This window comes from Phocoena sinus, chromosome 18 (assembly GCF_008692025.1).
Source record: "Phocoena sinus isolate mPhoSin1 chromosome 18, mPhoSin1.pri, whole genome shotgun sequence".
NCBI lineage: Eukaryota > Metazoa > Chordata > Mammalia > Artiodactyla > Phocoenidae > Phocoena > Phocoena sinus.
Genome location: NC_045780.1, coordinates 42,088,451 through 43,241,883, shown reverse-complemented (window position 1 = coordinate 43,241,883; position 1,153,433 = coordinate 42,088,451). Strand labels below are relative to the sequence as shown.

The window sequence follows — 1,153,433 nt, the reverse complement described above, 5'->3', positions numbered from 1 at the left end:
AGAACTAAGATAAAGAAGGGAGGGAACAATTACCAAAACCTGGGCAAAAAGTACAGATAGCTTGTGAAAAATCAGTGCTCTACAATCATGGAACCCAACCAAACTAGGTTAACATTGGTAGGGAAAGATAAATGCCCTCACTTCATGCTCCAACTTCTGGTTGACATCCTGTCTAGGATCTCATTCACTGAAATAAACCAGTAGCCAGGAAACAGACAAAAAATTTTCTAACGATGGAGTACATATATGCCAGGGCAGACATTTAGGTGAAGAAGTATAATGAGTAGGTCTAGAGGGGCAAATGGAAGTTATCCAACACAGTTTGAGATTAGATGAAAGGGAAAATTAAGTTGTCCATTAAAAATAGGAAAAGAATAGAATAATGAAATATTGACCATTTACTTTATTTTATAAACATTTTTCATCACAATTCTTCTAGTTGATACCATTTACTGACTATTGTTGACTGACGGATATGGCAAAATTTTCTTTATAATGATCTTATCAAAGTTGACATAAAACTACAGTGTATTTGGGTAACTATTGCTGGAACCACATTTCTAACAGAATATTAATACTTTATGAAGTTTATTTGATATATAGCTCTAATACAATATGATTTTTGATTGATTAAACAAAGTATACTTTAGAGGAAAAGATTAAATGTTATTATTAAAATTACTGAATTTGCTAAAATAAACAAGTGTCATATTCAATTAAAAAATCTGAACTTCTAAAATTTTGTAAACATTCCATGCAATATAGTTGGCTTCAGTACATATAAATGAACAGATATGTGATTGTTCTGCATATGATTTTTTTTCCATATAATATTATCAAATTAAATCTGATTTTGGCCCCAGCCTTATGATTTCTTTTAACCTTAATTATCTCAAGACCTTGTCTCCAAACACAGTCACATTGGGCATTAGGGTTGCAGCATATGAATTTGGGGAGAACACAATTTATAATTCAATCCATAACAAATGGTATTTTATTAGTTCAAAATCATGACTACTTTTGTCCATAAAGCCAATTAAAATAATAATTAGTATTTTTATAAACACAAATTTTGTAATATCTAATTATTCACTTTCTATAGTTTGCATGTTGATAAAATACATTTTTTTATGAAAAGTAGGTATAAATTTAAAAGTTTTGTTTTTAAAGGATAAATTACATAGCTGAAATTCCAAAACAGAGTCTTGGAATAATTTTTACTCCTCTTTTATTAGAGTAACAGTCTAAGTACTCTCTAGATTCCATAATTGGCAAATGATTACTTTTGCAGCAATCAATGAGAATATTTTAAAAATTCTTATTATTTAATAGATCTTATAATATTATAAGTTGTGCATTCTTTTTAACATTTCAGCTATTAATGTACCCAACTCTGCTGAATATTCATACAAAATGTCAAGCATTAAAGAGCTAATTTCTTTGCTTTTGTATTGTAAGTTCAAACAATTAAGTTGTCATTTATCACTAATGGTTTTTCTTAAAGCCATGGTAATTCAATGAATCTACATTAGCTGACAGGAGTAATTTCAACTGTTAAAATTATCACCAAGATTTTAGAGGTGTTCAGTAATGGAAAAGTTTTTTTTTTCCTGCTATTATATATCCACATCAGTACATTTTACTTCTTATATATGGCACCAAAAAATAAGTGACAAAAGAAAAAGTACATAAACATTAAAAATTGTTATGCTTCAAAGGACACCATCAAGTCAGAAGACAACTCACAGAATGAGATAAAATGTTTGCAAATCTATATTTGACAAGGGACTTACATCCAGAATGTATATTAAAAAAAGAAACAAAACAAAACTCTTACAATTACACAATTAAAGGAGAAGTCACCCGATTAAAAAATAGAGATTTCTTAAACAGTATATACAAAGTACAATGAAAAGATGTTCAAAATAATTACCCACATGGGAAATGCAAATCAATATGACTTCACTTCCTCTAGGGTGGCTATGACCTAAAGGACAGATAAAAACATGAATGTGGAGAATGTGGAGAAATTGCAACCCTCATATATTGCTTATGACAATTGTGAAATGATGCAGCTCCTTGAAAATCATCTTGGCTGTTCATCAAAATGTTAAATATAAGGTTTTCACATGACTAATCAATTCCACTTCTATGTACATAGATAATAGATATAATGATAAACATCTAAGCAAAAACTTGTAAATGAAGATTTATAACAGCATTATTCATACTAGACAAAAATATAAAGAGCTCAAGTATCCATCAACTGATAATGCATAAAAAATATGGTATATTTATGCAAAGGAATATTTTTCAGTAATAAAAAGAATGAAGTACTGATACATGATACAACATGGATGGACCTTGAAAACACTATGTGGAGTGAAAGAAGCCAGTCCTAAAAAACTACGTATTATATGATTCCATTTACATGAAATGTCCAGGATAGGCAAATCAAAGGAAAGGAAAGGAAAGTAGTGGTTGCTAGGGGTCAGGGATAGGTGGGATGGAAAGAGATGTGTATGGTATGGGGATTCCTCTAGGGAGATACATATTTTCAAAAATTATTTGCAATGGTTGTACAACTATGGTGAATGTATTAAAAATAACTGGATACTAGTGATGTTGAACAATTTGTCATGCACCTATTAGTCATCTGTAAGTCTACTCTGGACAAATGTCTATTCAGGTCATCTGACCACTTTTTGATTGGGTTGTTTGTTTTTGATAATGAAGAGTATGAGTTGTTAATATATTTTGAGCATTAACCTCCTGTCAGTCATATCATTTGCAACTATTTTCTCCATACCCTAGGTTGTCTTTTCATTTTGTTAAATTTTTTTCTGTGTAAAAGGTTTTAAGTTTATTAGATCTTGTTTCCTTATTTTTGCTTTTTTCTTTTGCCTTAGAGATAGATCCAAAAAACTATTGCTCCAATTTGTGTCAAAGTGTGTTCCACTTATATTCTCTCTAGGAGTTTTATGGTTTCCAGTCTTATATTTAGATCTTAATCCATTTTGTTTACTTTTGTATATGGTGGTTGAACTAATGTTCTATTCTTACTGCTTTACATGTAACTCTCCAGTTTGCCCCAACACCACTTATTGAAAGACTGTCTTTTCACCACTGTATATTTCTGTTCCTTTTGTTGTAGATTAATTAACCATAGGTACATGGGTTTATTTCTGGGCTCTCTATCCTGTTTCATTGATCTATGTGTTTGCTTTTGTGCCAGTAGCATGCCATTTGTCGATTAGCTTTGCAGTATAGTCTGAAGTCTGGGAGGAAATACAAATCAAAAAAAGCAATAATATATTACCACATACTTGTCAGAATGGCTATCATCAAAGTCTACAAAAAAAAAAAAAGTCTACAAATAACAAATGTTGGCAAGGATGTCAAGAAAATAGAACCTTTGTACACTGTTGGTGGGGGATGTGAATTGGTGCAGACACCATGGAAAGCAGTATGAAAGTTCCTCAAAAAAAAAAAAAAAGAACTACCACATAATCCAGTAATTCTACTCCTGGGTATATATCTGGAAAAAAATGAAAACACTAATTTGAAAAGATACCATGCACCCCAATCTTTATAGCAGCACTATTTACAATAACCAGGTATAGAAGCAATACAAGTGTCCATCAACAGATGAATGGAGAAAGATGTGGTATATAATATTGGGATACTACTCAGCTATTAAAAAAATAAAGTAGTGAAATTCTGCCATTTGCAGCAAGGTGGATGAACTTAGAGAATATTATGTTTAAGGAAATAAGAAAGAGAACAACAAACACTCTATGATATCAATTATATGTGGGATCTAAAAATAATACAAATTAATGTATGTGTAAAACAGAAACAGACAATATAGAAAACAAACTAGTTCTTACCAAAGGGGAGAGGGAAAGGGTGAAGGGTAAGATAGGGGTATGGGATTAAGAGATACAACTACTATGTATAAAATAGACAAGCAAGCAAGGACATATCATATAGCACAGGGAATTACAACCATTATCTTGTAATAATTTTTAATGGAACATTAAATCCTCAAGTAAAAAACTTAACCTACCTCTTAAATAACTAGAAAAAGAACAAAAAAACTAAAATCAGCAGAAGGAAAGAAATAACAAAGATCCAGGGAGTAAATAAAATATGTACAAAAAACAAATGGAAGTGCTTCCCTGGTGGGCGCAGTGGTTGAGAGTCCAACTGCCGATGCAGGGACACAGGTTTGTGCCCCAGTCCAGGAAGATCTCACATTGCTGCAGAGCCTGTGCTCTGCAATGGGAGAGGCCACAACAGTGAAAGGCCTGCATAGCGCCAAAAAAAAAAAAATGCAATGGAAAAAATTTAATAAAACCAACAGTTGGATCTTTGAAATGGTAAACAAAATTGACAAAACTTCTGGCCAGGCTCACCAAGAAAAGAGAGCTCAAAAATTATATAAAATAAATAAAAATGACACAGAGGAAATTACAACTGATACCACAGAAATACCAAAAAACAAATAAACAGACAAACAAAAAACTATAAGAGAATGCTATGAACAATTATATGTCAACAAATTGGGCAACCTAGAAGAAATTGATGAGTTTCTGGAAACATACAGTCCACCAAAACTGAATCAAAAAGAAATAGATAATTTGAACAGATCGACCACTAGAAATGAAATAGAATCTGTAATAAAAAACAGAACAAAAACCTCCCTGAAAACAAAAGTCCAGAACTAGATGGCTTCACTGGGGAATTCTACTAAACATACAAAGAAGAAATTTTACCAATCCTTCTCAAACTCTTCCAAAAGATTGAAGAGAAGGAAGCACTCCCAAAGTTATTCTATGAAGCCACCATTACCCTGATACTGAAACCAGACAAAGACACTACCAAAAAATAAAATTACAGTCCTATATCTTTGATGAATGAAGATGCAAAAATTCTCAATAAAATATTAGCAAACTGAATCTAACAACACATAAAAACTGTCATACACCATGAGCAAGTCGGATTCAACCCAGGGCCACAAGCATTGTTCAACGTATGCAAAAGAATCAATGTGATACACTAACCACATCAACAAAAGAAAACACAAAAACCACATGATCATCTCAATAGATGCAGAAAAAGCATTTGATAAAATTCAGTGTCCATGAATGATAAAAACTCTTACCTAAGTGGGCATGGAAGGAACATATCTCAACATAATAAAAGCTATTTATGACAAACACACAGGCAACATAATTTTCAATGGTGAAAAGCTGGAAGCCTTCCTCCTAAAATCTGGAAAAAGTCAAGGATATCCACTTTCACCACTTCTATTCAACATAGTACTGGAAATCCAAGCCACCATAATCAGACAAGAAAAAGAAATAAAAGGTATCCAAATTGGAGAGGAAGAGGTAAATTTTCATTATGTGCAGATGACATGATACTATATATAGAAAACCCTAAATTCTCTGCACAAAATCTACTAGAACTGATTGACAAATTCAGCAAGGTAGCAGGATACGTGATCAACATACAGAAATCTGTTGCATTTCTTTACACTAACAATGAAATATCAGAAGGGGAAAGTTAAAAAAAAATCCCTTTTAAAATCACATCAAAAAAAAAAAAAACTTATGAATAAACCTGCCAAGGAGGTGAAAGATTTACATTCTAAGAACTATAAAACCTGGATAAAGGAAATTGAAGATGATTTAAAGAAATGGAAAGATATCCCATGCCCTTGGATTGGAAAAATTAATGTTTTTTAAATGGCCATACTACCAAAAGCAATCTACAGATTAAATGCAATCCCTATCAAATTACCCATACTTTTTTCACAGTTCTAGAATAAATAATCCAAACATGTATATGAAACCATAAAAGACCCAGAATGGCCAAAGCAATTTTGAGGAAAAAGAACAAAGCAGGAGGCATAACCCTCCCAGACTCCAGGCAAAACTACAAAGCTACAGTAAACAAAAAAGCATGGTATTGGCACAAAAACAGACATATGGATCAATGGAACAGAACAGAGAACTCAGAAATAAACCCACACATGTACATATGATCAATTAATCTTTGAAAAAAGAGGCAAGAATATACAATGGGGGAAAGACAATCTCTTCAGCAAGTGGTGTTGGGAAAGTTGCACTGCTGTCTGTAAATCAATGCAGTTAGAACACACCCTCACACCATACACAAAAATAAACTCAAAATTGTTTAAAGACTTCACTATAAGATATTACACTATAAAACTCCTAGAAGAGAATATAGGCAAAACATTCTCTGACATAAATTGTAACAATGTTTTCTCAGGTCAGTCTTCCCAGGCAATAGAAATAAAAGCAAAAATAAACAAATGAGACCTAATCAAACTTATAAGCTTTTGCACAGCAAGAGCAACCATAAACAACATGAAAAGACAACCTATGGACTAGGAGAAAATATTGCAAATGGTGTGACCAACAAGGGCTTAATTCCCAAAATACACAAACACTTCATACAACTCAATAACAAAAAAACCAAACAAAACAAAACAAAAAAATTGAAAAATAGGCAGAAGACATAGACATTTCTCCAAAGAAGACATACAAATGGCCAACAGGCACATGAAAAGATGATCAATATCACTAATTATTAGAGCAAATCAAAACTACAATGACATACCACTTCACATCAGTCAGAATGGCCATCATTAAAAAGTCTACAAATAACAAATGCTGGAGAGGGTGTGGAGAAAAGGAAACCCTCCTACTCTGTTAGTGGGAATGTAAATTTGTGCAGCCATATGGAGAACAGTATGGAGTTTCCTCAAAAAAACAAAAATACAGTTACCACATGATCCAGGAATCCCACTCCTGGGCATATATCTGGACAAAACTGTTATTCAAAAAATTACATGCACCCTTATGTTCATAGCAATATTTACAATAGCCAAGATATGTAAACAACTCAAATGTCCATTGACAGATGAATGGAGAAAGAATATGTTGTATACATATAATGGAATATTACTCATACATTAAAAAAAAACCAGTAAAATAATGCCAGTTGCAGCTACATGGATGGACATAGAGGTTATCATACTAAATGAAGTAAGTCAGAAGGAGAAAGACAAATACCATATGACATCACTTACATATGGAATCTAAAATATGACACAAAAATCTACAAAATGAAAATGTACAAAAATCTACAAAACATAAACAGACTCACAGCCATAGAAAACAGACTTGTGGTTGCCAAGGCAGAGGGGGATGGGGGAGGATTGGAGTGAGGGTTTGAGACTAGAAGATGCAAACTATTATATATAGAATGTATAAACAAAAAGGTTCTATTGTATAGAACAGGGAACTGTATTTAATATACTGTAATAAACCATAATGGAAGAGAATATGAGAAAGAATGTATATATATATATATATATATATATATATATATATATATATGTATACTTATTTAGTATATATATGTATATATATTCAGTATATATATATAACTGAATCACTTTGCTGTACACCAGAAACTAACACATTGTAAATCAACCACACTTCAATTAAAAAAAAGGAAAATATTCCTAATGTATATTTTAATGTTGTATCAGAAGCAATCTTCACATGCAACGATCATTCAAAAATTACCCATTAATCAATGAGTGGTGCTTTTGAAACTATTGAAAATTAAACAAATTTTAATTGCTCAATTTCAAAAATTGGAAATTTTAATGAATTATAAACACATTTTCTTAAGATTATATTTTTAAGAAAAAAAAGCATAAATACAATTCAGTGCCAATGCTCCCTTATAATTAAAGCCTTCACTGAACACTAAAATGCCATATTTTCACCTCCCATTAACTACTGTCTACCCTCTCTTCCCCATTACATTTTTTAAATATAATTTTTTATACCTACTATTCTACATATTTTGCTTATATTCTTATTATATTTCTCCCCCAACAAAATATGAACTCCTTGAGGGGAGGGATTTCATTCATTGCTAAATCCTTTTTGCTTGCAACAATGGCCATAGATTGCACACACTTAGTACAGTGTTTTGGAAGGAAGGAGTAATTTCACTCTCTATACACATAAACATACTTAGACATAAGTTTGAAGTTGACGTATCTTTTTTTACTCAGGCATAATATACATTTTGTATGTTTGTTAATTCCCATTTCTCTTTTATTTCTCTAATTAGCAGTAAGAATTTTAAAAACATCTTTTTAATCTACATATAAAAGTATATTTTATGATATGTATGCATTAATCTGTACATTTAAAAATTATACTTCTGACATCCTCATAAGACTTATATTTTCACTACACCTTTTGTATTAGACATCTGTCCATTCTTCATACACATAGATCTATTTCATTTATTTTATTTCTCAATTTGAATACCATTACATGAATATATAATATTGATCTTTTTTATTCTCCCTATTTAGGTTAGTTCCAAGTTAGGCTACTGGAAAAAAATAATGATGCAATGTACTTCTTTGAACACTTTTCCCTAGTTTGCATAAACAAGAATTTCTCATATATACATACATATGCACTAATTCAAGATTGTGCATTTTCCAACATTTCGAGTAAAAATTTGCCTCTCAAAAGTTTATACAAAGTTATATTTCCAAAAGCAACTTCAGAGTTCCCATTTCACTACATCATCACTAACACTGAGCATTAGCATGAATTAACATTCTTTTCCAGTCTAATAATTGTGGCATATTTTAATTTAGTTTCTTGATGACTAGTGCAGCTGGATATTATTTCATATGCCTTGCCCATTTGTATCTATTTCTAGATGAATTTCCTGTTTTTTAACTTTGTCCAATTTTATTGGACCATTTTTCTTTCCTTTTTTTTTCTTACTTCAAAAATGTCTCTTACACAGTGAAAATACACATTACTTGTCTGTTTCTGGTCTTGTAATATTATGCCTTTTAATCTAGTTTGCTTATTAAATGTAATAATACTCATCAGTCCTTTATTTTATGATTTGTGCTGTTTATGCTTTTTAAAGCAGACCTTTGCTATGCCAATTCTCAAAGATATATATGAAGTATGTTCAAATTTTAAGCATTTTTATTTGTAAGTTGCTTTGGGAAATACTCTGAAATAGTGTTGTAATTTCATTATTTCCCCCTATGGATAGGATATTGTCCCAAGTCACATATTGAGTTTCTTTTTCTATACTGGTTTGTAAAGCTAATCTCTATAGCAAGTATGAATACATTTGTGGATTTAATTCTGTGATTTCTGTTTTGTTTCATTGAAATAGGTTTTAAATCATGTGACCATAACAATACTATTTTACTTATTTTTTAATTTAAGCTATATTGTTTTAAATTTTTCAGCTTTATTGGGATATAATTGACATGTAACTTTGTGTAAGTTTAAGGTGTGCAATATGATAATTTGATACATATATATATATTGCAAAATGATGACTACAAGAGGGTTACTTAGCATTTCCATCATCTCACATAATTACCATGTTTTTCTTCATGGTATGAAGTAGCTCTTCATTTAAGAGCTACTCTCTCAGCAAATTTAAGTACATGATACAGATTTGCTAACTGTAGTTACCATGTTCTATAGTAGATCCCCAGAATTTATTCATCTAATAACTAGAAGTTTATGCTCTTTGACCAACATCTCCCCATTATCTCCATCTTCCCAGCCCCTAGAAACCACCATTCTAATCTGTTTCTATGAGTTTGACTTTTTAAGATTCCACATATAAATGAGATCATACATCTTTTAATGTACCTGTTTGGCATTTGGATGTCTTCCTTGGAAAGATGTCTATTCAGTTCCTCTGCCCATTTTTTAATCAGACTGTGCTTTGTTGTTGTTGTTATTGGGCTGTATGAGTTTCTTTTATATTTTGGATATTAACGCTTTATCAGACATTTAGTTTGCAACTATTTTCTCCCATTTTGTAAGTTGTCTTTTCATTTTGTTGATTATTTTGTTGGGCTGAAGCTTTTTAGTTATTTATTTTTTGTTGCTTATGCTTTTAGTACCATATCAAAAAAAAATCATTGCCAAGCTCAATGTCAAAGGGCTTTTAACCTGTTTTACACTTAGATTTTTATGAATAAAGGTGTTACATTTAAGTCTTTGATACATTTTGAGTTAATTTTTCTGTGATGTAAGATACAGGTTTAATTTCATTTTTCTGTATGAGATTATTCAGTTTTTCCAAACCATTTTTTGACAAGACTATTCTTGCTCCATTAAGATTTCTTGACCACTTTGTCAAATATTGTTTGACCTTTTATATGTGAGAGTTTATAAATTTAGTAGCGAGGCAGGTAAGAACAAATCATATACAACACTGAAGAATTACTGAGAATTTTTATATTATAGGAAAGGTACTTGATTCATTTTATTTACTACATGTTTCTCTTATAAAATACTACTTTCCTATTTCCTGTCTATTTACCAAAAAAAAAAATCACAAACAATGTAAAACTTTGTTATCAATTAGATTTTTTTTTTTTCATTTTGAAGGGTCCTTTATTGCATCTTTCAGTAGGGAGAAAGGCTGTTTTTAAGTCCTAAGTTATAAGCACAGGCTCTATTTTGTGAAGCATAAAGATTATATTTTTAAAAATATGAACTGCAATTTAATTAACTACATATTCAATAATCACACAGGCAATAGGATGTTAATATATACTCACAAAGATTTTGTGAATGACTCCTGACTACTTTATTCATTTTATTTATTTTATTTTTATTATTTTATTTATTTATTTACTTATTTTTACATCTTTATTGGAGTGTAATTGCTTTACACTTGTGTGTTAGTTTCTGCTTTATAACAAAGTGAATCAGTTACACATATACGTATGTTCCCATATCTCTTCCCAATAGAGTCTACCTCCCTCCCAGCCTCCCTATCCCACCCCTCTAAGTGGTCACAAAACAACGAGCTGATCTCCCTGTGCTAGGCGGCTGCTACCCACTAGCTATCTATTTACGTTTGGTAGTGTATATATGTCCATGCCACTCTCTCACTTTGTCACAGCTTAACCTTCCCCCTCTCCATACCCTCAAGAACCATTGTCTAGTAGGTCTGTGTCTCTATTCCTGTCTTACCCTTAGGTTTCTTCATGATATTTTTTTCTTAACTTCCATATATATGTGTTAGCATACGTATTTGTCTCTCTCTTTCTGACTTACTTCACTCTGTATGACAGACTCTAGGTCCACCCACCTCATTAAAAATAGCTCAATTTTGTTTATTTTCATGGCTGAGTAATATCCCATAGTATTATAGAGCCACATCTTCTTTATCCATTCATCCAATGATGGACACTTAGGTTGCTTCCATCTCCTGGCTATCGTAAATAGAGCTGCAATGAACATTTTAGTACGTGATGCTTTTTGAATTATGGTTTTCTCAGGGTATATCCCCATTAGTGGATTGCTGGGTCATATGATATTTCTCTTTGTAGTTTTTTAAGGAACCACCATATCATTCTCCATAGCGACTGTACCAATTCACTTTCCCACAGGCAGTGCAAGAGTGTTCCCTTTTCTCCACATCCTCTCCAGCATTATTGTTTCTAGATTTTTTGATGATGGCCATTCTGACGGGTGTGAGACTGTAGTTTTGATTTGGCATTTCCCTAATGATTAATAATGTTGAGCATCTTTCATGTGTTTGTTGGCAGTCTGTATATCTTCTTTGGAGAAATGTCTATTTAGGTCTTCTGCCCATTTTTGGATTGGGTTCTTTGTTTCTCTGTTTTTTCTTTTTTTTTTATTGAGCTGCATGAGCTTCTTGTAAATTTTGGAGATTAATCCTTTGTCAGTTGCTTCATTTGCAAATATTTTCTGCCATTCTGAGGGTGGTCTTTTGGTCTTGTTTATGGTTTCCTTTGCTGTGCAAAAGCTTTGAAGTTTCATTAGGTCCCATTTGTTTATTTTTATTTCCATTTCTCTAGGAGGTGGGTCAAAAAGGATCTTGCTGTGATTTATGTAATAGAGTGTTCTGCCTATGTTTTCCTCTAAGAGTTTGATAGTTTCTGCCCTTACATTTAGGTCTTCAATCCATTTTGAGCTTATATTTCTGTATGGTTTCAAGGAGTGATCTAATCTTATACTTTTACATGTTCCTGTCCAGTTTTCCAGCACCACTTATTGAAGAGGCTGTCCCTTTTTCCACTGTACACTCCTGCCTCCTTTACCAAATATACAGTGACCATAGGTGCATGGGTTTTATCTCTGGGTTTTCTATCCTGTTCCACTGGTCTATCTTTCTGTTTTTGTGCCAGTACCATACTGTCTTGATTACTGTAGCTTTGTAGTATAGTCTGAAGTCAGGGAGCCTAATTCTTCCAGCTCTGTTATTCGTTCTCAAGATTGCTTTGGCTATTCAGGGTCTTTTTGTTTCCATACAAATTGTGAAATTTTATGTTCTAGTTCTGTGAAAAATGCCAGTGGTAGTTTGATAGGGATTGCATTGAATCTGTAGGTTGCTTTAGGTAGTAGAGTCATTTTCACAATGTTGATTCTTCCCATCCAAGAACATGGTATATCTCTCCATCTATTTGTATCATCTTTAATTTCTTTCATCAGTGTCTTATAATTGGCTGCATAGAGATCTTTTGTCTCCTTAGGTAGGTTTATTCCTATATATTTTATTCTTTTTGTTGCAATGGTAAATGGGAGTGTTTTCTTAATTTCACTTTCAGGTTTTTCATCATTAGTGGTAGGAATGCCAGAGTTTTTTGTGCATTAATTTTGTATCCTGCTACTTTACCAAATTCATTGATTAGCTCTAGTAGTTTTCTGGTAGCATCTTTAGGATTCTCTATGTATAGTATCATGTCATCTGCAAACAGTGACAGCTTTACTTCTTCTTTTCCCATTTGGATTCCTTTTACTTCCTTTTTTTTCTCTGATTGCTGTGGCCAAAACTTCCAAAACTATGTTGAATAAGAATTGTGAGAATCGGCAACCTTGTCTTGTTCTTAGTGATAATGCTTTTAGTATTTCACCATTGAGAATGATGTTGGCTGTAGGTTTGGCATATATGGCCTTTATTATGTTGAGGAAAGTTTCCTCTATGCCTCCTTTCTTCAGGGTTTTTATCATAAATGGGTGTTGAATTTTGTCAAAAGCATTCTCTGCATCTATTGAGATGATCATATGTTTTTTCCTCTTCAATTTTTTAATATGGTGTATCACGTTGATTGATTTGCATATATTGAAGAATCCTTGCATTCCTGGAATAAACCCCACTTGATCATGGTGTATGATCCTTTTAATGTGCTGTTGGATTGTGTGCTAGTATTTTGTGGAGGATTTTTTTTAAAATCTTTATTGGAGTATAATTGCCCCACAATGGTGTGTTACTTTCTGCCCTACTACAAAACGAATCAGCCGCACATATACATGTGCTCCCATATCTCCTCCCTACCGTGTCTCCCTCCCTCCCACCCTCCATATCCCACCCCTCCAGGTGACCACAAAGCACCGAGCAGATCTCCCTGCACCACGTGGCTGCTTCCCACCAGCTAACTACCCCACGCTTGACAGTGTATATATATCCACGCTTCTCTCTCACCCTGTCACAGCTTACCCTTCCCCCTCCTTACATCTGTTGAGGATTTTTGCATCTATGTTCATCAGTGATATTGGCCTGTAGTTTTCTTTCTTTGTAACATCTATCTCTGGTTTTGGCATCAAGGTGACGGAGGCCTCGTAGATGAGTTTGGGAGTGCTCCTCTCTCTGCTAAATTTTGGAAGAGCTTGAGAACGATAGTTGTTAGCTCTTCTCTAAATGTTTGATAGAATTCGCCTGTGAAGCCATCTGGTCCTGGGCTTTGGTTTGTTGGAAGATTTTTAATCACAGTTTCAATTACAGTGCTTGTGATTGGTCTGTTCATATTTTCTATTTCTTCCTGATTCAGTCTTGGCAGGTTGTGCATTTCTAAGAATTTGTCCATTTCTTACAGGTTGTCCATTTTATTGGCATAGAGTTTCTTGAAGTAATCTCTCATGATCTTTTGTATTTCTGCAGTGTCAGTTGTTACTTCTCCTTTTTCATTTCTAATTCTATTGATTTGAGTCTTCTCCCTTTTCTCCTTGATGAGACTGGCTAATGGTTTATCAATTTTATTTATCTTCTCAGAGACGCACCTTTTAGTTTTATGGATCTTTGCTCTCATTTTCTTTTTCCTTTATTTCTGATCTGATTTTTATGATTTCTTTCCTTCTGCTAACTTTGGGGGGTTTTTGTTCTTCTTTCTCTAATTGCTTGAGGTGCAAGGTTAGGTTGTTTATTTGAGATGTTTCCTGTTTCTTATGGTAGGACTGTATTACTATAAAATTCCCTCTTTGAGCTGCTTTTGCTGAATCCCATAGGTTTTGGTTCATCATGTCTCCATTTTCATTTGTTTCTAGGTATTTTTGTATTTCCTCTTTGATATCTTCAGTGATCACTTCGTTATTCTGTTGTGTATTGTTTAGCCTCCATGTGTTTGTATTTTTTACAGATCTTTTCCTGTAATTGATATCTAGTCTCATAGCATTGTGCTCAGAAAAGAAACGATACAATTTCAATTTTCTTCAATTTACCAAGGCTTGTTTCTTGACCCAAGATATGATCTATCTTGGAGAATGTTCCATGAGCACTTGAGAAAAATGTGTATTCTGTTGTTTTTTGATGGAATGTCCTATAAATATCAATTAAGTCCATCTTGTTTAATGTATCATTTAAAGCTTGCGTTTCCTTATTTATTTTCACTTTTGATGACCTGTCCATTGGTGAAAGTGGGGTGTTAAAGTCCCCTACTATGAATGTGTTACTGTTGATTACCCCTTTTATGTCTCTTAGTATTTGCCTTATGTACTGAGGTGCTCCTATGTTGGGTGCATAAATATTTACAATTGTTATATCTTCTTCTTGGATTGATCCATTGATAATTATGTAGTGCCCTTGTTTGTCTCTTTTAGTAGTCTTTATTGTAAAATCTATTTTTTCTGATATGAGAATTGCTACTCCAGCTTTCTTTTGGTTTCCATTTGCATTGAATATCTTTTTCATTCCCCTCACTTTCAGTCTGTATGTGTCTCTAGGTCTGAAGTGCGTCTTTTGTAGACAGCATATATATGGGTCTTGTTTTTGTATCCATTGAGCCAGTCTGTGTCTTTTGGTGGGAACATTTATTCCATTTACATTTAAGGTAATTATCAATATGTATGTGCCTATTCCCATTTTCTTAATTGTTTTGGGTTTATAATTGTAGGTCTTTTCCTTTTCTTGTGTTTCTTGCCTAGAAAAGTTCCTTTACCATTTGATGTAAAGCTGGTTTGGTGGTGCTGAACTCTCTCAGCTTTTGCTTGTTTGTAAAGGTTTTAATTTCTCTGTCAAATCTGAATGAGATCCTTGCTGGGTAAAGTAATCTTGGTTATAGGTTTTTCTCCTTCATCACTTGAAATATGTCCTGCCAGTCTCTTCTGGCTTGCAGAGTTTCTGCTGAACAATCGGCTGCTAACCTTATGGGGATTCCCTTGTGTGTTATTTTTTGTTTTTCCCTTGCTGCTTTTAATATGTTTCCTTTGTATTTAATTTTTGACAGTGCGATTTATGTGTCTTGGCATATTTCTCCTTGGACTTACTCTGTACGGTTCTCTCTGTACTTCCTGGACTTGATTAACTATTTCCTTTTCTATATTTTGGAAGTTTTCAACTATAATCTCTTCAAATGTTTTCTCAGTCCCTTTTTTTTTCTCTTCTTTTTCTGGAACCCCTATAATTCAAATGTTGGTGCATTTAATGTTGTCCCAGAGGTCTCTGAGACTGTCCTCATTTCTTTTCATTCTTTCTTCTTTATTTTGCTCTCCAGTAGTTATTTCCACTATTTTATCTTCCATGTCACTTATATGCTCTGCTGCCTCAGTTATTCTGCTATTGATCCCATCTGGAATATTTTTAATCTCATTTATTGTGTTGTTCATTGTTGCTTGTTTCATCTTTAGTTCTTCTAGGTCCTTGTTAAATGTTTCTTGCATTTTCTCTATTCTATTTCCAAGATTTTGGATCAACTTTACTATCATTATTCTGAATTCTTTTTCAGGTAGACTGCTTATTTCCTCTTCATTTGTTAGGTTTTGTTAGGTTTTTATCTTGCTCCTTCATCTGCTGTGTGTTTTTCTGTGTTCTCATTTTGCTTATCTTACTGTGTTTGGGGTCTCCTTTTTGCAGGCTTCAGGTTCATAGTTCCCATTGATTTTTGTGTCTGTCCCCAGTGGGTAAAATTTGTTCAGTTGGTTGTGTAGCCTTCCTGGTGGAGGGGACTCATGCCTGTTTTCTGGTGGATGAGGCTGGATCTTGTCCTTCTGGTGAGCAGGTCCATGTCTGGTGGTGTGTTTTGGGTTGTCTGTGGACTTATTATGATTTTAAGCAGCCTCTCTGCTAATGGGTGGTGTTGTGTTCCTGTCTTGCTGGTTGTTTGGCATAGGGTGTCCAGCACCCTTGCTGGTCGTTGAGTGAAACTGGGTGTTGGCGTTGATATGGAGATATCTGGGAGGTTTTTGGCATTTGATATTATGTGGAACTGGGAGGTCTCTTGTTGACCAGTGTCCTGAAGTTGGCTCTCCCACCTCAGAAGTGCAGCACTGACTGCTGGCTGCATCACCAAGAGCCTTTCATCGACACAGCTCAGAATAAAAGGGAGAAAAAGTCAAAAGAAAGAAAGAAAGAAGAAAATTAGAAAGAACAAATGAAAGCAAGTAAGCAAGCAAGAAAGAAAGAAAGAAGGAAGGAAGGAAGGAAATAAGGAAAGAGGGAAGGAAAGAAAGAATGAAAGAAGATAAAATAAAATAAAGTTATGAAAATAATAAAAATAATTATTAAGAAAAAAAATTTTTTTTAAAAAAGAGAAAATAAATAAATGGATGGATAGAACCATAGGACAAATGGTGGAAGCATAGCTCACAGACAAAATCTCACACAGAAGCATACACACTCATAAAAACAGGAAAAGTTGCAAAAATAATTAATATTGCTCTCAAAGTCCACCTCCTCAATTTGGGATGATTCGTAGTCTATTCATGAATTCCACAGATGCAGGGTACATCTCGTTGATTGTGGAGCTATAATCTGCTGCCTCTGAGGTTGCTGGGAGAGTTTTCCCTTTCTTTTCTTTGTTCGCACAGCTCTTGGGGTTCAGCCTTGGATTTGGGGCCGCCTCTGCATATAGATCACCGGATAGCATCTGTTCTTTGCTCAGAGAGGATGGGGTTAAAGAAACCGCTGATTCGGGGGCTCTGGCTCACTTAGGCTGGGGGGAGGGTGGGGTACGGAGTGCGGGGTGAGCCTGTGGTGGCAGAGGCAGGCATGACATTACACCAGCCTGAGGCATGCCATGTGTTTTCTTGGGGAAGTTGTCCCTGGATCCCAAAACCCTGGCAGTGGCGGGCTGCACAGCCTCCCCAGAAGAGAGTTGTGGAGAGTGACCTGTGCTCGCACACAGGTTTCCTGGTGGTGTCCGCAGCAAACTTAGCGTCTCATGCCCATCTCTGTGGTCCGCACTGTTAGCCGAGGCTTGCGCTGGTCCCTGGAGCTCCTTTAAGCAGTGCTCTTAATCCCCTCTCCTCACACACCAGGAAAAAAAGAGGAAAGAAAAAGTCTCTTGCCTCTTCAGCAGGTCCAGACTTTTCCCTGGAATCCCTCCCGACTAGCCGTGGTGCACTAACCCCCTGTAGGCTGTGTTCACACCGTCAACCCCAGTCCTCTCCCTGCCCTCCGCTCTGACAGAAGCCCGAGCCTCAGCTCCCACCCCCTCCCACCCCAGTGGGTGAGCAGACAAGCCTTTCGGCCTGCTGAGTGCTGGTCGGCACTGATCCTCTGTGGGGGAATCTCTCCACTTTGCCCTCTGCAGTCTTCCTAGTGTGTGGAAACCTTTCCTCCTTCACAGCTCCCTCCCACTGGTGCAGGTCCCTTCCCTATCCTTTTGTCTCTGTTTATTGTTTTTTCTTTTGCCCTACCCAGGTACGTGGGGGTGTTTCCTTGCCTTTTGGGATGTCTGAGGTCTTCTGCTAGTGTTCAGTAGGTGCTCTGTAGGAGTTGTTCCACGTGTAAATTTATTTCTGATGTATCTGTGGGGAGGAAGGTGATCTCCATGTCTTACTCTTCTGCCATCTTCCCGATGGCCCCCTGACTACTTTATTCTCTACCTTCAACAGCAGGAGATTCTTGCTTTTACTCTAATATACATAATTTTACCCTCCTTTGTCATATATCCTCCTGTAATAGAAATAGATATTCCTCTGCTATTAATAGCTTTTTTCCCCCAAAACTCTAGATATTTATCTTATTTGAATAGATAAAATTGTGCTAACTTTGTATTTATATTGGCCAAAAAAATAAGATTGATGTAGACTGAAAACAAATCTATGCTTAGAAAATAAGAAATGCATTCATAGTTTGTGTAGGTAACATTAGAATGAAAAAAATATAAACTTTATCTTCCCCTTCCTTCCTCTCTCATTTCTTTCTTTCATTCTTTCTTCCACTATTTCACTTAATGCATAGACTGAATGAGTTAGATACCTTTTAAAGTAATATAAAAATTATATTATAAAATTTTCTCTCTTCTTATAACATGCAAAATTATACATAGTAGGTAAATCAAGACTTGTTTATTTTTAAACCAGGATGGCATTTTGCTTTTAATATTATACTAACTTAATAATGAATTGATTTCCTCAAACTGATAAGGAAATTGTTGATTATATGAGGTTTCCATATTTAGTAGAGATAAATATTAATATGTAAAATGATGAATTGCTAATATGGGTCATTGAACTTGCAATCAACTATAAAATATCAACAGTATAAAAGAAAAGAATTTATAGCAGTAATTTTAGAACTCAATTCCATTTCTAATGCCATGTATAACAAAGAAGTAGGTAATTCAACACCTTTGTATAGGAAGAAATGATTTTTTTTCTTTAAAAATGCTTATTTTATTATATTTGGCAAAAAATTTAGCTGTGCAATCATTATCAGAATTTTATTTTAAAATGTGTTCCAGAAAGAAAGGAAAATAAGAAAAAAATGCCTGCATGGTGGTATAAAATAAATGCTTATTGAAAATGTTATTTAATTAAAATTATAGAAGTCATTCTTCATTCATAACCACAAGTAATCAAGAAACGTTATGTTAAATTTAGCTCCATTTCAGTCAAGATGTATTGCTGTATTGTCTTGTTTTTCTTGAAATGTAATAGAACACCACTCTTTGTATCTAATTTTGTTTAAATATATTAGAATTGTAATCTTAACAGACAAAAATATAAACTTAACTATTAATTCCTTTTACTGACATTAAGGAAAAGTTCTAAGATTATGCTAAGTAACCAAGTATGATATATTGATATATATGTATAGCTAGGTATGATATAAATTCAACCCAATAAAACATCTTTTAAAGCAGAGGTATCAGACGATATGCATTTAACTATTTATATGTTCCAGATTTTAAAAGAAACCTCAGAAAATGTTATAACATATATGACAAAAGATTAACGTCCCTGTTATTTGTATGAAGAACCTCTTGTGTACCACTTCAGATCCTCCTGTGTCTCCCTGGTCTTGGATAGGTGTTCCAAACCAGATATTACTATAGCAACTGTCACTTTGCACCTTGCCCCTGATTTCAGGTGCATGGGTCCTTACTAAGACCAAGCTCATGTAAGCTTGGTTTGGCCAAGCTCAGGCCAAGCTTTTCCCTCCAAACCTGGGTCTTCCCTGAAACCTGGGTCTTCCCTGTCGACCTTGAGGCTTAAAATGTCTCAGCTCATATGCATGAAAAACTGAACTTTGCAGGTCAGTTAAATGTAAAATGTAGGAGTGCAAATCTTTGACTAACATCATTTAGGATGTAACTTCTTACCTATCCCTCTTTCATATAGTCTCTGCTAAGATGCATCCATTTTACTGTTACTCAAAAGAATGTAATAAGATCAAGCAGTCAGTAGTGTTAATATTAAGTGATAACCATCTTGCACTGACTTCCTCTTTCCTTTCTTGTCCCCTTGTTCTTCACTCTCACTCTTCTGATTTTACATTTCCTCAAAAAATAAGTATGACATAAACACTTGTCTCCAGCTATGCTCTCTGAGAATCCCACCATACAAACCTTTGTTAGAGATAAAAACGACCAGAGGTAAATTCTATAATATAAAAACAAGCAAATAACATGAATCATAATTCACAAACCAAGAAATGTTACAAAAATATTGAAAAAAATTTTCTACTTATGAGACACAATGTAAAATGTGATCTCCCCAAATTTAACTGTGTTTTTATACTAATAAGAACATCAAACATTGCTCATTTTGAGGGAGAAATCGTACATTGTTGAATAAAATGAAAATTGTTCATTCTTTCTTCAAAAAAATATGTTTACTAATTGATTACTATAGGACAGTTATTTTTCTTAGTGCTTTGCATAAATAATGCAATTCTTAAACTAACTCTACTATAGGTAACATTGCTTTTATTTTTCAGATAAAAAGTGGAGAATCAGAGGTGAAGTTGTTAAGAGTTCAAACTCAGCACTCTCACTCCAGAAGACCTGTTCTTTATTGCCTGCTCACTCTCCTGCCTATTATGGATTGCAGACACTATGGTAAGTTGTAGACATATGTACTTCCAACTTCAGGGTATCCTCCTGGTGCTGACTTCAGTGCCTAAACTTCAGATTACTGAGAAAGCCTTCCCAAACTCAAGGTCATCAAATATCTGACTTACAAAAAGGGTTGATTTGTTAGACCCAAACGGTCTACAAGGGATTCCAACTCGCCCAAGAACCGCCAAGAGTCGAGAGCCGCTGCAACACGCAAGAGGTTTATTAGGAGCCGATGCACCGGGGTTCCCTGAACCTCACGCAGGAGGCCGATGGGGAACCCCTAAAAGCGGAATCACATACTTTTTATAGGTTTATTTACTCATAGGGCGGGTATATTCTCACAATGATTGGGTAAATGTGGTGACTTTTGAATTCATTGGCTTAGGAACTTTTGTCCCACCTTCTGGCCGTTATAGTTGTCTGTTCATTGTGGCGGTTAGGGCGTATACCTGTTACGGGCAACTGGAAAATTACCCGCTGTCTGGCAAGTCCCCGTCAACTGAAAAACTCCAAGAATTGGTTTCGATAGGGAGAAGGAGTGGTGCACGATAGGGAGAAGAATTGGTTTCGATAGGGAGAAGGAGTGGCGCACGATAGGGAGAAGAATTGGTTTACGGGAACAAGTGAGGGGGTGGAAAGTCCCTAAAGGCCCCACATTCCCCCCTTTTTTTTTTGTAACTAATTTCAATCATGGAATTTCAGTTTCTTTTTGCGAGTTTTGGTATTGTTGCCTTAGCATTAAAACTTGTACCGTACTAATGCGTTCTCTAATAAAGGCTATCAGGCGATTCAGAATGCATGGTCCAAAAGTTAAGAGCAACAATAAAATAATGAGGGGCCCTAACAAGGTGGAAACTAAAGTAGTAAGCCAGGGAGATTTATCAAACCACGATTGAAACCATCCTTTTTGATTTTTCCTTTCCTGTTGTCTTTTGTCCAGGCGCTCCCTAAGTTTGTCCATAGTTTTGGTAATAGCCCCAGAATGATCAATATAAAAACAGCATTCTTCTTTTAGTGCAGCACATAGTTCGCCCTCCTTAAGGAACAGCAGATCTAATCCCCTCCTGTTTTGCATTACCACCTCTGAAAGCGAGGTGAGGGATTCTTTTAACTGAGTTATGGAACTTTCTAATGCCCGGAGGTCAACATCTACAGCTTGCCTTAAGGCATCATAATAGTGGGGTTGTTGGATGAGGGCTGTTGTACCCGTTCCTACCCCGGCTGCCATTCCTAGTCCTAGGAGTACAGCCAGGGTGAGTGTTATGGGTTCCCTCTTAAACCTTCCTCTGCCCTCATATTCATCTAGAAAGGATGAATCTGAATGATAAATGAGTCTGGGGACCAGCTGAACTAACACACAAAAATCGGTTGAAGCTTTAAGGACCTCTAAAGAAATGCAGGGGGTCAATCCTGTGTTACATGCCCACCATCTATCCGGAGGAGGGAGGAGATACCCTGAGCCCTGTGGGAGGCTTAAATTGGCACAAAGATGTCGGTGGGACGAGGGGGGCGTTCCTACACGTGTACCGTTTCCTAATACTGAGGCCAGGGTCAATTTACTATTTCCTTCTTGTTTCCATCGACATTGATCTGGAGTGTTAACATTATTATAATTAGAATTATATCCTATAGCATCATAATAAGGGGGAGGAGCAGCATAGCAAAGCCAACATGATTTGGTAGCCTCCGGGTTTGTGGCATTTAAAACCTCAAAAGCCGCCTGGACCAATGAGAGCATTCGGTCCCGGGGGGGTCTTGGGCTTGATTGTTATTCCTTTTGGCTCAGAAGTTTGGTTTCTTATCTCTGGTAACGCTGTGGGAGGGGCCAAAGGTAGCGAAGAGTGCCCTATCTCAGGGTTGGGGCTTATAGGAACTGGAGTAGGGGTTTCAATTTTTAGTTTGATGGTCATTAGTAATCCATCATTATATCCTTCTTTATAAAACCTGATTCCCCATGAATGGCCATTTATCCAGTTTTTATCCTTTTTTCCTGGTTCACTAAAAGAGATCTTAAGGGGATGGCACCATTTAGTACATTCAGGCCTATAAGTTAAGGGGTTGGTTGGGTGTGTATAATTGGCTGTCACCTTAATAAAGTCCCAGCCAGAGGTGGGCTTCCAATAGGTGTCTCCTGTGGTTTCACACCCCCAGCTTTTACAATAAAAATGTTCCTTTCCCCCACATTGATAATTTAGGGACCTATGGCGATGAAATCCCGGGCATACATAAAAGGTAGGGTTGCTAAGTTTCTGTCGCGTACCCGAGTTTTGGCAGCCGTATTGGCCGGCCCGACCGGGTATGGATGGGGCATTTTGACGATCATGGGAGTGTGCTGTGTCCCAATTGGGAGCTCCTATGGCTAATTTACAAACATCGGGGAAAAGGTCTGGCCACCAGGTCCAAGGAGCAGCAGTATGGCTAACAGACCATATTACATCTCCAGTTTGGGAAATTACCTGCCAGGTTAAATGCTGGGGCCGGTGAGGACTAAAATTACTCACAGTCAGTAGGGGTAACAGAGTTAAAGTTATAAATCTGATGATCGCAGAAGCTTGAGCTTGAGCGGGTTGCTGGTCTTTTGGGCTCGCCATTCCGATGTTGCAGATGCTGGTGCGGCCTTCACGTGTGAAGCGTGGATCCACGCAGCGATGCCATCTACCTTTATAGCCGTGGGGTGGTGAGCAGGACGATGTATGGTCCTTTCCACCGAGGCTCTAGAGTCTGGGTTCGGTGCCGACGGACGTACACGGAATCTCCGACTTGGAAGGGATGAGCCTCTGCTGGTGTTCCTGGTCGGTAAGCCTCTGCCAGCTGGGACCACACCTCCTTTTGGACCAACTGGAGTCCCAACAGCCTAGCATATAAGTCAGTGTTATTATGGCAGTCAGGACTTAATTTCTCCCTTAGCGTAAAAAGAGGAGGTGGGGCCCCGTATAGTATTTCAAATGGAGTAAGATAATAGCGGGAGGGGGTATTTCTAGCCCGGAACAGGGCTAAGGGAAGGAGCACCGTCCAATCTGTACCGCCAGTCTCTATGGACAATTTAGTTAGGGTCTCTTTTAGAGTTCTATTCATTCTCTCTACCTATCCTGAACTCTGGGGTCTATAGGCACAATGTAATTTCCAATCAGTCCCCAGGTATTTGGCCACACCCTGACTTACCTGGGCGACGAAGGCGGGACCATTATCTGATCCTATTACCTTTGGTGCCCCGAACCGGGGGAAAATTTCTTCTAAGATCTTTTTGGCCACCACAGTAGCTGTCTCCTTCTTCGTCGGGAAAGCTTCTACCCATCCTGAGAAGGTATCTATAAAAACTAGAAGATACCTGTTACCGTACCTTCCAGGGCGTATTTCAGTGAAGTCGACCTCCCAATAGGCTCCTGGGCGGTCTCCTCTGAGCCTTTTTCCGACCTCAAGTTTTCCTTTATGGGAGTTTACCTGTTGGCATGGAATGCACTCTCGTGCAATCTGCTCAGCTAATTTAGTTAGTCCAGGGGTATCATAACCTGTCTTGTGTAGTAGGGACACCATCTTTTTGGTTCCCAAGTGTGTCCATCTGTGAATCTGTTGTAGCATGGATTTTGCTTGTTGAGGAGATAATGTTCCTTTAGTTATGGCTGGGGTAATTGTTCCCCTATCATTTGGTTTCCCAGGACTCTCATCTGATAGTTCTAGTATGATTTCCCGTAGAGCCACTTCTCGTGCCACCCTATCTGCCAATTTGTTGCCTCTTGTCACCGGGGTATTGTCCTTCTGGTGTCCGGGGCAATGAATGATGCTGACTTTAGTGGGGAGCATGAGGGCAGCTAGCAGTGCCACTATTTCTTCTTTGTTTTTAATTTCTTTGCCCGCCGAGGTGAGCAACCCTCTTTGTTGGTAAATGGCCCCATGGACATGGGCGGTAGCAAATGCGTATCTACTGTCCGTATAGATGTTTACCTTTTTGTTTTCTGCTAGTTCCAATGCTCTAGTCATGGCGATTAGTTCAGCCCGTTGGGCCGATGTCCCTTGCGGTAATGCGGCTGCCCAGATGACCCCTTTCCCGTCTACCACGGCTGCTCCCGCCCGACGCTTACCTTCCTCTAGGAAACTGCTTCCGCCAGTAAACCAGGTAACGTCGGCGTTGGGGAGGGGCTGATCCATCAAGTCTGGTCTGCTACCGTGTGCTGCAGCCAGTACTTCCTGACAATCATGGATGACGGTAGTGCTTTCCAGGTCAGGGTCGGGTAGCAAGGTGGCCGGGTTGAGTCCTGTGGCTGAGGTAAACTTAATACGATCTGAGTTTAACAGCAGGGCTTGGTAATGAGTCATCCTGGCATTTGTTAGCCATCTGTCGGGTGGCTGGCGAATTACACTTTCTAATGCATGGGGGGCTGTTATCGTTAGGTTCTGCCCCAAAGTCAGTTTGTCAGCATCTTTGACCAAAGCGGCCACCGCGGCGATTATTTTTAAACAGGCGGGCCATCCTGCTGCCACAGGATCCAATTTCTTTGATAGGTACGCAACCGGGCGATTCCAGGGGCCCAGTTTCTGAGTTAGTACTCCCTTTGCAATACCTTTATTCTCGGCCACGTACAGATGAAAAGGCTTAGTGATCCTTCCCCCGTTCCTTTTTTTAGGGCATTCTCTTGCCCAATGACCTTTTTCTTTACAGTAGGCACATTGGTCCTTGTCTAATGGCCGCCTTCTATCCGTTGTTCGCCCTTCCTGTCTATTTCTGTCTCTACTGTTTCCTCCTCTGACTACAGTGGCCAGTATCTTACTCAAATGTCTTTCTTGCCTCTTATCTCATCTTACCTCACGAGCCTCTTGTTCCTTTTGCTTTCTTTCTTCTCTTTCTTCTTCTGTCTCCCTCTTATTATATACCTTATCTGCCTCTTTTACTAAGTCCTGAAGGGAGAAACCTTGTAGGCCATCCAGCCTTCGTAACTTCTTTCTAATATCAGGGGCCGCCTGGTCAATAAAGGCCATTGCTATGGTGGCCTTATGTTCCTCAGAGGTTGGATCATAAGGAGTGAATCGTCTAAAAGCCTCCATTAAGCGTTCTAGGAACACGGTTGGCGATTCCTGGGGCCCCTGAGTTACCTCTCTTACCTTAGCCAAATTCGTGGGGCGCCTGGCCGCTCCATGGAGACCCGCCACCAGAGCCTGGCGATACATTTTCAGGTGCTCCTTACCTTCCGGGTATTAAAGTCCCAATTCGGCCTGACGAGTGGAAACCCGGCATCAATCTCGTTAGGCAACTGGGTAGGTTGTCCATTGGCGGCTAACACATTCTTTTTAGCCTCCAGGAGAACCCGTTGCCTCTCCTCAGTTGTGAGGAGAGTCTGGAGGAGCTGTTGACAATCATCCCAGGTTGGTGGGAGAGAAGACAAGAGACTCTATTAAAGCAGTAAGAGCCTGTGGGTTTTTAGAGAAAGTAGGGTTATGCATCTTCCAATTATAAAGATCTGCAGAGGAAAAGGGCCAGTATTGAAGGGTCTATTCCCGTGGTTATCGGGGGGGCCATATTCTCTAAGGGGTAAAGCAGGAGAATCTGGGGAAACAGCCCTCTGGCTTCTGGTGCCCGCCGAGGACCCCCCCTTTCCGCCAAAAAAAAAAAAAAAAAAAAAAAAAAAAAAAAAAAAAAAAAAAAAAAAAAAAAAAAAAAAACAGGTGGCCCTACTGGTGCGGAGGGTTGTGAAGCTGGGGGTCCTAGGGGCGACATGGGATTTAGGGCCGGAGGATAAGGAGGTGGGGAATCTAGAAGAAGCAAATCAGACTGCAGGTCAGGATATATCGCCTTTGGCGGGTCCGGGGCAGCAGATGACTTTTCCGTGTCTGGGGTTTTCTTCAGGGCCAATATCTCCGATTGTGCTGGAGCGCATGCAGACGTGCCTGTTGAGGAAACAAAGGGCCGGACCCACGGAGGCGGGGAGAGAACTAGATCTTCCCAGACCAAGATATATGGTATCTGGTCTGGGTGTCCGTGGGGTCCTGTGTTAAAGACCCTAGACTTGACTAGCCCAACCTTATCTAACAAAAAAGATCCTTCGGGTGGCCACCCTGTCTGAAATGTAGGCCACTCAGAGGCACACAGCGTTTGCCATTTTCCTTTCCTTACTTCTACCGAAAGGTTGTGGGCCCTAGCCCTAACTTCGGTCCAGTGGCTTAGGGTAAGAGAAAGAGGAGTCGTCATAGTTTGTCCCATTGTCGTCCGTCAAAAGAAAGATAATAGTACAGAAAAACAATAAAATTTCAAAAGACACACATTGATATTGCCGCCGCGAACTTAAACCCGAAACCAACTCAAATTCAGATGGCAGCTTATATAACCTACCAGAACCAGCCGCCGCGAACTTAAACCTGAAACCAACTCAAATTCAGATGGCAGCTTATATAACCTGCCAGAACCAGATGAAGGGGAGACAAAATTTGTTTCTCCTTCCAGATGGACCACCAGGGCGTCCCCTGGGGCCCATGGACACCAGCTTTCGGCACGTCTGCCTAGCCAGGAGTCCAATACAGATTCCACAGCAAGCCGGTTCGCACGGCTTTTTCCTAATGGCGGCTAGCAACAAACAAACGACAAACAAACAGACAATTGGGCTCGAGCCTACCTGATACCTCCGACTCCCGATGTTCTTGTGACCCGGGGGCGAGTGGGGATCCCGGACGAGCCCCCAAATGTTAGACCCAAACGGTCTACAAGGGATTCCAACTCGCCCAAGAACCGCCAAGAGTCGAGAGCCGCTGCAACACGCAAGAGGTTTATTAGGAGCCGATGCACCGGGGTTCCCTGAACCTCACGCAGGAGGCCGATGGGGAACCCCTAAAAGCGGAATCACATACTTTTTATAGGTTTATTTACTCATAGGGCGGGTATATTCTCACAATGATTGGGTAAATGTGGTGACTTTTGAATTCATTGGCTTAGGAACTTTTGTCCCACCTTCTGGCCGTTATAGTTGTCTGTTCATTGTGGCGGTTAGGGCGTATACCTGTTACGGGCAACTGGAAAATTACCCGCTGTCTGGCAAGTCCCCGTCAACTGAAAAACTCCAAGAATTGGTTTCGATAGGGAGAAGGAGTGGTGCACGATAGGGAGAAGAATTGGTTTCGATAGGGAGAAGGAGTGGCGCACGATAGGGAGAAGAATTGGTTTACGGGAACAAGTGAGGGGGTGGAAAGTCCCTAAAGGCCCCACAGATTAATCATTTTTGTGCCATGGAACCCTTTGGCAGTCTGGTAAAACCAATGGATCCCTTCTGAGAATAATAAACGTTTAGTTTAATAAAATAAATTAGAATTAAGGAAAATAATTTTATTTAAATATAGTTTACAAATATTGAATAAGTAAATTTGTGATAAAGAAATGTATATGCTTCTTTAACAAGACCTTGTCATGGTTCCAATAACTAATTTCAAAGTAAGGATGGCTCAGAATGACTCTGAATGATATTTCAAGATATCACTGCAAGAATTCATGAGCCCTGAATTAGAACTTCTGCCAAAGGTTTCAAAAAACCCAGTTTTTAGGACAATGGTTAGCTCGAGTGGATTTCAGTTGGGTATTTCCTTTCTCCAGGTTAGTTAAGCTCAGATAATATCCCAGGAATTTAGGCTCTGGTTAACTAGTTATCCCTGAGGGCAGGCCTTTTTAAGAATAACAGAGTTGTCCTGGGATATTTCAAAATGGTTCATTTCCACTCCCCCCTGTCAGAAACATGAAAGGATTTTTCTTTTATATTTACTGTGAGAACTTATTCAATCTCCTGGAGATAAAACTCAAAAAAGTATGGAAGCCTGACTATAACTATGTCCCCTTGAAATTTTTAACTCTTAGAATTGTTCACACTGAGCCTCCAGCAATTTAATCACCATTCAGTTTTTTCTATCTCAGCACTGGTTCCCACAGCAGTTTCTGCTCATCGGTCTCTTCTCCAGTGAGCCATGACTCCCTATATTCACCTCTCTCTGTCTCACCACCATTGGAGGCAGTCATTGTCCCTGTGTCCTTATTTAAGGATTTGAAAGGAATTGGTGAATTTTCAGTCTGCTCAGCTTTTTGCTTATTGTTAGGACAGAGTGGAGGCATCCAGGCTTCCTACATGTTGAACTAGAAGCAGGAAGTCCTATTATTTATTTGGGAAGAAAATAAATTTTAAAAAATTTAGTGTATGCTTGTTAAATTTATGCAGGATAACTTGATTGTTAAATTTCAAAGTCAGTGCCATATGTGGTTAGAGTATAAATAGATAACTAGGCTGTTTTTATAATTGTAAAAGATGTAAAAAACATCTTTTCCTATCACCTTGTCAAAGATTTTATATTTAAATGGTAGAAAGTGGATAGAGTCAATATTCCAATTATATATTTCATTTACATTTCAAATGTCAAAAAAGTAATTTCATTAAATTAATGCTGTTCTTTACTAGAGTGAAATGTGTTTTATTTCACTTTAGTCATCCATTTAATGTAGCCACATTTAATATAAGCAATATTTTCACAAGCATTGTTTAGCAACGTAGACCAAATTAAAACAAATCTTCAGCTCCAGCAATAAAATTTAAATTTGACCCCATTTCTCCATGCTTAAATCTTTCAGTAGCTCCCCATTATATATAAGGCATTCATGACTTTTTCTGTAGAGATAATAAACATTTTAGGCTCTGTGGACCATACAGTCTCTGTCACAACTATATAATTCTGTTTTAACATGAACGTAATCACAGCCACTACGTGACCATATTCCAATAAAACTATTTACAAAAAAGATGGCAGGGTTGATTTGACAACCTCTAATATGTAAGAAAAAACCCACAATTTTAAGACTGTTTTACAGAGCACTTCAATACCTGCCCAACCTACATACGCATTTACATTGACTACTAGCCACTGCCCTCACTTTATAGCCTAGCCATTCTAAACAGCTTACCTTTCCTTAAAGGTATTGTTATGGAGGATCTTGAAGATTACCCTCGGGTAAGTGATTCATTAGAAGGAATCACAGAACTCAGCAAAGCTACCATACTGTCAGTTGTAGTTGATTACAGTGAAAGGAAACAGGTTAACATTAGCAAAAGAAAAAAGTGCATAGGGTAGAGTCTGGAAGAGACCAGGTGCAAGCTTCCAATTTTTCTCTCCAAGTGTAGTCACTGAGACCATGCTTATATGCCTAGCAACAATGTGTAGCCACATACATAAAGTATTGACAACCATGGAAGCTCATCTAATAATTGGTGTCCAGGGTTTTTACTGGGGATTGGACATGTTGGCACAGCTTGACTGCCCACATACATGACCTTAGTTACTCAGTCTGAAGCCCCTCTCAAGGTCAAACTGACATAAGGTGGTCAAAGCCTTCACCATTGATCACATTGTTAGCATAAACTATCCGGCATGGCCAAAGCCTCAGATAAACAGAGATGTCAAAGGCATTCTTTTTTTTTTTTTTAACTTAAATATTGGAAGTGCATTTTAAATGTTTAAGTCAATACAACAGGAAACATGGGGACCAAAATAACTTGGAAAGAACAAGAATCTATAAGCTCGACAGGCCATTCTTAACAGGAAGGATAGTGTAAGTGTTTAGCGATTAACTTCCATAAGTGAGGCAAACACCAAAACTTTCTTTGAAATGCACAAAATTTGTGCAACCCAGACCTGCGGAGTTAATCCTTTACTGTGCAGGTACCCAACTGTTTTGTACCTTTGTAGCTTTGCTCATACAAATGCTTTTCTACCTGTCCCATCCTCCAAAGAGAAATAAAGCTGCCACTTAGTGTGAATTTCTTTTAGTATGGGCATTCTCTTAATTAGCTTTGTGTTCCTAGTGCATATATAGTGCCAAAAATATTGTAGTGGATAAGTGTTAAAAAAATGTGAACAGGATATCACAATTCCACTCCTGGGTATTTATCCAAAGAAAATAAAAACACTAATTAGATAGGATATATGCAACCTTATGTTCATTGCAGCGCTATTTACAATAGCCAAGATATGGAAGGAACCTTAGTGCCCATAAATACATGAATGGATAAAGAACATGTAGAATATTACTCAGCCATAGAAAAGAATAAAATCTGGCCATTCGTAACAACATGGATGGACCTAAAGGTATTATGCTAAGTGAAATAAGTCAGACAAAAAATAATAAATACTTTATGATATTATTTATATATGTGGAATCAAAAAAAAAACAAATGAACAAACATATCAAAACTGAAACAGAGTTATAGATACAGAGGACAAACAGGTTGTTGCCAGAGGGGAAGAGGTTGGGGGAAGGGAGAAGTAGGTGAAAAGAGATTAAAAGGTACAAACTTTCAGTTGCAAAATAAATGAATCATGGGTATGAAATTTACAGTGTGGGAAATATAATCAATAATAGTGTAATATCCTTGTATTATGGCATACTATAACTAGACTTATGGTTATTATTTTGAAATGTACAGAAATATCCAATCTCCATGTTGTATAACAGGAAATAACACAGTTTTATAGATAAATTATATTTCAAAAAAACAAGGAAACTCATAGAAAAAGAGATCAGATTTGTAGTCACCAGAGACAGAGGGTGGGGTGAAGTGAAGTTGGATGAAGGCACTCAAAAGATATAAATGCCCAGTTATAGAATAAATAAGGACTAAGGATGTAATGCACAACATGATAAATATAATTAACACTGTTGTTACATTATATATTAAAATTGTTAAGAGAATAAATCCTATGAATTCTCATCACAAGGAAATTTAATTAAATTAATTAATTAATTTTGTATCTATATGAGATAAGGGATGTTCACTAAACTTGTGCTTATCAGGTCATGATGTACGTAATTCAAATCATTATGCTGTACACCTTAAACTTATACAGTGCTGTATGTCAGTTACATCTCAATAAAAATGGAAGAAAAAAATTTATTCTGAACAAAAATAAATCAAAATTTATTCTTTTCTTAAATTTATTTTTATTTATTTATTTTTTTTTTGCGGTATGCGGGCCTCTCACTGTTGTGGTCTCTCCCATTGCGGAGCACAGGCTCTGTACGTGGAGGCTCAGTGGCCATGGCTCACAGGCCCACCTGCTCCGTGGCCTGTGGGATCCTCCCAGACCGGGGTATGAACCCACGTCCCCTGCATTGTGCCACTGTGCCACCAGGGAAGCCCTTTTTAAAATTTTTTTTTAAAAATTATGTTGTTCAGGAAGTATACATTGGAATGCGTCAATAACATAAAAATGCCCTCTAGTTATTGTCAACAATTTTTCATCCTACTGAATTAAAACATCTGCATATAGCTTTCATATTAGAAACAGATTAAATGTGGGAAAAGAAATCTAATAATTAAGGATAAAAATTAAAGCAGGGGGCTTCCCTGGTGGTGCAGTGGTTGAGAGTCCACTTGCCGATGCAGGGGACACGGGTTCGTGTCCCGGTCCGGGAAGATCCCACATGTTGCGGAGTGGCTGGGCCCGTGAGCCATGGCCGCTAAGCCTGTGTGTCCAGAGCCTGTGCTCCACAGTGGGAGAGGCCACAATTGTGAGAGCCCCGTGTACAGCAAAAAAAAAAAAAAAAAAAAAATTAAAGCACGAAGTATACAATATCATTAAGGAGAAATAAAATTAAATTTTATATTATGTAATTTTCAAGCATTATTCCTATAAGTTTCATATAGTTCTAATATGTCAACAAACTATAACCTGCCATCTAAATCAGGTCTGGTGCTCCTTTTTTTGTAAATAAAGTTTTATTGGAGCTCAGCCATTCCCATTCATTTATGTATTGTGTATGGCTGCTTTTACATTAAAGTGGTAAACTTGAATACAGTAGTTTACCCTTTGCCATGGTTTCACTTTCTGCATTTCAGTTACCTGTGCTCAACCATAGTCCAAAAATATTGAACGGAAAATTCCAAAAATAGTTCAGAAGTTTTAAATCGTGTACTGTTCTGAGTAGCATGATGAAATCTCATGCTATTCCCTCCATCCTGCCCTGGACGTAAATCATCCCTTTTTTCTGAATATTCCACTTAGTAGCCCTTAGTTATTATATTGATTGTGTTCAAGTCATCCCTATTTTACTTAATAATGGTTTTAAAATGCAAGAGCATTAGTGCTGGCAGTTTGGACATGCCAAAGGTAAGGTGTAAAGTGCATCTTTAGGTGAAAAGGTGTAAGTTCTCAACTTAATAAGGAAAGAAAAGAAAAAAAAATATCTTGAGGTTGTTGAGATCTATGGTAAGAACAAATCTTCCATCCATGAAATTGCGAAGAAGGAAAAAGAAATTTGCACTAGTTTTGCTGTCACAACTCAAACTGAAAAAGTTATGGCTGCAGTGCAAAATTAGTACTTAGTTAAGATGGAATAGGCATTAAATTTATACTATGAGATATTTTGAGAGAGAGAGACCATATTCCCATAACTTTTTCCACAGTATTTTATGATTAATTATGGTTAATCTCTTACTGTACCTAATTATATTTTTAATTTTTAAAAAATTTTAAAATTAATTTTTATTAAGGTATAGTCGACTTAAAATGTTGTGTTAGTTCCTGCTGTACAAAAGAGTGAATCAGTTATACATATACACATATCCACTCTTTTTTTTAGATTCTATTCACATATAGGTTATTACAGAGTATTGAGTAGACTTCTCTTTGCTATACAGTAGGTTCTTATTAATTATCTATTTTATATAAAGTAGTGTGTATATGTCAATACCAATCTCTCAATTTATCCCTCCCCCTCCTTTCCCCCTTGGTAACCATAAGTTTGTTTTCCATATCTGTGACTCTATTTCTGTCTTGAAAATAGGTTCATTTGTTCCATTTTTTTAGATTTCATATATAAGCAATATCGTATGATATTTGTCTTTATTTGTCTGACTTACTTCACTCAGTATGAACATCTCTAGGTTTCAAATGGCATTATTTCATTCTTTTTATGACTAATATTCCATTGTATATATGGACAACATCTTCTTTCTCCATTCCTCCATCAATGGACATTTAGGTTGCTTCCCTGTCCTGGATATTGGAACTAGTGCTTCAGTGAATATTAAGGTACATGTATATTTTTGGATTATGATTTTCTCTAGATATATGCCCAGCAGTGGGATTGCTGGATCATATGGTACCTCTATTTTTAGTTTTTTAAGGAACCTCCATACTGTTATCCATAGTGGCTGTACCAAATTACATTCCCACCAACAGTATAAGAGGGTTCCCTTTTCTACACATACTCTTCAGCATTTATGGATTGTAGATTTATTTATTTATTTTTTTGTGGTAGGTAGGCCTCTCAATGTTGTGGCCTCTCCCATTGTGGAGCACAGGCTCAGCAGCCATGGCTCACGGGCGCAGCCTCTCTACGGCATGTGGGGTCTTCCTGGATTGGGGCACAAACCCGTGTCCCCTGCATCAGCAAGTGGAGTCTCAACCACTGTGCCACCAGGGAAGCCCAGGTTGTAGATTTTTTGATAATGGTCATTCTGACTGGTGTGAGATGATACCTCATTGTAGATTTGATTTGCATTTCTCTACAATTAGTGATGTTGAGCATGTTTTCATGTGCTTCTTGGCCATCTGTTTGTGTTCTTTGGAGAGACAAGGAAGGACACTACATAATGATCAAGGGATCAATCCAAGAGGAAGATATAACAAATTTAAATAAATATGCACACAACATAGGAGCACCTAAATATATAAGGCAAATGCTAATAGCCATAAAAGGGGAAATCAACAATAACAAAATAATAGTGGGGGATTTTAACATCCCACTTACACCAGTGACAGATCATCCAGACAGAAAATTAATAAGGAAACACAAGCCTTGAATGACACATTAGACCAGATAGACTTAATTGATATCTATAGGCCATTCTATAGATATGAAAGCAGCAAAATACATTTTCTTGTCAAGTGCACATGGAACCTTCTCCAGGATAGATCACACTTTGTGTCACAAATCAAGCCTTGGTAAATTTAAGAAAATTGAAGTAATATCAGCATAATTGCTGACCACAACACTATGAGATAGGAAATCAATTACAGTAAAAACTGTACAAATCACAAACAAATGGAGGCAATACAATATGTTATTAAATAACCAATGGATTACTGAAGAAATCAAGGAAGAAATCAAAAAATACCTAGAGTCAAATGACAACAAAAACACAATAATCCAAAGCCTATGGGACACAGCAAAAGAAGTTGTAAGAGGGAAGTTTATAGCAATACAATCTTACATCAGGAAACAAGAAAAAATTCAAATAAACAACCTATCCTTACACCTAAAGTAGCTAGAGAAAGAAAAACAAACAAAACCCAAAGTTAGTAAAAGGAAAGAAATCATAAAGATCAGGGGAGAAATAAATGAAATAGAGATGAAGACAGTAGTAGCAAAGATCAATGAAACTGAAAGCTAATTCTTTGAGAAGATAAAAAAAATTGATAAACCTTTAGCCAGACTGATCAAGAAAAAAAGCGAGAGGACTCAAATCAGTAAAATTAGAAATGAAAAAGCATAAGTTACAATAGAAACCACAGAAATGCAAAGGATTATAAGACATTACTACAAGCAACTATGTGCCAATAAAATGGACAATCTGGAAGAAATGGCCAAATTCTTAGAAAGGTACACCTTCCAAGACTAAACCAGGAAGAAATAGAAAATATGAACAGACTAATCACAAGTACTGAAATTGAAACTAATTTTAAATTAAACTTTATTTTAGATATGTCTGTAGAGGAAACAACAGTGTATATTGGGTATGGTACTATCAGTGGTTTCAGGCATCCACTGGAGATCTTAGAATGTAGTCCCTGAAGATAAGGGGGGACTATTGCAGTTGCAAGGAAACCAGAGATCATATGGCCCAGAAAGCCTAGGATATTTTCTATCTGACTCTTTTCAAAGGTTAGTGAGTTCTGCCTTAGGTGAACAAACACAACTATAAATTCAAAATATATAGTTTTAGTCACTTGATTGGTATTACTTCTAAATCTTACTTCCACTTAATCTATTAAAATTTTCCAGGAAAATAATTGGTAATATTAAAAGTATCTCATATATATATTTATATCAGAGTTTTCTCTTTTATACTGTCTCCCTGTCCTTTCTTTGAAAGTGGTTACTTCCTAAATATATTGTTTTATAAATTGGTCTTCAGGTATAAAAAATACTGACTTTTATCTATAAGATCTAAATTTATGATAGCTAATGTTTTAACAGTATTAATTCTGTTTCAATAATATTACTATTAATTTGCTTTTAATGTGTATCTAGTGATGAAATAATGGTTCCCATTTTTCCCCATTAAATAAGGCTTTTTAAAAAATCCATATCCTTGGGTCAGGAGTGCTGAATGCTTTGAAATTGTTTTAGATCTGGTATTGAAGAGGTTATTCCCCATGACATTTTTTTTCTTAACTAGGGTTTGGCTGGTTAGGTCAAGGAGATCATATTGAGCTCTGTGTGAAAGGTCCATATTAAATCAATTTCAAATAGCAGGCAGGAGGATGAAGTTCTTGCTGCTTAGCTCTTACTTTCAAAGAGATGTAGCAAGAAGGATGGGAAGAGATCCCAACAGACACTCAAATCACACCATCAGAAACAATATGGCCACAAGTATAAGAGGTGGTCACAGTTATAGGACACAGATGTTTGCCAAATTTTAAAAAATCAAGTTGTATTTTATGACAAAATTCAATGATAATGTGAGGGAAACTGGGTCACTGGGCTTTCAACCAGGCAGATATTTGGAAACACAGAAGAAATTGGGAACCTAGATATGGGAAGAAAGTGAGAGGCAAGGAACCAGTTCCCAGTAATATGGAACAAATTCATAGTTGAAGCAACTGAAAAGATATTTAATGAATAACTAATAATCTCGTTCTTTGTTTTAATTGTTTTTTTTTTTTTTTTTTTAGATTGGGCAATGAATCTGAGGAAAGGTGAAAATGTTAGGTGGCGTTAAATGCTCCAAAATTCAAAATTAACATGAAGCAGAGTCATGGAGCTAAGAAAAACATTACAAATCATTATTTATACTCATTTTAAATGTTTTATTTAATGAAATGTACGTAAAAATAGACCAATTTCTCTCTTGATTACATTCTTGATTACAGTTTACTTTTTCTCTCTAGAATCTAGAAGAAATCTAGAAATAATTTCCTTTCTGGATTTGATTTGTCTTTTTACCGAATATTTATATTTACAGAATAAAAGAAGTATAATGCCATGACTTTATCAGAAAATAAAATTGAAACTATGTCAGCCAAAATTAATGAAGTGAAAAACACTGTGACAACTCAAAGGCGTTTAGAAGAACACTGCTAGAGTAAACACTGTTTTTGTTATTTATTTTATTACTTCAACTTGTTGTTATTCAATGAAACATGCAGAAATAAGCACCAATCAAGTTTATTAGAAAAATATAGACTATAGCATAGACGGATTATTATCCATCATAATGTTATTAGTCATGAGAGTTACTGAATAACTTTTATAGAGTGTTTTTGTTATAAATGGACATATAAGAAGGCCATAAGGAGAATAGATTTTGAATTCAGACAGCCTGTTTTTGATCTTGGCTCTGCCACTTAAAAAACTCAATCCCTTTGTTCTTTGGAGTCATTTTATCTGAAAAGCAATGGAAGAAGAGCATCACTTTATTGTGCTGTGAGGATTAAATAGGTTAGTTCAAGTTGTGTTCACACCTGCACCTTACTGAAACAAGTCTCAATAAACATTAGCCATTACCTTATACCACAAGAACTGGAAAAATATAGATATATATAAAATCCAAAATATATTTTAATGTGAAATTTATATTGGAAGGTTATTGGTCTGTATACTTCTGTAACTAAGTTGCTAACTTAGAACTGAGATGTTAAAAGCTTTGCAACTTGAGAGCCATCATGGCTCAGAATTAAAGTGCTATCGGCTGCAAGTAACAAAAAATCCAAGTAAAACATAAAATGTAAACAAGGAATAAAATAGAATATTATTCAACATAGCATTAGGTAGTAAAACAACCAGTTTCTTTATCTCTGGTCTTTTAATCAATGCTTGTGTTTCCTCTAAGATTATTCCCTCATTGACATAAAATGTCAGTCAGAGAAACTGGAGCAATATTCTAGGTTCTAGTTCACAGCCAAAGAGAGAAAGTGATAACCGTTTCTTCTCAAGCATGGAGTAGGAGTCTTTCCCTTTAAACTGATTGTTTCTTGTTCACCTTGTCCATGCAACCAGTTGGCTTACTTAACTGCATCTATTCCTACAGGATAGGGGCATGGGTTTGAGGAAGTTTCTCCAGATTTATGCAGTTCCGTGGCATTCAGCAGAGAATAGAATAATATTGTTTATTTGGTAGAAAACAATTAGGAGTAAGTAAATTCTAAATAGACAAAAACAATGTCAATAATAGACCACAGTAGTAGACACTTTAATTATATCTTACTGATTTTGTTCTATTTAGAATGTTATTTTAGCAGGTAAATTATGCACCAATAGAGTAAGTTGTTGCTAATGTAAAGAATTTCTTCCCCACCTGTGTATTACTGCATGGATTTTTATTTTTCTAAACAGTGACATGTTGTTATAGGTAATAGTGACAAAATGCACATTTATGTAGAAAGAACTGATAAAAATACAATTTACTCTAAATATATTTTGACTAGGAAAACAGGCAAAGAAAAAGAAAATACAGGGCTTCAAACATTTCTTATAGGTGGTGTGTTACAAAAAGAGAGAAGGATGAACATGTGAAATAGGAATTTCCCTCATTGCTAATTCTTGTCAGGATTGACATTCATAAGAAATATGTTTATTTTTTAACTTTATTTTTGCTTTGGCAAGCTCTATTTATTTATTTATTTAACATCTTTATTGGAGTATAATTGCTTTACAATGGTGTGTTACAATGGTGCTCTACAATGGTATACATTTTCTGCTTTATAACACAGTGAATCAGCTACACATATACATATATCCCCATATCTCCTTCCTCTTGCGTCTCCCTGCCACCCTCCCTATCCCACCACTCTAGGTGGTCACAAAACACTGAGCTGATCTCCCTGTTCTATGCAGCTGCTTCCCACTAGCTATCTATTTTACATTTGGTAGTATATATAAGTGCATGCCACTCTCTCACTTTGTCCCAGATTACGCTGCCCCTTCTATGTGTCCTCAAGCCCATTCTCTAGGTCTGCATCTTTAGTGCTGTCCTGCTGCTAGGTTCTTCATAAACTTTTTTTTTTATATTCCATATACATGTGTTAGAATACTATATTTGTTTCTCTCTTTCTGACTTATTTCATTCTGTATGACAGACTCTAGGTCCATCCACCTCACTACAAATAACTCAATTTCCTTTCCTTTCATGGCTGAGTAATATTCTATTGTTTGTATGTGCCACATCTTCTTTACCCATTCATCTGCCAATGGACACCTAAGTTGCTTCCATGTCCTGGCTATTGTAAATAAAGCTGCAATAAACATTGTGGTACATGACTCTTTCAATTATGGTTTTCTCAGGGTATATGCCCAGTAGTGGGATTGCTGGGTCATATGGTAGTTCTATTTGTAGATTTTTAAGGAAACTCCATACTGTTCTCCAGAGTGGCTGTATCAATTTACATTCCCACCAACAGTGCAAGAGGGTTCCCTTTTCTCCACACCCTCTCCAGTCTTTATTATTTGTTGATTTCTTGATGATGACCATTCTGATTGGTGTGAGGGGATACATCATAGTAGTTTTGATTTGCATTTCTCTAATGATAAGTGATGTTGAGCATTCTTTCCTGTGTTTGTTGGAAATCTGTATATCTCCTCTGGAGAAATGTCTATTTAGGTCTTCTGCTCATTTTTGGATTGAGTTGTTTGTTTTTTTTGATATTGAGCTGCATGAACTGCTTGTATATTTTGGAGATTAATCCTTTGTCAGTTGCTTCACTTGCAAATATTTTCTCCCATTCTGAGAGTCGTCTTTTCATCTTATTTATGGTTTCCTTTGTTGTGCAAAAGCTTTTAAGTTTCATGAGGTTCCATTTGTTTATTTTTGTTTTTATATCCATTTCTCTAGGAGGTCAGTCAAAAAGTATCTTGCTGTGACTTATGTCATAGAGTGTTCTGCCTATGTTTTCCTCTAAGAATTTTATAGTGTCTGGCCTACAATTAGGTCTTTAATCTATTTTTGATTTTATTTTTGTGTATGGTGTTAACGAGTGTTCTAATTTCATTCTTTTTACATGTAGCCTGTCCAATTTTCCCTGTACCACTTATTTGAATAGGATGTCTTTTCTCCATTGTATATTCTTGCCTCCTTTATCAAAATAAGGTGACCATATGCGTAGGGTTTTTCTCCGGCCTTTTTATCCAGTTCCATTGGTCTATATTTTCTGTTTTTGTGCCAGTACCATACTGTCTGACTAGTGTATGTTTTTAGCATAGTCTAAAGTCGGGGAGTCTGATTCTTCCAGCTCCATTTTTTCTTTCTCAAGATTAATTTGGCTATTCGAGGTCTTTTGTGTTCCATACAAATTGTGAATTTTTTTGTTCTAGTTCTGTGAAAAATGCCATTGGTACTTGATAAAGATTGCATTGGAATCTGTAGATCTGCTTTGGGTAGTATAGTCATTTTCACAATGTTGATTCTTCCAATCCAAGAACATGATACAACATTTGTTTGTATCATCTTCAATTCTTTCATCAGTGTCTTATAGTTTTCTGCATACAGGTTTTTTTGTCTCCTTAGGTAGGTTTATTCCTAGGCATTTTATTCATTTTGTTGCAATGGCAAATGGGAGTGCTTCCTTAATTTCTCTTTCAGATTTTTCATCATTAGTGTATAGGAATGCAAGACATTTCTGTGCATTAATTTTGTATCCTGCTACTTTAGCAAATTAATTGATTAGCACTACTAGTTTTCTCACAGAGTCTTTAGGATTCTCTCTATATAGTATCATGTCATCTGCAAACAGTGACAGCTTCACTTCTTTTCTGATTTGGACTCCTTCTGTTTCTTTTTCTTCTTTGATTGCTGTGGCTAAAACTTCCAAAACTATGTTGAATAATGGGGGTGAGAGTGGACAACTTTGTCTTGTTCCTGATCTTAGAGGAAATGGTTTCAGTTTTTCACCACTCAGAATGATTTTGGCTGTGGGTTTGTCATATATGGTCTTTATTATGTTGAGGTAAGTCCCCTCTGTGCTTACTTTCTGGAGAGTTTTTATCATAAATTGGTATTGAATTTTCTTAAAAGCTTTTCTGCATCTATTGAGATGATCATTTAGTTTTTCTCCTTCAATTTGTTAATATGGTTTATTACATTGATTGATTTGCATATATTGAAAAATCCTTACATTCCTGGGATAAACATCACTTGATTATGGTGTATGATCCTTTAAATGTGCTCCTGGATTCTGTTTGCTAGTATTTTGTTGAGGATTTTTGTATCTATGTTCATCAATGATATTGGCCTGTAGTTTTCTTTCTTTGCAACATCTTTGTCTGGTTTTGGTATCAGGGTGATGGTGGCCTTGTATAATGAGTTCAGGTATTGTTCCTCCGTCTGCCTATATTTTGGAAGAATTTGAGAAGGATAGGTGTTAGCTCTTCTCTAAATGTTTGACAGAATTCGCCTGTGAAGCCATCTGGTTCTGAGTTGTTGTTTGTTGGAAGATTTTTAATCACAGTCTCCATTTCAGCACTTGTGATTGATCTTTTAATATTTTCTAGTTCTTCCTTGTTCAGAGTTGGCAGGTTGTGCTTTACTAAGTAGTTGTCCATTTCTTCCAGGTTGTCCATTTTATTGACATAGAGTTTCTTGTAGTAATCTCTCATGATCTTTTTTATTTCTGCAGTGTCAGTTGTTACTTCTTTTTCATTTCTAATTCTGTTGATTTGAGTCTTCTCCCTTTTTATCTTGGTGTTTCTGGCTAATGGTTTATCAATTTTGTTTATCTTCTCAAAGAACCAGCTTTCCATTTTATTGCCCTTTCTACTGTTTCCTTCATTTCTTTTTCATTTGTTTCTGATCTGCTCTTTATGATTTCTTTTGTTCTGCTAACTTTGGGATTTTTTTGTTCTTCTCTTGCTAATTGCTTTAGATGTAAGTTTATGTTGTTTATTTTAGATGTTTATTGTTTCTTGAGGAAAGGTTTTGTTGCTATAAATTTCCCTCTTAGAACTGCTTTTGCTGCATTCCATAGGTTTGGGGTCATCGTGTTTTCATTGTCATTTGTTTCTAGGTATTTTTTGATTTCCTCTTTGATTTCTTCAGTGATATCTTGGTTATTAATTAATATATTGTTTAGCCTCCATGTGTTTGTATTTTTTACAGATTTTTTCTTATAATTGATATCTAGTCTCATAACGTTGTGGTCAGAAAAGATACTTGATATGATTTCAAATTTCTTAAATTTACCAAAGCTTGATTTGTGACCCAAGATATGATCTATCCTGGAGACTGTTCCATGAGCACTTGAGAAGAAAGTGTATTCTGTTGTTTTTGGATGGAATGTCCTATAAATATTAATTAATTCCATCTTATTTAATGTATCATTTAAAGCTTGTGTGTCCTTATTTATTTTCATTTTGCATGATCTGGACATTGCTGAAATTGGGGGGCTAAAGCCCCCTACTATGATTGTGTTATGGTTGATTTCCCATTTTATGGCTGTTAGCATTTGCTTTATGTATTGAGGTGCTCCCACGTTGGGTGCATAAAGATTTACAATTGTTATATCTTCTTCTTGAATTGATCCCTTGATCATTCTGTAGTGTCCTTCTTTGTCTCTTGTAAGAGTCTTTATTTTAAAGTCTATTTTTTCTGATTTGAGAATTGCTATTTCATCTTTCTTTTGATTTTAATTTGGATGAATACATTTTTCCATCCTCTCACTTTCAGTCATGTCTCTAGGTCTGAAGTGGGTCTCTTGTAGACAGCCTATATATGTGTCTTGTTTTTGTATCCATTCAGCCAGTGTGTATCTTTTGGTTGGAGTATTCAATCCATTTACATTTAAGGTAGTTATCAATATGTATGTTCCTATTACCATTTTCCTAATTGTTTTGTGTTTGTTATTGTAGGTCTTTTCCTTCTGTTGTGTTTCCTGCCTAGAGAAGATTCTTTAGCATTTGTTGTAAAGCTGGTTTAGTGGTGCTGAATTCTCTTAGCTTTTGCTTGTCTGTAAAGGTTTTATTTTCTCCATCGAATCTGAATGAGATCCTTGCTGGATAGAGTAATCTTGGTTGTAGGTATTTCCCTTTCATCACTTTAAATATGCCCTGCCACTCCCTCTGGCTTTCAGAGTTTCTGCTGAAAGATCAGCTGTTAACCTTATGGGGATTCCCTTGTATGTTGTTTATTGCTTTTCCCTTGCTGCTTTTAATATTTTTTCTTTGTATCTAATTTTTGATAGTTTCATTTATATGTGTCTTGGTATGTTTCTCCTTGGATTTTTCCTGTATGGGATTCTGCCTCTTGGACTTGATTAACTATTTCTTTTCTTATATTAGGGAAGTTTTCAACTATAATCTCTTTAAATATTTTCTCAGTCCCTTTCTTTTTCTCTTCTTCTGGGACCCTATAATTCAAATTTTCTTGTGTTTAATGTTGTTCCAGAAGTCTCTTAGATGTCCTCGATTCTTTTCATTTTTTTTCTTTATTCTGCTCTTCAATCATTATTTCCACTATTTTATCTTCTAGATCACTTATGCTTTCTTCTGCCTTAGTTATTCTGCTATTGATTCCTTCTAGAAAATTTTTAATTTCATTTACTGTGTTGTTAATTATTGTTTGTTTGCTCTTTAGTTCTTCTAGTTCCTTGTTAAACATTTCTCATATTTTCTCCTTTCTTTTTCCAAGATTTTGGATCAAGCTTACTACCATTACTCTGAATTCTTTTTCAGGTAGACTGCCTATTTCCTCTTCATTTGTTTGGGCTGGTAGGGTTTTACCTTGTTCCTTCATCTCCTGTGTGTTTTTCTGTGTTATCATTTTGCTTAACTTACTATGTTTTTTCTTTTTTTTTTAACATCTTCACTGGGGTACAATTGTTTTACAATGGTGTGTCAGTTTCTGCTTTATAACAAAGTGAATCAGTTATACATATACATATGTTCCCATATGTCTTCCTTCTTGCGTCTCCCTCCCTCCCACTCTCCCTATCCCACCCCTCCAGGCTGTCACAAAGCACCGAGCTAATATCCCTGTGCCATGCGGCTGCTTCCCACTAGCTATCTACCTTACTACGTTTGTTAGTGTGTATATGTCCATGACTCTCTCTCGCCCTGTCAAAGCTCACCCTTCCCCCTCCCCATATCCTCAAGTCCGTTCTCCAGTAGGTCTGCGTCTTTATTCCTGTCTTACCACTAGGTTCTTCATGATATTTTTTTTCTTAAATTCCATATATATGTGTTAGCATACGGTATTTGTCTTTTTCTTTCTGACTTACTTCACTCTGTATGACAGACTCTAGGTCTATCCACTTACTATGTTTTGTGTCTCCTTCTCACAGGCTGCACATTCGTAGTTCCTGTTGTTTTTGGTGCCTGCCCCCAGTGCCTAAGGTTGGTTCAGTGGGTTGTGTATTCTTCCTGGTCAATGGAACTAGTGCCTGTGTTCTGGTGGATGAGGCTAGATCTTGTCTTTCTGGTGGGCAACACTGCATCTGGTGGTGTGTTTTGGGGTATCTGTGACCTTATTATGATTTTAGGCAGCCTCTCTGCTAATGGGTGGGGTTGTGTTCCTGTCTTGCTAGTTTTTTGGCATAGGGTGTCCAGCACTGTAGCTTGGTGGTCATTGAGTGGAGCTCGATCCTAGCATTGAGATGGAGATTTCTGGGAGAGCTTTTGCTGTTTGATATTATATGGAGCTGGGAGGTCTCTGTTGGACCAATGTCCTGAACTCGGCTCTCCCACCTCAAAGGCACAGGCCTGACACCCGGCCGGAGCACAAAGACCCTGTCAGCCACATGGCTCAGAAGAAAAGTGAGAAAATAGAAAGAGAGTAATAAAAAAGAATATATAAAGTTATTAAAATAAAAAATAATTATTAAAAATAGAAATTTATAAAGTAATTAAAAAAGAAAAGAAAGAAGAAATCCACCAAACCAAAAAACATATCCACAAATGATAGCAACCAGTTAAAATTATACTAAAACAAACAAACAGCAACAAAAACGGAAAGACAGAAACCTAAGATAAATGGCAAAAGCAAAGCTATACAGATAAAAATCACACAAAGCAGCACACACTCACAAAAAGAGAAAAGGGGGGGGAAATATATATATATAGTTGCTCCCAAAATCCACCACTTCAATTTTGGGGTGATTCCTTGTCTATTCAGGTATTCCAGAGATGTAGGGGTACATCACGTTGATTGTGGAGATTTAATCTGCTGCTCCTGAGGCTGCTGGGAGATATTTCCCTTTTTCTACTTTGTTCACATAGCTCCTGGGGTTCAGCTTTGGATTTGGTCCTACCTCTGCGTGTAGGTCCCCTGTGGGTATCTGTTCTTCACTCAGACAGGACAGGATTAAAATAGCAGCTGATTAGGAGGCTCTGGCTCACTCAGGCCGGGGGGAGGGAAGGGTACAGAATGCAGGACGAGCCTGCAGTCGCAGAGGCCAGCATGACGTTGCAACAGCCTGAGACACGCTGTGTGTTCTCTGGATCACAGGACCCTGGCAATAGCGAGTTGCAGTCCCAGTCTCTTGGGAGGGGATGTTTGGATAGTGACCAGTGCTTGCACACAGGCTTCTTGGTGGCTGCGGCAGCAGCGTTAGTGTTGCATGCCTGTCTCTGGTGTCGGCACTGATAGCCGCAGCCCATGCCTGTCTCTGGAGCTCGTTTAAGTGGTGCTCTGAATTCCCTCTCCTCGTGCACCCCAAAAAAATGGTCTCTTGCCTCTTAGGCAGGTCCAGACGTTTTCCCAGACCCCCTCCTGGCTAGCTGTGGTGCACTAGACCACATACCACTAGCCTTCAGGCTGTCTTTACACAGCCATCTCCAGTCCTTCCCTGGGATCTGTCCTCCAAAGAAGCCAGAACCTCAGGTCCCATCCCCACCCCATCCTGGCCCACGGGTGAGCAGACAAACCTCTCAGGTTGGTGAGTGTTGATTGGCACTGATCCTCTGTGCAGGAAAGTATCTGCTTTGTCCTCTGACCCCCTATTGCTGCACTCTCCTCAATAGCTCTGAAGCTTCCCCCCCGCACTACTCCCCGTCTCTGCCAGTGAAGGGGCTTCCTAGTGTGTGGACAATTTTCCTCCTTCACAGCTCCTTCCCAGTAGTGCAGGTCACATCCCTATTCTTTTGTTTCTGTTTTTTTCTTTTGCCCTACCCAGGTATGTGGGGAGTTTCTTGCCTTTTGGGAAATCTGAGGTTTTCTTCCAGCGTTCAGTAGGTGTTCTGTAGGAGTTGTTCCACGTGTAGATATATTTCTGATGTATTTGTGGGGAGGAAGGTGATCTCCACATCTTACTCTTCCTCCATCTTGAAGGACTCTCGAAAAATTATGTTTATTTATAGAATTAAGTATTCTGTAATTATTCTGTGAAACATCTTTTCAGATTGTTTTCTGAAGGAATAAACCTATGGGGGAAAGAGATAGTTAAATCATCAAATAATACAGAAACTTACATAAAATAAAGGAGGTAGATTTAGATAGAATTGGATTTCATGACTTTATTATTTTCCCTATTTAGCATTTACATCTGCATATAAATGTGATTGCAACTCAAATATATTTTACTGGGCAAAGTTATATTTGATTGTATTTGGTTATCTTGAGAATAAATTTAATATATATCTAGGATTTAATTAGAACACCTAATACTCATTAGAAATTGTCTCCTACATTTTTTGGATTTATGCTTAAAATCATTTTTGTTCTTTGTTAAGTTAAAAAAATCTATATAAATTAAAAAGGGCTGGGCTTCCCTGGTGGCGCAGCGGTTGAGAGTCCGCCTGCCAATGCAGGGGACATGGGTATGTGCCCCAGTCCGGGAAGATCCCACATGCCGCGGAGTGGCTAGGCCCGTGAGCCATGGCTGCTGAGCCTGTGTGTCCGGAGCCTGTGTTCCACAATGGGAGAGGCCACAAGAGTGAGAGGCCTGCACACCGCAAAAAAAAAATAAATAAATAAAAATAAAAAAAAATAAAAAGGACTGAGAATCACAGTGGTGCTATATAGAATGGATATTTGTCATTTATTATGTTAAAGCTTAATTGAGCACACCAAGTAGGAATTTCAAAGAGCTAAATTACTTGAAGTATTTCTTCAGAATTTATACATATTTTAACATATAAAGATAACAAAGAATTTAAATAGAATCTGGCACTCATACACAATTCTTATGTATGATTATGCATTCAATTTCACTTTTCCAATAATGTACCTATTAGATTGAGAGTATGAATTTATGTCCAGCTTCACAATTTATTCCTTCTCCAAACATTAGAGAAATAGATTACATTTTGTGTAGAAATGCTATATAAATTGTTGTGTGCTTACTAATCATAGGACTTGTGTATCCTCTATTTTATCCTTCTTTGAGTTTATTGATTACTCCATTGACTTTTCTATTTTCAACCTGTCTGTTCTTTCAGGCTAGTTTGCACCATTAGCAAAATATACAGTTTATGTTTTATTCCTCCTTTCAATACCTATTTTTGAAATTAGGCTTTGAAATATAGTAGATGCTTGTCATTAAAATAAACATTTTAAATTTGCAATGAGACAAATTCCAGTGTTTTCTAAATTGAATAAAATATGAGCTGCTTTCAAAGTAAATAATGATACCCTAGTAGAAAATAACATTGTTTATAGGATATAAATATATAATAGTATTTAGATAGAAAAATATACATGTATAAAACTGAGAGATGTACCTCAAGAGTCTTTAGATGAGAATATTTTTACCGTTAGGATTTAATCTTTATTGATACTTGCTATAGTTCAAAAACATTTTTTAAATCACACATTTCACAATATACCATTTGCATTTCTATATGATACAAAGTAAGGAATTGACCTTGGGTTGCTTCCACCTGCAGTGGCTTGAAGCAGGATTTCGGTTTCCCAGCCAGAGATTGAAATCAGGCCACAGCAGTGAGAGTGCTGAATCCTAGCCAGTGGATCAGTGGCCAGTGAAAAGACCCTGGACAGTAGGCTTTGTAGAAATGAATTCCCATGAAGAGATGGAAAGAAGTGAAACAAGTAAAGTTGTTTATTAGGAGGAAAAAGGGTACATGTGGATAGACACATGGGCCAACTCAGAGAGAGAGTCGTGACCTTGTGGTAGATTGAATCACTTATATGGGGCATTTCTTCTGGCTTTCCTTTGACCAATCATCTTGCTTTACCTGGTTCTGAGTCCCTATTTGGTTTATCTCAGGATCCTCCCATATGTGCTCCATCTCTTAGCCAAGATGTATTCTAGAGAAGAGGCATATGGGTAGGTTGACATCACTTACCATGAGGTGATGTCCCATCCGTTTTGACCTCTGAGGAACCTTTCATGCATGTGTAGTCTGGAAGGTCTCCTTGACCTAGAGAATGAGAAATACGTGGCCTCCTATTTGGGCAGGTCTCAGCTCCTCTCTCGTTCCTGCTATTATCTTCATCTTGGAGTATCTATCCACAGGGGAAAAACTCCAGCTGCTCCGCCTGAGGCCAATCTATCTCTTGCCTCAGAATCATATAATTTAGATTCTTCATCATTTTTTCTTAGATATGTACACTTTCACAGCAATGAAGGTGAAATAATTCAATGAGTAGTTTTTTCTCTTATGACAATATTTTGCTCATGATTGAAAATCCCAAAAGTTCTAAATTATCAGAGCTTCCTCCATAATATTATAGATTTTCATATCCTAGGCTACATATTCGAATGAAAAAAAAATGCACAATCTAAAAGTTGAGGGTTATGTTTTATTCAGGGCACATTCTTTGGACTTTGAGTCTGGGAGGCAGCATCTCAATTAAGCCTGAGAAAACTGCTCAGAGGAGGTGAGGAGAGAGCTAGAATATACAGGAGTTTTGCAAGAAGGGCAGGTAGTCGGAACAAAACATTACCATTAATAAAAGAAAACAAGATACCTCAAGTTAAGAAATTTAGCACTTTTCTATGTATGGGAAGATGCAAGAGTCCAAGCTCACTGAAATTATTCCTTTGATATGCACCTCAGCTATCTGGGGCCAGTATCTTGTGTTTTCACATTCTTAGTTTCCTTAAGCTGCACCCTTGGGGGAGGATGCAGTCTGATGACTGCTAGATGACATGTATTCTTTGTTTCCTTCCTGAGTTCCCTTAGGCTAACCATCGGTCAGCTACAATCACTGATGACTGTGACATCCTTTGTTTACTGATATGGCAGGCAATTTTTAATTTCTCAATGTTGTCTTTATTATAAATTAAAAAACTGTGAAAATTACACACATGGGTTATATTGTGGCATATGTATATAATTTTGTCAGAGCTAAAACTAACCAAAGCCTGGTGTTCTATTTTAGATACATACTTCTACACAGGGAAAACTTATAAAGCGATGACTTTGAAACAAATATGCTTTCTTTGAGTATGCTCAACAACATATTTCAAAGTGGCAACAAAACTAACAGTAATGACTGCTCAATGCCACAAAGGACCAACACTCCTTAATTCAGGTTTTGTTAAATTGTAAGTTACATATGAGTGAGGATTTTTATTTTACTTTTTATTCAGTGTTATATTTCTGTCACCAAGTTGACGTGCGTTGTAACAAAACAGCTTCAACCGCGGATGTCAATGGAAGACCTGGACCAGCAATCTTGGTCCCGCGACAGTAAGCAAAGAATTAAAGTACCATTTTAAGCTCAAGCACAAAACAAAGTTTATTCAAGCATAGGTACACTCTCAGAGAGGGAGATAGAGAAAGAGAGAGAGAAAGATCAACAGTGGGCTGTTTATGAGAGCGGGCTGTTTCAGCAAAGTGAAGCAAGCCCAAAGCAAAATTTATCAGAGCATAGGTACACTCTCAGAGAGAGAGAGCGGGCTGTTTCTGCGAATTGAGAGCAGTATTCCTGTACAGGCTTAAGGGCACTTTTAAGGAGCATTTTTCAGGGAGGCGGGGGTGAGTGACAGGGGATCATTATTTGACTGATGGTCCTGAGCTATGTAACAAGTTTACTACTGTGCATACTCTCACCTTTAATGATGGTATAATGAGTTTGTGTTTACTATAAGTTATATTCCTGTCTGGTCTAGACATGTGCAGCCCAGGGAAGTTCCCTCATGTTACTGTGCTCCTCTTCATCAAGATAAGCTGCCCACCATACGACCACAGGTTCACCCATTCTGGGTGGAGTCAGGGGAGAGAATCCTGATGGTTGGGTGCGACATGATTGCTCCTTCTTGTCTTTCTCACCACTGTCACCTCCTTGCTGCTAATGTCTAACTACCTAACATTCCTCCTCAAGAGTATGGGACCCAATTATTTGGGACATGGACAACAACCTCTCTGGTTGCTTCCTGCTGGTAAGGGGTAGAGTTTTGATTGGGTCCCTCTTCTTTCTCTCTTTCAGAAAGGGGGTGGTCTGGAGTGATGACCATCAAAGGACCTCATGTAGATCACAGTCTCAGGGCTAGGCTGAACAGACAAGTAGCCACCTCGCAGAACCATTTGGAATCAGATAGCTTTAGGCATTCTGAAACGAGTCGAACAAGTAAGTTAATGATACAAGGGCCTAACAACAAAACAAAGACTAACAGGACTAATGGTCCCAACGAGGCCATGTCCATATCTTGGTATCCATAGAGGAGAGGAGGGAAGAAAGCCAGCTAGGGCTTTGTCCTGCTCTCTCTTTCAGATTCTCTATTAGTTTGATGTTTTTCTTTAAAACCCAAAGGTTTTCTTCAACCTGCCTGGAGGTATTAATATAGAAGCAGCATGTTTCATTTAGCAGGGCACAGCCACCTTTAGCCTTAGCTGTCATAACATTGAGGGCTCTCCTATTTTGTAAAACCACCTCGGCCAGAGAATCTAAGGCTGATTGTTGCTCCTCAATGGCTGCTGCTGTAGCCTTCCAAGATTCCTGAATCATGATGGTAAGATTGAGAATGCTCCTCTCTAAGAGGGGTATACCACAAACCAAAAAAACTCCCCTAAAGACACTGTGGATCACTTCGGGCCTATCAAGAACTGGGCTATCATGAGCATGACCCCACCCCCCACAGACAATAGTTCATTTTTGTCTCTTTTGGACAGGTTTTAAGGCTTCTTGGAGGAATGACCCAAGGTTGGGACATCTCCTGAGGAAACTAAATCCTTTGTAGTCATAATAGATGCCTCTGGGAGAGCAGCAGTGATTGTGCAGGTGCCCCTCCAAAGTGTGGGAAGATCTAGATATACCCCGGTATAACATGGGAATGAAAATCTGGTGGCCCTCAAGAATATCCTGGTTGTGGGTCTCCAGAGCCAGTCCTTCACCTGTTGGGAGTTTTCCTCTGGAAAATGGCTGGGGTCCCATGGCCTAGGATTATATTTGGAAGGCCAAACACCGAGGAAGTAATCATCTATACACAGGGGAGAATCCAGGTTCTGACTGATTATGAGTGTGATGGGGGGATTGACATAAAAAATTTCTGAATATTAACTGGATTACATTATATTTTGGAGGACGATTTTTTAGGAAAGTTATGTTAAGTAAGTGTCTAGTGCTCATGCCAATCCCTACATACTCAGTTCCCAGGGCTTATCTGTTTATGGGGATATGGTCCTCAGTAATATATTTCTTAGTTGAATTTTTCCTTGAGTTTCCCCAATACAAAGTGAAATTACCTTCGTGTACATCATATTCATCTTCTTCTGACCATGGATCCCATCCCAGACTAGTCCAATTAAAGTTGAGGGTATAGTTACAGAAGGAGTCATTTAACCAGTCCAAGATGGGTCCCCATCCCTCCAGGTTCTGGAAACAAAGCTGTGCCTTTCCTAGAAGTTTGGAGGCTGTACCTACACAGACAGCTAGGCCTAAGGCAAAAGAGTCAGGGTCTACTTGGCTTTGGCCCTCATATAAAATATAATCCATCCCATAATATTGACCTGCTAAGTTATACAGCTGTTTGATGGAGGTAGGCAGGGCCAATAAGTAGAGGTCTTCTAGGTTTGGGGTTCCCTTGGGGCATATCCAAAAGTCAGTTTTATTGGTTAATTTTGCAACTTGATTTACAGTGGTTGTCAGTAGATGGTAAGAATATGAAGAAATAAAGGGAAAGGAGCAAAGTCCAATAGCTGCAAGGAGAGGTGTCATATTAGGGAAAGAAGAGGCAGCATGCAAATTCATTTTGTGACGATATGCAGAATAGAATGAAAGTGAGCACAGTGAGACAAGTCAGGAGATACAGTAGGCCTATTACTTCTGCCAGCTGTGGGAATGGTGGGTTCATGGATTTAGAATGTACTTATCTTGCAGTTTTCATTTGAACAGGATCTGGAGGTTCTCCAAATGTTCACAGGTATACTTCACTGGGGAGATGTCCTCAGACTCGGTGGCTGTCCAGGGCTTTATCTGGGAATGGTGAATCCAACTGGTAATCTCTGGTACTTTAACAACTGTAAGAGGAGAGCAAGACTGGATAGGGTCCCTTTCAGGTCAGCTGAAGTTGAGAACCAGGGGAGCCATCCTTCCAAGTTTAGATGAGTACTTGTGTTCCTGGAGAGTAAAGGCAAGGAGCCGACTCTGAAGAAGGAAGACATTTTACCCCATAATCCTGGAGGGCTTGTTGGAATTGTCCAAGGGGGGTGATATAAGATGTAATGGCAGAGGTGTCAGCGTCCATCAGTAAGTCCCCTTATAAGAAAGGCTTACCATACAGCGTTTCATAAGGGCTAAGGTAAAGTAAGGCCTTTGGGGCTGTTCTGATCTTTAAAAGAGCAATAGGGAGGGCTTCCTTACAAATGAGGGAGGTCTCTTGCATTATTTTTCTTAAGGTATTTTTAAAACGTTGGTTGGCTCTTTCTACCTTTCCTGAGGATTGGGGTCTCCAGGAAGAATGAAGGTGGTACTCAATATCTAGAGCCTTGGTTATCTGCTGAGTAATTTGGGAAACAAAGACAGGTCAGTTATCACTCTGAAGAGACAACAGAAAGCCAAACCTAGGGATAATTTCAATTAAAAGCTTCTGGACTACCTCCAAAGCTTTTTCTGTCCTGGTACAGAAAGCTTCTACCCAACCAGTAAACGTGTCCATGAACACCAAAATGTACTTATATCATCAGTAAGGATGAACCTTTGTAAAGTCCATTTGCCAGTCTTCCCCTGGATATGTTCCATGTCTCTGAGCCAGAAGGACCAATGATGGTGGCTTACTTCCCTGAGGATTGTTAGTCAGACAAGTAGGGCACGATGATGTTACCTTATTAACTACATTGTAAAGTCCCTTCCCAGAGAAGATAGAAGAAACAATCTCGTATAAGGCATCTCTCTCTAGGAGAAAAGCCTCATGTAAAGGTTTAATAATTTTCCATTGCAGCAATTGGGGCAGGTGAGTTAAGCCTTCTCTCTGGTACCATCTGTCTGGGTCTAGGTGTTACCCATGATTTATGGCTCATTTAATCTCCTCAGGCAGGTGAGACAGGGAAGGGAGAGAACTAAAGGAAGGAACTAAGGCACACGCTATCACAAAGGACTGAAGGGCTGCCTATCAGGCAGCTTGATTGGCTAGCTGATTTACTTTTGTTATTTCATCATCACCCTTCTGGCGACATCTGCAATAAATCACTGCTACCTGGGAAAGCTTGAGGACTGCGTCCAAGAGGGAGAAAATTTGAGGCTCATACTTAATCAGGCTGTTTCAGGCCATCAGGTAGCCACGTTCCTTCCAGATAGCAGCATGACCATGTAGAACCAAAAAAGCATATTTAGAGTTAGGGCCTTATTTTCAGCTAGAGTTAAAGCTCAAGATAAAGCAATTATTTCTGCTAATAGGGCTGAGGTTCCTGGGAGAAGAGTCCAGGCCTCAGTAACCTGTGTCAAGGAGACCACCACATATCCTGCCCTTCTACATCCTTTGGAAACAAAACCGCTTCCATTGGTGAATCAAACCTCCTCAGGGTTTTGTAGTGGAATATTGCTTAGATTGTTTCAAGGCAACAAGGAATGAGATATTATATCTTCACATGGGTGAACTGGTAGATCTTCCTCAGGGAGGGGGAACAGGGTAGCTGGATTTAAAAAAGAGCAGATCATGACACGCAAGTCTGGATTCACCAAGAGTAATGCCTGATACTTGAGGATCCTGCTATCTGTGAGCCAGAAATGACCTTTCCCTTCCAAGAGAGAGGTAACCTGATGGGAGGTATATACTGTCAGGGGTTGCCCCAACATACACTTGGAGGCTTCTTTAACCAATAAGGCCAAGGCAGCAGCTGCCCTAATACAGCTAGGCCATCCAGTGGCCACCAGGTCCAGTCTCTTTGACAGATAACCTACAGGCCTCCGGACAGGGCCATGTTCCTGATTTAAGACTCCTAAAGCCATCGCTTGTTTTTCTGCCATAAATAATTGAAAAGGTCTATCAGTTCTTGGGATTCCCAAAGCTGCACCCTGGTATAGGAATGTCTTTAGCTGCTGGAAAGCTTGGGTTTGGTTAGGGTCCCAGAACAGAGGTTCAGAGTCAGATTTTCCTTTCAGGACCTCATAAAGAGGTTGTGCTTTTAGTCCTTAATTAGGAATCCATAATCTGCAATACCCCGTGTGGCTTAAAAAGGCTCAGAGTTGTTTTAGGGTAGTTGGCTCTAGCAGATCTAAAATCCCTTGTATTCTATCAGGGGAGAGGCTTTGTTCCCCTGGAGAGAGGATTACTCCCAGATATTTGACTTCTTATTGTGCCAATTGGACCTTGGACTTGGAGACTTCATAGCTTCATTTGACCAAAACATTGAGGATCTGTGTAGCATGAGTTAAGCCTCTCTTATAGTCCAGAGAGCAAACAAGAAGGTCATACACATACTAGAAGATAGTCCCTTCCTCCAGGTGTAGATCTTGGAGGTACTTGGCCAGGGCCTGGCCAAAATGGTGAGGACTGTCTCGGAACCCTTGGGGTAGGACTGTCCAGGTGAGTTGTTGTCTTCTATTTGCTTCCTCATGCCACTCAAAAGCAAAGAGGTGGTAGGACCAGGGTTCCAGAAGTATGGCAAAGAAGGCATTATTTAGGTCTAACAAAGTAAACCAGGAGGCTGTGTCAACAAGTTGTACGGGTTGGGGACTACTGGATGGAGTGGGACAACTGTCTCATTGATAACTCTTAAGTCTTGGACCAGTCTGTATTCTCTATTTGGCTTCTTTATAAGTAAGATAGGGGTGTTGCAGGGAAAACTGTGAGGAATAAGTAGCTCACATTGTAAAAATTTAGTTATGAGTGACTGCAGTCCCCTTTAGGCTTCTGGGCAAATAGGATATTGTTTCTGATTGGGGAAAGAGGTTGGGTCTTCCTCTACTGGGGCGGCAGTTATAGTTATCCCTGGTATTCTATTGGACCAGACCTGGGTGTCTACTGAGAAATCAGCTAAGGCTGGTGTGCCAGTCCTCAGAGGAGGCTGTGTCTCTAAGACTAAGAACTAGAGGGTGTTACTGGGGTGATTCCCTCGAGTACCAGTTTGGCTCCCTGCTTGCTCATGATGTCCCGACCTAATAGTGGGAGGGAATATTTAGGTATGAGCAGAAAGGAATGACAGAAGGTATATCCTTCCCAGTAACAATATAAAGGGACAGTAAAAGGCCTAGTAGTAAGTTTACCTGAGACTCCTGTAACCTGACAGGAGTTGGAGAAGGGTTCAGAGAAGGAAACTAGGACAGAATAGGCAGCCCCCGTATCTAGTAAGAAAGATATGGTCCTACCTGCCACATCCACGTTTGCCCTTGGCTCCAGTCCAGTAATACTGACATTAAACAGGGGGGCCATCTGGAGCAGAGGGTCCCGTCAATGTAGGGCCATCTGAGGGGCTGAACCTGGGCCCTTTGGCCCAGGAGAAAGTTGTTTCCCCAATGGCCACTTTTTTGGCATTTTGGACAGGACGTTGTAGGAGGCTTGTCCTCGTTGGGGAATTCCCTCTCCCAGTCGCCAGGCTTTTTGCAGACCTGGCATCAGTCTTGCTTTCTATTGGGGAGGTCAGGGCTTCTCTGCATGGGTGTTGCCCCTGTAAGGCTGTCAATAATTGGACCTGCCTATTCTCTTTCTTCTTTTCCCTCTCCCAAGCCTTGACCTGCTCCTCCTGGTCCTGGTTATAAAAGGTAGTGGTGGCTCTAGCTAAAATTTCATCTAGATTAACATTGGGCTTCTGCATAAGCTTTTGGAGTTTCCTCCTGATGTCCGTTGTGGACTGCGTAAATCTATCTTTTAAAGTGGGTTGTCCTTTCCTATACCAGGTCTAGGTTGGTATATTTAATTATTGCCTCCTTGAGCCTTTCCAGGAAGGCTGTAGGGTTTTCATTGGGTTCCTGGCTGATGGAAGAAATCTTTGAGTAGTTAATGGGTTTCCTTCTGCTTGCTTTGAGTCCAGCTTTTATACAGGTTATAAAATGTTATACATTTTCATTCACTTATACTTTGGTTCCCAGCTCTGAGGCTGTTCCACAAGTACCATTCATTATACACTAGTGCTCCTACCACGACAAGAGTGCCCACAAGTCAGACCTGGTGCCATGAGGGATTCCCACAGCCATAGACATCCCTGTGTGAGAAAAAGTGATTAAAACATCCCCAGCAGCCTTTTCTGCAGAAGACCACAGTAACCCTTGCTACTGCTACAGATACCCTTAGCTTTAGCCACTGAGGATCCCTGTGATCTTCACAAGATGCTGACCTCAACTAATGAAGGGGCATAGAGACTATAGCACTGGGCCTTCCCTGGAGCTAGAACCACTAAACCTCACCCAGCTGACATCATCACACTCACCCAAGGTGAAGACCTTTCCCACAAAAAAAAAAAAAAAAAAAAAAGTCTATAAAGTCTGGAAGAGGAAACTGCTCCATAAAATGTGCAGACATCAATACAAGACTTTCCCAGAAAACAAAAGGTGAGGGAGTTCATCACCATTAGATCTTCCTTATAAGAATTGTTAAAGGAGTTTCTTCAAGTTAAAATAAAAAGACAATCATTTTTATCAAGAAAATAAACACAATTTTATCTAACAACAAAACCTATGTTGTTCAAAATAATAATATATTTCCTTTGGAATCTAGCACAGCTTATAGTATACCTTTTGTCATCTTACAGTAAACACAGGACTGTTAGGAAAGGCAAAATCATATTAAGTAAAAACAAAGTTACAAGATATATTTGTTTTATCAGATTAATTACTTCCATTTAAAAAGATTTGAGTGGCCTGACATTGATGTCTTGATTACCAATTAATTTTTATAATTTATATATTTATATAATACCTACTGAATTGAATAGGTGTTTAGCTTTACATTATAGCTATTACTTTGTCTTCAATGATTTTGTTCAAAGTACATGCATAATAAGGGGTACTATCTGTGTAGTACAAAGTATATTGCTATATTATTTTCTAAATGTCAGCTGTGTTATAATGTTATAATTATTTTCTATAATGTCACCTGCCTCTATGGTGGCTTTAACCATGACTTTCCTTATTTATACTTGTCATACACATATAGCATTAAAGTAACGGTTGAATGAGACAAAATCACTCAAACTGCATATCATTACAGCAGTTATCAGGTGAGAGTTACCTTCAAAGGCTTTAAAATCATTTTCACAAAATTATGTCAATCATTGTCAAAAGGAAAACTTCCTATAAGTATATTCAAGAAGTAAATTTCAATAGTGTTTTTCTTTGGTTCAAAATATTATATTCCATACTTTATCTTAAATTATATGAAAAAAATTTTCAAACATATTTATATTGTCTAACCTGTATTTATAAAACTAAACTAGGAGGAAACACAAAACAAAATTATTTATTTAATTACCAAATAAACTCACTATTTCATAATCAAAGTCAGGTACTCCAGGGCATGAATTGCATCGTGTTAATTCACCCTTAGGTGTATTGATGGCTCAGAGCCTTCAGCCTTATGCTTAACAATACACTAGGTGTGAAACATTACAACATAATTCACAACCTGTCATGTATTATGACTTAAATTAGGAATGTTTATGATCTTGTTATTCATACTCTATTAGTAACAGATAACTTAAAAAAGGGACAAGGGACAATAAGCACAATAGCATCATCATCACATAACCTAAGAGCTCAATTGTGGCTTAATTCAGTCTGGAATGGTAACTGAAGAAATAATGAAAATAAGCATCATAGGAGAATAGCACAGCACAAATATTTTGCCCAGAAGAAGAACTATGAAAAAACATATACAAATATTCTTTGACCACATTATTTGGTACACTAATATTTGAGGATATTTACTTAGTAACCTAAGAGACATTCAGGTAAGAAATCACTATATCTATCTATCTATCTATTTATCTATTTATCTATTTATCTATCATCTATCTATCTATCATCTATATATCTAGATATAGATAAGTGAAAAGAGGAAATAGAATTAGGCCATCAACATACTAGAAGATTTTTGACTCTTTAGTACCTAAACTTAAAGATGATTTTGTTTTATTCTCTAATGATATAACAAATGTTTTCAATATTGCTTATAAATAAATGACTACATAGAGACTCCAAAACAGTTAGATACTGTTTTTATTTTCATATCTATGCAGTAGTAAATATTTAATCATTTATACTAGTTAAGAATTATGTTGTATTAGAGGAAAGTTCATCTTAAGACTGTTAGTGTAAAGAGCACTTACAGAATAACCTGAGAATTATAATACATGCAGAAAAGATTTAGGAAAGAAGTTTAGTAAAATAGGATTAAAAAATATATATATAAAGGAATCAGACCCAGTCAAACAGAAGTGTTTTATTTTTACCTGTGAGACCTACTGTAGATTTACCTAATTTTTTTTATGTAGTCAGGAAAAATAGATTTCCATGTCTGTACTGGTCAGAACATGAATATCTACTAGAGCTTGTTAGTGGATAGTAGTTAAAACACCACTAAAAAAATATTTTTTTATGTTTCTCCACTTTATCCCTCAGCTCAAGGGTTCAATTGTTTTTTCTGACCCACAAGGACTAAATATTATTTATCGTGACATCAAGTATGTCTTAAAACCAGATTGCTCTTAAGTGTTTTGTGAAAGTAAGAAAGGCACCATTTTCTTGGTACTTTCAACTAAAACTGCACTGAACATTTTTTTTCTTTTTTAAAAATGTTTATTTTGTATTGGAGTATAGTTGGTTTACAATGTTGTGCTAGTTTCAGGTGTACAGCAAACTAATTCAGTCATACACACACATGTATCTATTCTTTTTCAGATTCCTTTCCCATATAGATTATTACAGAATATTGAGTAGAGTTCCCTGTGCTATACAGTAGGTCTCCTGTTGATTATCTATTGTATATATGTTAATCCCAATATCCTAATTTATCCCTCCCCCCACAACCTTCCCCTTTGGTAGCCATAAGTTTGTTCTCTAAGTCTGTGAATCTGTATCTGTTTTGTAAATAAGTTGAGTTGTATCATTTAAAAAATACTTACTTATATATTTGGCTGCACCAGGTCTTAGTTGCAGCATGTGGGATCTTCATTATGGTATGTGGGATCTTTATTGCGGCATGTGAACACTTAGTTGGGGCATGTGGGATCCGGTTCCCTGACCAGGGATGGAACCCAGAACCCCTGCATTGGGAGAGTGAAGTCTTAGCCATTGGACCACACTAGAAGTCTCCTGTATCATTTTATTTTTAAGATTCCACATATAAATGATATCATATGATATTTGTCTTTGTCGGACTTACTTCACTTAGTGTAATAATCTCTTGGTCCATCCATGTTGCTGCAAATGGTATTATTTATTTTTTTATGATTGAGTAATATTCCATTGTATATATGTATCTTTTTTATCCATTCATCTGTTGATGGATATCTAGATTGCTGTCATGTCTTGGATAGTATAAATAGTGCTGCAATGAACACTGGGGTGCATGTATATTTTAAATTATTATTTTGTCCAGATATATGCCCAAAAGTGGGATTGCTGCATCTTATGGTAGCTCTATTTTTAGTTTTTTAAGGAACCTCCATACCATTCTCCACAGTGGCTGTACCAATTTACATTCCCACCAACAGTGTAGGAGGGTTCCATTTTTTCCACATGCTCTCCAGCATTTATTGTTTGTAATTTTTTATTTGGCCATTCTGACCAGTGTGATACATCCAATTTGGAGAACTTTATTTCTTTTTCTTGTCTTATTACTGTGGCTAGAACTTCCAAAACTATGTTGAATAAAAGTAGAAAGAGTGGGCATCCTTGTCTTGTTCCTGATCTTAGAGGTAAAGCTTTCATCTTTTTACCATTGAGTATGATGTTAGCTGTGAGTGTGTCACATATGGTCCTTATTAAGTTGAGGTATGTTCCCTCTTTGTCCACTTTTTGGAGAGTTTTTTTTTTTTTTTTTTTTCTGCAGTACACGGGCCTCTCACTCTTGTGGCCTCTCCCGTTGCAGAACACAGGCTCTGGACATGCAGGCTCAGTGACCATGGCCCATGGCCCAGCCACTCCGTGGCATGTGGGATCTTCCTGGACCGGGACACGAACCCATGTCCCCTGCATCAGCAGGTGGACTCTCAACCACTGCGCCACCAGGCAAGCCCGAGAGTTTTTTTTTTTTTTTATATAATAAATAGGCATTGAATTTTGTCAGAAGTTTTTCTGCATCTATTGAGATGATTATAAGGTTTTTATTCTTCAGTTTGTTAAGGTGGTGTATCATACTGATTGATTTGTGGATATTGAAAAGTCCTTGCATCAGTGGGATAATTCACACTAGATCATGGTGCATGAAATTTTTGGGGTATTGCTGGATTTGTGTTACTAATATTTTGTTAAATATTTTGTTGAGAATTTTTGTATCTATGTTCATCAGTAATATTGGCCTGTAATATTTTTTTGTTGTTTTCTTGGTATCCTTGTCTGGTTTTCATACCATGGTAATGGAAGCCTCAGAGAATGAGTTTGGGAGTGTTCCTTCTGCAATTTTTTGAAATAGTTTCAGAAGAATAGATGTTATCTCTGCTCTAAATGTTTGATAGAATTCCCCTGTGAAGCTATCTGGTCCTGGACTTCTGTATGCTGGGAAACTTTTCATCACAGTTTCAATTTCAGTACTTATGACTGGTCAATTCATATTTTCTATTTCTTCCTGGTTCAGTCTGGGAGATTGTACCTCTCTAAGCATTGTCCATTTCTTTTAGGCTGTCCATTTTATTGGTATACAGTTGCTAATATTAGTCTTTTATGATCCTTTGCATTTCTTTGATGTCAGTTGGAATTTTTCCATTTTCGTTTCTAATTTTATTGATTAGCACCCTCTCCCTTTTTTTCTTGATGAGCCTGGCTAAAGGTTTATTAACTTTTTCATCTTTTCAAAGAACCACCTTTTAGTTTCATTGATCTTTTCTATTGTTTCTTCATATCTTTCATTTATTCCTGCACTTATCTTTATGATTTCTCTCCTGCTACTAACTTTGGGCTTTTTTTGATCTTCTTTCTCTAGTTGCTGTAGGCATAAGGTTAGGTTGTTTATTTGAGATTTTTCTATTTTCCTGAGTTAAGCTTGTCTTGCTATAAACTTCCCTCTTAGAACTGCTTTTGCTGCATTCCATAGGTTTTGGATCATTGTGGTTTTGTTTTCATTTGTCTCTAGGTATTTTTTATTTCCTCTGATTTCTTCAGTGATCCATTGGTTGTTTAGTAGAATATTGTTTAGTCTCCATGTGTTTGTGTTTTTTACAGTTTTTTTCTTGTAGTTGGTTTTTAATCTCATAGTGGTGAGGTAGGAAAAGATGCTTGAGATGCTTTCAATTTTTTAAAATTTACCAAGGCTTGCTTTATTGCAAAGTATGTGATCTATCCTGGAGAATGTTCCATGTGCACTTGAAAAGAAAGTGTATTCTGTTGCTTTTGGATCAAATGATCTATAAATATCTATTAAGTCCATCTGGTGAAATGTGTCATTTAAATCCTGTGTTTCCATATTGATTTTCTGTCTGGATGAACTGTCCGTTGATGTAAATGTGGTGTTAAAGTCCCCCATTATTATTGTGCTACTGTTGACGTCTCCTCTTATGGCTCTTAGCATTTGCCTTATATACTGGGGTGCTCCTATGTTGGGTGCATATATATTTACAATTGTTATACCTTCTCTGTGGATTGATCCTTTGATCATTATGTAGTGTCCTTCTTTGTCTCTTGTAAAAGTCTTTATTTTAAAGTCTTTGTCTGATACAAGTATTGTTACTACAGCTTTCTTTTGATTTCCATTTACACAGAATACATTTTTCCATCCCCTCACTTTCAGTCTGTATGTATCCCTAGATCTGAATTAGGTCTCTTGTAGATAGCATATATATGGGTCTTGTTTTTGTATCCATTCAGTCTATGTCTTTTGGTTGGATATTTAATCCATTTACATTAAAGGTAATTACCAATATGTGTGTTCTTATTGTCATTTTGTTAATTGTTTTGGATTTGTTTTTGTAGATCTTTGTTCTTACCTTCCTGTTTTGGTCTCTTTGCTTGTGATTTGATGACTATCTTCAGTGATGAGTTTGGGTTCTTTTTTCTTTTTTGTGTGCATATGTATTGTAGATTTTTGGTTTTTGGTTACCATAAGTTTAGCCATCTATATATATACAAGATTGTTTTAAATTTCTGGCCTGTTAATTTCAAATGCATTTCAAATATCCTGTATTCGTACACTCCTCTTCTCATGATTGCTGCCTTTGATATTATACCTGTGTGTGGATGGTTTCCTACATTTTCTGTATTTTTGCTTTTACTGGTGATCTTTCCCATTCATAATTTTCTGGTTTACTGTTGTGGCCTTTTCTTTTCTACCTAGAGAAGTTCCTTTAGCATTCATAGTTAAGCCAGTTCGGTGGTGCTAAATTCTTTTAGCTTTTGCTTGTCTGTAAAGCTTTTGATTTCTCTGTCAAATATGAATGACAGCCTTGCTGAATATTCTTGGTTGTAATCTTTCCCTTTCATCACTTTAAGTGTATTGTGCAATTCCCTTCTGAACTGCAGAGTTTCTGCTGAAAAATCAGCTGATAACCTTATGGGGATTCCCTAGTATATTATTTGTTGCTTTCCCTTGTTGTTTTTAATAAGTTCTATTTGTCTTTAATTTTTGTCAATTTGATTTATGTGTGTTTTGGCATGTTCCTCCTTGGGTTTATCCTGTATGGGTTTATCCTGTATGGAACTCTCTCTACTTCCTGGACTTGGGTGACTCTTTCCTTTCCCATGTTAAGGAAATTTTCAGCTATTATCTGTTCAAATATTTTCTCAGGCCCTTTCTCTCTCTCTTCTCCTTCTGGGACCCCTATAATGCAAATTTTGGTGTGTTTAATAATGTCCCAGAGGTTTCTTAATCTGTTCTCATTTCTTTTCATTTTTTTTTCTTTATTCTGTTCCTTGTCAGTGATTTCCACAATTCTATCTTCCAGCTCACTTACCCATTCTTCTGCCTCATTTATTCTGCTATTGATTCCTTCTAGAGTATTTTTCATTTCAATTTTTGTATTGTTCAACTCTGTTTGTTTGTTCTTTATATATTCTAGCTGTTTTTTAAACATTTCTTGTATCTTCTACGTCTGTGACCCCATTCTTTGTCTGAGATCCTGGATCATCTCTACTATCTTTACTCTGAATTCCTTTATGGGGATATTGCCTATCTCCATCTCACTTAGTTGTTCTTTTGGGGTTTTATCTTGTTCCTTCTTCTGGAACATATTCCTCTGCCATCTCATTTTGTCTAACTTTATGTATTTCTGTTTTCTTTTCCACAGGATGCAGGACTGTAGTTCCTCTTGATTCTGGTGTCATATCCTGATGGGTGAGGCTGGTCTAGAGGCTTGTGTAGGCTTCCTTGTGGGAGGGACTAATGCCTGCCCACTGGTGGGTAGAGCTGGGTCTTGTTTCTGTGGTTGGTAGGACAGTGTCAAGGGGTGCGTTTAGAGGTGGCTGTGGGCTCAGGAAGACTTAAGGCAGCCTGTCTGCTGAAGGGTGGGGCTGTGTTCCTGCTCAGTTGGTTGTTTGGCCTGAGGTGTCCCTGTACTGGCACCAATAGGGTATTGGGTGGGGCCAGGTTTTGATGTCAAAATGGCAACCTGCAGGAGAACTCATAGCAACAAGTACTCCCTGGTACATCTGACACCAATGTCCTTGTCCACACAGTGAGCTACAGGTGCCCCTTGAGTCTTCAGGAAACTTTCTAAGACCAGCAGATAGGTCTGGCTCAGGTTCCTATTAAGTCAGTACATTTTCCCTTCATCATGGTGCAAACAAGACGTGTGTGCACCCTCCAAGAGTAGAGTTTCTGTTTCCCCCAGTCCCATGGAATTCCTGCACACAAACACTGCTGGCTTTACCAAGACCTGGGCACAAACCTGTGTCCCCTGCATCAGCAAGCAGACTCTCAACCACTGCCCCACCAGGGAAGCCTGCATGGTGACTTTTTGATAGTCAAACTTCCTATAAGGTGGCTTAGCACTCCAGAAAGTTTTCCAGTGAACAAAGTGAAAGTCCCATGGCCTCTTGTGACCAAACCTCTAAAGTTAAATATTGCAATTTCTATAGCATTCTAATGGTCAAAGAAGTCACAAGTTTACCCAAACTCAAGAGGAAGAGATATAGAATTCACCTGTCAATGAGATGAGTCAAAGACTATGTGCCTTTGTTTTTTTTTTTTTTTTTTTTTTTTTGCAGTACACAGGCCTCTCACTGTTGTGGCCTCTCCTGTTGTGGAGCAGAGGCTCTAGACGCGCAAGCTCAGTGACCATGGCTCACGGGTCCAGTCACTCTGCGACATGTGGGATCTTCCCAGACCAGGGCACAAACCCATGTCCCCTGCATCGGCAGGCAGACTCTCAATCACTGCACCACCAGGGAAGCCCCTGGTTTTTTTTTTTTTTTAATGATCACATAAATAAATGAAAAATGTTGTATCAGGGATATCGAAAAACACAATAATTTTCAAAATTTACAATTAGACTGGAACAACTGGGCTTTTAAATATAGAGTGAAGTCTATACATAAATCTTTAGAAAGGAGTAAAATTTAACAGTGGCAATGATTTCAATACACTTTGTCATATATGCTTTAAAAATAGGTGGAAAAGTTTTTTTAAAAAAGTAGTGAGTTTAAATTGAGATTTATGTGATATTTAGAAATATTGACATATTTAACTTATTTGGACATGAAATGATCTAACTTATCATTGCTGTAATAAGATAGCCAACACTGGTGTGGTGATTAAGCTTGTTTACTAAAATCAGACAGCAAATTTTTCCTTGAAACTTTAGCCTTCAAAAAAGAAAGTGGAAGATTGTTACAAGATAAGAAAGATGTATTTATGTAAAATAAAACAGCTTAGTAGAAATCAGAAAAAAAGAAAATCCCAAACTGAGTCAGCCCACTTCTTTGGGAGGAGAAAATAAGATAAACATCATTGTTACCTTTGGGGGAATCTCAAGAAGAACTTTGTAGAAAGGCATATATAATTCTTCATTTGCTGTCTCAGTCTGAGGAAAATTATAAAATCTAAATATTTATTTAATTTTAATTGGTTTCCCTCAAAGTTCAAATCCATATTTTTGGGACATGGTGAACTACAAGATTTATAGAAATTAGAAAGCCCTTATATATAAAACAGATATGTTTCCTACTGGTTTATGATCACAAGTATGTGCTGTCAATTTGAATGTTTGGGGATCATAAATATTATAGTCAATTTCCAAAGCTCATATCAATAAATCTGGAAAATATTTTATTAACAGTATTCTAAATATGTCGATATTCCTTGAACTATATTATATTAGGCAAATGCAGGTGCTTCTTTCTGAAGAGAAAAAGTCATCATTTAATTTCTCCCATTTAAAATCCTCCCTCTTTGAGAAAGTGTTAACATGCCTTACAAAGACTTTTATACTTTCACCCTATCCAGCGTTACGTTGCAGTTTAAGGGAAATTTTATGATTTTGCTTCTTTCTTATTCTTAAACTCTTTTCATCTGGTGCTTTCTTTTGTGTTCTTTCCCTGAATAACTCCTCTTTGTTGCTGAGGTCATAAACTACATTCTATATCATCCTTAAACTTTTTTTTTTATCCTTCTTTAAACCTTTAAGTTAGGGAGAAATGTCACTTTAAATTCTTTCCATGACAAATTTTACAGGTGAACATGGTAACATCATGATTTTCTAAATCATACTCACTATGTTAAAATAGAAAAAAATCCGAATTAATATCAAAGTTCTGACACAATGCAGCTAGTACAATGCAGCTAGTCCTTTTCAATGTTTGGTTTTTACTATTTTCATAAAGTCATATGTTAGAAAAGCTCTTCTGGTTATGTCATAGTCATTATTATAATTCCTTGAACTATGCTCATCCAAGTAAGTAATACCTATGAGTCTTTTCCCTTTATATATAATTTTCATGCATAATTCCATATCCTCCAAGCCTAATATTTCCTTTATAACATATATTACACTTCATATTACTATATACATAAATTTATTTCACCTCCTCTGGAGGAGTAAATCATATCTTCTCACTTATCATTGTAAATTTTACTCACCAGAGTACTTCAAAAGACTAGTATAATGCCTTGCACTTGGCAATCACTGAATACTAGTTGAACTGAATCAAATCAAATTGAATATGGGTCAATAATCAATATTCATATCACTTTTTCATCCAGAGCAAATTAAGTTATAGAATCACAAATTCATCCAGCTTGTCCTCAAAATGGAATGAAGAGATGAAGATATATATATATGATATTTTTATGGGAATTCAAATTTTTTCTGTCTTGGGCAAGTTGTTTTATAGTATATATAAAAGTATATATAAGCTCCATAGTATGTGTAGAGCTTTTAATCTCAATCTATATTTTAAAACAATTTTTTGGAGTGTAATTGCTTTACAAAGAAATGTTGTTTTAGTTTCTGCTGTACAATGAAGTGAATCAGTTATATGTATACATATATCCCCTCCCTCTTGGAACTCCCTCCCATCTAAATCCCACCCATCTAGGTCATCACAGAGCACCTAGCTGAGCTCATTGTGCTATACAACATGGTCCTACTAGCTCTCAATTTTACGCATGGTAGTGTGTATATGTCAATTTTAATCTCTCAATTTGTCCTGCCACCCCCTTCCAACCTGTGTCCACAAATCTGTTTTCCATAACTGTGTCTCTGTTCCTGCCCTGCAAATAGGCTTATCTGTACTGCCTTTCTAGATTCCAAATATATGTGTTAATATACGATATTTGTTTTTCTCTTTCTTACTTATTTCATTCTGTATGACAGACTCTAGGTCCAACCATATCTCTACAAATGACCCAATCTCATTCCTTTTTATGGCTGAGTAATATTTCCCTGTATATATGTACCACATCTTCTTTATCCATCATCTGTCTGTGTACCTTTACGTTGTTTCTATATCCTGGTTATTGTAAATAGTGCTGCAATGAACATTGGGATGCATGTGTCTTTTTGAATTTGGTTTTCTCAAGGTAGTGTCCAGTAGTGGGATTGCTGGAGCATTTGATAGTTCTATTCTTAGTTTTTTAAGGAATCTCCATACTATTCTCCACAGTGGCTGTATCAATTTACATTCCCACCAACAGTGCAAGAGGGTTCCCTTTCCTCCACACCCTTTCCAGCATTTGTTGTTTGTAGATTTTTGATGATGGTCATTTTGACCAGTGTGAGATGATAACTCATTGTAGTTTTGATTTGCATTTCTTTAATCATTAGTGATGCTGAGCATCTTTTCATGTACCTCTTGGCCATCTGTATGTCTTCTTTAGAGAAATGTCTATTTATGTTTTCTGCCCAGTTTTTGATAGTTTTTTTTTTTTTTTTTTTATTGAGCTGTATGAGTTATTTCTTTATTTTGGAGATTAATCCTTTTTCAGTTGCTTTGTTCCCAAATATTTTCTCCCATTCAGAGTGTTGTCTATTCATCTTTTTTATGGTTTCCTTTGCTGTGCAAAACTTTTAAGTTTAAATAGGTCTCATTTGTTTATTTTGTTTTTATATCCATTACTCTAGAGGGTGGGTCAGAAAAGATCTTGCTGTGATTTATGTCAAAGAGTGTTTTACTTATATTTTCCTCTAAGAGTTTTATAGTATCAGGTCTTACATTTAGGTCTTTAATCCATTTTGAGCTTATATTTGTGTATGGTGTTAGGGAGTGTTCTAATTTCATTCCTTTACACAGAGCTGTCCAATTTTCCCAGCACCACTTATTGAAGAGACTGTCTTTTCTCCATTGTATGTTCCTGCCTCCTTTGTCATAGATTAGGTGACCATAGGTGCATGGGTTTATATTTGGGCTTTCTATCTTGTACCATTGATCTATATTTCTGCTTTTGTGCCAGTACCATACTGTCTTGATGAATGTAGCTTTATAGTGTAGTCTGACAGCAGGGAACCTGATTCCTCCAGCTCCATTTTTTTTTCCTCAAGATTGTTTTGGCTATTTGTGGTCTTTTGTATTTCTATACAAATTGTAAAATTTTTGTTCTAATTCTGTGAAGAGTAACATTGGTAATTTGATAGGGATTGCATTGGAACTGTAGATTGGGGTAGTATAGTGATTTTCACAACATTGATCCTTCCAATCCATTTTAATGGTATATACTCTCCATCTGTTGGTGTCATCTTTGATTTCTTTTATCAGTGTTTTATAGTTTTCTGAGTACAGATATTTTACCTCCTCAGCTAGGTTTAGTCCTAGGTGTTTTATTCTTTTTGCTGCATAGGTAAATGGGATTGTTCCCTTAATTTATCTTTCTGTTCTTTTGTTGTTAGTATATAAGAATGCAAGAGATTTCTGTGCATTAAATTTGTATCCTGCAACTTTACCAAATTCATTGATTACCTCTTAGTTTTCTGGTGGCATCTTTAGGTTTTTCTATGCAGAGTATCATGTCATCTGCAAACAGTGACAGTTTTATTTCTTCTTTTCCATTTTGGATTACATTCTTTTTCTTCTTTGATTATCCTGGCTAGGACTTACAAAACTATGTTGAACAAGAGTGGACATCCTTGTCTTGTTCCTGAACTTAGAGGAAATGCTTTCAGTTTTTCACCATTGAGAATGATGTTTGCTGTGGGATTGTCATATATGGTCTTTATTATGTCAAGATAGGTTCCCTCTATGCCTACTTTCTGGAGGGTGTTTATCATAAATGGGTGTTGAATTTGGTCAAAAGTTTTTTCTTAATCTATTTTTTATTAGCTTCAAAATTCTGCTGCTTGACAGCTTTCACATTACATAGTCCTTTGTCATAAAATAAAGTCTCCATTATTAATTATCACAAAGCTCAGCACAGCAGAATGATATAACTACAGAAGGATCAACTACATGGGAAGGCTTTCAACAAGAAGTTCTGAAACAGAGTCCTCTGCCTGAAAGAATTAACTTCCAAGAAAGGCAATGGTTTAGAACAGCTTGTATACACTATTCTATAGATAAGGTTCATTCTTCAGAATATAAATGTTACTCGCTAGTAGAAATATTTATTTTCTGTGATTTAAAATTCTATCTTTAAAAATGCCAGTGTTATCACAAATTAGTATTTCATAATCATTTCCTACTTTGAAAATTTCAGCAAACAAAATAAACAGTATAGTAACATAATTTTATTTTGTTCACTAAACTCTTGGTCTATCCACTCTTTATTCTAATATTGTTAGGCGCTTTCTTCAACATTTTTTGGTAAATGAATTATATTATTCATTTCTTTTTTATCCTGTATTTGTATACTAATATAGAAAAACAATAATTTGAATTGGATGTATTTCTTCTTTTGCAAACAAGTGTTTCCATACTGAAGTCTAGTTTGGTATTTTAACCAAATATACTATTTATTCTTTGTGATGTCATTGTGCTTTATTAATATTATTTGTATATTATATGATTCAATAGCAAATATTTAAATTGTCATATGGTACACAAATAGCTCATTAGAATGCCTCTAATTTTAAAATATCTTCATTTTGACATGAATTCACGAAAGCTTTTTCAACTGCTTTACCACATACACTCTAAATCCTTTAAAAAAGTTTTTAGCAATTATGAATTCTGCTAATTAATTAGTTGTATGTAGCTGTGCATGGCATTTAGCTATATTTCTGTGATAGTTGGTATAAAATATATAAATTTAATGAATGTTAAGAGACCTTAAAATTAATTTTGATCATCTATTTTTGATATTTTATTATTCTATTTCTTTAAATTTATGGTTAAACTTATTAATAATAAAAATATTAGGAATGGATTGAAACATGAGGCTATTTATACTAGACTAGAATACTGTGGAATTGAATAGATAGAATGAACTATGAAATTGCAGCACTGAACTTTAAATTTGACTCTTAAAAAGATATCAGAAATTGATAAAGTGGTAGGAGTTGTGGAACGTGGTACTAATATGATGAGTAGAATGCCCAAACTGATCCACTTGAATAGTTGTTCCTCAAAATTAATACTTACCAGTGAATTATTTGCAGTAATATTTGGACAACCAGAAGAAACTTAACAGATTAACTTAGGTGACCTGGAATGAATCTATTTATCAGTTGCCAATAGCAGGATAATTTCCAGTATTGTAGGGATTTAATGAAAATGAAGTATGTATTTTCAGTGTAGGAAAGAGTCTATGTAGAAGCTTGTGAATTTGGATTACAAGAGTAGAGATTCACTAAATGTTTATAGCAGATATTGTATAATAATTTCTCTTAAAAGATTGGATTATCTATCTTTGCATGTTAGTCTGAGAGTGATGGTAGATAAAAAAAACAAATTATTTGGAAAGTGATATGGGCCTTCCAAATCTAAGATATGGATCATGATATAATATAGCTTTATATATTGTGTTCACAAAAATATTCCTTAAGGAGCTGAGCAGTAGGGTTTAAATTTACATGAAGCAGAGTAGGGGGTAAAATGAAGACATGGTATATGCACAGAAAAGAGTTATATAATCTCAATGGAAACATAAAAGTCATTTGACAAAGTTCAATACCGTTTCATAATAAAAACTCACAACAAAGTCAACAAAGTAGGTATAGAAGAAATATATGTCAAAATAATGAAGACCATATGTGAAAAGTCCACAGTAAACTTCATACTCAATGGTGATAAGCTGAAAGCTTTCCTCCAAGATCAGCAACAAGGCAAGATTGTTAATTCTCACCACTTCTATCTAACATATTACTGGAAGCCCTAGCCAAAACAATTAGGCAGGGAAAAGAGAGAAAAAAGCATCCAAATTGGAAAGAAAGAAGTAAAATTATCTCTTTTTGCAGATGACATACTCTTACATGTAGAAAACCTAAATATCCACCCCACACACACTTACAGTTGTTAGAATCAATAAATAAATTCAGTAAACTTGTGGGGTACAAAGTCAACAAACAAAAAACAGTTATGTTTCTATACACTAACCATGACCCTTTGTAAACGAAAAGAGGAAAATAATCCCATTTCCAATAGTACCAAAAATAATAAAATACTTGAGAATTAACTTAACTAAGGAGGTGAAAGATGTACACTGAAAACTACAAAACACTGATGAAATAAATTAAAGAACACAAATAAATGGAAAGACATTCTGTCTTTGTGGATTGGAAGATTTAATATTGTTAAAATGTCCATAGTACCCAAAGGGACCTACAGATTCAGTGCATTCCCTATAAAAATCCCAATGGCATTTTTTACAGAAATAGAAAAATATAAATTCTAAAATTGATGTTGAACAACAAAACATCCCAAATAGCCAAAGCAATCTTGACAAAGAACACATACTAATTACAAAATATATTACAAAGTTATAATTAATAAAACAGTATTGTACTGGCACAAAAACCGACATAAGGACCAATGGAACAGACTAGAGAGCCCAGAAATAAACCCACACAAACATAATCAAGAAAGGTGCCGATATATAATGGGGAAAGGATAGTCTCTTCTATGTCTGGATATACACCTACAAAATAATGAAATTGGACACATTTTACACCATACACAAAAATAAACACAAAATAGATTAAAGAGCTAAACACAAAACTAAATCTCCTAGGGGAAAATGTTCATTGTTACTCTTAGCAATGATTTCTTGCATGTGACACCAAAAGCACAAGCAACAAAATCAAAAATAGATAAGTGAAAAGGAGAAAAAAACAACAGAGTTAGAAGTTTGCCTACTGAATGGGAAAAATATTTATAAACCATATATCTGATATTTGCCAAAACACATAAGGAACTCCAACAAGGCAATAGCAACAAAAACAAAAATGTGGCCAAAGGAATTGCATAGACATTTCTCTAAATAAGACATATGGAATGACCAACAGGTACATGAATCTGTGCTCAACATCATAATCATGAAGGAAATAAATATCAAAACCACAAGGAGATATCACCTCATACCAGTTAGAACAGATATTAACAACAATAAAATAACAAGTGTTGGCAACAATGTGGAGAAATTGGAACCCTTGTACAATGTTGGTGTAAATGTAATTTGCTGCAGCCACCATGGACAAAGTATGGATATTCCTCAATAAACTAAATGTAGAACTATAATATGATCCAACAATCCTGCTCCTAGGTATATATCCACAAGAATTGGAATCAGGATCTTGAAGAGCTAACGGCAGTCCCATGTTCACTGCAGCATCCAAAATAGGGAAACAATCTAAATGACCATAGACAGGTAAATGGATAAAGGAAATTTGGTATACACATAAAATGGAATATTATGAGCCTTAAAAAGGAAAAAAATACTACATGTGCAACAACAAGAATGAACATGGGGAACATTATGCTGTGAGACAATCAAAGCACAGAAGAAAACACTGTATGACTCCACATATATGAATTATTTAAAATAGTCAAAATCATAGAAGCAGAGAGTAAAATGGTTGTTGCCAGGTGTTGAGGAGAGGGGAAATGGGGTGGCTTATGTTCAACAGATGTAGATTTCAGTTAGGTAAGATAAATGATTCTAGAGACCTGCTGTACAACATTGTATCTTGTGCTTTTAAAATTTGTATAAGAGGGTAGATCTCAAGTAAATGTCCTTACAACAATAAAAATAAATAAATAAATGCAAAGAAAAAGTAAAATAAAATTGAAGAGAAAAAATTTTAAAGTAAAAAAGATGAATATGAAAAAATAAAATGTTTATTAAATTACAGAGATAATATCTGGTTAAGCAAAACTGCCTTTTAGTGGAAAAATCTGTGAGTAAATCCAGTTGTGGTTATTTGAGTCACATATCTATTAAGTCGTCCCTTGGCTTCTGTCCTTGTGCAATGTGAACATTTTTTCAATGTAATTTTTTTTTTTTAAGAAATGGGGATAGTTTTATTTATTTATTTATTTTTAACATCTTTATTGGAGTATAATTGCTTTATAATGGTGTCTTAGTTTCTGCTGTAAAAACAAAGTGAATCAGCTATACATATACATACATCACCATATCTCCTCCCTCTTGCATTTCCCTCCCATTCTCCCTATCCCACCCCTCTAGGTGGACACAGAGCACTGAGCTGACCTCCCTGTGCTATGTGGCTGCTTCTCACTAGCTATTTCACAATTGGTAGTGTGTATATATCCATGACACCCTCACTTTGTGCCAGTTTACCATTCCCCCTCCCCATGTCCGCAAGTGCATTCTCTACATCTGCATTTTTATTCCTGTCCTGTCCCTAGGTTCTTCAGAAACATTTTTTTTTTAGATTCTCTATATATGTGATAGCATATGGTATTTGTTTCTCTCTTTCTGAATTACTTCACTCCGTATGACAGTCTGTAGGTCCATCCACATCACTACAAATAAATCAATTTCATTTCCTTTAATGGCTGAGTAATATTCCATTGTATATATGTGCCACATATTCTTTATCCATTCATCTGTTGATGGACACTTAGGTAGCTTCCATTTCCTGGCTATTGAAAATAGAGCTGCAATGAACATTGTGGTACAAGACTCATTTTGAATTATGGTGATTTCAGGGTATATACACTGTAGTGGGATTGCTAAGTTGTATGGTAGTTCTATTTTTAATTTTTTAAGGACCCACCATACTCTTCTGCATAGTGATGTATCAGTTTACATTCTCACCAACAATGCAAGAGAGTTCCCTTTTCTCCACACCCACTCCAGCATTTACTGTTTGTAGAATTTTTTTTTTTTTTTTTTTGCTGTACACAGGCTTCTTACTGTTGTGGCCTCTCCCATTACAGAGGACAGGCTCTGGATGTGCAGGCTCAGCAGCCATGGCTCACGGGTCCAGATGCTCCAAGGCATGTGGGATCTTCCTGGACCAGGGCACGAACGCATGACCCCTGCATTGGCAGGCGGATTCTCAACCACTGCACCACCAGGGAAGCCCTGTTCGTAGATTTTTTGTTGATGGCATTCTGACTGGTGTGAGGTGATAACTCATTGTAGTTTTGATTTGTATTTCTCTAATGATTAGTGATGTTGAGAATCCTTTCACGTGTTTGTTGGCAATCTGTATATCTTCTTTGGAGAAATGTCTACTTAGGTCTTCTACCCATTTTTGGATGGGGTTATTTTTTTCTTTAATATTGAGTTGCATGAGCTACTTGTATATTTTGGAGATTAATCCTTTGTCAGTTGCTTCATTTGCAAATATTTGCTCCCATTCTGAGGGTTTGCTTTTCATCTTTTTTACAGTTTCCTTTGCTGTACAAAAGCTTTTAAGTTTCATTAGGTCCCATTTGTTTATTATTGTTTTTATTGCCTTTACTCTAGGAAGTGGGTCAAAAAGGATCTTGCTGTGATTTATGTCATAGAATGCTCTGCCTATGTTTTCCTGTAAGAGTTTTATAGTGTCTGGCCTTAAATTTAGGTCTTTAATCCATTTTTAGTTTATTTTTGTGTACAGTGTTAGGGAGTTGTCTAATTTTACATGTAGCTGTCCAGTTTTCCAGCACCACTTATAGAAGAGGATGTCTTTTCTCCATTGTATATTCTTTCCTCCTTTATCAAAGATAAGGTGGCCATATGTGTGTGGGTTTACCTCTAGGCTTTCTAACCTGCTCCATTGATCTATATTTCTGTTTTTCTGCCAGTACCATACTCTCTTGATTACTGTAGCTTTGTATTATTGTCTGAAGTCAGGGAGCCTGATTCCTCCAGCTCCGTTTCTCTTTCTCAAGATTGCTCTCACTATTTGGGGCCTTTTGTGTTTCCATACAAATTGTGAAATTTTTTGTTCTAGTTCTGTGAAAAATGCCATTGGTAGTTTGATAGGGATTTCATTGAATCTGTCTATTGCTTTGGGTAGAATAGTCATTTTCCCAATGTTGATTCTTCCAGTCCAAGAACATGGTCTATTTCTCCATCTGCTTGTATCATCTTTAATTACTTTCATCAGTGTCTTATAGTTTTCTGCATACAGGTCTTTTTTCTCCGTAGGTAGGTTTATTCCTAGGTATTTTATTCTTTTTGTTGCTATGGTAAATGGAAGTGTTTCCTTAATTTCTCTTTCAGATTTTTCATCAGTAGTGTATAGGAATGCAAGAGATTTCTGTGTATTAATTTTGTATCCTGCTACTTTATTAAATTCATTGATTAGCTCTAGTAGTTTTCTGTTAGCATCTTTTCCATTCTCTGTTGTATCATGTCATCTGCGAACAGTTAGAGTTTTACTTCTTTTCTGATTTGGATTCCTTTTATTTCTTTTTCTTCTCTGATTGCTATGGCTAAAACTTCCAAAACTGTGTTGAATAATAGTGGTGAGTGTGGGCAACCTTGTCTTCTTCCTGATCTTAGTGGAAATGCTTTCAGTTTTTCACCATTGGGAACAATTTGGCTGTGGGTTTTTTATATATGGCCTTTATTATGTTGAGGTAAGTTCCCTCTATGCTTACTTTCTAGAGGGTTTTTATCATAAATGGTTGTTGTATTTTGTCGAAAGCTTTTTCTGCATGTATTGAGATGATCATATGGTTTTTTTCCTTCAAATTGTAAATATGGTGTATCACACTGATCGATTTGCATATATTAAGGAATCCTTACATTCCTGGTATAGACACCCTTAATCATGGTGTATGATACTTTTAATGTGCTGTTGGATTTTGTTTGCTAGTATTTTGTCTAGGATATTTGCATCTATGTTCTTCAGTGATATTGGCCTGTAGTTTTCTTTTTTGTGACATCTTTCTCTGTTTTTGGTATCAGGGTGATGGTAGCCTTATAGAATGAGTTTGGGAGTGTTCCTTCCTCTGCTATATTTTGGAAGCATTTGAGAAATATAGGTGTTAGCTCTTCTCTCAATGTTTGATAGAATTTGCTTGTGAAGCCATCTGGTCCTGGGCTTTTGTTTGTTGGAAGATTTTTTATCACAGTTTCAATTTCAGGGCTTGTGATTTATCTGTTTATATTTTGTATTTCTTCCTGGTTCAGTCTCAGAAGGCTGTGCTTTTCTAAGAATTTATCCAATTTTTCAAAGTTGTCCATTTTACGGCATATAGTTGCTTGTAGTAACCTCTCATGATCCTTTATATTTCTGCAGTGACAGTTGATACTTCTCTATTTTCATTTCTAATTATATTGGTTTGAGACTTCTCCCTTTTTCTTGATGAGTTTGGCTACTGATTTATCAATTTTGGTTATTTTCCCAAAAAAACAGCTTTTAGTTTTATTGATCTTTACTATCATTTCCTTCATTTCTTTTAATTTTTTTTTTCTAATCTGATTTTTATGATTTCTTTCCTTCTGTTAACTTTGTGGGGGTTTTTTTGTTTGTTGTTGTTGTTCTTTCTCTAATTGCTTTAGGTGTAAGGTTAGGTTGTTTATTTGAGATTTTTTTTTCTTGAGGTAGGATTATATTGCTATAAACTTCCCTGTTTGAACTGCTTTTGCTGCATCCCATTATTTTGGGTCATCGTGTTTCCATTGTCCTTTGTTTCTAAGTATTTTTTGATTACATCTTTGATTTATTCCATGAGCTCTTGGTTATTTAGTAGTGTATTGTTTAGCTTCCATGTGTTTGTAGATTTTACATATTTTTTCCTATAATTGATAACTATTCTCATAGTGTTGTAGTTGGAAAAGATACTTGATATGATTTCAATTTTCTTAAATTTACCAAGGCTTGATTTGTGACCCAAGATATGATTTATCCTGGAGAATGTTCCATGAGCACTTGAGAAGAAAGTGTATTTTGTTGTTTTTGGATGGAATGACCTATAAATATCAATTAAGTCCATCTTGTTTAATGTTTCAGTTAAAGCTTGTGTTTCCTTATTTATTTTCATTTTGAATCATCTGTCCATTGGTGAAAGTGGTGTGTTAAAGTCCTGTTCTATTGTGTTACCATCGATTTCCCTTTTTATGGCTGTTAACATTTGCCTTATGTATTGAGGTGCTCCTATATTGGGTGCATAAATATTTGCAATTGTTATATCTTCTTCTTTGATTGATCCCTTGATCATTATGTAGTGTACTTCTTTGTCTCTTGTAATAGTCTTTATTTTAAAGTCTATTTTGTTTGATCTGAGAATTACTACTCCAGCTTTCTTTTGATTTACATTTGCATGGAATATCTTTTTCCATCCCCTCACTTTCATGCTGTATGTGCCCCCTAAGTCTGACATGAGTCCCCTGTGGGAAGTATAGATATGGATCTTGTTTTTGTATCCACTCACCCAGTCTATGTCTTTTGGTTGGAGCATTTAAGCCATTTACATTTACAGTAGTTATTGATATGTAATTCCTATTATAATTTTCTTAATTGTTTCAGTTTAGTTTTTGTAGGTCTTTTCCTTCTATTGTATTTCCTGCCTAGAGAAGTTCCTTTAGCATTTGTTGTAAAGCTGGTTTGGTGGTGTTGAATTCTCTTAGCTTTTGCTTGTCTGTAAAAATTTTAATTTCTCCGTTGAATCTGAATGAGATCCTTGCTGGGTAGAGTAATCTTGGTTGTAGGTTTTTCCCTTTCATCACTTTAAATGTATCCTGCCACACCCTTCTGGCTTGCAGAGTTTCTGCTGAAAGATCTGCTGTTAACCTTACAGGGATTCCCTTGTATATTATTTGTTGCTTTTCCCTTGCTGCTTTTAATATATTTTCTTTGTATTTAATTTTTGATAGTTTGATTAATATATGTCTTGGTATGTTTCTCTTGGATTTATCCTGTATGGGACTCTCTGCACTTCCTGGACATGACTGACCATTTCCTTTTCCATATTAAGGATGTTTTCAACTATAAACTCTTCAAATATTTTCTCAGTCCCTTTTTTTTTTTCTTTTTGTTTTTTTTTTTTTGTGGTATGCAGGCCTCTCACTGTTGTGACTTCTCCCATTGCAGAGCATAGGCTCTGGACACGCAGGCTCAGCAGCCATGGTCCACGGGCTCAGCTGCACTGTGGCATGTGGGATCTTCCCGGACCTGGACATGAATCTGTGTCCCCCACATTGGCAAGTGACCTCTCAATCACTGTGCCACCAGGGAAGCCCTCTCGTCCCTTTTTTTTCTCTTCTTCTGGGATATCTAAAATTCTAATGTTGGTGAGCTTAATGTTGTCCCAGAAGTCTCTGAGACTGTCCTCAATTTTTTAATTTTTTAAATTTTTCTTCTGCTCTGTGGCAGTTATTTCCAATATTTTATCTTTCAGGCCACTTATCTGTTCTTCTGCCTCAGTTATTTTGATATTGCTTCTAGAGAATTTTTTTTTTTTTTTGCGATACGTGGACCTCTCTCTATTGTGGCCTCTCCCATTTTGGAGCACACGCTCTGGAAGCGCAGGCTCAGTGGCCATGGCTCATGGGTTCAGCCACTCCAAGACATGTGGGATCTTCCTGGACCAAGGCACAAACTCATGTCCCCTGCATCAGCAGGTGGATTCTCAACAACTGCACCACCAGGGAAGCCCTCCTTTAGAGAATTTTTAACTTCATTTATTTTGTTGTGCATCATTGTTTTTTGCTCTCTAGTTCTTCAAAGTCCTTTTTCAACGTTTCTTTTATTTTCTCCATTCAATTTCCAAGATTTTGTATCATCTTTACTATCATTACTCTTAATTCTTTTTCAGGTAGACTCACTATTACCTCTTCATATTTTTGGTCTGTTGGGTTTTTACCCTCTTCCTTCATCTACTGCATGTTTCTCTGTCTTCTCATTTTGCTTAACTTACTGTGTTTGACATCTCTTTTTCACAGGTTGCTGGTTCATAGTTTCTGTTGTTTTTGGTGTCTGCCCCCAGTGATTAAGGTTGTTTCAGTGGATTGTGTAGGCTTCCTGGTAGAGGGAACTTGTGCCCGTGTACTGGTGGATGAGGTTGGATCTTTAGGCAGCCTCTGAAAATCTCTGCTAATGGATGGGGTTGTGTTCCTCTCTTGCTAATTGTTTGGCAAAGGGTATAGCACTGAGGCTTGCTGGTCGTTGAGTGGAGCTTGGTCTTAGCATTGAAATGGAGATCACTGAGAGAGCTTTTGCCCTTTGGTATTACATGGAGCAGGAAGTCTCTGATGGAACAATGTCCTGAAGTTAGCTCTCCTACCTCGGAGACTCTGGACTGACACCTGGCTGGAGTACCAAGACCCTGTCAGCCACACTGTTATGTACCTTGTAATTTCTTGGCCTTTGGGAAGTCTGAGATCTTCTGCCCAAATTCAGTAGGTATTCTCTAGGAGTTGTTCCACATGTTGATGTATTTTTCATGTGTTTGTGGGGAGGATGGTGATCTCCACTTCTTACCCCTCCACCATCTTGAAGTCAAATGTGCAGGGATAGTTTCAGACAAAACAGACACCAACCTTTCCTGTGCACCTAATGTTATAGCTCCACATGCAAAGGCTCTGCTCTAATTTCTGAGCACCGTGCCTCCTTTCTACTCACTCAAATAGATCTCAATGTAAACTTTTAAGGTTGAAACGAATCTGATTTCCAATGAAAGATAACAATTTCACCATATATACTCTTTTACTTCTTGATATCTCACTGAAGTGAAAATAAAGTTGAAAACATAAGTACAGAAGAAAAATAGGAATATAAAACTGAGTAAAATAAGTAATTACAAAAGTTTTGGATGATAGAAAATAGATAGATTCAGTAATGTAAATGACTTATTATAGAAAGCTATCCAGTTGACTAAAGTGAAAAATTTAGCCTCCTATAACCCATAAGATGACTCAAAAAGTCCTGCTGATGTTTCCAATGACACATAAAATTCAATATGATGAACAAAACACTAAGACTAATCAGTCACTATCCTTTCCTTTTGGTAAATGACAGCAGCCAAGAGATTGGCCTTCAGACAGAAAACAGCTGGAATTACAAAGGAAAGAACTCAAGTGTGTTTGGTGAAATTTGTTTGTTGCTTGACAGAGAGCCTCCCTCATTCTCATCATCTTGAAATTACCTAGGTTTTTCTTATGAAAATAAACTTTCAATCAAACTTTTACTTCTGAATTTTAAATATGAAGTAAATTAAATGATAGGAAGTACCAACAATATTTCAGAAAATTATCCAACAAGAATGAATCAAGAAAACAAGTACCACAACAAAACAAATGTGAAAGGAACAGAGACAATGAGAGTGTCACGGCTGAGAGTAAGAAAACAACACTAATCATTAGAGAAATGCAAATCAAAACTAAAATGACATATCACCTCACAAGCCATCATCAGAAAATCTACAAACAATAAATGCTGGAGACGGTGTGGAAAAAAGGGAACCCTCCAATATTCTTGGTGGGAATATAAATTGGTACATTTGCTATGGAGAACAATATGGAGGTTCCTTCAAAAAAATAAAAATAGAGCTATCTTATGATCCAGAAATCCTACTCTTGGACATATATCTGGGAAAACGATGGTTCAAAACAATAAATACAACCCAATGTTCATTGCAGTGCTGTTTACAGTAGCCAAGACATGGAAGCAACGTAGACGTCCATCAGCAGATGAATGGATAAGGAAGATGTGGTACATATATACCACGTTGGAATATTAGCCATTAAAAAGAATGTAATAATATCATTTGCAGCAGCATGGATGGACTTGGAGGTTATCATACTAAGTCAAGTAAGTAAGACAGAGAAAGACAAATGTCATATATCTCTTATATGTGTAATCTTAAAAAATAATACAATTGAACTTATTTACAAAACAGACTCACAGACTTTGAGAAAGAATTAATGGCCACAAGGAGAGAAGGGTGGTGAGAGGATAGATTGAGAGTTTGGGATTGACATGTGCACAGTGCTATATTTAAAATAGTTAACCATCAAGTACTTACTGTATAGCAGCAGAGAACTCTGCCTGGTATTCTGTAATAACCTAAACAGGAAAATAATTTGAAAAATAATAGATACATGTGTATGTATAACTGAATCACTTTGCTGTACACCTGAAACTAATACAACACTGTAAATAAACTATACTCCAATATAAAATAGAAATTAAAAGAAAAACAAGTATAACATTTTGCTCAGTATTGTACAGTATTTATATAGTAATAATAATGTAAATGCATACTAATAATTCAATTAAAATTGGAATGCACAGAATCCATAGACATGTAAATGAATTGAAACAGTGAAAAATCTTTATTTACCTGATAGCAATAAACATGGTCAAAAATTTCAAAGATATATTATTTAGAAACATGGAGGTAGGGCCAACCAGAAAACAGTAAAAATTAGAAAGTTTTCATTCTGAGATTAAGACTAAGAGGAGGACACCTGTTAGTATTGTAATGTTAATTAATAAATTTTTAGTACTATTTATACATTAAGTTATGTTTATTCATGCTATTGATGAAAATATAGGTGTATTTTTTCTAATACAAAGTTAAATAAGTTGTTACCTAAGATAATGACTAGCATTATAGTTATAAAAATAGTTATTGATGCTTACCAATAAAAACGTCATTACCAAAGTCACAAAAGCTGTAACTATTCTCATATATTTCTTGTTTCTGACAGAACACATTGATAACATTCTAGATTTTTCCTTTTGTTGGTGCTATGGGAAGTACAGGGAAGAAGGGTTAATTTAATGGATATACACCCTTTGTCAAAATAAAGTAGCTCATCCCTTTATAGAAAGGATCACTAATACTATTAACATAGTTATTAGGGACCTTTCCAGGAGTATCCCTTACAATTGATGAGCTGCCATGGTGCTGTAATAAAAATTTAAAAGTCACAAAATGCAAAACAAAACACTTTGCTTCTTGAATAAAATGTCATAGATCAGAGAGTCTTTTAACCCTGTTATGTGTCCCTGGCTTAGTTCAGGTTTTATCTTTAATATTTCCTTGGTCATCTCTATCTCAGCATTATTTTGGGTAGAAAAATTGAAAAAAGTTCTTAAAGAAAATAATTGTGTTTATTTCTTTAGATCATAATAATAGGCATACTAGTTAGGCATACTATTCTGCTGAGCAAATATAACTTATTAATTGCCTGGAATGTCTGATACTTACCTGATATCACTCTCTCATTTGTCAACCAGAAACAAAATAACAGCCTTTCAGTGGTAAAGATAACCTTAGTTTTCATCAAGTTTAGTTTAAGAGCAGACTGTCTTTTTTTTTTTTTTTTTTTTTTTTTTTTTTAATGTTTTGCCCTGAAAATGCATCCAATCTCTGTGTGGACTCTCTCAGTATGGAGCTTACTAATTTAGGCAACCTTCTATTCATTTGTAAAGTAGGTTTAATAGTTAAAATTAAAATATATATATACTAAGGAGATAAGCCTCTTTATTGATTATGTCCTCTCTTCTTACTTTTACCTCTGATTAAGTGGATTTCATCATTCACATGACAGTTTCCCCAAAATATGAAGAAAGTAATTTGGTTCCTCTTAAATATTCAATGTTAACTCTACCTAGTTCTTTCAATCATTTTTCTGTTAAATTATTTTTAAGGTCATTTAATATACTGTCTGCATTCCACCACAAGTACCTAGTTGATCAATATTCACTTCAAAAGTAGTGTCCAGGGGCTTCCCTGGTGGTGCAATGTTTGAGAGTCTGCCTGCCAAAGCAGTGGACACGGGTTCATGACCCAGTCTGGGAAGATCCCACATACTGCAGAGCGGCTGGGCCCGTGGGCCATGGCCGCTGAGCCTGCGCGTCCAGAGCCTGCGCTCCACAACGGGAGAGGCCACAACAGTGAGAGGCCTGTGTACAGCAAAAAAAAAGGAATGTCCAAAACTGAATAATGTTATTTCAACTAACTTCAGAATCACTATAGAGTGTGCTATGGATGTTCAAATTTTATCCCTTAGTGACTCACCTACATTTCAACTATTAGATGCTGATTGTGCTGGGTATTTAGCAAAATTGTTAAAAAATAATTTAATTGCAATTTTAAACTTTTATTTTCCATATTATAATATTTTATTAGATTATTTTAGTTTGTTTTACATAATTTCATCCAAAAGTCTTAAAACTTTTTGAAAAGGATAGACATTTATCTCTTCTAAATACTTTCAGTCCCTGTCCCTGAATGCCTGTGAGAATATGAACACTATTCAATAATGGTAGGGTTGATTTGTTTTGCTGTGGTGGTGATGGATATTGTTTTTGATGTTCTGTCTTATAGTAGATGTTGAGCTCCCAATTAATGGTGCTATATTCATCTATGTATCCCCAGATATTTATCCTCTAAGAAAAAAACATAAGCTTTTATTTAATTTATTTTCTATTGACTTAAATTTATTTTCTTATTATGCACGTGACCTGAATATGATGTTTATTAAGTACCTTGACTAACATTTTATTTGTCCAATGGAACATTCATTTAAGTATAAATACATTCTTAATAATATTGACTCAGACAATAAGGAAGATAAAGACAATAAGAAAGATAAAGATATAGAAATGGAAGCAGATCTAATAGTGTCGTATGTCTCATACTTTTTTTTCCTATTTTTTTCTCATTGGAAAATATATCATTACTGAAAAGTTTGAATTTAACATTCAGAATCATTTGTCCCTCATGAACTGTACTAAATTCCTAGACAATAGTGAAGTCAGAACAGCATATATGAATTTTTCAGGAGAAAATTTCATATTCTTTACGTTATTAGTAGAAATGAAATTTTCTGTTAATGCAGTTATTTCTTTGTTAAAGTGAGAAAACCAAATTTTCTTCTATGATTTATGGTCTCTAGCTATATTTTGAACCTAATACAATTTCAAATGAAAAAAGAGTAAGCCTTAATTGAGAATTTATTTAAGCTGTATTCAATTGTATATTTAAATAATCTTTTAAACATAATATACTATATTTTCTTATAGTTTAACTTACTTTTAATAATGTTATTTTGAACAAATTAAGTCTTTTATAGCTCTGTCAAGAAAAACAATTAGTATTGGTCTGATAAAAGTTGTACTACAGCAAAAGAAATATGGTATAAATAGACCAATTCTAGTTATGTATTTATTCACGAATTTTTTAAATTGTCTCAATAATTATTTTTTGCATATAATAAATCAAAGGCATTCATGAATTTAATAGTACAGCTTTAGTCATTCATGTATAAACCTAAAATTATATTTCACATTGAATTTTTAATTTTACTGAGACTCAAATTTCATTTGCACATGTGTTGAAAATCAGTTGAATTGAGTCTTGCATATTGTATTTGTTTTCTATTTTTGCCACAGTACATTTCTGCACAGTTAGTGACTTAAAACAAGACAAGTTTATTACCATATGGTTCTTTAGGTGGAATTCCACACAAGTTTCACTGGGCTGAAATCAAGGCATTGTACAGCTGCATTTCCTTTAGATGGCTCTATGGGAATTTCCTTGCCTTTTCTAGCTTCTAAAATCTTTCCTCATTCCTTGGCTGTGATATCTTTCATCTGGCAAGGTATCATCCTTCTGTCCCTGCTTTGGTCCTCACATCTCTTTTGCTGACCACAGATGGAAGGGTTCTCCCCTTTCAGTGATTTATATGATTAATTGATTCCACCTGTATAATCCAGACTCCTCATTTCAAGGTCTTTAAACACATATGCAAAGACTTTTTGCCATGTAAGGAAACACATTCTCAGGTTCTTTGGATTAGGGCATGAATATCTTTGGGGAGATCATAATTCTTCCTAATACACATAACATCCAGCATAGTTTTTTTTTTTTTTTTTTTTGCATTTATTTTTCCATTCTTTTTTAAAAGAAATTTACTTTATATTGGAGATAGTTGATTTACAATGTTTTTTTAGTTTCAGGTGTACCGCAAAATGACTCAGTTACACATATACATATATCTATTCCTTTTCAGATTCTTTTCCATATAAGTTATTACAGTGTATTGAGTAGAGTTCCACATGCTGTGCAGAGGGTCTTTGTTGATTACCTATTATGTAGATAGTAGTGGGTATATGTTAATCCCAAACTCCTAATTTGCCCTCTCCCCACCTTTCCCCTTTGGTAATCAAAACTTTGTTTTCTAAGTCTATTAGTCTGGTTCTGTTCTGTAACTAAGTTCATTTGTATCATTTTTAGACTCCCCATAAAAGTGATATCATATGATATTTGTCTTTCTCTGACTTACTTCACTTAGTATGACACTCTCTAGGTCCATCCATGTTGCTGCAAATGGCATTATTTCATTCTTTTTAATGGCTGGGTAACATTCTTTTGTATATATGTACTACATCTTCTTTATTCATTCCTCTGTCAATGAACATTTTTGTTACTTCCATGTCTTGGCTATTGTAAGTAGTGCTGCAAAGAACATTAGGGGTCATGTATCTTTTTGAATTATGTTTTTATCCAAATACATGCCCAAGCAGGGGTCTTGCTGGAGAATATGGTAGTTCCATTTTTAGTTCAACCTTCATACTGTTTTCCATAGTGGCTATATCATTTTACATTCCCACCAACAGTAGAGGAGTGTTCTTTTTGCTCCACACCCTCTCCAGCATTTATTGTTTGTAGGCTTTTTAGTGATAGCTGCTCTGACTGCTGTGAGGTGATATCCGATTGTTTTGATTTGCATTTCTCTAATAATTAGCCATGTTGAGGATCTCTTAATGAGTTTCTTAACCATCTGTATGTCTTCCTTGGAGAAATGTCTGTTTAGATATTCTTCCCATGTTTTTGATTGGGTTGTTTGTTCTATTGCTATTGAACTACATATGTTTTTTGATTATTTTGGGAATTAAACCCTTGTCAGTAGCGTCAGTAGCATCATTTGCAAATATTTTCTCCCATTCTGTGAGATGTCTTTTGGTTGCGTTTATGGTTTCCTTTGTTGTGCAAAAGCTTTTATGTTTAATTAGGTACCATTTATATATTTTTATTTTCTTTACTGTAGGAGATGGATCCAAAAAGATACTGCTGTGATCTATGTCAAAGAGTGTTCTGACCAGATTTTCTGCTAAGAGTTTTATAGCATCCAGTCTTTCATTTAGATCTTCAATCCATTTTGACTTTATTTTTGTATATTTTGGTTCTAATTCTGTTAAAAAAGCTAATGGTAATTTGATAGGAATTGCATAGAATCTGCAGATTGCCTTGAGTCGTATAGTCATATTGATAATATTGATTCTTCCAATCCAAGAACATAGTATATCTTTCTAAATATTTGTCTCATCTTTGATTTACTTCATCTGCATCTTATAGTTTTTGGAGTACAGGTCTTTTGTCTTCTTATGTAGGGTTTATTCCTTGGTACTTTATTCATTTGGATGCTATGGTAAATAGGATTGTTGCCTTAATTTCCCTTTCTGATCTTTTGTCATTAGTGTATAGAAATGCAACAGATTTCTGTATATTAATTTTGAGTCCTGCAAATTTACTGAATTCATTGATGAGCTCTAGTAGTTTTCTGGTAGCATCTTTAGGATTTTCTATGTATATCATCATGTCATCTGCAGTGACAGTTTTGCTTCTACTTTTCCAATTTGTGTTCCTTTTATTTCTTTTTCTTCTCTGATTACTGTGGCTAGGACTTCAAAAACTATGTCAAATAAAAATGGCCTGGGTGGACATTCTTGTCTTGTTCCTGAACTTAGAGAAAATGCTTTCAGCTTTTCATCATTGAGTACAATATTACCTGTGGGTTTGTCACAAATAGTCTTTATTATGTTGAGGTAGGTTCCCTCTATGACCACTTTCTGGAGAGTTTTTATCATACTTGCTGTTGAATTTTGTCAAAAGCTTTTCTGGTCTATTGAAATGAATATATGATCTTATTCTTCAATGTGTCATTGTGGTGTATCACACTGAGTGATATTGGAAAATCCTCGCATCCATAGGGTAATTCTCACTTTATCGTAGTTTATGATCCTTTTACGGTATTGTTGGATTTGGTTTGCTAGTATTTTGTTGAGGAATTTTGCATGTTCATCAGTGATATTGCCCTATATATTTCTTTTTTTGTGGTATCTTTGTCTGGTTTTGGTAACAGGGTTATGACAGCCTCATAGAAAGAGTTGGGAAGTTGTTCCTTCCTTTGCTGTTTTTTGAAATATTTTCAGAAAGATAGGTGTTATCTCTGCTCTAAATGTTTGTTAGAATTCACCTGTGAAACCATCTGGTCCTGGACTTTGGTTTGTTGGGATTTTTTCAATCACAGTTTGAATTTCAGTGCTTGTTATTAGTCTGCTCATATTCTCTATTTCTTCCTGGTTCAGTCTTGGGAGATTGTACTGTTCTAAGCATTTGTCCATTTTTTTCTAGGTTGTCCATTTTCTTGGCATATAGTTGCTTGTAATAGTCTCTTATGATTCTTTGTATTTCTGTGGTGTCAGCTGTAACTTCTTCCTTTTTCATTTCTGACTTTATTAACTTGAGCCCTCTTTCTTTTTTCTTCATGTGTTTGGCTAAAGTTTTATCAATTTCGTTCATCTTGTCAAAGAACAGGGTTTTAGTTTCATTGATCTTTTTTGTTGTTTTCTTTGTCTCTATTTCATTTATTTCTGCTCTGATCTCTAGGAGTTCTTTCTTTCTACTAACTTTGGGTTTTGGTTGTTCTCTCTCTAGTTGCTTTAGGTGTAAGTTTAGGTTGTCCATTTGAGATTTTTCTTGTTTCTTGAGGTAAGATTTTTATTGCTATAAACTTCCCTCTAAGAACAGCTTTTGCTATGTCCCATAGATTTTGGATTATCATGTTTTTATTTTCATTTGTCTCTAGGTATTTTTTGATTTCCTCTTTGATTTCTTCAGTGATACATAGTTGTTTAGTAGCATATTTTTTATTCTCCAAGTGTTTATGCTTTTTAGAGTTTTTTCTCTTGTAGTTGATTCATAATCTCATAGTGTGTTGGTTGAAAAAGATGCTTGATATGATTTCAATTTTCTTAAATTTACCAAGGCTTGCTTTATGGTCCAGCATGTGATCTATCCTGGAGAACGTTCTATGTACACTTGAGAGGAATGTATATTCTGCTGCTTTTGGATGGAATGCTCTGTAAATATAAATAAGTCCATCTAATTAATGTGTCATTTAGGGCTTCTGTTTTCTTATTGATTTTCTGTCTGGATGATCTGTTTATTTATGTCAGTGGGATGTTCAAGTCCTCCACTATTATTGTGGTACTGGCAATTTCTCCTTTTCTTGCTGTTAGCATTTGCTTTATAAATTGAAGTTCGCGTATGTTGCATTCATGTATATTTACAATTGTTATACTGCCTTCTTGGATAGGTCCCTTGACCATTTTGTAGTGCTTTTTTGTCTCTTGTAACAGTCTTTCTTTTAAAGTATGTTTTGTCTGATATGCATATTGTTACTCCAACTTTCTTTTGATTCCCCTTTGTGTGGAATACCTTTTTCCATTTCCTCACTTTCAGTCTGTATGTGTCTGTAGATCTGAAGTGGGTCTCTTGTAGATAGCTTATATGTGGGTCTTATTTGTTTATCTATTCAGCCAGTCTGTGTTTTTGGTTGGAGTATTTAATCCATTCACATTTTAGGTAATTACCAATATGTGTGTTCTTATTGTCATTTCGTTAATTGCTTTGGGTTTGTTTTTGTAGGTTATTTTTTCTTCTCTTCCTTTTTTGTTCTCTTCTCTTGTAATTTGATAGCTTTCTTTAGTTTTGTTTGGATTCCATTTTTGCATGTGTGTTAATATCTATTGTGGATTTTTGACATTTTTTTTTTTTTTGGCCACACCACACAACTTGTGGAATTTTAGTTCCCCAACCAGGGATCGAACCCAGGTCCTCAGCAGTGAGAGTGTGGAGTCTTTGCCAATGGACTGCCAAAGAATTCCCTCTATTTTAGATTTTTGTTTTGTGATTACCATGAGGTTTTGATTAGGAGTCTGTATATGATATTATATTTTTGTGTGGATGATTTCTTAACTTTACTGTATGCTTGTCTATACCAGAGAGCTTTCTCATTAATTTTCTTCTTTCTAGTTGTGGCCGTTTCTTTTCTGCCTAGACAAGTGTCTTTAGCATTTGCTGTAAAGCAGGTTTGATTACACTGAATTCTTTCAGCTGTTTCTTGCCTGTAAAACCTTTGATTTCCCTGTTGAATCTGAATGACAGCCTTGCTGCATAGAATATTTTTGGATGTAGGTTTTTCCCTTTCATCACTTGAAATATACCATGTCACTCTATTTTGGCATGCAGAGTTTCTGCTGAAAATGTTATTTGCTGCTTCTCCCCTGTTGATTTTAATATTTTCTCTTTTATTGTTGTTAATTTGATTAATATGTGTATTGATGTGTTCCTCCTTGGGTTCATCCTGTATGGTACTCTCTTTGCTTCCTGGTCTTGGTTGACTGTTTCCTTTCCCATGTTAGGGAAGTTTTCAGTTATTATCTCTTCAAATATTTTCTCAGGCCCTTTCTCTCTCCTCCTTCTGAGACCACTATAATGTGAATGTTGGTGCATTTGACGTTGTCCCAGAGGTGTCTTAAACTGTTCTCATTTCTTTTCATTCTTTTTTCTTTATTCTGTTCTGTGGAAATGATTTCCATCATTCTGTCTTCCAGCTCACTTCTCTGTTCTTTTGCCTCATTTATTCTGCTATTGATTCCTTCTAGTGTACTTTTCATTTCAGTTATTGTATTGTTCATCTCTTCTTTATATCTTCTAACTCTTTGTTAAACATTTCTTGTATCTTCTTGGTCTGTGCCTCCATTCCTTTTCTGAGATCTTGGATCATCTTTACTATCATTACTCTGAATTCTTTTTCAGGTAAATTGCTTATCTCCACTGAACTTAGTTGTTCTTCTAGGGTTTTATCTTTTTCCTTTTTCTAGAACATATTTCTCTGCCATCTCATTTTTCCTAACTTTCTGTGTTTCTTGTCTCTGTTCTGCTGGCTGCAGGATTGTAGTTGTTCTTGTTTCTGGTGTCTCCCCCCAGTGAGTGAGGCTGGTCTAGAGGCTTGTGCAGGCTCCCTCATGGGTGGGACTGTTGTCTACCCACTGGTGGGTGAAGCTAGGTCTATATCCCGGTGGACATGACCATGTCAAAAGTTGTGTTTAGAGATAGATGTGGCTTCAGGAAGACTTTAGGCAGCCTGTCTGCTGATGGGTATGTCTGTGTTCCTGCCCTGTTGGTTGTTTGGCCTGAAGGATCCCAGTTTACAGACTGTTGGGTGGAGCCAGGTCTTGGTGTCAAAATTGCTGCCTCCAAGATAGCTCATGCCAATGAGTACTGCCCAGTGCTTTGCCACCAGTGTCCTTGTCCCCACAGTGAGCCATGGTTCCCCCACTCCACCTTCCCAGGAGACACTCCAAGACCAACAGGTAAGTCTGGACCAAGCTCCTATGAAGTCAGTGCTTTTTCCCTGGGTCCCAGTGTGCATGAGACCTTGTGTGCACCCTTCAAGAGGGGAGTTTCTGGTTTTGTCAGTGTTGTAGAATTTCTGCAAGCAAGCCCCACTTGCCTTCAAAGTGAAATGCTTTGGGAGCTCCTCTTTCTCATGCCAGATCCCCAGACTGGGGAGCCTGATGTGGGGCTCAGAACTGTCATTCCTGTGGGAGAACCTCTGTGATATAATTATTTTCCAGTTTGTGGGTCACTCACCTGGTGGTATGGGAATTAATTATATCTCAAATATGGCTTATTTTTTGTCTTTGGGTGAAGAATATCTTTTTTCTTAAGTTCCTGCTTTTTTTGGGGGGGGATGATTGTTCAACAGTTAGTTGTGATGTTGTTTTCATGAAAGGAGTGTGAGTTCAAATCCTTCTACTCTTGTCTTCTGCCTCTATTTTTCCATTCTTTAGAGAACAATACCCATGGCAAAAAATTGCATATTTTCTTAAAATTGCTATTAAGTATATAACACATTTTTAAAATTTAGCAGATGGTATATGAGTAGAGGCCCAGGAAATAGTATAGAGAAATAGTTTTTATTTCAAGAGAGACAATTTTGCATATTTGGGGATTTTCAATGACTTCAGGTTAAATCACTTCAGACTATAAGGAAGGAGCAATAACTGGAAAAGAGAAAGTAACAAAAGAGATAAAAATTAACATTTTTGAGAATGTGCTAAACATAAACATTGCATTATATATTCAGAGGATATAAGTATTTATTTATTTCTTCATAAAAGGAACATTTTTTCTTTGATTATTCGATGATGATGCCATGTGTCCATCATTACATGTCTCCAGAACTGCACATATAAGAAGACAAGATTTTACCTTGAGAATACCCTTAATAATGGAATACACAGAAAAGTTACTACAAGTTTAACAAATAATATAGTAATTATTATAAACCTAAATATATATACTTAGCTATTGGAAAAATGAGCACAAGTAGTTATTATTCTTGGATGACAGAGAGGAAGGAATTAGAAATATTTCTCAAAGACATGTGCTCTTGTTACATGGTTGTGAGCTTCTTACTGCAAAGGAATGGTTCTTGTTAAGATTTGTGTCCTCATGTTCTATTATGGTGCTGAGTGTTCAACATAAGTTTGTTGTTAATAAAGATCATGTTTCAGACTGTACAGAAGAAACAAACATTATTTTCCAAGTGCTGACACTAAATACACATTGCTAAACCCAATGACCATATATTGAAAAGCACACCCATTATTTTGATGAAGATTTGGAAGTTCAAAAATTAAATGACTTGCAACTCAAAAGAAACCTTAACAATTAAAGTATAGATTCAGGATTTTAGTGATTTTGTGGCAAATCAACATACATCTCATTCAAAAATTAGTTTATTTCTGCGGTATTGGATTGTAATGTAATAATTTTAAAATCTCATATTTCTTTATGGTAACTTAAAATGTTTAACTTCCTCAGAAGAATCTCATATATTTCTTCTCCTCTTTATTGGGGGAACATATCCCCCAATTTGGAAATCAATTCCAAATGTTAAAATTGATACTTCATATTCAGCATATTATTAACTAAGAATATTTTGTCAAACACTATTTCATTCAGCTTGTAGGAGTCAAATATTTTCATTTAAAAACATGAAATTAAATATCTATCCCAGGGTACAGAATCCATGAAGATTTTGATTTGCATTTTCTAGGAGTAAACTTTCTTACAATTAATTAATAAATATTAATGAATACCTATATACTTACCCTAATTCATCTCTGAAATTAATTTTTGTAGCATTTAGCATGAAATAAAATATGGAGACTTATCTAGAATGAAGAATAATAATAAGAAAAAAGTAAAAAATTCTAAGAGTATGAGAAATAGCACATTTTGAGAATTGGTTATTAATAAACTTCAAGGTGAACAAAAGAGATTGGGGAATGATGGCAATTGATAACTATTTATTGGCTCCAACCAAATGCCAGGCAATTATCTGACTACTGGAAATATGATCAGATAATGGAGAGACTATACATAACAAGTACATATATGGAAATTTATAAATATATAAGTGTATTTAAAAATGTCAATTGGCATTCTAGTAAATTGAAATCCATTTTGGAATAACTTAGAAATGTATTTTGACATAATGCTTTTGAAACAAAATAGTAGTTTAGCAAAATAAATGAAGTGATTCAGAGAAGTCACCGTAGGACCTATGAGCTTAGAACTTGGCTTGTCTGATTTCATGTTGATAAACTGGACAAGGAACTGGAAGAGTGTTATAATTAAGACTAGTGGTGTTACATAAGTTGTAAAAGTAAGGTAAATTTTATATAATGGGGGCAATGAGACAACTGGCCTTGTTAGTCATCTTATAAGGTATGACATGAATTTGAAAATGTATATGTGTGACAAAAAAGCATTCCTTTCTATTCACTAATTTTCTATGTAATTAAAAAATAGTATTTTTAGTTTAAAAAACACTAAATAATTCTAGTAATGAAGTTATGCCATGGTAAATATGAGACAATATCCAGTAATTATGTTTTTATCTCTTCACAAAAACCTTCATGTTACATAATATTAACTTGAAAAGCAGGGTCTATAAAGCCAGAGTAACAACTTGGTGAAATAAATATTTGAAAATATAAATTCACAGATTACACTATCCAAACATACATACTTGAAAGTGTAATGTATTTCAACATAGATGTTGTAAGGATAGAATATTATTATACTAAAAAGACCAAAAATAAATATGCAATATCATAAATAAGAACATTATACTTTCTCTTATAATTTTCTTTATATGTGCTTCTCTATTTCAATTATCATTCTGATTTTAATGGATAAGGTAAAAACTTAGGCACTTTCTACTTTAGATCTTATTACTTTACTCATGCCTTAATTTGATGTTACCAAAATTAACATTCAGAAATTCTTAGTTTTCTGAAAACATTCTTTTTTTTCTTTTAGTTGAAGTATAGTTGATTTAAAATGTTATGTTAGTTTCTGGTATACAGCAAAGTGATTCAGTCATATATACACCTTATTCTTTTTCATATTTTTCCATTATACTTTATTATAAGATATTGAATATAGTTCCCTGTGCTATACAGTAAGACCTCATTGTTTATCTATTTTATATATAGTAGTTTGTATATACTCATCCCATACTCCTAACTTATCCCTCCCCCAGCCCTTTGCCTCTTTGGTAACCATATTTGAACTGTTTCTGTTTTGTATCATATTTTAGATTCCACATGTAAGTGATATCGTATATCTGTTTTTCTCTGACTTATTTCACTTAGTACAATAATCTCTTGATCCATCCATGTTGCTGCAAATGGCATTATTTCATTCTTTGTTATGGCTGAGTAGTATTCAATTTTATGTATGAAAAAAAAATATATATATATCTTACGTATGTATGTATGTGTGTATAGATAGATAGATAGGTATATCTTCTTTATCCATTCATCTGTTGATGGACACTTACATTGTTTACATGTCTTGGCTATTGTAAATAGAGCTGCAGTGAATACTGGGCTGCATGTATCTTTTTGAATTAGAGTTTTCTCTGGGTATATGCTCAGGAATGGGATTACTTGATCATATGAAGTTAGAACAGTCCCTCACACCATACACAAAAATAAACTCAAAATGGCTTAAAGACTTAATTTTAAGACAGGAAACCATAAAGCCCCTAGAAGAGAACATAGGCAAAACATTATCTGACATAAATTTTAGCAATATTTCCTTAGGTCAGTCTTCCAAGGAGATAGAAATAAAAGCAGAAATAAACCAATTGGGACCTAATCAAACATAAGCTTTTGCACAACAAGAGAAACTATAAACAAAATGAAAAGACAACCTATGGACTGGGAGAAAATATTTGCAAGTGATGTGACCAGCAAAGGTTTAATTTCCAATATATACAAACAGGAAATACAACTCAATAGCAAAAACAAAACAAAACAACCTAATCAAAAAATGTGCAGAAGATCTAAATAGACATTTCTCCAAAGAAGACATACAGATGGCCAATAGGCACATGAAAAGATGATCAACATCACCAATTATTAGAGAAATGAAAATCAAACTACAATGAAGTATCACCTCACACAGGTCAGAATGGCCATTAGTAAAATGTCTACAAATAATAAATACTGGAGAGCATGTGGAGAAAAACAAAGTCTCCTGCACTGTTGGTGGGGATGTAAATTGGTGCAGCCACTATTGAAAACACTGTGGAATAGATTTAAATACTACCAAATGTAAAATAGATAGCTAGTGGGCAGCAGCCACATAGCACAGGGAGATCAGCTCAGTGCTTTGTGACCACCTAGAGGGGTGGGATAAGGAGGGTGGGAGGGAGACGCAAGAGGGAGGAGATATGGGGATATATGTATATATATAGCTGATTCACTTTGTTATATGCCAGAAACTAACACACCATTGTAAAGCAATTATACTCCAATAAAGATGTTAAAAAAAAAAGTCCCTTAAAAAACTAAAAATAGAGTTACCATATGAAAGAATTTTTTGATATAATTTCTGTTTTTCTGTGATTCAAAATTATTTTTGTTATATAAATTCATAATCTAACTTTCTACAGTTTTATGATTAATACTTTTCTTTGAAGGAAAAGAACTGATTTCTATACAAAATTTTACTTTAACAGGTTATGTATTATCCAGCTACATTATAATAACTCTGGGCTTATTCAATTTTAAAAAATGACTTTTAACTTCTAAATTATTTCCAAAATCAAAAGTATATTTTTAATTTTTAAGGAAAATAATGTTCAGTGCATTTCTGTGTTAAAGGGTAGAATGAAGTCTTTGTTTTTGTTGTTAAAATTATTTCCAGTTTTACTTAATAAGCTTAAATGTTATTCTTCAGTGATGCTAACATTGAGTAAGTTCTGTAGTAAAAAGTGTACAGATTCTCTTTCAGGGTTCTGATTGAATATGTTATTATTTTTAATTCTTGGTGGAAAACAGAATTTATACCATAAGAATTTTTTTTTTTTTTGCAGAACATGGGCCTGTCACTGTTGTGGCCTCTCCCGTTGTGGAGTACAGGCTCCGGATGTGCAGGCTCAGCGGCCATGGCTCATAAGCCTAGCTGCTCTGTGACATGTGGGATCTTCCGGAACCGGGGCATGAACCCATGTCCCCTGCATCGGCAGGTGGACTCTCAACCACTGCGCCACCAGGGAAGCCCTATACCATAAGAACTTTGAAAGATTTCTCTATTTTTTTTTATTCACCTCAATTCTTTTGTTGAATGAATAACCATGCACCAAGCCTATACCATATAGAGTTCCAGAGCTTTAACTGATTCTCTCAACTTAGTTAAGGAAACTTAAAAATCACTGTTCACAGTCCTCTGTGTTACAATTAGGAGAGAGACTACATTATTATATATTCTTTTATGGAAGCATAATGAGCCCTCAGGCTAAATAACATAATAGGAAATATTACACTTAGGTTTCAATATCGTCATGCAACAGACTATCTATATGAATTTGTGTGTCGTTACATAAATAAAATGATAAATGAGATGTACATGGAACTTAATAAGTCATACATGAATATTTTCATCTCATAAAAATATAAATGAGTGCCTATTTTCTTATTTTCTTTTCATCCTTATAGGATGAGGATAAAATTCTACAAATTTTATGTAAGACCTACAATATACCAGGCAATGTGCTGAGAGTTTCATATTTGATAAAAATTTAAAAACTACAAGTCCATCATAAAGTCACTAAAAAGCCTGAGTGCAATGCCTTTGAGAGATCTCTGTTTCTAAATAATATTTTACATACTCATGGTGTTCTCAATAAAGTTTTTTTAAATATGCCATTGACAAACTAAAGCAAAACCAAAGAAAAATTATATATATATATATATATAATGTATATTCTATATATTATATATAGAATGTGTACAATTGAAGAATGTGATCTACTCTAGGGTTAATTTTTCTTCCTAAAATACTATAACGTATATGGGTATAATAACAAACTTTTCAAAGTAATAGTGATATTGTGTGGTATCTTGTTATTTTTAATATTCTTATATAATACAATAAAAATTGATAATAAACATATTTATTCACCTTCTTACTTTATTCCTTTCTTTACTCATTTATTATTTCATGATTACATTTATTCATTTAGAACCAATCACTGTTCTACATGCTGTGGATAAAGCAATAAACAACAACAAAACAGTTTTCATGAAGCTAACTTTCAATGAGACGTATAGTTCAAGTAATGCTGGCTGCTGTAACAGATAATTCTAAAATACCCAATAGATGAAACAAACAAAGGTTTAATTTATTTTTATGTCACCATACAGTAAGAATATTCCTAGTTGGGGCCTTCCATGTGATTAAATTAAGCAAACAGCTTTTTTTTTTTTTTTCCATCTTGAAGCATCATTTCCCTCAGGGCCTTGGATTACATTCCATTCAGATGGCTGATGGGGAAAGCCAACAAGGGAGGAAAGCACAGCAGTCTCTTAACTATTTCAGCTAAAAAGGGACAAATTACTTTTGTTCACATTTCATGAGTGAGAACCAGGTTTAGGCCCTAGGGCATGGGGAGCAACACAGGGAAATGTAATTCTGACTTCACAACTGATTCCAAAAAAATTAGACCCTGTGGATAGAGCAAGATGTTAATGGTCAGCTAACTGTCATTGCAACTGTCCACCATGATGATATACAAACCTTGCTTCTGCTTTTCTTTTCCAACACAGAACACATTTTCCTTTCCCCAAAGAAGGCAAACAAAGTTACCTTTAAAACAGCAACCAATTTAAAGTCCAGTTTATGAAGAGTTTCCTCCATAAGTTCTAGATATGGTTCTTCTCAGGGCGGCAAACTGAGCTAAAATAGATTAGTGTCTGCCACTCCAAATCTCAGAATGTATAGGAGTAGAGCTGGGACAAAGTAAAATTACAATAAAAACAAACTGTAACAACAAACTTGAGAAAGGAAAGAATTAGGGCCACACAGCACTTATCATCATAGGTATAATGAAATCTGAGTTGAATGACATCGTGAGGATGACTGTTCTCCTTTTTAAGTTAGGTACAATTTCTTATTTTTGGTAGAAATTCTTTTACCCATTGTTCTTCATGAGTTCTTTCTCTGTATGGCAAGGGGAGAAGTTATCCCTTGTGCATTATTCTCTTTGGCAACATCTGAAGCTGAGATGGAAACTGTGCCTTCATGAGATGCTGTAAATTTCTTCAGTCAGCTTTAAGACTTAGCAAGCTTAATGCCTGAGAATTATTTTAATTCTCAAAATAAAAGCAGGGTTTTTTTTTTGACCTGGACAAACAAGATACATAATTAGCATTCCAGTTTTGAACTTTTTTGCTTAGATCCATAGTTTCACTGAGTAAATGTTCAACCTTGAATGTTGTGTCAGAAACTTTGCTTTGTTTTCCATGCCACCTACTAAGCCAATGATATAGCTAATATTTACTTTAAGAAACATATTTCATTATTATTCTTTAGAATTTAAGGTCATTCTCGATGTAGTAAAGATCAGTTCTGAATTCTTGACAACTTGACATAATCAATCTTGATTTTATTTCTAGGTCACACTCTACTAAGAATGCTCCTGATCAAGCAGCCTTCCTTTGGGTTATTTTTGAAAAATGACAGACACTTCCATACTGTGACTCAGTATCTTTCTTTGCCTTCAGTTTCCTCTCTATTAAAGATAGGTAGGGGAAAAGCTTCTTAGAGAGCACACTTGTTTGTTAACTCAGAAGGGACACACAAGTTTTATGCTTACATTTTATTTACTGCAAATAATCATGTGGCTCCACTAGATACAACAGTGGTTTAGGAATGTAATCATAGGCAGGCATTCTTTTTTAGGCAATAACTTTATGTAATGAATGGAGTCTGTGTCTTTGATCAACTAGCTGCTTTTAACACATGATTAAAGACACTAAAATTAAAGGAAAAAAAAGGATGACATAAAATGTCAAATTATGTTATATATTATGAAGTAAAACAAAGTTGGTTAAATGGATAATAAGTGATAATTGGAGAGGGGTTTATTTCATCTTATAGGATATAAAAACCTGAAGAGAGGAAGGGGGTGATCCATGTGGGTATTGACTTCCAGCAAATGAAAATATTTTAGGCAAAATGTGCTTAGAATTTTGAAGGAGAAAGTGGAAGGATATTATACATGAAACAGTCAGTGAGGTGAGTATGGAGAAAGAATGATCAGAGATGTATCTGGATCTGAATCACATAGCATCTTACAAGATGTTAATAATTTTGGAATTTGCTCTGAGTGAAATGGGAAGTTATTAGATGATTTTAAGCAGAAAGGCAATATGATCTTACAAAAAAGTGGCAAAAATGATATTCCAAGAACCCATGTATAACTTCACTGTTTCCCCTGATGTTTACATTAAAAAAATTATAGTGAAGATGTCAATCCAGGAAATTAATATTGATACAGTATTACTAATTCACAGATTTTATTTGAATTTTACTAGTTAATACAGTTCTTTTTCTGGTTGAAGATCTAATCCAGAATTGTACATTTCTCTTAGTTGTCACATTTCCTTAGTCCCCTTCAATCTAGAACAGCCCTTCAATTTTTACTTGTCTTTCACAGTCTTGACCATTTGGAAAAACACTGACTGATTATTTAATAGAATGTCCTTGGAAATGGATCTATGTGATGTTTCCTCAGATTAGGCTGAGTTTGTGCAATTTTGGTAGGAATATAAAAGAAGTGTTGCGTTGTTCTTTTCAGGGTAATATACCAGCAAATAATATTTACATGTCTTCTTACCAGTAAAATTAGAGTATTTTGGGGGAGTAGTACCTGCCAGGTTTCTCCACTATAAATTTCTATTTTTCTATTTGTAATTAATCACTATCTGTTGGGAGATATTTTGATACTATGAAAATATCCTGTTTATCATTAAACTTTTGCCTAATTAACATAATATCCCTCAGTTATTGCCTACAACAATGATTATTTTGGTATTTGTCAAACGGTGATTTTCTATGTCCATCCTTCTTTCTACATTGATTAGTATGAATTCTAATATAAGGAAAAATTCTTCTTTACTCTTCATTAATTCACTTGGTTCTTTATATCAGTATGTAATCATGAATATTTATTTTCTTCTAGCATTATAATTCAGTAGCAACATTGCTTATTTCATTTGTTAAAAATATTATTTGGTCATTGAGAAATTCTTCCTAGTAAGTCCTATAATCTCTTGATATGCCCTCATCATTTTGTTAAAACAATTTCTTACTTTCTGTCACCACAAGATATTACAGTCTCATTTTCTACTTTTCAGTCACAGCCCTAGAATAAACAATTTATCCAAAAAACTTCTTTGTTGCATTGTATTTAAAAACCAACATCTAGGTGCTGAGTGTTCCTATTAATGCCAGATGCCATTTTTTGTAAGTCTCTTTAATGAACAGCGGTCAAAAATATACATATAAACACTCAAAAAACTGCTTCAATCTCTCTATATATGTAAGATAAGAAAGCCTAGTGTAACTGATGTGTCCGTGGACATGAGAGTAAAATAAAATGAGGTTAAATATATCCAGGGCAAGGTAATCTGTGGTCTTGTACACAATGATAAGTCTAACTTTTATTGTAAGAGTGATGAGAAGCCATTGAAGGGGTAAAGCATGTGCAGCATATGATGTGATTCACGATAACAAAAGATAAATTTACCTGTAAAAAGATGATTGCAGTTAGGATCTACTGGGATGTGAGATTTAAAATAAGTAAAGGGCATAAAAGAAAATAAATGAGATTTAAAAGATAGTAAGAAAAGAAGTGGGGGAAGAAGCTAAGGCACACAGTTATCTCTTTCTAAGCATTTACATTAATATTATGGACAAAATTCATAAGCTTGTCTTCCCATAGCAAGGGGGAAAATAAAAACAACTTTTAGGTAGCAATGCATTAACCTGCAGAAATAAGTGGCTTAAGAGGTATTTGTCATTTTGAGTAAATGGTTCATGACTGACCTGGTGTTGGAAAAATAGTTCAAGTGTCTCAACATGTATAAGTAAGAAATGGCTATGTAAAACAAACCTTATATCAGGAATGATAGAGAGATTTTAATCGAATTACACACAAAGGAAACCAGCTGAGATGAATCCTATGAATCATGGCCCTAGCTGAGCACTATACTTGTTTCAGGAGATGAAAAAGACAGAAGTCAAGGCAATATTGCACACCCTCAAAATATTGATTGAAGACTAATGGAGAATCTCAGTTAAGTAGACATGGAAAAAGTAAAACATATCCACTTTATACTTGGGCAAATAGAATGAGTTGGCTAAATATATATGAGAAAAAAATAACCCACATAATTATTTTCAAAGTACTAAAACAAAAAAAGAAAGAATTTCAAAAGAAAAGTTCAGATGGAAAAGGATAACATTCATGAAAAAAAAACATTTCCAAGTAACATAGTTTTTCACAAAAATGCATAGTTTCCCAGATGTAAAAGGGAAGAAAAGTGATATTGCTAAAGAAAAAGAAAAAAATCAGAGGCATGAGAGGGAGTGTCTAAGATAGAAAAGTAGGAAGACCCTGATCTCACCTCCTCCCACAGGTATTCCCAAATTACAGCTATTTACAACTATCAATGAGAATGAATTGGAGCCTAGAAGAAAATATTTTCCACAACTAAAGATATAAAGAAGGAATCACAATAAGATGGGAGGGAGGAGAAGAGATATAGTATAATCAAGACACATAGCCCTGAGTAAGCAACCCACAAATGATGCCATAATAATTGCAGATACTCTTCCCAAAGAGTGAAGGGTCCAAGCCACACATCAAACTCCTCAGCCCAGGGAATCTGCATAAAAAGCTTTTGCCCCAAGAATGTCTGGCATTGGGACTTGCACATGGGAGAGCTGGAGACCTGTAGGAAACAGAGACATTGTTCTTAAAGGGTGCATGCAAAATCTCACATGATCTGAGACCAAGCACAGAGGCAATGATTTGAAAATATCCTGGATTAGATACACTTGCTGATTTTGGAGAGCCTCCCAGAGAGACAGAAGGCAACTAAGACTCCCTTTGATAGTGGAGATGCTGGTAGCTACCATTTTGGGGAGCTTTCTCTACCATGAGGACACTGGTGCTGACTAGAAATATTTTGGAGTCTTTCCCTGACCTGTTAGTGCTGGAAGGCTTACCCACCCACAAGCCAGTTGGCATCATTACTAGGACAACCCAGGCTGAGCATCAAGCCACATAGGGAGCCAAGTCCACACCCAAAAGGCCAGCACCATGTTCCCACAAGCCCCTCAGAAGCTGCCCTGGGACCTCGTACTAGGAGCTTGTAACAGTCCCACATCCTATGGGCCATATAGCCAACTGTGAATAGCTCTGGCCACACCCAACAGAGGGCTGGCAGCAATCACAAAAGACAGGGCTTAACAGGCAGCTGGGCTTGGCCAAACCCCACCTACCAGTAAACCCACAATATTTGTCCACACCACAACATAATGACACATACAACACATATAGGGTGCATCCTGAGAGCATATTAGCTCTACTCACCATAAAGTAGTGTGTCACTGAGCCTTATAGGACATCTAAATAAAGCCATTTCTCCCAGGTCAAGAAATGTACCCAACATACCTAAGGCATAGAAATGAACATAGAGAATTAGATAAAATGAGGAGACTGAGGAATATGTTCCAAACAAACAAATAAATAAAAAGAAGACAAACCTCAGAAAAAGAACTAAATGAAATGAAGATAAGCATTCTACTTGATAAAGAGTTCAAAGTAATGATTAAGTGATTCAACGAATGTGGGAGAAGAATGGGTGAACAGAGTGAGAATTTTAACTAGAGTTAGAAGATATAAAGAAGAATCAAACAGAGATTAAGAATACTGCAACTGAAGTAAAAAATATACTAGAGGGAATAAACAGTAGATTAAATGATATGGAAGAATGGATCAATAAACTGGAGGACAGAATAGTGGAAATCACCCAAGGTGAACAGGAAAAAGAATTTCAAAAATGAGGGTAGTGTAAGAGACCTCCAGGACAATATCAAGCATACTAACATTAACAGTCTAGACATTCCAAAAGGGGAAGAGAGAAAGAAAAAGGCAGATAACTTATTTGAAGAATTATAGCTGAAAACTTTCCTAATTTAGGGAAGGAAATAGACATACAAGTCCAGAAAGCACAAGTTCCAAAAAAATAAATCCAAAGAGTTTCACACCAAGGCACACTATAATTAAAATGACAAAAATTAAAGATATAGAAAGAATCTTAAAAGTGACAATAGAAAAGCAACTAGTTACAGACAAGGGAACTCCCACATGGTCATCAGCTGACTTTTGGGTGGTACCTTTGCAGGCCAGAAGACTGTATACTCAAGATATATTTCGAAGGAATGAAATGAAAATCCAGCAACCAATACTCTACCTGACTCTACCTATCATTGAGATTGAAGGAGACATAAAGGGTTTTACAAGCAAATAAAAGTTAAAAGATTTCAGCACCACTAAACCAGCTTTATAAGAAATATTAAAAGGGCTTCTCTAAGCAGAAAAGAAAAGGCCACAATTAGAAATATGAAAATTAGAAAGGTAAGCCTCATTGGTAAATGAAATCATATAGTAAAGATATGTAGATCAACCATTTACAAAACTAGTAGAAACTTTAAAAAACAAAAGTAATAAAATCATCTATATCAAAAATAAGTAGTTAAGGGTTATACAATACAAAAATGTATAAAATATAATGTTACAAACTTAAAGGTGGTGAAGGAAATTAAAAAGGCAGGATTATTAGAATATATTTGATCTTAAGAGATCAACAACTTAAAATAACCATGAATATAAATATATATAGCTTGTTATAGATGAAGCTCATGGTAAACAAATAAACAAACTAAAAACTTATAACAGATATACACACACACACAAATAGAAAGGAATCAAAACATAACACTGAAGATAGTGACCATATTACAAGTGAAGATAACAAAAGAAGAAAGGAACTAAAAAGAACTACAAAAACAACCAGAAATCAATAAACAAAATGGCAATAAATACATACTTATCAATAATTATTTTAAAGATAAATGGAATAAATACTCCAATCAAAACAATAGAGGGGCTGAAGGAATTCAAAATAAATTACACATATATATGCTGTTTATAGGAGACTCACTTGAGATCTAAAGAAGGCACACTCAGACTGAAAGTGAGGAAATAGAAAAAGGTATTCTATGCAAATGGAAACAAAATGAAAGCTGAGGTACCCATACTTATGCAAAGTAGACTATAAAACAAAGAATGTAACAAGAGAAAAGAAGGACATTATATAATGATAAAGAGTTCAACACCCAAGAGATACAAATTGTAAGTATATATGCACCCAACACAGGGGCACCTAAATACATAAAACAAATATTAAGAAACATCAAGGGGCTCTATGAGGAGGGTGGAGGGGAAGATGGTGGAAGAGTAAGACGTGGATCCTCCCCACAGATACACCAGAAATACATCTACACGTGGAGCAACTCCTACAGAACACCTACTGAATACTGGCAGAAGACCTCAGACTTCCCAAAAGGCAAGAAACTCCCCACATACCTGGATAGGGCAAAAGAAAAAACGAAAAAACAGAGAAAAAAGAATAAGGATGGGACCTGCACAAGTGGGAGGGAGCTGTAAAGCAGGAAAGGTTTCCACACACTAGGAAGCACCTTCGCAGGCACGGGGGTGGCTTCGGAGCCATAGAGGAGAGCACAGCAACAGGGGTGCAGAGGGCAAAGCGGGGAGATTCCTGCACAGAGGATCAATGCCAACTGGCACTCACCAGCCAGAGAGGCTTGTCTGCTCACCAGCCTGGGTGGGCAGGGCTGTGAGCTGAGGCTCAGGCTTTGGTCAGACTGCAGGGAGAGGACTGAGGTTGGCTGTGTGAACACAGCCTGAAGGGGTTAGTGCACCACGGCTAGCCGGGAGGGAGTCCAGGAAAAGGTCTGGAGCCGCCAAAGAGGCAAGAGACTTTTTCTTCCCTCTTTGTTGCCTGGTGCATGAGGAGAGGGTTTTAAGAGTGCTTCTTAAAGGAAATCCAGAGACAGGCACGAGCCATGGCTAAAAACACAGATCCCAGAGATGGGCGTGAGCCACAGCTAAAAGCGTGGACCACAGAGACAGGCGGGAGACGCTAAGGCTGCTGCTGCCACTACCAAGGGGCCTGTGTGCAAGCACAGACCACTATCCACACCCCTATTCAGGGGAGCCCATGCAGCCCACCACTGCCAGGTTCCCAGGATCCAGGGACAACTTCCTCAGGAGAACACATGGCAGGCCTCAGACTGACGCAACGTTAAGCCAGCCTCTGCCGCTGCAAGCTTGTCCCGCACTCCACACCTCTCCCTCCCCCCATCCTGAGTGAGTGAGAGCCCTCGAAACAGCGACTCCTTTAACCCCGTACTGTATGAGCAAAACACAGGTGCCCTCCAGCGACCTATACGCAGAGGTGGGGCCAAATCCAAAGCTGAGCCCCTGAGAGCTGTGAGAACAAAGAAGAGAAAGGGACATCTCTCCCAACAGCCTCAGAAGCAGCAGATTAAAGTTCGACAATCAACTTGATGTACCTGAATCTGTGGAATATGTGAATAGACAACAAATCATCCCAAATTGAGGAGGTGGACTTCGAGAGCAAGATTTATGATTTTCTCCCCTTTTAGTCTTTTTGTGAGTGTGTATATGTATGCTTCTGTATGAGAATTTGTCTGTATAGCTTTGCTTCCACCATTTGTCCTAGGGTTATATTCGTCCATTTTTTAAAAAAAAATTTTTCTAATAATTAATAAATTTATTTTACTTTACCTTCTTTCTTTCTTTTGTTCTTTCTTTCTTTCTTTCTTTCCTTCCTTCCCTCCTTTAGAGAACAAATCATCTCAAATTGAGGAGGTGGACTTTGAGAGCAAGAATTATGATTTTTTTCCCCTTTACCTCTTTTTGTGAAGGTGTATTTGTATGCTTCTGTGTATGATTTTGTCTGTATAGCTTTACCTCCACCATTTGTCCTAAGGTTCTAACCATCCCTTTTTTCTTTGAAATAATTATTTTTTAATTTAATAACTTTATTATATTTTACTGTATATTCTTTCTTACTTTCTTTTTTCCTTCCTTCCCTCCTTCCTTCCTTCCTTCCTCCCTCCCTCCCTCCCTCCTTTCTTTCCTTCTTTCCTTCTTTTCTTCTTTCTTTCATTCTCCCTTCCTTCCTTCTTTCCCTCCTTTCTTTCTTTCATGCTTTCTTGCTTTCTTCCTACTTCTACTAATTCTTTCTCTGTACATTTTCTCCCTTTTATTCTGAGCCATGTGGATGAAAGGCTCTTGGTGCTGTAGTCAGGAGTCAGTGCTGTGCCTCTGAGGTGGGAAAGCCAACTTCAGGACACTGGTCAACAAAAGACCTCCCAGCTCCACATAATATCAAATGGTGAAAATCTCCCAGAGATTTCCATCTCAACACCAGCACCCAGTTTCACTCAGTGACCAGCAAGCTACAGTGCTGGACAACGTATGCCAAACAAATAGCAAAACAGGACCACAACCCCACCCATTAGCAGAGAGGTGGCCTAAAATCATAATAAGCCCACAGACACCCTCAAACACACCACCAGACATGGACCTGCCCACTAGAGAGACAAGATCCAGCCTCATCCACCAGAACACAGCCACTAGTCCCCTCCACCAGGAAGCCTACACAACCCACTGAACCATACTTAGCCACTGGGGACAGACATCAAGAAAAAACGGGAACTACGAACCTGCAGCCTGCAAAAAGGAGACCCCAAACACAGTAAGATAAGCAAAATGAGAAGACAGAAAAACACACAGCAGATGAAAGAGCAAGATAAAAATGCACCAGACCTAACAAATGAAGAGGAAATAGGCAGTCTACCTGAAAGGAATTCAGAATGATGATAGTAAAGATGATACAAAATCTTGGAAATAGAATGGACAAAATGCAAGAAACATTCAACAAGGACATAGAAAAACTAAAGATGAAACAAACAATGATGAACAAAACAATAAATGCAATGAAAAAGACTCTAGATGGGATCAATAGCAGAATAACTGAGGCAGAAGAATGGATAACTGACGTGGAAGATAAAATAGTGGAAATAATTTGGCAGAGCAGAATAAAGAAAAAAAGAATGAAAAGAACTGAAGACAGTCTCAGAGAACTCTGGGACAACATTAAATGCACCAACATTCAAATTATAAGGGATCCAGAAGAAGAAGAGATAAAGAAAGGGACTGCAAAAATATTTGAAGAGATGATAGTTGAATACTTCCCTAATATGGGAAAGGAAATAGTTAATAAAGTCCAGGAAGCACAGAGAGTCCATAGAGGATAAACCCAAGGAGAAATACGTCAAGACACATATTAATCAAAGTGTCAAAAATTAAATACAAAGAAAGCATATTAAAAGCAGCAAGGGAAACACAACAAATAACACAAAAGGGAATCCCCATAAGGTTAACAGCTGCTCTCTCAGCAGAAACTCTGCAAGCCAGAAGGGAGTGGCAGGACATACTGAAAGTGATGAAGGAGAAAAACCTGAAACCAAGATTACTCTACCCAGCAAGGATCTCATTCAGATTTGATGGAGAAATTAAAATCTTTACAGACAAGGAAAAGCTGAGAGAGTTCAGCACCACCAAACCAGCTTTACAACAAATGCTAAAGGAACTTCTCTAGGCAAGAAACACAAGAGAAGAAAAAGACCTACAATAATGAACCCAAAACAATTTAGAAAATGGTAATAGGAACATACATACCGATAATTAACTTAAATGTAAATGGATTAAATGCTCCCACCAAAAGACACCGATTGGCTGAAGGGATACAAAAACAACACCCATATATATGCTGTCTACAAGAGACTCATTTCAAGCCTAGAGATACATACAGCCTGAAAGTAAGGGGATGGAAAAAGATATTCCATGCAAATGGAATCCAAAAGAAAGCTGGAGTAGCAATTCTCATATCAGACAAAATAGACTTTAAAATAAAGACTATTAGAAGAGACAAAGAAGGACACTACATAATGATCAAGGGATCAATCCAAGAAGAACATATAAAAATTGTAAATATTTATATATCCAACATAGGAGCACCTCAATACATAAGGCAAATACTAAGAGCCATAAAAGGGGAAATTGACAGTAACACATTCATAGTACGGGACGTTAACACCCCATTTTCACCAATGGAAAGATCAAAATGAAAATAAATAAGGAAACACAAGTTTTAAATGTTACATAAAACAAGATGGACTTAATTGATATTTATAGGACACTCTATCCAAAAACAACAGAATAGGGCTTCCCTGGTGGCGCAGTGGTTGCGAGTCCGCCTGTCAATGCAGGGGATTCAGGTTCGTGCCCAGGTCCTGTAGGATCCCACATGACATGGAGTGGCTGGACCCATGGGCCATGGCCACTGAGCCTGCACGTCCGGAGCCTTTGCTCCGCAGCAGGAGAGGCCACGGTGGTGAGAGGCTGACATACCACAAAAAAAAAACAAAAAACAAAAAACAAAAAAAACCGAGAAAACACATTTTTCTCAAGTGCTCATGGAACATTCTCCAGGATAGATCATATCTTGGATCAAAAATCAAGCCTTGGTAAATATAAGAAAATTGAAATTGTATCAAGTATCTTTTCCAACCACAATGCCATGAGACTAGATATCAATTACAGGAAAATATCTGTAAAAAATACAAACACATGGAGGCTAAACAATACACTACTTTATAACGAAGTGATCAAACCAAAGAGGAAATCAAAAAAATACCTAGAAACAAATGACAATGGAGACACAACGACCCAAAACATATGGGATGCAGCAAAAGCAGTTTTAAGAGGGAAGTTTATAGCAATACAACCCCACCTTAAGAAGCAGGAAACATCTCGAATAAACAACCTAACCTTGCACCTCAAGCGGTTAGAGAAACAAGAACAAAAAAACCCCAAAGTTAGCAGAAGGAAAGAAATCATAAAAATCAGATCAGAAATAAATGAAAAAGAAATGAAAGAAACAATAGCAAAGATCAATAAAACTAAAAGCTGGTTCTTTGAGAAGATAAACAAAACAGATATACCATTAGCCAGACTCATCAAGAAATAAAGGGAGAAGTCTCAAATCAATAGAATTAGAAATGAAAAAGGAGAAGTAACAACTGACACTTCAGAAATAAAAAAGGTCATGAGAGATTACTACAAGCAACTCTATGCCAATAAAATGGACAATCTGGAAGAACTGGACAAATTCTTAGAAATGCACAACGTGCCAAGACTGAATCAGGAAGAAATAGAAAATATGAACAGACCAATCACAAGCACTGAAATTGAAACTGTGATTTTAAAACTTCCAACAAGCAAAACCCCAGGACCAGATGGCTTCACAGGCTAATTCTATCAAACATTTAGAGAAGAGCTAACACCTATCCTTCTCAAAGTCTTACAAAATATAGCAGAGGGAGGAACACTCCTAAATTTCTTCTAAAAGGCCACCATCACCTTGATACCAACACCAGACAAGGATGTCACAAAGAAAGAAAATTACAGGCCAATATCACTGATGAACAGAGATGCAAAAATTCTCAACAAAATACTAGCAAACAGAATCCAGCAGCACATTAAAAGGATCATACAACATGATCAAGTGGGGTTTATTCCAGGAATGCAAGGAATCTTCAATATATGCAAATCTATCAATGTGATAAACCATGTTAACAAATTGAAGGAGAAAAACCATGTGCTCATCTCAATAGATGCAGTGAAAGCTTTTGACAAAATTCAACACCCATTTATGATAAAAACCCTGTAGAAAGTAGGCATAGAGGGAACTTTTCTCAACATAATAAAGGCCATATATGACGAGCCCACAGCCAACATCATCGTCAATGGTGAAAAACTGAAAGCATTTCCCCAAAGATCAGGAGCAAGACAAGTTTGCCCACTCTCACCACTCTTATTCAACATAGTTTTGGAAGTTTTAGCCACAGCAATCAGAGAAGAAATGGAAATAAAAGGAATCCAAATTAGAAAAGAAGAAGGAAAGTTGTCACTGTTTGCAGATGACATGATACTATACATAGAGAATCCTAAAGATGCTACCAGAAAACTACTAAAGCTAATCAATGCATTTGGTAAAGTAGCAGGATACAAAATTAATGCCTACCTAAGGAGATAAAAGACCTGTATGCAGAAAATTATAAGACACTGATGAAAGAAATTAAAGATGATACAAATAGATGGAGATATATACCATGTTCTTAGATTGGACTCATCAATATTGTGAAAATGACTCTACTACCCAAAGCAATCTATAGATTCAATGCAATCCCTATCAAACTACCACTGACATTTTTCACAGAACTAGAACAAAAAATTTCATAATTTGTATGGAAACACAGAAGACTCCAAATAGCCAAAGCTATATTGAGCACAAATAACGGAGCTGGAGTAATCAGGCTCCCTGACTTCAGACTATACTACAAAGCTACAGTAATCAAGACAGTATGGTACTGGCACAAAAACAGAAATATAGATTAATGGAACAGGATAGAAAGCCCAGTGATAAACCCACACACATTTGTTCACCTTATCTTTGATAAAGGAGGCAGGAATGTACAGTGGAGAACAGACAGCCTCTTCAATAAGTGGTGCTGGGAAAACTGGACAGGTACTTGTAAAAGTATGAGATTAGATCACTCCCTAACACCATACACAAAAATAAGCTCAAAAGGGATTAAAGACCTAAATGTAAATCAAAATCTTAGAGGAAAACATAGGCAGAACACTCTGTGACATAAATGACAGCAAGATCCTTTTTGACCCACCTCCTAGAGTAATGGAAATAAAAACAAAAATAAACAAATGGGACCTCATGAAACTTCAATGTTTTTGCACAAAAAAGGAAACCATAAACAAGACCAAAAGACAACCCTCAGAATGGGAGAAAATATTTGCAAATGAAACAACTGACAAAGGATTAATTTCCAAAATTTACAAGCAGCCCATGCAGCTCAATAACAAAAAACCAAACAATCCAATCCAAAATTGGGCAGAAGACCTAAATAGACATTTCTCCAAAGAAGATATACAGACTGCCAACAAACACATGAAAGTATGCTCAACATCATTAATCATTAGAGAAATGCAAATCAAAGCTACAATGAGGTAACATCTCACACCAGTCAGAATAGCCATCATCAAAAAATCTAGGAACGATAAATGCTAGAGAGTGTGTGGAGAAAAGAGAACACTCTTGCTCTGCTGGTGGGAATGTGAATTGGTTCAGCCACTATGGAGAACAGTGTGGAGGTTCCTTAAAAAACTAGAAATAAAACTGCCATATGTCCCAGCAATCCCACTACTGGGCATATACCCTGAGAAAACCAAAATTCAGAAAGAGTCATGTACCAAAATGTTCATTGCAGTTCTATTTACAATAGTCTGGAGATGGAAACAACCTAAGTGCCCATCATCGGATGGATGGATAAAGATGTGGCACATATATACAATGGAATATTACTCAGCCATATAAAGAAACAAAAGTGAGCTATTTGTAATGAGGTGGATAGACCTAGAGTCTGTCATACAGAGTGAAGTAAGTCAGAAAGAGAAAGACAAATACCATATGCTAACACATATTTTTGGAATTTAAGAAAAATATATCATGGAGAACCTAGGGGTAAGACAGGAATAAAGACACAGACCTACTGGAGAACTGACTTGAGGATATGGGGAGGGGGAAATATGAGCTGTGACAAAGTGAGAGAGAGGCATGGACATATATACATTAACAAACGTAAGGTAGATAACTAGTGGGAAGCAGCTGCATCGCACAGGGATATCAGCTCGGTGTTTTGTGACCGCCTGGAGGGGTGGGATAGGGAGGGTGGTAGGGAGGGAGACTCAAGAGGGAAGAGATATGGGAACATATGTATATGTATAACTGATTCACTTTGTTATAAAGCAGAAACTAACACATCATTGTAAAACAATTATACCCCAATAAAGATGTTAAAAAAAAAAGAAAGAAATATCAAGGGATAATTTGACAGTAACAAAAGAATAGTAGACTATAACACCAAACTTAAATAAATGGACTCTATGCAATTTATTTATAAATTATGTATATTTATATATAAATTATATATATATATGTATATATAAATCTAAAAGGAAGGTAATACACATTCTTTTCAAGTACACATAAAACATTCTTTAGGATAGATCACATGCTAAGTCACAAAAAATTTATCAATAATTTAAGAAGACTGAAATCATATCAAGCACCTTTCCTGACCCCAATGGTATGAAACTAGAAACCAACTACAAGAAAAAAATGTAAAAAATACAGACATGTGGGGATTGAAAATAATCTACTAAACAATGTGTGGCACACTGAAGAAATCTAACAGGAAAGAACAGATACCTGGAAACCAAAGTAAATGAAATCAAAAGGACCAAAACTTTATGGTACACAGCAAAAGCAGTTATAAGAGGGAAGTTTATAGTGATACAAGTATACCTTACGAAACAAAGAAACAAAATTCAGATAAACAATCTAACCTTAAACATACAGAAACTAGAAAAAGAAGAATAAAAAATACATGAAGTTAGTAGAAGAAAATGAATCATAAAAATTAGAGTATAAATAAATAAAATACAGACTTAAAACACAATAGAGGACTTCCTTGGTGGTTAAGACTATGAGTTTCCATTGCAGGGACATGGGTTTGATCCCTGGTCATGGAACTAGATACCACATGCCACATGGCATGGCCAAAACAAATAAACAACAAAAACAAAAGAATCAAAGAAAACAGGACCAATTTCTTTGAAAAGATCAATTAAATTGATAAAATTGTAGTTAGACTCATCAAGAAAATCAGTTAGAGAACCCAAATAAATAAAATTAGAAATGAAAGAGAAGTTACAAACTGCAACAGAGAAATACAAATGATCATAAGAGATTCATCTGAAAAACTATATGCCAATAAAATGGGAAAACTAGAAGAAATTTATAAATGCTTAGAAATGCAAATTCTTGCAAGACAGAATCAGGAAGAAAATAGAAAATATAAACAGACCAATTGTCAGTAATAAGATGGAATTAATAATCAAAAAATCATACACCACGATCAAATGGGATTTATCCAAGAGATACAATGATTTTTCAATATATGTAAATTGATCAATGAATTTGATAATAGTAAATTGATGAAAAAACACCATATGGCCATCTAAACAGATGTAGGAAAGGCTTTCAACAGAATTCAACACTCATTTATGATAAAAGCTTTCCAGAAAGTGAGCATGGAAGGAACTTATCTCAACAAAATAATGGCCATATACGACAAACCTACAGCAAACATCTTTCTCAACAGTGAAAGACTGAAAACGTTTTCTCCAAGATAAGGAAAAAGGCAAGGATATCCACTCATGCCATTTTTATTCAACATACTTTTGGAAGTCCTAGACACAGCAATCAGAGAAGGAAAAGAAATCAAAAGAATCCAAATTGGAAAAGAAAAAGTAAAATTGTCACTGTTTGCAGATGACATGATGCTATGCATAGAAAATCCTAAAGATGCTACCAGAAAACTACAAAAGCTCACCAGTAAATTAGGGAAAGTTTCAGAATACAAAATTAATACACAGAAATATTTTGCATTCCTACACACTAATAACAAAAGATCAGAAAAATAAATTAAGGAAACAATCTCATTTACCTTTGCACCAAAAAGAATAAAATACCTAGGAACAAACTTACCTAAGGAAGCAAAAAACCTGTACTCAGAAAACTGCAAGATACTGATGGATATGACACAAAGAGATGGAGAGATATACCATGTTCATGGATTGGAAAAATCAATATTGTCAAAATGACTATACTACCAAAATAACTACACAGATTCAATGCAGTCCCTACCAAATTACCAAAAACATTTTTCATAGAATTAGAACAAAAATGTTTACAATTTGTATGGAAACACAAAAGACCCCTAGTAGGCAAAGAAATCTTAAGAAAGAAAAACAAAGCTGGAGGAATCAGGCTCCCTGACTTCAGACTATACTACAAAGCTACTGTAATCAAAACAGTATGTTACAGGCATAAAAACAGAAATATATATCATTGGAACAATATAAAAATTCAGAGATAAACCCACACATCTATGGTCACCTTATCTATGAAAACGGAGGAGGAGACTTTCAAGATGGTGGAATAGTAAGACGTGGAGATCACCTTCCTCCAAGCAAATACATCAGAAATACAGCTACATGTGGACCAACTCTGACAAAAAACTTACTGAACGCTAGCAGAAGACCTCAGACTTCCCAAAAGGCAAGAAACACCCCATATACCTGGGTAGGGCAAAAGAAAAAAGATAAAAGTGATACAAAAGAACAGGGAGAGGACTTGTACCTCTGGGAGGGAGCTGTGAAGGAGGAAATGTTTCCACACACTAGGAAGCCACTTAATGGGAAGAGATGGGCGGTGGTGGGAGGAAGCTTCAGAGCCGAGGAAGAGAGCAAAACAATAAGAGTGCAGAGGGCAAAGAGGAGAGATTCCCATACAGAGGATTTGTACCACAAGCAATCACCAACCTGAGAGGCTTATCTGCTTACCTGCAGGGGTGGGTAGAGGTTGGGAGCTGAGGCTCACGCTTCAGAGTTCAGATCCCAGGGAGAGGACTGTGGTTGGCTGCATGAACACAGCCTGAAGGGAGCTACTGCACCACAGCTAACTGGGAGGGATTCCGGAATAATGTCTGGAACTGCCTAAGAGGGAAGAGAATATTGTTTTGAGGTGCACGAGGAGAGGGGATTCACAGCACCACTTAAATGAGCTCCAGAGACAGGTGCAAGCTGCGGCTATCAGTGCGACACAAGAGACAGGCATGAAATGCTAAAGCTGCTGCTGCAGCCACCAAGAAGCCTGTGTACAAGCACAGGGCACGATCCAAAACTCCCCTTCTGGGAGCCTGTGCAGCCTGCCACTGCCAGGGTCCCATGATCCAGGGACAACTACCCCAGGAGAACACACACTACACCTCAGGCTCTTGCAACTTCATGCCAGCCTTTGCCACCACAGGCTCACCCTTCATCCCGTACCCCCCCTCCTCCCAGCCTGAGAGAGCCAGAGCCCCCTAATCAGCTGCTACTTTAACCCTGTCCTATCTGAGTGAAGAACAGACAACCTTAGGTGACCTACACACAGATATGGGCCCAAATCCAAAGCTGAAGCCCAGGAACTGTATGAAAAAAGAAGAGAAAGGGAAATTTCACCCAGCAGTCTCAGGAGCAGTGGTTTAAAACTCCACAGTCAACTTGGTGTACCTTGAACCTGTGGAATACCTGAATAGACAATGAATCATCCCAAAATTGAAGTGGTGGACTTTGAGAGCAACTGCAGACTTTGGGTTTGCTTTCTGCATCTAATTTGTTTCTGGTTTTATTAATTAAGGTATTAATTTACTATTTAGAGTTTATTATCATTATAGATTTCTTTATTGATTTGGTTGCTCCTTTCCTTTTTTGTTTCTATATATATATTTTTTTCCTTTTTCTCTTTTTGTGAGTGTGTATGTGTATGCTTCATTGTGAGATTTTGTCTGTATAGCTTTTTTTTACCATTTTTCCTAGGGTTCTGTCTGCCTCTCACATTTTTTTTAGTATAGTTTTTAGTGCTTGTTATCATTGGCAGATTTGTATTTTTGGTTTGGCTCCTCTCTTCTCTTTCTTTTTTTTTCTCTTTTTTATTACTTTTCAATTTTTAAAAATTTCTAACTTTTTTATTTTAATAACTTTTTAAATTTAATTTTATTCTTTTCTTTCTTTCTCCCTTCTCTTCTGAGCCATGTGGCTGACAGGATCTTGGTGCTGTGGCTGGGAGTCAGGCCTGTGCCTCTGAGCTGGGTGAGCCAAGTTCAGGGAATTCATCTAACAGAGACCTCCTGGCTCCCCATAATATCAAACAGTGAAAGTTCTCCCACAGATCTCCATCTCAACGCTAAGACCCAGCTTCATTAAACGACCAGCAAGCTACAGTCATGGACACCCTATACCAAACAACTAGCAAGACAGGAACACAACCTCACCCATTAGCAGAGAGGCTGCCTAAAATCATAAGGTCAGAGACACCCAAAAGCACACCACCGGATGTGGTCCTACCCACCAAAAAAACAAGATCCAGCCTCATCCACCAGAAGATAGGCACTAGGTCCCTCAACCAGGAAAACTATACAACCCACTGAACCAACCTTAGCCACTGGGGGCAGATTCAAAAACAAAGGGAATTATCAACCTGCAGCCTGTGAAAAGCAGACTCCAAACACAGTAAGTTAGCAAATGAGAAGACAGAGAAACACAGAGCAGGTGAAGCAGCAAGGTAAAAACCCACCAGACCAAACAAATGAAGAGGAAATAAGCAGTATACCTGAACAAGAATTCAGAGTAATGATAGCAAAGATGATCCAAAGTCTTGGAAATAGAAAGGAAAAAATACAAAAAAGGTTTAACAAGAATCTAAAAGAACTAAAGAGAAAACAAACAATGATGAACAACATAATAAATGAAATTAAAAATTCTCTAGAAGGAATCAATAGCAGAATAACAGGCAGAAGAACAGAGAAGTGACCTGAAAGATAATATAGTGAAAATAACTACCGCAGAGCATAATAAAGAAAAATGAATGAAAATAATTGAGGTCATTCTCAGACATCTCTGGGACAACAATAAATGCACCTTCAAATTATAGGGGTCCCAGAAGAAGCAGAGAGAAAGAAAGAGACTGAGAAAATATTTGAAGAGATTATAGTTCTAAACTTCCCTAATATGGCAAAAGAAATAGTCAATCAAGTTCAGGAAGTGAAAAGAGTCCCATACAGGATAAATCCAGGGGGAAAGACACTAAGACACATACTAATCAAGGTATCAAAAATTAAATGCAAAAAAAAAAATATTAAAAGGAACAAGGGAAAAGCAACAAATAACATACAAGGGAATCCCCATTAGGTTAACAGCTAACCTTTCAGCAGAAACTCTGCAAGCCAGAAGGGAGAGGAAGGTTATATTTAAAGGGATGAAAGGGAGAAACCTACAACAAAGATTACTCTACCAAGCAGGGATCTCATTCAGATTTGACAGAGAAATTAAAACATTTACAGACAAGCAAAGGCTAAGAGAATACAGCACCACCAAAGCTGCTTTACAAAAAATGCTAAAGGAAATTCTCTAGGTAGGAAACACAAGAGAAGGAAAAGACCAACCATAACAAACCCAAAACAATTCAAAAAATGGTAATAGGAACATGCATATCGATAATTACCTTTAATATAAATTGATGAAATGCTCCAACCAAAAGATATAAACTCGCTGAATGGGTAAAACAAGGCCAATATAAATGCTGTCTACAAGAGACTCACTTCAGACCTAGGGACACAGACAGACTGAAAGTGAAGGGATGGAAAATGATATTCCATGCAAATGGAAATAAAAAGAAAGCTGGAGCAACAATACTCATATCAGATAAAATAGACTTCAAAATAAAGTATATTACAAGAGACACAGAAGAACTCTACATAATGATCAAGTGATAAATCCAAGAAGAAGATATAACAATTGTAAATATTTATGCACCCAACATAGGAGCACCTCAATAGATAAGGCAAATGCTAACAGCAATAAAAGGGGAAATCAAAAGTAACACAATCATAATAGGGGACATTAACACCCCACCTTCACCAGTGGACATATCATCTTAAGAGAAAATAAATAAGGAAACATAAGTTTTAAATAATACTTTAAATAAGATGGACTTATTCAATATTTATAGGACATTCCAAGCAAAAGCTACAGAATGCTTTCTTCTCAAGTGCTCATGGAACATTCTCCAGGTTAGATCATATGTTGTGTCACAAATCAAACTTTGGTAAATTTAAGAAAATTGAAATCATATCAAGTAACATTTCCGACCACAATGCTATGAGACTAGATATCAACTATAGGAAAAAATACGTAAAAAATACAAACACATGGGGCTTCCCTGGTGGTGCAGTGGTTGAGAGTCTGCCTGCCACTGAAAGGGACACAGGTTCATGTCCCGGTCCAGGAAGATCCCACATGCCACGGAGCAGCTAGGCCTGTAAGCCATAACCGCTGAGCCTGCATGTCTGGAGCCTGTGCTCTGCAACAGGAGAGGCCACAGCAGTGAGAGTTCTGTGTACCACAAAACAAACAAAAAAAGCATGGAGGATAAACAATACAGTCCTAAATAACCAAGGGATCACTGAAGAAATGAAACAGGAAATCAAAATATACCTAGAAACAAATGACAATGAAAACATGATAACACAAAACCTATGAGATGCAGCAAAAGCAGTTCTAAGAGACAAGTTTATAGCAATTCAATCTTACTTCAAGAAGCAAGAAACATCTCAAATAAAAAAAATAACCTTACACCTACAGCAATTAAAGGAAGAAAAAAAACACAACCAAAGTTAGCAGAAGGAGAGAAATCATAAAGAACAGATCAGATATAAATGAAAAAGAAATGAAGAAAACAAGAACAAAGGTCAATAAAACTAAAAACTGGTTCTTTGAGATGATAAACAAATTGATAAACCATTAGCCAGACTAATTTAGAAAAAAAAGGGAGAAAGCTCAAATCAATAGAATTAGAAATGAAAAGGCCAAGTAACAACTGACACTTTAGAAATACAAAGGATTATGAGAGATTACTGAAAGCAACCATATGCCAATAAAATGGACAACATGGAAGAAATGAACAAATTCTTAGAAAAGCACAACCTTCAAAGACTGAACTAGGAAGAAATAGAAAATATAAACAGACCAATCACAAGCACTGAAATTGAAACTGTGATTATAATTCTTCCAACAAACAAAAGCCAAGGATCAGATGGCTTCACAGGCTAATTCTATCAATCATTTAGAGAAAAGTTAACACCTATCCTTCTCAACTCTTCCAAATATAGCAGTGGCAGGAATACCCCCAAACACATTCTATGAGGCCACCCTCACCCTGATACCAAAACCAGACAAAGATATCACAAAGAAAGAAAACTACAGTCCAATATAACTGATGAACATAGATGCAAAAATCCTGAACAAAATACTAGCAAACAGAATCCAAGAACATATTAAAAGGATCACACACCATGATCAAGTGGGGTTTATCCCAGGAATGAAAGGATTCTTTAATATATGCAAATCAATCAATGTGATAAACCATACAAACTAATTGAAGGAGAAAAAGCATACGATCATCTCAGTAGATTCAGAAAAAGCTTTCAACAAAATTCAACACCCATTTATGATAAAAACCCTCCAGAAAGTAAGCATAGAGGGAACTTACCTCAACATAATAAAGGACATATATAAAAAACCCACAGCCTACATTGTTCTCAAAGATGAAAAACTAAAACTATCGCCTCTAGGATCAGGAACAAGACAAGGTGGTCTACTCTTACCACTGGTATTCAACATAGTTTTAGAAGTTTTAGCCACAGCAATCAGAGAAGAAGAAGAAATAAAAGGAAACCAAATCAGAAAAGAAGTAAAGCTGTCATTGTTTTCAGATGACATGATACTATACATAGAGAATCCTAAAAATGCTACCAAAAACTACTAGAGTTAATCAATGAATTTGGTAAAGTAGCAGGATACAGAATTAATGCCCAGAAATCTCTTGCATTCCTATACACTAATGATTAAAAATCTGAAAGTGAAATCAAGAAAACACTCCCATTTACTATTGCAACCAGAAAGAATAAAATACCTAGGAATAACCCTACATAAGGAGACAAAAGACTTGTATGCAGAACTATAAGACACTGATGAAAGAAATTAAAGATGGTACAATGAAGAGATATACCAAGTTCTTGGATTGGAAGAATTAACATTGTGAGAATGACCATACTACCCAAAGCAACCAACAGGCTGAATGCAATCCCTATCAAACTATCAATGGCATTTTTCACAGAACTAGAACAAAGAGTTTCACAATTTGTATGGAAACCCAAAAGACCCTGATAGCCAAAGCATTCTTGCAAAAGAAAAATAGAGCTGGAGGAATCAGTCTCCCTGTCTTCAGACGATACTAAAAGCTACATTAGTCAAGACAGTATGGTACTGACACAAAAACACAAATATTGATCAATGGAACAGGATAGGAATCCCAGAGATAAACTTACACACATATGGTTACATCATCTTTGATAAAGGAGGCATGAATATGCAATGAAGAAAAGACAGCCTCTTCAATAAGTGGTGCTGGGAAAACTGGACAGCTACATGTAAAAGAATGAAATTGGAATACCCCCTTACACCACACACAAGAGTATACTTAAAATTGATTAAAGATCTAAATGTAAGGCCAGACACTATAAAACTCTTACAGGAAAATGTAGGCAGAACACTCTATGACATAAATCACAGCAAGATCCTTTCTGACCCACATCTTAGAGAAATGGATATAAAAACAAAAATAAACAAATGGGACCTAATGAAAATTAAAAGATTTTGCATAGCAAAGGAAACTATAAATAAAATGAAAAGACAACCCTCAGAATAGGGAAAAAAAATTGCAAATGAAGCAACTGATGAAGGATTAATCTCCACAATCTACAAGCAGCCCATGCAACTCAATATCAAAAAAACAAACTACCCAATCCAAAACTGGGTAGATAACCTAAAAAGACATTTCTCCAAAGAAGATATACAGATTGCCAACAAACACATGAAAGGATGCTCAACATTAGTAATTATTAGAGAAATGCTAATCAAAATGACAGTGAAGTATCACTTCACACTAGGCAGAATGGCCATCATTAAAAACTCTACAAACAATAAATGCTGAAGAAGGTGTGGAGGAAAGGGAACCCTCTTGCACTGTTGGTGCAAATGTAAGTTGATACTGCCACTATGGAGAACATTATGGAGGTTCCTTAAAAAACTAAAAGTTGAACTACCATACGACACAGCAATCCCACTATTGGGCATATACCCTGAGCAAACCATAATTCAAAAACAGTCATGTGCCACAATGTTCATTATAGCTCTATTTACAATAGCCAAGACATACAAGTAAGCAATAATCCATTGTATATATGTGCCACATCTTTTTTTTTTTTTTTCTTGTGGTATGCGGTATGCAGGCCTCTCACTGTTGTGTTCTCTCCCATTGTGGAGCACAGGCTCTGGACATGCAGGCTCAGCGGTCATGGCTCACAGGCCCAGCCACTCAGCATGTGGGATCTTCCCGGACTAGGGCACGAACCCATGTCCCCTGCATTGGCAGGCAGACTCTCAACCACTGCGCCACCAGGGAAGCTCCGTGTGCCATATCTTCTTTATCCATTCATCTGTGGATGAATGGATAAAGAAGATGTGGCACATATATACAATGGAATATTTCTCAGCCATAAAAATAAACGAAACTGAGTTATTTGTAGTGAGGTGGATGGACTTAGAGTCTGTCATAAAGACTGAAGTGAGTCAGAAAGTGAAAAACAAATACCGTATGCCAACAAATATATGTGGCATCTAAAATAATAATAATTTAAAAAAGATTCTGAAGAACCTAGGGGCAGGACAGGAATAAAGATGCAAATGGGCTTGAGGACATGGGGAGGGGGAATGGTAAGCTGGGACGAAGTGAGAGAGTGAAATGGAGGTATATATACTACCAAATGTAAAATAGGTAGCTAGTGGGAAACAGCCACATAGCACAGGGAGATCATCTCAGTGCTTTGTGTACACCTATAGGGGTGGGATAGGGAGGGTTGGAGGGAGACGCATGAGGGAGGAGATATGGTGATATATGTATATGTATAGCTGATTCACTTTGTTATAAGGTAGAAACTAACCCACCATTATAAAAAATTATACTCTAATAAAGGTGTTAAAAAATCCAGATGAATACTTGAATAAAAAATAAATAAATGGAGGCAACAATATTCAATGGAGAAGACAGTGTTTTCAATAAGTGGTTCCTGGACGACTGGAGAGCTACATTTAAAAGAGTGAAATTAGAACACTCTAACACCAGACACAAAAATAAACTCTAAATGGGTTAAAGATCTAAATGTAAGGCTGGACTATAAAACCTGTTGAGAAAAACACAGGCAGAGCACACTCTCACATAATTTGCAGCAAGATCATTTTTTATCCACCTCCTAGAGTAATGAAAATAAAAACAAAATTAAACAATTGTGATGTAATTAAACTTAAAATGTTTTGCACAGTGAAGGAAACCATAAACAAAATGAAAAGACAGCCAACAGAATGGGAGAATATATTTTCACAAAATCAACCAACAACAGATTAATGTCCAAAATATACAAACAGCTTATGTAGATCAATATCAAATAAACAAATAATTTAAAAATGTGTGGAGTTTTCCACAGAGCCGGAACTCCCTGCTCGGGTCTCTTCCCTCTGCCATCATGGAACTGCCCCAGAGACTGAGAGGAGGGTGGCCTCAATGAGGCTGCCAGCTCCAGTGGGGACCCAGTGGCTGAAGCCATAACAGTTGTGGGGATGGAGGGCCAAATCACTCATCCAGGGGTAATCCAGCTGTCATGTCATGAGGACACTAAAGCAGCCCTAGGGAGACATACATGTGACAAGAAACTGAGGCCTCCAACTGCAGCCACATTACCATGTGGATGAAAGGCTCTTGGTGCAGCAGCCAGGAGTCAGTGCTGTGCCTCTGAGGTGAGAGAGTCAACTTCAAGACACTGGTCCACAAAAGACCTTCCAGCTCCATGTAATATCAAATGGCAAAAATCTCCCACACATCACCATCTCAACACCAAAACCCAGCTCCACTCAATGACCACCAAGCTACAGTGCTGGACACCCTATGCCAAACAACTAGCAAGACAGGAACACAACACCACCCATTAGCAGAGAGGCTGCCTAAAATCATAATAAGTCCACAGACACCCCAAAAAACCCCACCAGACGTGGACCTGCTCACCAGAAAGACAAGATAAAGCCTCATTCAACAGAACACAGGCACTAGTCCCCTCCACAAGGAAGCCTACACAACCCACTGAACCAACCTTAGCCACTAGAGACAGACACCAAAAACAACGAGAACTATGAACCTGCAGCCTGCAAAAAGGAGACCCCAAACACAGTAAGATAAGGAAAATGAAAAGACAGGAAAACACACAGCAGATGAAGGAGCAAGATAAAAACCCACCCGACATAACAAATGAAGAGGAAATAGGCAGTCTAGCTGAAAAAGAATTCAGAATTATGATAGAAAAGATGGTCCAAAATCTTGCAAATAGAATAGAGAAAATGCAGGGAAACTTTAACAAGGACCTAGAAGAACTAAAGATGAAACAAGCAATGATGAACAACACAATAAATGAAATTAAAAATAATCTACAAGGGATCAATAGCAGAATAACTGAGGCAAAAGAACGGACACATGACCCAGAAAATAAAATAGTGGAAATGACTACTGCAGAGCAGAATAAAGAAAAAAGAATGAAAAGAACTGAGGACAGTCTCAGAGAGCTCTGGGACAACACTAAATGCACCAACATTGGAATAATAGTGGTTCCAGAAGAAGAAGAGAAAAAGAAAGGGAAGGAGAAAATATTTGAAGAGATTATAGTTGAAAACTTCCCTAATATAGGAAAGGAAATAGTTAACCAAGTCCAGGAAGCACAGAGAGTCCCATACAGGATAAATCCAAGGACAAATATGCCAAGACACATATTAATCAAAGTGTCAAAAATTAAATAAGAAGAAAACATATTAAAAGCAGCAAGGGAAAAACAAAAAATAACACACAAGGGAATCCCCATAAGGTTAACAGGTGATCTTTCAGCAGAAACTCTGCAAGCCAGAAGGGACTGGCAGGACATATTTAAAGTGATGAAGGAGAAAAACCTACAACCAAGATTGCTCTACTGAGCAAGGATCTCATTCACATTTGATGGAGAAATTAAAACATTTAAATACAAGTAAGAGTTGAGAGAGTTCAGCACCAGAACACCAGCTTTACAACAAATGCTAAAGGTATTTCTCTAGGCCAGAAACACAAGAGAAGGAAAATACCAACAATAAAAAACCCCAAACAATTAAGAAAATTAGAATAGGAACATATGTATCAATAATTACCTTAAATGTAAATGGATTAAATGCTCCCACCAAAAGACACAGACTGGCTGAATGCATACAAAAACAAGACCCATATATATGCTGTCTACAAGAGACCCACTTCAGATCTAGAGACACATACAGCCTGAAAGTGAGGGGATGGAAAAACATATTTCATGGAAATGGAAACCAAAGGAAAGCTGGAGTAGCAATTCTCATATCAGACAAAATAGACTTTAAAATAAAGACTATTAGAAGAGACAAAGAAGGACACTACCTAATGATCAAGGGATCGATCCAAGAAGAAGATATAAAAATTGTAAATATTTATGCACCCAACATAGGAGCACCTCAATACATAAGGCAAATACTAACAGCCATGAAATGGAAAATTGACAGTAACACATTCATAGTAGGGGACGTTAACACCCCAGTTTCAGCAATGGGAAAATCATCCAAAGTGAAAATAAATAAGGAAACACAAGCTTTAAATGATACATAAAACAAGATGGACTTAATTGATATTTATAGGACATTCCATCCAAAAACAACAGAATACACATTTCTCTCAAGTGCCCATGGAACATTCTCCAGGATAGATCATATCTTGGGTCACAAATCAAGCCATGGTAAATTTGAGAAAATTGAAATTGTATCAAGTATCTTTTCCGACCCAAACGCTATGAGACTAAATATCAATTACAAGAAAAGATCTGTAAAAAATCCAAACACATGGAGGCTAAACAATACACTACTTAATATCGAAGTGATCACTGAAGAAATCAAAGGGGAAAACAAAAAATACCTACAAACAAATGACAATGGAGACACGACAATCCAAAACCTAAGGGATGCAGGAAAAGCAGTTCTAAGAGGGAAGTATATAGCAATACAATCCTACCTTAAGAAACAGGAAACACCTCGAATAAGCAGCCTAACCTTGCACCTAAAGCAATTAGAGAAAGAAGAACAAAAAAACCCAAAGTTAGCAGAAGGAAAGAAATCATAAAAATCAGATCAGAAATAAATGAAAAAGAAATGAAAGCAAAGATCAATAAAACTAAAAGCTGCTTCCTTGAGAAGATAAAAAAATTGATTAACCATTAGCAAGACTCATCAAGAAAAAAAGGCAGAAGACTCATATCAATAGAATTAGAAATGAGAAAAGAGAAGTAACAACTGAAACTGCAGAAATACAAAAGATCATGAGAGATTACTACAAACAACTCTAGTCCAATGAAATGGACAACCTGGAAGAAATGGACAAATTCTTAGAAATGCACAACTGGCAAGATTGAATGAGGAAGAAATAGAAAATATGATCAGACCAATCACAAGCACTGAAATTGAAACTGTGATTAAAAATTTTCCAACAAACAAAAGCCCAGGACCAGATAGCTTCACAGGCGAATTCTATCAAACATTTAGAAAAGAGCTAACACTTATCCTTCTCTTACTCTTCAAAAATATAGCAGAGGGATGAACACTCCCAAACTCTTTCTATGAGGCCACCATCATCCTGATACCAAAACCAGAGAAGGATGTCACAAACAAATAAAACTACAGGCCGATATCACTGATGAACATAGATGCAAAAATCCTCAACAAAATACTAGCAAACAGAATCCAACAGCACATTAAAAGGATCATACACCATAATCAAGTGGGTTTTATGCCAGGAATGCAAGGATTCTTCCATATATGAAAATTAATCAATGTGATACACCAGATTAATAAATTGAAGGAGAAAATCCATATGGTCATCTCAATAGATGCAGAGAAAGCTTTCAACAAAATTCAACACCTATTTATGATAAAAACTCTGCAGAAAATAGGCATAGAGGGAAATTTCCTCAACATGATAAAGGTTATATATGAGAAACCCACAGACAACATCATCCTAAATGGTGATAAACTGAAAGATTTCCACTAAGATCAGGAACAAGGCAAGGTTGCCCACTCACGCCACTCTTATTCAACATAGATTTGGAAGTTGTAGCCACAGCAATCAGAGAAGAAAAGGAAATGAAAGGAATCCAAATCGGAAAAGAAGTAAAGCTGTCACTGTTTGCAGATGACATGATACTATACATAGAGAATCCTAAGGATGCTAGCAGAAAACTACTAGAGCTAATCAATGAATTTGGTGGAGTAGCAGGAAACGAAGTTGATGCACAGAAATCTCTGGCATTCCTATACACTAATGATGAAAAATTGGAAAGTGAAATCAAGACAACACTCCCATTTACCACTGCAAGAAAAAGAATAAAATATTTAGGAATAAACCTACCTAAGGAGACAAAAGACTTATATGAAGAAAATTATAAGACACTGATGAAAGAACTTAAAGATGATACAAATCGATGGAGAGATATACCATGTTCTTGGATTGGAAGAATCAACATTGTTAAAATGACACTACTACACAAAGCAAGATACATATTCAATGCGATCCCTACCAAACTACCACTGGCATTTTTCACAGAACTAGAACAAAAAATTTCACATTTTGTATGGAAACACAAAAGACCCCGAATAGCCAAAGCAATCTTGAGAATGAAGAAAGGAGCTGGAGGAATCAGGCTCCCTGACTTCAGACTATACTACAAAGCTACATTAATCAAGACAGTATGGTACTGGCACAAAAACAGAAGTATAGATCAATGGAACAGGATAGAAAGCCCAGAGAAAAACCCACACACTTATAGTCACCTTATCTTTGATAAAGGAGGCATGAATGTACAGTGGAGAAAGGACAGCCTCTTCACTAATGATGCTGGGAAAACTGGACAGGTACATGTAAAAGTATGAGATTAGATCACTCCCTAACTCCATACCCAAAAATAAGCTCAAAATAGACTAGAGACCTAAATCTAAGGCCACAAACTATCAAACTCTTAGAGGAAAACATAGGCAGAACACGCTATGACATAAATCACAGCAAGATCCTTTTTGACCCACCTCCTAGAGAAATGGAAATAAAAACAAAAATAAACAAATGGGACCTAATGAAACATCAAAGCTTTTTCACAGCAAAGGAAACCATAAACAAGACAACCTTCAGAATGGGAGAAAATATTTGCAAATGAAGCATCTGACAAAATTTCCAAAATTTACAAGCACCTCATGCAGCTCAATAACAAAAATACAAACAACCCAATCCAAAAATGGGCAGAATTCCTAAATAGATATGTCTCCAAAGAAGATATACAGACTACCAACAAACACATGAAAGAATGCTCAACATCATTAATCATTAGAGAAATGCAAATCAAAACTACAAGGAGATATCATCTCACACCAACCAGAATGGCCATCATCAAAAAATCTAGAAACAATAAATGCTGGAGAGGGTGTGGATAAAAGGGAACACACTTGCACTGCTGGTGGGAATTTGAATTGGTATAACCACTATGGAGAACAGTATGGCCGTTCCTTAAAAAATTACAAATAGAACTACCATATGACCCAGCAATCCCACTACTGGGCATATACCCTGAGAAAACCATAATTCAAAAAGAGTCATGTACCAAAATGTTCATTGCAGCTCTATTTACAATAGCCTGGAGATGGAAACAACCTAAGTGCCCATCATTGGGTGAATGGATAAAGAAGGTGTGGCACATATATACAATGGAATATTACTCAGCCATAAAAAGAAACGAAATTGAGCTATTTGTAATGAAGTGGGTGGATGTAGAGTCTGTCATACAGAGTGAAATAAGTCAGAAACAGAAAGGCTAATACTATATGCTAACACATATATATATATGGAATTTAAGGGTAAAAAATGTCATGAAGAACCTAGGGGTAAAACAGGAATAAAGACACAGACCTAGTAGAGAATGGACTTGATGATATGGGGAGGGGGAATGGTAAGATGTGACAAAGTGAGAGAGTGGCCTGGACATATATACACTAGCAAACATAAAATAGATAGCTAGTGGGAAGCAGCCTCATAGCACAGGGATATCAGCTCGGTGCTTTGTAACCCCCTAGAAGGGTAGGATAGGGAGGGTGGGAGGGAGGGAGAAACAAGAGGGAAGAGATATGGGAACATATGTATATGTATAACTGATTCACTTTGTTATAAAGCAGAAACTAACACACCATTGTAAAGCAGTTATACTCCAATAAAGATGTAAAAAAAAAAAAAAGTAACAATGGAAATTTAAAAGAGAAAAAAATGTGTGGAAGTTCTAAATAGGTATTTCTCCAGAGAAAGCATGCTGATAGCCAAAAAGCACATGCAAAGATGCTCAACATCATTAATTATTAGAAAAATGCAAATCAAAACTACAAAGAGTTATCACCTCACATCATTCAAGATGACCATGATCAAAAACTTTACAAACAATAAATGCTGGGTGTAGCAAAAAAGGAACCCTCCTACAGTGTTGGTGGGAATGTAAATTGGTACAGCCATTATGGAGAACGGTATGGAAGTTCCTTAATAAACTGAATATAGAGCTACCATATGATACAGCAATCCACCCCTAGGCATATATCCTGAAAAACCATAACTTGAAAGGATACATGCACCCCAATATTTATTGTAGCACTATTCACAATAGCCAGGACATCTGAGCAACCTAAATAGCCATCAACAGAAGAATGGATAAAGCAGATGTGGTACATACATAGAATGGAATATTACTTACCCATAAAAAATAACAAAGTAATGCCATTTGCAGGGACATGGATGGACACAGAAATTGTCATACTGAGTAAAGTTAGTCAGACAGAAAGACAAATACCATATGACAGCACTTCTATGTTCAAGCTACAAAAAAATGGTACAAATGAACTTATCTATAAAACAGAAATAGTGTCACAGATGTAAAATACATACTTATTGTTACCAGGGGGGAAAAGGGGGTTGGGATAAATTCAGGAATTGGGATTGACATATACACACTACTATATATAGAATGGACGACTAACAGTGACCTACTGTATAGCACAGTGAGCTCTACTTAGTGCTCTGTAGTGACCCATGTGGCAAAAGAATCTGAAGAAGAATGGATATATGTATATGTATGGCTGATTCACTTTGTTGTATGACAGCTGCTAGCACAGCATTGTAAATCAACTATACTCCAAAAACAAAAAAGTATACCAACAAACAAAGCCCATGAATAGACAGTTTCATAGGACAATTCTATCAAATATTTGAAAAGTTAACACCAATCCTTCTCAAAATATTCCAAAAATTGAAGAGGATGAAATTCATTCTACAAGGCCAGTATTACCCTGACACCAAAATCAGACAGAAACACCATAAAAATAGGAAATCCCAGGCCAATAAAACTCATGAACATAGATGCAAAAATTTTCAACAAAATATTAGCAAACTGTATTCAACAATACTTTAAAACAATCATACACCATGATCAAGAAGGATTTATCCAAGTCGTGCAAGTATGGCTAAATATTCAAAATTCAATCATTGTAACACACCACATTAACTAATTGAAGAATAAAAATCTCAATAGCTGCAGAAAAAGCTTTTAACAAAATTCAACAATGATTTATGATGAAAAACTCTGAACAACGTGAGTATAATGGAAACATAACTCAACATAATAAAGACATATATGACAAGATCATGGTTAACATTATACTCAACAGTGAAAAGATGAAAGCACTTCCTCAAAGATCAGAAACAAGTCAAAGATGACCACTCCTACCAGTTTTAAACAACACTGTTGGAAGCCCTAACCACAGCAATCAGACAAGGAAAAGGAATAATAGCAATTCAATTTGGAAAGGAAGAAGTAAAACTGTAACTATTTTCAGACTACATGATACTATATGCAAAAATCCTAAAGATGCCACTAAAAAACTATTAGAATATATGAATTCAGTAAAGTTGTTGGTTGCAAAATTAAGGTACAGAAATCTATTTCATTCCTATACACAGTAGTAAACTGTCAGAAAGACAAATTAAGTAAACAATCCCATTTATTTATTTATTTTTGCAGTATGCGGACCTTTCACTGTTGTGGCCTCTCCCGTTGTGGAGCACAGGCTCCGGATGTGCAGGCTCAGTGGCCATGGCTCACGGACCTAGCCACTCCGTGGCATGTGGGATCTTCCTGGACCAGGGCACGAACCTGTGTCCCCTGCATAAGCAGGCAGACTCTCAACCACTGCACCACCAGGGAAGCCCAAATGTTTTTATTTTAAAGTCTATTTTGTCTGATACAAGTATTGCTACTCTGGCTTTCTTTTGATTTCCATTTGCATGGAATAGCTTTTTCCAACCCCTCACTTTCAGTCTGTGTGTGTCTCTAGATCTGAAATGAGTCTCTCATAGATAGCACATATATCGGTCTTGTTTTTCTATCCATTCAGCCATTCTGTGTCTTTTGGTTGGATCATTTCATCCATTCACATTTAAGGTAATTATCAATATGTACGTTCTTATTGTCATTTTGTTAATTGTTCTGGGTTTATTTTTATATATTTTTTCTTTTTCCTTTCTACTTCTTTTGTTCTCTTCTCTTATAATTTGTTCAATACCTTTACTGTTATGTTTGCTTCTTTTTGTGTGTGTGTATATCTATTATAGATATTTGGTTGGTGGTTACCTTGAGGTTTTTATATAGCAGTCTCTCTATATATACATGATTGTTTTAAGTTGCTGATCTCCTAACTTCAAATGCATTTTAAAAACCCTGCATCAGTACTCTCCTCCCCTAATAATTACTGTTTTTTAATATAATATTTTACATCTGATTTTTTTGTGTATCCCTTAACTGCTTTTTGTGGATATAGATGATTTTACTAGTTTTGTCTTTTAACTTCTCTAGTAGCTTTGTGTGTGTAAGATTTCCTACCTTTATTGTATGTTTGCCATTACTGGTACATTTTTCATTTTGTAATTTTCTTGTTTCTATTTGTGATCTTTTCTTTTTCACCTAGAGAAATTCCTTTAACATTTGTTGTACAGCTGGTTTGGTGTCAATGATATCTTTTAGCTTTTGCTTGTCTGTAAAGTTTTTGCTCTCTTCATCAAATCTGAATGAGATCCTTGCTTGGTAGAGTATTATTGGTTGTAGGTTTTTCCCTTTCATCATTTTTGTTTGCTGACAGCAAAACTCCAGGGACCTCAGGGGTAATGCTGGCTCACTTGTGAGCAGAGTCAAGGTTCAAAAGACCCTGGGGCTATTGTCCCTCCTACACTGGTGGGTCAATTTAGATCCTGGGATTAGTGTTGGACTACTGGGAGGCAAAGTCAGGTCCTGGAGACTGGCTTCAGCCTCAGGGATTCCACAGCTGGTGTCAGATCTGTGGTACGGGGGAGACTGTTTCCTGAAACAGTTGGGTATGAAGTCTGAGGCTTCCCAAAGCTTGTGTTGGCCTGCTAGTGGGCAGGTCCATGATCCAGCTAGTCCTAGGGCAGTGCCTGGCCTACTGTGGGTCACCTGGGTCTGCAGGCTGTAGGACTGGCATTTTCTTGTGTCTAGTGTCTGCCTCCTGTTGGGTGAAGCTGGCACTTGGCCCTCTGTTAGGTAGTGCTGTGTCTAGATGTATGTCTAAAGGCAGCTGTGGGCTCAGAAAGCCTTTAGGCATCCTGTCTGCTTATGGATGGTGCTGTTTCCCCACCCAGTTACTTGTTTGACTTAAGGCATCCCAGTAGTGGCATCTATAGGCTGTTGAGTGGGGCCGGGTCTTGGTGCTAATCACCTAGATGGAGGATCCCATGATGGCAACAACTAGCTGTATTATCCATGTGGTAGAAAGCTTCTAGATATGGCTGCCATCAGTGTCTATGCCTCCAGGATGAGCTGCAGTCACACCCTGTCTCTCTAGGATATTCTCCAAGCCCAGCAACTTGGTATGTCCCAGGCTCCTATAAATTACTGCTTTTGTCCTGGGTCCTGGTGGGCATGAGGGTTTATGTGCATTCTTTAGGAGTGAAGTCTCAATTTACCCCAGTTCCTTTGGAATCCTGAAATTAAGCCCTGATGGGCCTTAAAACCAAATGCTCTGGGGGTTTGTTTTCCTGACACAGGACCCCTGGGCTTGGGAGCCCTACATGGGACTTAGAACTCTCACTCCTATGGGAGAAACTCTGCACTATAATTATTCTCCTGGTAATCCATCTGGGATATGGGACTTGATTATATCATGAGCCTGTCACTCCTACCCATCTCATTTTGGTTCCTTTTTTATATCTGTAGTTGTAGAAGGTATTTTCTGGTCAGTTCTAGTCTTTTTCATAGATGGGTGTTCTGCAAATAGTTGTGATTTTCTTGTGCTCCTGAGAAGAGGTGAGTTCAGGGTCTTTCTACTCTGCCATTTTGGCTGATCTCTGATATTATTTTTGTAGGCTGTATGCCATTTGTTGGCATAGATTTGTTGACATGGAGTCATAGAATATTTTGTTACATATATTAACAATTAATTGTGCGACAGATCATTTAAAAATTAATATTCAAATTTCTAGAAACTATTTCTCTCTCTTTGTTATTAACTTCAATATTGCTTAGTTATTTTCCTCTTTTCTTTTGGTTAAATATTTAATCATTAAGTTAAATATGTTTCTATCAAGAAGCAATCATAAAGAAGAGCACCAATAGATGTAAACCAGGCACATTTCCATCTCAGATACTTAACACTTGCACTTCTGTCTGCTTAGTACTATTCTTACAGTTACTCACATATCTTACTACCATATTTCCTTTAAATCCTTGCTTAAATGGTGTGTTCCCAGCGAGGCCTTCCCTGTCCACAGAACTCTATCCTCCTTACTACCTTTTTAATTAATTAATTAATGCTTGCTTATTTGTTTATTCATTTTTTCCTTTGGTATTACGCTGCAAGTAAGCTCTCTGAAAACATTTTTTCTCAATATCCTAAAACTTAGAAGTGTACTTGATATTTATGACGTACATTGAAAGCACTTGCTGAAAGAATGAATAAAAGCTGTTTTGTAAAGTAAAAAAAAAATAAAAATAATGGACATTTGGTTTAGAAAAACATACATATGCAATAAACATTTTGGTTTTCATAGTTCTTTGTGAGAAGTTGCTCTTTTATTTCACTGCTCTAGTGTCTTTGTTTTAATAACATCAAGCAATAGGAATATAATTTTACAACGTTGCTGGAATGCATCAATAGGAGATGAAATTATTATACTATATGGAATTCTTTTTTTAGAGAAATATTTCTTGAGTTATTTCACAGACTTGACCTTTGAAAATTGGTGCATACTGCTTCGAATAAACAATGATTATGTTTGACTTATTCACATATTTTAGAATCTCTATTATACTGTTCCACTACAAATTTTCTACATTTTAGGGAAAACAAAGAGGTTTAAGCTCCAAAAAGTATGATTAGCATAATACCCTTCAAATTCTGGGTCAATTGCTTAGGCTTCCTCAAAGTTTAACTCTGCTAATTAACTCCAACTCATTTTATATACCAATCCACAGTCATTCACATGGAGAAACTGAAAATATGAATCTGTTAAAGGCCAAGAAATGACATTATAGAAATTATTTGAGAGTTAAACTAAGTTGCAATGTAATTCTGAGGCCGTTGCAACCTTTTAAAGTGTGTCATGGAACTCCTTACTCACTCATGACTGATAAACTTAGAAAGTGGAGGATTCATATGTTGTCCCTCATCCTTAATGTGCCTAAGGAATCTTTCAATAATTGAAGAAAATATGGAATTTTAAATAATCTGAGTGATTATTTAAAATGTTTATTACTTATAGCCTAGTATATAGAACATTTTTTACTATAATTTGTATAAACTTCAAAATAGATGTCATCTGGATTTTTAAACTGTGACTGATGAAATAATCTATTATAATAGCAAAGATATCAAACATGAAGATAATAATGCCAATTTGCTATCATTATATACTCATAAAATCATGAAATTGCCATTCAAGTGGAAACAATGGCTTTTCTGCAAATATTTAGCACCAATAACATTTTTTATTATAAAGGTTAGGAGTAGAGAATTTTATTCTATTAATTGTATTAGAAAAACTAGTAGTTGTATGTTGTTACATCAATTATAGACTGGAATCTATGATATAAAGTGAAAGTTTTTGTAATTTGTATGACATATCAATTTGATATTATTAATTAAAATCCTTATGGTTATATTTCAATAATTGAAAATTAAATATTGGATCATTGTCACATATATGCCTGGTCTTTCAAGTTATTTGTAATAGTAACTTCACACAGTTTAGAAAATTATCACAAATTTCCTGAAAATTTATTTTAAATAAACCTTAACATAATATTTAAAACATTGTCTTTTGAAGAGAAATAAACATGGCCTTTCAAAGTGTTTATTTCCTTCTTATGATTGAAAAGTTTCTACTCAAAAATGTTCTTGATTTTCCAAGTAGCTTACTAAAACATTCACTGATTTAATGACAAATTTATGTTGAAATTATCTATCTATCTATATCTATCTATCTATTTTTCTATCTATCTATCTATATCAAAGTTATAGAATATCCTTTCTCAAATTGACACAAAAAAATAACAACCAAGTTTTCAGAAGTCATTTTCTCATATTTCTCTTTTTAGTAAGTATATTCCAACTTCTCCACTCCAAGAGAGGCTTTGACAATGGTACAATTAAAATTTGTACTTATGATTGTAAGTGGACACATTATGGTAGTAAATATTAATCAAAGACATGATTTTTATATGCCAGTGATGTCAAAGCAGACTCCCTAGTATTATAGAAGCCATGTTCAGACAGCAGCTGGGAGAAAGCAGTAACCAAACATATTTAAAAATCTATTCCATGTGCTGAACAGATTCCAATGTCTGCCGTGTTTAACGTCTACAGGATTGTGAAATGGCTGCTTCAGTCACACAGATGTTAATATCTCCAGGCTCTTCTCTAGTTTTGTAGCTTCTCATTTATATGTCTGCTGTAGTTCATGAAGTGAGATACAGCTCCTTATTATACTCTTTATAACAAAGCATGTTTGAGACAACATATGAGCAAATGTAATTACAGCTCATTAAGACTTTAGAAGAAAAGGAATAAAGAACATTGCAATAAGTGTTCAGTCTTCATTAGTTCTTTTACTGTTTAAATGTCTGAAGCTGATAAATGTAAATTATTCATGAAAATGCAGTTTAAAAAGTTTTATACTATATCTGTTTTTACTCTGTGTAAACAGTATCAGGTGGTAATTTATTCTAGAGAGCTCCTTTCTAATTTTTTTATGTTTAACATATTTTTCAAATATAAATATTTTCTATATGTTAAGCAATTCCCAAACTACTTAAAAGTCATTTCATCAAAACAAAAATGGAAAGTATGTGGATTCCAGATCAGAAGTTAAAAAACCATAGAATAGCTAATTTTGTTTCCCGTTCTGGGACAATGTTTTCTGTTCTGATGAGGCTGAACATACTAATGTCTAAACTACATTATCTACCACAGAGCTGGCATCCTTCAATTAAATCTATTGCCTTTAAGTACGCAGTCATTTGCTGCAATGCCTGTACTCCAGTAAACTAAACATACCTTGATGGCAATTTGCTCAATCCTGGCATTCTTCCAGGTACACTTGGCTCTTTCCTCTTCTAATGCTAATAGTTATACTTTTGATGTTGACTTCACAGAAATATGCTCTTGAAGTATGCTCTACAATCTACCTTGGGTTCCCATTGGTTCTCAATTTTCTTAAGAGTATTTTTCCAATTTATTTTTATATTCTTGTTAAAAGAACAATTCTTGTTAAGGTGATTTAAATGTTCTTGGTTTGATATTATTTTAAGTATTTAAGTTATCCTTCCATATTTGTAAATAGTTCTCAATGTGAATGATCTTTTATGAGATCTTGAAGAGGACACAGTGAAAACACTTCTTACATTGAGAAGTTTATAGAGAAATGGAACATGATAATATTATAAACATGTCCTTAAATATATATCTAATTTAATAGATTATCTGTGACACTGATTCTATATGTGTATTTGTATTGAATGTATATGTATATATTTGAGAATAGAACAATTATGTTTTATTTTCTTCATAAAATTACCAACTTGGAAAATACTTCTATCATACTAACCTTTTAATTATTATATCAATATTTAATACTTTAATTTGTTCAAGTGTATATTTTGAATGCATATAAATATATGCTAATACTTAAAATGCATACACTTAATACATATAAATTAATTTAGTTGCATATCATTAAGACAAATGTACACAAATGTATATATTTAAAATATATGGATATATTTTAAAAATGAATATACTTGAAAGATAGGTGTCCAATGCATATACTTAAAAAGATAGCAACCTATATGGGAAAATAATCTGAAAAAGAATAGATATAAGTATATGCATAACTAAATCACTTTGCTGTACACCTGAAATGAACAAAATATTTTAAATCAACTATACCCCAATAAAAATTTAAAATAAATAAATAAAATAAAAAGATCTGATTTAATACAAAATTTTCCATTAGTCATGGTAATACCAACTTCATTTATATTTAGTATTGATGAAGTGTTTGTGACAGTGGTTTTCCAGCATTGTCTTATATAAAGGACTACATAAAAATAAAATTTATCTTATCTGACTTTTCAGTAGACTATTCTCTATAAGCTGACATTCTAGTTTTCAAGAAGATTAAATTTTCTATTACCATTAAACAAGAAATATAAGTATCATACCATGATTGCTCTGATAATTCACTCTGTTAGATCTATTAGATAACATACTTCATTATATACAACAAAAATCTGAAATAACTTGGGCTGAAAAAGACTGAGATGAAACAATGAAGTCCAGGTAATGGCAGTGATGAAGATTGTCTTCAGAGTATAAAATTATTAGCCAGATTCTAACTATGTGACCCAAGTCCAGTCACTGCATCTACATTCCTTGCAGCTTAGTAACTGAGTCTCTAAATTCTCTGAGCTTAAGTTCTGTTTCAGCCCAAACCATAACTCAGGTTTATTCTTGATAATTGCAAAACAGTTTGGCCAAACTTTAAAATGTGAGAAAAAAATTTCCCAAAACTGCTCTCATTTCAGATGCCACTTGCAATTTTAAGGTTCCCCAGAGCCACTCTCATTTTAGACTAGCTAGCCACAAATTCAAAGATCTCCATGACTACTCCCAGGATAAATAATTCACTAGAAAGACTCACAGAATTCAGAAAAGCACTATGCCTAATGATTACAGTTTATTACAATGAAAAGTTACAAATTAGAATCAAAGGAAGGGATGTATGTGTATCCAAAGTTAAAGCTTCCATGGTCCTCAGAGATTCTTTATTCTTCAAGCATCGGTGTGGGGTTGTGTGTGTGAAGTATTACTGACATAAGAAGTTCACTGGACCTTCAAATTGAGAGTTTTATTTAGGTTTCATTAAGTAGATATGAATGATCCTTTATCCATGTGGTTGAACTCAGTTTCTGGCCCCTTCCCCTCCCCAGAGGTCTCATGTAGCCTAAGACACAATCTTCTAGTCACAAAGTTGATCTGTCTGGTGTTGCAAGCCCCCAACCTGTGTCATCTCGTTAGCACAACTATTGACATCATGAGTTACCTTATTAACATGAAATATTAGGTGTTGTCAGAGGGGTCCACAATGAATAATGGACACTTCCATAACTCCAGAAATTCAAAGCTTTTAGAACGTACCTCCCAGGAGCTAGGACAATGGCCAGACCATTCCTGAGAAGTCAAATTTCTTACCACAAAGTGATCAACCAGCAACTAAAATCAGAGCTTGATCTTTATTTGACCTAGACTCCTGCTGTACATTGCTTCATTCAACCAAAATGCTAGCTCCATGTTAGTCGGTCTACCAAAATCCCAGACTCTCACTCATGCCCAACCTTTTCGTGAGTGTGTTCCATTTACACTTAGCACTCTATGGGAAGCCAAGCTCTTCTTCTGACAATTTAAATGATAAAGATAAATGAAAGCTAGCTAGCTAGATAGCTAGGTAGATACACAGATAGATAATCCCTCCTATTTCTGCTAAACAACAACAGCAACAAAAAAGAAAACACAAAATCAAAAATCCACTTAAAAGTCCATGTAAATGACATTTATAATAGTAAATTTTTAATATTTTATAATTATTTGAAGTGCTGTAGCTTCTATTTTTGTTACTATCTCATATGGGGAATATTCTACACAGTTACTCTGAGATTTTCACAGTTAATGACTAATTTGTCATTGTGTACATAGATTCTAATTACATGGAGTCTTAGACCAGTAATTATATTCACAGTAGTTCCATAGTTATATTCAAAATAAAAGTTTGAAAATTAGCATATGTATTAAATCATGGGGGTAATTTATTTTGGTGAATGTTGATTATATAATTAGTAAATAATGGATAAAATATGAATGAAATTACAAACTATGGTGCTCTGTACTCAAGGATTTTGAGTAATGCCTCTCTCTGTAAAGTTCTATCCTTACGGACTATTTACATAATCTATATATATTCATATAAATATATGAAAATTCAAAGATTTTGAAATATGAAAAAAAAAGTCTTTCTTATGACACAAGGCTGAGGAATTTGAAGTTTGAAACACCTACTGCGTGTCTAGAGTTTGACAGTGACAAAGTATTATAAGAAATGTAGGCTTCTGAACAAACTTGGGTGAAAGGGAAAACAGGGATAGTTTACATTTGCCTGTAAACAATAGAGTAGGCCTGGTAGAGCCAGCAAGACCAAGTCTGAAAATATAACTACTAGTATTACAAGTTTGTTTAAAGAAATATATCTTGGATAATGTTAGCTATAATAATGAGGTGACAATTATGAATCAAACACTTCACTAGGATATATACATATATGTATATATAACTTCCTTCACAAAACTATATGACATATCAATATATATATATAACTGCTATGCCATTTAAGGTTATATAGTCCAGAAATCAGAATAGGTTTCTCATGGTTTGTTAAGTGAGTAACAGATACTGACTTCTGTATACTCCTTACTTAGCTTTTATGCCTTCATGTGTATGCACTACTTTTTTTTTTTTTTTGCGGTATGCGGGCCTCTCACTGTTGTGGCCTCTCCCGTTGCGGAGCACAGGCTCCGGACGCACAGGCTCAGCAGCCATGGCTCACGGGCCCAGCTGCTGCGCGGCATGTGGGATCCTCCCAGACCGGGGCATGAACCCATGTCCCCTGCATCGGCAGGCGAACTCTCAAACACTGCGCCACCAGGGAAGCCCCGTATGCACTACTTTTAAATGCATTTCTTTTTGAAGTTGTTCACTGGTTCTCTGCTGACTCCGTAATAGAACATAGGCTCCTTACTTTGTGTTAAACTGTATTAGTTTACTCCAATTCACTTTCCTGTAGTGCCTCTCCCTGAAAATAGTTCCCCATCTCATTAATGTCAGAATAGGGTTTGTGACCTGCTCAATAAAATATGTGAGGAAATGACATGTCACTGTACAACAGAAACTTTAAGAGCCAACATTTCCTCTGCCATTTTCCTGCTGCCAAGACTACCAGCAGCGTTCCAGGTACAGGCTCTTCCGTCAGCTGAGACTGAAAGTTAAGATGTCAAGGAACAGAGCTGCAGTTGACCTTCAATAGATATGTAACATGAATTAAAATTTAACCTTTATTGGGGTAAATTGCAAAACTTTGTTCCTGTTGCATAATCTAGATGATTCTAAGAGGTATAGTTTGACTTCTCATTTTGGTCGTCTGGTTCTTTGCCTCTCCAACCACTACAAAATATCATCACTAATTCTTTCAATACTATCAATCAATATTATGTTACTTAAAACATTCTTTGAAAGACAGGTTTAGTCATTTTGTAACTCAATAAAAGTAACTTTAAAACTTCCCATTGTTCTTAAGTTAAAGTATCTCTCACAGTGCATCCCTTACTTAACATACATCTGACACCTGATGATTCACCAGCATCCCCAAGGTTCTTCTGCTCCAACAACAATGACGCTTTTATTTCCTTGATCACTCCCAACACACTCCTCTCTGCCACATCGTCCAACCTAGCATACCTAGTATGAATTCCCTACTTCTATTGGGCACTCTTATACTCTACTTTCAGATCTCAACTGAATCACTTCTGAGAGAAGCACTCAAACTTCCTGAAGAGAATAAGAAATCTTAATCACTTCTGAAGTAACAAAACTAAGTAATAGAATTGACAGAGTGATATGAGCTGTAGCTAGGTACTCAAATTGTAAATAAAGATTATCATTTTTTATCTTATTTGTCTCACCCTTTTTATGTGTGCATTACATATATTGTGTAGAATGGTTTGCATATACTGACTCCAATCTTGAAAACTAACATATGTGAAGTATTCTCTCATTATCACAGCTGAAGACAATGGATTTCAATGTTATTTGTCAAATGTCAATTAGCATTCAGAACCAGAATTTAGGTTTCCCTGTGTCAAAATTCTCTTTCCAGTATAACACGTTTGAAGAAACCAGAGTTCATTTACAAATAAGGTTATTGTTTTATTTTCCTCAATGAAAGCCAATGAAAAATTTATAATTATTCTGTCACTTGTTGAATTATTTAAATTAAAAAAAATGAACACTTTTTTTTATACTGAATTTTTAGTCCTCTGCTTTGAATCTTTGTGATGTGTTATGCCAATTCTAGTAGTAATTCATGTGGGATGCATACTTTAGTTTAGAAGATATTAGGCTAGATGGCATCAAGTTGCTAAGTGAGCTAGTTTCTTACTAGATTTAATACCCACGCTGCCTTGATTCATGTTATTCTGAGGCTTTGTCTCCATCCCAGACTTCCACAGTCCACAAATTGGTCATAATGTTTCAAATTGTATATCAGCACAAGAAAAATCAGCAAGGAGCCTAAAAGAGACATCTGTGTCATCCTTGCTTAGAATTCAATCTTGACATTTTAATACATATTTTATGTAATATAAAAATAAGTAAGTTATTTATATAAATAATTCAACTGAAAATTCAGTTATCTGTTAATTAACAGGTCGACTAAAATAAAACAGTCTTCCCATACTCAGTTGGCTAGCTAATTGTCTGCTTATGTCTTATTAATAATTCAAATGATAACCTTTCTGTGTTAGTACTGAGAATATACTTTTCCTTTAGTGGTCAGACATGAGTATAAGGTTACTGTAGATATGTGAAAAGACACAAAACAGGCCCAAAGACTTAAATTACTGGACACTAAAGAAAAAAAAAAAAGACTGAAAAAGTATTTATTCTCTTATACCCAAGGCTGTATAAGAGGCTCCATGAAAGCAGGAATTTTGTGTTTTAAAATGTCACTATTAGAAACAGTGGTAACTACATGCATTTTGAAAAATAATGGCATTTAAAATTTTTCCTAACTTCAAATATGTTGTGTAATTCCTACATATACTTTTTCCTACACACTAATACCAGGAGCAAAATACCCCATGCATTCTCCACAATTACTATAAAGTCTGTTTATTTCACATATCTACATTGAGACACATATGAATGTGTCCTTTTTCTTCTTCCTTTATCTTCAAGTACCTTCTCAATTAAAATATGAAGTAATTATCAAGCATAGATCTAAAATGATAGGAATCATGGTAAATTGCTTTACTTTGATAATAAAGGTAAATATTAACTTCAAATTACTTAAGCAAAAATTATTATTTTACCTTAGAGTTTTAAAGCAATGTTAACACCTTGGATAGTAATGCACAAACACACATGCACAAACTTCCTTTCAGTAATATTCTCTCATTTTCTCTCTCCTTTCACCTGAAATCTTTATTTCTTAAGTTATTCCAAAATTATTTTAGTACACAATTTTTTCTATTACACAAGGCATTGTATACAGACAGCCTGGATTTTCACTGTGGGATGAAGATTAAAGGAAGTCAAATATATCCGAGAGGGCTTCCCTGGTGGCGCAGTGGTTGAGAGTCTGTCTGCTGATGCAGGGGACACGGGTTCGTGCCCCGGTCCAGGAAGATCCCACATGCCGTGGAGCAGCTGGGCCCGTGAGCCATGGCCGCTGAGCCTGCGCATCCGGAGCCTGTGCTCTGCAACGGGAGAGGCCACAACAGTGAGAGGCCCGTGTACCACACACACACACAAAATATATATATATATATATATATATATATATACACATATATTTATGTATATCTCTGAGATATGATTGTATAAGATTTATTATGTGATAACAATGAACAAATTGTATGTGTATAATAATCAAGACTATTGAACATTGTAGAGATATGCATTATCTATTTCTTAAATTTATTTTCTAAACAAGCATTTCCAGTATTTCTATAAGATCACTGTGAAATAAATAGGTTCTTTTACTTTTAAATGGTGAAATGAATATCTGTTCACATAGTGAAGTGGTGCTTCAAAGCTTAGGGAAGAAAAAAGCAATTAGGAAAGATCTAACTTATGCTAATATTTAAGTGATACATTACCTATTATTTGAAAGAAAAGATTTAAACTTTTATTTATTGTTTTATTTTTCTTTATTCATTATTATAATAGTTCTACTTTCCATTTGTAAATAAGACATTTCATGTTATTACTTTGGTAGCAACATAGTGAACCTCTATGAAAAGTGTAATTTTTCTATCATCTTGTACTCCATTGCATCACTTCCCTTTAGTCACTTCATTATATCTGGGCCTTTTTCTTTATTTCTGTATATAAATAGATGAAAACCACTATGCAAAACCCATTTCCACTTTCAAACAAAACTGTTCATTTATATTAAAAATTTGTACTAATTTTTAACCAGTACAAATTTGCAATTGGGTGCCCATATTATCATAGAAAAACATCAATGAAAGAAAACTACCTCAAATCATTCAGACACTTTTAATGATGTAGCAAAGAAAGTATCACCAAATAACCAAAGTTCCCACTGCTTTATCTTGTTATTTTTTCCTTTGACTAGATATTCAGTTAGACAAATAAAAATCTGGAAAGCCTCCTTAAGGAAACATGACCTTTATTTCATATGTCATTGTTATAATTCATTTATTCCTTCAATAAGCATGTACCTTTAGCTCTGCACTACATTCTACTTTATGAAAAATTAATTCAAGAAAAGTCATAGAGTAGCATGTTTGGGTTTCCCCTCAAACAGACTGTGACGCAAGAATGTAAGTGCCTATAGTTTATTTTGGAGTTGCATGAAACACAGAAAGGTGAGGAAGTGGGAAGTGAAATGGTAAAGAAATGTAGTTAAAAAAAGGATGTTATTGATCCCATAAGGAAATTCTGGGAAATGCTGGAAAACACCATTGAGATATGAGAGATTTGAGACATTTAGGTTGAAGCTACTTGGGTGGGCTGGGAGGTAAAGATTTGGTAGCTTAAGGGAGCAGAGAGAACTTTGTTGGAGGGTGGGAGATGGTAATTCACAGGCACATTTTGCCTTTCTGGATACTGGGCCAGAAAATGTTCTATAAAGCCACCTAGTGTTCTAGAAAGAATATAGAAATAGATGCAGAAATTGGCTGTTTGGATTAGGTTAGAGGGATTTGGACAGGACATTGGCATCATCTCCTACAACGTGACAGATGTCTTTAATATGAGTGTTTATATTAGAAGTGATCCCTTGTGTAGTGAAAAAAAGCCTAAAAGATGGAAACATTAATCTGGAAGTTAAATCCGTATTCTGGTTCCATATTGATGACTATAATGGGCTTTGATGTTCTTATTTTTATGTAATCTGTGGTCAACAGATATATTCATAAATGGAAAATAAACAAGATTTATATGATTTTACATGCATTGTGAGAACTAGAGCTCCCTTCACACCTCTGCCAGCTCATTCTTTGATCACGTAAGTAGTATTACACAACTTGGCCAAAGAGTGCAAGTTAACATACTCTATTCTTCACGTTTTCAGCTCCATTTCACTAGGGTGTTATCTTGTATTATAATGCAAACTCAAAGTGGCAAAACTAACACCAATGGCCACTAAAAAAGTGATGCTGCTTCCAACACCCTTGCTGTGAGTGACATTTATCAAGTCCTTGAAGGTCTACATTAAAGTTGCAATCATGTGCTCTAAAGGTGTCTTCCACTGCAGAATTCCTGAGATTTTCAATGTCCCAACGTACACTTTTCAAAATTCTTTTTGCAGGCCTCTTGCTTTACTACATGTGTGCATGAGGGGCTGGGTCAGAGGATATTCTATGTGAGATATGATGGTTTATTAAATATCTTTTAGCCATTCTTCCTTTCCTGAAAGTTGTGTGAGATTCTCTTAGAGGATAAAGGTTGATTCACCATAGGGCCTCTTACTCAAGTTTCTCGATCTGTTCAGAGAGTCATCCAGTATTACTCAAACATGCTACAATCCTGGGATAAAGAAAGTTCAATCAGCTTGCCCTGATTGTGCTGCAATACTAAAAATCTATACATCTCTAAGTGTATCTTAAATATACCTGAATAGTAATATAGTGAGTTAAACTCCATTAAGTCTCTGGTATAAAGGTATTATATGTTTTTCAAATTTCAACACTAAAATGATGTGTATGTCAGTTTGATGAGTGACTATTCAGAAAAATCAAACTGGAAAACACCCTGTGAGTTTTTTGCTGAAAATTTATCATGATTGAAATAGAATGTCTTCTGAATTTTTAACATAGATAATAGTTTGTCCTTATGTTCTCCTTCAACTAAGATGGTGTTGCTGACCTCCCACAACTCACATCCATCATAAGATAAAACTCCATTAGCAAAGTTCTCATCAAAATTCATTGTCATTAATGCAAGTTTGTCACAAATGATTCCCTGTCCTCCCTTGTGAGATTGTGAGGTAGTCATTATGGAGAAATGCATCGGATATACTTAAAGAAATAGTGCATTGTTGTGATAAACTCATTAGTACTGCTATTACTTCAGAATTTTTTTATATCACCTATAACATAGAACACACAGATACCAAATTTCATTAAAATCTCAATGGTTATCCAACACTCAACAATTTATCCCTCTTTGTTCACAAGAGGGTACCACCCATGCACTTTTGTTACTGACAAAGAAGATGAATTATTCTGTATATTGATTTTCCCCATACTTTCCCTTAGTTCTTAAGAATGCTTTATCTGGATGGTAGAACACAGGTTCAATTGTACTGAACCAGGAAGAGGTGTTTCTAAAGGAGAAAATTTATACTCTTGGTTTATTATTGAAAGCGTTTTTTTTTTTTTTTTTTTTTTTAATACCAGAACAGTCCAAAATGTAACTGACAGATGGAAGCTGGAGTCTTGGAGGGCAAGGCACTAGTTTCATCTAGTTTGATTCTATACAGAACAAGCCCAATGCCAACTATAATGCTTTCTGATAGATTTTGATTACCTGTGCTTGGCTAGCTCCTCTTTACGTTACTTCAGTTCACACTCATTTTAAAGACTAGATGGAATTTCTTCATAGCAGTGGCATGTCCATTTGGGGCAGGGGATAATCAGGCCTAGACACTATTTCTCCCATGTACTCACATACAAAATAACCTGCTTCCCCTGCTGCTTCACAAGAATTATTGAAACATTTTCTCCCTGTTGCCAGCTGCATCAGTCTCTGTGACTTCCTTATATTTTGATTCTAAATATTATTTCCAAAAAAATACATTATTCCTTAGAATCCAAAAATAAGACTGGAAGTCACCTTGAGTTTCACTTATTATTTCTCTTGTCTTCAGTGTAAAGCATAAGAATTTTATTCTTAATAACTTCAAGGAAAGAAGAGTCCAATACCCTTCAAAATTCTATCCTCTATTTATCAAGCTGCAATATTGACTTTTTAAACCTGCTTCTTGAGATTAGGTTTATCTCACTCTATTTTTTTTTTACCCACTCAGTGAAGATGGGAAAATATGTCTGTGTCCAGGGTTTTCTTTCTCAAGCCAGTGTGTTTTTATTAATGTTTATATGACTTGCAGTTAGGTAATATTTAGCTTATTTTTTTCTTTTCTTTTCTCACTGTATTACTGTTCTATTCTTAGAGCAACTAAAATAGGCACTTTTGAATATCGAGAATATGGAGTCATTGCATTCAACTTAATAAAGTTAAATAAATATTATATTTTTGAGCTTAAGATCACATTAAAATTTAAGTATTCTAAAGTGTTAATGTAAAGATTGATACTTAAAGTTTTCTATATATGACATACATTTTTTCTCACAATTTTCTTAAAGTAAGAGATATGGGGAGAAGTTATTTGTCTCAGAAAAGTAATTCATTGTTATTTTAACACATAAGTCAATTATTTTATTTCAATTTTTCGTTCAAATTAAGCACATATAAAAAGTTCACAAGATAGTGAGTGAGGGGAGTCAAAAAGTATAAACTTCCAGTTATAAACTAAGTCATACGTATGTGATGTATAGCATTGTGACTATAGTTAATAATTACTTATTGAATATTTTAAAGTTGCTAAGAGAGTAGGTCTTAAGAGTCTTTATCACAAGAAAAAAAATTGTTGCAGTGTATGGTGATAGATGTTAACTAGACTAACCTTCGTTATCATTTTGCATTGTATCTATGGTTATTCTGACACTTATACACATACATTAGGCTCTTTTTAAATTGTACCCTTTGAGCAATGATTAAAATTAGTATTAGTATTTTCTTACTATCCTGATATTTGCCTCTCACACATTGAATAATTATTTTTGTTATTATTGCTCTTGTTTTTAAGCATTTTGTATTTTCTGATATACCTCACCTCCATTTTTATTAATTTTGCTTTATTGTTAATCTTTTCATCTATTTGCTTGTGTCCATTGCTCCCTTATTACTATAAGACATGTTTTAATTTTCCCAATTGGTTTCTCTACCTGGCAAATTAATTAAGATTGTCACTTCCTCACTCCACTGTTCAGCCTGATTAATCTCATTTTGTACACATGAGGTAATGGAATGATTGTTTAAAATAGCAGGAGAACTTACTTCTTATTTGTCAGGAATGATTCTGATTAATCAGAATTATAAAAAGTAATAATGAATATGGAACCATTGTTTGAGTGCAAACAAGTATCTCAGGTAAAACCACAAGAAACTGGTCATTGAAATTTTGAACTCAGGTGTGTGTTTGACTGCAGTGATAGTGGCTTAAGGGAAAAGTAGAAATGATTTTGTGCATGTGTTTGTAAATAAGCTTCTCAGAAAATTTCTAAAATACATCCTTCAAGTAAAGTCACAACATATTCTGCTTTATTAACATACTAAGAAAAATAAGAGTATATTCCAGTTCCAAGTAACTTCCCATGCACTGAGATAGGAACATATGCACATTGTGAAATGTGAGGTACCCCAAATCTCCGTCATATCAACATCTCTCTTTTGGAATTCTATAATGTATACTACATAAATTCACTTTTTAAATATGACTTTGTAGATCTCTATGGAATTCAAATTAATTATCTGAGAGAATGTATAATGAACAAACATTAAATTTTTGGACTGATTGTAATAAATAAAATAATATATTAGGTCTCTGCTCTGAAGTCAAGGAAACTGGATTTATATAATTTTATACTTTGAGGAGTAGAAGAAAAAGGAAAATACTGAAATATTGGGATATTCTTGAGAAAAATATATCACAGACCAAACAGGGGACCAGATCAAAAATATGAGATAACAACAATAATGATAATGGTTTAATCATTGAATATTGTTTCTCATAATGTACTTTATAAGTAACAAATATTAATTTAATTCTCACAACTTCCTTAGGTAATAAGTATATCATTGATACCAATTTTACAGGCAAATAAATATAATAAAAATCAGCTTCAGATAGATAAATATTATGTGCTAAAGGAGTTTAGTTTTAGTATTATTGATATGGGGAGCATTGGGGACATCAAGATTTGAGTGACATCATTTGACATATTTTATGTTAGGGTTACTCTGGCTACTAGGCTAAGAATAGAGTGAAAAGGGCAAGAGAAGAAGCTGGAAATTATCAGGAGGTTATTGTAATAATCCAGGCCAGAGATTATGGTGGTCTGAATTAAGATAATAACACTTGTGGTGGTGGAAAGTGGTTAGATTCTAAATGTGCTTTGAAGATAAAGCCTATAAAATATATTGATAGAATGAAGGTGGATTCTGAGAGAAAAGTATATATCCGGGATGTCACTGAGATTTCTATTTAAAGCAAGTGGAAGTTTTTATTTAAAGCAAGTGGACTTTCCAATAACTGAAATAATGAAGAGCAGTTTTGACAGGGCAGGGAGAATGGGAGCTGAATTTAGGACATGTTAAGAGTGTATTGTAGCCTTGTATTATTCCTGAATTTAGAGGAACGGCTTTCAGCTTTTCACAGTTGAGTATGATATTAGTGGTGAGTTTGCTATAAATGGCCTATATTATGTTGAGATATGTTCCCTCTATACCCACTTTGATGAGAGTTTTCATCATGAATGGATATTGAATTTCGTCAAATCTTTTTTCTGTGTCTATTAAGATGATCATATTGTTTTTGTCTTTCCTTTTGTTAATGTGGTGTATCACACTGAATGATTTGCATGTGTTGAACCATCCTTGTGATGCTGGATACACCAACTTGACCATGGTGTAAAAAGCTTTTTATGTACTGTTGGATTTGGTTTGCTAAAGTTTATTGAGGATTTTTGTATTCATATCCATCAAAGATACTTGCCTGTGATTTTCTTTTTTTGTAGTGACTTTGTACGGTTTTGTTATCACGGTAATGGTGGACTCATAGAATGAATTTGGGAATGTTCCATTTTCTTCAATTTTTTGGAATAGTTTGAGAAGGATAGGTATTATCTCTTCTTTATATGTTTGGTAAATTCCCCTGTGAAGCCATCCAGTCCTGGACTTTTATATGCTGGGAGTATTTTTTATTACAAATTTAAATTCACTATTAGTGATTGTTCTCTTTAAATTGTCTGTTTATTCTTGATTCAGTATTTGCAGGTTATATGTTTCTAGAAATTTACCCATTTCTTTTACATTGTTCAATTTTTTGGCATATAGCTGTTCTTAGTATTTTCTTATGATTTTTTTTTTATTTTGGGGGTATCAGTTGTTATTTCTTCTCTTTTATTTCTTATTTTGTTTATTTGGGTCATTTCTGTTCTTGGTGAGTGAAAGCATTTAATATCCTGTATTTTATAATTTCCTTGTAATTAGTAATTTATAAATCTCTATAATGGTTGGCATTTTTATCATTAATCCTCTTTTACTGCATCTGTCACTGATACTCTTTATAGATTCTTGACCGATGGCTTTTGCTTATTTGTAGTTTCTTCTTACTCACAACTTACTATCAATCACTGCCTCTCCTGTTTCATATCTTACATTTATACCTAGTTTAATTGTCTGTTCTAACAGCTGCTGGATTATTTTATATTTTCTAGTTGTGCTTGCCAAAGTGGAGGATGTCCTTGTATCCAACATTGTCTCTCTCTGAGAACATAGTTATTTTCATGCCAAATTGCCTCATATGTTGCTGGTCAGCTTCTGAATTGTGAGTCCTGGGTCAGTTGTTCTTCCCTGGCCCACTCAGTTGTTGTCAAATGATATTTTATGGAATGTGACACTTTACAATTTCTCTCAAGAAAGAAACTTGGTTTAGGTTTTCTAAGGGAATATACATGGTAGCTTTCATGATAGACCTATATACAATAATCAAAGTCTGAGGAATATTTGTAAACAGTGAGGTCTTATATGATAATTCATTTATTATTGATCACATTTTGACACAATCTCTATCCTATATGGAGCAGATAGATTTCCAATTTTATCTGCTTATCACTTACTTTTGCTGATACACACATAAATATTCTTTTTGAATTCCTTTAAAGAGCTCAGATAAAATAATAAAACTCCAGTGTTAGGCACTGTATAGAAATACAACATCATTAAATAAGCTGTTCAATTCTACTAAACTCTATTAATTTAAAGTAGTAAGTGATCCTGTTCTTTCAGTTTTCATGCTTTCTTTCCATATACTACTTGCAAGAATGAAAGTGGAGGTTTGATTATAGCAGTTAATAGTCATATATCATAGTTTTTTTAAAAAAAGGAAACAACTTAAGAAAAATGAATTACTTTCCAAATGCTAAAATCTGCTTTGAACTAACAGATCTTTAAATCATTTTTTCAGACTTTATTTGTATATAATATGGCAGTGCAAATAGGAGGTCACAAGCACTATTACACAGAAACCTGGATAATTTGGTCTTATATTTTACACTTCATATGGACATGAAAAAGAAGATTATGAGATAACATTAATAATGACTTGGCACCATTTTATTGAGAATAAAATGTGAGGTTGAAAAATAGAAATTGTGATTACATAAGATTTATTATTTATTTCTTGGAGTCCAAAACATAAACTTAAAAATACAAATTTTGCTATCTTTTATTTTCTTTTGGTCAGGAATTTATAAGTAGCTTAGTTGAAGTGTCTCTTCCTCTGTTTCAGAGATTTTCATGAGTTGACAATCAAGCTGTCAGAATGGGCTGCTGCAACCTGTAAGCTTAGGATTAGGCATAGGCTGAAAGTTCCTCTTCTGAAATTGTTCACTCAGAAGGGTGATTGGGTTCAATTTGATAATCCAGAGTAATATACCTATTTTAAGGTCTGTAGCCTTAATTACATCCACAAGTCCCTTTTGAGATGTAGTATTACATATTCACAAGTTTCACACTAAGAAGGATGACTTTTTAACACAAGAAAATGTTTTCATGCTTCCAATTTGTGTGTGTATCTTTTCAATAATTTTTGATACTTGGAGGTAGAACTTTTCTATTCCCAGAGTCCAAAAAGTGTTTCACAAAAATTTCAGAAAATAAATGCACGTGTGTTTGTGATTTTTGTGTCTGAAGGGTGGGGAGTACATTTCTATTTATACACACACCTATGTGGTGATGAGGAAAAAGGTGGCATTCATCCACATTAAATATTTTCCCTCTAATTTGTACCCCTCCTTCCTCTTTAAGTAAAAAGCACCATTAGTTTTACAAGGCTATTTTGGTTTTTAACTAATTATCTGAAAACCATGATAAATATAACAAAAAGGAACAAGTGTACAGGAATTATTTTAAAAGTAATTTTATTATTGATTTTGTCACTTGATTTTCATTGAAATGAAAATAATTGTCATTTGATTTTTATTGAAATGTAAATAGAATGAAATTTGCCCTTTCTTAGCTGTCCTCTTAGTCCTGTACGGATTTGCTTTCTCTGACTCTTGTCTTGAAATTTCATCCTGTGGAACACTTTCTTCTCAACATAGTATTCTATGCATATATGAATGATAACATTTATCATTCTCTCCAATGACCTTGACTTCTTATCTCTCTCTTCTTCTGTTTATTACTTCAGAGTTTTAAAGGAAAAAGACAGTGCCTAACTCAGTTCTAAATTTTCAGAGCCTAATATTGTGACAGAAATAAACTAGGAATGTGTATGTGTGAGTGAGTAAATGAATGAATGAGTGAATGTACATACTTTGGATTTTCTCTTCTCTCTTTGGTGAGTCTCCATCTCAATACACTACCATAGCCTAAGGAGGTGCAGTAGGCAATATGTGTCAAATGTTCACACAATAGATCAAGAGAGATCCTAAAAATTAATTTACATCTTACAACAAACTTCTTATTATCTCAAAAGTATAATATATAATACAGCAAAGTTACATTATGCATTTCCTCATATGCTGTCTGAAATTTAATTTTTAACATGTTGATAATTTTTTGCTGAAAATGCATTGTTTTGTAGAAGCACTAAAATGGCCCTTGGCTTAAGCATAAATAAAAAATTGTATTTCACTTTGCTTTTTATCATCAAAGTGGTTACTTTTTTCATTTAAACCCTTAGTAGGTTCAACCAGTTTCGACCTATCAAGATTTCATTTCCTGCTGTCTGAAATGAAACATCTTTCTCACCTATAGCTGACAAGAGTCACATATCTTGTGGGATTGATTTCTTTCATCTTGTCCTTTCTTATCCCTTATCTTTCTTTTACTTCTTTTCCTTTCAGTGATAAGGTCTCTACATTTTCTTGTTGTGTTCATCTTCTTCATTTATCAATTTCCAGCTTCTTAATTTATATATTTTGCCTCCATTTTTTCTCCATTTGCAATGATTTTACCTTTTCTTTTCTCTTAACATTTTGGATTTCCCCCCTATTTATTATGCTGAAAATGTTCCCTCTTTATATTGCTATCATTGAATCTTAGGTCACTGTTTCCATTTATTATTATTTATAATTATATACCTCTTGGTCAACTTTTCTAACTTTATGCATATTTCCATCTTATTCAACTTTCTAACCTCATTATCTGCCCTCACTATTCATTTAACCTTAACCAGAGTTTACCAGATTTTTAAAGTCTAGCCATGTATTTTTAGTCTCCTTATTATGTAATTCCACATACTCTTTTTCTCTCCTATATCATAGCCATGAAAATTTTCCACTGCTTTGTAGCAAAGCTTAGGATAACAGGGAGTGTGATATTGGCATAGAAAAGTATAATTATTTGGCTTCTAGAAAAAACTTCTGTAGTACAGTATCATCAGTTTCAGAAATCGACTGTTCCTATAATAAATAGGAAGAGATGTAGAAACCAGTAATAGAATTATGAAATACATAACATCACTATGTATCTGTCTGTGGCCAAATATACCTGACTTGAATAAGAAAAGATATATGTTGCACCCACTTGCTCTAACCTAATTGTTCTCTGATAGCTATCTTAAAAACGTCCTTACCTTTTAAGATTGCATGATGTAATTTAAAATATTGCAGTACCATAATGTATTTACAAATATATTGATTTTATATAAATCAAGTAAATCATGTGACAAATACGTGACTGAGTATTACAAAGAAGTTGAATATTTCCACTTTAAAATTTTTCCTCAAGGAGAAACTGTCTTTTGACTAATCCTTTATACACTGTTTCACAAGGTCCTCCTGTTTACTGTCCATCTCTACTTTGTCAGTAAAGCATGAGAATAATCTCCCTGCCTTGTGATCAATTTGCTTGTGAATTACACCCTAAGCAACTGAGGTAACTTAGAAAAGTAGTGTATTACTCTGATACTGGAAATCAATTAAATGTTTTCTATGAAAAAAGAAAATCTTAACTTGTAGTAACTCATATAATGTGGCAGGCAAGGATTTGGTGTACATTAACATGTCTTGGACACATATTGTAGAAGCAGTTAACATTCTGAAGTATGCCTTTTAATAACTGATATCAAATTCTGGAATATAGCATAAACTAAAGAAACTTAAAATGTCTAATTTCTATTTTATCTAATTTAAGCAACCTCAATTATAAGACAAACTGGTATTTTATGTACCTCTGAGAAAGAAACTATTAAGAAAAAAAAAAACTGTTCCCACTAAAGTATGATAAGCCATCAATTGTTGGACATGTTAACTTTATAGATATTTAAATATGAAAAATATGAATCTTAGAACTGATAAAATCCAATATAAACATATTTATACAATCCAATATAAACATACATAATATACAGACATATTGATTCTAAAAAAACAAGTTACTTCATTTTCAAATTATTCAACAATATTTTCATTCTCAAGTGAAATGGGAGGTATTTTCCTTTTATGATCTTTTTAAAATTAATTAATTTATTTATTTTGGCTGCATTGTGTCTTCATTGCTGTGTGCGGGTTTTCTCTAGCTGCAGCAAGTGGGGGTTACTCTTCATTTCAGTGCGTGGGCTTCTCATTGCAGTGGCTTCTCTTGTTGTGGAGCATGGGCTCTAGGCATGTGGGCTTCAGTAGTTGCTACATGTGGGCTCAGTAGTTGCGGCACGTGGGCCCTAGAACACGCAGGCTTCAGTAGTTGTGACACATGTGTTCAGTAGCTGCAGAACGTGGGCTCTAGGAAGTGAGGGCTTCAGTAGTTGTGGCATGGGGGCTCAGTGGTTGTGGCTCACAGGCTCTAGAGCACAAGCTCAGTAGTTGTGGCACACAGGCTTAGTTGCTCCATGGCATGTGGGATCTTCCCAGACCAGGAATTGAACCCATGTTCCCTGCATTGGCAGGCAGATTCTTAACCACTGTGCCACCAGGGAAGTCCCTCCTTTGATGATCTTAATTGACTATGTTGATATAGAAAAATGTTTGGCACACACAAAGTGTTAATAACAACAACCTTTTAAGACTATCTGAAATCAAAATGGATTAATCCAAGTGTTACGCATAATGGTTCTCAATCCAGAAATTAATATTTAATTTCTTTAAATTAATACAATCCTGATTAAGAGCACCCACACATAATAAATGAGAAAAATCCATATTATTGATTACTGAAACCACACCCACTTTTCTTTCTAGAATATAGAATGATTAAATGGTGCTTAATTAGCAAGAGCAATTTCAATGTATCAAATACAGCTACTGCCAAAATTCAGTTTGTTCAAATTCTCAGTGCTCTTTTGTGTCAAGCAATTCTGCTTATCTATGAGCAATGGGAAACTTTTCTGAGTGCAAAAACCCCCTACATGTGCCAGGCATGCATCTTCTCTGAGGTCATACTACACCCTTTGTGCAGCGCTATGAAGCAGCACTCAGCTTCATCTTTCATAATAACCCACGAAAATCTTGGGGTTCTAAATCTCTACTTCCACTAGTTTCACAAAGGCATTTTTGCCTACTCCACTCCATCTAAATTATTAATCATAATCTCTTCAGTGAGTTTAGGCTAGTTATAAAATACAAAAGATAAAAAGAGTCATATATTTAAGGCAGTTATTTCTTACTACCCTTTCATATTTCTGCAAGCAAGAAGAAAATACTATTCAAAATCAGAAGTCAGGATAATACATAGCTAGCTATTATTATAACTATTATTCTTTGGGTGATATACAAAATCTTGGATGCATGAATTCAGTTTGTGAGGTAAAATAAAATGAAGGAGTGTGAAAACACAACAATCAAGGTGAGACAGTGATAGAGAAAATGTTAATAAATCATGTGCTATGAAGGTTATTTTCATAGGCCCTCTGAGATATATGCAAAGTGCCTTCCTGATTCTTTATTCCAAAGGATGAAAGCCTAGAGCATGTAGACCTTTGCTCCCCTCCCCTGTTTTTTTAATATTGCTCCTGGAGTTAACTTTGCCAAGTTTCTGAGCTGGACCTCCTCAAACTGAGCACCATATTGGGCTTCAAAGTAGAGCTCTTTTTTCCTTCACCCACCCAAACTAGATTTCTCTCATCATTAGCCATCCAAATCTAGAATGGGAGTAGAACAGGAAATAATGTCTATTAATCAATACCTCAAGAGCAGCTGCAGAAGAAGAAACTGTAGCTTATTCCAACCTAGTTTTCTTGGCTAGCCTACTGTAGCCATGAGGCCAAAGGAATGAGAAGAAAGGTAGAGGAAAGTATAACAAAGCCATGTTACAAAGGGGTTTGACCTAGTCATTGAGGTAACTTACACGTTTTGTCCTCCAGTTTTAGCTTCAATCCCACATGTACCATTTCTATTGTACAATGTGTTGCTGCAATGCTTGCCTGACAATTATGATTCAGTAGATTAGAAAATACTTATGTAGTTCATTTTTGACAGCTCCAATCCCATAATCACTTGATGTCCCACAGGAGGGTATTGTCTCTACCATGGATTCAGGAGGTCTTTTACAAATTTTAAGTTTTCTTCTGTTGTATAAGGCATGGCTTTGCTGTAGATTCTTAGTGGTTGGTGTTGCAACTCTCCTATTGAGATTTTCCAGAAATTCCATCCATTGTATTTATCCTCACAAAGCAAAGATATTTATTCACCATCTCTAATTTATCCCTTATTAAAGATTCCTTCAGAGGCATTTAATTCTTTTCTCACCCAAGGTTGTAGCTATGTATGGTGACCAAGCTCCTATATAAGTTCAAAGCAAAGCCTTGAAACAGAAAAACAGATTCACTTTGCCATAGCCAAAAATGGAGGGAGCCACAGGGATGTGAGGCAGGCCTATAGCAGCATGAAACTGGAAACAAAACATCCTAGGAATATCTTTAATTATTCAAGTAAGAAATATCACAGTTTTGTAAAACTATATAAAGAAAAGGTAAAAATAAATGAGGTTGGATTGGAAACTTGTTAAGATGTCAATACTACACTTTCCAAAACTTATAAGAGAAACCTGTGAATTTTTCTCATTTTAAAATTTTTAATGAACTGGATAGAATTATTCTAAAAATATCATAGTTTAAGCTTTCATAGTGTTTAATGTTTTCTCAATTGAAATTGACTTATTAGATATTTTGGATATATTTTGTTGATCTCATCCTTTTTTTCTTGGAATAGATGACAGATATATTTTACTCTTTGAAATCTTAGTACCAATATTGAAGGTGTATAATCTGCCCTTTAAAATGGAATTTTTTATTTCTTATGGGACATTCTGTATAAAGGTGTGCAAGTGAATGAAAAGTTCCTCACCAAATTATACATAAGCTGATCCTCATAATGATGAGGGATAAAACTGGCAGCACCTTTATTCCTGTCTCAAGTTGTGGTCCAGATGTGTATTAATTAACATGTTAATGCTCTTTAAGTTACCTACCTTAGAAAATCTCTATCAAGTAAAAATTTATTTCTTAATTTAATCTTTAATGTAGAATTCCTAACTTGAACATTTGACACTTGTGATTCAAATGATGAAAAGGAAGGGGGGAATTTAAAATACCAAATTAACATTTATCACACTAATTCAGTCAGGATGGGCACCCAAATTGATTTCAAAAAAGGGTCAAAAGAAGATTTCTATTCGATAGTACATGGATTTTTTTTTTCATTTTTAATGTATGGATGAGCTTAGAATGTTAATAGCATATTGATTATTTGGTAAACGTCTGATTTTTTTCCATCCTACACCTATTTTTTAGTAGACAACTTGCACTTCCTTCACTTTCAGCCTATGTATTTTGGGTGAAGTAACTATCATACCTTCCTTCAGGAGAGTGCATGTGGCTATTGACTAATTAATGAGAATACAATGCCCACTGCCATAATGACTGGTTCTGTAAATATTAAACTATCTTTGCTGATGATATCAGGGAAAATATGATCCCTATCATTTACTTTGCAAACAGTAGGATGTACAACCAGAAGTAGTAATTATCTTTGCTACTGTACATAGGTCTCAGGCATAAAGAGCCTGCCTATCATTAAAGTCAACACACTTGTAACAGAATATCCAAAAATCAGGTAGACAGTAATGAAGTGGTTGGAATTCTGGACTCAACCTTGCCTAATATACATCAGTATTTTTTGGTTAGATGAGTCAATAACTCCTCTCCCACAGCCTAGTATTTCTGCTGTAAGCCAATTTCAGGTGGAATTATCTTTAACCTGTTAAATACTCCCTGTTCTCTATTATAAAGTAAAGTTTGTCATAAATGATAACTGTCTCCCTATTCCCTGGAATTTGATCCAATCCTGTTCATGTGAGTCAAAGAATGAGGCATTTGTACTTTCAAATTAAAAAAAAAAAAAAAGATTTCAATAGTACAGATATCAGGCAAGAATAAGTAATAAGTGTAATAAGCAAATAGATGTTTATTTCATCAAATTTACTTTGACATAAGCATATCAAATTTAGTGCATTTAAGTATTAATTTACTAATGGTATCTGAGGCACCTGAATTAATTAAGTACAAAATGTAACTTACTCATTCTATTTTATGAAGTGGAAAGAATCTGGGCCATTAAGTGCTTAAACATTCATGATGGGTGATACCCACCATATATGCATATAAAATTCTTTTAAGATACAGATTTTTTCAGTTGTTTCAATATCCATTTTTTCAGCAATTAAAATGTCTGCAGATATTCTTCTTTTTATATCTTCTGATATTCTCCTAGGTAAAGGCAAGGGATGGTAATAGCATAGTAACAACTCTTTCCTAAAAGCTCTTAGATGTGGCACATATATACAATGGAACATTACTCAGCCATAAGAAGAAAAGAAATTGAGATATTTGTAGTGAGGTGGATGGATCTAGAGTCAGTCATACAGACTGAAGTAAGTTGGAAAGAGAAAAAAATATACCATATGCTAACACATATATATGGAATCTAAGAAAAAAAAGGTCATGAAGAACTTAGGGGCAAGATGGGAAATAAAGACACAGACCTACTAGATAATGGAATTGAGGATATGGAGAGGGGGAAGGGTAAGCTGTGACAAAGTGAGAGAGTGGCATGGACATATATACACTACCAAACGTAAAATAGATAGCTAGTGGGGAGCAGCCGCACAGCACAGGGAGATCAATTCGGTGCTTTGTGACCACCTAGAGGGGTGGGATAGGGAGGGAGACACAAGAGGGAAGAGATATGGGAACATATGTATATGTATAACTGATTCACTTTGTTATAAAGCAGAAACTAACACACCATTGTAAAGCAATTATACTCCAATAAAGATGTTAAAAAAATCTGTGAAAAGTGGTGAATTGTCTGTATTCTTTAGTGAAGACCTTTGTTAGTATTTCAAAAGTGGAGCATTGGGCTTCCCTGGTGGCTCTGTGGTTGAGAGTCCACCTGCCGATGCAGGGGACACGGGTTCGTGCCCCGGTCCGGGAAGATCCCACATGCCGCAGAGCGGCTGGGCTCGTGAGCCATGGCTGCTGAGCCTGCGCGTACGGAGCCTGTGCTCTGCAATGGGAGAGGCCACAACAGTGAGAGGTCCGCGTACCTAAAAAAAAAAAAAAAAAAAAAAAAAAGTGGAGCATAAAATCTCTTGCTTGGTAGCTCAGTCTCTATGCCTAAAGAGGATTTATGATTCACAGAGCTATTGACTCAGACAATGACATCAAATCAAGATAACAAATCAACACATATTTTATAAGTATGCAGTATAAGTAAATCATTTCCCCACTTAAGCATTATGTTGCTGCTAGGTATTTTCTGATAGAAGCCCACATCATAAATTTTCCCTTTAGAAAATTCCTCTTCAACCATGAAGTCTCACCTTAGACATTGTGTTCCTTTGCATAAATAATCAGATAAATTATTTATAGTGTGATATATAATACGATAAAAAGTACAGGATACTATCAATTCACCTAAAGAGAATACATAATCTAAGCTTAGTGATGGTGGTAATAGTAGAGATGGTGGTTGTGGTGATGGTGGGGTGCATGTATGGTCATATTTTATTTTCTGGAGAAAGTACTATCTAAAGATTATATAGAGTTACGAGAATGTAAAGTCAGAAGAGATCATTTGTTTCTGATTTTTTTTTTTATTAGCTGCTGTATCATCAGAGCTTAAATTAGTGTCTGATACAAGACAGGTGCTCACAGGGAGATCAGGTTGGTGCTCTGCAATGACCTAGAGGGGTGGGATAGAGAGGGTGGGAGGGAGGCTCAAGAGGGAGGGGATATGGGGATATATGTATGCATATGGCTGAATCACTTTGTTGTACAACAGAAACTAACACAGCATTGTGAAGCAATTATACTCCAATAAAGGTGTATAAAAATCAAAAGACAGGTGCTTAAAAATGTTGACTAAATGAATAAATTAATTATTTAAATAAAAGAGTTACATTTGCAGTATGAAGGTATATTCAGAGGAAAAAGGAATGATTATATTTTAGAAGGAGGTGAAAAGAAACATCAAAATACTCACTTGTGCATGGAATACTCAATAATGATTATGCCAGAATGTGCATAGATTTGCGAGAAGATACTGGCTAGGCAGAGGTTGCAGAGTGACATTTTGATAGAGCTGGGGAGAAGATACTGAGGAAGTATTTTAAAGTCGCATGACATGAAGATTTTAATTTATTTTGTTAAGCAATGGTAAACCACCTAAGAGTGTTAAACCCAATAAATAAAATAATAAGCTTTGGTTCTAGATAATAAAATGATGTAAGGGGTATGTTGATTTTACTAGTTTAGAATAAAATAATTAATATATATTTGTTTTAGAAAACTGCCATTTTTCAATGATAACATTATCACATTTAAAATAATCTTATAAAAATAACATTAAATAATTTGTTAGTAGTTTTATTACTTTTGGCTACTATGAATACTCTTTCTAGGAACACTATTGCACATGTTTTTTGTGTAGACATATATTTCAGTTCTCTAGGGTATTTTCTGGGTCATGGTAACTCTATGTTTAAAACTCTGAGGAACTTCCCATCTGTTATCCCAAGTGGCTGTGGCATTTTACATTCTCACAAGCAATATATAATAATGATAATTTCTCCACATCTTGATTAACACTTTTTATTATCTATTTTTTAATGAATGTTTCTCTAGTGGGGGTTACCTCATTGTTTTGATTTGCATTTCCTTATTGACTAATGACATTGAGCATATTGTCATGTGCTTATTAGTTACTAATATATTTTCTTTGAGATATGTTTATTCAAATCACATGCCTATTTTAAAAATTGGTTTGTATTTATATTATTGCATTTTAAAATTTTCTAATAGTTCTTAATATACCCTGGATACAAGTCTTTATCTGATACATGAAGGGTGAATATTTTCCCAAATTTTGTGGGTTACCTTTTCATTTTTGCAAGGTATCCTATGAAACCTGAAACATTTTAGTTTTAATTAAGTCCAGCTAACCAACCTTCTCTTTTATCACTCGTGCTTTAAGAGCTGTAGCTAAGATATTGTCTAATATATGATCACCAGCTTAATTCTTATTTTTTTCCCAAGACTTTTATGGATTAACAAAATATCATGTATTTATACCATGGAATACTACTTAGGCAATAAAAATAACATATGAATATATTTTTGAACACTCTGAAAGATGAACTTCACAAACATTTTATTTATTTTATTTTTTTTTTATTTTTTTTTGGTATTTTTTTTTTTAAAACATCTTTATTGGGGTATAATTGCTTTACAATGGTGTGTTAGTTTCTGATTTATAACAAAGTGAATCAGCTATACATATACATATGTTCCCATATGTCTTCCCTCTTGCGTCTCCCTCCCTCCTACTCTCCCCATCCCACCCTTCCAGGCTGTCAAAAAGCACCGAGCTAATATCCCTGTGCCTTGCGACTGCTTCCCCCTAGCTATCTACCTTACTACGGTTGTTAGTGTGTATATGTCCATGACTCTCTCTCACCCTGTCAAAACTCACCCTTCCCCCTCCCCATATCCTCAAGTCCGTTCTCCAGTAGGTCTGCGTCTTTATTCCTGTCTTACCCCTAGGTTATTCATGACATTTTTTTCCCTTAAATTCCATATATATGTGTTAGCATACGGTATTTGTCTTTTTCTTTCTGACTTACTTCACTCTGTATGACAGACTCTAGGTCTATCCATCTCATTACAAATAGTTCAATTTCGTTTCTTTTTAAGGCTGAGTAATATTCCATTGTGTATATGTGCCACATCTTCTTTATCCATTCATCCGATGATGGGCGCTTAGGTTGTTTCCATCTCCGGGCTATTGTAAATAGAGCTGCAATGAACGTTTTGGTACATGACTCTTTTAGAATTTTGGTTTTCTCAGGGTATATGCCCAGTAGTGGGATTGCTGGGTCATATGGTAATTCTATTTGTAGTTTTTTAAGGAACCTCCATACTGTTCTCCATAGTGGCTGAACCAAATCACATTCCCACCAGCAGTGCAAGAGTGTCCCCTTTTCTCCACACCCTCTCCAGCATTTATTGTTTCTAGAATTTTTGATGATGGCCATTCTGACTGGTGTGAGATGATATCTCATTGTAGTTTTGATTTGCATTTCTCTAATGATTAATGCTGTTGAGCATTCTTTCATGTGTTTGTTGGCATTCCGTATATTTTCTTTGGAGAAATGTCTATTTAGGTCTTCTGCCCATTTTTGGATGGGGTTGTTTGTTTTTTTGTTATTGAGCTGCATGAGCTGCTTGTAAATTTTGGAGATTAATCCTTTGTCAGTTGCTTCATTTGCAAATGTTTTCTCCCATTCTGAGGGTTGTCTTTTGGTCTTGATTATGGTCTCCTTTGCTGTGCAAAAGCTTTGAAGTTTCATTAGGTCCCATTTGTTTATTTTTGTTTTTATTTCCATTACTCTAGGAGGTGGGTCAGAAAGGATCTTGCTGTGATTTATGTCATAGAGTGTTCTTCCTATGTTTTCCTCTAAGAGTTTGATAGTTTCTGGCCTTACATTTAGGTCTTTAATCCATTTTGAGCTTATTTTTGTGTATGGTGTTAGGGAGTGATCTAATCTCATACTTTTACATGTACCTGTCCAGTTTGCCCAGCACCATTTATTGAAGAGGCTGTCCTTTCTCCACTGTACATTCCTGCCTCCTTTACCAAAGACAAGGTGTCCATATGTGCGTGGGTTTATCTCTGGGCTTTCTATCCTGTTCCACTGATCTATCTTTCTGTTTTTGTGCCAGTACCATACTGTCTTGATTACTGTTGTTTTGTAGTATAGTCTGAAGTCAGGGAGGTTGATTCCTCAAGCTCCTTTTTTCGTTCTCAAGATGGCTTTGGCTATTCGGGGTCTTTTGTGTTTCCATACAAATTGCGAAAATTTTTGTTCTAGTTCTGTGAAAAATGTCAGTGGTAGTTTGATAGGGATTGCATTGAATCTGTAGATTGCTTTCGGTAGTAGAGTCATTTTCAAAATGTTGATTCTTCCCATCCAAGAACATGGTATATCTCTCCATCTATTTGTATCATCTTTAATTTCTTTCATCAGTGTCTTATAATCTTCTGCATACAGGTCTTTCATCTCCTTAGGTAGGTTTATTCCTAGATATATTATTCTTTTTGTTGCAATGGTAAATGGGAGTGTTTTCTTGATTTCACTTTCAGATTTTCATCATTAGTATATAGGAATGCCAGAGATTTCTGTGCATTAATTTTGTATCCTGCTACTTTACCAAATTCATTGATTAGCTCTAGTAGTTTTCTGGTAGCATCTTTAGGATTCTCTATGTATAGTATCATGTTATCTGCAAACAGTGACAGCTTTACTTCTTCTTTTCCGATTTGGATTCCTTTTATTTCCTTTTCTTCTCTGATTGCTGTGGCTAAAACTTCCAAAACTATGTTGAATAAGAGTGGTGAGAGTGGGCAACCTTGTCTTGTTCCTGATCTTAGTGGAAATGCTTTCAGTTTTTCACCATTGAGGATGATGTTTGCTGTGGGCTTGTCATATATGGCCTTTCTTATGTTGAGGAAAGTTCCCTCAATGCCAACTTTCTGGAGGGTTTTTATCATAAATTGGTGTTGAATTTTGTTGAAAGCTTTCTCTGCATCCATTGAGATGATCACGTGGTTTTTCTCCTTCAATTTGTTAATATGGTTTATCACATTGATAGATTTGCGTATATTAAAGAATCCTTGCATTCCTGGAATAAACCGCACTTGATCATGCTGTATGATCCTTTTAATGTGCTGTTGGATTCTGTTTGCTAGTATTTTGTTGAGGATTTTTGCATCTATGTTCATCAGTGATATTGGCCTGTAGTTTTCTTTCTCTGTGACATCCTTGTCTGGTTTTGGTATCAAGGTGATGGTGGCCTGGTAGAAGGAATTTGGGAGTGTTCCTCTCTCTGCTATATTTAGGAAGAGTTCGAGAAGGATAGGTGTTAGCTCTTCTCTAAACGTTTGATAGAATTCACCTGTGAAGCCATCTGGTCCTTGGCTTTTGTTTGTTGGAAGATTTTTAATCACAGTTTCAATTTCAGTGCTTGTGATTGGTCTGTTCATATTTTCTATTTCTTCCTGATTCAGTCTTGGCAGGTTGTGCATTTCTAAGAATTTGTCCATTTCTTCCAGATTGTCCATTTTATTGGCATAGAGTTGCTTGTAGTAATCTCTCATGATTTTTTTTTATTTCTGCAGTGTCAGTTGTTACTTCTCCTTTTTCATTTCTAATTCTATTGATTTGAGTCTTCTCCCTTTTTTGCTTGATGAGTCTGGCTAGTGGTTTATCTATTTTGTTTATCTTCTCAAAGAACCAACTTTTAGTTTTATTGATCTTTGCTATCGTTTCCTTCATTTCTTTTTCATTTATTTCTGATCTGATTTTTATGATTTCTTTCCTTCTGCTAGCTTTGGGGCATTTTGTTCTTCTTTCTCTAATTGCTTGAGGTGCAAGGTTAGGTTGTTTATTCGAGATGTTTCCTGCTTCTTAAGGTGGGCTTGTATTGCTATAAACTTCCCCCTTAGAACTGCTTTTGCTGCATCCCATAGGTTTTGGGTCGTTGTGTCTCCATTGTCATTTGTTTCTAGGTATTTTTTTATTTCCTCTTTGATTTGTTCAGTGATCACTTCATTAGTAAGTAGTGTATTGTTTATCCTCCATGTGTTTGTATTTTTTTACAGATCTTTTCCTGTAATTGATATCTAGTCTCATGGCGTTGTGGTCAGAAAAGATACTTGATACAATTTCAGTTTTCTTTAATTTACCAAGGCTTGATTTGTGAGCCAAGATATGATCTATCCTGGAGAATGTTCCATGAGCACTTGAGAAAAATGTGTATTCTGTTGTTTTTGGATGGAGTGTCCTATATATATCAATTAAGTCCATCTTGTTTAATGTATCACTTAAAGCTTGTGTTTCCTTATTTATTTTCATTTTGGATGATCTGTCCATGCGTGAAAGTGGGGTGTTAAAGTCCCCTACTATGAATGTGTTACTGTCGATCTCCCCTTTTATGGCTGTTAGTATTTGCCTTATGTATTGAGGTGCTCCTATGTTGGGTGCATAAATATTTACAATTGTTATATCTTCTTCTTGGATCAATCCCTTGATCATTATGTTGTGTCCTTCTTTGTCCCTTTTAATAGTCCTTATTTTAAAGTCTATTTTGTCTGATAAGAGAATTGCTACTCCAGCCTTCTTTTGGTTTCCATTTGCATGGAATATCTTTTTCCATCCCCTTACTTTGAGTCTGTATGTGTCTCTAGGTCTGAAGTGGGTCTCTTGTAGACAGCATATATAAGGGTCTTTTTTTTTGTTTCCATTCAGCCAATCTGTGTCTTTTGGTGGGAGCATTTAGTCCATTTACATTTAAGGTAATTATCGATATGTATGTTCCTATTCCCATTTTCTATATTGTTTTGGGTTCATTATTATAGGTCGTTTCCTTCTTTTGTGTTTCTTGTCTAGAGAAGTTCCTTTAGCATTTGTTGTAAAGCTGGTTTGGTGGTGCTGAACTCTCTCAGCTTTTGCTTGTCTGTAAAGGTTTTAATTTCTCCATCAAATCTGAATGAGATCCTTGCTGGGTAGAGTAGTCTTGTTTGCAGATTTTTCTCCTTCATCACTTTCAGTATGTCCTGCCACTCCCTTCTGGCTTGTAGGGTTTCTGCTGAGAGATCAGCTGTTAACCTTATGGGGATTCCCTTGTGTGTTATTTGTTGCTTTTCCGTTGCTGCTTTTAATATTATTTCTTTGTATTTAATTTTTGACAGTTTGATTAATATGTGTCTTGGCATATTTCTCCTTGGATTTATCCTGTATGGGACTCTCTGTGCTTCCTGGACTTGATTAACTATTTCCTTTCCCATATTAGGGAAGTTTTCAACTATAATCTCTTCAAATATTTTCTCAGTCCCTTTCGTTTTTTCTTCTTCTTCTGGAACCCCTATAATTCGAATGTTGGTGCGTTTAATGTTGTCCCAGAGGTCTCTGAGACTGTCCTCAGTTCTTTTCATTCTTTTTTCTTTATTCTGCTCTGCAGTAGTTATTTCCACTACTTTATCTTCCAGGTCACTTATCCGTTCTTCTGCCTCAGTTATTCTGCTATTGATCCTATCTAGAGTAGTTTTAATTTCATTTATTGCGTTGTTCATCGTTGCTTGTTTCATCTTTATTTCTTCTAGGTCCTTGTTAACTGTTTCTTGCATTGTGTCCATTCTACTTCCAAGATTTCGGATCATCCTTACTATCATTATTCTGAATTCTTTTTCAGGTAGATTGCCTATTTCCTCTTCATTTGTTAGGTCTGGTGGGTTTTTATCTTGCTCCTTCATCTGCTGTGTGTTTTTCTGTCTTCTCATTTTGCTTATCTTACTGTGTTTGGGGTCTCCTTTTTGCAGGCTGCAGGTTCGTAGTTCCCGTTGTTTTTGATGTCTGTCTCCAGTGGCTAAGGTTGTTTCAGTGGGTTGTGTAGGCTTCCTGGTGGAGGGGACTAGTGCCTGTGTTGTGTTGGATGAGGCTGGATCTTGTCTCTCAAGTGGGCAGGTTCACGTCTGGTGGTGTGTTTTGGGGTGTCTGTGGCCTTGTTATGATTTTAGGCAGCCTCTCTGCTAATGGGTGGGGTTCTGTTCCCGTTTTGCTAGTTGTTTGGCATAGGTTGTCCAGCACTGTGGCTTGCTGGTCATTGAGTGAAGCTGGGTGCTGGTGTTAAGATGGAGGTCTCTGGGAGATTTCCACCGTTTAATATTATGTGGAGCTGGGGCGTCTCTTGTTGACCAGTGTCCTGAAGTTGGCTCTCCTACCTCAGAGGCAGAGCCCTGCCTCCTGGGCTGGAGCACCAAGAGCCTTTCATCCACACGGCTCAGAATAAAAGGGAGAAAATGTAGAATTAGTAGAAGTATGAGGAAAGAAAGAAGGAAAGGAGGAAAGGAAGGAAGGAAGAAAGAAGCAAAAAAGGAAAGAAAGGAGGGAGGGAGGGAGGGAGAAAGGAAAGAAAGAAGGAGGGAAAGAAGGAAAAAAGACAGAAAGAAAGAAGATACAGTAAAAATAAAATAAAGTACAATATAGTTATTGAATTAAAAAATATTTAGAAAAAAAAAAATGGGACGGATAGAACCTTAGGACAAATGTTGGAAGCAAAGCTATACAGAGAAAATCTTACACAGAAGCATACACATACACGTTCACAAAAAGAGGTAAAGAGGGAAAAATCATAAATCTTGCTCTCAGAGACCACCTCCTCAATTTGGGGTGATTCGTTGTCTAAAGGAGGGAAGGAAGGAAGGAAAGAAAGAAAGAAAGAACGAAGGTAAAGTATAATAAAGTTATTACAATTAAAATTAATTATTAAGAAAAAAAATTTTTTTTAAAAACATGGACGGATAGAGCCCTAGGACAAATGGTGGAAGCAAGAGTATACAGACAACATCTCACACAGAAGCATACACGTACACATTCACAAAAAGAGGAAAAGGGAAAAAAATCATGTATCTCGCTCCTAAATTCCACCTCTTCAATTTGGGATCATTCCTTGTCTATTCAGGTATTCCACAGGTGCAGGGTATATCAAGTTGATTGTGGAGCTTTAATCCGCTGCTTCTGTGTCTGCTGGGAGAGACTTCCCTTTCTCTTCTTTGTTCTCACAGCTCACAGGAGCTCAGCTTTGGATTTGGCCCTGCCTCTTCATGTAGGTCGCTGGAGGGCATCTGTTTTTTGCTCAGATCGGACGGGGTTAAAGGAGCTGCTGATTCGGGGGCTCCGTCTCACTCAGGCCGAGGGTTGGGGGATGGGGGAAGGAGGGGCACTGCGTGCGGGGCGGGCCTGCAGCAGCCTCTCACTGCGCTCCGTCCAAAACCGAAACCCGAGCCTCAGCTCGCAGCCCCGCCCGCCCCGGTGGGTGAGCAGACAAGCCTCTCGGGCTGGTGAGTGCCGGTCAGCACCGATCCTCTTTGCGGGAATCTCCCCGCTTTGCCCTCCGCACCCGTCGCTGTGCACTACTCCGCGGTCCCGAAGCTCCCCCCTCCGCCTCCCGCAGTCTCCGCACACGGAGGGGCTTCCTAGTGTGTGGAAACTTTTCCTCCTTCACAGCTCCCTCCCACTGGTGCAGGTGCCGTCCTTATTCTTTTCTCTCTGTTTTTTCTTTTTTTCTTTTGCCCTACCCAGGTACGTGGGGAATTTCTTGCCTTTTGGGAGGTCTGAGGTCTTCTGCCAGCCTTTAGTAGGTGTTCTGTAGGAGTTGTTCCACGTGTAGATGTATTTCTGGTGTATCCGTGGGGAGGAAGGCGCTCTTCGCGTCTTACTCTTCCGCCATCTTCCGCATGTCCTAAATTCAAACTTTGGAACCGGAGCACAAGTCAGCCAAACTGAGAGTCGTAGTGGACTTAACAATGACTTTTTGAGGACGGGATTAGTATACACCTCCTGCTTAGCTTTCCATTGGTCCTCTCCAAACAGCTAGACCCAACCATCCGGGGATGGCAGCCATGCCTTCAGGCCTCTGCAAAATTATAATAGACAACTCACAGCTGTTTTCTCTTTTCAGCCTCCCTGTTAAATTTTTAGGAAGCGACACCAATAGGAGAAAAGGATACTTGGAAACAAAAAGAAGGAAGGTTTGACTCCAATAAAGTGCTCCGGATAGGCCCAAATGGAAAGCCTATCTTTATATTTGCAGCTCAGTACACCGTTTTACAATATATTCATGAGCTAACTCATTGAAACACAGATAAGATGGTATTGTGGGTAAACAATATTTTTGGAAGCCTTCCTTCACTATAGTTAGGATAGTTTATTCTAGATGCACCACATGTCCAAAATACAACAAAGGAAAGCCATTATATAGGTCTCAGGGAAACTTTCCATTACCTGCTGGCCCGTTTGAAATTTGGCAGATTGACTTTATCCAATGTCCCCTCTCAAGGCTACCAGTACGAACTTGTCATGATTTGTATGTTTTCCCATTTGGTTGATGCATTCCCATACAGAGGGGCCACTGCACAGTTGGTAGGCAAATGACTACTAGAAAGGGTGATTCTCATCTGGGGAGTCCCTGCAGAAATACAGAGTGATAGTGGAATCCATTTTACTGGATAAATTGTCAAGGAAATTTGTAAAATCCGGCCAATTATGCAGCATTTCCATTGTGCTTAACACCCGCAGTCCTCTGGGCTAGTAGAAAGAACAAATGGAACAATTAAAACCCAATTGGCTAAAATTGTAGATGTTTATTTCTTATCCTGACCAAAGGCCATTCCATTGGTCCTCCTCAACCTAAGATCTACTCCCTTTGAGAAACATCATTTGTCTCCTTCTGAAATTATCACTGGGAGACCAGTGAGAGTAGATGAAGGATAGTATGAGCCGAAACTACACTCAGAGCAGGATGTGAAGAAGATCACATCAGAAGTAGGCAGCTTACCCAAGATGCTGGGCCTATTTCATATGATCATTTATAGTGTTTGCTTGACTTCTTGGAATTTTGCATATGAATCAAATGTTTTCCTATCATGGGCACAATCTTATGCTAATTTTAAAAATCAATCGATTGTTGGGTTTGCTGCCAATTACCTGTGTTTAGTACTTCTGAGTTACCTTGATGGATTTCTCCCCTCCAAGGCTCTGATTTGATAATCCTTAGAAAATTTATTGTAGAAGAAAGAAATTCAGTCCAGTTCAGGCTACTATTGATATTATTAGATGGGATCCTCTCACTTGGACAATAATAATACCTGCCTTGATTCTAGCCATAAATACAAATTTTATTTCAGGGTCACTCAAGCTCAATAAGAACAACAAGCTAAGTCTCAATCAAAAACTGTAACCTCCTGTTTATTAGAAGGAAACCTCCCACACTTATGGGATGGATTTATGTGGTTAACACCAGGTTATGATCATTTAAGCTTAAAAACTCCTCTATGTTGGGAAAAATCAAATCATGTTAAGGATGATCAGCCTAGTAACATTAGAAAATTAGGCTGGGAGCCTTATGAACAATGTCTACATATTATTACTCTTAGAGATAGTGATTTGTATGGAACTGATTGGGTCAGATGACCAGAGACACTGGGTGGCACCTAGTGGAACTCAGTGGATTTGTGGTAATAATTTATGGCCTTGGCTTCTACTGGGATGTATAGGAAGATGTACCCTGGGACTCCCTTGGACTCAAGGTCATATAAGTAACAATTTAGAGATGACTCCAGCCAATCTACCACTGGTATGAGCTCGTTGGATCAAGAGATCTGTATTTCTCTGGTATGACCAATTAGCAGTTTTTGCACTTCCAGTAGGATTGGAGAGTGTAATAGGCCATACTGAAGCCTTAACAAAATTCACTTAATATCCTTTACATGATAATAACCAGGCTATTAGCTTACTGAATTCTGACATCTCTATGATGAGAAAAGCGGTGCTATAAAACCACACGGCCCTTGATGTCCTTACAGCATCTCAGGGAGGGAGCTGTGCCATAATTCAAACTGAATGCTGTCATTTCACAAATGAATACTCTAATATAACATGTTTAATGAATCATATGAAAAATCAGATTTCTGCCTTAAGTGACCCGTTCCCTAGTCTTGACCACTTCTTCAAAAACTGGTTTGGTATGGGAAATTCTTGCCTTAAATATTTACTTATAAGTCTATTAATGGTATTATTTGTATTTTGCCTGTTTTATAAGATTTTTGTTTCTTGTATTACCAAATGTGTGACTGAGCCTACAAAAAATTAATGATGACTAGGCCACTTGAAACAGTTGATCAAATAAATAGTTCTGTATGAGATCAATGATTGTAATAGTGTAACTATAAATAAGGAAAGATTCAACAAGAGAGATTTTTTTCCCCCTGGACAATAACAGACTAGTAAGAAAGGTGGTCCAGAGATCTTTGGTTACTGTTAATAAGGCCTAGTCCAGTAATAGCACATTGAGTGGCTTATCAGTAAAATCTTCACCAGACCTGGGAATGAACCTTCCTAGCACCATGAGATTAAATAGTCATGAAATGCCCCCCTACCATGGTCTTAATTATGACCATGAGGGGGCACTGTCACCTACAAATAGGCACTTGCCATCTACCTCTACAAGGATTAATTTATGAGCCACTGCAGCTGCTGACCTTCAACATCCCCCTGAAATGAGTTCAGTGTGGAGATCAGGAATGAGGCGCTCTGTCCTCTGGGAAAAACAGGCAAAACATGTCTTCAGATAGTTAGATATTTTCAGGAGAAAATTTTATGAGCCCAATTCTTGCATCTCCTCATATCTAAAAAAGCACTAAAATCCTTCATATTGACATTTGCTCCTCATGACTAGAAGTAACCTTCTGCAAAAAAATATGTGCTTGATTGCATGTACTTCCACTTCATCAAAATCACATATATACTGACCCCTACTTCTTTGGAGCAGTTTCTCAGAGCTATCTGAAATGCTGTCTCCTGAGCTATAGTCCTGATTTTGCTCCAAATAAAACTTAACTCACAACTCTTATGTTGTGCTTTTTTTTTTTTTTCAGTCAACATAAGTATGATTGAATTAAAGTATGGCCTTGCAGATATTCTTAAGAATAAAACAGTTGAGTAGTGATACGTCTGTTAAAACATTAATCATTGTTAAAAAGTGAAGACTCTTGTGTCACAAATGTGAGCAAGGACTAGAAATGTTCTCAACATGAGCAGGGTGACATAACTGTAAAAGAAACTGAATGTTGCAATTATGGCTCTCCGACATGCATTTAATGTGCATTAAATATATTTATAATTAATACATCATCAGCAGTTCTTATTAAATAATTGGCAATACCATGGGCAAATTCAGTTGTTGACCTTCAGAAAATGTATAAATGAGCAATTATAAAGCAGTCCTGGAAATAAAGCACTGTGTTCCACCAAACCAATTACTTAAGTATAAACTAAGATTATTCCCCCATTTAATTAACTGCCTTAACATTTATTCTCTCTCTTAAACACAACACTTGATCATTTATCTCTGTCACTTAAAAAAAAAAAAGTAGTGTTATGTGAGAAAAATCAACTAGTTGTTTGGCAAGACAGAGACAAAATCAAGTCATCAATCACGAATATATAACTTTTCTAATGTTGGTAGTGGAATAAATAGCTTATTTTGAGCTAACTTCCAACATTACTGATTTGGTTATCTAGATAAATATAATGTGTATATATTTGCATATTTAATTTAATAAATCAAATAAAGAAATTTAATTAAATATATCATCTAAATTTGGAGAGTTGCAAATTTTAATTAGATGTAAGATAAACTTCATAGAGGAAATGCAAGTAATATTAAGAATATTCTATCATGTATATAAAAACAAACCATTATATATGTTACAAAATAAACTGATAAATTTATTTCAAAGTTCTTTGAGTATTTTAAAATTATATAATACATGTCATTATATTTTTATTGGAGCTGAATAATAAGGAATTTAAACCATCAGCCTGTTTTACGTGCTTTCCTGTGATTTACCAGGGAAGTCAACAGCCATTCAAATTTTCTTCTGGCAGTAAAATAGGGAAATGTATGTCCAGGGAACATAAATCTACTGTCACTTTTTTGCACAATTTTATTTGTTCTACCACCATTGATTCCAATGTGTTACACGGTGTAAAATAATGAAAATTAATACTATGTTGGGACTGCCAAATTCATTTCATACAGCAGTAATTATAATAATAATCAAAATAATATATAATCACCTATGAGAATAAGCACAGTTCCATGTATCAACATCCGAAAAAATCAGTCCCAGTCTAAAGAAAATTTAACAAATGTTTTTAAAGATACTAATTTTCTGTTCCATTCTTTGTTTTGTTTGTTTTCATGAGCATCTCTTATATGGGAATACTTTTGTTTTACAGTATTTTAAACAGGCCGATGTTTGTATGTTTTCATTCTGGTAACTGGAGGAGCAATTAGAGGTAATGAGAATGGCGACAAGGAGGAGGTTTGCCAAAATCTCTTCGTTAAGTTGAATTCCAAGAAACTACCTGTGAAACAGATTTTACTCTATTTATTCAAGAAGAATACTTAAATAAACCTCATTTCAACTCTTTGCCCAAAAATCACTCCGTCTGTAAGTGAAAGACATGCCATTTTTGTTGGGGGAGATGTTAACAGGGATAAATCTAATTTATGACAGCATGTGAAATTTCTTTTCAATCTTTCCTTTGCATTTCAATTTTCTCCTTTATTTATATCCATCTATAAATCCTTTTCTTTTTTTCTTTTGAGACAAAGCCTTCTTGAGCCTCTAATTCAATGTGTATCACTGTGCCATATTCTAGTTACATATCCAGGTTATCTAATGTCTCAGATTTTTCTCATTGTTTCTCAATGGAAATATTAAGCACATGAAGATATCCATTCAAAGAGCCTGTCTTGCAGAACAATATGAGATGCTGATATGTTAAGCCTAAAACAACTCAGCATAAAATCCAAATATTGGGCAAATTTATAGACAATATTGAAATATACTCTAATATTGACTAGTGACAGCATTTACCAAATTTATGAGAGAGATAAATATAAAGCACTTGATATTGAGAACTATAAACATTTGGTCTGGGAGATATTTTCTTGAATAACACAAAAAACACTAGAATACATGTAAGTTCCCAGGAATTTAAAAGTAAAATATTATGTATAATCTGGAGAGTAAACAAGAATAAGAAAGAAGACCTTCACAAAATAAGTAAGTGGATGGATGATCAATAAGTATAAAAAGGTTCTCAATCTCACTATTTATCAGAGAAACTAACAATATATTACTTGTACTTACCCAAATAGATGTGAAAACAATTAAATTGAATTCCAATCTAGAGACAAAATGACAGTGAAGAAAAATGTCTCCTATACTGTGGATGGTAATGTAAATAATTCAATCATAATAAAGAGTGAGGTGGCAGTATCAGTTAAAGAGGAAAACCATACCCCAACAATTCACCTCTGCTAACTCCAGAATTCTTTTACACTGGCATACAATACATATGAAAATATATACATGAATATACTTTATGCCATTGGTCATACAATTAAAATATGGAAATAAGAAATATGATGTGTAGTAATAGATAAATAAATGTGATGTTGTCGCAAGGATGTGCAATATATGAGAATTAAAAGAAAGTACATTTACAACTAACTACAGATTTTTAACATTGCTGCCAGTCTATGAAACATTTTTGTTTTTATCAACTAATTGATTTGCTTTGCATCAGGGATGAGAGAGAGGCAGCTTTGCAGATAGGAATTTTACACAAAGTATTTCTCCTTTTTGAATATTCAAGTTTCCTCATTCTAGATATAAACCAGAAGAGAGAAGCCCAAATATAGTCTCTGTATTAGTTTTTCTAGATTCTAAGTTTCAATCAAGACATTTTGAAATAATGACATAGCCTTACTAAATACTGATAATATATCAATATTAAATAATGACATAGTAAGTGCAGAGATGGATGTGAAATGTGCCTTTCAGATGAACTTACTTTCAGTTAATGAGCTGGTTAAAATTCTCAGTTTTTTTAAAATAGTACTAATCAAGTATAATGTCTGATTTACTTTACACAGTAACTCTGAAAATATATTTAAGAAACACTAACTGAATGCTGCTTTCAAATTCTGAGTGATAAATTTATATCAAGTATGTACATAGACAGAGAAAACTATACTGAGAAGCATTTATGTCTCACATAGCCCTCTTCAATTACTGTTTTCTCCCCTTGCTTAATTTTCTTCATTATTCTCTATTCTCCCATCTTGCCTTATTTTTTTTCTGCATTCATCACCCCTTGGGATAGTAGGTTTGCATCTGCCTCCCCTGCCTCCCCCCAATAGAATATAATCTCCATGAAAGCAGGAACTTCATTTTATTCCCTGCTGTCACCATCACCCATACTAGAGGCTTAATAAATAGCTACATATACAGAACCCCTGAATGGTCAGGCAGGATCCTCAACACTGGAGATATGGTGTTGAATAAGATAGATATAGCCCTTGATTTCATGGAATTTAACTTTTTTTGAGAGTGAAAATAAGCTGTCAAACAAAATTTAAAAAAAAAGACATAAAAAAGATGATGCAACAGAGAATACTTTAGATTAAGGAGTGAAATTGTGACATTTGTGAATGATATGTAAAAAGCCAACAAATAAATGGAGCCAAAGTGGAATTAAAAGTTTATTCGGGGACACATATAGAAATAGTAAAATACTTAGATTGTTCTGACACTGAAATTTCCTCACTACTACTGGCCTGTATGAACACACTAAGTAGAAAGACTGGTTTGTTCCATTAAAAGGATAAAAAAATGAGTTGAAACACAGAAAGTGAACGATTCTTAGAAAAAGTCCTTTTTTCTTTCTAGCAGTATAGTTTTATGTCACTTTTGAGTGACATATGATTAACGCTAAAACATTGTTTCAAGAAGAGAAATGCGGGGGATCTTGAAGATGGCGGAAGAGTAAGACGCGGAGAGCGCCTTCCTCCCCACGGATACACCAGAAATACATCTACACGTGGAACAACTCCTACAGAACACCTACTGAAGGCTGGCAGAAGACCTCAGACCTCCCAAAAGGCAAGAAACTCCCCACGTACCTGGGCAGGGCAAAAGAAAAAAAGAAAAAAACAGAGAGAAAAGAATAAGGACGCACCTAGCACCAGTGGGAGGAGCTGTGAAGGAGGAAAAGTTTCCACACACTAGGAAGCCCCTCGGTGTGCGGAGACTGCGAGAGGCGGAAGGGGGGAGCTTCAGGACCGTGGAGTAGTGCACAGCGACGGGTGCGGAGGGCAAAGCGGGGAGATTCCCGCAAAGAGGATCGGTGCTGACCGGCACTCACAAGCCTGAGAGGCTTGTCTGCTCACCCACCGGGGCGGGCGGGGCTGCGAGCTGAGGCTCGGGTTTCGGTTTTGGATGGAGCGCAGTGAGAGGACTGGGGTTGGCGGCTTGAACATAGCCTGAAGGGGTTAGTGCACCACGACTAGCCAGGAGGGAGTTCGGGGAAAAGCCTGCACCTGCCGAAGAGGCAAGAGACTTTTTCTTCCCTCTTTGTTTCCTGGTGCACGAGGAGAGGGGTTTAAGAGCGCTGCTTAAAGGAACTCCAGAGACGGGCGTGAGCCGTGGCTAAAAGCACGAACCCCAGAGACTGGCGGGAGACACTAAGGCTGCTGCTGCCGCCACCAAGGGGCCTGTGTGCGAGCATAGGTCACTCTCCACGTCCCTCTTCCGCGGAGCCTGTGAGCCCGCCACTGCCAGGTTCCCGGGAGCCAGGGACAACTTCCCCGGGAGAACGCACAGCAGGACTCAGGCTGGTGCAACGTCATGCCACCTCTGACGCCGCAGGCTCGCCCCGCACGCAGTGCCCCTCCTTCCCGCCCACCTCCACCCCCGGCCTGAGTGAGCCGGAGCCCCCGAATCAGCGGCTCCTTTAACCCCGTCCTGTCTGAGCAAAAAACAGACGCCCTCCAGCGACCTACACGCAGAGGCAGGGCCAAATCCAAAGCTGAGCTCCTGTGAGCTGTGAGAACAAAGAAGAGAAAGGGAAATCTCTCCCAGCAGCCTCAGAAGCAGCGGATTAAAGCTCCACAATCAACTTGATATACCCTGCACCTGTGGAATACCTGAATAGACAAGGAATGATCCCAAATTGAAGAGGTGGAATTTAGGAGCGAGATCTATGATTTTTTTCCCTTTTCCTCTTTTTGTGAATGTGTACATGTATGCTTCTGTGTGAGATCTTGTCTGTATACTCTTGCTTCCACCATTTGTCCTAGGGCTCTATCCGTCCATGGTTTTCTAAAAAAAATTTTTTTCTTAATAATTAATTTTAATTGTAATAACTTTATTATACTTTACCTTCATTCTTTCTTTCTTTCCTTCCTTCCTTCCCTCCTTTAGACAACAAATCACCCCAAATTGAGGAGGTGGTCTCTGAGAGCAAGATTTATGATTTTTTCCCCCTTTACCTCTTTTTGTCAACGTGTATGTATATGCTTCTGTGTAAGATTTTCTCTGTATAGTTTTGATTCCAACATTTATCCTAAGGTTCTATCCGTCCCTTTTTTTTTTTTTTTTTCTAAATATTTTTAATTCAATAACTATATTATACTTAATTTTATTTTTACTATATCTTCTTTCTTTCTGTGTTTTTTCCTTCTTTCCCTCCTTCCTTCCTTCCTTCATTCCTCCCTCCCTCCCTCCCTACTTTCTTTCCTTCTTTGCTTCTTTCTTCCTTCCTTCCTTTACTCCTTTCCTTCTTTCTTTCCTCATACTTCTAATAATTCTCTCTACATTTTCTCCCTTTTATTCTGAGCCGTGTGCATAAAAGGCTCTTGGTGCTCTAGCCCAGGAGTCAGGGCTCTGCCTCTGAGGTAGGAGAGCCAACTTCAGGACACTGGTCAACAAGAGACGCCCCAGCTCCACATAATATTAAACGGTGGAAATCTCCCAGAGACCTCCATCTTAACACCAGCACCCAGCTTCACTCAAAGACCAGCAAGCCACAGTGCTGGACAACCTATGCCAAACAACTAGCAAAACGGGAACACAACCCCACCCATTAGCAGAGAGGCTGCCTAAAATCATAATAAGGCCACAGACACCCCAAAACACACCACCAGACGTGAACCTGCCCACTTGAGAGACAAGATCCAGCCTCATCCAACACAACACAGGCACTAGTCCCCTCCACCAGGAAGCCTACACAACCCACTGAAACAACCTTAGCCACTGGAGACAGACATCAAAAACAACGGGAACTACGAAAGTGCAGCCTGCAAAAAGGAGACCCCAAACACAGTAAGATAAGCAAAATGAGAAGACAGAAAAACACACAGATGAAGGAGCAAGATAAAAACCCACCAGACCTAATAAATGAAGAGGAAATAGGCAATCTACCTGAAAAAGAATTCAGAATAATGATAGTAAGGATGATCTGAAATCTTGGAAGTAGAATGGACAAAATGCAAAAAACAGTTAACAAGGACCTAGAAGAAATAAAGATGAAACAAGCAATGATGAACAATGCAATAAATGAAATTAAAACTACTCTAGATAGGATCAATAGCAGAATAACTGAGGCAGAAGAACGGATAAGTGACCTGGAAGATAAAGTAGTGGAAATAACTACTGCAGAGCAGAATAAAGAAAAAAGAATGAAAAGAACTGAGGACAGTCTCAGAGACTGCTGGGACAACATTAAACGCACCAACATTCGAATTATAGGGGTTCCAGAAGAAGAAGAAAAAAACGAAAGAGAGTGAGAAAATATTTGAAGAGATTATAGTTGAAAACTTCCCTAATATGGGAAAGGAAATAGTTAATCAAGCCCAGGAAGCACAGAGAGTCCCATACAGGATAAATACAAGGAGAAACACGCCAAGACACATATTAATCAAACTGTGAAAAATTAAATACAAAGAAAGCATATTAAAAGCAGCAAGGGAAAAACAACAAATAACACACAAGGGAATCCCCATAAGGTTAACAGCTATTCTCTCAGCAGAAACCCTACAAGCCAGAAGGGAGTGGCAGGATATACTGAAAGTGACGAAGGAGAAAAACCTGCAACCAAGACTACTGTACCCAGCAAGGATCTCATTCAGATTTGATGGAGAAATTAAAACCTTTACAGACAAGCAAAAGCTGAGAGAGTTCAGCACCACCAAACCAGCTTTACAACAAATGCTAAAGGAACTTCTCTAGACAAGAAACACAAAAGAAGGAAACGACCTATAATAACGAACCCAAAACAATATAGAAAATGGGAATAGGAACATACATATCGATAATTACCTTAAATGTAAATGGACTAAATGCTCCCACCAAAAGACACAGATTGGCTGAATGGATACAAAAACAAGACCCTTATATATGCTGTCTACAAGAGACCCACTTCAGACCTAGAGACACATACAGACTGAAAGTAAGGGGATGGAAAAATATATTCCATGCAAATGGAAACCAAAAGAAGGCTGGAGTAGCAATTCTCTTATCAGACAAAATAGACTTTAAAATAAGGACTATTAAAAGGGACAAAGAAGGACACAACATAATGATCAAGGAATCGATCCAAGAAGAAGATATAACAATTGTAAATATTTATGCACCCAACATAGGAGCACCTCAATACATAAGGCAAATACTAACAGCCATAAAAGGGGAGATCGACAGTAACACATTCATAGTAGGGGACTTTAACACCCCACTTTCACGCATGGACAGATCATCCAAAATGAAAATAAATAAGGAAACACAAGCTTTAAATGATACATTAAACAAGATGGACTTAATTGATATATATAGGACACTCCATCCAAAAACAACAGAATACACATTTTTCTCAAGTGCTCATGGAACATTCTCCAGGATAGATCATTTCTTGGCTCACAAATCAAGCCTTGGTAAATTTAAGAAAACTGAAATTGTATCAAGTATCTTTTCTGACCACAACGCCATGAGACTAGATATCAATTACAGGAAAAGATCTGTAAAAAATACAAACACATGGAGGATAAACAATACACTACTTACTAATGAAGTGATCACTGAACAAATCAAAGAGGAAATAAAAAAATACCTAGAAACAAATGACAATGGAGACACAACGACCCAAAACCTATGGGATGCAGCAAAAGCAGTTCTAAGGGGGAAGTTTATAGCAATACAAGCCCACCTTAAGAAGCAGGAAACATCTCGAATAAACAACCTATCCTTGCAACTCAAGCAATTAGAGAAAGAAGAACAAAAAAAACCCAAAGCTAGCAGAAGGAAAGAAATCATAAAAATCAGATCAGAAATAAATGAAAAAGAAATGAAGGAAACGATAGCCAAGATTAATAAAACTAAAAGCTGGTTCTTTGAGAAGAGAAGCAAAATAGATAAACCACTAACCAGACTCATCAAGAAAAAAAGGGAGAAGACTCAAATCAATTGAATTAGAAATGAAAAAGGAGAAGTAACAACTGACACTGCAGAAATAAAAAGAAATCATGAGAGATTACTACAAGCAACTCTATGCCAATAAAATGGACAATCTGGAAGAAATGGACAAATTCTTAGAAATGCACAACCTGCCAAGACTGAATCAGGAAGAAATAGAAATTATGAACAGACCAATCACAAGCACTGAAATTGAAACTGTGATTAAAAATCTTCCAACAAACAAAAGCCCAGGACCAGATGGCTTCACAGGTGAATTCTATCAAACGTTTAGAGAAGAGCTAACACCTATCCTTCTCGAACTCTTCCAAAATATAGCAGAGGGAGGAACACTCCCAAATTCCTTCTACCAGGCCAACATCACCTTGATACCAAAACCAGACAAGGATGTCACAAAGAAAGAAAACTACAGGCCAAATTCACTGATGAACATAGATGCAAAAATCCTCAACAAAATACTAGCAAACAGAATCCAACAGCACATTAAAAGGATCATACACCATGATCAAGTGGGGTTTATTCCAGGAATGCAAGGATTCTTCAATATACGCAAATCTATCAATGTGATAAACCATATTAACAAATTGAAGGAGAAAAACCATATGATCATCTCAATAGATGCAGAGAAAGCTTTTGACAAAATTCAACACCCATTTATGATAAAAACCCTCCAGAAAGTAGGCATAGAGGGAACTTTCCTCAACATAATAAAGGCCATATATGACAAGCCCACAGCAAACATCATCGTCAATGGTGAAAAACTGAAAGCATTTCCACTAAGATCAGGAACAAGACAAGCTTGCACAACATAGATTTGGAAGTTTTAGCCACAGCAATCAGAGAAGAAAAGGAAATAAAAGGAATCCAAATCGGAAAAGAAGAAGTAAAGCTGTCACTGTTTGCAGATGACGTGATACTATACATAGAGAATCCTAAAGATGCTACAAGAAAACTACTAGAGTTAATCTTAGTTAAACTAGTTAAACTAGAATTTGGTTAACTAGAATTTAATCTAGTTAAACTAGAATTTAGTTAATCTAGTTAAACTAGAATTTGGTAAAGTAGCAGGATACAAAATTAATGCACAGAAATCTCTGGCATTCCTATATACTAATGATGAAAAATCTGAAAGTGAAATAAAGAAAACACTCCCATTTATCATTGCAACAAAAAGAATAAAATATCTAGGAATAAATTTACCTAAGGAGAAGAAAGACCTGTATGCAGAAAATTATAAGACACTGATGAAAGAAATTAAAGATGATACAAATAGATGCAGAGATATACCATGTCTTTGGATGGGAAGAATCAACATTGTGAAAATGACTCTACTACCCAAAACAATCTACAGATTCAATGCAATCCCTATCAAACTACCACTGGCATTTTTCACAGAACTAGAACAAAAAATTTCGCAATTTGTATGGAAACACAAAAGACTCCGAATAGCCAAAGCCATCTTGAGAACGAAAAAAGGAGCTGGAGGAATCAGGCTCCCTGACTTCAGACTATACTACAAAGCTACAGTAATCAAGACAGTATGGTACTGGCACAAAAACAGAAAGATAGATCAATGGAACAGGATAGAAAGCCCAGAGATAAACCCAGGCACGTATGGACACCTTATCTTTGATAAAGGTGGCAGGAATGTACAGTGGACAAAGGACAGCCTCTTCAATAAATGGTGCTGGGAAAACTGGACAGGTACGTGTAAAAGTATGAGATTAGATCACTCCCTAACACCATACACAAAAATAAGCTCAAAATGGATTAAAGACCAGAAACTATGGTAAGGCCAGAAACTATCAAACTCTTAGAGGAAATCATAGGCAGAACACTCTATGACATAAATCACAGCAAGATCCTTTCTGACCCACCTCCTAGAGTAATGGAAATAAAAACAAAAATAAACAAATGGGACCTAATGAAACTTCAAAGCTTTTGCACAGCAAAAGAAACCATAATCAAGACCAAAAGACAACCCTCAGAATGGGAGAAAATATTTGCAAATGAAGCAACTGACAAAGGATTAATCTCCAAAATTTACAAGCAGCCCATGCAGCTCAATAACAAAGAAACAACCAACCCAATCCAAAAACGGGCAGAAGACCTAAATAGACATTTCTCCAAAGAAGATATACAGAATGCCAACAAACACATGAAAGAATGCTCAGCATCATTAATCATTAGAGAAATGCAAATCAAAACTACAATGAGATATCATCTCACACCAGTCAGAATGGCCATCATCAAAAAATCTAGAAACAATAAATGCTGGAGAGGGTGTGGAGAAAAGGGAACACTCTTGCACTGTTGGTGGGAATGTGAATTGGTTCAGCCACTATGGAGAACAGTATGGAGGTTCCTTAAAAAACTACAAATAGAATTACCATATGACCCAGCAATCCCACTACTGGGCATATACCCTGAGAAAACCAAAATTCTAAAAGAGTCATGTACCAAAATGTTCATTGCAGCTCTATTTACAATAGCCCAGAGATGGAAACAACCTAAGCGCCCATCATCGGATGAATGGATAAAGAAGACGTGGCACATATACACAATGGAATATTACTCAGCCTTAAAAAGAAATGAAATTGAGCTATTTGTAATGAGATGGATAGACCTAGAGTCTGTCATACAGAGTGAAGTAAGTCAGAAAGAAAAAGACAAATACCATATACTAACACATATATATGGAATTTAAGGGGGAAAAAAATGTCATGAAGAACCTAGGGGTAAGACAGGAATAAAGACGCAGACCTACTGGAGAACGGACTTGAGGATATGGGGAGGGGGAAGGGTGAGCTTTGACAGGGCGAGAGAGAGTCATGGACATATACACACTAACAAACGTAGTGAGGTAGATAGCTAGGGGGAAGCAGCCGCAAGGCACAGGGATATTAGCTCGGTGCTTTGTGACAGCCTGGAAGGGTGGGATGGGGAGAGTGGGAGGGAGGGAGACGCAAGAGGGTAGACTTATGGGAACATATGTGTATGTATAACTGATTTACTTTGTTATAAAGCAGAAACTAACACTCCATTGTAAAGCAATTATACCCCAATAGAGATGTTTAAAAAACTAAATAAATAAATAAATAGGCTTAAAAAGAAGAGAAACGCTCTCTTTAATGCTTTAAATTGATTCCTAAAGAATAAAGCACCTTATGCAGTGAAGGATATTTTCACTATAGAACTGGATAATCCAAGTAGATTTCCAATGTGCTGGCACTGACATTTCATCATAGCACAAAATGATTCCAGGTTCTCACATATTTATGCTTATTTGAACAGTGTTTATAAAATAAAATTCCCCTCCAAATCATTCACATTGTTATATGTATCTCTATATATGCATACATATACACACATATATGAATTTTGTTTAAAAATTAACAGTAAATTTTGTTCCTATTTTAACATCTGTATTTTTCCATTTTTCCTTCATATTTACTCTTACAACTTTCATTAAAGCTAATGAGGAATTTCACTTGACCCCATAATTCAACAATAGGTTTTAAGCAACTGAAACCTATGGGTAATAATAATTTTTAAGGACAAGACTGAGATGAGTGGAAATGTCTCTATATCTCTTAATTCCCAGATATTTTATACTATTTTAGAAATGAATACAGAAGACAGAGATATTATAAATATCAGTGGAAGTCTATCTCTGATTCAAAGCAATGTATACATTAACTTATGCTTGTTATTGTTAAAGGCGCTGTATCTCAAGTTGAATTTTCCCAGTTTCTCAGAAGTGACAGTTAAATTATAATCTCAGCATATCCAGCATGCTTAATGGACTCCTTGGGGAGACCAGAATATCTTTTTCTTTTATTTCCTTCTTTTTCTTGCAGTACATGGGCCTCTCACTGCCGAGGCCGCTCCTGTTGTGGAGCACAGGCTCTGGACGCACAGGCTCAGTGGCCATGGCTCACAGGCCCAGCTACTCTGTGGCATGTGGGATCTTCCTGGACCGGGGCACGAATCCGTGTCCCCTGAATCGGCAGGTGGACTCTCAACCACTGCACCACCAGGGAAGCCCCAGAATATCTTTAACACAATGAACTTCCCATTCTTATGTAGGTGAAGTTTTAGAGTCCTTGATGGAAACTGCTTTTTCACTACAGTTAGCAAATGTCTGCCATTTAATTACACATGGAGCCTTAAGCTGAAATTTAAACTTGTCATTTGTGTTGTGACATCTGCAAAGTGCTTTGGAGGAAATGTGAAACCTAGTTGTTTAAATGTAGTTGAAATAGTTAAATTTATTATTTATTTATTTATTTATTTATTTATGCATTGGGTCTTTGTTGCTGCACGTGGGCTTTTTCTAGTTGTGGCAAGAAGGGGCTACTCTTCATTGTGGTGCACAGGCTTCTCATTGCCGTGGCTTCTCTTGTTGTGGAGCTCGGTCTCTAGTCGCATGGGCTTCAGTAGTTGTGGCACATGGGCTTCAGTAGTTGTGGCTGTCGGGTTCTAGAGCACAGGTTCAATAGTGGTGGTGCACAGGTTTAGTTGCTCCGTGGCATGTGGGATCTTCCCAGACCATGGCTTGAACCCATGTCCCCTGAATTGTCAGGTGGATTCTTAACCACTGCTCCATGAGAGAAGTCCCTAAAATACATTATTGTCGACAAAAATCCTTAAAATGATATTTAAACATTTTAAGGTAAATAATTTAATATAGAATATCAATTAGAAAAATATATTACACAAAATTAAATATTCCTTTCATGTATTTTTAATACAGATAGTATCTAGACAAGTTTTATGAAATGTACATGTTAAATCAAAAACAAATCTGGGGACATCCCTTGTGGTGTAGTGGTTAAGAATCCACCTGCCAATGCAAGGGACATGGGTTCAATCTCTGGTCTGGGAAGAATCCAAATGCTGTGGAGCAGCTAAGCTCAGGCACTACAACTACTGAGCCCGCACACCTAGAGCCTGTGCTCAGCAACAAGAGAAGCCACCACAATGAAAAGCCTGCAACGAAGAGAAGCCCCTGCTCACCCCAACTAGAGAAAGTCTGCACACAACAACGAAAACTCAATGCAGCCAAAATTAATTAATTAATTAATTTAAAAAATCTGAGGGAGACCTTCAAGATTGCAGAAGAGTAAGATGTGGAGATCACCTTACTCCCCACATATACATTAGAAATACATCAACATGTGTAACAACTCTTACAGAACACCTATTGAACACTGGCAGAAGACCTCAGACTTCTCAAAAGGCAAGAAACTCCCCCACGTATCTGGGTAGGGCAAAAGGAAAAAGAAAAAACAGATACAAAAAATAAAGATGGGACCTGCACTTCTGAGAGGGAGCTCTGAAGGGGCAAAAGTTTCCACACACTACGAAGTCCCTTCACTGCTGAAGATTGAGGGGTGTGGCGAGGGGGCAGCTTTGGAGCCACAGAGGAGAGCACAGCAATAGGGGTTCAGGGGGTAAAGCAGAGAGATTCCTGCACAGAGGATCGGTGCTGACCAGCACTCACCAGACGGAGAGTTTGTCTGCTCAACAGCCGGGGTGGGTGGGGGCCCATAGGTGAGGCTTAGGCATTGGAGGTCAGATTCCAGGAAGAGGAAACGGGTTGGCTGCATGAACATAGCCTGAAGGGGGCTAGTTCACCACAGCTAGCTGGGAGGGAGTCCGGTAAAAAGTCTGGAACTGCCTAAGGGGCAAGACACTATTGTTTAAGGGTGCGTGAGGAGAGAGGATTCAAAACACTGCCTAAATGAGCTCCAGAGATGGGCGCAAGCTGTGGCTAACAGTAAGGACACCAGAGAGGGGCAGGAGATGATAAGGTTACTGCTGCAGCCACCGAAAACCTTGGGTGCAAGCACAGGTAACTAACCACACTTCCCCCTCCTAGGAGCCTGGGCAGCCCAAAACTGCTAGGGTCCCATGATCCAGGGACAACTTCCCCAGGGAAACAGACAGTACCTCAGACTGGTGTAATGTCACGCCAGCCTCTGCCACCATGGACTCACCCCGCATACCGTACCACTCACTCCCCACTGTCCTGAGCCCCCTAATCTGCTGCTACTTTAAACCTATCCTGTCTAAGTGAAGAATAGACTCCTTCTGTTCTTCAGAGCAGGGCAGAGCCAGGGCAAAATCCAAAGTGCAACAAAAGGAGCTGTGCAAGCAAAGAAGAAAAAGGGAAATTTTCCCCAGCAACCTCAGGAGCAGTGGATTAAATCTTCACAATCAACTTGATGTACTGTGCATCTCTGAAATACTTCAATAGACAACAAATCATTCCAAAATTGAGGCTGTGGAATTTGTGTGATTTTGTCTGTATAGCATTGTTTTTACCATTTATCCTAGGGTTCTCTCTGTCATTTATTTATTTATTTATTTTAGTATACTCTTTAGTGCTTGTTATCATTGCTGGATTTGTTTTTTTATTTGGTTCCTCTTTACTTTCTTTCTTTTTCTTATTACTTTTTAAATTTTTTATTCTTAACTATTTATTTTTTTTTATTTTTTAATAACTTTATTTTATTTTATTTTTTTCCCTCTCTTTCCTACTGAGCCATTTGACTGACAGGGTCTTGGTGCTCTGGCTGGGTGTCAGGCCTGTGCCTCTCAGGTGGGAGAGATAAGTTCAGGACATTGGTCCACCAGAGGCCTCCTGGCTCCATGAAATATCAAATGGAAAAAGCTTTCCCAGAGACCTCCATCTCAATGCTAAGACCCAGCTCCATTCAACGACCAGCAAGATAGAGTGCTGGACACCCTATGGCAACTAGCAACACAGGAAGAGAACCTGACCCATTAGCAGAGAGGCTGCCTAAAATAATAACAAGATCACAGACACCCCAAAGCACACCACCAGCCATGATCATCCCCACCAGAAAGACAAGATATAGCCTTATCCACCAGCATATAAGCACCAGTCCCCTCCACTAGGAAGCCTACACAGACCACTGAACCAACCTTAGCCACTGGGGGCAGACACAAAAATCAACGGGAACTACAAACCTGCAGCCTGTGAAAAGGAGATCGCAAACACAGTAAGTTAAGAAAAATGATAAGAGAGAGAAACACACAGCAGATGAAGGAGCAAGGTAAAAACCCACCACACCAAGCAAATGAAGAGGAAATAGGCAGTCTACTGAAAAAATATTCAGAGTAATGACAGGAAAGATGATCCAAACTCTTGGGAAATAGAATGGAGAAAACAGGGAAAAACATTTAACAAGGACCTAGAAGAGCTAAAGAGCAAACAAACAATGATGAATAACAAAATAAAAGAAATTAGAAATTCTCTAGAAAGAATCAACAGCAGAATAACTGAGGCAGAAGAACAGATAACTGACCTGGAACATAAAATAGTGGAAATGATTACCACAGGGCAGAGTAAAGTAAAAAGAATGAAAAGAATTGAGGGCAGTCTCAGAGACTTCTGGGACAACAGTAAACACACCAACGTTCAAATTACACGGGTCCCAGAAAAAGAAGAGAAAAAGAAAGGGACTGAGAAGATATTTGAAGAGATTATAGTTGAAAAATCCCCTAATATGGGAAATGAAATACTCAATCAAGTCGAGGAAGCACAGAGAGTTCCATACAGGATATATCCAAGGAGAAACATGCCAAGACACATATTAATCAAACTATCAAATATTAAATACAAAGAAAAAATATTAAAGCAGCAAGGGAAAAACAACAAATAACATATAAGGGAATCCCCATCAGGTTAACAGCTGATCTTTCAGCAGAAGCTCTACAAGCCAGAAGGGAGTGGAAAGACATATTAAAAGTCACAAAAGGGAAAAAACTACAACCAAAATTACTTTACACATCAAGGATCTCACTCAGAATCGATGGAGAAATTAAAACTACAAATAAGCAAAAGCTAAGAGAACTCAGCAACACAAAACCAACTTTACAACAAATCCTAAAGGAACTTCCCTAAGCAGGAAACACAAGAAAATGAAAAGACCTAAAATAACAAACTCTCAAAATTTAAGAAAATGGTAATAGGAACATGCATATCGATAACTACTTTATATGTTAATGGACTAAATGCTCCAACCAAAAGACATAGACTGGGTAAATGTATACAAAAACAAGACCCATATCTATACTGTCCACAAGAGACTCACGTCACTCTTAAGTACACATACAGACTGAAAGTGAGGGGATGGAAAAAGATGGAAATCAGAAGAAAGCTGGAGTTGCAATTCTCATATCAGAAGAAATAGACTTTAAAATAAAGGCTATTACAAGAGACAAGGAAACTACATAATGATCAAGGGATCAATCCTAGAAGAAGATATAACAATTGTAAAAACTTATGCACACAATATAGGAGCACCTCAATACATAAGGCAAATGCTAACAGCCATAAAAGGGGAAATCGACAGTAACACAATCATAGTAGGGGACTTTAACACCCCACTTTCACCCATGGAGAGATCATCCAAAATGAAAATAAATAAGGAAACACAAGCTTTAAATGATACATTAAACAAGATGGACTTAATTGATATTTATAGGGCATCTCATCCAAAAACAACAGAATACAATTTCTTCTCAAGTGCTCATGGAATATTTTCCAGGAAACATCATATTTTGGGTAAAAAGTCAAGCCTTGGTGAATTTAAGAAAATTGAAATCATATCAAGTATCTTTTCCAACCACAACGCTATGAGAGTAGATATCAATTACAGGAAAATGTCTGTAAAATATACAAACACATGGAGGTGAAACAATAAACTACTAAATAACCAAGAGATCACTGAAGAAATCGAAGAGGAAATCAAAAAATACCTAGAAACAAATGACAAGGAAAACACGATGACCCAAAACCTATGGGATGCACCAAAAGCAGTTCTAAGAGGGAAGTTTATAGCAATAGAATCCTACCTAAAGAAACAAGAAACATCTCAAGTAAACAACCTAACCTTACATCTAAAGCAATTAGAGAAAGAAAAACAAAAATATCCCAAAGTTAGCAGAAGGAAAGAAATGATAAAGATCAGATCACAAATAACTGAAAAAGAAATGAAGGAAACAATAGCAAAGATCAATAAAAGTTTGAGAAGATAAACTATTAGACAGACTCATCAAGAAAAAAATGGAGAAGACTCAAATCAACAGAATTAGAAATGGAAAAGGAGATGTAACAACTGACACTGAAGAAATACAAAGGATCATGAGAGATTACTACAAGCAAGTATATGCCAATAAAATGAACAAACTGGAAGAAATGGACAAATTCTTAGAAATGCACAACCTTCTGAGACTGAACCAGGAAGAAATAGAAAATACAAACAGACCAATCATAAGCACTGAAATTGAGAATCTGATTAAAAATCTCCAACAATCAAAAGCCCAGGACCAGATGACTTCACAGGCAAATTCTAGCAAACATTTAGAGAAGAGCTAACACCTATCCTTCTCAAACTCTTCCAAATTATAGCAGAGGGAGGAACACTCCCAAAATCATTCTACAAGACCACCATCTCCCTGATATCAAAAGCAGACAAAGATGTCACAAAGAAAGAAAACTACAGGCCAGTATCACTGTTGAACATAGATGCAAAAATCCTCAACAAAATACTAGCAAACAATCCAACAGCACACTAGAAGGATCATACACCATGATCAAGTGAGGTTTACCCCAGGAATGCAAGGATTCTTCAATATATGCATATCAATCAATGTGATATACCATTTTAACAAACTGAAGGAGAAAAACCATATGATCATCTCAATAGATGCAGAAAAAGCTTTGGACAAAATTCAACACCCATTTTTTAAATGAACCATCCAGAAAGTAGGCATAGGGAGAACTTACTTCAAAATAATAAAGGCCATATATGACAAACACACAGCCAACACCATTCTCAATGGTGAGAAATTGAAACGATTTCCTCTAAGATCAGGAAGAAGCCCAGGTTGTCCACTTTCACCACTATTATTCAACATAGTTGTGGAAGTTTTAGCCACAGAAATCAGAGAAGCAAAAGTAATAAAATGTATCCAAATCAGAAAAGAAGAAGTAAAGCTGTCACTGTTTGCAGAGGTCATGATAATGTACACAGAGTATCCTAATGATGTTACCAGAAAACTACTAGAACTAATCAACTAATTTGGTAAAGTAGCAGGGTACAAAATTAATACCCAGAAATCTCTTGCATTCCTATACACTAATGATGAAAAAACTGAAAGAGAAATTAAGGAAACACTCCCATTTACCATTGCAACAAAAAGAATAAAGTACTTAGGAATAAACCTATGTAAGGAGACAAAAGACCTGTGTGCAGAAAAGTACATGATACTGATGAAAGAAATTAATGATGATACAAACAGATGGAGAGATATACCATGTTCTTAGACTGGAAGAATCAACATTGAGAAAATTACTATACCATCAAAAGCAATCTACAAATTCAGTTCAATACCTATCAAACTACCAGTGGCATTTTTCACAAAACTAGAACAAAAATTTTCACAATTTGAATGGAAACAAAAAAGACCCTGAACAGCCAAAGTAATATTGAGAAAAAAAATCAAAGCTGGAGGAATCAGGCTCCTGGACTTCAGGCTATACTACAAAGTTACAGTAATCAAGACAGTATGACACTGGCACAAAAACAGAAATATAGATCAATGGAACAGGAAAGAAAGCCAAGAGATAAACCCATGCACATATGGTCACTTTATTCTTGATAAAAGATGCCAGAATATACAATGGAGAAAGACAGCCTCTTCAATAAGTGGTGCTGGGATAACTGGACAGCTACATGTAAAACAATGAAATTAGAACACTCCCTAACACCATACACAAAAATAAAGTCAAAATTGATTAAAGACCTAAATGTAAGGCCAGACACTATAAAATCTTAGAGGAAAACATAGGCAGAACACTGTACGACATAAATCACAGCAAGATCCTTTTTGACCCACCTCCTAGAGAAATAGAAATAAAAACAAAAATAAACAAATGGGACCTATTGAAACTTAAAAGATTTTGCACAGCGGAGGAAAACATAAAGAAGATGAAAAGACAACCCTCATAATAGGAGAAAATATTTGCAAATGAAGCAACTGACACAAAGGATTAATCTCCAAAATTTACAAGCAGCTCATGCACCTCCATATCAAAAAAAAGCATACAACCCAATCTAAAAATGGGCAGAAGACCTAAATAGACATTTCTCCAAAGAAAAGGTACAAATTACCAACACACATATGAAAGGATGCTCAACATCACTAATCATTACAGAAATGCAAGTTATAACTACAATGAGGTGTCAACTCACACCAGTCAGAATGGCCATCATCAAAAAAATCTACAAACGGTAAATCCTGGAGAAGGTGTGGAGAAAAGTGAACCCTCTTGCACTGTTGATACAGCCACTATGGAGAAGAGTATGGAGGTTCCTTAAAAAACTAAAGATGAAACTACCATATGACTCAGCAATCCCACTACTGGGCATATAACCTGAGAAAACCATAATTCAAAAATAGTAATGTATGTGGGCTTCCCTGGTGGCACAGTGGTTGAGAGTCCACCTGCCAATGCAGGGGACAAGGGTTCGTGCCCTGGTCCAGAAAGATCCCACATACCATGGAACAGCTAGGTCCGTGAGCCATGACTGCTGAGCCTGCGCATCCAGAGCCTGTGCTCCGCGATGGGAGAGGCCACAACAGTGAGAGGCCCACGTACCACAAAAAAAAAAAAAAAAAAAAAAGTAATGTACCACAATATTCATTGCAGCTCTATTTACAATATCCAGGACATGGAAGCCACCTAAGTGTCGATCTACAGATGAATGCATAAAGAAGATATCGCACATATATACAATGGAATATTACTCGCCATAAAAAGAAAGGAAATTGAGTTATATTTAGTGAAGTGGATGGACGTAACATCTGTCATACAGAGTGAAGTAAGTCAGAAAGAGAAAACAAATACCATATGCTAACACATATATATAGAATGTAAAAAAAAGTTTCTGAAGAACCTACAGCCAGGACAGGAATATAGATGTAGAAAATGGACTTGAGGACAAGGGAAGGGGGAAGCATTATCTGAGATGAAGTGAGAGAGTGGCATGGACATATATACACAACCAAATAAAAATTAGATAGCTAGTGGGAAGCGGCCATACAGCACAGGGATGTCAGTACATTGCTTTGTGACCACCTAGAGGGGTAGGATATGGAGGGTGGGAGGGAGATACAAGAGAGAGGAGATATGAGGATATATGTATATGTATAGCTGGTTCACTTTGTTATAAAGCAGAAACTAACACACCATTTTAAAGCAATTATACTCCAATAAAGATGTTAAAAACAACAAAAAAAGAAGACAATGGGATAATATTTGAAGTGTTAAAGGTAAAGAATTTTGAACTTGTGGAGCACAGACTCCGGACGCACAGGCTCAGCGGCCATGACTCACAGGACCAGCTGCTCTGCGGCATGTGGGATCTTTCCAGACTGGGGCACGAACCCATGTCCCCTGCATTGGCAGGTGTACTCTCAAACACTGCACCAGCAGGGAAGCCCTGATCCTAGACATTTTTAACCAATACAATATCCATTAAGTAAAAAAAACAAAAACAAAAAACAAATCTGAGATTTAAAATTTGTTTATTTTAGAGCTTCCAGGAAGATGGTAGAAGAGTAAGACGCGGAGATCACCTTCCTCCCCACAGCTACACCAGAAATACATCTATACGTGGAACAACTCCTACAGAACACCTACTGAATGCTGGCAGAAGACCTCAGACCTCCCAAAAGGAAAGAAACCCCGAACGTACCTGGGTAGGGCAAAAGAAAAATGAATAAACAGAGACAAAAGGATAGGGACGGGTCCTGCACCAGTGGGAGGGAGCTGTGAAGGAGGAAATGTTTCCACACACTAGAAGCCCCTTCACGGGCGGAGACTGCAGGTGGCGGAGGGGGGAAGCTTCAGAGCCATGGAAGAGAGCACAGCCACAGGGGTGCAGAGCGCAAAGTGGAGAGATTCCTGCACAGAGGATTGATGCCGACCAGCACTCACCAGTCCAAGAGGCTTGTTTGCTCCCCTGCCGGGGTGGGCGGGGCTGGGAGCTGAGTCTCGGCTTCGGTCAGAGTGTAGGGAGAGGACTGGGATTGGCAGTGTGAACAAAGCCTGCAGGGGGCTAATGCGCCACAGCTGGCCAGGAGGTAGTCCGGAGAAAAGTCTGGATCTGCCAAGGAGCAAGAGACTTTTTCTTCGTTCTTTGTTTCCTGGCGTGCAAGGAGAGGGGATTAAGAATGCTGCTTAAAGGAGCTCCAGAGACGGGCACGAGCCGCAGTTAAAACCATGGACCACAGAGACAGGCATGAGACACTAAAGCTGCTGCTGCTGCCAACAAGAAGCCTGTGTGCGAGCACAGGTCACTATCCACACCCCCCTTCTGGGAAGCCTGTGCAGCCTGCCACTGCTGGGGTCCCGGGATCCAGGGACAACTCCCCCGGAAGAACGCATGGTGAGCCTCAGGCTGGTGCAACATCACTCCTGCCTCTGCCACCACAGGCTCACCCCACACTCCGTGACCCTCTCTCCCCCCGGCATGAGTGAGCCAGAGCCACCAATCAGCGGCTCCTTTAACCCCGTCCTGTCAGAGAAGAACAGACGCCTCCAGTGACCTACACTCAGAGACGGGGACAAATCCAAAGCTGAGCCTCTGGGAGCTGCGAGAACAAAGAAGAGAAAGGGAAATCTCTCCCAGCAGCCTCAGAAGCAGTGGATTAAAGCTCCACGATCAACTTGATGTACTCTGCATCTGTGGAAAACAGGAGTAGACAATGAATCATCCCAAATTAAGGAGGTGGACTTTGAGAGCAAGATTTATGATTTTTTCCCCTTTTCCTATTTTTATGAGTGTGTATGTGTATGCTTCTGTGTGAGATTTTGTCTGTATAGCTTTGCTTCCACCATTTGTCCGAGGGCCCTATCCGTCTGTTATTTTTTTCTTAATAATTATTATTTTTTTCTTTTAGTAACTTTAGTATATTTTACCTTACTTTATTTTATTTTACTTTATCTTCTTTCTGGCTGTTTTCACTTCCTTCCCTCCTTCCTTCTTTCATTTCTCCCTCCCTTACTCTCTCCCCCCCTCCTTTCTTTCTTTCTTTTTCTTTCTTTCTTCCCACTTCTACTAATTCTTTCTCTCTACATTTTCTCCCTTTTATTCTGAGCCATATAGATGAAAGGCTCTCAGTGCTGCAGGCAGGGTCAGTGCTGTGCCTCTGAGGTGGGAGAGCCAACTAAAGGACACTGCTCCACAAGAGACCTCACAGCTCCACATAATATAAAATGGTGAAAATCTCCCAGAAATCTCCATCTCAACATCAGCACCCAGCTTAACTTAACGACCAGCAAGCTACGGTGCTGGACATCTTATGCCAAACAACTAGCAAGACAGGAACACAACTCCACCCATTAGCAGAGAGGCTGTCTAAAATCATAGTAAGCCCACAGACATCCCAAAACACACCACCAGACGTGGACCTACCCACCAGAAAGACAAGATCCAGCCTCATCCACCAGAACACAGGCACTAGTCCGCTCCACCAGGACGCCAACACAACCCACTGAACCAACCTTAGCCACTGGGGACAGACACCAAAAACATCGGGAACTATGAACCAGCAGCCTGCAAAAAGGAGACCCCAAACACAGTAAGATAAGCAAAATGAGAAGGCAGAAAATCACACAGCAGATGAAGGAGCAAGATAAAAACCCACCAGACCTAACAAATGAAGAGGAAATAGGCAGTCTACCTGAAAAAGAATGCAGAATAATGGTAGTAAAGATGATACAAAATCTTGGAAATAGAATAGAGAAAATCCGAGAAACATTTAACAAGGACCTAGAAGAACTACAGATGAAACAAACAATAATGAACAACACAATAAATGAAATGAAAAATACTCTAGATGGGATCAATAGCACAATAACTGAGGCAGAAGAACGGATAAGTGACCAGGAGGATAAAATAGTGGAAATAACTACTGCAGAGCAGAATAAAGAAAAAAGAATGAAAAGGACTGAAGACAGTCTCATAGACCTCTGGGACAACATTAAATGCACCAACATTCCAATTATAGGGTTTCCAGAAGAAGAAGAGAAAAAGAAAGGGACTGAGAAAATATTTGAAGAGATTATAGTTGAAAACTTCCCTAATATGGGAAAGGAAATAGTTAATCAAGCCCAGGAAGCACAGAGAGTCCCATACAGGATAAATCCAAGGAGAAACATGCCAAGACACATATTAATCAAACTGTCAAAAATTAAATACAAAGAAAACATATTAAAAGCAGCAAGGGAAAAACAACAAATAACACACAAGGGAATCCCCATAAGGTTAAAAGCTGATCTTTCAGCAGAAACTCTGCAAGCCAGAAAGGACTGACAGGACATATTTAAAGTGATGAAGGAGAAAAACCTGCAACCAAGATTACTCTACCCAGCAAGGAACTTATTCAGATTTGATGGAGAAATTAAAACCTTTACAGGCAAGCAAAAGCTGAGAGAGTTCAGCACCACCAAACCAGCTCTACAACAACTGGTAAAGGAACTTCCCTAGGCAAGAAACAGAAGAGAAGGAAAAGACCTACAATAACGAACCCAAAACAACTAAGAAAATGGTAATAGGAACATACATATTGATAATTACCTTAAATGTAAAAAGACTAAATGCTCCCACCAAAAGATACGGATTGGCTGAATGGATACAAAAACAAGATCCATATATTTGCTGTCTACAAGAGACCCACCTCAGACCTAGAGACACAAACAGATGGAAAGTAACAGGAAGGAAAAACATATTTCATGGAAATGGAAACTGAAGGAAAGCTGGAGTAGCAATTCTCATATCAGACAAAATAGACTTTAAAATAATGAGTATTACAAGAGACAAAGAAGGACACTACATAATGATCAAGGGATCAATCCAAGAAGAAGATATAACAATTGTAAATATTTATGCACCCAACATAAGAGCACCTCAATACATAAGGCAAATACTAACAGCCATAAAAGGGGAAATTGACAGTAACACATTCAAAGTAGGGTACTTTAACACCCCACTTTCAGCAATGGACTGATCATCCAAAATGAGAATAAATAAGGAAACACAAGCTTTAAATGTTACATTAAACAAGATGGACTTAATTGATAATTATAGGACATTCCATCTAAAAGCAACAGAATACACATTTTTCTCAAGTGCTCATGGAACGTGCTCCAGGATAGATCATATCTTGGGTCACAAATCAAGCCTTGGTAAATTTAAGAAAATTGAAATTGTATTATCTTTTCGGACCACAATGCTATGAGACTAGATATCAATTACAGGAAAAGATCTGTAAAAAATACAAACACTTGGAGGCTAAACAATACACTACTTAATAAGGAAGTGATCATTGAAGAAATCAAAGGGAAAATTAAAAAATACCTAGAAACAAATGACAATGGAGACATGACGAACCAAAATCTATGGGATGCAGCAAAAACAGTTCTAAGACGGAAGTTTATAGCAATACAATCCTACCATAAGAAACAGGAAACATCTCGAATAAATAAGCTAACCTTGCACCTAAAGCAATTAGAGAAAGAAGAACAAAAAAAACCCCAAAGCTAGCAGAAGGAAAGAAATCATAAAAATCAGATCAGAAATAAGTGAAAAAGAAATGAAGGAAGCGATAGCAAAGATCAATCAAACTACAAGCTGATTCTTTGAGAAGATAAACAAAATTTGTAAACCATTAGCCAGACTCATCACGAAAAAAAGGGAGAAGACTCAAATCAATAGAATTAGAAATGAAAAAGGAGAAGTAACAACTGACACTGCAGAAATACAAAAGATCATGAGAGATTACTACAAGCAACCCTATGCCAATAAAATGGACAACCTGCAAGAAATGGGCAAATTCTTAGAAATGCACAACCTGCCAAGACTGAATCAGGAAGAAATAGAAACTATGAACAGAGCAATCACAAGCACTGAAATTGAAACTGTGATTAAAAGTCTTCCAACAAACAAAAGCCCAGCACCAGATGGCTTCACAGGCGAATTCTATCAAACATTTAGAGAACAGCTAACACCTATCCTTCTCAAACTGTTCCAAAATATAGCAGAGAGAGGAAAACCCCCAAACCCATTCTACGAGGCCACCATCACCCTGGTACCAAAACCAGACAAGGATGTCACAAAAAAAGAAAATTACAGGCCAATATCACTGATGAACATAGATGCAAAAATCCTCAACAAAATAGTAGCAAACAGAATCCAACAGCACATTAATCGGATCATACACCATGACCGAGTGGGGTTATTTCCAGGAATGCAAGGATTCTTCAATGTACGCAAATCAATCAACGTGATACAACATATTAACAAACTGAAGGAGAAAAACCATATGATCATCTCAATAGATGCAGAGAAAACTTTTGACAAAATTCAACACCTATTTATGATAAATTCCCTCCAGAAAGTAGGCATAGAGGGAACTTTCCTAAACATAATAAAGGCCATATATGACAAATCCACAGCCAACGTCATCCTCAATAGTGAAAAACTGAAAGATTTCCACTAAGATCAGGAACAAGACAAGGTTGCCCCCTCTCACCACTCTTATTCAACATACTTTTGGATGATTTAGCTACATCAATCAGAGAGGAAAAGGAAATAAAAGGAATCCAAATAGGAAAAGAAGAAGGAAAGCTGTCACTGTTTGCAGATTACATGATACTATACATATAGAATCCTAAAGATGCTACCAGAAAACTACTAGAGCTAATCAATGAATTTGGTAAAGTAGCAGGATACAAAATTTATGCACAGAAATATCTGGCATTCCTATACACTAATGATGAAAAATCTGAAAGTAAAATCAAGAAAACACCAATTTATCATTGCAACATAAAGAATAAAATATCTAGGAATAAACCTACCTAAGGAGACAAAAGACCTATATGAAGAAAATTATAAGACACCAATGAAATAAATTATGATAGAAATAGATGGAGAATACCATGTTCTTGGATTGGAAGAATCAACATTGTGAAAATGAGTCTATTACCCAATGCAATCTACAGATTCAATGCAATCCCTATCAAACTATCACTGGCATTTTTCACAGAACTCAATCTAAAAATTTCACAATTTGTATGGAAAAACAAAAGACCCCAAATAGCCAAAGCAATCTTTAGAACAAAAAATGGAGCTAGAGGAATCAGGCTCCCTTACTTCAGACTATACTACAAAGCTACAGTAATCAAGACAGTATGGTACTGGCACAAAACCAGAAAGATAGATCAATGGAAGTGGATAGTAAACCCAGAGATAAACCCACACACATATGGTCACCTTATCTTTGATAAAGGTGGCGGAATATACTGTGGAGAAAGGACAGCCTCTTCAATAAGTGGTGCTGGGAAAACTGGACAGGCACATGTAAAAGTATGAGATCAGATCACTCCCTAACACAATACACAAAAATAAGCTCAAAATGGATTAAAGACCTAAATGTAAGGCCAGAAACTATCAAACTCTTAGAGGAAAATATAGGCAGGACATGCTATTACATAAATCACAGCAAGATCCTTTTTGACCCACCTCGTAGAGAAGTGGAAATGAAAACAAAAATATACAAATTGGACCTGATAAAACTTCAAAGCTTTTGCACAGCAAAGGAAACCATAACAAGATCAAAAGACAACCCTCATAATGGGAGAAACTATTTGCAAGTGAAACAACTGAGAAAGGATTAATCTCCAAAATTTATAAACAGCTCATGGAGCTTAATAACAAGAAAAACAAACAACCCAATCCAAAAATGGGCAGAAGACCTAAATAGACATTTATCCAAAGAATATATACACACTGCCAACAAACACATGAAAGAATGCTCAACATCACTAATCATTAGAGAAATGCAAATCAAAACTACAATGAGATATCATCTCACACTAGTCAGAATGGCCATCATCAAAAAATCTAGAAACAACAAATGCTGGAGAGGGTGTGGAGAAAAGGAACCCTCTTGCACTGTTGGTGGGAATGTAAATTTATACAGCCACTGTGGAGAACATTATGGAGGTTCCTTAAAAAAACTACAAATAGAAATACCATATGACCCAGCAATCCCACTACTGGGCATATACCCTGAGAAGACCATAATGCAAAAATTGTTATGTACCAAAATGTTCATTGCAGCTCTAGTTACAATAGCCCAGAGCTGGAAACAACCTAAGTGTCCATCATCGGATGAATGGATAAACAAGATGTGGCACATATATACACAATGGAATATTACTCAGCCATAAAAAGAAGCAAAACTGAGCTATTTGTAATGAGGTGGATAGACCTAGAGTCTGTCATACAGAATGAAGTAAGTCAGAAAGAGTGAGACAAATGCCACATGCTAACACATATATATGGAATTTAAGAAAAAAAAATGTTATGAAGAACCTGGGGGTAAGACAGGAATAAAGACACAGACCTACTAGAGAATGGACTTGAGGATATTGGGAGGGGAAAAGGTAAGCTCTGACAAAGCAAGAGAGAGGTATGGGCATATATACACTACCAAACATAAGGTAGATAGCTAGTGGGAAGAAGCCACATAGCACAGGGAGATCATCTCGGTGCTTTGTGGCCATCTGGAGGCGTGGGGTAGGGAGGGAGGGAGGGAGGGAGACACAAGAAGGAAGAGATATGGGAACATATGTATATATATATATATATATAACTGATTCATTTTGTTGTAAAGCAGAAACTATCACACCATTGTAAAGCAATTATACTCCAATAACGATGTTAACAACCTGCAAAGAAAAAAAAAAAAAACTAAAAATAGAACTACCATATGATCCAACAATCCCATTCCTGGGATATATTGGGAGAAAACTATAATTTGAGAAGACACAGGCACCCCAATGTTCTTAGCAGCAATATTTACAAATAGCCAGGACATAGAAGCAACCTAAATATTCATTGACAGATGAACAGATAAAGAAGATGGTATGCATATACAATGGACTATTACTCAGCCATAAAAAGAATGAAATAATGCTATTTGCAGCAACATTGATGGACCTAAATATTATCATATTAAATGAAGTAAGTCAGAGAAAGACAAATATCATATGATATCGCTTATATGTGGAGTCTAAAAAATGATACAAATGAACTTATTTACAAAACAGAAATAGACTCACAGACATAGAAAAATTTATGGTTACCAAAGGGGAAAGCAGGGGAGAGATAAATTAGGAATTTGAGATTAATAGTTATACACTACTGTATATAAAATGGATAAACAACAAGGTCCTAATGTATAGCACAGGGAACTATATTCAATACCTTATAATAACCTAATATAGAAAAGAATCTGAAAAAGAATATACATATATTCTTATACATATATATTCAGCTAGGTATGTATAAGTGAATCACTTTGCTGTACACCTGAAACATTGTAAATGAACAATACTTCATTTAGAAAAAGTACATTAGATACAGATATGACTTTCTTACAATTGTTAATAAACAATTTTAATTCAGATAAAAAAATAAAATTTGTTTATTTTAAAGATCATGCAAGAATAATGTTTAAAATAAAATCTACCAGTGAGAGTATACCTAAAAAATAAACATAACAAAAATAACAAAAAAAAATACCTAAAATACTTTACATATCAAGAAATAGAATGACTACTTCTTGGATAGAGTTTTTTATGGAGTAATAAAAATATATCAGAACTAGATGGAAATAATTGTTGCACCACACTATGAATTACTTACTGCCACAGTATTTTTCACTTTATAATGGTTAATTTTATTTTTTGAATTTCATCTTAATAAAGAAAAAGAAAATCAATCCAAATTATATATCCAAAATATATTGTATTGTTTTAATATATAGTATTTAAAATTAAGGTATATAAAATTAATATTCTTGAAACCAAAATAATTCTTAAGGAAAATTGAAGACAACATAAAGAGATCAATAGATATAACTTGTCTTGGATTAGAAAAATCAATATTCTTAAAATGAACATACTATCCAAGGCAAGCTACAGATTCATTGCAATCCATAACAAAATACAAATGGCATTTTTTACAGAACTACAACAAATAATTTAAAAATTTGTATGGAGACACACAAGACCATGAATAGCCAAAACAATCTTGAGAAAGAACAGAACTGGAGGAATAATGATCCCTGACTTCAGACTATACTACAAAGTTACAGTAATCAAAACAATACTGTACTGGCACAAAAACAACACATCAATAGAACAAGATAGAGATCCCAGAAATAAATCTTTACACTTTTGATCAATTAACCTATGATGAATGAGGCAAGAATATACAATGGAGAAAAGACAGTGCCCTCAGTAAGTGGTGCTGGGAAAACAGGACAGTTACATGTGAAAGCAAAACAATCAGAACATTCTCTAACACCAAAGAAAAATAAACTAAAAATGGATTGAAGACCAAAATGTAATATCATATGCCATGAAACTCTTAGAGGAAAGCATAGGCAGAACACTCTTTGACATAAATTGCAGCAATATATTTTTGGATCCATCTCCTAAAGTAAAGAAAATAAAAGCAAATAAATAATGGGACCCTATTAAAATTAAAAGCATTTGCACCAACAAAACTAAAACAAAACTTATTGAATCAGAGAAAATATTCACAAATGATATGAACATGAGGCTGATATCCAACATAAACAGTTCATACAACTCAACATCAAGAAACAATCTGATTAAAAAATGGACAGAAAAACTTAGTAGATATTTTTCCAAAGAGAAAATGCAGATGGCCAAGAAGCACATAAAAAGATGCCCAACATCACTAAAGATTGGGGAAATTCAAATCAAAACCACAATGAAATATCACCTTGCACTTATAAAAATGTCTACCATAACAAATAACACAGAGAGAGCAGAAGCAAGATCTACAGCCCAGCAGCCTGTGGAACAAAAACCACATTCACAAAAAGATAGACAAGATGAAAAGGCAGAGGGCTATGTATCAGATGAAGAAACAAGAAGAAATACCAGAAAAACAACTAAATGAAGTGGAGATAGGAAACCTTCCAGAAAAAGAACTCAGAATAATGATGATGAAGATGATCCAGGACCTCAGGAAAAGAATGGAGGCAAAGATCAAGAAGATGCAAGAAGTGTTTAGCAAAGACCTAGAAGAATTAAAGAACAAATAAACAGAGATAAACAATACAAAAACTGAAATGAAAAATACAATAGAAGGAATCAATAGCAGAATAACTGCAGCAGAAGAACAGATAAGTGACCTGGAAGAAAGAATGGTGAAATTCACTGCCATGGAACAGAATAAAGAAAAAAAAAAAAAAAAAAAAGAAAAGAAATGAAGATAGCCTAAGAGACCTCTGGGACAACATTAAACACAACAACATTCACATTATAGGGGTCCCAGAAAGAGGAGAGAGAGAAAGGACCTGAGAAAATATTTGAAGAGATTATAGTCCAAAACTTCCCTAAAATGGAAAAGGAAATAGCCACTGAAGTCCGGGAAGCAGAGAGTCCCAGGCAGGATAAACCCAAGGAGAAACACTCTGAGACACATAGTAATCAAGTTGACAGAAACTAAAGACAAAGAAAAAATTATTGAAAGCAAAAAGGGAAAAATGACAAATAACATACAGGGGAACTCCCATAAGGTTAACAGCTGATTTCTCAGCAGAAACTCTACAAGCCAGAAGAAAGTGGCATGATATATTCAAAGTGATGAAAGGGAAGAAGCTATAACCAAGATTACTCTACACCACAAGGGTCTCATTCAGATTCGATGGAGAAATCAGATGCTTTATAGACCAGCAAAACCTAAGAGAATTCAGAACCACCAAACCAGCTCTACAACAAATGATAAAGGAATTTCTCTAAGTGGGAAACACAAGAGAAGAAAAGGACCTACAAAATCAAACCCATAACAATTAAGAAAGTCATAGGAACATACATATCGATAATTACCTTAAACGTGAATGGATTAAATGCCCCAAGCAAAAGACACAGGCTTACTGAATGGATACAAAAACAAGATCCATATATATGTTGTCTACAAGAGACCCACTAGAGACCTAGGGACTCATATAGACTGAAATTGAGGGGATGGAAAAAGATATTCCATGCAAATGGAAATCAAAAGAAAGCTGGAGTAGCTATACTCATATCAGATAAAATAGACCTTAAAATAAAGAATGTAACAAGAGACAAGGAAGGACACTACATAATGATCAAGGGATCAATCCAAGAAGAAGATATAACAATTATAAATATTTGTTCACCCAAAATAGGAGCACCTCATTGCATAAGGCAACTGCTAACAGTTATAAAAGAGGAAATAGACAGTAACACAATAATAGTGGGGGACGTTAACACCTCACTTACACCAATGGACAGCACATCCAAACAGAAAATTAATAAGGAAACACAAGCTTTAAATAACACAACAGACCAGATAGATTTAATTGATATTTATAGGACATTCCATCCAAAGACAGCAGAGTACACTTTATTCTCAGTGCTCATGAAACATTTTCCAGGATAGATCATATCTTGGGTCACAAATCAAGCCTTGGTTAATTTTAGAACATTGAAATCATATCAAGTATCTTTTCCAACAACAACACTATGAGACTAGATATCAAATACAGGAAAATATCTGTAAAAATATCAACACATGGGGGGGGATGGGGGAAGATGGCGGAAGAGTAAGACGTGGAGATCGCCTTCCTCCTCACGGATACACCAGAAATACATCTACACGTGGAACAACTCCTACAGAACACCTACTGAATACTGGCAGAAGACCTCAGAGCTCCCAAAAGGCAAGAAACTCCCCACGTACCTGGGTAGGGCAAAAGAAAAAACAGAGAGAAAAGAATAAGGATGGCACCTGCACCAGTGGGAGGGAGCTGTGAAGGAGGGAAAGTTTCCACACACTAGGAAGCCCCTCCGCGGGCGGAGACTGCGGGAGGTGGAGGGCGGAGCTTCGGGACCGCGGAGTGGTGCACAGCGACGGGTGTGGAGGGCAAAGCGGGGAGATTCCTGCACAGACGATCGGTGCCGACCAGCACTCACCAACCAGAGAGGCTTGTCTGCTCACCCGCCGGGGCGGGCGGGGCTGCGAGCTGAGGCTCAGGTTTCGGTTTTGGACGGAGCGCAGGGAGAGGACTGGGGTTGGCGGCTTGAGCATAGCCTGAAGGGGTTGGTGCGCCACGACTAGCCGGGAGGGAGTTCGGGGAAAAGCCTGCACCTGCCGAAGAGGCAAGAGACTTTTTCTTCCCTCTTTGTTTCCTGGTGCACGAGGAGAGGGGTTTAAGAGCGCTGCTTAAAGGAACTCCAGAGACGTGCGCGAGCCGCGGCTAAAAGCACGAACCCCAGAGACGGGCGCGAGCTGCGGCTGAAGGCGCGAGCCCCCGAGACGGGCGCGAGCCGCGGCTGAAACCGCGGAGCCCAGAGACGGGCGGGAGACACTGGGGCTGCTGCTGCCGCCACCAGGGGGGCTGTGTGCGAGCACAGGTCACTCTCCGCGCCCCTCTTCCGCGGAGCCTGTGCAGGTCGCCACTGCCAGGTTCCCGGGATCCAGGGACAACATCCCCGGGAGTACGCACGGCGGGTCTCAGGCTGGTGCAGCGTCACGCCGGCCTCTGCCGCAGCGTCACGCCGCCTCTGCCACCGCAGGCCCGCCCCGCACGCAGTGCCCCTCCTTCCCCCATCCCCCAACCCCCGGCCTGAGTGAGCCGGAGCTCCCGAATCAGCGGCTCCTTTAACCCCGTCCTGTCTGAGCAAAAAATAGACGCCCTCCAGCGACCTGTGCGCAGGGGCAGGGCCGGGTACAAAGCTGAGCTCCTGTGAGCTGTGAGAGCAGGGAGGAGAGGGGGAGGTCTCTCCCGGCAGCCGCGGAGGCTGCGGATTGAAGCTCCACAATCAACTTGATGTGCCCTGCATTGTGGAATACCTGAATAGACAGGGAGTGATCCCAAATTGAAGAGGGGGAATTTAGGAGCGAGATCTGTGATTTTTTTCCTTTTTCCTCTTTTTGTGAATGTGTGCGTGTATGCTTCTGTGTGAGATCTTGGCTGTATACTCTTGCTTCCACCATTTGTCCTAGGGCTCTATCCGTCCATGGTTTTTTTTAAAAAAAAAAAAATTTTTTTTTTCTTAATGATTAATTTTAATTGTAATAACTTTATTGTACTTTACCTTCATTCTTTCTTTCTTTCTTTCCTTCCTTCCTTCCCTCCTTTAGACAGCGAATCACCCCAGGTTGAGGGGGTGGTCTCTGGGAGCAGGATTTATGATTTTTCCCCCTTTGCCTCTCTTTGTGAACGTGTATGTGTATGCTTCTGTGTAAGATTTTCCCTGTACAGCTTTGCTTCCAACATTTGTCCTAGGGCTCTATCCGTCCATGTTTTTTTTAAAAAAAATTCTTTTTCTTAATAATTAATTTTAATTGTAATAACTTTATTGTACTTTACCTTCGTTCTTTCTTTCGTTCCTTCCTTCCTTCCCTCCTTTAGACAGTGAATCACCCCAGGTTGAGGAGGTGGCCTCTGGGAGCAGGATTTATGATTTTTCCCCCTTTGCCTCTCTTTGTGAACACGTATGTGTATGCTTCTGTGTAAGATTTTCTCTGTATAGCTTTGCTTCCAACATTTGTCCTAGGGTTCTATCCGTTCCTTTTTTTTTTTTTTTTCTTTCTAAATATTTTTTAGTACAATAACTATATTATACTTTATTTATTTTTACTGTATCTTCTTTCTTTCTGTCTTTTTTCCCTCTTTCCCTCCTTCCTTCCTCCGTTCCTCCCTCCCTCCCTCCCTCCTTTCTTTCCTTCTTTGCTTCTTTCTTTCTTCCTTCCTGTCCTCCTTTCCCTCTTTCTTTCCCGATACTTCTACTAATTCTCTCTACATTTTCTCCTTCTATCCCTCCTTCCTTCCTTCCTTCCTCCCTCCCTCCCTCCCTCCTTTCTTTCCTTCTTTGCTTCTTTCTTCCTTCCTTCCTTTCCTCCTTTCCTTCTTTCTTTCCTCATACTTCTAATAATTCTCTCTACTTTTTCTCCCTTTTATTCTGAGCCGTGTGGATGAAAGGCTCTTGGTGCTCCAGCCCAGGAGGCAGGGTTCTGCCTCTGAGGTAGGAGAGCCAACTTCAGGACACTGGTCAACAAGAGACCTCCCAGCTCCACATAATATTAAATGGTGGAAATCTCCCAGAGACCTCCATCTTAACACCAGCACCCAGCTTCACTCAACGACCAGCAAGCCACAATGCTGGACATCCTATGCCAAACAACTAGCAAAACAGGAACCTAACCCCACCCATTAGCAGAGAGGCTGCCTAAAATCATAACAAGGCCACAGACACCCCAAAACACACCACCAGACGTGAACCTGCCCACTAGAGAGACAAGATCCAGTCTCATCCAGCACAACACAGGCACTAGTCCCCTCCACCAGGAAGCCTACACAACCCGCTGAAACAACCTTAGCCACTGGAGACAGACATCAAAAACAACGGGAACTACGAACGTGCAGCCTGCAAAAAGGAGACCCCAAACACAGTAAGATAAGCAAAATGAGAAGACAGAAAAACACACAGCAGATGAAGGAGCAAGATAAAAACCCACCAGACCTAACAAATGAAGAGGAAATAGGCAATCTACCTGAAAGAGAATTCAGAATAATGATAGTAAGGATGATCCGAAATCTTGGAAGTAGAATGGACAAAATGCAAGAAACAGTTAACAAGGACCTACAAGAAGTAAAGATGAAACAAGCAATGATGAACAACGCAATAAATGAAATTAAAAGTACTCTAGATAAGATCAATAGCAGAATAACTGAGGCAGAAGAACGGATAAGTGACCTGGAAGATAAAGTAGTGGAAATAACTACTGCAGAGCAGAATAAAGAAAAAAGAATGAAAAGAACTGAGGACAGTCTCAGAGACCTCTGGGACAACATTAAACGCACCAACATTCGAATTATAGGGGTGCCAGAAGAAGAAGAAAAAACGAAAGGGACTGAGAAAATATTTGAAGAGACTGTAGTTGAAAACTTCCCTAATATGGGAAAGGAAATAGTTAATCAAGTCCAGGAAGCACAGAGAGTCCCATACAGGATAAATACAAGGAGAAATACGCCAAGACACATATTAATCAAACTATCAAAAATTAAATACAAAGAATGCATATTAAAAGCAGCAAGGGAAAAACAACAAATAACACACAAGGGAATCCCCATAAGGTTAACAGCTGATCTCTCAGCAGAAACCCTACAAGCCAGAAGGGAGTGGCAGGACATACTGAAAGTGACGAAGGAGAAAAACCTGCAACCAACACTACTCTACCCAGCAAGGATCTCATTCAGATTTGATGGAGAAATTAAAATCTTTACAGACAAGCAAAAGCTGAGAGAGTTCAGCACCACCAAACCAGCTTTACAACAAATGCTAAAGGAACTTCTCTAGATAAGAAATGCAAAAGAAGGAAATGATCTATAATAACGAACCCAAAACAATATAGAAAATGGGAATAGGAACATACATATCGATAATTACCTTAAATGTAAATGGACTAAATGCTCCCACCAAAAGACACAGATTGGCTGAATGGATACAAAAACAAGACCCTTATATATGCTGTCTACAAGAGACCCACCTCAGACCTAGAGACACATACAGACTGAAAGTAAGGGGATGGAAAAAGATATTCCATGCAAATGGAAACCAAAAGAAGGCTGGAGTAGCAATTCTCTTATCAGACAAAATAGACTTTAAAATAAGGACTATTAAAAGGGACAAAGAAGGACACAACATAATGATCAAGGGATCGATCCAAGAAGAAGATATAACAATTGTAAATATTTATGCACCCAACATAGGAGCACCTCAATACATAAGGCAAATACTAACAACCATAAAAGGGGAGATCAACAGTAACACATTCATAGTAGGGGACTTTAACACCCCACTTTCACCCATGGACAGATCATCCAAAATGAAAATAAATAAGGAAACACAAGCCTTAAATGATACATTAAACAAGATGGACTTAAGTGATATTTATGGGACACTCCATCCAAAAACAACAGAATACACATTTTTCTCAAGTGCTCATGGAACATTCTCCAGGATAGATCATATCTTGGGTCACAAATCAAGCCTTGGTAAATTTAAGAAAATTGACATTGCATCAAGTATCTTTTCTGACCACAACGCCATGAGACTAGATATCAATTACAGGAAAAGATCTGTAAAATATACAAACACATGGAGGCTAAACAATACACTACTTAATAATGAAGTGATCACTTAAGAAATCAAAGAGGAAATAAAAAATACCTAGAAACAAATGACAATGGAGACACAATGACCCAAAACCTATGGGATGCAGCAAAAGCAGTTCTAAGGGGGAAGTTTATAGCAATACAAGCCCACCTTAAGAAGCAGGAAACATCTCAAATAAACACCCTAACCTTGCACCTCAAGCAATTAGAGAAAGAAGAACAAAAAAGCCCCAAAGCTAGCAGAAGGAAAGAAATCATAAAAATCAGATCAGAAATAAATGAAAAAGAAATGAAGGAAACGATAGCAAAGATCAATAAAACTAAAAGCTGGTTCTTTGAGAAGATAAACAAAAGAGATAAACCACTAGCCAGACTCATCAAGAAAAAAAGGGAGAAGACTCAAATCAATAGAATTAGAAATGAGAAAGGAGAGATAACAACTGACACTGCAGAAATAAAAAAAATCATGAGAGATTACTACAAGCAACTCTATGCCAATAAAATGGACAATCTGGAAGAAATGGACAAATTCTTAGAAATGCACAACCTGCCAAGACTGAATCAGGAAGAAATAGAAATTATGAACAGACAAATCACAAGCACTGAAATTGAAACTGTGATTAAAAATCTTCCAACAAACAAAAGCCCAGGACCAGATGGCTTCACAGGTGAATTCTATCAAATATTTAGAGAAGAGCTAACACCTATCCTTCTCGAACTCTTCCAAAATATAGCAGAGGGAGGAACACTCCCAAATTCCTTCTACGAGGCCACCATCACCTTGATACCAAAACCAGACAAGGATGTCACAAAGAAAGAAAACTACAGGCCAATATCACTGATGAACATAGATGCAAAAATCCTCAACAAAATACTAGCAAACAGAATCCAACAGCACATTAAAAGGATCATACAGCATGATCAAGTGGGGTTTATTCCAGGAATGCAAGGATTCTTCAATATACGCAAATCTATCAATGTGATAAACCATATTAACAAATTGAAGGAGAAAAACCATATGATCATCTCAATAGATGCAGAGAAAGCTTTCGACAAAATTCAACACCCATTTATGATAAAAACCCTCCAGAAAGTAGGCATAGAGGGAACTTTCCTCAACATAATAACGGCTATATATGACAAGCCCACAGCAAACATCATCCTCAATGGTGAAAAACTGAAAGCATTTCCACTAAGATCAGGAACAAGACAAGGTTGCCCACTCTCACCACTCTTATTCAACATAGTTTTGGAAGTTTTAGCCACAGCGATCACAGAAGAAAAGGAAATAAAAGGAATCCAAATCAGAAAAGAAGAAGTAAAGCTGTCACTGTTTGCAGATGACATGATACTATACATAGAGAATCCTAAAGATGCTACCAGAAAACTACTAGAGCTAATCAATGAATTTGGTAAAGTAGCAGGATACAAAATTAATGCACAGAAATCTCTGGCATTCCTATATACTAATGATGAAAAATCTGAAAGTGAAATCAAGAAAACACTCCAATTTACCATTGCAACAAAAAGAATAAAATATCTAGGAATAAACCTACCTAAGGATACGAAAGACCTGTATGCAGAAAATTATAAGACACTGATGAAAGAAATTAAAGATGATACAAATAGATGGAGAGATATACCATGTTCTTGGATGGGAAGAATCAACATTGTGAAAATGACTCTACTACCGAAAGCAATCTACAGATTCAATGCAATCCCTATCAAACTACCACTGGCATTTTTCACAGAACTAGAACAAAAAATTTCACAATTTGTATGGAAACACAAAAGACCCCGAATAGCCAAAGCAATCTTGAGAACAAAAAAAGGAGCTGGAGGAATCAGGCTCCCTGACTTCAGACTATACTACAAAGCAACAGTAATCAAGACAGTATGGTACTGGCACAAAAACAGAAAGATAGATCAGTGGAACAGGATAGAAAGCCCAGAGATAAACCCACGCACATGTGGACACCTTATCTTTGATAAAGGAGGCAAGAATGTACAGTGGAGAAAGGACAGCCTCTTCAATAAATGGTGCTGGGAAAACTGGACAGGTACATGTAAAAGTATGAGATTAGATCACTCCCTAACACCATACACAAAAATAAGCTCAAAATGGATTAAAGACCTAAATGTAAGGCCAGAAACTATCAAACTCTTAGAGGAAAACATAGGAAGAACACTCTATGACATAAATCACAGCAAGATCCTTTCTGACCCACCTCCTAGAGTAATGGAAATAAAAACAAAAATAAACAAATGGGACCTAATGAAACTTCAAAGTTTTGCACAACAAAGGAAACCATAATCAAGACCAAAAGACAACCCTCAGAATGGGAGAAAATATTTGCAAATGAAGCAACTGACAAAGGATTAATCTCCAAAATTTACAAGCAGCTCATGCAGCTCAATAACAAAATACAAAAAACCCCATCCAAAAATGGGCAGAAGACCTAAACAGACATTTCTCCAAAGAAGATATAAAGAATGCCAACAAACACATGAAAGAATGCTCAACATCATTAATCATTAGAGAAATGCAAATCAAAACTACAATGAGATATCATCTCACACCAGTCAGAATGGCCATCATCAAAAAATCTAGAAATAATAAATGCTGGAGAGGGTGTGGAGAAAAGGGGACACTCTTGCACTGCTGGTGGGAATATGAAATGGTTCAGCCACTATGGAGAACAGTATGGAGGTTCCTTAAAAAACTACAAATAGAATTACCATATGACCCAGCAATCCCACTACTGGGCATATACCCTGAGAAAACCAAAATTCTAAAAGAGTCATGTACCAAAATGTTCATTGCAGCTCTATTTACAATAGCCCGGAGATGGAAAGAACCTAAGCAACCATCATCGGACGAATGGATAAAGAAGATGTGGCACATATACACAATGGAATATTACTCAGCCTTAAAAAGAAATGAAATTGAGTTACTTGTAATGAGATGGATAGACCTAGAGTCTGTCATACAGAGTGAAGTAAGTCAGAAAGAAAAAGACAAATACCGTATGCTAACACATATATATGGAATTTAAGGGAAAAAAATGTCATGAAGAACCTAAGTATAAGACAGGAATAGAGGCGCAGACCTACTGGAGAACGGACTTGAGGATATGGGGAGGGGGAAGGGTGAGTTTTGACAGGGCGAGAGAGAGTCATGGACATATACACACTAACAAACGTAGTAAGGTAGATAGCTAGGGGGAAGCAGCCGCAAGGCACAGGGATTTTAGCTCGGGGCTTTGGGACAGCCTGGAGGGGTGGGATGGGGAGAGTGGGAGGGAGGGAGTCACAAGAGGGAAGACACATGGGAGCATATGTATATGTATAGCTGATTCACTTTGTTATAAAGCAGAAACTAACACACCATTGTAAAGCAATTATACCCCAATAAAGATGTTAAAAAATATATATATCAACACATGGGACTTCCCTGGTTGTCTAGTGGTTAGCACTCTGTGCTCCCAATGCATGGGCCCTGAGTTCAATCCCTGGTCAGTGAACTACATGCCACATACATGCTATAACTAAGAGTTTGCATGCCACAACTAAGCAGCCGGCGAGCTGCAACTAAGACCTGGTGCAACCAAATAAATAAATAAAGATAAATATTAAAATAAATAAAATTAAAAAAACAAACACATGGAGGTTAAACAATACATGACTAAATAACCAGAGATCACTGAAGAAAGAAAAGAGGAAGTCAAAAATACCTAGAGACAAATGACAATGAAAACACAATGATCCAAAACCTATTGGATGTAGCAAAAGCAGTTCTAAGAGGGAAGTTTAGAGCAATGCAAGCCTACCTCAGGAAACAAGAAAAATTTCAAATAAGCAACCTAACCTTATACCTAAAGGAGCTAAAGAAAGAAGAACAAACAAAACCCAAAGTTAGTAAAAGGAAAGAAATCGTATAAATCAGAGCAAAATAAATGAAATAGAAACAAAGGAAACAATAGCATAGATCAATAAAACTAAAAGTTGGTTCTTTGAGAAGATAAACAAAAATGAAAAACTTTAGCCAGACACAAGAAAAAGAGGGAGAGGACTCAAATCAATAAAATTGGAAATGAAAAAGGAGAAGTTACAACAGACACCACAGAAATACAAAGCATCATAAGAGACTACTAGAAGCAACTCTATGCCAATAAAATGGACAACCTGGAAGAAATGGACAAATTCTTAGGAAGGTATAAACTACCAAGTCTGAACCAGGAAGAAATAGAAAATATGAACAGACCAATCACAAGTAATGGAACTGAAACTGTGATTAAAAATCTTCCAACAAACAAAAGTCCAGAAACAGATGGCTTCACAGGTAAATTCTATCAAACATTTAGGAAAGAGCTAACACCCATCCTTCTCAAACTCTTCCAAAATATTGCAGAGGAAGGAACAATCCCAAACTCATTCTATGAGGCCACAATCACCCTGATACCAAACAAAGATACTACAAAAGAATGAAAATTACAGACCAATATCAGTGATGAACATAGATGCAAAAACCCTCCACAAAATAATAGGAAACAGAATCCAACAACACATTAAAAGGATCATACACCATGATCAAGTGGGATTTATCCCAGGGATGCAAGGATTCTTCAGTATACGCAAATCAGTTAATGTGATACATGATATTAACAAATTGAAGAATTAAAACGATATGATCATCTCAATAGATGCAGAAAAGTCTTTTGACAAAATTCAACACCAATTTATGATTAAAAACTCTCCAGAAAGTGGGTATGGAGGGAACCTACCTTAACATAATAAAGGCCATATATGACAAACCCACAGCAAACATCATTCTCAGTGGTGAAATACTGAAAACATTTCCTGTAAGATCGGGAACAAGACAAGGATGTCCACTCTTGCCACTATTATTCAACATAGATTTGGAAGTCCTAGCCACAACAATCAGAGAAGAAAAAGAAATAAAAGATACACAAATTAGAAAAGAAGAAGAAACCTGTCACTGCTTGCAGGTGACATGATACTATACATAGAGAATCCTAAGATGCCACCAGAAAACTATTAGAGCTAATCAATGAATTTGGTAAAGTTGCAGGATACAAAATTAATGCATAGAAATCTCTTGCATTCCTATACAGTAATGATGAAATATCTGAAAGAGAAATTAAGGAAACACTCCCATTTACCATTGTAACAAAAAGAATAACATACCTAGGAATAAACCTACTTAAGGAGACAAAAAACCTGATGCAGAAACCTATAAGACACAAATGAAAGAAATTAAACATGATACAAACAGATGGGGAGATATATCATGTTTGTGGATTAGAAGAATCAATGCTGTGAAAATGACTATACTACCCAAAGCAATCTACAGATTCAATGCAATCCCTATCAAATTACTAATGGCATTTTTTACAGAACTAGAAAAATCTTAAAATTTGTATGGAGATGCAAGAGACCCCAAATAGCTAAAGCAGTCTTGAGGGAAAAAAAATGGAACTGGAGAAATCAGACTCCTTGACTTCAGACTATACTACAAAGCTACAGTAAACAAGATAATATGGTATTGGCACAAAAAGAGAAATATAGAACAATGGAGCAGGATAGAGAGCCCAGAGATAAACCTATGCACCTATGGTCAACTAATCTATGACAAAGGAGGCAAGGATATACAATGGAGAAAAGATAGTCTCTTCAATAAGTGGTGCTGGGAAAACTGGACAGCTATATGTAAAAGAAGGAAATTAGAACACTCCCCAACACCATACACAAAAATAAACTCAAAATGGATTATATACCTAAATGTAAGGCCAGACAATATAAAACTCTTAGAGGAAAACAGAAGAAGAACACACTTTGACATAAATCACAGCAAGATCTTTTTTGATCCACCTCCTAGAAAAATGGAAATAAGAACAAAAATAAACAAATGAGACCTAATGAAACTTAAAAGCTTTTGGAAAACAAAGGAAACTACAAACAAGATGAAAAGAGAACTCCCAGAATGGGAGAAAATATTTGCCAACAAATCAATGGACAAAGGATTAATTTCAAAAATATGTAATTAGCTCATGCAGCTCAATATTAAAAAACTAAACAACCCAATCAAAAAATGGACAGACCTAAATAGACATTTCTCCAAAGAAGACATACAGATGGCTATGAAGCACATGAAAAGATGCTCAACATCACTAATTATTAGAGAAACAGAAATCAAAACTACAATGAGGTATCACTTCACACCAGTTAGAATGAGCATCATCAGAAAATCTATGAAAAACACATGCTTGACAGGATGTGGAGTAAAGGGAAGCCTCTTGCACTGTTGGTGGGAATGAAAATTGATATAGCCACTACGGAGAACAGTATGGGTGTTCCTTAAATAACTAAAGGTAAAACTACCATGTGACCCAGCAATCCCACTACTGGGCACCCCAATGTTCACTGCAGCACTATTTATTATTCAGCCATAAAAAGGAAAGAAATTGGGTCATTTATAGAGATGTGGATGGATCTGGAGACTGTCATACAGAGTGAAGTAAGTCAGAAAGAGAAAAACAAATATTGTATATTAATCCATATATGTGGAACCTGGAAAAATGGTACCGATGAACCAGTTTGCAGGGCAGAAATAGAGACACAGTTGTAGAGAGCAAACGTATGGTCACCAAGGTGGGAAAGTGATGGGGTGGGTGTGGGTGTGGGTGGTGGGATAAATTGGGCGATTGGGATTGACATATATCCACTAATGTGTATAAAATGGGTAACTAATAAGAACCAGCTAGATAAAAGAATAAATAAAATGCAAAAATTAAAAAAAAACACAAATAACAAGTGCTTCTGAGGATGTAGAGAAAATGGAAACTCTTACACTGTTGGTGGGAATATAAATTGATGCATTCACTGTAAAAAAGAAAAAAACATAGATGTTTCTCAAAAAACTAAAATGTTCATAGCAGCATTATTTACAATAGCCAAGATATGGAAGAAACTTAAGTGTCCATCAACAGATAAAAGGATAAAGAAGATGTGGAATATCTATACAGTTGAATACTACTCAGCCATAAAAAAGAGTGAAATTTGCCATTTGCAGCAACATGGTTAGACTTGGAAGGCAGTATGCTAATTGAAATAAGTCAGACAGAGAAATACAAATACTGTATGATATCACTTATATGTGGACTCTAAGTATACAATAAACTAGTGAATATAACAGAAAAGAAGTAGACTCACAGATATAGAGAACAACTAGTGGTTGCCAGTGGGTGGGGGAGGGTAAATATAGGTGTGGGAGAGTGTAAGGTACAAACTACTGTGTATAAAATAGGCTACAGAATGCATTGTACAACATGGGGAATATAGCCAATATTTTGTAATAACTGTAAATGTAGTGTAGCCTTTAACATTGTACAAAAATAAATTATTTTAAAAATAAAAATAATAAACCCAATATATTACAAGTATCATGCACTATAATCAAGTTGCAATTTATCCCCGGGATTCAAGAATGGTTCAATATGTAGAAATCAATCAATGTGATACCTCACATTAACAAACTGAATAATAAAAATCATATGATCATCTCAGTAGATTCAGAAAAACTTTTTGCAAAGTTCTACATCCATTTATAATAAAAATTCTCAACAAAGTGGGTATAGTGTAAATATACCTCAACATACTAAAGACCATATATGACAAGCCCACAGCAAATGTTATGCTCAATTGTGAAAAGCTAAAACTATTTCTTCTTAGGCCAGGACAAGAAAAATGATGTCTACTTTAACCACTTTTGTTCAATATTCTATTGGAATTCTTAGGCACAGCAAAAAGAAAAAAAATAAAATAAGAGTTTAAATTAAGAAAGAAGAAATAACACTGTAACAATTGGCAGATGACAAGATACTATATATAGAAAATTCTAAAAATGCCACCGAAAAACTAAAACTCAGTAAATTCAGTAAAGTTGAAGGATACACTATTAATGTGGAGAAATCTGTTGTGTTTCTATTCACTGAGAACAAGCATATGAAAGAGAATTTAAGAAACAAATCCCATTTACAGTCACTTCAAAAAAAATAAAATAAATGGGGCTAAATCTAACTGAGGAGGTAAAGACTTGTACTCAGAAAACTTTAAGACACTGATGAAAGAAATTGAAGATAATGCAAACAGATGGAAAGATATATCATGCTCATGGATTGGAATAATTAATAACATTAAAATGACCACATTTCCCAAGGCAACCTATGGATTCAATGCAATCTCTATCAAAATACTAATAGCATTTTTCACAGAGCTAGAAGAAGTACTTCTAAAATTTGTGTGGAAACACAAAAAACCCCCAAAAGTGAAAACAATCTTGAGAATGAAGAATAAAAACAAAAATAATCATATTCCCTGATTTCAAACTATATCACAAAGCTACAGTAATCAAACCAGTATGGTACTGGCACAAAAACAGGCACATAATCAATGAAACAGAATAGAGTCCAGAATTGATCCCACACTTATATGGGCAATTAATCTCTGACAAAGGAGACAATAATATAAAATGGGGAAAGAACACCCTAATTTTCAGTAAATAATTTTGCAAAACTGTACAGCTACATACAAAAGACTCAAAGTTGACTACTTTCTTACACCATATACAAAAATAAACTCAAAATGGATCAAAGACTTAAATGTAAGACTTGAAATCATAAAAGGTATAGAAAAACATAGGCAGAATGCTTTTTTACATCAGTCTAAGCAGTATTTTTTTTTGAATATGTCTCCTTAGGCAAGAGGAAAATAAAGCACAAATAAACAAATGAGACTGCATCAAACTAAAAATCTCTTGCACAGCAAAAGAAACCATCAACAAAATGAAAAGGCTACCTAGTGAATGGGAGAAGATATTTGCAAAGGATATGGGGTTCTGACAAGGGGTTAATATCCTAAATATACAAAGAACACATATAACTCAACATCAAAACCAAACTAACCAACAAAACAAACAAATTAAAAAGTGGGCAGAGGATCTGAATGACATTTTTCCAAAGAAGACACCCAGATGGCAAAGAGGCACATGAAAAGATACTCAACATCACCAATCATCCAGAAAATGCAAATCAAAATCACAATGAATACACTGCTATATGTAAAATAGATAACCAACAAAGGCCTACTGTATAGCACAGAGAATGCTGCTCAATATTCTACTATAACCTAAATGGGGAAATAATTTGAAAAAAGAATATAGATATATATGTGTATATGTATAACTGAATCACTTTGCTGTACACTTGAAACTAACAAAGCATTGTTAATCAACTATGTTCCAATATAATATAAAAATTAAAAAAAAAAACCACACACTGAAATATCACTGCACACTTGTCAGAATGGCCATTACCAGAAAGACAACAAGTATCAAGTGTTGGTGAGGATGTATAGAAAATGGAACATTCTTTCAATGTTGATGAGAATGTACACTTGTGCAGCCACTATGGAATACAGTATGGAGATTCTTCAAAAAATTAAAAATAGATCTACCATATGATCCAGCAATTCCTTTTCTGGGTTTTTATACAAAGAAACAAAAACATTAATTCAAAAAGGTATATGCATCCCTATGTTCATTTCAGCATTATTTATGATAGCCAAGATATGAAAGCAAACTTAATACCTATTCATAGAAGAATGGATAAACAGATTATTGTGCATATATAGAATAAAATATTACAAGGCCATAAAAAGAATAAAATCTTGACATTCGTGACAACATTGATGGATCTAGAGGGTATTATACTGAGTGAAATAAGTCAGATGGAGAAAGACAAATACTGTATGGTTTCACTTATATGTGGGTTCTAAAAAGTAAAAACAGTGAATAAATACAACCAAAAAAAAAAAAATCCAGAGTCATAGATACTGAGAATTAATAGGTGGTTACCAGAGGAGAGGGGTTTGGGGGAGGAGAGAAATACGTGAGGGAGATTAAGAGTTACAAACTTCCAGCTACAAAATGAATGAGTCATAGATGTCAAATATACAGTGTGAGGAATATAGCCAATAATTACATCATACCTGTGCATGGTGACAGATGACAACTGGTCTTATCATGGTGATCATTTTGAAATGTATAGAAATATCGAATTGCTATGTTGTTTACTAGGAACTAAGAGTGTTTTAGGTCAATTATACTTCAAAAACAAAGAAACAAACAAAAACTCAGAAAAAGAGATCAGATTTGTGGTTATCACCTGTAGAGATAGGGAATTAGATGAAGGTAGTCAAAAGGTACCAATTCTCATTTATAAAATAAATAAGTACTAGGGATATAATGTACATGATAAAGATAATTAACACTGCTGTACTTTATAAGTGAAAGTTGCTAAATGAGTAAATCCAAGATTTCTCATCACAAGGAAAATAATTTTTTTTTCTATTTATTTTGTGTTGTATTTGTATGAGATGATGGAGTTTCTTTAAACGTATTTTGGTAACCATGTCATAATGTATGAAAGTTGAATCATTATGTTGTACACCTTGAACTTATAGGATGCTGCATATCAAGTATATCTCAATAAAACTGTAGGAAAATACTAAGTACAGAATGTTATTGAGATATAAATATTCCTTTTTTGCTTTATTGACATTTGTATTGATGTTGACAAAACAATGATGGGTAAAACTGCTGGCCTCTTACCACAAGTTATGAAGGTTATACTAGTGTCATTGTACTTGTTGTTGCCACATACATTACAATAAAGTCAGTTTCACTTATGAAGATTTTCAATGGGGTAATGACAATTGTTGGTTTTTTGACACTACTTCTTCAGTTTAAAAATTTGGGGCAGCAAAATAAGAAGTATATAGAAAGCACCTTTGTCACAAATTTAACTACAATGTTAGTCTCAGGGCAAAGCACGTGAATTAGCATGAAACATGTATTGAAATAGCTGTTTTTTTTTTTTCTTAGACTACCTTCTTTACTTGAAAGAACAACTGACTGTCAAATTCTAATTACTTAGACTTGAGCATTTGGCAAACATTTATCAAAATGAACAAAATAAGCTATTATGAGGTGATTTCTTTTATGTTATGATTCCTACCCAACTTGTCTGAAGCTTACAGAACTTAAGCTATGTTAAGCTCAGCTCAAAATAAGTTCCAGTGGCCAATGTGGACTTCCATGTTATTTTTTCTGAAAGGTCTAATGTAGGACTGTAAATGATTTAAGAGTGATAAGCTGAGTATTATTCTATATAAGAAAGTTCAGTGGGCAATATAAGTCACTGGAACAGAAGTAACAACTGATAGAGTCAAGATTTCTGCCTCTGGGGTAACTGTTACTCCTTAGAAAGAGACGGCTGATCTGAGTGGCTTTGAAGGCCCTTCACTGAAGATCCAAACTTCACACTGCTGAGAGATGTTCCAGATGGACGCTGCCAGAAACCCTGTTGAAGCAGAGGGTGACATCTCACTCATGCTTGTCTGGAGACACCCTTCCTGAACTGGAGACCACTGCTCATGCTAAGATGCATCCTTTCCAGACTTCCGCATTGAGTGGTTCATCACTTCCTTTTCCATACTTTGACTAACCAGTGGCGTGTATTAATTGTGTACAATAAACTGGGTGATTTGTGAATTAAATATTGGCTTTTGTTCCAATCTTGTGATTTCTACTTGCTCTTACTGCTGGACCCTGCAACAAACATGAGCCTATCACTTCAGAGAAAATATATGACAGCATTTGTTACTAATGATAAAATTTGAGTTTATAAACAAAACAAAACAACTACAAAGAATTTTGGAGTGATGTCACTGGGTATATATCCAAAGGAAATAAAAACAGTATCTTGAAGAAATATTTAGACTGCTACTGTAATAAGGAAGCACAAATCTGAATCCATGTTAAGTCTGTTTCTTTCTCTTTAAACTTTGTGCTCTGTTGCCTGTGCTTAGTCACACTGGCTCTGCACCTTTGTAAAAGAATGTTGCCCATAGCCTGTAATATACAAGACAACCTATTTTCAGAGCTCTGACATTTAAGAGTCCATTCAAATTGAGATAAAAATTTGCAGAACAGAGAATAACATTTATTTTGTTGGAGGTTTACAGGAATATCATGACCTGACCTATGTGGACAGCTGTAAGAACAAAGGATTCCTGCAATAAGTTTGCAACAACCAACCACTCTCCTTCCCTTTTTAGTATGAAAGAAGACTGAATTCTTACTGGGTTAAGATGGTTTTCAGGACACTAGTCTACCATCTTTTTGTCTGCTGGCTTTCTGAATAAAGTTGTTATTCCTTACCCCAACAACTTATCTTACCCCAACAACTTATCTCCCAATGTATTGGCCTGTCGTGTGGTAAGCAGAATAAGTTTGGACTCAGCAACATCATGCTCATTGCAGCATTATGAAACAATGCCCCAATGGGTTAATAGAAACTGGTGACTAACAGAAATTCTTGAGTTTGTGTTACAGCTTGTTAAAACTCTTCCACTTACAAGATATAACCCACCTTCACTGATAAAGTTTGTTTTAATTGTTGCTACAAAATCTTGCATGTCCTTCAAGTGGCACATAGCCTAAACAATAAGATGTTTGCTTGAGATGTTTTTTAGGAACTTGGAGTCAGCTATGTCCAGTTCAACCTCACACCAGTTAAGACTTGTTGGGACCACTGGCCATAAAACTGGGCCTGCACAGGTGCCCAGTGAATGATGTTTTGACATCAGAGGGCCAAAAATTCTTTTCTCAGTTCATGTTAAACAACTTTATTTTTGAATGTGAATCATGAAGAAGTATGTAACTCAGATGCACCTGTGCGGAAGACAAATTACCTCACTTTATCCCAACCTTCAATCACCTTTCTCCTTTCCTAAGACAACCTTGCTTCTTTATCTCATAAGTATCCCAAGTCCCTTACTCTGAGACCTATCCTCACAGCTCCTTTCTTCACTGTCTTGTGAATAAACCCTCTTTTTTCTGCAAAACTTCACATCTCAGCATTTTGGTTTCCTGCACATCAGGCAAATGAAACTGGATTGAAAATAACTATTCAAATAGACAAGATATAAAAACAACCTAAGTGAACAGCTCACAAATGGATGAACGTATATACATATATATATATATTATAATGAGTATATAATATATATATTATATAATATATATATAATGAATATATTATATATATATATATATATATAATATAATGAACAAAGTTCATTTGCCCAACACAGCAAGCCAAATGCTGAGACACTGAGGTTTTCAGCAGAGAAAAGGTTTATTCACAAGTCATCCAAGTGTCTGGGAGAGCAAACCTCAGATTTTGTTTCTTTAGGTGGAGAACTTGGGATATTTATGGGTAGTCAGAGGGCAAGGGAAGGTGACTGAAAGTAGGAAAAGGTGAAGTAATCATCATCTGCACAGGTGCAACTGAGCTTCTTCATTGAATGTGTGTGCAAATTCAGTGGGAATTTGTATGAAACGTATTGAGGAATTTTGGGTTGTGATGTCAAAAGGTCACCTATCAGACAAGAAAATTTATTCTACACAGGCTCTGATCATCCATATTGGTTCCATCTGGTTTTGGCCAGTTTTCTCATGTTACAAGCAGAGGGATATTTAACAATCTATTCCATTATCTGCTGTTCTGTAAAGACAAGCTCAAGAATTTCTTTTAGTCTCCAGTTTTTGTTAACCCTGTGTGTCATAGTATCAGAATGTTTTTTTTTTAACCCTATGGGGCACAATTTCATAAACACATACACACACACACATACACACACTATGGAATATTATTCAATCATGAAAAAGAAGGAAATCCTGCCATTAGCAATAGGATATTGAGGATATTATGCTAAGTCATATAAGTCAGACAGAGAAAGACACATATTGTATGAAACCATTTATATGTGGACTCTAATAAAGCCAAACTCAGAGAACAGAATGGTGGTTCCCAGTACTTTTGGGGTGAAAGGGAGGAGATGTTGGTCAAAGTGTACAAACTTCCAGTTACAAGTTCTGAGGATCTAATGTACAGCATGGTGATTCATAAGATGTTTAACAATATTGTATTATATACTTGAAAGTTGCTAAGAGAGTTGGTCTTAGTGTTCTCCCCACATAGATGAAATGGTAATTATGTGAAATAATGGAGGTGTTAGCTAACCATATGGTGATAATCATTTTGGAAAATGTGCATCTACACCTGTGACATCTTCACAATATTTAAAGACGTTCTAAAGAGATTGGTAATGATATTAGTCAATGTAATTTCTGACATTACTAAAAGACATGTCAAAATTTAGATCTGCCCAGCTCAATGAATCAATATTTTCCAAATTGTAATAGAAAACGTTTCAAAATCCATTCAAGATGCAAGATATACCAATGGATTTTCATGCAACTAGCTATACAAAGTTTCTTGATATAGTCTAAGACTTTAACTGTAACTGACCTTTAAGAAAGTACTACTTGTTGAGTTTTGTGTAGTGTCCAAGAAGACTACCCATAATTATCTGATAAGGCAAAAAAATACGGCTGTCTTTCAAATATATATTGGTATTAAACCAAATTTTTTTTCACATATTTCAACCAAAAATACCTAGCAACAGCTGTGATGCAGAAGCAGATATGAGAAACCAGCTGTCTTCTACTGTTGGATATCAAATTGCAAAATTGTGAAACAATGTCACTCTTTTTACTATTTTCTTTATTTTATATATTTTATTTAAAATATTATTTTATCAAAAAGTATAATATCTGGTCAAATTTTATGAAAGCTATGTAAATTTATAAATATTTAAAATATTTTCCATTTTAGCTTCTAATGTGCTAAGTCCTGATAGGTATAGACCACATAAAATTCCTGTGGTTTTTAATACTATTAAGAGTGTTAAGGTGTTCTGAAATCAAAATTTTGAAAACCACTGGTGTAGATTAAAGAGATTTATGCAGAATAGAGCAGAACAGAACAAATGGTCACTGTACAATACAGAATTCAAGAAATGTGGCTCTTCCAACCTGCTTGCACTCTATCCTAAACATGTTAATCTGCCCATCTCTTTCTCTTTGCTTCTTGTTCTACTTTAAACAGACTCAATAAACCATGCAATTCAAATTAGGTGACCTGTGATTCTTTTTTTCCCATGACCTCTGGAATAATCAGCTTGGTACTGTATAGATCAGTATATGTATATACTGTATACATAGAATATATATATGTATACACACACACACACACACATATATATACAACACACACATATGTATATGCAAATACATGCTGATCTGCAAATATGTATTATATTTTACATATGTATATATGTTTTATGTAAAAACAGTGTGTATAGAAATATAGAAATATAAAACATTAGATATGGTATTTTTAGAAGGCATATTTTATTATTAAATCAGGAATATACTGCTTTTATCACATTTTTTCTGTTGAAAATTAGAGAAATTTTTATTTCCAAACTAATAAAATTTGAAGCACAGTTCAGTATTGCATTTCTGTGTAATTTTTATCCTATTTACTGTTCTTAACCCAGTAACACATGATAGGTTTGGGTCAATATTTTATGCATGTGTATATATTTAAATACATATATATATAATTCTGTAATGTGTGGTATATATTTAGAATAATGCTATAATGCATTATTTATGATATTATCATGAATGTAACTTCTTCATTTAAAAGTTCAGGATAAACATGGCTACTTAGATGATGGTCTCACTTAGTAATGTAGATTTTTCAGCCCATTTGTGTGCCATAACATGTCTGAAGCAACCACATCATGTACATATTTTTCTCAGATTATCTGGAAGATTTGTGAATAGTAATGAACACATTTTCATTACCTCTGTGGTTGGTGGACAATGAAACTGTATTAGCAAGTGAAAACCATCTCTGACTTGTTCTAAAAAAGGAGAGTCAGCATTAGAAAGGTCAGAATAACAGAGTACAGACCACAGAGGGGCTTCAAAAATAATTTGGACCAATTGACAGGAATTGAAAAATTGTACAATAAATTATTTTAACAAATATATTTAAGAAAATGTAAAAAAATATGAAACATTTTGAACATTTAGGAACACAGATTCAAAATGATATAAAATTTTAAATCACGTTTTTATCACTATCAGATATTTTGATACATCCATGTTATAACATAGCTTGTTTTATTTTAAAGCACTTATTAGCTCTTTTTCAAAATATTTTATCATTTTTTACATACTTTGTACTAAACCCACAGGTATATGGAATATCTTTATTCAGTGGTGATAGAGACTATAAAACTAGATGAATAATTGAGCATTTTTTTCACTTAAGCACTGACTAGTCCTATAAAGATCACCTAGGTAAAGTTTTTGGTATTTTTTTCCCCAACACTAAATTTGTTTTTTGACTGGTTTTGGTACCAGGGTGATGGTGGCCTCATAGAATGAGTTTGGGAGTGTTCCTCCATCTGCTATATTTTGGAACAGTTTGAGAAGGATAGTTGTTAACTCTTCTCTAAATGTTTGATAGTATTCGCCTGTGAAGCCATCTGGTCCTGGGCTTTTGTTTGTTGGAAGATTTTTAATCACAGTCTCAATTTCAGTGCATGTGATTGGTCTGTTCGTATTTTCTATTTCTTCCTGGCTCAGTCTTGGCAGATTGTGCATTTCTAAGAATTTGTCCATTTCTTGCAGGTTGTCCATTTTATTGGCATAGAGTTGCTTGTACTAATCTCTCATGATCTTTTGTATTTCTGAAGTGTCAGTTGTTACTTCTCCTTTTTCATTTCTTATTCTATTGATTTGACTCTTTTCCCTTTTTATCTTGATGAGTCTGGCTAATGGTTTATCAAGTTTGTTTATCTTCTCAAAGAACTAGCTTTTATTTTTATTGATCTTTCCTATCATTTCCTTCATTTCTTTTTAATTTTCTTCTGATGTGATCTTTATGAGTTCTCTCCTTCTGCTAACTTTGGGGTTTTCTTGCTCTTCTTTCTCTAATTGCTTTAGGTGAAAGGTTAGGTTGTTTATTTGAGATGTTTGCTGTTTCTTAAGGTAGGATTTTATTGCTTTAAACTTCCCTCTTAGAACTGCTTTTCCTGCATCCCATAAGTATTGGATTGTCGTGTCTCCATTGTCATTTCTTTCTAGGTATTTTTTGATTTCCTCTTTGATTGCTTCAATGATCACTTCGTTAAGTAGTGTATTGTTCAGCCTCCATGTGTTTGTATATTTTGCAGATCATTTCCTGTAATTGATATCTAATCTCATAGCATTGTGGTCAGAAAAGATACTTGATAAAATTACAATTTTCTTAAATTTAACAAAGCTTGATTTATGACACAAGATATGATCTATCCTGTAGAAAATTCCATGAGCACATGAGAAAAATGTTTTTTCTGTTGTTTTTAGATGGAATGTCCTATAAATATCAATTAATTCCATCTTGTTTAATGTACCATTTAAAGCATGTGTTTCCTTATTTATTTTCATTTTGGATGATCTGTCCATTGCTGAAAGTGGGGTGTTAAAGTCCCCTACTATGAATGTTTTACTGTCAATTTCCCCTTTTATGGCTGTCACAAAGAAATAAGCCTACAGGGCAATATCACTGATGAACATAGATGCAAAATACTCAACAAAATACTAGCAAACAGAATCCAAAGGCACATTAAAAGGATCACACACCATGATCAAGTGGGGTTTATTCCAGGAATGCAAGGATTCTTTAATATATGCAAATCAATCAATGTGATACACCATATTAACAAACTGAACGAGAAAAACAATAAGATCATCCCAATAGATGCAGAGAAAGCTTTCTCCAATATTCAACACTCATTTATGATAAAAACCCTGCAGAAAGTAGGCATAGAGGGAACTTTCCTCAACATAATAAAGGTCATATATGACAAACCCACAGCCAACATCATCCTCAATGGTGAAAAACTGAAAGCATTTCCACTAAGATCAGGAACAAGACAAGGTTACCCCCACTCACCACTCTTATTCAACATAGTTTTGGATGTTTTAGCCACAGCAATCAGAGAGGAAAAGGAAATAAAAGGAATCCAAATCGGAAAAGAAGAAGGAAAGCTGTCACTGTTTGCAGATGATATGATACTATACATAGAGAATCCTAAAGATGCTACCAGAAAACTACTAGAGCTAATCAATGAATTTGGTAAAGTAGCAGGATACAAAATTAATGCACAGAAATCTCTGGCATTCCTATACACTAATGATGAAATATCTGCAAGAGAAATTAAGAAAACACTCCCATTAACCATTGCAACAAAAACAATAAAATATCTCGGAATAAACCTACCAAAGGAGACAGAAGACTTGTATGCAGAAAATTACAAGACACTGATGAAAGAAGTTAACAATGATACAAATAGATGGAGAGATATACCATGTTCTTGGATTGGAAGAATCAACATTGTGAAAATGATACAGATTCAATGCAATCCCTATCAAACTACCACTGGCATTTTTCACAGAACTAGAACAAAATATTTCACAATTTGTATGGAAACACAAAAGACCCCGAATAGCCAAAGCATTCTTGAGAATGAAAAACGGAGCCAGAGGAATCAGGCTTCCTGACTTCACATTATACTACAAACCTACAGTAATCAAGACAGTATGGTACTGGCACAAAAACAGTAATATAGATCAATGGAACAGGATAGAAAGTCCAGAGGTAAACCCACTCACATGGTCACCTTATCTTTGGTAAAGGAGGCAGGAATATACAGTGTAGAAAAGACAGCCTCTTCAGTAAGTGGTGCTGGGAATACTGGACAGGTACATGTAACATTATGAAATTAGAACACTCCCTAACACCATACACAAAAATAACCTCAAAATGGATTAAATATCTAAATGTAGGGCCAGACACTATCAAACTCTTCGAGGAAAACATAGGCAGAACAGTGTATGACATAAATCACAGCAAGATCCTTTTTGATCCCCCTCCTAGAGAAACTGAAAATAAAACAAAAATAAACAAATGGGACCTAATGAAACTTCAAAGTTTTTGCACAGCAAAGGAAACCATAACCAAGATGAAAAAAAAACCCTCAGATTGGGAGAAAATATTAGCAAATGAAGCAACTGACAAAGGATTAATCTCCAAAATTTAAAAGCAGCCCGTGCAGCTCAATAACAATAAAAGAAACAACCCAATCCAAATATGGGTAGAAGACCTAAACAGACATTTCTCCAAAGAAGATATACAGACTGCCAACAAACACATGAAAGAATGTTCAACATTATTAATCATTAGAGAAATGCAAATCAAAACTACAATGAGATATCATCTCACACCAGTCAGAATGGTCATCATCAAACACTCTAGAAACAATAAATGCTGTAGAGGGTGTGGAGAAAAGGAAACACTCTTTCACTGCTGGTGGGAATGTAAATTGATACAGCCACTATGGAAAACAGTATGGAAGTTCCTTAAAAACTACAAATAGAACTGCCATACGACCCAGCAATCCCACTACTGGGCATATACCCTGAGAAAACCATACTTCAAAAAGAGTCGTGTAGCAAAATATTCATTGCAGCTCTATTTACAATAGCCGGGAGATGGAAGCAACCTAAGTGTCCATCATCAGGTGAATATGGATAAAGAACATATGGCACATATATACAATGGAATGTTACTCAGCCATAAAAAGAAATGAAATTGAATTATTTGTAGTGAGGTGGATGGACCTAGAGTCTGTCATACAGAGTGAAGTAAGAGAAAAACAAACACCGTATGCTAACACATATATATGGAATCTAAGGGGGAAAAAAAGTCATGAAGAACCTAGGAATAAGATGGGAATAAAGACACAGACCTACTAGAGAATGGACTTTAGGATATGGGAAGGGGAAGTGTAAGCTGAGACAAAGAGAGTGTGACATGGACATATATACACTACCAAACATAAAATAGATAGCTAGTGGGAAGCAGCCGCATGGCACAGGGAGATCAGCTCAGCACTTTGTGACCTCCTAGAGGGGTGGGATAGGGAGTGTGGGAGGGAGGGAGACACATGAGGGGAGAGGTATGGGAACATATGTATATGTATAACTAATTTACTTTGTTATAAAGCAGAAACTAACACATCATTGTAAAACAATTATACTCCAATAAAGATGTTAAAAAAAAAGTAAAAAAAATCTTTTTTTGAAATGCTAATGCCTCTTTTTTGAAAGATTATTTTAAATCCCATTACAGTTATGAGATTTCTACAGTAAATATTTTACAGTATGCCTCATGGCACTCAAAATAAAAAAGCAATAATACTAATAGGGAAAAAAATCTCTCTTATGGCAAGAAACTGAATTGTTACTTATTTCTTTCAAAGTCATTTTAATCAAGATGTATATTATGTACAATTTTAGACATCAATCCACATAAATTTATAAAGGACTTTTTATTCCATTGACCTACCTGTGAAAAGTAGAATAAACATTGTACATAAATTTAAAAGCTGTATAATTTATTTTATATAAACCATCAAATAATTACTTCATATTATTTATATTCATGTTATTGAAATTAAATATTTTAAGTTATTTTTGACAAGGACAACATGAAGCTTTATGCGATGATGGACAAATCCATACATAATGGTTAAATTTTAGTTATGATTGACCAAGTTACTGTGTTAGTATACTAGGGCTGATATAACAAACAACTACATATTGGGTGGCTTCAACAATAGAAATTTATTTTCTCTCAGTTCTAGAGGCTAGAAATCTGAGATCAAGCTGTTGGTGGGATTGGTTTCTTCTGAGGGTTCTCTTCTTGGCTTATCGATGGCCATCTTCTCCCTGTATCTTCACATGGTCATTCTATCACTGTCTGTGTACACGTTTTTCTTATAAGGATACCAGTCAAAGTGAATTAGAAGCCATTCTAAACAAAACCATTTTAACTTAATTACTCTTTTAGAGATCCTATCTTCAAATGCAGCCACATCGGAGGTACTGGAATTTAGGACTTAAACATATGAATTTGGGAGGAACACATAATTGTTGCCCTAAAGAAGAAATATTTACACTAAAAATAATACTGTAAATTTAACCTACTCTTTCAGCTAGAGAAGTATGCATCTCTGAGTGTCTGCCTGGTGTACACACTCTTTATGAACCCAATGTCCTAGGCAGTTTTTTATTCAAACCACCAAATAGATTTACCATTTATATTAGTCTGGATTCTCCAGAGAAATAGAACCAGTAGGAAATAGGATATATATAGATATAGATATAGATATATATGATTATATTAGTATAAGGTATTGACTTACACAAATATTGAGGATGAGATGTCCCAAGGTGTGCAGGAGAAGTGATGCTATAGTTCCATTCCACGTCTGAGTAGTTAGAGAGAGAAAGTAAATTCTCCCTTACTCAGTCCTTTGTTCCATTTAGGCCCACATGGATTGGATGAGATCCACCCACATTGGGAATGCCAAATTCTTTTACTCAGTCCACCAATTCAAATGTTAGTCTCATCCAGAAATACCTTCACAGGCATACTCACAATAATGTTTAACTAATTATCTGGGCCCAATCAGGTTGATAAATAAAATTAACCGTCACACCCCTTAATTCCTACACTTCTAGCTCCTAACACAACGGCATATAGATTTTGAGTGTGAAGATTTTACAATTTTGAAGGTCACCATGCAGGAAAATGAAAAAAAAGTTGAATAAAAATAAAAATAGGCATAAAATTAACAGTAATTTAGAATGAGAAAATCAAATACAAACTTAATAGTAATTGACAGTAATTTAGAAGGAGAAAATAAATTATATCAAATACAAACTTAATAACAAATGATAGTGATTACCATGAAGGGACAAATTTCACTCACTCCTAGCAAAAGTTTTCTGGAAAAATCAAATATCAATCCAAATACAAAAAATATCACATACATAAACATAATACAATGACATAACAAGATAGTTATAAATAAACAATTACATTTACCATCAGAAGTGGAAGCATAGATATTGGATATGAGATATAGATATAATATCTATGTATATCTATATCTATCTATATCGAACAATCTTCTATATATCTAAAAAAATTGTCCTGTCAGGAAAGTCCTTTCATTACTGTCACTGATTTTAACAGAAATGCAGATAAATTTCGTAACTTGACAAGGCCTGACATAAGGATTAGGTTTTATTAGGAAATGGAAAACTTACAAGGCCAATCATCAGGATAAAATGTCCATGAATAGGTATGCCAGTGCCAGAAAATCTGTAGCACTTGGCATGGATTTCCTGTTTGTTAAATGCCTTTTAAATTGCCAAAGAATAATTCTGCTTTGTACAAAATTACTTCACATAATTTTTGATCATTATTAACAGTTTGCACTTTTTTTGTTTTATTTTGTTTTTAAGAAGATTGCACAGAATAGTGAAAATTGTAAAATCAGCTCTCATCATATATTTGTGACCCAGTTTATTTCTAAAAATCTCATGAAAGGGCTTCCCTGGTGGCACAGTGGTTGAGAGTCTGCCTGCCAATGTAAGGGAAATGGGTTCGTGCCCCGGTCCACGAAGATCCCACATGCCGCGGAGCGGCTAGGCCCGTGAGCCATGGCCACTGAGCCTGCGCGTCCAGAGCCTGTGCTCCGCAATGGGAGAGGCCACAACAGTGAGAGGCCCGCATACCACACAAAAAATAAATAAATAAGAATAATAAAAAATAAAAAAAAATAAAAATCTCATGAAAGAATGCATCCTTGTTTATTAAAATCCAAGTCTTTCACACTAATTTAAATGTATTCTTATATCCTTTTCATGTAAAAATCTCCAACTGTGTGTGTGATTGTTATTTATTCATAAGAAACAAGGAAGAAGTAACTAACTAAATAAGTTTACTTTAAATCAAAGTGAATGACACCTAGAATGGATTAAATGCAGAGATTTGGAAACATACCCCATGTAGGAATCTTCACTAGTGAAGATGAAATTAAAGACATCTTAAAGAGATTGTGTTATTTTCAGATTGAAGAAATCCTGTAGTTTTGAATGGCTGCTAAGAAGTAGATTCAAATCTGCAAACACTTATTGAAGACCAGTTGTTTCCTGCATTATGTTGAATGAATTTGCATTTAATATTCATAACACTGTGAAAATGTTTTTATCATATTAAGTGAACTAGTAGTGTGGTGTAAATTTGGCTTATTTTTTGAGGGATGTAGGTGAGGATTCATGAGCTCACTTTATTCATACTTTTGTCTCTACCTGCCTTTACCCTTCCTAGTGATTCTATGAACCAATCATTTTCATTTAAATAATTCCCTCCATGCTTAAATCATCAAAGTTTGGATCATTGTTTGTAATAAAATACTGATAAACACTCTGTAACCAAATGAAGCTAATTTTACTCATATAATGTCTTTTACATCATCTCTTCATTTTTATGTCAACATCAAACTTTTTTATACATCAGTTTCTGTACATCTTTCATTCTCATGATATATTATTGTAAGACTGGTGTCTATGCTATGATGGTGATCAAAACAAAACAAGTCAGTTCAGATATGATGTACATTTTGTTTCATTGCTTTGTTTTCTTTTTTCCTATGTTAGGCTTGTTCAAATTATATTTATTGAAATGCAACTTTATGTTTGTTTAATTCAATAATTTTAAAAAATAGTGCTTCTATTTTGCAGGTCCAATGTTTAATCCAGTTTTATTTTTCTTATAACTTATTTTCATTTTATAAAAGTATCAGTCCACAAAATATTGGAAAAAAATAATCTTTCACCATAGAAGTACTGTCATTACCTCTTTGTGGTGGGTTGATATGTATATTTGTCTTATTATTTTGCTAAATCACAGACTTTTTAACATACTCTGAACTTGTAATACTGGACTTTACATGTTATATGTTTTAGAAAATAATAAACAAGTGAATAATCTTCCAAGACACTCGCTGTAAGCAATTAATAAACAAAATTAGTTACAAGTGATGGTCTTGAGCTCTGGTTACTTCAGGTAAGCAGGAAAGAATAATAAATTTGTGAAGTAACCAGGGTGAAGAATAACTCACAGGCAACTAGATAGAGTGTTTTTTACATTTAAAGTTAGTGAAATTTTGTCTTTTTAAAACCATGCTAACAAAACAAAATCAGGCTTCAAATGCAGTTTACCTTGCTGGTTGCCTTTTCAGTACCTCTGGGTAGAACAACATGTAAGTAGTTGGAGACTAAATTATCTAGTGAAAATACCTTCTGTCTTTTCCAAAAATCTTCTTTAACTATTGCATATAATCTGTACTTTAGCTTCTTTTTCTTTCTTTCTTTCTTTTCTTTCTTTCTTTCTTTCTTTCTTTCTTTCTTTCTTTCTTTCTTTCTTTCTTTCTTTCTTTCTTTCTTTCTTTCTTTCTATCATCTACCTATCTTCTATCTCTGACTATACTATGTATCCTAAATCTATATCTGTAACTACAACCAGAGTCTTCAGTTGTAGTTCTGCAATTTCCATTCCCTACAAGACTCTGTCCACCTGGTATCCAGTCTGAATCTCAAACACCACAAACAAAACATGATCTCATCATCTTTTCCCATAAGTCATTTCCTGAACATGAATTTTATATTTTTATCAGTACTGTAATCTTTCACTCCTTCATGTCTTCAAACTTGTAGTCATCTCTAACTTTTATTACTACCTTTTCATATACACAATTGGCAATACTGCAATATGCCCATCAGTGATTTATTATTTTGTGATTAACTTGCATAATTTCTGATTCCAATATCCTTTAGCCATATTCATATGTGCAAATCATAAGACAATTTTAAAGCCTGGCTAAAATATCATAACCTTCCCAGTCTTGCCTGATTGTCTCAGTATAAAGTAGTCTCTCCCTCCACTATACTATTTTAACACTCCATTCTAAATATCTTTTGATACTAATTGCTTTGGGAACAATTTTACTCTATACTGTCATTTTCTTTGTGGAGACAGAGGCTGTCGTCTTTGTATCTCTACCATAACTGTATACCATAACATTATGAAAAATGTCTCACTGATATGTGGTAAATGAAGTTTTAGCAAAGATTTCTTTTTTTTATATTTCAGGGAAGAAAAAAGCTTGTTTGGTTGTTTTTAATGATAAACATAAATATATATTATAAATAAGATATTATTTTAATGAATTCTACCACAGCTGGCTGGTTCAGAAGTGACTGGCAATAAAGAAATAAGTGTAAATAGAGAAAATGAGCTTTTATTTGTCTATAATTTATAAAGTATTATTAGAAAAAATAAGCAAAGAATATCTGAAAGACAAAAAATCTCAGATAATTATTAAATCTAAAAACTACAGATGGTGGCAAAAATTCAAATTCTGCACCTCTCCTTCTCTAGTCCCAAGGCTGAGTATGAGATAAAAAACTCGGGGGAACTAGGTAGTTAAATTTTGACTATTCTCAGGGTGCTTCAAAATAAATCTTCCCCTGGAAAACTGATTATCCCTTAAATTTTTAAAAAGTAAATTATAACATACATTCAGAAAAAATACTCAAGTCATAAGCCTAAACTCAATAAATTACTAGAGAGTCAACATAACCATGTAACCACCACCTGGACCAAGAAATAGAACACTAACTCCTCCCTGCTCCCCAAAGGTAACTATTTACCTGACTTGTAACTCCTTAGATTTCTCTTGCTTGTTTTTTTTTTTTTAACATCTTTATTGGAGTATAATCGCTTCACAATTATGTGTTAGTTTCTGCTTTATAACAAACTGAATCAGCTATACATATACATATATCCTCATATCTTCTCCCTCTGGTGTCTCCCTCCCACCTTCCCTATCCCACCCCTCTAGGTGGACACAAAGCACCGAGATGATCTCCCAGTGCTATGTGGCTGCTTCCCACTAGCTATCTATTTTATATTTGGTAATAAACATAAGTCCATGCTACTCTCTCAGTTTGTCTCAGCTTACCCTTCCCCCTCCCTGTGTCCTCAACTCCATTCTCTATGATTTCATTTCACTGTGGTTTTAATCTCAAAGGTAAATAGTGTATGAGGAGGGAAAAATATACATTTGGATATTATTTGGTTTAGAAAGGTAACATAAGCAAATAAAAAAGGATAATACTGTCATTGGAAATGTTGACAATCACATTGTGAACTATTAATGATTTTATTTACTACAAAACAAAATAAAGTGGTCTTCAGTTATGGGAGAAGTGCATCAGGTAGGAAGTTTTTATGGAAAAGAAGCAATTATATCACAATATATATGTTAATTATATCTCAAAAAACAGGAATGAAAAAATTAAATTGAAAAGGAAAAAGAAACAATCATTTCAGGTAAAAAATGGTTGAAACTTATGAACTACTAGCCAATGAAATACATTGGCTATTAGTATGGTGGACTTACCTACAATGGTTTGAATCTACACAATCTTTTTTTTTTTTTTTGAGAAATTAATGTCCTTTTTAATGTCAAATAAAAAAACTCTTGCTTAGGCCTACCTGGGCTCTTTGGTGGGGCTAATGGCGGACTCTGGGAGGGCTCACGTGAAGGAATACTTCCCAGAACTTCTGCTGCCAGTGTCCTTGTCCTCATGGTGAGACACAGCCACCCCCTACCTCTGCAGGAGACCTTCCAACACTAGCAGATTCTGCTTATAAGTGATACCATATGATTATATGTCTTCCTGTGTCTGACATACTTCACTTAGTATAACAATCTCTAGGACGAGGGGAAGATGGCAGAAGACTAAGATGTGGAGATCACCATCCTCCCCACAGATACACCAGAAATACATCTACACGTGGAACAACTCCTACAGAACACCTACTGAGCACTGGCAGAAGACCTCAAACTTCCCAAAAGGAAAGAAACTCCCCACATACATGCGTAGGGCAAAAGAAAAAAGAATAAACAGAGACAAAAGGATAGGGTTGAGTCCTGCACCAGTGAGAGGGAGGGAACTGTGAAGGAGGAAAGGTTTCCACACACTAGGAAGCCCCTTCGTGGGCGGAGACTGCGGGTGGCAGAGGGGGGATGCTTCGTAGTCACAGAGGAGAGCACAGCAACAGGGGTGTGGAGGGCAAAGTGGAGAGATTCCCACACAGAGGATGGGTGCTGACTGGCACTCATCAGCCCGAGAGGCTTGTCTGCTCACCTGCTGGGGCAGGTGGGGCTGGGAGGTGAGGCTTGGGCTTCGGTTGGAGTGCAGGGAGATGACTGGGGTTGGTGGCATGAACACAGCCTGCAGGGGGTTAGTGTGCCACAGATAGCTGGGAGAGAGTCTGGGAAAAGTCTGGACATGCCTAAGAGGCAAGAGACTTTTTCTTCGTTCTTTGTTTCCTGGTGCATGAGGAGAGGGGATTAAGAGTGCTGCTTAAAGGAGTTCCAGAGACGGGTGCCAGGTGCAGCTAAAAGCGTGGACCACAGAGACGGGCATGAGATGCTAAGGCTGCTGCTGCCGCCACCAAGAAGCCTGTGTGTGAGCACAGGTCACTATCCACACCCCCCTTCCGGGGAGACTGTGCAGCCGGCCACTGCCATGGTCCCAGGATCCAGGGACAACTTCCCTGGGAGAACGCGTGGCATGCCTCAGGCTGGTGCAACGTCATGCCAGCCTCTGTCACTGCAGGCTCGCCCCACACTCTGTTCTGTCCCTCCCCAATGGTCTGAGTGAGCCAGAGTCCCCAAAACAGCTGCTCCTTTAACCCCGTCCTGTCTGAGCAAAGAACAGACGCCCTCCTGCGACCTACATGCAGAAGCAGGGCCAACTCCAAAGCTGAGCTCCTGGGAGCTGTGAGAACAGAGAAAGGGAAATCTCTCCCAGCAGCATCAGAAGTAGCAGATTAAAGCTCCACAATCAACTTGATGTACCCTGCATCTGTGGAATACATGAATAGACAATGAATCATCCCAAAGTGAGGAGGTGGACTTTGAGAGCAAGATTTATTATTTTTTCCCCTTTTACGCTTTTTGTCAGTCTGTATGTATATGTTTCTGGGTGAGATTTTGTCTGTATAGCTTTCCTTCCACCATTTGTCCTAGGGTTCTATCCATCCATTTTGTTTTTGGTTTTTTCTTTGTTTGTTTTTAATATTTTCTCTTAATAATTATTTTTTATTTCAATAACTTTATTATATTTTATCTTACTTTATTATATTTTACTTTATCTTCTTTCTTTCTTTTTTCCTTCCTTCCCTCCTTCCTTCCATCCTTCCTCCCTCCTTCCTTCCCTCCCTCCTTTCTTTCTTTACCTCTTTCTTTCTTTCTTTCTTTCTTCCATTCTATTTCTAATAATTCTTTCTTTCTACTTTTTCTCCCTTTTTTTCTGAGCCGTGTGAATGAAAGACTCATGGTGCTATGGCAAGGAGTCAGTGCTGTGCCTCTGAGGTGGGAGAGACAAATTGAGGACACTGGTCCATAAGAGACCTCCCAGATCCACATAACATGAAATGGCAAAAAACTCACAGAGATCTCCATCTCAACACCAGCACCCAGGTTCACTCAACGACTAGCAAGCTACAGTGCTGGACACCCTATACCAAACAAGACAAGAACATAACACCACCCATTAGCAGAGAGGCTGCCTAAAATCATAATAAGTCCACAGACACCCCAAGGCACACCACCAGACGTGGACCTGCCCACCAGAAAGACAAGATCAAGCTTGATCCACCAGAACACAGGCACTAGTCCCCTCCACCAGGAAGCTTACACAACCCACTGAACCAACCTTATCCAATGGGGACAAACACCAAAAACAATGGGAACTACGAACCTGCAGCCTGCAAAAAGGAGATCCCAAACACAGTAAGATAAGCAAAATGAGAAGACAGAAAAACACACAGCAGATGAAGGAGCAAGATAAAAACCCACCAGACCTAACAAATGAAGAGGAAATAGGCAGTCTACCTGAAAAAGAATTCAGAATAATGGTAGTAAAGATGATCCAAAATCTTGGAAATAGAATAGAGAAAATGCAAGAAACATTTAACAAGGACCTAGAAGAACTACAGATGAAACAAGCAATGATGAACAACACAATAAATGAAATGAAAAATACTCTAGATGGGATCAATAGTAGAATAACTGAAGCAGAAGAATGGATAAGTGACCTGGAAGATAAAATAGTGGAAATAACTACTGCAGAGAAGAATAAAGAAAAAAAGAATGAAAAGAACTGAGAACAGTCTCAGAGACCTCTAGGACAACATTAAATGCACCAACATTCGAATTATATGGGTTCCAGTAGAAGAATAGAAAAAGAAAGGGACTGAGAAAATATTTGAAGGGATTATAGTTGAAAACTTCCCTAATATGGGAAAGGAAATAGTTAGTCAATCCAGGAAGCACAGAGAGTCCCATACAGGAAAAATCCAAGGAGAAATATGCCAAGACACATATTAATCAAACTATCAAAAATTAAATACAAAGAAAACATATTAAAAGCAGCAAGGGAAAAACAACACGTAACACACAAGGGAATCCCCATAAGGTTAATAGGTGATCTTTCAGCAGAAACTCTGCAAGCCAGAAGGGACTGGCAGGACATATTTAATGTGATGAAGGAGGAAAACCTGCAAACAAGATTACTCTACCGAGCAAGGATTTCATTCAGATTTGATGGAGAAATTAAAAACTTTACAGACAAGCAAAAGCTGAGGGAGTTCAGCACCACCAAACCTGCTTTACAACAAATGCTAAAGGAACTTCTCTAGGCAAGAAACACAAGACAAGGAAAAGATCTACAACAACAAACCCAAAACAATTAAGAAAATGGGAATAGGAACATACATATCGCTAATTACCTTAAATGTAAATGGACTAAATGCTCCCACCAAAAGACACAGATTGGCTGAATGGATATAGAAACAAGACCTATATATATGTTGTCTACAAGAAACCCACTTCAGACCTAGAGACACATACAAACTGAAAGTAAGCGGATGGAAAAAGATATTCCATGCAAATGGTAACCAAAAGAAATCTGGAGTAGCAATTCTCATATCAGAAAAAATAGTCTTTAAAACAAAGACTATAAGAAAGTACAAAGAAGGACACTGCATAATGATCAAGGGATCAATCCAAGAAGAAGATATAACAATTGTAAATACTTATGTACCCAACACAAGAGCATCTCAATACATAAGGAAAATGTTAACAGCAATAAAAGGGGAAATTAACAGTAACACAATAATAGTAGGAGACTTTAACACCCCACTTTCCCAAACAGACAGATCATCCAAAATGAAAACAAATAAGGAAACACAAGCTTTAAATGACACATTAAACAAGATGGACTTAATTGATATTTATAGGACATTCCAACCTAAAGCAAGAGAATACACTTTCTTCTCAAGTGCTTATGTAACATTCTCCAGGATAGACCATATCCTGGGTCACACATCAAGCTTTGGTAAATTTAAGAAAATTAAAGTTATATCAAGTATCTTTTCTGACCAAAATGCTATGACACTCGATATCAATTACAGGAAGAAAAACTGTAAAAAATACAAACACATGGAGGCTAAACAATACACTACTTAATAACCAAGTGATCACTGAAGAAATCAAAGAGGAAATAAAAAATACCTAGAAACAAATGACAGTGGAGATAAGACGAGTTAAAACTAATGGGATGCAGCAAAAGCAGTTCTAAGAGGGAAGTTTATAGCAATACAATCCTACCTTAAGAAACAGGAAACATCTCTAATAAACAACCTAACCTTGCACCTCAAGCAATTAGAGAAAGAAGAACAAAAACCCCCAAAGTTAGCAGAAGGAAAGATATCATAAAAATCAGACCAGAAATACATGAAAAACAAACGAAGGAAATGATAGCAAAGATTAGTAATACTAAAAGCTCGTTCTTTGAGAAGATAAACAAAATTGATAAACCATTAGCCACAATCATCAAGAAAAAAAGGGTGAAGACTCAAACCAATAGAATTAGAAATGATAAAGGAGAAGTAACAACTGACATTGCAGAAATAAAAAAAGATCTTGAGAGATTACTACAAGCAACTCTATGCCAATAAAATGGACAGCTTGGAAGAAATGGGCAAATTCTTAGAAATGCAAAACCTGCAAAGACTGAATCAGGAAGAAATAGAAAATATGAACAGACCAATCACAAGCACTGAAATTGAAACTGTGATTAAAAATCATCCAACAAACAAAAGTCCAGGACCAGATGGCTTCACAAGCAAATTCTATCAAACATTTAGAGAAGAGCTAAAACTATCGTTCTTAAACTCTTCCAAAATATAGCAGAGGGAAGAACATTCCCAAACTCATTCTATGAGGCCACCATCACCTTGATACCAAAACAACACAAGGATGTCACAAAGAAATAAAACTACAGGCCAATATCACTGATGAACGTAGATAAAAAATCCTCAACAAAATACTAGCAAACAGAATCCAACAGCACATTAAAAGGATCATACACCATGATCAAGTGGGGTTTATTCCAGGAATGCAAGGATTCTTCAATATACACAAATCAATCAACGTGCTACACCATATTAACACATTGAAGGAGAAAAAACATATGATCAACTCAATATATGCAGGGAAATCTTTCAGCACAATTCAACACCCAATTATGATAAAAACCCTACAGAGAGTAGGCATAGAAGGAACTTTCCTTAACATAATAAAGGTCATATATGACAAACTCACAGCCAACATCATCCTCAATGGTGAAAAACGGAACGCATTTCCATTTAGATCAGGAACAAGACAAGGTTGTCCCCTCTCACCATTCTTATTCAACATAGTTTTGGAAGCTTTAGCCACAACAATCAGAGAATAAAAGGAAATAAAAGGAATCCAAATCGGAAAAGAAGAAGTAAATCTGTCACTGTTTGCAGATGATAAGATGCTATACATAGAGTATCCTAAAGATGCTATCACAAAACTACAAGAGCTAATCAATGAATTTGGTAAAGTAGCAGGATACAAAATTAATTCACAGAAGTCTCTAGCATTCCTATACATTAATGATGAAAAATCTGAAAGTGAAATCAAGAAAACACTGCCATTTACCATTGCAACAAAAAGAATAAAGTATCTAGGTATAAACCTACCAAAGAAGACAAAAGACCTGTATGCAGAAAATTTTAAGACACTGATGAAAGAAATTAAAAATGATACAAATAGATGGAGAGATATACCATGTTCTTGGATTGGAAAAATCAACATTGTGAAAATGACTAAACTACCCAAAGCAATGTATAGATTCATTGCAATCCCTATCCAACTACCAATGGCATTTTACACAGAACTAGAATGGAAAATTTCATAATTTGTAGGGAAACACAAAAGACCCCAAATAGCCAAAGCAATCTTGGGAAAGTAAAATGGAACTGGAGGAATCAGGCTCCTTGACCTCAGACAATACTACAAAGCTACAGTAATCAAGATAGTATGGTACTGGCACAAAAACAGAAATATAGATCAATGGAACAGGGTAGAAAGCCCAGAGGTAAACCCACCCACATATGGTCATCTTATCTTTCATAAGGGAGGCAGGAATGTACAGTGGAGAAAGGACTGCCTCTTCAATAAGTGGTGCTGGGAAAACTGGACAGGTACATGTAAAAGTATGAGATTAGAACACTCCCTAACACCATACACAAAAATAAAATAAAGAATGGATTAAAGACCTAAATGTAAGGCCAGAAACTAACAAACTCTTAGTGGATAACATAGGCAGAACACTCTATGACATAAATCACAGCAAGATCCTTTTTGAGTCACCTCCTAGAGAAATGGAAACAAAAACAAACGGGACCTAATGAAACTTCAAAGCTTTTGCACAGCAAAGGAAACCATAAATAAGACCAAAACACAACCCTCACAATGGAAGAAAATATTTGCCAATGAAGCAACTGACAAAGGATTAATCTGCAAAATTTATAAGCAGCTCATGCAGCTCAATAACAAAAAACAAATGAACAACCCAATCCAAAAATGGCAGAAGACCTAAATAGACATTTCTCCAAAGATGATATACAGACTGCCAACAAACACATGAAAGAATGATCAACATCATTAATCATTAGAGAAATGCAAATGAAAACTACAATGAGATATCATCTCACACCAGTCAGAATGGCCATCATCAAAAAATCTAGAAACAATAAATGCTGGAGAGGGTGTGGAGAAAAGGGAACACTCTTGCACTGCTGGTGGGAATGTGAATAGGTTCAGCCACTATGGAGAACAGTATGGAGGTTCCTTAAAGAACTACAAATAGAACTACCATATGACGCAGCAATCCCACTACTGGGCATAAATCCTGAGGAAACCAAAATTCAAAAAGAGTCATGTACCAACATGTGCATTGCAGCTCTACTTACAATAGCCCGGAGATGGAAACAACCTAAGTGTCCATCTTCGGATGAATGGATACAGAAGATGTGGGACATATATACAACGGCATATTACTCAGCCATAAAAAGAAATGAAATTGAGCTATTTGTATTGAGGTGTATAGACTTAGAGTATGTCATACAGAGTGAAGTAAGTCAGAAAGAGAAAGACAAATACCATATGCTAACACATATATATGGAATTTAAGAAAAAATAATGTCATGAATAACCTAGTGGTAAGACTGGCATACAGACACAGGCCTACTAGAGAATGGACTTGAGGATATGGGGAGGGGGAAGGGTAAGCTGTGACAAAGTGAGAGAGAGGCATGGACATATATACACTACCAAACGTAAAATAGATAGGTAGTGGGAAGCAGCCGCATAGCACAGGGAGATCAGCTTGGTGCTCTGTTACCACTTGGAGGGGTGGGGCAAGGAGGGTGGGAGGGAGGGAGATGCAAGAAAGAAGAGATATGGGAACATATGTGTATGTATAACTGATTCACTTTGTTATAAAGCAGAATCAAACACACCACTGTAAAGCAATTATACCCTAATAAAGATGTAAAAAAAAATCTTGCTTACAAATCTTGCTTTTTAAAATACATGTTTATTGCAGTATAATTGCTTTACAATGATGTGTTAATTTCTACTTTATGACAAAGTGAATCAGCTATACATATATCCCCATATCTCCTCCCACTTCTATCTCCTTCCTACCCTCCCTATCACACCCCTCTAGGTGCAAAGCACCGAGCTGATCTCACTGTGCTATGTGGCTGCTTCCCACTGGCTATCTATTTTATATTTGGTAGTGTATATATGTCCAGAGCACTATCCTCTTTGGCCCAGCTTATGCTTCCCCACCCCATGTCCTCAAGTCTATTCTCTGTCTGCATCTTTATTCCTGTCCTGACCCTAGTTTCATCAGAACCTTTTTTTTTTTTTTTTAGGTTCCATATATATGTATTAGCATAGAGTATTTGTTTTTCTCTTTCTGACTTACTTCATTCTGTATGACAGACTCTAGGTCCATCCACCTCACTACAAATAACCCATTTTCATTTATTTTTATGGCTGAGTAATTCCATTGTATATATGTGCCACGTCTTCTTTATCCGTTCATCTCATGATGGACAATTAAGTTGCTTCCATGTCCTGGCTATTGTAAATAAAGCTGCAATGAACATTGTGGTATATGACTATTTTTCAATTATGGTTTTCTCAGGGTATATGCCCAGGAGTGGGATTGCTGGTTCATACGGTAGTTCTATTTTTAGTTTTTTAAGGAACCTCTATACTGTTCTCCATAGTGGCTGTATCAATTTACATTCCCACCAACAGTGCGAGAGGGTTCCCTTTTCTCTACACTCTCTCTAGGTTTTATTGTTTATAGATATTTTGTTGATGGCCATTCTGACTAGTGTGTAGTGACACCTCATTGTAGTTATTACTTGCATTTCTGTAATGATTACTGATGTTGAGCATCCTTTCATGTGTTTGTTGGCAATCTGTGTATCTTCTTTGGAGAAATGTCTATCTAGGTCACCTGCCCATTTTTCGATCAGGTTGTTTGTTTTGTTGTTGTTGAGCTGCATGAGCTGCTTGTATATTTTGGAACTTAATCCTTTGTCAGTTGTTTCATTTGCAACTATTTTCTTCCTTTCTGAGGGTTGTCTTTTCATCTTGTTTGTGGTTTCTTTTGCTATTTAAGAGCTTTTAAGTTTCATTAGGTCCAATTTGTTTATTTTTGTTTTTATTTCCATTTCTCTAGGAGGTAAGTCAAAAAGGATCTTGTGATTTATATCATAGAGTGCCCTGCCTATGTTTTGCTCTAAGAGTTTTATACTGGCTGGACTTACATTTTTTTCTTTAATCCATTTTGAGTTTATTTTTGTGTATGGTATTAGGGAGTGTTCTATTTTCGTTCTTTTACATGTAGCGGTCCAGTTATCCCAGCACCACTTATTGAAGAGGCTCTCTTTTCTCCATTGTATACTGTTGCCTCCTTTATCAAAGATAAGGTGACCATATGTGCATGGGTTTATCTCTGGGCTTTCTACCCTGTTCCATTGATCTATATTTCTGTTTTTGTGCCAGTACCATACTACCTTGATTACTGTAGCTTTGTAGTATTGTCTGAGGTCAGGGAGCCTGATTCCTCCAGTTCCATTTTACTTTCTCAAGATTGCTTTTGCTATTTAGGGTCTTTTGTGTTTCCCTACAAATTGTGAAATTTTCTGTTTTAGTCCTGTGAAAACTGCCATTGGTAGTTGGATAGGGATTGCAATGAATCTATACATTGCTTTGGGTAGTTTAGTCATTTTCACAATGTTGATTTTTCCAATCCAAGAACATGGTCTATATCTCCATCCATTTATATGATCTTTAATTTCTTTCATCAGTATCTTACAGTTTTCTGCATACAGTTCAATTGTCTCCTTAGGTAAGTTTATTCCTAGGTATTTTATTCTTTTTCTTGCTATGGTATGGGATTGTTTCCTTAATTTCTCTTTCTGATATTTTGTTTTTAGTGTGTAAGAATGCAAGAGATTGCTGTGTATTAATTTTGTATCCTTAAAATTTACTAAATTCATTCATTACCTCTAGTAGTTTTCTGGTGACATCTTTAGGATTTTCTTTTTATAGAATCATGTCATCTGCAAATAGTGACAGCTTTATTTCTTCTTTTCTGATTTGGATTTCTTTTATTTCTTTTTCTTCTCTAACTGATGTTGTTAAAACTGCCAAAACTATTTTGAATAATAGTAGTGAGAGTGGGATTCCTTCTCTTTTCCTGACCTTACTGGAAATCGTTTCATTATTTTCACCATTGTGAATGATGTTGGCTATGGATTTGTCATATGTGGTCTTTATTATGTTGAGGTAATTTCCTTCTATGCCTACTTACTGTAAAGTTTTTATCATAAATGGGTGTTGAATTTTGTGGATAGATTTTTCTGCATCTATTGAGATGATCATATTGTTTTTACCTTCCAATTTATTAATATTGTGTATCAGGTTGATTGATTGGAATATATTGAAGAATCCTTGCATTCCTGGAATAAACCTCACTTTAACATGGTGTATGATCCTTTTAATGTGCTGTTGGATTTTGTTTGCTAGTATTTGTTGAGTATTTTTGCATCTATGTTCATCAGTGATATTGGCTGTAGTGTTCCTTTTTTGTGACATCTTTTTCTGCTTTTTGTATCAGGATGATGGTGGTCTCATAGAATGAGTTTGGAAGTGTTCCTCCCTCTGCTATGTTTTGGAAGAGTTTGAGAACGATAGGTGTTAGCTCTTCTCTAAATGTTACGTAGAATTCACTGGTGAAGCCATCTGGTCCTGGGCTTTTGATTGTTGGAAGATTTTTAGTTACAGTCTCAGTTTCAGTGCTTGTAATTTGTCTGTTTATAGTTTCTATTTCTTCCTGGTTCAGTCTCAGAAGGTTGTCCTTTTCTAAGAATTTGTCCATTTCTTCCAGGTTGTCCATTTTATTGGTATGTAGTTGCTTGTAGTAATCTCTCATGATCTTTTCTATTTCTGCAGTGTCAGTTTTTAGTTCTCCTTTTTCATTTCTAATTTTGTTGATTTGAATCTTCTCCGTTTTTCTCTTGATGAGTCTGGCTAAAGGTTTATCAATTGTTTTTATCTTCCCAAAGGACCAGCTTTTATTTTTATTGATCTTTACTATCATTTTCTTCATTTCTTTTTGAGTTGTTTCTGAGCATGATGATTTCTTTCCTTCTGTTCACTTCGGGATTTTTTTGTTCTTCTTTCTCTAAATTTTTAGGTGTAAGGTTAAGTTGTTTATTTGAGATGTTTCTTGTTTCTTGAGGCAGGATTGTATTGCTATAAACTTCCCTCCTAGAACTGCTTTTGCTCTATCTCATAGGTACTGGGTCCTTGTGTTTTCATTGTCATTTGTTTCTAGGTGTTTTTGATTTCCTCTTTGATTTCTTCAGTGATCTCTTGCTTCTTTAGTAGCATGTTGTTTAGCCTCCATGTGTCTATATTTTTTACAGCCTTTCCCTGTAACTGATATCTACCTTCATAGCATTGTGATCTGAAAAGATACTTGATAAAATTTCAATTTTCTTTTATTTACCAAGGCTTAATTTGTAACCCAAGATATGATCCATCCTGGAGAATATTCCATGAGCACTTAAAAAGAACGTGTATTCTTTTGTTTTTGGATGGAGTGTCGTATAAATATTAATTATGTCCATCTTGTTTAATGTGTAATTTAAAGATTTTTTTTCCTTATTTATTTTGATTTTGGGTGATCTGTCCATTGGTGAGAGTGGGGTGTTAAAGTCCCTTGCTATTATTGTGTTACCATTGGTTTCCCCTGTTATGGCTGTTAGCATTTGCTTTATGTATTGAGGTGCTTCTATGTTGGGTGCATAAATATTACAATTGTTATATCTTCTTCTTGGATTGAGCCTTGATCATTATGTAGTGTCCTTCTCTGTCTCTTGTAATAGTCTTTATTTTAAAGTCTATTTTGTCTGTTATGAGGATTGGTACTCCAGCTTTCTTTTTTTTAATTAATTAATTAATTAATTTTTATATTTGGCTATGTTGGGTCTTCGTATCTGTGTGAGGTATTTCTCTATTTGCGGTGAGTGGGGGTCACTCTTCATCATGGTGCATGGGCCGCACACTATCACAGCCTCTCTTGTTGCAGAACACAGGCTCCAGATGCGCATGCTCAGTAGTTATGGCTCATGGGCCCAGTTGTTCCACGACATGTGGGATCTTCCCAGACCAGGGCTCAAACAGGCAGACTCTCAACCACTGCAGCACCAGGGAAGCCCTACTGCAGCTTTCTTTTGATTTCCATTTACACGGAATATCATTTTCCATCCTCTCACTTTCAGTCTGTATGTGTCCCTAAGTCTGAAGTGGGTCTTTTGTAGACAGCATATATAATGGTTTTGTTTTTGTTTCTATTCAGCTAATCTATGTGTTTTGGTTGGTGCATTTAATCCATTTACATTTAAGGTAATTATTGATATGTGTGTTCCTATTACTTTTTTCTTAATTGTTTTGGGTTTGTTTTTGTAGGTCTTATTCTTTTCTTGTTTTTCCTGCCTAGAGAAGCTCCTTTAGCATTTGTTGTAAAGCTGGTTATGTGGTGCTGAATCCTCTTAGCTTTTGCTTATCTGTAAAGGTTTTTAATTTCTCCATCAAGTCTGAATGAAATCCTTGCTGGCTAGAGTTATCTTGGTTGTAGGTTTCTCCCTTTCATCACTTTAAATATGTCCTCCCACTTCCTTCTGGATTGCAGAGTTTCTGCTGAAAAATCAGCTGTTAACATTATAGAGATCACCTTGTATGTTACTTGTTGATTTTCCCTTGCTTCTTTTAATATTTTTTTCTTTGTATTTAGTTGTTGATAGTTTGATTAATGTATGTCTCGGTGTGTTTCTCCTGCATTTATCCTATATGGTACTCTCTGTGCTTCCTGGACTCGATTGACTATTTCCTTTCCCATATTAGGGAAGTTTTCAACTATAATTTCTTCAAATATTTTCTCAGTCCCTTTGTTTTTCTGTTCATCTTCTGGGACACCCATAATTTGAATGTTGGTACTTTTTAATGTTGTTGCAGAGGTCTCTGAGATTGTCCTCAATTCTTTTCATTCTTTCTTCTTTATTCTGCTCTGTGGTAGTTATTTTCACTATTTTATCTTCCAAGTCACTTACCCATTCTTCTACATCAGTTATTCTACAATTGATTCCTTCTAGAGAATTTTTAATTTCATTTATTGTGCTGTTCATTATTTTTTATTTGCTCTTTAGTTCTTCTAGGTTCTTGTTAAATGTTTTATGTGTTTTCTCCATTCTATTTCCAAGATTTTGGATCATCTTTACTGTCATTACTCTGAATTCTTTTTCAGGTAGACTGCATATTTCCTCTTCATTTGTTTGTTCTGGTTGGTTTTTACCTTGTTCCTTCATCTGCTGTGTGTTTCTCAGTCTTCTCATTTTGCTTAACTTCCTTTGTTTGGGATCTCCTTTTCTCAGGCTGCAGGTTTGTAGTTCCCATTGTTTTTGGTGTCTGCCCCTAGTGGCTATGGTTTTTTCAGTGGGTTGTGTATGCTTCCTAGTGGAGGGGACTGGTGCCTGTGTTCTGGTGGATGAGGCTGGATCTTGTGTTTCTGGTGGATAGGACCACAGCTGGTGGTGTGTTTTGGGGTGTCTGTGGCCTGATTATAATTTTAGGCAGCCTCTCTGCTAATGGGTGGGGTAGTGTTCCTGTGTTGCTAGTTGTTTGGCATAGGGTGTCCAGCACTGTAACTTGCTGGTCCTTGAGTGGAGCTGGGTCTTAGTGTTGAGATGGAGATCTCTGGGAGAGCCCTTGCCAATTGATTTTATGTGGGGCTGGGAGGTTTCTGGTGGTGCAAAATCCTGAACTCGGCTCTCCAACCTCAGAGGCTCAAGCCTCACATCCAGCCAGAGAACCAAGACACTGTCAGCCACATGGCGAGGTACTTGGGGAGTTTCTTTCCTTTTGGTAAATTTGAGGTTTTCTGCCAATGGTCAGTAAGTGTTCTGTAGGAGTTGTTCCACTTGTAGATTATTTTTGATATATTTGTGGAGAGAAAGGTGATCTCCACATCTTACTACTCTGCCATCTTGAAGTTCTGAATCTACAGAACCTTAAGTGAAGTTTTCTATACTATCTTAGGTAAAAATCTTATGTCAATAGGAGTTCCAGACACAAAGGTTGATAGATAAAGGGGAAATTCTCATGGAAATATAAAGTATGTTTTATTTGTTTGTATTTTTTGTTTTTAAACTAAGCAACTAGATAAGTAAAAAAGGCATAAGTTATCCATCTTATTTCTAAAAGTATTGTGTCAGTTAGGAGTACTTTTAATTCTCTGAAAGATAATTATAAACTTCAATATAAACTTTATAGGATAAATGGTAAATGCACCATATATTTTTAAAAATGTTATAACTCTTGGTAATATAAAAAAAGATTGAAATCACATTATCATGCCATATACAGAGAAATGTATTACCTGAAGAAGTGAAGATCAGTCCAAATATTTATATTAATTTGGAGCTAAATGTTGATTAATTTATTTTTGGTTGGTTGATTGATTCAATACATAAACTATTTTATACATTATACTCCTCACAGTTAAAAACTGCATATGACATAACTCATTCCCTCCAGGATTGCAAACTGGTTGAGGAGATATATGCATATAAACAATATTTTTAAGTCAAGATAATTTTTTTTAATTTCTTTAGAATGTCCGAGGAGAATAAAAGAAGTAAAATAACTGAATGAGAATATAAAGAAATAACTTTAAGTACCTTTATACAGAAGAAGTGCTATTGAACTGGCTCTTGAAAGATGTGCTGGTACCAATATGTTTTGGTTGTCTATTGCTTGCATTGAATTACTCAGAGCTTAATATATTAAAGTAATAATTATCATATTATTACATCTCACACTTCTGGAGGATGCTGGTTTCAGCTAGGCAATATTATGTAGGCATCTCTAATGAGTTCATATTCAGATGGTGGCTGAGGCTGGAGTTACACTGAATTTTAACTCACTCAGGTGAATGCTAGTTGACTGCAGATTGACTGAGATGAGAGCTGGGGTTTCCAGTCAAAACTAAAACCAAAACCAAAAAAACTATATAAGGCCTTTTCATATTGTGTAGCTTTCATCATATTATGATGACTTGTTTCCAGGAGTCAGCATCTCCAGGGAACAAAGCTGACATCTGTGGCATTTGTAAGATTTAGCCTCACATGTCACTTACTATCATTTTCACTATATTCCATTGATTATGTCTACAACAAAGGACTGCTCAGTGTTAAGGTGAGGGCTTTTTAAAAAGAACATGTGGGGTGGAACATGTTGTGGTGAACATGTTTGGAAAACACAATCTGTCACATCTTATTGAATGTATGAATGAACAAAAGAAAGAAAAGCAAGACATTTCTATCAAATTAGCAGTATATGGAAAACATCATCGTTATTTTTTCACCATTCATTGCCTCTTTTCTCTTAGCTCCCATCCTGGTTCCAGGGGCATAGTATAGCTTAGCTCACCTGAGGCAATCAAAAATTGCCCATGTCCCTGGCTAAAGTGATTGCTTTAGGATAGGGTGCATGCCCCAATTTGCCACATGTGGAAGAACTTGAGGACAAATTTCATAATTAAAAAACATACTTCTTTTTCTCAAATATGGGTGAAGTTTTGTATATTCTAACATCTATTTTAAGTTATCTTAAATTCATGAATAGAACATGCACTAAAAATTGTAAATATAAGAGGCAGAGAGAAGAAATTAGGATTTTACTACATTATTTAGTCACAGTAATGAGCAAACCATGAAGTCTACTCTTGGACTTCCATGTATGTGAATTAATAATTTACATATTGTTTAAACCAGTATGCATGGCTGTTTTCTAGAAACTTAAACATAACACAGTAAGTGTCTTACACTGCACTGCAGACAAAATTATATAAATAATTAATTTGTAATAAGGAGAGGAAAATTGATCTGATATTTGTTTTAGAGAAATTAATTTAGGAACAAAATGGAACGTGAATTTATGAGATGGCTACAGTGGTTCAAGCAGGTAATAATGGAGAAAGTTACATCTTAAGAGGGATGAGATGGAGAAGACATGTCAAACAGGAGAGACATTAAGGAGGTATATTTGATTATAAAAATCCTAGAATTCTGTTGAAAGTGACTGGCTAGATGGTGCTATAATTCGAAGAGATATGAAACACAGGAAGAAAAGCTGGATTCAGGATAAAATATGGTCCTAGTCAAGTACTTGTATGCAAAGAAGAATTTTTTTCAGATCTCTGATTATACTATCTTGGTTTATTTAAAAACAAAATTTTTAATAGCTCTCCTTCTGTGGTCTTTATAATATAGAGGACCTGATTTGAGTTCAGGGGAAGGCAGAATACAAGCAAAGAACAAGACACAGACCTTGTCTTTGAAGTAGCTTTAGAAAGTTTAGAAGTTTAGAAGTTTAAAATTCTGATATGTGTATTGATTTTACTTTGTGTTTTAATATATTTTACAAAAATAATAGTGGAATTTAGGGTAGAATGATTTCTGTTATTTCTTCTCACAGTTTTATATTATCTTTATCTCAATACTTCAGCATCACTCGTCATTTTTATGCATTATAGACAACTGATGTGGGCAAATAATTAATACATCTCCATGCTCCCCCTTATAAATGAGTATTATTTAATTAGTGCTTGCTAACTACAAACACTTATAAACATAAATAAATTTTCTGAAAGCTTCCTGTTGCTGAGGAGAGACCAGGGATTTCAGGCAATTATTTTCTGGGTCATGCACTGTGGAAGATTATATTGCCCTCCAAGGGACTTTAACAATTTCCTGACTGGTGAACTATAATACTGAATGAAGTGTGCCTAGAGATTAATAGTGGGGGTTTGCTTTTATTGCTGTTGTTATTTTCCCTGCTGGATAGAAACTAAATATCATCTTCCCAGGTGACATATAGGTCTCAGCCAGGCAATGTCCACTAAGTCTTAGATGTAACTTCTAAATTTCATGGACATATTTGGCACAAGTTAAAATATTGTGAAAAATTGAATTACCTTATCTACCTGAATAAAATGGATTAAGAGGCTCTGCTGCTATTACATTGTGGCTACATCTCTTCTCACTCAAGTAATTTCTAAGAAATTCTAAAGTGTCATTTGAGATTTAATGTAATTCTGGAATACAGACGTTATGATTGTTTCTCCCAATAAAAATGGGGACATCAGAGCAAAAATATTTTACAACCACTACCAAGGTTTAGATATGCTACCTTTTAGATTAATGCAAAAATTATAATACAGTAATATAATTTAGATCCAAAGTCTGGAAAGAAACAATTTCAAAGTCACTTTTTTTTACCCCTTGAAACATCAAGAGGGAATTATGACTAAAAAGGAAGAAACTGATACACTGTTTCTCAGTTTCTAGACCGTATTGTTTTGATTAAATTGATGATAGGTATCTTAAGGAACAATACTGCATTACAGTCTTTACACATATGTTTTAAAGAACAACTATCCTTTTATATTTAGTCCCTCGGTGTCACTTTTATCCTCTCCAATCATGGCAAATACATAAAAAAAAATCATCTTCTTTTTCAAATATTTTCTTTATGAGGTTTTAATTTCCATCTGATACTGGCTGGTATTACTGCTGAATGTACATGAAGATGATTTACTCCCTCATATGTCCTCTTCAGCAAGCTAACCCCAATTGCTGCCATTGTTATCAAGTCTATTACAGAAGGCCAAAGTGTTCATCTCACCAGACACAGTTTTAAGAAATTAGACCCCTTCAGGTGTCTTTGAAAAACTTGAAAGAAAACTGTACATGCAATTCTGCATCTTAGTTTTGGCTCACAGCTGAAAGTAGTACCATTGTTGTTAAACTGATTAAGGTGGCCTGGGTGGCAGCAAAGGACAAGAAGCCAAACAACAGAGAGTCCTCTAAAATTTAATCTAGTTCTTGGTGCCCAAGGAGAAATCCCATCAAAATTTAGAGGACTGCAGTTCAAAAGCCCCTTTATTTGATCTCAATCAATACATGATTTTAAAATGCTGTCTTTAGAAGTATTGTATTAAATAAGAGAATTTCTCCACAGATAAGAAACAACTGAAATCACTGAAGAGAATGTAACATGATATTGCAGATTTTCTCTGTTGATTATGTTTGAATTAATGAATTAATTTAGGATTCCATCAAGGACTTTAAGAGAGAAGGTTTAGTTCATTATATTTTTAGTTTAATCGTAATAAGCAAGATATTTTCTACATCATTTCTTTATGTCTCCATTTCCCACTTATTTTATCACCACCTTAATACATATCCTTCCCTTTGGGTTGTTTTATTAATATCAATTTTAAATCACAATTACTGACATTAAGCTATATAGCTCCTTCAGTGATGTTTTTCCTTTTTCATTCAACTCTTAGTTTTAAATTATGTTCATGGAGTTTTGTGAACATTCAGATTCGTACAACTACATGGCTGTACATAATAGAAACCAACATTGCCACCTAGTCTACCATAAATAACTGCTTCAGATATCTTTGCATATGTACAACTTATGAAACTATGTGAACATTTCTTCAGGATATTATACAAGAGTAAAGTTACTAGAGTAGATACAAATACAGATATTGCCAAATTACTTTCCTTAATGACTACAGTTTCCTGTATATATTCATATAGTCTCTGTTAAATATATATTTACATAAGATTGAGATTTTTAGTGGACCTGAAATTGATAAGGGTTTAAATAAAACGATAAATAATATATTATATTAAATATCTTCACTTATAAACTAGTTGCTGGCTTAAAGATATCACATGGCAGCATACTAATGTTGAAACTCAAGTGAACTATTTTTAATATGTTCATTATATATATATATATAATGGATAAAATACACACACATTCATATCAAATGCATGAAAAGTCAGAAAAAATATAAATTTTACATGTGAAATTTGATGGAAAGTCCTACCTAGGAGTACATACACATATATGTGTATACACACACGTATACATATTCTCTAGCAAAGTTTCTGTGTATGCATGTGTATTTATTTTATTTAAAATTTTTACATTTGTGTGTATATATATATGTTTCAAAGTGACTGATTCCATCAAATTTCATTTATAAAATAAGACATTTTTTGAAACTAACAATCATTTGAAATAAATATGCTTTTATGCTAAAAATAAAATTTAAAAATATATTTCTGTAAATTAATTGAACATAATTATTAATAATTTTGCCAGAGTAAAAAGATGCTATACACAAAATTCAGAAATAGCTCTATAGAAACAATATGGGGTACTTTTACTATAATTTCAAATACATCTTTTTAAATTGAGGTATATTTGGTTTACAGTGTTGTGTTAGTTTCTGGCATACAGCAAAATGATTTATATATATATATATATATATATATATATATATATATATATATATATAATCTTTTTCATATTTTTTTCCATTGTGGTTAATTATAAGATATTGAATATATTTCCCTGTGCTATAGAGTAGGACTTTGCTGTTTATTTTATATACAATAGTTTGTATGTCCTAATCCTAAACTCCTAATTTATTCCTCCCCCACACCCTTGCCTCTTTGGTAACCATACATTTGTTTTCTATGTCTTTGATTCTGTTTCTGTTTTGTAAACTAGTACATTTGTATCATATTTTAGATTCCACATATAAGTGATATCATATGAAAATTGCCTTTCTCTTCTGATTTACTTCACTTAATATGATAATTTCTAGGCCCACCGTTGTTATATATCATGTTTATCCATCTATTTCTATCTATCTATCTATCTATCTATATGGATGGATATATATATATATATACATATATATATATACATATACATATATACCACATATTCTTTATTCATTCATCTCTTGATGGACATTTAGGTTGCTTCAGTGTCTTGGCTATTGTAAATAATGTTGCTATGATATTGAGGTGCATGTGCAGTTTATTTTTTCTTTTTTTTTTTTGCGGTACACAGGTCTCTCACTGTTGTGGCCTCTCCCATTGTGGAGCACAGGCTCCGCACGCACAGGCTCAGTGGCTATGGCTCACGGGCCCAGCTGCTCTGTGGCATGTGGTATCCTCCCGTACCAGGGCATGAACCCGTGTTCCTTGCATCGGCAGGCAGACTCTCAACGACTGCGCTACCAGGGAAGCCCAGAGGTGCATGTGTCTTTTTGAAGTATGGTTTCCTCAGGATATATATGCTCAGGAGTGGGATTGCTGTATCATATGATAAGTCTATTGTTGTTAATAAGTCTAGTTTTTTAAGAAACTTTCATGCTGTTTTCCATATTGGCTAGAATTGCAAATACATATCATATCCAGAGGGACACTGATAAGAAATTAATACAACTTTGAAAAATGAGGACTTTTGATTAACAAAAATGTCTTCTCTTTGTCAATCCTTCTTTAAATTGTTCAAATGTAAATGTAAGCAAAATTTATTTCTATAGTAATTTTGTTTTAAACTGGCAAGTGTAATATGAAAAGCAGAAAATAATTCAAGTCCTACATTTATTAATTTTTCTTTGTAAATAGGCTGAGTATTATGTATCAACTTAAGAATGCTCCCTGGGTTATTTTCTAGTGGATTTATAGTACCAAGGATAGATTGATCAAATGCATAATCTAATAAAGTTATTTTAAAAGAAAGCCTTTAATTCAGATTTGTCACATGATAAAGTTCCAGGCAGAAAGATTAAGAATTGTTCCATTATATGATTTTAAAAGATAATTTATAGAATAATTCAAATGATAGGAAACTAAGAATAAATATTAAAGTAAAAAGAAATACTTTCCAACCTTAATTTTCTACAAGATTTTTAAACGTCAAAATAATTATTTTTTCAGTAGTAATATCATCATGATATAGAATATTGAAGGAAGCAAACATTCAAACAAAATCACTCATAAAACCACTACTCAAACAGAATTACTGTAACAGGGTGATTAGTGGGTATAATATGATCCACTGGGCCATTTCACTATTCTTGGACATTTGAATTTTTTTCTACATATTTGCAATTACAAAAAACGTAAATCAAAACATCTTCTTTATTTAAAGTATGCTTTTTCCATGTCACATTGTATAAATTATTATTAAATTTCAATTTATTGTAAAAAACAGTTGTCTCAGTATGTTTAAGATGTTATAACCAAATGCCATATACTGGTGACTTATAAGCAGCAACAACAAACATTTTTTACTCTTCTGGATGCTAGGAACTCCAAGATCAAGGTGCCAACAGATTCAATATCTGGTGAAGTCTTATTTCCTGGTTTATAGACAGCAGTCTTCTTGTTGTAACTTCATATGGCAGTCTCTTTTATAAGGGCACTAATCACATTCATGAGAGTTCCACCTTATTACCTAATCACTACCTAAAAGTTTCATTTCCTAATACCATCACTTTGGGGATTAGGTTACAATATACGAATTTTGAGAAGACACAAGCATTCAGTCTAAATGGTATAAATTATTTAAGGTTTTAAGTTATATTACCAACAAATTTTCAAACAAAATTATTTGTATTTACAATGTCAATAGAAATATACATGTAAAGTATGTTCTATTACATTTTTTCCAAAACTGAATATTTAGTTTAAAAGCTACAGTAGGCTACACTTGTACATATTTACTTTACACCCTCAATATTTTTACCAATTATATTGTTTATTTTATCCATTGTTTGTCTAGTAATTTTTATTACTGTGTTCTTTGATTATTTTTTATCTTATAGTTAAATTAGTACTCTATTTTGTAATAAATTACTATAATTATGTAAAAAAATACAAAATATAAAAATCTTTTACATTTCATAGTTCAGCTGTAATCTATTTTATTCTGAAAACATATTAATGTCAGTGTTTTTATATTTAAAACATAATTATGGTATTTTTGCTTATGAAAATATTTATTACAATAATATTCACCCTACATAAATAAAGAAGATATATTATCTCTATAGTTTTCCACCAATAATATCTCCATCACCAATGTGATATCTGGCTCGAAATAAAACATTTTATGTTACCTTCACATCTGGAAATAAAAGTTTAAGAATTGTGTGATGTCTGATCATACACAATATCTTTCATATGATTAAAAATCCAGGTAAAAGCATTCCTATCACTGGTAACCATATATGCAAATATGCCTTATTTGTATTTCCTTGCTTACGTCAAGTTAATTTTAAGAGTACAGGCCAACATAGTGAAGGGAGAGAGAAGTAGGTACCTTGAGCTGCAAATAGCTTTTAACGTGCAGAAAATACCTGAAATCTCTAATCAAAATTTGTTGATCATCCAGAATCATAAATATTCTTTCTTAAAACTATTGTATTTTAAAAATAACTAAAAGGTCATTTATTCAACAAATATGTATTTCATATCTACTATATGAGAGTTACAACAAAGAGGAAACACAAGTAGTGTTTCTCATAGAATTTACATCTTAATTAGAGAGATATAAAATAAATTAACTATAGAAAGTGAATATTAAAAGTAGTCAAAGTGTCAGATGCCTATTTTCTTGTTCTATTGACCTTAAGCTAATTGAGGAATGAATCTTACACAACTTAGTGTTTCTACTAATAAACAAAGAACGTACATATAAGGGGAGACACATAAATATTTGTGGTATGACACATTGATTGAATAAATGAATGAATGCTAATTGGCTAAATGTTAGCTATATAAATTAACTTTGTTTTTTGTATTAAAGACTATCTTGATTCTTGGATACAGGTTAAAGGATTTAGGGGTGAAGTGTCATGATGTCTACAACTAAATTCTGAAATGTAGTTGACATACAATATTATATTACTTTCAAGTGTACCTCTAATGACTTAACATTTGCATATGTTATGAACTGGTTACCATGATAAGTGTAGTAACCTTCTGTCTCTATACAAAGTTATTACAATAATGTTGATGATATTCCTCATTCAGTATATTACAGCCTCACGGCGGATCTATAGCTAGAAATTTGTACCTCTTAATCCTTTTACTTATTTTATCCCCACCACAGCCCACTCTGGAAAATACTCCTTTCTGCTCTGTATCTAAGAGATTGTTTTCACTTTGTATTATTTGTTGTTGTTTAGATTCCACATAAAAGTGAGGTCATAACATAATTGTCTTTTTCTGTTCAACTTATTTCACTTAGCATAATATCTTCTAGAAACATCTATTTTGTCACACCATATCTTTATTATTCACTCATCTATCAATGGAAACTTAGGTTGCTCATATATCTTGGCTATTGTAAAAATACTTCAATGTACATTAGTGTGCATATGTCTTTTTGAATTTTTTTCCTGTTTATTTCAGGGAAATACTCACAGTGAAATTTCTGGATTATATGACAGTTCTCCTTTTAATTTTTTGAGGAACCTTCATACTTTTTCCCACATTTACTGCACAACTGATAATCCTAAGAGTACACAAGGGTTCCCTTGTATCCACATCCTCTCCAACACTTGATATTTGTTGTATCTTTTTATAATAGTCATTCTGACAGATGTGGGTTGGTATCTCATCTTGGTTTGATTTGCATTTCCCTGATGATTAGTGATTTTGAGCATCTCTTGATGTGTCTGTTGGCCATCTGTATGTTTTTGGAAAAATTTCTATTCGGATTCTCTTCCTATATTTTAATTGAGTTGTTTGCTTTTTGGATTTCAGTAATATGTGTTTTTTACAATATTTTGGATAGCAACCTCTAAACAGATATATCATTAGCAAAAATCTCTCCTCTTCAGTAAGCTGCCTTTTCATCTACTTCATAGTTTAATTCCTTGTGCAAAATCCTTTTAGTTTGATGTAATCCCATTTGTTTACTTTGCTTTTGTATCCCTTGACTAAAGAGACATATCCAGAAACAAAATGAAACAAACCATTGCTAAGGCCAATGCCAAAGATCCTATGTTTTATTCTAGGAGTTTTATGGTTTCAGGTTTTACATTTAAGTCTTTAATCCATTTTGAATTTATTTTTGTGTATAGTGTGAGAAAGTAATCCAGTTTAAATTTTTGCATGTAGATGTCCAGTTTTATTGAAGAGGCTGTCTTTTCCCCATTGTGTATTCTTCATTCCTTTGTTGTAGATTATTGATCATATGCGTGTGGGTTTATTTATGGGCTCTCTATTCTGTTCCGTTAATCCATGTGTCTGCTTTAGTGCCAGTACCATGCTGATTACTGTACTGTCCTAGTTTTAGTATAGTTTGAAATCAGAGAGCATGATACATCAAGTTTTGTTCTCCTTTCTCAGGAGTGCTTTGGTTATTCAGGGTCTTTTATGTTCCCATATAAATTTGGAATTAATTGTTTTGGTTCTGTGAAAAATGATTTTGGTGTTTTGATAGTATTTGCATTGAATCTGTAGGTTGCCTTTTGTAGTATGGTCATTTTAGCAATTTAATTCTTCCAATCCATGAACACAGTACATCTTTCCATTTACTTGTGTTGTCTTAAATTTCTTTCATCAATATCATATAATTTTCAGAGTATAAGACTTTTACTACCTTGGTTGGATTAATTCTTAGTTATTTTATTCTATTTGATGCAGTTGTAAATGGGATTTTCTTAATTTCCCTTTCTAGAGTTTGTTGTTAGAATATAGACTCTCAAATGATTTTTATATATGAATTTTGTATCCTGTAACTTTACTGGATTCATTAATTAGGAATGGTTTCTTTGTAGCATTCTTAGGATGTTCTAGATATATTTTCATGTCATCTGCAAAGAGTGACCATTTTACTTCTTCCTTTCCAACTTGAATTCCTTTTATTTATTTTTTTCTGACTTAAGTAGCTAGGACTTTCAATGTTATGTCGAATAAAAGTGGCAACAGTGGGCATCCCAGGTCTTGTTCTTAATCTCAGATGAAATGCTTTCAGCTTTTCAAGTAAAGTGTGATGTTGGCTATGTGTTTGTTATATATGACCTTTATTTGTTTGAGTTATGTTTCCTCTATGCCCATTTTGTTGAAAGTTTTTATCATAAATATATGTTGAATTTTGTCAAGAGCCTTTTATGCATCTATTGAGATAATCATATGATTTTTATTCTTCAATTTGTTCATGGGCTGTATCATGTTGATTGATTTGCATATATCAAACCATCTTTGCATACTTGGGATAAATCCCACTAACTGATTATGGTGTATGATCTTTTTAAAGTATTGTTGAATTCAGTTTGCTAATATTTTGTTAAGGCTTTTTGCATCTGTTTTCATCAGTGATATTGTATTGTATTGTGTGTGTGTGTGTGTGTGTGTGTGTGGTGTCTGTGTCCTGTTTTGGTACCAGGGTGATACTAGTCTCATAGAATGAGTTCAGAAACATTCCTTCCTCCACTGTTTTTGGAATAGTTTGAGACAGATGGGTGTTAACTCTTTAAATTTTTGCAGAATTTTCCCATGAAGTCATCTGGCTCTGAACTTTTGTTTGCTTGGAGTATTAAAATTATTGATTCAATTTCACTACTGGCAATTTGTCTGTTTATATTTTCTATTCCTTCTGGATTCAGTCTTGGGAAATTTTACATTCTAGAAATGTATCCATTTATTTTAGGTTGTCCATTTTATTGGCATTTAATTGTTCATAGCAATCTCTTATGATTCTTTGTATTTTTGTGATGTTCTTTGTAACATAACATAACCTAACACAACCTGTTTCACTTCTCATTTTATTTATTGGTTCTGCTCTCTTCTTTTTTTGATGAGTCTGGCTAAAGGTTTATCAACTTTGTTTCTCTTTATAAAAAAAAAAAAACAGCTCCTAGTTTCATTGATCTTTTCTATTGTTCTTTTAGTCTCTAATTATCTCTGCACTGATCTTTATTATTTCTTTCCTTCTAGTAACTTTGGGTTTTGTTTCCTCCAGTTCTTCTAGGTTTAATGTCGGTTGTATATTTGAGATTTTTCTTATTTCTTGAGGGGCTTGTGTCACTATAAACTTCCCTCTTAGGACTGTTTTTGCTGTGAAACAGATAGATTGTGGATCATTGTCTTTCCATTTTAATTTGCCTCCAGGATTTAAAATATTCTTCGTTCATTTTTATAGTGACTCATTGGTTGTTTAGTATCATGTTGCTTAGTTTCCATTCGTTGGTGTTTTATGGAATTTTTTTTTCCTATAGTTAATTTCTAGTCTTACAACCTTGTGGTCAGAGTACATGCTTGATCTGATTTCAATCTTCTTACATTTATTAAAACTTGATTTGTGGCATAGCACATGATCTATCCTGGAGAATATTCCAAGTTCACTTGAAAAATAATGTATTCTGCTACTTTTGGATGAAATGTTATATTGGGCTGTCCAAAAAGTTTGTTTGGGGCCAAAAAGTATACATATATATATATATATATATATATATATATATATATATATATATATACACATCTGGTCTAGGGTCGTTTAAGGTCAATGTTTACTTATTGATTTTCATTCTGGATAACCTGTTCATGATGCACATGTGATGTTAAGTCCCCTACTATTGTTGCGCTACTGTCAACTTTTTCCCTTTGTGTGTGTTAATATTTGCTTTATGTATTTAAGTGCTCCTGTGTTGAATGCATATATATTTACAATGATTATATCTTTTTGTTAAATTGATCCTTTTATCATTATGAAATGTCATTTTTTGTCTCTTATTACAGTCTTTGTTTTAAAGTCTAATATGTCTGGTATAAGTATGGGTATCCCAGCATTCTTTTCATTACTATTTACATGGAAAACGTTTTCTATCCTTTCGTTTTCAAACTGTGTGTGTTTAGCTCTGAAGTGTATCTATTTATGCAGTATACAGATGGGTCTTGTTTTTATCCATTCAGCCACTCCATGTATTTTGACTGAAGTACTTAGTCATTTACATTTAAAGTAATTATTGTTGGGAGTCAAAGTGACGGAGGAGTAAGAGGACATGGAATTCATCTCTCCTCACAAATGCACCAAGAATACATCTGCAAATGGAATAATTCTCACAGAGCACTGGCTCAACACTAGCAGAGGACCTCAGATACCTGAAAGTCCAAGAAATAACCCCGCATAACTGTGTAGAATGAAAGAAAGAAGAAGGTAAAAGGAAGAGGAGAGGAAGTGGGACAGAACCTGTGCCCTTTGAGGGAAATTGAAGGAGAGGAGACATTCCCACATTTATGGACACCCCTTCACCAGTGGGAAGATCAGCTGGGACAGAAGGAGAGCTTTAGGGGCTATTGGATGATAGTGCAGCAACTGGTCTATGGCAGGCAGGACACAGTGAAACCTACATTGATGGTCTGTGCCACAGCCTGGTATACCCCAACCTTATACATGTGTCCACCGTTGTAGAAGGGGCTAGGTGCTGGAATATAGAGTTTGGAGAGCAAACCCAGGGAGAGGACTGCTGTTGGCTGCAAGGAGACAGCCTGAGAGGATGGGAGTGAGGAAATCCACAACAGGGAATTCTTGTGGAAGAAGTGAAGCGACATTGTTGAGTGATGTGAAAGGGGAGGGTTGGGGCATCCATTTGAGCCTCTCTCCCCGCATGCCAGTCCCTGCTTCCCTGGGCACTAGGAAGGGCACCCAGCAAAGTCAGCTCTCGTGCCCATGGCCACTGGCTTCCCCATGGGCCTTGTCACAACCAGGGCTTGCTCTCTCACATCCAAGGCCAAGCACTAGGAAGGGTGTCCACCAGGGCTGGCTCTTTCATGCTTGCAGCCATCAGCTACTCCATGTGACTCCTCACCACCAGGACTCTCATGACATTGACTTCCACAACTCTATGGCTCCTTCTTACCAGGGAAGACTCGTGTGTCCAGGGCAGTCTGGGGAGCAGACTGGTGTGGGTGACACACATGCAGAGGTGGGACTGAAAACACACCTAAGCCCAGGGGCTGTGCAAATAAAGAAGAAAATCTTAAATCTCTCCACACAGCTGTGCAAACTGTGAATTGGCATGCTGTGACTGGCTTTGTAAACTCAGTGCCTACAGAACATCTGAATGGATGAGTGCTCCTGCAACCAAGACTGGTCTAGCTTTAGCAGCTATAGGCTTTGTGGGCATGCACACACAGAGCATGGAACAGACCAGAGTCTCAGCTGTCCCATGGCATCCACAGCAAGTTCAGATCCATGTTTACTGCAATCCTGGGACCTGATATCAGTTAATCTCTATGCTGTGGCCTGGTGAAAACAATGTTTGAGAGACATCAGGACCAATTGGCAGCATATCGATGGTTAAGATGAGGCCAAGAGCTGTGCCAACAACAGTGAAATCTGAGAGCTCACACAATGAGTGAAATGTGACACAAGAGCACGCACACATGTGAATAGCTCCAGAAAAGGAATACTGAGCAGCTTCTCTCCCAGTGGGAGTGCTCCAGTCCCACCTACTTCACACTGCAGATCAGAAACATGGCTAAGAAACAGATCTGGGTACATCTACTCCAACAACTAGGAATCAGACCCCACCTCTGATAAGGCAGTGACGGCTACAAAGCAAAATTTAGGCCCTGTTCAATATCCAATGCAGGCTCTCATCACCACAACATCAGTCACATCTCTTATAAAGGGATAATGGTCTGCATGCACTGAGGAAATAGGTAGCAGACATCTATGCTAAAAACAACCTTCACACCAAAATATATTAAACCCATGCAGGCTACACAGGGATGTTCCAACATAAAATAACACTCCAAGACACTCTGAGGGTATGGAATCTAGTGGAAGAATGCCCAGAGCATTTAGTCTGGAAGGTCAGAAGGGCTTGAATACAAGAGCTCAATAGGGATGGAGGAAACAGAGAATCCAATCTTGGAAGGTGCACAGAAGTTCTCACATACACTGGGACTCAGCACAAAGCAGTACCTCCATAGGAACCTGGCTACACCTACCTAAGGGTCTTGGAAGGTCTCCTGGGGAGGTGAAGGTTGACTATAGCTCACTGTGAGGGCAAGGACACTGGAAGTGAAAGCCTCAGGGAATATTGATCAGAGTAAGCTCTCCTGGAAGTCCATATTTCAGCATCAAGGCCCAGCCCAAACAAACTTTGTGCAGGCTCCAGTGCTGGAAAGCCTCAGGCCAAACAACCAACTAGATAGGAACACAGCCCCACCCATCAGAAGACAGGATGTAAAAAGTCATACTGAGGGACTTCCCAGTTGATAAGACTCCATGCTCCCAATGCAGGGGGCCCAGGTTCAATCCTTTGTCAGGGAACTAGATCCCATTTGCATGTCACAGCTGAGATTTTGCCTGCCAGAACTAAGGAGCCCGTGAGCCACAACTAAGGAGCCTGCATGCTGCAACTAAGAAGCTGATGAGCTGCAGCTAAGGAGCTCACCTGTCACAACTAAGACCCAGTACAACCAAATAAATAAATAAATATAAAAAAAAGTCATACTGAGCCAACAACCTCCTCAAAACACACTCTTTGACATGGCTCTGATCATCAGAGGGACAAGACATAGCTCCACCCATCAGAGGCAGGCACCAGTCCCTCCCCACAGAAAGGCTGCAGAAGCGCCTGGACCAACCTTACTCACTGAGGGCAGACACCAGAAGCAAGAGAAGCTATGATTTTGCAGCCTGTGGAAAGGAGACCAGAAACACAGAAAGGTAGAAAAATGAGATAACAGAGAAATATGTTGAAAACAAAGAAAAAATATAAAAACCTACAGAAAAACTAAATGAAGAGGAGATAGGCAAAATCTTAGAAAGTGAATGAAGCCACAGATTGAGAAGACACAACAAATGTTTAAAAAGTAGCCAGAAATTTTAAAGAACAAAAAACAGAGATAAACAATACAATCACTGAAAGGAAAAATACAATAGAAGGAATCAATAACAGAATAACTGAGGCAGAAGAATGAGTAAGTGAGCTGGAAGACAGAGTGGTGGAAATCACTGTATAGAACAGAATAAATGAAAAATAATTAAGAAATGAAGACAGTCTCAAAAACCTGTGAACAATATCATATGCAACAAAATTCTCAGTATAGGGCTCCCAGAAGGAGAAGATAAAGGGTCTGAGAAAATATTTGAAGATATTATAGCCAAAAACGTCCTTAACATGAGAAAGCATACACTCACTCAAGTCCAGGAAGTGCAGAGAATCCCATACAGGATGAAACCAAGGAGGAACATGCCAAGACACATATTAATAAAACTGACAAAAATTAAAGACAAAGAAAAAATAATAAAAACAACAAGAGAATAGCAAAAAATAACATACAAGGGAATCCCCATAATGATATCAACTGATTTTTCAGCAGATACTCTGCATTCCAGAAGGGAGTGGCATGATATATTTCAAGTGAAAAAAGAGAAAAACCTACAAACAAGAATACTCTATGCAGCAAAGGTCTCATTCAGAATCAATGGAGAAATCAAAAACTTTACAAACAAGCCAAAGGAAACAGAATTCAGCACTACCAAACCAGCTTTACAACAAATACCAAAAGTTCTTTTCTAGGCAGGAAAGAGACCAGCAACTTAAAACAACCCTGTACATATAAGACTGCTATATCAAAACCTCACAACAACAGCAAACCCTAAACTAAAATAGATACACATGCACACACACACAAACACACACACAAAGCAACCCAAATACAACACTAAAGATGGACATCAAACCACAAGAGGAGAGAAGAAAAGATGAAGAGAAGAAAAAAGTCCAACAAAAACAAACCCAAAACAATTAAGAAAATGACAATAGGAACATATATATATATAGATAATTACCTTAAATGTAAATAGATTATTTTCTCCAACCAAAGGACATAGCCTGGCTGAATGAATAAAAAAAAAAAGACCTGTATACATTCTGTCAACAAGAGATCCACTTCAGACCAAGGGACACATACAGACTGAAAGTGAAGAGATAGAAAAAGATATTCCACACAAATGGAAATCAAAAGAAAGCTGGAGTAGCAATACTCATTTCAGAAAAAAAAAAGATTTTAAAATAAAGACTGTTACAAGAGACAAGGAAGGACTCTACATAATAATCAAAGGATCAATCCAAGGATAAGACATAACAAATGTAAATATATAGGCACCTAACATAGGAGTACCTCAATATATAAGGCAAATGTTAAGAGCCATAAAAGGAGAAATTGAAGGTAACACAAAATTAGTGGGGAACTTTAACACCCCACTTACTCCAATGGAGAGCTCATCCAGACAGAAAATTATTAAGGAAACACAAGGCTTAAATGACACATTAAACCAGATAGACTTAATAGATATATATAGGACATTCCATCTGAAAGCAGCAGAATAAACTTTCTTTTCAAGTGCACATGGAACATTCTCCAGGATAGATCATATCTTGGGCCACAAATCAAGCCTTGGTAAACTTAAGAAAGCTGAAATCATATCAAGCATCATTTCTGACCACAATGCTTTGATATTAGAAATGAATTACAGGGAAAAAAACCAAGGAAAAAAAAAACACATGGAAGCTAAACAATATGTTACTAAACAACCAATGGATCACTGAAGAAATCAAAGCAGAAATCAAAGAATACCTAGAGACAATTGACAGCAAAAACATGACAATCCAAAACCTGTGAGAAGCCACAGGCACATTTCAAAGAGGGAAGTTTATAGCAATAACTTCTTATGTCAGAAAACATGAAAAATTCAAATAAACAACCTAAACTTATACCTGATGCAACTTAGAGAAAGAAGAACAGACGAAACCTAAAGTTAGTCAAAGGAAATAAATCATAAAGATCAGAGCATAAATAAATGAAATCAAGACAAAGAAACAATAGCAAAAGTCAATGAAACTAAAAGCTGGTTTGAGAATATAAACAAAATTGATAAACTTTTAGCCATATTCATCAAGAAAAAAAGGAAGAGGACACAAATCAATAAAATTAGAAATGAAATAGGATAACATACACCACAGAAATACAAAGGATCATAAGAGAGGACTACAGGCAACTATACACCAATTAAATGGACAACCTAGAAGAAATAGACAAATTCTTAGAAAGTTACAAACCTCCAAGTCTGAACCAGGAAGAAATAGAAAATATGAAGAGACCAATCACAAGTACTGAAGTTCAAATTGTGATTAAAAAACTTCCAACAAACCAACGTCCATAACCAAATTGTTTCACAAGCAAATGCTGTCAAACATTTAGAGAAGAGTTAAAACCTATCCTTCTCAAACTAATCCAAAAAATTTCAGAGAAAGGACCACGTTCAAGCTCATTCAATGAGGCCACCACTTGTTTGGCCATTCAATTGATGGCCAATGAGGCCATCAAGGCAACCCTTGATCCCAAAAGCAGACAAAGATATCACAGAATAGAAAATTACAAACCAATATCATTGATGAACATAGATTCAAAAATCTTCAACAAAATACTAGCAAAAAAAAATCGAACAACACACTAAAAGGATCATACCCCATGATCAAGTTGATCAAGTGGGGTTTATTCCAGGAATGCATGTATTTATCAATATATACAAATCAATCAATGTGATAAACCATATTAACAAACTGAAGGAGAAAAACCATATGATCATCTCAATAGATGCAGAAAAAGCTTTCAACAAAACTCAAAACCCATTTATGATAAACACTCTCCAGAAAGTGGGTATAGATGCAACATGACTCAGCATAATAAAGGCCATATACAACAAACTCACAGCAAACATTGTTCTCAATGGTGAAAAACTGAAAACATTTCCTCTTAGATCAGGAACAAGACAGGATGTCTATTCTCACCACTGTTATCCAACATAATTTTGGAAGTCCTAACAATGACAATCAGAGAAGAAAAATAAATAAAAGGAGTCCAAATTGGAAAAGTAGAAGTAAATCTATCACAGTTTGCAGATGACATGATCCTATATATAGAAAATCCTAAGGATGTTACCAGAAAACTACTAGAACTCATCAATGAATCTGGTAAAGTGGCAGGATACAAATTAGTACACAGAAATCTCTTGAATTACATTAACAACAAAAGATCAGAAAGAGAAGGTAAGGAAATAATCTTACTTACCATTGCAAATGAGGCAAAAGACCTGTACTTAGAAGACTATAAGGTGCTGATGACAGAAATCAAAGATGACACAAACAGATGGAGAGATACACCATGTTCTTGGATTGGAAGAATCAATATTGTGAAAATGACTATACTACCCAAAGCAATCTACAGATTTAATGCAATCCCTATCAAATTACCAGCAGAATTTTTCATAGAATTAGAACAAAAATTTTTACAATTTGTTTGGAAACACAAAAGACTCCGAATAGCCAAAGCAATCTTGAGAAAAAAATAAATGAAGGAGCTGGAGAAATCAGGCTCCCTGACTTCAGACTATACTACAAACTACAGTAATCAAAACAGTATGGCACTGGCACAAAAACAGAAATGTAGATCAATGGAACAGGACAGATAATCCAGAGATAAAGCCACACACCTATGGTCACCTAAATTATGACAAACGAGGCAAGAATATACAATGGAGAAAAGACAGTGTCTTCAATCATTGATGTTGGTAGAACTGGACAGCAACATGTAAAAAAATGAAGTTAGAACATTCTCTAACACCATGTACAAAAATAAACTCAAAATGTATTAAAGACCTAAATATATGACTGGATACTATAGAGCTCTTAGAGGAAAACATAGCCAGAACACTCTCTGACATAAATTGCAGCAAGAACTTTTTTGATCCACCCATTACATTATTGAAAATTAAAACAAAAATAAACAAATGAGACCTAATTAAACTTAAAATCTTTTGCACAGCAAAGAAAACCATAAACAACAAAAAAAGACAACCCACAGAATGGGAGAAAATATTTGCAAATGAAGTGACCAACAAGGGATTGATATCCAAAATATACAAACAGCTTCTGCAGCTCAATATCAAAAAAAGCAAGCAACCTAATCAAAAAGTAGCTAGAAGATCTAAATAAATGTTTCTCCAAAGACATACAGATGGCCAAAAACACATGAAAATATGCTCAATATCACTAATTATTAGAGAAATGCAAATAAAAATTACGAGGTATCACTTCATACAAGTCAGAATGGCCATCATCAAAAAATGTACAAACAATAACTGCTGGAGAGTGTGTGGAGAAAAATGAACCCTCCTACACTGTTGGTGGGAATGTAAATTGGTACAGCCACTATGGTGAACAGTATGGAGTTCTTTGAAAGACTAAAAATAGAGCTACCATATGATCCAGCCATCTCACTCCTGGGCACATACCCAGAGAAAACCATAATTCAAAATGACACATGACAATGTTTACTGCAACACTAGTTACAATAGCCAGGACATGGAAACAACCTAAACATCCATCAACTGTAGAATGGATAAAGAAGGTGAGGTACATATATCAATGTACAATGGAATATTACTCAGTGATTAAAAAAAGAGTGAAATAATGCCATTTGCAGCTACATTGGATGGATTTAGAGATTGTCATACTGAGTGAAGTAAGTCAGAGGAAACAAATATCATATCACTTATATGTGGAATCTTAAAAAGTGGTACAAATGAATCTATTACAAAACAGAAATAGAGTCACAGATGTAGAAAACAAACTTATGGTTGCGAGGGGAAGGGTGGAGGAATAAATTGGGAGATTAGGATTGACATATATGCACTGCTATATATATATATATATATATATATAAAATAGATAACTATTAAGAATCTACTGTACAGCACAGGGAAATCTACTCAATTCTGTCTAATGACCTATATGGGAATAGAATCTAAAAAAGAGTGGATATATGTATATGTATAACTGATTCTCTTTGTTGTACAGTATAAACTAACAAGACATTGTAAATCAACTATATTCCAAGAAAATTAATTTTAAAAATAAATTAAATTTTTAAAAAGTAATTATTGATAGGTATGTATTATTGCTATTTTGTTAATAGTTTTCTGGATGTTTTTGTAGATTTTTTTTTTTTTTTTTTTTGGTGTTGTACGTGGGCCTCTCACTATTGTGGCCTCCCCTGTTGCAGAGCACAGGCCCTGGATGTGCAGGCTCAGCTGCCATGGCTCATGGGCCCAACCACTCTGTGGCACGTGGGATCTTCCTGGACCTGGACATGAACCCGTGTCCCCTGCATCGGCAGGCAGACGCTCAACCACTGTGCCACCAGGGAAACCCTGTAGTTCTTTTTAGTTCTTTTCTTCTTTTGCTCTCTTCCCTTGTGATTAGATGACTATCTTTAGTTTTATGCTAGAATCCTTTTCTTTTGTGTGTGTATGTATCTATTGTATTTTTTTGGTTTCCATTTAACATGAGGTTCATGTATAACCACCTATATGTTGGTAATTGTTTTAAACTGATAATCTCTTAAGTTTGAATGCATTCTGTCAACCCTACATTTTTACTTCTTACCCAATATTTAGTGTTTTTGATGTCATTTTTACATTTTTTTTTTTTAGTATATCATTCATCTATTTGCTGTGGGTAGAGATGATTTTACTAATTTTGCCTTTTGACATTTTTTACTAGGTTTGTAATGGTTGATCTTCCACATTTACTGTATTTTTGCTTTAACCAGTGAGATTTTTCTTTCCTAATTTTTATATTTCTTGTTGTGTCCTTTTCTTTTCCTGTTAGTAGTTTCTGTAACTATTCCTGAAGAGCTCATTTATTAGTGCTGAACTCTTAGCATTTTATTGTCTGTAAAACTGTTTATCTCTACTTCAGAATAAATAATAACCTTGTTGGCAGAGTATTCATGGTTGTTAGTTTTATATTTCATCACTTTGAATATCATGTCACACTCTTCTGTCCTGCAAAATTTCTGCTAACAAGTCAGCTGAGTTACCTTCTACTTAAAGTGTTGCTTTTTTCTTGCTGCTGTTAAGATTCTCTCTTTAACTTTAATTTTTGTCTTTTTCATTATAATGTGTCTTTGCATGAACATCTTTGGATTCATCTTGTTTGGGACTTTCTGTGTCTACTGGAATTGTTTTTCTGTTTCCTCTCCCATGTTAGAAAAATGTTCAGTTATTTCTTCAAATAAATTTTCTGCCTCTTTCTCTGTCTCTTCCCTTTCTGGGACCCTTATCATATGAATGTTAGTGTAGTGATGTTTTCCTAGAGGTCTCTTGAACTATCCTCATTTTTTTAAAAAATCTTGTTTCTTTTTTTCAGTTTGGCTTGAAAAATTTCCACTACTCTGTTTTACAGATCACTGATCCATTCCTCTGTATCAACTAATCTACTGTTGATACCTTCTACTGTATTTTTAGTTTCAGTTTTTGTACTCTTCACCTGTGTTTGGTTCTTCTTTACATTTCCTCTTTAACCTCTTTTGACATCCTTACTGTGCTCATGCACTCTTCTCCAGAGTTCAGTGAGAATTTTTAGCATCAACACCTTCAATTATTTATTGGGTATCTCTACTTCTTTTAGTTTAGTTATTTTTTCCCAGGGTTTTACCTTGTTCTTTTGTTTGGAACATAGTACTCTGTCTCCTCTTTTTGCTCAGTCACCTGTGTTTATTTCTATGTTAGATGGGTCAGTTACATTTCCAGATTTTGGAGGGGGGACCTCATGTAGGAGATATTGTGTAGGGCCTAGTAACATGTTAGTATGTTACCCTCTGTTCATCAGAGCTATATGCTCTAGAAGAGTTCCTTATATGGGCTGCATGTGCCCTTCTGTTGTGTTTGGGCCAACTACCTAGGGAATGCTTGTCAGCAGATTTAGCACCTGGATCAGTTGGCTGCAAGGCCACATATCTTATGGTGTCTGAGGGCCTACTTGAGGGTGGGGTTGGGATTACACACAGTTGTCTGAAGTGTTTCAGGTGCTCTGTGCTGACACTAGCTCATTAGTAGGCAGGTAAGTACCCAGCAAAAATAGTTGAGAGGGAAATTCCAAAATGTCACTTTCCAGCATCAGTATTATCACAGTAGAACAAGCTCCCAAATTGCTGTTACCAGCATCTCGATCACCAAGTGAATCCCAGTTGTCCCTTTCTTTTCTGGAAGGCTCTTCAAAATCAGCAAGTGAGTCTGACCCAGGCTCAAGTGAGATTTTTGTATTTACACTTTAAAAGCACTCTTTTCTTTTACCATAACTCTTCAACTCTCCCTAATATATGCCCCACTAGTTTTCAAAGTCAGGTGTACTGAGGGGGCCTATCTTCCCATTGCAGGCTCCCTGGGCTCAGGAGCCCAATGTGGGGCATGGACCCTGTGTTCCTTGGGGAGGACTTCTATGATTATGATATCCCTCCCATTTGTGAGTTGCCTACCTGAGGATGTGGCTCCTGACTACAGTAAGTCCCCTACATATGAATGTTTCTCATTTAGATACCATGTTCGTAAGTCCAATTTGTTCATAAGTCCAACAAAGTTAGCCTAGGTACCCAACTAACACAATCAGCTATATAGTACTGTACTGTAATAGGTTTACAATACATTTCACACAAACAATACATAAAAAACATGAAAAATAGGGCTTCCCTGGTGGCGTAGTGGTTGAGAATCCGCCTGCCGATGCAGGGGACATGGGTTCGTGCCCTGGTCCGGGAAGGTCCCATGTGCCGCAGAGCGGCTGGGCCTGTGAGCCATGACCACTAAGCCTGTGCGTCCGGAGCCTGTGCTCTGCAACGGGAGAGGCCACAACAGTGAGAGGCCCGCATACTGCAAAAAAAAAAAAACATGAAAATTAAAGAAAACATTTTTTAATCTTATAGTACAGTACCTTGAAAAGTACAGTAATACGGTATAACAGCTGGCATACAGGGGCTGGTATTGACTGAACAGGCAAGAAAGATTACTGATGGAGGAGGAAGAGGACGTGGGAGATGGCAGAGATGAAGGATCATCAGCAATGGGAGATGGAGGGCAAGCTGCAATTTCACTGACACCTGACATTGATGGCACAGATTCTAGTTCTTTGATGGATTCATTTCTATCTACCCTCTTGAAAAACATGATCCAGTAATGTCTGAATAGTAGCACAATTTTTCTCATTATAGATGACACGATAGCACTGGATTGCATTCTGAACAGCTGTTGCAACCTTTGTGTACCATTTGACATTCGGGTCCTGTGCCTCAAAAACTAAAATTGCCTCCTCAAATAAAGAATATCTTCTTGCCATTTCCTTCATCATGAATCTCTTTGGTTCTTTAGTTACTTCTTCTTCCTCTTGTCTCTCTTCATCTTTTCTTGGCACTTGTTGCTTCTTAGCAGTACCAGCTGCATCACTGCTACTTTTACACTTGCTTCCAGACATCTGGGCTTGAAATAAAGACACTGTACTACTGTATTCTATACAGTACTGTACAGTAAGGTACACAAAAGCACAACCACTTTAGAGGATGAATGCATATGACAATGTACTCCAGACATGTGAACTAACTTACATGACTGGACATGTGAATACATGTTTGCATCTTTGAAAGTTCACAACTTGAAGGTTTGTATATAGAGAACTTATTGTATACCTTGTTTTCACCCCTCCTACCCAGCTCATTATGGTGTTTTCTTTATTTATTTTGTGGAAAATCTTTCCTTCTAGTCTTCAGGTTGTTTTCATAGACGATTTCTGTGTAAGTAGTTGTAATTGTGGTGTGTCAGTAGGAGGAAGTGAGTTCAGGGTCTTCTTACTTCTCCATCTTTGCCACCACTACAAGCTAACAATTATTTAATTCAATCCAACAATTGAGAATCTACCATCTGTTGAAGCACTTTGATATGAACTGAAAGTGTGAAGTCAAACAAATCAAAATTGTTATAATGGCAATTGTGATTAGTTTAGCAGCAGGATTAAAGTAACAATATAAATCACAAATGTAATATAAATTGCTATAATGAGGTACACAAAGAATTACTTGACATCACAGAAGAAAGGGTAATATATCTAACATAAATGGGCAAATAAGGCCATGCTGAGTAAGTGATGTTTGAAAAAAATATTAGAGAATAAATGTTCTACGTGTAGATTAAGGTAGAAAGCATAAAGTCATGTAAAAAGAATGGTGAAATAATAACTATTAAATAATGCATAATGGCAAGTGAAGTGTAGTGGTGCTATCAAAGAGTGAGGAGGCATTAAAGTGAGAAAATCCAATAAATAAATTCTTAGTACACATCATTTATCATTTTGGAGATAATAAGACCTTATTGTAGAGTGACTTGGTCATACCTACAAATTTTTTAACATTATTCTGAAATCAATTTGGGGAAAGAGTTGGAAATTAGAGAAAGTGAAGAATTCTAAAAATAAAAATTACTATTTGTAAGCCATTCTGCTAAAAATTTTCAAGTTGTTATTTTACTTTTTATCCTAACACTTATAAGTATAATTAGCAAATCTTACATATCAATAATCTAGGGAATAAAAAAATTACCAAAAACATCTAGGAGCTTAGATTTGAAGTATGTTATTGCTGAAACTAAGCCATGTATCTTAAGTAATCCACTATACTACATCTCTCAAGAATCTTCATTGCTATTTAGAGTCAAAATTAATTCTGTTTGATTTTCAAATATATTCTCCCATTTTTTAATTCAGCACATGCTCAGATGAAAACATATTATTCCCATTTTGTGGATGAACAAGCTTAGATATGAGTGTTGGAAAACAAACCAGGTTTATAGAAATGGTCAGGTATAGGAACAAAAGGTGTCTGACTCCTAATTCCAATGCTTATTCTACTCTAAGTCATCATAGAAAAGCATAAGTATTGCCATTGTTAAATTGGAAGTATGGGTTGAGAAAAAAGATAAAATTAGAAAAGTGTAAATTTATGCAGTAAGATCAGACTTATTTAAGTGAATATTAGGAAACACATGGAAAATAGATCAAGAATGGAGTCAATAATATATGGGGGTGTCTATGTAAAATGAACTCAAATAATTGTATTTCATCATATTTGATTTATTGTTGAAATTGTTGATTTAAAATATTAACAAAAAACAGTACACCCATGTGACACAATTTTATTTTCAAAGAGAGAAAAAAAAAACTACACAGTTGTAGATCATGTCTACCAAATTACTATTTTGCAGCAAGATAGATACGAATGTGTATTTGTGATCCATTCATTTGACTACTGAAACATAAATCATACTGTACAACTGTTTATATTTTCTAAAAATAAAAGACATACAAAGTGGACTAAAAAATAATTCAGTTTCTGGCTGAATAGAATTTCCCATAACACCAGTCAAAACTTATATGTTTATAATCCTGTTAGCAAGAACCATAGCTCAGCACATTACTGATGTAATCCTTACTTGTAGTATTACCTAAAAGATAATTAAAATTATCCTATCTAGATTACATCAGATACAACTTTGTTGTTTAAACTTATGTGTATTTGCCACTTGAAAGCTTGATTAATCACAATTAGTGTAAAGAAGTTAATTTAATAAGTATAAGTTTGGAAAGATCAAGATGGTAGAGTAAGAGGATATGGAGCTCACCTCCCCCATGAACACATCTAAAATACATCTACATGTGGAACAATTCTCACTGAAAACTAACCTGGAAATTGGCAGACAGACTCCTCTACAACCAAGGCTGCTAGAAAGATACACATGTAATTGGGTAGAATGGAAGAATAACTTCCCTGGAGAGTAAGCAGTTTGAGGCATAGAATGAGCATCAAATCCTGGATTCTTTACATAGTGGACAAGCACCCTTGGCTAGTAAGATAACAGCTGGGACAGGTAGAAGGGCTTGAGAAGCTTGGACTCCACTTGAGAGGAGCCTGCATGTGCTGACTTGTTCAAGGCCAGGTGGAGAGAGTTCTGCACTAGTGGCTGCTGAATTTCCCGAAACAGCCTCTCTGTGCACCCCAGGTCAAGTTTAAGGAACAGTCCAGCCCTGTTTACTTGGTGCTGCAGCTCAGTGCTATCTCTGGAACAGCCACAGATGGGAAAAAGACGTGAATGTGTGCTGCAGCTAAGTGGACCCATGGATGCCTACAGAGGCAGAGCATTAGACTTGTGTAGGTACATGAGTCGCACTTCCTCCAGCACTTCTCTCATTGGGGCAATTTCCCAGCGTGAGAAAAAGTAAAAACACACACTTAAGGGGAACAGAGCCAGCTCAAAACAGATCTCAAGGTTTTTGCTCCAGCAAGTTCAGATCAAACCCTGCCCCTAACAGGGAGGTGAAAGCCACAGAGCAAAGAGAAAGTTCCATCTCACTCCTACTCAGTCCATCCTTCTTCACTATCTCCAACCTCACCTGCAAAGTGATAGCTGCCAGCACACCCTGCAGAAAGATGTGACTGGCATCTACATCAAATACAGCCTTCACCAAGGGCACTGGGTGTACCCTGTCTGTATTGGGACACTCCCACATAAGAACATCCTTCAAGACCACAATAGTAACTGTTTTACCTAAACTCATAGAGGCAAAAATAAATAAATAAAATGAAAAGGCAGAGGAACTACTCTCAATTGAAAGGGTAAGAGAAAACAAAGAAAAAATAAACAACTTGCCAGTTAGAGAATTCAAAACATTGCTAATTTAAAAAGCTAATAAGAGGAAACAGTTGATCTAAACAGAGATCATCTTAACAAGGAACTAGAAAATTATTTTTAAAAAGTGAGAAATAGATAATTCAATATTTGAAATAAAAAACACTCTAAAGGAATGAATAGCAGATGAAATGATAGAGAAGAATGCATAAGTGATCTGGAAGATAGAATAATGGACATCACTTAATCAAAAAAGTAGAAAGAAAGACAAATTAAAAAAATCAAACAATATTTTAGGTAATATTAAGCATGCCAAAATTCTCATTACATGGTTTCCAGAGGAGAAGAAAGAGAAGGGGGTAGAAATGTACTTGAAGATGTTATGGATGAAAACTTCCCAAACCTAAAGAAAGAAACAGTTATCCAGGTAAGGGAAGTACAGAGAGTCTCAAACAGGATGAACCCCAAAAGACCTATACCAAGATAACTGATAATTATAATTGCAAAATTTATAGATAAAGAGGTGATTCTAAAGGCTGCAAGAGAAAAACAAAGAGGCATATACAAGGAATCCCCATAAAGCTATCATCTGATTTCTCTGCAGAAACTTTACAGACCAGAAAGGAGTGACATGATATGTATGATATATTCAAAGTGCTGAAAGGGAAATACTGCAACCTAGGAAACTATACCCAACAAGATTATCATTTAGAATGGAAGGAGGGAGAAAGAACTTCTCAGAGAAGCAAAAGTAAAAGAATTTATCAATACTAAATATACCCTAAAACTCTTTGTTTGAAGGGACTTCTCTAAATGGAAAGAAAGAATCCATAAAAAAGGAAAATCTCACTAGAAAAGGTAGATATATGACAAGTGATGAAAACTACTAAAATCAGACAATATGTAGATTAAAAGATGAAAAAATGTAAAAGTAATTATAACTACAATGAACAGTTAAGGGATAAGCATGAAAATGTAAACTATGACATTAAAAACACAAAATGTGGGGGAAGGGAATAAAAATCTAGATCTTTTAGAATGTGTTTGAACTTAAATGACTAACAGTTTTTTTAAAATTAGGTATTATTATGGACCAACACAAATTAAAATCCTAAAATAGATATACAAAAACAAAGTAGAAAGGAACACAAGAATATGACTAAAGGAAATCATCAAACCACAATGGTAGAAGAAGAGAAGAAATGAATGGGGAAGAACTACAAAATAGCTGGAAAACAAGTAAAATGGCAATAAATACCTATTTATTAATGATTAAGTGTCAGTGGACTAAAAGCTTCAAACAAAGGACATAGGGTGGCAGATATGATTTTTTTTTAAGACACTTCAATATACTGCCTACAAGAGACTCACTTCAGGCCTAAAGATGCACACAGACTGAAAGGGTAGAGATGGAAAATGATATTTAATACAAACAGAACACACAAAAAAGCAGGGGTGGCAATACTCATATCAGACAAAATAGACTTTAAACAAATGTTATGTCAAAGACAAAGAAAGGCATTGTTTAATGATAAAAAGATTATTACATGAAGAGGATATTATACCTGTTAACTTATACACACCCAATATAGAAGCACCTAATTATATAAAGCAAATACTAACAGACATAAAGGGAGAAATTAAAAATAATACGAAAATAGTATGGTACTTTAACATCCCACTGACATCAATGGGCAGATTGTCCAGACAGAAATTCAGTAAGGCAACAGTGCTCTTAAATGACACAATAAACCATTTGGACTAGGTACCTACAGGACATTATATCCCCCAAAATTAGAATACACATTGTTTTCAATTGCACATTGAATGTTCTCCAGGATAGATCACATACTAAGACACAAAACAAGTTTCAATAAATTTAAGAGGATAGAAATTATATCAAGCATTTTTCCCAAACAAAATGGTATGACACTAGAAATCAACTACAGAGAGAAAAAAATGTAAAATGAACAAACAGGTGGAGAGTAAACAACACTCTACTAAAAAAAAAATGGGTCAATAATAAAATAAAAAGGAAATCAGAAAATATATCTAGAGAAATGAAAATGAAAATACAACTTTCCATTGTTATGGAAATGGGAGGCTGCAAAAGCAATTCTAAGTGGTATGTTTAGAGGGATATAGGTTTTCCTAAGAAGCAAGAAAAATTGCAAATAAAAAACCTGATCTACCAACTAAATGAGTTAGAAAAAGAAGAAGAAACAAAAGCTAAAGTCAGCAGAAGGGTGGAAATAATAAAGATCAGAGAGGAAATAAATAAAATAGAGATATAAAAACAATAGAAAATATCCATGAAACAGAGAGCTGTTTTTTGAAAAGATAAAGCAAACTGATACCATTAGCCAGGCTCACCAAGAAGAAAAGAGAGAGGACTCAAATAATAAGTAAGAAATGAAAAAAATAATAATAATAACCAATAACACAGAGATACCAAAAAAAAAAAAAAAGAGAGAGAATACTATGCACTGCTTCATTACAACAAATTGGACAACAAGAAGAAATAGAAAATTTCTAGAAACATAGCATGTCAAGACTGAATCAAAAGAAACAGACAATTTGAACAGAACTATCAATAGAAATAAAATTGAATTTGTAATTAAAAAAAAAAAACACCCAACAAATAAAATTCCAGGACTGGATGGCTTCACAGGGAAGTTCTACCAAACATATAAAGAAGAAATAATACCTACCTTTCTCAAACTCTCCAAAAACTTGAACAGGATGGAACACTTTCAAATTCACTCTATGAGGCCATCATTATACTGATACCAAAACCAGACAAAAATACTACAACAACAACAAAAAAATCATAGGCCAATATCTTTGATGAATATAGATGCAAAAATCCTTGACAAAATATCAGTAAACCAAACCCAACAATGCATCAAAACGATTATACACCATGATCAGTTGGATTTATTACAGGGTTACAAGGATGATTCAACATGTAAATAAATCAGTGGGATACCCTGCATTAAAAAAAGAAAGGATAAAACAAAACATAATCATCTCAGAAGCAGAAAAATATTTGATAAAATTCAACATCTATTCATGGTAAAAAATCTCATCAAAATGAGTGTAGAGGGAATATATCTCAACATAATAACAGCCATTTATGACAAACCCACTGCCAGTATCATATTTAACAGTGAAAAGGTGAAAGCCTCCCTACTAAATTCAGGAACATAATGAGGATACTCACTCTCCCCACTTCTATTTAACATATTATTGGAAGGCCTAGGCACAACAAGCAGACAAAAAAAGAAAAAGAAAAAGAAATAAAAGGTATTCATATTGGAAGGTAAGTGGTAAAACTGTCACTATTTGCAGATGACATGATATTTTCTATAGAAAAACCCTAAAGTCCTCACCAAAAATCTACTAGAAAGAATAAAGGGGGCTTCCCTGGTGGCGCAGTGGTTGAGAGTCCGCCTGCCGATGCAGGGGACACGGATTTGTGCCCTGGTCCGGGAAGATCCCACGTGCCGCGGAGCGGCTGGGCCCGTGAGCCATGGCCGCTGAGCCTGCGCGTCCGGAGCCTGTCCTCCACAATGGGAGAGGCCACAACAGTGAGAGGCCCGCGTAACGCATAAAAAAAAAAAAAAAAAAAAAAAAAAAAAGAATAAAGGAATTTACAAACTTTGCAGAATACAAAGTTTCCGTGTAAAAATTAATGTACAGAATTCTGTTGCATTTTTATATTATAGATATGAAGTATGAGAAAGAGAAATTAAAAAAAAAACAATACCATCTAAAATTGCATCAAAAAGAATGAAATAACTAAGAATAAAGTTAACCAAGGAGGTGAAAGACCTATATTCTGAAAACTATCAAACATTGATGAGGAAAATTATAGATGATACAAGAAATGGAAAGATATCCCATGCTCTGGGATTGGAAGAATTAATATTGCTAAAATGGACTTACTACCCAAAGCCATCTACAGATTTAGTGCAATCCCTATCAAGAGATTTCACAGAACTAGAATCAATAAACCCAAAATTCTTATGAAACACCAAAGACCACAGATAGCCAAAGCAAAGCTTTGACTTTGCTTTGGATGTATCACCCTCCTAGACATCAGACTATACTACCAAGCTAGAGTAATCAAAGCAGTATGGTACTGGCAGAAATGCTGATACATAAATAGCTGGAAGAGAGTAGAGACCCCAGAAATAAACCCACACACTTATGATCAATTAATCTATAAAAAAGGAGGCAAGGATATACAATGGAGAAAAGACAGTGTCTTCTACAAGTGGTACTGGGGAAACTGGACAGCTATATGTGAAAAATGAGATTAGAACATTTCCTCACATGATATACAAAACTAAAATCAAAATGGTTTAAAGGGGGCTTCCCTGGTGGCACAGTGGTTGAGAGTCTGCCTGCCGACGCAGGGGACACGGCTTTGTGCCCCAGTCTGGGAAGATCCCACATGCCACAGAGCGGCTGGGCCCGTGAGCCATGGCCACTGAGCCTGTGCATCTGGAGCCTGTGCTCCGTAAATGGAGAGGCCTCAACAGTGAGAGGCCTGCGTACAGGAAAAAAAAAAATGGTTTAAAGACCTAAATGTAAGTCCTGAAACCATAAAACTCAGGGAAGAGAACATAGACAGAATATTCTTTGAAAAATATAAAGATATGTTTTTTGTATCTGTTTTTTATGGCAAAAGTAATAAAACCAAAAATTAAAAAAAAAGAGAGATCTAAATAAACCTAAAAGTTTTTGCACAGCAAAGTAAACTATTGTCAAAATGAGAAGATGACATATGGAATGGGATTAAATACTTGCAATAATTGACCAACAAGAGGTTAATATCCAAAATATATAAACAACTCATAAAGTCAATATTTAAAAAAGAAAAAAAAACTAATAAAAAAAAAATGGACAGATGAGAGATGACCTAAATATTAGCAAACCAAATCCAACAACACATGAAAAAGGTGATAATCTATGTTGATCACCTTGATTTGGGTTCATTCCAGGGTCACAAGGATATTCAACATATACATCTCAATCAAAAAAATAAATGACAAAAAACATATTTCAACAGATGCAGAGAACGCATTTGATAAAATTCACATCCATTTATAGTAAAAACTCTCAACAAAGTTGGTATAGAGGGAACGTATCTCAACATACTAAAAGCTATTCATGACAAGCCCACAGTCAATGTAATAATCAATGGTGAAAAGCGGAAAGCCTTCCCACTAAAAGCTGGAACAAGACTGGTTTTCTCATTTTCACCACTTCTATTCAGCATAGTATTGGAAGTCCTAACCACAGCAAGCAGACAAGAAGAAAAAGTAAAAAAACACACAGTTGAAAAGAAAGAGGTAAAATTTTCATTATATGCAGATGACATGATGCTATATGTAGAAAACTCTAGACTCTTCACAAAAACTATTAGAACTAATAAACAAATTGAGCAAGGTAGCAGGATACAAATTAAAATACAGAAATCTGTTTCACTTTTTTACACTAACAAAAAAAGTCAAAAAATGAAAGTAAAAAAGCAATCTTTTAAAAAATGGCATCAAAAAGATAAAATACTTAGGAATAAGCCTGACCAAGGAGGTAAAAGACATAATTCCAAGAACTATAAAACATTGATAAAGAAAATTGAAGATCATTCAAAAAATGGAAGTATATTCCATGCTCTGGGATTAGAACAATTAATATTGTTAAAATGGCTTTATTACACAAAGCAATCTACAGATTTAATGTGATCCTTATCAAATCACCCATGATGTTTTTCACAGAACCAGAACAAATAATCCTAAATTTTATATGGAACAATAAAAGACCGAGAATTGCCAAAGCAATCTGGAAGAAAAAGAACAAAGCTGGAGGCATAACCCTCCCAGGCTTCAGACAATACTACAAAACAACAGTCATTAAAATATTGCTAATTATTAGTGAAACACAAATCAAAACAACAAAGAGATATCATCTCACACCTGTCAGAATGGCTATCATCAAAAAGTCTACAAATAACACAAGTTGGAGAGGATGTGCAGAAAAGGGTATACTTGTACATTTGGTGGGCGTGTAAATTGTGAAGCCACTATGGAAAATGGAATTCAGTTTCCTCAGAAAACTAAAAATAGAACTACCACATGATTCAACAATTCCACTACTGTGTATATAGCCAGAAAAAACTGAAAACACTAATTTGAAAGGTTACAAGTACCTCAATCTTTGTAGCAGTACTATTTACAATAGCCAAGATGTGGAAGCAAGTGCCCATAAACTGAGGAATGGATAAAGAAGATGTAATAGATTATACACAGACACACACACACATACACACACACACACACACACACACACACATACACCATGGAAAATTACTTAGCCGTAAAAAATGAAATTCTGTCATTTGCCACAATGTGGATGGACCTAGAGAATACTATATAAAATGAACAGCCAATGAGGACCTACTGTATAGCACAGGGAGCTATACTCAATAATTTTGTAACAAGCTATAAGAGAAAAATATCTGAAAAAATAGATATATATGTATGTATAACAGAATCACTTTGCTGTACCCCTGAAATTAACATGATACTGTAAATCAACTATACTTCAATAAATAAATAAAACAATAAAAGATTCAAAATTAAAGACTCAAAAGGTTACAACATTCAAAAATAAAATTTATATATAGAATATTATATATATATATACACAGTCACTGCCTCAGGAACATACAGGGCTACAGTATATTTCATTTCATGTTGTTTTATGACTGTAGATGGAAAATTTCTCAACAACACACTAGCAAACAGAATTAAGCAACATAAAACAAGAATTACAAACCATGACCAATTGGGAGTTATCCCAGGAATGCAAAGTTGATTTGCATCTAAAAAATCAATAAACTTCTCACACCATAATTATAGAATAAATGAAAAACACCAAATAAGCAACTCAACCAACACAGAAAAAAATCCTTGACAAAACCCAAATATGTTTCATGATAAAAACAATTCAAATCAATCTCATTTGTATTCTTGGTTAATAGGAAAGAACTTGGTACAAAAGAGTAGAGGAGAAAGTATTCACAGATCCATACTGTTTTAATTACTGTAGCTTTAGGGTTCAATCTGAAGTCAAGGAGCCATAATCCTCCAGCTCTGTTTCTTTCTCAAGATTACTTTGGCTATTCAGCATCTTTTGTGTTTCCATATAAATTATAAGATTTTTTTTTCTAGACTTGAAAACAATTCACTGGTAATTAGAATTGCATTGTATTTGTAGATTGCCTTGGGTAGTATAGTCATTTTGACAATATCGATCCTTCCAAACCAATAACATGGTGTATCTTTCCATCTGTTTTTCTTATCTTCAATTGCTTTCATCAGTGTTTTATAGCTTTTGAAGTACAGGTCTTTTGCCTCCTTAGATAGGTTTTTTCCTAGGCATGTTATTCTTTTTGATGTGATGGTAAATATGATTGTTTCCTTAATTACTCTTTCTGATCTTTTGCTGTTAGTGTATAGGAATGCAACAGATTTCTGTGTATTAATTTTGTATCCTGCAACTTTACCCAATTAATTAATGAGCTGTAGAAGTTTTCTGGTTGCATCTTTAGGATTTGCTATATAGAATATCATGACATCTGGAAACAGTGACACTTTTACTTCTTGTTTTCCAACTTGGATTCCTTTTATTTCTTCTCTGATTGCTGTGGTTAGGACATCCAAAACTATGTTGAATAAAATTGGGAAGGGTGAACATCCTTGACTTGTTCCTGGTCTTAGAGGAAATTCTTTCAGCTTTTCATTGTTGAGTTATGGTGTTAGCTGTGGGTTTGTCATATATGGTCTTTATTATATTGAGATATGTTTTCTCTATGCCCACTTTCTGGAGAGTCTTTATAAATGGGTGTTGAATTTTGTCAAAAGTTTTTCTGCATCTATTAAGGTGATCATATGGCTTTCATTCTTCAATTTGTTAATGTGTTTTATCACAGTGGTTGATTTGTGGATGTTGAAAAATCCTGACATCCTTGGGATAAACCCCACTTGCTCATGGTGGATGGACCTAGAGAATACTATATATATATATATATATATATATATATATATATATATATATATATATATATATGATCCTTTTAATGTATTGTTGGACTCTGTATGTTAGTATTTTGTTGAGGAAATCTGAATCTATGTTCATCAGTGATATTGGTCTATAATTTTAATTTTTATGGTTTCTTTGGTTTTGGTATCAGGATGATGGCAGCCTCATAGAATGAGTCTGGGAATGTTCCTACTTTGGCAATGCTTTGAAATAGTTTGAGAAGGATAGGTGTTAAATGTTATCCAACTGTTTGATAGAATTTGCCTGTGAAGCCATCTGGTCCTGGACTTTTATTTGTTGGGAATTTTTTAATCAGTTTCAATTTCAGTGCTTAGGATTGTTTGGTTCATATTTTCTAGTTATTACTGGCTCAGTGTTGGGAGATTTTATCTTTCAAAGAATGTGTCCATTTCTTCCAGGTTGTCCGTTTTGTTGGCATATAGGTGCCTAGAGTAGTCTCTTATGATCCTTTGTATCTCTGGTGTTTGTTGTAACTTCCCTTTTACATTTACATTCTTATGAGTTTGACTAAAGATTTATCAATTTTTTTCAAAGAACCAGCTTTTAGTTTCACTGATCTTTTTTATTATTTTCTTTATCTCTATTTCATTTATTTCTGCAATGATTTCTTTCCTTCTACTAATTTTGGGTTTTGTTTGTTCTTCATACTCTAGTTGCTTTAGGTGTAAATTTAGGTTGTTTATTTGGGATATTTTTTTTCCTGGTGTAAGATTGTATTGCTATAAATGACCCTCTTGAACTGATTTTTCTGTGTCTCATAGGTTTTGAATCATCATGGGTTCATTTCCAACTGTCTCTATGTATTTTTTGGTTTCCATTTTCACCTCTTCAGTGATCCATTCATTGTTTAGTAGCATACTGTTTAGCCTCCTTGTGTTTGTGTTTTTCACAGTTTTTCTCTTGTAGTTGACTTCTAATCTCATAGCGTTTGCAGCAGAAAAGATGCTTGACACAATTTCAATTTTCTTAAATTTACTGAGGCTCACTTTATGGCCCAGTATGTGATCTATCCTGGAGAATGTTCCATGTGCACTTGAAAAGGAAGTGTATTCTGCTGCTTTTCAATGGAATGCGCTATAAGTATAAATTACATCCACTGGTCTAATGTGTTATTTAAGGCTTGTGTTATCAATTTTCTGTCTGGATGATCTGTCCATTGAGGTAAATGAAGTGTTAAATCCTCTGTTACCATCAATTTCTCCATTTATATCTGTCAATATTATCATTATTTTTTTTTATTTTTTGTTACATGGGCCTCTCCCTGTTGTGGCCTCTCCCATTGTGGAGCACAGGCTCTGGACATGCAGGCTTAGCAGCCATGGCTCACAGGCCCAGCTGCCCCGTGGCATCTGGGATCTTCCTGGACCTGGGTATGAACCTGTGTCCCCCACATTGGCAGGTGGACTCTCAGCCACTGCACCACCAGGGAAGCCGGATCATTATGTATTTTGATGGTCCTATGCTGTGTGAACATATATTTAGAATTCTTATATCTTCTTCTTGGATTGATACTTTGATCATTACATAGTGTCCTTCTTTGTCTTTTATAACAGCCTTTATTTCAAAGTCTATTTTTTTCTGATACGAGTATTGCTACTCCAGCTTTCTTTTGATTTTCATTTGCACGGAATACCTTTTTTCATCCCCTCACATTCAGTCTGTACGTTTCTCTAGATTTGAAGTGTCTCTTTTAGACGGCATAAATATGGATCTTGTTTTTGTATCCATTCAGCCAGTCTATGTCTTTTGGTTGGAGTATTTAATCCATTTACATTTAAATTAATTATAGATATATGTGCTCTTATTTCCTTTTTGTTAATTGTTTTGGATTTGTTTTTATAATTGTTTTTTCCATCCATTCCTCTTTTCTTCTCTTCTCCTGTGATTTGATGACTATATTTTTTGTTGTATTGTTTGGATTCATTTTCTTTTTTGTGTGTATATCTAGTATAGACTTTTGGTTTGTGACTACCATGAGGTTTTTATATAGCAGTCTATATATATACAACACAGTTTTAAGTTGCTTGTCTCTTAATTTCAAGTGCATTTTCAATATCATGCATTTGTACTCTCCTCTTCTCATGATTGCTGGTTTTGATATCTTATTTATGTGTGGCTAATTTCCTACATTTACTGTTCATTTTCTTTTAATGGTGAACTTTCCCATTCATAATTTTCTTTTGTATAGTTGTGGTCTTTCCTTTTCCACCTAGAGAAGGTTTTAGTGTTTGTTGTAAAGCTGTTTTGGTGGTGCCAAATTCTCTTACATTTTTCATGTCTGTATAACTTTTGATTTCTCCATAGAATCTGAATGAGACCTTTGCTAGGAAGAACATTCTTAGTTGTAGGTTTTTCTTTTTATCACTCTAAATATATCATGTGACTCCCTTCCATCCTACAGAATTTTTGCTGAAATATCAGCTGATAACTTTATGTGGTTTCCCTTGTATGTTTTTTGTTGCTCTTTGCTTGTTCCTTTTAATATTTTCTCTTTGTCTTTATTTTTTGTCAATTTGATTAATACGTGTCTTAGAGTGTTCCTCCTGGCATTTATCTTCTATGGGACTCTCTGCACTTCCTGGACTTGGGTGACTCTTTCCTTTTAGCAAAGTTTTCAGCTATTATCTCTTTAAATATTCTCTTAGGCCTTTTCTGTCTCTCTTCTCTTTCTAGTACTCCTATAATGTGAATGTTGGTACATTTAATGTGTCCCAGAATTCTCTTAATCTGCCCTCATTTCTTTTCATTCTTTTCTCTTTATTCTGTTCCGTGGCAGTGATTTCCATCATTCTGTCTTTCAGCTCACTTATCCATATTTCTGCCTCATTCATTCTGCTATTGATTCCTTCAAGTGTATTTTTTGCTTCAGTTATTGTATTGTTCAACTTTGTTCTTTATATGTTCTGGTGTTTTATTAAATATTTCTTGTATCTTCTAGCTCTGTGTCTCCATTCTTTTTTTAGTTCTTGGATCAGTAATTACTCTAAATTCTTTTTTGAATAGATTGTCTATTTCCACTTCACTTAGTTCTTCTGGAGTTTTATTTCATCTGGAACATATTCCTCTGCCATCTCATTTTGTCTAACTTTCTATGTTTGTGGTTTCCTTTCTGAAGGCTGCAGAATTGTAGTTCCTCTTGCTTCTGGTATCTGCCCTTTGGTGGGTGAGACTGGTCTAAGGGCTTGTCCAAGCTTCCTGGTGGGAGGGACTGGTGCCTTTCCACTGTTGGGTAAAGCTGTGTCTTGTACCTCTGGTTGGCAGGGCCATGTCAGGGGGTATGTTTAGAGGTGGCTGTGTGCTCAGGAAGACATTAGCCAGCCTGTCTGCTGATGGCTGTGGCTGTGTTCCTGCCCTGTAGTTTGTTTGGCCTGAATCATTACAGTTCTGAAGCCTATAATCTCTTGGGGGAGGGGGGCGGCCAGGTATTTGTGTCAAAATGGCAGCCTCCAGGAGAGCTCACAGAAACGAATATTCCTCAGTACATCTGAAACCAGTTTCCTTGTCCACACAGTGAGCCACAGCTGCCTCCCACCTCCCCAGGGAACACTCTAAGAACAGCAAGACAGAAAGTCTAGCCTAAGTCCCTTTGAATTCATTGCTTTTTTCTCTTGGTCCTGGTGTTCGTGAAACCTTGTGTGCATCCTCTAAGAGTGAAATTTCTGTTTCCCCCAGTCCTGTGTAATTCCTGTGATTAAACCTCACTGGTCTTCAAAGCCAAATGCTCTGGGAACCCTTCTTCCCAATGCTAGATGCCCATATTTGTGAACCTGATGTGGGGCCCAGAACTCTCATTCCTGTAGGAAAACCTCTGCAATATAATTATTTACTAGTTTGTGGGTCACCCACTGACTGTTATGAGATTTGATTGTATCAGGAATGCACACTTCTACTCTCTCTTTGTTGCTTCTTCTTTGCCTTTGGAAGTAGAATATCTTTTATGATACATTCCAATCTCCTTTACTGATGATTGCTCAGTAGTTAGTTGTGATTTTGGTGTTTTTGTGAGAGGAGGTGGGGTCAGGTCCTTCTACTCGGCCATTTTGTCTCCAACCCACCAAGGCAGAGCCAATAACTTTTAAAATCTAAGGATTCAAGTTAGAATATAAGAGATCAGCACACATTATTTTCCAAGTGATTATTTTATTTTAATTATATTCATGTGAACTGCAGTTATAATAATGAATATTAAAAATATAAATAGTGTTGTGGACATATGATTCTATAGTAAAACACACCTGGAATTTATTTTAATAAAATTTTATATGGAAGAATAACATGTACATAAAAATGCACAAAATGTGCATATTGATGAATTAGAAAAGAGTGAATACCACAAAGTTAACCACTACCTACACCAAGAAAGAGAATACTGATAGAACTGCAGGATAATTTACCTCTGGCTTTTTTCAAGATTCTTCTCTCTATCTTTGATTTCCTGCAGTTTGAATATAATATTTCTAAATGTACTTTTTAAAATTTATTTATCCTGGTTGGTGTTCTATGAACTTGGTGGATCTATGGCTTTGTGTTTCTGATTAATTTGGAAAATTCTCTGCCATTATTACTGCAAATATTTCTTTTCTTTTTTTCTCAGTCTCCACCCCATAATTCCAATTATTCATATGTTACATCTTTTATAATTGTCCCAGAGTCCTCGTATATTGTTTCTTTATTTTTTTTTTTAATTTTTTATTTCCTTTTCAGTTTGGAAAATTTTTACTGATGTATCTTCAACCTCATGATCTTTCCATGGCCATATCCAGCCTACTAATTAGCCCAACAAAAGCATTCTTCATTTTGGTTAGTGTTTTAGATTTCTAGGATTTTAATTTTTTTTCTTAGAAATTTTATTTCTCTGCCTACATTACCCATCTGTTCTTGCATATTGTCCCCTTATTCTATTACAGCCCTCTTGCATATTCATCATATTATTTTAAATTCTCAGTCTGATAATTACAAAATCCCTGCCAAATATGAATATAGTTCTGATGCTTCCTTTGTCAATTCAGGTTGTGTTTTTGCCTTTTAACTTCCTTAATTTTTTTTTTTTCTGTAGAAATCTGAAGATGATTTTACAAAAGGAATTGAGGTAAATAGGCCTTTAGTGTGATGTTTTATATTTATATGGCTGGAAGTTAGGCTATAAGTCAGAGGCTAAAGTTTCCTCTCTTTTCTTTGTGTTTTGTTTCTCTTATTATCTTTTAGTTTCCTTATAGTCTTAAAACGGGTCTGAACCTTGCAGTATTTTGAACTCTAATCTCTTGTTGTTGTATAGGACCCTGACTGATATAGTGATAATCTGTGGGGTTTCTCTTTTGGGTAGAAGAAGTTTAATTTCTAAATTGTTAGGACTAAATATCAGAGGTTGTTTTGACTTTCTCCAGTAAGGAAGCTCTGTCTGGAGTGTCACTGGCAGTTGCAGTTAACTATTACTCAATGTTACTGTAAACAGTGTTCATTCTTTAAGAAACATCTCTCTTCTGAAATAGCAAAATTGTGAGGAGGTAAAGAGGGCACTGAGACTAGAAGCAGCAGTATCTTATGCTGCTACATATCAGACTGGTTAGAATATATTGCCCCTTCCACCACAGGACTAGTGAAAGGATGCCATGAACAGACACATCTTTGTGTGATAGGAAATATATTTTTCACTCCACACTATGCCGAAAATTAGTGTATTTCCTTCAGAGGAAATATATTTGAGTGTTCAAAATATGTAGAACTTAATTCCTGTTGTTGTTGTTCTTTTTCTATTCTTAATATTTTTTTAAAAAAAATGTTACTTGCTATATGCTCTAATAGGATGTCAGTTTCCCAAATACATAATTCAGGGTTTGAGATCTTAAAGTATGATATTCAATGTGACACATGAATTCAATGATGGGTTTAGAAGTCAGTCTTAATATGTGTTAGAAATGAGTATATATTGTACTAAGCAATAAATTAAAAAAATAAAATTTGGGGTTATCTTACATCTTAATTGTATTACCTTAACATATATTCCTTAATTCTCTACTTTCTAATTTTTGGAGAATTAACAAGTCATTAACTTAAGTATAAATAACTTTAGAGAATTAATTCACATTACTTTCTAACTACCCCACTTGTAAATGTATTTTTTCTCAGGTCTTTCTCCCCATCTACTGTCACTAACCTTAGTCTCTTCTTTTTTTAATTAAGAAAAGTTATTTTTAACATCTTTATTGGAGTACAATTGCTTCACAATGGTGTGTTAGTTTCTGCTTTATAACAAAGTGAATCAGCTATACATATACATATATCCCCATATCTCCTCCTTCTTGTGTCTCCCTCCAACACTCCCTATCTCACCCCTCTAGGTGGTCACAAAGCACCAAGCTGATCTCCCTGTGCTATGTAGCTGCTTCCCAGTAGCTATCTATTTGACAATTGGTAGTGTATATATGTCCATACCACTCTCTCACTTTGTCCCAGCTTACCCTTCCCCCTCCCTGTGTCCTCAAGTTCATTCTCTATGTCTGCATCTGTATTCCTGTGCTTCCCTTATGTTCTTCAGAATCTTTTTTTTTTTTTTTGATTCCATATATATGTGTTAGCATACAGTATTTGTTTTTCTCTTTCTGACTTACTTCACTCTGTATGACAGGCTCTAGGTTTATCCACCTCACTACAAATAACTCAATTTCATTTCTTTTTATGCCTGAGTAATATTCCATTGTATATATGTGCCACATCTTCTTTATCCACTCATCTGTTGATGGACACTTAGGTTGCTTCCATGTCCTGACTATTGTAAATAGTGTTGCAATGAACATTGTGGTACATGACTCTTTTTGCATTATGGTTTTCTCAGGGTATATGTCCAGTGGTGGGATTGCTGGGTCATATGGTAGTTCTATTATTTAGTTTTTTAAGGAACTTCCTTACTGTTCTCTATAGTGGCTGTTTCAATTTACATTCCCACCAACAGTGAAAGAGGGTTCCTTTTTCTCCACACCCTCCCCAACATTTATTTTTTGTAGCTTTTTTGAGGATGGCCATTCTGACTGGTGTGAGGTGATACCTCATTGTAGTCTTGATTTGCATTTTTCTAATGATTAGTGATGTTGAGCATCCTTTCATGTATTTGTTGGCAATCTGTATATCTTCTTTGGAGAAATGTCTATTTAGGTTTTCTGTCCATTTTTGGATTGGGTTGTTTGCTTTTTGATATTGAATTGCATGAGGTGCTTGTAAATTTTGGAGGTTAATCCTTTGTCAGTTGCTTCATTTGCAAATATTTTCTCCCATTATGAGGGTTGTCTTTTCATCTTGTTTATGGTTTCCTTTGCTGTAAAAAAGCTTTCAAGTTTCATTAGGTCCCATTTGTCTACCTTAGCCTCTTAAAGACTGTTTTTTCTATTTTACTTCTGGTAATAATAGTGTCAAGCCTGTTTTAAAATTCAGTTCTTTGTATTTTTCATTGCATACTCACTGTTTGTACAATCAGCATTACTACTCTAACCATTTATTCCCTCTTCTAACTAGAGTAAACTGAAGCCCCTACACTTTCTTTTTCAATTTAATTTAGACTTTTAAAGGAATGAGAGGATATGCTTTCATTCAATGAAAGAATAATACTATTATAATGCCCAGAGTCAAATAAGGGTTTGTTGGGACACAATGGCAGTGTCTTGCAAGACACCAATTAATTGTTCCCTGTGGAAACATATCAAAGCAGACAATTCTCAGAGTAGCTGCTGGGCTCATATGTTATTTCCTCCTCTATGAATAGTAAAAAAATAAGCCTGGGGTGGGCTTTCAAAGTAATAGCCACAATATGTTACTCTGACCCAGTTGTATATCTCATAGAAATTGAAATTTGAAACTAATATCAAAATGATGAGGGCTTCCCTGGTGGCTCAGAGGTTGGGAGTCTGCCTGCCGATGCACAGGACACGGGTTCATGCCCTGGTCCATGAGGATCCTGCATGCCACAGAGGGGCTGGGCCTGTGGGCCATGACTGCTCAGCCTGCATGTATGGAGCCTGTGCTCCACAGTGGGAGAGGCCAAAACAGGAGGCCTGCATATCACAGAAAAAAAAAAAAAATTAGGAGTCCTTGATATTTATATTTATATCAGTATTCTAATGCATATTTTTTCATACTTCATGTGAAGACTCATTAGTGTACGTTTAAATCAACTCACTGGCTTACAATCAGAATTATAATAATGAATGGAATAGAATAGAAAATAACACCCGTACCTGAAAACGGGGTATTTTTCATGAGGGCATGATTTGTTTTAACTATTTAATAGATAGATTATACATAGATGCATAGATAAATAGATACAGATCTCTACATATGTCAGTCAAAAATGTAAATAGTACTTCTCTTGTAAAGATGAGTCATAAGAAACAGCCTTTTAGGTCTTTGAAAAATTCCTCATCATACCCTTTCTAAGGTTTAGTTATTAAACTTCCTAATGAAGCAGAAATTCTAATTGACTTCCCCCTTTTGATAATTATCATTTGGCCTACAAATGTATCCCAAGTGCTTTGGAAGAAGCTAATCCAAATCTATACAATCTCATTCCACAGTCATAATTCAGGACCCAGTGAATAAGGATTTATAAAAATAATTTTCTAGGAAAGCTTTCATACATGACCTTTTCTATCTCCTTTGGAGATAAACAAGGAAATATATAGCCTCCAGAAATTGTCATTCATCTCCTGAGACTATAAAGAGAAGCCAGGCTTAAGCTTATGTCAATATAGAGGATAACAGTTTCAGTGTTGGCAAGCGAACCTTTTTCTACTCATAGAATGATGCATGCTTCAATCCTTCTTGTCACTTATCCAAGAAAAGTGAAATAAATTCTACTAGCTCCAATTTCCTAGAGGAAGCAATGTTTTGTGATGGCAGATACTTCAGCAATGAGATGAGATACTTCAGCCTGGTGTTTTCTCAGCTAAAAGGCACCTATTTTCTAGACCCCTTGGCCTCAGAAAAAGACATTGAAACTCTAAACTTATGACTAATTCTGTGATTAATAGAGAAGTGTTAGCTTCAACTACTCTTTTCACTTGGATTCTATTTTTTATTTCTGGCAGATAAAATTTATCTGCCTTTGTCTTTGCATTAAGCATGCATTAATTACTCTAAAGTGACTTACCAGACTCAAAAAGATTCATATTCATGGAATAGCTATACTGTATAGACAAAGGATTCAGAACACTAACAACATGAGAAGGATAGGTACTGAAAAGTGTCCTGAGATCTCAGGCACAGGTTTTTGTGTCCTTGTTTGCTGGGTCACCCAGGTCTCCAGATCATGAAACACCATCAGCCAGCATGGATGCCCTTTGGTGCCAGGAAGTCTAAAGACTGTGAATGATGGGGATCTCTTAAATAAACTGATTATATAAGCACGTTTAATTTACATGACTAGCTTAATCTGTCAAAAGCCCACAGATTTCATGAAACCAGTGTCAAATAAAAATCCAGGAGGAGCTTCAAGATGGCGGAAGAGTAAGACACAGAGATCACCTTCCTCCCCACAGATACATCAGAAATACATCTACATGTGGAACTGTTCCTATAGAACACCTACTGAATGCTAGCAGAAGACCTCAAACCTCCCAAAAGGCAAGAAACTCCCCACGTACCTGAGTAGGACAAAAGAAAAAAGAAAAAACAGAGACAAAAGAATAGGGATGGGACCAAACTAGTGGGAGGGAGCTGTGAAGGAGGAAAGGTTTCCACACACTAGGAAGCCCATTTGAGGGCACAGACTGCAGGTAGTGGAGGGGGGAAGCTTCGGAACCATGGAGGAGAGCACAACGGCGGTGCAGAGGGCAAAGTGGAGAGATTACCATACAGAAGATCAGTGCCAACCAGCACTCACCAGCCCAAGAGGCTTGTCTGCTCACCTGCCGGGGAGGGCAGAGTCTGTGAGCTGAGGCTGAGGCTTCGGAGGTCGGATCCCAGAGAGAGGACTGGGGTTGGCGGCATGAACACAGCCTGAAGGGGGCAAATGCGCCACATCTATCCAGGAGGAAGTCCATGAAAAAGTCTGGAGCTGCCAAAGAGGCAAGAGAATTTTTCTTCCCTCTTTATTTCCTGGTGCACGAGGAGAGGGGATTAAGAGTGCTGCTTAAAGTAGCTCCAGAGACGGGCGTAAGCTGCAGTATCAGCGTGGATCACAGAGACGGGCCTGAAATGCTAAGGCTGCTGCTGAGCCAAAAAGAAGCCTGTGAGCAAGCACAGGCCACTATCCACACCACCCCTACCGGGAGCCTGTGCAGGCCACCACTGCCAGGGTCCCGCAATCCAGGGACAAATTCCCGGGAGAACACATGACATGCCTCAGGCTGGTGCAATGTCACGCTGGTCTCTGCCACCTCAGGCTTGCCTCGCAACCGTATCCCTCCCTCACCCAGGCCTGAGTGAGCCAGAGCCCCCAAATCAGCTGCTCCATTAACTCCTCTTGTCTGAGCTAAGAATAGAAACCCTCAGGCGACCTACACGCAGAGGCGGGTCCAAATCCAAAGCTGAACCCCAGAAGCTGTGCGAGAAAAGAGGAGAAAGGGAAATTTTTCCCAGCAGCCTCAGAAGCAGAGGATTAAAACTCCACAATCAACTTGATGTAACCTGCATCTGTGGGATACCTGAATAGACAGCAAATCATCCCAAATTGAGAAGGTGGACTTTGTGAGCAAAGATATATTATTTTTTCCACTTTTTCTTTTGTTTTTGAGTGTGTATGTGTATGCTTCTGTGTGTGATTTTGTCTGTATAACTTTGCTTTCACCAATTGTACTAGGGTTCTGTCCATCCACTTGTTTGTTTGTTTTACTTTTTAAAATTTGTTTCTTAATAATTATTATTATTTTTATTTTTAATAACTTTATTTAATTTTATTTTATCCTTTTTCTTTCTATTTTTTCTCCCTTTTATTCTGAGCCATGTGGATGAAAGGCTCTTGGTGCTCCATCCAGGAGTCAATGCTGTGCCTCTGAAGTGGAGGAGCCAACTTCAGGAAACTGGTCCACAAGAGACCTCCCAGCTCCACGTAATATCAAATCGTGAAAATCTCCCAGAGATCTCCATCTCAACTCCAAGACCCAGGTTCACTCAATGACCAGCAAGCTACAGTGCTGGACACCCTATGCCAAATAACTAGCAAGACAGGAACACAGCAGCATCCATTAGCAGAGAGGCTTCCTAAAATCATAATAAGTCCACAGACACCCCAAAACACACTAACAAACGTGGACCTGCCCACCAGGAAGACAAGGTACAGCCTCATCCGCCAGAACACAGGTACTAGTTCCCTCCACCAGGAAGGCTACACAACACACTGAACAAAACTTAGCCACTGGGGACAGACAGCAAACACAAAAGGAACTACAAAACCTGAAGCCTGCAAAAATGAGACCCCAAGCACATTAAGTTAAGCAAAATGAGAAGACAGAAAAACACACAGAAGATGAAGGAGCAAGGTAAAAACCAACCAGAACTAACAAATGAAGAGGAAATAGGCAGTCTACCTGAAAAAGAAGTCAGAATAATGATAGAAAAGCGGATCCAAAATCTTGGAAATAGAATAGAGAAAATACAAGAAACGTTTAACAAGGACCTAGAAGAACTAAAGAGCAAACCAACAATGATGAACAATGCAATAAATGAAATTAAAAATTCCGTAGAAGGGATCAATAGCAGAATAACTGAGAATAACTGAGGCAGAAGAACTGATAAGTGACCTGAAAGGTAAAATAGTGGAAATAACTAGTGCAGAGCAGAATAAAGAAAAAAGAATGAAAAGAAATGAGGACAGTCTCAGAGACCTCTGGGACAACATTAAACACATAAACATTCGGATTATAGGGGTTACAAAAGAAGAAGAGAAATAGAAAGGGACTGAGAAAATATTTGAAGAGATGATAGTTGAAATCTTCCTTAATATGGGAAAGGAAATAGTTAATCAAGTCCAGGAAGCACAGAGAGTTCCATACAGGATAAATCCAAGGAGAAACATGCCAAGACACATATTCATCAAACTATCAAAAATTAAATACAAAGAAAACATATTAAAAGCAGCAAGGTAAAACAACAAATAACACACAAGGGAATCCCCTTAAGGTTAACAGCAGAAATTTCAGCAGAAACTCTGCAAGCCAGAAGGGAGTAGCAGGACATATTTAAAGTGTTGAGGGAGAAAAACCTGCAACCAAGATTACTCAACCGATCAAGGATCTCATTCAGATTTGATGGAGAAATTAAAACCTTTACAGACAAGTAAGAGCTGAGAGAGTTCAGCACCACCAAACCAGCTTTACAACAAATGCTAAAGGAACTTCTTTAGGCAGGAAACACAAGAGAAAGAAGAGGACTACAATAACAAACACAAAACAATTAAGAAAATGGGAATAGGAACATACATATTGATAATTACCTTAAATGTAAATGGATTAAATGCTCCCACCAAAAGAAACTGACTGGCTGAAGGGATACAAAAACAAGACCTGTATATATGCTGTCAACAAGAGACCCACTTCAGACCGAGGGACATACAAACTGAAAGTGAGGGGATGGAAAAAGATATTCCATGCAAATGGAAATCAAAAGAAAGCTGGAGTAGCAATTCTCATATCAGACAAAATAATCTTTAAAATAAAGACTATTACAAGAGACAAAGAAAGAAGCTACATAATGATCAAGGGATCAATCCAAGAAGAAGATATAACAATTGTAAATATTTATGCACCCAACATAGGAGCACATCAATATATAAGGCAAATACTAACAGCCATAAAAGGGGAAATCGACAGTAACACAGTCATAGTAGGGGACTTAAACACCCAATTTCACCAATGGACAGATCATCCAAAATGAAAATAAATAAGGAAACACAAGCTTTAAATGATAGATTAAACATGAAGGACTTCATTGATATTTATAGGACATTCCATTCAAAACCAACAGAATGCACATTCTTCTCCAGTGCTCATGGAACATTCTCCAGGATAAATCATATCTTGGGTCACAAATCAAGCCTTGGTAAATTAAAGAAAATTGAAATCATATCAAGGATCTTTTCCGATCACAATGCTATGAGACTAGATATCAAGGAAAAGATATGTGAAAATTACACACATATGGAGGCTAAACAATACACTACTTAATAACCAAGTGATCAGTGAAGAAATCAAAAAATACCTAGAAACAAATGACAATGGAGACACGATGACCCAAAAACTATGGGATGCAGCAAAAGCAGTTCTAAGAAGGAAGTTTATAGCAATACTACACTATGTTAAGAAACAGGAAACATCTCAAATAAATAGCCTAACCTTGCACATAAGGCAATTAGAGAAAGAAGAACAAAAAAAAAAGAACCCAAAGTTAGCAGAAGGAAAGAAATCATAAAGATCAGATCAGAAATAAATGAAAAAGAAGCGGAGGAAAGAATAGCAAAGATCAATAAAACTAAAAGCTAGTTCTTTGAGAAGATAAAAAGAAATGGATAAACCATTATACAGACTCATCAAGAAAAAAAAGGGAGAAGACTCAAATCAATAGAATTAGAAATGAAAAAGGAGAAGTAACAACTGACACTGTAGAAATACAAAGGATCATGAGAGATTACTACAAGCAACTCTATGCCAATAAAATGGACAACCTGGAAGAAATGGAACAAAATCTTAGAAATACACAACCTGCCGAGACTGAACCAGGAAGAAATAGAAAATATGAACAGACCAATCCAGCTCACTGAAATTGAAACTGTGTTTAAAAATCTACCAACAAACAAAAGCCCAGGACCAGGTGGCTTCACAGGCAAATTCTATTAAAAGTTTAGAGAAGAGGTAACACCTATCCTTCTCAAATTCTTCCAAAATATAGCAGAGGGAGGAACACTCCCAAATTCATTCCACAAGACCACCATCATCCTGATACCAAAAGCAGACACAGATGACCCAAAGAAAGAAAACTACAGGCCAATATCACTGATGAACATAGAGGCACAAATCCTCACCAAAATACTACAAAACAGAATCCAACAGCACATTAAAAGGATCATACACCATAATCAAGTGAGGTTTATTCCAGGAATGCAAGGATTCTTCAATATATGCAAATCAATCAATGTGATACACCATATTAACAAATTGAAGGAGAAAAACCACATGATCATCTCAATAGATGCAGAGAAAGCTTTTTACAAAATTCAACACCTATTTATGATAAAAACTCTGCAGAAAGTAGGCATAGAGGGAAATTTCCTCAACATAATAAAGACTATAAATGACAAAACCACAGCCAACATTGTCCTCAATGGTGAAAAGCTGAAACCATGTCCACTAAGATCAGGAGCAAGACAAGGTTGCCCACTCTCACCAATATTCTTCAACAACTTTTGGAAGTTTTAGCCACAGCAATCAGAGAAGATGAAGAAAAAAAAAGAATCCAAATTGGAAAAGAAGTTAAGCTGTCACTGTTTGCAGATGACATGATACTATACATAGAGAATCCTAAAGATGCTACCAGAAAACTACTAGAGCTAATTAATGAATTTGGTTAAGTAGCAGGATACAAAATTAATGCACAGAAATCTCTGGCATTCCTATACACTAATGATGTAAAATCTGAAAGTGAAATCAAGAAAACACTCCCATTAACCATTGCAACAAAAAGAATAAAATATCTAGGAATAAACCCACCTAAGGAGACAGAAGAACTTTATGCAGAAAATTTTAAGACACAGATGAAAGAAATTAAAGATGATACTAATAGGTGGAGAGATATTCCATGTTCTTGGATTGGAAGAATCAACATTGTGAAAATGGCTCTACTACCCAAAGCAATCTACAGATTCAGTGCAATCCCTCTCAAACTACCACTGACATTTTTCACAGAACTAGAACAAAAATTTTCACAATTTGTATGGAAACACAAAAGACCCAGAATATCCAAAGCAATCTTAAGAACGACAAACGGAGCCGGAGGAATCAGGCTCCCTGACTTCAGACTATACTACAAATCTACAGTAATCAAGACAGTGTGGTACTGGCACAGAACCAGAAATATAGATCAATGGAACAAGATAGAAAGCCCAGAGATATGCCCACACACATATGGTCCTCTTATCTTCGATAAAGGAGGCAAGAATATATAGTGGAGAAAAGACAGCCTTTTCAATAAGTGGTGCTGGGAAAACTGGACAGGTACATTTAAAAGTATGAAATTAGAACACTCCCTAACACCATACAAAAAAATAATCTCAAAATGGATTAAAGACCTAAATGTAAGGCCAGAAACTCTTAAACTCTTAGAGGAAAACATAGGCAGAAAACTCTAAGACATAAATCACAGCAATATCCTTTTTGACCCACCTCCTAGAGAAATGGAAATAAAAACAAAGTAAACAAATGGGACCTAATGAAACTTTAAAGCATTTGCCCACAAAGGAAACCATAAACAAGACCAAAAGACAACCCTCAGAATGGGAGAAAATATTGGCAAATGAAGAAAGTGACAAAGGATTAATCTCCAAAATTTACAAGCAGCTCATTCAGCTCAATATCAAGTAAAGAAACAACCCAATCCAAAAATGCGCAGAAGACCAAATTTCTCCAAAGAAGATATACAGATTGCCAACAAACACATTAAAGAATGCTCAACATCATTAATCATTAGAGAAATGCAAATCAAAACTTCAGTGAGATATCATCTCACACAAGTCAGAATGGCCATCATCAAAAAATATAGAAACAATAAATGTTGGAGAGGGTGTGGAGAAAAGGGAACACTCTTGCACTGCTGCTGGGAATGTGAATTGGTTCAGCCACGATGCAGAACAGTATGGAGGTTCCTTAAAAAACCAAAAATAGAATTACCATACGACCCAGCAATCCCACTACTGGACATATATCCTAAGAAAACCATAATTCAAAAAGAGTCATATACCAAAATGTTCATTGCAGCTCTATTTACAATAGCCAGGACATGGAAGCAACCTAAGTGTCCTTCAACAGATGAATTGATAAAGAAGATGTGGCACATATACACAATGGAATATTACTCAGCCATAAAAAGAAAGGAAATTGAGTTATTTGTAGTGAGGTGGATGGACCTAGAGTCTGTCATACAGAGTGAAGTAAGTCAGAAAGAGAAAAACAAATACTGTATGCTAACACATATATATATATGGAATCTAAGAAAAGAAAAGAATAAAGGTCATTAAGAACCTAGGGGCAAGACGGGAATAAAGACACAGACCTACTAGGTAATGGACTTGAGGATATGGGGAGGGGAAAGGTAAGCTGTGACAACGTGAGAGAGTGGCATGGACATATATATGCTACCAAACGTAAAATAGATAGCTAGTGGGAAGCAGCCGCATAGCACAGGGAGATCAGCTTGGTGTTTTGTTACCTCCTTGAAGTGTGGGATAGGGAGAGTGTGAGGGAGGGGGACGCCATAGGGAAGAGATATGGGAACATATGTATATGTGTAACTGATTCACTTTGTTATAAAGCAGAAACTAACACACCATTGTAAATCAATTATACTCCAATAAAGATGCTAAAAAAATAAAATCCAGTTAATGTTACTAAATAATGCTGACAGAGTGATATGACCTGCTCCCAAGACAATTTACAGGTCCACAGTTACAGAATGTAATTTATTTTTATTCAGTCTATTGATTCAAAGGTTTTGTTATGCTCCATGTAACCTTGGAGATAAGTATGTGGACAATCTAGAGTAGCTGAGACTAGCCCATGTTAGGTAGCCTTAGATGTGTCAACAACAACAATAAAACAATATAATCAATGGTCAATCTAAGAGAGATATGGAAAATTGTATTCAAACCAACCTGAAGATTACAACTTGGGAGACAATCTTTAGAAATCTCTGTGAACTGTCCTGCCTGTTAGAGGGCAAAGTATAGTTATATAAGTTTTTGAGACAAAAGGTTATATAGAAAAGTAACATGCTGACAGTTAACATAGTCCAACAAAGCAAGTATTGGGTTTTTGTGACCCCTTACAGGACTGAGAAAGGAATGTTATCTCCTAAGGAGTTATATGCTGGTACCAGGAGGAAATAGAAATTGCTATTTTTTTATGAGTAGGCATTCCTGTGTCTTCAAAGGTGATCTAGTTAATGTACAATGCACAGTAAAGGGGAAAGTGTAGTGGCTCAACTAAACAGAGAGAGAATTTTATGTTTAAAAATTTTCTTGTCCTGCCTAAAAATAATTTTATTTTATTAGATATAAATGTGTCTATAAAACTACCTTCATTTCTACCAAATATAGCCAAATTAAGGTTAATTTGTTTGCAAAATAAGTCTGGTTAATTGATCACATAGGTTTTTAAAAATTGGCTGTGCTGCAACTTTTCATAAGATATCTCAGACTGAACTTTTTAAAAAGGCCTCTCAAGGCCAGGAAAACTACATCAAGGAATTGCCACAGATTCCACCAGTGATGTATATAGATTTGGGTGAATTTTCTTCTTGACTTTGCCCAAATATATTGAGATTCCTGCAGGTGTCAAGGGGTGGTCTTTCTTATTTCTTGTTTACCTGGAAAGGCTGTTGTGAACCCTCTAAGTAAAGTTCCAGGTTGTTTTTCTGAAGGATTTTATGGTTCCATAAAGTTCACCTTAGTTCTTTAAAGCATCTGGTCATATCTGATGTTATGTATTTTCAAAATATGACATTTCTGTCAAGACCATGGTAATATAACCAATGTTTCCAACTGTGTCCTGTTATAGGAGAACAGATTCTTCTTGAACTTATGAAAATAATTATATTGCCATAAAAATAAGAATACTCACTAAGAGTTTCCAAATTCTAGAGGGATTAAGTAGAAAGAAAAGATAAATGTTTTAATTCTACTTATAAGGGTGTAATTTACCAAGTTGCTTAAGTCATAATTAACTTAAGAGGAAAGATTTCCTTATATCTGGAAAACACAGATTAAAAGATAGGAATATTTTAGCCAAAAACCCATAAAAATTATAACCATGTTCATCAGTTCATTGAGCCCTATGTAAATGATTCTTGATGTTACTCTTTTGTTAACAGTTTTATGAAGCCATTAGAGTTTCCATCAGAATTCTTTAATTTCTCACCCACTTCAGCAATATGATTTGAATGTTATCAGAAGCCTATACTTTCAAGAAGTTCTTTCTATGAATCTTCTTGAAATATTGTTTGCAAAAGCATGAGAGTAAAACAATAACTATCTATAAATGACAAAAAATGAGTGATTAAAAATCTGATTACAATGTAATTGATAATGAAACAGTTATTGTTGTGGCATACAATAATTCAAGATAATAGCTAGAATTATGACCAATAACATTATACCAGGATATATCCAATTTTTATATTTTTTCATATAATTTCTAGAATATTATTATTAATGACATTTTACCCATACAATATAACCTAAGGTTTTCACTCACTTGATAATGCTTCCCATGTAACCCAACACATCAAATAATCCTAACATTTTTAATCTCTCTCTCTCTCTGAGGTGCTTCAGGGCCCTTCTTTTGCGGTAAACAGGCCTTTCACTGTTGTGGCCTCTCCTGTTGTGGAGCACAGGTTCCAGACGCGCAGGCTCAGCGGCCATGGCTCACAGGCCCAGCTGCTCCGCGGCATACTGGATCTTCCCAGACTGGGGCACGAACCCGTGTCCCCTGCATCAGCAGGTGGACTCTCAACCACTGCACCACCAGGGAAGCCCTAGGGCCCTTCTTAAGCATCCTAAAGTTAGCTGGAGTTCAATCTTTGGGAATTTTTTCAAAAATATTAAAAAGTTTTGAAATATTTTTTCATTTAGACTCATATGTCACTGTGAAACAATACTTATTCACTTAAGCAAAGCAACAATAAAATATTTTAAAGGCAAATACAGAAAGTTACCATTTACTTTAAAAGGTAAAGAAACATAATCTTTTATCAAAAACAGCTCAATATTAAAAAATGATAATAATAACTTGTTCTCTTAACAAAGAGAAAACCACACTCTAGTTTTGCACCACTTTACCTTCAATATTAAAATTCATTTACTTAATTAAATTCAATTTAATCTTACCCAGTCCTGATCATACATAAAATTTTCTCAGGATTCCTTTATCATAAACTTTCCACAACTTTCTGTATTAGTTTGTTCCTCATTTTTTTCCCATTTAGAAATAACCAGCTTTAGAACAAAATTCCTTTCTTTTCCCTTAAAAAATTCATTTCCATTTCTTATATCTTCCTTTTTCTTGTATGCAAATATGTTTTCTTTACTAACTTTTAGTTGTAATTACATACATTAATTAGACTTCTAAACTCTTAAAAACCTTAATTTCTAGTGAAAAACAAAGAAGTAAGCAATTATGGACTGTCTTCTACATGGTGTAGATTGGCAAACATAAGTACTGTTTATAATTTCTTAAAAACATGTGCTTTATTATAGGAAATGTTTTAGTGTGTCACCAAACATATTTATTAATAGTCTCTCTGTAAAATATCTTTAGTCTATCTGTAAAAAAGAAGCTAGGGTTCAGTAATTAATGTTTCAGTATCTTATTTTATTTGGAATGACCTTGGTATTTAATAAACTTCCATCACTTAACTTAATTTAGCGAAACTCTAAAGCCTCAAGTTACCAAAATCTGGAGAGACTATTTTTAAATAGACATTACCAAAACAAAATTATTCCAAAAAGTTTACCTAAAAGCTCTCACCTTGTTTATTCATAAATCTACTCATAAAAAGTTATGTATCAAGTTATTTTTCTTGCTGGTAAACTACAACAGTTGTAATAATATCTTATTGATTTCTAGTAAACCTAGGTTTGTATTAAATAATAAAAGTAATAAAATAACAAAAGTATTATACTTAATATTGATGATTCTAAATACCTGTCTACATTAATTAACACAACAACCTTAAACTAGCTTTAATGCTAGATATTAATATAATAATTAATATTTCATAGGCAACATAAACCTGAAATTTATTTGGGTTAGTTTCTCTTATATTTCTGAGAATTTCTTTAAGTGCTTAATTTCATTTAAGACAATTTAAGTAGGGCTCATTTACAAATTAACTTTGATGGTACCATTTGGAGATAAAGATATATATACAATGTACAAAGACATAAATACATCCATATAGACACAGAGATCTCATAATTTTCCTACTTGAGTTTAAAAAGCCTTTTTTTTCTTTCTTTTCAGTCTCAGGAATTAGAGGTGGTCTAGATAAGAAAGGAGTTCCTGAAAACACTGTTAGAACATTTACATCTCAAGGCACAGGGAGAAGAAAGCAAGTACTCCTAGTGGGACCTTTTCCTTCATGATCAGAATTTTGAAAAGAAGTTTTATGAAGCTGGTTTTCTCTAACTGCATGCAAAATGAGATTTGGATTGTCAAAAGAACCCTTTCTTGGCCATTTTTAGGGTGAGACTTCCCTCTTTTTCCACCTAAGTAAGCATTTGTAAGTTTCAGTGTTATACATAAACACAGCTGATACTCCCATAAGTAGCTGTCTGTCAGGGAGCTGGTTATTAATTTGGTAGCCTAATTCAGGTATGAGATGAGATCTAAGCAACTTTCTGAGGACAGTGTGGTGAATCATATGTATGCTGTTTCTGAGTCTAGCTCTCAAAGAAGTTACCGTTGGGACAGTTCTATTATTTTACATGTCCCTGTTATTCCCTCAAACAGTCTAAAACCATCATGTGTGCTTGGAGGACTAGGTTATCACCCTTTGTTACACCTGTAGACTCCAAGTGTCCTCTGGTAAGTATCTCTCATATCTTGCTGGCTACACCATGTAAATGTCAATGAAAAAAATAATATTCATTCTAAGAAAGAAATAAAAAAATTTATTTGAGCCAAATTTAGGATAATAACCTGAGAGAAAGTTCTGAGAACTGTTTCACTTGTTAGCGGTCAAAGCATAATTATATAAGTTTAGTTTTGAGACAAAGGGTTAACATCAAAATAGCATATTGACAGTTTACATAGTCCAGCAAAGAGATTAGTGGGTTATTGAGACCGCTTACAAGGTTTAGAAAGGAATATTATTCCTAAGGAGTTACCTTGCTGGTGAAAAGAGGAAATTGCTCTTTTCTATTTTGGTGAGTATATATTCTTGTGTCTTCAAAGGTGATCTAGTTAGTGTATAATACAGATGTCCAATGCACACTAAAGGAGAGGAAGTAGCAGATGAAATGGACAGAAAGAGAATTTTATGTTTAAAATTATTCTTGTCCTGCCTAAAATTAATTTTATTTCATCAGATGTAAATGTGTACTAAAAAATGATTATTTATGCTATTTTTTAGCATTTCAATCTGAAATTAAAGAAATTAGTTGGGGACACCTACTCATACCACAGACACTTTTAATATTTCCCTTAACAAAATTTTATATGGTACTTAAAACAGTGTCTTGTATATGTTAGGAATTGAAAAATATATTGAACATAATTTTTATTGGATAAAACAATAAATAAGTTGAAATGGATAAGTCTATCTCACTCACAGTTTCTTTGAAAGAACTATTTAGGAAAAGTAACAAAAGAAAAACAGAGGATTTATATTTTTCCAAGGTAGGGAATATTTGTCTCTTTGTTAGAAAAAAAAAATTGTATTCATGTCTTGAGTTTCCACTTACACAAAGATATAATATTTACTACTAATTGTGAAACTCACTCATGTTAGTACTTATGTGTAGTTACATAAATGGAAGTTGTAGAAAAGTAAAATGATAAATATAACAAATAAAATTGAAATAAGTACAGAAGCCAGTAGTAACCCAAGTGTCCTCAACAAAAAATTTCCTGCAAAAATATAATACACTTGAAGGGAATCATGACAAACATGGTGCGCAGAGAATGATGCAAATATGATGGCCAGTTTTGTTTAGAAGAATTTAGAAGAAAATGCAAGGAGGAATAGTATAGTAGAAAAAAATATATAGTCATACATTAGATGTATGACTAACTTTACCACTAAATATTGTTAAAGTACACTATTGCATATTTTCTACTTTATCACATTGAGATATTGAACTTAATTATCTTGGGTGCCCAGAATTCTTAGAGTAACAAGATAAGCTTTTAAATCTGAAAGGTCCATCCATAAAGCAACTTTTCACCCTCCATGGTCTATACTGTTTAAATGTTTAATAATGTCCTATGAAAGAATAATCTGGTATGCAATATATGGAATCCACTTTGAGAATGAAATGTAATAACTTTCTATTTTGTTTCTTATTTTACTTTCAGTCTTTAATTAACAAAGATTAAGATCCTGTTGGTCAAGGCAAATTATTGAAGTTGATGAAATATATCTTAATCTGCTCATCCATCATTCCAATTGCCTTCAGTATCATCCTAGCCTCTGGATTTACATTTTAATACTTCATAAAGATTTCCTAATATCAATTTCCTAACTTTTATTGTAATGACTCCTTTGTGCATTTTCCTATAGTTTACTCAGACTCTGGAGGGATAATAGATCACTAATTGGATTTTTTTTCCTCTAGTAATTTGTTAAATGGGTGCTGTTTTACTCTTTTTGCATCATCTTTTACACAACAAATGTTTATATTTTAAGAAAAGACTTTTGCGTTACTTCCAAAGTGTAGCAAAATTTCAAAGACCTTTGCAGGCTTGTGAAAGAAAATAATTTTGACTACCAGTTTTCTTGGTGTCATTTTCATCACCACTGACAATGTATTTTAAGAAAAACTCAACATAAATGGAAATGTCATTGTTCCAGTTCTAAACCAAAACCCTTTGAATCAATTTTTATTGCTCTATGTCTGTTTATTGAAGGTGTGCCCACATTCAGTTGATTTTCAAATCTAGTAATAGCTAATGCCAAATTTATATCAGCAATTCATATACTCTACATGCCTCAACTGCTATTCCATTTGTTCTTGAGCCACTGATTGCCTCTTAAACTGTCTCCCTGCTTTGTTGCCACCACATTTATTTAGTCTATTTTCAACATAACAGTGAGTGTGATCTTATTCAAAAGTTGGTGAGATCATGACCCTCCTCTGTTAAACACCTTCTCACATTAAACCCAAGCTTCTTGCAGGATCCTAGACCATAGATGCTTTCGTTTCTTCCCTATCTGTTTCTCCTGCACTCTCACTTGCTCACTCTGCTCATTAACACTAGTCTAAATGTTTCTCAAACATATCAGGTACACTTCTGTTTTAAGTCTTTTGAATGTGTTCTTCTCTTTCTCTCAGTGGTGTCTTCCTCAGACATACACTTGGTTGACTACTTCATTCTGAAAGTCTTTGCTTATATGCCCCCTTCTAAATAAGGCCATATTTCCCATAATCTTTCCCTGTTTTATTTTCTTCTTCGCTATTTATCAGTGAAAATGTAAAAAATAATTTAGATGAAATTTTTTTCCAACTGTAAAATGAATGCAATCAATTGTGGTTAAAAGAATGGCCTTTCCTACATGCTTAATGATGTTACCAGAAGATATCTTAGTTGCTTATATTAGATAAAATCATGCTTGCAATTGTTATGAAACTTAAAATCATTGGTAAAGGATTATCTGTGAAATGCCTAATAAAAACCATGTCACACTAACTAAACTGAATAAAAAGATTGAATCCAAGAATAACATTTATTTTACTGTAGGCCAATAATATTGTAAAGCAACATCTCCATTTCAAGGTCATTCTTTTTTTTTTTTTTTAATGTCTGTGATTATATCACTTTGACTGAAACTATTATTCAATAGAGAAGTCATTCAAATGTACTTGCAAAGTCAGGGACCTACAGGGAAATGGGGATCAAAAGGTCTCATCACTCCAGGTGCTACAAAGCCTTCCCTTCCAGATGCTAAATATTTTACTCGCTAGGTATTTTTATATTAGGAATCTGTCTTAGCTGGTACAGGAAGACAAGGGGTCAAGCTAAATCAGATGATTCACCTAAACCTATTGAAAATGCAAAGTGTCCCAGGAGTCTTGTTGCTATTGTTAAGGATTATTTAGTAAATCCGACTGCTGAGTTTCTAAATATCCCAGGAGTTTGACAAAACTTGGTATCTTGACTTGATCAGGTCAGAGTCTGAAAATAGTGAAACCCTTATTAGAGAGTATGAAATCACAGTAGCTGCTCAGAAACACCGATTATTGATTACTGTGGAAAAAACAGAAGTGTATCTGCCATAACTAGAATGCTACTATTAAGTTTTAAGGATTTAATTCCCAACAGAAACCAAGATGATATACATAATTAGATTCTTATTTCTATATTATATTAATAACTACTTATGAAAATAAATTTAGACAATAGATATACTTCTGTATGAGTAGTCTAAAAAGAATGAATAGGATGATATTTTTAAATATCTATGTCATGGATAAGTATATGGTAATCTTTGTTTTGTTTGTTGTTGGTATTGAGTTTATAAAGCAAAATTGATACATATGAAAAAATACAGTAGATTATATGATATCTTCCTGACTGAGAAGGTGATAATTATTGACAAACATCAAAGGTTTTTCTTAGACATTTGTATGCAAAAGCTGTGAGCAGAACTCAGAGGAAATATGTCTTTTTGGGTTTTTTTTTTTTTGCCTTTTATTCTAAACAATCTAAGTATTCCATGCCAGTAGGGCAACACAGGACTGCTAAAATCAAACTCAGACTTACCCATATAATAAAGAAATTCTCACAAAGGGAAGGATAGAAGGGAAGGACAAAAAAGAGTAAGAGATTGAGGTAAATATTTTTTAAAATTGCAGTGGTTAATTAAGGGTCCAAGTGAAGAATACTATTTACAAAAGAATAATATCATTCTTAGCAGAACTTCATGTATATAAGGTCACAAACTAGTTGTCTGACATCAGGCAATTTACATAACTTCTTTGTACCTTTGTGTTCTCATCTTTGATATGATGAGAACTGATATCAATCAATCAAATGACAGAGGAAATGATATCAATTTTCACACCTGACTGAGAACTAAATGAGATAATAATATTAAATAATAATATTACTATTAAATATGACGTGTATAGTTGTTGCTATGAGGATTTTTAAATTTGAATAATAATATCTACAAATGGAATTGATGAAAGGGCTAAATGAGATAATACATTTAAAATATCAAAGAGGTTCAAGACAGTTTTAATTTAAAAAACCCTAAATTCCATTCTTTATTGCTTTGCAATTTAGATTGTCGTTTGTTAAGTTACAAAACCCCAATTTTTACTAATACCCCTATCACACTGAGAAGCTGATGGTAGTATTATGGATGAGAAACAAAGGATGTTCCAGTGTTTTTAGTGCTCTTTATAACTTGAAAGTCTTCTACACATATCTCAATTACTTTAAATTATCGTAATGAAGGAAGTCATTCTAGGCTTGCAGAAGTACAGATGCAGATATTCTAGGAAAATATGAACTTTTAATAATTTTTTAAACCTGAAAACATAAAATGTTTTGAAATAAGAATTCAAGCTTTATATATATTTATATTTTATATTTTTCTAGTGTATTTTTAAGTGGAGGAAAATATAAAATCAAAATACAACAATAATATATGAAATATAAGTTGCATTGCTTATATTTCACTCCTTTAACTAAAATATAAATTCTAGAAATTTTATGTGACCAAAGTAATTTTTTTGTTCCTTAATACATATTTTCCTGAACATCTTTATGTTTCCAGTATGAAAAAGATATTGACATCTGAATGATGTCTATACATTGATATTTATAAGCCTCAGGCCATTACCACCTCTCATAAATGTTAAGAATATTAATAATTTATTTCTTTTGTTGTTTCTTCATTTGTTCTAACATCTACAAATTTTAGTAAATTCAATACAGTGGCTTATGAGTTGGTCTTCTAATTTAAAGACACCAAATTTGTTAGATTAAGAAAACATACATAGAAAAATATGTTGTATAATCTACATAACAATTTAGTAATCATCCATACCAAAATATTACAGGCAATATTTTAATCCTAGATTCATGTTTTAAAATGTTTAGGGGATAATAAAGTACATATTAAATTTTAAATTTGAATAGTTATTGGAATTAATGTGATAAATAATATAAGGTCTAGCTAAAACTTGTATAGATCATTTTCTTGACCCACAGAATAGAGGGAAAAAAATGTCATTGTTAAGTTAAATTTCCATAGTACTTATTTTCCTTCATCTTGCCCACCATTATTTGCTTCACTTCTTATTTCCGTTCTCTGTTTATCAAAATGATTTAAAAAATATATCATTTGGTTCAAGCAATGGAAAACACATAGAATAAAGTTCTGTTAAATAGCTTTGATACATTTGAATAATCCAGTGTTTACAAAATTTTGGATGCACATTCACCAGAAAACTGCTCTAAAGAGCTAAATTGCCACTATTTTTTCTTAAGTAGACTCGTAGTTCACAGTAAACTAGAAAAAGATATTACAGATAAAGCTTCCAAATAATAATAGAAAAAGCTGATAATTACTAATGTTCATAAAATAGCATTCAGGAAATTTATAGTAAGTAACAGCAGGCTTCTTCCCCCACCCCAAATATTGATGTTTTGCTCTACTAAGAATCTAAGGTTAATTTGACAATGGGCTTTAATATATTCTTCATGCTTATTAGTTGGCTATTATACTGTAGACAGTTTTCTATAGTAATATGAATATGAAACCATCATGAATATGAAACCATCATGCCTCACATTGCAAATTAACCTGATTGATTTTTTAAAAATTTTAACTCAAGTGCTTAATTTTATAATGTCACAAGTAAAATGATTTTCTATTAATATGCAGTAATGATAAATTGTTTATTTTTAAATTGTAGATTTTTCAAGAGCAGTCTTAAATGATTCTCTTATCACTTAATAAACCAGGATATTTGCAATGGGTTCATGGTTGTAATAATATTAAGTCATTTGTGTTAAACTTTTGATTGACTACTTTTAAAAAGGCAATATTGTTAGAGTGCTGTCTTGTTTGCAATTCTGTTTTCCTATAAAAATTTTGGAAACTGCTTTTCTTGTCATAACTATAACTTATATATCTGATTTTTGAAAAATATAGGTTTATTTTAATTGTTAAAAAGAAAAAGACATTTAACTTTTAATGTTAAGGATTATTAATAGTCAATTTTAAGACCTAAATGGCAGATGAATACCATCATAAATCAATATGGAATCTGCAGGAAAAAATATTTTATAAATTTTTCTTACTCAACTTTAGGTTCTCACTTTTGAAGTTATGACTCTTTCAAGAGATTGTCACTTTGAATAAATTACATGATATTGTGTAACATTTTAGTTACCATCAGGTATCAAAATTTAACTTAAAAAAATTGTACTCCTCATGTAACTATGTTTTCTCCAACAAACTTAAGTAGATAAATGTAATTCCTATAACATGGCATGGTAAATGTCACTGCAGCTAATCTGTGTATCAGATTCTCTTCCCCTTCCTGGCACAGGGGAGAACTGAACTTTTCTGATACATTTAAGTTAGACTATAGTCAAATGGTTTGTTTTTGACAATGAATATGATGAGTAAAAGTAATAACTCTCTTACTTTTGGGTAGAAGTATTTAATTTCTTATTCTTACTTATATAGATGCAGTCCAAGTAAGCATGTAATGAAATGTTTATAAGAAAGTGTCCCCAAGATCAAAGGAGTGTAAAATACTAAGATAACCCTTGGAAGATTGACAATGCTTGGGACGGAGAAATATAGGTTATTCATTTGGTGTTGTTTGCTACCACAACATAGCAAGCGTATTCTGACAAACATCAGAATACATGACCTCAGCATAAGTTTCTAATTAATGTATTAACTCAGCTAATGCACTGCAAGTGAATCAATAGCAAAGTGAAATTCTACTTAATTCATCACAGAACTTGCATATATCCTTGCCTTCCATTTTGCTTTCTGGATTGACTTTTTTTCTGGGTTAATATTTTTCACATGTGCATAATATTACATTTAAAAGAGTAATTAAAATAGTATCTTAAAAAAAATCTGTCCTTTGCAGAGAAATAAAGTTAGAACTCTTTATAATTTAATCTTTTCATACTTTATAATCCATGATGGAGCATAAATAACATGGAATTCTTTAAAATTCCCTGTCAGGGAAAATAATTAACATCCGTCTCATTACACAGCTTGCTTCTAATCATTTAAAATATGTGTAGTTTTTTTTTAATTTTTTATTTATTTATTTTTGCAGTACGCAGGCCTCTCACTGTTGTGGCCTCTCCTGTTGTGGAGCACAATCTCCGGATGCACAGGCTCAGTGGCCATGGCTCACAGACCCAGCAGCTCCATGGCATGTGGAGATCTTCCCGGACTGGGGCACGAATCGGTGTCCCCTGCATCGGCAGGTGGACTCTCAAGCACTGCACCACCAGGGAAGTCCTGTAGTTATTATTTATTAGCAGGTACAATTTAATAAATTGCACATTTTTATATTTTTAAACAACATTTTTCTTGGAATTGTATAGTTTGGCACATACATAAAATGAAGTCATTATAGTTTTAAATTTTCACAGGCTTACCTTTGTTTAAAAAATAGAGATAAATATAAAACTGAGATAGACAGAGATAAACTTGCAATTTTACAAATTAAAAAATAATATTTTCAAGGTTTCCTAAAGCCACATTTGTAACATTCAAAAAAGAAATTATATGATTATGATTATAGTTATAAGAAATATATTATTAGGTAATTTTTAACAAAATGATGCCTTACCATTATGAAAATGATCAGCTTTCTTGCTTAAACTTTTTAAAGAAATTGAATACATGAGCCAAATAGCAAAACTCACCTTATAAAATTCTGTCTTCTCATTTCTTATCAATTCAATACTTCTGAAAATTTAATCTGTCTGTAATACTTTGTTATTTCTTTAACCATTCTTAAATGATAATACATGTGTATCTAAAATAAAAATACTCACAGAGTAATTTATGATTCCTGGCACACATTATGCCCAAACAGACACACACACATGTATGGAAACAAACACACAAACAGAGATGAGTTATTCTAGATCACTGAATATTTTGATTAATGCAAAGTTATCATTTATACTTTATAAAGAATCAATGAATTTTAAATGATAAACACATAGAAAATATCAATTTTAAAGTAATAGATTTCATGTGTCAAAAATCTATGATTACACTGCCACTACTGGCTCCCTAAAGTGATACATATATGCTAGATATTAAAATTTCAAGAGAACTTGGCATCAATTCTATAAGTTAAACTTTAAGTGTCAGATTATTTGAATGGTTCTATAAAATAGGAATAGATTGGACCATGATGTCAGATAGCTCTGGGTTTGAATAATAGCATCAGTGTCTGCAATTTAACCAAGTCTTCTCATCTTTGTCATCTATTGAAAGAGAAAAAAAGTACTTAATTTAATAAAACATTTAATATAATTGAGATAGTTAGTAATTTACCCAGGACTTCATGAACTCTTCAATTACTTAAAATCACTTTTTAAAATAAACAAGCAAACATATTTACAGAGTTCCTGCTTTATTTCAACTACTAGGCTATCCAAGGAGTATAAAAAATAGGAATTAATCACCTATAATCTCTCCCTAAGATATTTGTTTACAGGTGTATTCCCTTTTAGCAGATGTTTTAGTACTCAGGGTATGTGCTACATACAAATAAATGTGTTCTGACTTTTAAAAAATGTATTGATACATTTTTCCAAATGTGTTTCTAAGGAATAAATATTATTCTGGCTTTTTAAAAATAGTTTTTAAAATGTATAAAAAGAAATATGGACAAATAAGAAAATTATTACTTTTTTAAATAGCTAAGGTTAATAATGATCACCACTTTTGATCGCTGTTTCATTTATACAGACATTTCCTGACTTAAAATGGTTTGACTTACAATGTTTTGACTTTATGATGGTGTGAAAGCTATACTATTCAGTAGAAACTGTAAATTTTGAATTTTATCTTCTCTCAGGCTAAGGCAACATCTCTCCTGATGCTGGGCAATGGCAGGGAGCAACTGCTCCTAGCCAGCCATGTGATTACAAGAGTAAACAACCACTTGCAACCGTTCTATATCCATATAACGATTCTGTTTTTTTCATTTTCAATACAGTATTCAATAAATTACATGATATATTCAACACTGTATTACAAAATAGGCTTTGTGTTAGATGATTTTTCCCAACTGATTACTAATGTAAGTGTTCTGAACAAGTTTAAGGTAAGCCAGGCTAAACTATGATGTTTGGTAGGTTAGGTGTATTTGATGCATTTTTGACCTAGGATATTTTCAACCTATGGGATGTAACTCCATCATAAGTTGAGGAAGACCTGTATTAGCAAGCATTTTTTAATTGCTATTCACTTAGTTTTTCAAACACCTTGTAACCATTTATTTATTTAGAAATATTTTGGCAGATTTCTTACTGCCTCAGGAGGTGACAGGTATGTCCCTCTAGGAACCTTCTTGGCTTTTGCCTGAGGAGCTTTCAGACTGTATTTGAACGTACCTTTTTCCAGACTCAGTGTGGAAACCTGCCGAAGTCTGACTAGGTCCAACTTAGAAATGGGACCAAGTTAAGAGTCAGACTGTGTCTGACTTAGAAACTGGACTGGGTTTGGGGTTGGACTATGTATAAGTTAGAAATAGGACTGGTTATTGGTCAGACTGGGCTCAGTGTGCGGCATCAGGTGAATAAAATTTTTTTTAAGGCCATAAAATCAGGTTAAACATACCCAAGATAATCTTTATTTACAGCAGCCGCAGCAAGAATTTTTTTTTTTTTTTTTTTGCTGTACGCGGGCCTCTCACTGTTGTGGCCTCGCCCGTTGCGGAGCACAGGCTCCGGACATGCAGGCTCAGCGGCCATGGCTCACGGGCCCAGCCGCTCCGCGGCATGTGGGATCCTCCCAGACCGGGGCACGACCCCGTGTCCCCTGCATCGGCAGGCGGACTCTCAAACACTGCGCCACCAGGGAAGCCCAGCAAGAACTTTTAACCCAGATAAGCTTTCCATTTATGAGCTGCCCTAGAAAAAATAGGGTTTTGGCCAAGCACTCACTAAAAAGAGTAGAGGGAAAACTATTTTTCCTCCTCTTCATGAGCTTCTGATGAGCAGGATAAGACCAGCTGGGACATCCCACTTGCTCCAGAGCTTGTAGAATCCTGGGAAAAACTAGCAGAAGACATCAAAGGGACTTTCCAAGATGGCGGAGGAGTAAGAGGACATGGAGCTCATGTTTCCCCACAAACACATAAAGAATACATCTACAAATGGAACAATTCTCACAGAGCACCTGCTGAACAGTAGCAGAGGACCTCAGACACCTAAAAGGACAAGAAAGATCTTCACGTAACTGGGTAGGATGAAAAATAAAAGAAGGGAAAAGGAAGAGGAGAAGAAACAGGATGGGACCTACACTGCTGATGGGGAGCTGAAGGTAATGAGAGGTTCCTGCATCTGAGGAAGCCCCTCACCAGTGGCGAGATCAGCTGGGACAGAAGGCGTGCCTCAGGGTCTTGGAGGAGAGCTGAGTAACCAGTCTGTGGCAGGCCAGACAAAGTGAGACTTACACAGGTGGTCCATGTCACAGCTCTGCATGTCCCAGCCTGAAATGGGTGTCTGCTGGTGCACACAGGGGCTGGGAACTAAAACATGGGATTTGGAAAGCAGACCCAGGGAGAAGATTGCTGTTGGCTGTGAGGATACATCCTGAGGGCACAGGAGTGAAGAGCTCGGCAACAGGGAATGCTCGTGGAGGAAGCCAGGGCCACCACAGAAGGGTACCACCATTGTTGAGTGACTTTCAAGGGACGGAGACACCACTGCAGCCTCTCCCCTCACCTGTTGGTCCCTGCCTCCCAGGCACTAGGGAGGGCTCCTGCTAGAGCCAGCTCACATGCCACTGCCATCACCTCCTCCTCACCCCCTCCCTGCCTGAGTGACCCAGTTGCCCCAACCTCCAGATTGCCACCTGATGGGCTTCCACATTCCAGTCACTATTCCAGCATCTTCCCACATGGGTGGCCTGCTCACCCTGATTGCCACCTCAACCCCTTCCGGCCTGACAGGCTCATGTACTCTGGCAACCTCTGGAGCAGACTTCAGTGGGAAGAACACATGCAGAAGTGGGGCTGAAATCACAGCTGAGCTCCAGGGGCCAGGTGACTAAGGAAGAAGAGCTGCAACCTCTCCTTGTGGCTGAGTGAACCAAAGAGTTACACCTCCACTGACAGCTTCCTAAATTCAGCCCCTGTGAAGCATCTGAAAAGACAAAAAGTGTTCCTGCATCTGGGACAGGTCTGGCTTTAGCAGCCGTGGACTTTGTGGGCATGTACATGTGGGGGTTGAGCCAGGCTAGAGTGTAAGCTGCCTCCATTGCTCTCACAGAGGGTCCAGGTGCACAACTACTGCAGTCCTGTGACTTGACCTCAGTGAATCTGTACCAGTGGCCTGGTGAAAACAAGGCCTGAGACTCCCCAGGGCCAATTGCTGGCATACCCATAGTTAAAGTGGGACTGAGAGCAGTGCCATCATACTCTACTTTGTGAGCTCACACAATGGGCAAAAGGGGACACAACAGAGTACATTCATAGATGAACAGCTCCAAAGGAGCTGTGGCTTCTCTCCCAGTGGGAGTGATTCAATCCCACCTGCCTTGACAGCATATCAGAAACACAGCTAAGAAACAGATCTGGGGGACTCTATTCCAACAGCTAGGGAGCAGACCCAACCCCTGATAGGGCAGTGATGACCGCAGAGCAAAGGGAAGGCCCCACTCAATATCCAGGGCAGGGTCTGGTCACCAAAACACCAATCAAACCTGCTATCAAGGGGATAATGTCATAAATCTCTGGACAAATCTCATGATCAGGGGCAGACACTAGAAGCAAGAGGAACTATGATCCATCAGTGTATGGAAAGGAGACTACAAACACAGTAAAGAAGAAAGGAAAAAAAATCCTGCAAGAACAACTAAATGAAGAGGAGATAGGCCATATATATGAAAAATAATTCAGAGTAATGATAGTAAAGATGAGCCAAGATCTTGGAAAAAGAATGGAGGCATAGATCAAGAAGATACAAGAAATGTTTTAAAAAGACCTAGAAGAACTAAAGAACAAACCAACAGAGATGAACAATACAATAACTGAAATGAAAAATGCACAAGAAGGAACCAATAGCAGAATAACTGAAGCAGAACAATGGATAAGTGACCTGGAAGACAGAATGATGGGAATTTCTGCCAAGGAACAGAATAAAGAAAAAGGAATGAAAAGAAATTAGGACAGTCTCAGAGACCTTTGGGAAAACATTACGTGAACCAACATTTGAATTATAGTGGTCACAGAAGAAGAAGAAAAGGGTCCTGAAAAAATATTTGAAGAGCTTATAGTTGAAGACTTTTCTAACATGGGAAAGAAAATAGTCACCCAACTTCAGGAAGCACAGAGAATCCATACAGGATAAACCCAAGAAGTAACACACTGAGACACATATTAATCAAACTAAAAAAATTAAATACAAAGAAAAAATATTAATAACAGTGAGGGAAAAATAACAAATAACATACAAAGTAATCTCCATAAGAATATCAGCAGAAACTCTGCAGGCCAGAAGGGAGTGGCATGATATATTTAAAGCAATGAAAGGGTAAAACGTACGAGAATACTCTACTCAGCAAGGCTCTCATTCAGATTTGACAGAGAAATCAAGAACTTTACAGACAAGGTAAATCTGAGAGAATTCAGCACCATCAACAGTGCACAACAAATGCTAAAAGAACTTCTTGAGGCAGGACACACAAGAGAAGAGAACAAAAGAGGAAGGGGAAAAAATGGGCCTACAAAAACAAACCCAAAACAAATAGGAAAATGGAGGTAAGACTATACATATTGATAATTACCTTAAAAGAAAATGGATTAAATGCTCCAACAAAAGACACAAACTGGATGAATGGATTAAAAAAAAAAAAAACCTGTATATATGCTGTCTACAAGAAACCCACTTCAAACCTAGGGACACATACAGACTGAAAGTGAGGGGATGGAAAAAGATATTCCATACAAATTGAAATCAAAAGAAAGCTGGGTAGCAATACTCACATCAGACAAAATAGATGTTAAAATAAAGACAGTTACAAGAGACAAGGGAGGATACTACATAATGATCAAGCAATCAATCCAAAAAGAGGTAACAATTGTAAATATATATGCACCCAATATAGCAGCACCTCAATATATAAGGTAAATGCTAAGAGTCATAAAATAAGAAATTGACAATAACCCAATAATAGTGGAGAATTTTAACACCCCATTTGCATAACAGACAGATCATCCAGAAAGTAAACTAATAAGGAAACACAAGCCTTAAATGACACTTAGACCAAGTAGACTTAATAGATATTTACAGGACATTCCAGATGAAAGAAGCAGAATACACTTTCTTCTCAAGTGCACATGCATCATTCTCCAGGATAAATCACACCTTGGGTCACAAATCAAGGCTTGGTAAATTTAAGAAAATTGAAATCATATCTAGCATCTATTAAGACCACAAAAATATGAGATTAGAAATCAATTACAGGAAAAAAAAAAAACTGTAAAGAACACAAATACATGGAGGCTAAACAATGTGTTACTAAATGACCAATGGATAAGTGAAGAAGTGAAAGTGGAAATTAAAAAAAAAAAAAAAAAAAAAAAAACCAAAAACCTAGATACAAATGACAGTGAAAACATGAGGATACAAAACCTATGGGACAAAGCAAAAGCAGTTCTAAGAGGGAAGATTATAGCAATACAATCTTACCTCGAAAAACAGGATAAATCTCAAATAAACTACCTAACCTTACAGCTAAAGCAATTAGAGAAAGAAGAACAAACAAAACCTAAAGTTTGTAGAAGGAAATAAATCATAAAGATCAGAGCAGAAATAAATGAAATAGAGATGAACAGAACAATAGCAAAGATCAACTATAAGCTGGTTCTTTGAGAAGATAAATGAGATTTAATAAACCTTTAGCCAGACTCATCTGGAAAAAAAGGGAGATGACTCAAAGCACTAAAATTAGAAATGAAAAAGGAGCGGTTACAATGGACATCAAAGAAATACAAACGACCGTAAGAGACCACTACAAGCAATTATATGCCAATAAAATAGACAACCTGGAAGAAATGGACCAATTCTTAGAAAGGTACAATCTTCCAAGACTGAACCAGGAAGAAACAGAAAATATGAACAGACCAATCACAAGTAATGAAATTGAAACTGTGATTAAAAATCTTCCAGCCAACAAAAGTTCAGGACCAGATGGCTTCACAGGACAATTCTATCAAACATTTAGAGAAGTATTAATAAATACCCTTTGGAAACACTTCCAAAATTGCAGAGGAATGAGCACTCCCAAGATCATTTTAAGAGGCCTACTTTCACCCTAATACCAAAACCAGACAGGGATATCACACACACAAAAAAAGAAAATTATAAGCCAGTATAACTAATCAACATAAGCACAAACATTCTCAACAGAATACCAGAATACTAGCTTTCTTAATTTTAAACACATTAAAAGGATCATACACCATGATCAAGTGAGATTTATCCCAGGGATTCAAGGATTCTTCAATATACACAAATCAATCAATGTGATACTCTGCATCAACAAGTTGAAAAATAAAAACCATATGATAATTTCAATAGATGCAGAAAAAGCTTTTGACAAAATTCAACACGTACTTATGATAAAAACTCTCCAGAAAGTGGGCATAGAGGGAACCTACGTCAACGTAATAAAGGCCATATATGCCAAACCCAAAGCAAACATTGTTCTCAATGATGAAAAACACTTTCCTCTTAGGTCAGGAACAAGACAATCATGTCCACTCTGGCCACTTTTATTTATCATAGTTTTGGAAGTCCTACCTATGACAATCAGAGAAGAAAAAGAAATAAAAAGAATCCAAATTGGAAAGGAAGAAGTAAAACTGTTAATGTTTTCAGATGACATGATAATGTACGTAGAAAAACCAAAAGATGCTACCAGAAAACTACTAGAGCTCATCAGTAAATTAGGTAAAGTTGCAGGATACAAAATTAATGCACAGAAACCTCTTGCATTCCTATACACTAACACAAAAGATCAGAAAGATAAATCAAGGAAACAATCACATTTACCATCACATCAAAAAGCATAAAATACCTAGGAATAACCCTACCTAAGGAGGCAAAAGTCCTGTACTCAGAAAACTATTAGATACTGATGAAAGAAATAAAAGATGACACAAACAGATGGAGAGATATACCATGTTCTTGTATCGGAAGAATCAATACTGTGAAAATGTCTATACCACCCAAAGCAATCTATGATTCAATTCAATCCCTGTCAAATTACCAATGAAACTTTTCACAGAATTAGAATTAAAAATTTTACAATTTGTATAGAAACAAAAAAGATCTCGAGTAGACAAAGCAATCTTAAGAAAGGAAAACAGAGCTGGAGGAATCAGGCTCCCTGACTTCAGACAATACTACAAAGCTACAGTAATCAAAACAGTATTGTACTAGCAGAAACACAGAAATATAGATAAGTGGAATAGGATAGAAAATCTAGAGATGAACTCACACACCTATGGTCACCTAATCTATGACAAAGGAGGCAAGAATATACAGTGGAAAAAAGACTCATCAATAAGTGGTGCTGGGGAAAATGGACAGATACATGTAAAAAAATGAAATTAGAACACTCCCTAACACTATACACAAAAATAAAGTCAAAATGGATTAAGATCTAAATGTAAGGCCAGTTGCTTTAAAACTTTTAGAGAAAAGTAAAGGCAGAACACTCTGACATAAATCACAGCAAGATCTTTTTTGATCCACCCCCTAGAGTAATGAAAATTAAAACAAACAAATGGAACCTAATTAAAAGTAAAAGCTTTTGCACAGCAAAGGAAACTATGAATGAAACAAAAAGACAACCCTCAGATGTGAGGAAATATTTACAAACAAATCAACCAACAAGGGATTAATCTTCAAATTACACAGACAGCTCATGCAGCTCCATGTCAAAAAAAAAAAAAAAAAAGTCAAAAAATGACCAGAAGATCTAAGTAGACATTTATCTAAAGAAAACATACAGATGGCTAAAAAGCTCATGAAAAAATGCTCAACTTCACTAATTATTAAAGAATTGCAAATCAAACAACAAGGTATCACCCACATGGGTCAGAATGGCCATCATCAAAAAAATCTGCAAACAATAACTGCTGGAAAGAGTTGGAAATAAGAGAACCTTTCTACACTGTTGGTGGGAATGTAATCTGGTACAGCCACTATGGAAAAAAGTATGGACATTCCTTAAATAACTAAAAATAGAGCTACCATATGATCCAGCAACCCCACTCCTGGGCATATATCCAGAGAAAACCATAATTCAAAAATATACATGAACAGCCATGTTCATATATGGATGGATCAAGAATATGTGGTACATATACACAATGGAATATTACTCAGCCATAAAAAATGAAATAATGTCATTTGCAGCAACATGGATAGACCTAGAGATTGTCATACTGAGTGAATTAAATCAGAGAAAAAGACAAATAACATATGATGTCACTTATATGTGAAATCTAAAAAAGGGTACAAATGAACTTATCTACAAAAGAGGAATAGAGGTACAGATGTAGAAAACAAACTTATGGTCACCAGCATGTAAGGGGGAGGCTAGGGATAAATTAGAATATTGGGATTGACATATACACACTACTATATATAAAACAGGTAACTAATCAGGACCTACTGTAAAGCACAGTATTGAGTAGTACTCAGTACTCTGTAATGGCCTATATGGGAAAAGAATCTGAAAAAAGAGTCCCTATATGTATATGCATAACTGATTCACTTTGGTGTAGCAGAAACTAGCACAACATTGTAAATCAACTATACTCCAATAAAATTTAAAAAAATAATTTTATCCTATAATACTAGTGTTCTTAAGTTGTTACTTCTTTTTTTCTTCAAAATATGAGGCACATGGTTAATCTAGATTTGCTTTTCAAATAGGAATATAGTGTAGTGCTTGTCTCTTCAGTAACCTATAGTTTCCAGGATGCCTACCATTCTTCCATCTACTCTCATATTTTTACATCTCTTGAAGAATATTTATATGTTTATTTTGTTGCATACTTAAGTTTTTTAGTACTAATAGGCTCCTAATTGATACAAATGAATGAATTGAACATATTTCACATAACACTTAATGTTAAACTTAGAAAGAATCTATGTACAAAATAGAAATAATACATAATTTATTAACCTGAAGAAAAAGAAATATTTTTATGCATATACACATTCCAATCACTGTGTTGGTGCTTTGAATAATGGGACTTACTGTAAATCTCGTAATATATTAGTCAACACTACATAAAGTACTATTCAATATATATGATGGCTTAAAACAGTCTGTATTTACATACCTTACAAATCTTTAGATCAACTGGAAGATGGCTGTTCTAAGAGTTTTGCTCAACTTTTAGAGGTCATCTAGAGGGTCAGCGGCAGATTGACTTTGCTAACCTTGACTGGGCTTTTGATATAGCTGGGAACTTGACAGGGATGAAACAGTTGACTCAGGTCTGCTCCACGTGGTCTCTTATGCTTCAGCAGGCTGGTTTAGACTTCTTCATGTGGTCTTTGGGAGTCCAAGAAAAAGAACAGATATGCACAGGTTATCTTAAGGTATGAGATCAAAACTGACACATTGTCACTTCTGCACACTTGGCTGACTAAACATACACAAGACCAGTTCTAATGTAAGGTTGGAGAAGTAGACTCCATTTCTTGGAAGAAACTGTAAAGGCAATTTGCAAGGCTTGTGTACAGGGAAGGAAATAACTGTAGCCATTATTTTTCAAAATATTAAACATAAAATAAAACTGACATTAATGAATCATGGAAATAAATGAATATCTTGAATAAACATATGATAGTTTTCCATTTTATCATTTGAACTCTAAGACCTTATCATTAGCATGGTTATTAAATGAGTTGAAATTAACAAATGTTTTGTGCTTTGTTTGATCCATTTCTCAATACAGTAAATATAGTAAATGTCTGGGATAACTATAAAATATGATAAGTAGATACCCAGGCCTACTTTTCATTTTCCACAGTTTTATGCACCAAATGTAAGTATTCGTTCTTCCTCCACTGGGCTTCATAATTTCTCTCATCATTGCCTGGCTCATGTTCTTCCTCAGGTTCAGACAAATCATCTTCATCGATCAAATTTTTTTATAATTCTTTTTTCTCCACAAAAAATCCCATGTCCACAATCTGATATCAACTTTAATTTTCATAGAGTATTAATTTATATAACATATGATATAAAATCACTTTAGTTTCACATATAATACTTATGTGTGTATCTTCTTTCTGCTGCTGAACAGTGAGGTACTTAATAGAAAGGATTGTGCTCATCTACTTTGTATTATTATTATAACAGAAAAAATTTAAACCTTAAAAATCTACAAGGATAAGAGCATTAGTAAAGGGGACAGAAGTTAAAAATTTTCAATATAATTTTCAAAACCAAACAGTAGGTGCAGCAAAATAAATAATTTAAAAGAATGGGATAAGCAAACTAGGAAATGCCTACAAAGTTATTCAGGAATATTTCAATAGAAATAAATCAGAATTATACCCTTAGTACCAAACCCACATATGTGGAACTCCAGAGATAAGTGTAGGTATGGGGTAATTGGTCCTATAAGAGTGATTCAAGTCTTATTATTATCTCAATTTAACAGATGATGACAATGATATTTAAAGAGGTTAAGTAACTGCCTAAGGTTTTACACAATCGTTAATTTGTGAGACTTTTATTACATCCCCAATTTAAGAAAATCTTTTTTTATGTACTTTGAAACTCACATTTTATTAATAGCCAAGTCCTGTTAATTTTACTTAACCTAATTACAATACATCCCCTACTATCCTCCCTTTCTATTTCTAACTCTTTTTAAGTGTTCAATTATGATATACTTCTTAAAAGTTTTAATGATACAGCAAGAGCAAAGCAAGATAAAGGGAATTTACAATGAAGATACGATCTGTGTGATCCTGAAAAACTTAATCATTATCACAGTTTATTCATCTGTAAAATGGTAAAAATAAAACTGTTAAGAGTTGACAGTTTGCATCTCTTCCCAAATTCATATATTGAAAGCCTAACATCCATTGCTATAGTTCTTGGAGATAAGGACATTGAGAAGTAATTAGAGTTAGATGAGGTCTTGGAGGTGGAGCTTTCATGATGGAATTAGTACTCTTTTAAGAAGTGATGCTACAAATCTTACATTCTCCTCACCCCAAAACAGAAGTCACAGAGTAAAGTTAGCTTCTCTCTGCAAGCCAGGAAGAGAGTTCTCACCAGAACTAGATTTCTCACCAGAACATCCTTTATGTATATACTCTTACAATCAAAAAATCTATCTTATTTGATTCAACTTTTCCTACAATTTATTTTTTTTCCTTTTTCCTCACGTATTTTAATCTAAGGAAAACTTACAAAGTTCATCTGTGAGTACTTTATTTTGAAAGTGTGAGGCTATATTCTGATGAGAAAATTTTAGCCAGTAGAGCATAATCGTCAAGGCTGCAGATTCCAGAGTTAAACTAGCTATAAAAATACTAGCTGTATGATTGTAGGAAATTCACTAAATGTATTTTACCTCCACTTTCTCTTGTATAAACTGTTGACTAAATTAAGATTTTTTTTTTACAATTGTTACATGAGGATGCGATAAGATTTTATATATACTTTGAATTGTACCTACATGTGGTATAAAACTCAATAAATATTTACCTGGTAAATAAAGAATGAAATTGAGATAAGAGGTAGATGGGCCCCTGGGCTGAGTAGCTGAAATTTATCAAGTGGAATAAATTGGAGCTTTGTTTTCCCTAGACACTCCAAGGACAAACAATGGCAGGAGCTGAGCTCTGCTAGAGTAAAGAGATAAGACAACCACATATATCACTCCTGAGGCCAAAGAAACCTCCCTAATTACACATGTGCAGGAAATCTCCTCAGGGGTCAAAAAGGGAGGGGGTGCCATACCATAATAGGTATTGTCAAAGCTTCCATTAGCTTCTGTGCTGGAATCCATCTTGGCAAAAAGATGTGCACATATATCAGGGAGGGCCCTAACATTGGTCAGGTGTAGAAAAAGAAGCAAGATAATTGGACAGAGGAGGACATATACCAGAAAGAACTGTCTCAATATAAATGATTTAACTGCACTCTTTCTCATTAGGAAGGATGCCCACACCCTTTCTCTCCAGGTGGGTATTTCTGCCTTGCTTCTGTCTTAAATAATTAAACTGCTTCTCTGTGTGCTCTCTCACATGTTGTGCTATGATCTAATAATAAACGTTGTACCTGTTTTTACAGTTTTTACCTACTTGAAACATTCTTGCTTTCAAATGTGGACAAGAGCCAGGAAAAATTTGCTTCTAGTCTCTAACCCCTGGTGCACTATTAGCTAAGATTCCTGGTTTTCATCCAGGATACTCTGGTTCAATTCCTGGGCAGGGAAATAAGATCCTGCCTCAAGACTTCTCATTGCTGTCTCTCCAAGAATAAAATGACTACAAGACAATGTCTTTTCTCACTTTAGTTAAATGTAAGAGTGTACTAAGAACATTTGTTATTAAAATGCTTTAAAAAATTAAAATTTTCAAATTAGTCTAAAATAGAGGAAAAGACATAAGTAGAGATGTAGAAGTAGTTCCATTTGCTCAAAGGCATTCTTTTATTATCTTTTGCTATGAAATAAACCACTCTAAATCGAATTTTCTTACAAAATGTTCTCATGATGTTTCAAAATGTACTGCATTCAGTTGAGCAACTTTTCTCCTCACCTTGTGATGGTCACTTGTGTGGCTGAATTCAGTTGGTGGGCAATTTGAATTTTAGGATGAATGAGCTTTTCTCCCTTTACATTTGCTTCTCTCTCCACAATATCTATCTGACCCGACAGGGTAGTGTTGACTGGATAAAAATGAACAACCTGAAACCTGAGAGTTATTCAGAGGACAAAACTGAGGACTTAAGCCTGGATACAGCACCTCAGATAATTCTGAGAGACTGCTCTGAAGAGGCAAGGAGGGAAGCCAGGATATATAGGATTTTTTGCAACAAAGACCTGATAGTTGAGCATCAAAAGATTACTGTTAATTAAAGAAAACCAGATATCTCAAGTTAAGAAATTTAAACACTTTTCTATATATGGTAAGATTCAAGAGTCTGGGTTCACTGAACTCATTCCTTTAATATGCACCTCAGCTATCTGAGGCTAGTATCCTCTGTTTTCTCATCCTGAGTTTCCTCAGGGTGCACTGTTGGGGGTGGTGGTTGCTGTAGTGTCTGATGATATAATGACGGGCATTATGTTTCCTTCCTAAGCTCCCTCAGGGATCACCACTGGGGGCAACTGAAGCGGCTGATGGCTGCAACATCCTTTGTTCACTGATATGACAGGTAGCATTTTTAGTTCACAGTAGCCAGACTAATTACATAGTCACTCATGCATTCCAAGAACGCAAAAGCAGAAGCTTCCAGAGCTTCTTAAGCCTCAGGTCTGACACTTGAACAGTATCACTTGTGTAATATTTTACTGGTTAAAGCAAACGACAGGCCGAGACCAGAGTTCATATGGAAAAAAAAATCTACAAAGGCTCTAATATCAGGATGTATAACTCACTGGGGGTCACTAAATTAACTGTTGACCACAGATGCAGTGGAAATGGTAGTAGATTTATGATGACAATCAATGAATCATAGATATCACTTGGGGATTCTTGTTATCCTGAGATTCTTTGGCATCATTATATAAGCCAGATACATCATTGTAGTTACCTTAAAATCTTTATAAAATATAATTTTCTATTAAAAGAATAAAAACCCTTCTACAAAATAAATTTAAATACTAATTAATTCATAAAAGTTAAAACATAAACTTTAAAGTGTATATGTTATACATACCTTATAAAGTATATATAAACTATGTCTCATAAAACATATTAAATGAGTTATATGCTACCTTATAAAGGTAAAATAAAACTTCAATGAGTGAAAGCTATGCAAATTTTTCCAAGGTGACAGAAAACAACTATTATCAATTATTAATGTTTTCAATTTAAGAAATGTTTTCTTATCCATTAACTGATTAATTCACTCTTAAAAATCTGTATTGTATTATATTACTTTCATTTTACAAATTAAATAAATGAGCTCTGGGTTCTGGAATTATATAGTATGGCAGCTCTGATATTCTTAAACCCTCTCCTGCTAAACTATCCAGATGATAGATAATAATATCAAAATACATGTTTTAATGTATTGCTGATGCTTCCAAAGTAAGAGAAGAGGAAGGAGGAGGATGGAGAGAAGTGAGAGAGTGCTAAAAAAGGGGAGAAAAAAATGATGATAGAAGAGGTGAAGGAAGAAAATAAAAGTAAGAGAAGACAGCGGAGGAAAAGAATAAAGAATGACCTGAAACCTGAATGGTTACCACTAACTATTAACTGATTAATTAATTGAATACATATTTATCAATCATCTATTAATTTTTACACACTGGTCCAGACACTGAGGATATTCAGTGGGGGAAAAAAGATAAAGATTTCTGCTTTTAAATGTTTTACATTTTAGTGAGGACAAACAGGCATTAAATACATAAAGAGGTAACATATATAGTAGTGTGTCAGCAGAGGTTCATTTTGACTGATACATTAGTGCAGCTATCTATAGTTTTCACACACCAGTGCAAGATTTATTGGCCTGATCTTTTGAAAGCCAGAGAGTGAACATTACAAAATGCAAAGAAAAATTTATAAAACAGACAGGAAAAAAAAGTTAGCTTTTTTAAATTCTTGTTAGTCAAAACACAGAGAGAATTGCTTTATATCAAATAGTAATAAAAACAAATAAGTTCTAAAAATAATAAACCAAGGATATAATAAATATCTCTGCAGCATGGTATGCATTATATTTATAATACTCTACACTTCGAAAATAAGCATTTATTCCTATTTTTTCAAATGAAGATTGTGCAGAAAACAGTTAACATATCAGGTCTGAATCTATCCTTGGAAAAGACTGCTAAAAGACAACTATAAGGTTGTCTCTTAGTTGGCATCTGGGAACTTGGATCTCTGTAGGGTTCTCACCATTTCCAGAACTCATGGGTGCCTCATTAGACCAAAATTGTTAGTGCAAATAATATGGTTGATATTGAACACCTACTTACCTTCTGAGGTCTGGAATTTGGGTATGTATCAATACAAAGTAGAAAGTGCTTACATGATTAACCGAAGTCTCTAATGATCTTCCTTGATAGAAAACATTTCACATGTGTTGTCACACCTCATTGTTAGAGGAAATAAGCATGTCTTACGTGACTTGTAAGCTTGTGCCTAGTTTCCCATGGAATTTGTCCCACGCACATTTTCTTTTTGCTTTATATTCTTTTGCTTCAATTAATCTAACCATAAACATGACTACATGCTGAGTCCTGTAATTTCTTCTAGATAATTCACAAACCTGAAATTGACCTTGGAGACCACAGGCACAAAGACAAGACACATCCTTTGAATGCTTAAGTTACTTGCCCCCCTCATAGTGTCTGGGTTCAAAAATTTCAGTGATATGAAAACTTAGTCAATTGAGGGAATAGAAAACAGTGGTAAGCAGAGTAGTGTTAATATTATTCTGGAGAAGGAGAAAACATAAGATTCCTACCAGAAGAAAAGTTATGCATGTCATATACCTTAATTTATCTTTAACACACTTTTATTTAAAAAGTTCTATCAATAAAATAGCTAATCCTTCAGGGAGTTTCGGTTTTTTTTGCATATGAGCCACTCCTTCTCTTTGCATGGCCTGCAATAAAACGTTCTCTGCTCCAAAAAAAAAAAAAAAAGATAACCAAGTCAATAAATTATTATTCAAAAATCATAAGCTATAATCCCTCTTTCTTTAAGTCTTCCAGAGTATTTAAAGAATATTTAAGAGAAATTTAACAAATTCTGTTATTACTTAACATAACCTTTAACTTCCTAGAAAACCAAGACCTTTCTTTTCTTAGTCTTCTTTTAAAAGTTTTTCTAAAGTAATTTTTCCTGAAAAGAATGAAAAAGAGTATATGATGTAATCTTAGTCTTACACTTAATAAAATACTTTCTTTTATTCTTATTTTTTTTAAGCTCTGTCTCTCTAAACTCTGTTTACTCTATTTTACCCAATTTGTCTCACCAGGTATGTTAAGCCTGTAACTTATAAGTATCAGCTAATCTCTATAGATATAGAGATGAGAGGAATAAAGTTTGCATTGACAAGTCCTAATGTCAGCAGACAACCCAAGGCATCTATTTAATAATATCAGGTCTCAGTAAATGTATTGATCATATTGTGTCCTTGTGCTCTGGATTCGTGTGTGTTGAGAAAAGGGATATAGCTGTGAAGGGAAAAAATAAATTAATCTGTGGAAGAGGAAAATCAGTGAGAATTTGGGAAAACTGAATTGAAAAACTTCTGCTTTGGAATCTGTCCTTGGACTAATTTCACTTTCTGTATATTTGTTCTGTCACTGATTTTATAAGGTCTTTGATAATTAAATAACTATGGCCCAATAACATAAATCTTGTTGACAATATAATATTTACTTTCAATTATGATTTATATAATTATTTATTAAACAAATATTCATAAAGTAACTATATTGTGCTGAGTATAAAGAACAAACTACTAAGCAGATATAATTCTCTTAACCATGTATTAACTTTAAAGAAATAAATTATCCTTTCAACATAAATTATTTGTTACTAAAACAGTCACATAAAAGAGTTCTTTTTCTGGTGAATGTTGGTGGAGAAACATTTTCTTCCCCTCATAAGAAAATTTATAATATATTTCTATTTTTTTTAATATGCCAAAATGAACATTTTTTAAGAGGGAAAGCAGTTTCCTTCTTTATGAAATGCAGGGATAAAGATGAATAATGTGAGAGTTTGTAATTAAGATGACTTTCATTTAAAGTTATTAACTAAGTATTGGATTTGGTTCAGAAATTAAGACATAATATCAAGGCGTTGGATAAGGAGTATTTGTAATCCTTTTTATCCTGTAATTGATGTCACTGGGCTTATAAAATGGTCTATGTCAAAATTAATTCACTAACACAATATTTAAAATCTTTTATACACTGGAAAGTTTGAATTTTTCAAGTCTGTGAATTAATAACAACAACAACAACAAAAGCTTTGTTTACTTTCTCTTTTCTTCCCATAGTGAAGCAGGAGACAGATGGGTCCCCAGGGCAAATGGTTTGAGTTTGGTCCTTGTAGACTGATAACTTTGAGATGAGAATGAAAGAAAAATTGAGGGAGAAGGCTGGGACCTGCCCAGAAAGAAGATAAGAGACCACATATTCTGCATTCTTGAAGTCAGGAGACTTCCCCAACTACACATGGGCAGAAAGGCTCCTTGGAGGTCAAAAGGGGCATGACGCCAACTAATGCTCACTTATCCATAGACCTCTTTGGTAGAATCCATCTTGGCTAAAAGATGTGCACACACACACATGGGAAAATCCTGAGATACACCAAATATGGACTCTGAACCAGGGAAATCAAAATGATTGGTCAAAAGAAACACGGCAGAAATGCCCCATAAAAGTGATTCAAGCTGCCACTAGGACGTGACACTCTCTCTTAGTCTGCCTGCGGATCTATCCACATGCACTCTTTTTTCTCTTAATAAGTACTTTACTTGTTTCACTACTTTCCGTATTTGTGGGAATTCTTTTTCTGCAAACCCATAGGACCAGGACCTTGTCACTGACCACTGGTCTAGTGGCTGGGACTCAGTGCTTTAAGCACTGTGACCCGACCTCGATCACTGACTAGGAACTGAAACGTTGCTTCAAGCTGCTGCAGGCTGTGGCCACTTGAGATCAATAGCATTAATGTTCTCTAAAAATTATTTTTAAAACATATATTTCTATTTCTTGAATATCTTTAACTGAGTATTATCTTTACATGGGTAATTGCAAACAATATGCAAATCATAAAATTTAGTAAAAAATTGACTAATATTTGAAGAAAAATTAAACTTTTGATAACTGGTTATCATTTTAACATTTTGGCTATAATAATTATAGAGAAAATTTTGTTTACTATAATGTCATCATTTAATTTGGATAAATTTTTTATTTATAAATAATATATGGAGAATTTCATACACTGTGCCTAAGTGTTTAAATTTAAATATGTGCTTAAATTACATAGTATATTATGTATAATGTTTTTGAAACTATAAGCTAGGGTTAAAGTAATATGCTAATAGGCCACCTGATAAGACCCTTATTATTATTGCTTTACATAGTTATTAAACTATTTTTGCTAAGTCTTTTTTGATTAATACAGTTCTTTAGACATGATTATAAATTTTCTGATCCAGCCATTCCACTTCTGGGTATTTATCTAAAGGAAATGAAAATACTAACTCAAAAAGATATATGCACCCCCATATTCATTGCAGCATTATTTATAATAGCCAAGATATGGAAACAACTTAAGTGTCCATTGATAGGTGAATGGATAAAGGAAATGTGATAGATACAGATAGAGAGATGATAGAGAGATATACAGATAGATATAATTGAATATTACTTTCTATAAAAAAAGAATGAAATCTTTCCATGTGTGACAACATGAATGGATCCTGAGGGCATTAAGCTAAGTGAAATAAGACAGAGAAAGATAAATACCTTATGATATAATTTACATGTGAAAGCTAATAAAAACAAAACCCACACACACACCAAAGAAAGAAGCTCATAGATAATACAGAGAGGAGATTTGTTGCCAGAAGAAAGGTGGGGGGTGGAAGTAATAGTTGAAGGGCATCCAAAGGTGAAACCTACAAAATAAATAATTATAAAGTAAGTCATGGGAATGTAATGTACAGGATGGAGACTATAGTTAATACTGATTTATATATCTGAAAGTTGCCAAGAGACTAAATCTATAACAATGATGGTTGTTAGTAGACTTATTGTGGTGTTCATTTTGCAATATATACAAATATCCTTATTATGTTGAATACCTGAAACTAATATAATGTTAAATGTCAATTACACTTCAATTAAAACAAAGAAAGAAAGAAATCTAGAGATTCAGACCCAGGAGGTAGTCTTTATAATGCTGATTTTCTGGAAATTTCCAAGTCTACAAGACCTCCCACAAGGGAAAACTCCAAGAAAACACTTTTGACTTGGGAGAAAAATCACATTTCCAGGCTTTTTTTTTTTTAACATCTTTATTGTAGCATAATTGCTTTACAATGGTGTGTTAGTTTCTGTTTTATAACAAAGTGAATCAGTTATACATGTACATATATCCTCATATCTCTTCCTTCTTGTGTCTCCCTCCCTCCCACCCTCCATATCCCACCCCACTAGGTGGTCACAAAGCACCGAGCTGATTGCCCTGTGCTATGTGGCTGCTTCCCACTAGCTATCTATTTTACATTTGGCAGTGTATATATGTCCATGCCACTCTCTCACTTTGCACCATCTTAACCTGCCCCCTCCCCATATCCTCAAATCCATTCTCTAGTTACTCTATGTTATTATAATGGCAGTTTATGTTACTTAAAGGACAAGAGTTGCTATGGTGATGGTAAAGAAGTATAGCAGGAGAGGAGTGGAGAAACTGTTGCATATTGGAGACAGATTTATTTTTTTATAAAGAAAAATAACTAATGACTCTTTTGAGCTATGCTTGAGATACTTCATTGCCCTAACCCTTGTCTATATACATCACAAAGTAATTAAAACTACTTCAATATCAGGGCTTCCCTGGTGGTGCAGTCATTGAGAGTCTGCCTGCTGATGCAGGGCACATGGGTTCATGCCTCGGTCAGGGAAGATCCCACAAGCCGTGGAGTGGCTGGGGCCATGAGCCATGGCAGCTGAGCCTGCTCATCCAGAGACTGTGCTCTGTTATGGGAGAGGCCACAACAGTGAGAGGTCCATGTACCACAAAACAAACAAACAAAAAAAAATACTTCAGTATCAAAAAAAAGAAAACAACAAAACTTCTATATTGTTGTGCTATTCAAACTTTAACTAACTTAGAAAATTTCAACTATGAGCTCATATATTAGGTTGATTGGAAAAATGATTATATTTTACAATTTTCCCTATGATATCTGAAACATGGTTCCAAATTCTCACATCAAGAGATGAAATCTAGACCAACAGTCAAATCTACCCATCACCAATCCCTCCCATCAAGCTTCTTACATAATCTCATCCACCAGTGGGCAGAGAACAGAAGCAAGAAGAACTACAATTCTGCAGCCTGTGGAACAAAAACCACATTCACAAATAGATAGACAAGATGAAAAGGCAGAGGGCTATGTACCAGATGAAGGAACAAGATAACACCCCAGAAAAACAACTAAATGAAGTGGAGATAGGCAAACTTCCAGAAAAAAATTCAGAATGATAGTGAAGATGATCCATGATCTCAGAAAAATAATGGAGGCAAAGATCGAGAAGATGCAAGAAATGTTTAACAAAGACCTAGAAGAATTAAAGAACAAACAAACAGAGATGAACAACACAATAACTGAAATGAAAGCCACACTAGAAGGATTCAATAGCAGAATAACTGAGGCAGAAGAACAGATAAGTGACCTGGAAGACAGAATGGTGGAATTCACTGCTGTGGAACAGAATAAAGAAAAAAGAATGAAAAGAAACGAAGACAGCCTAAGAGACCTCTGGGACAACATTAAATGCAACAACATTCGCATTATAGGGGTCCCAGAAGGAGAAGAGAGAGAGAAAGGACCAGATAAAATATTTGAAGGGATTATAGTCAAAAACCTCCCTAACATGGGAAAGGAAATACCCACCCAAGTCCAGGAAGCACAGTGAGTCCCATACAGGGTAAACCAAAAGAGAAACACGCCTATACACATAGTAATCAAATTGGCAAAAATTAAAGACAAAGAAAAATAATTGAAAGCAACAAGGGAAAAATGACAAATAACATACAAGGGAACTCCCATAAGGTTAATAGCTGATTTCTCAGCAGAAACTCTACAAGCCAGAAGGGAGTGGCATGATATACTTAAAGTGATGAAAGGGAGGAACCAACAGCCAAGATTACTCTACCCAGCAAGAATCTAATTCAGATTCGATGGAGAAATCAAAAGCTTTACAGAAAAACAAAAGCTAAGAGAATCCAGCCCCACCAAACCAGCTCTACAATAAATGCTAAAGGAACTTCTCTAAGTGGGAAACACAAGAGAAGAAAAAGATCTACAAAAACAAACCCAAAACAATTAAGAAAATGGTCATAGGAACATATGTATTGATAATTACCTTAAACGTGAATGGATTAAATGCCTCAACCAAAAGAAACAGGCTTGCTGAATGGATACAAAAACAAGATCCATATATATGCTGTTTACAAGAGACCCAGTTCAGACCTAGTGACCCATACAGACTGAAAGTGAGGAAATGGAAAAAGATATTCCATGCAAATGGAAATCAAAAGAAAGCTGGAGTAGCTATACTCATATCAGATAAAATAGACTTTAAAATAAAGAATGTTACAAGAGACAAGGAAGGACACTACATAATGATCAAGGGATCAATCCAAGAAGAAGATATAACAATTATAAATATATAGGCTCCCAACATAGGAGCACCTCAATACATAGGCAACTGCTAACAGCTATAAAAGAGGAAATCGACAGTAACACAATAATAGTGGGGGACTTTAACACCTCACTTACACCAATGGACATATCATCCAAAATTAAAATAAATAAACACAAGCTTTAAATGACAGAATAGACCAGATAGATTTAATAGATATTTATCGGACATTCCATCCAAAAACAGCAGATTACCCTTTCTTCTTAAGTGTGCATGGAACATTCTCCATGATAGATCAGTTCTTGGGTCACAAATCAAGCCTCACTATATTCAAGAAAATTGAAACCATATCAAGCATCTTTTCTGACCATCTTTTCTGACGCTATGAGATTAGAAGTGAACTACAAGGAAACAAACGTAAAAAACACAAACACATGGAGGTTAAACAATACGTTACTAAATAAACAAGAGATCACTGAAGAAATCAAAGAGGAAAAAAAAAAAAAACCTAGAGACAAATGACAATGAACACACGAGGATCCAAATCCCATGGAATGCAGCAAAAGCAGTTTTAAGAGGGAAGTTTAGAGCTATACAATTCTACCTCAAGAAACAAGAAAAATCTCAAGTAAACAACATAACTTTACACCTAAAGAAACTAGAGAAAGAAGAACAAACAAAACCCAAAGTTAGCAGAAGGAAAGAAATCATAAAGATCAGAGCAGAGACAAATGAAATAGAAACAAAGAAAACAATGGCAAAGATCAATAAAACTGAAGGCTGGTTCTTTGAGAAGATAAATAAAATTGATAAACCATTAGCCCGACTCATCAAGGAAAAGAGGTAGAGGACTCAAATCAATAAAATTAGAAATGAAAAGGGAGAAGTTACAACAGACACCACAGAAATACAAAGCATCCTAAGAGACTACTACAAGCAACTCTATGCCAATAAAATGGACCACCTGGAAGAAATGGACAAATTCTTAGAAAGGTATAACTTTCCAAGACTGAACCAGGAAGAAACAGAAAATATGAACAGACCAATCAGAAGTAATGAAATTGAAACTGTGATTAAAATTCTTCCAAGAAACAAAAGTCCAGGACCAGATGGCTTCACAGGTGAATTCTATCAAACAATTAGAGAAGAGCTAACACCCATCCTTCTCAAACTCTTCCAACATTTGCAGGGGAAGAAACATTCTCAAACTCATTCCATGAAACAACTATCACCCTGATACCAAAACCAGACAAAGATACTTCAAAAAAAGAAAATTACAGACCAATATCACTGAATAATATAGACGCAAAAATCCTCAACAAAGTACTAGCAAACAGAATCCAACAACACATTAAAAGCATAATACACCATGATCAAGAGGGATTTATCCCAGGGATGCAAGGATTCTTCAATATACAAAAATCAATCAATGTCATACACCATATTAACAAATTGAAGAATAAAAACCAGATGATCATCTCAATAGATGCAGAAAAAGCTTTTTACAAAATTCAACACCTAATTATGATAAAAACTCTCCAGAAAGTGGTCATAGAGGGAACCTACCTCAACATAATAAAGGCCATATATGACAAACCCAAAGGAAACATCATTCTCAATGGTGAAAACTGAAAGCATTTCCTCTAAGATCAGGAATGAGAAAAGGATGTCCACTCTCACCACTATTATTCAACATAGTTTTGGAAGTCCTAGCCATGACAATCAGAGAAGAAAAAGAAATAAAAATAATCCAAATTGGAAAGGAAGAAGTAAAACTGTCACTGTTTGCAGATGACATGATACTATACATAGAGAATCCTAAAAATGCCACCAGAAAACTACTAGAGCTAATCAATGAATTTGGTAAAGTTGCAGGATACAAAACTAATGCACAGAAATCTCTTGCATTCCTATACACTAATGATGAAAAATCTGTAAGATAAATTATGGAAACACTCACATTTACATTGCAACAAAAAGAATAAAATACCTAGGAATAAACCTACCTAGGGAAACAAAAGAACTGTATCCAGAAAACTATGACAGTGATGAAAGAAATTAAAAATGATACCAACCGATGGAACATATACCATGTTCTTGGATTGGAAGAATCAATAGTGTGAAAATGATTATACTACCCAAGGCAATCTACAGATTCATTGCAATCCCTATCCAATTACCAATGACATTTTTTATGGAACTAGAACAAATCATCTAAAAACTTGTATGGAGACACAAAAGACTCTGAATAGCCAAAGCAGTCTTGAGGGAAAAAAACGGATCTGGAGGAATCAGATTCCCTGGCTTCAGGCTATACTACAAAGCTACAGTAATCAAGACAGTGTGGTACTGGAACACAAACAGAAACATAGATCAATGGAACAAGATAGAAAACCCAGAGATAAACCCACACACCTGTTGTCAACTAATCTATGACAAAGGAGGTAACAATATACAATGGAGAAAATACAGCCTCTTCAATAAGTGGTACTGGGAAAACTGCACAGTATATGTAAAAGAATGAAATTAGAACACTCCCTAACACCATACACAAAAATAAACTCAAAATGGATTTGAGACCTACATGTAAGATCAGACACTATAAAACTCTGAGGGGAAAACATGGGAAGAACAGTATTTGACATAAATCACAGCAAAACCTTTTTTGATCTGCCTCCTAGAGTAATGGAAATAAAAACAAAAATAAACAAATGGGACCTAATGAAACTTCAAAGCTTTTGCACAGCATAGGAAACCATAAATGAGATGAAAATACAGCCCTCAGGTTGGGAAAAAATCTTTGCAAATGAATCAACAGACAAAGGATTATCTCCAAATATATAAACAGCTCATGCAGCTCAATATTAAAAAAAATGAACAACCCAATCCAAAAATGGGCAGAAGACCTAAATAGACATTTCTCCAAAGAAGACATACAGATGGCCAAGAAGCACATGAAAAGCTGCTCAGCATCACTAAATATTAGAGAAATGAAAATCAAAACTACAATGAGGTATCACCTCACACCAGTTATAATGAGCATCATCAGAAAATCTACAAACAACAAATGCTGGAGAGGGTGTGGAGAAAAGGGAACCCTCTTGCACTGTTGGTAGGAAGGTAAATTGAGACAGCCACTATGGAGGACAGTATGGAGGTTCCTTAAAAAACTAAAATAGAATTACCATATGATCCAGCAATCCCACTACTGGGCATATACCCAGAGAAAACCATAATTCAAAAAGACACATGCACCCCAATGTTCATTGCAGCACTATTTACAATAGCCAGGACATGGAAGCAACCTAAATGCCCATCGACAGATGAATGGATAAAGAAGATGTGGTACATATATACAATGGAATATTACTCAGCCATAAAAAGGAGCGAAACTGAGTCATTTGTTGAGATGTGGATGCATCTAGAGAGTGTCATACAGCGTGAGGTAAGTCAGAAAGAGAAAAACAAATATCGTATATTAACGCATGTATGTGGAACCTAGAAAAACAGTACAGATGAACGGGTTTGCAGGGCAGTAGTTGAGATACAGATGTAGAGAACAAACTTATGGACACCAAGGGGGGGAACCTCGGTGGGGTGGGGTTGGTGGTGTGCTGAATTGGGTGATTGGGATTGACATGTATACACTGATGTGTATAAAACTGATGACCAATAAAAACCTGCAGTATAAAAAAAACAAACAGAAAAATCAACTAATACTAAACTTTCTTTGGCTTATTTGTATGGAAATATGTTAATATAAATGTTTCAGACATTACATGAAATTTCTAATAATCTTATATGTTCTGGTATAATGTTATAAGTCATTATACTAGTTATTACTTCAAGGTGTATATCTCAGAAATAACTAAATTTCCTTGTCAATTGTGTTATTATGAACTTTCATCAGATCTTTAACTGTGGTCATTTTAAAGTCTTTTGTCATTTACAGACAGTTCTGGATGTAGACTGATCCTTTCACAAAAATGTTCTTATAACAGGATTTCACCTTCAAGGAATTCATGGAAAAGACTCTGACAAGTACAGGTTTCTGGTAAGTGACTATACTGCTGAACGGAATGAATAAACATTTTCAGAACTCTAATGGAAAGCTGACGAATTCATAAAAGTGCTAACAAAAGATAAAGATTAAAAAAATTAATTACATGGGACTGAGTGAACTGATGAAGATGATTATAATTTTTGTGACTTTCTGTTTGAATAAAAAAAAAATCCCACAAGGACTCAGAGGCAAAACATATACAAATCAATTTTAACTGCAAAGTAAAGGAGCTGTTTCAGTGGAGGATTACTGGAGTGAATGTCAATATTATGACATAGTATGAGTGTGTTTCGTGTTTGGGAATTGCAATCATTTTTGCTTTTGTTGTGGTCATCCATTTATAGTGCTTGGTGTCAGTTTATTTATCTCTTGTAAAAATAAAATACAGTGTGTGTGTGTGAGTTGTGGAAAAAAAAACTACTTCTGTGCTCAGCCACCTTATCATCTGTAAAATGGAGGCAACTCTAAGAACACATAGTTACAGAGATGTTGCACAAAATAAAAACAAATAAAAAGAGAGAGATGAAATCTATTTCCTCACTCTTTGATTTTAAGCTGGCTTTGTACATTTCTTTGACCAATAGAATTCTGAGTTCCAAGCTTATGTTAGTTATGTTAGTTCCAAACTTAGCCTTCAAGTGTCTTCACAAACATCTTCTCTCTTTTGAAACTACCATGAGAATAAGCCTGAGCTAGCTAGTTAGAAGATAAAAGTACAGTTGGATCAGAGATAAATTGTCCAACTAAGAGCATCCTAGAGCAGTCAGAGAACCAAAACATTAGCTCATAAGAGCTTCAAGAGTGAGACCAAATGAGATCAACAGCCTAGCCCAAGAATGTTGACAAGCTTAGCTATCTGTAGACTAGTGAGTAATAATAAATATTCTTGTTTTATGTTAGTGAGATTTGTGGTAGGTTATTACAGACTAATAGTTAATTGATATGACTAGGAAATATTTTTTGTAGAAATATTGCGTTGAGACTAATGTGTAAAACATTTTTTTGGAAAAGGTTTATTTAAGTGTTACTCTGAGGCCCTCTGACAGTAAAAAACAAAAACAAAAACATGCAAGCCCTAATTCAGTCAAATTGGAACGGAGAATGTATTTTTTTTAAACATTTTTATTGGAGTATAATTGCTTTACAATGGTGTGTTTGTTTCTGCTTTATATGGAGAATGGATTTTAAAACAGGGAAATTTTGGCAGAAAAGCAGAAGGCATTAAGAAAAGAAATGTATAAAATTGAAAAACACAATAAATGAAACTAAGAATATATTAGATGTATTTAAAAACATATTTTACAAAATTGAAGGCATAGTGAACTGGAAAATAGGAAGAAAGAAATATCTAAATCAAGAAAGGAATGTTAGGAGTCATAAGAGAAGGAGTCAAAAGGTTAAAAAAAACTGATGAGTGGAGAACCAGAGGAGAGGAGGAAGAAAATAAGTCAGAAGCAATATTTGAAGAGGTATTGCTCAGAAGTTTTATGAAATTCATTAGAAACATCAAGCTACAAGTTTTAAGATCTTATCAGAATAAATAGTCCCCTCCAAGAAAAAAAATCAGAGATGTATAATTATGAAACTGTTAAAAATCAAATATAGGGGCTTCCCTGGTGGCACAGTGGTTTAGAATCTGCCTGCCAATGCAGGGGACGCGGGTTCGTGCCCCAGTCCTGGAAGATCCCACATGCTGTGGAGTGGCTGGGCCCGTGAGCCATGGCTGCTGAGCCTGCGCATCCAGAGCCTGTGCTCCACAATGCGAGAGGCCACAACAGTGAGAGGCTCACGTACTGCAAAATAATAATAATAATAAATAAAATATAAAGACTAAGTATTTTAATAATTGATATAAAATGAAGAAACTGATCTTTCAATTGTATATGTTATTTATTAAAGAAAATATTATAAATATGGGAACATGGATTGGAACACAACTTGTATTTGACTCAGAAGGTTAAATGTCTTCCACTATATTTCCTCACTTTGTATATTCCTAACTTTTCCAGATGCATTGCCCCAATTGGTTTATTTAATTGCGCCTATTGTGAGTTTACCTTTGAATTACCTTATGAATTTACTAAAGGTAAGACATTTACATTTAGTGCTTTCATATTTTTGTTGTTGCTGTTTGTCACTTAACATGAAAGTGTATGTAGAAACATAGTCTATATGACAAAACATTATGATCGTGATCATAATTAGCATCATCTTTATCCATGAAAAATAGATATGAGATGTATAAACATGAAGTATTTTGTTAGGATGATGCTATACAGAATTTGAATGGTTTAATTTACGTTCCAGTTTCTCCTCTCACTGGGTATACATCGCTGAGCAAGTCACATAACCCCTCTCACTTTCCTCCCCTATAAAACAGTGTTAGTAAAAATGACTTCCTTAGGGTATAATTTTGTTGACCCAAACAAATATTCCTTATGAACCAATTATCACAGTGGTTAGCACAGGAAAGCCCCTCAATAACTGTTAATAATTATTATTACTATTTAAATATAAAAGTCTACACTTAAGAGTTTATAAATATATGAATACATAAAATCTTGATAACATATAAAGACCTTTACAAATATTGAAAAAAATGTTTGAGTAAATATAAAAATTAATGACAATTGCATTTGTACAGGCCATGCAGTTTGGAAAGTGAATCCATACTTACACAGATAATTTGGGAAAAATCTTTCAAAGTCATTTTTATCTCTGAAAGAACTTCAGTAATGGCTCTCCAAAAGTGGTTCATCAATTTCTGGCTTAATTTAGGGAATATTAACCATAAACATTTTTGTGATAAACATAGGACAAATGATATTACTTTAGTAATTTTCACATACTATTCTGTATATAGTAAATGCAGTAAATACTTCAGAATATTTATGTATATACCATATAACCAAAAGTATGTATCATTGTCAAATCCATCTCATTCATACCTAATAAACAATCACAAGACATTAATATATTTTGGAAAAGTCTAAAGATATAACCACTAAGATAAACAGAGCATGTAAATAAGTTAGGCACACTCAAAGTAAATCAATTTATATCTCTACATAAAACATATGCTATGTAAAATTATGCTCAATTGAACACTTTAAAATGAAACATAAAAGTGTGAAAAATTAGATGAAGGACAAACTTTCTCCATTTTTATTTATCACATTACTATGGCAATAATTTTAATATTTAATGGAGAATACTGCTGCTTTCAGATGGTGATACATTAATCTTCTCAAGCTTTATTACTTAATTGAAAGAAGGGATTTTATTTCATATAATTTTGTCTCTAGTACTCCACATGTCTTTAGTTTAACAGTCACTATTTCAAAATTTGGAAAATCATGACAAGTTTCATGCATCTCTCTTGACAAGGGTTTTAAGTCAGAAAGAATTAATAAAGATTGTATATGAGAAAGTAGAAGTCCAAAAATTGTTCTCACAGATTTCAGCATAATTTCTCACCACTTGATATAAATAAAACACGGCAGAGTCATCCCTTTTTATTGTCTCAGGGAACAGAGAAGCCACACTGAAAAGGAGATCTTCTCATGGGTCTGCATCCAAGAGTGGCAGACAAATATTCTATACTAGTTAAAAACAAAAAATGTTCAGAGACCTCCTGCTGATACATTCATGCTTAATAAATCCAATTTTAGCAATATCCCTATTAAAATGAGAATGAATTCTCTGAAAGTTTTGCTCCTCACCATCTTCATTCTTCTATGTCTTTATTTCAGACTTTCGTTTAGATTTTTGGATAAATTTCAGCTTCGACTAATTTAGTGTACAGTGTTTACTATGAAAAAAAAAACACTGCTTCCAGTACATTTACAGAGAAAGAATATTTGCAAACATTCAATATACCCTACTTATACTCTAGTCCCTGGGCATAGACACTATCAGCTAATTTTCTTTCTCAAAAGATACTGCTGGCTACACTTTCTTAACCTCAGAATGGATATATATTTTCTTCCTTAACTGTAGGTAACAGCTATATTTTACTTTGAATAAACCATTAGCAGCTTAAATAAACAAGAATACATAAATACAATTATTTTGAAGAAAGAAAAAGGCAAGCTTTTATTTATCTTCCAGACAAATATATACTAGATGCTTAATACACGCCAGAAAGCTTTAGATTGAGATACAACAAAACAATCATTACTCTTGCTCACTTTGGAGAATTCTAGAAGCAATAAACAAATTGTTCAGTCTGGTTATGTTGAACACTGTATGGAATACTGGATTTCTTTTTAAACTGTATTGGAAAGCCAAGGAGTAATATGAAATGATTTATGTTCCTAAAGCATCCTTCTTGGTCCTCTATAACAGAAGTGGAAACAAAAATAATAGCATGGAGATCATTATGAGTGTCCAGGCAACAGATGATAATGGTCATCTGAGAGTAAACTACAAGATTAGCAGGCTGATTTTTATGTAGTGGTCATATTTAGTATGTCAGTGTGGAGAGTAATCTCTTAAAATGTTAAATTAATGCCCTTTGAATTTGAGAGACTGAAGCCTATTGACACAATAAAGTTCTTTAAGCACAAGTGAATATAACATTTTACTATTCTATTTACAAAAGACTATGAGATTGTGAGAAATTACTTGGCATATACTTTTAATCTGAAACAAGTTTCCATTAACTAAAAATAATTTTCTTAAAATTGTAAGAAGTTTGGCCTTCTACTTTTTGTAATATAGTCTTTGCTAATTTTTCCTATTGTAAGCTTTAATATAATCCAGTCATTCCAGTCATTCCATTCCTAGATATTTATGTTTACACAAAAATGTGTACACAAATTTCCATAGCTTTATTTTTAATAGCCTCAAATTTGGAAACAACCCAAATATCCATCAACAGGTGAATGGATAAACAAATTGTGGTATATCCATAAAAGGGCCTACTACTCAGCAGAAAAAAGAAATGAACTAGTGATAAACACAAAAATGTGAATAAATCTGAAAACAAAAACAAGCTGAATAAAGGAAACCACACAAAATGAGTACAGGATGTAAGATTCCACTTATATAAATTTTTTTTAAAAATACAAATGAATCTATAGTGACAGAAAGAATAGTGGTTGTTGGGAAGAGAGATAAAAGTAGTCTCTACTGATTATAAAAGAGGATACTTTTGAAGTTGATTGATATATTCATTAGTTTGTTTATTTTGGGGGTTCATGTATCTATGAAAATTCATTTAATTTTACACTTCAAATATTCACAGTAATTGTACATCAATTAAACCTCCACAAAATATTAAATTGAGTCATTAATCAATATGTGAATCATTACTAAATGGAAGCATTATAAATGGAGTAATAGGAGGAATTTTGAAATAGAATGATCATATTAATTATAAATTAATATTTAAATGGAAGCTATAGTACATCATAATATTAAATATTGATCTTCATCACACTTTACGTATTTATTTTGCTACAGATTTTGTTTTATTTTGGTTTTTATTTTAGCTTTTTACTCTGCTTAATAAACCAGGTACTGGGGACTTATACATTTTTAGAATAGCTTCATAATTCTAGAATCAGCAAATAAACAAGATATTAATAAAATCCATTTGGGATTTTAAAAAATACAGTGTCCACTCAGCTGTCTTTCATTATTTAAATAAGGAACATGTAATAAAAGTACAGTACATAAGTATTCATACCTTAACTTTGTTATTGGAAAGTATTTTATAAAAACTGTCATTGATTGGGTTCTATCACCTGCTCATAAGATTTTTAAGTAATTTGTCTGAATATAAAAGCTTAAGTTCACTTGCAATTAATGGGGCTTCTACACTAAAAAGTTTAACATACCATCAGAAAAGGTATATTGAAAGAAAAGTGAAATATGGTTACCAGGAAGACAGAGTAACTTTGGCAGTTTAATAATAAGTATGTGGTTAGTTCTAGAGCCCTATTTCAATTTATAGCTATATTCTTGGATATTTTGGCTTTACCTAAATTGATTTTTTTTTAAAAAGTAATGAAATTTGAATGGGGAAGAGAGACAATCTGTAATCAGAATAAAATCATTCCCTGATGCAATTTATTTCACAGGTCTTAGAATAATATATTTCTTAAATTATATTTACTGATGTATTGCTGGTAAAATAAAAACCCTACCTTCTTGAATAGCAAATTGATTATATATCACCTCTGATAACCAAAAAATATATTTTTGCTGATATTAAATAAATATTACTGAACCAGTGTCTGACAGCGTACCAAAAAATGCTTACTGGGATGTGGAATGTGAATATGTGGATAAAGTATTTCAGAAATAGAAGAGTATCAGAGCATTGTAACATAAATGTAGATTTTTACTGATGGTTTATTCCACTAGGAGAACTTCACTTAAAATAATGTAATATTAGCCACAATTTATTTTAGAAAATCGTCAAAATACAAAGAGACCAATGATAACATATATGAAGTTACAAAAAATCTGGGTTAGATAAAACAATTTTATTCTTGTGAGTTATAGAAATAATACTCTCTTTTCTTCTCCTGAGAGAGTTATCATGAATTGACATGAGAACATTTTCTCCTAAATCCATTTGCAGATACATTATTTTTTTCGTTTGTCATAACTGATTTTGTTAATGAAACACACTTTGTAGCCAGCAATCATTTTGCTGAAAGACGGTAACTTCGTCAGTGACAATTTTATTTAGTTTCATATACACACATCATATTCTTTAACTCATGTATTGTATTACCAGGTTAATCATTGAGGCACTACTTGGACAATTAGAAATTTCTTTTGTAATAATTTTTATGAATTCTTGAAACTTTTGTTTACTATTTGTTATTATGAAATAAGGAAATAGAGTATTTTCCTAAGACAAGTACATAAATATTTGTAGATGACTTGTTCCCTTTCATTTTTTTCTCCCTTTGTATTTTTAAATTAGTTTCCCAAGGATTTTTTCTGGTATATACTGTTAACCATTATTTGTGAGAACTTTATTAAGATTAAGATTTGTCTACAATCTTTACTGTAATCCTAAAATTTTGTGAGGCAAAAATAGTCCCTACTTACTTGATACTATATTATATTATATATATGTATATTTATTTATTATACTATATTATAAATGCATAAAAATTTTAATAAAATACTCATTATAGAATTCCAAAGAAAAAACCAAATTTTAATTCAGAGGTGAAAAAGTTATAAGCATAGTTATTTACATAGAGAAATAACACATATATGCTATTTTAAAATTTGTTCTGCACTCAAATGTTTAGATCACATAGGGGTAATTTTATATCACTTTTTACATCTTTTTTTTGCTATATAGAGAAAAACAGAGTGCACACACCTATATTGACTATGATGATGGACTATGTTTATACCATATTGAGAATAACAGCTGTTAAAAATCAAGGACAACTGTGCAAGCCAAGCTTAAAAGGAATTTACTTGATGAAGAGCAATTTTACCTCAGGCCACAACGTGCACTACTTCTTTGACTGCAAGTTCTTTAGAACTGCCTATGTTCATCCAAAATTACACAGGAGGGACAGCAGTTGTGGGAGATGAGAGGGAAGTCATTACATTTAGAGCTCTAAAGTATATTAACACTCTTTCTGAAGAACTCACCATCTTTTAGACTTGCTTACCTCAATGCTTCTTGATAAACTGCTTAGTCAAAAAGATACTTGAGAATGTGCTAAACAACTACAATTGTACTTTAGTTGTCAGTAAATAGAAAAGTTTGCTTTTCTTTTCTTTTTTTTTTATGGTACGCGGGCCTCTCACTGTTGTGGCCTCTCCCGTCGTGGAGCACAGGCTCCGGATGCACAGGCCCAATGGCCATGGCTCACGGGCCCAGCCACTCTGCGGCATGCGAGATCTTCCCAGACCGGGACACGAATCCATGTTCTCCACATCGGCAGGCGGACTCTCAACCACTGTGCCACCAGGGAAGACCCTGATCATTTTTTTAATGTGCAATAGTGTACTGGATGTTGGATGGAACAAATGTCTGATTACATGGAGAATATAATACATTTTAGCTGTGAGGTGATTTTTGGGAACAAATTGCCCACTTACCTTTCAGATCTCAATGTAAAAGTGAGTTCTCAGTGTGGCCTTCCCTAAATTCAGACATTAATAGACATAGGTCCTACCACTTATACTTCTGTGACTATGTATACTCTATTTGTAGATTATTCATCAACTTAGTGATGTGTCTGTATTACCCACTAGACAGTATGCCTCATGATGGCAGGACACATATTTGTTATGTTCAACACTGGCCAGGAGGAATTTTTTGCCCATGTTAGATTATCTGGACATATTTTATGAATGGATGTATAAATAAGTTGATTTTATGAGTGAAAAACTGAAAGAACTACTAGTATACTATGCATACTATACACACACATGTGCTATAATTATGAAGCAATAGATATTCATATTTCAGAAATATGAGTGGTCATTTGGCAAAAAGGATAGAATCAGGAATCACAGGTTTGGGTTCATACAAGAACTGTCACTAAAAGTTGTGTGGTTTAGGAAAATTTAATCATGAAATTATGTTGAAAATTAATTGAGATAATATTTTAAAAGTGCTGTGTGATTCTTGATAAATCTTTCATATACTTAATTACATATATTAGTAGAAAAGATGTGGCAGCATAAGTTTTACCTACTCTTCCATATAGGTGACCCTTGTAAAATTTGAAAATATTACATTTTCTCTCCTTGTTTCACCCTCTTCTATATGAGGCAAATTTAGAATTTCTCCCTGTTCTACTCAGGAGTGACATGTGACCATTGTTAGCAATTAAATGTAGAAGGACATGATGTGAGTTACTTGGAGGGAGAAGCTTAAATAAACAGATGCAGATGTTCCTTCTATTCTACTGTAATGTATAGAAATATTCAAGATAGAAACTTCTGTCAATTTGTCCTATAAATTAGATGACGTTAGAGTACCATAATGGAAATGACGTAGGAAAAGGAAATAAACTTATGTTTTTATAAGCTTGTAAGATTTTCAGAATATTTTATAGAGCAGCATAATATAACCTAACCTGGCAGACTTTGAAACACTCTCCTTATTTAATTATAGGCATTCAAATTCTGGTGGTATGATTACATAATGAAAAAAATAATGATTGCTATAGAGTCTCAAAATATAATCTAGAAACGTATATGAGAAGAAAATTCTTGAAGAGGAGATCAAGATATCAGAATAAGAGGATGCGGATCTCACCACCCCCAAGAACACATCAAACATACATCTACACATTGAGAAATTCTTACTGAAAGCAAATGAGAGTAATAGAAAAACTCTTATACAACCAAGGCTATAAGAAAGGTCCACATGGAGTGGGTAGTAAGGGAAGAGAAGCTACCAGATTGGGATCCATGCCCCTAAGAGGGGACACAGGGGAGGAGGGTACTTATGTAAGCTTTGAGATCCTCCCTGGGGAGTGAGTGATTTGAACCACTTATTGGGTGCCACAGCCCTGGGGTCAAATGCTGTGAGGATGAGTCCCCTTAGCTGATTTAAAAACCAGTGCGACTAACAGTGAGGCTATAAGAAACCTATACTTCACTCGTGAAGAGTACACACATACTTGAAAAGAGAAAGAGATGGAGGAAGCAGATAGCCCAAGACTCTGGGCTATTTCTCAAAACAGCCTCAGCACATACCCCAACCTGAACTGAGTACCCACTTTGGCCCCTCTTGCTCCACAGCATAGCTCCACACTAAAAGGAAGCCTGCCATAGCCAAGGGGAATATATAGTTGTAAAAGATAGAGTCAGCACAGATGTAGCATGCCATGCTGGGTGTTCCAACAGGTGAGAGCAGCCATTACTAGCCTTCACAGGGGTAGCAGATTGGGAGCCCTCTGGAGCTCTGGTGTGTAAAATTAAATGTAACCACAATACACAATTAAAGGATAAACATGAATATGTAAAATGTGACATCAAAAACAGAAAAAAATAACATGTTGGAAGGGAATAAAAATATAGATATTTTAGAATGTGTTGAACTTAAATGGCTACCAGTTTAAAAAAGTCAATGGGTCAACATATATGAACCCCATGGTAATCGCAATGAAAAATTTACAAAAGATACAAAACTAAAGACAAAGGAACAGAAACATACATTAAAGAAAATCCTAACATCACAAGGGAAGAAAGTAAGAAGCAAAGAACAGAGAAGTACAAAACAACCAGAAAACAATCAACAAAATTGGCAATAACACATACTTATCAATGATTTTAAATGCTAATGGACTAAAAGTACCAATTAAAACATATAGGGTAGCTGATTAGTTTAAAAAAACAAAAAATAAAAACAGAACCCATCTATATGCTGCTTACAAGAGACTCACTTAAGAGCTAAATACATACACAGACTGTAGGTGAGGAAAAAGATATTCTAGTTAAGGAAATGACAAAAAACCTGGAGCAGCAATACCTATATTAGACAAAATTCACTTTAAAATAAAGTCTGTAATAAAAGAGAAAGAAGGGCAGAGGGAAGGAAATAATAAAATCAGAGAGAAAATAAATTAATATGCACCAAAAAATAAAAATAGAAAAAAAATCAATGAAACCTAGAGCTGTTTTTTCTGTTTGTTTTGCTTTTTTGTTTTGTTTTTTTTTTTTCCAAAAGAGACAAACCAAATTGATAAACCTTTAGCTGGGCTCACCAAGAAGAAAAGAGAGAAGACCCAAATATCAAAACAAGAAATGAAAGAAGAGAAATAATACCTTGTATCACAGAAACAGAAAAAAATCAAAAAAAATACTATAAACAGTTATATGGGGCTTCCCTGGTGGCACAGTTGTTGAGAGTCCACCTGCCGATGCAGGGGACACGGGTTCCTGCCCCGGTCTGGGAAGATCCCACACGCCGTGGTGCGGCTGGGTCCGTGAGCCATGGCCGCTGAGCCTGAGCGTCCGGAGCCTGTGCTCCGCAACGGGAGAGCCCACAACAGTGAGAGGCCTGTGTACCTCAAAAAAAAACCCAAAAAACAAAACAAAAAAAAACAGTTATAAGACAACAAATTGGATAACCTACAAGGAACTGATAAATCTCTAAAAACATACAATCTTTCAAGACTAAAACAAGGAAATCTGAATAGGCCAATCATTAGTAGTGAAATAAAATTAACACAATCAAAAAAGCTACCAGCGAACAAAAATCCAGGACAAAATGGCTTTACAGGGAAATTCTACAAAACATATAGCAAAGAGCTAACACCTATCTTTCACAAATTACTCCAAATTATTGAAGAGGAGGGAACACTCTCAAACTTATTCTAAAGGCCACAATTACTCTGATACCAAAACCATATAGAGACACTGTAAAAAAAGAAAGTTAGAGACAAATATCACTGTTGAATATAGATGAAAAAATCCTCAAAAAATATTATCAAACTGAATCCAACAGTATATAAAAAGGATCATACACCACAATCAAGTTGTATTCATTCCATGGTCACAAGAATTGTTCAATATCCATAAATCAATCAATGGTATATATCACATTAACAAAAGAAAGAATAAAAATTACATAATCACATCAACAGATGAAGGAAAAGATTTGACAAAATTCAATATTCATTCATGAAAAAATCTCTCATCAAATTTGGTTTAGATGTAACATATATCAACATAATAAAGGCCATTTATGATAAACCCATAACTAACAACATACACAATGGTGAAAACATGAAAGCTTTTCCTGTAAAATCAACAAGACAAGAATGCTCATTCTCACCACATCTATTTAACATAGTATTGTAAGTCCTAGCCACAACAATCAGACAAGAAAAAGAAATAAAATGCATCTAAATTGGAAGAGAAGTAAAAATTGTCAATATTTGCAGATGACATGACTTTATATAGAAAACCCTAAAGTCTTCATGAAAAAAATTTAGAACAAATAAATGTATTTAGGGAAGTTGCAGATACAAGATTAATACACAGAAATCTGTTGCTTTTCTATACACTAATAATGAACTATCAGAAAGAGAAAGCATGAACAAAAGTAAAAGACAATCTACTGAAATGGAGAAAATATTTGTAAGTGATATGACTGATAATGGGTTAATTTCCAGAATAATAAAAAGCTCATACAAATCAATGTAAAAAAGAAATCCTGATTAAAAAATGGACAGAAGACCTGAATAGACATTTTTCCAAAGAAGGTACAGAGATGGCCAATAGGCACTTGAAAAGATGTTCAACATTGTTAATCACCAGAGAAATGTAAATCAAAACCATAATGAGATATCATCTCACACCTGTCACAATGGCTATCATGAAAAAGCCTACAAATAACAAATGTTGGAGAGGATGTGGAGAAGAGGGAACCCTAGTACACTGTTGGTAGGAATGTAAGTTGGTGCAGCCACTCTGGAAAACAATATGGGGGTTCTTCAAAAAACTAAAAATAGAACTACCATATGATCCACCAGTTCCATTCCTGGGTATGAATTCGAAAAAAACAAAAAACTATAATTTGAAAAGGTATACACACCTCAATATTTATATGTTCATAGCAACATTATTTACAATAGCTAAATATGGAACCAGCCTAAGTGTCTATTAACAGATGAATGAATAATGAAGGTGCACTATATATGTGTATATATTTAAATGTATACATATATATAATATGTGGTATATATATATGTAATGTAATATTACTCAGTCATAAGAAAACAATGGAATTTTGCCATTTGCAACAATATGGATGAACTTTAAAGTTATGCTTAATGAGGTAAGTCAGACATAGGAAGCCAAATATTGTATATTAGCATTTATATGTGGAATCTAAAAAATAAAACAAAGGAATGATTATAACAAAAAAGAAACAGAATCATAGATATGAAGAACAAACTATTGGTTACCAGTAGGGAAAGGGAAGAGGGAGGGGTGAGATATGGGTAGGGAATTAAGAGGTACAAACTACTATGTATAAATAAATAAGCTACAAAGATATGTTATAGAGCCAGGGAATGTAGGCAATATTTTGTAATAACTTAAAAGGAGTATAAGCTATAAAAATATTGAATCATTACATTCTACATCTGAAACTAATATTATATAATGTGGTACTTCAATGTAAAGAAGTAAATAAAAGAAGTCTTGAAAGTCAAGAGTTTAAATTTTCAAATCTTGTATTTTTAAGCAGTGAAAAGGTCATTAGAATTTCAAAAACAAAAGAAAACAAAATCCTGCCATAAATTTTATACTGTAAACAGCAAATGAAAAAGTAAATGAAGAGACAGGCTAGCACAGGGAAGGGCTGAAAGAAGTGAAGATAATGCTTAGATGCTAATGGGTGTCTCAGGGTGTACATAGGAACACTCTTCCACCCAAGATAAATTTTGAGATCAGAGAAGGTGTGCTCTGGTCATTTGAAGTGAAGTTGGGGTGGCACAAGGCTTTGTAGACAATTCTCTACTTCTGGTGTGATGGAGTATTGGGGGTGTATGGTGAAGCACTACTAGTCTGAGACTCTGAAATGTTACCTCCAGTCTAGATGGCAGATGCCTGTGGAAACGTAATTGACTCCAGGTAACACACAGAATAGGCACCAGGTTCGTAACCCAAGGAATCAAGAGAAAGAATAAATTTTATTTTTTTCATTAATGCCACCTCTTTATGCTATTTTGTTATGCAATGTTTTAGTCTGCTTGGGCTGCCATAACAAAATACCAAAGGTTGGGTTGTTTAAACAATAGAAATTTATGTTCTTACAGTTCTGGAGGATGGAAGTCCAAAATCGAGGTGCCATCAGTGTCGGTTTCTGGTGAGGTCTCTCATCCTTTGCTTGCAGATGGCCAGCTTCTTGTTGTGTCCTCACATTTTTTTGGTAACATTCCATTTGTCAATTAATTTATCTCTGAACCAATATCAGTCTTAATTATTATAGCTTTATTTTTATAGCTTTTTAAAAAATGGTATCTGATAGTACAATTTCCTCCTTTTGTTATATTTTCTTTTTTTTACATTGGTTTATTCAGAAATATGTTTCTAATTTCCCAACACATTAATTTCCTGGGTCCCATCTAATTATTTTTGCTAAATTGCCTAGTGGTCATGGAATGCTTTTTGTAAAATAAAATCATTTTTAAATAACTCTGTTTCTGATATTTGACCACTAATAGCTTTCAGGCCCCACTTACCCCTTCATGTTTTTCTGTCTGGGAAAGGAGATAAAACTTGCAAGCCACTTGCCATAGGGGAGGCAGGTGCCATGCTGCAGGCTGGGAAGACTGAACCACTCAAACTTGGGTTCCCTCATCCTGATTTTCCAAACTGACCACTAAACCATAAAGTTCCATTATGCAAGCAATAAATCTTTTCAATCTTGATGAATTGTGGTGTCATCAGTCTCAACATCCAAATCATTTTTAATCCCTAGTAGTTATGTATGTTTGTATGTTTTTCAAATCATATTGTTCTCTATATATACTGTTCATCCCTCTTTCTAAGCAATTTTTTTTTTTTTTTTGCGGTACGCGGGCCTCTCACTGTTGTGACCTCTCCCGTTGCAGAGCACAGGCTCCGGATGCGCAGGCTCAGCGGCCATGGCTCACGGGCCCAGCCACTCCACGGCATGTGGGATCTTCCCGGACCGGGGCACGAACCCATGTCCCTTGCATTGGCAGGTGAACTCTCAACCACTGCATCACCAGTGAAGCCCTCTAAGCATTTTTGAGATACATAAATTATTAGAACTTATTGCATGTCTAAAAATGTTTATATTATCTGTTTGTTTTGCTTGTTCTCATAATAAATTATTATGATTTATTATGTGTTGATTTGTTTTGAATGTGAATTACCATTTAATTTGGGTGCTTATTCATAGAAATTCTTTAAGGTTTAAGACAAAGTTAGGTTCCTCAGTAAATAATTTGTGTTTGTACACGTGATGATTTGATATACATATATATTGTGAAATATCTGATTACCACAATAAAGTGAGTTAACACATTAATCACTTCATATAATTACCACTTTTGTATGTTTGTAGAGAGAACAGTTAAGATCTACTCTCAGCAACTTTCAAGTATGTAATACAGTATTGTTAACTAAAGTCAACATGTTGTAATTTACATCCTCATAACTTATTCATTACCATAGGTGTGAGGTGATATCTCATTGTGGTCTTGATTTCCATTACCCTGAAAATTAGTAAAGGCCACTCAGGCTGTCATGCAGTGGGCAAGAAATTATACACAACTGCCTTTCTCAACTACTTGACTTAATTTTTCTTTTATACTACCTACTATCATCTATCACATCTTTACTTGTGGAGGGCTCTCCATGTAGCATGTAGGAATCTGTTCCAGGAGAGTTATAGCCATAATTTATCTCCTGCTGCAGCAGCTAGCAAACATATATCCTTTAAAACCTGGTTGTAAGAAAAAATGACTTTTTCTTTGTTCTACTACACTTAGTATTCTTTTTTTTTTTTTTTTATGCGTTACGCGGGCCTCTCACTGTTGTGGCCTCTCCCGTTGCGGAGGACAGGCTCCGGACGCGCAGGCTCAGCGGCCATGGCTCACGGGCCCAGCCGCTCCGCGGCACGTGGGATCCTCCCAGACCGGGGCACGAACCCGTGTCCCCTGCATCGGCAGGCGGACTCTCAACCACTGCGCCACCAGGGAAGCCCCAACACTTAGTATTCTTAACGGTTCCTAATAATATGTGTGATATAAGAGTGATTACATTATCATTATACTCTAGATAATAAATTACAGGTGTATTTAAGTGGTATTTTCGTTGTGTCCAAATAAATCAGTGACTAGGACAATTACCAACATAATCAAGTATTTTTTCACTAGTGTTTTAAAAGCTGCTTCTTTGTTTTATATTTTAATACCTTTTTAAAAATGTAATGCCCAAAACAGACATAAATAAACATTGAAAGGGCTTTGGTTTAAAAAATGGCATGATTCAACATTAGCCATATTTTAATATTTTGTTATAGCTTATAACTATAATAGTTATTTCAAAGAATAATACATATCAAAATGCATAAGATACATTTTATTGTTGATAAAAACCAACAGGCTTCTGCTGTAATCAATAGATGAGATATGCAGCTATTTAATTCTTTCATAATTTGATTTAATCATATAATTCTAAAACATTTGGTTAGACAGCTGCAAAGACACTGAGAATATAAAGGATAATTATATTCACTTCTATCATTATGCACAGCATATTATCTAATTTTGTATGCAAATTGTGTGATAAATTACATGTTAAATTTAAGATATAGAATAATAATAAAATGGTTACTACCATGTGATTTACAAATTAAAATTACAATAACATTGGTTTTGATCTTTTGAAAAAACAATATATATAGAAGCTATTCTCTAGGTAAGAGTAATGCTTTGGTTTAAAGGATTATCGCAGGAGAGATTACCATAAGGTCACTTCTAAGTGTTCAGAAAACACCCATATCCTTGTGAAAGTACTTATTTTCATGCTAAAAATATTTATATATGGAAAATTAAATTTATCATTTGCATAAAGCATATATAATCCACTTAATGTCCAAGGGAGATTGTTGAATTTTAACAAAAAGCAGAATGTTTTCTGAGTTAGAAATAGGTACAGGTATGTTTTAAATGCTTAAATAAAATGCAAATACTAATGGGAATTTTTGTAAGATTTATATTCAGATGGGGGTATACTTAAGTAAACATACTTTTTTATCAAATTTTATGCACGAAGTTTTTGCAGAAAAGAAACATTGGTGAATAACTGAAGTTATCTTAAAAACTTTCAATCAACATAATCTAACCAAGAAATGAGCCCAGGGTTTGAAAGTAGAAAAATCTTTGCTCAAATACTGATTTGGACATTTAATAAGTGAGAAATATTGGACAAGATAATATTTAACATCAGTTAGCTTATAGGATGATAAGAATAAGAATGGTTGTTGGGGCTTCCCTGGTGGCACAGTGGTTGAGAGTCTGCCTGCTGATGCAGGGGACTCGGGTTCGTGCCCCGGTCTGGGAAGATCCCACATGCTGCGGAGCAGCTAGGCCCGTGAGCCATGGCCGCTGAGCTTGTGCATCCGGAGCCTGTGCTCCATAACGGGAGAGGCCACAACAGTGAGAGGCCTATGTACCACAAAAAAAGAATGGTTGTCTTAAAGGATATTAGATAAAATTTTATACTGAGACAAGATACATATGGCACAAATATTATTTTCTCTCAAAATATATGTATATTTCCTCAAAAAAATAATATACCACCACAGCTCTTTGGACAAACCTCTAATCTGATATGTCTTACAATATAATAAAACTATAGTTTTCCCTCATTTGAAAATAGTGAAATATATATATAAATATATATATAATCTATAATATGATATATAGTGATATATACATATATACAAATCCCCAATGTACCTTACATGTTGAGGGAAAATAAGGCAAATATAATTTTATTCTGAAAAACTGACTGTTTTTCTGAATTAAGGGACAAATAAAACAAACTTACATGGCATTAAACTTTAATGGAAAATCACACAAAAACGTGAGAAAATACTGACTCAAAATTGGTGGCTAGTTGTGACGATCAAATTACAGCACATTTTCTTGAATAAAAAACATTTTTATTAATATCTCAACAAAATTCATGCTTTGGTTTAACTCACATCTTCATCTCTTTTGCTGGGAAAATTTTCACTTTAGGTTGAAGCTTCCTTGTGTATTCAGATTTTCCTTAGTGGTTTTTATCCTTGTCTACACAGTACAATCACCTAGGAAACTGTATAAAATTCAAATGCCTGAGTTCTACCTCCAGAGATACTGATTTAATTGGACTGGGTTTTATCCAGGGTGTCAGGGTTTTAAAAAGCTGCCAAGTGATACTAAAGGGCAGCTAAGGGAGAGAACTACTAATTAAGGGACTATTTTGTGCAAATACTAAGCAGGTTCAAGGTATTTTAAACCTTCAAACTTACTATATTTTTATCACCATTGTTCCCACAGAGCTGCATCAATACTTTAAAACTAACTAGCCAATAATCTTTAAGTCTACTAGGTGAGATACACATATTTAACTCACCTTCTCCCTGGTAAGGATTATAACTAGAATTTAAAACAAAACAGTTGATGATGATATCCCTTTCCCCAACTCAAAATATAGTTATGGCATATTTGTTTGCTCTTTATTATAATACCAATAACTAAACAAGTCAAAGTTGCTATGTCTATATTTATATGTGTACTAAAACTACTTTTTGTGTAATTCTGTGATGTTTGCTGAGGTATTTCCCAATGGGAGGCTCTCCAGTGGTTCATTATTATTAGGTGTTTCAGTTAAAGTAAGTGTAACAGCCACTCATGCATGTACCACTTACTATGAAAAACTGCAAGGACCTCCAAATTAGCATTTTACTAAGGTATTGTTTTAATGATGGCAATTATCACTGATGATAATGTGACTGCTTCCTAGGAACTAATGTAAACAGTCTTACTTTGAAGGATGTTAAAACAGAGCATACCGACTCATATCAATAAAATAGCTTTATAATCTTGTCAGGTGAACTGGAAAACTTTGAAAGACTTAGAAACTGTTAACTTGCTTCTCTTTCTATTTACTTAACAAGTTTTAATTTATGTCTTGTAAATTTCCCACATTGATTTAGACTAAGATCAACTCTAGATATTCTCAATATTGCAACAGAAACCTCATGGGATTCAGAGCTCTGAAATTTCTCCACAAAATACTACCTAAACACACACACATGCACACACCCCCCAATAAGAGAAACAGTTGTACCAGGAAGGGCACCAAAACAAACAAAAATTCCCACAAAATGACAACAAAATAAACATCACAAACAAGAAAATCATTCACAAATAGAAATATTGGATACAAAGAAAGGTTAAAGAAGCACTATTGTTTGTAAGAGACAGTTAAAAATAAACTCAGTCATTCATCAAAGTGGGTAGGGTAATGCTTCTCACCTGCATCCTCAACCAGAGTAGATGGGGACAGGAATAAGAAAAAGTAGAGAATTTCTTCCCATATTCAAACATTTTCCTAGGTTTTTATTTGATGTGTGGACAACAAGGGTGTGTTTCTTTAGGGAATAGTCATCCACTTGGGCTGGTTTATTGTAGCATTGTGAAGGTGAATCCTATATAGCCTATGATTCTGTGTACATTTCAAAATGAGTACAGTCACTTTCACCAGTCTATATTTCCAAATGTAAATTCTTTAGAAGGATGCATTTATACCCTTAGACAGTAGGTTTTTTTTTTTTTTTTTTTTTTTGCGGTACGCGGGCCTCTCACTGTTGTGGCCTCTCCCGTTGCGGAGCACAGGCTCCGGACGCGCAGGCTCAGCGGCCATGGCTCACGGGCCCAGCCGCTCCGCGGCATGTGGGATCCTCCCAGACCGAGGCACGAACCCGTGTCCCCTGCATCGGCAGGCGGACTCTCAACCACTGCGCCACCAGGGAAGCCCAGACAGTAGGTTTTGATGTAATCTTTTAAAACACATCTTTCTTTCAAGGGTGAATGAACAGCATTTTACATGTCTGGAAACAAACAAAATCGAGGGAACATGGATTTCACAAAATTTTACTCAATCAAATCAATTATATTAATTGTTAATTATATTAAATTAGGTTTCTTTCCTTTTTTTTTAAATTACTTGTTCATTCATCCAGCTTTAAAGCAGGTACTCACAGTTTCCCTAGCAGTGTCAATTTACATAGTATTAATAGATATTTTCTTTCACAGTACGAGATATGGTTCATTAACTCAGAAATATTTACTGAATGGCTATTATGTTCCAGTCATTTTCTAGATTCTAAGAATACAGCAATGAACAATATAGACACATTTCTTGTCCTCATGATTCTTATGTTCTTGTGACTTCTGAGTACATTTAGTTTCAAAAACTTCTGAGAATGGAATTATTCTTAATGGTATAATTATAATTTAACACCTACATTTCAGTGAAAATTTTCACATAACTAATTGATATTTCACATAGCTATTGATACTGTCTTAAAAATTAAAAAAAAAAACACTTTAACATATTTTTCTCTAGTTACAATTAAAATAGAATTACTTTAAAAAAATTAAAATGTAACAATTTTATTTTATAGTTTACAACCTTAACAGAACTGATTAAAACAATAATCTTAATATGGTTCCTTATTTATAATAAACTTACTAAGTTTCATATAGTTCCCAATCTGCTATGATGCATATCACAACCTTCAAAAAGTCAGGAACATTGTCATTTTGAATTTTTTTAAAAGCTGTCAGTTTTTTTTGTTCTTTTGTTTTTTTTTTGCGGTACATGGGCTTCTCACAGCTGAGGCCTCTCCTGCCGCGGAGCACAGGCTCCAGATGCGCAGGCCCAGCGGCCATGGCTCACAGGCCCAGCCGCCCCGTGGCATGCGGGATCCTCTTGGACCAGGACATGAAGTCACGTCCCCTGCATCGGCAGGCGGACTCCCAACCACTGCACCACCAGGGAAGCCCTAGCTGTCAGTTTTATAGTATCAAATAAGTTGAAATTGAATAAAAAGGATCATTACATAATTCCACTGATTTTTTAACTTGCATTTTTTCATTTTCTTAGTTTAAAATATAATCTCAGGAATTAATTATGTTTATATTGTTGTGTCCCTACCACATAATTTTGTAAAAAAATAGTTTTATTATATTTCTGGTAGTTGATTTTCTTTTTTTTTTTTTTTTTAAACATCTTTATTGGGGTATAATTGCTTTACAATGGTGTGTTAGTTTCTGCTTTATAACAAAGTGAATCAGCTATACATATACATATGTTCCCATATGTCTTCCCTCTTGCGTCTCCCTCCCTCCCACTCTCCCCATCCCACCCTTCCAGGCTGTCACAAAGCACCGAGCTAATATCCCTGTGCCTTGCGGCTGCTTCCCCCCAGCTATCTACCTTACTACGTTTGTTAGTGTGTATATGTCCATGACTCTCTCTCGCCCTGTCAAAACTCACCCCTCCCCCTCCCCATACCCTCAAGTCCGTTCTCCAGTAGGTCTGCGTCTTTATTCCTATCTTACCCCTAGGTTCTTCATGACATTTTTTTCCCTTAAATTCCATATATATGTGTTAGCATACGGTATTTGTCTTTTTCTTTCTGACTTACTTCACTCTGTATGACAGACTCTAGGTCTATCCATCTCATTACAAATAGCTCAATTTCATTTCTTTTTAAGGCTGAGTAATATTCCATTGTGTATATGTGCCACATCTTCTTTATCCATTTATCCGATGATGGGCGCTTAGGTTGTTTCCATGTCCTGGCTATTGTAAATAGAGCTGCAATGAACATTTTGGTACATGACTCTTTTTGAATTTTGGTTTTCTCAGGGTATATGCCAAGTAGTGGGATTGCTGGGTCATATGGTAATTCTATTTGTAGTTTTTTAAGGAACCTCCATACTGTTCTCCACAGTGGCTGAACCAATTCACATTCCCACCAGCAGTGCAAGAGTGTCCCCTTTTCTCCACACCCTCTCCAGCATTTATTGTTTCTAGATTTTTTGATGATGGCCATTCTGACTGGTGTGAGATGATATCTCATTGTAGTTTTGATTTGCATTTCTCTAATGATTAATGATGTTGAGCATTCTTTCATGTGTTTGTTGGCATTCTGTATATCTTCTTTGGAGAAATGTCTATTTAGGTCTTCTGCCCATTTTTGGATGGGGTTGTTTGTTTTTTTGTTATTGAGCTGCATGAGCTGCTTGTAAATTTTGGAGATTAATCCTTTGTCAGTTGCTTCATTTGCAAATGTTTTCTCCCATTCTGAGGGTTGTCTTTTGGTCTTGGTTATGGTTTCCTTTGCTGTGCAAAAGCTTTGAAGTTTCATTAGGTCCCATTTGTTTATTTTTGTTTTTATTTCCATTACTCTAGGAGGTGGGTCAGAAAGGATCTTGCTGTGATTTATGTCATAGAGTGTTCTTCCTATGTTTTCTTCTAAGAGTTTGATAGTTTCTGGCCTTACATTTAGGTCTTTAATCCATTTTGAGCTTATTTTTGTGTATGGTGTTAGGGAGTGATCTAATCTCATACTTTTACATGTACCTGTCCAGTTTTCCCAGCACCATTTATTGAAGAGGCTGTCCTTTCTCCACTGTACATTCCTGCCTCCTTTATCAAAGATAAGGTGTCCATATGTGCGTGGGTTTATCTCTGGGCTTTCTATCCTGTTCCACTGATCTATCTTTCTGTTTTTGTGCCAGTACCATACTGTCTTGATTACTGTTGCTTTGTAATATAGTCTGAAGTCAGGGAGCCTTATTCCTCCAGCTCCTTTTTTCGTTCTCAAGATTGCTTTGGCTATTCGGGGTCTTTTGTGTTTCCATACAAATTGCGAAATTTTTTGTTCTAGTTCTGTGAAAAATGCCAGTGGTAGTTTGATAGGGATTGCATTGAATCTGTAGATTGCTTTGGGTAGTAGAGTCATTTTCACAATGTTGATTCTTCCCATCCAAGAACATGGTATATCTCTCCATCTATTTGTATCATCTTTAATTTCTTTCATCAGTGTCTTATAATTTTCTGCATACAGGTCTTTCGTATCCTTAGGTAGGTTTATTCCTAGATATTTTATTCTTTTTGTTGCAATGGTAAATGGGAGTGTTTTCTTGATTTCACTTTCAGATTTTTCATCATTAGTATATAGGAATGCCAGAGATTTCTGTGCATTAATTTTGTATCCTGCTACTTTACCAAATTCATTGATTAGCTCTAGTAGTTTTCTGGTAGCATCTTTAGGATTCTCTATGTATAGTATCATGTCATCTGCAAACAGTGACAGCTTTACTTCTTCTTTTCCGATTTGGATTCCTTTTATTTCCTTTTCTTCTGTGATTGCTGTGGCTAAAACTTCCAAAACTATGTTGAATAAGAGTGGTGAGAGTGGGCAACCTTGTCTTGTTCCTGATCTTAGTGGAAATGCTTTCAGTTTTTCACCATTGAGGATGATGTTTGCTGTGGGCTTGTCATATATGGCTTTTATTATGTTTAGGAAAGTTCCCTCTATGCCTACTTTCTGGAGGGTTTTTATCATAAATGGGTGTTGAATTTTGTCGAAAGCTTTCTCTGCATCTATTGAGATGATCATATGGTTTTTCTCCTTCAATTTGTTAATATGGTTTATCACATTGATAGATTTGCGTATATTGAAGAATCCTTGCATTCCTGGAATAAACCCCACTTGATCATGGTGTATGATCCTTTTAATGTGCTGTTGGATTCTGTTTGCTAGTATTTTGTTGAGGATTTTTGCATCTATGTTCATCAGTGATATTGGCCTGTAGTTTTCTTTCTTTGTGACATCCTTGTCTGGTTTTGGTATCAAGGTGATGGTGGCTTCGTAGAAGGAATTTGGGAGTGTTCCTCCCTCTGCTATATTTTGGAAGAGTTCGAGAAGGATAGGTGTTAGCTCTTCTCTAAACGTTTGATAGAATTCACCTGTGAAGCCATCTGGTCCTGGGCTTTTGTTTGTTGGAAGATTTTTAATCACAGTTTCAATTTCAGTGCTTGTGATTGGTCTGTTCATATTTTCTATTTCTTCCTGATTCAGTCTTGGCAGGTTGTGCATTTCTAAGAATTTGTCCATTTCTTCCAGATTGTCCATTTTATTGGCATAGAGTTGCTTGTAGTAATCTCTCATGATTTTTTTTATTTCTGCAGTGTCAGTTGTTACTTCTCCTTTTTCATTTCTAATTCTATTGATTTGAGTCTTCTCCCTTTTTTTCTTGATGAGTCTGGCTAGTGGTTTATCTATTTTGTTTATCTTCTCAAAGAACCAGCTTTTAGTTTTATTGATCTTTGCTATTGTTTCCTTCATTTCTTTTTCATTTATTTCTGATCTGATTTTTATGATTTCTTTCCTTCTGCTAGCTTTGGGGTTTTTTTGTTCTTCTTTCTCTAATTGCTTGAGGTGCAAGGTTAGGTTGTTTATTCGAGATGTTTCCTGCTTCTTAAGGTGGGCTTGTATTGCTATAAACTTCCCCCTTAGAACTGCTTTTGCTGCATCCCATAGGTTTTGGGTCGTTGTGTCTCCATTGTCATTTGTTTCTAGGTATTTTTTTATTTCCTCTTTGATTTCTTCAGTGATCACTTCATTATTAAGTAGTGTATTGTTTAGCCTCCATGTGTTTGTATTTTTTAAAGATCTTTTCCTGTAATTGATATCTAGTCTCATGGCGTTGTGGTCGGAAAAGATACTTGATACAATTTCAGTTTTCTTAAATTTACCAAGGCTTGATTTGTGACCCAAGATATGATCTATCCTGGAGAATGTTCCATGAGCACTTGAGAAAAATGTGTATTCTGTTGTTTTTGGATGGAGTGTCCTATAAATATCAATTAAGTCCATCTTGTTTAATGTATCATTTAAAGCTTGTGTTTCCTTATTTATTTTCATTTTGGATGATCTGTCCATGGGTGAAAGTGGGGTGTTAAAGTCCCCTACTATGAATGTGTTACTGTTGATCTCCCCTTTTATGGTTGTTAGTATTTGCCTTATGTATTGAGGTGCTCCTATGTTGGGTGCATAAATATTTACAATTGTTATATCTTCTTCTTGTATCGATCCCTTGATCATTATGTAGTGTCCTTCTTTGTCCCTTTTAATAGTCCTTATTTTAAAGTCTATTTTGTCTGATATGAGAATTGCTACTCCAGCTTTCTTTTGGTTTCCATTTGCATGGAATATCTTTTTCCATCCCCTTACTTTCAGTCTGTATGTGTCTCTAGTTCTGAAGTGGGTCTCTTGTAGACAGCATATATAAGGGTCTTGTCTTTGTATCCATTCAGCCAATCTGTGTCTTTTGGTGGGAGCATTTAGTCCATTTACATTTAAGGTAATTATCGATATGTATGTTCCTATTTCCATTTTATATATTGTTTTGGGTTCGCTACTATAGATCATTTCCTTCTCTTGTGTTTCGTGTCTAGAGAAGTTCCTTTAGCATTTGTTGTAAAGCTGGTTTGGTGGTGCTGAACTCTCTCAGCTTTTGCTTGTCTGTAAAGGTTTTAATTTCTCCATCAAATGTGAATGAGATCCTTGCTGGGTAGAGTAGTCTTGGTTGCAGGCTATTCTCCTTCAGCACTTTCAGTATGTCCTGCCACTCCCTTCTGGCTTGTAGGGTTTCTGCTGAGAGATCAGCTGTTAACCTTATGGGGATTCCCTTGTGTGTTATTTGTTGTTTTTCCCTTGCTGCTTTTAATATGCTTTCTTTGTATTTAATTTTTGACAGTTTGATTAATATGTGTCTTGGCGTGTTTCTCCTTGTATTTATCCTGTATGGGACCCTCTGTGCTTCCTGGACTTGATTAACTATTTCCTTTCCCATATTAGGGAAGTTTTCAACTATAATCTCTTCAAATATTTTCTCAGTCCCTTTCTTTTTCTCTTCTTCTTCTGGAACCCCTATAATTCGAATGTTGGTGCGTTTCATGTTGTCCCAGAGGTCTCTGAGACTGTCCTCAGTTCTTTTCATTCTTTTTTCTTTATTCTGCTCTGCAGTAGTTATTTCCACTACTTTATCTTCCAGGTTACTTATCCGTTCTTCTGCCTCAGTTATTCTGCTATTGATCCTATCTAGAGTGATTTTAATTTCATTTATTGCATTGTTCATCGTTGCTTGTTTCATCTTTAGTTCTTGTAGGTCCTTGTTAACTGTTTCTTGCATTTTGTCCATTCTACTTCCAAGACTTCGGATCATCCTTACTATCATTATTCTGAATTATTTTTCAGGTAGATTGCCTATTTCCTCTTCATTTGTTAGGTCTGTTGGGTTTTTATCTTGCTCATTCATCTGCTGTGTGTTTTTCTGTCTTCTCATTTTGCTTATCTTACTGTGTTTGGGGTCTCCTTTTTGCAGGCTGCAGGTTCGTAGTTCCCGTTGTTTTTGATGTCTGTCTCCAGTGGCTAAGGTTGTTTCAGTGGGTTGTGTAGGCTTCCTGGTGGAGGGGACTAGTGCCTGTGTTGTGCTGGATGAGGCTGGATCTTGTCTCTCTAGTGGGCAGGTTCACGTCTGGTGGTGTGTTTTGGGGTGTCTGTGGCCTTATTATGATTTTAGGCAGCCTCTCTGCTAATGGGTGGAGTTGTGTTCCTGTTTTGCTAGTTGTTTGGCATAGGTTGTCCAGCACTGTGGCTTGCTGGTCGTTGAGTGAAGCTGGGTGCTGGTGTTAAGATGGAGGTCTCTGGGATATTTCCACCGTTTAATATTATGTGGAGCTGGGAGGTCTCTTGTTGACCAGTGTCCTGAAGTTGGCTCTCCTACTTCAGAGGCAGAGCCCTGACTCCTGGCTGGAGCACCAAGAGCCTTTCATCCACACAGCTCAGAATAAAAGGGAGAAAAAGTAGGGAGAATTAGTAGAAGTATGAGTAAAGAAAGAAGGAAAGGAGGAAAGGAAGGAAGGAAGAAAGAAGGAAAGAAAGGAGGGAGGGAGGGAGGGAGGGTGGAAGGAAGGAAGGAGGGAAAGAAGGAAAAAGGACAGAAAGAAAGATGATACAGTAAAAATAAAATAAAGTATAATATACTTATTGAATTAAAAAATATTTAGGAAAAAAAAAAAAAAAGGGACGGATAGAACCTTAGGACAAATGTTGGAAGCAAAGCTATACAGAGAAAATCTTACACAGAAGCATACACATACACCTTCACAAAAAGAGGTAAAGGGGGAAAAATCATAAATCCTGCTCCCTGAGACCACCTCCTCAATTTGGGGTGATTTGTTGTCTAAAGGAGGGAAGGAAGGAAGGAAAGAAAGAAAGAACGAAGGTAAAGTATAATAAAGTTATTACAATTAAACTTAATTATTAAGAAAAAGAATTTTTAAAAAAAAGTCATGGACGGATAGAGCCCTAGGACAAATGGTGGAAGCAAGAGTATACAGACAGGATCTCACACAGAAGCATACACGTACACATTCACAAAAAGAGGAAAAGGGAAAAAAATCATAGATCTCGCTCCTAAATTCCACCTCTTCAATTTGGGATCATTCCTTGTCTATTCAGGTATTCCACAGATGCAGGGTATATCAAGTTGATTGTGGAGCTTTAATCCGCTGCTTCTGTGGCTGCTGGGAGAGATTTCCCTTTCTCTTCTTTGTTCTCACAGCTCACAGGAGCTCAGCTTTGGATTTGGCCCTGCCTCTGCGTGTAGGTGGCTGGAGGGCGTCTGTTTTTTCGCTCAGACAGGAAGGGGTTAAAGGAGCCGCTGATTCGGGGCCTCCGGCTCACTCAGGCCGGGGGTTGGGGGATGGGGGTAGGAGGGGCACTACGTGCGGGGCGGGCCTGCGGCTGCAGAGGCAGCGTGACGTTGCGGCAGAGGCCGGCGTGATGTTGCACCAGCCTGAGACCCGCCGTGCGTACTCCCGGGGAAGTTGTCCCTGGATCCCGGGAACCTGGCAGTGGCGGGCTGCACAGGCTCCGCGGAAGAGGGGTGTGGAGAGTGACCTGTGCTCGCACACAGGCCCCTTGGTGGCGGCAGCAGCAGCCTTAGCGTCTCCCGCCCGTCTCTGGGGTTTGCGCTTTCAGCCGCGGCTCGCGCCCGTCTCGGGGGCTCGCGCCCTCAGCCGCGGCTCGCGCCCGTCTCTGGGGTTCGCGCTTTTAGCCGCGGCTCGCGCCCGTCTCTGGAGTTCCTTTAAGCAGCGCTCTTAAACCCCTCTCCTCGCGCACCAGGAAACAAAGAGGGAAGAAAAAGTCTCTTGCCTCTTTGGCCGGTGCAGGCTTTTCCCCGAACTCCCTCCCGGCTAGTCGTGGTGCACTAACCCCTTCAGGCTATGTTCAAGCCGCCAACCCCAGTCCTCTCCCTGAGCTCCGTCCAAAACCAAAACCCGAGCCTCAGCTCGCAGCCCCGCCCGCCCTGGCGGGTGAGCAGACAAGCCACTCGGGCTGGTGAGTGCCGGTCAGCACCGATCGTCTGTGCAGGAATCTCCCCGCTTTGCCCTCCGCACCCGTCGCTGTGCACTACTCCGCGGTCCCGAAACTCCCCCCTCTGCCTCCCGCAGTCTCCGCCCGCGGAGGGGCTTCCTAGTGTGTGGAAACTTTTCCTCCTTCACAGCTCCCTCCCACTGGTGCAGGTGCTGTCCTTATTCTTTTGTCTCTGTTTTTTCTTTTGCCCTACCCAGTTACGTGGGGAGTTTCTTGCCTTTTGGGAGGTCTGAGGTCTTCTGCCAGCCTTCAGTAGGAGTTCTGTAGGAGTTGTTCCACGTGTGGATGTATTTCTGGTGTATCCGTGGGGAGGAAGGCGATCTCCGCGTCTTACTCTTCCGCCATCTTCAAGGTCCCCCCCGAAATGTCCTGGTAGTTGATTTTCTTACCTCTAAAAAGTTATTTAAATTACCTGTAGATATTTGTTTGCACTCCTTGTTTTATAGCATTAAATTGGATGTGCTAATGTGAGGAAGTGTGGAAACCGTACTGAGAGCTTAGGATAAGGTACCATGGTAGCAGCATAGTAATTTGTTAAATACTCAACTCCCTTTGACTAGGAAGAGAGTGATGTGATTCCAACAGATAAACCCTTGAGAGGTAGCATACCAAGTTTGAGGAAAAGAATCTTGGGAACCATCTAGTGCAACACAGTTCACTAACTCACCAAGCCCACATGATTTGGTATCAATAAATACATTTTATGCTCATATAATCTTGTTCTACCGGCCTTTTAATATCCATCCAAAATTTTAATACTCATTCCATAATAATCTGTGGTATTATACATTCTTTTAAAATTCATTCTTGTTCAACTTTTTATTTAACATTAAATAGTTTCTTGTCAGGTAAATTGTAATCATTGAAGACAGATGTTTTATGTTCTTAATGTGACCTCACAATGCCTATTACAGTATTATGTATATAATACTAATTATAAATATACCCTGTGTTTCCCACGTAGCTTTCTAAAATGGTAACTATTGTCTGTCTTGCATCCGTACCAGAGTAATCAGTGAGGAAGAAGAGTAAGCTGTTACTGGTAATCTTTAAAGTCTAAAAGAGTCATCTAATGTGCCTAGAAGGAAAATTCTTCAAAGAACTGTGTGTCTAAGTGGATGTTGACAATATCATGTATGTGGACATGAAAATAACTGAAAATTGTGACAGGGATAATGTGAAAGAGAAAGACAATGAGCTGGGGGACCAAATCTTCAGAAAATGAGAAGGAGAGGACTGAGGATTATAAATAACTGGGGCACAAAGTGACAATATGTGGCATAGGCTGTTGTCGTTAGCCTCAAAAATAACTGAAGGTTTGGGAAAGGAGGGTAGGTATTGATATGTTATAATGAGAGAAATGTAGCATATTTATCCTCACTTATTACTATGTGCATTCCATCTTCCATTTAATCCATTAATATCACCGTATTTTCACTGTGCTTCATGCCCTCATATCTGTCTTCCTTACATATATGATTTAAAATGAACAGCCACTATTACAATATCTCTCCTTTGTGCATAAATTTTCAAAAAAGTTACCCACTCCCTTTTCTGTCTTATTTTCTTGGAAAAAGTGTATAGTTATAAACCAATTCACTGCTCTAAACCATTATCAAGTTGGTAGACTTGAAGGAGAAAAAACTTACAACCATGTTAAATAATCTTACTTTTAATTTAGGTCAATTCTTAGAGCAGGTTTGGGGAGTAAAAGTAAGAAGGAAGCTTAACATTTAAAGGATATTTTTTTCTTTTAGAATCCAACTAGCAAAGCATTCTATCTCCTCAAATATCTTCCGCTAAGAAAGTGGACTAGTACCTTTAACGATTGTAATTTCATAAACACCTCATTTTGTATGGTAAGCATTTAGTGTTTGTAGTGGATAATTATATACTATAAGATTAAAATATATAAAGTGACAGAATTAATAAATATAGCTATAAGGTAATGAGGTTAGCAATCATTTATCTATTTTTAAACATCAGGGTTCCTTTTTAGTTTCTGGAAATTTTACATTTTTAATTTCTTCACCACTGAACTAAAGGGCATCCTTAGCACTGTGTGATGATCCCACATTTTCCTACTCCACTGACTACAACTACTCTGGTAACTGTTAGGATTATTCTCCTCTTTATGAAACTACAGAATCTTCTCGCATATCCATGGATATTTGTTACTTCATTGCCAAAGTAGAACTATGAAGAAAGTACTACATGGAGCCACCATCAAATCTGTCAACTTTCACATGCCTGCCCTCTTCTTACACCATGTGATCTACATGATCTTATATAACTATATGCTTGATCTCTGCTTGTGCACTGGATCTCCTTCCCTCTTGTCTTTAAAGTATATCTCTCCTGAGGTTTCCTGGTTTTGATCCTCCATCATCAATATTCTCTTTGCTGCTTGGCCAGTCTCATTTGAATAGAAACATATTGTAACTTCTCCTAGCCTAAAACTAAAATAAAAACTAAAATAAAATTCCTTTTATCCTGTATCTCCCTCTATTGCCTGATTTACCTGTCCTGCTTTTCTGCAAAATTCATGGAAAATGTAACTGTACTTACTGTCTCAACACCTTCCCTCATTCTCTCTCCAACCAACTCCAATCAAGCTTTGCTTCCCTCACTCCAAAGAAATAGTATATGTCATACTCACTTCAACTCATCCAAATTCTGTGGTCGATTATCAGTTCATATCTAAGGTGTCATGGCAGAATCATTTCACATGTTGTTACCACTCTCATCCTCCTGGAATATTTAATTTTATGGACTACCACAATATTCTTAGTTGGTTTTGCTTCTATAACATTGACAGCTGCTTCTCTGTCGCTTTTGCTTATTCCTTCTCATTTTATGGCTCTCAGAGTTCAAACCTGAGTTATTTCTACATTCACTTCCTAAGTTATCTTATTCAGTCCAATGCCCATGAATGTTTTCTGAATGTTTGATAGCTCTGTTATATTTACATTGTTTCCAGTTCTGCGTCTGGTACATCACATTAAGTGCTTGTTGAATGAAATCAGAAATGAATGAAACCTAAAGTATCAGATATTTTTATACAAAGAGCTGTTGAGAGTGTTAGTGGCAGAGCCAGTGCTGGTCTTTTGACTTCTAATCTAGTCATAAGTCCACATTAGGAAGTTTTTATTTTCATTCCAAATTTATCTTTAAGATGCATTATTTTTCTCTTCAAAATGGCACTTGTCAGATAACTGATGCTCTTAAACTTGAATGTCAGTCATAAAACATTTCATTTATAGTCAAAATATCACTTAATATATCACTCAGAAATGTTAAATCTCTTCTTAATTTTGAGAATAGATTGAATGACCTGCAGTGTCCAGATATTTAGCAATTTTGATTTTGTAAAAAATGAAGTTGGATAGACAAATAAATTACAAAAAATATAATATTCCCTACACACATTTTAAACACAATTAAAGTAGAGTTTTAATTTTGATTTTAGACTAGGACACAAATGGTATCAAGTTAGTAATAGTACAGTCATGGGAAATTTATTTAAATCTCTCCAAGTTTTACTTGATAAAATAGAAAACAATGAGTTTCTCAATGAGTTGTGAGTATAAAATACATCAAATAGGTTAGAATACTACCTAACATATTAAAAGATCTTAAAAAGTTACCATGGTTTTATTATATCAGTTAATTCAAGTTGACATTAAGTTAAAATTAAATTTATTGAGTACATTTATAACATCAAGATACATTAATGTTGGTTTGTATCTAGAGTTAAAACTAAATCACAGAGAGAAGCTGGGCAGTTCTAAAGTATGTGTTTCCTGACACCTTTTCAGTTTTAACTCCTTAATTAACAAGGGTGTGGTATTACTTCTTCTGAGTATTTTCTATATTTGATTTGAATCATACAATCACCATTTGCCTTCAGAGTATAGTGTTCCTGGATTAATTTCTCATTTACAGAACTACCTGTGTAAGGAAAGAAGAATAATACACGTGAAGCAAAATTATTTCATATTCTGTCCAAATCAGTCAGTTTCCAGACTGCTTCACTTGGCCATTACTATAACATATTCATGTAAATGTCAAAACATATCTACAGTTTCTTTAGTAGTAAATCCATTTTTGGTTTTGACATGAGACACTATTTGCTTATATTTAGAAGAAAATTTGTCTTTCAACCTGTTATTCAGTTACCTGCCATTTTTCAATATTACCCTGATTGATTTAATTAATTCTCTGCGATAAGTACTCTTTTCATGTCTGCAGCTTTTTTTGTGTGTTTGTCAAAACTGTTTTAATTTAAAACTTAGACTACATTCATCAAATACCAACAATTTTGGTACAGCATAGGATAATTCTAGAGAAATACTTATGTTTAAAAATATACTTTGTTAATGCATAGTTACTTAGAATAGCTTTTTGTCATACTCAAGTGTTGTTTGAATAGAACTAAAATATATGCCAGATAGTGAAGGTACTGAGAGATGGTTAGTTTAATGATAAATGCATTAGTGATATTAAGACATTTGTCTGACTTCTTAGAGCAGGTTTCAGGAGTACAAGTAAGAAGGAAGCTTGACATTGAAAGATTACTATTCCTTCAGTATTCAACTAGAAAAGCATTCTATCCCCTTTAATATCTTCAACTAAGAAAGTAGACTAGTATCTTTTTATGGTTGTAATTTCATAAATACCTCATCTTGTATGGCAAGCATTTAGTTTTTTTCAGTGAATAATTATATACTATAAAATAAAATATATAAAGAGACAAAATTAGTAAATATAGCTATAAAGTAATTTCTTTAGCTATTATTTACCTATTTACTTTTATATATGTTTTCTTTTCTTTTTAGTTGCTGGAAATTTTACTTCCTCTTTAATACAGCAAACTTAATACTTGTCTAAAGTTCATTTTACATCTACTTAATTCATTTCCTATGACATGTCTCCACATTCAAGGAACCAGATATTTGTAGTTTAATACAAATGAGAGTTGAAAATTAGAAATTGAGCAAAATTGCCAAGCAGCTTGCATCAGGCACTCCTTCAAAGCATGCATTTGAAAACAAAATATCAACTCAGCAAGCTATGACAACAACTTTTATTCTTCTCATTTATTCCTAGAGGCAATTGAAAATCCATGAGATTTGTAAGGTATTGACCATAATGTTTACATTTTCTATATTTTAATCTTTCCCTTTTACAGGAGAGCTCCCAAAGCAAACTCACCATATTTTAAGTTCAAAATATGTCTGATTTACTTACTGAAAATTCTTTTGCCTTTTTCTTAATATTAGTAAAATATTTATTCAGTAACTCTAGGCATAATAACATATGCAAAAACACTTATGTATTGAAAACTCTCAGTACTTTTCCCACCTTATGTTGTGGGAAAATGGTGCTGTTCCGAAATTTTGCTTGAAATCTTCATTAAAAGTAACACTATATTTCTATATACTGAAATTTCTTTTTACGTCACCTATATAAAACTAGAATTGAATGATTAAAGTAATATTTGCTATGGGTTCAACGGCACTTTTTATATCCTCCTCCACTACAATTGATATAGTTACTGATCAAAAATATTCAATTTACTACATTCCCATGTAGGAGTGATGATCCTAAATGTTAGGAACACTGGTCTTCTAGAAAATCGAGAAACTTAACTAGCATGTCAAAACAAACAACCCCATAATACCATAGACATCAACAGAAAAAAATGTTTCCCTAACAACTCAATATTTAATTAAATAAAAATCTATAGAATTGGGGTAGCATGGGAAGGGGGATGAAAAAGAAATTAGAAAGATTAAGGAAAAACTTTGAAGAAGTGAAAAGCAGGACAGAGATGGGTCAAGGTAGATATATTTTTATCTCTGTTTTCACTTATAAGTTGTTAAGAACCTGTAAGCTTATATGTTTAATATATCCCTATTTTTCTCATAAAGTCTTAAAGCATGATTTTATTCAAAAATAATTCATTGGAGAAGAAGTGATTTGTGAAATGATCTCTTTTATATGTGACAATATTACTTGGATAAAGTATGTCTTATTAGGTTTTTAATGTAAGCAAACAAAACAAGACTATTAATTATTGTGATCTACTTTAATGTAATGATGCTTTTACAGATACAGATTGTTGTTCTATTCTTAGAATATCCAGGGTGATTGGATATATTATGTTTATACAAGAAATGGCAAACAACTACTTTAAGAAATTGACAAATATGCTAAATGAATAATTAAAGAATCTCATTGTGAAATCCTAACGTTTCCTTGAGGAGGATGCCTAAGGTAAAAAACAATGTTTTTCGCCTCATTTCACTGATGCAGTGGTAATTTACAAGAGGGCCTTGTGAATTGTGAAAGTATATCCCAGTGTATGAATTTGAAGGCATTCAAGCATTGGGATTTTTCTTGTTACCCTTATATCAGAAAACCTCTGAGACATAAATTGTTAAATGAGGAATAATTACAAGCAAGGTGAGATTAAATAAGCATAGTCAAAGTACAGAATGATGACTCAACACTTTCTGTTAATGAATTTATTATGTTCTTTTACTGCTTGCACAAATACATATTTCTGTGTGTATTTGGTTAGCTAGTACTTTAAATAAATTTTCAGAGATTTAATTGTAAAACATAACTTCAATTTAAAATGTACCTTTATTCAAGTTATTCATTCCATTTTAAACTTTTTACTCTAGTTCCCAGCTGTTCTATTATGTTGGGTTGAGAATTTTTTTTCTCTAGAATGCTAATTCACAGTTCTTCTTTAGATAGGAAAACACTATCAATATTAATTTAAAAAGAAACTAAAGAAGAAATAAAATAATTAAGATAGAAGTATTTGAATTTAAATTCCATTCTTATAGAATAAAGTGAAATAATTGTTCTCATACATTGATAACATACATAACAATCCTCAGAGTTTTGTAATAAAAATTAACCTTTTCTACCTTCCTTCTTTGTTTACTGTTTTACTATTACTAGTTCTCTTACTATGTAAATTCTTTGGTACTGCAATCTTAGTCACACAAATGAAAATAGTATTTTTAAACACATATAACATTAAAATATTATGAAGTCCACTGTATATTCTGAGTAACCTCTGTATATATTAATGCCTTTATCTTATCTGTAGTTTATTTTTTATAATTTTTATGATCAGATTTTCTAGATATTAACTGCTTACTGTTTTCTTAAAGTTTTTGCATTAATCTCTGTGGGTTACTGCTTTTTTCTAATTCATTTCTGTGTAGTTTTCTGTTCATCTTATAATACTATCATTTTTTTTTCACTTAAGTCAATTTGAATATTTAGTAATTTATTTATTTTTTTCCAAAATGAAATAATGTAGATATTGACTTTATAAATGTAGACATTTTTGCATACAACCTCTTATATTTAATGTTACAGAAAATTTTCTTTGTCTTCAATTTGTTTGTTTGCTTGTATTTTATTTTGGAAGTTTCAAGCAGGTTCTAAGGAACTAAGATACACAAGTGACTTTTGAAGAAAAAAGTTTGAGACCATACACTCCCCTATAAAAAGCTACAATAATTAAGAGAGTGTAGTATTAGACTAATATAGAATATACAATAAAGAAAACAAGAGTCCAGACAAAGACTCATTCTTATATCTTTACACCATATTTAAAAAAAAAAAAGAAAAAGAGAGAGAGAGAGAGAAAGAAAGCAGCACTTATTCTTTAACAAGTGGTGTTGGTGAAAGTTAATATTCAGATTAGACAAAAAATAAACTTTGATCAGTACTTAATATTATAAAAATAATTAAGATATATCATAAACTTAAATATGGAAGTGAACATAGAAAACTCCTAGAATAAAACATAATAAAATATATTTAAATCATTGGGGTAGACAAAGACTTATTAAACCATACACCAAAATTATTAAGCCTAAAAGAAAATATTGAAATATTTTGATATAATTAAAATTTAAAAAATTTGCTCATCAAAAGAAACTATTAAAAGAATTAAAAGACAAGCCACAACAGAAAGAAGATATTTGCAATGCATATATCTGACACAGTATGAGTAAACACAATTTTAAAATAAGTAAGAGACATGCAACTTTTCAAATATATAAGATTAGAAGGATTTCCCCCTAAAATTAAATAATTTAAAGCACAGGGAGATACTTCATAATATGCTGTAACTTAATATTAATAAATAAATCAAAAATCAAGAAAAATATAGAAGGGTTTACTTGTTTGATCATTATTTAGCTTTCTATAAGATTTATTTAGTATTTGGCCCAGATAAATGAATATTTATGAGGGTGCATGGAAAGGGAGTGACCTAGATAGTGGAGTAGGTGGACCTTGAGCTAACCTCCATCCGTGGGCACACCAAAATTACAACTACTTACAGAGAAACAATTGGTGAGGAAGACTATAAGACTAACAGAAAAGATATTCTACAAGTAAAGATATGAAGAAGGAACCACAATGAGACAGGTAGGAGGGGCAGAGACATGGTATAATCAAGACCCATAGCCATGGGTGAGTGACCCAAAAATGAGAAGATAATTGAAATTACAGAGTTTCTGCCAAAGGAGCAAGGGGATTGACATCCCCTTATCAGACATATCAGACTCCTCAGCCCAAGGCTCCTATCCCAGGAAGACAATCCCAAAGAATGTTTGGCTTTGAAGGCCAGAGTGTGGTTGGAAGTAGAGACCCCACAAGTAAAGTGTGCACACAAAATTGCATATACTCTGGGACAAAGGGCAGAAGCAGCCCTTTGAAAGGAGCCTGGGTAGATCCACCTGCTTATCTTGGAGAGCCTCTTTGAGAGGCTGGAGGCAACTCCATCTCACACTGGAGAGATAAACACTGGCTGCAACCACTTTGGGGAGGTTGTTCTACCATGAGGACACTGGTGTTGGAATCCTCCCTCTGGCTTATTAGTACCAGGACTCAGCCTGACCCACCAGTCTGTCAGCACCAGTACTGGGATGTCTTAGGCCAAGCAACTAGCTGACTGTGAACACAGCCTCACCTATCAGAAGTCTGGTTGCATCAATACCCCCTGAGCCATCAGCTGCCCCAGGACCTGGCCTCCACCAGAGGGCCCAGGACTTGGCCTTACACACCAAGAACTGGGTTAAACTTCCTCTACCAGTGGGCAGGCACCAGCCTCAGAAGGTACTGGGCCCCAGCCCCCCTCACAAGTAGGCTAACACATCATCCAGGGCCCTGCAGCCAGAAATCCCAAGACCTGACTTTGCCCACCAGGCTGTGGACACTAACCCCAGGACCTGGCCTCCCCCACCAGTGGACAAGCACTAGCTCAAGTATCTCCTGAGCCCCAGCCCTGACCACAAGAGGTCAGACAGCAGCCCCATGACCAACACAGACACTCAGTCTACTGTGCCAGTATCCAGCCCATGCGCCTATAGGCCAGCACCAGCCAGGAAGACCCTAGGTCCAGCCACATCCACTAACTGACTGACACCAGCTTCAAAACCTTGCAACCAACTATGTCAAGAACCAGCAGGTTAACATCAGTACTGGGACACCTGGGGCCCCAGTACTGCTTATCAGCAGGCCAATGCCAGTTTTAAGACACCTTGGACAACTCAGTCAGACACTCCAGATCTAGGACCACTTACCAGTGGCCAACACCAGCTTTGGGATACCCTGAAACCACAGCCAACCATGTCAGAACTGGCCAAACCAACCAGTGTGCTGACAGTCTGACACTAAATCTGAGAACCTTATCCCAGCAACCACCCACTCAGAAATCTGGCTCTGCGCACCAGAGGGCCAGCACTAGCCAGGGAATCCCCTGAGTCTCCATAGCCAGGCACCTCATGATGCAGAAAAACCACGCATTTTAGGACCTGATAAACACCTGGACCATGAGCCAGCCATGCCTACAAGGCCACCCACAGTAGTTAGCCCACGAAAACAGAAGAGCTGATGCAGCCTACATTGGTGGCACCCTGAGAACATGTAGCTCTTGTGACAAGAGGAAAGTGTGCTGCTGGTATTCATAGATTATCTACAAAAGGCCACATTTCTAAGGTCAGGAAATACAACCAATCTACCAAATACATGGAAATAAAAACAACACATTAAGCAAAATGTGGTAAAAGAAGAATATGTTTCAAATGAAAGGATAAGTTAAAACCTCAGAAAAGAATTAAATGAAGCAGAGATAAGCAATCTACTATATAAAGAGTTCAAGGTAATGATCATAAAGATGCTCAGAGAACTCAGGAGAATAGCTGAACAGAATGAAATGTTAGAAGATTTTAACAAAGAGTTAGGAAATATAAAGAATAAGGTCTTCTCTGGTGGCGCAGTGGTTAAGAATCTGCCTGCCAATGCAGGGGACATGGGTTCAATCCCTGGTCCAGGAAGATCCCACATGCTGTGGAGCAAATAAGCCCATGCACTACAACTACTGAGCCTGTGCTCTAGAGCCCATAAGCCACAAAAACTGAGCCCACGTGCCACAACTACTGAAGCCCACATGTGCCTAGGGGCTGTGCCCCACAACAAGAGAAGCCACCACAATGAGAAGCCCACACACCAAAACGAAGAATAGCTCCTGTTCACTGCAACTAGAGAAAGCCCATGAGCAGCAACAAAGACACAACACAGCCAAAAATAAATAATAAATAAATAAATTTATTAAAAATAAAAGAAGAAAAAAGAGATGAGGAGTACAATAACTGACATAAAAATATACATTAGAAGGAATCAACAGATTAGATAATACAGAAGAACAGATCATCTAACTGGAAGAAAAAGTAGTGGAAATAAATGAAACAGAACATAAAAAAGAAACAAAGAATTAAAAAAATAAGGATAAGTTTAAGTCTAAGTCTAAGACAACATCAAGCTTACTAACATTGGCTTATAAGAGAAGAAGAGAGAGAGAAAAGTGCAGAGAACATACTTGAAATCATAATAGCTGAAAACTTACCTAACCTGGGAAAGGAAACAGACATCCAGGTTGAGGAAGCACAGAGAGTCCCAAGCAGCATCAACCTAAAGAGGATCACACCAAGACATGTAATTAAAATGGCAAAAATTAAAGTTGAGAAGAGAATATATAAAAGCATCAATGGAAAATCAATTAGTTATGCACAGTAGAACTCAAAATTATCAGCAGACTTTTCATCAGAAATTCTGCAGGCCAAAAGGGAAGGGCACAATATATTTAAAGTGATGAAATTAAAAAACAACAAACAAACAAACAACAACAGAAAACTACAACCAAGAACACTATATCCATCAAAGCATTTATTAAGATTTGAAAGAAAGTTTGTAGAGAAGTAAAAGCTTAAAGAGTTCAGCACTACCAAACCAGCTTCACAAGAAATGTTAAAGAGACTTCTGTATCTGAGAAAAAGGCAACAAACAGAAATATAAAAATTATGAAAAGGAAATTCTCATTGGTAAAGGCAAATATATAGTAAAGGTACTAAATCAACCATGTATAAAGTTAGTGGGAATGTTAACAGACAAAAGTAAAATCATCTATATCCACAATAAGTAGTTAAGGGATACACGAAACAAAATCATTTAAAATATGATGTCAAAAACAGTAAACATGTCAGGTAGTAAAAACACAGTGTTGTTAAAGTGTGTTTGAACTTAAGAAATCAGCAACTTAGTTATGTATGCATATGTATTCCTATATATAAAGCTCATGGTAAATCACAAACCTAAAGTGTGTAATAAATATACACACAAAAAAGATAAAGGAATCCAAATATAACAAAAACAACACCAAAACAATTCACAAAATGGAATATATATATATATATATATATATATATATATATATTCTGTTGCTTTTGGTTGGAATGTTATATGAATATAATAACATTCTTTTCAAGTGCACATGGAACATTCTCTGGGATAGATCACAAGCTAAACAAGTGTCAGTAAATTTAAGAAATGTGAAATCATATAAAGCATTTTTTTGCAAGCACAATACTAGGAGACTAGAAATCAACTGAAAAAAAGACTGCATAAGAAAAATATGTGGAGACTAAGCAACATGTGATTAAACAATCTAAGGATCACTGAAGAAATCAAAGAAATAGAAAAAAAACTACCTGGAGAGAAATAAAAATAAAAACAAAATAATCCAAAATCTGTGGAACTTGATTGCTGACATAATGAATTTGTCAGCAAGGTGGGCAGGAAGCAGTAAACAAAAGTGCTGTGAAACTTTACTCTCTGTGGCAGTACATTGTTGTCACCTTCAGTTTGAAGAGGGAAGTTTATAGTGATAAAAAACCTACCTCAGAAAACAAGAACAACTCAAATAAACATAACCTTATGCCTAAAGGAGGTAAAAAAAGAAAAACAAACAAAACCCAAAGGTAATAGAAGGACAGAAAGCATAAAGATCAGAGCAGGAAAAAAATAGAGATTAAAAAGTAATAGAAAATATAAATGAAACAAGAACTAGTTCTTTGAAAAGATCAACTTTTAGGCTGACTCATCAAGACAAAAAAAAAAAGAGCGGACCCAAATCAATAAAATCAGAAATAAAAAAGGAGAATTGACTGCCTAGACAACAAAACTTAAAAGGGTCATAAGAGATTACCACGTAAAGTTATACAGTGATATAATGAACAACATAGAAGGAATGGATAAATTCTTAGAAATTTACAATCTCCCAAGATTGAACCAGGAAGAAATAGAGAATATAAAGTAATTACCAGTAATAAAATTGAATCGATAATTTAAGAAAACTCCTAATAAATAGCAAACTAAAAATGTTCAGAACCAGGTAGCTTCACAGGAGAATTTTACCACATATTTAGAAAACAGTTAACACAAATCCTTCTCAAATCATTCCAAAAATTGCAGAAAAAGAAACACTTCAGAATTCAGTCTATGAGGTCAGTATCACCCTGATGACAAAACCTGACAAATATATCACAAAAAAGAAAATTACAGGCCAATATCACTGATAAACATAGATGCAAAATTCCTTAATGAAATATTACCAAACCGAATTCAACCATACATTAAAATGATCATTCACCATGATCAAGTGGGATTTATCCCAGTGATGTGAGGATTGCTCAATAGCCACAAATCAATCCACTTGATACACCATATTAACAAATTGAAGAATAAAAATCATATGGTCATCTCAGCAGACGTGGAAAAAGATTTTGACAAAATTCAACATCATTTAAGACAAAAACTTTCAACAAAGTGGATATAGAGGAATCATACCTCAACCTAATAAAGGCCATACATGACAAGCCCATGGCTAACATCATACTCAACAGTGAAAAGCTGAAAGCATTTCCTTTAAGGTCAGGAACAAGACAAGAATGCCCACTGTCACCACTTTTATTCAACATAGTATTGTATGTCCTCACCATGGAAATCAGACAAGAAAATTAAATAAAACAAATCCAATTCAGAAAAGAAGAAGTAAAACTGACATGTTTACAGATGACATTATGCTATACATAGAAAATCCTAAAGATGTCACCAAAATCCTACTTGAACTCATCAATGAATTTGGTAAAATTGCAGAATACAAAATTAATATACAGATATCTATTGTATTTCTATAGACTAACAATAAATTATCAGAAAAAAAAATGAAGAAATAATCCCATTTACAATTACATCAAAAAGAATAAAATATTTAAGGAGAAATCTAACTAAGAGGTAAAAGACCTGCTCTTTGAAATCTATGGAACACTGATAAAAAAAAAAAAATGAAGATGACATGAACAGATGGAAAAAGGGTTCATGGCTTTGGATAATTAATATTTTAAAAATGACCATAAATATTCAAGGCAATATATTGCTTCAATGAAATCCCTATCAAAACAACAGTGGCATTTTTCAGAACTATAACAAATAATTATAAAATTTGTATGGAAAATCTAAAGACACTAAGTAGCCTAAACAATGTTCAGAAAGAAGAACAAAGACCCAGGTATCACACTCCCTGATTGCAAACCATACTACAAAACTACAGTAATAAAACAATATAATACAGAAAAACAGATACATAGATCAGTGGAGCAGAACAGAGAGACCAAAAATGAACCTACATTTATATGGGCAATTAATGTATGACAAAAAGGCAAAGACTAAACAATGGAGAAAAGACAGCCTCTTCAATAAATGATATTGGGAAAACTGGGTAACTACATGCTAAAGAATCAAACTGAACTACTTTCTCACACCATGAGCAAAAATGAATTCAAAATGTATTAAAGACTTAAATGTATGAACAGATACCATAAGACATGTGGGAGAAAATCTAGGTAATACACTCTTTGATATCAGTCTTAGTGATGTTTTCTTTGATATGTCTCCTAAGGCAAGAAACACAAAAACAAAAATAAACAAATGGGACTACATCAAATTAGAAAGCTTTAAGTATGAAATGTACAGTGTGGGGAATATAGTCAGTAGCTATGTAATATCTTAGTATGGTGACAGATCATGACTGAACTTCTCATGGTGATCTTTTTGAAATGTAAAAAAATACTGAATCACTGTATTTTGTAACAGGAACTAAGAGTGTTTTAGGCTAATGACATGTTTAAAAGTCACAAAGAAATTCATTGAAAAAGAGATCAGATTTGTGATTACTAGAGGTGGGGGTTGGGAGAGGGGAATTGGATGAAGGTAGTCAAAATGTACAAACATTCAGTTATAACATAAATAAGTACTAGAGATGTAAGGTACAATGTGATAAATATAATTAACACTGCTGTATGTTACATATGAAAGTTAAGAGAGCAAATCCAGAGTTCTCATCACAAGGAAAACATTCTTTCTGTTTCTTTAATTTTGTATCTGTATGAGTTGATAGATGTCCACTCAACTAATTGTAATAATCATTCCATGATGTATGTAAGTCAAATCTTTTTCTAGAAACCTTAAATTATGCAGTTATATATGTCAATTACATCTCATAAAAATGGAATTTTAAGAAAGAGTACATTCAATGCACATTAATAAATAATGATTAAAATTACAATTACAATAGAAGAAAATATATATCCAAGACTCATATACACCTATAAAACCTAATCATATTTAAATATCCTCTAAAAAGGATGCAGTGTTAATAAAAAGAACAAAACATTACAAGATTATTTTCAGGTACTGACTTATTATATCAATGAATAAAAATAATTGTAATTTAAAATTGGAAAAATATTTGTTGTTAAACCTAATTTGAATTAACCACAAGTAATAAAATGCATTGAAAATAAGAGATAAAGAGACATCAAAGTCTACTTCAAAGAACAACAAGGGACTCTTGTTTCAAAGAAAGATAAAAATGAACCAACATTATTAACTTTTTACAAATTTCACTAAAGTTATAATTTCCTATCTGTTCTTTTTTAAAATAAAAATGTTACTGTATCCCTGCTGCTAATTTTATTATTCTTATTAGCTATATTTGCTATATATTTTACACATATTGATATTTTGTTTCACATATAAACTTAAAACTTCTAATTTTGTTATAATCATAAAAAGTAAATTGTTTACCCTGATATGTACTGTTTGTAGTAGAAGATGGAAGACTTCCTTATTAGTCTATATTAGCTGTTAGATATTTTATAGCATGAAGGATTAATAAGATTAAGCAGTGCAAGGATACTGAGAAGCTTATCAGAGGTTTGCATGGATAATGAATCTAAAGGGGGGGAAAGAAGTTATCAGCAAGGGCTAAGATGAAGAGGACAATATAACATTCAGAGGCTTTTGGTTGGAAACCAGAAGATCTGTAACATGGAGTAAACAAGAATTAGAAATAGCTCTCATAAGAACAAAAACCCAACTTTGAATCAGCTCACTATCTGTATGATACCTGTCATCTGTGAAGGCTATGTGATTGAGAGAAGCAAAAGTAGTCTTTGGAATTTAAATGTACAAAGTTGACACCTCATCACATATATTTAGATACATGAGGAAGAAAAATATAACTAAATAGCAATAGATAAAAACAAAACACAACAAAATTAAAAAACAGAATGAACAGTCTTACAAATTACTCAGCTTCATTCAGATATGAAAATAAAAAGAGATATGACAAATAAAATTCAGAGCAGTATGACAAGCTTAAAAATATAATCAAGTTAAATGAAATACATAGTAGAGCACAGTTTTCTCATCTTTTATTTTATTATTATGATACAGCATATTGTTTTATTTTGGATGGAATGTCCTATAAATATCAATTAAGTACATCTTGTTTAATGTATCATTTAAAGCTTGTGTTTCCTTATTTATTTTCATTTTGGATGATTTTTCCATTGGTGAAAGTGGGGTGCTAAAGTCCCCTACTATGATTGTGTTACTGTCAATTTCCCCTTTTATGGCTGTTAGCATTTGCCTTATGTACTGAGGTGCTCCTATGTTGGGTGCATAAATATTTATAATTGTTATATCTTCTTCTTGGATTGATCCCTTGATCATTATGTAGTGTCCTTCTTTGTCTTTTGTAATAGTCTTTGTTTTAAAGTCTATTTTGTCTGACATGAGAATTGCTATTCCAGCTTTCTTTTGATTTCCATTTGCATGGAATATCTTTTTCCATCCCTTCACTTTCAGTCTGTATGTGTCCCTAGGTCTGAAGTGGGTCTCTTGCAGACAACATATATACAGGTCTTGTTTATGTATCCATTCAGCCAGTCTATGTCCTTTGGTTGGAGCATTTAATCCATTCACATTTAAGGTAATTATCGATATGTATGTTCCTATTACCATTTTCTTAATTGTTTTGGGTTTGTTTTTGTAGGTCTTTTCCTTTTCTTGTGTTTCCTGCCTAGAGAAGTTCCTTTAACATTTGTTGAAAAGCTGGTTTGGTATTGCTGAATTCTCTTAGCTTTTGCTTGTCTGTAAAGCTTTTAATTTCTCTGTCAAATCTGAATGAGATTCTTGCTGGGTAGAGTAATCTTGGTTGAAGATTTTTCCCTTTCATCAACTTTAAATGTGTCCTGCCACTCCCTTCTGGTTTGCAGAGTTTCTTCTGAAAGGTCAGTTGTTAACCTTATGGGGATGCCCTTGTATGTTATTTGTTGCTTTTCCTTTGCTGCTTTTAATATTTTTTCTTTGTATTTAATTTTTCATAGGTTGATTAATAAGTGTCTTGACGTGTTTCTCCTTGGATTTATCCTGTATGGGACTGTCTGCACTTCCTGGACTTGAATGATTATTTCCTTTCCCATATTAGGGAAGTTTTCAACTATCATTTCTTCAAATACTTTCTCAGTCCCTTTCTTTTTCTATTCCTCTTCTGGGACCCCCTATAATTCGAATGTTGGTGTTTTTCATTTTGTTCCAGAGGTGTCTGAGACTGTCCATAATAGTTTTCATTCTTTTTTTTTCTTTATTCCACTCTGCAGTAATTCTTTCCACGATTTTATCTTCCACGTCATGTATCTGTTCTTCTGCCTCATTTATTCTGCTATTAATTCCTTCTAGAGAATTTTTATTTCAGTTATTGTGTTCTTCATCATTGTTTGTTTGCTCCTTAGTTCTTCTAGGCCCTTGTTAAACGTTTCTTGTATTTTCTCCATTTTATTTCCAAGATTTTGGATCATTTTTACTCTCATTATTCTGAATTCTTTTTCAGGTAGACTGCCTATTTCCTCTTCATTTGTTTGGTCTGGTGGGTTTTTACCCTGCTTCTTCACCTTCTGCGTGTTTCTCTGTCTTCTCATTTTGCTTAACTTACTGTGTTTGGTGTCTCCTTTTTGCAGGCTGCAGTTCTGTATTTTCCATTGTTTTTGGTGTCTGCCCCCATTGGCTAAAGTTGGTTCAGTGGGTTGTGTAGGCTTCCTGGTGGAGGAGACTAGTGCCTGTGTTCTGGTGGATGAGGCTGGATCTTGTCTTTCTGGTGGGCACATCAGCATCTGGTGGTGTGTTTTGGGGTGTCTATGACCTTATTATGATTTTAGGCAGACTCTCTGTTAATGAGTGGTATTGTGTTCCTGTCTTGCTTGGTGTTTGGCATAGGGTTTCCAGCACTGTAGCTTTCTGGTCATTGAGTGGAGCTGCGTCTTGGTGTTGAGACGAGATCTCTGGGAAATTTTCACCATTTGATATTACGTGGAGCTGGGAGTTCTCTAGTGTACCAATGTCCTGAACTCGGTTTTCCCAGCTCAGAGGCACAGGCTTGCTGCCCGGCCAAAGCATCAAGACCCTGTCATCCATACGGCTCAGAATAAAAGGGAGAAAGAAAGAGAGAAAGAAAGAAAAAATAAAACAAAATAAAATAAAATGAAAAATAATTATTAAAAATTAATAAAATAAGTAATAAAAAAAGAAAGAAGAGAGCAACAAACTTAAAAACAAATCCACTGATAGTAACAAGTGCTAAAACTTATACTAAAAAACAAAAACAAAGTAACAGACAGAACCTTAGGACAAATGGTAAAAGCAAAGCTATGCAGACAAAAATCACGAAAAGAAGCATACACATACACACTCACAAAAAGAGAAAAAGAAAAAAAAATATATATATATCATTTCTCTCAAAGTCCACCACCTCAATTTGGGATGATTTGTTGTCTATTCAGGTATTCCACAGATGCAGGGTACATCAAGTTAATTGTGGAGATTTAATCCGCTGCTCCTGAGGCTTCTGGGAGAAATTTCCCTTTCTCTTCTTTGTTCGCACAGCTCCTGGGGTGCAGCTTTGGATTTGGCCCTGCCTCTGTATGTAGGTTGCCTGAGGCCGTGTGTTCCAGCTCAGACAGGATGGGGTTAAAGGAGCCGCTGATTAGGGGGTTCTGGCTTACTCAGGCCAGGGGAAGGGAGTGGTACAGAATGTAGGGCGAGCCTGCAGCGGCAGAGGCCAGCGGGGAATTTGTCCCTGGATCACAAGGCAGTGGAGGGCTGCAGAGGCTCCATGGAGGGGTGTGGATAGTGACCTGTGTTAGCACACAGGTTTCTTGGTGGCTGCAGCAGCAGCCTTAGAGTTTCATGCCCATCTCTGGGGTCCCGGCTGATAGCTGTGTCTTGTGCCCATCTCTGGAGCTCATTTAGGCAGTGCTCTGAATCCCCTCTCCTTGCGTACCCCAAAACAATTGCCTCTTGCCTCTTAGACAGTTCCAGACGTTTACCTGGACTCCCCTCCACCCCCCGGCTAGCTGTGGCTTATTAGCCCCCTTCAGGCTGTGTTCACACAGCCAACCCCAGTCCTCTCCCTGGGATCTGACCTTTGAAACTGGAGCCTCAGCTCCCAGCCCCCACCCACCCCAGTGGGTGAGCAGACAAGCCTCTTGGGCTGGTGAGTGCTGCTTGGCACCAATCCTCCATGAAGGAATCTCTGCTTTGTCCTCTGCACCCCTGTTCCTGTGCTCTCCTCCATGCCTCCAAATCATCCCCCCTCTGCCACATGCAGATTCTGCCTGCGGAGGGGATTTCTAGTGTGTGGAAAACTTTCCTCTTTCACAGCTCCCTCCCACTGGTGTAGGTCCCATCCCTATTCTTTTGTCTCTGTTTTTTCTTTTGCCCTACCCAAGTATGTGGGCAGTTTCTTCCTTTTGGGAGGTCTGAGTTCTTCTGCCAGCATTCAGTAGGTGTTCTGTAGGATTTGTTCCACATGCAGATGTATTTCTGATGTATTTGTTGGAGGAATGTGATCTCCACTTCTTACTCTTCCACCATCTTTCCCTAATCCCCTATTTAAAAAAAAAATTGTACTAAGCTTTATTTTTTGACATGTAATAATTTGTACTTCTTTATCTGTACAATTCTTGGCTTTAGTGGTAGTGGTGGTTTCACAGTTGTATACTTTTTCTCAAACTCATTAAGTTGTACACATTAAATAGGTGCAGTGTTTTCCATGTCACATTTTTTTTTTTTTTGTGGTACGTGGGCCTCTCACTGTTGTGGCCTCTCCCGTTGTGGAGCACAGGCTCTGGACGCACAGGGTCAGCAGCCATGGCTCACGGGCCCAGCCGCTCCGTGGCATGTGAGATCTTCCCGGACCGGGGCACGAACCCATGTCCGCTGCATCGGCAGGCAGACTCTCAACCACTGTGCCACCAGGGAAACCCCATGTCACATTATTACTATTTTTTTTAATTCCCTTGCTCCCAGGAAAAGACTGATTATTCTGTAGTCATAATAACCGGATGTTTTAAAAATTTGAGGTACAGTTACTTTACAATGTTGTGTTAGTTTCTGCTGTACAGTGAAGTGAATCCAAAAAAAAGTGGATATATGTATACAGTTTTTGTTTTAATTGAACTTTGTTTAATTGATTTTAATCAATCGGTGCTTTGAACCAGAAGTACTTCTAAAAGTCAACCTCTCAGCCATAGCCACATACTTTTGAACATGAGCCAATTAGTTAAAACCTCATTGTCAACAGTTCAACAGTCTCACCTGAATAACCATAGGTGACATTAACTGACACTCCACTCTGAAAGACCACCAATCTCTGAACTTGTTTCTCTGAACTCTATATTTCATTGGATCCTCACTTTGCACAGAAAGACTGTCTACGAAAAGGTATAATTCCCTCTTGCTTAAGTATGTGGTGCATTTCAGTCTTACTTTCCTAGGTTGCTATTGCCTCATTCTCTCTTACCTTTCAATGATACAATTTATTGAGTACACTTAAGATTTCTGCACTTTTGTATGTATATTTTAATAAAACTTTGTTAGACTAAGACAACCACCTTAAGCTTCTGAGATCTAGCCATGGATACTTTAGGAACTCACTGTAAGAAACACCTTAGCTTGGTCCCAAAACACCAGAAGACTTCTGGTAACAAAGGATGAAGTCAGAGATAACATTGGTTTGATATATTCTGCCAATATATTTTCTGTTAACTAAAACTTACAGAAGCTCATACAGCAGGTTTGTTAACAGCTGAAAGTAGTTTAAAAAGTTATAAAACAACAACATTGTTAAAACATAATAATAAAGTTAATCTTCCTTATTTAGTGTCAGTTTCATTGGTTTCATGGTTTCGGTGGCTATATAAATAGACAAAATCATAAATAGACACTAAATGTCCTAAACAAAACTCTGATAAATGATTACAAACACAGGGTCTTATTTATGCCATTTCTTACTGAATGTTGACAAAATACTTCCAGTTGTCCAAACTGGAAAACTATAAACAGAATGACAATCCTAATCTTCCTCTCACAAATTACATCCTAATAACCTATGTCTTTATAAATGTAAATCATAAATGTCTCCTAAATCTTTTATTTTTAATTATATTGCCACCACCCACAATTGAATTTACCATTATTTCACACCAAAAATACAGCCACAATCTTCCTGTTTCCAGTCTGTTTTCCAGATAGAACCATTTTAGTCAAAACACTGATTATTTACCTTGCAGTCAGTGTTTTAGTGAATCTGACACATCACTCTCCTGCTTAGAACCCATCTTCATTTTATCCTTTGGATAAAGTAAAAATTTATTTAGTAGAACACGGAAGCATGATGCATGGTTGCCAGAGGTGGGGAGTGGGGGTGGATGAATGGGTGAAGGGGGTCAAAAGGTACAAATATCCAGTATTAATATAAATAAGTCATGGGAATGAAATGTACAGCATAGTGGCTATAATTAATAATACTGTATTACACATTTGAAAGTTACTAAGAAAATAGCTCTTACAAGTTCTCATTACAAGGAAAAATATTTTTTGTTACTGTGTATAGTGTTGGATGTTAACTAGACATTGTAGGGACCATTTCACAATATATACAAATACTGAATCACTAAGTTGTACACATGAAACTAATATAATGTCAATGATACCACAGAATAAAAAAGAAATAAATGAGTGGTGCTGTATCTCTCTCTTTTCCTATATAAAGCAAGATCCTTTGAATATAATAACCTTGTTTAATTCCCTTCTACCATATATGCCATCTTTGTCATGTGCTTTAATAATATACATTCTTTAACTCCTTATCAAATGAATCAAACTATTATTTGATTCATATGATAGTCATTTAGATTTGTTAATGCACTTATATTTGTTATTTTTTTCTTGTTATATTACAGAACTTTATTTTATATTTATATTTGAAAAATAGCTTGCAAGTATGTTAGTCTGCTAGGTTGTCATGACAAAACACCACAGACTAGGTGGCTTAAACAATAGAAATTTATTTCTCACTATTCTGGAGATAAAATCCAAGATCAAGATTTCAGCTGGTTTGATTTATCCTGAGGTCTCTCTCCTTGGTTTTCAAATGTTTATTTTCTCTCTATGTCCTCACTTGGTCTTTCCTTTGTGCAAACAAATTCTGATATTCTCCCTCTTCTTATAAAGACATGAGTTATATTGAAATAAGACTAAACCCTATGACCTCTTTTAAACTTAATTATCTTGTTAAAGACCTTATCTCCAAATTCAGTGACATTTAATGGTACTGGGCATTAGAGCTTCAACATATGAACTTGGGGGGGACATAATTCAGTCCACAAAATTATTGACAATTTCTACCAATTTTTATTTCTTTATTTATATTCTGAAAAATCTTTATTTCAGCTTCATTTTTGAGGGGACATCCCCCTTCTCTACCACTGAGGACAGAATTCTAGGTTGCCATTCATTTTCATTCTGCTATCCTAAGGTATCATGTCACTGAATTCTGTCTTCCTTTTTGTTCATTTGTTTGCTTAGATTTTATTTTTCTTTTGAGAAGTTGGCAATAGTCCTCTGTGTTGCTTACTTCAAGATAATGCCTTTCAGTTTCTTCATTTTTATCTCCTTCTCTTTGTTTTTAGCTATTTAATTATATTGTGGAAATATGTAATTATCCTTTTATGGGGTTCCTAGAACTTTTTGAAACTCAGTCTTAATGACTTTTTATCATTTTGAGGAATTTTAGTATATGTCTCTTCAAATATGTCAAGCATCCCATTTGTTTCTCTTTTCATCCTTAGGATTCAGTTTTACATATATTATACCTTCAATTTATCCCTTATGTCTCTTATCCTCTTTTGTTTTTATCAAACTTTTTGTGTCTTAGTGTATCTTTCTTTTTATATGTAAGCTTGAGAATGTTCCAATTCTCAAATCCTCTCTTCAACTATGTGTAATATGCTGTTAAAATTATTCATTAAGTTTTTAAATTTTATATTATTGCTTTTTTACTTCTGGAATTTTACTTGGTTTTATTTTGAAATGATTGTGTTAAAAACTGCAATTTTATCATTTGTTTTTAATTGTTCTCTTTGTACTCTTCCCCAGATTTTCCTCTTTTGAGGCATTCGTTTGAGTTAATGGAGTATTTTTTTGTATATATATTTTAATATTTATTGAAATATAGTTTATATACGATGTTGTGTTAGTACCTGGTATACAGCAAAGTGATTCAGCTATACATACATACATATATATATATATACACACACACATATATATAAATATATTCTAACATTCTATTTCATTATAGGTTATTACAAGATATTGAGTATACTTCCCTGTGCTATACAGTAGGTCCTTGTTAGTTATCTATTTTGTATATAGTGGTGTGTATATTTCAATCCCAAACTCCTAATTTATCCCTCCAATAACCCCCCCTTTGGTAACCATAAGTTAGTTTTCTTATGTCTGTGGGTCTATTCTGTTTTGTAAATAAGTACATTCATATCATACATTTTTAGACTCCACATATAAGCAATAACACATGATATTTATCGTTCTTCCACTGTGTGGCTTACTTCACTTAGTATGATAATCTCTACGTCCATCCATGTTGCTGCAAATGTCAGTATTTCATTCTTTTTTCATGTCTGAGTAATATTCCATTGTATATATGTACCGTACCTTCTTTATCCATTCCTCTGGTGATGGACATTTAGGTTGCTTCCATGTCCTGGCTATTGTAAATAGTGCTGCAGTGAATACTGGGGTGCATGTGTCTTTTGGAATTACGGTTTTCTCTGGGTATATGCCCAGTAGTGGGATTGCTGGGTCACATGGTAGTTCTATTTTCAGTTTTTAAGGAACCTTCATATTGTTCTCTGTAGTAGCTGTATCGATTTACATTCCCACCGACAGTGCAAGATGGTTCCCTTTTCTCCACACCCTTTCCAGAATTTATTGTTCATAGAATTTTTAATGATGGCCATTCTAACTGGGGTGAGGTGATACATCATTGCAGTTTTGATTTGCATTTGCCTAATGATATTGAGCATCTTTCCATGTGTTTGTTGTCCATCTGTCTATTTTCTTTGGAGAAGTGTCTATTTAGGTCTTCCACCCATTGTTTGATTGGGTGGTTTGGGTTTTTTTGATGCTGAGCTGCATGAGTTCTTTGTATATTTTGGAGAATAATCCTTCATCAGTTGCTTCATTTGCAAATATTTTCTCTCGTTCTGAGGGTTGCTGTTTCATCTTGTTTATGGTTTCCTTTGCTGTGCAAAAGCTTTTAAGCCTAGTTAGCTCTCATTTTTTTTTTTTTTAATTTTCATTAATCTAAGAGGTGAGTCAAAAAATATCTTGTTGTGATTTATGTCAAAGTGTGTTCTGCCTATGTTCTTCTCTAAGACTTTCATAGTTTCTGGCCTTACATTCAGATCTTTAATCCATTTTGAGTTTACTTTTGTGTATGGTGTTAGGGAGTGTCCTAATTTTATTCTTTTACATGCAGGTGTCCAGTTTTCCCAGCACCACTTACTGAAGAGAGTATCTTTTCTCCACTGTATATTCTTGCCTCCTTGGTCATAAATTAAATGACTGGATTTATCTCTGGGCTTTCTATCCCGTTCCATTGGTCAATATTTCTGTGTTTGTGCCAGTACCATACTGTCTTCATTACTGTTGATTTGTAGTATAGTTTGAAGTCAGGGAACCTGATTCCTTCATCTCTGTTCTTCTGTCTCAGGATTGCTTTTGCTATTCAGGGTCTTTTGTGCTTCCATACAAATTGCAAAATTTTCTGTTCTAATTGTGTGAAAAATGCCATTGGTAATTTGATAGGGATTGCATTGAATCTGTAGATTGCTTTGGGTGCTATAGACATTTTCACAATACTAATCCTTTCAATCCAAGAACATGGTATATCTTTCCATCTTTTTGTGTCCTCTTTGATTTCTTTCATCAGTATCTTATAGTTTTGTGAAAAGATCTTTTGCTTCCTTAGGTAGGTTTATTCCTAGGTATTTTATTATATTTTTGCAATGGTAAATGGTCTTTGATTGTTAATGTATAGGAATGTAACTGATTTCTGTGTATTAATTTTGTATCCTACAACTTTACTGAATTCATTCATGAGTTCTAGTAGTTTTCTGGTAGCATCTTTAGGATTTTCTACATAGAGTATCATATTGTATGCAAATATTTTGAAGTAGGTTCCCTCTAACCTCACTTTCTTTTTTGTTTTGTTTTGTTGTTTTTGCAGTACGCAGGCCTCTCACTGTTGTGGCCTCTCCCATTGTGGAGCACAGGCTCCAGACGTGCAGGCCCAGCAGCCATGGTTCATGGGCCCAGCCGCTCCACGGCACGTGGGATCTTCCTGGACCGGGGCACGAACCTGTGTCCCCTGCATCGGCAGGTGGACTCTCAACCACTGTACCACTAGGGAAGCCCCAAGTCCACTTTCTGGAGAGTTTTTTTTATTATCATAAATTGGTGTAGAATTTTGTCAAAAGCTTTTTCTGCACCTATTGAGATGGTGTTTTGGTTTTTATTCTTCAATTTATTAATATGGTGTATCACTCTGATTGACTTGTGAATATTGAAAACTCCTTGCATCCCTGAGATAAATCCCACTGGATCATTTTAATATATTGTTGGATTCAGTTTGCTAGTATTTTGTTGAGGAATTTTGCACCTATGTTCATCAGTGATATTGGTCTGCAATTTTCTTTTTTTGTGGTATCTTTGTCTGGTTTTGGTATCAGGGTGATAGCAGCCTCATAGTATGTGTTTAGGAGTATTCCTTTCTTGACAATGTTTTGAAATAGTTTCCTAAGGATATGTCTTAATTCCTCTCTCAGTGTTTGATAGAATTCACCTGTGAAGTCATCTAGTCCTGAACTTTTGTTTTTTGAGAGTATTTTAATCACAGATTCAATTTCATTACTTGTAATTTGTCTCTTCATATTTTCTATTTCTTCTTGGTCCAGTCTTGGGAAATTGTACCTTTCTCAGAATTTGTCCAATTATTCTGTCCAGTTTATTGGCACATAGTTGAGTGTAGTAGTCTTTTATGGTCCTTTGTGTTTCTGTTGTGTAGGTTGTAACTTCTCCTTTTTCAATTCTAATTTTGTTGATTTGGGTCCTCTCCCTTTTTGTCTTGATGTGTCTGCCTAAGTGTTTATCAATTTTGATTATCTTTTCAAAAATCCAAATTTTAGTTTTATTATTCTTTTCTATTGTTTTCTTATCTCTGTTTTATTTATTTCTTCTCTGATCTTTATTTCCTTCTACTAATTTTAGGTTTTCTTTGTTTTTCTTTCTCTCATTGCTTTAGGTGTATGGTTCGGTTGTTTATTTGAGATTTTTCTTGTTTCTTGAGGTAAGCTTGTATTGGTATAAAGGTCCCTCACAGAACTGCTTTTGCTGTACCCCATAGGTTTTGGATTGTTGTGGGTTCATTTTCAATTGTTTCTAGGTAGTTTTTGATTTTCACTTTGCCTTCTTCAATGATCAATTGGTTGTTTCATAACATATTATTTAGTCTCCACTTGTTTTTGTCTTTTGCAGTTTTATCTTGTAGTTGATTTCTAATGTCACATTGCTGTGATTGGAAAGGTGCTTGATATGATTTCAGTTTTCTGAAATTTATCAAGGCTTGTTTTGTGGCCCACCATGTGATCTATCCTGGAGAATGTTCCATGTACATTTGAGAAGAAAGTGTATTCTGTTGCTTTCAAATGGAATTTCCTATAAATATCAATTAAATCTATCTGATCTAATGTGTCATTTAGGCCTATTTTTTATTTTATTTTATGGATTTTCTGTCTGGATCATCTGTCCATTGATGTAAAGGGGGTGTTAAATTTCCCCACTTATTGTGTTACTGTTAATTTCTCCCTTTATGTCTGTTAACATTATCATTATTTATTTAGGTGGTACTATATTGGGTGCATATATATTTACAATTTTTATATCTTCTTCTTGGATTGATTCCTTGATCATTATGTAGTGTCCTTCTTTGGCTCTTGTAACAGCCTTTATTTCAAAGTCTATTTTGTCTGGTGTGAGTGTTGCTATTGCAGCTTTCTTTTGACTTCCATTTGCATGGAATACCTTTTTCCATCCCCTCACTTTCTGTCTATATGTGTCTTTAGATCTGAAGTGAGTCTCTTGTAGGCAGCATATGTATGGGTCTTGTATTGTATCCATTCAGCCAGTCTATATCTTTTGGTTGGAGCATTTAAACCTTTTACATATAAGTTAATTATCAATATATATGTTCTTACTGCCATATTGTTAATTGTTTTGCGTTTGTTTTAGTAGTTCTTTTTTCTTCCCTTCTTTGCTTCTCTTCTCTTGTGATTTGATGACTTTCTTTATTGTTGTGTTTGGATCATTTTTTCTTTTTTTTTGTGTGTATATCTATTGCAGATTTTTGGCTTGTGGTGACCATGAGGTTTTGATATAGCTGTCCCTATTACACAAGATTGTTTTAAGTTGCTGGTCTCTTAATTTCAAATTCATTTCAAATGTCCTGCATTTGTACTCTTCTTCTCTCATGATTATTAGTTTAGATATCATATCTGTGTCTGGACGATTTTCTACCTTTACTGTATGTTTGCCTTTACTAATGAGATTTTCCATTTCATAATTTTCTTGTTTCTACTGTGACCTTTTCTTTTCCTCCTAGAGAAGTTCCTCTATCTTTTGTTGTAAAGCTGGTATAGTTGTGCTGAATTTTCTTATATTTTGCTTGTCTATAAAGCTTTTGATTTCTCCATTGAATCTGATGAGAGCCTTGCTGGGTAGAGTATTCTTAGTTGTAGGTTTTTCCCTTTCACCAAAAAGGACTGGGCTGCAGAGTTTCTGCTAAAAAATCAGCTGATGGACAAATCAGGGTTCCCTTGCATGTAATTTTTTGCTTTGCCCTCATTCCTTTTAAAATTTTCTCTTTGTCTTTAATTTTTGTCAGTTTAATTACTATGTGTCTCAGCATGTTCCTCTTTGAGTTTATCCTGTGTGGGACTCTCTGTGCTTCCTGGATTTGGGTGAGTGCTTTCTTTCCCATATTAGGGAAGTTTTCAGCTATTACCTCTTCAAATATCTTTTCAGGTCATTTCTCTCTCTCTTCTCCTTTTGAGACTCCTATAATGCAAATGTTGGTGCATTTGACTTTGCCCTAGAGGTCTCTTAACATGTTCATTTCTTTTCATTTTATTTTTTCCTTATTCTGTTCCATGACTGATTTCCACTACTCTTTCTTCCAGCACACTTATCTGGTTTTCTGCCTCATTTATTCTGCTATTTATTCCTTCTAGTGTATTTTTCATTTTAGTTATTGTATTGTTGAACTCTGTTTGTTCTTTATAACTACTAGCTCTTTGTTAAATATTTCTTGTATCTTCTTGGTCTGTGCCTCCATTCTTTTTGAGTATTTGGGTCATTTTTACTGTCATTATTTTGAATCCTTTTTTGGGTAGATTGTCTATCTCCACTTCAACTAGCTGTTCTGGGGTTTTATTTTATTCCTTCACCTGGAACATATTCCTCTGCTGTCTCATTTTGTCTAAACTTCTATTTGTATTTTTTTATATATGGAAGATTAGTTATGTTTCTTGACCTTGGAGAAGTGGTCCTTTGTAGAGGATGTTCTGTGTGTCCCAGCATTACACTACCCTCTTTTCACCCAATGGCCAGTTGGTCTCAGGGTAGGTTCTGAGCTGTGTTGCTGGTTTAGTCCCATAGGCTGTGGAACTATACATTTCTTGCTTCTGATGTCTAGATGCTGGTCTAGAGGCTTGTGCAGGCTTCCTTCTGGGGGAGGCTGATGTCTTCCCACTGGTGGTTGGAGTTATGTCTTGACCCTCTTGTGGTCAGGGCTGTGTCATGGGACATGTCTAGAGGTGGCTGTGGACTCAGGAAGCCTTTATCTAGTCTGCCTGTTGATGGGTAGGACCATGTTCCTGTCCTGTTGCTTATTTGGTCTGAGGTGTCCCAGCACTGGAGCCTACAGGTTGTTACGTGTGACCAGGTCTTGGTGGTAATGTCCCAAGCAAGATGTCAGCCTTCACATGAGTACTCCTGGATAAGTTTACCACCAGCTTTTATGTTCCAAGAGAGAGCCATAGCCACCCCCACCTCCCCAGAATACCCTCCAAGACAATTAGGTAGGTCTGGCCAAGGCTCCTATAAAGTCACTGCTTTTGCTCTGGGTCCTGGTTCCAAAAGTGGAGTCTTTATTTCTCCCAGTCCTGTGGAACTCCTGTGATCAAGACTCACTGGCCTTCAAAGCCAAATGCTTTTGGGCTTCCTCCTCCTGGTGCCAGACCCCTAGGCTGGGGAGCCTGTCATTTAGCTCAGAACTCTCACTCCCATAGGAGATTGTCTGGGATATAATTCTCCAGTTTGTTGATTACTCAACCATGGGTTCTGGGATTTGATTATATTGCAAGTGCACCCCTCCTACCATCTCATTGTGATCTCTTCTTTGTCTTTAAACATAGAATATATATTTTTGGTAGGTTCCCATCTTTTTTATTGATGGTTGTTCAGTAGTTAGTTATAATTTAGTGTTCTTATGAGAGGAGGTGAGCTCAAGGTCTTCTCCTCCACAATCTTGTATTCTCTTCTTCATACATTTTGTTGAGATGTCATTTCACCTCAGTATTTACTTAATGTGTGTAAGTGAGGGGGGTGAAATGTAGAGTATACATCTTGAATTGATCACAAAATAACATCAAGTAATATTTCATTTTATATATAGTATAAGAATTCTACAAAAATATACTTCCATTTCCCCTCTCCTAGCCTTTATGCAACCTTTGTCATACATTTATACAGATGTTTTAAACTTTACCACACATTATTATTTTTGATTAAAGCATTTAATTACTTTGTAGAATCACTTTCAAATAATTTATTGTATAAGTATGGTAATTTGGAATCATATTTTTTTAAAGTAGGTAAAATAAAATTTCTTATGAGAATAAGATTTAAGTATTATAATCACTGCTATTTTGCTTTTATGTTATATAATTACATTAAATAATATAGTAATTAATCTTAGAGTATTGCTAAAATTCTATTAGCCACCTAAAAGATTGATGGTACATTTAAAAATGTGGTTGTTTTAATTTTGCTACAGGGGTAAGTCGACTTAAATTTAATGACAATATCCTCATTGACTATTTTTTTGTTTGTTAGTTTCAAATGGTCAAGGGATACAAACTTTTACTTATAAGATGAATAATTTCTGGGGATCTAATACAGAGCCTGGTGACTATAGTTAATAATACTGTACTGTATACCTGAAATTTGCTAAAAGACTAGATCTTAAGTGTTCTCACCACACACACACATAAAATATTAACTATGTGACATGATGGATATGTTAATTAACTTGATTGTGGTAAACATTTCATAATGTATATGTATTTTAAATAATCACACTGTATACCTTAAAAATAAATTTAGAATTTCAAAAATACTCTCTGTATAGAGTAAATTACAAACGAAACTTCTGTTCTGTGTCAAAGATAATTTTACGAATCAATCAATTGTATTTATAACATAGCAGTTGTCTTCTCACAGTCTAAATTTTTTAAAGAATTGGGTACACAACTATGCCAAATTTGTCCAATATTCCAGGTTGAATTTTAGTAGCTACTGTTTTTTATAAGTAATGTTTTATAATGTTAATTATAAATTTTAAAACAATAATTTATAAAATATAAAACAAAGGAGATAAAAAACAAAAAAATTGGAAGTTTATTCTTTTACTTATGGTCGTGTTTTTCTTTCCTTTTAATAGTTTACCAAAAATAACCCCAAAATAGTATATGCATTGTATATCATTCCCTCTTCACTCTTATATTTAATTTTCCTTAAGTGTAAAGTACTCTGACATCCTAACTCTGCCACAAATAGCAGTAGCATAATAATAATAGCAATAATTATTATTATTATCATAAACAATGAATTAATAGGCCTCTAACAAATAGATTGGAACACATATATTTAAAAAAATCACAAATTACCATTTCATTCAATTTTAGGAAAATAAAGTGCAATAAAATTCTAATTCTAATATATATATATATATTCTTTATCAGATTTTTTTCCTTATAGGTTATTATAAAATACTGATTGCAATTCTCTGTGTTATATAGTTGGCCCTTTTTTTAATCTGTTTTTTGTATCATAGTGTGTATATGTCTATCCCAAACTCCTAATTTATCCCTCCTCCCCTCCCCTTTCCCCTTTATTAACCTTAATTTTGTTTTCTATGTCTGTGGGTCTATTTCTGTTTTCTTAATAAGTTCATCTGTATCTTAGTAGTTACTGTTATAGTTTAAAATTAAACCACTAATCTTTTTTGTTTGTTTGTTTTTTTGTGGTACGCAGGCCTCTCACTGTTGTGGCCTCTCCCATTGCGGAGCACAGGCTCCGGATGCGCAGGCTCAGCGGCCATGGCTCACGGGCCCAGCCGCTCCGCGGCATGTGGGATCCTCCCGGACCGGGGCACGAACCCGTGTCCCCTGCATCGGCAGGTGGACTCTCAACCACTGCGCCACCAGGGAAGCCCTAAACCACTAATCTTAAAATTTATACCCAGGTGTGAAATAAAATCTAAAAGAATATTCAAGAAACAATTTCAGAAACATAGTTCTAGTACAAAACTTTTCATTAGTTAACCAAAATCATAGCTTCAAATCTGCAAACATATTTGGCTTCAGAGACGGAAAGAGAAATACCATTAGCTCCTTTCCATACTCTCTCTTCAGTACACATCATCCCCACATCTTATTCAAAATCATTATTTCTTGTTCTTTCATTGAGAAATGAATTATGTAAAGAATGGCAAAATGTCTTTACCAATGAAGATTAATACAACACCAAGATAAGCAGAAAACTAACATGTTGCTGAAAGGATTTTGGTAGTGTATAATGGAAATTTAACTGGGTAGCTTGAAAATCTCCTTTCGGAATGTTGATTTTCATATATATGAAACAAATTTGTTGCTATATAGAGCATATTGATTGCTATATTGCATAGAAGAACTATAGGTATGAAATTATTAGACATTAAAACAACAAGACCAGATACCGATACTATGTTTATCATTGTCTAAGCATCCCTGAAACCAGAGAATGATTGAGAATATTTAAGGATGACTAAGAATGTTTAAAGGTTTTAAGAATGATTGTGTGTTTCGTGATTAAGAATATTTAAAATTAATTAAGAATGATTAAGAATTAAGGAGAAAAAAGATTGTTATCTAACTTAAAAAGTCACTTGTATTAAGAAAGGCTTCAAAAATAACTTTAAAGTAATACAGTAATTATATTTTAGTATCCCTACTAAGAAGCCACTGGAGATAGTATGAGAGGGCATATTTACAATGAAACCCATTCTATGGGTGAAGGAAAACAAAGATATGGAGACAAAAATGTTGCTCAATTTTATAGACACATTTCAGCATAATTAAGATAATGAATGTTTAATAATTAATGTTTGTATATAATGTTATTAAGGCAAATTTAACCAGCTGAAAACTTTCACAGGTTTGCATCTTTTATTGACAAACATAAGGTTAAATTTAAATCAAATTTAAAATGTGAAATTAGTCTAAGCTAGCTAAGATTCACTCTTTCCCTCAGGGCACAGAAATGTAATTACAAATATGTTGTTATCTCAAAACTGTTAATAGAGTGAATTTTGACTATATTATACGAGATTGTTTCACTATCATTTTACATTAAATTAAGTGTTGGTGGTATGCCCAGTTCTATGTTGAAGCATTAATACTAAAAGGAATTGTTCTTTCCCTACAGAGACTTACAATTGGCAAGACAGTTTGTTTAAACTGGGAAAAAGAAAGAATAGTAGAGAACAAAGTGCCAAGTTCCAGGTTAATTTCCAAGACTGCATTTCTCAAATACTTTATTCTTTCATAATCACTTCATGTATTTATAGTTTTGAAACTTTTGATAATCCAATAAAGCAAGTTATGTGATATAATTAAATGAATTATATGATATGTTATAAAGACCTGAAATTCTTAGAGATAACATGAGGAGAAAGATATTGTGATGAATCCCACCATAGAGAATCCTAAAAGCTAAGAATAGAGATGATTTAGAAAAACATAGCATGATGTTTTGACTCCATGGGTTTTTCTTTTTTCTTTTTTTTTTTTAAGAAGATGTTGGGGGTAGGAGTTTATTAATTAATTTATTTAGTTTTGCTGTGTTGGGTCTTCTTTTCTGTGCAAAGGCTTTCTCTAGTTGTGGCAAGCAGGGGCCACTCTTCGTCACGGTGTGCGGGCCTCTCACTATTGCGACCTCTCTTGTTGCGGAGCGCAAGTTCCAGACGCGCAGGATCAGTAGTTGTGGCTCACGGGCCTAGCTGCTCCGTGGCATGTGGGATCCTCCCAGGCCAGGGCTCAAACCCGTGTCCCCTTGCATTAGCAGGCAGATTCTCAACCACTGCGCCACCAGGGAAACCCGACTCTGTGGGTTTTTTAAGGAAGGTGTAGGATTGTTTTGGCAGTAATAATTTGAGTCCTGCCTCTTCTGAAAATTAGGCTATTAGGTTACGGTAGTAGTTTACCATGTTGATATAGTAGTAGTTTTCCCTTATTAGAGTTTAGATTACATTTAAGATTTTATATTGTGGTAATAAAATTTTATTTTAAACATTTGTCATTTTCAAAATGTAGTTCAAAAAAACTTATAATTAAATGTGGGTATATAAAACTATACTTTAGGGCTTTATTTTGATATTTCTTAAAAGTGATTTGATTTGAGTTGAATAAAAATTATTTTATAGCCATACAGAAAGACATGTTTTGTATATATATATATATATATATATATATATATATATATATCAGACCATATGTCTCATTTTCATATAAAATATAATTTGGAAAATAAAATGATTTAAAAATATAATTTTCTTTAGAGAATAGCATAGGAATTTAATCTAATGTAAAGTTGTCTATTTCTTATCACTATTGCCTCTAATGACTTTTCAAGCATGGACTTAATACTGACATTCCTGTACAAAATTAGAAGTGCAAATTTTCCTTTAATCATTTATTATTAATTTGTATTCATATTCTAATTTTTGTTTGTATGATACACATTCAAAATACACCAAATATGGTTGTACAATTCAAATTCTAGGCTTCCAATATCTTTGCTGATGACAGACCATAACCAGACTTATCATTGTGATCATTTTGAAATGCATAGACATATAGAATCATTATGGTTTGTACCAGGGATCAACATAGTGTTGTAAGCCAATTATACTTCAAAAGTAAACTCATATTAAAAGAGATCAGATTTGTGATTACCAAAGGCAGGAGGTGGGGAAAGGTGAATTGGGTGAAAGCATTCAAAATGCACAAGTTTCCAGTTATAAGATCAATAAGAACTAGGGATACAATGTACAGCATAAGAAATAGAATTAAAACTGGGATATGTTATACACAAAAGTTTTTAAGAGAGTAAACACTAAGAGTTCTCATCACAAGGAAAAATAAATATTTTTTTAAAATTTCTTCAACTTTGTACCTATATGAGATGATGGATATTCACTAAACTTGTTGTGGTAGTCATTTCATGATGTATATAAATCAAATCAGTATGCTGTACACCTTAAATTGTGATATACAGTGCTATGTGTCAATTATATCTCAATATAACTGAAGAAAAAATTCTATGCTTACAAACTCACATATTAGAAGGTCTCTTCTTTATATTTGGTCACTGTCCAGGGCAGAAGCTGCTTAGACAGTATTTAATACCCCTGCCCAGAGCTCCATTCTAGTTCCATCTGCATTACTTTGATTTGTTTGGGCCAAGGACCTAAACGTTTTGTAGGGTCATGAGAGTATTTTTTGAATATACTAGATTTTAGTTACTTGCAGAACAGTCCATTGGATATATTAGCTTCTAATTCAGAAGAGAATTCACAGTTGAAAAAAGGGATATGGGAATTATTTATCAGCATTAGGCAATAGTTTAATAAATTGTAGAAGTTCAGAAATCACAGACAATGACTTAAGAAAATAGACGAAAACTAGGTTCAGAAAAAAAATTTACAGACATGCTTAACTGAATAATATAATTAAATAAAAGATTTAACTCAGTAGCAGTACTAAGAGTTACAAGAAAGATGTGTAAATATGTTTGCTTCTGTTGGAATTATCTCATTCAGTAGGACTTTTATAGTTAAATCAGTAATATTAAAAGTAACAGGAAAGGGCTTCCCTGATGGCGCAGTTGTTGAGAGTCAGCCTGCTGATGCAGGGGACACAGGATCATGTCCCAGTCCGGGAAGATCCCACATGCCGCAGAGCAGCTAGGCCCGTGAGCCATGGCCGCTGAGCCTGTGTGTCCAGAGTCTGTGCTCTGCAACGGGAGAGGCCACAACAGTGAGAGGCCTGTGTACCATAAATAAATAAATAAATAAATAAATAAATAAATAAATAAATGTAACAGGAAAAATACAATCCTACTTAAATCAGACTATTTTTACTTGGAAAAGCTAATAATAGAGAGATCACCTGAAATCAAACTGATAAAAACATAAAATAAATAGTATAAAATAACCCCAGGCTTGAATATCAACCTACAACTTACTAGTTATATGTACATTTGTTGATAAGAATTGTTTGTTTTAACAATTCTGACCCTTTTAACTGCAAATGAGGGTAATAATGCCTATCTCATAAGATATTCTTTTTTTTTTTTTTGCACAGGCTCCGGAAGTGCAGGCTCAGCGGCCTTGGTTCACAGGCCCAGCCGCTCCACGGCACATGGGATCTTATGGGATCTTCCTGGACCGGGGCACGAACCCGTGTCCCCTGAATTGGCAGGTGGACTCTCAACCACTGCGCCACCAGGGAAGCCCTCTCATAAGATATTCTGAAGACTAAAAGAAATGCTCAATAAAAGTTACTTCCATTAGATCCAGATTCACTATCAGATTGTTTCTCTTTTACTCCTTAATGAGAGAATATACATTTAAAAAGAAATAAGCATTTATATTTTACCCTAATTCCTTTAGATTGGGGTTGTAGCCTCAAAGGTTGATTGAACTTTTTCTGTAAAGTAAAGGGCCACATAGTAAATATTTTTGGCTTTTTGGGCCATGTAATCTCAGCCATAGCTAATCATTTCTGTCATTGTTATACAAAAGGAGCCATAGGCAATAAATAAAGGAATGAGTATGACTGTGTTGCATTGAGCTTTATTTACAAAAAAAAAAAAAAAAGAAGGCTGCAAACCACATTTAGTCCATAGCATTGTTTGCTTATCCCTGGTATAGATGATTACATTTCGTGTTAGACATAAACCACGAGAAACAATTGAAGATAAGCCATCATTTTCATATACACATAAAGACATGTTGGAATTTAACCAGGGAAATGCAAATCAAAACCACAATGAGATATCATCTCGCACCAGTCAGAATGACTTTCATCAAAAAGAACACAAATAACACATGTTGGTGAAAGATGTGAAGTAAAGGGAACCTTAGTACACTGTTGGTGGTAATGTAAATTGGTGCAGCCACTGTGGAAAATAGTATGGAGGTTTCTCAGAAGACTAAAAATAGAAATACCAGATGACCCAGCAATTCCACTCCTGGGTATATATCTGAAAAACAAAAACACTAATTTGAAAACATACATGAACCCCAATGTTCATAGCACCATTATTTACAATTGCCAAGATATGGAAGCAACCTAAGTGTCTCTCAACAGATGAATGCATAAACAAGATATATAAATATAAATATGTATATATATATGTATATATATATATATATACACACACAATGGAATACTACTTAGCCATAAAAATAATAAAATATTGACATTTGCAGCAATATGGATGGACTTGGAGGGCATTATGTTAAGTGAAATAAGTCAGAGAGAGAAAGACAAATACTGTATATTACTTATATATAGAATCTAAAAAATACAACAAACTCGTGAATAAAATAAAAAATGCACACTCACAAGTATAGAGAACAATCTAGTGGTTACCAATGGGGAGAGGGAAGGGGGCAGGGGAAATATAGGGGGAGAGAAAAAAAGGGTTATTATGGGATTGTATGAAATTATGTGTTCACATGTGTTCATGTAAAGCACTATATAATTTTAAAAATCTTTCATTCAATAAAAAAAAAACTAGCACAGGAAAAATTAACCAATATTTTAATTGCCAAGGTTGGTATTAATTAATATCTATGTAAATAGTCTTAATACTGATGACATAGAAAAATGTGTAGACAGTAGAGTTTTCCAGTTGTCATATTGGAAGGGTGAATAAAATTGATCTTCCAACATCTTCTTCTACTTAATTATGATGCTCGTTATTGTGTCTACACTTGTTGGAATAATGGTTTTTCATTTAGAGTTGCACAATAATATTCAAAATTTATCCAGTAAATTTGGAACCTGCATAGTTCAGACACTTTATTATACATTCTTAATTAATATATCTTCAGAAAAGCTAAACCAAACTTGATAACAGAGTTTTCTACAACTACAAACTAAACAAACAAACAAAATTTAAAAATAAAAAAACATAACTTTTCACTGGGTAAGCATTATTTTGCTTGTATAACACTTAAGTTTAAATATTTACTAAGTCCTGAAACTTTTTACTCTCTTATTATCACCTATATTTTTTGTCTCCTTTGACATTTTATGATAGCTTAATTCTTATTACTTCTCAAATTTTTATTCTTAGCTCCTTAACCTCCCAGATGTCTTCAGTTTCATATGTTCAACTGTTCATGGGTTTTTGTGTGTGTGTCTATCCTTTATGTCAAACTGATTATATACAAATTAAAAATCTAAAACAAATGAACAAAAAACAAAGCAGAATCTTATAAGTATCTTAAAGCAGATAAGATTCCCTTTCCTTATTCCTACTAATGGCATTGACACTCCTGAAATTGTATTGATATGGAATCTTTATGGTATACAGTATTGGTTGACTGATATAATGTCAGTTCTCAATCCAATTCTTCTAAGACATTTTTCAATTATCCATATCTGTGTAACAGAGATCTATTCATTGAGGCATATATTGCATGTAGTGAGAATTTTAGATAATAATTCTATTTGTCTTTTCTTTTTTTCTTCTTCTGAGAAGGTATGATAGCTTGAGGGCAGAAACAATCCAGTGAACATGTAGAAAAGGCCATATGAAGAATAAAAATGGGCTCAAATATAATTGAGCCTCTAAAGACCAAACCAATCCTGTATCTGCTTAAGCTACTGTATATAGTTTTCACTCAGTGTGCAGTGAAAGCACCCTGTCTTTTATTTTTTCCAACTCTTTAACTCCCATCTCTGTTATATGGTTGGTTTTCAAATTCTGTTGATTCTTTTCCCAGAAAACTGTTTATATTACTACTCCCAAACATTACAGTACAATTCACTTATTTAGATAAACCTTTGAATTATCCAGAGAAAATTGATATGGAAGAAAAAACAGTCCAATCTTCTATTAGTAGGGTGCCCATATGCCCTAATTTTCTGGGACAGTCACAACTTACATGTGTACTTCTATAATTATTAGTAGCATTGTTTCTCAATAATGTTCATAGTTATATAATAAATTATATTGTTGCCTTATCTACTACTTATATACTTGGATAAATTTAATTAACACTCGAAATACCAGAATATTAAAAATTGGAAGGATTGCCATTTAGTGGATTCAGAAAAAAACATAGTGACATTAATTGCTCATTTCTCTCAACGTTAGGCTTTTGATTTCTGGACTGGAATATTCTGCACTCAATTTGATGCATATTAAGCCATATTTCTGATTTTAATATTATTGAAAGTTGGCATTTTGGAATAAAATAATATTATTTGAAAAAGCAGAATTCATATTCCAGTGACTCACCTTCTAAATAGACCTCAGACAACATAGAATCTCCCAATTCTGCTTCTGTCATCAGAAGCAGGTATTGTTCTTCACTTTTAAATCAACATCAGATGTGAATGACTTAACAGAAACTTATTTTAGTCCTAGAACCTGCTCATTAAAAACTGAAATTTACTGCAGGTTGTTCCCCCACTGCTTTATGTTGCATAGAGAGATTTTGCATAACTAGAGTTTAGAAAATCCTGCTGGTCAAATCAGCGATAAAATTAACCTGGCTTTTTTGAACAGCTTCCAAAGTCTTAATAATTCTCCTCAGAAACAGTTTCAAACGCCGCAGTTTGAGATTTGTGTTGCCAAGTAAAGAATATGGCTCACCATCTGGATCTACAAGAATTAAGTCACCAGCCACTGCAGTCACTGACCTTTAACACACCCCAAAAGGAGTTCAGACTGGAAATGTGCTCTGGGAAAAACTGTCAAAACAGACCTTCAATTCGTTTGATATTTTCAGGAGAAAATTTTATGAACCTAATTTCTTGCAACTTCTCCTACTTAGAAAAGCACTAAAAATCATTAAGGAAGACATCTGCTCCTTGTGACTAGCAGCAACCTTCTACTGAGATGTGTGTTGATTACACAGCCCCCTTTCGCCAAATCACACATATACTGACCTCCTCCCTATCCTTTAGAGCAGCTCCTCAGTGCTATCTGAGAGGTTGCCTCCCAGACAATAGTCTTCAGTAAGGCACCAAATAAAACTGAACTTACATCTTTCAAGTTGTTGTTGTTGTTTCAGTCAACAGTAGCTACGCACAATAAATCCCAGCTGTTATACAATTTTGTCTCTCTAAATCCGTAACCCTCTTTCAAGGAGAGCCCTATGGTCCATCTTTTTTTTTCATGTTAAAGCTTTACTCAAACATTTCCCCCAACCAGAATATTTTCATCTCTCATTTTTCTTTAAATCTAAATACTTAATTATCACATAACTAAAAAACTCCTTGTCCCAATAAGATCATGTGGATTTCTTTCTTCTCTGACCCTATATAGACTGGGCATCTCTGAAATATGTTTTGACACTCCACTATTTACTATTTGATTTAATTCTCTATCATTTTGATATTTCCTATATTTGTTTCCCAAATAGTTCCTGGAGACAAATCATATATTTGCTTTGTATCCTATTTCTGCCTATTATTGTAGAAAAATAAATATGTGTAGTATATTAAATGAGTAACTTGCAGTAAAACTTAAATGAACAGGTAAAATATTGGCCAAATTCAATAATATGTGGACTTACAGAGACTGGCCTACTCTGTGTGGTAGCTTATACTTAAATATCATTGAGAAAAAATATTTTTTTAAGTTTTTTTTCCCAGTTTTTAAAAACTCTCTTTCTTCAGAGTATAAATCCATGTAAAATGGGACAACTGTGTTCTCTACAGTATTTGTGTCACAGGCAGTAATAAAGAATAATGAAGACATTAGCTCTTCATAAATATTTTATGATTTATTTTTGATAACTTTCTTCCATTTTATGTTTCCTAAGGAGTCAGAATCAGGTTCCCTATCTAGCAGTTCCTACCTGAAAAAGGAGAGCTCATGCTGATTTTGATAACTGCTAGATCAGAAAATTAATATGCCCCTCTCACTGCTGAAGACATTGTCTGTGAGCAAAGGTTTTCCCATTTCCTGTTGTACACATAGAAGTCTCATTAAACCTGGAAATTTTGCATGTGCTTCAACAAGGGTGTACCCTTTCACACTGAAAGATGAATATTCCTAAAATAAACTCCTTTTACATCTAAATTGTAACTTGCAGGAGGTCTCACTCCTGATAGGTATACAAATAAAGAAGAGGAAGACTCTCCTGTGGATAATGAGTATATAAAGGATTCCTTAGTGAATAATCACAGACTCTGTTTAAGGTAACATGCAGCTGTGCATGCATAATAATATTCTTAATAAGCTGTGATGTTTGGAGCATAGTTTGTTGCTCTGAGTAAAAGAAATTAATCTATAAATGAAAAGTTATTATGGCACTGGCTTAAAAAGCTATAAAATAAACAATGTAATTAAATTATATATGAATTTAAGAATGTAGCATAGTCATTGGATTTGAAAAAAGATGATTCTAAGAGGGTAGGAAATACCTATAGTGATAATTATTTAACAGCTCTTCAGGCAATATCTATTTAGAAATACAAATATGCTTTAAAAGTGATATGTAATTACTCACATTTAGGATGAGCAGGATCTGAAGATCAACCCTTTACTGAGTAACACCACACTGTAAAATGGATTTGCCGAAACTGTGGATTAGAGATAAAAATCTGACTTATATAAAAGAAAAGGACAAAGGGGGTGACACGCTCATCTTTCCTCTCACTCTCCTCTTGCTTAGTTTCCCACTTTTTTCTTTCCTTTTTGTCTCTGTACTCCTGCTTTTCTACATTTCTATCCATCCCTTTATATTTGACCTCTCCCCATTCACCCTCATCCTTTTCCAACCAATTACACCCCTCTGTCCCTCCTCTTTTCCTGCATTCTCACCCATTATAATCAAGGGAGTTAAAATTTTTGCATGTTGGTGAAAAATGGGAGAATGCAAAAGCTCTATGTAGCACCCTTTTCCCCACCGTCTTCTACCATTCTCAAGGATTATTGGTAAAAAAGCAATAGGTAAATAATCACCAGAATTTTGCACAATTGATTATGTATGCTATATAATCAGTTAGGCCAGAGAGAGAAGCTGGGGAAAAACATTATGGAGTTTTTGAAAAAGCAGGAACTCAAACAGAGGTGAGGGCAAACTTTAACTGAGATTTTTCAGTACTAATTCATATTAAAAATAGCTGTTGAAATTAGTCCTTAACACAACTGCCTATTCCTCTCCTACTCTGTTACTTATTATTATTATTTTTTAAAAGTTTAGTTTCCTGAATAAGAAATGTAGCTATGAACTCTTAGAATTAAAGCAATTCAGGGAATAGGAAGCTCCACTATGCAACCTAGGTTTGTTAATTAATCCCCCCCAAAAAGAGTTCTATTATAAACTTTTGAGCAGTTATAACTCATTACCATGAGCTAGTGAGGTTGATTTCAGAAGACTGGAATGTGTTACTCTTGTCCTTAGAGCAGAGAAACCTTCATCCTGATAAATGGTTCTCAAACCTAGTTGCATATCTGAATCACTTGGGGAGCTTTTAAAAACTACATGTTTTGGCCTCACCTCAAAATTGCTGAGGATGGGGTCTGGGCACAGTATATTTTAAAAGCTTCCCATGTAATTCTGGAAAACACTTCTTGATATATGACCATCTGCTATAGATAATTGGGTTAAATTGATGTTTGAAGTTCCAGGGAGGTCAGAGCCACACAATTCATTTTTCAGTAGGCAGGCAGAGAGACATAATCATTCAGTTTCCATGTGAAATATACTTGACCTCTAAATTATTGGTGTGAGATGTCAGCTACACAAGCAATGTTTGGATGCTCTTGGTCCCTATCACCATTATTTTGAATACCTATCAATCTATATTTGTAATCCTCCCTAAAAGTATTTGATCCTAAATAATGCATTTAGTGTGTGTTTAAGAAAGCTTCTCTTGACCACTGCCTTAAATTTAATAATTCAGTCTTCTTTCTGTCAGTTCTGTCTTTGGCAAGGCATGTTGATGAAATATCACCCTTGTTACCTGAAAAAGATAGTCATCAGGGAAACTATTATTATAATGCTTTTGAGTTGTGTTCTCTCAAAAATTATCAGTGATGCTTTCTGGAGCTAATAAAGTTATCACTAATCACTAAATAATTGCATTACTATTCCCACCATCTACATTGCTACCATCACTCAAAAGTATTTTTAGTGCAACTGAAATAAACTACTACCTCTTTCTTAAGGTTTGCTATGCAGCTGTGTCAATTTAGTGTTTCATTCACTGCATAAATATCTAATTGACCCTTATAGGTGTCAGTTTCTATGCTAGATGCTTCCCAGTAACTGTTTCTGTAGGTGATAGTACTTCTAGTGTAGTTTCTGTCTTCTGGTGATAGCCACAGAAATAATATGTCAACATCAATGCCCTGTCCTAAAATTTATCCCACCCCAGAAGAGAGAATTCCTATTTCTTCTTTTGTGACACATTCTATTAATTTGGTACAAAAGCAATATTGGTTTGCTATTGAAATCTTCTGACAGCTTTAAGAGTTAAACTTTTTTTGACTGTTCTTTTTAACAGTCTACTTTACCCATTCCCTAGGGAGTTTGAGGAGAAGAATGTGTATACTTGTGTGTGAAATGGGAAGGGAACTTTTCTTCTGAATGACATGCACCATGCTCCGTTTAATAACTTTTTCTCTCAAGCTGAAGGTACTGCTCATAGAAAAATTTCCTCACGATCTCTTCCACTTAATCAGCTTACTTTTTTCAGAAGTTTTCTTAACCCCTTATGCAAATAGATTCCTAGAGAAATGTTGTGGTATAAAGGAATTATAAGGGGGCTCATGATATCACACTCACTATAATTTTATAATTATTCAGTTTATTATTTATATTCTACTTGTACCTTTAAATTCACTATTGTTTACCATTTTCTAATAATATACATTTGTTTGTTTCAGTAAGAAACCCTTTAAAGTCATTATATAGCACACTCCACACAACACATGTCTTAGTAAGTATTGAAGATTTTCAGGGAAGGTGCTTGATTCTTTGACTGAAGTAAACTATGTCTATTCTGTGGACCAGTTGTACTAACATACCAGCTTTTGTTTCTCAGTTTAGAAGTAACAAAAATGGATCTATAAAATAATGTTAACAGCACATCTTATTCAATATAATTACTAGAAGAGTAATTTGTAGCCATTACATAGTTGATATTATCAAACTTGGTGACACATTATGTATACAGTCTCTATATTTCTACTATTAGGTTGTATATAAATGGAAAACACTGCAGAAAGAATATAACCTTTTATTTTGAAACCCATAAATGCAATGTATAAACAACAAAAGGCAGTAGGAGACCACGAGCCTCTCCCTTGAAATAACTCTTTTCATTCTCTCCTGGGGTCTTGCTGATCATGGGACTGTATCAGATATTTTTAACAACATGAAATAATCTACAAACATGACCTAGAGAAGGAGTATGATCAGTAGGAAAAATGTGTTCTGATGGATTAAAAGTAGTTAAAGAATTTAGGGTTAAAAATCCCTTTCTTTTTTATAGTTCTATTAAAATACATGTATATATATATATATATATATATATATATATATTTTACGTTATGCAGGCTTCTCACCGCTGTGGCCTCTCCCGTTGCGGAACACAAGCTACAGACGCGCAGGCCCAGCGGCCATGGCTCACGGGCCCAGCCGCTCCTTGGCACGTGGGATCTTCCCGGACCGAGGCACGAACCCATGTCCCCCGCATAGGCAGGAGGACCCTCAACCACTGCACCACCAGGGAAGCCCAAAATACATGTATATTTTTAAAAATAATTTTAAAAAACATTTTAATATAACTATTACTCAAAAAAATCTTACGCTGAACAAAATTTCCTGTATCTGATTTGTAACATGTGAGTTTCTTAAGTTTAAAACCAGAGAATATAACCTTCAGGAAACACAGAAATTTTAAGTAACACTTTCATTTTTGCTTAGATTTAGTCATCTCAAAAATCTGACTAGGAGGAATAATACAAAATATAATAAACCGTACACTTCCCAAAAGTTTTTCCACTTTACTTTAAATTTTTTCATGAAAACTCTTCTCATTCTCATTCTCATGTTTTATTCTCAGCATTCTAATATAGGAAATTTCTGGGGGAATGTTCCATGTGGTGATAAATATAGGTCTATGTATATCTCATAGGGGTCTGCAAACTTATCCTTGTGAATTTGCAGTTCTCAATGAGAAATTTTTAGTTATATATTTTCATTTTCATAATTTATTATTAAAATTGTTCATTTTAATAGTGTATTTTAATAATTTTACTAATAGATATTTATTATAATTAAAATAATAAATTATTTAATAATTTTTAATATTGATTCCATAATTTTAAAATACTATATGACTTTAGTTCTAGTTAGTGTCAAATAATACTTTTCACCATTAGGAAATAGAGAGTAATGAGAAATTACCCTTGAGTTTACCATTGATTTTCTTAGATTGCATAATACTCTTTTCATGTAGAATAGACTTCTACATCAAGATGGTCATGAATGAATCACCTCTTCCTGTGTCAACAACCCTTTGCAGGGTGACTATGTCACTAGTAGTAATCCACTTACCCATCCCTAAAAACTAATCTGGCCTTGTGACTAATGCTGGCTGATAGAATATGTCAAAAATGATATTGTGTGAACTCAAGGCCTTACAAGCTCTTGCAGTTTTTATTCTTGCCCTCTCAGAATCCTTCTAACATGAAACAAAAAGTCTAGCTAGATAGTATATAAAAGTCCATGTGAATAAGAACTAAGACTCCCAGCAGAATCCAGTACCAACCACCAAATTTATAGGTTAGGCCATGTTGAACAATCCTGCCAGGTTGGGCTGCTGACAAACACAGTTTCAAGGAAACAGCCTTTTTAAGTTGTTGGGATAGTTTGGTAAAAAAATATCATGTACCAATCTACTCATGTAGCAGTCTTCTATGTTTAAATATTAATATACTTCTCATCATTTACATGAGCATTATACACATCTTTAGGATTCACTAATCAAAAGTTACCCAAAACATGTTTAGAAAGCAAGAATAACAGACCCAAAATTAGTTTTTCTGTGATAAAGGATGATAGATATTTTACTGTCTCAGTATGACGGTTCACCCCACCAATTTGGGGAGGGAAGTTTTTGACTCTCAGGTATTTCTTGAGGTCAGAGGTTGGAGGAACACCTTGATCTTGAGCTCTGCCTAAGAAACTAATATTAGCTGTTGTTTGACTTAGAAAAACATAATCTTCCATAGTCCTTTGCCTTTCTGGAGGTAGAAATTTGAAGAGGTTTTTTGTTCATAAGAAGAATCCTTTTTGAGGAGAAACATTCTTATTCCACTTTTATATTCTTTTCATTTATGATATTTTTTGCTCAGTTGACTATAGTCTATTCTCTAAAGTAGTATTTTAGACTAATGGAACTATATTGCTAGAAATAATAATCTAACAGTTTGTATTCTCTTTCAGTAGAGGTTTAAATTGATGGATGTCATTATTATGACAGAAATCAAAATGACTCCTCTTGGCTGTCCATTAGAAAATATTCATAAGTCTGTGGAGCTGTTAGGGAAAAGTTTATCAAAACTTTCAAAGTTGTGGATGATGTAAATCTGAAACTAACAAGGAAGTGATTCTTTCAAGGGAAGAGTTTTTTTTATAAACTATTGGGATCCTAAATACACGTGTCTATTTTACAGTAAGTTATTTTCTTCTCTTTCAGAAATGCATTATGAGAAGCCTTTTTTGTATCACTCATTATGTTTTCTATATTAGGAATGACGATATTTTTACATATCCTGAATTATATTTTTAGAAAACTATTTTTTTTTTTTTTTTTTTTGCTGTATGCAGGCCTCCCACTGTTGTGGCCTCTCCCATTGTGGAGCACAGGCTCTGGACGCGCAGGTTCAGCGGCCATGGCTCACGGGCCTAGCCGCTCCGCGGCATGTGGGATCTTCCCGGACCGGGGCATGAACCAGTGTCCCCTGTATCGGCAGGTGGACTCTCAACCACAGCACCACCAGGGAAGCCCCTAGAAAACTAATTTTAAAGCAAGTAGTTAGGTAGACATGAGCAGAAAAAGGAGGACACAGCTCAAATGGCAGGAAACCACACATCTTGTAAACAGTGCTGGTCCTTGGGCAAAGAAAGTCAGAAGTCTCCAGACTGACAGGAAACCACACATTTTGGGGTGACAAGTGTCCTAGAGGCAGATTAAGAAAGGAGGGAAAAGGCAGGAATCTCCAGCATATGAATGTAACATTTTGCTCATTATGCTTTCATTACAATAAAATTAACCTTGTAGATAAGAAGTACCCATGATGCACTGATGTCATGACACTTCCAATCAGGGCTAAATAAGGACAAAAATCCCTCCTCCCATCAGGAAGTTGGAGCTGAGATGAAAATCAGGGAATATAGCCCCCAAACCTCTCCGTCCCCAATGAATATTTTGCCCTTTCATATCTACACCCCACATAACCTGCTTGCCAAAGAAACTCAAGGCAGCCACTCATGTGAGACTACTTGCTCTCCCCTTGAGAACATACTATCATTTAGTAAAACCTTGCTTTGCTTTCTTGACACACCCTGTTTTGTCTCTGAATTCTTTCTGTGAGGGGACAAGAACCTACCATCTATTATCACTAAAAATTATTAATATCGATGAATAGGACAAGATATCAAGAGTGGGGAGAAATTCTTTCATAATACTTTACAACTTAAGTTCAGATAAAATAAAAGTAAAACAGTTTAAGTTTATTCTACTGACAAATTATGGAAGGACATATGCAAGATCCCTTCCACAATAATATAATGTAAATGTAAAATTAAAATGATTATCTACAAATAAAAAATAAGAGTAGAAATACAAAATATGAAGTTCAGTTTGAGTTTTAAAGCTACCTTAAGACCCCGAAGGTTAAACCTATAGAGTCCTTTCTTATCCTTACTCCATAATAAAGAGTAAATATTTATACTCTCAGTTTCTATAATAAATATAGATATGCTACGGGAGACATAAAGTCAAAACATTTATTTATAAGTACCTTAATAAATACCATTCTCCTGCCTAATCATTTTACTGTAATGAACTTTAAGCTGACACTAGATTGTCTCTTTCCTGGATTTTTATGATGTGTAAATGATGCGATTATCAACTCAGACAGAAACCTATATTGTTCTCTGTGTCAATGAAAAAAGCAGAATGAACCAAAGCTTCAAACACTTTAATAGCTAACCATTTATAAGAAGTAGCACCTTTTAAATAAGTCAGTGTAAAGAATGTCAGGATGAAATGCAGGAAACCTGGCTTCCTACTGAGACTCTTTATCAGAGTGCCTAAGTCTTTTCACATGTGGCCTTTTATTGTAGTGTGAGGATCACAGGGAAAATAATTGCTAAATGGTACATTCAGCTGATTCTCTATTTTGTCTTTATAGTTACGAAAAAGAAGATAAAAGGTAGTGCTCAATCTAGCAAGATCAGAGTTTATGGCTCCTGTTGGATGTTCATCTTGAACAGGTTAGATTTCCTAACAAACTGATGAAAAGTAAAGATGAACAATTTAAATCTTCTCTACTAAAAAAATATTTCAGTGGAACATAAAGACACCACTGTTATGTAATTAATATTTTTTATTGTTTGTTTTTGATTTACTCTCAGGTTATTAGGATATAAAACCATGTTTAAAAATGGGGAAAAAAGAGAGAGAGAATATTTTAACCTAATAGAGAATGAAGACAGAGATAATTAAAACAGAATTAAATAAGGAAGAGCAGACTCAGGCTGTGAAAAAAATTCAATAGAATCATTTGATTCACCTGAGTAAGTAACAATATAATTTAACACAGTGTTTACTCAGAAAACTTTAGGTACTTGACAAAATTTTCATCATTTTTTCTGGAATAGGTAATGTCAACCTTAGTGTATACTAGAAAGTAAGTAATTAAACTCCAAGAGTGCTTTAACACACATATATATTAAGCTTAAAAACAACACACACAGTTTCAGAGTTTATCTTTGAGGGACGTCTATGGCAATACAAGTTTACCTCAGGAAACACAAGAAAAATCTCAAATAAACAACCTAACCTTAAACCTAAAGCAACTAGAGAAAGAAGAACAAATAAAATGCTGTTGGTAGAAGGAAAGAAATTATAAAATTCAGAGCAGAAATAAATGAAATAAAGAGTAAAAATAAAACAGAGAAAATCAATGAAACTAAAAGCTGCATCTTTGAAGAGATAAAACAAAATTGAAAAACATTTAGGCAGACTCATCAGGACAAAAAGGGAAAAGACCCAAATCAATAAAATTAGAATTGAAAAAGGAGAAGTTACAACTGACACCACAGACACACAAAGGACCATAAGAGACTACTACAAACAACTATATGCTAATAAATTGGAAAACCTAGAAATGGACAAACTCTTTGAAAGGTACAATCTCCCAAGACTGGACTGGGAAGAAAGAGAAAAATATAAACGGACCAATTACAAAATTGAAAGTGAATCTGTGATTAAAATAATCCCAACAAACAAAAGGTCAGGACCACATGACTTCACAGGCAAATTCTATCAAACACTTAGAGAAGAGTTAACACCTATGCTTCTGAAACTATTTCAAAACCTTTTCAAGGAAGTAACACTCCAAAATTAATTCTATGAGGCTACCATCACCCTGATATCAAAACCAGACAAAGATACCACAAAAAAAAAGTTAAAGGCCAATAGCACTGATGAATATAGATGCAAAATTCTTTAACAAAATACTAGCAAGCAGAATCCAACAATACATTAAAAAGATCATACACTATGATCAAGCGGGTTTTGTCAAAGTGATGCAAGGATTTTTCAGTATTGGCAAATCAATCCATGTGATACACCACATTAAACATTTGAAGAATAAAAACCATAAAATCATCTCAATAGATTCAGAAAAAGCTTTTGACAAAATTCAACACCCATTTATGACAAAAACTCTCTGGAAAGTGGGCTAAGAGGGAACTTACCTCAACATAATAAAAGCCATATATGCCAAGCCATCAGCTGATATCATACTCAACAGGAAAAGTTGAAAAAATTTCTTCTAAGATCAGGAAAAAACAAGATGCCCACTCTTGCCACTTTTATTCAAAATAGTTTTGGAAGTTCTAGCCATGGCAATCAGAGAAGTGAATTCCAAATTGGAAAAGAAGTAAAACTGTCACTGTTTAGTGATGATATGATACTCTACATTGAAAATCATAAAAATGCTATCAGAACACTACTAGAACTCATCAATGAACTCAGTAGAGTTTTAGGATAAAAAATTATACACAGAAATGTGTTACATTTCTATTCACTGTGGTGCTCTAAGACCAATGGTATTTCAAGGACAAAAGACTACCTGCCTGAAAAAGTTTCAGCATTACACCACCTACCAGACTATTAATTGGCCTCCTCACCATGTTGCAATGATTATGAAATCCCTGAGCCACCTGGGTGATGCCCACCTGGGCAACAGGACCTGTCCCAAATAAGGAAAGGCATCTGGCCTATACCACTCCCACCCTATAGAAGGAAGGTTTATGTGCCTCGACCAATCAGTAAATGAAATTTTCACCTTGGACCATTCCTTTGTTTTCTGGCTATAAAAACTGGTCAATAGCACAAGTTCAGGCTCGACTCTCCCAGACTACTAAGAAGTTGGCCCGCTGTTGTGGCAGTGACCCTTCCCTCTAATAAATTCTATCTTCTTTACATTCTGCCTTGTATCTGGAAATTCTTTTTGAACACATGTTCAGACCACAACATTCACTAACAATGGAAAACCAGAAAGAGAATTAAGGAAACAATCCCATTTATCATCACATCAAAAAGAATAAAATACCTAAGAATAAACCTACCCAGGGAAGCAAAAGACCTGTACATAAAATACTATAAAACACTGATGAAAGAATTTGAAGATGACACAAACAAATGGAAAGATATACTGTGTTCTTGGATTAGAAGAACAATATTGTCAAAATGAAAATACTATCCAAGGCAATCTATAAATTCAATTGCAATTCCTATCAAATTACCAATGGCATTTTTCAAATAACTAAACAAAATTTTAAAATTTGTATGGAAACACAAAATACCCCAAACAGACAAAGCAATTTGAGAAAGAAAAGCTGATGCAGGAGGAATCAGCCTTGTTGACTTCAGACTATACTACAAACCTACAGTAATCAAAACTGCATGGCACTGACACAAAAACAGAAATATAGACCAAAAGAACAGTAAAGAAAGTCCAGAAATAGACCCAACACTTATGATCAATTAATCTATGACAAAGGATGCAAGAATATACAATGGAGAAAAGATCCTCTCTTTAATAATTGGCGCTGGGAAAACTGGAAAGCTCCATGTAAAAGAATGAAATTAGAACACTCTCTAACATCATACACAAGAATAAACTCAAAATCCTTTAAAGACCTAAATGTGAAACAACATAATATAAAATTCTAGAGGAAAACATAGACAGAACACTCTTTGACATTTAGCAGCAGTATCTTTTAGGATCTGTCTCCCAGAGTAATGGAAAAAAATAAAATTAAATGAATGGGACCTAAGTAAACTTAAAAGTTTTTGCACAGCAAAAGAAACCATAAACAAAGCAAAAAGCCAACCTACCAAATGGGAGAAAATATTTGAAAACAATGTGACCAACATGGGATTAATTTCCTAAACATGCAAACAGCTCATACTGCTCAATAACCCCAAAAACAAACAACCCAGTCAAAAAATGGGAAGAAGATCTAAATAGATATTTTGCTAAAGAAGACACAGAGGTGGCCAACAGGCACATGAAAAGATGCTCAACATCGCTAATTATTAGAGAAATGCAACTCAAAACTATATTTATCACTTCCCACTAGTCAGAATGGCCATCATCAAAAAGTCTAGGAGGGGGGCTTCCCTGGTGGCACAGTAGTTGAGCGTCCACCTGCCAATGCAGGGAACACGGTTCGTGCCCTAGTCTGGGAAGATCCCACATGATGCGGAGTGGCTGGGTCCATGAGCCATGGCTGCTGAGCCTGCGTGTCTGGAAACTGTGTTCTGCAAAGGGAGAGGCCACAACAGTGAGAGGTCTGCATACCACAAAAAAAAAAAAAAAAATATCTAGGAGGACCATCAAGGTGACAGAGGAGTAAGATGTGGAGATCACCTTCCTCCCAACAAATACATCAAAAATACATCTACATATGGAACAACTCCTATAGAACACCTACCAAACGCTGACAGAAGACCTCAGAATTCCCCAAAGGCAAGAAAATCCCCACGTACCTGGGTAGGGCAAAAGGGAAAAGAAAAAACAGAGACCAAAGAATAGGGATGGAACCTGCACCTCTGGGAGGGAGTGGTGAAGGAGGAAAATATTCCACACACTAGGAAGCCCCTTCACTGGTGGAGATAAGGGTGGGCAGGGGAGAAGCTTCAGAGCCACAGAGGAGAGTGCAGCAACAGGGGTGCAGAGGGCAAAGTGGAGAGATTCCTGCACAGAGGATCAGTGCCAACCAGTATTCAGTAGCCTGAGAGGCTTGTCTGCTCACCCACTGGGGCAGGTGGGGGCTGGGAGCTGAGGCTCAGATTTCAGAGATCAGATCCCAGGTAGAGGACTAGGGTTGGCTGTGTGAACACAGCCTGAAGGGGGCTAGTGAACCACAGCTAATGGTGAGGGAGTCTGGGGAAATGTCTGGAACTGCCTAAGAGGCAAGAAACCATTGTTTCGGCGTGCATGAGGAGAGGGTATTCAGAGCACCATCTAAATGAGCTCCAGAGACAGGCATGAGCTGCGGCTATCAGTGCCAACACAAGAGACAGGCATGCAACACTAACGCTGCTGCTGCAGCCACCAAGAAGCCGGTGTGCAAGTACAGGTCACTATCCAAACCTCCCCTCCCAAAAGCCTGTGCAGCCCGCTATTGCCAGGGTCCTGTGATCCAGAGAACACACAGCGTGCCCCAGGCTGTTGCAACATCATGCTGGCCTCTGCCACTGCAGGCTTATCCTGCATTCTGTACCCTTCCCTCCCCCTGGCCTGAGTGAACCAGAGCCCCCAAATCAGCCGCTCATTTAATGCCCTCCTGTCTGAGTGAGGAAAATATGCCTGAGGGCAACCTACAGAAAGAGGCCGGGCCAAACACAAAGTTGAACCCCAGGAGCTGTGTGAACAAAGAAGAGAAAGGGAAATTTTTCTGTGCAACTTCAGGAGCAGCAGATTAAATTCCCACAATCAACTTGATGTACCCTGTATCTCTAGAATAAATGAATAGACAATGAATCATCCCAAAACTGAGGTGGTGGACTTTGGAAGCAACTGTAGACTTGGGGTTTGCTTTCTGCATCTAATTTGTTTCTAGTTTTATGTTTACCTTCGTTTAGTATTTAGAGCTTATTATCATTGGTAGATTTGTTTATTAACTTGGTTGCCCTCTTCCTTTTTTTAATATATATATATATATTTTTTTTTCCCCTTTTCTCTTTTTGTGAGTGTGTACATATATGTTTATTTGTGTGATTTTGTCTATATAGGTTTGCTTTTACTATTTGTCCTAGGGTTCTGTCTGTTTGTTTGTTTGTTTTTTAGTATAGTTTCTAAGACTTGTTATCATTGGTGGATTTGTTTATTGGTTTGCTTGCTCTCTTCTTTTATTTTTAATTACATTTTTATTTTTATTTCAATGATATATATATATATATATTTTATTTTAATAACTGTATTTTCCTTTTTTTTTTTTCTTATCTCCCTTTTCTTCTGAGCTATGTGGCTGAAAGGGTCTTGGTGCTCCACCCAGGTCTCAGGTCTGAGCCTCCGAGTTGGGAGAGAAGAGTTTAGGACATTGGCACACCAGAGATGTCCCTACTCCTCATAATATTAATTGGCAAGTGTTCTCCCAGAGATCTCCATCTCAACGCTAAAACCCAGCTCCACTTAACAACTAGCAAGCCCCAGTGCTAGATAGCCCATGTGAAACAACTAGCAACACAGGAACACAAACTCACCCATTAGCAGAGAGGCCACCTAAAATCATACTAAGTTCACAGATGTTTCAAAACACACTACCAGATGTGCACACCAGAAAAAATAGATCCAGCCTCACCCACCAGAACACACTCACTAGTCCCCTTCATCAGGAAGGCTACAGAAGCCACTGAAACAACCTCACTCACTGGGGGTAGGCACCAAAAACAACAGGAACAACGAACCTGCAGCCTGCAAAAAGGAGACCCCAAACACAGTATGTTAAGCAAAATGAGAAGACAGAGAAACACACAGCAGATGAAGGGGCAATGTAAAAACCCACTAGACCAAACAAATGAAGAGGAAATAGGCAGTCTACCTGAAAAAGAATTCAGAGTACTAATAGTAAAGATAATACAAAATCTTGGAAACAGAATGGAGAAAATACAAGAAACGTTTAACAGGACCTAGAAGAACTAACAAACAGAGATGAACAACACAATAAATAAAATTAAAAATTCTCTAGAAAGAATCAATAGCAGAATAACTGATGCAGAAGAACGGATAAGTGAGTGGAAGATAAAATAGTGGAAATAACTACCACAGAGCTGAACAAAGAAAAAGAATGAAAAGAATTGACGACAGTTTCAGAGACTTTTGGGACAACATTAAGCACACTAACATTTGAATTAAAGGGGTCGCAGAAGAAGAAGAGAAAATGAAAGCAGCTGAGAAAATATTTGAAGAGATTACAGTTGAAAACTTCCCTAATATGGGAAAGGAAATAGTCAATCAACTCCAGGAAGTGCAGAGAGTCCCATACGGGATAAATCCAAGGAGAAACACAACAAGACACATATTAATCAAACTATCAAAAATTAAATACAAAGAAAAAATATTAAAAGCCCCAAGGGAAAAACAACAAATAACATACAAATGAATCCCCATAAGGTTAACAGCTGATATTCCAGCAGAAACTCTGCAAGGCAGAAGGATGTGGCAGGACATATTTAAAGTGAAGAAAGGGAAAAAACGACAACCAAGATTACTCTACCCAGCAATGATCTCATTCAAATTTGACAGAGAAATTAAAAGCTTTACAGACAAGCAAAATCTAAGACAATTCAGCACCACCAAACCAGATTTACAACAAATGCTAAAGAAAATTTTCTAGGCCAGAAACACAAGAGAAGGAAAAGGCCTCCAAACAACAAACTGAAAACAATTGAGAAAATGGTAATAGGAATATACATACTGACAATTACCTTAAATGTAAATGGATTAAATGGTCTAACCAAAAGACACAGACTAGCTGAATGGATACAAGAAATGACCTGTATATATGCTGTATACAAGAGACCCACTTCAGACCTATGGACACATATAGACTGAAAGTTAAGGGATGGAATTTTTTTTCCATACAATGGAAATAAAAAGAAAGCTGGAGTAGCATTCCTCATATCAGATAAAATAGCCTATTAAACAAAGACTATTACAAGAGACAGAAAAGAACACCACAAAATGAACAAGGGATCAATCCAAGAAAAAGATATAACAATTGTTAATATTTATGTACCCAAAATAGGAGTATATCAACACATAAGGCAAATACTAACAGCCATAAAAGGGGAAATTGACAGTAACAGAATAATAGTAGGGGACTTTAACACTCAACTTTCACCAATGGACAGATAATCCAAAATGAAAATAAGGAAACACAAGCTTTAAATGACACATTAAACAAGATGAACTTAATTGATATTTATAGGGCATTCCATCCAAAAAAAAAACATAATTCACTTTCTTCACAAGTTCTCATGGAACATTTTCCAGTATAGATCATTTTGTGGGGTCACAAATCAATCCCTGGTAAATTTAAGAAAACTGAAATCATATCAAATATCTTTCCAACCACAACACTTAAGACTAGATACCAATTACAGGGGAAAAACTGCAAAAAATACAAACATGTGGAGTCTAAACAATATGCTACTAAATAACTAAGAGATCAGTAAAGAAATCAAAGGGCAATCATAAAATACCAAGAAAAATAATGACAGTGAAAACACAAGGACTCAAAACCTATGGGATGCAGCAAAAGCAGTTCTAAGGGGAAAGTATTTACAATACAATCCTGCCTCAAGAAACAAGAAACATCTAAAATAAACAATCTAACCTTAAAACTAAAGCAATAAGAGAAAGAAGAACAATAAAGCTCCAAAGTTAGCAGAAGGAAAGAAATCATAAGGATCAGATCAGAAATATATGAAAAAGAAATGAAGGAAATGATAGCAAAGATGAATAAAATAAAAGATGGTTCCTTGAGAAGATATATAAAACTGATAAACTATTAGCCAGACTCATAAGAAAACAAAGAAGTCTCAAATCAAAAGAATTAGAAATGAAAAAGTAACGACTGACACTGAAGAAATACACAGGATCATGAGAGATTACTACAAGCAACTCTATGCCAATAAAATGGACAACCTCGAAGAAATGGATAAATTCTTAGAAAAGCACGACCTTACGAGACTGAACCAGGAAGAAATAGAAAATATAAACAGACCAATCACAAGCTGAAATTGAAACTCTGATTAAAAATCTTACAACAAACAAAAGCTCAGGACCAGATGGCTTTACATCCAAATTCTATCAAACATTTAGAGAAGAGCTAACACCTATCCTTCTCAAACTCTTCCAAAATATAGGAGAGGGAGGAACACTTCCAAACTCATTCTGCAATGCCAAAATCACCCTGATACCAAAATCAGAAAAAGATGTCACAAACAAACAAAACTACAGGCCAATATCACTGATGACCATAGATACAAAAATCCTCAACAAAATGCTAGCAAACGGAATCCAAGAGCACTTTAAAAGGATAATGTATCATGAACAAGTGGGGTTTATCCCAGGAAGGCAAGGATTCTTCCATATAGGCAAATCAATTAACATGATACACATATTAATAAATTGAAGGGGAAAAACCACATGATCATCTCAATAGATGCAAAAGAAAGCTTTCAATAAAATGCAACACATATTTATGGTAAAAACCCTCCAGAAGGTAGGAATAAAGGGAACTTACCTCAACATAATAAAGTCCATATATGACAAACCAACAGCCAACATCGTTCTCAATGGTGAAAAACTGAAACCATTTCCACTAAAATTAGGAACAAGACAAGGTTGCTCCCTCTCACACTATTATTTAACATAGTTTTGGAAGTTTCAGCCACAGCAATCAGAGAAGGAAAAGAAATAAAATGAATCCAAACCAGAAAAGGAGTAAAACGGTCACTCTTTGCAGATGACCTGATACATTGAGAATCCTAAAGATGCTACCAGAAAACTACTAGAGCTAATTAATGAACTTGGTAAAGTAGCAAGATACAAAATTAATGTACAGAAATCTCTTTCATTCCTATACACTAATGTTGAGAAATCTTCAAGAGAATTTAAGGAAACATTCCCATTTACCATTGCAACAAAAATAATAAAATACCTAGCAATAAACCTACCTAATGAGAAAAAAGATCTGTATGTAGAAAACTATAAGACAGTGATGAAAGAAATTAAAGGTGATACAAACAGATGAAGACATATACCATGTTCTTGGATTGGAGAATCAACATTTTGAAAGTAAATATACTACCCAAAGAAATCTGCAGATTCAATGTAATCCCTATCAAACTACCAATGGCATTTTTCACAGAAGTAGAACAAAAAACTTTGCAATTTTTATGGAAACACAAAAGATCCCGAATAGCCGAAGCAATCTTGAGAAAGAATAACGGAGCTGGAAGAATCAGGTTCCTGGACTTCAGATTATACTACAAAGCGACAGTAATCAAGAGAATATGGTACTGGCACAAAAACAGATATATAGATCAATGGAACAGGATAGAAAGCCCAGAGATAAAACCCACACACATATGGTCACCTTATCTTTTTTTTTTTTTTTGCGGTATGCGGGCCTCTCACTGCTGTGGCCTCTCCCGTCATGGAGCACAGGCTCCGGACGCGCAGGCCCAGCAGCCATGGTTCACGGGCCCAGCCGCTCCGCGGCACGTGGGGTCTTCCCAGACCGGGGCACGAACTCACGTTCCCTGCATCAGCAGGCAGACCCTCAACCACTGCGCCACCAGGGAAGACTGGTCACCTTATCTTTGATAAAGCAGGTAAGAATATATAATGGAGAGCAGACAGTCTCTTCAATAATGGTGCTGGGAAAACTGGACAACTACATGTAAAAGAAAGAAATTAGAACACTTCCTAACACCATACACAAAATAAACTCAAAATGGATTAAAGACCTAAACGTAAGTCCAGACACTCTAAACCTCTTAGAGGAAAACACAGGCAGAACTCTTTATGATATAAATCACAGCAAGGTCCTGACTCATCTCCTAGAGAAAGGGAAATAAAAACAAAACTAAACAAATGGGACTTAATGAAACTTAAAAGGTTTTGCATAGCACAGGAAACCATAAACAAGATGAAAAGACAACCCTCAGAATGGGAGAAAATATTTACCAATGAAGCAACTGACAAAGGATTAATCTTCAAAATATACAAGTAGCTCATGCAGCTCAATATCAACAAAACAAACAACCCAATCTAGTAATGAGCAGAAGACGTAAGTAAACATTTCTCCAAAGAAGATATACAGATTTCCAACAAACACATGAAAGAATGCTCAACATCACTAATCATTAGAGAAATGCAAATCAAAAATACAATGAGGTGTCACCTCACACTAGTCAGAATGCCCATCATCAAAAATGTACAAACAGTAAATGTTGGAGAGGATGTGGGGAAAAGGGAACCCTGTTGCACTTTTGTTGGGAATGTAAATTGATACAGCCTCTAAGGAGAACAGTATGAAGGTTCCTTAAAAAAGTAAAAATAGAAGTACCATACGACCCAGCAATCTGGCTCCTGTGCATGTACCCTAAGAAAACCATAATTCAAAATGAGTCATGTACCACAATGCTCATTGTAGCACTATTTACAATAGCCAGGACATGGAAGCAACCTAAGTGTCCATTGACAGATAAATTGATAACGAAGATGTGGCACATATACGCAATGGAATATTACTCAGCCATAAAAAGAAATGAAATTTAGTTATTTGTAGTAAGGTGGATGGACCTAGAGTCTGTTATACAGACTGAAGTCAGAAAGAGAAAGACAAATACCGTATGCCAGAACATATATATGGAATCCAAAACAAAAAACAAAAAATCCACAACTTTTTGAAGAACCTAGGGGCAGGACAGGAATACACACAGGTGTAGAGGATGGACTTGAGGACATGGGAAGGGGAATGTAAGCTGGGACAAAGTGAGAGAGTGACATGGACATATATACATTACCAAATGTAAAATAGATAGCTAGTGAGAAGCAGCTGCATAGCACCGGGATATCACCTTGGTGCTTTGTGACCACCTAGAGATGTGGGTTAATGAGGGTGCGAGGGAGATACAAGAGGGAGGAGATATGGGCATATATGCATACGTATAGCTGACTCACTTTGTTATACAGCAGAAACCAACATACCATTGTAAAGCAATTATTCTCCAATAAAGATGTCAAAAAAAAGTCTACAAATATTAAATGCTGGAGAGGTGTGGAGAAAGTGGAACCCTCCTACAGTGTTGGTGGGAATGTAAATCGGTACAGTTACTAATGAGAACAGTATGGAAGTTCCTTAAAAAGCTAAAAATAGAGCTACCAGCAATTCCACTCCTGGGCATATATCTGGAGAAAAAAATAATGTAAAAGATACATGCACCCCAATGTTCATTTCTGCACTATTTACAATAGCCAAGACATGGAAGCAACCTAAATGCCCATCAACAGATACATGAATAAAGATGTGTATATATATATATATATATATATATATATATATATATATATATACACACACACACAACATAGGTGAACCTGGAGATTATCATACTAAACAAAGTAAGCCAGAGAGAAAAAGAAAAATATCATATGATATCGCTTATATGTGCAATCTAAAAAAATAATGATACAAATGAAATTATATACAAAGCAGAAATAGACCCACAGACATAGAAAACAAACTTATGGTTACCAAAGATGAAAGTTTGGGGGGAAAAAGAAATTAGGCGTTTGTGATTAACATATACACACTACTATATTTAAAGCAGATAATGAACAAGGACCTACTCTATAGCTCAGGGGTCTATTCTCAATATTTTTGTTATAATCTATAAGGGAAAATGATCTGAAAGTGTATATATATATGTATATATATATATATATATATAAATTGAATCACTTTGCTGTACACTTGAAACTAACACAACATTGTAAATCAACTATACTTCAATAAAGAAGAGCTTATCTCTCTCTGTACCTTAATTGACGGTCTCTGACACAGGAAAAATTAAGTAAATTCATGCTTCACATTTATGTATTCCTTTAGTTATTGTCTTCTCTATTATAGAAATATTATAAGGTGGATAAATATTATTTTAATGTTCATAACGTTCATACTTTTGAGTAAATAATAATATTTTAAATCACTTAAGGTTTCTCAAAACTCAGAGCATTTTAATGGTTATTTCATTAATAACTATTGCTTATTATTATTAATGGCTAGACTTCAGTGCAGTACAACCAATATTTTTTAAGCTTCACATACACTGATAGGTAACGTGTAGTAAGGAATATAATCTGAATAATGTTACCTTTGGTAGATGGAGTTCACACTATCCCAATGTATTGAAGCATAAATGTATCAATACTTAGTTTATGATGTAACTATTTGAAATTATTATATGTACAGATTTACATGTTGCTTTACAAACTTTAGAGTTAATATACAATGATGAGTTGTACTTCACATAGATTTAAATTCAATACATTGTTTTTATGAACTGATTGATATCCAGATTAACTTTCCTAAAATGGTCAATAATATTTTTCTTTAAGATAGATAACCTAAAATTTTACCTAAATTTTATTGAAAAAATAATGTGTACATTACTATGTGAACACCTCAATTACTGCAGTACTCAATGGAAATCTTTCTAGAATATTAAGTGTTAACAGTTTTAATCAATTCCACAATAATTCTTGGCCAGGTCAGTGAAAATGACTTTCCAGTTATTTATATAGGATTAATGTCTTATGCATCAATAATTAATTCTGAGCATATTTATGTTTTAAGAGACAGGGTTGGAATGTATAGGCTTTAGCAAAATGAAAAACAAAACAAACAAAAATACACTTCTCATCCCACCTGAACTCTCAACTAGGTGTGAATTCTAAGAACTAATGACCTAACTTCACTTAGTTTCTTATTTTTTAAATAAAGATAAATGAACATTTCATAGAAAACTACAGAAGAACATTAACACATTGATTTTTACATAGAACATGCTATATAACATATAAAATACTCATTTACCTACTTTCTTCTTTTTTTTTTCTAGAAAAGTGGCTTTTCTTAAGTTTTTGTTGCAGTTCAAATGGAAGAGATTAATAATGAAAGCATAAAAATATTCACTATTTTACTTGTATTGTTATAGTATGTATTACATTTGCAAAGTTGGTAATATGAACTCAGAGTTTTAAGTCAGCATGAAGTATGTAATTGTCATTGTGAATGCAAAGAATCTAAAAATTAGAAGCTTAAATGTGAGAAATAAAGACGACAGTTAATGTGCCATCAAGTTCAGGTTCATCATGTGCTACATACCTAGATGCTGAGGGCTGAGAGAGGAGTTTTACACACACACAATCTATCTTCTGATGTATTTTTGTGATGGTCTATTCCATGAATTTTCAGTCTGTGAATGATGTAATTTAATAAAAACTTATGAGCAGTAAGTGTCAAGGTATACTAAGCTTAAATGTATAAAAGCAGCTTCAGAGGACTAGTGAACAAATGAAAAATGCTAAAACAGCTGAAACTATTGTTTTATCTTTCACTGAATTCTGTTCACATTATTTTACTCTTGCCGCCAAATCAATTTTTATCCCTATGATATCTGTTTGTTCTTTCACTGATACACAATAACTCTCCCATGAATTCTTTAATCAGTGAAAGTAGTAGTAATAGTTTGGATTCCTTATACTTAAGTCCCTAGTTTACAACTCAAATTTACCTATCAAATTAAAAAAAAAGTTATTATGTTTCTCTATTTACACATTTATGGCTAAAATACAGGATATGCACAGAACTTATGAGTTTGTGTGTACTGCTTATTTCTTCTATGTGGTTTCCTGGATTATATTTTTATTTAAAACATAAATTCTAAGATTAATATTATTTTTCAAATCATAAAAGAGCTTAAGACTTGCTAATTTTAATCACAATTATGTGAGGAAAATAAAAGAATCCCTATTTCATCAGTAATATATTCAGTGTGTTTTTATTTATTTTCTTCTTGGTAATTATATTATTAAATAGCTATTAACAGAATATCTGGTTTATTATAATAATGATGCATTTGTATTAACTATTTAATGTGTAAAAATTGTATTACATAAAGTGCATTTAACTACTTTTCTATTTAGTAAATATTCAATGGAAGAACTCACTGGAATATTATTTAACATTGTAAAAATAGTTCTAAACATAACAATGTCTCAGGCATATGAAATCAATTTATAAAATAAAAGTGAAATTTTAATGTTTGTTATAAGTAAAATATATTGCATCAGTAATGGAGGAGTATTTCAATTTTAAACAGAAAGAAAATATAATAATCATCACCAGGTAACAAAAATGGGAAAAAAATAATAATATATAATTATTCATTCAAACAACACTTTGGTTATATTTTCTTCTAATAATAAAAGACAATCCTAAGATTTACCATCCTAAGAATTTATGCATTAATATTTGCCAAATATATAAGAATAATTGTGTAGCATATTTTTTAGGAATTTAAGAATTTTTCAAAAAAATAAAGATAAAACATTTTAGATTTCAATTTAGAACAATTATTGTAAAATATCTGATTTATTCCCATGATTTACTTTTGCTTTCCCCACACATCACCATCAGCCAGCCTACATTTGGTCCTGTCCAAAACATCCATGGAGATATTTGGTCTACACCAAAAGGTCTTTGTTGCCAAAAATCTGGCCTCTGTTCACTGGTGCTGAATAGAAATGGGGAGACAGATATTTGGAGGAATGGGAAAGGGTAGTTTTATTACTTTGCCAGGCAAAGGAGGCCACAGCAAACTAATGCCCTCAAGACTGTGCCCCACTTCCTGGAAAATAGGAAGCGGTCTTAGAGTTTCCGGGTGAAAAATAGGGCTGTATATAAGGATCTGGGCTGATATAGTGTTGCATTCTTCTTTCCTGCTGGAGACATTGAGATCATTAGGCCTGAAGTCAGGTGGTTCTGGAACAGGTTCTGGTGGTCCTCGAGGTTACTGTTCCGTGACCTTCTTTCTGGAATTACGAATGCTTACAAAGGAAAGGAGTGTTAGGGAGTGCTGTCTTGGAGAAGTAAACATCAGGTGCATAGTACAGTACAATTTTAATTACAGGGCAATCATTTTCGGAGTGCAATTAACCAAGAAAGAGAGGGGAAAAAAATCTGTAGGAGCCTTGTTGAATGGGTGGAAAGAATAAGGGCGGAATAAGAGCTAACAAAATGGAGGCACCTCAACTAATTTCTGCTACAGCATCCTTGGTATTGATCCTGTCCAAAACCATTTAACATGGACCAAATATGTTCATGGACATTTTGGATAGGACTAAATATTAAGGACCTTTTGATATGGACAAAATGTTTTTTGGTCCAAATGTGTTATGGACATTTTGGATAGGATCAAATGTACTGCAAGGATTGCAATCACCAGCCTGATGAAAAAACCTGGGATTGTATAATGACTGATGTGGTGATCTGAGTTTTAATTCCTTTTCAAGTATTATGATATCTTGGCCAATATATTAATGATATATGTCTCCCTTACCTATTTTTAAATCCTTAGTCATTAACTGTTTTAAAAGATTTGGAATAATTTCATTCAGTCTGCATAAAAACTTTAGGCAGTGGATGTTAATTACCATTTTATAAATGAAGGCATTAAGTTTCAGAGAGTTTAAATAGCTTAGTCAGTGTTATTCCAGAAATAAAATAGGCAGAGTAAAAATGTCTTTGTTCTGTCATTCTCCTTAGGTATAGGGTTTTTTTCCTATCAGCCTGAAATTTCCTTTCAGCAATTAATCATTCACTTTCTTTTAAGAAAGAAGGAAGGAAGAAAAGGAAGAAAGTAGGGGATGAGAAAAGAAAAGAAACCATAACTCTCTGCCACTCTAACATTACCTCTTCTCTCACATCAACTTCTTTAAAGAGTGGCATATTGCAGTTTATAAATTCAAATGCCTAAAAAGGTCATTTGAGAATATTATGAGTGAAGCATTCCAGTACTGAAAGAGATAACACTGAGACTGCATGGCCCTGATCAACCCTGTCAAATACTGTTTCAAGCAAATGTGGGCAGAGATTGATAAATATTCCAATTTTTCATAGGGAACCATAAATCTAAGGTTTTATGCAAAATCTCTTAATTTTAAATAGTGAGTCAAAAAATTAAAACCAATTTATAATTTCTTATCTATGATCAGTACATTTACTTCCCCCAGATTATTCACAGCTTAACTCTCTGACATCTGGGGTATACCAACAACATTCCACAATAATGGAAGTTAGCAATGACTTACATATCATCTTCTCATACATTTAAATTTACATCTTAACTCATTTGTCAGCAGTTTAGAACTGTCCTTACATATGTTTATTGAAAGATTACTGAGTCACTAAAAAAAGGGATAATTATGTACCATGACAGAAGTGCTAGTTATCCCTACAATGGCAAGCATTACAGTATTTAAATGCATCAAATTAACATGCTGTACACCTTAAATTTATACAATGTTATATATCAAATAAACTTCAATAAAAATTAAAAAAATAAAAATTCCTTCACTTGGCTTTCTATCTATTGCTACTCTCCCCTGTCAAGCTCACCTGTTAACACATTTTGTTTATTATCTGTCATGCCAGTAAGTCCTAACCTTAAGCATTTAGCACACATTCTTGGTTGGCCCTTAAAGGAACAGTTGTTTATCTGCATATTCATGTACACAGGTGACAGCTTAAGTGTTAATTTGCCAAACATATGCCTGGTAGTTAAGCTACTTTTGTTTAACCTCAGTAAATGCCATTATACTTTTTATAATTCTTTATTTTTGTTTCACACCTTTATTGTTTTATTTTACCGTTAATTATATGATCATCTCTTTGAATAATGTATCCCCTACTAGACTGCCACATCTATGGGGACATTAATTTTGTCTTTTATCTTTATTGTGACATCTTAACATATGGTTTTGGGCATGTCTTATTTTTCAGTAGCAATTTTTTACCTCTCAGCTCCAAATTTACCCTTCAATATATGCTCTGTCATACTGAGAGGAATGCCTCCTGTATGTATTTCTTCACAGTGAGCACGGTGTTGTGCTCTCAGTAGAGGGTGCTGGAGGGATACTGCAGGATGAAGGGGCTCCTAGGTGGCTTCTGGCTGCTCACAGCAGTGGACTCTGTGGGCATGAGAACATTCTGAGGTGCTCTACCCCTGACAGGAAGTCGCTCAGCAACATGAGAGCCCAGGTTTGACCCAGTGATAATCTTTCCACAGTCCTTTCTACACTCCACCCTTCCTGTTCACACAGGTGTGCTGATTCCCCACTGGCTCAGCAGTGCCTCATTTTGCCTTTGGCCCTCTACTTCTGCACACTCCCGCCTAGGTCCACTAAATGAGATTCGGCTGTGTGCCACCTGTGCTGAGCATGGTTGCTTTCTGCTTGTTCAGTCATTATAGACTAGTCAGACCCAGATAAATCAGTAAAACTCTCTGCTGTTCAGTGGGCTACAACTGCACTTTTTCCAAGAACGCTCTTGCAAAGGGGGAGATTCCAGAGAGTTTGATAGAATTTTGCACACTTACCCAACAGGTACTGATTATCTATCTTGAACTTCTATAGGGGGTGACAAGGTCTGCATTGTACCAACAATCATAAAGTTGAAGGTTTCAGTCATATGAATGTGATTCAGATGATGAGTGGCCAAACTACATACATACTCACATGTATATGCTCTCACTACACATATGCCCAAAGATATTTGTTTCAGCAGTCCATGTAATAGTAAAAGCTTGAAGAAAACCTAAATGTTGACCAATAGAAAAAGAAATTATGGCATGTTGTTGGTAAACTATTTTTGGTTACCTAGCCAGTCCCAATAAACCACTCTCTTTGACATTTTACCATAGAAAATAAACAAACAATTCTGAAGTGTCATTTTTTTTTTTTTTTGTCTTGGAATGACCATGCAAATTATATCCTAGCCAGTGTGATTTGAAGAAGATCTGTTGTGAAGCTTCCAGGAAAGTTATTTCTCTATATATAGAGAGAAATAAGTGAAGAGGTTCTTACTGCCTATGTATTTGCTGCTTAAGAATGAGGGCATGATGCAGTGAATTGCAGTCACTACCTTCTAATTATGAGGCAAATCTAAGGATAACTGCTAAGAACCTCTGATGGAAAGAGGTGGGACTGGCTTCATTATCACATTATTTAGCTACAGACTTGTTACCTCCAAATCTTAATTATTTGAGAAATAATCACCATTTAAATTGAGCTTTGTTGAAAATTTCTAATAAGTAAAACTGAATGAATCCTCAACTTATTCCATATTTATTTGGTAGACTCTGAAACACAAAGATTATACCATACTCAAATGCATCAATGTCAATAAATCTTAAAGGTAAAATATTGAGTAAGAAAGTACACTGGTATATATGTTGGAATTTAGTAATCAATAAAAAATTAAAAAGTACCTTACACCAGTCAGAATGACCATCATCAAAAAGTCTACAAATAATAAATGCCAGAGAAGGTGTGGAGAAAAGGGAACCCTCCTACACTGTTGGTGGGAATGTAAATTAGTACAACCACTATGCAGAACAGTATGGAGGTTCCCTTAAAAGCGAAAAATAGAAATACCATATGATCCAGCAATTCCACTTGGAGGCATATATCCAGAGAAAACCATAATTGAAAAAGATACACGCATTCCAATGTTCATTGCAGCACTATTTACAACAGCCAAGGCATGGAAGCAGCTTAAATGTCCATCAACAGAGAAATGGATAAAAAAGATGTGATACATATATACAATGGAATATTACTCAGCCATAAAAAATGAAATAATGCCATTTGCAGCAACATGGGTGGACATAGAGATTGTCATACTGAGTGAAGTAAGTCAGACAAAGATAATATCATATGATATCATTCATATGTAGAATCTAATTAAAATTGATAAGTGAACTTATTTCCAAAATAGAAATGCACTTACAGATATCAAAAGCAAACTTATGGTTATCAAAGGGGAAATTTGAGGTGGGAAGAATAAATCAGGAGCTTGTGATTAATATACACACACTACTATGTATAAGATAGATAATCAACAAGGACCTACAGTATAGCCCAGGGAACTCTACTCAATATTCTTTGATAACCTATATCAGAAAAGAATCTGGAAAAAAATGAATACATGTATATGTATTACTGAATCATTTGCTGTACACCTGAAACTAATATGACATTGTAAATCAACTATATGCCAATAAACTGTTTTTTAAAAACTCACTGAAACACAAAAGTTTTTATAGACTCTTCTAAAGTCAGCCATAATTTGGAAATCCATTAATTTCTTATAAAATACATATAGGGAGTTAAATTTCAAAGATCACCCCAGACTTAATTTGTTCCGAGGAACTAAGAGATTACATAAGCTATTAAGGAACCAGAAAAGTTCTTCCTGGTTTACCAGTGTAGAAGAGTGCTGTTGAAGAACAAAAGTGCACTAATAATTATGTATTTCAAGCCATATATAGTATATGAAATAACGAATCAAGTGGTAAAGATCAGAGTGTGGTAAGGTATATAAGATTATAACAAATATCTTTTTATTTTCTTTCTCTTTATATATTGCTTTTATAGATATGATATTATGTAACCTGACTTTTATATATCATAAGTCAGACATACATTAAGCATTTAATTTATGTCAGAGAACAAATGCTACATGACCTCACTAAATGTGGAAACTAAAATAGTTGAACTTATAGAAACACAGAGTAGAATGGTGATTACCAGGAGGTGTGTTGGTGGAGGAGATGAAATGATGTTGGTCAAGTGGTACAAAGTTTCATTTAGGAAAAATGAGTAAGTTCTGGAGAGCTAATGTACAGCATGATGATTACAGTTAACAATATTGTATTGTATACATGAAATTTGCTTAAGTGTCCTCACACTTGTAAAAAAGGTAACAATGTGAGGTGATGGATGTGTTAATTAGCTTAGTTGTGGTGGTAATTTCACAATGTATATGCATCTAAAAACATCAGCTTATACACCTTAAACATATACAATTTAAATTTGTCTATTATACCTCAATAAAGCTAAAAAGAACAAAAAGTGAAATGTTAGGACCTAAATATCTACAGAAATAAGAGAAGAAATATAACAAAACCCTTTATGTATAAATGCCAATTAAGTAAGAAAATGGAATATAAGTAAAACTGGAATATAAGTGAAAGCAGAAAATATTGAAATGTTACTTCAATCAATCAATAAATCAATCAATCAGTCAATAAAAGTAGCAAAAATGACTAATGTATTGCTTTGCTAACCCAAGATCATGTCTCCATTGGACTCTTAGGAATATTTAATGATATCGCTAAAGAATTGCTTCTGCAATACTTGGAAAGAGCTGTGATGATACTTTCAGCTTAACTAACTGAGTGCAAGGCATTAGAATTGCATAACTTTTTCATAGTTTTTGGTTGCACTTTCTATGTCAAGACTATAATCCTTAACATTATAAAAGTAGAAAAGTGGGAAATTTATAAATTGGGATATCTTTTGTGCTTCATGCATTGCTAAAAGTGAAAAAGAACTTACTGCCTTATATTTACTATGTATTTACATAAGAAAATGTATCTCGGATTCCAATTCTTTGTAATAAATTAATGTGTGTGTGGATGTAGGCATATATGTATGCATATACATTCAAGCATATGCACACATATATGCACAGACACACACACACCTACACATATTGCATACATATACATCCTAGAAGAAAAAAAAGAGAAGTGAAATTAAGATTTATTGAGTCTTTACTAAATGTCGGATGACATACTAGATATTGTATGCTATTTTAAATAATTTTCATAATATTTATGTTACCATTTTTATTCCAATTTTACTGATTTAAAAAAAAAACTGTAAAAGATAGTTTTATTAAGCACTACTGGAATCATAGCCAATAACAGCAGAGGTTTACTTAAAGCAAGACTCATATTTCCTAAAGGTCATACTTCTACATATAATGTGCTATGTTGGCAAAATCCAGATATATTAGGGTGTTATGGCAACTCTATGTTCAAATCATACTCTTATAACTTATTAATTTATTTCCTATACCTGCATATATTTCCGAGCTTATTTTCTCATCTGAAAAATAGATTCTTTTTGTAATTTCACCTTTACTGGTAATTTTGATGCATTCATTTCTGATCTTTTGTTTTGTACACATGTATAACTATATATCATTACATAGTTGCAATCATACTGTATACATTGTTTGTGTCCTAATTTTTCACTTAATGTTATACCATTTTCAATTATTTATTCACCTTCTCTTTTTAAAATTAAGTTTTAATGAAGTATGAAAAAAATAGACTTTTAATATAGTCTTGTATGAGTGACTCCTCAAAAAATTATTACTGGAGAAACCAAAAATACCTGAGCTATATATAAACATATTAAAATATTGTTTATGTACATATCTTATTTTAACTTCTTTTTTTTTTTTTTTTTTGACAAGAGAAGTGTGAGTTAACTTGAAGATGTCTGTTTAATCAATGTCCTATATGCTTGTCTTATGAATATATAGCTGGACATTTTATTTTGTATTTTGCTAAGATTTATTTATAATCATTCAATATGTATTAAGTAAAGACCTTTCTTTTTGATTATAGGAATTACATAAAAATGTAAAGAAAGAGTTTATTGATTAAACATAATGCATATATTTATTGTTTTATTTTTTTAACTGATACTAAGAAATTGAATAGTTTAACTAAATACTCTTCCCATTTTTAACAGTTTTCAACTAAATGTTACATTTAGTTTATCTACAAAAGAGTTAAATTTCAAATACTCCAATATCTCACCTATAATCCATGCATAAGCACATTTGACATGATAGGAAGACAAGTCTTTTCAAGTGGATACAGATGCCAGATGAACATGTCACAAGGTTATCTCTGGTAATAAATTTACTTTCCTTGTAGTAAAATGATCAGAAAACTAAATGGCATAAGGGTAAAATGTTGTCTGTGGGAGCCTTTGTTTGATCTAGGCAAATATAGACTATTCTTGACAGCAGGTCAAAATACTTCAATCTGGAATCTCAAAAAGCTTTTATAATCCACTCTCATTTGTTTGTATAGATTTATGAAAGACATGATGGGTGAAACCTAGTTGTACTCTGTCTATAAAAAATAAACAAATCAAAGAAGAAGCAACTAAAATATTCCTACGGTCCGGCAATCAAATATAATCATCTTATATTCAACGTCCTTAATTATTTTGCTTCAAAGTGCTACAAATATATGTCTAACCAAATTATCATAGATGTAGGCATAAACAAGCCCAGTTTTAATCAAGTGCCCAAAACCAAAAAGCAAGCCAAAAAAAAAGAGAAAGAAACAATTAAATGGTTAGTTTCAACTTCCAAAATATACATAAAGGGGGGAAAACCTAATTTAAATAGACTATTCTTTTTTAAGATTTCTTATTTATTTATTTATTTATGGCTGTGTTGGGTCTTAGTTGTGACACACGAGGTTTTCGTTGAGGCATGTGGGATCTTTCATTGCGGCATGTGGGATTCTCTCTAGTTGTCGCACGTGGGTTTTCTCTTCTCTAGTTTTGGTGCACAGATTCCAGAGCACATGGACTCTGTAGTTTGTGGCACACAGGCTCCCTAGTGGAAGTGCATAAGCTCAATAGTTGTGGTGCATGGGCTTCTTTGCCCCGTGACATGTGGGATCTTAGTTCCCAGATCAGGGATCAAACCCATGTCCCCTGAACTGGAAGATGGATTCTTTACCACTGGGCCACCAGGGATATCCCAAGTAGGCTATTCTTTCATAGAATAAATAAAATTATCTTGTTTTATATAAAAGAAAAATAAAATGCTTCAATATTACAACATTAATTGGTACATAAGAAGTATCCATATCTAAGGCAGATTAGAGACTGAATTAGAGAGGAAATACATGACTGAAGGAAACCAGAAAGTGCTAAAATAGGAAATAATATTGAAGATTTAAGTGAGAATATCCTTGTCATTTTGGAAAATAAGTGATATATTGGAGGTAATTACATTGTAGATTCAATAAATTTGGAAAATAACAACATATGAAGATCTGATTGGGTTAGATTGTAGAATTTAGCACAATTTGGAGATTTCTAAGATCCATTCCAGGAGATGGTGATACAAGTAAAACCAATAGAAAAAGAAAATTTTAATCCTACACATCATTCATTCTCATGAATTCAGTTTTTCATGTATCTTTTTGCCATATTGACTCTGTCTTTTCGTTTCTTACCTTTCCTTTTGTCCTTCAGTGTCTAGCAAAGATTCAGGTCTATTACAAAGTATTCCTTAGGGGGAATAAGTTGTACATTTCTTGCTGGTATCATACTGCTTATTACTGAATTTATATTATTTGTCCTTATTCTGATGGTCAGCTTTTTTTTTTTTTTTTTTTTTTTGTGGTACGCGGGCCTCTCACTGTTGTGGCCTCTCCTGTTGCGGAGCACAGGCTCCGGACGTGCAGGCTCAGCGGCCATGGCCCACGGGCCCAGCCGCTCCGCGGCATGTGGGATCTTCCCGGACCGGGGCACGAACCCGTGTCCCCTGCATCGGCAGGCGGACCCCCAACCACTGCGCCACCAGGGAAGCCCTGATGGTCAGCTTTATAAAGGATCAGTATGCATTTTTTTTTCATTTTTGTAAGCAGAAAATTGTTTGTTTTGGTGTCTCACATGTGAAGAAGAATGACAATAATAGTAGAAATTTTAGGTCTTGGACATTTTATCACTGACAAAACTTGGTAAGAGTGAAACATTATGGGGGAGGGGGGAGAAAGGTTATGAATTGCTCAGTAATCAACCAACAAGCATTTCTAACTATTATCATTTGCTTAATACTCCAGGTGAAGGCAACATTTGAATTGTGCTTCCATTCCTGAAGGCAATTTTAATTTAGTGATATCCCTTATACCAGGGCAATTGAAAGAATAAAATTATACAACTGAGCTCTTACTATTTAAAGTTTTCAAAAAACTGCCCTTGGACACCATCATTTTTTATACTAGTTTCCCAAAAAGTACTAGTCAATTCAGTATTTTAAATATCATCTCTATTCAGATAATTTCCAAATTATATCTGCAATTTGAACTTCCCTTAATATCCCAGGACTGTATTTCCAAATTTAATATATTTAATTTATTTAACAGATGCATTTATTAATCACCTTTTTACATGACCCTCTCTAAGCTCTGTGGCAATATCTTTCTCAGTTTTAACAGCTCTGTATCTTAGAGTAACCTTTGATTTTTGACCATTGAAATGTACAGTAGTTGGGTATCCCATTAGGCAATTATGGTCATTTAAATTATTTAATAAGCTCCCAAACAATTTTTATTTACAATTCTTGCTTCACAAAAATTTTGTCAGGATTTTCTCTCCCTGAAGTTTTCAGGTACTTTGTAGAAACTTAACCCCTCCTACTTTTCTACTCTCAGAATGTATATCTGCAAAACTGTATTTGCTTATATGATTATTTGATTATGTTGAATTTTGATTCAAAAAAAGGTTTTTTTTTAATTTTTTATATCTGCTTGTCAACAACATAATTATTATTTAGCTGAGTGGGCAAAATGTATGGTTAGCTCTACATTTGATAACTTCATAGCAAAAAATAAAAGGCTGTTATAAACTCTTACTTTTATTTCAGCTTTTTGTTTTCCTCACAGATGTTGCTTTTGGCTCTGAGATGATTGTTGTCTACACCATTTACCTATCCCAAGAATTATTGCAAAAACTGTACATTTATCTTTACTTCTACTTCCCATTTTACTACCACGTCCATTTTCCTTCTTTTTCTAATTATCTTCAACAAGAAGGAAGAACAACTCACAGATTTCAGTACTGAAATCAATATGGCTGAAGAATGTTGAGAAATAAATGACTGTAAGTGCATTTTAAGGTAAGAAAAATATTCTCTTGGGTGAGGATCGCTGGATTACATTGCTAGAATTTATTTCACTTTATAGAACAGGTGAATTATTAAGATAATGAGTGCTTCAGTGATTCCCTCCTCCAGTAAATCAACTATTGAAATAAAGAAATTCTCCCTTTCCCCTCATAGATCCAGGGAGTCATATTCTGATTAAACCTGTATGGAATGGTAACTTTTGTGTTCTATGACATGTGGCAGGAACAGGGAGTGGGGTGGATTAAAGTGGATTATCTCAGAGACTGGGCAAATTAGAGAGGAAACAGATTAGTGGTGTTTTAGAGCCAAGAGTGGGGGTGGGGAGAAATAGCTAAAGGTGAGATGATGATAATGTTCTAAAATTGACTGTGGTGATGCTTGTACATATCTGTGGATGTACTAAAAGCCATTGAGCTGTACACTTTAGATGGGCAAATTGTATGGTGTGGATTTTGTGTCTGTGAAGTTGGTTTTTAAAAATAATTGGAAATAAATAGTAGAAGAGGAAAGAGTTAGGGTAATATGAGCTATCTGGAAGTAAATGTGAAAATAGAGTTCATTGTGTGGATATTGTATTACACAATTTATTTGCTCATATATGTTTTTCATATAGTGGCACTTTCTATTAAGATAATTACATAAAAACAAAGTTACAGTAACTAATGTCTAAAAATTACTTATACTAAAATGTTATAAAATGTTATTAATATATAATCATAGAACATATGGTTCACTTGATTTCATTACAAATGAAATGGAGAATAACTACTATACTAGATTATTAGTATTCCAATGTGGTTGCATATAAAAAATAATCTCAAGAACTAGTTATGTCAGATATGTGGATTAAGAATATATAGGGTAGTATCAGGAAGATGTGTGTAGTTTTATTAATATTCTTTTGTGATCTTCATTCTATAGCCAGATAGTAAATATTTCACAGATTAGAATTTGGTAATTACTGGGATAAATGTTTACCACAATTCATATCAGGGTAACTACTGAATTTTCGAACAACATACTTAGAAGGAAAAAGTAACTCTAAGGCGTGTTTCAGGGAAATGTTACAGCATTCAAATTTATACCATGGGGCAAACTCAAAGGAGTACATAGATTATACAAGATTTATCTTTGACATAGGAATAAGTGGTAGATGGTAAGGAAATATTAAGAATATATTTCTTCAGTACTTTTGGTAACCTCACGTGATATCTGAGAGAATATAATAAGATTGGTGGAAGGTCAAAATTAATTTTATAGGGACTTTCTTCTGGATCTCCATAAAATTGTTTACCAATCCTTGGAACTTCATAATTTATTTTTAAACAACTCCCAATGCATTTTCTACAATGAACCCTACCTTGAGTATATCAGTTCTCCTTTTCCAACACTATTTTTTCTGTTTCACAGAAAAATTAATTCCAAATATAAGATTCTCAACAGCATACAAAAAAAGGAAAGTTACACATTTTATATTCCTTACCACACTGTATATTATAATTTAATAGTCTAGAAAAGTAAAGGAAGTAGAAGTTATCACCTGAAAGAGTCATGGGGGGACCATCAAGATGGCAGAGAAGTAAGATGTGGAGATCACCTTCCTCTTCACAAATACATCAAAAATATGTCTACATGTGGAACAACTCCTATAGAACACCTACTGAATGCTGGCAGAAGACCTTATGCTCCACAAAAGAAGGCAAGACACTGCCTAAATGAGCTCCAGGGACAGGTGTGAGCCACAGCTATCAACTTGGAAACCAGAGATGGGAATGAAATGCTAAAACTGCTGCAGCAGCCACCAAGAATCCTGTGTGCAATCACAGGTCACTACCCACATGCCACCCACCACTCCCACCCCAGGAGCCCATGCAGTCCACCACTGCCAGTGTCCAATTATGCAGGGACAACTCCCCTGGAAGAACACACAGAACACCTCAGGCTGTTGCAATGTCATGCTGTTCTCTGGGGCCACAAGCTCACCCCACATTTCAATTATAACTACGGTACCCTTCCCTCCACCTGGCATGAGTGACACAGAGCCCCCTACTCCTAATCAGATGCTGATTAAACCCTGTCCTCTCTGGGTGGAAACAGCAGCTTGAGGGAAACCTGCATGCCAAGGTGGGGCCAAAACTGAAGCTGAAACCCAGAAGCTGTGTGAACAAAGAAGAGAAAGGGAAATTTCTCTGTGCAGCATCAGATGCAGTGGATTAAATCACCACAATCAACTTGAGGTACCTGCATCTGTAGAACACCTGAATAGACAATGAATCAACCCAAAATTGAGGAAGTGGACTTTGGAAACAACTGTAGGCTTGAGGTTTGCGTTTGTGACTGACCTGTTTCTGATTTTTATTTTTATCTTAGTATAGGTTTAATGCTTGTTATCACTGGTGGATTTGTTTATTGATTGGTTGCTCTCTTCTTTTTTAATTACTTTTTTATTTTTTCTATTTTATTTACTTTATTACTATTATTTTTCTTCTTTCTTTTTTTCTCCCTTTTCTTCTGAGCCATATATCTGACAGGTTCTTGGTGCTCTGACCAGGTGTCAGGCTTGAGCCTCCAAGGTGGGAGAGCTGAGTTCAGGACATTGGTCAACCAGAGACCTCTCAGCTCCTTGTAATATCAATTTGTGAGAGCTCTCCCACAGACCTACATCTCAAACCTAAGACCAAGATAGACCCAACAGACAGCGAGCTACAGTGCTGGACCTCCCAGGCCAACTGACTGACAAGACAGGAATACAACACACCACGCATTAGCAGAAAGGCTGACTAAAATCATACTAAGTTCAGAGACACCCCGAAACACACCACCAGATAGAGCACTGCTGATCAGAAAGACAAGATCCAGCCCCACCCACCAGAACACAGGCACCAGTCCCCTCCACCAGGATACCTACACAAGCCACTGAAACAACCTCACCCACTAGGGGCAGACACCATAAACAATAGGAACTATGAACCTGCAGTGTGCTAAAGGAGACCCCAAACACAGTAAGTTAAACAAAATGAGAAGACAGAGAAATACACAGAAAGTGAAGGAGCAAGGTAAAAACCCACCAGACCAAGCAAATGAAGAGACAATAGGCAGCCTACCTGAAAAAGAATTCAGAGTAATGATAGTAAAGATGATCCAAAATCTTGGAAATAGAATAGAGAAAATACAAGAAACCTTTAACAGGGACATAAAAGAACTAAAGAGCAAATAAAGACTGATGAAAAACACAATAAATAAAATTAAAAACTCTTTAGAAGGAATCAATAACAGAATACCTGAGGCAAAGAAATGATAAGTGACCTGGAAGATAAAATAGAGGAAATAACTACAAAAGCACAGAATAAAGAAAAAAGAATGAAGACAATTGAGGACAGTCTAAGAGACTTCTGGGACAATATTAAATGCATGAACATTTGAATTATAGGGGTCACAGAAGAAAAAGACAAAAAAGAAAGGGTCTGAGAAAATATTTGAAGAGATTATAGTTGAAAACTTCCCTAACATGGGAAAGGATATAATCAATCATGTCCAGGAAGTGCAGAGAGTCCCATACAGGATAAATCCAAGGAGAAACACGCCAAGACACATATTAATCAAACTATCAAAAATTAAATACAAAGAAAAAATATTAAAAGCAGCAAAGGAAAATCAACAAATAACATACAAGGGCCTCTCCATAATGTTAACAGCTGATCTTTCAGAAGAAACTCTGCAAGCCAGAAGGAAGTGGAAGGACACATTTAAAATGATGAAAAGGAAAAGCCTACAACAAAGATTACTCTACCCAGCAAGAATCTCATTCACATTCAAAGGAGAAACTAAAACCTTACAGACAAGTAAACCCTAAGATAAATCAGCACCACCAAACCAGCTTTACAACAAATGTTAAAGGACCTCTCTAGACAGGAAACACAAGAAAAAGAAAAGACCTACAAAAACAAACCCAAAACAATTAAGAAAATGGTAATAGGAACATACATGTTGATAATTACCTTAAATGTGAATGGATTAAATGCTCCAACCAAAAGACACAGGTTTACTGAATGGATACAAAAACAAGACCCATGCATATGCTGTCTACAAGAAACCCACTTCAGAACTAGTGACACATGCAGACTGAAAGTGAGGGGATGGAAAAAGATATTCCATGCAAATGGAAATCAAAAGAAAGATGGAGTAGCAATTCTCATAACAGACAAAATACAGTTTAAAATAAAGACTGTTACAAGAGACATAATGATCAAAAGATCAATCCAAGAAGATATAACAATTGTAAATACTTATGCAACCAACATAGGAGCACCTCAGTACATAAGGCAAATGCTAATAGCCATACAAGTGGAAATGAAGTAAAACAATAAAGTAGGGTACTTTAACACGCACTTTCACTAATGGACAGATTATCTAAGATAAAAATAAATAAGGAAACACAAGCTTTAAATGACACATTAAACAAGATAGACTTAATTGGTATTTATAGGACATTCCATCCAGAAAAAAAAAAAAAAAATTACACTTTCTTCTCAAGTGCTCATGGAAAATTCTCCAGGATAGACTTCTCCTGGGTCACAAATCAAGTCTTGGTAAATTTAAGAAAATTGAAATGGCATCAAGTATCTTTTCTGACCAGAACACTGTAAGAATAGATATCAATTACAGGGGGGAAAAACTGTAAAAAAATACAAACACATAGAAACTAAACAATACATTACTAAAGAACCAAGAGCTCACTGAAGAAATCAAAGAGGAAATCAAAAAATACCTAGAAACAAACAACATTGAATACACAATGATCGAAAACCTATGGGATACAGCAAAAGCAGTTCTAAGAGGGTCATTTATAGCAATACAATCCTAAACAACCTAACCTTACACCTAAAGCAATTTGAGAAAGAAGAACAAAAAACCCTCAGATTTAGCAGAAGGAAAGAAATCATAAAGACCAGATTAGAAGGAAATGATAGCAAAGATCAATAAAATTAAAAGCTGTTTCTTTGAGAAGATAAACAAAATTGATAAACCACTAGCCAGACTCATCAAGAAAAAAAGGGAGAAGACTCAAATCAACAGAATTAGAAATGAAAAAGAAGTAACAACTGACCCTGAAGAAATACAAAGAATCATGAGGAATTATCATAAGCAACTATATGCCAATACTATGTACAACCTGGAAGAAATGGACAAATTCTTAGAAAAGCACAATCTTCCGAGACTGAACCAGGAAGAAATAGAAAATTTAACAGACCATTCACAAGCATTTAAACTGATTAAAAATCTTCCAACAAACAAAAGGCTGGGGCTAGATGGTTTCACAGGTGAATTCTACCAAACGTTTAGCAAAGAGTTAGCACCTATCCTTCTCAAACTCTTCCAAAATATAACAGAGGGAGGAACACTTCAAAACACATTCTATGAGGCCACCATCACCCTATACTAAAACCAGACAAAATGTCAGAAAAAAGAAAACTACAGGCCAATACCACTGATGGACATAGGTGAAAAAATCCTCAATAAAATACTAGCAAACAGAATCCAACAGCACATTAAAAGGATCATACAACATGATCAAGTGGGGTTTATCCCAGGAATGCAAGGTTTCTTCAATATATGCAAATCAATCATGTGATATACCATATTAACAAACTGAAGGATAAAAACCATATGATAATCTAAATAGATGCAGAAAAATCTTTCAACAAAATTCAACACCCATTTATGAAAAAAGCCTCCAGAATGTAGACATAGAGGGAACTTGCATTAACATAATAAGGGCCATATATGATAAACCCATAGCCAACATCATTATCAATGATGAAAAACTGAAACCATTTCCTCCATAATCAGGAATAAGAGAAGGATGCCCACTCTCACCACTATTATTCAACATAGTTTTGGAAGTTTTAGCCACAGCAGTCAGAGAGGAAAAATAAATAAAACGAATCCAAATTAGAAAAGAAGAAGTAATGCTGTCACTGTTTGCAGATAACATGATACAATACAAAGTAATCTACAGATTCAATGTAATCACTATCAAATTACCAATGGCATTTTTCACAGAACTAGAACAAAAAATTTCACAATTTGTATGGAAACACAAAAGATCCCTAATAGCCAAAGTAATCTTGAGAAAGAAAAATGGTGCTGGAGGACTCAGGCTACCTGATTTCAGACTATACTACAAAGCTACAGTAATCAAGACAGTATGGTATTGGCACAAAAACAGAAATATTGATCAATGGAACAGGACTGAAAGCGCAGAGGTAAAACCACGTACATATGGTCACCTTAATTTTGTTAAAGGAGGCACAAATATACAATGGAAAATACAGCCTCATCAATAAGTGGTGTTGGAAAAAGTGGACAGCTACATGTAAAATAATGAAATTAGAACACTTCCTAACACGATACACAAAAATACACTCAAAATGGATTAAAGACCTAAATGTAAGGCCAGGCACTGTAACACTCTTAGAGGAAAACACAGGCAGAACACTCTATGACATAAATCACAGCATTATCCTTTTTGATAATCCACCTCCTAGAGAAAAGGAAATAAAAACAAAAATAAACAAATGGGACCTAATGAAACTTAAACACTTTTGCACATTAAAGGGGACCATAAACAATAGGAAAAGACAACGCTCATAATGGGAGAAAATATTTGCAGATGAAGCGACTGACAAAGGATTAATCTCCAAACTATACAAGCAGCTCATGCAGCTCAGTATCAACAAAACAAACAACTCAATCCAAAAATGGGCAGAAGATCTAAATAGACATTTCTCCAAAGAAGATATACAGATTGCCAGCAAACACACAAAAGGATGTTCAGTATCACTAATCATTAGAGAAATGCCAATCGAGACTAAAATGAAGTGTCACCTCACACCATTCAGAATAGCCAACATCAAAAAATCTACAAACAATAAACGCCTGAGAGGCTGTGGAGAAAAGGGAACCGTGTTGCACTGTTGGTGGGAATGTAAATTGATACAGCTACTATTGAGAATAGTATGGAGGCTCCTTTAAAAAGTAAAAATAGAACTACCATATGACCCAGCAATTCCAGTACTGGGCATATACCCTGAAAAAAACATAATTCAAAAATTGTCATGTACAACAATGTTCATCGCAGCAATACTTACAAGAGCCAGGACATGGAAGCAACCTAAGTGTCCATCAACAGGTGAATGGGTAAAGAAAATGTGGCACATGTATACAATGGAATATTACTCAGCCATAAAAAAATTGAGCTATTTGTAGTGAGGTGGAAGGACATAGAGTCTGTCTTACCGAGTGAAGTAAGTCAGAAAGAGAAAAACAATTATCGTATGCTAACACATATATACGGAATAAAAAAAAGTAAAAATTTTTCTGTGAACCTAGGGGCAGGACAGGAATAAAGATATAGAGGTAGAGATTGGACTTGAGGACATGGGGAGAGGACAGGGTAAGCTGGGATGAAGTGAGAGAGTAGCATTGGCGTATATATATACTACCAAATGTAAAATAGACAGCTGGTGGGAAGCAACTGTATTGCACGGGGAGCTCATCTTGGTGCTTTTTCACCACCTAGAGCGGTGATATAGGGAGAGTGGGAGGGAGTGGCAAGAAGGAGAGGATATGGGGATATATGTATACATATAACTGATTCACTTTGTTACACAGCAGAAACTAACACAACATTGTAAAGCAATTATACGCCAATAAAGATGTTAAAAAAAATAAAGTGAGTCATGGGAACTACCCCGAGAATACCTGAGGGGTGTGTGTGTTTGTGTGTTAACACACACCTATATATTCCATCCAAAATAAATAAATAGATTTAGATATGCTTTTGCTGATGTAGAAAAGTGGTATGCATATATATCTTGAAGATACTAATCATAGATGTTACCAAACACATGTACACTGACTTATGTCATAAAGATAAACTCTGGTTTGCATATCTTTCCATACTCTACCAGAAAACCTTATTTAGATGAATGTTGAAATAGCTGTGATAAATCATTGCTAAGAGGAACATACAGTGATACAAATAGCCTTTACAAATACAGCATAACTTCAGGGCTTTTTTCCCCCTGCAATAAGTAAGATTTAAGTAAATATTTTTGCAACATGAAATTTCGATTTTTCACTGAAAATTGTATTTTCAGGTTTTCTCCATTAGAGGACTCTGCAACCAGAATAAATTAGTCTTTCACATTACTTGGAACATTTTGCCTAAGATGCAACAGCAACATGTCAAAGCTGTAACAATTATAATGAGGACGAAGTTTTCCCAGACACTATAGATGCTATTTATAACTTTATAAGTTTTAAAGGTCTAAAATTGAGAACTTGAACCAAGTGTTGTAATACAACACAAAAGTAAATTATAGTCGGTGCACAGCAATTCAGAGTATTTTATTTATACCCTTATATTACATATCATAACTCTTGCTCCTAAATAATTACACTGTAGCTAGGAGTGGCATACGCAAGATTCAACTATTTGGGCAGAGGAAGGAGTCTGCAATTGTAGCAAAATGAAAAACAGTGCAATTTTTATAAACATATGAGTTATATTTGTAATATTCCCCTTTGGAATGCTGAAAATTTTTACATTTTGAAAGTGAGGTTAGTTAGAGCTGAGAACTACTAGATTCCCTTGGTAAAAATGTGCCCTGTAGATAACTGAAGTTCCCAAAAGGAGGTTAGAAAACCTAGTTTTGATAGTTCTCAGAAAGAATAAAAGTATTTACATGACCTAAATATGCAGTAATGTTGTACTGTACAAGATAAAATATTGCTAATATGTTGAAATTACCTCTTTGTATTGCAAACTATAGAAAAGACACACATACACATATGGGAAGTATTTATAGATAATAAAAAATAGAAATATTACTAAAAATAAAGCATTCCCATAATGTACAGTGTTCCACAGGGACTGCAGTTAGTCCATACATAGGAAAGTCAATCCAGCTGGGCTATAAGGCACATACTTGAAGACTTGCTTCTTACTGACTATGTCCATAGCTAAAACGGCATGCCTGTGAAGGAAAGGTTGTATCAGAGATTCATTATTAGCCTCTCTATTATAGATGAGATAGGAACTCATAATTTTTCAGTTTCAAATTCAGATATTTGACTTGTTGCATATCCCAAATTGATTAACAAGTGCTTTGCTTCAGAGCATATATGCTGTGCCACACTCAATTCAGGCATTTCTGCTCTGTGATTGCTCTCATCCAAACAAAGGTTTCAGTGTTATACTAAGTTTTGAATAGATTTTGATATTTATGTTTATTACAAAGATTTATATAGGTAGTAATTTAACTTAAAAATATTCTGCTTTTCCCCCTCAAGAGTCTCAAGAATAGGTTGAGATTGCAAGTTAAGCTCTATAAGAAAGAAACAACAGGTCCAAAATGGAGCCATTTATGATAAACCCCACTAAGACTTACTACCTAACCTATTTTTAGTTTCATCCTCTTCCAGCAGTGGAATTTAAATGAATCAGTTTGGAATATCCTGATCTACACTAGTGAGTAATCCGCCTGATAAGACTCGCTGATTTTCCCTAAGGGAAGTAGAATTTGCCTGAAATAATCCACTCTTTTAACTTCCATGTCTCACCCTCCTTTTGCCTATAAAAGTCTTCTATTTCATACAGCTCCTTGGAGCACCCTTCTATCTGTTAGATGGGATGCTGCTTAATTCATGAATCAACAAATAAAGCTAATTAGATTTTTCAATTTACTCTGTTGAATTTTCTTTAAAACAGCTATAAAATCTATTGTCTTTGGTATTTAGCTTTATGAATGAGGATTCTGTCATAATGCATAATCACAATAAAATGTGGAAATAAATTTGAGAAATGTTAGGTAAAGATTGCAAATTTCATCTCTGATTCACAATGCCATGCTTATCAAAGATAATTATTGTTTAAATGCAATATAAATATTATAATTATGAATTTTATTTAAAAAGTTATATAAAATACCACCCATTTGTGGACATATTCCTCCATGAATATCATATATATAGAAATATATGACATTTACTGTCAAGATAACAGTGTAGGGCCTTCCCTGATGATCCAGTGGTTAAGAGTGTGCACTTCCACTGCAGCAGAAAGAGGTTCAATCCCTGGTCTGGGAACTAAGAAATTAAGATCCTGCATGCTGCATAGCTTGGCAAAAAAAAAAAAAAAAAAAAAAAAGATAACAATGTTACATATAAGGAAACATTCCTGAAGGTTAAAGTGTAGAGACATCACCGTCTTCAAAGTGATTCCAGGGTATAAAGGTAAAGACCTTTCTTTCCTTTCAAGAAAGACTTGCGTACATTGATAAGCAAAATAAAGATAAGGAAGTAAATAAAATAAAGCAAAATAAAGATAAGATTAAAGTAAGTTAAGGCCTTTCTCTCTCTTTCTCTCTCCATTTCAAGAGTGAATGACATTTAGGTCACCAGTAGTCCTAGATAAGATCAGTGTTGCATAATTTTCTGGTTCCACTCCTGTGATGTACCCACTGCACACACAGATTACACCTGGCTCTCACAAAATGCCCTCTGAATATTGGTAATCAGGGAATGACACAAGATTCAGAGTTTCTGACATAGAAATACCCTTTTCATATAGATTATAAATGAGGAGTTCCATGTTGTGTTATTTAAGAAATATATATTCCACTAAGAGAAGGTTTACAAGCTATGACACAATGAGGTCATCTTCATTTCATTGCATCAAATTGTCCTATAATCTTTAACAAATAAGTATAGTCAAATGATACACACGTTCTAAAACATGTCCAATGAAACAATGCTTAAAATTTTCACAATATTTCTTTCTTAAATTAAGGAGAATTCCCTTGCAACATTTTGAGATACATAAAGGTTAAAATGCAGTGTATTCTGCAATCATCATTTAGCCTCTTCCTTCTGTCAAATCGCATATATTTCTCTGATGTTATTTTGAATGTTGTCTACTTTTTCCATTTTATTAAAATGTGTTAAACATACAATAAAATCTATAGATTTTGACTATATTTTTATTATTTTTTATTTTTTTTACTGTATACAGTTGTCTAACAGCTGCTATGATCCAGATATGGAATAACTTGAAGTTTTATGACTTCTGGTCTTACATTTAGGTCTGTGATCCATTTTGAGTTTAGTTTGTGTATGGTGTTAGAGAATGTTCTAATTTCATTCTTTTACATGTAGCTGTCCAGTTTTCCCAGCACTACATATTGAAAAGACTGTCTTTTTTCCATTGTATATTCTTGCCTCTTTTGTCATAGATTAATTGACCATAAGTGGGTGGGTTTATTTCTAGGCTCTCTCTTCTGTTCCACTGATCTATGTCTCTGTTTTGTGCCAGTGCAATACTGGTGTGATTACTGTAGCTCTGTAGTATAGTCTAAAGTCAGGAAGTATGATACCTCCAACTCTGTTCTTCTTTACCAATATTGTTTTGGCTATTCAGGGTCTTTTGGGTTTTCATACAAATTTTAGTTATTTTTTTCTAGTTCTGTGAAAAATTCCCTTGGTATTTTGATAGGGATTGTATTTAATTTAATAGGGATTGGCTTGGGTAGCATGGTCATTTTAACAATGTTAATTCTTCCAGTTTGTGAACACAATATATCTTTCCATCTTTCTGTGTTGTCTTCAAGCAGCACTTTCATCAATATATCATAGTTTTCTGAATACAGGTCTTTTACCTCCTTAGGTAGGTTTATTCCTAGGTATTTTATTATTATTGTGGGATTGTAAATGAAATTGTTACCTTAATTTCTCTGACAGTTCATTGTTAGTGTATAAAAATGCAACAGCTTTCTGTATATTAATTTTGTACCCTGCAACTTTATGAAATTCATTTTTGACCTCTAATAATTTTCAGCTCACACCTTTAAGGTTTTCTACATGTAGTATCATGTCATCTGATAACAGTGACAGTTTTACTTCTTCCTTTCCAATGTGGATCCCTTTTATTTATTTTTCTTATTGCTGTCTTATTGCTGTGACAAAGACTCCCAAAACTATTTTGAATAAAATCCTTGTCTTGTTCCTGATCTTAGAGGAAAGGCTTTCAGCTTTTCACTGTCTAGTATGATGTTAGCTTCAGGCTTGTCATATATAGCCTTTATTAGGTTGAGGTACATTACCTCTGTGTCCACTTTCTGGAGAGTTTTTATCATAAATGGATATTGAATTTTGCCAAAAGCTTTTTCAGCATCTACTGAGATGGTTTTTATTGCTCAGTTTTTAATGCAGTGTATTGCATTCATTGATTTTTGGATATTGGAAACTCCTTGCATCTCTGGGATAAATCCCATTTGATCATGGTATATGATGCTTTTAATGTATTGTTGGATTTTGATTGTAAGTATAGGTGGAACACTCTTTGACATAAATCATAGGAGTATTTTTTTGGCTCTGTCTCCTAAAGCAAATGAAGTAAAAGCAAAAATAAACAAATGGGACCTAATTAAACATAAAAGTTTTGTTCAGCAAGGGAAACCATCAACAAATAAAACAAACAAAAATAACCAACTGAGTGGGAGAAAATATTTGCAGATGATATAACCAATAAAGTGTTAATATCCAAAATATACTAATAACACATATAACTCAACATCAAGAAAACACACAGCTTGATTAAAACATAGGCAGAAGACCTGAACAGACATTTTTCCAAAGAAGACATACAGATGGCCAACAGGTACATGAAAAGATGCTGAACATTATTAATCATCAGATAAAAGCAAATTAAAACTACAAAGAAATATTATCTCACATCTGTCAGAATAGTTGTCATCAAAAAGAACATAAGTAACAAATGTTGGTGAGGATGTGGAGAAAAGGGAACCCTTGTACATTGTTGGTGGGAATGTAAATTGGTGCAGCCTCTGAGGAAAACACTATGGAGGTTTCTCAGGAAACTAAAAACAGAACTACCATATGACCCAGCAATTCCATTCCTGGGTATATATCTGAAACAAAAAGAAAATACTAATTTGAAAAGACACATGCACCCCAATGTTCATAGAAACATTATTTACAATTGTCAAGGTATGGAAGCATTCTAAGTGTCCATCAACAGATGAATGGATAAGTAGATTGTAGAATACAACTCAGCCATTAAAAACATTTGCAGCAACATGGATGGACTTGAAGGGATTATACTAAATGAAATAAGTAGACAAAAAAGAAAAAATACTGCATCACTAATATGTGGAATCTAAAATAAAATTAAATAAACAAACAAAATATGGAAGATCACCATCCTCCTAAAATGCACCTCCATGGCCCTGTATAGTCAGTCTGTTCCACTGCCTCTTAGCCCACAAAACTCACAGATCTGCTTTCTCTCACTATCATTTTGCCTTTTCTGGATTTCATAAAACATCAATTGTACTTTTTGTAGTCTTCGGTTTTTACTATAATCATTTGAAATTCATCCATGGTGATGTTTGTGGTAATACTTTATTTCTTTATTTACTTTCAAGTATTTAATGATATGTTCATATTAAAATAGGCTTATACATTCACCAGTTCATGGACATTTATGTTTCTTCCTAATTTTAGGAAGTAATGTTATGAGCAATACTTCTATTAACATTAATGTGGTATTCTTTGCCTGAACATAAGTTCTCTTTCTTGTGGAAAATTACCTAGGAGTGGGATTTCTGGGTTGTATGGTAGGGGTATACTCAACTTTAAAATATACTGTCACATAGTTTTCCAACGTAGGTGTACCAATCTATTACCCCAGCAATATATGAGTGCTAGTTGCTTCACATTCTTATCACCACTTAGCACTGGTATGCTATTTACCTTTATTCATCTAGTGTCTATGTAGTCATATGCCACTGTCTTTTAATTTTCATTTCCTAGATGAAAATTGAGCCTCTCTTCTTATGCTTTTTGTTCATGCTTTGGTGACTTGTCCATTAAAATATATTGCCTTTTTATTAGTTTTTCTTATTAGTTTACTCATATTATTTCTAAGTTATCGATAGAATTGTTTTATCAAGTACAGTTGACCATTGAAAAATGCAGGGATTAAGGACCCTGACTCCCCATGCAGTTGAAAATCCCATATAACTTTTGACTCTCCCCAGAACGTAATTATTAATAGCATTTTGTTGACTGGAAGACTTATCAATAACATAAACAGGTGATTAGCACATATTTTGCATGGTATATGTATTATAAACTGTATTTGTACAATAAAATAAGCTAGAGAAAAGAAAATGTTATTAAGAAAAATCGTATGGAAAAGAAAATACATTTACACTACTGTACTGTTTTTGTCAATACAAAGTTTAGTTGTTTAAAAGATGAAACATCTGTCACTACCTATATCAATATTTTCTTGTATGATACAAAACACTATGGCTTATATGTATACTAGATATCAAAAATGGAAAGATATCCTATAAATAACAATTAAGTCCATCTTGTTTAATGTATCATTTAAAGCTTGTGTTTCCTTATTTATTTTCATTTTGGATAATCTGTCCATTGGTGAAAGTGGGGTGTTAAAGTCCCCTACTATGAATGTGTTACTGTCGATTTCCCCTTTTATGGTTGTTAGTATTTGCCTTATGTATTGAGGTGCTCCTATGTTGGGTGCATAAATATTTACAATTGTTATATCTTATTCTTGGATCAATCCCCTGATCATTATGTAGTGTCTATCTTTGTCTCTTGTAATACTCTTTATTTTAAAGTCTATTTTATCTGATATGAGAATTGCTACTCCAGCTTTTTTCTGATTTCCATTTGCACGAAATATCTTTTTCCATCCCCTCACTTTCAGTCTGTATGTGTCCCTAGGTCTGAAGTGGATCTCTTGTAGACAGCATATATATGGATCTAGTTTTGGAGAGGGTGTGGAGAAAAGGGAACACTCTTGCACTGCTGGTGGGAATGTGAATTGGTACAGCCACTATGGAGAAGAGTATGGATGTTCCTTCAAAAACTACAAATAGAACTATCATACGACCCAGCAATCTCACTACTGGGCATATACCTTGAGAAAACCATATTTCAAAAAGAGTCATGTACCAAAATATTCACTGCAGCTCTATTTACAATAGTTAGGACATGGAAAGAACTTAAGTGTCCATCATCGGATGAATGGACAAAGAAGATGTTGCACATATATACAATGGAATATTACTCAGCCATAAAAAGAAAGGAAATTGAGTTATTTGTAGTGAGGTGGATGGACCTAGAGTCTGTCATACAGAGTGAAGTAAGTCAGAAAGAGAAAGACAAATATCGTATGCTAACACATATATATGGAATCTAAGAAAAAAAATAATGTCATGAAGAACCTAGGAGTAAGACAGGAATAAAGACACAGACCTACTAGACAATGGACTTGAGGATATGTGGAGGGGGAAGGGTAAGCTGTGACAAAGTGAGAGAGTGACATGGACATATATACACTACCAAACGTAAAATAGATAGCTAGTGGGATGCAGCCGCATAGAACAGGGAGATCAGCTCGGTGCTTTGTGACCACTTAGAGGGGTGGGATAGGGAGGGTGGGAGGGAGGGAGATGCAAGAGGGAAGAGATATGGGAACATATATATATATATATATATATATGTGTGTGTGTGTGTGTGTGTGTGTGTGTGTATAACTGATTTACTTTGTTATAAAGCAGAAACTAACACACCATTGTAAAGCAATTATACTCCAATAAAGATGTTAAAAAAAAGATAATGTGAAAAAGAAATTCATATTTATGTACAAGTATAATGATTCATGCACTGATAATGAAGAAGCAGAAATATGATTGCTTTATGGTAGCCTAGTGCAATCGATAAGATTGCTTCACTGTAAGCCTAGTATATACGCTAATGAATGAATGTTATAACATTTTTATGGCATACATTATTACAGTCATATACATAAAGAAATATTGGAAACATTGTTACATTGAAAAAATTTACCTGTGAAGATAGGCTGATACATAGTGTCTCCAATTATGAGAGAGAGACATACTGTGAGATAATGTAATTTTTTGAAAGGAAAGCTATAAAACAGTAAGAAAACTAACACATTATTACTTTTATGCTAAGTAGCACTCTCCTTATGCCTATATAAGGACAGACGTTCACTTCAATACAAGTCTTACACACAGTATTCTACACAATGAATACTTAGGTGATGGTGATGATTACACAAAAATGTCTCACACTTTTGCCTTATAATTACTAGAACCTGAAGACTACACAACAGATAAGTTTATTAACTGTACATCATGATAATTATTTACTATTCATTAAGTGGAAATGGAACATTATAAAGGTGTTCATCTTCATTTACTTCACATTGAGTAGACTGGGGTGGAAGAGAAAGGGAAGGGGTTGGTACTGAATTCTCAGGAATGGAAGGGGAGGAAAAGGTGAAGGAGGTGGAAGGGGAGACAGGAGATGCAGACACACTTGATATAACTTTATGGAAATACCTCATATTTTCTGCCATTTTTTCCTTTTTTATTTCTCTAAAATTGTTTCTATATGGTATCAATCTTTCTTCTAGCATTTGCTTTAGTTTCAATGTCCTTATCATAGAAAGGTCCGTAAGAAATCAAAAGCAGTCTTGAATAATCAGAACATTTCTGCCAGATTATCCGATGTCAATTTGTTTTCTGGCACTGCTTCTATATCTTCTTAATCATCTGGCATTTTTTACAAAGCACACAACTAGTCATCTTCTGTTAATTCATCTGGGTGGTGTCTATCTGCGCTTGAATTTCTCCAAGATTCATACATTTAAAATCTTCACCACCACTTTTTTTTTTTTTTTGGCCATATCCACAATTTCTTTCATGATTTATTTAATTGTCTCTGTCATAAATGTTGTGAAGCCATGCACAATATCTGGGCACTGTTTTCTCCAGCAGTATGCCTTATAGAAATCATGCATTCACAAAAAAGTTGCAATTTCAATACTAGATTAAAAATGTATTTCACAAAAGTGCAAGGTTCTCGCACATGTTGGCATTGCTGGAATGATGGTTTCTTGAATTTTCTTTACTTTTTTGCAGTAGTCCTTATGCTGGATTAATTTATCTTAAACTGGTCTGCAACAGCAGACCTCAATCTATGGTACCTATTAAGTAATTCAACTTTTTCTTGTGATATATTAACTTTTCTCTGCTTCTTGGGAATACTTCCCATTTCATTAGTGGAATTTAATATGGGTCCCATGATGTTATTCAAGTTTTATAGTATTTCACTGAACATGATTAAAATTACACGTGAACTAAAGGAGGTCACTTTTTACCACAATATGCAGTTTACTGGAGAGAGGAACTGCTTAAGAGGAGATCATTAGCATCACATGGCTTTTTTTTTTTTTTTTAAACATCTTTATTGGGGTACAATTGCTTTACAATGGTGCATTAGTTTCTGCTTTATAACAAAGTGATTCAGTTATACATATACATATGTTCCCATATGTCTTCCCTCTTGCGTCTCCCTTCCTCCCACTCTCCCTATCCCACCCCTCCAGGCTGTCACAAAGCACTGAGCTAATATCCCTGTGCCTTGCAGCTGCTTCCCCCTAGCTATCTACCTTACTACGTTTGTTAGTGTGTATATGTCCATGACTCTCACTCGCCCTGTCAAAGCTCACCCTTCCCCCTCCCCATATCCTCAAGTCCGTTCTCCAGTAGGTCTGCGTCTTTATTCCTGTCTTACCCCTAGGTTCTTCATGACATTTTTTTTCCCTTAAATTCCATATATATGTGTTAGCATACAGTATTTGTCTTTTTCTTTCTGACTTACTTCACTCTGCATGACAGACTCTAGGTCTATCCATCTCATTACAAATAGCTCAATTTCATTTCTTTTTAAGGCTGAGTAATATTCCATTGTATATATGTGCCATATCTTCTTTATCCATTCATCTGATGATGGGCGCTTATAAGCAGGTATACTTGCAACACTTGAACTCACCACAAAAGCAAGAGTTGGTGACTACAAAAACACTACAGTCATAAAGTAGGTACTAAGTTAATGTTATGCAATTATTATTTAACGCTGCATCTTTACATTTGTTTACATTTTTCACCACTGTGAATGGTGCCATGTAGTCTGTTTGTGTACACACGTTGTGAGAAATTTTAAAATAGATTTATGTATATTTTATGGTAGCAAATGATAAAATAAATTGGTATCTCTATACATTTTATGTGTCTATGACATACCTAACTTTAAAATTTTTTTTCAATATTTCTAGACTACATGTTTCATCTGTGAGTTTTTTCAAAGTCACAAGTCTCCAAAAATTTTTCCAATATATTTATTGAAAAAACTGCATGTAAATGGACCTGCACAGTCCAAATCTGTGTTGTTCAAGGGTCAACTCTACACATTTAAAAATATTTTCTCTCAATTTCTGCCATGATGTTTTTAAAAATATCATTTGAAGAGAAAAACATGTAAGTATATTTACTTTTTGGTTTTGATTTTAATTATCTTTCTGTCCAAAATATCACAAAGATTTTATTATAGCTCTTATAATTACAACATGTAAATGGGTGTGTCTATGATAAATTATGTCTTTTTGACATGGTGCAAAAATTCTTTTTATGGTCAAAATTTATTTTTCCTCATTTTTTTACTTTGGAAGCATTATTAAGTTGATTGTAAAACTTTGGGTCAATTTGAACTCTATTTTATTTATTTGATCTATATAGCTATATATTTGATCTATATAGCTACAAATGCCAGAGTACAGGTCCTACAGATATTAAAAGGATAGTAAAGGACTGTGTTAAACAAAACTTTGTCAGAATATTTGAAAAAGTAGATGTAGTGAACAAATGTTCTGCAAAACACAAATACCAAAAATAACACAAAATAACATAGAAAACTTGAACAGCTCTATAGCAATAAGGAGCATTGAGTTAGTAATTTATAAACAGTCTCCAAAAGAAAACTTTAGACTCAAATAGCTACAATATTCAATTCTATCAACCATATAGAAACAAATTAATATCAACCTTTCACAAATATTTTCAGAAAATAGATGAGGAGATACTCCTCAACACATTATATAGGTCAATATTGCTCTCTTTAAAAAAAAAATATTTACATCTTTATTGGAGTATAATTGCTTTACAATGTTGTTGGTTTCTGCTGTATAACAAAATGAATCAGTTATACGTATACTTATATTCCCATATTCCATCCCTCTTGCGTCTCCCTCCTACACTCCATATCCCACCCCTCTAGCTGGACACAAAGCACCAAGCTGATCTCCCTGTTCAATGCAGCTGCTGCCCACTAGTTATCTATTTTACACTTGGTAGTATATATATGTAAATTCTATTCTCTCACTTCATCCCAGCTTCCCCTTCCCTCCATCCCCATGTCTGCAAGTCCATTCACTACATCTGCGTCTTTATTCCTATTCTGCCCCTAGGTTCTTCAAAACTTTTTTTTTTTTTTTTAGATTCCAAATTTATGTGCTGACATATGGTATTTGTCTTTCTCTTTCTGACTTACTTCACTCTGTATAACAGAATCTAGGTCCATCCACCTTACTACAAATAACTCAATTTTGTTTCTTTTTATGGCTGAGTAATATTCCATTGTATATATGTGCCACATCTTCTTTATCCATTCATCTGTTGATGGACACTTAGGTTGCTTCCACGTCCTGGGTATTGTAAATAGTGTTACAATGAACATTGTGGTACATGACTATTTTTGAATTATGGTTTTCTCAGGGTATATGCCCAGTACTGGGATTGCTGGGTCATATGGTAGCTCTATTTTTAGCTTTTTAAGAAACCTCTATACTATTCTCCATAGTGACTGTATCAATTTACCTTCCCACCAACAGTGCAAGAGAGTACCCTTTTCTCCACAGCTTCTCCAACATTTATTGTTTGTATATTTTTCATAATGGCCATTCCAAATGGTGTGAGATGATACCTCATTGTAGTTTTGATTTGCATTTCTCTAATGATTAGGGATGTTGAGCATTGTTTCATGTGATTGTTGGCAATCTGTATCACTTCTTTGGAGAAAAGTCTATTTACGTCTTCTGCCAAAGCAATCTTTAGAATGAAAAACTAAGCTGGAGGAATCAGGGTCCCTGACTTCAGACTCTACTACAAAACTACATTAATCAAGAGAGTATGGCACTGTCACAAAAACGGAAATATAGATCGATGGAGCAGGATAGAAAGCCCAGAGATAAACGCACCCACATATGGTCATCTTATCTTTGACAAAGGAGGCAAGAATATACAATGGAGAAAAGACAGCCTCTTCAATAAGTGGTTTGGAAAACTGGACAGCTGCATGCAAAAGAATGAAATTAGAACATTTCCTAACACCATACACAAAAATAAACTCAAAATGGATTAAAGACCTAAATGCAAGGCTAACGTTGTTCTTATAGCTAATTAAAAGACATTAGAGGACCTTCCCTGGTGGCACAGTGGTTGAGAGTCCAACTGCTGATGCAGGGGACACGGATTCATGCCCCAGTCCAGGAAGATCCCACATGCCATGAAGTGGCTGGGCCCATGAGCCATGGCCACTGAGCCTGCACGTCCAGAGCCTGTGCTCCACAACGGGAGAGGCCACAACAGTGAGAGGCCTGTGTATTGCAAAAAAAAAAAAAAAAAAAAAAAAAAAAAGACATTAGAAAAATAGAAACATACCCATCAACAATCCTCATTGATATAGATGGAAAAATCCATAACAAAATTTTCACCAATGGAATATACAATACAAAAAGATAATAAATCATAACCAAGAGGAATTAATTTGGGGAATTCAAAGTTAGTGTAATATTTCAGAATCAACAAATGGTTTTCATTTTCTTATAGAGAAAAAAATTATATGATCATTTGTCCAGGGTAAGAGGTGCAAATGCTGAGCAGAACTTGTTCATTATATTCAATTTCATATACTTTTAATATGTCTAGGCTATATAGTAATGTCCATTCTTTATTCCACATATTCGTGATTTTTTTGCCTTTCTCTTTGTTTTCATCAATGAAGCTAGTGAATAATTAGTTTACCAATACTTTTAAAGAATAAGCCTTTGGTTTTGCTTATGTTTTCTAATGTTTATATATATACCACATCTTCTTTATCCATTCATCTATTGATTGATTGACTTATTTGGTTTCTGGTAAGAAATTAGCCATTAATCAAATTGTTGCCCCACTGTATGCAATGAATGTCTCATTTTTTTTCTTACTACTTTAAAGATTTGTTCTTTTTTCTTTGCCTTCCAGTGCTGGCATAAGAGTTGCTTCTTTGTGCTTTTTTTTCTTTAACATTTCATAGCTGTCAATTTTTGTCTCTCAGAAAATTTGGGAAACATTTTGGCCATTATTTACTCAAGTATTTTTCTCTCTCATTCTCTTTCCTCTTCTTTTACTCCAAATGTACAGATGCTGTACCATTGAATATTATCTACCAGTTTCTGAGGCTATGTTTACTTTTATTTCATTTTTTTTCTGTTTTTACTGTATAATTTATATGGATCCCCCCCAGTTATCATTTTTATTTTGTACATGTTTTAGCTTTACAATATTTAAACTCTATTAAAAGATCATTTCTATTTCTCTACTCATTTTTTTCTATATTTTCTCATTGAGAATACATTCTATTTTAATTTATTTTAGGTGGTCTTAGTAGCTGCTTTAAAATCCTTGTCTAATAATTTGGAAATCTGAATTATCTCAGAGTTAGTCTTATTTGATATTCTTTTCACTTGAGAATGTGTTAAATTTTCTTTGTAGTTTGTACTAGGACAATGTTGAATTGTAAGTTAGACATTATGAATATTAAGTTGTGGAGATTCTGGATTCTGTTATTTTTGTCAAGTAAATATGATTTATTTGTTTTAGCAGACAGCTGTCTTGGAGTTCAACAGTAAATACTATCTCTTGGACAGCATCTTTGGTCTCAGTTCAGATATATATGCATATGCATGGATATTTCAGGGATTAATCTGGGTTGTGGATAGTAAGAATTTGATATCTCCTCTCCAGATTTTCCCTTCTAGGATTTTACTTATCTATTTTACTAGCCAGAAATTCCATGCCTTTACTGTTCTGGATCTCTTGGCTGGAAGTTTGTGTGCCTTTCCATTAGGTAACCCTGTAACAATATATTGGATCAAAAAATAAAAACTCAGTTCATACAATTCCTCTTCTCTAAGTCTAAACTCCCCAGGAGAATCTGTCTGCATCTTTCACACTAGTGCTTTCCAGAAGCTGCTTTTTCCAGGGTAATATGTTTATATATAATAGTTTTGATTTTTTTTATTAGGAGAGTCAGTCAGGTAGGGATTCATTTATTATTACAGAAGTTGAAGTTCCTATTTCTTTTATAATTTTGTATTCTCACTGCTTCTTTCCTAGTTTACCTGAATCGCCTTTAAATATGGTCACCAAAATTAGATATGGCTGACTTTGAAGGATCTAATTATTTACAAATTAGAGAAAACTTTTACATATATATTGATATATTAATTTTGTGTTATTATGAATTATTATAATAATTATAATAATATTATTATTATTTCCTTACCTATGATTTCTTACTAATAACTAAAAATAGATTACAATAGAAAAAATAAAAATAATGTCTATTATTTCTTAGCTCTTTTAGGGAACATTTAAGCAATATAAAAGGATACACAAATACAGCTCAGGTCACTGCTACATCAACATGTTTTTTGATGACAATAAAATTGTGAAATTGGTGCTTTCTAAGCCGAGGAGAGGTCATTTTAAGATTTCTTTTGACAAATTTATGCAGACAAAAAGCCTTCCTACATCAATCATAAAAGGAAAAATTGGAAAGCATGCGTTAATCTTCCATATCCTTGCCTGCAAATGAAAATGTACTGCCAAAGAATCGTCTCCTTACTGAACAAACGTTGCTCATTAAATTCTCTTGTGGCTATGATGATAAACTCAAAAGCCCAATCTCATCTATTTCTGTGGCAGGAATCACCAGATGTATAAGTCAAATAGATTATCTTTCAAAATTAAAGGTAAATGATGTAATTATCAGTTCACTGGATAAGAGAGTACAATTTGACATTGATGAAGAGAAATATGTCTCTTTGATTTTTTGTTACTTTCTATCTATCTGCATAATCTGGCTATACATGTATCATCAGTATTTTATCAAGTATGATCAGAAAGCAAAACTTATAAAGTGATGGACAAATTATTAATTCTCATATATTAATAGATCACATTACCAATTTAACAAGTACACTATCCTGATTCAGTTTCATTATATAACTAGTCTGCTATTCTTTTCATAAAATAATATATTTGTATTTTAGACTAAAGTATGTTCAATGTTGATGTTATTTATAAGAAGTAACATTCTAAATTTGTCCAAGGAAATTTGTCACTGAATGTTGATACACTTTTTTAATCCCTCTGAAATATCACTTAGAAATCACTGTGGTGTTGAACAATAAAACAAGAGCCTTGATGAATCCATTGAAGTCCTAAAAATCATATAAGAAAATAAAGATTTTTTTAAAATTGTAAAATATGGCTCAAATACTCTCATTTTTCAACACAGTTCTGTGAGATGCATATTAATATCTATTTTTAGGTAGAATAACAGAAGCACAACAGCATTAATAAGCTGATTGTAGGTAATATAGCTAATAATTAGTAGAACTTAAAATGTGAGCTAGGTTTATCTGGTTGCACAACATGAGCTCTACATCTGAAAATAGTTATTAATATTGACATTATATATATATATAAAATAAAAAACTATTTTGATCTGCAGAGAACTTGAAGAGACTCTCAATTTGTTTCTTCCTCTAGAACAGGGATTCCCAACCCCCAAGCCATTGAGCAGTACTGGTCTGTGTCCTGTTAGGAACCAGGCCACACAGCAGGAGGTGAGCAGTGGGCAAGTGAGCGAAGCTTCATCTGCCGTTCCCCATTGCTCGCATTTTCACCTGAACCATCACTCACTTTACTGCCTGAACCATCCCCCGACCATCCGTGGAAAAATTTTCTTTCATGAAACTTGTCCCTGGTGCCAAAATGTTTGGGGATCGCTGCTCTAGGAGGTTATCAACCAAAAAAAAAAAAAAGTTTTCTTTTTTTTTTTTGGTTTTCTACTCTATTTTTGTTTTTATTTGATTTTTTGTTAACTTTTGCTTTTTCTTAAAGAATTTCTGAAGGGTGGTAAGGGTGGGGACACAATAACTTTCTTGATGAGACAATTTAATGAAGTGTTATTCACATTATATCCAATTCTAAATTAAGTAATATTAAAATTTTATAAATTTTATTTTATTGTAGTAGAACACAACATGAAATCTACTCTCAACAAGTTTTTGGACAAGTAGTTCAACAGATCTATAAAACATTTTTATTGCTTAAATGAAACTTCAAGCTCTTTGATTGACAACTCAACATTTCTCCTTCCATCCAGCTCCTGACAACCACTAAGTAAAATGATGCAATATTTGTCATTCAATGCTTATTTCATTTAACATAATGTCCTTCAGATTTATTCACTTAATTGCATATTGCAGAATTTTCTTTTTCTTTAAAGCTGAATAATATTCCATTTTAAGTGTATGCCACATTCTCTTCATCCATTTATCTGTTGATGGATAAGCTGTTTGACTACTGTGAAGAGTGCTGCAATAAACATGGGAGAGCAATGATAATGGGATCTCTTTGAGATCATGGTTTCAATTCTTGTAAATACCCAGAATTGGGATTGTTAGATCATAAGGTTGTTCTACTTTTAATTTTTTGAAGAATTCCCATACCATTTTCCATAGTGGCTGCACTATTTTGCATTCCCAGCAAGAGTGAACAAGGGTTCTGATTTCTCCATATCCTCACAAACACTGGTCTTTTTTTTTTAATAGTCAAAAGCCGGAACTGAGTGAGGTATTTCATTGTAGTGTTGATTTGTATTGTGCTGATGTTTTACTGATATTGACCATCTTTTCATATATCTGTTGGCCATTTGTATGTATATTCAAGTCTTTAAAGCACATTTGAAATTGGATTATTCATTTTTTGTTTGTTTATTTGTTTTTTGGTTTGTTTGTTGCTATTGAGTTGTAGGAGTTCCTTATATATTTTGAAAATAACTCCTTATCACATATATAGTTTGCAAATATTCTCCCCCATTCTTTTCACTCTGTTGATTAAGCAAAGGCTTTGTAGTTTGATGTAATCCTACTTGTCCATGTTTGCTTTAGTTTCCTGTACTGTTGGTGTTATATCCATAAAATTATTGCCAAAACTAATGCCATGAAGCTTTTTTTAAAATGTTTTCTTTGGCAATTTTATAGTCTTGGGTTGTACTTTTAAATTTGTTTTTGTTTATTTGCGGTACACGGGCCTCTCACTGTTGTGGCCTCTCCCGTTGCAGAGCACAGGCTCTGGACATGCAGGCTCAGTGACCATGGCTCACAGGCCCAGCCACTTCGTGGCATGTGGGATCTTCCCAGACCGGGGCATGAACCTGTGTCCCCTGCATCGGCAGACAGACTTTCAACCACTGCGTCACCAGGGAAGCCCTACTTTTAAGTTTTAATCCATTTGTGTTGATTTTTATGTAAGGTGTTAGATAAAGCTCCAATTTCATTCTTTTCTTTGTGGATATCCAGTTTTCCCAATACCATTTTGTTGAAGAGACTATCCTTCCCCTGTTGTATATTGTTGGCATTCTCATAAAAGATTAATTGACATACATGTGTGGATTTATTTCTGGGCCTTCTATTTTGTTTCATTTGTATATGTATGTCTTTATAATAGTACCATACTATTGAAATATATTTCTTAATCAGGAAGGGTGATGTTTCTAGGTTTGTTCTCCTTTCTCAAGATTGATTGGCTTTTTGGGTCTTCTGTGGTTCAGTATGAATTTTAGAATTGATTTTCTGTTTCTATAACAATGCCACTGGGGTTATGGTAAGGATTGCATTAACGGTGTACATTGCTTTAAGTAGTATGGACTTTTAACAATATTAGCAGTTCTAATCTATCAATATCAGTGCCTTTCTACTTACTCATGTCCTGTTTAACTTCTTTCAACAAAGTTTCATAGATTTTAGTGTACAAGTCTTTCACATCTAGTTAAGTTTACTCCTAAATATTTTATTATTTGTGGTGCTATTGTAAATGGGATGGTCTTCTTAATTTCCTTTTCAGATAATTTATTGTTAGTATTTAGAAAAGTAATTTTTTAAAGATGATTTTGTATCCCGCAACTTTACTGAATTAATTTATTTTTATTACCTCTGACAATTTTTTGAGTCTTTAGGGTTTTCTATATATAAGATCTGAAAAGAGATAATTTTACTTCTTCCTTTCTGATTTAGTTAATTTTTATTTCTTTTTCTTGCCTAATTGCTCTGGCTAGGACATCTACTATTATGTTGAACAGAAGAGTGAGATTGGGAAAACTTGCCTTGTCTTTGATATCAGAAGAAAAACTTGCAATTTTTTAACAGTGAGTATAATGTTAGCTGCGCATGACCTTTATTATGGTCAAATACTTTCCCTAAATTGCATATTTGTTGAGTTCTTTTTATCATAAGGGCTTTGAATTTTGTCAAATGCTTCTTTTGCACCTATTGAGACTATCAATTAAATTTTAACCTTTATTCCAATACTGTGACTTATAACATTGATCAATTTTCATATGTTGAACAATTCTTGCACCCTAGGGATAAATTGTACTTGGTCACAGATGTGATGTTGAATGCAATTTGTTGGTATTTTGTTGAGGATATTTATATCTACATTCATTATGGATGTTGGCCTGCAGTTTTCTTTTCCTATTGTGTCTTTACCTGGATTTGGTGTCAGGGTAATGCTAGCCTCATAGTGTTTTCTACACTTCAATTGCTTGGAAGGGTTTGAAATGGATTGGTGTTAATTCTTTAAATATTTGGTAAAATTCAATAGTGAAACAATCTGTTCTTGGACTTTTACTTGTTGGGAGGATTTGTATTATTGATTCAATATCCAGACTAACTATAGGTCTGTTCAGACTTTCTTTTTCTTGTTACATTTTATGTTTCTAGGTCTTATCAACTCATCTAGGTTATCCAATTTTTTGGCTTATATCATTCACTGTAGTCTCTTCTGATTCTTTATTTCTGTTACATATGTTATGACTTCTTTCATTTCTGATTTTTAATTTGAATCTTCTCCCATTTTCTCTTAGTAAGTGTAGCTAAAGGTTTGTCACTTTTACCTTAAACAGCTTTTAGTTTCATTTATTTTTTCTGTTGCTTTTCTATTCTCTATTTTATTTATTTCTGCTCTGACTTTTATTATTTACTTCCTTCTGCTACCTTTGGATTTAGTGTTTTTTTTTTTCTTTCTAATTCCTAAAAGTGTAATTTTAGGTTATTTATTTGAAGTCTTATTTTATTCTTAGTGTAGGTATTTATCAGATAAACTTCCCTCTTAAAACTGCTTTTGCTGCATTTCATAACCATTGGTATATTGCTATTTCATTTTTATTTCTCTCAAGATAATTTTTAATCTCCCAGTTTCTATCTTGAGAGATCTGCCTATTGTATACTGGTGAAATTTTGTTTTGGACAATGCAAAATTTACCTTTTAAAAATTGTTTTTGCTTAAAAGTTAACAGTGACATATTTTTCTAAATATTAATTGCTATAATTTAACAAATGTCAAGATAATCAGCATTAAGTTATAATAGCTAAATAAAGGGTGAAACCTGAATCCTATTACCTGTTCATTATTATAATTATCATTACTTTGCTTAACTCAGGCAAAACACAGGAATAAAGACTTTATTTTGGTTTCATAGAGTTCAGTGAGTGACTTGAGAATAAGGAAAATTTGACTATTCTTCACCTAATTTCCTTAGGATTTCTCCCTCCCTTTGATACTGGAAAAGGCTATTGACCTCCATTCTGGTGCACTAATTCCTTACACTGGACCTAATTAACCCACTTGTTCAGTACACTAGTTTTTAAATTATTTTTACAGCTCACATTTGGATCAAATTGTCTAAAATTAATATTTAAAAATACATGAAAGGTAAATAGAAATTACAGCACAATGTAAGAATGTTTTTGCTTGATTTTTCAGCATTGTTTCCTATCATGGCTCATTTTTCATTCTTCTTTGTATTTCCAGAATTTTACAAATGGAATATCGGCTAATAGACACCACCATTTTTTCATTGAATTTCTCTTCTATTATAGGTAATCAAAAATTGTGTATTAAAAATTCACTATATTTGGAGAAATCCAGTCTAAAATAATTTTAATTTATATTTTACAATAAAATATTTATGTTTTCTAGCCCAAATAGATTTGCAGGAATCAACAGTATAACTATTTTTATTCTAACAGATAAAATAAATGTGTTCTGATTTTTTTATACTGTATTTTCTTATAAAATGTTCAGTTCTCTAGTCCTATATTCCATTACACTGAGATAGGAAAAAATCATGCCCATTAGTATATTTTCAAAATACCAAAATATTAATAATTATCATATTTTCTTTCTGTATCTACCATGCACTATATCTTCATATTTAGAAGTAGTAAATCTGCATTTATATGTAACTAACCTACTTAAAGAGATAAATTCCTTAGGGAATAAATAATAAATCACCCATTTTTTCCCTTCCTCTGTGTCCTTTGAACTCACAATCTTTCATGTCTCTTCCTTAGCCATGAATAATATCTTGAATAAATTCCATAGACTTTCCATCACTTTCAAGTATGAGCTCTGTCTCATATTTTAATAAGTTACTTATTAAAGTGACCATTCTAACCTAAATAAGAAATTTTTCATCACCCAATTTATAGTGTTTCTGCTTTGGCTTATGCTTGAACCAGATTAGAAAACCTGCAGTGGAGAAAGAGATGACGTACCCTCAATGCCCTTGCTCCTCCCTCATCTAGGTCTTTCTGTTCTATTTTTATCTCCTCCAGATTGATGTATGGTAGAAGTGACAAGCAATCAAAGAATCCTAATTACTGATTTTATGATAATCTGATTTTGGTGCCATCTGACTCTTTGTTTTGTGTGATTGCTTCAGACACCTAGTGACCTATGAGATTATGTAACATTGAAAATGAGATGCACTCTCTGTATGATATATTATCACTTTGTCTTTGGCCTATGCATGTGTAGAAGCCTCACTCCATAATAGGTAACTCTCTTGAATAAAACACATTGTATTTCATTCTATTAAATTTAATAATTGCTGTGCTCTCATAACATACAGGAAACTCATTATCTTTGCCCTGCTGCATCCTGGAAGTTTAATTTACTCGTATTACATACATTTATCCTGACTCAGAAATCATTATTAGTTCCAACTGTTCTCTTAATTGGCTTCCCAAACACCAGGATATACAGGTCAAGTTTCTGCAAGAAGCATCTTACCTTGCTCAGTGCTTGTACCCTAGTGATACTAGAATGCTAAAATCTACCACTTACTATTTTTATCAAAACAAAGAGTGAAGGAGCAACATCACTGCATTCCATTAAAAGGAAAATATTAACAAACACATCATTTTTTAAATAAATATTTGATTTGATATATAGGTGGTTAACCTTGTGTCACAACACTGGTAATGACCATATCTTGGGTACTAAAATTAGAGGATTATGTGAGCTTTATTTATTTAATACATATGGATAAATGTCACAATAATCTTATAACTTGAAAATAGGTAATTGGGCTAACTCATTTTTATAAAAGCTAAAGATACATAACAATAGTATTCTAGTAGAAGACCAGTAGCATTCATATCATGCCAATCAAGTGATATATTAAACTGGAGATGTAATTAGTATACAATAATTTTATTTTCAGGTAAAATGGTTATCATAGCATTATAAATGTCCTCATTTTTACCAATCAATATACAGAGGAAAATATTTTTTCTAAATGTTTAGATTTCTAGATGTTACAGTAAGACTGTTTATACCACAGAAATCTAGACTTATTGTTCTACTGTAGCAATTGATTTTTCACTTTGCCACATTCAAATATTTTGGAAATACACAGATATAACCTTAGTTATGCTGAGATGAAAATTTCCATTGTTAAAAATAGGAGAGAGAGGGGACCTTCAAGATGATGGAGGAGTAAGACCTAGAGATCACCTTCCTCCCCACAGATACATAAAAAATACATCTACATGTGGAACACCTCCTACGGAACACCTACTGAATGCTGACAGAAGACCTCAGACTTCCCAAAAGGATAAAAGTCCCCACATATCTGGGTAGGGCAAAAGAAAAAGGAAAAAACAGAGACAAAAGAATAGGGATGGGACCGGAACATCTGGGAGGGAGCTGTGAAGGAGGAAAGGTTTGTACACACTAGGAGGTCCCATCACTGGTGAAGACGGTGGGTGGGTGAGGGGTAGCTGCAGAGCCACAGAAAAGAACACAACAAAAGGGGTGCAGAGGGCAAAATGGAGAGATTCCCGCACAAAGGATTGGTGCCAACCAGCATTCACCAGCCTGAGAGGCTTGTCTGCTCACCTGCCATGGTAGGTGGGGGCTGGGAGCTGAGGTTCAGGCTTCATAGGTCAGACTTCAGTGAGAGGACTGGGGTTGGCTGCATGAAGACAGTCTGAGGGGACTAGTGCACCACAGCTAGCTAGAAGGGTGTTCGGGAAAATGTTTGGGTCTGTGGAATAGGCAAGAGATCATTGTTTCAGTGTGAGTGAGGAGAGGGGATTCCATCCCTATGTGCCCAAAGAAGGCAGAGCACTGCCTATGTGAGATCCAGAGACAGGCATGAGCCACGGTTATCAGCTGAGACCACAGAGATGGGCATGAAACACTAATGCTGCTGCTACTGCCACCAAGAATCCTGTGTGCAAGCACAGGTCACTATCCACACCACCTCCTGGGAGCTTGTGCCAGCCGCCACTGCCAGGGTCCTGTGATCTAGGGACAACCTCCCCAGGACAACACTAAGCATGTCTCAGGCTGTTGGAAAAACATGCTGCTCTCTGCTGCTGCAGACTTTCCCTGCATTCCAATTGTGACTACTGTACCCCACTGTCCCCATGGCATGAGTGAGCAAGAGCCCTCTAATCAGCTGCTGCTTTAAACCCATCCTGTCTGGGTGGGAACAGTTGCCTGAGGATGAACTACATGCAGAGGTGGGGCCAAAACAAAAGCTGAACCCCAGGAGCTGTGTAAACAAAGAAGAGAAAAGGAAATTTCTCCATGCAGGCTTAAGAGCAACAGATTAAATCCCCATGATCAACTTCATAAGCCCTGCATCTGTGGAACACCTGAATAGACAAAGAATCATCCCAAAATTGAGGTGGTGGACTTTGGGAGCAACTGTAGACTTAGGGTTTGCTGTCTGCAAATGATTAGTTTTTGACTTTTATGTTTATCTTAGTTTTTAGTGCTTGTAATCATTGGGGGATTTGTTTACTGCTTTGGTTGAACTCCTCTTTTTTATTTTAATAATTTATTTTATTTTTTAATTTTTTTCTTTTTTTTCCCTCTCTTTTCTTTTGAGCCATGTAGCTGACAGGGTTTGGGTGCTCCCACCTGGTGTCAGGCCAGAGCCTCTGAGGCAGGAGAGCTGAGGTCAGGATACTGGACCAAGGCAGACCACACAGCACCATGTAATATCAGTTGGTGAGAGCTATGCCAGAGAGTTCAATCTCAACGCTAAAACCCAGGTCCACCAAAGGACCAGCAAGCTCCAGTGCTGGATGCCCCAGGCCAAACAACTAGCAAGACAGGAATACAACACCACCCATTATCAGAAAGGCTGAATAACATGATACTAAGTTCAGAGACACCCCGAAACACACCACCAGACAGAGCCCTGCTGACCAGAAAGACAAGATCCAGCTCCACCCACCAGAACACAGACACCAGTCACCTCCACCAGGATGCCTACACAAGCCACTGAAACAAACTCATTCACTAGGGGTAGACACCACAAACAATGGGAACTATGAACCTGCAACCTGTGAAATAGGAGACCCCAAACACAGTAAGTTAAACAAAATGAGAAGACAAAGAAATACACAGCAGATGAAGGAGCAAGGTAAAAACCCACCAGAACAAGGAAATGAAGAGGCAATAGGCAGTCTACCTGAAAAAGATTTCAGAGTAATGATAATAAAGATAATCTAAATCATGGAAATAGAATAGAGAAAATACAAGAAACTTTAACAAGGACCTAGAAGAACTAAAGAGCAAACAAACAATGATGAACAAAACAATAACTGAAATTTAAAATTCCCTAGAAGGAATCAGTAACAGAATAACTGAGGCAGACAAATGGATAAATGACCTGGAGGATAAAATAGTGGAAATAACTACTGCAGAGCAGAATAAAGAAAAAAGAAGGAAATGAATTGAAGACAGTCTCAGAGACCTTTGGGACAATATTAAACACAGCAACCTTCAAATTATAGGGGCTCCATAAGAAGAAGAAAGAAAGAAAGGGTCTGAGGAAATGTTTGAAGAGGTTATAGTTGAAAACCTCCCTAATATGGGAAAGGAAATTGGCAATCAAGTAGAGGAAGTACAGAGAGTCCCATACAGGATAAATCCAAGGAGAAACACTCCAAGGCACATATTAATCAAACTATGAAAAATTAAATACAAAGAAAAAATATTAAAAGCAGCAAGGGAAAAACAACAAAGAACATACAAGGGAATCCCCATAAGGTTAACAGCTGATCTTTCAGCAGAACATCTTCAAGGCAGAACGGTGTGGCAGGACATATTAAATATGATGAAAGGGAAAAATTATAAACAAGACTAATCTTTCCAGCTAGGATCTCATTCAGATTCAATGGAAAAGTTAAAACCTTTACAGACAAGCAAAAGCTAACAGAATTCAGCACCACAAAACCAGCTTTATAATAAATGCTAAAGGAACTTCTCTAGGCAGGAAACACAAGAGAAGGAAAAAACCTACAATAACAAACTCAAAACAATTAAGAATATTGTGATAGGAACATACATATCAATAACTACCTTAAATATAAATGGATTAAATGTTTTAACCAAAAGACAGACTGGCTGAATAGATATATAAACAAGACCCATATATATGCTTTCTACATGAGATCTACTTCAGACCTGGGGACACATACAGTCTGAAAGTGAGGACATGGAAAAAGAAATTCCATGCAAGTGGAAATCAAAAGAAAGCTGGAGTTTCAATTCTCATATCAGACAAAATAGACTTTAAAATAAAGACTATGACAAGACAAAAAGAAGGACACATAATAATCAAGGGATCAATCTAAGAAGAAGATAAAATCATTGTAAATATTTATGCACCTGAAACAGGAGCAACTCAATACATATGGCACATGCTAACAACCACAAAAGGGGAAATCGACAGTAACACAATCCCAGTAGGGGACTTTAACATCCCACTTTCACCAATGGACAGATCATCCAAAATGAAAATATATAAGGAAACACAAGCTTTAAATGACACATTAAACAAGATGAACTTAATTGATATTTATAGACATTCTATCCAAAAAATACAGAATACGTTTCCTTCTAAAGTTCTCATGGAACATTGTCCAGGATAGATCATATCTTGGGACACAAAACAAGCTTTGATAAATATAAGAAAATTGAAATCTTATCAAGTATCTTTTGCAACCACAATGCTATGAGGCTAGATATTAATTACAGGAAAAAAAAAACTGTAAAAAATACAAACACATGGAGGCTAAACAATACACTAATAAATAAACAAGAGATCACTGAAGAAATCAATAACTACCTAGAAACAAATGACAATGAAAACATGATGACCCAAAACCTATGGGATGCAGCAAAAACAGTTCTAAGAGGGATGTTTAGAGCAGTACAATCCTACTTCAAAAAAGAAGAAAAATCTCAAATAAACAACCTAACCTTACAGCTAAAGCAATTAGAGAAAGAATAAAAAAAAAAATAACACTCAAAGTTAGCAGAAGGGAAGATATCATACAGATCAGATCAGAAATAAATGAAAAAAAATGAAGGAAACAAGAGCAAAGATCAATAAAATTTAAAGCCAGTTCTTTGAGAAGATAATCAAAAGTGATAAACCATTACCCAAACTCATCAAGAGTAAAAGGGAGCAGACTCAAATCAGTAGAATTAAAAATGAAAACGGAGAAGTAACAACTGACTCTGTAGAAATACAAGGAATCATGAGGGATTGCTATAAGCAACTATATGCCAATAAGATGGACAACCTGGAATAAATGGACAGATTATTAGAAAAACACAGCCTTCTGAGACTGAACCAGGAAGAAATAGAAAATATAACACACCCATCATAAGCACTAAAATTGAAACTCTGATAAAAATTCTTCCAACAAACCACAGCCAAGGACCAGATGGCTTCACTGGTGAATTCTATCAAATATTTAGAGAAGAGCTAATACTTATCCTCCTCAAACTCTTCCAAACTATAGCAGAGGGAAGAATACTCCCTATCTAATTCTATGAGGCCACCATCACCCTATACCAAAACCTGACAAAAATATCAGAAAAAAAGAAAACTACAGGCCAATACCACTGATGAACTTAGATGCAAAAATCCTCAACAAAATCCTAGCAAACAGAATCCAACAACACATTAAAAGGATCACACACCATGTTCAAGTGGGGTTCACCCCAGGAATGCAAGGATACTTCAATACACCCAAAACAAGCAATGTGATATACATATTAACAAACTGAAGGAGAAAAACAGTATGATATTATCACTAGGTACAGAAAAAGCTTTGACAAAATTCAACACCCATTTATGATAAAATAACTACCCATAAAGTAGGCATAGAGGGAACCTACCTCAACATAATACAGTCCATATATTACAAACCCACAGCCAACATCATTCTCAATGTTGAAAACCTGAAACAATTTCTTCTAAGACCAGGAAAAAGACAAGGTTGTCAACTATCACCACTATAATTCAACATAGTTTTGGAAGTTTTCACCACAGCAATCAGAGAAGAAAAAGAAATAAAAGGAATCCAGATCAGAAAAGAAGAAGTAAAACTCTCACTGTTTGTAGATTACAGGATGCAATACATATAGAATCCTAAAGATGCTACCAGAAAACTACTAGAGCTAATCAATGAATTTGGTAAAGTAGCAGGATACCAAATTAATGCACAGAAATCTCGTTCATTCCTATACACTAATAGTGAGAAATCTGAAATAGAAATTACGGAAACACTCCCATTTGCCATTGAAACAAAAATAATAAAATACCTAGAAATAAACCTACCTAAGGAGATGAAAGACCCGTATGCAGAAAAGTATGACACTGATGAAAAAAATTAAAGATGATACAAATAGATGGAGAGACATACCATGTTCTTGGATTGAAAGAACCAATATTGTGAAAATGGCTATACTACACAGAGCAATCTACAGATTCAGTGGAATCCCTATCAAATTACCAATGGCAATTTTCACAAAAGTAGAACAAAAAATTCCACAATTTGTATGGAAACACAAAAGTCCCCGAATAGTCAAAGTAATCTTGAAGAAGAAAAATGGCTCTGGAGGAATCAGGCTCCCTGACTTAAGACTATACTACAAAGCTAGAATAATCAATAGAGTATGGTACTGGCACAAAAACAAAAATATAGATCAATGGAACAGGATAGAAAGCCCAGAGATAAACCAACACACATATGGTCACCTTAGCTTTAATAAAGGAAGGAAGGCTCCACAATGGAGAAAAGACAGCCTCTTCAACAAGTCGTGTTGTGAAAACTGGGCAGCTACTTGTAAAAGAATGAAATTAGAACACTCCCTTACACCACACACAAAAATAAACTCAAAATTGATTAAAGACCTAAATGTAAGGCCAGACACTATCACACTCTTAGAGAAAAACCTAGGCAGAATGCTCTACTACATGAATAACAGCATGATCCTTTATGACTGACCTCCTAGAGGAATGGAAATAAAAACAAAATAAACAAATGGTACCTAATGAAGCTTCAAAGCTTCTGCCCAGCAAGGTAAACCATAAACAAGACAAAAAGACAACACTCAGAATGGGATAAAATATTTTCAAATGAAGCAACTGATAAAGGATTAATCTCCAAGATATAGAAGCAGCTAATTCAGCTCAATATCAAAAAAACAAACAACCCAATCCAAAAATGGGCAGAAGGCCTAAATAGACATTTCTCCAAAGAAGATATACAGATTGCCAACAAACACATGAAAGGGTGCTCAACATCACTAATCATTAGAGAAAAGCAAATCAAAACCACAATGATTTATCACCTCACACTAGTCAGAATGGCCATCATCAAAAAATTTACAAACAGTAAATGCTGGAGAGGCTGTGGAGAAAAGGGAATCCTCTTGCAGTGTTTGTGGGAATATAGATTGATACAGCCACTATGGAGAACTGTGTGGAGGTTCCTTAAAATTTAATAATAGAAGTACCATACGACCCAGCAATCCCACTACTGGACATATACCCTGAGAAAACCATAATTCAAAAAGACACATGCACCCCAATGTTGATTGCAACCCTATTTACAATAGCCAGGTAATGGAAACAACCTAAGTGTCCATCGACACACAAGTGCATAAAGAAGGTGTGGCAGGCTTCCCTGGTGGTGCAGTGGTTGAGAGTCCGCCTGCTGATGCAGGGGACTCAGGTTTGTGCCCCGGTCCAGGAAGATCTCACGTGCCACGGAGTGGCTTCGCCCATAAGCCATGGCCACTGAGCCTGCGTGTCCAGAGCCTGTTGCTCCACAGTGGGAGAGGCCACAACAGTGAGAGCCCCACAAAAAAATATATATATATGTGGTGCATATATACAATGGAGTATTACTCAGCCATAAAAAGAAATGAAATTTAGTTATTTGTAGTGAGGTGGATGGACCTAGAGACTGTTACACAGAGTGAAGTAAGTCAGAAAGAGAAAAACAAACACCGCACGGTAACACATATATATGGAATCTAAAATAAAAAATGGTTCTGAAGAACCTAGTGTAGGACATGAATAAATATGCAGATGTAGAAAATGGACATGAGGATGTCGAAGGGAAAGGGTAACTTGGGACGAGGTGAGAGAGTGGCATGGACACATATACACTACCAAATGTAAAGTAGATAGCTAGTGGGAGGCAGCCACATAGCACAGGGAGATCAGCTTGGTGCTTTGTGTCCACCAAGGGGGGTTGGATAGAGAGGGTGGGACGGAGACGTTAGAGGGAGGATATATGGGGATATATGTATATGTATAACTGATTCACTTTGGTATACTGCCGAAACTACCACACCATTGTAAAACAATTATACTCCTATAAATATTTTAAAAAAAGATAAAAAGCAGTATATTGTTATTTGAAAGTATACTTGGATTAGTTGTAAATAGACATATATATATATGTCTCTCTATCTATCTATCTATTTTTATAAATGATTTGCTAAGAAAGAAAAGAAAATGGAGTCATAAAATTGCTCAATTAAAACTACAGAAGTCAAAAATAAATGGAGGGTAAGAATAAAAACAATTATTAAGGGCAATAATCAGAAAAGAGTAAAAAATATGGTAGATATCAATCCAAATATATCAATTATCACTGTGAACATTATTTGTTTAAATGCACCAATTAAAAGCAGAGATTATCAGAGTTGATCAAAAACAGGCCTCAATATATATGGTCTACAAACCTACTTTTAGCATAAGGATACAAACCTACTTTAAGCTTAAAGATATTTTAAACATAAATTAAAAGTGAATAAATGGAGAAACATATATCACGGTAACACTAATCAAAAGAAATCAGAAATAGTTTTATTAATTCCATACAGCAGACTTCAAAGTAAGGAAAGTTATCAGAGATAAAGGGGACCCTTACATAATGATAAAGAAATTAATTCTCTAGAGAGACATAACAATCTTTAATATGTATGTGCCTAAAAATGTACCAAAGTATGTGAGGAATAAATGATAGCACTTCAAGGAGAAATACATAAATCTACCATTATAGTTGCATGCTTCAACACCACTCTGTCAGAAATGGACAGAAACAGCAGGAAAAGAATATTTAAAGACATAGTTGAACTCAACAATACCATCAATCAATTGGATATAATTGACATCTCTATACTTCTTTATCCAATAGCAGCAGAATACACATTTTTATCAAATTTACCAGGAGCATTCAACACAGTAGAGCATATCGTGGGCCAAAGAAAATATCTTAAGAAATTAAAAATAATAAAAATCATATAATGTCTGCTTTCAAACCACAATGGAATTAAACTAAAAAACAATAACAGAAAGATAGCTAGAAAACACTAAAATACTTGTATATTACACAATACACTTCTAAATAACATATCAGTCAAAGAAGAAATGTCAAGCAAAATTTTTAAATATTTTGAACTAAAGGGATTAAACACAACATATCAACATTTGGAAGATGCAATGAAAACAATGCTTAGAAGGAAATTTATAGCAGTGAATATGTGTATTAGAAAAGAAGCAAATACTAAGTCAATAATCTAAGCTACCACTTTAGGAAACTAGAACATAAAGAGAAAATTAAATCCAAAGTAAGCAGAAGAAAAGGAATAATAATAAAAAATAGCAGAAATCAATGAAATTGGAAAAAAATAATTTATAAATAAATATAATAAAACCAACATTTGAAAAGATTAATAAAATTGGTATCAGGCTAATCAAGAAAAAAGGGAGAATACAAATTATTAATATCCCAAATGAATGCATATCCCATGGACATTAAAAGGATAATATAGGAATACTGGAATAATTCTGTGCCCTTAATTTGATATCCTAGTGAAATTAACTAGTTTCTTCAAAGACACTATCTGTCAAAGCTCATACAACAAGAAATAGGAAAGTTATACTGACCTATATCTATTCAATAAATAGAATCAACAATGAATAACATTTCAAACTAAAAGCATCAGGCCCAGATTGGTTCAGTGGTGAATTTTATCAAACATTTAAGGAAGAAATTATGCCAATTCCAAATAATCTCTTTCAGAATACTGAAGCAGAGATAATAATTCGTAACTCATTTTCAGATGCTGGCATAATATTTATACCAAATACAGGCAAAAATGTTACAAGAAAAAAATTCTACAGACCAATATCTCTTATTAACATAGGTGTCAAAATCCTCAGTAAAGAACTGGCAAATTGAATCCAATAATTTATAAAAAATAATTATATACTGAAACCAAGTGGAATTTATCCCAGGTACATAAGGCTGGTTCAATATTAAAAAAATAAATTAATGTAATCTATCACATCAACAGACTAAAGAAAAAAATCATATGGTCATATCACTAGGTGAAGAAAAAGCATTTGTCAAAGTCCAACACACATTCATCATAAAAACTAACCATAATCTAGGAACTGAGGGAAACTTACTCAGTTTGATAAAGAATATCTACAAAATAACTACAGCTAATATCATATCTAATGATGAGAAACTAAATGTGCTCCCACTAAGATCAGGTACAAGATAAGTGTGTCTCTTTTACAACTGCTTTTCAACATTGTGTTCTCAGACCTAAGTAATGCAATATGACAAGAAATAGAAATAAAAGGCATACAGATTGGGAAGGAAGAAATAAAATTGTCTTTGTTTTCAGATGACATGATTATATATTTTTTTTGAAAAAATCCTTATGGAAGTAATAAACAATTATAACATGGTTATAGTACACAAGGTTCATATACAAAAGTTAATAACTTTCTTATACAGCAACAATGAACAAAGTAAAATTGAAATTAAAATCACAATACCATGTGCATTAACACCTGAAAATGAAATACTTAGGAAAAATATACCAAAGTATATACAAGATATGTTTGAGGAACTACAAAACTCTAATGAATGAAATCACAGATCTAAATAAATGGGGAGATATTCCATATTCATTGATAGGAGTCTCAATATTGTCAAAAGGTCAGTTCCCAAACTGAACTGCAGATTCAGTGCAATACCAGTCAGAATGCCAAGTTATTTTGTGGCTATCAACAAATTGATGCTAAAGTTTATATGGGAGGCAAAAGACCCAGAATAACCAATAATATTTTGTTAAATATTGTTATTTAAGGACAAGAAAAAAGTTGGAGTACTGACACTACCCAACTTCAAAGCTTAATATAAAGCTATAGTAATCAAGATTTTGTAGTATTGGTAGAAGAAAATGCAAATAGATCAGTGGAACAGAATTTAAAAGCCCTGAAATAGACCTAAATAATATACTGTCAACAGATATTTGACAAAGGAACAAAAGCAATAAAATGGAGCAAAGGCAGCCTCTTCAACAAATGTTGGAACAACCTGACATCCACATGCCAAAAAAAAGAAAAAAAAGACTCTAGACACAGACATCACACCCTTCACAAAAATAAACTAAAAATAGCTTACAGGACTAAATGTATAAAACTCTCAGAAGATAAAACAGGAGAAATCCTAGATGAACTTGAGTGTGATGTTAAATTTTTTTTTCTAGCATAAATTCGATTTCACTAGAAAAAAATTCTGTGGAAGAAATAAAGTGGGAATACAAGTTCAAGGAGGAAAAAGGAGCAATGTAAAATTTCAACTGTTAAATGAAAACCGATGGACTTCCCTGGTGGCGCAGTGGTTAAGAATCTGCCTGACAATGCAAGGGACACAGGTTCAATCCCTGGTCCGGGAAGATCCCACATGCCATGGAGCAACTAAGTCCCGTGTGCCACAACTACTGAGCCAGCACTCTAAAGCCTGCGAGCCACAACTACTGAAGCCGGCGTGCCATAACTACTGAGCCTGTGTGCCACAACTACTGAAGCCTGCGTGCCTAGAGCCCATGCTCCGCAACAAAATAAGCCACGACAATGAGAAGCCCATTCACTACAACAAAGAGTAGCCCCGGCTCACCACAACTAGAGAAAGCCCATGCACAGCAACAAAGATCTAACAGAGCCAAAAATAAATAAATTAAAAAATAATCCGCCTGCCCATGCAGGGGACACAGGTTCAAACACTGGTCCCTGGTCCAGGAATATCCCACTTACTGTGGAGCAACTAAGCCTATGCACCACAACTACTGAGCCTGAGTACCAAAATTACTGAGGCTGAGCTCTAGAGCACATGAGCCACAACTACTGAAGTGTGTGCATCAAAATGAGAAGCCCGTGCACTGCAATGAAGAGTAGCCCCCGCTCGCCACAACTAGAGAAAACCCCCCACGCAGCAAAGAAGACACAACACAGCCAAAAATAAATAAATTTATATTTTAAAAAACCCTATATATATATTAAAAAACTGGTTCATGTATTCTTTTCAAAGGATGAGGGAAATCAAATCACTATGGTATTTAGATTTCACTGCAGATTTAAGTGCCTGATGCAACAGTTTTATTTTTTAAATGTCAATATTTACAATTAACCAGAAATCATATCCTTTGAAACTTTCAGAGAAAAAAGTTTTGCAATCTAAAAATGGGAGAGTGGGTAGTTTTCAAAAGAAAGCTAAGCTCACTGCTACTGCTGGCCTGCCTTCAGACCTAAAGGCACAGGTACTAAGTGAGGTTCTGAACCCTTTAGCCAGATTACTCAAGAGGACACATTCAGACCTTGCTCGAAAGACAGAAGAGATTGGTGGGAATTTAGGGCTCTAAAGCCACCCCAACTGGCTTGTCCACTTTCTATCATCAGCTAGACCTCTAGCATTTCAATTGTGTCTCCACGCCTGTCGCACCCTACAAAATCCATCTGATTTATTTAGGCAAAATCTGTACAGCTGGCCCCCAAAGAAACTATATGCCAAAGGCTTCCATTTCCTCAACATAAAACTAGGACTTAACATCAAAGTTCATTCGGATGACAATTTTCCCATTACTGGGAGAGAAACACCTTTGAAAACTTCATAAACACACTCAGCGCCAGAGGCGACAACACCTCCATTTGGGAAACTGGGAGGTGGAGGAAAACAGGGAGTCGTGCTGCCCTCTTCATCAATGCATGGGTGGGAATTCCATGCCTCCAATTTTTCATATGATCAAACAGAGTCAGAAAGGCACCCAAGATCACACAACTAGAAGTAGCAGAGGCTGGATTCAAAATCAAACTTATATTTCACCACAAAGGTCTGAAGTGCAGTAGCTTTGGACTGAACCAGAGTTTGAATTCAATTTCCACCGCATTCTAGTTATAAACCTTTCTTGGTTTCCACAGCTGTAAAACACGGAAAACATCACCTTACTTAGTAGGGTTGCTGTCAAGGCAATGAACCGTGGAGGTAAAATAGTATGTGCTCAATAAACTGTAACCAAAGCTTGAAAGAAAGGCACATACTCTATGCTACACCACACAGCACGACCAGTGTGCTCAGAGCCTGGCACTGGGACACAATACCTCCAGGGTGGATCCAGCTTCTCCAGGCAGTGTGGCCTGGGCACCAAAGAGAGCAATGCAACTCGGGGGTCGCCACTCGGCCTTTCCCCCTCCCTGGGCCTGGCTGCTCCCACTTGCCCATGCAGCGCACTATGTACCCAGGGCCTGTGAACCTGGCTTGCCCGCCGTGGCTCACCCCATTTCAGAGGCACTCACTCGGTGGCTCCTGGAGGGCAGGTGAGGCCTCAGGAGTGCACACACGTGGACCAGATATCCGGCCAGCAGCAGATATTAACTTTTCAGATAAACACCAAAGCCACAGTCCATGAATAAATAACTGATAAGCTGGAGGTTATTAAAATTAGAAATTTCTTTCTCTGTGGAAAATCAATGTGAAAAGAATGAGAAGATGGGCTTCCCTGGTGGCGCAGTGTTTGAGAGTCTGCCTGCCGCTGCAGGGGACCACGGGTTTCATGCCCCAGTCCAGGATGATCCCACATGCCGTGGAGTGGCTAGGCTGTGAGCCATGGCTGCTGAGCCTGCACATCCAGAGCCTGTGCCTGTGCTCCACCACAGGAGAGGCCACCAACAGTGAGAGGCCCGTGTACCACAAAAAAATAATAAATCAATAAGAATGATAAGAAAAGTCACAGGCTGAGAGAAAATGTATGAAAAAGGCACTTCTGATAGAGGACTGTTATCCAAAATATGCTAAGGAATCTTAAAAGCAACAATAAGAAAGCGACCTAATTAAAACATGGACTTTTACAAAATAATATGTATGTATATATACACATGTATATGTGCCAATAAGCATAGAGAATGATGTGTCACAGCATATCATCAGGGAAATGCAAATTAAAACAATAATGAAATACTTTACACACCTATTAGAATGGCCAAAACCTGGAACATTGACATGGCCAAAACCTGGAACATTGGACAATACCAAATGCTGATAAAGGTGTGCAGCAATAGGAATTCTCATTCATTGATGGCAATGTAAAATGTTACAGCCACTTTGGAAGACAGTTTAGCAGTTTCTTAGAAAACTGAACATACCCTTACCATATGATCCAGGAATCATGCTCCTTCATAGCAACACAAATGAGTTAAAATTTTATGGCCCACACAAAAGCTTGCACATGGATGTTTATAGCAACTTTATTCATAATTGCCAAAAAAACAAACAAGATGCCCTTTAGTAGGTAAATAGACAGACCTGTGGTACATCCATATAAGGAAATATTATTCAGCACAAAAAGAAACAAGCTATCTTTGTGTCCTTGGGATAAGTCCAACAATACCATGGAGTATGGTCCTTTTTATATATTTTTGGATTCGGTTTGCTAATATACTGTTGAGCATTTTTGCATCTACATTCATCAAAGGCATTAGCCTGTAATTTTCTTTTTGGTAGTAGTTTTACCTGATTTTGATATCAGGGTAATGGTGACTTTGTACAATGAATTTGGGAGTGTTCCATCCTCTTCAACTTTTTGCAATAGTTTGCATAAAATAGGTATTGTCCCTTTATTTGTTTGTCAAAACTCCCCTGTGAAGCCATTCATTCTTGGACTTTACTGGGAGCTTTTTTTTTCTTTTTATTACAAGTTAAATTTTGTTATTGTATCAGTCTGTTCAAATCATCTGTTTCTTTTTGGTTCAGTCTTGGCAGATAGGATGTTTGTAGAAATTTGTCAATTTCTTCTAGGTTGTCCAATTTGTTGTCATATAATTATTCATAGTATTCTCTTAAGATTTTTTTGTAGCTCTGTGTTATTAGTTATTATTTCTCTTCTTTCACTTCTTATTTTGTTTATTTGGGTACTCTCTCCTTTCGTCTTGTTGAACCTTGCTAAAGTTTATGAATTTTGTTTATCTTTTCAAAAAACCTGATGTTAGTTTTACTGATTATTTTTCTATTGTGTTTCTGATCTCTATTTTAGTTATTTTCTCTCTGATCCTTCCTTCTGCTGACTTTGGGCTTTGTTTGTTCCTCTTTTAATTTTTAATTCCTTTGGTTGATAGATTAGGTTGTTTATTTGAAATTTTTCTTGTTTCTTGAGGAAGACTGTTGCTATAAACTTCCCTCTTAAAACTGCTTTTGCTGCATCCTATAGATTTTGGAGTACTGTGTTTCCATTTTCATTTGCCTTTAGGTATTTTATGATTTTTCTTTGATTTATTTATGGACAGATTGATTTTTCTCTTTTAGTAGCATGATGTTTAGTCTCCACGTATTTGTCCTTTTCCCATTTTTTCTGTAGTTTCATACCGTTGTGGTCAGAAAAAATGCTTAATATAATTTCTGTTTTCTTAAATTTGTTGAGACTTGTTTTGTGGCCTAGCATGTGATTTCTTCTGGAGAACATTCATTGTGAACTTAAAAAATGTGTATTCTGCTGTTTTTGGATATAACGTCCTGTAGATATCTATTATATCCAACTGGTCTAATGTATCATTTAGGGCCACTGTTGCCTTATTGATTTTCTGTATAGATGATATGCCCATTGATGTAGTGGAGTGTTAAAATCCCCTACTATTATTATATTATTGTCAATTTCTCCCTTTATGTCTGTATTTGCTTATATATATATAGGTGATCCTGTATTGGGTGCACATATGTTAATGAGTATAATATCCTCTTCTTGTTATTGATCCCTTTAATTATTATCCAATGCCCTTAATTTGTCTTTTGTTGAGTATTGCCACTTTTTGCTCTCTAAAAACAAGAGAAAAAACAGTATAATAAAGATATATGTAAATCAAATGGTACTGTGATGGGTAGTTTCTAAAACTTACATAGATCCTAAATTTAATTACAAATGGTAAGAACTTAATTAAAACATATGCAGAGTTATTGATAAGTAATACTCAGAAGTGGAAATTTAAATGTCCAGAGTACATGAAAACTCACTGAATATTTTTAGTGTTCAGAAAAATGCAAACTAAAGTAACTGAGCCATAACCACTTAACTATCAAAGTACAATAATTTGATGGCTGAAAAATTAAGTGTTAGCATGAATGTATGCTAAAGTTCACTCTCATTGACTGCCACAGAAATGTGAACTTCAACAATATTTTGGGAGTGTGTCTTTTTAATATTTGTGAAGTAACAAATAATGCATACCCTTTGACCTACTTCTCTCATCTCTGGAAACCAAATATACACACAGAGACAGCACAAATGCATCCATATACCCAGGGCATGCTACAAGAAAATTCATTACAGCACTTTTGAGGGAGAAAAATAAACTTAAAATTTATCTAAATGCCAATCATTAGTGAAAAGACTGAAATGATTTTAGAACATCCTTACTATTGAGTACTAAACCATTGTACAAAAGATTGAATTATTTAATTTTTAACTCAAGGAGTTGTGTTTTCATGATATAGTAATGAGTGAGAAAGCAAGCTTTAAGCAAATCTTTATTGTTTGTTACCTTTGAGCTATACAATTAGATTACATTATTTTTATAACACACACAATAGTATGAGCAAGAAAAATACCGTAATAAGAAAAAATATATGAGTGTTTTAGAGGTCAGGGAAACAAAATGAAGTAAAGTGAAAAAATACACTTTACATGGTGTTAATTAAAATATAGAATGTAACATAGTTAACATAAGAAAAAGATAAAATTGTACCTAAATATAACATATTTATGATTTCATTTTAAGGAAATAAAATAAATATGTGCAAGAAGTTTACATGGATAAATATAACAACATTGATTAAATTATAGAGTGCAATTATGAGCAAATTGCAAAATATTATTTCTAACAAACAATAATAAGTAATTTACATACTCAATATCCTATGTGGCACACTTGCATTGTTCCAATTTAAATTTACTTCAAAAACCTTAACACACACACACACACACACACACACACACATTCTTGTATGCAGTGAGCAACTTACATTTTCTTTATATACAATAACCACTACCATAGAAATAACTTTGCTGATGCTGTGTACTCTCAGATACATAACCTGATAATCCTTTGGTGAAATTAAAATAGTATAACCCCTCCTACGTCCATTCATGTAGCATACTGTTACTTTTAATTTATTTACCTTTCAGTGGTGAATTTGACATCTTCTAAATTCATAAAATACTTTGTAAAAAGAGTCATTTATTGTATTTCTTAATGACTTATTTTACAGTTAGGGATATTCTTTATTGTTCAAGTCTTCTTATTGGTTAAGATATATTCCCTTTTGTAATTTTTTAATTTGTGTTTATAGCTTTGACTAAGCTGAAACTACTGGACCACAACAAATATATCTAGAAAAAATATATATATACATATACACACATGTATATACAAAGTAAGCCAAGAAAGAAAGATTGAGACCAACTGGAAGAAACATCATAAACCTTCTGTAGACAAAGGCAGGTTTTAAAAAGTTTGGAATAAGATAATTACCATTTAAAATGTGTTTCCAATAAACTGTTTAATAAATTGTTTTAACATTTACAGAGTTTATCATAGTTACCATTTCATTATTTACAATATATTGATTAACTCAATCAAAATTGAAAATGTGGTGAAGGAATAAAGACAGTAGCCCTCAACTATAGTTCTAATTTTGGATCAGAATATTTAATATAGAAGAAAATTTTTCTTTTGTGTGCTTGATATCCTGTTTCATATTTAAAACTAACTTTAAGATGTTTATAAATATAATCTGACCTAATATAATACAGTATATTTGAAGATATTTGTCCTATATTTCTATTGCTTGAAGACAACTGAATCAGTACTTAGATAAAATTGCAATGATGGGGGGGGACCTTGAAGATGGCGGAAGAGTAAGACGTGGAGATCACCTTCTTCCCCACGGATACACCAGAAATACATCCACACGTGGAACAACTCCTACAGAACTCCTACTGAAGGCTGGCAGAAGACCTCAGACCTCCCAAAAGGCAAGAAACTCCCCACGTACCTGGGTAGGGCAAAAGAAAAAACAGAGACAAAAGAATAAGGACAGCACCTGCACCAGTGGGAGGGAGTTGTGAAGGAAGAAAAGTTTCCACACACTAGGAAGCCCCTCCGTGAGCGGAGACTGCGGGAGGCGGAGGGGGGAGTTTTGGGACCATGGAGTAGTGCACAGCGACGGGTGTGGAGGGCAAAGCGGGGAGATTCCTGCACAGATGATCGGTGCTGACCAGCACTCACCAACCCGAGAGGCTTGTCTGCTCACCCGCCGGGGCGGGCGGGGCTGCGAGCTGAGGCTCCGGTTTTGGTTTTGGACGGAGCTCAGGGAGAGGACTGGGGTTGGCGGCTTGAACATAGCCTGAAGGGGTTAGTGCACCAAGACTAGCCGGGAGGGAGTTCGGGGAAAAGCCTGCACCTGCCGAAGAGGCAAGAGACTTTTTCTTCCCTCTTTGTTTCCTGGTGCGCGAGGAGAGGGGTTTAAAAGCACTGCTTAAAGGATCTCCAGAGAAGGGCGCGAGCCGCGGCTAAAAGCGCGAACCCCAGAGACGGGCGCGAGTCGCGGCTAAAAGCGCGAACCCCAGAGACGGGCGCGAGCCGCGGCTAAAACCGCGGACCCCAGAGACGGGCGTGAGCCGCGGCTAAAACCGCGGACCCCAGAGACGGGCGGGAGACGCTAAGGCTGCTGCTGCCGCCACCAAGGGGCCTGTGTGCGAGCACAGGTCACTCTCCACACCCCTCTTCCGCGGAGCCTGTGCAGCCCGCCACTGCCAGGTTCCTGGGATCCAGGGACAACTTCCCCGGGACAACGCACGGCGAGCCTCAGGCTGGTGCAATGTCACGCCGGCCTCTGACGCAACGTCACGCTGCCTCTGCCGCCGCAGGCCCGCCCCGCACGCAGTGTCCCTCCTTCCCCCATCCCCCAACCCCCGGCCTGAGTGAGCCGGAGGCCCCGAATCAGCGGCTCCTTTAACCCCGTCCTGTCTGAGCGAAAAAACAGACGCCCTCCAGCGACCTACACGCAGAGGCAGGGCCAAATCCAAAGCTGAGCTCCTGTGAGCAGTCAGAACAAAGAAGAGAAAGGGAAATCTCTCCCAGCAGCCACAGAAGCAGCGGATTAAAGCTCCACAATCAACTTGATGTACCCTGCATCGTGGAATACCTGAATAGACAAGGAATGATCCCAAATTGAAGAGGTGGACTTTAGGAGCGAGATCTATGATTTTTTTCCCTTTCCTCTTTTGTGAATGTGTACGTGTATGCTTCTGTGTGAGATCTTGTCTGTATACTCTTGCTTCCACCATTTGTCCTAGGGCTCTATCCGTCCATGATTTTTTTTAAAAAATTCTTTTTCTTAATAATTAAGTTTAATTGTAATAACTTTATTATACTTTACCTTCGTTCCTTCTTTCCTTCCTTCCTTCCTTCCCTCCTTTAGACAACGAATCACCCCAAATTGAGGAGGTGGTCTCAGGGAGCAGGATTTATGATTTTTCCCCCTTTACCTCTTTTTGTGAAGGTGTATGTGTATGCTTCTGTGTAAGATATTCTCTGTATAGCTTTGCTTCCAACATTTGTCCTAAGGTTCTATCCGTCCCTTTTTTTTTTTTCTAAATATTTTTAATTCAATAACTATATTATACTTTATTTTATTTTTACTGTATCATCTTTCTTTCTGTCTTTTTCCTTCTTTCCCTCCTTCCTTCCTTCCTTCCTCCCTCCCTCCCTCCCTCCTTTCTTTCCTTCTTTGCTTCTTTCTTCCTTCCTTCCTTTCCTCCTTTCCTTCTTTCTTTACTCATACTCCTACTAATTCTCCCTACTTTTTCTCCCTTTTATTCTGAGCTGTGTGGATGAAAGGCTCTTGGTGCTCCAGCCAGGAGTCAGGGCTCTGCCTCTGAGGTAGGAGAGCCAACTTCAGGACACTGGTCAACAAGAGACCTCCTAGCTCCACATAATATTAAACGGTGGAAATATCCCAGAGACCTCCATCTTAACACCAGCACCCAGCTTCACTCAATGACCAGCAAGCCACAGTGCTGGACATCCTATGCCAAACAACTAGCAAAACAGGAACACAACCCCACCCATTAGCAGAGAGGCTGCCTAAAATCATAATAAGGCCACAGACACCCCAAAACACATACCAGACGTGAACCTGCCCACTAGAGAGACAAGATCCAGCCTCATCCAGCACAACACAGGCACTAGTCCCTCCACCAGGAAGCCTACACAAACCCGCTGAAACAACCTTAGCCACTGGAGACAGACATCAAAAACAACGGGAACTACGAAAGTGCAGCCTGCAAAAAGGAGACCCCAAACACAGTAAGATAAGCAAAATGAGAAGACAGAAAAACACACAGCAGATGAAGGAGCAAGATAAAAACCCACCAGACCTAACAAATGAAGAGGAAATAGGCAATCTACCTGAAAAAGAATTCAGAATAATGATAGTAAGGATGATCCGAAATCTTGGAAGTAGAATGGACAAAATGCAAGAAACAGTTAACAAGGATCTGCAAGAAATAAAGATGAAACAAGCAACGATGAACAATGCAATAAATGAAATTAAAACCACTCTAGATAGGATCAATAGCAGAATAACTGAGGCAGAAGAACGGATAAGTGACCTGGAAGATAAAGTAGTGGAAATAACTACTGCAGAGCAGAATAAAGAAAAAAGAATGAAAAGAACTGAGGACAGTCTCAGAGACCTCTGGGACAACATGAAACGCACCAACATTCGAATTATAGGGGTTCTAGAAGAAGAAGAAAGAAAGAAAGGGACTGAGAAAATATTTGAAGAGATTATAGTTGAAAACTTCCCTAATATGGGAAAGGAAATAGTTAATAAAGCCCAGGAAGCACAGAGAGTCCCATACAGGATAAATACAAGGAGAGACACGCCAAGACACATATTAATCAAACTGTCAAAAATTAAATACAAAGAAAGCATATTAAAAGCAGCAAGGGAAAAACAACAAATAACACACAAGGGAATCCCCATAAGGTTAACAGCTGATCTCTCAGCAGTAACCCTACAAGCCAGAAGGGAGTGGCAGGACATACTGAAAGTGATGAAGGAGAAAAGCCTGCAACCAAGACTACTCTACCCAGCAAGGATCTCATTCACATTTGATGGAGAAATTAAAACCTTTACAGACAAGCAAAAGCTGAGAGAGTTCAGCACCACCAAACCAGCTTTACAACAAATGCTAAAGGAACTTCTCTAGACAAGAAACACAAGAGAAGGAAACGACCTATAGTAGCGAACCCAAAACAATATATAAAATGGGAATAGGAGCATACATATTGATAATTACCTTAAATGTAAATGGACTAAATGCTACCACCAAAAGACACAGATTGGCTGAATGGATACAAAAACAAGACCCTTATATATGCTGTCTACAAGAGACCCACTTCAGACCTAGAGACACATACAGACTGAAATTAAGGGGATGGAAAAAGATATTCCATGCAAATGGAAACCAAACGAAAGCTGGAGTAGCAATTCTCATATCAGACAAAATAGACTTTAAAATAAGGACTATTAAAAGGGACAAAGAAGGACACTACATAATGATCAAGGGATCGATCCAAGAAGAAGATATAACAATTGTAAATATTTATGCACCCAACATAGGAGCACCTCAATACATAAGGCAAATACTAACAACCATAAAAGGGGAGATCAACAGTAACACATTCATAGTAGGGGACTTTAACACCCCACTTTCACCCATGGACAGATCATCCAAAATGAAAATAAATAAGGAAACACAAGCTTTAAATGATACATTCAACAAGATGGACTTTATTGATATTTACAGGACACTCCATCCAAAAACAACAGAATACACATTTTTCTCAAGTGCTCATGGAACATTCTCCAGGATAGATCATATCTTGGTCACAAATCAAGCCCTGGTAAATTTAAGAAAACTGAAATTGTATCAAGTATCTTTTCCGACCACAACGCCATGAAGACTAGATATCAATTACAGGAAAGATCTGTAAAAAATACAAACACATGAGGCTAAACAATACACTACTTAATAATGAAGTGATCACTGAAGAAATCAAAGAGGAAATAAAAAATACCTAGAAACAAATGACAATGGAGAAACAACGACCCAAAACCTATGGGATGCAGCAAAAGCAGTTCTAAGGGGGAGTTTATAGCAATACAAGCCCACCTTAAGAAGCAGGAAAAACATCTCGAATAAACAACCTAACCTTGCACCTCAAGCAATTAGAGAAAAGGAGAACAAAAAAACCCTAAGCTAGCAGAAGGAAATAAATCATAAAGATCAGATCAGAAATAAATGAAAAAGAAGGAAGGAAACAATAGCAAAGATCAATAAAAACTCAAAAGCTGGTTCTTTGAGAAGAATAAACAAAATAGATAAACCACTAGCCAGACTCATCAAGAGAAAAAGGGAGAAGACCTCAAATCAATAGAATTAGAAATGAAAAAGGAGAAGTAACAACTGACACTGCAGAAATAAAAAAAAAAATCATGAGAGATTACTACAAGCAACTTTATGCCAATAAAACGGACAATCTGGAAGGAAGTGGACAAATTCTTAGAAAATGCACAACCTGCCAAGACTGATACAGGAAGAAATAGAAATTATGAACAGACCAATCACAAAGCACTGAATTGAAACTGTGATTCAAAACCTTCCAACAAACAAAAGCCCAGGACCAGATGGCTTCACAGGGTGAATTCTATCAAACGTTTTAGAGAAGAGCTAACACCTATCCTTCTCAAACTCTTCCAAAATATAGCAGAGGGAGGAACACTCCCAAATTCCCTTCTACGTAGCCACCATACCTAGATACCAAAACCAGACAAGGATGTCACCAGAGAAAGAAAACTACAGGCCAATATCACTGATGAACAGAGATGCAAAAATCCTCAACAAAATACTAGCAAACAGAATCCAACAGCACATTAAAAGGATCATACACCATGATCAAGTGGGGTTTATTTCAGGAATGCAAGGATTCTTCAATATACGCAAATCTATCAATGTGATAAACCATATTAACAAATTGAAGGAGAAAAACCATATGATCATCTCAATAGATCAGAGAAAGCTTTCGACAAAATTCAACACCCATTTATGATAAAAAACCCTCCAGAAAGTAGGCATAGAGGGAACTTTACCTAAACATAATAAAGGCCATATATGACAAGCCCACAGCAAAACATCATCCTCAATGGTGAAAAACTGAAAGCATTCCACTAAGATCAGGAACAAAGACAAGGTTGCCCACTCTCACCACTGTTATTCAACATAGTTTTGGAAGTGTTAGCCACAGCAATCAGAGAAGAAAAGGAAATAAAAGGAATCCAAATTGGAAAAGAAGAAGTAAAGCTGTCACTGTTTGCAGATGACATGATACTATACATAGAGAATCCTAAAGATGCTACCAGAAAACTACTAGAGCTAATCAATGAATTTGTAAAGTAGCAGGATACAAAATTAATGCACAGAAAATCTCTGGCATTCCTATATACTAATGATGAAAAATCTGAAAGTGAAATCAAGAAAACACTCCCATTTACCATTGCAACAAAAAAAATAAAATATCTAGGAATAAACCTACCTAAGGAGACGAAGACCTGTATGCAGAAAATTATAAGACACTGATGAAAGAAAATTAAAGATGATACAAATAGATGGAGAGATATACCATGTTCTTGGATGGGAAGAATCAACATTGTGAAAATGACTCTACTACCCAAAGCAATCTACAGATTCAATGCAATCCCTATCAAACTACCACTGGCATTTTTCACAGAACTAGAACAAAAAATTTCGCAATTTGTATGGAAACACAAAAGACCCCGAATAGCCAAAGCAATCTTGAGAACGAAAAAAGGAGCTGGAGGAATAAGGCTCCCTGACTTCAGACTATATTACAAAGCAACAGTAATCAAGACAGTATGGTACTGGCACAAAAAACAGAAGATAGATCAGTGGAACAGGATAGAAAGCCCAGAGAATAAACACCACGCACATAATGGACACCTTATCTCTTGATAAAGGAGGCATGAATGTACAGTGGGAGAAAGGGACAGCCTCTTCAATAAATGGTGCTGGGAAAACTGGACAGGTACATGTAAAAGTATGAGATTAGATCACTCCCTAACACCATACACAAAAATAAGCTCAAAATGGATTAAAGACCTAAATGTAAGGCCAGAAACTATCAAACTCTTAGAAGAAAAACATAGGAAGAACACTCTATGACATAAATCACAGCAAGATCCTTTCTGACCCACCTCCTAGAGTATGGAAATAAAAACAAAAATAAACAAATGGGACCTAATGAAACTTCAAAGCTTTGGCACAGCAAAGGAGACCATAATCAAGACCAAAAGACAACCCTCAGAATGGGGAGAAAACATTTGCAAATGAAGCAACTGACAAAGGATTAATCTCCAAAATTTACAAGCAGCTCATGCAGCTCAATAACAAAAAAAACAAACAACCCCATCTAAAAATGGGCAGAGACCTAAATAGACATTTCTCCAAAGAAGATATACAGAATGCCAACAAACACATGAAAGAAATGCTCAACATCATTAATCATTAGAGAAATGCAAATCAACTACAATGAGATATCATCTCACACCAATCAGAATGGCCATCATCAAAAAATCTAGAAACAATAAATGCTGGAGAGGGTGTGGAGAAAAGGGGACACTCTTGCACTGCTGGTGGGAATGTGAATTGGTTCAGCCACTGTGGAGAACAGTATGGAGGTTCCTTAAAAACCTACAAATAGGGGCTTCCCTGGTGGCACAGTGGTTGGGAGTCCGCCTGCCGATGCAGGGGACGTGGGTTCGTGCCCTGGTCTGGGAGGATCCCACATGCCGCGGAGCGGCTGGGCCCGTGGGCCATGGCCGCTGAGCCTGCGCGTCCGGAGCCTGTCCTCCGCAGCGGGAGAGGCCACAACAGTGAGAGACCCGCGTAACGCATAAAAAAAAAAAAAAAAAAAAAAAAACAAAAACTACAAATAGAATTACCATATGACCCAGCAATCCCACTACTTGGCATATACCCTGAGAAAACCAAAATTCAAAAAGAGGTCATGTACCAAAATGTTCATTGCAGCTCTATTTAGCAATAGCCAGGACATGGAAACAACCTAAGCGCCCATCATCGGATGAATGGATAAAGAAGATGTGCCACATATACACAATGGAATATTACTCAGCCTTAAAAAGAAATGAAATTGAGCTATTTGTAATGAGGATTGGATAGACCTAGAGTCTGTCATACAGAGTGAAGTAAGTCAGAAAGAAAAAGACAATACCGTATGCTAACACATATAGATGGAATTTAAGGGAAAAAAAATGTCATGAAAGAACCTAGGGGTAAGATAGGAATAAAAGACACAGACCTACTGGAGAACGGACTTGAGGATATGGAGAGGGGGAAGGGTGAGTTTTGACAGGGCGAGAGAGAGTCATGGACATATACACACTAACAAACGTAGTAAGGTAGATAGACTGGGGGGAAGCAGCCGCAAGGCACAGGGATATTAGCTCGGTGCTTTGTGACAGCCTGGAAGGGTGGGGATGGGGAGAGTGGGAGGGAGGGAGACGCAAGAGGCAAGACATATGGGAACATATGTATATGTATAGCTGATTCACTTTGTTATAAAGCAGAAACTACACACCATTGTAAAGCAATTATACCCCAATAAGATTGTTTAAAAAAAAAAAAATTGCAATGATGTTGTAAGAAAGCTAAAAAGAATTTTCGTTTAAAATTACATGAAATGCTTCTCATTTGTAAACAATTATATAGGTGACGTTCATTCAAATATGATGAGGTATAATCAATATTAATAATCTTGATTTACATTTCATGGTGTAAAGCTTTGATCTTAATTTTGAGTACTTTTCTGAAATGGAAATTGCTAAAGGGTCAAGATAAAATAATGTGGAATACCCTTCTTGACAAAAGTTGTCCTTATTTATATTTAACTCAGTGGAAACACTACATTACCTTGTTAAATAGGATAAGCTCTGGAGGCAGACAAGCCAGGTCAAATCTCTTTTACCATTGAAAACATCATAACCAGGTGCAAATTATTTACTCTGTGTGCCATAGATTCTTGATCTGAAAAAGGTAATGTTTTTATAAATATTAATCAAACATGTCATTGTAAAGCTTGAACAACTAAACCTAGCAAGCCTGGCAATATAAGGGCTTGTTAGATTTTCTATTAAATATATGCAGATTTTACACACAAGCTCACATATATACACAGAGAAAAAGATATGAAGTGCTAAATTAAAAAAAATATATTTGGAGTATAATTGCTTTACAAGGTCGTGTTAGTTTATGCTGTACAGTGAAGTGAATCAGCTATATGTATACATATATCTCCTCCCACTTGGATTTCCCTCCTCTCCCGTCCCACCCATCTAGGTTATCACAGAGCACTGAGCTGAACTCCCTGTGCTATACTGTGGGTTCCCACTAGCTATCTGTTTTACACATGGCAGTGTATATATATCAAACCTAATCTTCTAATTCATCCCACCTTCCCCTTCTGACTCTGTGTCCACAAGTCCATTCTCTGCATATGTGTTTCTATTCCTGCCATGCAAATATGTTATCTGTAACATTTTTCTAGAGTCCACATATATGCATTAATATATGATATTTGTTTTTCTCTTTCTGACTTACTTCACTCTGTAAGACAGACTCTAGGTTCATCCACATCTCTACACATGGCCTAATTTTTATTTCTTTTTATGGCTGAGTAATATTCCATTGTATACATGTATCACATCTTCTTTATCCATTCATCTATCGATTGGCATTTATATTGCTTCCATGTCCTGGCTATTGTAAATAGAGTGTGAAGAACATTGGGATACATGTGCCTTTTTGAATTATGGTTTTCTCAGGTATATGTCCAGTAGTGGGATTGCTGGGTCATATGGTAGTTCTATTTTAGTTTTTTAAGGAACCTCCATACTGTTCTCCATAGTGGCTGTATCAATTTACATTCCCACCAACAGTGCAAGAGGGTTTCCATTTCTCCACACCCTTTCCGGCATTTATTGTTTGTATATTTTTTGATGATGGACATTCTGATTGTGAGAGGTGATACCTCATTGTAGTTTTGATTTGCATTTCTCTAATAATTAGTGATGTTTGAGCATCTTTCATGTGCTTCCTGGCCATCTGTGTGTCTTCTTCGGGGAAATGTCTATTTAAGTCTTCCACATTTTTTGATTGGGTTGTTTGTTTTTTTAATATTGAGCTGCACAAGCTATTTGTGTATTTTAGAGATTAATCCTTTGTCCATTCCTTTGTTTCCAAATAGTTTCTTCCATTCAGTGGATTGTTTTTTGTTTTGTTTATGGTTTCCTTTGCTGTGAAGAAGAATTTAAGTTTTAATTAGGTCCCATTTGCTTAGTTTTGTTTTTATTTTCTTTATTCTAGGTGGGTCATAGAAGACCTTGCTGTGATTTATGTCTAAGAGTGTTTTCCTATGTTTTTCTCTAAGAGTTTTACAGTGTCTCATCTTACATTTAGGTATTTAATCCATTTTGAGTTTACTTTTGGGTATGGTGTTAGGAAGTGTTCAAATTTCATTCTTTTACATGTAGTTATCCAGTTTTTCCAGCACCTTTCATTGAAGCAGCTGTCTTCTCCATTGTATATTCTTGCTTCCTTTGTCATCAATTAGGTGACCATAGGTGCGTGGGTTTAGCTCTGGACTTTCTATCCTGTTCCTTTGATTTATATTTCTGTTTTTGTGCAAATAACATACTGTCTTGATTACTAGCTTTGTAGTATAGTCTGAAGTCAGGGAGCCTGCTTCCTCCAGCTCCATTTTTCTGTCTCAAAATTGATTTGGCTTTTCAGGGTCTTTTGTGTTTCCCTACAAAGTGTAAAATTTTTGTTCTAATTCTGTGAAAATTGCCATTGATAATTTGATATGGATTGCATTGAATTTGTAGATTGCTTTGGGTTATATAGTCATTTTGACAATATTGATTTTTCCAATAAAAGAACATGGTATATCTATCAATCTCTTTGTGTAATCTTTCCTTTCTTTCATCGGTGTTTTATAGTTTTATGAGTACAGGTTTTTTGCCTCCTTAGGTAGGTTTATTCTTAGATATTTTATTCTTTTTGTTGAAATGGTAAATGGGACTGTTTCCTTAACTTTTCTTTCTGATCTTTCATCATTAGTGTATAGGAATGCAAGAGATTTCTGTGCATTAATTTTGTATCCTGCAATCGTAGCTCTTCTAGTCTTCTGGTGGCATCTTTAGGATTTTCTATGTATAATATCGTGCCATCTGCAAACAGTGCCAGTTTTACTTCTTCTTTTCCAATTTGTATTCCTCTTATTTATTTTTCTTCTCTGATTGCAGTGGCTAACACTTCCAATACTATGTGAATAATAGTGGTGAGAGTGGATGTCCTTGTCTTTTTCCTGATCTTAGAGGCAATGCTTTCAATTTTTCACCATTGAGAATGATGTTTGCTGTGGATTTTTTTATATGACCTCTATTATGTGAAGGTAGGTTCCTTCTATGCTCACTTTCTGGAGAGCATTTATCAAAAATGGGTGTTGAGTTTTGTCAACAGCTTTTTCTGCATCTATTGAGGTTATCATATGGTTTTTATTCTTTAATTTGTTAATATGTTTCATCATATTGACTGCTTTGTGTATATTGAGGAATCCTTGTCTCCCTGGGATAAATCTCACTTTTTCATGATGTATGATTTTTTAAAGAGTTGTTGGATTCTCTTTGCTAGTATTATGTTGAGGATTTTTGTGTCTATGTTCATCAGTTATACTGGCCCATAATTTTCTTTTTTTTTGTGATATCTTTGTCTGGCTTTGGTATCAGGGTGATGGTGGCCTTGTCAAACGAGTTTGGGAGTGTCCCTCCTTCTGAAAATTTTTGGAAGAGTTTGAGAAGGATGGGTGCTTAACTCCTCTCTCAGTGTTTGATAGAATTCATCTGTAAAGCCATCTGGTCCTGGACTTTTGCTTTTTGGAAGATTTTAGTTTACAGTTTCAATTTATTACTCATGACTGCTCTGTTCATATTTTCTATTCTTCCTGGTTCAGTCTTGGAAAGTTGTACATTTCCATGGATTTTTCCATTTCTTGCAAGTTGTCCATTGTATTGGCATATTGTAGTTTGTAATAGTCTCTTATTATCTTTTGTATTTCTGTGGTGTCAATTGTAATTTCTCCTTTTCCATTTCTAAATTTATTGATTTCATTCCTCTCCCTTTTTTCTTGATGAGTCTGCCTAAAAGTTTGACAATTTTATTCATCCTCTCAAAGAACCAACTTTTAATTTTATTGATCTTTCTTACTGTTTTCTTCCTTTCTATTTCATTTATTTAGGCTCTGATTTTTATGATTTCTTTTCTTGTACTAACTTTGGTTTTCATTGTTCTTCTTTTTCTAGTTGCTTTAGGTGTACAGTTAGATTTTTTATTTGAGATTTTTCTTGTTTATTAAAGTGAACTTGTATTGCTATAGACTTTCCTCTTAAAACTGCATTTGCTGCATCCCATAGGTTTTTGGATTGTTGTGTTTCCATTGTCATTTTTTTCTATGTTTTTTTTTTATTTCTTCTTTGATTTCTACTGTGATCTCTTGGTTGTTTAGCAGTGCACTGTTTAGCTTCCATGTGTTTGTGTTTTATACAGTTTTTTTTCCCTGTAATTGATTTCTTATCTCATAGCATTGGGGTTGGAAAGAAGAGTTGATACAATTTCACTTTTCTTAAATTTTCCAAAGTTTGATTTGTGACCCAGGATGTGATTTATCCTGGCAAACTTTCTGTGTGCACTAGAGAAGAAAGTGTATTCTTCTGTTTTCGTGTGGAGTGTCCTATAAATATCAGTTAAGTCTAGCTGGTCTATTGTGTCATTTAGAACTTGTGTTTCCTTATTTATTCTCTGGATGATCTGTCCATTGGTGTAAGTGTGGTGTTAAAATCCCCCACTATTATTTGATACTTTCAATTTCCCCTTTTATGGCTGTTAGCATTTGCCTTATGTATTGAGGTTCTTCTGTGTTGGGTGAATAAATATTTATTATTGTTATATTTTCTTCTTAGATTGATTCCTTGAACATTATGTAGTGTCCTTCCTTATATCTTATCAGTCTTTATTTTAAAGTCTATTTTATCTGATATGAGTATTGTTACTCCAGCTTTCTTGTGATTTCCAGTTGCATGGAACATCTATTTCCATCCCCTCACTTTCAACCTCTATGTGTCCCTACATCTGAAGTGGTCTCTTGTAGATAGCATATATAATGATCTTGTTCTTGTTTGCATTTGGCCAGCCTGTGTCTTTTGGTTGGAGCATTTAATCAATTTACATTCAAGGTGATTATTTATATTTATTTTCATATTACCATTTTCTTAATTGATTTGGGTGTGTTTTTGTGGGTCTTTTTCTTCTTTTGTGTTTCCCAGCTAGAGAAGTTCCTTTAGCATTTGTCATAAGGCTGGTTTGGTGGGGATGAAATCACTTAGCTTTTGCTTGTCTGTAAAGCTTTGGATTTCTCAGTCAAATTTGAATGAGATACTTGCTGGGAAGAGTAACCTTGGTTTAGTTTTTTCCCTTTCATCACTTTAAATATATCCTGTCACTCCCTTCTGGCCTGCAGAGTTTCTGCTGAAAAATCATCTGATAACTTTATGGGGATTCCCTTAATGTTTTTTATTGCTTTTTCCTTGGTGTTTTACTGTCTTTTTTCTTTGTATTTAATTTGGTATTTTGATTAATATGTGTCTCAGCATGTTTCTCCATGGGTTTATCTTGTATGGAAACTTTGTGCTTCCTGGACTTGACTGACTCCTTTCCCATGTTAGGGAAGCTTTTGATTATAACTTCTTCAAATATTTTCTAGACCCTTTCTCTTTCTCTTCTTCTTTAGGGATTCCTATAATTTGAATGTTGGTGGTTTAATGTTGTCCAAGAAGTCTCTGTGACTGTTGTCAATTCTTTTTATTCTTTATTCTTCTCACAGCTCTTACCTCCATCATTCTATCTTCCAGCTCACTTTTCCATTCTTCTGCCTCATTTATTCTGCTATTGATTCCTTCCAGAGTATTTCTAATTTCAATTATTGTGTTATTCATCACTGTTTGCTCTTTAGTTCTTCTGTGTCCTTTTTAAATGTTTCTTATATTTTCTCCATTCTATTTCTGAGATTTTGGATCATCTTTACTATCATTACTCTCAATTCTTTTTCATATAAGTTGCCTATTTCTTCTTCATTTATTTGGTCTTCTAAGATTTTACCTTGCTTCTTTGTCTATTACATATTTATCTGTCATCTCATTTTTTCAATGGGTGGTGCTGTATTCCTATCTTACTTCTTATTTGACCTGAGGTATACAGCACTGGAGTTTGCAGGCAGTTGGGTAGAGCCAGGTCTTGGTGCTGTTATAAGGAACCCTGGGAGACCTCATTCCGATGAATATTCCCCACTGCCTGAGGTTCTCTGTTAGCCCAGCAGTTTGGACTTGGAGCTTCAACTGTGGGAGCTCAGGCCTGACCCCCAGCCTGGGAATGAAGAACACACAAGCTGCATGGCATGACAAGAGAAAATAGAAAAAAAGTTGCAGTACTACAATAAAGAATAAAACTTAAAATAAAATTAGAAAAATAAAAAATATATTAGAAGAAATAAAAACATGAGTGAACCGATGGCAGCAAGGTAAAATAGAACCAGAAAAGAAAAAAGGAAAAAAAAAAAAAAAAAAAGATGAAGCCAAAATGAGCAGAACAACAACAAAGTATAAGAAATAAATTAGAGAAATTAAAAAAAAATTAGAAAACAAACATAAATGAATCAAGAACAAGGTAAAAGAGAACCACAAACTAAAAAACAAACAAAAATATTCTATAAAAAACCTTGTCTGTAGAGGGTGGTGCTTAGGTGGGTCCAGAACTTAGGCATGGGCAGGATGTAGATTTGGAGTGGGGCCTAGGCATGTGATGTTTAAGCATTGGGCGGAGCCTAGGCTCAGGACCAGTGCAAAAGGGAAAGGCAGCATGGCCTGAGGGAGACCTCTGAGTGCCTTGGAATGGGTGTGGAGTTTGGGAGTTTGGAGGTAAGGCCTTGGGTGGAGGTGTGTGGGTGGAATTTAAGCCCAGCACAGTTGGAGTGGGTCCCAGAGTGTGCCATGTACTGGTAAGGCCCTGGGTGAGGGTGTGGGGCAGGGCTTATGCTCAGTGCAACCAGAGGGAGTCTCCAAGGATGGAGGATCTGACCTGGGAGACCAACAAATTCCCCAGGGCCCAAGTGGACAAGGGAAGTACTACCCATGCTCCCTTCCATTCCTCCACTGTCCTGAGGGTCTCTCCTATACCCATCGATCCCTTAACTGTAGGTGGGCCCCACAAGGTGTGGGAACCCCTTCCCCCTCCGAGCCACCCCTCAGGGGCACTGGTCCCATCCATTGGACCTTTACTTTTCTTTCCCATCACTCCCTCAGGACCCACGTGGCTGGAGGGTACCTCAGTGGACAGAGGAACAGGGAAGGGTCTTCAGCAGGCTCCCTGGTGCCCAAGTGAGCAGGGGAAATGTTACCCATGTCCTGTTCTGATCCTCTGCCCTCCTGATAGCCTCCCTGTTTCCCCCTTTGGGAGTGGGAACCCCTCGTCTCCTCCAGCCGTCCCTCAGGAGCATCCCACCTCCACTTCTCTTCCTCCCTTAGTCCCCTCACATCCTACCCAGTCACTTGGGTTTCTCCCATTCCCTTAGGTGTCCATGGCCCCCCTCTAGCGCCTGGTAGTTTCCTTAGTTGTGCAGAGACGTGAACTCCACATCCTCCTTGTTTGCCATCTTGACTCCACTCCCTCTTGCTAAATTTATTCATCATTAGCTTATCACTCTTTCTTGTCTGTAACTTTATGAGTTAATTTCAGTATATCTGGAGCCATCAGACAAAATCCTGGTTAAACCACATTTTCTCAGCAAGTTTCTTGGCTCCACAAGAAGTTGATGAGTTTTGGAAAATTTCTACTGTATGGTACTTGAAAAGTTTGTCTCTAATCTGTTTGTTACTTGTAATGAAAAGAAAAAAATTACCACCAGTGTTAGTTTATGTTCTTCAAGAAGCAGATTCTAAGGGATCATTACAAATGTGAGGGATTTATAGGACGAAATACCAGGGAATATTAAAGAGGTGGAAGGGAAATAACTAAGGAAAGCCTTCAGACTATGATGCTAGTCTAAAATCTCTGAAAGGACAAGGAAGGACGTTTGGGCAAATCTTAGATGACAGTGCAGTCCTAAGTAAGCTTCAGACAAGAAAGTGTTAAACTCTCCCATTAGAGTGGTTCCTGTTTGAACAAAAAGATACTTTGTGCTCAGGTTTTTTGTTTGCTTGTTTGTTTGTTTTTCTGGGAGCATGTGTTCTTTGTGTGTACACTGTGGTGTATCCAGAGGCATTTAGCTAGTATTATCAATCAATTTTCCTCCATGTACTAGAAGATTTCATCGGTGCATTTATATGAATATTACACCAACATTCTTCATTTTATGTCAAACAAAATCCAACTCATAAGCACAAGAAATAAATTTTATAAGATATTTAACTGAAAAACTTGGAGGCAGTGATATATCCTCTTTAAAAAAGTTAAGAAAACCAAATAATGGATTAACAAAAATAATCACAAATAGATTAATTAATGCTAGAAAATAAAATAGGATCATATTGAGTTCAAAAGGAAAATAAATGGTTTAGTATATTATATCAATAAAAACAGAAAAAAGAAGCATTGGTAAAATTCAGTATCATTTCATGATAAAACACTTGAAAAATGTAAAAAATAGAGGCAGTTCCCTTACCTGACGAGAACAGCATCAGAACCCTGTATTACATAGACATTGGAGAATGTTAATTTATTTAAACATCAAGAATAAAAAAATAAAAATACTGATTATTATAACTCCTACTCAATGCACTGAGAAAGTTAAAAAAGGTGATAATATTTTTTAATTAGAAAGGAACTACTAATATTAAATAATTATATAACTTCTTCCCTTGAGAAACATTAGAGAATCTACAGATAAAATAAATGAATTAATAAGACAGATTAGTCATTTTATATTTTTTGTATTAAAAATATCAATAAAAAAACAATTTTTCATTTCATTACATTGAGACAGTCTCAGTAACTTAACCTGTAAAATCTTGTTTACAATAGCTACAAAATGATAATCTGTATCTAAAAAAATCTGTCTAAAAATCTAAAAAATGTGTGCAAGACTTCCTGAGAAAAATAATGTAATTAAAGAACTCAATTTTATAAATATGTCCATTCTTTCCACATTGGTTTGTAAATTCAATGCAATTCATTCAAAATCCAAACTAAATTGGTGTGCATGTGTGTGTGGTGTGTGTGTGTGTGTGTGCACTTTCAACCTAACTCTAAAATATAACTTGGTATATAACACTTCATATAAAATGTTTGTGTCATTGCATATCATTGTAGAAAGCCACATGTTTTACTAATGATGCTAGAAAAATGATTATCCTTGGGGGAAAGAAGAAAAAATGCATGTATATCTCATACTACTACAGTAAAACCAGTTTCAGATTAATAAAACCTTAATGAAAATGGTAAAGAAATTTTAAAAAATTCAGTGACGTGTCAGAGTGTTTCAGGAAATTGTCCAAGATCATAAAGCCTTAATAAAAAGTTTTATTGATTAAATGTGAGCCTAAAAGAATATTAGCTAAAAGAGCCCAGTGATACATAAACAAATATAATGTATAAAATATCATGGTCAAGTTCTAATGTCTCAGAGGACTCAATATTGTACACATATCTATCTCCAAATTCATCTCAAAAATTAATACCATCTATTCAAAAATCTCAGAAGATCAAATGATAGAGGAAGTTGAGAACGCAAGATGATATTTACAGATAAAAATATTTAAATAGAATATAAGAATTCCTAAAACTAAAATAAGACTGAAAACTCAATGTAAAATAGATGAAAGGTGTCTGGTAATTCTTAAAAAAGAAAGAAAAAATGTTTAAAATGCATGTTAAAAAATTTACAATAGCTTGTTAACAGACATGTAAATTAAACAGCAGCAAAATTTCAGCATATATCCACCTCAATATTCAATATTATAAAGAATAAGTATATGGGTATTTTTAACATCTTTATGAGAGTATAATTGTTTTACAATGGTGTGTCAGTTATCTGTTATACATTTGGTGGTGTATATATGTCAATATATATATAGTTTTGATGATAATTTGAAACAACTGATTTCATTACAATTTTCCCATGAAGTTGTAAATTGGTACAAATGTTTCATAAAAAAATTTGTCCAGTATTTGTTAAATCCTAAGGTGTGCATATACTATGCTCCAGTAATTTTATAATTATGTGGGATTCCACTCCCAATAGTAACGTTATATATTTGTACCAAACAACACGTGCAAAAATATACATAGCAAGATTTTTCTACTTAAAAGGACTTGAAACAACCAAAATATCAATCAGTACTAGTAGTAAAAAATAAATAGAGGCTCATTCATACTGTTTAATTTTATATAGAAATGAAAAATTAACAATTATAGCATCATGAAAACATTTTTAAAAGTAGTAAAATTATTCTACTGTACTAGAAATATTGGTATTGTTCAGCTTTTATGTATCATGTCTAGGAAAGTGCACAGGAAAGTTTTTGAGGTTTTGGTAAGTTTCAAAATAATGTGTAAAAATTAATAAACAGAAACCTCATTTAAATAGAGTTTGGAGGTCGGAAGGGAGAGTTTGCAGGCCCTGCAATAATACCAGAGCACAACACAAATAAGAAAGACTTCTCTTCTTTCCTGGCATGTTCTCTGCCAATAAAAATCCATGAACTATGTTTACTATAGCCCTCCCAACTTCCTTTTACCTCTATAAAAGTGTTCTTTTTCTCTTGTCATGTGGGAATTTGCACATGGCTTGCCATGGTTGCAAACTGTCAATTGTTTCAGGAGCAGGGGCTTCTTCACTGAAACTGTTTTTTGTTTGTTTGTTTTTCCCATCCTTTAGCTTATTTCTTTTAAAAGAGTCTTCTCTGGAAACTGGCTGAGAAAGCCCTTGGCTTGGCTCCTCTGGGAATAAGCTGTTACCTTAGACCTCGCTGGTATATAGGCTTGCAAATGGTATGAATTTAGCTGTTTGTAATGTAAGCTGCTTGAGCTTTGAAAATTTTTCTTTCACTCTAGAGAAAATGGGAAACTTTTACTCTGATAAATGGGATCCCAGTTATCTAAATATTGTGAGGGCATGCCCCCTACTGCAACTCTGGTCAATCTTATGGTTAAATACTGTAGTTCTTCCTTCTGCACATTTCTAAATAAATGGACTGACTTGATCAAAGACAATTTAGAATGTCAATGGCCATTATGGGGAATTTTTGAAATCCTCAAACAATTTTCTTATACACTGAACTGGACCACAATAGTTAAAAAGTTTCAGAACTAAATGGTATACCTATTTCAATTGGTATTTTGAGGCTTCCAAACTTTATCAAAAGTCTAAAATTGCCTCTCTGCAAAGTAAGATTTTAAGATTAACTGAGGCAAACAAATGATTAAGGAAAGATAAAATGTTTCCCAAAGCCTCAGTTTCTTCTTGCTTTACTTTTTCATCTCAGGCTCTGCCTCTGGTACCATCTTGTTTCATTTCCTTGGCTCTTCATGGTCAGACTCTACCTCTGATGCCATCTTCCTCATTTCCTTCTGTGATGCATACTCCACCTCTATACACTCAACTCTTCCGTATTAAGTCTCTCACCAAACTTTACCTTTTCTCTAAAACTCTCTCCACTTCCTTTTTCTCTGAATTTATCAGAACTTGTTGCTGTAAAATTAAACCTTCTGAGGATCCAGAGGCTAAACGTTTAATTTCTTATATTCCCTAATGCTTAATTTCAGGCCATGCTCAAAAATTTTCCCAAAGCGGGAGGTGCTGGGAAGATGGCGGAAGAGTAAGACATGGATATCACCTTCCTCCCCACAGATACACCAGAAATACATCTACACGTGGAACAACTACAGAACACCTACTGAATGCTGGAAGAAGACCTCAGACCTCCCAAAAGACAAGAAACTCCCCACATACCTGGGTAGGGCAAAATAAAAAAAAAAAGGAAAAACAGAGACAAAAGAATAGGGACGGCACCTGCACCAGTGGGAGGGAGCTGAGAAGGAGGAAAGATCTCCACACACTAGGAAGCCCCTTCACGGGCAGAGACTGTGGGAGGTGGAGTGGGGAGTGTTGCAGCCGCAGAGGAGAGCACAACAACAGGGGTGCGGAGGGCAAAGGGGAGAGATTCCTGCATAAAGGATCGGTGCCGACCGGCACTCACCAGCCCGAGAGGCTTGTTTGTTCACTCACCAGGGCGGGCGGGACTGTGAGCTGAGGGTCGGGTTTCGGTCGGAGCACAGGGAGAGGACTGGGGTTGGAGGCTCGAACACAACCTGAAGGGGTTAGTGCACCACGGCTGGCCAGGAGGGAGTCCGGGGAAAAGTCTGCACCTGCTGAAGAGGCAAGAGACTTTTTCTTCCCTCTTTGTTTCCTGATGCACGAGGAGAGGGGTTTAAGAGCGCTGCTTAAAGGAACTCCAGAGACGGGCGCGAGCTGTGCCTAAAAGCGCAAACCCCAGAGACGGGCACGAGCCGTGGCTAAAAGCACAGACCCCAGAGATGGGTGCAAGCCATGGCTAAAACTGCGGACCCCAGAGACGGGCGCAAGCTGTGGCTAAAAGCACGGACCCCAGAGACGGGCATGAGCTGTGGCTAAAAGTGCGGTCCTCAGAGACGGGCGGGAGACGCTAAGGCTGCTGCTGCCACCACTAAAGGGCCTGTGTGCGAGCACAGATCACTATACACACCCCTCTTCCAGGGAGCCTGTGCAGCCTGCCACTGCCAGGTTCCCGGGATCCAGGGACAACTTCACAGGGAGAACATATGGTGGGCCTCAGGCTGGCGCAATGTCACGCTGGCCTCTGCTGCTGCAGGCCCGCCCCACACGCCATGCCCCTCCCTCCCCCAGGCCTGAGTGCACCAGAGCCCCCGAATCATCGGCACCTTTAACCCCGTCCTTTCTGAGCAAAAAAAGATGCCCTCCAGCGACCTAAACGCAGAGGCAGGGCCAAATCCAAAGCTGAGCCTCTGGGAGCTGCGAGAACAAAGAAGAGAAAGGGAATCTCTCACAGCAGCCTCAGAAACAGCGGATTAAAGCTCCACAATCAACTTGATATACCCTGCATCTGTGGAATACATGAATAGACAACGAATCATCCCAAATTGAGGAGGTGGGCTTCGAGAGCAAGATCTATGATATTTTCCCCTTTTCCTCTTTTTGTGAAAGTGTATGTGTATGCTTCTGTGTGAGATTTTGTCTGTATACATTTGCTTCCACCATTTGTCCTAGGGTTCTATCTGTCCACTGTTTTTTTTTTCAATTTTTTTCTTAGTAATTAATTTTAATTTTAATAACTCTATAATACTTTTCTTCTTTCTTTCTTTCTTTCTTTCTTTCTTTCTTTCTTTCTTTCTTTCTTTCTTTCTTTCTTTCCTTCCTTCCTTCCTTCCTTCCCTCCTTTAGACAATGAATCATCCCAAATTGAGGAGATGGACTTTGAGAGCAAGATCTATGATTTTTTCCCCTTTACCACTTTTTGTGAGGGTGTATGTGTATGCTTCTGTGTAAGATTTTGTCTGTATAGATTTGCCTCCACTATTTGTCCTAAGGTTCCATCCATCCCTTTTTTTTTTCTAAATAATTATTTTTTAATTCAATAACTTTATTATACTTTATTTTATTTTACTGTATCTTCTTTCTTTCTGTCTTTTTACCTTCCTTCCCTCATTCCCCCCTTCCTTCCTTCCTCCCTTCCTCCCTCCTTTCTTTCTTTCCTGCCTTCTTTTCTTCTTTTCTTCTTTCTTTCTTTCTTTTTTCCTTCCTTCCTTCCATCCTTCCCTCCTTTCGTTCTTTCTTCCTACTTCTACTAATTCTCTCTATTTTCTATCCCTTTTATTCTGAGCCGTGTGAATGAAAGGCTCTTGCTGCTTCAGCATGGAGTCAGGGCTCTGACTCTGAGGTGGGAGAGCCAACTTCAGGACACTGGTCAACAAGAGACCTCCCAGCTCCACATAATATCAAACAGCAAAAGTCTTCCAGAGACCTCCATCTTAACACCAGCACTCAGCTTCACTCAACGACTAGCAAGCTAAAGTGCTGGACAACTTATGACAAAAAACTAGCAAAACGGGAGCACAAACCCACTTATTAGCAGATAGGCTGCCTAAAATCATAATAAGTCCACAGACACCACAAAACACACCACAAGACATGGACCTGCCCACTAGAGAGACAAGATCTAGCCTCATCCACCACAACACAGACACTAGTCCCCTCCACCAGGAAGCCTACACAACCCACTGAACCAATATTAGCCACTGGAGACAGACATCAAAAACAACGGGAACTACGAACCTGCAGCCTGCAAAAAGGAGACCCCAAACACAGAAAGATAAGCAAAATGAGAAGACAGAAAAACACACAGCAGATGAAGGAGTAAGATAAAAATGCACCAGAGCTAACAATGAAGAGGAAATAGGCAGTCTACCTGAAAAAGAATACAGAATAATGATAGTAAAGATGATCCACAATCTTGGAAATAGAATGGACAAAATGCAAGAAACATTTACCAAGGACCTAGAAGAAATAAAGATGAAACAAGCAACAATGAACAACACAATGAATGAAATTAAAAGTACTCTACATGAGATCAATAGCAGAATAACTGAGGCAGAAGAACGGATAAGTGACCTGGTAGAAAAAATAGTGGAAATAACTACTGCAGAGCAGGATAAAGAAAAAAGAATGAAAAGAACTGAGGACAGTCTCAGAGACCTCTGGGACAACATTAAATGCACCAACATTCGAATTATAGGGGTTCCAGAAGAAGAAGAGAAAAAGGAAGGGACTGAGAAAATATTTGAAGAGGTTATAGTTGAAAACTTCCCTAATATGGGAAAGGAAATAGTTAATCAAGTCCAGGAAGCACAGAGAGCTCCAAACAGGATAAATCCAAGGAGAAATACACCAAGACACATATTAATCAAACTGTCAAAAATTAAATACAAAGAAAGCGTATTAAAAGCAGCAAGGGAAAAACAACAAATAACACACAAGGGAATCCCCATAAGGTTAACAGCTGATCTCTCAGCAGAAACTCTGCAAGCCAGAAGGGAGTGGTAGGACATACTGAAAGTGATGAAGGAGAAAAACCTGCAACCAAGATTACTCTACCCAGCAAGGATCCCATTCAGATTTGATTGAGAAATTAAAACCTTTACAAGCAAGCAAAAACTGAGAGAGTTCAGCACCACCAAACCAGCTTTACAACAAATGCTAAAGGAACTTCTCTAGACAAGAAACACAAGAGAATGAAAAGACCTATAATAATGAACACAAACCAATTTAGAAAATGGGAATAGGAACATACATATCGATAGTTACCTTAAATGTAAATGGACTAAATGCTCCTGCCAAAAGAGACAGATTGGCTGAATGGATACATAAACAAGACCATATATATGTTGTCTACAAGAGACCCACTTCAGACCTAGAGACACATACAGACTGAAAGTAAGGGGATGGAAAAAGACATTTCATGGAAATGGAAACCAAAGGAAAGCTGGAGTAGCAATTTTCATATCAGAGAGAAAAGACTTTAAAATAAAGACTATTAGAAGAGACAAAGAAGGACACTACATAATGATCAAGGGGTCGAACCAAGAAGAAGATATAACAATTGTAAACATTTATGCAGCCAACATAGGAGCACCACAATACATAAGGCAAAAACTAACAGCCATAAAATGGGAAATTGACAGTAACATATTCATAGAAGGGGACTTCAACACCCCACTTTCACCAATGGACATATCATCCAAAATAAAAATAAATAAGGAAACACAACCTTTAAATAATACATTAAACAAGATGGACTTAATTGATATTTACAGGACACTCCATCAAAAAACAAAGAATACACATTTTTCTCAAGTGCTCATGGAACATTCTCCAGGATAGATCATATCTTGGGTCACAAATCAAGCCTTGGTAAATTTAAGAAAATTGAAATTGTACCAAGTATCTTTTCCAACCACAATGCCATGAGACTAGATATCATTTACAGGAAAAGATCAGTAAAAAATACAAACACATGGAGGCTAAACAATACAGTACTTAAGGGCTTCCCTTGTGGCACAGTGGTTGAGAGTCCGCCTGCCGATGCAGGGGACACGGGTTCGTGCCCCAGTCCGGGAAGATCCCACATGCCCTGGAGTGGCTGGGACCGTGAGTCATGGCCGCTGAGCCTGCACATCTGGAGCCTGTGCTCCACAATGGGAGAGGCCACAGCAGTGAGAGGCCTGCGTACCGCAAAAAAAAAAAAAAAAAAAAAAAAAAAAAATACAGTACTTAATAACGAAGTGATCACTGAAGAAATCAAAGAGGAAATAAAAAAATACCTAGAAACAAGTGACAATGGAGACACACTGACCCAAAACCTATGGGATGCAGCAAAAGCAGTTCTAAGAGGGAAGTTTATAGCAATACAAGCCCATGTTAAGAAGCGGGAAACATCTCAAAAAAACAACCTAACTTTGCACCTAAGCAATTAGAGAAAGAAGAACAAAAAAAAACCCCAAAGTTAGCAGAAGGAAAGAAATCATAAAAATCAGATCAGAAATAAATGAAAAAGAAATGAAGGAAACAATAGCAAAGATCAATAAAACTAAAAGCTGGTTCTTTGAGAAGATAAACAAAATAGGTAAACCACTAGCCAGACTCATCAAGAAAAAAAGGGAGAAGACTCAAATAATAGAATTAGAAATGAAAAAGGAGAAGTAACAAGTGACACTGCAGAAATAAAAAAGATCATGAGAGTTTACTACAAGAAAGTTTATGCCAATAAAATGGAAAACCTGGAAGAAATGGACAAATTCTTAGAAATGCACCACAGCCAAGACTGAATCAGGAAGAAATAGAAAATATGAACAGACCAATCACAAGCACTGAAATTGAAACTGTGATTAAAAATCTTCCAACAAACTTAAGCCCAGGAGCAGATGGCTTCACAGGCGAATTCAATCAAACATTTAGAGAAGATGTAACACCTATCCTTCTCAAAGTCTTCCAAAATATAGCAGAGGGAGGAACACTCCCAAATTCCTTCTACTAGGCCACCATCACCTTGATACCAAAACCAGACAAGGATGTCACAAAGAAAGAAACCTACAGGCCAATATCACTGATGAACAGAGATGCAAAAATCCTCAACAAAATACTAGCAAACAGAATCCAACAGCACATTAAAAAGATCATACACCATTATCAAGTGGGGTTTATTTCAGGAATGCAAGGATTCCTCAATATATGCAAATCTATCAATGTGATAAAATATAAACAAATTGAAGGAGAAAAACCATATGATCATCTCAATAGATGCAGAGAGAGCTTTGGACAAAATTCAACACCCATTTATGATAAAAACCCTGCAGAAAGTAGGCATAGAGGGAACTTTCCTCAACATAATAAAGTCCATATATGACAAGCCCACAGCCAACATCATCCTCAATGGTGAAAAACTGAAAGCATTTCCACTAAGATCAGGAACAAGACAACATTGCTCACTCTCACCACTCTTATTCAACATAGTTTTGGCAATTTTAGCCACAGCAATCAGAGAAGAAAAGGAAATAAAAGGAATCCAAATCGGAAAAGAAGAAGTAAAGCTGTCACTGGTTGCAGATGACATGATACTATACATAGAGGATCCTAAAGATGCTACCAGAAAACTACTAGAGCTAATCAATGAATTTGGTAAAGTAGCAGGAAACAAAATTAATGCACAGAAATCTCTGGCATTCCTATATACTAGTGATGAAAAATCTGAAAGTAAAATCAAGAAAACACTCCCATTTACCATTGCAAAAAAAATAATAAAATATCTAGGAATAAACCTACCTAAGGAGACAAAAGACCTGTATGCAGAAATTTATAAGACACTGATGAAAGAAATTAAAGATAATACAAATAGATCGAGAGATATACCATGTTCTTGGATTGGAAGAATCAATATTGTGAAAATGACTCTACTACCCAAAGCAATCTATAGATTCAATGCAATCCCTATCAAACTACCACTGGCATTTTTCACAGAACTAGAACAAAAAATTTCACAATTTGTATGGAAACATAAAAGACCCCGAATTGCCAAAGCAGTCTTGAGAACGAAAAACAGAGCTGGAGGAATCAGGCTCCCTGACTTCAGACTATACTGCAAAGCTACAGTAATCAAGACAGTATGGTACTGGCACAAAAACAGAAAGATAGATCAATGGAACAGGATAGAAAGCCCATAGATAACCTCACATACATATGGACACCTTATCTTTGATAAAGGTGGCAGGAATGTACAGTGGAGAAAGGACAACCTCTTCAATTAGTGGTGCTCGGAAAACTGGACAGGTACATAAAAATGTATGAGATTAGATCACTCCATAACACCATAGAGAAAAATATGCTCAAAATGGATTAAAGACCTAAATGTAAGGCCAGAAACTATCAAACTCTTAGAGGAAAACATAGGCAGAACACTCTATGACATAAATCACAGCAAGATCCTTTCTGACCCACCTCCTAGAGAAATGGAAATAAAAACAGAAATAAACAAATGGGACCTCATGAAACTTCAAAGCTTTGGCACAACAAAGGAAACCGTAAACAAGACCAAAAGACAACCCTCAGAATGGGAGAAAATATTTGCAAATGAAGCAACTGACAAAGGATTAATCTCCAAAATTTGCAAGCAGCTCATGCAGCTCAATAACAAAAAAACAAACAATCCAATCCAAAAATGGGCAGAAGACCTAAATAGACATTTCTCCAAAGAAGATATACAGACTGCTAACAAACACATGAAAGAGTGCTCAACATCATTAATCATTAGAGAAATGCAAATCAAAACTACAATGAGATATCATCTCAAACGAGTCAGAATGGCCATCATCAAAAAATCTAGAAACAATAAATGCTGGAGATGCTGTGGAGAAAAGGGAACACTCTTGCACTGCTGGTGGGAATGTGAATTGGTTCAGCCACTATGGAGAACAGTATGGAGTTTTCTTAAAAAACTACAGATGGGACTACCATATGACCCAGCAATCCCACTACTGGGCATGTACCCTGAGAAAACCATAATTCAAAAAGAGTCATGTACCAAAATATTCATTGCAGCTCTATTTACAATAGCCCGGAGATGGAAACAACCTAAGTGCCCATCATCGGATGAATGGATAAAGAAGATGTGCCACATATATACAATGGAATATTACTCAGCCATAAAGAGAAACGAAATTGAGCTATTTTTAATGAGGTGGATAGACCTAGAGTCTGTCATGCAGAGTGAAGTAAGTCAGAAAGCGAAAGACAAATACCGTATGCTAACACATATATATGGAATTTAAGAATAAAAAAATTGTCATGAAGAACCCAGGGGTAAGACAGGAATAAAGACACTGAGCTACGGGAGAACGGACTTGAGGATATGGGGAAGGGGAAGGGTGAGCTGTGACAGGGCGAGAGGGAGGCATGGACATATATACACCAACAAACGTAAGGTAGATAGCTAGTGGGAAGCAGCCGCATGGCACAAGGATATCGGATCGGTGCTTTGTGACTGCCTGGAGGGGTGGGATAGGGAGGGTGGAAGTGAGGGAGACGCAAGGGGGAAGAGATATGGGAACATATGTATATGTATAACTGATTCACTTTGTTATAAAGCAGAAACTAACACACCATTGTAAAGCAATTATACCCCAATAAAGATGTTAAAAAAAATTTTTTTTTTCTCAAAGCATCTGAAGATCCTCACAGATTTGCTGAAGAATTTAATATAATCATTCATACTTATCAACCTGGTTTCTCTGACTTACATCATCTTGTTCATATATTTGTCAGTGAAGGCCAGAGTTAGCATTGTATGAAAACTGCTGATTGGGAAAATCCTCAAAAGTCTTTTTTTTTTTTTTCCGGTACGTGGGCCTCTCAATGTTGTGGCCTCTCCTGCTGCTGAGCACAGGTTCCAGATGCGCAGGCTCAGTGGCCATGGCTCACAGGCCTAGCTGCGCCGTGGCATGTGGGATCTTCCCAGACCGGGGCACGAACCCATGTCCCCTGCATCGGCAGGCGGACTCTTAACCACTGTGCCACCAAGGAAGCCCCTGAAAAGTCTTTAGAAGTACAAGAAGGAGAGAAGCCCACCAATTTATTATGTAACAGGCTTGAGCAATTGCTTTTCTAATTTATCAAGCAGTTCCTAGGGCTTTTCCAAAACCTGTTGATTGGAGCAAAGCTCAGGCATGCACACACACAAAAATCTGATGAAATTGTGATCAACTTCAGATTCTTTTTAAAGAAAATTCTGGGCTTCCTTCTCGACACTGATTATCCAGGTAACTCTTAACTATATGTTTTTTAATGGACTGAACTGGAACCATTCCCTTCTAGTAAAAAAGACCAGGAAGAATAGGAAACTATGTCGACTCTAGATTTAGTTAATCTGGTAAACCAGCTCTCTTGTACCCTAGATGAGTCACCAGAATTGTTAGTCTTCAACTCCAGAAAATGAAGGCTCCTACATGAAACTAAAATCCTCCTAGTTTATGCTATTATTGCAAAAAGACAAGAAGCTGGAAATCAGATTGTTACAAATTTAAGTGCTTTAGGTACCTTCAGCCCTCTAACAGCCTTTCCAAAATCCTCCTGATGCTTAATGATTGGGGTCCAAAGAACTACAGAGGCTCTTCACAATCCTCCTCTTAATTGATTGGAGAAAAATTTCTCCAGTCTTAATTGACACGTGTACCACATTCTCAAGTGCTCAACTCAAATATTATAAAAGAGCCCCTGCCTCAGAGTACTAAAACAGTTTAAACAGTGGGGATGTCTAATTAACCTAAAGAGTTCCCTGTCTCTAAACTTATTCCTTTTTATTTAAGTCTTTCGAGAGATACACACCCTTTTCCCCTTACTTCCTCCATTCCTACCCATTTGTTAGAACAAGACCTCCTACAGAAGTATCATGCCAAAATTTCTTTCTCCAAAAGGGGAAAATAATTCAAGGATTTGGCATTAGTTAGAGTAACGAATCAGGTGAATTAAATAACCCTTTGACATCTTTTATTTGTTCCATCTCTGATGGCACTAGAGCTGAGTATTGGAACACTGATAATTTGTGCCTGCTGAAGCAGCTCCAAATTTCTTTATAGGCAAAACCTCTGACTGATGTTGGCAAAATTCACAGTGCACCTCCCATGAGATTCAAATATATCCCTTAAAAACTCTTCTCAGAGTTAATCAATACACTGTAAGTAAGTAAGCCCCTCAAAACATAAATCCCGTATTAGAAGATTACAAGGGGCAAGGGTTCACTACTCCTTGTAGAAACCCTTATAACATTCACATTTTACAGGTGAGAAAATATAAGTTCTCAGTGTGGAGGCTTATCCAAGACCTCTGAGCAATAAGCAATATTATTCCTTGACACTCTGTTGTTCCTAACCTTCATATGTTACTAAAATCCATTCTCATTGGAAGTAAATTTGTTACTGTAATTGATTTATGCAGTGCATTCTTGAGTATTCTAGTTGATGAAGATAGTCAATAATTTTTGTATTCACTTGGGAAGAAAATCAATTCACCTGGATATTAATGCCTCAGGGAAGAAGAACTCAGAGTTCTTCTTATTCCTCACAATCCTGAAGGCTGATCTATTGATATAGATTTATTTAGAGGTTCTACTTTGTTGCAATATGTGAATGATTTGTTTTTTTGCTCTCTTTCTCAAGCCTCCTTATAGGAAGACAGCATCCACTTGCAAAAGCTTTTATCCTTAGAGGCACACAATGCAACCAAAGTGAAATTGCAGTGCCCAAATTCAAGCTTGATATATATGGGATCTGATATTTGAACAAGGGCTACATTTAGATCCAGATAGAATTTATGGTGTCCTAAGTTTCTCCAAACCCCAAATAAAGTGCCAAATGTGAGGTTTTCTCAGGCTACGTAGTTATTGCCAAAATTGGATTCCATTTTTTTTTCTTATAGCCAAATTATGAGCCAGTTTTGTGAGAACTAGTCAACATATATTTTGAGGCCTTAAAGGAGAGTTGATAAACCAACAAGCCCTTGAGCATCCCAATTAACAGATTCCATTTTATATTTTTCTATATGAAAGAAGAAAATGTCCTTTAGGTACTAACCCAAAAATATGGGGACCACCATCGACCCATATGGTATTATAATCAACAATTGGCCCTTGTGGAACAGAGATATCCCTTTGCCTTAGAGCCATTATGACCGCTACCCTTTTGGTTAGACCACTGAGGAAATTGTTATGGGATCCCCTTTAACCATTTTTGTACCTCTTGCCAAAGCATCTCTCCTAAATTATCATCACACTCAACACTTCTCAGCTCCCTTACCATCTACGAAGTCTTTTGTTAACTGCTTCACACACAACCCTTACTTTGTGATAACCTTGACCCTGCTACCCTTTTCCTTTCCATCATTGATGAAGTCCCTCATGACTGCTTAATGCTGACAGACATCCTCCTGACTCTTTGTAATGATCTATGAGAAACCTTCTCAGGAGTGCAGACTTCCCATGATTCACTGATGGTACCTATTTTAAAAAATGACCATGATAAAAATTGTGCTAGGCATGTTATTGCAACTCTTTTTGATGCATTTGAGGCAGTACCTTTACCTAAGGCTACTTCAGCCCAACAGGCTGAACTATGCACTCTTACATGGGTTTGTACTTCAGCCAAGGACAAAACTGCCAATATTTATACTGATAATAGATATGTCTTTACGATTATTGAGTGCTATGGATGCAATATGGTTTCCTTACTCCTAGCAGAAATAAAATTTTAAATGACCTCTATGCTCAGAAATTATTACATGGAATACTTTTACCTACCACTTTAGCTATTATTAGGATTTGGAGCTTTCTTTACTTGACTATATGGAAGCTAAGGGAAATCACCTTATTGATATGTCCACAAGAAACTTTGCCCTTAAAGGGATCAATATGAAGCCAAACCTGTCATGATCCAAACGGTTATTTCTCCAAATGATAATTCAGAAGATGTGGCTATAGAAGCCCAACAATTGACCTCAGAAAAAGGAAAAATAAAAGATTGGAAATTCAACAACGCTTTTAGGATGGATAAAAAAAGAGAAAGCTCTGGTTTAGACTAAATAACAACACAGTGCTACCAGAGATTCTAAAATTCCTACTCCTCACCACTATACATGCATTAAATCATTGGTCTAACAAAACGATAGCATTTATGATTTAACACTGGTGGTGAAATATTTAAAGGCTGCACAAAGTGAATATCTCACTTGTCCCTCTCATACAAAGTACAACCCAGAAAAGCCTGTTTTTATTGCTCCTAAACAGCAAACTGCCTAATGGACAATTCAAAGTCTGGCAAATGATCTCATACAACTTTATTCATCTAATGGATATAAATATGTCTTAGTACTGGTCTGTATGTTTTCACACTGGACTGAAACATTCCCTTGCAGACAGGTTACTGCATCTTCTGTGGCTAATGTCCTTTTGGAGAAGATTATATCTACCTGGGTAACTCCTCTCAAATTTCATAGTAATCAAGGAACTCACTTCATAATCGAGGACTCAGTTGGCAAAATTTGTGGAAGCCCTCTGAATATCTTGGTCAAAATCATTTCAATTAGCCTTTCTAAATCTTAGATTCATCCCTTTCGAGACTCATTTTTGAAGTAGTCACAGGCACCCAATAAACTTGTCTCCTGCTTCTTTTGACCCAGAACTGATAAAATGTGAGATACTCCAATATTCCAAAGGCCTAATTGCTTCTATTAAAAATAACCAAGCTTTGGTAGGATAATATTTTCATAGTGTGATTTTGGGAGATGAAGACCTTAAGCATCACATCTTGCAAACTAGAGATTTTGTCTATTATAAAATACACTTTTGGAAGACCTCTCTTCAACCTATCAGGTATGGCTTGAAAACTTGTGCCATGAAACTACAAGGAAGGGACTCTTAGATTCACATGAAACATCTAAAGAAAGCATAGAACACTTACTGGACCTGCACACCAACTGGTGGCCTAAAAGTAAAGATTTCCCAGAATTGATGCTGACAAAATCTGATGAGACAGATTTCTCAAGTTACCCAGTCCAGGACTGTCCAGTTTGTCACCAAGATTTTAATGATAGTAAAGCATTTCAAATGATCTTGATAACACATGAACTTTAGATAAAAATTGTATAAGAGTTTAACTCCTACTCCTCAGTGTTACACAAATGTGAACTCAAGAGCTTTCCAATCTGTGCACTTTCCTTCCACTGTGAGACACTACATCCATGAAGGTCCTTTCTGCCCTCAGTGGACAAAAAACACTGAAACTAGAAAACCTGATTCCTTATCAACAAAGTTTTCAGAAGATGATCTTGCTCAAAAGGGGGAAATGTAAAAAATTAGTAAACTGAATCTTCAATTAAATAATCAGGAGACCAGAAGTGGGAGCTCTCAAACCCTACAATGATAGTAGAGTCCAATAGGAAGAAGAAAGACTCCTCTTTTCTCCTGGCATGGACTCAGCAAATGAAAAGACATGGACTCTTTATAATTATAGCCCTGCTGATTTATTTTCCCCCTCTATAAAAGTATTCTCTTTCCCCTGTCATATAGGAACTTGCTCATAGCTGGCAATGGTTGCAGACCCCAATTTGCAATTTTCTGCTGATCTCAGATAAACCCATCTTCACTGGAGAATATTTGGCATCTATTTATTTCAGGTCAACACATGATAATATTGATGACTACACACGTATTTTCCTTCTGTAAAAAACTTATCAACATGTAGACTTATGATTGTGTTCCTTTCCAAGAATTTGGCATATTTTAATAAATATTTTTCCTTAAATATTTGGAAAGAATGAGATGTGAAATGTTAAGAATGGAATAGAAATAAATAAGGATATACCTTTAATATTTTAAGATATTTTATTTATTTTTTTATTCTAGAGGTCTGTGTGCAAACTTGGATGCTGCTGGAAGGGAGATGGGTTCATTGAAGATTTCTATGAGTGTGGCAGGATGCTTTTATCCTCATGGAAATAATATAGCATAGAGGAGGAAATTAAAGATACAGGAGATTGAGAAGCCAAATGACAAATTATTGTTCTCACAAGATGTTCTTCTATTGATCTTTCCAACAAGCCTATGAACAATACATAATGCAAATTTAATCATGTCATTTACCTTGCTTAAATATCTTTTAACGACCCTTCATTGATTTCTGGATGCATTTTGTGTCTCTAGAACTGATCTATGTGCTAGATACAGAGAGTTTAACAAATAGTGATAACGCTTGCCCTAGTGGGATTTATAATCCACTAGGAAGAAAAGGCAAAAATCGACTAAAGAAATATGCTGAAGGAGTGCTCTCTGACAGAGAATACTAAGCAATATTTGTATGAAATTAGGAACAATTCAGAAGAAAGGCTGTATAGATTCTAGCACCCAATTACAAAGTGTGGTGGTGGTGGTTTTCTTCACACATCCAAGCAATTCTTCAACCCTAGCTGGTGTCCTAGAGTTCAACTGAATTCTGACACTATCTACCTAGAGATAGTGTCAGATCTCACAGATTAAGCACTAATCTTACAATTCTTCTCCCCCTCCCCCAACACTTAATATACCAAACTCAAACCCATGTTGTCACTTGTACTTCTGACTAGCTATAAGTTGGAGGTTCCCACAACCACCACCTCAGGTTCAACTATTTTTCTAGAGACGCCCACATAATTCAGAGAAACATTTTACTTACTAGATTACCAGTTTATTACAAAAGGATGTAATTCAGGAACAGTCAGATGGAAGAGATATATAAGGCAAGGCATGGGAAAGGGATATGGAGCTTCTTCCATGTTTCTCCACCAGTCTCCACATGTTCACCAACCTGGAAGCTTTCTGGGTTTTTATGGAAGCTTCATTACACAGGTATGATCAATTTAATCATTGGCCATTGACAACTGAGTTAACGTCCAACCTCTCTCCCCTGACCTCCCCTGGAGGTTAGGAGAGTGAGACTGAAAGTTTCACACCTGTCATCACTTGGTTGGTTCTCCTGGATACCAGCCCTTATCCTTAAGTGAGGCACAAAACTCTCATTAACATGACAAGAGACACCTTTAAGCTTTCCTCATTTAGGAAATTCCAAGGGTTTTAGGACTTCTATGCAGGAAAGTGGGATGAAGACCAAATATATATTTCTTATTACAAATCACAATTTCACAGGTGGAGAGTAGTGGAGAAACTGATAAAAACACTAAAGACCATGAAAAGGAAACATGTGGTATATACAGAGCAAATGTGAAATGATTATTTTTGGTAGTAGGAACAGAAACTTTTTGTGACAAGAGGGAGGAAGAGGGCTTCCCTGGTGGTGCAGTGGTTGAGAGTCCACCTGCCGATGCAGGGGAAGTAGATTCGTGCCCCGGTCTGGGAGGATCGCACATGCCACGGAGCTGCTGGGCCCGTGAGCCATTGCTGCTGAGCCTGCGCGTCCGGAGCCTGTGCTCCATAATGGGAGAGGCCACAACAGTGAGAGGCAAACGTACCGCAAAAACAAAAGAGGGAGGAAGAGAAAATCCATTTGCTTGTGCAAGTCCCAACTTTCATGATCTGTATGAATTGAGTCTTCTTTCTTTCTTTCTCTTTTCATATGTGGAACTCAAACATCCTTTTGTAGTTTCTCTGATGCCAAAGCTTCATGGGGGCCACCAGTGGCTTATAGTTTGAGGCCCTTCATTATTAACCTTTTATGATCTGAATGAATTCCTTCCTTGTGTATAACAAGGAGCCAGCAATGCCACCCATCACAGTTTGTCTTATAATTGTCACAAGTGTGACTTAAAAACTGATATCAAAAGCTCACAAGAGTTTCCTTATAAGGTGATTTTGTCTTGTTTAGTTGTGTCTTCCCATGTTAATCACTACAAATGCTAACTAAATACACTTGGGTTGTGGATTTATTTCAGTATTCTGAATTAGTCAGCCAACAGAGTGAGAATAAGATTGAGACATTTAGATTTGTATATTATCCTTCTTTTGGAGTGCAGTGGGTGGCAAAGCGAAGGAGGCAAAATCAACAAAGGGAAATTTTTTTTTATAAAGGAACAGAATTTTATTTCACTGTACCAGTAAATCTGTATCAGCAGTTACTTATACAGCTGTGTTTCTAAAACACAAGTAAGACTTTGCCATTCCCTTTCTTAAAGATCATAAAGTGAATTATCTAATTTATTTTCTACATTTTTATCTATATCATCTATATCTATATGAAAATAAATAAAGGAAACCTCTTTTTTTTTTTTTTTTTTTTTTTTTTTTTGGAGTACGTGGGTGTCTCACTGTTGTGGCTTCTCCCGTTGCAGAGCACAGGCTCTGGACACGCAGACTCAGCGGCCATGGCTCATGGGCCCAGCCGCTCCGTGGCATGTGGGATCTTCCCGGACCGGGGCACAAACCCATGTCCCCTGCATCGGCAGGCGGACTCTCAACCACTGCGCCACCAGGTAAGCCCAAGGAAGCTTCATTTTAAGTAGAGTCAGGAAGCCCTGAAAGGGGCACTTTCATGCACAGCCACTCATATCTCAGCAGGAGGAAGGGAGATTTTTTTTATTGCCTAGAATCAGTCCATTAGATGAATAGTCATAACTACCCTGGACTCTTTGAATTTGAGAAGGGACAGCCTTTCTCATCTTGTTTTCCTCTATAAAATCAAGCCCCTGTCTATTCTTCAGACATGTTAATCTAATTTGATACACCCATAAAAGTGCATAAGCTGTTTAATTATCTGCCAATATATATTTCTTTAATCAGTGACAAAAACTGGAAGGAGTTTTAAATTTTCTGCATAGCCAAGTAAATGAATGAAGGTGACATTAAACATATTTCATTATTTCATGTGAGACTATTGATTCTAATGCACTGAATTACTGGATGGAAACCTGTTAATTTTTTTAAAATCCATAAGAGTAATTTTCATGAAAATATAGATTATAAAATTCACTGGGAAAAATATAACAGTAGCAGTGATAATAAAAAAATCATCAGAGAGGTCAAGTTGGCAGAAGAGGAAGACCTGGAGTTTACCTCTCCATACAAGTACATCAAGAATACATCTACAGGGCTTCCCTGGTGGTGCAGTGGTTGAGAGTCTGCCTGCTGATGCAGGGGACAAGGGTTCATGCCCTGGTCCAGGAAGATCCCACATGCCTCAGAGTGGCTGGGACCATGAGCCATGGTCGCTGAGCCTGCACATCTGGAGCCTGTGCTCTGCAATGGGAGAGGCCACAACAGTGAGAGGTCCGCATACCGTAGAAAAGGAAAAAAAAAAAGAATACATCTACATATGGAATAATTCACAGAGAACACCTGCTGAACACTAGCAGAGGACCTTGGACACTTAAAAGGACAGGAAAATATCCCCATATAACCTAATAGGACGGACAAGAGAAACAGAAGAAAAAGAGGAAAGAGGACGAGACCTGCACACCTTAGTGTGGGAGCTGAAGGAGAGGAGAGGTTCCCACATCCAAGGAAGCTCCCTCGCCAGCAGGGAGATCAGCTGAGATAGAAGGGGATCTTCAGGGGATATCAGAGTAAAGTGCAGCAGCCGGTATATGGCAGGCAAGACACAGCAAGGCTTACAAAGACAGTCCGTGCCACAGCCCTACATGCCCTAGCCTGAGATGGATGTATGCCAGTGCTGATAGAGGCTGGGTGCTGGAACATGGGGTTTGGAAAGTGGACCTGAAGAGAGGAATGTGGTTGGCTGTGCAGAGACAGCCTAAGGGGGTGGGAGTGAGGAGCTCTGAAACTGGAAATGCACCTGGAAGAAGCCCAGACCACCATAGAAAAAAGGCTCCATTATTGAGTGACACATGAAAGTCAGGGCCACCATCACAGCATCTCTCCCCACACGCCATTCCCTGCCTCTGTGGGCACTGGGAAGGGGTCCCACCAGAACAAGTGTGTTTGTCCCAGTCATTGCTGACTTATCCCTCACCCACCTGAGTGAGCATGTGTGCCCCAGTCAGTTGCTGCCTCTTGCCAGCCACTGTCTCTGCAGGGACTAGAAGGGGTTCCCTCCAGAGCAAGCACTTGCATTCCAGTCACTGTGGCCTTATCTCCCTCCACTTGAGATAGAACATGCACCCCAGCCAGTTGCTGCCTCCTGCCCCTCCCACCTAAGTCACTGCTGGCCACGCAGACAGTGACTGACTGGGGCAAGCATGAACAAGTCAGTCACTGCCCTCACCCCTCCCACCAAAATGGGCCAATAATGGGCCTCCAGTAGCTACATTTGCCCCCTCTCACCTAGGTGGGAAACAGATTCTTGAGGGTAGCCCACATGCAGAGGTAGGGCTGAAACAAAAGCTGAGCCCCAGGGACTGTGTAACTAAGGAAAAAGAACTGAAATCTCCAATTGCAGCTGAACAAGCCATAGATTAAATGCCAGCAATCAACTTGGTAAATCCAGTGAGTGTGTACCGAGGTCCAGCCTCAGCAGAACAGGATTGCCTGAGGGGAGACGGAGTCGGCGAGGACAGAAGACACAACACCTCTTAGGATGCAGGAATTCTGACAAGCTTTATTGCATACACTATACTTTTTTATACTTTCAAAACAATAAACTGATTTTAGTTTATTACTTTATCAATCATCACCATCATTTTCTCAAACCAAAAAGAACCTTTTACATAAGCATTTCACACACGCAGTTTACATAATTTTCTTATTATGTCTGTAATTGTCCCTTGTGATTGAAAGCAATTGTCCCTTGTGGCTAAAAAACGTCCTTTGTGGTTTCGTCAAAATTCTCAAAAGTCGTCATGTCCTTTTCCTTGGTTCGCTTTGCTTCAGTGCTTTACTCCCACATACTCTGCGTCAGCGCCCTTTTCTTTATACGTTTCGCCTCAGTGGTGCAGGTAAGAAGCCTTGTCACGTCTCACTCTTGGCTTAACCTAAAGACTCTTAAAGCTTTTTAATGTTTAATCATCATTAAATCAAAAGCATTTCATCAAAGCATTCTTAAAACTTCTTAATTTTATTTATATACATTTTCATAAAACACGAAAATATATACTAACAGGTGGACACAATTTATGTGGCCACTCACTACACATACGGGGAAGCCAAAGCGGTGGGTTTGGGGGCCATGGTGGTGAACATTGAATCTTTAATCTAGACTTTAGATCTTCCTGAAAATATTTACAATAGATCTATTGTCCCTTATACTTATTAATATACAACCCAGGTTTACAGTTTAACTTTAACGTTGCAGCTGTATGTTCCATTAAAAAGTGTTTCATCATAACTTTATTTCTTATTAAACTTCCCTTGTGCCAATACCAATGTACTCCAAATATATCTTGCACTCCCCAATTTGGTCATATATCATCTAACTTTTCCATTAACGTAGGCTGTTGCAATATAAACATTCCTATAGCATTACTTTTAATCCAATATGCAGGTCAATAAGTAGGAACAGCTGGTGTAGTTGGAGGGGGATTTTTAGGTTTTTCCCACTTTACTCTATATTGAAGCCTTTCTTAAAATCCCCCATGAGTAATGGGAATATTAGTACTAATACAAGCAAATACTCAGAGCTTTTATTATATACATGGGAAATTGAGAGAATCCACGCTGTGGGAAGCTTTGCTTTCCCATGACGTACATACCCGTGCCTGCCATGCAGGCACTATTGTTCTCAGCCTTGCTGAGGCACAGCAGCACTTTTCAGGGTCTCAGCCTTGCTGAGGCCCAGCAGTACTTTTCAGGGGTCTCAGCTTTGCTGAGACCCAGCAATACTCTTCAGGTGGCTCTCCACAAGTGTGGAACATCTGAATAGACAAAAGTGCTCCTGAAACTGAGATAGATCTAGCTTTATGAGCTGTGGACATTGTGGGCACATACACATGCGAGTTGGGTCAGGTCAGACTCTAAGCTGACCACACAGTGCACACAGAGGGTCCAGAGACTTACTTAGAGGCCTTAGAGGGCCTTCTGGGGAAGCGAGGGTCAGCTGTAGCTCAAAGTGGGGACAAGGACACTGGTAGAAGAGGCTTCAGGGAATAATTGTTGTTAATGAGTTGTTGCTGCTGTTTTTTAAATTCTTAATTTTTAAAAATAATTTAGTATATATATATTTTTACTTTTATTTTTTAATTTATTTTTGTTAGTTTCATTTTTTACTGTTTGTTTTGGTTATTGGTTTTTTTTGCTTAATTGTTTTCTTGGGTTTTTTTGTTTTCTTTGGTTTTATTTTGTTTGGTTTTCTTTATTTGCCTTTTTTTTTCTTATATTTTTGTCAGTCTGTCTTGTTTTGTTTTGTTCCTTTTTGTATTTTTGACCACTGTGCATGGCTTGCAGAGTCTTGGTTCCCTGGTTGGCAGTCAAAGCTGAGCCCCAGCAGTGGGAGCACTGAGTCTTGAACAGTGAACCACCAGGAAATTCCCAGCCTCAGGGAATATTAATTGCTGTGAGCTCTCCTGGAGGTCCCCATCTTGGCACCAAGACCTGGCCCTATGCAAAACCCTGCAAGCTCCAGTCCTTGAATGTTTCAGGCCAAACAATGAGCAAGAAAGGAACACAGCCACACCCATCAGCAGACAGGCTGCTGAAAGTCATACCAAGCTCAAAGACACCCCAAAACACAGCCCTTGACATGGTTCTACCCACCAGAGGGAAAAGACCCAGATCCACACAAAAGAGGACATTCACCAGTCCCTCCCACCAGAAAGGCTACAAAGCCCTTGAAGCAATCTCACCCACCAGAGTGCAGACGCCAGAGCAAAAGGAGCAACAACCTTGCAGCTGCAGAAAGGAGACCACCAACACACTAAGTTAAAGAAAATGAGATGCCATAAAAATATGCTGCAGATGGAAGAGCAAGGTAAAAAGCAATAAGACCAAATAAATGGAGGAGATAGGCAATCTATCTGAAAAACAATTCAGAGTAATAAAAGAAAAGATGATCCAAGATCGTGAAAAAAGAATGGAGACACAGATCAACAAGACACAAGGAATTTTCAATGAGGACCTTGAAGAACTAAAGAAAAAATAAAGAATGATGAACAATAAAATTACTGAAATGAAAAAATACACTAGAAAGAATCATTGGCAGCTAACTGAGGCAGAAGAATGGAGAAGTGAGCCGGAAGATAGAATGGTGTAAATCACTGCTGTGGAACAGAATAAAGAAAAAAAGAATTAAATGAGGACAGTATCGGACACCTCTGGGGCAACATAAAACTCACCAACATTCAAATTATAGGTGTCCCAGAAGAAGGAGGGAAAGAGGAAGGGACTGAGAAAATATTTGAAGAGATTACAGTCAAAAACTTATACAGTATGGCAAAGGAAATAGTCACCTAAGTCCAGGATTTTCAGAGAGTCCTATACAGGATAAACCCAAGGAGAAACACACCAAGACACATATTAATTAAACTAATATAAATTAAATACAAAGAAAAATATTAAAAGCAGCAAGGGAATAACAACAAATAACATAAAGGGAATCCACATAAGGTTATCAGCTAATTTTTCAACAGAAACTCTTAGGCCCAAAGGGAGAAGCATGATATATTTAAAGTGATGAAAGAGAAATAACTGCAACCCAGAATACTCCACCCAGCAGGGCTCTCACTCAGATTCAATGGAGAAATCAAAACCTTTAAAGACAAGCAAAAGGTAAGAGAATTCAGCTCCACAAAACCAACTTTACAACAAATGCTAAAGGAGCTTCTAGAGGCAGGAAAAAAAGAAAAGAGAACAAAAAAGAAAGGGAAGAAAAAAGACCCACAAAAACAGACCCAAAATAATTAGGAAAATGGCAATAGGAACATCCTTATGGATAATTACCTTAAATGTTTTAAATGGATTAAATGCTCCAACCAAAAGGCACAGATGGGCTGAATGGATACAAAAACAAGACCCATATATATGCTGTCTACAAGAGACCCACTTCAGACCTGGCACACATACAGACTGAAAGTGAGAAAATAGAAAAGGAAACCCCATTCAAATTGAAATCAAAAGAAAGCTGGAATAACACTACCAATTTCAGGAAAATGAACTTTAAAAGAAAGAGTGTTACAAGAGACAAGGAAGGGCACTGCATAATGATCAAGTGATCAATCAAAGAAGATGATATAACAATTGTAAATATATATGCCTGCAAAATAGGAGCATCTCAATTTATAATGCAAATGCTAACAACCAGAAAAGGAGAAATTGACAGTAATCCTATAATAGTGGGGGACTTGAACATCCCACTAACATCAATAGACAGATCATCCAGACAGAAAATCAATAAGACAACACAACCCTTAAAGACACATTGGAGTAGATGAACATGATATTTACAGAACATTCCATCTGAAAGCATCAGAATGCACTTTCTTCTCAAGTACACATGGAACATTCTTGAGAATAGATCACATCTTGTGTCACAAATCAAGTCTCAGTAAATTTAAGAATATTGAAATCATATCAAGTATCTTTTCTGACCACAACACTGTGAGATTAGAAATAAATTAGAGGAAAAAAATGGAAAATACACAAACAGAGGAAGGTTAAGCAATATGTTAATAAATAATCAACGGATCTGTGAAGAAGTCAAAAAACACCTAGAGAAAAGTGACAATGAAAACACGATGATCCAAAACATATGGGACACAACAAAAACAGTTCTAAGAGGCAGGTTTATATCAATACAATCTTAATTGAAGAAACAAGAAAATTCTGAAATGAAAGACCTATCCTTACACCTAAAGAAACTAGAGAAAGAAGAACAAAAAAATACCAAAGTTAGTAGAAGGAATGAAATCATAGAGATCAGAACAGAAATAAATAAAATAGAAATGGAGAAAACAATAGCAAATATCAATGAAATTAAAGCTGGTTCTTTGACAAGATAAACTAAATTGATAAATGGTTAACTCAAATAGAAAACTCAGACCCAACAAGAAAAAAAGGGAGAGAACTCAAATCAATAAAATTAGAAATGAAAAAGACGAAGTTACAACTGACACCACAGAAATACAAAAAATCATGAGACTACTACAAGCAACTAGATGTCAATAAAATGGAAAAATACAAGAAATGGACAAATTCTTAGTAACATTACAACCTTCCAACACTGAACCAGGAAGAAATAGAAAATATTAACAGACCAACCAAACATAAGTATTGAAATTGAAACTGTTTAAAAATTTTCCAACATGTTGTTTGGCCTGAGGATTCACAGCACTGGAGCCTACATTCTCTTTGGTGGGGTAATGGCGGACTCTGGGAGGGATCATGCCAAAGAGTACTTCCCAGAACTTGTTCTGCCAGTGTCCTTGTCCTCAAAGTGAGTCACAGCCATACCCCCACCTCTGCAGGAGACCCTCCAACACTAGCAGCCATGTGACTGACAGGGTCTTGGTGTTCCAGGAAGGTGTCAGGCCTGTGCCTCTGAGGTGGGAGAGCTGAGTTGAGGACATTGGTAAACCAGAGACCTCCCAGCTCCACGTAATATCAAATGGTGAAAACTCTCCCAGATATCTCCATCTCAATGCTAAAATCCAGCTCCAGACAATGACCAGCAAGCTACAGGGCTGGACACCCTATGCCAAACAACTAGCAAGACAGGAACACAACCCACCAATGAGCAGAGAGGCTGCCTAAAATAATACAGTGACTGAGACACCAAAACACACTACAGGAGGCAGTCCTGCCCAAAAGAAAGACAAGATGCAGCCTCATCAACCAGAACACAGACACTAGTCCCCTCCACCAGGAAGCCTACACAACCCACTGAACCAACTTTTGCCAAAGGGAGCAGACACAAAAACCAATGGGAACTAAGAACCTGCAGCTTGTGAAAAGGAGACCTGAAACACAATAAGTTAAGCAAAATGAGAAGACGAAGAAACACACAGTAGATTAAGGACCAAGGTAAAAACTGACCAGACCAAACAAATGAAGAGGAAATAAGCAGTCCAGCTGAAAAGGAATTCAGAGTAATGATAGTAAAAATGATCCAAATCTTGGAAATAGAATGGAGAAAATACAAGAAACGTTTAACAAGCACCAAGAAGAGCTAAGGAGCAAACAAATAATGATGAACAACACAATAAATGAAATTAAAAATTGTCTACAAGGAATCAATAGCAGAATAAATGAGGCAGATGAATGAATAAGTGACCTGGAAGATAAAATAGTGGAAATAGGGCTTCCCTGGTGGCGCAGTGGTTGAGAGTCCGCCTGCCGATGCAGGGGACACGGGTTCGTGCCCCGGTCTGGGAGGATCCCACATGCCGCGGAGCGGCTGGGCCCGTGAGCCATGGCCGCTGAGCCTGCGCGTCCGGAGCCTGTCCTCCGCAACGGGAGAGGCCACAACAGTGAGAGGCCCGCGTAACGCATAAAAAAAAAAAAAAAAAATAGTGGAAATAACTACTGCAGAGCAGAATAAAGAAAAAAGAAGGAAAAGAATTGAGGACAGTTTTAGAGACCTCTGGTACAACACTAAATCACCAACATTCGAATTATAGGGGCCCAGAAGAAGAAGAGAGAAAAAAAAGGGACTGAGAATATATTTGAAGAGATTATAGTTGATAACTTCCCTAATATAGGAAAAGAAATAGTTAATCAAGTCCAGGAAGCACAGAGAGTCCCATACAGGGAAAATCCAAGGAGAAACATGCCAAGACACATAGTAATCAAACTATCAAAAATTAAATTCAAAGAAAAAATATTAAAAACAGTGAGGGAAACACAGCAAATAACATACAAGGGAATCCTCATAAGGCTAACAGCTGATCTTTCAGCAGAAACTCTGCAAGCCAGAACAGAGTGGCAGGATATATTTAAATTGATGAAAGGGAAAAACCTACAACCAAGATTATTGTACCCAGCAGGGATCTTATTCAGATTCAACGAAGAAATTAAAACCTTTACAGACAAGCAAAAGCTTAGTGAATTCAGTATCACCAAACCAGCTTTACAAGAAACACTAAAGGAACTTCTCTAGGCAGGAAACAAAAGAGAAGGAAAAACCTACAATAACAAACCCCAAACAATTAAGAAAATGGTAATAGGAACATACATGTTGATGATTACCTTAAATGTAAATGGATTAAATACTCCAACCAAAAGATATAGACGGGCTGAATGGATAAAAAAAAACACCCCTATATATATGCTGTTGACAAGAGACACACTTCAGACCTAGGGACACATACAGACTGAAAGTGAGGGGATGGAAAAAGATATTCCATGCAAGTGGAAATCAAAAGAGACCTGGAGTAGAAATTCTCATAGAATTTAAAGCAAAGGCTATTACAAGAGACAAAGAAGGACACTGCATAACAATCAAGGGATCAATCCAAGAGGAAGATATAACATTTACACACCCAACATAGGAGCAGCTCAATACATAAGGCAAAGCTAGCAGTCATAAAAGGGGAAATCAACAGTAACACAATCATAGTAGAGTCCTTTAACACCTCACTTTCACTACTGGACAGATCATCCAAAATGAAAATAAATAAGGAAACACATGCTTAAATAATACATTAAAAAGATGGACTTAATTGATAGTTTTAGGACATTCCATCCAAAAGCAACAGAATGCACATTCTTCTCAAGTGCTCATGGAACATTCTCCAGGATAGATCATATCATGGGTCACAAATCAAGCCTTGGTAAATTTAAGAAAATAGAAATCATATCAAGAATCTTTTTTGATCATGCTATGAGACTAGATATCAATTACAGGGATAAATGTTTAATAAATACATACACATGGTTGCTAAACCATACACTACTTAATAACCAATAGGTCACTGAAGAAGTCAAAGAGGAAATCAAAAAATACCTAGAAAAAAATGACAGTAAAAATACAATGACCTAAAAGCTATGGGATGCAGTTCTAAGAGCGAAGTTTACAGCAATACAATCCTACCTCAAGAAACAAGAAAAATCTCAAAATAAACCACCTATCTCTACACCTTAAGAAATTAGAGAAAAAAGAACAAAAACAACAACAAAAATCCCAAAGTTAGCAGAAGTAAAGAAATCATAAAGATCAGATCAGAAATAAATGAAAAAGAAATGAAGGAAACAATAGCAAAGATCAATAAAACTAAAAGCTGGTTCTTTGAGAAGATAAAAAGAATTGGTAAACCATTACCCAGACCCATCAAGAAAAAACGGGAGAAGACTCAAATCAATAGAATTAAAAATGGAAAAGGAGAAGTAACAACTGACACTGCAGATCATGAGAGATTACTACAAGCAACTATATGCCAATAAAATGGACAACCTAGAAGAAATGGACAAATTCTTGGAAATGCACACCCTTCTGAGACTGAACCAGGAAGAAATAGAAAATATAACTGACCACTCACAAGCACTGAAATTGAGAATGTGATAAAAATCTTCCAAGAAACAAAAGCCCAGGGCCAGATGGCATGATAGGTGAATTCTATCAAACATTTAGAGAAGAGCTAACACCTATCTTTCTCAAAATCTTCCAACATATAGCAGAGGGAGGAAAGCTTCCAAGCTCATTCTATGGGGCCACCAACACACTGATACCAAATGCAGACAAAGATGTCACAAAGAAAGAAAACTACAGGCCAATATCACTGATAAAGATAGATGAAAAAGTCCTCAATAAAATACCAGCAAAGAGAATCTAACAGCATATTAAAAGGATCATACACCATGATCAAGTTGGATTTATCCAGGGAATGCAAGGATTCTTCAATATATGCAAATCAATCAATGTGATAAAGCATATTAACAAACAGATGGAGAAAAACCATATAATCATCTCAATAGATGCAGAGAAAACTTTCAACAAAATTCAACACCCATTTATGATAAAAACCCTCCAGAAAGTAGACATGGAGGGAACTTACCTCAACATATAAAAGGCCATATCTGAAAAACCCACAGCCAACATTTTTCTCAATGGTGAAAAACTAAAACCATTTCTTCTAAGAGCAGGAATAAGACAAGGCTGTCCACTCTCACCACTATTATTCAACATAGTTTTAGTGACAGCAATAAAAGAAGAAAAAGAATCTAAATCAGAAAAAAAGTAAAACTGTCACTGTTTGCACATGACATGATAATATACGTAAAGAATCCTAAAGATGCTACCAGAAAACTACCAGAGCTAATCAATGAATTTGGTAAAGTAGCAAGATACAAAATAAATGCACAGAAATCTCTTTCATTCCTATACACTAGTGATGAGAAATCTGAAGGAGAAATTAAGGAAACACTCCCATTTACCACTGCAACAAAATGAATAAAATACCTAGGAATAGATCTACCTAAGGATACAAAAGACCTGTATGCAGAAAATGATAAGACACTGATGAAAGTAATTAAAGATGATACAAGCAGATGGAGAGATATACCATGTACTTGGATTGGGAGAATCAACCTTGTGAAAATGACTATACTACCCAAAGCAATCTACAGATTCAATGCAATCCTTATCAAACTACCAATGACATTTTTCACAGAGCTAGAACAAAAAATTTCACAATTTGTATGGAAACACAAAAGACCCCGAAGAGCCAAAGCAATCTTGAAAAAGAAAGATGGAGATGGAGGAATCAGGTTCCCTGACTTCAGACTATACTACAAATCTACAGTAAGCAAGACAGTATGGTACTGGAACAAAAACAGAAATATAGATCAATGGAACAGGATAGAAAGCCCAGAGATAAACCCATGCACATATGGTCAACCTATATTTGACAAAGGGGGCGAGAATACACAATGGAGAAAAGACAGTCTCTTCAATAAGTGGTGCTGGGAAAACTGGACAACTACATGTAAAAGAGTGAAATTGGAACAGTTCCTATCACTATGCACAAAAATGCACTCAAAATGGGTTAAAGACCTAAACGTAAAGCCAGACACTGTAAAACTCTTAGAGGAAAGCATAAGCAGAACACTCTGTGACATAAATCACAGCAAGATCCTTTTTGACCTACCTCCTAGAGAAATGGAAATAAAAACAAAAATGAACAAATGGGGCCTAATGAAACTTCAAAGCTTTTGCACAGCAGAGTTAACCATATACAAGACAAAAAGACAACCCACAGAATGGGAGAAAACATTTGCAAATGAAGCAACTGATAAATGATTAATCTCCAAAATTTACAAGCAGTTCATGCAGCTCAATATCAAAAACAAACAAACCAATCCAGAATTGGGCAGAAGACCTAAGTAAACATTTCTTCTATAAGATATACAAATTGTCAACAAACATATGCAGCAATGCTCAACATCACTAATCATTAGAGAAATGCAAATCAAAACTACAATAAGGTATCACATTAGACCAGTCCGAATGACCATCATTAAAAAAAAATCTACAAACAATAAATGCTGGAGAGGGTGTGGAGAAAAGGGAACGCTCTTGCTCTGTTGGTGGGAATGTAAATTGATACAACCAGTATGTGGAACAGTATGGAGGTTCCTTAGAAAACTAAAGATAGAACTACCATACGACCCAACAATCCCACTCCTGGGCATATAGCCTAAATAAACCATAATTCAAAAAGTGTCATGTAAAACAATGTTCATTGCTCTATTTACAATAGCCAGGACATGGAAGCAACCTAAGTGTCCAGTGAGAGATGAATGTACAAAGAAGGTGTGGCACATATATACAATGGAATATTAGTCATAAAAAGAAAGGAAATTGAGTTATTTGTACTGAGGTGGATGAACCTAGAGTCTGTCATACAGAGTGAAGTAAGTCATAAAGAGAAACAGAAATACCATATGCTAACACATATATATGGAATCTAAAGAAAAAAAAAAAGGTTCTGAAACCTGTGAGCAGGACAGGAATAAAGACGCAGACGTAGCAAATGGAATAGAGGACATGGGGATGGGGAACGGTAAGATGAGACAAAGTGAGATTGTGGCATGGACTTATATATACTACCAAATGTAAAATAAATAGCTAGTAGGAAGCAGCCACATAGAACAGGGACATCAGCTCGGTGCTTTGTGACCACCTAGATGGGTGGGATAGGGAGTGTGGGAGGGAGACACAAGGGGGAGGTGACATGGGGATATATGAATATGCATAGCTGATCCACTTTCTTATAAAGCAGAAACTAACACACCATTGTAAAGCAATTACATTCCAATAAAGATGTTTAAATAAATTAACAAATAAACAAATAAATAAATAATTAAAGGATTGGCCAGTGGTGGAGAAATCACACTAGCCTGTTTAAAACTGGTGGCATGATCAAATGGCCCACAGGCAATTATAATTCATAGGACCCTCCATCTGCAGATGGATGGAAGTTCTGATAGAAAATCAGTTTGGATTTGGACAGGTTAAATTTGAGGAGGTGAGATATGTAGTAGAAATATAAGACTGTCAGTTGGGTGAGAGAGGGCTTAAGGTTCAACAAATAGATGTGGTAGTCCACAACATGAAGTGTTCAGACTCTGAGAGTGTGTAATTAATGCATTAAATTCTTGAAGTGTTTTTGTAATAATTAAAATATATCAAACATTTACAGAAGAGTTAACACCTACCCTGCTGAAAGGCTTCCAAAGAATTGCAGAGGAAGGAATACTCCCAAGATCATTCTATGAGGCCACCATCACCCTGATACCAAAACCTGACAAAAATATAACAAAAAAAGTAAATTAAAAGCCAATATCACAGATAAATATAGATGCAAATATCCTCAACAAAATACTAGCAAACCAAATCCAACAGCGCCTTAAAAGGATCATACAGCAATGATCACGTGGGATTTATCCCAGGGATGCAAGGATTCTTCAATACTCACAAATCAGTCAGTGTGATACACCACATGTACATATTGAAGAATAAAAACCATATGATCATCTCAATAGGTGCAGAAAAAGCTTTTGACAAATTCAACATTCATTTATGATAAAAACTCTCCAGAAAGTGGGCATAGCGGGAACCTACCTCAACGTAGTAAAGGCCATATACGACAAACCCACAGCAGACATCATTCTCAACAGTGAAAAGCTGAAAGTATTTCCTCTAAGATCAGAAACATGACAAGGATGTCCTCTCTCAACACTATTATTCAAAATATTTGTGGAAGTCCTGGCTATGGCAATCTGAGAAAAAGAAATAAAAAGAATCCAAATTGGAAGAGAAGTAAAACTGTCACTGTTTGCAGATGACATCATACTATACATAGAAAACCCTAAAGATGCTACCAGAAAACTACTAGAGATCATCAAATAATTTGTTAAAGTTTCAGGATTTAAAATTAATACACAGAAATCTCTTGCATTCCTATACGCTAACAACTAAATATCAGAAATGTAAATGAAGGTAGCAATCCCATTTACCATAGCATCAAAAATAATAAAATACCTAGGAATAAATCTACATAAGGAGGTAAAAAACCTGTACTCAGAAAAGTATAAAATACTGATGAAAGAAATCTAAGATGATACAAACAGATGGAGAAATATACCGTGTTCTTGGATTGGAAGAATCAATATTGTGAAAATGACTATACTACCCAACAATCTACAGATTCAATGCAATCCTTATCAAATTACCTGTGACATTTTTTTTACAGAACTAGAACAAAAAATTTTACAATTTGGATGGAAACAGTAAGACCCCAAATAGCCAAAGCAATCTTGGAAAAGAAAAACGGATCTGAAGGAATCAGGCTCCCTGACTTCAGACAATACTGCAAAGCTACAGTCATCAATACCGTATGGTACTGGCACAATATCAGAACTATAGATCAATGGGACAGGATAGAAAATCTAGAGGTACGCGTGCACCTAATCTATGACAAAGGAGGCATGAATATACAATGGAAAAAGTCTCTTCAGTAAGTGGTGCTAGGATAATTGGACAATTACATGTAAAAAAATGAAATTATAACACTTCCTAAAACCATACAAGAAAGTAAACTCAAAATTGATTAGGGATCAAATGTAAGGCCAGCTGCTATAAAACTCTTAGAGGAAAATCTAGGCAGAACCCTCTCTGGCATAAATTGCTGCAAGATCTTTTTCAATCCACCTCATAGTGTAATAAAAATAAAGACAAAAAGAAATTGGACCAAATTATACCTAAAAGCTTTTGCACAGCAAAGGAAACCATAAACAAAACTAAAAGACAACCCTCAGAATGGGAGAAAATATTTGCAAATGAAGCAACTGACAAGGGAATAATTTCCAAAATATACAAACAGTTCATGCAGCTCAATATCAAAAAAAACCCCAAACAACCCAATCAAAAAGTGGGGAGAGATATAACTAGACATTTCCCAAAGAAGGCATACAGTTGGCTAAAAAGCACATGAAAAGATGCTCAACTTAACTAATTATTAAAGAAATTCAAATAAAAACTACAATGTAGTATCACCTCAGACTGCACAGAATGGCCATCATCAAAAAATCTACAAACAATAAATGCTGGAGAGAGTGTGGAGAAAAGGTAACCATCTTACACTGTTGGCGGTAATGTAAACTGGTACAGCCACTATGGAAACAGTATGGAGTTTCCTTAAATAAATAAATAGAGCTACCATATGATCCAGCAATCCCACTCCTGGGCATATATCCAGAGAAAACCATAATTCAAAAAGATACATGCACCTCACTGTCCATTGCAGCACTATTTATCATAGCCAGGACATGAAGCCACCTAAATGTCCATTGACAGAGGAATGGATAAAGATGTGGTACATATAGACAATGGAATATTACTCAGCCATAAAAAAGAGCAAGTAATGCCTTTTGCAGCAATATGCATGGACATAGAGATTTTCATACTGAGTAAGCCAAATATTATATGATGTGACTTATATGTGGAATCTAAAAGCAGGGTACAAATGAACTTATCTATGAAACAAATAGATTTACAGATGTAGAAAATTAACATATGGTTTCCAGGGGTAGGGGGAGGAGGAATAAATTGGAAGATTGGGATTGACATATACACACTACTGTATATGAAATAGATAACTAATAAGGACCTACTGTATAACACAGTGAACTCTACTCAATACTCTGTAATGGTCTACATGGGAAAAGAATCTAAAACAGAGTGGCTATACATATATGTATAACAGACTCAGTTTGCTCTACCCTGAAATTAGCACAATATTTTAAATCAAATATACTTCAATAAAAAATTTTAAAAATCATCAATTTTTTCCAAAAATTATTTTATTCAAATTTAATTTATCTTTGCTTTTACTGTAAGAACAGTTAACACTCTCTCACCTATATTTGTTAATGTTCCACCAAGGAACTAATGTTCTTATTACCATATATGTAGGTTGTATATATTTCAAGTAGCTGCATTAAAAATTCTCCTCAAATTCTATCTTTATATGTAGATATATTTTGCAGTAAAGCCATTTATGATTGAAAATGCAAGTATAGATTTATGCTATATATAGGTATATATTTCTGTAACAGACTTATTTGAAAACATATTCAAGAATATATTTTCATGAGAAATAATAAATATGTTGGCATGTATGACATGTTTTATATATAAATTATTTTTATAATTATACACATTATATATATATAAAACATTTGATGTTTTTAACACAGTAGGCTCAATTTATATTAGAAAATCTCAGAGAATTCTCAAAATCACTCAAAATATTATCATATTTAATTATAATTCCAAATCTTAGTTTGGTTTGTTTAATAATTTCAAGGAAGAAAAGTGGGATCAAAGTATTTCTAAAGTACTGAGTTTCTTTAAATTATAGAATATTGGTAATATAAAAGTACAGAAAACTGGGTCCTAAGTCTTTTTCAGATGTGGGCCATTATTCTTTTTTTCAGAATTTGCAATAAAACTTCTTTGTCTACACCTCAATTTTGATTTGCTTTTTAAAAATTGTCCCAGGGTTCACTTATGCATAAATTATCTTATAATTCATATGTTTAGTTTGCCTTATTTGAATCTTATTCAAGAATATTTTTCAAGAGAAATGTATGATAATAAAAGGTTCAAATGAAACTAAATACAATTTGAAATCTAAACAGCTAAAAGAATAATTAAATTTGAACTCCTGAAACAAAACATTTAGGAATGAGACAAATTCTATTTTTTTTCAAGCCCATTAACTCCCCAAATCTAAAAGAGAAGTAAGAGTAATTAATGGCATTCAAAATGTTGCTACCATATCCCTCACCTAACCTGAGTATGAAAACTGTTGCAACATTTTGTTAAACAATGTTTTAAAATGTGTTGTCCTTCTCTATGTAGCATTAATATTTTAAAGCTTGTTACAACTCATCTGTGTTAATCCTAACCTTTGTAAATGCATAGCATATTAAGAATAAACACATACTCTAAGGTGTCATTCAGAAATGAAAGCATTAGTTTCTGCTTTATAACAGAAAAAAAGCAGAAACTAACTTTTCTGTTATAAGGCAGAAACTAATGCTATCATTTCTGAATGATACCTTAGAGTATGTGCATTGTAAAGCAATTATACTCCAAAAAAGATGTTTAGAAAAAAGACGTGGGAGTGCAAATACACTTGCACCTACTTATAATCACTCTTGATTATAATTCAGTCAAAACTCTTGTCCTTTGAGAAAGGAAATACAGAAAGGAATGATTGTAAATTCCTAGTTGTACTTCCATGGAAAATATATTCTTTGCTCTGTACTTTCATTATATAAATAGAGACTTTTTTTTGTACTATTTTACTACTAATGATAGAATTATTTGTAACTGCAATTAAATCCCTGATATGCACTTTTTTTCCTTTGGGAAAAAATAAACCTACCATCTAAAAAAAGAAAAAAAATAAATAAAAGCATTGCTAGTTTCAATTTGTAAAATATGAAACTTCTAGTAAAAGAAAAATAAGTTAATTATTATGGTACACCATGAAATGTTATTTTGTATCAAACATTCACACATTTAAAAGAAAGTAAGAAAATGTAAATATCAATGCATATATTTGAGTTGTAGGGGAGCACAATGCCAACGTGTTTTCTGAAATCACAAAAGCAGATATGACTCTTTGTATTATATATTTTTAATTAGTATTAAAAATAGTCTGCATATATTCATTAGTATCTAAAACGAATACTAAAAAACAAAGTACAAATAACAATGCACAAAATTACAAGGCAAATGCACTCTGCTCTTTGCTCAGGATATCCTACATCACAATACTGGTATATGTTTAGTTAGGGGAAGGAGTAAATGTTTTTATTAATTTGCCCAAAGACATTGTCACATCACCAAGTGAAGCTTGTGTGAGTCTAAAAAAAAGAATGAGCTTAAAAATGAAGCAGTTTTGATTGAGCCTATTGCTTCATACTAATAAGTTTAATGTATAACATTTACCTTTAAACTATAAAATACATGCATGAATCAGCTAAATAATGTCGTCTGGCAATCAGAAGTTCTATTCCAGTTTATAAGGCAGAAATAGCTAGCAAACAATACTTTTAATGGCTAGTGAAATACTTCACAGTATAGAAATAAAACATTTTCCTATTCTATTAAAATGTCAGACTTTATTTACTAGAGGTCATAACAGCAAGTTTCTTATATATTAAAGCATATTAAAAGTAAAGTATAAAAATGCATTTAAGGGCTTCCCTGGTGGCGCAGTGGTTGAGAGTCCACCTGCCGATACAGGGGACACGGGTTCGTGCCCAAGTCCGGGAAGATCCCACATGCCGTGGAGCAGCTAGGCCCGTGAGTCATGGCCACTGAGCCTGCGTGCCCAGAGCCTGTGCTCCACAACGGGAGAGGCCACAACAGTGAGAGGCCCACATACCGCAAAACAAAAAAACAAAACAAAAAAAACATTTAAAATATATTTTCAAGCAGTGTGGTATACAATGTTGCTCTCTTGGATATGTTTGTATTTTAGAGTATGGTTGTAAATGGCACCACTTTTGTTAAATTATGTTCATATCTCATCAGAAAATTAAATTGATTTAAAACCTTAATGAACAAGCTGTAGTTTGGGCTTTCTGTGGAAAATGAATAGAAAATATTGTTTGAAATTCATCAAGAAAATATTCTATATAAAATTTCATGTGCCAAGTTTCAAAAGTAAAGATTAAGAAAACTTCTTGTATATACAAAAATATTTCCTACTACTTCTACCTGGAAGTATATAATTACCATATACTTGGAATTTCATTCCACTCCATTAGCTATGTACCTTCCAAAGAATGTAAAGATGATTCTTTTTTTTTTTTTTTTTTTTTTGGCGGTATATGGACCTCTCACTCTTGTGGCCTCTCCCATTGCAGAGCACAGGCTCTGGACACGCAGGCTCAGTGGCATGGCTCACGGGCCTAGCGGCTCCTTAGCATGTGGGATCTTCCCAGACTGGGGCACGAACCTGTGTCCCCTGTATTGGCAGGCGGACTATCAACCACTGTGCCACCAGGCAAGCCCAAGATGATTCTTTAATGGTGATTCATGATCAAATTGGAAATGAATGAATTCACCTGAGTATTTTTCTATGATGAATCTTGTTCAATATTGGTTTCTTTCTTTATTATCTGTAGATTTACTATGAATCGTGACTGTAAAGTAACAGCATTTTTAGAAAATCAATTTGGTAAATAGCATTCAAAAAGAAAATAGTCATTACTTTTCAAATTTAAATCAATTCCAATAAGTTTAAAACATGTACAAAATATAAAAAATAAATACTATAGGCATAACTTAATGACTATGTTCCAAAAATTTAGACTAGAGTTAATAAAATAAATCATCTTACTCATCCAGTTTTATACTCTTCCTCAAAACAGCAACTTATCAGCACCCGACCTTCAGGCTTGATATTTCACTTCATTGTGAAACAAGATGGTTTAAAATCTAACTCTACTCTAATCACTTATCTCTATCTTTGTTTTTTACATCTTTATTGGAGTATAATTGCTTTACAATGGTGTGTTAGTTTCTGTTTTATAACAAAGTGAATCAGTTATACATATGTTTCCATATCTCTTCCCTCTTGTGTCTCCCTCCCTCCCACCCTCCCTATCCCACCCCTCTAGGTGGTCACAAAGCACCAAGCTGATCTCCCTGTGCTATGCGGATCATTATTGAAGAAGAAAAGCATTCTAGCTGAGCACCAGCCAGGAGACATTGAAGGGAGTATTAATGAGATGGACAGAAAGCAGGCAGTTATTTCTCTAGAGGGTGAAGTGTTAACAAACTAGTGACCATGAAGAAGTTAAAAGAAAAGACAAATAGGACTGTTCCTTTTCTGACTAAGAGCATATACCTTAGGAGAACAATAACTTAGGAGAAGTCAGAGTTCTTCTTTGATGAATATTGCCTAGTAAGACCTCGCTTTGATCTCTGCCTTATTTCAAGGGTACACATCAAATTACATTGAATGAGCTTTAGTCTCCCCTTCAGGTGATCATGAACTAGGGAATTAGTAATTTTGTTATCATTTTTCTAACTTTTATCTCTATCTTATGTATTTTATAGCTGAAGGACTTTAAGCAGAAGGTATATAACTTGCTCAAATGGCAACTAAATTTAGGAGCAGAGAAAGGTCTGGAATTTATTCCAAGTTTCAATTCAAAGTTCTCTCTTCCGCTTTCAGCATGGTTCCCATATCATCTATATCAAATATCTTCTTATATTGACAGAGATACACATTTTTGTAAGACTACTTAAATGTGAAGTGTTTCAGGCATATTCATAATAATGAGAATGATTTTAATAGTTAGATTTTATTAAATTATGCCACACTGAATTTTTTTTTTAATTTATTCCCAATTTCCCATTTTACAGATAAATAAATTGGGAGGAAGAAATCATATTTTTTCTATAATCCAGAGTCCATAATGTTAATTACCCACATTCATTTTGTTAAATAAAAATGAATAAAAAATCTTCATTCATCCAGGTCATATTTTTGCATATATCATCAATGTTAATAATTTATTATTTTTCTGTTTTGCAGTAAGCACATTGAGTAGCATAGTACAAAATACTGTCTTTTTATATCAAAAGTAGAAATCATTCTGAGAGAATCATGTTTTGTCAGCATATTCACATATAAATGTAAACTGAATTAAATTAAATATTTTTTCTAGACTATAATATTATTAATTTCAAGAAGGAGTGAAAAAGAACATTAATTAAAATATGTAGTTGGTTCTAGCTGCTACAGATATATGGGACTTATTTTTGCTTGTTGTGATATGATTTTAATGAAGACTCCACAAATAAATGAATTAAACTATAAAACTTGAAGTGCATTTATTTTTTGTATATAAAATTGATCACATTAAACTTATTAAATTAAAGTATTACCTTTATTATACTTGTTTTTTTTCTAATGAAAGCAATTATACTGTAACATTTTACATCAAAATATATAAAAAAGATTAAATAAGATAATTTTATCAATCTTAATACTTAATAATTTTCTGTATTTAATTTAGAAAGAGCATCTTATATTTAAGAATAAATCTCTTAACAAATATAAAAACATTATGAGGTATGCAGGACATTAGTAAAATAGACTAATGGTAATTAGTAATTGGCAATAAAAGGGTTAAAACAAGCATGGTGTTCTCAGAATAGAAAGAAGAGGATTATGTGGTGAAGTAAAATTAATTAATATAGCTTTTTAAAAAAACTAGACAGATATTTGGTAATAATCTATAATTCAAATGGATGCTTTTGGTCCTGGTTACAAAGGTTTAACTGTTTTTCCTTTGAGATTTTCATACAAAATATCTTGAAGTTGTATTGTGGGGAAAAATTAATAAAAAGTCACATTAAAGTCATAAAGGAGCCATAATTTTTAAAAGGGTAAGAATTAAACAGTTTGAATTCAAATGAGATTTTACTTTAAGAAGAGAAAATCTAAATTGTTATATTTATGTCATGTCAAAACCTATAATATAGAAAAATGAATCATTCAGAAGATATATGGCTAATTTAGTACACTTATTCTGAATAAATGGTTCCTAGCATTCTTGAAGTGTTCTTTCTATAAAATTTTCATTATATGAGCTGCCTCAAAACAGTCTAATTTCCAAAATGTTTTATCACAGGTTGATTTCTGATGAAACATTATTGATTACAGTTTATTGTAATTAATTTAATTACTTTAAAATAAAATACAATTCAAAACTTTTTGCACATGAATTTTTTGTAAACATGGAATGATAGATTTATTGATAATTAATACACTTAATACAATACATATGAGTTTCACTTTTCAAATATATAGTTAAGCTCTAATACACAACATGGCAGAGCTCTAAAATATTTAGCAGAGAAAATATAATTGATGCTTACTTAAAAAGAAGTTAGAATATTGCACAGAAGTTCTCTGTATTTTTAAAGCAAGCATAGTAGCTTGGCATTCAAACAATAATCTCTGTGTAAAGTATATTGTGTCTCATTGAAGTAAAAGAAAGCAATGATCTTCCCTGAAGAACATTGACAAGAGTTAATGACAACTTTTGTGTCATACATTATTATTCACTAGACAGTTATTGTTTAATGTAAATTTGATAATACTACCCAGATATTTTGAGATGATACATAGTTGGGTTGATTAATTTATAAATTAGTTTCATTAACCTATTCCTTGAATTAATTTCATTTGAGACCAGTTATTATAATAGACCTGTGCTATTATGAAATGAGTCAAAGAAAATGTGAAGACACAGTAGAAATATGACAAATCATTTTAAAAATCAGTTTTCTTGAGTATTTTAAAGAGAAACTTTTTATAACATAATGCCAATTGATAAATATAGAAGAAATCAAGTTAAAAGACAAGTATTTGGAAAAATTAGACAGAATCATCAATAAATGAGTAAAGGGTCATGAGTAAAATTCTGTTGAGTAATGACACATGATATTCACAAAATGTCACCCACAATATACTTTTTATTTACACAGAGGAAAAAATTTAACTCTAGAAATTTGGCATAAACTACCTTAAGCACATAATCAAAGTTAATGTCCAAAATGAGTCAAACCAACATCAAGAGCCTTCTAACATAATACATTGGAAAGAATTAAGCAACACATCTGTCACGTCCTTGCCAAAAATGCATACTTTTAATATTATCTTGAGGAAATACCAGACAGACCAACACTGTGGAATATTTTTAAAAATAATGGCTGGAACTATTAAAAAAGATCAAGTCCATAAAGACAATGAAAGACTGTTAACTTGTGTGGTTTAGAAGTGAATAAAGAGATGAAACATGAAGACTGGATGCAACATGTTATAAATGATTTCTTGGTTATGGGACGTATTTTAGTTTTTATTCTTTTTTGATATTAATGGGAAAATTAGGACTTATTTATTAAATGTCTATAGAATACATAATAGTTTTAGATGAGTGCTAATGTCCTTATTTTGCTAATTACAACATAGTTATGTTAGCAAGTGTATTTTTAATTTTTGTTATTGGAGTATAATTGTTTTACAAAGTTCTGTTAGTTTCTGCTGTACAACGAAGTGAACAAGCAATATGTATACATATATCCCCTTCCCCTTGGACCTCCCTGCTACCTCCTCAGCTGACCCATTTAAGTCATCAAGGGCACCAAGCTGAGCTCCCTGTACTATACAGCAGGTTCACACTAGCTATTTAACACATGACACTGTATATATGTCAATCCATATCTCCCAATTCATACCAGCTGCTCCTTCTGCCTCCATGTCCACACTTCAGTTCTCTATTTCTGCATCTCTATTCCTGCCATGCAAATACGTTCATCTGTACCATTTTTCTAGATTCCACATATATGTGTTAATATATGATATTTGTTTTTCTGACTTACTTCACCCTGTTTAACAGACAGGTCCATCCACATTTCTACAAATGACCCAATTTTGTTGCTTTTCATGGCTGAGTAATATTCCATTGTATATATATACCACATCTTCTTTATCCATTACTCTGTTGAAGGATATTTAGGTTGCTTCCATGTCCTGGCTATTGTAAATGGTGCTGTAATGAACATTGGGGTACATGACTCTTTTTGAATTATGGTTTTCTCATGGTATATGCCCAGTAGCTGGATTGTGGGGTCAGAGGGAAGTTCTATTTCTAGTTTCTTAAGGAATTTCCATACTGTTATCCTTAGTGGCTGTATCAATTTACATTACCACCAACAGTGTAAGATGGTTCCCTTTTCTCCACACCCTCTCCAGCATTTATTGTTTGCATATTTTTTGATGATGGTCATTCTGAGTGGTGTGAGATGATACCTCATTGAAGTTTTGATTTGCATTTCTCTAATATTAGTGATGCTGAGCATCTTTTCAGGTGCCTCTGGGCTATCTGTATGTCTTCTTTGGAGAAATGTCTATTTAGGTCTTGCTCATTTTCTGATTGGGTTTTTTATTTTTTTAATACTGAGCTGCATGAGCTGTTTATATATTTTGGAGATTAATCCTTTGTCCGTTGGTTCATTTGCAAATATTTTCTCCCATTCTGAAGGTTGTCTTTTTGTCTTCTTTGTAGTTTCCTTTGCTTTGCAAAAGCTTTTAAGTTTCATTAGGTCCCATTTGTTTATTTCTGTTTTTATTTCCAATACTCTAGGAAGTCGGTCAAAAGAGATGTCGCTGTGATTTATGTCAAAGTGTAGTCTTCCTATGTTTTTCTCTCAGAGTTTTATAATGTCCAGTCTTATATTTGGTCTTTAACTCATTGTGATGCTAATTTTATTTATGGTGTTAGGGAGTGTTCTAATTTCAGTTTTTTTTTATGTAGTTCTCCAGTTCTCTCAGCACCACTTATTGAACAGACTGTTTTTTCTCTATTGTATATCCTTGCCTCCTTTGTCATAGATTAGGTTACCACAGGTGCATGGATTTATCTCTAGGCTTTCTATCCTGTTGCACTAATCTATATTTCTGTTTTGTGTCAGTACCATACTGTCTTGATTACGGTAGTTTTGTAGTATATTCTGAAGTCAGGGAGCCTGATTCCTCTAGCTCTGTTTTTCTTTCTCATCACTGCTTTGGTTACTTAGACTCTTTTGTGTCTCTATACAAATTATAAAATTTTTTTGTTGTAATTCTGTGAAAAGCACCACTGGTAATTTGATAGGGATTGCATTGAATCTGTAGATTGTTTTGGATAATATAGTCATTTTGACAATATTGATTCTTCCAATCCAAGAACATGGTATATCTATCCAACTATTTGTGTCATCTTTGCTTTCTTTCATCAGTGTTTTATAGCTTTCTGAGTACATGTCTTTTGCCTCCTTAGGTAGGTGTATTCCTAGCTATTTTATTTTTTTGATGCTGTGGTAAACGGGATTGTTTCCTTAATTTTTATTTCTGAAATATCGTTGTTAGTATAGAGGAATGCAAGAGATTTCTGTGCATTAAGTTTGTATCCTGCAACTTTACCAAATTCATTGTTTAGCTGTTTTAGTTTTTTGGTGGCATCTTTAGGATTTTCTATGTATAGCATCATGTTATTTGCAAACAGTGATAGTTTTACTTCTTCTTTTCCAATTTTTGTTCCTTTTATTTCTTTTTCTCCTTTGATTGCTCTGACTGAAACTTCCAAAGCTATGTTGAATAATAGTGGTGAGAATGGACATCCTTGTCTGTTACTGATCTTAGAGGAAATGCTTTCACTTTTTCACTATTTAGAATGATGTTTGCTGTGGGGTTGTTGTATATGACACTAATTATGTTGAGATAGTTTCCCTCTAAGCCCACTTTCTGGAGATGTTTTTTATCATAAATGGGTGTTGAATTTTGTAAAAAAAAAAACCTTTCTGCATCTATTGAGATGATCATATTATTTTTTTATTCTTCAATTTGTTAATAAGTTGTATCAAATTTGTTGATTTGTTAAAGAATACTTGTATCCCTGGTGTAAATTACACTTGACCATGGGGTATAATCCATTTAATGTGTTCTGCAATTCTGTTTGCTAGTATTTTCTTAAAGATATTTGCATCTAAGTTCCCCAGTGATATTGGTCTTTGTTTCCTTTCTTTTTTTGTGTTATATCTTTGTTTGGCTTTGGTATCAGGGTGATGGTGGCCTCATACAGTTCCTCCCTCTTCAAATTTTTGGGAGAGTTTGAGAAGGATGGGTGCTAGCTCTTCTCTAAATGTTTGCTAGGGCTTCCCTCGTGGTGCAGTGGTTAAGAATCCACCTGCCAATGCAGGGAACACGGGTTTGAGCCTTGGTCTGGGAAGATCCCACATGCCATGGAGCAGCTGGGCCCATGTGCCACAATTACTGAGGCCCAGGCGCCTAGACACCATGCTCCACAACAAGAGAAGCCACCTCAATGAGAAGCTCACGCACCGCAATGAAGATTAGCTCCTGCTCGCTGCAGCTAGAGAAATTCCAATGCAGCAATGAAGACCGAAAGCAGCCAAAAATAAATAAATAAAATAAATTTAAATATTTGCTAGAATTCACCTGTGAAGCCATCTTGTCGTGGACTTTTATTTGTTAGAAGATTTTAAATTAGAGTTTCAATTTCATTACTTGTGTTTGGTCTGTTCATATTTTCCATTTCTTCCTGTTTCAGTCTTGGAGGATTGTACATTTCCAAGAATTCGTCCATTTCTTCCAGTTTGTTCATTTTACTGGTATATAGTTGCTTTTAAAAATCATTTATGAACCTTTGCATTTCTACAGGTTTAGCTGTAATTTCTCCTTTCTCATTTCTGATTTTATTGATTTAAATCCTCTCCTTTTTTTTTCTTGATGAGTGTGTCTAAAGTTTTATCAATTATTTTTATCTTCTCAAAGAACCAACTTTTAGTCTTATTGATCTTTGATATTGTTTTCTTCATTTTTATTTCATTAATTTCTCCCCTGGTCTTATGATTACTTTCCTTCTACTAACTTTGGGTTTTCTTTGTTCTTCTTTCTCTAGTTGCTTTAAGTGTAAGGTTAAAATGTTTATTTGAGATTTTTCTTGTTTCTTGAGGTGAGATTGAATTGCTATAAACTTCCCTCTCAGGAAAAGAACGGCTTTTGCTGAGTCTCATAGGTTTTGGGTCATTGTGTTTTCATTGTCACTTTTTCTAAGTTTTTTAAAAAATTTCTTCTCTGATTTCTTCAGTGATCTCTTGGTTATGTAGTACTGTATTATTTAGCCTCCATTTGCGTGTTTTTGTACAGTTTTATTTCCTGTAACTGTTTTCTAATCTCATAGTGTTGTGGCAGGCAAAGATACTTGATACAATTTCAATTTTCTTAAATTTACAGAGGCTTGAGTTGTGACCCAAGATGTGATCTGTCCTGGAGAATTTTCCATGTGCACTTGAGAAGAAAGTGTATCCTGCCACTTTCACTTGGAATGTCTTATAAAAATCAACTAAATCTATCTGGTCTTTTCTGTCATTTAAAACTTGTTTTTCCTTATTTATTTTATATATGAATGATCTGTCCATCGGTGTAAATGGGGTGTTAATGCCCCCCGTTATTATTATGTGACTGCTGTTTTCCCTTTTTATGGCTGTTAGCATTTGCCTTATGTATTGAGGTGCTCCTATGTTGGGTGCATAAATATTTATAATTGTTATCTCTTCTTCTTGGATTGATCTCTTGATCATTATGTAGTGTTCTTCCTTATCTCTTGTAACAGCCTTTATTTTAAAGTCTATTTTATCTGGTATGTGTATTGTTTCTCCATCTTTCTTTTCACTTCCATATGCATGGAATATGTTTTTCCTATCCCCTCACTTCAAGTCTCTATGTGTTCCTAAGTCTGTCATGGGTCTCGTGTAGACAACATATATATGGGTCTTGTTTGGTATCCATTCAGCCAGTATGCGTCTTTTGGTTAGAGAATGTAATCCACTTACATTCAAGGTAATTTTTGATATGTATGTTCCTAGTACCATTTTATCAATTGCTTCGGGTTTGTTTTTGTGGGTCTTTTTCTTCTCCGTTTTTTAATTTCCATCTTTATTGGAGTATAATTGCTTTACAATGGTGTGTTTCTGCTTTATAACAAAGTGCATCACTTATACATATGTTCCCATATCTCTTCCATCATGTGTCTCCCTCCCTCCCACCCTCCCTATCCCACCCCTCTAGGTGGTAACAAAACACCGAGCTGATCTCCCTGTGCTATGCGGCTGCTTCCCACTAGCTATCTATTTTACATTTGATAGTGTATATATGTCCATGCCACTCTCTCGCTTTGTCACAGCTTACCCTTCCCCATCCCCATATCCTCAAGTCCATTCTCTAGTAGGTCTGTGTCTTTACTCCTGTCTTACCCCTAGATTCTTCATGACATATTTTTTCCTTAAATTCCATATATATGTGTTAGCATACGGTATTTGTCTTTCTCTTTCTGACTTACATCACTGTGTAGGACAGACTCTAGGTCCATCCACCTTATTACAAATAGCTCAATTTCGTTTCATTTTATGGCTAATGTTCCATTGAATATATGTGCCACATCTTCTTTATCCATTCATCTGATGAGGGACACTTAGGTTGTTTTCATCTGCTGGCTATTGTAAATAGAGCTGCAATGAATATTTTGGTACATGACTCTTTTTGAATTTTGGTTTTCTCAGCCTATATGCCCAGTAGTGGAATTGCTGGGTCATATGGTAGTTCTATTTGTAGTTTTTAAGGAACCAGCATACTGTTCTCCATAGTGGCTGTACCAATCCACATTCCCACAAGCAGTGCAAGACAGTTCCATTTTCTCCACACCCTCTACAGCATTTATTGTTTCTAGATTTTTGGATGATGGTCATTCTGACTGGTGTGACATGATATCTCATTGTAGTTTTGATTTGCATTTCTCTAATAATTCATGTTGAGCATTCTTTGAATGCTCAAAGAATGTTGAGCATTCTTTCATGTGTTTGTTGGCAGTCTGTATATCTTCTTTGGAGAAATGTCTATTTAGATCTTCTGCCCATTTTTGTATTCGGTTGTTTGCTTTTTTGTTATTGAGCTACATGAACTGCTTGTAAAATTTGGAGATGAATCCTTTGTCAGTTGCTTCATTTGCAAATATATTCTCCCATTCTGAGGGTTGTCTTTTGGTCCTGTTTCTGGTTTCCTTTGCTGTGCAAAACCTTTGAAGTTTCATGAGGTCCCATTTGTTTATTTTTGTTTTTATTTCCATTTCTCTAGGAGGTGGGTTAAAAAGGATCTTGTTATGATTTATGTCATAGAGTGTTCTGCCTATGTTTTCCTCTAAGGGTTTGACAGTTTCTGACCTTATATTTAGGTCCTTAATCCATTTTGAACTTATTTTTGTGTATGGTGCTAGGGAGTGATCTAATCTCATACTTTTACATGTACCTGTCCAGTTTTCCCAGCACAAGTTATTGAAGAGGCTGTCCTTTCTCCACTGTATATTCCTGTCTCCTTTATCAAAGATAAGGTGACGATACATGCATGGGTTTATCTATGGGCTACCTATCCTGTTCCATTGATCTATCTTTCTGTTTTTGTGCCAGTACCATACTGTCTTGATTACTGTAGCTTTGCAGTATAATCTGAAATCAGGATGCCTGGTTCCTCCAGCTCCGTTTTTCATTCCCAAGATTGCTTTGGCTATTCGGGGACTTTTGTGTTTCCCTACAAATTGTGAAATTTTTTGTTCTAGCTCTGTGAAAAATGACAGTGGCAGTTTAATAGGGATTGCATTTAATCGGTAGATTACTTTGGGTAGCAGAGTTATTTTCACAAAGTCGATTCTTCCAATCCAAGAACATGGTATATCTCTGCATCTATTTGTATCATCTTTAATTTCTTTCATCAGTGTCTTATAAATTTCTGCATACAGGTCTTTTGTCTCCTTACGTAGGTTTATTCCTTGATATTTTATTCTGTTTGTTGCAATAGTAAATGAGAGTGTTTTCTTGATTTCACTTTCAGATTTTTCACCATTAGTGTATAGGAATGCCAGAGATTTCTGTGCATTTATTTTGTATCCTGCTACTTTACCAAATTCATTGATTAGTTTTAGGAGTTTTCTGGTAGCATCTTTAGGATTCTCTGTGTATAGTATCATGTTATATGCAAACAGTGAAAGCCTTCTTCTTTTCCAATTTGGATTCCTTTTATTTCCTTTTCTTCTCTGATTGCTGTGTCTAAAACTTCCAAAACTATGTTGAATAAGAGTGGTGAGAGTGGGCAACCTTGTCTTGTTCCTGATCTTAGTGGAAATGCTTTCAGTTTTTCACCATTGAGGGTGATGTTGGCTGTGGGCTTTTCATAAATGGGCTTTATTATGTTTACGAAAGTTCCCTCTATGCCTACTTTCTGCAAGTTTTTTTTAATTATAACTGGGTGTTGAATTTTGTCAGAAGCTTTCTCTGCATCTATTGAGATGATCATATGGCTTTTCTCCTTCAATTTTTTAAGATGGTGTATCACATTGATTGATTTGCGTATATTGAAGAATCCTTTAATTCCTGGAATAAACCACAATTTATCAGGGTGAATGACCCTTTTAATGTGCTGTTGGATTCTGTTTGCTAGTATTTTGTTGAGGATTTTTACATCTATGTCATCAGTGATATTGGCCTGTAGTTTTCTTTCTTTGTGACATCCTTGTCTGGTTTTTGTATCAGGGTGATGTTGGCCTCGTAGAATGAGTTTGGGTTTGTTCCTTCCTCTGCTATACTTTGGAAGAATTTGAGAAGGATAGGTGTTAGCTCTTCTCTAAATGTTTGATAGAATTCGCCTGTGAAGCCATGTGGTCCTGGGCTTTTGTTTGTTGGAAAATTTTTAATCACAGTTTCAATTTCAGTGCTTGTGATTGCTCTGTTCATATTTTCTATTTCTTCCTGATTCAGTCGTGGCAGATTGTGCATTTCTAAGAATTTGTCCAGTTCTTCCAGTTTGTCCATTTTATTGGCATAGAGTTGCTTGTAGTAGTCTCTTATGATCTTTTTTTTTTATTTCTGTACTGTCAGTTGTTACTTCTCCTTTTTCATTTCTAATTCTATTGATTTGAGTCTTCTTCCTTTTTCCTTGATGAGTCTGGCTAATGGTTTATCAAATTTGTTTATCCTCTCAAAGAACCAGGTTTAGTTTAATTGATCTTTGCTATCATTTCTTTCATTTCTTTTTCATTTATTTCTGATCTGATCTTTATGATTTCTTTCCTTCTGATAACTTTGGGTTTTTTTTTTTTTCTTCTTCTTTCTCTGATTGTTTTAGGTTCAAGGATAGGTTGTTTATTCGATATGTTCCTGTTTCCTAAGGTAGGATTGTTTTGCTATAGACTTCCCACTTAGAACTGATTTAGCTGAATCCCATAGGTTTTGGGTCATCACGTCTCCATTGTCATTTGTTTCCAGGTATTTTTTTAAAATTTCCTCTTTGATTTCTTCAGTGATCACTTCGTTATTAAGTAGTGTATTATTTAGCCTCCATGTATTTGTATTTTTACAGATCTTTTCTTGTAATTTATATCTAATCTCACTGCGGTGTGATCGGAAAAGATACTTGATATAATTTCAATTTTTTAAAATTTACCAAGGCTTAATTTGTGACCAAAGATATGATCTTTCCTGGAGAATATTCCATGAGCACTTGAGTAAAATGTGTATTCTGTTTTTTTTGGATGGAATGTCCTTTAAATATCAATTAAGTCCATCTTCTTTAATGTATCATGTAAAGCTTGTGTTTCCTTATTTATTTCCATGTATGATGATCTGTCCAATGGTGAAAGTCGGGTGTGAAAGTTCTCTACTATGATTGTGTTACTGTCGATTTCCCCTTTTATGGCTGTTAGCATTTGCCTTATGTATTGAGGTGCCCCTATGTTGCGTGCCTAAATATTTACAATTGTTATATCTTCTTCTTCGATGTATCCCTTGATCTTTATGTATTGTCCTTTTGTCTCTTCTAATAGTCTTTATTTAAACGTTTATTTTGTCTGCTATGAGAATTTCTACTCCAGCTTTCTTTTTGTTTCCATTTGCATGAAATATCTTTTCCATCCCCTTACTTTCAGTCTGTATGTGTCTCTAGGTCTGAAGTGGGTCTTTTGTAGACAGCATATATATGGGTCTTGTTTTTGTATCCATTCAGCCAGTCTGCGTATTTAGGTGGCAGCATTTAATCCATTTTCATTTAAGGTTATTATCAATATGTATGCTCCTATTCCCATTTTCTTAATTGTTTTTGGTTTGTTATTGTAGGTCTTTTCCTTCTTTTGTGTTTCTTGCCTAGTGAAGTTCTTTTAGCATTTGTTGTAAAGCTGGGTTGCTGGTGCTGAACTCTCTCAGCTTTTGCTTGTCTGTAAGGTTTTAATTTCTCAATCAAATCTGAATGAGATTCTTGTTGGCTAGAGTAATCTTTGTTGTAGGCTTTTCCTTTTCATCAGTTTAAATATGTCCTGCCAGTCCCTTCGGGCTTGCAGAGTTTCTGCTGAAAGTTCAGCTGTTAACCTTATGGGGATTCCCTTGTGTGTTATTTGTAGTTTTTCCCTTGCTGCTTTTAATATGTTTTCTTTGTATTTAATTTTGACAGTTTGATTAATATGTGTCTTGGCATATTTCTCCTTGGATTTATCATGTATGGGACTCTCTGTGCTTCCTGGACTTGATTAACTATTTAATTTCCCATATTAGGGAAGTTTTCCACTGTAATCTCTTCAAATGTTTTCTCAGTCCCTTTCTTTTCCTCTTCTTCTGGAACCTCTAAAATTCGAATGTTGGTGCATTTAATGTTGTCCCAGAGGTCTCTGAGACTGTCCTCAGTTCTTTTCATTCTTTTTTCTTATTCTGCTCTGCAGTAGTCATTTCTACTATTTTATCTTCCAGGTCACTTATCCCTTTCGCCTCAGTTATTCTGCTATTGATCCCATCTAGAGTATTTTTAATTTTAATTATTGTGTTGTTCATTGTTGTTTGTTTCATCTTTAGTTCTTCTAGGTCCTTGTTAAATATTTCTTGCATTTTCTCTATTCTATTTCCAAGATTTTGGATCACCTTTACTATCATTATTCTGAATTCTTTTTCAGGCAGACTGCCTATTTCCTCTTCATTCGTTAGGTCCGGTGGGATTTTATCTTGGTCCTTCATCTGCTGTGTGTTTTTCTGTCTTCTCATTTTGCTTATCCTGCTGTGTTTGGGGTCTCTTTTGCAGGCTGCATGTTCGTAGTTCCCATTGTTTTTTGTGTCTGTCCCCAGTGGCTAAGGTTGGTTCAGTGGGTTGTGTAGACTTCCTGGTCGAGGGGACTAGTGCCTGTGTTCTGGTGGATGAGGCTGGATCTTGTTTTTCTGGTGGACATGTCCACGTCTGGTGATGTGTTTTGTGGAGTTTGTGAACTTATTATGATTTTAGGAAGTCTCTCTGCTAATGAGTGGGGTTGTGCTCTTGTCTTGCTAGTTGCTTGGCATAGGGTGTCCAGCACTGTAGCTTGCTGGTCATTGAGTGAACCTGGGTGCTGATGTTGAGATGGAGATCTCTGGGTGCTTTTCGCCGTTTGGTGTTATGTGGAGCTGGGGGGTCTCTTGTGGATCAGTGTCGTGGAGTTGGCTCTCCCACCTCAGAGGCACAGCACTGACTCCTGGTTACAGCACCAAGAGGCTTTCATCCACACGGCTCAGAATAAAAGTGTGAAAAAGTAGATAAAAAAGAAAGAAAGAAAGATGGAAGGAAGGAAAGAAGGAAAGAAGGAACTAAGGAAGGAGGGAAGGAGGGAGGGAGGGAGGGAGGGAGGGAAGGAAGGAAAGAAAGAAAGAAAGAAGGAAGTAAAGTAAAATAAAGCAAGATAAAATAGAAGTTATTAAAATAAAAATAATTATTAAGAAAAAAATTTTTTAAAGGAAAAAAAAAAAAAAAAGGATGGATAGAACCCTAGGGCAAATTGTGGAAGCAAAACTATACAGACAAAATCTCACACAGAAGCATACACATACACACTCACAAAAAGAGGAAAAGGGGTAAAAATCATAAATCTTGCTCTCAAAGTCCACCTCCTCAATTTGGGATGATTCGTTGTCTATTCATGTATTCCACAGATGCTGGATACATCAAGTTGATGGTGGAGCTTTAATCCACTGCTTCTGAGGTTGCTGGAATAGATTTCCCTCTCTCTTGTTTGTTCACACAGCTCCCGGGGCTCAGCTTTGGATTTGGCCCTGTCTCTGCCTGTAGGTCACTGCAGGGCATCTGTTCTTTGCTCAGACAGAATGAGGTTAACAGAGCAGCTGCTTTGGGGTCTCTAGCTCACTCAGGCTGGGGAAAGGGAGGGGTGCGGATTCGGGTTGAGCCTGCGGTGGCAGAAGACGCCAGGACATTGCACCAGCCTGAGGCACACTGTGCGTTCTCCTGGGGAAGTTGTCCCTGGATCCCGGGACCCTGGCAGTGGCAGGCTGCACAGGCTCCCCGGAATCAGGGTGTGGATAGTGATCTGTGCTCACACACAGGCTTCTTGGTGGCAGCAGCAGCAGCCTTAGTGTCTCATGCCCGTCTCTGGCGTCCACGTTTTTAGCCGCAGCTCACGCCTGTCTCTGGAGCTCCTTTAAGCAGTGCTCTTAATCCCCTCTCCTTGCGCACCAGGAAACAATGAGGGAAGAAAAAGCCTCTTGCCTCTTTGGCAGGTCCAGACTTTTCCCCGGACTCCCTCCTGGCTAGCTGTGGTGCACTAACACCCTGCAGGCTGTGTTCACTCCACCAACTGCAGTCCTCTCCCTGTGCTCTGCCTCAGCTCCCAGCCCCCACCATCCCTGACAGGTGAGCAGACAAGTCTCTCAGGCTGGTGAGTGCTCGTTGGCCCAGATCCTCTGTGGGAATCTCTCCACTTTGCCATCTGCACCCCTATTGTTGTGCTCTCCTCAAGGGCTATGAAGCTTTCCCCCTCTGCCTCCTGCAGTCTCCGCCCACTAAGGGGCTTCCTAGTTTGTGGAAACCTTTCCTCCTGCACAGCTCCCTCCCACTGGTGCAGGTCCCATCCCTATTCTTTTGTCTCTGTTTATTCTTTTTTCTTTTGCCCTACCGAGGTACGTGGGGACTTTCTTGCATTTTACGTGGTCTGAAGTCTTCTGCCAGCATTCAGTATGTGTTCTGTAGGAGTTGTTCCACGTGTAGATGTATTTCTGGTGTATCTGTGGAGGGGAAGGTGATCTCCACGCCTTACTCTTCCGCCATCTTCCCTGGAAATCCTCTTTTTCTTCTCTTGTTGTTCCCACCTAGAGAAGTTCCTTTAGCATTTGTTGTAAAGCTGGTTTGCTGGTGTTGAATTCTCTTAGCTTTTGCTTGTCTGTAAAGCTTTTGATTTCTCTGTTGAATCTGAATGAGATCCTTGCTGGGTAGAATAATCTTTGTTATAGGTAATCTCAGTGTCTTTTTCTTAATAAATACAAAATGGAAATATTTAGATGCGTAGGGACTGTATGGCTACAAGCTATACTAAAGCAACTAAAAAATATTGTGATTGTGTATCCCACAATTACTTGAGATAATTTTGTGAAAATTTTAGGGGTCTAATTTGGTGCTGGTTTTCCCCCAAGGAATTTTGCATCTGTTTCTACCTGGAGATAATGTTGCTTCTCTACACCTGTCAATGTCCATGATATATTCTGAAAGAATTAATTTTAGTTTCCCCACCTACCTCTATCAATACTAATTATGAAATTTCCCTTAGGTCACCCTGCATTTTGCTGAAGAAATTAAGTTCCTATCTTTAGTTGAATAAACAATACACTACTTAATAATGAAGTGAACGCTGAAGAAATCAAAAGGGAAATCAGAAAATACCTAGAAACAAAGGACAATGGAGACAAATGACCCAAAGCCTATGGGATGCTGCAAAAGCAGTTTTAGGAGGGAAGTTTATAGCAATACAATCCTACTTTAAGAAACAAGAAACATCTCGAGAAAACAAACTCATCTTTCCCTAAAGCAATTAGAGAAAGAACAACAAAACACCAAAGGTAGCAGAAGGAAATAAATCATAAAGATCAGATCAGAAATAAATGAGAATGAAATGAAGGAAATGATAACAAAGATCACTAAAACTAAAATCTGGTTCTTTGAGAAGGTAAACAAAATTGAGAAACCATTATCCAGACTCATCAAGAAAAAAAGGGAGAAGACTCAAATCAATAGAATTAGAAATGAAAAAGGAGAAGTAATAACTGACACTGCAGAAATACAAAAGATCATGAGAGATTACTACAAGCAACTCAATGCCAATAAAATGGACAACCTATAAGAAATGGACAAATTCTTAGAAATGCACAACCTGCCATGACTGAATCAGGAAGAAATAGAAATATGAACAGACCAATCACAAGCACAGAAATTGAAACTGTGATTAAAAACCTTCCAACAAACAAAAGCTCAGGACCAGATGGCTTCACAGGCGAATTCTATCAAACATTTAGAGAAGAGCTAACACCTATCCTTCTCAAACTCTTCCAAAATATAGCAGAGGGAGAAACACTCCCAAACTCATTCTACGAGGCCACCATCACCCTGATACCAAAACCAGACAAGGACATTACAAAGAAAGAAAACTACAGGCCAATATCACTGATGAATATAGATGCACAAATCCTCAACAATATACTAGCAAACAGAATCCAACAGCACATTAAAACGATCATACATCATGCTCAAGTGGGGTTTATTCCAGGAATGCAAGGATGCTTCAACATATGCAAATCAAACAATGTGATACACCATATTAACAAATTGAAGGGGAAAATCCATATGGTCTTCTCAATAGATGCAGAGAAAGCTTTCAACAAAATTCAACACCCATTTATGATAAAAAAAGCCTCCAGAAAGTAGGCATAGAGGGAACTTTCCTCAACTTAATAAAGGCCATATATGACAAACCCACAGCCAACAGCGTCCTCAATAGTGAAAAACTGAAAGCATTTCCACTAAGATCAGGAACAAGACAAGGTTGCCCACCCTCACCACTCTTATTCAACAGTTTTGGAAGTTTTTGCCACAGAAATCAGAGAAGAAAAGCAAATAAAAGTAATCCAAATTGGAAAAGAAGAAGTAAAGCTGTCACTGTTTGCAGATGGCATGATACTATACATAGAGAATCCTAAAGATGCTACCAGAAAACTTCTAGAGCTAATCAATGGATTTGTAAAGTAGCAGGATATAAAATTAATGCACAGAAATCTCTGGCATTTCTATGATAAATTATAAAAAATCTGAAAGTGAAATCAAGAAAACACTCCCATTTACCATTGCAACAAAAATAATAAAATATCTAGGAATAAACCTAACTAAGGAGAAAAAAGACCAGTATGAAGAAAATTATAAGACACTGATGAAAGAAATTAAGGATGATACAAATAGATGGAGAGATATACCATGTCCTTGGATTGGAAGAATCAACACTGTGAAAATGACTGTACTGCCCAAAGCAATCTACAGATTCAATGCAATCCCCATCAAACTACCTCTGGCATTTTTCACAGAAATAGAACAAAAAATTTTACAATTTGTATAGAAACACAAAAGATCCCAAATAGCCAAAGCAATCTTGAGAACAAAAAACAGAGCTGGAGGAATCAGGCTCCCTGACTTTACACTGTACTACAAAGCTACAGTAATCAAGACATTATGGTACTGGCACAAAAATAGAAAGATAGATCAATGGAACAGGATAGAAAGCCTAGAGATAAACCCATGCACATATGGTCACCTTACCTCTGATAAAGCAGGCAGTAATGTACAGTGGAGAAAGGACAGCCTCTTTAATAAGTGGTGCTGGGAAAACTGGACACGTACATGTAAAAGTATGAGATTAGATCACTCCCTGACACGATACACAAAAATAAGCTCAAAATGGATTAAAGACCAGAAACTATGGTAAGGCCAGGAACTATCAAACTCTTAGAGGAAATCATAGGCAGAACACTCTATGACATAGATCACAGCAAGATCCTTTTTGACCCACCTCCTAGAGAAATGGAAGTAAAAATAAACAAATGAGACCTAATGAAACTCCAAAGCATTTGTACAGCAAAGGAAACCATAATCAAGACCAAAAGGCAACCCTCAAAATGGGAGAAAATATTTGCAAATGAAGCAATTGACAAAGGATTAGTCTTCAAAATTTACAAGCAGCCCATGCAGCTCAATAACAAAAAAATAAAAAACCCAATCCAAAAATGGTCAGAAGACCTAAATAGACATTTATCCAAAGAAGATATACAGACTGCCAACAAACACATGAAAGAATGCCCAACATCATTAATCATTAGAGAAATGGAAATCAAAACTACAATGAGATATCATCTCACACCAGTCAGAATGGTCATCATCAAAAAATTTATAAACAACAAATGCTGGAGAGGGTGTGGAGACAAGGGAACACTCTTGCACTGCTGGTGGGAATGTGAATTGGTACAGCCACTATGGAGAACAGTATGGAGGTTCCTTACAAAACGACAAATAGAACTGCCATATGACCCAGAAATCCCACTACTGGGCGTATACCCTGAGAAAACCATAATTCAAAAAGAGTCATGTACCAAAATGTTCATTGCAGCTCTATTTTAATAGCGAGGAGATGGAAACAACCTAAGTGTCCATCATCAGATGAATGGATAAAGAAGATGTGGCATATATATACACAATGGAATATTACTCAGCCATAAAAAGAAACGAAATTGAGCTATTTGTTATGAGGTGGATGGAACTAGAGTCTGTCATACAGAGTGAAGTAAGTCAGAAAGAGAAAGACAAATACCTTATGCTAACACATATATATGGAATTTAAGAAAAAAAATGTCATTAAGAACCTAGGTGTAAGACAGGAATAAAGACCCAGACCTACTAGAGAGTGGACTTGAGGATATGTGGAGGGGGAAGGGTAAGCTGTGACAAAGTGAAAGAGTTGCATGGACATGTATACACTACCAAACGTAAAATAGATAGTTAGTGGGAAGAAGCCACATAGCACAGGGAGATCAGGTCAGTGATTTGTGACCACCTAGAGGGCTGGGATAGGGAGGGTGGGAGGGAGGGTGATGCAAGAGGGAAGAGATATGGGAACATATGTATAACTGATTCACTTTGTTATAAAGCAGAAACTAACACACCATTGTAAAGCAATTATACTCCAATAAAGTTGTAATATATATATATTCAAAGTACTGAAAGTACAAGAAATGTACAAAAAAAAGAAAAAAAATGAATACACTGTATGTCAAAGCTACTATTCAGATATGAAGTAGATATAAATAGTTTTATAGACAATCAAAATCTAAATATTTCACCGTTACTAAGTTGGCTTTACAAGCAATATTAAAGGGACTTCTTTAAATGGAAAAGACAACAACTAGAAATATCAAAATTATGAAAGGAACACTCTTACTGGTATAGGAAAAATTAAAATAAATATAGTAAATCAACTACTTAGAAAGCTAGTAGGAAGATTAAAAACAAAAGATGTAAATTCACGTATATCTGCAATAAGTACTTAAGGGACACACAAAATAAAAAATGTAATATATGATGTCAAAAATATTAAATGTTGTGGGGGAGGATTAAAAATGCAGGGTTGTTAAAATGTGTTTGAACATAAGAGACACAAATTAATCACATGTATATAAGTTTTGCTATATATAACTCATGGTAACCACAAACCAAATATATATAATAAATAGATAAAGTAATAATAAAAATAACTAAAAATAAGAAAATAAGAAAAACCTACCAAAAATTTATAATAAATATTCACACAGGTGATGAGAAAATCCAAACATATTAAAGATAGTCATCAAATCACAAGGGAGAAGAGCAAGAAAAGTAAAAAAGGACATATAAGAACTACAAAAACAAATGCAAAGCAATGAACAAAATGACAATAACTACATACATGTCAATAATTACTTTAAACGAAAATGGACTAAATGCTCCAAGCAAAGGTCATAGGGTGGCTCAATGGATAAAAAACGGGACCCATCTATATGCTGCTTACAAGCGACTCACTACAGAATTCAAGACAGAGACTGAATATGACAGAATGTGAAGAAATATTATTTGCAAGTGGAAACAAACAAAAAGAAAGTTGAAGTAGCAATACTTATACAAAGATGGTAATAAAAAACAAAGAAATAAGCTACATCATAATAAAGAGATCAATCCAATAGAAGATATGATCATTGCAAATATATATGCACCCAACATAGGAGCTCCTAAATACATCAAGCAAATATTAACAAACATAAAGGGATAAATTGACAGTAACACAATAATAGTAAGGGACATTAACACTACACTTACCTCAAGTGATGTAACAGATCAGATGTAACAGATCCTGGACAGATCACGAGGACAAAAAATCAATAAGGAAACATTGGCTTTAAAAGACACATTAGATCAGATAAGCTTAACTGATATATGTAGGATATCCCACCCCAAAGCAGCAGAATATACTTTTTTTTCAACTGGAAATGGAACATTCTCCAAGATAGATCACATGCTAGGGACATAAAGCAAGTCAATAAATTTTAAAAGATTGATTGAAATAATATCAAGCATCTTTTCCAACCATGACACTATGAGGCTAAAAATAAAGTATAAGAAAAAAAAAACTACAAAAAACACAAACAGTTGGAGGCTAAACAATATTCTGCTAGACAGCCCATGGGTCACTGGAGATATCAAAAACTGAAGTCGAGACATAATTGCAGACATATGAAAATGAGAGTACAATAACCCAGAATCTATGGGACACAGCCAAAATGGTAAGAGCAAAGTGTATAACCATACATTCTTACCTCAGAAAACAATAAAAATCTCAAATAAATAAACTAACCTTACACCCAAATAAACTATAAAAAGAAGAATTTAAAAAAGGGACCCAAATGTAGTAGAAGGAATGAATGATAAAGATCACAGCAGTAATAAATACAATTGAGACTAAAAATCAATAGCAAAGATTAATGAAACCAAAAGCTGGTTGTGTGAAAAGATAAACAAAATTTATAAACCTTTAGCAATATGCATCAAGAAAAAAAAAAAAAAGAAAGCACCCAAATAAATAAAACATGAAAGAGAAGTCTCAACTGCTGCCTCAGAAATACAAAGAATTTTGACATGAATACAACAATATAATGGACAACTTAGAAGAAATTCTTAGAATTCAATCTTAAAAGAATGAATCAGGAATAAATGGAAAATATGGACAGACCAATTACCAGTAGAAGTTGAATTGTTATTCATAAAATTGACAACAAACAAAGGTCTGGAGCCAGAAGGTTTCATGGGTGAATTCTACAAATTATTTAAAGAAGAGTTAACATCTATATATTTCAAACTATTCAAAAAAATTAAAGAAAAAGGAAAGCTTCTAAACTCCTTCCACAAGGTCAGCATCACCTGGAAAACAAAACCAGACAAAGAAATTACACACACACACATGCACACACACACACAAAACACACACACAAAATTCCAGGTCAACATCACCAATGAAAACAAATGCAAAAATCCTCTAAAAAATTAGCAAACCAAATTCAACAGTATATTAAAAGGATCATACATTGTGATCAAGTGGGATTTATCCCAGTGATGCAAGATGTTTCAATATTTGCAAATCAATCACTGTGATATTACATTAACAAATTGAAGAATAAAAATCATATAACCATCTCAACAGATGAAGAAACAGCTTTTTATTTTTTTCTTTTTTGTTTCGTGGGCCTCTCACTGATGTGGCCTCTCCCTTTGCAGAGCACAGGCTCCGGATGTTCAGGCTCAGTGGCCATGACTCACAGGCCTAGCCGCTCCATGGCCTGTGGGGTCTTCCCATACCGGGGCACGAACCCATGTCCCCTGCATCAGCAGGTGGACTTTCAACCACTACGCCACCAGGGAAGCGTGAAGAAACAGCTTTTGACAAAATTCAATATCGATTTATGATAAAAACTCTCATAAAAGTGGACATAGATGGAACATACCTTAATGTAATAAAGGCCTTATATGACAAGCCCACACTTAACAACATACTCAATGGTGAAAAGCTGAAAAATTTCCCATAAGATCAGGAACAAGACAAGGTTGTCCACTATCACCACTTCTATTCAACATAGTATTGGAAGTCTTAGCCTTAGCAATTAGACAAGAAAAAGGTGTAAAAGAAATCCAAATTGGAATGAAATTAAAACTGTCACTGTTTGTACATGACATAGTACTATATACAGAAAATCCTAAAGGCACCACCATGAAAAACTATTAGGACAAATAAATAAATTCAGCAAAGTTGAAGGATACAAATTTAAGATGCAGAATTCTGCTGCATTCTATACACTAACAATAAATTATCGCAAAGAGAAATTAAGAAAACAGCCTTATTACAATTGCATTAAAAATAATAAAATACATAGGAGTAAATCTAAATAAGGAGGCAAATGGCCTGCACTCAAAAATCTATGACATTGATGACAGAAACTGAAGGCAACCCAAACAAATGGGAAGATATACAATGCTCATTGATTGGAAGAAGCAGTACAGCTAAAATGACCATACCACCCTAGCAATCTACAGACTGAATGCAATTTCTTTTAAAAACCAGTGAAATTTTTCACAGGACTAAAAAAGTAATTCTAAAATTTGTATAGAAACACAAAAGACCCTGAATGCCACAAAAAATGATCTTGAGAAAGAAAACCAAAGTTTATCACACTTCCTGATTTCAAATTATGCTTCAAAGCTATAGCAATCAAAACAGTTTAGAACTGGCACAAAAGTAGACACATAGCTCAATGAAACAAAATAGTCTGGATGAAGCCACACTTAGATGTTCAATTATTCTATGACAAAGAATGCATGAATATATAATGGCAAAACAATAGCCTCTAATCAATCGTGTTGGGAAAACTGAACAGTTCCATGCAAAAGAGTCAAACTGGACTACTTTCTTACACAATATACAAAATTAAACTTGAAATAGACAAAAGCTTAAATCTTAGATGTAAAACCATAAAAATCCTAGAATAAAACATAAACAGTATGCTTTTTGACATTGGCCTTAGCAGTAATTTTTTGGAAATGTCTCCTCAGGCAAGAGAAACAAAATAAAAAATAAATAGTACTACATCAATCTAAATAACTTTTGCATAGTGAAGGAGACTATGAACAAAATAAAAAAAAATTAAAAATCGCCTCCTGAATGGGAGAAGATATTTGCAAAAGATACATCTCTAAGGGGTTAATATCGAAAATATGCAAAGGACTCATACAACTTGATGTCAAAAAAAAGAATAAAACAACCCAATAAAATATGGGCAGAGGAACTGAATAGACATTTTTAAAAAAAGACAGACAGATGGCCAACAGACATGAGAAAAGAAAGATGTTCGACATCACTAATCATCAGGGAAATGCAACTTAAAACCACAATGAGAGATCACCTCACACCTACCAGAATGGCCATGATCAAAAGGTCAACAAATAACAATTGTTGGCAAAGATGTGGAGTAAATCAAACCCTCATGCACTGTTTGTGTGACTATAAATTTTTGCAGTACTATGGAAAACAGTATGGAGTTTCCTCAAGAATTAAAGCTAGAACTCCCATATGATAAAGCAATTCCACTTCTGGGTATTCATCTGAAAACATGAAATCATTACTTGAAAAAGATATTTGCACCCCAATGTTCATAGCAGCATTATTTACAATAACTAAGAAATGGAAGTAATTACGTGTCTATTGATAGATGAATGTAAAAGGAATATGTGGTATGTGTGTGTGTGTGTATATATATATATATATATGTATATATATATACATATATATATATGTGTGTGTGTATATATGCAATATTACTCAGCCATACTAAAATAACAACATTTTGCCATTTGGATCAACATGAATGGAGGTAGAGGTGAAATACGTCAGACAGAGAACAATAAAAAACATATGATTCCACTCACAAGCGGAATCTAAAAGTCAGAAGATGGGACATCCCTGATGGTCCAGTGCTTAACTCTGCACTTCTACTTCAGGTGCTGTGGGTTCGATCCATGGTTGGGAACTAAGATCCTGCATGCTGCATGGAACAACTGAAAAACAGAAGAAATGAACACATGTAACAAAATAGAAACAAATCACATATACAAAAATTAAATACGTGGTTGCCAGAGGGCAGTGAGGTGGGATGATGAGTGAAATAGATGAGGGAGTTTAAGGTATACAAACTTCTGATTACACGATATATGAGTCATGGGAATGATATGGACACCTTGGGGAATAGCATCAATAATATTTTAATAACTGTTGACAAGTGGTAACTAGACTTGTAGACCATTTTGTAATGTATAAAAATATTGAATAACTATGTTGTGAACTAACATGGTGTTGTAGGTCACTGACACATATTTCAACTAAAAAAGCAGCAGTTGCAAAGAGAGTAAATCTTAAAATCAGTCACACACACATAAACTGTAACTACATGAGGTGATGGATGTTAACTAAACCTACTGTGGTGATCATTCCACAATATATACATATATCAAATGACTATGTCGTATACCTTGGGCAAATATAATATTACATGTTAACTCTATATCAATAAAGCTGAGAAAAAAATGTAAAGGTACCTAAGTCCCCATCCAAATCACTATTCAAGCATGCTGCCAAAAGCCTTAGTTTGATTCTTGGTGGAGTTGTCTGGAGTCAGATACTTTTATAAAAATATAAGACAGAAGGAATCTTGGTCAAAGAGTAAGCTGAAAAAATTTCAGATACCTCAGTCGTACCAATATGGAAAGTTGCTTCAGATTTCTGATTTTAGTTTGTCAGTGTATAAACATGGCACAGATTGTAACACATCTATAGACTTTTGGGAGACCAGAGCTGCATGAACACAACAGGAAATATCTAATGAGTGCTATTTAGTCAATTCTATGCCATTCTAGAAGAAAGAAATAGTAAGGAAGAATAATAATTTGTCTAATATGGAGGTTTCCAATGAAAAATAATTGTTTATTAAACTGAAAACAATGTAATTATAAAAAAAAATATTTATTGTCTTTTTGTCTTGTAGCTGTGGAATATGCTACATTTTCTTCAAGATGAAAAACAGGAAAAAAACTTCCAGAAATTTAGTCTAATATAACTGAATATGGCATACTTATTTTGCCATTTTGTAGAGAAAACTAATATTACACCAAAAAAAAAAATGTGGTTATACTGCCCCTCCCCCACATTGTAGTTACCACAAACATGATTTCAATAATGCACTCTGGAATCAAAGAAACCCTTAGATTGAGGAGAGAATAGCCAAGGTGGAGCCATGCAGATGTAACTTCCTGGCTATCTTCAAGAAAGTATGAGTTGAAATATCTCTTTGAAAAAATTGAGTATGTAATAGATTGTCAGGCTTTAAAAATCAGCACGTCTTTTAGTAAGCCTGTCAGAGAATTAACTTCTGCAGGAAATAATTTAGTTTTTGACAAACCCAGTCCATTACTTTTTAAAATATCCCACTCTCTATAATTTACAGATTACAAATTCATTGTGAAGTTCTACAGGTTCCTCTGGTCTCAATCTTTCATAAAAAAAAAAAAAAAAAAAAGGAAGGTGGGTCCAGACTTAGATTTTATTTATTTGACAAGAAAATTGGTGGTTTTGTTCTTTTATCAGGTAGTATGTAATGGTTATCTTTCTTTTTATGATATTAGCGTTCACTGCTTCTCAAATTTATGTCTTTTAAGTCATTACTACATCTTCGGTTTTCATTTTTAGCTTGAGTGTATATAAATATTATAATATTTATAAAAAATGGTCTTTTATATTTTTTAGTTACTCTTCTATTATTCTTTGGTATAGTTGATATAGGATAGGAAGAGAAATACCTTCATTTTTTCTTTCCTATTTAAAAGGTGTCTAGATAAGGAATTGTCTCCCTAATGTCTTAGAACTTGACTAACTGGTTTTGTTTTCTTATCTAAGCATCATTAGAAACTCATGAGTTTAAACATATTTGATGAGTTTTAATTCATTGCAGTTCTTACTCAAGCATAAATTACTTCTTCTGGCCAGTAGGATTCACTTTACTTTGACTTCTGAACCTTTTGACACAACCATAGTGTTTGCCAAGTTTGTCAACATCCTTACTTTTTGTTAGATTTGGACACTAGAATTATTCATTGCATTGCTATTTTTTTCTTTTTTCCTTTTTTTTTTTTTTTTTTTTTTTTTGCAGTACACAGATCTCTCACTGTTGTGGACTCTCCCATTGCAGAGCACAGGCTCCGGATGTGCAGGCTCAGCGGTCATGGCTCATGGGCTTAGCCACTCCGCAGCATGTGGGATCTTCCCGGACTGGGGCACAAACCCATGTTCCCTGCATCCGCAGGCAGACTTTCAACCACTGTGCCGCCAGGGAAGCCCCTACATTGCTATTTTTAATCATTAAAAATTGTTTGATTTTTTTCTCTTAAAAGTTCAAAAATTATACTTTTTAATTTTTATAAATAAATATATGAATAAGGTTGAACAAATGAATAAGGTTCACAAATCACAAATCTGAATATCAATTTAATATAAAATCTGACTACTGTTAATTTTTCTAGAGTACCTGATTATACACATTTGATTATATTTGACACTAATTGAGAGGAAAAAAGTGGGCTACATTATAAGGTCTTGTTCTATGCTTCATATCAAACAGAAAATTCTAAAATACTTTTAACAATTTTCTCATAATTAAGCCTAGCTGTGATATTAATATAAATTAATGGCTTTGTTGAGGTATGCAGCTTTAAAAGATATATATTTTAATACTAAAACTGTGTGTATGGTTTTAGAAAATATAGGCTTTCCAAAATACAGAGGTAGTCCAAACTTGTAATTTATTCAGATTCTGTATAAATGTATAACATTCATTTAAATCAATGCAGTGATTAAGAACAGAATAACAGCCATGATGTTCTATCATGCACAAAATTTGGTAAAAAAAAAGTTTTTATTTTTATTCAAATAGATGATATTGTTGACTGAAAAAAGTGCACAACCTAAAAGTTACAAGTTATGTTTTATTCAGGGGGCAAAACTGAAGACTTAAGCCTGGGATACAGCATCTCATATAACTCTGAGAGACTGCTCTGAAGAGGCAAGGAGGAAACCAGGATACGTAGGAGTTTTTGCAACAAAGGCCAGGTAATCAGAACATCATAAGATTACTGTTAATTAAAGAAAACCAGATATCTCAAGTTAAGGAATTTAGTGCTTTTCTATATATGGGAAGATGCAAGAGTCTGGGCTCACTGAAATCATTCCTTTGATATGTACCTCAGCTATCTGGATACAGTGTCCTGTGTTTTCTCATTCTGAGTTTCCTCAGGGTGCACCATCACCAAGGGGGTGGGGGGTGGCTACAGTGTCTGATGATTTGATGGTAGGAATTATATTTCTATCCTGAGTTCCCCCAGGGCTCACCATAGGGGCAGCTGTAATGTGATGTCTTGATGGCTGCAACGTCCTTTGTTTACTGATATGGCAAGCAATATATTTCATTCACAATAACTGTGTCAAATTTACCTTTCAATCAATTCAATTTCATGAATTCTTTCATCAAAATTCAAAATCACCAGAAAAGGTCAGGAAAATTGTACATATGAAGCAGGAGAGTGTAATATTGAACATTTGAAAAAATGTTGGTAATTTTGGTGATAGTGGATAATCAGAGGTGATTTACATAAATTTCAATTACAGATGGGTTGTAATGACTGTGAAGTCGTTGTCTAGCTGTCCACAACATAAACATGGGAAGGAAAGGCAATGGAAACAGGAAAGGCAAACAGAAACCTTGATATGGAATAAGTGGCAAAGAAACATTCATTTAGAGCAAATGTTCAAAATGTAAATAATTGTAGCAAAAAAAGTTGGTAGGGAATAAAATAGTATCTTTTAAAATATCTACATTGTGGGTATATAGGCCAGAAAATGAAAGAGTAAAACGAAAAGGAAGACAAATTGTAGCTAGCGCAATGATAATCATTCTAGCAATCATTTGAATGGTTATTGTTGGACAATTGAGTGTTATAATTGCCACTTTGCTCTCTATTCACTATCTTTTTCATCCTTCTTCTTATATCTATACATAAATACAGTCATGTTTAAAAACACTGATATTCAGTGACCCAGCAATATCCCTGTAAATACTAAAATTACTGCAATTTGTTTCTAAATAAATTGGCTAAAACTCTGGGGTAATTTAACAAATGATTTTTTTAAATGTTGCATAGTTTCAAGATGTGTCTTTTGCTCTAAAGTAGAAAAATGTTGTTTCAAACTGTCTGTGATCAGATTAACTGTGAACCGGCACATACAGTTTTTAGAATATGAATAAATCCAAATACTGTTGTATATTCACTAAACACAGTTTCCTGTCTAGAAAGAATACTATATAAGTGGAAGAATTTGTAGAGACAAGCAGGTAAATAATTTCTCTGATAAAAAACCCTCAGAATATGGTTTAATTCAAAGGAAACAATATAAGATTTAATGGTTTGTGTCAAGTGCTACATCTCAAAATAGATAATAATAAGAGCTAATATGTGTATTTGCCTTGCTGTTTTAGTCAAGCAGTTTTATTTTTAAAAATGCTTTATTGAGGACTGTAAAGTTCACCCATTTAAAGTGTACTATGCATTAATTTTAGCATATTCAATGATACGTGCAACCTCAATTAAGTGAATTTTAAAACATTTTTACCATCACATTAAGACACATGACTTTGGCTATCATCCTTTAACATCCTATTTCTGGCCACCATCCTAAGGAGCAACTAATCTACTCTTTTTCTCTATAGATTTATGTAGTCTGGATATTTCATATAAGTTAAATCATATATGGGGTTTTTTGTGACTAGTTCCTATCACTCAGCATAATGTTTTCAAGGATCATTCATGTTGTAATATGTCTCAGTTCAGTACTAAATTCCTTTTTGTTTTTGAATTAATAATATTACATTGTGTTAACATACCACATTTTGTTTATTGGTGCTGTTTCTCTGAAAAAACCTAATACATGCGGGCACTATGTTACTGTGCAACATCATGCTTTAAGTTTCACAAAAATTTCCCTCTTCCATCACTATGTTAGAAGATAGTAGTAGGCTATAGAGAGACAATGTAGCATAATACGAAAGTCACAGATTTTTGTAATCAGATGTACCTGCAAACAACTCCTTAATTTGTTACAAAGTATTATATATAAGCAGGTAAATAACCACAATTTATGTAATTGCAAAGTGGGAGAAATGATCACTCATGTGAGTCTACTGAGATATGAAGTTGTATATCATATATAATGTGGTGATATGATCCCCAGGATGTACTGTTTGTCGACATATTTCCACACCAAATACTAAATAGAGCCTTTTGGCAAGCTATGTCAGAAGATTTATGATTTAAAGATGTAGCTGACAGGAAGAATTTTGTCATATATTGACATCCACAAGATTATTAAATGTCAATTTATAGAAACTAGGTAAACAATGTAGTCACTTTATTCCTGTTGCCTAAAGGTTTTCAACAGCTTTCCTCCATTTAAATAATTTTTGGGCCACTAGATGTTACTGCTGACTTCAATAAATAATCTAAAAATTATTTTCAAACTCTGTAGTGTATAATAAAACCTCACTTTATATCTCAATTTTGTAATATAGGACCTATCTAAAGAAGATATAGAGGCAAAATGAACTAAACAGTAGACAAAATAAAATGATATAATTCTAAGAAAAGTTGTTCTGGTTGTGGGATTGCCATATATCTTTCTTTTCTGCACTGGGCCCATTCACTATCTAGAATATGTTGTATTATAAGTTAACAAGAAATTTAGTTGCATATAAATCTTTATATCCATGATAAATGTGGAAGAAAAGTTAATTATCTTGTACTTACAAAAATGTGGACAGTCTTTGCATTTAAGTATGTCTACACATACAGGATTTTCCCACCAACATAGAAAGTGAAAATTTGGTGTTCTTTTATTTAAAAAACCTATCAGTTTTGTACATTCTTAATACTAATATATTGATATACTCTCAAAACATTCATCATTTATCATTGAGAGCTTTCTTTTTTTTTTTTTTACTAGAATTGAATTAAATTGAGGGGAAATGAAGCAAAACTGTTATGTGATTCAAATACATTAAATTAATGCATGCAATGTATTGTGGCTAAATATGTATGTATTTCAAGACAAAATTTTCAAAAAATACTTTATTTCTACAAATATACTTTTTTTCTCCAAACCTATCATGTTGAGAATGTATATGTGACATGTCTAATGCAAAGACAAAATAGCTTTAAGTATTTGCTTCTTAAATGGATGAATAAAACTGAATCCAATACAAAAAATGTTGAGGTCTGTAGAGGAAGGGACTGATACTAGATTAAAAATTAATAAAATCATCTGTTTAACTGTAACCACTTAAAAGTACTACTACTTTTTCAAACTTATTAAAGGTGGTGGATGGTACAGTCATTTTAGAATACAGTTTGACAGTTTCTTATGAGTTCACACATACACTTACTTATTATTCCAGGAATCCCACTTCAAGGTATTTACCCAATAAAATAAAAACATGTTCATATAAAACACAGTAAGTAAATGTTTAGAGTGGATTTATATAATCATCTAAAACCAGTAAAAATCCAAATGTCAGTCAACTGGCGAGTGCATAACCAAACTGTAGAATGACTATAAGTTAAAGAGAATTAACTTATTAAACACACAAAATATGGACAAATCACAAATGTATCATGCAATTTAAAAATATCCACACTCTAAGGTGTGTATTTAATATAACTCCATTGATATGATATTGTAAAAAACAAACAAAAAATACTATCAGGAGAGGAAATATCAGTGTTGCCAGAGGGTGGAGGTTGAGGAAAATGTTGATCACCTCTTGGCTTGGGAGAAGGTTTGGAATCACTGATTTATATACTGATTGTGGTGATGGCTACACAATGAGAGCTTTTAAAACTTGGAGAATTATACACACAGAAAAAGACAAAATATTTAAAAGAAAAAAATCTGGTGAATAGATGTGTTATTTTATGGTTACTATATTCATATAATTGATTAAACAACATTTAAAAGAAATGGGTTGGATCATTGTGTTTTCATTGTCATTTGTCTCTAGGTATTTTTTTAATTTCCTCTTTGATTTCTTCAGTGATCTATTGGTTGACAAATAAAACTAGAAAGGAAAAAGAAGAAGTTACAACTGACACCACAGAAATACAAAGGATCATAAGAGATTACTACCAGCAACTGTATGCCAATAAAATGGGCAACCTAGAAGAAAGTGGCAAAATTTTAGAAATGTACAAACTTTGAAGACTGAACCAGGAAGAAATATAATATATATATATATATATATATATATATATATATATATATATTAAAAAATCACAAGTAATGAAATTGAAACAGGGATTAAAATCTTCCAACAAACAAAAGTCCAGGACAAGATGGCTTCACAGGTGACCTCTATCAAACATTTAGAGAGAGCTAACACCTACTCTTCCAAAAAGTTGTAGAGGGAGGATCACTCCCAAACTCATTCTATGAGGCCACCATCACCCTGATACCAAACCAGAAAAAGATATCACACACATACAAAAAGAAAGAAAATTACAGGCCAATATCACCGATGAACACAGACACAAAAATTCTCAACAAAATACTAGCAAAGCAAATCCAGCAACACATTAAAAGGCTCATACACCACGATCGAGTGAGATTTACCCCAAGGATGCAAGGAATTTTCAATATCCACAAATCAATCAGGGTGATACACCATGTTAAAAAATTGAAGAACAACAACAACAAAAAAAATTGAACAAAAACAATGTGATAATTTAAATAGCTGCAAAAAAATCTTTTGACAAAATTCAACACCCATTTAAGGTAACAACTCTCCAGATAACAACACACAGAAATGGGTGTTGTTTATAATAACAGCACACATTTATGATAACAACTCTCAACACCCGTTTATGATAGCAACTCTCCATTTATGATAACAACTTTCCAGAAAGTGGGCATAGAGGGAACATAACTCAACATAATAAAGGCCAAAAAAACCAAACCCACAGCAAACATCGTTTTCAATGGTGAAAAACTGAAGAATTTCCTCTAATATCAGGAAGAAGAAATGGATGTTCACGTTCTCCTCTATTATTCAACATAGTTTTGGAAGTCCTAGCCATGGCAATCAGAGAATAAAAAGAATTAAAGGAATCCAAATTGGAAAAGAAAAAGTAAAACAGTCACTGTTTGCAGATGACACGGGACTATACAGAAAAAATCCTAAAGATTCTACCAGGAAAACACTAGCACTCATCAATGAATTTGGTAAAATTGCAGGATAGAAAATTAATACACAGAAATCTCTTGCATTTCTATACACTAACAATGAAAAATCAGAAAGAAAAATCAAGGAAACAATACATTTACCATCACACAAAAAAAGAATAAAATACCTAGGAGTAAATCTACCTAAGGAGGTAAAAGACCTGTTCTCAGAAAGTGATGAAAAAGATAGTGATGAAAAAAATAAAAGGTAACACAGATGAAGACATATACTATGTTATTGGATTGGAAAAATCAATATTGTAAAAATGACTATAATACCCAAAGCAATCTACAAATTCAGTGCAATCTCTATCAAATTGCCAATGGTATTTTTCACAGAGCTAGAACAAAAAAAATCACAATTTGTATGGAAACACAAAAGACCCCGAAGAGCCAAAGCAATCTTGAGAACGAAAAACGGAGCTGGAGGAATCAGGCTCCTTGACTTCAGACTATACTACAAAGCTACAGTAATCGAGACAATATGGTACAGGCACAAAAACAGAAATATAGGTCAATGGAAGAGGATAGAAAGCCCAGAGATAAACCCACGTACATATGGTCAACTTATCTTTGAAAAAGGAGGCAGGAATGTACAGTGGAGAAAGGACAGCCTCTTCAATAAGTGGTGCTGGGAAAACTGGACAGGTACACATAAAAGTATGAGATTAGAACACTCCCTAACACCATACACAAAAATAAAATAAAAAATGGATTAAAGACCTAAATGTAAGGCCAGAAACTATCAAACTCTTAGAGGAAAACATAAGCAGAACACTCTCTGACATAAATCACAGCAAGCTCTTTTTCAATCCACTTCTTAGAGCAGTGAAAATGAAAACAAAAATGGACCTAATTAAACTTAAAGGCTTTTGCACAGCAAATGAAACCATAAACAATACGAAAAGGTAACCCAGAGAATAGGAGAAAATAGCTGCAAAAGAAGCAACCAACAAGGGATTAATCTCCAAAATATACAAACAGCTCATGCAGCTCAATATAAAAAAAAAAAAAAAAAAAAAAAAAACACACACACACACAATAAAAAAAAATGGGTGGAAAATCTAAATAGACATTGCTTCAAAGAAGGCATACAGATGGCTAAAAAGAACATGAAAAGTTGCTCATCATCACTAATTATTAAAGGAATGTAAAGCAAAACAACAATAAGCAGCTCCCCTGGTGGTGCAGTGGTTGAGAGTCTGCCTGCGGATGCTGTTGATGCAGGGGACGTGGCTTCATGCCCTGGTCCGGGAAGATCCCACAGGCTGTGGAGCGGCTGGGCCTGTGAGCCATGGCCACTTAGCCTGCGCGTCTGGAGCCTGTGCTCCACAACGGGAGAGGACACAACAGTGAGAGGCCTGCGTACTGCAAAAAAAAGCAAAAAAAAAAAAAAAAAAACATCCAATGAGGTATCATCTCACACCAGCCAGAATGACCATCATCAAAAAAATCTACAAACAGTAACTTCTGGAGTGGGTGTGGAGATAAGAGAACCCTTCTACACTGTTGGTGGGAATGTAAACTGGTACAGCCAATATGGAAAACAGTATGGAAAATCCTTTAAAAAACTAAAAATAACACTACCATATGACCCAGCAATCCCACTCCTGGGCATATATCCACAGAAAATCATAATGAGAAAAGGTACAAGCACCTCAATGTTCATTGCAGCACTATTTACAATAGTGTGGACATGGAAGCAACCTAAATGTCCATCAACAGAGGAATGGATAAAGAAGGTGTGGTACATAGATACAATCGAATATTACTCAGCCATAAAAAGAATGAAATAATGCCATTTGCAGCAACATGGATGGACCTAGAGATCATACTGAATGAGATAAGTCACACAGAATAAGACAAATATCATGTGATATTGATTATATGTGGAATCTAAAAATGGGTACAAATGAATTTATCTACAAAACAGAAATAGTCAGATGTAGAAAACAAGCTAAGTGTTACCAGGGGGTAAGGGAGGGAGGGATAAATTGGGAGATTGGGATTGACATATACACACTACTATATATAAAATAGATAATTAATAAGGACCTACTGTACAGCAAAGGGAACTCTACTCAATACTCTGTAATGTCCTATATTGGAAAATAATCTAAAAAAGAGTGGAGATATATATATATATATATATATATATATATATATATATATATATATATATGTATATGTATAACTTTTTCACTTTGTTGTAAACTTGAAACTAACACTCATTGTAAATCTATACTCCAATAAAAATAAAACAATAAAAAAAGAGAAACAAAAGAAATTTGTTGATCCTAGTAAGGCAATATTCAGTTAATGTAGTAAATCCCCAGAAGAGGTCAAGCTGGTGGAATAGGAGAACCTGGGAATCACCTCTCCCCAAAAGTACATTAAAAATGCATCTATAAGTGGAACAATTCACATAGAGCACCTGCTGACAACTAGCAGAGGACCTCAGACACCTAAAAGGACAAGAAAAGATCCCCTCATAATCAGGTAACATGAAAGAGAGAAAATGAAGAAAAAGAAAAGAAGAAAGGGGATGGAACGTGCAACGCTTGGTGGGAGCTAAAGGAGAGGAGAGGTTATCACACCTGGGGCAGTTCTCTCACCAGTGAGATCTGCTGAAATAGAGGGGGTGATTTGGGGGTTACTGGAGGAAAACACAGTGGCCAGTCTATGGCAGGCAAGACAGAGCAAGACTTGCATGGATAGTCCATGCCACAGTCCTGCATGCCACAGCCTGAAATGGGTATCTGCCAGGGCTGGTGGGGGCTGGGTGCTGAAGCATGGACTTTGGAAAGAAGAGCCTAGGAAAAGACTGCTGTTGGCTGCATGTAGATGGCCTGAAGAGACAGAAGTGAAATGCCTTTCTGTGTGAGACAGCCTGAAGGTACAAGAATGAGGAGCTCTGCAGCAGGGAATGCTCTTGGAGAGAGCACAGACTGCGTTGGAAGTGAGATGCCATTGTTGAGTGGCATATGAGGGGCAGGGAAGCCAACACTGCCTCTCTCCCCACATACCAGCTCCTGCCTCAGCAGGCTCTGGGAGGGAATACCACCAGAGGGAGCCCACACACCCCAGTCATTGCCACCTTGTCCCCCTCACGCCTGATAGAGCACACGCACCTCAGTTGTTCATCACCTCCTGCCGGCCCCAGCTCCATGAGCACTGAGGGGCTCCCACTAGAGTCACCATGTGTACTCCAGTTGTTGCCACCTTGTCCCCCTCAGGCCTAAGTGGGTGTGCATATTCCCAATGTGCTGCAACCTCCTGATGGCCCCTGCTACCACATATAGTAGAGAGGAATCCCATTGGGGTGAGGTCGTGTGTCCCAATCTTGCCACCTTATTCCTCTTCCTCCTGAGCATGCACATGTCACAGTCAATCACCATCACTTGCCCCTCCCACTTAAGTTAGCAAGCTTGCTCCAGTCAGTCATTGCCTTCACATCCCTCTCACCTGGGTGGGGAGCAGATTCCTGAGGAAGGCCCACATGCAGAGGTGGTGCCAAAACCAAAGCTGAGCCCCAGGGGCTGTGTGACTAATAAAGAACTGAAATCTCTGTTTGCAGCTGCACAGACCACAAATTAAACCCACACAGTTGGCTTAATGAACCCTGTGTCTGCAGAACATTTGAATGGACAAGTCCTCCTACAACTGAGAAGGGTCTATCTTTAGCAGGTGTGGATTTTGTGGGCACGTATATGAGGGGGTTGGGCCAGGTCAGAGTGTGAGCTGCCCCCACAATGCCCACAGCAGGTATAGAGACCTACCTAGAGGTCTTGGAATGCCTCCTGGGGAGGTGGGGGTTGGCTGTGGCTTGCAACGGGAGGGGGAAAACACTGATGGGGAAAATGAGGTGACAGAGAAATATGTTGCAGATGAAAGAGCAAGGTAAAAACTTACAAGACTAACTAAATGAAGAAGATAAGCAATCTACCTGAAAAATAATTCAGAATACTGATAGTAAAGATAATCCAAGATCTCAGAAAAAGAATGGAGGCACAGATCAAGAACATAAAAGAAATGTTCCACAAGGACCTAGAAGAACTGAAGAACAAACAAACAGTGATGAACAATACAATAAATGCAATGAAAAATACACTGGAAGGATTCAATAGAAAAATAACTGAGGCAGAAGAATGGAGAAATGAGCTGGAAGATAGAATGGTGGAAGTCACTGCCATGGAACAGAATAAAGAAAAAAGAATGAAAAGAAATAAGGACAGTTTCAGAGACTTCTGGGACAACATTAAATGCACCAACATTCAAATTATAGAGGTCCCAGAAGAAGAAGAGAAAAAGAAAGGGACTGAGAAAATATTTGAAGAGATTATAGTCAAAAACTTCCCTAACATGGAAAAGGAAATAATCAATCAACCCAGGAAGTTCAGAGTCCCATACAGGATAAACCCAAGGAGTAGTACAACAAGACATATTAATCAAACTATCAAAAATTAAATACAAAGAAAAAAATATCAAAAGCAGCAAGGGAAAAACAACAAATAACATACAAGGGAATATTCATAAGGTTATCAGCTGACTTTTCAGTAGAAACTCTGAAGGCCAGAAGGGAGTGGCAGTATATATTTAAAGTAATGAAAGGGAAAATCCTGCAACCAAGATTACTCTCTCCAGCAAGGATCTCATTCAAACTCCACAGAGAAACCAAAGGCTTTACAGACAAGCAAAAGCTAAGAGAATTCAGCACCACTAAAGCAGCTTTACAATAAATGCTCAAGAAGCTTCTCTAGCCAGGAAACACAAGAGAAGAAAAAGACCTAAGAAAACAAACCCAAAACAATTAATAAAATGGAAATAGGAAAATACATACTGATTACCTTAAATGTAAATGGATTAAATGCTCCAACCAAAAGACATAGACTGGCTGAATGGATACAAAAACAAGACCTGTCTACAAGAGACACACTTCAGACCTAGAGACACATACAGACTGAAAGTGAGCAGATGGAAAAAGATATTTCATGCAATTGGAAATCAAAAGAAAGCTGGAGTAGCTACAAAATAGACTTTAAGAGAGAGATTATTACAAGAGGCAAGGAAGGACACTTCATAATGATCAAGGTATTAATCCAAGAAGAAGACATAACAACTGTAAATATATAGACAGTCAACATTGGAGCAGCTCAATGTATAAGACAAATGCTAACAGCCATAAAAAATGAAATCAACAGTAACACAATAATAGTGGGGGACTTTGACACTCTACTTACACCAATGGACAGATCATTCAGACAGAAAATTAGTAAGGAAACACAAGGCTTAAATGACACATAAGACCAGATAGACTTAATTGATAATTATAGGGCATAAATATAGGGCATAATAAAGACTTCATTCTCTTTAAATTCATTTTCTAATTTTTCCCTTTTTTCTCAGTTGTTATGAATTAAATTTAAAAAATCATATTTAACTAAAATATTGAGCTAATAGCCTTATGTGATGTTTGCCAAGGAGCAAATTCTTTTTTCATATTAAAAAAAGGAAATAACTCTAGGTATAAAATAACTATGAAATACCAATTCTTTATGGAAATATGTCCATAATACCAAATTATATTTTTGCATTAAGGAAATCATAAAAAAAGTCTTCTTTTATATTTAATTATATAGCTTTTCCTATCCCAATTGTTTTACTCTGGTCTAACATGTTTTTTGTTTTTTTTTTTTTTCTTTTTTTATATCTCTAGTCAAGGTTATGAACCAATCTGGGGGTAGGAAACTACCATAGCGCTTGTGGTGGGGACTGAAATTTCCTCAAAATGAGCTCACAAATTGGATTGTTAACACCAAGAAATTGTATGAATGGTTCTAATGGTTTTGTTTTCTATTACCTGAGATTAAATACTCTTAATACAGATTATTTATCCTGTTAAGAAAATAATTGGTACACTGCAACAGTTTTTTTCTTTCATGAAAAGATGCTTCTATTAAGCCAGAAAAATATAGATTCTTAGCACAATTAGTTTATTTTTATTTGTTTCCCTCTGTTATTTATTATTATTGTGACAATATTTGAACATATGATATACAATTTTAGTGCTAAAGAAAATATTTTTGTGGTCATATGTTTACAAGTATTGTAATGATGTTTAAGTGAAATGCAAAAACAGCATTTTTTTTTCAGAAATAAAATGTCAAATATTTTTACAAGTCAGATGAAAATTTGGGAATTTACAGTGAAGAATCTAGATAATTATCTCTATTCTCTGATGGAAGTTTGTACACTTAACTAGATACAATTATTTTCTAAATTATAAATGTTTCATTTTTGGTGGCCAGGTTAACAGCCTCATATGTCTATGACAAAAGACGGTTGGAATAATACTCTTAGTATTATATCTATACTTAAGGAGAAGAAGCATATTTATGATTCTTTTAGTTGCCTGCAGAGGCATACTAAATTAAACCAATGACTGAGCGTCATAAGTGTCTTTCTGTAATTGTTAATATTTTGTAAACTGCATGTGTAATAGTCAACAGAAACTTATCTACCTAGGGCTAATTAGGAATTAATTTAAATATATGTAGAACATAATTAATATTAGGTGACAACTGGCATATTATCTGAACTTGAAAAAAATGTGAGGTTTGCTACAATTTAATTAAAAGATCAAAATATTGAAACAAAAAAATTGCAATCACTTAAGGTAGGTTTACTTTATGTGTATATTTTTCCTTTATTAGAAAATTGGAACTTGGGACTCCTGACTTGTGAGTCTCATTTACAAGTAGTCTCCAAACAAATCTGAAATATATATTTAGTGATTTTGGAATTTGTTATTGATCCCAAAGTATATACTCAACTCAGCTTTTTCAAGGCTTGTAGATAAAGAAGACGTTATAGGCCAAGATCTCACAGGATGGGTTCAGATCAGAAGCACTCCAACAAAAAATGACAGTGTAGTCAGCCATAATTTATTTCTTGTTTGCCTCTAAATCCCATCCTCTTAAATAGATGTGAGGGAGATCATAGGATTTTGTTTTCAGGGAGGTGAGATTTATAGATGGTAGCTATGGAAGTTTTTGTAATTAAAGAATTTTAATGAATGCTTTGAAATCTACAAATTCTGAGTAAAGCTTGATATGGATTTTTTTGACTCATATGGTTTAGGGAATGTCAAGAAGAAAATATAAAATTGCCAAATTTGATATTATTCTAACTATAAATACCATAAAGGATCAGTTTGGCTTTGATGTGATTATCTGGATTTTTAAAAATTCTTTATTGGAGTATAATTGTTCCACAATGGTGTGTTAGCATCTGCTCCACAGCAAAGCAAATCAGCCACACACATACACATGCTCCCACATCTCTACCCTCTTGCGTCCCCCTCCCTCCCAACCTCCCCAGCCCACCCCTCCAGGCAGTCACAAAGCACTGAAATGATCTCCCTGTGCTATGCGGCTGCCTCCCACCAGCCATCCACCCTATGCTTGGCAGTGTATATATGTCCATGCCACTCTCTCGCCCTGTCAGAGCTCACATTTCCCCTACCCATATGCTCAACTCCACTCTCCAGTAGGTCTGTGTCTTTATTCCTGTCTTACACCTAGGTTCTTCATGACATTTTTTAAAATTAAATTCCATATATATGTGTTAGCATAAGGTATTTGTCTTTCTCTTTCTGACATACTTCACTCTGTATTACAGACTCTAGGTCCATCCACCTCATTACAAATAGCTCAATTTCGTATCTTCTCATGGCTGAGTAATATTCCATTGTATATACCTGCCACATCTTCTTTACCCATTCATCCAATAATGGACACTTAGGTTGTTTCCATTTCCAGGCTACTGTAAATAGAGCTGCAATGAATATTTTGGTACATGACTATTTTTGAATTGTGGTTTTCACAGGGTATATGTCAGTAGTGGGATTGCTGGGTCATATGGTAGTTCTATTTGTAGTTTTGTAAGGAACCACCATACTGTTCTCCATAGTGGCTGTACCAATTCACATTCCCACCAGCAGTGCAAGAGTGTTCCCTTTTCTCCACACACCCTCCAGCATTTCTTGTTTCTAGATTTTTTTGATGAAGGCCATTCTGACTGGTGTGAGATGATATCTCATGGTAGTTTGATTTGCATTTATCTAATGCTTAATGATGTTGAGCATTCTTTCATGTGTTTGTTAGCAGTCTGTATATCTTCTTTGGAGAAATCTCTATTTAGGCCTTCTGCCCATTTTTGGATTGGGTTGTTTGTTTTTCTGTTATTGAGCTGCATGAGCTGCTTATATATTTTGGATATTAATCCTTTGTCAGTTGCTTCCTTGGCAAATATTTTCTCCCATTCTGAGGGTTGTCTTTTGGTCTTGTTTATAGTTTCCTTTTCTGTGCAAAAGCTTTGAAGCTTCTTTAGGTCCCATTTGTTTATTTTTGTTTTTATTTCCACTTCTCTAGAAGGTGGGTCATAAAGGATCTTGCTGTGATTTATGTTATAGAGTGTTCTGCCTATGTTTTCCTCTAAGAGGTTGATAGTTTCTGACATTACAATTAGGTCTTTAATCCATTTTGAGGTTATTTTTGTGTATGATGTTACGGAGTGATCTAATCTCATATTTTTACATGTACCTGTCCAGTTTTCCCAGCACCAATTATTGAAGAGGCTGTCCTTTCTCCACTGTATATTCCTGCTTCCTTTATCAAAGATAAGGTGACCATATGTGCGTGGGTTTATCTCTGGGCTTTCCATCCTTTTCCATTGATTGATCTTTCTGTTTTTGTGCCAGTACCATACTTTCTTGATTACTGTAGCTTTGTAGTACAGTGTGAAATCAGGGAGCCTGATTCCTCCAGCTCCGTTTTTTGTTCTCAAGATTGCTTTGGCTCTTCAGGGTCTTTTGTGTTCCATACAAATTGTGAAATATTTTGGTCTAGTTCTGTGAAAAATGTCAGTGGTAATTTGATAGGGATTGCATTGAATCTGTAAATTGCTTTGGGTAGTAGAACCTTTTCACAATGTTGCTTCTTCCAATCCAAGAACATGGTATAACTCTCCATCTCTTTGTATCATTTTTAATTTCTTTCATCAGTGTCTTATAATTTTCTTCATACAGGTCTTTTGTCTCCTTAGGTAGGTTTATTCGTAGATATTTTATTCTTTTTGTTGCAATAGTAAATGGGAGTGTTTTCTTGATTTCACTTTCAGATTTTTCATCATTAGTGTATAGGAATGCTAGAGATTTCTGTGCATTAATTTTGTATCCTGCTACTTTACCAAATTCATTGATTAGCTCTAGCAGTTTTCTGGTAGCATCTTCAGGATTCTCAATATATAGTATCATGTCATCTGCAAACAGTGACAGCTTTACTTCTTCTTTTCTGATTTGGATTCCTTTTATTTCCTTTTCTTCTCTGATTGTTGTGGCTAAAACTTCCAAAACTATGTGGAATAAGAGTGGTGAGAGTGGTCAACCTTGTCTTGTTCCTGATCTTAGTGGAAATGCTTTCAGTTTTTCACCATTGACGGTGATGTTGGCTGTGGGTTTGTCATATATGACCTTTATTATGTTGATGAAAGGTTCCTCTATGCCTACTTTCCGGAGGGTTTTTTTTTTTTTTTATCATAAATGGGTGTTGAATTCTGTTGAAAGCTTTCTCTGCATCTATTGAGATGATCATATGTTTTTTCTCCTTCATTTTGTTAATATGGTTTATCACGTTGATTGATTTGCGTATATTGAAGAATCTTTGCATTCCTGGAATAAACCCCACTTGATCATGGTGTATGATCCTTTTAGTGTGCTGTTGGATTCTGTTTGCTAGTATTTAGTAGAGGATTATCGCATCCATGTTCATCAGTGATATTGGCCTGTAGTTTTCTTTCTTTGTGACATCCTTGTCTGGTTTTGGTATCAAGGTAATGGTGACCTCATTGAATGAGTTTGGGAGTGCTCCTCCTGCTGCTATATTTTGGAAGAGTTTGAGAAGGATAGGTGTTAGCTCTTCTCTAAATGTTTGATAGAATCCACCTGTGAAGCCATCTGGTCCTGGACTTTTGTTTGTTGGAAGATTTTTCATCACAGTTTCAATATCAGTGCTTGTGATTGGTCTGTTCATATTTTCTATTTCTTCCTGATTCAGTCTTGGCAGTTGTGCATTTCTAAGAATTTGTCCAATTCTTCCAGGTTTTCCATTTTATTGGCATAGAGTTGCTTGTAGTAATCTCTCATGATTTTTTGTATTTCTGCAGTGTGAGTTGTTACTTCTCCTTTATCATTTCTAATTCTATTGATTTGAGTCTTTTCCCTTTTTTTCTTGATGAGTCTGGCTAATGGTTTATCAATTGTGTTTATCTTCTCAAAGAACAAGCTTTTAGTTTTATTGATCTTTGCTATCATTTCGTTCATTTCTTTTTCATTTATTTCTGATCTGATCTTTATGATTTCTTTCCTCTGCTAACTTTGTGGTTATTTTTTGTTCTTCTTTCTCTGATTGCTTTAGGTGCAAAGTTAGGTGGTTTATTCAAGATATTTCCTGTTTCTTAAGGTAGGATTGTATTGCTATAAACTTCCCTAATAGGACTTCATTTGCTGCATTCCATAGTTTTGGGTCATTGCGTCTCTATTGTTATTTGTTTCTAGGTATTTTTTGATTTCCTCTTTGATTTCTTCAGTGCTCACTTTGTTATTAAGTAGTGTATTGTTTAGTCTCCATGTTTTTGTATTTTTTACAGATCTGTTCCTCTAATTGATATCTAGTCTCATAGCATTGCGGTCGGGAAAGATACTTGCTACAATTTCAATTTTCTTAAATTTACCAAGGCTTGATTTGTGACCCAAGATATGATCTATCCTGGAGAATTTTCCATGAGCACTTGAGAAAAATGTTCATTCTGCTGTTTTTGGATGGAATGTCCTCTAAATATCAATTAAGTCCATCTTGTTTAATGTATCATTTAAAGCTTGTGTTTCCTTATTTATTTTCACTTTGGATGATTTTTCCTTTGGTGAAAGTGGGGTATTAAAGTCATCTACTATGAATGTGTTACTGTCAATTTCCTTTTTTATGGCTGTTAGTATTTGCCTTATGTATTGAGTTGCTCCTACGTTGGGTGCATAAATATTTACAATTGTTTTACCTTCTTCTTGGATCAATCCCTTTATCATTATGTAGTCTCCTTCTTTGTCTCTTCTAATAGTCTTTATTTTAAACTCTATTTTGTCTGATATGAGAATTGCTACTGCAGCTTACTTTCAGTTTCCATTTGCATGGAATATCATTTTCCATCCCCTCACTTTCAGTCTGTATGTGTCTCTAGGTCTGAAGTGGTTCTCTTGTAGACAGCATATATGTGGGTGTTGTTTTTGTATCCATTCAGGCAGTCTATGTCTTTTGGTGAGAGCTTTAATCTATTTACCTTTAAGGTAATTATCGATATATTTGTTCCTATTCCCATTTTTAATTGTTTTGGGTTCCTTATTGTAGGTCTTTTCCTTCTCTTGTGTTTCTTGCCTAGAGAAGTTCCTCTAGCATTTCTTGTAAAGCTGGTTTGGAGGTGCTGAACTCTCTCATCTTTTGCTTGACTGTAAAGATTTTAATTTCTCCATCAAGTCTGAACGAGATCCTTGCTTGGTAGAGTAATGTTGGTTGTAGGTTTTTCTCCTTCATCACTTTAAGAATGTCCTACAAGTCCCTTCTTATTTGCAGTGTTCCTGCTGAAAGGTCAGCTGTTAAACTTAATTGGATTCCCTTGTGTGTTATTTGTTGTTTTTCCCTTGCTGTTTTTAGTATGTTTTCTTTGTATTTAATTTTTGACAGTTTGATTAATATGTATCTTGGCATATTTCTCCTTGGATTTATCCTGTATGGGACTCTCTGTGCTTCCTGGACTTGATTAACTATTTCCTTTCCCATATTAGGGAAGTGTTCAACTATAACCTGTTCAAATATTTTCTCAGTCCCTTTCTTTTCCTCTTCTTCTTCTGGAACACCTATAATTCGAATGTTGGTGTGTTTAATGTTGTCCCAGAAGTCTCTGAAACTGTCCTCAGTTCTTTTCATTCTTTTTTCTTCATTCTGCTCTGCAATAGTTATTTCCATTATTTTATCTTCCAGGTCACTTATCCATTCTTCTGCCTCAGTTATTCTGCTATTGATCCCATCTAGAATATTTTCAATTTCAATTATTGTGTTGTTCATTGTTGCTTGTTTCATCTTTAGTTCTTCTAAGTCCTTGTTAAATGTTTCTTGCATATTGTCTATTCTATTTCCAAGATTTTGGCTCATCTTTACTATCATTATTCTGAATTGCTTTTCAGGTAGACTGACTATTTCCTCTTCATTTGTTAGGCCTCGTGGGTTTTTATCTTGCTCCTTCATCTGCTGTGTGTTTTCCTGTCTTCTCATTTTGCTTATCTTAGTGTGTTTGGGGTTCCTCTTTGAAAGCTGCATGTTCGTAGTTCCCATTGTTTTTGGTGTCTGTCCCCAGTGGCTAAAGTTGGCTCAGTGGGTTGTGTAGGCTTCCTGGTGGAGAGGACTAGTGCCTGTGTTCTGGTGGATGAGGTTGGATCTTGTCTATCTGGTTGGCAGGTCAACGTCTGGTGGTGTGTTTTGGGGTGTCTGTGGACTTATTATGATTTTAGGCAGCCTCTCTTCTAATGGGTGGTGTTGTGTTCCTTTCTTGTTAGTTGTTTGGCATAGGGTGTCCAGCACTGTAGCTTGCTGGTCATTGAGTGAAGCTGGATGCTGGTGTTGAGATCGAGATCTCTGGGAGATTTTCACCATTTCATATTATGTGGAGCTGGGAGGTCTCTTGTGAACCAGTGTCCTGAAGGTGACTCTCCCACCTCAGAGGCACAGCACTGACTCCTGGCTGCAGCACCAAGAGCCTTTCATCCACACAGCTCAGAAAAAAAGGTAGAAAAAGTAGAATGAAAGAAACAAAGAAAGAAAGAGAATGAAAGAAGGAAAGAAAGAAAGAAAGCAAGGAGGGAGTTAGGAAGGGAGGGAGGCAGGAAGAAAGGAGGGTAACAAGGAAAGAAAGAAAGAAGATAAAATAAAATAAGATAAAATAAAGTTATTAAAATAAAAAATAATTATTAAGAACATTTTTTTCCTTTAAAAAGAAAAAAAAAAAAACAGATAGATAGAACCCTAGGATAACTGGTGGAAGCAAATCTATACAGATAAAATCTCACACAGAAGCATACACATACACAGTCACAAAAAGAGGAAAAGTGGAAAAAATAATAAATCTTGCTCTCAAAGTCCACCTCCTCAATTTGGGATGAGTTATTGTCTATTCATGTATTCCACAGATGCAGGGTACATCAGGTTGATTGTGGAGCTTTAAACCGCTTCTTCTGAGTCTGCTGGGAATGGTTTCCCTTTCTCTTCTTTATTCTCACAGCTCCCGGGTATCAGCTTTGCATTTGGCCCCGCCTCTGCATGCCGGCCACCGGAGGGCATCTTTTCTTCACTCAGACAGGACGGGGTTAAAGGAGCAGCTGATTCGGGAGCTCTGGCTCACTCAGGTCGGGGTGAGGGAGGGCTACGGAGTGCGGGGTGAGCCTGCAGTGGCAGAGACCAGTGTGATGTTGTACCAGCTGGAGACACGCCGTGCATTCTCCCGGGGAGGTTTTCCCTGGATCCCGGGACCCTGGCAGTGGAAGGCTGCACAGGCTCCCTGGCAGGGGCGTGTGGATACTGACCTGTGCTCGCACACAGGCTTCTTGTTGGCAGCAGCAGCAGCCTTAGCGTCTCATGCCCGTCTCTGGAGTCCGTGTTTTTAACCGTGGCTCGCGCCCATCTCTGGAGCTCCATTAAGCAGTGCTCTTAATCCCCTCTCCTTGCACACCAGGAAACAAAGAGGGAAGAATAAGTCTCTTGCCTCCTTGGCAGGTCCAGACTTTTCTCCGGACTCGCTCCTGGCTAGCCGTGGTGCACTAACCCCTTGCAGTCTGTGTTCACACTGCCAAACCCAGTCCTCTCCCTGTACTCTGACAAGCCCAAGCCTCAGCTCACAGCCCTGCCTGCCCTGGCGGGTGAGCAGACAAGCGTCTCGGGCTGCTGAGTGACGGTCGGCACTGATCCTCTGTGTGGGAATCTCTCTGCTTTGCCCTCCGTGCCCTTGTTGCTGTGCTCTCCTCCATGGCTCTGAAGCTTCCCCGCCCCCCCGTCTCCACCCGCAATGGGGCTTCTAGTGTGTGGAAACATTTCCTCCTTCACAGCTCCCTCCCACTCGTGCAGGTCCCATCCCTACCTTTTGTCTCTGTTTATTCCTTTTTCTTTGGCCTACCCAGGTATGTGGGGACTTTCTTGTCTTTTGGGAGGTCTGACATCTCTGCCAGCGTTCAGTAGGTGTTCTGTAGGAGTTATTCCACGTGTAGATGTATTTCTTGTGTATCTGTGGGAAGGAAGGTGATCTCTGCATCTTACTCTTCCGCCATCTTCCCCTCGTCTCGATTATCTGGATTTTAATAGATGAATACTACCTAGAAAAATCACCCACACTTTCATGATGTTTGTAGAAGTGAAATAAAATATTACCACTATCTCTAACAAGGTTAATTTCCCAAAGCAAAAAATAGTTTGCATGTTAAACACAGGGAAAAACATATTACTGAGAATCTATCATAGGAACTGGTAATATTTATATTTTTAAAAAATCTGGGGGAGACCTTGAAGATGGCGGAAGAGTAAGACACAGAGATCACCTTCCTCCCCACAGATACACCAGAAATACATCTACACGTGGAACAACTTCTACAGAAAACCTACTGAAGCCTGGCAGAAGACCTCAGACCTCCCAAAAGGCAAGAAACTCCCCCACCTACCTGGGTAGGGCAAAAGAAAAAAAGAAAAAACAGAGACAAAAGAATAGGGCCGGCACCTGCACCAGTGGGAGGGAACTGTGAAGGAGGAAATGTTTCCACACACTAGGAAGCCCCTCCATGGGCAGAGACTGTGGGATGCGGCAGGGGGAGCTTTGGAGACGCGGAGGAGTGCACAGCAACAGGGGTGCGGAGGGCAAAGCGGGGAGATTCCCGCACAGAGGATCAGTGCCGACCGGCACTCACCAGCCCGAGAGGCTTGTCTGCTCACCTGCTGGGGCGGGCGGGGCTGTGAGCTGAGGCTCCGGTTTCGGTTTAGGTCAGAGTGCAGGGAGAGGACTGGGGTTGGTGGCTTGAACATAGCCGGAAGGGATTAGGGAACCACGGCTAGCCGGGAGGGAGTCCCGAGAAAAGTCTGCACCTGCCGAAGAGGCAAGAGACTTATTCTTCCCTCTTTGTTTCCTGGTGTACAAGCAGAGGGGTTTAAGAGCACTGCTTAAAGGAACTCCAGAGACGGGCATGAGCCACGGCTAAAAGCGCGAACCCCAGAGACGGGCACGAGCCGCTGTTAAAAGCGTGGACCCCAGAGATGGGCGCAAGCCACGGCTAAAAGCACGGACCCCAGGGAAGAGCGGGAGATGCTAAGGCTGCTGCTGCCACCACCAAGGGACCTGTGTGTGAGCACAGGTCACTATCCACATCCCTCTTCCGTGGAGACTGTGCAGCCCGCCACTGCCAGGTTCCCGGGATCCAGGGACAACTTCCCCGGGAGAATGCATGGCGGGCCTCAGGCTGGTGCAACGTCATGCCGGCCTCTGCCGCCGCAGGTCCGCCCCGCACTCAGTGCCCCTCCCTCCCCCCAACCTAAGTGCGCCAGAGCCCTTGAATCACCGGCTCCTTTAACCCCGTACTGTCTGAGCAAAAAACAGACGACCTCCAGCGACCTACATGCAGAGGCAGGGCCAAATCCAAACCTGAGCCCCTGTGAGCTGTGAGAACAAAGAAGAGAAAGGGAAATCTCTCCCAGCAGCCTCAGAAAGAGTGGATTAAAGGTCCGCAATCAACTTGATGTGCCCTGCATCTGTGGAATACATGAATAGACAAGTCATCCCAAATTGAGGAGGGGGGCTTCGAGAGCAAGATCTATTATTTTTTCCCCTTTTCCTCTTTTTATGAATGTGTATGTGTATGCTTCTGTGTGAGATCTTGTCTGTATACTTTTGCTTCCACCATTTGTCCTAGGGTTCTATCCGTCCATGGTTTTTTATAAATTTTTTTTCTTAATAATTAATTTTCATTTTAATAACTTATTTATACTTTACCTTCTTTCTTTCTTTCTTTCTTTCTTTCTTTCTTTCTTTCTTTCTTTCTTTCTTTCTTTCTTTCCTTCCTCCCTTCCCTCCTTTAGACAATGATTCATCCCAAATTGAGGAGGTGGTCTCTGTGAGCAAGATTTATGATTTTTTCCCCTTTACCTCTTTTTGTGAGGGTGTATGTGTATGCTTCTGTGTAAGATTTTGTCTGTATAGCTTTGCTTCCAACATTTGTCCTAAGGTTCTATCCGTTCCTTTTTTTTTCTAAATAATTATTTTTTAATTCAATAACTTTATTATACTTTATTTTATTTTACTGTATCTTCTTTTTTCTGTCTTTTTTCCTTTTTTTCCCTCCTTCCTTCCTTCCTCCGTCCCTCCTTTTGTTCCTTCTTGCCTTCTTTCCTTCTTTCTTCCTTCCTTCCTTCCCTCCCTCTTTTCTCTCTTTCTTTCTTCATACTTCTACTAATTCTCTCTACTTTTTCTCCCTTTTATTCTGAGCCGTGTGGATTAAAGGCTCTTGGTGCTCTAGGCAAGAGTCAGGGCTCTGCCTCTGAGGTAGGAGAGCCAACTTCAGGACACTGGTCAACAACAGACCTCCCAGCTCCACATAATATCAAACGGCGAAAATCTCCCAGAGACCTCCATCTTAACACCAGCACCCAGCTGCACTCAACGACGATCAAGCTACAGTGCTGGACAACCTATGCCAAACAACTAGTAAAACAGGAACACAAATGCACCCATTAGCAGAGAGGCTGCCTAAAATCATAATAAGGCCACAAATACCCCAAAACAAACGACCAGATGTGAACCTGCCCACTAGGGAGACAAGATCCAGCCTCATCCACCACAACAGAGTCACTAGTCCCCTCCAGCAGGAAGCCTGCACAACCCACTGAACCAACCTTAGCCACTGGAGACAGACATCAAAAACAGCAGGAACTACGAACCTGCAGCCTGCAAAAAGGAGACCCCAAACATAGTAAGATAAGCAAAATGAGAAGACAGAAAAACACACAGCAGATAAAGGAGCAAGATAAAAATGCACCAGACCTAACAAATGAAGAGGAAATAGGCAGTCTACCTAAAAAAGAATTCAGAATAATGATAGTAAGGATGATCCGAAATCTTGGAAGTAGAATGGACAAAATGCAAGAAACAGTTAACAAGGACCTAGAAGAAATAAAGATGAAACAAGCAATGATGAACAATTAATTTCATTTAACAAATGAAATTAAAAGTACTCTAGATGGGATCAATAGCAGAATAACTGAGGCAGAAGGACGGATAAGTGACCTGGAAGATAAAGTAGTGGAAATAACTACTGCAGAGCAGAATAAAGAAAAAAGAATGAAAAGAACTGAGGACAGTCTCACAGACTTTTCGGACAACATTAAACGCACCAACATTCGAATTATACAGGTTCCAGAAGAAGAAGAGAAAAAGAAAGGGACTGAGAAAATATTTGAAGAGATTATAGTAGAAAACTTGCCTAATATGGGAAAGGAAATAGTTAATCAAGTCCAGGAAGCACAGAGAGTTCCATACAGGATAAATCCAAGGAGAAATATGCCAAGACACATATTAATCAAACTGTCAAAAATTAAATACAAAGAAAGCATATTAAAAGCAGCAAGGGAAAAACAACAAATAACACACAAGGGAATCCCCATAAGGTTAACAGCTGATCTCTCAGCAGAAACCCTACAAGCCAGAAGGGAGTGGCAGGGCATACTGAAAATGATGAAGGAGAAAAACCTGCAACCAAGACTACTCTACCCAGCAAGGATCTCATTCACATTTGATGGAGAAATTAAAACCTTTACAGACAAGCAAAAGCTGAGAGAATTCAGCACCACCAAACCAGGTTTCCAACAAATGCTAAAGGAACTTCTCTAGGCAAGAAACACAAGAGAAAGAACAGACCTATAATAACGAACCCAAAACAATTTAGAAAATGGGAATAGGAACATACATATCGATAATTACCTTAAATGTACCTGGACTAAATGCTCCCACCAAAAGACACAGATTGGCTGAATGGATACAAAAACAAGACCCTTACATATGCTGTCTACAAGAGACCCACTTCAGACCTAGAGACACATACAGACTGAAAGTAAGGGGATGGAAAAAGATATGCAATGCATATGCAAACCAAAAGAAAGTTGGAGTAGCAATTCTCATATCAGACAAAATAGACTTTAAAATAAGGACTATTAGGAGAGACAAAGAAGGACACTACATTATGAACAAGGGATCGATCCAAGAAGAAGATATAACAATTGTAAATATTTATGCACCCAACATAGGAGCACCTTAATACATAAGGCAAATACTAACAGTCATAAAAGGGGAAATCGACAGTAACACATTCATAGTCGAGGAGTTTAACACCCCAGTTTCACCCATGGACAGATCATCCAAAATGAAAATAAATAAGGAAACACAAGCTTTACATGATACATTAAACAAGATGGACTTAATTGATATTTATAGGACACTCCATCCAAAAACAACAGAATACACATTTTTCTCAAGTGCTCATGGAACATTCTCCAGGATAGATCATATCTTGGGTCACAAATCAAGCCTTGGTAAATTTAAGAAAATTGAAATTGTATCAAGTATCTTTTCCGACCACAACACCATGAGACTAGATATCAATTACAGGAAAAGACCTGTAAAAATTACAAACACATGGAGGCTAAACAATACACTACTTAATAATGAAGTGATCACTGAAGAAATCAAAGAGGAAATGAAAAAAATACCTAGAAACAAATGACAATGGCGACACAACGACCCAAAACCTATGGGATGCAGCAAAAGAAGTTCTAAGGGGGAAGTTTACAGCAATACAAGCCCACCTTGAGAAGCAGGAAACATCTCGAATAAACAGCCTAACCTTGCACCTCAAGCAATTAGAGAGAGAAGAACAAAAAAAACCCCAAGCTAGCAGAAGGAAATAAATCATAAAAATCAGATCAGAAATAATTGAAAAAGAAATGAAGGAAACAATAACAAAGATCAATAACACTAAAAGCTGGTTCTTTGAGAAGATAAACAAAATAGATAAACCACTAGCCAGATTCATCAAGAAAAAAAGGAAGAAGACTCAAATCAATAGAATTAGAAATGAAAACGGAGACGTAACAACAGACACAGCAGAAATAAAAAAGAACATAAGAGATTACTACAAGCAACTTTATGCCTATAAAATGGACTATCTGGAAGAAATGGACAAATTCTTAGAAATGCACAACCTGCCAAGACTGAATCAGGAAGAAATAGAAAATATGAACAGACCAATCACAAGCACTGAAATTGAAACTGTGATGAAAAATCTTCCAACAAACAAAAGCCCAGGACCAGATGGCTTCACAGGCAAATTCTATCAAACATTTAGAGAAGAGCTAACACCTATCCTTCTCAAACTCTTCCAAAATATAGCAGAGGGAGGAACACTCCCAAATTCCTTCTACGAGGCCACCATCACCTTGAAACCAAAACCAGACAAGGATGTCACAAAGAAAGAAAACTTCAGGCCAATATCACTGATGAACAGAGATGCAAAAATCCTCAACAAAATACTAGCAAACAGAATCCAACAGCACATTAAAAGGTTCATACACCATGATCAAGTGGGGTTTATTTCAGGAATGCAAGGATTCTTCAATATACGCAAATCTATCAGTGTGATAAACCATATTAACAAAATGAAGGAGAAAAACCATATTATCATCTCAATAGATGCAGAGAAACCTTTTGACAAAATTCAACACCCATTTATGATAAAAACCCTCCAGAAAGTAGAAATAGAGGGAACTTTCCTCAACATAATAAAGGCCATATATGACAAGCCCACAGCAAACATCATCCTCAATGGTGAAAAACTGAAAGCATTTCCAGTAAGATTAGGAACAAGACAAGTTTGCCCACTCTCACCTCTGTTATTCAATGTAGTTTCAGAAGTTTTAGCCATAGCAATCAGAGAAGAAAAGGAAATAAAAGGACTCCAAATCAGAAAAGAAGTAAAGCTGTCACTGTTTGCAGATGACATGATACTATACATAGAGAATCCTAAAGATGCTACCAGAAAACTACTAGAGCTAATTAGTGAATTTGGTAAAGTAGCAGGATACAAAATTAATGCACAGAAATCTCTGGCATTCCTATATACTAGTGATTAAAAATCTGAAAGTGAAATCAAGAAAACACTCCCACTTACCATTGCAACAAAAAGAATAAAATATCTAGGAATAAACCTACCTAAGGAGACAAAAGACCTGCATGCAGAAAATTATAAGACACTGATGAAAGAAATTAAAGATGATACAAATAGATGGAGACATATACCATGTTCTTGGATTGGAAGAATCAACATTGTGAAAATGACTCTACTACCCAAAGCAATCTATAGATTCAGTGTAATCCCTATCAAACTACCACTGGCATTTTTCACAGAATTAGAACAAAAAATTTCACAATTTGTATGGAAACACAAAAGACCCCGAATAGCCAAAGCAATCTTGAGAACGAAAAAAGGAGCTGGAGGAATCAGGCTCCCTGACTTCAGACTATACCACATAGCTACAGTAATCAAGACAGTATGGTACTGTCACAAAACCAGAAAGATAGATCAATGGAACAGGATAGAAAGCCCAGAGATAAACCCACACACATATGGACACCTTATCTTTGATAAAGGTGGCAGGAATGTACAGTGGAGAAAGGACAGCCTCTTCAATAAGTGGTGCTGGGAAAACTGGACAGGTACACGTAAAAGTATGAGATTAGATCTCTTGCTAACACCATACACAAAAATAAGCTCAAAATGGATTAAAGACCTAAATGTAAGGCCAGAAACTATCAAACTCTTAGAGGAAAACATAGGCAGAACACTCTATGACATAAATCACAGCAAGATCCTTTCTGACCCACCTCCTAGAGTAATGGAAATAAAAACAAAAATAAACAAATGGGACCTAATGAAACTTCAAAGCTTTTGCACAGCAAAGGAAACCATAACCAAGACCAAAAGACAACCCTCAGAATGGGAGAAAATATTTTCAAATGAAACAACTGACAAAGGATTAATCTCCAGAATTTATAAGCAGCTCATGCAGCTCAATAACAAAAAAACAAACAACCCAATCCAAAAATGGGCAGAAGACCTAAATAGACATTTCTCCAAAGAGGATATACAGACTGCCAACAAACACATGAAAGAATGCTCAACATCATTAATCATTAGAGAAATGCAAATCAAATCTACAATGAGATATCATCTCACACCAGTCAGAATGGTCATCATCAAAAAATCTAGAAACAATAAATGCTGGAGAGGGTGTGGAGAAAAGGGAACACTCTTGCATTGCTGGTGGGAATGTGAATTGGTTCAGCCACTATGGAGAACAGTATGGAGGTTCCTTAAGAAACTACAGATGGGACTACCATATGACCCAGCAATCCCACTACTGGGCACATACCATGAGAAAACCAAAATCCAAAAAGAGTCATGTACCAAAATGTTCATTGCAGCTCTATTTACAATAGCCTGGAGATGGAAACAACCTAAGTGCCTACCATCGGATGAATAGATAAAGAAAATGTGGCACATATATACAGTGGAATATTACTCAGTCATGAAAAGAAACGAAATTGAGCTGTTTGTAATGAGATGGATAGACCTAGAGTCTGTCATACAGAGTGAAGTAAGTCAGAAAGAAAAAGACAAATACTGTATGCTAACACATATATATGGAATTTAAGAAGAAAAAGAAATGTCATGAAGAACCCAGGGGTAAGACAGGGATAAAGACACAGATCTATTCGAGAACAGACTTGAGGATATGGGGAGGGGGAAGGGTGAGCTGTGACAGGGCGAGAGAGAGTCATGGATGTATACACACTAACAAGCCTAAGATAGCTAGCTAGTGGGAAGCAGCCGCATGGCACAGGGATATCAGCTCGGTGCTTTGTGACTGCCTGGAGGCGTGGGATAGGGAGGGTGGGAGGGAGGGAGATGCAAGAGGGAAGAGATATGGGAACATATGTATATGTACAACTGATTCACTTTTTTATAAAGCAGAAACTAACATACCATTGTAGAGCAATTATACCCCAATAAAGATGTTAAAAAAAAAAATCTGTCTTGGGCTTCCCTGGTGGCACAGTGGTTGAGAGTCCACCTGCTGATGCAAGCAACACGGGTTCGTGCCCTGGTCTGGGAATATCCCACATGAATGGAGCAGCTAGGCCCGTGAGCCATGGCTGCTGAGCCTGCGTGTCTGGAGCCTCTTCTCCACAACGGGAGATTCCACAACAGTGAGAGGCCCGCGTACTCCCCCCCAAAATAAATAAATAATAAAAATGAAAAGTGTCTCAATTTTGTATCAAGAGGAAATCTTTTCTATACACTGCCAGCCAGATTGCAGAAATGACTGCCTGAAATACCATGAAGGGTTAACTGGTAGCTGAGGTATAAAGATTTCCTACTAAGTCTCTGGAAATGAATTTATACACTTAGAAATACCAAACTCTTCTGCTATGGACCCAAGAAAAAATCAATTACAATATTTGACATCTAGCCTGAAGGACATTTCAAATTTATCTTTGAAACACTATGCACTCTTAGATGGAACAATTTATCTCTGATTTTCAAAAATAATAGCTTACAGAAAATGAAAGTCCACTTTTATACAGCAACTGCTAGTCACTGTCCTAAGCATTTTATATTATTATCTCATTTAATCTCTCTATATATAACCTTGTAGGTTATTATTTTCCAGATTAGGGGCCTGAAACTCCAAGAGAATAATGAACTCACTCAAGGTGTCCAAGCTAAAAATGGCTAAAATGTTGGGCTATGAATTCAGGCATCAACTTTCAAATACTTAAGTTTTAATTAATGTATTATATTAAATTTTATCAGAGACTTTTCTGGAGCAAGTTATCAAGATTTTCTATCTTTTTGCAAAACTGAAGTTCAAGTACCTGGTAATGAATACAAAAGAACACTGTAGCCTTTTTCAATATTTTATGGGAAAGTAAATTAACTCTAGGTTCCAGAATCTGGGTTGTTATGCTTGTAGAAGATGAGAAAACCATGTTTTAATTCACTTATAAACTATTTATTGTTTAACCTAGCACACTAAGATGACTTTATTCCTTTATAAACAGGATACATTTATTTTAAATACTACATAGTAAATTACTATTGAAGCACAGTGATTAATGAAAATTTCTCTGATATGTTAAATAGAATTTTTCCTATAGAAGTCCAGACACCGGTGACCTGAGGGAAAAAAAATAAGCTTACTAATAAGAGGTTTTGCTATAAGAGGTTCTTATCTAAGGATTTAAACCAATTAGCAGCTAGAATCCAGACCCTTGATATTTCAGGTGCTTGCAAACACTTTCTTTGATTCTTCTTTTTCATTCTTTTTCTCTGAAGACAAAGTGGTACAGCAATAAATTGAGGTAGAGGGCGAAGTTATGATGATTTAAACTTCAGTTCAAACTTGTTTGGTAATTTTAGATGAAATGCTTTTATTTAAATTCACTTTGGACTTTTGACATTTCATTAACTTGTTTTTTTTTCCTTTCCAAGACTCAACAATATAGATATTCCAAAATACATGTGGGTAGATTTGCAGTGCTTTTTCTACTCTAAATGTGCTGAACTCCTATGGTTCTCTTTTTGAACTACATATATTAATATAATTTATTTTCAGTTTGATTTTCCTAGTAACCTATTAACAGATTTCTGGTCTGTTTTATATCTACTGTTTAATCATAATCAAAGTGTTATTTTTTAACTAGGAAAAATGCCATAACTAAAGTTAATTTAAAAATTTTAGAATATCTATGCCAAATAAATGAGTCAAAACTCATGCAAAACTTAGCAGATAATTTGAAAAAAAACTGTATATTTTGGGATTATGTAGAAGTTTTATCTTAAGTGGAGTGAAAAGAAGGTAAGTGATATCTTGACTATGAGACAATATTATGTAGTTCTGAACAGCACATTTTTAGATTTATTTTTGTGCACTAGGTAATTAAAATCCTTCATCAGTTCTTTTTCCCCTTTATCACAAGCTCATTTTATTTTTCAGGCCATTTCCTCAACTTTATGACACTTTTTATCTAGTGGTTTATAACACATACCAAAATAATTTAGATCTATTGTAACATTCAATTTCTTCTGACCTATTCTATTCTCCTTATTCTGCTCAACTATACTATTTGTAACATTTTCATCACGTGTCAAAAAATGTATATAAAGGAGACTGCCCTATAAGTGGCATATTTAGAATAAAGTGGTGAATAAAAATTACATGAAAAATAAGTTCCAACTATCCAGTGTACATGTTAATGAGTAATACATGAACTGGAAACCCATGGAAACTTCATATAAATCCAACTTGTTCTCAAACTTGTTGCCCAAATGTGATTACTTACTAAGGTACCATGTGGATCACTAGCTCACAAGTACTGATTAGTTATTGCCAAGCCCAAGTTCACGTGCCTGATACACAACGAGGCCATACACTTCCTAAACATCGGAGTTTGGAGCAGAGAAATGTTTATTGCAGAGTCATGCAAGGTGACAGGTGGCTCATGCCCCAAAACCCCAAACTCCCTGAAGGATTTCAGTAAAGCACTTTTAAAAGGCAGGTGATGGAGTGGGATTGCATAATATATGATCAACTTGTGTACAATTCTCTAATTGATTAATGGTAAGGTAAGGTAACAGGGCAGTGTCAGAGGGATTAAAATTATCAATCATTTGGCTCCAATGGCTGGGGCTATGGGCTCATAGTCATCAAGTAGTTAACATCTTCTATTTGGTGAGGGTTTTTCATATCTATAAAACAACTCAGGAAATACTCATCAGATACTGTTATCTAGGTACTTCAGAGAGGAGTTAAAGCAGAGGATATGGGAGAAGGGTCTGTCTCAGAAAGGCCCAATAGGGTCCTGCTCAGATACATGGTCAGTATTAGCACAAATCAATATAAAATTGTATCTGTTATGCTGTCTCACTAGTATAACTCTGATTATGTATTTTTAGTTAATTAATTGACAATATTTTACTACAAAACATTATGTAGTTTATTTTTAACCTACATAAGCATAATATGTATGCAAAATTTTGTTATATCACATTTAGCATAAGAATAACTTGTTTAGCAGGACATGAAAATTCAGAAATAAGAAAGTATAGAGTGTATAGCTTTGAAATTCATACAGAATAACAGAAAAAGGGAAAACAGAATAGATTCTATGAAGCAGATGTAGAGAGTTTCAAACATTGGGGTATTTGTGTCAGAAAAAAAATAGAGCAGCAATGAAACTTTGTGCATGAATGTGTTTTGGTTTTAATAGCTGCCTGACCTTACTTATACAGGCATGGTCACTATTGGCCTATTGAAACCATATTTTACTAATATAATTATGTTCACAGCCATGTTTAACTATACCACTAAGTGAAGCTATTCTTTTACTAAGGAAAACAGGAACTCACTCTGCTGTGGCTTTCATGAGTGGCAATGTAATAGCAATTGAGGAAGACTACTTATGAATTACAATCTGCTTTTTACTGCAAGCCAGAAGAGGTAGAATGCTCCAAAGAAGGAACAGATTAGAGAGTAAGAACAATAGTCACAAGTTTCAGGGCCTCAGCCTGCTTTCTCCATGTACTCTTTCACTTGTGGGTCTTTTGAAAGAATGAATTTCACTAGTTAACTCTTTCTTTTGATATCTGCAAATGAACATAAAGGTATTTTAGTTTTAAAGAAGATATTGCTCTTCAAAAAGTTTTCTCAGACCCTTCCCCTTCTGGAACCCCTATAATTCAAATGTTGGTGTGATTAACGCTATCCCAGAGGCTTCTGAGACTGTTCTCATTTCTTTTCATTCTTTTTCTTTGTTCTGCTCCTCAGAAGTTATTTTCACTTTTCTATCTTCAAGCTCAATTATTTGTTCTTCTGTCTCAGTTATTCTGCTATTGATCCCTTTGAGTGTATTTTTCATTTCAGTTATTGTGTTTTTCATCACTGTTTGTTTCTTCTTTAGTTCTTCTAGGTTTCTGTTAAACATTTCTTGCGTTGTCTCAATCCATGCCTCTATTCTATTTCTGAGATTTTGGATCATCATTACTATCATTACTCTGAATACTATCATACTCTGAAGAGGAAATACGTTGCCTATTTCCTCTTCATTTATTTGGTTTTGTAGGTTTTACCTTTCTCTTTCATCTGTAGCATGTTTTTTTGTTATCTATTTTTTTTTTTTTTTGGATGACTGAGGCTGTGTTCCTGTCTTGCTGGTTGTTTGGCCTGAGGTATCCAGCACCAGAGTTTGCAGGCAGTTGGCTGGAGCTGGGTCTTGACACCTCTGGGAGACCTCACACTGATTAATATTCCTTGGGACCGAAGCTCTCTGTTAGCCCAGTGGTTTGGACTCACTGCTCCCACCACAGGAGCACAGGCCCAACTCCAGGCCTGGGAACCAAGACCCCACAATCCACCAGCTCCCCAGCAGCCCTCCAAGACCTCTAGGTACATCCCTGGACCCTCTGAGTCAGCCCCACCTCTGCATGTATTTCTGCCTCCAGTATCTGTTCCTGGAGCTGGCACAGAGCACAGCTTCCCTTGCAGGCCAGCAGGGTTACAGGCCTCCACATGCAGACCCGCAGGGGCTTGCTGCATCACAGGAGGCCTTGGAGGAGGGTGACACTCAACCCACCTGGACCTGGGTAGTGAGAGGATACCATGTCAGGGGTGGCACTTGGGCTGCATCTTCCCTAACATGGGAAAGAAAATAGCCACCCAAGTCCAGGAAGTGAAGAGAGACTTGTACAGGACAAACCCAAGAAGGAACACACCAAGACACATATTAATCAAACTAACAAAATTAAGTTCAAAGAAAATATAGTAAAGGTAGCAAGGGAAAATCAAAAAATAACATTCAGGGGGATCCCCATAAGGTTACCAGCTGATTTTTCAACAGAAACTCTGCAGGCCAGAAGGGAGTGGCAGGATATATATAAAGTAATGAAAGGGACAAACATACAACTAAGATTACTTTCCCCAGCAAGGACCTCATTCAAATTCTATGGAGAAATCAAAAGCTTTACACGCAAGCAAAAGCTAAAAGAATTCAGAACTACCAAACCAGCTTTACAAAAAAAACGAAAGGAACTTCTCTAGGCAGGAAACAAAAGAGAAGGGAAAAAACTACAAAAAGAAACACAAAACAATTAAGAAAATGGTATAGGAACATACATATTGATAATTACCTTAAATGTAAAAGGATTAAATGTTCAAACCAAAAGACACAGACTGGCTGAATGGATACAATATCAAAACCCATATATGCTGTCTACAAGAGACCAACCTCAGACATAGAGACACATACAGACTGAAAGTTAGGGGATGGAAAATATATTCCATGCAAATGGAAATCAAAAGAAAGCTGGAGAAGCAATACTTATATAAGATAAAATAAACTTTAAAGTAAAGGCTGTTATAAGAGAAAGGAAGGACACTACATAATGATCAAGGGATAAATCCAAGAAGAATACTTAACAATTATAAATATTTATTCACTCAACATAGGAATACCTCAATACATAAGGCAAATGCAAACAGCCATAAAAGGGGAAATTGGCAGTAACACAATAATAGTGGAGGACATTAACACCCCAATTACACCAATGGACAGATCATTCAGACAGAAAATAAATAAGGAGACACAAGCTTTAAATGACACAATAGATCAGATAGATTTTATTGATATTTATAGGACATTCAATCTGAAAGTGTCAGAATGAATTTTCTTCTCAAGTGCACACAGAATATTCTCCAGGATAGATCACATCTCGGGTCCCAGATCAAGCCTTGGTAAATTTAAGAAAATTAAAATCAGACCAAACATCTTTTCCAATCACAACACTATGAGATTACAAATCAATTACAGGAAAAAACTGTAATTGATTTCTAAATTCCAAACATATGGAGGCTACACAATATGCTACTAAATAACCAAAAGATCACTGATGAAATCAAAGAGGAAATACAAAATACCTAGGGACAAATGACAATGAAAACACAATGATCCCAAACCTTTGGGACACAGCAAAAGCAGTTCTAAGAGGGAGGTTTATAACAATACAATCCTAACTCAATAAACAAAGAAAATCTCAAATAAACAATCTAAACTTACAACTATAACAACTAGAGAAAGAAGAACAAACAAAACTCAAAGTTATAGAAGGAGAGAAATCATAAACATCAGAGCAGAAATAAATGAAATAGAAACAAAGAAAACAGTAGCAAAAATCATTGAAACTAAAACCTGGTTCTTTGAGAAGGTAAACAAAATTGATAAACTTTTAGCAAGAAAAGGGAGTAGATTCAAATCAATAAAATTAGAAACAAAAAAGGAGAAATTACAGCTATCACTGCAGAAATGCAAAGGATCAAAACAGACTACTACAAGCAAATATATGCCAATAAAGTGGACAACCTGGAAGAAATGGACAAATTATTTGAAAGGTACAACCTTTCAAGACTGAACTAGGAAGAATAGAAAATGTAAACAGACTAATCACAAGTAACAAAATTGAAATTTTAATTAAAAATCTTCCAAAAAACAAAAGTCCAGGACCATATGGCTTCACAGGTAAATTGTATCAAACATTTAGAGAAGAGCTAACTCCCATCGTTCCAAACTCTTTGAAAAATTGCCGAGAACACACCCAAGCTCATTCTTCGAGGCCACCATCACCCTGATACCAAAAGTAGACAAAGATAACACCAAAACAGAAATTACAGACAAATATCACTGATGAACATAGATGCAAAAATCCTCAGCAAGCTACTAGCAAACCGAATCCAACAACACATTAAAAGGATCATACACCATGATCAAGTGGGATTTATCCCAGTTATTCAAGGATTATTCAATATATGCAAATAAATCAATATGATACACCATATTATCAAATTGAAGAATAAAAACCATATGATCATCTCAATAGATACAGAAAAAGCTTTTGACAAAATTCAACACCCATTTATGATAAAAACTCTCCAGAAAGTGGGCATAGAGGGAACCTACCTGAACATAATAAAGGTTATATATGACAAACCCACAGCAAACTGAAAATATGTCCTCTAAGATCAGGAGCAGGACAAGGATGTCCATTCTCACCACTACTATTCAACATAGTTTTGAAAGTCCTAGCCACAAAATGCAGAGAAGAAAAAGAAATAAAAGGAATCCAAATTGGAAAAGAAGAAGGAAAACTATCAATATTTGCAGATGACATGATACTATACATAGAAAATCCTAAAGATGTCACAAGAAAACTACTAGAACTAATCAATTAATTTGGTAAAGTTGCAGGATACAAAATTTATGCACTGAAATCTCTTGCATTCGTATTCACTAACAATGAAATATCAGTAAGAGAAATTAAGGAAAAATATCCCATTTACCATAGCAACATAAAGAATAAAATACTTAGGAATAAACCTACCTAAGGAGGTAAAAGACTTGTACTCAGAAAACTATAAAACACTGATGAAAAACTCAAAGATGCCACAAACAGATGGAGAGATATACCATGTTCTAGGAGGGGAAGAATCAGTATTGTGAAAATAACTGTATTACCAAAGCAATCTATAGATCCAGTGTAATCTGTATCAAATTACCATGTCTTTTTTTCACAGAATTAGAACAAACCATTTTACACTTTGTATGGAAACACAAAAGACCCCTAATAGTGAAAGCAATCTTGAGACAGAAAAACGGAGCTGGAGGAATCAGGCTCCCTGATTTCAGACTACACTACAAAGTTACAGTCATCAAGACAGTATTGGTACTGGCACAAAAATAGAAATATACATCAATGGAATGGGATAGAAAGCCCAGAGTTAAAACCACACATCTATTGTAACCTAATCTATGACAAAGGAAGCAAGAATATACAGTGGAGAAAAGACAGTCTCTTCATAAGTGGTGCTGGGAAAACCGGACAGCTACATGTAAAACAATGAAATTAGAACACTCCCCAACACCATACACAAAAATAAACTCAAGATTGATTAAAGACCTAAATGTAAGACCAAACACTATAGAAATCTTAGAGAACAAACTTAGGAAGGACACTCTTTGACATAAATAACAGCAAGATATTTTTTGAACCACATCCTAGAGTAATGAAAATGAAAACAAGAATAAATAAGTGGGACTAATTAAACTTAAAAGCTTTCGCACAGCAAAGGAAACCATAAACCAGATGAATAGAGAATTCTCCCTCAAAATGGGAGAAAATATTTGCAAATGAAGCAACTGACAAGGAATTAATCTCCAATATACACAAACAGCTCATGTAACTCAATATCAAAAAAACAAACAGCCCAATCACCAAATAGGTGGAAAGCATAGACGTTTCTTCAAAGAAAGCATACAGATGGCCAAGGAGCACATAAAAAGATGCTCAACATCACTAATTATTAAAGAAATGCAGATCAAAACTGCAGTGAGTTATCGTCTCACACTTGTCAGAATGGCCATCATCAAAAAATCTACAAACTATAAATTCTGGAGAGGGTGTGGAAAAAAGGGGATCCTCTTGCCCTGTTGGTGGGAATGTAAATTGATACAGCCACTATGGAGAATAGTATGGAGATTCCTTACAAAACTGAAATAGAACTGTCATATGACCCAGCAATCCCACTCTTAGGCATATACTCAGAGAAAACCATAATTCGAAAAGAAATATGCACCCCAATGTTCATTGCAGCACTATTTACAATAGCCAAGACATGGAAGGAACCTAAATGTCAATCAACAGATGAATGGATAAAGAAGATGTGGTACATATATCCAATGGAATGTTACTCAGCCATAAAAAGGAATGAAATTGGGTCACTTGTAGAGATGTGGATGGACCTCTAGTTTGTCATGCAGTGTGAAGTAAGTCAGAAATAGAAAAATATCGTATATTGACACATATATGTGGAATCTAGAAAAATAGTACAAATGAAACTATTTTCAGGGCGGAAATAGAGAGGCAGATGTAAAGAATGAATGTTTGGTCCCATGGGGGGAAGGGGTGTGGGATGGATTGGGAATTGGGATTGACAAATATATACTATTATGTGTAAAACAGATAGCTAGTGGGAACCTGCTGTATAGCACTGGGAGGTCAGCTCAGTGCTCTGTGGTGACCTAGATGGGGGGATTGGAGGGTGGGGGTGGGAGGGAGGTCCAAGAGGGAGGGGATATATGTATACATATAGCTGATTCACTTTGTTGTACAGCAGAAAATAAGAGAACATTTTAAAGCAACTATCCCTCAATAAAAATAGAGAAAATAAAAAATAAATAAAATGCAGAAAGAAATAAAAAAAGGTATTACTCATTTCCTTAGGGGAAAAGACAGGCTAAGAAAACACAATGAAGTGAGAAATTTCTGTGTCCATCAGGAGAGACTATGTTATGCTCTGACAACTCACAACTCTTTGATCTTAGTAACTGAGGTAAATACCCCTGCAAATCTAAGTGGTCATTCGTGCAACTATCCTTTATGAGGCAGTTCAGTGAGCCAAGCTGAATGAGGCTCAACCATCTGTACACATATATCAGGAATACACAACTTTCTAGTTCTGTATGACAGAGAAAGAATGAATGGAAAAGTCAAGCACTAGCAATTAAGTATTTCCACCCAGGGGTAATATATGTCATTTTCACTCACATTTTCTTGGCCAAAGTATTATATAAACATGTTAACCTCAGGGAACAGGGCAGTATAATATTCTTTCGAGTCCACCATAGAGAAGAACCAGAAGCAATTTCTGCCACAATTCTAAGTTTGAAAAGCTACTTAATCTATATTTTGAGAATATATTTTAACAAATAATAGGAAGTTACAGTACGAGATTCCACACATGATTATGAAATTGTCTGGTGTGAATAAGAATACACAGAAAGAGCTACAACATTTAACTGGAGGTGGAACTTAAAAGGCATTTATTATTTAAAAAACAATTAAAACCAGTGGTGTACTGTGCACCAGGGTTAAATTGGTAAATATGACAAAGTATGTTCTTACACTTATCTAGCTCATAATCCAGTGAGTGATACATATCTCATATGCCAGGCTACTGAGAATAGACATAGTTTTTTTTCATGGCAGCTGCTTTTATAATTTTAAGTTTGGTAAAGCACTCAAGCTTTAGATTAGATAGAAAACAAAGTAGAAGGTTATTTTAGCCATTGTGGGATGATCAAAGTGGGTCGAACCGCCAAATGTGGAGAAATAGACCAACAATACCAGTTATTATACTAAAGCGAACAACCTATTACACGTATATATATCCATGTAAATACATACATAGAGCAGGAGACATGACAGTTCTCCTTGTCTAATAAGGGGCTTAAGATTCAAAAAAATCACCGCTCTATTTTAATGCTGCCAGATAAAAATTAAAGACTCCTTTTGCCATCCTCTTTGAGGAAAGAAGAATGTACCTGGGTGAAGAGTGTTAGTTAATATTCTCCTAGGTTGCTTGTGAAGACTTTTTCTAAATGTTATATATATTATACAGTCTTCATCCTCCACATTTTATTGATCAATTTTTCCAATGACAGACCTTTTTCCCTATTTTACTAGCCTATGAGTGTGTACATAAGCACATATGCACAAACATACACACGTACACACAAAGCTCTGAAAAATATTTTATAAATGTACTCTACTGACATTAGAGTAGCTGTGGCAGGACTGACAGAATAGCCTAGTGGTTTAAGTGAGAAAGGGAAAAGCCTGATATAAATATAAGATGCATACTACCTTTGTTTTGGTTTAAGCAAAAAGGAACAAAAAAGAACATTCTAAGAGGCCTCTAGGAGACGGCCTGTGGCAGAAAGCCAGTCAGGTCTCTACAGTCTTCTCTTGAGTACAACATGCAATTCAAAAAAGGTTTAGGAGGGCACCTTTCAATCTGTAACCCAAGTGAGGCTTTGAGGATTGGACTCTGGAGGTGGCCTAGGCTCTACTGGTAAATTCCCCAGGTGAGATCTTTTGTTACTTTTGCATGCACTGTTGAGTCAAGGTCCCCTGTAATGTCTAGTCTCAGATTCTTTTTAACAGATGTCTTTCAACTGGTATGAGTTCAGAGACCGACTCTTAATCTGTAGTATAATTGGGGACACCTGAGTGGGATCACTGTTGCTTAGATGCCTCCACCTGGATCTTTTGTGCCTGTCATTTATCAAATGCTTCATCATCTTATTATCTACTTAATTAGTCACTAGCAGAACTCTGGATTTGGCGAAGAAAGTTCCAACCCGCTCAAATGCTGTAGGACCATATGGTAGTCACAGGAAAGGAAAAAAGCAGTGTATCTGGATTGTTTCTCAGGATGGCACACTTTATCCCTTGGGCCCAGATATTTAGCAAACCCAGTGCCAGAGCTTACCTGGCTGGTAATAGCTAAACATGAAGGTCACACCCCCCATTATGTCATTCTACATTCTATGGAACATGCAGTTGTGCTGAAGTTAGTGTTAATATGGGATGTAGATACTGCCTATTGACATGGGGAATTATTTAGGGTAATATAAATATTAGTGGAGTCATTGCAAGCAGAGAAAACAACTATTCTGATGCCTTCTAAATTAGGAAAACCATAATTTTAGATCAGGCAGAAAGTATTATGGGACTAAATAAATGAGATTTCAGAAGATAGTGTTATTTTATGAATTTGGAAGTAAGTCAAGGATCAGAATAATGGGAAAGGTACAACAGAAATCCCTTAATTTGAACAGCCTGTCTTAGTGGTTAAGAAGTTTAAATACTTCTTTCTAGGTTAAGTGGATATTCAAAGATGTAAAAGAAAATTTATTTTATTTTACTTTATATTACTTTTGTTAAACTGCTCCCTCTATGTAGATTGGTCATGGTTCCTCACAGTGGAACTAGAATGGATTAAATAACATTGTGTCACACTTGTAATCATTAGTACAAACTTTGACAACGATAGTTGTTGCCCTGTCAACAAGGGAATGGAATGAAGTAATTGATTTGTTAAGTTTATTTCCTTTATTCCACTCGTAGAAGTTAACTGGCTCTAAAATATCCACATGAGAATATCTTTGTTATATAGGTCCTCAGTTACAATGAGACTGTGTAATAGAGGATTTGGAAAGGTGGGTAGAAGTTATAAAGTCCTTATGGAAGGTGGAGGATCTATATGATCAATTAATTGTGGTACTTGTACACAACAATCTCTCAAATAAAATGAAATATTTTCCATTCCAAAGAGTGCCCAAGGACATCGATCTCTGATCGACAGCAATCGTAAGAGCACTTAGACTTCAACAAATAAAAATAGAAAGCTCTCCAATTTAATAATGACATCCACTGGAGTAAAGTGGTCAGCAAGACATTTTAAGAGACATGAATAAATATACTGTATTTTGTTCCCAGGAAAAATTTTCATGGAATCCACATAGTTTGTTTCACCAATGCATCTAAGGGGATAGTGTACATGCAGTACAGTATACACATTCCACAAAATTCCAAAATTTCCCTTACTCTATAATGGTTCAGGTATATTCTCTCATACTCAAGTTTTACCAATACGATGTGGTAGGAGGAAGTACGTGCAGTCTGTTTGTATGTATGTGTGTGTCGTTGTTAGTTGTCTGGTGGTAATATCAAGGTGAATATTTGATGGAATAATTGTTATATTCCTAAGTGTTTCGGATGTGTAATTAAAGTAAGAAATATTAATTTGGTCACTCTTTTTGGTTAAAGACTCAATAAAAAGTTAAGGGATAAGAATCCTAAATGTCCTGGCACTATGAAATTGAGATGGGCTTTTATCTTGATATGCCAAGACAGTGTAGATCATGCAGAGATGGTTAGGGTTAGGAAATATGGCCTAGTGGCGAAGAGGAAGAAATTATTACACAAATGCTTTTTTAAATTTTTTTTAATACTTATGGTAAACTTGTTGAAGGGATAGAGTAATGCTCTTGCAAAATCCAAAAGTTATGTCCCCAAATGGCCAATTATGTCTAGTTAAATGGAGCTTGCCAGTCATACAGACCCGGAGCCTGAGATAGTTGCTACAGACCACATACATCATTATCCTGATATAGTGACACCTACTTTCCTTGGCTAAAGATCCTTAAGAAATGTTATGATCAGTTAATCAATTATTAAAGAGAAAATGCTTATTGAACTCTTTAATAGGACGAGACACATAATTGTAATTTCATAAACCATATGGGTAGTGAAACATGTTCAAGTACCAGCAGGCTAAAGAGCTAAACTGCATAGAGTTTTTATTCTTTCTAACTTTTGTGTTAGGGTTTTTGGTACAGTGAGTTTTGCTGAAAGTACTATCACCTGTCAATTAAATTGGCCCTGTGTTTTTTACTGTGGAAGTAAAAGATGTCTCACCAGATTTATGAGAAAGTGTCCCTACAGGTTATCAAAACTCCACACCTACCATAATACAAACAAAAATAGACCCAGTGATACAATGAGAAACAGAATGTGGAAAGGTAAAATTGCTGCTTTTGTATTTATATTCCCTCCCAACTTCTGTCTCCTATTACCAGTTAAAACAGTAAAAGAATGATCTTCATGGATTCCTTTATCTATTAATTTTCTGTTTTGTTCTTTCTATTTGAAAGAAGGAAAATGTATCTGTGACCAAAAATTGAGTTTCAATTTGAACTACTTGTTGATGATTACATAATAAATTAAGGTGGTACTAACCTTAATTGAATCCAAATCATTGCTCTCATCATACTCAAACATGAATCAGGCTTTGTAATTTCCTCTCACTCATTGCCGTGGCTCTTTTTCAAAACCAACGTCCTTCATTCTTCATATTTTGGATTTGCTTTCTTATTCTTTTTAAAATTTTGACTAGAGAATTTACATATTTTCAACATTTATTCATCTGTCCTTTAAAACTGTTTCTTGAAGGGTAATATAAATACTGAGTAGTGCACATAAGTGTGTAGCTCGCATAATTTTAACAAACTGACTATTTTGTGAAACTAGTAACCTAGATCAAAATTCATAACCTCTTAAAAGCTGTCCTGTATTCCCTTTAGGTTCCTATCCTCTTTCAAAACAGCGTTCTGTATGGTATTCTATAGCATTTCTTCCAAATAGTGTATATTCTTTTGTCTTGCTTCTTTTACTTGCCATAGTGCTTTATGAGATCCATTCATATTGCAAGTAATCCAGATTATTCTTATTTTTGAAAAGAATTACATTATATGGATATGCTACAATTTAATTTGCATAATTTAATTTATTTATATTTACAATTTAATTTATTTTGGGGCATCTGGTAAAGTTCTAGGTCAATTAAAATAGTACTGTCATGAACATTCTAGTGAATATTATATGGTTAATATATATCATAAATATTTCTGTTAAGCATGTAAATGTTAGGTCAAAAGATATTCAACTGTTTAACTTTAAAAGATACCACCAAGGTATAAAAATTTCCAAAGTGGTTGTATCCATTTACTTTGCCATCAGCAGTATATGAATATTTATTCATTCACATCCTCACAGATGTTTGTTATTCTCTTATTGTCTGTCTTTTTAACTTTTGCCATTCTAGTGGCTGTATAGTAGACACATTTTACTTTTGAACTGTATTTTAAACTACAAATTTTCTTACAATGGCTAGTTTAGTTTTGGCTTATATATTTTGGCATACGAAAATTCCATAAGAATTAAGTAGTATTTTGCAAATTTCCTTATTTTCTTTTAAACTCAGTATTCACTTTGTAGTTTGTTAACATAGAGATATGAGGATTTTACATCATCTCATTGATTTTTAACTTTATTGCATTATGGTTAGAAGCCACGGTCTTATGATGTTTCTTTTGAATATGAGGTTTTCTTTTCTCTAGTCCATGGTTTATTTTTAGTATATGCAGTTTGTTCTCTATTTGCAATGCATAAGATTCTATAAATACATCTATTAGTCAAAATTATTTGTGGAAGCTTAGACAATTCCATTCACAACAAAGAATACCAATTATCAGAGGGTGAACCTCAAGAGAATTAGTGGGTGTTAGCAGTAAAAGGGACAATATAGACACTTATGGCTTTAATTTTTTTTCTAAAATTCTTCTTTACTTCTTCAAATTTATGGGAAGTACTGAATCTGGTATTAGTGTTCATTCCAGAATTGATAATCTGCTGCAATAGGCCTGACCCACAAACCAGTCCCATTTGATGCATATCTTGTAGCCTTATTCTCTTGAGTTCAATAGCCATCTCCATAAGTATGAAGTAATTTGGACCTCAAGATACAATTAAATGGTAAATTTATTTGTAACATATCCTGCTTCAGCTTGGAAGATTTTTCATGAGCTCATTGCTCTTGTTTTTAATTAATGTAATCTCAAGTAAATATAGTTTTATATTACACCTGTGAAATGTATTCCTTCAAGCTACCATTCCCTACTTACATATGAATTTATTTAAAATTGATAATGCTTATGATGTAGTTATAACTGCATTGTAAACATTACAGTTGGGACTTTTTCTTACTGTTAATATTCCCCTTATACTAAGCATGTACCTTTATCCCTGGGTAAGATCACCATTCTGTTCTTGACTCTCCTTATCTGTTTCTTTTGGATTTATTTTGGCAGTTAAGACGTGATCTTCATGTGAAAGATTATAGAAAAGCAACAGAAATGTGAGAATCTCCCCAATTTTCAATGAATTATCCTCTGAGATTGTATTCTTGAACTGATTGCCAGTTAAGGCTGTTTTTCACTGAGATGCCTGCATCATACCTAACATAAATGTTCTCAAACAGCAGCATAAACACAGACATGTTCAAATGTATGTGAGAAGGAGAAACTAGAACCCAGGACAGTAGCTTCTATGGTAAAAATTTTATTATTCAGGAAATATGACTGATACATCACATGCCTGATATTGGTCATTTTTCAATGAGTTTTGATTCACAGACTATTAAATAAATAAAACTTTGGAGGTTATTGCACTCTCACAAAGTAAATAAACACAAGCAAAAATAAAAACAAACCCATCCAAATACTCCTATATTTTATAATTTGGATTGTGCTTGTATAGTTACTACAAAATTCTCACAGAATAAATATGAATTTGGAACTCATGTGGCGAATTGATAAAATATTGGAAACTATGACCATGGAACTGTGCACCTAATCTAAAACTAAATATTTTACCACCATTATGGAATTTACAATATGATAATGAACAACAGACATTTAACCAACATTAATTTGCAAAAAATGAAAATTATATATGGACATTTTATAATTTGTGTTTTTTTTGAACTTTATAGAAACATTTTCTAATAAGTGTTTTCCAATTCATAAGTATGAAATGAACAAGAAAAGAGATACTAGATATAACAATATAACAACATTGGAAGCAAAAGTAGCACATGACAATGCAAAAGAGGTTAGAATTACAGAAAACTTCATTTTCTATATACACCACTAAAATTATATATCAAAAGGTTTCTATGCACCATTTATTAAAAACATAAAAATCTTATCAGTTATACCAAACACAGGATATTAGATAGCTTTTTCTTCCTGATATGACTCAGGATTTTTAATTTGCCTCATTTATTTTCTAAAAGCAAGATGAGCTTAAAAACCTTTTACCATAAGAATTTTAGCAATAGATTTTTTCCATCTTTTCTCTATGGCACAGCATTGAAAATCCAAATAATAAATATACACAGAATTGCATATTCTGTCATGTCTTTTGTTGAATCTATTTTTTTTTTTTTTTTTTTTTTTTTTGGTACGCGGGCCTCTCACTGTTGTGGCCTCTCCTGTTGCGGAGCACAGGCTCCGGACATGGAGGCTCAGCAGCCATGGCTCGCGGGCCCAGCCGCTCCGCAGCACGTGGGATCCTCCCGGACCGGGGCACGAACCCGCGTCCCCTTCATCGGCAGGCGAACTCTCAACCACTGCGCCACCAGGGAAGCCCTTGTTGAATCTATTAATCCACGTATTTGTTTGTTTTTCAATTTACCCAAGAATTTCAGTTATTTTAGCCTCTGGGAAATATCCTCACATTATAAAACCCACATACAATTTAGAATGATTGACAGGTTCCAATGAGGAGGGATCAAAACTGGACCAGCAGGGGGCATATGTCAACAATGATGCACAAATGTATTCCAGAATAGAATATAGAATGCTTTTATGTATCCTCCTATATTTTTCACGGTGCCTAATTTTCTTAAATCTGGGGAAATAGTTCATAAGCTGAAAAGTGTAAACAATGTAATAAATCTAAAGAGGGTAAAATCCATTGAATGAAAAGACAGAGTTGATGATATGAAGATGTGCTACATTGAGAGTGAATTAAACAACAAAAGATTTTTTTCAATAGGTCTTGAAATATAGCATGATCAATAATAGCAGAGTTTGTACCACTAAGACATAATGGAAGTAATTAAATAATAGCCTACAATATCAATATAGATATAAGCTTATAAGCAATATAAGCTTTATTTCTGAAGTTATCATGTAGGAAGTTGCAGATAAAATGTCAGAAGTGAAAACAAATCTTCATAGAAGCCATATGAATATTTTCTTTAAAATAAGCACATGCAGGTTAAGATAAGTAATGATGGACACAGTGAGAACTTCTTTATTACAAAATATGTTAATAAATGTCAATCATACTTCTAAGAAAAGTTATGAATGTAGAATGGTTATGAGCTAATAAAGTAAAAGCATAGTTCTTTAATATTTCATATCATCACTGATTTAGTTACAGGTAGAGCTGAATGGAAGATTAATAGGATACTGAAAATTTCTATGTCACAATTTGTCCTCATTTAGAGATCTTGTCTCTCTTTCAATTTTCTTTAAAATTTCATTATGAATACCTATTGCTCTTTTATGTGAACCCAAAGTACTTTCTAACTTGCCAATTTCGGCAGGCTAAGGATGGCTTAGCACAAAAGGATGGTTTAGCACGTAAGGATCCTTGCACGTAAGGATGGCTTCAAGATGTGTGAGCTATGCAGTTGTTCAGGGCTTGCACATGGTAGGGTCTCACACTTGGTTTAATGTTCTACTGCTACTGACTTGAAATTCTTAATAATTTTTTAACAGGAGTCCCACTTCTTATTTTTCACTGGGTACTGTAAATTATGTATCTAGTCCTGCATTCCTCCCTTTCAGTTGAAAATCTCTTTTGCTCTTTCTTCCTACTTCTCCACAGAGGCACATTTCAGAGAATTTCTATTCCAGTAAAACTATCTTTAAGGTGGATCGCTATCACTCTCTTTTATTTCCTCTGTGTGGAAAATTTCTGAGGGATATTCTAAATTGTCTACAGATGTGACATCATGTGATTATTACTGTTGCCTAGGGATTCCTCTATTGTTTTTTTCAAGCATTTCATTGCTATATATTAAGTTAGAAAACTCAAGGCAACATAGATATGTGAGGAAATGATGGACATAATGGTTTTAGAATCATTATAGGGCATTCATTGGGAGATAACTAGGAGGCATTTGGTGAAATAGTCTGCAGTTTAGGAGACTTATTTAAGATGGGAGTCATCAGCATTAAAGTTTTTCAGGAAGCCATGACTGTGAGGTCAGCTCTAAGGATGAGTGTACAAAGTAAGAAGTTTAAAGCCAGAACCCTGGGAAATGCTGACTTACAGGGTTGCAATAAGAAGCCCATACTAGACAAGTATAGCATATCTGTAGAAAGAAAAAATTAAAAGTTGAGAGAACACAGTAACAAAATATAGAAGATTGCAACTCCTTTATTGTCTTATAATATTTATTATTATATTTATAATATTTATTTTTATATTATATTTATTTTTTGTAATATTTATTATTAATATTGTCTTATTAATATAAGACCACTGTTCCCTTGTGTGTGTTATATTAATGTCAAATTGGATTGTTCCCCACTTTTTGAAAGAAGTTTATGCTGTTTTCCATAAATTTCCCACTTTTCTTGTCAAAATATTTCTATATTAAAGATCATGTTCAAATATCACTATGTGCTCTAGTCTCTGATTTTTAGACAGGGTTGTTATTCTGCTAATATCCCTAGAACTGTCTTTCTATGTCTCTTTTATCTCTTAGTTTGCATTGTCATAGGAATTTTCTTTGCCGTTTTCACTTTTTCTAATGCCTTATAGATGGTTTCATAAATAATACTTGCCTAAATATCCTAGAATGGTTATCAGAAAGTAATGTAGTCCAGTATGCATATGCATATGTTTATGAATATATATTAAATTAAAAAGCAGATTGTTAGAATTGAGCTTAGCCTACCTACATGAGTAAAAGAGCTGGTGGCCTTGGCCCAGAGCCTGTGAGTGCCTCCAAGCACTCTAGGCCAAGGCCTGCAGAGGCCAGTCCCATGCATGGATGTGACCACTGGAGCAGGCACATTGGCGTTCTTGACCCTTGCAGAGTGCTAGTGCCAGATGGAGATGCATCTCTTTCTCTCTCACACTTAGGTCCAGATTTTCAGGCACCAGACCCAGAGCAATCTTGCCTGTTACTAACTCCCCTGCACTCTGAAATATACTTCATAATCTTCTAGGATCTCCAGAGCAAACTGTCTTTGAATAGGATTTTAACTTCATTGGACCATAGAGCAGAATGCAGCAAAGAGCAATATTTCAAAAGAGCAGATTGCAAGATGGATTCAACAGCAGGTCCAGGGACATACATTAGTGGTACAAGTTAGTGTTAATCTCTGTCCAACCTATCATTATCCAAACTATCCCTTGTGGACATGATGAAACCATCATGTTAGTACCTGTATCTGGGACACAGAATATTTGTAGCAGATACAGTTGGTTCCATTGAGGTAGATCCAGATCTGGGAGTAAAAGAAAGGACAGACTTTGCAAGGGCCAGATGCATCATATCATCATCTAGCAGCCACAGACAACTGTCACTACCAATCAGACACAAACACAGCAGCAGATCACTCTCTAGGGGCAGCAAGTAGCACAGACTGTTGAAGGACAGACCATCTTCTATCAGCCATTTAAGGAAGATGGCATCACTCACTGGAAAGGCATGATCCAGCAGCAAGTTTGATAGGGGCACAGACTGTTCAGACAGGAGCCAAAACCAACACAACCAACAAGGGTCTATCATAATTCTACCAGTGGCAGGCTATGTGATCAATTCAGAAGGGACGGTCATGATGGTGTTTGGATCTGGCTCTGTGCGTGCTATCTAAGGTATCCCTTTACTGGGACAGAAGTATTTGAAGAAGAGCCTCTATGTGAATGCCAAACAGTATCATCCTGTTTGTAAGAGGAGGCAAGTTTGGGATAAACTAGAGGCAGAAAGGAAATTCCAAAGGAAAGAAGGAAATACCTGTGTAAGTCATGCCATAGCAGAGAAATGCGATGAAAGTAGGGAATTTTTCTCTGCAAAAGAAAATGATAGTCCTTCATATGCAGGAGACACACCAAATAAATGAAAGAAAGAAAGAAAGAAGGAAGGAAGGAAGAAAGCAATTACACAGCACAGGTCATCTGAGGATTTTTCTGCCAGGCCATGTGATGGAGATGATCAAGATCATATTCCTTGCACTGTTCCTCACTGTTCCTGGAAATTAATCAACTCTTTGGAAGGGATAAAATTCCCTTCAGAATTTAGATAATCACAAATGAATGTATTCTGCCCTTTTGTACAGGGCAAAGCTCACTTAGTTTTTTTTTTTTTACATCTTTATTGGAGTATAATTGCTTTACAATGGGGTGCTAGTTTCTGCTCTATAACAAAGTGAATCAGTTATACATATGCATATGTTCCCATATCTCTTCCCTCTTAAGTCTCCCTCCCTCCCACCCTTCCTATCCCACCCCTCCAGGTGGTCACAAAGCACCGAGCTGATCTCCCTGTGCTATGCGGCTGCTTCCCACTAGCTATCTACCTTACATTTGGTAGTGTATATATGTCTATGCCTCTTTCTCGCTTTCTCACAGCTTACCCTTCCTCTCCCCATATCCCCAAGTCTGTTCTCTAGTAGGTCTGTGTCTTTATTCCTGTCTTACCCCTAGGTTCCTCATGACATTTTTTTTCTTAAATTCCATATATATGTGTTAGCATACAGTATTTGTCTTTCTCTTTCAGACTTACTTCACTCTGTATGACAGACTCTAGGTCTATCCACCTCCCACTTAGTTTTTAATAAGAGGCTCAGTATTATAATTTCAGCAACATCCTGCAAATTGAAATTGCAAGCCTTTGTTTCATCCCTTTACTCCAGGCTTTTTGCAGACAATGGATAACATTGACACTTCATAGATTAAGATGAATCAAGTGACATATGACAGCCCAGTAGTAACATAGAAACACTGATGTTAACTGGTGAAACTGACTGTCCAACTCAGAAGATGAGAGCAAATTTTATCTAAACTGAAATCAGAGAAGCCATGGCTTTCCCACAGGAATTTGGTTAGACAACATCCATCTCTCCGGTTGGGTAGTTCATTCTGACTACATTTTTTATTTATTTGTTTCAAGCATCTAATAAAACCTACTTTTCTGTGAAATACACTTTGAGGAATACTGAATTAAGTTTTAATTCCTTTTTTTATGGAATAAAACATATGAATCTGATGTGTTCATATACATGGGAAATAAATGACACATTTATTTATCTTTTTAACATCTTTATTGGGGTATAATTGCTTTACAATGGTGTGTTAGTTTCTGCTCTATAACAAAGTGAATCAGTTATACATATACATATACATATGTTCCCATATCTTTTCCCTCTTGCGTCTACCTCCCTCCCACCCTCCCTACCCCACCCCTTCAGGCGGTCACAAAACACCGAGCTGATATCTCTGAATGACACATTTATTAATACAGAAATGTTTTGATAGCAAATAGAGATATTTGATATGATTTTTATCTTATTAGTGTTTTTGACATATGCATAAAATATATTTTTAATATTGTGGCTACTTGTGATAGCAGTTCTCCATTTGTATTTCTGAAATCATAACTTTCAATATACTAAGAACGTACACTTTTTCTTTTTTCTCTGTCTTCCTAATTCTTAATATTCATGTTTTAGAATCTCATTAAGTGTTCTTATTTTTTGATCCAATTCTCTCTCTCACACTATTGGATCATTCTCTCTTACTTCTGTCCATGTTAACCCAAGATAAGGATACACTGAGAACAATTTCACTGTAGATATTTGCAATGGAACATCATTACAGTTGATATTAAATAAATCTCCCCTCCACCTGAGAATTTCATTCACTTCCTTCCTATTTTCTTCATCAAGGCCTTTCCTGGACTGTCTTAATCCAAAATAAGTGATCATCCTGTCACTTGCCTTTCCCTATCTCTTAAGATCTACTTATGGTTTAGGCAATGCTAGGAAAGTGTTCCTAAATATATTTACCTATGCACATTCATGGAGCTATGGAATTTTGTCATAAAGGATGAGTCTTTAAGCCTGAGTTAAAGCGTGAATGTCTAAACAATGATATAAATACATCAAAACAAAATTTTGATGTAGTCCACTGGTCTATTTTTGCTTTGGTTCCATATGCTTTTGGTGTCATCTACAAGAAATCATTGTGAAGACCCAAGTTAGGAGGGTTTTCCCTATGTTCTATTCTGGAGTTTTACAGTTTCAGGTTTTACATTTAAGTTTTTAATCCATTTTGTATACTTGTGTATTTTTGTGTATGGTATAAAATATGTATACAAATTTATTCTTTTGCATTTGAGTATTCAGTTTTCTCAACAACATTTGTGGAAGAGACTATCTTTTTCTCATTGTGTATTCTTGGCACCTTTATCAAAATTGACCATATATGTGTGAATTTATTTCTGAGCTCTCTATTCTGTTCTATTGATTTATGTCTGTCTTTATGACAGTACCATACTGTTTTAATTACTGTAGATTTGTAATATATTTTGAAATTAGTAAGTGTGATGTCTTCAGTTTTATTCTGTCTTCTAAAAATTGTTTTGGCCATTCAGAGTCCATTTTAGTTTTATATTATTAAAACTGTATTTTCTAATTCTGTAAAAATTGCCAGGACTTCCCTGGTGGTGTGGTGGTTAAGAATCAGCCTGCCAATGCAGGGGACATGGGTTTGATCCCTGGTCTGTGAAGATCCCACGTGTTGTGGAGCAACTAAGCCTGTGCGTCACAACTACTGAGCCTGCAATCTAGAGCCCACGAGCCACAACTACCAAGCCTGCACTCCACAATCACTGAAGCCCACATGCCCTAGAGCCCACATACTGCAATTACTGAGCCCACACACGAAAACTACTGAAGCCCATGTACTCTAGGTTCCATGTGCCACAACTACTGAGCCTGAGTGCTGCAACTACTGAAGCCCATGAGCTTAGAGCCAGTTGTCTGCAACAAGAGAAGCCACCGCAGTGAGAAACCCATGCACCACAATGAAGAGTAGGCCCCGCTCACCAAAACTAGAGAAAGCCTATGCACAGCAATGAAGACCCAATGCAGCCAAAAAAGAAAAAAAAAGTGCCATTGAATGGGGAAAAAAAATATTTGCAAGTCATATATCTGAGAAGAGGTTAATATCCAAAATATAAATAGAATTCTTACAACTTATAGGAAAAAAAAACTATTAAAAATGGGCAAATAACTTGAATAAGCTTTCTCCACAGAAGACATACATTGGCCAATAGGTACATGAAAAGATTCTCAACATTACTAGTAATCAGGGAAATGAAAAAAAAAAAAAGTACCACCTTACACATGCTAGGATGGCTAGTATCAAAAAGATAAGAGATAGCAAGTATTGGCAAGGTTCTAGAGGAAAGGGAAGCTTGTACACTTTTGGTGGGAATGTAAACTGGTTTAGCCACTATGGAAAAGAGCATGGGAGTTCCTCAAATATTAAAAATATAACTACCTTATCTAGTATTTCCACTTTGGGATATATTTATCCAAAGGAAATAAAATCAGCATCTGAACTGATTCTTATAGATAAGAATTATCTATACTCTCATGTTTATTACAACATTATTTACAATAGCCAAGATATGGAAATAATTTAAATGTCTATAGACAGATGGATGAATAAAGAATATGTGGTTTATACAGGCAATGGAATATTATTTAGCTTGAAAAAAAATGAACTCTTGCCATATGTGGTAAAATGGATAAACATGAGGAAATTATGTTTAGTGAAATAAGCCAGTCACAGAAGGACAATTACTGCATGATTCCACTCACTCATGTGGTTTAGAATATAGTTATACACATAGAAGCAGAGAATAGAATACTGAAGGCAGCGGAATGAAGAGTTGCTATTCAATGGGAGTAAAGTTTCACTTATGAAAATGATTAAAGTCTAGAAATCACCTGCAAAGTAAATAAATAAATAAATAAATAAAACAGTACCCAATAATAATAACAAGTTATTGTTGCCTCATCTGTGAACTAGCAGATAAAGAGAGAGGAAAATGTGCTCTATTTCTCACTTTTAAGACCAATGTCAAATGTTGGGAATTTTGGATGTGATTCAATGAACCCCAGAAGTCACATAAATCTTACCAGTGCAGTAAATAACTTATTCTCCCAGTAAATAACCACAAAGAGGAAATACAAAAAAAGGATAATTTCATTCTAACATATGTCTTTCCAGTACAGTGGGGAGAAAGAATTTCCCCCTACAAAGATTTATAAGGCATTTCATTCAACAATAAGCAGTATTAGGACTTCACACTTCAGGGTCAATCACATCTCTATTCTTGTTAAAATCAGTTACTATGTATAAATTCTTATCTTAATTGACATCTCTTAAACATCTTTATATGTTTTTTTTTTACTATTAATTATTTGCTTCCACAACTGATCTCTTCTCATAATTTCCTTTCACTTTCCTCCATTCTGATAGGTCCCTTAAATTCTAGTCTTCCTTAATCCTCTCACCTTTCATTCTTCTATGCTATTAGTGTTTACTAATATTTTCCACATTGTGGAAAATATAGAGAATAAAAATATTTGTTTTGGCCCATTTAGTTAAAAGAAAATTGCTTAACCCTGAAAATGACAGGATCAGTGACTAATAACTGCTTTATACCCAACTTATCCATCATGAGGGCTGAAATGATCAATATCTTGGCAGCCTTCTAACACATTTTAACACCCTTGTATTCAGTGATAAACTGGTTCGTGTTTGCTCACATTTTATTACTGATTAATCTCATTGAAATCTTCAAATATCATCTATATGTTATCAGTTTCCATATCTATATCTCCAGACATGAACTCTCTTTTGAGTTATAAGAACTATTTATGCAAACAATATCAAACTTATTTACTTAGATATCCATTAGTAATCTCAAATTTAGCCAAAACAAAAAGTCAGAATATCTGACTTCTATGAATTAGATGTTAGTAACATCTCCCCCAGTTATGACAATCAACTGTGGCAATCATTGTGACATTGTCAATGTCACCAGGCTGTGGGGGCAAAATCACAGCCAATTAAGAACAACTTCATTGAAATGTTCAGCTCAAAACATAAAAGCCTTTTAGAAGTCCTTTTAAAACTTTTTACCCATCATTTTAAGTGCCTAACAGCTCATTATTTAATAATTATTAAATTGTTTAAGAACTTTGTCACCTCATTTTGGAATATTTCAATTTCTTCCCAACTAATCATCATCATTTTATCTTCTGAAAGTTGGAATGAATCAGTTTCAGTTATATCAAATTAGTACTTCTAAAACACAGAATTGATAAAAATACTATGCAATTAAAAACCTTTTAGTAAATCCCAATCACTAACAGGATAAAGTCTTCAACATGGCCTTTGCTCTGGAATACATGAAAGTCAAATGATTAGCCCCTTCATTCTCACTTAATTACAGTACCCTATGAAGAGTCTTAAAGCAATGTACAGAAAAAAAAAAAAACATTGAAAAAAATATTTTCAAATTTAAAAATATGTGATTAACAAGCACACAAAAAATCACTGAAAATAAAGTCTTTATTAGTGTAAAATGCTATAGAGAGATCAAAAATTAAGTTAGAAAAGTATACATTTGATTTATTTAAAAATACAATTTTCTTTAAGAGGTTAAAGCAGAAGTGAGAATTTAGTTGAAGAACAGAAGTTGAAGAATGAATAAACTGAGACAGTAAGGCAGAAAAAAGATCTTCAACAAACAAAAGTCCAGGACCAGATGGCTTCACAGGTGAATTCTATGAAACATTTAGAAAAGAGCTAACACCTATCCTTCTCAAACTCTTCCAAAATATTACAGAGTGAGGATCACTCCCAAACCCATGCTATGAGGCCACCATCACCCTGACACCAAAACCAGACAAGGATACTAAAAATAAAGAAAATTACAGAACAATATCACTGATGAATATAGATGCCAAAATCCTCAAAAAAATACCAGCAAACAGAATCCAACAACACATTAAAAGTATTGTACACCGCAACCAAGTGGAATTTATCACAGGGATGCAAGGATTCTTCAATACATGCAAATCAATCAATGTGATACACCATATTAACAAATTGAAGAATAAAAACCATATAATCACATCAATAGATACAGAAAAAGCTTTTGACAAAACTCAACAGCCATTTATGAGTTTTTACTCTCCAGAATGTGGGCATAGAGGTAAACTACCTCAACATAATAAAGGCCATATATAATGAACCCACAGCAAACATCATTCTCAATGGTGAAAAACTGAAAACATTTCCTGTAAGATCAGAGACAAGACAAGGATATCCACTCTCTCCACTATGACTCAACGTAGTTTTGGAAGTCCTAGCCACAGTAACCAGAGAAGAAAAAGAAATAAAAGGAACGCAAATTAGAAAAGAAGTAAAACTGTCACTGTTTGCAGTGACTATACAAAGATAATCCTAAAGATGTCACCAGAAAACTACTACAACTAATCAATTAATTTGGTAAAGTTGCAGGATACAAAATTAATGTGCAGAAATCTTTTGCATTCCTATACACTAACAACAAAAAATCAGAAAGAGAAATTAAGGAAACAATCTCATTCACCATTGCAACAAAGAGAATAAAATACCTACGAATAAACCTATCTAAGGAGGTAAAAGACCTGTACTCAGAAAACTATAAGACACTGATGAAAGGAATCAAGGATGACACAAACAGATGGAGATATATACCACGTTCTTGAATTGGAAAAATCAATATTGTGAAAATGCCTAAACTACCCAAACCAATCTACTGATTCAATGCAATCCCTATCAAATCACCAATGGCATTTCTTATAAAACTAGAACAGAAAATCTTAAAATTTGTATGGGGACACAAAAGATCTGGAATACCCAAAACAACCTTGAGGGAAAAAACAGAGCAGGAGGAATCAGACTCCCTGATTTCAGACTGCACTAGAAAGGTATAATAATCAAGAAAATATGGTACTGGCACAAAAACAGAAATATACATCAATGGAACAGGATAGAAAGCCCAGAGATAAACCCACAGGTCAACTAACCTATAACAAAGGAGGCAAGGATATACAATGGAGAAAAGACAGTCTCTTCAATAAGTGGTGCTGGGAAAACTAGACAGCTACATATAAAGAATGAAATTAGAGCACTCCCTAATACCATACACAAAAATAAACTAAAAATGGATTAAAAACCTAAATGTAAGTCTAGACACTATAAAACTCTTAGAGGAGAACATAGGAAAAACAATCTTTGACATAAACCACAGCAAGATCTTTTTTTACCCACCTCCTAGATTAATGAAAATAAAAAGAAAAATAAACAAATGGGACCTAATTAAACATAAAAGCTTTTACACAGAAAAGGAAAAACACAAAAAGAAGAAAAGACCACCCTCAGAATGGGAGAAAATATTGGCAAAGAAATCAACGGACAAAGGATTAATCTCCAAAATACATAAACAGCTCATGCAGCTCAATATTAAAAAAAAAAAAAAAATCCAAAAATGGGCAGAAGACCTAAATAGACATTTCTCCAAAGAAGACATACGGATGGCCAACAAACACATGAAAAGATGCTCAACATCACTAATTGTTAGAGAAACGCAAATCAGAACTACAGTGAGGTGTCACCTTACACCAGTAAGAATGGGCATCATCAAAAAATCTACAAACAACAAATGCTGGAAAGGGTGTGGAGAAAAGGCAACCCACTTGCATTGTTGGTGGGAATGTAAATTGATACAGCCACTATGGAGAACAGTATAGAGGTTCCTTAAAAAACAAAAATAGAATTACCATATGACCCAGCAATCCCACTAGGGGACATCTATCCAGAGAAAACCATAATTCAAAAAGACACATGCACTCCAATGTTCATTGCAGCACTATTTACAATAGCCAGGTCATGGAAGCAACCTAAATGCCTATTGACAGACAAATGGATGAAGAAGATGAGGTACATATATAGAATGAAATATTACTCAGCCATAAAAAGGAACAAAATTGAGTCATTTGTAGAGATGTGGATGTATCTAGAGACTGTCATACAGAGTGAAGTAAGTCAGAAAGAGATAAACAAATATCATATATTAACACATATATGTGGAATCTAGAAAAATGGTACAGATGAGCCAGTTTGCAAGGCCGAAATAGAGACACAGATGTAGAGAACAAACATATGGACACCAAGGGAGGAAAGCAGGGGAGTGGGAGGTGGGATGAATTGGGAGATTGAGGTTGATATATATACACTAATATGCATAAAATAGATAACTATTAAGAAACTTCTCTATAAAAAGTAAAAGTAAAAAAAAAGAGGTTTTTTTGTATTGATGTTAATGTGTTGGATTAAATATTTCCTGTATAGGCCATTTGTATATGACATGAATCTCAACTTATCACAATTTTATGGATATATTAAATAAAAAATCTCAATATACCTAATATAATTTTAAATTGATATCACTGTGGAACTCCTAACACAGCTACACAAAAATATAATGTCATATCATGCTGCCCTTCAACCAATATTAAAAAAACAGGGAGAAAAAAAAACAGATGAAGCAATATTTGGAATTGTTTTGAATACCTTTTATAAAAAAAATTGAAATAATCATAGAGATGGAGTATAAAGCATTTAATCCCTGAGTCATAATTCAGTGTATTTATACCAAGGATTTAAGCAGATTTAGAATAGTATATTACGTACTTGCACTTTCAGTTGGAAGTGACAAAAACTCATCTCAAACTGGCTTATGTAATAGAAGGACAACTCTGACTTGAGGTGAGCTGGTCAATGCACTCAAATTTTATCATCAGGGCATACTTTGCCTTGGTTTTGTCTTAGTCTGTGTGGATCTTATTGTTAGTCTCTTTCTTTTTATTGGAAAAATTCATTTTGAAGCTTACCTCCTCTCAAATATGTAAAGCCCCCTTGTGTCTCTGTGTCTTAAGATAAGCTATTCGTTTCCTAATGTGTTATTCTAATAAGAGTCATTGGTTTGGGTCTCCCTAGACAGGCTTGAGTCAAAAGCAATCTCTGAATCATTCAATGCGGCAGGAGCAATAGGATACCTTGACTAAGATTTCTGTTTGCTCCTGTGTCCTGCTGGTAGATTCCTACCGGCATAAATTACATGAATTCAGAAAGGGGAAAGAAATGTCTCTCTAAGGAGATACTATAGGGTTCTAACCAGACCAAGGAAGTGAATAAACATCTGATGGAGAGTAAAATAGAATAGATATACATTACAAGGGATAACAAGTCATGTTCTCAATTTGCATAATGTTTAAAGAACTTCATAAAGTGGAAATTCTCTTTGAGGAATGACATGGCAAGGCACTTGAGGTGTTCTCACATCAATGGACAAGTTGGTCAAAAGTAGGCATGCTTATCTGGTACAACACTGTTACGAATGTTCTTTAGATTATTTTCTTGAAAAAAACCCAAATTCCTCCGATAATATAAGCATTAAGTTATAATAAATATGTATAAAATAAAATCTCTCCTTCCCCTCATACCAAAATATCTGTAGAAACTGCAGGTACAAGTTAATTGACTTGACAAATATTTACTGTGTTTCTATGGTACTCCAGGCATTCTTATGGGCAGTAGGATAATAATAATACAATAACAACACAGAAATTTCTGTTGACTGCAAAGATTCTTCATTCTAGCAGAAGAGATAGACAACATTAAGCAAAAGACAGGAAAAAAACTCTTACCTTTTCAAAGTGTGGAACTGAAGTTGCACATAGGATTACTGAAAAAATGGAGAATGGGAAGAAGTCATATTTAATACAGAATGGCTGAAGACTATCACACATTCTGGGATCAAGCAAACTCTACATAAATAAGAACCAAAATAAAGGAAAAATGAAAAACTTATATTGTATCCAGAACAACAGTTACATTCATGAGTTAGTGGAGAAGAACTTGAAAGAGAAAAAGCTTATTGCAATTTATGAGCAGAGTTGACACCAGTGCAATTCAGTTTGCATAGCTGTTATTGTAAATGAGGTATGAGATAAGCTATTATAAATTTGGGGAAAAAAAACAAAAAAAAAACCCTTCTGCTTAAAAGATAATACTACCTAAAATAAATTATATAACATCTATTAAAATAAAAATCAATCTCCCTCTCTCTCTAATTTCTTTCTATATTTTTTCAAATGATTTTTATTAACATTAGAACCTACCACATGTTATATTGAACAGCTCTATTTGTCAGTCTTCATATGTACTGTTAAAAATAAACTGAGGCACATTAAAAAATTTAAGAGTTTATTTGAGCAAAATTTTATTTGAATAGGGCAGCACAAAACAAGAAGTGGTTAGAAACACTCCCCAAACAGTAACTCAGGAAGAGACTTCTATAGAGAATAGGCAGAAGAAAAGCAAGGAAATTACTGAGTGGCTATAGCTTAAAATCTAATTGGCTGTTTGTGATTGGTTGTCCTTAGGTTTTGATTTGGTAACCTTGAGGCATTTACTGGCTTAGACTTTGGTTTGCTTATGTAGACTGCCACTGCATTAGAGCCACCTTAGTCTAATGACCTCGTTAAATAAATTTAACACTACTCACATGATATGTAAACAGTTAAGGGGATTGTTATCATTCAAATGAATATTGATAAAGGTGTGGATTAGGAAAACCATTGATATTGAAAGTAACAAACATAGAAAAGTAGAAAATCAGGTTAAGAGCCCAGAAAAAATGTGAGTTATTATTTCTGAAGTACACCTTGAGGTAAACTTATATGGGCTTCAGTGTGTAGAGAATCTGGGACTTGGATTACAGTACCATTATAACCATTAGTAATGTGAAAACCACTACAAACCAAGTCACAGGCAACTAAAACCACAAGTTTGGAAGTAAACTAGAGAAGAGAAATGTCCCCTTGCATCCCTCTAATACACTTATAGAAAAATAGATTTTGTCCTAAAAGGTGATTCACCCTCTAAAAGGAAGAAAAGAGAGGGGAGAATAATAAGAGTTTAATGAGTCACTGTGGGCTCTAATGGTGATAATTAACTGAAATCATTTTAAAAGAATTTAATTTTTATTATAGTAGATTTTTAAAGTTGGTACTATTTAAATCATTTAATAACTTTTAAAATTTATTTTTCCTCTATTATATTTTTTAAATGTTAGTAACTATCATAGTTACTGTTCATTCAAACACAGAACTTCTTCCTTGCTTGGTAGTCAGAATGGACTGCTCAGCTACCTTTAAGGGCTCATTACAACTCTACTTCGAGGCCTAAAGATGATTATGAGTTCATTCACACAAATCATTCAAGTAGTCAAAATCTCTGTGAATGTCTTTTGTCAGAGAGAATCATTCTGTAACTGTAAAAGTACAACATATTCTTTGTTATTCTTTCCCTTGACTTTCTTTTATTGCTTCTCATGAGGTGAACATGCAGCACTTCATTCTCAAATTACTCATGCATTCTACAGCATTAAGTTTAAAAAAAATAAAAAAAGAGTAGAGAGAACTGCATATGTTCCAAGTACCTCAGACTGTAAAAACTGTATTAATGTGATGGGTCATACATATTAGAATTTTTCTATTAATTATTTAATATTTCTTAGATGAATAACAAATTACAAATACTGAGCAGCTCTGGGAACTGAAATAGAGGAGAAAGAACGTGTTAGATGGTTTTTTATTTGAACATATCTCATACTTAAAGGATGAAGAGAAAAGATATTGACCATGATGAAAATCCCTGACTAGAAATTTGCTTTGACAGAGCAAAACACTTCTGTGGACACAGATACAGTTGACAGACATACCGCAGAATGATTAAAGCTCTTAGAGTCATTTCTTATGATTTGCTTTATAAAATATTTTTCAATAAAATTTTTTTTTCGGGCTTCCCTGGTGGCGCAGTGGTTGGGAGTCCGCCTGCCGATGCGGGGGATGCGGGTTCGTGCCCCGGTCCGGGAGGATCCCACATGCCGTGGAGTGGCTGGGCCCGTGGGCCATGGCCGCTGGGCCTGCGCATCTGGAGTCTGTGCTCCGCGGTGAGAGAGGCCACAATGATGAGAGGCCCATGTACCGCAAAAAAAAAAATTTTTTTTCAATAAAAATTTTTTACTTTGAAAACCATTTTCACCTAACCCCCCACTTATACTATTGTAGAGGATAATTTCAGAATATCTAAAAACATCATCATTTAACCAGGACAATTGTTAATTTCTCTGAAAATAATCTTTGGTAGAGATATTGTCAGTTCAGTAACTTGTTTCCTTTGTTTTTGTTCCATCTGTCTTTTAAGCTTGTATGTCACAATCCCTATGCATTTATTTTAGTAGGAAAAATTATTTTTATCTTAGAATATAGTTTCTATGTTCTAAAAGAAATGTGTGGGAAATGTAAGTAAACATATAAGATACAATCTGAGGAATGTTCAAAACATACTTATTATAAGTATTCATTTATGTAGAAATAAAGAATACATAATTCTTTTTTTCAGTAATTTAGTGAGATTTATTCTTGTTTTTGAACGGAATTGCAACCAGAGCAGAGGAAAACCCTCACATTTAGGTAATCTCATTCAATGTTATATTTCTGATGTAGGAACAAATAAAAATTAAAAATAGGAGGATTAATTTTCCCTGTTGAAAATAAGGAAAGTGGTTAGAAAATTTACAATTGCAAGTACTTTCTTCTCTCTTTAAAATATATGTAAATCTTTTTGAAAACCAGATAGACGTTTGCCATCTTTATGACCCAGTGATGGCTTTTTCAAGGTCAGGAACCATCTCACTGAAATGTAAACATCAAGGAAGATAGAACCCCTACCTTCCAGTTTCTCTATCTCCCACCCTAAAGTTATACAAAATTTATTATTCCACTGGGCAAGCCAATTAGCTAACACAGAGGGTAATCCCTTCTACCACGTGAATCTAGGATGAATCTATGTGTGAAGACTGATGTTGTCAAGCCCTCTTAGTTGAAGACTAGTTATTTTTTATCTTGAGAACATGTCTTCTTGGCTCTATAAAAGGTGAGATTTCTTTCTAATTTTGCAACCTCTTAGTGACTTGCCTGTGATATGCATCACATGGTGGTTTAATGCTTTTTTCAATGCAATTTTCTTTGTTTACTACCTTTACAGAGAGGTTTTCTTGGTTGGAAGAAGATATTGTTTTTAATTATATTTCCTCAGCACAGTTTTTAATTATATTTCCTCATTCTTAGACATCTTTGTCTCTTTTTCTGTCATGATTTGCTTCAGGATCAAAAGATATAAAGAGATCCATGTGGACAAACATTTTAACTAAAATTTTCTTAGCATTTATGGAAACAGTAGTATTGAAAAGTTTATGTATCAGGAAATATTTTATAGAACCACTGAAATAGATTTTAGCCTATAAGATTGCCAGTCATTTATGGAAGACTATTTTTAGGGCAGTTTTGGTTTTAAAGCAAATTAAGGGAAAGTTACAAAAATTTCCCATATACCTCTGCCACTACCCATGTATAGCCTCAACCATTAATAACATCATTCACTGAAAATGTGCTTTTTTTTTTTAACTAAACATGGACCAATGTTGACACATCATAATCACCCAAAGTTCATAATTAAACTTAGGTCTCGATCTTGGTGCTGAATATTCTATGAGCTTGGAAAAATGTATGTATAATGATTTCAGTCATATTTTTTAATTTCAATATCTTTTATTGGAGTATAGTTGTTTTACGATGTTGTGTTAGTTTCTAATGTATAGCGAAGTGGAGTTCTCTCTGCTATACAACAGGTTGTCATTCGTTATCTATTTTATACATATTATTTATATATGTCAGTTCAATCTCCCAGTTCATTATGTCCATAGGTTTGTTCTCTATGTCTGTGACTCTATTTCTTCCTTGAAACAGGAAGATTGTTCTGTTCCTTGAAACAGAAAAATCTGTACCATTTTTCTAGATTCCACATATATGCGTTAATATATGATATTTGTTTTTTTCTTTCTAACTTACTTCACTCTGTATGACAGTCTCTAGGTCCATCCACGTCTCTACAAATGACCCAATTTCATTCTTTTTATGGCTGAGTAATATGCCATTGTATACATGTATCACATCTTCTTTATCCATTAATCTGTCAATGGGCATTTACGTTGCTTCAATGACTTGGCTACTGTAAATAGTGCTGTAATGAACATTGGGGTCCATGTGTCTTTTTGAATTATGGTTTTCTCTGGATATATGCCCGGTAGTGGGATTGCTGGGTCATATGGTAGTTCTATTTTTTTGTTTGTTTTTTAAGGAACCTACAAACTGTTCTCCACAGTGGCTGTATCAATTTACATTACCACCAACAGTATAAGAGGGTTCCCTTTTCTCCACAAACCTCTCCAACATTTATTATTTGTAGACTTTTTGATGATGGCCTTTCTGACCAGTGTGAGGTGATACCTCATTGTAATTTTGATTTTCATTTCTCTAATAATTAGTGATGTTGAGCATCTTTTCATGTGCCTCTTTGCCATCTGTATGTCTTCTTTGGAGAAATGTCTATTTAGGTCTTCTGCCCATTTTTTGATTGAGTTGTTATTTTTTTGACATTGAGCTTCATGAGATGTTTGCATATTTTGGAGGTTAACCCTTTGTCCACTGATTTATTTGCAGTTATTTTCTCCCATTCTGAGGGTTGCCTTTACATCTTGTTCATGGTTTCCTTTGCAGTGCAGAAGCTTTGAAGTTTCATTAGATCTCATTTGATTATTTTTGTTTTTCTTTCCATTACTCTAGAAGGTGTGTCAAAAAAGATCTTGCTGTGATTTATGTCAAAGAATGATCTTCCTATATTTTCCACTAAGAGTTTGATAGTGTCTGGTCTGAAATTTAGGTCTTTAATCCATTTTGAGTTTATTTTTGTGTATGGTGTTAGGGAGTGTTCTCATTTCATTCTTTTACATGTAGCTGTCCAGTTTTCCCAGCTCCACTTATTGAAGAGACTGTCTTTTCTCCATTGTATATTCTTGCCTCCTTTGTCATAGATTAGTTGACCATAGGTGTGTGGGTTTATCTCTAGGCTTTCTATCCTTTTCCATTGATTTATATTTCTGTTTTTGTGTCAGTATCATACTGTCTTGATGACTGTAGCTTTGTAGTATAGTTTCAAGTCAGGTAACCTGATTCCTCCAGCTCTGTTTTTCTATTTCAAGATTGCTTAGGCTGTTCAGGTCTTTTGTGTTTCCATACAAATTGTAAAATGTTTTGTTCTAATTCTGTGAAAAATGCCATTGGTAATTTGATAGGGATTTCATTGAATCTGTAGATTGCTTTGGGGAGTACAGTTATTTTCACAATACTGATTCTTCCAATCCTAGAACACCATGTATCTCTCCATCTGTTTATGTCATTTTTGATTACTTTCATCAGTGTTTTATAGTTTTGTGCGTACAGGTGTTTTACCTCCTTAGGTATGATTATTTGTAGGTATTTTCTCTTTTTTTTTTTTTTGTTGCATTGGTGAATGTGATTGTTTCCTCAATATCTCTTTCTGATCTCTCATTGTTAGTACATGGGAGTGTAAGGGATTTCTGTGCATTAATTTTGTATGCTGCAACTTAACCAAATTAATTGATTAGCTCTAGTAGGTTTCTGGTGGCAACATTAGGATTTTCTATGTAAATTTTCATGTCATCTGCAAACAGTGATAAGTTTACTTCTTCCTTTCCAATTGTATTCATTTTATTTGTTTTTCTTCTCTGGTTGCTGTGGCTAGGCCTTCCAAAACTATGTTGAATAAGAGGGGCAAGAGTGGACATCCTTGTCTTGTTCCTGAACTTAGGGGAAATACTTTCAGTTTTTTACCATTTAATATGATGTTTGCTGTGTGTTTGTCATATATGGCCTTTATCATGTTGAGGTAGGCTCCCTCTATGTGCATTTTCTGGAGACTTTTCATCATAAATTCGTGTTGAATTTTGTCAAAAGATTTTTTGCATCTATTGAGATAATCATATGTTTTTTATTCCTTAATTTGTTAATATGGTGTATCACATTGATTTGCATATATTGAAGAATCTTTGCATTCCTGGGATAAATCCCACATGATCATGGTCTATGATCCTTTTAATGTGGTGTTGGATTCTAGATTTGCTAGTATTTTGTTGAGGATTTTTGCATCTATGTTCATCAATTATATAGGTCTGTAATTTTCTTTTTTGATGATATCTTTGTCTGGTTTTAGTATCATGGAGATGGTGGCCTCATAGAATGAGTTTGGGAGTGCTCCTCCCTCTGCAATTCTTGGGAAGAGTTTGAGAAGGATGGATGTTAGCTCTTCTTTAAATGTTTGATAGAATTCACATGTTGTCCTGGACTTTTGTTTGTTGGAAGATTTTTAATAAAAGTTTCAATTTCATTACTTTTGATTGGTCTGTTTATATTTTCTATTTCTTCCTGGTTCTGTCTTGGAAGGTAATACGCTTCTAGTAATTTGTCCATTACTTCTAGGTTGTCATTTTATTGGCATATAGTTGCTTGTAGTTGTCTCTTATGATCCTTTGTATTTCTGTGGTGTCCATTGTAATTTCCCCTTTTTCAATTCTAATTTTATTGATGTGAGTCCTCTTCCTGTTTTTCTTGAAGAGTCTAGTTAAAGGTTTATCAATTTTCTTTACCTTCTCAAAGAAACAGATTTGAGTTTTATTGATCTTTGTTATTGTTTTATTCTCTTCTATTTCACTTATATCTGTTCTGATCATTATGATTTATTTCCTTCTACTAACTGGGATTTTTGTTCTTCTTTCTCTAGCTCCTTTATGTGTAAGGTTAGACTGTTTATTAGAGATTTGTCTTGCTTCTTGAAGTAGGATTATATTGCTATAAAATTCCCTCCTAGAACTGCTTTTGCTGCATCCCATACCTTTTGGGTCACTGTGTTTTCACTGTCGTTCGTCTCTAGATATTTTTTGATTTCCTCTTTGACTTCTCCAGTGATCTCTTGGTTATTTAATAGCACATTGGTTAACCTCCATGTATATGTGTTTTTTACAGTTTTTTTTTTTTTTCCTGTGATTTATTTCTCATCTCATAATGTGTGGTCAGAAAAGGTGCTTGATACGATTTCAAATTTCTTAAATTTACCAAGGCTTGATGGGTGACCCAAGATGTGATCTATCTTGGAGAATGTTCCATGTGCACTTGAGAAAAAAGTGTATTCTTCTGCTTTTAGGTGGAACGTCCTATAATACATCAATTAAGTCTATCTAGTCTTTTGTGTCATGTAAACATTGTGTTTTCTTATTTATTTTCTGTCTGGATGATCTGTCCATTGGTGCAACTGGGGTGTTAAAGTCCCCCACTATTATCGTATTACTATCAATCTCACCTTTTATGGCTGTTAGCATTTATCTTGTGCATTGAGGTGCTCCTATGTCAGGTGCATAAATATTTATAATTGTTATGGTGTTTTCTTGGTTTGATCCCTTGATCATTATGTAGTGTCCTTACTTTTCTCTTGTAACAGTCCTTTTTTTAAAGTCTAGTTTATCTGATATGAGTATTGTTACTCTGGCTTTCTTTTGATTTCCATTTGCATGGAACATCTTTTTCCATCCACTCACTTTCAGTCCGTATGCGTCCCTAGGTCTGAAGTGTTCTTTTGTAGATAACATATATATGGGCCTTGTTTTTGTATCCATTCAGCCAGTCTGTGTCTTTTGATTGGAGCATTTAATCCATTCACTTTTAGGGCAATTATTGATACATATATTCCTATTATCATTTTATTAATTGTTTTGTGTTTGTTTGTGTTGGTCCGTTTCATCTCTTATGTTTCCTGCTTAGAGAAGTTCTTTTAACATTTGTTGTAAAGCTGTTTTGGTGATGCTGAATTCTCTTATTTTTTTCTTGTATGTAAATCTTTTCATTTCTCCATAAAATCTGAATGAGATCTTTGCTGGATAAGGTAATCTTCGTTATAGGTTTTTCCCTTTCATCACTTTAAATATATTCTGCCACTCCCTTCTGGCCTACAGAGTTTGTACTTAAAGATCAACTGATAACCTTATGGAAATTCATATATATATATATATAATATTCCTATATATATGGGGATTCATATATATATAATAATGCCATTTGCAGCAACATGGCCAGACCTGGAAATTATCTTACTAAGTGAAGTAAGCCAAACAGAGAAAGAGAAATATCATATGATATCACGTATGTGTGGAATCTTAAAAAAGGATACAAATGAACTTATTTACAAAACAGAAGTAGACTTGCAGACATAGAAACAAGCTTATGATTACCAAAGGGGAGGGAGAGAGGGGGGTAAATTAGGAGTTTGGCATTAAAATATACACACTACTGTCTTGTAATAACCTATAATGGAAGAAAATGTAAGAAAGAATATATGATATCACTTATGTGAGGAATCTAAGTAAAAGATACAAGTTAACTTATTTAGAGAACAGAAACAGATTTACAAACCTAGAACACAAACTTATGGTTACAGAAGGGGGAAGAAGACAGGAGAGATAAATGAGGAATTTGTGATTTATAGATACACCCTACTATATATAAAATAAACAACAAGCACCCACTGTATAGCACAGGGAACTATACTCAACATCTTGTAATAACCTATAATGGAAAAGAATCTGAAAAGCATACTCTGTACACCTGTACTATGCTGTACATCTGAAACATTGTAAATCAACTATACCTCAATAAAATACAATTTCAAAAAAAGAATATATATAATATTAATTCTGATTAAATATAGTTGACTTACAATGTTGTGCAAGTTTATAAAATTATAATAATAAAAATTGAATTAAAAAAATTAAAATAAATAACCCAGAAGTATCAAATAAATACCCCATATCTTATTTTTATAGCTCTGTTCTCCATTTTAATTCATATGGCAGTACTGTTTTTTTTTTTAATTAATTTGGACCTACTTTAACAAAGAAGTACCTAATTGTACAACTATGCCTTTATTATACAGATATAATTTGAAATAAGAAATGCTCGTTCTTCAAAAGGCAAGTAAGAAATGAAAACACGTCTCCCTCTAACAGTTTGTTTATCATGGGAAAAAAAAGCAAACATTGTTCTGGAGGAGATACTTCAAATAGCTGTGCTGCCATAAATTTTCTTTTAGTAGAATTTTGGCATTTGATTAACATCATGATGCCACTATCTCCCTTTAGTGTGCTGAAACTTGTGTAAATTTTTTTCCATGGAGAAATTCAATTCCTGCCATAGAACTGAGCAAAATAAATATGAAAGCGATGACACTTTCAGAAACAAACAAACAAACAAAACTACTTATTCAGTCTTATTTGTATCTGGGAAGAGAATATATGAGGCATCATTTTCTTAATAGAGAAGATGGTATCAGTTGAAAATGGAATGGCATCTTGAGAAAAGTGAAACCTAGTCAGCTATATCATCTAAAATTTATTGTAATCTCCCTCTAGAGTGTCCCTAATAGATTCCACATTCCTTTTAATGTATACGACTTGCTGAAGGTGGACAAGTCACTATTGTGAAACTTTAGGTATAGTATGTCCATATTCCTGAAAATCAAATGAGAGAGTTTATAAGTTTATTTTCAAGTGCAGCAGCACCTAACATATAAAGCTGCAAAAAAAAAAAAAAAAAAAAAAAAAAAAAAAAAAAAAAAAAAAGAAAGAAAGAAAGAAAGAAAAAAAAAATAAGAGAACTAACAATCTTATTTTAACACAAAGCAAAACCAGCAGTACATTGATCATCAAAGCGTTTTATCAGATCTGGATATTTGAGAAATAGCAAGTCAGATACAAGGCTTTGAGCATTACATTTCCAAATCCAATATAGAGTACATTTATGGAAGCAGGACAGACTTTCAAAAGAGATTCCACTATAGCTAAGTACTGACCTTGTAACTTTTAATCTTAGTCTCCTGTATATTTTCTAGTGCCACTTGCATTTCTTTATTAACCATTATTAATCCCAATTGCAATTTGCTCCTCATATTCTGATCTATAGGATTAATTCTGATTAAATTTTGTAACTACTTTGAAGGTGCTTCCCTTGATTGTATATTTATTCTGCTAAGACATAGTTCTCGAGGCATATACACACCTGTCTCAGTATATGATATCAATGTTTGGAAAACCTTTGATTCTTCCATTCTAGAGTCAGGGTAAGCACTTCACAGACAGTACATGATGTTGAAGGAAGAATGTATAACATAACCCACTGTACCTGAGAAGAAAATTCCAGAGATGTAGTCTACAAAGGTATTATGGATTATTTACTAAAAGTCTTAATCACCATTTATGATGAAAAAAAATCATAGGTATATTTGCTACATGCCATATTCTATAACATATTGAAAATAAAATCAAAATTAGATGATCAGAACTACTCTTATCTTCATTTAAACCAGTCCCAGATACTACATATAATGGGGGCCAAGATAATATAGTAGAGTTATGCCTTCTATAAGAATGTATCAGTATATAGAGGAGGAAGATATTAGGTGACAATTTCCCCTAAATCTCTCATGTTACTGCAGAATTTGGATATTCTGATCAAAGGCATTTAGAAACAATTTAAGAATGATAGGTAGACAACATCTCCCTCCCCAGAGACATTCCAGGATAATAACCATCCCCCATCTCCCAAGAAATTTGTTTGCATTCCAAATAGAGATTTGTTTGCTTTCCAGAGAGAGATATCTAGAAGATGAGTAGGCATTCTCAAGACAAGTTTATGAGGGACAAGTGTTAGAAAATAGGAATTAATTCCAGGCTGAGGAAAGGTTTATGCAAAATCCTGGCTGGTACAGAAAGATAGAACTGGTCTCTAAAGTTGAGACCAGAGAAGGGTCTCAGTGCTTGATGAAAGATGATTAGAAGGGTTATTTTAAGCCAAATTTGAACTTTATCCTGAAGGATCTTTTTTTTAACTTTGGTTAGATTTGTGCTTAGAAAAATCAAGTAAAAACAGGAAGATACAACAGGCAGATAAATTATAAGCAAGGAGGCCAGTTAGGCATTTCTTTACAGTAAAGTGGATATGAATTAATGGTAGCTTGAAATAAGACAACTAAAGAATCAAATCTTCTTGTTTTCAAGCAAGTTACCAACTAGTATCTATGCATGTATTCCTTTAAAAATTTCACTTCAGACCAAGTTTTTTGTAGAGAACATATTAGTATTTATTTTTAGTAATATTGATACAACACTTTTTACAATCATTGAGAAGAACATGAACAAATGTGATGTATATTGATAAAGAACCACACACTATTAGCCCAATGCTACTCAAAGCTCTGAGGAACAGCAGTCATTAACATCACCTGGGAAATTGTTGGAGTGCAAATTCATGAGATTCACCCCCAAACTGTTGAGTCAGTATTCCTGGAGGTGCATCTGAGCTCTCTATGCTAATCTAATGATCACTAGAATTTGGATTACCTGGTCAAGGTCATAATATTCCTAAATCAGAATAAATTTTAAAGAATAGAAATAATGCATGGCCTTATGTTCAAAAGCAAAACCAGAAACTATAAAGTAACAGTAGATATTAAATATGCCGGTATTATATAGAGTACATGCAACTTTATTGTGCATTTTTTTATTGTTAAAAATACATTATCTATCTCAAACTATGTTAACATTCCTATTAACCTATCTAATACATAAGAATTTATTTTGTATAGCACAGTCACTCTTTAATATTCATGGTGACCTTATTAACTTTCATAAAAAACAGTTGGAGGTTAAACCTCCAAATATATGTATTTGAATATTTAAGTTTGTAGAACAAAATGTCCTGGATGAAGTTTTAAAAACTGCTTTAGATGATAAGTGTTGATACAAAAAAAGGTAAAACTTTACATTTTAATTACTTATCCTTAAAAATGAAAAGTGTAATGAAAATTTTCTTCTCTTACTTGAAATAATTTTTTTGTCAGTGAAGTGTACCACTGAAAACTTTATGAAGATACAAAGAAGACCAAAATAGTATTCATCAAAATTTTACATTTAGAGATATATCTTTATTAACTCATTATTGTTAACAAAATTTATATATGTAAATTTCTATAAACCACTTTAAAATTGTTAAAGCTTTATAAAGTTTGCTTGTCAAACTTGAAAGTTAATGAGGATAATAGCAGAGAGAAGTACATAGGGTGAGAAATAAAATCACAATTGTAGATTTAAAATTTTGATTATTCTATTGGAAAATTAAACTCTTATGCTATTAAAGACAAAATATCTTAAAGTGATATATGATGCCTGTTACTGGCAGTAGTTCCAAACATCTGATCAAGCAATACACATAATTGTAAAATCTTTATGCAGACATATAGTTATTATAGTACTTGTACTAATTACCTCAAATACATGTTAATTTTTTTGGTTTAACATATTTATTAGTTAAGGAGAATCATTTGCCAGAAATATGAATACAATTTCCAAACTTTTAGAATATTTTATAAAAATCAGAAAATTATTTACTGGATTATAGCTACAGAATAATTTATGTAACTAAAATTACATAATTAAATACCCATAAACTTTCTTGCATCCCATGAGATGGAAAACATCTCAATGTGAAAAAAAATCACATTAAAAGTTTACTGATGAAAAATCTATGGCTGATATTGTATTTAGTATTGACATTTGAAGCTGTCTCTCTAAGATCTGAACAAAGGGTGACTGATCTCATTCCTTTTTGTCAATATTTTACTGGAAGTCCCAGAAATTACAATAAAATAAGGCAAATAAGTAAAAGGCATTAGAATTTTAGATTAAAAATTTAAAAACTTAAAGTATTGCAAGGTGAGACAATGATAAAATAATAAAAAGCAGATTACAAAAATTAAAAATGAATATTATAATAAACATTTCAACCATAACAAAATTATATATATATATATATATATAATTGGAAAGAGCTTAATATTTTAAAATATTCATTAAATAAATTATGACATATGGTCATTTGCTTATCCATTTTAACTTTCATTGGCCATGAACATTTTGAAAAGTGTTAAAGAATCACCTCAATTAGGTTTTTAATGTTAATACAGAAAATCTTAAAGGAATTTTAACAAGTTAATATAAAGTGTTTTTAGGATTCACATTATATAAATAATCTAAGTAAAATGTATTTACACCTCACAGAAGTAATTGTTCACAAAGAATTTTGTTATACTTCAGAATGCAATGAGATCAAGTTTCTTTGTATATGTAATTTAATAAAGAAAAAGAAAAATGAGAACAAATTGTCCACTCCTTTAAGCCTTGTATATCATTTTTTAAAATATAGGTAGTATTGTACTGTTTACAATTTTCACATTTTTGCTTATGAGATAACATTTTTTTATGATTTTCTTTACTCTTTAAGAGAAAATAGCAGCTTCAAGAGCTCTGGACCCCAGACCTGCCCACCAGTGAGCCAATGTCAGCCCCTAGTACAATGAAACCCCACAACTAGTTGTGTCAAGTCTGGACCTACCCACCAGCAGGCTGGCACCTCTCTGAGTTAAGCTGGGTCCAGGACCTGCCTACCAGCATGTCAACACCAGCCATGGGACATGCTAGACATCACAATAAGCTATGTCAGAGACATGTTCCAACCTCTATCAAGGTGACAAAAGCCCGAGGGATCCCCCTAAGCCATATTCAAACCCAGAATTAGACTAACATTAACATCCAGCCCAACATCCAGTCCCGCAGGGACCTGGCTCAGCCAACCAGCAGGCTGGCACCAAGTCTGAGACTCCTCTGACCATTCAGGCAGCTGTGCCAGAACCAGTAGCCAGCAGCATTCACATAGACAGGGCCTGGCAACTCTCCAGATCAGGGGACAGCTATGACTACAAGCCCAACCACAATGGTTAGTCCAACACAACAGACGAACAACTCCAGAGCATATAGCCCTGGTAACTAGAGGGAAGTTATTGCTGGGCTCCATAGGATACTGTCTGTATAAGGCCACTCTCCCAAGATTGGTAAACATAACCAAACTACCAAATACCTAGAAATAAAAAAGGTGAATTAGGCAAAATGAGATGACAGAAGAACATGTCCTTAATGAAGGGAAAAGATAAAACTACAGAAGAAGAATTAAGACTACTGGAGATAAGTAATCTTTCAATAAAGTGTTCTCGGTAATGGCCATAAAGGTGCTCAAAGAACACGGGAGAAGAATGGATGAAAGCAGTAAGAAAATACAAGTTTCTAACAAAGAATTGGAAAATACAAAGAAAAACAAAACAGAGATGAAGAACACAATAACTGAAATTAAAAATACCCTAAAAGGAATCAAAAGTTCAATAGAAGATACAAAGGAAAAAAATAATGAAAAGAAATGAGGACAGTTAAAGTGATCTCTGAGAAAACATCAAATGTACTAACACTTGAATTATAGGGCTCCCAGAGGAGAAGGAAGAGAGAAAGAGGCAGAGAATATATTTGAAGACATAATAGCTAAAATCTTTCCTAATCTGGGAGAGGAAACCAGATATCCAATTACAGGAAGTACTCTGAGGCCCACACACAATCAACCCAAATTGGACCACACCAAGACACACTGTAATTAAAATGTTAAAAATTAAAGATGAAGAGAGAATACTAAAGGCAGCTAGGGGAAAGTAACAAGGTATATACAAGGGATCTCCCATATGCCTCTCAGCTGAACTTTCATCAAAACTCTGCAGTCCAAAAGGGAAGTAGTATGATATATTTAAAGAGATGAAAAGAAAAAAAAAAGTACAAGAATATTTTACCTGGAAAGGCTATAACTTAGATTTAAAGAAAAGGGCAAATGTGTTATAGACAAGAAAAAGCTAAGAGTTCAACACCATGAAGAAAAGATTTACAGGGAATGTTAAATGGATTTTTCTAGGGGAAATAGAAAAGGCCACAACTAGAAATATGAAAGTGAAGAAAGGAAAAATCTCATTGGTAAAGGCAAACATACAGTAAAGATAATAGATAAACCACTTGGAGAGCTAGAAAAAGTTTAAAAGACAAAATTAGTAAAATCATCTACAGCCACAATAAGTGGTTAAGGAGTAAACAAAAAGATGTAAAATATGATGTCAAAATCAGTGAATATGGTAAGGGTGGGGAGAGTAAAAATGCAGGGTTGCTAATATGCATCCACACCTCATATCAAGGGAATAATGGCCAGCACACACTGAGGAAAGAGGCAGCAAGCATCCAAAATAAAAGCAGCCCTTTGGTTCCAGAAAAGAGTGTGCAATAGAAGGACCTGAGCTCATCTCCTCTCACGAAAACACCAAAATCACAACTAACTGCTGAACAACCACCAATAAAAATGACTGGAACCTATCAAAAAGACATTTGATATTCAAAGAAAAAGAAGAACACGCAACAAGATGGCAGGAGGGGAGCTTTACAACAATCAAATTCTATACCTACTGGGTGGGTGACCCCCAAAGGGGAAAACAAACATACCACAAAGTTTCTCCCACAAGACTGAGGGTCCTGAGCCACACATCAGACTCCCCAGCCTGAAGGTCTAGCAGCAGGAGAAGGAATACCCAAGGCATTTGGCTGTGAAGGTCAGTGAGGCTTGAGTGCAAGAGCTCCACAAGACTGGGGAAAACAGAGACTCCACTCTTGGAAGGTGCACACAAGTTTTCACGTACACTGGGATCCAGCAAAAACCAGTAACTCCATAGAAACTGAGACTGGACTTACCTGCATGTCTTAGAGGAGCTCCTTGGGAAGCAGGGGCCAGCTGTGGCTCACTGTGGGGGCAAGGACACTGGTTACAGAGGCCCCAAAGAATAGTGAACAGCATGAACTACCCAGGAGGTGGCAATTTTGACATCAAGACCGGCCCTATAAAACAACCTCCAGGCTACAGTGCTGGAACACCCTAGGCCAGACAACAAGAAAGAGGAATACAGACACACCCATCAACAGACAGGGCTCCTGACACCATACTGAGCTCACAGTCATCTATAAATAAGCCCCCTTGACACAGCCCTGCCCAGCAGAGGGAAAAGACCCTTATCCACACACCACTGGGCATGCACTAGTCTCTCTCACCAGGAAGACTGCCAAAGCCTCAGAAGCAAACCTACCCACCAGAGGGCAAACACCAGAAGTGGGAGGAACAATGACCCTTCAGCCAGCAGAAAGGAAACCACAAACACAGAAAGTTAGACAAAATGAGATGGCAGATAAATAAGTTTCAGATTTAGGAACAAGATAAAACCCCACAAGAACAACTAAATTAAGAGGAGATAGGCAACCTACCTGAAAAGGAATTTAGAGTAATGATAGTAAATATGATAAAAGATCTCAGAAAAAGAATGGAAGAACAGATTGAGAAGTTACAAGAGATATTTAACAAAGAGATGGAATATTTAAAGAACAAACAAACAGAGAATAACGATACAATAACTGGAATGAAAAATAAACTAGAAAGAATCAATCACAGCATAACTGAGGCAGAAGAATGAAGAAGTGAGTTGGAAGACAGAGTGGTAGAAAACAATGCTGCAGAACAGAAGAAAGAAAAATAAAAGAATGCAAAGAAATGAATACAATCTTAGAGATCTCTGGGACAACATTAAACATACCAACTTCACATTATACAGGTCCCAGAAGGAGAAGATAAAGAGAAAGGGTCTGAGAAAATATTTGAAGATGTTATACCCCCAAAATTCCCTAACATGAGAAGGGAAATACTCAAGTCCAGGAAGTGCAGAGCAACCCATATAAGATAAATTCAAGGAGGAACATGGTGAGACACATATTAATCAAACTAACAAAAATTAAAGACAAAGAAAAATATTAAAAGCAACAAGGGAAAAGCAACAAATAACATTACAAGGGACCCCACACACACACTGCCCCATATGGTTATCATGTGATTTTTTCAGCAGAAACTCTGCAGGCCAGAGGGGAGTGTCATGATATATATAAAGTGATTAAGGAGAAAAACCTACAAAAAAAAATTCTACCCAGAAAGTCTCTCATTAAGATTCAAAGGAAAAATCAAAACTTTTACAGATAAGAAAAAGCTAAGAGGATTCAGCACCACCAAACCAATGTTACAACAAACACTAAAGGAAATTCTCTAGGCAAAAAAGAAAAAGCCACAGATAGAATCAAGGAAATTACAAATGGGGAAACTTAACAGTAAAGGCAAACATAAAGTAAAGGTAGGAAGTCATCCACACACAAATATGATATCAAAACCTACAATCATGAGAAGAGAGTACAAATTCAGGATATTGGAAAAACATGTGAAACTAAGAGACTAGAAACTTAAAACAACCTTGTCTCTTTTTGAATTATGGTTTTCTCAGGGTATATACCCAGTAGTGGGATTGCTGGGTCTTATGGTAGTTCTATTTCAAATTTCTTAAGAAACCTCCATATTGTTCCCCATAGTTGCTGTATAGATCAGGAATAAAGATGCAGACATAGGGAATGGACTTAAGTACATGAGGAGGGGGAAGGGAAGCTGGGGTGAAATGAGAGTAGCATTGACATATATATTCTACCAAATGTAAAACAGATAGCCAGTGGGAAGCAGCAGCATAGTACAGGGAGATCAGCTTGGTACTTTGTAATGACCTAGAGAGGTGGGATAGGGACTGTGGGAGGGAGGCTCAAGAGGGAGGGCATATGAGGATACATGTATGCATATGCTCGATTCACTTTGTTTTGTAAAATAGAAACTAACACAGTTTTGTGAAGCAATTATACTCCAATAAAGATGTATTAAAAATTATAAAATAAAGTTTCTAACAACCATGCAAAAAGAAAAAAAACTCACGGGGACCACAAACCAAAGATCTACAACAGATACATACACAAAAAACAAATGGCAATGCAAACAAGTCACTAAAGATAGACATCATATCACAAGAGAGAAGATAAAAGAAAAGAGGAAAGGAAGAAAAAGAGTTTCAAGAAGACATCCAAAACAGTTAGCAAAATGGCAATAAGAACATTCATATTGATAATTACCTTAAATGTAAATGGATTAAATGCTCCAACCAAAAGGTATAGACTGGTTGAATGGATACACAAACAAGACCCATATATATACTGTCTACAAGAGACCCACATCAGACTTAGGGACACATACAGACTGAAACTGAGGGGATGGAAAATGTTATTCTATGCAAATGGAAATCAAAAGAAAGTTGGAGTGGAATTACTCATATCAGAAAAAATACACTTTAAAATAAAAAATGTTACAAGAGACAAAGAAGGACACTATATAATGATCAAGGGAACAATCTAAGAAGAAGAAATAACAACTGTAAATATATATGCACCCAAATAGGAGAACCTCAATATAAGGCAAATGCTATCAGCCATAAAAGGGGAAATTTACAGTAACACAATAAGAGTGGGAGAATTTAATACCCAACTCTCATCAGTAGAAAAATCATCCAGGTAAAAAATCAATAAGGAGACACAGGCCTTAAATGACATATTAGACCAGATGGACTTAAGTGATGTTTATAGAAAAATCCATCCAAAAGCAGCAGAATACAGTTTATTCTGTAGTGCACATGGAATATTCTCCAGGATAGATCACATCTTGGGCCACAAATCAAGCATTTGGTAAATTTATGAATATTGAAATCATACCAAGCATCTTTTCCAACCACAACACTATGGGATTAGAAATCAATTACATGGAAAAAAAAAAAAAACCTGTAAAAACACAAACACGTGGAGGCTAAACATTATGTTACTATAATGAAATCAAAGAGGAAAAAAGAAAACCAAAAAAATCTTAGAGACTAATGACAATGAAAACATGATGGTCTAAAACCCTTGGGATGCAGTAAAAACAGTTCTAAGAAGGAAGTTCATAGAAATACAGTCTTACCTCAGAAAACAAGAAAATACTCAAATAAACAATTTAACCTTACACCTAAAGTGACTAGAGAAAGAGGAAGAAAGAAAACCCAAAGTGAGTAGAAATCACAAAGATCAGAGCAGAAATTAATGAAATAAAGACTAAAAAAACAATAGAAAAGATAAATGAAACTAAGAGCTGTTTCTAATAGAGAAAATTGATAAAACTTTAGCAAGACTAATCAAGACAAAAAGAGAGAAAGTGCAAATCAATAAAATGAGAAATGAAAAGGAAGTTACAAAAAACACCACAGAAATACAAAGGATCATAAGAGACTACTACAAACAATTATGTGCCAATAAAATGGACAATCTAGAAGAAATGAACAAATTCCTAGGAGGTAATATCTCCCCAAACTGAATCTGAAATAAATAGAAAATAAGAAAAGTCAATTAAGAGTAATGAAATTTAATTAGTAATTTACAAACTCCCAACAAAATAAAGCACAGGACCAGACAGCTTCAGAAATGAGTTCTTCCAAACTCTTAGAGAAGAGTTATCACCTACCCTGCTCAAACTATTCCACAAAACTGTAGAAGACATGCTTCCAAATTCTATCTATAAGTCCCTGATACCAAAAACAAAGACATTACCAAGAAAATTACAGGCCAATATACCTGATGAACATAGGTGCAAAAAACCTCAACAAAGTATTACCAAACCAAATTTAACAATACACCATGTGCAAGTGGTTTCAGCCCAGGGATGCAAGAGTTGTTCAATTTCTGCAAATAAATCAGTGTGACACACCACTTAAATGTATTGAAGAATAAAAATCATATGATCATCATTAGATGCAGAAAATGCTTCTGGTAAACTTTAACATCCATTTATAATAAAAAGTCTCATTGAAGTTAGTATTGAGGAAACATACCTCTACATAATAAAGACCCTATATGACAAGCCCACAGCTAACATCATATTCAATGGTGAAAAGATTAAATCTCTAAGATTGGAAAAAAGACAATTTTGTCCATGCTCACCACTTTTATTCAATATTGTATTAGAAATATTAACCCTAGTATCATACCAAAAAAGACTGGAAAGGAAGAAGGAAAATTCTAACTGTAGATGACATGATACTATACATAGAAAATCCAAAAGACACCATCAAAAATGCAGTAGAAGTCATCAGTGAGTTTGGTAATGTAGTGGTATACAAAATTAATATAAAGAAATCTGTTGCATTTCTATGCACTATAAATGAACTATCAGAAACAGAATTTAAGGAAAAATCCCATCTGAAATCACATAAAAAGAATCAAATTCCTGGGAAGAAATTTAACCAAGGATGTTAAAAACCTGTATTTGGGAAAATATAAGATTCTAATGAAAGAACTGTATGGTGGCACAAAAAGATGGAGAGATACACTGTGCTCATGGATTGGAAGAATTAATATGGTTAAATGGCATTAATTCCTAAGACAATCTATAGATTCAATGCAATCCCTACAATTATAATTATGACATTTTCTTTTACAGAACTAAAACAAATAATTCTATAAATTTTTGTGGAAAGACAAAAAACTTTGAATTGCCAAAACAGTCTTAAGAAAGTAGAAAAAATTTTGACATATCACCCTCCCTGACTTCAAACTATACTACAAAGCTGCAGTAATCAAGTCACTATGGTACTGACACAATAACAGACACATAGATCAATGGTTCTGAACAAAGATCCAGAAATAGACCCACACTATTATGCAATAATCTATAAGAAAATTGGCATAAATGTACAATGGGGAAAAACAACCAGGTTAATAAATGGTGCTGGGAAAACAGATACATACAAATGAATCAAACTGGACTATTTTCACACACTATATACAAAAATAAACTCAAAATAAATTAAAGATTTAATAGTAATACTTGAAGCCATAAAAATTCTCAAAGAAACCGAAGCTGTATGCTCTTAGACATTGGTTTTAGCTTTTTTTGTATATATTTCTTCAAGCAAGGGAAAAAATGATAAGTAAACAAATGGAACCTAGTCAAATTCAAAAGGTTTTGCACAGTGAAGGAAAGTATTAACAAACTGTAAAGGCCACCTAATTAGTGGGAGAATATATTTGTAAATAATATAACAGACAAGGGATTAATATGCAAAATATATAAAAAAAATCATACATCTCAACACCTGAAAAAAAAAAAAACTAATTTAAAAACTGGTCAGAGGATCTAAGTAGACTTTTTTTTTTTTTTTTTTTGCAGTACACGGCCTCTCACTGTTGTGGCCTCTCCCGTTGTGGAGCACAGGCTCTGGACGCGCAGGCTCAGCGGCCATGGCTCATGGGCCCAGCCGCTCCACGGCATGTGGGATCTTCCCAGACCAGGGCACAAACCCGTGTCCCCTGCATCGGCCGGTAGACTCTCAACCACTGCACCACCAGGGAAGCCCTAAATAGACATTTTTTTAAGGAAGATATACAGATGGCCAACAGGCACATGAAAAGATGTTCAACATCACTAATCATCAGGAAAATGCAAATCCATACCACAATGAGATATCATATTACACTTGTCAAAAAGACAACAAAAAAACATGCATTGTGGAGGATGTGGAGAAAAAAGAAGCCTTGTGAATTTTTGGTGGGAATATAACTTGATGCAGGCACTATGAAAGAGTATGGATAGTCCACAAACATTAAAATCAGCATTGTCAAATATCCAGCAATTCTACTTCTGATTAGAATAAAACAAAACAGTAACTGGGAAGAACATATGCAGCCATTTACTATGGTCAAGATATAGAAGCAATCTAAGTGCCCATCACTAGATGAATGGATAGTGAAGATGTGGTATATATATATATATATATATATATATATATATATATATATACATACACACACACACACAGAGTGGGATATTACTCAGCCATAAAATGAATGAAATCTTGCCATTTGTAACAGCATTTGGACCTTGCCATTTGCAACAGCATTTGGAGGGTGTTATGCTGAGTGAAATAAGTCATACAAAGAAAGACAAATACTATATGATTTCACATATATGTGGAATCTAAAAAGCTAAACAAACAAATATAGCAAACAGAAACAAGGTCATAAATACAGATAATGAACACGTGGTTGCCAGATGGAGAGGGGTTGGGGGAGGAAAAGAATCAGTGAGGGGAATTAAGAGGTAAAGTTTTTCAGTTACAAAGTAAATGAATCATGAGTATGTAATGTACAGTGTAGGTTATATGGTCAGTAATTATTTAATAATTATTTTCTTTGGTGACAGATGGTATCTAGACTTATAATGGTGATCATTTTTAATGTGTAGAAATATTGAATCAGTATCTTGTGTACCAGGTTCTAACACAGTGTTTAGGTCAATTATATTTCAAAAACAAGCAAACCCATAGAAAAACAAAACAGCTGGAGTCAAGATGGCAGAGGTGTAGGAGGATGTAGAGTTCATGTCTCCCCACAAAGGCATCAAGAATACATCTACAAATGGAACAATTGTCACACAGCACAGGCTGAACACTAGCAGAGGACCTCAGACACATAAAAGAACAAGAAAGATCCCTGCATAACTAGGTAGGAGGAAAGAAATAAGGGAAAATAAAGAGGAGAGGAAGCAGGATGGGACCTTCATCCCTGGAGGGGGAGTTCAAGGATAGGAGATGTTCCCATATCTGGGGAAGTTCCCTCACTGGCAGGGAGATCAGTTGGGACAGAAGGGGAGCTTTGTGAGCTTTCGGAAGAGAGCACAGAAACTGGTCTGTGGTAAGCAGGACAGAGTGAGACATTCAGCCTCTGGAAAGGAGACCACAAAAACAAAAAATTAGAAAAATGAGATGACAAAGAAATATATTGCCCATGAAGGAACCAAATAAAGCCAACAAGAACAACTAAATGAAGAAGAGATAGGCAATCTACCTGAAAAAGAATTCAGAGTAATGATAGTAAAGGTGATCCAAAATCTCAGAAAAAGAATGGAGGCACAGATCAAGAAGATACAAGAAATGTTTAACAAGGAGGTAGAAGAACTAAAGAACAAAGAAAGAAAGATGAGCAATACAATAACTGAAATAAAAAATACACACTAGAAGGAATCAACAGCAGAATAAATGAGGTAGAAGAACAAATAAGTGAGCTGGCTGACAGAGTGGTGGAAATCACTGCCACAGAACAGAAGAAAGAAAAAAGAATGAAAAGAAATGAGGACAGCCTCAGAGGCCTCTGGGACAATATTAAATGCACAAACATTTGTAGTATTATAGGGGTCCAGAAGAAGAAGAGAAAGAGAAAAGCCCTGAGAAAATAAATGAAGATATTATAACCAAAAACTTCCCTAACATGAGAAAAGACACATTAAATCAAGTCCAGGAAGCACAGAGAATTCCATACAGGATAAACCCAAGGAGGAACACATTGAAACACATATTAATCTAGCTGACAAAAATTAAAGACAAAAAATATTAAAGCAACAGTGGAAAAGCAACAAATAATATACAAAGAATCTCCATAAGGTTATCAGCTGATTTTTAAGCAGAAACTCTGCAGGCCAGAAAGGAATGTCATAATATATTTAAAGTGATGAAAGGAAAAAACCTACAACCAAGAGTACTCTACCCAGCAAGGCTCTCATTCATATCTGATGGAGAAATCAAAAGCTCTACAGACAAGCAAAAGCCAAGAGAATTCAGAACCACAAAACCAGATTTACTACAAAAGCTAAAGGACCTGTTCTAGGAAGAAAAGAGACCAGAAATTTAAAGCAATTTTGTACATATATAGACTGCTATATCAAAACCACATGGGAAGAGCAAACTCAGAAACTACAATAGATACACACACACAAAAGAAAAAGCAACCTCAAAACAACACTAAAGATGGTTATTAAGCCATAAGAGAAGAGAACAAAAGAGGAAAGGAGGAAAAAAGACCTACAAAAGCAATTAAGAAAATGGCAATAGGAACATACATATTGATAATTACCTTAAATATAAATGGATTACACACTCCAACCCAAAGACTGGATAAATGGATAAAAAAAAAAAAGAAGAAGAATATATATGCTGTCCACAAGAGACCTACTTCAGACCTAGGGACACATAGAGACTGAAAGTGAGGGTATGGAAAAAGAAATTCCATGCAAATAGAAATCAAAAGAAAGCTGGAGTAGAAATACTCATAACAGATAAAATAGACTTTAAAATAAAGACTGTTACAAGAGATGAAGAACATTATATAATGATCAAAGGATCAATACAGGAAGAAGATATAACGATTATAAATATTTATGTACCCAACATAGGAGCACCTCAATATATAAGGCAAACACTAACAGCTATAAAAGGGAAAATTGACAGTAAAACAATAATAGTGGGAGACATTAACACCACAATTACACCAATGGACAGATCATCTAGAAAGAAAATTAATAAGAAAACATAAGCCTTGAAAGACTCATTAGACCAGATAGGTTTATTTGATATCTATAGGACATTCCATATGAATTCATCAGGATACACTTTCTTTTCAAGTGCAAGTGAAACATTCTCCAGGATAGATCACACATTAGGCCACAAATTAAGCCTCTGTAAATTTAAGAAAATTGAAATCATACAAAACTTCTCCAACCATAATGCTATGAGATTAGAAATCAATTACACAAACACACACACACACACAAACTGTAAAATACATAAACAGATGGAGGCTAAACAATATGTTACTAAACAACCATTGGATCTCTGAAGAAATCAAAGAGGAAATCAAAAAACACCTAAAGACAAATGAGTGTGAAAACACGATGGTCCAAAGCCCTTGTGATGCAGCAAAAGAGGTTCTAAGAGGGAAGTTCATAGCAATATAATCTTACCTCAGGAAACAAGAAAAATCTCAAATAAACAACCTAACCTTACACCTGACGTGACTAGAGAAAGAGGAAGAAAGAAAACCCAAAGTTAGTAGAAGGAAAGAAATCATAAACATTGGACCAGAAATAAATGAAATAGAGACAAAGCAAACAATAGCAAAAATAAATGAAACTAAAAGCTGGTCTTATGAGAAGATAAACAAAATTGATGAACTGTTAGCCAGACTCATCAAGAAAAAAAGGGAGTGGATGCAAACCAATAAAATTAGAAATGAAAAAGGAAAAGATACAATGGACACCACAGAAATACAAAGGATCATAAGAGACTACTACAAGAATCTATACACCTATAAAATGGACAACTTAGAAGAAATGGACAAATTCTTAGAAAGTTACAACATTCTAAGACTGAACAATGAAGAAATAGAAAACCTGATCATACCAATCACAAGTACAGAAATTGAAACTGTGATTAAAAACCTTCCAACAAACAAAAGTCTAGGACCAGATGGCTTCACAGGTGAATTCTATCAAACATTAGAAGAGAGTTAACACATATCCTTCTCAAACTCTTCCAAAAAATTGCAGAAGGAATATTCCCAAGCTAATTCTATGAGGCCACCATCACCCTGATACAAAATCCAGACAAATTTAGCATTAAAAATAAAATTACAGGCTGATAACAGTGATGAACATAGATGCAGAAATCCTCAACAAAATACTAGCAAACAGAATCCAACAACACATTAAAAGAATCATACCTCTTGATCAAGTGAAATTTATCTCAGGGATACAAGGATTTTTCAATATCAGCAAACCAGTCAGTGTGATACACATCAACAAATTGAAGAATAAAAGTCATATGATCCTCTCAATAGATGCAGAAAAAGCTTTTGACAAAATTCAACACCCATTTATGCTTTTAAAAAAATCTCCAGAAAGTGGGTATAGAGGGAACATATCTCAACATAATAAATGCTGTATATGACAGACAGACAGCAAACATCATTTTCAACTGTGAAATACTGAAAACACTTCCTCTAAGATCAGGAACAAGGCAAGGATGTCCACTCTCTCCACAATTATTCAACATAGTTTTGGAAGTTCTTGCCATGGCAATCAGATAAGTAAAAGTAATAAAAGGAATCCAACCTGGAAAAGAAGTAAAGCTATCAGTGTTTTCAGTGGCATGACACTATACATAGAAAATCCTAAAGATGCTACCAGAAAATTACTAGAGCTCATCAATGAATTTGGTAAAGTTGCATGATAGAAAATTAATGCACAGAAATCTCTTGCATTCTTAAACACTCATAGTGAAAGTTCAGAAAGAGAAATTAAAGAAACAATCCCATTTACCATCACATCCAAAAGAATAAGATACCTAGGAATAAACCTACCTAAGGAGGCAAAAGACCAGTACTCAGAAAACTATAAGATACTGATGAAAGAAATAACAGTTGAAACAAACAGATGGAGAGATATACCATGTGCTTGGATTGGAAGAATCAATATTGTCAAAATGACTGTAGTACCCTAAGTAATCTACAGATTTAATACAATCTCTATCAAATTACCAATAGAATTTTTCACAGTTAGAACAAAAATTTTACAATTTATATGGAAACACAAAAGACCCCAAAGAGCCAAAACAATCTTGAGAAAGAAAAATAAAGCCGGAGGAATCATCTCCCTGACTTCATACTATACTACAAATCTACAGTAATCAAAACGCTGTGGTTCTGGCACAAAAACAGAAATATAAATCAGTTGAACAGGATAGAAAGTCCAGAGATAAACCCACGCACCTATGGTCACCTAATCTATGATAAAGGAGGGAAGAATATGCAAGACAGTCTGTTCAATAAGTGGTGTTGGGAATACTGGGCAGCTACATGCAAAAGAATTAAGTTAGAACACTCTCTAACACCATACAAAAAAAAGAAAAAAAACTCAAAATAGATGAAAGACCTAAATGTAAGGCTGGTCACTATAAATCTCTTAGAGGAAAACTTAGGTGCAACACTCTGTGATATACATTGTGGCAAGATGTGTTTTGATCCACCTCCTAGAGTAATGAAAATAAAAACAAAAATAAACAAATGGGACATAATTAAACCTAAAAGCTTTTGCAAAGCAAAGGAAGCCATATACAAAATTAAAAGACAGCCCACAGAATGGGAGAAAATATTTGCAAAGGAAGCAACCAACAAGGGATTAATCTCCAAAATATACAAACAGATCATGCAGCTCAATATCAAAAACAAACAAATAAAACAACCCAATGAAAACATTGGCAGAACATCTAAATAGACATTTCTCTGAAAAAGACATATGGATAGCCAAGAGGCACATGAAAAGATGCTCAACATCACTAATAATTAGAAAAATGCAAATCAAAACTACAATGAGGTATCACCTCACACCAGTCAGAATGGCCATCATCAAAAATTCTACAAACATTAAATGCTGTAGAGAGTGTGGTACAAAGGGAAACATCCTCTACTGTTAATGAGAATATAAATTGGTACAACCACTATGGAGAACTGTATGGAGGTTCTTTAAAAAACTAAAACTAGAGCTATCATATGATCCAGCAATCCCACTCCTGGGCATATATACAGAGAAAACCATAATTTGAAAATGTACATGCACCCCAATGCTCATTACAACACTATTTACAATAGCCAGGACATGGAATCAACTTAAATGCCCATCAACATAGAAATGGATAAAGAAGATGGGGTACATATATACAATGGAATATCACTCAGCCATAAAAAGAACAAAATAATGTCATTTTCAGTGACATGGATTGACCTAGAGATTGTCATAGTGAAGTAAGTAAGGCAGAGAAAGACAAATATCATACGATAATGTTTGTATTTGGAATTTTAAAAAATGGTACAAATAAACATATTTCCAAAACAGAAATAGAGTCACAGATGTAGAAAACAAATTTATGGTTACCAAAAGGGAACAGGGGGTGGGGATAAATTGGGAGATTGGGACTGACATATATAAACTACTATATATAAAATAGATAACTAATAAGAAACTAAAGTATAGCACAGGGAATTCTACTCAATACTCTGTACAGTACTCTAATGACCTATATGGGAATAGAATCTAAACAAGAGTGATATATGTATATGTGTAACTGATTCACTTTGCTGTATAACAGAAACTAACACAATATTGTAAATCAAACTTACTCAAATAAAAATTAATTAAAAAATAAAATAAATCAGATTTATGGTTATAAGTGGTGAGGGGTGGGGGATGGAAAATTGGATTAAGATAGCAAAATTTACAAACTTCCAGTTTAAGATAAGTAAGTACTAGGAATGTAAAGTACAACATAATAAATATAATCAACACGGTTGTATTTTATGTAGGAACATTATAAGAGATTAAATCCTAAGGATTCTCATCACAAGAAAAAATGTATTTCTTTAATTTTGTATCTATATTAGAAGATGGATTTTCATTAAGCTAATTTTTCAATCATTTCATGAGGTATGCAAGTCAAATCTTCATGCTGTACAACTTAAACCTATACAATGCAGTGTATTAATTATATCTCAAAAACACTGGGGAAAAAAATACCACCAAAAAAAATAGCATCCATGAATATTACAACATCGAAGAAGCACTTTACATTAAAAAAATAACCTAATGCTAATTATTTCAGCAAAAAGGGGACCCCCCCAAAATATTATAGTAATTCTACAATTAGATAACAATTTAATTGGCAAGATTCCTACTGGTATTTGCATATTACTTTTTGTTAAAATGTTCTTACATGTATACCTGGAAAGCATAAAATAAGAATAAAGATTTGAGTTCATTTACTTTCACAGCAATTTAGAGTCTTTCCCTGTGTAATCTTAAATATCAATAATTTGTTTTAGGATTTTATAGCACACATTTTCATATGATCATATAAAACATTTGTTTAATAAAAGTAGAAATTTTTGAAAGCTTTTAATGCTTGTTGTTATAACATAAATTTCCCAGTATCATAATATGTTCTGTCTACTCACTATTATTTAGAAATATGTGGTAGCCTCACAGTTCTGTGCATTCAGTGAGCTCTTTTATTTCAACCTGGCATAAGCTCTTTATTTTTACAACTTAATTTAGTTTAAATGAATGTTATATTAATGTGAAGGCATTCGCATCTTAGCCTGATAAAGATGCCTTGTTTTTCACATTTTCTGCCCTGTGATCACAGCACTTTTTCACCAAAGATCCAAAGAAGTTCTATTTCCAGAGACATTGAGAGATTTATGATAAGAATATGTTATTAGTAAAATGGCAGGGCTTTCAGGGTTGTATATATTATGAAAAGGTTAGTGCATAGTATTACCCACAGAGCACTGTTTAGCTGACTTGAAACTTTATTGATGAGAACATTTTGATTTTCTTTTCTGAAGAATCTGTTGACTGTTGATACATATTATCCTCACAAATGAAAGTACACATTTATTTTTTTGTTAATTGAAATGATTTTAAGCTGGGGGAATATGGGCTACAATTCAAAAATATTTATTTCTGATTGGCTAACTTATTGCTTGTTAGATATACAAGTAGTTCATAATTGTTTTTTTCCTATTATATTTTACTTATTGCCTTCCCTTATATAAAAATTGAAAAATAATATAAATAATCATAATAAGAAAATAATAGCAATGACATTTTCTATTTTTGGTTTAAAGTAACAGAAATTGATTCTGGCTGTTTTAAGTGAAAGTTAATGAAATAGATATGCGTAGTGGAAATCACCATAGTCATCCCTTGATATCCGCAGGTTATTATCTCCAGGAACCCTACAGATACCAAAATCCATGGATGCTCAAATGTATATATAAAATGGTGTAGTATTTGTATATAACCTAAGCACATCCTCCATATACTTTAAATCATCTCTAGATTACTTATAATAGTTAATACAAGTAAATTATGTATAAGTTTCTGCCAGCACATGGCAGATTTGTTTCATTTTTTAGAAATTTCTGAAAGTTTTTTAAAAAATATTTTTGATTCATGGTTGGTTGAATCCCCAGATGCAGAACCCACAGATATCGAGGGCAGACTGTATACTGATTGCAGGTTGGAAAATGTAGGCTAGAGAAATGTGCAAAAAATGAGACTCTAGGAGTACGTGGCAACAGGAACATCTAGCTAGCAAATTGCTAGGTCCTCTGTCGGTGCTGAATAGTGTTCCACTGCCAGCATAGACAACTTAAAATTTTCCTTTATTTGACATGAAAATCTCTAGATTGTCACTAAGATTCTGATTGGATGAGCATACCATATTAGGGTTCTGATTCAGGAGCAAAGTTATTGTCTCTCACAATGTGCGGCAGGCCCATTGAGGAAGAGAAAGGGATTATTAGAAGCTGTTGCAAAACTGACAGGTGTTCATTATATTTCACCATTTTGTTTTTTCCAAAGCCAAAACTCTATTCTTATTTTTATATTTGTATTTATAAGTGAAATCATAAAACACCTATCATTTAAGAGATACTCGACTCTTACATAAAGGGAGAGAATGCCAAATATTGTCAGTTCCTGATCTAGCTCTATGTAAAAGATCTTTGGATAACATCCTTAAGATATACTGCTTAAACAAAAACTTAATAAGCTTTATTTTTCAATCAGTTTTAGGTTTATGGAAAATTAAGAGGACTGTACAGAGAGTTCTCATATATACTCCCTCCACCCAGTTTCCCCTATTATTAACATCTTGCATTAGCATGGTATATTTTTGATAATTAATGAGACAGTATTATTATTTATTAATAGTTAATACTATTATTACACGTTGTATTTTATTATAATACTATGTATAATAATATATTATATATTATAAAATAATATTGTTACAACTCTTTGTATTATACATTCTACTGGTTTTGAGAAATATATAGTGACATGTATCCATCACTGTAATATCTTGTAGAATAGTTTGCCTGCCCTAAATATCACCTGTGCTCCACTTAATCATATACTTCCTCCCCAAGACTCTGTGAAAAACACATTTTACTTTTGCTATAGCTTTGTGCTTTCCAGAATGTCATATAGTTAGAATTATACAGTACAGAGCATTTTTGGATGGGTTTCTTTTACTGAAAGATATGCATTTAAGATTTCTCCATGTATTTTTGTGACTTAATATCTCGTTTCTTTTTATTGATGAATAATATTCCATTGACTGAATGCATCACAGCTTAACCATTCACCCACTGCCTTTAGTTGCTTTCAAGTTTTAGCAATAGTGAATTTATCTGTTGTAGACATTTATGTACATTTTTTTATGGACATAACTTTTGAAGTAATTTGGGTAAATATCAAAGACCAGGATCATATGATAAGACCATGTTTAGCTTTGTAAGAAATTCCAAACTGTCTTTCAAAGTGGTTTTATGATTTTTCATTCCCATAAGCAATGAATAAGTATTCCTATAGCTCTTCATCTGTACCAGCATTTAGTATTATCAGTGTTTTGGTTTTTACCAATTCTAATAGAAGCATTGATATCCCATTATTGTTTTAATTTGCAATTCACTAATGATATATGATATCGAGTATCTCTTTATATGTTCATTTGAAGATTCAATTTTTTTATTCCATTTATCATCATAGTGTGCTGATATGCAACTTACAGAGTTCATGGTGAGGTACATGATAAACATGCCATATAAATAACATTGGATAAAAAGAATAACTATTACTGAGATGAACTCCTATATTTTTCCTTCAGCAATTATTCAAGTGTATATATCAGAATTTAAGTCCTCCTGCACTACTCACTTTTGCCTTCGAGTAGATTCTCAGATAGATGGCATTTAATGGAAATATGAGGAAGAACATGAGATTGCTGGTTCCCGTCTCCATCCATCCTGTCTCCAGTATATAACAAAACTCTATTTCTTTATGATAACCAGGATCAACAACCCAACCCAATAATCTGAACCTATTTTTTGACTACTAATTCTGGAATTCATCCACGATAATTTCAAAATTGTCAATTACCTTCAAGATGACTTTTTGGTAGCTTACTGTAAAACCATTGTTTTGACCCTGGTGAAGCAGTTCTTTGTGACATTAACGTTAATCCACAAATTCAGCAGAGTCCAGAGCTCCAGGAGCAGGAGAGAAACTTTTTTTTTTAACAGATCATTGGTTGTAACCATTAGAAATTCCACTCATAAGGATGTTCAGGCCCATGATGGCCAACAGCCATGAAAAGATGCTCAACATCATTAATCATCAGAGAAATGCAAAGTAAAACCACAATGAGCTATCACTACCCACACATACCTGTCAGAATGGCAATCATCAAAAATAACACAACAATTGTTGACGAGGATGTGAAGAAAAGGGAACCCCCGCAAACTGTTGGTGGGAATGTAAATTGGTACAGTCACTGTGGAAAACAGTATGCAGGTTTCTCAAAAAACTAAAAATGGAACTACCATATGACCCAACAACTTCACTCCTGGGTATATAGCCCAAAAAACTGGAAACACAAATTCGAAAAGGTACATGCACCTCAGTGTTCATAGCAGCATTATTTATAATTTCCAAGATATGGACATGTCCATCAACAGATGAAAGAATAAAGGAGATGTGATATATATATAATATCCATTATATATACAACAAACTAGTGGTTATCAGTGAGGAGAGGGAAGCAGGGAGGGTCAAGATTGGCATAAGGAATTAAGATGTACCAAGTATTATGTATAAAATAAATAAGCTACAAGGACATATTGTACAACACAAGGAATATAACTAATATTTTATAATAACTATAAATGGAATATAACCTTTCAAAATTGTGAATCTCTATGTTGTTCACCTATAACTTATATAATATTGTACAACAACAATTCTTCAATAAAAAAAGAAATTCTCCTTATTCTCACACATGCCTTCACAGTTCTCTGTGGTATCCAGAAACATATTATGTGCAGTTTCAGAGCTTGCACCACATCTTTTTTTTTTTTTTTTTTTTTTTTGTGGTACGCGGACCTTTCACTGTTGTGGCCTCTTTTGTTGTGGAGCATAGGCTCCGAACATGCAGGCTCAGTGGCCATGGCTCATGGGCCCAGCCGCTCCGCAGCATGTGAGATCTTCCCGGACCGGGACATGAACCCTTGTCCCCTGCATCGGCAGGCGGACTCTCAACCACTGCACCATCAGGGAAGCCCCACACTACATCTTTGAAGCAGTCCTTCAAGTGGAAACCATATACCATAGTGATAATAAAATTCCACGAGAAGGGTAATGAGTAAACAAGTATATATTCTTGAAAATTACTTGAGTAATTTTTTGAGTTAAACATTACTCAAAATTGTTCTCAATATTCTTGCAACTTCTAAACATTGGAGACCTCCCTTCCTCCATTGGATGTTTTACAAGCCAATCAGCTCTGTCAAAATCTAATTGTCAAAAATTGTCTAATTTTGCTGCATGCCCACTATCTATAGCCAAAACATTAATGAAGTTAGTTTTAAAAAGCCTTCAATTTAATGTTACTTGGTGACTACTCAGATATTAAATATCAGTTTTACTCTCTTCATTGAAGGCAAAAAGAGGGGAAAGAAAACTTGAATAGTGAGGTATCATAATATGTATTTTATTTTAAAAGGATCATTCTCACTGCAATGAGAATAGAACATAGATAAGTAAAGATTTGAGGTTCTAGAAGTGGGGAATGGATACAAAGGAGTCAAACTCTGAATATATTTTCAAATGAAGCCAACAGAATTTAAGAATGGATTTAGGGAAGAGATGTGGGAACATATGTATATGTATAACTGATTCACTTTGTTATAAAGTAGAAACTAACACACCATTGTAAACAAATTATACCCCAATAAAGATGTAAAAAAAATAGATTTAGATGGAGATAAGAGAAAGAGAGAAAAGAAGAATATTTTCAAAAGTTTTGGTTTTAACTATTATTAAATGCATTTGGTAATTCCTGTAAAGTCTGTGAGATGAAGACTTTGAATGATGTTTTAGTTGGCATTCAGCAGAAAACATATGACATACAGAAACTGGCAGTTTGAAGAGAATTTAATAAAGGGAAGAAAGTAACTACAAAAGTTGGGTCTGGGAAAATCAAGGGGGGTATTTACAGTACTCTGGGGGTTAAAAACTGTGATAAGAAAGTGGTTGCCATTATAATCCCTACATCTAAATGAAAAGAGTGATTGCCACAAACCATGTAGATTTCCATGCATAAAGTTGCCTGAAGAAAACTGTGTTCTTCAGTAAAGTGTTACAGATAACATATGGTGATTTTAGCAAAATAAATACCTTAATATTACTCTCCTCTTGCTCTCTAGTCTTCATTCTGATATCTCTCATTATGCAAATCCAACTGGAAATAAGAGAACAAGTATTTCTTGATCTAGTTCAAATGGATTAATCCTGCTATGGTAGAAAGCATAGTGGAAAAATATGAATAATGGATTCCAAGCAGTTATTTGAAGATATATAACACAGGTAGAATGTCAGGAATGAAGCATTAGTCAGCAAAGTAGAAATGTTCAGTAGTCTGGAGTTCAAGGGAAAAGTTAGGACAAGTGATATGAATTAGGGAATGGTCAGCATATATATGATATATAAAACCATGTAGCTAGATAAGTAGTTTCTAATTTTAAAAAGATTTCAAAGACTCATATCTATTTCTATCTAGATTTAGGTGAGGAAATCAAAGACTTCAGCAGTTCTGAAGCATTGCCTGGTGAGGCAAGAGAACCATGAAAGAATTCTGACTGATAAGAAAAGTGAAGGCTGATTCAAATATTTCTTATAGTTTTAGTAGGATGAGACTTAAGAAAATTTACCTAGTTTTGGTATTATGGAAGTAAATTTTACTGAACAATACCAAGGACCTGATCAGACAAAATATTAAATATTTGCCAATCCTAGGATACCTGTATTTCCATTGGCTTTGTTTCTCACTGCTTAGAGGAGCCATAAAACTGGATAGTCTTGAATTATCATTAATTGAATTAGACATTTAAAGTTAAACTTCCCAAAAATTCTCTAGCCCCAACTTATATGTAGAAAGTTCTTTTGATCTTTACAAGGCCAAGTGAATATATATACACTGTGGCTTAATTTTCACACTTATTCTATTGCTAACGAGTGTTACCTTGTGGAAGATACTGTACCATGCATGTTGTGACATAAGACTCTATCATTTCTCTCTCTTTCATTTGTCTTCTGCATAGAAGACATGCAAGTTTATGGTGAAATAAATCACAATTCATAATCTTCCTATTCACCATACTAACCTATGTGGAAACAAAATTTACTTTACAGAAAGGATCTAAGTCTATCTATGCTAATGTTTGACCACTCAATTACATACTTATCCTCACCCTGTTCTGGATATTATTTTGTGTTGCAGGGTGTATAAAGGTCAATCATAAATGTTATAAATAGTTTTGAATTATGATTATTTATAGCAAGATCTCCCATGAGTTTCTGAATTCCTCAGTTATATTAGTTATATTGTATTTATGAATAAAACCCACAAATTTATGTTTCATGAAAATGAAATGTCATTTTAGAGGCATTTCCATTGGTGTGTCTTTTCTTCCCATAAAATCTGCAAAAGATTGAAATTTTAATTAAAGTTTCAAGTCACTGTCTCAAAATTTGTGTTTGTTTAGCAAATAAATGTAGCGTCGCTTCTGATTGGATATTTAGGACCTCATGAGAAACTTAGCCTTAAAAGTGATTTCTCCTTAGTCATAAATTTATTAACAATATTCCTTATAACTGCTATAATTTCTAAACCCTCTTGATATTCTGGGTTGCCTTTTTAAAAATCTTGATCACTGCTCATGAACAACACTAAGAGAAAAATGTTACTTCCCTTCACCTTTCACATTTATCTAACTGTTCTCATATTGATTCATATTTAGATTTCTTTTTACTGTGTTATGAATCTCATTGGAAAAAAGAGTAAGCAGTTGCATGTTTGTTTACATTCACCACAAGCACCATGCATTGTCTTTCACAAAGTAGCACTTATTGAAAATACAATAAATGTGTAATTAATCTAATATAGCAAATTAGAGTTTATTTGTTCATTAAATGATATACAAAGTGTATATTTCCTTTTCATATGTTGGAATCTCAGGAAAAATGAACACTCGATAGCTGTTAGTTAAACTCAATTGAATTGGCATACAGTTGGATTAAAATTCTGATTGTCATACCCTCCTCTATTGTAAATAAAACAATGGAAGTAGTATTTCTCATATGTCTCTTCAAATACATAAAAGTGCTAATATAGTACTACAAAGTTTCTATTCTCTTAAGTGGAAAATTTTTGAAAGGATGCCTCATATTTCCTACAGTAAAGATTATAGATTTTTTTAAGAAGTTACTAATATCATAAGGATCTAAATGTATTCTTCTTTGAATCATCTACATACATGCATACAAATTTTTATTCCAGAGTCTTCATGAACCCTAACTTCCAGGATCCAAGGACCATGGATTAGAATACAGATCTACAAGTAACTCATTTGAAAAGATCCAGATACATCATTTCAATCCATGACTGAAGAAACCATGATATAGTCCTAATAATTTAAAATAATAATAACAATAATAATAATAATGAATCTATAGTATAGTGTAAGGGGAACAGTAATGAATTTCAGACTAAGAGTCCTACATTCAGTTGTGTGAAACTATTAAAAAATTTTATTCTTTGGCTCAGAGCATATATTGGACATAGCACAGCAAATGACATATTGCAGGTACTCAGTAAATATATGTATTATATTTATTATTTTTCCACCTTTTTTGTCTGAGATAAGTTATAACCAGAAAAACCCAAGTTGCAATTTACTCTCTAATACCACTTTCTGACAGTTCAATAAGTAAACATCAACTTTAAAGTCATTTAAAATTTTGTTTGTTTTAAACTTAATTTTAGATAAATATTTTTTTAATATATACACGTATGTTTCCTATTTCATTAGTGATATGCATAATTGGGATTAATATGACAATCAATAGGAGTTTAAACTTCTTTAATAAGATAATAAATTTTAACTTTCTAAAAATATTAAAGGTGTAATTTTACTTTAATATAATGACACAGAGTAAAGATTAGACAGCAGGCAAATTTAGATCTTAATGATAAAATTCTACATATACTGTATTTGTCTAGTTGTTTTCATCTGAAAAGTAAAAAGGTTGACTTGTATACACTGAAATTCTAATCACGAGAGATTACGACTCAACTGTAGCTTCACAAGATACAAAAATACAATCTGAGTTGGAAAATGGTGAAATTTTCAGCATAATTAAAATTTATTTCAAATTCTACATTATATATATATATATAAAACATATATAAAATCTCATGATAATCTACAAGAAAAAAGAAAATATAAAATATTCAGAATATCTGTGTCAAGATTGTCAACAGTTTTAATAATATTCTAGAATTTACCATGGATGAGTACAACAGATGTTTATTGTATTATTGCATTATTTTTTAAATTCCACATATGTATTAAGTATATTCCTTGGTATGTATTAAACATAGCGTTAACATGGAATAAATAATTGCAAAAGACTGAATTCCAAATTGGGGAAAAATAAAATGCACTTGTGAAAATCATTCCATAGTCAAAGCAATATATTTGGAAGCTAAATATTTAAAGTATAAATACTTAAATGTTCATAAATATTTAAAGTATTTGTATATCTATGGAATTATATAAGGAATAACACTTTGGTAAAATTCCAGAAATATTTTTGTAAATGGCAGCTTTTAATCATCCTACAAATTATCCTCTTAAAATACCTGAAATTGTAAATTTATATCTTTGGCCAACACCCTTTCTCTACTCATGAAATAAACATTTTATCAATATCATTATCAGGTAATTGTCCACCTACAGTAATTACAACTAACAACTCATTTCAATAGTTCACGTCTTTGAGCACAGCAGTTTTTTGTGAAACACTGTTGTCAAATTTCAGAAAAGGGTTTTTAAAATTTTTAAATGTTACACAGATAATTTTATTATTAAAATATTGTTCACAATAAAGTGAGGACTATTTAGAGCATTGTTTACTTTAAATTTTGTATTCTTAAAAAAGATTCTTTCAATGAGAGAACAAAGATGGTGGAATAAGAGGACATGAAGCTCACCTCCTCCTAAGAACACATCAAAAACACTTCTACAAGTAGAACAATTCTCTCAGAAAATCAACTGTATACTGGCAGAAAGACTCCTGTATAACTCAGGTTATAGGAAAGATCCACATGGAATCAGGTAGGAAGGGAAGAGAAAAAATCAGGTCAGTCTTGTGCCCCTGGGAGAAGACTCATCAGGAAATGGCGATTATACAGGTGGACACCCACCCTCAAGAGTGAGCAGGTTGAGTCTCAGACTTAGGTGTTCCAGTCCTGAGGTCCCACATAGAGGAGACAAGGCCTCTTGGCTGGTTGGAGGACTGCTGTGACAAACAGAAGGGCTCAGAGAAGCTTGGCCCCCACTTTTGAGGAGAGCATATACAGTGGCCAGCGCCTGAGGCAGGGCAGAGAGATGTTTGCTCTAGCAGCCACCAGGTTTCCCTTGACTGTCTCACCGCGTGCCCCAGCTCAAGCTGAGCAAATGATCCAGCCCTACTCACTCCATGCCACAGCATGGCACTGAATCTAGGGCAACCACACCAGAGAAAAGATTTGATCATGGGACACAGAGGAAACCCTAGGCTCCTAGGGTGGAGACTGGGTGGGGTGATGGCAGCCACTGTTGGTGCTTACTCAGGCAGCACTTCAGAAGCTGCCCATATCTCTGATGGTGACCACTCCCTCACAACAGCTAACCTCCGTACCCATGCTGCAAGTCCACAGGGACTCCCACCAGTGCAGTGGAGTGGCTCCACAACAGGGAGGGAGGTGGGGTCAGCAGCAGTGATCGGCTGTGAGAGACCAAGGAGACTTGCACCCAAGGTTGTAGACACTACTCAAGCAGTGCATCAGACTTCCTTCTGCAGACAGGCCTCACTTGTTTCAGCACTCCCCTCCTCTGGGACAAAAGTCCTGGTGAGAGGAAAGGGGGAAAAAAAGCACACTTAAAGAGAACAGAGCCAGCTCAAACCTGACCCTCAGGGTTTCTTCTACAGAAACGTGGGATAAGACCCTGTCCCTAACAGGGGAGTAACAGACACTGAGCAGAGAGTAAGTCCCACCTCACACCCAGCACAAGCTCTAGCTCCTCCATCTCCAGCCACACCCACTACTAAGGTGATAGCTGACAGCACTCCCTGAGAAAAGACATAACTGTCATCCATGTCAAAACAGCCCTCCCACTAAAGGCACTTGGACACATACAGCCTATATAGGAATGCTCTCACATAAGAACACCCTTTCAAGACCACAGTACTAACTATTTCACATAAGTGCATAAAGGCAGAGAAAGCTAAGCAAAAGGAAAAGGCAGAGGAACTACTCTCAACTGAATGAGCAAGAGAAAAACCCTAAAAAATGAAATAATAAAACAGAAATAAATAATTTACCAGATAAAGAATTCAAAGCATTGGTAATAAAAATATTAACTGATGGGGAAAAAAAAGACTGATCTAAACACTGAATATTTTAACAGAAACTTAGAAAATATTTTTTTAAAAAAAAGCCCAATCATAAATGAATAATTCAATGGCTAAAATATAGAAAAAAAACACATTAGAAGGAATGAATAGCAGACTAAGTGATACAGAAGAATGTATAAGTGATCTGGAAGTTGAATAATGAAAATCATCCAATCAGACTTGCAGAAAGAAAAAAATTAAATGAAAACAATTTAAGAGCTCTCTAGGATAACATTAAGTATTTCAACATTCCCACTATATGGACTCTGAAAGGAGAAGAGAGAGAAGGAGATTAACAATTTATTTGAGGAAACTATGGCTGAAAACTTTGCAAACCTGAAGAAAGAAATAGATATCCAGGTACTGGCAGCAAAGAGAATTGCACACAAGATAAACCCAAACAAAGCCACACCTATATATCATAATTAAAATGGCAAAAGTTAAAGAGAGAATCCCAAAGGCATCAAGAGGAAAACAGTTATATGCAAGGGAATCCTCATAAGGCTATCAGCTGATTTCTCTACAGAAACTTTGCAGGCCAGAAGGGAGTGGCATGACATATTCAAAATGCATATATGCAACATATATATGCAACCTAGCAAACTTTACCCAGCAAGATTATCATTTAGACTAGAAGGACAGACAAAAAACTTCTCAGAGAAGGAAAACACTAAAATAATTCATCAAAACTAAGTGTACCCTGAAAGAAATGTTAAACAGTGTTCTCTAAATGAAAAAAAAAAAAATCCATAGGAAACGGAAAATCTCACTAGGAAAGGCAAACATATAGTAAAAATTGAAGATCAACCAACTAAATAAGCCAGCATGTAGATTAAAAGACAAAAAAATGTAAAAGCAACTATAACTACAATGAATAGTTAAGGGATAAGCATGAAGAGGTAAAACATGATATCAAGAAACCAAAATGTGTGGGAGGGGAGTAAAAAATATAGATTTAAAAAAAATGTGTTTGAACTTAAAAGACTACCAGTTTTTAAGAAGTAAATATAAATATGGGTCAACATATATGAACTCCATGATAATCACAAATCAAAAACGTACAATACCTATGCAAAAATGAAAAAGTAAGGAAAACAAGTATACTATAATACTAAAGAAAATAATCAAACAAGGGAAGAAACAGAAATGAACTACAAAAACAACCACAAAATAAGTGATAAAATGACAATATATATATATATATATATATATCTACCAATAATTACTTTAAATGCAACTGGGCTAAATTAAAGACCTAAATGTAAGACCTGAAACCATAAAGCTCCTAGAAGACAACATAGGCTGAACTATCTTTGACATAAATCATAACAATATTTTTATAAATAAATGATTTTTATAAATAATTTTTATAAATTAATAAACAATTAGCTCCTAATTAAACTTAAAACTTTCGCATAGCAAAGGACACCATCAACAAAATGAAAAGAAAACCTATGGAATGGAAGAAAATATTTGTTAATGATATACTGACAAGTGGTTAATAACCAAAATACATAAACACCTCGTAAAACTCAATTTAAAAATATCAAAAAAAATTGGCAGGAGATATGAATAGACATTTTTCCAAAGAATGAATGCAGGTGGCTAACAGACACATGGAAAGATGCTCAACATCACTAATTATTAAAGAAATGTCTATAACAAGTGTTGGTGAGGAGGTGGAGAAAAGGGAACTCTTGTACACTGTTGGTGGGAATGTAAATTGGTGCAGTGACTATGAAAAACAGTATGTAGGTTCCTCAAAATCTAAAGATAGAACTATCATATGATCCAGAAATTCCACTCCTGGGTATATATATATATATATATATATATATATATATATATATATATATCTGGGAGAAATGTATTAATTTGGGAAGATACACACACCCCAAAGTTCAGAGCAGGGCTAATTTACAACAAGCAAGATATGGAAGAAACCCAAGTACGTATCAGCAGAGAAATGGATAGAGTAGAATTTGTATATACATATACAACAGAATATTACTCAGCCATAAAGTAATTCTGCCATTTGCAGCAACATGGCTGAACCTAGAGAATATTATGCTTAGTGAAATAAGTCAGAAAGAGAAAGACATATATTGTAAGATATCAATAATATGTAAAATCAAAAAGCAATCCAAATGAGTGTACATGCAAGACAGAAATAGAATCACAGATATAGAGAAAAAACTCGTGGTTACTAAAGGGGAGAAGGAAGTGAGGAGGGACATGGTTTACGGGTTTAAGAGTTACAAACTAGTATGTATAAAATAGATAAGCAACAAGGATATATTTTATATAAATTATAAAATTATAATTTATAGCCATTATCTTGTAATAACTTTTAGTGGAGTGTAATACATAAAAATACTGAATCAATATGCTGTATACCTGAAACTAATATAATATTACAAATCAACTATGCTTCAATTAAAAAAGATCCTCTTCATCTATATGAACACACATATGGCAAGTAAGTGCTTTGACCTCAAGTACATTGGAGAAAATCTTAACATATTTCAGAAATTAGTACTTTGTTTCTTTTTCCCTTTAAAACATTGTACTGTATAGAGATTTTTCTATTTTAATTTAAAACATCACTTGAGAGAATTTGTAATGTCTTGCAAAATATGGTTTTTTTTGAAGAGTATTAAAGCTCTGGTAATTTAAAATTTTCTACAGCTTAAAAAATATTTTTTTATCTGTGGAAGTACACAGTTGACAAGTCTAGGTAAATGATAAGATTGTGTGCAATATTTAACAATGCACTGTATTTCAAACAAAAAAGTAGGTTTTCGTTCACATAATCATTAATATATAATTTAAAAATTGAAAGTAATCTCAGCATTTTGACAATTCTATATGCATGTCATTCAGGGAGATGTGGCAGGTTGATTAAAGGAATCCCTCAGAGAGTGATATATTCAATATAAAGTGGTTTTAAATGACCCAGTGCTGTTGTCAGTCATTCTAGTTATTCTTATTTGGCTGCATAGTTTGCACAGTAGTTCCTAATTCAAATCTTTTAACACTGTCCTTAAAAGCCCATTCTAATCCTTTCACTTTAGTGCAAGACTTCAGTTCCTGGTTTACATATAGGCTCAAAGTCATCTGATTTAAGTATACTCAGCTTCCCTTTCCTTTGCCTAATTATTTTTCAGATTCCTTACATCCACCTTATAATTTTCTTTTACTTTAACTCTTCTTACCTTTTTGTCTCCTTTTCTAGGCTAATTCTTCATTTATTGATAATTTCTTCTATAATATTACCTCAATATGTTCTTTATGAAATAAGTATTTTTCTCATTCATTTTATTCTCTTTCTGTTTACTTTGTCATTCCAGACAAAAACACAATTTAGACCTGCATGTCTGTAGTACCTTGACATTCCTGTGTGTATAAGGTGCTTTTACAACACATTTCTCTCCTCTTCCTCAAGCCATTACAAGTAGTTTTGGCTAAAATTGTTGTCCCAAAGTATTAGCTCTTGTTAAATATATGAAATAAAAAATAAAAAGGAGGATACATGCACTGTGAAATGAAGAGTTTTAGGAGATAAAACATATCTGAATATTTATTATGATAAATATATGTTTACATAATAAATATGATAAAACATGGATTCAGAACTTGATGCCTATGATTTCTAATTGGGTTGAATTGTACAAATTATGAAACTAACCTAAGTCAATTTCCTTTTAAAAAAATAATAAATTAATATTGGCTTTTTAACTGCAATGTTGACAGTATAGGTATTAAATACATATGCAAGTGTTGGTTAATTTTCATTTTTAAAAATAAAGATTATATATTTTCAAATTTTTATCCTTAAGGAGAATATGTCTGCACAGCCAGGATTTGTCCTCATATATGATTTTAGAAGGAAAGATACTTTCTTATAGAAGCCAGTGGACTAATAATTGAAGCCAAATATTGCCAGGGTTACAATACGGCATTTCTAACACAAGGCTCAGAATGGACAATCATATTGTCCATGTTCTTATTATATACATGCTTCCACTATATGTGCTAAATTACATAAATACTTCATATTTTAGTCATCTAATTTCTAGTATGGTTAGAAATTAATCAGATTTAGTAAGATTACCAGCCCATTTCTCTGTTACACTCTGGAGGTGAGAAAGCAGTGGGATGGAAGAAAAAACTGTTGACTAAGTAGTCTACATTCAGGAAATTGGCCTCCAAAATTGAAGACAAAATCGAGACGTTCCCAGATAAACAGAAGTGGAGGGATTTTGTTACCATGAGGCCTCCCCTGGAAGGAGTATTTCCAGTTATCCCTAGTAAAGGCACAATCACGGGCAAACCCAAAGCAGTGCTGTGATTCTGGTGTGCAAATCTGCAGGGTTTAAAAGAGAGATGCAAAAAAGTAATTACAAATCTACATTAAAAGATGCAATTTCTGAAAAAAAAATATAGCAATCAAATTCTAAAAATCATTATGAGTAATTAATGTACCTGAAACTCCCACAAAGTCGTATAATTCATGTCTTGGAGCTATGCCTTATTGCATTTATTTGTAAGAATTAACTTACTAGTAGAAATGAAATAAATCAGGAGGTGATCAAAACATTCATTGATTCTTTGATATTTTGAGGAATATGAAGCTGTGTCCCTCAAGATGCTATCAATAATCTTTGAATAAAAATACAGACATGCACAAGGAAAAACAACTTTTCCACAAGTCCTAGACCTGTATTAGCGTAAAAAGGGAGCCACATACACACATGCACATGACAGCAATGTGGACAGCCTTGAAGAAGACTCACAGAGCTATACATCCTTGGCTTTATATGTTATATCGGCAGATACAAAATTCAAATTTGTAGTTTAAATAAATGTTTCTCCCCTTGTACTGTATCTGCTTGAATTAAGAGCCTCCACCCTCAGCCATAAAATCTTCCCTAAAGATGAGGTTGTATTCCTCTGCTTACTGAAGGACATCAGGCCGTCAAAATGAGGAGCTTAGAAAATGAAAATATATGAGACACGTTCTACCAAGGGGAAGAAAGAGCGATCACTGGGAGCTGGTATCAGCAGAGGAGATTTGAGTACACCAGCACTGGACTGAGAAAGTGGTTTCAGTTGGCACCAGTGACTAGATGGGATAAGTAAATCCTTGGTAGTCAGCAGGGAACCAGAATGAAATCAGTCTGAAGATATGCATAAATTTGCACAATACCCACCCACTCCCTTGACTTCAGGCCTTATGTGAGCAACAGCTCTCTGTCTTTGTATACAACTATTGGACATAAATGCAGAGAGAGAGAAGATATGGTCTTTGTAGAGAAGGAAACTAAGTAAACAGAAAATATTACCTCCCACTGGCAAGCTAAGCTTTCTTCACTATCAACAGGGTTGGGGATTGCTGAAGTTTCAATTATTTATTGAAATTAAGGAGTTCTAGTATTTTAGTCACCTTAATAAACTATGGGTGATAATTTACCCACTTAAAGAAGTATTATATACCTAACATATAAGATAAAAATTATCTTGAATTATAAAAATGTATTTGATTGAAGAAATCCATACTCATTATTCTGAAGCTAATATTTATCCTTAATTATTATTAGAGTTTTAAAATCACATTTTTTCTACTCTAGCACATGACATATATGCTGAATTTTAGGCATCATGTTTGCAGAAAAATAGAATCCGGCATCGGAATATTGCTTCTTTGTTTCTGACTACTACTTGAATGGTTTTGGATAAATTACCTAACAATCTGAAGTTGTTTCCTCATCACTAGAATGGGATAATAATAATAGTAATAATAACAATTATTTTAGTATTAACAACAAATTTTTAATTTAATGGAACACTTACCAGGTAGTCTGCATTCAGCATATGAACTCCTCTTCAATTTGAGGAACTTTCATTCTGTGGATCTTGGAGGAAGACATGGACAAAACTTCTCCTAAAGAAGTCAAAGTGCACTGTTACCTTCTCCATAATCCTGTAATCAGTAGGATTTTAAGTGTAATCAGTTTGACCCTCTAGAATTTTATACACCTAGGACTTTGAATATTGAACAATGTCTCAAAGACAAAGGAGCAAGTGAGAAACTTCTCACAGTGTCAAGGTTGGTGACAATTATACAGAAGAGGAGTTGAAGAGTGCCCTTGACCATTCAGGGGAGTGCTGTAGGTGGTGTCCAAACCTGGATGTTTCCTCAGATGACTATCCACAATTAATATCTGTATATTTTCTGTGACTGACAAAATATCTTATCTATTCATGAGTCACTTGATATCCTTCCAAAAATTTTTCTGCTAACGATCTCCAAGTCCATTTTTATTGTTTGCAACTGAGCATTGTAACTAACATCATTTAGTATTCACAGTGTAATTAGGAAGATGAAAAATATGAAATCTATAACAGTTCAATATAATGATTTTATGGAAAACATATTTTTAATTTAAACCCTTTGTAACCTTTCAAACATCTTCAGCAGAATCCCTCCTCAATAACGAACAGTGCATTAGTTTTCAGTCACTGTCTATTACAAATTGCCACAAACTTAGTGGCTTTAAACAGCATATATTATTATCTTTCATTTCTGATGAAGTCTAAAATAGGTCTCATGGGACTAAAATCAACGTATCATCAAGGCTGCATCCCTTTCTGGAGGCTATAGGGGTGAATCCATTTCCTGCTCTTTTCAACTTCTAGAAGCCACCCATATTCCTTAGTTCATTAACCTCTTCATTCATCTTCAAAACCAACTACAGCAGGTCAAGTTATTCTCACATCTTATCACCCTAACTTCCTCTTGTGCTCCTTCTTCCACATTTAAGATTTTTCCACAAATTCACTTTTATGACTACATTCAGCCCATTCAGATGATTCAAAATAATCTTTTTTTTAAGGTCAGTTGACTAGGAACCTTAAATCCATCTGTCACGTTAACACTCCTTTTCCATATAAAGTAACATAGTCATTGGTTTCAGACATTAAGATGTGGATAGACCTGGGGAACCATTATTCTGCTTATTATAAAGAGCATCCCCCAAAAAGATTTGCATGTGGTTTAAAAACTGTATGAACAGATATAGAAACAATGAATTATTTAGGGCAGATTACAGTATTAATATTTACTTAACTCATATCAATTAATTTTAACAAAATTCCAAATAATTTATTTATGGGGAAAATCACTTTGTGCATATGTTCTTTTTTAAAATGATTTTTGATTTTAAAGGTTTCTAAAGGATTTGTAAAAGTAACTGAAAAGGCAATAAGTCACTTTATAGGCATTATAATCAAATTAACCAAGATAGGAGTTATAGAAAAGATGACAACTTAGGAATTAGGTGCCTATAGATAATTCCTCCTTTTATTTAACAACTACAAAAACAGAACAAGATAAATCCAGAGAGATAAAAAGATGTTTTCTACAAACTGAAAATAATGAAAAGCTGTTTTAGGGCCAAAGAGGTTAAAAATCTACTGAAGTAACTGTATATGTGTTTAATGAAGATATAGCTATCAAATCTGTCTTCCATTACAAACAGAAAGCATATTGTGAAATATAGAGGGAAACATAAAGTTGAAATCATGAAATAGGTTTTGGGTTTCAAATAGGAGACTCTGAATATAACTATTTATGAAAAAAGTTACTTTATAATGCAGGATCACCAGATCATATATAACTTAGTAATGTCTTTATTAATAATTTATCTTAAATTTTTCTAAATCACATTTTATGTCTTCCTTTCTTGTCTTTTAAGTCTTTCTTAGGTTTAAAAGGAAATTTTCTATGCCTCTTTATTTTATTTTTTGGCTTTTCTTACATGGACCATATTTTAGAAATACCAAATGTAATTGATATGGGAAAGTTATACTTTATTTTTAAAATTCTGTTAATAAATGCAGAGGAAATGAAGTTTAAAGCAAAATGTATGTAACTCATGGGAGTGGTAATGGTAGATTAGGTTGATAACAACTGAATCCACTGACTAATTTTAACATCTCTAAATCTGGGACAATGGGACAATCTTCTCTTTTATTTCTGAATGTGAGTCAGTTTTTGACAATGGTTAAAAACTATGCCCATAGCAAAGAGAAAGAAAACAAAGTAAATTTTGAACAAAAGTAAGCCTGCGATGGCATCAGTGTCTAAAGTATCTGAAAGGATGCCAAATAGTTTTCCAATTTTTTAAACAGTCTCAATCCTCCTTCTAAAATGCTTTCATCAAGAAATGGAAATACATTAATAAGGAAATACTATATTTAATTTGTTGTTCTTGTTTGACAGTTTCACAAATATATCTAATATCATCAATTTTTAACAAATTATGGCTAAATTAGAATTCAGGTATACTAATATTATTGACCTAGAAATCTAGAGTTTTAACACTTAATATTTTTAACATCTTAAAATAACCATTTTTTAAATATTGTTTTATTGGGATATTTCCTGTATATTGAAAATAACTATATTATTAACTATTGAAAAATAACTAATTTGTTACTTAGGAGTGACTGTGATTTTTATGGGGATTTGGGAGTACATTTCTGCTTTAAACATCTTAATATTTATATTCAGCATTTTTCAAATTACCATAACTCCTCCTTAACATTATTTTACCATTAGAATATTCTTTATATTTGAAAACATAAAATCCTACAGCAGCAAATGAGGCAAACAATATTATATAAAGAAAAAAATTACTGTTTTAATGAGATTAATCTCTTGGAGATTACAATGCAATAGAAATCATAGAATGAGATGATGTAAATTGCAAGTTCAATATTTATGAACGTGTGTACAGGTTTTTACTGGAGGGTTTTTTCCCTTCTCCCAAAACTCCAAACAAGGTTAAATCAACTGATCTCCTCATCCTAGTTTCCTCCAGGCTATTTCATTTTCCACACAGTTCTATTTAACCCTTAATGTATTTTTCAGGAATTCTTTAACCTTCCCCAATAAATGCACAAGACTTTAGGGATGGTTGGGGTTTGTTACTATTTGCTTTTAATTGATTGGAGTTTTCTTAAAAAAGTAAAATAAAATGAATTTTTGGGAGCAGTCTTTATACAGTGTGTTGAGTGGTCAGTTAAGGTTAATTTTACAGTGCTCTATACTAACCAAATGTTTTAAAATGAACTACGAATGCAATTTGTTGTTAGAATTTGAAGCTTTATCAACTGAGAAGAAGAAATCAGAACATTTGGCTGGAGTAATAAGGGTAAAGAGAAACAGAAATTTTAGTTGTAATTTTAAATAGAGGAGGTAAGATATATTAAGGAGAGAGTATATACAGAATAGGTTGTTAAATGGAAGAAATAAATGGTTAGTTTTCTTTGAAGTACAAATATCATAACTGCTACTAACACCAACAACCTTTTCTTCTACCATGTGGAAGAAAATATTTATACAATTTTGAAAATTATCTTGAACGAGTTGTAATTTATTAGATAATCTGAACTCAATTTAAAGAGACCTAATGTCTAAGTCTAAGCCCTATATTTTATTTATATTTCACTATTTTATCAAGAAAAGGGAGCATAATACCATCTGCTGATTGCCTCTAAATAGGCAAATGAGTGGTGGAATGTATTTCAAAAAGTAAATTTAAGGAAGAAGAATCTATATGAATAAGGAAATGACAACAATAAAATTATTATAACCTGTCTGTGTTTATTATACAATCCATATAAATATTGCAGTCCTTAAAGTCTCTGAGAGACTATCATCAACATAAACTCCTCATCAAAGGGGTTGTGTCTCATTGACTGGGGTACTTCACATAATATAGTCTCTAAATGAATGTGTGGCAAATGAGTTCACCTCATAACTATTGTTGCCATAGTAGTGAGAAGTAATAGTTTAAATTAATAGCAGGAGTTTAGGGATTTTGTTTTGTTTTTGCTATAGTGCTTTGCAAGGAGATAAAATACTTGTAAGGAAGCAGCAATTACAAAATTTTCACTTTGTGTAACTGTAACTAAAGCCCATGTGTTACAACATATAATATTTGGTTTAAAATATCTTGAAATATACATATACATTATTATAATCTCCAAGGTATATATCCCAATCGTGATATTGATTTATACTGTAAAAAGAAAAAAATTGCTTTTCAAATGAGATCAAAATGAATGTTTGGTGCTGACTCAAATAATTTAATACCTTAAAATTACTTTGAACAGTGCCTACCTTATATAAAATACACAATGACTGGTAGTTGTATGCCACACTTTTCTGACTTCATCAAGTTTTTGTTTCTTTGTTTGTTTGTTTGTTTGTTTTAGGTATGCGGGCCTCTCACTGCTGTGACCTCTCCCATTGCGGAGCACAGGCTCCGGACGTGCAGGCTCAGTGGCGATGGCTCAAGGACCTAGCCGCTCCGCAGCATGCCGGCTCCTCCCAGATCGGGAAAAGAACCCGTGTTCCCTGCATCGGCAGGCGGACTCTCAACCACTGCGCCACCAGGGAAGCCCTTGGGGCTTCATCAAGTTTTGAGTTGAAGCTCAACAGGCTTAAATTTTCACAGAGATTATCTGTATATTAAGGTTTATTTTAAATAATAACTGTTTTAAATATTACATGAAATTGAACATAATTCTGATAATGTAACCTTATATACTGTTTAATGTTGAGCATAACTATAGTCCTAAATAAAGACTATGTTCTGTAAGTCTAGAGAATTTTCCAGAAATTTTCTAAAATAAAAGATATAGACAACTACTTCCAAAATACTATACATATATTTCTAGGAAGAAGAGTATATGGGATTGTCTATATTGTCCTTCATATCTAATTTAAAATGTACATAATATTACAGTTTTTTATTTCTTTTTTTGAACTTTATTTATTTAAAAAATTATCTATTTATTTATTTCTGCTGCACTGCATCTTCATTGCTAAGCGTGGGCTTTCTCTAGTTGTGGTGAGCAGGGGCTACTCTTCGTTGAGGTGCATGGCCTTCTCATTATGGTGGTTTCTCTTGTTGTGGAGCACTAGCTTCAGTAGTTATGGCTCATGGGCTCTAGAGCACAGGTTTATTAGCCCTGGCACATGGGCTTAGCTGCTCAGTGGCATGTGGGATCTTCCCAGATCAGGGCTTGAACCTGTGTCCCCTGCATTGGCAGGCAGACTGTTAACCACTGTGCCACCAGGGAAGTCCCAATATTACAGTTTAAAAATATTCTCACATATTACTTATTTCCATTAACTCTCATGTTTTAACAAATTACCAATGCTATGATGTGACATAACTAGTAATATCATTATAAATTCAATCTCTTTATACACATAATGATATAAATTATGCTATAAAATATGTTAAAATTGCAACAGAAAATTTTTTAGTGTTAAGAAATCCTTGTGGATGAATAAGAAATGGTAACTGGGAGGGGCTTGGTGATGGTATATGGTGTCTTAGATGCTGAAATATTTCTACTTCTTGGCCTGGACATTCAATGAACTGTATACTTACAAGTTTTTGTGCATTTATCTACTGATATTGAACTGGATTTTTCCTAGGAGCATCCAACAAGACTACACTTGTGTGAAACCCACAGTCAAACTTTCTACATATTTGGAACTTCCAAAAGATTTAGCTTTGTTATCTTTAATATGTATAAACTGACAAGGAGTTCAAATAATTTGAAAAAAATTCTTAATAGTGAAAAAATAAAACAAATGAAAAGCAGAAAAAAAACAAAAACCTTTGAAACAGAAGCCATATAAGAAAAATCTCCAGATGCCTATTATTAATATACTCAGGAAATGTAAGTAAAGCTACTATCAATCATACAACAAAGAAAAGAGGATCTATACAAAATAAGATCACTCAGTGAACACAAAAATGCAAATAGTTATGCAAAACTCTGAGGTTTGAAGATCAAGGTGAAGATATCTCCCAAAGGCAAGCAAAATACAAATAGATGGGAGGAGCTTCAAGATAGCAGAAGAGTAAGATGTGGAGATCACCTTCCTCCCCACAAATACATCAGAAATACATCTACATGAGTAACAACTCTTACAGAACACCTACTGAATGCTGGAAGAAGACCTCAGACCTCCCAAAAAGGCAAGCAATCCCCCACGTACCTGGGTAGAGTAAAAGAAAAAAGAGAAAAAACAGAGACAAAAGATAGGGATGGGACCTGCACCAGTGGGAGGGAGCACTGAAGGAGGAAAGGTTTCCACACACTAGGAAGTCCCTTCACCAGCGGAGACTTACTGGTGGTGGGAGGGAAGGGAGCTTGGAGCCACAGAGGAGAGTGCAGCAAAGGGGTGCAGAGGGCAAGTGGAGAGATTCCTGCACAGAAGATCAGTGCCAACCAACACTCACCAGCCTGAGAGGCTTACCTGGTGGGAAGGGCAGGGGCTGGGAACTGAGGCTCAGGCTTTGGTTAGGTCCCAGGGAGAGGACTGGAGTTGGCTGTGTGAACACAGCCTTAAGGGGTCTAGTGCACCACAGCTAGCTGGGAGGGAGTCTGGAAAACAATTTGAAGCTGCTGAAGAGACAAGAGACTTTTTCTTGTGTCTTTGTTACCTGGTGCATGAGGAGAGGGGATTAAGAGCACTTCTTAAAGGAGCTCCAGGATGGGTGCGAGCCACGGCTATCAGCGCAGACCCCAGATACGGGCATCTGGTGCTAAGGCTGCTGCTGCAGACACCAAGAATCCTATGTGAAAGCACAGGTCACTATCCACACCTCTCCTCCTGGGAGCCTGTCCATCCGCTACTGCCAGGGTCCTGGTATCCAGGGACAACTTCCCTGGGAGAATTCATAGCACACCTCAGGCTGGTGCAAAGTCATGCTGGCCTCTGCCACTGCAGGCTCACCCCACATCGGTACCCCCTCCCACCCCAGTCTGAGTGAGCCAGAGCCCCCTAATCAGCTGCTCCTTTAACCCCATCCTGTCTGAGTGAAGAACAGAAACCCTCAGGTGACCCACATGCAGAGGTGGATCCAAATCCAAAGCTGAACCCCTGGAGCTGTGTGGACAAAGAAGAGAAAGAGAAATCTCTCCCAGCAGGCTGAGGAGCAGTGGATTAAATCTTCACAAGCAACATGACGTACCCTGTATCTGTGGAATACCTGAAAAGACAACGAATCATCTCAAATTGAGGAGGTGGACTTTGGGAGCAATGATATATACATTTCCCCCCTTTTTTTCCTCTTTTTGGGAGTGTGTATGATTTCTGTCTGTGATTTTGTCTGCATTAGCTTTGCTTTTACCCTTTGTCCTAAGGTTCTGTCTGTCCATTTTTTTTACTTAAACAATTTTTTTTTCTTAATAATTATTTTTTTTTATTTTACTAACATTATTTTTATTTCATCTTCTTCTTTCTTTCTTTTCTTTCTTTCTTTCTTTCTTTCTTTTCTTTCTTTCTTTCTTCCTTTTTCTCCCTTTTATTCTGAGCTGTGTGGAGGACAGGCTCTTGGTGCTCCAGCCAGGCATCAGGGATGTGCCACTGAGTTGGGAGAGACAAGTTCAGGACACTGGTCCACAAGAGACTTCCCAGCACCACGTAATATCAAACAGTGAAAACCTCCCAGAGATCTGCATCTCAACACCAAGACCCAGCTCCACTCAATGACCAACAAGATATAGGGCAGGACACCCTATGCCAAACAACTAGCAAGAAAGCAACACAAGCACATCCATTATCACAGAGGCTGCCTAAAATCATAATAAGGCCACAGACACCGCAAAAACACACTACCATATGTGTACCTGCCCACCAGAAAGACAAGATGGATCCACCAGAACACAGGCACTAGTCCCCTCCACCAGGAAGACTACACAAGCCATTGAACCAACCTTAGCCACTGGGGACAGACACCAAAAACAATGGAAACTACAAACCTGCAGGCTGCAAAAAGGAGACCACAAAAATGTAAGTTAAGCAAATGAGAAGACAGAAAAACACACAGCAGATGAAGGAACAAGGTAAAAACTCACCAGACCTAACAAATGAAGAGGAAATAGGCAGTCTACATGAAAAGCAATTCAGAATAATGATAGTAAAGATGATCCAAGATCTTAGAAAGAGAAATGAGAAAAAAACATGAAAGAAATGTCTAACAAGGACCTAGCAGAGCTAAAGAGCAAATAAACAGAGATGAACAACACAATAAATGAAATTAAAAATTCTCTACAAGGGATCAATAGCAGAATAACTGAGACAGAAGAACGGATAAGTGACCTGGTTGATAAAATAGTGGAAATAACTACTGCAGAACAGAATAAAGAAAAAAGAATGTAAAGAACTGAGGACAGTCCTAGAGCCCTCTGGGACAACATTAAATGCACAAACATTTGAATTATAGGGTCTCAGAAGAAGAAGAGAAAAACAAAGGGACTGAGAAAATATTTTGAACAGATTATAGTGAAAATTCCACAATATAGGAAAGGAAATAGTTAATCAAATTCCAGGAAACACAGAGAGTCCCATACAGGATAATCCAAGGAGAAACACAACAAGACACATATTAATCAAACTATCAAAAATTAAATAAAAAGAACAAATATTAAAAAACAGCAAGGGAAGAAACCATGTAAAACATAAGGAATCCCCATAAGGTTAACAGCTGATCTTTCAGCAGAAACTCTGCAAGCCAGAAGGGAGGGGCAGGACATATTTAAAGTGATGAAGGAGAAAACCTTCAACCAAGATTACTCTACCAGCAAGGATCTCATTCAGATTTGATGGAGAAATTAAAGCTTTAGAGACAAGCAAAGGCTAAGAGAATTCAGCAACACCAAACCAGCTTTACAACAAATGCCAAAAGGAACTTCTCTAGGCAAGAAACACAAGAGAAGGAAAAGACCTACAATAGCAAAACCAAAACAATTAAGAAAATGGAATAGGAACATACATATCGATAATTACCTTAAATGTAAATGGATTAAATGCTCCCACCAAAAGACACAGTTTGGCTGAATGGATACAAAACAAGACCCATATATATGCTGTCTACAGGAGACCAACTTCAGACCTAGGGACACATACAGACTGAAAGTGAAGGGATGGAAAAAGATATTCCATGAAAATGGAAATCAAAAGAAAGCTGGAGCAATTCTCATATCAGACAAAATACACTTCAAACAAAGACAATTACAAGAGACAAAGATGGACACTACATAATGATCAAGGGACGAATCCAAGAAGAAGATATAACAATTGTAAATACTTATGCACCCAACAGAGGAGCACCCAGGTACATAAGGTAATACTACCATCCATAAAAGGGGAAATCAACAGTAACACAGTAATGGTTAGGGACTTTAACACCCCACTTTCACCAATGAACAGATTATCCAAAATAAAAATAAAGAAGGATACACAAGCTTTAAATGACACATTAAAAAATATGGACTTAATAGATATTTATAGGATATTCCATCCAAAAACAACAGAATACACATTCTTTTCAAGTGCTCATGGAACATTCTCCAGGATAGATCATATCTTGGGTCACAAATCAAGCCTTGGTAAATTTAAGAAAATTGAAATTGCATCAAGTATCTTTTCCAACCACAATGCTATGAGACTAGATATCAGTTACTAGAAAATATCTGTAAGAACATACAAACACATGGAGGCTAAACAACACACTTCTTAATACCCAATAGATCACTGAAGAAATCAAAGGAGAAATCAAAAATACATAGAAACACATGACAATGAAAACACAATGACCCAAAACCTATGGGATGCAGCAAAAGCAGTTCTAAGAGGGAAGTTTATAGCGATACAATCCTACCTTAAGAAACAAGAAACATCTCAAATAAACAACCTAACCTTACATCTAAAGAAATTAGAGGAAAAAGAACAAAAAAAACCCAAAGTTAGCAGAAGGAAACAAATCATAAAGATCAGATCAGAAATAAATGAAAAAGAAATGAAGGAAATGATAGCAAAGATCAATAAACCTAAACAGTTATTCTTTGAGAAGATAAACAAAATTGGCAAACCATTAGCCAGACTTACAAGAAAAAAAAAAGAAGACTCAAATCAATAGAATTAGAAATGAAAAAGGAGAAGTAACAACTGACACTACAGTAATACAAAGGATCATGAGAGATTGCTACAAGCAACTCTATGCCAATAAAATGGACAACCTGGAAGAAATGGACAAATCTTAGAAATGCACAAACTGCAGAGACTGAACCAGGAAGAATAGAAAATATGAACAGACCAATCACAAGCACTGAAATTGAAACTGTGATGAAAAATCTTCCAACAAACAAAAGCCCAGGATTAGATGGCTCACAGGCGAATTCTATCACACATTTAGAGAAGAGATAACACCTATCCTTCTCAAACTCTTCCAAATATAGCAGAGGGTGGAAGACTCCCAAATTCATTTTGTGAGGCCACTATCACCCTGATACCAAAACCAGAGAAAGATGTCACAAGGAACAAAAAACTACAGGCCAATATCACTAATGAACATAGATGCAAAAATCCTCAACAAAATACTAGGAAACAGAGTCCAACAGCACATTAAAAGGATCATACATTATGATCAAGTAGGATTTACTGGAGGAATACAAGGATTCTTCAATATAACACGAATCAATCAATGTGGATACACCATATTAACAAAATGAAGGAGAAAAACCATATGATCATCTCAATAGATGCAGAAAACGCTTTTGACAAAATTCAACACCAATTTATGATAAATACCCTCCAGAAAGTAGGCACAGAGGGAATGTTCCTCAACATAATAAACGCCATATATGACAAACCCACAGCCAACATCATCCTCAGTGGTGAAAAACTGAAACCATTTCCTCTAAGATCAGGAGCAAGACAATTTTGCCCACTCTCACCACTATTATTCAACATAGTTTTGGAAGTTTTAGCCACAGCAATCAGAGAAGAAAAAGAAACAAAAAGAATCCAAACCAGAAAAGAAGAAGGAAAGCTGTCACTGTTTGCAGAAGACATGATATAATACACAGAGAACCCTAAAAAATGCTACCAGGAAACTATTAAAGCTAATCAATGAATTTGGTGAAGTAGCAGGATGAAAAAATATTGCACAGAAATCTCTGGCATTCCTATACACTAATGATGAAAAATCTGAAAGTGAAGTTAAGAAAACACTCCCATTTACCATTGCAACAAAAATAATAAAGTATCTAGGAGTAAACTTACCTAAGGAGAAAAAAGATCTGTATGCAAAATAATTATAAGACACTGATGAAAGAAATTAAGATGATACAAACAGATGGAGAGATATACCATGTTCTTGGATTGGAAGAATCAACATTGTGAAAATTACTCTACTACCAAAAGCAATTTACAGATTCAATGCATTCCTTATCAACTACCACTGGCATTTTTCACAGTACTAGAACAAAAAATTTCACGATTTGTATTGAAACACAAAAGACCCCGAATATCCAAAGTAACCTTGAGAAAGAAAAACGGAGCTGGAGGAATCAGGCTCCCTGTCTTCAGATTATACTACAAAGCTACAGTAATCAAGACAAGTATAGTACTGGCACAAAACAGAAATATAGATCAATGGAAAAGTTTAGAAAACCCAGAGATAAACCCATGCACATATGGTCAATTTATCTTTGATAAAGGAGGCAAGAATATACAGTGGAGAAAATACAGCCTCTTCAATAAATGGTGCTGGGAAAACTGGGCAGCTACATGTAAAAGAATGAAATTAGAACACTCCCTAACACCATACACAAAAATAAGCTCAAAATGGATTAAAGACCTAAATGTAAGGCCAGACACCATCAAACTCTTAGAGGAAAACATAGGCAGAACACTCTATGACATAAATCACAGCAAGATTCTTTATGACCCACCTCCTAGAGAAATGGAAATAAAAACAAAAATAAATGAATGAGACCTAATTAAACTTAAAAGCTTTTCTGCAGCAAAGGAAACCATAAACAAGACGAAAACACAACCCTCAGAATGGGAGAAAATATTTGCAAATGAAGAAACTGACAAAAGATTAATCTCTAATACATACAAGAAACACACGCAGCTCAATATCAAAAAGCAAACAACCCAATCCAAAAATGGGCAGAAGACCTAAATAGATATTTCTCCAAAGAAGATATACAGATTACCAACAAACACATGAAAGAATGCTCAACATAATTAACCATTCGAGAAAAACAAATCAAAACTACAATGAGATATCATCTCACACTGGTCAGAATGGCCATGATCAAAAAATCTACAAACAAGAAAAGCTGTAGTGGGTGTGGAGAAAAGGGAACCCTCTTACACTGTTGGTGGGAATGTAAATTGATACAGCCACTATGGAGAACAGTATGGAGGTTCCTCATAAATCTAAAAATAGAACTAACCTATGATCCAGCAATCCCACTACTGGGCATATACCCTGAGGAAACCATAATTCAAAAATACACATGCACCCCAATATTCATTGCAGATCTATTTACAATAGCCTGGTAATGGAAGCAACCTAAGTGACCATCAACAGATCAATGGATAAAGAAGATGTGGCACATATATACAATGGAATATTACTCAGCCATAAAAAGGAATGAAACTGAATTATTTGTAGTGAGGTGGATGGACTTAGAGACTGTCATACAGAGTCAGAAGAAGAAAAACAAATACTGTATGCTAACACATATATATGGAATCTAAAAAAAAAAAAAAAAAAGAAAGAAAAAGAAAAATTATCTGAAGAACCTAGGCTCAAGACAGGAATAAAGATGTAGACCTACTAGAGAATGGACTTGAGGATATGGGGAGGGGATGGTAAGCTGGGACAAAGTGAGAGAATCGCATGGACATATATACACTACCAAACATAAATAGACAGCTAATGGGAAGCAGCTGCATAGCAGAGGAGATCAGCTCGGTACTTTGTGACCACCTAGAGGGTTGGGATAGGGGAGTGTGGGAGGGAGGAAGACACAAGAGGGAAAGATATGGGAACATAGGTATATGTATAACTGATTCACTTTGTTATAAAGCAGAAACTGACACACCATTGTAAAGCAATTATACTCTAATAAAGATGTTAAATAAAATACAGATAGATGAAAAATAGGGAAGAGAAGATAATTTATTTGTCAGTCTGTGAGCTCTACTAACTAAGTAACAAAAATAATATAAAGAAAGAACAATGAAAGAAAGCAGAGGAAATCAATTTAGATAATGCAAAATAATTTTACAGAATTAAAGGACATGGGTTTGGGGATAGAATGTATCTACTATGGGTGAATAAAATAGTTGAAAATAGGAATATATGACACTGGGAATAGAAGAAAACTTCCTCAATAATTTTAGGATCAAGGATTTAATGAAGAAAGAGAGGTTTTTCATATAAAATATCAAAATTTCTGGTGATCATAGAAGTTAGCAGACAGGGTAGCAACTTCTCAAAAATCAAGAAAAATTACTATGTGCCATGAATTTTACATACCATCAAATTATCACTTAAGTGTAAAGTAAAGATATTGTCAGTTAAATAATTTAACTCCATGCATCCTTTACCAGAAAATTACTGGAGTAGTTTTTCTTGGAGATTCTCCAAATTGGAGAATCAAGTAAGGAAAATAGGAGGTATGAGATTCAGAAAAAAATGAACAAAAGATATGTGAATGGAATCATTGAAATTAAGGCAGTGGTGGATCTCTGGAACACAAATTTGTAGCTGGCCTTGTGACAAACCAAGGCAGTTTGATAAGTTAGAAAGCTCTTGGGAGAGACTTGTTCTTAATAGTGACAGAGAAACAAAGTCACTCACATACACAAACATACATATTTGGAGTGTTTTGATAATAAGTTAATGGTAAATATATAGAAAATCAAAGAAATGGAACAAAAAGATGAGTATTGTATCCAGAAAAAAATGATTCTCAGAGAAGAGAGTCATAATATAGCACATGTCCACATGTCAAACTGATTGTGAGAAGATAAGAGAAATATAACTGATATAACTTTTTTCAAAGTGGAGAGTCAACTATCTTTTGAAAGTGAATTATGCTTCTTAATAAATCAAATGGTGCATACAAGTATGTTATTTAGATATGTAGAACAAATGCAGAAATAATTTAAAGGAAATGGAAATGATGACTTCTGATGGTAGACATAAGAGGATGTCTATTTTCTGGTAACAAGTTTTGGAGATTTTTTGTTGTTATCGTTAATCTGTGAATACAACAAAACTTTAATGGAATTTTAAAAAATATTGATAATAATACTTAAACATATTAGGAATCATGGAACTTCTCTTAATTATAATAGGAATCATGAGAGATCACAGATCACTTTCTTCATTTATCAGAGGGGGCAGTTGATGCCCTCGAAAGAGCTCGTTTTAGAACAATATAATGGCTTAGCTAAGATAATAATAGAAGGCTTTGGGCTACAGGTCGGTGCTTTTTCCTAAGTAAAGTGTTTTTTTTTTTTGTTTTATTTTTTTTCCTAGTACAAACACTCAGCAGTATGTTTCCACATATATATGTAATTACTAGAAATTTTTATTCCATTATCAACATTTTCATTCCATTATCCAAAATTTTCATTCCATTATCAACATAAAATATGAGTCACTCAATTTCACTCAATTTACTATATGATATATTGCAAATAAATTTTCCTTACAACTTAAAAATAACTTAAAAAATAAAAATGTTTACAACTTAAAAATAACCACAGATAAATACCACAACTTAAAAATAGCCACAGATAAATACCATAAGAATAAATTCATCTCATCCAGAGAGCTGCACCTGTAGAATTCATAAGGATGAAAATTCTATGACTCAAGTTGGCTCTTTAACACAGAATTCCATACTTTCCAGTTTCTGGTTAGTTATGTCACATGAGTAAGAAGTCAATTGTGGAAAAAGGCACATATATGCATGCACACAAAACTTCTATTACATTCTGTATTTAGAGTTTTATTCTCATCTTTCATCTAAGGCTTGGTGTTTCCAAGGTAGTAAAACATAATCTCTGCTTTCCTAGATAAGTAAATCTTTCTTTCAAGGGATATTGCTTAATCTTATTCTTTTAATACCACCTTTGGTGGGCTTTCTCAATTGAGAACTGGCAAACCGGAGGCCTACGGTGGAGATGTCTAGATTCACTGATGATAAACACCAGAATTAAATATTGTTTAACTTATACGTGATTACCTTGAAGAGCATAACCCTCAAAGTAATGAATAGAAGAGATGTAATCACAATTTAACATTTTCAAGGCAACTTTACAGGCTAGTCCCTGGGGTGTAGGGTTTTGCTTTAATTGGGCTTATATCAACAATGAGAGGCTTTAATTTAGAAAAAAAAATGGAAACTGCATCTTCCCATAATTTCCATGATAGTTCTTAAAAAAACTAAATCCTTTGCTTTGAAATGGGACAAATTATCTATGATTTACAAAGGAAAGACCTGGTATCGGGGGAGGTGGAGCAAGAAGGACAAAGCTAAAAGTACCATGACTTTATTGACTTTGTTAAAAGAATCCATCATAAATCATCTAGACCAGGTGTCCCCATTCCAGGGCCGTGTACCGGTACTGGATTCCTGTTAGGAACTGGGCTGTGCAGCAGGAAGTGAGTGGCAGGTGAGTGAGCTAAGCTTCATCTGCCGCTCCCCAATGGCTCCCCATCGCTTGCATTACCAACTGAACCATCCCCCTCACCCCCCACCCCCCATCTTGGAAAAGTTGTCTTCCACGAAACTGGTCCTTGGTGCCAAAAAAGTTGAGGACCACTGATCTAGACCACTTAAACTATTATTCAACCTACAGATCTTTTTTTATTGTTGATAGGAGCAAGTTATAAGTGACAGTAAGTGAAAGGTTTAAATGAAATGAAATGGATATAAGAAGAAATATGGCTTTCTTTATTTTAAAAAAATGGGGAGAAAATTTTGTGCATGTCTAAAGCACAATTAATTTGGCAAAAATAATTATTTTATTTTATTTACATGTATTACTTTTTTGTTAATTATTTTATAATTATAAAAAATATATAATTCAAAAATGATAGTAGCTTTTCTTTCCTTTCATTTATTAATCTCCTGAATAAAGTTGTTTATTTTAATTTGGGGAATAACTAATTGTACTGTGTGTTACCTATAATGTAGAGTTACATTTTACAGAAAATCATTTGACTGATAAATGAATAGGCAGCTGTAATTTGTTGGTCCTTGAACAGGACTTTGGCTATAATCTTGTTAGCTAGGGGAACATTTGCATTTCTAAGAACAAAACTCTATTTCTTTCCTACAAACCATGACACTCAAATGTCATAACCTCTAATGCGTGAAGAGTCTGTTTCACCTGTACATACATATGTAAAGCTAATAACAAATGATAGTACCCTTTTTTGAGAGTCACAATATTAATACATTCACCATTATACCTCAACAAAGAGAAAATTACACTCCTGCACCTTGAGACCAGAACTTCTTTATTAGTACTAGGTTTATTCAGGATAAGCTAAAATAGGTTTTCCATTAATGAATTCTACAGGTCAATTCTTCTAGGCTTCTGGGCACTACATTCCTTCTTATATAAAGCTCAATTCTCAGTAAAAACCCAGTCCAGTAAACATGTGGAAATCATTCAGGAAATAGATTGTGATTTTTTTTTTAAAGCAGATCACTTCAACGCTATTGACGTTTGAATTGTCATTGCTTGAAAATTTTAAATTTATTTCACTTTTTAGAGTTTCAATTGACATTGTCATAGCAAGTTAGACTAAGATTGTTCCTGCTTATGCTGTTCTACCTATAAGGTCTAAATTTTTCTTGTAATTGTTGATCAAAGCAAAATATAAAATGCATGTTACTTGAAATGGGCTTGTTATCAGTGAACTAAACTGCTGTATCTGAGAGATGTTTGAAAGTGGAATTTGTTATAGCTGAATCTCATTTTGATTTTAAGTAAAGAAACGTGCTTGACTATATCTATACCTATATCTATCTATATCTATCTATCTATATATTCCACAGGGAAATATTATAGGTCTTAATTTTAGACAGCAACTAAACTAAATCATTGGACAAAGCAACAACCAGAGATCTTTATGTATTTTGTGGTTCCCTCTGCACATCAGCTTCATTTTCCTTTATGTTGACACATTTTCTAGGTAACAAGCAGAATAAGGATAGCTCAAATTTTCATAGTTTATATGTTAACGTTATAAAATTCCAAATACACAAAACAAAATAAAAACATAAAACCAAATGTAAGTCCATGAATCTCCTTGAATTTCCAGGAGAAAAATTCCAATTGGCCTAAGTCGTGTCAACTTTCTACCATTACCAAGTCAACTATAGTCATAGGATAAGGTTCTATAACGAAATGTGAGCCCTAGGGGTTCAGTCTTATAAATAACAGTAATTTTCTATGGAAAAATATGCATATATGCTAGGTAAACTATTCTAGTAGATTTGTATTATTTTCCATGAATTTGATAATTTACAACTGTAAGTTATAGATCACAAGAATTGATCAAATTAAGTATATAAATGACGTACAAAATATATTTATCATTTCTATATAGCAAAAGTTTGTTGATAAAAATCTGATACTTGCTAAATGTTTGTTTTAATTAGGAGAATGTTTAGAGATAGGAAATGATGTCTGTTTTATTTGGTGAATTCTTCTGGAGGCAAACACATAGCCAGGCCATATTTAAGTTTTATGAACGAATGTTGGAATACATGCAGGGATTGGGTATGCATTCAGGAATAGGTAAAAGAGATATATGTTCCTTCTCATCCCAAATTCCAGGTAGAGCCCTATTTAGTAAAATATATCAAGGGTACAACACAGATATAATATATGGGTATGAAATATGAATGACAAATTCTGATCTGCTTGGGTGAAATCATTTGGATATTTATAGCTAAAAAACAGTATGCACTTGCATGTACCAAAGACTAATATATGTCAGGAAAAAGCTATACTCTTAGGATTTATAAAAACTCATTTTTTCAGATTACATGATTTCATCCATTGTGCTTTGCTCCTTTTGATACATAAAATAATAGTCTTAATTATTATTAATAATAATAGTCAACTACCAGAGTATTATTTCATTTTGAGATAGACTACAATAGAACTTAATCTGAGGTAGATACTGACAAGATAGATACAATTCTCCAATATTTTAATTGGTCAGTGCTTACTCTTACTGATTGTAAAATTCAAGTTTTTAGTGAGTCACTTCTTGAAAGGAAATTTTTAAAAATGTTCCTTCAAGTTTTAAGACATCCTTCTTAAAAAATTGTAGACTGTCATGCCTTCACAATTGTAGAATAAATATTATCTGAAGGGAAAGAGTGTATCGTTAGGAGAATAGAATTTTAGAAAATATCCTTTATTTTTATATATATATATATTTTTTGTGGTTCGCTGGCTTCTCACTGTTGTGGCCTCCCCCATTGCAGAGCACAGGCTCTGGACGTGCAGGCTCAGCAGCCATGGCTAATGGGCCCAGCCGCTCTGTGGCATGTGGGATCTTCCCAGACCGAGGCATGAACCCATGTCCCCTGTATCGGCAGGCAGACTCTCAACCACTGCGCCACCAGTGAAGCCCTCTGAGCATGTTTTAACTCAGTTTGGTTTTTAGATGTTGACTTATATGAATTCTTTGTATATGGATATTAGCCCCTTTTTTGGATATATTATTAGCAAATATCTTCTCCCTCTCAGTAGGAGGACCTTTTGTTTTGTTGATAGTTTCCTTTGCTTTGCAAAAACTTCTTAGCTTGATATAATGCCATTTGTTTATTTTTTGCTTTTGTTTCCCTTGCCTGAAGGGCAAAAACAAGCAAACCAAAAATCCCTAAGATCAGTGTCAAAGAGCATACTGCCTATATTTTCTTCTAGAGGTTTTACGGTTTCAGGTCTTATATAAGTGTTCAATCTATATTGAGTTTACACATTATATAAATATATAAAAATATTATATATATATTGTGTGAGAAAGTAATCCATTTTGATTATTTTGCAATTAGGCATCCAATTTCCCCAAAACCACTTATTGAAGAGATTGTCTTTTCCTCATTTGTATTTTCTTGTGTCTTTTGTTGTAGATTAATTGACCATATAAGTGTGGGTAAATGTGGGGGCTCTTTACTATGGTCCATTGATTTATATATCTATTTTTGTTCCAGTACTATACTGTTTTGATGACTGTAGCTTTGTAATATAGTTTGAAAATAGGGAGCAGGGTAACTCCAGGTTTGTTCCTTCTCAAGATTGCTTTGGTGATTCAGGGTTTTTCGTGTTTCCATACAAATTTTAGAATTATTTGTTCACGTTCTGTGAAAAATGCCATTGATATTTTGATAGGGATTGCATTGAATCTGTAGATTTCTTTGGGCACTATGGTCATTTTAACAATATTAATTCTTCCAATCCATGACCATCATTTATTTTTCCATTTATTTGTGTCATTCTCAATTTATTTTATTAGTGTCATAGTTTTCCAAGAACAGGTCTTTTACCTCAATTAGATTTACTCCTAGGTATTTTATTTTTCTGGGTACATTTATAAATAAGTTTATTTTCTTAACTTCTGATTGTTAGTGGTTAGGTTATAGAAATGCAACAGATTTGTGTATATTAATTTTGTACTGTGCACTTTACTGAATTTTTTGATGAGTTCTATTATTTTTTGATGGAGTCTTTAGGATTTTCTCTATATAGGAACATGTCATCTGCAAACAGTGATAATTTAACTTCTTCATTTTCAATTTGGATTCCTCACTTACTTTTTGTTTTCTGCTTGCTGTGAGTAGGACTTCTAGTATTATGTTAAATAAAACTGGTGAGAGTGGATATACTTATCTTCTTCCTGATCTTAGAGAAAATGCTATCAGAGTTTCACTATTGAGTATATTACAGACTGTGGATTTGTCATGAATGGCCTTTTTTTATGTTGAGGTATGTTCCCTCTATACCCACTTATTTTAGAATTTTTAGTCATAAATGAGTGCTGAATTTTGTCAAAAAAGCTTTTTCAACATCTATTGAGATGACAATAAAACTTTTATTCTTTCATCTCTTAATGTGATGTATCACATTGATTGAACCACAGGTTTTAAATCATCTTACCTCCCCAAGATAAATCACACTTAATCATGATGCATGATACTTTTAGTGTATTGTTGAATTCACTTTGCTTACATTTCATTGAGAATTTTTACATCTGTGCAAATCTAATGTTCATTAGCTATATTGACCTGTAATTCTTCGTGGGTGTCTTCATCTGGTCTTGATGTCAAGGTGATGATAGCCTCATAGAATGAGTTTAGAAGCATTCTTTTCTCTAAATTTTTTGAGTTGTTTGAGGAGACTAGCTGTTAACTCTTCTTTAAATATTCGGTAGAATTCTCCTATGAAGCCATCTGGTCCTGAAATATTTTGAGGGGAGTTTGTTTATTTGTTTATTTGTTTGTTTGTTTTTATTGATTCATTTTCATTAATGGTAATCAGCCTGTTCATGTTTTCCACTTCTTCCTGACTCAGTCTTGGGTAATTGTACATTTCAGGAAATGTATTCATTTTTTCTAGGTTATTCATTTTATTGCCATATAATTATTTGTAGAAATCTCTCATGATCTTTTTTTTTTCCTAGGGTTCTACCTTTTCATTTCTAATTTTATTTATTTGAGCTCCCTCTTTTTCTTGATGAATCTGACTAAATGTTTATTATTTTTGTTTATTTTTTGAAAAAACTAACTTAGTTTCATTTACCCTTTCTATTGTTTTTTAGCCTCTATTTCATTTATTTCTGCTCTGATATTTAGGATTACTTTGCTTTTACTAATTTTGAATTTTGCTTGTTCCTTTTTTTCTGGCTCCTTTAGGTGGAAGTTTAGATTGTTTATTTGAGGTTTTTTGTTTGTTTGTTTGTTTCCTAAGTTAGGCTTATATTGAGATAAACTTCTCTTTTAAATGCTTTTGCTGTATCTGCTAGACTTTTGATCATTGTGTTTCTATTTTCAATTGTCTTTAGGTATCTTCTGATCTCTAATTTAATTTCTTAAATGACCCATTGTTGTTTAGTAGCATATTGTCTAGACTTTATGTTTGTACATTTTTGCAGGTTTTTTTTTTCTAATAGTTGAGTTTCTAGTCTCATAACCTTCTGGTTGGAAAAGGTGCTTGAGATGTTTTCAATCTTCTAAAATTTGCTGGGGCTTGTTTTGTGTCCTGGCATGAGATCAATCCTGGAGAAAGTTCCATGTAAACTTAAAAAGAATGTATTTTACTGCTTTGGGGTGAACTGTTTTATTTATCTAAAACATTAAATTATTTTGCTCATTAAATTCTTCTGTTTCATTTAAGGTGAAATAATTGTTTCCTTATTGATTTTCTGTCTGCCTGATTTGTCCATGGTGAAATTGGCATGTTAAAGTTCCAAAATATTATTGTGTTACTATCAATTTCTCCCTTTATGTATGTTAATGTTTGCTTTATTTATTTAGGTTCTATGTTGGGTGCATATATATTTACAATTGTTATATTTTCTTTTTGTATTTATCACTTTATCATTATGTAATGTTTCTGTTGTGTTAGGGTTAACTACTGTGAACACACTGGTAAGCATGGCTGGCCCACCAGCCCAGTTGATTGACAAGGTGTGCCAAGTATAAAGGTTGCCAGCTCTTAGCGGTCAGCACCAGTCCTAGATTGGAAGATTTTGGCCTGCTGGTGAGTTTGCCTGGGTGGCGGGGAGGGGCAGTGTGCCAAGGCTGGTGCTGGCCTGCTGGTGGGTAGAGCTGTGTCAGGCTTGCTACTTGACTTGTGGAGTCCCAGGACTGACACTGACTGGTTAGTGGGCAGGGTAAGTTCAGGCACTAATAAGGACTTTAAAATGGCAATTGCCAGGTCCAGAGTTTTTCTGGTAGAGTGAGCTCCCCCAAAAGACTGCTGCCTATGTTTCTGTCCCCAGGGTGTATCCCAGTTGCCTCTTATCTCTCTGAAAGTCTCTCCAAGACTACCAAGTGGGTCTGATTGGCTGCGCTCAAATTACTTCTTCTGCCCTAGGTCTTGGAGCATGTGAGATTTTGTGTGTGCTTTTTAAGAGTGGAGTCTCTGCTTCTTATAGCTCTATGGTTATCCCAAACGAAAATCCTGCTGACCATCAAAGCCATATGTTTTCAGAGCTGAACTTCCTGATGCAGAACGCCTGGCTTGGGAGGTCAATGTGGGGCTTGGACTACTTTCTCCTTGGGGATAACCTCTGCAAATTTGATTATCTGCCCTTTTGTGGGTCCCATACCTGGGGGTGAGAGGCTAGACTATACTACACCTCTGTCTATTCTGCCCAGCTCATTTTGGTTCTTTATTTCTTTAGTTGTAGAAGATATTTTCTGCTAGTCTTCAGGTCATTCTCATCAATAGTTGCTCTGTAAATAGTTGTAATTTTGGTGTGCCCATGAAAGAGGGTGAGCTCAGGATTTTCATACTCCACCATCTTGATCACTCCCCCACAAAGGAAAAAGTTTAAAATTAACTTTTAATATTATTTTTTAAATTAATAATCATTATTTTAAGTCAGTACCCTTTCCCTCTAGAGAATTCAAAGCCATAAGAAAAAATATCCTTTTCTTACAAAACTTTAAAGTACCAACATATGTTTGACTATGACTTCTCTCTCATTTATAATCTTTTACTCTGCTTGGATATCACATAACTAAATAAGACATTTGCTTACAATTTTTATATAAAATATTATCCTTTCACAAAATATTACACTATTGACTTAGATTTATTTTAAAGCCCATACATTTTACCTGAAGATTACAATTGCCAAAAATGAGGAATAAAGTCAGAAAACTGAGAAGGAGAATACATCTCCTGGAGTTCAACTAATTCATGCCAATTGTTAGGACTCTACCACAAACAAAAAAATTTGGAGAACTATACTATAAGATTATTATTGTTCATTAACCAAAGTTCCACATCTCAAGCTAAAACACAAGCTCACAATGCATACAGCTAGCATGTTCTCAGTGCATGGATCCAGAAATACTTATTTCTTCAAGTACAAATTAGAAATTTGTTAAAACTACATCTCTGGGGCTTCCCTGGTGGCGCAGTGGTTGAGAGTCCGCCTGCCGATGCAGGGGACACGGGTTCGTGCCCCGGTCTGGGAGGATCCCACATGCCGCGGAGCGGCTGGGCCCGTGAGCCATGGCCGCTGAGCCTGCGCGTCCGGAGCCTGTCCTCCGCAACGGGAGAGGCCACAACAGTGAGAGGCCCGCGTAACGCATAAAAAAAAAAAAAAAAAAAAAAAAAACTACATCTCTGGTCCCCGTGCCTCTTTTATCCCTCCTTTTTTTCATATAGAAATACAATTTTGAGCTCAAGAGTACTGGGGAATGTGAGAAGAAGAAAAGAATAACCTTTCTTTCTGATTTTACACACACACACACACACACACATATATATGTTTATATTAAAAACCAAATTATAAGCAAAGTACAAGCTATTGTTCTCACTATGCCATTTTCCCAATGATGGTTGAAGAGCTAAGTGAAAGTAGAAAAGTAACCTCCAAATTATACACCAATGGAAAATACTACCATGAAACATTTTCCTGTTTTAATGCAAGTGGTTTTTGTACAGAGGTATAACCTCATTCTCCAGAATAAATCAGTTCTTATTCAGAAAATGTTTTCCTTGAAGTGCATAATTTTCTCTCAGATCAATAAATGAAATGCTTTTTTCAACCTTTCCAGCTTACCACCACCTACAATGATTAATATCCTTTTGCTTTATTTAGGAATTTAACATGAAAAACTGCTCTAAAAGTTTAAGGATCCTGAAAATGCTTTTATTGGCCCTTGGAATTCAATCCTGTTTAGATAAGTATCTGCTGATGGATCAATTTGGATCACACATTTTTGAATGTGTCTAAATGTGTGGTTTGATCTGTCTCTTGTCTGTATTACTCACTTTTATTTGATCATTTTCTGAGTTGGCCTGATATCTATGTTTATGTTCCTTGTTCAAAATGAAAACAATATGCCATTGTCTTTGCTGTATTTATTGTACTTTACTTTTATTTTAATCTTTTCTCTCTTTTTTCCTGAGAGATCATCTTACTAATTTATTGCTCTATTATATATAAGTACATAACATTTTGCATTCCAATTCCAATTGCCCTCTTCTTTTTTTTCACTTTTCTCTCATTATTAAACTTTCTACTATATATATATATATATATATATATATATATATATATATATATAAATTCATCTTTGTCAGAAGGCAAACTTTGATTTGTGGGTCCTAAGTGTGAAGTAGTTTATGTAGCTACTACATGAAGCAGGGTTTAAGTATCCACACCTAAAAGATCATCAGACAAATGTCTGAGATTTAAAATTGGTAAATCTCATTACCAATTCTCTTTAAATATTCCAGGCAACAAGGATGTGAAAGAGTTGCATTGGCATACCTATAAGCTGAATGTTTATATCAGTTTTTTGTTTCTTATTTAAGAAATTTGGGACAGAATTTTGATACTAAGGAGACTAGGAAAAACAATTCTGAAATGGTGTTTTAAAGAATAAGAGTGTACTTTCTGTTTTCATACTTCATCAAAAGGAAAATTTAAAAATGAAACAACTTTCAGCAATCACATATACATATAAATAAAGGATACTGGGCTTCCCTGGTGGCGCAGTGTTTGAGAGTTCGCCTGCCGATGCATGGGACACGGGTTCATGCCCCGGTCTGGGAGGATTCCACATGCCGTGGAGCAGCTGGGCCTGTGAGCCATGGCCGCTGAGCCTGCGCGTCTGGAACCTGTGCTCTACAACGGGAGAGGCCACAACGGTGAGAGGCCCGCATACTGCAAAATAAAGGATACTGCTATGTGGTATTTAAGGAATATAAACCAAATTTGATTAGGCTTTATATAATTTTCTACTTTAATATTGATAGATTCAAATTAACATTCATCAGAGGCCTTTTAAAGGTATTTATTTACTTTAAATCATTTCTCCACAAAGAGTTATTGTACACTGCTTGTAGGTTAGACCTTCCATTATAGCTTGAGAATTAAAAAAAGATAAAAATAATAGATACTGTTATCAAAAAGTTCCCATGGCCATAATTAACAGAAAAATTGTATCTCAAAACACGTTTCCAAGAGTTTCAGAACATTACTTATTTAGCGTATTGATTATTAGATTATTTAATAAGTTAGTAGTGAGAATGGAGGCTGATAAGAATGGGTAACACAAAACATATATAAATTAGTCAAAATGTAGGATTTAGCACCAGAAAGAAAGAATCACATTAAAGCACTGTTTCTTGGTTCGAGACTCAAAGTTAGACAAGAAGGAAGAGGGCAGGACACAACCATTAAAAGAATGACAAAATCATTAAGAACAAGATACAACATAAACTGGTTAGAATTAACTAGGGCCAAGATGATGTAAGATTCGACTTCCAGTAGAACTTGAGCTTCATTATATGCTCAGTGTAATATATTAGCATGCTAAATGACACAGCCAGAGGTATCAGGACAGTTCTGAGACTAACCACAAAAAGACCAAAAAGTGGATGGTAGTCCAATTCCTTGAAACATTTGCCCCTTCCGCAAAATATTTGGGATAATCCTCCCACTCATTAGCCTAGGCTTACTCTTAAATTCTTTCCTGTGGGAAGCCAATGACCCTCACTTGGCAACCTATCCCAGGGACTCACCTAAGGCCTGGGACAGGACCATCCTTTCATTCCCTATTTGCTGAAACATCTTTTCTGGTGACCACAAAGGGACAGTCCCAGTGAATATAGAAAACACCTCAAAGGGCACAATCTAAATTGGCTTATCAGGCTATGGCTTCCCTCTATGGAGGATGGTCTAGACTCCTCTCAAGCCTTGTATATTCTAGTAGCCCCTTAGGTAGTTGTTGACATTGCCTGTGGGATCTGGTAGGCAGACCAGTGCTCTGGCCATTAACGAGCTCAGTGAGCCCAAGGCTTTTCTCCCCTCAATCTTTCTCATTCTCCCCATTGCTCTGTCTCTTTGGACTTGAGAAGATCCACTGAGATGAAAACACAGACATCCAAATTAAGAGTGCAGCAAATAATTGACAACTTGATCAGGTGAGTTTCCCCTCCAGGTCTCCACGAGCCGATTTCCTCTCCCCACATGTTTTTAGTCTCAGTCTGGTTCTGGGATGCCAAAACTGCATCGTGGGACCCAAACTGGGGGACTCCATGAATCCTCCTCTAGATTTGTGGCACAGCACTCCCCAAGTGCTTTTGGGCCTTATGGCCTCATTACACCCCTGAGCAGAAGTTGTGGGCGAGCACCTCCCTCAATAGGGTCATAGTCCCTTCCCCCTCCAGCAAACATTGAGGCTGTGCACCTTCCTAGTCCCAATCAGTCTTCCTCTTTATTTCAATCTGCTGTTGACTATGGCACCAAGATGGATGTCATGCTCCCTGTTAAGGGTCACATCTCATGGAGGTCTCAGACTTTATTAACACCTGAGCAGAGGTAGTGGTCAAACACCTTTCTCAGTGGGCTTATGGATCTCTCCTAGGAAGCATCATGACTATACACCTTCTTACCCTTTTTATCCCCAGAGATCTTCACCCTGGATATTGTACCCCTGAGTGAAAGTTGTGGGCAGGAACTTCCCTCACAGGAGCTATAGACTTTATAAACCCTTGAGTCTAGGTAGTGGTCTAGCACCTCTCTCAGTGGGTTTATAATTCTCTGGCCTAGGAAGCGCCATGGCTATACACCTTCTTTCTTTGCTCTTGATTTCTTTTATAGCCTCCTCCACCTTCTTCTCTACTGACTTCTTAAACTGTCTACTGATCTTTGAGCCTCACTGCCAGCTTTGCCAACAGGTTGTCATGTTGCCTCTTTTACCTCTGTGAAGAGGTAGACCTCCTCAACATCACAAGGACCATATCCTGAGGGGAGCTTTTACCTTGTATTATTATCACTACCTCTTGGTGATCCAGACCTACCCTTCAGCTCTATTTGTTTCTCTTTTTCTTTTGCAATGATAAAGGGGTAATCCATTTAGTTGACTCAGGGACTAGGTTTCCTCCCTCTGTAAAGGATTTAGGCCCTGGAACTCTGGTCGCTTTTTCTCCTTCTTACTTTTGTTCCTCTCCTTGACTAATCCAAGAGGTCTCCTCAGGCTCACTGAATTGGCCGATTTTAAGTGCCTAGAGGGACCCCACTGTTGACACTGTGAGAGTACAAAGACGAATAACTACCATCTGGTCAGGATCCCTGAGACCCTTGTCTTGTCATGACATCATAACCAAAAGTGGAGGGGGAAGTTCCATACATCCAAATGTTCATGACCCTATTCCAAGATCCAGGTCTAAAGAACTCCTGTAGGGTATGTCTGTCTCATGCCCCTTCAAAGTACATTTCCTCACAGGATCCCAATGATTTAAATGAGTCCACCTCCCCAAAGTCCACAATGAAGCTGAGAATGCCTACCTCAACAAATTCTGAGGGAGACAGTCTCATGGACCAGCTACCCCTAAGGCCCCATCTGGGCAACTGAAGACCCCAGAAATCCATGAATTAGTTCATGGACTTGGCCTTTGGAGTATTCAGCAATAAAAATAGGGATGAAGAGGAAAAATGATTCAGGAACAACAGTGAAAGGCACAAATATTGGTGGCAGTCCTAACTCCTGCACTACCTCAGGGTTACTCTCCCTTTTGGGGACTCATGGCAGGGATAGGATCAAGGAAGCCTGGATCAGAGCCACTGTCCTGCCAAAAAGAAATCTAATTTAAATGTGACCAGGAGGGCCACTGGAAAGATGAATGCCACCTGTATGGGCAAAGCCTACTGACTCTACCCAATATACAAACAAGAGGGCTAATGGAAGTGGTACTGCCCCAGTCTCGAAGGGGACACAGTGTTTCCAAGGCAATAACAGCTAAGAAGACCAAAGACTGACAAGGCTCAGGACACCCCTTGTCTCCCAAAGAACACCTGGCCGTTTCTCCTGAGAAAGCTAAGGTAATCCTTGATGTGGTAGGTAGGAAAGTTAGATGCAGCCTACACTATGCTAACTGATTTCCCTGAACCCTTGTTCCCAGTTCTATATGATAATGGGAATCAGTGGAAGACCCCAAACCAAGCAATTCCCCACCTCAGCTGCTTGCTAGGAAATTTGACCTTTGCACATAATTTTCTGCTCATACCTGAGTGCCCCATTCCCTGCTGGGAAGGGACTACTTGCTTACTAATTTCCAGTTAATTGTCCAATTTGGAGACCCTCACAGAGAAAGCATCCACCAAGAAAAATGATTGCTCTTGATTGTGGGAACCTGCCTCAGTCCCTAATCAGAGGTGGTTTCCACTCCATAATGTTCCTCAAGTGAACCCTGCTCTCTGGAACACTAAGGTCCCTGATAGAGCTAGTATCTCTGGCAAGGCTACCTTTAAAACTGGGACCACTTGAGGCTGAAGGCAAGCCTCCTCAGGTCAAAGTCCAAGCTGAGGGCCATAACTAAAGAACTTTTTAAACCCAGGGAGAATCCTCAAAAGTGTTAATAAATTTCCAAAATGGGAGGCCACTGGTCTGACTAAATTAACCACAGCTGATATTCAGAACTTGTTAGGAATTGGGTGGGGATGTCTTCTCTGCTAAGCTGAATAAGAGAAAATAAAGCATTCCAACGTAGGTAAATGGATGTTTTAGTCCTTTGATATCATTGAGCTAGCCACTCAATTCTTTGGGGGAGGGGGTAAGAACTGTCCTTGTTTTACAAATCTAGTCTTTTGTTTGTTTGTTTGTTGTTGTTGTTTTTGTGGTATGCAGGCCTCTCACTGTTGTGGCCTCTCCCGTTGTGGAGCACAGGCTCCAGAGGCACAGGCTCAGCGGCCATGGCTCAGGGGCCCAGCCGCTCCGCGGCATGTGGGATCTTCCCGGACTGGGGCACGAACCCGTGTCCCCTGCATCGGCAGGCGGACTCTCAACTACTGCGCCACCAGGGAAGCCCCAAATCTAGTCTTTTTAGCACCAGAGATGTAGCTCCAGGAATAATCCATAGCGCACCATTTTTTTTTTTTTTTTTTACCATTTCTCAAACCTCCCCAACTTATCTTAAGAGGCTTGTAAGTATTGAGAAAAAAACAAAACAAAACAAACCTTTTTTTCTGGCCTTAAGGAAACAAAGTCATCCTCCTAGGAAAAATTTGCCTCTCTCTTCCTATGCCTTTAAAATGCAAATATTATAACTGGTCCTCTCCAGGAACAATCATCTCCCAAGTCTTTTTGTAATGAAAATTTCAGAAAAGTGGGTAGGTAATTTAGAGCTTCACTTGTCAAGAACAAAGAGAAATCTTAAGTATCTTTCCCATAAATACTAGTAAAAATGATTTCACCATCTAGACAGGTGCCTTGATTTGTTTCATCTGCCAGAAATCCAATTGAATCCAACCTCTTTTTTAACTGATGGGTTTTACATTGTTGTACTTGACTCATGGCTGAAATTTTGGAACGGGAAATATGAGCTCTTTGTTTATGTATTTGTATGTATCTTATAATACTTCTGTTGTACCTAAGCTTACTGAAGGCCAAATAAGACCTTATATCTATTGATATATTTTGTCAACATGGGAAGTACAGTAAGCCACTACATATGAATAAGTTCTGTTTCAAGAGCACGTTTGTAAGTCAAATTTTTTCGTAAGTCCAACAAAGTTAACCTAGACACCCAACTAACACAATCAGCTATATAGTATTGTACTGTAATAGGTTTATAACACTTTTCACACAACAAACAAACACAAAAATAAACTATTTTTAATCTTATAGTACAGTACCTTGAAAATTACAGTAGTATGGTGCAACAGCTGGCATACAGGGGCTGGGGTTGAGTGGACAGGCAAGAAGAGTTACTGACTGGAGAAAGGAGAAGATGTAGGAGATGGTAGAGCTGAAGGATCATTAGCAATAAGAGATGGAGGGCAAATTGCAATTTCACTCACGCCTGACGTTAATGGAACGCACGTTCGCATCTTAGAAAGTTCACAACTTGAAGGTTCGTATGTTGGGGACTTACTGTAAATGTAAATGAGATAAGAGCTTTTAGGTAAACTCTATAAGAATAATTATATTTTTGGAATGTCTATCTAAAATAGTCTCTCCAGATTTTGGTAACTTTAAACTAAGTTAAATGGTGGTAAATCATCGACTATCTGGGTCATTTCAAATAGGATAAAATGTTGGAATATTAATTACTGGGTGGGTCTAAGTTTGTCTACCTTTGTCTTCTTAGGAGAGGAAAAATAAAACATAAGTTTTCCAGTCAGGAAATGTTGTTATGACAAACGGTTTACAGTTATTTACTGCTTGCTAGAGATCAAGGTTTTTAAGGATTAAAAGTATAACATGGGTAATTAAAGCTACTAAAAATAAGAAGTATTTCAGTATGCCAGGGAAGTAAGATATGCTTTCAGTAAAAGAAGGTATGAGGAATGGAATGTATTTGTTAAAGGGAAAAGAGAGTTATTTGTCCTGGAGCTGAATTTTTCATAATGAAAAAGAAAATAAGGGACAAAATAATATGGATACAGAAAGTTGTAGAAGGTTTGTGGAAAAGGAACTCTGAGGTATCTCAGAGAGATATTAAATTAATTAGGATTATTTGGTATGTTAAATTACATGGGGAACCTTGTCAAATAAGTGATAGGCCTTGTCAGATTATACTGTGGGTAAATGTTATCAATATAGACGTTTTAGAAATTATATAACATTTCTAAAAGTTGGATATGTCCTGGTATATAAGGTTACCAGTCATTATTCTAGTTATCGTCTAAAATTGTTTTGTGTCACAGCAGTAATCAAGTTTACCAGTTACATTGTAATCAAGCGTTTAACGATGACATTTTAAATCTTGTCATTTATAGACAGTTATTCTTATATTCTGATGTTGTTGCAAGTGCTTCATCTTCAAGAAGATTCATAGGAAGTTTATGGGAGCAGTTACAACAGTTCCACATCAAGATGATTGGCTATGCAAGGATTCCAGAATTCCATCACTTACCACCCTCTGATTTAAAACAAGAAGTGCTCCTGCCCCTGGGACCCCTAGATCAGGCATCCAGAGATTTTTACTCCCTGACAGGCAGGGTCAATGCCCCTACTCAGCTCTGAAGCAGCTACAGAAGACAGACAATCACCCCTTGCTTCCCATAAGATTATGGAAATAAAATCTCTGAGGGGTAATGAAGGAAAGAAGGGGGCAGGTACAGCCATTAAAAAATGATACAACCTTTAATTACAGTATATGACATAAACTGGTTAGAACTAACTAGGCCTAAGATGGTGGAAGATTTGACTTCCAGTAGAACTTGAGCCTTTTTATATGCTCATTGTAATACATTAGCATGCTAAATGACACATCCACAGGCACCATGACAGTTCCAAGGCTCACCATAAAAGGCCAAAAAGTGGGCAGTGGCCCATTTCCTATAAATATCCATCCCTTCCCCAAATCAGTTGGAATAATCCTTCTACTTGTTAGTCTATAAAATTACCCAGCCCATAAAAACTAATTACTCCACATCTTGGGGCCACCTTTCACCTTCTGAGTTGACCCACACTCTGTCTATTGAGTGTGTATCTCTCTAAATAAACCTGCTTTCAGTTTACTATGGATCACTCTAGAATTCTTTCTTGTGTGAAGCCAAGGACCCTCACTCGCATACTGTCCCAGAGACTTGTCCAAGATCTGGGACATAAGCAGCCTCTCATGACCCATTTTTCTGCAACAAAATAAAGTAGAAAGTGAGAAAAACAATGCCTGGAAAATATCTTCTTTATTTTCCAAGTACTGTCTATTTTCATATTATGTCAAGAGTATCATCATGTAAATATTGCACAAAACTAGATAGAAAATGGAATTGGGATTTGGCATATGTGATCATTTCAGATGTAAGCAAATGTTATGCATGACAGAAATAGGAATCAAGATAAGTGTAAAAGGAATGAAATAGAAACTCAAGAGTAGTGAAATATAATAAACTTAAAACATCGTATTTATTGAAATGAGATAGTACAATTTTAATTTTTATTGATCCCAAAGTTATCCTATTGTGAATGAAAAATGTTACCTTCCATATCAGTAAACAAAGAGTGTTGTAGCCATAAAGCTACTACAGCTGCCCCTGACAGTGGACTCTGAGGGAAAGAATTAAAAGAATCTTGGTCTTCTTACTTCCTAAGACCAAAAAAGAAAAAAATGATTCTTTGAATTAATTAGATCCCAAATCCAAGAATCCAAGAGAGCTGGATCCCAAATTTTTCTCTAGTGTCTCAGCCTTTTTACTAATTTCTGAAATTAGACCAAACAAATCTTCTTCAATGTACTGAAGAATGTCATCCAGTTTTTAACCAATTAAAGGAAAAACGTACCAAGTTTCCAGCCTTGTACATCTCAATTGTAAACTACCTTTCTCACTATACATACATGAATAACGAGGAATTGTCTTAGAAGTACTAACTCAAAAGCATGTTGATCAAAATAGATAAGGTGGTTAGATAAGGCGGTTATTACAGTTAACAATTAGACTCTGTCTCTAAGGGTTTGCCCCTTTGCATGAGAGCAATTGCTGCAGACTTACTTAAAGAAATAAAAGAAATAGTCATTTGATCTCTCCTGTCTATGCATCCCATTCTGTTGAGGTTCTTCTAAATTCTCACCATACCCAGCACATCTCTGCTAGTAGATAAACTTATTATAAAATACCTCTTCTATCTTCCTCAAATGTCGCTATATCTAGATGTCATACTCTCAAACTTGCAACCCTCTTTCCTTTGCTCTTGGATGAAATCTCCCATGAATAACTTGATTTCACTGCTCAGTTATTAACCCTTAGATTGGATTTACATGAAACTCTTTTGGATAATCCCAACCTGGTGATATTCACTGATGATTCTTATTCAAAGTGCAACCAAGGAAAATGTTGAACTGGTGTGCTGTGATCTCCCTTCATAAGGTCATGGAAGAAATTTTGCTACCTCAGCCCACCAAGCTGAACTAATAACCCTAACTCAAGCCTGCATTATAACAAATGGTTAAATTACCAGTAAGATTTCAGCATTTTCCATGATTTCTGTATGTTGTGGAAGCAAAGGGCTTTTTAACAGGACAACCAATTAAATATAGTCAGTATGTGTTGGACCTCCAGAAAGACATTCACAAATGAAAACTTCATCCTTTATAAAAACTATAAAAAATGCCAGGCAAGTCAAATCTAGGTTCAGAAGAAAATAAAGGAGATAATTTAGCTGATATGATAGCAATCCCCATTTCAGAGGAACCTTCAATTACGATTACCAAAACTTCTATTATCTTATGAGATTTACTAGAAGAAACCCAAATGATTTTTTCCCAGGAAGAACCAGACAAATGGCTATACCGGGAATGTAAATTTGGGGATGATCATAATTTATGGTACAGGTTTTATGACATTCTAGTCTTACCCTACAGCCTCCAGGAACATATATTATGCAGCATAAACAGACTCACCCATTGTACAGATAAAGTGATATGGAAAAAATGATATTATTGGAAACTACCCTACAAAATAACCACTAACATATTTTTGAAATGTCACCTCTGCCCCAAATATAATCTAGGTAATCCTTCCACTAACTTTTTTTTCCTTTATCTTTAGCATACTTCTAGGAATGGCAAATGGGTTTTATCCAATTACCACCATCTCGGGGATATAGATATGTACTTGTACTAATATGTATATTTTTTTCACTGGATTAAAGTACTTCTATGTCAGAGGCCTACAGAACTTTCAGTAGGCAAAATTCTTTTGGTAAAATTAACTCCTACATAAGGTATTCCCTCTGAGCTTCACAGTGATGGAGGGACTCATCTTTACTGGGTGAGTTATTCAGTCAATTTGTAAAATTTGGTCTATTTTTCAACATTTCCACTGCCCCTATCATCCACCATCCTGTGGGTTAGTACACAAGAATCACGAAGACTCAACTGGCTAAACTAGTTGAATCTTTTAATCTCCCCTGACCAAAAGTCCTGTTCCTGGTATTGCTCAACATAGGGTCTAATACTTTTGGTAAGCACCAACTTTCTCCTTCTGAAATAATTACAGGAAGGTCAATGAAAGTTTATACTGGACTACATAAACTCAATTTGGTTAAAGGAAACATTTTCATGTATTGCCAATATTAGTCTAAACATTAAAGGTTAATGCTTCCCTAGTATGAGAATCTTTTAACAGTGAGCTCCTGGGAGAGGAGGACCTAAAATAACACAATCTACAACAACGTGACTATGTTTACAGGAAAACACACCTCCTTAACAATGCTTTACAACCTAGATGAAAGAGGCCATACCAGGTATTATTAACTAATTCTTGTGTGACAAAACTTGCTGCTATTGACTCACGGATTTGTTTCTCATTTTAAAAAGCTATCCAATCCCGAATGTATTTCTCAACCCATTGGTAAATTCCAGCTGAGATGGGTCATATAAGAAAAACTTCCCTGAATCAGAAGCAGACAACATCTGGGTAGACAACACATTTCAAAAGTTAGGGCCAGACCTGTAACCCCAATCTGCTTTCAGATTGTTTTTCTTCTTGTTAACTAATGTATCTATACTCTTGACCCCATTACAGTAATGGTTGATAAACCTTTTTACCCCTTCATCATATTTTCTTTAATCCTAAATCTTCTCTCAATTTCTTTGTTCATCCTATCTTTATAGTTCACTCTTATTTTTGGAAAGACAATGCTATTGTCTTTTGACATTTGTGTCAGTGCCTTGTCTCTTTTGGAAATCTATCCAAGTGCTGGATATATCACCATTCTCCTATTGGGTCCTCTGTAAAAAATAATGATGCCGTAGTTGTACCCATAACCAATTTTATCAATGTAGTTAAATTTACTGTTGCTTATAAAAGAGAATACACAGAGGTTCCCTCACTTCGAACTTGTCCTTCACTTCTTCCTTACCTCACTGGAAAAAATCCCAAGTGAACTTAGGGGACGTAGATGTAACCAATCTAGTGTTTATGACAATGACATTACTCAAAATGTCTTTACAAAAGAACATACACTATTTGCAAAGTCAATGCCACTTACTTCTCTTCCCTATCCTCTATACTATACTTACTGATCACCTGTTACAGTAAGACTAAAATCAAATAAAATTCTCCTTTATGTATGAGGTTTAGAATCTGACCTACTTGGGCTAATGGGAGACCCACTCCTCTCCCTATGTGCAAGCTCAATTTGACTGTTTGGAAACTCCTATGCACTAGCCCGAGGTTAGAAAATGTGGTTGCATACCTTTCAAAAAATAACTCAATACTTAGAGTACTATGTACCCCTAAAGGCTTTATATTTGCTTTCAGTTACAATAACTAGCCTTTTTCAAATGAATGTTTAGATAGTTGGAAAATAGGAGGAATCTTTCAGCTGGGACATTTGAGCACTCCCTAACCCTAATGATCATAGCTGAAAAAAATAAATAAATAAAAAAGAGTCCCCTCAATTGTTGAAGACTACCCTGATGAGGACCCTTTTGAATATGAAGATAATAGTTGTGGTCACACTCAGGAGTGTGGCCTTCCTGCAGGATATTCAGGGGAACCAATTTAACTGTTTCCTCAGGATTTGGGTCTCTTGGCTAGGAGTTGGTACCACTGATGTAGAAGTGATAAAGAGAAACCTTACCCAAACTGTCAAAATTGCTAGAGCCTCTGCAAGAGCTATTAAGGCTCAATAAAGAGCTTTAGATTCTGGCTCACATAGTGCTTGGTAACAATATTGCTTTATACTATCTCCTTACAACCCAAGGAGGTGTCTGTTCTGTTAATACTTCTTGTTGCACTTGGGTCAATATCTCCTTTCAAGTAGAGCTTGAAATCAGTAAACTTTTCAAACTTGCCAAAACTCTTAAAAGGGACTCTAGTGTTCCACTCGAATGGCTAACTTTAAATTTTCTGATATTTTCAGCTGTCACCCTTCAACATTGGAGAACTCCTGTGGTCAGGACTATAAATCATCTTTCTGTTAATTATTGTTATCTGCTTTGTCTTGATAATGTTAAACTAATTGTGCTTTTATTTCAAAATGTTTAAGCAACGGATCTATTAGGATGATGGTGAACCAGAGATAGGAGACTATTCATGGAATCTTCTCCTTGTGACCTATTGTTATGTCCCTTAAGGGAACAACTAGCTTCAATTTTAATCAAGATGTGACCTGCCTGAGACCATATCCCTGAGGCCCCACATTACTCAAAAGTGCCCCACGTCTGAAACTCTGAAATTAACTCCGCTCACTCCCCAGTAACACAAACTTCCTGGGTCAGGTCCATCCCAGGTCCATGGGACAAAAACATCTAACTGATAATAAGGTTGAACCTAAAGGTTTTCCAGAGGAAAATTGTGATCAAAAGGAGAAAATGATGACACTGAAATTATAATGGAGTAACCATAATCCAGGCCTACAAAAATGGAGTTGAGCAGCCATTGAGATTCTCGTTTCAGACACATTCCTGCACCACAGAGAAGTTGAACTTTCTTTGAACGGTACCAAACCCAAGAACACCACCAGCCTGTTCAGAAAAATATCTGCCAGCTTGTGGTCTCAAGTTCCCCCCTTGTAACTATGCAACTATTTCATAATTCAACCGATCCTTGCTTAACAAGCACCATTTATTCTTGCCAACTCCAATCATAATTCTTACAAACAATTACATAACAAGCTGTGGCCTTGCAATTTTTACCTTTATTAGCTTCCTCCATTTGTAGTTCAGTGGAACACAAATCAAGTGCTTCTTGAATCTTTGTCTTCCTGGCTGCAAGCCTAACAACACCCAAATAAATGCTTCTTAATTTCCATCAAGTCTCCATTTCTGAAATTTTGGTTAACAGACATAAATAATTAGAAGTGGAAATAATGGCAGTGTAACTCTCAAGAGAGGGTTAGAGAAGAATGTTGCGGAAGAATAAAATAAAGAATACTGGAGGTGGGGGTAAACATGTTGTCACACTGAGTCAATATGCCTTTCAGGAAAGAGAACACAAAAAGTACAGCAACAAAAACAACAATAAAGATTAATTATCTGATTCAGGAAAGGAGAAAATGCTGGATAGAAGGTGAATATGTTCTAGAAAGGCAGGAGAGTTCATGCTGGTTATGCTACTTGAGAATGGAAAGCTTGTACTCCAGATAGGACAGAATGAATTTATAGGACGCTATAAGGGGTGTTAAAAAAAAAAAAAGTACCATTACTCACTAGCCAAGAAAGAGCTTCCTGTATTTCTCCAGCAAAAGTCTAATATTCCATGAATGCTCAAGGTTCTTAGCCTTTTTTCAGTTTTTACTGATGAGTTGCTCAAAATTCATAGCATTTTTATCCTTGTTGTTGTTGTTAATGACTTGAGGTGGTTAGTGTTATACTAGGTGTAGAAGAACACAACATTCAATTGTGGTATCTCCAATAAAGGAAAAATAAAATTTATAATAAAGGAACATCATCGGGTTTTATAATCTTTGTTCGCCATCCTGTAATTTTTTAGCTCTCCTGATCAAAATCTATCAAAATACTAATATATTTTAAATTATTTCAAGAAACATCAAAATCTTTGAAAAGAATTTAATTACACTGAACTAGCTATACTTTAACAAAATGTGCAGTCTATGTAATCCTTTCAAGAAGACTTATGAAATTCAAGAGTAAGGTGAGATCTCCAACAGTTGGGAAACTGCTAAAACAATCCTATTGCAAATCACACAGCACAATCCATTGTATAAAAAATGCTATCCAAATTAAGATTGGAGCAAACACAGGAAGATGAAACAGCCAAAATGGGGAAGATATTTCTATCTCTTTCATAGTCCAACTTTCCAATGTCATATTTTCTGTAACACCAACAAAACTTTGGCATTTATTAGTATATGCATCACTTCACCAATGCACACACAGTGTTACTCAAACTGAGGTCGGATTTACTGGAAAAGGTTCATCAAAAAAAGAACTAGAAGATTATTCCAAAAGTATTCAGATATTATGAAGCTGTTAATAATTCCTGTTTTTATGTGTTTAACCACAAAAGTATCAGGCAAAATCTCATTAACCTGTTCCTCTCATTATTTGAATCCTCTCAATTGTCTTCTGGTTACTCTGTTTTCTGTAAAACAGAATAATTGACTGGTCATGGACTGTCTCAGAGACTGAGGCCATTTAAATAATTTTCTTGGTTCTAGTTCTTAACAGTTTAAATTCACCATTTAGCATATAAAATAATATTTTCATTTAAAAGTAAAATTTATTACTCTTTGAAAACGAAAATGAGCTGAGTGTAAATAAAGTAGATAAAAGGTGAGCTGTTCGAAGTAATCATCTTTTGAACTATTTGTTAAAATGTCAAAAACTTTCAGCTTTTCTAACAATATTAACTTTTTTATAGAGAAAAGCATTCTAATCAAATTTCTAACATATGTAAGTATACAATCCATGCTGTTATGCTTTATTTTCAGAAATCATAAGCAAATAAAATTGATGAAATGTAAAGACACTACAGGATTATCTACTTTCCAGAATTTTAAATCATATGGTTATTAATATTAATGATGTGTTCGCAAAGTACTCACCATTCTCTATAATGCTGTAAAGGTTCCAGATTTATGGCATTACTAACAAACTAATAAATAATTATATATATCAGTCATGTGTATGTGTTAAGTATGTGCTATATGACAGTAATGAAAAACAACAAAAATGGCCACATAGATCATGTTAATCAATTCTTTAGTATTTGCCATCAGAGCATACAATATTTTATTTATTTTGTTTGCCTTTTAATTTTTAATAGAGACAGAATTCAGATGTTGTATAGATCTTAAGGGTTTCAGGTGAATATGTTCTGACAAATGCATAAACTATGCAATCCATACACATACCAAGATATAGATATTATAATTACCTATGAAAGTTCCCTTATGCCCATCCCAAGTCAACTGTTACCCACTCCTCACTCAACATAGATCATATAGTAGCATATATTAAATTAGAACCATAGAATCATATAAATATTCTTTTTTTCCAAAATCATATAAATAAAATAAGCATGCTTTCTATTGTGTCCAGCTCTTTTTTTCTCAGCAAACTTTTGAGATATACCCATGCTTTTTGCTTATCTGGCGTTTACCTCAGTGCTGAGTAATATTCAATTATAAAATATATACCATTAAGTGTTTATTCGTTCAACTGGTTCATGAATATTTGACTTGTTTCTAGTGTTTGGCTATTATGAATAAAGCTGCTGGAAAGATTTGTGTACAAGTGTTTGGATGGATATATGTTTTCATTTCTTCTGCCCAAATACCTTAGAACTGATTGTGTGGTGAATGAATATATACTTTTACAAAGATTTGTCAAATTTGACAAAGTGGTTACACCAATGCTCTAAATACTTATCAATATTTAATATTTTGATATTTTCATTCTTAGAATTTCTAGTGTGTTTGTGTAGTGATAACTTGTTGTGTTTTAAGTTGCATGTCCACAATGATTAATTTGCTGAGTACTTTTGCATGCACTTATTGGCTATCTGAAAATCTTCATTCATGAAAAATCTAAGTTTTTTTCTCATATTTTATTGGGTTAATTGTAATTTTATTATTGGTTTAGGTATTCTTTGTACATTGTGAATGTAAGGCCTTTGTTATTTATACATTTTAGAAATATTTTCTTTAAGTCTTGCCAATTTATTTTCTTGACATCATATTTTAATGAGCAGAAATTTTATAAAATTAATGTAGACCATAGTATTTTAAAGTTTATTATTAGAGCTCTCTGTGTTATTTCTGAGAAATATGTATCTACCACTCACAAAAATAGTTTCCTATGTTTGAAGATATATAAAGCAGATTTTCTGTTTAAATATATTATTTATCTAAAGTTAATTTTTGCATATTGTTTGAGGTAGAGCCCAAGAATTATTATTCTCCCTATGTGTGTCCAAACTAGTTTTTCCAGAGCCATGTGTTGAAAGGAATTCCTTTCTTCATTCAATAACTTTGGCATCTTTATTTTACAGAATAAATAAATTAAATAAATGTATTGTTTTAACCTTAACATCTGAAATCTAAAAGTTTCAATATATAGTCATTATCTACATATGTTTTATTTCTCCCTTTTCTTTCCTTTTTTGTTTTCTATCAAACTCTTTTTTTTATTTCAAAGAAAGAGCCAACTTCAAAACTCAAACTTTCCTAGAAATTCCAAGAAACTTGTGGTAAACATATACCACATATACCATAAACTTGTGGTAAAGTAAAAGCATAGCAATTACTTTAACTGTCCATGTAACCCATACAAAAGAGAATATTAACATAACATTTGATCCCCTAATCATATGATATATTAACATACTCTATTTCCATAACTGCTTAAAATAACCCTGAAAATTAAATGTAATTGTCACAGATGAAGAATGTAAAATTCAGGGGGTTTAATAAGCTGTTTGAATATATGAAACTTATATTTAAAAAATATAAAAAAATTGAAAATTAATGATGTTTAGGTATGTTGAAATCATCCCACTACTGGGCATATACACTGAGGAAACCATAATTCAAAAAGAGTCATGTACCACAATGTTCATTGCAGCTCTATTTACAATAGCCAGGACATGGAAACAACCTAAGTGTCCATCAACAGATGAATGGATAAAGAAGATGTGGCACATGTATACAATGGAATATTAGCCATAAAAAGAAAAATGAAATTGAGTTATTTGTAATGAGGTGGATGGACCTAGAGTCTGTCATACAGAGTGAAGTAAGTCAGAAAGAGAAAAACAAATACCATATGCTAACATATATATATGGAATCTAAAAAACAAAACAAAACAAAACAAATGGTCATGAAGAACCAAGGGGCAAGATGGGAATAAAGACACAGACCTACTACAGAATGGACTTGAGGATATGGGGAGGGGGAAAGGTAAGTTGGGACAAAGTGAGAGAGTGGCATGGACATATATACACTACCATATGTAAAATAGATAACTAGTGGGAAGCAGCTGCATGGCACAGGGAGATCAGCTCAGTGCTTTGTCACCACCTAGAGGTGTAGGATAGTGAGAGTGGGAGGGAGGGAGACTCAAGAGGGTAGAGATATGGGGATATATGTATATGTATAACTACTTCACTTTGTTATAAAGCAGAAAGTAACACACCGTTGTAAAGCAATTATACTCCAATAAAGATGTTAAAAAAAAAAGATGTTTAGGTTATTTTGAAATCATTTCACATTCTGATATATACATTATTATACTATTTTTAAAATCAGGATGCATTATTTTTTAATGTTAATTTTTTTCTGCTGTAATTAGCAGAATTTTGTTCTATACTCTGTAGGGGTGATGCAAATATCCATGCTTTTTTTCAGTAAATTATTCTGTAGGACAGTCTAATGTAAATGTTAATGCATTGAGAACACATGTTTATTTACATTAAATTTTAATTACTTGATGTAAGCAAAATAATTAGTAATGTTGAACCTTAAAAAGATGCATAAAATTTGAAATTATCTATGCTAAATCTATATATGGATGACAGAGATTAAAGATTTACCATTAATTTAGAGGTTAAAGTACAAATTAACAGTATAATACAAGTGTGATACTAAACATATTTGCCAACTGGTAAAGGAGACCCTTATAAATCTAACTAGACACCAGCCATAGCAGTGAAACATACTTTTGCTGAATCATATTCTACTTTTGCTGAATCATATTTTACCCTTAAAACCAGTATTCCAGGCCCTAGTGGACAGACAAGATGAACAATATAGTGGGAGCACATGAGAAACTAAGAGAAAAGGACTATATAGCAATCAAAGTTGGATTATTTGAATATTTTAACAGCCACTATTATTTTACTAGTGTATTTGTACAAAATATCCACAGGTATACTACCACATTTTATGAATTCTATAACATGTATTGTTTTATTTCATATTTTAAGATAAGATTTAATAGATTAATAAGATTTGATAATAGGATGTCTGTCATTAATGTTTCCTAAAATTATAGTTATGCAACAGTCCTCATGACTTAGTTATCATTATGCACATACAAGTTTGGCTAGACTTATTCACATATTCACCACTGCTAATTACAATATGTTCAAAACATTACAATTCAGCAAAAGCACTATGTATTTGGATGGTAGAAAATCAGGAAAGAAAGCAGAAAAGTAAATTTTTATGTTTGGAGGAATGATTGTAATTTTATACTTTCTTGTACAGTAATAACCAAGTGCTTTATGAACTTAAGGGGAAAAATACTTCATAGATAAATGTGTGAATATTTTATTCTTGAGATGCTTACAAAATGAGGCCTGTTACCCACCAAATGATACAACTAAATGCATGAGAAATTGCTAAATCCCACATAATGAAAGACATTTCCAAACAATCAAAAAGTGGTCTTACCACTTTGTGGACTGTGCATTGATATTGAGGCATTGTGTCATCATTTAATTGATAACATTTTTTTCTTACTGATTGGTATATAGCTTAATGGTGCATCTGTTGATCAAAGGGTCTAACAATCAATAAAATATGGAATGTACATCAAATAACCAAAAAAATAATGAAATATTGATCAGTAGAATGACTTAAATTAGAATCCTAATGGTATGACAGTATGCATTATATTCTCTATTAGCATGTGTCATCAATATTTGGGTCATAGTATTTTTTTTTTTTTTTTTTTTTTTTTTTTGCGGTATGTGGGCCTCTCACTGTTGTGGCCTCTTCCGTTGCGGAGCACAGGCTCCGGACATGCAGGCTCAGCGGCCATGGCTCATGGGCCCAGCTGCTCCGCGGCATGTGGGATCTTTCCGGACTGGGACACGAACCCGTGTCCCCTGCATCGGCAGGCAGGCTCTCAACCACTGCGCCACCAGGGAAGCCCTGGGTCATAGTATTTTAAATGGACAAATCATGAACCATTACTTGCTGTAACTTAGGCTCCTGGATATAATGAGGGAAAAAAAGTAGGTGTAAGCTTATTGGACCAAAGGAAAAAGATGAGAAATAATGTTGAGTCACATCTTCAGGAAATTTCACAAGACAATTGGGAAATAATTTTCAGATTATTAAAACAAAAATAAATAGGTGTGTCTTCAGTAAAAGAGACTGCACATATCTCTTGTTTATCTGCTTATATCTTTTATCTTACTAAAAGGAAAACTAGAAGAGAGCAGATTCTTTGATTTACTCTTTCACTGCTATGGATGATTAGAAAAGTACATGACATAGAATAGCCAAATGTGAAGAATAAGCAAAGATAGAATCCTATTCTGTTTATTTGACAATTACTGTTTGAAAAGAAACATGCTATACAAACACACACACACACACACACACACACACACATATATATATATATATATATACACATATGCTTATATAGAGAGCCTGATTATTAAAATACATCATTACAAACTTGTTACAAGAATATCAGATATGAAATGTCAAACACAAAAGAAAGCATTATTTTAAACAATTTCTTATAATTATTAAAGTTTTTGGATCAGGCTAATAATAATAATAGCAACAACAGCTTCATTCACAAACTTCAATTCTGCTGAATTTCCTCATTTTCCCACGTAACCCAGTTGGTTCCTGAATGTGGTAGCAGCTAAGGAATAGAGTAACTCTCAAGATTTCATTCATGTATTTGAAAAGATTTTTTGAGTGCTTTTTATCAGCCAGTAACCAGTTATTGTATGCTGTTGTAGTTTTCTTATGACAGGGCCGAAAGTAAGCTCATCACACGAGATGAATTGTGCAGAAGCACAGCAGTAGAGGGCTGCTGCTCGCTCAGGCAATACAGCGCCATCTGTCCTGCTGTGGTTACTTTTATTTAAGCATTATCTATGTTTATATCTTAAGACTTGTTTTCTTAACATTCCAGAAATGCCAAAGAAGCAACATATGTTTTTATTGATTATACAAGCAACAAAGGGCTTTCTTGAAGACATGCCGTGCTTCGTGCTTGAGCTCATAAGCAGCACAAGGACATCTCCTTGTGTTCCCATCATTCTGATTATACTAAAGTAGCACAAGGACGTTTCCTTGTGTTCTGATTATACTGAGGTCATTTCATGGATCAGTGCCCAAAGTATCCAGGACTGCCTGCAGTCCTGGCTTATTCACCAGCTCTCGGTTTGCCGAGGGGTTCTGGCTTATACGCTAGCCCTCGGTTTGCCGAGGGGGTGCTCATGGGTCACGTCTCCTTTCCATGTCCTCAGTTATTCCACTACAGTATGCCCTTGAAATTGTAGAGTGCTGACTAAGCTGTCATGGTAATTATTAGGATCATATTTGAATGGATTTAGCTTTTAGAAAAAAATGCAGAAGAAGAAAGTGGGATCTTCCACAGTTCTAGAATATTAGAAAAATAAACATTAGTAAATTCAAAATTAATAGATTCAAAATCAGATGAAGAGGTTTAAGTCATAGATTTATTTATTTTTAACTTATTAGATGTATGCTATTTTATAACCTCTTGGTCTTTATTTCCTTACCTATAAAATAGATTTAGCAATAAGGATTTCCAGAGCTTTTGTGACAATAAAAACATAATGTGTGTGAAAACATCTTGTGATCTTTAAGCATATAAAATAAAAGTTATTGTTTCAGTTATTCAAAACAGGAACCAAAAAGGTTATTCCGGGTGGCATTCTGGTGTGAAAGCAAATGAGTACGGATTCCGAGAAAGAAATGTATGGATTCATACACAGTTAGGACACAAATTCAGGCTTATGACATATAGCCTTTAAAGAGGAAAGAATAGAAGAAAGAAAAAACAATTCCATTGCCATATATTTGAAGTTTATAACAATTAACACTAACAACAATAAATTTACAGAGAATTTAAATTTATTGTAATATTCAAGGGAAAATATATTTTCCAACTTTTAATTAAATCATTGAATTAAGAGCATTTTTAATTATGATTCTTTATCTTCTGATTAATTTTTAAGTTACTAGCAATGAGAAAAATTAATATCCAAATGACATCTCTCTAATTGTAGACATATTCTTTATTCCTCATATAAAACCATTGGAAAGATTATTAGTAGGAAAACTTTGAAGTAACACTGAGTATAACTTGCTATCTAAATAATGGCCTTAACTAGAGAATTTGAAAATAAACTATAGGTTGTATGGTTAATTGATAGTATTTTACAAATCTGTGAAACGAAGCTATTTTCTGTAAATCAATACCACTTATTTGAAAATGTATTGCTAATGGGGACTTGAAAGGAAAGTCAATTATTTATAAGTATATGTTTTACATTTGAATTCATTTCTTTAATAAAATGGAAATGGTCATATGATTTACCAGTATTTTTCTAAATTGTAGAAATTTAGCCTTATTGACCTGTTGTCTTAGGAACAAGTACTATGAGAAAACAGTTCAGCTAAATTTCAGGTGCTATAATTACAGTCTCTTAATTGCCTGAATCAAATATCAGTAGAACTGTTATCTTTATAAAAGTTGTTGTGGGTAATTCCCTGGAGGTCCAGTGGTTAGAACTAGGCGAGTTCACTGTCCTGGCCCGAGCTCAATCCCTGATAAAATAAATAAATAAAAGATGTTGTGTTTTGTGATTGTCATCTCTTCTGAAAGAAAAGTTATGTTAGCAATGTCTGACTTTAGTTTCTAGTACATCACTCCCCATCCAGGTGTGGGACATCAGGAAAACAAATCATCCTTAGAATTAAATTGAAGAGTTTTGTTTGTTTGTTTTGTTTTTTGTTTCCTTTTTTATAAAGATAGAACTTTATAAAGATATCTTATTTAATTAGAGTTTGCTAAGTCTTCACACAAAGAGACAATGGGAAAGAGGCTGTCATTACCTCAGAGTAGTGTTTGGATAAAAGGCAGGTAGTAAGATTCATTGCTAATATTCTATCAGGTAAATAGTCCTGGAAGGTTGGGATCAAAATGTATTTTGAGAGGATAAAATTGAATAGAGATGTTAATTTTCATAATAAATATAGAGCATAGTAAAATATCTTGAAAGTAATGTTTCCATGGAAAGAAAGAAAAACATGTTGGAATTTAAAGTATTGGGATGTCACAACGTTAGCTCAATGTTATTGAGTTATTGAGGACTAATTTTGCAGCTCTATCACCTGGGCTTTATTTGCATACATACAATTACAGTTTATGGAGAGGATGGATAAAAACATATTTTGCACAATCCTGTAATGTTTTGATGAGCTCTGCAACCTGAAGATAACAAATAATACACTTAAAACAATAATAAAATGTTTTAATCTCTTACATAGTCCTTCAATAAGAATACGTTCTTTTCAAGGTCTACACAGAAAATAGAGCTAAGTTCTTCCAGAAGTGTTCTCCTGTGAAGAGCATTCAGTTTGTATTGAGATAAAAATGAAGTTCTCCAATCACTATGAACTGTGGGAACTTCTCCAGAAAGTCAGGGAGTCACAAATGTGTTCATTGGTGCAGAAAATTATTAACAAAATATTGTCAAGAATATCTTATTAAGTGAGGCAAATGTCTTTTCCACGAACTAGAAAGATCTATGATGTCTATTCCTAATTTTTTTCTAATTCTAAGTAAAATAGAATATCTATAAATATTGGTAGTGCCATTGTACTTAGATTCCTTCAGAAATACTGGGCATGAGCTATTAAATTTAGATCTTACAAGTTGGTCAATGATGTGCATCTGGTATTCTTTCTTCTAAGAAAATAATAGACTGAAAAGTGTCTTTTTAAAAAGTAATAGGTTATTAAACTATCTGTCTCCATTTGTCCATTAGAAAAATAAAAATAATTATAATATTTTAATGCATCAGTTGTTAGTGAAGACGTTCATAAAAAATGTTGAGGAGGGCTTCCCTGGTGGCGCAGTGGTTGGGAGTCCGCCTGCCGATGCAGGGGACACGGGTTCGTGCCCCGGTCTGGGAAGATCCCACATGCCGCGGAGCGGCTGGGTCCGTGAGCCATGGCCGCTGAGCCTGCGCGTCCGGAGCCTGTGCTCCGCAGCGGGAGAGGCCACAGCAGTGAGAGGCCCGCGTACCGGGAAAAAAAAAAAAAAAAAATGTTGAGGAAATTTTAGTATAGTATTGAATCAGTGCAAGAAACTGAAGTGTCCTACTAATTTGTTTCTCAATAAATTTTACAGATCTAAGTTTTAAGATAGAAATTAGGTTTAGATGATATGTTGTTGGCAAAACAATTTTTAATTATATTTTACAAGTGTATTTTAGATTCCAATTGTATATAATTATGCCTTGATATAAATTGTGAAAAAATTGATGTTGCACATACTTGCACAAAATGCAGAAAACAATTTCTACCATTTAGTAAACAGTTAGTAGCTTAATAAATATGTTGTTAATGAATAAATGGATTAAGAAAGGGGACAATAAACAAAGACATTTTAAATTTCAAAACATACTATTAATTTAGTCACGATATTAAAATAAATCACCAAATGATAGTATTTTTGAGCTAAATGAAACAGATAGATGATTTTAAAGGAAAGTGATTTGGTGATAGCAGAGTTAGAGGTTTTGCATCATGCATGCAGAATATGGTCTCCAGGTCTGTAGTGTTTTTTTGTTTGTTTGTTTTGTTTTTTTATTTATTAAGTAATTTATTCAATAATTTCACAAATATTTGTTAAATGTCTATAATAATAACTGTACAATAACTGTGTTAGTCATGGCCATGGAAGGGTTAAAAGTGTAACATTTGTCCTGGTTCTCAATGTATATAATATCTAAACACATTGGAGAATACAAAGGAATAAAGAAAAGCAATGGATCTCCAAGCAAGAATTTCACAAAAATTGCTCTCATGATAGCATATTATAAACCAAATTCCTATTTTATGTATTTACTATTTACTGGTTGCCTGCACAAATCACTTCCTCAGAGTCATTTGTTCTGGTATAGAAACCAAGTTAGACGAGAAATTGGTAATCATCTAACTCAAACAAGTGGAACTGGATATTCTAAGGAATACTAGCATCAGGCTATGAGTTTGGAAATATTTATCTTTTACATTTAAAGAATAATTGTAATCTAAATAATGTTGTACACTAAGTAAATATTTATTAAACATCTATTATTCTTATCAAAACAATTTCTTAGAATAGCATTGTCAAATCAGTGCTCTCTTTCTTTTAAACCATGCACGACAACAACTTACATACTCTTTATCATTTTTTAATATATTGGTCACCCACTATGAGCCACTCTGCTAGGGCCATAATAATAGAAAAGATAGACATGGCTTGGATTTCAATCTTGTCATCTAATTACTTTAGGATAATATTGTATATGTTTCTGCAATTATAGTGTCTGGCCTTGAACAAAGCTTGTTAAAATATTCAGCTATGTATTTTATCTTAATACAATTGTTCTCAATAAGGAGTGTTAAAGAGATCCTCCACTCTCCCCAATCTTGATGTTGTATTTTAATTTTAAATGAATAAGTTAAAAAAGCTGTTTAACCATAAATATGCACAAATACATATTAATTTTTTCTAAAAATGATCTTGCCAGAACTCAATTTTTCCCTTAGATCCAATACAGTAAGGACTTTTTTCTGTTATTTAATTTATATAATTTGAGAAAAACATATTCTACAATCACTGGGTATTTTTTACAAGTATTCTTTTCCTAGTAAAAAGACAGAGAACTTAATACAGATATTAATGTTTTCTCAGATAAAATATATATTGAAATTACTGACATAGCAAAATAATAACTTTATATCCATTCTGTTCATAGAATAATGGCTTATACCTGGGAACTCAAATAATTTTAAAAACTATTATTATTACAGATAATATTATCTTAATTCTAAAGTATTTAATAAATTACAATCAATGGAGTACTTGAGGCTTAGATTTTTGTTATTTCTTTTACCTTTCATGGCTGAACATTGAAAAAAGTTAGGTAATTTTATTAATTAAGTAGGTTATTTTTCTTGCTCAGGATTCTCAAATAGATGCTTGGGTAAGATCTTGAATAACTATCCACCTCCAGAGTGTCAGAGATAAATGTCTATGAAGTTTACACAAAAATGTACTATGGAAATCTGTAGATATAAATTCAATGACATTTTACATATTCTCTCATTACAAATCTTGGTCTATTATTTGAATTAGAAAAAAAATTTAAGAAATTTGGGATTCTTTGGTACAGCCACAGCTATCCCTTAATACATACTTATACACATATGGCATTTTTTAAAAACTAGGCATAAATAATTTACTGACAAAGATATATTAATTGGGAAGTTTGTTCTTTTATTCTCTCTTCAGTTACCAGTTGAATTTATCATTAAAAATACAAGAAAGAAATCACAAATCAGGTGCCATGTAACTGAAGCCGCAACTTGTCAAGCATAAAACAAGAAAAAGTTCACTGTTTCTTTCAGTACATGAGCAAAAAATCACAGAAAAAAATTTCTTGGCAATTCTGACAACATATACAAACATAGTGGAAGACTCCCTTTAATCATTTTGGCTTTTACAGAATCCTCTCATTTTCTACTTATATTTCTTGCTCTGTCTTTTGATTTTGTCCTCCACTGTGATAACCTCCTCTTTTTTTCATCACATAGAAAAATATAATAATGCATCAATTGGCTAGAAAAATGTAGAAAAATAATGATGTAAATGTCACATTAAAATGAATTTTACTCAATTGTGTATTTATAAAACAAAAGTATACATAATTATAAATTTCAATAATATGTAATCAATACCTTATAGATGGTTATCCAGTGAAGCATCATTTATTTTGCACACCAAATAACTGTAGAAAATGGTTTAAACCATGTGTATATAGCTAAAGTTCAGTTAAACTTTATATATATATATATATATATACATACCACACATTATAGTTTAATATGTGTGTACTTTAGCCATATATTTTATATATGTACATATGCATATACAGATGCATAAAATATATTTATAGCTATATCTACATATGTCTCTGTGTGTATGAATTTGTACATACAACTGTTCAGGATATATATATTATATTTATGCAGTGTAACTTTGTGTACATTCCTTTTCTTAAAGTAAAATACCATGGATATAATTAGGAAGAATGATCTATCATTTTGTAAGTGAAAGTGTTGGCTTTAAAGTAGAGTTCAGGCCTCTGGGATAAGATGGTGGGGTAGAATGATGTAAGCCCAACTCCTCACAAAAACAGCAAAATCACAACTAACTGCTGTAATCACAACCATCAACAACAACAAAAAAACACTGGAAACTACAAAAAAAGATTTCCTACATCCAAAGACAAAGAAGAAGACAGAACAAGATGGTAGGAGAAATGCAATAGCCATAAAATAAAATCCCATAACCACTGGGTGAGTGACCACAAACTGAAAAGTAATTATATCACAGAGGTTCTCCCACAGGAATGAAAGTTCTGAGCCCTATATCAGACACCTCCAGCCTGGGGGCCTGACATTGGGAGGAGGAGATCCCAGAGCTTCTGGCTTTGAAAGCCAGCAGAGATTGATTGCAGAAATGCCACAGAACTGGAGAAAACACACACTCCACCCTCGGAAGGCACACACAAGGTCTCATGTACACCAGGACAAAGGGGGAAAAGCAGTAATTTCATAAGAGACTGGGCCAGATATAACTGCTGGTATTGGAGGGTCTCCTGCAGAGGTGGGGGTGGCTGTGGCTCACTGTGGGGACAAAGAAACTTATGGCAGTAGTTCTGGGGAGGACTCATTAGTGTGATCCTTCCTGGAGGCTGTCATTTTCTCACCAAGACCTGGCCCCACTGGTGTAGGGTGCCTGTAGGCTCCAGTACTGGGATGCTTCAGGGCAAACAACCAATAGGATGGGAACACAGCCCCACCAATCAGCAGACAGGCTTCCTAAAGTCTTCCTGAACCCATAGCTGCCTGCTGAACACACACTTTGACATAGCCTTACCTAACAGAAGGACAAGACCAAGTTCCACACACAAGTGGGAAGGAATCAGTCCCTACCACCAGGAAGCTGGCACAAGCCCTTTAGGCCAGCCTCATCCAACAGGGTGCAGATGGCAGAAGCAAGAAGAACTACCATCCTGCAGTCTGCAGAATGGAAACCACAATAACAGAAGTTAGATTAAATGAGGTAGCAGTGGAATATGTCCAAGATGGAGGAACAACCCTAGAAGAATAAATAAGTGAAGTGGAGATAGGCAATCTGCCTGAAAAAAAAAAAAAATTCAGGGTAATTATAGTAAAGATGATCCAAGATCTCAGAAGAAGAATGGAGGCACAGATTGAGAAGTTACAAGAAATATTTAAAAAAGAGCTAGGGAATCTAAAGAACAGAAAAACAAAATGAACAATACAATAACTGAAATTTAAAAATACACTAGAAGGAATCAATAACAGAATAAATGAGGCAGAAGAATGGATAAGAGAGCTAGAAGACAAAGTAGTAGAAATCAATGCTGCAGAACAGAATAAAGAAAAAAAATGAAAAGAAATGAGGACAGTCTGTGACTTCTGGTACAACATTAAATGCACCAACATTTGCATTATCTTCTCCCAGAAGGAGAAGAGAGAGAGATAGGACCTGAGAAAATATTTGAAAAGACAGTAGATGGAAACTTCCCTAATATGGAAAAGGATGCAGTCAACCAAGTCCAGGAAGTACAGAGAGTCTCAGGCAAGATAAACCCAAGGAGGAACATGCTGAGACACATAGCAATCAAACTGACAAAAATTAAAGACAAAGAGAAAATACTAAAAGCAACCAGGGGAAAACAACAAATAACACAAGGTAATTCCCATAAGGTTATCAGCTAAGGGAGTGGCACAGTATATTAAAACTGATGAAAGGGAGAAACCTACAACAAAGAATAAGCTACCAAGCAAGTCTCTGGTTCATATTCAATGGAGAAATCAAAACCTTTACAGATAAGCAAAAGGTAACAGAATTCAGCAAAACCAGACCAGCTTTGCAACAAATGCTAAAGGAATTCTCTAGGTGGAAAAGAAAAGGCCACAACTAGAAGAAAGAAAATTATGAATGGAAAAGTTCACTAGTAAAGGCAAATATACTATAAAGGTAGGAAATCATCCATACACAAATAAATGTCAAAACCAGCAATCATGAGAAGAGGAGAGTACACATGCAGGATACTGGAAATGCATTTGAAATTAAAAGACCAGCAATTTAAAGTAATCTTGTTTAGGACTTCCCTGATGGTGTAGTGGTTAAGAATCCACCTGCCAACACAGGGGACATGGGTTTGAGCCTTGGTCCAGGAAGATCTCACATGCCACAGAGCAACAAATCCCATGTGCTACAACTACTGAGCCTGCACTCTATAGCTCGTGAGCCATAACTACAGAAGCTGGCATGCCTAGAGCCCATGATACACAACAAGAGAAGCCACTGCAATGAGAAGCCTGCACACCACAACAAAGAGCAACCCCACTCGCCACAACTAGAAAGAGCCTGCACATAGCAATGAAGATCCAATGCAGCGAAAAACAAATAAATAAAAAAATAATAAATTTATTAAATAAATTAATTAATTTAATTAAATAATCTTTTTAATATATCGACTGTTTTATCAAAACCTCATACAACCACAAACCAAAAAGTTACAATAGATACCCACACAGAAAAGAATAAGGGATCCAAACACAAAAGTAAAGTTAGTCATCAAATCACAAGAGAGGATGACAAAAGAGGAAAGGAAGAAAAAAGACCTACACAAACAAATCCAAAAAATTAACAAAATGGAACATACATACTGATAATTACCTTAAAGGTAAACAGATTAAATGCTCCAACCAAAAGACTTAGACTACCTGAATAGCTTAAAAAAAGAAAGAAAGAAAACAAGACCTTTATATATGCTGTGTAAAAGAGATCCACTTCAGATCTAGGAACACATACAGACTGAAAGTGAGGAGATGGGAAAAGATATTCCATGCAAATGGAAATCAGAAGAAAGCTGGAGTGGCAATACACATACTTATATCAGACAATAGAAATGGTAAAATAAAGACTGTTACAAGCGACAAAGAAGAACACTACATAATGATCAAAGGGTCAATCCATGAAGAAATAACAATTGTAAATATATATGCACCCAACAAAGTAGCACCTCGATATATAAGACAAATACTAACAGCCATAAAAGGAGAAATTGACAGTAACACAATAATAATGGGGAAATTTAACACCCCAATTTCATCAATAGACAGATCATCCAGAGAGAAAATTAATGAAGCCATTAAATGAGATATTACCAGATGGACTTAACTGATGTTTATAGAGAATTCCATATGAAAGCAGCAGAATACATATTCTTTTCAATTGAGCATGAAACATTCTCCAGGATTGATTACATGCTGGGCCACAAAGTGAGCCTCAGTAAATTTAAGAGAATTGAAATCATATCAAGCATCTTTTTTAAACCACAATGCTATGAGATTAAAAATCAGCTACCAGAAAAAAAAAAAAAAGTAAAAAACGCAAACACATACAGGCTGAACAATATGCTACTAAACAACCAATGGATCACTGAAGAAATCAAAAAGGATATCAAAAAATACCTGAAGACAAATACAAACAAACTCACAAAAATCTAAAAACTATGGGACACAGCAAAAACAGTTCTAAGAGGGAAGTTTATAGCAATACAAGCTTATCTCAGGAAACAAAATAATCCCAAATAAACAACCTAACCTTACACTTAAAGCAACTAGAGAATGAAGAACAAACAAATCCTAAAGTTAGTAGAAGGAAAGAAATCATAAAGATAAGAGCATAAATAAATGAATTGAGATGAAGAAAACAATACAAAAGATCAATGAAACTAAAAGTTGGTTTTTGAAAAGATAAACAATACAGATAAAACTTTAGCCAGACTCATCAAGAAAAAAAGGGAGAGGGCTCAAATCAATAAAATTAAAATAAAAAAAAAGTTACAACGGACACCACAGAAATACAAAGGATCATAAGAGACTACTACAAGAAATTACATGCCAAGTTAATGGACAACTTAGAAGAAATGGACAAATTCTTAGAAAGATAGAAACACCCAAGACTGGACCAGGAAGAAATATAAAATATGAACAGACTAATTACAAGTACAAAAATTTTAATTGTAATTTAAATAGTCCCAACAAATGAAAGTCCAGGACCAGATGGCTTCACAGGCAAATACTAACAAACATTTAGAGAAGAGTTAACACCTAGCCTTCTGAAACTCTTCCAAAAATTTTCAGAGGGAGTAACACTCCTGAACTCATTTGCTATCATCCTGATACTAAACCAGACAAAGGTACCACAGAAAAAGAGGTTTACCAGCCAATATTACTGATAAATTTAGATGCAAAAATCCTCAACAAAATGTTAGCTATCTGAATCCAATAATGTACTAATAGGATCACACACCAGGATCAATATAAAATAAATAAATAAATAAAATCGAGTTCAGATTCTTGTCAGTGACTAACTCTGTGTCCTTAGCAAGTTTGCTAAAATTTCTGAACCTTCTTCTGGAAATTGTGCATGATACAGTTTCATTTTTTTCCAGAGCTAATTGTAAGGACTAAATAAGCTAATGAATTCTGAGAAGAAAATAGCACAATCTCTTCTTATAGGAGATGCTCAATTAATGTTGAACTCCTCCTTATTCCAATCTCTGGTATTATTTTTTGAGGAGAAATTATTGTGCAAAGATGATTCCAATTTTAAAGTGAATGTGAAAACCTGTAGCTGATTATACAACAAAAATACAGCAAAAAAAATCTGAAAGAAATTATTGCTTTGCTTTTATTTGAGTCTGCTAAATGGAAATTACCTCTGAACTCAAGCTATTATCAACAACAATAACTGTTTATATCTTTATCTAGTGTTTCAGATTATTTTATGCTATGCTTAATGACATACTAAAATAACTTAATCCGTCATCTATTTTAAATATCCTTTCAGCTTATCATTCAAAAATTACTTTGGTACTTTAAGTTTCTAAATGCATTGATCTGGCAAAATTACACTGTAATCAATGCTGCTTCAATGCTGGAAGCATAACTACATTCCAGAACCTCAGTGTTAGAGGTACTCTACTGACTGAGTTTGAGGAAAACTGCTCAGAAGTTGATGTAGGATACAGAAATTTGTTCAGTCACTGATTTTTATATGTTAAATTCTATATTAAATTAAATGGTAATTGAAAATTCCACACAGCTCTTGGCCTTTGCTCTTAGGTGCTCTAATATTTGTGAGCACTACATGGCAGTGTGGTTACTAGAATCTCACTGTTTTCATGTATCTCTGATTTGCTTAATGTAGCCTACAAAGGGAGTAATAATTCTTTTTTTAATTGTAGTATGGTTGAGTTACAATATTATATTAGTTTCAGATGTACATCATTGTAATTCAATATTTTTATAGAATACACTCCATATTAAGTTATTACAAAATATTTACTCTATTCCCTGTGCTATATATTACATCCTTGTAAATTATTTATTTATTTATTTATTTTTTACCTAGCAGTTTATATCTCTTAATACACTTCACCTATTTTTTCTTTCCACCACCCCTCTCCCCTATGGTAACCAAAAGTTTGTTCTCTGTATCTGTGAGTTTGTTTCTGTTTTGCTATATTTTTTCATTAGTTTTAATTTTTAGATTCTACATATAACTAAAAATATATAGTATTTGTCTTTCTCTCTTGCATTTCTTTCACTTTGCATATACCATCCAGGTCCATTCAGTTTTTTTTCACATCTCAAAATTTCATATTTTTATGGCTGAAACATCATATATATACATCTTCTTTTTATCCATTCATCTGTTGATGATCACTTAGGGTGTTTCCATATCTTGGCTATTGTAAATAATGCTGTATGGATATTGCAGTGTACATATATTTTTGAATAAATGTTTTCATTTTCTTTGGATATATACCTAGGAATGGAGTTACTGGATAATATGGTAGTTTTAGTTTTAAGTTTTTGAGGAAACTTCATAATGTTTTCCATTCCCACCAGCAGTGCATGAGGATTCCCTTTTATCCATATCCTCACCAACACCTGTTATTTCTCATCTTTTTGATGATAGCCTTTCTGACAGGTGTAAAGTGATATCTCATTAGGATTTTAACTTGCATTTCCCAGATGATTAGTGACATTGAGCATCTTTTCATGTGTCTGTTGGCCATATGTATGTCTTCTTTAGAAAAATGCCTATTCAGGTCCTCTGCCCATTTTTTAATCAGATTATATGTTTTCTTTTATGATATTGAATTGTATGAGTTCTTTAATATATTTTGGTTATTAACCCCTTATAGGTCATATCATTTGCAAATATCTTCTCCCATTCATGAGGTAGTCTTTTAGTTTTGTTGATAGTTTCCTTTGATATGCAAAAGTTTAAATGTGATTTGGTCCTATCTATTTTGCTTTTGAATTCCTTGTCTGAGGAGATATTCTTTTAGGAGTTTTCAGGTCTTCAGGTCTTACATTCAGTTTTTTATCCATTTTCATTTATTTTTGTTTGATTATGATGTAAGAAAATATTCTTGTTTCATTCTCTTACATGTAGCTGTCTAGTTTTCCTAACACCACTTATCAAAGAGACAATCTTTCCCCCATTGTATATTCTTGCCTTCTTTTTCATATATAAATTGACCATATGTGCTTGGGTTTATTTTGGGGCTCTGTATTCTGTTCTATTCATCTATATTTCTGTCTTTGTGCCAGAACCATAATTTTTTTGATTTCTAGAGCTTTGTAGGATAGTTTGAGTCAAGGATTGTGATATCTCCAGCTTAGTTCTTTTTTTCCCCCAAGATTGCTTTGGCTATTCTGGGTCTTTTGTGGTTCAAAACAAATTTGGGGATTATTTTTTTCTATTCTTTTCAAAAATGCCATGGGTATTTTGATAGGGGTTGCAATGACGCTGTAAATTTCTTTGGTTATTATGGATATTTTAACAGTATTAATTATTCTAATCTATAAACACAAACTATCTTTCTATTTATTTTAACGTCTTCAATTTCCCTCATCAGTGACCTACAATTTTTAGAATACAGGTCTTTTTACCTCATTGGTTAAATTTATCCCTAGCTTTTTATTCTTTTTTTGATTTGATTATAAATAAGCTTGTTCTCCTGTTTTCTCTTCCTGGGTTCATTGTTAGTATATAGAAACCCAACATATTTCTGTATCTTAATTTTGCAACTTGCAAATTTATTGAATTGATTTATTTGTTCTGAATGTTTTTTGGTGAAGACTTCAGCATTTTTTAAACATAGTATCATGTCATGTGCAAGCAATGAGAGTTAGCTTATTCCCTTCTAATTTGGAATACTTTTAGTTCTTTTTCATGTCTTATTGCTGTGACTAGGACTTTATATACTATGTTAAATAAAAGTGGTGAGAGTAAGCATCTTTGTCTTGTTCCTGATCTCAGATAAAAAGTTTTCAGCTTTTCACCATTGCATATGATGTTGGCTGTGAGTCTGTCCCACACATGGCCTTTATTATGTTGGAGTATGTTCCTGCATACAGTTTGTTGAGAGTTTTCATGATAAATGGATGTTGAATTTTATCAAATGATTTTTTTTTTGCATCTATTGAGTTGATCATGAGATTTTTATCCTTCATTTTGTTAGCATGGTGTAGCATGTTGATTGATTCATGGATATTGAACCATTTTTGCATCTCTATTATAAATCCCCTTGATCTTGATGTATGATTCTTTTAGTGGATTGCTGAATTTATTTTCCTATATTTTATTGAGATTTTTATATCTATGTTCTTCAGAAATATTAGCCTATAAATTTATTTCTTTATTATAATTATTTTTTTGTAGTGTCTTTGTTTGTTTTGGGTATCAGGGTAACACTGTCCTTGTAGAATGAGTTTGAAAGTGTTCCCACCTCTTAAATTTTTTGGAATATTTTGAGAAGTATAGGTGTGAACTCTTATGTAAATATTTGGTAGAATTACACTTTGAAGCTCTCTGTTCCCAGACTTTTGTTCATTGGGTGTTTTTTGATCACTGATTAAATTTCAATACTAGCAATCTTTTTGTTCAAATTTTCTATTTCTTTCTTATTCAGTCTTAGGATATTGTTTGTAGGAATTTATTTATTTAGATTGTCCAATTTGTTGGTGTATAACTGTTTGTAGTATTCTCTTATGATTGCATTTCTGTGATATAGGCTCTACCTTCTCCTTTTTCATTTCAAATTTTGTATATTTGAGGTCTCTCACTTTTTTTCTTGATGAAATCTGGCTAAAGGTTTTTCAATTTTCTTTAACTTTTTAAAAAATGAGCTCTTGGTTTCAATGATCTTTTCTATATTTTTTCGATTTTATTTATTGCCACTCTGCTATTATTTCCTTCCTTCTGCTGACTCTGGACTTTGTTTGTTCTTTTTCTAATTCATTTAGACAGAGAGTTAGGCTGTTTATTTGAATTTTTTTTTTGTTTCCTGGGGTAAGCTTGTATCACTATTAATGTCCCTTTTAGAATTGCTTTTCCTGTGTCCCATAGATTTTTTACAGCTGTGTCTCCATTTTCATTTGTCTCAGTGTATTTTAAAAATTTTCTTTTTGATTTCTTCATTGATCCATTGTGGGGTTTTTTTTTTTTTTTGCGGTATGCGGGTCTCTCACTGTTGTGGCCTCTCCTGTTGTGGAGCACAGGCTCCGGACGCGCAGGCTCAGTGGCCATGGCTCACGGGCCCAGCTGCTCCAGCATGTGTGATCTTCCTGGACCGGGGCACGAACCTGTCTCCCCTGCATAAACAGGCAGACTCTCAACAACTGCACCACCAGAGAAGCTCCTACATTATGCTTCTTAATTTTATATTCTCTATCACATTGTTAAACTTCAACAGCACTTTAAAATTTTAAAGCCCTATATTACATTGTGGTTTTCATGTATATATTTGTCTCCTGGGTTTTAAGTCTCTGGAGTATAAACACTAGGTAATTTTTTATTTGAATTCCTAAAAAATAGAGTACTTTCTATCACACAACACATACCTAATAAAAGTGCACTTAATGGTGAAAAATCAAATCACAAATCCTAAAAAGAACATAGCTAAAATATGTTAAGCTTCTGTTAATGACCCGGTTATATCTATGCATATCTCAAAAATGTCAACATTTTATGGGATAGATTTCTAATTTATTTTTTTTTTACAAAAAAGGACACTGAAATAATCACTTTAAAGGCTAGCTGTTGGGGAGTGCACTGAGTGTCATGGGAGCAGCACCTTATCCTCCTGCTCCCCGCAACACAGCCTTCAACTTTGGGACTCCCTCATGCACCTAGGGTACCGCTGCAGACACCAAGGTCCCCACGGGTGGATTTGGAGCTTTTGGGACAACATCTACAACAGCGGGTTCTGCATTCAGTTTTTCTGCTCCAGATAACACAAACATTACTGGACTCTTTGGTGGTACTCAGAACAAAGTTTTGGATTTGGTACTTGTTTTGGCACAACAGCTGGAACTAGTATGGTTTAGGTACTGACTTGGTAACTAGATTTGGATTTGGAGGATTTAATACACAGCAGAAGTGGCAGCAACAAACTACATTAGGTGGTCTCTTCATTCAGCCTACAAAAGCTCCTGCCCAGTTCAAACAACTGATAAATGCTGCAAGTGCTCTTTCTGTCCCAGTACTACTAGGAGGTGAGCAGATGCTATTTTGGTAAAATGGAATTTAACTACAGGTCTTTTGGGAAACAGAAAAAGGAAATTTTAACAATAACATTCCACCAACGGAATTCAAACAAGAAAATCCCTTTTGCTGGTTTAAGGCAGTAGGTTATAGTTGTATGCCCAATAATAAACATGAAGATGGGCTAGTAGTTTTAGTTTTCAACAGAAAAGAAACAGATATTCAAAGCCAGCAACAGCAATTGGTAGAATCATTGCATAAAATTTTGGGAGGAAACCAGACTCTTACTGGAAATGTAGAGGGTACTAAAGCATTGTCAGATGATCAGACAGAAGTTGTCATTTATGTTGTTGAGCATTCTCCAAATGGTACTTCAAGAAGAGTCCCAGCTACAATAATATACGCCCATTTTGACCAAACCAATATAAAAGCACAGTTGCAGCAACTTTGTGTAATGCTTTCTATGACTTGAACAGAACATTCTTCTGCACAGATCGAACAGCTTTTACAGAATCCTCCTGCTGATGTTGATCCTATTATCTGGGAGCAAGTCAAAGTGGATAACCTTGATTCTGAAAACTTAATTCCTGTACCAATGGTGGATTTCAAAGAACTTCTTTGAAGACTGAAGGTTCAAGATCAGATGACTAAGCAGCATCAGACCAGATTAGATATCATATCTGAAGATATTGGTGAATTACAGAAGAATTCAACTACAACTACAACTATGCACAATAGAAGAGGAAACTTATGGACTTTCCCATAGAATCTTCAGGCCCTAATCAAACAGGGAATTCAGAGGAAGAGTGTACATGCCATCCAAGCTGAAGCAATTCAGCTAGATACATTTCCCTATGAACTAAATACCCTACTCAGTTTAAGGACTGAGTAAATTAACTGATGTCCCAAATCAGGAGGCAGATTCATTTTGGAGCAGTCAAATCTGAAGAAAGATATTACATAGATACAGATCTGTTACGAGAAATCAAGCAGCATTTGAAACAACAACAGGAAGACCTTAGCCACTTGATTAGCATCATAAAAGATGACCTAGAAAATAAGTTGGTAGAACATGGATTGAATGAAACCATCTACAACAGAGGTGGTGTCTTCAGTTGACATCTCACAAACTTGTGTTATAGGTTTGTGAAATACATCTTGTTATATCAGGCCATGCTTAAGAATGAAACTGACCACATGGAGGAGAAAAAAAAAAAAAACAATTCTCCCCCTGACTTGGTTTTTGAGAAGGTTACTGACAAATTGTCATTCATCAAATCTGAAATAATAGTAATTTCACTGCTCTTCAGAGATAGCCTTCGAAAGATTTACATCTATTATAAAAGCTGTAATTACCTTAAAAGAGAAGTAATTACCAAAAATATGTATTATTGTACATTTTTACAATACCATTGTTCTTAAAAATAATCAGTGTTTAATGATTATTCTTCATTGAGCCTATACTCTGCTTTAAATAGCAAGTAAATATGAAATACCTACTTTGCACATAACGAAATAAACTGAATAATTACTTGGCTGCTGGGGATTTGTACTTCAGAATGTAAATGTGCATCAGTTTTTATAGTTGTGAATTCATCTATGGGAGGATCAAAGAAAATCCAGGAGTATTTAATGATTAATATGGTTTCTTTTCATTCTATAAAGATTTGAAAATATATTTTCATATTATTTTACTTATTTGGAATTTAAAGAATACAACTAAGAATTAGGATATAACAAAGTTACATTTTATCATTTTTTAAACCTTTTTGTTTTTTGAAACGTTTTATTTCTAAAAAAAGATGACGGGAATTCTTTGGCAGTGGTTTGGACTCTGTGCTTTCACTGCTGAGGGTGCGGGTTTAATCCCTGGTCAGGGAACTAAGATCCTGCAAGCCTCAAGGGCAAAAAAAAAAAAGTTAGCTGTTGAATTAAAACATATCCAGTTTGAAAGTTATTTCTACCTAAATACACAGCTTATATAAGCCAAGACTCATTTGCAGAAGTTTCTAACTCTCAAAGGAATAGTCAAGTTCCATGATTGCTCTTTTTCTTTTTTAAAATATTCTATCTAAAATCCTTTAGTCATTAAACGGTGCTGATATGGTTAACAGTTTTGAATCCTGGGTCCTAGCCAGATAAGATTCCTTTTCAAATCAGAAGCAATGTTTATACATCTTCTGTTTTATCTCCCACCTAGTCCAAGCCTTTGCCCAAATCAGAGCCCCACAATATTAGGTTTCCGATTCTAGTTACTTATTCATTATTTTATTGGAATATAATTGCTTTACAGTGTTGTGTTAGTTTCTGTTGTACAATGAAGTGAATCAGCTATATGTATACCTGTATCTCCTCCTTGGACCTCCCTCCCACCCCCCACCCCCCATCCCACCAATATATGTCATCACAGAGAGCACCGAGCTGAGCTCTCTGTGATATACAGCAAGTTCCCACTAGCTATCTATTTTACACATGATAGTGTATATATGTCAATCCTGATCTCTCAATTCATCCCACCCTCCCCTTCCCCCCACCCAACCATGTCTACATGTCCATTCACTACGTCTAAGTCTCTATTCCTGCCCTGCAAATAGGTTCATCTGTACCATTTTTCTAGATTCCACATATATGAGTTAATATATTTGTTTTTCTTTCTAACTTACTCCACTCTGTATGACAGACTCTATGTCCATCCACCTCTCTACAAATGACCCAATTCCATTTTTTTTATGGCTGAGTAATATTTAATTGTATATATGTACCACATCTTCTTTATCCATTCTGTTCTTTATCAACCATATCCATGGTTGTTTCCATGTCCTGGCTATTGTAAATACTGATGTAATGAACATTGGGGTACATGACTCTTTTTGAATTATGTTTTTTTCAGGGTATATGCCAAGTAGTGGGATTGCTGGGTCATATGGTAGTTCTATTTTTCATTTTTTAATGAACCTCCATACTGTTCTCCACAGTGACTCTATCAATTTACATTCTCACCAACAGAAGGTTCCCTTTTCTCCACACTGTCTCTTACACTTATTGTTTGTAGATTTTTTGATGATGTCCATTCTGACTGGTGTGAGGTGATACCTCATTGTAGCTTTGATTTGCATTTATTTAATAATTAGTGATGTTGAGCATCTTTCCATGTGCCTCTTGGCCGTATATATGTCTTATTGGACAAATGTCTATTTAGGTGTTCTGCCCATTTTTTGATTGGGTTGTTGGATTTTTGATATTGAGTTCCATGAGCTGTCTGTATATTTTGGAGATTAATCCATCCATTTCTTCATTGGCAAATATTTTCTTCCATTCTGAGTGTTCTCTTTTCATCTTGTTTGTGGTTTCCTTTGTTATGCAAAACCTTTTAAATTTAATTAGGTCTCATTTGTTTATTTTCATTTTTATTTTCAGTACTCTAGGAGGTGGGTCAAAAAAGATCCCACTGTGGTAAACCACAGCAAATAGTGTTTTCCCCATGTTTTCCTCTAAGAGTTTTATAGTGTCTGGTCTTACATTTAGGTTTTAAATCTATTTTGGTTTTATTTTTGTGTATCGTGTTAGATAGTGTTCTAATTTCCTTTTTTACATGTAGCTGATCAGTTTTCCCTCAACCAGTTATTGAAGAGACTCCATTTTCTCCATTGTATACCCTTGCCTCGTTTCTCAAAGATTAAGTGACCATAGGTCCATAAGTTTATCTCTGAGCATTCTATCCTCTTCCATTAATCTATATTTCTGTTTTTGTTCCAGTATCATACTGTCTTGATGACTGTAGCTTTGTAGTATAGTCTGAAGTAAGGAAGCCTGATTTCTCCATCTCCATTTTGCTCTGTTTTCTCTCAAGATTGCTTTGGCTATTCAGTGTCTTTTGTGTTTCCGTAAAATTTTTTGTTCTAATTCTGTGAAGAATGCCACTGGTAATTTGATAGGGATTGAATTGAATCTGTAGATTGCTTTGCACGGTATAGTAATTTTCACAATATTGATTCTTCCAATCCAGGAACATTGTATATTCCTCCATCTGTTTGTGTCAGTTTTGATTTCTTTCATCAGTATTCTATAGTTTTCTGAGTACAGGTCTTTTGCATCCTCAGGTATGTTTATTCCTATGTATTTTATGATAGCAAATATAATTGTTTCCTTAATTTATCTTTCTGATTTTTCATTGTTAGAGTATAGGAATGCAAGAGATTTCTGTGCATTAGTTTTGTATCCTGCAAGTTTACCAAATTCATTGATTAGCTCTAGTAGTTTTCTGGTGACATCTTTTGGATTTTCTATGTATAGTATCGTGTCATGTGCAAACAGTGACAGTTTCACTTCTTTTCCAATTTGTGTTCCTTTTATTTCCTTTAATTCTCTGATTGCTGTGTGTAGGACTTCCAAAATTAGGTTGAATAACAGTGGCAGGAGTGGACATCCTTGTCTTGTTCCTGATATTACAGGAAATGTTTTCAGTTTTTCAAAATTGAAAATGATGTTTGCTGTGGATTTTGTCGAATATCGCCTCATTATGTTGAGGTAGGTTCCCTCTATGCCCACTTTCTGAGAGTTTTATTGTAAAAACCCATTTAATGGGTGTTGAATTTTTTCAAACACTTTCTCTGCATCACTTGAGATGATCATTTGCTTTTTATTGTTTAATTTGTTAATGTGATTATCACATTGATTGATTTGTGTATATTGATTAATCCTTGCATTCTTAGGATAAATCCCACTTGACCATGGTGTATGATTCTTTTAATGTGCTGTTGGATTCTGTTTGTTAGTATTTTGTTGAGGATTTTTGCATCTATGCTCATCAGTGATATTGGTCTGTAAATTTTTTATGATATCTTTGTCTGGTTTTGCTATCAGGATGATGGTGGCCTCGTAGAACGAGTTTGGGAGTGTTCTCCCTCTGCAATGTTTTGTAAGAGTTTAAGAAGGGTAGGTGTTAGCTCTTCTCTAAATGTTTGGTAGGATTCACCTGTGAATCCATCTGGTCCTGGACTTTTGTTTGTTGGAAGATTTTTAATTACAGTTTCAATTTCATTACTTGATTTGTCTATTCATATTTTCTAATTCTTCCTGGTTCAGTCTTGGCAAGTTGTACCTTTCCAAGAATTTGTCCATTTTTTCCAAGTTGTCCATTTTATTGTCATATAGTTGCTTGCAGTAGTCTCTTATGATCCTTTGTATTTCAGCCATGTCAGTTGTAATTTCTCCTTTTTCATTTCTAATTTTATTGGTTTGAATCATCTCCCTTTTTTTCCTGATGAGTCTTACTAAAGGTTTATCAACTTTGTTTATCTTCTCAAAGAACCAATTTTTAATTTTATTGCTCTTTTCTATTGTTTTCTTCATTTCTATTTCATTTATTTCAGCTTTGATTTTTATGATTTCTTTCCTTCTACTAACTTTGAGTTTTCTTTATTCTTCTTTCTCTAGCTGCTTTAGGTGTATGGTTAGATTTTTTATTTGAGGTTTTTCTTTTTTCTTGTTGTGAGATTGAGTTGCTATAAACTTCCCTCTTAGAACTGCTTTTGCTGCACCTCATATGTTTTGGGTCACTTTTGTTGTCATTTGTTTCTATGTATTTTTTTAATTTCCTCTTTGATTTTGTCAGTGATCACTTGGTTATTTAGCAGAACACTGTTTAGCCTCTATGTGTTTGTGCTTCATATATATATATATATATATATATATATATATATATATTTTTTTTTTTTTGCTGTAACCAATTGCTAATCTCATACATTGTGGTTGGAAAAGATGCTTGGTATGATTCCAATTTTCTTAAAATTACCAAGGCTTGATTTGTGGCCCAAGATGTGATCTATCCTGGAGAATATTTCATGTGCACTTGAGAAGAAAGTGTATTCTGCTAATTTCAGATGGAATGTCCGATAGATATCTATTAAGTCTATCTGGTCTATTGTGTCATTTTAAGCTTGTGTTTCTTTATTTATATTTTTGTCTGGATGATCTGTCCATTGGTATATGTGAGGTCTTAAAGTTTTCCACTAATATTGTGTTACTGTCCATTTCTCCTTTTGGCTGCTAGCATTTGCCTTATGTATTTAGGTGCTCCTATGTTGGGTGCATACATATTTATAATTGTTATATCTTCTCCTTGGATTGATCCCTTGATCATTATGTAGTGTACTTCCTTGTCTCTTGTAACAGTCTTTATTTTAAAGTCTATTTTATCTGATATGAGTATTGCTACTCCAGCTTTCTTTTGATTTCCATTTGCATGGAAAATCTTCTTCCAACCCCTCACTTTCAATCTGTGTGTGTCCCTAGGTCTGAAGTGGGTCTCTTGTAGACAGCGTATATATGTATCTTGTTTCTGTATACATTCAGCCAGTCTGTGTCTTTTGCTTGAGCATTTAATCTATTCACATTTAAGGTAATTATTGATGTGTATGTTCCTATTACCATTTACTTAATTGTTTTGGGTTGTTTTTGTAGGTCTTTTTCTTCTCTTGTGTTTCCCTCTTATAGAAGTTCCTTTAGCATTTGTGGTAGACCTAGTTTGGTGGTGCTGAATTCTCTTAATTTTTGCTTGTCTGTAAAGCTTTTGATTTCTCCCTCAAATATGAATGAGATCCTTTCTGGGTAGAGTAATCATGATTGTACGTTTTCCCTTTCATCTCTTTAAATATATCCTACCACTCCCTTCTGGCCTGCAGAGTTTCTGCTGAAAGATCAGCTGATAATGTTATGGGGATTCCCTTGTGTATTATTTTTTGCTTTTCCCTTGCTGCTTTTAATATTTTTTCTCTGAATTTAAATTTTGTTAGTTTGATTAATATATGTCTTGATGTTTTTCTCCTAGGTTTTATCCTGTATGCAACTCTCTGTGCTTCCTAGACTTGGATGGCTATTTCCTGTCCCATGTTAGGAAAGTTTTTGACTATAATCTCTTTAAATATTTTCTCACACTCTTTCTCTCTTTCTCTTCTTCTTTTGGGACCCCCTATAATTTGAATGTGTTTTTCATTTAATATTGTCCCAGAGGTCTCTGAGACTGTCCTCAATTCTTTTCATTCTTTATTCTGCTCCTTGGCAGTTTTTTCCACTATCTATCTTCCAGTTCACTTATTCATTTTTCTGCCTCAGTTGTTCTGCTATTGAATCCTTCTAGTTTATTATTCATTTCAGTTATTGTGTTGTTCATCACTGTTTGTTGTTTCTTTTAGTTCTTCTATGTCTTTGTGATATATTTCTTGTATTTTCTTGATATGTGCCTCCATTCTATTTCTAAGATTTTGGATCATCTTTACTATCATTACTCTTAATTCTTCTTCAGGTAGGTTGCCTATTTCCTCTTCATTTATTTGGTCTTATAAGTTTTTACCTTGTCCTTTCATCTGTAACATATATTTTTGTTCCCTCATTTTTTTGATAGGTGGGACTATGTTCCTGTCTTGGTGTTTGTTTGGCCTGAGGTGTCTAGCACTGGAGTTTGCAGGCAGTTGGGTAGAGCTGGGTATTGGTTCTGAAATTAGGACTTCCAGAAGACCTCACTCATTAATTTTACCTGGTGTCTGTGGTTCTCTGTTAGGCCAGTGGTTTAAACTCAGTGCTCCCACTACAGGAGATCAGGCCTGACCTCTGGTCTGTGAACCAAGATCCCTCCAGCCACATGCTGCAGAAAAACAAAAGAACAGAAAAATAACAAAGAATAACAAATAAAATAAAAATAGAAAAATAAAAAATATATGAGAAAATATAAAAATATAAATGAAACAACAACAACACAGTAAAGAAGAATCAAAATAGCAAAAAAAAAAAAAAAAAAAATGCCAGAAAAGGCCTTGGCTGTGGGGGCGTCTTAGACAGGGTTGGAACTTAGGCGGAGGCAGGGCCTAGGCCCAGGGAAAGTCCCTGGCTAGTGAGGGGCAGGGCTTAGGCTCAGCACAGATGTAGATGGCCTTGAAGTGGTGGCTTTAGGCCTGGGACCCAGCAGGCTTACTGGAGCCCAAGTGAGTGGTGGAAATGCTGGCTGAATTCCTTTCTGATTCTCCAATCTTCCAAGTTCTCTCCCCCTCCCTGATGATCCCCTCACCATGTTGGACCCCTCCCGAGTGTAGGAACCCCTCCCCTCCCCAGTCTCCCCTCAGCGGCACTGGTCCCATCCCAGCTCCACTTCTTCTCCCCTCCTCATTCCCCCCACATCCTACCCAGTCACTCAGGGGATTCTCCCTACCACTTAGGTCTCTGAGGTCTCACACCAGCACCTGGAAGTTACCTTATTTGTGAGGAGATGTGAACTCCACATCCTCCTACTCTGCCATCTTGACTCTGCCTCCTCCATGATATCTTAAACTACTATCATATGCCAAACACTGAAATAAATATTTCACATGCCCAACTTCATTTAAACACTCTCTAATAATATTATATGGGTACTGCTAGTCATATTGTATTAGAAATGAAATAGAATGTGGAATGTGGAACCTAGATACAGAGGACTTTATCTACTTTACATAGCAAGTGATGAATGGAACTGGGAATTCTACTCATGTCTTTGACTCCAAAGCCTCTGCACTTAAATATTATGCCAAATTCAATCATTAAAATTATAAATAAGTCTACACAGGGTAAAGAACAGTTACACAGTAAACAGGGTAAAATTTGGCAAATCATATGAACATGACTTCCCAAATTTGGTTTTTAATTTTCTCTCTACTACCCTGAATAAGGTAGGTTTCTATATCCTGAATATATAATTAAGGAGAAAATTTATAGTTTCACATATTTCTCTGAATAATATAGATTAAAAAGAATTAAAGATCATTGAACTATCACCACCTTTATATCTACTTTTAATATGACTTTTTTAAGTTAATCTTTTAGGTATCTATTTACTTACCTCACTTGATCTCACTTTAAGTATATGGAACAAATTAGAATCAATAATTATTTATTAAAACTCTTCTTAAAAATATGTGTTAATACAGTGATCCCCAACCTTTTGGTACCAGAAACCAGTTTTGTGGAAGACAAATTTTCCACAGCTGGGGGCATGGGGGGATGGTTCAGGTGGTAATGCGAGCAGTGGTTCAGGCAGTAATGCAAGAGATGGGGAACAGCAGATGAAGCTTCGTTAACCTGCCTGCCTCTCACCTCCTGCTGTGCTACCCAGTTCCCAACAGGCCACCAACTGGTACCAGTCTCCAGTCTGGGGGTTGGGGACCCCTGTGTTAATATAATCATGTCTTAGTTATCTTAGTTGGAAAACTTGGATAAATCTTTAATTCTTTCATTCTTCTGGACACTTACATCCACAAAAGCCAAAAATACCCCTTTCAAATAGAAGAAAATAATCCTGTCATGTTCAGGCATAACCCACACATTGGGACTCCACTGTGCATAGAATTCACCCTTAGACTCTTGATCATATCATGCAAAGTTCTTCACAATCCATTCCAGCCTATTTTTATCCTTATCATATGCTATCCTTCCTCTATACTCTATGGTCTGTGTTTTTGCCATTCACTGAACATGAGCTACTTCATACTTTCATGCTTTTAAAACATTCTGTTCTCTCATCCTTGAACGCACATTTCCCATATTTCTGCCAGGAGAATAGAAACTTTTTTCTCATGGCACAAATTAAAAGTTGTAAAGAATATACCTTCTGGACTAGGCAGAATTAAGAATTCATCCTTTATGAAATCAGCAGTTTGCAAACAAGTAATATTGTCTTTGTCATGCTGTGTTGTAAATGCAATTGTTTACAGAAATTAGCTCATCAAATAGTGATTCTCAAAGAATTCCAAAACTGAAGTGAAGCTATCCCTAGAAAAGAACTGCTGAAGATCAAGTGGATGAGCTGTGCAAACTGTAGTTTTTCCCAAATTTCTGTGGTTATATGTAGTGTACCCAGCTAATATTAGTGTTATATATTATTTCTGGTAAACATAAATTAGTGATGAGGATGCATACCAATATTTTAGTTATTTCTAGTATTACTTTACAGGAAAACTAAGAAAGAAATAAAGTTATCCATTAGTAAATTTAAGATAAACACTTATATTATTTGAGGAAATTCTATGTAATTTTCCACTCTTTTCTTTATTATGCAACAATACAGTTTAGTTTGATGCATGAGCATAATCAAATATACAAAATACATATTGAAAATCCTGGCATACAGTAGATACTGAATTTTTAAAAAACACTTTTAGTACTATAAACCGGGGATTAGGGCATGGAGAGCCTTGGGTGAGACCAAAGAACTCAGGTTATACTCAAGAAGCACAAATGCTACCTAAAGTTCCCTAGCAGAAGAGGGAAACAGGACAGACTACAACTCCTTCACATTCCGTAATGTGGCTGAGGGAAAAAGAGAGAAGAAATAATTTGAAGTTGGAAATTTCCATTTCATAGCTGTTTTGTTATTTATATATTTATCTTCTTATGTGTGAAAATGAGTGCTTCTCATGAATATTTCTTTAGAATTATAGAGAAAGGAATTTCCTTTTTGCAAACTCTTATGTAATCTAAGGTCTTGAAATTCTGTTTTACACCTATCTTAAAAGTTTTGGTCATTATGGCTAAAGTGCTTTTGTCCATATAATTTATTATAGAAAATAGCAACAAACAGAAAAGAATGCATTTTCTTAAGTATATTTACAATGTTTTTGATAAATGACATTTATTAAAACTGATTTTTCTAAAATAAAATTTTAAAGCTACAGATAGATGCTTTGTGTCATTAAATGGGGATAAATTATTATAACTTCATAAGAATATCACCTTTGAAATATAAAGTTCCTTTAAATGAAAAGTTTTCTAGTATTATACAAATAGACATATTCCTCTTCTCTGAAGTATTTCAAAATTGTTCATTTTAGTAGATAGTTTGGAAATTATACTTATATTCTGATTGTAATAAAACAAGATTCATAGTAAAGGAAAAATAGGTATTGACATCGTTATATGATTTTTGTTGTTAGTTGCTCTACACTTTAAATACTTTGTTTTAATAGGTAGAACAGCCCTCATTTTCTCTTCATCTTACCAATTATAGTAATATACAATTTGTTTAATATGGTTGTAGCTTTTTAAAGGTAAACTTCTCTATTATGTTCATTTGCAAATTCTTAATTATATGATTGCTCCAGACTCAAATTCTTTTAAGATTTGTGAAAATAAACAAGTTGGTTTCCCTTGAATAAATATTGACATCTGAATGAAAGACAACAGCACTGGATAAGAGCCTTGAGAGCATAACCCATTCACCAACACAATGTTAAAACCTATGATATTTAATCTTATTTTTGGCTAGCTTGAACTTTGTAAAACTCATTTTGAAATCTAAATGGGAGAAGTAGTTTACATATCAAACCAACTTTATGCCAAAACCCTTTAGTATTTCCAGGATAAAATATTTTTTAAACATACAAAATGGCGAGTAAAAATGACTCTTTAAAGTTTTATTTATTTATTTATTTATTTTTCCGTATGCGGGCCTCTCACTGTTGTGGCCTCACCCGTTGTGGAGCACAGGCTCCAGACGTTCAGGTTCAGCAGCCATGGCTCACGGGCCTAGCTGCTCCGTGGCATGTGGGATCCTCCCGGGCCAGGGCACGAACCCATGTCCTTTGCATCAGCAGGAAGACTCACAACCACTGCACCACCAGGGAAGCCCGACTGTTTAAAGTTTTGCTCTTGAGAATTCCTTGAAAAATGGTAACAAGGTATGGCACTGGAGAAAGAGTCAGAGGGCAAAAGTGTTTTAAGGCACTAAATACTGAGTGCATGTGTGGACAGACATACAGACACACACATATAGAGACACAAATACAAAGACATATTTTATAGTTACAACTTTAACTTGAAACTACTAACATTCTGCATACAACTATTTTAAAAAATAGAATTAGTTTTATTTTCTCTGTTCATTTTGGGAGAAATTTTAATTTTTTAAAATTTAATTCTTTTTAAAGATATTTTTAGCATTGCCTTTTTTTCCCTGTGAAGTCAGGGAAGCTTCTGTATTTTGGTTAGCATGTTAATTTTATTGCATTTGATAATTACCTTAAAAACAGCACTTGATATTTTACGTGCTTTTTAAAACCTGTCAAACACATTATAACTTTAAAGGCTGCAAGATTTGGGGAACAAAATGTAGGTAATGACTTTTAATCAAAAGAAATTTCATTGAAAAGTTCTGCACATTAATTAAATCCAATAAATAGTCTGTAGAAATCTCCATGAAAGGAAATGTTTAGGATATTTATCATTAGAAGACTGTGATTAAGCTTAAGATCACTTTCACCTGACAAAGTGGAAGGCATTAGAAAGAGGCACAGTTTAATTTGTAACCATGAACCATATTTTTTTCTCTTCCTTATTGTTCTCCTTCTAGTCATTTCATTCTCTTTAGCATTTCTACCAAGGCATGGACTTGGAAGAGACAGGAAATAAATTCACATAACAAATTAAGAAGCCAAGAATTTACACTTTTTTTACGTGATCAGGTAGAGAAGAGACTGATATTCTTGTTCAGCTAAACAGCTCCATTTGATCTATCCTTTTCGTGTATTTGTATTACCCTGACAGCAAGGCTTTTAAATTTTTTTTGCAGTACGCGGGCCTCTCACTGTTGTGGCCTCTCCCGTTGCGGAGCACAAGCTCTAGAAGTGCAGACTCAGTGGCCATGGCTCACGGGTCTAGCGGCTCCGCGGCATGTGGGATCTTCCCGGACTGGGGCACAAACCCGTGTCCCCTGCATCGGCAGGTGGACTCCCAATCACTGCACCACCAAGGAAGCCCAGCAAGGCTTTTTGAACTGAAGAATTTGTAGAGTAAATGTGCATGTTGCTGAAGATACTAAGTTTTAACTTTGTGGGATAAAACCAGTTTCATAAATTTAAAAATGTTGTACATTTATTTTTCTTCTTATTGATTTATTACTAAGCTATTATTTCTCTTTGAACATAAGCTACCTTATTTTACCTCCATCAACATTTTTACTTTCCCATTAACTTTTTTTTGAGTCACACATTTTAAAATTCATTAAATATAATGAATCACAAAAGAAACATGTATATAATTAAATTTTCTTTTCTGTTGTATTATGAAATATATTTATAAATGTAAAACTATTAGAGTTCTCAAATATGAAGGGTCCATATAACTAATATAACAGATATTTTGTAATGGGTATTTAGTACTTATGTGATGATAACTCACAGACAGCAAATTCTTATCTGAAGATGTAATTTCCCCCTGTAGGAAATGGGAATACCCCCTTTAAAACTGTATTTAGTTAGCAACATTAAGGTTTTTCATTATTTTAATATGAAAGTCAGAAAGATTTAATTAAAGGCAGTCATTTAGGGGAAGAGTGTGTACAGTTTCAGTTTCACTTCTTTCATTTTTAAAATGTAAAATTGCTATTTTGAAAATTATCTTAGTTCTTCATTGAATAAAACATGAAACATCATATATATTTTCTGAAGTTTGTACATGTTACTGATTTTTAATTTGAAATAACTCAAGCTATAAATGTACATGACATATTTTATAACCAACTAGCTGGCCAATCCTTTAATAGCTACTAGGTATATAACACTAAATCTAAAATTGTGCATTAAAATAGCTAACGGGTATCTGCTGTATAGCACAGGGAGATCAGCTCCGTGCTTTTTGAGGACCTAGAGGTGTGGGATGGGGAGGGTGGGAGGGAGGCTCAAGAAGAAGGGGATATAGATATATATATAGCTGATTCACTTCCTTGTACATCAGAAACTAACACATTGTAAGCAATTTTACTCCAATAAAAAAATATTTAATAGGAAACAATATAGAGAGTAGTTAATTACTCAGATTCTGAACACTAAGCGACCTAGGTTCAAGCCTGATTCTACCACCAACTAGGCATGTGAACTTGGGAAAATTATTTTAATTCTTGGTATCTCAGCTTCAACTTTAGTTAAGTGGGGTTGAATAATTCTATCTCCTAGGTTTCTATGAGGATTCCATAAATTAATATATATAGCATTCCTAGAATGCTGTTTGGTATATGGTAAATATTATGTTAGTATTAGTTATTAACCATAATTATCAGTATTATTATTATTTTATAGTAATATGAAATGACCAAATCAAAGGCTTTGAAAAGCATGTCACCAGCTCAATTAGAATATATTACTACCGGAGACTTGAAGTAAGAAGCAAACAAAATAACTAATTTAAAACATAAAATATAGAATAGTATATTTCTTACCAATGCACGAAATTTTAGAATAGTAAGTCCATTATCTCCTTTTTCATTTGAAATGGATTGCAAATGTTAGAATATATATATTATAATCTTTACTGTTTCATTTATTTTAATAATCCATTTATTTTAATCCTGTCATTCAGAAAAGTAAAACGTAAATTCCCAAACATGTGATTTTTCATAAGTTGAAATAATATTTAAACTCTTGAATCTTATTCTTCCCCAAACCAAGTCACTTTTGCCTCAACAGTGATGCTTATAAACTCAGAACACCAAGGTACATTATATTATTCTATTGCTGCTACAGCAATAACTGCCATCTTCATTGTGTAACATGAAACCATAAGGAGAACATACTCTTAATACTTTTCACACATTATGCAGTGACATGGTCCAGATTATTCTTTTCCTACTTATATGACCTCAGTGACTTCTTCAATAAATCAAAACAAAATATTCCCACTTTCTAAATTTACTTAGAATATGTCTCTAGTTTATAAAACAAAGGAACCTTGGAGTAAGTTCACTATACAAGACATAATACAACAAAGCTTTTCTATTTTCATGGAATAGTATTTCATAGATTTATAATAAAATCAACTTCTTTGAGAGTATATCAAATCAAACAGATTATTCTCATTTGAAAACTATCGAAACGTCTTGATTCACTCTACCCTTAATCTACTTATTTCTGTTATAGCATACACATTTTTAAATTGCATTCTCTGTTAGAAATAACTTTTTAAATCCAATATTTGAATTTAAAAATAATATGGAGAAATAAAGATTTTGCCCTTAAGATTTATGTTTCTCTCAGGAAAAAATCTTACTGAAATTATCAAAATATAACATTACGAATTTGATAATAAATGATTCTGAACAGTTTTAATTTTGCCAAATAAGTGATTTTATATAAGAAATTCCTTAGAAAAAAGTATTAACAATAAATGGTTATTGGAGTAGTAATAGCAATTCAACGCATTATACAGTTTTTGTAAACAATTCTTTCATGGTTATCATGTAGTAATGCAGGAAGCAGACACTATTAATTAAATGTTTTAAATGATTTTAGATGACACAGTCTTTTAGGATGAAGGTTGCAATGGTATCAGTGTAATAGTTATGAATAGGAACTAAATTTCTATAATGCTTACTTCCCTTACCAATATTGCTAGGGATACAACAACAAAATACTGAATCACCAGAGCTTATTAAAATTCTTAGCCTGTAATGAATCAGAATAGAAGGCTTTGTTTAGTTTACATGTTAATGAATCCTTTGGTTTGCAAAAGTGGGTCCTAAGTCTAGTACAAAATGAAGAATGAAATTGCCTTAAACAATAGAATGGTATTGTTTCCCCAAAACAGTCTGAGCGGGGTGGGTTTGGAAAATAAAGGAACATAGAAAAATTATCAGAGATCCAAACATGTAGCCCATGCGATAAGGTCTAAGAGGCAGGAGGCTAAAAAGACTTTTAGAAACATGGATATCAAGTATTATATATTTACGAATTTTTGTTACTATAAAGTCAAAATATCTCTGTTACTTTAAAACTTCAGTAAAGTTGTATTACCAATTAAATGTCTTGTTTAAATAGAAATGTCCTTGATGGGACTTCCTGGGTGGTGCAGTGGTTAAGAATCCACTTGCCAATGCAGGGTACACAGGTTCCATCCCCAGTCCAGGATGATCCCACATTCTGTGGAGCAACTAAACCCGTGCACCACAACTACTGAGCCTGTGCTCTAAAGCCCACGAGCCACAACAACTGAGCCCACGTGCCACAACTACTGAAGCCCGCTTGCCTAGAGCCCATGCTCCACAACAAGAGAAGCCACCACAACGAGAAGCAAGCACAACACAATGAAGAGTAGTCCCCATTTGCCACAACTAGAGAAAGCCTGTGTGCAATAACGAAGACCCAACACAACCAAAAATAAATAAAATAAAACAAATTTATTTACTAAAATCAATAAATTGAAAAATAAATAGAAATGTCCTTGAGAAAATAAAAGAAGCTGTGGAGTGACATATTTAAAATGTTCTTCTCTGCTTCTAACTAGAGCGATTTAAAGATTAATTCCTCTTCCAGACACACCTATACATTCACCAATATATAGCAGAGAAACACTAACATCCAAGGGAGACAGAAAACAGTAGAATAAACTTACATAGTCTTCAAAATTTTACAGAACTAATGAAGAAAGTAAGCCTCCCTATATAAGTATAAAAATTAAGTCAATAGATGATAAATAGATAAATTAATTTTTGTTGTTATTGCAAAATCTCCTTTCTTGAGTAGTTTTACACTAAAATTAGTATTTCTTTGAGGTTAGTAAAATATTGACCAGTCCAATGAAAAAATATATGGCATAAAATTAGCTCTGAAAAAAAAAATGTTGCAACAGGTTATGTATATAAAAGAAAAAGAAAAAAGGGTAACACTGTATACTTTATACACAAAATTTGGTTAGGACATAGGGACTATAAAATAAAACAAAATTTAATTGCATTTAAAATTCATTGAGGTTGGCTCTACAAAGTTAGCAGGGTTGACCTAGTCTTCAATTTGGCCACATCTTTTGTCAAGTAGGCTATAATTCCATTGTTTTTCTTCATTTATATCCTCTACATTCCACTATTTCACCAAGTGTTGAGTCAGAAGTGTGGATAGTAACATCTGGATTGAGTTGGTCTCAACAGAAAATTGTCATAATATGGCTGAGTCCTGAAGTAGAGGTAACATACAAATGGTACCCCTTCCTGATCACTACCATAATGAAGCTTATTCTAGTTGCAGTGTATTAAATCTACACAACCCTGATTTATATAGTATTTATGTAGGAAATACAGCAGTACTATAGTGCTATTGGTTTTTAGTTGATTGCTATGTGATTATTCTATTTTTTGCTGTTGTTGCCCAGTATTGTAAACTCTTCCCTTTGTTCTTGTTTTTTGAAGTTGTGCATTGCACATAATCATAAATGAATAAATTAATAATTTTAGAAATGGAAGTAACACAGGCATTCCAAAAAAAATTTATGGTGAATGTAAAAGTAATTGATTACAAATGTAGAAGGCTGAGAAATTATATTTGGGTATCCTGTGGTGCAGTTAAATGAGAATTACTTTCTTGTTACAAAATGTTTTTAGCTATTGAACTATGGTCCATATTTTTCTTACATAAGCAACATCTCCTACTATCCCCCAGGTTCTCTTTGAGTACAGGAAACATTAGTGTAAAAGCTTTATATTATAACTAATAAGGGAAGCTTTCAAATATGGGGTGTAGCTGTGAAGAGAAGGCAGAGTTGAAGTAATGATATGGCTTACATACCTCTTCCAGTTACAAGAATGGGTTTAATTCCTTATAGTTACAGTGATGAGTGCAACAAGTTGATCCAACTATTTAAGAGATACATGGTATACTCTGGGCACAAGCTTAGAGAAGAAATATGACAAAGTGTGAACAGCCTTGGAGAAGAAGTTCTCTCCTCATATCTCAATGGGTCCAAAGTGCTGCTCAGATATATGGTGATTTAGCACCTTTAGAAATGTCTGGTAAGCATTATTTGCTTGAACATCAGCATTATCTTGAAAGGTAATAATGAAAACAACATTTTCCCAAGTCATTCTGGTGTGATCAGATAAGAGTGAGGAAAAAGTAATAGCCCTGGTGAATGCAACTGAATTAATAACTATTGAACACATGAAAAGCACTGTTTTGGGGACAAGAAAATAATGGAGAATTTAAAGAAAACCTGTAGTCCTGTAATTATATAGTAGAAAGTATTCAAACAACAGAAATTTGGGTTCTATTCTTTAAATAATATTGTTACAGCAGTAACAATGAGAAGGATGTGTATATCAGTAAAAAAGAATGAGAAGAATAAAAGAAAAAATCTATTTAGATCCAGCTATATGTTTTCTCTTATTTTGCAATCTTTATGTCATAAAACCTAATGATATTCAAGCTTCAGAGGAATTTTTCATTCCTTAGCTTATCTCTGAATGTTTAAATGTAAAGAATAAATTGAGAATGGGGTAGAATTGACACCCACATTTTATTAATAATCTCTGCCTTGTTATTCAGATGAGTTTGGAAAATCAGCTCACTCTCATTACTTCTCTTCAGTTCTAAATATTAACATTTATACAGGTGAGAAAAAGAGAAAAAACAGGATGCAGGAACACATCATATATATAAAGGTCCCTGGATGGCATGTTAAAAATCATAAGCAATTACCTTCTAAGGATACCCATAAGTTAAATTTTCCATATCTTTTAAGCTATTATTGTCAATAAACTGATTTTAGCAGATAGATGAAGCACATAACTTTGAGTCCATTCCATTTAACTTATCTCACTAAAAGAAAAGGCTGGGGTTACTCCATTCTTCTTATTCATTTGGAGGCTTACTCATCTCCCTACCTTCTTCTCACTGCCTCCTCTTCATTGTGGTCCAAATTTAAGTTAATTTATTTTATATGCCCTTACCCCTTAGGCAAAGTGATTGGTCTAAGTGTGGGCAGTCATAATACTTACTATCTCTGGCCTGTGTGATTTCTGGCCAATTGGCTAGATCAAGTAGAATTCTTCCTGAGATTCTTAGATCAGGAGATTGACGAAGAGGCTATTTTCTGTAGGGTACTGAAGCTGAGAGTCAACTTACCAGAGGTCATATTCTTAGCAAGTAGGAGAAAATTCTACCTTTAATAGGATGGAAAGAAATCTTCATGCACAGGAAAAACAGAGAAGAGAGAACTGTTGTGACTTTTGTCCTGAGTTCCAGTTCCATCTGAGACCAGCTTCAATTCTGTCATTCTCAAAACTTAGTCACACAAACAAATATATCCTCTATTTTTGCTTAGGTTATTCCAAGTTGGATTTCTATTGCTTTGAATAGTCATAGTGCAAAGATCAATGAATGGTTTATGACTTCTTTTTTTTTTTTTTTTTTTTTTATTAAACATCTTTATTGGGGTATAATTGCTTTACAATGGTGTGTTAGTTTCTGCTTTATAACAAAGTGAATCAGCTATACATATACATATGTTCCCATATGTCTTCCCTCTTGCGTCTCCCTCCCTCCCACTCTCCCCATCCCACACTTCCAGGCTGTCACAAAGCACCGAGCTAATATCCCTGTGCCTTGCGGCTGCTTCCCCCCAGCTATCTACCTTACTACGTTTGTTAGTGTGTATATGTCCATGACTCTCTCTCGCCCTGTCAAAACTCACCCCTCCCCCTCCCCATACCCTCAAGTCCGTTCTCCAGTAGGTCTGCGTCTTTATTCCTATCTTACCCCTAGGTTCTTCATGACATTTTTTTCCCTTAAATTCCATATATATGTGTTAGCATACGGTATTTGTCTTTTTCTTTCTGACTTACTTCACTCTGTATGACAGACTCTAGGTCTATCCATCTCATTACAAATAGCTCAATTTCATTTCTTTTTAAGGCTGAGTAATATTCCATTGTGTATATGTGCCACATCTTCTTTATCCATTCATCCGATGATGGGCGCTTAGGTTGTTTCCATGTCCTGGCTATTGTAAATAGAGCTGCAATGAACATTTTGGTACATGACTCTTTTTGAATTTTGGTTTTCTCAGGGTATATGCCAAGTAGTGGGATTGCTGGGTCATATGGTAATTCTATTTGTAGTTTTTTAAGGAACCTCCATACTGTTCTCCACAGTGGCTGAACCAATTCACATTCCCACCAGCAGTGCAAGAGTGTCCCCTTTTCTCCACACCCTCTCCAGCATTTATTGTTTCTAGATTTTTTGATGATGGCCATTCTGACTGGTGTGAGATGATATCTCATTGTAGTTTTGATTTGCATTTCTCTAATGATTAATGATGTTGAGCATTCTTTCATGTGTTGGTTGGCATTCTGTATATCTTCTTTGGAGAAATGTCTATTTAGGTCTTCTGCCCATTTTTGGATGGGGTTGTTTGTTTTTTTGTTATTGAGCTGCATGAGCTGCTTGTAAATTTTGGAGATTAATCCTTTGTCAGTTGCTTCATTTGCAAATGTTTTCTCCCATTCTGAGGGTTGTCTTTTGGTCTTGGTTATGGTTTCCTTTGTTGTGCAAAAGCTTTGAAGTTTCATTAGGTCCCATTTGTTTATTTTTGTTTTTATTTCCATTACTCTAAGAGGTGGGTCAGAAAGGATCTTGCTGTGATTTATGTCATAGAGTGTTCTGCCTATGTTTTCCTCTAAGAGTTTGATAGTTTCTGGCCTTACATTTAGGTCTTTAATCCATTTTGAGCTTATTTTTGTGTATGGTGTTAGGGAGTGATCTAATCTCATACTTTTACATGTACCTGTCCAGTTTTCCCAGCACCATTTATTGAAGAGGCTGTCCTTTCTCCACTGTACATTCCTGCCTCCTTTATCAAAGATAAGGTGTTCATATGTGCGTGGGTTTATATCTGGGCTTTCTATCCTGTTCCACTGATCTATCTTTCTGTTTTTGTGCCAGTACCATACTGTCTTGATTACTGTTGCTTTGTAATATAGTCTGAAGTCAGGGAGCCTTATTCCTCCAGCTCCTTTTTTCGTTCTCAAGATTGCTTTGGCTATTCGGGGTCTTTTGTGTTTCTATACAAATTGCGAAATTTTTTGTTCTAGTTCTGTGAAAAATGCCAGTGGTAGTTTGATAGGGATTGCATTGAATCTGTAGATTGCTTTGGGTAGTAGAGTCATTTTCACAATGTTGATTCTTCCCATCCAAGAACATGGTATATCTCTCCATCTATTTGTATCATCTTTAATTTCTTTCATCAGTGTCTTATAATTTTCTGCATACAGGTCTTTCGTATCCTTAGGTAGGTTTATTCCTAGATATTTTATTCTTTTCGTTGCAATGGTAAATGGGAGTGTTTTCTTGATTTCACTTTCAGATTTTTCATCATTAGTATATAGGAATGCCAGAGATTTCTGTGCATTAATTTTGTATCCTGCTACTTTACAAAATTCATTGATTAGCTCTAGTAGTTTTCTGGTAGCATCTTTAGGATTCTCTATGTATAGTATCATGTCATCTGCAAACAGTGACAGCTTTACTTCTTCTTTTCCGATTTGGATTCCTTTTATTTCCTTTTCTTCTCTGATTGCTGTGGCTAAAACTTCCAAAACTATGTTGAATAAGAGTGGTGAGAGTGGGCAACCTTGTCTTGTTCCTGATCTTAGTGGAAATGCTTTCAGTTTTTCACCATTGAGGATGATGTTTGCTGTGGGCTTGTCATATATGGCTTTTATTATGTTGAGGAAAGTTCCCTCTATGCCTACTTTCTGGAGGGTTTTTATCATAAATGGGTGTTGAATTTTGTCGAAAGCTTTCTCTGCATCTATTGAGATGATCATATGGTTTTTCTCCTTCAATTTGTTAATATGGTTTATCACATTGATAGATTTGCGTATATTGAAGAATCCTTGCATTCCTGGATAAACCCCACTTGATCATGGTGTATGATCCTTTTAATGTGCTGTTGGATTCTGTTTGCTAGTATTTTGTTGAGGATTTTTGCATCTATGTTCATCAGTGATATTGGCCTGTAGTTTTCTTTCTTTGTGACATCCTTGTCTGGTTTTGGTATCAAGGTGATGGTGGCTTCGTAGAAGGAATTTGGGAGTGTTCCTCCCTCTGCTATATTTTGGAAGAGTTTGAGAAGGATAGGTGTTAGCTCTTCTCTAAACGTTTGATAGAATTCACCTGTGAAGCCATCTGGTCCTGGGCTTTTGTTTGTTGGAAGGTTTTTAATCACAGTTTCAATTTCAGTGCTTGTGATTGGTCTGTTCATATTTTCTATTTCTTCCTGATTCAGTATTGGCAGGTTGTGCATTTCTAAGAATTTGTCCATTTCTTCCAGATTGTCCATTTTATTGGCATAGAGTTGCTTGTAGTAATCTCTCATGATTTTTTTTATTTCTGCAGTGTCAGTTGTTACTTCTCCTTTTTCATTTCTAATTCTATTGATTTGAGTCTTCTCCCTTTTTTTCTTGATGAGTCTGGCTAGTGGTTTATCTATTTTGTTTATCTTCTCAAAGAACCAGCTTTTAGTTTTATTGATCTTTGCTATTGTTTCCTTCATTTCTTTTTCATTTATTTCTGATCTGATTTTTATGATTTCTTTCCTTCTGCTAGCTTTGGGGTTTTTTTGTTCTTCTTTCTCTAATTGCTTGAGGTGCAAGGTTAGGTTGTTTATTCGAGATGTTTCCTGCTTCTTAAGGTGGGCTTGTATTGCTATAAACTTCCCCCTTAGAACTGCTTTTGCTGCATCCCATAGGTTTTGGGTCGTTGTGTCTCCATTGTCATTTGTTTCTAGGTATTCTTTTATTTCCTCTTTGATTTCTTCAGTGATCACTTCATTATTAAGTAGTGTATTGTTTAGCCTCCATGTGTTTGTATTTTTTAAAGATCTTTTCCTGTAATTGATATCTAGTCTCATGGCGTTGTGGTCGGAAAAGTTACTTGATACAATTTCAGTTTTCTTAAATTTACCAAGGCTTGATTTGTGACCCAGGATATGATCTATCCTGGAGAATGTTCCATGAGCACTTGAGAAAAATGTGTATTCTGTTGTTTTTGGATGGAGTGTCCTATAAATATCAATTAAGTCCATCTTGTTTAATGTATCATTTAAAGCTTGTGTTTCCTTATTTATTTTCATTTTGGATGATCTGTCCATGGGTGAAAGTGGGGTGTTAAAGTCCCCTACTATGAATGTGTTACTGTTGATCTCCCCTTTTATGGTTGTTAGTATTTGCCTTATGTATTGAGGTGCTCCTATGTTGGGTGCATAAATATTTACAATTGTTATATCTTCTTCTTGGATCGATCCCTTGATCATTATGTAGTGTCCTTCTTTGTCCCTTTTAATAGTCCTTATTTTAAAGTCTATTTTGTCTGATATGAGAATTGCTACTCCAGCTTTCTTTTGGTTTCCATTTGCATGGAATATCTTTTTCCATCCCCTTACTTTCAGTCTGTATGTGTCTCTAGTTCTGAAGTGGGTCTCTTGTAGACAGCATATATAAGGGTCTTGTTTTTGTATCCATTCAGCCAATCTGTGTCTTTTGGTGGGAGCATTTAGTCCATTTACATTTAAGGTAATTATCGATATGTATGTTCCTATTTCCATTTTATATATTGTTTTGGGTTCGCTACTATAGGTCATTTCCTTCTCTTGTGTTTCGTGTCTAGAGAAGTTCCTTTAGCATTTGTTGTAAAGCTGGTTTGGTGGTGCTGAACTCTCTCAGCTTTTGCTTGTCTGTAAAGGTTTTAATTTCTCCATCAAATGTGAATGAGATCCTTGCTGGGTAGAGTAGTCTTGGTTGCAGGCTATTCTCCTTCATCACTTTCAGTATGTCCTGCCACTCCCTTCTGGCTGGTAGGGTTTCTGCTGAGAGATCAGCTGTTAACCTTATGGGGATTCCCTTGTGTGTTATTTGTTGATTTTCCCTTGCTGCTTTTAATATGCTTTCTTTGTATTTAATTTTTGACAGTTTGATTAATATGTGTCTTGTCGTGTTTCTCCTTGTATTTATCCTGTATGGGACCCTCTGTGCTTCCTGGACTTGATTAACTATTTCCTTTCCCATATTAGGGAAGTTTTCAACTATAATCTCTTCAAATATTTTCTCAGTCCCTTCTTTCTTTCTTCTTCTTCTGGAACCCCTATAATTCGAATGTTGGTGCGTTTCATGTTGTCCCAGAGGTCTCTGAGACTGTCCTCAGTTCTTTTCATTCTTTTTTCTTTATTCTGCTCTGCAGTAGTTATTTCCACTACTTTATCTTCCAGGTCACTTATCCGTTCTTCTGCCTCAGTTATTCTGCTATTGATCCTATCTAGAGTGGTTTTAATTTCATTTATTGCATTGTTCATCGTTGCTTGTTTCATCTTTAGTTCTTGTAGGTCCTTGTTAACTGTTTCTTGCATTTTGTCCATTCTACTTCCAAGACTTCGGATCATCCTTACTATCATTATTCTGAATTCTTTTTCAGGTAGATTGCCTATTTCCTCTTCATTTGTTAGGTCTGGTGGGTTTTTATCTTGCTCCTTCATCTGCTGGGTGTTTTTCTGTCTTCTCATTTTGCTTATCTTACTGTGTTTGGGGTCTCCTTTTTGCAGGCTGCACTTTCGTAGTTCCCGTTGTTTTTGATGTCTGTCTCCAGTGGCTAAGGTTGTTTCAGTGGGTTGTGTAGGCTTCCTGGTGGAGGGGACTAGTGCCTGTGTTGTGCTGGATGAGGCTGGATCTTGTCTCTCTAGTGGGCAGGTTCACGTCTGGTGGTGTGTTTTGGGGTGTCTGTGGCCTTATTATGATTTTAGGCAGCCTCTCTGCTAATGGGTGGGGTTGTGTTCCTGTTTTGCTAGTTGTTTGGCATAGGTTGTCCAGCACTGTGGCTTGCTGGTCGTTGAGTGAAGCTGGGTGCTGGTGTTAAGATGGAGGTCTCTGGGATATTTCCACCGTTTAATATTATGTGGAGCTGGGAGGTCTCTTGTTGACCAGTGTCCTGAAGTTGGCTCTCCTACCTCAGAGGCAGAGCCCTGACTCCTGGCTGGAGCACCAAGAGCCTTTCATCCACACAGCTCAGAATAAAAGGGAGAAAAAGTAGGGAGAATTAGTAGAAGTATGAGTAAAGAAAGAAGGAAAGGAGGAAAGGAAGGAAGGAAGAAAGAAGCAAAGAAGGAAAGGAGGGAGGGAGGGAGGGAGGGAGGAAGGAAGGAAGGAGGGAAAGAAGGAAAAAAGACAGAAAGAAAGATGATACAGTAAAAATAAAATAAAGTATAATATAGTTATTGAATTAAAAAATATTTAGAAAAAAAAAAAAAAAAAGGGACGGATAGAACCTTAGGACAAATGTTGGAAGCAAAGCTATACAGAGAAAATCTTACACAGAAGCATACACATACACCTTCACAAAAAGAGGTAAAGGGGGAAAAATCATAAATCCTGCTCCCTGAGACCACCTCCTCAATTTGGGGTAATTCGTTGTCTAAAGGAGGGAAGGAAGGAAGGAAAGAAAGAAGGAACGAAGGTAAAGTATAATAAAGTTATTACAATTAAACTTAATTATTAAGAAAAAGAATTTTTAAAAAAAAGTCATGGACGGATAGAGCCCTAGGACAAATGGTGGAAGCAAGAGTATACAGACAGGATCTCACACAGAAGCATACACGTACACATTCACAAAAAGAGGAAAAGGGAAAAAAATCATAGATCTCGCTCCTAAATTCCACCTCTTCAATTTGGAATCATTCCTTGTCTATTCAGGTATTCCACAGATGCAGGGTATATCAAGTTGATTGTGGAGCTTTAATCCACTGCTTCTGTGGCTGCTGGGAGAGATTTCCCTTTCTCTTCTTTGTTCTCACAGCTCACAGGAGCTCAGCTTTGGATTTGGCCCTGCCTCTGCGTGTAGGTCGCTGGAGGGCGTCTGTTTTTTCGCTCAGACAGGACGGGGTTAAAGGAGCCGCTGATTCGGGGCCTCCGGCTCACTCAGGCCGGGGTTTGGGGGATGGGGGTAGGAGGGGCACTACGTGCGGGGCGGGCCTGCGGCTGCAGAGGCAGCGTGACGTTGCGGCAGAGGCCGGCGTGATGTTGCACCAGCCTGAGACCCACCGTGCGTACTCCCGGGGAAGTTGTCCCTGGATCCCGGGAACCTGGCAGTGGCGGGCTGCACAGGCTCCGCGGAAGAGGGGTGTGGAGAGTGACCTGTGCTCGCACACAGGCCCCTTGGTGGCGGCAGCAGCAGCCTTAGCGTCTCCCGCCCGTCTCTGGGGTCCGCGGTTTTAGCCGCGGTTCGCGCCCGTCTCTGGGGTTTGCGCTTTCAGCCGCGGCTCGCGCCCGTCTCGGGGGCTCGCGCCCTCAGCCGCGGCTCGCGCCCGTCTCTGGGGTTCGCGCTTTTAGCCGCGGCTTGCGCCCGTCTCTGGAGTTCCTTTAAGCAGCGCTCTTAAACCCCTCTCCTCGCGCACCAGGAAACAAAGAGGGAAGAAAAAGTCTCTTGCCTCTTCGGCCGGTGCAGGCTTTTCCCCGAACTCCCTCCCGGCTAGTCGTGGTGCACTAACCCCTTCAGGCTATGTTCAAGCCGCCAACCCCAGTCCTCTCCCTGAGCTCCGTCCAAAACCAAAACCCGAGCCTCAGCTCGCAGCCCCGCCCGCCCCGGCGGGTGAGCAGACAAGCCACTCGGGCTGGTGAGTACCGGTCAGCACCGATCGTCTGTGCAGGAATCTCCCCGCTTTGCCCTCCGCACCCGTCGCTGTGCACTACTCCGGGGTCCCGAAACTCCCCCCTCTGCCTCCCGCAGTCTCCGCCCGCGGAGGGGCTTCCTAGTGTGTGGAAACTTTTCCTCCTTCACAGCTCCCTCCCACTGGTGCAGGTGCCGTCCTTATTCTTTTGTCTCTTTTTTTTCTTTTGCCCTACCCAGTTACGTGGGGAGTTTCTTGCCTTTTGGGAGGTCTGAGGTCTTCTGCCAGCCTTCAGTAGGAGTTCTGTAGGAGTTGTTCCACGTGTGGATGTATTTCTGGTGTATCCGTGGGGAGGAAGGCGATCTCCGCGTCTTACTCTTCCGCCATCTTCAAGGTCCCCCCCCGGTTTATGACTTCTTAATGCTGCTTAATCAATAAAGGAATAAATGATTAACAGGAAATACAAATTATGGTACAAAATTTATAGACACTTGCAGGAAAATAAAGCACATGTGAAAGATAAATGGGTAAACATGAAGAAAATGATGAATATGTAATTTAGGAAATATTTAAAATTTTTGTTTTAATTCTGCAATTTTCTATATATTTATTTATTAAACCATACCTATGGTTGATTAATACCCTTACAATTTAATTCAACTCACTGTATTTGTATTGTCCTGTATTTTAATTGTTGTAGTCAATGTTTTTCTCTTTATCCAATGAAATATCTTATTGAACATATAAAATGTTACTTTATATTTTATACTTACAGGAGTTGAAAGGAAAGAGATTTTGTAAAGCAAAATACAATCAATGTAAACATTGATTGGAAGTAAAATAAAAGTAGTAAATAAGCAGGATTTAAAAAAAAATAATGTTATGAAACTAAAAGCTCAAATGAAGGACACTATTTCTCATTGATTTTCTGCTATTTAAGATGACATTCCAAATGTCTAACTGGTGAGCTTGGCTGATTTTTTTGTAAAAGTTTTCTTACTTTCTCTGAAACCTGGGTATATTGAAACTTCACTAATTTACCTGTTTCAGTCAGATTTATAGATTCTAACAAACCAATAATATCTCTTTTTGTCAGGTATTATCTATTTATACTTAGCTCCACCCCAGGCTTTCTAAGCTCTTCCTTGGTCCACCCTAGAAACTATAGTGAAAATAGTAGATAAGAAATTAAGCTCAGGAAATTTAAGAAAGATGGATAGAGGTTGCAAGAGCTGGTGGCTCATACTACATCAATATCAATTCCTGTGACATTGCCTATTTTTCCTAATTCAGACTTATGGTCTTATGAATAGTGTATAATGGCCAGTTGACTGAGGAAGTAAAAGCATGTTCAGATTTATAGAGAGTCTACATGGTATACTGATTCCAACTGTGACTGAATAGGTGAAGAGATAAATCCCAATACAGAAGTAGTCCTGAAGGACAGTAAGAGAGATAAATCTTTTGAGTGGGTAGAAATTCAAGCAGTATATTTTCTTTTCTCCTTAATCCAGATAAGAAATTGCTATAAGTAAAGAATGACATAGATTTATGAGCAGCTGTTCACAGTCTGGATGAATGATAAAGAACATGAAAAGAATAAGATTTGAAGACTGGTAGCAAGGAGCTCTGAGGAAGAAATATCAGGATGGGGCTTTCAGAACAATTAGAGGTGGTGAAGATACTTGTGTTCCATGTGTATACTCCCCAAAGGTCATTATCTGCAAGGGAAACTTTCAGTAATCTAGTGGACAAGATGACATATATTGTGGATAAAATTCAGTTTCTTTCTTTAGCCATCCTGTGCTTACACAACAGACTCAATAAAAAATATCATAATGTTAGTAATGTAAGTACAGAACTTCCCTTTACCAGGCTATATCTAACCTATTAATAGCAGAGAAAAACATTGTTTTCCATGTGGAACTACTTCCTGGTGGTAGATTGATTACATTGTGTATCAGAGAGAAAGTCATTTGTTCTCAAAGGAACAGAAATATGTTGGGAATATAGAATTGCATTTTTGGCCCAAAGCACTTCTAGAACTACCATCTATAAACTTATCAACTGATACTCTGTACACAATTGCTTTTGACAAAGGAACAGATTTCATAGCATAAGAAGTAGAACAATGGGTTCATGCCCATAGAATTCATTGGTCTTACCACAGACCTCATTAGCTATAAGTAATTGGCCTGGTGGAATAAGTATGTGCCTTTGGCATAATCAACCACTGTATGCCAGTTGAGAGTTAACATCCAGGAAGGATAGGGTTCTATCCTACAAAAAGCAGTATATTTCATGCAACAGCAACAAAGATATGGCGCAGGGTATATTGGTCTGAGAATACAGTAGGAAAAATGAGAGTGGTTTCTCTCATAATTACCCTTATTATCTCACCTCATTTTCCCCTCCATTTAATGCCCACAGGTTTGAGATCTACTGATATGAAGATTTTGGTTCCCAAGAAGAATATTTTTAGAGAGGAAATAATATTGTTCCAATAAATTGGGAGTTGAATCTGACACTCAGCTTTTAGCTTTTTTGTTTTTGTTTGTTGTTGTTTTATGATCTTGAACCAGCAGACAAGAGTTTTACTCTATTGGCAGAGTGATTAAGATTTCAAGGGAAAATAGAATTGTTGTTCCTCAGAAGGGGGTCTGAGAGGATTACTTCTGGAATCTCTACAGGGTTCTTCTTAGTACTTTAATGTCCAATAGTAAAAGTTAATACATAGTTATAGCGAAAAAAACAAAGGAAGAATCATTAAGGATTCAGTCTCTTCAGGAGGGAAGATTTTTGTCATTCCACAGGTAAAGAATTAGACCTACTGAGTTCTTGTCTGAGAGCAAAGGAAACATGAAAAATGTAGTGGCAGATCAGCTATGGATTCATGACCAGTTACAGGAATAAGAACTGTACCAGCCATATGTAGCATATTTTCCTTTGATTGTTATATCTGTGTCTATATCTACCTCAATATTTTTACCTAAACTATATTTTTCTTTTTTCTTTTTGTATTTCCCTAACTATTGTATATAAAGGTCTTTGTTAGTGGTTATTTTACACTTTTTTTTCCCGTAGGTACAAAGTATTCAGATGAAACTGTGAATGAATGTGAGAAGAAATTAACAAAGCTTACAGATGCATATTGTGACTGTCTCCCAGATAGGATACTGACAGCAGGGACTTGTAAAATTTTAGGAAGAGTGGAAGAATAATTTTGTTTATACAAAATGAAAATTATCTCTTGTTAAGAAAAATCATAAGTTGTTTTTTTTGTTAAAATAATTATGGATGTTGTGCTAGATAATTATCTATTTGCACTCACCTTCAATCAACACTTTTATATTCCAGATTTGCTAGTGATGGGACTCTACAAACCACTTTTCTATTTTGTCAGCTAGATCTCTCTTAGACTCTGCCAATATGGGATTTTAGTGTAAGAAAGGAAGGATGAATGCAAATGAATGAACTTCTTATTATTTTCTATCCCTATCAGTCACTCCTATAATTTGTTCTCATCTTGGCAATGATAGTTGAAACAAATAAGAGCAGCTAATTTCAGTTTTCAGGTTGCACACGTCAGAACCAGCCTTACTGAACCTTCCCAGGATAGTTGGCTGCCTCCCCATCCACTGAGGTCTGAGTTCCAGCTCCCTGAGGCTTTTTCTCAGTTTTATGATACCATAGATTTCCCTTTGTTTCCTCAGGATTAAAGGTTATTATTATGCAATTATTAACTCCATGAAACCTCCTTCTCATCATAGAAGACTTTTCAATTCCCTAATGCCCAGTTAAGGGTTTTTATATGAAATTCTCCCTGTTGAAATAATTGGTTAGATTTCTGTTTCTTGTCTGACTCTAACATAGATAATTGAAGGTATAATGAATGAGACAAAGTTCCTATTCACAGGTTCACAATAACAAAGGGAGAGGAAAAACAGAGAATTACAATACAGTGGGTTTGCAAATCCTCAGAGATTGTACAAAACCATCATGAAACACACGCACTTCTCCAATGTTACACTGTTTTCTCTGCCTAGAATATTTCACTCATTCTTTTATTCATTCATTTATTCAGTTGATATTTATTCAGCACTCTCTCTCTCTCTCTCTCTCTCTCTCTTTCTCTCTCTCTCTCTCTCTCTCTCTCTCTCTCTATATATATATATATATATATATATACAGGACTTCTGGGGATAAATTGTTAGCCAAAAAAAGAAATAAAGAAATAAGAATTATGTATCTGCTATCATGCAGTTTACCATCTGTAGCCAATGACACATATTAAACATCCAGAGCAATCTATAATTGTAAACTGTGATAAATGCTCTGAAGGAAAACTACAGGGAGATAAGGAAAACATAGGAAAGCTTTATCTACTCTGGTGAGTCAGGTAAGTTTTCTCTGATACAGGGACACTTGAGCTGAAATTATAAGATTTAGGAAATTAATTATAGATAAACATTTATTTATTTTTATTGAAGTATAGCTTACTTATAGTATTATAATAGTTTCAAGTGTACAGCAAAGAATTTTAGAGGAAAATGTATCTCAAGCTTGGGGAATAACTTGTGCAAGGAGCCTGAGTTGAAAGGGTGCACCTCTAATTTTGTGAAGTGAAAGCAAGCTGTCAGCACTCTCTCTACATTTGTCTCTCTTCCTCCCTTCACTTAATTATCACCTACTAATAATTCTTGGAGAAGTTTTGGTCCAAATTATCTTGGAAAATATTGCATGACAACTTACCAAGCTTCCTCCCTTATGCTATCCAAGGCCAGGTTTAAATAAGTGCTATGTGCTCATCCAACACTAGACTTCCTCACCATGACGTTTCAGTATGATATTTGTATAATTATCTCCCTCACTACACATTCAAACACAGTGCCTTATATACAGGTAAATTCCCAAGGACCAATCATTCCAGTACAATTTCATGACTATTGCTACATCTAAATTTATATACTCTATCATTTCAAAATATTTCCTTTAATTTTGATTTTTTTTAACGTAAATGTTTACCTTAAAATAAAACTTTATGTCACAATTGTTAATTGTACATAGATACTAATATAAGTGACAAGGGGGTAATCATAAAATAAACATAGTAAATACAATGTAATGTTACATACATAATTTGTAATAAAAACACAATAATAAATTTATGTCATGTACCACTTACACACATGAAAAGAGTTCCTTGGTGAAAAGAATGAAAGAGTTTATGATTAGTAAAGAATAAGTAGATTATATTTAAATGTTACTTTAAGATTCAGTTGTAGTAATCTCTCATATGAGGCAAACTACTAACCAGAGAGTGAGAGCTACCATGTTTTCTGACTGAGTTCTAATTCTCAATTTAAAAACAGCAACACACCTATAGCAAAATTATAAATTGTATTTTCTATGGATTTCAGTGGCTATCTGAATCATGAGAAAATGGGTGAAAGTTCAGTCTCTAATATTTTCATCTGACTCAATATCTATCTTTACTTCAGAAAAAGGGATTATTAAAAACCTTAAAATTCACACATCTTCCTTTTCTCCCCACTACATTCATTGTTTTTCCATATCACATATTAAGGAAAGGAAGCTTATAGCACCCAGGGCTAAGGCAAAGATCCTTTAGTCTTAGAGCTTGCTATGTGTAGTTTTGTATGTGTTCTTGTGTCTATGCTCATGCTGAAGGCCTGTCAACATGCGTGCATCTCTTTAGCAAAATGTGTTATCTTGGAACTATGTGGTTTTTTTTTTTTTTTTTAAGGATTGTGGTAATATTATTGAGTTTTAACAGAAAACTAATACAGATTTTGGTATCTGGAAGTCGCATGCTGCTGTAACAAATAAATAAAATATGGAATCAGCTTTTTTTTTGTTCTTTTTTTAATTTTATTTTTTGTTTTTTAATATTTATTTATTTATTTATTTTTAAAAGTTATGATCATCAATGTTTGTATTAGATCACTTCCTCCAAGATCCTGGTAGATACAAACTGTGAGCATTTTCAGTAATTCATGGAAGACAGAGAAGTGCTCCAAAATCACCCCACCTGTGAACAATGAATATTTTGTTTTTTAATTTTTATTGGAGTATGGTTGATTTACAACATTCTGTTAATTTCAGGTGTACAGCAAAGTGAATCAGTTATGCATATATATACATCTACTCTTTTTTAGATTCTTTTCCCATATAGGCCATTACAGAGTACTGAGTTCCTTGTGCTATACAGTAGGTCTTTATAGTTATCTATTTCATGTATAGTAGTGGGTATGTCAATCCCAATCTCCTAATTTATCCCTTCCCCACTTACTCCCTGGTAAGCATAAGTTTGTTTTCTACATCTGTAAATATCTGTTTTGTAAATAATATCATTTGTACCCCTTTTTTAGATTCTACATATAAGTGATATCATATGATATTTATGTTTCTCTGTCTGACTTACTTCACTTAGTATGATAATCTCCAGGTCCATCCATGTTGCTGCAAATGGCATTATTTCATTCTTTTTAATGGCTGAGTAATATTCCATTGTATATAGGTACCACATTTTCTTTATCTATTCATCTGTTGATGGACATTTAGGTTGCTTCCATGTCTTGCTATTGTAAACAGTGCTGCAATGAACATTTCTAACCATGGTTTTCTCAGGATATATGTCCAAGGATGGGATTGCTGGATCATATGGTAGCTCTATTTTTAGTTTATTAAGGAATTTCCACACTCTTCTCAATAGTGACTGTACTAATTTACATTCCCACCAACAGTGTAGGGGGGTTCCATTTTTCTCCACATCCTCTCCAGCATTTACTCTTTGCATATTTTTGATATTGGTCATTTTGACTGGTATGAGGTGCTATCTCACTGTAGTTTTGATTTGTATTTCTCTAATAATTAGTGACATTGAGCATCTTTTTATGAGCATTTTTGTCATCTGTATACCTTTGGAGAAATGTCTATTTAGGTCTTCTGTCTATTATTTTTGATTCAGTTGTTTGTTTTTGATGTTGAGCTACATGTGCTATTTGTAAATTTTGGAGATTAATCCTTTGTCAGTTACACCATTTGCAAATATTTTCTCCCATTTTGTGGGTTGTATTTTTGTTTTGTTTATGGTTTCTTTTTCCATGCAAAAGCTTTTGAGTTTAATTATGTCCTATTTGTTTATTTTTCTTTCCATTAATCTAGGAGATGGATCAGAAAGATAGTGCTGTAAATTATGTCAAAGAGTGTTCTGCCTAAGTTTTCCTTTAGAGTTTTATAGTATCCAAATTTACATTTAGGTCTTTAATCCATTTTGAGTTTATTTTTGTGTATGGTATTTAATAATGTTCAAATTTCATTTTTTTAATATGCAACTGTCCAGTTTTCCCAGCACCACTAGGTGAAGAGACTGCCTTTTCTCCATTGTATAGTCTTGGCTCCTTTTCATAGATTAATCGACCATAGGTCCATGGGTTTCTTTCTGGGCTTTCTATCCAGTTCTATTGATCTATATTTCTGTTTCTGTACAAGTACCACACTGTTTTGATGACTGTAGCTTTGTAGTATAATCCAAAGTCAGGGAGCCTGATTCCTGCAGCTCTGTTTATCTTTGTCAAGATTGCTTTGGCTATTTGGGGTCTTTTGTGTCTTTATACAAATTTAAAACTTTTTGGTTCTATTTCTGTGAAAATGTATTGGTAATTCGATAGAGATTGCATTGAATCTGTAGATTGCCTTAGGTAGTATAGTCATTTTGACAATAGTGATTCTTCCTATCCAAGACCATGGTATCTTTCCAACTGTATGTTTCATTTTCCATTTCTTTCATCATTATCTTATATTTTTCGGTGTACAAGTATTTTGCCTCCTTATGTAGGTTTATTTGTATGTATTTTATTCTTTTTGATGCAATGGTACTGAGATTTTTCTTTAATTTCTCTTTTTGATCTTTTGTTTTTAGTATATAGGAATGTAAGAGATTTTTGCGTATTAATTTTATATCCTGCAACTTTACCAAATTCATTGATGGCTCTAGTAGTTTTCTGGTAGCATGTTTAGGATTGTGTATGTATATAGTATCATGTCATCTGCAAACAGTGACAGTTTTACTTCTTCTTTTCCAATTTGGATTCCTTTTATTTTTTCATCTCTGACTGCAGTGGCTAGGACTTCCAAAACTATGTTGAATAAAAGTGAAAATTGTGGACCTCTTTGTCTTGTCACTGATCTTAGAGTAAATGCTTTCAGCTTTTCCCCAGTAAGTATAATGCTAGCTGTAGTTTTGTCATATATGGCCTTTATTATGTTGAGGTATGTTCTCTCTAGGCCCACTTTTTGGAGAGCTTTCTTCTTTCTTTTTTTTTATCATAAATGGGTGTTGAATTTTGTCAAAACCTTTTCTGCATCTATTGAGATGATCATATGGCTTTTATTCTTCATTTTGTTGATGTGGTGTATCACACTGACTGATTCATGGATATTGAAAAATCCTTGCATACCTGGAATATACCCCAATTGATCATGGTGTTTGATTGTTTTAAAATATTGTTGGATTTGGTTGAGTAGTATTTTCTTGAGGATTTTTGTGAGGGTTATGATCATCAGTGATATTGGTCTGTAATTTTCTTGTTTTGTGATATCTTTTTCAGGTTTTGGTATCAGGGTGATTGTGGCCATGTTTTTTAATGCTGACTTTAAATATTAATTCCATGGCAGACAGACACATTTGGTGTCTCTTTATGATTTGCTTGTGGTTATTGAATAGAGCAATAAATGGACCATTTTGAGAAAAAAACAATATCTATCATCTTGAGCAGCTTTCAGAAACAAAGACCAAGATCAGTGTACCCAACATCAGCCATGCCATAGGGATACAGTCTCAGTACTCATTTATCAGGCCATGATGCCGACCTATAATCAGAGAGAATAAGATATTTCTGCATCTCTAGCTTCTTAATTGGTCTCATCAAAATTGTGTATACCACATTCTGAGAGGAAAAAAAATACATCCTGGAAGCAAGATGTTTACACATATGTGAAATAATCTTGATTAGAATTGAAAAGAGTATAAAATGAGAAGACTGTATTGGAAATGAACAAGACTGGAAACTGAAAGACCAGTTAGAAAAATTATTAATAACAATAATAAAGGAGTGTCTACTTTGTTATAGGGATTCTTCTAAGTAGTTTTCATTTAAGTCTGTAAGTACCCCAAATAGTTAGTTGCCAGTATTATTCATACTTTATAGATGGTTACACTAAAAGTCACAGATAAGTATAGGGAATAAAATTACCTGGAAATCTGGCAGGCAGTGCCCCTATTCATTTTTGTCTACTATTATTTGTCATTCTGAGAAAAGATGGTGTCTTGTGCTGTGCCAGTGGCTCTAGGGAAGGAGAGAAGTGTAGAGACACAAATGATGTAAGAAAACAAAATATCAGGTCTCAATAATTTGTCTGAATTTTTCTTTTATTCCTTTTATAGCATATATAGTGTTTAAGAGAAGAAAGGGATTTGATCTAGTGAAAAGCTATTGAAGTAACTGACTGTTAATTGATGGTAGTTTCCTTGAAATCCAAATTGTCTATCCATCAATACCTTTATGATAAACTCAACAAAATCTTCAAACCAGTGAAAATATTTCCTTACATGCCAAGGGCTCTCTATAGTATTCCATAGCTAGAGAATTTTCACCAGGTATGAAAGTGAGCAACTATAGTATGAATTCTTTAGTGTGGTAATATGTTTTTTCAAAGACAATCTCTGACTTATTTATATTCTGATGGAATATGGGTTCAGATTAATGTATTTCATGATCTGGAGTAAATGAACACTTCTAAATCCCAAAACCAAACTATCAAATACTTTTTAAAAAATAGCAAAAATAGTCCAGACACATTTATGCTACATAAACAATTACCAATCTGACTATCTGGATTAAATCAGTTAATCCTTTGTTATAGTTTTTAAATCTATAAATTTTTTTAAACATCTTTATTGGGGTATAATTGCTTTATAATGGTGTGTTAGTTTCTGCTTTATAACAAAGTGAATCAGTTATACATATACATATGTTCCCATATGACTTCCCTCTTGCGTCTCCCTCCCTCCCACTCTCCCTATCCCACCCCTCCAGGCTGTCACAAAGCACCGAGCTAATATCCTGTGCCTTGCGGCTGCTTCTCCCTAGCTATCTACCTTACTACGTTTGTTAGTGTGTGTATATGCCCATGACTCTCTCTCACCCTGTCAAAGCTCACCCTTCTCCCTCCCCATATCCTCAAGTCCATTCTCCAGTAGGTCTGCGTCTTTATTCCTGTCTTACCCCTAGGTTCTTCATGACATTTTTTTTCCCCTTAAATTCCATATATATGTGTTAGCATATGGTATTTGTCTTTTTCTTTCTGACTTACTTCACTCTGAATGACAGACCCTAGGTCTATCCATCTCATTACAAATAACTCAATTTCATTTCCTTTTAAGGCTGAGTAATATTCCATTGTATATATGTGCCACATCTTCTTTATCCATTCATCCAATGATGGGTGCTTAGGTTGTTTCCATCTCCGGGCTATTGTAAATAGAGCTGCAATGAACATTTTGGTACATGACTTTTTTTGAATTTTGGTTTTCTCAGGGTATATGCCCAGTAGTGGGATTGCTGGGTCATATGGTAATTCTATTTGTAGTTTTTTAAGGAACCTCCATACTGTTCTCCATAGTGGCTGAACCAATTCACATTCCCACCAGCAGTGCAAGAGTGTTCCCTTTTCTCCACACCCTCTCCAGCATTTATTGTTTCTAGATTTTTTGATGATGGCCATTCTGACTGGTGTGAGATGATATCTCATTGTAGTTTTGATTTGCATTTCTCTAATGATTAATGATGTTGAGCATTCTTTCATGTGTTTGTTGGCATTCTGTATATCTTCTTTGGAGAAATGTCTATTTAGGTCTTCTGCCCATTTTTGGATTGGGTTGTTTGCTTTTTCTGTTATTGAGCTGCATGAGCTGCTTGTAAATTTTGGAGATTAATCCTTTGTCAGTTGCTTCATCTGTAAATATTTTCTCCCATTCTGAGAGTTGTCTTTTGGTCTTGATTATGGTTTCCTTTGCTGTGCCAAAGCTTTGAAGTTTCATTAGGTTCTATTTGTTTATTTTTGTGTTTATTTCCATTACTCTAGGAGGTGGGTCAGAAATGATCTTGCTGTGTAAATCTATAAAATTTAATATTATTAGTTGTGAGGTTGTTATATACTGACATTTTTGAAAAATTTTCATATGAGAGTTAACTAGATTTCTCTGTATTTCTGAAGAATCAAGTGTGTGTACTAATATGCAGAAATATCCAGAAAGAGATGATATGTAAAAGGTAATGAATAAAAGCAAAAGAGTGATGGGAAAATATTCCTATTTGCCTGATGTAAGAGAATAATGATGAGAGTGACAGTGTAACAAGTTTTCAAAGTGTGATCTTCTGAGGTAGTCAGGTAATAAAAATGAGTTTTAAAGTGCAACAATACCTAATCTTGTTATTGTTGTTTCTTGCTGATTTTTTCATGAGCTTTTACTAGGTGTATCTTATATTTCATAAGAGGATATTTAAGAAGAGTAGATGCTTTAATCTCTAAAGCATTGGAAAATAGTTAATTTCTGTATTAAAATATAACATTTTTTTGAAAGTTATGTTTTATTCAGCAGAAATACTGAGGACTTCAAGCTTGAGAGGAAGCATCTCAATTAAGTCTTAGAAAACTGCTCCAAGGAGGTAAAGGAATAGCTAAGATATATAGGAGTTTAGCAACAAAGGACAGGTAGTAGGAATAAAAGATTACTGTTAGTAAATGAAAACTAGATATCTCAAGTTAAGGAAGTTAGCCCTTTTCTATATATGGGAAAATGCAAGAATCTGGGCTCACTGAAATCATTCCTCTGATATGCACATCAGGTATCTGGGGCCAGTATCCTATGTTTTCATGTCCTGAAGTTCCCTCAGGGTTCACTGGCTCACCATTGGAGGGTTGAGGTAGCTGATGACTGTGACATCCTTTGTTTACTGATAAGGCAGGCAATATTTTATTTCTCAATTCCTCCTCTTGGTCTGAAATTTGACCTATATTTGGGAGATATTTCAGGGCTAATTTTTGCCCCACAGTTCTGGGAGCCTCATCCCAGATCAGGTGAAAATTCTTATTGATATGCCACTCCAGGTGCTAATTTCTGGATTAGGCCCTGTTGATAATTAAAGTTCTCTGGATCTTCTGTCTTACTAATCTATTATGATCCAGGATATGTTTTCCCCTGTTGCTTCTTTCCATACCTATAATCACACTATTACAATTTTTCTATAAAAGTCATAAATGTGATCTAGTTCTGCAAGATGTTGAGCCATCATCAATTTTGTTAGAGTTCTGGTTACACATTGGGTACCGAAAGAGACAACAATCTTATAAAATAGACTGGATATAAGTAATGCAGCTAGTGACATTGACAATGTCATAATGTAGCAGGGAGACACAAATTATAAACAATTTGGAAACAAAGAACCAATCAAAACAATGATTACGATAAGTATTTGTAATCTGGTTGCAATAAACCACCAAGTCTACAGGAGAGCAGCTGGAGAAGCCAACTCTAGCAGGATTAGGTAGAGAGAAAAAGATAAATGTTTCATCTTTGTTTACAAACATATACTATATCAACTTGTTGTAGGTCATAGCATAATAAGAAAGGTTTTTCTGGAAAACAATGGTTAAACTAGTATATTTCCCCAAAAGCCATAAAGTTATAAACCATATTTATCCATTTATTCAGTCCCATGTAATTCCTGTTGATCTGGATGAAGCCATCAGGTTTTCCATTAGAGTTTTGTCATTTCTTACCCAGTTCACTGATATTATCTAAAGGCTATCAGGAACTTATATTTGTTAAAAATAAAATAAAAAAGGCCTTTTCATGAGTCTTCTTGAACATCTTCATTTTGTAAAAGCATCAGTGTAAAATAATGATTGTCTATAAAGGAGAAAACTTAAAATAGCATGACTAAAGATTTCAGTACCATGCAATTAGCAAGAAACTTGGATATTTCTGTGACAGGACATTTTAGAATAATAACTAGATAACATTACATCAGGGCATATCAGATGTTACGAATTCGATATAAATTTTGGGATATCTATATTAATGACATTTATCCATGCATTACAACCTGGTTCATTGGAGGTTCATCTCCAATCACTTGAAAATGTTTTTCAAGTAATTTAACATAACAAATAAATTGAATAGTTTAACATTCCTCTCTGAGATGTCTCAGGGTTCCTTAGAATCATCCCAGAGCCAGCTGGAAGTTAAAAGAATTTCATCTAAATTTTGATATTTGAGATCAAAATGTTTTAAAACACAACAGGATTATATGTCTCTATGAAACAATACTTATTAATTTAACCAAAGTCAAAAAAAATTAAAAAAAAATACAAATCCTTTAAGAGCACAGAAATTCACACAATCTATTATCAAAAAGGGGCACTCTAAGACACTTTGTTCAAATTCCAGTCCTTTACTAGCTTACTTAACAAGAAAATTTATTTTTTAATTAACTTCAACGTAAATTTAGTTAATCCTAATCATATATAAAACTTTTCTTTTTTTCTCTCCTGCACCTGCTGTCAGGATTCCTTTCCACATCTTTCATCATTTTCTATATCCATTTTAGTTCATCCCTTATTTTTCCATCATAAAACAACCAGATCTAAGACATAGTTTTTTTCTTTTCCTTCAGTAAAATGTAATTCCATTCCTGTTACCTGTTTTTACTGATAACACACATTTTACTTTCCTACTGTATACTGAAATGCTTCCTTTTATTCCTATTAGCTTTAATTACATGTTTAAATTAGAGTCCTCAATTCTTAAAAACCTTAATTTCTAGTGAAAGCTAAGAAGTAAGCAATTATGAACTGTCTTTTGCCTTAGCATTCTATAGAGTGGTGAACATAAAAAACAGTGATAATTTCAAAAAAAAATCTTTGTTTTCTTATAGAGAACATCTCAGGGTGAAAGCACACATATTCATTAATACTCCTAAATACCTTTAGTTTCTCTGTTTAGTAACTGATGTCTCAGTATCTTATTTTAATGGGAATGATCAAGCTATTCAACAGACTTCCATCACTTAAGTTAACACAACTCTAGAATTTTGTTACCAAATATCTGGAGAGATAATTTTAAGTAGATATTTCTAGAATATAATTATTTTTAAAAAGTTTACCCAAAAGCTCTTATCTCATTTACATATACTTTGTCTCATGTTTTCCTTGCAACAGATATAATAAGGTCTTATTTGACTTCTATTAAACCTAGGTACAATACAGTATTATACATAATGTTGATGATTCTAAAGATGTCTATATTAATTAGATAAACAAACTAACTTTAATACAAGGTATCTATGTAATATTGAATATTTTCCAGTTCATGTGAACCTGAAAGTCAATTTGGCCAGTTTCTTTTATATTTAATTTGTAAGCACTTACTTTTAAATTAAATTGAGCTCTTTATAAATTCAATTTTGATAATACTTTCCAGAGGTAGAGGTAGCTCATACATACATAACGTGTACACAGACATATAATCAGACAAAACTAGAGATATCACAGTTTCACTTAAAAAAAAAAACTCAGTTATGAATCAGGTATTACAATATAAACTTACTAGTTTACAAAGAACAGTTGGAATACATTAAAGTTGCTTGCTCAGATGACTAAGGTCTTACTATTTGTAAAGTTTGGTTGAGGGAGCATTCCCAGCAGTTTTAATTTTAAAGTTGCCACTTTATTGGTTTTGTTTCCCTGGTTTCATGTTCTGCCTGATTGAGCTAATTAGATGCAGTCTCAGGTCACTGGGGCCTGTATTTACATGTCTGGTTTGCAGAGGTTTGTAAGAGAAAGTTGCTTTTACTTCCCCAAAGAAGGGTCTGTCACCTAAATGATACTAAAGATTGATTGGCCCAACGATATACTATATTAGTGAAATTGCTTACTAAACTGAAATTTATGAGCTCTATATTCTAGAACTTTAGGGTTTAGTTTGTCGTGCCTTCTAAAGCTTGTATAAGACATTCAGCAAAGACATATTTTCTGAATTTATAAGTTAAACCCAGAGAAAAATCACTACTTTTATTTTTATTAGCCCTTGAATGTTAGTTCCCAGTTTTTACTTTTTTGAATGGCTCAGGTACCCTTTTTGGTTTCCTTTAGTATTTTCAGTATTTCCTCAGGGGCAGATCTATATGCCTTGTCTTATACCTTGCAGGGAAAGCATTTCCCAGTGAAACATGCCTATCCCACAATGTAATTAAACAAAAGAGATGTAACCATCTTATATAAAACCCATTTAAATATATCAATTTTATACACTTTCATCTCAATTCCATCAACTTTTATATCTCTAACTTTAGCTTTATTAGGATCCAGTCAACAAGTTTTGATCTTACAAGAAGAGTTCTAGAAGTTTTTGTCTTTGTTTTGTTTTTATTCCCTGTCCACTTTATCTATTTTTATAAAAAAAGGCTCTGGGATCTCCAAAGTGGGGTTGAGCCAAGGAACTCAAGCCCTTTGGCTTAACTGTTGCTGTTGGCCTAGCTAAATAATTGCTGGTCTATTATCTCAGTATAAAAATTTATTTCAAATATATATATATATAGTCAACTACAAATTGACACTTGTCATTGACACTTACCATCTACTTCTACAAGGATTAAATCATGTGCTGCTGCAGCCACTGACTTTCAACACACCCTGAGAGGAATTCAGGGTGGACAGCAGAAATGAAGCTCTCTGTGCTCTGGGAAAAACTGGCATAACAGGTCTTCAGATAGTTAGATATTTTCAGGAGCTGATTTTATGAGCCCAATCCTTGTATCTCTTCGTATCTATAAAAGCACTAACATTCTCCATAGTGATGTATGCTCCTTATGACTAGCAGTAACCTTCACGAGACTAGCAGAAACCTTCTGCAAAAACTATGTGCTTGATTGCATAAACTCCCCTTTCACCAAAATCATATATATACTGACATTCCCTACCCTCCACCTCTTTAAAGCAGTTTCTCAGAGCTATCTGAGATGCTGTCTCCTGGACTATAGTCCTCATTTTGCCCCAAATAAAACTTAACTCACAACTCTCACATTGTGCATTTCTTTAAAGTTGACAGTTATGGCGACTGCAAATAAGGGACTCAGAGTGGACTTCTCTCCTTTGCCTGGACTATATGAGGAACTGTAGCTGTGGTACCAGCAGAGGCCCCTTTTGCCCGTCCACATCCTTGGAGAGTCCAGACAAATTTGGATAAGTTTTTTCTGGTTCTTGGATCTCCAGTGTTGGTTGATGATCCTGAGTTTTACTTGGCCGTATGTAGCAGGTACCTGTCTCACCAGTTGAAAGAGACCAGGGAATACCCACCCAGTTGAAAGATACTGGGAGGGTGCTCAGTTGAAAGATACTGGGAATACCCACCCAGGTGAAAGATACTGGTGGGAGGTGCTGGTTGAAAGATTCCAGGGTTTGTTCAGTTGTAGAAGACTGAGTGGTCTGCACTGAGTGGTTAGTTAAGAGGCTGATCTGATTCTTTTCCTCAATTCAGCTACCTTAATAGAATTTGTCAGGATAAAAGTGAAGATATTACATGAGAGCTTTGTTCTGAAGAAAACGGACAAGACTCCACCGGGCCAGTTATGGCTTACTCAGGGGACTGAGAAATTTACGGGAGTGGTGGAGGCAGAGTCCTCATAATGTGCCATAGTCCCATGGGGAAAACCACTCATTAATTAAAACACTTGCTTATCCAGGGGTTGAGAATAAGAATTGGTAATTTAGTAAACCGAGCACCCGTGGTGACCTAAGACACGAAAGGGAGAAACCAAGACACGTTAGAAGGCTGAAATGACTCTAGGGAGATGCCTAGAGGAGTTAAGTTCACAAGCAGCACACTGGCCCATGACACAATTTCACTAGTAAATTTTATCCCTGACAAATTCAACTTTAAACTGGGTAATAGAGCCTCTCAAACACAGAAACTAGGGGCATCAGAAAGCCAGCCTCTGACTAACACCTCAGCCACGTTTACGTACATACAAAACTCATACTTGCAAGTACCTACTTAATTGGGGGAATTATACTAAAGGAGATCTCACCTAAAATGGCCAAAATTGGGGTTCTTTTAATATTCCAAAATTGTTATTTTTGTATGCACTATTAGTAAAAGCCAGCCATTAAGATCAAACAGACTGAATAGAATGCTTGCTTTGGTATCCAGAAGCTTCTAAAAGTGGAAACATAAACTTCTTTGCAAAACTAACAAGAAATTCCTTGAAACTATAGCAGACCTAAAATAGGCTGCTAGCACTGACTCTTTCTCTCCCTCTGCTCCTCCCACATATCTTCTTCTATCTGAATTGCTTGGCCCAGATGCTATAACTTTTTCCCTTACAACTCTTCCACCTCCTGCTGCTCCCTGTTCTCCAGTAAAGGAAAAAGAAAAAAATCAGAAATGATTATAGCTCCCCTTAAGGAGAAAGCTATTACGGGAGAGATGAACTGTCTTCAGTGCTTATGTACACACTCTGGATCCAAGCAGAACTTAGAGCCTTGGCTAAGGAATTTCCCAGTCCAAGTCAGGACCTATTGGGATTTGCTAAGGAAGTTGAGTTAACCATCCTGACCTGTTATCCTAGGTTTTCAGATCGATATCAATTAATACAGCTGTTAGTTTCTGAAAGTAAAGCAAGGGAATGGATAAAGAAAGCAGAATAGTAACATCCCTTAATGGATTTTGAACCACAGGCTCACTCTGAATGCAAGGAATTAGCTCAGAGATTACTCAAACTTATCCCAGAACTTTTTCCTAAAAAGCATAGACTGGACAGAGGTCAACAGTGCAAGCAAAGATTCAGATGAATCAATTCTGGACTATTATGAAAGGTTTGAAAAAACGTTTAAGCAGTATTCTGGCTTGATACCTGAATCATTCTCTAACCACCAAAATGATCCTTTGCTTAACTCCACCTTTTTAGAAGGCTTAGATGAGGATTTGACTACTCTAGTCAAAGGGCACAATCTAGGTTGATCTGCATTACATACAAATACCCTTGTTACACAGACTGACCAAATTTTCAAAACCATAAAATAAAAAGGGATATCTACAAAAATTATGAACCTTCAATTGTACCAATTAAGTGCACAAGGCCTGCTGAAGGTTAACCATCCCCCATTTAATTCCCAACTGGTAGAGAAATCTAGCTTGAAGAGAAAAAAAAAAAAAAAAGTCTTCAGAATTCTGATCCTGAGGGAACAAGTCCTACTAGGATAAACTGATTTTCTCTCCCTGTGCCTTGAGATCAGAGCTCTCAGGATCACTTATGTTTATCTAGATCATCACTAATTCCTGAGACTGATAGGGGAAAAAAAAAAGGACAGAAAAAATTCTTTTTAAATTTAACTTATTCCAACTGATATCTACAACTAGTGAGTTTTATATTGTGATATCTGACTCATGACTAAGTTTAGAAAATGAAGCTATGAGATATCTCATTGTTTCTGTCTATATGTTTATGTGTACATTTTCTTCATTTTTACCTTTGGAGGGTATTATCAAAATTAATTTGTAAGTGAGCTCTACTTAGTTGGACTAAAGGAAATTAAGCACTTATATAAATTCTCAAAAAAAATACAGAACATAACTGACCAGAATTAATTTTAGGTTTATGTGAACTGGAAAATATTAAATATTAAATTAATACCTTATATTAATGTTTGTTGTTCTAATTAATGTAGACATGTCTTTAGAGTCATCAACATTGAGTATAATACATTTATTTCACATAGGTTTAATATAAGTTAAATAAAATCTTGTTATATCTGTAGCAAATGTGTCAGGAAGGAAAGTAACTTGAAATGAAACTTTTAAGGAAAGAAAAAGTAAATGACATAAGAGCTTTTAGATAAACTCGATTCAGAATAATTATGTTTAAGGAATGTCTATCTAAACTAGTCTCTTCAGATTTGGTAACTTGAAATTTTGGTTGTGGTAAATTAAATGATGCAAGATTATTGAATAACTAGGTCATTTCCAAATAAAACAAGACACTGAAACATTAATTACTAAACATGGCTTCCTTTTACAGAGAAAAAAATGGTTTAGAACTATTAATAAATATGTTTGGTGCCACGCTGAGGTATTTTCAGTAAGAAAGCACATTTTTCAAGAAATTGTTATTTGGACTTATGTTTACTAATCTACAGAGTGTGGATATGAAGAACAGTGAATTGTTGCTTAAGCAAAGTAACATGTGTGTTTTCAGTAAAGAAAGTATGAGGAATGGGATTGCATTTTATGAAGGGAAAAGTAAGTAGGTCTGACTTAGAGCTGGCTGTTTCTGGATGCAAAAATAAAGTGATGGATACAGAAAGTGATGAAAGTTTTGTATAAAGTGGACCCTGAGAAAAGAGTTTTATGCTTGGTTAGGATTGACTAAGTTTAAAATAAATTTAATTGAGAAAATGTATTTTAAAAGTAAGCTGGTGCAAAACTTGAATTTGGCTTTTCTCTCTGTTAAGAGGAAAGTTTTCTTAAGATGCAGAACTGCCTTCGAAAACAGATTTAAGTTTCTTTACCTTTTAAGTGATCTGATCTGTATTTGCCTTTGAGATCTTTTTTTTTTTTTTTTTTTGCGGTACGCGGGCCTCTCACTGTTGTGGCCTCTCCAGTTGCGGAGCACAGGCTCCGGACGTGCAGTCTCAGCAGCCATGGCTCACGGGCCTAGCCGCTCCGCGGCATGTGGGATCTTCCCGGACCGGGGCACAAACCCATGTCCCCTTCATTGGCAGGCGGACTCTCAACCACTGCGCCACCAGGGAATCCCTGAGATCTTTTATTGTTACTTTGGCTAAGTGAATAACTATTGTTTCACAGTGACCTATGATCCTATCTGACTGAATGTTCTAAACCCTTTCGATATTTTTGACAAAAATTCCTAAATCAAATTCTATGAAGTCCTTTTGACATCTGGCTAACTTTGGGATGCTTCAAAGCGCCCCTGAAACCTCCCAAAGAGAGATATTAAACTAATTATGTTTGTGTGTTATGTTAAATTACATGGGAACTTTTGTCAAATGAGTAATCAATCTTCTTAGGTTATATTGTATGGTAAATTTTACTAATATAGATGTTCTATAAATTATATGGAGTTCCTAAAATTCTGAAATATCCTGGTAAAATGTTATTTGTCATAATTCTAGCCATTATCTTAAAGTGTTGTATGACACAGCAATAACCAAGTTTCTTTGTCAATTGCATTGTAATCAGATTTTAAACATGCCTTCTTAAGTCTTCTGTCATTATAGACAGTTATGGTTTTATTCTGATGCCTTTGCAAAAATGCTTCCTCTTCAAGAAAATTTATAGAAAGGACTTTTGGTTAAATACAAGTTTCTGACTTTCAGGCCATAATGCTGAACTGGGTAAGAAATTAAAGAATTCTAATGGGAAAACTGATGGCTGCCGACCTAGATATTGTAATCAAATGACACAAAATCAATTTATTTTATAGATAAATAAAAATAGTCTATAGCTGTGCACTCCAAAAAAAAAAAAAAAAAGAAAGAAAACACTTCATTATAAAGTAGAAACTAACACACCATTGTAAAGCAATTATACTCCAATAAAGATGTAAAAAAAGAAAAAGTTCAGTCTGAGACTCCTTACAAAAGTTTCTGCAAAGCAAAAAGTCTATATGATCAACTATAATTATATAAATCATCAGGCCAAGTTTATTGAGACCAGACTTATTTTGCAAACAAATTATTCTTAATTTGGTTATATTTGGTAGAAATGAGTAAAATTTTAGAGAGAAAAAGATGTTTCAATGAATGTTAAATCCCAGTTTTGCTAATGGAGGTCTGTATTTACTAACACTCACTTCCTGGATAGTTCCTTGCAGTTACATTATATTAATGTAAGGTTTAATTGAATCATTAAAAAAACACTCTAAGCTTGTTTTTGAAGCTTATCTCAGTAATCTATCATTAGATGACCTGCAACTAGGGAATTATTCATACTGGAAAAGACATAATTTAAAAGACTCACTATAACCCAGATGGAAAGGCCCTCACCAGGTACTCTTAACTAAATCATGTCCAGCAAAACAAAAGGGAACTGACTCTTGGATTCATATTTCCCACTTAAAAAAGACCCCTACAGGCTTCCCTGGTGGCGCAGTGGTTGAGAGTCTGCCTCCTAATGCAGGGGACACGTGTTCGAGCCCTGGTCTGGGAAGATCTCACATGCCGCGGAGCAGCTGGGCCCATGATCCACAATTACTGAGCCTGTGCATCTGGAGCATGTGCTCCACATCAAGAGAGGCCCGTGCATTGCAATGAAGAGTGGCCTCCGCTCGCTGCAACTGGAGAAAGCCCTCACACAGAAACAAAGACCCAACACAGTCATAAATAAATAAATAAAATTTAAAAACAAAATAAACAAACAAACAAAAAAAGCTTTCTTCCTTTGCCTTCAGCAACATTCCTCTCCCATTAAAAAAAAAAAAAAAAGGACCCCTACACTGAACTGGCCTATACAGTGGATGGCTGGCCTCAAAATCACCTTAAAACAATGCTCAAACAGAGGAGAAACTACACACACTAGGAGGAGAAAAAGACAACATCAGGAGTAGACAGCTAGCCTAAGATCCTGGACCTGGCTCATATGATCATTTATAATGTTTCCCTGACTTCTTGGACCTTTGCATATGAATCAAATATTTTCCTATCATGAGCATTATCCTATGCTAATTTAAAAAATCAATCCAATTGTTGAGTTTGTGGCCAGTTAGCTATGTCTAATACTTCTTGGTTACCTTGGTGGATTTATCACCTCCAAGGCTCTGGTTGGATAGCCCTTAGGAAATTTATTTTAGAAGAAAGAAAATTCAGTCCTGTTCAGGCTACTCTTTATATTACTAGATGGGATCCTCTCACCTAGACAATTAATAATACCTGCTCTGACCCTGGCCATAGATAAGAATTTTCTTTTACTGTCATTCAAGCTCAATCAGAACAACAAGCTAAGTCTTAATCAAAAACTGTAACCTCCTGGGCTTCCCTGGTGGCCCAGTGGTTGGGCATCTGCCTGCTGATGCGGGGGACACGGGTTTGTGCCCCGGTCTGGGAGGATCCCACATGCCATGGAGCGGCTGGGCGCATGAGCCATGGCCGCTGAGCCTGCGCATCCAGAGCCTGTGCTCTGTGGCGGGAGAGGCCACAGCAGTGAGAGGCCCGCATACTGCAAAACAAAACAAAACAAAATAAAACAAAACCAAAACCCCTGTAACCTCCCATTTATTAGAAGGAAACATCCCACATTTATGGGATGGGTTTATGTGGTTAACACCAGGCTATTAGCCTACTGAATTCTGAGGTCTCTATGATGGTAAAAGCATTACTCTAAAACCACATGACCCTTGACATATTTACAGCATCTCAGGGAGTCACTTGTGTCATAATTCAAACTGAATGCTGTGTTTTCATACCTGATAAATCCTTCAATGTAACACGTTTAATGAACCATATGAACTATCAGGTTTCTGCCTTAAGTGACCCACTCCCTAGGCTTGACGACCTCTTCAAAAACTGCTTTGTCATGGGAAGCTCTTGGCTTAAATATTTACTTATAACTCCATTAATGTTATTAGTTATATTATTTGTATTTTGCCTGTTTTACAAGATTCCTTGTATTACCAAATGTGTGACTGAGCCTCCAACAAAAATAATGATGACCGAGTGGCCGGGAGGAAATTTTTTTTCCTGGACCATAACAGACTAGAAAGACAAGTGTTCCACAGAACTTTGACTATTGTTAATAAGACCTAGTCCAGTGATAACACATTGAATGGCCTATTAGCAAAATCTTCTTCAGAACAAGGAATGAGACTTCCTAACACCATGGAATGAAATGCCTCACAAATCATGGTTGAATTTATGGCCACGTGGGGGCCCTGTCAACTACAAATTGGCACTTGCCATTGACACTGCCATCTACTTCTACAAGGATTAAATCTGTGCTGCTGCAGCCGCTGACTTTCAACAAGCCCTGAAAGAAGTTCAGAGTGAAGAGCAGAAATGAAGCACTCTGTGCTCTGGGGAAAACTTGCAGAACAGATCTTCAGATAGTTGTATATTTTCAGGAGCTGATTTTATGAGCCCAACTCTTGTATCTCCTCATATCTATAAAAGCACTAAAATTCTTCATATTGATGTAGGCTCCTCCTGACTAGCAGTAAACTTCACGAGACTAGCAGAAACATTTTGCAAAAATGTGGTTGATTGCATGTACTCCTTCACCAAAATCACATATATACATATACACCCCCTTTGGAGGAGTTTCTCATAGCTATCTGAGATGCTGTCTCCCTGGCTATAGTCCTCATTTTTCCCAAATAAAACTTAACTCCCAACTCTCACGTTGTGAATTTTTAAGTCAATTTTTGAAGTTTAAACATATATATATATATATATATATATATATATATATATATATAACTGGGATAAATAGAGTGGACTCATTTGGCTTTTAATAATGAGGACCAGTAGGGGGTCCCTTTTGGCCCATTTAACTTTACATAGTGTGATATCAAAGCCTTGTGTTTTAAGCACATAAATGTTCTTTTTTTAATTCCATTTTAAATAAACATTTAAAGATTTCTTTATTTATTTGAGATGAGTCCTTTTTAAAATTTCTACCTCGTTGGAAAAAATATCTAGACTTTCTTTACAGTTATTTTTTCTGTTAACATTAATTATTCTAATGTTTTTGTTAGTATCTGTAAGACCCATTGAAGGGAAGCAAAGACCACAAATAAATCTTCTCAAATTGGTTTTTCTTTTTGTTTTTTAAACTAAAGAAGTTATTAGGTTAGCCATGAGATATATTTATTTTTTCCATTTTTAATTTGATTTTTTGTTTTTTACTTATACAAACAAAAAGTAAAACAGCTGTTTATAAAGAGAACACTCTAGAAATTTACCAATTTAGAAGTTTTTCCAATTTAAAGAATCCGTCATTTGGCCATTCATGATATTTGTTAATGGTGATTCAAACCAATAAGATACAAGAGCCTTTCGACAAGACAACGGGGGAGGATGTCATGTAAGTAAGATCCAGAGAGTTTACTCTCAAAAATAGTATAGCAGAGGTCAAGTATTTTTAAAACACATACACACACACACACACACACACACACACACACACACACACACACATGAAGGCCCTAAGAAGATCAGGTAGAACATTTACATCTCAAACACATAGAAAGAGAAATGCATGTTCCCCCTAGAAGGGGGAATTCTAGGTCAGAATTCTGAGAAAATATTTTTATCAAGCCAGTTTTTAAACTTGATTTAACTTAATTGCTTACACAATAAAAAAGCCCCCTTATTTTTAGGGTGAAAGTTTCTTTAATTCCCATTTAAGTAAGTGCTTGTAAGTGTAACTTTTGTATGTACATAAACCTGGCTGGGGTATTAGTTGGAGGCTGGCAATCTGTCATTTTTCTTTTTTGTTTTGAAAGCTTTATTTCACATTCTGAGGTCCTAGTTGGTCAGCCTGGGTTCTAGATTCAGAGATAGCATAGAAGAGTTATTTCAGGTTCATTCTTTAAAGGAATTAGGATTTCCTTGTACCATGCGTTTCTTTGTGCAGTCATGGATTAAACTAATATGCCTTCCTTCTCATTGCCGCCCCTGCCATTCAGTCTCCAGTTTCCTTAAACATACAATAATATATAGATTCATTCCTGTTGTCTGACAGTTCATGCAAAGTTGGTTTGTGAAAATAAAAATTGCTAGTGATGATCGATCATTTGGTGAGCCAATGTGCTGCTTGAGAGCTTACCTTCTCTAGGTTTCTTGCTCCATAATTGTTTCAGACCCCTTTTACATGTCTTTGGTTCTCTCAGTGAAGTATAAGACTGTCAGGGGGGTTAAATCTCAGAATGGCCAGTTCTTATTCGCTTCCTGAGTTGAGCAGATTGTTAATTAAAATGAGTAGGTTTCACTATAGGGACAGCTGCATGACATGAGGTCTTGCTCCACCACTCCTGCAAGTTTTTCAGTCAACTCAGAAAATCATTGCCAGCCTGTGAGGAGAGAGTCCCTTCTTCAGAGTTCAGAAGCTCTCATAAGATTTCGGTTTCATTTCAACAAACTCTATTAAGGTAGCCAATTCAAGGAAAAATGACAGGCCAATCTTCCCCCTAATTACTCAATCCAACCTTACTCAGTGCTTAACTGAGCAAAGTCTTCCCAGTCTTTAAACTGAGGATAAAACACTCAGTGTCTAAACTGAGTAAAATCTTCCCAGTGCCTTTCACTGAGGAAAACCTGCTCAGTGTCTAAACTGAGCAAAATCTTCCCAGTGTTTCTTACACTAAGGATAACCTAGGTACCTCTTTTTGAAACCAAATTTCAAGGGTAACCTACTCCTACAGAGTTGGGTTTAATGTCACCGAATAAAACTTAGAATCATCAATCAATAATGGGAGGTTGGAGAACCAGAACTCACCCATAATTCATTTGGAATCTGCGAGGAGGTAGACGGGCACAAGAGGCCACTGCTGGTACCAAGCCTCTGGATCCTTGTAGAGTTCAGGCAAAGGAGAAAATTCTGCTCCAGCTCTCTCATTGGTAGTCATAAATGTAGACTAAAAATATATATACACAACCTAAAAGTTGAGACATGTTTTATTCAACAGACATACTGAGGCCTTCAAGCCCAGGAGGCAACATCTCAAGTAACCCTGAGAAAATGCCTCCCTAAACATTTTATTTTTACTGTATGTAGTATACCAGACACATTATTAAGATTTGGATAACCAAAATATACCTGATTAATAAGTCATGGAATTTATAATCTAATGCAAGAAATATATACAAAAGTAAATAACTAAGCACAGGAATGAATGTGTAAATGATACCATACACTGATGTTGAGAAGGAAACTGTGTAGAGATTTGAAAATGTAGCTAGGAAGGGATTATTTGGATGGGGTGGTCAGAAAAATGTTTTCTGTATAGAAGAAATTGAAACCAAAGGTTAGAATACAAAATAAACCAATGATGTGAGATGTGAGGGAAAAGTTATTTCAAGTAGATAGAACAGTATGTATAAAGGACTAGAGGTAGAAAAGAGCATGCCACACAGGAAAATTAAGTGGACTTTAATGGACCAAATCTTAGTAGGTAGGAGAAGAGAAAGAAGAGGCAAATGAAATAGTCAGGCTTTACTGTGTAGAACTTTTTGTATACAGTAAAATAGTTTGCATTTAATTTGTTATTTACTGGACATTTTTGAAGAGTCAAATACCCAAGAATAATATTGTTTAGTTTATTTAATAAAATAATTCCTTCTATTTTGTGAAAACTGACTAAGCAGAGCTAATACAGTAAGCTGAAGATGCAGGGTAAACAGAAGATAATAAAAGAACTCATGTGATGAGAAAGGAGAAGGAAAATGAAGAAATAGCCATCCCCTTTTAAGAAATAATGGATGTAGAATTGGAAGATAAGGGAGAGATCACAGTTAATAATGAAGGTTATTTCCTAAGCAAGAGGGAGCATGGAGATTCTATTCAATGTTTCCAGAAAAAAAAATATTTAGGAAGAGCATTCTATTTGGAATTTACTGGGTTTGGTTTGTCTCTGATAAAGATATCATTAAAAAGTTAGGTACTTAGAGGAAAGGGTTGTGGGTCATCAGCATTTTGCATTTAATTTAAAATATTTGAATGACATGGAAATGATACCTGAGAAATAGAAGGGGAAGAGAGAGAACAAGGATAAGTTGTGATAGAGAGGAAGAATAAGTGAAGGACTTTGAGAAGGAGAGCTTTGAAATGTAGGTGGAAAAGCCAAAGTGTGGTGTAACTGAAGTCAAGAATTGAGGGTATCTTCAGAAAAATGAATGGCACCACTTCAACAGTTATATCAGAGGTTAAAGAAGGTAAGTGCGTGAAAGTTGCATTGAGCTTGACAATATGAGAATGATTGGTGTCCAAATAAATAAGATTTGCTGTAGCAGTGTGGAGTAGAAAGTACACTATTACCACTCAATAAATTAGAAATGAGGGACTGGATATGCTCACAGACATCTTTTCAAATCTGTGACTACAAATATTATCAGAGAAATTATATAAAAGCTGGAAGAGAGGGGCTTCCCTGGTGTCACAGTGGTTGAGAGTCAGCCTGCTGATGCAGGGGACGCGGGTTTGTGCCCTGGTCCGGGAAGATCCCACATGCCGCAGAGCAGCTAGGCCCGTGATCCATGGCCGCTGTGCCTGCGCGTCCGGAGCCTGTGCTCCGCAGTGGGAGAGGCCACAAAGTTAGAGGTCCGCGTACCGCAAAAAAAAAAAAAAAAAAAAAAGCTGGAAGAGAATGAGAGTTCAGTAGGGTTATTTTTAAGGATTAAAGATGTTACAGGATTAATAAATTACATAGGTAGAGTATCAAAGAGAGGTGGTAACTGAAGGAATAAAATCTTTGAGGTCCAGGTTTTACCTGAGGAGATGCTCTTTAGTAAGAAGACAGGGATTTCACAGGATGTTACAGGAGGGTAGAGGATAAGACATATGCAGTTGCAGGTATGTTTGGAGATTTGGCAATCACAATTTAAGAGAGTACATACATGATAGTTTCTCTTTTATTAAAAAGGCATGAGCAACAGTTAATCTACTAAACTTTATAAAAGGAAGAAATGGCAATTTTGAAAAAAGAGGAAAAGGTTGAAGCTGTCATTTTGTCAAGTGGGAAAGTAAGCATTATAGAGAAAAGCGTTATGTTTCCTGAGCAGGACTGAAGGGATGTTTGAAGTTTGAATCTATTTCAGGTACAGCCAGTTGTGACATTGAGTGCATTTTTCAACAATGTTCAATTGTATGAGTCCAGGCACCAAACAGTTAAGTTAAACCAGGGGTATAGTGTAGTCAGGTGAATATGTTAGAAGAAGAGAGTTATTTATGTATTTTAACGAAGTAATTACAATAATGAATAATGGGTTATTAGATTGTCGAGAAATAATAGAAAGTAGGAAGAGGCTGAAAGTGGTTAGAAACTTGTAGAATCAATGGATACACATGATACAGTTAAATAATTTTTGCACACAGGTTCTTAAACAGGTGCAATTTCAGAGCATTAAGTTTTGGTAAGAAAGGAAAATGTTAGAGATTCCAGAGATGGCAAAGTTTTGGTGAAAATAAGTTTCATTATGGTCATAGAAATAGATGGCTATCAGGAAGTAATGAAAAAGGTCATTGGTAATGAGGAAGCCAGGAAAGTGAAATGTCAGGGTTTTAGATGGATCACCTGTATGAATGCTCAAGGGATAATGAGGAGAAGGCATTGAGTTGGATAGAAATGTGAACCAAAAGCTAATTTTAATAATAATCAGAGCAGTATTCAATAAGCTGGAGATGATGGTGGCCACAAGTAGACTTGAGCAGTTCATTAGGATACTGAAATATATAAATGAGCAGTGACTTGAGGGAGGGAGGTAACATATTTATATGCTTTAAGCAGCAATGAGTAACAGAGAAAACACCAATAGCAGAGTCTATTGTCTTAACTAGAAATAAGTTTAATATGAAAACAATTACTATTCAAAATTTTTATGTGTAAATACAGTGCTAACTGCTTTAGTGTGTTATTTAATTTAATCATCACAAGAGGTTTAATCAATGTAACATCCCAAATAGTTAAAGTTAACTATTATTATCATATGTTGTGAATGAGGACACTAAGTAGATATTGGTGATGTCAAGTAAGTTTTTCTCAACATTATTAAATTGATAGGCATAGTGCAAGAATTTGAATAAGATTTTGCTTGACATCTGCATCACAATTTTACCTCAAACAAAAGGCATGTGAACTGCTGAAAAGTAATTTAGTGATGTATGCTGGACATTGTGTCTCAACTTTGTCAAAACTTTGTTGAGTCAGAAGTATTAATGATTTGGCAGTCCCCTTGCATCATTGTACATGAGTTGATTTGTACATGGCTAATATGTGTTGATTTCTATATACTCAAGAAGGGAATGCAGTTTTCAGGGTTGTAGAAGTTGGAAGTTTTCATGAAGGTTAAAGGTGATCATGGTGTTTGTTCTTAAGGGCAATATCTAAGGCCTTTCAGATAGAGAGGTAATCACCTCATTTCAAAATTAAATGTGGTGGAACTCTGGTAGAGAAGAGAACTGCGGGAATCTAATGCCATTTGTTTTACCTTGAAGGTTGTACAGTCTGGGAAGCAGTGGAGAAGAGCAGCATGGTCAGGATAGCATGCTCACAGAAGGCCTCTGTAGGAATGGATTTGAAGGCAGCAGATGGGAGGGTAAAGAATAATGTACATGATGGTTTGTCACCCGAAGCACTATTGATATTTTAAAATGGAAAATCCTTTGCTGTGGAAGACTATCCTGTGCATTGTAAAATGGTGAGCAGAATTTCTGGCCAGCATCTGTTAGATGTGTGTAGCACCCTTCTCACTTCCCAAATTCAACAACCAAAATGTCTACAAACATTGCCAGATGTCCCTGACGGAACAAAATAATCCCCAGTTAAAAATTCCCCACATAGACAATCACAAAAGAAATGCGTGGGGGCACGTATAGAACATAAAGATGACAATAAAACACCACAAATAGTTTGAAGTTAGTGGATCATAGTACATGGAGAAAATGGAATCCATGAAGTTTAGGTATTTTAATTATCTTATAGTACTGATTTGTTTAAAGTGGACAATATTTGGGCTACATGTTACATTCTACCTGATAATATTTAGTTTATCACAATAGTGGTAGGGAAATGTTTAGCTTCAAGAAACCTATTCATATCCCAGAACCAGTCATTCTAAAATGGATGGAACTCCCTTTCCTTATGAATGGAGGACACTCTAGCACTCATGTATTTTTCAAATCAAAGAGTAACATGTTCCGAGAAACAGCAACAATAGCAAATATTCCCCTGTGATTTGAATTCAAAAAAGAAGATTGAAATAACCTGAACTGAAGAAAAGTAGAAATAATAGTAATATCTAATACAATAGATATAATAGCATATATATAATATAATAAAAATACAATAATATAATTGAAAAACTATATAGCACTTAATATGTGCAGACCTCTTTTTTTAATTGATGTATAATTGACCTACAACACTATGTTAGTTTCGGATGCAAAACATAGTGATATGATACTTCTATACATTACAAAATGATCACCATGATAAATCCAGACAGATTCCATCACCATAGAAGTTCTTACAATATTATTGACTATATTCCCTATGTTGTACATTTTATTCCCATGACTCATATATTTTGTAACTGGAAGTCTGTACCTCATAATTTTCTGCACCTATTTCACTCATCCCCCACCCATTTCCCCTCTGGCAACCATTTGTTTGTTCTCTGTATCTATGAGTCTGTTTCTGTTTTGTTATGTTTATTCATTTTTAAAAAAATATTCCAAATATAAGTGAAAACATAGGATAAAGTCTTTTTCTGTCTGACTTATAGCATAAACCTCTAGGTCCATGCATTGCTGCTAATGGAAAGATTTCATTATTTTAGGGCTGAATAATATCCCATTTTGTGTGTGTATATATATATATGTAGGTGTGTGTGTGTGAGTGTGTGTGTGTGTATATATATGTGTGTATATATATATATATATATATATATATATATATATATATATATATACATACATACAGCACATTTTCCATACTGTTTTCCATAGTGGGTATAGCAATTTACTTTCCCACTAAGTGTACATGAGTGTTCCCTTATCTCAGCATCCTTGACAACACTTATTATTTGTGGTCCTTTCAGTAATAGCTATCCTGAAAGCAGGTGTGAAGTGATATCTCAGTGTGGTTTTGATTTGCATTTCCCTGATGATTAGTGATTTTGAGCATCTTTTCATATGTGTGTTGGGCATCCGTACATCTTCTATAGAAAAATGTCCACTCGGTTCCTCTGCTCATTTTGTAATCTGGTTGTATGTTTTTCTGATGTTGACTTGTGTGTTTTTTTAATATATTTTGGATACTAACCCCTTATCGGACATATTGTTTGCAAATATCTTACCCCATGTATTAGGCAACCTTTTTGTTTGTTGACAGTTTCATTGGCTGTGCAAAAGCTTTTAAGTTTGATTAGGTTCCATTTGTGTATTTTTGCTTTTGTTTCCTTTGCCTGATGAGACATATCCAAAAAAAAATCACCATGATCGAAATCAAAGAGTGTACTGCCTATGATTTCTTCTAAGGAGTTTTATGGATTCAGGTCTTATATTTAATTCTTTAAACCATTTTGAGTTTATTCTTGTGTTTAGTGTGAGAAAGTAGTCCAGTTTGATTCTTTTGCATGTAGCTGTCTAGCTTTCCCAACACCATATATTGAAGAATCTGTCTTTTCCCCATTGCATGTTCTTGCCTCCTTTGTCATAGACTAATTGACCTTATACTTGTGGATTTATTTTTGGGTCCTCTATTCTGTTCTATTGATGTATCTGTCTGTTTCTGTGCCAGCACTATAGAGTTTTGATTATTGTAGTTTATAGTACAATTTGAAATCAGGGAGCATGATTCTTCCAGCTCCATTCTTCTTTCTCAAGATTGTTTTGTCTACTCAGCGTCTTTCATGTTGCCATACAAATTTTAGAATTATTTGTTCTAGCTATGTGAAAAATGATATTGGTATTTTGATAGGGATTGCATTGAATCTGTAGATTACCTTGAGTAGTATGGTCATTTTTAACAACACTGATTCTTCCAATCTATGAGTACAGTGTATATTTCCATTTGTTTGTGTCCTTTTCAATTTATTTCATCAATATTCTATATTATTTTGAGTACAGGTCTTTTCTCTCCTCAGTTAGATTTATTCCTAGGTATTTTATTCTTTTTGGTACAATTGTAAATCACATTGCTTTCTTAATTTCTCTTTCTGAGAGTTAATTGTTAGTGTATGGAAATGCAACAAATTCCTGTGTATTGATTTTGTATCCTACGAATTTATTGAATTTCTTTATTAGTTATAATAGTTTTTTGGTGGCATTTTTATAATTTTCTATACATGGTATTATATCATTTGCAAACAGTGACAGTTTTACTTCTACCTCTCCAGTTGAAATTTCTCTTATTTCTTTTTCTTTTCTGATCATTGTGACTGGGACTACCAATATTATATTGAATAAAATTTGTGAGCATGGGCGTTCTTGTCTTGTTCCTGATCTTAGAGGAATCACTTTCAACTTTTCACTGTTAAGTATGATGTTAGCTGTGGGTTTGTCATATATGGCCTTTATTTTGTTGAGGAATGTTCCCTCTATACCCACTTTGTTGAAAGTTTTCTTTTTATCATAAATTGATGTTGAATGTTTTCAAAATATTTTCCTTCCTCTATTGAGATACTCATATGATTTTTATTCTTAGGGTTTGTTTATATGGTGTATCACATTGATTGACTGATTTCTGGATATTGAACCACATTTGCATCCCTAAGATAAATCCCACTTGATCATGGTGTAAGATCCTTTTAATGTATTATTGCATTTGGTTTGCTAATATTTTGTTGAGAAATTTTGCATCTATCTTCATCAGTGATATTGGCCTGTAATTTTCTTTTTTGTGGTGTCTTTGTCTGGTTTTAGTATCAGGATGATGCTGGCCTTGTAGATGAGTTTGGAAGTATTTCTTCCTCTTGAATTTTCTATAATTATTTAAGAAAGATAGGTGTTAACTTCTTCAAATGTTTAGTAAAATTCACCTGTGAAGCTGTTTGTTCCTGGAGTTGTGTTTGTTGAGGGTTTTTTTAAAATTATTGATTCAATTTCATTACTGTGAATTGGTTGGCTCATGTTTTCTATTTCTTCCTGATTAGTCTTAGTAAATTGTGCATTAAGAATTTATCCATTTTTTCTGGTTTGTTCATTTTATTAGCATGTAATTGTTCATAGTAATCTCATTTAATATTTTGTACTTCTCTGGTGTCAGTTGTAACTTCTCTTTCATTTCTGATTTTATTCATTTGGGCCCTCTATTTTCTCTTGATTAGTCTTTCTAAAGGTTCATCAATTTTGTTTATCTTTCAAATCACCAGATTTTAGTTTCATTGATCTTTTCCATTTTTTTCTTAGTTTCTATTTCATTTATTTCTGCTCAGTTTGTTATTTTTTCTTCTACTAACTTTGGGGCTTTTCTTCTTCTTTTTTTATTTACCACAGGTGTCAGGTTAGGTCATTTATTTGTGATTTTTCTTATTTCCTGAGGTAGGCTTATATTGATATAATCTTCCCTCTTAGAAATGCTTTTTGCTGTTTCCCAGTTGTGTTTCCATTTTCATTTGTCTCCAGGTATTTTTTTTTTTTTTATTTCCTCATTGACTTCTTCAGTAACTCATTTGTTGTTTGGTAGCATATTATTTAGCTTCCCTGTGTTTGTGATTTTTGCAGTTTTTTCCTTGTAGTTGATTTCTAGTCTCATACCATTGTGGTTGGAAAAGATGTTTGATGTGATTTCAATCTTCTCACATTTACTGAGACTTGTTTTGTGACCTAGTATGTGACCTATCCTGGAGAATGTTCCATGTGCACTTGAAAAAAATGTGTATTCTTCTGATTTTGGATAGAAAGTTTTATATATATATATATATATATATATATATATATATATATATATATATACTACACTTGTTCCAATGTGCCATTTAAGGCTAATGCTTTTTTATTGATTTTCTGTCTGAATAATATTTCCTTTGAGGTAAGTGGGGTATTAAAGTTCCCTAATATTATTATATTACTCTCAATATCTCCTTTTATGTCTCAAAATATTTGCTTTATATATTTAGGTGCTCCTATGTTAGGTTCATGTAGTTTTATGAATGTTATATCCTCTTCTTGGATTGACCCCTTTATCATTATATAATGCCTTTTGTCTTTTGTTATAGTCTTTGCTTAAAAGTCTATATTGTCTGATATAAGTATTTCCACCCCAGCATTTTTTCATTTCCATTTACTTAGAATATATTTTTCCATCCTCTCACTTTCAGTCTGTGTGTGTCTAGCTCTTAAACAAGTCTTTTGTAAGCAACATATATGGCTCTTATTTTTCATTCATTCTTCAACCATATGTATTTTCTTGGAGAGTTCAGTTCATTTACATTTAAGGTAATTGTTGCTAGTTATGTGCATATTGACATTTTGTTAACTGTTTTCTCATTTTTTCTGTAGTTCTTTTTGTTCCCTCCTTTATCTTTTGCTCTCTTCCTTTGTGATTTGAAACTATCTTTAGTGTTATTCTTGGATTCCTTTTTCTTTGTGTGTGTATTTATTATAAACGATTATTCTACATTGATTATCTCTTAAGATTGATCATATTCTAACAACCCTGAATTTCTACTCTCCCCCCCACTACATTTAATATTTTTGACATTATATTTTGCATCTTTTTCTTTTGTGTATCCCTTAACTACTTATTGCAAATATAGATAATTTTACTGCTTTGTCTTTTAAACATCCTAATAGTGAATGGTCTACTACTTTTACCATATGTTTGCCTTTACCAGTGAGACTTTCTTTTATAATGTTCATATTTCTAGTTGTGATATATTTTTTGCTTAGAGAAGTCCCTTTAACATTTCTTGTATAGCTGGTTTAGTGGTGCTGAACTCTCTTGGCTTTTTTGTAAGCCTCTTGATCTCTCCTTCAAAATTGAATTATAGCCTTACTCTATAACAAAATTAAAGAGTATTTTTCTTTGTAGATTTTATTTTTTAATCACTATGAATATGTTATGACACTCCCTTCAGGCTCCTGTAGAGTCAGCTGAGAGTCTCATGGGAATTCCTTTATATATAACCAGCTGCATTTCCCTTGCTTCTTTTAAGATCCTCCCTTTAAATTTAATTTTTGCCATTTTTAACTACAGTGTGTATTAGTACGGTTCTCTTAGGATTCATCTTATTTGGGACTCTCTGTGATTCCTGGACCTGGATGTCTGTTTCTTTTCCCAGGTTAAGGAAGTTTTCAGCTATTATTTATTCAAATAAGTTTCTGCCCCTTTCTCTCTCCCTTCATCTGGAGCCCCTATAATAGGAATATTAGTATGCTTGAGGTTGCCCTAGAGATCTATTAAACTGTCTTCATTTTTTAAATTATTTTTTATTTTTTTCTGTTCAGCTTGGGTAATTTCCATTACTATGTCTTCCAGTTTGCTGATTCATTCCTTTGTATTATCTAATCTACTGTTGATTCCTTCTAGTGTAAGTTTTATTTAAATTACTGTATCCTTCAGCTCTGTTTTTTTTTCTTCCTTATGTGTTCTAACCCTTTCTTAATCTTCTCACTGTGTTCATCCATTTTTCTCTCGAGTTTGTTGCACATTTTTATGATCATTACCTTGAACTCTTCATCAAGTAGATTGCTTATCTGCACTTCGTTTATTTCTTCTCCTGTGGTTTTATCTTGTTCATTCATTTGGAACATATTCATTTGTTAACTCTTGTGCCTAAATCATTGGGTTTAATTCTATGTATTATTTAGGTTGGTTACCTTTCCTAATCTTGGAAAAGTAGCCTTATGTAGAAAACTTCTTATCTGTCTGGCGGCACACTTCCTTCTGGTTACCAGAGCTGTATGCTCTAAGGGTTCCCCATGTATGGGTACTTATGAGGGGGTGGTTCTGAGTACTCTGGATTAACTGATAGGCATGGCTAGCCCCATGGCCTGTCTGGTTGCCTGGCCCTCCTTGTTACAGAGGCTGCTGACATGTTGGTGGGTGGGGCCAGTTCCTGTAGCATCTGGCAGCAGGACCTGTGGGTCCCCAGCAGGTGCTAGCCTGCTGGTGGGCATAGTAAGATCCCTTGTGGCCTTTGTGAGGCATTTTTATAGGTGTTTTATATATAATAATGTATAATTTTCAATGACACTCTAAAATAGGCACTGTTACTGAGTTATTTTTCAGATACGAAATTTGAGGCACAGAGAGTGTGTTAGAAATATCCAGACCATAGAACTCATAAGTGGTAGCACTGGAATGAGAACAGAGGAAGTCTGGTTAGGAGACACATTCTCAACAATTGACAAACCATGGTGCTTCTCAAGACAGAAATACAGGAAGCTGAGTGTAGTGCTTTGGGGATACACTGACAGACAAAGATTCAAAACAGGACAAAAGATAGAGATAGACACAGAGGAAGAGAAAGAGGAGAAAGAAGAGGGTACAGAAATATAATGGAATTTTTTTTTTTTTTTTTTTGTGGTTTGCGGGCCTCTCACCATTGTGGCCTCTCCCGCTGTGGAGCACAGGCTCCGGACGTGCAGGCCCAGGGGCCATGTTTCACGGGCCCAGCCACTCCACGGCACGCAGCATCCTCCTGGACCGGGGCACAAATCCATGTCCCCTGCATCTGCAGGCGGACTCCCAACCACTGCACCACCAGGGAAGCCATGGAATATTTTAAAGTACAGTAACAGGAGACAAAAGAGAAAAGGAATAATAAATCAAAGTGTGAAATTAAAATTTTGTATAAACCTTCAATCACACAATTAGAAAGAGGAACAATTAATAACAGTTACAAGAGAACATACTGAGCAGTAAATATAAAGGGGTTAAAGGCTTAAGACATCATCCCAAGATATCTGCCAATTAATATGCAGATTATCTTAATAAGATACATATTTATTTGTTCCTCTGATGAAATAGTGGTTAAAATTATATTTAATTATTGTGTCTTAATTGAACTTCATAGAGAATTGAAGATTTATGAAAAAAATGCATGTGATATTTTAGTCACAATGACTTATTTTGCTCTAAAGTTCAATATTAAGAATTCTGTATAAAATATTTAATTAATTGATGATTTCCTCAATAATCTCAGGAAAGAATTAATTGCTCCAGAGGATCAAAAGAGATGCATGGTAACTTTGGTTAATATTGTAAAAAACATAGTCTATACACATCAATATTTTTTCTGTCATTGGAGATAATGACCCATTTTTTCTTATATTTGTGGAAAGTAAATTTACTACTCTTTATTTTAAACATAGCATCTTAGCCATTAAAGTTATAAGAAATAAATATTAACTTTCTCAAAAAATAAATCTGTGAATATGAATGGAAATCAGTGTCACATTTTCTAGATTTGTTATTTTACTGGCATCAGTACTAACTGATATAAAATTGCCCAGAGAATTTGTTTCAAGATTGCAAATATTAGAGAAAAAATCTATATCTCATTTACTCAGTGAACAGTCTATAAATTGGACATTCACAGAGGCACAAGATCATTGACTACCCTTTCAGAATTCAATTTTATGCTTCCTAAATTAGATGTAGAGCTAGGTTATTTTGGGATAGCAGGCTGGGGATAATATACAAATTTGTAAAATCATGTTTAGCCCATTTTCAGCTAAATCACACTCAATTCAATAACAAACCCTGAAAAAAAATGAGTCAATAAAAAGGAGTTGCAAAAAATTCCTTTGTGGATATTGCTATTATGTTTTCAAAAGATTTTATACAATGAAGTTAAAGATAATTGTAATTGATCAAACTTTGCCTCTAGAACTTTTCACACAAAAGAGAATCAGTGGAATTATGTGTGTGTGTGTTTCAATTTAATCAATTGTATTTTGTTTTAAATTTTTATTCTGTGTTTATGTGTGGTTTAGCTTAATTTTCCCTATGACTGGAAGTGTATAAAGTTTAGCAGTAAAAAGCTGTGCTTTAAGGAAGTCTGCTTATCCTGAATATAATGTTTCCTTCAATGACCTATAGGCACAGATATGATCATCTTATTATGCACCCTTTGTGTTCTAACAAAGAAAAAGAAAACATGATTGTTTTATGTTTGAATTCATGTAGAAAATCACATAAACAGGCATTACTCATTCAAAATGATCATTTTCTTGTTTTGGAATTATGTTATTTTATTTTTATTTTTTATTGGAGAACAGTTGACTTGAAGTGTTCTGTTAGGTTCAGGTGTACAGCAAAGTGAATCAGTTACACACATACACATATCCACTCATTTTTAGATTCTTTTTCCATATATGTCATTACAGAGTATTGAGTAGAGTTTCCTGTGCTATACAGTAAATCCTTACCGGTTATCTATTTTATGTGTAGTAGGGTGTATATGTCAATCTCAATCTCAATTTATTCCTCCTGCCATTTTCCCACAGTAGCCATAAGTTTGTTTCTATATTTGTGACTCTATTTCTCTTTGGAAATAAGTTCATTTGTGCTTTTTTTTTTTTTTTTAGATTTCACATATAAGTAATTTCACATGATATTTGTCTTTCTCTGACTTACTTCACTTAGTATGACAATCTGTAGGTCCATCCATGTTGCTGCAAATGACATTATTTCATTATTTTTTTATGACTAATATTCCATTTTATATATTACAATATCTTCATTATCCACTCCTCTGTTGATGGGCAGTTGGTTGCTTTCTTGTCCTGGCTCTTGTAGATATTGCTTCAATGAACACTGGGGTGCATGTACCATTCTGAATTATGGTTTTCTCCAGCTATATGCCCAGACGTGGAATTGTTGGATCATATGGTTGCTTAATATTTGTTTTTTTAAGGAATCTCCATACTCTTCTCCATAAGGGCTGTACCAATTTACATTCCCACAAACAGGTTTGGGAGGGTTCCCTTTTCTCCACACCCTCTCCAGCATTTATTATTTGTAGATTTTGGTTTTTTTCTTTTTGTGGTACATGGGCCTCTCACTGTCGTGGCCTCTCCCGTTGTGGAGCACAGGCTCCAGACACGCAGGCTCAGCAGCCATGGCTCACGGGCCCAGCCACTCCACAGCATGTGGGATCTTCCCAGACCAGGGCACAAACCCACGTCCTCTGCATCAGCAGGCAGACTCTCAACCACTGCGCCACCAGAGAAGCCCCGATTTGTAGATTTTTTGATGATGGACTTTCTTACTGGTGTGAGGTGATATCTCATTGTAGTTTTAATTTGCATATCTCTAATAATTAGCGATATTGAGAATCTTTTCATTTGCCTCTTGTCCATCTGTATGTTTTCTTTGGAGAAATGTCTATTTAGATCTTCCACTCATTTTTTGATTAGGTTGTTTGCTTTTTTGTTTTGATATTGAGCTACATGAGCTCTTTGCATATTTTGAAGATTAATCCCTTATTAGTCACTTTGTCTGTAAATATTTTCTCCCATTCTGTGAGTTATCTTTTTGTTTTGTTTATGCTTTCCTTTGTTGTCCTATGCTTTTAAGTTTAACTAGGTCCCATCCACTTATTTTTGTTTTTATTTTCATTACTGTAGTAGCTGGATCAGAAAAGATCTTGCTGCAATCTATGTAATAGAGTGTTCTGCCAATGTTTTCCTCTAAGAGTTTTACAGTATCCAGCCTTACATTTACATCTTTAATTCATTTTTAGTTTATTTTTGTGTATGGTGTAGAGACTGTTCTAATTTCATTTCTTTTACATGTATCTGTCTAGTTATCCCAGTACCACTTATTGTATACTTTTGCCCATGGTATACTTATTTTGCCCATTGTATACTTATTGTATATTTTTGCCCATTGTATACTTTTGCCCCCTTTGCTTTAGATTAGTTGACCATAGGTGCATGGGATTATCTCTGGACTTTGTATCCTCTTCCATTGATCTACATTTCTGCTTTGTTGCCAGTACCATAGTGTTTTGATTACTGTAGCTTTGTAGTATAGTATAGTCTGAAGTCAGGAGTCTGATTCCTCCAACTCTGTTTTTCTTTCTCAAGATTGCTTTGGCAATTCAGAGACATTTGTGTTTTCATACATATTTAAATTTTTTTGTTCTAATTCTGTGAAAAATGCCATTGGTAATTTGATAGAGACTGCACTGAATCTGTAGATTGCTTTGGCTAGTATGGTCATCTTGACAATATTGATTCCTCCAATCCAAGAACATGGTATATTGCTCTATCTATTTGTATCATCTTTGATGTCTTTCATCATCATTTTATACTACAAGCAACTATATTCCAATAAAATGGACAACCTAGAAGAAATGGAAAAATTGTTAGGAAGGTACAACCTTTGAAGACAGAACCAGGAAAAAATAGAAAATATGGACAAACCAATCACAAGTACTAAAATTGAAACTGATTTAAAAACTTCCATCAAACACAAGTTCAGGACCAGATGGCTTCACAGGCAAATTCTCTCAAACATATGCAGAAGAAGTAACAACTACCCTTCTAAAACTCTTCCAAAAAACTGCAGAGGAAGGAACAACTCCCAAACTCAATTTACCCTGATATTAAAACCAGACAAAGAGAGCTTCCCTGGTGGCTCAGTGGTTGAGAATCTGCCTGCCAATGCAGGGCACATGGGTTTGAGTGCTGGTCTGGGAAGATCCCACATGCCGTGGAGCAGCTAGGCACGTGAGTCACAACTACTGAGCATGCACGCCTGTGCTCCGCAACAAGAGAGGCCATGACAGTGAGAGGCCTGTGCACCACGATGAAGAGTGGCCCCCCCTTGCTGCAACTAGAGAAAACCCTCACACAGAAACGAAGACCCAACATGCTCCAAAATAAATAAATAAATACATTTATTAAAAAACAAAAAACAGACAAAGATACCCCAAAAATAAAAGTATAGGCCTATATCACTGGTAAACATAGATGCAAAAGTCTTCAACAAAATACTACAAATTGAATCTAATAACCCATTAAAAGGATCATACACCGTGATCAAGTGGGATTTATCCCAGGCATGCAAAGATTCTTTAATAGATGCAAATCAATCAATGTGAAACACCACATGAAACAACTGAAGAATAAAAACCCTATCATCATCTCAAATGCAGAAAATGCTTCTGACAAAATTCAACACCAATTTATGACAAAAACACTCCAGAAAGTGTGCATAGAGGGAACCTACCTCAACATAATAAAGGCCATATATGAAAAACCCACAACTAATATACTCAACAGTGAATAGCTGAAAGAATTTCCTCTAAGATAAGGAAAAAGAAAAGGATGTCCACTCTTGCCACTTTTATTCAATATAGCTTTGGAAGTCCTAGCTACAGTAATCAGAGAAGAAAAAGAAAAGGAATTCCAACTGTAAAAGAAGAAGTAAAACTGTCACTGTTTGCAGATGATATGGTACTATACATAGACAATCCTAAACATGCTACCACAAAACTACTAGAGCTCATCAATGAATTTGGTAAAGTTGAAGGAAAAAAAATTAATACACAGAAACCTCTTGCATTCCTACACACTAACAATGAATTATCAGAAAGAGAAATTAAGGAAACAATCCCAATTACCATCGCATCCAAAAGAATAAAATATCTAGGAATAAACTTACCTAAGGAGGCAAAATACCTGTACTCTGAAATAATTTTATTTCAATCCACCTTAGTAAAATCTTTTGTCACTGGGTGTGACTTTAAATTTATTTTGCAGAATACTTACAATATTATTTAGATGAAGCTCCTTAAATTGATTCCTATCATCTGACAGGGCAGTGATTTTTAATATGATTACAGGCTTATGTCTCCTGCAGGCACAAAATTACTTACATTATGATGTTAATACTTTAAAAGTAAAAAAGAGAAAGATAAAATTAGTTCACATGTAATACTTTGTCTACAATCATGATCTTAAATAAATATAAATAATTAATGATATTTATTCTATTGAACTAAAATGTAGCATTATATTGCTACATACAACATTTTGCTAAGTATTCTATGTTGAATACAATTCCTATGAAAGAGTTATATTGAGGCATAACAAGACACTGACCAAAAAGTAATCAGCAATAGTTATAAATATCAACATTATAAAAACTCTTAAAAGAAAAAGTTGCACAAATTCTCAAAATTATTTGAGGCTGAGGATAGTAGGGGGAACAAGAAAAGGTGGTGATGTATTGAGAAATAGCTTTATATCTAAAATATATAATTTTTTTAATATTCCAGGTATTTTGGTCTCCACAGTAGCTGCACCCTGGAAATCACTCATAAGATTCCAAAGTCCTCTAAGTCTTGACCCAAATAACACATGCTATTAATGAGGACTGGGTAGGAAGAAAAACAAAAGTTTTTGTTTGGGTAATGTGGATCTATTCTACTCTACATAAAGGATGGTTGCTGGTACTTCCCTGGTTGCTCAGTGGTTAAGAATCTGTCCACCCATTTAGGGGACACAGGTTCAAGCCATGGTCCAGGAAAATCCCACATGCCATGGGACAACAAAGTCCATGCACCACAACTACTGAGCCTGCACTCTAGAGCCTGCGAGCCAAAACTACTGAAGCCCGTGCACCTAGAGCCCATGCTCCACAACAAGAGAGGCCACCACATTGGGAAATTGTTGACATATATACACTAATATGTATAAAATAGATAACTAATACGAACGTGCTGTATAAAAAATACATTAAATTAAAAAAACCCAAAAAAATCCAAAGACACAAGAGAGGCCACCACAATGAGAAACCTGCGCACCACGATGAAGAGTAGCCCCCACTCACTGCAACTAGAGAAAGACTGCACACACAACAAAGACCCAATGCAGCCAAAAATAAATAAATAAATTTATAAAAATAAAAAGGGATGATTGCTGTTTTTTGTTTGTTTTTAATTGAATTTTCTTAATACAGAATCATGAAACTGAATTCCATCTTAGCTGTTATCCAAGAAATGAAATGGGACAAAATTAAATTTTGATGTCTCCCAGGGAGTGGAAAAATTTGACTAGGGCATGGGCTGATCACTGATGCCCAAAAAAGGCAGACATGGAGAAAATGAAATAGTGGGCCTAAAGATATGGGAGCTGGGCTATAATCCGTACTGGATATTTGTCATTTTGCAACAAAGTGGGAGAGGAACCAGTAAAATAATGGGAATAGTGAAGTAGGGCAGAAGTCAGAAAGGAAGTCACTACATTGTCACAAGGACTTGCAGTACAATTGCAAAAATAAGTATGATACAGATAATAACAACTAATTTTTAAACACTTCAAAGTTACAAAGAACTTTTATGTAAACTATTTATAGCAACAGATCTATATTTATACATATCTATCTATCACCTATTTCATCTATCTATCAAGTGGAAGAGACAATGAGATACATAATTGGTAAGGCGTATTAGTTCTGAGTGCTTGTAGGAAGCTTAATGTAAATAATATGTATTTGATTTCTGATAAACCTGGATCCATGTCTAGTATGAACATGACAAATAATTTAATCCTTCTGAGCATATTTTTCTCAACACCATGATGCTGTATACCTTCTTTGCAAATTTATTGTGAGATTCTATGAAATCATTAAGTTTTTTTCTTTGGGGTTGGATTTAAAGTCCTCACTTCCAAAAAACAATTTAGAAAAAAAAAAAAAAAAACTCTCTCCAATTAAGTAATTTTGAAAATTATCAGCTCTCAGATAAAGAGTGCACTCATCTTTGGGTATCATATAAACATAAATTAACTATAGATACTTGTTAAATAATTGATGGGAATTAGGAATATAAGTACAGATTTTATATTCATCCTATTTATTTTATTAACATTTCTTAAGCCAGCTGTCTTCTGAGGACCTCTTGGTTATTTTCATTGTCTTTACTGTCTACTAAAGCATGAAGAACAGCTAAAATAAAATTAATGTTATCTTTTGAGAGAAAAAAAATTATATTCTTTATGTGGCTTTGTTGAAAAAAATTACAGTTGTACAAATCAGAATGGGTTAATGAATAAACAAATGAATAGATGGTATGCTTTATTTCTAAAATAAATAATAAAAATCTGTCCGCATCTGGATTATAGTGTCAAAAATATGGTAATGAGTCCCTCAGTGAAATTACTCTTGGAATGTGATTACAAAATTGAAAAATATACTACTGTAATTCAGTTATCCTATATTTTAATGAGATTTCCTTTTACTCCTTTTTTTTTAAGGCTGTAAATTATTTTATTTTATTTTTTTAAACATCTTTATTGGAGTATAATTGCTTTACAATAGTGTGTTAGTTTCTGCTTTATAACAAAGTGAATCAGTTATACATATACATATGTTCCCATATATCTTCCCTATTGTGTATCCCTCCCTCCCACCTTCCCTATCCCACCCCTCTAGGTGGTCACAAACCACCTACCTGATCTCCCTGTGCTATGTGGCTACTTCCCACTAGCTATCTATTTTACGTTTGGTAGTGTATATATGTCCATGCACCCCGCTCACTTTGTCACAGCTTACACTTCCCCCTCCCCATATCCTCAAGTCCATGCTCTAATAGGTCTCTGACTTTATTCCCATCTTACCCCTAGGGTCTTTATGACCTTTTTTTTTTAATTTTTTCCTAGATTCCATATATATGTGTTAGCATACAGTATTTGTTTTTCTCTTTCTGATTTAATTCACTCTGTAAGACAGACTCTAGGTCCATCCACCTCACTACAAATAACTCAATTTCATTTCTTTTTATGGATGAGTAATATTCCATTGTATATATGTGCCACATCTTTATCCATTCATCTGTTGATGGATACTTAGGTTGCTTCCATGTCCTGGCTATTGTAAATAGAGCTGCAATGAACATTTTGGTACATGACACTTTTTGAATTACGGTTTTCTCAGGGTATATGCCAAGTAGTGGAAGTGCTGGGTCATATGGTAGTTCTATTTGTAGTTTTTATAGGAACCTCCATACTGTTCTCCACAGTGGCTGTATCAATTTACATTCCTACCAATAGTGCAAGAGAGTTCCCTTTTCTCCACACCCTCTCCAGCATTTATTGCTTCCAGATTTTTCTTTTTTAACATCTTTATTGGGGTATAATTGCTTTACAATGCTGTGTTAGTTTCTGCTTTATAACAAAGTGAATCAGTTATACATATACATATGTTCCCATATCTCTTCCCTCTTGCATCTCCCTCCCTCCCACCCTCCCTGTTCCACCCCTCCAGGCAGTCACAAAGCACCGAGCTGATATCCCTGTGCTATGCGGCTGCTTCCCACTAGCTATCTACCTTACGTTTGGTAGTGTATATATGTCCATGCGTCGCTCTTGCTTTGTCACAGCTCACCCTTCCCCCTCCCCATATCCTCAAGTCCGTTCTCCAGTAGGTCTCTGTCTTTATTCCTGTCTTAACCCTAGGTTCTTCATGACATTTTTTTTTCTTAAATTCCATATATATGTGTTAACATATGGTATTTTTCTTTCTCTTTCTGACTTACTTCACTCTGTATGACAGACTCTAGGTCTATCCACCTCATTACAAATAGCTCAATTTCGTTTCTTTTTATGGCTGAGTAATATTCCATTGTATATATGTGCCACATCTCTTTATCCATTCATCCGATGATGGGTACTTAGGTTGTTTCCATCTCCAGCTATTGTAAATAGAGATGCAATGAACATTGTGGTACATGACTCTTTTTGAATTTTGGTTTTCTCAGGGTATATGCCCAGTAGTGGGATTGCTGGGTCATATGGTAGTTCTATTTGTAGTACTTTAAGGAACCTCCATACTGTTCTCCATAGTGGCTGAACCTATTCACATTCCTACCAGCAGTGCAAGACTGTTCCCTTTTCTCCACACCCTCTCCAGCATTTATTGTTTCTAGATTTTTTGATGATGGCCATTGTGACTGGTGTGAGATGATATCTCATTGTAGTTTTTTTTTTTTTTAACATCTTTATTGGGATACAATTGCTTTACAATGGTGTGTTAGTTTCTGCTCTATAAAAAAGTGAATCAGTTATATATATACATATGTTCCCATATGTCCTCCCTCTTGCATCTCCCTCCCTCCCACTCTCCCTATCCCACCCTTCCAGGCTGTCATAAAGCACCGAGCTAATATCCCTGTGCCATGCAGCTGCTTCCCACTAGCTATCTACATTACTACGTTTGTTAGTGTGTGTATGTCCATGACTCTCTCTCACCCTGTCAAAGCTCCCCCTTCCCCCTCCCCATATCCTCAAGTCCATTCTCCAGTAGGTCTGCATCTCTATTCCCATCCCACCCCTAGGTTCTTCATGACATCCTTTTTTTTCTTAAATTCCATGTATATGTGTTAGCATACGGTATTTGTCTTTTTCTTTCTGACTTACTTCACTCTGTATGACAGACTCTAGGTCTATCCATCTCATTACAAATAACTCAATTTTGTTTCTTTTTAAGGCTGAATAATATTCCATTGTATATATGTGCCACATCTTCTTTATCCATTCATCCAATGATGGACACTTAGGTTGTTTCCATCTCCAGGCTATTGTAAATAGAGCTCCAATGAACATTTTGGTACATGACTCTTTTTGAATTTTGGTTTTCTCAGGGTATATGTCCAGTAGTGGGATTGCTGGGTCATATGGTAATTCTATTTGTAGTACTTTAAGGAACCTCCATACTGTTCTCCACAGTGGCTGAACCAATTCACATTCCCACCAGCAGTGCAAGAGTGTTCCCTTTTCTCCACACCCTCTCCAGCATTTATTGTTTCTAGATTTTTTGATGATGGCCATTCTGACTGGTGTGAGATGATATCTCATTGTAGTTTTGATTTGCATTTCTCTAATGATTAATGATGTTGAGCATTCTTTCATGTGTTTGTTGGCATTCTGTATATCTTCTTTGGAGAAATGTCTATTTAGGTCTTCTGCCCATTTTTGGATTGGGTTGTTTGTTTCTTTTTTTGTTATTGAGCTGCATGAGCTGCTTGTAAATTGTGGAGATTAATCCTTTGTCAGTTGCTTCATTTGCAAATATTTTCTCCCATTCTGAAGGTTGTCTTTTGGTTTTGTTTATGGTTTCCTTTGCTGTGCAAAAGCTTTGAAGTTTCATTAGGTCCCATTTGTTTGTTTTTGTTTTTATTTCCATTACTCTAGGAGGTGGGTCAGAAAGGATCTTGCTGTGATTTATGTCATAGAGTGTTCTGCCTATGTTTTCCTCTAAGAGTTTGATAGTTTCTGGCCTTACATTTAGGTCTTTAATCCATTTTGAGCTTATTTTTGTGTATGGTGTTAGGGAGTGATCTAATCTCATACTTTTACATGTACCTGTCCAGTTTTCCCAGCACCATTTATTGAAGAGGCTGTCCTTTCTCCCCTGTACATTCCTGCCGCCTTTATCAAAGATAAGGTGTCCATATGTGTGTGGGTTTATCTCTGGGCTTTCTATCCTGTTCCATTGATATATCTTTCTGTTTTTGTGCCAATACCATACTGTCTTGATTACTGTAGCTTTGTAGTATAGTCTGAAGTCAGGGAGCCTGATTCCTCCAGCTCCTTTTTTCGTTCTCAAGATTGCTTTGGCTATTCGGGGTCTTTTGTGTTTCCATACAAATTGCGAAATTTTTTGTTCTAGTTCTGTGAAAAATGCCAGTGGTAGTTTGATAGGGATTGCATTGAATCTGTAAATTGCTTTGGGTAGTAGAGTCATTTTCACAATGTTGATTCTTCCCATCCAAGAACATGGTATATCTCTCCATCTATTTGTATCATCTTTAATTTCTTTCATCAGTGTCATAATTTTCTGAATACAGGTCTTTTGTCTCCTTAGGTAGGTTTACTCCTAGATATTTTATTCTTTGTGTTGCAATGGTAAATGGGAGTGTTGTCTTAATTTCACTTTCAGATTTTTCATCTTTAGGATATAAGAATTCCAGAGATTTCTGTGCATTAATTTTGTTTCCTTCTACTTTACCAAATTCATTGATTAGCTGTAGTAGTTTTCTGGGAGCATCTTTTGGATTCTCTATGTATAGTGTCATGTGATCTGCAAACAGTGACAGCTTTACTTCTTCTTTTCCAATTTGGATTCCTTTTATTTCCTTTTCTTCTCTGATTGCTGTGGCTAAAACTTCCAAAACTATGATGAATAAGAGTGTTGAGAGTGAGCAAACTTGTCTTGTTCCTGATCTTTTTGAAATGCTTTCATTCAGTTTTTCACCATTGAGGACGATGTTGGCTGTGGGTTTGTCATATATGGCCTTTATTATGTTGAGGAAAGTTCCCTCTATCCCTACTTTCTGCAGGGTTTTTATCAAAAATGGGTGCTGAATTTTGTCAAAAGCTTCCTCTACATCTATTGAGATGATCATATCTTTTCTGTACTTCAATTTCTTAATGTGGTGTATCATGTTGATTGATCTGCATATATTGAAGAATCCTTGAATTCCTGGAATAAACTCCACTTGATCATGGTTTATGATCCTTTTAATGTGCTGTTCGATTCTGTTTGCTAGTATTTTGTTGAGGATTTTTGCATCTATGTTCATCAGTGATTTTGGCCTGTAGTTTTCTTTCTTTGTCACATCTTTTCCTGGTTTTGGTGTCAGGGTGATGGTGGCCTCGTAGAATGAGTTTCAGAGTGTTTCTCCCTCTGCTATATTTTGGAAGAGTTTGAGAAGCATAGGTGTTAGCTCTTCTCTAAATGTTTCATAGAATTTGCCTGTGAAGCCATCTGGTGCTGGGCTTTGGTTTGTTTGAAGATATTTCATCACAGTTTCAATTTCAGTGCTTGTGATTTGTCTGCTCATATTTTCTATTTCTTCCTGGTTCATTCTTGGCAGGTTGTGCATTTCTAAGAATTTGTCCATTTCTTCCAGGTTGTCCATTTTATTGGCGTAGGGTTGCCAGGCGTAGGTAGTAATCTCTCATGATCCATGGTATTTCTTCAGTGTTAGTTGTTACTTCTCATTTTTCATTTCTAATTCTACTGATTTGAGTCTTCTCCCTTTTTTCTTGATGAGTCTGGCTAATGGTTTATCAAGTTTGTTTATCTTCTCAAAGCACTGACTTTTAGTTTTATTGATCTTTGCTATCATTTCCTTCATTTCTTTTTCATTTATTTCTGATCTGATCTTTATGATTTATTTCCTTCTGCTAACTTTGGGATTTTTTTGTTCTTCTTTCTCTAATTGCTTTAGGTGCAAGGTTAGGTTGTTTATTTGAGATGTTTCCTGTTTCTTAAGGTAGTATTGTATTGCTATAAACTTCCCTTTTAGAAGTGCTTTTGCTGCATCCCATAGGTTTTGGGTCGTCGTGTCTTCATTGTCATTTGTTTCTAGGTATTTTTTGATTTCCTTTTTGATTTCTTCAGTGATCACTTCATTATTAAGTAATGTATTGTTTAGCCTCAGTGTGTTTGTATTTTTTAAAGATCTTTTCCTGTAATTGATATCTAGTCTCATAGTGTTGTGTTCGGAAAAGATACTTGATACAATTTCAATTTTCTTAAAATTACCAAGGCTATATTTGTGACCAAAGATATGATCTATCTTGGAGAATGTTCCATGAACACTTGAGAAAAATAAGCATTCTGTTGTTTTTGGATTGAATGTCCTATAAATATCAATTAAGTCCATCTTGTTTAATGTATCATTTAAAGCTTGTGTTTCCTTATTTATTTTCACTTTGGATGATTTTTCCTTTGGTGAAAGTGGGGTGTTAAAGTCCCCTACTATGAATGTGTTACTGTCAGTTTCCCATTTTCTGGTTGTTAGTATTTGCCTTATGTATTGAGATGCTTCTGTGTTGGGTGCATAAATATTTACAACTGTTATATCTTCTTCTTGGATCGATCCCTTCATCATTATGTAGTGTCCTTGTTTGTCTCTTGTAATAGTCTTTATTTAAAGTCTATTTTGTCTGATATGAGAATTGCTACTCCAGCCTTCTTCTGATTTTCATTTGCATGGAATATATTTTTCTATCCCCTCACTTTCAGTCTGTATGTGTCCCTAGGTCTGAAGTGGGTCTCTTCTAGACAGCATATATATGGGTCTTGTTTCTGTATCTGTTCAGCCAGTCTGTGTCTTTTGGTGAGAGCATTTAATCCATTTACATTTAAGGTAGTTATCAATATATATGTTCCTATTCCCATTTTCTTAATTGTTTTGGGTTTGTTATTGTAGGTCTTTTCCTTTTCTTGTGTTTGTTGCCTAGGGAAATTCCTTTAGCATTTGTTGTAAAGCTGGTTTGGTGGTGCTGAACTCTCTCAGCTTTTGCTTGTCTGTAAAGATTTTAATTTCTCCATCAAATCTGAATGTGATCCTTGCTGTCAAGTGTAATCTTGGTTGTAGGGTTTTCTTCTTCATCACTTTAAATATGTCCTGCCACTCCCTTCTGGCTTGCAGAGTTTCTGCTTAAAGATCAGCTGTTAACCTTATGGGGATTCCCTTGTGTGTTATTTGTTGTTTTTCCCTTGCTGCTTTTAATATGCTTTCTTTGTATTTAATTTTTAACAGTTCGTTTAATATGGGTCTTGGTGTGTTTCTCCTTGGATTTATCCTGTATGGGACTTTCTGTTCTTCCTGGACTTGATTAACTATATCCTTTCCCATATTAGGGAAGTTTTCAACTATAATCTCTTCAAATATTTTCTCAGTCCCTTTCTTTTTCTCTTCTTCTTCTGGGACCCCTGTAATTCGAATGTTGGTGTGTTTAATGTTGTCCCAGAGGTCTCTGAGACTGCTCAGTTCTTTTCATTCTTTTTTCTTTATTCTGCTCTGCAGTAGTTATTTCCACTATTTTATCTTCCAGGTCCCTTATCCGTTCTTCTGCCTCAGTTATTCTGCGATTGATCTCTTCTAGAGTATTTTTAATTTCATTTGTTGTGTTGTTCATCATTGCTTGTTTCTTCTTTAGTTCTTCTAGGTCCTTGTTAAATGTTTCTTGCATTTCCTCTATTCTATTTCCAAGATTTTGGATCATGTTTACTATCGTTATTCTGAATTCTTTTTCAGGTAGACTGCCTATTTCATCTTCATTTGTTAGGTCTGGTGGGTTTTTACCTTGCTGCTTCATCTGCGGTGCAATTTTCTGTCTTTTCATTTTGCTTATCTTACTGTATTTGGTGTCTCCTTTTCACAGGCTGCAGGTTTGTAGTTCCTGATGTTTTTGGTGTCTGTCCCCAGTGGCTAAGGTTGGTTCAGTGGGTTGTGTAGTCTTCCTGGTGGAAGGGACTAGTGCCTGTGTTCTGGTGGATGAGGCTGGATCTTGTCTTTCTGGTGGGCAGGTCCACGTGTGGTGTGGTGTTTTTTGGGTGTCTGTGGCCTTAGTATGATTTTAGGCAGCCTCTCTGCTAGTGGATGGGGCTGTGTTCCTGGCTTTCTAGTTGTTTGGCATAGGGTGTCCAACACTGTAGCTTGCTGGTTGTTGAGTGAAGCTAGGTCTTGGTGTTGAAATGGAGATCTCTGGGAGATTTTCGCCATTTTATCTTATGTGGAGCTGTGAGGTCTCTTGTGGACCAGTTTATTGAAGTTGGCTCTCCCACCTCAGTGGCACAGCCCTGACTCCTGGCTGGAGCACCAAGAGCCTGTCGTCCACATGGCTCAGAATAAAAGGGAGAAAATATAGAAAGAGGATAAAATGAAATAAAGTAAGATAAAATAAAATAAAGTAAGATAAAATAAAATAATTAAAATAATTATTAAGAAAAAAAATTTTAAGTAAAAAACAACAACAAAAAAACGGACGGACAGAACCCTAGGGCAAATGGTGAATGCAAAGCTCTATAGACAAAATCTCACACAGAAGCATAGATGTACACATTCACAAAAAGAGATAAAGGGGAAAAAATAATCTATCTTGCTCCCAAAGTCCACCTCTTCAATTTTGGTTGATTTCTTGTCTATTCAGGTATTCCACAGATGCAGGGTACATCAATTTGATTGTGGAGCTTTAATCCACTGCTTCTGAGGCTGCTGGGAGTAATTTCCCTTTCTCTTTGTTCGTACAGCTCCCAGGGGTTCAGCTTTGGATTTGGCCCCGCCTCTGTGTGTAGGTTGCCTGAGGGTGTCTGTTTTTCACTCAGACAGGGTGGGGTTAAAGGAGCAGCTTATTTTGTGGCTCTGGCTCACTCAGGCCTTGGGGGAGGGAGGGATTTGGATGCGGGGCGAGCCTGCAGTGGCAGAGGCCTGCATGATGTTGCACCAGCCTGAGGCGCACCATGCATTCTCCTGGGGAAATTGTCCTTGGATCATGGGACCCTGTCAGTGGCGGGCTGCACAGGCTCCTGGGAGTGGCAGTGTGGATAGTGACCTGTGCTTGCACACAGACTTCTTGGTGGTAGTAACAGCAGCCTTAGCATCTCGTGTCTGTCTCTGGGGTCCACGGTGATTTCCGTGGCTCCCGCCCATCTCTGGAGCTCCTTTAAGCAGTGCTCTTAATCCCCTCTCCTCGCGCACCAGGAAACAAAGAGACAAGAAAAAGTCTCTTGTCTCTTCGGTCGCTCCAGATTTTTCCGGACTCCCTCCTGGCTAGCCGTGGCACACTAGCCCCTTCAGGCTGTGTTCACACAGCCAACCCCAGTCCTCTCCCTGTGATCCCACTGAAGCCCGAGCCTCAGCTCCCCAACCCCTCCTGTCCTGGTGGGTGAGCAGGAAAGCCTCTTGGTCTAGTGAGTGCTGGTCAGCACCAATCCTCTATGCAGGAATCTCTGCGCTTTGCCCTCTACACCCCTGTTGCTGTGCTCTCCCTGTGGCTCTGAAACTTCCTCCCTCTGCCACCTGCAGTCTCCGCCCTTGAAGGGGCTTCTAGTGTGTGGAAACGTTTCCTCCTTCACAGCTCCCTCCCACTGGTGCAGGTCCCATCCCTATTCTTTTGCCTCTGTTTTTTCTTTTTTCTTTTGTCCTACCCAGCTACGTGGGGGAGTTTCTTGCCTTTTGGGAGGTCTGAGGTCTTCTGCCAGCGTTCAGTTCGTGTTCTATAGGAGCAGTTCCACGTGTAGATGTATTTCTGATGTATCTGTGGGGAGGAAGGTGATATCCGCATCTTACTCTTCCACCATCTTCTCAAATCCCCTCTCTTACTCTTGAATAATATTCAAAATGGATTTACAAGATTGCCTGAACAAGAGACTTGGATTTTCATTAAATTTTGTTAGTTTTCAAAAGAAAACTCTATCACTCCTTAAGTTGAATGGACTAGATCCATATTATTCAAGTAAAACTTTGTTTTCTGCTTACCAAAGTACTAAATAGATTTAAGGTACCTAGTTTCCTTTTGCCTATAATCTTTACCCAGTGTTGAATTTTAAGGCCTATTCCATAGAAACAATTTAGTCCTTTCCTCTCTTGAAGTCTACATTCTTTCAGCTTTGCCTCCTAATTTTTTTCTCCTAAGTCTGCTTAAATTTGCAATAAGTTTTAAGTCCTACTATATCACAGTTTCCAATAAAAGGATATTGAATGCTCCTTTTAATCACAGCTGTGAATTCTGTATATAAATGTTTTGCATTTACATTTGTGAACTGAAATTTCCTCAATCCAGTGTTCATATGCTGAAACAAAATTCTCGCTTCCAAAATGTTACCATTTCCTTGACACTATTTTCTTTCATTTGTATAATCTGTGTGCCCCTAAGTGTCACTCTTTTACAAAAACAACATTTTTTTTTTCCTTTATTCCTTCCAGGGGATCTAGCCTGGTCTTGAAATTTAGGAACTCGTGTACGAGGTATTTCATTTCTCATTACAGGCTTGTGTTTTCAAGTTAAAAATGTGGCTTACCTTAGTCCTGTAACTGAATAATGACTTAGTTTTTCAAGGAAATAACTGGTTATTAGAACCAATACACTTATAGGTAATGAGAACAACAAAATGAAGAATGACCAGAGCATACAGTGTTATGGCAACTTGTGTGTCTATTTGTAAATTAAAGTTACTCACACAGCTATACGAAAAACACAAGGCACATTGTACTGTATATTCAATAGATAAAAGTTATATCAAAGAAACTATTGACCTGTATCCCTGAGAAGCATGCTTACAAAAAAAGTATTTCCAAAAGAATGGCAAAACAAATTGTGACCATAATGGTGAAGAATGAGAATTATCTTGACTATATCATAGTGATTGTCAAACCTCTCAAAGATACTAGCTAGATGGTGTATATAATACCTGCATAGCTCCATGTTGTCTGCATTGCTAAAACTGTAAAATTGTTCTGGTTATCTTTTAAGATCCCCTCAGAATCTTTATTCCTTAACTTCTATCCTCTTCTCACTCTGCCCATTTCTACATCTCAACAGGCCCTACAAAAAATTTTTTTTTTAATTTTTGTGCTGTAGCTACCTAAGGCAGTCATAGAAGATTGCAGCTGAGCTAAACAGTATATTTGTGCTTTGCTAAAACATAATGTGCTTTTGCTATATTTACAGTTTTTTCCTTCTTATTACAGTGTTTTTCAAGATTCTATCCCCTTTACATTATATCTGTATTTTCCCAATGCTGTTTATAATATTCCAAAAATGTGTACTTGGCATTCTTCTCCATAGATGTTGATGTGGATTCCATATCATGATCCAGGAGCCCTCTCAATATAAATGTGCCCTTGATGGATGGTGAATGCCTCTGATATTTATAGTATAATTGTTGGAATCACTGGATAGGATTAGTGATCTGTGAAGGAAACCTGCTAGGCTTACTGAGACACTGTGTTTTAGAGTCCAATTATACTATTAACAGCAATTTATATGTCCAAGACAGAAATATATAAGTAAATTAATTATTTATAATATGCACAGGCTCTGATCAAAGCTCCTTTAATTAAATAAAACATCATGTGTCCTACTGTATTTAATTCTTTCTTCTAATATTTTTTCTGTTGTTGTATAATTCATTAGAAGAAAGCATATTGGCTGAGTTGAAATATAGAGTTCCCTATCATACTTTGTATAACATTAAATTGAAGTAATGCTTAATTTTAACTGCAGATTCTATAACCTGATTATTTGACTCTTCCTAAAATCCTGCATAGAACTTCTGATTTCCAGTCTGGCCTATGAGGAACTTAGAAGTTGTCACTTCTTTTAACATGAGAGAAAATAAAAAGACTGAATAAAAAGAAAAAGATTGATCTATTAGAGAACTAAGGTCACAGTGCAAACTACTGCCCCCCAAATTGAAGATACAGACAGGTGGATACAGAGCACCACAGCTTACTGGAACATAAGTGCAGAAGCAGAAAACTGCATTGGAAGGAGTACCAAGGTAAGAAAACCTAAGCTTTTAAATTTCTGAAGGGTCCATGTGGACAAATTTGAGAGAAGGGCCTTTCATGAATTTTATATCCAGCAGCCCTACTAGCTTCTCATGGTGAAGATCAGAAAAAAAATTCCCTGCTCCAGCAGGGATAGTGGAAAATAGACATTTTGTAATTCACCCAGAGCATTCTATTCTTAACTCAGCCTCACTTCAAGAGTATTTCAGTGAGCCTGCCCAACTGAAGTATTCTCCCCATTTGACCTGGGGGAAGGTAAATACCAAATTCCAACCCTCACTAGCCATCCTGTTTCACCTAAGGGGGAGCAAACAAAGCAAAACTGAACAGCACTTCTGTAGGTCACAGCACAGGAGCACAAGCTCACTAAAAGACTGAGATCTGATCATGGGAGTATAGAACACCAACCTTCTGCTCACAGTTTACTACCATATCAGTAAGCCTTCTGTGTAATAACTCAGGAATACAACTATAATCTCTAAACAATAAGCTATGTATCTCACATGTTAAAAAGAAGAGAAACCCAAAGACAACAAGGAAGACTAAAACAAGGACACGAGAGAAAATTTTAGCCTTTAACACTGACAACTGCAGCAAACAGTAAACACAGCCTAACTACTGGCCAGATAAATACAAAACTTCACACTAAAGCCTTATTTACCTAATTCCTTTTACCCAGTGCATCATATCCAGCTTTTTGTTTTTAGTTACAAATCATACTAAAAGACAAAAATCACCATTTTAGAGACATATCAAACATCAGAAAAACACTCAGATATGGCAGACATTTTGGAATTATTAGACTGGGAATTTAAAACAGCAATGATTAAAGTGCTAAGGACTCTAATGGAAAAGTGGTTAACATTCAAGAACAGGTGAATAATTTCAACAGAGAGATTGAAACTCTCTAAAAAGATCATGGATTCATGAAGCTCAGAGAACATCAAGCAAGAAAATACCATAAAATATAGACCAAGTCATATAATAATCAACCTGCAGAAAAGTGAAAAAAAATCTTGAAGTAAGCCAGAGGAAAAAATTCTCAGTATCTCCACTGACGCTTATAACATTAGTTTATGAATCTTTAACAATTCTTGGTAGACTTTGGGCCTCTTTCTCAATCCTTGAAGTGCTAGTAAATGGCTCAATCTCTCTCTCTCTCATTCCTTCTGACCAAATTTTTACTGGCTTCAGTATTCAATTAATTAGTCTTATCTCTCCTTAATTTTGTTCTACCCTTCACCTGAGTCTCAAAGTTTCATGGCCATATCCTAGGAGTTGTCATTACCAATAGCTTCACTGACCTCATAATATCATTACCTCATAATCCACAATCAAATAGCAAACTCTATTTGCTATATAAATCTTGGTTACAACTATTTTAACTCACCAAGCACTCCAATTCATTGATTCTTCCTTTATAATTTTCTGTCATTTCTCCATCTAACCCCACTTCCATCCTTTAAATGTCTATATTCCTAGAGCTACCATAAAAATTTCTCACTGTCCACATCTGGTTCTAATTTAAATTCATAATCGCTTGAATCAGGGGTGCCCTTAAATCTGCCCAGTAATCTTACAACATGTCTGTACTTTTTCACTTTCACCCTCTTCAAGACAATTACCGACATCAGCCTATGCATAGCTTTGTTTTACCATGGGAAAATATCTATATACACAGAATCTGTCTTCTCAGCTGTTAAGATAGAAATGTTCAACACCTTATCTAAACTAATTGCTTCATATATGCTTCAGATTCCTTTCTCTATTGTTAATCCAGGAATTTTCTCCAGCAATTTTCCCCTTTCTCTCCTGCATCATTAGTTGTTGGTTTTATGGTTTTTCTCCCTTCCACATAATGGTCCTCTCAGTATACAAAAATGTGTATCAATTTCTCTACAATCAAAAGAAATTTCTCCTATAACCCAATATTCCACTCCTAGTACTGTCCCAATTTTTTGCCAAAGTTTATGGGAGAAGGGGAGGAAAGCTGAGAGAGTTATGTATTCTCTGTGTTCCTGTTTTATTTTTTCCGTATTATCTTTCCAACCCATTATAATTAGAATTTCACTCTCACTTTTTCAATGACACAAAAACCTCACTTTTCCAAAACCCACTTCCTCTTTCTTAAAATACCCACCTCTGCCCAGATATAATGTTCTCTTACCTTTCCTCCTTTTTTACTAGTCACTTCCTTTTAGTCTTCTGCTCTCAAACACTGAAATTTCAAGAAAATGTTTCGGGGAATATTTCATTGCTTTATTTAAATTTCTGTGTTTATTAAATCCAGATGATCTTATCCAAGCCCATATCTTTCTTTTTTTTTAATTTTTTTTTTTAAACATCTTTATTGGAGTATAATTGCTTTACAATGGTGTGTTAGTTTCTGCTTTATAACAAAGTGAATCAGCTATACATATACATATGTTCCCATATGTCTTCCCTCTTGCGTCTCCCTCCCTCCCACTCTCCCCATCCCACACTTCCAGGCTGTCACAAAGCACCGAGCTAATATCCCTGTGCCTTGCGGCTGCTTCCCCCCACCTATCTACCTTACTACGTTTGTTAGTGTGTATATGTCCATGACTCTCTCTCGCCCTGTCAAAACTCACCCTTCCCCCTCCCCATATCCTCAAGTCCGTTCTCCGGTAGGTCTGCGTCTTTATTCCTATCTTACCCCTAGGTTCTTCATGACATTTTTTTCCCTTAAATTCCATATATATGTGTTAGCATACGGTATTTGTCTTTTTCTTTCTGACTTACTTCACTCTGTATGACAGACTCTAGGTCTATCCATCTCATTACAAATAGCTCAATTTCATTTCTTTTTAAGGCTGAGTAATATTCCATTGTGTATATGTGCCACATCTTCTTTATCCATTCATCCGATGATGGGCGCTTAGGTTGTTTCCATGTCCTGGCTATTGTAAATAGAGCTGCAATGAACATTTTGGTACATGACTCTTTTTGAATTTTGGTTTTCTCAGGGTATATGCCAAGTAGTGGGATTGCTGGGTCATATGGTAATTCTATTTGTAGTTTTTTAAGGAACCTCCATACTGTTCTCCACAGTGGCTGAACCAATTCACATTCCCACCAGCAGTGCAAGAGTGTCCCCTTTTCTCCACACCCTCTCCAGCATTTATTGTTTCTAGATTTTTTGATGATGGCCATTCTGACTGGTGTGAGATGATATCTCATTGTAGTTTTGATTTGCATTTCTCTAATGATTAATGATGTTGAGCATTCTTTCATGTGTTTGTTGGCATTCTGTATATCTTCTTTGGAGAAATGTCTATTTAGGTCTTCTGCCCATTTTTGGATGGGGTTGTTTGTTTTTTTGTTATTGAGCTGCATGAGCTGCTTGTAAATTTTGGAGATTAATCCTTTGTCAGTTGCTTCATTTGAAAATGTCTTCTCCCATTCTGAGGGTTGTTTTTTGGTCTTGGTGATGGTTTCCTTTGCTGTGCAAAAGCTTTGAAGTTTCATTAGGTCCCATTTGTTTATTTTTGTTTTTATTTCCATTACTCTAGGAGGTGGGTCAGAAAGGATCTTGCTGTGATTTATGTCATAGAGAGTTCTTCCTATGTTTTCTTCTAAGAGTTTGATAGTTTCTGGCCTTACATTTAGGTCTTTAATCCATTTTGAGCTTATTTTTGTGTATGGTGTTAGGGAGTGATCTAATCTCATACTTTTACATGTACCTGTCCAGTTTTCCCAGCACCATTTATTGAAGAGGCTGTCCTTTCTCCACTGTACATTCCTGCCTCCTTTATCAAAGATAAGGTGTCCATATGTGCGTGGGTTTATCTCTGGGCTTTCTATCCTGTTCCACTGATCTATCTTTCTGTTTTTGTGCCAGTACCATACTGTCTTGATTACTGTTGCTTTGTAATATAGTCTGAAGTCAGGGAGCCTTATTCCTCCAGCTCCTTTTTTCGTTCTCAAGATTGCTTTGGCTATTCGGGGTCTTTTGTGTTTCCATACAAATTGTGAAATTTTTTGTTCTAGTTCTGTGAAAAATGCCAGTGGTAGTTTGATAGGGATTGCATTGAATCTGTAGATTGCTTTGGGTAGTAGAGTCATTTTCACAATGTTGATTCTTCCCATCCAAGAACATGGTATATCTCTCCATCTATTTGTATCATCTTTAATTTCTTTCATCAGTGTCTTATAATTTTCTGCATACAGGTCTTTCGTATCCTTAGGTAGGTTTATTCCTAGATATTTTATTCTTTTTGTTGCAATGGTAAATGGGAGTGTTTTCTTGATTTCACTTTCAGATTTTTCATCATTAGTATATAGGAATGCCAGAGATTTCTGTGCATTAATTTTGTATCCTGCTACTTTAACAAATTCATTGATTAGCTCTAGTAGTTTTCTGGTAGCATCTTTAGGATTCTCTATGTATAGTATCATGTCATCTGCAAACAGTGACAGCTTTACTTCTTCTTTTCCGATTTGGATTCCTTTTATTTCCTTTTCTTCTCTGATTGCTGTGGCTAAAACTTCCAAAACTATGTTGAATAAGAGTGGTGAGAGTGGGCAACCTTGTCTTGTTCCTGATCTTAGTGGAAATGCTTTCAGTTTTTCACCATTGAGGATGATGTTTGCTGTGGGCTTGTCATATATGGCTTTTATTATGTTGAGGAAAGTTCCCTCTATGCCTACTTTCTGGAGGGTTTTTATCATAAGTGGGTGTTGAATTTTGTCGAAAGCTTTCTCTGCATCTATTGAGATGATCATATGGTTTTTCTCCTTCAATTTGTTAATATGGTTTATCACATTGATAGATTTGCGTATATTGAAGAATCCTTGCATTCCTGGAATAAACCCCACTTGATCATGGTGTATGATCCTTTTAATGTGCTTTTGGATTCTGTTTGCTAGTATTTTGTTGAGGATTTTTGCATCTATGTTCATCAGTGATATTGGCCTGTAGTTTTCTTTCTTTGTGACATCCTTGTCTGGTTTTGGTATCAAGGTGATGGTGGCTTCGTAGAAGGAATTTGGGAGTGTTCCTCCCTCTGCTATATTTTGGAAGAGTTTGAGAAGGATAGGTGTTAGCTCTTCTCTAAACGTTTGATAGAATTCACCTGTGAAGCCATCTGGTCCTGGGCTTTTGTTTGTTGGAAGGTTTTTAATCACAGTTTCAATTTCAGTGCTTGTGATTGATCTGTTCATATTTTCTATTTCTTCCTGATTCAGTCTTGGCAGGTTGTGCATTTCTAAGAATTTGTCCATTTCTTCCAGATTGTCCATTTTACTGGCATAGAGTTGCTTGTAGTAATCTCTCATGATTTTTTTTATTTCTGCAGTGTCAGTTGTTACTTCTCCTTTCTCATTTCTAATTCTATTGATTTGAGTCTTCTCCCTTTTTTTCTTGATGAGTCTGGCTAGTGGTTTATCTATTTTGTTTATCTTCTCAAAGAACCAGCTTTTAGTTTTATTGATCTTTGCTGTTGTTTCCTTCATTTCTTTTTCATTTATTTCTGATCTGATTTTTATGATTTCTTTCCTTCTGCTAGCTTTGGGGTTTTTTTGTTCTTCTTTCTCTAATTGCTTGAGGTGCAAGGTTAGGCTGTTTATTCGAGATGTTTCCTGCTTCTTAAGGTGGGCTTGTATTGCTATAAACTTCCCCCTTAGAACTGCTTTTGCTGCATCCCATAGGTTTTGGGTCGTTGTGTCTCCATTGTCATTTGTTTCTAGGTATTTTTTTATTTCCTCTTTGATTTCTTCAGTGATCACTTCATTATTAAGTAGTGTACTGTTTAGCCTCCATGTGTTTGTATTTTTTACAGATCTTTTCCTGTAATTGATATCTAGTCTCTTGGCGTTGTGGTCGGAAAAGATACTTGATACAATTTCAGTTTTCTTAAATTTACCAAGGCTATGACCCAAGATATGATCTATCCTGGAGAATGTTCCATGAGCACTTGAGAAAAATGTGTATTCTGTTGTTTTTGGATGGAGTGTCCTATAAATATCAATTAAGTCCATCTTGTTTAATGTATCATTTAAAGCTTGTGTTTCCTTATTTATTTTCATTTTGGATGATCTGTCCCTGGGTGAAAGTGGGGTGTTAAAGTCCCCTACTATGAATGTGTTACTGTTGATCTCCCCTTTTATGGTTGTTAGTATTTGCCTTATGTATTGAGGTGCTCCTATGTTGGGTGCATAAATATTTACAATTGTTATATCTTCTTCTTGGATCGATCCCTTGATCATTATGTAGTGTCCTTCTTTGTCCCTTTTAATAGTCCTTATTTTAAAGTCTATTTTGTCTGATATGAGAATTGCTACTCCAGCTTTCTTTTGGTTTCCATTTGCATGGAATATCTTTTTCCATCCCCTTACTTTCAGTCTGTATGTGTCTCTAGTTCTGAAGTGGGTCTCTTGTAGACAGCATATATAAGGGTCTTGTTTTTGTATCCATTCAGCCAATCTGTGTCTTTTGGTGGGAGCATTTAGTCCATTTACATTTAAGGTAATTATCGATATGTATGTTCCTATTTCCATTTTATATATTGTTTTGGGTTCGCTACTATAGGTCATTTCCTTCTCTTGTGTTTCGTGTCTAGAGAAGTTCCTTTAGCATTTGTTGTAAAGCTGGTTTGGTGGTGCTGAACTCTCTCAGCTTTTGCTTGTCTGTAAAGGTTTTAATTTCTCCATCAAATGTGAATGAGATCCTTGCTGGGTAGAGTAGTCTTGGTTGCAGGCTATTCTCCTTCATCACTTTCAGTATGTCCTGCCACTCCCTTCTGGCTTGTAGGGTTTCTGCTGAGAGATCAGCTGTTAACCTTATGGGGATTCCCTTGTGTGTTATTTGTTGTTTTTCCCTTGCTGCTTTTAATATGCTTTCTTTGTATTTAATTTTTGACAGTTTGATTAATATGTGTCTTGTCGTGTTTCTCCTTGTATTTATCCTGTATGGGACCCTCTGTGCTTCCTGGACTTGATTAACTATTTCCTTTCCCATATTAGGGAAGTTTTCAACTATAATCTCTTCAAATATTTTCTCAGTCCCTTTCTTTCTTTCTTCTTCTTCTGGAACCCCTATAATTCGAATGTTGGTGCGTTTCATGTTGTCCCAGAGGTCTCTGAGACTGTCCTCAGTTCTTTTCATTCTTTTTTCTTTATTCTGCTCTACAGTAGTTATTTCCACTACTTTATCTTCCAGGTCACTTATCCGTTCTTCTGCCTCAGTTATTCTGCTATTGATCCTATCTAGAGTGATTTTAATTTCATTTATTGCATTGTTCATCGTTGCTTGTTTCATCTTTAGTTCTTGTAGGTCCTTGTTAACTGTTTCTTGCATTTTGTCCATTCTACTTCCAAGATTTCGGATCATCCTTACTATCATTATTCTGAATTCTTTTTCAGGTAGATTGCCTATTTCCTCTTCATTTGTTAGGTCTGGTGGGTTTTTATCTTGCTCCTTCATCTGCTGTGTGTTTTTCTGTCTTCTCATTTTGCTTATCTTACTGTTTGGGGTCTCCTTTTTGCAGGCTGCACTTTCGTAGTTCCCGTTGTTTTTGATGTCTGTCTCCAGTGGCTAAGGTTGTTTCAGTGGGTTGTGTAGGCTTCCTGGTGGAGGGGACTAGTGCCTGTGTTGTGCTGGATGAGGCTGGATCTTGTCTCTCTAGTGGGCAGGTTCACGTCTGGTGGTGTGTTTTGGGGTGTCTGTGGCCTTATTATGATTTTAGGCAGCCTCTCTGCTAATGGGTGGGGTTGTGTTCCTGTTTTGCTAGTTGTTTGGCATAGGTTGTCCAGCACTGTGGCTTGCTGGTCGTTGAGTGAAGCTGGGTGCTGGTGTTAAGATGGAGGTCTCTGGGATATTTCCACCGTTTAATATTATGTGGAGCTGGGAGGTCTCTTGTTGACCAGTGTCCTGAAGTTGGCTCTCCTACCTCAGAGGCAGAGCCCTGACTCCTGGCTGGAGCACCAAGAGCCTTTCATCCACACAGCTCAGAATAAAAGGGAGAAAAAGTAGGGAGAATTAGTAGAAGTATGAGTAAAGAAAGAAGGAAAGGAGGAAAGGAAGGAAGGAAGAAAGAAGCAAAGAAGGAAAGAAAGGAGGGAGGGAGGGAGGGAGGAAGGAAGGAAGGAGGGAAAGAAGGAAAAAAGACAGAAAGAAAGATGATACAGTAAAAATAAAATAAAGTATAATATAGTTATTGAATTAAAAAATATTTAGAAAAAAAAAAAAAAAAAAGGGACGGATAGAACCTTAGGACAAATGTTGGAAGCAAAGCTATACAGAGAAAATCTTACACAGAAGCATACACATACACCTTCACAAAAAGAGGTAAAGGGGGAAAAATCATAAATCCTGCTCCCTGAGACCACCTCCTCAATTTGGGGTGATTCGTTGTCTAAAGGAGGGAAGGAAGGAAGGAAAGAAAGAAAGAACGAAGGTAAAGTATAATAAAGTTATTACAATTAAACTTAATTATTAAGAAAAAGAATTTTTAAAAAAAAGTCATGGACGGATAGAGCCCTAGGACAAATGGTGGAAGCAAGAGTATACAGACAAGATCTCACACAGAAGCATACACGTACACATTCACAAAAAGAGGAAAAGGGAAAAAAATCATAGATCTCGCTCCTAAATTCCACCTCTTCAATTTGGGATCATTCCTTGTCTATTCAGGTATTCCACAGATGCAGGGTATATCAAGTTGATTGTGGAGCTTTAATCCGCTGCTTCTGTGGCTGCTGGGAGAGATTTCCCTTTCTCTTCTTTGTTCTCACAGCTCACAGGAGCTCAGCTTTGGATTTGGCCCTGCCTCTGCGTGTAGGTGGCTGGAGGGCGTCTGTTTTTTCGCTCAGACAGGACGGGGTTAAAGGAGCCGCTGATTCGGGGCCTCCGGCTCACTCAGGCCGGGGTTTGGGGGATGGGGGTAGGAGGGGCACTACGTGCGGGGCGGGCCTGCGGCTGCAGAGGCAGCGTGACGTTGCGGCAGAGGCCGGCGTGATGTTGCACCAGCCTGAGACCCACCGTGCGTACTCCCGGGGAAGTTGTCCCTGGATCCCGGGAACCTGGCAGTGGCGGGCTGCACAGGCTCCGCGGAAGAGGGGTGTGGAGAGTGACCTGTGCTCGCACACAGGCCCCTTGGTGGCGGCAGCAGCAGCCTTAGCGTCTCCCGCCCGTCTCTGGGGTCCGCGGTTTTAGCCGCGGTTCGCGCCCGTCTCTGGGGTTTGCGCTTTCAGCCGCGGCTCGCGCCCTCAGCCGCGGCTCGCGCCCGTCTCTGGGGTTCGCGCTTTTAGCCGCGGCTCGCGCCCGTCTCTGGAGTTCCTTTAAGCAGCGCTCTTAAACCCCTCTCCTCGCGCACCAGGAAACAAAGAGGGAAGAAAAAGTCTCTTGCCTCTTCGGCCGGTGCAGGCTTTTCCCCGAACTCCCTCCCGGCTAGTCGTGGTGCACTAACCCCTTCAGGCTATGTTCAAGCCGCCAACCCCAGTCCTCTCCCTGAGCTCTGTCCAAAACCAAAACCCGAGCCTCAGCTCGCAGCCCCGCCCGCCCCGGCGGGTGAGCAGACAAGCCACTCGGGCTGGTGAGTGCCGGTCAGCACCGATCGTCTGTGCAGGAATCTCCCCGCTTTGCCCTCCGCACCCGTCGCTGTGCACTACTCCGGGGTCCCGAAACTCCCCCCTCTGCCTCCCGCAGTCTCCGCCCGCGGAGGGGGCTTCCTAGTGTGTGGAAACTTTTCCTCCTTCACAGCTCCCTCCCACTGGTGCAGGTGCCGTCCTTATTCTTTTGTCTCTTTTTTTTCTTTTGCCCTACCCAGTTACGTGGGGAGTTTCTTGCCTTTTGGGAGGTCTGAGGTCTTCTGCCAGCCTTCAGTAGGAGTTCTGTAGGAGTTGTTCCACGTGTGGATGTATTTCTGGTGTATCCGTGGGGAGGAAGGCGATCTCCGCGTCTTACTCTTCCGCCATCTTCAAGGTCCCCCAAGCCCATATCTTTATAGACAATCTAATTACCAGATTTTTCTTCAGTTCCATTCCAATTCCTCTCTCCTACTACCCCCTCCATCTCTTGATGGCCTTTTGCAGAAATCTCCAACATTTCCTACCTCCACCCATTATTGTTCCTTCCATAATATCATATTCTAACAATTTCCCTAGCTCACTTATTTAAAGTTACCACAGTCTCCTTGGCATCCCTAGAATGCAATCAAATTGTTCATAGGACTTTTGCCAGCGCTACTGTCTCTGACTAGGAAACTCTTCTCTGAAATATTTACATTGTTTGATCCCTCATTTTCTTCAGTTTGTGATGTGAATTTAAAATACCACCTGCCATATCAGTAAACAAAGGATGTTTCAGCCGTCAAGCCATCACATTACAGCCACCCCGATGGTGAGCACTGGAGGAACTCATGATGGAGGCAGGATGCCTCCCATCTAGCAGTCAGGCACTGTAGCCACCCACAAGAGTACACCCTGAGGAGACTCAGGATGAGATGCACATGATACTGGCCCAGTTGAAGTACATATGAAAGGAATGGTTTCAAGAAGCCCAGATTTTGCATCTCCCCATAAATAGAAAAGTGCTAAATTCCTTAACTTGAGATGTCTGGTTTTCCTTAATTAACAGTTATCTTATGTTCTGACTTCCTGGTCTTTCTTGTAAAAACTCCTACATATCCTGGCTCCCTCCCTTGCCTCTTTGGAGCAGTCTCTTAGAGTCAGTCTCTTAGAGTCATCTCTTAGAGTCATCTCTGAGATGCTGTGTCCCAGGCTTAAATCCTCAGTTTTGTCTACCAAATAAAACATAACTCTCAACTTTTAGGTTGTGCTTTTTCTTTTTTTGTCAACAGTGCTCAAGTTTCCCTTTATGGAGGAATCTTCTTTAGACATTCTTTGTATCACAACATTCTCACCCTCATTCTTTTATGGCTTCTTATTCATAGCAATGATTACTACCTGAAATATATTTGTTTATTTTCCCCTACTAATTGAAGCTCCAAAAATACATTTTGAAAGACTGAAGGAACTAAATACCTTTTTATTTTCAAGTAATCAAAGTATCTCTACTATTGTTTCCTTCTCTATTATTTCATAATGCTAATATCTATGTTCTCCATACATTTTTTGCAACATAAGTCTTTAGGAAGAAAAGGATAACTTTATTTATTTATTTATTTTTAACATCTTTATTGGAGTATGATTGCTTTACAATGGTGTGTTAGTTTCTGTTTTATAACAAAGTGAATCAGTTATACATATACATATGTTTCCATATCCCTTACCTCTTGCATCTCCCTCCCTCCCACACTCCCTATACCACCCCTCTAGGTGGTCACAAAGCACTGAGCTAATCTCCCTGTGCTATGCGGCTGCTTCCCACTAGCTATCTATTTTATGTTTGGTAGTGTATATATGAGAACATTTTCAATTGTCTTGATTACAGTTCAGTAAAAGTAGTAAAATACTCATTGAGTTTTATGCAAGGTGGTCTTAAAAATCTTACCTCAGATAGGGCAGTGACTTGGGTTACAGTTGCTCATCTGAATTCTTATTGTCTGTATAATTGGTCATTTGTTACTCCTCTTAGTATTGTTACACTACACTTTCTAATCTTTTAAACAGTGCAATGGTTTCTTCTAAACAGCTGTTCATTTTTAGACAGTAGTTGAATTCTATTAAAAATTTAACCTAAAATAAATTTGCCTCAGATATATGGTTTTTAAGAAAAGTTTTCTTTGTTTATAAAGGAGATATTTCAAATTTAAGAACTGGAAAATATGTGGGGTGAAAGGCCTAGCTAAATCCCCTTAATCTTTCTTCCACTTGTGCCATGTTTATTTAAGCAATCAGAGATAAGAGACACATAAATTCACAGATTCACCAGACATAAAATTAACTGCAATGCCAAATAAGAGGCTGTAAAGGACAGGTTAATTCTAAGGCTGTCATCTGTTTTAAAATATCAACAATGTAAATAGCATTAAATTAAAATATGTGCAGTAATTTATGCAGTTGTGAGAAATTTCAAAATTTAAGTGATTCCTATGTCCAGTAATAAAAACTATTGAGATGATTCTCCTTATGTAATTGTGTGTAAGAGCTGTATACACTGTACTAACCAGAGAAGTGAGGAATATTGTTTCCCATTATACTTATGAATGGTATTGCTGTTAACCATATATGACTGAAAAGGCTAAGTCTCATAAATATCCTTGTTTAATAGTGAATTACATATCCCCTTCAAAAATAAATTGATATCTTTGTTAAACTTACACAATCCACACATGTGCACATGGGTTTTTATATGCTAACACAATGGATTCAATTTTATTTTATCATTTTCCTGTACTTCTTAAATCTACTTTTCTAAAAACTTAAACACAAGCAAATTTAACATCAAAAGACAGTTTCTTTAAACCAAGCAATAAATAAATCAGGATACTAATATAGAAAGATATGAAAAAGTTAACTTTCAGAAGAACAGAGCTGTAAAAACAAGGTCTATCCAAACTCTTCATTAATATTTGAACCATGGATGCATACGTGAAGTGTTTTGTAAGTAATGAGCACTAGGCATAAATATTTAGCAGTTTGTTTATGAAATGTCTTAAATTATGTCTAAATGTTAACAAGGATGTCATACTTGACAGAACAATGGAGGACATAAATATTTCAAAGCAGCAAACATGACAGGTTGAAGCAAATAAAACACAAAGCAGCTTCCATGTTCTTAACTCTTCAACCTTCAGATATGTGCTTTTTAACTTTAATCAGAACAAAGTATTTCCACATCAAAGCCAATGTTTATATCAGTCAACATCAAAGCTTTACTAAAACATCTTTAAAGTACACTTATCAGAAAAATAATGCATACAAAGTAAAGTGTCTTTGTGATATAAGAAGAATCAACAAATAAGAGGAATATTTGAAGTGAAATGATTTCCTTAAAAGCTAATGCATTCTATTTTGTTTTCTGACCTACCTTCTTACAAAGACATAAGTAGATCATGGACAATTATTCATGGAACATTATTTTTGTGTGTCTTTTTATTTTTTAATTGGTGTATAGTTGCTTTACAATGTTGTGTTAGTTTCTGATGTACAGCAAAGTGAATCAGCTATATGTATACATATATCTCCTCGTTTTTGGATTTCCTTCCCATTTAGGTCACCACAGAGCATTAAGTAGGGTTACCTGTGCTATACAGCAGGTTCTCATTAGTTATCTATTTTATACGTAATGGTGCATATATGTCAATCCCAATCTCCCAATTCATTCCGTTGCTCTACACACACACTTGCATGCATACACACATACACAGACAAACACAGGAATATATAAACCTAGCAGAAAATGGATAAGATTGATTACACCTTTTACCTCAAAAATTTTTTTTTTCTGATAGTGCTACAGTAGCATAATATCAAGTAAAAAACTTTAGGCATATAATTTAGCCAATATTTTTTTCTTACCTAATAGCAAATGTTTTAACATTTTTTGTTTGCTATTAATGTTTTAATCTAATAAATGATAAATATAGACAAGATCATATAGATGTCTTTAAATAATAACAAATATATGGAGACAAGATTAAAACAAAAGCTCAGATTCCACCATAATTCAGCCACAGATAAGCTGTGTAGCTTTAGAAAAGTCACTCATTATCCTAAAATAATATTGTGCTCATAAAGTAATAAAAGGAAAGGTTATAATTATATTCAATTATAATACAAAATTATTTGAGAGCATAAAATTAAAAAGCTAGGCAAGCCTTGAAAGTGTTTTATGAAACAATATTCAAGGACCATAATATAGAAGCATCTCTATTAATGTGAGCATCTAGACTGCTGACTCTCAGTAGTGGAGAGAGTGACTTTTACTAAATTTAATGAATTTTACCAGACAATACCTATTTTTGCTTTTGTTTTACATGGTAATAATCATGCTATGTTTCATTTTATTACTGTTGTATGTTTTGTTCTGACAGTATAATTTGCCTGAAATTACTACATCAGAGACTATCATCACTTTCTTATAGCTATATCAGTGTTTTCTCAGAACGTTTTCTCATCCTAAAATACTTGACTACCTATGATGATTCCAATTACTGTTTTTAACCTCCTCTCACACATTTTATTTATTTGTTTACCCATTTACTCTATAAAAAAATGTTTTTACTGTAAATTGTGGCTCTAATTATGACCCCTGAACTCTTACTCAAAACTTGGCATTAGGGCTTCCCTGGTGGCACAGTGGTTGAGGGTCCGCCTGCCGATGCAGGGGACACAGGTTCATGCTCCAGTACAGGAGGATCCCACGTGCCGCAGAGTGGCTGGGCCCGTGAGCCATGGTCGCTGAGCCTGCGCGTCTGGAGCCTGTGCTCCGCAATGGGAGAGGCTGCAGCAGTGAGGGGTCTGCGTACTGCAAAAAACAAACAAACAAACAAAAATCTTGGCATTATATTTCTAGTACATATTCTAACACCGCATATTCATTTCTGTTAAAATAAACCAATGATTTTAAACTTTCCCGAACTATCTCACAATTTAAAATGCAACATTACTGTCAGAGAATAAACCTGGATATTCCCTTGATTTATTCCCTAAAGTTCATTTCAATTTTGAATGATGGTTGGTTTTCTGTTCCTGAGTTTATCAACTTCAAATACTTGAGTGTATAATTCAGTGTCTGGTGTTTCTTTAAACTGTGCTGATTTTTCTCATTTCTATCATAGGTATCCATATTGTATAAATTTTACTTTCTAATTATTTTTCAAACCTTTTCACTTATCCATGTGACCACTGCTATTATGTAATGTAAGCTGTCATCCTCTCTCAGCTGGATTATTGAAGTTACACCTGAATTCTTTATTCCTTTAATAACCTTTCCTAGCATCTCTATACACTTAATACAAGCTTGTCATGCTGAACGGTAAAAAAGACTGCTTTACTCATCATTAAAAGAAAACCAGTATCTTTTTATTGGTCAAAATATAAAGGTAAATTTCTTGAGACACAAAGTTCTTCATAGTTTATCTTGCATGACACTCTGTTATTGTCCAGTTTCTGTTCCCTATTCTCTCCAATATTCTCTCCAATATTTCAGTCCTGTATATACTTCATGTTGTTTCTTACTGTAGGTCTTTTGTACATGTTTCTTCTGCTTCCCTCTTCTTTTTAATACAGATTACTTTTGGTTATTCAATCCAGGTCAAACTCCCTTTTCTATAAATGCATCTATGAGATTCATTAACTTCTCATTTGAAAAACTTTTTCACAATCACAATTTTATTAATGTCTGTCTTTAATACTAGATTGTAAACCCATGAAGTCATGGAATATTTGTGTTCATATTCAGCATTATATCCCATGCATATACTACATACTAGAAATCTGTTATATGAATGAACATCAAGAATAACATCTCATGTAGTTGTCCAGTTTTCCCAGCTACATTTATTGAAGAGGCTATCTTGTCTCCATTGTATATTCTTGCCTCTTTTGTCATAGATTAGGTGACCATAGGTGCGTGGGTTTATGTCTGGGCTTCCTATCTTGTACCATTGATTTATATTTCTGTTTTTGTTCCAGTACCATACTGCCTTGATTACTGTAGCTTTGTAATGTAGTCTGAAGTTGGGAAGCCTGATTCCTCCAGCTCCATTTTTCTTTCTCAAGATTGCTTTTGCTCTTTGGGGTCTTTTGTGTTTCCATACAAATTGTATAATTTTTTGTTCTAATTCTGTGAAAAATACCATTGGTATTTGATAGGGATTGCATTGAACCAAATCAAACAAACAAACCAAAAACAAAATGAATAACATCTCAGCTTCGTCATTTTTGAGTCATTGACATTAAATCTAACACTATTTCTTTCTTCTTGTGTATAGACAATTGATCCTGATTTACCATTAGAATAGATTTATACTTTTCTGTTAGTTATCATTTTATTAATTTATAAAAAGGAAATGATGTAATGTTTATGATTTGCCTTAATTTAAAAACACAACACATTACTAAAACATCTAGAGGAGATTTCAATAATATATGCTTTTAATATAATCTATATTTATGTGAAACTATTAAATTTAGAGCTAAAATAAATTGATATTTTAATAAAGAAAAATGTTTTAGTTTACTTTGATTTAAAAAAATTAAAAGTATTTTTATTTATTTATTATTATTTGTTTTTTTGTGGTACATGGACCTCTCACTGTTGTGGCCTCTCCCGCCATGGATCACAGTCTCTGGATGCACAGGCTCCATGGCCATGGCTCACAGGCCCAGCCACCCCATGGCATGTGGGATCTTCTTGGATGGGGGCACAAACCCATGTACCCTGCATCAGCAGACAGACTTTCAACCACTGTGTCATCAGGGAAGCCCCAAAAATTAAAAGTATTTTTAACCTAAGCTAAATATGAATTATATTGTTTTAATTGTCCAATATGTTATAATAAAAAATTTTTTTGTCATTATTATTATTTCTAATTTTAAGATTAGCACAAACTCCTTTATATAACAGTTACCCATTTTGTTTGTGTACATTGTTATTCATTTTATTCATATATGTTATTAAATGCAAACTCATTCACAAATAAATGCCAATCTCTTTACATATAACTCATGTAGTTTTCCATAGGAAGAACCACATTATTGGAGGAAAGATTTTCCAAATTAAAAGCTTTTTACTCTCTTTATAATTTTACCATCAAAACTATTCCATATATTTGTCAACTTTTATAAGTAGCATCTCCTATAACATATAAGTGTTATAGTACTATAACTATTCATATGCATTATCTTAGATAAAATAAAAACCATCATTGGTTATTTGAGAGACATATTAAAATATATATTTTTTTCATTTTTCTTTTACCCACTACATTTCTTCCTGGAATTTTAAACTATTGTCTTTGAAGTAAGCATGCAGACAATGAGGCATAAGAAGGATTTTGCTGAGGAAAGGGAAAATGGGCTCAGTGTTGACACAATTGTATAAAATCAGGTAAAGAGCCATAGCACTGTATCTGTTTATGAGTTATTGTTTTGGAAGCAGAATGCTTTCTATAAACCTATCAGACAGCAAGGTGTTGTAGTAAAGAATACTTTTGGACATAATTTACTATAATTGTCTTATAAAGCAATTTCTTTTTTGACAAAGCAATGGAAACTTGAAATCTTATACCTTCTTTCAAGGTAACAGTTGTCAAAAATATGCTTGTATGTTTTAGCTGTGTGAGTTAAAAAAATGTAAATAAAATAATCAGGGTACTAAGTAGTGTTATTAAGATATATGTATTCGAAGAGTATTTTACTCACACATTCATTTATAGCAATTGCCATACTATATGCCAGGATTTTTGCATATAGTATGTATACAGACTAAAACATTAGTTTTTTTAAGGTCAAAGAATTGTGTGCTATGTTTTTCTATCATCTTCATTCCCCTACACAGGACACAGGAATTATGCAGTAGATAAAATAAATATTTTTAATTGAAGATCTTTATTTCAACCACATATTTAAACTTTAAAATGACCTAAAACTATTTTTTTATAACTCAGTTATTTGGGAAGGGAAATGCTGAGGTCATTTAAAGGTTATTGTTTTGTAATTTCTAACCAAAGTAGAAAATGTGGAAAAAAAAGAAAAAAATATGCATTACCTTCAAACAAAAATTTATTGTCAAAATCAATCTTTCAGAATGGAAATTTTCATAAAGCTCAAAACTGATCTCACCACTGAACTCCTTAGAAAATACAATATAAACTTTTTATATATATCTTACATGACCTAATGAGAGAATTTGGTACTAGTGAGAAAATTTTATCTGTCCCTCAAACTCTATCATCCCTTACACTTGTGCCTTCAACTAATATTCTGTAAGAGGGACTGGATTTACTTTCTTTCCTGAAATAAGTTTAAAATGACAATATATATAAAACAACTGTTTTCAAATAATGGACATCAGGCAATCTCAAAGACTGATCCCTGACAAAGGGGAAACAAATATATTTAAGCCTATGTTTGTTCCCAGATTATTTTTTGAGGGAGTTTCCAGAGCAAGTGGAAAAACCCAAATAGAGTCCACTTATCACCTTGAGTTGGGGAAATATAAGTGGAAGTCAGGGGTTACCAAGGTAGCTAAGTTTACAATGAGAGGAAAGGATAGTGAAGAACTAAAAGGATAGTTTCATAAATCTACAGGGGGCCTCTAGAGATCTTAGTTTAATTCTAATTATATAATGTGGATGAAGAAAATGTCCAAAGCTAGAGAAAGAACCTCATTTCCCAAAAGCAAAACAGGGGAAAAACCCCCAGTATCACACAGATATTGTTGATATTTTCATTAACCATAGTGAAAAAAAAAGTCACATTGCATTAGGTAGAGGACTCAGAAGGGTATTTTTTCAATACGGAAAAAAAATTATCCCAGAATCTCTAGTTCCACATTACATAATTTAAAAGAAATATTCAAAATTTCAACCATTTTCCAGAAAACTGCATCCTCAGAAAAATCAAGAGTATTTATAGGAGTAAAAATATCTATTAAGAGACAACATAAACTCTCAATGTCTCTTATACAACCAAAACTTGTCAGATATGCAAAGAAAGAGACAAATAAATAACTTATTGAAATGAATGCAGAAATCATACAATGATAGAAACAGTGAACAAGGATATTCGAATTCTGTTTCATCAAAGAAGGCAGAAGAAAGATTAAACTTGTTTAAAAGAGACATAGAAATATATTAAAAGACTGAAATAAAACTTCTAGAGATGAATAAGCAGTAAGAGATTAACAACATACTGAGCACTGTAGAATAAAATGTTAATGAACTTAAAAAAGACATATTATATACAAAGAAAACAAGATCAGGATGACAGCTGACTACTGTCTAAAAAATGCAAGGAAGAAGACAGTGGAGAAACATCTACAAGTACTGAAACAAAAAATATGTGAACCTAAAATTTTATATTCAGCTAACATATCTCACATAATTAAGGGGGAAAAGGGCATATTTGTACATACAAAAACTGAAAGGATCCATCAACAGGAAACTCACACAACAGAAATGTTAAATGAAATTCTCAGACAGAAGGAAAGCAATAGCATATAGAAGTATAGATCTACAGCAAGGAATGAAAAAAAATCAGATGTAATTAAAAGGTGGGCAAACATAAAAGATTATGTTTATTTTAAATCATTTTTAAAGATAATTGACTTTTTAAAGCAAAAATATTACCAACATATTTTAGGTCATAATATACTACTATGGAATGAAATTTGAAAGCAACACCAGAAAGATAATTATAAAAAATCCCCCAATATTTGAATGAAATAAAAAAAAAAAAACTCCTAAATGAATCATGGTTTGAAGGAAATAAAATTAAAGTAAAATATAAGATACTATTTTGAGCTTAATGAAAATATTAAAATACAATACAGCAAACACATTGGATACAACAAAAGCATAATAAATTTCTATATTAGTAAAGAAGAGACTGGTATTGTTGTCATAGTGATGATAGACACTCCCTGTTCTCTCCCCTTCAATCTACGACCAGTAAAACATGCATAACTTAACAAAGCTTCCTTGGCCTAACATACCAAGATGATGGAAAATTCCACACATCTGTTGCATCTAAAGGTGGGTGGACTGGAACATGCAGAAGAAGTGGAACCAGGGAAACAATGGAGGTGGTGACTATAATCCCCATATCCTAGTTGTGGAGGCTGAGCCCACAGCACCAGAGAGACTGTAAGCAGCAGGGATAGTTGTGTTGTGTAGTTGTGTAGCTCTGGCCTCCCAACTGTAGTGGTACCCGTGGCCACAGAGAACTGAGCAACAGTGACAACCAGTCCTGTGACCCTGATTCTCCCAGCCATAAAGTTGCCTGTGGCTCTGACTCCCTGCCTAACAATGCTCCCCACCACTTGTCCCCTCCTCCTGCAGTGGCAGTTGATGCCTACAACCCAGGTGCAGCAGACATGCCTGTCATCTGGGTGCCCCGGCCAGTGATGCCATCAACAGCAGTGACACCAGCAACATCAAAGCACCAGCGAACCAGGAAGCACAAACAGAGACAACAAGGGCTGTAGGTGACATCTCTGGCAGAGGTGGTAGAGGGTGGAAATTGCCAATTCTTAAATATAGCCAGAGACATTTCAAGTGTGAGAAAGTAAACACTAGAGATGTGTCACCTACTGAAAATAAAAAAAAAGTCCCTAATTACCAACGTTTTGAATTGGTAGAATCAAGGAAGCAAAAACAAAGCAAAACTTTACCTACGGAATAAAGGTGTTAGCTACTGGCAGAGGAATAACTCATGCAAAACCATGATAACACAGTATCTCACACGCAGACCTACAAGACAATTATCCAGAAACTTAAAGTTATGGAATATTGCAATCTAACTAATAAAGAATTCAAAATAGCTATTATGAAAAAACTCAAAGAGCTACAAGAAAACTCAAATGGCAGTTCAATGAGCTCAGGAATAAAATTAATTAACTGGGGGAATACTTTACCAAAGAGAGTGAAACTGTAAAAAGGAATCAAACAAATTCTGGAGCTTGAGAACTCAATACATGAGATAAGAACTCATTAGAAAGCACTGGCAATAGAGAAGACTAGTGGAAGAGAGAATTAGCAAGGTCAAAGATAGAAATCTAGAAATGGTACAAGTAGAAGAGGAGACAGAACTAAGATCTTTAAAAAATAAACTAATTCTATGAGAAATATCTGACTCCATTAGAAATGACAACATAAGAATAATGGGTATCCCAGAAGAAGAGAGGTAGAAGGGAACCAGAGAGTTTATTTAAAGAAATAATAGCTGAGAACTTTCTAAACCTGGGGAAGGAACTGAATATACAGACCCATGAAGCTAAGAGCACACCTAATTATCTCAATGCAGAAAGACCTTTTCAAAGACTAATTATATTAAAATTGTCAAAAGTCAATTACAAAGAGAATTAAAGGCAGCCAGTGGGGGGAAAAATGGTAACCTACAGCAGACACCCCCCACACACACAATTAGGCTATGAGTAGATTTCTCAGCAGATCCTCTACAGTCTGAGAGAGAGTGGACTGACAGAGTCAAAATACTGAAAGATATGCTATACAGCAAAGTTATCATTCAGATATGATGGAGAAATGAAGAATTTCCAGACAGAGAAAAACTGGGCGAGTTCATCACAATAGGCCTGCCTTATAACAAATGTTGAAGGAGTTCTGCTCGAAACAAAAAGGTAAAAGTACACAAAACTCTGAGTAAGATGATAAATAGACAGACAGAATAAGTAAATTTCAACTCTATATGTGTTGTGAAACACTTAAGTATAGCATTAAGGTAAAAGGAGGGAAAGCAGTAAAAATAGCTATAGTGACCCAAATTAGTAATGAACTCACAATTTAAAAAGTTATAATTTAAGACAACCAAACATAAAAGAGGATAGGGAAAGGAACAGAACCCATATAGGCAAATGAAGATAAGATGCTATTGGCAAAAAAAAGAACTATTTTCTCTATAGGATGTTTTATATAAAACTCATGAATCACAAAAACATAAATTTAAAACAAGGACACAAAACATAAAAAGAGGAAACTGAGAAAAACAGAAAAGCCACAAAACTAAAATGGACAGAAGCAAAAAGAAAAATAAACAATGGCCATATAAAGCAACCAGAAAACAAAAAGATAAAACAGCAGTACTGAATCCTCATTTACCAATAATCACCCTAAGTATAAATAGATTGGATTCACCAATCAAAAGACATAGAGTGGCTGGATTGATTAAAAAGCAAGACCTAAATATATATTGCCCAGGAGACCCATTTCAGCTCTAAAGACAAACATGGGGTGAAGTGAACGGATGGAAAATGATACTCCAAGCGAATGGCAGCCCCCCCTGAAAAGTGAACATAGCCATATTCATAACAGACAAAATAGACCTCAAACCAAAAAAAGTAACAAGAGACAAAGATAAATATTTTTTAATGACAAAGCTGGGAATCCATCAAGAAAACATAACGGTTATTAATATGTATGCACCTAACATAAGAGCACCAAAATATATAAAACTATTATGAGTAGACCTAAAGAGAGAACTTGACAGCAATATAAAAATAGTAGGGGATTTTAACAACCCACTTCCATCAATGGATTGATTATCCTGACAGAAAGCTAAAAAGGAAACCGTGGCATTAAAAAGAACATTAAATGCGATGGACTTAATAGACTAATATAGAACATTTCACCCAAATGCAGCAGAATACATGTTTTTCTCAAATGCACATGGAACATTCTCTTATGTTGAGATGCATAATGTCTCTATAAATATAAGACTGAAATCATATCAAGCACCTTTTCTGATCACAATGTTACTAGAAAACAACTGCAAGAAGAAAGCTGGACAAAACACAAATATTTGGATAGTAAACAACACAATACTGAACAACTATTGGATCAATGAAGAAATCAAGGGAGAAATTTAAAAATACCGGAAAACAAATGGAAATGAAAATGTGACATACTCAAATCTGTGGGATGGAGCAAAAGCAGCAATAAGAGTGAAGTTTATAGCAATACAGGCACAAGGAATAAGAAAATTCTCAAATAAACAATCTAAACTTACTTTTAAAGGAACTAGAAAAAGAAGAACAAGCAAGACCCAAAGTCAGTAGAAAATAATAAATATCAGAGAAAAATAAGTAAAATAGAGGCTGAAAATAAATCAGTTCAATGAAACTAAAGAACTAGTTCCTTTAAAAGATAAACAAAATTGACAAACCTAAGGAAAAATGAGAAGGCTCAAATAAATGAAATCAAAAATGAAAGAGGAGATGTTACAAAAATATACCACAGAAATACAAAGGATTATGAGAATATTATGAACAGCTGTATGCCAACAAATTAGAACCTACAATAAATGAATAGGTTTTTAGAATCATACAACTTTCCAAGACTGATCATAAAGAAACAGAAAATCTGAACAGACTGACCACTAGTAAGGAGATTGAAACAGTAATCAAAAACCTCCCCAAAAAACAAAAGTCAGATGGATGGATCTGATGGTTTCACAGGTGAAGTCTACCAAACATTTAAGGAAGATTTAATACCTATCCTTCTCAAACTCTTCCAAAAAATAGAAAAGGGCATGCTTCCTAAGTTATGTTATGAGGCCAACATTACCCTGATACCAAAGGACAAGGATAACACAGAAGAAAATAAAATTATGGCTAATATCTCTGATAAATATAGATGCATTCTCAGGAAAATATTAACAAAATCAATGTAACAATACATTAAAAGAATCATACACCATGATAAAGTGGAATTCATTCCAGGGATGCAAGGATGGTTCAACATCAATATGTTGACCAACATTATACACAACATTAACAAATGAAGGAAAAAAAATCATATGATTATTTCAATAAATAAATGAAAAGCATTTGAAAAGATTTAACACCCATTTGTGATTTAAAAACTCTCCATAAAATTGATATAGAAGGAAAGTACCTCAACATAATAAAGACTGTATATGACAAACCCACAACAGAAATTATTCTCAATAATGAAAAACTGAAACCTAACCCTCTAAGATCAGGAACAAGACAAAGATACCCACTCTCATCCCTCTTCCTCATCATAGTTTTGGAAGGCCTATCTAGAGCAATTAAGCAAGACACAGAGATAAAAGGCAAATTGGATAGGAAGAAGTAAAACTGTCACTATTTGCATGTGAGATAATTTTATACATAGAAAACTTTAAATATTTCACAAAAAACTGTTAGAAATAATAAACAAATACAATAAAGTACTGGGTACCAAATCAATTTCAAAAATAGGTTGCATTTCTATATCTAACAATGAACTAGCAGAATGAGAAATTAAGAAAACAATCCCATTTACAAATGCAATACAAAGCATAGAATACCTAGGAGCAAATTTAAACAAGGAGAAGAAAAACTTGTACACTGAAAACTATGAGATATTGTTGAAAGAAATTGAAGAAGACGCAAAAAATATGGAAAGATATCTCATACACATGTATTGAAAGAACTAACATTGTTAAAATGTCCATTTTACATAAAGCAATCTGCAGATTCAGTGCAATTCCTATCAAAATATCAAGGATATTTTTTGAAGAAATTGAACAAAAAAATCCTAAACTTTTTTGAACCACAAAAGACCTTGGAAAGTCAAAGCAAACTTGAGAAAAAAAGCTCAAAACTAGAGATTTTACACTCCCTGACTTCAAATTATACTACAAAACCATGGTAATCAAAGCAGCATAGTACTAACAGAGAAACAGACCCACAGATCAAGGGGACAGAATTGAGAGTTCAGAAATAAAGCCACAAGTATATGGACAATTAATTTATGATAAAGGAGTAAAGAGCATACAAAGATATAGTCTCTTCAATAAATTGTATTGGAAAAACTGGACAGCCACTTGCAAAAGAATAGAACTAGACCATTTATCTTACACAAAAATTAAGCAAAATGAATTAAAGACTTGAAGGTAAGACCTGAAAGCATAAAACACCTAGAAGAAAACACAGGTAGTGTGTTTTTTGACATTGGTCTTATTTCTGGTTATGTCTCTTCTGGCAAGGGAAACAAAAGAAAAAATAAACAAGTGGGACTACATCAAACTAAAATGCTTCTGCATGGCAAAGGAAATCATCAACAAAAAAGACAACCTACCAAATGGGAAAATATATTTGCAAATCATATAGGCATTGAGATGTTAATATTCAAAATACATGAAGAATTTATTCAACTCAACAACCAAAAGATAACCCAATTTAGGAAATGAGCAGAGGAGCTGAATAACATTTTTCCAAAGAAGACATACAGATGGCGCACATGAAAATATGTTCGTTGCCACCAATTATAAAGGAAATGCAAATCAAAAACCAAAATGAAATATCATCTCACCCCATAGGATGGTTATTATCAGAAAGGCAAAAAATAACTAGTGTTGGAGAAGATGTGGAGAAAGGGAACCCTTGTATCTTTTTGTGGGGATATAAATTGGTGTAATCACTATGGAAAGAGTATGAAGAGTCCTGAAAAAATTAAGACTAGAACAACCACATATTCCAACTATTTTACTTCTGGGTATTTATCCAAAGAATACAAAAACACTAATTTGAATAGATATATGGACCCTTATGACCATCGCAGCATTATTTACAACAGACAAGATATGGAGAAACCTAAGTGTCCACTGACAGGTAAATGAATAAAGATGTGGCATATGCATACTATGGAAAACTACTCAGCTATTTAAAAAGATGAAATCTTGCCATTTGTGACAACATGGACGGACCTTGAGGGTATTATGCCAAGGGAAATATATAAGATGGAGAAAGACAACTACTGTATAATTTCACTCATATGTGGGGGAAAATACAAAAATACCAAACACATAGATATAGATAACAGATTATTGGTTACCAGAGGTGAAGGGAGCTGGGGGGAGGGCAGAATGAGTAAAGGGAATCAACAGTATGGTGATGAATGGAAACTAAACTTTTGGTGGTAATCACACTGTACTGTATACAGAAGTAGAAATATAGTTGTACACATGAAACAAATAATTTTATAAACCAAAAAAAATATAGAAAAGAATAAATGTCTTACATCACTGAACTCAGCTTCTAATTTAAGTAGTTGGGAAAATAAAGTACAAGTGAAATAAAAAACAAGCAGAAAATAAAAGAATAATAAAGATAATTTCAGAAACCAATACAATTGGCTTCTGGAAAGACAAAAACAACAAAAGAAAATTAATGACACGCCTCTTTCCTTGAAAAAAATCAATAAACCTAGTAAACTTCCAGCCAGACTGATTAGGATACAAAAAGGTGAACGCTGGGACTTCCCTGGTGGTCTAGTGGTTAAGACTACTTGCTCCATGGGCTTCCCTAGTGGCACAGTGGTTCAGAATCTGCCTGCCAATGCAGGGCACATGGGTTCGAGCCCTGGTCTGGGAAGATCCCACATGCTGCAGAGCAACTGGGCCCGTAAGCCACAATTACTGAGCCTGCGCGTCTGGAGCCTGTGCTCCACAACAACAGAGTCCACGATAGTGAGAGGCCTGCGCACCGTGATGAAGAGTGGTCCCCGTTTGCCACAACTAGAGAAAGCCCATGCACAGAAACGAAGACCCAACACAGCCATATATAAAGAAATAAATACATTAAAAAAAAAAAAAAAAGACTACTTGCTCCCAATGCAGGGGGCCTCAGTTCCATCCGTGATCAGGGAACTAGATCCTGCATGCTGCAACTAAAAAATGCTGCATGTCACAACTAAAAGATCCTGCGTGCTGCAACTGTAAAGATCCTGCATGCAGCAAGTAAGACCCGGCACAGCCAAATAAATAAATACTAAAAAAAATTTAAAAAGCAAAAAGATGAAGGCACAAATTAGCAGTATTAAAAATGAAATTAGCAATATCACTACACACACTAGAGACATTAAAAAGATAACAAGAGACTGTTATGAATAACTTTTATCCAGTCTTAACATAATTGAAATATACAAATTTTTGAAAAAAATAAACTATCAATTTTACATAAGAAGGATTATATAACATTTAATACTCTATATATATTAAAGAAATTGAATGTATGCTTAGAAACATTACCACAAATAAGACCTCAGTGCCAGATTTAATTCTATACATATTCTCTCAGATACCTATTCCTCCCGAAAATTGAAGAGGGATAATAAGTTGGCAGGAACACAAACCAACTAATTCTATGAAGCCAGTATTATCTCAGTTAAAAAGTAAAAAGAAAAAGGCACTATACAAGAAAACAATAGACATATATCTCATGAAGAAAAATATTAAAATAATCTTATTTAAAAGTTAACAACTTGAATCCAACAACATATAAAAATAATGGTACATCATGAGCAATCAGGGTTTATCCCAGGAGCAGTTAATTTAACATTCTAATTGATCCATGTAATTCAACACATTAACAGACTCTCAAGAGAAAACAATATGATAATGTCAAGAGATACAGAAAACTACTTGACATTTTTGAGAAAAATAATTCTCAGCAAACTTCTTCAAACTGATAAAAGTCTTTTATGAAGAGTGTACAATTAACAGCCTTCTTAACAGTGAAAGTTATTTTTATCAATGATTGAGACAAGGCAATAATGTTCTTGCCTATCACTCCTAGTTAACATTTTACTAGATACAGGTATACCTTGGGTTCAATTCTAGACCATTGTAATAAAACAAATTTCACAATAAATGAGATCCAGGATTTTTTTTGTTTTTTGGTTTCCTAGTGCATATAAAAGTTATGCCTATACTAGACTGTGGTCTTTTAAATGTCAGTAGCATTATGTCTAAAACACAATGTACAAATCTTAATTTTTAAAATACTATATTGCTACAGAATGTTGGGCTTCCCTGGTGGCACAGTGGTTGAGAGTCCGCCTGCCAATGCAGGGGACACGGGTTCGTGCCCCGGTCTGGGAAGATCCCACATGCCGCAGAGCAGCTGGACCCGTGAGCCATGGCCGCTGAGCCTGCACGTCCGGAGCCTGTGCTCCACAATGGGAGAGGCCACAACAGTGAGAGGACCGCGTACTAAAAAAAAAAAAAAATGTTAATCATCATCCGAGCCTTCAGTGAGTAGTAATCTTTTTTGCTAGTGGAGGTTTTGAAATATTGCAAGAATTACCAAAATGGACACAGAGACACTCGGTGAGCAAATGCTATTGGAAAAATGACACTAATTGACTTGCTGTACACAGTTCTGTCACAAAGCTTCAATTTGTTAAATATGCAATATCTGTGAAATGCAACAAAGAGAAGTTCAATAAAACATTCTATGTATATATTTTAAACAATGAAATAAATAATAAAAAATGATAAAAAAAAGCATAGCAGTTGGAAAGAAATAAAACTTTTTAATCACAGATGAAATAACTATGTATAAAATTTTAATGAATAAGCAGAAGTAATTATGAGCACTCATCAGCTAAGTTAGCAATATTGCAAGATATGAGGTCAATAGCCAAAAAAACAAATGTGTTTCTAAATTCTAGTAACAAACAATCAGAAATTAAAATTAAAACATTTACAATAATAACAAATATGGGAAACACTTAAGAATAAATTTACAAAATATTTGTCAAACCTGAACTCTAAAAACTATAAAACACTAACAAAAGAAAATATAATTAAATGGAAAAATACACAATGTCTATGGATAGAAAAAGTCAATATTGTTAAGATGTCAATTTTCCTGAAATTGATCTACAGATATAATCCAATAACAGTAAAAATCTCATTATGTTTTTTCTAGAAACTGATAAAATGTCTCAATAATGTATATGGAAAAATGACTGAACCTAGAATAGTCAAAATAAACTTGATTGTTTTTTTGGGTTTTTTTTGTCTGTGTTGGGTTTTCATTGCTGTGCACGGGCTTTCTCTAGTTGTGGGAAGTGGGGGCTATTCTTTGTTGCAGTGCACAGGTTTCTAATTTCAGTGGCTTCTCTTGTTGCAGAGCACGGGCTCTAGGTGCATGGGCTTCAGGAGTTGTGGCACATGGGCTCAGTAGTTGTGGCCTGGGGACTCTGGATGGCAGGCTCAGTGGTTGTGGCACACAGGCTTAGTTGATCTGAAGCATGCGAGATATTCCCAGACCAGGGCTTGAACCTGTGTCCTCTGCATTGGCAGGCGGATTCTTAACCACTGTGCCACCAGGGAAGTCACAGCCAAAACAAACTTTAAAAAGATGAACAAAATTACAGTTCTCACAACACATATTTTCATCTTATTTATAAAACCATAGTTATCAGAAGAGAATGGCATTAGCTTTCTATCTATATGTCATCAATCTATCATCTATCTATCTATCTATCATCTATCTATCTCGTCTGTTTATCCAAAAATGGAACAGAATACATGGAGCTATATAATATGTACAAAAGACTGTGGACACTTTCCCCAAGGCAATTTGAAGCATCAATTTATTCTTTCAACAAAGCTGTAGGAACAGTTGACTATCTAAATAAAAAAGAAGTGAAATTCAACCCTTGATGTGACAGCATATACAAAAGTTAGCTTGAGATTGTTCACAGATTTGTATATAAGAAGTAAAGGTACAAGCTTCTAAAAGAGCACAAAAGAGAAAAGTTTAGTAAAGATCACTCAAAATGAATGAAACTCAAAACAATTATTTTGAGAAAAAGAAACCACAGTAAAAGAGCTTACATTCCATGGATCACTTTATTTAAAATTCTAGAGAAGTGAACTAATCTATTGAGACAGAAAGCATATCAGTAGTTGCCTTGGGATGATAGGAGATTGGAAGAGGAAACATTGATAATGCTATGAGGAAACTTGCGGGTGATGAATATGTTCATCATCCTGACTGTGGAAATGAATACTACAAATTACAATGTTCTTGCTATCCTACTTAAATATGATTAATTCTCTAATATTTTCTGCCCAAAGAAAAACTGACATAGCTGGCTTAAATATTTCCTTTTTACTCAATAATTCATCAATCAATTCTGTTGTAATGAATTTATTCTGGACACATGCACTACAAATTACTTTCTTCTATGTGAATAAAGTAGATGGTTCAGCACTTTTTCCAGTAAATTTGAACAATGTGTAAAATGAGTTTGCTTTTCTTTGTTGTTAACATAGACAAAAGGATATAATTTATTAGCGTAGTCCTTCATTTTTATGGCTTATCTTCTAATCTCACTCTCTCCCTAATTTTTGGACTAATTAAACATTTTAATCCAGCTTTCCTTGGTTTTTCCACACTTTAACTTCACTGTTTCTTTTTTAATGCTTTATTTTTATATATGGAGTCAGATTCTCTCTTGAGATATCTTGAATGGAACTGGGGTTCTTTTTCACCAATGAAGTGATATAAGGCATTTCTCCATTGCCAATCTTGAAAATGTCTCCTGATAAGTACAATTTAAATGTTGGCTATCCCTACCTTCAGGTAGAATTAACCACTGTGTTCAGATAATTAATAATTTAACACATATTTATTGCATAAATAGGTCCTTGCTGAGGACAAAATGTAAGATTGTTACTGTAACTATCATAAAAAATTTAATAGTATAGCACATTGTTACTTCAATATCTATCATGAAATTTGTAAAAATTCATAGCAAGTGTTTCTATAGGTTTGTTCTCCTATTAGATCTGAATGCAGACCTTGAGTGTATTAGTATACTAGGGCTGCCATAACAGAGTACCACACATTCAGTAGCTTAAAAAAAAAAAAAAAATAAGAAAAAAACAAATTTTTTATTGACTCACAGTTCTGGGGCTCAGAAGTCTAAAATCAAGGTGTTGGCAGAGCTCTCTGGAAACTGTAGGGGTCTTTCTTTGCCTTTTCCTAGCTTCTGGTGATTTGCTAGTGTCAGTTGAAAAAAAATGTACAACCTAAAATATGAGAATTATGTTTTATTTGGAGGACTTTCTGAGGATTTCAAGCCCAGGAGACAGCCTCTTTGCTCTAAGGGACTGGTCCGTCAAAGAAGTAAGGGAGGAGCCAGGATATATAGAAGTTTTGTCACAAAAAACAGGTAATCAGAATATCAAAAGATAACTGTTAATTAAAGAAAACCAGACTTCTAAAGTTAATGAATTTAGTGCTTTTCTACAATATGTATAGGAAGATGTAAAAGTATGGGCTCATTGAAATCATTCCTTTGATATGTACTTCAGCTATCTGGGGCTAGTATCCTGTGTTTTCCCATCCTGAGTCTCCTCAGGATGAACTGTTGGGGCTTCAGTGGCTGATGGCTTGATGGCAGGCATCCTGTTACCATCCTGATTTCCATCAGGGCCCACCATCAGAGGCGGCTGTAATGTGATGGCTTGATGGCTGCAACATCCTTTGTTTACTGACATAGCAGGCAACCTTTTCCATTCACATTAGCAATCTTTGGTGTTTCCTGGTTTCTAGGTGCACCAAACCAATTTTCCATCTTCACATGACATTCTCCTTCTGTCTTTTTACATCACCTTCCCTCTGTGTGTCGGTGCCCAAATTTTCCCTTTTAATAAGGAAACTAGTTATGTTGGGTTAGGATCCACCATAATGACCTCATCTTAACTTGGCTAAGTCTGAAAAACCCTATATCCTGAGGTATTGGGATTATAACTACAACATATATTCTTTTAGGGAAAAAAATTCACTCCATAATTGTTACCCACCCAGCTTCTTGGACACTTTAATAAACAGAAATTGATGAGGTCACATGAGAAATTCAGGCAAGGCTTTGGGGGACTTGCAGTGCAGCATGAGGGAGTGAGAACAAGTAACAGATGGCCTTGCTTGCTCCCCAAGGGGAAGCGAGCTGGTTCCTTAAACAGGGTGAGAGTGGGGGTGGATCAGTGGGTCAGGATGAAGGAGTGGCTTAGGTGGTCTGCCCAGTCCCTTGGTGGTGCTGTGTGCAAGGATTATGCATGATACCCTGTTTTGCTGCTAGCACCTCAGAAGTGGCAATTGGGTTTTGGCTTTTTTGCATCTTATTGTTCATACTTTGCCCCAACTGTGCATGCATGCAGTTATTGTTAGTTCCTTATAGTTGTTTTGTATTCTGTTGTTTGAGATGTTTGTCCAGGTGCAAGCATGCCAGTAAAGGGTCCCAGGTCCTAGGTCCTAGCCTATCTCATAACAATGAGCATTATTTGTTTTGGGATTCCATTTCCTAAAAAAGTGACTGGTATATAATATATGCATAATTGTTTATTATTTGGATAAATTAGAGAATGACTATAAATTCAAAGTGAGGTTCTAGATATAAATTTATTTTAACTATAAATATAATCAATTAATCTAAAGTTTACATAAATATAAAAATGTAAAAGTTAATTCCTCTTCCAAATTATTCAAACCCATGTCTGTCTACTCTGTATTCTTTTATGGAGATGTCTAAATAAATTCATAGATATGGATCTAAGTGTAATAAAATCATAGCTTCATATGGCAAAGTATTTTCTGTCAGCAAAATATTTAACATTACATTTTTGAAGCTGCCATAGACTCATCATCCTAACATCAGATAATTCTTTATTTTATATCTTTCTTACTTTTGCACAACACATTTAAATACATTTTATCTTAGAGCTGACTCTCTTAGTTGTTGAATTGATTACATTTCCCATGGATATGCTCCAATAAAGTTCTGATAAAAAAAGAAAAGTAGAACTTCCTGAAAATCTCTCTTGTCCTTAAATATGTCTTATAGTTGTGAAAAACTAATGGAAGATCTAGTCCCTGATTTTTAAAACTTCACTCCCTTAACAATCGTTGTGACTCTGTGAAAGCAAGGTGAAATATAGAACTGAGGTGCTTCCTGTCAAAATTCATCAGCATGTTTAAGAAACCTGAGTAACATATTTAATATATAAATCTAATATGCTTTCAACAGTTCCTTCCTAAGAGATTCTTCTCGTTTTTTTTCCACCTTTGTTTTATATTCTTCTTTCTTTGACTGCATAATTTTTCTCACTTATACCATTATGCCAAACACTAAATGATACTACAGAATCATCAGGTTCCTACATAGTAGAATATGGGGAGTATAATCTATTTAATCTTCAGAAAAAATAGGTATGTGTTACAAATTCACTCATAGAATTATATGACTCTGTGCAAGGCAGATCAGAAACAAATATTAAAAAAGCAGCTTTTTAAAACTTGCTTAGCTCATGATCTTTTGAAAAAATAAAAAAGATGATTCCTGGAATCTGGGACAAGTAGATTATAAGCACAAGTGTCATGTACATACTTAAGAAGTTTCTCAGCAACATCAATTACCTGTCTTAATCAATTACTTGAATAAATGAAACAGTTTATAGTACAATCAGCAACCAGCTTTATATTGCTTTTAGAAGGGCTATTGCAAAAAATTACTGATTATTAGCAAAATGTCTGTGCAGTAAGTATTTAGGCTTATGCACAGATAAGTAAATTTGTATATTAAAGTGAAATTGTTTGTTACTAAGTGCCTCCTCCTCTATTTCTTCTACTCAGTGAAGCAAGGACTGGATCCAGTAATCCTGCTTTGCCTCATATAAGATCTTATTATTAATCAGTGTTGCCTCAGATAAAGTATTTTTCAAGGTATCCATACTCACATTTCCAATTGGGTAAAATACTGACAATCATTTGAATGCAAGATGTTGAGGGGCGTATTTTTTATTTTAATTAGTGTTTTCATTTTCTTTGACTAAATATCCAGGAATGGAATTTCTGGACCATGTGGTAGTTCTATCTTTAATTTTTGGAGGGATTTCCATATTGTTTATTGCAGTATTGTTTACAATAGCCAAGATATGGAAGCAACCTAAGTGTTTCAATTGAGAGATGAATGGATAAAGAAGTGTGGTATATATGGAACATCACTCAGCCATCAAAAGAATAAAGTCTTGCCATTTCTTACAACTTGGATAGGCCTGGAGGGTATTATGCTTAATGAAATAAATCAGACAAATACTGTATGATTTCACTTATATGTGGAATCTAAAACCAAAACAAATGAATGAATATACCAAAACAGAAACAAACTCACAGAAAACAAACTAGTGGTTGTCAGAGGGTAAGGGAGTAGGAGGATGGGCAAAATAGGTGAATGAGATTAAGGTACATACTATCGGCTATAAAATGTCACAGGGAAGTAATGTACAGTACAGGGGATATAGTCAATAATATAACATTATTGGTGTGTAATCTATAAAAATATTGAATCACTATATTGTACACCTGAAACTAACATAATATTGTAAGTCAACTAAAACTGGAGGATGGATTAAGTCATGGAGTTTTAATGTTTATTTGATATATTATAATATATATTTAAGTGTCTTTATTATTTAATTTAAATTTTTTGCTAAATTGGCTAATGATGCCCTGATTTCAGTGGTTTAAAATAGCATTGGCTTATTTCTCATTCATGCTATATACCCAACTCAGGTGACCAGGAGGAATATACTCACCTTAGTTATGCACAAACAATGTTTCTTCCCAATTAGCCATTCTGTTTGAAGAGCCCATTCTCCTGAATTGTCCACAGGATGACCACTAGTGAAATGCTTCAGCCTGGAAGTAACACTCATCATGTCAAATCACATGCATTTTCTTGTTATCTGTAGTCAACTGAAATGTGTCTGCTGGCAGAAAGACAAGACCTTACTATGGTGTCTTCATTCCTAGTAGCAAGGCTTTTCCCAGGGCCCTCGTTTGTGTACCTTCTCCCTCAGTATACACAGCCTCTAGAGTAATTCCTGAGCCCAAGAATTCCTTGATAAATTTCTTGTTAATTTGAGAACATAGGTGTTTCCAACCCATTTTATGATACCCTATAATTCTATAAACATGTGCCATAGTATGGAGTAGGTTTTGCTCTCTCTTGGAATATTAACCATGGCCCAAATAGAGCACTTATGCCTGGCTTGTGCTGTGGAATGATATAAGTTGGAAAAGAGTATGTGCCCTGAAACTCCTTTACTTGTACATATTTTTCCCAAATAAACTTGATTTATATTTGCTCCATCAGGAAGTAGTAATGTGTGTTCAAAACTCCTATGCATGACATCCTTAGATGTGAAACTTAGACCTTTTATCTGTATGTATCCACTCACACATATATGCACAAATTATAATAATTCCAAAATGTTGAAGGTTTTCAAAGTTCTCCTAATTTTAAATGTTTGGGTTAGAGTCATAGTAAAGAGCATGGCTTTTTACTATCTTGCTCATCTTTGCTTGTTACACTCCCAATGTTATTTCACCCACACACATAAATCATACAGAGTGCATATATAATTTCCATTATATTAAGAGCAATTCTACCCTTACTTGGATATCTTGGTAACAATGGATCTCAAGCCCTGGAAGGCTTATGTTCTAATCCCAAAAATTTATGAAAGAATTTCCCAACGAAACAACATTTTCTCTGATAAATTCTGTTGATGAGTTAAAATATTTTACCCATCTTGTTATATTAAATCAATGAAATAAAACTTGTAAACTGAAATGTTTCATAGAAATTCTACATGTATTCAATAAGAAAGACAAGGGTGGGCTTCCCTGGTGGCACAGTGGTTGAGAGTCCGCCTGCCGATGCAGGGCACATGGGTTCGTGCCCCGGTCTGGGAAGATCCATGAGCCATAGCCACTGAGCCTGCACATCCGGAGCCTGTGCTCTGCAACGGGAGAGACCACAACAGTGAGAGGCCCGCGAACCGCAAGAAAAGAAAAAAAAAGAAAGACAAGGGTATTTTAGAGTTTATTTTTTAGCTATCACTGAGATAAAGGACATAATAAATTCGTGAATATTAATTTTAAGATGTTTAACCTATATTTACTATGGATGTGCAGTGGTCAGTGTAGCCAACTTTTTAAAAAATTACTAAATTTAAGAATTTGAACTTTAATATTATATAAAATTATCATTATGCTCTTTGATAAATGTCAGAGCCTCTACGAAAGAACTACAGATCCCTTCTTCATGTCACTAATAAAAATAATATCAAGGTAACTTAAAGATGGCATTGACCTAATTCACAGTATCTTCTGAATTTGTTGTTTTTAAAAAGCCATTATTTGTATAAGTTACTCATAAATGAAAAAGTGAATAGTGGAATAGCTAGTCATAAAAGAGCTTTGATTAGTAACTAAAGAGTTACAGTAAAAGGTGTCAAGCTAATATATGTTTACTAAAATATAATAACTTAGACTTATGCAGTTCATCTCTTCTCTGACTTCTCTTATTTTTGCACATTAGAAAATAAGCTGACTATAGACTATGTCTATATAAACTTATCAAATACTTTGAATAAAATGATTTGTCAACTTAATAATCAACGAATTTAATCAAATATGCTTTAATAAATTCTTATGAAGCTTAACTACACTGGCAAAACTGGTTGGTTATTTAGTGTTAAATTATGTAGGCAATTTCCTACAATAATGGATTTTATATGTGACCTAAGAAAGTTTTTGCTTAATTCTCTAGTTAAAGATTCCAAGGTAATATAAATTAAAATTTTAGGTGTTTCAAGGCAGTTATAATTCAATTTTGGTATCAAATACAGACGGTGATATAATAATTGTCGCTAACATTTTACAGCAGGAGAGCACAGGGACACAGTGACATTGAAATTGTTTTAATCTTTTTACATAATTGTTTTAGAAGTGTTATATTTAAATTAACTATATTATAAATTATTTTCTACTAAAATTGTGTATTCCTCTGATTTTATATGTACTTTCTTAATTTGCTTCCATAAAATTATTTTACAATATCAAAATTAATCTTCTTGACCCTATATTTTTCTGGAAAATTAAGCTTATTTTGATTCACATCCATGATAATTTTCATTCTCAATTTCCCTTTGCACCTCCAATTTCCTGATATTTTATGTAAACTAAGGGCATATGTAAAACTTCCAATATTTTATCAAATCCACTAGATTTATACAAATAACATACTAATAACTAGTTTTAGACTACCTCACTACCTTCAAAAATAATCAAAAAGGAAGTAGCAGGCAAAAGACTCAGAATAGTTATCTCAATATTGAACAAAAACAAGTTGGAGAACTGACATGGTGGTATCTGATATCAAGACTTAGTATAAAGCTACAGCAACCAAGACTGTGTGGTATTGGTGAAAGAACAGACAAGTAGATCAATGGTACAGAATAGGGAACCCAGAAATAGACCCACATATAGTCAACTTTTCACTAATGAGCAAAGGCAAAACAATGGAGCAAGCTCTTTTCAACAAATGGTGCTGGAACAACTGGACATCTACTGGACATTCATTTTGAAAAAAAAAAGAATCTGTACACAGATATCCATCACAAAAAATAATTCAAAATGGATCATAGACCTAAATGTAAAACATCAAACTGTAATATTTCCAGGAGGTAACAAGAAGACCTAGAATACTTTCGGCCTGGTGATGATATTTTAGATATATCACCAAAGGCATGATTCATGAAATAAGTACTGTAATTGATACTGGGTTTCATTAAAATTAAAAACTTCTGCTCTGTGAAAGACAATTTCAAGAGAATGAGAAGACAAGCAACAGACAGAGAAAATATTTGCAAAAGACATCTGATAAAGAACTGCTAACAAAATATGCAAAGAACTCTTAAAACTCAACAATAAGAAAACAAACAACCCAATTAAAAATGTCAAAGACCTTAACAGACACCTTATCAAAGAAGATATACAAATGACAAATAAGTGTTTGAAAAGATGCTCCACATCATATTTCATCAGGGCAAAGCAATTTAAAAACAACAGTGTTAACTCCACTACATACCTATTAGAATGGGCAAAATCTATAACACCGACAACACCAGATGCTGGTGAGGATTTTAGGCAGCAGGAACTCTTATTCGTTGCTAATGGGAATACAAGATGGTACAGTCACTTTGAAAGGATTTTTTTGTTTGTTTCTTACAGAAACTAAGCATAATCTTACCATAGATTCAGTTATGTTCCTTGATATTTACTCAATTTATGTTCAGCTCAGAACTTGCACATGAATGCTTTATTTATAACTGCCAAAACTTGGAAGTAACCAAGATGTCCTTTAGTACGAGAATGGATAAACTATGGTACCTCAAGAGAATGGAATATTCAGCAATAGAAATGAGCTGTCATGCCATGTGTTTCTTTTTTCATGAAGAAAACTTAAATGCAAATTACTAAGTGAAAGAAAGTAGTCTGACAAGGCTACATGTCATCTGATTCCAACTATATGACATTCTGGAAAAGGCAAAACTATGGAATCAGTGAAAAGATCAGTGATTGCCAGGGGTAGAGAAGGGGAGGGATAAATAGAGCACAGACTTTTAGGGCAGTGAAACTTCTCTATATGATACTATAGTGATTGATACATGTCATTATACATTTTTCCAAACCGATAGAATGTACAACAGCAAGAGTGAACCATACTATAAACTATGGCCTTTGGGTGATAGTGATGTGTCAGTGAAAGTTCATCAGTTGTTACAAATGTATCAATTATGTAGGACACATGGATAATGTACCAGCAGGGAGTATATGGGAAATCTCTGTACTTTGTCCTCAATCTTGCTAAGAACTTTACTCTAAAATTCTCTTAATCAACAGAAAATGTATATAATTACATGGAATAAAGTGTTCAAAATGAATAGTAGTAGTGGCTAAAATGATACCACAATATTTTTTCTAGCTAATGTAATACATTTCTTTTTCCTTATAGAAAGGCAGACGAGGTTAATCTAGTATTCCAGACTCAAAGAGTTAGAAGGTAGCACTCATGATTCAGAAGGATGGAAATAAACTATGAGTTAAGTTAGGAGATGAAATCCTGTCACAATAGTTTCAATGGCAGTATGTGAAAGTGATAGAAAGCTTCATTCATGGAAAAAACAGAACTAAAAAAGTTAGCCTTGTATATTTCCCATTTTTAATGAGAAAACACATGAATGAAAGACAAATAAATATTATTTGGTACAAAATCATTCTCTCACTAAAAAGGATTACAAAATCCAAATATCAAGCAACAATTTTTGTTCTATTTTCATGGTCTCACAAATGTTACCAAATAATTTTTATCCTAATTACAAAGTCTTTCAGATATTACCCATCTCGAAAAATATTAATTAAGCCATGAACCCTTGGAGACTGCTATGTAGCAAAAGGCTGTGGGGTTTTTTTCCCTCAATATGTGGTTATAGTGTAAAATATAACTGTGAAAATGACATTATTGGCCGCTATAGTTATCCTCTCAATGACTTGAGCAGCATGTCAAGTTTACTTGGTTTATAATTATTTTTATCACTTTATGAGGCAGGCACAACCTGAGAGAAACATTTAGCAGTTGATTTCTACTAAATTCACCATTGCTCATAATAGGAGCTCAGCACTTGAATTTGTCAAATTGATTGAAATACTCAGGGAGATACTGTAACACTGGCAATACTGATTAATACCCTAGTCCAAAGCAGAAGGTTTTTTCTTTTTTTTTTGCTTTTATTAGTATTCTAGATGGTCTTATATCTAACAGTACTATAAAGTAAAGTGAAACACATTTTCCAAATATTCCTGAAGAAATACATCTATACTAGAAATTAAAATCCTACTGATAATTAAAAGGCATCGTTATTTTATGTAAAATTTAAAAAGAAACGTATGAAAATCATAACTATTTTAAAAGCCTTTTACAAGGCTTTGGGTTTTAGGATAACTAAGTAGCAATTCTGGGGAAAAGGCATCATGCTATAATACAAGACAGAATAGGACTTGGATGTAAAATGTTGATTTTTGAATTGTAGTTGCTAAATTCAATGTTACTTTGAGGCAATGATAACTTCATTATGTCTTAATGTTCATACATGTAAAATCATAATAGTATCTGATTTACTGAGCTATTGTTCGGGGACTTTAAGACAATGTAGGTCAAAGATTTTTGTAGGCTATATAGTATGGATGTTTTGATTAAAATCCTTGTATTTTGAAAAAGAGTAAAGAAAGTCTGTATTTTCTTATGGTAACAAACAATTGTAAAATCTCAATGACTTAAAACAACAAACACTTATTTTACAATCATATCTTTTTTCAAGGGCATCTGTTGAGCATAGTCACACAGAACCCAATCTGATGGAGCGGTTGCCATACCAAATGCTTCTGTTTGCTTTACCATATAGAAATGGAGAATTGCATAGACAAGTAAATGATCTAGACCAGAACTGACACACATTCACTTCTGCTATAAGCACTTATTTTCCAGTACAAGGAAATAGATAACAATAAATAAGCCAGGAAATACAGATTTAGCATGTGCCTAGAAAGAAGAAAATGGAAAATAACTGTCAAAAGCAATAATGGTTATCACAAAACATAAATCTTGAAGCCTGAAGTAAAATAGATAGTAAAAATCCATTTCACATGGGTTTTTCACATGAGAATAACAAAATTTAAGTCTTACAATTCTAAACATTAACAAGGATGTGAAGCAAAGAACATTCTTATACACTGGTGGTAGAGTATAAATTGATGCATGACATTTGGAGAAAAATTTGGAAAAAACCCAAGAAAGTGAAAAACATGTAAGCCCTAAATCTTAATTATTCCACTAATTCAATTGCACTCCTTGAAAAAAAGACTGTCCAGGTGCAGAAGTAGTTATTGAGACTTGCTTGTGAGAGCAAAACATTGGAAAAAATATACATGTCTACAAGTTGAGTAAACTAGAATTATATGTAGCCACTTGAATAAATCCCCCAGCAGCAAAACTATAGAACTTTAAAAAGGAATTAACAGAATGATATCCATAGTATGGTATAACTTATATAAAACAAATGCAAAACATAATTAGAGCATTTATGACAGATAAATATCTCACACATAACTTGGTATTTATCATATTATATAGTTTAATTTTTATACATTTAAATAATAAATATGGTATATATATTATTTATTACTTACATTTATTATATAGTTATTTTATTGACTTTAGAAGTATATTTATTTTTAGTTTGCTTAGATGTGTTTTTATAAAATTAAATATAGAATGGGAAATAATTTTGATAATTGTAAAAGTACAGTTGAGACAAAATTAGTTAATATTAGCATATAGGAAGTGATCAAATGATCAAAAGTATGCCTAAACTGGACATTCAACAGTTTAAATGAGTCAACACTGTGCTCACAGGCAAAAATTTAAAAGAAAAATTTAATTCTTTAAAATAAGAAAGTGAACTATTTTATGTAATGAGAAAAAATAACCACACTTCCTCAGCACATCCCTGCCAAAAATCACGATAATGAAAATTAGTGATAAATGTATAGTTCTGTATATATTTCTAGAATCAAAATTTCAGACATTAAAAAAAAAAAAAAAAAAACACTGTCAAAGCTTATCTCACAATTTCCTGCTCAAACTTGAGCCAGTGGTGTGTTGACTCTATGGGGTCCTGAAAGTAGATCTTTAAATACTCAGGAATTTTAAGGTCATTTATTAAAACACAGCTTTATGCAGCCATGGTGAGGTGTGTTCACCATGGAAACACTACAAATCTGGGTTTTTACCCTGAAAAAAAAATTTTAATATAGTTTTTATTTCTGAAACTCAGTTTAACTTACCTGTGCAAACACTAGTTATAGCACTTGAAAAATTCTTTGCATTGTCTTTTAAACCCATACCTGTAAATGGATTTCTTTCCAAATTTAAATACACTTCCTTTATCTGTTGGAAATTCCTTCAAATAATGTTAGATATATAAAATTAAAGTTAAGGACCTGCAGTAGAACACTAATATTCTTGTCTAAATTTAGTGTTAATAATGATTCAATAATCAGTTCTACAGCATACAATATGCAGGGGGATAAGTAGTAAATACTAATCATGAATCTTTTCTAGCACTACTGGATAATAGTGACTAATGATTACTTATGTATAAAATAAAAATAAATAAATACAATAAAGAACAAACAGGTTTTAACACAGCAACATCTCCGGAATAGCCTAAACAATCAGATTCTGCTCTCTGCTAAGTCTTCAATCGGTATTGGAACCCATTTTGGTTTCTGAGTATGAGAACTGTTGCAGACTCTGGATGTGATACCACATAGCCCTGAGGAGGCTGAAATGTCTTCATTTTTATACTCCATTTGTTTTATGCAGGAAGAAAATCTAAGTGACTTATTTCCATTTCCAACCAGTTGAGCTTCATTACTTTACACATTTCAGATTTATTTTTGATAAGCAGTCTAGGCAGACCAAGTATTTTGCTAAAACCAATCTAGCATAAGAATTTCCACAGTCATCTTCTTGTTGGTAAATTCCAAAAAGTGCTCACAAGAAGGTCTGATACAGGCCAATATAGGAGGAAGAAGATTAGTTACAGATCTTCTCTTAATTATTTCCTTTCCAAATGCCTATTACAGAAGGCTTTATCTTGACTACGTTTGATACATAAAAGCCAATATGATATCCTAGATTTCAGAATTTTAAAAGGCATCAAGAATTTTGAGCAAGTTCCAAGAAAGTGATTAATAAAATAAGGGAATCACCAACTGTCTCAAAATAAGAATACCTAACACATGGTGCATTATGTCTACAGTAGGGATTAGGTAATATCTCTGTTTTATTAGGGAAGAGAGTTTAAGTTGAAGAGTGCAAAGGTCATAGAATGAATGGATAAAATTTCCAAGAAGACATATTTTGGCACAATTACAAGTCCGTGAAGATTAACTTGGCTGCCAATGAAAAGATGAAGTGAAGAAAGCTCTTTGCCATTTTTTCCTATCTAACTGCTCACTCCTATTGAGTTGGAACATATACTCAAGCATATTGTTATTTTGCAGATCACTGACTGAGTCACATTGATTTGTACGTCACAATAATTAGTTGAACTGAATAATTTAGTATATGAAATATTTTTCTTTTGTTTCTTTTTAACACATGTATAAAACTATTAAAATGGGCCAAAGCATTTTGTCACATGGAAGAAAGCATGGCCATCATCTCCCTGTCTTTTTACTGACATGCTTAAATATTCTTATGTTTTTTTCTTCTCTTTTCCTAATGTACAAATGTTTGGGTGTGGATTACTAAAGAAAACGTGAACACCCACACACTTTCCCACATCAACACACACACACACACACACACACACACACACACATATACACTCAGAATTTCCAATGGGGAATTTTGCCTTTGGGTTTGAAACAAAAGTCTAACTTTAAAAAAAATTCCTTAACTTTCTTTTGGCTTTTTCCCCAGGGGGTATATCTACCTCTGTGATTAGCTCAAGTCTAGATTGATTAGCTCCAGTCATGAAAACTCTATCTTTGAGTCTTCTAGCTTGGAGGTAGCTACAGAAATTGCCACGCTCCACACATATTCAGAAGAAAAAACAAGAACAAAAAGCACAGACTCTATTTTAAACAAAATTACTAAGATAAATAAAATTAGAGTAGACTAAAAATCAGAAATGACTTATCAGAAAAACCAGGAAGAGTAAGCTGCTTCCCCCATCAAATCCATGAGAGTCAGGAATTAAAAGCATGTAAGGGAAAAAGTTAAATTAAAGCAGCCAGTGTTTAAAAGCAAGGACCTGATTGAAAGTCAGTATGATAAGCCTGACAAATTACTATATCCCAAAACTAAACCATTCCCACAGAAACTAGAAGGTGTACTCTATGAATATATTTAGCCAGAGACTGAAGTCACAGGAACACAAGTAATAGCAAAAAGTCTAGATGAGGAATCAGACTAAACTGGGGATTTACGGAATATAAATAACTTAAAAGTGGGCTTAAACAGTAACAGTGGCAGTTAGAGAAGCCCAACTGTGGGGGAAAAAAAGCTTACAGGACTCAAAATAGCAATGCATACAAATCTAACATTGTTACTAATAAGTGATACAATATAGTGACAAAATTATTGTAAGGACCTGCATCATAATCGCTAGTTGGAATTGTTATGTCTCTGTAGGTGTCATACAGGATATGCTTTCTATTTCAAATCAGAAACCACCAACACATGCACATAACACCTCGGCATGAGGAAGCTCGAGAGTCTCAACTGTGGTTTCTTACACTCAGATGTTCATATAGGCATACTCTCAACATATAACTAGCCCTAATGGCATAGCCTTCTTCCAATCTTAGCAAAACAGCTACAAATTGTCAATATTAGAGTTATCAATAAACAGTGTTGAGATCAACACTGTTATCACTGGTATCAATAGTCCAGAAACTTGCTTCGCATGCATGGTTAAAAAGTTACACTCTAAATCAGTATGTTTTATGTTTTGACCAAGGATCGGAGACACCCAGGTGCACTTCTTATTTCAGTAACATAGCTTTGCCCATTAGACCTGCTGCACTTAATGCTCATAGCACAACTTCCAAACTCTTTTAACCTTCCATCACAACTCCAGAGTTTAGACAGACAGTTTAAAGTCCTTAACAAGGGATTAGGGAATCTTTCTCTGAAGCAGCTGAATTACTTGCATGCACTGATATTTTGCGGGGAGGCGGGGGGACTTGCTAGCTACCTGGTGTGACTGATGATAAGATATAGAGATGTCCACAATGTACACAGATGGTCCAATCAGCACATTAATGTCTCACTTTTATTTATTTTTTATTTATTTATTTATTTTTGCGATATGCGAGCCTCTCACTGTTGTGGCATCTCCCGTTGCCAAGCACAGGCTCCGGACGCACAGGCCCAGCTGGCACGGCTCATGGGCCCAGCTGCTCCGCAGCACACAGAATCCTCCCGGACCGGGGCACGAACCCGCGTCCCCCGCATCGGCAGGCCGACTCTCAACCACTGCGCCACCAGGAAAGCCCAATATCTCACTTTTAAATAAGCATGTTGGCAAAATGATTAAGGAACACCACCAACCTAAAAGAAACCTCAAAATCTTATCCTCAGAGGTAAGGAAATACATTGTATCTATGCTAATAGTAAGAAAAGTCAGAAAATATTATAAATATTAGATGTTAAACGTGTGATACATAAAATTAATAGAAATAGACAAATAAAAATGTGTAAGTTAAAGTTATATAAATCTCTTAAAATTTAGAACAGAAAGACAAAGTCAATAGATGAAAATGATAAGGAAATTAGAGGAGCAGTCATGACAGTTCAATATTCAGCTAAAACAATTATTTTGCTGAGAAGGCAGTGACTGGATTGGGATGAGAGTAGCAAGAAAATGTTCAGAGAAATAATAAAAAACATTTATAATTGAGTGTCGTAAGTATTCAGATGAAAGGGATAATCTATTGCCCAACTAAGTTATAGGTCCATAGGAGAGCATGTAGTGTAAAATTTTAGAAAATCAGGGAAAAATAATACATACTAAAAGCTCCTTGTAAGAAGAGACAAACCAAAATCAGGTCACAGTGAAGTAAGATTTAAAATATAAATTGTATTAAGTTTCTGAACACTAGTACTGGAGGCTAAAATTCAGTGATGTAATTCCTTAATTTTATGAAGTAAAATAAATTTCAATTTAGAAATTGATACTCAGATAAATTATTCATCAAGCATAAAGCATGTAGAGAAATATACTCAGAAGAGCAGTCTCAACAAATTTTCCTGATATGTGTCCTTTCTCAGGATATTTCAAGGTAGAAAACAGGAAAGATACTTGTGATGGAGACAATGGACCTAACACAAGAAGAAATATGTCTGTGTGGCATGGAGCTTTGGGTCATTGAGGGAATTCCTATAATGACCATACAAGGAAACCCTAGAGTTACAGCAGTGTAGGAGAAAGAACAACTGTTCATTTTCCTTTTTTATGTCCAATAAGGAAAATGAACTTTTCAGTTATCTAATGGGATTAAACATGTGAAAATATAAGTATATTACAGAGCTTTCAGAAGGTTGGAAATATTTTAGTATAAATTCAAAAAAAGTTATGCAAATGAAAAGTTCAATCAGGTATTTGAGTAAAAGAGAAAGTTTTACAAAAATGGAAGTGTAATTCAAATATATTGCTTATCTTGGTATAGAACAATATTTTCATAAGCAGAATAATAGATTTAAAGAAAAATGTGAGATAGCTATATTTGAAGAATGGAGAGGAGGAGGAAAGTGGTTTAAGTGTGCTACAGTCTTTATCTAATATAACATATATTTAATGATCTCTATTACTTATGATTAAAATATAGCAGTTTTTATCATGCAGGTTTAGGGAGATTAATTCTAGATGAAATAACTAGAAAGTTGAAAGTTATTTATTTTGAGAAGGGAGCTTGAAGAAAAGAGGATATTGTTTTTAATCTTATACTTATGTCTTTAAAATTTTATTTTACAAATATGTGCAATTACAAATTATGAACATTACAACTGATAAAAGAAGAACAAAGAAAAGTATATTTCGAATGCAGTACTTAGAATTATTTCACCCAAGGCTGGACACCTTGTTTTATGGAGTATTTCATTCCATAACTTTTAAACCAACTTCAAATCCTAAGTCTAAAATTCTCTAATTTTACTTTTTTACTTTCAGTACTATTCCAAAAATTCTGTTAAACTCTTTGCAGTGTCTCTTGACTAGGAATTGAATTTTATATTGACCACAAATATGTAAATGTGGACATAGTAATTTGGGAAGAACTCTAAATTAGACTAGATGACAGCTACACTTCAAATCATGTTTGTGTAACCACATAACTTAAATGACAGAGGGCCAAGAATAAGAAAGTACTTAAATCTGCAGGAGAAAGTAGAAAACCTGTTCCAATCACATTTTAACTTTAAATTTGCATGTTAGAATCAACATGCATCTAAAGTGATTTGCTTATCACTTTAAGATGCATTTATATTCAAGTGGATGGCTTATTTCTTTTTCTTCTTATCCTACTAAACTTCTTTTTTTTTTTTTTTTTGAGGTACGCGGTCCTCTCTTTCTTGTGGCCTCTCCTGTTGTGGAGCACAGGCTCCGGACGCACAGGCTCAGCGGTCATGGCTCACGGGCCCAGCCGCTCCATGTCATGTGGGATCTTCCTGGACCAGGACACGAATCCACGTTCCCTGCATCAGCAGACGGCCTCTCAACAACTGCGCCACCATGGAAGCCCTTATCCTACTAATCTTATCATGCATTACCGATAAAGGATGTTTATTATTCTCTGCTTCAGGTAGTCTTCAGCCATTCTCTATCCCTGTACTGAACTGGGACTCTAAATTATTATTTTTATTTAAAAAATCCTCTTTTAGCAAAAGCTATCACCTTGTGTCAGTTCTCACTTCTTGTAATACTTGACTATTTGTATGACTCCATCATTCTTCAAATGTTATACTTTTGTGTTTATTTTCTTAATTTTTCCTTCAATCTTTCAAATGCTACCCTTTCTTTATTTCCTTATATTTTTACTAAGTAGTATTGCCACACTGTTAGTAAAGATTCTCCAGAATTTTTCTCCTTAAGATCACGTCTTTCTTACAGATTTTTCCAACACCTTTCTTCTGACTTCTAAATATATATCTCATTATGTAATCTTTCTTCAAAGCACAATTTTTAATTGCCTATAGAATATCTCCACAGAGATGCTACCTAAATTTAACAATATTTAGGTGTTAGGGAGACTTTATAAGTATTAACTCAATTAATTCTCATAAAAATCACATTAGGTGATAATATTATTATTTTAATTTTACAGATTAAGAAATTGAAGCTTAGGGGCTTCCCTGGTGGTGCAGTGGTTGAGGGTCCGCCTGCCAATGCAGGAGACACGGGTTCGTACCCCAGTCCGGGAAGATCCCACATGCCGCACAGTGGCTGGGCCTGTGAGCCATGGCCGCTGAGCCTGTGCGTCCGGAGCCTGTGCTGTGAAACGGGAGAGGCCACAACAGTGAGAGGCCCGCGTACCCCCCCAAAAAAAAAAAGAAAAGAAAAGAAATTGAAGCTTAGAATGATTAAGCAACTTATCCAAAGTCACAAATCTAGTAAGTGGCATAGGAACTGTGTCTCTGGAATTCATGATCTTTAATATTATATGATAGCCATATTTGAACACATTGGAATAAAGGAGATGCTCCACCCAATTTATTTATCTATTATGGAAACAAGGTATTTATCTCTCAGACTTGAAATTGTCTAATTATCTTGTAATTTATTCCCTATATGCAATTAGTAACCATACACTCTATGTCTATAACATATTTTTTACATCTCCCATATTATTCTCACTGCTACCACCAATGTAATTCTCAGCCCTCATAATTTAACAAGAGATTATTAACTGGTCCTTCCACCACTGGCCATCAGTTCCCTTCCTCCATTCTCTTTCCTTTTTCCTTGCTTCCTTCCTTCCTTCCTATTTTTTTCTTTATTTCTTTCCCTTTTTTCTTCATGTTGCCTAGGAGATGAATTCCAACTTCCTCATCTATGGCATGCAACAGGAAAGCTCAGTTTCAGCCTTCAGATGCCTATGTTGATCTCCAGTATTTATATGTACTACTAAGTCTTTACACCTATTTACCTCTTTGACTTTTCCAGCTCTATATCACAGAGCCTGACTTCTACAGTATCTGTTTCCCAGGCTCCTGTATCAAGTTACATCAGCTGGGTTCAGACATCGGGAGTCACTGACAACAGAAAGAAGAAGGCATGCACGTTCTATTGTTTTCTCTGCCTTAGGTAGATTCTACTGCATTTCCTCTGTGTCTCCAGCTCCCTCCAGTGCACCCACATTCAAAGTAACTACAGGCCTTGAACTTTAAGAATACAGCTGATTTCATTAATTCCAACTTTGGGGTGATTAGCAGTTCATGCTGTTGTTAATCTCTGGGTTGTCCAACAGTACCTTCTGTGGTTTCTCATATTCTATTGCTTTTTGTGTCAATACCTGTGTTGTTTTCTTTTTTCCCCATTTAAATACTTGGAGTAGTTTTTTGTTTTCCACCTATATTGGGCTGTACACTCTAGTCCTACAGCCCTGTACTTGCCCAGCTTCAAGACCAAAGAAAGAGCCCAAAGTCAGCAAAAAAGACATCAGTGATTTAATGGATAGAGGGATCTTACATGTCTGAAGAAAGGTCCTGGAGTGATACCGCACCATGTGCAGCAGACAGTGGGCAGGATATAGCAGCCATCTTTGCCCCTGGGGTAGGGGGAGGTTTCCAGTTATAAGAGGAATTGACATCAGGTTGGTTTATCAGTTACCAGGGAAACCAGCAGAGAGACGTGCCCCTCACTACCCCTTTGATAAGCTATCATGGTGGAGGTGTTCTGATCTCAAGATTAGAACAATCACTAGCTGGGGCTGGGGGCAAGTATGTGAGAAGGTCAGTCATGTGAGTAGGGTGTAGGTGAAGTAGGCACTGATCAAGCAGGGGATGTACAGAGAACAAGAGAACAGCCATATAAGGTGGCCTGCCCATAAAACCTTTAAAAATAATTAAAAAAACAAACCAAAATTCTTCAAATATTATTTTCCCTTACATATGTTGCCTGTCTGTAGCTCACATTGGTACTTTAATATTTTTTTAAATTCCTATGGCATTGTTAAAATCATTTAATACTTACTTTATATTATTGAATTGTTTTTTGTTTGTTTGTTTGCTTGTTTTTACCACAACATTCCTGGATGCTTCATCAGCACAACTAAATTTTTAAGTTCACGGAGATAGCTTAATATTTCTTCTGTAGTCATCACCATGGTATGTACCTGCAGTAAAGTTCAGTGAACAGCTTTCCAAAGAAAAAGAAAAAAATTTAGACACTTTATAACTTCTGTTTTTCATCATCCAAATATAAATGTTATTCAACTTCTGTAAGTCTCAGTCCCTTCATTTCTAACTTACAATGGTAGTATTAATATCCCCTAGGCCATTTAAAAAGAAAATCATAGTACATAGAGGGGCATTGCTGAGGATGATAGATTTATAGGACCAAGTTCAGTGACTATGGTATGCTTACTCTCAAGTGCTGCACGATTCCACAGCATATATGACAATGTCTCTATAGTAATATTTTGTGCTGCTGATTAAGTATTTTAAAACCTGCACGTAGTTTTAAAATGGATTCACATTTTGACATGCTATACAGAAGACACACAAATATAGAATCTCAGATTATAATATTAATTAGTTCTCATTCTTTTCTGGTCTGTTGCTATGAGAAAGTGTAGAAATTTTGAAAAAGTGTGATCCATACAATAAAAACTAAGGAATGATTTCAAGTAAGAATAGGAGAAACGTATGAGAAATAGTAAGTAAACAGTGAATTCTACTACAAGAAATTTAGCTTCTCCCTGTTCTTTGTTCCATTACATCTTGTTTTTACCTCATGTGGCTTATATTCCAGTGGAGTGAGTCAAGTAAAAAGCAACATAAATATAGATTCTATAAGAAAGTGATAAACAACATAGAGAAAAAGTAAGTGATGAAGGGGGTTAGGGTGTTATGAGACAAAAGTTACACTGATGTAGAGAGTACTAAAGAATTAGGATTAGGCTTGGTTGCATTTATATATATATATATATATGGACTTGATCATGATGAGAGGAAGGCAGGGAATAACTATAACTATATGATCAAAGCCATTAATGGAAAGGACCTCCAAAATCACTGTGAATCTTCTCATGGGTTAAAAAATGTGCAGGAAAACATTGCAATCTAAGATGAGATTGGCTCGTTTCTAAAGAGTTCTGCAAAGACTGAATAATACTTGCTCTAGAGAGATTTTAGGATATTTTTTCTGTCTACAGTATAAACTGTAAATAGCCTTCATAAATTGATGCTTACTAGGTTGCTGACATTGTTTTAACTGTATTGACTATAAATTAAATGCTTGGTATAATTCTATGAAATCTGAGTTTACTACTCTTATTGTCTCCAATAAAGCTGAGACAACTGGTCACAGAGAGTTTAAGCAAATTTATCAAAATGAAGTAGCTAAGAAATGAAGAATCTGAGGTTCAAACTCAGGTAGTTTGGTTCTAGAGCTTTAACTATACTGCCAGTTAAATCTCTGGTGACATCATACATGTTAAAGTGACTAGAAAGTCCAATCCACATTTATTAACTTGACCACTTTTTCAGATTGTAAAAACTGTTAAAAGTCCAGCAGATTCAAAGCTGCTCAGACAGTATGTCCAGGTGATTCACAGAACTCTACATAGCTCAGTGTGGTAAGTTACCTTTCTAGGGAAGCATAGAATAGTGTTTTCAAATGTATGTTCTTATGCAGCCCGACTGGGTTTAATAACTGATTTGCCTCTTATCAGCTGTGTGACCTATAGCAACTACCATTATGCTGTCTAGGTTACTTTTAATTCATTTCTAAATGGCACCAATAGTACCTGGAAATAAAATAAAAATAATATCTGTAATTCAATAGCTATCATTAGCTTGTCTTACTTATTAGTTTTTATTAATTTATTAGCTTCTATTAATTGAGATCTAATATTTACCAGTCCTGAAAATAACACAAGGATAAGCTACTAGACATTATAAACTATCAGCAGGAAACTATTGGAATTATTGACATACGTTCCATTAAAAAGTTTCAAAACTTTATTTTTCTTCATTGAGGTATAATTAACAAATATTGTATATGTTTAAGGAGTGCATAATGATGTTTTGATATATGTATTCATTGTGAAATGATTGCTACAATTAAGCTAACAAACAATATCCATCACTTCAATAATTATTATTTAGGGGTGTGTGTGTGTGTGTGTGTGTGTGTGTGTGTGTGTGTGTGATAAGAATACGGGAACATATGTTTATGTATAATTGATTCACTTTGTTATAAAGCAGAAACGAACACACCATTGTAAAGCAATTATACTCCAATAAAGATATTAAAAGAAAACAAACAAACAAAAAAAACATACAAAAAACCCCCCAAAACAAACAAACAGAAAGAATACTCAAGACCTATACTTCTAGAAAATTTCAATAATAAATTCAGTATCATTAACTATAGTTACCACACTATACATTAGATCTCCAAAACTTATTTACCTTGCATAAATGAAACTTTGTACCCTTTGACCAGCATCTTTTCATTTCCCTCACCTTGCAGGCCCTGCAACCAGTGTTCTGCTTTTTGCTTCTATGAGTTCAACTATTTTAAATTCCACATATATGTGAGAACATACAGTACTTATCATTCTCTATCTCACTTATTTCAGGTAACATAATGCCCTCAAACTCCATCCATATTGTCACAAGAGGCAGGATTTCCAACTTTTTTATGTTTAAAAAACATACAACTCTGTGTTTTGCTGATTTTCTACTGTTTTTATTTTATTTCTGTTCTTATTTTATTATCTCCTTCCTGCTAACTTTGAGCTTAGTTTGTTCTTTTTATAGTTCCTTAAGATATAGAGTTATTATGTGTGCTTGAGATTTCTTCTTTTTTAATATAAGCATTCAATACTATAAAAACTTTTAGTACTGCTTTTGCTGTATCCCATACACTTTGAATGTTATGTTTCTGTTTTCATTTGTATCAAGATATTTTTTAAATTCCCTTTTCATTTTTTATTTAATCCAATGCTTGTTTAAGGGTGTATTTTTTAGTTTCCATGTATTTGTGTGCTTCCTGTGTTTTCTTACTGTTATTGATTTCTATTTTAATTCCACTGTCGTCAGAAAACATACCTGGGATTTATTTCAATCATATTAATTTGTTAATATTTGTTTTGCTTCCTAACTTCCTAAACATGTGATCTATCTTGGAAAATATTCTTTGTGCACTTGAGATGGATGTGTATTCTTCTTCTATTGAGTAGAAAGCTCTGTATATGACTGTATTTATATTTGCTCTATAGTGATCTTCAGTTCTGCTGTTTTCTTATTAATTTTCTCTCTGGATGATTTATTATAAAATAATGTATTGAAGTCTATCAAATAATTTTATTGCTATATATTTCTCTCTCAATGTTTGCTTTATAGATTTATGTGCTCTGATTTTAGGTGCATATGTATTTACAATACCTCCCTGTATGTATTTGTTATACCTCCCTGTTGACGATTTTATCATTTCCAAATGATCTTCTTTGACTCTTGTGAGAGTTTTAACTTACAGTCTATTTTCTTTGACTTTAAGAATAGGCACCTCTGTTCTCTTTAGTTATTATTTGCATGAAATATATTTTCCACTTCTTTTCCAGCCTCTGTATGTCCTTAAATGTAAAAGACAATCTCTTATAGACAACATATAGTTGGATCTTTTTAAATTTTTTTCTTTATCCATTCAGTCACTTGAAGACTCAATTGGGAAGTTTAGACCAGCTTGATAGGTAAGGACCTACCATTGACATTTGGTTAATTATTTTCCATCTGTTTTGTAGTCCTCTTGTTTCTCTCTTCTGTTATTTTCTCTGTGGTTTGATTATTTATTTTATAGTGGTATGTTTCATTCATTATTTTTCCAATTTTGTGTCTACTGCATATGTTCTTTTTTTGTATGGTTAACATGGGGCTCACATCAACAGTTTTATAGTTATAGAAATCTCTTTAAAGCTGATAACAACAACTTGAATTGCACACAAATATTGACAACTCACACATTCACACACACAAGTTTATCTAACTGAAGTTAGATTATACTTCTTTCTGTATTATGAAATACTGACAAATTTCTGTTGCTATAGTTATTATTTTTTATAATATTTATTGGAGTATAGTTGATTTAAAATGTTGTGTTAGTTTCTGTTGCAGAGAAAAGTGAATCAGTTATACATATACATATATATACTTTTTAAAGAATATTTTCCAATATAGATCATTACAGAGTATTGAGAAGTGTTTCCTGTGCTATACAGTTAAGTCCTCACTAGTTACCCATTTTATATATAGTAATGTGTATATGTCAATCACAGTCTCCAAATTTATCCCTACCCCAATCCCCCCTGGTAACCATAAATTTGTTTGATACATTTATGACTCAATTTCAGTTTTGAAATTAAGTTCATTTATATATAATTTTTAGATTTCACATATAAGTGATATTATATGATATTTGTCTTTCTGTGTCTGACTTTCTTCACTCAGTATGACAATCTCTAGGTCCATCCATGTTGCTGAAAATGACATTATTTTGTTTCTTTTTATGGCTGAGTAATAGTCCTTTGTATATACATACCACATCTTTATCCATTGCACTGTTGATGGACATTTAGGTGGCTTCCATGTCCTGGCTCTTATGGATAGTTCTGCAATGAACATTGAGGTGCATGTATCATTTCGAATTATGGTTTTCTCTGGATATATTCCCAGGAGTGGGATTGAAGGATCGTATATTAGCTCTATTTTTAGTTTTTTAAGGAACCTCCATACTGTAGTGGCTGTACCAATTTACATTCACACCAAGAGTGTAATAGGGATAGATTTCTTCCATACCCTCTCCAGCACTTATAATTTGTAGATATTTTGATGATGGCCATTCTGAACAGTGTGAGGTAATACCTCATTGTAGTTTTGATTTTCATTTCTTTAATAATTAGTGATGTGGAACAATTTTTCATGCACTCTTTGGACATCTACATGTCTTCTTTGTAGAAATGTTGATTTAGATCTTCAACCCATTTTTTGATTGGGTTACTTCTGTTTTTGATATTGAGCTGCATGAGCTGTTTGTATATTTTGGAGATTAATCCCTTGTTGGTCGCTTCATCTGCAAATATTTTCTCCCATTCTTTGGGTTGTCTTTTCGTTTTGTTTATGGTTTCCTTTGCTGTGCAAAAGATTTTAAGTTTAATTAGATCCCATTTATTTATTTTTGCTTTTATTTTCAGTACTCTAAAAGGTGGATCAAAAGATCTTGCTGCGAATTATGTCAGAGAGTGTTCTGCCTGTGTTTTACTCTAGAGATTTGTAGTAATCTGCTTTACATTTAGGTCTTTAATCAATTTTGAGTTTAGATTTGTGTGTGGGATTAGAAAATGTTCTAATTTAATTCTTTTACATGTAGCTGTCCAGTTTTCCCAAGACCACTTATTGAAAAGACTGTCTTCTCTCCATTGTATAATCTTGCTCCTTTGTCATATATTAGTTAACCGTATGTTCTTGGGTTTATTTGACTTTATTTGGGTTTATATGACTTTCTGTCCTATTCCATTGACCTATATTCCTGTTTTTATGCCAGTACCATACTGTTTTGATTACTGTAGGTTTGTAGTATAGTCTGAAGTCAGGGAGCCTGATTCCTCCAGCTCCTTTTTTCGTTCTCAAGATTGCTTTGGCTATTTGAGGTCTTTTGTGTTTCCATAAAAATTTAATTTTTTTGGTTCTAATTCTATGAAAAGTACCATTGGTAATTTGATAGGGATTGCATTGAATCTGTAGACTGCTTTGGGTAGTATAGTCATTTTGACACTATTGATTCTTCCAGTCGAAAAACATGGTATATCTCTCCATCTTTTTGTATCATCTTTGATTTCTTTCATTAGTATCTTATAGTTTTCTGCCTACAGTTCTTTTGTCTCTAGGTAGGTTTATTCCTAAGGCAATGGTAAATGGAACTGTTTCCCTAATTTCTCTTTTTGATCTTTCATTGTTAGTGTATAGTCATGCAAGAAATTTCTGTGTATTAATTTTGTAACTTGCTACATTATCAAATTCATTGATGAGCACTAGTTGTGTTCTGTTAACCTAAAATCCTAAAGGATTTTCTATGTATAGTATCATGTCAACTGAAAAAAAAAGTGATAGTTTTAATTCTTTTCCAATTGGGATTACTTTTACTTCTTTTTCTTCCCTGATTATGTGGTTAGAACTTGTGAAATTATGTTGAATAAAAGTGGCAAGAGTGGACACCCTTGTCTTGTCCCTGATCTTAGAGGAAATGTTTTCAGTTTTTCACCATTGAGAATGATGTTTGCTGTGGGATTTTTGTATATGGCCTTTTTTATGTTGAGGTTGGCTTCCTCTATGCACACTGCCTGGAGAATTTTTATCATAAATGGGTGTTGAATTTTGTCAAAATCTATTCTGCATCTACTGAGATGATTATATGGATTTTATACTTCAGTTTGTTAATGTGGTGTATCATATTGATTGCTTTGCATATACTGAAGAATCCTTGCATCCCTGGGATAAATCCCACTTTATTAGGGTGTATTATCCTTTCAAAGTGTTGTTGGATTCAGTTTGCTTGAGGATTTTTACATCTATGTTCATCAGTGATATTGACCTGTACTTTACTTTTTTTGTGGTATCTTTGTCTGGTTTGGTATCAGGGTGATGGTGGCCTCATAGAATGAGCATGGGAGTGTTCAATCCTCTGCAATATTTTTGGGAGAGTTTCAGAAGGATAGGTTTTAACTCTAAATGTTTCATAGAATTTGCCTGTGAAGTCATCTTGTCCTGGACTTTTGTTTGTTGGGAGTTTTTATTTTCAATTTCAGTACTTATGGCTGGTCTGTTCATATTTTCCATTTTTTCCTGATTCATTTTTGGAAGGTTGTACCTTTCTAGGAATTAGCCCATTTCTTCCAGGTTTCCCATTTTATTGGCATATAGTTGCTTGTAGTAACCTCTTATGGTCCTTTGTATTTCGGTGATGTTTGTTGTAACTTTTCCTTTTTCATGTCTAATTTTATTGATTTGAGTTCTCTCCTTTTCTTTCTCTTTATGAGTATGCCTAATGGTTTATCAATTTTATCTTCTCAATGAACCATCTTTTAGTTTTATTGATCTTTGTTATTGTTTTATTTGCCTCTACTTCATTTATTTCTGCTCTGACCATTATGATTTCTTTCCTTCTACTAACTTTGAGTTTTGCTTATTCTTCTTTCTCTTGTGGCTTTTGTTGTAAGTTTAGGTAGTTTATTTGAGATTTTTCTTGATTTTTTGTGGTAACATTGTATGGCTATAAACTTCGTTCTTAGAACAGTTTTGCTGTGTTACATAGGTTTGGATCACCATGCATTTGTTTTCATTTGTCTCTAGATATTTTTTAGTTTCCTCTTTGATTTCTTCAAAGAAGTGTTTCTTGTTTAGTAACATATTGTTTAGCCTCTTTGTGTTTGTGTTTTTTACAGTTTTTGTCCTGTAATTGATTTCTACTCTTATAGCATTGTGGTCACAAAAGATGTTTGATATGATTTCAGTTTTCTTAAACTTACCAAGGCTTGATTTGTGACTGAAGATGTGATCTATCCTGGAGAATGTTCAAGTGCAGTTTAGAAGAAATTGTATTATTCTGCCTTCAGATGAAATGTTCTATAAATATCAAGTGAGTCTATCTGGTCTAATGTGTCATTTAAGGCCTGTTTCCGTACTAATTTTCTCACTGGATGATATGTCCATTGGTGTAAGTGGGATGTTAAAGTCCCCCACTATTATTATGGTACTGTCCTTTTCCCCTTTTATGACTGTTAACATTTGCCTTATATATTGATGTGCTCCCATGTTAGGTGCATATATATTTACAATTTTCATATCTTCTTCTTGGATTGATCCCTTGATTATCATGTAGTATCCTTCCTTGTCTCTTGTAAGAGTTTTATTTTAAGATCTATTTTGTCTGATATGAGTACTGCTACTCCAGCTTTCTTTTGATTTCCATTTGCATGGAATATATTTTTCCTTCCCCTTACTTTCAATCTGTATGTGTCTCCAGGTCTAAAATGAGTCTCTTGTAGACTGCATACATACAGGTCTTCTTTTTGTATCCATTCAGCCAGTCTGTGTCTTTTGCTTGGAGCATGTAATCCATTTATATTTAAGGTAATTATCAATATGTGTGTTCTTATTGACATTTAAAAAAAAATTGTTTGGGTTTGTTTTTGTAGGTCTTTTTGCCTCACTTCCTCCTTTGTTCTCTTCTCTTGTGGTTTGATGACCACCTTTAATGTTGTCTTTGGATAGCTTTTTCTTTTTTGTGTGTGTATCTATTGTAGGTTTTTGGTTTGCATTTCCCATGAGGTTTGGATATAGCAGTCTATATATATACAAGGTTGTTTTAAGTTGTTGGTCTCTTAATTTCAAATGCTATTCCCATTTCCTGCATTTGTACTCTCTTCTTCTCATGGTTGCTTGTTTTGATATTATATTTGTGTGTGGATGATTTCCTGACTTTACAATACGTTTGTCTTTACCAGTGAACTTTCCCATTTGTGATTTTCTTATTTCTGGTTGTGGGCTTTTCTTTTCTCCCTAGAGAAGTTCTTTTAGCATTTGTTGTAAACTGGTTTACTAGCGCTGAATTCTCTTTGCTTTTGCTTGTCTGTAAAGCTTTTGATTTCTCCTTCAAATCTGAATGAGAGCCTTGCTAGGTAGAATATTCTTGATTGTAGATTGTTCTCTTTCATCACTTTAAATATATTGTGCCACTCCTTGTCTGCAGAGTTTCTGCTGAAAAATCAGTTGATAAACTTATGGGGATTACCCTGTATGTTATTTGCTTCTTTTCCCTTGTTGCTTTTAATATTTATTCTTTGTATTTATTTTTTGTTAGTTTGATTAATCTGTGTCTTGGCATGTTTCTCCTTGAGTTTATCCTGTATAGGACTCTCTGTTTTTCCTGCAGTTGGTTTACTATTTCTTTTCCTATGTTAGTGAAGTTTTTGACTATAATCTCTTTAAATATTTTTTCAGGCCCTTTTTTTTTTCTCTTCTTCTTCTGGAACCCCTAAATGTGAATCTTGGTGCATTTAATATTGTCCCAGAAGTCTCTGAGACTGTCCTAATTTATTTTCATTCTTTTTTCTTTATTCTGTTCAATGGCAGTGATTTCCACTACTCTGTCTTCCAGCTCACTTATTCGTTCTTGTGCCTCAGTTATTCTGCTATTGATTTCTTCTGGTGTATTTTTCGTTTCATTTATTGTGTTGCTTATCTCTGTTTGTTCTTTAAATTTTCTATCTCTTTGTTATACATTTCTTTTATCTTCTCAATATGTGCCATCATTCTTTTTCTGAGATTTTGGATCATCTTCACTATCATTACTCTGAATTATTTTTCAGGTAGATAGCCTATCTGCTCTTCATTTAGTTGTTCTTGTAGGTTTTTATCTTGCTCCTTCTTTTGCAACATAATTCACTGTCTTCTCATTTTATCTAACTTACTGTGTTTGTGGACTCCTTTCTGCAGGTTACACAATCATATTTTCTCTTGCTTCTGGTGTCTGTCACCTGGTGGGTGAGGTTGGTCCAAAGACTTATGCAGGCTTTCTGGTGGGGGGACAGGAGCATACCTTCTGGTGAGTGGAGTTGCGTCTTGTCCCTCTGTCAGGCAGGCCCATGTCAAGGGGTGTTTTTTTGGGTGTCTATGAAATTAGTATAACCTGAGGCAGCCTGTCTGCTGATGGATGGGGCTATGTTTCTGTTTTGCTGGTTGTTTGGTCTGAGACATTCCAGCAGTGGAGCCTGCAGGCTGTTGAGTGGGGTCAGATCTTGATGCCAAAATGGGGACCTCCAGGAGAGCTCACACCAAATAATATTCCCTGTGGCCTCCACTATCAGTGTCCTTGCCTTCACAGTGAGCTACAGTCAAGTCCCAGCTCCCCAGAAGATCCTCAAAGACACAAAGGTAAGTCTACCCCAAGTTCCTTTGTAGATACTGCTTTGTGGGTCCTAGTGCATGTGAGACCTTGTGTATACTTTCCAAGAGTGGCGTCTTTGTTTCCCCCAAACTGTGGATCTCCTGCCCTCAAGCTTCCCTGGCTTTCAAAGCTAAGTCCTCTGGGAGTTCTTCCTCTCAATGCCAGACTCTTTGTCTTGGAGGGTTATTTTTATGTGTGAACCTCCCTGAGTAACCTGCATGGATCTATGGGTCTAATATATATATATATAAACACACATATTTGTGCTAGGACTCAGACATAGTATAGATGACTGCCATCTCTTTCTTCAGTGTACACTGACCATTCTCCCCTTGACAACTGTGTTTCCTGGTGTTTGGTGACAACAGCCTGCTCTGGATATTGAGCAAGGCCTTTCCTTTTCTCTGTGGTTGTCACTGCCTTGTCAGGGGTGGAGTCTGCTCCCTATTAGTTGGTGTAGATGTCCCCAGACCTGTTTTTTAGCTGTGTTTATAATCTCAGTATGAGGTAGGTGGGATTGGAACACTCCTACTGGGAGAGAAGCCATCAAGTATTCCTCCTCTGAAGATGTTCACCTATGCCTGTGCTCTGTTGTGTCACTTATCACCCATTGTGTGAGCTCTCAGATTACACTGTTTTTGGCACTCCTGTCAGCCTCACCTTAGTGGTGAGTATGCCAGTAATTGGCCCTTGTGTCTCTTAGACATTTTTTTTTTCAGCAGGCCATCAGCATAGATCCACTGAAGTCAGGTCACATGATTGCAGTAATTATGGATCTGGAGCCAATATGAGCACTATGGGAGCAGCTCAGACTCTGGCCTGGCCCATCCCCCATGTGTACATGCCCACAAAGTCCACAACTGCTAACTAGACCCATCTTGGCTGCAGGAGCATTTATTGACCATTCCGATGTTCTGAGTTTATAAATGCAGTCATTGGGGTGTAATCCCATTGTTTGTGCAACAGCAAAGAGAGATTTCAGCTCTTCTTCTTTAGTTTCGTGGCCCCTGGTGTTCAGCTGTGGTTTAAGATCCACCTCTGCATGTGGGCCACCCACAGGCATCTGCTCCTAAGGCTGCACTGGAGCACAAAACCCTGCCCTTGTGGAGGCAAGTGGCATTGGTGAGCTGACGTCTGTGGGTGTGAGAATGACAGTCCTGGAGGGAGCCTTTCCTAGTGCCCCAGTAGGCAAGGAACAGCATGTTGGGAGAGAGGCTGCAAGGGTCATCCCACCCTTTTCACATCACTCAACAATGGTGTTTCACTTCTATAGTTGTCTGGGCTTCCTCTAGTAGCATTCTCAGTTGTGGAGCCCCTCTCTCCCATCCCCTCAGGCCATCTTCTCCCAGCCAACAGCTCTCCTTACCCTGAGTCTGCCCTCCAAACCCCACATTCCAGCACCCAGGAAACTAAAGAAGCTCCTACCAGATCCCTGATGGCTCCTACCAGATCCCTGAGCAGAGACTTGTGTGAGTAGGACTGCCTCCATGGCTGTGGTCAGTTAGGACTGGAGTCTTGTTGAAGACTACTTTCAGGTCTGGTTGGAGGGTTTCTAATTGGAGGCAGGGAAGATTGTGCCCTCCATTATGTCCCTGAGTAGGCAGGAATACTTCCAAGCCACAGTAGGCTTGACCTAAAGCCAGGTCACAGTGCTACTTCTGTATCTGCTGTTGGGTCTGCAATCAGTAGGACTGTTACTAGGGCAAAGACAGGAGTGCATCTCACAGATCTTTTCAAAGAAAGGGCTGGTTGTGGTATTGTGGACAAGCAAGATCAGAGATGAGTCCTCTATTGAACTACTTCTAGATCTAAAGCCGGGACCCCACAATTGGCAGTCCTGCCACTGGAACATGAGCCTGTTTTCTCAAAGAGGTCCTCCTGTATCTGAGGCTCCACAAGGGCTTTACAACATCCCTCCTGGATTCCAAAGCTCCCACAATGGCACTATTGTCTGTGGATAGGTGCCAAATTGTCGTTTCTGTTGCAAAATGAGAGTTGGGGATTTCTATTTTGTTGATATCTTTTCATAGTCTCATTTTAAATAACCTAACTTAGCAAAGACCTAGGTTTCTTGTATTCTAGGAAGTAACATGTATTTATCTTTCAATGAGAAGGCTCTCTGGACGTATTACTAAGGACAAGATATAAATTTTATCACACTGTGGTCTACCACAGACCTCTGCTGAATAATATATCTGTAAGGTAAGTATAAGAAGCCCTAGAGAACATTCACCTATTCTAATCTTTACACTGGAGGAGCATGAAAGTCCTAGGTACCTGCCTATGTACTCTTACTCTAAACCCTGGAAGGGTACAAAGGCAATGTCCTATATTTAATCATAGATTTTAGTTAGAATTATATGAAACAATACACATAAAAACAGCCAGTAAATTATGAACCACAATGCAAATGTAATATTACTATTATGTTAATGGTAAACTAATATTATTATTTTTATTAAGAAGGTATTGGGGGTAGGAATTTATTAATTAATTTATTTATTTTTGGTGTGTTGGGTCTTCGTTTCTGTGTGAGGGCCCTCTCTAGTTGTGGCAAGCGGGGGTCACTAATCATCGCAGTGCTCAGGCCTTTGACTATCACGGCCTCTCTTGTTGCAGAGCATAGGCTCCAGATAATCAGGCTCAGTAGTTGTGGCTCATGGACCCAGTTGCTCTGAGGCATGTGGGATCCTCCCAGACCAGGGCTCGAACCTGTGTCCCCTGCATTAGCAGGCAGATTCTCAACCACTGTGCCACCAGGGAAGCCCCAACATTATTTAATATTCCTTTTTCTTTAAATCTCTGATAATTTTTTAGATACTTATTTACACAGAAAAAAATGTCAGTAAGAAATTTCATTTCTGTGTATTACTTTACTCACCATGCTATGTTTAGTTTCCAGATAAATTAAGCATCATATGTTTATTATAAGAGGTGTTATAAATCAAACATCTCACTTCAAACATGAAAATTTTCCAGTAAAAATATTAAGCTATGATATTTTTACCACTTATTATGAGAATATAAAAATTCACAGTTTTGTCAAGAATTGAGGCAGTCTAGGTTAGAATCTTCAGGGATTTGGAAAAAAGACATTACCTCCAGATTTATCCATTCATCCATTTAAAAATCTATATTACACACCTACAACATAATGGATGTCCACTGCCTCTTTATTTATAATAATAGAATAGAATAGAATAGAATAGAATGAGGGAAAAAGCCAAATATCAATTAACAGGTAAACATATCAACAAGTCATAGTGAATCCATACAATGAAATACTACCTTACAAAAAAAAAGGAATCAACTATTGATAAATGTAAAACCATGGTTGAATCTTGAAAAAGTACAAAGAATGAAAGAAACCAAACATGAAAGTTTGCAGAGTAAATAATTTTACAATTCTACTTTTATAAAACTCTAGAAAATTGCAGATGAATGTGTAACACCAGAAAGTCAGTGGTTGTCTAGGGAGGGTACAATAAGAGGGAGAGTTAACTTGAAGGTCAGGTGAGGAATTATAAGGGGATACAAGGAAACCTTTGGGGTTATGGATAAGACCACCTTAATTTGGTGATCATTTTATGTATGGACATATAGGTCAAATATTAATAAATTCCAGATAGTTTAAAAAGTGTCCATTTTATTGTGTGTTAAATTTGCCTTCATAAGCATGCTTAAAATAATACTAGGCTGTAAAAATTAAAGATCAGGAGCTCCACTGCAGGATGTGGCATACAATATTACTGATTGATTATAGGGCAAAAATGTTCATTGATCAGATTTGAGGAATAAAATCAAAGTAGAATGAAAAGAAAATTTGTCTTGATTCTAAATATCTAAGGAATTAAAATAGCATTCTGATAATTCCCTTTTTGAATGATATTCAATTAATATTTTTGAATGATAATTAATAACTTTTCTCTGGGTAATTCCTACTTATCAGTATTCCTATAACGTTCATATTAAGTACCATGCTTGAGGGACACAGATCACAGAGTTGTTCTAATAAGGTAAAGAGGATATTCTTTCTTGTATTAAACAAGGATTATGAAGATTATTGCCCTCTTGAAGAAAGAAAATATAAAGGAGTGTTAATCACCTCTTAAAAGGAGAAGGAAAATTGTAATTTTACTCCCTTTTTTCAGCAGAGATTATGGAAAGGGGAAACAAAATGTAGGTGAAGTTGTGGGTTCATATGCACTTGCCTTTATTCAGGGTGAAGGGAAAACAGCATGGCAGAAATATCAAAATAAGAATGTGAGAACTAGAGATATTTTGGGTCTGGTACAATAGAACAGTTCAACTTAATTGATACTTTCAAGACAATACATCAAAAAAAAGAACCCAGAATACACATTCTTTTCAAATCCATATGGAATATTCTCCAGGATTCACCACATATTAGGACACAAAACAAACCTCAAGAAATTTAAGCATATGGAAATTATTTCAAACAATTTCTCTGACCACAACAGCATGAAACTAGAAATCAACCACAGGAAAATAAGTAAGAATAAAATGATTACTTGGAGGTTAAACAACATGTTACTAAAAAAACAATGGGTCAATGAGGAAAACAGAAATAAATACCTTAGAACAAATGACAATGAAAACACAATCATATAAAATCTATGAGATGCAACAAAAGCAGTTCTTAGAGGGAAGTTCATAACAATACAGGCCTTCCTCAAAAAACAAGAAAAATAAACAACGTAACCTACCAACTAAAAGAGTTAGAATGAAGAACAAACAAAATATAAAGTAAGCAGAAGGAAGGCAATAATAAAGATCAGACGGGAAATAAATTAAATTGATATTAAAAAAAATAGAAAAAATCAATAAAAGCGAAAGTTGGTTATTTGAAAATTGTGAACAAAATTGACAAACCTCTGGCCAGGCTCACAAAGAAGAAAAGAGAGAGAACCCAAATAAACAAAATAAGAAATGAAAAAGGAAAAATATCAACGAATATTGCAAAAATACAAGAAAAATAAGACAATACTATGAACAATTATAGGCCAACAAATTCAACAACCTAGAAGAAAAGGACATCTTTCTAGAAACATACAGCCCACCAAACCTAATCAAGAATAAATAGCTAATCTGAACAGACTGCTCACTAGAAGTGAAATAGAATCTGTAATTTTAAAAACTCTCTGCAAACAAAAGTCCAGACAAATTCTACCAAACATACAAAGAAGAACTTTTACCAATCCTTCTCAAACTCTTCCAAAAGAGTGAAGAATCCTAACATCATTCTATGAAGCCACCATCACCCTGATAACAAAACCAGACAAAGATCCAGCAAGAAAGAAAATTACAATCCAATATGTTCGATGAATATAGATACAAAAATTCTCACCAAGTACCAGCAAACCTAATCGAACAACACATACAAAAGATCATACAACATGACCAAGGGGGATTCATTCCCAGTTCACAAGAATGATTCAACATACACAAATCAAACAATTTGATACACTACATAAACAAAAGGAAAGACAAAAAACACATGATCATCTCAATAGATGCAGAAAACGCATCTGACAAAATTCAGTGTCATTTATGATAAAAACTCTTACCAAAGTGGGTAAAGAGAAAGCATATCTCAATATAATAAAAGCTATTTATGACAAAACCACAGCCAATATACTACTCAGTTGTGAAAAGCTGAAAGACTTCCCACTAAAATTTGAAATGAAAAGGATGCCCACTCTCAACATTTTTTATTTTTTTTAATTTTTATTGGAACATTGTTGCTTTACAATGTTATGTTAGTTTCTGCTGTACAACAAAGTGAATCATATATCTATATAAGCTCCCTCTTTTGTAGATTTCCTTCCCATTTAGGTCACCACAGGGCATTGAGTAGAGTTCCCTGTGCTGTATCGTAGGTTCTCATTAGTTATCTATTTTATACATAGTAGTGTATATATGTCAATCTCAATCTCCCAATTCAACCCACCCCCTTTCATCTTTAGTATACCTAAGTTTATTCTCTACATCTGTGTCTCTATTTCTGCTTTGCAAATAAGTTTATCTGTAACGTTTACCTAGATTCCTCATATAAGCAATATTATAAAATATTTGATTTTTTCTTTCTGACTTACTTCACTCAGTATGACAGTCTCTACGTCTATCCACATCTCTTCAAATTGCACTATGTTTTTTTCCTTTTTACGGCTGAGTAATATTTCATTGTACATATATACCCCTTCTTCTTTATCCATTCCTCTGTGATGGACATTTAGGTTTCTTCCACATACTGTCTATTGTAAATAAGTGTGCTTCCACATCCTGGCTATTGTAAATAGTGCTACTGTGAATATTATGGTCCATGGATCTTTTTGAATTACAGTTTTCTCTTGGTATATGCCCAGTAGTGGGAATTGCTGGGTCATATGGTAGTTCTATTTTTAGTTTTTTAAGGAACCTCCATACTGTTTTCCATAGTGGCTGCATCAATTTACATTCCCACCAACAGTGTATGAAGGTTCCCTTTTCACCACACCCTCTCCAGCATTTATTGTTTGTAGATTTTTTAAATGATGGCCATTCTGACTGATGTGAGGTGATGCTTCACTGTAGTTTTGTTTTGCATTTCTCTAATAATTAATGTTGTTGAGCACCTTTTCATGTGTTTGTTGGCCATCTGTATGTCTTCTTTGGAGAAATGTCTATTTAGGTCTTCCAACCATATTTTCATTGGGTGGTTTTTTTGGTTTTCTTTTTTTTTTTTTTTTTAATATTGAACTCCATGAGCTGTTTTTATATTTTGGAGATTAATCCTTTGTCAGTTGCTTTGTTTGTAAATATTTCTTTTCCATTCTGAGGGTTGTCTTTTCCTCTTGTTTATGATTTTCATTGTTGTGCAAAAGCTTTTAAGTTTAATTAAGTCCCATTTGCTTATTTTGTTTTAATTTTCACTACTATAGGCAGTGGATCATAAAAGATCTTGCTGTGATTTATGTCAAAGCATGTTCTGCCTATATTTTCCTCTAATAGTTTTATAGTATCCAGCCTTACATTTAAGTCTTTAATCCATTTTGAGTTAATTTTTTTGTATGGTGTTTCTGGGAGTGTCCTAATTTCATTCTTTTACATGTAGCTGTCCAGTTTTCCCAGCATTACTTCTTGAAGAGGCTGTCTTTGCTCCATTGTATATTCTGGTCTCCTTTGTGATAGATTAGGTGACCATAGGTGTGTGGATTTATCTCTGGGTTTTCTATCCTGTTCCATTGATCTATATTCCTGTTTTTGTGCCAGTACTATAATTTCTTGATTACTGTAGCTTTGTAGTATAGTCTGAAATCAGGGAACCTGATTCTTTCAGCTCTTATTCTTTCTCAAGATTGCTTTTGCTATTCAGGGTCTTTGTGTTTCCATACAAAGTGTAAATTTTTTTGTTCTAGTTCTGTGAAAAATGCCCTTAGTCATTTGATAGGGATTGCATTGAATCTGTAAATTGCTTTGGGTAGTATAATCATTTTGACAATGTTGATTTTTCCAATCCAAGAACGTGGTCTATGTCCCCATCTGTTTGTATCACCTTTGATTTATTTCATTAGTATCATATAGTTTTCTGAGTAGAGGTTTTTGACTCCTAGTTACATTTATTTCTAGGTATTTTATTCTTTGTGATGTGATAGTAAATGAGATGGTTTCCTTAATCTTTCTTTCTTATCTTTCTTTGTCAGTGTATAGGAATGCAAGAGGTTTCTGCATGTTAATTTTTTTTTTTTTTTTTTTTGCGTTACGCAGGCCTCTCACTGCTGTGGCCTCTCCCGTTGCGGAGCACAGGCTCTGGACGCGCAGGCTCAGCGACCATGGCTCACGGGCCCAGCCGCTCCGCGGCATATGGGATCTTCCCGGACCGGGGCACGAACCCGTGTCCCCTGCATCGGCAGGCGGACTCTCGACCACTGCGCCACCAGGGAAGGCCCTGCATGTTAATTTTTATCCTGAAACTTTATTAAATTCATTGATTAGCTCTAGTAATTTTCTGTTAGCCCCTTTAGGATTTTCTATAGTATAGTATCATGTCATCTGCCAACAGTGAGAGTTTTACTTCTTCTCTAATTTTGATTCCTTTTATTTCTTTTATTCTCTGATAGCTGTGGCTAGGACTTCCAAAATTATGTTGAATAAAAGTGGGGATAGTGGACATCCAGTCATGCTCCTCATCTTAGCGGAAGGGTTTTCAGCTTTTCACCACTGAGTATGATTTTAGGTTTAGGTTTATCTTATATGGTATATTGTACATGCTGAGGTAGGTTCCCTCTATGCCAACTTCTTAGAAAGTATTTATCATAAATGTGTGTGGGACTTTGTCAAAAGCTTTTTCTACAACTATTGAGATGGTCATATGGTTTTTATTATTTAGTTTGTCAATGTGGTGTATCACATTGACTGATTTGTGTATATTGAAGACTCCTTGCATCCCTGGTATAAATCCCACTTAATCAGGGTGAATGATCCTTTTATTGTGTTGTTGGATTCAGTTTGCTAGTATTGTGTTGAAAATATTTGTGGCTATGTTCATCAGTGAAATTGGCCTGTAATTTCCTTTTTCTGTGTGATATTTTTGTCTGATTTTGGTATCAGGGTGATGGGGGCCTCACAGAATAAGCTTGGGAGTGTTCCTTCCTCTGCAATTTTTTTGGAAGACTTTCAAAAAGTGTAGATGTTAACTCTTCTCTAAATGTTTGATAGAATTGGCCTGTGAAGCCATCTGGCCCTGGACTTTTCTTTCTTGGAAGATTTTTAATCACAGTTTCAATTTCAGTACTTGTGATTGGTCTGTTCATGTTTTATATTTCTTTTTCATTCAGTCTTGGAAGGTTGCATCTGTTTAAGAATTTATCTATTTCTTTTAGGTTGTCCATTTTATTGGCATAGAGTTGTTCATAGTAGTCTCTTATGATCCTTTGTATTTCTATGGTGTTCATTTTAACTTCTACTTTTTCATTTCTAATTTTATTGATTTGAATCACCTCCCTTTTTTTCTTGATGATTCTGGCTAAAGGTTTATCAATTTTATTTATCTTCTCAAAGAACCAGCTTTTAATTTCATTGATTTTTGCTGTTGTTGTCTTCATCTCTATTTCATTTACTTTTGCTCTGACATTTATTATTTCTTTCCTTTTACTAACTTCAGGTTTTGTTTGTTCTTACTTCTCTAATTGCTTTAGGTATAAGGATAGATTGTTTATTTGAGATTTTTCTTGTTTCTTAAGGTAAGATTGTATTGTTATAAACTTCTCTCTTAAAACTGTTTCTGCTGTGTCCTATAGGCTCTGGGTCATCCTGTTTTTGTTATCATTTGTCTCTGGGTATTTTTTGATTTCCTCTTTGATTTCTTCAGTGATTCATTGATTATTTAGTAACATATTGTTTAGCTACCATATGTTTGTGGTTTTACAGTTTTTTTTCCTGTAATTGATTTCTAATCTCATAGCATTGTGGTCAGAAAAAATGCTTGAAATGATTTCAATTTTCTTAAACTTGCCAAAGCTTCATTTGTGACCCAACATGTGATCTTTGCTGGAGAATGTTCTGTGTGAACTTGAGCAGAAATTGTCTTCTGCTGTTTTCAGATGGAATGTTCTATAAATATCAGTTAAGTCTATCTGGTCTAATATGTCTTAAGCCTTGTGTTTCCTTATTAATTTTCTGTCTACATGATCTATTCATTTGTGTAAGTGAGATGTTAAAGTCCCTCACTATTATTACATTATTGTTGATTTCTTTTTTATGGATGTTAGCATTTGCCTTTTATATTGAGGTGCACCTATATAAGGTGCAAAAGTAAAGAAAACAAAGAAAATGACCAAATTAGAAAAAAAGAAAAAATGACAACAAAGAAAGCCAAAGATAGAAGAAAACAAAAGAAACCGAAAAATAAAATAAAAATGATAAATAAAACCATATTTAAAATTTAAAAAAAAGAAATAAAAAATTGAAAAATAAACAACAAAACAAAACAAACAAAAATTTCTTTTTTATCTGGGGCTTCTAATATCAGTGTCCTTTCCCTCATTGTGAGATACAGCCAACCCCCACCTCCACAGGAGGTCCTCAAAGACCTCTATGTAGGTCTCTGGACCCACTGTGGGCATGGTGGGGGCAGCTCAGACTCTGACCTTGCCCAAATCCTACATGTAATTGCCCCCAAAAGTTTACAGGTGCTAAAGCTAGAATGGTCTCAGTTGTGGGAACACTCATTGTCCATTCAGATATTCCAATGATGCAAGATTTACCAAGACGATCACAGAGGTTTAATCCATGACTTGTGGAGTTGCACAGTGAACTTTCAGTTCCTCTTCCTTTGTCACACAGCCCCATTTGTTTTTGGCCCCACCTCTGTGTGTGGGCCACCCTCAGTAGTCTGTTCCCCACCCAGGCAAGAGGAGTTGATGGCAGCGACTCAGTGAGATATACTTGCTTGTGTGCTTGCTCCAATGGGATCCCCCTCTAGTGCCCACGTAGGCAAGGGCTGGCAGGAAGCTATAACAGATTGGTGCACACTCACTCTGGTGGGAGTCCCTCCTAGTGCCATGGAGGCAGAGGCTGGTGTGTGGGGAGAAAGTCCACAATGGTGGCCCCACCACTTGCACATAACTCAGCAATGGTACCTTGTTTTCCAAGGCAGACTTCACTTCCTTCAGAGCATTCCCAGCTGTAGAGCTCCTCACTCCTGTCCCTTCAGGCCTTCTCCAAGCAGCCAACAGCAGTCATCTCCCCGTGTCCACTCTCCTAACCCTATGCTTTAACACCCAGCCCCCACCAGCTTTGTCGGACACCAGTCTCAGGCTGGGGTACCCAACTCTGACTCCCAGGGAAGCTCTGGCTGGGCCATTGTGTGGGCTTCCAGAGCCTGTCTGGGAGGAGAAGGCCTTGGCTTGGGGGGTGGGTGAGCCTGCTCAGATAGGTGCCCCTCCCATTGCCTGTGGAAGTAGGGGCCAGTAGGTGGGGAAGGGGGCTGCAATGGTGGCCCCACCCCTTGCATGCCACTCAACAACAGCGCCTTATTTCTATGGTTGCCTAGGCTTTTTCCACAAACTTTTGTGGTTGTGGAATTCCTTACTCCCAACTCTTTGGGCTGTCTCTTTACAGCTGAAACCAGTCCCCTCTCTAGATCCACTCTCAAAATCCCACTTTCTGGCACCCTGCCCACTCAGCACCAGGAGACATACCACTCAGGCTGAGTTGTGCAGGGCTGCGGCAGAGACCATACATGCAGATCTCACTTTCTCTTGACTTCCACAGACTGATTGCTGTTGTTCCCCTCCAATCCCCTGGGTGTTCCTCTCAGTCCCAGCTTACTTCTTGCTGTGAGGGGTCTTCTCTGAGTGTGGGGACCTCTCCTCTCCTTCAGCTCCCCCCAAGGGGTGCTGGTCCCTTCCCATTTCCTCTTTCCTTTTTTTTTCTTTCATCTTACCCAGTTGAGTGGGGATTTTTTTTTTTTTTTATCGTTTTATGTGTCCAAAGTCCTCCGCTAGTGTTCAGCAGGTGCTCTGTGAGATTTGTTCCATTTGCAGATGTATTCTTTTTTTTTTTTTTTTTTTTTTTTTTTTTTGTGGTACGTGGCCTCTCACTGCTGTGGCCTCTCCCGTTGAGGAGCACAGGCTCCAGATGCGCAGGCTCAGCAGCCATGGCTCACAAGCCCAGCCTCTCTGCGGCATGTGGGATCCTCCTGGACTGGGGCACAAACTCGTGTTCCCTGCATTGGCAGGCGGACTCTCAACCACTGCACCACCAGGGAAGCCCTGCAGATGTATTCTTGAAGTACTTGTGAGGAGAGGTAAACTCCATGTCCTCCTATTCTGCCATCTTGACTCCACCCATGAATATGAATTTTTAAGAACAAGCAGGGTTTAAACTCACAGGCAATCCCCATCATACTGGTTGATTTTTTTCCTTCTCCCAACCTGACACTAGCCTACAATTTTGCAAATAAGGAGAATTTTCATATGTGTCTTTAAACACAAACCCAAGTTTACTATAGCACTTTATTTGAATACTCATATTTTAGTCATAAAACCAGTAAAAAGGAGAGGTCTGATGTGTTCCTACTTATAAGTTATAAAAAATCAATCTTAGAGGTCTCACTTGGTTTGGGAAAAATGAAAAGAACAAAGAAAGATATCAATCCCATGATACCATTACAATGTTAACTACACAGAGAAAACCTTGAAATGTGTATAATGCTGAAATACTAGTGTAAGATCTGTAATAATGCCAATATTATAGACTGCATTAATACCACCTGAAAATGTAATAATACATATACAAAATATTATCTAACATTTTCATTATTTTTTTTCCTCCTGAGTTGGAAAGACCAGGATTTCCTTTGGTTATTAAGATATCTTTTACCCAGGACCTGCTCATACCTCCTGAAAATTATTGTGAATAAGTTTTTAGCTTTCTTTTATTGACTTGTAATTTACAATGCTATTTCATTGTTGATCTGTGACTAATTTAAAAGTACATCACTGAATTTCAATATCTATGAGGATTTTCTAATTATATTTAGCTATCACTGTTCTGTTTAATTCCAAGATGGAGCTTGTTTTATGTCACCCTGTGTGGTAAAATTTTTAACTATCCCATACCAATTGAAACAAAAGGACATAACTAATCTCCAAGAGCAGATAATCCAAATAACACACATCACACACTTGTCCTAGTACTTTGTGCCTGGTTTGCACCTTTGACCATATAAGGTAGGGTCCAACAAGACAAAATGAAAAAGAGGAAAAACCTCAATTATTTAAATTTTATTGGAAGTTGTAGCCAGTTAAATTTGGCAAGAAAAATAAATTAAAATCATACAGATTTGAAAATAAGAAGTAAAACTATCCTTAATAGTTTATATATATATATATATATATATATATATAATATCTATTATAATATCTAAAATGTTATCTATAATATAGATAATATTTTCCTTCATGTAGAAAATCACAAAGAATGTACACATACTTTACGCACTTACACACACACACACACAGACACACACACACATATAGTACTTGAAGAATTTAAGAAATTACTTAGCTTATAAGACATAATACGGTTTTGCACCACGTCTTACCAAATTCTTTCCAAGAAATAGTTCCTACTAACAGGTGAAAGCAGATTTTGTTTTGGTATATTCACATTCAATAAAATTTGTAAAATCTGATTTTAAAAATAAGCAAAGTAAGGTCACAGGATATAAAATCAATACAAAAATCAATTGTATTTCAATACTTTGTGAGTTCAAGATTTTCAGAACTGATCAATGAAAATGTCACGATCAAAATGTGACAACTGCACACATTATTTATAATGACAGTACTTTCACATGTTGCATAGAAAGGGGATTACTTCACAGTGGAAAACCTTCCAGGAAGTTTTTATGGGACCATTACCCAGAAAGGTAGAAGGCCACAAAACTCCTAGGTAAATAAAAATCAGAGAGGGTGCTTATGTGTTTAAGTGATGTCATTTTGCTTACCAGCATATCAGAGCATCTCTGGAAAAGAGAGCTCCAAAGGGCAGCAGGAAGTAGAGATTTTTTTATTGCCTCAGGGTTTATCCTAAAATTAGCTAGCATTTGTAGGGTGCAGTTTTAAAAGGTATACATGGAAGGCAGGCTCTAAATGGCTAAAAGTATATTTATTTTGGCCATATTTAAAACAGTTGGTTGCATGAAAATTTGAGGTTGATGACAGAGTTTTTGAGCTAGCAGTATTGGCTCACTGTAAATATGTAATGAATAACATAAGGACCAATATACAGGATCTTTAATGCATTTATACAAAAAACTAGAGGAAAACATTCCAGCAATAAAATTAAGAAAACAATTTTATATACAGTAACAAAAAAATCTTCAAAAGAATAAATTTAGCTACATTTAAATAATTAAGGCGTGTAAGCCTTTAAAATGAAAAGTACAAAACATTTCTAGGAAAAATTAAAGAAGGTACAGATAAATTTTAAAAATACAGTTGGCCTTTAGAATCCATTAAAATATTTTCTTTTTTTTTTTTTTTTTTTGCGGTACGCGGGACTCTTATTGTTGTGGCCTCTCCCATTGCGGAGCACAGGCTCCAGACATGCAGGCTGTGGACACGCAGGCTCAGCGGCCATGGCTCACGGGCCCAGTCACTCTGCAGCATGTGGGATCTTCCCGGACAGGGGCACGAACCCGTGTCCCCTGAATCGGCAGGCAGACTCTCAACCACTGCGCCACCAGGGAAGCCCTAAAATATTTTCTTTAAAAAAATTTAGGCAGTTCCAAGAAGCAAAAATTGACTTTGCCTTGCACTGGTAATTACTGATACAGTACTCACATTGTATTAGGTATTATATGTAATCTATATATGATTTAAAGTACACAGGAGGATGTGTGTAGGTTTTGTACAAATGCATCATTTTATATGAGGCACATTTGATATCATCAGTGTCCTGGAACAAATGCACTACATATATGGAGGATGATTATATCATGTTCATGGATGAGAAGTCTCAATATATTTATATGCTAAACATCAACCGAATTACCAATCACTTCAATATAATTCCTCTCAAAGATCCCGCTCATTCCAGCAGGTTTTTCTTTTTTTTTAAGAAAATAATAGGCAATCTTAAAATTTAAATGAAAGTTTAAAGAACCTAGAGTAACCAGACCCTGCCTTACCAAGTGACTGAAGCATATAGTGTTTTATTAACAGATGTGTAACACTAGTGTTGATATAGGTTACTCTGAGACTTTTATCAACAGAGGTACCTAACAGAAAAGAAGCAAAGGAGTTTTTAAACAGGGTAGAATAAAGAATTTCCCATAGTACCCAGAATATCTTTTCACAAAGCTACCCTCAAGTTTTCGTGAGAATATTCTTTCATAGAAAGGAAATTATATCCAGGTTTCATACAGTTAGTGATTTTTTTTTGAATCTTGTAAGTCTAGTGTTCTATATTCCTAAGTGATGTTTGGTTAACCAAGGGCATAAGGCTAATGGAGGGGAAGATTTTCAGAAGCCTTAGTTAAACATCTTTATCATATAGGAATATAGAGAATAGCTTCTTGCTATAGGAAGGAAATACTATTCATGGTGTTCTTTCATTGAGTGAAAGAGATACTAGAAGTGTGATGTATGAAGTTTATAGTTTAAAAGACTTATAATACTATTCTTTCTAAACATAATTTAAGCTGAACTTAGGTCTATATACTAAAGGAAAATAGAAAAGATCATTTCAGATTAGGTGGTAAGACTTGTTTCCCATAATGTAAATGTATGCATTTTTCACAAGATAAATGAAAGGAATATGATACACAGTGTTCTTTCAACATAAGGAACTCAACAAAAATTGTCAGCATGTACTGAAATACATGACAGGTTGCATGCCTACACTTTCTAAGGTTTGCTTTGAAGCTGCAGTAAGCTCTGTACTATCAAGGAGAAAATCAGTGAAAACCATTCTTTGGAGCTTACCCCAAATGGCTGCAAAATGTGGTGTATTATTTATATATTTTTATTTTCTTAATTAATTTTTATTGGAGTATAGTTGCTTTACAGTGTTGTGTTAGCTTCTATTGCACACCAAAATGAATCAGCAATACATGTAAATATATCTCCTCCCTTTGGATTTCCCTCCCATTTGGGACACCACAGTGCATTAGGTAGAGTTCCCTGTGTTATACATTATGTTCCCCTCAGTTGTCTATTTTTTGTGTGTGTGTGGTATGCGGGCCTCTCACTGTTGTGGCCTCTCCCATTGCAGAGCACAGTCTCCGGATGCGCAGGCTCAGTGGCCATGGCTCACGGGTGCAGCCACTCCATGGCATGCTGGATCCTCCCGGACTGGGGCACGAACCTGCGTCCCCTGCATCAGCAGGCAGACTCCCAACCACTGCACCGCCAGGGAAGCCCCAGTTGTCTATTTTATACATAGTATCAATAGTACATATGTGTTGAGCCCAATCTCCCAATTCCTGCTACCCCGCTCCTTTTGCCCTTGGTATCCATACATTCGTTCTCTATGTCTCTGTCTCTAATTCTTCTTTGCAAGTAAGGTCATCTATAACACTTTTCTAGATTCCAAATATATGCATTAATATACAATATTTGTTTTCTGTTTCTGACTAACTTCACTCTGTATAACACTCTCTAAGTCCATCTGCATCTCTACAAATGAGCCAATTTTGTTCCTTTATATGGCTGAGTAATATTCCATTGTATATATGTACCACATTTTCTTTATCCATTCCTCTGTGGATGGACATTTAGGTTACTTCCATGTCCTGGCTATTGTAAATAGTGATGCTATGAACATTGGGGTGCATGTGTCTTTTTGAATTAAGGTTTTCTCTGGGTATATGCCTAATAGTGGGATCGCTGGGTCATATGGTAATTCTATTTTTAGTTTTTTAAGGAAACTCCATACTGTTCTACACAGTGGCTGTGGCTGTATCAATTTACATTCCCACCAACAGTGCAAGATGGTTGCCTTTTCTCCACACTCTCTTCAGCATTTATTGCTTGTAGATTTTTTGATGATAACCATTCTAACCACTGTGACATGATACCTCATTGTAGTTTTGATTTGCATTTCTCTAATAATTAGTGATATTGAGCAGCTTTTCATGTGTTTGTTGGCCATCTGGATGTCTTCTCAGGAGAAATGTCTATTTAGGTCTTCCACCCATTTGTTGCCTGGGTGGTTTGTTTTTTCGATATTGAGCTGCATAAGCTGCTTGTATAGTTTGCAGATGAATCTTCGTCATTTGCATTGTTTGCAAATATTTTCACCCATTCTGAGGGCAATCTTTTCATCTTGCTTATGGTTTCCTTTGCTGTGCAAAAGATTTTAAATTTAATTAAGCCCCATTTGTTTCTTTTTCTTTTCATTACTCTAAGAGGTGGGTCAAAAAAGATCTTGCTGTGATCTATGTCAAAGATTGTTCTATGTTTTCTTCTAAGAGTTTTATAGAGTCTGACCTTACATTTAGATTTTTAATCCAGTTTGAGTTTATTTATGTGTATGATGTTAGCGAGTATTCTAATTTCTTTCCTTTACATGTAGTTGTCCAGTTTTCCCAGCATTACTTCTTGAAGAGGCTGTCTTTGCTCCATTGTATATTCTGGTCTCCTTTGTGATAGATTAGGTGACCATAGGTGTGTGGATTTATCTCTGGGTTTTCTATCCTGTTTCATTGATCTATATTCCTGTTTTTGTGCCAGTACCATACTTTCTTGATTACTGTAGCTTTGTAGTATAGTCTGAAATCAGGGAACCTGATTCCTTCAGCTTTGTTCTTCTTTCTCAAGATAGATTTTTCTATTCAGGGTCTTTTGTGTTTCTGTAAAAATTATAAAATTTTTTGTTCTAGTTATGTGAAAAATGCCCTTGGTAATTTGATAGGGATTGCATTGAATCTGTAAATCGTTTTGTGTAGTATAGTTATTTTGACAATGTTGATTCTTCTAATCCAAGAGCATGGTCTATTTCTCCATCTGTGGGTATCATCTTTGATTTCTTTCATCAGAATCATATAGTTTTCTGTGTACAGGTCTTTTCCTCCTTAGGTAGTTTTATTCCTAGGTATTTTATTCTTTTTGTTCATATGATAAATGGGATTGTTTCCTTAATTTCTCTTTCTGTTATTTTGTTTTTAGTGTATAGGAATGCAAGATATTGCTGTGTATTAATTTTGTATCCTGTAAATACTAAATTCATTGACTAGTTCTAGTAGTTTTCTGGTGGCATCTTTATGATTTTCTATGTATAGTGTCATGTTATTTGCAAACAGTGACAGTTTTCCTTCTTTTCCAATTTGCATTCCTTTTATTGCTTTTTCTTCTCTGATTTGTGTGGCTAGGACTCCTAAATCATTGTTGAATAATAATGGTGAGAGTGGGCAACCTTGCCTTGCTCCTGTTCTTGGAGGAAATATTTTTAGTTTTTCACCATTGACAATAATGTTTGCTGTGGGTTTGTTATATATTGCCTTTAGTATGTTGAGGTAGGTTCTCTCTATGACCACTTTCTGGAGATCTTTTTGCATTAATGGGTGCTGAATTTTGTCAAAAGCTTTTTCTGCCTCTGTTGAGATAATCATTGCTTTTTATTCTTCAATTTGTTAATATGGTGTACCATGTTGTTTGTTTTGTGTATATTGAAGAAGAATCCTTGCATCTCTGGGATAACTCCTACTTGATCATGGTATATAATCCTTTTAATGTATTGTTGGAATCTGCTAGTATTTTGTTGACGATTTTTGCATCTGTATTCATCAATGATTTTGGTCAGTAATTTTCGGTCAGTAATTTTCTTTTTTTGTGATATCTTTGTCTGGTTTTGGTAACAGGGTGATGGTGGACTCATAGGATGAACTTGGGAGTGTTGTATCCTCTGCAATTATTTGGGAGAGCTTGAGATGGATAGATATTAGCTTTTCTGTAAGTGTTTGACAGAATTCACCTGAGAAGCCTTCTGGTCCTGGACTTCGGTTTGCTGGAAGATTTTTTTTTTTTTTTTAAACATCTTTATTGGGGTATAATTGCTTTACAATGGTGTGTTAGTTTCTGCTTTATAACAAAGTGAATCAGCTATACATATACATATGTTCCCATATGTCTTCCCTCTTGCGTCTCCCTCCCTCCCACTCTCCCCATCCCACACTTCCAGGCTGTCACAAAGCACCGAGCTAATATCCCTGTGCCTTGCGGCTGCTTCCCCCCAGCTATCTACCTTACTACGTTTGTTAGTGTGTATATGTCCATGACTCTCTCTCGCCCTGTCAAAACTCACCCTTCCCCCTCCCCATATCCTCAAGTCCGTTCTCCGGTAGGTCTGCGTCTTTATTCCTATCTTACCCCTAGGTTCTTCATGACATTTTTTTCCCTTAAATTCCATATATATGTGTTAGCATACGGTATTTGTCTTTTTCTTTCTGACTTACTTCACTCTGTATGACAGACTCTAGGTCTATCCATCTCATTACAAATAGCTCAATTTCATTTCTTTTTAAGGCTGAGTAATATTCCATTGTGTATATGTGCCACATCTTCTTTATCCATTCATCCGATGATGGGCGCTTAGGTTGTTTCCATGTCCTGGCTATTGTAAATAGAGCTGCAATGAACATTTTGGTACATGACTCTTTTTGAATTTTGGTTTTCTCAGGGTATATGCCAAGTAGTGGGATTGCTGGGTCATATGGTAATTCTATTTGTAGTTTTTTAAGGAACCTCCATACTGTTCTCCACAGTGGCTGAACCAATTCACATTCCCACCAGCAGTGCAAGAGTGTCCCCTTTTCTCCACACCCTCTCCAGCATTTATTGTTTCTAGATTTTTTGATGATGGCCATTCTGACTGGTGTGAGATGATATCTCATTGTAGTTTTGATTTGCATTTCTCTAATGATTAATGATGTTGAGCATTCTTTCATGTGTTTGTTGGCATTCTGTATATCTTCTTTGGAGAAATGTCTATTTAGGTCTTCTGCCCATTTTTGGATGGGGTTGTTTGTTTTTTTGTTATTGAGCTGCATGAGCTGCTTGTAAATTTTGGAGATTAATCCTTTCTCAGTTGCTTCATTGGCAAATGTTTTCTCCCATTCTGAGGGTTGTCTTTTGGTCTTGGTTATGGTTTCCTTTGCTGTGCAAAAGCTTTGAAGTTTCATTAGGTCCCATTTGTTTATTTTTGTTTTTATTTTCATTACTCTAGGAGGTGGGTCAGAAAGGATCTTGCTGTGATTTATGTCATAGAGTGTTCTTCCTATGTTTTCTTCTAAGAGTTTGATAGTTTCTGGCCTTACATTTAGGTCTTTAATCCATTTTGAGCTTATTTTTGTGTATGGTGTTAGGGAGTGATCTAATCTCATACTTTTACATGTACCTGTCCAGTTTTCCCAGCACCATTTATTGAAGAGGCTGTCCTTTCTCCACTGTACATTCCTGCCTCCTTTATCAAAGATAAGGTGTCCATATGTGCGTGGGTTTATCTCTGGGCTTTCTATCCTGTTCCACTGATCTATCTTTCTGTTTTTGTGCCAGTACCATACTGTCTTGATTACTGTTGCTTTGTAATATAGTCTAAAGTCAGGGAGCCTTATTCCTCCAGCTCCTTTTTTCGTTCTCAAGATTGCTTTGGCTATTCGGGGTCTTTTGTGTTTCCATACAAATTGCGAAATTTTTTGTTCTAGTTCTGTGAAAAATGCCAGTGGTAGTTTGATAGGGATTGCATTGAATCTGTAGATTGCTTTGGGTAGTAGAGTCATTTTCACAATGTTGATTCTTCCCATCCAAGAACATGGTATATCTCTCCATCTATTTGTATCATCTTTAATTTCTTTCATCAGTGTCTTATAATTTTCTGCATACAGGTCTTTCGTCACCTTAGGTAGGTTTATTCCTAGATATTTTATTCTTTTTGTTGCAATGGTAAATGGGAGTGTTTTCTTGATTTCACTTTCAGATTTTTCATCATTAGTATATAGGAATGCCAGAGATTTCTGTGCATTAATTTTGTATCCTGCTACTTTACCAAATTCATTGATTAGCTCTAGTAGTTTTCTGGTAGCATCTTTAGGATTCTCTATGTATAGTATCATGTCATCTGCAAACAGTGACAGCTTTACTTCTTCTTTTCCGATGTGGATTCCTTTTATTTCCTTTTCTTCTCTGATTGCTGTGGCTAAAACTTCCAAAACTATGTTGAATAAGAGTGGTGAGAGTGGGCAACCTTGTCTTGTTCCTGATCTTAGTGGAAATGCTTTCAGTTTTTCACCATTGAGGATGATGTTTGCTGTGGGCTTGTCATATATGGCTTTTATTATGTTGAGGAAAGTTCCCTCTATGCCTACTTTCTGGAGGGTTTTTATCATAAGTGGGTGTTGAATTTTGTCGAAAGCTTTCTCTGCATCTATTGAGATGATCATATGGTTTTTCTCCTTCAATTTGTTAATATGGTTTATCACATTGATAGATTTGCGTATATTGAAGAATCCTTGCATTCCTGGAATAAACCCCACTTGATCATGGTGTATGATCCTTTTAATGTGCTTTTGGATTCTGTTTGCTAGTATTTTGTTGAGGATTTTTGCATCTATGTTCATCAGTGATATTGGCCTGTAGTTTTCTTTCTTTGTGACATCCTTGTCTGGTTTTGGTATCAAGGTGATGGTGGCTTCGTAGAAGGAATTTGGGAGTGTTCCTCCCTCTGCTATATTTTGGAAGAGTTTGAGAAGGATAGGTGTTAGCTCTTCTCTAAACGTTTGATAGAATTCACCTGTGAAGCCATCTGGTCCTGGGCTTTTGTTTGTTGGAAGGTTTTTAATCACAGTTTCAAGTTCAGTGCTTGTGATTGGTCTGTTCATATTTTCTATTTCTTCCTGATTCAGTCTTGGCAGGTTGTGCATTTCTAAGAATTTGTCCATTTCTTCCAGATTGTCCATTTTATTGGCATAGAGTTGCTTGTAGTAATCTCTCATGTTGTTTTTATTTCTGCAGTGTCAGTTGTTACTTCTCCTTTTTCATTTCTAATTCTATTGATTTGAGTCTTCTCCCTTTTTTTCTTGATGAGTCTGGCTAGTGGTTTATCTATTTTGTTTATCTTCTCAAAGAACCAGCTTTTAGTTTTATTGATCTTTGCTATTGTTTCCTTCATTTCTTTTTCATTTATTTCTGATCTGATTTTTATGATTTCTTTCCTTCTGCTAGCTTTGGGGTTTTTTTGTTCTTCTTTCTCTAATTGCTTGAGGTGCAAGGTTAGGCTGTTTATTCGAGATGTTTCCTGCTTCTTAAGGTGGGCTTGTATTGCTATAAACTTCCCCCTTAGAACTGCTTTTGCTGCATCCCATAGGTTTTGGGTCGTTGTGTCTCCATTGTCATTTGTTTCTAGGTATTTTTTTATTTCCTCTTTGATTTCTTCAGTGATCACTTCATTATTAAGTAGTGTATTGTTTAGCCTCCATGTGTTTGTATTTTTTACAGATCTTTTCCTGTAATTGATATCTAGTCTCATGGTGTTGTGGTCGGAAAAGATACTTGATACAATTTCAGTTTTCTTAAATTTACCAAGGCTTGATTTGTGACCCAAGATATGATCTATTGCTGGAAGATTTTTGATCAGAGTCTCAGTTTCATTAGTTGTGGTGGGTCTGATCATATTTTCTATTTCTTCTTGGTTCAGTCTTGGAAGGTTGTGCTTTTCTAAGTATTTGTCCATTTCTTCTATGTTGTCCTTTTATTGTCATGTAGTTGCTTTTAGTAGTCTCTCTTTTTTATTTTTTATTATTTTGTATTTATGTGGTGTCCATTGTAACTTCTCCTTTTTCATTTCTAATTTTATTGATGAGTGCTCTACCTTTTCTTCTTGATGAGTCTGTCTAAAGGTTTATCATTTTGTTGAGCTTCTCAAGGAACGAGCTTTTAGTTTTATTGATCTTTTCTATTATTTTCTTCATTACTGTTTTATTTATTTCTGCTCTGATCTTTATGATGTGTTTCCTTCTGCTAACTTTGGGTTTTGTTTGTTCTTTCTCTAGTTGCTTTAGGTGTAATGCTAGGTTGTTTGAGATTTTTCTTGTTTCCTGAGGTAGGATTGTATTGCTATAAACTTCCCTCTTAGAACTGCTTTTGTTGCATTCCATTGGTTTTGGGTCATCGTGCTTTCATTTTCAATTGTTTCTAGGTATTTTTTGATTTCTACTTTGATTTCTTCAGTGATCTCTTGCCTATTTAGTAGCGTATTGTTTCGCCTCCATACGTTTGCATTTTTTACAGTTTTTTCCTATAACTGATTTCCAATCACATAGTATTGTGATCAGAAAAGATGCTTGATGCAATTTCAATTTTCTTAAATTTATTGATGCTTGATTTGTGATGCAAGATGTGGAGAATATTCCTCAAGCACTTGAGAAGAAAGCTTATTCTGCTGCTTTTGGGTGGAATGTCCTATAAATATGACTTAAGTCTCTGGTCTATCATGTCATTTAAAGCTTGTGTTTCCTTATTAATTTTCTGTCTGGATGATCTCTCTATTTGTGTAAGTGGGTTGTTAAAATCCCCACTATTATTATGTTACTGTTTATTTCTCCTTTTATGGATGGTAGAAGTTGTCTTATGTACTGAGGTGCTCCTATGTTGGTACATATATATTCACAATTGTTTTATCTTCTTCTTGGATTGACCCCTTGATCATTATGTAGTGTCCTTCCTTGTCTCTTGTAATAGTCCTTATTTTAAAGTCTATCTTGTCTGATATGAGTATTGCTGCTCCAGCTTTCTTTTGATTCCAATTTGCATGGAATAATTTTTTCCATCCCCTCACTTTCAGTGTGTATGTGTCCCTAGTTCTGAAGTGGTTCTCTTGTAGGCAGCATATATACGTGTCTTGTTTTTATATTCATTCAGCTAGTCTGTGTGTTTTGGTTGGAGCATTTATTTCATTTACATTTAAGGTAATTATAGATATGTATGTTCTTATTACTATTTTCTTAATTGTTTGGGGTTTGTTTTTGTAGGTCTTCCTTTTTCTTTTCTTGTGTTTCTCATCTAGGGAAATTCCTTTAACATTTGTTGTAAGGTTTGTTTGGTTGTGCAGAATTCTCTTAGCTTTTGCTGATCTGTAAAACTTTGATTTCTTCATCAAATCTGAATGAGATCTTTTCAGCACTGTAAATATATCCTGCCACGCCCTTTTGGTCTGCAGAGTTTCTCCTGAAAAATCAGCTGATAACCTTATGGGGATTCTTTTGTAGGTTATTTGTTGCTTTCCTTTCTGCTTTTAATATTTTTCTTTGTATTTGATTTTTGTTAGTTTGTTTAATGTGTCTTGGTGTTTTTCTCCCTGGGTTTACCCTGTATGACACTCTATGCTTCCTGGAATTGATTGACTATTTTCTTTCCCATGTTAGGGAAGTTTTCAACTATAATCTCTTCAAATATCTTCTCAGAACCTTTCATTTTCTCTTCTTCTATGACCCCTACTATTTGAATATTGGTGTGTTTAATGTTGTCTCAGAGGTCTTTGTGACAGTCCTCAATTCTTTTTATTCTTTTTCCTTTATTCTGCTCCTTGGCATTTTTTTCCACTATTCTATCTTCCAGCCCACTTACCCATTCTTTTACTTCAGTTATTCTGCTATTGATTCTTTCTCTTATATTTTTCATTTCAGTTATTGTGTTGTTCATCACTTATTGTTTATTCTTTATTTTTCTAGGTCCTTGTTAAACATTTCTTGAATCTTCTTGATCTGTACATCCATTTTATTTCTGAGATCTTAGATCATCTTTACTACCATTACTCTGAATTCTTTTTCAGATAGATTGCCTATTTTCTCAATTTATTTAGCCTTTAGAGATTTTACCTTGCTCCTTCATCTGCAACATATTTCTCTGTCATTTCATTTTGTATAAAGTACTGTGTTTATTGTCTTCTTTCCACAGGCTGCAGGGTAGTAGTTCTTCTTGCTTCTGCTGTCTGGCTCCTGGTGAGTGCAGTAGGTCGAGGGGCTTGTGTAGGCTTCCTGGTGGGAGGGCCTTGTGCTTACACTCTGGTGGGTGGAGTTGAGTCTTTTCCCACTGTACAACAGGGCCTCATCTGGTGGTGTGTTTTGGAGTGTTTGTGACCTTAGTATGACTTTAAGCAGCATGTCTACTGATGGGTGGAGCTGTGTTCCTGTCTTGCTTGTTGTTTAGCATGAGGTATCTAGCACTGAAGCCTGTTGGCAGTTGTGTGTGGCTAGGCCTTGGTGTTGATATGGATACTTCCAGGAGTGCACATGCCAATTAGTATCTCCTGGACATGGGAACTCTCTGCTGGTACAGTGTCCTGGTCTCTATGCTCTCACCAGAGGCCCAGGTCTGACCCCTGCCCAGGGACCAAAAGGGCACAAGCCACACAGTTTGGCCTGAGAAAAAAGAAAAGAAAAGGATAAAAACAGACAAACAAAACCCAAGACAAATAGCAAAAACAACAGCAAGCAATCAGCAGCAAGAACAACACAGCACACACTTACACCACACCCACACACACAGAAAAAAAAAGAAAACAAACAAAAATGTGAAGAAAACATAAAATCTACACATAAAAACAATGAAAGAAAAGAAATAAACAAGGAACAGAAACAAGAAAAATACACAAAGCAACAAACAAGTAAAGTAAAAATGGAAAAATAAAAATTATATATATTTAAAAAGATAATAAAGTAAAAATAAATGAAAAATAAAAAAATAATAAAAGCAACAACACCAACAACTAAGTAAAATGAAACAAACAAGAAAAGAATAATTGTAATACGAATATTTTCCCAGGGCATCCTCTGTCCATGTCCTTGCTCCCATAGTGAGCCAGAACCAATCACTGCCTCCCTGGAGGCCTTCCAGTACTCTAGGTAGATCTCTGTATCTGCTGTGGGTGCAGTGGAGTCAGTTCAGACTCTGACCTGGCCCCGTTCCCACATGTACTTGTTCCCTGAGTCCAGTGCTGGGAAAGCTAGACTGGTCTCAATTGTTGAAACACTTGTTGTCTATTCAGGTATTCCACAGACACAGTATTTACCCAGCCAATCTCAGGGATTTAATCCACAGCTTGTTCAGATTCACAGAAAGATTTCTGTTCCTCTTCCTTAGTCACACCACGCGTGAGGCTCAGCTTTGGTTTTAACCCCACCTCTGAATGTGCAGTGCACTCAGGCATCTGTTCCTTGCACAGGTGAGAGGGAGCAAAAGCAGCAGCTGCTTGAGGCACATTCACTCACTCATGTTTGGGCAGTGACACTACAGCCACAATTGGAGTGTCTGCAAGTTGCCTGTGGCAGGGGGACTGGCAGGCAGTTGGAACAGATGGTGGTGCACTCGCTCTTGTGGGCTTCCCTCCCAGTGTCCATGGAGGCCAGAACTGGCCTATGGGCAAGGTGGCAGTCCCGTTCCTTGAGTGTCTCTCAACAATAGTACCTCAATTTTCAGGCAGACCATGCTTTCTCTAGGGGCATTCTTCGACGTGTATTCCCTCACTCCCATCCCCTCTGCTATATCCACGCAGCCAACAGCATTCTTCTCCCTGATCCATTCTCCCAACCCCATGTTTCAGCACTCAGCCCCCACCAGCATAAGTGAGCTCCCATCCCAGGCAGGTGTGCCCACGGCTGATTCCCAAGGAAGCTTTGGGATACGTAGCACTCAGGCCCCCAGAGCCCTCATGGGTGGAGGAGACCTCAGCCCAAAGGAGGAGTGGGGCAGCTTAGATGAGGGCTCCTCCCCATGCCCACAGAGACTGAAGAAGCTACTTGTTAGGGAAATGGGTTATAATGGTGGTTCTTCCCCTTTCATACCACTCAACGATGCCTTGTTTTATGGTATCTCAGGATTTTTCCACAGACTTTCCCAGTTGTGGAGCTCCTTACTCCTATCCCTTCAGGCTGTGTTTTCACAGCCAACAGCTGTCTCCTCCCAGGGTCCATGCTCCAAACCCCACTTTCCAACACCCAACCCCCTTTCACAACAAGTGACTTATGATTCAGGCTGGAATGTGCAGAGCTGTGGTGTAGAACATGCATGCAGTTCTTACTTTGTCCTGCCTTCCATAGACCATCTGCTGCATTCTCATTTGATCCCCCAAAGGTCTTTTTCTGTCCCAGCTGATTTCCCCACTATGAGGGAGTTTATCTGGGTGTGGGGACCTCCCTTTACCTTCAGCATCCTGCCAGGGTAACCCTTTTTTGATTCCACTTTTATGTATTTTTTCGTCTTTCATTATTTTAGATGTCCAAAGTCTTCCACTGATGTTCAGCAGGCGCTCTGTGGGAATTTTTTTATTTGTAGATGAATTCTTGATATATTTGTCAGGAGTGACGAATTCCACATCCTCCTATTCTGCCACCTTCTGTTCAAAACCCGTTGGTGTATTATTTAAGACGTGGAACACTAATGTTTCTATAGGCTTCTGTGAGCCTTCCTCAATGCAGTAACATATCTGAGAATAGAATCAAAGGCTGTTTCAATCCACATAGAAGGAATAAGTTCCCAAGGTATTCAGAGGACCCATTTACAAAGTGACCCCCTAGGTATTTTCCTGGCAGTATTGTTTTGGTAATAGGAAATGATGACTGGGTTGGATAGAGTTAGTGATTATTATCTGATACTTGTAAGCCCAGAATAGTTATATTTCTATGTGCTGTTGAGGTTAGCTAAGTATGCCTAAGGTCAATGGAAAAAAAGTCTTTCAGAATGCATAGTTAAGCAGGATACTCATATTAGGAATGTAGTGGATTTCTTCTTTCTATGTGATCTAATTACTATCCAATGTGTTCTTTCCTTTGGTAGAAAGAGACACTAGAAGTGTGAGGTATGTTGTGTATAGTTTAAGAGAAGTTTAGTCCTGCACTTTCCAGAGGTAATTGAAGAATTGCTTGGTCTATGTACCAAAGGAGAATAAACGTGAGGGTCTTTCAGACTCTCTGGAAAGGCTTGTTTTGTACTGTGTAAATGTATGTGTTTTTTACACACTGGATGAAAGAGACTTTATGTAGTGTTCTATCAGTATAGGGAAATTATTCCCCAAAAAGTTATGAAAAAATTGAAAGACTTGAGATACCTTCATGCTTACACTTTCACAGGATTTCTTTAATGCTGCACTAAAGTCTGTGCTCTCAAGGTGAACGTCTGTGAAAACTATTCAGAAGACATGAAAGGACCTGAATGCCATATATTAACACATAGGATTTCTTTTCATGAGACTCTTAGATAAAAGAAATTTGATGTCCAGTGTTCTTTCATCATAGACAACTTACCCAACTGGCTGAAGCAGGTAGTGTGTTATTCAAAAGACCTGTACCCCTGTTGTCTGTACTGGATTCTTTAAGCCTTTCCTCAATGCATTTACTTAACCAAGAATAGAATCAAAGGGCTTTTCACCCCTCATAGAACAAAGAAGTACCTGGAGTATTCAGAGAACCACTTGACAAAGCTACACTTGAGAGAAGTTTTCCTGGCAGTGTTCTTGCAGCAATAAGAAATTGTACCCAGGCTTGATACAGTGACTGATTATTATCTGATACTTGTAAGCCTAGTGTTGTGAGACTTATAGTTAACTGAGTGGGCCTAAGGACAATGGAATAAAAGCCGTTCAGAAGGCATAGTTAAACAGGATTCTTGTATAAGTAATGTAGTGGTCTGCTTCTTGCGATGCAAACTCAGTACTGGTCACTGTGTTCTTTTACTGAGTGGAAGAGGAACAGGAAGTGTGATGTATGGAGTGTATAGTTTAAGAGAACCTTAATACTACACTTTGTGGAAGTATCTGAAGCTATTCTTAGGCGTATGTTCCAAAGGTGAATAGGAACATACAACTTTCAAACTGCCTGGAAGGGATTGATCCCCATAGTGTAATGTGTAATATTTTTCAGAAGTTAGCAGTACAAATCTTTTTTGCAGAGTGTTCTCTCAGTATATGAAATATGTACCCAAAAGTGTCAGCCTATACTCAAAGAGTTGAGAGTCTTGCACACCTACAAATGCTAACGTTTATTTTTTTAATTAGTTTAATTTAATTTTTTATACAGCAGGTTCTTATTAGTTATCCATTTTATGCATATTAGTGTATATATATATAAATCCCAATATCCCAATTCATCCCACCACCACCACCCCCCACTTTCCATCCTTGGTGTTCATACGTTCTCTACATCTGTGTCTCTATTTCTGCCTTGCAAACTGGTTGTTCTGTACCATTTTTCTAGATTCCACATATATGCATTAATATACGATATTTGTTTTTCTCTTTCTGACTTACTTCACTCTGTATGACAGTCTCTAGGTACATCCAAGTCTCTGTAAATGACCCAATTTTGTTCCTTTATATATCTGAATAATATTCTATTTTATATATGTACCACATCTTCTTTATCCATTCATCTGTCGATGGGCATTTAGTTTGCCACCACAAACTGGCTATTGTAAATAGTGCTGCAATGAACATTGGGGTACATGTGTCTTTTTGATTTATGGTTTTTCTCTGGGTATATGCCCAGTAGTGGGATTGCTGGGTCATAAATTCTATTTTTAGTGTTTTAAGGAACCTCCATACTGTTTTTTATAGTGGCTGTACCAATCTACATTCCCACCAACAGTGCAAGAGGGTTCCCTTTTCTCCACACCCTCTTCAGCATTTTTGTTTGTAGATTTTCTGATGATGCCCATTTTAACTGGTATGAGGTGATACCTCATTGTAGTTTTGCTTTGCATTTATTTAATAATTAGAGATGTTGAGCATATTTCATGTGCCTCTTGGCTATCTGTATGTCTTCTTTGGAGAAATGTCTATTTAAGTCTTCTGCCAATTTTTTGATTGAGTTGTTTGATTTTTAAATATTGAGCTCTTTATATATTTGGAGAGTAATCCTTTGTCCATTGATTCGTTTGCAAATATTTTTTTCCCATTCTGAGGGTTGTTATTTCGTCTTGTTTATAGTTTCCTTTGTTGTGCAAAAGCTTTTAAGTTTCATTAGGTATCATTTGTTTATTTTTGGTTTTGTTTTTATTTCCATTACTCTAGAAGGTGGGACAAAAAAGATCTTGTGGTTTATGTCAAAGAATGCTCTTCCTATGTTTTCCTCTAGGAGTTTTATAGTGTCCAGAAACCCACAGCAAACATTATTCTTAATGGTGAAAAACTGAAAACATTTCCTCTAAGATCACGAACAAGACAAGGATGTCCACTCTCACCACTATTATTCAACAGAGTTTTGGAAGTCCTAGTCTCAGCCATCAGAGAAGAAAAAGAAATAAAAGGAATACAAAATGGAAAAGAAGTAAAACTGTCACTGCTTGCAGATGACATGATACTATACATAGAAAACCCTAAATATGCCACCAGAAAACTACTAGAACTAATCAGTGAATTTGGTAAAGTTGCAGGATACAAAATTAATGCACAGAAATCTCTCACATTCCTATACAGTAACAATGAATGATCAGAAAGAGAAATTAAGGAAACAGTCCCATTCACCATTGCAACATAAAGAATAAAATACCTAGGAATAACCCTACCTACAGACGTAAAAGACTTGTACTCAGAAAACTATAAAACACTGATGAAAGAAATCAAAGATGACACAAACAGTTGGAGAGATATACCATGTTCTTGGATTGGAAGAATCGATATTGTGAAAATAACTATTCTACTCAAATCAATCTACAGATTCAGTGCAATCTCTATCAAATTACCAATGGCATTTTTTTACAGAACTAGAACAAAAAATCTTAAAATTTGTATGGAGATGCAAAAGGCCCCAAATAGATAAAGTAAAGTCCCCAAATAAACAAAGCAATCTTGAGGGAAAAAACAGAGGTGAAGGAATCAGACTCCCTGACTTCAGCTTATACTACAAAGCTACAGTAATCAAGACAATATGGTACTGGCACAAAAACAGAAATATAGATCAATGGAACAGGATAGAAATCCCAGAGATAAACCCACACATCTATGGTCAACTAATCTATGACAAAGGAGGCAAGGATATACAATGGAGAAAAGACAGTCTCTTCACTAAGCGGTGCTGGGAAAACTGGACAGCTACCTGTAAAAAATGAAATTAGAACACTCTCTAACACTGTACACAAAAATAAACTCAAAATGGATTAAAGACCTAAATGCAAATTCTAAGGTTTCTTGAAAACTTCATTTAAGCTCTGTGCTCTCAAGGCAATATCAGTGAAAACTGTCCTAAAGTCATGGAGGGACCTGTTTCTCATATACCAAATATATGTACTTTTTAAATCTTGAAGAAAGAAATTTGATGCACAGTGTTCTTTCAGTATTGTGAACTTAACCCAGTTTCATGAAACAGGTCATATGTTATATAAAATACGTGTAATTCTATGGTTTCTATAGTCTCTTTGAGACCTTCCTCAATGCAGTTACCTAATGAGAATAGAATCAAAGGCCTTTTCAACCCACATAGTAGGTAAAATTTCCCTCAATATTCAGAGGACCTTATACAAAGCTAATCCCAAGTAGATTTTCTGCCAGTGTTCTTTCAATAATAGGAAAAATTACCTATGTTTGATACATTTAGCAATTTTTTTTTCTGATATGTGTAAACCTAGCATTGCTGTATTCCTATATGTTGTTGAAGTTAACTGAGTGTGCTTAAGTACAATCGAAGAAAAACCTTTCAGAAGGCATAGTTAAGCAGGATTCTCTTCTAAGGAATGTAGCAGACTGCTTCTTTCTGTGTGAACTAAGTACTATGCACTATGTTCTTTCATTTCATGAAAGATATACTAGAAGTGTGATATATGTAGTGTGTACTTTTAAAGAACTTTAATGTAGCTCTTTCTAGAGGTAATTTAAACTGCACTTAGGTTTATGTTCCAAATGTGAATAGTAGTGAGGATATTTCAAACTCTCTAGTTAAGCTTGTTTCCCATAGTGGAAATATATGTATTTTTCACAAGCTAGTTGAAAGAAATTTTATGCAGTGTTCTCCCAGTACATATAACTTGTACCCAAAAGCATAAGCATGTACTGAAAGACTTGAGAGACCTGAATAGCTATACTTCCTAAGTTTTACTTTAAAGCTGCTCTAAGTTCTGCACTCTCAAGATGTATATCGGTGAAAACAGTTCAGAAGACATGGAAGGACGTGCTTCCCAAATATTTTTTTTTTACAAGCTAAATGAAAGAAATTATGTATTGTTTTCTTCAGTATAGAAAACTTACCCAAACTGGCTGAAGCAGGTCCTGACTATTTAACAGACAAATAAAAGTCTAAGTTCTTTGAGTTTTTCCTCAACACAGTTACTTGGTAATAGAATCCAGTGCCTTTTCTACCCACATGGAACAAAGAAGTTCCCACAATATTCAGAGGTTATTTTTACAAAGCTACCTCCAAGTTGTTTTCTTGGCAATGTTCTTTCAATAATACGAATTATAGTTAGTTTTGATATATTTAATATTTCTTTTTGATACTTGTAAGCCTAGCTTTTCTATATTCCTGAGTGATGAAGTTAACTAAGTGTGCTTATGGAAGAAAAGCCTTTCAGAAGGCATAGTTAAACAGTATTATCAAATAAGGAACATGCTTCTTGCAAAGTGAACTAAGCATTCTATTATTGCAATGAGTGGAAGAGATATTAGGAGTGTGATGTATGTAGTGTACAGTTTAAGAGAAAGTTAATAGTACTCTTTGTAGAGGTAGTTTAAGGTACGCTTAGGTCTATGTTCCAAAGGCAAATAGAATTGAGAGCCTTTCAGACTGGAAAGACATATTTCCCAGAGTTTAAATATGTCTGTGTTTCACTATCCAAGTGAAAGAAAACTTATGCAGTGTTCTTTCAGTATATGGAAATTGCACCCAAAAGTTTGCGCATGAACTGAAATACTTGAGACCTGCACACCTACACTTTCTAAGGTTTACTTTAAAGCTGCACTAAGGTCTGTGCTCTCAAAGTGAACATCAGTGAAAATTGTTCAGAAGGCATGGAAGCACATCTTCTCGTATACTAGATATATGTGTTTTTTACAATCTAGATGAAATAAATTTGATGCACAGTCTTCTTTCAGTATAAGGAACTTACGCCAAATGGCTGAAGCTGATAGAGTATTATTTAAAAAACATGTAACGCTAGTGTTTCTATAGGCTTATTTGAGCATTTTCTCCATTCAGGCTTCTAACTGAAAATAGAAGTAAAGACATTTTCAACCTGCGTAAAATGGAGAATTTCACATAGTAACCAGAAAACCTTTTCATACAACCATCCACAAGAATTTTTCTTGGCAGTCTTCTTTCAGTGAAAGGAAATCATACCCAAGTTTGATACACTTAGTGATTTATTTTTCTACATATTGTTGAGACTAAGTGTATTTTAGGTGATTGGAGTGGAAGCTTTTCAGAAGCTAAGGTTAAACAGATTTCTCCTATAATGAATATAGAGGATTTCTTCTTGTTATAAACAAGTTTGATAAAAATCAAATTTGTCAGTCTTACAGTACTTGATTCCAGTACTTAATATAAAGCTACAATAATTGAGATAGTGTGGTATTGATGTCGTAACTCACAAATAATTTAAATTGACATATGATCTAAAAATAGATCCATGTATATATAACCAATTAATTTTTCAACAATGGTGTCAGGTTTATTCATGAAAAAGCATAATTTTTGTAACACAATGCTGGTTGTGAATATCTATATAAAAATAAATGAACTTAGATCCTTATTTCACTCATATAAAAATATAACTCAAAATAGGTCTGAGACATAAGTTAAAGCTATGTCGATAAAATTTCCAGAAGAAACAAAGTAGAATCTCTTTGCAACTTTAGGTTGTACAAAGATTAGATACAACAACAAAAGCATGACCCATAAAAGGATAAAAAGTGATTAATTGGACTTCCTCAAAATTTAATAGAAAAGTTTGCTTTTCAAAATACATTATTAAGAAAATTAATAGATATATCTCCGACTGGTAAATTATTGGCAACAATATATATGATGAAAGAGTTATATCCAAGAATATGTATAAAACAACTCTAACACTTAATAAGGCAGACAATCCAATTTAAAACTGCACAAAGTCAGCAATAAAAAATAATGAAATTTTGTCTTTTGTGACAACATGGATGACCTGGAAGTTATTATGCTTACTGAAATAACTCAGACAGAAAATGACAAACATGTCTACTTATATGTGGAATCTAAAAATTAAAACAAATAAATATAACAAAACAGAGGGCTGAAGGTTGGGAGGACAAAATAAGTGTTGGGCTTAGGTAGTACAAAATACTAGATATGAAATAAATGTTACAAGAATATAATATACAGCACAGGGAATATAACTAATATTTTATAATAAATTAATATGGAGTATAACTTATAAACTATTAAAGCACTATGTTATATACCTGAAACTAACATTATATTGTAAGACAACTATACTTGAATTAAAACAATGCACAAAAGTTTGGACAATTCACCAAAAATATATGAAATGGCAAATAAACATATGAAAAGATGCTTAGCATAAATATTAATTTTAAAATGTAATGAGATACAATTATACATGTATTAGATGGACTCACACTTAAAACGATGACCATAAAATGTGTTGGCAGGGAGAGGAATAAACTAGTACTCTGATAGACTCTTGATGGGAACGTAAAATATTGCAGTCACTTTAAGAAACAGTTTAGCAGATTTTTAAATGTTAAATATAACTTCTATATAACCTAGCATTTCCACTCCTAGGTATATATCATGATAATGTGATTATCATATCTTCAAGTACAAGGAATTTATTTTATTGAGCACACCAGCTACTTAACTCTGAAACTGCTCACTGTTTTCACACAAGGTCAGGCTTTCCATGAGTTACTTCCAGCCAATAATTGATCATTAAAATGTTACTGACACAAGCCCATTCCTAAGGGGTACAGAAATCCTTTAAGAGTAGAGTTTGGCTTGAGGGCCTCTGTCTTGCCAAATTTTCCTTGGATATATGGGGCAGCCTAACACTTTCACCTAATCTTCCTTTCTTCTCTCCTTCACTTGAGGTTAGACTTGCATTGAATTCTAACAATCTCTCCCAGGCTCTTCAACACCCTGTCGAAAATAGTTCGACAACTATTTTCCCTAATAGTTGTAATGAATAATGCATACTAAATCCTGTCTTGGTTTTGGTTTCTCAGAGGACCTAACCAAATATGAGATTATTGTATTCTCTTACACAGTCAATGCACATTAAAGTTTACCATAACTTTATACTTTCTCTTGCTCTTCTTTCCTAAACTTCTGAGCTTCCATCTTGTATCACTTAATTTCCTCCTATAAAATACCTATTAATATTATACTTTGTCTACTAGAGACAAATTATATCAGTTTATGTTTGTCTGAAAATATATTTATGTACCTCAATTTTTTGCTCTAATAAATATGTCATTGTTAGGGCTTATGATTCAGTATTTTCTTGTCTTAGGGATTGTACAACTACTAGATTCTATCTGATGGCATGTTGTGATATTCCTTTCTCAGAAGCATAGATACCTTTTTAAATGATATTCTAGTTTATAACTGTCATGGATGGATGAATCAAAATAGTTGAATTTGGTACAAGTTCAGTGCTATTTTCCTTAAGAATTAATTCATCTTTCTTCACTTAAGGTATTAAAATAGTAACACCTGGCCTAAAGCAAAACCTACAGAAATTTTTTTTTCATCCACATAGTTTCAGATTTTAACAAATGGATCTTTGTTCAAAATATCAATATTTATGGAGAAGGGAGTACACACAGATCCCATCTTGTAATAGAAGCCAAATGGCACACCTTTGATCGTGTTTAGCAAGTGACTACAGACCTAGAAAACCCTAACCAAATTTTCTATTCACAAAATATTAGTGAACATGAAGCTTTATTTATTCTTTTAAAGTCAGAGTTCAGCATGAATGTGGTACAGTTCTTCCACATTAATTTTTTTTAACATAAACCACCTCTCTCTTCAGAGTAATCTTAACTTTTAATATTGAAAATTTTGTTTCTGAGAATGGTCATCATTCTAAAACTGCATGTTGTTCAGCTTCATATTTTCTTCCAGGACTTGAAAGAGTTTATCTTCTTGAAATCTAGTTTTCAGTGTTTCTATTGAGGAATCACTGTTATTTTTCTCAATGCTCCTTTGAAGGATATGTGTTTTTTCTTCAGTTCTTTAAAATTTTTTTCTTCTTGTGTTTAATTTTCAAAATACATGAGATCTTGTGTGTCTTAGGATGTATTCTCTTGAAGCAAAACTTGAGGGAGTGATTCTTGTGGAGCTTACTGTGGAAGTGTTCTCAAGAAAAGTATAGTGAGCAAAGCAAGGTGGGGGATATGATAAAAAGCTAATTAAAAATGTGATATCAGCTGAAATTAAGTTTCGACCTGATGTTCCAGGAAGCTCTGCAGTATGAATTGCCCTATTGAATTAGACCTACCTAAGGAAAGAATTTGAAGTCCAGCCTTTCCTATCCCTTTTACCTTCGTTAGTAATTGCATGAGAGTCTGTACTTGGGAACAGGTTAATCTCCTGAGTGAGGTGGCTCTCTTTTGTCTAAGAGCAATTATCTGAAATGGGTAGTTTCCAGCAAATGGCAAATACTACTCACAGTAGTGTGTAAATCTTTGTGTTGGCCTGTTTACTGTGATCTAGTTGTGACATATAACAGAAACTACAATGTGCTTAGTTGTGGTATTTTCTGTTTTGGTCCAGATTGGAGTTCTTAGTGTTTTTGTGTTTGTATCTTAGAGTCTATCATGAGTTTCGGATGTTCTTAGCCATTTATTTACTTTCTTCATTGGTTCAGATTTATTTTCTCAATTGTAATTCTGGGACTTCAATTACATGCTTATTATAATTTTCACTATGTCTGTAATATCACTTACATCATTTTATCTAATTAAAATTATTTTACCATTAGTATAAATATTTAACTCTGACCGAGTTTTATATTTAATTATTCTGTTTGCATGTATTTCTAATTTGCTATTGTACTCAGGCATTTAGTACTTAAATTTATGTTTTTGTATTTTAGGCACTAGAATTTCCTTTTGCATAATTTCCATTTATAAGTTCCATTTCTGCTGAAATTTTCTACCTTGCTTTTAATTCCTTGAATTTATTAATGAAAAATATTACAAAGTTCACATAGGATAATTCCATTATTTGGAAGTGTTGTGTATGTATCTATAGTTTTGGTTTTCTTTTTGTTTTTCCTTTTTCTCTCTGTTTTCACTCATCTAGTTTTCTTATAATTGCTTGTTTTTTTTTTTTTTTTTTTTTTTTTGATGGAGTACAAGTCATTACATTTTGGGAAAATTAGAGATAATTTGAGACTGAACAATTTTATCTTGCTCCAGAAGAAATTTAGTTTTGCTTCTAGTGATCAATCTAGTGGCATGAGCAATTCTAGATAAAATTTAGTCAGTAGTAAATTGATAAGATTTGAAGATGAGTTTCAGTCTCTGTGAGACATGGTTTATTTCCCATTCATCATTACATATAAGGTGTAGAATTTTGAAGTATAGACTAAAAGTCTATAAGACTAGAGTCTAGTTCAATTTTTGTTTTACCAGCTATGTGAGTCTGCATAAATCTATTCTCATGTCACTTCATCTTAGGTATTACTTGTGTTTCAAGAGAAGCACATTCCAAATGTTGACTCACCTCTCTGAACATAGTTTCTCTACCAGATAAGAGCTTAGCCCCACAAGTCCTCCTTATCGTCCTTGGTAGTTTTCAAAGGGACTTAAAGACATTAGTGAATATTTTATCTAGGTTTTCTGGTTGTTCTAAGTGGATAATGTTAGTCTGAAAGTAGTACTTGCTGAAGAGCAGTACTCTATAGAATCATTCTGATATAGGAAGTGGCCCTTGCTATATGTGGTTCATCTTCATATTTGGCAACCCTGCACAGTGTGGTATCCTCTTTGAGAAATAACCATAGCAATAGAAATGATTTTGATCCCTAGCAGGAAATTATGGATACTCAAATGCTACTACATGGTATTCTGATGGTAATTTCCATTACCCAGTGGCAGTGTATTGGAAGTGGTCCTGTCTTAGACCCTTGGTAACAATAAAGAGGTCAGAATCAAAAATCTGTATTCCTATATTAATATACTTCATTTACAATTATGACTGACAAACTTAAGGCATTTTTTTTACTATTCAAGGAGCCTGTTTTTATAAAGAAAAGTTACATTCTTGGGAATCATTGATAAGTATTATCTATGTAATTTTAAACTACAGTGAGCTTTCTTTTTACAAAGTATAAGAAGCAAAAGTCATTATCATATTTCAACTTATACCTTGTAGGATTTTTTATTTCCTTGTCTAGTTAAATGCGTCTGAGGTATATCTGCTGAGGATTCTACAAGAAAATAAAGAACGAATTCTATAGAACTACACAGATTGTTGGAAAGACAATACCTGTATATTTCCTGTGTGACAAAAATTATCTTAAGTAAGAAACATTGGCACATGAGGTCCTAAAATCAAAGTAAAATGTCTTGAAATTTTCTTTATGAAGCAGATTTTTCTAGATTTTTAGTTTCACTGAAAGTAATTTATTGAAAAAAATAGTTTTTCAATTTTCTCATAAAGCAAAATCATTAATTTGCTTACCTAACATCATGGGCAGAGATAAAAATATGTTAGTGCTTTCTTGCTCATATCCATAAATGTTAAAGTTTACTTGAGTAACTGTACTCTGGATTCTTTATAAAGACATTTGAAGTTAGATCTCTGCAGCTTGTTTATTATTATTATAATTTAATGATTGACCTATCCTGATTTCAGGCAAATGTTAATTTCGAGAGATGTTGATAATCTGAAAAATAGGTCATGGTTGGTTTATTTGACATTAAAACATAATATTAAGGCACAAGACATTAGAATATATTTAATATCATTTAACCACATCATGCAATTTAAGAGAACAGTCATTATAAGCTAAATTAGAGAGTGATCATTGTAAGATAATTGAAGAAAATAATTTATATTATTTTTATATTACTACATATGGGAATAAAAATTAGCAGAAATACAGCAATTCAGCTTGGATTTGGCTACATTCTGCTATCTCCTTTATTTCTCCATTGCTGAAAATGGCTAGAATTTAATCAGTTTTCAAAAATTTACCAACTGTACTTTTTAATCTCTGTTTTTATTTATGTTTCCTATACTCTTAAAACCGCTTAAAATGTATTCAACTGAAAAATGCTTTGCTTTTAAGCATTTGCTTATTATGTGCAAATGTATGAAAATGCTTATAAATATTTGCTACCTTTCAGAAAGTAGTATGGTAGTTTTGATAAATGCTGAATTGAAGGACACAGAAGAAAAACGAGATGGTATTATTGCTTGAAACATCACTCTGAGGTAGTTAATTGTACTAACTCATAGATAAAATTAACTAAGTTGTTGATTGGATATATAACATGCCCTATGTTACATAGATATTAATTAAGAGAAATTTAATGAAATCAGGGTCTGTATGATTTAAATTTCAAGGCATGAGAGAGGAGCATAAGGAAAAGTTAAGCTTGGAAGAAATGAATGAATGCCAGAATTGAGATAATATTTTGAATATTTATTTTCATAGAAAAAAGTGAATCTACATCTATATGGCAAAATACCAGAGAAATGTATAACCTTTAAAACAGGCTTTAGATTATAATCACCAGAGGAAAAATAAAAAGTAAAAATAGCTGTGAAAACATCCAAACAATTCATTCACTATAGTCAAATATCTGGATATTTCAAAATAGTTAGAAAATTGATTGGATTTCTTAGTTATCAACCAACACAAAGACAGCAGTTAATGTTGACTCATTTGAGCCTTGTATTATTGAAATTGAAGTTTACTTAATATCATTTTGTGTTATCAACAAAGACTAACATGTTAAAGTTAAGTCAGCTAATTTGTGTATTCAGCCTATTCTCAACTTGTCCTTGACCCACTCAAAATGTGTTCACAGACACACACACACACACACACACACACACACACACGAATACAAATTCTCACAGGTATACTTTTAAAATTTCATCCTGACACTTGAATTTGCAGAAACAGCCACTGAATATTTCACCCACTACACATAGGGAGCTTCTTGAAATTAGAAGTAATATTGTACTTATCACATTCAAAAATATATGTGTGCATATATAATAAATAATACATAAAATTACATATACAAATATATAATTTTTCATAGTCCAGTAAGAGGGATATTTTAAAACACATATATGACTGTATTAGTTCTATATATAAACACTTTGACTTGTGTATTTAAGAGTAACAATAATGTGTAGTCTTAGTATAGTCCAAAAGGCTGCCTCCTGTGTTTCATCTTGAGCCAGTCCCTACCTCAATCATTCTGTAGCTACTCATTCCTAGCATTGCATCTACAATGGCCCTCTTTCTTATTTTCAAACATATTACACTAAAAGTTTTTAGAAATGCTTTACCCTCAGTTTTGAATGCATCTTTTACTCCCTAAATTTGACCTTTATTTTCTTTGGACTAAGAAAATAATTCCTGATCAGACTCCTCCCTCTCCTAGATCCAGTTTCTCTCCTACTGCATCCTTGTACTTCACTTTTGTACTAAGTATTATGATTACTATCAATAAAAATCATCACTTATTTGTTTAGTATGTATCCCAGTCACCAACAGTATTAGATCTGAGACCATGACTGTATTGTTCATTACCATATTCCCAGGACCAAAAACATTGACAGGTTTATTCATATTAGAAATGCAGTAAATATTTAATAATGTAATGTGTTCCTTAGCATTTACTAAGCATCATATTTATTGAATAAATGAGAAACCTGAAAACAATGGCTCAGACTAAAAAATGTAAGTCAATCATTAATTGATTAATTAATTATTATTACAAGTGCAAAAATGATTTTAAAAATATTTAAAAAATAAAAAGAATTGCCATTCTCATGGAATAAAAAATGTGTGAAATCCTCCTTTGTGATCCAGAAAATTTAAGCTAATAAACTATAGATAAGGCAAAGAGCCCTAAGGATTCCCACCTGAGAAGTTAAGCCAAATACAAATCAACAATAATAAAAAATAAATACATAGGTAAAGAATAGACACAACATGAGTTAAATCAGAAAAAAACAAAAACAGGAATAATAGAAGCCTGAAGATTTTACATACTATAATTTTCTGTCTGAAAACCAGAAAATAAAATAAAAATGAAAAAAAAGAAACCCACAAAATATTATAAATAAATATAAGAAATTATCAAAAACCAAGAATATTTGAAGGGGAAAACATAATTTTTAGACATGAAAATTGAATTATTGAAACAAAACTGACTGGATAAATAAAATAGATAGAAGAAGAAAGAATCAGTCAACTACATGATAATCTGAAGAAGTTTCTCAGAAGTAAGTTAGAGAGACAATTAAATAATTATGAGAAAACTTAACAGACATGTAGAGCAGAATGAGAAGACATAATGTATGTAATAGGAATAGAAGTCCTAAGATGAGAAAATATAAACAATAGAAGAAAGGCAATATTTGAAAATATAATGGCTTAGATTTTTCAGGATTGTCAATAGATTTCAATGTGTGTATTTGGAAACCACTATAAATGAACAGAAAGCTATATAAAAGGATATCAACTACATATACTCTAATAAAACTTCAGAGCATCAAATACACACAAAAAAAACTTTAAAGAGCCAGAATTGAAATATACATTATTTTCATAAGGAAAAAAATTTGATCTCAGTAGACTGTTTATTTAAAAATATAGAAGACAGAGGATAGTGGAAAATTCTGTGGGAGAAAATAATCCCCAAACCAATATTTTGCTTTCAGCTAAATTATAATTCAAGAAAATTTTAAAAGGTAGCTTTAGGCTAATCACAAGAGACCTTTAGTAAAAAAAATATATAAATGCCACCCAAAAAAGAGAATACACATGCTTTAAAAATAAATATGGAGCATGAAAAGTAACAGTGGGGAAAAAGCTCTAGAAAAAGTTTAGAAAGTTAACAACATAATCTCATAACACATATTTAATAAATTTGGTCTCAATAATATAAAGCTAATATTCAAGATTATCCAAACATTCAGAAAGCCACAAACTTTTAAAATCATATGTTTAAGAAATTAAATTAAATTTACATAATATTTAGAAACAACTGTTCATCTAAGAAGAATAAAAAATTTACTAACCATTTAGAATACAAAATTTTGAAAGAGTAGACAAAATCTCTCTCACCAAAAGACAACAGAATGAGTGACTTTACAATACAAATTCTACCAAAGCTTCAAAGAAGTGATGATTTGTAATTTTACTCAATATATTCTGGTGACAAAAAAAAAAAAAAAAAGATTGAAAGGTATATTATATATATGTATTAAGTGTCTAGTGTAAATTTAGTTACCAAAGTACTAGAACAGGCACATAAAAATATTAACTATAAGCAAGCCAAATATAGTAATTTATGAAAATAGAGGGCTTTTTAGCAAAAAAAATTATCATTATTTTTTCACTATATTATGAATAATATAGTGAATAAATTAAATTAAACAACAAAATTAATATACTTTTAATAGTGAGTAAAAACTTTGCTATAATTTAACCAATATTTATCACTTACAACAAACAAAATGAACAACTCTAACCTGAAACAGATGTGAACATCTCTTACTGAGAAGGACATGGAACATTTGTGTACAATTATTTCTTTAAAATTGTATATATGAGATTAATCCTTTGTCTGCTGCTTTGTTTGCAAATATTTTCTCCTAGTCATGGAGCTGACTTTTTGTCTTCTTTATGGTTTCCTTTACTATACAAAAGTTTTTAAGTTTCATTAGGTCCCATTTGTTTATTTTTGTTTTTATTTTCATTACTCTAGGAGGTGGGTCAAAAAAGATCTTGCTGTAATTTATGTCAAAGAATATTCTTCCTATGTTTTTCTCTAAGAGTTTTATAGTTTTCGGTCTTACATTTATGTCTTTAATCCATTTTGAGTTTCTTTTTGTGCATGGTGTTAGGAAGTGTTCTAATTTAATTCTTTTACATGTAGTTGTCCAGTTTTCCCAGCACAACTTATTGAAGAGGCTATCTTTTCACCATTGTATATTCTTGTCTGCTTTATCATAGATTAGGTGACCATAAAGGCAAGCATTTATCTCTGGGCTTTCTATACTGTTCCATTGATCTATATTTTTTTTGTGTGTCATTACCATACTGAATTGATTATTGTAGCTTTGTAGTATAGTCTGAAGTTGGGAAGCCTGATTCCTCCAGCTCTGTTTTTCTCTATCAAGATTGCCTTGGCTATTCAGGGTCTTTTGTAAATGAAGCAACAGAAAAAGGATTAATCTCCAAAGTATACAAACAGCTCATTGAACTCAAGATATAAAAAAAAAAAAAAAGTCAAAAAAATGGGTGAAAGACCTAAATAGACATTTCTCTGAAGAAGACATACAGATGGTCAAGGGACACATGAAAAGATGCTCAACATCACTAATTATTAGAGAAATGCAAATCAAAGCTACAGTGAGTTATCACCTCACACCGGTCAGAATGACCATCATCAAAAAATCTACAAACAATAAGGGCTGGAGAGGGTGTGGAGAAAAGGGAACCCTCCTGCACTGTTGGTAGGAATGTAAATTGATACAGTCACTATGGAAAACAGTATGGAGGTTCCTTAAAAAACTAAAAATAGAACTACCATATGATCCAGCAATCCCACTACTGGGTATATACCCTGAGAAAACCATAATTCAAAACAACATATGTGCTCCAATGTCCATTGCAGCACTATTTACAATAGCCAGGACATGGAAACAACCTAAATGTTCAACAACAGATGAATGGATAAAGAAGATGTGGTACATATATACAATGGAATATGACTCAGCTATAACAAAGAACGAAATTGGGTCATTTGTAGAGATGTGGATGGACTTAGAGTCTGTCATACAGAGTGAAGTAAGTTAGAAAGGGAAAAACATATATTGTATATTAATGCATATGTGTGGAATCTAGAAAAATGGTACAGATTAACCTATTTCTGGAGCACAAATGGAGACATAGACATAGAGAACAGACATGTGTGCACAGAATGGAAAATGGAGAGTGGAACAAACTGGGAGATTAGGATTGACATATATACAGTACCAAGTGTAAAATAGATAGCTAGTGCAAACCTGCTATATAGCACAGGGAACTCAGCTTAGTCCTCTCTGATGACCTAGATTTGTGGGATGGGGGGCTGGGAGGAAGGTCCAGGAGGGAGGGGATATATGTATACATATAGCTGATTCACTTTGTTGTACAGCAGAAACTAGAAAATATTTAAAGAAATAATAGCTGAAAACTTCCCTTACATGAGAAAGGAAACACTAACTCAAGTTCAGGAGGCACAGAGTCCCATACAGGATAAATCCAAGGAGGAACACACTGAGACACATAGTAATCAAATTGACAAAAATTAAAGACAAAGAGAAAATATTAAAAGCAACAAGCGAATCAAGAAACAATATACAAGGGAATCCCCATATGGTTTTCATCTGATCTGTCTGCAGAAACACTGCAGGAGAGAAGGAGTAACACAATATATTTGAAGTCATATAGGGAAGAACCTACAACCAAGAATAATACACCCAGCATGGCTCTTGTTCAGATTAAACAGATAAATAAAAAGCTTTATAGACAAGCAAAAGGTAAGAGAATCAGCACTAACAAAACAGCATTACAATAAATTCTAAAGGAACTTCTTTAGGCAGAAAAGAAAAGCCCTCACCAAGGAACAAGAAAATTGTGAATGGGAAAACTCATCAGTAAAGGCAAACATATAGTTAAAGTAGGAAATCATCCACACAAAAATATGATATCAACACCAACCATCATGAGAGGAGTAGTGTATAAATTCAGGATATTGGAAATATATTTGAAATAAAATGACCAGCAACTTAAAACAATAACACACACACACACACACACACACACACACACACACACACACACCCCACATATACACACATACAGGCACAATTATACATATATACATATGAAAGTAGGATATATGAAAAACACATGGTAACCACAAAGCAAAAATCCACCAATAGATACATACATTAAAATAAAAAAGCAATCCAAACACAACACTAAAGATAGACATCAAATCATGAGATACATCAAATTATTTGATTTGTCATCAAATCATGACATCAAACAGATAGACAAGAAAAAAGATCTACAAAAACAAATCCAAAACAATTAAGAAAATGGCAATAAGAACATACATATTGACACTTACCTTAAATGTAAATGGGTTAAATATCCCAACCAAAGGGCATAGACTAGCTGAATGGAAAAAAAAAAGAAAAAGAAAAAGACCCATATATATGCTGTTTACAAGAGACTCACTTCAGATATAGGGACACACACAAACTGAAAGTGAGGCAATGGAAAAAGCTATTACATGCCAATGGAAATCAAAAGAAAGGTGGAGTAGCAATACACATATCAGACAAATAGACTTTAAGGGCAGTCAAGAGACAAAGAAGGACACTAGGGGGCTTCCCTGGTGGCGCAGTGGTTGAGAGTCCGCCTGCCAATGAAGGGGACACGGGTTCGTGCCCCGGTCTGGGAGGATCCCACATGCCGCGGAGCGGCTGGGCCCGTGAGCCATGGCCGCTGAGCCTGCGCGTCCGGAGCCTGTGCTCCGCAACGGGAGAGGCCACAACAGTGAGAGGCCCGCATACCGCAAAAAAAAAAAAAAAGAAGGACACTACATAATGATCAAGGGATCAATCCAAGAAGAAGAGATAACAATTGTAAATATATATGTACCCAACATAGGAGCACCCCTATATATAAGGCAAATGTTAACAGCCAACGAAGAAAGAATTGACAGTAACACAATAATAGTGGGGGACTTTATCACCCCACTTTCATTAATGGACAAATCACCCAGAAAGAATATCAATATGGAAACACAGGCCTAAAATGACACATTAGACCAGATGAAATTAATTGATTTTTATAGAGCATTCCATCTAAAAGCAGCAGAATACACATTCTTCTCAAGTGCACATGCAACAGTCTCCAGGATAGATAACACACTGAGCCACTAAGAAAACCTCATTAAACTTAAGAAAATTGAAATCATATCAACTATCTTTTCCAACCACAACACTATGAGATTAGAAATCAGCTACAAGGAAAAAAACTAGAAAAGATACAAACACATGGAAGCTAAATAATATGCTTCTAAGCAACCAATGGATCACTGAAGAAATCAAAGAGGAAATCAAAAACTACCTAGAGACAAATGAAAATGAAATCACAACAATCCAAAACCTATGGGACACAGCAAAAAATAGTTCTAAGAGGTAAGTTTATAGCAGTGACTCTTACCTGAGGAAACAAACAAATAAAAAATCATAAATAAACAGCCTAACCTTACAATTAAAGCAACTAGGTAAAGAAGAACAGACAAAACTGAAAGTTAGTAAAAGAGAAATCATAAATATCAGAGCAGAAACAAATGAAATAGAAACAAAGTAAACAATAGAAAAGATCAACGAAACAAAAATCTGGTTCTTTGAAAAGATAAACAAAATTGATAAAACTTTAACCAGACTCATCAAAAAAAAAAGAGAGAGAGAGAGAGAGAGAGAGGGCCCAGATTAATAAAATTATAAATTAAAAATAAGTTAAAACTGACACCACAGAAATAAAATGGGTCATAAGAGATGCTACAAGCAACTAAATGCCAATAAAATGAACAACCTAGAAGAAATGGACACACTCTTCCAAGACTGAACAAGGAAGAAATACAAAATATGAAAAAAAAAGAACTATCTGTGTAAGACTATCCAAAAAAAAATGCAGAGGAAGGAATACTCCGAAACTCATTTTATGAGGCTAGAGTAATCAAAACAGTATATTACAAAGCTATAGTATTCAAAACAAAGACAGACATATGGATCAATGTAAGAGGATAGAAAACCCAGAAATAAACCCATACACCTATGGTCAATTAATCTAAGACAAAGGAGACAAGAATATACAATGGAAGAAAGACAGCCTCTTCAATAAGTGCTGCTGGGAAAACTGGACAGCCACATGTAAAAGAATGAAATTATACCATTCTCTGATGCCATATACAAAAATAAACTCAAAATGGATTAAAAACCTAAATGTAGGACTGACATTATAAAACTTTTGGAGGAAAACATAGGCAGAACATTCTCTGAGATAAATCACAACAAGATCTTTTCTGAGTCTTCTAGAGTAATGGAAGTTAAAACAAAAACAAACAAATTGGACCTAATTAAACTCAAAAGATTTTGTACAGCAAAGTGAAAATACAGCACCTGAAATGGGAGAAAATATTTTCAAGTGATGTAGCTGACAAGGGATTAATCTCTAAAATTTACAAATAGCACTTGCAGCTCAATAGCAAACAAAACACAATAAAAATATTGGCAGAAGACCTAAATAGACATTTGTCCAAAGAAGGTGTCCAGATGGCCAAGAGACACATGAAAAAATGCCCAACATCAATAATTATAAGAGAAGTGCAAATCAAACTACAATGAGATATCACCTCACACTGCTTAGAATGGCTATCATAAAAAAATGTATACAAAAAATAAATTCTGGAGAGGGTGTGGTGAAAAGAGAACCGAACCCTCTTATACTTGGTGGGAATGTAAATTGGTAAAGCCACTATGGAGAACAGCATGAAGGTTCCTAACAAAATTAAAAATAGAACTACTAAATGATCCATCAATCCCACTTGTAGTCATATAGCCAGAGGAAACCATAATTGGAAAAGATACATGCACCCCAATGTTCATTGCAGCAGTATTTCAAATCACCAAGACATGGAAGCAACGTAAATGTCCATCGACAGATGAATGGATAAAGAATATGTGGTACATATGTACAATGAAATATTACTCAGCCATAAAAAAGAACGAAATAATGCCATTTGCAGTGACATGGATGGACCTAGAGATTATTATACTAAGTGAAGGAAGTCAGACAAAGACAAATATCATATGATATCACTTATATGTGGAATCTAAAAAAAAAAAAAAGGATACAAATGAACTTACTTCCAAAACAGAAACAGACTTACAGACTTTGAAAGCATCCTTATGGTTACCAATGGGTAAAGGTTGGGGAGGGATAAGTTAGGAGTTTAGGATTAACAGATACACGCTACAATCCATATAATAGATAATCAACAAGAACCTGCTGTATAGCACAGGGAACTCTCTTCAATATTTTTTTAATAACCTATATGGGAAAAGAATCTGAAATATGTATATGTATATGTATGACTGAATCACCTGAAACTAACACAGCATTGTAAATGAGCTACACTCCAATATAAAATACAACTTAAAGAGAAAATAAAATATTCCATATTGTTATCAATTAAAATTAAATATTAGAGATTAGTAAACAAAGAATCCCTTTGTTTAGCTAGCAGGTTGGCATGGAGGCATTTCACAAATTATGGGGATATATTCTGTTTAGTTTTTAAATCCTTGATTATTGTACAATTAAAGATGACTTTCCAATTCTCAAATATTGTATCCTAAAATATCTCTAGCCAAGTTGGCAGGAAAGTATTGAGTCCTGACATTCTCTATAAAACTATTTAATTTCTGGGGTGTGGAGATTGTACTCTGATTTTTAAACAGGATTCCAAGTTGATTTTTCTGTCAACAGCTCAGCAAAAATACCCAGACCAAAGTCGAGGAAACATTAATCGAAAGAAGAGTAAAAGCAACTGCAGCACTTCAAAAGTGTATGTAAAAATTTCACTCAGATAATCACTAAAATAAAACATTTATCTATCAAAAGTTGGAAGCATAGAAATGTTTAAGCATGGCAACAATAAAATTACACAATACCTAACACATAGTTGGCTCTCAATAAATGTCTGTTAAATGAATGTCTGATAAATTAAAAAATAAATAATATGCCTGAATGAGACAACACTGAATCAGATTAAAAATATTTTAGTATATAATTACAATGCATAATATAATATATAAAGTGTATGAAGTCTAGACTGCATTTACAGGACACAGACTAAACAATATTTGCCTTAATATTAGTTAAATCATTCATTAATTTAACAGAAGCTAAACTCATTCAACACTGAAAAGAGTCACACTTCCTACAACTTTTCAGTAATGCACAGATATATTCTTTAGGTACACTTCTTTTCCTATAAAAATCTCATTCCTTCCTAGAGAAATGGAAACTGGGACCCTGTAGCAAAATTTTCATTTTGTTGATGCAACATATGTACTAAACTAAAATATGTTTTATCAACTTCTGTAATAGCTTTTAATCAACACAATTTGAATTAAAGCCAGTCTTTTAAAAGTTTACCTTGTGTCATTTCCTTGTATAGGAACCCTGAAGTATTTTAGTGGCCATAGATAAATATGAGTGACTTTTTCTCGACTTTATGATTGTATTATTGAGTTGAAATTATTGTAAGAGAGTTTGCAATCATCAGGTATAACTGTAAAAAAGTGATTACATTGAAATTTCAAACCCCAGCTTGGCAACTTTTTCTTATTCTCACAATAAATCTCTGAATATTATTATGTTCACATGACATCTTCTTAAGTACACTTCAGTTTGTAAAAAATAATTATTTGGTAATTTCTTACCAAATGTTTAGACTACACAGTTTAATAATGAGTACAACTTCATTTCACCTAAACTGTTAATTTTAACAATAAGTACATACACTATAGAGAGCCATAATATGAAAATATATCTTGATGACTTCACATTAATTTTACAAATACAATATTAACTCTGATTTGATTTGAATCTGAGCTGCATACTTTAATTGAAAAAAACTAAACTTAAAAAGTTTTTCAACATTGCTCAAATTATGCCTAGAAATAATTTTAATATATCCACATTACCCTGTGGGAATAAAGAAAATATGTATGGTACAATATGATTTTGATGTTAGGATTCTCCATAAGAGAAGAACAGCTCTGTAGTTGCCATAAGGTGATTGTATAGATCTCTTCCCAATAAATAGGCCAGATGTCCATGCTCATAACTTAAACACACACTGAGAAGGTATGAAAAATTTTTACCTTATGGGACTTTCTGAAAAGAGCAGTGCAGTGCCTAAGGTGGTACAAAATTAGCTGGAGTGACTTGAGAGAATAAAGAGGTCAATGGCTCTGGTCTTTATTCTGGGTGGGAGTGGGGTGAGGATTCTAAAGTATGCAGAGCTTGTGTTATTAGAAAGTCTTATAACACTGGGTGGGGGGTGGGGGCAGGCTTTCTTATTAACTTGCCCAGATGTGGGACAAGAAAGGAAGAACTGGCACTTTAGATTTATCAATAATCGAACATTAAAAAATATTCAGAATATTACACCAGCTTTCAAAGGTGTAATAGTCTGACTTTTAATAATTACTGTCCATCTTCTATCCTACCACGGGAATTTAAAACTCACAAACAAAAACAGATATCTTATATCTTATACATAAAATAAATTTGAGAACTATGATAGTATCTGTGGCCTACCTTAGAGTATATAGCTAGAGAAGGCATCACAAGAGACACTTCTGCAGTAAGAACAAAATAGCAAGTGTCAATTAGTCATGCAGTTTCTGAAGGACATGGGAAGCCACAAATAGTTTTAAATAAGGGAGTCAATAGCATAATTTATTTATTATTTAGTCAGTATTAAGTCATTGTTTGCAAACTAGAGAGTAGAGTCCAAAAAAATGGTCAGTGTTGGAGGTTATAAAGGTGGTCCAGGATTAAAAAAATATATGGTGCTTTTTCTAAGGTGGTGGTACTGAATGTAGAGAGAGCTGAAGGCTTTTGAGCATATTTTTAGGTAAAACTGATAGAATTGGCTGAGAGATATAAGACAAAGAAAGTAAGAAAGAGTGACTTTGGCTTTGTTTGTTTTGGTTTTTGGCTTGAGTTTGTGGATGAGAAGATGATCATGCCATTTACTGAAATGAGGGACAAGTGGTAGTGTGAGAAACAAGAGTTATTCTTTGAGGATATTAATAGTAATATTGCTGTTTGATATTAAAAAAAATTAAAGCAATTGGCTGGCAAGATGCTGGAGTAAAAGGACATAAGCTCCTTTTAGGTCATCTTATAAAAACACTAAAAATCACAACTAACTGCTGAACAAACATCAAAAAAACCCACTAGAACCTACCAAAAAATATACCCTATATGCAAAGATAGAGAAGAAACCACAACAGAGGTGTTATTACAGAGTGTTGAGTAGACATCTCTTGCTATACAAAGGGGTAGAAGGGGCACAATCATGATAAAATCAAATCCCACACCTTCCAGGTGGGTGACCCACAAACTGGAAACTAATAATACCACAGAAGTTCTCCCATAGGATTGAAGGTCCTGAGCCCCATGTCAGGCTTCCCAGCTTGGTTGTCTGGCAATGGGAAGAGGAGTCCCCAGAGAATCTTGTTTTGAAAGTCAGTGGGGTTTAATCAGAAATTCCAGAGGACTGAGGAAAACAGAAACTCCACTCTTGGAAGGTGCACACATTGTTTATGTGAACCAGGTCTCAGGGAGTGAAGCAGTGACCTCATAATAGACAGGGCAAGGACTACCTGCCATTATTGGAGGATCTGTTGTGGAAACGGGAGGTGGCTTTGGCTCACTAAGGGGACAAAGACACTGGTAGTTGCAGTTCTGGTGAGTACTCATTGGCATGAGCCCTCCTGGAGACACCATTTTCTCACCAAGACCTAGCTCGACCTAACAGACTGTAGGCTCTAGTGCTGGGATTCCTCAGGCCCAACAACCAACAGGGTGGGAACACAGCCCCACCCATTGGCAGAAGAGCTGACTAAAGTCTTCTTGAGCATGGCCCTGCCCACCAGAGGGACAAGACCCAGCTCCACACACAAGTGGGCATGAAAAAGACCCTCCCACCAGGAAGCCTATACAAGCTTCTTAGACAGCCTAATCTTCCAGAGGGTAGATTGAAGAAGCAAGAATTACAAACCTGCAGCCTGTGGAACAGAAACCACAAACACAGAAAGTTAGACAAAATGAGATGGCAGAGGAATATGTCCCAGATGAAGGAACAAGATAAGACTCAAGAAGAACAGCTAAGTGGAGAGAGACAATCTACTGGATTCAGAGCAATGATAGTGAAGGTGATCCAAGATCTCAGAAAAAGAATGAAGGCACATATTGAGAAGATGCAAGAAATGTTTAATAAAGAACTAGAAGAACTAAAGAACAAAAATGAACAATACAGTAACTGAAATAAAAAATATACTAGAAGGAATCAATAGCAGAGTAACTGAGGCAGAAGACCGGATAAGTGAACCTGAAGACAGAATGGTAGAAATCAGTGCCACAGAACAGAATAAATAAAAAATAATGAAAAGAAATGAAGACAGTCTATGAAACCTCTGGGACAACATTAAATGCAACAACATAACATTATAGGGGACCAAGGAAGAGAAGAGAGAGAAAGAATCTGGGAAAATATTGGATCAGATAATAGTGGAAAACTTTCCTAACCTGGGAAAGGAAACAGTCACCAAAGGCCAGGAAGCACAGAGAGTTTCAGGAAGGATAAATACAAGGACGAACACACTGGGACACTAGTAATCAAACTAACAAAAAATAAAGACAAAGAAAAAAATATAAAAGCAAGAAGGGAAAAGTAACAAATAATCTACAAGTGACTCATCATAAGATTATCAGCTGATTTTTCAGCAGAAAGTCTGAGGTGATGTAGGGAAGAACCTAAAACCAAGAATTCTCTACCCAGCAAAGCTCTCATTCAAATTCAGTGGAGAAATCAAAAGTTTTACAGACAAGAAAAACTAAGAGAATTCAGCATCACCAGACCAGCTTTATAAGAAATACTAAAGGAAATTCTGTAGGTGGAAAAGAAGAGACCCTACTAGATACAAGCAAATTATGAATGGAAAAGCTCACCAGTAAAGGCAAACATAAAGTAAAGATAGGAAATTATTTTCACACAAATATGATATCAAAACCAGTAATTGTGAGAAGAGGAGCACAAAATGCAGGATATTGGAAATGCATTTGAAATTAAAATACCAGTAACTTAAAACAATCTTGTTTACATATAGACTGCTATTTCAAAACCTCATGGGAACCACAAATGGAAAATCTACAATAGGTACATATACAAAAAAGAAAAAGGACTCTACACATAACACTAAAGCTAGTCATTAAACCACAACAGAAGAGAACAAAAGAGGAAGGGAAGAAAAAAGAGCTACAAAAAAACCCCAAAAACAACAACAACAAAAAAAAAACAATTAAGAAAATGGCAATAGGAACACACTTATGAATAATTGCTTTAAACATAAATGGATTAAAACCTCCAACCAAAAGACAGAGATGGCTGGATGGATACACACACACACACACACACAAAAAAAAACCCATAAATATGCTGTCTTCAAGAAACTCATTTCAGATCTAGGGATACATACACAGTGAAAGTGATGGGAGTGAAAAGCTATTCCATGCAAATGGAAATCAAAAGAAAGCTGGAATAGCAACACTCGTATCAGAAAAATATAGACTTTAAATTAAAGACTATAGTAAGAGACAAAGAAGAACACTACATATTGATCAGGGGATCAAACCAAGAAGAAGATATAACAATTGTAAATATACATGAACCAAACATAAGAGCACCTCAATAAATATGGCAAATGCTAATAGCCATAAAGGAGAAATTGACAGTAACACAATAATGGTGGGGGACTATCATGCCCGACTTACATCAATGAACAGATCATCCAGACAGAAAATCAATAAGGAAACAGAGGGCTTAAATGACATATTAGATCAATTGGACTTAACTGAAATTTATAGAGCATTTTATCCAAAAGCAGCAGATTACACATTTTTCTCAAGAGCACATGGAGAATTCTCCAGGATTGATTACATGTTGGGCCACAAAACAAGGCTCAGTATGTTTAAGACAATTAAAATAATGCCTGGCATCTTTCCCAAACACAATGCTATGAGATCAGATATGATCTACAAGAAAATAACTGGAAAAGGCAAAAACACGAGGAGGCTAAACAATATTCTTCTAAACAACAAATTGACCACTGAAAAAAATCAAGAGGAAATCAAAAAATACCTAGAGATGATATCTCATTGTAGTTGTGATTTGCATTTCTCTAATGATTAATGATGTTGAGCATTCTTTCATGTGTTTGTTGGTAATCTGTATATCTTCTTTGGAGAAATGTCTATTTAGGTCTTCTGCCCATTTTTGGATTGGGTTGTTTGTTTTTCTGCTATTGTGCTGCATGAGCAGCTTGTAAATTTTGGAGATTAATCCTTTGTCAGTTTATTCATTTGCAAATTTTCTCCCATTCTGAGTGTTGTCTATTGGTCTTGTTTATGGTTTCCTTTGCTGTGCAAAAGCTTTGAAGTTTCATTAGGTCCCATTTGTTTATTTGTATTTCCATTTCTCTAGGAGGAGGGTCAAAAAGGATCTTGCTGTGATTTATGTCATAGAGTGTTTTGCCTATGTTTTCCTCTAAGAGTTTGATAGTTTCTGGCCTTACATTTGGGACTTTAATCCATTTTGAGCTTATTTTTTTGTATGGTGTTAGGGAGTGTTCTAATCTCATACTTTTACATGTACCTGTCCAGTTTTCCCAGCACCACTTATTGAAGAGGCTGTCATTTCTCCACTGTATATTCTTGCCTCCTTTATCAAAGATAAGGTGACCATATGTGCGTGGGTTTATCTCTGGGATTTCTATCCTATTCCATTGATCTATATTTATGTTTTTGTGCCAGTACCATACTGTCTTGATTACTGTAGCTTTGTAGTATACTCTGAAGTCAGGAAGCCTGATACCTTCAGCTCCATTTTTCATTCTCAAGATTGTTTGTGCTATTCAGGGTCTTCTGCATTTCCATACAAATTGTGAAATTTTTTGTTCTAGTTCTGTGAAAAATGCCAGTGGTAGTTTGATAGGGATTGCATTGAATCTGTAGATTGCTTTGGGTAATAGAGTCATTTTCACAATGTTGATTCTTCCAAGAACATGGTATATCTCTCCATCTATTTGTATCATCTTTAATTTTTTCATCAGTGTCTTATAATTTTCTGCGTGCAGGTCTTTTGTCTCCTTACATAGATTTATTCCTAGATATTTTATTCTTTTTGTTGCAATAGTAAACGGGAGGGTTTTCTTAAATTCACTTTCAGATTTTTCGTCATTAGTGTATAGAAATGCTAGAGATTCTGTGCATTAATTATGTATCCTGCTACTTTTCCAAATTCATTGATTAACTCTAGTAGTTTTCTGGTATCTTTGGGATTCTCTATGTATAGTATCATATCATCTGCATACAGTGACAGCTTTACTTCTTCTTTTCTGATGTGGATTCCTTTTATTTCTTTTCCTGCTCTGATTGCTGTGTCTAAAACTTCCAAAACTATGTTGAATAACAGTGGTGAGAGTGGGTAAACTTGTCTTGCTTCTGATCGTAGTGGAAATGGTTTCAGTGTTTCACCATTGAGGATGATGTTGGCTGTGGGTTTGTCATATATGGGCTTTATTATGTTGAGGAAAGTTCCCTCTATGCCTACTTCCTGCAGGGTTTTTATCATAAATGGGTGTTGAATTTTGTCGAAAGCTTTCTCTGCATCTATTCACATGATTATATAGTTTTTCTCCTTCAATTTGTTAATATGATGCATCATGTAGATTGATTTGCATATATTGAAGAATCCTTGCATTCCTGGAATAAAACCCACTTGGTCACAGTGTATGATCTTTTTAATGTGCTGTTGGATTCTTTTTGCTAGTATTTTGATGAGGATTTTTGTATCTATGTTCATCAGTAATATTAGCCTATAGATTTCTTTCTTTGTGACATCTTTGTCTGGTTTGATATCAGGGTGATGGTGGCCTCATATACTGAGTTTGGGAGTGTTCCTCTCTCTACTATATTTTGAAAGAGTTTGAGAAGGATTGGTATTAGCTCTTCTCTAAATGTTTGATAGAATTCACCTGAGAAGCCTTCTGGTCGTGGGATTAGGTCTGTTGGAAGATATTTAATCACAGTCTAAATTTCAGTCGTTGTGATTTGTCTGTTCATATTTTCTATTTCTTCCTGGTTCAGTCTTGGCAGGTTGTGCATTTCTAAGAATTTGTCCATTTCTTCCTGGTTGTCCATTTTATTGGCATAGAGTTGCTTGTAGTAATCTCTCATGATCTTTTGTATTTCTGCAGTGTCAGTTATTATTTCTCCTTTTTCATTTCTAATTCCATTGATTTGGGTCTTCTCTCTTTTTTTTCTTGATGAACCTGGCTAATGGTTTATCAATTTTGTTTCTCTTCTCAAAGAACCAGCTTTTAGTTTTATTGATCTTTGCTATCATTTCCTTCATTTCTTTTTCATTCATTTCTGATCTCATCTTTATGACTTATTTCCTTCTGCTATCTTTGGGGGGGATTTAGTTATTGTTCTTCTTGATTTTTCTCTAATTTCTTTAGGTGCAAGGTTAGGTTGTTTATTTGAGATGTTTCCTGTTTCTTAAGGTAGAATTGTATTGCTATAAACTGCCCTTTTGGAACTCCTTTTGCTGCATCTCATAGGTTTTGGGTCATAATGTCTCCATTGTCATTTGTTTCTAGGTATTCTGTGATTTCCTCTTTGATTTCTACAGTGATCACTTCGTTATTAAGTAGTGTATTGTTTAGTCTCCATGTGTTTGTATTGTTTACAGATCTTTTCCTGTATCTTGTCTTATAGCATTGTGGTAGGAAAAGTTACTTGATACAATTTCAATTTTCTTAAATTTACCAAGGCTTGATTTGTGACCAAAGATATGATCTATCCTGGAGAATATTCCATAAGCACTTGAGAAAAATGTGTATTCTGTTGTTTTTGAATGGAATGTGCTATAAATATCAATTAAGTCCATCTTGTCTGACACCGATCAGAATGGCCATCATAAAAAAAATATAGAAACAGTAAATGCTGGAGAGGGTGTGGAGAAAAGGGAACACTCTTGCACTTCTAGTGGGAATATAAATTCATAGAGTCAGTATGGAGAACAATATGGCAGTTCCTTAAAAAACTACAAATAGAACTACCATATGACCCAGCAATCCCACTACCGGGCATATACCCTGAGAAAACCATAATTCAAAAAGAGTCATGTACCAAAATGTTCATTGAAACTCTATTTAGAAAAGCTAGGAGATGGAAGCAACCTAAGTGCCCATCATTGGATGAATGGATAAAAAACATGTGGCACATATATACAATGGAATATTATTCAGCCATAAAAAGAAACGAAATTGAGTTATTTGTAGTGAAGTGGAAGGACTTCGAGTCTGTCATATAGAGTGAAGTATGTCAGAGAGAGAAAAAACAAATACCATATGCTAACACATATATATGGAATCTAAAAAATAGGTCATGAAGAAACTAGGTGTAAGAGGGGAATAAAGACACAGACCTACTAGATAATGGACTTGAGGATATGGGGAGGGGAAAGGGTAAGCTGTGACAAAGTGAGAGAGTGACATGGATATATATACACTACCAAATGTAAAATAGATAGCTAGTGGGACACAGCCACAGCACAGGGAGATCAGCTTTGTGCTTTATGACCACCTAGAGGGGTGGGATAAGGAGAGTGTGAGGGAGGGAGAGGCAAGACGGAAGAGATATGGGAACATATGTATATGTATAATTGATTCACTTTGTTATAAGGCAGAAACTAACACACCAGTGTAAATCAATTATACTCCAATAAAGCTGTTTAAAAAAAATACCTAGAGACAAATGAAAATGAAAGCATGACAATCAAAAACCTATGGGATGCAAGAGAAGCTGTTCTAGGGGGGAAGTTTATAGTAATACAATCTTACCTCAGGAAACAAACAAAAAAAATTCACAAATATACAACTTAACCTTACAATGAAAGCAACTAGAGAAAAAAGAACAAACTAAACCCCAAATTAGTAGAAGGAAAGAAATCATAAAGATCAAAGCAGAAATAAATGAAATATAAAGAAAAATGGTAGAAATTATCAATGAAAATAAAAGCTAATTTTTTGAAAAGATAAACAAAATTGATGAACCTTTAGCTAGACTCATCAAGAAAAAAGGAGAGAGTGTTCAAATCAATAAGATTAGAAATGAAAAAGGAGAATTTACAATAAACACCACAGAAATGGAAACGATCTTAAGAGAGTACTGCAAACAACTATATGCCAATAAAATGGACAACCTGGAAGAAATGGACAAATTCTTAGAAAGGTATAGTCTCCTAAGACTGAACCAAGAATAAATAGAAAATAAGAACAGATCAATCACAAGTACTAAAATTGAAACTATGATTTAAAAACTTCCAAAAAAGAAAAGTCCAGGACCAGATGACTTCACATGTAAATTCTGTCAAACATTTAGAGAAGAGTTAACACCTGTCCTTCTGAAACTACTCCAAAAATTGCAGAGGAAGGAATATTCCCAAACTCATTCTATAAGTCCACCATCACCCTGATGCCAAAACCAGGCAATAATACCACAAAAAAAGAAATTTATAGACCAATATCAATAATAAACATAGATACAAAATTTCTCAACACATTACTAGCAATCCAAATCCAACAATGGATTAAAAGCATCCAATACCATGATCAAGTGGGGTTTATCCTACCAATGAAAGTATTTTTCAGTATCCCAAATCAATCATTGTGATACAACACCTCAAAAAATTGAAGAATTAAAACCATACGATCATCTCAATAGATGCAGAAAAAGCTTTTGACAAAATTCCAAATCCATTTATGAAAATCTCTCCAGAAAATGGGCATAGAGAAAATATACCTCAACATAATAAGGGCCATATATGACAAACCTTCAGCTAATAGCATACTCATGGTGAGAAACTGACAGCATTTCCTCTAAGAACAGGAATGAGACAAGGATGCCCACTCTTGTAATTTTTATTCAACATAGTTTGCAGTCCTAGCCACAGCAATCATAGAAGAAAAATAAATAAAAGAATCCAAATTTGAAAAGAAGTAAAACTCTCACTGTTACATATGACATGATACTATACATAGAGCTCAACAATAAATTTGGTAAATTTGCAAGATACAAAATTAATACACAGAAATCTGTTGCATTTCTATAAATAAAAATGAAAGATCAGAAAGAGAAATTAAAGAAACAATCTCATTTATCATTGCATTCAAAAGAATAAAATACCTAGAAATAAACCTACTTAAGGAGACAACAGACCTGAAGTCTGAAAATTATAATATGCTAGGAAAGAAATTGAAGATGACACAGATAGAGGTATATACCATGTTCTTGGATTGGAAGAATCAATACTGTCAACATGACTATGTTATCCAAGGCAATATGCATATTCAATGCAAGCCCTGCCAAATTACCAATGGCATCTTGCACAGAACTAGAACAAAAGAATCTTAATATTTGTATGGAGGCACAAAGACCTCGAATACACAAAGCAATCTTGAAAAGAAAAACAGAGATGGAGGAATCAGGCTCCCTAACTTCAGACTATACTACAAAACTACAGTCATAAAAATAATATGGTACTGGCACAAAAAACAGAAATACAGATCAATGGAACAGGATAGAAAACACAGAAATAAACCCATGCACCTACGGTCAATTAATCTGCAACAAAAGAGGCAAGACCATACAATGGAGGAAAGACAGTCTCTCCAATAAGTGCTGCTGGTTAAATTGGTTAGCCACGTGTGAAAGAATGAAACTATAACATTCTCTAATGCCATACACAAAAATAAACTCAAAATGGATTAAAGATCTAATGTAAGATCATATACTACAAAACTCTTAGAGGAAAACATAGGCAGAACACTCTCTGTCATAAATCGTACCAAGACCTTTTCTGAGTCATCAGGTAGTTGAAATTAAAAAAAATAAATAAGCAAATGAGACCTAATGAAACTCAAACGCTTATGCACAGCAAAGGAAACCATAAACAAAACAAAAACACAATCCACAGAATGGGAGAAAATACTTTCAAATGATGTAACCAACAAGGGATTAAGCTCTAAAGTTTACAAACAGCCCATGTGGCTCAATATCAAAAACAAATGAAACAAACTACCCAATCAAAAAATGGACAGAGGACCTAAATAGATATTTCTCCCAAGAAGACATCCAGATGGCCAAGAGGAACATTAAAAGATGTTCAACGTCAATAATTATTAGAGAAAAATAAATCAAAACTACAATGAGATATTACCTCACACCAGTCAGAATAGACACCATGAAAAAATCTACAAACAATAAATGCTGAATAGAGCATGGAGATAAGGGAACCCTTCTAGACTTTTCATGGGAATGCAGTTTGTTACAACCACTATGAGAACAGTTATGGAGGTTCATTAAGAAACAAAAATTTGAGCTACTATATGATCCAGCCATTCCACTCCTGGACCCATATCTGGAGAAAATCATGGTTCAAAAGGCTACATGCATCCCAGTGTTCACTGCAAAACTACTTACAATAGTGAAGACATGGGAGCAACCTAAATGTCCATCGACAGATGAATGGATACAGAAGATGTGGTACATATACACAATGGAATATTACTCAGCCATAAAAAAGAATAAACTAATGCCATTTACAGCAACATGGATGGACCTGGAAATTATCATACTAAATGAAGGAAGTCAGACAGAGAAATACAAATATAATATCATATTGCAATTATATGGAATCTCAAAAAAATAATACAAATTAACTTACTTAAAAAACAGAAACCGACTCACAAACTTAGAGAACAAACTTATGGTTACCAAGTAGGAGGGTGGTGGGGAGTGATTGAGTGGGAGTTTGAGATTGACATGTACACTGCTTGATTTAAAACAGATAACCAACAAAGACCTACTATATAGTCCAGGGAATGCCACTCAATATTCTGTAACAACCTAAATGTGAAAAGAATTTGAAAAAGAATAGATATATGTATATTTGAACCACTTTGTTGTACACCTGAAGCTAGCACAGCATTGTTAATCAACTATGCTCCAAATAATATAATTTTTTTTAAAAAAACCTAAAAATTTAAAACAATCTACAAATAAAAATTTAAAATAAAAATGTTATATTGAAGAATAATATTGGTAAACAGGGTACATTTTAAAAAATAATATTGCTGTTAAATCCTAAAATTTGCACAGCTGGGATTATTTAGACATGTTTTAAAAGTATATATAGAAATATATACCTCATCTCATTTGTATTTTAATATTTATATACAAATTATATAGGAAGCCAATTCTAAAATCATATTTATTATTTTCAATATGAATATTTTAGAGGAGGATTTTGGTTTTATCAAGTAGTTTATAAACTGTGATAATTTGTTTTAGATATTGTATTTCAGGTATTGATGTGCTATGCAAATGTGTTCCTGTGTGTGAATGTGTATGTCAATTTATATATGGAATATTTAAAGTGTGTATCTTGCACTTGCCAATTGCATTATATTAAGGGAATGATAAAATGACATATTGAGAATATCCAAAGTATAAAATATTTTTTCAGAATCAGACCATGACCCTGTGCCTGAGCGGGTTAGAAATTAGAGTCAGTATATTTGGAAAACATAATAGTCTACTTAGAATAAGAAAAGATTTTTTCCTATTGGTTGGCATTTCAGAAGGCTATGTTTAGAGCATATAATGTGAGCGAGGACTTTGAAGATGAGTAGGATTTCAACAAGCCTGTAAAATAATTCAAGGCAATAGCAGGTTCATATCAAAGTTATGAAGGAAAACATTTTAATATGCCCCCAAATCCAAATTATTGGTATATGAATATGAATCCTGAAGAAAATTACTGTAAAGGGAATCTGGAAATAGATTGTGCCATTTTTATGGTTTTTTATAATGTGACATTAAAAAGCTGAATGTAACTTGGTTCATTTTGTAAAATCATAACTATGAAAAGAACAATAGAGTTAGCAGCTATAGTTGTGTATGAGTCTTAGGATTGGTGTATTATTTCTTTTCAGTTTTATCTCCACAAATTTTATTCATGTTACTATTTGCATTTATAATAAACACAATATTAAGATATGATTTTGATATACTTAAGAATTATAATTTGTAAATATCCACAGTGAGCTCTACATTTAAAATTAGTATAGTTACTATTCTCTGAACCAGAAATATTTTTGTGCTCTCTCTGTTTTTTTAAATTTATCCCATTCCCTAAGATTTGGTGAAACTCTGCCATTTGAGAAACTCTCGCACTTAACTCTGCACTTCTCTCATCATTGAGAGTATTCTATTTCTCTCACTAACTACAATAGAAATTTTCAACAGAGTGACATATAGAATGGTTATATGTACTTGTGGAAAAATAAAACACACACAAAATTAAAAATGAATAATAGAATGGTTAATCTGTATGAGAAGTGTTGTAATTCAATAAGTAGCAGAGATTTAAAGAAAAAGCATTTCCCAATGGGCTACATTAAGATTATTTAATAAAATGCATACTTTAAGCACATGATGTCAATATATGAATACGTAAATATGTGTTTGAATCTGTGTATGTATTATATGTGTATATATAGCACTAAGGGAAACACAGATGGAATAATGAGAATTCAATCTTCCTATCTGCTCAGATTGTCTTCTCAACATTTGGGTGATGTCTGAAATTCCACAGAACAGCTAGTGTACCAAGTGCACTATTTAAATACTCTTGACAATTATGAAAATGTGTATGCATGAGAGCAAAATAATTATATATACACCTAAAGTACACTTTTCCCACAAGTCTCACTGATAAAGCTTATGAAATTTTTTTCACAGAATTCCATCTACATCAATGGTAATTTCATAGCTTTCATTTTACAGGCCCTTGCTTTATTTTTTGTATAAAATAATGTAATAACTTTCTAAATCTCCTCACTGGCTACTTCTTTTATTTGCCTTTAAGTGTGTCTTTTGTATTTCAGTCAGAATTTTCTTTGTCAAACCCAATCACAGAATCATTATAGTTAAGTTTCCTTTGGTTTGGAGAACAGCATTTGAAGTTTTTATTTTGGTATTTAAACCTCTTCATAATATGCTCCAATTTACCTTCCTAGATTAAATTCCACTCCTTCCCCTCCTCTAATTCTCTCCCTATTTTCTGGGCACAGCAAATTATAAACCATTTCTAAAACACATACACATTAATTGCCACTTTACTTTTAGCCTCTTTATTTTTAACCCCCTCCCTGAAATGCTCTTCATGCTTATCACCACATCTAACTCTAGAAGAATGTCATTTTTCTGTCAAGATCCAAACTTTGTGAAATGATGATTTCCTTTGTGACAGAATTAATTGCTATCTCCTTTCCCTGAAAAACCTTATACATAATTCTAACATAGTAGTTTTATAGTCTAGATATTTACTTCTAGATGGCATGTATGCTCACCATATCATAAATTTCAATAAATGTGCTTAGAACATAACTAATGCAAACATATACATTTGACAGGTATATATCAGTATAATGTAGATATGTGCAAATTCTTATTGTGTTACACAAAGATTATTATTATTAAAATCAGAATGTAAACTATTTGAAAATATATAGTTGAACGAGTTTCTATGGTCACTTTTTAAATACATGGTTTAAAAACCATTCAGTTTTTATGTCAAGATTTTTATAATATATTGACTGGATCTAAATATTTAAAAGCTTAAATTACTGAAAAAGCTTAAATTATTGAAATAACACATGTGGTATATCAAATGACATAATTAAAACAATCATGATATGCTTGATGTCTTTTATTCAAGGGTAAACAATCCATGGATTGGGAGAGGGCAGTGCCACACAAGCAGTGGAGTATTCTTCCCATGCGGTTTGGAAAGAAAAAGTTTGACCATAGCTTAGTCACACATAAAATTCCTTTCTCAAATTCTCTTTCTACAAATCTTCTACAACATTGTATATTCATTCAAGTTTTGTCCTGTTTTATTATTTTGTCCCCATTCTGGGAAAACTAGTCATTTGGCTTTCATACAGATTATTTTCTTTCATCCTTTTTATTTAAAGTAATTTTAATTACATATATTGATTATAAACCTTAACCCATATAATTCTTTATTCCCAGTGAAAGTTAAGAAGGAAGCAACTGTGGACTGCTACAGTAGCATTCTGAAGACTGGAAAATATATAAATACATTTTATAATTTCTACAATTATATTCTCCCTCACAGTAAAATCTTCAATGTTCACAAAACATGTCTACTAATAGGCTCAAATATATTTAGTTCTTCTATATAGGGAAGCTAAAAGTGGATAAAACAAGGATCAATAATTAATGTATTATCCTATTTGGAAATGATCTTGATATTCAATGAATAGCCATCATTTAACTTACCTCAGTATAACTTGAATGTTTCAAGATACCAAAAATACTTTGGAAACTATTAAGTAGATGGACCATAAAGCAAAACTACTGTTGGAAAGTTCAACAATAAGAAAATTTTTATCTTACATCTATTTCTTTTTTTGTGTGTGTGGTATGTGGGCCTCTCACTGTTGTGGCCTCTCACATTGTGGAGCACAGGCTCTGGACACGCAGGCTCAGTGGCCATGGCTCATGAGCCTAGCCACTCCACAGCATGTGGGATCTTCCCGGACCGGAGCACGAACCCGTGTCCCCTGCATCGGCAGGCAGACTCTCAACCACTGCACCACCAGCAAAGCCCATATCTTACATCTATTTAATTTACTTGTTCTTAACAATAATGTTTAGATTACTCATGAAAATTTCAAAAATTTTGCTCTTCAAAAATGAGACATTGAAGAGCAAGCCACCATCTTAAGTTATTTTTCTTGCTGACAAATTCTGTGACAGAGATAACATGAGCTCATTTGATTTTTAGTAAACCTAGGTAGAATAAAATTTGTATTTAATGCTGATAAATCTAAAGACATGCCTACTTTAATTAAACCAACAACTTAAAGTAGATTTACTGAAGTTTATCTTAGACCATGTGAACTTGAAATACAATTGGCTTACCTTCCATATATCTGAGAGCATACTTGATTTATGTAAATGTTTGATTTTATTTAAGTAAATTAAATAAAGTGTTTTACAAATTAATTTTGGTAATACAATTTAAGGTTGAAAAATCACACATCTATAACATACATGTATAGACATACATAAAGATACACATGGATGCAAACAGAGATCTCATAGCTTCTGTTTTAAAATTTTAACCACAAGATGGATATGATAATGCCAAAAAAAAATAGAAAAAGAAGATTCCAGTGTTCTAGATTTAGAGCTGTTTTCCTTGGAATATTTTCCCACCTCTGGATACATAGTTTCATTTTGGCTTAGGGAAAAAGGTCTTTAAAAAAATTCTTACCATATTCTGAATGTCAGCTTCCAATTTGGACAACTTCTGACCATAGAGCTACTTAAAAAAATAATTTTAAATATCTTGTCAAATTTCAGCTGGAACAAACAGTAAATATTCCAGGCAGTATTGAACACCAGGGATGCAAGAAGCATCCCCAAAGAGGGTACAAAAGATACTACTCTCTCAAGATTAAGAGCCACTTCCAAAGATAGCCAAAAGAAAGACTTAGATGATTCCTTTGAGAGTTGGCAACAGTTGGTAGACCACTAGCTACAGATGGAGTGCAACCCACATTTCTGTTGGCCATATTTTGGGGACAACAACCTGAGACATGAGCTGCCTGTATAAGGGAGAACCAAAAAGCCATGTGCCTTGGGCAGGCAGAAAGCAAAGCAAAGTTCTCAGAACAAAAGATGAGACAATTTAAGAAGGCAATTGCCATACATTGGGGAGAAAATATCAATAAACAGTGAAATTGGATTGTTTATTCACAAAAATCTGGATTAGGAAAGGAGGGGAAAATGTGAAATTTTACCTTTCTTTCTCAACAAGGTCCTAAGGAGAGCTGGGAGAGCTGAATCTGGTAAAATTCTCTGGTAGGAATTTTTCACTGGCCAGCCAGTTTTCCCAGGATCCCATCTGAAGACTCCCAAGCAAGTGGGGTTTAAAGTAGAGAGTATAGCCCTAGTATTTACAAATACTTGGCAAGATTTTCCCCTAATTCTAATTTTAGTTTCCCCCTGGCTGTTTAAAATAATAACTAGTAGCAGTTTACCAGAGAATCTCTTGGATTCCTATTAATACTCAGAGGGGTCTATATTGAATCCTTCCACTGAGGATAAGCAAAGGTACATTAGAGTTGGTGTGGAAGGATTTGACAAAACCGCTGAGGATAATATTTTTCCCAAAGTTTTTGATGATTGAAAATGAGACATCAAGATCTTGGCCATTGTTTTGATGATGAGGTCCTTGGAGGCAAAAAGGGGAAGGTCCAGGTGTTTTAGGTTTCTGGCCTTGTACCTGGTTGCAGTAATAAGGCCACTTACTTGGTGGACTTCTCTTATGGCCTTGTGGTCTCTTCAAAGTAGAAGAGAAATTCAGTTAGAGGATTATTAGACTGAGTACTCAGCTAAAAGGACAATAAAGAGGAATATTATGAGTCATGTAAGTCTTATAATCTTTTGTTTTAGATACCACTCATGTCTGTAACTTTTCATCGGATATTTGCAATCAATCTTTCAATGAAGCTATTGTGGAATCTTAAAGCCTTTTTACCGAATAGCAGAAAACACACAAAAAAGAAAAAGACATACAAAAACAGACACAAAACAATTAAGAAAATTGTTATAGAAACATATATATCAATAATTACCTTAAATGTAAGTGGACTAAATGCTCAAACCAAAAGACACAGACTAGCTGAATGGACACAAAAACAAGACCTGTATGTATGCTGTTTACAAGAGACCCACTTCAGACCTAGGGACATAAACAGACTGAAAGTGAGGGGATGGAAAAAGATATTCCATGCAAATGGAAATCAAAAGAAAGCTGGAGTAACTATACTCATATTAGAGAAAATAAACTTTAAAATAAAGACTATCACAAGAGACAAGGAAGCACACTACATAATGATCAAGGGATCAATCTAAGAAGAATATGTAACAATTATAAATATTTATGCACCCAACATAGAAGTACCTCAATAGAAGATAAATGTTAATAGCCATAAAAGCAGAAATTGACAATAACACAAAAATAGTGAGGGACTTTAACACTCCACTTACAACAATGGACAAATCATTGAGACAAAAAACTAATATGGAAACACAAACCTTAAATGACATATTAGATCAGATAGAATTAATTGATATTTATAGGACATTCCATCTAAAAGCAGCAGAATACACTTTCTTCTCAAGTGCACAAGGGATATTCTCAAGGGTATATCACATCATGGATCACAAATAAAGCATTGGTAAATTTAAGAAAATTGAAATCACATCAAGAACTTTTTCTTACCACAATGCTATGAGATTAGAAATCAATTACAGAAAAAAACCCTGTAAAATATACAAGCAGAATGAAATAAGTCAGAAAGAGAAAAACAAATACCATATGCTAACACATATATATGGAAACTTAAAAAAAAAGGTCTGATGAACTTAGGTACAGGAGATGTAGAGAATGGACTTGAGGACATGGGGGAGGGGAAGAGTAAACTGAGATGAAGTGAGAGGGTAGCATTGACATATACACACTACCAAATTTAAAATAGATAGCTAGTGAGAAGCAGCTGCATAGCACAGGGAGATCAGCTCAGTGCTTTGTGACCACCTAGAAGGGTGGGATATGTAGGGTGGAAGGAAGACACAAGAGAGAGGGGATATGGGAATATATGTATACATATAGCTGATTCACTTTGTTATACAACAGAAATTAACACAACATTGTAAAACAATTATACTCCAAAATAGATGTTAAAAAAAACACAAGCAAATGGAGGCTAAACAATATGCTACTGAATAACCAATGGATCATGGACAAAATCAAAGGGGAAATTTAAAAATACCTAGAAACAAATGACAACCAAAACACGACAACCCAAATCCTATGGGATGCTGCAAAAGCAGTTCTAAGAGAGGAGTTTATAGCAATACAATTCCACCTCAAAAAACAAGAAAAAATCTCAAATAAACCACCTATCTGTACATCTAAATCAATTAGAGAAAGAAGAACAAACAAACCCCAAAGTTAGTAGAAGTGAAAAAAAACATAAAGATCAGAGCAGAAATAAATGAAATAGAAACAAAGAAAACAATAGCAAAGATGAATGAAACTAAAAGTCGGTTCTTTAAGGAGATAAGCAAAACTGCTAAATGTTTAGCCAGACTCATCAGGAAAAAAAGGGAGAGGGCACAAAAAATCAGAAAGAAAAAAGGAGAAGTTACAATGAACACCACAGAAATACAAAGGACCATAAGAGACTGCTACAAGCAACTATATGCCAAAAAATGAGCAACCTGGAAGAAAAGGACACATTCTTGGAAGGTTGTATCTTCCAAGACTGAACCAGGAAGAAACAGAAAATAAGAACAGACCAATCACAAGTACTGTGACTAAAATTCTTCCAGCAAACCCAAGTCCAGACCCAGATGGCTTCACAGGTGAATTCTATCAAGTATTTAAAGAGATAACACCTATTATTCTCAAACTCTTCAAAAAATTGTAGAGGATGAAACACTCAAGCTCATTCTATGAGGCCACCATCACCCTGATATGAAACCAGACAAGGATATCACAAAAAAAGAAAATTGCAGGCCAATATCACTGATGAACATAGACACAAAAATCCTTAACAAAATAGTAGCAAACCGAATCCAAAAACACACTGAAAGGATTATACACCATGATCAAGTGGGATTTATCTGAGGGATACAAGGATTCTTCAGTATATGCAAATCAGCCAGTATGATACACCATATTAACAAATTGAAGAATAAAAACCATATGCTCATCTCAATAGATGTAGAAAAAGTTTTGATAAAATTCAACACCCATTTATCATAGAAACTCTCCAGGAAATGGGCATAGAGGGAAACTACCTTAACATAATAAAGACCATATATGACAAACTCACAGAAAATAGCATTCTCAATGGTGAAAAACTGAAAGCATTTCCTCTAAGTTCAGAAACAAGAAAAGGATGTCCACTCTCACCTCTTTTATTCCACATAGTTTTTGAACTCCTAGCCATGGCAATCAGAGAAGAAAAATAAATAAAAGGAATCTAAATTGGAAAAAAAATAAAACTGTCACTGTTTGCAGTTAACATGACACTATACATAGAGAATCCTAAAGATACCACCAGAAAACAACTAAATATCATGAATGAATTTCATAAAGTTGTAGGACACAAAATTAATACACAAAAATCTCTTATATTCCTAAACACTAACAATGGAAGATCAGAAAGAGAAATTAAGGAAACAATTCCAAGTATTACTGCAACATAAAGAATAAAATACTTAGGAATAAACCTACCTAAAAAGGCAAAAGACCTCTACTCAGAAAATTATAAGATACTGTTGAAAGAAAGACAACACAAACAGATGGAGAGATATACACTGTTTTTGGATTGGAACAATCGATATTGTGAAAATGACTATAATACCCAAAGCAATCTACAGATTCAATGCAATACATATCAAAAAAACAAGGACATTTTTTCACAGATCTAGAGCAAAAAATATCTTAAAATTTGTACAGAAACAAAAAAGACCCTGAATAGCCAAAGCAAACTTGAGAAAAGGAAATGGAGCTGGAGGAATCAGGCTCCCTGACTTCAGGCTATACTTCAAATATACAGTAATCAAGACAGTATGGTACGAGCACAAAAAAAAAAAGAAAGAAAGAAATATTGATCAGTGGAACAGGATAGAAAGCCGAGAGATAAACCCATGCACTTATGGTCACCTAATCTATGACAAAGCAGGCAAGAGTATACAATGGAGAAAAGACAGTTTCTTCAATGAGTGGTGCTGGGAAAACTAATCAGCTACATGAAAAACAATGAAATTAGAACACTTCCTAACACCATACACAAAAATAAACTCAAAATGAATTAAAGACATAAGTGTAAGGCCAGACACTATAAAACTCTTAGAGGAAAACATGGACAGAACACTCTGACATAAGTTACAATGAGACATTTTTTGACCCACCTCCTAGAGTAATGAAAATAAAAATAAACAAATGGGACATAATTAAATATAAAGCTTTTGCACAGCAAAGGAAACCATAAGCAAGATGAAAAGACAACCCTCAGAATGGGAGAAAATATTTACAAACAAAGCAACTGACAAGGGATTAATCTCCACAATATACAAGCAGAACATGCAGCTCAATATCAAAAAAACAAACAACCCAATCAAAAAATGGGCTGAAGACCTAGACATTTCACCAAAGAAGCCATACAGATTGCCCACAAACACATGAAAATCTGCTCAACATCACTAAGTATTAGAGAAATGCAAATCAAAACTACAATGATGTATCAACTCCCACTGGTCAGAAGGTTCATCATCAAAATATCTACAAACAATCAATTCTGGAGAGGATTTGGAGAAAAAGGAACCCTCTTACCCTGTTGGTGGGAATGTAAATTGATACAGCCACTATGGAGAACAGTATGGTGGTTCCTTCAAAAACTAAAAATAGAACTACCATATGACCTAGAAATCCCACTCCTGGGCATATACCTATAGAAAACTATAATTCAAAAATATACAAGTACCGAAATGTTCATTGCAGCACTATTTACAGTAGCCAGGACATGGAAGCAATCTAAATGTCCCTCAACAGATGAATGAATAAAGGAGATGTGGCACATATATACAGTGTAATATTACTCAGCCATCAAAAGAAATGAAACTGAGTTATTTATAGTGAGGTGGATGGACCTAAAGTCTGTCATACAGAGTGCAGTAAGTCAGAAAGAGAAAACCAAATATTGTGTAATATTGCTTATATGTGGAATCTAGAAAAATGATACAGATGAACTTATTTGAAAAAAGGAAATAGAGACACAGACGTATAGAATGGACATATGGATACCAAGGGGGGAACGAAAGGGTGGAATGGATTGTGAGATTGGGATTGACACATATACAGTACTATATATAAAATATACACAGATAACTAGTGAGAACCTACTGTATAGTTCAGGGAACTCTACTCAGTGTTCTGTGGTGACCTAAATGGGAAGGGTATCTAAAAAATATGGGGTATATGTATACGTACAGCTGATTCACTTTGTTGTGCAGCAGAAACTAACACAACATTGTAAAGCAACTATACTCCAATAAAAATTAACTTAAAAAAAAGGATTTTGAAGGCTTCTGCATGCCAATTATAAAAGATATCCCATTCTGTTTGATTTGGGAGACTCTGCTTTCAAGTGCACTTCTTAAATGACTGACCTTGTCTAATTGGAACATTTCCCATAATGACCATTGCAATTCTAGGTTATCTTAGTAAGATTTTGCCATTTTTGTAGATATCTACTTCTTCCAGGACCACAGTTTTTAGACATAAAATAAGCAGGTATGCTGGAATGGTATACACTCAATTCTTTAAACTTGAGGATCCCATTTCTATAGCTAAGCCTTGGGTCCCTCAGAGCCAAATTAATGGATGTGCTGCTGGATTAGGAATTTTATGGTATTTTACAGTGTTTCTCATTGAATGGAAACTTTCTTGAGGTTGGCAGGTGACCTAGTGTCAACCTAACCCATTCTGTGACCAACTTATCCTAGGAAAGGAGTCTTACAGTTATGTGGTGAGGGTTCTAACAACTCTCAAGTGCTTGATGTGTGTCCACCAATTTTGTGGCTTTGACTTCTGAGATTCCCATTGACAACAGATATATTATGTTTTTCATGAGAAGATTTCTTTATAGTGGCAGATGCACTAAAGGCTTTTAATAGTCTAACTTGTGCCTACTTATATTTTGATGCTCCAGTGGTCAAAATGGTCCAAATCGTTTGTCTTAATTTATTTCCCTGAGTCCTCTACGAGTTTATGCTGTGGATTTACCTCAAAGCTTTTCTGAGTCCTCCAGTGGCTGTCATCTTGCTTTCTTTAGATTGAGGGGTACCCATTATTTTCCCTTTTTGAAGTATTCCTACCAAATTCAAACAGATGTAATGTTTCTGGCTGCCTGTACACAGCTACTGAGACCTATTTAGGACCTCTTGAAGACATTTACCTGGTAGATGAAGTTGGCCACAAACCCAAATGTTGAGGCCCACTAGGTCTCACTGCAAAAAATATGGAGTCTATCACACTGCAATTTTCCACCCAGAAGCATTAACAGAAACAAACTTGAAGAGCTCAGAATGCAAAATAAGTGGAATTCAATCCAAGAGAACCTTACTGGAGATCTCAGAGAGTGGCTGAAGAGGCAGTAGGCCAAAAGGCTCTGTGGGTATCTTTGTCTGTGTTTGGGAGCTGTCTTGGAATGTTCAGCAATTGTCTTCAGGTTCCCTCTTGTCACCAAAACAGTCAACACATCAAAAGTAAAACAATTTAATAAAGAAAATGATGTCTTCTGTTCAACGGAAAACAATCCATGGACTGAGGAAGTACAGTGCCTTAGAAGCAACAGAGCACTCTTTCTGAACAATTTTGGGCATGAGTGAGTTTTACAGAGTGTTAGAAGCAGCACATAAAAATAGGGCAAAATTGCCTGGGGTTACAAATCTGACCTTATTTAGAAAGATCAAGGAACAAAGAAACAAGTGTATAGTCCAGAGATGAGTTGGTATTTGGTGATTGGCGACTGCATATACTTCATTTCTGGTCAAACACAGAATTTACAGAAACAGGAAAGCTTGGTTTGCTGATGTGGTATTCTGGGAAGGAGTGGCTCTGTCTTGTGTCTAGAAATTTATTTCAATATGTACAGACAGATTTGATCTGTACCTATAGCTTGAAGCTCTATCTAATCTATGCCAATGTCTGCATGCTTTCAAAGTCATAGATAACTGTTCAAAGCAGAAAAATTGGTAAATAAAATTTTTAAAATTTGAAGATAGGAAAGTAATAATTCTTTTAGCTTCAATGAACTGTCAGAATTGGAGAAAGGGCATTTGATCAATATCTTGATTTATGGAATAAGAGAAAAAAACTTAGACCAACAATTTTTTTTTTTTTTTTTTTTTTTTTTTTTGCTGTACGCCGGCCTCTCACTCTTGTGGCCTCTCCCATTGCGGAGCACAGGCTCCAGACGCGCAGGCTCAGCGGCCATGGCTCACGGGCCCAGCTGCTCCGCGGCATGTGTGGTCTTCCCGGACCGGGGCACGACCACATGTCCCCTGCATTGGCAGGCGGACTCTCAACTACTGCGCCATCAGGGAATCCCTAGTCCAACAATTTTAATAAATATCATTCCCATACCAATGAAGCTTTTATTTATTCATTAGTTTTTTTAATTTTTTAATTGAAATATAGTTTATTTACAATGTTGTGGCAATCTCTGCTGTACAGCAAAGTGACTCAGTTATACACATATATACATTCTGTTATTATATTATTTTCCATTATGGTTTATCACAGGATATTCAATAGTTTCCTGTGCTATACATTGAGATCTTGTTGCTTATCCATTCTAAATGTAATAGTTTGCGTCTATCAACTCCAAACTCCCAGTCCATTCCTCTTCCTACCTACACCCCTTGCCAATAACAAGAATGTTCTCTATGAGTCTGTTTCTGTTTTGTAGATAGGTTCATTTGCACTGTAGTTTAGATTCCACATATAAGTGATAGCATATGATATTTGTTTTTATCTTTCAGGCTTACTTCACTTAGTATGATTATTTCTAGTTGTATCCATGTTGCTTCAAATAGCATTATTTTGTTCTTTTTTTTATGACTGAGTAGTATTGGATTGTATATATGTACCACATGTCTTTATCCATTCATTTGTTGACAGACATTTAGGTTGTGTCCATGTTTTGGCTACTGTGAACAGTGCTGCTATGAACATATGGGTGCATGTATCTTTTTGAATTATAGCTTTGTCTGAATATATTCCCAAGAGTGGGATTGCTGGATCATATTGTAATTCTATTTTTAGTTTTCTGAGAAGTCTCCATACTGTTTCCCATAGTGGCTGTACCAACTTACATTCCCACAAGTGGTGTAGTAGGGTTCCTTTTTCTCCAAATCCTCTCCAGGATTTGTTATTTGTACATATTTTAATGATGACCACCCTGGTCAGTGTGAGGTGGTACCTCATTGTAATTTTGACTTGCATTTCTCTAATAATTAGTGATGTTGAGCATCTTTTCATGTGTTTACTGGCCATCTGTATGTCTTCTTTGAAGAAATATCTATTAAGTTCTGCCTATATTTTGATTGGTTTATTTGTTTTGCTGTTGTTGTTGAGTTGTATGAGTTATATGTAAATTTTGGAGATTAAGCCCTTGTCTGTTACATCATTTGCAAATATTTTCTCCCATTCTGTAGGCTGTCTTTTGGGGTTTTTGTTGTTTGGTTTCCTTTGTTGTGCAAAAGCTTGTAAGCTTGATTAGGTCCCATTTGTTTATTTTTGTTTTTATTTATATTGCTTAGGGAGACCTAAGAAAACATTGGTACAATTCATGTCAGAGAATGTTTTACCTATGCTCCAAAGAAGATTTTTAAATGCTAATAATTAAAATAAAATATTATATTACCATTTTATTATCTAATATACACTTATAAATATTATTTATTAATATGTTATCATTATTATATTATCATATAATAAAAGAAATAGAAATACTCAAAAATTTTCTAAATGTAAAGTGTATTCTAATTCTCATAAGCTCTGACTTTTCAAAAACTTTCTAAACACAGTTTTAGAAAATTGAGGATTATGTAACACAAACTATGTTCATATGCATGGTTATAAGCATTTAGTTCATCAAAATATTTATTCCTCCCTCCATATTCTTCCAAAAAACCTTCTTATGACTCCTTTGCATTTAAATCACTACAACCAGTTTTGGTTATCAAATAGACTTATTTATGTTCAGCACCTCTTCTGTCATGAAAGAAAAAATTTAATGAGTAAATTCATGAAATTTAACTGATCATGTTACTAGAAGAGTCACACCCATCAAGAATTTTAAAAATACATAGAAACTGAACAACACAGAAAAAATCAAGACTGTAACCCAGAACATGGCTGAACACCATAGAATTGTAATAACTCCAGTTATTTATTTGCCTAATTTAGACCAGATAATACGTCAGATATTTTACAACTATATTGTGTATAGTCCTCACAAAATATTCATAGCTTGATTCTCCAGACTACTGAGGATCAGTGTTTACCACTATATCAAGTGTCAGAGAGTTAATAAATGGTTAATGTCTGGTGAGCTGCCTATATAGCAAGATAGCAAAAGATATTGCATCTTTCCTAAACTATATGGCATTTCCAAAGAAAGTTGAAATGTCATGCAGAGACTCATTGGAACTAACAACAAGTAGAGAATCTGGGTAAATCTCATTTCACTAAGAATGATTTCAAAGAAAATACAATCTACATATAAAAATTCATATAGAAAAAGGAAAGGAAAGCTTCTTATTGATTCTCAGAAGAAAATCAAATAGGAAAACTATATAAAAAACATAATGGAAGGGGCTTCCCTGATGGCGCAATGGTTGAGAATCTGCCTGCTAATGCAGGGGACACAGGTTCAAGCCCTGGTCTGGGAGGATCCCACATGCTGCGGAGCAACTGGGCCTGTGAGCCACAGCTACTGAGCCTGCATGTCTGGAGCCTGTGCTCCACAACAAGAGAGGCCGTGATAGTGAGAGGCCTGTGCACCGTGATGAAGAGTGACCCCCGCTTGCCTCAACTAGAGAAAGCCCTTGCACAGAAATGAAGACCCAACAAAGCAAAAATTAATTAATTAATTAATAAACTCTTACCCCCAACATCTTAAAAAATAAAAAACATAATGGAAGAAAGATTTGTAAAGATTATTAACACCAATAATATGAAAGAATGTTTAGCTTCTATAGAATAGAAATTGAAACAAAAAGTAAAGCCATATATGAAGATAAAAGAAAAAAGATGAAGTGAAAGTTAGATGTGTGAAATACAGAAATATTACAAGGAAACTAAAAATTAATAGAAAAATATTTTTAAAAATTAGAGGAGAAATGCTTTGGGGAGAATAACTGATGTCAATGTGATTGATAGACTTGAATATACCCCTTCAAATGAAGGGTAAAAAATCAAAAAGTGAAAAGGAAGACAGATAATCTTGAACTCAACCTAAAGAATCATAGGTGTCCTAAGAAAGAAAAGTCACTATTTTAAAAATAAAGAAAAAAATCATTAAAATAAATACAATATTTTAGAACATATTTTGGGAACATCCATTCACAATGTGAAACGCATGTTGAATATTTGAGAAAAAGTTATATGTCTCAAATAAAATAATAATAAAACATATCCTTAAAAACTTTTTTATGTACTAGAAAAGAAATACTAAACTTAAAAACAAAGACAAAAATCAAGGAAAAGAGAAGTGAGTTATGGAAGAAATAATAAGAGATGAAGAGAGAGAACATAAGAATTAATTTCCAAAATATTTACTCTCATAAAATTGTAACACTTTATTTTATTAAATGAAATTAGTTGGATAGATAATTTATATATATTTGCTATGATCTTTTGTATATGCATATATATATATATGTCATGATATTAATTTTAAAAATCTGAAACATATATATACTGTGATACTAAAATATTAAACAGTACTATGCATGTATTTTCTAATGCTATTTATAAATATAATAAAGTAAAAGACCATGGAGAGAAAATTAGTGGTTTAAATTATAATAAAGTAATTTGATGTCAAAAATAATATATGTGGTATTGAAAATTTATTATAACCTTAGAACTCAGATTTAGAACATACATGACAGAAAAGTGTAGACATTCTTAATCTATATAGAATTTTTAATTTTGTTTTGGTTTGGTTTGGTTTTAGTAAGATGAGGTACTCCTTTAAAAAAAATGGCAAAAAAAAAGGATAGGCAATTCCCAAATGATGAAATACAAATTTAAAAAAAATTATGTGAAAACCACAAAGAAATGTCAAAGACTGGCAAACCATCACAAAGTGATATGATTTTCTATGTATTAACTTGGAAAAGTAGAATTTAGTAGTTAATTTATATGTAGCAATGATACACCTGAATGGCCTGTTTCATTCAGTGTTGCTGGTCGTGTGAGTTGATTAAAATTTCTAGAAAGCAAGTTGGCAATGTTCATTGCAAACCTTTGAATTTTTCAAAAATCTTTATGTAAAAAAAACTTAACCTATAGGTTAAAGTCCTATTTAAAGTTCTATTAATTTATATTATCCAGAAATTGAAACAACTTAAATTTTGAACAGTGGTAGGCTGGTTACATAAATTACCATATTGATAAAGGCAAAAACATTACAATATCAGTAAAGTATGTTTTTCAAATATTTTAATATTATAAAACAGTCACAATAGTTTATTAAATGAAATATGATGGGTAGAAAATTGTACATATGATATTTTTCCTTTTTAATTTAAAATTACACATGCACTGAAAATATTAAGAAAATTAATTACTAAATTTCTAAATGTTCAAAATGGAGGTGAATTTTCTATGTATTCTCAATGGAAATACATTACTTTTATAATTAGAAGAAAACCATAAATACCATTTGAAAGATCACGTAAAATGAGTTAAAGTAGAATTAGGTAAACAAACCACTGGCATCATAAGGCATTTCCTTCTCCAGCTACTGTCTGGCTCATCAGCCACTTCAGAGCAATGAGAAGTCATTAGAGCAGGTGGCTGCTCATTTTATTTTGATATGGAAGATTAACCTCAGAACTATTTCTGCATTTACTAGAAAACAGTGAGTCATGACAATTGTAAAACCTGTCTCCATCAATATGCAACCAAATTCTTTTATATCAGGGTTTACTCTTACGTGGAATGAGTGTTATAAAAGGTTGTAAATTATTCAGAGTATCTAAATTATTCTTATTTTTTAAAATATTTTTATTCTTTGTGTTAGCTACTTGTATATGAAAACAAAATAGAAAGGCAATAATTGGCTGTAATGCAATAGTATTAGCTTTGTTTTCTAACACATGAAATAGAATTATAAATAGTGAATTGGTGTTGAGGCAAAAAAAAATAATAATAATAAAAGAAAAGAAAAATTGTCCATAGCCCCAAAGCGTGGATATAAGTCAGTTATTTCATTAAAATTAATCTAAAATGGATCTATCCATATGTGCATATTCCTTTTTGTTCTCAATAGTGACTATCCCCCTCACCCAGATAACTTTTGTTAATTAAATATCAACACATTTTAGATCAATATTAGCACTGGGGTTGTCTTGACATTATTACATTTGAAATAGACTTCCATTCAGGGATGAGACGTGCAAGATAAATTTAGAAGAAAAAAAAATTAACATTTAGCTTGAATTATTTGGTAGGTTCAAAGAATTAGCCTTTTCAAATTTGGCCAGAACATTATCACACTGCAGTAAGCATTTGTCAGTTCTCATCAAGAGTATCATCTACAACTATAGGACTGTCTTTGGTGTTTTCAAGCTATGTAACAAGAAACCAATTGATAATGATGAAAGGTAAATAATAGTTAAAATAATGGCACAACATTTAAGAAGGTGACCTTTATCTTTAGATATCTTTAGATATCAGTAGACCTTTATCTTTAGAACAAAATAAATATATTTAAATGACCTCCAAACAAATTCCCCATAGGCATAAAACACATGTAGTTTATAAATTATGCTATACTGGAAACTACCTTAATTCCTTAATCTTTTAAGATGCATATTTTATTTAGCCTCAGAAATAATAATATAATTAACTCTTATTAAGAGGGACATTCTGTTAAGCTTATTATATGTTATGCCTGATTTCTTGGCAAACTATTAAAGCCCCAAACTGTAGTAATTCAATAAATTAATTTTTGGATGAAATATTTAACTTTTTAAAATATGACCTTGTGGGCTTCCCTGTTGGTGCAGTTGTTGAGAGTCTGCCTGCCGATGCAAGGGACACGGTTCGTGCCCCGGTCCAGGAGATCCCACATGCCGTGGAGCGCTAGGCCCCGTGAGCCATGGCCACTGAGCCTGCGTGTCCGGAGACTGTGCTCCACAACGGGAGAGGTCACAACAGTGAGAGGCCCGCGTACCACAAAAATAAATAAATAAAATTTAAAAATATGACTTGTGATAGTTAATGTTTATGTGTCAATTTAGCTATGCTATGGTGCCTAGTTGCTTGGTCAAACACTAGACTAGAGGTTGCTATGAAAGTATTTGTTAACCGTTGACTTTCAGTAAAGCACCCACAATGAGTGAGCCTTATCCAGTCAGTTGAAGGTCTTGAGAATAAAGATTGAGATTTCTTGAAGAAGCAGTTCTGTCTCAAGACATCAGCAGGGAAACTTACCTGAGGTTTTAGCATGTTAGCCTGTCCTGCAGACTGTGAAGATAAGCCTCAACTCTTAACTGAATTTCCAGCCTGCTACCTTGTCCTGTGGGTTTCAGACTTGCCATCCCTAACAATCACATAAACCAATTCCTTAAAAAAAAAAACAAAAAAAAAAAAACCAACTCTCTCTCTCTGTGTCTCATCTGATGGCTCTGTTTCTGGAGAACCCTGACTAATAGAATAAACTTATGTATTTGAGAGTTTCACTAAGGTTAAATCACTGTGTTGTAAACTTACTGGATATCGTAAACTCTTTTCCAAAATAATTATACACATTTACACTCTAATTGAGAGAATATCAGAGTCCATACTGTTCCCCAATCTCCCCTGTCCCTGCTACCCTAATATTATTTTAAAAGTATTATCAGTTTGATGAATATGAAATGGTATTGCCTAGTGCTTTATATTTTATTTGTTGATTGCCAATAACAAGTTATGTAGGCAAAGAATATTATACAAACAAATAATACGGAAGAGAGGAGTTAAATTGTTTATTTTTTGAGTCAATAAATATCCATTTGGCATTTAATGTATGGTGTAGTATTAACCACTAAGGAATCTTACAAGCTCACGTGACTTACCCATGGCATCCATGACATTCAGATTCAAGTCACATCACTCATAGTGGAGCACACTGCCAGCTGTCTCTTTTAGAAAGCAGAAGTTGAAAAAGAGAGAGTTGTCTGGTGGCATTCCTAGTAATATTTGGTAATATTTGCGTGGCAAGAAGGTGGAAGAATAAATATTTCAGTTATTATGTATAACAGAAGTAAAATTTTGTCACAAAATGCATAGGTTTGAGAGGAAAGTGATATACTCAAAAGAAAAAAAATGCTATGTTAATGAGTATATTTATCTAGAAAGCAGTTGTGAAAGGCTACTACTCAGCAGAGAGGTCGATAATAAAGATAATTTCTGGGAGCCCTTCTTACTGGATAATATTTGAAACCAGGAAATAGGCAAAGAGAATGTAGGAAGAAAGGGGGATAAAGAAAATAATTATAATGTCAGAGAAGCCTAGAGAAAAAATGATTTCCAAAGAAACAGTTTTATTTTCTCTCTATTCCAATACTACACATCCTTCTCCACTACCCACAACTGTTCCTTAAGTTTGCACCTGCCTCAGTATTTCAGAACCCTATTGTTGGACAAGAAGATGTACTATTAGGGCTTCCCTGATGGCGCAGTGGTTGGGAGTCCGCCTGCCAATGCAGGGGACACGGGTTCGTGCCCCGGTCTGGGAAGATCTCGCGTGCCGCGGAGCGGCTGGGCCCTTGATCCATGGCCGCTGGGCCCTTGATCCATGGCTGCGGGGCCTGTGTGTCTAGAGCCTGTGCTCTGCAATGGGAGAGGCCACGACAGTGAGAGGCCCGTGTACTGCAAAAAAAAAAAAAAAAAAAAAGTACTATTAATGCCTGATGAATAAATTTAATATGGTAAAATTTCCAACTTTATCCATTTTTATACACAAGGAAAATCTGAATGCTAAATTAATACAAATCAAGGGGGTGAATTTCTAACATTTCTTAAAAATTTTGTACTCACCAAACCACTGGGAGATATATTTTGAAAGTGAGCATTTCCTGTTACTCCTATATGCCATCTCTTATATTTTTACGCCATTACTAATTTGAACAACAATTTTGTCTACACATACTGTTATTTTCAATAAGGAACATAAGAAAGAGAGCTACACATTTTATTGATCCATATTAAATGATATGAGGATTTATTATAGAGCTGAGAAATCCTAACTGGAGTATTCAGGAACTAGTTTCTGAGCAATACTATCAGCTTTAAGCATTTATCTCAAATTATTTTCTGTAATGAGGTAAGATATAAACAAACTGTAAGCTTTGCATATATAGACAAATTTCACTGACTAGTCAACAAAAGAACAACTTTTGTCTGCAAGTTTTCCTCAGGAATCTATCTAACCCAGAATGATTGCCCTTCTGTTCATGTAGCCTTGCTACCCATTTCTCTCCATTAAACAAAAAACAAACAAACAAACAAAAAACAATACTGCCCTATTTTTGGTCTACAACAGTCTCATAAACAATGAATTCTGCTTTATTATTGCTTGAAGAAGAAACTCTTACCTTCAAGTCATCCATATAGACTCTGCACTCACCAACTCCTCTGAATATTTGTGCCATTTTTCCTCTGAAATTCTAAGTTTAAAAAGGTTTTTTTCCCCTTTAAAAAGAAGATCCTTTTTGGCAAATACATATGACCTCAATTATATGAGGAATCTAAAATTAGTTGTTAAATGAGTTCTTAGAGTTAGAGAACAGATTGGTGGTTGCCAGAAGTGGGGATTGGGGGGTAGGTTAAATGAGTGAAAGTCATCGAAAGGTACAAACTTCAGTTATAAAATAAGTTGTGGAGATGTCATGTACACCATAGTGATTATAGTTAATAATACTCTTTATATATGAGAAAGTTGATCTTAGCTCTCACCACACACAAAATTTGTAATTATGTGTGGTGATCGATGCTAACAAAAGTTATTCTGGTAATTATTTTACAATATATACAAACATATAATTATTATGTGTACATCTGAAACTAATATATGTTAATGATATTTCAATAAAAAAAGAAAGCAGATTTTTAAAGTCAGTTTCTTTTCGAGATCACGTTAATTTCCCTTTTTAAGTATGTGACCTCAGTGGTAGATGACATCTTTATCTGGGACACTTTAACATCACCAGAAATAAAATACCAGTTTTTTGTTTTTTTTTTTTCTTAAAATTGAAAGTTCTTTTGTAAGTTATCTACTGAGTTTTCAGTATGAGTAAATCTTCAACTTCTTTTTTGCCAAAAAGAGATAGTAGACAAATATTTTGTCCTGTGAGCACTCACACCAGAGAGAACTCAGATAATCATCTCTACTTGTTTTTCAGATTCCCATTTCTGGTTAACATTCTTTGACAAAAAAAGGCCTAGAAGTTCTATGTATGAGGGAATTCAAGCTAGAGTATGTATGAGAGTTTGGAATCTTAGGGATATGTCTTAATGTAGAATATTCATTACAAGCCCTACTTACATTGACAGTTGCAGATTAATTAAAATAGTAGTTTTCTAAAGCTGTTTTTGTGCACACCACATATGATAATAGAAATTAATTTTCCATATTAAACAATAGTATAAATTCTTTGTTAGTTGGGTAAGCATGGTAAACTGATGTAGATTACAGGTGACTAAAACCTAGGGCTAACCTATGCCACTCCTGTCATTCAGGTACTTTCTGAAAATAATTATTGCATTTATTATAATCCTTTATTTGCAGTGAAAAGACTCCTAAGTAACTGAGTCAATGGAAAAAAAAACTTTTGGAAGTCTCAAATATCTATGGAAATATCCATAATATGTCTGAGACACAGAAATGATTGGAAACAAATATGAAAATAACAACGGGGTTTTTTTGGTTCTGCTTCATTCTCCATATCTCTTCCAGTATCCCCTATTTCAGATCATCCTTCAATACATGGGAGATAATATGTTAGTCAACATTCTCAATTTTCACATCTAAAATATTGTCTTTTTTGCTACAGTTCCAATTTAGGGAGAAAAAACATTGAAGAAAACCAATTATTTTCATTCAGGCCACATGCCTATTACTGGAGCAATCAACTAGGTCTAGGAGACAGGAATGCATTAACTGCATTATTTAGAAACTAATACCAACCACTAGACTAATCTGACTAGACAACAAGAGATGATAGAACTTGAATTTCCCAATTATCATCAAATAATTGGAATCAGGGAAAGAACATTTCTCAGGTGAAAGAGTTCTAAGATTCTTTCTCAGATGAAAGGCGGGCATCATACAAAATCCACGTGAAAGATATCTACTCTAAATACCACTTATAGGATAACCAGAATTTGCTAAACTGACACACTGAGTCTCAAACAACATTCGACTAAGAGAAAAAAAAATTATACAGTCCACTCCTAACTGTGTGATATTTGGCAATTATTTTAATCTGTGCCTCAGTTTGCTTAGCTGGGAAACAAAGATAATATGAACATCCACTTAATGAAATTGCTAAATGACATAGTACATAAAAAGGAAATATAGAATTGAAATCACATACAATTGAGTGATATTCTACTGTAATTTTACTAACATTATTAAAGAGTTACTAATTAAATTTTATGCTGGCTATGTTTTTCTTTAAAATGAAGTCTAAAATACTGATTAAATTAAGAAAACAGCTTCTGTTTGAAGATTACCTGGATGCTAAGTATTTTTCTGTAATTTAGAAGTTGTAACTCAGAGGATGTTCATTGCTTAAATTAATTTCTTTGTGATTCAGTTTTCTCTTCTGAAAAATTGGGCTAAGAACACAACTTTATAAAGGCGTGAGAATTAAATTATTACTTAGAATGGTACTTGGCATATAATAATTTCTCACTAAAATATTTTAATAACAGAGTAAGGGTTTGCTTATTATTATATTGGTTACAATTCATATTTTATTCCTGTTTATGGTAGACCATTTTGGTTATTTCTCAAATATATTTTCTTAGGAAAAAAAACATAAAATTTGCTGTTTCTAAATTGTATCATCATACATCAAATCTTTGACATCTAAATTGAATTAACAGTAGTAAATTCTTAACAGTTTTATACAACATTGGGTCCTGAAAATGCAAGGTTATTGAGTATACATTCCAAAAGTATTGATATTAATTATTGGAGCAGAGCACAGTGTTAACAGAGATTATCATTTGTGAGATTTGTTGTCTATCACTGGACACATCCCCAATGATCTTTTGCAATCTTTACTCCTTTCATTGTAAATTATTGCATCAAGTTTATGTAAGTCTATAGAAATTCAAATAAGTCAGAATTATATTGACAATTCTTATGGGAAACTTAATAAGTCATATATATATATATATATATATATATATATATATATATATATATACTGGTGACCTGTTACTTAAGATTAACAATTATCTAAAATTGCACAAATAGGGGCTTCCCTGGTGGTGTAGTGGTTAAGAGTCTGCCTGCCGATGCATGGGACATGGGTTCGTGCCCCAGTCTGAGAAGATCCCACGTGCCGCAGAGTGGCTGGGCCCACGAGCCACGGCTGCTGAGCCTGTGTGTCCAGAGTCTGTGCTCCACAACAGGAGAGGCCACAACAGTGAGAGAGGCCCCATGTACTACCAAATAATAATAATAAAACAAAATAAAATAAAATAAAATAAAATTGCACAAATAATATTTGCTTTATCACTAAGAAATATATTACATATATAATATTCATATGATAATCAACTTTAACATTGAAGACTGTTCAATGTTAAAATGTTTAAATGGAAAATAGAGGAAAAATTATATAATACATATGTAGGTCTTCAAACTTTTTTCTTCTTTTTAATTAATGAGTTATCATACTTTTTGTATGCTTAATGAGGACACAATTTTCACTAGGCTTTCATGTAAAATTCAAGTTTTTAAAAAATGCTACAATTAAAATATTTCTGTGTTTTAAAAAGTGTGGGTTTCATCAAAATTAAAACTATGAATCATTTTTTATCATAAAAGATGACAATAAAGTATTACAATCTTTTCCTATATTGAATTCTTCATGGGAGCATTTTTATTTATATAGAGTGAGTAAAACTTTTAACACACTAGACTGAAAGAAATGTCAAATAAAAAAGGCAACAAATTGTATAGGTGGTAATATCTGGAAACGAAAAGGTATATAGCTTTATAAAAAATATGTGGGGGAGTAAACTCAAAGATAAGACTTTAACAGTGAGTAGTATTCATGATGGAAATTTCAAAGGATAAATCCCCAAAGCATGAAGACTGATATATTCCTTTAAATAGAAACAAACTTACAAGGTAATACCTTAAAATACTGAAGATACTTATAGGTTAAATATTTTATAACCTATGCATTTATTTAAGAACAAAGGAAAGCCTTAACAAAAGAAAACCAAAAAGGTAAAAAAAAAATCTTATAAAGAAGAGAACTGGAGACAAGATGGCACACTAAGACAGAACCTTGATCTTACCTCCGCTCATAAGCACACTAAAATCACAACTTAACTGCTGAACAAGTTGATAAAAAGCTGGAACCTACCAAAAATATAATCTAGATCCAAAGACAAAAAAGAGAAACCCTACAGGATGCTAAGAGGGGCAAACTCACAATATAATCAAATCCCATGCCACCCAGATGGTGAACCACAAACTGGAGAAGAATTATATAGTAGAAATTCTTCCACAAGAGTGAGAGTTCTGAGCCCCACATCAGGCTCCCCAGCCAGGGAGTCTGGCATTGGGAGGAGACCCCAGAGCATTGGCCTTCATAGGCCAGTGGAGCTTGAGTGCAGGAGCTCCACAGGATTGGGGGAAACAGAGAGTCCACTCTTGGATGGTGAACACAAGGTCTTGTGTGCACTGGGACACAGGGCAAAAGCAGTGACTTCATAGAAGCCTGGACTAGACATACCTGCTGGTCTTAGAGGTTCTCCTGTGGAGTTGAGGGGCAGCTGTGGCTCAAGCTGGTGGTGGAAATATCAGGGTGTGTTCATCTACTTGAAATCTTGCTGGAAGCAGACATCTTGCATGGGTAATTAGCACCAAGATCTGGCCCCACACAACAACCTGTAAGTTCCAGTGCTGGGAAGCCTAAGTCAAAACAACTAACAGGATGGGAACAGTCACACCTATCAACAGACAGTCTCCCTAAAGTGGTCCTGAGCCCATACCACTCTATATGTGACACTTGACATGGCCCTGCCTACCAGAGAGCCAAGACCCAACCCCAAGCACTAGTGGGATGGCACTGTACCTCACACCAGGAAACCTTCACAAGCCTCTTGTGAAGAGCAGCCTCTGCTCTTCACAAGAGCAGCCTCGCCCACCAGGGGGCAGACACCAGAAGCAAGAAAACAGTGATCTGGCACCCAGGGGAACAAAGTCCACCAACAGGTCAGAGTCTACCCTGGGACCACACAGGATTAACCAAAGAGGAACAGGCAAAGACACACAGTAATCAAATTGAAAAAAAAAAAAAAAAGAGAGAAAGAAAATATTAAAAGCAACAAGGGAAAAGCAACAAATAATATAGAAGAGAATCCCTATAAGGTTATCAGCTGATATTTCAGCAGAAAGTCTGCAGGTCAGAAGGGAGTGGCACAATATATTTAAAGTGATAAAAGGAAAAACCTACAACCAACAATACTCTACCCAACAAGATTCTTATTCAGATTTGAGGAGCAAATCAAAAGATTTACAGTCAAGAAAAAGCTAAAAGATTTCAGCACCACCAAACTCACTTCACATAAATGCTAAAGGATCTTCTCTAGGTGGAAAAGAAAAGGCCACATCTAGAAAAAAGAAAATTACGAATGGAAAAGCTCAACAGTAAAGGCAAGCATACAGTAAAGGTAGGAAATCATTCACACACAAATGTGTTGTGTAAATCAGTAATCATGAGAAGAGTAAAAATGCAGGATATTTGAAATTAAGAGAACAACAGCTTAAAACATATATATATTCTTGCAGTTAAATTTGCAAATGGCAAATACTTTGCCTTATTTAGGGTCAAATCTTAACAGTGGATTTTTTGGTAAATACTGTGAAATTATTCTCCAAAACTGCAATAGCATTGTAAAAGAAAATTTATTGAGTCTTACACAAAACAGTTTCTATGTTGTAATTCTAAGAATCATAGTCACTGTACTGCAAAATGATTCTCTTTATATTTATTATTATTATTATTTACTTTTGGCTGCATTGGTACTGTCCTTAATTAGTTTAGAATTACATAAACCTTAGCACTTTATTAGTATTTAAGTTAGAAGATAAATTAAAGAAACACTCCCATTTACCATTGCAACAAAAAGAATAAAATACCTATGAATAAACCTACATAAGGAGACAAAAGACCTGTATGCAGAAAATTATAAGACACTGATGAAAGAAATTAAATATGATACAAACAGTTGGAGAGCTTTACCATGTTCTTGGATTGGAAGAATCAATGTTGTGAAAATGACAGTCTTTGTTTAAATTGTCCATTTTGTCTTCTGTAAGTTTTGCTCCTCCAGCTTTTTTTTTTTCCATTTCCATTTGCATGGAATAACTTCTTCCATCCTCTCACTTTGTCTGTGCCTTTAGATCTGAATTGTCTCTCTTAAAGGTAGCATATATACGGTTCTTATATTTTTATCCATTTGGTTCCTGTATGTCTTTTATTGGAGCATTTAGTCCTTTTATACTTAAGGTAATTGGTGATGGATATGTAATTATTCTAATTGTTTTTGTCATTCCTTCTGTTCCTTTCATCTTCTTTAGCTCTCTTCTTCTTTTTTCTTTTTTTTTTTACATCTTTATTAGAGTATAATTACTTTACAATGGTGTGTTAGTTTCTGCTTTATAACAAAGTGAATCAGTTATACATATACATATGTTCCCATATCTCTTCCCTCTTGCGTCTCCCTCCCTCCCACCCTCCCTATCCCACCCCTCCAGGTGGTCACAAAGCACTGAGCTGATCTCCATGTGCTATGTGGCTGCTTCCCACTAGCTATCTACCTTACATTTGGTAGTGTATATATGTCCAGATCCAAACACAGCACTGAAGACAGTCCTCAAATAAAAAAAAAAAAAGAAGAGAGCTGTGACAAAGTGCTCTCTTCTTTTTTATTTTAAGACTGTCTTTAGTGCTGTGTTTGGATTTCTCTCTTTTTGTATGCATTTTTCTATTATATGTTTTTGCTTTGTGGTTACTACAGGTATGTAGTATGTAGGCTACAGGTATGTCCTGTATATGATAACATATATATATATATATATATATATATATTTATGTTATTATTTTAAGTGGATAATCTCTTAAGTTCAAACACATTTTAACAACTCTACATTTTTACTACCTCCTATGTTTTATTTTTTGACATTATATTTTACATCTTTTATTTTGTGCATCCCTTAACAACCTATTATAATTTTATTTGATTATACTACTTTTGTGGGAGTTTTTTGTTTTGGTTTGGTTTTTTTACTTTTGTGTTTTTAATCTTTATACTAGTTTTATACGTGATTGTTCCCCTAACTTTACCATATCTTTCCCATTACCAGTAAGATTTTTCCTTTTTTAACTTTCATATTTCTAGTTGTGGCCTTTTTTTGCTTAGAGAAGTCTCTTTAACATTTCTTGTAAAGCCATTTTAGTGGTGCTGAGCTATTTTAGCTTTTGCTTGTCTGTAAAACTCTTGTCTATAAAATCTTCTTTAAATCTAAATGATAACCTGCCAGGTAGAGTATTCTTATTTGTAGGTTATTTTCTTTTCTGCACTCTAAATATATCATGCCACTCCCTTCTGGCCTGCAAAGTTTCTGCTGAAAAGTCAGCTGGTAATCTTATGCAAGTTCCCTTTTACATAACTGGTTAGTTTTCCCTTGCTGTTTTTAATATTTACTCATCTTTAATTTTTGCCTTTTGAATTATAATGTGTCTTGGTGCATGTCTCTCTGGATTCATCTTGGTTGGGACTCTGTCATTCCTGGACAGGATATGTTTCTTTCCTGAGTTTAGGGAAATGTTCAGGTATTATTTCTTCAAAGAAATTCTCATCCCTTTCTCTCTCTCTTCAGCTTCTGGGACATCTTTAATATGAATGTCAGTATACTTGATGTTTTCCCAGATATCTCTTAAACTATCCTTATTTTAAAATATTCTTCTTTTCTTTCTGTTTTGCGTAGGTGATTTCCACTACTCTGTCTTCCAGATTTCTGATCTAGTCCTCTATATCACTTGATCTACTGATGATTCCTTTCAGTGTATTTTTATTTCAGTTTTTGTATCCTTTAGCTCTGTTCAATTCTTTTTAAATATCTTACACGTTATTGAATGTCTCACTATGCTCATGCATTCTTCTCTCAATTTCAGTGAGCATCTTTATAACTATTACCTTGGACTGTTTACCAGCTCAATTTTTTTATCTCTGCTTTTTTTAGACTTTTTCTGAAATTGTGTCTTATTCCTTCATTTCAAACATATTCCTCTGTCTTATCAACTTTCCTAATTTTCTGTGTTTATTTCTATATATTATATAGGTTGGTTATATCTTCTTATCTTGGAGAAGTAAGCTTACATTGGAGATGTCCTATTAGACCCTGGAGGATGCTCTCCTCTGGTCACCAAAACTATATACTCTAGGACTGACCCTTATGTAGGCTGCATGCACCTTTCTGTTGTGGCAGGGCCAACAACTCTGTGTGCACTGGTAGACAGAGATGGCACCCAGCCCCATTGCCTCATTTTGATAGATGTGGACCCACTGGTATTTGGCACCACTTCCTGTATAGCCTCTTCTGGCCCACTGATGGACAGGGACATATCCCTTATGGGAAGCTGTGTTGCCTGGGGTCTCTTAGCTGCTGGGGGCCCACTGATGGACAGGGAGTGTCTCAGTGCTAATAGACTAGAAGGAGTATACAGAAATTGCACTTGTTAGCACTGGTGTTATTGTGTCAAAACAATCTCCAAAAAATAGTTTATGCCAGCATCTCAATCCACAGACAAGTCCTTTTTTCCACCTGCCTCTCCACTAGGCTCTCCACAATGAGCACATGGTCTGACCCAGACTTCTTTCAAACTACTACCTCTAAGCTGGGATGTAGAGAGATTTTGCACATTCCCTTTAAGGCTGTTGCTGATTTTCAAAGTAAGATGTTCCGGGAGTCTGTCTTCCCAGTGCAGGATCCCCAGGCTGGTGCAGTACACCAGCACTAACAAGGTTATTTTATTTACTTGTAGACAGGCATGTTATATTCTTATCTCCTCCTAAGAAATTAATAATTTGGTGTACTGCAACACCTCAAAATTAATTTTTAAACATCAGACTGTTATTACCTAGTGACTTTTAGTAAAATGAGTAATTATTTATTTCATACTGCTTATCCAGTAATTATAGTGTAAGCAAGAATTTTAAAAGATCTTTTCAGCTTTTTATCTTCTAAAGAAAAATATACTTTTAAAAGGGAATGATTCACTGAATCTATGTTCTCAAATTTTATTTAGACAATTTTCTATTCACAGATCATTAACCCAATGAACTGAAGTCATTATGTTCATTGGAGTCCATTAGATGACAGATCTTCATGGTAATGGCTCAATTCAGCTCTCAAAGTGAAGGTACAAGTGGTCAGTCTTCTTTGAAGATCAAGGGTCTTGTGGTTTGAAGCAAATATGTCAAGTGAGCATGTCAAAAATGATTGGGATTGGGATTGACATATATACACTAATAAGTATAAAATATATGACTAATAAGAACCTGCTGTATAGCACAGGGAACTAACTCTACTACACTTCACTGTACAGTAGAAACTAACACAACACTGTAAAACAACTCTACCCCAATAAAAAAATTATATTAAAAATAAATAAAATAAAATGATGTGCAGTTCTTCAAATTTAAGATGAATTATAGACTCACCTTTCACAGTATGTTGATTTTCCAGCTCTACATCTACATTCTCACGTCATCCTTCTTATACCTATTAGTATTTTTGAGACTACCAGCTGAAGCAACAATTCAGTATTTTGTTATAAATAAATGAAAGTTTTAACTCCTTTAGTTATTTTATTCATGACTGTTGCCTGAGCTAGGGATATATCCACAGTATCATGAAAAGGCTTAATGAATATGAAAATGTATGATAGATAACATTTATGTATTCATTCTGGGTGGTGCAAGAGAACGTTTTAAGCATCATCTGCTTAGAGATATGCCTCAACTTCCCCAAGATCTTACGATCTAAGAATACCTGGATGGATAAAACAAATTCACATTGTCACAATAGTGTCATTTTTATTCATCATTTACTCACCTAAATTATGAGACTTCCTTTTCCTTTCAAATACGCTTTGAGTACTAACAGGAATTTATGAGGACATGGCACCTACTGCCCTTCTTAATGTGCTCTATCCTGTTTTAACCAACTTGTATTCAAATTATCTCTATAGGGACACTAACAGGAATTTATGAGGACATGGCACCTACTGCCCTTCTTAATGTGCTCTATCCTGTTTTAACCAACTTGTATTCAAATTATCTCTATAGGGACATTTTCTCCAGAGAATACAGGTTGTCCTGCTGCTGTATAATGTTCCACAATCATGATCTTGGACTCTCTTCCTCCCTTTTCTTCCAATTTATGATTTTTTCCCCAGATTTATTGAAGTACAATTAAAAAATAAAATTGTATTTATTGCATTCAACAGATTTGATATACTTATACATGGTGAAATAATTATCACAATCAAGTTAATTATCACTTTCATAACTTTCTTTCTTCAGCTTTATTTTACTGATAAATAAAATTGTAAGATATTTAAAATGTACAATGTGGGGAGACCTTCAAGACGGCAGTGGAGTAAGATGTGGAGATCAACATCCTCCCCACAAATGCATCAAAAATACATCTATACGTTGAACAACTCCTACAGAACACCTACTGAATACTGGCAGAAGAACTCAGACTTCCAAAAAGGCAAGAAAATCCCTACATACCTGGGTAGAGCAAAAGAATAAAACAGAACAAAAGAACAGGGACTGGATCTGCACATCTGGGAGGGAGCTGTGAAGGAAGAAAAGTTTCCACACATTAGGAAGCCCCTTCACTGGTGGAGATGGGGGGGGGAGCTTTGGAGCCACAGAGGAGAGAACACCAACAGGGGTGCAGAGGGCAAAGCAGGGAGATTCCCACACAGAGGATTGGTACTGACCAGAACTCACCAGCCTGAGGTGCTTTTCTGCTAAACCACCGGGGCAGGTGGGGGCTGGCAGCTGAGGCTTGGGCTTCAGAGGTCAGACTGCAGGGAGAGGACTGAGGTTGGCTATGTGAAGACAGCTTGAAGGGAGCTAGTGCACCACAGCTAGCTGGAAGAGCGTATGGGAAAAAGTCTGGACCTGCCAGAGAGGCAAGAGACCATTGTCTTGGGGTGTGCAGGGAGAGGGGCTTCCTGCTCCATGTGCCCACAGATGACAGAGCATGGCCTAAGCAAGCTCCAAAGATAAGTGTGAGCCATGTCTATCATCTCAGACCACAGAGGTGGGCACTGTGGACAAATATCACTGCTGCCACTGCCACAAAAGAGCCTCTATGCAAGCGCAGGTCACTACCCACACCCTCCCAGGAGCCTGTGCAACATGTCATTGTCAGTGTCCCATGACCCAGGGCCAACTTCCCTGGGAGCACACACAGCACACCTCAGAGTGTAGCAATGTCATGCCAGCCTCTGCCACTGCAAGCAAGCCCCACATTCCAGTAGTGAGAACTCTACCCCTCCCACTCCCTGGTCTGAGTGAGCAAGAGAAACGTAATCAGCTGCTGTTTTAACCCCCTTCTGCCCGGGCAGAGACAGAAGCCTGAGGGTGACCTCCATGCAGAGGCAGGGCCAAAACCAAAGCTGAACCCCAGGAGCTGTGTGAACAAAGAAGAGAAAAGGAAATTTCTCAATGCAGCCTCAGAAGCAGTGGATTAAATCTCCACAGTCGGCTTGGTAAACCTTACGTATGTTGAATAGACAATGAGTATTAACAAAATTGGAGCAGTGGACTTTGGGGCAATAGTGGACTAGTAGTTTGCTTTCCTCTTTTTTTGGAGGGGGGTTTGGTTTTATGTTTGTCTTAGTTTAGTTTTTAGTGATTATTTTCATTTGTGGGTTTATTTATTGGTTTGGTTTCTCCCTTTTTTTTTCTCTCTCTCTTTTTGTGAGTGTGTGTATGTATGTTTGTTTGTGTGATTTTGTCTGTTTAATTTTGTTTTACCATTTGTTTTGGGGTTCCGTCTGTTTGTTTCTTTCTTCTTCTTCCTTTTCTTCCAAGCCTTGCAGCTGGCAGGGTCTTGATGCTCCACCTGGGTGTCAGTCCTAAGCCTCCAAGGTAGGAGAGCAGAGCACAGAATGTTGGACCACCAGAGACTTCCTGGCTCAATGTAATATTAATCGATGAGAGCTCTCTCAGAGATCTCCAACTCAACACTAAGACCCAGCTCCTCCCAATGGCCATCAAGATCTAATGCTGGATGCCCCATGCCAAACAACTAGCAAGACAGGAACACAACACCACCCATTAGCAGAGAGGCTGTCTAAAGTCATACTAAGTTCACAGACACCCCAAAACACACCAGAGGACACGGCCTGCCCAAAATAGGGGCAATATCTAGCCTTAACCACCAGAATACAGGCATCAGTACCCCCAACCAGGAAGCCTACACAAGCCACTGAACCAACCTCACCCACTGGGGGAAGACACCAGAATTAAGAGGAACTACAAACCTGCAGCCTGGGAAAGGAGACCTCAAACACAGTAAGTTAAACAAAATGAGAAGACAGAGAAATATGCAGCAGATGAAGGAACAAGGTAAAAAAACACCAGAACAAACAAATGAAGAGGAAATAGGCAGTCTACCTGAAAAAGAATTCATAGTAATAATAGTAAAGATGAACCAAAATCTCAGAAATAGACTGGAGAAAATATAAGAAACATTTAACAAAGAACTAGAAGAACTAAATAGCAAACAAACAATGATGAACAACACAATCAATGAATTAAAAGCATTATAGAAGGAATCAATAACAGAATAACTGAGGCAGAAGAAGAGATAAGTGACCTAGAAGATAGAATAGTGAAAATAACTGCCAAAGAGCAGAATAAAGATAAAGGGATGGAAAGAATTGAGGACAGTCTCAGAGACTTCTGGGACAACATTAAATGCACCAACATTAGAATTATAGGGGTCCCAGAAGAAGGAGAGAAAAATAAAGGGCTTGAGAAAATATTTGAAGAAATTAGAGTTGAAAATTTCCCTAACATGGGAAAGGAAATAGTCAATCAAGTCCAGGAAGTTCAGAGAGTCCCATACAGATAAACCCAAGGAAAAATATACCAAGACACATATTAAACAAGCTGTCAAAAATACAAAGAAAAATATTAACATCAGCAAGGGAAAAGCAACAAGTAACATACATGGGAATTCCCATAAGGTGAACAGATGATTTTTCAGCAAAAGCTCTGCAAGCCAGAAGGGAGTGGCAGGATATATTTACAGGGATGAAATGGTAAAACTTACAACAAAGATTAATCTACCCAGCAAAGATCTCAATCAGATTTGACAGAGAAATTAAAACCTTTACAGACAAGCAAAAGTTAAGAGAATTCCATACCACCAAAGCAGCTTTACAACAAATGCTAAAGGAACTTCTCTAGGCAGGAAACCCAAGAGAAGGAAAAGACCTACAAAAGCAAACCCAAAAGAATTAAGAAAATTGTAATAGAAATATATATATATATATATATATATATATATATAAATAAATAATTACCTTAAATGTAAATGGACTAAATGCTCCAACTAAAAGACAGAGGCTGCCTGAATGGATACAAAAACAAGACCCATATATATATATGTTGTTTACAAGAGACCCACTTCATATCTAGGAACTCATACAGACTGAAAGTGAGGGTATGGAAAAAGATATTGCATACAAATGGAAATCAAAAGAAAGCTGGAGTAGCAATACTCATATCAGACAAAATAGTCTTTCAAATAAAGGCTATTACAACAGACAAGGAAGGACAATACATAGTGATCAAAGGACCAAACCAAGAAGAAGATATAACAATTGTAAATATTTATGCACCCATCATAGGAGCACCTCAATACATAAGGCAAATTCTAACATCCATAAAAGGAGAAATCGACAATAACACATAAAGAAATTTAACACTCCACTTTCACCAATGGACAGATCATCCAAAATGAAAATAAATATGGAAACACCAGGTTTAAATGACACATTAGACCAGATGGACTTAATTGATATTTATAGGACATTCCAAACAAAAACAACAGAATACAATTTTTTCTCAAGTGCACATTGAATATTCTCCAGGACAGATAATATCTTGGTTCACAAATCAAGTCTTGGTATATATAAGAAAATTGAAACTGTATCAAGTTGTTTTCCAACAACAATGCAATGAGACTAGATATCAATTACAGGGGAAAAAAATCTCAAAAATTCAAACACATGGAGCCTAATTAAAATGCTACTAAACAACAAAGAGATCTCTAAGAAATCAAAGAGGAAATCAAAAGTACCTAGAAACAAATGACAATGAAAACACGATGACCCAAAACCTATGGGATGCAGCAAAAGTAGTTCTAAGAGGGAAGTTTATAGCAATACAATCCTACCTCAAGAAACAAGAAAAATCTCAAATAAATAACCTAACCTTACACCTAAAGCAATTAGAGAAAAAAAGAACAACAACTAACCCCCCCAAAGTTAGCAGAAGGAAAGAAATCATAAAGATCAGATTAGAAATTAATGAAAAAGAAATGAAGGAAAGGATGACAAGGATAAATAAAACTAAAAGCTGGTTATTTTAGAAGCTAAGCAAAATTGGTAAACCATTGGACAGACTCATCAAGAAAATAAGGGAGAAGACTCAGATGAACAGAATAAGAAAAGAAAATAGAGAAGTAACAACTGATCCTGCAGAAATACAAAGGATCATGAGAGACTACTACATGTAACTCTATGCCAATAAAATAGACCAGCTAGAAGAAATGGACAAATTCTTAGAAAAGTACAACCTTCCAAGACTGAACAAGAAGAAATAGAAAACATGAACAGAGCAATTACAAGCATTGAAATTGAAACTATGATTAAAAATCTTCTACAAACAAAAGCCCAGGACCTGATGACTTCACAGTTGAGTTCTATCAAACATTTAGACAAGAGCTAACACATATCTTTCTCAGCTTTTCCAAAATATAGCTGAGTAAGGAACATCAGGCTCATTCTATGAGTCCACTAAAACCCTGATACCAAAACCAGATGAAGATGTTACAGGAAAAGAAAACTACAGGCCAATAACACTGCTGAATATAGATGCAAAAAATCTCCACAAAATACTAGCAAACAGAATCCAACAGCACATTAAAAGGATCATACACATTGATCAAGTGGGGTTTATCCCAGGAATGCAAGGATTCTTCAATATGCAAATCAACCAATGTGATACACCATATTAATAAAATGAAGAAGAAAACCTCATGATCATCTCAATAGATGCAGAAAAAGCTTCTGACAAAATTCAACACCCATTTATGATAAATACTCTGCAGAAAGTGAACATAGAAGGAAACTACCTCAACATAATCAAGACCATATATGACAAACCCACAGCCAACACCGTTCTCAATGGAGAAGAACTGAAACCATTTCCTCTAAGATCAGAAACAATAAAAGTTTGCCCACACTCACCACTATTAATCAACATAGTATTGTAAGTTTTAGCTTCATCATTCAGAAGAGAAAAAGAAATAGAAGGTATCCAAATTGGTAAAAAAGAAGTAAAACTGTCACTGTTTGCAGATAACATGATACTATACATTGAGAATCCTAAAGACGCCACTGGAAAACTAATAGAGCTAATCAATAAATTTGCTAAAGTAGCAGGATAAAAAAATTAATGCACAGAAATACCTTACATTCCTATACACTAACAATGAAAAATCTAAAATAGAAATTAAGTAAACACTACCATTCACCATTGTAACAAAAATTATAAAATACCTATGAATAACCCTACCTAAGGAGACAAAAGACTGTATGCAGAAAATTATAAGACAGTGATTAAAGAAATCAAAGATGGGCTTCCCTGGTGGTGCAGTGGTTGAGAGTCCGTCTGCCGATGCAGGGGACACGGGTCCGTGCCCCAGTCTGGGAAGATCCCACATGCCGCAGAGCAGCTGGGCCTGTGAGCCATGACCATTGAGCCTGTGCATCTGGAGCCCATGCTCCACAACTGGAGAGGCCACAACAGTGAGAGGCCCGTGTATCAAAAAAAAAAAAAAAAAAAAAAAAAGAGAAATCAAAGATGATACAAACAGATAGAGAGATATGCCATGTTCTTGGATTGGATGAATCAATATTTTGAAAATGACTATAATATACAAAGCAATCTACAGATTCTATGCACTCCATATCAAACTACCAAGCACATATTTCACAGTACTAGAACGAAAATTTTTAGTTTGTATGGGAACCCAAAAGACCCCAAATAGCCAAAGCAAACTTGAGAAAGAAAAACGGAGCTGGAGGAATCGGGCTCCCTGACTTCAGAATATATTACAAAGCTACAGTAATCAGGAGAATATGGTACTTGCACAAAAACAGAAATATAGATGAATGGAAAAGGACAGAAAGCCCAGAGATAAACAGGCGTTTATAAGGTCACCTAATATTTTATAAAGGAAGCACAAATATACAATGTAGAAAAGGCAGCCTCTTCAATAAGTGGTGCTGGGAACACTGGACAGCTACATGTAAAAGAATGAAATTAGAACAGTTCCTAACATCATACACAAAAATAAACTCAAAATGGATTGAAGACCTACATGTAAGGTCAAACACTATAAAACTCTTAGAGGAAAACATAGGCAGAACACTCTATGACATAAATCACAGCAAGATCTTTTGACCCACATCCTAGAGAAATGGAAATAAAACCAAAAATAAACAAATGGGACCCAATGAAACATAAAATCTTTTGCAAAGCAAAGGAAACCATAAACAAGATGAAAAGACAGTGCTCATAATGAGAGAAAATATTTGCAAATGAAGCAACTGACAAAGAATTAATCTCCAAAATATAAAAGCAGCTCAAGCAGCTCAATATCAAAGAAGAAACATTCCAGTCCAAAATTGGGAGGAAGACCTACATAGACATTTCTCCAAAGAAGATATACAGATTGCCAACATACACATGAAAGGATGATCAACATCCCTGATCATTAGAGAAATACAAATGAAAACCACAGTGATGTATCACTTCACACTGGTCAGAATGGCCATCATCAAAAAATCTACAAACAATAAATGTTGGAGAGGGTGTGGAGAAAAGGCAACCCTCTTGCCCTGTTAGTGAGAATGTAAATTGATACAGCAACTATGGAGGACAGTACAGGGGTTCCTTAAAAAACTAAAAATAGAACTACCATATGACCCAGCAATCCCACTACTGGACATATATCCTGAGAAAACCATAATTCAAAAATAGACATGTACCACAATATTCATTGCATCACTATTTACAATAGCGAGAACATGGAAACAACCTGTGTCCATCGACATATGAATGGATAAAGAAGATATGGCAGGTATATACAATGGAATATTACTCAACCATTAAAAAAAACGAAACTGAGTTATTTGTAGTGAGGTGGATGGACCTAGAATCTGTCATACAGAGTTAAGTAAGTCAGAAAGAGAAAAACAAATACTGTATGCTAACACATATATATGGAATCTAAAAAAGAATGGATCTGATGAACCTATGGTCAGGAAATGAATAAAGAGTCAGGCGTAGAGAATGGATTTGAGGACACAGGGGAGAGGACGGGAAGCTGAGATGAAGTGAGAGAGTAGCATTAACATATATACACTACTGAATGTAAAGTAGACAGCTAGTGGGAAGCAGCTGCATAGCACAGGGAGATCAGCTTGGTGCTTTGTGACCCCCTAGAAGGGTGGGATATGGAGGGTTGAAGGGAAGCTCAAGAGTGAGGGGATATGGGGATATATATATATACATATGGCTGATTCACTTTGTTATACCGCAGAAACTAACAGTACTTGGTAAAGCAATGGTACTCCAATAAAGATGTAAAGAAAAAAAAAAAAAGATTTGATTTAAGGGACTTCCCTGATGGTTCAGTGGTTAAGTCTCCACACGCCAAATGCAGGGGCACTGGGTTTTATCCCTGGTCAGGAAACTAGGTCCCACAAGCCACAACTAAGGGCATGCATGTGACGTCGAAAATCTCACCATCCACAAGTTAAAAAAAGAAAGATCCTGCATTGCTGCAACTAAGACCTGGCACAGCAAAATAAATAATATTTTTTGAAAGTTAAGTTAAAATTTTTTTAAAAATATACAATGTGATGAATTGATATACGTATACATTGTGAAAGGATTACCATTATTGAATTAATTAACATATCCCGCATAGTTACTTTTGTGTGTTTGTGTGTGGAAGAAGAGTTTAAGATATACTCCCCTTGCAATTTTTAAATATTCATTACAGTATTATTAACTATAATCATTGTCCTGTACATTAGATAGTCAGACTGTATTCATCTTATAAATGAAATTTTGTACCCTTTGATAAACCTCTATTCACTTCCTCCATTCTCCAGCCCTTGGCAACAACCATTGTATGATCTCACTCACACATGGGATCTGAAAAGAAACAAACAAACAAAAAGCAAACATGGAAACTGAGGGTAAAATATTTGAATATTAGTTTTTAAATAAAATGGCAATGAATAAGTATGTATACCTTCTGTTCTTTTCAATAATGAAAGAGAATATGCATCTTCTTACTCAATTTTTGCTATATTCAGGCACCTGAAATCAAACCACTGTATTATGTTCTATGTTAATTGACAAGAACATTGTTTCTTGTTTGATCTGAAACATTCAATCCACATGAACAAGAGGAAGAGATTGTTTCTAAAGATAATAATGAAATGTACAAAGTTCTAAACATTGCACACTTCCAGAGAGAGCAACATTTTCTTCACAGAGGTAAAAAGAGAATTTGATATAGCTCACATTTATAAAATGAAAACTGATCTCTGGCTAAAATTTCATAAATATTTTTGGACTCTGGAACATCAAACGTCATGGGAGCCAGGAAGCCTACTACATTTGTTTTGGTTATCTTAAGAAAAATATTATTCTACGAGATCACCATCACCCTGATACCAAAAGTAGACAAAGATGTCACAAAGAAAGAAAACTACAGACCAATATCACTGATGAACATAGATGCAAAAATCCTCAACAAAACACTGGCGAACAGAACCCAACAGCACATTAAAAGGATCATACACCATGATAAAGTGGGGTCTATCCCAGGAATGCAAGGATTCTTCAATATATGCAAATCAATCAATGTGATACATCATATTAACAAACTGAAGAAGAAAAAAACACATGATCATCTCAATAGATGCAGAAAAACTTTTGACAAAATTCAACACCCATTTATGATAAATAGTCTCCAGAAAGTGGGCATAGAGGAAACCTACCTCAACACAATAAAGGCTGTATATGACAAAACCACAGCCAACATCATTCTCAATGGTGAAACACTGAAACCATTTCTTCTAAATTCAGGAACAAGACAAGCTTGTCCACTCTTACCATTATTATTCAATACAGTTTTGGAAGTTTTAGCAATCAGAGAAGAAAAAGAAATAAAAGGAATCCAAATCAGATAAGAATAATAAAGCTGTCACTGTTTGCAGAAAACTACTAGGGCTAATAAATGAATTTGGTAAAGTAGCAGGATAAAAAATTAATTCACAGAAATCTCATGCATTCCTATACAATAATGATGAAAAATCTGAAGGAGAAATTAAGGAAACACTCCCATTTACCATTGCAACATATAGAATAAAACACCTATGAATAAACCAACCTAAGGAGAAAAAAGACCTGTATGCCGAAAACCATAAGACACTGATGAAAGGAATTAAAGATGATACAAATGGATGGAGAGATATACCATGTTCTTGGATTGGAAGAATCAATATTGTGAAAATGACTATACTACCTAAAGGAATCTACAGATTCAATGCATTCCTTATTAAATTACCAACAGCATTTTTCACAGAAGTAGAACAAAATATTTCACAAGTTGTATGGAAACATGAAAGACCCTGAAGAACGAAAATAGTCTTGAGAAAGAAAAATGGAGCTGGAGGAATCAGTCTCCCTGACTTCAGACTATATTACAAAGCTACAGTAATCGAGACAGTGTGGTACTTGCACAAAAACAGAGATATAGATCAATGGAGAAGGATAGAAAACCCAGAGATTAACCCATGCTCATATGGTCACCTTATATTTGATAAAGTAGGCAAGAATATAAAATGGAAGAAAGACAGTCTCTTCAATAAGTGGTGCTGGGAAAACTGGACGGCTACATGGAAAAGAATGAAAATAGAACTCCCTAACACCATTCACAAAAATAAACTAAAAATGGATTAAAGAGCTAAATGTAAGGCCAGACACTATAAAACTCTTAGAGGAAAACATAGGCAGAACACTCTATGACATAAATCACAGCAAGATCCTTTTTGAACCTCCTCCTAGAGTTATGGAAATAAAAACCAAAATAAACAAATGGAACCTAATGAAACTTAAAAACTTTTGCAAAGCAAAGGAAACCATAAACAAGATGAAAAGACAACCCTCATAATGAGAGAAAATATTTGCAAATGAAGCAACTGACAAAGGATTAATCTCCAAAATATATAAGCAGCTCATGCATCTCAATATCAAAAAAGAAACAACCCAATCTAACATGGGTGGAAGACATAAACAGACATTTCTCCAAAGAAGATATACAGATCGCCAGCAAACACTTGAAAGGATGCTCAACATCACTAATCATTAGAGAAATGCAAATCAAAACTAGAATGAGGTATCACCTCACAACAGTCAAAATGGCCATCATCAAAAAATCTTCAAACAATTAGAGCTGGAGAGGGTATGGAGAAAATGGAACCCTCTTGCACTGTTGGTAGGAATATAAATTGATACAGCCACTATGGAGAACAGTATGGAAGTTCCTTAAAACACTAAAAGTAGAACTACCATACGACCCAGCAAACCCACTACTGGGCATATACCCTGAGGAAAGCATTATTCAAAAAGAGTCATGTACCTCAATGTTCATTGCAGCTCTATTTACAATAGCCAGGACATGGAAGCAACATAACTGTCCATCAACAGTTGAATGGATAAAGAAGATGTGGCACATATATGCAATGGAATATTATTCAGCCATAAAAAGAAACGAAACTGAGTTATTTGTAGTGTGGTGGATGGACCTAGAGTCTGTCATACAGAGTGAAATAGGTCAGAAAGAGAAAAACAAATCCTGTATGCTAACACATATATATGGAATCTTAAAAAAAGGGGAAAAATGGTTTGAAGAACCTAGGGGCAGGACAGGAATAAAGATGCAGATGTAGAGAATGGACTTGAGGACACAGGGTGAGGGGAAGGGTAAGCTAGAATGAAGTGAGAGAGTGGCATGGACATATATACACTACCAAATGTAAAATAGATAGGTAGTTGGAAGCAGCTGCATAGCACAGGGAGATCAACTCAGTGTTTTGTGACCACCTAGAGCGGTGGGATAGGGAGAGTGAGAAGGAGATGCACCTTATTTTTCCTTTATAAAAGTCTTTTTTTACTTTTATTTCACAATTTCAGAATAATTAGTTGATGCTTAAGCAACATCAATTATGACCAATGAGGGGTGTTTTGGTTGTAGCTGATTTTCAATATGGATACAAAAATTCATGTATATATACATGAATTTGTATATATATATAAATTTATGTATTCACATATATACATAATTATATATAATATATACATAATAATCATTCAATATCATCATTAACAATAAGAATATTAAATTCAATTTTAAAATAATTTTTGGTTCTTGTCCTTTGGATATGTCCAGGTGAGAAGGTACAGTCTTTAACTATTGGAAAGCCCTGACAACCCAGCCATTTTCTTCAAAATGTTAGAAAGCTCACATCTTAATACCCTATTGAATATATACATTTTACTATATACTCCTTTAACTTAATAATTTTATCTCAGTATCTGGGGATTTAAAAAAAAAAACCCTCCCTGAACCAATAAATAAATAAATGAATAAATAATAAAAAGCAATACATGGACATATCCATGAATTCTGTTGAAAATAAAATGTTAAAACTCCAGAACTATGTATTCTTTGAAAAGCTTGCAGGGTGTCAACAAGATGACATCTGAGATGTTGCTACCACTAAGAGAGGAAACTCAGAATCACCCTGAGTGTTATTGGCTGAAATTTTGCATTTTTCTGAACGTGTTTGTTGAATGATTTATTATTCACCTTGTTTTTACCTTTCTTGGATCATATTTGAACTCATAAACATTGAGAAGATGCATTGAATAAATGAAAATGATAATATGATAGCCTTTTGATAAAGGAGCATGTTGCAAAACTCTAACATTGTGTGCTGAATATGCCAATTACCACAATGCATAATATGGGTAAGAACAATGGAGTCCTAATAAAGAGTAAATAGGAAGTTATGTGTATAGTATTTGATAGTAGAATGCATAATACAGAAAAAAATATTGATATAAAAATTTGTGAAATAACTAGTAAATTAGATAAAGAATGAGAGTGATATTAACATCTTTCTTTACTTATTGATCTAACTAAAGGTAGTGAATTTTCTTGAGAAGCTGATGATGGAGGTTGTGAAGAAGAGTTATGAGTCAGCAAAGAAGGTGATATTAAAAGCAAGCCTTACATGGTTCAACAGATTCAAGATTTGTTTCCTGCTCCATCACATCAAAGTGGCAACATAGTTGACATTAAAGCAATTGTATATAATTGTATTATTTATAAAATATTATTGATGAATAAGGCCATATCAATAAATGTTTTCTATATAGATGAGAGAGATTTATTTTAGTAACACTCTTCATTCTGTGTGTTTATCTCATGGACAAGAAATGCCTGGTCTCAAGAATTCAAGAGCAAGCTGACTTTCATGTTCAGAGTTAATTGTAAGATGTTAAGGTAAAAATCTTATTAGTGTGATATTACAGAAACCTCTAAGCAGTCAAAGAAATGATCAAAGGAAAATTGCCAATTATATGGAGGTTGAATTACAAAGCCTGGATGTGGAAAGCAGTTTTTCTGGTGTATGTAAACTATTTTCCCCTTCATAATATGTTGTACACCTCCTTTGTGATATACAAAGGAAGCCCTGTGAGACAGTGACAGTTCTCTCAAATATATGAACAACTTTGTTTAGCATAGTTACAAATTCCAAAAATGTTTACTATGCTGAATATGCTATTACAATCCAGGAACTAAAGTTTTCAGGTTATGATAGCTTTCAAGGCATTCTGCATATTTCTTATACAACAATCTTCTAGTATGTGTATTCCAACCAAGAAATTTCACTGGAGACCTTTGGAAGAATCTTGGACTGCAAATAAATCTCCAGAGTTTATTGGAAAAGCTTAGTAAATATTTTCTCCACAAATGATGAATCCCGTATAGATGAAAATATCCATGTATACTGTCTCCATTTCCAAGACTCTAAAAGATTGTAAACACAGGGGGAAAATATTCTTGAAAAGGAAACTGGGTTTGAAAAAGTTGAGTAAAAATAAGATGTAGACAAGCTTGAAGGCTCATCTCTAAAAACCAAACAAGTACTGAATTTATCCTGTCAAAACATGATGAAGGATTTCTCTGGTGGCACAGTGGTTAAGAATCCGCCTGCCAGAGCAGGGGACATGAAGCCTGCACACCACAACGAAGAGTAGCTCCCACTCGCAGCAATAGAGAAAGCCCACACACAGCAACGAAGACCCAATGCAGCCCAAAATAAATAAATAAATAAATTTATTTAAAAAAAACATGATGTAAACAAAGTCAATAGGGAATAGACAAAGAATGAATTTAAAAGTTTAAAAGAATGTATAAATCTTATTCTACAATAGTGATGCATTAGATATGACTGTGAGGTATGAGGTAGATACCAATGATGACTTGTGTTTCTGGCTTAAGTAATCAGACTGGTGATGAGGCAGTCACTGGGTTGGAACTGAATGACATAAGCTTTGATATGCATATGTATAGCCATCTCACATAATGAATTTATTCAGATTATCTACATATTGTAATTTTCTGTAAAGTGTTGAAGCTCTAGAAGAGTTCAGATATAGAAATAAAATAACATCAACAAACCATTTTACTGAATCACATCTAAAATTTAAAATTATGGGAAAGAGTGATATTGTCTAGGGAATTTGTGCAGAATGAGAAAAATATGGTGTAGGAAAATATACATTACATCAACATTTAGGGCACAGAAAGAAAAGTAAGATGCAAAGGAAACTAGGAAGAATGAGATGCAAATTTAGGAAGAAAACAAACAAAAAATGACTGGAGATGGAGCATTATGGAATCTGCTGTAGACTAAACGTTTGTGGTCCCATATTATTCATATGTTGCCATCCTGACTCTCAATGTGATGGTAGTACGAGATAGGGCATTTGGGAGGTAATTAGGTCATGAGGGTGAAGTCCTCATGAATGGGATTAGTGCTTTATAAAAGAGACCCCAAAGTACTCTCCCTGCTCTTTGCCATGTGAGGGTATAAAGAGAATATGGCCATCTGCAAATAAGGAAGCAGACCCTTTCTAGACACCCAATCATCTGGCACCTTGATCTTGGACTTCCTAGGCTCCAGAACTGTGAGAAATTTCTGTTGTTTATGAACCATCCAGTCTATGGTATTTTGTTATAGCAACCCAAGCATATTAAGACAGAAGCCAAAAAGTAATGTAGACCAATCAACCACCTAAAGTGATTCCACGACGCTAGGTAAAGGACTGAAAAAGAAGCATACAATTTATTGATAAGTGACCTCAGTGAAGGTATTTTCAATAGAATGAGGGAAACATGATTTTCAGAGTGTTTACAATCTAGTTCCAGTCCTGCTTTCCAGGTTTATCACCCATTATTTCCTTACAAAAACTGTTTACTCCAAGGAGACTGATCCAAATCAAGATACTTAGATAAAAATGTAAATCAGTGTATATTGCACATGCTTTACCATTTATCATTCCAGAGTCACGATATGAGATGCTCTTCTTTTTCTTTGCCTCTCAAATTTCTATCTAATCTTCAAAATGTGGCACAAATAATTGCTTTTTGCATGACATGTTTCTTACATGCATGGGTGAGTGATCTAATCTCTTTCTGAATAAACTGTAAATATTTATTATAAGTTTAAGATGTAAAATATATTTGCTGCATAGTATTTTCTCCCACCCCCAATATTTGAAAAACAGAAACTTTTTATGACTATCACTCAATAGACTCTGATTAGAGTGTTTTTCCATGGTTTCGAATAAGATCATTAAGGTATTTGCTGACTGCTAATGATCATATCCTTTTGATAACACTCTCATTCAGCACACAAAATTAAGGAAAAAGTACTTGATATGATATTGTGACATCATTAAATCATAATCTTATTTTTTTATAAATTTATTTATTCATTTATTTATGGCTGTGCTGGGTCCTCATCTCCGCACAAGGGCCCCTCCAGTTGCGGCGAGCGGGGGCCACCCTCCATCACGGTGCATGGGCCTCTCACTACTGCGGCCTCTCCCGCTGTGGAGCACAGGCTCCAGACGCACAAGCTCAGCAGCTGTGGCTCACGGGCCCAGTCGCTTCACGGCACGTGGGACCATCCCAGCCCAGGGCTCGAACCCGTGTCCCCCACATCAGCAGGCGGACTCCCAACCACTGCGCCACCAGGGGATCCCCCATAATCTTATTTTTTCACAACAAAAATATCACAGGTCAGTTTCTTTTTAAGCAATAAATAAAGTAACTGATAGATTCTTTGCAAGGTTGAAGTTGTGATCTTATCAAAAAAGATAGTTCTAGGGAATTATAAACAACATGTAAATAACAAAATCCCTAATATATTAGGTGATTACATTATACAAACACAAACTTCCATAATTTAATTATTCCAAAACTTTGTTTGAAACACTGATTCATCTCATGTAAGAATAGAGCCTGTGAGGAAAAGAGGAATAAGAAATGGAATAATAGATAACTGCCACATCAATATATGCTCCAAATGGCACACACAAACTTTTTTACAAAGAGTTTAAAGTTTCCAATTCCTTGAGAAAATTGTTTTAATTCTACTTTTAAAAGCATTTTAAATAATAAAATATTTCATAAAATAATATTTTCCACAACTTTTTATAATGAAGTGGTACAATAGTGATTATATTATATGTATGCATGTTTACCTGTAATACAAGGCACACTATATTATGCATACATATATTTGTGTATCTGGAGGTGTCTGAATATATACTCAACCAATAAAAACTGAAGCTGAATATGGTACTCTGTAATTTTTCCTCCACATTCTCACAAAGCACATATCAGTAATTATATTTGATTTTAAATCTGCTGGACATACACCATGTTTTAAAAAAAATTAAAGGGATAATGCACTCATAGTGGTTGAATACAAAATAAAATAATCTTCAAATAATGGATAGCTTTTGTTTTCAACTTGAGGTACTCAAATTCCTTTTGTAAATCGCTCTAATTTTTTCTTAATCATTGTGAGATTTATTTATGTTAAATTTAATCTAAGTTTTTAGCATCAGCTTTCAAAGTTGAGCATACACCAACATGATCAACTGAACATGGTGACCTCAGAAGACGCAAGTATGAACTGCTTGAGCAATATAGAATCTTAAAGATTGGTCAAACTCTCCTTTTCCAGACCAGTTAACTTATGTCCAGAAAGGTTAAATTTAATTCTCCAAAACCAAAAAGCTTATGATGACAAAGCTTGGTATAGAATTGAAGTCTCTTGACCCAAGTCCTTGGGTTCTTCTATGGCATTGTTTTGATAAGAGTAGTTTCAAGTAGACATATATAACCTATCTAGCAATATAATCATAAATATGAATTTTTTTTCTCAAAATTAATATTTCATCTACTAGAGTTATGATAACATGTGGTTAATTACATATAGTGTTTATTAATTTGATCAATTTTATACACTTGATATATTAAGGTTCCAATTTAACTGGTATCCTAAAAATAATATCATTTTTAATCTATCTTTAAGTATGACTATTATAACATTTAAATGATCCAAATTATGTGCATTATTCTAGATTCATTTGCAAATTCAAGTAAATGGGAAAAAAATAGAAAGATAAGCTTTATTTGAACAACAGACAAAAGAATTATAGAAAGATTTGGTCAGTGTTTCTTGAGCTTTGATTAAAGTTTTCAATTTTTTATTAAGTAGTTATTCCTTAGAATAATCTACAACTTAGAAAATTTAGATTGCTTTTCTATGAACAAATGTAGTTGTTACTACTCAGGCCATGGTATTTCTACTTTGTGACATAAGAAATAAAATGTGTGATTATATGTCTTAAATATGTTTTAAATTGTTTTATTCCATTTCCGAATAATAATTCTGCATTCCTTGATTATTGTCAATATAGCAGTTTCCAAGTGATTGTAATGACAAAATACTTTTATCATCTATTTTTTTAAATTGTCATCAATTTTTAATAGTCAATTTCAACAATAGAAACTTTATCTAACCTTGTGATTTCCATGTACAAAATACCTAACTAAAATATTGAAAAAAATCTGCATATATATCTGCTAGATAAATAGGTAATTATATATCTAACTTATTTATAAGAATGTGTTAATTAAGAAGAAAATACTAATATAGATTAATAGTAAATATATACATATATGTGTATATATATATATATATATATATATATATATATATATACACACACACACAGATGTGCCACAGAAAATAGTAAAACTAAAAATAAAGTAACAATACATATCTAAAATAATGTTTAGGAAAATAAACTCTGATGATTTTCTAAGATTAAATACTTAATCACAACACATTTCCAACATTTCCCTTTCCTTCATCCAAAATGGAATTGAAAGCTTTCATTACCACTCTAAATGGTAAGTACTGTCACTCCTTGAACTCCACTCTCTTTTTTACTTGACTCTGCTTATCTTCTTAGCCTCTTGCACTGAGCAGTGTACAAATTCACCAAACCATTTGAAGGTAAGAAATGCAATGTCATCCTCTCTACCTGTCTTTTCTCAGGGACCATGGACTCTCAAATTCTAGCTGCCCTTACAATCTGAAACTTCAGTTTTCACCTCTTTAGCTACGTGATATTGCCAAAAGCTTTGCAGCCTTCACCTTTCCTTTCTACCACCCTTTGTCTAGCTTCTTAGTTGTCCCTGAAGCCTAACCACATGCCAAAAGTAAGCAGAGGTGCAGAGAAGTAAAGCACTGTGTGAATGGTGGGCTCACATGATGAACTCTCTTTCTGCCTGTAATCTTGGCTCCTCTAGGTCCAACTGCCTTGGCAGCACTCTGATCCCTTCAAGCAGATTTTTCTTGTTTGGATATTTTATCCAGCCTTTCTGGGGAAATGTTAACTTTACTTATCACAAGTTAGTCCTTACTTACCAAAGGTACAATTCCTTGATTCTACTTTAAAATTAACACTTTAAAGTATACAGACTGGGGGCAGAGTCAAGATGGTGAACTAGGAAGACACATAGCTCGTATCTCCACACAACTTGGACAACTACCAGGCACTGGTGGGGGACCACAGACACCTAAGGGGATGGGAGGAACCCACCAGTGACAGGGTAGGACATGTGGGGAAGTGAGAGGGAAGAGAAGAGGAAGAGGGATGGGACTGGCACCTCTGAGGGGTAGCTTGGGGAGGGGAAGTTTTCCCACACCAGAAGAAGAATGGGAGAGACCATCAGGAGGGCACAGTATTAGAAGGAAATGTGGCCAGCATTTCCCCTACCCACTTGGGATCTAGGGAGCCTGCTGAGGTCCCAGGCCTGACCCTCTGTCCACTGAGGTACACTCCAGCCATGTGAATCCTGAGGGAAAAAGGGTGGGGAGGAAAAGTAAAGGCCAGACAGAAGGGCCCAGTGCCTCTGGGGATTGGCTGGGGGAGTGGATTCCGACACCCAGTGTGGCTCACCCACAGTTAGGGGATCGAAGGGGATGGGGGAGACCCTCAGGAGAGTAGAGGAATGGGAGAGAGAGTGGCCAGCATTTCCCCTGCCCACTTGGGCCCCAAGGAGTCTGCTGGTGTGCCAGGCCTAATCCTCCACTCTTGGAGGCTTCATCCAGCCAGGCTGAGCCTAAGCTCCACCTCCACACTCCTACCTAGGGCCTTACCTACAAACTCCTGAACTCCTCACTCCAAGGCCCCCCTCAGGACATGCTGCCTTACCTGCCACACTGGTCCTGATCCTAGGTCATGCCCCATGCTTAAACATCATCCCACATAGGCTCTTCCCCCACACTAAGCCCCACCTCTACCTGAGTTCTACCTCCCACCTAGCCTCCGCCCCCCCCCCCACCAGAGCCAAGCTCCTTTCCGGCCTTTTTTATTCAGGTTGTGATTCTGTTTACCTTGTTGTTGTTGATACATTTATATTTTTCTAATACATTTTTAATTTTTCTCATTTTATTTTAGTCTTTATACTTTGTTATTGTTCTGCTCCTTTGTGTTGGTTCCTTTTTCTCTTTTTCCCCTCTTTTCTGTTGTGGTTCTGTTTTAACTTGTTGTAGTTGTTTCACTTATATTTTTATTTTTCCTAATATATTTTTTACTTTTCTAATTTTATTTTAGTTTTTATTCTTTCTTATTTTTCTGCTCCTTTTCTTTTCTTATCTTTTCTTTTGCCATGCTGTGCAGCTTGCAGAATCTTCATTTCCAGGCCAGGGATCAGACCTGACCTCATGTGGTGAGAGTACCAAGTCCAAACGGCTGGACTAAGAGAGAACCTCAGACCCCAGGGAATATGGATTGGAGTGAGGTCTCACAGAAGTTCTCATCTGGCACCAAGACCCAGCTCTACTCAACTGCCTGCAAACTCCAGTGCTGTACACCTCAGGCCCCAAAACCAATAAGACAAGAATACAGCCACACCATTCAAAAAAATGAGATGATAAAAAATATGTTACAGGAGGAGCTTCAAGAAGGCGGAAGAGTAAGACGCAGAGATCACCTTCCTCCCCACAAATACAGCAGAAATACATCTACATGTGGAACAACTCCTACAGAACACCTACTGAATGTTGACAAAAGAACTCATACCTCCCCAAAGGCAAGAAACTCCCCACGAACTTGGGTAAGGCAAAAGAAAAAAGAAAAAACAGAGACAAAAGAATAGGCATGGGACATGCACCAGTAGGAAGGAGCTGTGACGGAGGAAAGTTCTCCACACGCTAGGAAGGCCCTTCACGGGCAGAGACTGCAGGTGGCAGAGGGGGGAAGCTTCAGAGCCATGGAGGAGAGCGCAGCAACATGGGTGCAGAGGGCAAGTGGAGAGATTCCTGCACAGAGGATCAGTGCCAACCAGCACTCACCAGCCTGAGAGACTTATCTGCTCACCCACCAGGGCGAGTGGGGACTGGGAGCTGAGGCTCTGGCTTTGGAGGTCAGATAGCAGGGAGAGGACTGGGGTTGGCTGTGTGAACACAGCCTGAAGGGGTTAGTGTGCAACAACTAGTCGGGAGGGAGTCTGAGAAAATGTCTGGAGCTGTCGAAGAAGCAAGGACTTTATGTTCCCTCTTTGTTTCCTGGTGCACGAGGAGAGGGGAATAAGAGGGCCACTTAAAGGAACTCCAGAGATGGGTGCAAGCCGTGGCTATCAGCATGGACCCAAGAGATGGACATGAGACAATTTCTTTCTTTCTTTCCTTTTTTTCTCCCTTTTATTCTAAGCTGTGTGGATGACAGACTCTTGGTGATCTAGCCAGGAGTCAGGGCTGTGCCTATGAGGTGGGAGAGCCAACTTCAGGACACTGGTCCACAAGAGACCTCTCAGCTCCATGTAATAACAAATGGCACAAATCTCCCAGAGATCACCATCTCAATGCCAAGACCCAGATCCACTCAACGACTAGCAAGCTACAGTGCTGGACACCCTATGCCAAACAACAAGAAAGAAAGGAACACAAGCCCATCCATTAGCAGAGAGTCTGCCTAAAATCATAATAATGCCACAGACACCCCAAAACACACCACTGGATGCTATCCTGCCCACCAGAAAGACAAGATCCAGCCTCATCCACCAGGACACAGGCACTAGTCCTGTCCACTAGGAGCCTACACAACCCACTGAACAAAACTTAGCCGCTGGGGACAGACACCAAAAACAATGGGAATGGCGAACCTGCAGCCTGAGAAAAGGAGACCCAAAACATGGTAAGTTAAGAAAAAGGAGAAGACAGAGAAACACACAGCAGATGAGGGAGCGAGGCAAAAACACACCAGACCTAACAAATGAAGAAGAGATAGGCAGTCTACCTGAAAAATAATACAGAATAATAATAGTAAAGATGATCCAAAATCTTGGAAATAGAATGGAGAAAATACAAGAAACATTTAACAAGTACCTAGAAGAACTAAAGAGCAAACAAACAGTGATGAAAAACACAATAAATGAAATTAAAAATTCTCTAGAAGGGATCAATAGCAGAATAACTGAGCAGAAGAACGGATAAGTGACCTGGAAGATAAAATAGTGGAAATAACTACTGCAGAGCAGAATAAGGAAAAAAGAATGAAAAGAATTGAGGAAAGTCAAGAGACCTCTGGGACAACAATAAACGTAACAACATTTGAATTATAGGGGTCCCAGAAGAAGAAGAGAAAAGAAAGGGACTGAGAAAATATTTGAAGAGATTATAGTTGAAATTTTCCCTAATATGGGAAAGGAAAGAGTTTATCAAGTCAAGGAAGCACAGAGAGTCCCATACAGGATAAATCCAAGGAGAAATATGCCAAGACACATATTAATCAAACTGTCAAAAATTAAATACAAGAAAACATATTAAAAGCAGCAAGGGAAAAACAGTAAGACACAAGGGAATCCCCATAAGTTTAACAGCCAAATTTTTGGCAGAAACTCTGCAGACCAGAAGGGAGTGGCAGGACATATTTAAACTGTTGAAGGAGAAAATCCTACAACCAAGATTACTCTACACAGCAAGGACCTCATTCAGATTGGACAGAGAAATTAAAACCTTTACAGACAAGGAAAAGCTAAGAGAATTGTGCACCACCAAACCAGCTTTACAACAAATGCTAAAGGAATTGCTCTAGGCAGGAATCACAAGAGAGGGAAAGACCTACAATATCATACCCAAAACAATTAAGAAAATGGTAATAGAAAGATACATATCAATAACTACCTTAAATGAAAATGGATTACATGCTCCAAACAAAAGACATAGACTGGATGAATGGATACAAAAACAAGACCCATATATATGCTGTCTACAAGAGACCCACTTCAGACCTAGGGACACACACAGACTGAAAGTGAGGGGATGGAAAAAGATATTCTATGCAAATGGAAATCAAAAGAAAGCTGGAGTAGCTATACTCATATCAGAAAAAAATAGACTTTAAAACAAAGACTATTACAAGAGACAAAGAAGGACACTACATAATAACTAAGGGATCGATCCAAGAAGAAGATATAGAAATTGTAAAGATTTATGCACCCAACAAAGAAGCACCTCAATACATAAGGCAAATACTAACAGCCACAAAAGGGGAAATTGACAGTAAAATAATCATAGTAGGGGATTTTAACACCTCATTTTCACCAATGGACATATCACCCAAAGTGAAAATAAATAAGGAAACACAAGCTTTAAATGATACATTAAACAAGATGGCCTTAATTGATATTTGTAGGACATATCATCTAAAAACAACAGAATACATATTCTTTTCAAGTGCTCATGAATCACTCGCCAGGGTAGATCACATGTTGGGTCACAAATGAAGCCTTGGTAAATTAAAGAAAATTGAAATCTTACCAAATATCTTTTCCGACCACAGTGCTATGAGACTAGATATCAATTACAGGAAAAAAATATGTAAAAAATATAAACACATGGAGGCTAAATAATACACTAGTTAATAACCAAGAGATCACTGAAGAAATCACAGAGGAAATCAAAAAATACCTAGAAACAAATGACAATGAAAACACAATGACCCAAAACATATGGGATGCAGCAAAAGCAGTTCTAAGAGGGAAGATTATAGCAATAAAATCCTACCTTAAGAAACAAGAAACGTCTCAAATAAACAACCTAAACTTACACCTAATGATTTAGAGGAAGAAGAACATAAAAACCCTCAAACTTCACAGAAGGAAAGAAATCATAAAGATCAGATCAGAAATAAATGCAAAAGAAATGAAAAAATGAGAGCAAAGATCAATAAAACTAAAAGCTGGCTCTTTGAGAAGACAAACAAAATTGATAAACCATTAGCCACACTCATCAAGAGAAAAAGAAGATTAAAATCAATAGAATTAGAAATGAAAAAGGAGAAGTAACAGCTGACACTACAGAAATACAAAAGATCATGAGAGATTACTACAAGCAACTATATTCCAATATAATGGACAAGCTGGAAGGAATGGACGAATTAGAAATGCACAAACTTCCAAGAATGAATGAGGGAGAAATAGAAAATATGAACGGACCAATCACAAGCACGGAAATTGAAACTGTGATTAAAAATCTTCTGACAACAAAAACCCCCAGTACCAAATGACTTTATAGGCGAATTCTATCAAACATTTAGAGAGGAGCAACCACCTATCCTTCTCAAACTCTTCCAAAATATAGCAGAGGGAGGAACACTCCCAAACTCATTCTACGAGGCCACCATCACCCTGATATCAAACCAGACAAAGATGTCACAAAGAAAGAAAACTACAGGCTAATATCACTGATGAACATAGATGCAAAAATCCTCATCAAAATCCTAGCAAAAGGAATCCAACAACACATTAAAAGGATCATACACCGTGATCAAGTGGGATTTATGCCAGGAATGCAAGGATTCTCCAATATATGCAAATCAAGCAATGTGGTACACCATGTTAACAAACTGAAGGAGAAAAAACATATGATCATCTCAATAGAGGCAGATAAAGCTTTCAACAAAATTCAACACACATTTATGGTAAAATCCCTCCAGAAAGTAGGCAAAGAGGGAACATTTTCAACATAATAAAGGCCATATATGACAAACCCAGAGCCAACATCATCCTCAATGGTGAAAAACTGAAACCATTTTCAATAAGATCAGGAAGAAGACAACGTTGCCAACTCTCACCACTATTATTCAACATAGTTTTCGAAGTTTTAGCCACAGCAATCAGAGAAGAAAAAGAAATAAAAGAAATCAGAATCAGAAAAAAAGAAGTAAAGCTGTCACTGTTTGCAGATGACATGATATTAAACATAGAGAATCTTAAAGTTGCTACCAGAAAACTACAAGAGCTAATCAATGAATTTGGTAAAGTATCAGGATACAAAATTAATGCACAGAAATCTCTGGCATTCCTACACACTAATGATGAAAAATCTGAAAGAGAAATTATGAAAACACTCCCATTTACTATTGCAACAAAAACAATAAAATATCTAGGAATAAACCTGCCTAAGGAGACAAAAGACCTGTATGCAGAAAACTATAAGACACTGATGAAATAAACTAAAGATGATACAAATAGATGGAGAGATATACCATGTTCTTGGATTGGAAGAATCAACATTGTGAAAATGATTTTACTACCCAAAGCAATCTACAGATTCAATGTAATCCCTATCAAACTACCACTGACATTTTTCACAGAACTAGAATAAAAAATTTCACAATTTGTATGGAAACACAAAAGACCCCAAATAGCCAAAGCAATCTTGAGAAAGAAAAACGGAGCTGGAGGAATCAGTCTCCCTGACTTTAGAATATACTACAAAGTTACAGTAATGAAGACAGTATGGTACTGGCACCAAAACAGAAATATAGATCAATGGAACAGGAGATAAAACCCAGAGATAAAACCTCACACATATGGTCACCTTATCTTTGATAAAGGACGCAATAATATACAGTGGAGAAAAGACAGCCTCTTCAGTAGGTGGTGCTAGGTAAACTGGACAGCTACATGTAAAAGAATGAAATTAGAACACTCCCTAACCCCATACACAAAAATAAACTCAAAATGGATTAAAGACCTAAATGTAAGGCCAGACACTATCAAACTCTTAGAGGAAAACATAGGCAGAACACTCTATGACATAAATCACAGCAAGATCCTTTTTGACCCACCTCCTAGAGGAATGGAAATAAAAACAGAAATGTACAAATGAGACCTAATGAAACTTAGAAGGTTTTGCACAGCAAAGGAAACCATAAATAAGACTTAAAGACCACCCTCAGAGTGGGAGAAAATATTTGCAAATGAAGTAACTGACAAACAATTAATCTCCAAAATTTATAAGCAGCTCATGCAGCTCAATATCAAAACAAACAAACAAACAAACCAATCCAAAAATGGGCAGTAATTCTAAGTAGACATTACTTCAAAGAAGAAATACAGATTGCCAAAAACACATGAAAGAATGCTCAACATCATTAATCATTAGAGAAATGCAAATCAAAACTACAATGAGATATCATCTCACACCGGTCAGAATGGCCATCATAAAAAAAAATCTACAAACAATAAATGTTGGAGAGGGTGTGGAGAAAAGGGAACCCTCTTGCAATGTTGGTGGGAATGTAAATTGATACAGTCACTATGGAGAACAGTATGGCAGTTCCTTCAAAAACTAAAAATAGAACTACCATATGATCCAGCAATCCCACTACTGGGTATATACCCTGAGAAAACCATAATTCAAAAAGAGTCATGTACCAAAATATTCATTGCAGCTCTGTTTACAATAGCTAGGACATGGAAGCAACCTAAGTGTCCATGAACAGATGAATGGATAAAGAAGATGTGGCACATATATACAATGGAATATTACTCAGCCATGAAAAGAAACGAAACTGAGTTATTTGTAGTGCGGTGGATGGACATAGAGTCTGTCATACAGAGTGAAATAAGTCTGAAAGAGAAAAACAAATACTGTATGCTAACACATATATATGGAATCTAAAAAAAAAAAAAAAAAAGGTCATGAAGAACCTAGGGGCAAGACAGGAGTAAAGACGCTGATCTACTAGTGAATGGATTTCAGGATACAAGGAGGGGGAAGGGTAAGTTGTGAAAAAATGAGAGAGTGGCATGGACATATATACACTACCAAAATTAAAATAGATAGCTAGTGGGAAGCAGCCACATAGCACATGGAGATCAGCTCAGTGCTTTGTGACCACCTAGATGGGTGGTATAGGGAGGGTGGGAGGGAGGGAGATGCAAGAGGGAAGAGATTTGGAGACATATGTATATGTAAAACTGATTTACTTTGTTATAAAGCAGAACGTAACACACCATTGCAAAGCAATTATACTCCAATAAAGATGTTTAAAAAAAAAAAAGAAAGAAATTCTGAACCAAAAGAAAAATATATATATATATGTTTCAGATGAGGGAGCAAGGTAAATATCTACAAGATGAATAACTGAAGATGAAATTGGCAACCAATCTGAAAAAAGAATTCAGAGTAATGATGATCTAAAATCTTGGAAATAGAAAGAAGAGACAGATCAAGAAAATAGAAGAAATATTTAACAAAGACCAGAAGAACTAAAGAACAAACAAACAGTGATGAACAACACAATAACTGAAATGAAAAATACACTAGAAGGAATCAATAGTAGAATAACCAAGGCAGAATAGTGAATAAGTGAGCTGGAATATAGAAGGATGGAAATAACTGCCAAGGAGCAGAATAAAGAAAGAAGAATGAAAATAATTGAGGACAGTTTCAGAGACCTCAGGGACAACATTAAATGCACCAACACTTGAATTATATGGGCTGCACAAGAAGAAGATAAAAAGAAAGGGTCTGAAGAAATATTTGAAGAGATTATAGTGGAAAAATTCCCTAACATGGGAAAGGAAATATCCATCCAAGACCAGGAAGTGCAGAGAGTTCCATACAACACAAACACTAGGAGAAACACACTAGGACACACATTAATCAAACCAACGAAAATTAAACTTTAAAAATATTGAAAACAACAAGGGAAAAGCAACAAATAACATGCCTGGGAATCCGCATAACATTATCAGCTGATTTTTCACCAGAAATTCTGCAGGCCAGAAGAGATGGCAGGATATATTTAACGTGACGAAAGGGAAAAACCTACAGTCAGGAATACTCTACCCACCAAGGATCTCATTCAGATTCAGTGGAGAAATCAAAAGCCTTACAGACAAGCAAAAGCTAAGAGAATTGAGCACCACCAAAGAAGCTTTACAACAAATACAGCTTCCTTTGTTGTACAAAAGCTTTTAAGTTTAATTTGGTCCCATTTGTTTATATATATATATATATATATATATATATATATATATATATATATATATATATATTCATTATTTGAGGACATGGATTCACCAAAATATTGCTGAGATTGATGTCAGAGTGTTCTGCCTATGTTTTCCTCAGAGAGTTTTATAGTATCCAGCCTTACATTTAGGTGCTTAATCTATTTTGAGTTTATTTTTGTGTATTGTGTTAGAGAATGTTCTAACTTCTTCTTTTACATGTGGCTGTCCAGTTTTCCCAGCACCACTTCTTGAAAAGGCTGTCTTTTCTCTCCATTTTATATTCTCGCCTCCTTTGTCATAGATTAATTGACCACAGGTGTGTGGGTTTATTTCTGGGCTTTTTATCCTGTTCCATTGATCTATAAGATTTTGTGCCTGTTACATGCTGTTTTTTGTTTGTTTGTTTTTGTTTTTGTTTTTTTTTTTTTGCGGTACATGGGCCTCTCACCACTGTGGCCTCTCCAGCTGCAGAACACAGGTTTCGGGTGCTCAGGCTCAGTGGCCATGGCTCATGGATCCATCCGCCCCATGGCACATGGTATCCTCCTGGACTGGGGCACTAACCCACACCCCCCGCATCGGCAGGCAGACTCCCAACCACTGCACCACCAGGGAAGCCCCTACATGCTGTTTTTATTCCTGTAGATTTATAGTATAGTCTTAACTCAGGCAGCCTGAACGTCCAGCTCCATTTTTCTTTCTCAAGGTAGGTTTGGTATCAGGGTCTTGTGTTTCCATACAAATTTTAAGGTTTTTTTGTTCTAGATCTGGAAAAAAATGCCACTGGTAATTTGATAGAGATTGAAGTGAATCTGTAGATTGCCTTGGGTAATATAGTTATTTTGACAATATTGATTCTTCCAGTCCAAGAACATGGTATGTCTTTCCATGTGTTTGTGTAATCTTTGATTTCATTCATCAACATCTCATAGTTTCGAGTCAAGGTCTTTTGCCAACTGAGGTAGGCTTATTCATAAGTATTTTATTCTTTTTGATGTGATTGTAAATGGTATTGTTTTCTGAATTTCTCATTCTTACCTTTTATTGTTCATGTAGAGAAGTGCAAGACATTTCTGTGTATTAATTTTGTATCATGCACCATTGCCAAATTCATTAATGAGCTCTAGTAGTTTTCTGGTAGCTTCTCTAGGATTTTCTATGTACAGTATCAGGTCATCTTCAAACAGTGACAATTTAACTTCTTTTTCAAATTTGTATTACTTTTGTTTCTTTTTCTTCTCTGATTGCCATGTTTTGAACTTCTAAAACTATTTAATAATAGTGGTGAGAATGGACATCCTTGTCTTGCTCCTGATTTTAGAAGAAATGCTTTCTGCTTTTCAACATTGAGAATTATACTTGCTGTGGGTTTGTGATATATGGCCTTTATTATGTTGAGGAAGGTTCCCTCTATGCTTACTTTCTGGACAGTTTTTTTTAAATAAATGGGAGTTGAGTTTTGCCAAAAGCTCTTTCCGCATCAGTTGAGATGATCATGTGTTTTTTAATCTTCCCTTTGTTAATGTAGTGTATCACACTGATTGATCTATGGATATTGAAAAATCCTTGATTCCCTGGGATAAATCCCACTTGATCATGGTGTATGATCCTTTTAATGTATTAGTGGATTCGGATTGCTAGTATTTTGTTGAGGATATTTGTGTCTATGTTCATCAGAGATACTGGCCTGTAATTTTCTTTTCCTGTGGTATCTTTGTTTGGTTTTGGTATCAGGTTGATTGTGGCCTCATATAATGAGTTTGGGAGTGTTCCTTCCTCTGCAAATTTTTGGAAGAGTTTCAGAAAGATAGGTATTAACTCTTCTCTAAACGTTTGATAGAATTTGCCCATGAAGCCATCTGGTTCTAAATTTTTGCTTGCTGGGAGTTTTTATTCACATTTAAAATTTTAGTAATTGTGATTGTTCTGTTCATATTTTCTATTTCTTCCTGGTTCTGTCTTGGGATATAGTACCTTTCTAAGAATTTGTCCATTTCTTCTAGGTTGTCCATTTTATTGGAGTAGAGTTGTTTGTAGTAATCTCTTATGATCCTTTGTATTTCTGTGGTGTCTGTTGTAACTTCTCCTTTTTCATTTCTAATTTTATTGATTTGAGTCCTCTCCCTTTTTTCTTGATGAGTCTGGTTAAAGATTTATCAATTTTGTTTATCTTTTGAAAAAATCCAGCTGTAAGTTTCATTGATCTTTTCTATTGTTAGTCTCTATATCATTTATTTCTGCACTGATTGTTATGATTTCTTTCCTCCTACTAACTTTGGGTTTTGCTTATTCTTCTTCCTCTAGAAGCTTTAGGTGTAAGTTTAGGTTGTTTATTTGAGACTTTTCTTATTCCCTGAAGTAAGGTTGTATTGCTATGAACTTCCCTCTTAGCACTCCTTTTGCTACATCCATAGGTTTTGGATCATCGTGTTTACATTTTCGTTTGTTTCTACATATTATTTCCTCTTAGATTTCTTCAGTGATCCCTTGGTTTCTTATTAGCATACTATTTAATCTCAACGTGTTTGTGTTTTTTTTTACAACTTTTTTCTTGTAGTTGATTTCTAATCTCATAGTTTTGTGGTTGGAAAAAATGCTTAGTATGACTTAAATTTTCTTAAGTTTAGTAAGGCTTGCTTTATGGCCCAGCATGTGATCTATCCTGAAGCATGTTCCATATGCACTTGAAAAAATGTGCGTACTGCTGCTTTCATATGGAATGCTGTATAAACATCAACAAATTCCATCTGATCTAATATGCCATTTCAGGCCTGTGTTTCCTTATTGATTTTCTGTCTGGATGATCTGTCCATTGGAGTAAGTGGAGTGTTAAATTCCCCCACTATTATTACGTTTCTGTCAATTTCTCTTTTTATGGCTGTTAGCATGTCCTGCATTTATTGAGGTGCTCCTATGTTGGGTGCATATATGTTTACAATTATTATATTATCTTTTCCTTTTAATGTAATTAATTAATTTTTTTATACAGGAGGTTCTTATTAGTATATCTTCTTCTTTATTTGATCCCTTGATCATCATGTAGTGCCCTTCCTTGTCTTTTGTAACAGTCTTTAATTTAAAGTCTATTTTTTTCTGATATGACTATTGCTACTCCAGCTTTCTTTTGATTTCTATTTGCTTGGAATGTCTTTTTTCATCCCCTCAGTTTCAGTCTGTTTGTGTCCCTAGATCTGAAGTGGGTCTCTTGTAAAAAGCATATATATGAGTCCTGTTTTTGTGTTAATTCACCCAGTCTATGTCTTTTGGTTGGAGCATTTAATCCCTTTGTGTTTAAGGTAATTACATTTAATCCCTTTGTGTTTAAGGTAAAGGTAATTATTTTGCCATTTTGTTACTTGTTTTGGATTTGCTTTTGTAAGTTTTTATTTTTTCTTCCCTTTATCTTTTGTCCTCTTCTGTTGTGATTTGATGACTATCTTTAGTGTTGTGTTTGAATTCCTTTTTCTTTTTTGTGTGTATATCTATCATAGATTTTTGTTTTTCAATTACCATAAGGTTTTGATATAGCACTCTCTATACATACGAGATTGTTTTAAGTTGCTGGTCTCTTATTTTCAAATGCATTTCCAATATCCTGCGTTGCTGGTTTTGATACCATATTTGTGTGTGGATGATTTTCTATCTTTATTTTATGTTTGCCTTTACTGCCTGTACTGCTGGACCCATCACAAATGGGTCCCATTTGTAATTTTCTTGCTTCTATTTGTGGGCTTTTTTTTTCTGCCTAAAGAAGTTCTTTTTATCATTTTTTCTAAAGCTGGTTTGGTGGTGCTGTATTCTTTTAGTTTTTGCTTGTCTGTAAAGCTTTGGATTTCCCCGTCAAATCTGGAAAAGAGCCATGCTGGGAAGAATATTCTTGGTTGTGGGTTTTTCCCTTTCATCACTTTAAATATATTGTGCCACCCCCTTCTGGCCTGCAAAGTTTCTGCTGAAAAATCAGCTGATAACATAATGGGGATTCTCTTGTATGTTATTTGTTGCTTTTCGCTTGTTGCTTTTAATATTTTCTCTTTTTGTCTATAATTTTTGTCAATTTGATTAATATGTGTCTTGGCATGTTCCTCTTTGGGTTTTTCCTGTATGGAACTCTCTGAATTTCCTGACCTTGGGTGACACTTTCCTTTTCCATATTAATGAAATTTTCAGCTATTGTCTCTTCCAATAATTTCTCAGGCTCTTTCTCTCTCTTTTCTCCTTTTGGGACCCTTATAATGCAAATTTTTGTGCACTTAGTGCTGTCACTGATGTCTCATAAACTGTACTCATTTCTTTTTATTCTTTGTTCTTTATTCTCTTCTGAGGCAGTGATTTCCAATATTCTTACTTGCAGGCCACTTATCCATTCTTCTGCCTCATTTATTCTGTCATTGATACCTTCTAGTATATTTTTCATTTCAGTTATCATATTGTGCAATTCTGTTGTTTTTTTATATCTTTATATCTTCAAGCTCTTTGTTAAATATGTCTTGTATCTTCTTGGTTTGTGCCTCCATTTTTTTTTTTCTGACATCTAGGATCATATTTACTATCATTACTGTGAATTCATTTTCAGGTAGATTGTCTTTCTCCACTTCATTTAATTGTTCTCATGTTTTATCTTGTTCCTTCATCTGAAACATTTCTCTGTCATCTCATTTTGTCTCAATTTCTGTGTTTGTATTCTCAGTTTCACAGGCTACAGGATTGTTTCTACACTTGCTTCTGATGTCTTCCCCCTAGTGAGTGATGATGGTTTAAGTGATGAAGCTTGTGCATGCTTCCTGGTGGGAGGGACTGATGTCTGCACACTGGTAGGTGGAACTTGGTCTTGTTCCTCTTGTGGGCAGAGTCTTGTCAAGTGGTGTGTTTAGAGGCAGCTGTGGGCTCAGAAAGACTTCAGTTAGTTGATTGATGTGTCTGTGTTCCTCTCCTGTTTGTTGTTGGGCCTCAGAGGTCCCAGGACTGGAGCCTACAGGCTACTGGGTGAGGCCATGTCTTGGTGTCAAAATGGTGGCTTCCAGGAGAATTCACAGCAATGAGTGTCCCATGGTACCTCCACCACTAGTGTGCTTATCCCCAGAGAGCCACAGCCACCACCCACCTTCCCAGAGACAAGAGGCAGAAGCAGTGTGTTACCTGTGGTGCCCCCCTCAAACCCTGAGCCATAGGGGGACACCAGGGCAGGGTTCTTGGCTTGCCTGTGTTCCCTAACTTGAACTTTGAAGGGACTTCCAAACACGTGGCTCCTGTTGAACTTGACGTCTATCCTGTGGACACCATTCTTATGGGAGATGAAGCGAGTCACTTTGTTTTCTCTGGGTCTCAGTGTGCAAGAGACATTGTGTGCACCTTCCAAGAGTATATCTTCTGTTTCAGCCAGTCCTGTAGAGTTCCTCTGATAAAGCCCTGCTGGCCTTCAAACCCAAATGCTCTGTGGGCTCCTCCTCCTGACTGATGCCAGACCCCAGACTGGGGAGCCTGATATGGGGCTCAGAATTCCTACTCCTCTGGGAAAATCTCTGTAATGTAATTAGTTTCCAGTTTGTGGGTTGGCCACCCAGTGGACATCAGATTTGATTGTATCAGGAATGTACCCCTCCTTCTCTTGTTGTGGCTTTTTCTTTGTCTTTGGATGTAGGATATCATTTTTGTAGGTTCCATTCTTTTTTGTTGATGATTGTTCAGAAGTTAGTTGTGATTTTGGTGCTTTCATGAGAGGTAGTGAGCTCAAGTCCTTCTACTCTGCCATATTTCCAACCTCTGAGTGATTCTTTAGCTTAAATATGTACTATCCAGAATCCATAAATACTATGATATTTAGGTTGAAGAATCAAGAATGGTTAAACCTGAAGTATTTTAATCTTTACTTTTGCTTATTATTTATCTGAATAATATATAATCTTTATCTTTGGATAGACTATATAATTCTAAAGTAGAAAGCATAAAATCAATTGTAGGGATTCAAATTTATATGTATTTCTGAACAAGATGGTGTAAGAGGGAATAGATTTACCTTCTTACATGAAATGACTAAATTGTGGACTAAATATATGAATAAATGTTTTTCAGACATTGAATATTTGGCATTATGGGACACTGATTCTTTAGAAAGAAGAACTCAATAAGATGAACCCTGTAATTTGCCATTTTACTAAAAGAGTTTCCAGGCTGAGGGCACAGGGAAGTGGAACACTGGTAGAGCTTGGCAGTATTCTTGAGTTAAGGAGATGGAAATAGGAGTTCATAGAGGCCAAGATGGCCAGAGGGAAGAAGGCAGAGTACCAACTGGAAATGAGTTAAAAAACAAATAAGAACTCCAAACTACTGTGATGGACCACCTTCAATCTACAACTGAGTCTTGATCAGCTCATGCATGCAAAGAAATTACCCAATGCCAAGAAAAGAGCTACACAAAAGGAGCAGAGACAAATGTTTAAAGCTCACAAGGGATCAAGAATAGTTTATATTAATTTCAGCCTGAGTAAGAAAACTCATAATTCATAAAGCATCAGGTAGGAAACTCAAAAGTATATTGCCACAGTAACAGAAACAAATAAACATAAAAAACTCTAAAGTAAATATAACTCTGGTTCAACCTAACAACATTTAAAAGCAAGCTTTGAAATAGTGAAATCATTTGTAAGAAACTTAATTATGTTCCAAAACATAGCTTAAGATGACCTATATGAATAGAAGAACATCCAGCACCCAGCAAGGTAAAACTAAAAATGTATGGCAAAATTAACAAGTATGCTATAAAGCAGGAACATGTGAGTCCAAATAAGGAGAAAATTTAATTATTAGAAAAAATCAGAAATGATATAAAAGTAGAATTAATAAAGACATGAAAATAGCATTTATAAATCATTCTATATGGCCACTGAGGTGGAGGAAAAAATAATATGTATGTTTAAAAGAAAATCAGAATATTCAAAATAAAAAATACAATGTCTAAGACACACAAAAACTGGGAGAGTTAATTTTGGATTAGACATTGCAGAAAAAAGATTTGTGAATTTCAATGCATATCAATGGTATCCAAAATGCAACCTGCAGAGTAAAAAAATAAATAAATAAAAATTAAAGAATTACATCTGTGACTTTGGGAAAAATTTAAAGCCTACTGTACATTTGTCTAGTGCTCCCAAAGGAGAATAAAGAGATGAGAAAAAAAAAAAGAAGAAAAGAAAGAAACAGAAAAAATGGTGGGAATGTAAATTGATACAGCCACTATGGAGAACAGTATGGAGGTTCCTTAGAAAACTAAAACTAAAACTACTGTATGACCCAGCAATCCCACTATTGAACATATACCCAGAGAAAACCATAATTCAAAAAGACACATGAACCCCAATATTCATTGCAGCACTATTTACAATAGCCAGGACATAGAAATCACCTAAATGTCCATCAACAAAAGAATGGATAAAGAAGGTGTGGTACATATATACAATGGATTATTACTCAGCCATAAAAAATGAACAAAGTTGTGTCATTTGTAGAGACATGGATGGACTTAGAGACTGTCATACAGAGTGAAGTAAGTTGAAACAGAAAAACAAATATTGTATATTAATGTATATATGTAGACTCTAGAAAAATGGTATAGGTGATCTTATTTGCAAAGCAGAAATAGAGACAGAGATATAGAGAACAAACATATGGACACCAAGGGGGGAACGTGGGGGTGGGATGAATTTGGAGATTTGGATTGACGTATACACTATTGATACTATGTATAAAACAGATAACTAATGAGAACCTACTGTATGGCTCAGGGAACTCTTCAATGTTCTGTGATGACCTAAATGGGAAGGAAATCCAAACAAAGAAGGGATATACATTTATGTATAGCTGATTCACTTTGCTCTACAGTAGAAACTAACACAATATTGTAAGGCAACTATACTCCAATAAAAAGTAATTTAAAACATTTCAATTTATAAATGCTTTTTAAAATGTTGATGAAAACTAAAAATCTATGTATTCAAGAAGCTCAATGAAACAAAATCAAGAAAAATTTGAGTAAAACTATGTTAAAGTACAGTATAATTCAACTGTTAAAGCCAGTGATGGAGAGAAAATATTAAAATCAGCAAGGAAAAAAAGCATTGACTAATGTAAAAATTACAACAAACTTCCTGTTGGAAAAATCACAGCACAGAAGATAGTAGAAGAAAATCTTTAATGCTTTAAAAAGTAAAAACTTTGAACTTAAAATTCTATATCCCCAAAAATATCTTTCAAAAACAAAGATAAATTAATATATTTTGAGAAATACAAATGTTGAAATAATTTATTAACAGCATACCTGAACTAAAAGAGTGTTAAATTCTTACAGATAAGGGACAAATTAAATCAGATGGAAATCTTTGTCTATATAAAGGAATTAAGAACATCAGAAGTGGAATTCTGTGGATACATACAAAAATATTATTTTTAAATATCTCTTTAAAATATAATTGACTGCTTACATTAAAAAATATATTTGGGCTTAATAAAAAAATATAGAGGTAAAACTTCTGAGAACAAATGGCACAAAAGCCAACAGAGGATGGAAGTATTGTTACAGGTGTTTAATACTATTTGTGAAGTGATATAATATTTATTGAAGTTAGAATGTATTAATTTAAAGATGTATACTATAAAACTTAAGGAATCACTAGAAAAGCAAAACAGTTTTAGCTAAATGGTGAACAAAGGAGGAAAACGGCATCATGAAAAAAATATCTAATTATTCCAAAAGAATTTAGTAAAGAGGAAAAAGGGGGGAAAAAAAGATGGGGCAAATAAAAAGATGTTAGATTTAAATCTAAATATATGGATAATTAAATCAAACATAAATAGTCTCAAATCCCCAACTAAAAGGCAGAGATAGTGAGATTCAATAAAACTTGGGAATATTTAACAAATAAGTAGGTATATATTTGACATGTAATGCTTTTCCATTGACTACTACAAAACATTGCTGAGAGAAATTAGACTTGATGTGATGTACCTAGAAGAGTTAAAAGAATGTTGAAGAGAATAAAATTTTAGAACTTACAATATCTGACCTCAACCCTTCTTAATATAGCCACTGTGATACAGTCAATGTGATATTGTACTAAAAATGGACACATAAATCAGTGGAACACAATAGTGCTGCATATATGTATATGGAAAATTAATTTTTGACAAACATGCCAGAGGAATTTAATTTCAAAATAAGTTTTTCAACAAATGATGTTGGAACAACTGGATAGCCATATGCAATATTTTAAAAGACTTTAGTACTTACCTTATATTATATTCAAAAATTAACTATAAATGTATCATACATTTACATTTATAAATGTAAGAAGGAAAATTTTAAATATCTAGGCAAAGGTTCAGTAGAAAATTGTGATGACCTTCGCTTTCACAAATAATTTTAAAATATGATTTAAAACATATGAATGATAACAGAAAACATCAATAAATTGGATATCATAAAAAGTAAGAGACAAACTGTCCAGTTTGCAAAATATATATATTTTAACAAAAAGATTGTATGTAGAATATATAAGAAAGTCTTATAACTCAATAATCAGAAAGCAAACAACCAAATTTTAAAAATGGGAAAAAGATTTGAATTACCAAGAAAAATATATTTTTGAAAATATCACAAATGGCTATGACAACATCACTAGTCAAAAGAGAATTGTAAATCAAAACCACAATTAGCTTATACTACACATATATTTTAATGACTAAATTTAAAGTGATTGATCATAACAAACCCAGACAAGCTAAGGAATATTAGAATTCTTGCACACTGCTGATGGAATACAAATTAAAACTATTGCTTTAGAAAACATATAGTGGCATTTTGTGTCTAGGTATTACCTCAGATAAATAAAAATATATGCCCACACAAAGACATGTACAAAAATGTTCATAACCTGTTTGTGTGTAAAATCCCAAAACTAGAAATAACTCAAATGTTCATCAATAGGAGAATGAAGAAACAAATTTTGGCCTATCGATACTAGAGGATACTACTCAGCAATTAGAGAAATGAAATACTGAATATCTACAACAATATAAATTATCTAAAAAAGTATGTTGAGAGAAAGAAGACACAAAAGAATAGATTCTTTATCATTCCATTCATATACATTTCTAAAAATTAAAAATCTGTTTCTTAACAACAGAAAGTATGTCAGTGGTTGCCTAAGATGGAGGGAGTGTTTGGGAAGGGGCAATTTGGAAAATTATAAAGAGGCATGAGGAAAGTTTTGGCTAATAAATATATATTATATATTTTATATATATTATATATATAATGTATATATATATTCATTGTCTTAGTTTTGATGAGCTTTCATGTGAAAATCTAATATGAAAATTTATTAATCTTTTTACTCTAAGTGTAATTTAATCACATATCAAATATTCCTCAATAAAGGTTTTAATAATGTTAGTGGCTTAATTGAGGCTATATTGTCGAGTTTGGGGGAATGCTCTCAAAGAATATTTCTCATTATAATACACTATTCATATATACATGTGAGATGTCACTGATTTCATATATGAGAATGTAATTATTAAAATTATGCTTAAATTGTGTGGAGCAAAATCCACTTCCATTTCTCTGAGAACTTTTCTTACCTTGAGATGTGACCCCTGACCAACATGACTCTATCCTTAGCCATACCTGAAAGGAGGAGGGTGAGGCACCTGATCCAAACTGGGCCAGTGAGACTCATTGTCTTCTGAATTTGTACTTTGGATTGTGAAATATTCGTGGTTCTCTCCTAATGCTTGATTTATGGGGCTCCCGTAGTCAGTTCTGCACAGGGAAAAATGGAGAAGTAAAAGAGAAAGACAGAGCCTAGAAAGGAGCTACAACAGGCTGCCACTCAGGACTAGAAAGAGGACTGCATTACATCTGCCTTGGGATTCAGTGGCTTTCCAGTTTCTAGTATAGTCTCAGGAATTTGAACAAATCTCAGTGAACTGTAATTTATTTCTATATTTTAATAATAAATTTCACTTTTCCTCCTTTCTCCCTCCCTCCCTTCCTTCCTTTCCTACCTCCTACTCCTCTTCTTCCTTCTGCTCATTGTCTTTTTTTAAAAATAAAATTTAATAGAATTTATATTATTTGGAAACAAAAGACTCCAAATACAGAAATGTTTTATCTCATGAGGCACTCATGCTTTTAATTTTAAAGTTAGTTTCTTTTATTTATATGGAAATTTATAATCACTTATATCTATGTGCATGTGTGTGGTTGTATATATATATATATATATGTATGTATATATATATACACACACATATATTTTGTGAAACACATAATTCCAAGTTGTGGCCGTTCTCTTTCTCAGATGTCAAGTACTGAAATAAGAAATCCCACTACAGATTCAGAACACTTCCTCAACATTTGAAAACAAGGGTATATTCAGTGGCACGATCTGCTGACAAACTTTGAGGAAGCTGAAAGCTAATGCCTGGCACTTTTCATGTAGAAAACAGATTTAGTCTTTGCTTTTCTTAGCAGGTGTTGACATTATCCTTTTTATTAGGAATTTGATGAAAACATATTGGTTGCCCTTTCATGCATGCTGATGTATGGCCTTTTTCCAAGCCTCTTCTCTCCCGAAACAGATATACAAAGCTATAAGCTATTGCCCAATTTCAGCTTTCTCTTTTGTGGATCTGTCCTTGAGGCTGCATGACAGTTTTGCTGAAATTAAGCCAGTGCATTTCAGATGATCACACACAGGGTGGTCTGTCTGCTGCTTTTACTTTCCAAACATCCTTGACTATGTGAAATTGTTTTGTGTTGTACTAGGATCACCTTCTGCTCAAATACCTGTGGTTCCCTTATTTCACCTCATCCTTCAACAGATTTTTAGTATTCTCTCCTGCTGTTATTGCCACCTTTTCTTACAAGAGAAATCCCCACTATTTGAAAGTTCTTTCTTCTAATCCTGCTTGCTAAGCGATCCAGCTAAAGGGCATGGACCTTATATTTTTTCATCTTAGTATTCCCTGCCTCTTGTAGAAATGTAATGTTTTTGTATAAAAGGAGACACAAAATAAATGTTTGGTGTATTTAAATGAATTCTAGGTTTTGGATATGAAGTGGGAAGTAATCACATTTCTCCCCAACTTCTCTTCTATCCAGTGAAATTTCCTGATGAAGAACAAAGATGATTCAGGATTCATTGATATCTAAGAGACCAGTTTCTTCTTATGTACAACTCGTGGTCACCTAGTTAATGACAGAACAAGATGGTAGACTGCATATATAAACTAGAATATATTAGAAGAACACACACCAATTCTTTGAGATAGTGTGATCAACTTAACAAAGATTAGACAGTTAGAAGACATAGATATTAAACCAGACTCTGACAACAATCTGTAGTGGATCTTGTCTTGTTGTACCCCCAAAACATAACATTGGTATACTCCATAAAATTTAAAAATTTTCCATAGAAATTTCCATTAAAATTTCAGGAGTCCACTACTCCTTATAGAATAGTTGCTTTTAGGGAATTCCCTGGCAGTCCGGTGGTTATGACTCCATGCTTCCACTGCAGGGGATACGGGTTTTATCCCCATCCCCTTGTAGAGGAACTAAGATCCTGAATAACATGTGGCATGCAACCCCCTCCCCAGAAAAAAAGAATAGTTCCTTATAGTCTTACATGTATTTTTTTTTTCCTAAAGACCACTTATACAGCCTCCCTTCAGCCCCATAGAAAAATCATACTTTGTGTTTTCAACGTGGTTGCCATCTACATAGAGAAGTTGGTTATATTTACCTTTTAAGTGAAAATCAATATTCAGGTGCACTCCGAAGATCTCCTTCGCTTCTCCTAATTTAGATTAAAAAAAAAAAAATTGCAACATATAAAGTGTCACACTTTTTTTCCCAGGGAACTCACCACTTTTTCAAAAAGGAAAAAATAAATTAGTCTGGGAACAATTGATTATATTTGAGCTATGGATAACTTACTCACATATTACAGTCACTTACAGATGACTCAATTTCCCAATTTTTTTAGGAGCAGAACTCAAACAGACCAGCTTCCTTATCTCTGTTTGTTACAATGTATACTATGTTGTACTCTCTTATACGATGTGTAATATATGGGAGAATGGGAAGAAAACGTTAAAAAAAGGATTTCTTCTAGGTCTCAAATGATAGATATTCCCCAATGATTTCTCTTCCTTCACACCACAAGACTGAATCATGTGTCCATGTGACAAAAGGTATCTGCTGTGATGGTCTGCAATGAGGAAAGCATTTAAAGACAGAGAAACTCTAGAATGCAGGCTTTTCCACTGACTATGACCTTCAGAAAGTTTCTCAACTTCTCTTTTATTTCCCTGTAAAATAATAGTGCTTTTTATTATAAAAATTAAATAAAAAAATACACAGATACTCTTTGCATGACATTCCTGGCATGTCATAAATACTCAATAATGTATATCCTTAATTTATAAAGCAGAATATCTATTATCTAAAGTAAGAAAAATTAGATATGTGAGTCTGTAGATAATATTTGAGTAACTTTCCTAATCCAGAAAAATCACATCACTTGGTAGGTCTTTTGATTTCACTCACTTTGAAATGTGCTCAATGTTAGTCTTAGGAATTATTTAGTAACTATCATTAGTAAGTAAAGACAGTCCATATAGAAGGAGAAGTGTAGAGTAGAAAACAAAATGGCAATTCACTTGGTTTCCAAAGACATGTTTCTATATATGTAAAATAAGGCAAGCACTGTGCTGGCACTAGTATGGCAGTAAAAACAGTGAAGAACAGATATATTAATGTCCATCCTGGAACAGTTTAATATGTATGCAAATATACATTAGATTATTAGAATAAATTATGGCAATGTTATGATGTAGAGAAAGAATATTAAACATGCAGCAAAAATATGAGAGAAACAAGTCTTCAAAATTTTAAACATGCTTCAAATGGGAGATATCATTGCAATTTCATTTAGGAACAAAGGTCTTTGTTGGTTCTAAAGAATGAAATCAAACTGGCCAGGAAGGAATGTGGGGTGGCATGCTAGGGAGATGAATCAGCACATACAAGAATCTTTGGCTAGATGGAGCAAAGACCTATGTACCTCTGAAGCTCAGAAAAAGAAAAGTTGGAGTATGATGAGGTGGAAAATGTTAGGTGGGGGCCAAGGACTTGCTGGACATGAGGTCTTTTCGAGGGTAATGGAAAGGATTGAAGAATTGTTAGCAAGAAAAGACACGATCAAGTTAGGTTAAAAGTAGAGAATAAATTGTAAAGGTCAAGAAAAAATGAAAAGAGATTACTTGAGAGACTATGTCAGTAAACTATATGTAAATTGACAGTCGCTTATATAAGAGCATGAATGGTATATAGACAGATTATATACCCTGACTCTTTCCTCAGTAACCTGCTAATTTTTAAAAAAACAATTTTATTTTATCTTGGAGTATAGTTGATTTACAATGTTGTATTAGTTTCAGGTGTACAGCAAAGTGATTCATTTATACATATACATATATCTATTCTTTTCCAGATGAATGGTTTTAACTAATGACATTTGAGCAAAATTGATACGAGCCACTTCCAAGAATAGCTCTAACCCTTTTACCAGCTTAATGCAAAGCCGCATGACAAAAAGAGATTGCATCCCACAATTACTGTATGAGAAGGAGCCGTCTATCAACCAGATATATCTTATCTTGGCATATTTTCTGAACAAGATATTTTTTAGATGACTTGAACTATTACACATCAGGAGCCTCTTTGTTACAACAGTAAATACTCTCAGTAATACAAATATTCAGTGAATAGAAGAGGTAAGACTCAGCAATTACTTGGGTGGACCTGGCAGAACTCTGTGATGTATACTGAGGAACATGTAACTGGTAAATTGTAGTGAGAGCTCTGGAGTCAGATTACTTGGGATCATAGCTCATCTCAGCAACTTCTTAATTATGTGACCTTGGGCAAGTTACAAAACCTCTCTCTGAATCACTTTGAGTCTGTAAATTCTGACTACAATTAATAACCCAGGTTATGAAGTGGCAAAAAATGAATACATGAAAGTATATAAATAAATTGCTGGGAATATCATCAAGTATACAGAAAGTATACTGTACAGGTGTTATTGTTATTTACATCAATATGTTAATATCTCATTAATATAACATGTTGAGTTATTAGACATTGTTAGACATTTTTCTATTTAATGTAAGAATTTTAAATTTTATTTTATTTTATGTATATATAATGTATGATAGTTTTTAATTTATCCTTTCTTATTGACATCTAGTACATTTGATCATAAAACATCGTGTGATTTTTTTTTTTTTAGGACTTTATTTAAGGTTCCTTTGGGATACCATTGTGACTTGCTTAATTTTGTCAAGTTCCAAGTGTGCTCAATATGAATAAGTACATTCATATTGTTGGTGTAAATATATATCTCTTGACTGTAGCTAATTATTAAATTATTTAAATCTTCATTAACTTTGCTTATCTTTTGAGGGCCAAACATATCATTTTTTAAGAAACATATGATAAAACTTTCAACTACATTGATGAATTACGTTAGTTTTCTCAATATACATTCATAGGCATTGTATTTTACTCAGCATATCTTTCTTTTACTAGTATATACATTTTTTAAACATATTTATTGGGGTATAATTGCTTTACAATGGTGTGTTAGTTTCTGCTTTATAACAAAGTGAATCAGCTATACATATACATATGTTCCCATATGTCTTCCCTCTTGTGTCTCCCTCCCTCCCACACTCCCCATCCCACCCCTCCAGCCTGTCACAAAGCACCGAGCTAATATCCCTGTGCCTTGCGGCTGCTTCCCCCCAGCTATCTACCTTACTACGTTTGTTAGTGTGTATATGTCCATGACTCTCTCTCGCCCTGTCAAAACTCACCCTTCCCCCTCCCCATATCCTCAAGTCCGTTCTCCAGTAGGTCTGCGTCTTTATTCCTGTCTTACCCCTAGGTTCTTCATGACATTTTTTTCCCTTAAATTCCATATATATGTGTTAGCATACAGTATTTGTCTTATTCTTCTGACTTACTTCACTCTGTATGACAGACTCTAGGTCTATCCATCTCATTACAAATAGCTCAATTTCATTTCTTTTTAAGGCTGAGTAATATTCCATTGTGTATATGTGCCACATCTTCTTTATCCATTCATCTGATGATGGGCGCTTAGGTTGTTTCCATCTCCGGGCTATTGTAAATAGAGCTGCAATGAACATTTTGGTACATGAGTCTTTTTGAATTTTGGTTTTCTCAGGGTATATGCCCAGTAGTGGGATTGCTGGGTCATATGGTAATTCTATTTGTGGTTTTTTAAGGAACCTCCATACTGTTCTCCATAGTGGCTGAACCAATTCACATTCCCACCAGCAGTGCAAGAGTGTCCCCTTTTCTCCACACCCTCTCCAGCATTTATTGTTTCTAGATTTTTTGATGATGGCCATTCTGACTGGTGTGAGATTATATCTCATTGTAGTTTTGATTTGCATTTCTCTAATGATTAATGATGTTGAGCATTCTTTCATGTGTTTGTTGGCATTCTGTATATCTTCTTTGGAGAAATGTCTATTTAGGTCTTCTGCCCATTTTTGGATGGGGTTGTTTGTTTTTTGTTATTGAGCTGCATGAGCTGCTTTTAAATTTTGGAGATTAATCCTTTGTCAGTTGCTTCATTTGCAAATGTTTTCTCCCATTCTGAGGGTTGTCTTTTGGTCTTGATTATGGTTTCCTTTGCTGTGCAAAAGCTTTGAAGTTTCATTAGGTCCCATTTGTTTATTTTTGTTTTTATTTCCATTACTCTAGGATGTGGGTCAGAAAGGATCTTGCTGTGATTTATGTCATAGAGTGTTCTTCCTATGTTTTTCTCTAAGAGTTTGATAGTTTCTGGCCCTACATTTAGGTCTTTAATCCATTTTGAGCTTATTTTTGTGTATGGTGTTAGGGAGTGATCTAATCTCATACTTTTACAGGTATCTGTCCAGTTTTCCCAGCACCATTTATTGAAGAGGCTGTCCTTTCTCCACTGTACATTCCTGCCTCCTTTATCAAAGATAAGGTGTCCATATGTGCGTGGGTTTATCTCTGGGCTTTCTATCCTGTTCCACTGATCTATCTTTCTGTTTTTTGTGCCAGTACCATACTGTCTTGATTACTGTTGCTTTGTAGTATAGTCTGAAGTCAGGGAGCCTGATTCCTCCAGCTCCTTTTTTCGTTCTCAAGATTGCTTTGGCTATTCGGGGTCTTTTGTGTTTCCATACAAATTGTGAAATTTTTTGTTCTAGTTCTGTGAAAAATGCCAGTGGTAGTTTGATAGGGATTGCATTGAATCTGTAAATTGCTTTGGGTAGTAGAGTCATTTTCACAATCCCATCCAAGAACATGGTATATCTCTCCATCTATTTGTATCATCTTTAATTTCTTTCATCAGTGTCTTATAATTTTCTGCATACAGGTCTTTCGTCACCTTAGGTAGGTTTATTCCTAGATATTTTATTCTTTTTGTTGCAATAGTAAATGGGAGTGTTTTCTTGATTTCACTTTCAGATTTTTCATCATTAGTATATAGGAATGCCAGAGATTTCTGTGCATTAATTTTGTATCCTGCTACTTTACCAAATTCATTGATTAGCTCTAGTAGTTTTCTGGTAGCACCTTTAGGATTCTCTATGTATAGTATCATGTCATCTGCAAACAGTGACAGCTTTACTTCTTTTCCGATTTGGATTCCTTTATTTCCTTTCCTTCTCTGATTGCTGTGGCTAAAACTTCCAAAACTATGTTGAATAAGAGTGGTGAGAGTGGGCAACCTTGTCTTGTTCCTGATCTTAGTGGAAATGCTTTCAGTTTTTCACCATTGAGGATGATGTTTGCTGTGGGCTTGTCATATATGGCCTTTATTATGTTGAGGAAAGTTCCCTGTGTGCCTACTTTCTAGAGGGTTTTTATCATAAATAGGTGTTGAATTTTGTCGAAAGCTTTCTCTGCATCTATTGAGATGATCATATGGTTTTTCTCCTTCAATTTGTTAATATGGTTTATCACATTGATAGATTTGTGTATATTGAAGAATCTTTGCATTCCTGGAATAAACCCCACTTGATCATGGTGTATGATGCTTTTAATGTGCTGTTGGATTCTGTTTGCTAGTATTTTGTTGAGGATTTTTGCATCTATGTTCATCAGTGATATAGGCCTGTAGTTTTCTTTCTTTGTGACATCCTTGTCTGGTTTTGGTATCAAGGTGATGGTGGCCTCGTAGAAGGAATTTGGGAGTGTTCCTCACTCTGCTATATTTTGGAAGAGTTCGAGAAGGATAGGTGTTAGCTCTTCTCTAAACGTTTGATAGAATTCACCTGTGAAGCCGTCTGGTCCTGGGCATTTGTTTGTTGGAAGATTTTTAATCACAGTTTCAATTTCAGTGCTTGTGATTGGTCTGTTCATATTTTCTATTTCTTCCTGATTCAGTCTTGGCAGGTTGTGCATTTCTAAGAATTTGTCCATTTCTTCCAGATTGTCCATTTTATTGGCATAGAGTTGCTTGTAGTAATCTCTCACGATTTTTTTTATTTCTGCAGTATCAGTTGTTACTTCTCCGTTTTCATTTCTAATGTTAGTGATTTGAGTCTTCTCCTTTTATTCTAGATGAGTCTGGCTAGTGGTTTATCTATTTTGTTTATCTTCTCAAAGAACCAGCTTTTAGTTTTATTGATCTTTGCTATTGTTTCCTTCATTTCTTTTTCATTTATTTCTGATCTGATTTTTATGATTTCTTTCCTTCTGCTAGCTTTGGGTTTTTTTGTTCTTCTTTCTCTAATTGCTTGAGGTGCAAGGTTAGGTTGTTTATTTGAGATGTTTCCTGCTTCTTAAGGTGGGCTTGTATTGCCAAAATCTTCCCCCTTAGAACTGCTTTTGCTGCATCCCATAGGTTTTGGGTCGTTGTGTCTCCATAGTCATTTGTTTCTAGGTATTTTTTTATTTCCTCTTTGAGTTTTTTAGGGATCACTTCATTATTAAGTAGTGTATTGTTTAGCCTCCATGTGTTTGTATTTTTTACAGATCTTTTCCTGTAATTGATATCTAGTCTCATGGCGTTGTTGTCAGAAAAGATACTTGATACAATTTCAGTTTTCTTAAATTTACCAAGGCTTTATTTGTGACCCAAGATATGATCTATCCTGGAGAATGTTCCATGAGCACTTGAGAAAAATGTGTATTCTGTTGTTTTTGGATGGAGTGTCCTATAAATATCAATTAAGTCCATCTTGTTTAATGTATCATTTAAAGCTTGTGTTTCCTTATTTATTTTCATTTTGGATGATCTGTCCATGGGTGAAAGTGGGGTGTTAAAGTCCCCTACTATGAATGTGTTACTGTCGATCTCCCATTTTATGGCTGTTAGTATTTGCCTTATGTATTGAGGTGCTCCTATGTTGGGTGCATAAATATTTACAATTGTTATATCTTCTTCTTGGATCGATCCCTTGATCATTATGTAGTGTCCTTCTTTGTCCCTTTTAATAGTCCTCATTTTAAAGTCTATTTTGTTGGATATGAGAATTGCTACTCCAGCTTTCTTTTGGTTTCCATTTGCATGGAATATCTTTTTCCATCCCCTGACTTTCAGTCTGTATGTGTCCTTAGGTCTGAAGTGGGTGTCTTGTAGACAGCATATATAAGGGTCTTGTTTTTGTATCCATTCAGCCAATCTGTGTCTTTTGGTGGGAGCATTTAGTCCATTTACATTTAAGGTAATTATCGATATGTATGTTCCTATTCCCATTTTCTATGTTGTTTTGGGTTCGTTATTATAGGTCATTTCCTTCTCTTGTGTTTCTTGTCTAGAGAAGTTCCTTTAGCATTTGTTGTAAAGCTGGTTTGGTGGTGCTGAACTCTCTCAGCTTTTGCTTGTCTGTAAAGGTTTTAATTTCTCCATCAAATCTGAATGAGATCCTTGCTGGGTAGAGTAGTCCTGGTTGCAGGTTTTTCTCCTCCATCACTTTCAGTATGTCCTGCCACTCCCTTCTGGCTTGTAGGGTTTCTGCTGAGAGGTCAGCTGTTAACCTTATGGGGATTCCCTTGTGTGTTATTTGTTGTTTTTCCCTTGCTGCTTTTAATATGCTTTCTTTGTATTTAATTTTTGACAGTTTGATTAATATGTGTCTTGGCGTATTTCTCCTTGTATTTATCCTGTATGCAACTCTCTGTGCTTCCTGGACTTGATTAATTATTTCCTTTCCCATATTAGGGAAGTTTTCAACTATAATCTCTTCAAATATTTTCTCAGTCCCTTTCGTTTTTTCTTCTTCTTCTGGACCCCTATAATTCGAATGTTGGTGCGTTTAATGTTGTCCCAGAGGTCTCTGAGCCTGTCCTCAGTTCTTTTCATTCTTTTTTCTTTATTCTGCTCCGCAGTAGTTATTTCCACTACTTTATCTTCCAGGTCACTTTTCCGTTCTTCTGCCTCAGTTATTCTGCTATTGATCCTATCTAGAGTACTTTTAATTTCATTTATTACATTGTTCATCATTGCTTGTTTCATCTTTATTTCTTCTAGGTCCTTGTTAACTGTTTCTTGCATTTTGTCCATTCTACTTCCAAGATTCCAGATCATCCTTACTATCATTATTCTGAATTCTTTTTCAGGTAGATTACCTATTTCCTCTTCATTAGTTAGGTCTGGTGGGTTTTTATCTTGCTCCTTCATCTGCTGTGTGTTTTTCTGTCTTCTCATTTTGCTTATCTTGCTGTGTTTGGGGTCTCCTTTTTGCAGGCTGCACGTTCGTAGTTCCCGTTGTTTTTGATGTCTGTCTCCAGTGGCTAAGGTTGTTTCAGAGGGTTGTGTAGGCTTCCTGGTAGAGGGGACTAGTGCCTGTGTTGTGCTGGATGAGGCTGGATCTTGTCTCTCTATTGGACAGGTTCACGTCTGGTGGTGTGTTTTGGGGTGTCTGTGGCCTTATTATGATTTTAGGCAGCCTCTCTTCTAATGGGTGGGGTTGTGTTCCTGTTTTGCTAGTTGTTTGGCATAGGTTGTCCAGCACTGGGGCTTGCTGGTCTTTGAGTGAAGCTGGGTGCTGGTGTTAAGATGGAGTTCACTGGGAAATTTCCACCGTTTAATATTATGTGGAGCTGGGAGGTCTCTTGTTGACCAGTGTCCTGAAGTTGGCTCTCCTACCTCAGAGGCAGAGCCCTGACTCCTGGGCTGGAGCATAAGAGCCTTTCATCCACACGGCTCAGAATAAAAGGGAGAAAAAGTAGAGAGAATTAGTAGAAGTATGAGGAAAGAAAGAAGGAAAGGAGGAAAGGAAGGAAGGAAGAAAGAAGCAAAGAAGGAAAGAAAGGAGGGAGGGAGGGAGGAAGCATGGAAGGAAGGAAGGAGGGAAAGAAGGAAAAAAGACAGAAAGAAAGAAGATACAGTAAAAATAAAAATAAAGTATAATATAGTTATTGAATCAAAAAATATTTAGAAAAAAAATAAGGGACAGATAGAACCTTAGGACAAATGTTGGAAGCAAAGCTATACAGAGAAAATCTTACACAGAAGCATACACATACACGTTCACAAAAAGAGGTAAAGAGGGAAAAATCATAAATCTTGCTCTCAGAGACCACCTCCTCAACCTGGGGTGATTCGTTGTCTAAAGGAGGGAAGGAAGGAAGGAAAGAAAGAAAGACAGAACGAAGGTAAAGTATAATAAGGTTATTACAATTAAAATTAATTATTAAGGAAAAAAATTTTTTTAAAAACCATGGACGGATAGAGCCCTAGGACAAATGGTGGAAGCAAGAGTATACAGACATGATCTCACACAGAAGCATACACGTACATATTCACAAAACGAGGAAAAGGGAGAAAAATCATAGATCTCGCTCCTAAATTCCACCTCTTCAATTTGGGATCATTCCTTGTCTATTCAGGTATTCCACAGATACAGGGTATATCAAGTTGATTGTGGAGCTTTAATCCGCTGCTTCTGTGGCTGCTGGGAGAGATTTCCCTTTCTCTTCTTTGTTCTCACAGCTCACAGGAGCTCAGCTTTGGATTTGGCCCTGCCTCTGCGTGTAGGTCGCTGGAGGGCGTCTGTTTTTTGCTCAGACAGGACGGGGTTAAAGGAGCCGCTGATTCGGGGGCTCCGGCTCACTCAGGACGGGGGGTGGGGGATGGGGGAAGGAGGGGCACTGCGTGCGGGGCGGGCCTGCGGCGGCAGAGGCGGCGTGACGTTGCGGCAGAGGCTGGCGTGACGTTGCACCAGCCTGAGGCCCGCCGTGCGTACTCCCGGGGAAGTTGTCCCTGGATCCCGGGAACCTGGCAGTGGCGGGCTGCACAGGCTCCACGGAAGAGGTGTGTGGAGAGTGACCTGTGCCCGCACACAGGCCCCTTGGTGGCGGCATCAGCAGCCTTAGCGTCTCCCACCCGTGTCTGGGGTCCACGGTTTTAGCCGCGGCTCGCGCCGGTCTCTGGGGTTCGCGCTTTTAGCCGCGGCTTGCGCCCGTCTCTGGAGTTCCTTTAAGCAGTGCTCTTAAACCCCTCTCCTCACGCACCAGGAAACAAAGAGGGAAGAAAAAGTCTCTTACCTCTTCGGCAGGGTCAGGCTTTTCCCCGAACTCCCTCCCAGCTAGTCGTGGTGCACTAACCCCTTCAGGCTATGTTCAAGCCGCCAACCCCAGTCCTCTCCCTGCGCTCCGTCCAAAACCGAAACCCGAGCCTCAGCTCGCAGCCCCGCCCGCCCCGTCGGGTGAGCAGACAAGCCTCTCGGGTTGGTGAGTGCCGGTCGGCACCGATCGTCTGTGCAGGCATCTCCCCGCTTTGCCCTCCGCACCCGTCGCTGTGCACCACTCCGCGGTCCCGAAGCTCCCCCCCCCCGCCTCCCCGCCTCCCGCAGTCTCCGCCTGCGGAGGGGCTTCCTAGTGTGTGGAAACTTTTCGTCCTTCACAGCTCCCTCCCACTGGTGCAGGTGCCGTCCTTATTCTTTTGTCTCTGTTTTTTCTTTTTTTCTTTTGCCCTACCCAGGTACGTGGGGAGTTTCTTGCCTTTTGGGAGGTCTGAGGTCTTCTGCCAGCCTTCAGTAGGTGTTCTGCAGGAGTTGTTCCACGTGTAGATGTATTTCTGGTGTATCCGTGGGGAGGAAGGCGATCTCCGCGTCCTACTCTTCCTCCATCTTCAAGATCCCCCCCCTTTTACCAGTATTTAAAATTCCTCTTTTCATTGATAATTTTTTCTTGAATTATTTTTTTCTTTCATATTAAATTGTTACCCCAGATAGCATCTTGCAGGGGTGAGATGATGGGACAGGATACAGCTCTGTTCTGAGAGTTTCTCTTACACATATCAGGAAATGCTTCATACCTATTTATTCTGCCTATTTATTCAGAGCTCTCTGTACTTCCAGTGTAGCTTTTTCCTTTGGTTGTATAATCTCATGGTGATGGGCTCAGGAAGACTGGCAAAGGTAGCCCCAGTGTTGTTTTTTTTAACAGGATCCTAATAAAAGTAGTAATGGAGTTCCTCACTAAATTCATCAATCAGAGAGCTTCTAGTTCTATTGTTCTGCCTCCCAGTGGTGAAAGGGTGAAAAATGAGGGACTTATTGTAATGTGAGGACCCCAAACTTGCATGACATAAAAGTTATTCTGAGTTGCCAATATATAACAAAGTGCCCTCCACTGCTCTAGGCTATATGTTCTACTACTGTGAGACTTCTATTTCCTTAGTATTCATTCAAAACTTTTATGAGTATATCAACTCTGTCAGTCTATCTAGGGTTACTTTTGAGAGAGGGAGATAGGAAACTACATTAGTTTTTCATTTTATTAAAAAGCAGAAGTCAATTTTGATACACTTTAGAAAAACTATTCTTCAAACTGAGAAAATTTATATTTAAATCAGGCTATTGTAATAATCCTCAAGCAGAATGCATTGCAGGTGTCTAAAAATCTTATAAATAACCTTTTCTATACAAGCAGTATGCTGTATAGCATCCAAAATGATAAAGAAATGACTACACAAAATGATACCATTCCTCTGGACAGGGTAACCCAAGCGCTGACTTTATCTGGACCAGGATCAAAATTGCTACCAAACTTAACCTGGTTCTTACTCCTGCTTGGGCCCCTGATTACAATAATTCTTTGGCCCCTGGCTTCTTAATCTACTTGTTTAGTTTGTTCTTTTTAAGGACACAGCAGTTTCCCAGATAAGATGACAGTAATGCAGAGATTCTAGCCACTCCTCGGAACAGATCCTGCTGGAATAACAATAGTAGTCATCCTGGGACCCTTAATGAGACAGGCGAGAGCTCCAAGATCCCAACTAGGTGGGTCTATGAGCCCCATGCCAGCCTGAAGAAGCTACAGAAGACAGACCTTTGCCCTTCATCCTCCCAATAAAGATTTCTTGCAGTTCATATTTCTCAGGGATGATTTGAGGCAGGAGATAGAGGGGCCCCAAGCTGAGCAGCTGGAGTTTGTCCCCTGTGGACAGATACTCCAAGATGAAGATAATAGCAGGAGCAAGGAGTTGAGCCCTGCCCAAATAAAAGATAGAGAGATCACATATCTCTCATTCTCGAAGTCAGGGAAACATTCCCAACTGCACATGCATTGAAAGGCTCCTCAGGGGCCAAAACGGGAAGGGATGCCTCCCCATAGTAGGTGATGTCAACTTACCCATAGCCCTCTTCATTGGAATCCATCTTGGCTAAGAGATGATTGCGCACACAGGGGAGGACCCTGAGATAAACCAAATACGGACTCAGAGCCAGGCAAAGCAAGAGGATTAGCCAGAGGAAACCTGAAAAAAATGTTCCATATAATTGATTCAAAATACAATGAGGGTGCGACTCTCTCTCTGAGCCGGCCCATGTGAATGACTCTATTCACATGTACTCTTTATCCTTCTAATAAATATTTTACTTGTTTCACTACATTCTGTCTTTTTTTTGAAATACATTTCTACAAAGCCCCAGACCAGGGCCTTGTCACTGGCCACTGGATTTTGTGGTCTAGTCACTAGGATCCAGTGCTTTCGTTGCTGTGACCTGAGTTCAATCTCTGGCTGAGGAAGAGAAATCCTGCTTCAAACTGCTGCAGGCTGACGCCACCCAAGATCAATAAGGGTATGCGCTTTTTAAGGTGCACAATTAAACTTTTACTCAGGTCAAATATGCACAAACACTAGGCTTAGAGTCAGATGTTGTCAGGAGCTTGGTTTACGATTAGTCCTCAGTGAGGTCTAATAGTAAACATTTGTTGAATGTCAGTCACAATTTAATTTCTTTTCAAGGATTCAAATGAAAGTACTACTATAAATAACATCAATGATATTTCTCCCATGTGCCAGATATTTCTCCCATCTCTGCCTTCAGATGTTTCACAATTAATGAAGGGAGAAAAAAAATAAGTATTTATAATACAAGGAGATAAATAATGCATGAGTGACATCTATAGGATTCTTTGAGAACATGGTTTAAATATTCTATGAACACTGGAGAGATATTAAATTTTTTAAATTGAAAAACTGTTTGGAAAGACAACTGGAGGTATTGTGGAAAATTTAGCTAAATATTTACAGCTCAGACTATAGAATTTCTTTTTAATCTAGTTCCCACTGAGGCTCTACAGGAGTTTAGCAAACCTTTGACTTCAGTTGTTCTTTTAAAATACATATTAAATTCTTAAGTATTCTTGGATTATTTAACTAGATTTTAATTAACTGTGATAGAGAAATGGCTTACTTCATGGAAAACTGACTCTCTACTCTTCTCACTATACAGAGTTTTCCCTTGTGTGCTGATAACCTCCAAATCAATATCTCCACACCCAGAAGAATCCTAAAATCTGGATACACATATAAAACTTTTCATAAACTTTTCCACTTAGATGACCCCTACATCTCCAAAACCTACAATTTTCCAAACTGAAGTTATCATTTTTAAAAGATAGTGCCTTCCTCTAAGTTTTTTTTTTAATGATGTTTGCTTTAAGTCTTGGATAGATATGATTTATTACGTTAAGTATTTTCTCTTCTATTCCAACTTTGCTGAAGATAATGATTGAATGTCTAGTTTATCTCAAATGGTTTTCTTCACCTATTCAGTTGATTATGCACGTTTTCTATTTTAATCTGTTAGTGGGAATGACATATTTTCTCATGTTAAATGAACTGGATATTGCTGGGTTGGATTGGTTAAATTGATTTTTTTTTTTTTTTTTTTGCTATCCTGCTATATTTTGTATTTTGTTTAGGATCTTTGCATCATTGTTTGTGAATGAAACAGGCTTTTATTTTTTCCTTCCTTATGGTGACTGTCCAGTTTTGATATGAAGATTACTAGAATGAAAGGTACTGCTATACACCTTGGCTAGAAACCAGAATTAGTTTGAAATCTGTCTCTTTTGTTCCCTACGGATGACCAAGCACCTCTTCTCCATAAACATTAATTATTTATTTATTTATTTTTAGGCACAGAAGACATTTCTTCCTTTCTTTTAAGGCCTTTATTGGACTATAATTGTTTTACAATGTTGTGTTAGTTTCTGCTGTATAGAAAAGTGAATCAGCTATACGTACACATATATGCCCATATCCCTTCCCTCTTGCATCTCCCTCCCACCCTCCATATCATACCCCTCTGGATGGTCACAAAGCACCTAGCTGATCTCCCTGTGCTATGCGGCTGCTTCCCACTAGCCATCTATTTTACATTTGGTAGTGTGTATATGTCCATGCCACTCTCTCACTTCGTCCCAGCTTACCCTTCCCTCTCCCTGTGACCTCAAGTCCATTCTCTACGTCTGAGTCTTTAGTCCTGCTCTGCCGTTAGGTTCTTCAGAACCACCTTTTTTTTTTTTTTTTAGATTCCATATGAAGGTGTTAGCATACAGTATTTGTTTTTCTCTTTTTGACTTACTTCACTCTGTATGACAGACCCTAAGTCCATCCACCTCATTATAAATAACTCAATTTCATTTCTTTTTTATGGTTCAGTAATATTGTATATATGTATACAATGTATACACAATGTATACACATTGTATATATGTGCCACATCTTCTTTATCCATTCATCTGTCGATGGACACTTGGGCTGCTTCCATGTCCTGGTTATTGTAAATAGTGCTTCAGTGAACATTGTGGTACATGTTTCTTTTTGAATTATGGTTTTCTCAGGGTATACGTCCAGTGGGATTGCTGGGTCATCTGGTAGTTCTATTTTTAGTATTTTAAGGAACTTCCATTCTTCTCTCCATAGTGTCTGTATCAATTTACATTCCCACCAACATTGCAAGAGGTTTCCCTTTTTTCCACACCCTCTCCAGCATTTATTGTTTGTAAATATTTGTTGATGGCCATTCTGACCAGTGTGAGGTGATAGCTCATTGTAGTTTTGATTTGCCTTTCTCTAGTGATTAGTAATGTTGATCATCCTTTCACGTGTGGAGAAATGTCTATTTTGGACCTCTACCCATTTTTGGATTCGGTTGTTGAGCTGCATGAGCTGCTTGTATATTTTGGAGATTAATCCTTTGTCAGTTGGATCAATTTGCAAATATTTTCTCCCATTCTGAGCATTATTTTTCATCTTGTTTATGGTTTCCTTTGCTGTGCAAAACGTTTTAAGTTTCATTACATCCCGTTTGTTTATTTTTTCTTTTATTTCCGTTTCTCTAGATGGTGGGTCAAAAAGGATCTTGCTGTGCTTTATGTCATAGACTGTTCTGCCTATGTTTTCCTCTAAGAGTTTTACAGTGTCTGGCCTTATATTTAGGTCTCTAATGCACTTTCAGTTTATTTTTGTGTATGGTGTTAGGGAGTATTGTAGTGTCATTCTATTGCATGTAGCTGTCCAGTTTTCCCAGCACCAAGAGGTTGTCTTTTCTCCATTGTATATTTTTGCCTTCTTTATCAAAGATAAGGTGACCATATGTCTGTGGCTTTAACTCTGGGTTTTCTATCCTATTCCATTCCTCTATATTTCTGTTTTTGTGCCAGTACCACACTGCCTTGATTACTATAGCTTTGTAATATAGTCTGAAGTCAGGGAGCCTGATTCCTCCAGCTCCATTTTTCTTTCTCAAGATTGCTTTGGCCATTCGGGGTCTTTTATGTTTCCATACAAATTGTGAAATTTTTTATTCTAGTTCTGTAAAAATTGTCATTGGTAATTTGCTAAGGATTGCATTGAATCTGTAGATTGCTTTGGGTAGTACAGTCATTTTCAAAATGTTGATTCTTCCAATCCAAGAACATGGTGTATGTCTCCATCTGTTTGTAACATCTTTAATTTCTTTCATCAGTGTCTTATAGTTTTCTTCATACAGGTCTTTTGTCTCCTTAGGTTGGTAAATGGGAGTGTTTCCTTAATTTCTCTTTAAGATTTTTTGCCATTAGTGTGTAGGAATGAAAGTGATTTCTGTGCATTAATTTTGTATCCTACTTTACCAAATTCACTGATTAGCTCTACAAGTTTTCTGGTAGCATCTTTAGGATTCTCTATGTATAGTATCACGTCATCTGCAAACAATAGCAGCTTTATTCTTCTTATCCGATTTGGATTCCTTTTATTTCTCCTCTGTTTGCTGTGGCTAAAACTTCCAAAACTGTGTTGACTAATAACTGTGAGTGGGCAACGTTTTTTTCTTCCTGATCTTAGTGGAAATGGTTTTGCTTTTTCACCATTGAGAATGATGTTGGCTGTGGGTTTGTCATATATGGACTTTATTATGTTGAGATAATGTCCCTCTATGCCTACTTTCTGGAGGGTTTTTATCAAACTTAGTGTATTTTGTCAGAAGCTTTTTCTGCATGTATTGAGATGATCATATGGCTTTTCTCCTTCAACTTTTTAATAAGTTGTATCACATGATTGATTTGCATATATTGAAGAATCCTTGCATTGCTGTGATAAACCCCACTTGATCATGGTGTAGGATCCTTTTACTGTGCTGTTGGATTCTGTTTGCTAGTATTTTGTTGAGGATTTTTGCATCTATGTTCATCAGTGATATTGGCCTGTAATTTTCTTTCTTTGTGACATCCTTGTCTGGTATTGGTATCAAGGTGATGGTGGCCTCATAGAAGGAATTTGGGGGAGTTCCTCCCTCTGCTATATTTTGGAAGCGTTTGAGAAGGAAAGGCGTTTGCTCTTCTCTAAATGTTTATACAAATCACCTGTGAAGCCATCTGGTCCTGTGCTTTTGTTCGTTGGAAAATTTTAAATCACAGTTTCAATTTCCATGCTTGTGATTGGTCTGTTCATATTTTCTATTTCTTCCTAGTTCAGTCTCCGAATGTTGTGCACGTCTAAGAATTTGTACATTTCTTCCTGGTTGTCCATTTTATAGGCATATAGTTTCTTCTAGTAATCTCTCATGATCCTTTGTATTTCTGCAGTGTCAGTTGTTACTTCTCCTTTTTCGTTTCTCATTCTGTTGATTTGAGACTTCTTTATTCCTTGATGAGTCTGGCTAATAGTTTATCAATTTTGTTTATGTTCTCAAAGAACCAACTTTTACTTTTGTTGATCTTTGCTATTATTTGCTCATTTGTTTTTCATTTATTTCTGATCTGATATTTACAATTTCTTTCCTTCTACCAACTTTGGGGATTTTTTGTTCTTCTTTCCCTAATTGCTTTAGGTGTGAAGTTAGATTGTTTATTTCAGATTTTTCTTTTTCCTTGAGGTAGGATTGTATTGCTGTAAACTTCCCTCTTAGAACTGCTTTTGCTGCATCCTGTAGCTTTTGGGTCATCGTGTTTTCATTGTCATTTTTTTTCTAGGTATTTTTTGATTTCCTCTTCAATTTCTTCAGTGATCTCTTAGTTATTAAGTAGTGTATTCTTTAACCTCCATGTGTTTGCATTTTTTACAGGTTTTCCCTATAGTTGATATATAGTCTCATAGCATTGTGGTGGCAAAAGAAACTTGATATGATCTCATTTTTCTTGAATTTACCAAGGCTTGATTTGTGACCCAATATATGATCTATCCTGGAGATGTTTCCATGAACACTTGAGAAGAAAGTGTATTCTGTTGTTTTCGATGGAATATAATATAAACATCAAGTCCATAATGTTTAATGTGTCGTTTAAAGCTTGTGTATCCTTCTTCATTTTCATTTTGGATGATCTGTCCATTGGTGAAAGTGGGATGTTAAAGCCCCCTATTATGATTGTGTTATTGTTGATTTCTCCTTTTCTGGCTGTTAAAATTTGCCTTCTGTATTGAGGTGCTCCTATATTGGGAGCATAAATATTTACAATTTTTATATCATCTTCTTGGATTGATCCCTTGATCATTATGTAGTCTTCTTCTTTGTCTCTTGTAATAGTCTTTATTTTAAAGTCTCTTTTGTCTGAAATGAGAATTGCTACCTCAGCTTTATTTTGATTTCCATTTGTATGGAATATCTTTTTCCATCCCCTCACTTTCAGTCTGTATGTGTCCTTAGGTCTGAAGGGGGTCTCCGGTAGACAGAATATATATGGGTCTTGTTTTTGTATACACTCATCCAGTCTCTGTCTTTTGGTTGAAGCATTATTCCATTTACTTTGAAGGTAATTATCAATATGTATCTTCCTATTACCATTTTGTTAATTGTTTTGGGGTTTTTTGTAGTTCTTTTCCTTCTCCTGTGTTTCCTGCCTAGAGAAGTTCCTTTAGCATTTGTTGTAAAGCTGGTTTGATGGTGTTGAATTCTCTTAGCTTTTCCTTATCTGTAAAGGTTTTAATTTCTCCATCGAATCTGAATTAGATCCTTGCTCAGTAGAGTAATCTTGATTGTAGGTTTTTTTACTTTCATCACTTTAAATAATATCCTGCCATTCTCTTCTGGCTTGCAGGGTTTGTGCTGAAAGATCAGCTGTTAACCTTATGGGGATACTCTTGTATATTTTTTGTTGTTTTTCCCTTACTGCTTTTAAAATTTTTTTTCTTTGTATTTCATTTTGGTAGCTTGAATAATATGTGTCTTGGCATGTTTCTCCTTGGATTTATCCCATATGGGACTCTCTGCTCTTCCTGGACTTGAATGGCTATTTCTTTTTGCATATTAGGGAAGTTTTCAATTATAATTTCTTCAAATATTTTCTCAGTCCCTTTCTTTTTCTCTTCTTCTTCTGGGACCCCTATAATTCAAATGTTGGTGCCTTTAATGTTGTCCTGGAGGCCTCTGAGACCATTCTCAATTCTTTTCATTCTTTTTTCTTTATTCTGCTCTGTGGTAGTTATTTCTACTATTTTATTTTCAGGTCACTTATCTGTACTTCTGCCTCAGTTATTCTGCTGTTGATTCCTTCTAGAGAATTTTAATTTCCTGTATTGTGTTGTTTATCATTGTTTGTTTGCTCTTTAGTTCTTCTAGGTCCTTGTTAAAAGTTACTTTTATTGTCTCCATTCTATTATTTCTAAGATTTTGGTTCATCTTTACTATCATTACTCTGAATTCATTTTCAGGTAGACTGCATATTTCCTCTTCATTTGTTTGGTCTGGTGGGTTTTTACTTTGCTGCTTTATCTGTTGCGTATTTCTCTGTCTTCTCATTTTCCTTAACTTACTGTGTTTGACATCTGCATTTTGCATGCTGCAGGTTCATATTTCCTGTTTTTTGTTTTTTGTTTTGTTTTGTTTTTTTTTTTTTGGTGTCTGCCCACACTGGGTAAGTTTGGTTCTGTGGGTGGTGTACGCTTCCTGGTCGAGGGGACTGGTGCCTGTGTTCTGGTAGATGAGGCTGGATCTTGCTTTTCTGGTTGGCTGGACTGTGTCCGGTGATATGTTTCTGGATGTCTTTGAATTTATTATGATTTTAGGCAGCCTCTCTGCTAATGAGTGAGTTTGTGTTCTTGTCTTGCTAGTTGTTTTTCATGGGGCATCCAGCACTAGAGCTTGCAGGTCGTTGAGTGGAGCTGGGTCTTAGCATTGAGACAGAGATGTCTGGGAGAGTTCTTGCTGATTGATATTACATGGTGATAGGAAGTCTGTGGTGTTCTAATGTCCTGAACTTGGCTCTCCCACCTCAGAGGCTCAGGTCTGATACCTGACCAGAATACCAAGACTCTGTCAGCCACACAGCTCAGAAGAAAGTGAGAAAAAAAATCTAAAAATATAATACAGTTATTAAAATAATAAAAAACTATTTAAAAAATAAAAAATTAATTAAAAAAGAAGGGAACAACCAAACCAATAAACAAATGCACCAGTCGTAACAAGTGTTAGTGACTATACTAAGATAAACATAGAAATCAGAATGTAGTCAGTTGCATACAGTAAGCCCCAAGTCTACTGTTGCTTCCAAAGTCTACCACTTCAATTTTGGGATGATTCATTGTCTCTTCAGGTATTCCACAGATGCAGGGTACATCAAGTTGAATGTGGAGATTTAATCCACTGCTCCTGAGGCTGCACAGAGAAATTTCCATTTCTCCTCTTTATTTGAACAGCTCTTGGGTTTCAGCTTTGGATCTGGTCCCACCTCTGCATATAAGTCACCCTCTGGCATCTGTTCTTTGCCTAGACAAGATGGGGTTAAAGCAGCAGACGATTAGGGATGTCTGACTCACTCAGGTCGGGGGGAGGTAGGGCTATGGAGTTAAGGGTGAGCCTGTGGCGGCAGAGGCCGGTATGACGTTTCGACAGCCTGAGGTGTGCCATGTGTTCTCCTGGGGAAGTTGTCCCTGGATCACAGGACCCTGGCAGTGGCGGGCTGCACAGACTCCCAGAAGTGGAGGTGTAGATAGTGACATGTGCTTGTACACACACTTCTTGTTGGCTGCAGCACAGCCTTAGCATTTCATGCCCATCTCTGGTGTCCACACTGATAGCCGCAGCTTGCACCCATCTCTGAAACTCATTTAGGCAGTGTTCTGAATCACCTCTCTTCGCACACCCCAAAACAATGGTTTCTTACCTCCTAGGCAGGTCCAGAGTGTTTCCCAGACTCCCTCCCGTCTAGCTGTGTCACACTAGCCCCCTTCAGCCTCTGTTCACACAGCCAACCACAGTCCTCTCCCTGGGATCTGAAATTTGAAGCCCGAGCCTCAGCTCAAACCCCCACCAGCCCTGGCAGGTGAGCAGACAAGCTTCTTAGGCTGGTGAGCACTGGTCAGCACCAATTCTCTGTGCAGAAATCTCTCTGCTTTGCCCTCTGCACCCTTGTTGCTGCAGTCTCCTCTGTGGCTCTGAGGCTTGCTCTCTGCACACCCCCTGTTTCCACCAGTGTAGAGGCATCCTTGTGTGTGGAAACTTTCCTCCTTCACAGCTCCCTCCCAGAAGTGCAGATCCAGTCCCTGTTCTTTTGTTCTGTTTTTTTTTTTTCTTTTTTCTTTTGGTCTACCCAGGTATGTAGGGATTTTCTTGCCTTTTTGGAAGTCTGAGTTCTTCTGCCAGGGTTCAGTAGGTATTCTGTAGGAGTTGTTCCACATGTAGATGTATTTCTGATGTATTTGTGAGGAGGAAGGTGATCTCCACGTCTTACTCCTCCTCTATCTTGAAGGCCTCCCAACATTTCTTAATTTTTTTATTTGTAAGTTTCATAATTTACCTTTAGCAGATATCATTTTTGCATAATGCAACTATTTTAAGTAAACAGTTTATGTATTAGGAAGAAAATAATTTTATTATTTTCCATATAAATATATCACTATTTGTGACCTGCACTCAAGTAAAAGTTTGAGAACATTTGCTTTATCTGTGTACACAATGGAGGTAAAACTCATATGAAAACGTGAATTCAAAACATGCAGTGTCCTGATACTATTAAAGTAATATTTGTGACTCTGTACTCATTAATTGTTTAAAAATATTATAAAATAATAATGTGCATAATAGTTATACTTAAATGATTATTATCAGCTTTATATAATGAAGGTATTGTTTAAAAGAAGTTTCTTTGTTTTAAAAGTTAAAAAAAAATTCTGATTGCTTAAATAATTTTTAACAAACATTTCAAGGTAATTATGACATTCTAAAATCTATTGAGGAAATCTTGTCATATACTACAACATGAATGAAAATTGAGGACATTATACTAAGTGAAATAAAAGAGTCAGAAAAAGACAAATGCTGCATGATTCCACTTATACAAGGTATCTAAAGTAGTCAAGCTCAGAGACAGAAAGTAAAATGGTGGTTTCCAAGGGCTAGGAAAAGGGTAAAAGTGGAATGGTAAAGTTGATTTAAACTTTGTTTTGCAAGATGAAAAAGTTTTAGAAGTCCATTGTACAGCAAAGTGTATATAGTTATGCTACTGTACTACACACTTAAAAATGTTTAAGGTGACATATTTTATATAATGCAGAAAATAACTCAAAAATAAAAAATAAATGGCCTTTGAAGAAGTTTTGATATGCCAATTATGTGCTTGTTAGAGTTATTGAAGATAGCAAGGTCAGGAAATATATATATGTTTTCAGTCCGATTTGAATGATTTATAGGCTTCAAAACAGTACAAAAAAACTTTGCCGAAGCAGATAATGGTTAGTTAGAATCAGTAATCTTACCTCTTAGGACTTAATCATTTTTAAAATGAGCAAACTATTGCCAAAACAATGGTTTCTTTCAGCCTGTGGAAAACCACTTAATTGTTTTGAAATTATATGTTCGGTATAAAGTTATGTTTAATACCAACATTGACTTACGAATATTTGTTTCATCTATTTTTTTTTTTTAAACATCTTTATTGGGGTATAATTGCTTTACAATGGTGTGTTAGTTTCTGCTTTATAACAAAGTGAATCAGCTATACATATACATATGTTCCCATATGTCTTTTCTCTTGCGTCTCCCTCCCTCCCACTCTCCCCATCCCACCCCTCCAGCCTGTCACAAAGCCCTGAGCTAATATCCCTGTGCCTTGCGGCTGCTTCCCCCTAGCTATCTACCTTACTACGTTTGTTAGTGTGTATATGTCCATGACTCTCTCTCGCCCTGTCAAAACTCACCCTTCCCCCTCCCCATATCCTCAAGTCCGTTCTCCAGTAGGTCTGCGTCTTTATTCCTGTCTTACCCCTAGGTTCTTCATGACATTTTTTTCCCTTAAATTCCATATATATGTGTTAGCATACGGTATTTGTCTTTTTCTTTCTGACTTACTTCACTCTGTATGACAGACTCTAGGTCTATCCATCTCATTACAAATAGCTCAATTTCATTCTTTTTTAAGGCTGAGTAATATCCCATTGTGTATATGTGCCACATCTTCTTTATCCATTCATCCGATGATGGGCGCTTAGGTTGTTTCCATCTCCGGGCTATTGTAAATAGAGTTGCAATGAACATTTTGGTACATGACTCTTTTTGAATTTTGGTTTTCTCAGGGTATATGCCCAGTAGTGGGATTGCTGGGTCATATGGTAATTCTATTTGTAGTTTTTTAAGGAACCTCCATACTGTTCTCCATAGTGGCTGAACCAATTCACATTCCCACCAGCAGTGCAAGAGTGTCCCTTTTTCTCCACACCCTCTCCAGCATTAATTGTTTCTAGATTTTTTGATGATGGCCATTCTGACTGGTGTGAGATGATATCTCATTGTAGTTTTGATTTGCATTTCTCTAATGATTAATGATGTTGAGCATTCTTTCATGTGTTTGTTGGCATTCTGTATATGTTCTTTGGAGAAATGTCTGTTTAGGTCTTCTGTCCATTTTAGGATGGGGTTGTTTGTTTTTTTGTTATTGAGCTGCATGAGCTGCTTGTAAGTTTTGGAGATTAATCCTTTGTCAGTTGCTTCATTTGCAAATGTTTTCTCCCATTCTGAGGGTTGTCTTTTGGTCTTGATTATGGTTTCCTTTGCTGTGCAAAAGCTTTGAAGTTTCATTAGGTCCCATTTGTTTATTTTTGTTTTTATTTCCATTACTCTAGGAGGTGGGTCAGAAAGGATCTTGCTGTGATTTATGTCATAGAGTGTTCTTCCTATGTTTTCCACTAAGAGTTTGATAGTTTCTGTCCTTACATTTAGGTCTTTAATCCATTTTGAGCTTATTTTTGTGTATGGTGTTAGGGAGTGATCTAATCTCATAATTTTACATGTACCTGTCCAGTTTTCCCAGCACCATTTATTGAAGAGGCTGTCCTTTCTCCACTGTACATTCCTGCCTCCTTTATCAAAGATAAGGTGTCCATATGTGCGTGGGTTTATCTCTGGGCTTTCTATCCTGTTCCATTGATCTATCTTTCTGTTTTTGTGCCAGTACCATACTGTCTTGATTACTGTTGCTTTGTACTATAGTCTGAAGTCAGGGAGCCTGATTCCTCCAGCTCCTTTTTTCGTTCTCAAGATTGCTTTGGCTATTCGGGGTCTTTTGTGTTTCCATACAAATTGCGAAATTTTTTGTTCTAGTTCTGTGAAAAATGCCAGTGGTAGTTTGATAGGGATTGCATTGAATCTGTAAATTGCTTTGGGTAGTAGAGTCATTTTCACAATGTTGATTCTTCCCATCCAAGAACATGGTATATCTCTCCATCTATTTGTATCATCTTTAATTTCTTTCATCAGTGTCTTATAATTTTCTGCATACAGGTCTTTCGTCACCTTAGGTAGGTTTATTCCTAGATATTTTATTCTTTTTGTTGCAATAGTAAATGGGAGTGTTTTCTTGATTTCACTTTCAGATTTTTCATCATTAGTATATAGGAATGCCAGAGATTTCTGTGCATTAATTTTGTATCCTGCTACTTTACCAAATTCATTGATTAGCTCTAGTAGTTTTCTGGTAGCACCTTTAGGATTCTCTATGTATAGTATCATGTCATCTGCAAACAGTGACAGCTTTACTTCTTCTTTTCCGATTTGGATTCCTTTTATTTCCTTTACTTCTCTGATTGCTGTGGCTAAAACTTCCAAAACTATGTTGAATAAGAGTGGTGAGAGTGGGCAACCTTGTCTTGTTCCTGATCTTAGTGGAAATGCTTTCAGTTTTTCACCATTGAGGATGATGTTTGCTGTGGGCTTGTCATATATGGCCTTTATTATGTTGAGGAAAGTTTCCTCTATGCCTACTTACTGGAGAGTTTTTATCATAAATGGGTGTTGAATTTTGTCGAAGGCTTTCTCTGCATCTATTGAGATGATCATATGGTTTTTCTCCTTCAATTTGTTAATATGGTTTATCACATTGATAGATTTGCGTATATTGAAGAATCCTTGCATTCCTGGAATAAACCCCACTTGATCATGGTGTATGATCCTTTTAATGTGCTGTTGGATTCTGTTTGCTAGTATTTTGTTGAGGATTTTTGCATCTATGCTCATCAGTGATATTGACCTGTAGTTTTCTTTCTTTGTGACATCCTTGTCTGGTTTTGGTATCAAGGTGATGGTGGCCCCGTAGAAGGAATTTGGGAGTGTTCCTCCCTCTGCTATATTTTGGAAGAGTTTGAGAAGGATAGGTGTTAGCTCTTCTCTAAACGTTTGATAGAATTCACCTGTGAAGCCATCTGGTCCTGGGCTTTTGTTTGTTGGAAGATTTTAATCACAGTTTCAATTTCAGTGCTTGTGATTGGCCTGTTCATATTTTCTATTTCTTCCTGATTCAGTCTTGGCAGGTTGTGCATTTCTAAGAATTTGTCCATTTCTTCCAGATTGTCCATTTTATTGGCATAGAGTTGCTTGTAGTAATCTCTCATGATTTTTTTTTATTTCTGCAGTGTCAGTTGTTACTTCTCCTTTTTCATTTCTAATTCTATTCATTTGAGTCTTCTCCTTTTTTTCTAGATGAGTCTGGCTAGTGGTTTATCTATTTTGTTTATCTTCTCAAAGAACCTGCTTTTAGTTTCATTGATCTTTGCTATTGTTTCCTTCATTTCTTTTTCATTTATTTCTGATCTGATTTTTATGATTTCTTTCCTTCTGCAAGCTTTAGGGTTTTTTTGTTCTTCTTTCTCTAATTGCTTGAGGTGCAAGGATAGGTTGTTTATTCGAGATGTTTCCTGCTTCTTAAGGTGGGCTTGTATTGATATAAACTTCCCCCTTAGAACTGCTTTTGCTGCATACCATAGGTTTTGGGTCGCTGTGTCTCCATTGTCATTTGTTTCTATGTATTTTTTTATTTCCTCTTTGATTTCTTCAGTGATCACTTCATTTTTAAGTAGTGTATTGTTTAGCCTCCATGTGTTTGTATTTTTTACAGATCTTTTCCTGTAATTGATATCTAGTCTCATGGCATTGTGGTCAGAAAAGATACTTGATACAATTTCAGTTTTCTTAGATTTACCAAGGCTTGATTTGTGACCCAAGATATGATCTATCCTGGAGAATGTTCCATGAGCACTTGAGAAAAATGTGTATTCTGCTGTTTTTGGATGGAGTGTCCTATAAATATCAATTAAGTCCATCTTGTTTAATGTATCATTTAAAGCTTGTGTTTCCTTATTTATTTTCATTTTGGATGATCTGTCCATGGGTGAAAGTGGGGTGTTAAAGTACCCTACTATGAATGTGTTACTGTCGATCTCCCCTTTTATGGCTGTCAATATTTGCCTTATGTATTTAGGTGCTCCTATGTTGGGTGCATAAATATTTACAATTGTTATATCTTCTTCTTGGATCGATCCCTTGATCATTATGTAGTGTCTTTCTTTATCCCTTTTAATAGTCCTTATTTTAAAGTCTATTTTGTCTGATATGAGAATTGCTACTCCAGCTTTCTTTTGGTTTCCATTTGCATGGAATATCTTTTTCCATCCCCTGACTTTCAGTCTGTATGTGTCCTTAGGTCTGAAGTGGGTCTCTTGTAGACAGCATATATAAGGGTCTTGTTTTTGTATCCATTCAGCAAATCTGTGTCTTTTGGTGGGAGCATTTAGTCCATTTACATTTAAGGTAATTATCGATATGTATGTTCCTATTCCCATTTTCTATATTGTTTTGGGTTCGTTATTATAGGTCATTTCCTTCTCTTGTGTTTCTTGTCTAGAGAAGTTCCTTTAGCATTTGCTGTAAAGCTGGTTTGGTGGTGCTGAACTCTCTCAGCTTTTGCTTGTCTGTAAAGGTTTTAATTTCTCCATCAAATCTGAATGAGATCCTTGCTGGTTAGAGTAGTCTTGGTTTCAGGTTTTTCTCCTTCATCACTTTCAGTATGTCCTGCCACTCCGTTCTGGCTTGTAGGGTTTCTGCTGAGAGATCAGCTGTTAACCTTATGGGGATTCCCTTGTGTGTTATTTTTCCCTTGCTGCTTTTAATATGCTGTCTTTGTATTTAATTTTTGACAGTTTGATTAATATGTGTCTTGGTGTATTTCTCCTTGTATTTATCCTGTATGGGACTCTCTGTGTTTCCTGGACTTGATTAACTATTTCCTTTCCCATATTAGGGAAGTTTTCAACTATAGTCTTTTCAAATATTTTCTCAGTCCCTTTCGTTTTTTCTTCTTCTTCTGGAACCCCTATAATTCGAAAGTTGGCACGTTTAATGTTGTCCCAGAGGTCTCTGAGACTGTCCTCAGTTCTTTTCATTCTTTTTTCTTTATTGTGCTCTGCAGTAGTTATTTCCACTACTTTATCTTCCAGGTCACTTATCTCTTCTTCTGCCTCAGTTATTCTGCTATTGATCCTATCTAGAGTACTTTTAATTTCATTTATTACATTGTTCATCATTGCTTGTTTCATCTTTATTTCTTCTAGGTCCTTGTTAACTGTTTCTTGCATTTTGTCCATTCTACTTCCAAGATTCCAGATCATCCTTACTATCATTATTCTGAATTCTTTTTCAGGTAGATTACCTATTTCCTCTTCATTAGTTAGGTCTGGTGGGTTTTTATCTTGCTCCTTCATCTGCTGTGTGTTTTTCTGTCTTCTCATTTTGCTTATCTTACTGTGTTTGGGGTCTCCTTTTTGCAGGCTGCACGTTCGTAGTTCCCGTTGTTTTTGATGTCTGTCTCCAGTGGCTAAGGTTGTTTCAGTGGGTTGTGTAGGCTTCCTGGTGGAGGGGACTAGTGCCTGTGTTGTGCTGGATGAGGCTGGATCTTGTCTCTCTAGTGGGCAGGTTCACGTCTGGTGGTGTGTTTTGGGGTGTCTGTGGCCTTATTATGATTTTAGGCAGCCTCTCTTCTAATGGGTGGGGTTGTGTTCCTGTTTTGCTAGTTGTTTGGCATAGGTTGTCCAGCACTGGGGCTTGCTGGTCGTTGAGTGAAGCTGGGTGCTGGTGTTAAGATGGAGGTCTCTGGGAGATTTCCACCATTTAATATTATGTGGAGCTGGGCGGTCTCTTGTTGACCAGTGTCCTGAAGTTGGCTCTCCTACCTCAGAGGCAGAGCCCTGACTCCTGGGCTGGAGCACCAAGAGCCTTTCATCCACACGGCTCAGAATAAAAGGGAGAAAAAGTAGAGAGAATTAGTAGAAGTATGAGGAAAGAAAGAAGGAAAGGAGGAAAGGAAGGAAGGAATAAAGAAGCAAAGAAAGAAAGAAAGGAGGGAGGGAGGGAGGGAGGGAGGAAGGAAGGAAGGAGGGAGAGAAGGAAAAAAGAAAGAAAGAAGATACAGTAAAAATAAAATAAAGTATAATATAGTTATTGAACTAAAAATTATTTAGAAAAAAAAAAAAAAGGACGGATAGAACCTTAGGACAAATGTTGGAAGCAAAGCTATACAGAGAAAATCTTACACAGAAGCATACACATACACGTTCACAAAAAGAGGCAAAGGGGGAAAAATCATAAATCCTGCTCCCAGAGACCACCTCCTCAACCTGGGGTGGTACACTGTCTAAAGGAGGGAAGGAAGGAAGGAAAGAAAGAACGAAGGTAAAGTACAATAAAGTTATTACAATTAAAATTAATTTTTAAGAAAAAAAATTTTTTTTAAAAATACCATGGACGGATAGAGCCCTAGGACAAATGGTGGAAGCAAGAGTATACAGACAAGATCTCACACAGAAGCATACACACACACATTCACAAAAAGGGGAAAAGGGAAAAAAAATCACAGATCTCGCTCCTAAATTCCACCTGTTCAATTTGGGATCACTCCTTGTCTATTCAGGTATTCCACAGATGCAGGGCACATCAAGTTGATTGTGTAGCTTCAATCCCCCGCCTCCGCGGCTGCCGGGAGAGACGTCCCACTCTCCTCCCTGCTCTCACAGCTCACAGGAGCTCAGCTTTGTACCCGGCCCTGCCCCTGCGCGCAGGTCGCTGGAGGGCGTCTGTTTTTTGCTCAGACAGGACGGGGTTAAAGGAGCCGCTGATTCGGGGGCTCTGGCTCACTCAGGCTGGGGGTTGGGGGATGGTGGAAGGAGGGGCACTGCGTGCGGGGTGGGCCTGCAGCGGCAGAGGCAGCGTGACGTTGCGGCAGAGGCCGGCGTGACGTTGCACCAGCCTGAGGCCCGCCATGCCTACTCCCGGGGAAGTTGTCCCTGGATCCCGGGAACCTGGCAGTGGCAGCCTGCACAGGCTCCGCGGAAGAGGGGCGCGGAGAGTGACCTGTGCTCACACACGGCCCCCCTGGTGGCGGCAGCAGCCCTAGCGTCTCCCGCCCGTCTCTGGGGTCCTCGGTTCTAGCCGCGGCTCGCGCCCGTCTCTGGGGTTCGCGCTCCCAGCCGCGGCTCGCGCCCGTCTCGGGGGCTCACCCCCTCAGCCGTGGCTCGCGCCCATCTCTGGGGTTCGGGCTTTTAGCCGCAGTTCGCGCCCGTCTCTGGAGTTCCTTTAAGCAGCGCTCTTAAACCCCTCTCCTCGCGCACCAGGAAACAAAGAGGGAAGAAAAAGTCTCTTGCCTCTTCGGCAGGTGCAGGCTTTTCCCCGATCTCCCTCCTGGCTAGTCGTGGCGCACCAACCCCTTCAGGCTATGTTCAAGCAGCCAACCCCAGTCCTTTCCCTGCGCTCAGTCCAAAACCGAAACCCGAGCCTCAGCTCGCAGCCCCGCCCGCCCCGGCGGGTGAGCAGACAAGCCTCTCGGGTTGGTGAGTGCCGGTCGGCACCGATCGTCTGTGCAGGAATCTCCCCGCTTTGCCCTCCGCACCCGTCGGTGTGCACTACTCCGTGGTCCCGAAGCTCCCCGCTCCGCCTCCCGCAGTCTCCGCCCGTGGAGGGGCTTCCTAGTGTGTGGAAACTTTTCGTCCTTCACAGCTCCCTCCCACTGGTGCAGGTGCTGTCCTTATTCTTTTGTGTCTGTTTTTTTCTTTTTTTCTTTTGCCCTACCCAGGTACGTGGGAAGTTTCTTGCCTTTTGGGAGGTCTGAGGTCTTCTGCCAGCCTTCAGTAGGTGTTCTGTAGGAGTTGTTCCACATGTACATGTATTTCTGGTGTATCCGTGAGGAGGAAGGCAATCTCCACGTCTTACTCTTCCGCCATCTTCCAACCCCTCTCTCAACTATTGTTTAAAATAGTGGTTACATGGTTTTTGTTCTTTGGTCATATGTCACAGAGTTAGAAATTTATTTCAGAAGATAGCTTAAATGGTGGCTCCCCAAGTTTAAAAATTCATTTATAAATGATTACTATCTTCATATTATTGAATAAATTTTGTATGAGTCCTGAAATATCATTCATAACTCAATTTTGCCTAAAACTGCTGACATGTAGTGCTCCACAACATTATCCACCATTTTCTAAAAAGAATGAATTTTTTAATATTTTTAAACTACCATTTGGAACAATGATGATGAAGTGGCCATTTTATTACAGTAAGACGTACAAAACAGGATCTAACTGAGATGAGAGAGAATGAGATGGAAAGTGAGAGAGAAGAGAGAAATCCAGAATTATATTGACAAATACTTGAGAAAATGAATATTTTTGAAGCTAAATGTTCTGAAAAATTATGTTTGGTTATTGGCATACCTGTGACAACTACAAAAGTTTCTTATTAGGGATAATTTTAAAGAAGGTTGCTGTGTCATTGTTCATGTATTGAATTTATTCATAAGTAAAATAATAATATTGCCTTAAATTCTATGATTTCTATTAATCTAACCACTTAATTAAATTCATGAAGGAGCATATGTATTATAGAAATAAAAAGTGCATTATATTATATGAGAATATAGAAGTTGATCAGAGACATTCTAGAAAATTTAACATCTAAATTATGTTATTTTTCAGTTATTTTCTTCCCGTGTCTTTCCTAACAGTTCTGTGCACTTACCCATTCCCATCCTATTAATGTTCATCATACTATGCCAGTAATTATGCAGAGAAAACAAAACAAAACAAACTACTGTTGCTTACAAAGCAAGAGCTCTATATTACATGAATTCAGAAAAGGAAAAAAGATCATTCAATTCCATTCTTATGGTAGGTGTTTATTAACTTACATCTATGTAATTAAGACTCCACTCAAGTGATTCTCTCCTGAACAAAGATAGTTCTACTCTAAGACAATGGAACTGATATCTACCAATAAACATTTAAATGGTCATGCCTAATAAATTTTACATGACTATGCTCATCTTTTGGAAAAAGAAAGAAAATTTCAAGCTGATTTTTTTTAAATGGTAGTTTTCAAATATTTTTGCATACTGCTGTGTCAATTCTACATAGTCTGAAACAATGAGGTATGTGGTTCAGAGTAACATGTAAAGCTACTTAACTCCAACTTAGTATCTTTACACTTTATATTCTACAAGACTATAAGAAGGTAAATATAAAAAATACACTTAATTAATCAATACTTTTGAGTAAGTATTGGGTATAAGACACTGTGCTAGACACTGGAAGTGTAGGAGTTACCAAAACAGCAGTGCTGCTCTTACAGACTTCAATAGGAGGATATCAAAAAGCAAGTCATACAGTAAATGTTAAATTACATCTGGGATAAATACCTACTAGAAATAAACAATGCAATAAGATCCTATAACAAGATTAGTCCTAATGTAGTTAGTGCCTTGTTTCCTTAGAAAGTTACTTTGCATCTAAAATTTGAAGAACGATAATAATTAAATGTTAAATGAATTAACATATGAATGAAATTCAATCATGTAAGATTCAGAAATCTAATCTTAGTTCTTCTGATACTCTACTGGTTAACAGTAGTACTGTCCAATTAACTTCCTATTTCTCCATTCATCATGTAAAAAAAGTAAATAATACCTATCACTTCTTATTACCCAGCAAATTAAAAACATTTCTCAGAAAAGGTATGACAAAGAGATTTGGAGTTTTAAAATGGTACAAAGTTAATTTATGATATTTCGTGTGTCACTACTTTGTGGCCAATTATATGTATATGCCCTCTACATATAATTGTTGTAGATGGCATAAGGAAGAATTTGACAGAATGAATGATCTTGTAATAGCTTTCTAGTCCTGTGAGTTTATAAATCTATAATATTATCTAACCATCTTTGAACCAAACTGCAGTAGATTCAGTCAGATTAATTCAACACTTCTGACAATCAGTAATAATTATGAAGCTCAGGACTATGTCTTGCTCATTATCAACTGAAGCCAGACAGTCCCTTAAAAATTTTAAATGGGATTTGATCAGATTTAGGAAAAAAAAAAAATATAGTTTCCCATTCCCTTGTTCTTTAAATCAGCTGCTATACCTCAAATCTCTATTTTGATAATGATTTTTAGTTTAATTTTGTGTAGAATTTGAGTGGGAAAGAATTATATGAAATTTAATGCTTAAACGACATTTGACATTTCTTCCTTAAGTTCAATGAAATTAACTTCCACGGCTTTATCAAAATAATAGTGTTTATTTTCTATAACAATTGAAATTCAGTATGTAAATTTCATATTCTTTTGAAAATGGTTATTTTTTGATCCATGTTTACTTGGAGTACCTGGAATTCTACTTGAAGAAAAGAAATGTGTTCAGCTTTGACTGAATTACAAATAAGCAGCAGCATGATATCCCTGGCAGGTTTTTTTGAGAGGCTAGGAAAAAGGAATCAGAAAACTTAGGAAGGCTAAAAATTATTTCTTCAATATTAAGGATAAAACTGATAACATTGTTTCAGATAAGAAGAATATTAAGAATTTAAATTTACACTGAATAATATAATATATATATATATATTCTTATTGGCAGAATCATAATGATTATTAATTCAAATCATTTACAAATATACAGTGAAATCATTTCTACTAATCTCTGCAAATATACACTGTAGAGCAGTAAATTGTTTTTGAAGTAATATCTGAGTCAAGAGTTTTGCTTTTATATTATAATACTTTGGAGTACTTTTGTGGCCTATTATTTGATTATTCAAAACAGAATGATAGGAAAAAATATAATTTTGAATTGCAGTTCATGAAAATAATGCACAGCGTTACAATCAAATTGTGGTATGTTAGTTCTCAAAATTTCATATTCATTTAAAATATGGGTTTCTCCTCCCTCATGCCTCCACAACTCATCCTTAACTTCTTAGCAGGGTTTTCTTATGTTTTGAAGGGATGAAAAGAAATGGATTTATCTTATCAGCTGTGGCATACCCAAGTCCAGTCAGGTCATAAAACCAGGGTTATATAATATACTTTATCCTATTCCTCATCTCAACCAGTATAAAACAGTAAGCTAGTCTTAATGCATTTTTTCCATTGCAAATGATAAATATTGTATTTCAGGGTAAGGCAAATAATTCAGAACTCAAACGATTCAGTGAGACAAAGATTTAGTAATGAAACAAAAAGACATAGTAAAGGAAATAATCTGAGATCTTTGCAAAAATATGAAACCAAGTCACAAGATATGGAAGGAAATTTGTAACAGAAGTTGGGAAGTAAAATATTGAAATAATGAATCAGGAGTAATTCCTTAAGAGCTAAATGTGTTAACAGCAGTCCTCAGGTATTGAGTCTAGAAAATAAATAAATTTAAAACTTTCCAGTTACAGACCAAAGAGCAGCTAGTTCAAAATTTTCATATGTCTATGGGGGAAATAGTTGAGACTAAAATTGGAGTGAGATATGCAGAACACTTTCAGAAAAAGAAAATGGTCTAGAGTAAAATTTATCTGACTTTGTGGTATAGACAAGCAACTGGTGAAAATTTTAAATGTTCAAACTACCCTGCATATCTGTCACTTTCTTGTTGATTTCCTGAGGTCTCTTCCTTGACATAAAATAAGTCTTATAAAATAGCTGAAATACCTTGCTAAGTGTGTGGTGTTTTGGATGAGTCACTATAGGGAGTAATCAATAAACAGAGGTCAGTGTCAAAAGTCCCAATCTAGATACAGAGCCCTCTTTAATCTTTGCAGTGATATCAGTAGAAGTGACCAGTGCAAATTATCTAAGATACTTTAGTTAAGTGATGCTTATGGCATTTTAGCAAGGACATTTATAAAAGCTTAAGAAGGTGGCAAGACAAAAGATTACAAATTAACATACTTATATGCTATTTTGTTTTTCTCTGAACTTGGTCTATATCCATATACTCAATATGAGGTCTGTGTGTGTATGTTGAAAGGGAAAATACAAATTAAAAATAAAAGTCTTAATTCTCCCTGTAGAGAATAAGGGAAGAGACCATCCTGTCTCTCTTTCCTTAGAACACTTATATTAGAATGTTTTAATTTTAAGTTCTTTCTCTATTTCTTCAAAATATATATAAATCTTTTAAAGAGCTAATACATTTGTTGCCAGATTTACAACCCAAAGATGTTTTTCTCATAGATATTTGAAATGTGATCATCAGGGAAGACAGGGCTCCTCACTCCCAGTTTCTGTGGGAAAGTGCAAGCCTAACTTCAGTGCGGGCCCTTCTCCAAGTTGCAAAAATACACCTTCCCTCATAAACACATAAGGAGATTGTTTTTCCTTTGGATAAAACCAATTAGCTAACACGAATAGTCACCCCAATTACAAGGTGAAGAAACTAAAATGAACTATGTGTGAAAAATGGTGTTGTCAAGTTCTCTTACTTGAGGACTAGTTATTATCTTTAGGACATGTTTGTAATGAGTGGTATCTGCTTGGCTATGTGAAGGGTGAAATTTTTTTCTCTATTTGAAATCTGTTAACAGGTTACCTGTGTTGCACATCACAATCCGGTTCAATGCTTGTTCAAAAATATGATTGTTTTCTATCCTTTCCACCTTTGTGGAGAAATTATCTGGCTTCACAGGATATTTTCTTTTTAATTATATTTCCCCAAGGGTGTTTGTATGAGATTTTGATTATATTTTTTTAAAAATTTGTTTTGATTTGCTCAAGCACTTTTTACTTCCTCCAGTTATTACAAAAATTCACTTTTTTTCATGATTTCATTTGAAATCATGAAGTGGCAAATACGGCTTTTTGTTTTTCTATATGCAAACAATGTTAACTTAGAGGAAGAGTCTCTAAAACAAAGATTGTATGAGTGTAGGAAGATAAATCTTTTATTCTTTCTATATGTTTTAATGAATCATACTCCCTAACCTAATCTTTTCATTCCCCCCTCCAAGATAATGAGAGAACTAGCACTTGACTCAAATCAATAATAGAGACACAAAAAGGGAACCCTCTTGCACTGTTGTTGGAAATATAAATTGATATAGCCACTATGGAGAACAGTATGGAAGTTCCTTAAAAAACTAAAAATAGGGCTTCCCCGGTGGTGCAGTGGTGAGAGTGTGCCTGCCAATGCAGAGGACACGGGTTCGTGCCCCAGTCCGGGAAGATCCCACATACCGCAAAGCAGCTGGGTCTGTGAGCCATGGCTACTGAGCCTGCACGTCCGGAGCCTGTGCTCCACAACAGGAGATGCCACAAGAGTGAGAGGCCTGCGTACCGCAAAAGCCAAAACAAAAACAAAAGTAAAAATAGAACTACCACATGACCCAGCCATCCCACTACGGGTCATGTACCCTAAGAAAACCATAATTCAAAAAGAGACATGTACCACAAAGTTCATTGCAGCACTATTTACAATAGCCAGGGCATGAAAACAACCTAAGTGTCCATCATCAGATGAATGGATAAAGAAGATGTGACACATATATACAATGGAATATTACTCAGCTATAAAAAGAAATGAAATTGAGTTATTTGTAGTGAGGTGGATGGACCTAGAATCTGTCATATAGAGTGAAGTAAGTCAGAAAGAGAAAAACAAATACCATATGGTAACACATATATATGGAATCTAAGGGGAAAAAAAGGGTCTTGAAGAACCTAGGGGTAGGACAGGAAAAAAGACACAGACCTACTAGAGCATGGACTTGAGGATATGTGGAGGGGTAACGGTAAGCTGTGACAACGTGAGAGAGTGGCATGGACATATATACACTACCAAACATAAGATAGATAGCTAGTGGGAAGCAGCTGCATAGCACAGAGAGATCAGCTAAGTGGTTTGTTACCACCTAGAGGGGTGGGATACGGAGGGTGGGAAGGAGGGAGACACAAGAAGGAAGAGATATGGGAACGTATGTATATGTATAACTGATTCACTTTGTTATAAAGTAGAAACTAACACACCATTGTAAAACAATTATACTCCAATAAAGATGTTAAAAAAAAGTAATTCACTTTTGTAGTGTATATATGTCCATGCCACTCTCTCATTTTACACTAGCAAATGTAAAATAGATAGCTAGTGGGAAGCAGCCACATAGCACAGGGAGATCAGATCAGCTTGGTGGTTTGCAACCACTTAGTGGGGTGGGATAGGGAGGGTGGCAGGGAGGGAGATATAAGATGGAAGAGATATGGGAACATATGTATATGTATAGCTGATTCACTTTGTTATGGGGCAGAAGCTAACACACCACTGTAAAGCAATTATACTCCAATAAAGATGTTAAAAAAAATGCCACCAGAAAACTACCAGAGCTAATCAATGAATTTGGTAAAGTTGCAGGATACAAAACTAATGCACAGAAATCTCTTGCATTCCTATACACTAATGATGAAAAATCTGAAAGAGAAATTATGGAAACACTCCCATTTACCATTGCAACAAAAAGAATAAAATACCTAGGAATAAACCTACCTGGGGAGACGAAAGACCTGTAGGCAGAAAACTGTAAGATACTAATGAAAGTCATTAAAGATGATACCAACAGATGGAGAGGTATGCCATGTTCTTGGATTGGAAGAATCAATACTGTGAAAATGACTATACTACCGAAAGCAATCTACAGATTCAATACAATTCCTATCAAATTACCAATGATATTTTTTATGGAACTAGAACAAATCATCTTCAAATTTGTATGGAGACACAAAAGACCCCAAATAACCAAAGCAGTCTTGAGGGAAAAAAATGTATCCGGAGGAATCAGACTCTCTGACTTCAGACTATACTACAAAGCTACAGTAATCAAAACAATATGTTACTGGCACAAGAACAGAAATATAGATCAATGGAACAAGATAGAAAGCCCAGAGATAAACCCACACACCTATGGTCAACTAATCTGTGACAAAGGAGGCAAAGATATACAATGGAGAAAAGGCAGTCTCTTCAATAAGTGGTGCTGGGAAAACTGGGCAGCTCCATGTAAAAGAATGAAATTAGAACACTCCCTAACACCATACAGAAAAATCAACACAAAATGGATTAGAGACCTAAATGTAAGACTGGATACTATAAAACTCTCAGAGGAAAACATAGGAAGAACCCTTTTTCACATAAATCAAAGCAAGATGTTTTTTGATCCACCTCCTACAGTAATGGAAATAAAAACAAATATAAACAAATGGGACCTAATGAAACTTCAAAGCATTTTCTCAGAAAAGGAAACCATAAACAAGATGAAAAGACAACCCTCAGAATGGGAGGAAATATTTGCAAATGAACCAACAGACAAAGGATTAAGCTCCAAAATATATAAACAGCACATGCAGCTCAATATTAAAGAAACACACAACCCAATCCAAAAATGGGTAGAAGAGCTAAATAGACATTTCTCCAAAGAAGAGATACAGATGGCAAAGAAGCACATGAAAAACTGCTCAACATCACTTATTATTAGAGAAATTCAAATTGAAACTACAATGAGTTATCACCTCACACCAGTTAGAATGGACATCATCAGAACATCTACAAACAACAAATGTTGGAGAGGGTGTGGAGAAAAGGGAACACTCTTGCACTGTTGGTGGGAATGTAAATTGATGCAGTCACTATGGAGAACAGTTCAGAGGTTCCTTAAAAAACTAAAAATAGAATTACCATATGATACTGCAATCCCACTACTGGGCATATACCCAGTGAAAACCGTAATTCAAAAAGACACATATAGGCTTCCCTGGTGGCGCAGTGGTTGAGAGTCTGCCTGCCAATGCAGGGGACATGGGAAGATCCCACATACTGTGGAGTGGCTAGGCCCATGAGCCATGGCCACTGAGTCTGTGTATCCGGAGCCTGTGCTCCACAATGGGAGAGGCCACAACAGTGAAAGGCTCACGTACCGAAAAAAAAAAAAAAAGAGAAGAAAAGGACTCTTTATATATAAGATGAAAAATGAATAGCTTGTTGATTGCTTGGTATTTACTACTGAAGTGTTAATTGTTAGAGGGCAGACAATTCCCCTTAAAAGTTTTTAATAAGTACTCAATAATTTTTATCCTGTGATATCAGCTTTCCTAGACTTGGACAAGATTATAAATTTTTACATGATTTAAATTATTTGTTTTCTCTTTTTAATGCACTTTAATTGGCACAGTACACTCAGGGGCTATACCCTGATTACTCCAAACTGAATAGAGGCAACTCTTCTTGTTTACTTCTTATGTACTGAATAAGACATATAAGGCAAAATAAACACAATATTTCATATGACTATATGGAAAAATGAAAATTTTGATAATTGCAGAAAATAGAGAATACTGTTTTTCTTGTATGACATTTATACTTAACAGCAGAAGTGATAAGAAATACAGGAAACTTTGGTCACTTTTGATAATCAGCAAATGTTTAATTGCAGTATGTACATTTTTTAAGATAAGTTATTTTACTAAAAATAAATTAGGATACTTAAAATATTTATTTAAAATCTGTCAAACTTGTGGGGATCATTTTGGATTTGGATTAGTGTTGATGAATAGAATAACTTTGATCATGTTTAAACACTCAAAATAAATTAAAAGATTTTCTATGAATTTAAAAATATATTATTCAATTTTGAGGTACATACATTCACTTATGTGGCTGCAAGATGGCATGAATTTAATTACATTTATACACATGTAGAACTATTAATTGTTTCAGTTTAAAGATATATGATCAATTATTCTATAACAGCATATGAGTGTTACTGACTTTAGCAGTAAATAAAAGTTTTCAATTAATTAATTTAAAGGTATATCACCTATTCCAAATTCAGTAATAGTGGATATAGTATATTATGATAAAGCATCTAACTATAACAAAAATTGACTCAAAATAATGGACATTGCTTAAAAATCATTTCCTCTATTAAGTTTATTATCATTGACTAAAGCACTTTTACAGTAAATTCATTTTTTTTAGCAATTAAGGACTACATTCCTGTGTGCCTGAATTAATTTCCAAAAACAAAATAATTTGAATGTGCACAAGAGAAATTTTCAGGTTTCATCTTGTATATGTCACTAGTATTTTTGTTACAGCATAGAAATTTGTTGTTAATGTTGTAATGATTTAAAGAAAGAAGTGGGTCTCTGTTGTACCCAGACTTTATATTAAAGTGGTGCTGAACATACATTAAATAGTAGGAATACTGACACTTTTCAAAGTTGGCCCACAATAATACACATTTACTTGTTTCAAAAAAAGAATTAAAGCAATAGATATGACGTATAATATTTATTATTTCATGTACAGAAATATGCAACTTTTACCACAATACTCAGATTATAATGGCAAGTTAAATGTAGATTCCATCTTCAAGTAGAGTAAGACATCATACCATTTATTAAGGCATTACAAATCATATATTGATGACAGGAGCCCTATTACTTTTTACTATAAATTAGAGTGTTTTGAAGCCAAAAGACATAAACTTAAAATATTTATTGTGTGCAACATTCAATTCAGTTCAGTCTAAAATGTTTTAATGTGTAGTGCTTGTTTGCTTTCTTTGTTTTTCTTCCCAGAGGGAATCATTTCACAAGGACAATCTCAATGTTTGAAGACAGTTTGCTTTTTGGCTGTAGTGAATGAAAATTTTCTTTATTTAGTTTGTATGAATATACAAATAAAAATAAATTTATGATAGAGTAGTTACAATTACTTATTATTCACACATCATCCTTAACACCACTGCAAAAATTAGTCTCATTCAAAAATAAAGTTTTAGAATGCATCTGCAAAGAAAGAAATAAGCTGTTATCTGTTGTTTACTGTTTGTCACCTTTTCTAAAAAACCTTGATTGTGCCAGGATTCTAACTTCATTGATTTGTTTCAACACTTTAAATCGTATGTGAGTGATCAGTTTTATTAAAGCCATTTCCTTTTCATTCAATCATGGGCAAAGAGTAAAAATTATACGTATGTAAAATACAAACTTTCTTTCCCCAATGATTAGGAAAATAGAACATAAAATTATTATTTTACAAAATTTCCTTTTTTTCAGCCAATTTTGGGATATTATCCACTGAGGTCTTTAAAAAATCTGTGAATATTTTGTGGCATTTCATTTAAAGTTTTGAATCACTAGGCTTACTATAGGAATAGTCATCAAAACTTATATAAATAATTATAAGATGCAGAAAAACATATTTAGAGAGCACAGAATTTAATCATTTGAAGGAAAGAACATCTTTTAGTTGACTTTATGAACTCATTACAACTAGCATATCTCTAGGGCATCAGGATGCTGACTGATAAAAATATAATATTCACTACCTTGCCTAAGACTTTTCCTAATCTTTGGCCAAGTAACATAAAATTCATGATTCAGCACAAACTAAAAATTATTCAAAACAAATTATAAAGGTATAGATTTAGAAATTCCTCTTTAACTATATTTTTTACTGTATTATTTCAAAAACTGAGAACTTTGCTTTCCTATATATGATTATTACCTATTGGAATATGGTGATAATTTTCAAGCTATTTATAAGAATACTTGGATTGTGGAAGTTTAGGTTTTTAAAATATGTTTGCTTAACACACACACAGAAATACACACACACTAACACAAGGATATATTATTTAATGCAAAAATCATGCTTCAAACTATTTTAACCAGGTCATCAAAAAGATATTTTAAAAAAATGAAAGTAGATCTGACCTCTGGGGAATAGCACTCTTTCAGCCTAATTCCAGATCTGTCATTGCCATCTGTTTCACATTATCCTCCAATCACTTAGGGGTTACTAAGATATGAATTTGCCTAATATTATCTTCTTAATTCACCAGAATTTTCCTGAAATGTGATAAAAATCTTTCTTAATATCCATGCAAATTTAAATAACAGCAACTTGTAATTTAATCGTTAAGTGAAAACTTTAGGCTAATTTGTTTTTCACACAGCCTGTTGATTATTACACAGAAGCTCTTGTCCTTGAATTTGATAATAAATGAAAAAAATGAAACAATATTATTTATTTTTCAAAAGGTGTTAGTTGCATATTTTATGTTTTGATTTTCTTTTTCTTTTCTTTTTTTTTTTTATTGAAGTATAGTTGATTTACGACGTTGTGTTAGATTCATGTGTATAGAAAGTGATTCAGTAGGTCCTGTGCCATACTGTAGGTCTTAGGTGATTATCTATTTTATATACAGTAGTGTGTATCTGTTATTCCCAAATTCCTAATTTATCCCTCCCACCCACCTTTCCTTTTTGATAAACATAAGCTTGTGAGTCTGTTTCTGTTTTGTAAATAAGTTAATTTGTATCATTTTTTTAGATCTCATATAAGTGATACCATATATTTGTCTTTCTCTGTCAGACTTACTTCACTTAATATGATAGTCTTAGGTCCATCCATGTTGCTGCAAATGGAATTATTTCAATTTTTTATGGCTGAGTAATATTCCATTGTATGTATATACCACATCTTTTCATGTGCATTTTGGTCATCTTTATGTCTTCTTTGGGGAGATGTCTATTTAGATCTTCTGTCCATTTTTTAAATTGGGTTTTTTTTTTTTTTTTTTTTGGTTTTTTGCTATACTGAGCTGTATGAGCTGCTTGTATATTTTGAAGATTAATCCCTTCTTGGTCACATCATTTGCAAATATTTTCTCCCATTCTGTTGGTTTTCTCTTTGTTTTGCTTATGGTTTCCTTTGCTGTGCAAAAGCTTTTAAGTTTGATTAGATACCATTTATTTATTTTTGTTCTTATTAACATTGCTCTAGAATATGAATGCAAAAAAGTATTGTTGAAATTTATGTCAAAGAATGTTCTGCCTATGTTTTCCTCTAGGAATTTTATAGTATGTGGTTTTACCTTTAGGGTTTTAGTCCATTTTGAGTTTACTTTTATTTTTTTGTATGGCATTAGGGAATATTTTAATTTCATTTTTTTCATGTAGTTGTCAAGTTTTCTCAGCACCACTTACTGAGACACTGCCTTTTCTCCATTGTATAGTCTTGCCTCCCTGATCATAGATTAATTGACTATATGTATGCAAGCTTATTTCTAAGCTTTCTATCCTGTTCCATTGATTTATATTTCTGTCTCTGTGCCAGTACCATACTGTTTTGATTACTGTAGCTTTATATCATAGTCTTAAGTCAGGGAACCTGATTCCTCCACCTCCATTTTTCTTTCTCAGGATTGCTTTGGCTATTCAGGTTCTTTTGTGTTTCTGTACAAATTTTAAGATTTATTGTTCTAGATCTGAAAAAAATGCCATTGGTAATTTTATAAGGATTGCTTTGAATCTGTATATTGCCTTGGGTAGTACAATCATTTTAAAAATATTGATTCTTCCAATCAAAGAACACAGTATATTTTTCCATTTGTTTGTGTCATCTTCAATTTCTTTTATCAGCAACTTACAGTCAGAGTACAGGTCTTTCGTCTTTTTAGGTAGGTTTATTCCTAGTTATCTTATTCTTTTTGATGTGATGGTAAATGGAATAGTAAATGGATTATTTCCTTAATTTCTCTTTCTCATCTTTTGCTATTAGGGTGTACAAATGCAACAGATTTTTGTGTATTTATTTTGTATCCTTCAACATTACCAAATTTACTGATGAACTCTACTAGTTCTCTGGTAGCATCTTTGGGATTTTCTATGTATAGTATCATGTCATCTGTAAATAGTGACAATTTAACAACTTTTCCAATTTGGATTCATTTTATTTCTTTTTCTTCTCTAATACTATGGCTAAGACTTCCAAAACTATGTTGGAATAAGAGTGGCAAGAGTGGACACGCTTGTCTTTTTCCTGATCTTAGAGGAAATGCTTTCAGTTTTTCACCATTGAGTATGATGTTAACTGTGGATTTGATTTAATGGCCTTTATTATGTTGAGGTAGGTTCCCTCTATGCCCACTTCCTGGAGAGTTTTTATCATAAATGGATGTTGAATTTTACCAAACACTTTCTCTGTATCTACTGATATTATCATAGGTTTTGTAGTATTCAACTTGTTAATGTAGTGTATCACACTGATTGATTTGTTAATATTGAAAAATCCTTGCATCCCAGGAATAATTCCCACTTACTTGTTTATGGTGTCTGATCATTTAATGTATTGTTGGATCCAATTTGCTACTTTTTTTGGGAATATTTTTGCATATATGTTCATCAGTAATATTGTCCTATCATTTTCTTTTTTTGTGGTATCTATTTGTGGTGTCAGGGTGATGGTAGCCGCATAGAATGAGTTTGGAATTGTTCCTTCCTCTGCAATTTCTGGAATAGTTTTAGAAGAATAGGTGTTAACTTTTTGCTAAATGTTTGATAGAATTCACCAGTGGAGCCATCCGGTCTTGGACTTTTGCTTGTTGGGAGCTTTTCAATCACAGATTCAATTTCAGTAATTTTGATTGTTCATCTCATGTTTTCTTTTTCTTCATTGTTGTTTTGGGAGATAGTATATTTCTAAGAATTTGTCCATTTCTTCAAGGTTGTCCATTTTATCGATATATAGTTGCTTATAATAGTCTTTTATGGTCTTTGTATTTCTGTGGTGTCAGTTATAACTCCATTTTCATTTCTAATTTTATTGATTTTGGCACCCTCTCTTTTTTATTGATGAGTCTGGCTAAAGATTTATCAATTTTATCTTTTCCAAGAATCAACTTTTAGCTTCATTGATCTTTTCTATAGTCTCTACTTCATATATTTCTGCTCTACTCATTATGATTTCTTTCCTTCTTCTAATTTTGGGTTTTGTTTGTTCTTCTTTCCCTAGAAGCTTTAGGTGTAAGGTTAGGTTGTTAATTTGAGATTTTTATTATTTCTTGCTATAAGGTTCTATCACTATAAACTTCCATCTTAGAACAGATTTTTCCTGCTTCCCACAGGTTTTAGATAATTGTGTTTTCATATTCATTTGTCTCTAGTTATCTTTGGCTTTCCTCTTTGATTTCTTCAGTGATCTGTTTATTTTTTCTTTTTTGTAACATACTGTTTAGCATCCACGTGTTTGTGTTTTTAGCAGTTTTTCTCTTGTAGTTGATTTCTAATCTCATAGCATTGTGGTCGGAAAATATGCTTGAAGCTACAGTAATCAAGATAGTATGGGGCTGGCACAAAAACAGACATATAGATCACTAGTACAGGATAGAAAACTCAGAGATAAATCCATGCACCTATGGTCACCTAACCTATGATGAAGGAGGCAATAATATACAGTGGAGAAAACACAGCCTCTTCAATAAGTGGTGCTGGGAAAACTGGACAGCTACATGTAAAAGAATGAAATTAGAACACTACATAACACCATATACAAAAATAAACTCAAAATGGATTAAAGACCTAAATATAAGACTGGACACTAAAAACTCTTAGCAGAAAACGTAGGTAAAATATTCTTTGACATAAACCATAACAAGATCACTTTTGACCCACCTCCTAGAATAATGAAAATTTTAAAAAGTAAACAAATGAGACCTAATGAAACTTAAAAGCATATGCACAGCAAAGGAAACCATAAACACGATGAAAAGACAACCCTCAGAATAAGAGAAGACATTTGCAAATGAAACAAGAGACAAAGGATTAATCTCCAAAATATACAAACAGACCAAGGAGCTCAATATCAAAAAAGTAACCCCCAGTCAAAAAATGGGCAGAAGACCTAAATAGACATCTCTCCAAGGAGGACATACTAATGCCTAAGAGGCATATGAAAGGATGCCCAACATCACTAATTATTAGAGAAATTCAAATCAATACTACAATGAGGTATCAACTCACACTGGTCAGAATGGCCAACATCAAAAAATCTACAAACAGTAAACACTGGAGTGGGTGTGGAGAAAAGGGAACCCTCTTACCATGTTGGTGGGAAGGTAAACTGATACAGCAACTGTGGAGACAGTATGGAATTTCCTTTAAAAACTATAAATAGAACTACCATATGACCCAGCAATCCCATTACTGGGCACATACCCTGAGAAAACCATAATTGAAAAGGACACATGTACTCCAATATTCATTGCAACACTATTTACAATAGCCAGGACATGTATGCAAACTAAATATCAAACAACAGAGGAATGCAAGAAAATGTGGTACATATATACAATGAAATATTACTCAACCATATAAAGGAACAAAATTGGGTCATTTGTAGAGATGTGGATGGACCTAGAGTCTATCATACAGAGTGAAGTAAGTCGGAAAGAGAAAAACAAATATCATATATTAATACATATATGGAATCTAGAAAAATGGTACAGATGAACCTAGTTCCAGTGCAGGAATAGAGATGCAGACATGTAGAAAAGACAAGTGGACACAGTGAGGGAAGGGAAGGGTGGGACGAATTGGGAGATTAGGTTTGACATATATACACAACCATGTGTAAAATAGATAGCTAGTGGGAGCCTGTTAAAGCACAGGAATCTCAGTTTGGTGTTCTCTGATGACCTGGATGGGTAGGACGGGGGTGGAGTGGGAGGAAGGTCCAAGAGGGAGGGGCTATATATATACATATAGTTGATTCACTTCATTGTACAACAGAAACTAACACAACACTGTAAAGCATTATACTCCAAAAAAAAAACAAACAAACAAACAAAAAAAAAGATGCTTGATATGACTTCAATTTTCTTAAATTTACTGAGGCTTGATTTATGGTCCAGCATGTGTTCAATCCTGGAGAATGTTCTATGTACACTTCAGAAAAATGTGTATTCTGCTGCTCTCAGTAGAAATACTCTATAAATATCAATTAAGTTCATCTGGTCTAATACATCTGTTAAGGTTTGTGTTTCTTTACTGATTTTCTGTCTGGATGATCTGTCCATTGATGTAAGTGGGGTGTTAAAGTCCCCCACTATTATTGTATTACTGTTGATTTCTCCTTTTATGGCTGTTAGCATTTGCCATATATAATGTGGTGCTCCTATTTTGGGTGCATATATAATTACAATTGTTATATGTTCTTGGATTGATCCCTTCATCATCATGTAGTGTACTTCCTTGACTTTAGTAACAGTGTATAATTTTTAAAACATCTTTATTGGAATATAATTGCTTTACAATGGTGAGTTAGTTTCTGCTTTATAACAAAATGAATCAGTTATACATATACATATGTTCCCATATCTCTTCCCTCTTGCATCTCCCTCCTTCTCATCCTACTTATCCCACCACTGTAAGTGGTCACAACCCACCAAGATGATCTCCCTGTGCTATGCGGCTGCTTCCCACTAGCTATCTATTTTACGTTTGGTAGTGTATATATGTCCATGTCACTCTCTCACTTTGTCCAAGCTTACCCTTCTCCCTCCCTGTATCCTCAAGTCTATTCTCTAGTAGGTCTGCGTCGTTATTCCCATCTTGTCCCTAAGTTCTTCATGACCTTTTTTTAATTTTTTTCTTAGATTTCATATATATGTGTTAGCATACAGTATTTGTTTTTCTCTTTCTGACTTATCATTCTGTATGACAGACTCTAGGTCCATCCACCTCACTACAAATATCTCAATTTCATTTCTTTTTATGGCTGAGTAATATTCCATTGTATATATGTGTCACACCTTCTTTACCCATTCATCTGTTGATGGACACTTAGATTACTTTCGTGTCCTGGCTATTGTAAATAGAGCTGCAGTGAACATTTTGGTACATGACTCTTTTTGAATTATGGTTTTCTCAGGGTATATGCCCAGTAGTGGGATTGCTGGGTCGTATAGTAGTTCTATTTTTAGTTTTTAAAGGAACTTCCATACTATCTCCACAGTTGCTGTATCAATTTACATTCCCACCAACAGGGCAAGAGGGCTCCATTTTCTCCACACCCCTTCCAGTGTTTATTGTTTGTAGATTTTTTGATGATAGCTATTCTGACAAGTGTGGGTTGATACCTAATTGTAGTATTGATTTACATTTCTCTAATAATTAGTGATGTTGAGCATCCTTTCATGTGACTCTTAGCCATTTGTATATCCTCCTTGGAGAGATGTCTATTTATGTCTTCTGCCCATTTTCTTACTGGGAGTTAGTTTTTACATATTGAGCTCCATGAGCTGTTTGTATATTTTGCAGATTAATCCTTTGTCCCTTGTTTCATTTGCAAATATTTTCTCTTATTCTGAGGGCTGTTTTTTCATCGTGTTTATGGTTTCCTTTGCTGTGTATATGCTTTTAAGTTTAATTAGGTCCAATTTGTTTATTTTTGTTTTTCTTTCCATTTCTCTAGGAGGTTGGATCAAAAAGGATCTTGCTCTGATTTATGTCATAGAGTGTTCTGCCTATGTTTTCCTCTAAGAGTTTGATAGTTTCTCACCTTACATTTAGGTCTTTAATCCATTTTGACTTTATTTTTCTGTATGGTGTTAGGGAGTGTTCTACTTTCATACTTTTACATGTACCTGTCCAGTTTTCCCAGCAACACTTATTGAAGAGGCTATCTTTTCTCCACTGTATATTCTTGCCTCCTTTATCAAAGATAAGGTGACCATATGTGTGTGGGTTTATCTCTGGACATTCTCTCCTGTTCCATTGAACTATATTTCTGTTTTTGTGTCAGTACCGTACTGTATTGATTACTGCAGGTTTGTAGTATATTCTGAAATCAGGGAGCCTGATTCCTGTAGTTCCATTTTTCATTCTCAAGATTGCTTTGGCTATTCGGAGTCTTTTGTGTTTCCATGCAAATTGTGGAATGTTTTGTTCTAGTTCTGTGAAAAATGCCAGTGGTAATTTGATAGGGATTGTAGTGAATCTGTAGACTGCTTTGTGTAGTAGAATCATTTTCACAATGTTGATTCTTCCAATCCAAGAACATGGTATATCTCTCCATCTATTTGCATCATCTTTAATTTATTTCATCAGTGTCTTATAATTTTCTGCATACAGGGCTTTTTTCTCCCTAGGTAGGTTTATTCCTAGATATTTTATTGTTTTTGTTGTAATGGTAAATGGGAGTGTTTTCTTAATTTCACTTTCAGATTTTTCATCACTAGTGTATAGGAATGCCAAAGATTTCTGTGCATTAATTTTGTATCCTGCTACTTTACCAAATTCATTGATTATCTCTAACAGTTTTCTGGTAGCATCTTTAGGATTCTCTATGTAAAGCATCATGTCATCTGCAAGCAGTGATAGCTTTACTTCTTCTTTTCTGATTTGGATTCCTTTCATTTTGTTTTCTTCTCTGATTGCTGTAGATAGAACTTTCAAAACTATGTTGAATAAGTGTGGTAAGAGTGGGCAACCGTGTCTTGTTCCTGATCTTATTGAAAATGGTTTCAGTTTTTCACCATAGAGGATGATGTTGCCTGTGGGTTTGTCATACATGGCCTTTATTATGTTGAGGAAAGTTCCCTCTATGCCTACTTTCTACAGGGTTTTTTTTATCATAAATGGGTGTTTAATTTTGTTGAAAGCTTTCTCTATTTCTATTGAGAGGATCATATGGTTTTTCTCCTTCAGTTTGTTAATATGGTGTATCACGTTGATAGATTTGCGTATATTGAGGAATCCTTGCATTCCTGGATTAAACCCCACTTAATCATGGTGTATGATCCTTTTTTTTTTTTTTTTGTGGTACGCGGGCCTTTCACTGTTGTGGCCTCTTCCATTGCAGAGCACAGGTTCCAGACGTGCAGGTTGAGCAGCCATGGCTCACATGCCTAGCCACTTCACATTATGTGGGATCTTCCCAGACCATGGCATGAAACCGTGTCCCCTGCATTAGCAGGCGGACTCTCAACCACTGCACCACCAGGAAGCCTGGTGTATGCTCCTTTTAATGTGCTGTTGGATTCTGTTTGCTAGTATTTTGTTGAGGATTTTTGCATCTATGTTCATCAGTGATATTGGCCTGTGGTTTTCTTTCTTTGTGACATACTTATTCTGGTTTTGGTATCAGGGTGATGGTGGCCTTGTAGAATGAATTTGGGAGTTTTCCTCCCTCTGCTATGTTTTGGAAGAGTTTGAGAAGTATTAGTGTTAGCTATTCTCTAAATGTTTAATAGAATTCGCCTGTGAAGCCATCTGCTCCTGAGCTTTTGCTTTTGGAAGATTTTTAATCACAGTTTCAATTTTGTTACTTGTGATTGGTCTGTTCATATTTTTCATTTCTTCCTGGTTCAGTCTCGGCAGGTTGTATATTTCTAAGAATTTGTCCATTTCTTCCAGGGTGTCCATTTTATTGGCATAGAGTTGCTTGTAGTAATCTCTCATGATCTTTTGTTTTTCTGCAGTGTCAGTTGTTACTTCTCCTTTTTCATTTCTAATTCTATTAATTTGAGTCTTCTCCCTTTTTTCTTGATTAGTCTGGCTAATGGTTTATTAATTTTTTTTATCTTCTCCAGAAACTAGCTTTTAGTTTTACTGATCTTTGCTACCATTTCCTTCATTTCTTTCTCATTTATTTCTGATCTGATCTTTATGATTTCTTTCCTTCTGCTAAATTTGTTGGATTTTTTGTTCTTCTTTCTCTAATTGCTTTAGGTGCAAGGTTAGGTTGTTTATTTGAGATGTTTCCTGTTTCTTAAGGTAGGATTGTATTGCTATAAACTTCCTTCTTAGAACTGCTTTTGCTGCATCACATAGGTTTGGGGTCATCATGTCTCCATTGTCATTTGTTTCTAGGTATTTTTTTGATTTCCTCTTTGATTTCTTCAGTGATCACTTCGTTATAAAGTATTTTATTGTTAGGCTCCATGTTTTTGTATTTATTACAGATCTCTTCCTGTAATTGATATCTAGCCTCATAGTGCTGTAGTCAGAAAAGAAACTTGATACAATTTCAATTTTCTTAAATTTACCAAGGCTTGATTTGTGACCCAAGATATGATCTATCCTGGAGAACAGTCTATAATTTAAATTCTATTTTGTCTTATATGAGTATTGCTACTCCAGCTTTCTTTGATTTCAATTTGCATGGAATTCTTTTTTCCATCCCCTCACTTTCAGTCTGTTTGTGTCTCTAACTCTTAAGTGGGTAGATAGCATATAAATGAGTCATGTTTTTGTATTCATGTAACCAATCTGTGTCTTTTGATTGGAGCATTTAATATGGTTACATTTAAGGTAATTACGGATATATATGTTATTGACATTTTGTTAATTATTTTGGATTTGTTTTTGTAGATTTTTCTTTTCTTCCCTTCCTTTTTTGTCCAGTTCTTTTGTGATTTGATGAATATCTATGGTGTTGTGTTTCAATTTCTTTTTCTTTTGTGCATGTATATCTATTGAAGATTTTTGATTTTCCTTTACCATGATGTTTTGATATAGCAGTCCATATATATATAAATATATATGTGATCTTGAGACCTAAGTAAGTTGCTGTTATAATTCCAAGTGCCTGAGTATCAGAGGAGCCAGTGATGTAATTCTCAGCCCAAGAGTGGAAGACTAATGTCTCAGCTCCAGCAGACAGACAAGAAATCACAGGGATACATTTCTACTTTCTCTGCTTTTTGGCTATTTAGACCCCAAACAGATAGATGATCATCACCCAAAATAGGAATGGTGATTTACTTTAATAAGTTCACCTATCCATATGCTAAACTCATCTGGAAACACCCTCACAGATATACCCCCAAATAATGTTTAATTGGGCACCCCTTGTTTCAGTCAAGTTGACACATGAAATAACCTTCACACAATGCATTTACAAACTATTGTTCATGAAATAGCAAATTATAAATAGTATGTATTACATGACCACAGCTTTATACTGAGGGTATAAATGTATATATTTATGATACTATGTCTGTGTTTATTTATATCTTAAAGACTATACCAGTTCTTAATAGTTTTTATCCATGCATATTGAAATTAGAATTAATTTTTTTTCTTTTCATATTTTTCTATACATTATCTGCAAATTATTAGTGGTTAATATGTTTTTATGTGTTTATCTTTCTCTACTCAGAAAGAAGTATTAAGCACAAGTGTAAATTTTTTATTACTTTTACAACTGGAAAAGGAAATGTATCTCTAGTTGAATCAAAAGTAAAAGAAAGATCCTAGATGCTTATGGAGGAAGGCCTGAGATCACCTCCTCCCATGAACACACTGAATATATATCTACATTTAGAGCAACACCTCCTGAACAAGACTTGAGGGTTAATTTAACAGCTATTGCACATAGAAGGACCACATAGAAATGGATAGAAAAGATGAGGACACAGTATAAAAGGGAACCTCACCCTTGATACAGCAGCCTGAGTAGGGAGGAATTTTGATAAGGGGCCCAAGCACAGATTTGCCTCCTCTGGGACATAGCTAAAAACAGCAGTTTAAAAGACACCTAGACTCTATGGGAAGAAAATTCTTTTTTCTAATTCTAGGATTTCTGCCAAATATGCAGGGAACTGCTGGAGACTTCTCCAGGATCAGAGATACTGCTGAAAGTTATTGTTTGAGTCCCTTAATGACTCTCCTCAGCCCCTGCCCTCAGGTAGCCTTGAACACAGTATGCCCTGGGACTACCTTAAGCTTGCATCCAATCCAGCTCCAGCCACTCTTCCAAGGTGACACTGGGCTGAGAGCTACCCCTTCAGGAGTGCTTTTGCCTGGCCCTACTCCAGCTCTAGTGGTCCCAACAAGTGGTCTAGATGCAGCATGCTCCAGAACTTCCCTTTGCCTATGCCCACTTTGGCCTACCAAAGACATCAGCCACTTCCTATGCATGAGTTGCTCCCACACAAGGCCATGCTTTCAAGACTTGCAAGGTAGCTGCTTTGCCTAATCCATAGAAATAAAAAATAAAAGTCAAACAAACTGAGGATACAGAGAAATATGCTTCAAACGAAAGAACAAAATAAAGCCCTAGGGGAAAAATTAATTAAACAGAAATAAATAACTTATTGAATTAAGAGTTCAAAGAAACAGTCACAAGGATCCTTACAGTATTCTGGAGGAGAATGGAGGAACTTAGTGAGAACTTTAACAAACATTTAGAAGATATAATACAGAACTAATCAGAGGTGAAGCATACAATAGCTGAAATAAAAATTAGATGATACAGAGAAACAGATCAGTGAACTAGAAGACAGAGTAGTAGAAATCTCTCAAGCCAAAGAGAAAAAAATTAAAATGAGGAGACTTTAAGTGACTTCTGGGACAACATCAGGCATACTAACATTCATATTATAGAGATCCCAAAAAGAAGAGAGAGAGAAAGGGAAAGAAAATTTATGTGAAGAAAAAATGGCTTAAAATTTCTCTAACCTGGGGAAAAAAACAGACATCCAGTTTCAGGAAGCATAGAGCCCTAAACAAGATGAACCCAAAGAAATCCACTCCAAGAAAAATTATAATTAAAATGACAACAGTTAAAGATAAAGAGAGAATCTTAAAGGCACCAAGAGAAGAACAACTAATCACATACAATGGAAACTTCATTAGACTTCCAGCTGATTTTTTGGCAGAAACTTTGTAGGCAAGAAAGGAGTGGGAGGACATATTTAAAGTTCTGAAAGAAAAAAAAAAAACTTACAACCTAGAACAATCAATCTGGCAAGATTATCATTCAGAATGTATGGCAAAACAAAACGTTTCTCAGATAACCAAGTTTCTAAGTACATCACCACTAAACTAGCCTTACAATAAATGCTGAAGGTTCTTCTTTAAGTGAAAAAGAAAACACCAAAACTAAAAGAAAGAAAGAAAAAAACTATGGAAGAAAAGATCTCACTGGTACAGGCAAATATATAGTAAAGGCAACTGAAACACTACTTTAAAAAGCTAGTATGAACGTTAAAATACAAAAGTAGTACAATTAACTATAACTAAAATAGGTAGTTAAGGGATAAAACAAATTAAAAAGGTGTAAAATATGACATCAAAAACATAAGACATGTGGGTGGAGTAAAAATGTGGTGTTTTTAGAATGCCTAAACTAACAGTTTAAAAACGATAGCTATATACACAGGTCAATATGTAATAAAAACCAAAAACCTACAATGGATACAGAAATAAAGATTAAGGAATCAAAAAACAATAATATAGAATTTATCAAACCACAAGGAAACCAAAATAATAAGACAAAAACAAAGAACTACAAAAATAAACAGAAACCAATTAACAAAATGGCAAAAAAATACAAATCTATCAATAATTACTTTAAATGTAAATGCACCAAATGCTCCTATCAAACAGCATGGGGTAGCTGAATGGATAAATAAAACAAAACCCATATAGAGGACCCATATATCTAATAGAGACTCACTTCAGAACTAAAGATATACATAGACTGAAAGTGTAAGGATGGAAAAAGATTTCCCATGAAAATTAAAAAGAAAAGAGACCTAGGGTATCAATACTCATATCAGAAAAAATAGACTTCAAAACAGAGACTGCAACAAAAGATAAAGAAAGACATTATGTAAACTACATAATGATAGAGAGGTCAATCTGTCTAAAGGATATAAAATCTGTAAACATTTATGCACCCAACATAGGAGCACTTAAATACATACAGCAAATATTAACAGAAATACAGGGAGAAATCAGCAGCAATACAATAATAGTAGGAGAATTTAACATTCCAGTTACAACAGTGAATAAATCATCTAGACAGAAAATCAATAAGAAAGCTCTGGCCTTAAATGAAACATTAGATCAGATGGTTTTAATAGATGTATATAGAATATTTAATCCAAAAACAGAATACATATTATTTTCAAGCTCACCTGGAACATGCTCCAGGAGAGGTTACATTTTAGGTCACAAAACAAGCCTCAGTACATTTAAGAAGATTAAGATCATGTCAAGCATCTTTTCTTACCACAAGGACATGAAACTAGAAATCAACTAAAAGAAGAAAACTGGTAGAAACATAAACACATTGAGACTAAACAACATGCTACTAAATAACTGATGAGTCAACAAAGGAATCAAAAAGGACATTAAAAAATACGTGCAGAGGGCTTCCCTTGTGGCGCAGTGGTTGAGAGTCCTCCTGCCGATGCAGGGGACACGGGTTCGTGCCCCGGTCTGGGAAGATCCCACGTGCCACGGAGAGGCTGGGCCCATGAGCCATGACTGCTGAGCCTGCGCATCCAGAGCTGTGCTCCACAACGGGAGAGGCCACAATAGTGAGAGGCCCGCATACTGCAAAAAAAAAAAAAAATACCTGCTGATAAATGAAAATGAAAATACAATGATCCCAAATCTATGGGGCACAACAAAAGCACTTATAAGAAGGGAGTTGATAGTAATACAGGCCAACTCCAAGAAACAACAAAAGCCTCAAATAAACAATGTAAACTTACATCAAATGGAACTAGAAAAAGAATAATAATCAAAGCCCAAAATTGATAGAAGGAAGGAAATAATAAAGATTAGGGAAGAAATAAATGAAATAGACATACAAAGCATAGGACATATGAATGAAACTAAGAGTTGGTTTTTTGAAAAGATAAACATAATGACTAATCTTTAGCCAGACTTACAAGAAAAATAGAGAACCCAGATAAATAAAATAGAGAAAAATAGAGAACCCAGATAAATAAAATTAAAAATAAAATAAAATATTAAAGAGAAGAAATTGTAACCAACACAACAGAAATAAAAATGTTTGGGCCTCCCTGGTGGTGCAGTGGTTGGGAGTCCACCTGCCAATGCAGGGGATGCAGGTTCGTGCCCCGTTCTGGGAATATCCCACATGCTGTGGAGTGGCTGGGCCTGTGAGCCATGGCTGCTGAGCCTGCGCATCCAGAGCCTGTGCTCTGCAACAGGAGAGGTCACAACAGTGAGAGGCCTGCGTACCACAAAAAAAAAAAAAGTTCATAAAAGAATAATATGAAAAATTTTATGCCAAAAATTAAACATAGAAGGAATGCATTTATTCCTAGAAACATAAAATTTCCTAAGAGTCCAGGTCCTGATGGCTTCACAGGTGAATTCCACAAAATATTTAACAGAGTTAACACCTATCCTTCTCAAATTGTTCCAAAAAGTTGAAAAGAAAAGAACACTTTCAAACTCATTTTACAAGGCCAGCATCACCCTATACCAAAGCCAGGCAAAGATACCACAAAAAAGGAATTCCCTGGCAGTCCAGTGGTTAGGACTCGGTGCTTTCACTGCTGGGGCCCAGGTTCAATACCTGGTCAGGGAACTAAGATCCGGTAAGCCATGTGGTATAGTCAAAAAAAAAAAAAGACACTACAGGGGAACAGGAAATTACAGGCCAATTACAATTTCTAACACCTAGCTAATTTTAACTACTTCTATTAGACATCATTAGATAGCAACATGCTTTTCTTCTGAAAGTTGTCTGCATTTTCATTGTTCATATCATCTTATATGTGAAAATAATGTAGAATGATATTTCTATGACTCTATAATGAATAGTTCTTATTTTACAGCACTGATTTTCCTACTGTCTTTCTTAGATCTCTTTGACAAAATGAAACCACGTGTAATTACAGACAAATTATGAAAAAATCCAAATTAAATATATTAAGTGGTATTCTTAAAAGGAAATTTCAAAATTAAAACTCCTACAGTTAGTTCACTGGAACAACCTAAAGAGTAGCTACCAAAACACAAGATAAAATAGCAAATAATTAAATAATCTAACTGAAGAACTATACACAAATATTTCTTGAAGCCTAGAGCACCTAGGATTTTATTGATTTTAAAATGCATCAACAATTCTATTTGTAATTTCTTTGTTTTATGTAAAGTAATTGGTTCAGAAAATTATGTTAATGATTAAGAAATTTTTTCTTAATAACTACTTTTTTATTCATCATAATATCTCTCATTCTCACATCATTCTCATTTCACTCTTTAAATTTTTCATAATGTGATTTATTTTATGACTTCTCTTTGGGTGTTATCCATATGTGTTTCCTAGACTGTGAGTATTTTCTTTATAGAGAAAAAGAGAACAGTGCCCCTGCTGTGGTTTAATTCTGCTTTATGATTTATGTTCATGCTCCTGGTTGTATATACCATTCTTGAATTTTTTATCACTTTATGATAAAATATGCCTTTGGTCCACAGTTCTTTTTTGGCAATGATTCTGACATTGCTTTAGATCTGAATGCATAGTGCATCTTTTTTGGTACTGGTATGTACATGCCATCTTAAATAATAATGTGCATAATTACATAATTTAATTATATTCCTATTGAATATTGTTCAGCTAAAATATCTAATTGCAAATTTATCTAACACAAAAATGGAGGTCTCTTAAAGTCTCAGTTTAAAGTGTTTGTTTGTCCCTTTGTTAATGCATATGCTAAAGCTGACTTTGTACCCTTTGCTCATTCTTTTAATCTCCCCAGATATTATTGAATCTTAAATCTTCAAGCATGTTATTTTCTTCTCCTCTAAATTTTGAATCATCTGCTTCTCAGCACTCTATCCAGATTGTTAATAAATATGTTAAATATCTATGGGCCTGAAACTAATCCTAGAGGAACTTACTAGATGCTAGTTTTTGAAAACCAATATGGTTCTATTAATAATAATACCTATGCATTTTAATATGGTTCTCCTTTTAATATCCACCATATTATGTTGTACTAGAAAAAATGTTAATAAAATATGTTTGATAATAGACTTCACAAATTCTGCATTTTGAAGTTAAGTTGAATTGAAAGAATAGTATTCTTCATACACATACCAAATATAACATGTGTATATAATTCTATCTAAATCCATTTTAAGCAAGCATAATGAATAAAAACATTAAGGCTATACAGAATTACCTAGGAAAAAACATTTGGTCTATGTACAGTTAATTATCTAATTTTCTGAACCTTCCTTGGGGTTACCCAGTTAAACAACAAGGGCTCTGAGCATTTGAATTGATTGTTTTGAGATTTCCTCTTTGGTAACCTACAAGTGTTATACCAATATCAAAAGTGACTTCCTGGGTTTCCCTGGTAGCACAGTGGTTGAGAGTCCGCCTGCCGATGCAGGGGACATGGGTTCGTGCCCCAGTTCGGGAAGATCCCACATGCTGTGGAGTGGCTAGGCCCGTGAGCCATGTCTGGAGCCTGTGCTCTGCAATGGGAGAGGCCACAACAGTGAGAGGCCCACATACCGAAAAAAAAAAAAGTGACTTCCTCTTTCAAAACCCAAAGAGATTAATAAAAGCAGTGCCAGAAAGGACACTTTCAGTAGACCATCCCCTTGACACTAAGCCTACATGTTGCTGAAGATGTTGGTGGTCTTGGAGACCTTAATTGTCAGAAGCAATTAGGTACACATTAAAGGACTTGGGGCTCACTGGAATTAAAGTCAACTGTAGCTGCAATTAGCTATCTATAAAAATCTTATCTGAACCTTTAGAAGTTTGTTACTCCTACCTCTTTCTTAGAATATTCTCTCATGAGTATGTTTTTAACATAAATATACTTTATTTTTTCTAATTAACCTTTTCTTGTACATTTGATGTGAGTCAAATATATGACTATTTCTTAATTATGTATTCTTTCAGGGAAGAAACATAGATAAATAATCTGTAAGGATAGAAATCTAAGACATTTATTTTGGATTTTAAAAGTGATTTCTTATTTGTGTCTGTAATTAAATATATTTACACTAAATAATCAGGACTATATGTATTTCAAACCAAAATATGTAGTCAAAGCCAAGGTTAAAATTAAGATGAGCCACAGGGTTTCTTTATCTTTATGTCCTGATATTTGACTCTTTGCCATTGTCTAGCAACCACAAATAAAACACCATTTTTACAATTCATATTTACTTTAACTTTAGAGAGAGGTATACTGAGGTATTTCCAAAAAAAGAGTCCCCTTCCCCCTAAAAAGGAAGAGATAACAACAGATAAACAGAAAACTGGATAAATCAAATTACAAAATATTAGATGAGTTTATATATGCAAAACAACCTCAGACACAAAGTGCTTTCAGAGTGAGAGGACAAGAAATAAGAGCTGATTTTAACCTGAAAGAAAACTGCTAAAGAAACAAAATATAGGATGGGAGAATGCGTGTTGCTGATTTTTTCCTAGGGCAAGGAAAAGCATTGTTAATTCTTGTGGTTACATATGTCCTATCAATAGAGAAAGAGACCTTATTATAAGGCAGAGAATGCATTAGTTCAGAATAAATACATTTGAAAGACACTTACTTGCCCTCTTTGCTCCTCACAACGTTCTGAATGTAATTTGAACCTCCTTGACAGTTCAATATAAAGCAGAGCCTTATATGAGAGAGTGTATTAATATATTTGGCTTGAGCACATATTTTATTTATATTTATATTCTATTATATTTAATTTAGCATTCAAATACTATTTCATCCTCAAAAAGTATATCATGATTCTGTCCATTTTCAAGTGAGTGGGAAAAGAAAATGAACATCTTGGACAGTATTGCTCAAATACTCTGAAAACTTTTGTCTAGTGGATAAACATTACAAGGAATTTCATGATTAACTATGAAAGTAAGTAGTTTGCAAAATGTACTTATTCTATGATCATATGTGTGTTAAGTATTACAGGGCACAAAGGAAGAAGATATGGTTCACTTTTATAAGTAAAAGCATATAGAAATTTGGAGGAAAAAGTAAAGGGCTGAACTACTTAGAACATGTTTTATGGAATATATGAGATTTAAGTTGGACCTTGAAGGATGTAACCATTTTCATATTACCAGTATAAGAAATGACAGAAAAATCTGTCAAGAGTTGAGCATAACATAACATGGCATGGTACTACTACCTTCATTCACCATTATGAATTATTACACATTCTTTCATGTTTTCATTATGGTTGTTTGTTATGCAGTTAATTAGGTTTAAGAATGAGTGCTGAATATAACTTACAACGTTGTAATTTAATAAACTAGCATGTCACCAAGAATATATTATTGGACTTTGATATGCTAAAGTTAATGTATTCTTAAAAGTACTCCAGTAAAAGAACTACATTTTTTTTTGTGGTGGGGAGGGGGGCAGACACTGGAAATAAATTCATTTTAGTATAGAGAGAAAATAAAATAATGTTGAAATGGCTTTTTCCCAGGGAATCCATGCTATTTCGTGTAATCATACATATAAAATTTATGTATTAGCAGTTTTTGTTAGAATTGGTTGTTGAGAGTTAAAAGCATTTATGACTCATTTAAAATCTTTGAGAAAAGCTTATCAAGGACAAAAGATTTTAAATAATTCAATTTACCCAGATATTGTATAGCATTGCCTTTTCAACATAATGTTTGCACTTCTCTAAAAAGTTTATATACTAGTGGGGGACTTTAACACCCCACTCTCATCAATGCATAAATCAGCCAGACAGAAAATCAATAAGGAAACACAGGCTCTAAATGACATATTAGGTCAAATGGATTTAACTGATATTTATATAGCATTCTATCCAAAATCAGCAGAATATACATTCTTCTCAAGTGCACATGGAACATTCTTCAGGATAGATTAGATCTTGGGTCACAAATCAAGCCTCAGTAAATTTAAGAAAATGGAAATCATGTCAAACACCTTTTTTTTTGTTATTGTTGTGGTACATGGGCCTCTCACTGTTGTGGCCTCTCCCATTGTGGAGCACCGGCTCCAGACACACAGGCTCAGCAGCCATGGCTCACAGGCCCAGCCACTCTGTGGCATTGGGATCTTCCCCGACCGGAGCACGAACCCGTGTCCCATCCCCTGCAACGGCAGGTGGACTCTCAACCACTGCACCACCAGGGAAGCCCTAAACAACTTTTTTGACCACAATGTTATGAGATTAGAAATCAACTACAAGAAAAAATAATGTAAATAAAAAATACATGTGGAATCTAAACAATATGCTACTGAACAACCAATGGATCACTAAAGAAATCAGAGGATATAAAAAAAAAAAATCTGGAGACAAATGAAAGCAAAGGCATGGCAATCCGAAGATCTGAGCAGAAATAAACTAAATAGAGATGAAGAAAACAATAGAAAAGATCAATGAAACTAAAACCTGGTTCCTAAAAGATAAAAAAAGAAAATATAAACCTTAAACTCACCAACAAGAAAAGGGAGAAGGCTCAAATCAGTAATATTATTCTTCTGAAACTGTTCTAAAACATTACAGAGAAAGGAACACTCCCAAACTCATTGGATATTGTTACCATTACCCTGATACCAAAACCAGACAAAGCTACCACAGAAAAAGAAAATTACAGACCAATATCTTTGATGAACATAGACACAAAAAAGGACTGGAGAAGTCCATCAAATACCTTGACTACCAGTCTATCCTTCAGTGACTCTTATGATAAAAGTACACCATTATCAGAATGAAATTGTTCTGGAAAGTTGAAAATATGACACATTACTCTCAAATAACACAATTATGTAACTGGAGTAAACTAAGACTGAAGCAGTAAAACCTACATCTAAAATATATGTCCCTCAACAAAACACTAGCAAACAAAATCCAACAACACATTAAAAGGATCATACACCATGATCAAGTGGGATTTATCCTGGGGACACATGCATTCTTTAATATATACAAATGAATCAATGTGGTAACCATATTAACAAATTGAATAATAAAAAAACATATTTTCAACTCAATAGGTGCAGAAAAAGCTTTTGACAAAATTCAACACTGACTTATTATAAAACTCTCCAGAAAGTGGGCATAGAGAGAACCTACCTCAACATAATAAAGGCCATATATGACAAACCCACAGCTAACAACATACTCAATAGTGAAAAGCTGAAAGCATCTCCTATAAGGTCAGGAACAAGATAAGGATGTCTACTCTTGCCACTTTTATTCAACATAGTTTTGGAAGTCCAGCCACACAGAGGAGAAAAAGAAATAAAAGAAATCTATATTGGAAAAGAAGAAGATAAACTGTCACTTTTTGCTGATGACATGATACTATACATAGAAAATCCTAAAGAGGCTACCAGAAAACTAATAGAGCTCATCAATGAATTTGGTAAAGCAAAGTTAATACACAGAAATCTCCTTCATTTCTATACTCTAACAATAAAAGATCAGAAACAGAAATTAATGAAACAATCTCATTTACCATCACATCAAAAAGAATGAAATAACTAGGAATAAACTTACCTAAGGAAGCAAAAGACCTGTATTCAGAACACTATAAGATGTTGATGAAAGAAATTGAAAATGACATAAACAGGTGGAGAAATATACCATGTTCTTGGATTGGAACAATCAATATTTTCAAAATAACTATACTACCCAAGGCAATCTACAGATTCAATGTAATCCCTATCAAATTACCAATGGCAGTTTTTACAGAACAAGAACAAGAAATTTTAAAATTCTTATGGATATACAAAAGACCCTGAATAGTCAAAGCAATCTTGAGTAAGAAAAATGGAGCTGGAGGAATCAGACTCCATGACTTTAGACTATACTACAAAACTACAGTCATCAAAACAGTACAGTACTGGCACAAAAACAGAAATATTGATCAAGGGAATAGGATATAAAGACTAGAAATAAACCCTTGCACCTATGGTCACTTAATCTATGACAAAGGAAGAAAGACTATAAATGGAGAAGCCAGTCTCTTCAATAAATTGTTCTGGGAAAACTGGACAGTTACATGTAAAAGACTGAAGTTAGAACATTCTTTAACACCATACACAAAAATAAACTATAAATGCATTAAAGACCTAAATGTAAGACCAGATACTATAAAAATCTTAATGAAAAAAACATAATCAGAACACTCTTTCACATAAATCACAGCAAAATCTTTTTTGATCCATCTCCTAGAGTAATGGAAATTAAGAAAAAATGAACAAATGAGACTTAATCAAGCTTAAAAGCCTTTGCACAGCAAAGGAAACCATAAACAAAATGAAAAGACAACCCACAAAATGGGAGAAAATTTTTGCAAATGATGCAATCAACAAAAGATTTATCTCCAACTTTACAAATAGCTCATGCAGCTCAATATAAAAACAAACAAACAAACAAACAACCCAATCAAAAAAATGTGTAGAAGATCTAAATAGACATTCTCCAAAGAAGACAAACAGATGACCAGGAAGCACATGAAAATTTTCTCAAACTCACTAATTATTAGAGAAATGAAAATCAAAACTATCATGAGATACTACCTCACACCAGTCAGAATGGCCATCATCAAAAATAATCTACAAACAATAAATGCTGGATAGTGTGTGGAGAATAGGGAACCCTCCTACACTGTTGGTGGGAATGTAAATTGGTACAGTCACTATAGAGAAAAGTACAGATGTTCCTTAAAAACTAAGAATAGAGCTACCATATGATCCATCAAACCCACTACTGGATATATATCCAGAGAAAACCATGGTTCTAAAGTATACATGCATTCCAATGTTCATTCATTGCTGTTTACAATAGCCAGGACATTAAAGCAACCTAAATGTCCATCGGCAGAAGAATGGATAAAGAAGATGTAGTACATATATACAATGAATATTACTCAGCCACAGAAAAAGAAAGAATGTCATTTGAAACAACATGGATAGACCAGCAGATTATCGTACTAATTAAAATAAGTCAGAAAGAGAAAGACAAATATATGAAATCTCAAAAAAAAATCAGATACAAGTGAACTTATTTATAGAACAGAAACACTCACAGACTTAGAGAAGGAACTTCTGGTTATCAGGGGAAAGGGTTTGGGGGGATAGATTGGGAGTTTGGGATTGACATGTACACATGCCTATATTTAAAATAAATAACCAACAAGGACCTACTGTATAGCACAGGGAACTCGGCTCTATATTCTGTCATAACCTAAATGGGAAAAGAATTTGGAAAAGAATGGATACTTTTATGGGTATAACTAAATCACTTTTCTGTAAATAACACATCATTGTTAATCAACTACACTCCAATATAAAATAAAAATTAACAAAATATAAAACATTTTAGTGTTATTAAATACCACTAAATGAAACTTTATAATGTTAAAAAGAATTAAATTTTTTAAAATATATGTATTTACATATGTGTATATAATTTTGTTAAACAACTATCATATTTAGCATTCTGTAAAGATACTTAGCTCTACTTCTAACTACTTTGTTCAGGAGAAATTCAGATTTTACACATTCTTTAAATGTACACAAATTATTTAACTTTGTAACTGTTCATTTAAGGTTGGCTTAACTATATCCAATATAATATTAATATATTTTTAAAATATTAATTTTAAATTCTATATTCAGGTAATTTATCTTTACCTGATTATTATTCCTTGTTCTATCTTAGTGCCCATGCCTACTTAACCTAAATTTTAGCAGCAGTACAATTTAATTGTAAAATACATAGGCAACCCAAGTTTGAATTTCTGCTCTAATATTTCATCTTATAATTCCTAAAAAAAATACTTATTTCTCTGTCTTTATTCTTTTGTAAAATTGGGTACAAGTTTCAACTCTCTCCTGGGGATTTTGTAAGTTCGAATAAGATAATTTATGAAATAAGCTTGGCAACCAATGAGTATTTAATGAATGTTGGTTACTACTTTTATGTCAATTGTACTTCAAATTCTTCCTTTTCTGCCAATATATTTAAATTCACAACCTCATCATCACTTTGTCAGTAATTTTTAATATGTCGGTTATAGGCCATTAATTGGCTGTTAAATCAATTTATTTGGTTATAATAGCATTGTCTATTAAAAATAGAATGAATACAAAAATATCAGATGCCATTAAATATAGCAAGATTAAGAATTTTTTCATGAGACATTTATATGCGTGTGGGTGTATGAATATTTTTATACTATAAGTCTCATTAAAAGTTTTAAAAACCATTATCTTATTTATGGAGTATTTGACCTATCTCTATAAATAAGGAGCCTACTACTCCCAATTTCTATTTTTCTTAAGCCTGTGAGACTTAGTGTTCTGATAGTCGAGCCCTCATACGTAGCAATCTATGTTCATTTAAAAATGAAAACAAAATTAAAATCAGCAAATTTTGGAGCTCCAAATTTAGTATATCATTCAGGACTCTTATGAGTGAATTCTAATCTGTCTCTCCTAAGAAGTAACACTGATTAGCTTATAATTTCCTAAATTCCATGTACTTTCAAAAACCTGAAAATCCTTCATATTCAATATTTTCCTTCACTTTGTCATCTGTAAAGATTCAGGGAAGTCTCAGAGGACTATAAAGGCACTTGCTGCATTCCACCCTCTGTCAATAGTTTCTCTTTGTTGTTATTCCTGTTATATGTTTTTGTCTATTTAAAAGAAACAATAAAATTAATAGCAATGAAGTATATATCATCATTGTTTTATTTTTCATTTAAAATATTAAGCACCTCAAATTTGATAGTTGTCAGTAGTGACTTTATTTTAAGCTAGAAAATGATGTTATATTTATGACAAAATGTTATGTTTCTTCTCTCTTGCAAGTCAAATAATTTACACAAATAGACCTCTAGGAAACCTGAATTACTAAAAGCCAATGTCACATTGGTCATATTACACACATATCAATATAATATTATAGAGATATGGTTACTCTGGTACATTTGAGATTTCAGTATCCTCAAAAGCACACTTAACTAATTCTTCTACTTTGGCCATCTTTCAACTTCTTTCTCTAAATTCAACTGAGTAATATTTATCTGATTCTCTGTAGTATTTTATTTTTTCTACAATTTTTCATAAAAATTATTTGAGAACACACATGGTCTTATTCTTCTTAATTTCTCTAATCTGTATATGCAGTATCAAGCTTGTCTTTTCAGCTGTGCATGTAGGTTTTTAGGTTTTTGTTTATTTTGTTTTGTTTTGTTTTTGTTATAGTAACTGTTAAAACATGTTGTTAAGAGGAAAATGGTAAAAAAAGAAAAGAAAAACATATAAGAGGGTAAAAATAGATTCTTCTTCTTCCAGGAACAAGTAAAGCTGAAATAAAATAATACTGACCCTTAGGACAGCACTACATTCACATCTGAGAGGAGGGAAGCAGGCCGATAGGATTTGAATAAAAGGGGTACCTTCTTATGCTTGACATAAAATCTTTAAATGCCCATATTTTTGTGAGAGGATCTGAGAAATACCTTTTACACTGAGTTGCACAAAGCTTCTAAGTTATTTTGTATTTGGACCTTGGGGGTCCCCAGTTAATAAAAAATCAACAACTCAGAATCATACAGCCAAAATGGCATTTCTTGTACGTGTATGCATGATCAGAACTGTGGGAAAATGTGTTTCTTAGCTCATATAATATATAAAGAAAAAGAAAATTTCACTGCAGCAATAGGGGGAATATCATTAACAAATGAGATGCAGTATCCATTATTACCAAAAAAAAAAAAATTATTCATAGTCTACATGCTATCTTTATCATTTAACATATTTATAAGTCTTGTGAATGCACTTCCAATCTCAGTATAGCAATTCTAATTTTCAGAGAGATTTTTAATTTCTTAATTTTAATATGTCGTGGGTATTTCAGAAAATAATCTTTGTACAAATTGCAGAATGAGGAAATAGGGTATGCAAAATATACAACATGTTTTTACACTCAAAGAACTCATAATCAAGTTGGAAATAATAGCATTTATAAAAATGCAAACAATAGGTAAACATAGAGACAACAAAAAATATGTAAAAAGGATGACCATTCATAGGAGTAGAATATTTAAGCTTTTGATAGATATTTCAAAGATAGTAAAGCTCAGAACATTTCAAAAATGATTTGAATAAGTAGACATGAATATAAAGTACATATAAAATGTAAAAATTCAAATGGCAACAAATTCAGTATATAAAGTGTTTCACCTTTATTTTTTAAAAATATTAGTTATTATTATCATTTTAAAAAAAATTTTGGTTGCACCGGGTCTTAGTTGTGGCAGGCAGGCTCCTCTTAGCTGCAGCTCACCAGTTCCTTAGTTGTGGCATGTGAACTCTTAGTTGTGGCATGCATGTGGCATATAGTTCCCTGACTAGGGATTGAACTTAACTCCTCCTGCATTGGGAGTACAGGGTCTTAACCACTGTGCCACCAGGGAAGTCCCTAAAGTGTTTCATCTTTAAAATGAAAAGCAACAGATTAAAAAATGGCAATTTATTAAAATGCCTTGAGATATTGAATGTAATGATTTAACAACATAGATACAATGTTATAAGAAATTAAATAATGAGACCAAATGTGTTACTCATAAGATTTGTTCATTTGAGAGAGGTATAATTTGGGGTGAGACATGGTAGCCAGTGGGATCTTCATGGTGTTATTGAATATAATTAATTGAGGCAATTAAGATTTACTTAGGTACACTGTGATTTGAGATTGTTCCATGCAAAGAAAATAACATAATTCAATAATTTTAATAATGATTCATTTACAGGCAGCCACAAGACTGGATTTATTCATAAGATACTTCTTTCGACCAATAACAAAGGATAAAGTTAGGTATACTGGATAGAGCCTGATCGTTGAGGAATGCAAACACCAGTAAAAACCAAATATAGTGATTCATGTTACCTGTTGGGTTTATTATTGTTACTAGTCCTCAAGTGTGTGCAACTTTGCAAGGCCAAAAATACACTCATATATTTTATGTCAATTAGTTGCCAAAATAATATTTTTGTACAAACTAACTTTAAAAAGGTTAAATTATTTTTAAGTAAAGTCATACATCTAGTAAGTTGAGAACCCAGAACCACAGTGCAAGTACTTTTATAGCTAAGTCCCAATGCATTATTAGTCATATCCTTTGACTGTGAGTAAGAGGGAATCAGAATTCAACATAGCTTAAATAAGAAGTTATTAACTAAGAAAAGTTCAAAAGTGAAGCAAACACACAGGGTTCGTTTTTCATTACCATAATTATTAAATCCAGGTATTTTCTTCATGTCTTGTCATCTATTATTGTCCTTAAAATTCATCCTCAGAATATTAGCATATCCAAACTTCTTATGAAACTATGATAATAATCAAAAGAGGAAAAAGAGGAAGCCTATTCCTATAGCTTTCTTAAGAACTCAAAGGAATATTTAACAGAAGCACATTTCCCTGAGCCCCATTGGGTAACATTCATATTGTTGATATAATAACTGGAATTGAAATGTAATTACTTTTAGACCAATAATAAGTATTTCTGGAGTTAATGAAAGGGAGTTTTTTTGTGTCACATGTCTGCATGAGAGAGAGGTGGATATCTGAATAAAAATAAAGTTATTTTCAAAAGGAAGAAGGAAGTATCTGTGCTGGATAGAAAACTTAAAATGTCAACCTGAGTTTTTCTCTGCAACCATAACAAAATGTGATTACTAAATGAACGTATAACAAGGGAATCAAACAGATACAGTGTGTCAGATCCTCTTTAAATTGAATGGCATTTGATAATTTCCTACTGATATGGTAAAAAAATTACCACAAATTTAGCAGCTTGAAAAAATACTAATTTATTAATTTTACACTTTGTTTCATTATTTATAAATTACATTAAAATAATTACTTTAAATGATCTGAAACTTCTTTCACTACATTGGCTATTTGATGTGTTATTATAAAAATGTTGAATAGCCTTAACTGCATTTACTGATGTAGTTAGAAAACATTAATCTCAATTGTGAGGGCATATGGATTTTAATTCAGGTTATGCCATGAAAAAGCTTTTTAACATTTTGCAAACCAATTGATTCCTGTAAGATTGAGTTATCTCATGTGATGGCCAGATAACATTATTGCTTAAGGGCCCTTTCAGTTATCCCATTTCTAAATAGCAATCTAAAATTTTTGAAAATGATCAGGTCTATAGGTAATCACATTATAGTGATTAAACTATATGGGTTGATTTGTTTTATTAAAAGATGAATTCAGAGCTGCATAGAATAATAGTTTCATTTGGGTTCCATTTTGAGATATGTTATTAGCTGTGAAATAGTCAACCTATCTTAAGTTTGCTAACTCAGCCAATTTTGTCTTGAGAATCAATTTTCCTAAATATCTACTCTTGCTTAAAGTCACAATGGCCCTGTGGAAAACAACTCTAGTGGGTACCATCACCATATCTTTTTATTCTGTCTTAGATCAGATTTAAATGTTAAGAAACAAGTTGGAAATGGGAGAAACATTTTTTAGGCAAGATAATTTATTATCTAAACTCACAAAATGAGAATGGTATAACATACGTAGAGAACAGATTTGAGAATGTAAAGGAGATTATTTACAAAAGCAGTATTTCACATAAACACACAGAGACATACATGGTTACATGAACTTTTTATTTTTTCTCCCTGTCACACTAGTCCTGCAATTTCAAAGTTTTACTTAGTGTGTTTCTTTTGCTAAATAGAATTTAATTAAGATGTAGCATAAAATTACATTTTATTAAATAATTGTATAGTCGTATGTTGAATATGTTTGTAGAATTACAAAAAGCTATCTAATAACTCTGGATCATAAAGGAGAGGAAACTGCATTGTTTTTGGTCAAAATTGGTTGGAAACTTACAGTAGATACTTTGGAATCTTTGCAATAAATTATAAAGATAAAAAAAGAATGAAGTTTGAGTAAGTTGATTTCTGGTGTAAGGTAACATAATATTTTAGATTTGACTGCATAAAAAAAAAAATGCAGGGCTTCCCTGGTGGCGCAGTGGTTGAGAGTCCGCCTGCCAATGCAGGGAACACAGGTTCGTGCCCCGGTCCAGGAGGATCCCACATGCAGTGGAGCAGCTGGGCCTGTGAACCATGACTGTTGACCCTGCGTGTCTGGAGCCTGTGCTCCGCAACGGGAGAGGCCGCAACGGTGTGAGGCCTGTGCACTGCAAAAAAAAAAAAAAAAAAAAAAAAAAAAAAATGCAACGGAACAATAAGTTACCATGTTATTTTCTTGCAGTGTGTAAAGTTTTTTTGTTTTTTTTGTTTTATTTGTGGTACACAGGCCTCTCACTGTTGTGGCCTCTCCCATTGTGGGAATGGGCTCCAGACGCTCAGGCTCAGCGGCCATGGCTCACAGGCCCAGCCGCTCCGCGGCATGTGAGATCTTCCCGGACCGGGGCACGAACCCGTGTCCCCTGCATTGGCAGGCAGACGCTCAACCACTGCGCCACCAGGGAAGCCCATGTAAGGTATTTTTAACTTTTATTTTTGAAGTATCCAGTACACACAAAACAAAACAAAACATAGCAAACAAAACGGAACTAAAATCTTTTTCTAAATAGAGATGTATATATCTATGGCAGACAATATTAAATGTGCCTTTTCTGTTACTGTTCTAGCTTAAAACATCTCCATGTCTTTCTGGGTTGCTTGATACTTGATGTTGATTAAACAGTAATATGAAAAGTTCCATTTCAAACTGTCCTGTACCTTTAACCCAGACCAGGTGATAGCTTATCTTTGTTTGATTAGTTGGCAGGTTCTTTTGGAAGCAGAATGCCATAAAAGTCTTTTCTGAGGTAGAAAACTATTTTAGATGAACAATTTTGATCTCTTGTGATGGCTTTTATTGGTTGCACACATTTTTATTGGAGAAACTATCTTCAAAAAAGATAACATTGGTAAATTTTAATGTACAGGTGAAAATCTATTATTTGTGATCAAAATTCAGTAGAAGACTTAGTAAAAGCTTTATATCTTGAGACTTTATTTCTCAAAGGACTTGCCTACTGTTATAGTCCTTCACATTTTCTGTGACAGAAAAAATTCCTCCTGTCCTTCAAGGCCTCAGTCTAATTATGATTAAGATTATTAAAAAAATAAGAAATACCTCTTTTTATGTGATGGTCTCTCCAATAGCCATTTTATATTTATTCCAAACATTTCCCTTCTCTGTGAGAACTTCCTTAGAACCTCAGATAGAGTGGTCCTCTCCCTCTGAGAAATCACAGCTATTAATGCTCACTTTCACTACAACGTCACACTACCTTTCAGTTATTAGATCTTTCAATTATTAGATCATATGTCATGGTAAAATCTTTGAAATCTAAATAAGTAAACTATTTCTATAACTATAGAAGAGGCTAATATTGATTAAATAAAATTATCATGATTAAAGCAAAAGCATTTTATGAGAGGTTGAGGAGTAGTTAATAATATTGTTTACATTTTCATTACAATAAGACAGATGTGTTTTAAGAGCCATTTTAATTGTTCCAGACTGAGCAGCCATTGCAAAATATATACTTGTCATTCTGTATGTTTCTCTGTATGTCAACATGTACCTTATCTTTTCCAGTATTGTTTTTGAATTGTTCTTAAAATTACCCTTTAAATTATCTGTTTAAATTATCTGCATTATCTGTATTAAGAGGAGATGTAAAGGGGTCTTTTGTATCTTTGCATTTTAGAGTTATACGTTCAGATGGAGGACTTAAGGGTCCATTTTTCAATCATGGTTTAAAAGAAAATTTTCACAGAAGCTTTTGAAATTTGAAAAAATTACAGTAGACAGAGAGAATGGTATAACTATTGTGATCATTTTTCTGTATTTTTGTGCTGCCTAAGAAAACTGTCCAAAATTACTATTCTGTCAGGCATTAAGCTTTAGGAGAAAATAGTTTATCCAGATTTGAGGCTGCTTAAACATGGTTTCTGAGCACAAAAAGTGAATAGATCTGAAACACTATATAGAGAATAATCCAGTCATTGTTTTATATCTAGTATTTGAATAACTTTAAACATTTGTCAGCAGAAAATGTCAGAATTTAAGATATTTTATGGTGGTCAGCTGTGGGATTTGTTGAAATGATTACAGCCTTTATTTATAATAGAAAAACATTTAAATATCATTTTGGAAAATTTTATGTATGTTATCCTAGAATTTGTGTATACTCCTAATCATTTAAATCTACTTCAGTAAAACTGAATTATTGTTGCTGTATGGGAAGGTTTTAAATGGATCAATTGAGTCGTCTGCATTATGAGGATAGGAGTTCAGTAAAGCACAGTGAATTGAATTGTTTTGAACTGTGATTTCGCTTAAAGCAATTCTTAAAAATAATCATCTACACGTACAAGTAGGAAGCAATGATTGGTAGATCAAAAGTAAGTGGATTATTTTGGGAATCATTATTTTTTAATTATTTAATATTTATCTTATAAAACATGTCATTGGGACAGCAGATTTACAGGGTCCACATAATTATTGTAGCAGAGGTAGAAAAATTGTAAGCAAACTCAAATTTAAAATGCTATGTGGGCTTCTGGTTCAATAAATAGTCATTTAATTAGAGAGATCACATTGAAAAGAAGTGGATGAAAAGACACCTTCATTTTAATCAATATGGTGAACGATACACAAATTTTTACAATATAAAATCAGAGTATTCTAACATTTTAAACATTTTCTTTCAAAAGTAGAAATCTCTTTTCCATAAAACTCTCTAAAACCAGAAACCAGCTCTTCCTTCTGACCTCCAATTTCTATGTTTCATCCAGTGACCAAAAATAATCTTAGACTCATTTTAAACTCCTCTTGCTCCTACTCTTCCATGTCCATTTATTCCTTATATCTCAGTAGTATCCAAGAAGGTTATGAAACAGCAACATAAAGCATGGTAGCTCTGACAGAAAGGCAGCCAGCAAATATCCCGGAAGTGGATATTAATCACACTAGGTACACAGGGAAAATTTAGTTGTAAGAGATGAGAGGAACCCAGCCATATGTACAGCTTACAGTGGCAGTCGGAAGGGTGCAGGATGTATTTGACAGTCCACATGAGTTTCAGCAGGCAGTTGCATTCCATCAGGCAGCTTCAGAGCAGGGAGTACTGAGACCCAAACCAGAACAAGAACTTAGAGAGTAGACCATCAAAGAGATAGACCGCAGGTAATCAGAGCCAGATTTGGGACAGAGAAACAAGGGCAGGTGTCCAGAATCTAATAGGGCTGATGGCAATTATCTTAGTACTGACAATAAAGTACCCAGTACTGATGCTGGTGCTCTGAGCAAAATCTGACTTAATGTGGGATTACTCAAGTATATGCTCTAAAGATATTAGCTTGTCTCTAAGGATGAGATCTGAATCATTTCTTCTTGCAATGAGAAAATGTTCAGGATCTTTTAGACTTTTCTTCCTGCATGTCTTCTCAGTTCCACTCCTGCTGCAACTGTCTTAATAAAAGATCTGTAGATAAATAAAAGATATTTATCTGTAGATAAATAAAAGATCTGTAGTAAAAGTAGATTACTCTACTTTTACTCCCTTTCTTCTTTAATCCAAACCAGATAAAGTTGCTTGATTAATCGGACAAATAAAGCTAAATTCAGTATATTCAATGGCTCACATTTGTGTACCAAATTAGGTGCAAATTCTTCTTTGTGATACTCAAGATTCTTTACAATACAAATTAGATTTACTGCTCAGGTCTTATATCTTATTATTCTAGTACCATGCCATACTCATCCTTTGCATGCAAGACTGCTTCACCTGTTCTGAAAAAATAGCATCTACTGACTTTTTAATCATAGAGTTTCCAAACATTTTTGAGTTTGTTTTTTCTGCTGAAAATATAGTCATAAACCTTTGTTTAAATTTCCTTTCAATAAAAGTTTAATTCTCCCATAAACAATGACCTTCCAGAGTAACTTCTCTATGTGTTCTTTCCTTATCATCTTTTTCCAGTAAAACTTTACTTTTTGAGCATTGGTTGTATGGAGATGGGGAATTACTTACAGATTTTTCTCACACTTGCATAAGAAAAATATGACCTTGCTGGGCTTGTGGGGAATGCAATAGAACAAATTCAATCTACATGTCTTCTCCTTAACACAAATTGCTGAGGTTATTTTAATGATCCAGAGATCCAGGTCAACCAGTGTGACCATCAATAAAAATCTCTATTGACTAGTTTTGCTAAGTATGCTTTTGCTTGAAGATATACATATATTTCATATGTATATTCATATATTCACATATACATTAAGTTGGAGCTGCCTATTGCTGATTCCTATAGCTTTGGGCTGAATGTGTTTCTAGAATGACATCTGTAGTCAGATTTCTGAAGTTCAGTTACTTGTCCAGCACTACTTGTTTATTTAATTTCAAATTTATACTCATAATGCTTTATAGATTTCCATATGTTGTGCCATTCTGTCACTGAGTAAAGTATGATCAGTATAAGGTCTCATATATTTATCTCATTTCCATAGTTTTTATTATATTTATTAGTCTAGATGCCTACAATTTAGGATTTCATATAATTAAAAACTGCAGGGCTTCCCTGGTGGTGCAGTGGTTGAGAGTCTGCCTGCTGATGCGGGGGACACGGGTTCATGCCCCGGTCTGGGAGGAACCCACGTGTTACGGAGTGGCTGGGCCCATGAGCCATGGCTGCTGAGCCTGCGTGTCCAGAGCCTGTGCTCCACCACGGGAGAGGCCACAGCAGTGAGAGGCCCACGTGCTGCAAAAAAGAAAAGAAAACTGCAATAATTTTGTCAAATTAGGAAATAAGATTCATGATGTTGAAAAAGTGCATCTACTTCTAATTTTTACATATGTTTAAATATTTTAAAGGAAAGGTTAGTCACAAAAGTTAGAGTCTATCATATCTCAGTAGGGTGGCTTATACAGTGAATATTTTAATTCCCACTGAAAAAATATTACCTGAACATAAGTTTCTTTATGGAGAAGAAAGACATAAATTTTAATGCATTAATATGTAGATTTTAGTCAGCATCAAGGAAGCACAAGAAAAAAAGGGTAGTAAACATTAAAAGGCATAGAAATAAAATATTAACTTTATTAATATTAATTGTCATGAATACATTTTGATCATGTTGTTTTTTATTCCTACCTTTGTGCCATAACATGTGCTCTGGTTATTGTTGTGTCTGAACTCAGGTTTAAATTTTAATTCAAATCTTTGTTGTGCAAACATTTCCAAGAAATTCTAAAACACAAATTCAGAAATAAATTATGTTTAGACTTAAGCAAATATTTTAAGGTAAGCAAATATTTTAAGGAATATATATATTTTAAATATACATATTTTCCTATTATGAAAATATGCAAGATATTTTTTCATACACAGGCAAAGTATTTTAAAACAAGGAAAGCTAACTACAGGGAGTCAACACAGAAAGATGTAAAAAAACCAAGATGAATGAACATTTGCTATCAGTCAAATTAAAATCACCAGAGGCATATATTTTGAATTTTGGATTTATTATTTTTTTTTATACAGCAGTTTTCTTTTAGTCATCCATTTTATACACATCAGTGTATACATGTCAACCACAATCTCCCAGCTCATCACACACACCACCCTCACCCTCTGCCACTTTCCCCCCTTGGTGTCCATACTTTTGTTTCTCTACATCTGTGTCTCAATTTCTAACCCTGCAAACCTGTTCATCCACACCATTTTTCGAGGTTCTACATACATGAGTTAATACACAATATTTGTTTTTCTCCTTTCTGACTTACTTCAGTCTGTAGGATAGTCTCTAGATCCATCCATGACTCTACAAATGACTCAATTTTGGCTCCTTTTTATGGTTGAGTAATATTCCATTGTATATATATACCACATCTTCTTTATCCATTATCTGTTGATGGGTATTTAGGTTGCTTCCATAACCTGGCTATTGTAAATAGTGCTGCAATGAACATTGGAGTGCATGTGTCCTTTTGCAATTATGGTTTTTCCTCTGGGTATATGGGCCAATAGTAGGATTTCTGGGTCATATGGTAATTCTATTTTTAGTATTTGAAGGAACCTCCATACTGTTCCTCCATCGTGGCTGTATCAATTTACATTCCCACTAACAGTGCAAGAGGGTTCCCTTTTCTCCACAACCCTCTCCAGCATTTGTTGTTTGTAGATTTCTGATGATGCCCATTCTAAATGGTGTCAGGTGATACTTCATTGTAGTTTTGATTTGCATTTCTCTAATAATTAGTGATGTTGACCAGCTTTTCATGTGACTCTTGGCCATCCTGTATGTCTTCTTTGGAGAATGTTTATTAGGATTTCTACCCATTTTGGGATTGGGTTGTTTGTTTCTTTAATATTGAGCTGCATGAGCTGTTTATATATTTTGGAGATTAATCATTTGCTTGTTGATTTGTTGGCAAATATTTTCTCCCATTTTGAGGGTTGTCTTTTCGAGTTGTTTATTGTTTCCTTTGCTTTGCAAAAGCTTTTAAGTTTCATTACATTCCATTTGTTTATTTTTGTTTTTATTTCCATTACTGTAGGAGGTGGATCAAAAAATACCTTGCAGTGATTTATGTCAAAGAGTGTTCTTCCTACATTTTCCTCTAAGAGTTTTACAGTTCCCAGTCTTACATTTCGGTCTCCAATTCATTTTGAGTTTATTTTTGTGTATGGTGTTAGGGAGTGTTCTAATTTCATTCTTTTATATGTAGCTGTCCAGTTTTCCCAGCACAATTTATTGAAGAGATTGTTTTTTCTCCATTGTGTATCCTTGCCTCCTTTGTCATAGATTAGTTGACCAAAGGTTTGTGGGTTTATCTCTGGACTTTATATCTTGTTCCATAGATCTATATTTCTGTTTTTGTGCCAGTACCACACTATTTTGATACTGTAGCTTTGTAGTATAGTCTGAAGTCAAGGAGTCTGATTCCTCCAGCTCCATTTTTTCCCCTCAAGACTGCTTTTGTTATTTGAGGTCTTTTGTTTCTCCATACAAATTTTAAGATTTTTTGTTCTAGTTCCATAAAAAATGCCATTGGTAATTTGATAGGGATTGCATTGAATCTGTAGATAGCTTTGGGTAGTACAGGCATTTTCACAATGTTGATACTTCCAATACCAGAACATGATCTATCTCTCCATCTGTTGGTATCATCTTTAATTTCTTTAATCAGTGTCTTATTGTTTCCTACATACAAGCCTTTTGTCTCCCTAGGTAGTTTTATCCCCAGGTGTTTTATTCTTTTTGATGCAATGGTAAATGGGAGTGTTTCCTTAATTTCTCTTTCAGATTTTTCAACATTAGTATATAGGAATGCAGGATATTTCTGTGCCTTAATTTTGTATCCTGCAACTTTACCAAATTCATTGATTAGCTCTTGTAGTTTTCTGGTAGCATCTTTAGGATTTTCTATGTATAGTATCATGTCATCTGCAAACAGTGACAGTTTTACTTCTTTTTGAATTTGTATTCCTATTATTTTTTTTTCTTCTCTGATACCTGTGGCCAGGACTTACAAAATTATGTTGAATAATAGTGGTGAGAGTGGACATCCTTGTCTTGTTCCTGATCTTAAAGGAAATGGTTTCAGTTTTTCCCTATTGAGAATGATGTTTGCTGTGGGTTTGTTGTATACCACCTTTATTATGTTGAGGGAGGTTCCCTCCATGCCCACCTTCTGGAGAGTTTTATCATAACTTGGTGTTGAATTGTGTCAAAAGCTTTTTCTGCATCTATTGAGATGATCATATAGTTTTTATTCTTCAATTTGTTAATATGGTGTACCACATTGATAGATTTGTGTATATTGAAGAATCCTTGCATCCCTGGGAAAAATCCCATTTGATTATGTTGTATGATCCTTTTAATATGTTGTTGGATTGTGTTTGCTAGTATTTTTTTTGAGGATTGTTGCATCTATATTCATCAGTGATACTGTTCTGTAATTTTCTTTGTTTTTGTAATATCTTTGTCTGGTTTTGGTATCAGGATGATGGTGGCCTCATAGAATGTGTTTGGGAGTGTTCCTTACTTTGCAAATTTTGAGAGAGTTTGAGAAGGATGGGTGTTAGCTCTTCTCCAAATGTTTGATAGAGTTCACCTGTGAAGTCATCTGGTTCTAGAGTTTTGTTTGTTGGAAGATTTTAAATCACAGTTTCAATTTCATTACTTGTGATTGGTCTGTTCATATTTTTTATTTCTTCCTGGTTCAGTGTTGGAAGATTACACCTTTCTAAGAACTTGTCAGTTTCTTCCAGGTTGTCCATTTTCTTGGCATAGAATTGCTTGTAGTAGTCTCTTAGGATGCTTTGTATTTCTGCAGTGTCCATTGTAACTTCTCCTTTTTCATTTCTAATTATACTGATTTGAGTCCTCTCCCTCTTTTTCTGGATGAGTCTGGCTAATTGTTTATTAATTTTGTTTATCTTCTCAAAGAACCAGTTTTTAGTTTTATTTTTCCTTTCTATTGTTTTCTTTGTTTATATTTCATTTACTTCTTCTCTGATTTTTACGATTTCTTTTCATCTGTTAACTTTGGATTTTGTTTGTTCTTTTCTCTAGTTCCTTTAAGTGTGAGGTTAGATTTTTCATTTGAGATTTTTCTTGTTTCTTGAGGTAGGCTTGTATAGCTATAAATTTCTCTCTTAGGACTGCTTTTCCTTCATCCCCTAGTTTTTGAGTCATCGTGTTTTCATTGTCATTTGTCACTAGGCATTTTTTTATTTCCTCTTTGATTTCTTCAGTGATCTCTTGGTTATTTAGTAACATATTGTTTAGCTTCCATGTGTTTGTGTATTTTACTTTTTTTCCCCTTGTTATTAATTTCTAATCTCATAGCATTGTGGTCAGAAAAGATGCTTGATATGATTTCAATTTTCTCAAATTTACTGAGGCTTGATTTGTATGATCTCTCCTGGAGAATGTTCCATGCGTGAGAAGAAAGTGTAATCTGCTGTTTTTGGATGGAATGTCCTATATATATCAATTAAATCTGCCTCGTCTTTTATGTCTTTTAAAGCTTGTGTTTCCTTATTGATTTTCTGTTTGGATGATCTGTCCATTGGTGTAAGTGAGATGTTAAAGTCTCCCACTATTATTGTGTTACTGTCTGTTTCCTCTTTTATAGCTGCTGGCTATTGCCTTATGTATTGAGGTACTCCTATGTTGGGTGCATATATATTTATAATTGTTATATCTTCTTCTGGGATTGATCCCTTGATCATTATGTAGTGTCCATCCTTGTCTCTTGTAACATTCTTTATTTTAAAGTCTATTTTATCTTATATGAGCATTGCTACTCCAGCTTTCTTTTGATTTCAATCTGCATGGAATATCTTTTTCCAACCCCACACTTTCAGTCTGTCTTGTCCCTCGGTCTGAATTGACTCTCTTGTAGACAGCATATATATGGGTCTTGTTTTTGTATCCATTCAGCAAGCCTGTGTCTTTTGGTTGGAGCATTTTATCCATTCACATTTAAGGTAATTTTCCATATGTATGTTCATATTATAATTTTCTTAATTGTTTTGGTTTGGTTTTGCAGGTCCTTTTCTTGTCTTGTGTTTCCCACTTAGAAAAGTGCCTTTAGCATTTGTTGTAGAGCTGGTTTGGTGGTGCTGAATTCTCTTAGCTTTTGCTTGTCTGTAAAGCTTTTGGTTTCTCCATCAAATCTGAATGAGATCCTTGCTGGGTAGAGGAATCTTGGTTGTACGTTCTTCCCTTTCATCACTTTAATTATATCATGCCATTCCCTTCTGGCTTGTAAAGTTTCTGTTGAGAAATCAGCTGTTAACCTTATGGGAGTTCCCTTGTATATTATTTGTCATTTTTTCCCTTGCTGTCCTCAATAATTTTTCTTTGTCTTTAATTTTTGCCAATTTGATTACTATGTGTCTGGGCATGTTTCTCCTTGGGTTTATCCTGTATGGCCTCTCTGTGCTTCCTGGACTTTGGTGACTATTTCCTTTCCCATGTTAGGGAAGTTTATAACTATAATCTCTTCAAATGTTTTCTTGGTTCCTTTCTCTCTCTCTTCTACTTCTGCAGCCCCTATAATGTAAATGTTGCTATGTTTAACATTGTCCCAGAGGTCTCTTAGGCTGTCTTCATTTATTTTCATTCCTTTTTCTTTAGTCTATTCTGCAGCATTGAATTCCACCATTCTGTCTTCCAGATCACTTATTCATTCTTCTGCCTCAGTTATTCTGGTACTGGTTCCTTCTAGTGTGTTTTTCATTTCAGTTATTATATCATCCATCTCTGTTTGTTTGTTCTTTAATTCTTCTAATTCTTTGTTAAATTTTCTTGCATCTTCTCAATCATTGCCTCTATTATTTTTCCAAAGTCCTGGATCAACTTCAATATCATTATTCTGAATTATTTTTCTGGAAGGTTGCCTATTTCCATTTCATTTAGTTGTTTTTCTAGGGTTTTATCTTGTTCCTTCATCTGGTACAAAACCCTCTGCCTTTTTATCTTCTCTATCTTTCTGTGAATGCATGTTTTTCCCCACAGGCTGCAGGATTGTAGTTCTTCTACCACCAGGATGCTTTTAAACCATGAAGCAATTATTTTAAAATTGTTTATCCAATAACACATTTAAAAATTTATTTATACTATTTTTTAAAAAAGGCTTATTTCTCAAATGTAAAATAATGTCTTTGAATCACCACTATTCATTAGAATTTGGTTTGCTTGTATGTCATGGAAAAAGGCTCATCAGTTTTTTCACTGTTCAACTCAACAGAGGGTGGAGAATGACTTGAGCAAAGAAGAGACTGCTTTTACAATAATAAATATAATCAATACCAGAATACCTGACCCGAGGCTGTAAAATAATGTATGCATAGTGTGTGAAAGAAACCTCGGTACAGCTGAGATTGCTAACAGTAATTCCTGACCTCAGTGGAATTCTTTAGCACTTATAAAACCATGCTTACTTAATCCTGACTGTAGCAGAATGTCAGAACAAGTACCTCAAATGAAAAAAGTGGACAACGTAGATCAACAACTTGGTGCCCAGGGTCAAAAAGTGATCAAGACTGAGAATAAAAATAAAACCAAGATTTCTGGTTGGCAATGATGTTATTTCCATTGCCTGTACCATTTCCCTAAGTGATAGAATTAACATCTTTCTAAATTTATTTCAGAGGTTTAGGTATTCAAAGCATTTCTAAAAATAAAAGAAAGGGCTTTGTATTTCAAATCTATTTAAGAAATATTAGTTATACTCTAATCTTTTAATTTCAAGTTTATATTATTTTCTTCAGAAAAACATTCCCTTACCCTTTCTTGCAAACTTTGGTCAACTTGTCTCTACTTTGATCATGGCATAATGGATATGTGTATACTACTTTATTTTTGTGATTGATGGACTGTGCAAATTCCTTTTTTTATGCTCCACTTGTTTTTACTTTCACTATTTCAATTTCCTAAATTGTATTTAGTTTAGTAATATCGCATATTGTTTACTGTTCCTATGCCTTCTATTAGTTTTTCAACATTGTAACATTTGATTGTTTCCTCAGCTCTCATTTGGCTGGTTTCATCCTTGAAAAAGGAATTGCAGTTTCTGCAAATACTATATTAGAAACATAAAAAGATTGAAAATTTCACATAAATACCATATTTAGAGGCAATATTTAAGAAATAATAAAACAGTATAACAGTCTCATGGAGATTAAATTTACAGTCCACAATTATATTTGTATTAACTGTATGTATATTACTAAGTTCTACAAAACATAAGGATTGTTATTTAGTAATTTTGCCATAGATGTTTAGTGACTACTTAACCAGTTGTAGGAAGCAAGAAAGGAGTTCTCTTAGAAGGTTTCTAGATATTCAAACTGAACTTCAAAAGATAAGGGGATATTAGACAGTAGAAGGCAGGAAATATTACAAGTAGAGAAGACCGCTTGAACAAAACATAGATATGGAAATTACAAGACTGTCTTTAAAAAAAATTAATTTATTTAAAATATCTTTTTAAAAAGTAAAGTAATATCTTTGTGCCTCAGTTTCTTCATCTATGAAATAAGAATTATGATAGTCTGTACTATGATTGTCATGAAATACTAAATAAGACATTACATAAAAACAACACAGAACAATGTTGGGTACATGAAAATTACTAAATAATTGTTGGCTTTTATGTTGTCAGATCAAATGTATACAGATATTGCTATAATATCTCATATCAATTCCTGAAAAGAATTGTGTACAATCAAGTGCCAAAAATAACAGTGTTGATAGGAAAAATAGGGTTAGTGTAGAACCACTCTATACTTATGGAGTTAGTAACAAAACAACACTATGCTAATAAAACAGAAGCGGAAGTTAAAATCTCCACTGACACTTGCATCCAGCATCCCAATCAGTAGGCCTTTGAATCCTTGATAAAAAGAGAGCTCTTGATTCTCTTTTTAAAAATGGTCAGCAAATACACTTGCTTCTTATATAAAGACAAATACAATTTTAAATAAAATTAAAAATTTATTCTATCAACTTAAACTTGGACATGCATACAGGAAAAATAATACATATTCACTCTCATAGAGCTGAGAGTTAATGTAGTGGAAACTATAGTTGATCTTAAAGCCACTAAATCAAACATATTATAAAATAACAGTACTATGAGATTTTCTTCTTTTTTTTCAAAATGTTGTTATGTATTTGTAAAATTCATAACAACTTTTAATTGTGAGGGAAAAAATCACCCCTAATCACTACAAAATAGTACATTGTGGGAAAATTGCATATGAATCAACATAAGTTATGTATTACACACATGTTATTCCATTTCTTATGAATAGGATGAGAGTCAATGTGCATTGAAGAAACATATCTTGTAGGAGAATAGACTGTACTTCCAAACTTAGACCTGTACTACCAGCAGATTTTTATTACCTTAAATATTCAAAAGAGTTGACTATAATTATTTCTCCTATTCACTCTTCAATGCTGTGCAAACTGATACAAGCTTGATCTTACTAAAGTCATAATTAACCTCCATGCTCTTTAATCCAATGGATATATTTCACTCCTGCTCTTAAGGACTGTAGTAGCATTGGATATTGCTTACCTCTTCTTTTTTTATGATGCTTTGTCTTTTCAAGGCATCCATGATACAGTACTTAATTTATTTTATTTCTACATGACTAACTGCTCCTTCTTCATCTCCTTTGAAATTTTATATTATTTTATAAATTTTTCAAGTTTTAGAGTTCTTCAAAGACTTTCTTCTGTTGACCCCCTTTTCTTTAAATAAGATATTTCATAGGAAATAAGGCTTCAAAGTAGCAAATGTACAAGGATTTCCCAAAAAAGTGTGCGTGCATGCATATTTCAGACTTTCACCATGAAAATTAGACAATTAATTGTTCCTTAAAGCCTATTAATGGTTGGTCACTAGACCTCTGCTCAGCCTTACAGCATCTCATCTTCCCTCTCTCACTCCACAATGGCAATCCTTGTACAGTCTATATACACTTTCTCAAGTCAAAGCATATCTATATTAGTTTTTCTCCATCTCTATAAGTTATATTTTAAGGAAAAATTACACAAAGACATATAGTAAAGTTAGTAGAGCAACCACTTATTAGCTTTAGAAGAAATGATAAAATATACAAAAGTAGTAAAATAATTTATATTCACAGTGAGAAGATAAAAAAATATGTGAAACAAAATGATGTAAAATATGATGTAAAAAACATTATACATTGGAAAAGATTAAAATGCAGAATTTTTAGAATGCCTTAGAAGTTAAGGGTACATCCACTTTAAATAATCATATTTACGGCTATATATAAACTTCATGGAAACCACAAACCAAAGGTCTATAATAGACACACACACACAAAAGAAAAATAAATCCAAACACATCACTAAGGATAATCATCAAATTACAAGGGAAGAAAGCAAAAGAAGAAAAGAACAAAGAATGACTACATAAACAACCAGAAAATCAAATTTTTTAATGACAATAAATACATACTTCTCAATAATTATTTTAAATGTAAGTGGACTAAATTTTTGATCAAAAAGCACAATGTAGCTGAGTGGATAAAAATAATAGACCCATATATATGCTGCCTACAAAGGACTCATTTCAGATCTCAAGTCACACAGAGACTGAAAGTGAGGGATAGAGAAAAGTATTTCATGCAAATGGAAATGAAAAGAAAGCTGAGGTGGCAATACTTATGTCAGACAAAACAGACTTTAAAACAAAGACTGTAACAAGAGACAAAAAAGGACATTACATAAGGATTAAGGGATCAATATAACAAGAAGGTATAACAATTGTAAATATATGTGAACCCAAAGTAGAAGCAGTTAAATACATAAAGCAAAGAATAACAAGCATAAGTGGAGAAATGTACAGTAACACAATAATAGTAGGGGAATTTAATCCCCCACTTAAATCAATGAACAAATTATTCAGAGAGAAAGTCAATAAGGAAATGCTGGTCTTACATAACACATTAGATCAGTTGAATGATCCATCCAAAAGCAGCAGAATAGACATTCTTGTAAAGTACATGTAGAACATTCTCCAGGATAGATCACAAGCTAGGCCACAAAATAACTCTCAATAAATTTTAGAAGGTTGAAATCATATCGAGCATATTTTCTGACCACAAAGGTATGAGACTATAATTTAACTACAAGAAAAAAAGCTGCAAAAAGTACAAACATGTGCAAGCTAAACAACAAAACTAAATCAGATACATAGATCAATGGAACAGAATAGGGAGTCCAAAAGTAAACACACAATTACATGGTTAATTAATCTATGACAAAGGAAGAAAGACTACATAATGGGGAAATGACAGACTCTTCAAAAAATAATGTTGGGAAAACAGGATATCTACATGAAAAAGAACCAAACTGGACTACTTTCTCACACTATATGCACAAATAAACTAAAAATGAATTTAAGCCTTAACTGTAATACCTGAAACCATAAAACTCCCAGAAGAAAACAGGCAGTTTTCTTTGACATTAATCTTAGTAATTTTTTTTGGATCTGTCTCCTCAGGCAAGGGAAGAAAAAGCAAAAATAAACAAATGGGAGTAAATCAACCTAAAACAAAGGAAATTATCAACAAAATGAAAAGTTCACCCAATGAATTGCAGAATATATCTGCAAATGATATATCTGATAAAGGGTTAAAATTTAAAACATACAAAGAACGCCTACAACTAAACATCAAAAAAAAAAGAAAAGAAAAGAAAAAATGAAGAACTTAATAGACATTTTTCCAAGGAAGATACACAGATGGCCACCAGACTCATTAAGGGATGCTCTACTTCTCTAATCATGAGGAAAATTCAAATCAAAACCACAATGAGTCATCACCTCACACCTCTCAGAATGACTATCATTAAAATGACAAGAGAAAAAAAAGTGTTTGCAAGGATGTGGGAAAAATCTCTCTTGTACTGTTGATGGGAATATAAATTACTGTAATCACTATGGAAAATAATATGGGGGTTCCTCATAAAATGAAAAATAGAACTTCTACATGATCCAGCAATTCTATTTCTGTGTATTTTTTCAAAGAAAACAAAAAATATAATTTGAAAAGATATATGTATCCTTACAGTCATTCAACATTATTTACAATAGCCAAGATATGGAAGCAACCTATATGTCTATTGACAGATGAATGGTATATACACACACACACACACACACACACACACACACACAAATGGTATATTACTCAACCATTAAAAAGAATGAACTCTTGCTATTAGTGAAAATATGGATGGACCTAGAGGGTATTATGTTAAGTGAAATAAGTCATACAAAGAAAACTACTCTATAATTTCACTTATATGTAGAATTTAAAAACATAATAAAACAGAAGCAGACTCATTGATACAGAGAACAATTGTGATTGAAGAGGGAAGAGGGGTGGAGGAATGCAAAGGGAAAAAGGCAAGTATGTAAGGTAATGAATGCTAATTAGCTTGATTGTGGTGATCACTTCACAATGTATATTCATATGAAATGATTGTGTTGTGTGACTAAAATATATACAATCTTTGTCAATTATATCTCAATAAAACCCACAAAGTCTTGTGCTGCTACACAACTTAAAGTCCTCACCAGCAATATATATGAGGGTTTTAATTTCTTCACAACCTGGGCAACAGTTGTTTGTTTTTGTTTGTTTGTTTTTTTTTTAATCTTCCAGATGGGTGTGAAGTGTTATCACATTATGGCTCTGATTTGTTTCTCTAAGTGAGGAGCTCTGCAAATGGGAATACTTGTGGAGGAAGCCTGGAAGTGAAGTGCCATTGCTGAGTGACATGCAAAGGGTGGGGTTGCCATTGCAGCCCCTCCCCTCATTTGCTGGCCCTTACCACCACAAGCACTAGGGAGGGCTCCTGTTGTAACAAGCACGCACACCACTGTCATCACCTCCTCTGCCCCTCTCAAGCCTGGGTGATATGCATACCCTGATCACTGCCTGACGGGCTTATGCATTCCAAATGCTACGCTGGCAACCTCCTGCTTGGGTGCCTTGCTTGCAATGATTGCTGCCTTGGCTTCTTCCTGCATGACTGGCTTGTGTACTCTGGAAAATTCTGGAACAGACTCAAGTGAGAGAAACACATGGAGAAGTGGGAGTGAAACCACTCTTGAGCCCCAGGGCCCATGTTACTAAGGAAGTATAGCTAATATCTCTCCTTGTGGCTGTGCAAACTGTGGAGTTACACCATCATTGATATCTTACTAAATCCAGCACCTGAAAAACATCTGAAAGGAAAAAAGGTGCTCCTGCAGCTGGGACATGTCTGGCTTTAGCAGCTGTGAGCTTTGTGGGCACATACACATGGGGGTTGGGCCAGGACAGAGTCTGAGCTGCATCCATAACTTCCACAGCAGATCCAAGTGCACAACTACTGCAGTCCTGGGACCTGACCCCAGTGGATCTGCACCAGTGGCCTGGTGAAAACAATGCCGGAGAGTCACCAAGGCCAACTGCCAGCATACACAGTTAAGGAAGTAATGAGAGTAGTGCCAACAAGAATGTACTTTGTCAGCCCACAAAATGGGTGAAAGGGGACACAACAGAGCACATTCATAGGTGAACACCTCCAGAGAAAGAATACTCAGTGACTTCTCTCTCAGTGAGAGTGCTCCAATCCTGTCTACCTTAACTGTAGATCAGAAACACAGTTAAGAAACAGATCTGGGAGCCTCTACTGCAACAAATAGGGAGCCAACCCTACCCCTGACAGTGCAGTGAAAACTGCAGAGCAAAGAGGAGACCCCACTCAATATCCAGGGCAGAAACGAGAACACAAACACAGTAAGTTTGAAAAAAAGGAGATGATAAAGAAATATGTGACCGACAACAGAACAAGATAAAAAAATATAAGAACAAATTAATGGAGGAGAGATAGGCAATCTACCTAAAAATAATTCAGAGTAATAATATCAAGGATGATCCAAGATCTTGGAAAAAGAATGGAGGCATGGATCAAAAAGATAAAAGAAATGTTTAAAAAAGAATTAGAAGAACTAAAGAACAAAGAGTGATGAACAATAAAATAACTGAAATGAAAAATACACAAGAATGAAACAGTAGCAGAATAACTGAAGCGAAGAACAGATAAGTGACCTGGAAGACAGAATGTTGGAAATCACTGCCACAGAACAGAATAAAAAAATAGAATAAAAAGAGATGAGAACAGTCTCAGAGATCTCTGGGACAGCATTAAATGCATCAACATTTGAATGATAAGTGTCTAGAAGAAGAAGAAAAAAAGAAAGTGTCTGAGAAATTATTTGAAGAGATTATAGTCAAAATCTTCCCTAACATGGAAAAGGAAACACACAAGTCTAGGAAACACAGAGAATCCCATACAGGATGAACCCAAAGAGGAATGTGTGTGAAGACACAGTTAATGAAACTAACAAAAATAAATACAAAGAAAAAATGTTAGGGGACTACCTGGTGGTGCAGTGGTTAAGAAACCTGCCAATGCAGGGGACACAGGTTCGATCCCTAGTCCAGAATATCCCACAGGCCGTGGAGTAACTAAGCCTGTGTGCCACTACTGAAGCTGTGCTCTATAACCCACGTGCCTAGAGCCTGTGCTCCACAACAAGAGAAGCCACCCCAATGAGAAGTCCGTGCACCACAATGGAGAGTAGCCTCAACTCGCCACACCTAACCCACAAGCAGCAATGAAGACCTAATGCAGCGAAAAATAGATAAATAAATAAAAAGATAGATAAATAAATAAATAAATGTTAAAAGCAGCAAGGGGAAAGCAACAAATAACATAAAAGGGAATCCCCATAAGGTTATCAGCTGATTTTTCAGCAGAAACTCTGCAGGCCAAAATGGAGTGGCATGATATTTTTAAAGAGATGAAAAGGGAAAATCTACAACCAGGAATGTTCTACCCAGCAAGGCTCTCTTTCAGATTTGATGGAGAAATCAAAAGATTTACAGAGAAGCAAAGACTAAGAGAATTCAGCACTGCCAAACCAGCTTTACAACAAATGATTAAGGAACTTACCTAGGCAGGAAACACAAGAAAAATGAATAAAAGAGGAAGGGAAGAAAAAAGACCTACAAAAACAAGCCCAAAACAATTAAGAAAATGGCAATAGGAACATACCTATTGAGAACTTACCTTAAGCATAAATGTATTAAATGTTCCCAAGAAAAGACATAGACTGGCAGAATGGATAAAAAAACAAGAACCATATATAGGCCGTCTACAAGAGACCCACTTCAGACCTAGGGACACATACAGATTGAAAGTGAGTGGATGGAAAAAGATATTCCATGCAAATGGAAATCAAAAGAAAGCTGGAGTAGTAATACTCATATGAGGCAAAATAGACTTTTAAAAAAGACTGCTACAAGAGGCAAAGAAGGACATTACATAATGATAAAGTGATCAATCCAAGAAGATATAATAATTTTAAATATATATGCACCCAACATAGGAGAAATGCAATACATAAACCAACTGCTAACAATGATAAAAGAGGAAATTGACAGTAACACAATAACAGTGGGAGACTTTAACACACTTACACCAATGGACAGATCATCCAGGCAGAAAATTAATAAGGAAACACAAGCCTTAAATGATTCATTAGGCCAGATAGATGTAATTGATATTTATAGGACATTCCATCTGAAAGCAGCAGAAAACACTTTCTTCTCAAGTACACATGGAACATTCTCCAGGATAGATCACATCTTGGGTTACAATCAAGTCTCAGTAAATTTAAGAAAATTGAAATCATATCAAGCATCTTTTCTGAACACAACGCTATGAGATTAGAAACCAATTACAGGAAAAAAAAAAAACTGTAAAAAGCACAAATACATGGAGGCTAAACAACATGTCACTAAATAACCAGTGGATAACTGAAGAAATTAAAGAGGAAATCAAAAAGTACCTAGAGAGAAATGAAAACCAAAACATGATGATTCAAAACCTATGGGATGCAGCAATAGCAGCTCTAAGAGGGAAGTTCATAGGAATACAATCCTACTTCAAAAGCAAGAAAACTTTCAAATAAACAACCTAACTTTACATTTAGAGCAGCTAGAGAAAGAAGAACAAACCAAACCCAAAGTTAGTAGAAGGAAAGAAATCATAAAGATCACAGCAGAAATAAATGAAATCAAGACAAAGAAAACATAGCAAAGATCAATGAAACTAAAAGCTGGTTCTTTAAGAAGATAAACAAAATTGATAAACCTTTTTAGCCAGATTTATTTAAAAAAAAGGGAGAGGAATCAAATCAACAAAATTTGAAAGGAAAAAGAAGTTACCATAGACACCACAGAAATACAAAGGATCATAAGCAATTACTACAAACAACTGTACTTGAATAAATTGACAACGTGAAAGAAATGGAAAAATACTTAGAAAGGTACAACCTTCTAAGACTGAACTAGAAAGAAATAGAAAATATGAACAGACCAATCACAAGTACTGAAAGTGAAACTGTGATTAAAAATCTTCCAACAGACAAAAAGTCCAAGATCAGATGTCTTCACAGGTGAATTCTATGGAACATTTAGAGAAGAGCTAATAACTATCCTTCTCAAACTCTTCCAAAATATTGCAAAAGGAAGAGAACTCCAAAGCTCATTCTATAAGGCCACCATCACCCTGATACCAAAACCAGACAAAGACATCACAAAAAAAAGAATATTAGAGGCCAATATCACTGATGAACATAGATGCAGAAATCCTCAACAAAATATTAACAAACTAAATCCAACAACACATTAAAAGGATCATACACTATGATCAAACAGGATTTACCCCAGGGATGCAAGGATTCTTCAATATATGCAAATCACTCAACATGGAATATCATATACACCAATTGAAGAATAAAAACAATATGATCATCTCAATAGATGAAAAAAATATCCTTTGACAAAATTCAACAACTGTTTATGATAAAAACTGTCCAGAATTTGGGCATAGAGGGAACCTACCTCAACATAAAGCCACAACAAATATCATTCTCAATGGTGAAAAACTGAAAGCATTTCCTCGAAAAACAGGAATAAGACAAGGACGTCCACTCTAGCTGCTTTTATTCTAAATAATTTTGAAAGTCCTGGCCACGAAAATCAGAGAAGAAATAAAAAGGATCCAAATTGCAAAAGAAGTAGTAAAACTGTCACTTTTTGCAGGTGACATGATACTATACATAGAAAATGCTAAAGATACCACCAGAAGACACCTAGAGCTGATCAGTGAATTTGGTAAAGTTGCAGATTACAAAACTAATGCACAGAAATCTCTTGCATTCCTGTACACTAACAAAAGATCAGAAAGAGAGATTAATGCAAATCCTATCAAACTACCAATGACATTTTTCACAGAATTAGAACAAAAAATTGTACACTTTGTATGGAAACACAAAGAAAGAGTCAAATGCAATCTTGAGAAAGAAAAACAGAGCTGGAGGAATCAGGGTCCCAGACTTCAGACTATGTTACAAAGCTACAGTCATCAAGACAATATGGTAGTTATATTTTTAGTTTTTTAAGGAACCTCAATACTGTTCTCCATAGTGGCTGTATCAATTTACATTCCCACCAACACTGCAAGAGTGTTCCCTTTTCTCCACACCCTCTCCAGCATTTATTGTTTCTAGATTTTTTGATGATGGCCATTCTGACCGGTGTGAGATGATATCTTATTGTAGTTTTGATTTGCATTTCTCTAATGATTAATGATGTTGAGCATTCTTTAATGTGTTTGATGGCAATCTGTATATCTTCTTTGGAGAAGAACTACCATACGACCCAGCAATCCCACTACTGGGAATATACTCTGAGAAAAACATAATTCAAAAGAGTCATGTACCAAAATGTTCATTGCATCTCTATTTACAATAGCCAGGACATGGAAACAACCTAAGTGTCCATCAACAGATGAATGGATAAAGAAGATGTGGCACATATATACAATGGAATATTACTCAGCCATAAAAAGAAACAAAATTGAGTTATTTGCAGTGAGGTTGATGGACCTAGAGTGTGTCATACAGAGTGAAGTAAGTCAGAAAGACAAAACGAAATACTGTATGCTAACACATATATATGAAATCTAAGGGGAAAAAAAGGCCATGAAGAACCTAGGGGTAAGATGGGAATAAAGACACAGACCTACTAGATAATGGATATGAGGAGGGGGAAGGGTAAGCTGTGACAAACTGAGAGAGTGGCATGGACATAAATGTACTACCAAACGTAAAATAGATAGCTAGTGGGAAGCAGCAGTATAGCACAGGGAGATCATCTCAGTGCTTTGTGACCACCTGGAGAGCTGGGATAGGGAGGGATGAGAGGGAGGGAGATGCAAGAGGGAAGAGATATGGGAATATAAGTATATGTATAACTGATACACTTTGTTACAAAGCAGAAACTAACACACCATTGTAAACAAATTATACTCCAATAAAGATGTTAAACTAAAAAAAAACAGTATAGTACTGGCACGAAGACAGAAATATAGATCAATAGAACAGGATAGAAAACCCAGAGACAAACTCATACACCCATGGTCCCCTAATCTTTGACAAATGAGTCAAGAATATACAATGGAGAAAAGACAGTCTCTTTAATAAGTGATGCTGGGAAAATTGGACAGCTACATGTAAAAGAATAAAATTAGAATACTCCCTAACAGCATACAGAAAAGTAAACTCAAAGTGGATTAAAGACCTAAATGTAAGATGGGACAGTGTAAAACTCTTAGAGGAAAACATAAGAAAAACAGACTCTGACATAAACCACAGCAAGATCTTTTTTGACCCACATCCTAGAGTAATGAAAATACAAACAAAAATAAACATATGGGACCTAACAAAACTTAAAAGCTTTTGAACAGCAAAGGAAACCATAAGCAAGATGAAAATACAACCCTTAGAATGGGAGAAAGTACTTGAAAATAAAACAACGGACAAAGGATTAATCTCCAAAATATACAAACATCTCATGCAGCTTGATATCAAAAAAACACACAACCGAATCAAAAAATGGGCAGAAGACGTAAATAGACATTTCTCCAAAGAATAAATACAGATGACCAAAAAACAAATGAAAAAGATGCTCAACATCACTAATTATTAGAGAAACACAGTTCAAAACTGCAATAAGCTATCACCTCACACCAGTTATAATGGCCATGATCAAAATATCTACAAACAATACATGCTGGAGAGGGTGTGGAGAAAAGGGAACCCTCTTACACTGTTGGTGGGAATGTATATTGACACAGCCACTATGGAAAACAGTAAGAAGGTCTCTTTCCAATCTAAAAATCAAACCACAATATGACCCAATAATACTACTCCTGGGCATATACCCAGAGAAAACCATAATTCAAAAACATACATGAACCCCAATGTTCATTGCAGCACTATTTACAATAACCATGACATGGAAGCAACATAAATGTCCATCAACAGAGGAATGGATAAAGAAGATGTGCTACATATATACAATGGATTATTACTCAGTCTTAAAAAAGAATGAAATTTTGCCACTTGCAGAGGTGTGGATGAACCTGCATACTGTCATACAGATTGAAGTTAGAAAGAGAAAAACAAATATCGTATGTTAACACATATATGTGGAATCTAGAAAAATGGTATAGATGAACTTATTTTCAAAGCAGAAATAGAAACAAAGACATAGAGAACAAACGTATGGATAACAAGATGGAAAGGGTGGGGTGGGATGGGTTGGGGGACTGGGATTGACATAAATACATTACTATGTATAAAATAGACAACTAATGAGAACAGACTGTATTTGACAGGGAACTCTACTCAATGCTCTGTGGTGACCTAAATGTGAAGTAAATCCAAGGAAGATGGGATATATGTATACTTGTGGCTGATTCACTTTGCTGTACAGCAGAAACTAACACAATATTGTAAAGCAACTATACTCCAATTAAAAAAAAATAGTAATGAATCTGCACATAACACATTTTTTTCTTGTTTTTGCTGCAAGAATATCAGGTAAGTATGTTGACACCAGAGATAAAGAGAAAAAGATACAGAAAGAGATATGAGAGATGTATGAGCAAATTAATAATGCATTATTAAATATAGTAATAATAAATCAATTTTCAAGCAACAGAAGCAAAATCAATAAAATGATTGTTTGCTGGCAATTTTGAAATCGCTACAAATTAAAAAAATATTTTTTCCAATAATTAGATTTCTGATAATTAGATTATAGACACAGAAACTTTTTGGCTGGTCCACTTATTAAAATTCCAAAATAACTCTAAAATATTTTTTAAGTAAGTAATTAATCTGGCAACAGTGATAACACAAAGGTTGAAACCAGGCACAAAAAAAGTAACATTCTTAAGTTGTCAGACATCTTTTGGTGTTAAATATTTGTCATGTTCACTTCCCATTCTAAAGTAGTTATTTCTGGAGATTCTCCATGTTAGAAAAAATACATAAATAAATAAGGATCTATTTCCTATTTATCTTTGACTAGGTGACTGTGAACGGAACTCAGGTGACCTATTTTAGTTCAAACAAAGTTTACTTTTGAAATAAAGAGAACATTTCAGAGAATCCTGGCTGGTCTCCCAGAGTACTGCATTACCTTGTTCAGTACAACACAGTCTAAAATCGGCCCTTAGTTTAAAGGCTAAGAAACCTGCTTTGCCATCAATTGGCCCTGGATTGTGAATCCGTCTGTGAGGGATGGATTCATGTTAGCTAAACTTACATGAAGGGGAATATTTCCTCAAGGGTGAGAAATACAGCTGACGTCAGGAGTAGAGGAATGTGCTGTGACTAAGCTCACCTTTCCCTATCGCTTCTATGCAGAATCTAAAAAAAAAAAAAAAAAAAAAAAGATACAAATAAATGACTTATTTACTAAACAGAGACAGACTCACAGACTTAGGAGACTAACTTACGGTTACCAAAGGGGAAATGTGGGGAGAATGGATAAATTGGGAGTTGGGATTGACATATATTATATGCACTACTATATTTAAAATGCATAATCAATAAGGACCTACTGTATAGCATAGGGAACTCTGCTCAGTAGTCAGCAATAACCTAAATGGGAAAGTACTTTGAAAAAGAATAGACATATGTATAACTGAAGCAGTTTGCTGTACACCTGAAATTAACACAACACTGTAAATCAACTATATTCCAATATAAAATAAAAATTAAAAAAAATTCTATAGGAAAGTCAAATTACACCTAATATGTAAGCACATTTACATGTAAAACACTATTTTAAATGCTTTACCTGAATTCCCTAATTTGACCTTCCCAGTGAGGAAGCTATTGCTGGTAACCTCATTTCCCAGGTGAGGAAACTAAAAGTCAGAGAGATTAAGTGATTCTTAGTAAAACAGCTGGTAACTTGGAGGAGCCAGAGTTTGAATTCAAGTAATCAGGTTCAGGAATCAGTGCTTTTATACAACATACTGCATTGATATTCTTGAAAGAAAGCATGATTTGACCATTTTATTTTCAACTGCCTAATCTATCTTGATATTCATTTCTCTGTAAAAGAGAGATATTTGGAATTAGCAGGATCCAAGCTTTGGATAAGAACCCTGTATCGTTAAACAATTGTTAGTAGACGTTACAAAAATGTGTGACTGTGATTCTCCATTTTCTAAATAACCATCACAGGTATATTATTTTTAGATATTTAAATATAGATATATAAAATCAAGTTATATTTCAATTTTAAAGACTAAAGAGTCAATTTCTGGTGGTCTTGTGTATCTTTTGTTTGATTCATTGGACACTGGTTCATATTTTAACTTAGTTGTAAATCATTAGGAGAAAAACCTTTGTGGAATTCTCCTGGTAACTGCTAAGTCAAGATGCCTTTAACAGTTTGTATTTGCAAGGAAAGATGGCTAAGTCCTTCTTTACTCTTTACCTGCATTAGGGAGATAGGAAGTTGAATAGGAGGACATTTCTTTCTTGTACATTTTCCCATTTTCCATATTCTATAGTGATAATGAAACCAAAATAAACATATAAAATTTCAGCCTTATTCATTATTATAAACTCTAAGGAATATTCTGCTTGAGGTATTTTAATTTTGCAACTAACAAAGAAAAATTCCACTTTGTCTGATATTGTACCTTATTGCTGAAATTCTAATTTAAAACACAATCTCTAAGGATTTGTACACCAGGTCCCTCCCTTCTGCTCACAAATGATCTCCTACTGCTACTGCAACCTCAAAGTATGCTGAGAGAGATTCAAGGATAAATTATGAATCTATAATGATTCTCCCTTCACAGTTTTATTTCACATCATTATTTCTCCTTTTTTCTATATCAGGAGGTGTTATTCTTAAATTCTTAAATTAAATGTGCAAAAACTAAAGTATACAGGAGTGAAAGGGTTTGGATAATAAATATACAGTTTCAGGCCTTAAAAATATTAAGTATATCTCATTTAATATTTAAATTGGCCTTCTAGTTTGACATTAGAAATTTAAATAAATGAGATGTTATATTCAAGGTATAAGTGCAAAAACTGAGATTCAGTTATATTGTGATTGACTTAAAACCATAAATTTCAAAAGTAAGAAATCAGGAGTTTAAAACAATGTCTTTCTGATTTCCTCACTTCTATTACCTCAACATCACACATCTATTCAATGGCATAGCCAGCAATAGACTTGTCGGAAAAAAAAAAAAAAAAAAAAAAACCCTGAAGTTTTCAACTCTGATACCTGATTAGCTCTTCATTCAATTTTTTCATGAGTCATTTATTTTGTGATTATGAAAAAGTTTTTTAAACTAATTTTATATATGATTCAGAAACTTCCTCCAAGGCTACAGAACAAAAAACTATCATGATAAAATATGAAAATGTAAGAATAAAATTACACAGAAACCTTTTATTACTATTCATGTGATCTACATATTTAGGGAAACATCTACAAACCAAGAAGGCAATATCTACTTCTGGAAAGTGAAGATCCTCAGTCAGTTTTTTTGTGAACTCTGGGCATTTAGTGACTGTGGAGGAAAGGCATAAAAGAGATTGTTTAAAATATTGGGTCAGATTTATTTATTTATTTTTAATTTAATTTTTTATTTAAATATAACTGACTCCTAATAATATATTAGTTTTAAGTGTACAACATAGAGATTTCATAATTGTATACATTACATAATGATCACTGTGATAACATCTGTTACCATACAAAGTTGTTATAATATTATTGACTATATTCTCTGTGCTGTAAATTTTATTATCTTGACTCCTAACTTTATTTTATAAGTGGTAGTTTTACCTCTTAATCCCCTTTACCTATCATATTCATCCCCTCCTCCCAAGTCCCCTACACTCTGGCAAAACCAACTTGTCTCTGTATCTGTTTCTATTATATTATTTTGGTTTGTTTGTTTTGTTTTCTAGATTCAAATATAAGGGTAATCATATGGCATTTGTCTTTCTCTGTCTCAATTATTTCTCTTACCATAATAACCTCTAGGTCCACCCATGTTATCACAAATGACAAAATTTCATTATTTATGGCTGAGTAATATTCCATTGTGTGTGTGTGTGTGTGTGTGTGTGTGTGTGTGTGTGTGTGTGTGTGTATATATATATATCACATCTTCTTTATCCATTCATCTATTAATGGACACTTTTGTTTCCATATCTTGGCTATTGTAAATAAAGCTGCAATGAACATAGGGTGCATATATCTTTTCAAATTAGAGTGTTGTTTTTTGCTGAAAAATACTCAGGAGTGGAATTGCTGATATGGTATGTTCTAGTTTTAATGATAGTTAAAGTTTTAATGATAGTTCATATGATCATATGATCGTTCTAGTTTTAATGATAGTTCTAGTTTTAATCTTTTGAAGAAACTACATACTGTTTTAGACAGTGGCTGCATCAATTTACATCCCACCAACAGTACACAAGTGTTCCCTTTTCTCCATTTCCTCACCAACACTTGTTATTCTTTGCATTTTTAATGATAGTCATTCTGAAACATGTTAGGTAATATCTCACTGTGTTTTTTTAATTGTAATAATGTATTTTATTTAATCCAGGATAAATGAACATGTAGTCAATATAGAACATTATTAATGAGACATTTTACATTCTTGTTTTGTATTAAGCTTTTGAAATTTGGCCTGGATTTTATACTTATAGCACATCTCAATTTGGACTCGTCCCATACTAAGCACTCTATAGGCACATATGGCTAGCTCACTGTGGTTTTGATTTGTATTTCCCTGATGGTTAGTTTTGTTGACAATTTTTCATGTGTATGTCAGCTAACTGCATGTCTTCTTGGGGAAGAATTCTATTCAGATCCTCTGAACACTTTTTAATCAGGGTGCTTGTGGATTTTTTGATGTTGAGTTATGAGTTCTTCATATATTTTGGATATTAACCCCTTATCATATATATTGTTTGCAAATATCTTCTCCCATTCAGCAGACAGCCTTTTAATTTTGTTGATAGTTTCCTTCACTGTGCAAAAGCTTTTGATTTTGGTGTAATCCCATTTGTTTATTTTTGCTTTTTTAAATTTCCTTTCTGAGGAGACATTTTCCCTCCCCCCTCCCCCCAAAAATATGTATATTGCTAAGATCAATGTCAAAGAAATTACTGCCTAAGTTTTCTTCTGGGAGTTTTATGGTTTCAGGTCTTACATTTAAGTTTTCAGCCCATTTCAAGTTTATTTTTGTATATGATGTGAGAAAGTAGTCCAGGTTTATTCTTAGGTATGTAGCTGTCTGGTGTCCAGCACCATTTATTGAAGAGGCTGTCTTTTCCCCAGTGTATATTCTTGCATTTTGTGTCAGAAAGCAATTCACCATATAACTGTGGGTTTATTTCTGGGCTCTCTATTCTGTTCCTTTGATCTATGTGCCTGTTTTTTGTTACTAGTACCATACTGTTTTGATTACTGTAGATTTGTAGTATACTTTAAATAAAGGACTGTGACAACTCCAGCTTTATTCTTCTTTCTCAAGCATGTTTTGACTACTCAAGTTCTTTGTGCTTCCATACAAATTTTAGAATTGTTTGTTTTAGCTCAGTGAAAAATGCCATGGACATTTTGATAGTGATTACATGGAATCTGTAGATTACCTTGGGTAGTAAGGTCCTTTTAAAAATATCAACTCTTCCATTGAAGGAGCACTGGATATCTTTTCATTTGTTTGTTTTTTTTTTTTTCATCTTTACTTTCTTTCAACAATGTTACAGTTTTCACAGTACAGGCAGGTCTTTTACTTCCTGGTTAAATTTATTCCTAGCTATTTTATTCTTTTAGATACAATTGTAAATTGGATTGTTTTCTTCGTTTCTTTTTTTCTGTTAGTTTGTTTTTAGTGTATAGAATTGTAACAGATTTCTGTATATTAATTTTGTATCCTGTAATTTTACTGGATTCACTTATTAGTTCTAATAGATTTTTGGTGGCATCTTTAGTATATTCTATGTATAATATCCTGTCATCTGCAAACAGTGACAGTTTTACTTCTTCCTTTCCAATTCGGGTTCTTTTTTTTTTTTTTAGTAATTTATTTATTTATTTTTTCTGTGTTGGGTCTTCGTTTCTGTGCAAGGGCTTTCTCTAGTTGTGGAGAGCAGAGACCACTCTTCATCGCAGTGCACAGGCCTCTCAGTATTGTGGCCTCTCTTGTTGCAGAGCACAAGCTCCAGATGCACAAGCTCAGTAGTTGTGGCTCATGGACTTAGTTGCTCCATGGCATGTGGGATCCTCCCAGACCAGCGCTCGAACCCCTGTCCCCTGCATTAGTAGGCAGATTCTCAACCACTGCACCATGAGGGAAGCCCCCCAATTTGGATTCTTTATGAACGCTTTTGATCAATCCTACATTTTAACCACTTCACAAACACTTAATTTTTGTATATCATATTTTACATCTTTTTGTTTTGTGTAGCATTTAACTATTTTTTTGTGCATATAAATGATTTTACTACTTTCCTTTTAGCATTTCTAATAGCTTTATAAGTGGTTGCTCTATTATCTTTACTGCTTGCCTTTACCAATGAGCCTTTTTTTTTTTTTTTTTCTTTTGTAATTCTTATATTTCTAGTTGTGGTCTTTTTTCTATTTAAAGAAATCCCTTTAACATTTCTTGCAAAGTCATTTCAGTGGTGCTGAACTCTTTTACCTTTTGCTTGTCTGTTAACTTTTTATCTCTCCTTCAAATCTGAATGATAATCTTGTTGGGTAGATTATTCTCGATTGTAGGTATTTTCCTTTCATCATTTTGAACATATTGTGCCACTCCCTCCAGACAGCAAATTTTCTGCTGAAAAGTCAGCTTAGAGTTATGGGAGTTCCTTTATGTGGTATTAATTTCATTTCCCTTGCTATTTTTAAGATTCTCTCTTTATCTTTAATTTTTACCATTTTAATTATGATACATCTTAGTGTGAACCTCTTTGGGTTTATCTTGTTTGGGACTATCTATGTTTCCTGGATGTGTCTGTTTTCCTTCCCAGGTTAAGGTAGTTTTCAGCCATTATTTCTTCAAATAGATTCTCTTCCCTTTTCTCTCTCTCTTCTTCTTTTGGGATTCCTATAATGTGAATGCTAGTACAATTGCTGTAGTCCCAGATTTCTCTTAATCTATCCTTACTTTCAAAAATTCTTTTTTTCTGTTCAGCTTGGGTGATTTTCACTACTTTTTGTTCCAATTTGTTGGTCCATTTGTCTGTATCATCTAATCTACTGTGGATTTCTTATAATGTATTTTTTATTTCAATTATTATATTCTTCATTTCTGTTTGATTCATCTTTATATTTTCTAACTCTTTGTTAAAATCTTCACTGTGTTCCTCCATTCTTCTCCTGAGTTCATTGAGCATCCTTATGATCATTACCTTGAACTCTTTATTCATTAGATTGCTTATCTCCATGACACATCTTCTGGGGTTTTATCTTATTCTTTATTTGGTACATATTCCTCCATCTCCTCATGTTACCTAATCCTCTGCTTTTATTTGTATGTATTAGGTTTGTTGGTTATGTTTCCCAATCTTGGAGAAATGGCACTATGTTGGAAATGTCCTATAGGGTGCAGAAGCTTACTCCCTCTGGTCACCTGAGCTATATACCCTCTTTGTGGTCTACGTGGGCCTTTATGTTATGACAGGTCTGAGTACAGTGGGCATGCTGGCAGGCAGGGCTGGCTTCTGGCCCAGCTGTCTGCCAGTCCCTGTCTTTTGATGTGACTGATGACTTGCTGGTATGTTGGGCCTTGTCCCAGCATGGCAGGCTCTGCAGCCTGGGGGACCTGGGCTGGTTCTTGTCCACTGGTGGTCCAGTAAGCTCTTGGAACTAATAGTCAAGAAGGAGGAATGCAAAATGGCTACCACTGGTGTTTAAGTACCTTTTGAATCCCAGTTGCTTCCTGCCTATCTAGGAGGCTCTCCTTGATCAGTAAGTGGGTATGACTAGGCTTATTTCAAATTACTGCCTCTGTGTAAAAGATCTTGTGAGATTTTGTCAGTGTCCTTTCATAGTGAAGTCTGTTTCCTAAAGCCTTGAACTTGCCTATCCACAAAGCCCTCTGTCCTTCAAAGCTGGATGATCTGGGCTTATCATGCCAGTGCAGGACATCCAGGCTGGGAAGCCCAATGTTTGTTTGGACCCTGTGCTCCTTGGGGAGAACCTTTGCAATTATAATTATCTTCTTATTTGTGGGTTTCCACCCTGGGGCATTGTGTCTTGAATATACCTCATATTTGCCCTTCCTACCCATCTTGTAGTTCCTTCTTTATAACTTTAGTTTTGGAAAATATTTTCTGCCAGTCTCATCTTGTTTTCATACACAGTTGCTCTGTAAATAGTTGTAATTTTGGTGTGCCCATGAATAAGTTGATCACAGAGTCTTCTTACTCCACCATATTGGCCATACATCACCCCTGGGTCAGATATTAAAAGTTTTCAAGGGATAACATACTTATAGTACATTTTTGATATGAAAACAAGTGAAAAATTTATTCTGGACTTTAAAAAAGTATATATTTTTGTCTGTGTTTACACTAAAACTTTTAAGTTAAGAAGAAGAGCATGGTGAAGATGAAGAAAACTTGGTGGTTTTTCAAATTAGAAACATCCAGATAGTTGCAAAGATTTTTAGAAGTTTCCTCTTCACTTTAGATGTCAGTTTATCTTTTCCAATGGCAGGAATAGATAATCTCAACAGTCTCTTCCTTCTCTGAATTAATTATTTCCCTCTTTTTAAAATCAACTATCATGAAATCAAATAAATCATGTTCACCAATGCTAGCCCTGGATTACTGCACGCAGATAATTAAGTCACCCCTGCTCTACTTCATTTGCCACAGTAGTAGATCAAATAATTTTAATATTGTTCCAGTACCAGGCATTATACTAAATATTTTACATATTTTTTCCTACTATTATTAAAAAATGCATGACTGATGTATAATTGCTAAACCCCAATTTATGGAAGAGTAATGTATGTTTTAGAAAGTTTTAGCAACTAAACTTATTTTGCTGATGGTAAGAATCTCCTGGGCTTTCATCCATAGAAATCTGACTCCCAATTTTTGTGGTGAATCTCCTAGAGTCAGCTTATTTTCTTTGCATTCAATAGGACTCTGATCTTACCCCACAGAGCCAGAAATGAAAATGGCAAGAGAACTTGCTTCAGACTCACTTGGAAGATGGCGGAAGAGTAAGACACAGAGATCACCTTCCTCCCCACAGGTACTTCAGAAATACATCTACACATGGAACAGCTCCTACAGAACACCTACTGAACGCTGGCAGAAGATCTCAGACCACCCCAAAGGCAAGAAACTCTCCATGTATGTGGGTAGGGCAAAAGAAAAAAGAATAAACAGAGACAAAAGAATAGGGACGGGACCTGCACCAATGGGAGGGAGCTGTGAAGAAGGAAAGGATTCCACACATTAGGAAGCCATTTCACAGGTGGAGACTGTGGGTGGTGGAGGGGGGAAGCTGTGGAGCCACAGAGGAGAGCACAGCAATAGGGGTGCAGAGGGAAAAGCGGAGAGATTCCCGCACAAAGGATCAGTGCCAACCAGCATTCACCAGCTGGAGAGGCTTGTCGGCTCACCCGATGGGGTGGGTGGGGCTGGGAGCTGAGGCTTTCAGGCTTTGGTTGGACCACAGGGAGAGGACTGGGGTTGGCAGTGTGAACACAGACTGCAGAGGGTTAGTGCCTCGTGGCTAGCCAGGAGGGAGTCCAAGGAAAAGACTGGACCTGCCAAAGAGGCAAAAAACTATTTCTTTCCTCTTTTTTCCCTGATGCACGAGGAGAGGGTAATAAAAGTGCTGCTTAAAGGAGATCCAGAGATGGGCGCGAGCCGAGGCTAACAGCATGGTCCCCAGAGACGGGCATGAGACACTAAGGCTGCTGCTGCTGCCACCTAGAAACCTGTGTGCAAGCACAGGTCACTATCCACACCTCCCTCCCGAGGAGCCTGTACAGCTCGCCACTGCCAGGGTCCCAAGATCCAGGGACAAATTCCCTGGGAGAATGCATGACACAGCTCAGGTTGGCACAGTGTTCTGCCAGCCTCTGCAGGCGCAGGCTCACTGCACATTGTGCCCCTCCCTCCCCCCAGCATCAGTGAGCCAGAGCCATCAAATGAGCTGCTCCTTTAACACAGTCTTGTCTGAGCGAAGAAAAGATGGCTTCTGGTGACCTACACACAGAGGCGGAGCCAAATCCAAAGCTGAGCCCCAGTAGCTGTGCGAACAAAGAAGAGAAACGGAAATCTCTCCCAGCAGCCTCAAGAGCAGCGGATTAAATCTGCACAGTCAACATGATGTACCCTGCATCTGTGGAATACCTGAATAGACAACAAATCATCCCAAATTGAGGAGGTGGACTTTGAGGACAAGATTTATTATTTTTCCCCTTTCCCTCTTTTTGTGAGTGTGTATGTGTATGCTTCTGTTTGAGATTTTGCCTGTATAGTTTTGCTTTCACCATTTGTCCAAAGGTTCTATCCATTTTTTTTTTTTACTTTTAAAACAAATTTTTCTTCTTAATAACTATTTATTATTTAAATAACTTTATTTTATCTTACTTTATTTTATTTTCTTTTACCCTCTTTCTTTCTTTCTTTCTTTCTTTCTTTCTTTCTTTCTTTCTTTCTACTTTTTCTCGCTTTTATTCAGAGACATGTGTATGAAAGGCTCTCGATGCTGCAGCCAGGAGTCAGTGCTGTGCCTCTGAGGTGGGAGAGACAATTTCAGGACACTGGTCCGCAAGAGACCTCTCAGCTACACGTAATATCAAATGGAGAAAATCTCCCAAAGGTCTCCATCTCAACACCAACACCCAATTTCACTCAACGACCAGAAAGTTCCAGTGCTGGACACACTATGCCAAATAACTAGCACGACAGGACCAAAACCCCACCCATTAGCAGAGAGGCTGCCTAAAATCATAATACGTCCACAGACACCCCAAAACACACCACCAGACATGGACCTGCCCACCAGAAAGACAAGCCAAGCCTCATCCACCAGAACACAGGCAATAGTCCCCTCTACCAGGAATCCTACACAACGCACTGAACCAACATTAGACACTGGCGACAGACACCAAAAGCAATGGGAACAACAAACCTGCAGCCTGCAAAAAGGAGATGCTAAACACAGAAAAATAAGCCAAATGAGAAGACAGAAAATCACACAGAAGATGAAGGAGCAAGATAAAAACCCACCAGACCTAACTAATGAAGAAGAAATAGGCAGTCTACCTGAAAAAGAATACAGAATAATGATAGTAAAGATGATCCAAAATCTTGGAAATAGAATAGAGAAAATGCAAGAAACATTTAACAATGACATAGAAGAACTAAAGAGGGAACAAGCAATGATGAACAACACAATAAATGAAATTAAAAATACTCTAGAAGGGATCAATAGCAGAATAACTGAGGCATAAGAACGGATAAGTGACCTGGAAGATAAAATAGTGAAAATAACTACTGCAGAGCAGAATAAAGAAAAAAGAATGAAAAGAACTGAAGGCAGCCTCAAAGACCTCTGGGACAACATTAAATGCACCAATATTTGAATTATAGGGGTTCCAGAAGAAGAAGAGAAAAAGAAAGGGACTGAGAAAATATTTGAAGAGATTATAGTTGAAAACTTCCCTAATATGGGAAAGGAAATAGTTAATCAAGTCCAGGAAGCACAGAGAGTCCCATACAGGATAAATCCAAGGAGAAACACGCCAAGACACATATTAATCAAACTGTCAAAAATTAAATACAAAGAACACATGTTAAAAGCAGCAAGGGAAAAACAACAAATAACACACAAGGGAATCCCCATAAGGCTAACAGCTGAGCTTTCAGCAGAGCTCTGCAAGCCAGAAGGGACTGGCAGGACATATTTAAAGTGATGAAGGCATAAAAACTACAACCAAGATTACTCTACCCAGCAAGGATCTCATTCAGATTTGATGGAGAATTAAAACCTTTACAAAAAAGCAAAACCTGAGAGAGTTCAGCACCACCAAAGAAGCTTTACAACAAATGCTAAAGGATCTTCTCTAGGCAAGAAACACAGAGAAGGAAAAGACCTATAATAAAAAACCAAAAATAATTAAGAAAATGGGAATAGGAGAATACATTTCAAAAATCACCTTAAATGTAAATGGATTAAATACTCCCACCAGAAGACACAGACTGGCTGAATGGATACAAAAACAAGACCCACATATATGCTGTCTACAAGAGACCCACTTCAGACCTAGAGACACATACAGACTGAAAGTGAGGGAATGGAAAATGATATTCTATGCAAATGGAAAACAAAATAAAGCTGGATTAGCAATTCTCATATCTGACAAAATAGACTTTAAAATAAGGACTATTAAAAGGGACAAAGAGGGACACTACATAATGATCAAGGGATCGATCCAAGAAGAAGATATAACAATTGTAAATATTTATGCACCCAACAAAGAAGCACCTCAATACATAAGGCAAATACTAACAGCCATAAAAATGGTATTCAACAGTAACACATTCAGAGTAGGGGACTTTAACACCCCACTTTCACCAATGGACATATCACCCAAAATGAAAAAATATAAGGGAATGCAAGCTTTAAATGATACATTAAACAAGATGGCCTTAATTGATATTTATAGGACATTCTATCCAGAAAGAACAGATTACACATTTTTCTCAAGTTCTCATGAAATATTCTCCAGGATAGATCATATCTTGGGTCACAAATCAAGCCTTGGTAAATTTAAGAAAATTGAAATTGTATCAAGTACCTTTTCTGACCACAATGCTATAAGACTAGATATCAATTACAGGAAAATATCTGTAAAAAATACAAACACATGGAGGCTAAACAATACATTACTTAATCATGAAGTGATCAATGAAGAAATCAAAGAGGAAATTTAAAAATACCTAGAAACAAATACAATGGAGACACGATGACCCAAATCCTTTGGGATGCAGCAAAAACTGTTCAAAGAGGGAAGTTTATAGCAAAACAACCTTACTTTAAGAAACAGGAAACATCTCAAATAAACAACCTAACCTTGCACCTAAAGCAGTTAGAGAAAAAAGAATTTAAAAAAACCCAAAGTTAGCAGAGGGAAAGAAATCATAAAGATCAGATCAGAAATAAATGAAAAAGAAATGAAGGAAACGACAGCAAAGATCACTAAAACTAAAAGCTGGTTCTTTGAGAAGATAAACAAAATTGATAAACCATTAGCCAGACTCATCAAGAAAAAAATGGAGAAGACTCAAATCAGTAGAATTAGAAATGAAAAATGAGAAGTAACAACTGACACTGCAGTAATAAAAAAGATCATGAGAGATTACTACAAACAACTCTATGCCAAAAAAATGGACAACCTGGAAGAAATGGACAAATTCTTAGAAAAGCACAACCTGCAAAGACTGAATCAGGAAGAAATAGAAAATATGAGCAGACCAATCACAAGCATTTAAATTGAAACTGTGATTAAAAATCTTCCAACAAACAAAGGTACAGGACCAGATGGCTTCACAGGCGAATTTTATCAAACATTTGGAGAAGAGCTAACACCTATCCCTCTCAAACTCTTCCAAAATATAGCAGAGGGAGGAACACTCCCAAACTCATTCTACGAGGCCACCATCATCCTGTTACCAAAACCAGACAAGGATGTCACAAAGCATGAAAACTACAGGCCAATAACATGATGAACATCGATGAAAAAATCCTCAACAAAATACGAGCAAACATAATCCAACAGCACATTAAAAGGATCACACACCATGGTCAAATGGAGTTTATTCCAGGAATGCAAGTATTCTTCAAAGTACGTAAATCAGTCAACGTGATACACCATATTAACAAATTGAAGGAGAAAACCCATATGATCATCTCAGTAGATGCAGAGAAAGCTTTCGAAAAAATTCAACACCAATTTATGATAAAAACCCAGGAGAAAGTAGGCATAGAGGGAACTTTCTTCAACATAATAAAGGCCATATATGACAAACCCACAGCCAACATCGTCCTCAATAGTGAAAAACTGAAAGCATTTCCACTAAGATCAAGAACAAGACAAGGTTACCCACTCTCACCATTCTTATTCTACATAGTTTTGGAAGTTTTAGCCACAGCAATCACAGAAGAAAAAGAAATAAAAGGAATCCAAATCAGAAAAGAAGCAAAGCTGTCACTGTTTGCAGATGACATGATACTATACATAGAAAACCCTAAAGATGCTACCAGAAAACTCCTAGAAGTAATCAATGAATTTGGTAAAGTAACAGGATACAAAATTAATGCACAGAAATCATTGGCATTCCTATACACTAATGATGAAAAATCTGAAAGTGAAATCAAGAAAACACTCCCATTTACCATTGCAACAAAAAGAATAAAATATCTAAGGATAAACCCACCTAAGGAGAAAAAAGACCTGTATGCAGAAAATTATAAGACACTGATGAAAGAAATTAAACATAATGCAAATAGATAGAGAGATATACCATGTTCTTGAATTGGAAGAATCAACATTGTGAAAATGACTCTACTACCCAAAGCAATCTACAGATTCAAAGCAATCCCTATCAAACTACCACTGGCAGTTTTTACAGAACTAGAACAAAAAATTTCACAATTTGTATAGAAACACAGAAGACCCCGAGTAGCCAAAGGAATCTTGAGAACAAAAAATGGGCCTGGAGGAATCAGGCTTCCTGACTTCAGACTATACTACAAAGCTACAGTTATCAAGACAGTATGGTACTGGCACAAAAACAGAAATATAGAACAATGGACAGGATAGAGAGACCAGAGATAAATGCATGCAGTTTTTGTCACCCTATCTTTGATAAAGGAGGCAGGAATGTACAGTGAAGAAAAACATCCTCCTCAATAAGTGGTGCTGGGAAAACTGGACAGGTACATGTAAAAGTATGAGATTAGATCTCTTGCTAACACCATACACAAAAATAAGCTCAAAATGTATTAAAGACCTAAATGTAAGGCCAGAAAGTATCAAACTCTCAGAGGAAAACATAGGCAGAACACTCTATGACATAAATCACAGCAAGCTTGTGTTTGACCCACCTCCTAGAGAAATGGAGATAGAAACATAAATAAACAAATGTGACCTAATGAAAGTTCAAAACTTTGGCACAGCAAAGGAAACCATAAATAAGACCAAAAGATAGCCCTGAGAATGGGAGAAGATATTTGCAAATGAAGCAACTGACAAAGGATAAATCTCCAAAATTACAAGCAACTCATGCAGCTCAATAACAAAAAACAAACAACCTAATCCAAAAATGGGCAGAAGACCTAAATAGACATTTCTCCAAAGAAGACATACAGATTGCCAACAAACACATGAAATAATGCTCAACATCATTAATCATTAGAGAAATGCAAATCAAAACTACAATGAGATATCTTCTCACACTGGTCAGAATGGTCATCATCAAAAAATCTAGAAACAATAAATGCTGGAGAGTGTGTGGAGAAAAGGGAACACTCTTGCACTGCTGGTGGGAATGTGAATTGATACAGCCACTATGGAGAACAGTATGGAGGTCCCTTAAAAACTACAAATATTACTACCATATGACCCATCAATCCCACTACTGGGCACATACCCTGAGAAAACCATAATTCAAAAAGAGTCATGTACCAAAATGTTTATTGCAGCTCTATTTACAAGAGCCAGGAGATGGAAACAACCTAAGTGTCCATCATCAGATGAATGGATGAAGAAGATGTGACACATATATACAGTGGAATATTACTCAGCCATATAAAGAAACGAAATTGAGTTATTTGTAGTGAGGTGCATGGACCTAGAGTCTGTCATACAGAATGAAGTAAGTCAGAAAGAGAAAGACAAATACTGTATGCTAACACGTATATATGGAATCTAAGAAAAAATAAATGTCATGAAGAACCTAGGGGTAAGAGAGGAATAAAGACACAGACCTACTAGACAATGGACTTGAGTATTTGGGGAGGAGGAAGTGTAAGCTGTGACAAAGTGAGAGAGTGTCATGAACATATATACACTACCAAACGTAAAATAGATAGCTAGTGGGAAGCAGCCGCATAGCACAGGGAGATCAGCTTGGTGGTTTGTGACCACCTAGAGGGGTGGTATAAGGAGGGTGGGTGGGAGGGAGATTCAAGAGGTAAGGGATATGGGAACATATGTATATGTATAACTGATTCACTTTGCTATAAAGCAGAAACTAATACACTATTGTGAAGCAATTATACTCCAATAAAGATATAAAAAAATAAAAATTAAAAAAGAGATTTTGCTTCAAAGCTAGACACATCTGGGTTTCAATTACATGTCTGTTATTTAAATAACTTAAATAACATATTTTCACATGTATGAGATAGAAAACTACATTCTACTGTGTAAGGTTTCTTGGGGGCCAGTTGGGGAATTAATGACATAATATATAAAATATTAGTTACAGTAAGTAAAGCAAAATAGATACACTGTATACTGGTAGCAAAAGGGATTGAGTTCATGTTGTCACCTATGTTGCTAAAAATTTCCTATTAGTACCTTAACAATTTTGTGGGACACAGATGCTTTTTCAAAGAAACATTGAATTGGAAATGTCAAAGTTAGAGAGGTATTATTTTGCCTGGCCCACCATAGTGTGATACAGTATAAATATTATTTTTAAATTATAATTTTCATTTTGTCTGTTAGCTGTTTAATTGAGAAAATATGCTCAGCTCCTTCACTCAATAGAATAATAGCTATATTACTGAATCATTATGGATCAAGATGTTTATATAATAAGAAAATTACACTAAACTCAAACTGATTGCAACCCTTTCATCACCTACCACAAACTGAGAGACAGAAGTGCTGTTTGAATTCATAAACCTAGAAAATCCTTCTAATTTTATGTAAAAAAAAATATATATATATATATATATATATATATATATATATATGGGTTAGTGAATAAATATACACACTGAAGATAATGAATAAATTGGTTTGAGCTTTAAGGGAAGAGACTCTGCAGGCCAAATTTGCTTACTCTGTATTTTTATGTTTATATGCATGGTATTTAGGAGACATTTTTAACGTTTCTACTCAACATAAGAAGTTTTTATGAATATAATTAAATACACAATAATCTTAATTATTTGCATGGAATGCAAGTTATAGTTTGAAGCAGTTCAAATCAATGTACTTTTGGAAAAGTCATACATTAAACTATATTTGCTTTCAATTAAGAATGCGTATCTTTCTTAGAGCTGATCATTTGAAAATATAATTTGCAAACTAACTGTAAATTGCAAAGTCATCCTCCAATTACACTGATTCTTAGTCCTTATTTTTTTTGCGTTAATTTTAACGTTTCATCTCTAGATGGTGCTCTAGACCTGCATTGCAGCCAGGCATGTTACTGTCAGTATAAAAAACAAAAGCCAAAAAAAGTAAAAAGCAATCTTATAACCAAATCAATTAAGTTAGAAAAATTCTTGGAACTTTTGCTTTAGGCCAGAAAAGTATATGTTGCAAGGTGATTAAGCCCATGACAAAGATGTTGAGTGCTGTTCTTTTTAGGATTAGGAAAACAACAACTGTAGGGAAATACTTTAAATCTAGTTAGAAAATTTAGAATTGATATTTCTCCAACTAACTTATATTCCTTATTTAACATCTATGTATTATAATTTTAAATCCTTGGTAGAAGAAGAAACAATTATACTCAAATAAATTATTTAACAAATTATTATTTAACAAATTATTATTTAACAATTATTTAACAAATCAACTTATTCAAGTCTTTTACAGTATCTTGGGAATAAAGCCATATTCAAATGAATAGATAAAAGCAGTTAATTGAGGTTTTATTTAACTATCAGTAACTGGCAAAATATGGCCTGAAAGACAAATCCAGCTTTCTGCCTTTTTTTGTGTGTTCCATGAGCTAAGAATAGTTCTGAAATATTTAATTTTGATTTTAAATTTTTTTTAAAAAAGTATATTTTGAGACACATGGAAATTCACAAGAAATTTGAGTTATAATGTTTATAAATAAATTTTTATTGGAACATAGCAATGCTCACTTAAGCATTGTCTACAGCTGCTATTGTCAGAGTCTAATACTGTGACAGAGACCAGATGGCCCTCAAAGCCTAAAATATTTACTATCTGGCCTTTTACAGAAAATGATTGGTCAATTCTGGGCTAAATGAAAGTTGCAGACTGTTGCATGATCTAGTTATCTGGTAACATTGTTATCAGGAATACAGTCAAACAGATAAACTGAGCTACAACCTCCTACCTTAGATTAAAATAACACAGCCAAATCAATAGAAAATATCTATAATTGTTAAATTTAGAGTTTAACAGAATCTCTCACTTAAGGAAATTCTGAATCTTATATCTACCCAGGAACAAAATACTATATTAAAAGATTAAAAATTCATCTAAAGTCATAATTTGGCATCATGTAGCCAAGACAACTCTAATGCAAACTTGATAGAATATTAATTAATTTAAATGAGTTATGAATCTGCTATCTGGACTATATTCTATAGGTTTCCCCAATGTGACATTTGCATATTAATGAGAATTGTGACTCTCTTAAGTATGTTAGTTTCCTTGAGTTGTTCCAACCAAGTATTTCTTTTGAAAGAATCATGGGAATATGGTTTCTGCTGTTACAATTCAGTGCCTTACCATCCCCCTCTTTTAAAATCCCTGTAGCCTTTGTAAATAAAAAGAATTTGTTGGAAGGACACTTAGTCATTTCATTTAATAGAAATGGAAATGAATGGAAAATCAACATTATTCTCCCAATGCCATTATCTCTACTTGTCAGATATGTGCTCTCTTATAGTGTAAATAAACAAAATTTAGGAGTGGTTAAAACATTAGAAACACTGAGTAGAAAAAGTAATATCAAAAGAAAACATACTCTATTCCCAGCCTATCCTTTGTAAAATGAGGTCTGGGTAGTACAGTGAATGGTGAAGCAATTATAGGAATAACTAAGACATTCTAATTGTCATAGTCTCAATTCACCACTCCATTTTGTTAAAACAGGTCAGTATATTGGCATTTAAATTGTCTAAATTATAGAAGCACCAACTGGAAATTATGACAATAGACATTAAACTATTGAGACTACTTTGATTTGTTCATCTCTTCAACATATAGTATTTTTTTTGAAACAGATTTTGGAAGCGACATCTAGTGCCATTTGGTTTGTGGTAGAATTCTACTAGAAGTAGAAATTCTATTCCTATAACTAATATGATTTATATTAAAGTAATATATAGAAATATTTGTAATAAATAAAAATTATTAACTCAGCTCATTTCTAGATTATGTAAATAATCAGAACACAAGACTTCTATTCAGGATATTTTCTCTGGCTAAATGACCAATTCAGGTTGCCACACATTCAATGTGATTGACTAGGTAGTAATTAATTGGCAATTAACATAGACCCTAACACAAACAACCATGAAGTAATTTGATGAGTGAGTACAGAAATGACCACAAATCTGAACAACATGTTATCAAGTAGAAATGTATGACTACCCTATTGTAAGCATTCTATTAATCTATACTCATACAAAAATGTATCCTGTAATATTTTCATGAGGTTTTTTTAATGCACTTTTTATTATGTAGTTCTGATTAAACTCCTTGACATTATGAAAAGGAAAGTCCAATTCCTTTTTCTTATAACAGCATTTCTAGTAGATGAACCTAAGGTAATACATTTTCCTGATTTTTCTCTTTCCTAGAATAAAAACCTCAATTTCTAGGTCAATTTCTATCATATCATGATTTCTTTTACCATTCTCATTATCTACTGTACAAATTCTAGTTTGTCTATGTCCCTTTTAATATGTGGTGCCTAGGAATTAAAGTACAGAAGGGTTATCAACATCTCATTTTAGATACTATAATTCTATTAATACCGTATCTTGGCAGCTACATTATACTTTGTCTTCCCTTTAGTGCCAACTAAATTCCCAAACTATGTTTCATGCTTGCTTCAACTAAATCCTTACTTTCATGTCCTCATTTCTGCATTATTTTCAGTATAAAAGCAAGTGAGAAAAGTGATCTCTAATAAAATATGTTGCAGATATTTTAGGTACTCTTTGAAAATGTTTCTAAGTGATTTTATTTTGTAATGCACTGGGCAAAATCACTCCCGAAAGCATTCTGTATTTTACTTAACTATAATAACCTCAAACTATGTAGCAACTATTGTGTTCATTTCAAGTACAAAACACAATTAACAATCCACATGCAAAGAGTGAAATTGGACCCTTATCTACATCATACTTAAAAATTAAGTCAAATGGATTAAAGCCTTAAATATAACACCTGAAACTATAAAACACCTAGAAAAAATTTGGAAGAAAGTTTCACAACATTGGTTTTGTCAATAATTTCTTGAATATGACACCAAAAGCATGGGCCACAAAAGCAAAAATAGACAATTGGGACTCATGAAACAAAGTCCCGTGCAACAAATGCAACACTCAACAGAGTGAAAAGGTAATCTACAGAATGAGAGAAAATCTTTTCAAGCCATAAATCTGATAAGGGGATAATATCAATAGTTTGATAAAATTATTTTTATCAATGATTTGAAATCATTTGATTTTTATCAGTTGATTTTTATAAATTTTATTAAATATCAATATTATAATTTTAATAAAATCAATAGTTTGATTTTCAAAAATGAAAAGAACTTAAAAAGACATTTCTCCAATGAAAGCAAACTAATGGCCAACAAGTATATAAAAAGATGTTCACCATCACTAATCATCACAGAAATGAGGTCAAAACCGCAATGAGATATCACCTCACACCTTTTGGGATGGCCATGGTAAAACAAAAAATAATAAACAAACAAACAAAAAACAGAAAATAAGCATTGGTAAGGATGTGGAGAAATTGGAAATGTTGGTGAGAATGTAAAATGGTGCAGCTGCTACTAAAAACAGTGTAAGTTTCCTCAAATTATTAAAAATAGAGTTAACATATGGTACTGCAATCCCATTACTGGGTACTTATCCAGAAGAATTTAAAACAAGATCTCAAAAGATATTTGCACTTTCATGTTCATTCTGGCATTCTTCACATTAACCAAGAGGGTGAAACAACCTAAATGGCCATGAACAGATGAATAAATAAAGGAAATGAGATATATACATACAATAGAATATTATCCAGCCTTTAATAAGAAGAAAATCTTGTCATATACTACAACATGGATAGAATTTGAGAACATGATAAAGAAATAATCCAGTCACAGAAGGACAAATACTGTATGATTCCATTTATGTTGAGATATCTAAATTAGGCAAACTCATAGAAAGAGTGGAAAGTAAAATGGCAGTTTCCAGGGGCTGGGGAGAAAGGGGAATAGGGAATAGTGAATGTTTAATGGGAATAAATTTGCAGTTATGAACATGAAATATTTTTCGAGATCTGCTGTCATATGTGCATATAGTTTATAATACTGTACAGTACACATACAAAATTGTGTTAAGAGGATAGATTTCACATTATGTGTTTTTACATAAATAAATAAACAAACGAAACATTTGGAGAAACTAAGGAAAGTCGAGATTTTGCTTTACAAAATTTGACAAATAAGTCTTAATTTAAAAGGTAAATGAAATATGCCTAATTATTCTCCCTAAAATTGTACTCAAATGATTTGATGCAACTTTCAATAGAGTAACTTAAAGTGTGAAATCGTTCAAACAGAATAGATAAGATATTAGGAAAACAAGCTTCAATCTTAACATGTCAAATTACTACCTGTGAAACAGTGGACAAATTACTTAACTTCTAGCTTTCTCCTGTCAAATGAGCCAGAAGGATATTGCCTTACTTGCCATTTCCCAGATGATCATGTCTTTCTCCAGTCCCTAAAATTTGTCACACTACCCTTTCTCCCTGAACTCTTATTCCCAACTATACTTAAAATATTTTATCTTATCCTTCAAGTCCTCTCATGATAATTTTCACATGTGCCCTCTGTAACATATACAAGCATAATGATTCTATGATTCCTATGATGCTAATTTCAAAGACAAGTGAACTCTGAGTAAAAGAAGAAAGAAAATACGATATACATCTTGCCTGACAGATATTTGTATAGTGATCTTCTGTAGTCTTTATAGTTCAGCTCTCTAAGACAAACTTTCACAAAATACTTTATTACTGCTCTGCACACAAAACTTTCCAAGTATTTATCATTTGCATAGTATTTATGCCTTGTTATATATCTTAAGAATTCTTAACCCCAAGTCAACTAGATATTAGATGTAGAATTATAAGATGAGTAACAAAATTCATTAGTCTTGCCTGGTTTTTAAATGTGCCTTTAATATCCCATTTTAGAGGTAATTTCACACACCCTAAGTGAATACATATAATATATGAATTGTAGGGTTACTAATTCAGGTTAATTAAATACATGGCAATTTTGTTCTGGTTTTATTTTATTTTATTTTGATATTCAAAGTATTTTATGACTTTAGGTGTGTCAGCTGTGAAGTATTGGCTAAGAGCAAAAGCACTGTACTCATTGCCAGCAGTCTGGGTTCTGGACCTAAATCAGCTGATCACTAGCTGAAAAATCTTAATAAAGATTCCCCTGAGAGCTTTATTCTGAATCAAGAACCCCATTCCACTTTTTGATAATTCTATACTTTAGTTTCCTTGTGTGAAAAATGAGTTTATTGAATTAGACCATTCTTAAAATATAGTGAGTTTATGTAAGAATGATTATGACTTTATTCAGAATTCCCCATGGGCAATTTTTTTGATCACTTAAGATTAAATATCAAAATGTAAACAGAATAACCATTAACTAACATGAAATCATTGAAATGTGTAACAAATGATGAAGGTTAAAAGCAAAAGTATCTTCTGTAGTAGAAAAAAAGCTGTTTGTTTTCAATTTAATAAAAGTAATGGAATACTTTTCAGTCCTATGCTAATAAATTGAAAATTAATTCTGTATATTTCATGGGTATAATAAGTTATCTAATGTACAAACTTGGATTGAATGAAGTTTCCTCCATTTTTATAGCACCTGGTAGTATAAAGCACTCTTACCTGGATGCAGTTACATTAGTTCCCCATGATTACACTGACGGTTATGGAGGGAGATGGAAGGGAGTCAAGAAGCTGGTTTAGACTGAGTGAGAACTGGTTCAGTGCCTGACACTTTAGCAATAGGTGTGGTTTTAGCTCTCTCCACCCAAGAGAAAACCACAGCTGTGAGAGCCTAACACTTTCCCAAGAGTGCAAATTAAAAAACTGGAGGAGTTTGCTTTGTTTAAAATTAGGCATTCAGACCCCATGTTCTGTTTCTTCCTCTAAAAGATATTGGATCTCACATGCACATGTAATTCTAATTCCATTCCTGTAGCTCAAATAATTGGAAATTATTTTTGGAACAAGAGGAAAAAATACATTTCTCATCAATAACTAATGTTCCAAGGTCTTATTTTAAATAATTTACGATATAGGAACAAACAGCAAATGTCTGCTTCCATTTAAAACATTGTTTTAAATGAGGTGATAGGGACATATCACATGTAAAACAATTACTTAATATAGTTCTTAAAATGTAATTCCTGATGCATTTCAGAATAGAATATGATTTAATTTGCTAAAAACACTGTGTCTGGGCTTCCCTGGTGGTGCAGTGGTTGAGAATCTGCTTGTCAATTCAGGGGACACCGGTTCGAACCCTGGTCTGGGAAGATCCCACATGCCGCGGAGCAACTGGGCCCTTGAGCCACAACTACTGAGCCTGCGTGTCTGGAGCCTGTGCTCTGCAACAAGAGAGGTCGCGATAGTGAGAGGCCCGTGCACCGCGATGAAGAGTGGCCCCCGCTTGCCGCAACTAGAGAGAGCCCTCGCACAGAAACGAGGTCTCAACACAGCCAAAAATTAATTAATTAATTAAAAAATTAAATACACGTAGTTTATTGAGGACGTGTGTGAAAGTACTGAGAGATATATCCTTAAAAACAAAACAAAAAAAAAAAAAAACACTGGGTCTACCACTTGTTATTCTTACTAAAGAGAAATACAAATATATCTCTGAGGAGCATGACCAAAAATTTGACATACTGTCAGGGACTATCATTTTCACCCCAAATATGAGCAGTTTCTCCAGTGATTTTGATTGGCATTTTGAAATGTGCTTGTGAATAAAACAGAAAGAAAATGGCATTACTCACATTCAAATGTCCACACAAAGGTAATAATGGAAGCAATGTTTTATGGGTCATTGGGGAAGGCAATGCCATCTGAATGTTTGTTCCTGAAGATAAGAGTAGAGTTTTATTCTTCTGCATCTTGTAACCCAGACTAGAGGAAGCTGATGGATAATGATTGATTTAATAAAAAAATGCTGAGCCACAGAGCGTGGAAGACATAGGAAAACAAACAAACAAACAAAAAAACAAAAACCCAACTGAACAGGAGTTAGTTATTCTAAATTCGTGGGTATTATAATAAATTCAAAGTCCCAGAATCCTGAATTCAGTCCTGAGACTACATCTATAACTTTATCCCCTCTCATGACTGTAGGTGTGAAAAGATAATGGAATTATAGAGTCAAAGCAGACAAAATTTTAAGAGAGACAAGGTGTATTTTTATACCCCATGAGTAGAATAAGTATTTTCCCCTAAACTTTCTAAAACCAATAGTTGTCCGTTTACTAGTGAAGGAAATTCCTCAACCTTGCTCAAAAGCACAGTCTGTGTTCGCAAGCAGTAATCAGAAACAAAGTGCCCCTTCGAAGCAATGTTTTCAAGAAGGCTTAAATTTGAGAGGTGGCATAGTAGATAGGATCATTCTGTTTCTTACTGTTCTCCCACCCTCTGAAAACTGCCTCCCAGCCCCCTCCCTTATCAGTAGTAAACCAAATTTACTTATAAATCCTTCTGTATCCCAGAGGTCACTTGGAAAAATTATTTCTTTCAATTTTCATGTACAGAGTGCAAAAACAAGATAAGCCAATATGTGTGCATAATATGTATGCATCACAATTGTTATCTGATGGTCAGCTATACATTTACTAAGAAATGGAGGAGGAATTATACATAATCTTATATAAGCATATAGTTAACAATAGTCTAAGTTTAGTAGATATTGTGTGCACATCACTGGGAGGAAAAGAGTATTTAGCACAATAATTATTTAGAGCATAAGAAGGAATTTGTTAGATGATACTTTCTCCATCAATAAACACGTGCACACACAAACATACACAAATGATTTTATGAGATAAAATATTTTTATGGGATTTTAAAATTTGATGATGTGGTATGTTCATTCCACTTAAGAGTTAAGGCCCACAATTGCATAATACTCTTGCTCAACCTTTGTATATGGGGCTTCCATATGAACTATTAATGCATTAATTATCAGTCACTTTGAGTTATACATTTCATGCTTTCAATAGACAAGTGTTTACAGTCTAATTTTTATGCCTTTGAGCAGAACTTCTGGAAACAGAGAAGATACCCAAATAAAACTATAAAACTAAGGAAGATGGACCAAGATATAAAAACTCGGTCAAATAAAAAAGCAGACAAAAATGATTTCTGGTACCAAGCTATAGTTAATTTTATATTCTCATATTTTTGCCTAATAAAGAAGTATCCACAATGGTAAGATGAATTTGGCTTAGCTTCATGCTGTATGGAAATTTAGAGTGAGCTGAATGGAACGCAGAAAAATAGGCTGTTTGAAAGGATAGCATAAAAGGCAGGATTGTATATTTCTTTGGTTGGAGAATATGTGGTTATCACTGTCACACCAGGGTGTATTTAAAATACCAATTTTTACAATATTGTGTTATCTGTGCCATTATGCTTATTTTGTCTGTCTTGGTTTTTGTTTGTTTTGTTTTTGTTTTCAGAAAATTAGAATGATCATTCTAAGAGAATCAGCAGTATGACAATAAAAATGTGACCCATCTAAATGTGTCACTGTGGTTTTGAAATGACATATTTTAATTTTTTTCTCCTGAAGTAGTATTAACACTACATTCAGTTAAGTAAGTAAACTGGTAGTAACTTTACTAACATTTTTGAAATACTGAATGATATTTTTATTAACCCTCACCCTGATCTTCTCTACTCTAGATTAAACAATTGAAAGCTGTGCTAGTCTTTGACAGACATTACATTTCCTATTTTAAAATTTGTTTCCAGTACTTTTACAATTTCACTACAACCTCCTTAAAGAAGTAAAAAGATTTTGTTCAAAGATATACTGTGCATGATTCTAAACCCTTTGTTTTACTTTATTAAGACATCAGAAATTTGAGAAAACTTTGACCAGACTAGGGAGTTTTTGGCATTTATTTAGAGTAACTGCTTCATTAAATATTTTTCAATTCAAGAACAAAATATTTTCTTTCTTTTATTTTTTTGGGTTGAGTTAATCAGAGACAAGTATAACATCTTGATTATACCTATCTACACACTACTCTTTAGCATAGCTATAAAGAAAAAGCAAGAAACAATTACATTGAGAGAGACAAAATGAAATCAAAGACAGAATTCCAGAGATATCAAAGTTGAGAGGGCATGAAGACAAGAGCACTAAGTGTACAAAACATAGAGGATCGGCAAAAGCCCATGCTTTTTTTTTTTTTTTTTTTAACTTGAAAACCCCCAAAGCTGGAAAACTTGCTGGCTAGACTTTTATTATTTTAATCTTCAATTTCTTCAGCTGTTCATTTATAGATCTCATATGATACAAAAGGTGCAAATTTGTGCCAGGTCTACCTTGTACCTGCTCAAATGGAAATTACTGACCAAATGTAATTCCCTATTTTGCATGTTTAAGTGGCTTCCATTCTTCCTTAGCAAGACAGATGTAAACTGTTTCACTTATTTTATATAATATTCAACCAAACACAATGAATACAAATAAAGAGTCCTTACAGTTTAAAGTTTCACATCCCAGGGAGGCATATAAATAAAGTAATAATAAGAACAACAACAAAATAACAATAATAATACTGATACATAATGAGATAATAAAAAAAAGCTGTAGAGGCATTATTTCTCATTGAACCTAGACCAAGACCAAAGAGCTCAGTAATTTCCCCTAAATTTTATCTATTTCTAAAAGTGCTGTCTCACTTTCATAAAGAATGCCCATTTGTTGGACACAATGTGAGTATGTTTTATAGAAAGTACCTGTGAGAATAACAAGGTTCATTGGAAGAAAACTTTGGGGTAATTTAGAAAGGAGGACTTGTAGATGATTAAGGAGAAAAGTTTATAATACATAGCCAGATATCAGTAATTGACTCAAATTTGTTTGTTTGTTTGCCTGTTAAATTGTTACTGTTCCTGAGCAACAGAGAGTTAAACATTTCTGGGTTCCTGATGCCAGCAGATATTTTTGAAGGTTAATATTTCATTTTGTTCCTTCTTCATTATATCTATTTCACTATTGTTTGTGAACAACAAAACCTCCCATTCCACCTGCTCTTCTAAAACTTGGCCTTGACACTGTTCCCATTGAGCATGTGTATTTGCAGTGGTGGAGGAGAATGTTATAGGTCCCTCTTCTTGAATCTAGATAAGTCTGTGATTCATTCACGTGTAATTGAATGCTGCAGAAGTGACGCTGCATGACTTCTGAGGTGAGACCATTCCAAGTGGTGTACATTCTCTTCAGTTAGTTGAACACCTATACTTGGAGCCTTGAGCAAAGGAGCTAGTGTCCTGAAGCGTCAATTCTCTAAGGAAGCTTCCACAAGCTCAAGCTGAGAGAACACATGTAGAGGCCTTGAAATTCCATAGAGAGATGTTTTAGCTACTCACGAGCTGCTCCAGCCCCCTTCTCTTTCAGTTCTGACCACAGCCTAACTGCAACAACCTGAGACATGTGGAAGTTATACCTGTGAGTTGAATCTTTCTGGAATTACTGACCTACAAATTGTTGCTGTTTTAAGCCCCTGTATTTGGGGATGATTTGCAACACAGAAATAGCCATCCATAACAGATTTAATATTTATAAATGGGACTTCAACAGAATGGAGAGGTCTAATGCCAGGATACTGATAAAGTGAGTTCGTATTTTTAATTTCTCACCATTTTAACATTTTTATTTTAATATGTTTATTTACTTTTGGCCAATAGTTTTGTTTCTGTGATGAAATTTAAACTATTCAACTGTTAGATTTAATTTGATTTTAAAGAATGACAAAATATATCATGCATTGACTTTACATTTTTCTTTATTTTATGGATCATTATGGTGTCAGGGCTTAGGATGCATTAAGTGAGGTATGATACTCTTATAGTATACTGTCTAATATACTAAGATATTAATTTATCAAAAAGGAAAATAAACGTATTTACTGAAAGCCAAAATTACAGATTTTATATGAAGATATAAGATGAAAATGATACTATGGGTCTTCATAGGCCTCATAGTCATTTCCAAGAAAAAAGCTTTTTATATATATATAATTATATATTATAAATTAATGATATACTATATATATAATATATTAATATATTACATATACTATATATCATATGTAATATGTTACACATTGTAAACATATACTATGTTGTTACATTTTATTGTATACTATATATAATATATTGTATACATTAGTATTATATATAATACATATTTATATATATGTATATAAGATATATATGTATTATAAAAATTCAAGTAAGTTTTTTTTAACATTTTTATTGTAGTATAATTGCTTTACAATAGTGTGTTATTTTCTGCTTTATAACAAAGTGAATCAGCTATACATATACATATATCCCTATATCTCCTCTCTCTTGCATCTCCCTCCCATCCTCCATATTCCACCCCTTTAGGTGGTTGCAAAGCACCGAGCTGATTTCCCTGTGCCATGTGGCTGCTTTCCACTAGCTATCTACTTTACATTTGGTAGTATATATATATATGTCCATGTCACTCTCTCACTTCGTCCTAGCTTACCCTTTCCCCTCCTCATGTCCTCAAGTCCATTCTCTATGTCTGCGTCTTTATTCCTGTCATTCTCCGAGGTTCCTCAGAACCATTTCTTTTTCTGTTTTTTTTTAGATTCCATATATATGTGTTAGCATACGGTATTTGTTTTTCTCTTTCTGACTTACTTCACTCTGTATGACAGACTCTAGGTCCATCCACCTCACTACAAATAACTCAATTAAGTTTCTTTTTATGACTGAGTAATATTCCATTGTATATATGTGCCACAACTTCTTTATCCATTCATCTGTTGATGGACACTTAGGTTGCTTCCATGTCCTGGCTATTGCAAATAGAGCTTCAATGAACATTGTGGTACGTGACTCTTTTTGAATTATGGTTTTCTCAGGGTATATACCCAGTCAAATAAGTTTTAACATAGAAAATAAATGCAGAGGATTCACAGAGCAGAGGAGACCTGTGGGGAAGGTTGTTAGTGTGAGGAACCTTGTAGAGCCACAGGAGAGAAAGCATGACTGTTTTACAAATCAGTGTCAGAGTAGAACAAGATTAAAAGAGTTCAGAAAAAGTTGTCAAGAGTTTGAGGACAAACTTCATCTATTTTACAAATTTTTCTAGAGCTGGTTCCTCATTTCCTGATGATCTTGATTTTAACTGTTATTGAAATTAATAGTAACACACAGTGTCCAAATTACATGAATTTTCATTAATTTATTTGCTTTAACTTTACCATTTGAAGTCATGCATATTTTGCTTGATATTTCATGTTCAGCCAAGCCCAAGTGAACTTCCAAGTTAAATATAAAATTGGTGAGCTTCAACCAACTCTTTTGGGTTCACAGGTTTTGACAGGTTTTGTCATATTTTACAAAGAAACCTGGTGAGGAACTCAAAAGTAATCATAAAACCCTATGAATTCTCAAGAATTTGCTATAAAAACTGGATGGCTAAACTAAATTGAAATAGTGAACTTAGGTCTCATCTAATTCAGAAACAATGCAATATGTCATTTAGAAACCTAAGCAGGTTCTAGACAAATTTGACTTTTTTCTAAAATTGAACTCCCAAATAGCTGAGTTTGCATGCTATTGGATTTGAAATGAAATCTCCTTTTGACATTTGTTGAGACTAAAAGTATGAATTTTTAAAAGTTACGAGAAGAGAAAAAGTATTATTTCTTAATTGCCTTATTAAATATGAAAGGAAACTTGAAGAACGTTTGAACAAGGGATTAAAACTTGTTATTATTGGAGTAAAGATAGCCAAATATTCTTTGATACTCTTCTCTTCAAAAGCTGGTTTCTATTTCTCTACTAACAGAGTACCATGGAAGTAATGCTATACCAGGTCTTGTAGGTCTAGCCTTTACAACAACTGGCAGGTCCTGTGTCCTATATTTTGGAAGATTTATTTTTAGAGCCTTGGACTCTTATGAAAGTATTTCACTATTGAGGGACCACTAGTCCTAAAAGAAGGTTGTACTTAAGCTAGTCTTCCAGAGGCACCTGCCAATGTAAGAATAAAGATGTTCTTATATCTCTAGACCATCAAGAAACCAAATGAATAGCTTGAGTGACAATAGGCACAACAACATGAAGTACTGCCTTCTAAAATCCTGACTACATTCCTGACCCAAGGTTTTAGACCACAAAATTTGGGGGTGTTCTGTTATGTGGCGTAGATAGAATAGGTTATACTATTAAATTAGCCTCCTTATTTACTCCCTAGAAGGTCAATGAAATATCCTGACTGCTAATAATAGGTGTTTCAACAACATGTCCCCACAGTAATTTGATCAGTTTTACAAAGTTTTCACTGCAAATGTGAATTATTTTCAAGGAAACAATGACGCTGCTTAACCAAACACTTTTTTTTCAAGCTAAATCATCTCTTAAGAGTAGTTCTGCCATATAACCAAAATGTAACATCAGAATTTAAAATCAGTTTACATAGAAACAAAACAAAAGTTGTATGAGACAATGATAAAAAACACAAAAGTATTAAGTGTGTAAATTATTGCTTAGTGTTTCTTCTAGAGGTTATAACAAGCCAACTTAATCTGATATGTGTTCTCTCACAAAACTAACATTCACAGAGTTAACAGTTTCTCAATTGATTCTGATTTTTGCAATATAAATGACCAATTTCTGCACCATTGATTCAACTAGCCATGCAGTCAATAGCATAACTGAAGACATCATGAAGAACAGACTATTTTTGAATGTTTTATTGTTAAAGCTTGGCAATAATGTTTAAGAACATAAAGTATTTGATGTTTAGTCTTTGTAAAAGCTCATCCAAAGCTTTGAGAACAACTAAGAACAACTTTAATATCCCAACAGAGAAATTACTTTAAACCTTTATACTTTTTACTTTTTTTAACTTTTTTCTACAGTAAAGTTACTTGATAAACTGTAAAAAAGTGTTAAGACAAAGCAATATATTATAAAGTCATAAGAACACAGAGGAAAAAATTTAACTGAAATATGAACAAACTGTTATCTCTATATAACATATATTTACAGAGTTGGAAGGATGATAGCAAAACATTTGAGTCATTCTGTTTAATATTATGCTGTAATTTATCTCAATAATAATAAGAAAGATAATAAATTTGTTGATATTCTGCAAGTTCCAATCACAAAACATAGAAATCAAACATTTTTCTTGTCTCTAAGTCTAAAAATTTTTACCTCTGTAGATTTACACCTTCAATATATTAAAATTCATTTTCCATAGAATTTTCAGGGAATCCAGATTGAATGTTTTTGTGTCTTCCAATTTAATCTCTAATTCATGTTTAATCACTTTTATAACACCCCTGGGAAGAGGCGGTGCAGATGACACTTAAAAAAACAACTTCCTAAATCCTGGGACAGCTCTTTTTGTTTTTGGACAACTCTGAATGTTAAAACGTTCTTTATTATTTTGAGCAAAAGTAAAATTATTTATTTTATTTATTTTTTCATATTTTCAACCCTTGGAAATATATAGAGTATTTTATCCATATCTTTATTTGACCAATTCTATCATATTCTTTGCATTAGATTATTTCTCGAATAAAGCTAATAATGTGCTTCAAGCTTTCTTTACATGACATAAGACACTTCACCATCTTGATATGGCTCTGAATATGATCTTCTTGAAACATAAAGCTCAGAATTAAGAATAATATATTAATTCTGACCTGAATAGCATATGGTAGAACAGAATTATACCATCTTATTTTAGTACTCTACTTTAATTACCTAATTCATACAATAAACATTTTTTGAGCAGTGATTCTTACCTAATGGTATCTTGAGACTGGGAATGTAGTAGTTTAAATAAAAGAGAAGATATCAGAAGTTCTGCTTTGATGAAACATACATTTAGTGTGCACCTGTGTATGTAAGGAAAGTATTGTGGAGAAAATACAATAAAATTAAAACTGAATGAACCATGTACTGTGTTAGAGAATGAAAAGTGCTGCAGAAAAAGAAATGAGAAATGTGAGTAGAGAATGATAGAGGTGGTAAATGCAAAGCTATTATAAAACAGTCATCATAAAAGTCCTCTTATGATAAGAAGTTATTTAAGCAATGACCTCAAGAGAATGACAGAATCCTATAGAGATTCAGAGTACAGTAGTCCAGGCAAGGAAACAAGTACAAAGACAGTGAAGAGGACGCAAGTGTGGTATGTGGGAAAAATAACAGGATGTCTGGTAAGTGCAATAAGGCTGGAGAGGGAGATACTACTGTGTAGTTTTTCATACACTCTCTCCTTATTCTTCACTTTCTTTTACCTTACTAGATTTGGACTAGCAAAGCAAATACTGTCCAATACATTTAATATTTCTCTCAGAATTGTATCATTTGTAAATATGCTTTCTATGATGTGATTCACATAATTGATTATGTTATTAAACATAGCACAACCCAGGTCAGACTTCTGAATTATGGCACTAGAAAATCCTTTCCACTTATTAAAGAGTTATAATTATCACATGAAGATCATGGAAACAAATGTATTTCAAAAGGTTTAAATTTTTTTTAATTAAATAAATTAGAAAAAAATTATTTTATATTTATATATAATCAAACCTGTCTAAAATTGAATATTAAAGCAATCAGTAAAATATTTGTATAAAATTATATATATAATATTCATACTATTTATAATTTCATATATGTAATAGATACATATTTCAGAGCTAGGTGAAATCACTTCTAGTTCAGATACTTAAGTAGAAACTTCATGAGGATTATGGACTCCATCGATTATGAACAATAACTGAAATATGAAGAGGATGACAATGACTATAAATGGAGTGCAGAACAAGGATCAAAGACTCAAAATGGGAAAAAAAATGTATATTCAGTTGTTGGAAAGGAGAGACGTTTGAAGCAAAAATGTTACACAGGCAGCTCTGAGGCTAGATAGAAGGTATTTCAAGGACACACTGTCCTTAAAAACAACTCTAAGGCATTACAACCTGAATAAGCAACTAGGAGGTTTTGAGTTGGATCCTGACACCCAACATCACTTAATTTTTCTAGAATTAAGAATATGCACTAACAAACGTAAGGTAGATAGCTAGTGGGAAGCAGTTGCATGGCACAGGGATATCAGCTCCGTGCTTTGTGACCGCCTGGAGGGGTGGGATAGGGAGGGTGGGAGGGAGGGAGACGCAAGAGGGAAGAAATATGGGAACATATGTATATGTATAACTAATTCACTTTGTTATAAAGCAGAAACTAACACACCATTGTAAAGCAATTATACCCCAATAAAGATGTTAAAAAAATGAATATGCAGAAGAGTTTAGAAAGTGTAGATTATAATGATAAGAAATGTCTACAGCCAATCTCAAAGGAAGAGACAAATATCACAAATTGGGAGAGTGAAAAGTTATAATCTCAGAAGACCAGTGCCTATGACTGTCCCTCAGTGTTAGTAGATGTCTATGAAAAATACTGAATAAATTAATTAACCTGACTTAATTCATCTTGGTTAAAGTGAAAAACAAAAGATGAAATATAATGAGGATAAATTAAATTTCTATGTAAATAAATCAAAACTATACAAGTACATAGTGATAAAAATGATAAGATTTTAAAATAAGAAATACCCAGGAAACTTATTTCCCGTGTGTTCTGTGTCAGCCAAGTATAGGACGTGCCAGACTGGACAGCTAATAGACTTCATTATTATAAATATAGTACACAGATCAAGAAAGTTACAATCTCTCTGGTTATTGGTCAGAGAGCATCTGGCAAACCAGGTATAATGTTTCCTCCCAAAAGACACACCTCTACTTCCTCTAAGATAAAGTCTAAAGGCATGCTTAAGGCTTTGTCCAATTTAACTCCAACAGTTATTTGGAGCCTTACCTTTAGCAGCCAATGTCTTCCACTTCGTAATCTGCAAACATCCTCAACACTTTCTTACTTAAGCCCACAGGGGTGGATAAGAAAGTGAAAAAAGGAGAGGGTCTGAATGACAAAAGAATGAACACTCCATCTAAAGACAATTATGTTTACTGTATGAACCAGAGTCTGCCTGCCCATTTACTTTACCAAGTTCGTACTTAGCAGCATTCAGGATTCCAAAAAATGTCCTCTCTTTCTCTGATTTTGTTTATAGTTTTCTCTTATACAGATTTTAATTATCTTCTCAACATTCAAATTCTGGTGAAAACTGTAACTATTCTGAGAAGATTTCCCCGAGTGTGGCATCCCTCCTGATATTATGTTACCATAGCAGTTCATAGATACATTTTCTTAAAGGATCACAATATTGTATTATAGTAGTTTTATTTTTTAAATCTGTTAATGTTTTCACACTACAGTTGCACAAACACACACACAAATACATGCATACACACACAGACACACACATCCCAAATCAAATCTTAAATTCAATTTAAAAAACTAAGATTAAAACATCCAATTGTGAACAACCATTACAAAGGTTTATGTTCTTTATGATTTTTTGGTTAGGAATAAAGGAGAATAAAATGTTATTTCAATTTTGGAAATAAAATTTACTTTCTTTAGTAACAACTCATCTAATATAGTCCAGGGTTTATATGAGTATTATAACTAACTCTGGGGCCTAACACTTTATTAGCACTTTTATAAAAATAACCCAGAAGAACACATGTAGAATTGGTTTCACAGGGAGAACAGACCCACCACAAGATCTCTCCTGAGTTAAAAAAAAAAAAAGTTATATGTGGCTTATGGGCTTTGAATAAATGGAAGGACTTTAGTAACATGACTATCAGATGGATGTAGTGGAAGTGAGGTAAAAATCAGCTGAAAAAATAGGAGTTTATAATTAGAAAGAGAAATGTTAGAGGTAAATCAAATTTTGATTAGCACGGAGTGGATGCAGATAGTGACAAAATCTAAGATGGTGACTTGGTTATTGAAAGCTACCAATAAGTACAGAGAAAGACATATGAGGTTGAAGATAATTATAAATTCTGAGATTTTGGTGTTGTATTGTCACTCACATAACCAACGATATCAACAGAGAGAATGGCATAACTTTAAGCAAAGCAGAAATAATGAGCTTATTTCAGTTAATTCTGGGGAGTGCTGATGCGAATCAGTAGATTTAGCAATGATAAAAGGCAGTGGGACTGGGCATATATCCTGAGAAAACCATAATTCAAAAACAGTCATGTACCACAGTGTTCATTGCAGCTCTATTTACAATGGCCAGGACATGGAAGCAACCTAAGTGTCCATCGACAGATGAATAGATAAAGAAGATGTGGCATGTATATACAATGGAATATTACTCAGCTATAAAAAGAAATGAAATTGAGTTATTTGTAGTGAGGTGGATGGACCTAGAGTCTGTCATACAGAGTGAAGTAATAAGTCAGAAATAGAAAAACAAATGTCATATGTTAACCCATATATATGAAATCTAAAAAAAAAAAAAAATCATGAATAACCTAGGTCAAGACGGGAATAAAGATGCAGACCTACTAGGGAATAGACTTGAGGACACAGGGAAGGGGAAGTGTAAGCGAGGACAAAGTGAGAGAGTGCTAGTGTATATATTGACATATATACACTACCAAAGGTAAAATAGATAGCTATTGGGAAGCAGTCGCATAGCACAGGGAGATCAGCTCCATACTTTATGACCAGCTAGAAAGGTGGGATAGGGAGGGTGGGAAGGAGGAAGACGCAAGAGGGAAGAGATATGGGGATATATGTATATGAATAAATGATTCACTTCGTTATAAAGCAGAAACTAACACAACATTGTAAAGCAATTATACTCCAATAAAAAGGTTATAAAAACAAACAAACAAACAAACAAACAAACATATATTGAATGAAAAAAGAAAAAAGACAGTGGGTACTTGAGCCAGTTATCGTGAACCTCAAATGAGGGTGTTATTTACACAGGTGTGGAGGATAATGAGTTTAAACCTTTTAATATTGAGTCAAGTAAATGCTGAACCACATAAACATGAGACTTGGGAAAATAAGCAAACTTATTTGAGTGGAAGCAGAACTGAATAAGACTTGTTTCAGTGGAGGCAAGGATCAGAAGAGTCAGGATTTTAATATTTTTAAATTTTAAATATAATCATTTAGTATAAAATGGATAGTCTACAATGTACCATGTTGTCATTTGGCATAAGATGAAGAGGTACAATTATAATTTTGGTAATGAAAATCACAGAACATTTTACAGACAAAACTCATAAAATGAGACAGGACTAGGACCCTCCATTTTTAATAGCAGTACGAATGGAATGGATACTTGTATGTTGGCATTAAGCAGGCCTTAAATTCCAAATGAAGCATGGTCAAATTATGACGAAATTTGGAACAGATTTCCTTACATTTAGGTAGGAAGGTTAGAATGCTGTGATTTTTAACAGTCTGTTCATAGAAATAGTTTATTAAATATTCTTCACACTAGTTGAGTCAGTTTCAGTAAATGAGTCCACACTTGCAATATTTTAATACTTTTTCTTATGCATAGATATAGCAAAATATTTTCTTGAAACTTTTATCTTCTCTAAAAGTCCTTTTTGAGAAAATTTTCCTATTTATTGAGATATGTTTATGACCTTGTTATAAAATAGGTTCCTTATAATAGGAATGGATAAAAAAAAGAAATAATGTCCAGCTTTGTACCTCCAAATTAGGCACTTGAAGTTCATGTCAAATCCAACAAAGATATCTCACAGCATCTTTAATTTGCCAGTATAAACACATGGAATGAAAGCAAAGATACACAAGCCATCTGTGGTCATACTTAACCTATGATGAGGACCCATATTAGCTGTTTCTCTGGATTCCCCTGTCCCCTTCTATTTCTATATAATTCACATGAAATATATAGTAACATTGAACCATGGTCCAAGATGACCTGAGCCCAAACTACACTGACTTATAGGGAAATCTTCCTTTTCAATGTTGTGGGATGCTCAGAATTTGGATACTTATTCATTATATTCACAGTTTCTGCCTGTTTTTTTTGTTTTCTTGCATTCTCAAGTGGGACTCAATTTGAACAATAAATTATATATTCATCCTACTCATAAAAAACCCCACCCCAAATCCCTCTGCCTTCAAGTGAGAATCAAGTTCTTGGTGCCCAGAAGGGTAATGATGAGCAAAGAACTATACTTGGTGGGACTAGATGGTGATAAGGCTTACCTTACATCCAAGGGCATGGCCTAATAAAAAGTGTTTTTATTTGTTAGAAACCTAGGAGATTATATTTCTTCCTGGCTGTTCTTCTTATTTCTTCCTCTCCTCCTCTATCTTCTTCTTCTTCTCCTTCTTGTCATTCTCCTAAAAATTGATACATATTTTATTGTGCAGGAGTATTATAATTTATATAAGTAAACACATGCTGATGGACATTTTATTTAGTTATTGCAAACAATGTCACAATGAACTGTATCAACCATATGCTATTTCACAAAACTGAGTATATCTGTGATAAAATTACCAAAATTAAATTTTCAAAGGAAATATGCATTTATATTTGTATAGATATTTTCTACATAGAATGCAGTTTGTGCTAATTCACACTCCCATTAATTTCTCCAAGTCTTTGTCAATGTAATATTTAATGAAACATTTTGCTTTTCTAATTTGGTAGAGAAAAAATTGTTTTTATTTTTCAGTTTAATTTACATTACCATGAATGAAATTGACTATATCTGAATACATTTAAGATTCATTCTTCTTACTTTTCCTGGATATTCCTAGTCATGACTTCTGCGCAATTTTCTAATGGCTTTTAGAGTATTTCTTACTCATTTTTACAAACTCTTTATATAGTAAAGTCAGTTGGTAATTCTTTATTTTGTAAGCATTTTTAAACATTTTTGTTTATCAGTTTTATAAGGATTCAGAGTTTTCAGTCATCTAAGGAAACCACTATTTGATAAATTATAAAGATTATTTTATAAATATATTGACATTTTTATAATACTATTACTATGTCACATATTTTATTTTTAATTAGATTCTTGACCCATCTAGAATCTGTTTTCATGTAAAGTGTGAATTTGAAATTAAACTTTTTTTCCCCTCCACATGGTTACCCAGATGCCTGAAAAACATTTCTTCAGTGATCCATCTTTTCCTTAATGGCTCTTCTTAATTAAATGGTTCTTCCTAATCATCAGTGGCTTTTCAGTTATTTTTAGTGAAAAGTATAGAAAGTTGGGGAAAAAAAGGACAAGGAAAACAAAAACAAGTATTCAAATAATCACAGCCTCTTATAATATGATTAGCCATGTGCAAATTAATTAAGCTCTTCCAACACCAGTTTTTCCTCCTAAAAATGTGCATAGTTACTTTTTAAAATTGTAAGGACTAAGTTAGATACCATTTTTATGAGCTTCTTTATACTTTGTATGTTATAAGCCTTTTATGAGCACTAAGCCCTCTTGTTTCACTAATTATATGCCAATATACTCACCAGTGGGCTCCCAGACCAACAGCCTCATCATCACCTGAGAATTTGTTAGAAATGTAAAAAGACAGTGGTGAGACAGTGGTCTAGTTTCATATTTTTGCATGTGACTGTCAAGTTTTTCCAGCATCATTTATCAAAGAGACAGCTTATCCTTTCTCCACTGTGTGCACTTTTTTCTTTGTCATAAATTAATTTTCTATATTATGTGGGTTTATTTCTGGACTCTCAGTTCTGTTTCATGATCTATTTATCTGTTTTTCTACCAATACCATGATGTTTTGATTACTTTAGCTTTGCAATATAGTTTGAAATCAGGGAATGTGATATCTCCAGCTTTGCTCTTTTTTCTCAGGGTTGTTTGCCTGTTCATGGTCTTTTGTGGTTCCATATAAATTTTAGGATTATTTTTTTCTATGAAAAATGCCATTGGAATTTTAATAAGGATTGCATTGAATCTGTAGATTGCTTTAAGTAGTATGAACATTTTGACAATATTAATTCTTCCAATTCATGAACATGAAATATCTTTCTATTATTTGTGTCTTCTTCAGTTTCTTTCATTAATTTCTTATAGTTCTCAGAATACAGGTTTTTCCCTCCTTGATTAAATTTATTCCTACATATTTTATTTTTTGTTACAATTATCCCATATCATACACAAAAATCAACTCAAAATGGATTAAAGAATGTAAAACATGAAATCATGAAACTCCTAGAATTCCTAGAAGAAAATATAAGCAGTATTCTCTTTGACATTGGTCTTAGTAATATCTTTCTAGATATGTCTCCTTAGGCAAGGAAGAGAAATGCAAAAATAAACAGGCTACATCAAACTAAATGCTGTACATCAAAGAAAACAATCAATAAAATGAAAAGACAACCTACTGAATGGGAGAATATATTTGCAAATCATATGTCCAAAAAGTGGTTAATATCTCAAATATGTAAAGAACTCATACAACTCAACAACAACAACAAAACAACCCAGTTACAAAGTGGGAAGAGGACTTGAATAGAACTTTTTTTTTTTCCAAAGAAGACATAGAAATGGCCAACAGGCACATGAAAAGATGTTCAACATCACTAATTATTTATTAGGGAAATGCAAATCAAAACCACAATTAGATATCACCTCATTCCTGTTAAAGTGGCTATTATAAAAAAGTAAGAATAACAAGTGTTGGTGAAGTTGTGGAGAAAAGGGGAACCTCCATACATTGTTGGTGGGAATGTCAACATACCATACCGTATGTTCCATACAGTATCCCATATGGTATGTTCCAAACATACCATATGTTCCAGGTATCCCACTTCTAGGTATTTATCCAAAGAATATGAAAACAATAATTTTAAAAGTTATACACCCCCTATGTTCCTTTAAGCATTATTTAGATATGGAAACAATCTAGTACCCATCATTGGATGAATGGAGAAAAAAGATGTGATATATATATATATCACATTTTAGCCATTAAAAAAAAGATGAAATATTGCCAATTTTGCAACAACATGGAAGGACCTTGAGTGTCCCATACGGGAAGGGGTGAGGGGAAGGGTGAAATAGGTAAAGGGGATCAACTGTATGGTGACAGATGGAAACTAAATTTTTGGTGATGAGCATGCTGTGGAGTATACAGAAATATAAATATAATGTTGTATACACGAAACATAATGTTATAAACCAATGTTGCCTTAGTAAAAAGTAAAATAAGTAAAGGTAAATACAGTGGCCCTAATCCAAATTAATAAAAGTAAAGTTTGAGAACTACTGTTCTATACCATTAAACTGAATTAATTGATAGCTACCTTAAGAAAGGAGCCTCTTTAGAGAAGAAAGATACAGGTGGTTCAAGGACAAAGACTATTCCATGTTGTAACTACGTACCTAAAACCTTCTGTCTGCTTCATAAGTTTGCTTAGGGCTTACTGTGTTTACATCAATGTTTCAACAAGGAGGAACTTTTCAATATGATGGAAAATGATCACACAGATTGTATAGGAGTTCCAAAAGGTGAACTAGGTCTAACTATCTTCCAAGCAGTGTTGATAGCCAAACGCAAATGAGCCTTTGCATTAGCTATTAATCTTAGCTAACTTAATGGGACTATGTATTATTAGTCTCTTTTAGTTTGCATGTCTAAATTTGTTCTTGGAGTATATCTCTCTCTCTTTGCTTGATTCCAACTGTCTTAATCTTTTAGGGTTTTATATTTTAATTGCTTAATCTCAAATATTTATGTAATTTAAAATACATTCATTGTAGAATGAATGTAAAAACTTATATTAAATAAATTGTAAAAACAATTTATTTAATTGTAAAAACTTATATTAAATAAACAACAAAGCAATATTAAATAAACAACTTAATTTATATTAAATAAACAACAAATCAATTTTCAAAAATATAAATTGATATCATCTCCACTTGATTACTGTGATACAATGATCTTTAAATTGTAGATTTGGAGTTATGATAATGTAGATTGTAGTGTCAGTGACATAATTCTTAAAATGTTTAATGTCAAGTTTCCCCCTCAATGAGTAACGTCTGTATTGGGAAATGAGTATAAAGTTAGGGAGGTCAAAGCATAAGTACAGCAGCTCAGTCATACCTATTAACTTATATCCTCAGTTGGCTGATAGGTAATAGGTAGGAATATTTAAAACTGGGAAAACTTAGATCTTCAACTTTGAGGCTGAGGTACCCCCACAGATTCCTAGTCTGACTGTTTCTTAAAAATCTGCATTTGTACTGACTAAAAATAATATATATATTACATATATATATAATATATATGGAAAAATACATTTAAAAATTCACATATTTAGATAATGCTGTATCTAGCACTTAGAATATTGTGTAGGATAATGAACACAAAATAAATAATATGTAATTCATCAATAATTTTTTGTGATTTTTGTTTATCTATAAAATTTTAAGTGATACTAGAAGTAAAAGATAGAAAGAGGATAATGGGTAAGGCTTGTATCCACCTGAATAAATAACCATGGCAGCAGTAGCAATAAGAAGTGATGGTACAGAAAAAGAAAGAGAAATAGAAAGAGAGGAAAGATTTATTTTTCTGAAAAGTTCCACAATATCCTGCAAATTAAAAACTGTTTGACTTGGAAATACTTATACTGAGGCAAAACTACCTTGAAATGGATACTGCGGACAACAACAAATTAAAGTGTAAATTGATCAAAGGAGCAGAAATTATCAAGTTAAATGAGACAATCTGAACTAGGCCAACAAGTGTTGCATTTAATTTTGAGGATACAAGACTAGGAATTTTGAGTCCAAAATAAATGTAATGACTGCTTTGGAAACATAGAAGAAAAAGTCTGGAAAATCTCATTAGAAGATAGGTTTAGCTGCTAAAAGATAGAGAAAAAGAAAGTCGATTTTTTTACAAAATGAAATTATAGCATGAGAACACATTGATTAGTCAATTTCAAGTTAAATTTTTTTTCAAAAATATTGGATTTATCAATAATGCTTAGACTTTTCAGATGGGTAAAATACATTATCTGGAGCCTAGATAAAAGTAATTGATATATCATGTTCTATTCATCAGAGGACTATAAAGTAGAAATGTCTTATGAAATTAAAGAAGACATTTCAATGATTTTTTAAAACCTCTTGCATCAAGCTCAACATAAGATGTAGAAGGTTTTTATTCTTAAATAGCATACTGCCCCTCAAATAAGGAGTTTTATATAAATAATTTAATGTGTCTGAGTGCTAGACTCTTGGAAACATAGTGTCAATAAAATTCATTACTTAAATTTTCATTAGTCTTTGACCATAGAACTGAAATTAATTTGCTCCAACAGTACAAGATATCATCTTTACATATTACTCCATGTAATTTTGTCTTATCATTTAATTAATCTTTTCAAACACATAGCAGCAAGATGATAAAAATGTCTTGCTGATTCTCTTTAACTGTAAAATTCAAAGAAGTTTGTGCTTGATGTGTAATTGAATCATATTAAACTAAACATAGATAATAAGATTTTCATTTGATTTTAAAGTCAAGAAAATGCAGGTTAAAAATACTCGAACAAAACAAAATGGAAAGATATCAGAGTCTTTTGGTTCTTTTCATCATATTTTGGTTGCATAAGAATATAAGTAGCTGACTTAGGGTCATCTCCTCTTGAGATAAACCTTTCCATATTGCAAAAAAGTAAAACAAAACAAAACAACAACCAAAAAAACCCAAAATTCTGCAACATTTATGTGATTTAAAACTTTTAAATTCAGATTTTAGATCTTAAAGGAAAGAGAACATTAGTTTATGATATATGATGATGTATGATAACTTACTCACTAAACAGAATATTCCATTTCTATAATATTGTCATCCATTGGTTACTCATATACTTTACATAAAAATTACAAAACAACCTCCTGTAGGATACACAGTCTGGTTTCACATTGGTCATAGCATTTCTATTAAAGTTAAATAAATTTAAAAAAATAACAGTTTGGTCTGATGACACTTTATTAGAGTAGACTTCCTAGCACCTCAATTAAAAATAGCATTTTTTACTCAAGATGTTTAAAACTGTCCCTTTTGTCTCAAATATTTTGCATAGAAAGATCTCCTAGTTTATGCCTGTTATAGAAATCAAGTCTGTTTGTTGCAGTGAGGCATCGACAATTTCCTTAGAAACAGTCTCAGCACCTGCAGTAGATACTATGTAATAGTAGTAAACTGTGAGCATGTTTATTCACTGTGAGATCTTTTATTTTATTTTTTTTTGTTTGTTTAGCTTGGGTAGAGTCAGCCCAAACTAATACTTGGCAGTGATATCAAAAAGCAGAAACAAGGAAGCTCATCTGGACTGAAGACAAGGTGACACACAAGTCATCTCATTGACACTGGCTTGACCACATAGTAACATCACTGCCGTTTTTAAGACTACAGGGAATGTGTCTGCAGCAACAGATACTCTCTGCACACAGGGTTCAGACAACTTCCACTCTCCATAAAAACCTAGAGATATGCCAAAAGTACATTCATAATGTAATAATGAACTATCACACAGAGATTACTGTGAAAAAGTCCAGAAAGAATTTTGAGGGAATATGATTTTTGAGTAATTAATGAAGAACAGGTATTAGTCACATTAAGTTAGGAGGTATTGGGTGAGAAAATTACCTTAACAAAGACTCATAAATTAAAAAATAATAATATAAGGATTGTCATGAGAGTTGATGAGACCGACAATGTGCCTAGGTGTTGGAATGCAAACCTTGAAGGAAAGTATCAGTCTTAAGGAATTGAGATTTTACAGATAAGATAAGGAATAATTGCAGAATTTTGTCTAGAATGTGAAATAATCAGATTTTTTTAAGGTGGTTAACTCAGCAGTTATGAAGAAAATCTGTGTGATAAAAACAATAATGCAGAAAATAAAGAAAATTGAGACCTTGTAGTCATCCAATTAAGATAAGTGAATATCCTGGTCTATGGCATTGATAGAGGTATAAAGTTGCTGTGAATTTGGAAGATTTTTAATATTGATTGAATGTTGTGAATACAAAAGTGGGAATAGTCTAAGATGAGTGTCAGTTTTCTCACTTGCATAGCTAGATTGATGGAGATGTCTCCTATAAAGTTGCAGAGTAAGAATAAATTAAGAAAAGAAGATGAAAATAAAGTTTATAAATGTTGATTGTAAGATATCCAAGGAAAATCCACACATAGGTATAGAAGCCAATCATATAAATGTGTCTCTGGTTCAAGAAATGATTATGAGGTGAAGTACTGAATTGAGATGTTGGTAGCGTATACGTGGTGGTTGAAAGAAATGAGAATGCATGAAATTATCTGGTAAAAATATATGGCAAAGAAGAATGGGGGTAAAATAAAATGTGGTGTGATAACATTATTGAATGGTTCAAGAAGGAAAACAATCTCATCAAGTTAAAATAATGGATAAATCAAAGAAGTCCAAGGAGAGTGAGGATAATGTGGCAACATAATAGTTATGAGAGTAGAGATTTGAAGTAAGTATTCACTAAGGCAGAAGAAGGCAAGAAAAAAAAACTGACAAATCGCATATGATTTATAATTTTAGGGTGTTATTGGAAAATTTTAAATGGATAAAAACCCAGTTTAGGTGGTAGATGAGTAAAGCAGGGAGAGAGCAGGAACATGCCACTCTTTTAAAAACGGGATATGCATTTCTCTAATAGTTAGTGATGTTGAGCATCTATTAATGTGCCTCTTTTTCATCTGCATGTCTTATTTGGTGAAATATCTATTTATGTCTTCCACCCATTTTTTTGATTGAGTTGTTTTTTTGATATTGAGTTCCATGAGCTGTTTGTATAGTTTGGAGATTAATCCTTTGCCTGTCGCTTCATTTGCAAATATTTTCTCCCATTCTGAGGGCTGTCTTTTCTTCTTGTTTATAGTTTCATTTGCTGTGCAAAAGCTTTTAAGTTTCATTAGGTCCTATTTGTTTATTTTTATTTTCATTACTCTAGGAGGCGGGTCATAAAAGATCTTGCTGTGATTTATGTCAAAGAGTATTTGTTCTATGTTTCCCTCTAAGAGTTTTTTAGTGTCTAGTCTTACATTTAGGTCTTTAAACCATTTTGATTTTATATTTGTGTATGGTGTTAGGTAGTGTTCTAATTTCATTCTTTAACACATATCTGTCCAATTTTCCCAGCACCACTTATTGAAGAGGCTATCTTTTCTCCATTGTATGTTCTTGCTTCCTTTGTCATAAATTAGGTGACCATATGTGCATGGGTTTATCTCTGGGCTTTCTATCCTGTATCTTGAATGGCCATCATCAAAAAATATACTAACAATAAATGCTGGAGAGGGTGTGGAACCCTCTTGCACTGTTGGTGGGAATGTAAATTGATACAGAAACTATGGAGAACAGTATAGAGGTTCCTTAAAAAACTAAAAACAGAACTACCATATGACCCAGAAATCCCACTACTGGGCATACACCCTGAGAAAACCATAATTCAAAAGGACACATGTACCCCAATATTTATTGCAACATTATTTCCAATAGTCAGGACATGGAAACAACCTAAATGTCCAACAATAGATAAATGGATAAAGAAGATGTTGTGCATATATAAATGAAATATTTCTCAGCCATAAAAAGGAACAAAATTTGATCATTTGTAGGGATGTGGATGGACCTAGAGTCTGTCATACAGAGTGAAGTAAGTCAGAAAGAGAAAAACAAATATCTTATATTAATACATATATGTGGAATATAGAAAATTGGTACAGATGAACATATTTGCTGGGCAGAAATAGAGACTTAGATGTAGAGAATGGACATGTGGATGTGGGGGGGGAAGGGGAGGGTGGGATGAATTGGGAGATCAGGATTGACATATATACACTACCATGTATAAATAGATAACTAGTGGAAACATGGTATAAAGCACAGGAAACTCAGTTTGGTGCTCTGTGATGACCTAGATGGGTGGATGGGGGCAGTGGGAGGGAGGTCCAAGAGGGAGGGGATATATGTATACATATAGCTGATTCAGTTCAATGTACAGCAGGAACTAAAACAACATTGTAAAGCAATTATACTCTAATAAAAAATAAAAAAATAAAAACTTTGGATAAAAAAAGACAGAGGTAGATTGGACCTACAGATTAATACAAGGTCAAAGCAAAACCATGAATCAGTAATGGATGAGCCAAGGGTTGGTAAGCACAGAAGAGGAAAGAGAATGGGCATATCAGAAAGACCAACAGGGAGATAAAATTATTAAATCACTTAATGGGATTTCTGAGAATAAAACAAAAGGCATACACTCCATTTACATTTAAGCTTTTATATTTTATTTGTTTATGATGTCATGTATCCATATATCAGTTTTTATAGTCAACCTCATCTATCATATTCATTCAAAGTTATAATTTTGGTCAATAATTCTAATCTTAGAAATATAATGAACAAAAAATTATATTCCAATTATTTCTAAGCAGTTCTTTAAAATGTGGAAAGAAAAGAGAAGAGGCTTAAACCATGCTCAGAGAAAAACAAACATCTTTTTTTTTTTGTAATTCCAAAGTTGGTGAGATATTATGTTCAAAAAACTAGTAAAATATTACAAGTTCACATAAATATTTAACAAACCAGCTGATATATTCTGTTCAAGTTTAACCAGCAGCTTCACATCCCTCCAGTCTTTCTGCTCCTGACTGAACTAACACCTGGGCTAGTCAATTACGAAATTAAATGTGCATCAGATTTTCTTAGTGGATTACAAACATGTTTAAAGGCAGTCAGGGACGAGGATGTGTGCATGGTGAAAATTGTTTTTTAATATTTCTAGACATATAAACTGCCCCTTTAACCATACTTCTCATACAACTTCATATTAACCTAATGATCTGACTACAACAAATTTTAGAATGGCATTTTCCTGCCAAACTGTCTTACAGTTAAGCTGTTACTTTGTACATGCCCCTTTTTGTTCAGCCAAATAATTTGCTACTCATTTTCATGGCACAGTAAAGAGTGATGCACAGGGATTTGGAATAGATGTAATCATGTATGCAGCAAGATAAATACCACCAATTTGTTTCCAATGTATTGGAAATCTGAAGATTCTGTATTAAGCAGTAGAATTGGAGCTTTATTGAGAAAACATAATATAATATAGCATAATATAGGGAGATTTATTTTATTGTCACTTACCATTCAAAAATATTTGTAAGTATATCATTATAATTCATAATAATAAATATTGAATAGCATTTCCCTGTTCAAGAAATGTGTGAAAACTCTCAATTCCACTGTTAGGTGAACAGCTTATAATTTTATAGTAATAAAGTTTGTCATCTATGTATCTCAGGTTTAACTTTTAACTTTGATTTAAGTGTCTTTTGATCACCAAAATAATTTAGTATTCCTCCTCTGAGAAGGAACTCTGTAAGCCACAGGTGCAATGTTACAGTTGCAGAATAAAACATAAGTAATGGCAATTAGTTGATTTTTTTCAGCATTTGTTTTATGAGTTTCTTATTCTTTTTGTTTGTTTGTTTTGCGGTATGCGGGCCTCTCACTGCCGTGGTCTCTCCCGCTGCAGAGCACAGGCTCCAGATGCACAGGCTCAGCGGCCATGGCTTACGGGCCCAGCCGCCCTGTGGCATGCAGGATCCTCCTGGACCAGGGCATGAACCCGCGTCCCCCGCATTGGCAGGCGGACTCCCAACCACTGTGCCACCAGGGAACCCCCATGAGTTTCTTATTCTTAAGATCACTATAGCCGTTCAATTATTTTGTATTTCATTCAATATTATGTAAACTTCCCCTACGTTTTAACCACTTAGGATATCACATTTGCTAAATTATGTTTAGGTTAACTTTTCTTACCCTTGTAATTCTTATAACTCAAATTTGAATGCAGAGACAGTTTTCAATTTATTGACTTTAAAAATATATTGTCTGATTTTTCCCAATACTTTTGATATCGAATTGGATGGTTATAACTCTATGATTTGGGTGATTTCTGAAAAATGTGGTGCCTAAAAATATACTAGCAGTTTTCAGGAGGGTTTGTTTTATGTTGTGTATTCCTTTGGTCAGTAAGTGTTTACTGAAGTGTTAATTTGTTCTTGGCACTATTTTAGAACACATTCACTGTTCTCAAGGAGCTAATCTGTTAAAATGTTCTCACCAGGTGATGAAACTCAATACAATAGCTTTTAAATTAGACAGCCTGCCTTCAAAATACATATTATAATAATATAAATATAATACATGAATAAAAATATTTAATGAGAAATATGAAATAATCTTAATGAGAATAAAAATTTAGTCACAACAGATTCCCCACTTCCTGATTAATTACCTTATCAGTTGCATTTTCTTAATCTGGTAAGCTAAAATTCTGTCACTGTCTTCAGTCAGAAGGTATTTTTAAGAGTAATTTGTTTGACATGACCACACTAATATTGTAACTAGTTTGCTCTCTCATCAGTAGATTTTTTTCTGATTAGCAAGTTCATGATTAATTTGCTAATCAGAAATTCCCACAGCATTTCTTCATTTCTTTCCACTTCATCATTTGCAACACTGACACTTGACCAACCTCCACTCATCAAACTCTCTTCTCTTCACACCTGTAGCCCTGAACTAGCTTTTATTTAATTTGTTCTGTTTGTTCTTATTCTCTCCCTCAGTCAGTTGGTCACTCAGTATGATCATAACAAGGTATAATCAGAAATAAACTTTGGCTTCAAGGAATTCAAAGAAACATAATGCAATTTTCCAAACCCTCTCTCTTTCTATTTATTTAAGGAGGACTCCCATCCATTTTCAAAACACCTCAAATTCTTAGAAGACTTGAAAATATGTCTTTGTAGTTTCAACCTCAACCTGAAATTCCTAAATGTCCTCAAGACTTGACTTTTAACAAAATCATTGAGAATTTAAGACATGAGTCAGATGCTAAGAATTTGTTGAAGCTTTAGTCAAATCCTGTAACACTTTAGTCCTGTTTTCTTCAGTCCTCTAAAACTGAAATTAGACTTAGATTACCATTGAGGTCTTTTATAATTCCAGTATTTTATAATGCTACAAATTACTTGTACTTGGATGTCCTAGATTTCCATCTCCCTTTCACCATAAATCAATTTCTTCGATTGTCTGCCAACTAAGTTTACCATGATTTCCATTATAAATATATATGTATACACACACACACACACACACACACACACACACACACATATATATATATATATATATATATATATAATCTCTTTCTTGTCCTTTCCTAATCTTGAAAACTAATTAGTTTTCTGAATAAAAGAATAAGGGGTTCTATATCCTTTAGCATTTGGAGCATAATTCAAGATTTTATTCAAGATATAAAACAAAAATATATTTATGTGAAATTTCAGATTAGAGTTGTATTTAATATATTATAGTATTCAAGAATGCAAGATTCAGTTATCTCTGAAAGAAAATGAGATTTCTGGTGTTTAAGTTTTCAAGAGTTTTTCAACCATATGATCCTATATAGAATGAGTCTAAGTCTGGAAAGAAAGGTGCAACAAGAAATGAGAATGGAGAGTAACGTAGAAGTAAGATACTGAAGGACTTTATGTATCAAAGTAAGGGGGTTGAATTTTATTTTAATGGTAAGGGTAACTAACTGAAATAGTTTACATAGAATTGTGGTATGATTATTTTTATTTTAAAAGATAAACTTTTACATCAGTTAAAAATTGAATTGAAGAAATGAAACTAGAAGCAGGAGGACCCTTTATGAAGCTTTTGCTAAAACTCAGATATGAAATGACAAAGGCCTATCCAGGGCCATGTCAGGAGAAATAGACAAAATGACAATATTGGAGAAATTTTATGGATCTGAAATTGACAGGGCATTTTATATGAATATAAAGGCAGACAGGAGTCACCGTTGACAGCCAATATTATGGCTTAAGCAGCATTATGATAGATAATGCTACTACTCACAGAACTAGGGTGTAGAAGAAGAGGAGATGTCATTGGAGAAATAAGCAGCTTGTAGATTCTGAGATGACTATGGAACATGTAAATGGAGAACTAGAATAGGTAGTTAATGGCATGGTTGTTGAATTGAGACTCCCACCTCCACTTCAATAAGAACAGCTCCATTTTTATAGCTTATATTTCCATGTAGCATTTCATATGTACAGATGTTTGCAAGGCTTTAATAAAAAACGATGAGATAAATTAACAAGTTTTGACTTTCCTCTGTAGACACTTTTTTTTTATTAATAGAAGAAAGAATAAAAGCAAAGTAAGTACTTCTGACTTCTGGTCAAATTATCTCAACATTTTCTACATATATTCATATGTTTTAGAGAACTATACCTAACCACTATGATATGACTTTCAGAAATATGTCCCTGGAAGAAAATATTCTATGGCAGAGATTGAGAAACATTTTCTATAAAGAATCAGAGAGTAGATATTTTAGATGTTTTTCAGGGCAGGTGATCTCTTCACAGCTACTCAAATCTGCCGATATAGATAGTACACAAGTAAATGGTTGTTCCAATAAAATTTTATTTTGAATAACAGGCACCATCAAGTTCAGGCCCATAGACTATAGTCTGCTGACCTCAGTACTATATGTTTCGTTCATGGACACATAGAGACTGTCGGACTCACTTGAGAGTATTTGGGAGTGATAAGACATATTAGGAAGTAAAGCAATCTCTATTTTAATCTATAGATTACCAGAATGTAAAATCATTATAATAGCACAAAAAGAGATCTGCTTTTTCAAAGCAGAAAACACAAGTGGTTATGGAAAAAATAGGATAATATTCTATTTGTCACCAAAACAATGTGACCATTACACTTCTTAATCCTAGAAAATACTCTAACAGATTCAATGAGAGGTATTAAAACCTTGGTTCACAACTTCTTGGAAGGGTAAAGAGAGAATAATTGTCTATAAGTGACTAGCATGTGGAAAAGAACAGTGTACTCTTAATAGATAATTCAGAGTCACGTTTGGTTCATACAAATGAGTTAGATGATGGAAATCATCTGTAATTGTACATTTCAGAAGAAATTTGTCTTGAATTCATGAAAATTAAAATTATTTTTGACACTACAATGAGAGCACTTGGTGTTTTTTGTCATTGTTTTGATTTAAATATATTTGAACACATAATTCTTATTAAAATTCAGAACTAGGTACTTAGCATTCTCTTCTACTACAACGGATTCATTATACAATGAAAAGAAATATGAGGATGCTGAGGTATCTTTTCTATGCACTTTTAAGCCCTTTTTCATGTTTTTTCTAAGCAGGGAAGTGATTCCTTGGCCCTCTCTATTTGGTTTGTTGGCTCTTTTCTGATGCTTTTCAGGGCAATGAATAATGTGTCAAAATGTGAGGTGCATATGGATTGAACCCAAAAAAGGAGACTTATTATTAATATTCAATTGTTAAGTTTTGCATTGTATTTATTGGATTGGAAGGGGGAAGGAGATATTTAAAATTTGGCTCATACCCAAGTGGTTGAATACACTTTTCTTTTTACTTAATACTCTAACATTTTAGACACTCTCTCAAATATAAAAATGTGCATTTAAAAAAATAATAAAAAAAATTCTTCTAAATTTTCCCATTAAACATAATTATGACGAGTTTCTTTTAGGCATTATATAAACTTAAAATGAAATTTGCATATGTGTAATCTCTTATAGTGTTTTAATTTAAAGAAAGATATACCTTTGAAAAGATGGTAAAATTGTTTTCTAACTTCACTAATAATACTGTTTTGAAGATTTAAAAAGTAGAAACTTTAGATTTTTTCTTCATTTTTATGATATAACAAGTAACACAAAATTCACCACAGAAAAGGTAAAATGCTAAAAAGTCCTAATGTATCACTTGTGAGGGTAAGGTGAATCCTATTGTTATTAAGTATTTAATATAACCTTGGGCAGGTATATATAATGAGTTATATTTCAAGTGTGGGATATTGCTAACATAACTATTTCTCATTCACCTGTTATAAAGTGTGGAAATCATTCTTACTGTTGAAAATCCATCACAACATCATTTTCTTATAGTTAAGATCATTTGTGTCATACAGTGGCTTCTTTAAGATATTTTTTCAATTTTATTTTCTTTGAATAAAATAATGGATATTTTCCTTTGTTAAGGAAAATAACACAGCCTCTAGGATATTTTACTGAATATAAGAGGAGTTTGACTGTTAAAGTCCAAATGCATTAGAGGGTACTTTTTATTTCATCAAACTTTATAGGGCCTATTTATGTATAAGAAGTCTCTCTAATGAAGTTATATGTTGAGTATACCTTATTAAATTGTTTCATTTTATTTTGACCATCTTTAGATCTACTTGATTCAATTCCCTCAAATAAATGATGTTTGACCAATTCAAATTATACTCAGATAAAATTAATAAAATAAATATTAGGAATTGAGTCTTTGTTGGGGCTAATGGCAGGCTCTGGGTGGGCTCACTCCAAGGAGTAATTCCAGAACTTCTGCTGCCAGTGTTTTTGTCCCCACAGTGAGCTACAGTCACCCCCTGCCTCTACAGGAGACCCTCCAACACTAGCAGGAAATTCCAAGAGGCTGTGGAAACACCTCCTATTTAGCTACTGCTGATTGGAAATCTGGAACCCTCACAAAGTTCTCTGAAGTCCTTGGCAGGAAAAAAAAAAGCCGTTTAAAATCAAGATACATCAGAAATACATCTACACGTGAAACAACTCCTACAGAACACCTACTGAACACTGGCAGAAGACCTCAGACCTCCCAAAAGGCAAGAAAGTCCCCACGTACCTGGGTAGGGAAAAAGAAAAAAGAATAAACAGAGACAAAAGAATAGGGACGGGACCTGCACCAGTGGGAGGGAGCCATGAAGGAAGAAAGGTTTCGACACACTAGAAGACCCTTCATGGGCTGAGACTGCAGGTGGCAGAGGGGGGGAGCTTCAGAGCCGCAGAGGAGAGCACAGCAACAGGGCTGCAGAGGGCAAAGCAGAGAGATTTCTTCAGGGAGGATTGGTGCTGACCAGCACTCACCATCCCGAGAGGCTTTTCTGCTCACCCGCTGGGGTAGGCGGGGCTGGGAGCTGAGGCTAGGGCTTTGGTTGGAGCACAGGGAAAGGACTGGTAGCATGAACACAGCCTGAAGGGGTTAGTGCAACATTGCTAGCCGAGAGGGAGTCATGGAAAAAGTCTGGAGCTGCCAAAGAGACAAGAGACTTTTTCTTCCCTATTTGTTTCCTGGTGCACGAGGAGAGGGGATTAAGAGTGCTGCTTAAAGGAGCTCCAGAGATGGGCATGAGCCACGGTTAACAGCATGGACCACAGAGACGGGCATGAGTACCTAAGCCTGCTGCTGCTGCCACCAAGAAGCCTATGTGTGAGCACAGGTCACTCTTCACACATTCCTTCCAGGGAGGCTGTGCAGCCTCTGCCAGGGTCCCTAGATCCAGGGACAACTTCCCCGGGAGAACACACAGTGTGCCTCAGGCTGGTACAACATCAGGCCGCCCTCTGCCACTGCAGGCTCACCCCACAAACCATAACCATACCTCCCCACAGACTGAGTGAGCCAGAGCCCGTGAATCAGCTACTCCTTTAACCCTGCCCCGTATGAAAGAAGAGACACCCTCCAGCGAACTACATGCAGAGGCGGGGGCAAATCCAAAGCTGAACACCAGGAGCTGTGTGAACAAGGAAGAGAAAGGGAAACCTCTCCCAGCAGCCTCAGGAGCAGTAGATTAAATCTCCACAATCAACTTGATGTACCCTACATCTGTGGAATACCTGAATAGACAATGAATCATCCCAAATTGAGGAGGTGGACTTTGAGAGCAAGATTTATTATTTTTCCTGCTTTTCCTCTTTTTGTGAGTGTGTATGTGTATGCTTCTATGTGAGATTTTGTCTGTATAGCTTTGCTTTAACCATTTGTCCTAGGGTTCTATCTGTCTATTTTTTTGTTTTTTCACTTTATAAAAATTATTTTTCTTAATGAATTTTTTTTTGATTTTAATAACTATTTTCTTTTACCTTACTTAACTTTATTTGCTTTTATCCTCTCTCTTTCTTTAATTCTCCTATTTGTTCCTTTTATTCTGAGCTGTGTGGATGAAAGGCTCTTCGTGCTGCAGCCAGGAGTCAGTGCTGTGTCTCTGAGTTGGGAGAGCCAACTTCAGGACACTGGTCCACAAGAGACCTCTGAGCTCCATGTAATATCAAACGGTGAAAATCTCCCAGAGATCTCCATCTCAACACCAACACCCAGTTCCACTCAACGACCAGCAAGCTACAGTGCTGGACACGCTATGCCAAACAACTAGCAAGACAGGAGCACAACACCACCCATTAGCAGAGAGGCTGCCTAAAATCATAAAAAGTCCACAGACACCCTAAAACACACCACCAGATATGGAACTGCCCACCAGAAAGACAAGATGCAGCCACCACTACCAGAACATAGGCATTAGTCCCCTCCACCAGGAAGCCTACACAACCCACTGACCCAGCTTTACTCACTGGGGACAGACACCAAAAACAATGGGAGCTACAAACATGCAACCTGCAAAAAGGAAACCCCAAACACAGTAAGATAAGAAAAATAAAAAGACAGAAAACCACACGGCAGATGAAGGAACAAGATAAAAACCCACCAGACCTAAGAAATGAAGAGGAAATAGGCAGTCTACCTGAAAAAGGATTCAGAATAATTATAGTAAAGATGATCCAAAATCTTGGAAATAAAATAGAGAAAAAGCAAGAAACATTTAACAAGGACATAGAAGAACTAAAGAGGAAACAAGCAATGATGAACAACACAATAAATGAAATTAAAAATACTCTACAAGGGATCAATAGCAGAATAACTGAGGCAGAGGAACGGATAAGTGACCTGGAGGATAAAATAATGGAAATAACTACTGCAGAGCAGAATAAAGAAATAAGAATAAAAAGAAGTGAGGACACTCTCAGAGACCTCTGGGACAACATTAAATGCACCAACATTCGAATTATAGGGGCTCCAGAAGAAGAGAAAAAGAAAGGGACTGAGAAAATATTTGAAGGGATTATGGTTGAAAACTTCCCGAATATGGGAAAGGAAATAGTTAATCAAGTCTAGGAATCACAGAGAGTCCCAAACAAGATAAATCCAAAGAGAAACATGCCAAGACACATATTAATCAAACTGTCAAAAATTAAATACAAACACATATTAAAAGCAACAAGGGAAAAACTACCAGTAACACACAAGGGAATCCACTTAAGGTTAACAGCTGAGCTTTCAGCAGAAACTCTGCAAGCCAGAACGGACTGGCAGGACATATTTAAAATGATGAAGGAGTGAATCCCACAAACAAGATTACTCTACACAGAAAGGATCTGATTCAGATTTGCTGGAGAAATTAAAACCTTTACAAAAAAGCAAAACCTGAGAGAGTTCAGCACCACCAAAGAAGCTTTACAACAAATGCTAAAGGATCTTCTCTAGGCAAGAAACACAAGAGAAGGAAAAGACCTATAATAACAATCTGAAAACAGTTAAGAAAATGAGAATAGGAACATACATATCAATAATTACCTTAAATGTAAACGGATTAAATACTCCTACCAAAAGACACAGACTGGCTGAATGGATACAAAAACATGACCCATATATATGCTGTCTACAAGACATCCACTTCAGACCTAGAGACACATACAGACTGAAAGTGAGGGGTTAGAAAAACATATTCCATAAAAATGGAAGCCAAAATAAACCTGGATTAGCAATTCTCATATGAGACAAAAGAGGCATTAAAATAAAGACTATTAGAAGAGAAAAAGAAGGACACTACATAATGATCAAGGGATCAATCCAAGAAGATATAACAATTGTAAATATTTATGCACCCAACAAAGGAGGACCTCAATACATAAGACAAATACTAACAGCCATAAAAGTGGAAATTGACAGTAACACATTCATAGTAAGAGATTTTAACACCCCATTTCCACCAACGGACAGATCATCCAAAATGAAAATAAATAAGGAAACACAAGCTTTAAATGATACATTAAACAAGATGGACTTAATTGATACTTACAGAAAATTTCATCTAAAAACAACAGAATGCACATTTTTCTCAAGTGCTCATAGAACATTCTCCAGGATAGATCATATCTTGGGTCACAAATCAAGTCTTGGTAAATTTAAGAAAATTGAAACTGTATCAAGTATCTTTTCCGACCACAACGCTATGAGACTAGATATCAGTTACATGAAAAGATCTGTAAAAACTACAAACACAGGGAGGCTAAACAGTATACTACTTAATAATGAAGTGATCACTGAAGAAATCAAAGAGGAAATAAAAAAATACCTAGAAAAAAATGACAATGGAGATACGACGACCCAAAATTGATAGGATGAAGCAAAAGCAGTTCTAAGAGCAAGACAATCCTACCTTAAGAAAGAGTAAACATCTCGAATAAACAACCTAAACTTGCAACTAAAGCAATCAGAGAAAGAAGAACAAAAAAACCCAAAGTTAGCAGAAGGAAATAAATCATAAAAATCAGATCAGAAATAAATGAAAAAGAAATGAGGGAAACGATAGCAAAGGTCAATAAAACTAAAAGCTGGTTCTTTGTGAAGACAAACAAAATTGATAAACCATTAGTCATATTCATCAAGAAAAAATGGGAGAACACTCAAATCAATAGAATTAAAAAAGAAAAAGCAGAAGTAACGACTGACACTGCAGAAATACAAAAGATCATGAGAGATTACTACAAGCAAATCTATGCCAATAAAATGGACAACCTGGAAGAAATGGACAAATTCTTACTAATGCAAAACCTTCGAAAACTGAATCAGGAAGAAATAGAAAATATGAACAGACCAATCTCAAGCACTGAAATTGAAAATGTGATTAAAAATCTTCAAAAAACAAAATCTCAGGACCTGATGGCTTCACAGGCGAATTCTATCAAACATTTAGAGAAGAGCTAACGCCTATCCTTCACAAACTCTTCCAAAATATAGCACATGGAGGATCACTCCCAAACTCATTCTAAGAGGCCACCATCACCCTGATACCAAAACCAGACAAGGATGTCACAAAGAAAGTAAAGTACAGGCAAATAACACTGATGAATATAGATGTAAAAATCCTCAACAAAATACTAGCAAACTGAATCCAACAGCACATTAACAGGATCATACACAATGATCAAGTGAGGTTTTTTCCAGGAATACAAGTAATCTTCAATATAGACAAAGTAGTCAATGTGATACACCATATTAACAAATTGAAGGAGGAAAACCATATGGTCATCTCAATAGATGCAGAGAAGGCTTTCAACAAAATTCAACACCCATATATGATAAAAACCCTGCAGAAAGTAGGCATAGAGGGAACTTTCCTCAACATAATAAAGGCCATATATGACAAATCCACAGCCAATATCGTCCTCAATTGAAAAACTGAAAACATTTCCACTAAGATCAAGAACAAGACAAGGTTGCCCACTCTCACCACTCTTATTCAACATAGTTCTGGAAGTTTCAGCCAGAGCAATCACAGAAGAAAATGAAATAAATGGAATCCAAATCAAAAAAGCAGAAGTAAAGCTGTCACTGTTTGCAGATGACATGATACTATACATAGAGCATCCTAAGATGCTATCAGAAAACTCCTAGAAGTAATCAATGAATTTGTTAAAGTAGCAGGATACAAAATTAATGCACAGAAATCTCTGGCATTCCTATACACTAATGATGAAAAATCTGAAAGTGAAATCCAGAAAACACTGCCATTTACCATTGCAACAAAAATAATAAAATATCTAGGGATAAACCTACCTAAGCAGACAAAAGACCTGTATGCAGAAAATTATAAGACATTGATGAAAGAAATTAAAGATGATTCAAATAGATGGAGAGATATACCATGTTCTTGGATGGGAAGAATCAACATTGTGAAAATGACTCTACTACCCAAAGCAATCTACAGATTCAATGCAATCCCTATCAAACTACCACTGGCAGTTTTTACAGAACTAGAACAAAAAATTTCACAATTTGTATAGAAACACAAAATACCCTGAGGAGACAAAGCAATCTTGAGAACAAAAAAACGGAGCTGGAGGAATCAGGCTCCCTGACTTCAGACTATACTACAAAGCTACAGTAATCAAGACAGTATGGTACTGGCACAAAAACAGAAAGATAGATCAATGGACAGGATAGAGAGTCCAGAGAAAAAGCCACGCACATATTGTCACCTAATCTTTAATAAAGGGGGCAGGAATGTACAGTGGAGAAAGACAGCCTCCTCAATAAGTGGAGCTGGGAAAACTAGACAGGTACATGTAAATGTATGAAATTAGATCACTCCCTAACACCATACACAAAAATAAGCTCAAAATGTATTAAAGATCTAAATGTAAGGCCAGAATCTGTCAAACACTTACAGTAAAACATAGGCAGAACACTCTATGACATAAATCACAGCAAGATCCTTTCTGACCCACCTCCTAGAGAAATGGAAATAAAAACAAAAATAAACAAATGGGACATAATGAAACTTCAAATCTTTTGCACAGCAAAGGAAACCATAAGCAAGACCAAATGACAACCCTCAGAAGGGGAGAAAATATTTGCAAATGTACCAACTGACAAAGGATTAATCTCCAAAATTTATAAGCAACTCATTAGCTCAATAACAAAAAACAAACAACCCATTCCAAAAATGGGCAGAAGAC

General features: G+C 35.3%; 2 pseudogenes; both read left to right on the top strand.

The window, feature by feature from the left end:
• The first annotated feature begins 614,172 nt into the window (after nucleotides 1–614,172).
• LOC116742957 lies at nucleotides 614,173–616,088 on the top strand (annotated as a pseudogene).
• A 115,305-nt stretch (nucleotides 616,089–731,393) lies between these two features.
• On the top strand, nucleotides 731,394–732,355 carry LOC116742956 (annotated as a pseudogene).
• Nucleotides 732,356–1,153,433: the final 421,078 nt, after the last annotated feature.